The sequence below is a fragment of the Grus americana genome, chromosome 20 (assembly GCF_028858705.1).
Source record: "Grus americana isolate bGruAme1 chromosome 20, bGruAme1.mat, whole genome shotgun sequence".
Taxonomy (NCBI): Eukaryota; Metazoa; Chordata; class Aves; order Gruiformes; family Gruidae; genus Grus; species Grus americana.
The window spans coordinates 333,059-1,467,037 of NC_072871.1; the positions used below are offsets into that span (position 1 = coordinate 333,059).

At 51.3% G+C, this 1,133,979-nt stretch overlaps 30 protein-coding genes, 1 long non-coding RNA gene and 1 other non-coding gene across 148 annotated transcripts in view; 11 read left to right on the forward strand and 21 right to left on the reverse strand.

Annotated features, from left to right (window-relative positions):
• Nucleotides 1-5,664: 5,664 nt before the first annotated feature.
• LOC129215348 (extracellular fatty acid-binding protein-like) lies at nt 5,665-9,291 on the reverse strand. Its single transcript, XM_054848194.1, has 7 exons — nt 9,086-9,291; nt 8,673-8,812; nt 8,051-8,121; nt 7,327-7,437; nt 6,681-6,782; nt 6,439-6,464; nt 5,665-5,844 (listed from the first exon to the last, which is right to left on the reverse strand). The coding sequence occupies exons 1-6, from the start codon at nt 9,179-9,181 to the stop codon at nt 6,439-6,441; spliced, it is 546 nt and encodes a 181-aa protein (XP_054704169.1). The 5' UTR covers nt 9,182-9,291; the 3' UTR covers nt 5,665-5,844.
• Nucleotides 9,292-10,513: 1,222 nt separating this feature from the next.
• Nucleotides 10,514-13,393, reverse strand: LOC129215347 (lipocalin-15-like). Of its 2 annotated transcripts, XM_054848193.1 has the most exons (7): nt 12,722-13,393; nt 12,252-12,391; nt 11,957-12,021; nt 11,558-11,671; nt 10,975-11,076; nt 10,839-10,860; nt 10,514-10,680 (listed from the first exon to the last, which is right to left on the reverse strand). In XM_054848193.1, the coding sequence occupies exons 1-7, from the start codon at nt 12,815-12,817 to the stop codon at nt 10,677-10,679; spliced, it is 543 nt and encodes a 180-aa protein (XP_054704168.1). In that variant the 5' UTR covers nt 12,818-13,393; the 3' UTR covers nt 10,514-10,676. The 2 variants fall into 2 exon arrangements, 1 of the variants encoding a protein (XP_054704168.1); XR_008579960.1 differs by lacking the exon at nt 10,514-10,680 and having other exon boundaries at nt 10,816-10,860; nt 10,975-11,671; nt 12,722-13,391.
• Nucleotides 13,394-13,742: 349 nt separating this feature from the next.
• Nucleotides 13,743-16,735, reverse strand: LOC129215345 (lipocalin-like). The gene is made up of 7 exons (XM_054848192.1): nt 16,573-16,735; nt 15,254-15,393; nt 15,054-15,130; nt 14,779-14,892; nt 14,451-14,552; nt 14,207-14,232; nt 13,743-13,908 (listed from the first exon to the last, which is right to left on the reverse strand). The coding sequence occupies exons 1-6, from the start codon at nt 16,669-16,671 to the stop codon at nt 14,207-14,209; spliced, it is 558 nt and encodes a 185-aa protein (XP_054704167.1). The 5' UTR covers nt 16,672-16,735; the 3' UTR covers nt 13,743-13,908.
• Nucleotides 16,736-19,376: 2,641 nt separating this feature from the next.
• C8G (complement C8 gamma chain) lies at nt 19,377-23,738 on the reverse strand. 2 transcript variants are annotated; one of them, XM_054848191.1, is made up of 7 exons: nt 23,369-23,632; nt 22,402-22,541; nt 21,390-21,460; nt 20,940-21,047; nt 20,538-20,639; nt 20,179-20,217; nt 19,377-19,642 (listed from the first exon to the last, which is right to left on the reverse strand). In XM_054848191.1, the coding sequence occupies exons 1-7, from the start codon at nt 23,516-23,518 to the stop codon at nt 19,629-19,631; spliced, it is 624 nt and encodes a 207-aa protein (XP_054704166.1). In that variant the 5' UTR covers nt 23,519-23,632; the 3' UTR covers nt 19,377-19,628. The 2 variants fall into 2 exon arrangements, with proteins under 2 accessions (XP_054704166.1, XP_054704165.1); XM_054848190.1 differs by lacking the exon at nt 22,402-22,541 and having other exon boundaries at nt 23,369-23,738.
• Nucleotides 23,739-24,021: 283 nt separating this feature from the next.
• FBXW5 (F-box and WD repeat domain containing 5) lies at nt 24,022-36,748 on the forward strand. Of its 2 annotated transcripts, XM_054848175.1 has the most exons (9): nt 24,022-24,228; nt 24,321-24,534; nt 27,085-27,242; nt 27,883-28,057; nt 28,942-29,090; nt 30,392-30,878; nt 33,338-33,485; nt 34,089-34,301; nt 34,763-36,748. In XM_054848175.1, the coding sequence occupies exons 2-9, from the start codon at nt 24,342-24,344 to the stop codon at nt 35,007-35,009; spliced, it is 1,770 nt and encodes a 589-aa protein (XP_054704150.1). In that variant the 5' UTR covers nt 24,022-24,228; nt 24,321-24,341; the 3' UTR covers nt 35,010-36,748. The 2 variants fall into 2 exon arrangements, with proteins under 2 accessions (XP_054704150.1, XP_054704151.1); XM_054848176.1 differs by having other exon boundaries at nt 24,223-24,534.
• Nucleotides 36,749-37,716: 968 nt separating this feature from the next.
• Nucleotides 37,717-64,926, reverse strand: TRAF2 (TNF receptor associated factor 2). 8 transcript variants are annotated; one of them, XM_054848177.1, is made up of 11 exons: nt 64,107-64,926; nt 63,068-63,154; nt 61,039-61,259; nt 60,356-60,434; nt 59,894-59,992; nt 49,421-49,492; nt 47,640-47,714; nt 46,577-46,936; nt 45,457-45,634; nt 42,028-42,176; nt 37,717-41,244 (listed from the first exon to the last, which is right to left on the reverse strand). In XM_054848177.1, the coding sequence occupies exons 1-11, from the start codon at nt 64,242-64,244 to the stop codon at nt 41,026-41,028; spliced, it is 1,677 nt and encodes a 558-aa protein (XP_054704152.1). In that variant the 5' UTR covers nt 64,245-64,926; the 3' UTR covers nt 37,717-41,025. The 8 variants fall into 8 exon arrangements, with proteins under 8 accessions (XP_054704152.1, XP_054704156.1, XP_054704154.1 ...); XM_054848181.1 differs by lacking the exon at nt 64,107-64,926 and adding an exon at nt 64,001-64,094; XM_054848179.1 differs by lacking the exon at nt 64,107-64,926 and adding an exon at nt 63,395-64,088.
• Nucleotides 64,927-65,294: 368 nt separating this feature from the next.
• EDF1 (endothelial differentiation related factor 1) lies at nt 65,295-68,854 on the forward strand. The gene is made up of 5 exons (XM_054848196.1): nt 65,295-65,463; nt 65,591-65,642; nt 66,872-67,032; nt 67,620-67,713; nt 68,282-68,854. Exons 1-5 carry the CDS (start codon nt 65,386-65,388, stop codon nt 68,341-68,343), a joined length of 447 nt encoding a protein of 148 aa, XP_054704171.1. The 5' UTR covers nt 65,295-65,385; the 3' UTR covers nt 68,344-68,854.
• A 1,112-nt stretch (nt 68,855-69,966) lies between these two features.
• On the reverse strand, nt 69,967-81,864 carry MAMDC4 (MAM domain containing 4). Its single transcript, XM_054848169.1, has 29 exons — nt 81,022-81,864; nt 80,286-80,399; nt 79,737-79,910; nt 79,395-79,520; nt 78,986-79,131; nt 78,777-78,861; nt 78,408-78,536; nt 78,033-78,179; nt 77,732-77,826; nt 77,300-77,458; nt 76,591-76,675; nt 75,985-76,134; nt 75,712-75,819; nt 75,365-75,496; nt 74,995-75,125; nt 74,794-74,899; nt 74,363-74,479; nt 74,009-74,143; nt 73,765-73,895; nt 73,471-73,687; nt 73,079-73,216; nt 72,827-72,948; nt 72,612-72,702; nt 72,169-72,315; nt 71,742-71,876; nt 71,356-71,483; nt 71,140-71,254; nt 70,831-71,006; nt 69,967-70,253 (listed from the first exon to the last, which is right to left on the reverse strand). The coding sequence occupies exons 1-29, from the start codon at nt 81,062-81,064 to the stop codon at nt 70,206-70,208; spliced, it is 3,630 nt and encodes a 1,209-aa protein (XP_054704144.1). The 5' UTR covers nt 81,065-81,864; the 3' UTR covers nt 69,967-70,205.
• Nucleotides 81,865-85,531: 3,667 nt separating this feature from the next.
• PHPT1 (phosphohistidine phosphatase 1) lies at nt 85,532-87,234 on the reverse strand. 2 transcript variants are annotated; one of them, XM_054848198.1, is made up of 3 exons: nt 86,903-87,234; nt 86,434-86,558; nt 85,532-85,924 (listed from the first exon to the last, which is right to left on the reverse strand). In XM_054848198.1, exons 1-3 carry the CDS (start codon nt 86,965-86,967, stop codon nt 85,860-85,862), a joined length of 255 nt encoding a protein of 84 aa, XP_054704173.1. In that variant the 5' UTR covers nt 86,968-87,234; the 3' UTR covers nt 85,532-85,859. The 2 variants fall into 2 exon arrangements, with proteins under 2 accessions (XP_054704173.1, XP_054704172.1); XM_054848197.1 differs by having other exon boundaries at nt 86,823-87,223.
• Nucleotides 87,235-87,346: 112 nt separating this feature from the next.
• Nucleotides 87,347-97,058, reverse strand: AJM1 (apical junction component 1 homolog). The gene is made up of 3 exons (XM_054848171.1): nt 96,690-97,058; nt 93,175-93,248; nt 87,347-91,351 (listed from the first exon to the last, which is right to left on the reverse strand). Exon 3 carries the CDS (start codon nt 91,289-91,291, stop codon nt 88,049-88,051), a length of 3,243 nt encoding a protein of 1,080 aa, XP_054704146.1. The 5' UTR covers nt 91,292-91,351; nt 93,175-93,248; nt 96,690-97,058; the 3' UTR covers nt 87,347-88,048.
• A 10,411-nt stretch (nt 97,059-107,469) lies between these two features.
• Nucleotides 107,470-166,306, reverse strand: RABL6 (RAB, member RAS oncogene family like 6). Of its 3 annotated transcripts, XM_054848173.1 has the most exons (16): nt 165,701-165,823; nt 161,186-161,322; nt 158,608-158,742; nt 152,397-152,444; nt 146,044-146,096; nt 144,343-144,434; nt 143,325-143,465; nt 142,145-142,250; nt 136,429-136,532; nt 126,877-127,235; nt 124,500-124,665; nt 115,039-115,257; nt 114,030-114,378; nt 112,021-112,192; nt 110,213-110,262; nt 107,470-109,588 (listed from the first exon to the last, which is right to left on the reverse strand). In XM_054848173.1, the coding sequence occupies exons 6-16, from the start codon at nt 144,420-144,422 to the stop codon at nt 109,391-109,393; spliced, it is 1,944 nt and encodes a 647-aa protein (XP_054704148.1). In that variant the 5' UTR covers nt 144,423-144,434; nt 146,044-146,096; nt 152,397-152,444; nt 158,608-158,742; nt 161,186-161,322; nt 165,701-165,823; the 3' UTR covers nt 107,470-109,390. The 3 variants fall into 3 exon arrangements, with proteins under 3 accessions (XP_054704148.1, XP_054704147.1, XP_054704149.1); XM_054848172.1 differs by lacking the exon at nt 161,186-161,322 and having other exon boundaries at nt 165,701-166,306; XM_054848174.1 differs by lacking the exon at nt 146,044-146,096 and having other exon boundaries at nt 165,701-165,824.
• A 1,011-nt stretch (nt 166,307-167,317) lies between these two features.
• Nucleotides 167,318-173,290, reverse strand: AMBP (alpha-1-microglobulin/bikunin precursor). Its single transcript, XM_054849209.1, has 10 exons — nt 173,098-173,290; nt 172,289-172,431; nt 171,934-172,010; nt 171,330-171,443; nt 170,742-170,843; nt 170,132-170,169; nt 169,132-169,210; nt 168,875-169,042; nt 168,539-168,715; nt 167,318-167,460 (listed from the first exon to the last, which is right to left on the reverse strand). Exons 1-10 carry the CDS (start codon nt 173,206-173,208, stop codon nt 167,429-167,431), a joined length of 1,041 nt encoding a protein of 346 aa, XP_054705184.1. The 5' UTR covers nt 173,209-173,290; the 3' UTR covers nt 167,318-167,428.
• Nucleotides 173,291-188,087: 14,797 nt separating this feature from the next.
• NRARP (NOTCH regulated ankyrin repeat protein) lies at nt 188,088-191,406 on the reverse strand. Its single transcript, XM_054849206.1, has one exon. It carries the CDS (start codon nt 191,253-191,255, stop codon nt 190,908-190,910), a length of 348 nt encoding a protein of 115 aa, XP_054705181.1. The 5' UTR covers nt 191,256-191,406; the 3' UTR covers nt 188,088-190,907.
• Nucleotides 191,407-202,927: 11,521 nt separating this feature from the next.
• Nucleotides 202,928-498,754, reverse strand: EXD3 (exonuclease 3'-5' domain containing 3). 36 transcript variants are annotated; one of them, XM_054848348.1, is made up of 23 exons: nt 498,130-498,265; nt 492,704-492,769; nt 431,181-431,295; nt 404,134-404,198; nt 399,818-399,988; nt 398,391-398,558; nt 388,046-388,099; nt 387,336-387,475; nt 386,322-386,422; nt 378,345-378,418; nt 375,542-375,580; nt 357,795-357,961; nt 354,689-354,790; nt 352,648-352,786; nt 352,094-352,307; nt 351,258-351,367; nt 349,950-350,160; nt 348,682-348,848; nt 346,119-346,289; nt 338,957-339,010; nt 337,129-337,260; nt 213,874-213,967; nt 202,928-203,494 (listed from the first exon to the last, which is right to left on the reverse strand). In XM_054848348.1, exons 3-23 carry the CDS (start codon nt 431,215-431,217, stop codon nt 203,160-203,162), a joined length of 2,745 nt encoding a protein of 914 aa, XP_054704323.1. In that variant the 5' UTR covers nt 431,218-431,295; nt 492,704-492,769; nt 498,130-498,265; the 3' UTR covers nt 202,928-203,159. The 36 variants fall into 36 exon arrangements, 34 of the variants coding, with proteins under 34 accessions (XP_054704323.1, XP_054704330.1, XP_054704329.1 ...); XR_008579990.1 differs by lacking the exon at nt 202,928-203,494 and adding an exon at nt 278,834-279,046 and having other exon boundaries at nt 213,909-213,967; XM_054848350.1 differs by lacking the exons at nt 202,928-203,494; nt 213,874-213,967; nt 498,130-498,265 and adding exons at nt 234,142-235,206; nt 400,871-400,967; nt 498,625-498,750 and having other exon boundaries at nt 399,818-399,985.
• On the forward strand, nt 498,216-515,506 carry NOXA1 (NADPH oxidase activator 1). 5 transcript variants are annotated; one of them, XM_054848391.1, is made up of 15 exons: nt 498,216-498,316; nt 500,778-500,860; nt 502,386-502,494; nt 504,670-504,804; nt 505,890-505,997; nt 506,696-506,755; nt 507,339-507,376; nt 508,097-508,238; nt 509,776-509,829; nt 510,761-510,833; nt 511,004-511,062; nt 512,976-513,148; nt 513,844-513,949; nt 514,042-514,165; nt 514,393-515,506. In XM_054848391.1, coding segments are annotated over exons 2-15 (1,281 nt in total). In that variant the 5' UTR covers nt 498,216-498,316; nt 500,778-500,858; the 3' UTR covers nt 514,491-515,506. The 5 variants fall into 5 exon arrangements, with proteins under 5 accessions (XP_054704366.1, XP_054704364.1, XP_054704363.1 ...); XM_054848389.1 differs by lacking the exon at nt 498,216-498,316 and adding an exon at nt 498,883-499,431 and having other exon boundaries at nt 510,764-510,833; XM_054848388.1 differs by lacking the exon at nt 498,216-498,316 and adding an exon at nt 498,887-499,431 and having other exon boundaries at nt 512,979-513,148.
• On the reverse strand, nt 515,490-525,294 carry ENTPD8 (ectonucleoside triphosphate diphosphohydrolase 8). Its single transcript, XM_054848396.1, has 10 exons — nt 525,166-525,294; nt 522,255-522,386; nt 521,723-521,840; nt 520,538-520,688; nt 519,833-519,992; nt 519,071-519,301; nt 517,706-517,969; nt 517,189-517,299; nt 516,910-517,044; nt 515,490-516,253 (listed from the first exon to the last, which is right to left on the reverse strand). The coding sequence occupies exons 2-10, from the start codon at nt 522,372-522,374 to the stop codon at nt 516,062-516,064; spliced, it is 1,482 nt and encodes a 493-aa protein (XP_054704371.1). The 5' UTR covers nt 522,375-522,386; nt 525,166-525,294; the 3' UTR covers nt 515,490-516,061.
• Nucleotides 525,295-526,239: 945 nt separating this feature from the next.
• LOC129215400 (ectonucleoside triphosphate diphosphohydrolase 8-like) lies at nt 526,240-532,429 on the forward strand. 4 transcript variants are annotated; one of them, XM_054848394.1, is made up of 10 exons: nt 526,240-526,510; nt 526,673-526,794; nt 527,480-527,597; nt 528,218-528,368; nt 528,914-529,073; nt 529,202-529,432; nt 530,437-530,700; nt 531,091-531,201; nt 531,469-531,606; nt 531,997-532,427. In XM_054848394.1, the coding sequence occupies exons 2-10, from the start codon at nt 526,690-526,692 to the stop codon at nt 532,204-532,206; spliced, it is 1,488 nt and encodes a 495-aa protein (XP_054704369.1). In that variant the 5' UTR covers nt 526,240-526,510; nt 526,673-526,689; the 3' UTR covers nt 532,207-532,427. The 4 variants fall into 4 exon arrangements, with proteins under 4 accessions (XP_054704369.1, XP_054704368.1, XP_054704370.1 ...); XM_054848393.1 differs by having other exon boundaries at nt 526,240-526,794; nt 531,997-532,426; XM_054848395.1 differs by lacking the exons at nt 526,240-526,510; nt 526,673-526,794 and adding an exon at nt 528,060-528,134 and having other exon boundaries at nt 531,997-532,428.
• A 941-nt stretch (nt 532,430-533,370) lies between these two features.
• Nucleotides 533,371-542,276, reverse strand: LOC129215403 (ectonucleoside triphosphate diphosphohydrolase 8-like). The gene is made up of 9 exons (XM_054848398.1): nt 542,150-542,276; nt 541,175-541,292; nt 540,500-540,650; nt 539,280-539,439; nt 538,206-538,439; nt 536,902-537,174; nt 535,798-535,908; nt 534,985-535,122; nt 533,371-534,741 (listed from the first exon to the last, which is right to left on the reverse strand). Exons 1-9 carry the CDS (start codon nt 542,270-542,272, stop codon nt 534,559-534,561), a joined length of 1,491 nt encoding a protein of 496 aa, XP_054704373.1. The 5' UTR covers nt 542,273-542,276; the 3' UTR covers nt 533,371-534,558.
• Nucleotides 542,277-554,995: 12,719 nt separating this feature from the next.
• Nucleotides 554,996-555,908, reverse strand: TMEM203 (transmembrane protein 203). The gene has a single exon (XM_054848399.1). It carries the CDS (start codon nt 555,751-555,753, stop codon nt 555,343-555,345), a length of 411 nt encoding a protein of 136 aa, XP_054704374.1. The 5' UTR covers nt 555,754-555,908; the 3' UTR covers nt 554,996-555,342.
• Nucleotides 555,909-555,950: 42 nt separating this feature from the next.
• On the forward strand, nt 555,951-570,712 carry NDOR1 (NADPH dependent diflavin oxidoreductase 1). 12 transcript variants are annotated; one of them, XM_054848380.1, is made up of 15 exons: nt 555,951-555,960; nt 556,838-556,972; nt 557,437-557,514; nt 557,925-558,022; nt 558,827-558,925; nt 559,613-559,714; nt 560,186-560,392; nt 560,742-560,863; nt 561,318-561,538; nt 561,865-561,972; nt 562,691-562,805; nt 563,800-563,946; nt 564,597-564,715; nt 567,381-567,475; nt 570,507-570,712. In XM_054848380.1, the coding sequence occupies exons 2-15, from the start codon at nt 556,838-556,840 to the stop codon at nt 570,649-570,651; spliced, it is 1,791 nt and encodes a 596-aa protein (XP_054704355.1). In that variant the 5' UTR covers nt 555,951-555,960; the 3' UTR covers nt 570,652-570,712. The 12 variants fall into 12 exon arrangements, with proteins under 12 accessions (XP_054704355.1, XP_054704361.1, XP_054704351.1 ...); XM_054848386.1 differs by having other exon boundaries at nt 556,873-556,972; XM_054848376.1 differs by lacking the exon at nt 555,951-555,960 and adding an exon at nt 555,961-555,987.
• An 886-nt stretch (nt 570,713-571,598) lies between these two features.
• Nucleotides 571,599-574,038, forward strand: LOC129215632 (uncharacterized). The gene is made up of 3 exons (XM_054849155.1): nt 571,599-571,693; nt 572,123-572,383; nt 572,929-574,038. Exons 1-3 carry the CDS (start codon nt 571,599-571,601, stop codon nt 573,596-573,598), a joined length of 1,026 nt encoding a protein of 341 aa, XP_054705130.1. The 3' UTR covers nt 573,599-574,038.
• A 5,434-nt stretch (nt 574,039-579,472) lies between these two features.
• Nucleotides 579,473-584,596, reverse strand: RNF208 (ring finger protein 208). 2 transcript variants are annotated; one of them, XM_054849229.1, is made up of 2 exons: nt 583,810-584,596; nt 579,473-582,445 (listed from the first exon to the last, which is right to left on the reverse strand). In XM_054849229.1, the coding sequence occupies exon 2, from the start codon at nt 581,747-581,749 to the stop codon at nt 580,952-580,954; it is 798 nt and encodes a 265-aa protein (XP_054705204.1). In that variant the 5' UTR covers nt 581,750-582,445; nt 583,810-584,596; the 3' UTR covers nt 579,473-580,951. The 2 variants fall into 2 exon arrangements, with proteins under 2 accessions (XP_054705204.1, XP_054705205.1); XM_054849230.1 differs by lacking the exon at nt 583,810-584,596 and adding an exon at nt 583,431-583,560 and having other exon boundaries at nt 579,479-582,445.
• A 19,061-nt stretch (nt 584,597-603,657) lies between these two features.
• Nucleotides 603,658-605,885, forward strand: CYSRT1 (cysteine rich tail 1). Its single transcript, XM_054848854.1, has 2 exons — nt 603,658-603,690; nt 604,343-605,885. Exon 2 carries the CDS (start codon nt 604,380-604,382, stop codon nt 604,764-604,766), a length of 387 nt encoding a protein of 128 aa, XP_054704829.1. The 5' UTR covers nt 603,658-603,690; nt 604,343-604,379; the 3' UTR covers nt 604,767-605,885.
• Nucleotides 605,886-610,559: 4,674 nt separating this feature from the next.
• Nucleotides 610,560-611,066, forward strand: RNF224 (ring finger protein 224). Its single transcript, XM_054849154.1, has one exon. It carries the CDS (start codon nt 610,560-610,562, stop codon nt 611,064-611,066), a length of 507 nt encoding a protein of 168 aa, XP_054705129.1.
• A 3,061-nt stretch (nt 611,067-614,127) lies between these two features.
• Nucleotides 614,128-617,956, forward strand: LRRC26 (leucine rich repeat containing 26). The gene is made up of 3 exons (XM_054849156.1): nt 614,128-614,136; nt 615,092-615,779; nt 616,459-617,956. The coding sequence occupies exons 1-3, from the start codon at nt 614,128-614,130 to the stop codon at nt 616,737-616,739; spliced, it is 978 nt and encodes a 325-aa protein (XP_054705131.1). The 3' UTR covers nt 616,740-617,956.
• A 1,300-nt stretch (nt 617,957-619,256) lies between these two features.
• Nucleotides 619,257-659,494, reverse strand: GRIN1 (glutamate ionotropic receptor NMDA type subunit 1). 12 transcript variants are annotated; one of them, XM_054849012.1, is made up of 22 exons: nt 659,031-659,494; nt 655,654-655,788; nt 648,004-648,180; nt 643,376-643,438; nt 642,500-642,600; nt 641,802-641,923; nt 641,084-641,258; nt 639,330-639,474; nt 639,147-639,230; nt 637,840-637,975; nt 636,784-636,911; nt 636,438-636,602; nt 636,005-636,123; nt 635,193-635,305; nt 634,514-634,662; nt 633,564-633,721; nt 632,940-633,101; nt 631,041-631,150; nt 629,725-629,870; nt 627,837-628,088; nt 626,976-627,086; nt 619,257-620,972 (listed from the first exon to the last, which is right to left on the reverse strand). In XM_054849012.1, exons 1-22 carry the CDS (start codon nt 659,286-659,288, stop codon nt 620,904-620,906), a joined length of 3,078 nt encoding a protein of 1,025 aa, XP_054704987.1. In that variant the 5' UTR covers nt 659,289-659,494; the 3' UTR covers nt 619,257-620,903. The 12 variants fall into 12 exon arrangements, with proteins under 12 accessions (XP_054704987.1, XP_054704988.1, XP_054704991.1 ...); XM_054849009.1 differs by lacking the exon at nt 619,257-620,972 and adding an exon at nt 622,960-624,123; XM_054849013.1 differs by lacking the exon at nt 626,976-627,086.
• An 8,523-nt stretch (nt 659,495-668,017) lies between these two features.
• On the forward strand, nt 668,018-684,181 carry LOC129215669 (cholesterol 7-desaturase nvd-like). Its single transcript, XM_054849236.1, has 7 exons — nt 668,018-668,364; nt 674,919-675,107; nt 677,543-677,721; nt 679,165-679,290; nt 679,582-679,701; nt 681,212-681,388; nt 682,747-684,181. Exons 1-7 carry the CDS (start codon nt 668,052-668,054, stop codon nt 682,906-682,908), a joined length of 1,266 nt encoding a protein of 421 aa, XP_054705211.1. The 5' UTR covers nt 668,018-668,051; the 3' UTR covers nt 682,909-684,181.
• Nucleotides 684,182-687,261: 3,080 nt separating this feature from the next.
• ZNF618 (zinc finger protein 618) lies at nt 687,262-853,415 on the reverse strand. 22 transcript variants are annotated; one of them, XM_054848303.1, is made up of 17 exons: nt 852,890-853,415; nt 784,900-784,943; nt 767,336-767,592; nt 763,441-763,536; nt 760,681-760,758; nt 753,705-753,743; nt 734,449-734,538; nt 733,007-733,042; nt 732,177-732,254; nt 731,046-731,135; nt 723,518-723,706; nt 719,901-719,981; nt 718,723-718,779; nt 710,443-710,487; nt 702,453-702,530; nt 697,294-697,395; nt 687,262-696,168 (listed from the first exon to the last, which is right to left on the reverse strand). In XM_054848303.1, exons 1-17 carry the CDS (start codon nt 852,938-852,940, stop codon nt 694,655-694,657), a joined length of 2,925 nt encoding a protein of 974 aa, XP_054704278.1. In that variant the 5' UTR covers nt 852,941-853,415; the 3' UTR covers nt 687,262-694,654. The 22 variants fall into 22 exon arrangements, with proteins under 22 accessions (XP_054704278.1, XP_054704277.1, XP_054704293.1 ...); XM_054848302.1 differs by having other exon boundaries at nt 719,901-719,984; XM_054848318.1 differs by lacking the exon at nt 784,900-784,943 and having other exon boundaries at nt 719,901-719,984.
• Nucleotides 853,416-965,554: 112,139 nt separating this feature from the next.
• LOC129215538 (uncharacterized) lies at nt 965,555-967,881 on the reverse strand. Its single transcript, XM_054848855.1, has 2 exons — nt 967,189-967,881; nt 965,555-967,066 (listed from the first exon to the last, which is right to left on the reverse strand). The coding sequence occupies exons 1-2, from the start codon at nt 967,446-967,448 to the stop codon at nt 965,653-965,655; spliced, it is 1,674 nt and encodes a 557-aa protein (XP_054704830.1). The 5' UTR covers nt 967,449-967,881; the 3' UTR covers nt 965,555-965,652.
• An 8,167-nt stretch (nt 967,882-976,048) lies between these two features.
• On the forward strand, nt 976,049-976,121 carry TRNAT-AGU (transfer RNA threonine (anticodon AGU)). The gene has a single exon. It is a non-coding gene; the product is annotated as a tRNA-Thr (tRNA).
• A 52,457-nt stretch (nt 976,122-1,028,578) lies between these two features.
• Nucleotides 1,028,579-1,038,888, reverse strand: LOC129215570 (uncharacterized). Its single transcript, XR_008580031.1, has 3 exons — nt 1,038,805-1,038,888; nt 1,037,916-1,038,012; nt 1,028,579-1,028,760 (listed from the first exon to the last, which is right to left on the reverse strand). It is a non-coding gene; the product is annotated as an uncharacterized LOC129215570 (long non-coding RNA).
• Nucleotides 1,038,889-1,055,900: 17,012 nt separating this feature from the next.
• RGS3 (regulator of G protein signaling 3) overlaps nt 1,055,901-1,133,979 on the reverse strand; it is an 84,835-nt gene continuing 6,756 nt past the window's right edge. Inside the window, exons 3-24 of one of the 18 annotated variants that reach the window (XM_054848554.1) lie at nt 1,128,286-1,128,336; nt 1,125,894-1,125,952; nt 1,125,104-1,125,198; nt 1,124,135-1,124,203; nt 1,123,339-1,123,399; nt 1,121,581-1,121,671; nt 1,120,827-1,120,894; nt 1,116,556-1,116,661; nt 1,115,744-1,115,849; nt 1,115,127-1,115,466; nt 1,114,623-1,114,662; nt 1,109,998-1,110,188; nt 1,108,529-1,108,612; nt 1,100,601-1,100,712; nt 1,094,297-1,094,337; nt 1,081,490-1,081,612; nt 1,066,082-1,066,726; nt 1,062,726-1,062,799; nt 1,058,873-1,058,974; nt 1,058,062-1,058,123; nt 1,057,278-1,057,444; nt 1,055,901-1,057,187 (exon numbers count right to left, since the gene is read on the reverse strand). In XM_054848554.1, coding sequence (XP_054704529.1) covers nt 1,057,002-1,057,187; nt 1,057,278-1,057,444; nt 1,058,062-1,058,123; nt 1,058,873-1,058,974; nt 1,062,726-1,062,799; nt 1,066,082-1,066,726; nt 1,081,490-1,081,612; nt 1,094,297-1,094,337; nt 1,100,601-1,100,712; nt 1,108,529-1,108,612; nt 1,109,998-1,110,188; nt 1,114,623-1,114,662; nt 1,115,127-1,115,466; nt 1,115,744-1,115,849; nt 1,116,556-1,116,661; nt 1,120,827-1,120,894; nt 1,121,581-1,121,671; nt 1,123,339-1,123,399; nt 1,124,135-1,124,203; nt 1,125,104-1,125,198; nt 1,125,894-1,125,952; nt 1,128,286-1,128,336 — 2,873 coding nt within the window. In that variant the 3' untranslated portion in view covers nt 1,055,901-1,057,001. The other 17 variants (XM_054848555.1, XM_054848556.1, XM_054848557.1 and 14 more) reach the window with 17 other exon arrangements.

The window sequence follows — 1,133,979 nt, forward strand, 5'->3', positions numbered from 1 at the left end:
TCTCCCTGCCCCTCCAGCTCAACCCCTCTTCCCGCTTTCAGTGCACACAAGTGTGTTTTGGAGCCTAAAGTCTCCCTCCTTCTATTTCACCATAGCAGCCTTGGCCTTTTCCTGCTCTGCCCACCAGTGTCTGGCAGCAGTCAGCAGCGCTGGGGATGGTCACGGGGCAGAGGAGTGAGGGCTGAGCGCACACCGAGAGCACACGTGTTAGGAGTGGGCATCTTCGCTGGTATTGGCCACAATTATAATTAATTTACGGGCGGTCAATAATGAATAAAAAACTTCTATGAACATTTGGTGCTCAGCTGGGTTCCTCATTATCAGTCCCGTTTGCATGTCTCCATGTCCTGGGGAGCCCAGGAGAATTTTGGTTAGAAGGTACCTCAGGGGTCACTGGTCCTGCCCCTGCTCAGGGCAGGGGCAGCTTTAAAATTAGATCAGGCTGCTGGGGGACTTGTCCACCTCAGTTTGGGTACCTCCAAGGACGGGGAGGTACTCAATCACATTTCTGGATACCTGTTCTATTGCAGGACCACCTTCACGATGAAGAACTTTCTACTTTTGTCCTACTGGAATTTGCTGTGTTGCAGCTTGTGCCTGTTGCCCTTCATCCTACCACTGAGCGCTCCAGGCAGAGTCTGGCCGCGTCTTCTCCAGATTTTCCCCTGAGGCAGCTGGAGACAGCAGCCAGATGTCTCCTCCACCATCTCTTCTGAAGGCTGGACCAGCTCATCCCTCTCAGCCTCCCCTCATACGCGCTGTGCTCCAGGCTCTGACCAGCTTCGTGTCCTCTGCTGGGCATTCCATGATTTGCCAGGGCCTTTCTTGTACTGGGGAGCCCTAAACCAGACCTAGCTCTCCCAACATGGTCTCGTAAGCGCTCCCTTGAGCTGATGGCTGCCCTTTGCTAACGCAGACTAGGATGCAGCTGGCTGCCTTTGCTACAAAGGCACTCTGCTGACTGATGTTCAACTTGTTGCCCACCGGACATGCAAGGCATCTCCCTGCAGGCCCAGTCTGCCCAGTTGCATGGAGTCAGACCAGCCCAGCGGCAGGACTTTGCATTCACCTTGGCTGGATGTCAGCACGTTTGTGTTACCCCATTCTGGGGGCTGCTCGAGACCTCTCACAGCAACGTGTGCCCAAAGCTTGCACATCGTCACTGATATTGGGCATTGCTGGGACTGATGGTCTTCATGCATTTCAGGAGATGCTGACCCTGGCAGCTTGGGAAGTCCCCAGCCAGGTTGCTCCCCACCCTCAGGCCACCAGCCACTTCCCATCAGCTGTGTTGGGTCAGCCAGTCATGGAGCCAGGGTATAACACCTCTTCCTGAGATGATCCAGGTTGAAAATAGGCACATGCTTTCATCAGATTTCCGCACCTGGGGGAGGCGGGAAAGTCCGAAGCCAGTTGCGTTCTGGGTGCCAGTGCCTCATGACATCGTGGCCAGAAGGACACCTTGCTGCCGCAGCAGCATGGAATTTTTTCCTTCACTTTTAATGGGTCTCAGTTGTGTCGTTAAAAGTTTCTGAACTTCTGCAGTCTTAACTTCTGAAAAGGCTCCAGGGGGCTTGTTGTGCCACTGCAGCACCTGGAGACAGGAGCTATATTTGCCCCTTCCCAAAACGGAGCAAAACCAGTGTTTATTCCTCTGCGAGGCTCAGACCAGCACAGAGGTGTCTACGAGCAGTAATTGGCAATTTAGAGGTGACTCGCTGACCCATGGGAGTTCGAATGGTTTATGCCCATACTGTTGAGATCTGATGCCCATCACCCAGATCCTGGCGAGGGGCTGCCCCCAAGACTGGAGGGTGGGGAAAGGCTCAGCTGGGTTGGCACCTGCCAGGTCCCACATCCAGTGGCACTGGACCACACCATGGTCTCACTCTGCATCACCCAAGATGGACGGAATAGACCTGGTGACTGCACGATGTTGGCGTGACTCCTGCTGCGGTGACCCTACCACCAGCTGGTGACAGTGGTGCTAGCACCTGTCACACGCAAAGGGACATCCACGAGGCTCTAGCACAGGGTTGTTCCGGGCAGGCTGGATGGGCACCCATGGGCTCGGGTTTGTGGGATGGCCACAGGTCCTGAGCAGCCAGTGGGATCTGGCTCATGGGCTGAAATCAAAACACCATCCTTGTGACAGCCAGTGCTACGCTTAGAACCAGAGATGATCCAATACAATCGCATTTAAAAGGGGAAAAAATGGAAAGTCAAGAGGATTAAATATCACATATGGCACTGAGATTGTCTGGAAAGACCAGCTTAGCTTCACTCTGAGTGCTTAAGCCGATATTAATAAATACAAACTCTAAACAACGTTACAGAGGGAAAGTCTAAATGAAAGTCAGCACGATTAGATCATTTTAAAGAAGCTGATCAGAAATAAGATAAATGTTCTTAAACTTGCTGAAGCTGCATCCACATGAGGACAATAAAACGACCCTTGGTAAGTTAACTGGCAATATAAGACAAACAACAAAGACACCAGAATTTGTCCCCTTGCTCCTCTGCTCTGAGGAATGACGTCTGCACTTACATATATTCCTTTCTTCAAAAGGGAGCAGGAATTTAACAGTAGGAAATGTCTGACCTGTAGCCAGTCAAATTCAGAGTGAGTATTTAAAGAAAATAAGCTGATAGGAAAGTGAAGATATTCCGCGTCTGCCTTGGCAGAAGAGGAGCTTTGGTGGATCTGCAGGCTCTTTTGCAAACGTTTGGTCTGTCCTACCAATGCACAAGTGCAAGTGAGTAGTAAGACAGAGGAGGTGACATTTCCAGTCAAAGTAAATCAGGTATGAAACTCAAAGTTTTCACTGCAGCATGTCATCTGCTGCTTAGACTCTCCTTTGCTGCCTCTGGTTTTCACCGGAAGACTAGAAGAAGTAAATATGCTGGCTTTTGAAGAGGCTGTTGGAGGTAAAGATACTACAGACAAGTAGATCTACTATGCAGTGTGGGCAGATACTCGCAAAAGCTGTCATAAATGGCAGACCTGGTTGATGTATGGACAAATTATGTCACGGGGGAGACTGAATCCAACTTTTGCGCAGGAAAATCACCCCTCAGAAATACTGATTCTGGAGGAGTCAACAAGATATGGGTGTTGGACATCCCCTGGTCAGCTGGGAAAGGTCTTCATCAAAGCTTGGGGGGGACAAACTGCCATAGGCCAGGGAGGAAGATCCTCACTTCGATAAGTGAGTGGCTGAGAGAGAGAAAAAGGGAGAAAGATCACCCAGGGAGCCCACTGTGCCAACGGATGTCTTGTAAAACATCTTCTCCTGACCTCTCATGCTTTTGGTACCTGCTGCATGCGGATGAGATCAGGGAACAGGACAAGGCACCATGTAAATCTAAGCTGTACCCACAGCTTCTTAGCTGGGTGGAGGTCCAGGTCCAGTCACCCAGCCTCAGCAGGGACATGGCCTAAGTAGGGGAAGGAGAGAGAAGGATGAGAGGCACAGCTGGGACAGCAAGGAGACTTGTTAAAGATTTAAGATCTGGAACAGCACAAAGAAGATGAATAGAGAAGATAGTGTCACATCACCAACAAGCACCGCAGCCATTGGCTGTGAGTCTCCAAATTGCTCCTCACACATCAAAGGCTGGTCCACCTCCCTTGCCCCAACAGCCTTCTGCTCTCTCCAGTGGCCAGTTGGGACCCAGGTGCTGGGGCTGATCCCCACTGCACCAACCCGGCCCCCATCAGCCCGTCTCACCGGCTCCCACAGCTGCAGGTGGAACCACCGCGACAGCAACAGGGAGTGCAGAGATGGGCCAGGAAGCTCCTTGCTGCAGATGCCACCAGGGCCAAGAAGGTGCCTCATACCAGGAAGCTCTTGGAAACATTCAGGGAAGAAAAGTCCCACGTCATTAAATATACAATGACATCTGGCCAGGTTTGCCGGGGGGAAAAAGGGGAGCAGGTACAACCCTGTTTTCACCCTGTCCCTGTGCGCTTCTCCTTGACCCTGTCCCTGCCTGTTGTTGAAGGGTGCTGGGAGAGGGGCTGTGCGGTGCAACGAGCGTTGGATGAGCAGCAGGGACAGGGAGAGGCTTGATGGGAGGGCCGAGGGATCACGGGGGGCTGTGGTGGGGACCCCCCGCCTGCTCTGTGTAGAGGGGACTCACTCCCAGAAGAGGTCTGAAGTTGCAGCCTGTGTACATCCTGCTCCAAGGCACGGGGAGAAAACAGACGGGCAAAAGGCATGGAAAATGCTGGTGGCAAAGAGAAATGATCTCACCACCCTCTGGCAGGGTGATGCCTGCACATGGCAGGAAGGAAATATTTGGCTGGAACACAATGTGGAGACACCAGGACTCCCCGTCACACGTCACACAGAGCCCTTGGTGAAGGGCGTTGCTGGCAGCAGGATGTTTTCATTTGCATCAATACATGTACCGAAAACAAGCCTCGAGGCAAAGCTGCGTGTGGGCCCCGTGCTCTGGGGAGCACAGGAAATGCTGAACTGCTCCAGTCCAAACAGCCAGGGAGAATTCCTGCTGGAAACGCTGGGCTCCTTCCAAAGAGGGTGGAGGTGACGCTGGGTTGGGAAGTCCCAGTGAGGTCCCTGCTCTGCTGCTGACCAGTGTCCAACTCTCATGATCCTCAAGATCAGGAGGGGCAGTTTCCCAAATGCATTTTCCTGGCACCTGGGAATGTCCCGAGGCACTTGGCTGCTGGGACACCTTCCTGGGGTCCCTGCTACCATCACGTAGCAGCAGAGCAGATCCTGGGCTGAAACGAACATGTGGGTGACCAGCCAGGCCGGCCAGGGATGGGCAGGGTGGAAAGGCCAGCCGAGAGGATTTTGGAGGAACTTCCTTTTCCAGGAGAGGCACAAGCTGCTTCATTCCCTGCCAGACCTCAGTGCCTGCGAGCACTGACTGAGCCCTTGGAGATGAGCATGCATAAGGTGCTGGGGCTTTGCTGGGGACACGGTTTACCCTGGGAGGGTTGTGGTTTCTCCCAGATGGATCTGGGCAGCTGAACAGAGCAGGAAGGGAAGGATGGAGTGGGATTTCAGAAATATAAATTCAAAGCAAGATAGTCTCTGGAGGCAGATGTCCACCACCACCACCAGATAATCTGACTGTGGAGTGGGCTTTCTCTGCACGGTGCCCAGGGGCAGAGACCACGCGCAGCCCTGCACCAGCTCTCCGTGTTTGGGTCTGGAGGATTCAGACACCAACCTTCCACCAGCCCTGCAGCACCACGGGGCGGAGATGCCCCAAAGCTGAGCCTTGCCCCTGCCTGAGCTGGTGGACGAGCAGGGCTCCAGGCAGCAGGGGACTGCAATCGCAGAGGGCGAGCGGAGGGAAGGTGAGTTGGATGGCGGCAGTGGTTGCAGTCCTCCAAACTCCAACCTCAATCTCTGTGGCCGAGTCCCATGGCCTTTCTCCATCCATCCCCTCGTGCCCACGGGATTTCCAGCCTCACTGCACCCCTTCTGTCATCTCTGCCTGGCTGTGGTCCTGCCCCACGGGAGGCACCCAGGAGGGACAATCCTGGTGGGCTCTGAAAATGCCCTCACTTGTGTGAGCTCAGCCCAGGATCACCCCTGGCTGTTCACCACCCACAGACCCTGGGAGGACAACAGAGGGACCACGTGCCTGAGCACCCCGGGTTCTCCTCAGGCAGCTACATGAAGCTCCAAGGGTAAGTTTCTGTTTATTTGGCAAAAAGGAGGGACTGCGCGCTGGATGAGTAGGAGACGTGTCAGAGCCTTGACCACTGAGTTGGGAAGAGGGATGGCAGAGCAGCAGCCTGGGGCTTCAGAGAGTGGGTCTTGCATTGCTTGGCAGGAGCATCCACCAGCCAGCCCGCACCTTCTAGAAAACATCCGGGAGAGGTGGACTGAGTATTTGAGGTGAGGAGGCCAACGGAGAGGGCCCAGCAGGGCTCTCCACCAGGATCAGTGCTTTCTCTTCCAGTTCTCCCCTGCACTGTACGGTGAGCCACCTCCAGCAATGGATTTCTAGCTAACCCCTGCAACTGACTGTGTGCCAGAGTGGTGGGAAATCACGTGCCAGGGTGGACCAACAACAACCATGTTTTGCATAGTGAGACACCAATCCAATCTCTGGCCAGTTTTGCTGGTCCACAACCCCAAGGTCCCTTTGGCAAGAGCCGGTGTCCTGACCCTTGCTGTTGGATGAGCTCTGCAGCCGTTTCTCCACTGAACCAGTGGTTTTGGTGGAAGTGCCCTTGCTCACCGCCAGGCAGCTGCACCCAGGGCATCCCTGCTGCAGAGCAGCTCCAAAGGGAGCAGTCCTACCTGGGTGTGAGCTCCAGCACAGCTTCAAACAACTCGGCCCCCATAGTAACTCAGGGAGTTGATGGTGGCCCTTGCTGGTGCACCAAGGGGGGGGGGCAGTTTCCAGCTGAGGATATTGCAAACACCACGTTGCACTGCAGCAACTCACCTACGCTTCATCGAGGCTGCATTCCTCTGTGAAAATAAAGAGAAAGCCTGAGTCCAGGGCTGTGGTCTGACTAGTCCCATTTAGCACCCAAAACAGACAACCCAGGAATGAACTTGAGCAAGGGTAAAAGCCATGACGTGCCAGCTCAGACAACAAAGTAGTGGCAGTGATGGGCTGAGCTGGTCCCTGCCGGCTCCATGTATCGACTGTGCCATCCCGACATGGGGTTGTGCAGTGCTCACCCTGGCTGGGCAGCATCTTGATCATCTTGTCGGTGAAGCTCTTCTCCCTTGCAAGCTTCTTGAACAGCGCAGTGATTTGGGGGCTCGCCTCCCGGGTTCTGCCTAAAGGCAAAGACACGAGTTAGCTCCAGGCTGTGGCCTGTCCCTGCCTCTCCTGGGCAGCTGGCAAACACGTCCAGGTGAGGATGGGATGGATAATGGTCCCTGGGAGAAGGCTGGAGGCAGTGGTGGAGGTCCTGGAGGGCGGTGGTGGCCAGGCACAGGAGACACCCCTCCCAGGGGACAAGATGAAGCAGAGGTCCTGGCACAAGCACAGCGTGTCCTCTCTTGGTTCCCATCCCCACTGTTTCTGCCCCCTTGCAGCAGGACCCCCACTCTTCGCCCCGTTTCACCAAGAGACTTACCCAAGGCCATGGACTCCTGGCACAGTGCAGAAGCCTGAGCCCCAGCCTCCTCTGCCAGCCCCAAATCGCTGTCCCTTCCCCTGCCCCACTCCTGCACCCGGCAAGAGGTCCCGGCAGGAGGGCAGTGGTGAGGAGGGGGGTCTCTCCCGCAGGCCCCCTGACTCCTGGCCTCTCGGGACACTGCAAAGCACCCCAACACCTCTGAGCTGTCCACCCCGGTCAGACCACCACTGGCTACGCACTGTAGAGCTTCAGCATGTGGAAGGTCTTCCCATCCTTCACTCTGGAGGCAAAGATAACTGCGTACGTCCTGCCATCGGTATCCACCACCTGCGCCGTTTTATTGCCTCTGTCTGCAAAAGGACGTGGAGGAAAGAGAAAAATTAATTACCTCCTCCTGAGAACTCTCACTCTGCAAAAGGACTGTAAGAGTGGTGAATCAGGATGCCAGGGCCAGGTCTGCCCAGCATGTCTGTCTCCTGTGTCTCCCCCTCCTGGTTTTTCCTCTTGCTAAGGCTCCTCTGAAAGCCTGGGGGAGCCCACAGATCACAGCAGAGCAGAGGGACAAGAACATGAGCACAGAAGGGGCTGGGGATGGTCACTGCAGACAGCAGAGTAGCCTCGCCAGTGTCAGGGGCTGGGGACAGTGGAAAACCACTCTTGCTTCATCCCTTGGAAACACCCATCCACAGCCCCATTGCAGAATGAACCTGCTTTTCCCCAGGGTTTAAGCTCGATCTGAACGCACCTGTATTATCCCAGAGCAGCTTCCCAGAGGGAAGGAGCAGGGGGTCCACCATGCTGGAGGGTCACCAGCCTTGGGCTGGCATGGTCCCACCCCAGGACCTCAGGAGAGGCAGACAGGCACCCCCAAGGGCCACATCCCCAGAGACAACCAGCTGCTTCAGACAGGGAGGATGGGAAGTGTCTCTGCTCCCTCCCGGGGGCCGGGCTCCCCCCACTCACCAGAGCTGTAGTATTCACCCGGGACACCTGATGGCTTGTAGATTGACTCCAATTTCTTGCATCCCTTCGGGCTGCAAAACAGTGAAGGATGCTGCAGTTGGGGTGAAGTGACTCCCCCTTCCCCACCCCTGGGGACGCTGGCTCCAGGGTCACTACCCCAAACGTGGGACTTGCTGTTTAGGAATGAGATGGGGTGGCCAGGACAGATGCCACCCTTGGCACGACGGGTGCCTGGGTTGGCAGGGCACAGTGCTGGCACCCGAGGATCATCCCATGGGTGACATGCTCTGAGCTGGTGGGATGAGGCTGGTCCTGCTGGGAAAGCTTTAATAATAGGGTCCCTTATCATCCTGCTGCATCCCTGTTGGGAGCAGCGTGGTGCCTCAGCCGCTCCTGGCTGATGCTGCCCTGAGCCTGCCTGGCCTGCCCTGAAGAAGGAGTCCCCCCCCATGTAGCTCTCCCAACTCCCTGTTTCAAACCACAGGGCTGGTGGCCCTGCCTCATGCCCTGCCCAGGTCTTTGGTGGGTGCTGGGTGGAGGCACCCAGGTGGAGACCCACCAGAGGAGGTCCAAGGAGGAGGTCAGTCAGTGAAGCCTGTGGAGAGATGCGCTTGGCACTTACGTGAGAATGGCAAAAGAGACCTTCAGATCGCCGTCCCCCAGGACCGCGATGGTGGCCATTGCCATCTTCAGCTGATCCTGCTTTCGGAGGTAGCTCTCGGAGTTGGAGGCAAGAGCAATGATGTGCCATTTCCCTGCAATCTGGCAACAAGGGTGGGCTGTGAGTCCGGAGGAGCAGGCAGGGGCTGTCCCCCCTCGAGGACCACGCCATGGGAAACTCACGTCCCCTCCGGGCACCCTGCTGAGGCACCTATGCGGGAGCTGGGTGACTGCCCTCACCCGGGTGTGACAGCGGAGCCAGCGGTGGCTGTGGAGTCCCCAGCTGTCCCCAGCACCAAAACACCTCTCCAGCCCCCACCCTGGTGACCGGAGGCCACACTCCCACCTTCCCTTCCCCAGAATGCTGCGGATCACCTTGCTCTTGTCCAGCCCTGCAGCCCCGAGGTCCTCAGCCTCCGCACGCAGCAGGCAGAGCAGGGCCAGCCCCAGGCTCAGCACCACGGGTGTCATCTTGCCACAGCCTCCTCCGGCTTCGCCAGCAGGATGGAGAGCGGTGCGAGGGCTGCCGGCTTTATAGGGCGGTGCTCTGCCCCCCTCTGCCCACCCCGGCACTGCTGCGTGCCGAGCTGCATGGATAATGCTGCTAGTGCTTGGCTTTGGCAACGTGGTGGTTTTGTAGGGCTGAAATCACCCCAGGGGTAAACAATGTCTGGTCTCATGGAAGAAGGAAAGTGCCCGGGGAAGGGGCTGAGAAGTGGAGTTGCAGGAGCTGTTGCATCGGTGTTGAAATTTAGGATTTTCCCGGTTTCTTTAGTTGTGAAAGAACAGAGAGAGCTTTTGTTTCCTGGTTGGCTGCCGGAGAGCTGCCAGGAGGAGTGGGGAGGTCCTTCCCGGCATGGGCCACGGCAGCACCGTCACCTCAAAGGGGCTCGGTAACCTGTCCCTTGGGCCAGGCTGGCGTCTGTCCCGAGGCTGCCTCGGGGATCGTGCCCAAACCCAGGCGCCCGCACACTGCTGGCATGACCCGACCTCATGGTGCCCACGCAGGCTCTCCCATCCACTCTGGGGCACAGGCTCCACAAAGTGGAGTGCACCCCGAGTGGGGCAGGCGGAAGAAGGGGTTCTTGTCACTGCGGGGGTGTCCCTTCCTTCCCAGGGTGTGCTGTTCCCTGTGCGCTGGCTGTGACAGGCTCCTGGGTCACAGTCCTGAAAGGTCCATGCTGCTTCCTCACAGCCCCACGCCCAGCTGGGGACCGAGGGACCAGGGGCTGCCTCCACTCCACAGGAGGTGCAGGGGGAAGGAGGAAGGGCGCTGGCTGCCCTTGGAGCTCATTGGAGCACGGTCCTACCTCGGTCAGTGGGCAGATGGGGACACCAAGGGGGCCAGGAGACAGGCGTGGGGGTCCCAGTGCTGCTGCGCATTGACCCTGGGCAGCCCCAGTGCAGCCCCACGCCTGCCTGGGTGGCCCCAGGCAGGGACTGAGCAGGGAACGGGGTGTCCTAGGGGTGAGCTGGTGCTGGGACCCGGAGCCTGTGCAGGCAGGGCTGGGCAGCCTGACTGCCTAATCCTGCCTGCCCAGACCTGCTGCCCACCCAGCCGTGCTGTGCGAGCCCTGTTCACGGCAGCTCGATTCTCCCCTGCCCACATCCCTGGCAGCTGCCCCGCTGCACCTTCCCCATCCTCCGCTCCCCATCCTCCCTATGCAGGGCACCGCAGAGGAGCCTCCCAACACTTCTGGGATGCTGAGAGCAAGGGTGGGATCCAGGACCGCCAGGCTAAGGGTGCCTGGGGACCCCAGCAGCACCCCTGCTCCCGCCAACAAAAGCACTGAGCTCTGAGGCAGCTTCTGCACCTATTTATTTAGGAGGGCGAGGTGTGATTGCGGCACAGGGCCGTGGGTCTGCAGGGCCCAGCCAGGGAGGATGGGATGGAGCAGCGGGGAGGGGGGAGCAGAGCTGGGTTTCCACCAGGTCTGGAGGAGGCACAGCTGTGGCGCTGGCCCCTTCAGCTGCAGGGAGGCAGGACAGATGGATGGGCCGTTAGAGCAGGGGAAAGCAGCGTGAGGCAGAGACCCGGGGCAGGCGGGGGGCTCCCTGGGGGGCTGCGAGTCCATGCGCAGCCCAGGCCCTGCTGGGAGGGAGACCCGGCTTCCGCCACCACGCTCACCTGATGGCCTCGGTGCACTGATCTGTTGAAAAGCCAAGAGAGGGGTGAGCGTGCCCTGGGCAGTGCCCTGAGCCCCTGCGCAGCGTCCCCACGTGGATGGGCTGTGCGTGCCACCCCCCACCCTCCTGGCACTCACCTGACTTGGGCAGGATGACCAGCATGTCCTTGGTCAGGCCCACAGTGGGGATGAGCTCTTTGAACTTCTGCAGGAGCTGGGGGCTCGCGTCCTGCTCCCTCACTGCAGCCAGACACCCAAAGCAGGGGCTGGTGAGTGGGGGGGACCCAGCAGCGAGCCCCACGCCAGGGGTCTGGCTCCCGTGGGGCAGAGATGGGACCCCAGGGAAGGGCAAAGGTGAAGCCATGGAGGTGCAGGGTGGACACCAGGCACCCTACAGCTGCCCTCGGCTGGTGGCAAAGGGTCACAGGCCCCTTGGGATGAGCAACCTACCTGCCTGGGGTGGTACGGGGCGGCTGGCAGGGCTGGGGGTCTGCAGCTGGACTAGCATGCTGCAGGGGGCTTCGGGTCAAACCGCAATCAACCGGGGATATTTTTGGTGCAAGGTTTCATTCAACCCAAAATTAATTCCCTGAGTGCCAGCACATTGGGTGCTGATGTTGGTGGCCCTGGGCAGCAGTGGGGAGCCCAGCCCCTGCCCCTCGACAGTGCCCGTGTCCCTCCCTGGGAAGCCATGGGTGCCCGTTCCCACTCCGACACCCACTGAGGAGCTGCAGCCCGGTGTTGGTCTCCTGCCCCTTCTGCTGGAGCTCATGCACAATGGCATAGTGGCTGTAGTCCGTCTCCATCACACGCAGGTCCTTCCTCTCTTGTGCTGCTAAAGGACCCAGATGGTGCCTGGTTGGGCAACATGGCACAGCCCAGGCACCTCTGCAGCCCCCAACGGGACTCACAGCTCAGGGCCTGAGCCCCAAATTTGCCTGAGGGGGGTATGAGAAGGGAACCCTGGTGCGATCCGGCAGAGCCGTGTGCCCACCCGCAGCATGACATCTCACCAAGCGATGGAGGCAGAGGGGCCAAACCCCCAGGCATGGGGGACTGGTGATGCCCACCCTCCATTTCAGGGTGCTCATGGCTCCGATCCCCCCTGCCCCCAACATACCCACGTAGTGCCCTGACTGCCCACTTTGCTGGAAGAGCAGCTCAAACTTTTGGCATCCGTCCACCCTGGAAAGGGAAAATGGAAACGTCAAATGTGGCTGCATGCCATGCGGGAATGCAGTGGGGTGGTGGGCACCGGGGGGAGCCCAGCTTGCCCGGGGACACACCAGGGCACAGGCAGGACTGGGCACCACAGGGCAGTGGGTCTGTGGGAGGATGCTCCTCACCCAGCCACCTTGGTGGGGAGGGGAGTCCCAGGGCCGAAGAGGGACATGGCGAGCTGGGTGGGCACTCACAGCGGCCAGACAAGCTTCATAGACAGCTCCCCTGCTGGTGTGAAGCTGATGGTGGCGATGGACGACTTCATCCCATCCTTCATCTTCAGAAACACGGAGCAGTTGGAAGCTGCGGCTGCAACATGCCACATCCCTGCAAACTGCAGCAGAACATCACCAGTGGGGTTTGGGAAAGCTGTGGGGACCTTCAGCCTACCATGGGAATCTGCCACCCACTGCATGCAGGACACCCTGTCCTGCCCCGTGCCAGGAGGGTGGGGAAGCACCGCATGGGGGACATGGTGGCAGCTGGGCCACTGCTGAGTCTGTCCACAGCGGGCAGGAGGTGGCCAGGGCTAACCCAATTTTGCACAGGCACCCACATCCTCCTGGCAGCTGCCCTGGTGCCTGGGGGTGCAGCGTGGGCACCCCGCCCCAGGCAGCCCCTCCAGCCCAGGCAGGACCAGCCGGGGGACACCCTGTGCCACTACCTTCTCGGCGGTGAAATCTGGCTGCACGGGGACCTCGGCCCCTGCCCGCAGCAGGCAGAGCAGGGCCAGCACCAGGCAGGGCAGCACCACTGTCATCCTTGGTCCGGAGGCTGGACACGGGCAGGAGAGGCTTCATGGACCTGCACCTTCCCACACCCACCTTTATAGCCCCTGCCGCTGGCGGCACCCCCTGCCCGCCCCCACTTTATGCAACAGGTTACACAAGAGCAGGGATAACTTGTACCCGTGTTAGGTGACAGCATTGGCCCCTTCCCCCTCTAATTGCCCAGTCCGGGATGAATGGAGCCTTGTGTGAGACCCAGCCTGGAGCACGTTGGGGACCGGGCAGTGCCCCGTGCCCGGTGCTGTGTCTGGGGAGGGGATGAGGGTGCCCCCAGTGCCCCACTCCTGGCTGCTGCCCACCGGCCCCAGGGTCTGGCAGTGCTGGCACAGATCGTGCCTCAAGGAGGAGGATGGCTGGGCTGGGGTTTTAGGCCGGGGGTGAGCCGCAGCCCAGTGCCCCCCAGAAGGGGTCGGCTGGTGGCAGTGGGCACAGACCTCGCCCCTGGAGACGGTCCGGGCTCATGGCAGGTGGGTGGCCGAGGCTGAGCCACATCCAGTGCTCACAGCCATCACTCTGGTTCATGTCTGTCCTGCCCCCACATTTTTGGAGAACCCCCCCCGCGATTGCCCATCGCCCCATCCCCACGCTGCTCCCAAACTGGGGCAGGGAGGCTGGGGTAGCCCAGGGTGCGTGGGGGGGCAGACAGGAGCAGATCCCCCCAGCAGGTCCCAGCCCCGGGAACCCCTTCTCCCTGCACAGGGCAGGTTTGGTGGCCAGGCAGCACCATGGCGTGGGCTTGCACACAGGGTCCCACCCCACTGGCCCCACGGCCAGGAGCTGGAATCAACCCTGAGCTCTGGCAGCAGCCCCAGCCCACTGCCACCAGCCGTGCCTCCCCCTCCCCATCGCCCCATTGGGGCTCCCCCTGCAACGACCCAGCAGACAAGGGCGGGGGGCTGGTTTTGTACGGGCTTTAATGGAGACGGGGGTACAGGTGTGGGGTGTGAAGCCAGGGAGCAAAGGCTGCTGCGGTGCTGGGGTGCACTGGGGATAGGACGGGATGGGGCAGCCGCTGGCTCATGGCGTTCTTGGGGCTCTGGCTGGCAGCAGCTGGTGGGTCTGCCTGGAAGAGACGGAGGGGCGAGCGCAGCTGAGTTGGTGGAGATGGGGGGGGAGATGGGGGGGACACTGGCCCTGCCAGCCCCATGCCGAGCAGGTGGGCATCCACCACCCAGGGCCTAGGGCTACAAAAGATCCACCCCACGGGGACGGGGTGGGAGATCCCGGCAGGGGTAAGGGGGACCCCAGGGAGAGGAGCAGCCAGTGGAAGGGAATGGGGAGTCTGTGGGATGGAGCGGTTCTGAGCACCCCCCATATCCCCCCGCAGGACTGGTCTGAGCCGCAGTGCAGGCAGGACTCACCTAGGCAGCATCTGCCATGCATTTGTCTGTGGGAGGAAGAAAAGCGGAGATCAGCTCATCCAGCGGCTGGGGAACTGCTGACCCCCCGAGGGACCCCGCATGGGGATCTGCACCCCATGGCTGCCCCCACAGGGAGGCAGAGAGAAGGCAGGAGGGTCTGTTCCCCCTCAGCCCCCCAGGGTACCTCACCCCTGCACGCTGCCACCCCGCTGCCCCTACAGCCTCTCCCGCCGGCTGCTCTCACCCGTCCGGGGCAGGATGAGGATCTCTTCGTCCGTCAGGCCCTGCTCCCTGGAGAACTGGGTGAACCTCTCCAGGCGCTCGGGACTGAGCTCCTTCGTCCGGCCTGCAGCCGAGAGCAGGGTGAGAGGCAGCCCCCCCCCCCGGACTCCCCAGCAAGGGGTCATGCTGACCCAAGGCATGGGCAGCCCAGCAAGGGCCAGTGTCCCCACGGAGAAGGTCCCAACCCAGCCGTCCCATGGGTCACCCCGGCTTGGGAGATGGTGCTGCCCTTCTCCCATGGGAGAGATCCCCCACCGAGGACACCGCCGGGGGTCCGGGGGTGGACGTACTGTAGAGCAGCACCATGGTGGAGGAGCCGGTGCTCTTGGAGATCTGGGTGGCCACCAAGGCATACTCGTCGTAGTTGGTCTCCACCACGTGGATGTCGTGCTTGCTGCCCCAGCCTGTGGGGGACAGGGAGGGCACGGCTCAGTCCCGGGCACCGAGCCAGCCCCGAGGTGCTGTGGCGAGGGCAGGAGCAGGGACAGGCGACAGCAGGGCTGGGAGCTGGGGGGCAAATCGGGGGCTGTCCTGCAGGAGGACGGGCTGGGAGCTGGGCACTCACGTGGGCTGTTGTAGCTGAACCGCCCTGGCTGCTCCGTCTTGATGTAAAGGCTGTTCTTCTTCTCACACTGGTCACCCCTGGGGAGCGCAGTGCCAGCACATCAGAGGGGCTGGGGGATGCTCCAGCCCACACATAGCCCCAGGCATGGCACCGTTGGGGAGCACCCCCTGCTCATCCCCCCCCCCTCCCCGTGCCCGTACTTGGGGTAGGTGGAGGTGACCTCCAGGTTCCCATCTGCGGTGGTGGAGATGACTGTGGTGCACATCTTCATCAGGTGCTTCTTCTCCTTGAACCAGTTGGAGTTGGAGGCCAGGCCGATGCTGTACCATCTCCCCGTGAGCTGCAAGCAACCTCTGCTCAGTTGCCAGCCAGGTGCAGACACCATCCGGCCCCTCAGCTGCCCACCAGCCCCAGCCCAGGCCACCTCCCCCTCCCCTGCTAGCCTGCACCCCGTGGCAGGATGGCATCCCACAGTCCTCATCTCCCAGGGAGCTGCGACAGCTCTCGGCATCCACAAAACCAAGCGGCCAGGACAGCCCTGGTTTATGACATGCCCGTCACTGCCTGGCACTCGGTGTCTTTCCTTCCTCCTCGCCCCAAGGCCAGGGAGGGGGTGACAGGGCTGCCTGGCTCTCAGATGCCATTTCCATCTGTCTGGGGGGGGCGATGTGGGGTCAGGACCCCGGAGCCAGCACAGCCCATCCTAGCCCAGTACCTGGGGCTCTACCAGCTTGGTGCACCCAGAGAGGCACTGTCACCCTTGGAGATGGGCTGTGCTGGGACCACCCTTGTAGGACATGCCAGATCTCCTTCCTTGCAGGATGTCACTTCATCCCCATCACCGCCCTGGGATGCCTGTGTCCCCCGGGACCCCTTTGTGGGGAGCAGGCAGTGTGGCCCCTGCCCCGGCTCAGTGGGACCCCAGGCTGTGGGGCCAGGCCCCCCACGGTGCAGCCAGGCTGGGGCTGTCCTGCTCTGGGTCCTGCCCATCATGGGGGGAGGAAGGGGAGTGCGAACACCCTGAGCATGCCAGCACCCAGAGACTGGGGGGCAGAGGGGTGCATGGGACCCCCCAGGAGAGCAGCCCTTGGTTTTTTTGGGGCCTGGGGTTGGGGGTGGATGGGGTCTCCGTTGGGGAGGGGGTGTCCACAGCCCATCTCCATGCTGCCTGTCAAATCAAGATCACTTTTCTCAGTCCCTCCTATAAAATCCCTGTGCATCTGCACCCACCCCACAGCACAGTGAATGGCCCGGCCCCAACACCTTCTCAGTCTTGCCCCACAGGCTGGAGCCTGGGTCCTGCCTCCCCTTGGGAGCCACCAAACCCAGGCCCTGGGGGATCCCCAGGGACCAGGGGCTGTGGGTGCACCAGCCACCCTGCCCCTCCCAGTGCCGGGGCTGGCCGGGCCCCAAATCCACCTGCAACACCATCTCCACACATTTTCAGTGCCAGGATCCCCCAAAAGAACCCCCCCCCCCCCCCCCGCCCCCGCAGGTGATGCCGGCCGGGCTGGGTCACCTTGTCCTGCTGGAAATCGGTTTGCACAGGAACGCCGTCCTGTGCGTGCAGGGCCCCAAGCAGGGCCAGCCCCAGGACGCTGAGCAGCGTGGCGTGCATGTCTCCCACCGAGCCGAGCCAAGCCGAGCGAGAGGAGCAGCAGGCAGAGTGCTGCAGTGCCGGAGAGTCAGGCAGGCCCCTATTTATGGGCAGGCTGCACGGTGGCCCCAAGGGGGGCCAGCCCTGCCTCCCCCCGTGCCGTTATGCAAGCAAGAGCAGGGGCAAGCGCTGAAGCCAAAGGGCAGGCGGGGGAACCTGCGAATGTTTCCCTCCTGTTGATATGACATGTTTGCTTTGGGGTGCCAAACTGCTCCACAGCAAAAATAGAGCTTGCAGCCAGCACAGCGGCTGTCCCTGCCCCCAGCACTGCAGAGCCCGGGGCCGGTGCGGGCAGCTGGGGCTGCCCACAGGCACAGGCAGGGCGCCAGGACCGTGGGCCAGGGCTTGCTGGCTGCCCCGTCCTCACAGGATGGCCTCACTCAGACGCAGAGAGGGGCCCAAGCGAGGTGGAGGGAATGTCAAGTGCCTGCCAGGTCCCAATCCAACCCATGGGACTCGTGGACACCTTCGGGTGCTCCTGCGGGACCCCCTGCCTCGCCCTGACCCAAGTCCCTGCATCACCCGAGGACATATCTCAGCTGGCCCCGCCACCCCTTGGGGTACGTCCCACCAAGGTGCAGCTCTGGTGCACCCCGATGGCGAGCTGGGGGGCTGGAGGTGTTGGGGGGGAGCCAGATGCCCGGCTCCCTGAGGACCAGCACGCAGCCAGATGGACGCCCAGCACTTTGTCCCCGCCGTGCCACCCTGCACCCTTTGCCAAGAGGGGCTAGAAGACATCCTCCCCCTTGGTTTGGGGTTGACCAGCGGGCCCTGAGCTGCCCCCCCTTTAATCTGGGGACACTGTGAGCACCCGCAGGGTGAGGGCTGGCGATGAACACTGGGTGTCAGCAGCAGCACCCGTGGGTCTGGCACAGTTTGGGCAGGGCTGGCCACGCTGGGCAGAGCATCAGCTCGGGCGGCTCTCCCCACGGTACGGCCCTGCCAAGGCGCTTTACGTAAGGAGTGTGTTTTCGCAACAGCTGGTTTTTTCCTCTGGCAGCCCACCCTGCTTGCCCGCCCCAGCACATTCCCTTCCCCGCACCCAGCTGCGAGCCCGGCCTGCCCCTGCACACCACACGCCAGGCCGGCCCCAGCTCCGCGGATTTATTAAAACAAAACAAAAGCTGAGCTGGGCAGGACCAAACATCATGAGACCCGGGCTGGGGGCTCAGCCCCTGTCTGAGCCCACCCCCCGCGTGCAGTATGCCAGGAGGAGCTCTCTCCATCAGGATGAGAGGCACAGAGTGCCCACGCGTGTCCCTGTGGCTCTGCACTGGAGCAGGGACACAACCCCCCCCCCACTGCCCAGGTGTCCCTGGCTCCCTGCCCTGCCCAGGCGGCAGGAGGGGGTGCCCAGGGGCTACCCGCTCTCCTGGCTCTCCTGGGGGTGTCAAAGCTGGGGGCCAGCGCAAGGAGCTGGGAAGTGAAGCTGGGTGCGAGCTCAGGAGTGTGGGGGCACGTGGCAGCACGTGGGGGCACCGGTGGCAGCGTGGGGCAGGCTGGGCCCGCTGCCGGGGCTGGGGGGGGGCGTGGGCAGGACGGAGGCATCTGGGCTGTGGATCCCCGCGGTGCCTGGACGCAGACCCTCGGCACAACCCGGGCATTTGCACCCCAGAAACGGGTTCACACCAGATAAACGTGGGCTGGGCTGAACCAGGGTGCAGGGCGCAGGGTGGTCCTTGGGGACCCCAGGGCTCTCCCCTCAGCCTGCCACAGCTCCAGCACAGCGCAGCCACTTGTGCGGTGCAGAAAGCGAGCCAAATCCATAACACCCCGACTCTGCCAGGCTGAACTGGGTGGGCTGGGGGGGGTCTGCGAGCATGGCCAGACACGACTGCCCCGCACGTAGGCAGCAGGGACAGGGCTGGCCTCGGGTGAGTCACGTGGCGGTCCCTTACATAAGTCCCTGATAAACAACATGTGTTACCAGTTTCCACAAAGATTGCAAAACGCCGGCACTGGGGGCAGAGGGCTGCTCCCCGCCCCGGGGGCTGCGGGGTGGCCGAGGCACAGTACTAGCCAGCTGCCACAGGCTGCTCCCTGTCCCCTGCCACCGCCCAGCCCGTGCCAGGGAATTGGCACCGCTCGCCCAAAACACCACGGCCCGGGCACGTGGCAGGACAGCCTCGGCCAGGCTCGGCACGCAGGGGAGGGAGGTCCTGCAAGGGGCTGCAGCCCCCCTCCCCTGGCTGCACCCCTGGTCCGAGCCCCCGCAGCCCCCACATTCCCAACAGCCTGCTCAGAGCGTGCAAGGGACGTGCCCCGCCTGGCTCTCTGGGTGCTGGCTGTGCATTTGGGAAGCCCTGGCAGGCAGGGCCCGGCCCTGGCAGCAGCCCCTCAGGGAATGCGGTCTGCAGGGCCAGGGCAGAGGAATGGGGCGTTTCACTGCCCCAGAGGCCCTGGGGATGGGAAGCAGGACGACCATGGGGCCGATTTGTCCCCTGGGGTCCCTGAGGGATCTCCTGGCTTGTCACCATCCCCAGTGCCGGTCCCCAGCACCCCCACCACACCAGGCACGGTGCTCTTCCCCACCTGTGCTGGGGCTTTCCCTCACAACCAGCCAGACCCACGTGCACTATGGCACCCGAGGGTAAATCAGGAACCGCCACGATTCCTGCCTCGTTATCCCACAGTCGGGGTGAGGCTCAGGGAGACGATGGCAGGGCTGCAACTCTTCTCTGAGGCATTTATTGGGGTGTCACTGGCTGCTGCCGGGCACTGGAGCGCCAAGCAGAGGGGTGACACAAAGCTGTGGGGGGACAGGACAAGGACAGGCACAGCTGGAGGAGCCGGGGAGCCCCAGGGCTGTGGAGCAGCAGCGGGGTCTGACCAAACCCTGGCTCAGTCTTGTGTTGCCATGGACAGCTGGATGAGGTGAAGGCTGAGCTCTGGGGACCTCCTGGCAACACTGTCTGCACCTATGGCTTCGTTTCTGGAAGGGAAAGAGAAATGTCGAGGGGCTGGGGAGATGTCCGAGCCCAGCACCAGGGCTGAAGACCCACCTCTGCCTCCCCAAGCACCCACGACTAGCAATGGAACTGTCCCTGGGGACCCCAGCCCTCACCTGGGGTGTCCCTGTCCCAGGATACCCCATCCCAGACCAGCCCTCACCCCAGGAAATACCAATACAGATGCCACTAAGCCCAGCCTGACCCACGTGGGGGGCGAACAGGGCTTTGCTTTGCCAGGGTCCATCTGGTCCTCGTCCTGGGTGATGGTCTGCCACCTTCTGCCCCCACAGAGGGGCACCGAGGGACCTTGGCCTGGGGGATGGTCAGGCATGGACCCCATGTGCCAGACCAGCCCACCTGCACTCCTGGGGCAGGACCACACGGCCGTGGTGCAGTGTGGGTCCAGCCCAGGGTGCCTGGCCCGCAGCCAGGGCAGGGAGAACCCACATGGTGCCCAGGTGGGGCCAAGCCTGGCATAAGGGCACAGCCAGAGCATCGCACAGGATCTGCAACTCACCGTCGAGGATGTGAAACTCATCTGCAGAGTCACAAAACCCTGCAAGAGAGAGAGCCCGGGGCGGTCACCCTGCCTGGGCACCCAGGATCCCCGGGCCCCACACCCCAGGGACGCTGTGGGGCACAGCCCAGGCCTTGCACCCAGCATCCTTGTCCCTGGGATGGCTGCAGCACGGGGACAGACTCCACATGTGGCCCTACCATGGGTGACACCAGGCCACAAGCTGCTCAAACGTGTGTGGATGTGGCCCCCCTCCCCACGCTAGAGGGGCCGGATCCCAGCCCCCACTGCCAGGCCCCTCCTGGGCACAGCCCTCGCCGCGGGTGTCCCCAGCTCCCGGGGGACTGAGTGCCACCCACCGTATGTGGGGAAGTAGTAGGTCACATCTTCGCTCAGGCCCACAGCCCTGACGTGCTGCTCAAACTTTTCCGCGACGGCATCGCTGACCTGGCTGCTCCGTCCTGTATGGGGAGGGAGATGCTGTCAGCATCCTCAAGCTCTGCCCTAAAGCCCTCCCGTGCACCCCCTGCAAAGCTCAGGGCCAAGGGGTCTTTCAGCTCAGAGAAGCGGGCTACTGGCTTCCTCCCCACGGCCTTGGGGGACAAAACTCTCCATCTGGGGACCAGGACCCTCAGGGAGACCCCATCTCTGCCTCTGGATCCTCCGGGGCTCCAGCAGGCATCCGCTGAGCCCAGCACGGGTTTCCCATCCCTCTGCCGCCCCTGTCCTTCATCTGCACGAGTCCCTGAGCACCGACCCACCATAGAGCTTGACAGAGATGCTCCGGCCCTTCTGGTAATAGAGGATGGCATAGCTGTTGTGGTCCGTCTCACCCACCACCACGTCCACTTTGCCGCCATAGCCACGGCCTGGGAAAGACAGAGGACAGCCCTGGTTAGTCCTGGTTACCCCTGGTTAGCCCCGGTACCATCCAGGGGCCTCGTTTCACCATGAGGGTGTGAAGGGGTGAAAATCAGGGCCAGAGCGGATGCAGCCCCACAGGGTGCCGTTCCCCACCAGTGGGCAGCAGCCGGCAATGCTGCCCGTGATGGCATCTGGCACTGGGGCACTTTCAGACCCCAGAGGTGAGATACTGGGAGGGCACTGGGAGGGAGGACACCCATACCAAAGCTCTGCCAAGGGTAGGAGTAGGGGGTCCAGCTCCACGGTCCCCACAGCCCCCCCTGCCACTCCAGCCCAGCCTCTCTCACCCTTCAGGAGGAAGCGTCCGTGGGCCTGGGCAGGGAGGTAGCGCTGCCTGATTTCCCAGCACATCCCATCCCTGTACGGGGAGAGCAGGAGGTTGTCAGCGCAGGCTGGGGAGGATCCAGCCTGGGTCCCTGCCCACCCCGCTTGCCAGGGCACACATGGACCTGTTTTCTTTGGACTTTTCTCCCCAGGGTAGGTGCTGTGAAGGGATGTCCCAGAGCCCCATGGAGACAGCGAGAGATGCAGAGCCCCAAAACCTGCTGAGCCCCCTCCCAGCAGCTCTGAGCCTGGCTCAGCCCCTCAGAGCCCCCTGGGCCAGGGGAAGCACCCACGGATGCACCGAAGACCTCCCCTCCTCAGCCACACTGCCGCTGGGGTGGCCCTGAGAGCTGGGCCCTGGCTGGGTGGTCGTGGAGTGACCATGTGCCTGATCGGTGCCTCGGTTTCCCCAGCCTGGCTGCCCCCCACCCTGCCCACCCCAGGCTGGTGGCCATGCAGGTGGCAGGGTGCCAGCCTGCCACGGCCAGGGCTTCAACCACAAAACATCCCAGAAGATCTGGTCCTGCTCCGACCTGCCTGCAGCGTCCCCGTCCTGTCCAGCGTCCCTATCCCCATCCCAGGGCTCTGGTCCTGCTCCGACCTGCCTGCAGCGTCCCCATCCTGTCCAGCGTCCCTATCCCCATCCCAGGGCTCTGGTCCTGCTCCGACCTGCCTGCAGCGTCCCCATCCTGTCCAGCGTCCCTATCCGCATCCCAGGGCTCTGGTCCTGCTCCGACCTGCCTGCAGCGTCCCCATCCTGTCCAGCGTCCCTATCCCCATCCCAGGGCTCTGGTCCTGCTCCGACCTGCCTGCAGCGTCCCCATCCTGTCCAGCGTCCCTATCCCCATCCCAGGGCTCTTGTCCTGCTCCGACCTGCCTGCAGCGTCCCCATCCTGTCCAGCATCCGCCGTTCCCATCCCAGAGCCCTGGCCCTGCTCCAACCTGCCTGTGGCCCCAGTGGCCCGCATCACTCACAGCTTCCTGAAAGTGCTGATGGCCAGGCTCTGCCCATCCAGGACAGTCAGTGTCACTGCTGTGGCCTCCAGCCTGTGGCTGTGCTCTGCCAGGTACCTGCAGCGGGAGGCCATGCCGACCAGGAACCACCTCCCTGCGAGCTGCATGGCACAGGCGGTGGCACCGTCAGTCAAGGCCACTGCCCTGGGGTGCCACCACCCTGCTACCCTGTACACCCACTGCCCCGAGCAGCCTTCTTCCATGCCGTGTCCCCTTGCTTGGCACCTCTGCCCACAGCCTGTCCCCTTGGTGTGCCCACGGGGCACAACTGCCCTTGCTGGGGAACTGGCAAGTGGGACAGAGCAGGACAGATAGGAGCCTGGTATGGGGACAGGCTGGAGTAGGGGGGCTGTGGAGAGGGGGTGTCCGAGGCACCCGCCCACGCCTCGTAGTGCCAGGGGGCCACGAGGACCCCAGTGCAGCCCTGGGCGTGTGGTAAGCAAGCACTCTGCTCCCACGCCCAGACCCTGCAGCCCCGGTCTGGACCCCCCAGCAGAGCCCTGAGCTCAACCGGAGCCCTGGCCGGGGGCCATGCCCAGCGCCACAGGGGGAAGCCAGTGCCAAACCCGAAACCGAGAACGGCTGCACTGGCCCCGGGGCTGAGCATGGAGGTGGCTGTGGGAGCTGGGGTCTGGCTGGACGGCAGCCAGCCAGGATGGGGGGTCTCTGGTGAGGCTCCGGGCCCTGCACCTGTCCCATGGGGCAGGTCTGCGGGCAGTGCTTGGGGGCTGAGCCAGCTCCCGCGGCCCCCTCTGCGGTGAGGGGGGGAGCACATGGGGCGGGGGACAGGCTGCGAGGCCAGGTCTGGGCCGGGGGTCAGACCTGGGGGGACACCCAGGGACCGGCCACAGCCCCCACTGCCCACCTGTGGCCCTGAGCTGGGGGGACGGACAGGAGCCCACGGACCCGCCCGGCCCCGGCCCCTCACCTGGGGGAGGCTGAGCTCCCTCTGAGCCGCCACCTTCTCCAACGGGCTCTGGGGAGGGGACGGCCGCTGCCGCCGCCCCGGCCCCTGCCCCAGCCCCTGCGGGGCCGTGAGGAGCAGGCCGAAGAGCAGCAGGGCGCCCAGGGCCACCATGGTGCCGGTCCGGCGGGGCCTGCTCTGCCGGGAAGCGACGGGGGCGGGAGGGCGCCGGGGTCAGACGGGCAGCGCGGCCTGGAGCCGGGCCAGGCGGAGCCTCCGGGACCTGCAGGCCGGGGTAGGCCGCGAGGGCCGAGGTCAAGGCCCGGGGAGGCCGGGGCAGGCCGGGGGCTGGGGGTCCCCATGAGCCTGGCGGGGCCGGGCCGCCGGGGGTGCAGCGGGGCGGGGTGCGGGGGGCCCGTCACGGACCGGGGGGGTCCCGGGGGTCCGACCCCGAGGGGGTGGGCGTGGCCTGTCCTGCAGAGAGGGCGTGGCCTATTACGGAGGGGCGGGGGTCTACTGAGAGGGCGTGGTCTGTGCGGGAGGGGCGGGGTCTGTGCCGGAGAGGCGGCGGTCTCCTGAGAGGGGCGTGGTCTGTTCGGCCAGGGCGGAGTCTGATCAGACGAGGCGGGGCAGAACTGCCGCTGTAGGGGCGATCGTGAGCGAGCGTGCCCGCGCTCGGCTAGCTGCGCCTAGCGCGCTGTGAGGAGCTCTGGGCTCGAGCTCTCTGGTCTGCGGCAGAAAGCGGCGCGGTGATTGGGAAGGGGGAGAAAAAAAAACAAACCACCGAGAGCGGCGGCCAGAGCGGCCCGTGGGGCCGGAGCGGAAGTGCGGGGCGGGGAGGCCGGAAGCGCCGCGCGGGAGGCGGGGGCAACGGAGCCGCCGAGGTGCCGTGAGGGGGCGGGGGCGGCAGGGCCGCGGTGCGGGGCTGCGGGGTTCCGGGGCGGCCGGGCCGGGCCTCACCCCCATTTGCTTTCAGGCGCGGCGGCAGAATGACACGATGGACGTGGGCGGCGGCCCCCTTCTCCCCGACAGCGTCCTCTACGAGATCTTCCTCTACCTGGACCACGTAGACGTGCTCTCGGTGGGGCTGGTGTGCCAGCAGTGGCACGCCGTAGCCCGCGACGAGTTCCTCTGGAAGGAGCTCTTCTATCGCTACTACCGCGTCTCCCGGGAGGTGCCCCGGCACCCAGGTGCGCTGCCGCGGGGGGAAGGGGCTGGCGCGGCTGCCCGCGGGACCGGCGGCCTTCCCGAACCCGGCGGGCAGGCGGGGCAGCGGTGCCGGGCCAGGGGGCTGCTGGGCCCCGGGAGGCCGCTCCTCGGGGGGGCGGCACCCGAACCCTCCCGGCGTGGGGAACGTCCCCTGCCGCTGGGGTGGGGGTGAGGGAGCCGCTGACCTGTCGCGTTGGCAGCGGGCAGGCTTGGTGGCGATGTGCAGGCGAAGGCCTCTGCCACTGCCCAAACCCTTCAGAAAGGGCCGTCCGGTAGTTGAAAATACTTCAACTTCCCCTTTCTTTCGCAGAAAGGTGGTTTCTGAGCTTTCTCTGGTAGCTGCTGCACAGCTTGTCTGGGCGCTGCCGAGGGAGATCCTGAGGAGACGCAGTGAGTCACTGTGCGCTGCTACATCGCAGCCCAGTTGGCTTCCATGATAATCACTGCTGGCTTTTCCTGATCAGACCTCATAGCAAGCCGCTGCTCCAGGCTCTGTCCCTTTCTCATCCGGACTAGGAAGAGCTGCAAGCTCGCATTAGCTGATCAGACTATTTCCATAAGACGTGGGCAGCAGCTGCAGCCTGGCTGTGGAGGGAAAACGCGTGTGCCCGCTGTCTGGGCAGGGAGGTGGGTGTGCAGCAGTTGAATTTCACAGTGGGCAAATGCTAAGGCAGTAGCTGACCCACTTTGTGAGGCTAGGTCAGACTCAGTCATGGCCTCGGTTTGCAGTGGGAAAATGACCCATTAAAAGTCGGTGTCAGCTGAGCTTGGCAGGGCCTTCCCTGGGTAGAGCTGTCGGCAGTCATACATCCATTTGTACAGTCACAGGTCTGTTCTCAGCTGAGTATCAGGTGCTGGAAGTGGTTTGGTGCAGTCTGGAAGGGTAACCCAACGCTGTCGCACCACCTGAGACAGGCCTTGGGGACCTGCTGGCAGGAGCCCTCGCTGCCGAGATGGGTCTCTCTTGGAGGCCAAAAGGCCCATTCCCAGCGTGCCACAGAGGTCCAGGAGGGCTGTGCTCCGTCCTCTGCCCGGAGGATGCGCGTGGGGCTCCCGGCGGTGGCCACGGTGGGGGGAATTGGCTTCTCGCTCTTGAGTTGCAGCTCCTACGGGAGGACGGGAAAAAATGCTGAGGGTCAAGCAGCAGGAGCCCATCACCCTGCAGTGGGGAACACCAGTGCAGAAGGGCTCTGAGGAGATGAGCTGTGAACGAGATGACTCAGCCTGCGTGATTTCACTCGTGCAGACCCTGGAGCTCTGTGGGGTTTAGGACATTATCTGAGGCTCTTTGACCAGGCTCGTTCGCTTCCAGCCTCCTGCAGTTAGTAAGCTGCCAGCCCTGTTTTTTAGCGCTAATTGGGATTGAGCAGTCAGTGTAACTCAGTAATATATACGGGCACCTCCCAGGCTGCGCTTCTGGAGCTCTGAGGCAGCTCCATGAGGCAGCAGGGGCAGAGGTGGCTGGCAAGCCCAGGAAGGGGCTGAAGCAGGAGTTTGGAGACATTCCCCAGGCAGCTGTCTGGTCTGGGGAATGGGATCCAGTGGCTCTTGTATGAGGAAATGTTGGGGTTGATTGGCTTGATGGAATCTGTCCAGACTGCTTCCCAGCCAGACAGGCCATGACCAAGAGTTACAGAGGGAGATGAAGCCCCCTGCCTGGTGAGGAGTGGTGGGATGTCCTGGCAGCAAGCTGCTCTCTGCCTGCAGGAGCAGATGCCTCCTGGGCTGCAGCGAGTTCCACAAAAACCTTCAGCTCTGTTCAGTGTAACTAGGGAAATTGGCCCTTATCCATATACATGTCTAATCCTCTTTGCTTCCTCAGGATTTGCTGCTGCAAGAAGTCCGTAGGCTGCCTTACCCGGCACTTCATTAAAAATCCTCTTTATTTGTCTCTATCGGCTGTCATTGTGACTTCTGCGAGTGTGCTCCAGGCTCTTCTAGTGCAGGGCTCCTCTGTCCTGGCACGCTGTGTCCAGCTCCTGTTCTCTCCTCCTTTCTCTAGTCTCTTATCTCATGCAGATCATTTTTCCTGGTCTCATACCCTTTCTGGAACCTTCTTAATTCTGTGGTAGTCAAGATAAAGATAATCAGAGCAGAGCCCAGTACCCTGAGGAGCAGCTTCCCTCTCATCACATGATGTATTTGTTTGCGTTGTGCTGGAGCACGTCTGCAGTTCTGATGGCTGTTTTGTCCTGAGCAAGGTTTTTGTTAGATAGCTAACAGCTATGTCCTGGATGTTCTTGCAGTGGCTGTACTGGTTTGGAAGTAGTGACACGGTACGGAGTTGTGTGTTTATGGAAACAAAAGATTTTCTGTCTGTGGGAGTGGGGAAGCTACTGAGAAAAGCATTAAGCCCTGCTAGCATGGCTGAAGCCGTAGGGACCTCGGCCCCAGCGTTGCTCCTGGCATTGCTGGCAGCAGTCAAGACTGCACTTTATTAAAGACTGATTGTGTGGCTGCCCTGTTTAACTTGGGTCTGTCGCTTCCCTCCGCTTATGTTCCCGTCCCATGTCCCCGCTCGTGTGTTGCAGCTGCCGTCTCCTGGTATGACGAGTTCCAGAGGCTCTACGACACCATCCCTTGCGTGGAAGTGCAGGCCCTGAAGGAGCACAATGACCAGGTTTTGCACCTCAGCTTCTCCCACTCTGGCTGTTTGTTTGCGTCGTGCTCCAAAGACTGTACCGTCAAGGTAAAGTGGCAGCCTACCCCGCACAACCCTCCCAGCTCTGATTTAGTGGAGCTTCACCGTGAAAGCAGCCTTTAGGAAGTCTGTGGAGAGGAGAGGTTTGACCAGGCGTCCCTGGACTTAGGCCGGTTACTGCAGATGCTAAGCTGTTCTCAAAGCCATAGAACTAATGACTCTTGCAAATGTAGCCTCGAGGGCTGTGGGTTCCAGCTCCATGTGAAGGTGGCCGAGATGCCTGCCTGGCTCTGGTTGCTGTCTAGGTGCAAATCAGTCCTGTTGTGCTGTGGGTCTAACAGAGATCATGGAGATAATGATCTGCTGCAGAAGTTGTCTTGCACGAGTGGTTGTCTTGGGAGAAATCTCTCTGAACATGCTGAAAAATCCAGCAGTGACGGTACCATTCACAGCCTGAACACCTTCTCCACTGGCCAATGCAGCAGCAGTCCTGCATTTAGCAACTCTCCGAAGCTGTTGGCCATTTTCTGTCAGGAGAATTGATGGGGAAATCAGGACTGGGAGGCAGTTAAATAGGGTCCTTGATTTTTATTTTTTCTTGTCCTGGTGAGTGTTAGCGGAACAGATAAAGTGGAACCACTCTCAGGCTTCTCAACAGCTTCCTGACTGTTTGTCCATCTGTCCGTAGATCTGGAGCAATGAGTTGGACATCTCCCTGCAGCACAGCTCCAACATGAGGCCATACAACTGGAGCTACACACAGTTCTCCCAGTTCAACTCGGATGACTCCCTCCTTTTGGTGTCCGGTGTCTTTGTGGGGCCTCACAACTCCTCGTCAGGAGAGATTGCCGTGATCAGCATGGGTAAATGCCGCCCTCGCCTTCACTGGGGCTTCCTGGGAGGTGTGAAGTGGTGGCTGTTGGGGTTCCCTTCCCCTCTGGGTGTGCGGTGGCCTTGACCTCTGCTTGTCCTGCCTCCCACCATCTGTGCAAAGGGTCCCAATTGCAGTTTCATTGGGTAGACTTTCCCAGATAGCCTTAACTCTGCTCTGGTCACCACGTCATCACCTAAAGGCAGCGTGCCATATGTTTATTCGCGCTTAACTTCTGCGCTAAGTGACAGTCTGGGCAAGGCAAGAGTTATCTGCGTTACCCGTTGTCTTGAACCCACCGTTTCCGACTCGAGCGGTGCTGGTCCCACCCTGAGGTCTCGTGTGGCTTTGAGGCACGTTCATCCGGGCCTGCTTCACCTGTTCTGCTGCAGTTCTGTGGAACTCGCCGAACCCAACTGCCTTATCTCTTGCTGTCTCTGTGCTGCAGTCCCACTGTGCCAAAAATCAAGGAGTGCTGCCAAATGCACAGCTGTCTTGCTCAGAAAGGCCCTGAGGCCCAGGGGCAGGAAGTGAAGAGGTTCTGTACATGTTTGACCTGTTCTTGCCCCTGGGGTGTCTGCTTTGGGCCACGCTCAGAGAAAGGCTGTGTGGTTAGATTGCTCTCTGGTCTGGCTACCCTTTTATTTTGGTTTCCCTTGTGCACACATCTCTGTAGAAGAGAGAAATAACCGTTCTCCATAGTAGTGTCTGGAACTGGTCGGTGGTTGGGCAGTGCCTGCCGAGCTTGCGGTGGAGGTGCTGCATCAGTGCCCCTCCTGCGGAGACTTGAATCCGCTTCCCATGTCTTCTGCCTGGGTTTCCCCAAGCCCTTGCTGGGGGCTGTCACCTCATGCTTGTGTTTCCCCTCCCTTCCAGAAAACTTCACGCTGCTTTCCAGGGTGAGGAATAAACCCTATGATGTGTTTGGCTGCTGGCTGAATGAAACCAACTTGATATCTGGGAATCTGCATCGGATTGGGCGTATAACCTCCTGTTCTGTGCTGTGGCTGAACAATGCTTTCCAGGTGAGGTGCCTTTGTTCTGGCTCCACAGGCAGTGCAACTTCCTGCTGACTCCTGGGGGAGGAAAAGCAGAGGAGGAGGCGTGAGTGGGGAAGAATGGCCCATTCCTCCTGTCCTCCCTGTTTGTCTCCTCTGACTTGCCCTCAGGATCTTGAGGCAACCCTTGTGTGAGATTTCTCCACACCTGGTGTTATGGTACCTGTTGTGATATTCTAACTTTACCCCCAGATTCCATTAACTTTTGCCCCATTAATTGGGATGAGGATTTGACTGCAGTGCCCTAGAGTATGCGTTGCTCGACAGGAGAGTAGTCAAACCCCAGCAGCGTTGCTGAGCTCCTTGATAGTATGAAGCTGGGCCTGGGATGGCTGTAGTCCGGCATGTGTCCGAGCGACAGCTGTTCTCCCACTCGGCAGCTCCATGTGTTGTTCTGGGAGCTGGAGGCAGCTGAGAGGCTGAGCTCAGCCCTGCCTGTCCTTGCTGATGGTTCTGTGGGCCAGGCACTGTCTCTGATGTTGTGATGAGACCTGGAGATCAGAGTGTGATGGCCCTAGACTGCTCCTTTGCTGCTTGTTCATTCTCTGGCACTTCTGATGCTCAGACATGTTCCTCTTCCATGTTTTGCCTCTGTCTCAGTGTAACAGCTGCACATCCTGCTGTTTTGTGTTTTTTAATGTGATTGATGCTGGCCCTGGGTGAAATCCTCTGGTAGCAGAGACCCTTCCCTCTGCGCTGACACTACAGCGTTAGCTCTTCCATCTCCAGAGGCGAGGAAGGACCCTGCCCACTTTGGCAGGGGGTGTTGAAGTGCAGCCACAGACTGCCAGAGCAGCTGGGCAGGAAGAGACCTGGTGCCTGGGTGCAGATAACCAGGCTGGTCCTGCTGAGGGGACAGGCAGGCTTCAGGGCATGAGGTCCTCGGCCGCTTGTAGGCCAGAAGGATGGCACTTCACACTGCACCTTGTTTATCAGAGGCCTGTTCCTGAAATTCTAGTAAAGCGCCAAGCAGCACCGGCTAATGACCTCGGGCAGGGGGTGGCAGCTGCCTGGCCTCTGCGTTTCCCAGTTCCGCTGCTGTCTGCCTGCAGGAGCTTTTAGTCTCGGTGTGCCCACCTCCAGGCTGGGAAGGAGCGCAGCAAGGCTGGCCAGCCTCTTGGGCCGCTTCTCACAGTCCGTACTCCATATAGCAGTGCGAAAGGGGTCGGTGTGTGGGCTCAAGGTCTGGGCAGGCAGCTCTTGGTTTGAGCCCGAGGCGTGACCCTCCTGTGAGGTGGTTCCTGCTTACCTCTCCCTTCTGCTTGCAGGGCATAGAGTCCGAGAATGTGAATGTAGTGAAGAGACTGTTCAAAATCCAGAACCTGAATGCGAGCACTATCCGGACCGTGATGGTGGCTGACTGCAGCCGGTATGATTCCCCAGACCTGCTCCTGGACTACGAGGAGCAGCTAGCTGCTTCCTCCACCTCCACCTGCCCAGTCTTTGATCTTGGCAGCGACAGCGAGGAAGAGGAGGCCAAGCCCAAGCAGACTCCGGAGCCAGCAGTACAGGAATTGCCGGATGAAGGGGGTGTGACAGCAGAGGATGGGCTGCAGCAGTTCTTTGATGACATCATGGAGGGCCGTGTGAGGCCTGCCATGACCGAGACAGAGTTGGAGACAAAGGTGGCTGAGCTGTTTGTACGCAACAGAACTAAACCGCCTGAGCTGAACCTGCTCTCCGCGGACAGCAACAGCAAGACAAAATACTTAATCTTCACCACAGGATGCCTCACCTACTCCCCGCACCAGATAGGTAAGGCTGTGGTCTGAGCCTGGGTGCGCCAGCCTCTCCAGGGGTCTGGGCTGCAGCTCCACTCTGAATTCGAATCTGGAAATGACCTGTTCTGTTTGCTGCCTGTTGGTGATGAGTTGCAGCTTTGCTCAGGCTGCTGGATTCTCCGTATGGGAGGCTTTTGAGACGCCCCCAGTCACTGAAGGGGGTTCCACCCTGCAAGCGCTTGCCTGAGGGTTGATTTGTTGCTCCTGGGCTTGACACGTGGCCAAACAAGAAAGTCGTGGCGAGGGCTGAGCAGAAGATCGAGAAGGAATTCCTGACTTAATGACATCAGCCATGAGTTGCACACCAGGGGGTGGATGCGAAGGGCAGCGATTGCGCTGATGGTGGTGTGTGGAGGGGCTTCAGTCCTGTTCTCTTGTGGGGTGGACAGGGCACTGGGGTGAGACTAGTTCGAGCAGCTTGGAGCACATGTTGCATGTTGCTTATGCAGTGCCCCTCAGCTCTGGGAGACGGAGCCCTGCCTGCCCCCGTGCCTTCCTGCCTGCCCCGCTGCCTGGTGTGCTGTCACCTGACATCACGTGGCCCTTCAGCCTCAGTGAGATGCTTGGGCACCTCTGTTTTGGTCCTGGAGAGGCTTCGTGGTGGGTTACTAGGTCTCCCAGCAGGTGTTTCCATGCAGGCCAATGCCAGGCAGCTTGCTGGCACCCAGCTGCCTTGCTCGGTGGCATACAAGGGGCTGTAATTGCAGCACAAGCCAGGCAATGGCGCTGCCGGTGACCTTTTTTCTGGGTTAGGACTTCCCGTGCTCATCCAGGGCTGTCTTGTTGAGGCACTGGGACTAGCAGAGTCTGAATTTATGGGAAATCGGTGCAGTGATGAGCAGAAGTAGGTAGTCCGGCTGCCTTTTTTCCAAAAGGCCCTAAAGCTGTCCGACAAGGTCAGTGGAAAGGACCAGGCAGATCCATAGAAATGTGGGGAGGGAAGGACAGCTGCTTCCAGGCAAGAAGACTTCTGTAAAGCCAGACAGTTTCAGTTCCTTTTGCTGCTTGCATAATGACAGCCTCGCTTTCCTGCTGCAGACTCTTCTAACCTTCCTGGTACTTGGTCCTGCACCAGTACAACCCAGTGAGGTGGGGAAAGGCAGCTCCCAGATCTTCAAGCAACTCAGAGAAGAGTCACTTGGACATTACCCACCTAAGTTAGGAATGCGACGTGGGCTGAGTGTAGCTCTGCTCCGTGCTCCTGTCCCGTGTCTGCAGACAGTCATGGTGGGCCTTGGCCGGTGGGCAGCCAGTCTGCCCTGACAGCCCCGTACGCAGCGCCGCATCCTGATCCGCCGGGCTGAGCAAACGCTGCCTCGCAGGCTGGAACCTGCAGCAAGCGAAGGCAAAGTGTGGTGCAGAGGCACTGTCTGCCTTTGGACTCTCCTGACTTCCAGCGTAGCCCCCCGAGGCTTTGGTGGGTTTTGGTGCCTTTGAACTCCAGTGGCTCCCTGGCCAGCAGCCAGTGCCTGCGGCACAGACTGGCTGTGCGGAGGGATGAACGCTGGCTCGGCTCCTCTCCCAGCCATGAGTCACTGCAAAGTGTTATGGTTGCCCATCGGTTTGTGCGTCGAACTGGCCTTCGTGCATTTGCTGTCTGCCCCCAAGGAACTGGTACTTGAAAGAGCTTGTTGTTGTGCTTGTCCCTCGCAGGCTGGTGGTGGGAGCCGATGGGATGGGCTGTCTTCCAGCTCCTCTTGAACCCGCTGAGGATTAAGCCCACGTGTGCCCAAGAGCTGCTGAGGCTCCTAGGAAGTTGTTGTGGATGGTTTGTGTTTGGGACCTCTGTCTAGAGCTGGAAGGGGAGAGGGCTTGACCCGTAGCATGTGTCTCCCTTAGGGAGTTCAAAAGCTGTAAAGCACTTAAGCCCAGTTTAGGTTTAAACCCCTATTCTTGGAGCTTTCTGGGCCTGACCCCCACCTACGCTTGACAGTGGTGGGGGAAAACCCTGCCACAGGCAGCGCATTGTCTGGGCCTTCTCCAGGCTGGATGTTGCAGGAAATGGGCCTGGCCCAAGGATTCATTTTGGAGAAAAACCTTCCTGCAACCAGAGCATCTCCCGGGCCAGCGCAGCTTCCTTGTGCTTCAGAGTGTGCTGCAGGCTGGGCTTGGAGCGAGGGGGGCTTGGAGCGAGGGGGGCTTGGAGCGAGGTGTGCCTGCACCAGCCGGCACTGGGCATCTCCCTGTCTGGGGCTGAATGTGCCAGCACGTCCCTCCTGGGCAGTGTCCTGGCCAAAAGCACCACTTGAGAAAGCTTGAAGGAGCCCGGCAGGGACAGCAGCCCTGTCCTGGTCCTCTGCTGCAGGCGAGGCAATTCTCCTTTCTTAGCAGCACAAAGGGAAGCCCCTTCCTGAAGCCTGGGGACTTCCACCAGCCCTGTTGTCTGCTGGCAGCAGCCTGCAGAACCACCTGATTCTGCTTTCTGTCCCCAAGGGATTAAAAGGATCCTGCCCCATCAGATGACAACTGCTGGGCCGGTGCTTGGGGAGGAGAGGCGCTCAGATGAGTTCTTTGACTCGCTGGATCATGTCATTGACATCCATGGGCACATCATTGGCATGGGCCTCTCCCCTGACCACAGGTGAGTGTGGCGGGGTGGCAGTCCCAGCTTCAGGGGGTGCAGGGGGTGGGCGACAGCTGCTTGGGGCCTCTGTGGGGTGAGCAGGAGAAGACAAGACTGTAGTGGATGGAGCAGGATGCCTGCAGAGGCCCCTCTGTTCTTTCACACCCCATTTACATCCTAGTGCTGATGGTGTGCATCACTCCCCAGGAGTGCTGTCCTCCTGCTGCGTTCCTGAGCCTGGTTCAGGGTAGGGTCAGGCAAGGAGCCTCGTGAGAGCGACGGAGATGCCCACATAGATGTGTCTTGTTCCCGAGGCAGATCAATCCACCACCATCCTTCAAGTTGGTTTTAATGGGATTAAAGAGGCTTGACTTCACCCCTAGGGCCCACCGTCCCACTTGTGGTGGCCTTTGCCTTTCCAAACAGGGCAGGATGTGGTTCAGCAACGTGTTCCTGTGTTTCAGCCTGGATTGTAGTGAGCGGAGCTGCAGGTTTGCTAAGGACCAGAGCAACTGCTCAGTCCCTGCCCTGCCTGACTGCACTGTGCATTTACAGCTGGGGCTCCGTGACCTTCGTCACGTGCGGTGAGGTGCAGGTAACCCCTCTGCTCCCCTCCCCAAGGTACCTGTACGTGAACAGCCGTGCCTGGCCTCGGGACTGCATCATCTCCGACCCGATGCAGCCACCCCCCATTGCCGAGGAGATCGATCTGCATGTGTTTGACCTGAAGACAATGAAGGAGGTGAAAAGAGCCCTCCGCGCGCATCGGGCCTACACGCCCAACGAGGAGTGCTTCTTCATCTTCCTGGACGTCAGCAAGGACTTCGTAGCAAGGTGCGTGGTGACAGGGGTGGGCAGGGTGCTGACCCCGCATTTGGGAGAGCCTGGGGGCCAGCACTGCAGGATGGCTTGTGCAAGTGGGCCAGGTCTGCATGCTGGAAATGCCCATGTGTTGTAAGCTGTGCGGGAAATGGGAGGTTTATAAAGAGCAGAGGGACTGAATCAGAGGGTGCTGTCCAGCCTGGTCCTGTTGTGAAATCAGTGAGGAAAGGGGAAACTCTGGGCTGTGGCATGTTTGGCAGCAGGTGGCAAATGCCCTTGGGGGCTGCGAGCAGCGGGTGCTACGGGGGAAGTTGGAGCAGGGGACTCCTCAAACAGCCTCTGGATCCCAGAGGGAGCTGCAGGTGGAGGCTGGGGCACCCTCTGCCTCCATCTGCACGGAAGGAAGGGCTTGGGAGCAGCAGGTCATCGGGGCTGCGGGGGTGATATGCTTTCTGGTGTCCTGTCCGCCGCAGCGGGGCAGAGGATCGCCATGGCTACATCTGGGACCGGCACTATAACATCTGCCTGGCCAAGCTGCAGCACGACAACGTAGTCAACTCGGTGGCGTTCAGCCCAGTGGAGCAGGAGCTGCTCCTGACAGCCAGCGATGACACCACCATCAAGGTGTGGCGCTCCCCTCGCGCCGTGCGCATCCAGCAGGCCAGGAAACCCAGGCCCAGGAAACTGCTCTTCTCCTGGCTCATGAACCAGAAAAGCTGAACCCAGGTACACCTGCTCCTGCAGCTTCCTCACTGCGGCCACCTCCTCTGGAGCTTGCAGAGCTTTGAGCCCTGCACAACAGAGACGAGCTCTGGGCACACCAATCCCGTCTGCTGAGTCAGGAGGGACCCTGGTAGCAGGAATTGCTTCCTTCTCGGAGCATCTGCTTCAAAGACAGAATGTAAGAGCTGAGGGCCTGTTCCTGGGCCTGGCGGGCAGCAGCCTGAGCTGGTCACTGCGGGGTGGGCTCCCCACAGCTTCTCACCAACGCTGCTACTTGGTCACAGCTCTCTCTGAGCTTTGGTCTCTGAGAACAGACTGAGGCATGTCTCCAGCATTTGTACTGTGTGAGCCTGTGATGTGCCCGGCCTTGCTGAGAGCTACTGGCTGCAGAGCACTTGGCAGACGCCGCGTACAGTGCTGTGCTGCCTTACTGCAGGACTCTTTTAATATAGTAGTTTTATTAATGTTTGTTTGTCCCAAACCTCCACGGGCAACTTGTCTGGCTGCTGGGTAATGCTGAGTGCCTCCTCCCACACAGCGTCTTGGCCCCAGAGGGCAGCGAGAGGGCAGTGGGGGAGAGGCAGGGCTGGGGGGGCTTGGCTGGCGTCTCGTGCAGCCCCCGGGGACGTCTGCCCATGCCTTCTGTTAGCAACCATGTGTGGGCATCACCGGTTTCCAAACTTGAGAGTGGGGAGGGCTGGTGGTGACATGGTGCTGGCTTTGCCTCTGTCTTCCTCTGCTAAGTAGCACTTAAATAAGCTATGGCATTGGTAATGTATTTATTCTGGGGGATCTGCTGCCCCTTCCCACAGGGGCAGCCGTGAGGGCGGCTGGTGGGGCTCGTGGTCACCTCCCTCCTATGCTACTCAAGTTGTGGCACTTTAGGTTCTCTCTCCATGAAGAGTTGTAGGCACCCAAGGGTGGCTGCAGGTATTCACCCACAGGTGACGGGGGAACGCAGCCGTCCTCTGCCTGAAGTGACAGTTGAATAAGCTTCCTTCCACCTGGGCTGACGTGCCATGAGTTTGGTGCTCAGCTCCTCCCGCAACCCCCCGAGGGTGGAGCTGGCTCACTCGAGGCTGTTGGGAACCCAGTGGTGTTTACTCTGCATCTGTCCCTGAAGCTTTTCTCCCTCCAGCAGGTACCCAAATGTAAGAGTCTAAAATTAAGCTCCTAATCTTGACTTGGCCTAGATGGCTGGGGCCGGCGGTGACCCTGGGAGCTGCAGCTGCTCCTGGGAGCTGGGCTGCATCTGGAAAGGAGCCAGGTCCCAGCCAGGGGCTGGGGAGGTGTTTTGGGACTCCCCTGGGAGCACTGGGGCAGTTGTCTGTGCCACTCACAGCCCTGGGTTGCAAATAGACTTAATGGAGGTAGCAGATACCGTTTTGACGTGCACTGATGGCTTTAACCGCCCCTGATGGAAGGGTTTGTACCCTCCTTCTGCTCTGCCCAGCAGGAGCTCATGGCTTTATCCAAAACCCCTGTACTCAGGTTTTCTGTCATCATAGGACTTCCAGAAACAAGGGAGCCCTTTGTGTGTGCATGCACAGGGTCCACATCCAGCTCTGTCCAGTCACACGGCAAAGGAACAGCCTCTACCTTCCTCCCTCCTCCCCCAAGACTGTGAAGTCCGTTCTCCCTTGGCTCAGTGTAGTAGTGAGCAAGGCACTGAGGGTTTATGTTTGTACCGAGTTTTGCTCTTCACTATGGCATTGAATAAATATTCTGCTAAAGCATGTCTGCAATGCGAGGTTGTTTTTCCAAGTGCTGTTCTACTGAAGCAGAGCTGAGGCCAGAAGCATCAGACTGCAGTACCACTGCTGAAGTTGCTGACCAGCTTGTGGTTACCTGCCCTGGGCTGGGGAGGGCAGGCAGCCAGCTGTAAAACGAGAGGAGAGGCAGAGAATTGCCCTGGTCTTTGCCCTCACAAAGGAGGATGGGACAGCAGTGTTAGGAAAGTTTTTTGCCAAGTTAGAGCACTGCAGGCTCCGGGACTGGCCACAGGCTGGAGCATCCTGGCTTCTCCTGTCCTGCTCTGGTTTCTCGTTTTTTCCAAGCACTGACAGACGCTGCTGGGGTGAGTGGGGAGCAAGCATAGTGCTGCTGGTAGCAATTCCTGGGCTGCAGCCGCATTGGGGGCTGCAACTCCTGTGTTCCCTTACAGCCTCTTTGCCATTTTCCCCAGTGCAGCGGCTGCATCTGTATGAAGTAGGTCTGGCTGCTCCCTGGGGGGGCAAGGTCTCATTTGTCTCTTCTGCAGACATCCATGTTGTGCTGCTGCTCCCCAGCACAGGTTTGGCCCCTCAGCGCTGGAGGACACGACAGGCACTTGGCTCCTAAAACCAGCCTGTCCTAGAGGAGCTCAGCAGCTGCTTTATTATCCAGCTCCCAGGAACATGCGTGTACCATGTTCCAGTTGCTCTTCAGCTCCCCTCTGCTGTTGCGGGTGAGGCTGGCCCAGCACCGCTGTGCCTGTTCCCAGCAGCCCTGTGGGTCCTGCGCGGCTGAAGCTCCAGCAGCCAGGCGGGGGCTGCTCCTGCCCTGCCTGCTCCAACCACCCCTTGTTCGGCAGCCGCAGTGCTGGGAGATTCCTCCTTGGGTTACTGCAGGGAGCCAGCAGCTGGAGGAAGCTCCCAGCACAGAAATAACCCCTGGCCCCAGGTGATCCTGCCCCTCTTCCACCCCATGGATTATACAACACTGATGCTCTTCCAACTGCTTTTATTAGTGGCTTTGACCATACTGCATCCTCAAGGAAAAAAACTTACTTCACAGTGCCAGGCTGAGGTGGGTGTTCTCCAATAGCTGTGGTCAAAAAGGAAAAAAAACAAACAAACAAACAAACAAAAAACCACAAAAAAACCCCACCCCCCCAAAAAAAAAAATCCACCCGTGGCTCGTGCCAAGTGTCTGTGTGCCAGCCAGGCTGGCAGTGCTGTGCCCAGAAGGTTCCGTACCCAGGTCTGCAGCATGGGACATGCACCACAATTAACACTGCAAGCTCCAGAGCTGCTAAAAAATGAAAAACGGACCAGACAGCATTGTCAGCACCAGATCTGCTTCTCCTCAGCCACACAACGAGGGAAGGGAAACACCGCGGCAAGTACAAGTTTCTGTTGCAGGGGCTCACCTGCCGTGCCGCACCCCTCTCCAACAGCAGCGCAGGCCCGGTGGCCCCCCCCTCTGCAGGCTGGAAGGGACCAGCCTGATCTCTGCTCACAGCACAGACTCTCCCACCAACCTTCCGGGCACCTGCTGGTGCACGAGGACCAGCACCCCCCCCACCCCCCCCCCCCCCAAAGCAGCCCAGACTCAGCTCAGCCGGGGTGCCATCCCAGCACTACTTGGCCAGAGCCACCCAGCCCTGCTGCAGGCACTGGGTGTCCAACACCCCAAGCTCAAAGACATTCACATCAACTCAGACCAAGCTTGTCCCTGCCCACACAATTCACTTCATTCCCAACCACTAAGAGAGCAGAGATGATTCTTCCTCCCCCCTCCCCACCTCTGCGGGGCTGGGAGCCTCCCCCAGGCCAAGCTGCTCCAGGAGGGAGCAGGGCTGGGGCTTTGTCGGGCGGGTTTTTTTTTTTTTTCCTCTAAGGCAACAGGGTGAGGGAGACAACCCAGGGCTGGCACCGTCCCTCGGGCCGGGCTGGAAGGGGGCTTGCACAAGAGAAGGGTCCTGCCCCACTGCACCCCCAAGGAGAGCCGAGGGCCCCAGGCAGCGGCAGCAGGCAGGGTGCAGGCAGCTTCCAGCCCCGCTCTGCGAGGGGCAGCTCCAGGCCGACACAGACCCACTGACCCTCTGCCTGGGGAAGGAACGGCCAGGGCCTGCCTGCACTGCAGCCACACAGCCATGCCAGGAGGTATCCCAACCCCCCCCGGCCCTGCTGCAGGTGACCCCCAGCCACGCTGGCGCAGGCCCCCATCTCCCTGCTTCTGTGCAAACAGCAGAGCCTGTCCCTGTCCCCAACTGGTACGATAAGTTCCACATGGAGACTTCAAAGGGTGGCTCAAAAGTTGTCCCTGCACCTGTCCACAGGCAGGAAGAGTCCCTTGGCCAGTGCAGCACCCTTGGGTGCAGGAGGTTCAGCTTGGGTCAGGGCCCAACTCACCACCACCCACCCACCCACCACACCCCCCTGCAGAAGGACCTTGGGCACCAGCAACCCCCTGAGCGCCCTGGGCAGCAGCAGGGACACCCCAAAACACCCAGGCAGCAGTGGGTTAGGGCAGTGAGTGGGGGGACAGCCAGCGCCGGCACAGCTCCTCTCACTGATGGCAGCCCGGGCCCCGCCACAGTGGCTGTGCTGGAGCAGCGTGGGAGCTGGAAGGGGCCTAGACTATTACTGCAAGGTGGGGTCAGCAGCTGGCTCCTGTGACCAACAAAACATCTCCTGGGGCACCTTCGGACGCTGACACGGGTGCGGATAGCACAAGCAGAGAAGGCAGCAAAGCCTTGAGAGTCCAGCCTGGCAAACTGCCCGTCCAGAGCTATTCATGGGCACAACACAGCAGAGGGACCAGCCAGCCATGACACAGGGATGCCGCAGCAGTTTCTTCTCCACAAACACAGACCTTCTCTCAGGCACTGAACACTTGCTGCCTGGAAGGGAGCAGAGCCAGGAGCCCAGGGACAGCAAGGGGACAGCAAGGGGACAGCATAAGCTTCACTCAGGACTTCTCCAGCCACCCCAGGTCCTACCCAGGTGGCTGCAAGCTCAACGAGGGGCCAAGCAGAGCGAGCGCTCCAGTGTGCGATGACTGGGAACCGGCAGGCACAGTGCTCCCAGGGCCGAGGGAGGTGCAGGGGAAGGCTGCCGCAAGGCAGGCCCTGGGGGGGGGGGGCAGGGGCTGGCCAGCAGCCACCCCCCACGCAGGAGGACAAGAGACACATCGCGTCTGTCAGTGCGGCAGTGTGGGGGTGAGAGCGCCCGTGCACATGGACAGCAGTAGTGCAGGCGCAGACGTCAGCAGAGCTGCAGCCGTACATGCTCGGCAGCTGGAGAGCGCCTGAGGAAGGCTGGTGCGGTGCTGCTGCTGCTGCCCCGCAATGGGGCCGAACGCCAGGTCAGGAGTATCCGTGTGTGAGCAAAGAGAGATTTCAGCACTGCCACCATGCTGCCCACCACTGCAGGCAGGCAGAGAGTGGCCCACCCGGGCTCTCAGGGTTCAAGGGGCTGAAGTCCTGCGCTGAGCCGTCACACTCCTCCCTTGGGACAGGACGGGCAGTCTCCAGGGGAGATTCACTTCGCTCACTGCGGGCAGCCCCGGCGCTGCCCCTGCTCCCTCCCAGGCAGCAGGCACTGCCTGCCCCGTCCCGCATTCCCAGCACACTGCTGAGCACAAACCACCCATCGAACACACAGCAAGGGCCAGATGCAGGGCACCACTGCGCGGCTCAGCTCAGCATCCCTCTCTGTAGACACCGACGGCATCAGAACATCGGCAAAACAGTTCACACCTCTCTCGCCCGGCTTGCGCCGTCTGCCACACATCCTTCCCATTCGCTGAGGCACAGACCAGCCAGCAGCACAGAGCAACGGCACCCTGGCAGCCACAAAACTTCTAGGAACTCAGAGATCTCTGGAGAAAATCCTAAACGGCCAAGCCAAACATCCACGCAAGGTGGTGCTCGGGCGGGCCAAACCCTTGTTTTACTACAGAGCACTGATGTGCACTAAACTGGTAGAGCAAGAGCTGCGCTGGTTTCCAGTGGGACCCAGACAACGGCAGTTCAGACACCCAAGTCCCTGCAGATCTTCCTGTACCCCGCAGACTGTGAACGTCCACCCAAACCTCTTCTCAGGGAAGGTCTCTCTGACACCAGGGAAGAGGGTTCCCATCAGACACCTCGTTTCCGCTCAGAGCGAAGGTCTCTTTTTGGGAAGGGCTCCTCCCCTTCTGCTTTTCGCCCCCTCCTTACTCCGAGACCTGCCTGAGGTGCAGCACAAGAGGGGGATGCCCCGCTCGGGGCCGGCTCTGCGTTCACTGCTCCCGGAGGTGAGGAGGGTTAGAGGCCCGTGAGATCGACGATGGCTTTAATAAAGATGGCGTCATCACGCACGTAGGAGTTCTTGGCTTCCATCACGGAGACGGGGCAGAACAGTGGGCAGCCGCTGGCAATGTTCATCTCTGTGATGGGTCGCTGGAAGGAGGAGGATGTCACATCAGGTCGGAAGGCATCAATGATGTGCTCCCGGTTGTTCTGATCCAGGAGCATCAGGGTTACCTGTGGGGAAATGTGAAAATATACAAGAGCGGCTGAATAAAAAGCACACGGAAACCCAGCCTGGTGACCTGCTCACTCGAAGCCTGTGAAACGTGCAAGTATCATCGCAACCGTAGCTGCACCATGCGCCTACAAACCTGAGAAATGCCTGTAAGTAGGGTCAGCAGAGAGTGTCATCTCAGTGACATTCTGCAGAAACCTTCCCACATCCTGCCCTGTCACTGGAAACTTCTGTGGCAGCACAGGGCTGTCAGACCGACTGAAAACCTGCAACTGGCCAGCCTGGTGTTCATTCCCAACACCAATACCCCATGCAGGTCTTCCATTAAGTCGCAGAGTTGCTGTCCCCCTGCAAAGGCGGCGGCCCCTGTCTCTGCATCATTCCTTTGCCCGCTCAGCCTTGAAGTGTTCTGCAAACCTGCAACATCTAGGAACTGCAATCTGAGCTTCTGATGCCGCGTGAGCATCAGCTGCACCCCAAGCACCGAGACCACGACAACCTTCCCTCGCCCTGAATTCATGCAGAGCCTCTGCTCGCTCTCCAAACACGCTGCTGCTCTCCCGCTGCTGCTCTCCTGCCGCAGCCTCTGCCATGTCATGCCTCTGCCCTGTAGCACACTCGGTGCTTTCAGCATGAGTGGGGAATCCCCAGGGCGGCCGACATATCAAAGTTCTTCCTCCTTCTGCTTGCTAAGTAGGCCAGACAACGGTGTCTAGAAGCTCAAGTGGGTGCAAAACTAGAGAGGCACGTTGCTGGGTGTAGCGGCTTTGTCCCAAACCCACCTTCTGGTTGAAGGGCCACCGCAGAAGTGCGTCGTTGGGTCCTTTCATCACCACAAAGAACAGGGACAGGTGGGTCCCACGCCCGGTGCCATCCCCGTTCAGGTAGATGCGCAGACACATCTTGTAGCCATACTTGCTCGTGTAGAAAGCTATCGAAGAGTTGCAAAACAGACAGAGGGAGTGTCAAACCCAGCAAAGCCTGGCACCAGCAGGTTCCTATGAACTCTGAGGACTCTAAAATTTGGATCCTGGAAGAAGCCAGGTCTGGGTCTTAAAATACCCGGCACCACGGAGCTGGGTGCTTCCCACTGCACCCCCCCAGACCCACCACTTGTGTTGCACAATTGCTAAAGGAGCTGCGGTTCACAGCAGTAACGCTGATGAGCGGGAGCAAAACCACCCCAAAAACCCCTGGCTGGGGGCAGAGCACCCTCAGCACTCACTGCACCCTCTTTGGAAGCCAGCCGCCTCTGACGGGGCCGAGGCTCAAGCAAGCGAGCTCTGGCCTCCCATCAGGATCCTGGCCGCCCTGCACGGGCTGGGCACCGCTGGGGATGGGCTCTGGGGTCTCGGGCTCTCTCCTCCTCCAGCGCTTCTGGGAGTGCCCTCTCGGAAGATGACCTGTGGCAAAGCTCCCTCTCACAGCGGCACAGAGCTGCCTGCCTCAGGCCTGCCGAGGCTCAGCAGCTTCAGGGCACGGGCAGGGGGTCAGAGATGGTATTTTACTGCGGGACTCGGTGCATTTTTATGACGAGCACTAGGCAGAGATACTGTGCACTTCCATGGGGCAGGGAGCAAGAGATCAGAGCTCTAGTCACCCGCTCCCCTCCCAGCACTCCCCAACTCACCTCCCCTAGTCCTTCCTCTCCGCCTGCTGCACCCAAAGGCTTTCAGGGCAGGTGCCACCCTCTGCTAGTCCAAGCAGCACGTCCTCAACTGCCCACCCAGGGCGTCTCTGCACTCCCGTAACCCCGTGAATGTAAAACCAGGCAGGGAACCGGAGGAGGGATGGCCCCAGAGCAGTGGCAGTACCCAGGAAAAGGAACCGGGCAGCCAGAGTGCTCAGCACCTCGTGCACCATGCCGCCGGCCCAAAGCAGTGAACTGGGCATCCTGCATCCCACTGGCCCGAGCAAAGGCAAAGCGCATCAGAAGCGAAGCAAAAGCCCAGTGAGCCACTGGGCAGCAGCGGGTGGCCTTCCAGCGGGAGCTTCGCTTTGGACTGTCCCCATTCGCGCCTCCGACAAACCTTTCTTGTGCGGATTTGCCTTTTTGAACTCTTACGATTTTGCCCTTTGCAAATAATCCTGTGGCAATCGTGTCCTCACAATGTAAGCAAGCGGTAACTACTTCCTTCTCTTTAACACCGATTTCATTTGGTATTTCTTTAACTTTACGTTTAAATGCAAAACAATTATACTCATTTCCCTTTTTCATCCCATTCGCAACCCAGACCTCTCTCCCCCCAGCTGTCTCCTTCCCAGACTGAACAGCACTAACTTATTTGTTTCACTTTCTAAGATTAAAAAACCCATCTCCACAAGAAACATTTGTTTCTCACCCTAATTTTCTCAGCTAAAGCAGCACCAGGAATGAGGATCTCTCATCTAAATGACACAATCTACTACTGTAGGAAACAAGACTTTGTACTTTGCACTTACAAGGTAAAAACAAAACTCCTGCCTTCGCAGGAGCAGTCCCAGCATCAGGCAGAGGCAACCCTCACCTTCCAGTCCCTCCAGCCACACACAAGATTTTCATCAGCAGATTGCAGAGACCGGCCAGCAACACAGAACACAGTCTGGCGGCCCACAAAGGAGTTTGTCCTTTGATGAAAGCTTATAAAAGCCCTGAGCCCTGCCTTTGCTGCCCTGCCACCACGGCCAGGCATGGGATGGAGACCGGCCAGCACGCAGCATGGAGGAGGAGGAGGAGGAGGGGGGACGACACACGAGCAACCATGAGCTGCAGTTCTGGGAGGAACTGTGCATTGGGAGCACGGCCCAACAGATGCCTGGGCAGACAAAGCATCTTGCATTCAGAGAGGTTTCACCCCTTTCGCTCCCGGGGGCTGACTCTGACACTTATATCCCTCCCCCAGCTGACTTATTTCTCCAACCTAGAAAAACAAATCCCACCCCTGTGAGGACCCCCGGTGCCATCAGCTCCTGGATGGGCCAGAGGAGCCGCCAAGCCGGGGCACAGCGAGCCGGGGTGCCCATGGCCAGAGGACGAGAGTCAGCTCCGTCCAGCATCTCTCTCCAAACCACAGCCCCTGGGGACGTTCAGGTCAAGCAGCTCTTGAGCACTGTACAGGAGATGGACAGGGTGCAAGAATTAAGGTCCTCTAAGTCAGACAGAATAGATCTGAAGCAGATTTGTTCACCCTGGGAAAAGGAAGGAAGCGCTGCCCTTCCCGAAGGGTCGGAAAACAGGGGTTTTCCACGGCTGCTGCTGACTTTTAAAAGGAAATGCTAATTGCACACGCACACTTTCAGTGGCAGTTTAGTTCCCCTCAAGAAGGGGAATCCTTTTTGCTCTCAGTTTTTCAAGAGAAAAAGGACTCTGAACAGCCTTCATCCAGAAAACAGATTTTAAAATAGTTTCAAAAATTCAATTGCTTTTATCTTGTGGCCTGGCCACAGCCTGCTTTTTCGCAGCTCCAGGAAGCAGGCGTAAGGTACGTGCTCCAGGCTTGCATGCAGCTCTGGGCATTCTGAAAAAGCTGTCCAGCATGCTTAGATCTAAACGATTCCTGCTCGGGCAAACACAAACTCCTTTCCTCAACTGTTTTGTTGCAAGGTGAGCTCCCCACCGAGCAACGAAACTGTGAAGAGATGGTTTCATCTCACAGCTGTGAGCCTGGGAAGTGCTTTCATAAGTGAACAAGGCAGATCGTAACCTCCCGCTCACTGCCCAAGATTTTCTTTTTTAAGAACAGGAAGAACAGTGCTGGGCTGGGGCAGTTCTGTAAGGAGAGCCCCTTCCTCTAACAGATATTCGAGCACTTCCCTAGATATGGTTTGGGCTTTATTTAGACATCACCTCTTGCACCATCATGCTTTAGGCACCAAAATATATTTCTGGAGTTTTAATATATACTTCCTCCCTTCCTTAACCATTTTATTGCTGGTTTTATGGTATCTGAGTATTTTAATTCTAACTGAAGGGTTATGCAGCGCTATTCTGGAGCTAAGAGGGCTGCATTCTCCATTACGAGACATTAAAAAGGTGTCCTACAATCAAACAAGCATCTTAGCAGCAGTTTCATTTAGCCCGATGCTAAAAACAAGTGGTTCAGGCTCCCTGGGGAAGGGGGACAGAACAGAAGTACATCTGCATGGCCAGCACCTCCCCTGCTAAGGACACCGCTGCAAACCCCACACCCAGCTGAGACACAAAAGGCTTTTGCAATTTTGCGGGCAATAACCTGGAGAGAAGATCGCAGGAGAGCGGCCTGTTATCGCCTCCTGACGCTTCCTGGCAAATTCTGTTATCTTCCAGATGAAAACACCATCGTAGGTGGAAGCTTCCATGTTGCGGATCTTTTCCTCCATCTCGGCCATGGCCAGATCTTTGAGCCCAATGCTCCTTTCCAGCTGCCGGACCTGCTCAGTGGGACACACGGTGCAGCCTGGTTAGAAACACGTACTGCTGTGAGCCCCAAGAAAGCTGGCAGACACCAGCATCATCAGGACAACTCTTTAAGCGAGAGACGTTCTCCAGAATTGACAGGGGTCAAGGGAAGGAGAAATTTAGCATCGTAAGCCAGTTCACTGAAGCTTCCTTTCGAACCCTCTCATTCTGGAGAAGATACATCGATACGACTCAGTGCTCGAGCTGGAAACTTTCCCACAACGAATGGAAAAATCCTCCCAACGAGCAGTGTAAGAAGTGAGGATGGGGCAAAAAAACCTCCTCAAACAACTCAGCATTGTGACAAAACTAGATTCAGAAAGAGAAGAACCTACACCCAGCCAACAAGGTCTCCAGAGGGTTAATCACTGCTAGCTAACATCACGCCAATTTGGCAGCTCCCTCGCCGAGGTACGCTGCAAACCGCACAACTCCCAGCTGCCAAGACACACAGGCAGCGCCCAGCAGGGACTGTGCTGGAGCATACTGGTGCAGGCGGCTTCTTCACGCCTCCAGACCGTGCTTGGCACGACGCTGTGACGCAGCATCAAGGATTACGCTCCTTTTGAAAGGTCTGGAAGGTGGTCAGGGATTCACGGATTCAGAGAGATCCAGGGACACACTGGGCGCTCCGTGTCTCGTTAGAAAACTTCACCTAGCAACAACATCTTGGTGTCTGCATAACTTGATTACTAACAGAGATCTGAACGCTTTATGCATGTCAGTTTAATTCCCGTCTTTTCCAGTAAACTTTTGAAGGTTGGGCACAGGCACAAACGATAGTTTAGTTCTGCCTTCAGATTTGTGGAGTTTCAGGGCTAGGTGGTGAAGCTTTGGTAGCTAGTAACATTTGGAAAGGAAACTGAAAACAGTCTCTGCTCAGTGTTGGAAAGCCCAAGCCAGTGGTTACACACCTTGTTACTCAGCGTTTCGATTTTCTCCTGGTCTAGTTGATGTTGCCGACTGTAGGCTTCGGCCGTTAGAGACACTCTTTCCACCTCCCGATTGAGCACGCAGACAATGTTCTCAAAGGTCACCGTTTTCCTCTCAAGGGCCTCACATCTTCCCAGGAGCTCCAGGGACCTGGAGAGCTCTGACTCTGAGCACAGAGAGTTTGCAGCCAGTAGCGGGGAGTTGTTTTGTGACGAGGAAAGGGCAGGAAGGGGCTTGAGGTCCCCAGGCCCAGCCTTGAGGCTGAGCACAAAACTCAGCAGCATGTAGAGATGCTCCGCCAAACACTTGCTTTCGTGTTCTGGTAGCTTTTCGTTTTCCACCTACGTGAAGAGAAATACATCACCCATTCAGCAAGCTCAATCTACGCTGTCACCATCTACAGAACAAATTCCTCCTCTTGAGGCCACAATGTCAGCTTTAAATTATAAAGGGGAAAAAACAAAGATACTTAAAAAACCTGTTCTGGGGCAGGGGTGGGTGTTTTTGTTTTGTTTTAGAAATGCTGCAATCGCATACAGTGACAGATGCTTAACGTTTCCCCAGCTGTACACACTGTTCCGCTCCGTCTTCCTCCATTACTTCCCAAAAGGGCTCTGTCAGATGTACTTAACAGCACCGAAGGCCAAAGCCTCACGTAATGCCCCCAAGGAGGGATTTCTATGAACATCACCAGTAGGAGCTGGTAAAACTAAGTCACGTAGAGAAATACGGCCTGGCCCGAGCTCTAGCAGGAGAGCAAGACACTGTACAGCTGAAAGCAGCATAACCACTAGAGTCTCAAAGCACTTGGGGGGTTTCTCGAGGAGGAGGTTTTCTGCCACATTAAGTTCATTCTCTGGATACCCAAAACTCTGGGCAGCAGGTGATGTTAAGCTCCATTTGCAAAGGGTTTGAACCGCCACTTCGTTCAAATATCTGAACGCAAACATCTGTAACGGTTTGGGCAACAGCAGTTTGCAAGTTAACTCTAACACTGGGACTGAAAACAAGTCCCAAGATAAACATCAACAGACAAGCCCTTACCACCTCAGCACATCCGACAACCTCAAATCTGCAAGGCACTTTAGATCTGCCACAGGTCTTCACATGGTCCCGAAACTAGAAAGGAAGGGAGGCAATGTTAGATCTTACGTGTCCCCAGCAGCTCCCTTTCCATCCCGCTGACGTCTAGGAAACTGCAGACGATCTCAAGAATGCCCAAGCCATCACTAATCACTACCTGCCAAAGTGCGTGGTTAAACCTGGACGCTGCCTACCACTAGGCAGGACATTCACTGTAACATAAATGTAGTTCTGACATCTGGAAGGAAGTTTTATTTCTCTTTCGACAGCTAGGAGGTCTCACTTCTCACCTGCATATGCAAGAAAGAAAAGCCACCAGCACAGGTACACGTTATGGATGCTGAGCAACAAGCCTCACGGAGGGCAGAGGAAGGGGAGGCATAAGGAACAACCCTATGAAACAGCCATTTAATTCTGTGCACTTCATGTAACCCTGGTTAAGACGTGCCACAGCTTGGTATTTTTACTTCCAGCTAAGCATTATAAAAAAAAAAATAAAAATCTGAGAATAGAAAGCTTCCTGGTGGCCGCACCTGAGTATTTACAGTGATTCCTGCAGGTCCACCTGTGCAAGGGAAGATGCTCTGCTGGGTCCAGCATCTCCTCACTGGGGTGCCAAGGACACCGCACCTCCGCCACCACGAAGAACCGAGGCCAAAGCTGGATATTTCTACAGAGAAGTGCCACTAATGCCCCAGTCGCCAAGATGACTCGTTGGGTTCCCACACAGTGCGTGATTAATGCTAACAAGCCGTGGCACATTATCATCTTGGTTTTGACATCCGTCTCATCATCAGATATCAGTGGTCTGTCCTGAACAACCACCATATTCCACATTTAACACCTACATCTGCTACAACAGATGTCGATTAAAACTGTTTTTAAACCACTTTTTTTAAAAGCTTCTAGATCCATCTGGCTTGCTTCATGAGTCACATTACTCAGTTACAACGGCTGCAGCTAATCAACAAAAGTTTGGAGTGAGATAAAAGAGGGAGTTAATATTTAAACAAAGGAGAGACCACCTAGGGGAATCCTACAAGCCTAGTCTCTGCCAGGCTCCGGCTCCAGCCTGCAGACAAGCAGATCTGTATCCCAAGGCCCCAGCACAAAGTCCTTCCTTCTGCTGCCCACCAAGAAGAACTCTTTGCTCATCTTTTTGTTGCTTCTGCCCCCCCCCATCCTGCTACAAGGGCCTTTGGCAACAGCGCTACTATTTGCCCATAGCAGGCAGGACAGTTTCAGATGAACGTGCTTTTTTGAAGATGTTTCCCAAAATTTTGATTTTCAGACTTCTGAGTCTTGCTCCAGGAGCCAGCAGCATGCAGGCCCTATAGACATGGATTCCATTAGATGATTAATTAGAAATAAATTCATTTAACTGCAGATGGGCTCCCTTTCCATAATCGCAGCAGTGGTTGACAAAGCTGCTTTACATAGTACACACGGACCCTTCAAACCCACGAGCGTGCTTTTCCCGTGGAGGCTCTACACCCAAACACACTGCTCGCGGGGCGGTGGCGTCGGCAGCACTAACACAAAACTGCAAGTGTGGATGAGTCACGTTCACTCGCACCCCACCAGCGTTCTGAGCCTTACAGAAAGGTCACATCTGTCCTAATGGCTGCCACTGAATTGTTTTCCCTGCTCCACTTTCTAACAGCCTCAGTTTTCCTCCCCGCTCCAAGAGCACCGGTGCCAGCCCATCAGGACCCCAAACGCCATGGCAGCACACGGTTCACCTTCTCCCTCGGAATCTTCTTCCCGCAGCCCTCGCAAGTCAGTGGAAATTCAGGGCAGACTTCGTCATGAGCCTGTAAAAGAATCAACAGGAGAATATTTGGTCTTTTAAATAAAAGCTCCAGCGAGGTTATGTGATGACTACATATCAACAGGGGTAGTTTTATGCTTTATGACAGAAGAGCGCTGTATTCTACCAACCTGTACTCAAAACCTTGGTCATGCCGATAATTGTGTGTGCTGACTCATTTGTGCGATCTCCAGGCTACCAGAGTTTTGGGTGCCTATGTAGCCTCAGCCTCAATTTAAAAGCTGCTATAGAAATTTTTAAAAAATAATAATAATCAAATTATTGCTTTGATGGACAAGATAATTGACAGGAAGCTCCATTTATGGCTGTCAAGAAAATACACGTTCAGGCAGGTTGAGTGTTGTAAGTCACTATCTCAGCAAGATAATATGAATAATTTTTCTGCTGTAATGGTTATCAGTCAGCTGAAGTATGAACCCACAGCCTTCTCATCACACGCTGGGCTGAGCTGTCTGATTATATCTTCACTTTTGAATCAGAAAACCATTTTTCAACCAGAGAGAAAAATATTTTAAAACCATTTCATTTAATAGTCCCTGCACACAAGCACCCACCTCTGCAGCAAGAGCACACACAGTTTGCATGGCAGCCAGAGAAGCTGAGCAAACAATCAGGGCAACGTGATACTCTGTCCTGAGCGGATAGTTGGGCCAGTGATAGAGGCTAAATTGGGAATGCTGGAACGTGCCTCTGCTTTCTGGGTCATTTCCACACTGCTTAAACCTTCTCTTTACACACCAACCAGTTGAAAGAAGGCATTGTAAATGCCATGAGTATGCAGGTCAAAATTCAGATTAAAAGATAAGCACATTGTAATATCCTGACATGGTAGTAACAGGGGAAAAAAAACAACCAGAAGCATTTATAAAGTAGTCATCTGAAACCAAAAGCTTTGAAAACTCGGTCACATTTATTTTTTATTAACACAAGTTACTAACTGTGGCGGGGGGGAAACATGCGCGAACTTAAATACTGTCACCACATCAGAAACTGGAAAGTGAAACCCATTAGTGGCTCAGCTTTGGCTTCTTCGTTACTCTCTCCTTTTTATACTTTAAATGAGTAATCAGACTCAGAGCCTCACTGCACTGTCCCTGGAAAAGTGACCGGCCAGCCTCTGCAGTTCAGCTGGGCAGTGCTGCCTGCACGGATGCCACTGCCTGCATGGACGCCGCTGCGTGCGGAGGAGGTGGAGGAGGCAGAGTCCCTACCTTCATCCCACTCGCTCAGAGGGACTGAACCCTTTCTTCTACCCACCTACTGCTCTCATGTTCTAGAAACACCAGATAGCATCTTCTCCATGACCCACAAAACGCTGGCATAAGAACAGACGGTCTGGCTGAAAGAAGGAAACTTCACTGCAGAGACAACTATTTAAAAATGGAGTATTTAAAACTTATGTTCTCCTGTGCCAATGTGCTAGGCGTGAAAGCACCACCCCCTCTGCACTCCCCACCTCCCAGCATTTATCTTCCTTCCCAACTCCACGCTGCACCACGATATGACTCCTGACACGCAGGCAGCCCTGCGAAGCGTGCCCAGCTTGCAGCACAAGAAGGGAAACCAGCCCCGCACAGCTAAGCTGAAAGCGCAACTGGTCCATATGTAAATTGTTTAAGACACCCAGAAGCATTAGCTCCAACCAGCACAGATCCAAACCTCTAGACAAACATTTTTGTATAAACAGTTTCAGGCTCTTCTGGAATCCCCTGTTCCTTCCCCCTCTACGCAGGTGGGTGTCTAAACAGAGACAGATGGTATCACTGACAGAAGAAATCCACCCCACCCAGGAGCCAAAGAGCAGGGGTTGGCATTTGAGCCTGATCTGCTGCACTCCACTCCCCCAGGAACGGGGCCAACCCTCCTGTTTACACCTTTCCCAACCCCAGATCTGTGAGCTCCTGCAGCAGGGACCAGCATCCCCGACGTTCGGGCACTAGCCGTGAACATTTTGGGCAGCTTCGGAAAGCCATGACGGGGCTAGGTGAAAGCAGAATCACCCTCCCAAAGTGAACCTGCTGTGGAAATCGAGTCAGGTGGGGGGCAGAGAGAAGAATTAAAGCAGAGCTGGAAGACAACAGTCTGGCTCAGACCTTCAGGGCTGCTCTCTGGTTACCTCAGCCTTGAGTTCTCACCCACCAGCTGTAAACTGGCCTGCAGCATCCAACAGCAGCAGGGGTAGGAAAACCAGACTGGGCAGCGTTAACAGCCTGCACAGCATCACCTCCCTCTTCCCACTCAATCAAAACCAAAGCCACCGATTGATCCGCACATCGATTTTGCTCCCTAAACACAAACAGCGAGACAACCCAGCGGCAGCCTGTACATCGCACACCGCGAGCAGACCTGGCCATTCTCTGGGAGCTCACCAGACACCACTGCCGCCTTCGGCAGGACCAGGCAGCCTACAAGCACTCGCTCAGGACGCAGGCACTTGTGGGTTACCACTGCGGCCACTCCATCCTCCAGCCCGTGCCCGTGCTACCAGTGCCAGCTGCAGTGGAGGGGTTGAACCCTCCTCCCCTTGCTCGTACGCCTGCCCGCGAACGGAGCTGCCTGTGCCATGCTGTAACGCTCTATGTAAAACCTCTTCGATATCAGGAAAGTAGAAAAGCAATTTGCAGCATTTGCAGTCGTGGTTTCTCTCGGGACACTCCTGGGGTCACCCCTAGCACAAGCCAGCCGAACGGGCAGCTGCCTTCACGGCAGCTCTGCGGCAGCGAGGGCAGCGCATTTCAATGCAGCTGTGTAGAAAAGCACAGGCACATGCAGGGAAAAAGTGGGGTTTAGTAACAGCAGCTGATCCCTTGAGGACACAGTGATGGTTTCCTAAGGAATGCCAGGATGAGCTGCTCTGCTGTACCTGCACAAGTAAGACAAAAGGGAAAACTGCAGTTTAATCCGATTGCTGTTTCACCTCTCGAGGCTTCGCTAAACTCAACTTGAACTATGGAAGAGACTACTGCTGCAAATTGTTATCCCTGTATGATGGCGGCAGAGCAGGAGGTACGCCTGCTCCCCACCTGCCCCACTCATAACCCGCCGTATCACTGCAAGTCCGTTTTTATAGAGGTCTTGCAACCACGTTGGGAAATCCACCAACATGACACAACGCTCCCCCTCCAGCTAAGAGGCAAGGCAGGTGGCTGAGAAGAGCAACCTCTGAATCAGCTGCTGCGAGACGCCTCTGCCTGGGCCCGGCAGGGAGGGAGGTCATCGCAAAGGGCAGGGCTGGCAGAGGGACGGGGCACAGAACAGCCTTGGTGCGAGCTGCACGCCGCAGCTCTTCTGCAAACTGTCTCCTGCAGGTCGATCTTTGAAAGCCATCGGTCCCCTCGAGCGCAGCAACTATAAGCACAAAGTGAACAGCTTGGCAGCAGGGACAAGGAAGGAAAATTAACAGAACAGCAGAGGAAAGCCAGCAAAGTGGTGCAGGGCACACCAGGGTGCTGTCGGGGCTTTGGCAGTCTCCAGCCCCAGCATTGCTGTGTCCAGCACACGGCGACTTTGGCATCTTAGCCTGGCTACAACAAAAAGGGTAGGCCCACAGAATTGCAGAGAAAACACTGAAAGTGGGTCTCCAGTGTAAAAGAGATGCCTGTCTAGGTTTCGAGGGAACCTGAATCCCTTGCGCCAAGAAGCACGAGTTGCTTCACGCACCTCTGCCAGCTCCGCGGGGGCTCCGGAGCCTCCAAGAGGGGAATGTGCCACAAAACACAGGGACTTTGAGGTGTCCCACTCCTCTGAAGTCAACATGCCCTTCCATGCTGTGTCTCCTCCTTGTCGGGGGAGCCCTAACGCTGGTTTTAAGCCAGGCCTGCTCAGAGCTTTCTCCACCCAGGTGGGCTAGGCGACCCCACACATGGTCTTTGTGCTATTGCACCGAGTCCAGTAACACAGGGCTGGAAAACAAGAACCCAGGCTGTAATTCACAGTGCCAACTGGGAACAGGAGCCTTCTGAGACTGTCACATCAGCTGGTGCCAGACACAAACTGCTCCCTTTGCTGGGACACGCTGGTGACAGAGATCCAAGCAAGTCCACTTGGCATCACAAATAATTAAACCTCAAAGAAAATGTCAAAAACAAAGATTAAGTTCCCATCAGTAACTGCTTGTGGCTTTAGTGGGCACGCGTACGGCAGCGATGGCATGGGAAGCCTGCACCGCCTTTACCCTGGCTGTCCAATGCCATGGCGTCCAGCTGAGCTGAGGACAAAAGCTGGCAGAAGAGACGTCCGGGTTCCCAGGGGCCTCGCTCACGTCTCCTTTCAGAGCCAGCAGAACAACTTTTGCTTTCAGGTTTCTATGGTTTTGTTCATTGGCTTTTAGGGCCGATTAGACAGACATTTGATTTGGAGTTTATTGGTAGAGGGACATCGAGGCAGCATTAAGAACGTGGAAGCAGGAGCAGGTTTTGAAGAAGGCTGAAGGTACAAGAAAACATTTGAAAGCAGCAGCAGCTTTTCTAACATTTCTTAAAACACTCTGCCTTTCCCTGTTTGCTTTGAACTACATGACCTGTGGGATACTCCAGGATGCTGTTTCCAAATCTCTCCATCACCCCAGAGGAACAACTTTCCTAGGCAGAGTCTAGTCTGAAACGGAGCAGGGCTGGACCTGCAGAGCATTTTAGATAAGCCCGAGCCTGAACCTGACCTGGCCAGGCAGTCAGCTGAAGCCCGTACACTACTGGCCTTCGCCTCAATGCTAGCTGCGCTGCAGAACGAAAGGACTAAATCTGCTTGCCAAGCAAATTAAAAATTACAGCGTTGGACTACACCGAGTCTCCGTAAACAGCTGGCTGACATGTAAGGGAGGGTTCAAAGCAATTGGGAATGTCTGATCAGAGATAACTCCACAAGTCTTCTAGGCTACAATTAACAGTTACAGTCACAGTCGTGTGAAAAATGCCCAAGATGAGCTGTTCACATCTAATGAGGTCACTGCTTGAGAACAACCTGTCACCGGGGAGCGAACACCAATCATACCATCACACTAATGGTGCCAGGCGCCGGCGTGTTGGTACCATTGATCTGAATTCACCTCCAGTAGTTATTTCTGACAGCCGGCCGCTGTCGTTAGCTGCAGGAGATGCTGCGGTGCTGGCGGCTGTGCTCCAAGCACACTGAACGCACTGCCCTTGCCCACCGTGTCTCAGGACAGCACCCCTGGAGACATCCCCTTCTCTTCCAGCAGCACTTCCACCAGCACACAGAGCTTCACCTTACTCAGATCAAAAGGGACGGCCTCAGGCTGAAGCCTTGTGGCGGGCTGCCTGACCTTCACATGAGAAAGGGCAGCGTGGATACCAGCCAGGCTCTGCAGGCGTGGGCAGGGGCAAGGTCAACTCCTTTGCCTCACAGGCAGCATGGAGGTGCAGGTTGTGAACAGAAGGGCTGTTAACAGCACGAGGCTGAACACCACTGGCACCCAGAAAAGGGGAGATGAGGAAAAAACCACAACGGGGACAGGTATCCTTCGCACACTGGAGAAGTCAAGCCTGTGGTGAGTGGCTTGCTTTCAAACCCCATCTCTCTAGGTTGTCAGAGAGTTGGAAGTGCCTCTTTACCTGTTACCTGAGGGTGTGTGATCATGGCTTTGGCTCCTGCTGGATACCTGGAGCCCAAGGAACATCTCCCCGGGTGCGAAGCGCTGCCCCACCACCCCCAAAGCTGCATTCATGCTGAGGTTCCATCACGGCTCACAAGGGACACACGGCACTGACCTCAGCTTCAAAGCTCGTGACTTACAGCTTTTCACTTTCCAAGGGACAGATGCCAAGACTGTTAATTAGGTGGGCCATCACAGGAAGGCTGAGCTGTTTTGAGAAGCTAAGAGCAGACCCTCTACAGCCGGGGCTTTCCAACCCCCTCCCACACACACTCCCCAGGGCTTACCTCCCACCACGGGCTTGGACGGGAAACTGCCTCGTGTCTGGGCAGCAGCTACATAAACCCGACTTCAGGGACTGTAAGGGAGGCCGGGTTTTGTTTGGGGACCTCTCTTCACTCTGGAAAGTAAAGATGTGTCCAATCCCTTTTTCCAAAGCAGGAGGTCCTTTTGGTCACCTGCAAAGTCGGGGATCGTCCCACAAGAAAGTGCTCTGGTCCTGGGGCAAACTGCTGATCAGGCAGGAGCTGGCTGCAAACTGCTCTTCAACACCATACCATAACCTGGAGCCAAATCCTTCAGAAAGAGACAATAAATGCTGTACCTGATTTTAAGGCTGGTCACCCTGCTACACCATCATCAAGTGTGCTTGCCAGAGCACTCAAAATGCTGTATCTCACGCAGACGACACCGCTATGAAACACTCCGAAGTACACTTTGGAGGCAACAGGAGCCAGGTGAAGTACCTTCAAAGACCAGCAGCTCTGTTCTAAGCAACGTGCAAAAAGCTGAAGCTGAAGTTTTCAGCCTAAGCCGAAAATCGCCACCAAAAACTATCGGGGCATTCCTGGGACGCAGACAGAAAGGGGGATAATGAAATGGTGAAGCATCATGAAGCAAGAGGACCCCCCAGCTCAGAGCCCAGCAGCACTTTTGAAGAAGGACAGTTTTCTCTGCGCGAGGTATAGTGGGGCTTCTCCAGCATCTCCAAACAGGAACATTGGGCAAGAAGGGACTGCCCAGTCACCTTGTCCTCCTGGTCCCAGGCAGCCACGTAGCCCAGAAGGGGATGCTGACCTACTCTGCGACACCACAGCCTTTGGAGTAGCATCACCTCAAGTCCTGAGTTTTGCACCTTCCAGGCTTCAACTAAAGTGAGTTCTTCAAAACCAAAGTGTAAACGAACTACAAGGAAAACACATCCCCCGCGGTCTGGATTAGGCTAGGTTATCGCTACAGAGGACAGTCACCCGTCCTCATCAGCTGAGCTCATCTGTTTCCTTAGCTCCCCCCCCGACCAAAGCTTAGTTTAAATATTGCTGTCAGGATTAAGCTTAAAACTTAGTTCTCCTTTCAAAACTTAGACAATTCCATTTCCTTACATCTCAAATAATTCTGTATCTCCTGAGATGAACAGGGAAATAGTTAAAACCTCTGTTTGGGGTAACAAATGGAAATGCCAGGGCTGACCCGTGAACACCCCTCTGCAGCCCCCTCCTCCCATCCCAGTCCTGGGGGGGGGCAAAGAAAGGGAGCTGGCGGTATGAGAAGCATAAATCGAAGGTATAGGAGAACCGAAGATATGTTGATAAAACAGAAGAGAGACATAGGCAGTTGGAGGTACTGCCAGGCAAGAAAAGAAACACTCCAGTGCTGAGAAACCCCAAACTCCCTCTACCTGGATAGCACAGGACGTGTTTTCTTGGTCTTTCCTTTTACTCTAATGGGCTACTTTTCGTTTCTGCAACCCTCCTCAGACTTTCCACCTGAATCTAAACGCTCCTGCCCACAGCCTGCTTTTCTGTATGTACATTCAGGCAGACTCATCAGGAAACACATACATGAAAACAGGTTACTGATTAAAAGGAAAAACCCTCCAGCCTCACCACAAACTGCTTTATCCAAATGCCACTAAATATTGTAAATATTTACAAAGTCTAAAAAAATGCGTTTATAAACCCAGACATGTGCTAAGCACTTAAGATATTTTATAAGCTCCACACAGCTTTAAGCAGAAGCACAAGTCACGTCCAAGCAGACTGCACTCTCAGTTTTGTATGTCCCTTTGAGACCTGAACTTTAGCCTGCCTGAACAGAAAGCAAAACTGAAATCAGTTTTATTAATTTTTTTGAAGCTGAAGAGCTAGAAGCTTTTCAGCTGCAGAACATTTTTTTCCTTGTTCATGCCCTGATTAGAGTAGCAAACCAGAAGCGACAGTATCTCTTGATTTGTAAGTGGATAGCAGCCGAGTAAATCTCCCTCAGTACAAACAAGCGATTTTTAAATTAGCAAACAATGAATTCGCTCTTAGGGACTTTCCATGTCCTGTCGGAAATAGCGCAGCGAGGGACTTTCCATAGTGGGAGCGCTGAGCTGCCGCAGGACGTTACACACATTGCTGGCTACAGATGCAACTGTACTACACAAGGTAAACTCTGCTTTGCGGCACTGAACGAAGGCAGCAGGGATTAATGTTTGTCAGGCAGGGTTTAACATTAGTCCATGGTACCAGGAGAGACTCTGAGCTAACGCGGTCGTTTGACGCCTCCTTTCATCAGCCCTCCTCAGCCACACATACCTTCTCCTAAGCTCCGACCCTATAGGGACAGCCAGGCCTGATTAAATGCCACCGCTCTTTGGCAGGCAGCTGGGAGCAGAGATAACACAAGCCAGACCTTGCTTCCTCCCAGCAGTTCCCAGGAAAGGATCAGCTTTTCCTGAGAGGGCACAGAATAACCTTCCCCCCATTAGACTGACTGCACCCGAGGTGGGCAGGAGAGACCTCAGTCCTGAGACGAACCACCCAGCACTGCTCTTAATCCTCGCTCCCCTTTCATTGCACCAGCCTGCCCCAAGACTAACTAAACCCGGGACAGTCAAGACCAGCGCTGCAGACCTGCAGCCCGAGCACTCCGGAGCTGCACCTCTACAAAACACACTCTGTTTTAGCAAAGCACCTCACAGGACCTTTTGAAGATTAGGTGGAGAGTAAAAGAGAGGCATGGCCTTATCAGTTCAGACACTCTTACGCAGTTGTGCATAAGATCCTGGAGCATCACGTGCACACACAGCCCTGCAAGTCGACGACTTATCCCAGGACAGCTCGTTGCCCTTTTGAACTGCTAGTGCAAGTTCTGGCTGGACTTAAGCGTTCAAACACTTGTAAGACCACACAGGGAGGCCCTTTGGCAGCTGACGATTTTTGCTCAGCCCTGCAGGAACTCTTTAAGATTTATTTTCAAACCAGGAGAAAAAGTTCAGAAGAGCTCATCAGTCACAGCACAATCAATAGCATTGCAAGCTGCAGACAAATAGAAATTGGTTTAGTCCAATGGAGATGAGCTCGCTTACTACAATCACCATTTTGAGCACTGCAGTGGGCATCGGACTTCCAGTCACTGGTCACCAGCAGAAATTACAGCGTGGTTCGAACAATCTGCAGGCACCAACAGCACAGCTTGAGCCTGGAACCACACTGTACCCCGAAATGCAACTCCCAAACTCGCGGTGCTGCATCAGTGTTAAGCTCTTAACTTGACGTGTTCAGTCATATGTCCATACCACGAGCCACTTACAGACCTACAAGTGAGGGTTTCACAGCAGGAAAACTGTTTAGCACCCCCACATCCCCTCATCTTTTGGGCTGAACTTTTAGCTAAACGAAGCAGAAGGTTTGAGACAGCAGGAGAAGGACGCAGAGGCACAGAAGCATCTCTCTGTTAACAGGCTCAGCAAGCTGGGCAGAAAACTCGGGCACGATCCACAACTGTTGTTTCTTCCTGCCATCTTGCAGTGGCATTGCAAAGAGAATCCGAGTATTAGCCTAGACAGATCCAGGTTAAACCTTTTCCTGACACACATCTCAGTCACAACCAAAGCGCCATAAACCATGGGCTACAATCTTTACCTAGGGCAAGTGTTAGAGGGAAATACAATTTATTCCTCCTATCACAGGCCCCCCCACGTGGTGGTTCTTCCATTCCAAGAGGGATGACAAAACCGTCCTTCAGGAGCACCAAAGCTTCACAGGTGAACATACATTCACTACCAACTGCCAACGCATTTTAACGACGCAAACTGCCACAGCAGAGTTGACTTGTTGGAAAGCACAAGGATGCACGTGGCCCACCGCCATCCTCAGCAAGAACACCCTTCTCCTGAGGCATGTTAGCTAAAGACCAAATGCCCAGGGCCACAAAAGAAGGCCTGGATTAAAGAGCTCCTCACGAAGAGCAGGGCTGGAAAAACCATCCTGTCCAGCAGGCTGGTGGCCCAGAACAGCTCAGAGCGACGGGTGGCCAGCCAGTGACCCGGTCCCACTGCCCTGGTAGCCATGGGGGCAAATGGCTGGAAACAGGACGGTGGCCAGGCCGCTTTCCCCAAGCTGATGGGTCTGAAGTAGGTTTTAGGATCACATAACGCAGAGAACTTCACAACAATTTCCTGGCACAGCACAGTTTCTTGACAGTTCGCTTGTCTTTTATAGTAGAAAGGAGCTGGAGACAGAGCGGGTGGTTCCCACCACGGAAGGGATGGGCTTGGTGCCTGCGATCACAGCAAATCTGAAATTGTTTCAGTCCAGCCTGCGCCCTCAGCCCGGCACACGAACCTAGCTCAGCCAAGATATCTCCCCAGCTTACAGCAAAGTCCAGGGAGGTGGAAGCTCCCACCAACACTGCCAGTGTCAGCAGACAAGCAAAACCACCTGAGCCTTCCCCAAACACAGGAAAGAAAAAGGACGCGGACGTCGAAAGCCTTGCTCTGATCTTTACCTCGTACTCTTTAATAGTCCCCTTCCAAGTGCAGCCAGCGTTAATACAGACAGCAGGCAGACTTTCCACCTCCCGACGAGCTGCGTTGTCTGGGAAAGCCTAAAATGGAAAAAACGAGCAAACCACAAAAATTACTGAGGGGCTGTGGTTTTAGTCCAGTCTCTTAATTCTTCATTAAGACTTTATTAAGGCTCCTCCCAGGCCAGTTGCCACATCACATCCTAAAGGTGTGCTAATGGCAAACAGATCGTTATTACAGCGTTTAAGTAGGCCACCGCTATATTATTGTCACCTGGATTTTAGAAGCTGGGAAGTCCACCACATTAATCATAACTCTCACTACTGAAGAAAATGTTTCCTAGGAATAAGGGATTCTCAGAACTTGTGTTTTAAACAAAAACTGCAAGTGGTGTTAATGACATCAGTGAGCTGCTTTATTTTTTAAAATGCATTTTTACTTACTGAGCTTGTTTCCAAAATAGAAATTCCTTCTTCATATATTCCTTCCTGAATACAGCTGGCACACTTCTGAGGTCCAGCACTAGCAGACAGAAAAATAATCATCAAACACAACCAAAAACAGACCGATTTATGATTTAATGATAAAGTGATTTCTGGTAACTTTATAAAATGAAAGCATTTTCTTATTTTTAATACAGCACATTGAGCCTTTGCTCATGTGTATTTTTGAGGTCCATTTCTAATTGTTTTTTTCTTCTCCTGATTAATCGCTCCATTCAACTTCCCTCACTTAAAGGCAAGAGTGAGACAGAACATGAGGAAACTTTTCCGGAAGCCAGCACGTGCTTAAATTTCTTACATTTTGGCACAACAATTGTATGATGACTTTTTGGAGCAAGTTCCTTCAGTAGCTGTGATGAAGACTGAAGGAGATGGGCGAGCCACCTGAATTGCCACCTGAAGGGCAAAAAAATCCGGGAGATCTTGGAAAAGGGAACTTTGAAGCAACCCCCGGAACAATAAAAGCAAGTCAGAGATTATACGTTCCCTTAAGGAAGGCTTGATGCTGAACCTCAACGATTAAACCCAGCTGCCTTGCTGAGGTCCTGAAAATGAGACTTTTCTCTCCTTTTTTGCTTCAAAATGCCTTTTCAAGCATTTTGTCTTCAGACAAAGAAAGTTACCTTATAATTTTCTTCAGACAATAGGAACAGTAGCGATGTCCGCACTGGGCTTGAAATGGCCTCCTCAATATATTCTTGCAATCGGAGCAGAGGTATTTGACCTCCAGTTTAGTTCCTAGGATCTCCTTTGCAAATCCAGGCTGGTTTAGATCCAAAGAGCCAGGCGGAGTGGAGTTTGCTGCTGCCATGTGAACGAAAAATTCTGGCTGTATCTCCAGAGCCTGAAAAATAAAAATATTTTCCCTGTTTGATTATAACTGGATGGTGGTGATTTTTCACATAAACTGCATTACTCACAGCAGTTTACACCGGCACCCAAAACCCAACAACGCAGGTCAACGCACTGATGTAAACCACAAGTCTGCCTCCACCTAGTTAAAAATGTGGAAAGAAACTTCACAGTTAATTTTAGAATAAATCCGGAATAAAGAGACAGGGTGGACAGACCCCGCTAAAATCCCCATCCAAGTTTATCGAAACGCAGCCTATTCAGAGAAATCAAGGCTTCTGGCCCAAAACAAGGTAAACAAACCATTCTAAAGCTGATCAGGGATATAAACACGTCACCTCAGCCCACCAGAAACCTGCAGGCACCGAGTGGGTAGCCACGGCCTGCCACAGCCCGCATTCACGTCTCTGCCGTGTCCCCAAGGGCCGAAGCTCGGCTGGGACCGGGGGTCCCCCCGCAGACACACACCCCAATTTACCGGCCGGGGTTCCCCAGGGGGCTGGGAAACGATCGTGAGCGGCACAAGCAAATCGGAAGGGAGGAAGAGAACGAAATGCGTTTGTTCTGAGCGCTTCGGACGATGTAACACGCGTGTCCCAGCTTCGCGCCCCGCGACTGTGCCCCACGGGGTGTCGGTACCCCAGGTACTCCCCTCAGAGCGGCGCGGCCGAGGGGCTTCTACACCGCGTGCGTTTAACCGGGTCTTTAACGCCAAGTCTGTGTCTCAGTCGCATCGAGACGGTCTGTTCCTCCCGGTTGTTACACGCCGGTCCGCGCACCGCCCGGGATGCCCGGGCAGCCCCCGCCGCCCCCTCGGGACAGGCCGCGGAGCTGGGCCGGCTGCCCCAGGGCTCTGGAAGCCCCCCCGCCTCCCCCGAGCGGAGAGCCCGCCCCACCGGCCGGCCACCGCCCCCACCGGGAGGAACGACCCCCGGGCTGCGTGACCCGGGGCTGCCCGCGCTCCGTGGGGAGCCGAGCCCGCTGCCCCGCTCGCCCGCACCCCCCGCCGGCGGGAGGCTGCTGCCCCCCGGTGCGCCCGCCGCAAGGAGGGGCCGGGCCAGGCCGGGCTCAAGGCGGAGCGAGGCCCGGGGGGGCTCCGCCGCACGGGGCAGGGCCCGCCCGCCTCCTCCGCGGCCCGGCCCGGCCCCGCCGCCCCTCGTCGCCCGCCGCCGTCCGGGTACCGCGGGGGGGGGTGGGGGGGGGAGCAGCGCCGCACTCACCGGCCGCCGCCGTCCGCGCCCCGCACCGGAAGCGCCCCAGGCCCCGCCCACCGGACACGTGTAGCACGCCCCGCCCCGCCGGGCCCGCTCGCACCAGGCCACGCCTAGCAAGGGGGCTGCCGCGCGACGGGCGGGGCCGGGGGCGGGGGCTTCCGGCGTCACGGCCACACTCCGCCCCCCCCGTCACCCCCATCCCGTCACACCCCCAGCTGTGCCCCCAGTCACCCCCACCGTCCCCTCTCCCTCGGCCCGCCCGTGCCACCTCCCCTCGGCACCCCCGCACCCCCCCGCGCCACCCGGGTCACCCCGCCCTCTGTCCCTTCTCCCCCAGCAGCACCCCCCGCTGCCCCCCGTCCCTGCCTCAGGCCACCCCGCTGGGAACGGGCCCAGCCCCCCCCGACCCCTCATCCCCGGCCTGGGGCACCCTGACCCCCGCCCCGCGGTCCCACGCTGCGGGACAGCCACCCTCCCACTGCAACCCCCCTCACCCGCCAGAGTTGGGCCGGGCCGGGCCGTGTGAGGAGCCCCCGGTCCCCAGAGGATTTATTTAAGACGCCTTTGGCCATTTCGGGCCCCTTACCTGCGCGCAGAGCGCCATGGCCATCCCGCGTTGCCCGCTCAGAGAGAAAGCGGACACCGGGAAGGACGGGCAGCAGCAGGCGGGTGTCTGTTTAATCAAAAGAAAAACCCAAAATGACTTGGGGGGGAAACGCAGTCACTCGCCACGCAGTGGTGAGGTCAGCACGAGGTGCTTTTTGCAGGGGAACTTGCTTGACAAAAGGTCACAGCAGCAGGCTTTCTTACCCGGGGTCCCCAACCTGCGGCTGGAGCCCTCCCTGTGCTGGTGACGAGGCAGTGCGGGGGCTTGGGGGGTTTACTGCCAGGGCAGGGCTGGTCTCGTTCTCACCGTGCGGGGAATCACCGGGTGCCGGGGAAATCCTCCCCGGTCAGAACCAGGCACGACTGGTTTGGTGCTACCCCTGATGGAGCGGCTGAGGCGTCTCTCCCTGGTAAGCCTGGCTGCGCAGACAGCGCTGGCGCAGGACGGCAAGGGCGGCTCACCACAACCCCACGCTGCACCACGGGCCCGGCCCGGGAGGCCCCGAACCCTGCGTGCAGGGCCACGTGCTGCTCAGGCACCCGCCGAGGCGAGGTGCTCCTGGTAGGGCCGTGCCAGCAATTGCAGGGGCTCCCGTGGGGGTTGGGGTGCTGGACAAGGTGCATCCCTGCGCTTGGGGCCGCACGGCGCGACTCATCTGCCCTAGGATGGGCGTCACTGCACGTCCGCGCTGGCACCGCTCCACTCACTCCACCGCAACGTCCCTGTTCCCCACAGCGCCGTCTGGGAAGCGACTATGAAACCCTCTGTGTTGCTCAAGTTGTTGGCTGGCTGATGAAATCCAGGGAAGAAAACCCCCTTCTCCGTTTCCTGAACTAACGCTGACCCTGGCAGCAGTGCCGGGGCAGGACGCGCTGTTCCCAAAGAGGCTGCAAACCCTCAGCAGCGCCTTACCTGAAGCGCCAGCCGGGGGACGGGAACCACCTGGGGCCGCTCCGAACAAACCTGCTGTCGCAACACCGGGCTTGAGGAGCAAATTTTGCAACGGAGAGTAACCCACCTCATTAACGTTCCACTTCCATGGCCCAGAACCGCTCTCCCCAAGTTCCCTGGGGCAGCCAGCGCCCAGCACGTCACGCTGACGGAAGCCAGGGACGGGCGCTGGAGGGGAACCCCCCACGCTCTCGGGGCGCCCCATTTCTGAGCAACACGCAGAGCCCAGCCGCTCCCCCCGCGGCTTGCGATGAGCGGGACCTGCCAAACCCCGCCGAGGATCTGTAACCCCCGGCCCCCTCCCGCGCCCCTCGCTTCAGAAATGACGAGCGCGAGCGGTTCGGGTTTTCCTGCCGTCGCTGCTGAACTTTTGGGTGATTCAGACGCAGAGTTGAGGGATTTTATTGAGTTGAGCCAAAAGAGCGGGGACGCTGCTGCCTTTCCGAGGCCGAGCTTTCCTCTCACCACGGCCCTACGCTGGTTTCCTGCCAAACGGACACAAACCGGTGAATTCCCCGCCCAGCGGCCGAAGCTCCCTGTGCCCGCTGCGACCGGCACCGGGGCGGCTGCCCGGAGATCGGGACTCCTGCTCCGCCTCGCGAGAGGCCCGAAGGGAACCACGGTCCCCGGGCCCAGGCTCCCCCCGGCGGGACCCTCCAGAAAACACCCGCGGTAGCCGCGCGCGGGGAGTGGAAATGCCCCCAGGCCCGCCCTGTGCTGAGGCGCGGAGCGGGCGGGAAGGCCCCGCGCCGCCCGCCCTCCCTCCCCCGCCCCGGGCGGGTCCTCAGCGCCCGGCCAGCGGCCTCCCGGGGCTCCGGGCACCGATGCGGACGGGGCCACGGGAAGCAAACGACGAAAGCAGCCACCACGACCCTGCCTGCCACCACAGCGCATGCCCGGCTCTACCCAGCCGAGCGCGGCTATTGGTCAGCGATTCTGACAGCGCCGCGGGATAAGCCAGTCCCCTCTTGGCACCGGGTTATTGGCAGCGACAGCAGCCACTCGGACATGCACAGATGCTTGCCCGCCCGCCTCCAACCTGGCCGTGTACAGTAGCCAATCGAATAGCGAGCAGGCTGATTGCTAGGTTTCTCTACGTATGACCAGTAAGTGCGTCATGCCTGGATCGCTATTATGTCGAAGGACATTGAACAGCCCGAGGCCCCGCCCGCTGAGATCACGCCTCTCCCCGCTAATGAGAGGCCGCCTTTCCTGAAGGGCGTGCGCGCCGCCCTATCGGCGGGCGCGGCGCTCGGTCCCGCCTCCCAGGGGGCGGGCGTTGGGCTGTGCGCCCTGAGCGGCGGGCGCGGCCCCGGGCGGCGGCGGGTGGGGTTGGTGCCGGTGCCATGGCGGAGAGCGACTGGGACACGGTTACGGTGCTGCGCAAGAAGGGCCCCAGCGCGGCCCAGGCCAAGTCCAAGCAGGTCAGCGGGTGGCTCACGGCGGGGAGCGGCCCAGCGGCCTGGGCCTGGCGCGGCCGGGGCCCGGCCGGTGCTGCGGGGGCGACTGCGGGCAGCGGAGCGCTCACCCCGGCACCTTTACTCTCCGCAGGCGATCCTGGCGGCCCAGCGGCGCGGAGAGGACGTGGAGACCTCCAAGAAGTGTGGGTATCCCGCGGCCCGGCTCCCGGGGCGGGGGAGGGGGGGGCGGGCAGGCCCGGGCAGCCCGGCCCGGCGGGCGCCGTTCCCCGGCAGCGGTGCGGTGCGGGCCCCCCCCGGCCCGGCGTGAGGCCTGCCCTCCCGGCCCGCCCCCCCCCAGTCCCTCCTGACGGCGGTCAGCTGGAGCGGGGGCAAAGCAGCACCCCCCCCCGGCTAAACCCCAGGTCGCCCTGCCTGGGGCTGCACAGGCCCGGGAAGCGCCCGGGCAGGCGGGGAGCCCTCCCCTGTAGCCAGCCCTGAGTCTGTGGTTGCCCAGAGCTGAGCTCTGGCCAGCGTCTGGCGTCAGAGCAAATGTAAATAAAAACGTCAGCAGGAATGTTAGTATTTTTGAGGCTGCAAAGCGCTTGGAAGAGCTTTCAAGATCATAAAAATTAAACTCCTGATTTTTGTGGCTTATTTCTTTTGTTGATAACGTGCTTAAGGATTTCAGTGGCTGCTTATCTTCCTGTGGCGTTGCTCTTTAAAAATTCCCTGTTTCTTGCCTGATGTAAATTCTCAGGCCCTCTCACCGTAGGGATGAGGTTATGATGGTTGGAAATAAATAAATAGATGATGAACTTAGTCAGCTTTATCAAGAGACTGAATGTCAGGGACTGAGAGACAGGATTCAAACTGACTTAAATACTGTAAACAAAATGAGACAAAACAAAAAGCATGTTTGTGAGCCTCAGGCTTTCAGCAAAGCTAAGTAGGGTTAGAGTTTACTTGTAAAAGGCATCAGAAAATTGATTAAAAGCCACTTATTCACGCTGCCTTATACCTGAGCAAACAAGATACAAGTTCAAATATTAACCCTCCCCGCGCTGTAGCACAAACCTGTGTCTGGAGTGAAGTTTGAATATTAAATCCCTAAGTGATGGTAAAATCGTGCCTTTCTGGAGTGAAGTTCAGATGTGAGGTAAAGCCGGGGAAGGCTCTGTGTGGCTGTGTGTAGATGTCGGTATTAACAGGATTAAGATAACGTGTTCTCTGACCTGCAGCAGGTAGGATCTGGTTGAGATCAGTGCTGATGTTGGCATGTTGAAACCTTGAAAGCTCCCTGGGATCCTGGGCAGCTGAACGCTCAGAAAAAGCGCTTTGATACTTTTTGGCACAGCTCTGAGCCTTGTTTTGTCTGTCCTTGTTTTTGGTTTGTTTTTTTTTTTTTTTTTTTGGTTCTTGCTTTGAATGATAGGGGCGGCAGGCCAAAACAAACAACACTTTATTACAAAGAACACGGCCAAGCTCGACCGAGAAACAGAAGAGCTGCACCATGACAGAGTTCCCCTGGAGGTGGGCAAAGTGATCCAGCAGGGCCGACAGAGCAAGGGCATGACACAGAAGGACTTGGCCACGGTGAGTACGGCCCCGGGGCCCACTGGCTTCTGCGCCGCTCTCCCGAGGCAGGTGTAGACACCTCGAGGACACTTAGCCTGTCCCCGTGTGGGCAGCTGCAGTGGGATGGTGTTGTGAGCCGGAAGTTTGGTGAACGCAGCATCTCTGATATCTGATCTCTGGGCAACACGAGTTATGTAGGAAATGTTGTAGGGGTTTGTCTGTGCAGCCCTTGAACACCTGCTTGGAGACAGAGTGTTGCTGTGGCTGGTGAGCTGGTAGGAGGCTTTTTTTCTCCCCATCTCCTCCCATCAACTCAGCACCGATATGAGGTTTTTTTGTACCATCTGGGCCTGACGCAGTGTTCAGAAGCTCACCGCTGTCTTAAGGAGCAGTGATACGTTGTGTTACTGTTCCTCCAGGAAGGCTGGGGGAAGTAGAAGTCTGTCCAGGATGGGTGACACCATCACTGTGACACCCAAATAGTGGAGGGAGGTGATAGTGGGGATGGGGTGAGCCTGGAAGTATCACTTGGGCATAATTAGAGGCTGTTACTTATCTGTGTGAGTTCTGGGGGGTTGGTGCTGAGACAAATCCTCTCTTTTTAGAAAATCAATGAAAAACCACAAGTTATTGCTGACTACGAATCAGGAAGAGCAATCCCCAATAACCAGGTGATGGGCAAGATCGAAAGAGCCATTGGTAAGTTAAGAAAGGAGACTTCAAAAACAAACCCAGTATTTTCAGTGCCTAAGAGGGATGTTTTGGTTTGTTATTTACATTTTCCACCTTGGGAGCAGTTGCTGGCTGTAGGTTGTTGTGGGTGCGATGTTGTTAAGCCATGTTGTGATAAAACTGGGATCTGCTGACTGAAACCAGGACTCGGAGATGTTGTTCTCCTTCGTTCTTCATCTTCACGCCTGGGGCCATGCCCTGGGGACCACCACTGTATGCTGCCCCCCAAAATCAGTGAGATACCGAGACCCAGGAAGGCCTGATTATACTTAGGAAAGTATCTTGCAGCTGCTAGTGTTGACATTACTCTGCTAGGCCAGTGCAGATACCTTCTTCTAGGAAAATAGTCAGTGCACAAGCAAGAATTGAAGCTTTATCTGATGCTTCTAGAAACTGAAGTAGGGTTCTCCCCAACTCTGGTTCCCCTGCCCTCTTTTTTGGATGTTCTCTTCCTTATAGCAAAAATTCGAGGGAATGAAGTTGCCGGGTGAATGATGGAGTGCTGATGGCGATCATCTCCTTTGTCTTATTCCAGGCCTTAAACTGCGTGGGAAGGATATTGGAAAACCGCTGGAGACTGGCCCCAAAGGGAAATGACAACAAAGCCTCGAAATCAGTTTGTTCAGACTGATCTCGTCTGGCTGGTTCTGCTTAACCACCAGAATCTCTCTTCATATTGCCAAGCTGAACGAGAGGGATTCAGACTTGCTTTGGGGGGGAAGTCTGCCGAATCTGTACCTGCTGTAAAAAGGCAACCTTAAAGAAGCGATTTTCCTGATTTTGTTTTTCCTTCCTCCTTTCCAGAGATTGAGGAACTAAACCCCCAAAAAATACCACATCTGATTTGCCAGAAAACATGTGCGTCTTGGTGTTTAGAAGCAGCTAATGTTAAGACACTCGGGGTGGTCTGAAATGTGATCATTTAATTGAAACAATTTGGGAGACGGGTGGGATATATTATATATAAATAATTTGGGAGAGTTGGGGGTTGATCAGTGTCTGCATTTGACATGATGACTCAGTTACTGCATCACAATGACATTTTTGTTTGTTCCTTCCAGCCTGTTTTAAAGAGATCTATAATAAAGTTTGATACCCTTCAGTTGCACAGGGTAGTAAATTTTTGTGGTTGGGCCTGGCTGGAGCTGCAGCACCCTCTTTTTTTCTGGCAGCAAAAGTAGTGGGACTGCCTGGAGTGTCTGGGGTAAGGGCTGGTGCTGTCACAGCCCCCTGGCTGCTCCGCTCCTTCCCTGCCAGGGAGGACTGCAGCTTTGGCTTGCAGCCCGGAGATGAAATCAATACTGTGGTTTCATCTTGTACGGAGGTGAGTGGAGTCTGTGTAGAGTTCTGCAGAGCAAGACAGGTGCGGAGACAGTCAGGCGGGCGTTTCTGTCAGGCTGGAGCCCTCCTTCCCTGGCTGGTGCCCTTGCCCAGCTCCGAGGAGTGCAGCTTCGCTGGGGGCTGGTTCCTGCGGGGCAGCACAGCATGGAGCTGTGGGCACGGTGCTGGACGTGGCTGTGCCACAACCAACGTGGCACAGGGCTGAAGGGGGAGTTGTCCACCCCAGGGCGAGAGAAAAAACAGGCTTCTGTCGTGAACTGCGAAAGCAGGATGCCGTGATCCCCTCTGGCCGAGCTCGGGGGTTGAGGAGAGCAGGATCCCTAGTGGGCGGCTCACCTGCTCTGTGTGTTGTACCTGGGTGGCTGCCTTGGCCACGGGCTGCTGGGGGGCTGCCCGATGTTAAATTAAGCTTTGAAAGCTGCGGGGTGGGGGAAGAGAGGGGTCCTGGGCTTAGGGTGGCCTTGGGTGCAGGGTGCCCTGGCCCAGAGCCCAGCCTGCACCTCAGGAACATTTTTCTTTTCCCAATGACATTTAAATGCGAATTATCGAGAGCCCTTGAAGGCACGTGGGCGGCGTGGGGGTGGGTGGGCGCTCCTACAGCGGGGTCAGGGCTGCTCCCTGCCCCAGGTTGTGCTGCCCAGTGTCCCCTGCCCGGCTCCCTACCTGCCCAGCTGCCTCCCCACCCTCCCCAAGTCCCCCCTCCAAAACCAGCAGAAGCACCGGGCTCGTGCCCCCTGCAGCACCTGCTGATCTGCCCAGCGCCGGGGGGGGGGGGTCCAGGACTGCACACTTCACCCCCCTCCATGGCCAGGACCCTCCTCGGACAAAGATGGCCGGTGTTGAGGCATGGGCACATCACTACACTGTGGTGCAGAAAGTTCATGTTACAAAAGATGACAGTGCTTTTCCCGAGCGCTTGGAGGTAGTGGAGGTAGAGACACGTCCCTCTGCGGGGCTGGCACCGTGGGGTCAGTGCCTGTGGCAGCTCCCCGCTGCCCGATGTCGGATGCTGAGAGCCAGAGGTGGCTGCTGGAGTGTGAGGTCTTGCTGGAGGGATGCTCTGCCCTGTGTACACCTCGCAGACATGAGTAGGCAATTAGTGCTGCTGGCTTATTACTTCAAACCTCATCCCCCTCTTTTGGCACTGGAGATATAATGACCTTGTCCTGTAAGGAAAGGTGAATGGGAATCGGTTACAGTAAGCGTAGGCTGCGTCTGATTTGAAATACAAGGACTTCTTCCAGGCTGCAGAGAGGAGAATCCACGTGCTGGCCCACCACGACCCCAGCAGAGGAACCAAAGCCCCCCCAGCCCGGGGGGCTCCACATCCTCTTTTGGGGTCTGTCCTGGGGCTGGTGGCTCTGTGGGGACTAGGTGGCACCAAACCCATTGAAGGAAACTGTAGCTTAAGCTGCCTCTCAGAGTTTTAAGTTGTTGGCTTGAAGAGGCTGGGCAATGTTTGCATGACCTGTTCCCTGCAGGGCTCTGGGGAGGAGGATCGCAGCCTCAGCTCTTTCTGGAGCCGCTGCCTCATGGCAGCAGCAGCATTTGTAGGTCAGTCCTACAGCTCGGGGTCACTCGTTCACCGGCAACCAGATAAGAGGCAGAGCCCTTTGCACCTCCCTGACGTGTTGGCACAGTGCGGGCTCAGGGGGAGCCTGCTGGGATTTGCTGAGCTTTTGGGAAAATGCTGTTTTGGTGTGGTTGGGGGCAAGCGGGAGAGCCCTTCACCCCTGTCCTTACATCTCGAAAAGTGATGTTGTCAAAGCCCTGGGGAGCACTGCTCTCCACCGGCATCCCGCTCGGCAGCCCTCGCCGCTTCAGGCAGTACCAGCCTCCAGCGGCCACCAGCGCCAGGACGATGATGGCCAGGAGAAGACCGAGCACCACCTCTGCAACAAAGCTGCTGGAGGATTTCTCTGCAGGGAGAGGAGATGCTGCCAGGCTCAACCCGCCGCCCAGGAGAGCTGGCTCAGCCCCAGCCTCAGCGCCAGCACCCTGAGTGGCGCCGCATTGATCTTTCTCATGTCGCAGCCAGCCCCAGCCCCGCACCTTCCACTGGCACTTCCAGGCTGGAATGGCAGCCCCCCCCAGTGCTGTACACGATGTCATCCAGTGCCACTGTCCCCTCCATCGGCCACCTCCATGTGGTGACCTCAAAGATGATCTGTGGGGGAAGATAAGATCGGGGGTGTGTGTGTGTGTGTGTGTGTGTGTGTGTGATGCGTGGGGAGGGCACCCCACCCCTCCCAGGGCGGCCCCACTCACCTGGAACTCGCTGGGGCTCTGCACCGGTACCACGCTGCCCCGCCAGCCCCGGCTCTGGTGCCCTGCCACGCTCCACACCGTTCGCTGCCCTGATGCGCTGTGCAGCATCACGCGCAGCTCCCCGCCGGCTGCAGCATGGAGGGGGACAGGCACCCCAGCATCAATGGCCGCCCACAGCCCCCAAAAGCCACCGGCCCCCCCTGGCTGTGCCAGCCTCCCTTGGGATGGCAGCACCCAGTGGGAACGGGCCATGCCCACTGCCCAGCCAGAGCTGAACTAGAGTGGCCATGGTCCCGTGGGTGGGGAGGGGGTCTGCAGCCTCTCACCGAGACCCCCCCCCACACACACTCCCACTGTGGGCTTGTGACACCTTCCCCAGCGCTTACAGAGGTGCTCTGGGATGTCCATGTGGTACCAGAACCACAGGCAGGAGTCGGCAGCAGCAGGCAGATGCTGGCTCTCCAGCCGGGCAGTGGTGCCCCCCGGGCCCAGAACACTGATGTCAAAGTGCACGTAATGACCTGGACAGGCAGGGACAGAGCGCAGGGTGTCCCCCCAGTTCCGCAGCCCACCCCCACATGTCCTGCTCCCCCACAAAATGCCCAGAGGATTGACCCCTCCAGCCCCCCTGCCCGGCTCCTCACTGCCCTTGGAGAGCTGTCCCCCTCGAGCGAGGAGGGGCCGGGGATGCCATGGAACCAGGCCTCTGGGGACACGCTGGGGGACATTCATGGGTGACCCCACCTATCCCCAGCTCCACTTCCTCCCTCCAGCTGTGCCAGGGTGCCCGGGAGGTGGGTGGGTGTCTCCTACCATCCCTTGTGCCCAGGGTGTGATCCTGCTCGGGGCTGGGGTACTTGGCAAGGGGGACCCCACTCTTCCAGCCCCAGGCGAAGCTGTGCAGGCGGGGGTCCGAGGGGCTGCTCCAGCCGCACGTGTCCCACTCGAAGTCACAGGATGCTGGGAGGAAAGGGGGGCTGTGAAGCACCCAGCGCTGCAGGCACCTGCTGCCCTGCGCTGCCTGGAGGGAGAAGGGGCAGCCGGGGGGCAACCCCCAGCGCCCTCCCCACTGCCCCCAGCTTTGGGCCAGGACAAGCTCAGGGCAGGAGCAGGGCACCTGGTGGCCATGGCAGAGCCGTGATGGATGGGACGGGCTGTCCCCAGCCCCATGGCTGTGTGCCCCCATGGGGTGCCCCATTTCCCCCCCCCCCACCGCTCCTGGCCAGTCCACAGTGCCCCATGGCGTGGGCTCTCACCTGGCTCGGGGCAGGCTCCGTCCAACACGTGCAGGTCATCCAGCGCGATGTACCCGTGGTCACCCCCAGCTCCCACCACCTCGAATATCGCCTGCCGGAGGGGTGGGCAGGCCGGCACGCTGAGGCTGGTGGCCACCATGCTCATCTTGTCACCCCCCCCCCCCAGCCTGTCCTGCTCCCTACCACAAGGTCCCCAGCACCCTGCCCCATCTTACCTGCCAGTCCTCATCCTGCTGGACGGTGATGTGGCTGCGGTGCCAGACGTCCCCCTCCATGGCGCTCATGCCCATCACCTTCCTCCGCACCCCGCTCTGCTCCACAAAGACGCCGAGGGAGCCTGCCCAGGGCACCCGCCATGGACAGGGGGGTCCGGGGCCGTGCCATGCAGGACCCCCACCTGCCCAGAGGTGCCCCCCCACCAGGGCCTTGCGGGGCGGGGGGGGGGGGGGGGGGGTCATAGTGCTCACCTGGGGTGCCAGTGCTCAGCTGGTACCAGAAGGCCAGGCACTGGGCAGGCGCGGAGGGCTGGTAGGGCTGGGAGGTGAGGGCAGCCGCACGCCCCGCAGGCAGGGAGCCCCTGCCTGTGCCCACCACCATGTAATGGCCTGGGGGAGAGAAGTCCCCGTGCTGTGACCCCCACTCGGCCTTGCTGGGGGGCCACCAGGGGACCGCTGGGGGTGGGGATCCCCCCAGGTTGGGGAGCTCCCCTGGGTTGGGGAGCCCTGGGGCTGGAAACTCCAGGGTTGGGGACCCCCATACAGTAGTGCCCTCTGCACATCCTGGGCAGGGCAGGCAGGGAGGGCAGGCAGGGCAGGCAGCAGGGCTCCACCACAGCCCCAGGCTGCTGTGGCCCTGGTACCTGTGGTGGTGCCGGTGGTGTGGTCGGCTGCAGGGCCGGCAATGGTGCCGGTGCTGTTGCTCTGCCGCAGCCAGGTGCCCTGCCCGCTGGTTGCCAGCCCACAGGCATCTGCCTCGAAGGAGCAGGAGAGCGCGGCCCCGCAGGGCCCCACCGTCAGTGCCAGGTCATCCAGCGCCATGTCCCCCAGGAAGCCATCCCGCAGGGCCTCGAAGGCCACCTGCCACCGACACAGCGGTGTCAGATGGTCCCATGCCCCACTGGCACCCGGTGGCACAGGGTGTACCTGGCACTCACCCGGTACTGCTGCCGGCCCGTGGCGGGCAGCGTCGCCCGTCCCCGGTGCCAGATGCTGCCCTGAGTCCCCTGCTGGGTCCACAGCACCGTCTCTTCTGCTCCCTCCAGCAGCAGCTTGAGGGTCAGGGTGCCTGGGCACAGGGGAGCATGGGGCAGCTGTCCTGCAGCCCTCGGGGACCCCATTGTCCCAGGGGAGCAGGACCCAGCTGGGGCATCCCCGGCAGGGTGCCATGGGGCTGCGTACCAATCTGCGGGCCGGCCAGGCGGTACCAGAAGGAGAGGCAGCGTGGGGCGGCGGCAGGCTCCTGGCGGTAGGTGATGAGCTGTGCCTGCTGCCCACGGCTCCACTGCGCAGAGGGATCCACAGCCAAGAAGTAGCCTGAGTGTCGGGGACAGCCAGAGTGGAGGGGACTCCAGGCTGCACCCACACCACCTGCACCCCGGTTCTGGATCTGGGTGCCCCTGGGCTGCCCCAGCTGAGCTCGCCCCATGGACACGGGGCTGCTTGGGGTGCACAGGGCACGTCCCGGCCCTCGGGACAGGAGACTGGGGGTCACCTGGGCTGCCCAGGCCCCCAGGAGAGGAGCCAGCCCCTTACCCGAGCCAGTGGTGTGGTCGGAGCCCTGGCCCTGCCCCGTGCTGTGGACCCATTTGAAGTCGCTGGTCTGATCCTGGTACCAGCCGCACATGCCCCTCTCGAAGTTGCAGGACAGCTCTGGCCAGAGAGAGGCGACCGTTGCGAGGGAGTGGCAATAAGGCATCCCAAAAGCAAACAGGTCCCCCAGATGTCCCTTTCCCTCTGCTCCCCCGCCCCACTCCCTGGGTTCATCCCTCGCAGGTGTCCCAGGGCAGGATGCATGCTTGGCCCTGGCCCCAGGGCTTCCGCAGCATGGTCCTGTCCCTGGGCTAGGGACAGGGTGACAGTCACCAGGCAGCCCCTGTGGGACCATCACCCATCTCTGCGGGCAGGGGGTTGGGATCCCCTCCTGCCCGTGGCCGCCCTCCCTGCCCACGTGCCCCTGGCTGTACCCGTGGCCCCCGGTGGCACCACGTCAGGGTGGCACTGCACGAACGTCACATTGTCGATGGCGGCGCTCGCCGAGTCCTGCAGATCCACCAGCCCCAGCAGCTCGACCTGGGGGCGGTGTGGCGGTGAGCCCCGGGCTGCCTGGCAGCACCAGCAACCCCACCAGCAGCCCAGCAGGCTGGTCCCTTTGTGTCCGGGCGCACCTGGAAGGGCCGGGGCCTCTCCCCCAGTGGGATGCGGACGTGTCCCCCGGCCGTGGCGCTGAGCCCCCACGTCTGCCAGGCCAGGTGTGTGGTGCCAGTGGTGTGATCCATGATGCTGATGGCGAGGAAGCCTGGGTGCAAGAGGCAGGGTGGAGGCTGCAGCCCCTGGCTGCCCCCCCCGGGGCCCCAGCACCCACCCAGCCTACAGCCACAGGAGACAGGGACAGGGACACCCTGGTCCAGAACGGTGTGATGGGGCAGAGCGGGGCTGGGAGACGCAGCAAAGGCAGGCAGGGGTGGGGGGGCTCTGCCCTGTGCAATGGTGGGGGGGAGCGGGCAGGGCACCCCGGGGATGGGCAGGGGGGGTTACCTTGGGGGCCACTGTGGATGCGGTAGCTCATCTCCATGGCGCAGGCGGGGCCGGAGGGGCCCAGCAGAGGCGTGCGTGCCTTTGCAGCAGCCACCATTTGTCCTTCTCCTGCCTGGAGGGCCAGGAAAGCTCCTGGGCAAGGAAACACCCTGAGAGGTTGGGCCTGGGGCTCCGTATCCCTGGCAGCACCCCCAGCTCAGTGCCCTGCCTGGGCATCGCCCCCACCCTTCCTGCGGTGGCACCCACCCTCCCCAGCCGGGCGGGAGCAGGGGGTCCCTGCGTCCTGGTGGTCCCTGCGGTGCGGGGGGGACCAAAGACCATCTGCTTGGCAGTGGAAGCGGCCTCACCTGTGAGGACGGTGTCAGCAGGTTCGGTGGCCCTCTGCACGCCCCAGTGCAGCCGCCCCACGCTGACGTCATGCCAGCCCCCGGCCCCCACCTCAAAGGTGGTCGCTCCTGCAAAATCCCAGGCTCAGCCCCGCGGGGCCACCGTGCTTCCTGGGGGCGGCGCAGGCACCCACGTCCCCCAGCTGTGCCAGCCAAGGGTTCCCTGGTCACCCTGCCCTGGTCCCCTCCGCCACTTGGCTAGCACAGAGCCGGGTGCCCACCCACGGCTCTCACCACAGCGCTTCTCGTCGGAGCCGTCGGCGCATGTCTCGGCAAAGTCACAGGCCAGCTCTGCGCTGATGCAGTCCCCGCTGTCACAGGCCACCTCCTCAGCTGTGCAGGGGCCGGCGCCTGCCCGACTTGGCAGTGCGATCACAGGCATCGCTGGTGGTGAAACAGCCCAGGACGGAGAGTGGTGGTGAGAGGGGCAGGCAGCACCATCGGCTTCACCTCTTCGCGCAGCAGTCCCCTGCCCCAGCCCTGCCCTGCCCATTCCCCTGCCCTGCCCATTCCCCTGCCCTGCCCTGCCCTGCCCTGCCTGCTGCCACCAGACGAAGGGGCTGGGGGGTTGATGGCAGCTGCCTGTGGGTCCTGGGCAGGCAGGAGGTTTTGGTGCAGGGAATGGAGTGTCACAGCTGCAGGACACGGACACCAGGCAACCCAGGCTGTGGGCCCCAGGGCAGGTGTTTGCATGCTGCGTGCAGGATGGTCACCGTGATGAGCGGAGGGACAGGTGGACCCTGCGGTGGGTCCTTTACGGATGGTGCCATGGGCACAAGACGCCTGGGGACGGCTGCCCGTGCCGGAACAGGGGTGAGGGCCAGCCGACCTCTGGCTCACCCTGCTCCTGCACGCAGCCTGGAGACAGGATCAGGTCGTCGATGGCCACGGTCCCCGTGCCGCCGACCACCCCCTCAATCAGCACCTGCAGAGAAGCACCGCACCGGCAACGTCAACACAGGGTCGTGCCCAGCATGGAGGGGACGGGTGATGCTGCGGGGCAGGGGGGACTCCCAGGAGCTGTGGGATGGGAGAGCCCAGGTCTGGTGATTGGGCAACACGCTCTTCCCCCAGGAAGGGGCTCGCTGGGAGCAGGGGTGATGCTGCAGCTGGAAGGGGTGCGCAGGGTGGGGCTGGCAGGGCCCGGTGGGCTCGGGGTGATGGTGCTGCCCCTGCACACAGTCGTGGCCTTTAGCTGCCCAGGGTGCTGTCGGGGTGCCAGTGGGGTGCCAGTGGGGACTTCCCAGCTGGGGGAGGTCAGGTTGTGTGGGTGGCCGTGAGGGACAGCAGACAGGACAGTGGGAAAGCATGGGGTGACATGGGATGGATGAAGACACCTCCCCTCTCCCCTTTCCAGTGGGGTGGTCCCTGGGCCGGGGGGGGCTGGTAGGGGGATTTGGAGGTGTGGGCACAGGACACAAGGGTGGCACAAACCAGCACCAGGAGGCTCAGCTCTGGTGTCCAGTTCCCAGTTCAACCCCTAGCCCTGGTCCCCTGTGCCCCTCACCCCGCAGGCAGCCCAGTTCGCCCCAGCACAGCGCCAGCCAACCTGGAAGTTTGTTGTCACATTGAAGTCCACTCTCTCCCGGACCCAGCAGCTGCCCAGGTCCCCCGTCCTCTCCCTCACCAGGTGCGTGGTGGAGCCGGTCACATAGGAGATGCTGAGGCTGCTGGTGGCGCAGCCATGGAGGTGGCAATACAGCACAAGCTGGGGACAGAGAGAGGGGTGAGCGAGCACCGAAGGGGCAGGAGCACGCAGCCCACCGCACCCCACGGCACGGCTGCCCCATGGGATGCTCACAAACATGGGGATGGAGAAGCTCAGAGGTCCCAACGGGCACCGGAGATGCCACCAAATCACCCCCAAAAACTCACCACCCACCCCCCACCCAGCAAAGGGCCAGTTGCAGCCCCAGGCCCACGCGGGGGTCCCCAGCCGGGCCCATACGGGCTGTGACATGGGATCCCAGCTGCGACTCACGGAGCAGGAGTTGGTGGCCTGTAAAGTGGGACTGGTGAGCTGTGCTATGCCGCCAGCCCCCGCGGCCGAGGCGCTGCCCACGTGGAGGAAAAAACCTGCAGGAGACACCGGGAAGGGGCTGAGTGGTGCTGAGTTACATATGTGGGTGCAAGACACTGTTTTCCCGGCACAGCCTCAAGTCGAGCCCAGGTGCGTGTTACCCCAAGGACTGGAGGGCACGTCCACCCCAGGGCCAGTGACACCCCGGGGACCCGTGGTGGACGGCGGGGCTCCCCTGGGGTACTGCTGCCCAGCCACGTACCCGTCCTGCTGTTATTGCTGTGGTCCCGGGTGGGGATGCCGTACGCGGTCCCCAGGTTCAGGCTCGTGTTCCTCTTCCACTCTGTCTGCCCAGCCTCCGCCTTCCAGCTGCAGAAGCCTTGCTCAAAGGGGCAGAGGGTGAAGGACTCTGCAGGGAGGGAGGGGGGGCAAAGTGACCCAGGCGGTTCCTGTAATGGGCTGACCCCTCCACAAAACCCTCGGGGTGATTTTAGGGTGCACAGCCATGGGGCACAGCTGGGGTGAACCCTGCCAACCCCACAGCCTAGCCTTGCCCCACCAGGGCAGACCCTCAGCCCGTCCATGCAGTTGGGGGGCCAGTGGGCAGGACGCCCTCCCCAGGTCCAGGGATGCTCACCGCACTGCGTTGTGTCCTCGTCCGAGCCGTCCCCGCAGTCGTCGGTGCCATCGCAGAAGCGGTGCCGTGCCAGGCAGGAGCCCTGGCTGCAGTGGCTCTCCTCCGCCCCACAGACCTGTTGCCTGGGCTCTGGGGCGATGGGACGCACCGTCAGCACATGGCTGGCCCCCCAGGGACCCCGGCATGTGCTGGACTCCCCCACATCCGTCCCTGTGTTGCTTGAGGCTTTTGCTACCCGCCCCATGCCCTGGCCAGGGCAAGGTGCCCCCCAGACACAGCGGGCAGTGGGAGAGTTCTCCCAGGGTGCAAAGCCCAAACAATTTCCCTGGGGATCCCGGCTTTATGTCATCCCAGCGGATGCGGACTCACCCTGCAAGCCGCAGTTGCTGAAGATGATGTCATCAAGTGCCAGCTCTGCCTTGCACGCGGGCGGTTGTGTCAGGGAGAAGATGAGCTGCGGATGAGAGGACAGGATGGCACGAGCTGCCCAGGTATCTGCGACTCCTGGTGCATCACCCAGCTCCTCCGGACCCCGCTTGCGGGGATGGTGCCCAGGTACCGGCACAGCCCTGTCTCACCTGGAACTGCTCCGTGATCCGTCCCGGGTAGGCGACCAGCTGGTGCCAGCCCTCGCCTCCACGCTCAGGGCTCTGCCACAGCCCCACCACCTCATCCCTGTACAGCATGGCCAGGCGCAGCACTGGCTGCTCCGTCAGGTTCAGTCCTGCAGGGAGCCCCAAAACGTGGTCCTGGGCACTGGGCACCCCGGGGTCCCCGTGGGGACGAACTGAGCCCCGCCAGCCCTGGGGACTGGAGCAGGGACCCCTGGGCCCCACCAGCCCTGTTTGCGGAGCCTGGAAGAAGTGAGTGGGTGGCAAGGACCCATCTCAAGGTGCCGGTGGCCCTGTCCCTCCCACTGCCCCCTGTCATTGCTTCCCTGTGCCCGGTACCCTGAGGCCCATCCGTGCCCACCGTGGGCACCCTCACCGCTTCCCGAGAGGTGGTACCAGGCCCTGATCTCACACGTGGCAGCTGTTTCCCGCATCACCGGTGACCTGAGCCAGGCCGTGGCCTTGGTCTTTGCCGGCGGGGACTCGGTCACCATGAACCATCCTGGGGAGGGCAGAGAGCAGAGCGGGGGCTGCAGCCCCATGGGATGGCACCAGAGCCATGGCCAGCACCGCTCCTGCCCCACCATGGGTCTGCTCCACCCCCCGCATCCTACAAGGATGGGTGTTCTGGCACCCCAGCTTCAGGGCACCTGTGGCCCAGAGGTGCGGGGCTGTGGGTGCCCAGAGCCTGCTCGCCAGCCGAGCAGCTCACGCTTACCCAGGTCAGTGCCCACAGTGTGGTCCGAGTGGGGCCCTGTGCCCCATGTGGCCAGGCTGGCCCGGCCCCGCACCCATCTGTAAGCCGAGGTGCTCACGTCCTGCCAGCCGCAGTCACCTTCCTCGAAATCACAGGTGAAGGGGGTGCCCAGCACAGCCGAGCTCCGCAGGTAGCCTGAGGGCGGGAGGATGGGGTGTCAGGGCAGGGCTGGGTCCCCCCAGGGACCTGCACCCACCTCCAGGACCTGCACCCACCCCAGGGACCTGCACTCATGCTAGGGTCCCGCACCCAACACAGGGACCTGCACCCAGCCAGGGGACCTATGCCCACCTCAGGACCTGCACCCGCTCCGGGGACCTGTGCCTACCTAGGGGACCTTCATCCACACTGGGGTCCTGCACCCACCCCAGGACCCACCCCAAGGACCAGCACCCACCCCAGGGACCTGCGCCCACAGTGCCCCCAGCTCCATCGCAGGCTCTCGCCACAGGAGCAGGGTCTGGGAAGGGGATGGCAGGTTGGGGGACGTGGCGGGGGGCAGGCACCCACCGCACTGGTTCTCATCGGAGCAGTCGCTGAAGTCACAGATGAAGTTGCAGAGCCGCTCAGCCACACTGCTGCTGCTGCCGCCGCCCGCAGACCCGCCGGGGCGGACGGTCCCGGCTACCGGGGAGACAATGGGGCTAAATACCCCGTGATAATCCGGGCACGGTGCCCACGGCAGGTGACAGAGGGTACACAGGTGACATTTGTCCAGGCTCCCTGGTTTGGGACTCTGCTGGGGGGAGTGCTGAGCTCTCGGCGGCATCATCCCTTGGATGGCACCCCCCACTGCCCCTGCGCCCCTCACCTCCCACATCTCCACCTTCGCCATCTCCCACCACCAGCCCCACTCCCACGCAACCTCAGAGTGCCAGAGCCCTCCGGGGCTGGGGCACTGATCCTCCACCATGGTATATCACACCGCTACTCCGAGTCTCAGCCCCCATTTTGGGGGAAACAGGAAAATCTGAGTGTTTTCCTCCCCACATGGAGCAAAGCCATTGGCACTAGCACTTGTTTGCCGTGGGGAACACCAGGCTGACCTTCACCAGCAGAGCCCAGAGGAGGGTTTTGCTGAGCTGTATCTGCTGTGGACCCCCCCAGGAACAGCGCAGCCCCCCTGGAGCTGGAGGAAGCAGTGATCCCCATGGGAGCCCGCACCGGGGAGGGACGGAGCAGCCCAGCCAGTGCCACAGCCCCTTCCCTCCCAACAGCACGTCCCCCACGTTGGCAGAGAGCTCACCCAGCAGCAGCAGCAGGAGGGCGAGCACTGCCTGCCCGGCCATTGTGGCCTCCAGGCTGTGGTGAGGGTAAAAGGGAGCCGGGAGAAGCACGAGGCCGGCAAGGGAGGCCACGCTGTGAGCCAGGGCTGGAATCTGCTCCCCAGGACCTGCCTCACGTTGGACTTCAGCCCCACCGTTATCTGCTTCCCAGCCCTGGCAGCAGGGTTTATGGCGAGGCGGTTTGCCGGGTCACCTGCGGTCCTGCCGCCCGACGCTGCCACCAGCATCGCAGGCAGCGAGCTGGCAGCTGCGCGTCCCCAGGAGACCTTCGGCTGCTTTTCCCCACCGAACCCCTCTTCTTCGGCTGTGCTGAGATGCTGGGTGTCGCTCTGACCAGCACAGGGCCAGCTCGCGGTCTGGTGGCCACCTCTCCCTGCCGAGCTGGTGATGCTGCCAGCCCTGGAGACGCTGGCACCTCTGCCAGGGGTGTGGGGGCCCTGCCACACGTGCTAGCTGCCTGGGCTGCATCATGCCTAACCACAGGGAGAAACAGTCCCTGAGCATGCAGAGCAGTGGGAGAGCCTCTGGGTGCAGGGCCCAGGCCTTGGGTGCAGGGCCCAGGTTTGGGCACGGGGCTCAGCCTTTGGGTGCACGGCCTGGGCTGACAGCGGGGTGCACCCTGGCCAGGGAGGGCAGCAGAAATGGGGTGCAAAGAGAGACCCCAAGGCAGGAAAGGTATAAACGGGTCACGATGCACTGAGGCAATGGTGAGGCACAGCAGGCAGGGATCGATAGGACTCGGGGGGGTGGGTAGGCATAAAAATGTTGGGGCTTTGAATTCAGAACTCTGACCGTCTGGAGACTTGGGACAAGGCTGGGAGATCAGGCAGGGACAGGCAGGACAGGCAGGAGGAGCAACCTGTCCCAGCACCCAGCCGAGCTGGCCTTGCCAAAAGCCAGGGCTCCAGCGCAGCGCAGCCCCAGGGACAAGCCCATGGCGAGCAGGAGGGGTCTCAGCCCGCCCGGTGCAGGCAGAGCCGCCCGGCAGCCCTCTGCTCCCAGGGCCACGTGCTGTCAGTGCGGCAGCCGCTTTGGGAGGGTGGCCTGGCCAGCACAGAGCCTGGCAGGCTGCCTGCAGTGCTCTTCCCAAGCTCCCGGCTGCCTCTCCCCAGCCCTTACCCTCTTCCCCAGCCCCTGCAGGCAGCCCCAGCCCTGGGGACCCAGAGGTGCCATCAGCAGGAGCCTGCCCTCACCCCTGCCTGCACCACTCTGCCTGGCAGGAGCATCTCAGCACCCAGCTTGTGGCTGCCACAGGGCAAATGGGCACGGCTCTACAGCCACAACCGGTCACTCTTGGGGGAGAACAACCCCATCAGACCCTCAGGACAGAGCGTGACAGCAGCCAGCGCCTCACGTGGCACCACCAGAGCTGCCTGGTGATGGCAACCACCGTCCCTGCCTCAGTTTCCCCACCTGGGCAGGGAGAGCTGCTGCCCGGGGCCGTGGGGAGCCCTCCTGCTTCTGCTGCCGGCAGCCCGTACCCAGAGATGGGCCCCCCGTTGCTGAAGGCTGAGCACGGAGGTTTCTCCCCTCCTAGCCGATGGCCTTGGACAGCAGATTGCAGCGTGATTGCATCAGGCGCGGTAAAACATCGGGTTTGGCTCCTTCCCTCAGCGTGAGCTGGGACCTTGCGCCCCCCCCAGCCTGGGCACCCTGGGGCCGGCAGTGCCCACAGGCGGGAGCCCTGCCCTTCCCCTGCTGCCTGCAAACCTGGCAGGCACCAGGCTGAGCAGGAGCCAGCACCACAGCCTCGGGCAAAGTGGCTGCCAGCCTCCCAAGTGCCCCAGGCAGAGCATCTCCACAGGTCTGATCCCTCCCTCTGCACCGGGGAAGACACGGGGGAACACTGGGCCCCCAGTATGAGAGACAAGGCATAGCGGAGCAGATCCAGCTAGGGGCTGTGACAATGATGAAGGGACTGGACTTCCCACGAGGAGAGGCTGAGAGCTGGAGCTGCTCCATCTGGGGAAGAGAACGTGCTGGGGGATGTCACCCAGGTGTATAAAGACCTGATGGGAGGGAGCGGAGGGACAGACCCAGCCTTTTCTGAGCAGTGAATGCCCCGTGAAGGGATGAGAGACAACGAGAATAAAGCAAAAAAATGAAACACCACCTGAGATTAAGAAAAATCTTTCCTGTGAGGGTCGTCAAAACCAGAGCAGGCTGCCCAGGCTGCTGTGGGGTCTCCATCTGTGGAGATGCCAAAAACCCACCTGGCCACAGCCCTGAGCAACCTGCTGGAGCTGGCTCTGCTGGGGCAGGGGCCTGCCGAGACCATTGCCAAGGTGTCCCCAAGCTCTGTGATTCGGGGTCTGTGCTCCTCCATGCAACCAGTGCAAGGCACTCAGCCCCCACCCACCCACCTAACAGCCACTAGTGCCAGGGAATTAGACCCTGTACACGCACGACCATTGGGTGACTGTGTTGGGTTTGCGTGGCAAGGTTTTGGTAGCAGAGGGGGCTACAGGGGTGGCTTCTGGGAGAAGCTGCTAAAAGCTTCCCCTGTGTCTGATAGAGCCAATGCCAGCCGGCTCCAAGACAGACCCGCTGCTGGCCAAGGCCAAGCCAATCAGCACCTCCGTGATAACACATTTAAGAAGGAAAAAAAAAAAAAGTTAGGGAGAGCTTTTGCAGCCAGAGAGAGGAGTGAGAGGATGTAAGACACTCTGCAGACACCCAGATCAGTGCAGAAGGAGGGGCAGGAGGTGCTCCAGGCGCCGGAGCAGAGATCCCCCTGCAGCCCGTGGTGAAGACCATGGTGAAGCAGGCTGTCCCCCTGCAGCCCATAGCGGAAGGGTGAGGGGGTGTAGAGATTCCACCTGCAGCCCGTGGAGGACCCCACGCCAGAGCAGGTGGAGGCACCTGAAGGAGGCTGTGGCCCGTGGGAAGCCCACGCTGGAGCAAGTTCCTGGCTGGACCGGTGGACCCGTGAAGAGGGGAGCCCACGCCAGGGCAGGTTTGCTGGCAGGACTTGTGACCCCGTGGGGGACCCCACGCTGGAGCAGTTTGCTCCTGAAGGTCTGCACCCCGTGAGAGGGACTCCATGCTGGAGCAGGGGAACGATGAGAGGAGTCCTCCCCCTGAGGATGAAGAAGCAGCAGAAACACCATGAGATGAACCGACCGTAACCCCCATTCCCCGTCCCCCTGTGCCGCTGAGGGGGGGAAGGGTGAAGCCGGGAGTGAAGTTGAGCTCGGGAAGATGGGAGGGGTGGGGGGAGGTGTTTTAAGAGTTGATTTTATTTCTCATTCCTCTACTCTGTTTTGCCTAGTAATAAATCAGATGAATTCCCTCTCTAAGTTTGGTCTGTTTTGCTCGTGACGATAATTAGTGAGTGATCTCTCCCTGTCCTTATCTCGACCCACAGGCGTTTCGTTATACCTTTTCTCCCCTGTCTAGTGAATGAGGGGAGTGAGAGAGCGGCTCTGGTGGGCACCTGGCCTCCAGCCAGGGTCAACCCACCACAGTGACATTCACTCCGTCATCGGGGAGATGGTCAACACCTTGCAGAAGGGAAAGTCTAGGCACAGCAGAGCTATTTTTCTAGAGGCCCAGTGCAACCTCACGTGTGCTCAGGGTACCTGGGCTTAGCCCCCAGCTTTCCTCCCCCTCCACCAGCTTGCAAGGCTTCCTCCGCAGGAGACACAGCCCCCGCCCCAAGCCACTAGCCCCACACCCCCAACCTGGCCATAAAGCTCACCCCATCCATCATCGTCCACTGTTTGAGTTAGGGCAGGACACCAGGCACACGGGCTGAGCTTCAGCAGGCCGTGCTAACCCTGCGCCGCGCCGGGCAGAGGAACCGTCTCCGGTCTGGGCAGCCCACATCCCGGGCAGCAAGAGGGGGAAGCAGGAGCAGGCAAACGGCCAGGCAGGAGCTGGAGCACACGGGATCGCAGCAGCCCAAGTGAAACGGGTCTGGGACCAGGGGCAGGAATGTTCCTCCAGCCCCGACCTTGCATGGGACAGCGATGGAGTGATCCACCCGGCCAACCTGACCTGCACATCTCCCTCCAGCTCTCCTGCCACTGAAGGCTCCAGCAGCTTCTGCCCGTCTCCCCAGCCTGCTCCTCACTGGAAGCGCAAGCGCAGAGTCTCCCTGGGAAATACTGAGGGGCAGGAGCCAGTCCTGCCCATCTGGAGGGCTGAAGTCAAGGAGGATGCTCTACCTCCAGGTGTGACCTGTCACCTGCCAGGGCAGGAACAGGCATGTTCTTCCCAACTGCGCTGCCAGGCAGCTTGGCTCACCCAGCAGAGGATGGGGATGGTCCTTCCCTCGGGACCGCCCTGCCCTTCCCTCCACCAGGCATGGGGGCCTCCTGCTTTTGTCATCTGCCTCAGCCCTTCCCAAGGCAAATCCTGAGGCACCATCTGCTGTCCCCACCCCAGACCCTGCCAGCCCCGGAGTCAGGCCCCCCACGAGAGGCTGGAAACGCAGGGGAGCCATGAACGCATGACCACGCAAGCAGCTGCCCTCCCCAACGTGTTTAATTCTCACATACACACGTGGGACAAACCCCCTCACCACCGGAAAGGCCGGGGCAGAGCGCCCACCGGCTTCACCGAGGCTTTGCCGTGCTGTGCCGGGAGGTGGAGAGCACCCATGGCGCGTGGGATGTCTGGCGACGGCGGCGAACGGGCGAGATCAACATAAATTAAACCCAGGAGAGCCCAGAGCGCTGCCAAGCACAGGGAGCCTGCTGCCACTGCCGCAGCGCCAGATCCGGCCGCACCAGCTCCAGGCTGGCGCCGCTGCCCAGCCAGAGCGAGTCAGTAGCCTTCGTCCGCCCAGGTGATCTCATAGTCCGGATACTTGGCTTTCAGCTTCTCCGTAGTCACGGAGTGATCCGCTCGCCCAAAGCCCTGGCAGAAGAGAGAGGGTCCCGAACTAGAGCCAAGGTGGTTATCCCCGTGGGAGACCTTGGCGAAGCCCTGGGGCAGCTCAGCGCAACCAGAGGCTCTGGCAGCGGCAGACACCGCTCAGCCCGTGCCTGTTTAAGACTGATCGTGTCTAATCCCTCCGTGGCGGCAGCTCAGATCACAGGCAGCTCAGCCTGGCTCCGGCTGCTGGACAGCACGGCTCCCAGGCAGGGGGACGGCACTACCCTGGAGCTGGGAAAACCGAGACTGGCATCACCGATACCCTCCTGGCTCTCAGGGGGACACCGAGGGGATGCGGGCACCCCAGGCCCGCCCTGGCAGCGCTGCAGCCCCCCCGCCCCCCTGGCTCGGCCCTTCTGCTCCCAGGGGTGCGGTGCCGGTCTGGCCAGGAGCAGCAGGACGGGCGTGGGCACTTATGCCGCCATCGGGAGGAAGAAGCCGCGTTCACGGGTGGGTCCCCCCACCCCGCCGCACCCCCACGCCTCACTTACCACCGAGTACCCGTAGACGTGGATCTTCCTCTCCTCGGGGCGGTGGGAGAGGCGGCCGCCCCCCAGGCACTCGCAGCCCAAGCCCTGCTGCGCCAGCTCCTGCGCCATCCGCTCGTAGATGTCGGCTGCGTGGGGAGGGAGCCGTGGGGCGGGGGCACGCGTGGGGGGGGGGACGAGCGGAGGGGCCATGGGCGGGCACGGGGACCCGCCGCCTGAGCCACCGCCCACGGTCGGGCCCCCTCCATGCCAGCTCCCGGGCCCGGCCGCTGCCCTCGGTGCCCCCGGGGCCCACGGGTGTGCGGGATGGAGCCGCACCGGAGACATCCCCGGGGACCCCGACCCCCTCCCTCCCTCCACGCGCCTCCCGCCCCGCCCCCGGCGCCCCTCACCGTGGTACTCGGCCCAGCCGTGGCCGCGCACGACGTCCTTCCCGGGCCCGCCGGCCGCACGCACCCGCACCAGCACGTACTTGAAGACGCCGCCGCCGTCGATCTCTACGTCCGCCACCCTCGACAGCGCCTCCGCCGCCGCCATCGCGCCTGCCCCGCCACCGCGCCACGCCCCTTCCGCCCCGCCGGCCAACCAGCGCCCGCGGGCGCCCGGCCCCGCCCCGAGGCCCCGCCCACGGCCAGGGGAGGGGCGGAGCCCTGCTCGGAGCCGAGTCCCCGGGCGGCTGTGGGGGAGGGGGCGCGGGGCAGCGCGTGCCGGGGGGCGGGGCCGGGGAGCAGGGCTGCTGGCTGCGGGCAGGGGGGCGGGCAGGGCCGCGGGGCGGCGGAGCGCTGCGCTGCTGCCGGTTCCCTGACACCCTCCCCCCTCCCCCCCCCTCGGGCGGCCCCAGAGCCACGGCCCTGCCGGGACCGCCCCCCGGCACACAGCACCCCCCCCCCGCCACGCCTCGCCGTGCCAGCCCCGCGCGGATCCTTCCCCCCGAGCCCACCCGTGTCAACGGCCAGGGACCCCCCACGGCCGCTGCCCCGCGTGCAGGGTCTGCGCCTGCACCCAGAGCCCCCCCCCATGGGTGCCTTACAGCCACCTTTACAGGGCTCCCGCTGCACCTAAGGGTACCCGGGGACGTGCGGGACACAGACGCGGCAGGAACTGGGACCTTGTGCAGCCCATCTCCCACCCGCCCACCGCGGGGGGCCACAGCAGCACCCCCTCAGCGGTGCTCCGCGGGACCCCGGGTGCTGGGGGCACGGCCCAGGGGGGTGGGCAGGGCCCTAGGCGCGGGCAGGGTGTGTAGGCAGGCAGGGGGGCTCTGGGCGTGGGGGCGGCAGGGCAGCCCGGTGGGCAGAGGCCGGGGAGCGCCCGGGGTGCCCTCGGCTTGGCCGAGCACGGCTTGCCCTGAGCGGGCTCTGCAGGGGCTCGCCCGGACGCCGGCCGGGACCTGTGCAAACCTTGGCCCATGCTCCTGTTGCCCCACGGCCTAACCCCCCCCCCTTCCCCCGCCGCTCTGGCTGCGCCCCCCCAGCCAATGCCAGCCGCCCGCAGCCCATTGCTGCCTCCTCCCCTCGGTGCCGCACCCGAGGGGGTCCCCGTCCCACTGCGCCAACGGGGCAACACCTGTCTACAAAGGGGGGTGACCGGAGCGCTGGGGGGGGTCCCCACCCCACGTTCACATGATGTCGTCCAGGAGGTTGGGGCTGGCCACCCAGTCGAGGGTGCGGGGCTCGGAGGCTGCCATGATCATGCACATGAACTGTTTGCCCGTCCTCTTGTCGATGGGGTAGATGGTGGTGGGGGTGAACCGCTTGTTGCTCTCCACAAAGTCGCAGAGCTGCTCATAGACGGCGGGGAACTCGTGCCGCAGGAAGACACCGCGGATGCGCAGCTCCCGCTGGATGTTGATGAAGCAGACCTCCCGCGCCTTGCGGCCCTCCTCCCCCTCCTTGTCGATGTCCGCCGTGCCGGGCGGAGGCGTCAGGATCAACGTCTCCATGTCCCGCTCCTTCTTCAGGATCTTCTTCTCGGGGCTGGAGGACGCTAAGGCCACCTTGGCGTATTTCCTGACCGTTGGCACCTGCGTCTTCGGTGACGGTCTCTCTGGCACTTTCTGGGTGACGGCCACGGTTACATTCAGGAGGAAACATTCGTCGGGGTCATACTGGTTGCCTGTCTCCCGCAGCTCCCGGGCATACTCCCCCAGGTTGTCCGAGTAGCTCTCCAGCTCCCGCAGGGACAGGTAGGTGGGGGACATCAGCAGGCTCTCCAGACCGAACTGGAGGAAGTTCTCGGCCGAGCCGGCATTGGGGAAGCCCAGGAAGAGGACGCCGCGGCCACGGGAGAGGTAGCCCACCTTGGCGATGCGCGAGAAGGCCTTATGCACCTCAGCGTTCTCCCGGCAGAACTGCAGGACGTGGCGGCAGACGCTGCCCACGCGCCCGTAGACACAGCTCTCCTTGTGCGTGTCCCAGTCCTCGCGGCGGCAGTGCCGGGAGCAGTAGTACGTGTAGCAGCTGTGGCACGACTTGAAGTAGAGGCAGGCGTTGAACATGGTCTCTGTCCGCCGGCACTTGGCATTGGAGCACATCATCATGTCGTCCTCCTCCGCGCTCAGGTCGGGCGAGCAGTTCTCCGGCGACTTCTCGAAGGGGCCGACAGACAGTGGGGCGGGTGGGTGGCGCGGGGCGCCGGCGCGGGAGCTGGGACCCGGCTGCTCCTTCATGGGTCGGGGTCCCTCGGGCGCGCTGGGGGGGACCCTCCTTCCCTCGCCCCGCCGGGGGGGCCCTGGGGCGCTGCTGCTCAGAAGCTGCTTGAGCTGCTCGGCGAGGCTGTCCCTGTCCCCAGCACGGTGGTTCGGTGCCGGCTTGTAGTCGATGACGAGGTCGGTGATGAGCTCGTCCAGCTGCTCCAGGCTGCGCTGGCGCCCCGAGCCGCTCTCCCTGGGGACAGGCTGCGGGGCACAGGGCATGGCGTAGGGACCGTGCTCCCGCCCCGCATCCAGCACGTCCCAGCTGGCTGAGCGCCTCTCACTCCTGCCCAGCCCGTCGGCGCGGATGTCATTGTCAGTGATGGTGATTTCCGGCGTGACGTACCAGGAGCGGCCTGGGGGACCGCGGCCGCTGTCGGCATGCACCCTCTCGAGGATGGAGCTCTCCGAGAGGGACAGGGCGGCGTAGCGCTTGGGCGAGCTCGACAGGTTGATCACCACGGGCTGCCGGCGCTCCTCGGGGGATAAGGCACGGTGCTGCTCCTGGGCAAGCAGGTTCTCGTAGCTGCGCCCACGCTGCAGGACCTCCTCCCTGCGTGCCGCTGGCGCCAGGATGTTATCCCAGGATTTGGAGTAGTGCTGGCTCTCCCGGCCCAGCCGCGGGGGGGTTACGCCATAGCTGGCGTGCCAGGAGGAAAGCATGGCCTCGCGCCCGGCTGCCTGCGGGGTGAAGCGCGACACTTGCAAGGTCTGGTAGGGCAGCGCGCCCCGCTCGGGGCAGTACCAGTCGCTGAAGTGCAGGGGCTGAGCGCTGCGGGGCGGGGGGCATGTCCGTGACAGCACCTCCCGCTCCCGGTACTTCCCATAGTCCTCGGCATAGAAGACACGGGCGGAGGACCTGAGGGCCGGGTACGTCCGGGTGTCCTCAGCATACAGGGTTTTGATGGGGGTGCCACGGGGGGCGTAAAAGTGGGGTTCGTCCCCGTAGAAGGAGCGGGCGGGCGCCTCCTGCACCGGGTAGCCCCGCGCCTCCTCCACGTACAGTGTCCGGGGTGGCACCGTGTGGACGGTGGCTTTGGCCGGGTCCTCAGGGTAAAAGTGCTGGGGGATGCTGTGGCGGACAGGGTAGGGGTAGCTGGCGTAGCCGGAGCTGCGGAGGGGCATGGCGGGGCTGGGACACCGGGCCGGCTCCTCCGCGTAGAAGAACTTGGTGGGGACGCTGGGGGCCGAGAAGGTCATGCAGCCCCTCTCAGGGTACTCCCTGAACTCCCGCGAGGCCGGCACCGGCACCGTCTGGTACGCCAGCGCCCGGGGGTCCGCCTCATAGTACTCGCCGGGATAGGGCAGGAGCTGGGGGTCCCCGCTGTAGGAGTCGCTGGGGGTGGGTGTGCGGGACGCAGATGCCTGCCTGCTCCCCGGCACTGCCAGGCTGCGGGCAGCCCCAGGCGTGCGGGGCCAGCGCGTCGGTTCCTGCCGGTTCTGGGCTGCCCGCAGGCTGCGAGCCGCATGCACCAGCACCGCCTCATCCGGCTTGATGTCTACCCGGCACTTGACATGGGGGCTGGCACCCACCTTGGTGCCCAGCCCCTCCTCGAAGCAGTTGCTGCCCAGGCAGAGCGGGGAGATGCGGCTGACGCTGCTGCGCTGCGGCTGCAGCTTGATGGGATGAACCTCGTTAGCCAGCACCCGCAGGGGAACCTGGCTCTCGCGACGCGGTGAGGGCTCGGGGCAGGAGGGCTCCCGCACCACCCGCAGTGCCTCCCGCCCGCGCCGGGCTGGTGGCGGCGACGCCGAGACAGTGATGGGCACCGGGGTGAAGGTGGACTTCACCCGCGGCGCGCTCTTTGAGCGGGCGCGTCGTTTGGGCTCGCTCCTCGGCGGGGGGGCTCTGCAGGCGTAAGGGTCCGGCTTCGGTGGCGCCCGCCTGCCCTGTGGCCCCGGCGTGGGCTCGGGGGTGCTGGGGTGCGGGCAGGGGCGCTCCATGGCCGGGGGGGTGCCCAGCTGCTCGTCCAGCGACTCGAGGAAGTCGAAGCTCCTGCAATGGCGCTTGTTGAAGGGCTGCGGCTCGCGGGGCACAGACGAGGACATGGAGGCATCACATCGTGCCAGGGGCTGGCAGACAATCGAATCCCCGGGGGCTGCGGTGGCCACCTTTATGTCTTGGTACACCGTAGACACCAGGATGTCAGGCGGGTCTGTTCGTGTCATCTTAAAAGCAACTCTTCTGCCCGCTGCCCTTCAGACGGCCTCAGAGGAAGGCAGCCAGCCCTGCAAGAGAACAGACGAGGCGCCTAAATCCCGGCGGGGACCTCGGGGAGCCGTGATGGCACTGGATAAATCCCTGCAGCTCCTGACTCGGGGGGTTTGGCCACCTCTTCAGAAATGAGGGTTCGGGGGCTTCCCAGCCTCCGCTGCTGCTGTCAATAGTTGGATCCCCACTGAGGGAAGAAGCTGGAAAAAGGCTCCAAATCCAGGGTGCAAATAACGGAGCGGATGGCAGGGCACCCGTAGGGCACTGGGCACCACGGGGCAGCCAGGGAGGGGTGCCAGCTCACTGAGGGGAGAGGAGGCCACCGACCACTGTGCCCAGGTCCCTGGGGTGCAGGACACGGGGACCATCGTGCAGCATCACGGGACACAGCAGCTCTGAACGGGCCTGGGGGGACCCAACACCAGGGCCCCCCGCTGTGAGCATCCGAGTGGCTGTGCGGTCTCCTAGGACCATGCGTGCCTACATCCCAGCACACGCTGTGCCCAGCACCAGCATCGCAGGCAGCGCAGGCAGGAGCATCACCCAGGGATGGGTACCATGAGCACCCACTGTGGTGGCCGGGAAGCCCATGCAACTCTGGAGCTCTGGGGGTGCAGGAGCCATGCCCCCTCCCCATGGCGGCTGCACCCACCATGGCCCATGAACACCCCTGTGGGGTGCCAGCAGTCCCTGCATGCAGCCACATCGCTCCCTGGGCTCCTCTGGACCAGCACGGGTGGCAGTGGGGGGTGGCAGAGGGGTGCTATGGCGGGCGCCCCAACCCTGCGTGCCAGCAGTGACTCCTCCATCGCTTCCCACGGCTCCAGGCAGGACAGACCAGGGTCCCTCCGCAATAACCCCGTACCAGAGGGGCTGTGCTGGCTCAGCGCCCGCCAGCTTTATCCTCTCCTGCATCCTGGAACACATCACCAGGCTGGACAGCAAGCGGGATGGCAGCTGCAGCTCCCGTGGGACACAGGGTCTGGCACTCACCATGCACCAGCACTGTGCACCCCACCTGCTCCGGGACAATGCTGCACGGGTGGGCAGGGTGGGCTGAGTCCCCAGCCACATGCGTGACACAGCTGTGTGACAAGGGGGGGACATCAGCACAAGCCCCCAAAATGACCCGGGGAGCAGATGAGGTGATTTGCCTGTGGGACCTGGTGGGCTGCGGCACTCATCTTCACCAACAGCCCATCAAGAGCCAGCTGCAGGCTGCCAGCGGAACCGAGTATCACCGGCTTTGCCTATGGTGGGGACACCCGGCCAGCTTTAACGCTCATCACATCCTACGAGGGTTTGCTTTTTTGGCCACCTGCCCAAGGGGCCCAGGAGCACAGGCGGGCATCAGCTGCTCCACGATACACTAAAGGTGCGCGGCAAAGGCCAGCAAAAGGCGTTTGGCTTTAAACAGCAGGAGAGGACCACAGGGAAGGTATTTCTGGGAGGAAAGGAATAGACTTTATTTGGCAAGAAGCAGTATTGACTACGCAGAGATGGGAAGGGGGGGCTTGGGTCCCCCCTCGGTACCCGGATAAAGCCCTGTCTCGCCCTGAAGCCAGTGGGGTTGGGGTGTCTGTCCCTGGGGTGGGCTGGGGAGAGCTCGATGCTGGGGGGAGATGGGGATCCTGCTGCCTCTGGGGCTGGAGGGGGGGACCGGGTTTGCCCCCATAGCGGTGGCTCAGCATCGCCCCTGCTGCATTACAGTGCTTGGGAGCTGGGCTGGATTGGGGAAGGCAGCACCCCATGCCACAGCGCTGCCGACAGCGGCACTGGGAAGCCCATCCCCATGGTGTCGGGCGGCTGGTAGGCAGGGAACTGCAGCCCAGGGTCCTACCTGGTCCGGCGGCAGCAGGGAGGGGGTGGGTGGGCTGAGCTGGCCGAGGGCCCCGTGGCGGCTCCATCCCAGCACTGCAAAATAAGAGAGGCAGATGAGGGTCCCAGGAAACCCCCAGCCATGGCAGAGGGGTGGTTGTGGGGGCCATGGGGTGCCTTGGAGGGACATCGAGCACCCGGAGAGACCCCTGCAGCTGCAGCCCTGCTGAGCCAAACTGAACTGTAGCCCAGCGAGGCCACCGTGTGCATCCCGTGCCCTGGGGATGTGGGCACTGCATCCCACGGGCACTGGCATGTCCCCCCACCTACCCCAGCAGCACCCCGCCGCCCGCAGAGCCATGCGAGGCTGTGATGGCGGGGGGACCCGGGGACAGCACGGTGCTGGCATCCCCAGCGCTGCCCGGGGTTGCCATGGTTTCTCCAAATTATTCCTCCTCTGTGAGGACAGTGTGGGTGTGTGGGGAGGCTGCTGGGGTGGCGGCGCTGTGGGGGGCCGGGGGGAGCCAGGGCTTTGCGGCACCGCAGAGAGAGCAGAGTGCCTGCAAAGCCGCGGGCATCCTCTGCCCATCGGGGGGGCAGAGCCAGGATGGCCCCACCAACACTGCCGGTGCCCAGTGCTGCCACGCTCCCACACCCCACGTGTCCCCAACACCGAGTCCCCTCTGCAGGGAGAGGATTTCGCATCCCCTCTGCTCTCATACCCACCAGCGGGTGGGCCTGCGTCACCCCCTGCCCTGCCCGCTCCTGGCCGGCACTGGTCTCCCTGTGCGGGGTCTCCCCGTGTGTCAGCCCGGGATGCTGACACCAGCTGGCACTGCTTTCGGGACTGCTGATGCCCACCGAGCTCCCTGCTTGGGAGCCACCCCGCGGGGGCACACGGCCCCTGGGGACACAGCCAGCCCCCGTGCGCAGACACCTCCGGTCCGGGGAGGCCCAGGCGGGTTGTTGCAGAGACCCCTGTGCCCCCGTTGCTGGGCAGGATGCACGGACACCTCTGCCCAGCCAGTCCCCAGCACGGCAGCTCCCCTCCGGCACACCTGCAGTGCTGCCGAGGGGCACCTGGCGGGACCCCCCGCGCCAGCCCACAGGACCACTCCAGCTTGACCTGGCACCCCTGCAGAGCCTGGTGCCACCCACATGCCTCCGCCCCGCTCAGCACCCAGCCCTGCACCTGCCGCTGCCCGTGGGGCCCTTCCCGCAGCCGGGGGCTGCCCTCGCTGCCAGCCCCACACCCCCCGCCGCCTGGCACGCTGCTCCCGCCATGCCGCATGTGAGCATCCAGCCTGTGGCAGCTCTGGCCCCTGGGAGCAGCACGAGGGCGCTGGGGGCCAGGAGTGACCCCAGGCTGCTGGAGAGGCCCGCGGGAGGCTGCCAGGAACTGGGGCGCTGCCTGCATGCGGCACATGCGGGCTGTGCAGTGGGGCAGTGCAGTGCCCTGCCAGTGCACACCACGCTGCCTGTACGCTGCCCCCACTGCTGCCTGCCTCATGCCCATGGCAGGGGTGCTGCCTGCCTGCTCTGCATGAGTGCTCTGCCAGGACACTGCCTGCAGCCTCCCCCCATGCTGCCTGCACACACTGTATCAAGCACACTGCCAGGGCGCTGCCCCTCAGCCTGTCCCCACTGCCTGCACGCTGCCAGTGCGCTGTGCACTGCCCTCACACTGCCCCACATGCTGGCGGCCTGCTGTCCCCACGCTGCCTGTGCACTGCCCCAAGCTGCCTGCGCACATCACCCTGCCAACGCGCTGCCCCACAGCCTGCTCATGCTGCGCTGCCAGCTTGCTGCCTGCCCCACGTGCACAGCAAGGGTGCTGCCTGCACACACTGCACTGAGCACGCTGCCTTGCACACTGCTCGGGCAGTGCTGCACACCCTGCCTGCACGCTGCCTGCATGTCCCACTGAGCAGCCAGGCAGTGCACTGCCTGCCTGTATGCTGCCTGGGCGCACTGCACAGGGTGCACTGCCAGCTCACTGCCTACACATGCAGTGCACTGAGCCTGCTGCCACTGCACCACCCTGCAGGCAGCCCGAGCAGGCTGCCAGAACACCCTGCGCTCCGCTGAGTTGACTGCCTGCGTGTGGCCCCACGGGCACTGCCAGCGCACCGGCAGCACCCGCACTGCCCCAAGCACGCCAGCGGTGTGCACATCTGCAAACATGGCCAGGGCAGCATCTCACGTGCACTGCGACCACCGTGCTTGTGCACACGACGCTAGAGGTACCACCAGCACGCTGCTGCGAGTGCAGTGCCTGCACACACTGCGCTGTGGGAATTGCCAGCCCACGGCCCCCCCATGGACCTGCATGCTCCATGCGTGTGCCAGGAGGGTGCTGACAGCCGACGCCGCCTGTGCACGTGCTGCCTGGGCACTGCCTGCACAGGGAGCTGGCACATGGCACTGCCTGCAGCAGCGAGGGAACCCACTGCCCCCCCAGCCCCTGCCCTGTGTATGTGGCAAATGGACACTGCCCCCCTTCCCCCCAGGGCACCCCCCAACACACACAGTGCCCTGTGGCCTTACAGCACTGCCCCCCTTGCACGTCGCACTGTCCGTCCCCCCCCCCCACACACCCCCTGCGCCGCCCCAGCCCCGACCCCCGCAGCCCTGTCCCCGGCCCATGACTCCCAGCCTGTGTGCCCCGGCATCCCCCCCACCCCCCGGGGTGCCCCAGCACCCTCTGCCCTGCCAGCACCCCTGCAGGGGCTCATTCTGCCGGGGGGGAGGGGGGAGCTACACCCCCGGGGCACAAGGAACGCCCCGACCCCAGCCAGCCCCCGGCGCCACCTGCCCCCCCCCCCGCCGGCCAGGCCCCGGCCCCCCACCCTGGAGGGGCACCCGCAAGCCGGCAAGGGCAGGGAGCCGGCGGGCTGGGGGCTCCCCGGGTGGGTTTGCAGTGCCCGGGCAGGGTGGGGGGTGCGTGGGGCGGCCCCCGGGGAGGCGGCCGGGGGAGCGGGGCTGTCCCGGGCGCTGCCGCCGCCGCGTCCCGCAGACCCCAGGGCGGCGGCCCCGGCCCCCCCCCCCCCCCCCCCCCCCCCCGCTGCGCACAGGCACCGGGCGGCACCGGGCCCGTTGGGCCGCGCAGGGCGCTGAGCCCGCTCCGGGGCCAGCATCGCCGGGAACCGGGGCGAGATGCGCCCGCCTGGACACTGCGGCGGGCTGGGATGGGGGACACGGGGGGATGGCGTGCGATGGGTTGGGATGACTCGGCCCTGGGGCGCGGGATGGGGATGGCCCCGGGGGGCCTGGAGGGATGGGATGGGGAGGGCACAGGGGGATAGGATAGGGATATGGGGCATGGGGGGATGAGGCGAGCATGGGGGGATGGGATGGCCCGAGAGGATCTCGGGGGGATGGGATGGGGATGTGGAACGGGGGGGGATGAGATGGGGGCTCGGGGGGGGGCCATGGGGGGATGTGATGTGAGGCGATGGTCCGGGAGGGTCGCGGAGGGATGGCCCGGCCGGGGTCCCCCGGCGGTATGACAGGCCCCGGGCCCGGGCCCCCCTTTACCTGCTCCGCGTCCGCCGCCTCGGCGGCCCCCCCGCCGCATCCCCGCCGCTCCTAGGCTCGGGCTGCCACCGCCCCGGTGGCCGTGGCCCGGCCCGGCTCCGCCCGATCCGCTACGGCACGGCACGGCACGGCACGGCACGGCACGGCACGGCACGGCACGGCACGGCACGGCACGGCACGGCACGGCACGGCACGGCACGGCACGGCACGGCACGGCACGGCACGGCACGGCCCGACGCTCCGCCGCGGCCGCCCGGCTCCGCCGCCGCTTGTTTTCCCATAAATACGGCAGGCGGAGTTACCGGCCGGGGCCGGGACCGGGAGCCACCCACCGGCACCGCCCCCGGCCCCGGCCCCCATCACGGTCCCCATCACCCGTCCCCGGTCCGGCTCCGCTCGGCCCCGGCCCTCATCCCCGCCCCCCGCTCCCGGCAGCATCCCCCGCCCACTGCGGGACCCCTCGGGCAGGGTCTGAGGGACCCCTGGCGCCCCCGTGCCCCTCTCCCGGTGCCGTCCCTCGGGGCGTTCCCCCGCACCCCAGGTGTGGGCACTCGCAGGGATCCCTGGAGGCACCTGCGTCTCCTGGAGAGGTGCTGGGGGGTTCAGCGCCCCGCCGTGCGCCATGAGCCCACCGTCCCTGTGGGGGGTCGTACCCTCGTGCCGGCAGCCCCCCAGTGCCAGCGGCCCCCCCGGGCCCGTCCCCGACTTCACCACGTCCCGCCTGACCTTGGCACATCACCGCGGCCCTGCCTGGCCGTGGCAAATGGGCAGCAAAATCTCCGATAAGCTCCTCCATGCAGTGGCCTCGTTTCCCAGAGGCGCCGGGGCTGCCTCTGCCTGCGGCGGCCAGAGCCCTGTGGCGGGGGATGCTCAGTGATGCAACGGGCAACGCGCCGAGACGGGCAAAGGCAGCGTCTGGCGGCTCTTGGCACACAACGGCCCTAATGCCAGAGCTCTGCCTCAGTTTCCCCATCTCCCGCCTCCTTGAGCCAGCCTCTGCTGCCCACAGCCCCGAAGGCACCGCTGGTGCAGCCAAGGGTCCCAGCACCTGCGGGTGCCCTGGCAAGGAGCCTTGCTACCAGGAGCTCACGTGGCTCTGAGCCCAGAGCTGAGGTCTGCCACCGCCCCGCGTGTCCCTGCACAGCGGGTGCGTACCAGGATTTGCTTGATTCCAAAAATCCTGCGTAGCCAAGACCCTTCCCTCCCTCTGCTGTGGCACTGGAAGCATCGTTCATCAGTCTCCAGTGTCTGCACTGGGCAGAGGAGCACCGGGGTGAGCACGGGGTCTGCAGCACACCGCTGTTGCCATGACTCCTGCAGGAATGCAGCCCTGGCTGATGCATTTTGCCCCAAAATGCCCCCCTGTGCTCCCAGGGACGCTGTGGGCACAGCTGAGCCCACTGGGGCCGGCAGCACACACCCTGCCTGGGACCGGGCTGAGCCCCAGGAACTCAATGCACAGATAAGCGGGGTGGGGGGTGCTGGGCAGCAGGGTCAGATCAGTCAGGCCCCGCCGCCCCCACAGTGCTTCCATTTTCCTCCCTGAAGGATGCAGTGCTCGGGCTGCTGGTTCAGCCACTCCTGCTGCCCCTGGCTTCCTGCCCCTGTGGCCCCCATGGCCCCCGCCGTGCTGCTCCATCTGCTCCCCGCCTGCTGCCGGCCCCGCGCCAGCCAGCCCCATGCCAGAGCTGAGCACCGGCAGAGCTCATGACATGATTGCTGATGCACATGGCAGCACGGCCCAGGGGGGTGCCAGGGCTCAGCATCCCCCATGGGTGCAGCCACCCAAATGATGCCGGAGCCCAAACCCTATGGGAATGCACGGAGTCCTGGCATGGAGGATGCTGCTGCCAGGGGGGCACAGAGATGTCAGCCCTGAGGGTATCCCTTGTGGTGCCACGCTCTGTCTGTCAGCTGTGACCCTGGGTGACACCTGCATAGGTAGAGGTCACCTGTCCAGAGCTCTGCGCTTTGGGGTGGCCACCTGGTCTCGGCTGCCCGAGGGCAGGGGATGAGTGGGCTGGACCGTGTCCCCTGAGCCCTGTGGTGAGGGGCAGCGGGACCATCTGTTCCCCCGTTTGGCTGCTATTTTAGGCTGGAAAGTGCTGAGGGATCCGGCCAGACCACGGGCCTGTCTCCACGCCACTGGAGATGGCAGCGCCATGGCATGTGCTGAGGTCACTGGGGCTTCATCTCCTCCTCCTCCTCCTCAAGCCAGTGGCAGCCTGGGGAAGAGGAGAAGGGGAAGATCCTACAGGAGGAGGATGGAGCCGAAGGCCGTGCTGGCTGTTCAGGGCTCGCTGGGCAGAGGGGATCTGGCAGCGGGTGACGCCTTCCCCCAAGCATGGGAGCACGCTGCTGCTTTGGGCTGTGACACCCCTGGGCACCCAGTCTGGGGCACCCAGGAAGGGGGGGCAGCCCCATCCCATCCCCACAGGCACTGAGAAGCCCCAGGGTGGCCCTCAAGCAGGGCGGGTGGCAGCCCCTCGGACGGAGGCGACCCCCTTGGCACAGCCTCTGGCAGTGGCCCCAGGTGGGCTGCAGGGCTCTTCGGGGAGGGACAGGACTGTCCCCCACCCCGGCGCGGAGGATGGTGGTCTTGGGTCCTCACCACGGCTGTGCAGGTCCAGGCTTGTCCCTGGCCGAGCTGCCGGGGCCCTGTCCTGCTGGCGGGGGACACACAAGTGGCCAGAGGGACGACACGAGCCAGGACTCGTTCCTGCAGCCCTGCAAGAAAAGGCCAGCCTGGCGCCTGTCCCCAGGCAGGAGCGGCTTCTGTCCCCATGCCCGGGGTGCGTGGCCCGGCTGTAGCTCGCCATCAGGGCCAGGAGCAGGCAGGCTGGGCCGGTGCAGGACAAACCCCCTCTTCTGCCGGGGTTTCTGCCTGCTCAGTGGTGGGTGCTCCCCCACGCCCAATGGGGAGCAGAGCCAGGCTGTGCGCTGCATCCCCATGACTCAGTTTCCCTACCAGCAGCACGCTGCTGCGCCGGTCTCTGCTGACAGCGGATGGGGAGAGCCCCCTCCCACGCCGCGCAAGTGTCGGTGTAGCTGTTCACACTAATCGTGAATCATGGCACATCCTGGCTCTGCTGGGGAGGGCGGGGGTAGGCAGCACAGGCCGGGGCCAGGGGCTTGGTTTGCGCATCTCCCCATCACCATGTGCAGCATCCCCCAGGTCACCATGTCTGCATGGGACAGACTCAGTTCTGCCGTGCCGTGGCCAAGGGGGAAACTGAGGCACGGAGGAACAACATGCCCACAGGTCACACTGGGATCCATGGTGATGCTGAGCCCCAAAACAGGACAGATCTCGGCTTTGGGGGAACGCGGAGGCTCACATCTGTCCTACACAGCCTGCGAGGCTGGGAGGGGCGTCTCACTGTGGCTGCCCTGGAGCTGGGTGCCTCCTCGCTGCCATCCTGCCAGCCCCACTCCACCCCTGGCCCTCCTGCACATCGTCACCGGTGCCTCCCTCTGCCCAATGCATCCCCACGGGGACCAGCTGTGGGGTGAGCCGGCAGAGCCAGCCCCAGCGCATGTGGCAGGAAAATGGAAAAAAGCCCAAAGGTTTCGGGGCTGGCTGGTTTCACCTGCTGCCTGCCCGGCCCGGAGCCTGGCTCCCTCCCTGCTTGCTCGTGAGATTCAATACAGACCTGGCTCAGGATATCGAATCTCTGGAGCACCAGCCCCCTGCGCCCCGTGGGCAGGAAGGGGCCACCCAAAGCAGGTTCTCCCCACGCGTGCCCTGGTGGGGACTCACCGAGCCAGAGCAACGTGGCAAGGGGCAGGGGAGGCTGGCGGGGACTGCGGGGACGAGTGGAGGACAGCTCTGACCATGTCAGTACGGGGCAGTTCTGAAGTTAGAAAGATCATTTGCAAATTGCTGTATCACTCTGCCAGGAGGGCCAGAGCCTCAGCAGGGAAGCAGGTACAGGCAGGACAAGGTGGGCAGTGAGGGAAGGCCTCCAAAAAAGGGGTTTTCCCAGGACTCCCCCAGCCCCAGTCTGGCAGTGGGACTGGGGCACTGGTGTGGTGGTGCCAGGGAACCCAGCACGGCCCACTCCAAGAGGGCAAAAGGAGCCGATTCCTCAGAGAAGCTCAGAAAGCAACTGGGGAAAAATAATTTCAAGGATGTTAAACACAAACCCTCCTCTACCACGTGTGCTGGGCTAATTACTGAGAGATGGTGAGATGGCACATCCTCACCCAGCCTTGTGCCGAAGCTGCAAACACGCTCGCTCATCGTGACGGACTGGGCAGCCTCTGGGACCTGCTCAGCAGGACGTGACAGGTTGGCAGATGCCAAGCAGCCAGCAGGTCCCAAAAAAGCCCAGCCTGGGGAGACGGGGGCCAAGCTGCCCTCCCACGGGGGGGTCTTGCAAGCCCAGGGGACAGGCCAGGCTAATCCTGCCCCATGGGTGCTTGGGGCTGTCCGGGGCAGCGGGGATGTGATGTGGCAGATCCCCACCAGCAGCTCAGGACCCGCTGCTGCCCAGCATGGAGGTTCCTGCATCAGTTTTGTTGGTGAAGGGGCGAGTGGAGAGGGAGGCGAGAGGGAGGCAGCAGCCCCTGCGCAGGCCGGGCAGCTCAGCATGGGGACCGTGATGGGAAGCGACAGCGTGGCACAGGCAGCCGCCAGCCTGTCCTCGGGGACACCCGTGAGACGGAGCCCAGCGTCAGGGCGATTGCACCCGTGGGTTGATGGCTCGGTGAGAAACGGGGCCGGGGTGCGACTCAAGCGTGAGCAGCTCCAGCGAGGCAGGTGAGGAGATGGCTTCTGGGTCTTGCCTGGCTTCCCAAATGCAGCAGAACCATCCGCACGGCCGCAGTGTGCAGGCTGCAGGAGCGGGTCAGGTTTCCGTACCGAGCACTGAGAAGCGATGCGGGATCCGTGCCTGGCCACCTGTGGCCTGCGATGCTGTGGGAAGAGGCAGGAGCTGGGCAGGCAGGGTGGGCAGGTGTGGCTGGGTCACTCCCCATGGGTGCTGCAGCCACTGAAGCAGTGTTCACCAGGGTGAGGGCTCCAGCAAAACAGGTTGGGGAGCTGTGGCACCCACCTATGGCCACCCTATGGGAAATGGGGGTGATGGGCGTCCAGCGCCTCGTCGTGCCCCAGAGCCAATCTGGGGACCGGTGCGCCACTCACGGATGGCACCGGGAAGATGTCAGGGATGCTGCACATTGCCCCACTCCCTCCCACGCTGTTGAATTTGCAGCAGGGATTAATATTTGATACCTTCCCTTCGCCCCGGGCTCATCACTCCCCCGTTGCCACCCTCCCTGCATGGGCAGCCAGGGCGGGCAGTGCACCGCAGCCCGCGGGGAACAGCGTGTCCACTGCAGGGCCAGCGGAGCGGCTTTGGGGTGGCGACAGCTGGGGGCCAGCAGCCTTCACACCCCCTCCCCTGCCCTCGGGAAAGGGATGAGGGGGGGAGCGGCACAGGCAGGATGGGGGGGCAGGGCAGGATGGGACAGGGCAGGACAATGTCTGGCGGGGTGGGGGGAAGACCTCTTCCCCCCACCCTGCCGCAGGCAGGATCACTGCAAGCAGCTGCGAAATCTGCTGTTTCCAAGGCAACGTGGGGATCCCACAGCTGGGAGCAGGATGGGATGGGACGCTTGCACTGCTCTGCCCGCCTGCTCACTTGCCCCTCGCTGCTGCCTGCTGGGCACCCACCCCACAGCTCCTCTCTGGGGGCGATGCTCTCATTTCCCCTGAGCCAGGAGCAGCGGAGCTGGCTGGTGTCAGCGTGATGCCTGGGCTGGGTGCAGGGGGGCTCTCCCCTCCTTCCAGCTTCTCTCCTCTTTCCCTCACATCACCTCCCTTCCCCCAGCCCTGAAACCAGAAGCCAGGCACTGCTGCCTGCCTCAGGGGCTCGGGAGGGAGCTGGAGCCTGCCCCACAGTGCCCAACGGCTTTGGTGGCAGAAGAGGATGAGTGTGAAGTCTGTAAAGCAGCTTCTGGCTTTAGGGTCCTTGCCTGTAAAGAGGGTTGTAAACCCCACATTCCTGCCTGCCTCCTTGGGAATGATGACTTGGTCCCCAAAGGCTGGCAATGAGTCTTGAGCTTAAGCACAGGGCCCACCTGCTGACCCGCAGCCGTGCCAGAGGCCAGACGCCTGTGTGGAGCGCCCTCTGCCCCCACGGTGCCCATGAAGGGGGGATCTCAGCGTTGCCCTGCCAGCAGGATGCAGCACCGGTGTGCGGTGGGAGCCCCGGGCAGAGCGGGCAGCGCTGGTGCTGGGCAGGGCTGCTGGGCATCGCTCCAGCCTGCCCAAGCAATGCCACACGCCAGCATCAGTCCTCACGATCCCCTGAAGCCGTCAGACCCCACAGCGATGCACGAACCGACCTCCTTGGTGCTGGGCTGGCAACCCCGACGCCGGCAGCACTGGAGGCAGCGAGGCCAGGGTGGGAGCCCACCACCTTGCACCCTTCCACAAAGCCGTCTCCTGCCAACAGCACAAGGGGTGTTTCTCCTACCAGCTCCGGGGAAAAGCCTGCTCTTTTCCCAGCCTGCTGGCTCCTTCTCGCAGCCAGTCTGCAGACGCCAGCACAGTCTCCGTCTGCAGCTGCCACCCAGGCCAAACCTCAGGCGCAGGCAGAGCTCCCCCATGCCGACACACAGTCTCCTGGAGCAGGGAGAGGCATGCAGGAGAGGGGAGACCGGCATCTCTCAGGTGTCCCCTGCCACCGGTAGACACAGCAACCCCTCTTCCTCCTCCCCTTGTCTCACCTCTGCCATGACGGAAAGCCACGCCACTGCTTCCCTTCCTTGCTCCTGCCGTAAGGCAGAGCCTGCCAGCAATGTGGAGATAACCAGGAGTTTTAGGGGTTCACAGGCTGGCTGGCTGCCCCACGGCAGTGTCCTGCACACAGCTCCGAGCAGAATACACGTGCATACAGGTAACACCTCCTGCTTTAGCCTGTCACGGCGCCCTGGTTTCCCACAGGCTGCTCTGTGCCTGAACCCGCAGCTTTGGCCAACTGCGCCATGTCTCACCCAGCCAAGGTCTGCCTGAGCTGACAGGATGCACCGGGTTCAGCCACGATGGCTCTGAAGGTGCCGAGGGATTGCTCCCCTCCGCTCGGCAGCCTCCCTGCGAAAGTGGCTGAAAGACGAAGACAGACTCACCATGAGCCGCCCTCAGGCCAGGAACACGTGTGACATGCCTGAGACACTGAAGACTTGTTTAGGAGGCAAGTTAAAAAGGCTCAACCACTTGCCCTGGTATCTTTAAGCAGCAGACTGAGCCAACACTGGATTAATTACATTATGCCATGATTGCGACTGTTGCTAGGTTACAGCAACCGGTCCCTAAGCCCATCCTACTGCGGGATTTCCCCAGAATCACTCAGGGGCATCCCAGACAGGCAGGCGAGCACTAAGGTCTCTCCAAGCAGCAGGACCCCTGACTGCAGGGAAGTTGCAGGCAGCGCACCCATTAGACATCCTGCCCCCAGGCCCGTCCTGCGCCGGGGCTGTTGCAGCCCAGGTGTTTGTCGGACCCCCAGCACTCCAGGAGCCTGCGGCAGCTCACAGGGCAGGCCTCCGCCAAGGGCATCTGCAAGTTCCCACATTCATGTCCTGCTAAAACCCGAGTTTCAATAACCTTTTCATGTTCACTGCTGGAGGGAAGGAAGCAAATTCCCTTGGCAAGCCAGGGAAAAACTTATGACCTTATGGGAGCAACAGAAATAGGGTGAAGCTGAATCCCTCAAAGGGCAGGATCGCTGCACTCCTTGCATGACTCCTTGTCATAAATCGTGGGGAACAATGATGACATGGTGCACCGGTCAGCCAGCTGCAAGTCCTGAGCAGGATACAGCTGTGAAAAGGCCAGCACCATCACTGGGCGCAGCAGGAGATGTACTGTACGGGAATCATTAAGTACCAGCCCTGGCATGACCTCATCTGGACTGGCATGGCCAGATGAACCCAAAGGGGAGCCAGTGCCAAGGACAGCTGCTGGCACAGCCGGGGCACAGCCCGTCCAGCTGAACAGAAGCAGAGCAGGGAGAGGAGCTATCCGCACAGGGCTGGGAGTGACAAACAGGATTTAAACAACAGTGCTGGCAAAGAACAAATAAGCATTAATTGGCCAGGAATAAACCTGGATGGCAATTATCAGACAGGTCCTGAGCCTCAAGGCAGAGGACTGATGGACAGCTTCCCGCAGGGATGCCAGAAACTGAGCTGGTCAGGGGGTGGTGGGAGCTGCAAGGACCGGTCAGTCTGTCCTTGTGCTGGTTTTTGACAAGGGGGTGGAGGAAGCTGTGGGCTGGGTATCAAGAGACGTGGTCCTTCTGGCACAGGCTCTGCCATATAGGGCTGGGGTACGCGGCTCAGCAGCAGTGCTAAGCAGCTTGATTCTCTTGCAGGGATGAATTTTGTGACAGTCACAAACACAGATTAACATGAGCAAGAGCTTTAGCAAGCAGGGACAGCCACCTGTGCTAAGGAGACTTGGGCCATCAGGAAAAAGATGCTCTGAACATGCTGCTTTTGCACAGGAGGAATCCATGGGGAGAGGACGCACAAGCACAGAGGAGTCAGGCTCCAGGTCACTCGGGTGCAGGTGCGCTGGAAGGTCTCGCTAAAATGGGCTCCCAGCTGGGCAGCCACAGGGATGCCGGCACAGAAGGCACGCTGCGACGCCTGCGGAGATCAAAACGTCAGCCTGCTCTCGGAGTATGACTTCACCCATGTCTTGTCACAGCAGCTGCATCAAGTCACACACCAGGAGTTGCCAAGAGTGACAGGAGCTGCTAACCGTCATGCTGGATCGTCCCACTCCAGGGACGGGTACAGCAAGGAACACTCCCCAAAATAAACGCTGGGCGCGCAGCTCCCATTCATGCCTGAGGTTAGCAGCACAGCCCTGCTGCCCCAGCTGGGGTACTCCACATGCTGTCCACAAAGCAGACACAGAGACTCCTGCAGATGAGGGAGAAAAGCCCGGTCCCTTCTCCTCTTGGAGGGCTGCCAGACCAGCCCGATGCTCAAGCGAACGGAGGCTGCTCGTCAGGCAGCTCTTGTACCGCACCCCGCGGAGGCTTGGTCAGCAGCAAGCAATGGCAGCTGGGAAGACACAGCGGGTAGGAAAAGGGGACCTCGGAGTTACCTCTCAGGACTTATCACGAATGCTCGGGCTGCAAACTGGCACAGTGGAAGTCACGATGCAATCGTATTGCGGCCGAGGGCCTTGTGGATCTCAACCGGCCAGTGGTGCGGAGGCAGGGCAGTGTGGCTTTCGCACAGCAGCCCCCGAGGACAGGGCTCTCCCTGCTGCGCTCGGGAGCCAGGCCCAGCTGGCAGGCTGCAAACGCAGTGATAAATTAGCACTTCTCCCTCCTGCTGCTCTAAACCAACCAAGACCTTGTACAGCATGCAGCTCTGGCCAACGTTAACTGCAAGAAATTGCAGCTTCTCAGCCTTAAGCTCTTGATTTTTTTTTTTCTGGATGACTGATAAACCCAAAAGCAAATACACTGGTACCTCTAGAGATGCTCACAGGAACTATTTATATCGATGTGATCCTGCAGAAGCTTCCCCATAATGACAGGCACGTACACATACTTTTTATATTTAGCTTATTCGAAAGACAAGGTCTATTTCTTTCTCCCCTCGCTCATGTTTGCCAGTGCTGGATTACACCTCATGCTGTAACCCTAACCAGTTCACCACTCCCTGAAAAATGGAGAAATCTAAGTCTGAAAAGCACCTTTTTCCTGCTATTCCCTTCCAAGCTCCCACTTCACCCACCGGGTGGGATTTCTCTGACCTTGCTGCCAAAGCCAAAACGCACCACACGCCCTCCTGGGGCTCTAGCATAAGTAAAGAGAACTCCTGCATCTGCTTTTCTCTTTTAAAAGAGTATTTTGGAACACAATGACTCATCCTTGCTTGTTTTTGTCTCAGCTTCTTGTGTTGACAAGGAACACGAGCCGCAGGGAGTGTAAAGGCTCCTACAGTGGCCAAATCTGGCCCAGGTGAAAGACAAACCAGTGCCAGCATCAGTGTTTCCAGGGGACTTGGTGCCTGTACAGCCTTCCGCTGAGAGCCGCGTTCACAAGGAAGCAGAGCTGAACAAAAATGTCGTCTCCCTTATGCTGTGTGAAACAACAGATCTCTCAGGACAGACCTCAGTTTTGGGGAAAGAACTCATGGTTTTTACGTTCAATTTTTTTTTTTTGTGAATGATTTTTAATGTAGCACCCTGTTCCATGAAGAGTAAGAATGCAGCAGCATGAGGAATAGAATCACAGAATCTTTAAAGTTGGAAAAGACCTCTAAGATCATCACGTCCAACCATCAACCCAACACCACCATGTCTACTAAACCATGTCCCGAAGTGCCACGTCTACACATTTTTTGAACACCTCCAGGGATGGTGACTCCACTACCTCTCTGGGCAGCCTGTTCCAATGCCTGACTACTCTTTCGGTGGAGAAGTTTTTCCTAATAACCAATCTAAACCTCTCCTGGCACAATTTGAGACCACTTCCTCTTGTCTTTTTGTTAGTTACTTGGGAGAAGAGACCAACACCCACCTCACCACAGCCTCCTTTCAGGTAGTTGTAGACAGCTATCAGGTCTCCCCTCAACCTCCTCCAGGCTAAACAACCCCGGTTCCCTAACTGGAAGGGGTGAAGCGGGATGTCCTGCTGTGAAACAGTCCTGGAGGGACACATGGCTCCCGAGCCCGGGCAGACACGCTGGCGGTGGAGAAGAAGATGTGCAGAGGCAGTTGTACAACAGAGCTTTATAGTCAGAATGGACTGTACCAAGTTTTTTTTCGATGCAAAATGGAACATGACCCAAAAATCTTCACAGAACAGAAGCACTTTCAGGAACGCAGCCAGATGAAGCTCGAACACCTGCCTGCCCTTTCACAAGAGAGGCCACCAACCAGTCGCGTCCCAATCCATTTTTTCCTCCCCAGACGTGCAAAGTTTGAACTGTCCCATGCACTTCCCTACAGTGTCACACGAAATGTAGTAACGCTCAGAGAAGTAGGCAAATGCTAATGGTAAACAGACCTGAACAATATACTGCTCATGCAGCAAAAAAATCAGTTTGTTTTATAGGGAAACAGTTACAAGTGCATTTTGGGGGCTAGGGGAAAGAAAAAGAAAAATGGAGCAGGTAACTGCCTGCTGTTCAACACAACTCTGGAGTGGATAATGGATCAAAAAACACCTCGCTTTACAGGGATGTAGAAGGAAACCCCAGTTTGGATTTCATGGTTGACATTTTACAACAAAAAGGGGAGGAGAACAAAACCAAACCTCAAATCAACCTGCAAGCAACAGGGTAACGTAATGCACACATCCTCGAGGGAGCTTCACTGTCCGAGCTGCGAAAGGGACACCAGAACCAAAATAGAAGGGAGTACGGAGAACTAACACGCTCCATCAAACACAGGGGCTGCTCACTGAGACACAGGCAAGTGCAAAGGGCTGGCTCGTAGTGCCCATCCAATGGCAACCGGTGCTGCTGAGCAGGCACTGATCCACGGGTCTAAGTTCAAAGCAAAAATTAAAAGGTTTCCCAAACTCCTGGCATAGGAGGCTGCACGAATGGGATAGGGTAGGGAAAGGCAGCACGCTGGCTGCTGGGAAGCTCGGCCCTGTAAACACAGCTGCAGTATTGACAGAAGCTGGGCCAGGAAGGACGCTGTCTCCGCTACAGTGGTGGTCCCTCTCAGCATTAGAGAGGCAGCCCGTGTTTTACAGCGTGACTGTAAAATGCCTGAGAAGCAAATGCCTTGCCATGCTAACACTTCCCTATAGACAGTTCTGAAGCTCTGGATATCTTCATTTCCACATGAGAGTCATGTCCCTGAGAGGTACCGAAGGGAAGGGATTCTAGTATATGCAAATTCAAGGGTGGGAAATGCAGAGAAGCACTGATTTTTCTCTCCCTCTTTCAGGTTAGCTTTGCACTTTGCATTGTTTTCCCAAACTGCATAGCAGCTTACATGTAGTGTCTGAGACACCGGGGCCACGGAAATCAATGGGGCTTCATGAATTCCAACAGCAGCACCAAAGAGTGCTAATTAAGCTGCTGTGCAGAAAGGTCCCGTTCAAAGGACTCCAAAATCACACACATTCTCTCTCACTCTGGCCCTGCGGCTGCTGTTTTAGGGAGCTGTACCATAGCATGATCTGCTCGATTTAAAGCTCATCGACTGCTGGGTGGAGCAATGGCCAATATCACCTTTCTCATTAAAAAAATAGGAAGGATAAAAAGTTAAAGACTTGAGACAGGCGAGCACGATGCGTTCATGCGGCATGTTTTGTTGCACTCCTTTTAGCAAGACGGGAGTTTCAGGTGTGCAGGAGTGGAATACAGCAGGGGTGGAGCAGGAAGCAGGTTCCCTTTGCCTCCCACACCCTGCCAGCTACCCGACGGGGCATGTCTGGAAGGAGAAAATACGACAGCCTGGAAGCGGGCCTGGGAACCGTGCCCTGAACCTTCCCCTTACTCAAGTACATCTCAGCTGGATTTTCTGTGTGTAACAAGTGCACCAGAATAGCACACACAGATGTAAAGCTTGTGTTTTGCCAGCTCTGTTTTGAGAGAATATATGGCAAACGGCCAAAGCTTTACACATCTGCACCTGTCCTGGTGTGACTCGTAAGAAAAGATGGAGACAGCCATGACAGAAGAGTCCGCTGCGTGTACATGCGGCCAGCCTACAGCTCCTCATAGTCCCCACCTCCTCGCGGCTTGCCCATGCTGGCTCCTCCTCCTCCAAGAAAAGCCTCAAGTTCATCTATCTCATTGTTTTTCTCCTTGCTCTTCTTTTTCTTTTTCTTCTTCTCCTCTTTGCTCTCCTCCTTCTCTTTGCTCTTCTTGTGTTTGCTCTTCTTTTTCACAGACTTCTCCTCTTCCTGCAAAATGAGAACATTTTTATTAGTAAATCCTCCGAGCGTGCCAGTAACCCAGCATATATTGCCCTGAAACTTGGCTCTGACGGGAACCTTCCTTAGGGTGAAGCATCTACTACCAAGGCTGGCTTGGAGTTACTTCCAGAAGACCCTTCTGTGACATTGGACAGAAGGGAAGAAAGACCATCTGGTTTATATGTAGCACTGGTCTGTCAGGCAGTTTGTGCTTGACAATACCACAGTATTGGACAGGCAGAAATGTCAAAGACAAAGCCTCCTGCAGACTTCCCTCACTGCTTCTGAGATTAGGTCTGTCGGGGACACCCCTCTGCTTGGAAAAAGTCACAGTGCTATCAACAGACTCAGCGCAGCAGAGATGCACTGCTCTATTTAATCCCAGATTTTACAAATTCACACATTGCCTCTTCAAAATTCAACTGTTCTAAAAGCTTGCTTCTAAGCTGCAAATTGATCAATGGTCTGCAGAGCCTGGGAGGCACAGATCTGGCTGTAGGATGGGAGGATGGAAGGAAGTCCACCCGGAACACAGAGCATGCTGTAGAAGGCCACCCCTCTCCTTGGCTGGTTGATAATACGGCAGGTCAGCTCTGAGGAATTAAATAGTACCTCTTTGCTTTTCTTTTTCTTCTTCTTTTTCTCCTTGGAAGGTTGTTTATCTGTTCAAACAAAAAAACAACATTCTTTTTAATTAATTTAGACTGTCAGTGATGCAATTCTGCCCTGCCCCAGCTTCTGAGAACAAAATGCTCCATCCTGGAGCCACATGCAAAGGCAATCCTGAGTCCTCAGGACAAACGGTGCCCCTTTACAAACCAACACAGGCTCCAGCAGTCACACCCTAATTTAACCAGATGCATCTAGTTTCATTATAAGCATGATATTATCTGTGTTATTCTGTGTTACCAACGCTGACCTGGATGTTCACCATATCACAGCTACTAAGAAACAAATACAGAGACCAGCTCCCAGTCCAAAGGCCAAACTGGGACCAGATTATTATTCCCAGAACCGAGGAAGAGCTCCTGGGAACAATTTCCCTCTGACCACTAAATATTCAAAGGAAGACAGAAATCCCACCAGGCACGGTTTGTGCTTCTGTGAGCGGAGCCAGGACTGGAAGGACCATTCAGGACAGAGCGCCAGCAGATGGGAGCACCCCAGCAGGTTAGCACTCACTGTTGGTCAAACGGTGTATGGAAATTACATCACCGCGAGGCCAAAGCGTCAGTGCTGCAGCCCGGCTCTATAAGGGTATCAAATGAGTCCCTGAGTCCATCACTGTCAAATCATGTGTCCCAGGTTATTGTGGTTGATGACTTGGCTGCTAATTAGACTGCTGAACATCCACTGCCTTTGCAGAAAATCTCCTTGAACAGGAGAGTATCTACTCGGCTGTTTCACAGGAGGGTTTATAACTGCACAACGTTTCATGTGCAGTATCCAATTGCCAATCTTATCTACACATTATTTTCCTTGGTTGATCTGTAAATACAAGTCAACCATGGAGAAGTCTAGTTTCTGGTCAAGCTCCCACTGACTGACTACCAAGACATATTTTTACATCCATCCCAGAAAGACGAGAGGAGATAAGAGGAACCCTCATTGAATTATTAAAGATGCTAAACTGAAATTAAATTATTGACCTGGGCCTCTGCAAATGCACTTCTAGCTATTTCAAGTTGTGCTGTTCAGCAACTCAAAGCGACAAGCTGATGAAACCATCGCAGCCTGTGACACCTTGCTTACACTTTTGGAACAGCTATTCAAAGAGATCTCTCTCTGGTGCTGCTTACAGCTTTTTCTCCCCTTAAGTCTTTAATTTCTCATCTTTCGTGGTGACATCAGGGGCAGATCTATAGGAAGTTGCTTTGCAGTAATGCCAAGACAGCAGAAATTATTTGTGCGAGTAAGATTTGTTCCCTCAGGGGATGGGGGGTAAAAAAAAAAAAAAAAGGCCTGAATGCTTAGGTTATGATCAGAACCACACCCCATCTTTCCCAAAAATAGAAGAGCAAATTGGCAGGGTGTATCAGAGCATTTTGCTCAAATTGATCCAAATTCTTGAGGGGGTGGACACTGCAATGCTGAGTACCTCTTCCCAGGCACGCAAGGCTAAGTGGGAAGCCTTACACAGAGGCAGCTTGTGAAGGATGTGCTTCTCCTTCCAGCTGGGACAAAAATAATACATGGCTGGTGCCACGGACGAGCCAAGTTCCCCCCTCCCCATGGGGAAAAACTTAAAGTTCTTTGTGCTGTGTTAAATCACATTAAAGACTCACACAGGGCACTGCATGAAGTTACAGGGTATTTTATTTAGTGCAAATTGGTTTGCTTACACCCTGGAACCATTTTGGAAAAAAACAGATGCCTGACAAACAAAATCAGCACAAGTGGAAATAAGGTGCGACCTTTACCTTCCTCACTGCTCTCCTTGGGACCGGTTTCTTCCAAACCCAAGCCAAAGAGATCCGAGTCATTTTTCAGTTTAAAGGAGTGGACTGTTGATTTCACAGGCTGGGGTGGCTTTGCCAACGAGGTATCATCATCAGATATTTCAGAGAGATCTTCCCGGACCGGGAATTCATCCTAGAGACAAGAAAAGGCAGACAACACAGACAAATCTTTCAACCAAAACCTCTGAGCATTTTGTGTACAAAGACGTCAGCTGTCAGCAGATGGGGAGGAGGGAAGGAAATGGTAGCTGAACTGAGCTGTTATTGCCTGGAAATCAATGCCCTTGATCTTATAAGCTCGATCTATTTCTTGCTTCGGTAAAATGCATTGGTAGCATTGACACTGGAAAGTGTGCTCTGATAACTTACCATTCACGCTACCAAAATCAAATTCCTGATGTAAAGGGATTAAATGAGACCTTTAACTGTGTTAGCTCAGCAGCATCAGCCTCTAACTGCCCTGGAGAGGCACCTCTGTTTTGGGGAAAATCAAATTTAATAGGCTGAAAACTCACTTCCAGACCTGACAGACAAAACCTTTTTGCTGTGTAGCTCTGTGGGGTCTCGCGTACGAGAGGCAATGAGCAGCAGGGCGAAGGAAGTGGCCTGTGTCTGCAGAATAACTCCCTTCATCAAGTCAAAAGGGAATGTGTTCCCAGGCCAAATTTGCCCCTTCAACGTGGGCTAAAACCCAGGATGCTGCGGAGACTGGATATCACCCAAAAATCCTCTGTCTCTGCACAACGGGAATGGAAATGAAGTTTAACGATCTTCTGATACCTGCCAACTGATCCTCTTCAGGATTTGTTAACCATCCTTTCTATATATCCTCCATACTGACCAAACACGGTCTCGCTCTACTGCTGACCTAGGCAATGCCTTCCTCCTCGCTAACAGTAGTGGTTTTACTGCTTTGCTTGACTGGTAAACCTTGATCTTGAAAAGCATTCACAAGTTGTGGGGCATCTCCCTGACAATGATGCAATGGCAAGCTCCCTCACAAATCCCATTTCTCATCATCACATGCTAAGAGACGTAAACTTGCTGCAAATACTTTTGCTTTTGTATTAAAATGCCAGGAAAAGCAGACACTGAAACTGCTAAACGAATGGAAAATTCCTTAATAAACAGCATGACGCACAGGCAAGGTCAAAGAAACTGGGACAACTGTCCTTTCTGCAGGATTCTGGAATGATGCAAACACATAAACCACTCCTGAACACCAGCTAACCCAGACACCGGGAGTACCCTGAACAGCAATTGCCTGTCCCAAATCACGGTTAGCAGTTTCTAGAGATTGCTCTGCTGGCTGCGAGTGCAGATCACTGGAATGAGGGATACCCAGAGCCACAGCAGCAAGTTCCTAGAAGATGCTTGTGTTTTCTCCATCTTTAATAGACGAGGGGTGCAGAGGGGGCTCCCCTGTCTGCTCTGTTTGAGCAGACACCTGCAGGCAGCACTAAGCAGCTGCACGCGTGTTCAGTGTCACAGAGCCTTTGCAGCTAACCTGGCTATGCTGGAGAGTCCTTCTCAGGCAGATTCTCCTACTTCAGCAAGGAGCTTTGCCCAGCAAATTTTGTTATGGCTTTTTGATTGCTGGATTGACTGTAGGATTGACTTGTTCTCTCTCTCTGGCACGCACACACTTCTACATATTCGACTTTGGGTGAAAGACCATTAGATTTGCATTTCATACCTTCCACACCACCGGACTGACCGTGCTCTGGACTTACTGAGAATAAACAGCACTTTAAAACCCGTAAGCACAAACCTTGTTGCTGTGTAGTTTCAACAATCAGAGCATTAGTGGGTTTGTGAGTATATCAATCTCTTCAGGTTGCTTAGCACCTGACTTGCTGCGACTGCCACTGAGAGATGGGAGAGAAGATGAAAGCTCTGCCCAGTGAGATGCCCCAACGCTTCCAGCTCAGCTTTGCAGCACCACACAGCGATTCACACACGTTATTTACCATTTTCCTCTTCTGGCTGTCAGAATCCTCACTTTCAAAGTCTGGGTCATCCATAACAAACGAGAGCATCTGAGTAGCTATTGGTCCCTCTTGATCACTGTCAGAGTCCTCAGGCTTTTCCTCTTTGACCACTTTCTGCTTGAGAGCATGTCCTTTGCTTTGGGAAGTGGTCTTTGGGGCCTGGACTGCTGCTGGGGTAGCAGCAGCAGCAGCTGGCAGGCTAGCGTTGAGCTTGCTGCTGCTGTTTCTTTCGGACCCAGAACGTGGAGGTAAACTGTCAGGAGGCTTCGGGTCAGTTGCTTTGGTCAAAATTGCTTCACTCTGTGGTTTCAGAGAATTTCTGGAAGACCTGAGAAGAAAGAAACAAATTGTCAGACCCTGTCCCCTCTCCCATTCTGTGAAGCAAAGCACAAAGACCAATGAAAAGCTGAGCCTGCCTTGAGGGCTGCAACATGCATCTCTAAGGAGAGGTAGTTCATCCTAGGTGTGTGTGTTCAAACACTCAGAAGCTGAAAACGGCCCCCATCGCTCAGGATACTGACGCGCAGGTGCCTGCACCAGCGGGCCATGCCTGACTGTATCACCCACAGGACGTGGTATGTGGAGAACACGGTCCAGTTCATTGGTGTCCAGCACAAGGTGTGGTGAACGATGACTTCCACTCTCCTCACCACAAGACTCCACTCCTCTGCCCTTGCATCGCTATGAGCAGACGTTCAAGCACTCAGTTACAGTTTCTTGTTCAAACTTGAGAAAAAGGCTGGGCCTTTCCCAAACAGAAACGTACCAGCGACCACGGGAGCAGTGCTCAAAGGCACGCTGCCAGGTCCGGTGCAGAAAACTCAGCATAAAGCAGTCACACCTACAGCATGCACAGCCCAGCTGACAGCTGGAGGAACAGGCTGACAGAGACACCAGGACTTCTCAGAAGCTGCACAGAAGTCAGCGGCAGGACCAAGAAGAGGCCCACGTTTGTGCACAACCCCGCACTTCAGGCTGTGTTTTGTACCTTTTTTTTCCCTGCTCTGTGTCGATGCCTTCATCAGGTATGAGTATGACCTTAGAGTCCTTCACCTCTTCCTCTTCCTCCTCCTCACTGGAGAGGGTAATGTTCTTGCTGGGCACCCGTTCTGCTGCCAGCATGGGTCTGCTGGGGATTTTGTCATCCAGATCCAGGTCATCTTGGAAACCTGCCACCATGGGGTTCCCCCCAGGTGCCTCTCCATCGCTGCAAAACAGACAATGGTGAGACACAGCCCCCCAGGATGCGCTCGGACATGCTCCCCCTCGAAAGCAGACTGTCGCTTGTCTGGCTTTTCTGGCCAACTTCAGGGTGAACGTCACTCAGCTCAGGGCAGCGGCTCTGCCAGCCTTCCCACCGCACTGTCCCTGCTGGCTGCAGGGGTGGCACAAGCCCTGTACAGAACCACACAAGGATGTGGCACACGGTGGCTGCGACCGCCCGAGCTGAAAATATGTGGCTGGAAAAGGTGAACCTCAGTGCTACAGAATAGCCTGTCGGTACAGCTCGATCAGAACATCTCTGGTCCAATGTGCAAGGATCAGCCAATTAAACCGTGGGAACTGCCTCCCTTAATCCCCACATCCTGTAAATAAACCTGATCATACACTGCCACTACTCTGGGAATTCACTTGCAGCTATTAGCTTCCTGGAATTATTTCTATTTCTCTGGTGCTCCCTGAAGCAGGCAGCTACCCAGACACTATAACCATGCTATAACATTCCCCAAATTAAATTAACCTAAGGACATTTAGAGCTAGGAGTCTGTCAGGCTCCCTGGATGTAACACAGTTATGTGTTCAAAGGCATCTTGATAGAGAGCTTCGCAGCTGAAATTACCAGCTGAGGATTCTTGTTTGAATGTCCCCAGGACCCAAAAATTTTAATACTTTCTATAGGATTTGCTCATGTCAGGAATATAGATATTTCCCCAGTCTCCACTGATGAACCTTTGCATTACCTTTCCTCATTCCATTTGCTTTATTTGCAACAGATATCCAGTTCCTTCTTGATAACCTACCACAACCAGTAGTCACTGTCCTTTTAATGACTTGATACAGATTGTACAAACACAGCCTTCATTTTTACGCAGAAATAAAAAAAAATATTATCGCTTGGAATAGATTAGATTTTAGAGGCACAAAAGGAATTGCAAAAACCTAAAATCCTTAATCTGGAAGAAGGTGGTGTTCCCAGTCACTACCAGATGGCCAGCACTGGAAGAGACAGTGGAGAATGGTGTGCTGATGGGATGGGAAACACCAAGGCCCTAACACAGTCTGGCTGATTGTACTACTCACTCTGGCTCTTCTTAAGGCTAGTTACCAGTTTACAAATAAGTTTTAAAGAATTAATACAGCTGCCAACAGCTAATGGAGTTATTTGTGACATATGGGGCACCACGCTTATCACAACCGGTGCAGCACATTGAGAGTGGTTATAATCAAAGCTTGTCTGGGTGCTAAGATCAGCACTAACATCCAGTCCCTCCTCCTGCTTTTGGTGTGGATCCCTCTGCTTTCAGCACTCACGGCGCAGCTCTTGGATACGCAGAGGCAGGCTGCTGAAGAGCCCCTTCATCGTTTACACTGCTGCTCTCATACTGAGCCAGGAAGGAGGCACGCAGCCCGTCCTACACAAAGGAGAAGAAAACTGGTGCCCAGAACAGCCTCTAAGGCTGGAGGAATTACAAGTGAGCAATTTCTGAGGTCTGTGAAGCACTGGCAGGGTTTCCTCTTGAAATGTGCTGAAAAGAAAATGGAGTTGCATCCTAAAAATGGCAGGATATTATTCTGAAGTAGTGACACTGCATTTCTTTAACACATCACTGCTCCATTAAGCACGAGGACTCTTCAGAGATTGCTGCCACTGTCCTTCTACTGCATACCATACGAGACCTGCAGCCTTTAAAGCATTCCCAGTCTGAACAGACTATCCACGTGTGTACACACACCCGCGCAAAGTGGGTCATCTCCCTTTGCAGTAATACATCTATAACTTCCACACAAATCGTTGAGCGACAACTTAAGAGCAAAGCAATGGAGTGAATATACGTCAGGAAAATCACTGCTGCAGTATAAACAAGGTCTGACAATGCAAAATTAGTATCAGCTTGTGGTCCTGAGGTTCCAGCTGGAAGGAATTCAGAGCATGCAAAAACAAGCACATTGCACCACTCTCTCTGGCACTTGACGCGCTGCCAAGCCTGCGTTAGTGTTGAGCCAACGTGTTTGCAGGCGCAGGTACCCACCAAAACCAGCTACACTCGCCAAGGTCTGCATCTGAGCTACTGATCAAAGAGCATGTCGGGGTTTCCTCAGTGAGCCCTCCATTCTGTACACAGAATGGCTGCTGGTGATGAAACAAATCCGGCTGCAACCTGAGCACACGGTCTCAAACCTGGATTGATCGTGTTAGACCAGCCCTGCCATGCAGCTAGCGGAGCTGGCTCTGTGGGCAGCCACCAGAATCCTCTTGCCACATCAGTTTTTGGGGCTCGAGAAAGAGGAAAAACCCAAACTCTAATATAACAGGTAAGCTGAGGGAATCACATGCCATGGGATGAGCCTGTGTGACTATGTTCTAGGAGATGGGGGTCTTCTAGTGTGAACCATCAGTGTCCTCAGCTTCTCTCACTTGGTCTAGCCAGCTGGGTACAACTACATAAATAACAGATGCCATAAAAGCAAAGAACCCGTTCAAAGCCCTTCAGATGTGAGGACAAGAAAATCTAATCAACGTTTAAGGTACACATCTAGTGATGCTGAGAAGACAGATCAGGAATACTGTTAGGTACAGCATAAACTCGCTTTCATGCACCCATAGCCCACCCTGGCCCAGCAGGAGGGAAGTGGGGACCCCATCTGGAGCCAGGTTAGCTCCTCTGGTGCAGTCGCATACATGCTGGCTCAGGGCATCAGGCTAAAGAACAGCAAATTAAGTTCTGAAACAGCAAATTGGGAGATTGAACTACCTTCCTAATTAACTGGTAAAGAAACTGATTTTGGGAGTTCTCTTTATTGCAAGCTAGAGAACCATAACAGGCCATTAAACAAAACCCAGGATTCCATTAATCTCTGTAGATCTGTGCTGGGATTTAGCTACAGCAGCACCAAGGGATGTTAGTAAGTGCTGAAGGTCTCAGCAGCTGGCTGATTTTTGGGCAGCCTTGTTCCGCAGGCATGAGCACGTTCACTGCTAGCACGCTTCAGAGGAAAAACACGTTTTTTTCTAACATTACTGCTCCATGTCAACTCTTGCTCCATCGTTCAGAGACATTATGGAGTAGGGAATTGGAGAAGTTCCCACGACATCACTGCAAAAAATTCAAGAATTCCCTAAGTCACTAAAATGGATGAGAAATACCAGACTTTGCAACCTCTTCCTGAAGCTCAGAAAAGCAAACAAGCTCTTACAAATGGAAGCAAACACACCCCTGAATTGAGGAAGCAGTTCAGTTACACAGCATAACAGGTCAAAGGTAGCCCTGGTGGAGTTCAGGATCCTGAGGCAGGGAAGGGGGTAAAAAGCAGGCTGGACTTCAGGAGAGTCGACTTTGGCCTCTTCAAAGATTTGCCTGGAAGAGTCCTGTGAGATAACGCCCCGGAGGGAAGAAGGGCCCAAGAAAGCTGGTTAGTATTGAAGGATCACCTCCTCCAAGCTCAACAGTGGTACATCCCAACCTATACGGAGTCAGGCAAAAATGTTAGAGGCCTGCATGGATGAACAAGGAGCTCCTGGACAAACTCAAGCACAAAAAAGAAGCATACAGGGGGTGGATGCAAGGATGGGTAACTTGGGAGAATGGAGACATCATCCAAGCATCCAGGGATGAAATCAGGAAAGCTAAAGCCCAAAGGGAATCGAATCTGGCCAGGGATGTCAAGGACAACAAGAAGAGCTTCTATAAGTACAGAGGTGACAAAAGGAAAATGTGGGCCCACTGCTCAGTGAGAAGAGGGACCTGGTTACACAGGCCATGGACAAGGCTGAAGCACTGGATGCCTTCTTTGCCTCAGTCTTTACTAGCAAGACTGGCCTTTGGGAGTCCCAGGTCCCAGCAACAAGGGGGATAATGTGGACCAAAGATGCACCCTTGGTGGAAGAGGATCAGGTCAGAGATCCTGGACAAAGCAAAACTGAACGTACGTAAGTCCATGGGCCCTAGTGGGATGCACCTGAGTGCTGAGGGAGCTGGCAGATGTCATTGTGAGGCCACTCTTGATAATCTTTGATCAATCATGGTGACTGGGAGAAGTGCCTGAAGACTTTCCTGAAGAGGAAAGCAAATGCCACTCCTACCTTCACGAAGGGCAAGAAGGAGGACTCGGAGAACTACAGCCTGGTCAGCCTCACCTTGATCCCCAAGAAGGTGACGGAGCAGCTAATCCTGCATTCCCGGCACATGAATGACAAGAAAATCATCAGGAGTAGCCTGCATGGGTTTACGAAGATCAAGTCATGCTTGATGAACTTGATAAAAGTCTATGATGCAATAACTGTCCTGGTAGATGAGGGGAGAGCAATGGATACCTGGACTTCAGTAAGGTCTCTGACACTGTCTCTCATAAGATCCTCGTAGGAAGCTGTTGACGTACAGGCTGGACGAGCAGGCAGTGAGGTGGACTGAAAACTGGCTGAATGCGTGGGTCCAGAGGGTGGTGAATAGTGGCACCAAGTCTAGTTGGAGGCCAGTAACTAGTGGTGTGCCCCACACACTGGGGTCAATACGGAGCCCAGTTCTCTTTATCATCTTCATTAACGATCTGGATGATGGAGCAGGGTGTACCCTCAGCAAGTTTGCAGATGACACCACACCGGGAGGAGTGACTGATGCACCAGAAGGTCATGCTGCCACCCAGAGGGACCTTGTCAGGCTGGAGAAATGGGCTGACAGGAGCTTCCTGAGGTTCTACAAGGAGAAGTGCAATGTCCTCCACCTGGGGAGGAGCAACCCCAGGCAGCAAAATGTGCTGGGGGCCACCCAGCTGGAAAGCAGCTTGGCAGAAGAGGGCCTGGGGGTCCTGCTGGATGCCAAGTTGAACATAAGTGAGCAAGGTGTCCCGGCTGCAGAGAAGGCAGATGGTGTCCTGGCTGCATTAGGCAAAGTATTGGCAGCAGGTCGAGGGAGGGGATCCTTCCCCTCTGCTCAGCACCAGTGAGGCCACACCTGGAGTGCTGTGTCCAGTTCTGGGTGCTCCTCAGTACAAGAGAGACACGATTATACTGGAGAGAGTCCAATGAAGGGCAATGAAGATGATTTAAGTGACTGGAGCATCTCTCACGTGAGGAAAGGCGTCTCACATGAGAGCTGGGGCTGCTTTACCCTAGAGAAGAGAAAAGGCGGATTGGGGGGACCTAATCAATGTATTTACATACCTGAAGGAAGGTGCAAAGAAGATGGAGCCAGTCTCTCCAGTGCTGCCCAGTGACAGGACAAGAGGCAAAGGGCACAAACTGAGACACAGAAGGCTCCCTATGAACATCAGGAAACACTTTTTCCACTGTGAGGGTGATCGAGCACTGGCACAGGTTGCCAGAGAGGCTGTGGAGTCTCCACCCATGGAGGTATTCAAAAGCCATCTGGACATGGTCCTGAGCAACCAGCTCCGGGTGGCCCTGGTTGAGCAGGGTGGTTGGACCAGATACCTCCAGAGGTGCCTTCCAACCTCAGCCAGTCTGTGATGCTGTGAATGTAACTATCTCTGCTTCACACGTGAAACGCGCTGCGCACTAAGGCGTTGTCACATGAGCTAACTGCAAGACTCTTGCTCTTATTTGGGTAAGAGAAGTAACTTCACAAATTTTCAACACACAGCTCGTTCTTCTGCCACATCTTCAATGGCTCTTCAGTTTCAGAGCTTACGCTGGGTAACAGCACACCCCGAAGAAATGCTGGCAAGCTGTGTAAGCTTAACATTCAGATATCTGCTTAAAAACGTTCAAGAGACCTGAACGCATCTCTAGTATGTTCTTAGGCTTTGTTCCTCACTCAGATGGAGCTTCCAGTATTTTGTTTTTTAAAACCAATAAAATCTCCATTAGGTTTGAGTGGTTTCACAGGAGAATTTTTGTGTTCTTTAGGTCAGAGAGAAATTTCTGCAGCAGAAGATTTTGTTGCAACTACAACAACCTACTCACTGCAGTAGAAGCTGATTATTAGGGATGGTGCTTACAGAACTCTTATGTTGCTCCTGGGCATCATGGGGCTGTAATTGGCATCCTGAAGGAAATCAATTATTGCAGATGATAGTCAGAACCACATCTACATCTCTGAATTTCAGCAAATCTGGCTTACTATGGTAGGCTCTTTTTGGCAAGAAACAGAAGGTGAAATTGCCAGAGCACTGAGAAAACCGTGTGAGCTACATAAGAAACCTGAGCAAGACATGGATGCCAAGCTGCAGAGAAATAATGAGCATACGAATTTGCAGGGATGTGCTGCAAGGTCTTCTCCTAGGGAACAAAGCAGTTCTGAGATGGTTACCACTGTCACCAAAGGATGAAGCTGTGAACAAGTGTCCTCTCTGTGAAAGCCCAAAGGTGTCTCTCTCTGTCCCCACCAGCTCATATGCACTGGAAGGGTTCCAAGACTAGGGACACAGCACAGAAGGGGATCACAGCAGCCAGGACATGACAACTCTACCAAGAGCAGGGCTCTTGCACCACTGTTTGAGATGTTTGGCTTTTTGTATAGTTCAACATCTCTTTGCTCCCAACAACCAATGTTCTGTAGAAGAGAAGCCTTTGTTAAACATCCAACCTCCTATCCACAGCAAGAACTGCACCTAAAGAGCTCCAGGGGCACTCCAGGACTCAGGCCTCCAGCAAACCTCAGGAAGGTCAGGCTGGGCTCTCCAGACATCTCCTTGTTAAATACAGAAAAATATCCCAGCTCAGCCACAGCTGCGAGCAAGACACTTTGTAGGCCAGCGTGCTTCTAGCAACCACCACTTTTCTTTCTTTCCTTTTTTTTTTAAATAAAACATCCACATGTTCCACCATCACAAAGGATGATTCAGGCTGACCTGCATTAGACAGGCATCAAGCCTCACACACAGCATTGATTTAAAGTTGTTGTGGTTGAACTAGAGTTGAACTGAATCATGACAAAGATGTCAAAGGATACAGAATCTACCACATTCACAGATGAGCTGTATCAGCATTTAATTACTCTTCTGGTTCATCCAGTGTTGATGACAAGAGGCAGCAGGCAAGGACTATTCTAAGCTGAGGGATGCAGAGCAGGCTTAGGTCACCTCTTAAGTGACAGTCTGCTTTCAGACAGCTTGCTGCACATCCTCTTGTCTGAGCAGCTCAGTATACACAATCCCTTTCCCCTTTTTTTGGTTAAAAACCATCAAAGCCAGGAAAAGAAAAAAAAAGAAAAAGAAAAACCCAGCCTACAGCATAAGCACAGCTCTGCCTTTTGGGGGATAGAATTATAGAATCCTAGACTGGTTTGGGTTGGAAGGGACCTTTGAGGACCATCTAGTCCAACCCCTCTGCAATAAGCAGGGACATCTCCAACTAGATCAGGTTGCTCAGAGCCCCGTCCAGCCTGGCCTTGAATGTTTCCAGGGATGGGGCATCTACCACCTCTCTGGGCAACCTGTTTCACCACCCTCATCGTAAAAAATTTCTTCCTTATATCTAGTCTGAATCCACTCTCCTAGTTTAAAACCATTATTCCTTGTCCTATCGCTACAGGCCCTACTAAAAAGTCTGTCCCCGTCTTTCTTATAAGCCCCCATTAAGTATTGAAAGGCTGCAATGAGGTCTCCCTGGAGCCTTCTCTTCTCCAGGCTGAACAACCCCAACTCTCTCAGCCTGTCTCCATAGCAGAGGTGCTCCAGCCCTCTGACCGTCTCCGTGGCCTCCTCTGGACTCACTCCAACAGCTCCATGTCCTTCTTGTCCTGGGGACCCCCGAGCTGGACGCAGTACTGCAGGGGGGTCTCACCAGAGCGGAGCAGAGGGGCAGAATCCCCTCCGTCGATCTGCTGGTCATGCTGCTGGGGATGCAGCCCAGGACACGGTTGGCTTTCTGGGCTGCAAGCGCACGTTTCCGGCTCATGTTGAGCTTCTCATCCCCCAACACTCCCAGGTCCTTCTCCTCAGGGCTGCTCTCAATCCCTCCTTCCCCCAGCCTGTACCGATACCGGGGGTTGCCCTGACCCAGGTGCAGGACCTTGCACTTGGCCTTGCTAAACCTCATGAGGTTCACATGGGCCCATTTCTCAAGGTTGCTCAGGTCCCTCTGGATGGCATCTCGTCCCTCAGGTGTGTCAACTGCACTCAGCTTGGTGTGGCTGGCAAATGTGCCGAGGGTGCACTCGATCCCACTGTCTATGTCGTTAATAGGGGACAGGACAAGGGGGAATGGGTTTAAGTTGAAGGAGGGTCGATTGAGATTAGATGTTAGAAAGAAATTCTTTACTGTTAGAGTGGTGAGGCCCTGGCACAGGTTGCCCAGAGAGGTTGTGGAGGCCCCATCCCTGGAAGTGTTTAAGACCAGTTTGGATGAGGCTTTGGGCAACATGGTCTAGTGGAAGGTGTCCCTGCCCGCAGCAGGGGGGTTGGAACTAGATGATCTTTAAGGTCCCTTCCAACCCAAACCATTCTATGATTCTATGATGAAGATATTAAACAGTACTGGTCTCAAATGACCCTGAGGGACATGACTCGTCACTGATCTCCATCTGGACATTAAGCCATCGACTACTATTCTCTGGATGTGACCATCCAGCCAATTCCTCATCCACCAAACAGACCACCCATCAAATCCCTATCTTTCCAATTTAGAGAGAAAATGCTGGGAAGGAATATTAGAAATGGACAGAGAAAAGAAAGGCACCCCCAAGACTTTTCTGTAATCAAGCATGCAGTGACCCTCCCAAGGGAGCATGACCCTCTCCATCCTTCCTTCCAGAATCCCATCGAGTGCCCCCAAGTGTCCCCCAACAAACATAAACCCCTTTACAATGCCTCAGGAATGGCAGTACCAGGCCACAAAGAAGCTTGGCCATGCTTTGGGCCTCTGCAGCAGGAAAGTATTCGTTAGGCAAAGCATAATATCCCTGCAAAATGCACTGTGTTCCAGAAGGAAAATATCTCAAATGTTTCAGCATGTTTGGCCAGGAAATCCCTTCCTGACTCAAAGCTACCCAGTGGTTTAACACTGAGCATGAAAGCAAGACAGTAACACCAGGAAGGTGATAACTAGCTTTTACTGCTGTTGCTCATTCCCAGGGAGCAGGGTGTATCATTAAATGGAGACAGTGAATGCTACGACAACTATACCACAGCCAGAAAGGCTCAGGGGCAGCTAACTGCTCTGCAATCACTTTCTGAACAGTTGCAACAGGTTAGCCAGGCCTGACTCATCACTCAAGACTGCACATCCAGGTATGTCCCCATCTCACCCTCCCTCCATCCTCCTTTCCTTACCTTTCACTATCGACACGGTGTTTAGTCTGTGGTTTCCCTTTGTCCTTCTGTGGGGCTGTGTCTTCTAGAAAGCTGTGGTCCAGGCTGTCCTCAGGAACAAAGTCCTCTACGCTCTGTACTTTTGCAGGAGCTTCAGGGTGGGGAGAAGGAGTGGCAGCAGCAGGATCTGCATTAGCAACAGTAGCCATACAACACAGCATTCACCACCAGCAAGACAGAAATTTGCTTTTTACAGCTCTATCCTGCCAAGGGTGGCAGCAGCCACAAAGCAGGACCTTGGCTTCACAGCAAGGGAAGAGGAACGTTATGAACAGGATACTCAAACCAGTCTGGAATCTTGCAGGAAGGCATTCACAGACCACACACGGCCTCTGTGGTTTAAAATGCACCAGGCTGACCCAAGCTCTTAAATAGTCTGAAAAACTCTCTAGCAGGAGCAGACTCTGCTCTACAGTGAATGCTATTACTGACTATACCACAGCCAGATTTCATACCTATGCTGTGAGCACCGCTCCTCTGTGATGTCCCTTCATTATTCTCTTACCTTCTCCAGACTGTTAGTTCACCCACTCACCTCCTCTCGCTTTTTGAACTGTAACTGTCAAAGGCAGGATTTTTCACACTGTACTTTTAGATGCCCTGTGTAACCAAAAACTCAAGAGCTACTGCAAATAGAGGCTCGCTTTAATATAGCTTATTTGTAGAGACTGTTACCCATCTTCAAGATATCAGGATGAAATCTCATGAAATTAGCATAACCAAGAAGCCTAAAGGAACTAACCTTTTCAGAATTTGCAATATTCAACCTTTTTCTTCTGCCTGGACTGCACATCTAGCCTCTTTTCCTTCGGGTGAACAAGATTTGTATATTTTTTCTAGATTTTGCTCTGCTAGTACAGCTTTCGGATCACTTTTGCATGCAAATAATGCTATTACACAGCCAAAAGAACTGCTACTGCAAGACTTCAAGGGAAAGCTTAAATAGTAGCTCCCATTAAAAAACAAGTATTACTTTGTGACAGTGATTTTTCAACTGCTTTCCAATTAGTTAGTCCCTAGGTACGTCCCAGTAGAGATGCAGACCCCTGGCACGCTACATAAACCAAACAGATCAGCTTTTCCTAGCTGCTTTTTGCAACCCTCCTGAAAAGCACCCTTCAGATACGAGGACTGCAGGCCAAAAGCCTAAAACAGTTCTCAAGCTAAGCAATAGATTTAAAAAAAAAAGGCAGAAAAAGAAAAAAAAAACCCAAGACCCAGAGACTGTAACACTGGTAGTAGACCACTTGTCTTTTTTCTATGTATCAATATGACAAAGGTTTTTTTATTGACAAGGGATTTCTAACATTTGCTCCTCCTTGTTTGTTTGTTTCTGAGTGGGAAGAGTCATAAACAAAATGAAATGGGTGCACTGTGTCATACCTGGGAACAGATTCAGGATGCAGAACATTGTGTGCAGATCTAAAATGGAAAGATTTCAACATCTGAAACTGCAAACCGTGTTCCCAGCACCTCCTCCTCTCTTTCTGTGGGTGTCTCAAGAGTACTGTGAACTCTAGAGATTGACAGCTTGAGAGGGAAGGTATTTCCAAAGGGTGATTCAAACCATGTCATGCTAATGATTTTTAGGCAGTGCCAGCTCTGCAGCTCCAGTTAGCTTCGCAAACATAGCAAACGTGACAGGCAAATTAAGGTCCAGATCAGTAAAAGTACATGCAACAAACCCCTCAATGTTTCTACCCTGCAACGCTGTTTGGCAGGGGTTTGGACCGAATGCTGAGCTACTCTACTCCATCGTGTACTGGCACTAAGAAGAAGTCAAGGCAGGCTGCCCTCTGCCTCAGCCCATCTCTGAAGGAGCGTTTTTCCCCAGAGGGGAATCCGCTACAGAGCCTGGACTTATGTGATCATTTCTGGCTGAATAACCTTTAAAACCAGCACTCCGCTGTTCCCGTTAACACACAGGAGCCCCTTTGAGCTGCCAGACTCTTGTGAAGATGGAGCTTCAAATAGCTTCTCGAACATTTTTTCTTGCTATTCAAGAGGCATTTGTGCTCCTGGTAAGAAGCTGACAGTTATTTTATTAATAGTGTCTCCTGTGTGTTCAGTACCTTCCTTGTGAAGCACACTACGGCCACCGCTCAGCTGGCTGGACACCGTCCCCATCCAAGCGCAGCACTGAGACAAACCACAATGCCAATCAGCAGAAAAATAGAGAGTGACAGCGCAGCTCTCCTGGCACACACGCTGCGCACACTCATAGCCTGTGGTCTTCAGATACCTGTCTGCTCAGCCTCTTGCAGGGAAAAAATGAAAGGAAAACAGAAACGCCCAAAGGCAACACCCTACCTACTACACGCTGCATTCCAGCACCTACCTGGCTGGGGAGGAGAGGGGTCTGATGCAGGAGATGTCCCAAACAGACGGGAAATAATGCTGCGCTTCGGTGGTGGGACTGCAGCCAGAGGTGCTGGGGAGGCTGTAGCTGGCGGAGGCGCGTGTGGCTGCTGGGCTTCAGGTGCAGGCACTGGTGAAAAAGATGGGGGGGGTTCAGGAGAGATGGCGGAGCTTGTGGAAAGCGGCTGCTGTGGCTGTGGGGTGCCAGGGCTAGAGCTGCCCGTCGATGTGGAGCTTGGAGGTACTATGGGTGACTGGGAGCCAGAGGAAGGGCTTTGCCCATTAGTTGTTAATGGCGACGCGTGTCCTCGACTTCGGGCTTCCATCATTTCAAGGAAGCTGCAAGGAAGATAAATTGCCAATGTAAGGAATGGAGAAAACATGCCCCACAGCGCACTGAGCACGATGCTGGGCTGCTTTGGCTATGTGCTGAGCTGGGAGGGTATGGGTCTGCTTTTGGTGATGCTGCAACACCCTGGGCCACAATAAATCTGGTTCACCCACGAGCTAAACTCACCCCATCTGCATCGAGGTGTGGAGAATCCCAACCTGCTCTGCACTACAGGATGAAACCTATATTTGCAATGCTGCTGGGAACTCCCTGGGTAGACAGACTGTAACAACATGCCAGGGCTTGAAACACAACCTTAAGTCAGTTCTTGGACATATGTCTCCATGGGAGTAAGTGCTACAGGAATGGCACATTTTTAGATTCAGCAGAAGAGATCAAAGTGTTCAAGAAAACTCAAATGCTATAAAAGCCTCTTCTTCCAGCCAAGAATGGATTTGAGAGGAGAATCCTTGAACGTCAAAAGAAAAAGAGCTATCCAGAGGGCTCTCAGAGGACTGACTGGAATTATCCTTCTTGCAACGTGCAGACACACAGGCAGCCTCTCCCCCTGCATACGCCCCACTCTATGTGGGAGGCAGTGGAGCCAAGCAGCAGAAGCTCTGAAGCAAGTTGTGGTCCTGGCTGGATTCCTGACTAGAAGAGCAATAAAGTCTGTATCGCTAGAGAGGCTGAACTGCTCTATCCTTTTCAAAAAGGAAACCAAGCCTGATCCTGCTGCAGCCTCCTTCTGCCACCCATTTGGTTAGCAGTCTTTTCACAAGCTGTATGCAAAGAAACACTAACAGAAAACCAGGCTTTTACTACGAAATGGTCTCAAAGTAAGATCTGCTGCATGCCACACATCTGAGAGATATAAAAAGGATACCAGAAGTGAGGTATCATGGATAAAATCTAGCATGCCACAGTCTTGCCTCTTGTTTCATTAAGCCTAACGATCTTGTGCACAGAGGCTCTGGGTTCAACTGCTTCTGCGAGAGAGTCAGACTGGGTTGTGCTCCGGGCAACGAGCATGTCAAAACAGAGACTCCTCTCCTACACAGAGCCCGACCTCATCCTGCACGGACTTGAGCCAGACAGACACCTTCACTAGAATGACTGCTAAGCAGAAAGCAAACTGCAGGGGCTAAAAGCCTCTAAATCCCCTTGAAACATTATTTCCTATTTTAAGGAGCAACCTGATATGCTTTTAAGGAACAAACTCATATGCTTTGTGACCAGCAGTGTCTGGAGCCCTAGAGAACAACATCCCCAGGCAGCTGTTACTTGAATTGGAAAACCAGGAGTCCTTCCTAACTAAGGAACTGGCTGAAGTGGCGATAAAGGGTAACACTAAAAAGCAGTATTCGCTAGGACAGAAACCCTGGATAGAGTTCCTCAAGGATTAGCCTTGAGATAAGAAAACCGGACTAAAGGCTGCAATTGCAACGCTGCCTGGGAGGAGCGGAAAAGGAGCCTGGCTGTCACACGGCCATCCACTCCCTATCCCCCATGACCGCTGTCAGGGCACCTAAATTAGTGCCACGCTGGAGTAGCCTCCCTGATGCTTCCATCAGGATCTGGGGAAAGGCTTAATGTACTTATTCCACCCAGCAAACTGGCTACAGCAAAGCAAGCTCCTGGCAGAGTTGAGATCAGAGCACCCGTTCCAGCGTCCTCCCTCCCAGGGGACTAGGAGCTGGGGTGAGCTGTGCGACAACACGTTCCACTGAAAACGATGCATGATTTGTCATGCACCAAAGAGAAAATATAAAGGAACTTAACTCTGGCACTGAGCTCTGTGGAGACTGCATTGGGTTTGTTCGGAAGGTGCTCAACGCATCACATGCACCACAAGAATATAACAGTGTATTTTCAGTGCATCTGTCACTGTGCTGCAGGGCTGAGCAATTGCTTATCACTCCTTTCTTGTGGAGGGGTCACCATCCATAAATTCAGCATCCCTTGAGGCACACTATGCAAGGCATCTGTGGTGAGGGAAAGATAAACTAAGGGTACCTGCAATTCAGCCCTTGTCCAACAAAGCAAATGCTCTGAATCCGCAAAGCCATGTGAATTGCCTTGGCCTGAAAAGCCATCCACGAGACTTGCCTGCACAGGGTGTGCAGCTCTGCAGATCCATGCCAGAAGCACTGAGTGCTAAATTCTGTCATCCCTCCCCTCCGAGCTTTGATTCAGGGCTCCCAGCAGGCCAAAGGCAGGATGGCTGAATAGCTCTGCTTTGTGGTACTTGCTCCTCCTCCTCCCAAGCCCTACTCGGGTTAAAGACTTGTGCCTCCCAACTGTGAAGAGAGATTAATCCTAGTTGATCTACACGCACCCTTGTTCTGTTTATAGCAACAGCAGTCCTGGCTGGAAGGCCTGCAAGCTTGGTCACTGCATCCAGCATCCAAGGTACGGACGCCAGCACTGCTCGCTCTCCTGGCTGAGCTGAGCTCTCTGCCTATGTGAGCACCTACATCACCAACAGTGCACGAAACCAGAACTGAACAACCTCTGAGTCTCTGATCAAGATGGTGGGCCCCGCCATCGAGGCAACTTGGTGACTCAGGGAGGACAAGATGATCATACACTGAAGACTAATGAACAAGGATCCTGTATGAAGTACATGCAAAGTATGTATATAGTCATTTTAGGATACAGAATATGAAGCTCAAAGAGCGCTTAAAGCTGGACCAAACAAAGTGCAGGACACTCTTTACAATATCAGGGTATTTGAAGATTTACTGTACTTTGTACTACCAAAGCTGCCCATTTTGGAAACAACCTGCTTTGTTCTGGGCAAGTAGCCAGCTCCAGAGGGAGGGAGGGCTGTGACTACCACCTGTTTCTCCGGCAGAAACACATGAATTTTAAGAGCTGGAGGGAAAAAATGCTACATAACTGAAGTATAAAGAGTGTCATCCCTCCCTCCAGCTCAGCTAGTCTGGAGAGTAACACACATGCAGGCTTCTTCTGCACCTGCTCCTATGCCTTGCTCACCTACATTACGTGAAGGGCGTAAGAACAAGTTATTTTTAGTAGAAAGACACAATGGTTATTTGGGGACAGCACGGCACAGGCTCTTACCCCAGCACAGCGCCAAGGAGAGCTGTGGCATGAGTGCTTCGTGTCACCTTCCTCATCCCCAGACACGTGGGCCAAGGGCTGTGCTGTGTGCCATGACACCGGGGAAATAAGGATGGTCTGATACAGGTTTCACATGGGCTGCATAAGCCAGCTCTGAGGAGCTTTCATATTCATATCTTCTTCCGTGAAAGAGGTGGGTGGAAAAACAGCATACGTGAAAATGCTGCCAGCAAGCTCTCAGTAATTTCCAGGGTGGAGGTGTCTAAGCATCCTCCACACTTCAAAAATACTACATAATGCATGAATGCTCTCTCTGGCTTTACACACACTCTTCAGAGGCACAAGCGTGGCTGTTTTGGGAACACACCAGGCCAAACCTGCCACGTGTCTGCTTTTTCTCATATTCTATACAATCTGGCCACTATGTTCCTTGTTCTATCATTCTGCCAGTCCTTCGCAAAAGGACTCACTCAAAATCTTACAGTGAAATAAGCAGCTTCACGTCCATGCTAGGTGTGGCAGACCAGGTCCTATTAATACATGAGAGAAACTCATGCTGTGACCTGAGCACACTTGTTCTGGTTGGGATCTAGAGACAGAGGCATGCCACGCAAGTCCCAATGGGTTATCTGTCCTCACCCATGTGGGCTCCTGGGTTGCATTTCAATCCTTCCGTTTCAGACCGAGTAACAAGTCCCCATCCTCAAAACCCCTGAATAATTTGACCTGCTCACAAGAGGAGACTTTTATACAATTTTGAAGATGAACATGCTCTGTGGGAACAAAAATTCATCAGGGCCTGAGGTTACTGTTGCTCTGCTCCCAGAGCAAACAAACAAACAAAAAAGCACAAAAGGACTTGTTAGCCTCACAGTTCCTAAAACTGTCAGCACTCACGTTCATTTACTATCAAAGATGGGAGCAGCCTGCAGCTTTTTGGCTCCTGGTTCTAAGGCGCTGTGATCAACTTTTCAAATGTATTTCATGTGGCAAGAAGTGTTTTGGGTTATTTTATTAATTATGAAAACAAAGACTAATAGGCTGTGTGACATCCATTTAACTGGGGTTGCTGAGGGCTGGATTTCCACTTGTTTGTTTTGGGCTCACTAAAAGTACTGAACCTGATCCCCCCCTAATCCCAGGTCCCTGAACGTGAAATCGATTGCCAAGCGGGGTTGAATGCTGCTGCCCAGGCCTCGGGGAGAACATCCCCTCCCCAAGAGCTCCTCAGGTTTTCCACTTCACACAGAATGGATGCACCATAAGTGGAAATGATAAAGGCAGAGCAAGGGGAAGAGAAAGCAAAAGTGGTTTTACTTTCCCAACTGGTAATTCAGCCTTTAGCTGGTGATTCCGGACCTGTACTTCAATATAGCTGAAGATACGGGAGAACAGTTCAAGCTGCAGGTCCTCCTGCCAGACAACGCTGGTGTTACTCAGCACCACGGTCTTCGCAAAATTATGAGCTGTGCTCAATGTGGAAAAAACAAACAACCAAATAAACCCCCAAAACCCAATTGATGACTTCATAATAAATCAAGCTGTGTAATGCAGGAAACGTGTCTCCCAAAAGAAGAGTCCTCATCAGGAAAGCACAAAGGCCTTTCTGCAGGCACTGGTCCATCATCCACAGGATGAGAGGAAACAGCCTCAAGTTGCCCCAGGGGAGGTTTATGTTGGATATTAGGAAAAATTTCTTCACCGAAAGGGTTGTCAAGCACTGGAACAGGCTGTCCAGAGAAGTGGCGGAGTCCCTATACCTGGAGGGATTTAAAAGACATGTAGACATGGTGCTTAGGGACACGGTTTAGTGGTGGGCTTGGCAGTCATAGGGTAACAGTTGGACTTGATCTTAAAGGTCTTTGCCAACCTAAAATATTCTATGATTCTATGATCTTCCCTACCTGGACTATCCAGGATGACCTGACACCGCAGATGACAGCCACACTGCACCACCGGCAAAGTACCAGAAGGACCTGCGTCATGTGGCAAACCTGGGACAGATCCTGCCGCTGCAGAAGCTGTACCTTGGATCATACAGTATCTCAGATAATCTGAAGTTTAACTGCTTCGAATATATTTTTACAAAGCCTGACTAGCAGTTTGCATAAGAGCTCTTAAACACAAGGAGCAAATGACCTGAAAACTCATTTCTCATGAACGATTCCTGTGAAGAAGTTGGACTTCACGTGCTGACAAATCAAACAATCACACAGCGGTTTAGAGATGACAATTTCCTGAAGTTTCTCAAAACTGAGTGAAAGAAGATGAGATATCTCACAAAGAGTAACTTGACCACTCCTTTTGACTTACTTATATTAATCCCTAGGGAAAAAAAAAGTTAATTCAAAGAGAGTTGATTACTTAACCCTTGAAATTAAATTTCATCTTTTGATATTAAAAAAAGAGGAATACTAGAAAAAATGCAGCCCAACATAAAAGCTCATGAAAATCATACATTAAATGTGTTTCTTATTAACTTTGGCAAATGTTTCCACCAGCAGTGTATTCCTGGGGGGTGGGGGGGAAATATGCAAGAAAAGCTTCTACAGTTTCCCCAAAACTATTTCTCCACATGCACTATTCAGTGAGGGAACAGGCATGCTGAACATAAGAAGTTTTCCTTGTGACAGAAGATAAGCTGAGTACAATTAAAGATGGAAAAATTGAGCAAATTAAGAACAAATTCAGAACAGAATAAAAAAAAGTCATTGCTGTTGGTTTAATAAGAATTCAGGAACTCTGAAAGGGCTGAAAAATGTTTTTAGATGCATTGAAAATGTAAAATCTGAGAAACCACAGGGAAAGTAGCAGAGCAAGAGGTGTGTCAGGCAGAGAGGAGACTAAGCACCGGGAAAGAGCTGGAAGAATCTAAATGCGTCTTATTCAGGCAAAGCCCAGCCAGTGCCTGCCAAGGGATGGCTTACATAAGGAGGACGAGGCAGCGTTGTGTGCCACCTCCTGTTGTCTCTGGGATCCACATTTTGGAGCAATGATGTTTTGTCCTTGGGTACCCAGCCACAGCAGGAGGAAGAGTTCTTGTGCTCTTTCTGTTCTTACCCATCCAAATTTAGCATCGGTCATTGTGGCAGAGCAGCTACTAGATGCACACGGGGGTGAATGAAATAACCTAGATGTGCCAGCACTGTCACCTCACCTTGCTCCGTGGCCTGATTTTATGAAAGTGTGAGGCGGTGGACATCAGGAGAGCAGGAACAGCCTCGGAGGAGGTGCTGCAGCAGCCATGCCACGGTCTGCACCAGCCATGCCTGCAGACACCTCCTCTTGCTGCACAATTTGTGGTGACCAACAGCAGATCTCCAAGTACAGTCTAAATTGAAGCAACCAAGACAAGGGCTTCACATCTGCCAAGGGTCAACAAGTCAGACTGCACCAACACACATGCTGTATATAAGCAGGTGAGCGTCAGAGGACAATGTACCAGATGCTCATTTTGACACCCACTGAAGTAGCATGTTCAACATGGTAATCCCAAAACAATGGGCATCTGACAAGTGTGGGTGCAGGACCTTCCCAAGCCCTAATAACCAGCACCGCGGACCTGCCTCGCGATGGCAAGCTCTAATTCCCACCACGTACTGTCATTGCATCCACAGATACTCTGTTCACCTGCCTAAACTGTTTACTAACAATTGGAACTTTTCTCAAACCTGAGTTCCCTGCCATATGAAAGCGGTTATTTATTTAAATTGGAACTTTGGTTGAAGGACTTGAGCCTGAAGAGCTCCTGCAGGGATGAAAAACGATCGTAGGAAGAGTATACTTCTCAGCTCTGGAGTTGAAGTAACCCCTTTGCAGCTCATTTGCTTGAGTGGTGCCACTGAAACAGGCTCTTTGTTTCCACCTGGGGTGCAGAGAAAAACCTCAAAAATCCTAAAATAGTGCTCTGTTTTAACCAGTGTATCAAAGTACTCAGACACAACACAGCCTGGTGCTTTTTTTTTGGGGATCAGTGGCTCAAGCCAGGAAGCATCCGGGGATACTTTGAAGACCTTTCTATAAAGAAGCATTATTTTCTGAAAGCAAAGAGCATCAGTCTCAGTACACAGACATAAATGTGCAGTTGCTGAAGTCAAAGCAGAAACTGGCCAGCTGCATAAAAACACCACTTAATTTGCTAAACCAGAATCCTAGGGAACCCTCTTGCTTTTAACATTTTAGCAACTCCTCTTCTGTCAGGTACCATGGCTAAGGTATTTCTTATGCCACATTAAGCCAATTATACAGCCTAAGAGTGCAATTAGCCACCTGCAGTGCAAGCCCTCCCCAGCAGCTGAGCAGCAGTCCTTTGCTGCAGTGCACCGTTCTGCAGCGCAGAAGGGCAGTGGGCATCTTCAGGCGCACACACCTCATCTCCTGATCTTCCTGCGCTCACCAGCTGGTTTGGAGAATGACAGGGCTCTGACACACAGGTCAAACGGTTATCTGGCTTTGGAGTTTCTGCGGATGACTCAGGGGCTTCTACTGAGGTGATGCTAGCCACCACCAACTGCACCAAAAGCTCCTCTGAGCTCACAAAAGGCAAGAACATGCCTTTCAACTTGTCAGTGCACAGTGCCTAGAGCAATGTGACCAGTCTGGCCCAAGGATTCTGGATGCTACCACATTGCAAATGATCCTCTTTAGTAATCACAGTATTTCTGCAAGACCATGTACTCTCTGGCACTGGAAGCACTCCAGTATTATAAAATGGTGTATGTTGGTGTGGTTACACTGGATGGGATGATCCAGTTCAATACTTATTGCTCGAACTAGGAAGTCTTGCCATCCTGCCTCTGCCAGCACCACACTGCTGCTGCTTCCTTTAAGTTCTGGTGTTCAGCAGATGCTCCTCAGAGCTAGCCCAACTCAGATTAACCCAAAAATAGCTATGGCAGAAAATTGTTTTCTGCTGGATTTGCGAGCTGAAGTGGCACATGTGAGGGTCCAGCAAATGCTAAAGCTGGCGTAAGGGTGAGGGGTGACTTAAGTAGCAAGATCTTCTGGTGTAAGTTTGGAATAGTTCTGCCAACTCTTGATTAAGTATCTTCCCATTACTGATGCAGTATAAACAAAAGTACTGCAAAAACCAATCTTGACAGCACAGCCCACACAGCTCAGTCCTTTGAGTAGGGACATCAAGAGAATTGCTGAAGGCACGAGGACACTAACCAGTCCCTAAGGAAAGGAAGGAGGTGAACACTCTGGGAACAGTACTGCTCTGTGTGTATATGGGGTGGTTCAATGCTCTCACAAAGGAAAACACACCAACCAAGGTTATACAGAACTTGAAACTCAGTCTGAAAAATGCTTGTTAAAGTGGCTGTGCATGAATATTTCATAATAATTGACTCCAACTTCCAAATAATGTTTGCCTGCAAAAAATATTTTTCCAGTTCATTCTGGGGTTGACTTTTCTGGCTTGCACATCGCTGCAATAAAGATCTTGCAACGGGAATTCATGGAACACATTTGTCACCAGCACACAAATCTGAAGAGATTCCTGTTCACTGTGCTACAGATGTACTGGCTTTGCAGGGCTAAATCTGGCAAATGCGTGTTTCAAGCAGCAGGCAAACAGACAGGGACTGAACAAACACAGGCAGCAGGAACTAGCCATGATTTCAGACCAGAAAGGCACCGAGGAGTCTAGAAGTATTCAAAGGGAACAAAAGACAACAGTGCTGTTGCTATTACTTTCTGCCTATCACAAGACACACAATACACAGGAATGCAATAGCAAGAGGAACCAACTTGTGTGCTGAGCAGTAGAGAGGTGGAAAATATCCCCTTTCAGCATCAGAGGCTGCAACATCCTTATCTACAATCCCTTCAGTGTGTGCTGCCTCCAGGTGTGCTGCTCAGCTCCACCTCCACTGTCCTCCCATAGACCACGTGCCTGTAGGAACCAGATCCTTCCACAGGGATCCCCCACTGCATGCTTTATTTCAGGTGATACCACTTAAAAGCGACATTTTACAAGATGCAAAGAAACCCTAAACGTCACTCTCTGCACCCTTCAGTCTGGCCACATGCCATAGCTGGGGCTGCCCAACATTCACGTGACACCTAGACCACAACAAAACAGTTAGAAAAGATGGCTCAATGACATACAGTTCGTAGTTTTGATCTTCTGTCTCTTGCTGCACTGACAGCTCCTCCAAAGTTGCATCAATATCCAGCTGATTCGTCTCCAGCTGCCGTAGCAACGTCTCCCTCTGAAGAATGGAAAACAAGCTGGGTCTGAGCAGGAAGGGTCATTGTAACAGATCTCCGTGCACTCACAGGGTGCAGCGAGATCTTGTGTCAGTACTCTACCCACAGCAATGAATTAAACAGGAGCTTTGGGCCCTCTCACGGTGTTCAGTTTAAATACAGAAGCACAAAGGGAAGCAGAAGCAGTAGCAAAAGTATGTTAATCCAGAAAGTCTGTGTGTAAGAAAGTAACTTGTTCTCGGATCTGTATTCAGCCATAAATCACTAATGTGTGATTTTTCAGACACAGCATCGCCAGTTGCATTTGGAGAACAGTATCAACTCCTGCAGAGAACAGATGTGCAACCCATTCATTCTGACCTTTTATTTTTCCCCTGTGCTAAAGAAATTCCCCTGTGAGTAGGACCCAGCTGATGCAAAACCTCACAATAATTTTCTCCTTACTGTCGGGGTAGATAAGCGAGCACAACCTGTCAATTCGGTGAGACTGTATAAGTTGGTGCCCCACAGATGGGAGACAGACACTCCAGACCATTTCAAGTGTGCAATAAAGTGAGTTGGCTTCAGCAATGTAACACAAGGTACCTTAATTCAGCCCTTCCCTTTCCATGTTTCCAACAGAATCCAAACCAAAACCTCAGCTGAGGGGAAATGCTGGCTTAAAAGGCTCAAAATCAATTGCAAATGGTCATGGGGGACTCCTCCTGCTAGCCCGGATGGCAACAAGAAGAGATCACCAACCGCATGCATTACGTGGTGATGGCAGGGGCACGGCCAGCTCCAAGGGCTCACCCGCAGCGGATCTGCCCAGCAGACATAGCTTCATGATGGACCTGAGCCGCACAGCTAACACAGCGCCTGTTTCTGCCAAAACACAATTCAGGAGCCCCCGGCCAGGACTACAGCCGTCTGTGGCCACTGCCCCGCTCCACGGCGCGGTCCCTGCACCAGAGCCCCTTCCCCTCTGCTCAGACACAGCCAGTGCCCACACGGCCGGGCATGGGCACCTGGGCAGGCTCGGAGCAAGGGGCACATGAGGATTTTACACACCTAATTCTGGAGTCAAAAGTCACCGTGTTCAGTGCCTGAAAGCGTCGGTCCTCCCGCTCCCACTGCCCACACATTGGATGGCACGGGAAGCAGGGACAGCCTGTGCTGAGACACATCCGATGGCTCTCGGCACTGCACAGTGCCTGGTAAAGCAGGGTCCACCAGTGCCATGGGCTGCCACGCTGCTCCGCCGCCCAGGCAGCAGGAGACAGAAGAGAAACCCCAGGTTTCCTCCAAACTGCAAAGGTTTTTGCTTTTATAACTGCCTTAGCCTCAATGTACATTTAAGCTTTCTACTGTGACAAATGTTTTTGAAGTTTAGCCTCGATAACTGTGGAGAATTTTAAATTCCATGTTTGACAACACATATGCTCACTGCAGAAAGGTCCCATTGGAATAAAAAGCACAAAAGGAAATCTACTGCATAATTCACAGAATAAAATCCCTACGGGAAGACAAACATTCGTGTAAAGCAATGGCATTCAGTCTCTATCCGCATATATTATCGACAATATAGTTTCGTAGACATGACAACTTTGGAGCTATCAAGAAAATGTAGGAATTCGAACAGCAAGTAACTCATCTGCTTTACGTAGAACAGACCACACTGTTCTGTCCAAGGGAGAACTCAGGGCACTGCTTGAGCCCTCCATGGAGCAGGCCGATTTATATCAAATTCTACCATGACTTAGCTCAGCAAGCAAGGTTTAATTAATTTTTATTTTGTATTATATTTATAAAACCAGATGATTAATAGTGGTTGATAACCTTTAAACATGCTAATTTACTGGAAGATTCAGTCTTTCTTGAAATTTAAGAGTTTCTATGATCATTTAAGCTAATTTACTGCTTCCCAGACATTTACAGTCTTCATTTTTACCTTTGTCATTGTGTTAAGAGCTAGGACTAATCCATATTTCCTTTGCTAGGTAATTTTTATTCATCATATTCATAGGCTCTATGCAGATGGAAACTCGACTTCAATTAACATGTATACAAAGAATGATAAAGTCAGTAGTTAACTCGAGTTCCCTTTATTGTGGTTTACAGACAATAACATTTCAGCAAACATGCTATACGTATTTAAACTTGCTACACGAATGGAAGAAGTACTAATCAAGATTGTAGAAGTAATTCTAGATTTTAGAATTAAAATTCTAGATTTTAAAAACCAAGATTGAACATATTCAAAATTTTAGAAGTAAAAGCTCTCATCCTTTTATGTTATTCATACAGTATAAGCAAAAATGAGACAAAAGAGCAATTTTTCTGCTGCTTTCTTCTCAGTTTCCTAAGATGAATGAAATAAATGCTGAGCAAATTAGCTGAATAAACAGAGACAGAAGGGACACTGCTCTCCAATGCTCACCTTAGGCACTTAGATAATGGCTTTTATTAAACCAGTTGTTTGCCTTTCCTCATACTTTGGCAGTAAGATATATACCAGAGTTTTATCGATTTCAATTTTCACAGATAACAGAAAATTAAGAACTTAGATTTAATTAAGAGAGAGTTGCATTTGATTTTGTAAAAATTCATCACAAATAATGGATTCATCACTTCCAGATACTTAAAAAATAAATTCTATTTTACCATGCTGGTATTAAAACACTAAAGAAACAGCCTATTTTTAGCAATGACCCAAAGGAAGGGAACAAATCATGTACTACAGACCAACACTTTGGCTGAATGCCACTTTCAAGTGCTTCCTGGGAAAAAGCAATTTCAGCTGTCTGCAGAATTTTGTCTCCTTCCAGCGCAGCATCCGAAGGCCTGGTTGACCCAATCACAGTTGCACATGATGAGGGCCACCAGCAATACCTACAGCTAAACTGCATTCTCGGGTTTGACAATCCGTCCCCTGGAAAGGAACTGATAAATAATTAAAGAGCCCGAGCTGCTAGAGGGAACCTGCTCTGTGCCGGGGGTATGAATTTCAGCCACCGCTTTCTTTATGAAAGATGCATGAATGTAAGCTGAACACAGAAATGCGCAACTTAAAACCAATGCACTGAACACCAACTCCGCTAAAGGAGCGTGGAATCTCGCGTACAGCTGAACAACTCCTCTTCCCCTTGAGAGCTGCAGGAGGCTAGCCTGAGGAACACAGAGAAACCTCAGAGGTCCACTGAGACTGATCAAATCCTACATGCATTTAATACCGGGTAGCATTCCTCTCCTTTCACCCTGCTTTGCACCCAAGTACCAGGGAAACGACTCCTTTCTGGAGCCTGTTACTGGCGAGTGTTCCTGCAGGTATAAGCAGAACCTTTAGGAATTAAGCCTAGCTGTGATTTTCCTACAAATTTTAACACCACACCGCACTGGTTGTTAATAAGGCCCAGCGGGGCCAGCCCTGGCTCCCCGGGCACTCAAAGGAAAAATTCCCAGCGGGTCTCCGGGAGCAGCAAAACGCCCAGAGCCACCCAGCAGCAGCTACTGCAGAGCAGCACGAAGCTCTTCTAACAAACCTGTGGCACAAATGCAAGCGGCACTGGAAAAACTAAGTGCAGTACATCTCAGCTGAAGTTCAACACCAAGTAAAGCCCCAAAGCTTGGGTGGGAGCAACCAAAAGCCTCCAAATTTCCAGTGTCACCTGCCACAGCACAGAATGGCAAGGCCAGGGATCTCCTGCACACCAGAGGAAAATGGAACAAACTGTTTCCACATTGGATCCTATGCTATGATTTTTTTCAGAATGCACAGAAAAGCACCTGTCTGCAATCCCTGTCTGAGCACAGAACTGCAGGAATTGGTTTTAGCATTGGTGTTTTAAAGGAAAAGCCAGGCAGCTAGGGCCTGAGCACTCTCTCCCTGAATGACAGGCACAGGACAACATCCTCAACTGCCACCTCGTGTGCCAAGGCACAAAGAACAGAGCAAACATATTTACAAGCATGGTTTATACGTGCCCATCCAAATCTCCCCTTGCACATTTTAGGAAGTAAACTGTAATGAGAAGTCTTTTCAGGTTTGTTTCCGCAGCGTTGAATTATTTTATTACATTACATGAAAACCACAGGATTTGGGAGTCTAATTATCTGGCAGCTGCACCTTTTGGGCTACTTCCAGTGCCACCCCAAGCCCACTGAGTAGGAGAACAAATGTCAGCTAGTCACCCCATTTCCCTTGCCTCTCCTAAGCAACCGTCACTGGAATCTCCAAACAAATCTGATATAACCTCTAGTTATTTTTTCCATTTCCCTGAAGACCAAGATTTGTCCAAGAAGTTCTCTGGCTTTGAGGCCAATTACCTTATCTAAGAGTCCTAATTGCTTTCAGTCTCAGATTAATAGATCATGTTTACTTATACATGGCACATTTAAATGAAAGGTCTTGTAAGACTTGCATCCTAAAGCTGCTTCCAAGCAAAACCCGATACTACAGATGCTTCAGTATTTCCTGCTTAAAACCACGGCTAGGAAAATCACTGCATATACTGACTACTGACAGCATCATTACGAGCAGCTTTCAGAAACAAATCTGGCAGGAAGCGTGTTCTAATGTCTTTTTCTTTTATCAACATCTATTTGAGAAGAAAAGGAGAGATCTACAAATCTGACAAAAGTAACCTGGGAACTAATTATTCTGCATGGTTTCCACAAGACATCACTTTACCATAGGAGCCGAGGTTACAAAACCAAACATTTAACCACCACCATGCTGGTAATTTCAATCTTCTCCACTGAGCAGCAAGTTGGGTTTAGATCTCGGATTTCTACAACTTCCTCCTCAAAAATGAATTGTTTGACTTGTTTTACTGGGTTTTTATCCATTCAATTTTCTTCTCCTGGTTCTTTCTGCTCTGCAGCCTGAGGATGTGGTAACATCCACTCTTATATCCGAGCTTCCTCTGAACTAGCATTTCAGTGGGGATTATTTGTATAAAAATCCACACAGACATTTCAATTACTGGTGAAAGATAATCAAGATCAACTGCCTGGGTTTTTCCATCCAATAGAAAACAATGATACAACATCATATGTACCCCCAAAAAGTCTTTTTCTAAAGGGCCACAGCTGAGAATTCCACCCTTCCGTGCCCATTCAGCCTTTGCCTTTCCACTCAGCCCACCCAAGAAGCCTCAATTATGAAGGAAATATGAGACGTGGATCTATGTGCAGATCCAGGCAGATCAGTTACCATCAGGGCAAAGATTTTCAGTAAGCAGTTGTCCCTGAAATGTTGAGTTCATGACCAAATCTCTTCTGATCTTTTAATTGAACAGAATTTGAAAGCAAAGTTTATCAAATGTGCATATTTAATGTTTTTGACTTGGTAACTACACCACTGGATGCAATTTTCTTGCCAGTGTTATTCATCACCTTGGAGCATTTCTCCAGAGGTTAGCATTTGCGAACACAGCAAGGAAGAGGCCCCTCGCAAGCAGAGACACGTTTAAGTCACAGGCACCAATTCTGTTAACAACTCTTATGAAAACAAAAATCTACTCAGGATCCTTTAACAACAGAAGAAACCCCAAGTATCAAATCCCCACCTTAGAGACAGAGAAAATGAAATCTGTCCCACCCAGCCAGCATACGAGGGAACCCTCTCTCTTACCTGCAGCTGCAAGAAGGGGATGTTGAAGAACTTGTGGAGGTACTTGAGGCCAAAGCTGTTCTTCATGGAAGACTCAGCATAGCGAAAATATGAGGATCCAGGAGGCCTGTCTCAACCAGATAGGTAGAGAGAAGAAAACTGTACAAAGGACATGGACTGCATACACACAGAAGAGGCACTTGCAGAATTACACCCCACGAACAGTCCTCATTTACAAGCCAACCCCTCAATCCCCAAATGCAGGCTAGCAGGTCACTCTGCCAGGCACGCGTTATCTTGTTTACAGACAAAATTCACAGTTTGTTCCTCCTGAAGGGTGGCAGAACGTGGCTGCTGTTGTATTGCAGCATCACGCGGCTGCCAGACTAAGAAATACTGTGTCAGGACATCGGGCCACTGGTTTTCTAACCTGGGGGTTTCATAGCTGTACAAGCTGTTCATTCCTCAGTGAAGGCTTTGTTTTAAAACCACAAACAGACCTACATTAAGTCACAAGCATCAGCAGTGGGCAATAAACTCAGCTAAGCCACATATAGAGATGAACTTGTGAAGAAATTATTACATTATGGAATCAAACCTTAAAACTGATACCATTTCTGTGTGCCTGCCACAGGCACAAATAAGAGACCAGGAAAATGAAAAAATGCCCTAAAAACATAAGCCCCCACAAAAAGGTATGATCTAGTGAAGCCTGACAACAAATAATATTTTATACTAAATAACAGAGTGCCTCACATCTCTGCATAAGGGAAAAGCTTGCCTGGCTGCAAGGGAGGCGTATGACTTGGCTGTGCCCAGTAAAGGCTGTGTGGGGATGCTCTCAGAGGAAGAGCAAGGCAGGCAGCTGCACTAGCTGGCTCTCTCATAGCAGAATTATTTGGAGCAGAGAACAGTTGTGCTGCAGGGAGAGGATTCTTTCACAAGAGAAGGACTATCCAGAAAGAAGATGACTTCTTGGGTAAAGCACATCTGAAAGGCACATGCTGGCAGGCACTCACTATAGCTAGCACATCGTGTGAACTGAAGCTGCTGTATGAGACACTCGTACAGCTACAAAAGCACAGGGTCCGAGGATGAATGTGATGTACAACTGAAATGTGGAAGCAGTACAGTTATCTACGGCTGATGACAGAGTAGCCGAGGTCTGCTCCCCTGCTGGGTGACCGTGGTGCCATCTTACCTGTTTAGATTGTCGATGAGGTCCCGCACATCGCCAGGCAGAATGACCCGGTGCTCCCCCATGTCTCGGTAATTCCCAAGCACGCACACTGGAACGTGGGTCGGCACTTTAGGAAGCTCCCTCAGAATATAGTTAAATGTCCTTCACCACAGGAGAGAGAGATACAGGCAGATAAGTGGGAAACATCATTCTATGAGCACTTCCATGCACGAATCACAGGAAAAAAAAAAAGAATTTTTTTTCCAAAATCCTTCCAAGACTGTGGCTTCTTTGCCCCCCTTCAGAGAAATACCTTAACTGCAAATATGTTCCTATCATTCTTTATTCAAAAACAAGTCGACAAGTTCAATAATCCACTTCCAACAACAACCTCACATCTCCTACAGCAATATTTTCCTCAGTCCTACAAAACTGGGCGGGGTGAGCAGACGAAAAGGATTCCCTCCCTTCAGCTGTACACAGGCTCACTGACCCACACCAAACCTGTAGAACACATGCTTAAATACGAAGCAGGAACTCTTACCACCTCCTCTTTCCACTCTGGCTTCGATATGTCTCTCACTCTCCTCAGCAGATGTGCAAAATGAACAACTCATTATTTCTGTACATTAATGCAGCCTAGGGCCTCTAAATAATCTTTACTAATACCAGTCTTCCTGGGAGTTTCTCACTAGCACTCCCTTTTCCCTTGTGTTCTCAAGAGCAAGGGTTTGTAACATGCCTGGCATACTTTACACCTGCGATAGCACTAATTATCAAGCCTCAGACAGCAGTATATCAGAAACTGCAGAACACAAGCCCACAGGGAGACTGCTTGTTTGAAACAAGCCCAGGAGAGGAGCACATTAGAAGACAGGTCAGAAGATAAAGCTATTATTTTAAGGGATACAAGCTTGCTTCGACTCATTAGGCTTGTTATCAGCTCCAGAGTCCATCTGGGAATCAAGAGGTCTAGAAGTCATTTGTTTTCAGTAAACAAGTGAGGTTCATGTGGTGCGTGCCACTGAAGATGTCTTACCACTGTTTGGTGATGTCAAACATCATCACTACGCCATTGCAGTTTTTATAGACATCTAGGAACTCTGCATCCAGAGCCATTTCTGACTCTGCCTGAGGAAATAAAGGCAAAAGAAGCAGTAAATAACTTGAGTCAACTTCAGGCTTGTACAGAACACAACTGATACAGTGCTGAACAGGCAAACTTTCTAAAATGACTATAAGAAGTATCCATGGATTTCACACCATCATCATCATTTAAGCAAGACACCTGGTGGTTTATAGCTTCCACTGTCCACAGGAGCAGGATGTGAAGCACCTGACAGTCTCTGAAACAACCATGTCTGGCAGCAAATGCTAAAACCCACACCCTCCTCTTTCCACTACACCCCCAAATCCTGTGTTGACAAGATAACTCCACATAAGCTACAGGCTGCAGGACAGAGCACACAGCTCTTTGCCGACAGCACTTCTAATGCTTCTGGTGTATAAAGCCAGGATGTAGTTTCTACCAAGATTCTCCCATGCAGGGCTGAAAGGATTTATTAGTACCTGATTTGCTTTTCATCATTTGGACTCTGCAGGCTGCAAAGCACAGTAACAGTCACAATTCAACCTCCAAGGTTTAGTAGGCATGGTGGTGGTAGGTTGATGGTTGGACTTGATGATCTTAGAGGTCTTTTCCAACCTTAATGATTCTAAGGCTCCTGCTGCAATTTGATGCCTATGGAACAATTGCAGGAGTGGAAAATGCACCCACATTTGTGAAGGAAGAAGCAGCTGTGATGCCTGTTCTCATCAAGGCTTTTTCACATAGGAGAACATTTTTAGAGAAACTTCTCCTCAGCTGACACACGAGTTGAGTGGGACTGGCACCCCGGTGAAAGACGTAACTCTTCACTGCCTGACCCATCCCCAGAACCGAGTGCTCAGCTCTCTGCATATCAGAACGCTGCCTTTCACATCAATTTCCACAAAGTGGTTACTGAGCGAGTACCAGAACACTGCCTGTGCACTGAGCCCCAAAGGGCACCGACACATGAACAGGAGTAATAAAGCTCTTTAAGAGCTGCAGCAGAGATCATGGGATCAAGGGCCTTTAAACTGAATTTTTCCTGAGGATTAAATCATACATCTTTTGAAAGAGATGCCATGGAAGTTCACTGGCAGCCCAAGTGCCGCTTGGGGAATGTGGTAGTATGGTCTCTCATATGTCTTCTGTAGCAGAAGATCCAAAGGAGACAAGTTCATGTAAGAGCCTTGAGGAAGCCACTCTGTTTACTTTTACACGCTAGGTAACACTTGTATTGCCCCTTCCTCTATATTTCGAAGGGTGTTAAAAGGTAACTGTTAGCCCAGGTTTAAGGAGCAGCCAGAGAGCATGGCATCGAGTCACTTCTTCAGGTCTGACAAAAAGTCCATTACAAAAGGACTTCCTGCCACTGACGCTGTGCAGACAGGTACAAAGCTACCGAGGAAACATCTGCGGCACAGTCACTCCCAAAAACAGAATGGAAAACAGCAGGAAGGTTGTGGTGAGGGCACGAACAAGGATAAAATGCATGGGCAAAAGAGTGAAGAGCATCAGGGATCACATTGTCCCTCATCCACCTGCCAGGCTGGCCTTAAAGCAGAAACAAATACAGAACTTACTCTCCATGGACCAAAGGTGGACTAGAGGCCTCCTGCTAAGAGGCAGACATCTGCATTCAAGGTGACTCACCTCCTGAGGGTCATTTTCCAGTTTCAAACCATCTCCTCGTTTTTTGCATTTTCCTTAAAAAGAATTGTAAAGAAAAAAAAAAAAACAACACAAATGCATTACACTGGGCAGAGAACTCCAGGATGGGTCTGGGCAGGACCACTGCATTTTGAACATGACCTTAAAGCACATCCAACTTCTACTATAAACATGGGGAATGAGGAAGGGTGGGACAGGCATGCCTTGCTGAAAAATACCAGCTACCCTGTTCAAGAATACCAGCTAGTCTAATTCACACATGAACAGAAAGAAAGTGTGGGGTAGCTTAAACCATGCTCGTCACTGCATAGAGTCACAGTGACTGAATAATGCAGGGTTTGGTGCACTCCCTGACCACAAAGGGAAACTGCTTTATTGCACTTTTTGTTGCATTAGTGTTGAAGAAGCAAAAGATCGTGGGGCTGAACAACTACATATGCAGCCTTCCGGGTAGATGCTATGACGTTGCTGTGCAACATCACTGACCTGGAGCAAGCAGTCTTGTAAATAAACGTGACCTCGGAGTGCGCTGGGGGCTTCGGGCAACAAAAAGGGGTGGCAGGAGACTGTGAGAATTTAACAGCCAAAAGACAGACAGAACTTATACAGGGTGAAATCCAAGCAAAATCAAATAAACTGTGGTGAGAGGGCTGTGGAGAAGTAGAGGAGAGACAGCCAATGTGTGCATGAAAGGCCAGAGCCAGGGTCAGGTCTGGTCATCACCAGCAAAGGTGTGGAAAGGAAATCCTCCAGAGGCACCATCCAAAGCCCCACACTCTAGAAACACGCACACAAAAATAAGCTAGAGGACAGGTAAAACCCTGATTAAGCTCACAGGAAAGTGCAAGAGGCAACAGGCTAAACACTTGGAGAAGACACTAGAAAACCACTACCACAATCCAACTGGAGGGATCTACAGGTTTCTCTCTAACTCCTCTGCTTCCTCTAAAGCATCTGCTAAAAATACAGCCTTTATACTTAAAGGTCAGACCCCCTGAGACTTCTCCCTCTTCTTACAGCTTCAATACGCACTGGATAAGTTCACAAACTGACATTTTAAAGTGCCACTGGCATTTGACTCAGCATCCCCAGAAAAGGAGTCAGTGTTTTTAAACCTCAGGCTTCCTGAAAATTTGGTGTTACATCAGTTACACTGTAATCCTGTTTCCAAACCTTCAAGCCTGCAACCACAGCAGACAGAGAAGATGACACCATGTATCCATACCTGGGATTAGCAGAATGGTAATCAGCTAACATGATTTTCTGGTGTAGACACTCAGCACTAAGGACTGGCAGGAGTCTCAGTATGTAAGAGCGAGGACAACTTCTTTCACCTACTGCCAAAGAAGTTTAGTGTGGGCATACCATGAAAAAAATCTGTCCTCGCTCTCCAGGTACTGTTTAAACTCTATGTACAACAGTTTTCAGAGTTTTATCAAATGATGAGCACTGCACAATGAATAACCCTGCAAGATCCAGAGTTCTGTTTTACACATACCAAATATCTTCCAGATGTTCCTGACATCAGTTAGGAACTGTACTTTTGAATTAACTGTGCTCCATATTTTCCTAGCCTAAATAATGACAAGTTAACTAAATTATAATGGCAGAGACTTGGAATTCCTTCTCATAATTTCTAGAGATTCCCCATGCCACTGACAACAGAACGCACTGGCAGCTTGGATGCACCCAGAAAAAAACCCTCCCGTTGACTCTTTAAAAGACTCTGCAACACCGAGGACCAAAATAGCTTCCACCAACTATTCACCTCCACTAATTAACGTGTAAAATTCATGGTATTTCCAGATTGCTGTGTGTGAAACAAAGCGTTTCATTCTTTTTGCACACAGGTCAAGGATAAACAGTTACAAAATACGGAGGTATTAATGAAAGTTTTAATGCTGCAGGATACAGCAGGAGATCCCATTCCCTACCCCCTGGCGGTATGGCTGGTGGGTGCTTCTGTGCATCCCTGCAAAATGTTTTGTCGCCTTGTGTTATCTTACTGTTGACATCTGAAAGTAGCAGAAATATTAATCCTGATCCTTCCCCATTCATGCAATGTGTTTCCCTGGAGGATCCAAGTATGGGCTCTGATTTTTCCCAGTGCAACTGAAGGTGTGGGATGTCTAGGACTTGCCTTTTCCCACTTCAATTAAATTCATTTCAAGTCAGTGGCATTTGTGTAGCTTCTCTGAATGTCAAAACATCACTATTTCTGCAGCTACCGCTAAATTATGCTTGGCATGACCTGAATTTCTGAGTATTGAAACAGAAGCCCAAGCAACCACAAATATTCTTCATAGTTCCTCTTGTCCTGAGCAATCAAAGTCTCTTTCTAACCTGGACACATTTACAACCAATGCTTTGAGACTGCATGTAAGACTCACACGTCTCTCCCTGCTTATGGCTTTATGTGTGTATCAAGAGGAATGAGTAATATTCTTACATGATGCTCATCACTGCTGTAAAGGAGGTCATCTATAACGGAGTTACAGAGCTGAAAAGCGCATGTGTGTACATATTCATGCACAGTGTCTATTTTTGGAACCAAAACTGCAGGATGAGCCAGATAAAGACAAGATGTATGTAGTGAAAAGATGCAATTCAACCTGTAAAGGCAAGTGCACAATGAAGATTGTGGTGTTACATGAACAAGACCCTGTGTTTAAGGTTGCACTGATGGGCAATCTAGGAGCCTCAATCAGAAAGCAATTCATGAATGATTGCTCAGCTTCTCTACCTAGAACGATGACTGCATAATAGCAACACTGAAAACAAAAAACCTTGCAGCAGTGCCCCAAGTCTACAGAACAGTTCTTACTGAACACTAGAAGACTGGGTTGGTCTGTGGCCAGCACCTGAGAGGCTCTGCACCTCTATGTACCATCAGTTTTGATGCAGAATAACAAGGATTCAGTACAGCTTCCCAACAACTGCTGTCCACGCTGTAAGGGAGATGCTTCTGTTCAGCATTCAAAAAATGACCATCTAGAATATTTGCATTCCCAGTGTTATCTAACTTATGACATCTGGAAATAACAGAAATATTAACTCTGATCTTTCCTCCTCCTTGCAGCACACCTCTGGGAGGGAGAGGGGGGAAGGGGCGGGGAGAGGAAAGGAATCTCCAAGATGAAGGAAAGAGTTTATGCTATTTTGGGGGCAATGGAAAAAATATGATTTGATCCCTTCAGTCAGTGTATGGGAAAAGACGCAGGAACCAAAGTACCAAAAGTTGCAACCCAGGAGATCAGAACTGTTCCCGAATCACCTGCATTCAAGCAGCTTCTTTGCATTCAGGATCTGTTACAGCTTTATGACCTGCAGTAGTTACACAACTTGCTGCAAAGCCAGAAAGATGAGTCAGGACTGTGACTTTTGCTGAGAGATATCTTTCCTATGTTGTATTAGTTCCCAAGGACAGCAAAGGGCATGGTATTTACCACACACCCCGCACTACACTCAATATAATCCATAGCTGGGGGCAAGCTCTACTTGTTAAGATTTTAACAAATGGCATCATTACACAAATGAGCTCTGCTCTCTGAGCGGCTGCAGAGAAGCCCATACTCCAGTGAGTCTGCACATTATAAAAAAGGAAATCCCAAAGACTGTGGTTGCCATTTCCCCCTGCTTCAGCGCACTGACCAACCTTACAGGTTTTAAATTTCTACAACAAATCTCCCCACACTTCCAAATTAACATCTATATGCTTCTTGCATTCCTAAAATAGTCTGGAGGGAAAAATCAAAGTGCACTGCTGAACAAGGACGGGGAGGCACACTGCTGGTAAGCGCAAGGAGAAACACCACTTAGTAAACCCACATTTAACTTCCATGCAAAAATGTACATGAAGTTTTTCAGGGTGCAACTTATTAAGTTTTCCCAAACTCTCCTGTGCACGTTCACATTGAGCCATGAAGAATGGCAGCACTGTAGAGCAGAGGCTGAAGCCGCTTTACAAGACTAAAGTTGAAAACTGCATTTTGTGGATACATCTTTTAGACAGTTTAGCTCCATCCCCACATCAGGCTTTCAATACATTTTCAAACATCTTAATTTAAACAGAGGTCTCCATTTTCTCTAACAAGGAACAATTCTTCCAAAATGGGGAAACATCGGCAAAAAAATTTAGCCTGGAAATCAACATATGTTGAAATGCACATTCAGAACATGCAATTTTCTGGCAGTTTCTAATCCAGCCTGATAAATGCAGCATTCTGCACAACTCTACATATGCACATTAGCCAGGATCTGGTAGGCAAGGAAAAAAAAGGAGGATCAGGTCTTGTGAGCACTATCCTGCAGCAGCACTGGATACTTCACTACTAACAGTCTACGGTCTAGATTAGTGTCGCTCTCACCAAAAGCATCACGCAGGAGGATTTTATGTCCTAAGCATACAGAAGGAAGAACAAAAATGTCGTGAGATAACATTAAGATGAAAGTTAGATATGAGCAAGCTCTTAATGGTTCATTTGCACGTTTTCCTTAAGTTGTACTTATCAAGAATCCGCAACGTTATGGCAATAGGAAAGGATTTGATTTTGTTACATCACGATGATCTGAATTTTTACACTGTGTTGATTAAGTACATTTGATTACATAAAAATATGTATCTGCAGTGCGTAAGTAGGGATCTTAACAGAATGAGTTTTATTTCAAAAGAATCTGAAGTGGAGAGAAGAGAGTCCCTTGAGATTTCTAACACATGCTGCACTGTCAGAAATGAAAGCATGATCAGAAGAGCTGTTATCAACATCTGCACATATCAAATCTGATCCATTTTGCCAAAAAAGTGACAAGTCTCTAGTTGAGAAGATGACTCTGCTCAGAGAAGCTATTCACAGAAATAAATGCTGGAACCACATGATTCCCAAATTAACCATCTATCTATTCATACCAAAGTTGCAAGGCAGCGAGAAAACAGATGTTTTGCTCAGATTCCAGCCCTGCACATGTTATGCGAGGATCTGAAAGCCAAACTGTAATCAGACTGACTTCAGCAGTAACTCTGACCCAAGTAAGGTTTTGTCTATGCTGTGAAAACTGGAGTTTTAAAGAATAAAAAGATAAAGCGCCCAGGATTTTCATTTAAAGTTATTGTCTCAAGTTTAACCTAAAAGCTCCATTATGCATCTAACCAGAGCTGCTATCTTTAATTACCATTTCTTTTTTACTATTTTAAATACAATTTAGCTAACATGAAAAATTACATTTCTCCCTTTCCTGCTGCCTATTGTACTTCTTATTTTCTTGGTGTTAAGGCACGTGTAGGTTGCACAGGTAGTACAGCACAGGTAGTGCACGTGGGATGCAGCTCTGCTGAGGAATGCCTGCCAGCACAGATTCCAGCTAAGGCTGCAGGAAAGGCAGCAGCGGCCAAACGATAAAAGTTTAAGTTTCAACAACTATGGTCAACAGATCTGACTGACAGAAACACACAAACAAGGAGCACGACCCACGGAGCAAGAGATGCTCACTTGCAGAGCTGCTTTCCTGACCATGCTCGCACTTTAAACAGGAGCCTGGCTGGTACAAAATGCCTCTTAAAAGCCAAACGGTACCTGCATGTGGGGCTACAGAACAGGCTGTTAAGGTTGACATCTGAAGCCCAACACTTTCTAGTAACAGATTCCACTGCATCCCGAGTTACACTACATCCAGATTGTGTCTTCACGTATGTTTTTGGGGTTTATTTTTTATAAAAGAGAACTTTATACTCTGACGAAAACTAATGGAAAATGTGTTTATACATCATAATACTTTCCTTGGCTAAGCATTTAGAAAGGATTTTGAATCAAATATATTGCATTTTCTGTCCTAAGTGAATTTAAGTAATTGGCTTCTCTCTTATCCTTCCCTCCTGCATACATTATTCACTGCAGATAACATTTCATCGATTTAACAATAACACTCCTTTACAAAAAAAGCTCGGCAAGAACTTTTATAAACAGAACAAAGAACTCAGTAGCTGTCTAAACATATATAAAACTATAAAGGGGAGAAGATAAGGTTTATAATAAAGTTCAGAGAATCTGAATACACTAAGCAGCAGGCTATTTCATCTGTCACGGAGCACACGAAATGACTGCTTCTGAATATTGGGTTTGATCTGAAATTCAGATTCCAAATAATGGGCTCTAGCACAGAAGACTTCTCTCTCCTTTCCATAGTTTTTCAGGAAATAACAATCATGCACTTGAAACAAATAAGTACAGACATTTTTCTAAAATAGAAGCAAGCAGGTATTTCTGAATTGCATTTAAATTTTTAATTAAAATTGAGAAAGAACAATGAATCTCCATTAGAAAGGAAGTTATAAGTCTTACCTTTGTCAACTACATCCCAGACTTCAACTTTAACAATATCGTCAGTGGCTAAAAGCACAATAAGAACACAAAGTGTTAGAAGAGGGGTTTCAGGAAGATGACCAACACTCAATGCTCGCCACAGAGAGCTTAACCCAAACCAACATTGTCAAAGCAGCAGGTGAACGTCAAAAGAAAAGTAATTCTTGAGAGAGTCAGAAGAAAACCCAAATATAACAAGGCGGCAGCTCGCTGTTGAACGTCCAAGTTGTACACCAGCACTATGCTATCTAAGAAACTTCTTAAAGACTCTTAGACACATAAGTGATAGCTAGATTTCCTCAATGGCTTATGTCAGATTTGAAGCATGTTATAAATATTTTGTGTAGATTATTTTCTTAACATACAGAGGTTTCCATATTCTTTCAAAAAAGACAGAAATTTAATCTGGAGAACAAAATCTGGTCTATAAGCAAAGCATACAACTGGAAAAAAAAAAAGGAATACACACATTTAAGGAAGATCAACCTCACTAATAAAATTTTCATGTAAACGTAACAAACAGTGCAGACAGTCCTGCAGCTACAGAAATCCATTCTCTCTGCAAATTTCAAGTTGCTTTTTGTGAAAAATAAGATATTACTAGCAATTTTGCCTCTTAACGAGCTGCAGAATCAGTAAATTATAGGCAGCAACATATATTTGAGTTACTAAAATCTGAAGCAAGACAAGCAAAACTCTAACTACAGAGACACCGCTGCTGGTACCGACAGCTCGCAGCTTAACTTTCAGATGGCGTGAGGGACAGGTAGCTTTGGTTAGATGTTTCTACGGAATCCAAATAAGCAGCCTGATCTTCATGAAGTCATTCCAAGAAACAGTTGCTTTTTGGAAATGTTATAGGCTACAAAGCAAAGGCCTGTACTTGGAACAGCTCTGAACATAAAGCAATGGAATAGGAGGACAATGTCTCCTATTCCATGAGTAGAATGAGTGAGTAGAAAATAATCTCGTAGGATGGCATGAGAATTTAGCTAAGTGTCACTGTCAAGCCAGGAAACATTTCCTCTACAGAATTCACTGCTGGCTTTACAATATTTTGAAACATTTAAGTTAAGACAGATTATGAACAAAGGAAAACTTTGATCCTCTGCTTCTGGAGAGAGACCCTTTTTTACATTTATGCATGAAGCAAAATCAGCCTCTGTTTTTCCTCATAGCAACTCCTGCTTATCCTCCACTTTGCCAGCGGGGCACCCGGGCACAGGACGAACAGGAGGCTTGCCCAGGCTCAGCAGAGCCAGGGCATCACAGGCTCAGATGGGATTGAAAACACAACAGCCTGCAATCCTAAAACCTCTGCTCAAACCATTACACTCCCCAAATTAATTTTGTCCCTGAATACTTCTATGGACCATCAAGCCAGGTATGGCTAAAGTCCAACCGCTCCCCATTACTCACTCGCCTGGCATCCAGCCATATGGCCGGCTACTCACAGCCAGGCACTGGCAGAGCAAGGTGCTCTCCCTGCGACACGGGCTGCTCGAGTCCATGGTCCATTTTGGGTGTGCCGTGACCCTGCGGGTGCTGGGACACAGACCAGCTAGTGGAGATCTGCCCCCAAATTCACACCCTGCAGCTGGGCCTGGCAGTGCCCCTGAAGGACACAGGGACGGACAGACCAGCAAAGTCAATCCTGGCACCTTTCAGCAGTCAAGACTTTCTTCAAAAGGACACGAGATGTTCTTCCTGTCTCAGTTGGCAAACTTTGCACGGGCACAGGAGTCCAGCAGCTCCTTTTTCTTTCCAGCAGCGCCACGTGAAGCAGCACGCAAACATTAACAAGAGGCTTCTGTGGAGAAGCTGGAACCCTATTTCAGAGCAGTAAGCCCTTGGAGCGTCTTGCAGTGCTCTCCTAGGAGGTGACCCGGTACCTAGCTCTGGGACTTTGCTCCTGAGATTTCCACCTCCTTATCCCAACACCAAATGCACCCTCAGTTAAGATTTGTTCTCCTGGTGAGTAATTTCCACAGTACTGACATCCTGCTGAGCAGCAGCACTCCCAGATAGCCAAGGAGTTGAACTGTTTGACCCAGATGGACCTGCTCTACACCCTGTTATCTGTGGGGAAGCACAGAATTTCACAAAACCTGACTGCACGAGATCCAAGAAAATGATTTTCCCACATGGGGTTTTTTTCCTGTTAACACCAGCGCTCCTGCTAGCTCGTAGCCAGTAAGTTCTTCCTGTTCATCACCAGCTTCATTCCTGATTATCCTGAGCACACAAGAGGATAATTACTTTAGTGCTGCTGTGTTGGCTTTGGTATGACTCATACACAGCAGCATTTCACCTTAGCGGCTTTGGAAGGCATGTTGCAGCAAAAAGAGTGCCAATTCATCCTTTTAACTCTATAACTTGGATTAGCATAAACCATGGATCAAATCACTCAGCCAAATAGCAACTGAGTAGAGATTTTTTAAGTACTCTGTAGGCAGTGGCACACTAAGGCATTGCTTTCCCAGAAAAAGGTGGAGAGGTGTGAGAAGACTCCAATTGCAAGAAAGCTCATTTAAAAATAAGAATCATTGCTTTACGAGTGGGTTCATTACCAGGAATTCTCAGGCTCTCAGACATATTTACTCTTCTGCAATTACATGATTGACTTCATATGCTTTGGATCACAAATCCTACAGAGCAGAGAGCTCGGCCATTCCTTATACCCTTCTGTAAAGCATTCAAAGTATTTGAGCAAAAGTATTTGCCAAGTTTTATTTCAGACTTCCTTTCTGAGACTGCCAGACAGAGAATAAAATTGGTCACTAGCAAAATCTAAAAAATCGTTCATTGAGGTCAGGAATGGTAACTCCTTACTTGTACACAAAAATTACAAATATCCATTACAGAGACAATTGGCACGGAAAAGTAATTTAGTTCATTGTGAGTAGGAAGAAATAACTCAAATTCCTCTACCTTTTTAATTCCTCCAGTATAAAATCTCTGGAAGATATGACAAGGCGGTACATTCCACACCTAAAATGTAAATCTTCTAATACCAGGCAATGTAAGAATCCTTTAATATTTGACAGCGATTTAATTAACATCTGTAAATATTTGCTGTCAACTACCTCATAATGTTTATTCAAGGTAGCTCGAGAGCATGATCACAGGAAAACCAAATTTTATTTTTCCTCTACAGATAAACTCAGCCAACAGGGCAGTAATTAGATCTGAGCCAATTTCTCAGAGTCCCCACATCACCCATCTTGGATGGCAAGTTTTCACAGCAGTAAACATACCTTACAGTGTTTTTTGAAAAAAAGAGGTTATTTTTTAAAATAAGTCTTAAGGAGGCCCACGGAGAATCTCCTTTACTGCTGGAAATTATTACTAAGAAAATAATACACTGATTTACAATGTAAAGAAACAGAAAGGAAAGGCACAATTTCATGTATAGCCTTCCAGATATTTAGACCAGCTCGGCAGCACTTCACCTTGAGAAAACTCCATCACCATATGTACACATTGCTGTCAACTCTAACCAGGAAGCTCTACAAAATCATACCACATAAATGTTAGAACTAAGCACTAGAAATACCAAATACACCTGTGGTTACCAACATACAGGAAAAGCCAGCTTCACGCGTAGCTGTTTTCTACCCCAGGATTGCATCCACGCTGAAAAAGGCAGTGCGTAAGCCTCAGCTCAGTAAAAGAAAATACGCAGAAACACAGGAGATGACTGAATCTTTCTCCAAACACCTTTTCACATGCATAAGAAAACCTGTATACATGCGTTTTGTATACCTGTTCATGTATAAACAGTTAGGTATGAATAAGCCTCTTAGAAATGAAATGCCAGACTCCCCAGCTGTATTTACAAACACCACTTGTATTACCTGCGCTGATTAGACAGGAAACTGAACTCTGAAGGTTTTACCTATAATATCGCAGAAAACCCCAATTAACATTAAATGCACTCTTTAGACTTGGATATCTAAAGAAGAGGTATGTCATTTCTTACTCTGATCTAAGTATATTTAGGCTGAAGCATTCAACTTTGATTTTGGAGATAGTTTCCATCATACAAACAACTTGCACGCTTTATGTTCACACATCAATATGTGTGAATATCGATGTGCTGATATTCTGAGAGAGCAAGAGGAGTGGGGGGGAAGGATGTCACAGCTAAAATACAATATGCCAGAGGTTTTGCTGCAGATGGGAAACCCCGTGAACACCGCAGATCTGTCAACACCTTGGACCAGCTGATACTCTGCTCTGGTGAGACCCCCCTGCAGTACTGCGTCCAGCTCAGGGGTCCCCAGCACAAGAAGGACATGGAGCTGTTGGAGTGAGTCCAGAGGAGGCCATGGAGATGGTCAGAGGGCTGGAGCACCTCTGCTATGGAGACAGGCTGAGAGAGTTGGGGTTGTTCAGCCTGGAGAAAAGGCGGCTCCGGGGAGATCTAATTGCGGCTTACCAGTACCTGAAGGGGCTCCAGGAAAGCTGGAGAGGGACTGGTGACAAGGGCAGGGAGTGACAGGCCAAGGGGAATGGCCTGAAGCTGCAGGAGGGGAGATGGAGATGGGATCTGAGACAGAAATTCTTCCCTGTGAGGGTGCTGAGGCCCTGGCACAGGTTGCCCAGAGAAGCTGTGGCTGCCCCTGGCTCCCTGGCAGTGTTCAAGGCCAGGTTGGATGGGGCTTTGGGCAACCTGGGCTAGTGGAGGGTGTCCCTGCCCATGGCAGGGGTGGGACTGGATGGGCTTTAAGATCCCTTTCAAATGAAACCATTCTGTGGTTCTATGATTCTATAAAACATCAGGAAGATGGTACCCAAAGTCAAGATACTTTATGAAGAAATGTAGAATCTAACAGGCACAGCTTTGCATCACGGTCACATGGAGAGTCCCCGTGAAAGAATCTGAAAACCTGTGACATCAGGCTTAGCTCACCATCAGATCCTGAATGAGAGAAACCCTCTAGCTGCAGTGAGCAAGGATGACCTGTTTCTCTCCCACATCCAAGGGAAATCCCAGCCATCCATCCTTACAAATTTTTTCAACATTGGTCAAGAGAGAACTGACACATGGAAGACTGTCTTCATAAGGGCACGGGAGTCTCCAGAACTCTGGTTACCAGCTCTCTCTGCACGTACACCAGCAGTGCTCACTCTCCTTGTGCTGAAGCCTACAAAGCGACTGAGAGTGCACAGACTGCTGGTGAACACACCCTGTGGCTCTGTGATCACTATCATGAGATTTGGGCATCACAGTATCATCCAGCAATACACATTTGATTGGTGAATGAGAAACACCCAATTTGGTGTTTACCCAAACTGCATGGTTTTTTTTCCCAGCTGTGAGGAGACAGAGAGTACTTGATTGAACAAAAGGTCAGAGATGTGCAGATGGACAATGTCTGGTAACGACAAACTAACTGCTGACCTTTTTTTTTTTTTTAAAAGCAAAATCAGTCTTAGAGAGCAAATTCGTATCGAATCAGTAGTTCATCCTACAAAGCTGTGGCATTTTTGATCAGGAACCTGAAAGCTAGATTCAATGCAGTATTGAATCATAGCCTTATGCAATTTCAATGCCTGCAGTGTCTTCTCCAGGCGAGATCCAGGGCTTTCATAGCCACTTTATACTGCCAGAGCAGATGGGGGTAAAAAAATAAAAAAATTTCACACTTCATCTCTCAGACTCAGACAAGCACTTAAAAAAGCTACTGATAAGACTCTTCTGTGCTTCAGTAAGTCGAGTTATTAGTACTACAATCATTTTTAAAACATCACCTTCACCAGTTACAGGATGCTCTTTATATTTTAATCACTAAAAAACTGGTTTGCACGATGCTATTCACTTCTATGCAACACAGTAACACCAAAAGCAGGGTTAGCCTCAGAGGCAGATTTCTATAATAAACCTATTTTCATTAACAAGTCAAGCGTATCACAAATATTTCAAATCTTTTAGATCAACACTTTCCTTGAATTGTGGCTTCCAAAGACCTATCCTTTAGCACTTACAACATATAGTTTCTGAGTAAAGTGATTAAAAATGTGACTGAGAAACTGTGAATAATAAATTAAAATAACAAGCATGACAAGAGATCATTTTATCTCCCAAGCAGACACAGAAGAAAGAAGCCAACAAGGCTGCAGTGGAATTTCTACCCTCAAGGCACTGTCCCATGACTGTCACTCCCTCCACCCTCTTCCATCTTACTTTTATAATTCCAGTGGATGCTGGTGACTTGGATCTCCTGAGTTGGAATATATTCCTCAATAAATTTCTTTCCTTGCAGTCGGTGCCAGAGTGTGGTTTTCCCAGTGTTCCTGTCCCCTCGGATGACAATTTTCACTGGGGAAAAGAGCAAGTAAACAAATAAAGTTCATTAAAAAGAAATGGAAGAATGCTGCGAAAAGCATGTTAACTTTCTGCAAGCATTATTCAGATGTAATTAGTTCTCCCATATTACACAGGCATGATGGGGTTTGTTAAAAAACATGAGCCTCAGTCATTAAAATTAGTGTTTATTCAGCTACTCACACTAGCTCAGCAGAACCAATGTCAAGATTGAATCTTCAGAATCTGCATGTCAGCCAGCTAAGTCTCCGCTCCTCCCGTCTTCCTGCCTTCTTTACCTAGCCCTTACTCCTCTCTGCCACACCCTACTCCTTTGCCAGGCTTCTCCTTCAATTACCTCCTCTGTCACTCCCATTTCTCCTTAAACCCTTCTCATTCCTTGAGAAAACACTCACTTCCTAGACCCAGGTGCCCCAAGTCACTGAAGGCTCCAGGGCCAGCTCTCAGCTGAGCCGATGAGGCAGGGCCCTGCTCCCCACATCCCACGGGGTCTGACTGAACCCCAGCACCGGTGCAACCATTCCTCTGGGACCGTGTTGGGGAGTCGAGAGGCAGCTTCTGGCGAACATCATCACAGAGTTCAGCTGTCATCACTCTCGGCTGTCCCTGACTTTCTTGCACTGGGGCAGCATCCCCGTTTGCAGGGGAAGCAGAACAAGACTGCGTATTGCTCTTCAGCTGCTCCAGCTCACAGCCCAGATGGTCTCAGAGCAATCTTTGGCAGGGGCAAAGGAGTTAACGTTCATGGGGGTCTATCTTAAACTGCTCCCAATAAATTCACCAAACTGCCTCTATTGACGGCCACAGTTGGATTCAAATTAATTCAAGATCAGAAACAAGCTAAACTGACTCCTCTTTGGGGACATAAACTCACTTAAATAACAGGGATAATAAGCCAAGAGAAAGTGAATCTCTGTGGGTCCTCCATGTGTCAGAGGGACAGTCTCTACTGCAGGAGCCAGCCCTTGGCTGGTTTTAGGTGCGGGTGTACCGATGGCACTCAGCAAAGGCCTGCTCAGCAACTGCAGTCTCGGGGAAAAGCATGACAGCTCCACTTCCACCGACTGGCATCTCAGCCAGAGGCTGAGGTCACTCTGCTCACCTACCACCACATGCCTGGGCTTGTGCACGTGCCTGGACCCGCAGCAAGAAAAGTCAGTCAATGGAGAAACTCATTCCTTTGAGAGTCAATGGAAAAACTCCCATGGAAGTGTCCAAAATATCATAAACTGTACACAACCCGGCAAAGTAACTTCTGTAACAATTAATATAATGAACTTTCCAGAGTGTACCCTAATGTTAGCCTGTTCTTTCTGAAAACTGTATGTGTTGTTTTCTAAATCTTCTGTTACATTAAGGGATTTTTATTTTTTAAAATACTATCCTTGTTTTAAAGTGGCAACCACAAGGCTATTGGGAAACGTAAGCTGACTTGAAAGGAATTTTTATGCTTGCATTTTGAATAGGAGCTATTATCCCCTAGAAAATGGGCCAGAGATATCTAATGGCAGATTCAGGTGATTAGCATTAGGTTGTGCATCATCATTTGGGCAAGGAAATCTCAGACTGAAGGCTGCCTTCTGTTGTAACTCAGGAGTTACTGCAGGTATTTCAGAGAAAAGTGCAAGAGGTAAACTTTAAGGTAAAACAGAAAACATACAAAGTCTATGGAAGAGTTTTGTCTGCTGGAATTTTGTGCTGCAGTTCCACTGTGCTTTTGTTGCTGTGCACTGAGAGGTACTGCTGTTTGTTCTTTTACAGAGTTACTTGTTAAAGCAAAAGGATAATAAAGGCAAAAATGAGCACGGTATCTATAGGCTGACTTCACTTACAGGTCCTACAGCACCTCTGCAGAGACAACAAACCACTTCCTGCATTACCTATCGCTCTGTGTGTGATGCTGTTTCCTACTTACAGATGGTGAAACAATCAATGGAGGATTCCTTTGATTTTTCTTAATTAATGCAGCAAGTCCATGGCATAGGCTGAATGAGATTCCATTTGTCCCCTTTAGAACCCAAGCCTTTCTAAGCACTCCCACTGCCTACCTTAGAGAGCCATTTTAAAATTCATATTCCCCCGCGAAGCACAGCAGGAGATACCGAAACAGTGAGTTTTAAGGGACAAACAGACCCTTCCTTAAATAGTTAGGCTGCTCCCAAGGTGCGCTTTCAGGATCACTCCCGGGTGACTTGACTGTGAGCTCTCCCCAGAAGGGACAATCTTACCTCCCCCAGACTTTCTAGTGCCAACAGCATTATTTATGCAGCTACACAGAGTTGGTTCAAGGAACTTAACTGGCTGAAAGCTAACCCCGAAATTACTCCTTTTCAATTTTCCTCTCTAGCTCAAGTGCCCAGCTGCACGAGCAGTAGGAGCAGCACACGGGAGGCATGGCTGGAGTGGCAAGGAGATCATCCCACCCCGAGCAGCTCACATTTAGATCACCGGAGGGTGCTTGTGGCACCACTGCTCAGTTTGAACAGGTCCAACGGCCCTTTCCAGCTTCAGCACTCTCCATGTTAGGATCTCTTTCCTCCTACATAGTGCATGAGTTTTCACTGACTTTTTTTCCTGAAGAAAGAAAAAGTCTTTAAAAACAGAACAGGAAGAAGGCAGGTGATGTAAATAATTTTTAGTAAACCAAAAATTTGTATTTGGGACTTTGGCTGGGGCAGGTGTACTCAATGACAGGCACCTGCAAGGCAGGAAGAGCCAAGTGACATTCAGGGTACCTCGCAGACCTGGGCTGCGTCTGCACATGGAAAGGGGACCAGTAATTATGGGTGAGCTTAGTACTGTTACCTACGGGACAGGAACAGTTGCTGCCTTATTTTAAGTTAAATTAGTACTTACTGCAAACAGGCATAGGTTTGTAGCAAAGACAGGAGAATTATCTGTGGGAAGAAGGGTAAGGATGGGGAATAGATCAAGATGTGAGGAAAAAGCCAAACTAATCGCTTTATTCATACTGTCACTGCATCAGGAAAAACAAAGAGATTTCCATTCTCCAGATGGGGAAATGGAAGCAGAGCAGTGAGGATGCAGGCCCAGAGAGCAGGTCTCAGACCAACTCAGAACTAGAATCGGGAACTCCCAGCTCTGCCTATATCCCTCCAGGACCCTGCAGCAATTAAGGATCTCAGACCCTGCAGCAAAGATCCTCAAACCTCCCTGCTAAGAATCCCCATTCGGAGGGTCATAACCTTGCCCTCATTATGGTCCTTGGGACTGTGACTACAAGGCTGCAATTCAAACACTTTAGGCTGGTTCTGCTGCCAAAAGCAGCTCACCTGGTCTGCAGACACCCCCAAGCACACTTCCCAGGGGAACAGGCCAGGCAGCAGTCAAAGCAGGTTTGCCATAAGTTGCACAAACACCTGCATCAGCAGCAAACATGAGAAGGTGGGAAGCAGCAGGAAGAGGGGAAGCCTTTCTTTTGGGAGTAGTGCTGAATGAAAATACTTAAAACTACAGAGTCTGGGAACTAGTATAAAAAAAACACAAAAGAAGTATGGACTAAAATGATTACCAAAAGGATATGTGGTATTAATTAAGTTTGGTCTTTTAAAGCACGTTTTAGGCAGAAAAGTAATAAGTGAAGGGGCTGAAAGGACTTCTTGGAGCTGACTTTGGTATTCCAGCACTGGTAACTGCTCGGGGCAGGCCCGCAGCTCACCAGGAGGAGAGCAGCCCCTGCTCTGGGCACACACAGCACCAGGGTTTGTCGGATGGTGAGCACACTGGATGCAGTGATAAGAATAAAGCCCAGAGCAGAAGGTGTAGCATGTTCTGGGCAACAGGACGGATGGGTCTGATCATCAACAGATAACTCCCAGGGAACCCTCTTGCCAGTGTAACCCAGCCGAAACCATTCAGTTCACCCTTGTTTGCCCATCATTGCCTTACATAAACTTTCACATTTGAGTAACTGGTGCTGATACTTCCTTCTGTAATTCGTCTCATAATTTGTTTACACAAGCACTGCCGCCAAAGGAATGAGATCCACCTCGCTCGCTCTCCACCGAGCCTACTCGCTCCTGCCTGTGCTACCCTCCCTGGGCCAGCACAGCTGCCTGAATGGTGATGCAGCAGATCTGCTCCAAGTTCAAGCTATCCCAAGAAGGGAAAAAAGAACAAGTTTTTACAAAGATTGGTTCCCCATACTTGGAACTGTGATCTCCCATAAACATCCAAGCCATTACATATATGGAACAGACCCACATCATTTTCATCTCTGTACCACAGTGCTCAGGGAACCCTGGTGTTATTTGTTGTTATTGGTATGTAAAACACAGGAGCTCTGTGCAGATGATAAAGAGCAAATAAGGAGCGTGTGTGCTGGGAATGCAGTATGAAAATGCTTTTGTTTTGAGAAAGGATGTCTCATGCAGAGGAAGTGACTGCTGCCGAGGGCCAATACTGGCCTTTGCTCTCATCATTTTATCAGAAATCTAAACCTACCCACCCTGCCACACTCTTCCTTTTGAAAACTTAACTGAGTGGGAGAGACACCGTCAAAACAAATCATTTTGGTTCAACTTAGAGGTGCACACTATCCAGTGCTGGTAATCCTCAGCGCCATTAAAACACCGCACGATCTTCAGTATCACCTCAAACCGGGGGGCTGTCTGGTTACAAAACATACTTGACAGCAGTGAAGGCTGGCACAGCGTGGCCTGTTCTGGGCCCCACAGAGAGGCACCAAGAGCTGGGTGACAAGGCCCATGTCCCGGCCATTTGCTGCCCACTTTATCAGCAAGCAACCCAAGGCACTCTCAGCACACTAAATATATTTCTGAGAAGGAAACACGCTTCAGTTTGTGATCAGTAATGGACTGTGAAAGCAAGGAAACATTTCTGTAAAACCAGTTGTCACAGCACCCTTTGGTTTAGGTTCAGGCAGCTCCAGGGGAACGGAGGAGTTTTAAAGATCTCTGCACATTAAAGGTAGCTACAAAACACATTTTGCACTCCTCTGCTGAATGTCATGTGTTTGGAGCACTGGCAACACATAGGATTTGCAGCTCTGCCCTTCCTGAGCAACAGCCCTTGCAATGACATTCCTGCAGAGCCCACCTTCAGCTGACACCACGATAACCCCACCGTGCTGGAACCTATCCCACCTATCCAGTGCCAGGGCTACGGAGGTACTTGAAAGCCCTTTCGAAAGTCTGCCTGTATCTCCTATAGATATTATATAACAGCAATCCCAGGAAGAGTTACTATGGAGATTGGAAAGCTTCCCTTAAGGCAGTTTTACAGAAAGCTGCAGTTTTATTCCAGATACGAAAGCAATAACTAGAACACAAATCCTGATAAAAGAGGGCACAAACCAAAAAGCTTTCCCGAGGCTTTCAGTAATGAGACAAAAAGCGGCAAAGCTACAGTTGGTAGCTCAGCTGTTGGCGTTTTCAGCCTTGCTGTATTAACAGCAAGCAGGTACACATCCACTCTTTGAGCTGTCCCCGCCGACTGCTGCGCCAGCAGGATGCAGCTGATCTGAACTGTCCGCAGCACAAACATTCAGTCTCTGATGAGTCAACTCCTTTCTCTTACATAATTCATGAGCTGGTATGCGCTACCTGATCTCAAACATGCACCAGTGAAGCACACAGATGTGCTCTGGTCTGTAAGCTGCATGACCCGGTCTTTAGCCAGCAGATCTCCAGGTAGGTGTTTAACAGTGCAGTGCTGTACGCCAAGGCACAACAGTTTGATCCTCACCCCGTCTTTCACTGCAGATCGAGTCTCTGAACCACCGCGCTGCACTTCTGTTCACACTCATGACTGATTGCTAAGACACTAATTTTCCAAATGAAGCACTACTGGCATACCTAACATGTGCTATGGATAAAAGCACCAAATGTTCTCCCTAGTAAAGCAGAGAGCTTCACCACAATTCAGTTCAAAAGCAGTCAATAGTGATAATACTAAACAAAGCAAAAAAAGCCCCAAACCCCAAAATGCAAACCTCTCCCTTCACGTTCTGTTTCAGATTAAGATCCAACATCAGCTCTATTCCTCCAACACGTGTGCCTTTACAGAAATTATTGAGTGCCACGTCTACCAATCAGTCTCCCTCCCAGCTGCCAATCTCTCAGCCTCCTGCAATCTGCCCTCGCTGTCTGCCTGGATCCACACAGACGAGCTGATACTCACAGCGCTCTCTGGTACCATATCTATTTTCAGCAAGGATGACATAACTACCGTCCCCCTCTCACAATTGTTACTCTGGGATGTATTTCATATACTTGCAGTGCCCTCTGGAAACATTATATTAGAAATAACCTTTACTGAGCTTCAAGGGAAAAACACAACCCCAAGCCTCAACACTGAAAGGAAAAAAATTCTGAAAACGTTCCCTGAGAAAAGAGCAAATGTATCCGTTGCAGAAACAGTCAGTCAGAATGAAAATATGTACGAAGGGCACACAAAGGCGTACATCGCTCCCCTTTTATTAAAGCCTGGCAGGGCAGAGCTTTTCAATAGACCCTTATCACGTAACCACTAGAGCTTAATTATAAATACCATTATCCTGGGATGCAGGGAAGGTCACCCACACACTCGGGGGAGTTACTCTCTTGATGCTTTAACTGACACTAATTGATTTACAAGGTACTCTCTCTTGTGCCACAGTCAGCGGAACGCAGGCAGCCGCTCAGGACATCTGCTGACTGGGGACACTGCTGCACTACAGGTTCCCAAGTCTCGCACAGAAAGATAAAAGTTTCCCATCCCTTACTCCTCCCACGCTTCCGCAAGCTCTAACATTTAATTGCGAACTTGGCGTTGGGCGAATTCTGGCAAAAGCACCATCATGCACAAGGAGAGCACTGGCATTCCCCAGCCCCACCGGGGTCCCTGGGCACCATGGGACAGACCCATACTCATCTCCCGCCCGGGGCTGGCTGTGCCCCCCGACAGACCCCCCAAACTGGGCTCGACTCACTGTTATACTGGACTCCCTTGGCAAACCTCCTCTGCAGAGCCTGGTTCATGGACTGCAGCCCCGCAGGGATATTCTTGTCTCTGACCGGAGTCTGGTCCGAGCCCACCAGCTTCTTCAGGGCTGAGAACATCTTTCTGGTCCCACACCTGCGCCACCACCTCCAGGAAAGGGCTGCTGCTCCGGGGCTCAGGGGCAGGGCGGCCCCGGGGGGGGCATGAGGGGGTCGCGGCTCGGGGGGGAAAGAGCGGGTAAATCAGGGCTGGGGCAGGGCTGGTCCGGCCATGAGGGGCCTCCCGAGCTCGGCAGAGCGGAGGTGTGCGGGCTGAGCTCGGCCCGGCCCGGCCCGCGGCGGCGAGGAGGGGGCTCAGCCGGGGCCCCGCCGAGTGCCGGGGGAGGGGGCGCTAACCGGGCATGGCCCGGGGCTGGGGAGGCGCGGGGAGACGGAGAGAGGGCTCCTACCGGCGACGGTGGGGCCGGTGCGGCGACTCAGCCCCGCCGGGTGCCGCCGCTCGGGGCCGGGCGCGGGGAGCGGAGGCGGCACGGGGCTCCCGCCGCCGCCGCCATCTTGCCTCTTCCGCCTCGCTGCTGGAGGACGGGGCGCGCGCGGCGCGGGCTACGGCGGCCGGCAGGGGCCAGGAGGACGCGGAGCGCGGCCGGCGGCGGAGCCCACGCGTGTCCTGTGCCCGCGGGCCGAGGCCCGCCCTGGGCGCGACCCTCAGCACCCCCTGTGACCCTGCGGCCCCTTGTCACCCTCCCAAGACCCCCGCAGTCCCCTCACGTGACCCCCATAACCCCCGTCATCCCCGCCTGGGACCCCCATAGCCCTCCAAGACTCCCCCAAGACCCTTGCAATCTCTTCCTGTGACCTTCATAGCCCCCCCACCCGTGACCCCCATAAACTCTGTAACTCCCTCCTGGGACCTCCGTAGCTGCCCCATGACCCCCATAACCCCCTCCTGACCCCCCAGCATCCCTGCCCCCCCCCCTTTCTGATCCCTTCCTGGGACCCCCATAGCCCCTGTAATCCCTTCCTGTGACACCCCCGTTTTCCCCCTGGGACCCTCATAACCCCGTAATTCCCTCCCGTGACCCACTAAAACATCTGTAATTCACTGCTGTGACCCACCATACACCCCTTTGAGCCCTAAACTCCACAGTCCCCCCCTGTGGCCCCTCAGCGTCTCCTCTGACACCCCGTAATCCCTTGCTGTAACCTCACATAGCCCCCCCGTGATCCCCATCCCTCCCCATGATCGCTGTCCTGGCCCATGACCGGGGTCCCCCTGGTCCGACCAGCTCAATGCAGCAGCAATTATTCCTCCTGCTGCCCCCTTCCCGCCACTGGCCCCTGGGAAATGGGGGGGGGGGGGGGGGCAAAGCCCACACAGCGGGACACCCTTTGCCCCTCGGTGCCCTGGCTGGCCACCCCAGCACAGCATCGGCAGAGGGCAGCGGGCTGAGCAGGGACAGAAGCTCACTGGGGAGCTCTCAGCAGCCCCAAAAAGGAGGGGGACACCCCATCGGGGAGGCCAGCAAGGACCCCATGGCATCCCCTGCCCCTCCTGGACCCCCCACCCTGCTCCCCACCAGCTTGAGGATGGACACTGGGCTCGTTGGTCACATTAGAGACATTTACTGCTGGAGGCATCTCCTGTGCTGCTGGCACCTGCTGGCACCCTCCTGCCCAGGCTCCGGTGCTGGGTGCCGGCAGCTCGTCCTCCGCCCGCGTCAGTTTGACAGATGCAGGAACTCCTCGTCCTCTGCAAGCAGAGAGACATGGGGTGATGGACAGACCCACGGACCCCCTCCTTGCCCTACGGACAGACAGTGATGGCTGACGCTCCCCACTTTGTCCGTGCTGTCAGCGATGGGGGGACCCTCTGCGCACACCCGTGCTGTCCTGGGATGTCACTTCGTGTCCCACCACCCGCTGCAGTGGCGTTAATGCACTTTATATTGGTGATGGGTTAATAAAAGACGGGTTCTGCCCTGAGATGCATTACTCTGGCCCCATCTCCCATCCATGGGGGCACGGCGAGCCCCTAGCTCCTAACCCCTGGGAGCAGGCTCGCCCAGGGCTGGTGGTGGTTGAAGACTCCCTGACCTCACCCCTCTGTACGGAGAGATTTCCGCTGCCAGGCTCCCGAAAACCTGCTTGTCCATCCATCCCGAGGGCCGAGCATGTCTCCCAAGGAGGATCGATATGGAAACTCCTGCACTGAGTAGAGCCGGAGCGTCTGGCAGGTGTACACAGAGGCTACGCCCCCGGTGGGGACTCAGGTTTGGTCCTCGTTTGGTGTCAGGGTCCCTAAACCCACCCAAATCTTTCAGCCACTCTTCCCTCACTGGCATGCCCTGCCCAGGGGTTGTCACCTGCACTGCTCCCCACCACACCCCAGCCTGCTCCTCACCGCACCCCAGCCTGCTTGGAGCCATTCCCCGTTTCATCAAGAGGGACCTTGAAGTTCAGTCCTGGCCTCAGCACGTCTGCAGCCTATAGAGCCTGTGCAATACTGTCTGTAGGGTAAGGACCATATTCCTCAGTCTGTCAGAGTCCCTGACCCAGGACAGACCCATCCCAGGCACAGCACAAACCCATCCCAGACCCACCCTGGACCCATGACAAGCCCATCCCAGGCTTCTCCCAGACCCAGGACAGACCCATCCTGAACCCATCCAGACCCAGGACAGCCCCTCCCAACCCCAGGCAGACCCTGCACACTCAGACCCAGCCCGGAGCAGGACAGTAGATGGTGCAGGCTGCTGCCCTGGCTCCCCCAGCACAGCACGGTGCAGTGCGGGCAGGGTGCAGGCAGGGTGCAGGCAGAGTGGAGGTACCTGCCAGCGGAGGAGCCCCGCAGTACTCCTTGCACTCCTTCTCCGAGTAGAACTGGTTCCCGTTGCCCTTGCAGCCTCCGTAGCTGAATGTGATGCACTTGCCCTGAGCGGCGTCGAAAGCCCAGCGCGTCACCGGCTTCTGGCAGGGACCCTGGACGACGGGCAGCCTGCAGGCAGCTGTGGGGACAGGGGCTGCTCTGAGGGCAGAGGGTTCAAGGCGTCCCCCATACCTCCCACGCGGGGCTCAAGGCCGCTCTCAGATCCCCTCTGACATCTCAGCAAAGGCACCTCCCATGCCCGTGCCCCACCGGGATGTCTCCTGGTCACGCTGCTCACCCTCCGTCCGGCACGCCTGCAGGCACTCCTTCTCCGAGTAGAAGTTGTTGCCGTTGCCCAGACAGCCGCCGTAGAGGAAGGTTTCGCAGGCCATGGAGGAGGAGTTGTAGAAGAAGCGGGAGAGCATCCCGCTGCAGGGCCCGGCGTCCTGGCCCAGCCGACACGAGTCTGGGGACGAGCACGGCAGGGGCTGTCACAGGCAGAGGGAGACGTAGGGCAGGGGGACGCCCGATGCAGCCCCCTTCCCTGGGACGTACCTTCCTTATTGCCGGTGTAAGGGGGCAGGGGTCCTGCGGCCGAGCCCTCCTCAGGGGGCAGGACTGCTCTCCGGGCCCTCTGTGCGGGGAAGGAAGCACAGAGCTGCCGTCAGGCCCTGTCCGTGGGACCTGCTGCCCGTCCCATCGCTCCCCGCCATGGTGCTGAGCTCCCTCCGGACCCCTGCTGTCCCCAGGACAGGCAATGTCAGGGGCAGCTCTGCTGGGTGCTGCAACCCATCCAGGCGACAACCCTCCTCGGTGCTCCCAGCACATCTTCAGTCATTGATCTTGGGTCAACAGGCTGTGATCCTTCCACACCTCACAGTCCTCCCACCCCTGTGCTCATCCCAAGTGGGCACCAGGATCGTGTATTTTGAATAAAGTCACCCAAAGTGCCCCAGTCATGCCCTGTGCTGGGCATATGTCTCTCCTCTCACTGATGCAGGGTGTCCTCCAGATGTGTTACCTGCCCTCAAGACATCTGGGCTGCTTCTCCTATGAAAGTCCGATTCCCTCTTGAAAATCCTTCTAAACTCAACCCTGCGAGATCGGGAGGTGCTGGGTGACTGTAGCCAAAGGTTCAGTGGGGTGCTGAGCTGCCTCCCCATCCCTGGAGGGGTATCCACAGCCTGGCTGGGGCACCCACTGCCAGGCAAGGAGGAAGGAGACACCAAACTCCACATGTGGCAACTTTCACCCCATGAAAAAATCAGAGTAGGAAAGGAGTGTTGCCTTCCACTTGGAAACGAGCCCTGGTGCCCACCAGCCCTGGGACCCTTACCCTGCAGCCTGCGCCTGCCTGTGCCCCCATCCTCACAGGCAAAGCCCGTCAGCAGAGATGAAAGAGCATCTCCCAGGGCTGTCAGTAGAGCAACTGCCCAAACAATGTGTCCTGCCCACAGAGCCTGGTCCCCAGACACCAGATCTCTAGTAGCTTTGGCTTGGAGAGGATGTCCCCAGCCTTGATCCATCTCAGGAGGTTCTGGGCTGGATCACTCACCTGGGAGGCAGTTGCAGTCTCCTGAGGAACACATTCACCTGGCCCAGATGACAGGAGAGAAGATCAGCAGCGTGAGAGGCGAGGCGTCCTGACACACTCATCTCAGTGTGGTCCTGCACCATGCACACACAGGACCCCGGAGAAGGGGACACCCTCCCACTTTCACCCCAATGTTCTTCCCCTCTTGCTGCTTTCCACCTTCCACTTGCAGGAACACCATCCTAGAATCCCCACATCCACCTGCATCATGCTATCACCTTCTGCACCCCAAGCTGAGCAAGGAGCTCCTCAGGTCCTGGGAGCACCCAATCATGGGGAGCAGTTATGAGTGTCCCTGGGTGTCCTGTGCCCTCGTCCCAGCACAGCGTTGTGGGGTGCATTGACCTGCCAGCCCAGCAAGGATCCCACCAACTGGAAGCTGGCAGAAGCCTGGCTGATACGTGACCTTGTCTCCTTCCCATCCCATCCTACCAAAGCCCTCGTCTCTCCTCTCTCCATCCTGACTGTACCCCCTTCTCCCCAGCCTCGTGCACCAAGAAGGAGCAGCCCCAGTGCACTGGCATGCCGGGGGACAGGCAGTGGGAAAGGCGTGTGCCTCATGGTGGGTTACCTCTGTTGGCCAAGATGAAGATGGAGTCTGCGGGGATGCCCATCTCTACAGCCAGCTGCTGGAAAGATTCGATGAGGTCTTCCCGCAGCTCCGGGCTCCTCCCTGGGCAAGGGAACAGGCTGTGAGCAGGGCTGGTGTGGGAGAGGGTCTGCATGCAGTGTCCCAACCGCCACTGACCCGCAGAGCTCAGGCAGCTGCAGGCAGGCTCAGTACCAGCCTCCTGGTCCTACCCAACCTCTCCTCCGTTATTCTTGACCAGCCTTGACCAAGGGCTTGGACAAAGTGGTTTTAACATCTCTCGATCATGAAAGACACTGCCTCCTGCCACTTCAGGGCCTGGGTTTCTTCCAAGCAGATATTGCTACCTTCATCCCAAACAACGGGCTGGTTTGGATGTTCATTGTGTGCTGTGGCTGTAAGCTGAGATATGGCTCAGTGCCGAGGATGAGCTGGTCCAAGGCACCACTTCCAAAGCCATGGTCAGGTCCCTCAAGGCCAAGGGACCTGAGGAACCCTTGGGTGGTGTTTCTGAGCTGCACTGGCCCACCCCAGAGCCTGCTCGCCCACAAGTGCCATAGCCAGACATACCATACAGCTTCAGGGTGGTGCTTGGGCCAAAACTACTTTTCTTCTTCATCAGAATGACAGCATATTCTTCGTAATTGGTGCGGAGCACATAGGACCGGATAGACACATCCCATTCTGGTGACACAGAGACACAGGGGACATCATTCCTGCCCCTCAGGGAGAAACAGGGCAGTGTAAGCCAGCCCCAGAGCTGGGGGCTGAAATCAGTCAGCTCATTGAAGAAAACAGCTGATTTTTGGGAAGCAGACTCTGATACAACCCTGAATCCCTTCAGGCTCACCAGCCTCTTCTTAGTTGAGGGGACTGGAAACCAAGGGTTGCGGACAACTGAGATCCCGCCAACACAGCCTGCCCCAGCTTGGGACCCCAGGGATGGGAGGGATCTGGTGGAACATCCATAGTCCCGTGCCTATGCAGGGACAGTATTGAGACAGCCTCTTTCCCCCAACTTCCCTCCATACCGGGTGGTAATGACCCAAACTGTGACGTGGCTTCTGAGCCCTGCTCTCCTGCGCCCCTTCCCCAGCCGCCCAGCGCTGATTCCCATCGCCCAGCCACGTCGTAGCTCTCAGGACCGAGCAGGTCGGCAGGGAGCCCAACTTACTGGGGTTATAGTAGGTGTATTTGCCGGGGGTGCTGGTTTTCTGGTACTCCCCTGAGACGTGCGTGCAGTCACCTTGCCTGGAGGGAGGAGGAAAACAATCAGTTGCTCAGAGTGATCGTTTTTCCTGGTTATTGCATGAACATCATGTCTGGGGCACTGAGGCCATGGCATGAGACCACCAAAATCCTCGCGCCCAAGGCATTGGGTATTTGACCCCAATCCAGCCCCTCCTCAGGGCTCTGATGCCAGCCAGAGCAAGCAACCCCTGTGTCTTGTCCCAGCCCCTGGGAGACAGAGCACCCCTGGATGGGGTGGCTTTGGAGGAGGCTCGAGCACCCACGGCAGTGCCATGTACCGCAGCCTGGTGCTGGCAGTGCTGATCTGGTTGGCGCTGGGGCCAGGGCCCAGCACCAGCGTGCCCATGCTGAACTTCTCCTTGTAGTTCTTCATCCATTTGCAGTTTGTGCCGATGGCGATGTCGTACCACTTCCCGTACATCTGTGGGGAGAAGAAAGGGACATCACCACCACAAACCGTTTCCACCGAGGTGGTACAGCTCCTGGTTTTCTGCAGAGCTGAAATATTCATGGCCCAGAGAGCAGCTGGGGGGTGATGGTGCAGGGTGCCAAGGTCAGAGCTGACGCAGGATTTGGGAAGCGGATGAGCACAGAGCAGGATTTTCCCTCCAGGCAGGGCTGGAGGCATCAGGCTGCCATCCCCCCCCCCCCCCCCCCCGCCGTGTCCCGGGGGAGCCAGACCCAGGCACATGTGGGCTGAGCATTGCCTAGCAGGGGACAGAGCTGCCTGCAGGAGATCTCCCAGGCAGCCTGCATCCCGCATGAATCCTGTGTGCTGGGGCTGCCTGCAGGCTCTGCCTGCACCTCTTAGTCTGGGCAGATCGACAGATATCTCACGGGATTCACCTGCCCCAGCTGCTCAGGCTCCAGCTGTCCTGCCAAGGCATTTGTGGGGTGAAGCCATCCTGAAGGCTGGTGCTGGTGGGGTGGCACCCCTCAACCGGCACCCAGGGAAGGCCACACAGCCAACGCCTGTCCCACACAGCCTGACGTGGGCTGGGGTAATATCTCCCTCCTTTCTGGAGAAAATGAAGCCTCCCCCCATCCCATCTTCCCCCAGAACGAAGGAACCACAAGCCACTGTTACCCGCTCAGCCTCGAAATTCTCCTGCACTTGGATATCCTCATCCTGGTCCCCAACAGGGGTCCCGCTGGCTGCAGCAAAGAGGAGGAGGGAAAGAAGACCCCAAAACATCATGGCTGGTGGTTTCCGAGTGCCGCTGAGCCCCAGCGCACCCGCAGGATCCCGGACTCTGTGCTGTCCCCACTGCGCAGCAGCATGACCTTCAGACCGCAGCCAGCGGGGCCGGCCAGCCTGACTGGGGGGGGCTGCCAGGGGGCGTGGGGCAGCTGGTGGTCCCGCATGGCCCCGGCCATGCAGCCCTGGGGTTCACTGCTGCCCTCGATGGTGGTGGGGATTTGCAGAGAGCTGGTGTGGATTGCAGGAGGGGAGACGAGCATCCTCGCACTGTGCCAGGCTGAGCTCCTCACCCTCACCTGTTCCTACACCAGCTCTTGGCCCAGACGTGGGGCCAGGACCTGCCCATCTCCTTTAGTCTACCTTGGGATTCATATTCCTGCCCTGGCATCCTGCAAAGAGTCCTGATGGTGCCCTGAGCCCAAGCAGACCAGCCCGACCCTGCAGGAAGGAGAGGAGAGGACCAAGGGGTCCCCAGCGCTCACCCCAGGCTGCCTAATCCTGACCAGTGTCCACAGAGAGCAGAGCCCATGCTGCCTGCTCCCCTTCTGGACCCCCTTTCTCAGGGGTCCCAAGCCAGTGGCCAACACCTGGGAGTGGGAGCCGGCTGGGTGCCATGCCCCCCCGTGGCCGAGGGTCCCCAGGCGTGGGAGGCATGGGAGGCGTGGGGCATGCTGTCCCTCCCCACCACTGTTTGCCTTTGCAGGATGATTAACTGAAACCAAACAGCCCGAGGGAAACGGCAAACAGAGCAAAGGGCAGGAACTCCTCTTCGGGTCGGCCCCTGGCCCAATATTTACAGGGAAGGGCCAGAGCCCGAGGCACGCTTGCAGGAGCCGGTCGGACTTTCACCCCTCGTCTCCACCACGGGCCACCGACGGGCCCTTTGGTGGGACCGATGGATGCGCTGCCCGGTTACTGCGGGCTGTGGGGGAGGCAGCGGTCCGGGCAGGGACAGCCCGAGCATCTCCTCACGGATGTCTCCGTGCCACATCTGGGGCGTCTTTGGGAGCAAGGGGGAAATCTGGGGCAGAGACTCCTTTAATGATCCCACCTCGTTAACCTGCCCTGTGCTTCTCCCTCTCCGGAGGAGCCCACCTCGGCCCAGAAACATCCCCGGGGTCCAGCCCCCCGGGCTGGGGCTGCGGGAAGCCGGGGCTGGCCCGGGGGACCCTCCCAGCGCAGGGGTCCCCGCTGCCCCCCCGCCCCTCCAGCGCTAGGTGGCAGCCGGCGGTAAGGAATGACAGCCCGGGCCTGCTCCCCGGCCCCGCTCCCCGCCGCGCTGCAGCCCCCGGCGGGAGGGGGGGTGGACCCCGCTGCGCCCCCCGGGACGGCCCTTCCTCCGGCGGCAGGGCCGGGGCAGGGCCCCGGGCAGCGACGGGCAGAGCGGGCTGGCAGCGACGGGCAGCGGGGGCTGACGGCAATGGGCAGCGGGAGCCGGCCCCGGGAGCTTTGCGAAGCAGGAATCGCTGTTGGCTGCTCGCAGCGGGCAGGAGCCCCGCGCTGTCCTGGCGGGCAACGGGCAACAGCCAGGGGGCCCGCGTGCTGCCGGTGCGGGGAATGGGCCTTCCCATGGCGCTCGTGCACAGAAATGCACCGTGGGGCAAATGCGTCCAAACGGCAACAGACCCAGGTGTGAACAACGCGGGACGATGGTCCTCAGTAGCCTCTTTGGGCACCAGTCTGCTTTACTGGGAGCACACGTCCCGTGCTGGGACCTGGCAGGGGCGGGAGGAGGACGTGCGTCTCTGGCATCTCCTGCGGCTGCTGCTCTGCCCCTTTCCTCCTGCTGCTGGCGGGGGGGGGGGGGGGAGCGGAGGGAGCTGTTCCCTTCCAGAGGACAACAGCTGGGGAAGCTGCAGGCCTGGAGCACATCCAGCCCGGTCCTTTCCTCTTCTGTACACATGAACGCAGTGTGTGGCTGTGACCATAGGCCTGTGGGCACCATCCTCACTGGGAAAGCTGGGGAGCAGCTGTGCTGACTGCAAAACTCAGCTCGTGCACGTTGCCTGTGCTGAGAAAGGCCAGGGAAGTGGTGCAACACCCCATCTCCTGTTCACCTCCGAAAACACTCACTGTCCCCATCCCTGAGGCTGCAGCTGCGTTCGTGCCGGGATCACTGAACGGCTGCTTTCACAAGAACGGGGATGGAGAAACCCCCCACGCTGCCAGGGCACAAGGCTGTGATGGAGCCTCTTCAGGGCACGGCTCTCCCAGGAGGGGGGCTGCTGGGACCCGGGGTCTGGAGCCCTGAGCTCTGGGGTCCCATGCATGGCAGCCCTGGGAGGTGGCTCTGGGTGCTCAGGGAGGGACATTCCTGTGGATTGCTCTGGCGGGGACATGGGCAGCAGCGGTCCTGTGGGAGCTGCGGGGCATGAGCAGCTGCCAATTTGCAGGAAGTTTAGAAAATGCTTTGCTTTCAGACCAGTTTGAACAGAAACCAAATGTAGGGAGAAACCACCAGAAAATTCCTGCAGACCAAATTTTCCCGGCCCCACCGGCGCTGAGAGATCCCAGCCCCAGCAGCCCCCACAGGGCCAGGCAGCACCACAGGGCACTGTGGGGCTGGCACGGGGGCAGGAAGCACGGCAGAACCTGGGGCACCACGAGCACCATGAGCAGCACCCTAAGGGCCCATGCCCTGACCTGGTGGCTGGTGGCACATCAGGCAGACCCCTGCAGAGGTGATGGCCACCAGGACTCAGCATCCAACAGTGGAAAAAGGAGATGCTGTTTACTTACACGGACCTGACTGCCCTCCTCTCCCACTCCCCACCAGCTGTATTATGGGTTAGAGGACACATTCCTACCTAGTCCTTTCAGTGTCCTTTTATGAACCTGTTGTCCATGAGCTTGTCCAGTCCCTTTCCGCCTTCTGAACCTGCCAGTGTCACCTGGCTCCTTTTCCCCCATGGCAGCAAGCTCTAGACATCCAAACCCTGCTAGGTAAAGAAGTTTCATATTTTCTGTGTTTTAAACCCATCACCAGTTAGCGCTCCTTACTCCAAGGATTGCTGGAGTACTACAGTTTCGTGCTCATCTTGTCCACCACCTTCATGATTTTGCAAGCCTCAGTCATATTCTCCCTTGATCCTCCCCTTTCCGAACAGAGGAGTCTCAGCCTTTCCAGTCCGCTCTCATATGACAGGTGCTTCATCTCCTCTGTTATTACAGAGCAGGTCCAGAGAAAGTCAACTGCTCTGTCTCCTTCTTGAGCTGTGAAAACCAGAGCTCAAGCACACAGCACCCAAGATGAGGGCTTACTAAGGTTTTCTAGTTTCTGCAGAACACTTTCCATCTTGTTCCAACACCCTTCTTGATCACACAACATTCTGATGACTTCTTTGGCTGCTGCTGTCCATTAACAGTTGTCTGAAATCACGAGGTCAGTGATGGCTCCCAGCTCTCCTCCTGAGTTTAACCACCTGTGCCGAGCTCCATGCTGCTGCCTGGCTCTGATAGCTTCTTCCTTGAAGCATCACCTTCATTTCTCTACACCAAAGCTCACCTGCTGCCTCTTTGCCCCTCAGTTTTGTGAGGTCCTTCTGAACTCCTTGCCATCAGCACAGCCTTTGGCCATCCAGAAGAACTCAGCGTCATTCCTGAACTTGAAGATTTCCTTGTTCATTCCGTTCCCCTGGGGATGGATGAAGATGTCAAATATAAAACCGGCCCTAGGGCTGGTCTGTGGGGGACCCCACTGCTGACCGTCCTCCACTCCGAAGAGCCCTACATGTTGCTTCTGATCCTTTAATCACCTTTCAGTTCATGGAAGAGCCTTTCTTCTGCTCGCAAAGCCAGTTTGTTTCTTTAATAACCTTTGGCGTGGTGCCTTGTCAAAAGCTTTCTGACAATCCAGATGAAACATCGGCGTTTTCCGTTGTACCTCCATTCAACTCTCCCATCAAGCCAGGAAGGGTTGTTGAACCACTTGATTTTATTTTTCAATGGTGGCACACATTTTACCCAAGCTTCTCACGCCCAATTTAACACCCTCCAGGCTATGTTTAGGATCTTGGGGTTTGGGGTGGTTTTCTGGGATAGTGTGCCCCATTTCTACATAGTTTCCTTTCCTGAACTTATTATGGGATATACCTGGCTCTGTCCCACTGCAGTGTTAAACCTAGCAGTGCTGTGAAGTTTAGTATGGAGCGGTTCCCCCAGTACCTCTTCAGCCCGGGAAGGTCTCTGTTTGCATTTGATCAGGGCTGGTCAAGTTATGGTTTTAAAATAGTGGCAGTTATAGCTCTAAAATAACATCTGCCAGGAAAGGAGCTTAGGCTGCAGGCACATGGGATGGGTTTTGGGGGTGGTGTGTCCCACAGTCCCTCTGCCTGGGAACAGCACGGGATGCTCGTGTGCTGCAGCCAGTTTCCTTTCTGTGCTTCACAAACCTGCCTTTCCTCTTCTTCTTCACCTCTTCCTCCTCCTCCTCCCTGCCCGCTGGGTGCTCCTTAGCTTGGGGACTAAGCAGACCTACCCTGAGGTTTTTGAGGTCCCTCATCCCAGTCATGGCAGAGGGGAGTCTCCGGGGCTCATATTGAGGGTGAACACCCCACAGCACTTGTGGGGCTGGTCAGAAGACCTGCTAGAGACCTGGGCCATACTCAGCAGGCATCTCCACTGTTTCAGAGGCTGGCTGGTATGCCAGGTGCTGCCTGCACCTCCTCGCACTGGGCCTGCCAGCCCCATGCCAGCCAAGAGGGTAGGCAGGGATGACGGTACAGGGTGGGCGAGGTGAGGACTTGCAAGGGGGCACAGGCCATGGTGTCACAGCAACCTCAGAGGCTGCTGCCTTGTGTCCCATGAGTCACAGAGCGCTTGGGAGCACTTGTGGGCTGAGGACGAGCTGCAGGACGAGAGCAGGCAGGACTACCAGCATGGCCAGCACATCTCTGACACTTCAGGAGGAAAAGTCGAGCATTCAGCAAAGGGCAAAGCAAAGGGAGCCAAAGGCTGGGCCAGGGAGGGAAGTGCAGCCCAAGTCTGGGGGCTGTGACAGTCATCAATCACCCCAGGCTCACAGAAGGCCTGGGGGAGGATGGGCAGAGATACCTCCTGGATTGCTCCTGATGGAGACAGGAGTCTAGGACTGGCTCCATCTGTGGCCCAGGCACTTGTGTCCTGCTCCCGGGATGCCCCCTGGCCCCCACCACCCGTCAGAGCTGGATGGCAGCCGTGGTGCATGACCCATGGTGGCCTGTGTCTCAAGGCTCACTCACATCTGGGTACGTGGGTCAGCAAGTGGGGTGGATGGCAGAGCAAGAGGGCTTTGGGATAGAGCCCCAAGGCTGCACACCCGCCCTTGGGGACATTCCTGTGGCTGGCCACATGGGTGCAGAGGGACGGGAGCTCCTTGGGTGGAACCGTCCACCTGACCGGGGTGGCACTTAGAGCAGGGTATCAGGGTGGAGGTAGCATGGTCATGAGTCCACCTGGGAGGTGTGTTGGCTTCCTCGGGTTGGGGTGGCAATGTGCCACTGGGTGCCCCTGTGTGGGTGTGTGTGCTTCGAGCTGCCCAGTCGCTGTGTCTCCAGCTAGAAGCATCAGCCCAGGCATCTCCATGCCCACAGATGTGGGGACACCTGCCCATCTGCCCAGACATGTGTGCTACACAGGTCGTTCCTCTGCCTGGCCACTGGACCTGGGGCTGCCCCCTCCATCCCAAAACCCCAGGGACCCTTTCCATGCACGCCTGGGGGGTGATGCCACCATGTCCCCATCCCAGCACAGCGCTCTGTCCCTGAGCAGCCTGCTGCTCCGACTGCCCAGCAGTACAGATGGCTCCTGCGCTGCGCCGGGTCGCAGCCTCCACCCTCACGTGCGGCTGCTTTTTGTGTCCCTTCTCGCTGTGCATTGGCCTCACCCCGTCCCTCCCGCCCCTCTGCCGCCCGCACCCCCTGGCGCAGCCCCCACCGGAGCCAGCCACACACACAAGTGAACTTTTCTGCGTTTTCCAGCAATTAAAAAGAATAAAGCAACAGTTGTCTCCAGGCAGGGCATGGATCCTGGTGACCCTGATTTTCTGTGTGGCTGGGCAGGGTGAATGGGGCTATTGAGACCCCGATGACTGGCATCTCCACTCCAGGATTGTCTCCCCTTCCAAGTCCCCCTCCCCGCGCTCTCCTCCTCCCTACCCTCCTCCTTGCTTTTAATTTCCTTCCTGGAGAGAGCTGCTCATCCCCTTCCCATTGGCCAAAGGCCTGAAAGGGAATGGAGGAGACAAGGGAAGGATTAAAGACGCTCTGCTTAGGAGCAGGCAGCCTGAATACAAGATGCACCGGCTGGGAAAGAATGGGGGCTTAGTGGGGCACCAGATCAGACCCGCCTCCGCTGCATTCAGCCCGACCTGCATTCCTGCATTGCTAAGCAGGGACCTTTCTCCCCGGCCGGCCTGCCAGAGGGACGCCCCGGACCCCTGTCCCACCTGCTGCTGCAGGTAGACCTGCCCAGCATGGTCCCACCACGCTGCAGCCCCTCAGGGTGCAGCCACAATAGAGGACAGCAGTGCTACGGGGCTTGCAGGTCCCCTGCCAGTCCAACCCAGGACGCAATGTCCCCAGCCACCCCATGAGGATGAGGAAGCAGCTGGAGCATCCCTTGGACCAGCCTGGGAGCGATGTGGGGCAATTCGGGTCTCTGGGACATTCACAGCCCTTGCCCCAGCAGAGCTATGGGCCTCATCCTGCAGGGTTGGAGCTTAAGGCAGGCACCGCTGCTCAGCGCTCAGAGGAAGGCTGGAGCCTGCAGCAGGGTTAAGCCTGTGCTTGCACATCTGGAGAAGGGCTGGGGCACTTGCTGTCAGAGATAGTGGTGCCCCACTGCTTGTAAACCACATCCTCTCATAGAAGACCCCAAAAAATCCATGGTGTTCACTGAGCTTCTCAGCACCTCCTGTAGCTATACAGTTTGGGGTGCAGATGGGGCATGGTGGCTTGCATTCATCCCTCCCACTGATCCTATTTACCCCATGCCAACAGCATGTGCATGATGAAGGACTTATCAGGCTCTGGTCTTTGGGCTGCTCTGAAGGCACGTCTGGGGCAGGGTGGACTTTACTTCTGGGGCTGGTCCTCGGGAGGGGCTGGAGCAGAGCGAGATGGTGGAGCATGGGCTTGGGGTCACATTGGGAATGAGGGGCCCCCAAGGGCAATGGTGGGCGATGGCCATGTATCACTGACCAAACTCATGGGGAGACACGTGGGGAGTCACCCAGGACTAGGAGTGTGGTGTCAGCAGCATCTGGGTCTTTCCATGCCTCTTGCACCCTCCATGCCAGGTTGACCGTCCATGTCTTGTCTCAGGTGAGGAGCAGGTAGAAGTGAGTCCCCTGGTCAGGGCAGTGCAGGATCAGTGCCCGCTGTCTCTGCCCAAGCACATCCCCTTGCTGAGGCAAGGCCAGTCCACTGCAGCTGGAGCAGAACAGCCCCCTCCATTATTAGTGTGCTGGGTCAATCCTTAGTGTTTGCACACACGAGTTTCTCACAACAGGGACAGAAACATCCCCCTTCTCTGTGAATTGGGAATCTGAGGCTGAGACTCCTGGCTGGAGCTGGTTTCCTTCACAGCACGGGGAGGTCGTTCTCAGAAACCTCTCTGGGTCCCTGCTGACACTCACCCCAGAGAAGGCCCTGACGTGAGCAAGATGTTTCCAAGGCTGAGAAGCTGGTGGTCTGCAGTGGGGACCAAGGACGGGGTGGGTCAGCAAAGTCCTGCAGTCCTGAAGCATCAGCTGCAAAGGCACCCCAGGGGTCCCACGCTGCTAGGAGCATCCCAGGGATCCCAGGTTCCCATGCAGGGACACACCTCAGGGCACTACACACAGCATGGGGGGCCCTGCACTGCAGGGACAGGGGTCGGAGCTCCCGTGTCCCGTGTAATGGTTAATGTCACCTTAGGTTTCCTGAGGGTTGTCCCACCTCTCCCCATCTTCTGATTTACATCTCTTGCTGGCCTGGTCCCTCATGCACCCCAAAGCTGTGCAGCACCTGCAAAGGTCAAGATGGAGCTCTGGTGACCACGTGAACATGGCTGCAGGAGCCCATGGTGGGATATGGTGGAGCACATGGAGGTGGCCTGCCTGGGCAGCCTCAATCACCTTCCAGATTCTTGATTGTATTGATACAGAGCGGGATTCAGGCACCAGAAGATAGCCACCTTGTGCCAGCTGAGATGGCCCAGGGTGCCCAGGACATCTGTGCAAGTGCAGGAGATGGGATGGCCTCCAGACCCTGGGGCAGGTCAGGCAGGACATGCGAGGACATCTCAAGCTTAGATGTAAGTGCTGCCACCCCTCCTCTGCTTCCACAGCCTGCGAAGGAGCCCAGACCCCACCTCAGATGGACACCCCAGGGTCAGAGCTGAATCCCACCCCACTGACCAAGCTGTGCAGGCAGGGTCCCATTTATTGCTGCCTCCTGAGCACTGAATGTGACCATCACAGTCCCCATGGTCCAGCTGGCATCACTCAAACAGCTTCGATCTTCACATGCTAAAATCCATGATTTTAAAACATTTTTCAATATTTGGTACTAAAAAGACTCCATCTCCTGGAGTCCTGTGACTCCAGCAGAAACTTGGTACAAGAGAAGAGCATGAAATCCTTCTGTGAGGTGCCATCTCCATTTCCATCCCAGAAGGCAGAAGATGCCCATCTGTTCCTCCTCCAGAGAAGAGTCACATCCTTTCAGGCATCCCACCACCCACCACCAGCCTCAACAGCTGACATGGAGCCCACCTACACGTCCACCTCCATCACTGCATCCTCTTGCTCATGGAATGAGGTCTGAGGTCTTTGCACCAGAAAGCTGCTCTGACTCTAGGGCAAAATAGGCAAAACGAGTAGGAAATAATCAATTTTGGCATAAGGGACCTCCATTATCAGCATGAGGCTCCTGCCCCACTGGGTAAGCACCAGCATCATGAGGCAGAGGTGGCTGGTCCTCGCTCGGGTGGCTGGTGGGCATGTGGCAGTGTCTCCCTGCAGGACCCCTCTCCCTTCTCACCCTTCGCCAAGAACAGGAGCCCTGCCCTTCGGGATTGTCTGTGGGAGATCTTTGCCACCCTCAGATTTGGGTGTCCCCATTGCCCTGTCACTGCTGTAACACTCCCCAGCACCGTCAACAGGCAGGAGACATGGGAGTCCCCACCTTGTTGCACCCCCGCACTCTCCCATCCCGTGTGGTTCCCATCCAGCCCCCGGCAGCTGCCCACGCTGCCTGCAGAAACCAGGAGCCCCATCCTGATGGAGGAGCCCAAGGGTCCCAGGCGGGGAAGAAAGCTGGAACACAGGCGAAAGGCCCCTCATCTCCCTGTGGGGTGGCTGGGGGCCGTTTGTCCCTCTTCCGCCATGCCGAGGGGACGCAGCCTGGCGTTTCCCAGCCGGTGGCAGACGCAGCCCCTGGGCAGCCCGGCGGGGATGGAGAGCCCTTCCCTCTGCTCGGCCGGGATGGAAGGGACCACGGGGCTTTCTCTTTAATGCAATGCTATGAATACTTGGGGTCTTTCTGCTCGCTGTTTAATGGATTTGAATGTGAAAAGGTGGTGGAATTGGGAAGAGGGGAAGAGAGGGGGGAGGCCAGGCCTCTTTGTTCGGGGATGCTGCTCCAGCCTTGGATTTATTTAGCATTTGGAGGGCTCTGGGGTCTTTCTCTCCTCCCCAGCCGCTGCAAAGGCTCACTCCCTTTTCTGCCTCATGCTTATTAGCATAGCAGCTGCTCCGGGAGAGGGGCTAGGCAAGAGAAAAAGATAGAGGCGTCCGGGAAATGAATAGGAGGGGAAAAAAATAGCTTAAAAGGACACAGGCTTTGAATGAGGGGGAGTCGTGAGTGGAAAAGGGGACGGGGGCAGCTCGGAGTTGTCACCGTAGCTGTGAATGTGAGCAGGGTGAAATGCAAGGACCTGCTGGGGACGGTTGCCTTGGCCGGGTGGGCGCTGTGCCAGGGGACAAGGGCCCGATCCTGCTGCTGCAGAGCAAGGCCGGCAATGCCCCATACCCCCCTACTCATAAGGACATGTGGAACAGCGGGTACTGAGCTGGTACTCTCCTGCACCCACAGCCCTGCTGCCTCGGGCCACCTTACCCCTCTTCCTGCAGGGATTTGGGGTGCCCCAGCCCCCTGAGGCCAGGGGTCCCCAAGCTGTGACCTCCAAACTGAAGCATCCAGGGAGAGATCCCAGCAAGTGTCGCAGCAACTGGCGGTTCCCAAAGGTGTTGGGCTGCTGTGGGACCTGACTCCTCTCCATGGGCCAGGCTGGGTGTGGGATGGGGCAGCAGGGGAAGCCCCGGGGGATGCTGCAAGCATGCAGCCAGTGCCTCCGGCTCCTCCACCCACCCCTGGCAGCGCCCTCCAGCCATCGGATGATTGAGTGCTTTAGGCATAATTAAAAGAAATCAGGTGTCCAGGGTGCTATCACACGGCTCCTGCCCCAGCTCGCAGGGGTATGGCCATGCTGCGCCGCCCCAGCAAGAGCTCCCTGAGCAAGCCGGGGGGGTGTGGGCAGAGGTCTGGTCCTGGGCGGAAAACCTGGGAGAGGTCTGTCCACATTTGGAGTCCCTCTGTGTAACTGCATTGTGCGTAATAACATTGTTGTTGACTGGGCATAGGTAAGAAATGTTTTTTCAGCTGCAGAAAACAAGAACCGAGGTTGCAGAGCACTGCCAGGGGTGAGAGGAGGCTGCAGAGGTGCTGCTTCCAGGCAGACATGCTCCTAGGTTGTACAAGTCATCTGGAGCCAGGAGTCCGCGTGCCGCGCCCTTGTGTTTCAGGGCACAAACCGTCAGTCCCAGGGTGCTGCTCAGGCCCCGTGCCAAGGCTCAGCCTCACTTTGCCCCACCAACTCATTGAAGAGGTTTATCAGAGCCGGCAGCCGTTGCCTGGCCAATGTCCCCTCCGGCCATGTCCCCTCCGGCCAGGGGTACGTGTGGCCATGTTGCCTCTGCTCTGCCTGCACACCCGTGCCGGGCTCCCTGGCATCCTCCATGCCTGCGGCGGGGCTGGCACCGCGGGGAGGTCAGCAAGCCAGCCACGCTGCCGGCACCTCCATCTGGCCCAGGGTAAACATGAAGCTGGTTGGTCCTGGGCTGGATCAGAGACGAGGAGGATGGATTTGTCAGTGAGCAAGTGCTGGCCATGGCTGAGGACAGCCCGCTGTGCCCTGCCCCGCTGGCAAACAGCCAATGCTCGCAGCCGCATTTCTGTGCCTCTCCGCACTCGTCTGGGCTGCTGGAGGTCAGGAGGCAAGGGCATGGTGGGGAGAGGGGAGGCACCTTCTGGGGAGACTCTTCCTAAAAAGCAGCAGGAGGACATCTCCAGCTCAGCTGGACCAAGGTCTGTCACCTCACGAGGGTGCTGCTGGAGGTGCTGCTCTCCTTGGCCTGCCCTCAGAGACTGCTCTCAGCCACAGAATGGTGTTGGATTAAGGCTGAATGCGGAGTTTCCAATGAAAACAATTATCCCAGTCACCCCCCAGCCTGTCACCCATCCAGCTGTCCAGCTTTGCCTCTGTCCATTCTTCTACCCATCCCTCTGTCCATGCCCTACCATGCCTCTGTCCCACCGTCCCTCCCCAGCCATCCCTCCATCCCTCCATTCCTCCATCCCTCCATGCCCCTGCCATCTCCCCAACCCTCCCCAGCCATTCCCTTATCCCTCCATCCCTCCCCAGCCATCCTTCCTTCCTTCCACCACCCATCCCTCCATTCAAGCAGCCTCCCCCCCCTCCAGACCCAAGCCCCATCCACTGTTCTTCTCCAAACAAGCCAAACCAGGACGTTGCCCTGCTTGGCCATTTCTTTAGGGCCAGGAAGAGAAACCTGCTAATATGGAGAAGCGAGAACCTACAGTGCACCCACAGGTCTGCGTCCCACCCAGAGGTGACCTCTCCGTGGGCACCCAGAGATGGGTGTTCGTGGTGGCAGTGGGACATGGCAGCTGAAGAGTTTCTGGAAAGAGAAGAAAGATGTTTCTCCTGCCCACAGGATGGAGCAGTGTCATTCCCTGGGACACTCACTGCCACCCCGGAGAACTGGGAGCCACCCATGGTCCCTGTGCTGACACATCCCAGGCCTGGAAGCGTCCCTGGGGCAACACAGCCCCTCAGGCACGGAGGTCTGCAGAGTGCAGCAATTTTGGCACTGAAGCCCCCATACCCACCTTGCAGCAGGGCATGACGGTCATGCCTGCCGCAGGAAGACCCCAAAAAGGCTCCCTGGCACAGGACCAGGGTGACCAGCTCCAGCACCAGCATGGGAAGGATCTTGGGGGCTGGGATCTTTGCACTGAGTCCCAGCACCAAACGCGGCAGCAGCATTGGGTCAGCAGCAAAATGGGTTGAAACCATGAGCCGTCCCATCCTGCACCATGCTGTGGACCCCCTGTGCCGCTGACCGCAGCCTGCCACCCCCTCCCACCCACCTACCCACCCATGCAGGAGGGCTCACCCTGATGGCGGGGATGGAGCCTGGAAAGCATCAAGAAGGGACAAAATACGAAGGCTGGAAAAGAGGCCAGCCTGGCTGGCCAGAGCGAGCTGCCGGCTCCTCCCCAGCGCCGAACAGTAGTCGATTGTCATTTTTTTTTTAAAAAAAGGTAACTCCTATTCGGATCTGCAGGCTGCAGCATTATCATAGTCATACAAATGCCCAACAAAGCATCTATTTAAAATGTACTGAATTTTGATTACAGCCTGTCCCCTCTCGCTCGCCCGCTCGCCGTCTTTCTTTCTCATTCATTACTTACTGTGTTAAGCTCCCTGAAATTCAAATAAAATCCCACCTCCTCCCCCCCATCCATATGCGTTGGTCGATTCAGCTCTGATGGCTGGGCTTGACGGATGAAGGGCAATAGAAGAGAAGACAAAGCTGTCAAACCTCGCCGGGCTGTGTTGACTTCCCATCGCCCCCATGGCCGGAGGGGAGCCTGATCCATCTGGTTTGGAGTCAGTAGCACAAACAAAAGCAAAAGACAATGGCAGGAAGCACTTGAAAGTTCAAATTCTTGCTTTGGTTTCTCTTGGAGCAACAGCACCTACGTAATGCGGCCGGCGGACAATAATGCGCAGCCAGGGACACGCAAAAATGCCAGAAGAATGTGCTTACACCACCAAACGATCCAATATTTTTGTTTTATTGGAACAAAAATAGAAAAGGAGGGTGGAAAATAAAAGGGGGGAAAAAAAAAAAGCAAGTCTTCGGAGTTCCTAGATTTCTTGGACAGGGTTTCTGTAGAGAGGAGAGCTGCGAAGCATGGTGGCCGCAGGCCGTGCAGGGAGCCCGGTTCCGTGGCTGGCCCGTCCCAGCTGGCTGAAGCCCTGGAGCAACGTGAACAGCCAGAAGCAGTGAGGCTGAGCTGAGCCTGGCTGAGCCCAGCCCAAAGCAGGCACCTGGAGAAAGTTTTTGCAGTGTCCCAAGTCTGGGGAAAGAGTCGGGGGGGAGCTGCACCCGCAGGTGTGACCCCGCAGCGCCCCAGCCCTGGGGAGTGCCATGATGCTGGGAGGTTTGGTGGCACTTGCTGGCAGGTCGGTGTCATGCAGTGCCCAAGTAGGACAAAAGTCGTACCATGGCACGAGAGGGGAGTGCCCCTCGTCCTGCACACACGTCCCACGGATTTGGCCACAGTCAGCAGCTGCTGCGAGACCCCGGCTGATATACCCACAGGACCTCCAGTGGTTGTGACTGATGGTTTTGGCATCATCTTTTTTTTCCTGCTAAAAGCAGCCGGGTCACTCGGCACCCGTCTTTTCCACGTTGGGCACCCTGGGGCAGCCGGCTGTGCCCATCCCAGGCACTGTCCCACGCTGGCCATGGATGGCACAGGGCTTGGCACGGCGGAGCGGGGGTTGGTCGACCTGGCAAGGTCACGCCAAGCCTTTTCTCCAGGTTTCCTCCCTACTGCCGCTTGCAGGACACCACTCCTGGTGTCCCTGGGAACCCACGCCCCGGAGCCAAACTGGGCATGGCACAAGTTTCCCAGGGATTTAGGTATTTCCAGAGCTGGCAAAATTACCGATATAGAAAAAGCCTCAGCCAAAACCCCACGCTGCTGCTGGTGCAGGAGGCTTGCCTGCACCCTGCCTTCAAAGCCTGGGCTGTGGGCAGGGCTCAGGTGGCGCAGCGCAGGGCTGCCCCTGGTCTTCCCACTTCCCAGAGCGACCGGATCCTGCCTGGAATGTCTCCAAAGATGCAGGGCTCTGCCCGCTTTTGGGCACCGGCCTGCTCTGAGCCATGCGGGAGGACGGAGACACCTTAGGGGATGGAGACCCCCACCCCATGCCAACCCTCACCCCATGCGCCTTCCAGGGGGTGGCTGAAGCCACCGTCAGGTTCTGGCTGGAGGTGACCACACCGTCACAGCCCAAGGGCTTGGCGAGGACCAGGCCATCTCAAACCCTTGCTGGGGCCCAGGGGAACAAAAGAAGCCCAGGAAGGTTTGCAGGGAGCCAAGTGGGTGCTCAGCTGGCAAGGCTGCAGAGCCATGGAGGTGCCCCATTCCCATGGTCTGCGATCACTGCTGCGGGGACCAGCCACAGGGCTCCCACCTTGCTCCCCAGGGCAGGTGGCTTCCTTAGGACCACCTTGAACCTTACACGGTCTGAGCCATGACCCCTCCACCAGCCTCCAAACGCTGGGATGGAGCAAACCAGGACATGTCCCAGCCCAACCCTGGGAGCTTCCTCCAGCCCATGGGAAGGGGCTGCAGGCACCAGCAGCCCCCCAAAAATCCACCCCAACTATCACCCTCTGGGGATGCATTTAACCCCTGAAGAGCTGCAGGTCCGGCCAGCCACTCCCCACCCCAGGAGCCATGCAGCTTCACCCATAACCACGTGGGAAAGAACAAACAAAAAAGCCTTTTTTTTTTTTTTTATAAAAAGATCAATGAAAAATTTATTTATAAATTTCGCACTCTGGGGCTACACGTCTATATCATACACTCAGGAATATGCTGTACTGTACAGACTTTATCCAGTTAGAAATGATCATATAGTGACCCACATACAGCTTCAATATAAGCCTAAAAATTCTTAACATTAATTAACATAATTAAAAAAGGTATTTGCATCTAAAGAAAAATCTACAGAAAAACTCCTTTCTGGAGCAATCTGTGCATCAGCTTCAATGTCTGCTTATTTCACTGACATTATCAATATATTCTTCTTACAAAAATAATAATAATAATTAAAAAGATGACTGCCGGAAGGCGACCAGTCATGCATGAAAGAGCCTCCCCCACCTGCCTCATTTTTTTTTTTCTTTTTTCTTGTACTCCCCGTTTTGGCGTGAAGGGTCAGCAGCACGATGAGCCAACAAGGGGGGTGGGGGGACCCTCATTTTAATTTGAATCAATCTGCATCCCTTTTACTTCTCAGGATCAAGAGAGACGGGGGGGTGCGGGGGTTGCATAGAAAATTGAAACTCTAGGGACTAGGAAGGGCAGCAGCTTTTCAGTAAAATACAAAGGGATGTAAAAATACATCAACTCACAATTTCAGAGCAAACCCCCTTCCCCGACGTACAGTTTCCCAAAATCTCAGTGTGTCTAAAGCTCCAGGAGGCTGGAAAGGAACAATACTTTTCTTAAACAACTCACCCAGCAATTCACACAGGAGATTCACAGTCTTAATAGGTATTTTATAAAAATATAAATATGGGTTACATCATGTTGTCTTTACAACACCGGACAGAGCTCCCTTTAGACTGGGTTTATAACCAAGATTTCTTTTTAAAAATCCATCTAGAACTTGGCTTTACAATACACTTTTTAACATGTCATAAATGTTATGACATTTCATTGTGGCAAATCCATTTAGTAAAAAAAAAAAATGTGCAACCATCTGGTAACAACAATAAAACCTCGCTAGAAAAGATCTTGTTCCCACACCATAACTATCGCACAGAAGCACCAGTGGAAGTGCTGGACACCCCCTTCCATGCTCACAGAAAGACTTCGGCCAAGCAGTTCCTTGCAAATTACAGCATTAACAGTAGACACTTTCGACAGGGCTTTTTTTTTGTTGTTGTTCTTTTTCTTCTTTAAATCTGGAGCTTTTAAAAATAATCTCAAATTGTTGAAGTGGAAAAAACCAAAACCAAACTGCAGGTGAAACCATCAGAGACAAAGCAGAATATTCAGTGCAATGGGAAATAATCATGGCAGACTCAACTTGTTTTGGTTTTTTTTGGTTTTTTTTTTTTTTTTAGTTTTAAGACTAGGAAAAAAAGAGGCATATTTCCCAAACCATATTTTTGAAACACTCACCAACAGTTTCAAACAAAACCAGGCTCACAATCTTCACCCACAAATATATACATACATGATAAATAGTTAAGACACAACCCAAATAAACCAGCAGGTTACTATTTTCTTTTTTTAATCGTAATGGTTTGGATGCAGGGAGCAAGAGAGGAAAGAGCGGGGAGATGGCAGTGATACGGATGGTTTTAGTGCAGACGAAGAGAAGAGGGCTGAAAGACCAGCAGAAGAAAGGAGACTTCTGAAATTTTCCGCATTTTCCAAATGGATGTTCTTGTGCCATAGCAATAAAAAGCAGCATTTGCGATTATACGTGCAGTCACTTCAAAATGCGACTTCGGGTGGCTTTCTCGTCTTCCTCCCTTTCTTTTATAAATATATATATTTAGCCATATATATATAATATAAAAGGCGGGTGAATCTACATACATCAAATGAATCGTTCTGCATTGAGAAGTGTTATCCGAGTTTCACCAAAAGGAAAAAAAAGTTCCCAAACTATTTTCAGTAGTTTTCCGGCATCTCTCTAGGCAGCAGAGAGCGCTCGTGCCCTTTTTCTGTGCAAAAGCAAATCCTCTGCCTCTAGAGTTTATTTCACTTTTTTTTTTTAAAGAAAAAAAAAGTCCAGGATTTGCTAATCCCCCTTTACACATGAAACGAGAAGGATTCAATGTCTTTTCCTGGGATCTCACGCATACTAAAACGAATTCAAGGAGCGGGTGAGGACGCAGACTTTCTTCAGACACCCCCCCCCCAAAAAAAAAAAAAAGAAAACCAAAGCAAAAAAACCCAACGCAAAAAGAAAACAAAAAAAGGAGCAATCGGGGGTGAGAAAACCGTGTGTCATATTCCAATAGAGTCGCCTCGGAAAAAAAAAAATTAAAAATAAACTCAGCGGTGGGAAAACAGTGGGGGAAGGTTGCGAGAGGAGGAAGGCTTCCCTGCTCCTCCTCGCCGCGGGTGGCCGGAGCCCCCGGCTCGTCCCGGGGCTGGCAGCGGGGGGTGGGGGGGCACCAGCACCACGCGGCTACCGGGGGGGGGCGTTGAAATGAATTCTCTTCTGAGCCAGAATACTTTACATCGGAGGGGGGTTGGGGGGGGGGGGGCGAGGGGAGCGGGAGGGAGGATTAAATATTAGCGGGGATGGACGGGGGGGGCCTTTAAAGCATCTGACCAGATGTCAAACTGAAACCGTGAATACTGTGAGTGCAGCCGAGGTAGATGGAGAAAAAAAAACAAACCAAAAAAACCAAAACAAAAAAACCCAAACGTATTACAGTAGGAAAACAACCCTTGGAAGGAAAAAAAAAAAAACCACAAAAACCAAAAATAAAAATTAAAAGCAGGCGAACGGTGGCGTGTTTTGCGCGGGGCCCCAAATCTTCGCCAAATAAACCCCACGCGGGGGTGGGAGCAGCTTTGGCGGCCGCGGGGGCGGCCCCGGCATCACCGGGCGCCGGCGGAGTATTTGGCCTTGGTGATCAGGTAGAGGACGATGTCCTGGTGGCCCCCGAAGGCGGCGATGTGCAGCGCGCTCCAGCCGTCCCGGTTGGCCAGGCGGATGTCGGCGCCGAACTTGACCAGGAGCTTGACCAGCTCCAGGTTGCCGTCGATGACGGACTGGTGCAGCGCCGTCTGCCCCTCGGGCCCGAAGGAGTTGACGTTGAACTCGCAGTTCGTCATGTTCTGCAGCAGGGACTGCAGCTCCTTGGTGTTGCCGCGCCGCACCGCCTCCTGGAAGACGCGCTGGCTGGGCGGCGGCGCCGCGCACGGCGACACCTCGCTCTGGCTCATGCCGCCGCCTCACGCCCCGCCGCCCCGCATGGACGGCGACGCCTTCGCCCGCCCGGGCATGCGGTGGCGGGCGGCTGCTGCTGCTGCTGGCTGGCGGGTGGGCTGCTGCTGCCTGCTGCTTACCGCCGACCGCCCCGCAGCGGCCCCCGGGCCCCCGGGCCCCCGCCGCCGCCGCCGCCGCCGCCGCCGCCGCCTCCTCCTCCGCGATGCCGCCCCTCCGCCGCCGCGCCCGGGCCTCTCTGGAGCGGAGCCGGCCCCGCGCCGCGCCTTTTACCCACCCTTTTATTTGCATAACAATGGCACGGCCGTGACGCGGCCAACAGGGGCGGGGCGCCACCACCGCGCGCCCATTGGAACGACCGGGCAGGGAGGGGGCGGGGACGCAGCGGAAAGCCACGCCCCCGGGAGAGGAGCCGGGGAGCCCCTCCCCCACCCCGTGAGCTGCGCGGGGGGGGGGGGGGCGATGGGGGGCGCTCCCGGCTCGGCTCGGCTCGGCTCGGCTCGGTAAAGCCCGGCATAGCCGCAGGCAGGGGGCACCACCGCCCAGGCATGGGGCGCCGAGCCGAGCCGAGCTAAGCCCGAGCCGAGCGGTGCCGAGCCGAGCCAGGCGGCTGCAGCCGGCCGCGCCGCCCGCGTCTCCCCGCTGCGCTGTGCTGGAACCGGGCTGTGCCGGTCCCCAGCCGCCCCCCGAGCCTCCGGGACTCCCGCGCCCCCCGCGTTACCCCCAGGCGGGAGCCGGAGGCCCCAGGCCCCGCGGGGAGGGGGGTCCCCAGGTGCTGCGTGGGTCTTTGACACCTTCCAGTCTTGGGGCGGCACCGTCTGGCGGCGGGTTTGTGTCCCCGTGAGCAAACAAGGACAGGTCACAGAGGGGGATGGGGGAGTCAGTCCCGCAGGATCTGGCCCACCGGAGCCACGCAGAGGGGGTTGCACGAGGTTTTGGGGATCCACGGGTGGGATCGATTTTGGGGGGGGAAGACACAGTACCCGCCAGGTCCTGCCAGCCCCAGAGTGACGCAGCTCGGTCGCACAGGGCTTGGGGTCGGATCTGCTGCCCAGCTGATGACTGGACTGGTGCAGCGGCGCTGGGAGGTGCGGGTGCTGCAGGTGGGCAGGAAAACGGGCAAAAAGGTACCAAACCTAGCGCATGAACCCCAAACCGCAGCGGAACACCCCCCGAGCCTGTTTGGCCTGCAGGGAGCAAATGGCAGAGGCTGGGTGGGAAGCGGCATCCCGGGGGCCGGCGGTCACCGTGTGTGCCGGTCATTTGGTCGGCCGGAGCGAAGCGGGAGGTGCAGGAAGAAAGGAAGGAGCGTGTTGTAAACCGAGGTGACAGCAGCCACGCCGAGGGCAGCTGGCCAGCAAGCTGCTGTCACCTGGCCATGCCGGCACGTCCATTTGGGGATGGAAAGGGAAAAATCAGCCAATTGCTAAATTCTGCCCTGATCGAGTGAGAGTGCTTGGATGAAACATGCTGTCTTGGAGCCATCTGTCGCACGGATGGAGGACAGGAGCCGTGAGCTCAGGGCATGGCTTGTCCCACGGCATTTTCCTGTGGGTTTTCCCTGTAGCAGCCGGGGAAGGCTGGGTCTGGGTCCTGCCCCGGTGTCGGAGGAGGCTAAACCAGCCTGGTTTGGGCTGTAAGGAGTGGGCAAAGCAGCTCCTGCTGCTCCTCCCATAAGGGTCTGCTTTTCTAAGGCCATCTCTGCAGCTAGTTTTTCTCATCCCCATCCCCACCTCTATCCCATTCCCATCTCCACACCCATCCTCATGGTCATGCCCATCTCCCCTTCTCCACTCTCATCCCATGCCCACCCCCATCTCCATCCCCATCCAATCCCCGGCCATCCTATCTCCATCCTCTTCTTCATCCAAATCCCCCTCTCCTCCCCCACACCCATCCCATCCCACACCCATCCCATTCCAATCCCTGTCCCATCTCCATCTCCATCCCATCTCCATCATCTCCATCTCCATCCCATTCCTGTCCATCCCTGTCTGGTCTCCATGTCTCACCCCCTTTGGTTTCCCCATGCCAAAGCTCTCCCAGTCATATCTTTAACTCCAGCATACCGAAACTGGAGGGAGGACTGGGACATGATTGCGGTCGGGGGCCTGGGGCCAGCACAGCACCGTGGCTGCTGCTGCTGCTGGGCTGCAGGCACTCCCCACTTGGTGTCCTGTGTCCGTGCAGCTTCTCCCAGGACATCCCTGTGCCACTGAGGTGTGGAGCCCCTGCAGCGCTGGCACAGGGCACAGAGGTGGGCTTGGGGTCTGTGCGCGGGTGCAGCAGCCAGGTTTGTTGGAGGACAGCGAAGAGGAGACACCCTCTGCCTGTCCCATCACGCCGAAGGCCCTGTCCCAGGTAGGGGGTGGTGGCTCTGCCCCCCATCACCCAGCCGTGGTAGCAGCGGGGGGGCACCAGCGGCAATCCCTCTCCTCCTCTGTGTCACCTTGCTGGGGTGAGTGGCGGGACGTGCTGTGACTCACGGGGAGTTACAGCTGAGCCCAGGGGCCTGGCACAGCCTGGCAGTGCAAACAGCCGCACCGCAGCGTTTGGGGAGTGCTGCAGCTGCGGCAGCCCGTGACCGTTCCCCGGCACTAAACCCGGCAAACCCATCGTGGTGAAGTCAGCAAAGGGAAAGCAGTGGGTCATGCCGTGGTTCTGCCTGAGCCGGGCAGTGCGGTGGTTGTGTCAGCAGGAGCCTGGGGGTCGGGGCTCTGCTCCTGCCGGCTCGCCCCATCCTTTCCACTCCTAAATATCCCGGCACAGCTGATTTTGTGCATTTACGGGCTGTATCCTGCGAGGTGTCAAGCCCTCTTAGCGAGCCGTGGGAGAGTGGGAATTGCTCACACCTCCCCGGTCTGGGGCTTGGCCAGAGTTACATCCTCACAAGCAAATTGCGTTTGCCAGTGACACTGGTGAGAAAAATAAAGCGCCCGGGCAGGGACCCAGCCATGCAAATGTTCAGGGCTGGCAGGTGGGGGCAGGACTCGGCCTGGGAACGGCGCCAGAGAGGGAGGGAGAATAGCAAAAAACAACCAAGGAAAAAAAAAAAAAAAGGAAAATAAAAAGGCAATTTGAAAACCCTGCGTTTTGGCTCCAATTTGTGCTCCAGCTCTGCAACTGGAGAGGAGCCGGGTGCGGTGCGACGGCCGGGCCAGCCTCCCGCACGGCTCGGGCTGCCCGCTGCCCGGCTCGGGGCTGCGGAGGCGCGGGGGGCAGGCGCGGGGAGGCCCCTTTCCTCCCGCCCGGTGCTCGCTCGGTGGGACCCTGCGAAACCAGTAGTCCCACCCAGTGATTTATCTGCTCCCTTCGGAGAAGAGGGGAAGCCGCAGCCAGCGCCGGCGCTGCAGACGCGGCGGGAGGTGGGAAGGGGGACCCGGCGCTGCGATGCCTTCAGCAAACGGTCACGCCGAGAGGCGCGGACCAGATTTCCCCTCCTCGAGAGACGTGACCACCGAATTTCCCCCCGCCCCTCCCCCCCGTGAGAGCCTGCGGGCAAGAGGAGAAGGGACGGCTGCCGCCGGCATTGCTGGAGCAATGGCACGCCGGGCCGGGCACGTCGCAGCCCTCTTCCAAAAAAGCCGAGCAGGCAGTGGCCGTCCGCTGGGCCAGGCGGACAAGCCAGCGAGAGTCCAGCCACCCCCGGAGGCCTCCTTGAAGGCAGCCGGAGAGCCAAGGGGACGGATCCGGGGCAGGCGGCGAGGGGGCGTGCCCCCACTTAATTCATTAAAATGTGTCGGGGAGCGTGGGAAAGACGAGAGCTTTTCTTCCCAGCGCAGGGACCCAGCGAAAGGCGCGCGAGGGAGAGCGACCCGCCTGCTCGGCTCCCTGCGAGCCAGGAGGAAGCGCAAAGGTTTCCTCCGCTGCTGGCCCCGCCGGTGCTTTGCCTCCCGGCTCTTGGGCAAAGCGGGTGCCGGAGCCCCGGCGGGGAAACGCGGGGCTCGGCCAACGCCGCCTGCCGCGGGGATGCGGGGATGCGGGCGGGGAGAGGAGCCCGTGCGGGGCCGGGGTGCGGGGGGCTGTGGTTGCTGGGTGGGAATGGTCTCCCTCGCGGAGATCCACCTTCGGGAGGGAGGAGAGGGGAGCCCTGTCCCAGGCGGCTGCTTTCGGCAAGGGAGCAGCGGTGAGGGGGTTGAGGGGGGCGGTCTCGGGGGAAACCCCTTCCTCTGCACTGCCTGAGAGCTGCCCTGCTCGCAGCACGGGGCAAGCAGGAGTACGGCCATGGGACCAGCCCCATGCTCTCCCCGTGGACACATCACACAACACGAGCCTTCAGCAACACCCAAGCAGTGGCCCGGGTGGGGCTGGGCGCCGCCAGTCCTGCTCCTGAGGTTAGAAGCTGGGGTTTGCATGAGAAACCTCATGTGTGTGCAGGGAGGACACATGTGCGGGTGTCCAGTGTCCTCTGCGGGGAGCAAGGCAGCATGAGTAGAGCTCTCATGGGTGGTTTGGGGAAGCCCTGGGGACAAGGGGAAGCTTCAGCATGGAGGATGTCCCCATCCTCCTGGGACACCTGCATCACAGGTGCCACCATGGGAACGTGGGCTGGGGACTGCCACTTCCCACAGATGCCACCACGGATGCTGCTTTGTGCGTTCCCTCCCTCCCAGCCTGTGACAAACAGGATTTAAAACCTGAGCGAGGCTCAAGCATGGTTGTAACCCTACATGTCATCATTGTCCTTGGGGGGACACAGGCGGGGACTTCCCTGCACACCTCGCCCCAGGGCTGGAGGACCCCAACTCTCCGCAGGGGCTGTGGTGACACGGTGCCGGGCTGTGCGGGTTGGGTCGTCGCACTGCAGCTTGGCCTTTAATCGTTCCAGAGCCCCATTTATCAGCCCTTATCCTGCTGGAAATGCTGCAGCTCTTCTGATGTAGCCTACAGCCTCCGTATCTGACAGTGGGAAAATGCTGTTTGGGCAAACAGCCACCAACTGGGACGTGGTTGGAGCTGGAGAGCTCCTGCCCAGTGCCACAGGCAGAGATCTCCGGCTGTGCCAGTGTCCCGGTTGCCTTGGCTGATGTCGCTGCTGCAGCCGAACACACATGTGCCAAACTGCCTTGGCGTGAGCCTGTGTTCTGCTAAACTGGCATCATTAAATACATGGGGCCTGCTGCACTGGCAATTGCTTGTAGGGCTTCTTGGAGAACTGGTATGTGGAGGGACCAAATATCCACTTTGTGGGTGATGATACAGTCGGTTGGAGACAGAGACACTGGCTTTACGTGCCCTGGGCCAACCTCCCTGTCTTTGGGCCATAATTAACTTGTCCTGGGCCATCAGGATGAGCTCCAGTGTTGAATCCAGTGTCGGTGTGGGCAGGGCTTTGGCACGAGGAAATGACCATCTCCTGAGTCATGCAGGCCCCAAGGCGCTCCGTGGTTACTCCTTTGCGATGGCTGCAGGGATGGCGGTATGCTGCCCCACGGCTCCCACTGTGTGGTTCCCCCAGAAGATGCTGTACAGCCCATTGGGACTGGCCTGGGAACCCAATGACCACTACATGGGGACATCCCTGGGGTCGAAGCCGACTCAGGGGTGACAGGGCCATACCCCTCCATGGAACACACGGTGAGGCATGCTTGGCGAGCAGGTAGAAGCTCATTTGCCTGAGAGTCATGCCCACATACTGGCAGGCTGATGGGAAGGGTCCAGGGTCCCAGGGAGCAAATCTCCTCCCGATGCAAATCTCCTTCCTCACATGGCACTGACACCTCGCTCCTCTCTTACCCCTGGCCAGGGCCCCGCAGACGTGACCCCCGGCCCACGGGAGCAATGTTTCCACGGTGTGGGGCAGCACAAGGGGCTGAAATTGCAGCCATCCTCAGGCTTGCCAGCCCTGGGTCCGTGCCCGAAACACTCCGGTTGGTTTGAAAATGGTGGCCAAGCAACTGGGAGCTGGATTGGAGCATCCGGCTGGAAGAGCAGCTCCATGTCAAGGATGCGCAGCAGTACTGCCCTCGCCCTCCTCCTCCTCCCTTGCCTTGCTGGCTGCCTTAGGGACTGACCGGCCCTAGTTCAAGGCACAAAGTCACGCCAGGGAAAAACCAGGCTGATTTCTCTGAGGCGGTCAAATATGCGGCGAGGTTTCCGCTCCAGATTACAGGAGGAAGGAAGTTTGCTCGGAAGGGGATGGGGATAAGGTGGGGGAGAAGGGAGGGAAGCGCATTCCTGCCTGATGAGGAACAATGTTGATATATTCATTTGTAAACTAAAGCTGGCCTGAGCGCCAAACACCTTGTCCCCATCAAACTCTGAAGGATATGCGAGGAGTACACAAGGCGAGGAGAGGAACCGGCTGATATCCGATGCAGCGTGTGATTTCTCAGGGCTGAGCGATGCTGCTCATTCAGGTCTCATTCAGGCTGGCGTGATAAATCAGAAATAAAACTTCCCCAGTGCCGTTTTATCATGGGGTCCCCCCATGATCGCATCTTGCAATGCAGGGCAGGAGCTGAGTGCAGGTGAAGCGACCTGGGAGTGGAAGGGCTCTTGGCGTGGGCATCCCTGTGAAAGCGCTGCTGGAGCTGCCCTTCCAACACACGATCAAACGGCTCCATAAAACCACAGAGAGCTCATTACTGCCCTAATAAATGTTAAACTTTAGTATGGCACAGACAATGGGATTTTTTAATATATTTTTTTAAAGTAGCCAGATAGGGAAACAATATTGTAGGCTGATTAAAAAGCTGGTTTAACTCCCTTTGATCTGTATCCACCATTCAAAACTGGACAATTTATTGCTTCCTGGATGCTGCTCAAAGCTGGTCTGATGTGGAGTTGATGTTGACTGTGTCTATGGCTGGCGATGCCTGTGCTGCACAGATCCCACCTTGGCATCACGTCCTGCGGGCAGCAGACAGGGAGAGGTGCTGTGCTGGGTCTCAGCCATTGTCCTGATCCCCTGGAGCTGGATGAGACCCCTGAGGAGCTGTGTCGTGCCGTGCCCCCACTTACACACAACCTGCCGGTGTCTGCCCTGGGCTGCTCTTCTCCTCAAACAAGTCCCATGGTGGTGAGCCTGCTGCAGCACAGCCAATGCAGCAGCCCGGGCTGTAAGCACAAGAACTCACCCCCAAAGTGACAGAGATGGCAGGGAGATAAAGTTCTAGAGGTGGCCAGGAGGTGACCCTGCTGTGGCCAGGGATCAGAGCCCTTCCAGGCAGCTGTGTGGCCAGGAGCCATCCCCAGGGCGAGGGACAGGATCAGTGTGCCTCACTGTCCCCCCCACCAGCTCGCCTCCACAGTGAAAGTGGTGGCAGACAGACGTGAAACCACAGTTCCGAAAGAAACAGTGAGCAAAGCCCAGAAATGCCGACGGGCGGGCTGGAAGTGTTTGGGAGGCTCAGGGCTGCAGCTCTCACCTCCCCGCTCCCGACGGGGGCTGGGATGACTCAGATGTTCGTGTGACTCAGAAGCTTCCCCCAAAAGGGGGCTGGAGAGACTCGTCTCATCGCATGATGAAGCATCGCTCACCGCGGGGGCCGGCAGCAGGCCAGCAGCATTCCTGCTTTGCTTCATCCCCGGTTTCTGCCCTGCCAGAGCAAACCCTGAAGTGGCAGGATGCTGACACATGGATGAGTCTGTGCGGAGCCCGGGGGACTCAGGCTGCTCAGCCTCTGGCGGTGGCAGTCCCATGCTCACCGGCTGGGGTGGACCCACCAGTACCCTCCACCTGTGGCTGGCATAGAGGGGCTGCTGGCAAAGCACGAGCTTCGTCCTCTCTCTGCTCCAAGGACGCTCTATAGGGTCCCCACGTGCTGCTCCAGGGGAGGTGGGGTCTGGTTGCTCACAAGGACATGACAAAGCATGAGCCAGGAGCGTTCACGGAGGAGGTGGCTCTTGCACTGGAGGAGCCGATGACTGTTTTGCAGAGCATTGAGGGTGTTGGCACCAGAGGTGGGGGAACATAAGGACATGCCACTTCCATTGGACAGGTCACCTGGACACACAGTGACAATGGGAAGCCCCCTGAGCCAGAGCACCAGCCCAAGGCTGAGAGTGGCAGGATGTCCTCAAGGGGCCAGATGCAGCACCCTGCAGCCACAGGGCAGCAGATGCCCAGGTAGGTGCTGAGGGTCCCTCAGCAGGCACCCCGTGTGCCCCTTTCCACAGGTCTCCTGCCACCCAGCCCAGACACTTGAGGGGTCTGGGAAGAGCTCAAGGGAGAAAACTGTCCTGGAAGCCTCAGGCAGCCTTCCTGCCCCTGAGCAGGGATGGGGAGGGATGGAAGGACAGAGGGATGGAGGGATGGAGGGATGGAGGGGTGCAGGAATGGAAGGATGGAGGGATGGAAGGATGGAAGGATGGAAGGACAGAGGGATGGAGGGATGGAAAGATGAAGACCCTCAGAGCTGGTAGCACTGATCGATGAGAAGACATATGCTATGGTCCATATTGCCAAGACTGCAGCTGGCACACTGAAAGCACCTTCATCCAAGCATGTCCATGTCCACGCAAGGCCACAGTCCTGTCACCGCATCAGAGGTGACTCAGGCTGGAGGGACCTCAGCTGCTCAGAAGGAAGGCATTTGCTTTCAATGCTGCCATTGGGAATAGGGGACAGTTTTTAAACATCTGCCGACTATGTAGAGACAGAAAACCTGTTCTCATGGGTGCCATCACCTGTGGGGGGATTGCTGCCACAACAGCAAAACCCCACCAGACTTTCCACAAGGGATAGATGGTCATTTCCTAGTGCCAAAGCCCTGCACCGACACGGGAATCAATAGTGGAGCTCGTTCTAATGCCCCAGGAGAGGTTAATTATGGCCCAAAACCGGGGAAGTTGGCCCAGGGCACGTAAAAGCAGCGTCTCTGTTTCCAACCGCATTACCCTCAAAGTGGGTATTTGGTCCCTCCATGTCCCAGTTCTCCAGCACCAGAAGCCCTACAAGCAATTGCCAGTGCACCAGACCAGGAACATTTAATGATGCCAGTTTAACAGTACACAGCTTATCCTCCACTGTTGCTGCCTGGTCCCAAACTGTTGCACCAGAAACATGACAAAAATGACCTGGGGGTAAAAGTGAAGAAGAAATTCCCATTTTAGCTAAAGAGGAAATTAAGAAAAACGCATTAACACCTAGAGAGAGCACAGGGCTGGGAAACCAGGACATGAAACACAATTCCTTCAGGCTATATGCAAAAAATAGAGACAACTGAGGAGGGAAACAGAATCGATGGAAAAATGATGGCCACCGAGGGCGAGATCAGCAGAGGCATTTTAATCCCATTAGGAGAAATAACCCCCAGGGCTGGAGGTGTCAATGCATGTGCAGGAAGGTGTGCTGGGCCCTGGGAGCCTTCAGCCAAGTGGGAAAATCCCTCTTTTTCTTCTGCCCATCTCTGGAAGAAGCAGCCATCTCCAGGGCAAACCAAGAAAGACAGGAAGGAGGTGATGAAGGTGGTGAGGAGGGAAGTTTTTGCTCAAACAGACCATTTTTGGGTGGCAAGCACCGGTGCTTTGCACCCACTGGCCTGGGAGGGCAAATGGCCACCAGCCCTCAGGGCTGTGCTGCGGCATGGCTGGGCTGCAGGGGCTCCCCGGGCAAGACCCCCTGGGGACAGGGCACCAGAGGGGACAGATGTGCCCACCCCGGCAGTGAGTCTGTGGGAAGCACAGAGCCTGCCAGCACAGCACCTGGGGAGGGCAGGGGAAGGGAGGGGAGGGGAGGGGAGAGGAGAGGAGAGGAGAGGAGAGGAGAGGCAGCGATACAGCGATTCCCCAGGTAAACCCCCCCAGACCCAGTGTCCCCATGTAGCCAAAGCCTCGGCAGCAGGAGACGTCCCTGAGTCCTCTGTGCATAGGGGCTGCACCGTGCTGGGCGTGGACATCTCTGGCAGGGACATCATTAGCGAGGCTTTGCAACCCCCAAAACCAGACTAGGAGGAGAGAAAAAGTGGATTTAATGCCAATCTGTAGCAGCCAGCAACAAAATACTAACCACTGTGGTGCTGCACGTCCATCGCTCCGTGAGCAGAGCAGTGGCCAGGGCTGGGGGGGTCTCACTGGTGCATTAGCACGGTCCGGCGGACACTGCTGCGATGATGATGGTGATGCTCAGCCATGGAGCAGGCAAGGAAGGAGGGAAAATAACCCCCCAAAATCCCCTGGGAAACACAGATCCTCATAGATGCTTCTGGTCAGAGCCAGACTCACAGCCTGGTGTGCGCTGACGGGAAGGGGCCAGGCTCAGCACCCCCGCCCTGCCAGAACGGGTCCTTCCCTTTAAGCACACGCAGGGCCAGCCGTGCATGCTGCCGCGGTGACAGCTCCACCTTCACGCCGCTGCTGGCGCCTGCCTTGACGTCGTTCATCGCCAGTGAAGGAGGTGCCGTTATTTTATGCTTCCACTTGAAAGAAGTGCTGCTCTGCGGCAGCAAAAGGGGGGCCCTGGCAGGGCTGTGAGGGAGATGGGGATGGAGGGGTGGGCACGGGGTGGGCTTAGGGGTCCTGCTCCCCTCTGCCATCTTCAGGACAAAATGGCACGCCGGTGGCAAGTATCACCGGGGATGCTGTGCTGTGGTGGCGGGGGGACATGCCCATGGCCAGGACTCGGCAGGGACTGCTGGGGAGGTAAGATGGGTGCAGTGGGGGGACAGCCACCTTCCAGGGTCACTTGTACTAACGCCCAGGCAGGAGCTCGTGGAAAGAGGGATGTTTAAAGTGGAAAAGTTGTGGGTTTTTGCCAAAGGGCTGAGCCGGGGATGGGGGGGTGAGATGTCCCTGGGGAGGAAGGAGCCCCAGGCACCGCACGGCCAGGAGCACTCGGAGAGGGAGAGCGAGTCTCGTATTGCAGCGTAAGCTGCCTGGGCAGGCATGTCGCTGGCCCGTAAATGTCACGCTTCAGCCAAGAGCCCCTCGGGCCCTCTTAGCAATAACATCGGGGCCTGGCAGTTAACCGGGATTAGAGGAGGAATTCTGCAAACGCTCCTCAGTGGCGGGTGGAGTGGTTTAAGCCCGTCCCTGGGCTGGCAGATGTCGGGTGGCAGCGCCCGGAGCAGCAGGACCAACCTGGCTGGGCTCCTCGCCTGGCCTGGCCCCCCCGCCGGCCTGTGCAGCCCCTCTGGACACCGGCTATTTCCCACTGGCGGCCCTGGTTCCTGGTGATGGTGGGACCACAGGCTTCACCGCCAGTCCTGTGCATGCCCCGCAGAGCCCCGGGCATGGGGGGGGGTGGCTGGATGGACCCACCCAGGGGGAGGTGGGCAGGCAGGTGCTGCTCACCCCCTGGGCTGGCATGCAGCTTTGGCACCGATGGGTGCCACTGGGTGCCACTGGGCATTGTGGTGCACCCAGAGGTTTTTTCCTGTGGCTGCCCAGTAGCGCTCAGCCCCCCGGACCCCCATGCCTGCACCCACCCATTGCCTCCGAGGAATGCCGGGAGAGCTGGACCAGCGTAAGAGGGGACGCTGGGGACGGGTTGTGGAGTGACACGTGGCCCACAGGCTGGGAAGCGCTCCGGGCACCGGAGATGCTCTCTCTGCCCTGCGCTGCTGTTGAGGACGCAGCTTCTGGCTCCCCAACATGAGCAACCTGGCAGAGGGGCACTGGGGTGAGGGTGTTGGGGCCTTGATGGGTGTCATGGGGTTGGCACCGCCTGGATGGTGTTTTTGAGAGCTCTGCCACCCTCTCACCATAAAGGAATAAAGCAAAAGATCTATTCCCTGGCCATCTCGGATTTAATCATCTCACGGAGGTCACGTATTCTCAGGCTGTCACAAACTGTCAGTGCAAACGTGACTGTCCCCTCCACGGCAGACACCAAAACGAAAGCCCCCATCCAGCCTCGCACCACAAACCCATGGCCTGAAACCTGCTGAGGTTCACCAGGGAGCATGTTCCCCACAGTCCCTGTCCTGCTGCGGAGCCGTCCCAAGCCCCCGCATCCCCCCTCAGCTCAGCTCGTAGACGCTCTGCTTGTCCCCAGTGGCAACAAGAACATCCTGAAACTGGGAGACAACGCGTCCAAAATGAGACCCTTCCCAAAACACCTTCCCGCAATGGGTGCAGCAGTAGAAGTCGGTGAGGTCGGCTTTGTCCAGCACCCCAGGGGGGATGGCCTTGACCTGCAGGACCGTGCCCCCCGCTAGTGCTGCAGCTGCCCCGCGCTGCTCTGGCCCCTCCAGCCGCTCGCCGTGCAGGGTGTAACCAGGCTGGGCCGTGTCGCAGGCTGGCGCAGTGGCATCGCAGCTCTGCCTAGACTTCTCCTCGGTCCTTGCCAGGCAGCCTGTGGGGAGACAATACAGCAAATAAACCATCAGCCACTGGTGTGATGAGCGGGTCCTGTGCTCAGCCACGTGAACAACCCTTGTGAGGGGCCATCATCCCTGCAGGGAGTCCAGGCTCTGCCTTGCATCCCGGGCAGGAGCATCCCATGAATTTGGGAGAAGGTGGCTACTGGCACCCCTGACTGCCTACCCTGAGCGTGGCACCAGTGCAGCCTCCTGCTCCCCAGCAGCTGCCCGGCACCTCTGGCAGCTCCTCTGCCGTGTCCTGCTGCTGCTGCTGCCCAGACACCAGTGGGGTCTGCCGTGGTCCTGGGAGCTATTCCAGCCTGGGTAACTGCATCAGCGATGCTGCTGAACTGGGTGCAATGGCTTTGCCTCCCTGCTGCAGGTTGGGTAAGGCTGCTCTCCGAGATGGGCTGTGCCCCCCTCCCTCCCCCGGGGCTGCACTACAGGGCGAGCAAACAGCAAGGGAAGCCCTTACTGCTGCTTTAATTAAAAACCCACCATTAATAGCTGCCTGCACTGCTCACGACACCCACAACTCTCCTGGCCCGCCTGAGGACACTGGGCATCGGGGTACGCATGACATCCACCTCCCATCACACAACCTGGGCAAGGGGCACGGTGGGGTGCGACGTGGGGCCGTCCCATGAGCTGGCCCTGGCCCTGCTGTGGCCCCGCCGGGCAGGCAGATCGCTGCCATCACAAAGGAAGTGCCACCAGCCCCACGGCAGTTTTGGCAGCTCGGTACAGGCTCTCACCACCCGCGGCCAGGGCACGGCAGGGTGCTGGCTCCGGGCGGCAGAAGCTGAGGGCTGAGCTGTCTCCCATCCATCAGGACGCCCGGCAGCCAGGGACGCTGGTGGCAGTTATTGCTGTGGGATGACTCAGTTTTGGCAGGGGGGGGACTTGTCCTGCCCGGGCATCAATTCAGTCACCAAAAGGCATCCTGTGTCACTCCGGTGGCACCTCTGGGGTGTCCAGCCTGCCCCTCATGAGGATCAGAGGGAGCCTGGTGGGCAGCCAGCCATGCTGGAGAGGGGCAACAGCCAGCTGGCTCTTCCCTGCATCCCAATGCCATCAGGAGCTGGGACGTGCTGGGGATTATTGTGAGGGAAAGCAAGGCTGAAGACAGCTCTGGAATGGCCATCCTGTCCCAGCAGAGCCACCCTGGAGCTGCCCGGCAGGGCCTGGACGAGCAGAAAGAGCCACAGCCCGGGAGAGGCGCGGGAAGCTCCGCTCACATCAGCCCCTGGATCAGGGTGGTCCCCAGAGCCCCCCAGGACCTTCCACGTATCCCCAGGGGAGATGACCAGCCCAGGCTGGTGAGGCACAGTCACCCCCATTCCCAGCAGACAAACAGCCACACTCCAGGCTGTCTCTGCAGATGTTCTCAGGGTGGTTTTGCAGACCAGCCCTGGACCACCATGCAGTCCAGGAGCAGCCCAGGTTTGGTGGCTGCTGCCACAAGACAAGGGGAAGCAGCCCCAAGCCCAGTCCCAGCCAAGAGCTGGGCTCTCCGTCGCTGTGCCCTGGGCAAGTGCCCCGCAGCCCCGCTTGCAGAGGTACCTTTCCTTCATCCCCTGCATCTGCTTGGGACACCAACATCCATTCTTGGCAAAAAAACAGTGACCTCAATTACCCATTTTCTCCAATTTTTGGGCATGTGGTGAATCACCTGGGCTGCTCTCAGGAGATTTCCTGAGTCCGCTGGAGCGGGGACATGGAGGAAGAGCCCTGATCCCGGGGGTTTCTCCAGGACAGCGTCTGTCAGCGGGTGGCAGATCCCCGCAGCAGGAGGTAGGGGCTCTGCCCCCGCCCCATCCCTGCCTCCCTCTGCCCCACCATGGCATGGGGTGGCCTCAGCCACACAGGGACTGGCTTGCTGAGGAGGCCAAGCTGTGCTGCACCTCCAAGCACATGAACCGCAGACTCCAGGAAAAACCCTGGGCCATCACTTCTTTTTCTTCAGTTTATAGCACATGGACACAAATCTGCCTTCTCCTTCTGCCTTTGCAATTCATCGTGCCTGCTCTCGAGCACCAGACCTCTCCATCTGCCTCCAGGACCCCGACGGGAGGGACATCTACCTTGGCTGGGATTTTAGATCCAGCTGTAACCGAAATGACACTGCCAGCAGCCAGCATCTTCCCCCACCGTGGAACCTGAAAAATGCCCCGGCCTGACCTTGCAGCACCCCAGCCCTGCCAGCGCCAGGGCACAGACACTGGATGCTCCTGCAGCAATCCCGGGCAATTTGCTTTCCCTGCCGTGCCGCTGGCGGGCAAAGCCAACTGCAGACACCCCTCCTCTGCATGGGGGTGACACCTCCAGCTCCCCCAAACACCCCAACCCCACTCCCCTGGGCTCGTGGGAAAAAGGCAGACAGGGAGGAAAGGTTCATCCCTTAAAAGCCCGGGAAGATAAAGGCTGTGATGGTCACCCAGGAGTTTTGCCTTTCGTTTGCACCAGCCCCCTCCTAATTGTGGCTCTTCAAAGGGTTGAAAATGCTACATCACTTCAAAGTGACCATTTTTGAATGGGAGCTTGTAAAACCCCTTCTCCCCCTCCCACCAAATTCTTTCCAGGGCTTTTGAAGATGCCTGCACTTTCCTCGCCGCTGCAGTGAAAGGGCCACCGGGTGCCAGGCGCAGGGTGCCAGCTGGGCAGGCAGTGAAAACCGTGCTGGGAAAAAGTCAGAATCCCCAGAAAAAAAAAGGTTGTCCTGGGGAAAAGGGGGGATTTTTTGAAGAAGGGTTTTTTTTCACCCCCTTGAGCTGGGCAGAGCTGTCCCCAGCAGAGCAGCTGCTCTCGCAGGGCTGCAGCCTGGATGCTGGGCACTGCGGAGTTATGCTGGAGATGGAGCAAAAGGCGTATGTGGGGTGCGTGGGGCTGAGGGGAGCCCAACGCGTCCTTCCAGTGTGCTGGGAGTTTTTCAGATCTGTGGTTTTCAGAGCTCTGCAATGGTTCACACCAAAGGCTGGATTCCCACCGCATCTCTGCGGAGGAGAAATGAAAGCGATTCCTTACCGAATCAATTCGAAACACCTCTTGGGAACTAATAATCCCATTATAAAACATCTTGAAAATAAAAAGCCCTTTTGCCTCTCGCTCACCTCTCCCCCTCTTGCCCGGGTCACCCTGGGGATGCCAGAGCCTGATGGGGGCTGAGCCGTGCAAGCTCCCCAGCACCCCGGGGCTGAGCACCCACATGTGTCAGTGTCGCAGAGCTCCAGGGGCAGCAAGGATCATTCCCGTCCTCCAGCACTGTCCCCGACCCGGCAGCCCTGCCTAGCACAGAGCCGTCTCCTCCTGCCCTCCCCGCGAGCTGCGGCCGTACCCTGCCCTCGCACCTCCTGCCCACCCCTGCTCACCCGTGGGAATTAATACCCCACAGGAACAGCACAAACTGCTGCTCTTCCCACACACGGACAGGTCCCACCTCCCTGCGAGTGCTGCCATGCCCAGGGGAAAGGGGATGCTGCAGGACCCCCATTCTGCTTATTTCTGCATCAGGTTCCTCCCTGGGCTGAGTAAGGCCACCCCCAGCAGTGGGATCCCACCTCTGCAGCCCAGGAAAAGTCCTTGTCACCTCTGAAACAGCCCCGCTTCGTGCCCCACTGCCACACACCCCAGAACTCAGCTGGCCCCATGCTCTGGGAGGTGGGTACAGCAGGAGCCCTGGCAGCCCCCGGCCACCAGCACCGAGACGGAGACGGTGCAGAAGACCCATGGCAAAGCCACATCCCACGCCCTGGGGCACCGCACAGTTCCTGGTGCTTGAAAACCAACAGCACCTGCACCCTGGGGGACACAGAACCAGCAATGTGTGCCCCAAGGGCAGCTGCCGGCAATATCTCAGGTGACGGTGCCACATGAGCCCTGGACAGGAACGACTGCAACAGGGCTGTGGTGGGCAGAGTGACTTGTCCCAAAGACCCTGGGGAAGGCAGAGACAGGCGAGGAGCTGCAGCTCCGCATGTCCCACTGCAAGGTCCTGCGGATGGGGGAGCTGAGCCCAGCGGGAGGGCCGGGGGACATGGCACGGGCTGCCTGCAGTGGGCAGGGGACATGCACCCTGAGGCCCTGAGCAGTGCGGGGGTCATATTGGAAGGCCACCGTGACGGTGACACAGGTGACCTGTAGTCCCTACAGCCTATTCTGTCAGCTGCAATGCATGAGTCCTGGGTCAGCGTTACTGGGACCCCCCACTGCGGGACGGGGGGCACGGGAGGGCCTGGGAACCCGGGACAGAGCAGGATCAGGGCAATCCTCATTTTAACCCATGCCCATTCCCCTTTCCCAGACCAGAAGCCCTGATTTGGCTGGAAACAACCCATTCCCCTCAGGGTTTCAGGGTCGGGTCACTATTGGGTAACCCAAACTCCCCAGGGGAGCCAGGTACTTCTGCACAAAATCCTGCCCCCCAGGCCCCGTTTCTAGCCCAGGTCCCTCTGTGTCACCCCAGCTAAGACCAAGGCCTTGGGGCGAGGAGCTGGGTGCTTGTCCCGGCCAGCTCAGGCGGGGACCTGGCAGTCACCCCGCAGCTCCGCAGCGGGAACCGCGGCCTCCTGCCACCTCCGAGAGGCACTCGGGTCTGGCGGCGCTTGTGCAAGCTGAGAACCCTTCTCCCAGCCCAGCAGCCGCACCCAGCTGTCATTGCAACCACACACATGGGAGACTCGTCTGTAATTAGGCAATTAAGGCTGAGGTGTTTTGGAGAAAGCGTACATCGTAAAGGCTTTGCACAAGGCTGAAAGCAGACCTAGGAGCATTCTTGGAGTACAAAGGTGCATGGGAAACCTTGCTGCGGTGAGAGATCGAACCCGATAAGAGGAGTTATGAGCCTGAGAAAGGCACTCGATTGCAGGGCACTGAAGATGCCTGGTTATCTTCTCCTCCTCCATAAGGCAGATAAGCAAAGGACAAAGGACCCGGGATTGTGCAACCTGGGCTGCAGCAGCCTGGCCACGATCTTAAGATGTTCCCAGGGTGGAGGAGGGAGGATGAGCTCAAGGCAAGAGACACCTTCAGCTGCTGTCACCTCACCTCCTCCCCGCTGTGGGAGAAAACCCAGTGCCAGGCAGGAGCACCCAACGGTCCCTGGCTCCTTCCCAGGGAGCGTTTGGCACAACACCGCTGCCCGTGGGTACACGCACAACTCTGCAGACCCACAGCCATGAAAATGTCCCCAGGTTCCTAGCCCAGCAGTGCTTTTTCATATGAGCAAACAAAATTCTTCTGAAAAGGGGGAGCTGGCAGACCATGACCCAGCCGAGGCCGGGGGGTGTTTCTGGCTGGTCTCACCACCGCCCCCGGTCCCAGCCCTGTGCTGCAGCTCTGGGGTCCCCATCCCTGCCCTGCTTAGGGACAGACGTGAACATGCTCCCATCACCCCGCTGCGCCCCAGAGGGAAGAGAGCCTAAATGCATGGGGTTGTCTGGTCTGAGGGTGAAGGGGGCTGGGGTACCCCGGACCCATAGGTGCAGCCCCTCGGGGACCTGTCCCCTTCCCTGCAGAAATCACAGAATCATAGAATCTTAAGGTTGGAAAAGACCTCTAAGATCATCACGTCCAACCATCAACCCAACACCACCATGTCTACTAAACCATGTCCTGAAGTGCCACGTCTACGCGTTTTTTTGAACACCTCCAGGGATGGTGACTCCACTACCTCTCTGGGCAGCCTGTTCCAATGCCTGACTACTCTTTCGGTGGAGAAATTTTTCCTAATAACCAATCTAAACCTCTCCTGGCACAACTTGAGGCCAAATGTGCAGAGCAGCCTGAGACGTCCAGGGTGCCTTGGCCTCTCCTGCATACTGGGGCTGGAGCTGAAGCAGTGAGGATGCACAGGCTGCTCCATGGGTGTGAGAACCCTCCTGGGACGGCACAGGGATCGGCTGTGGCAGTAAGATAGGTGCGGTGCTCAGGGCAAAGCCAAACACTCAGGGAAGCGTGGCAGGAAAAAACTGCAGCCAGCCTCGCGGCTTTGGACACCCAGTGGCCTCTTCCCACTGTGCATCAGCGCAACTGGCTGAGGGAAGCGGGTCCCACCAGCCCCTGCCCTTGGCCATCCTGGCGTGGCAGCTGTAGAGGAGGGACCCGGCACCGTACCGGTGTCACCCCGGCTCAGAGCTGCAGCACAGCCTTCCTTGCACTGCAGTCTTGCAGCTCTTCCTCCCGCCTGCCCGCATGCTGCCTCCACCGGCTTTCACCTGAGCTCTGCTGTGGAACGGAGGGCCAGGAAAGGAAAAACACCCCGAGTCACCACTCAGGCTGGTGGGGGCAAGGCGGGTGCCCCACCAGCCCCACGCTGTCCTGCCGCCCAGTGTGGAGACGTCCCGGCTGCTCCTCCAGCCGCCCACGGGGTCACCCAGGGTTGTCCTGCACCTGCGGAATGCGACGTTTGAGGAGAAGATGGGTAGTGCCGATCTCACTGGTCTCGAGTACCAGCTTCGGCTGGTCAGGGAGGATGCTCACCCAGCTTGGGGCTCCCCAGGGTGCTGCGTTGGGCCTCCCAAGCTCCCCTGGCCACTGTGCCTGCTCCTCCTCTCTCTGTCTAGCACAGAGCAGAGGCTCTGGCGTGCCTGGTTAGCAGCACAGCCCAAAGAAAAGCAGGACCAGTTGTTTTATGTTTTGCAAAATGTTTCAGATGGCAAGGAGTGATTTTATGATTAAAGCAGCTTTTTCTGTCTGGTGAATCCTAAGCAGATCGAATGTTCTTCAGCCCTGCCTTTCCCAGGGACCAGATTTCATCTGGCAGAGCATCCCCTGAGCACCGGGGCCCGTGCCAGCTGGTTTTACCACACTGAGTAAGCAAGAAACTTCCCCGGGCCAGAGGAGAGCCTGTGACACATCCCATCCTGGGTCATTTGGGAGCCCGCACACTGCCAATGGCCTCTGGCGAGATCATGTCTTGCCTGTGCCACGTGGTGACCCACAGCACTGCCGCCTCTCTCTGCCCCATCCCCTGCCAGCTCCAGGCACCTGAGCTGCTCAGAGCATCCTGCTGAGAAAAAGGCACCACAGGGCGAAGGCTTGAAACTATTTCCAGCACTTCCATCAAAGCCCTCACGCAGGGTGAATGCGGCTGTGTCAGGGAACATGTTCTCTAAAACCTGGGAAAGTCCTAGGTCCAAGTTGGAGTGAACTTTTACAGGATGAATAATTTGCCTTTCATCACTTGGAAGCCCTGCCATAAAAACCCGGGAGCCAAATGCAGTGGCACTGGCCCAAGTTTTGCAGCCAAGACATGAGCAGCCCTGGGCTCTCTGCAGCCGGACCCCGGCACTAGGGAGCACCTGGGCAGCTGCAGGATCCTGCAGGATCCGCCCCCATCCACAGCATCTGTCGCTCCCGCTGGGCTGCCTGCTGCTCCCTGGAGAGGTGAAGCCCCCCGGGAGGAGGCTCCCTCCTTGCCTGGAAGCCGGAGCAGGGAAAGGGCATTTTCTTGCCAAGCAGCAGCATCTGGCCACGGTCCTGGGAGTGAACCCACGTGCGGTGGCATGAATGAGATGACACGGCCTGGGCTGGAGTCACGGAGCCGGGGCCAGTCCCAGTGCAAGGGAGCAGCTGGGGGCTGTGGGTGCTGAACTCCCCATGCCATGCGTTGGGCCACAGCCGAGGGCAGAGCAGATCCCCGTCACCAGCCCTCTCCAGAAAGAAAATGTGAAGGAAATTGGGGAACGACTGAGATTTTTCTTATGAAACCACTTCTCTGGCCGCCCAACCCACCCTATCTCACCACCACCGCTGTGCCCACCGAGTGATGGCAGGCCATTGTCATCACACCCTTCCCCTGTTTCTCTTCCACAAAACTTGACCCAAAGTGGGACATTTTGGGGACAACTTAGTTGAGCTTACACTGATGCTGGTGATCCCAGCAGCCCCTGGGAAAATCTCAATAGAAACAGAAACCTCAGGGTGGCCGGAGCCCTGGGGCACAGGGGACCCCCTTGGCAAGTCCCCAGGGGTCTTCACTTTGGGTCAGGTGCCACCAGCCCAGGAATCACAGCTTCTATTTTATGTCTCTGTTGCAGCAAAACACCAACCCTCAGAGGATGTCCCTGACTGAAGATGGGGAGGATGCTCCCCATCGGACAATGCTCCCCATCGGAGGATGCTCCCCAAGACGTGGTCAGCGCAGGGCTCCCACCTGCCCCAGCAGACAGGGGTCCTTCCCCATGAGACCCCCCCCAGGGACATGGGGGACCCAGCGAGAGGCTGCATGGCACGATGGGGACATGGGGCTTTGCAGACATGGTGTAAAGGGTAGAGCAAGGTGGTCCCTGAAGAGTCTGTGTGGAGGAGCAATGGTGCTGTGTGGGACCCTCAAGCTCCATCACCCCCATCCCGAAAGGGGAAGGGGAAACTGCTCACACGGCTGAACACAAACCACAGCATTTCTATTTCCCATACTCTAAAACTGGCTGAACAGGCCCGGCTGGTCGCTGGGTACACACACAGCGAGTGCCTTCACCAGAGAAACTGCTGGGGAGGATGCCCTGGCCTTTCTGGAAGTGCAGTGCTCCCAGGCTGCCGGCACCATGGGAAAAGCCGCCCCACCATGTCCCTCATCCCCAGAACCACACGTGCAGTTCCCAGCAAAGCCACAGCCGGCCGGGAGCGCCCGGCAGCCACCACTTTGCACTGCTCTCTCCTATCAAGTGGATGGGGAAACTGAGGCAGGGCAAGCGAGTGCCAGCAGCAGAGCCTGGGCTGGGTCGGAGCAGTGAGGGGCACGTTTCCATCCTGGTGTGCCTGTGGCAGGTGTCGCCACCAAAACGCAGCTCCCTGTGGGGAGGAGCATGCTGGGGCCAGTGCAGCTCAGGGCAGGGCATGGAGGAGCCTTCCGTCCCAGCTGAGCCTGCCGGAGCCTCACGGGGCTGGTGGCACTGACTCACTCCTGCAGCCCAGCCTAGGTTAAGAGGCACCGTGCAGGTGAGAAAGGTGACATCAGCAGCACTGGCCGGGAGGCATTTTGCAGCCCAAGCTGAGTTTTCCATGGTGATGGCCTTCGGCTGTCACTTGAGCTGCTGCTAGCCTGTCACCAAGCCACCCCGGCTGGGTGATCCATGCACCACCCAGAGCCTCGCTGGGCAGCACGGGGCAGAGCGCTGGGGTGCATGGGCTCAACCAGGCACGAAGCGGGCTTGGAAAAGCTCTGCGGGTCTGCACCCCGCGGCAGGTTGGTGGCAGGTGACCCCGTGCCCTGTGTGTTGGGTTTGCGTGGCAAGGTTTTGGTAGCGGGGGGGCTACAGGGGTGGCTTCTGTGAGAAGCTGCTAGGAAGCTTCCCCTGTGTCTGACAGAGCCAATGCCAGCCGGCTCCAAGACGGACCCGCTGCTGGCCAAGGCCAAGCCAATCGGCGCCTCTATGATAACATAGTTAAGAAGAAGAAAAACACTTAGAGAGAGAGCTTTTGCAGCCAGAGAGAGGAATGAGAAGATGTAAGACACTCTGCAGACACCCAGATCAGTGCAGAAGGAGGGGCAGGAGGTGCTCCAGGCGCCGGAGCAGAGATCCCCCTGCAGCCCGTGGTGAAGACCATGGTGAAGCAGGCTGTCCCCCTGCAGCCCATGGAGGAAGGGTGAGGGGGTGTAGAGATTCCACCTGCAGCCCGTGCAGGACCCCACGCCAGAGCAGGTGGAGGCACCTGAAGGAGGCTGTGGCCCGTGGGAAGCCCACGCTGGAGCAAGTTCCTGGCTGGACCGGTGGACCCGTGAAGAGGGGAGCCCACGCCAGGGCAGGTTTGCTGGCAGGACTTGTGACCCTGTGGGGGACCCACGCTGGAGCAGTCTGCTCCTGAAGGTCTGCACCCCGTGAGAGGGACTCCATGCTGGAGCAGGGGAACGATGAGAGGAGTCCTCCCCCTGGGGATGAAGAAGCGGCAGAAACACCATGAGATGAACTGACCGTAACCCCCATTCCCCGTCCCCCTGTGCCGCTGAGGGGGGGAAGGTTGAAGCCGGGAATGAAGTTGAGCTCGGGAAGATGGGAGGGGTGGGGGGAAGTGTTTTAAGAGTTGATTTTATTTCTCATTACTCTGTTTTGCCTAGTAATAAATCAGATGAATGCCCTCTCTAAGATCAGTCTGTTTTGCTCGTGACAATAATTAGTGAGTGATCTCTCCCTGCCCTTATCTCGACCCAGAAGCGTTTCGTTATACCTTTTCTCCCCCTTTTAGTGAATGAGGGGAGTGAGAGAGTGGCTCTGGTGGGCACCTGGCCTCCAGCCAGGGTCAACCCACCACACCCTGTCTGAGGGACCCCCAGCACGAGCAGGAAGGTCCCGCTCTGCCGGGGGCGGCGAGTCCCAGGAGGGAGCGCAGGGAGCGTCGGAGCATCACTCCCAGCCATCGGTGTCCACCCGCTTACCTGCGCCGCCGTCCCCTGGCGCCTGCCTGCTGCCCTCCACCAGCTGCCTCATCCTCTCCCTCGGGACCTTCAGGTACCGGTCGCAGTTGCACACCTGGAAGAAGAGAGGGTGGGTTCGGTGAGATGGCGGCCGTGCTCCCCAGCATCTCCTGCCTGCCTGAGCACACAGCCCCGCACGGGGACCCCGGCAGAGGCTGGGCAGCCCCCAGTTGCATGCATCATGGCAGGGGGAAACTGGGGCAAGGGCTGTCCCACCGAGAGGAGGTGGCAGAATGGCACCAGATACAAATTTTGGGGTTCACCAGCCATAAGAACCTCTTCTCCAGAGGCAGTCCATCTTTAGCCACATCTTCATCCCAGGCTGCCGGTACTGCTGCCCGCCCCGGCAGTCCTCACTCCCTGGCCCTACACGATGCCAGAAAACACCAGCAACTGAGGTTGCCTTAAAACATCAAGCAGACACTCAAAGTCTGGGCCATGGCTTCAAGATTTGTTCTCTCTTGTCTCATAGAAGCTGTGGAGGATGGCTGCGGACCCCAAGACATGCTGGGGTTTCGGCTGACTCTGCTCAGCCTGGTTCTGCCACAGCACCACAAGCACCAAGTCACATTTTCTGTCCCACCTTTGGTTTGCCAAAATGCACCCAGAGAAGTCTCCGAGCAGCTGCACATGCTGGGTGCTGGTTCCTAGGGAGCCAGACCCCTCCAGGAGCTCCCCAAGCCCCACCGCTGAGGAGCACCCACAGCCGGGTGCCTTGGGCAGAGCCCGGGGTGCAGCCGGCAGCCCAACGTGCTCACCCAGAAGCAATCAGCAGCCGGCTCCCTGACAGCTTCACTCTCCCCATCCCTGCTTGGACGGGAGCTGGGTGCTGGGATGTGCCGCAACACCTTTCATCAGCTATTTGTTCCGAGGGGCTGTTTTCTGCTTGCGGAGCACTTTGAGCACACTGCACCCAAGGCAAGCAGGGAGAGAGGTGCATAACTTCACCAACCAGAACAAGTTCCTTGCCTGGGGCTTTGCTCCAAAGCCTGTTGAAACCAGAAAGGTTTTTCCACCTCCTGACCGGGCATCAACGCGGTCCCGCGGCAGCTCTGCCGGTTTGCGGCATGCTAGCTGGAACGGCGCTGGGGTCACGGCGAGGTGCCACGATGCCCCTTCTTCCCACACAGCTGCCTGAAGGAGGACAGAGGGAGGATGATTTGTTTGAAAATGAGCTCACCACAATGTCCCGGCAGCTCTGCCCCGCAGCACAAGGAGGTTATTTCCACCGGCAGCCTCCACAAAACCAGCACACGCTCCCCAGTCCGGGCGTGATTTGGCCACTGAAGGATGCCTGGGCTCTGGTCCCCAACGCCGCGCTGCAGGCAGAGCCTGGGCCAGGCAGCAAGTGAGCCCTGCGCCCCTGCGCTGTTATGGCCACCAGCGGTTCGGGGACCCGTTTTCCAGGCAGCTCGGCAAAGGTGCCAAGTTGCGGCCGCTTCCTCTGGCCCCGTGCACGGCAAAGCCCCCTCGTCCCCTTCCCCCACCGAGCCCGGGGTCTGCTGCCTCCGCGGCCACTGCTACGCCCACGGCTGCTCCAGCCCCGCAGAGCAGCACCACAGACGGACAGATGGAGATGGACAAGGTGCAATCTTGAAAGCACCTGAATGATGTGGAAGCTGCTGCATCACTTTCAAAAGGGAATTTTGCAGCAATCCCCTGATTTACACAGCCACAAGCTGTCTCCTACTTGTGCAAACATGGGTCAGACCCCTGTGCACTGCTCCGGCTCACCAGCCCGTCTCCTCACTCATGCTGGGGGTGAGCTGCAAGTGCTGATGCCACAGGGGGGTGAGCATGTTCAAACCCAGGTACCTGGGGAAATGAAACTGGGTGAAACCCCGGGGAAGCAGAAGGATGATTGTATTTGAGTGAACCTGACTTTCTGCAGAGCTGGAGTTACCCGGTCAGCGAGGAGATGCCACGCTGGAGTTCACTGCCAGTCTCACGCGAGGGAGGGTTACGCTGCAGCCTGCCGAGGCCAGCTGATACCATGGGATCTGATCTCCTCAGGCTTCAGCAGCCTGGACTGGAGCTCACGGCTCCTTTTCACACCTTTGCCTCTTGCCTTCTCCTTCCTCAGCTCTGCACTCAGCCGTGCCTGCAGCAGCAGCCCATCATCAGCCGGGCCAGATCCAGCCTGAAAGACGCCTGAGAAAAAGGGAAGAGAAGCACGGACGGATCCAGGGATGAGCAGGGAGGAAGGAGACAGATGGGCTCCTTCTTTTAGGGCAGACATCACTCACAGCCGTGCGACAGACCCCGATGCTGCTGCCCAGCGGAGCTGTGCTCTGGCCCCTGCCGGTGCTGATGCTGTGGGACAGGACGGGATGGGACAGGACGGGACGGTCCCTTTGAGGCTTGAGGTTGTCCCAGCCTGTGCGGGCTGGACCTCAGCAGCCACCCACAGCCCTCGCGTGGCTCCCAGGGCGCCTGCCGGAATTTCTGGGGTTGCAGCAGGCGGGCAGAGGCGACGGGCAGCTCCTGGGGATGTGTGCCAAGCTCTGCCCAGGCTGGCCCCGCTGCCCCGGGACAGTGACAACAGGGGAGGGGGCTGCATGCTGGAGAAGGGCGTTGAGCCTGGCAGTGGGCGAGACACGGAATGGCATGCTGGCAGCACCAGCTGCGCTGCGGGGATCAGAGTCTCCCAGAGGTCCCCAAACTACCCGGACACTGAGCTGCCGCCCCAGGATGGGCGCAGCGGGGGCCCATGGGGCAAACAGCCCCCTCCTCCCCAGCCCCCCCTGCCAGGCATGGACACGCACCCCATGTGGGCACGGGCTCAGCTCCCCCACCACAAACACCAAATCCACCTCAGCACTGAACCTCGCCGGTCTGGTGCATGGCGGGCCTGGGGCAGCAGTGCCAGCGTGCTGGGCAAGCCAAGCAAGGGCCGCTGCCTCCCCTGCAGGTGCAAGGAGTGACCTCAGGCAGATTTCACTGCTTCTCTAAAATTCAGCGTCGTTGTAAACTAGGAGCAATCCACCTCCCTGGGCCAGGGACGCCCCGGCAGCCCAGGGGTACCTGGCATTTCCCACTTGCCCGGGGCTGCCAGACGCTCGCTGCGAGGCTCCGTGCCCAGCGGCATCTGCCCAGCCTCTGGGCCTTCACCACCCTCAGCTTCCCAAAAACACAGGGTGGGCTTGGAAGCCAGATAAGCCACTTAGCAGCAGCGCCAATTAGCTGTAATAAAAAATTGCAATTAATTTTTTTTAATGCCTTGCCAAAATGAGCCAGAAGAGAAGCAGCGAGCAGGGCAGCCTGCCACCTTGATAAGGCCGGGCTGAGTGGCTGCCGTGCAGGGGCCAGTGGTGGCCCTGGGCTTGACGCTCAGCTCCTGCCCGGGGACATGTCTCCCCGTGGCCTTCTGTGTCTCAGTGTCACCGCCCGGGGGTGTGGAGCAGTTTCTTGCATGGGTCTTGCTTTTGTTTTAAGAGTAGGGAAGTGGGGAGCCTCTCTGCTGGGGAAGGGGTGGGCTTTTCCTCCTTGGGAAGGTTTGGTTTCCCCAGATCCCTCATGGCAGGATTAGTCGTGGCCCCCACGAAGTGGGGCGGATGTAAAAGGATGTAAAAGGGGTGAGTTACGGTTGGGTGGAGGGGGCCGGGCGGCGGCAGTCCATGCACACCCTGTAGCCCGGTGCTCCCGTGGCGTGGCGGGGTGTCCTGGTGCCCCCGAGGGCTGCGGGTCGCAGGGCGGCAGTGGGCACACCTCAGAGGAGGAGCAGCGCTGCCTTTCTCACGCTAGGGCAGCCCTTGCCAGCACACGCTTAGTCACTGGTAAATCCCAGCCTAGATCTGCTCTGCCCTCTGTGAAATGGATCTTGGCTGCACCCCCGCTGAAGCAATCCTGGCGCTCGGGAGCCATGGCGGGCACGCTTTCCCACGGCAGCCCAGCTTCCAGCACCCCGTGTGAATCAGTCCCTTCCCGGGCAGGCGCTGGGTGCCCCCGCATGACACACGTGCAGCTGGCTGGCCAAAGCCAGGTGAGCACATCCCTCCTCCAATCCCCCCATGGTGCCGGCTGCCCGCTCAGCAGGAAGGCCAGCGAGGATGGTGCCGAATTCAGGCTCTCTGGGCAGGGGAGACGGCGGTGACATCTCCTCTGCCTCCCCAAGGAGGGATCCTCGTTAAGGATGAGGAGCAGATGTGACCCATCTCAGATGAAGCTGTGGTCCCTGCTGCAGTCCCTCACTGCTGTCCCCTCTCCCTGCACCCGTCTGGGTGTCCTGGCCGAGGTCCTGCACCCTGGTGCGGGGCACCGTCACCTCACAGCCATGTGCTCCTGCTCCGCAGCCTTGCAACAGCATCCACCGCACCTGGAGGAACACCCAACTGCCCAGCCTGCTCTGTGACATCATCACCGAGAGCTGTGACAAAGGGATTAGAATGGGTGATGTCATTGGACTGAGACTGTGATGTCGCATCTTGCTGTGATGTCACAGCGGGAGAGCTGGTGTGGATCTCTGTGCTGCTGTGGCCCCTGAGCCCCGGCAAGGTGCTTGTCCCCTGAGCCACCATGGCTGAGCGGGCAGCTGCCACACAGCAAGGCTCTCCCTGCCCGCACGGCTGAGGAGGACAAGGCAGGTGAAATGGGTGAAACGCCCTTTTGCAATACCGCAGCCCAGCCGGTGGCTTGGTTTTGTTTCGGACGATCCCTGCCTCTCCCAGCCCTCCTGGGTGGGGATTTCACCAGCAGTGATGCACAAACCTCCCGGGACTCGAGGGACTGGATGCTCCAGGGCCATCTCAGCATCCCGTCCCCTTTCTAGGCCTCTGCCCAGGAAGCCAAGAAGCTCAAAGAAGACTTGAGTCCAGCAGACAACAGGAGCCAAACCTTCTGGAACTCAGAAAGGGCCCTGGGAGCCGGCATGAGCTTGGCCGAAGATGGTGGCATGAGCTCAGCCCGAGGTCCATGGGCTAGTGCCCGACACATGTGGAAGATGAGCAGTTCAGACAGCAGTGGAGTCAGTTTTGCTCCTTCCCTTGACGCCCCTGAAAGCTGCATTTCCACGGTGCTCCAAGAGCCACCTTGGTGATGCTGAGCTCTGCCCAGAGCAGCCAGCCCCAAAAGGTCCCTGGGCTCGCAGGGCTCCTCCTGTCCGCTCTGCCAACAAATGTCATGGGCCAACGCCACTGAGAGATCTCCTTGGCAGGGGTTTCACCTGTGAGACACAGCCCTCTGCCTGGAGAGCTTCTGGCTTGGGAAATCCTCAGGGGATCAAAATCAGCTGTAAAGGACAACAGTGCCCGGCGTGATCTCTCTGGGGCAATTCAGGGGAGCTCATGTCAGGACAATTCCTTGGGCGTCTTCTGCTCGCCATATCACAGGACTATTCAACAGCCACCTGCAGAGGTATCTCTTTTCCTACTCACCGCCTACCTTCTTCCCTTTCCTTCTTTCCCTCTCTCCGAGATGGATATCACCTGGTGAAAGGGCCACTCCTCTGGATGGAGGTTGCAACTCTCATTTGGGTTGTGAAACCACAGTCCTTGAGCATCCAAGAGTTTCTTTCAGGGACTTATCGATACTAGAAACCTCCCCAGAACAGGCATGCAGGGTGCTCATGCTCAGCCAGCTATCTGCCTGGCACAGGTTGCTCACGTGCATCACAGATAGACAGGTCTACCTCCAGCAGATCTCCTGCCCATCACCCAAAGCAGAGAGCACCCAGGAAGGAGGGAGATGGTGGGAAGGACAGTCAAAGCAAACCAGGTAACAACCTGGCAAATTCCAAACACAAGTCAGGAGCTGATCACGCTCATCTGCCCATGTGTATATTTTCACACACTTCTCCCAAGTCTCCAGCTCCTCCTTGCTGCACTCACAGCTTTGACCTTCAGACACTCTCCTCTTCCTCCAGCAATGCTGTGGGCCGGACTCCTCTCTGCCCTGCAGCACCTTCAAGGTCCTTGCACAAAGAGCAGAAACCTGCCAGAGCTTCCCACACCCTGTGGGTGCAAAGGCCAGCTCCCGGTGCAGAGGGGGGGTGAGCCAGGCTCCTGGCATGGCTGCACCTCCACAGGGATTTTCAGAAAGGGACTGGCCCGGCTGTTTCCCTTGCCCTCTATGCCAAGAGGTTTTCTCATTGACCTTCTTAGCACCAGTGCCTGGGAACGCTGAAGGTGCACTTTGCTGCTCCTCCTCTGTTACAAATGGTCTAAGGTCTGTCCTTACATGCAAACGCACCCAAGCAGCAGATGAGATGCACAGGCGTGTTAGCCCGGTCCTTCAGGGGAACAATGGCTCTTGATGCACACGACAGTCTTCAGTGGCCACCAAAACCCAGGCAGCCCTGTCTGCCAACAACACGGTGAGAGCTGCGCCAGGAGATGGACCGGGATGGTCCACATGGGGCTGCAGCCTGGGCATCCTCCACCAGACCTGCTTGCGTAATGAGCATTGGAATTTTTATGGCCATCGGAGCTAAGTGACATGCTGCCTGTGGAAATACAGAGCTGCCGGTGGGTTCCTGGCATTGCACAGGGGCATTTTGGTTCACAAAGAGGGAAGGGCTCTGTTTATTGAATCATTAACATCACTTCCCTCATCGCCAGCCAGGTACTCTGCGAGGTCTCTTAGGCAAGTGCTGACCTAGCCCAACCCTGCTAAGCTGGTAAGATGACATGGGATCCCATGCCAGCCTGGTACGGCGTTCCCACTGCTTTCTCTGCTCCCGCTTTGCTATTAGTCATCCATTTCTGGAAGGTTTCTCATGCATAATAAAGTGTTTCAACACTTGCATAAGCCAGCTCTTCTCATCAGGAGTGACCTGCCGCATTTCCCAACGCTTTCCCTAGGCAGTCCTTCCGACTGCCATGAAATAGAGAGTTAAAACACGAAGTTTTCTATCCCCCTCGGAGGCAAAAGGTGTGGGAAATTGAACAGATAAGAATGACTTTAATTAGTATCATTTGCATAAGCTCTGGGAAAGGCTCACCTGACAGCTAGAAGGGCCTTGCTCGTCTGGGAGCATGAACCATGGCGCTGAAACGGGCAGCTTAACGGAGCTGCGCTGCTGGCGAGACTGGGGAGATTGCAAAAATGGCAGGTCGGAGGTGACGGAGCCCTGGAGGCTCTGCGGGCACCCCTGCCCCCGCTGGCTCCCTTCTGGGGCATCCCCCTCTCCATTTTCACCTGCCAGTTTGCAGCAGCTCTGAGCGAGAGAAAAGGATGCGATTTTTGGGTTGGAGGGGTCCAACCACCTCCCCTGGAGAAGGGCAGGGATGGGAGGAGAGGAGAAGCACAAGCACATCCCCAGTAACATGGGGAGGCTGCCGGCGCGGGCTCAGCACGCGGCAGGGACAGGCCCAGGGTTGGTGAGCTCTGCTGCTGGCTGCTTGGGGCGCAGACGTGCTCACTCCAGCGCCGTGCAGATGGCTGCAGGTCCCTAACCACAAACCCCAACCCTCGCCGTTGCGCTACCTTGGGTAGATGGTGCCTAATCGTTCAGCGACACCGAAAGCCATTTTCGGTACCTCAAGGCCTCTGCAGCGATGAGAATCTCACCCGACATTACACCTAAACCCACATGCAAAGCTGATTTTCCCAGGGGAAAAAAAAAAGATGCTCAACCCCCCCCTCCTGCCAGACACCCCCCTCCCGCTCAGGTCCCTCTGTCTCCTCCAGCTGCCTTTCAGCCATCTCAGGTCTCACTTGCTCAGTTTTCCTCCCAGGTGGGCTGTGAGCTGCCGAGATGGGGGCTGAGCCCCTCCAAAAGCTGGAGCAGCCACGGCACCCTTGACCCAACCTTCACCATAGCCGCGAGCCCTGTTTATACAGCACCCAGCACAGTGGGGTGCTGCTCTGGGACAGGCTCCCAGTGCTTACAAGTTTAATAACAAAGCCAAACCAGTAATAACTGCCTTATAATGAGGTTACGCAGCATCTCCGAAGCTTTCGGTTTAGGGTGAGCTCTGTGCCAGGAGCTGCCGGGGGCTGGGGGGTGAACTGTCCCTTCCCGCCCTCCTCCCTGCCCGACTGCCGGTGCCTCCGCTCCTCCAGCCCGATGCCAGCGCTCTGCCTTCCTGCCTGCATAAACGTGCTTTACAGCCACCTCTGGGATGAGGGTTAACCCCTACTGGGCTCATATTTGAAAGGGTAGCACCTGAAAACTGAAATGCAGGTGGAAATCTGGCTACCAAGCATGCTCCAGACCTTCAGGAGCATTTTGGCACCAGAAACGGAAAGGGTCGCAGAGATACATTTTCTGACCATGAGCGTCAGAGCCCTGGAAACTGCAAAGGACTGAAGCTTTTCTTTCTATAGACGAGTCCAACACTCAGATCATTAACAGTCAGGCACAGCATTGTTCTTCGTTACCCAAATGCACACTGACCCTGCTGGAAGCTGAGTTTTCTGCCTGACCCAGGTCCCACGAAACCGCAGTGCTGCATGTGAAGCCCCAGCTCCGTCACTGCACTGTCCTCCTGGTTGAATGTGCAGCTGTACTGGGGGCTCCATCCTCTGCTCCCGATGCTAGGCAAGCTTTAGGAAATGATCTTTATTATGTCTTAAGCCAACAGCTACCCTTGTTCCTGCTCCTTCTGGCTTCTCCTGGCAGCTGTCCCTGCTCTGGGTGAGGTCCTGGGACCATCTGTATAACGTATGGCAGTTTCTCCCCTTGCCCTGTACCGAGCCCTCGAAGCCGCGTCTGGCTGGAAGCTGTGCCCCAAAGCTCTCTGCTTCTCCCCAGAGCTGTTTTCAGCCCTGTACAAGTGGCTGAGGCTGCCCTGGACCAGGTGGCTGCGTGGCTCCTCTCCTCCACGGCCACCAGCTCCACGAGCATCCTTACCCACATCCCCGCTGCCTCCTCCTCTGCCCTCCCCAGGGAGTCCTGGGGGTGATACGGGCTGGTGCCCCCCGGGACGGCACAGCGGCTGAGAGGGGTGTGTGTGCAGGGGCAGAGGCAGAGCTGGGTGGCAACGGCAGTGGCCGGGGAAGTTGGGCTCATGTTTCAGCTTCTATTTTTATCTGGGAACTCAAGTCTGCCCGCGGTGCAATGCGGAGGCCCCCGGGGGATGCGCTGCCTTCCCCAGCTGGAGCCAGATACCATCTGCGCTACCTGCCTTTCCCTGTCACCATGCCAGACCTCCTAGTAGAGGGCAGCATCTTCCGAGGCACCGGGACATCCCGCCTGTGCCTCTGCCTGGCCCATGGTGTGGTGTGACAGGAGGGAAGGAGCTGGGGAGCAGAGCCACGTCCTCCAGGCACGGCTCTCTGCAGGCCAGGCTCCCCACTCCTCCAGCCACACTGAGGCTGGCAACACTTCATCACAGCTAACCCACCAGAGACAGAGCAGCCCTCTCACACACTCACCGTGCCACCACCCGGGTCGGCGGCCAGATGCTGCTGTCCCTTCTCAAGCCTGGCCTTAAATCCGTGCCACGGGGTAGGACGCTCAGTGCCCAGGGGTAACCCTTGCAATCCCACCCTGCAGCTCACAACCCACAGGGTGCTTGGCGGGACCCATGCCTAAGACTGCAGGGCTGCACCAGACTCATTGCTTTTTATTTACTAAAGCAAAAAAAATTGCTTTAGTGGACTTGATTTGCAGAAAAACGGAAACTTGAGCAGCTCAAGCCTGAGAAGTTTGTGCAGCTTGCAGGTTGTCCAGGGCAGAGACTGCCTTTACTGATCCAAAAGCAGGCTCTCCAGCAAGGGAACATGATTTTGGAGCCTGGCCCCTCATCCTGGGCAATCACAGAGGGCATCGGGGCAAAGCCAGGAGGAGGCGAGACCCCCCCCATCCCGCCAGGCAGCGCCTGCTGCTTTAATTGGGGCAAGAATAGAAGCTGCAGCAGAAAACGGGAATATAAAAAAAAAAAAAAAAAAGCGTGAGAAAGGAAATCTGAGCAAGGCCTGGAGCAATCTAACCAATCCAGCGGAAACAATAGCCCAGGAAGAAAAACCAGTTCCTACACATAAGGTAGAATAGGCTGGGAACGGGCGGGAGGAGGGGCAGGGCAGGCTCACCCCATGCGCTCCCAGCCTGCAGAACAAGATGGGCATTATGAGGCTGCGGCTGCCCGGGGCACGGTGCCCCCTTTCCCAGGGGCTGGGGGCAGGATGCCTGCCCGGCCTGCCCAGCCCGCTGCCCGCCCTGCTGCCTGCACTGCCGCCCGGGGCCCAGGCTGCCTCCGACATAGCAAGTTTGGGGGGAAAACCCCTAATCCTGGGCGTGCGTCCCGCAGCCCTGCTGGGCTGTCGCCTACCCCACAGGGATGGACAGAGCAAGGCATGGCAGCTTTCCTCCAGTCTGGGTTTGGCAGGGCTCAACCTCAAGCTGGGCTCAGCACCCAGGCTGAGCTGGGCTGGGCTTAATTGAACTGGGCTCAGCACCCTGGTTTAACTCAGCACCCTGGTTTAACTAGCACCCTGGTTTAACTCAGCTAGGCTCAGCACCCAGGCTGGGCTCTGCATCCAGGCTGGGGTCACCAACTGACCTGAGGTTAGACCTGAGGATGGGATTAGACTCCAGGCTGGGATTAGCCCCCCATCCTGAGATTAGCCCCCAGGCTGGGCTCACACCCACGTGGGCTCACCCCCAGGCGGGGTTTACTCCCAGGCTGGGCTCGTCCCCAGGCTAAGCTCACCTCCAGGCAGGGGCTCACCCCCAGGAGGAGCTCACCCCCAGGCTGGGCTCACCCCCAGCCTGAGCTCAAAGGGCAGCAGAGCCGGGCTATGCTGCCAGCTGGGCCCCATGGGGCTGAGCGCAGGTGGGACGCGGGTCCCGGGCAGGTGCCGCCAGGGAAGCAGTGCTGCTGCCAGCTTGGCCACGGCAGGGCGAGGAAGGAAACACGGTATTTTGCAGAGGTAACAAACTGTTCCCAGCACCCACCTGTGGGCCGGCATGGTCCTGCCTAGCCACCCCACTGCAAACGTGGTCCCTTGGGGAAACAGCCATGGACGCACCTTCTCACCTCCCCAGATCCCACCCGCGGGATGTCCATCTGTCCCTCCCAGGCAGCACACCTTGGCGGGCAAACCCTCGGGCTGTGGGATGGGTTGGTTGAAGTTGGGGAAAGCCCAGGTAGATAGATCAGCTCCCACATGGTCCAGTGTCCCCTGCCCTGGACACAGCCACAGGTGCTGGATCTGGCCCCTTGGCTGCATGGCGGCAGCTGGGATGTGCCGGGGGATTGTGCTCCCTGCAGCCAGGAGGGCCGGACACTTTCATTTTGAAGCAGAAGCTTAAACCCTGCTAAAATCAAAACCACTGTCACGCTCCACACCATGAGCTGCAGGGACTTTCCTGCAGCTGAGGATTTCAATTCCCTCCAGCCCTGGCTCCGCAGACGAGTCCGACTGCCCCCAGACCTGCTCCTTGTGGTCCCCCCTGGGGACAAGCCACATCCTTCCAGCGGGCTGAGCTGGATCCATCCTCCCAGCCCTACGCCGTGGAGCACAGCTGGGGGAGCAGGCAGGGCTCCCCGCCAGCCTGCGCTCTGCCTGCCACGAGCCAAACAGTTCTCAGCGCCCTCCAGATACCTCCCTGCCCACCCCAGCGGGGTCGGGGGCAGCAGCCTGGCGAGGAAGCAGCGCTCCCTGCCTGCACCAGGACTTGGCCTCTCTCCGTGTGTGCAGGAGGAGCCAAAGAGAGGGAGGGCAAAGCTGTTCCCAGCACATTTTTCTGCTTTGACACACTTGCGAGCCCTCGGAGCGCTGCAGCTGGGTTCCCAGCACCCCACCTCGGCTCTCCAGCCTGCGTCCCTCCGCCAGCGGCACACGGGGCCCCGGATTCCCCGAATACCTGGCAGGAAGCAGCACAAGATGATTGTGCTGGGCACGCAGAGGTTTTTGGGTTCAAGTCACAGGCAGGGGTGTCTCGCTGGCCCTGAGGTGTGGAGCAGTACAAGCTGCCCTGGAGGCCCACGTGTGCTGGTCTCGGTGCTTGACGAGGTCCCGCAACTGGTTCAGGCTCCCGGCGCTGCCAGGTGGGAGCCTGTAAAAATCAGCTGCGGTGCAACTGCCCTGGACGTGCATCGAGCCCCGGATCCCCGACATCCAAAGGCAGCCTTTAGTTTAATAAAGAGAGAAAAGCTTCTATGGCAGAGATACCACATTTCCAACACTGCGGGGCCCCTCGGGCAGCCTGCCAGCAGCCTGACGGAGGGACGGACTTTGCATCTCGGTTTGCGTGTTACCGTGCACCAAGTCCAGGAGAAACCCCACCAGGCGTGGTGTCGCATGGCCCATCGCTGCGCACGGGTGCGCGCCCCATGTGGCGGCAGAGCCGGGGCTCCCTGCCTGAGACGGCCCCTTCCCCAGCAGGGCAGGACCAAGGGTGGCAGAACCCCGTGCCCAGCTGACCTGACGGGATCAACTCCTCCTCCTCACTCTGAGATGAAGATGCTGCAGGGGCAGCGGCATCCTCGGCAGCGTGGGTAGGGAGGTCCCGGAGGACCTGGGGAGGCTCCAGGCGTTCTCTGGCTCGGCGCTGCTGTGCTTCACTGCTGCTGGCGCTGCGGAGGGTCCCCTGCAGAGTGGCTGCTCCTCTCACCTGGGCAGCACCGAAGTGCCTTTCCACCTTGGGAGGCATTTCTTACTACATGCTCTCCCATTCAGTCCCTTCTCACCCACATGTTCACTCTGGGATCTCTTGCCCTGCCAATACACACCTTGCGTCCCAACGCCAAGACCAGTTTCCTGCGTCAGCCTTCTTAGAGCTTGTCACCAGCCACCCCACAGAGGAGTCACTTGTCCCTTCAGCCACCTTCCGAGTCCTGTTGTCACTCCTAACAACCTTCTCCTCTTGGATTTAGCAAAGCCCATCCAGTCCTTTTGATTCATTCTCTTTTTTCCTCCAACCAGAGTTTGCAACTTTTTTTTTCCCTTCTGAGGAGCAGTTGAGCAGGCAGCAGCCTTCCAGCGGTGCCATCAGAGCAAACCCAAACCTGTGCCCTGTGCTTCCATGCAGCCCTACATCAAAAAGCCACGATGAGAAGAGACACCCCATGAACAAACCCATTTCTGTCAGACCCTGTGCCAGTAGATGAGAAAAGGAGCAAAGCTCTGGCAGCATCTCGGCAGAGACCCCCCCAGCCCAGGGCTCCCTGATCCTGCGCCCAGGACAGTCCAAAACTCCAACTCCAGCCTGGAGCTGCAGCCCCACGGGGCTTGGGCAGCGGGAAACGCACCCGCGTGCAGACGGAAAATGGTTGAAAGCAGATTTGACATTTTGCAGAACAGAAGCAGAAGGAGCCATGCCGGGGACGGTGGGGAAATACCCTCCCAGACGGCTCCTGCTGATGGCGGAGGTCTCCATCCTGCCTCTCAGCTCTGTGTGACGTTTAACAGGTCATGCCCTAGACGCGTTTGGCACAAGATCGTGCACCCGGGACCCGATGGCGATGCTGTTCCAGGTAGGCTGCTCCTGCAGCAGCTCCCTGCACCCACCGGCCTCCCCTGCCTGCACTCACATGGTGCCCAGCACCCCATGGAGGTTGGAGCTGCTCAGTGGCTCTGGAAAATGAAACTGTGACCCCATCTCAGGCAGAGCCTACCATGACCTGGGGCCAGGATGCTGCTCCCGAGAAGGGGTCTCGGGGAGCAGAGCAGAGCAAGGGGCCCCTGTTCCCCTTTGTTTTGCTTGGCCACCATCCCTAGCCACGACAGGAGGGACACCATGTGCTCCACCCCAGTGGGAAGCAGTGGGGATGCCCCTCGCGGGCTCTCCCAGGGACGGAGGCGGGAAAACGGAGCAAGTATTTGCCTTTGCAAATGCAGTTGTTGCCATGAAGTTGGAACATGATCTCCATTGCACATAAATCTCTCGGGGCCCAGGCGGATTCGCCTCTCCCGAGGTCGCCTTATTTCCCAGGTGCCATTGTCACTGTGCTGTCTCCCAGGTCTCTACCAGTCACTTTTTGTTTCCTTCACCATGGCATCAGGCCTGCTCTCTAACAGCCCTGCAGACCCCCACACAAGGCTTCTTTCCTTGATCCCAGCCCTGACAGGGCTCAGCAGTACACAGGTGCCCACCTCTCCGTGGAGGCAGCAGCTGCTCAGATGTTCCAGATGTGGTGGGCCACCACGTCACCAGAGACCCCAGGTCAGGGGCAGACCTGCCCGTGAGCCACCCATCGTTCCTAACAGGCTCTGCTGATGGAGACACCCAGCCTCCTCAGGCTTCGCTCTCCTCGCAGCTCAAGATCTAACCTGAATCCTCCCTGCTGTGAGCCAAGACTTGTCCTTGTCCTCACGGAGGGCATAAAAGTCCCATACTTTTGCCTGCATTAGCTCAAACACAGACCAAGGCTGTTGGGGAGAAAGTTGTTCTCGGTGCAGACCCTGCTCATCTCACAGGGCCACCGGGGCTGGGGCAGCTTCCTGACAAATGGAGCAGCAATGGAGAAGACCACGGTACTGGTGGTCATACAGCTCAGCCAGGATGTCACTGTGGAAATGGCATGTCGTGAACTCAGTGACAGTCAGTTCCTCTGCACAGTCTTCCCAGGCAGTCTGGGATGGTCCCCGCTGCACATCATCCCCATCACCATGCCTGGAAGAGGAGTGTGAGGTCCCCACAGCTTCTCCATAGCATCACCTACCAGCCTCTGATCAAAGGCTCAGCCTCTGCCTGGACTGCCTGCAGGAGCAGGACAGAGGAAAATATGGGTGATAGGGAGCAATTCTAACACCGGGAACTGCACGCCCAATCCATCCTATCCTTCTTTCTAAGCAACCCCTGGCCAGGCTGGGACCAAGGCTGGTCATCTCTGGGACTGGACTGGTAGGGCTGCAGGACACACTGTGAAGATGTATGAGCCACGTGCTGCCAGAGGGGCCCCGGAATTACTGAGGAACCTTTGGTAGAACAAGAGTGGAAAAAGCAAGGATTTTGGTGAGGACCAGGCCGGTGCCAAGGACCTTTGGAAGGCTCTCACTGTCCGATGCAATGGTTGGCCTTGGCGGTAGAGCTCACCCCATGGGGAGCAGAGCGTGAAGCCGCACGGCTGGGCTTCGCCAGCATTTCCAGCACAGAGGAGCTCACAGGGAGTGCCACCTCCTTTGAGAACAACCACGTGCATCTCATGTCAAGGGAAAACACCAGCTCCTGCAGGACTTCTCCAAAAGAATCCCTCAAAACCAGACCCAGAAAGAAGCCATGCAAGCTGCTAACTGGGACCTACAGGAGGATAGCCCCCAGGAGCAGTCCAGGGGACGAGCTGCTGCTGCTGGAGAAACCCCAAGAGAACTCGTGCACTGATTCTGTGCATTCCCAGCCTGACACCTCCCAGACATGCTAACGTGACCTCAGTGTGTCAGTGACATGTGAGGTCACCATGGTGAGACAGGCGTGTTCCTGGGGGGCCCCAACACCTCCACATCGTCACACCGTGGTGGGGGGCCTGGGGAGCTATCTAGAGCATCACATCATTGTCTCACGCAAAAAAAAAAAAGGTGAAAAGGGGTAATAATATACACACAATCATGTGGCATTTTTTTAGGCTTTTGCTGGACCCAAGGGATTTGCTCTCTACTGTTGCAGTGGCCAACTGGAGGACAGAAAGCTGGGACAGATGGCAAGAGGAATGATCCAACCCCACCAAACCTGGTTTTGCTCTTTCGCTGGTGAACAGGACATTGGCAGGCAAGCGGTGGCAAAACTAATTCCACCCTGCAGAAAAAAATACCTGCGAGTGGAAAATGCTGATGGGCTGTTTGTGGAGGCGAAGTCAGGGAAGGAAGGTGTGTGCTCCATTCCTCGCATTCCTCCCCAGCTCCCTCGGGACGGCAGCCGCACTCCCCAGGGTCCACCCGGGTGCCCAGGGGGTGATGGAGAGGGCTGGGGATCCTGTCCCGCAGCCTCACGGGCTCCATCAGCCAGGCAGGGCTCAGCATCTCCCCTTCTCAGTGCGGGGCAGAGGGATGGGACCGAGCTCTGAATCCCCACTGGGGTCCGAGAAATGAAACCTTTGCTCTACGTGGGCAGCACCTTCAGAAACACTTGGGTGAGGGTTACTCACAGGCGACCACTGCGTCCCCGGGTGCCATCCTGGTGCACCCCAGTGTCCTGCCACGTGTACGGATGTCATGTTGCATCCCTATGGCTTAAGAGCAGGGCACCTTGGGCTCATCCAAATATCCGAGCGCAGCCAGCGGGACATCCTCTCCTCCAGACACCCTGCACCATCACCTCCCCTGCAACACCAACCTGAAAACCAAAGGAAAAGCCACCACGCTGCTGTGCGCTCCCATACCCGTGCCGTCCCGGCTCCCTCCCGGGCACATGCAGGAGGGCACCGCGCCAACAGCTAATGGGAAAGTTCAGGGTCGGGGCGAGCCGCGGGGAGAGGCACATAAAGGGCTCATTGTGCGGCAGGTCTCCCTCGGCTGTGCTCATGCAGGGCTAGCAGTTCAACAACAAAACGCAGCCCAGAAATATGACAAGACACCTTTTTCCCAGGCTGCTGTTAAACTCTAATTAAACATTTCAGCACACTCAAGCGAGGGAATGTCTGCTTCTCAGGCCCAAGATATCTCAGCGGAAAACATCTCCTCTGGTGCAGACTTGCACAGGTTGACCCAGAAAGATGCCCCTCGGGTCCAGGGATGATGCGAACCCACATACCAGTATGGGCAACCTGCTCCAATCCACCCACCTTTGGGCCAGAAAAGGGTCCACTCGCTGCCCACCTCTCCAGCGGACAGGGCCGGGCTGGAGCAACACAAGAAGGGGCCGTGCAGCCGGGCACGCTGCAGGCAATGCCACCGCCGGCAGCCGCTGGCACTTGTCCCCACTCCCCAGCATGGGAACTGGGAGGGCACAGCCTGGAGAAGCAAGAGGCAGCATCTGCACCTGTGTCAGCCTGGTGCAAAGGAGAGCCAGGCAATAGCTGCTCCGTGATAGCCCCAAATCTGACCTTTACGACCGTGACTCCCTCAGTAAAGTGGTTCTTCTCAAATTCCTCCCAAACTCCATCACTCCCACAGCCAGCCCCAGGGGTGCTGGTTCTCCTCCCCAGGCCTGGACCATGGTTTGGCTCCCCCACTGCAGAGCTTTGGGCATTTAAAAACAACCCAATGGACAAGCAGAATGTTGGCCTGCTATTTTAGAGAACAAAGGAGAAAGAAAAGAGCACAAAAGAGTGGAGCACCTTATCCAGGCACTGCCAGGAGCGAGGAGGGTGCAGGGACTCAGCAGTGAGCAGAAAGGGGCACAGCAGCTTGAAGACCTCCCCGCACATGACCTGGATGCCCAGGTGGGGTATGGTGAAAGCCCAGCACCGCAGGAGCTGGCCCCCCTGCGTTATTGAACACAGCCTTGGGCACTAATTGCTCAGCACCTTATTTCTAGCAGGCACAGACTGTACTCCAAATAAACTCCCTGCCCCAATGCTCTGACCCAGCCACGTGGAGGGGACATGGTGGTGCTGAGCTGCCGGCACTGATGTAGCTCAGCTGCCGCTTTGCAGCATCACTTGTCCCCCCCAAGCAGCAAACCAAGGACAGGCGGCTGCGGCTCGCTGGGGACTTGCAGGCTGGTGCTTTCCCACATGCAACCTCAGCGTAAGAAACAGGTCACCCAGGAAAGGGTTACTACACAAATCTGCCATTTCTAAGATTGCTCAGTAGTGGGAAGGTGTCGTGTCCTGAAAGGCTCGGAGTGGAGTGTGACAGCCCAGGCGATGACACTTGCAATTTGGCATCCTGTGGGGGTGGAATTTGGCAAAACTGGTCTCTCCTGCTCCGAGGACATTCCAGCTCCCTGCATGGGCGGACTGAATTGAACTCCCTCAATAAATACGGCAGCCAGGGGTTTAATCCAGCTTGGGCCCCCACAGTCAGAAAAGCAGCAGCAGCAGCAGCACGCTCCTCAGGGAGGCTCCCGCCCTGCCCCAGAGAAGCTCCCCGTGCCTCCAGCAGCCGCTGCAGTTCCTGCACGGGGCAAGGATCGCCCCAGCGAAACCTCACGCAGGGGTCTGTTACCAGGGGTCTGAAACCTCACCCGACGCTGTTACCCCTGAGAAAACGGAAACACCAACCTGTAGCTGGTACCCTCCTCGGGATGGCACGTGGCTGTGGATGGCTGACAGCCACTACTGTCCCCTGGTGCCACGCACTCACAGGGCTTGTCCCCCTCCTAAGCCACTGCAGCAGGATGGGGTGGGAGGCTGGATTTAGCAAGGAATCTTGATTTTTCTAGGAAAAGTAAGTCAGGGCAGCAGGGCCTTTAAATCCTCCCCGTGCAGCACTCGGGCTGTGCTGCGCTGCCAGGGCTTTGCGGGACATGTGCGCCCCTGAATCCTGGTCCACTGAGGATGCCCCGGGTGGCATGGTGAGCTCCAGGCCCGGTGCAGACACGGCTGCACGCCAGCGAGGGAGGTGACAGCCACAGGGACGCAGCCGGAGGGCACCCATCATTCAGCTCACCCCCACGCCCCCTCACACCCAGCCCAGGGACCGCGTCCCCACCAGGCACCGTGACCCACAGCGTCCCCGTGCTCCCCATGGTGCCCACGGCTGGGGAGATTTTAACACTGTGAGCCGGCAGTGGGGGGCTGGCTCCTGACTTAGCCAACTGTTTCCCAGGGTCTTCCGCTGTCTGTCCCCACCGCAAGGACACGCGTGCTGATGGGATGGGATCGGGGCACGAGAGGGAAGTGGGGACAAAGGTGCTGCAATGCACTCCTCCTCCTCCTCCTCTTCCTCCCCACTCTTGGCAAGGCCGGGGGACTCCGGCTGTGAAGGGAAAAGGTTCCCAGGGCGAAGGTGTTAAATACCCTTCTCCCGTGCTGCTGTCACCTCACAGTCCCCGGGGTGTGAGAATCAGACTATTATCCCCTCATTAGGAACTAACATGCTGTACTAACCTTTTCACATGAAAGCTCCGGTCTTTTCGCCAACAAAGGCTGAGCTTGGTTCCCAGGAGTGGAAAAAAACCCAACCCACAAGCACTTAGCGGGGGCTCTGGGGCCAGCCGTCCCCGCCGTCCCCACGCAGACCCTTGCCGAGCCCCGGTGGATGCTCCGGGGGGAGGAAGGGGCTCCATGAGCCGGGGGCCAGCTGGGCACGCAGCCCCGGCGGAGTGGCACAGAGGAAGCCCCCCCCGGGGCGAGGGGTCCTTCTTCCAGAGCCCGAGAAGGCTGAGGTCCCCCTTGCGTGGGGTGGCTGGGGCGGTGGGTAGGAGCGCAAGGGGGACTCCGTCCCCTGGGGTCTGGGCTGCAGCGAGCCCTTCCCCATCAGGGCACGCTGCCCGGGCTGTCCCCTGGACAGGGCTCCAGGGCTGGCAGAGCCCCTTCAGCCACAGCCCCTACGGTTCTCCCCACGCTCCCCCTAAGCAGCTTGCAGGGCTCAGGATGGTTCTTCCCGCACCGCTGCCCAAAGCACGTTGGGATTTGCAAGGTCTGGAACCCTGAAAGGTGGGAAGAGAGGCTGGGAAAGCATCACCAGGCCATGGAAAAACCCATCAGCACAACACGTGGGGCTCCAGGTCAGCATCTAGAGCGGCCAGAGTTTCAGAGCACTGAGCACAGCAGGCAATAGCCTCCCCGGGAAACGTGGTGGCAGCAGGGACGGGACGTGCGTCACTGTCGACCACATCTCCCCGCCCTAGATGTTGACAGACATCGCCCGAGCAGATGAACAGTTCGGGTAACATCCTCCTTGCTCAGGCTTTTAATTAAATGAAACCTGCCTGGGGCAACAATTTCAGCTTCTGCCCATGGCAGCTGCTCAATGCTGAGATAAAGGGGCTAGAGGAGAGATCTTGACATGAAAACAATTTTCCTGGTTTCTTTGCTTTAAAAATATCTGCTCTGCCCCATTTTTGGCTGGAGACCTTTGACAGCTCGGGGAAGTGGGCCACAGCAGGTGCCGAAAGCCCAAGGAGTACCACACCTGGGGACACATCCCAACCTTCCCGCATGGCGGTGAGACCCCACAAATTCCAGATCCACTTGTTGCCTTGCAATCTCAACCAGCTCCACATTTCTAATGAGGAAAGCAGGAGGAAGGAGGGATGTGTGCCCATTTTTTTCCCTTCCCCCCCCCCCATTGCTTCCTCCCCTGACTGCCTCCACCTGCAGTCAGCTGTGACGGCAGCTTCCTCCCTGACCCCACAACCTGCCCGTCCCTAAGGGCTGGGGGACTTTTCCAGGTCCCCCAACTAGCCACTGGCCCACTCCCAGTGCCCTGGCATGGGGCAGGGATGTGGTAACCCTCAGCTCCCCCAGGTCTGTTGGCAGGTCCCATTGCAAAAAGGCAGGTGGTTTTTGCATTGCACACACGTGTTTATTAGATCCTGGCCCGAGGTCACTAAGCTGTTTCACACAGGCTGCCCGCGACAGCTTCCAGAGCTGTTTCGCTGCCATGGGATGCTGTGAAGATGTCATCAGTGCTACACGCTGGTTTGCAAAGTAATTGAATTAAAACTGGTGAAATGTTTTGGTGCTGCCTGACTGCTCCTCTCCGCGGTGCGGCCGGGTGCAGCGGCCCGGGGTGGCCTGAAGCACATGCGGCTGCTCTCCTGGGCTGCTCTTTTTGGAAGGTCACTTTTCTTCTCAGTTGCTGCAGTCAGATTTGGGTCATCAGGTTTGATCTAAACATGTCAGAGGACTGGAATTCAGGGGGAAGCAGAAGCACAATAAACGCAGGCTGTGTCCTGGTGCGTTTCTGGGCTGGTTTAAAAAAACTCTTGGTTCACTCTTCGTGTCCGGTAGATGGGCTGGGAAAACCAGTAGCAGGTTTAGTTCATCACCTGACGCAGGCACCTTGGTGCTCGTGGCATCGAGGGCGAAGCCCGCCTGCTGTACCGGCACCGACCGCGGCAGCGCCTCTGCCCACGCGTGTCCTTGTAATGCAGATACCTTGTCCTTGTCCTTGTAATGCGAGTTACCACCGCCTGTCCGTAGTTCAGAAGTACCTTTGAGCCACAAACTGAACCAGGGCCACTGGTGTTAAGTTTTGCGCAAGGTGAGCAGCGATCCTTACCCAGCGGTCGGGGCGGCCGAGGCAGGAGGAGGGAGGGCTGGTGCAGAGGAGAGGAGCAGAGCTGAGTTGGGACCCTTGCCCCCCTAGCCATCGTCCCCAGGCTTCCTGATGCCAACCCAAGCCCACAGGTCTGGCAGAGGTTGGTGCTCTCCAGGGAGGCACAGGCAGAGCCCTGCCGAACCTGCTGCAGCTGTGAGAGAGGAGCAGCCAGGAGGGTTCGTCCGGCACCTTCAGCCCAGCCCGGCTCTCTGGAGCTCGTCCCCAGCTCCACACGTGCAGTGCACTCGGGTCCAGCATGGGAGATGCGCAGCGTCGTCGGAGCAAGCATGCTGGTCCCCGGGGCGGGCAGCAGCCCCGGACCTGCCAGGAGAGCAGCCAGAAGACACAAATGGAGAGATGGGTTTAGAGGATGGCTCCAGATTCTTTGCTTCCCCCACCTCAGGTCTTCCTGAACCTAATCATTTCAAAGAGGTTCAGAACCAATCAAGCCACCCTGAGGCAATGAAAATTAACTTCACATGCAACATTTTAAGCTGAAACAAGTGATTCCTCCCTAATTTTTCAGTTCCATCCATGCAGTAACGAGTGCATGGCAGTCTGGGTCATGCAGACGCCAAGCTGGAGACCTCTTTGGCTCCATCAGCATCCTCACCCAAAACTGTGGGTCCCTGAAGTCTTGCTGGTCCCCACCTGCCATGTCAGGGGGCTCAGTGCCCTTTTCCTCACCGTCCTTTGCTTGTGGCTGTAGCCGGTCAGGTCCTGTGGCCACCTCCAGCCTGCCAGGAGGTCCTGCAGACTGGCAGAGCTCTGGGACGCACAGGGCCAGGGCTGGAGGATAAAACCCTCTGAGGGGCCAGGGCGAGCAGACCCAATATTCATCCTGGGAGGGGAAGCTGGAGGGAGTAGCTGGGTGGGAGTTTCTCCTGCTCAGCCCCATTTCACAGGTACCTGCAAGGTTGGGGCTCCTCAAAGCAACAGCCCAGGCCCTTGCACAAGCTCTTGCATACAAAAATGACACATAGAAATTACCTTCCTCAGGTACCTCGGTAGAGTCTTTGGGGGAAGTAGCTTGCCATTTGGTCTTGGAGGCTCAGCCTCAAAGTCCGAGGCAAGTCAAAGTCCAACCCTCCAAGTCCCAGGCTTTCTGGGGAAGGTGTGGGAGCCCATCTGCCGGAGTACTGGCCTCTGCTCCCACTGCTCTGCATGAGCCCTTGGGGACAAATCGCACCAGTGCAGAAGGTCACAGGGACCTCTGAAGCACAGTGTCCTCGGCAGCCCAGGAGACACCTGCCCGGCTCATGGTGCCTGACTGCCCCAGGATTCCTGCTCCTCCAGCTTCAGTCTGGGGCAAAGGAGAGGCTAAGGAGAGATTATTACCCCGCCATGATGAAGGGGGACCTGCTTTGGTGCTGCCTGTGCCCTGCTGAATTACTGAGTCGAAACGGAGATGGCAGAGGAGGCACGGAAAGACCAACCTGATGCACAGCCACCCCCTCGGACAGCACCCAGGTGGTCCCGGCGTGGCCAAATCTGCACCTGCACCCAAAACCCCGGCGCTGAGCTAAAGGGAGCACGGTGTGCAATGGCAGCATGGCACAGCACAGGGCAGGGCACCAGTCATGCTGGGCTCCCACCACGATGGTGTGACATGGGGATGCTCTTGCTTGGGGACAGGAGTCCCAGGCACTGGGGACACCAAGGTTTGCCATTCCCCTTCCGTTCTCAGACGAGCCCTGAGCCCTGTCCCCAGCCCCACCACACAAACCAGAGATGGAGCCTTCACCCAAGGCTGTGTCGCTGCTGTGTCACCACTGCGCGATAGCACCTGACGCTGGGTGACAGGGACGACCCCAAGCAGCCGGCACAGTCACGGGCAGGGCCAGGAGCGGCATGCCTGCCTCCATGCAAGAACACCCCCCAACACCCCGTCTCCTCTGGTAAACACCCCTAGAGCCACCCTTCCTCCATCAATGTCCTGACGGATGCTCAGCAGGTCCCACTGCTGCTTCGGCATCTCAGCCAGGAGCTGGGAAGGGACTGCAGTGCTGCGGTGTGGGGCTTGGTGCGGGGCCCCGCTCTGCCGCAGCCCTGGGAAAGCCCGGCACTGGCTGCCGCTGCCCCGCTGTGCAGCAGAGATGAGAAGAAAAACAACTCGTGGGGCTTCCCCTCGCCTCCCGTCCTCGCCCCACACCACAGCCCCGCTGGCTCTTTCATCTCCAAGTGCCAGCGGCTCTTTCATCTCCCGCCCAGAGGTGAGAATCGCTCCCCTCTCGTGTTAGCCGCCCCTGCCACCGGCCGCTCACGCCAGCATCGGCACTCAGCCCGGTGCTGCGGGGACCAAATGGCTGCTAACCCGGCTGCCTTGCAAAGCCCCGCTTGCCGGGGGCGGGAGGTGGCAGGTGAGGACCAGTCACCTCTGTCACCTCTGCAGTCACCAGCAGTGCTCAGGACACCCAAAATCTGGCTGCTCCCAGGTGTCTGCAGAGAAATCGAGGCACCGGGATTTCTTCTGGTTCTCCCTGTAAATAAGACGATGCCAGGCTTGCGCCTGCTCTTTCACATTTGCTTAAACTCAGCTCATCTTTGTTAATTTCTGCCAATGCAAAACCAGCCCACCGGGATGGAGAGCCATCTACCCCAGCGGGCAGATGTCTGTGCTGCCCTGGCATTCCCAGTCGTGGATGACAAGGTGGTTCCCCAGCCTTAAAGCCCAAAGGAACCGTCCCGACCACCCTGCCTGACCCCAGTCCAGGCAGGAGGGAAGCTCACCATCATAGAGTCATCGAATCATTTAGTCTGGAAAAGACCTTTAAGATCATCAAGTCCAACCGTTAACCTAACACTGCCAAGCCCAACACTAAACCATGTCCCTAAGCACCATGTCTACATGTTTCAAATCCCTCCAGGGATGGGGACTCCACCGCTCCCCTGGGCAGCCTGTTCCAGTGACTGACAACCCTTTGGTGAGGAAATTTTTCCTAATCTCCAATCTAAACCTCCCCTGGCACAACGTGAGGCCATTTCCTCTTGTCCTATCGCTTGTTACTTGGGAGAAGGGACCAACCCCACCTGGCTACACCCTCCTTTCAGGGAGTGGTAGAGAGTGATCAGGTCTCCCCTCAGCCTCCTCTTCTCCAGGCTAAACACCCCCAGTTCCCTCAGCCGCTCCTCATCAGACTTGTGCTCCAGACCCCTCACCACTTCATTGCCCTTCTCTGGACACGCTCCAGCACCTCAATGTCCTTCTTGTCCTGAGGGGCCCAAAACTGAACCCAGCACTTGAGGTGCGGCCTCACCAGTGCTGAGTACAGGGGGACGGTCACTGCCCTGGTCCTGCTGGCCACACCATTTATGATACAAGCCAGGATGCTGTTGGCTGCCTTGGCCACCTGGGCACACTGCTGGCTCACATTCAGCCGTCTGTTGACCAACACCCCCAAGTCCTTTTCTGCCAGGCAGCTTTCCAGCCACTCTTCCCCAAACCTGTAGTGTTGCCTGGGGTTGTTGTGACCCAAGTGCAGGAGCCAGCACCAAGCCTTGTTGAACCTCATACAGTTGCCTCGACCCATTGATGCAGCCTGTCCAGATCCCTCTGTAGAGCCTTCCTGCCCTCCAGCAGCTCAACACTCCCACCCAGCTTGATGTCATCTGCAAAGTGACTCAGGGTGCCCTCGATCCCCTCGTCCAGATCAGTGATGAAGATATCAAAGAGAACTGGCCCAGTACTGAGCCCCGGCTTGTGACCAGCCACCAGCTGGAGGTAACTCCGTTCACCACAACTCTTTGGGCCCGGCCATCCAGCCAGATTTTTCCTAGCGAAGCATATGCCCATCCAAGCCGTGAGCAGCCAGTTTCTCCAGGAGAATGCTGTGGGAAACGGTGTCATCACCCTGTCAAACAACCCTGCAGTTTATGGTCCAGCTATGGCTTATCTTTAGATTCTGGTTTAAAGGTGACAAGGCTTCACTATCACGACACAGGTCAGGGTCTGTGGGCACGGCGATAACTCTGCCCAAAGGCTCTGAATCCCTATGAGCAGCATTAAACAGGATGCCCAATGGGTACAAACTGCAAAGAGAGCACAGCTGAGTGGTGTGAAAAGCTGGGGGAGAACGAGAACAAGAAAGAGAGAAAAAGAAAAAGGAAAAGGAAAAGGAAAAGCAAAAGGAAAAGGAAAAGGAAAAGGAAAAGAAAAAGAAAAAAAGAAAAAAGAAAGAAAAAGAAAAAGAAAAAGAAAAAGGAGAAAGAAAAAGTGAAAGAAAAAGAAAGAAAAAGAAATAAAAAAGAGAAGGAAAAATAAGAAAAAGAGAAAGAAAAAGACAAAGAGAAAGAGAAAGAAAAAAGAGAAAGAGAAAGAAAAAGAGAAAAGGAAAAAATAACAAGAAAAAGACCAAGAAAGGGAAAGCAACAGGCTCACGTGAAGCACCATGGCTCTGGGACTCCCACGCCAGCCCGTGCCCAGAGCTGCGCACAAGAGCTGTCGTGGCAGCCCGGCACCGCCGGCGTCAGCGACACACGGCTCCCAGCTCTGCACCCCAGGGCAGCTCTGACGGGGGCTGTCACTGGGAACCACCACCCACGGTGCCACTGGGGCCATCGGGGCCAGCCGGGCTCCAGTGCCAGTCGGACCCACCCCAGGGCACCAGCTGAGCCCCAACCAAATCCTGCAGAACTGACCAACAGTTTCCTGCTGCTTCCTGCTGCGGCAGGCACTGCACGAGTGCATGTCAGCATCACCACATCACCTAACTGCACCCAAAAAGCCAGTAATTAACACCAAAGAGTTTTCACACCACCGAACAGCTCTTCTGTGAAGAGCCAAAGGGACAAGCCCGGATGCTTTTGGGCAAGGGGGGGCTCTGAACTGCGGGAGGGCTGCAGGCGGCCGCAGCACCCGAACTCCACGGCAGAGCTCCGCGGCTCCCGGTACGTGGGGCTGCTGCCGATGAGTCTCTCGGTCCATGGGGAGCTGCCAACTTGCCTGTGGTGGGGTGGGGGATACGGGGTGAGGGAAGCAGGATGGTGTCCATGGAGCCATTCCCCAGTCTGACCCAACTTCTTCACGAGGAAGGCGGCCACGCCTGAGCAGAACGCACCCGTCTTGTCCATCCTGGTTGACATCTCCCACACGGGGACATTAAGAAGACCTGGGGAATTCACCCCACGTGCCTTCATGAGTCCCAGTGAGGCACCTTGGAGAGACCCCGTTTTCAAGCCTGCTTTCCTGGCTGATCAAATGTTGAACATCAGTTAAAAGGAAGCGATTAGCACCTGGTTTTAATTGAATTGTTTTGCACAATTGCAGCAACCGGAAGGTTAACATCCATCCAAATTTAATCAGCCCTTGCAAAACGGTCACAAAACTCAGCCCAGCAAAACCTGATAGTCCATCTTAAAACACGCTGACGCTCCCAGCCTGCCTTCCCCTGCCAAACCCATCCGTCCCGGCTACTCTCCTTGTCTCACATTTACTATTTATCCTTGTAACTCATTGCAGATACGCCGACTTAGGGCGTTTCTTCCCCCTTGGCGCTCACAGCGCCAGGGGTTGCAAAGCTGTCTGAGGGGCACACGGCCTTAGCATACCACTGATGGAAAGGAGAGGTCTGATCCTCAGGTGTCCCAGACGAATGTCTTAAAGACTCCAGCCAGAGCAATGTGGTCTTTTGGGACAAGGGGACAATTGCCCCCAGCCATCTCGTGGCTCCCGAATAAAGGAATAAAACTGGCCACCCGCAGCACCTCTGCTAGCGCCTTCTCCCTGCCCTGTCACGGTGGCAGAGGGGACCCCGAAGGGGACTGAAGGCTCAGAGAGGTGGCGGGGGCACTGCCATGACGTGGAGGGTTCAGGGCTGCAGTGGTCTAGGCGTCCGGTGCTGTTTGTTTTGCTCCGGAAATCCGGATCTTACCTATTTAAATAAACCGGCCGGGAGGAACGGCGGAGCGTCAGGCCTGTTGTTCAGTGCACAGGAAACAGCTGTATTGGGTTAGGCAGGGCTGAGCCGGTGACTCTGATAGCCTGGGAATAATCGGCATCATAAAAAAATCCCTTCCAGTTTCAAGATTATTTATTTTCTACAAAAAAATCCAAATGCTGCCCATCACATGGCAGCTGGCGGCCGGCTGGGTCCCTTCAGCAGGTCTGCAGGGGTGAGCCGTGGTGGGAGAGGCTGGAGATATCGTTTGCCTGCCGGCTCATCCGAGCACTCCAGGGGCCTCAGCCTGGCGCAGCGTGGGCGATGCTGTGTCCCGCGGGGTCTCGGAGGTGGGCGGGTGGGTGCTGAGCTGAGGGAAGGTGCCGAAGATGCCTTTGCAGCAGATTGGGCACCCAAAGCGCAGTGGCTGGAAGAAGCACCCTCACCCAGAGCACCATCCCCTTCCGGGTGTGCCGCAGCCAGAACGCACCCGGGGTGCAGGACAGCACAGCAATGCGCAGGACTCAGCTGTCTTGGGCTGCTCCCACCCAGCTCCCTCCAACCCCGTGGGTCTCTGCACCCACAGTGGAGGAAGAGGAGGAGAAGGAGGGCTGGTGGGGTGCGGGTGGGTGTGTGGAGGAGCCCGGGCAACACGGCTGGTTTTGTGCGTGGACCCGACCCAGGATGGGGTGTCTGAAAACATCCCATCTCCTCTGATCAGGAGAGCATCCCCATCCCCATCCTCATCCTCATCCTCATCCCTGTCCTTGCCCCACATCCATGCATGCTCTGAGGCTCACCAGGAACACCCCAGGCTTGCCAAGTGCTGACTCAGCACCAGGGCACCAGCAAGCATGTGGGTGGCAGGTCCTTGCCCTGGGGCACACATGGGGCTGGGGAAGTATTTCGGGCAAGGCCCCAAAACCGTGGCCAAGTGGCCACTCTCTCCTTCTGCCCTCCAGGGAGGATCCAGACCGGCGCACGCTGAAAACCCTGCTTCTTGGAAGCTGTTCCCACTTTTTTCACAGCTCTCCAAAAAAAAACTTGGCCATTGCCCAGCCCTAACAGAGCTACGCTGCCCCTCCAGCTTCTAGACTCCCAAGTGATCTCCAGGAATATTTCTACGGCTGCCCACACACATTTCCCAGGAAGGGCAGCATGCATCCTCGGCGGCAGAGCAGCCGCGCTCCCGCTGTCCCACTCGGGCTGCCTCATTCCTCTGGGGTAATCCCAGCTCAAAGAGGAGGCTTTTGTTTTTCCTTCCAACGTGGCGGGACGCAGCCGGAGGACCCAGTGGCAGCAAATATATTTGTCGCTCTGCCCCATTTGCCTCTCTGCTGGACACAGAGCCTTGGGGTCACACTTGGATGTGGCTCTTTAGACTGTTTGGCTTCGGCTCATTTGAGCTTTTGGGGGTCTGGAGTCACCCTGCCCCTGCGGTCCCCACGCAGAACCCAGAGGACGGGGTGCTGGAGCCTCAGATCTCAGCGAGCCTTCGGCAGCAAAATCAGGCTTCGGAGGAGAAACGAGGGCTGGGAGCAAGTCCCAGTCTTGGCGCTCGGCGCATTTTCTGAGACGAGAGATGGTAGAAGAAATATGCAGAGCCCTGACCAGGACCGGGCAGCTTGCAGGGTTCAAGGTCACCTGCAGCTCCTCACTGTCAGGTCACAGGGGGAAAAGCTGGAGGCGGGATGGAGGGATTTTCCCAGCAGGCTCCCTCCCTGGCACGCCGCCTGTCCCCAGATGCTCCGCGATGCTGCAGCGAGCCTTGGCGCCAGATGCAAAGCAGCTGAGCTTCAGAGAGCTGCTCAGGGCAGCTTTACTGCACACCCCACAGTGCTTCATTGGGGAAATTCCTGGCCCGTCCTCTTCCCGAAAAGAGGCTGGAGCCGGAGCTGGACCGAGGGGTGGGTCAGACCCAGCTCCGGGCCCTTCTCCCGCCTCTCCCAGGGTCTCCGGGTGGAGATTCAAACTGTCAGCAAGTAAGAGCCTGAGGAAGAGGGAAACGCTCAACCCATCGGCAGGTGTCCAGGTGGGTGAGGGCAGACAGTGCAGACACCCCTGGGATCTTCAGGGCCGGGCGGCTGCGCTCTCATCCAGCAGCCATTTCCCAGCATGAATTTTTGGCACGATCCTGCCTCACCCCCTCCCTCTGGGAAATTTCACTGATAATGCTGGGGCTGAGATAAAGAAAAACGTCCTCCATGTTCCCACCCAGCTGCCTGCTGGAGCATCCATCCTGCTCAGCCCTGGCTCTCCCGGCAGCGCCGGGACGGCTTGCAAGGGGGAAAGCACAGCTCCCGGCCCTGCAGGCAATGCTCAGCTCCCAGGGACCCCTGGAGCATCTCTCCTCGCCTTGCGAGCACGCCGGCAGACATGGAGCATCGCTGGGACTGCTCGCCCTACACCGGGCTGGCCGTTCGGGTTCCCATGTACCACCTTGACGTCACCCCGAGAGTGCAGGAGTGAAAGGGGGGCCCTCGGGTGCCTGACAATAGCGCTTTCCTTCCCCATCAATAGCAGTGAGAGACACGCTGGGCTGACACGGAACTGTGCACAACAAAAGCCAGTGTCCGAACAAATCTTCTCAGGCGCTGGGTCCCCCGGGTGACCCAGGGTTAGCCTGGACTTTTGCTCCCGCCCGGCCCTCCAGAGCAGGAATGTCCCTCCGCGCTGCGCCATGGCTGGTTCCCACGCTTCCAACCTGCTTTGCTATTTATCAGCAACCGGCCTCTAATCCCCTTTGTGAAGGTCTGATTCAAGCTCAGCACAATGTGGTGAAAAGGGAGGGGGCGGGCGGGAGATGAGGGAGGGGAAAACAGTCCCAAAGAATGAAAATCAAACCTTTTACCTTTCCCCCCACCCCCGACGATGATTCCCTGGGGACTCTTTAGGCCGTCACCTCTCTGAGCAGTGCCAGGCTGCAGCAGGGGGCCGGGCTCAGCCCACTGGAAGGGGCTTGGGGTGGGATGTGATGGTGCTTAAGGAACAAGCACGCACGCACATAAATCCCCACACGCACACACACTTGTGTCCCCTTGCAGGCTAATTCAGCTTTGACGCTCGCTGCTCTTTCACACTCCTCCTGCCGCGGCTTCATCCATCACCTCCGGGGACGAGCCTGCGCTCCCCACCTTTCCCCACAGGGATGGAGGTGTGCGGTGAGACATCGCCAGAGGGGGTCTAGGGGGGGACAGGGAACGTGAATCCCGATTCTCTCCAGTTCCAGCCACCCCACTGCAGCCTCTCCCGCTATCACAACCCTCTTTCTTTGCAAATCTCCATGGGGGAAATAACCCAACAAAACTTCCCCAACCCCAGAGCCGGGCGCAGGTGCCCTGTGCTGGACTCCATCCTCCCCAGGGCTGAGCCCCTTGGCCAACTCCTGTTTGCTTTAGGGGAGGATTTGCAAGCCCTTTCCCCAGATAACTTTGGAACAAAACAGTTTCCAAAGGCTGCGCTACTTACAAATGAGGGGTTTCAAGCTTTTGTCCTAAATCCAATGCTGTTTTCTTTGCAAATGGCGGGGGAAAAAAGTAAAAGAAGAAGAGACGACCTCAAATGCTAATCTTGTTAGGTTAAACTCTTTGCTAAACAGATGGAGGTGCAAGGCAATGGGATTTTTGTCTTTTCAAGGAAGGGGTTAGGTCTGTAGGGCACAGAGGTCATTCCAGGCAAACTGGCAGCTTTGCTCTTTGTGTCACAGGAGCAGGGAGAAAGTAAAGTGGCAAAAATGCTCCCAGCTGAGCTGGTACGGTGGGTTTTAACCCTCCGTTATTCTGGCAGTCTCACGGGATGAAACCCCTGAGCCTCGCTCCCCCCAAAAGGGACACACTGAGAAAGAGCCCGTCGCTGCCTGATGCCACAGGACCTCAGCATCCCCCAAGGAAGACCCTCCCAAAAGCCACCCCACGGCTCCCCCAGTGCTTGACCCGTCTGGCGAGGATGCCGGGGATGGCAGCCTCCAGCATGGCCACCAGCATCTGCTGGGACCTGCTCCCAGGATGGCTTCATGCAAGGGCTGTCGGGCTGCCGGGAAGTTTTGTGCATGGGAGCAGTGCCCCTACATCCCTTGGGAGACAGGAACTGTTTCAGCCAGAGGGTCCGGACCCGCAGGGGAATGCGGGGGTGGCCACAGCATGGTCCTTCTCACCGCTCCCGCGGGCTTGGCCGCAGCACCAGAGAGACCGGCCGGGGTCGGTGCTGTCACTTCTGGTTGTGGTTGGGGTCAGGAGCTGAGGAAGCGTCACTGTGGCACCAGGACAGGCTCGGATTAACCCAAACCACCTCCCTGCTGACATTGTCCCCCAGGGCCAGGCAGGGAGCTGGCAGAGCCCCGGGGAGCTGCCCTGCTGTGGAGGGCCCGAGGCGGCACGGCTGCTGCCCCCCCCAGCCCTGCACCCCTTCCTAATGCTCAGCTTTTGCAGCCCTGGGCCAAAACACCCCGTGCCCTGGCTGGGGCCTAGCCTGGGCCTGGCAGGGTGCAGCACCCCCACTGCAGCTGCCCCGCTCCCTGCAGCACCCGGGGTGTCAGCAGCGAGGGGGTTTGCCCCGGAGAAGGGCACCACCACCTAACTGGGGGACACTGGGATCTGCAGCGATTTGGTAAGGTGCTGTCGGGTGCCCGGGACCCACAGAGAGTGGTGAATAGCTGCTGGCTTTACTCTCAATCTCAGCTCTACCAGGGCCATTACTGGTTTCCTGCAAGCTCCACCAAATCCAACTACAACCCTTTCCTAGCCCCACGCTTTGCTGCAGCCTGACCCTATCCTTCTCCCCCTGAATCCAGGGAGACAAGAGACGCTGGCCTGGGTGCTCCTGCCAGCCCGGGTGCTGGTGCCTGTCCAGGTGTTTAACACCAGCCTGGGTGCTAACACCAGTTCTGGGTGGCAACATCAGTTCTGGGTGCTTAAGGCCAGCCCAGCTACTTAACACCAGTCTGGTTGCTAAATCCAGTCTGGGTGCTAACTCCAGCCTGGGTGTTTAAGGCCGGTCCAGGTGCTAACACCAGCATGGGAGGTAATGCCAGCCTGGGTGCTTAAGGACAGTGCAGGGTGCTCAGGCCACCCTGGGTGCTCCCACCTTGCCCACATTGCTGCGAACCACCCTGGCTCAGTTCCAGTAGCCTGGGGAAGGCACAGTGGGGACCCAGCCTGTGCCACCATCCTGGGCACAGGTGACCCCACTTCCCCAGGTACCTGCTGAGATCAACTTGGGGACAAACGCCAGCCAAGCGAATCCAGCTCCCTTGCTGCATCTCTGCAGACCCAAGCTTCACCTTCCTCAAGCTTTCTGTGGGAAGAAGAGGAAAGCCAGGCTCCTTGTGGGGACCTCCAACCTGCTGAAGGCTCCGGCAGAGACGGAGCCTGGTGTGACCCTGTCCTGCTGTCCTCGTGCCCCTCACCAGGCAGACCTGGCAGGAGCGTGGGCCCGTCTCTGCCAGCCCAGGGCCAAAGGCTCCGGTTTGGGCAGTGTGTCGTGCTACCAGGCAGCGGCTGCTCCCGGCTTCCTGCCCTTCCTGCACGTGCGTGCACGTCCTCAGCCTGCCGTTACCCCGGTGCACTGCTGGGTGGCTCTGGAGATCACCTGGGGCGAAGCAGTAACAGAAATGAAAACACAAAAGTATGAAGAATTGGTCAAAAAAAACAACAACCCCGACCGGATCTGACAAAAGGAACTGCCCAGTGGGCGAAACCCTCAGAGGTCCACCACAAACAGGATCTGCTCCCGAATGGCAGGAGAGGATGTGGGAAGGAAAGGGAGGAGGTCCTGAGCATGGTCAAGGAGAGGCCAGCTGGGAGAGGTGGGACGGCTGCAATGGCTGAAGCCAGCTGGGATGCGAGGAGATCCCCTCTGGGCAGTGCGCCCAGCCCCGGCTCAGTGACCTCGAAGGCAGAGGGCAAAGCCAGGGAACGCTGAGCACCCAACACTGCTCTTAATTTTTAGGCTTGGACCCCAAAAGACTCTCTGCACCAGAGCTGAGACACAGGGCAACCTTGTGCTGGAGCTGCTGAATTTGGCATGAAAGTCCTTCTGTGTCATTTTAAAATAAAGGCTAAGGAGAGGGTGCTGGTGGGGCTTCCTGGTGGACTGTGCTCCCCAGAGTACTACCAGCCTGGCTGAGCATCATCCAGACCCAGAGCCCAACAAAATCCCGTGGGCAGACTCAGGGCAGCTGAAGCTCAAGTCAGCTGCTTCCAGCCGGCGTCCACAATTGTACAGCCAGCAGTGCCCGCAGCCCATCCCTGCAGAGCCCCCTGCCCAGCCCAACACCCTCCTGTGAACCAGAGCTGGGGCTTGCTGAGGGACGAGGGTCCCCTCCACGCTCACCCAGCCATTGCCCAGCCCCAACCCCAACCTGGCCAGGTTTGCTGGCAACGAACCGCAGGAACTGAGCGGCCACGGAGCTACAGGGGGCTAGGAGGAAAATTCTACCAACACAGAATTGCGCCAAGAGCAGGTTTATGCACCGTCCCGGCTGGGATGAGCTCTCCTGGCTGCTCCCACCTCCCTATTCCCCAACCACCAGCAGATGAAGCACCCAATTCATCCCTCCAGCTACACCTGCAACTCCTCCCCGAAACGCTGCAGCCTGCTGGTCCTGAAGGAGCCTGCCCACACGTGTCGGAGCGGGGGCCCCACGCATGTCAGAGTGGGGGCTTGTGAGACACTTTGCTTCACTTTTCTCCCCGGGGGCCACAGCCGCTGCAACCACATGAAGAGCGGGGTGGCTGCCGGCATCTGGTTTTGCTGTTGCACCATGAGCACGTTCTCAGCAGGCGCTTTCACACCCCCTGCCCCATGTCGTACAGGCAGGGGACACAGCGTGGTCCTGGCTAGGAATTTGCCATCGTGTCTCCATCCCTCCCTGGCACTCAAAACAAACAGGAGATGTGAAGATGCAGCGTCCAGAAAAATGTGTGAAGAAGGAAACAAAAAGACGAAGTCGATGGAGTGCCCAGAGGCTCGGCCAGGGGTTCGCGGGGCTGCGACAGTAAATAAATAACAGCCCTGGTGTCCGGGTATTTGTCACCTGGCTCAGTCCCACTGCCCAGCCTTGGGGCTGTGGACAGCACCGCAGAGAGATGTGCCGGCAAGCAGGATTGCACCGAAGCCAGCACAAGGACAAAAGGAAAGAGGGGAAGTGAGCCTGCTGGGTGGCAGGAGCTGAAATACCTTGCGGCACCCAAATGGGTTTTTTTGCTCTATCAGACTGGGCGTCCCGGCTGTGCCAATCCCTGTGCCAAAGGCTTAGCACCCAGCACCGGCACCTGGAGTGAGCCGCAGTGCCGTCTATCGCAGTGGGGATGAACCCGTGGTTGGGAACATGTGTGAATTCACGCCACGGCTGCAGCACTGAAACCCCGCCGTGAGCAAAAGTCAAATGGTAAAACGCGCCCTTGGCTCTGCAGCGAGGTTTGCTATGGGAGCCGGGGAGCCGGGGCCGGCATCCCGCTGGTGGGCACTGCTGCTCCTCCAGCGAGGTCTGCATTTATGCCATAGGCAGAAATAACCATTTTCCCCCTTCTCTCCCTGTACTGCACCCGTGGAAGCAGCCTGGCAGAGGGCAAGGGGAGCACGGGGACACGCTGGCTCAGCTCTCTGCCCCGTTTTCCCAATTCCCCACTGCACCGTGCACAGCAGAGGCTCCAGGGACAGGACTCAAACTGCCCTGAGTTTGGTGTTCAGCTGCATTCTGCCCACGGGACCCCACGGGAGCCCTTCCCTGTGCATGGGGAGAGAGAGACCCCAGCTGAGGACAACTCTCCCCATCAGCATTTAGGGACATCAGGGACCAAGACCTATCCCTCTCCAAACCACCACCGCAGGTGAATAGCCCAGACCGAAGCACCCAGGAAGGTGAGATGAACATCCCTGGACTGCAGACCTGTCAAGGGGCTGGCTCCCCCAAAGCCAGGCCCATGATGGGAGCACGATGCCAGGCAGAGCTGACAAGGGTGCTGGAGTCTGCCGGCCACGGCTGCGGGTCCCGGCGGGCAGCTGCACCCACCGGTGTACCGGGGCTTCTCTGGGGTGCCTGCAACCCCTGCGCACGTAGCTCACCCCACACACAAGCCCAGCACAGGCATTTCCTGCTCTCCAGTGTCTTCAGACCCTCTGTTCACATCAAATTAATTTTCATGTGTTTTTCCAGTGCACTTTTTCAAAGTGCAACCGCTTTGAAGCCGAGATGCACAATCAGGCAGGAAAAGGGAGATTTCAGCGCCGGGAGGGACGGAGGCAGCCTTCGGAGCTCCCTGCTGTCTAAAGGCATTTAGAAAATGGGAGTGGGGCTTGAGGTGGGCCCACCATGGGGTGAGAGCCAGACCAGGGTTCAGAGGCACCACGGGCACAGGATTTGTGCTGAGCCCATTTCTGGACCCTGTTTCCAGATTCTCTTCTACTCTGTGCGAGCTGTCGGAGCTTTGGGGACGATGGACTTGGGAGCAAACCAGATGTGGTTTCTTCCACACAGTAAACATCCATCCCTCCATTATCTTTAACAAACAGAGCACTGAGTTCTTCCCTGAACTAGAAAAAGAGAATACTGTGTCTTTTAAAATTAATTTTGCCAGAGGAGAAGGGAGAAGTGAGGAACCTCCCATGCCAGACAGCACCATAAACGTCTCCTCTTACTCTGCAAAGCCAGAAAGGAAAATCACCCAAGGCACTGGGGACATCACGTGTACTGGGCCCAAAGCTGCTGTCCTGGGAAGTTGTGAAGGCCAGCTCTGAAAGCCAGGGCTGGGGGCTCCTGAGGACCTAAGTCCAGGAAAAGGTCTTGGGTGAGAATCCTCTCGCTCAGAAGTCTTAAACGTAATTCATACCTGAGCATCCCTGTGCTGTGCAAGCGGTACCCAGTGACATTCATACCCTGCCTGGACTAGTCCTGCTGACCCACATCCCACCACAGCACCTCTGATCCACGGGAGCTGTGTCCATGGAGAAGACCCAAAGCTCCCCAGGTACGTGCCCAGTGCCTCCAGGGCTGCCACGCTGTGCCAGGCGGTGCCAGGGCTCCCAGCCCATCCTGTCTTACCCCGTGCCAGGGCTCAGCGAGGGTGGTGCTCCCCACGGGACAGGAGCTGAGGGGGTCCCAGGGCTGGCCTCGCCACCAGGACCACCCCGCTGCCCCGCACAAGGCGAGTGGGCAGAGCCAGGGGCCTGCCAGGCTCCATCAAGGCCAGCTCATCAGTGACCATCCAAGGCATGGCCACGGCCTCTTGCTCAGCCTGCACCTCCCCGCAGAGCCCAATTGCCTCATAACCCCCCCACAGGCGTGGGCTGCAACTGGGTCACCCCAAGCCTTTCCTTCCTCAGGGTAACCCAGATGCGAGATGTCAGAGATTTTGTGAAACACAGGGCTGGAAAAGGCTTTCCACAGATCAAGACTGGGCAACCATCTCAGTGCAAGCAGGCCGAAGAAGAGAGGGACACCTGCCAAGTCCGAACCAGAGGAGACTGTAAAACAAGAAGGTGAGAAATTCTCATGTGCTTGAGCAACCATCCTCATCCATCATGTAAGGAGAAGCTTGCTGGGTGGGAAAAATGTTTGACTGTCTGAAGAGAAGAGAAATATTGGAAAGAACCTCCTGAAATTAGAAATCATGTTGGTGACAACTATAAACATTTCAGTAGGGTCAACAAACGAAACACGCAAGCTGGTGGCTCATTCTGCACAACCCAAACCCCAAACTGCAAAATCTTCCGGTTACCCTGAGCAGGAAGAAAATCTCTGTATTGCTGTGCTCCCCGCGACCTGAAGCTGTTTCCAGCTCTGGCACTATTAACCTCCTCCACGGACACACTAATGGAGATAAAATGGTCCTGGATGACAATCACAGCCCGGGGCATTCCCTGCCTGAATGAATCAACTTGAACAGCTACTGCTATTGCCAAAGAAAGGACTTTGCTCCATGTTTTGTGACTTACAGCAGCCCTTAACCTCCTTGATCATATTTCTTTCAGCTCCATCAGTTCCTCATTGACTTTTCCACTTTATCTTAGTGAGGGTATCACATGAACATTCGTGCACCAGCGATTGCATGCGATGGTTTATATTGAGGAAGTCTGACCAAGACTGCCAGCACTCAGACAAGACTGTAATTTTTCTATATAGGGCCAGATCTTTCTCACAGAAGCAAAAAGATCATTCTGATAAATGTATACATCTCCCACAGCCCTCCGCTGAGAAGCCTTTCCCCAGGGTGGAGACCCGGACCCTTCCTGACAAAGTCAACTGTACATGGAGATCCTTGGGTGAGGCATGTTTGGGACATTTTAAACAGCCATTTTTACTGAATTGCCTAGCCTGGCTCCCCATGGAGATAATTTAATCCATGAGACAGAGCTTCCACCACCTCTACAACGTGGCCAAATGCACAAGCACACAGTGGAGGCGAGAGCTGACGGATGCGATGCAGAAGTGGCTGAGACAGCAACCTGCGTGGGAGTGGAGTGCTCTGATTTCACCCAGCCCACAAAACATTCCCTTTTCCTTCATGACGGACCTAACTTCTTATTTCTGACTGTGGAATGAGGCATTTAAGGGACTTTCTGGCTGTGGCTGGGGAGTGACAAAACACGGAGTTTAATTCCCCTGCAAGACTCCCTGTTTTTTCCTAGTCAGGTCACTTCTGCTCACATAAGGCAGAGAGTCCCCCAGTCCTGCTGCATTTTGCTCCTTCCTAAAGGGAGGGCAAGGTGCATCTGTGTCCCCTCTCAGGGACAGCCGTGGACACTGTCAGTGCATGCATGGGGTTTCGGCAGCACTCCCTGATGCCCAAATTCCACCTGCACTGTGTTGATGAGACCCAAGAGCAACGCTGAGGACTTTGCAAGATCCCTCCCCACCACGGCAGTGATGTGAGATGGCAGAGGGCAGGAGAGCAGCGCAGGCTGCAATCCGCATGTGCTCTTAAGTGCAAGCAAAACCTGCTAAATAAACACAATTGTCAGAGGCTGAAGAGGAAGAAAAAAGGCAGACCCATGTCTTATAGCATATGAACCATGGAGCAAAAATGCATGGACTGAAAAAGCCAGGGCAGAGAAAAGTCAAAGTTTAATGTCTTCTCATGTGGGCAGAAGCAACCACGATGCACCGGGCAGTGAGGATGGGTAATGGGAAGGGCTGCAGCCCCCCACGGTCCTCCTCCTGCCCCCCAAATCCATCCCTGCTGGGAGGGATGCTGCCAAATCTTTCTACATGTTTGCAACTACCGAAGAGCATGAGAAGGAAGAGCCAGGATGTGCAGAGTCCTTGGCCTGGGCAGGGCAGGCGTGGGGGCTCCCAGGGCTCCCGGGGCCGTGGGTGCGCTCAGCATGGCAGCAAGGAGCACCAGGGATGTCAGCGGGGACGGGCTCTGGACTGCCCGATGTGAACGCAAGTACTGTCACAGGCAACTATGGGAAAAGTGTTATTTTTTTGTTTTAAAGCACTTCAGTTCCATCCAGGCATCTGTGGCATTTTTCACAGCAACTTCTGATTTTGAAGTTTTTCACCTCACTTTATAGCTGGTTGAAACCCAAGATGGGTTTCCTGGGATTTTTGGGGCAGAGAGGGTAAAACCTATCATTCTTAGCCCCAAAGCTTGGCTGAAAGACTAAGAATTTGAATGAATGCCTATTTGGGGCTTTCCTTCCTCAGCATAACTCAGGAAAACCGAGCAAAACCCATCTCACAGGCAGGGTTAGGAGGGACCGGGAAGGGGCCGGGGGCTCCTGCCTCCCCAGGAGCTGTCGCGCCCAGCCCCAGCTCGGGCTGCCCAGCCCCACCTTGAGGCCCTGCTTAAGACCCCACTGAGCACCAACAGAGCCCCATCCCCTAACGCCTGCAGCTGCAGGCAGCCACGAGCCTTTGCTATGGCCCTACAACCCCTTCGGGTCCCCAAAAACCCATGGAGGCAAGCGGGAGAGCAGCCAGGGCTGGAGACATCTCACTGCGACCCAGCTGCCCCATCCCCGTGCGGGGACCTCCAGGAGCCCCCATTGCACACCGTAACGCAAAAACCCAACCAACCAGCCTGGAGATACGCTCTGGTTGCTGCTGGTTTTCACACAGTGCAAGAAAACGTTCCCGGAGCAGGGACCGAGGGGGTCTCGAAGCCCAAAGGTTTTCCCCAGCGACGGCGGGTGGTGGTGGGGGGGCGATAACGCCGCTCTCCTCCCCAGCCCCCCAGCAGGCAGGCTCCCTGCCTGCGATAAGGGCAGAAAACAGCCAAAACCAAACAAACAGTTCGAGCTAATGGGGCAGCAGTTATTTTTGGCCTAGAGGGAGTTCACACACTCTGTGTTGTTTTAGTAAATAACTGTAAATGGAGCTTGTGGTGCGGGGAGCGGGCTGGGAACCGGCTGGCTCCAGGCGGCGGGGAAGAGCCGTGTCTTGTCGCACTGGTGCTAACAGGAAACCAACTGCCTCACCTACCTTAGCACCTCTCTGTACTCACACTTTTATTGTCGCCACATCCTTCGGCAACCACATCAGAGAGGAGCCGAGGGGGCAGGGCAGGGCAGGGCAGGGCAAGGCAGGGCAGGGCAGGCAGCATCGCGCCGTGGGAAGGCAGCTCTGGGCTCCTCATCCTCGGCGAGGAGCGGTGGTGGGGGGGGCAGGGCCTGTGCAGCCCCATGTCCCTTCCAACAGATGCACAAGGAGGAGAAGCTGTAGCTCAAGATGCCCCCGTGACTCGGGCAATGCAAAAGCCAGGGTGTCGTCGCTGGTGTCACCCTGGGACCGGGTGAGGGGATGCAGGATGGGCTGCAGACCACGCTCTGCACCCAACTGCTATCGCAGCCAGCGTGGAACAGGGCTCGCTGCTCTCCTGCCTCCTCCATCACCTCGGCAGCGGCACGCATGCCCGGCTGTGCCCAGCGAGTCCAGGACAGTGTCTGCATCACCCTGGGTCACCGGGTCTCAGAAAAAGGCAGTTTGCTATGGAGATGCATCCTGCAGGATTGCGAGGATTGCCTAACAGCCCGGAGACTGGGGTCTTTGCATGTGCTGAGCTGCAAAAATAAACATTTTCTTTACTTTTTTTTTGTTTGGGGTTTTTTTTTCAGAAAGAGTGATTACGCTCTCGGGTGTCTGGGATAAGGATGTTGGGTGCTTGCAGAGGATTTTAGTGGCATTGGCTGAATTGGCCTGACTCAATAAAACAGATGCAAGGCTTTTCACAGGCAGAAAACACAACCCATCAGGAAAACACACATAAAATCAAGTGACACATCATCTGAGTAAGAGAAGGATGGTTAGAAACAACCCCCTTGCATGGCTTGTAATCTCAGAGCAATAAAACTTGAAAATAAAAGACAGCCGGCGGCCACCGCCTGAGCAGAAGCAGAGGACGGGGACACAGGGCGAGGTTCGAGTGGTGGCGGCGGGCTCACATCTGAATTTCTGTGCTGCTGTCAGTTTAAATCAGGCTGCTGGTGACATTTGCTTGGGGAACCGCTCCCCGACCCCATGGCGGCAGGGCAAGAGGGTGTGGGGGTAATTGGGGGAGACAGCTCCAGCACAGCCGCATCCCCCGGAGCTGCGGTGATGGCCCCGTGCCCAGACCGCAGGAGCCGGGCTCCCAGTGCCTGAGACCATGCTGCTCCTACTGACCAACTGCTGGCTGCAAACCTCTGGCTAGAAAGGAATAAAATACACCCTGAAGACCGCTGGGAAGCCACCAGGTTTAGACAAAAAAACCCAACTAAAATCAGACGATAAGATCACTGCCATTTCAGCAGGGAAAGGGGAAAAATAATCCATCTTCCCACTGCTCAGAACTCCAGGACCACTGGGAGTTAAAACTCTCAGAGTACCTCTTACATACAGCATCCAGATGCCAAACTTGGGGTCTTTTCACCCAATGTTTGTTACATTTTTGGATCCAGCTAGGTAGGTGAACGCAGGTAACTGAACAGCAGCAATGCCGCTGAGCCGGGACACCGAAGGCCCTGGGGAAATCTCCCTCAAAGCTGATCGAGTGGCCCGCAGCCCCGGGGTTGGTGGCGAGGTTCTGCTGGGTGGGACCCTTTCCCAGGAGCGCAGTGTGGCCAGGAGGTGACGTGGGGATGATGACAGTGTCCTGTCTCATGGTGTTGTGAAGGGGAGGAACAGGTTAGTGACACCATGGAGATGCTGCTGGAGGGATGGAGGAGGAGACAGCCTTTTTCTGCCCCTACTTCACCACCCATCTCCTCTCTGTACCCCATGGCCTGAGGACGGGCGGTGCAGGTCCATGGTGCGGTGCTGGAGTGGGAGGATGCTTGTCCCTCCTGCAGCACCCTGGGGTGAAGGACCCAGTCGAGGGCTCCCAGGGTTCTCACGACCACACGTGGTGCAGCCACGGCTGCTCAGCTCCCAGCTAGCTCAGGGCTGCGTCCATTCCTGCCCAGCACCCCTGAGTCAAAGCAGCCATTAATTAATTGCTTGGAGTAATAAGCAAAGTGACTCCCCAGGAGGTGCTGTCGGTCCCCAGGGTGGCTGCATACTGGGACACCGGGAAGCCATTGGCCGCTTGCCCTGCGCCCGAAAGCAGAAGGGTGGTTTGGTTAAGGAGGAAAGATCTCCTGAGCTTGGGACCATCAGTGTCACCAGAATGAGACCCCCCCCAAGGATAACATCTTGCTGCAATGAGCAAATTAAGATGAATGCTGATAATACAGGTGCTGGCTAGAGAACGGGCTGTGAACTCGGCGCCGCAGGCAGAGCCAGCACCACAGAGAGCAGCAGGGCACAGCTGGGGAACGCCGGGTGCTGGCGCCAGCCCCCCCCCATGCCAGCTCCTGCCCGGGCTCCCAGGGCTGAGGAGGGCTCAGGTTGGGGGACGTAGTCACAGGAAGGGAAGAAGGAGCCACGGTGGTGGAAGTGCTGCAGAAGAAGGCACCTGATACCATCTGAGGAAACAACCCTGCATTGGCAACTCATGGGCTAAAAAGTCTCTTGCATCCATTTCAAGGTTCTGGGGGGCCTTGCCAGTGGGGAAATGCCCGTGAAGTGGGGCTGTGGGTTTTTAATACACCCTGGGGAGTTGGCCCTCAGAGCACTATGGGCTGGGGGCCGGGCTGTTCCCCTGAAGCTGCAGCCAAATCACGGGGAGGTGGTCAGGCACCTGCGCAAGGCTCGCTTGCTTTTTGCTAACAGCTCAGCAAAGCGATCTGGGCTGCGCAGACAGTCCCTGAACACATACATCCAGAACTGAAGCTCTAGGTGGAAAGGTCCCTTCCCTCTGGGCTGCGTCCAGCCCTGGTGACACCGCAGCGGTGGCTCCTGGAGATGAGAGACAGGAGCTGACAGTTCCGGAGCCAGTCCTGGGGGCTGTGTCTGCCTCCCCAGGGAGGATCTGCTGCTCCCTGATTGCTGCCACAGGGAACAGAGGGTCACTTGTGTTGGACGATCTCCTCAAACGGCGGTTATATCTGCAATACAAACCCTAAAAACACTGTGTTTGTAGACCCATAAAAGGCTTCCCTGGGGGGAGATAAGAATTGAAGACAACTGGCCTTAATGATGTTGGAGAGATTTATGGGTTCACCTTAAAAGGATTTATTGGATGGCTTTTTTAATGAGCAAATAATTAGTAGATTTGTCTGCTTTTAGCTGCCTTGCTGTTTTACAGCCTTAGTGAAATCGCATTCTAGGATTTTTAATAAAGTATGATTCTGCCTTACTTCCCGGAGTCCAACCCGGCGCCACCTCCCCTGGGCACCACGAGCTGGGGAAAGCAGCTCTCTGGGAGCTGGAAGGCAGGGCTGGGAGGGACACCCTGATTTTAGGGACAAATCTTACAGAAAATCCTACAGGAAAGCTGGAGAGGGGCTGGTGACAAGGGCAGGGAGTGACAGGCCAAGGGGAATGGCCTGAAGCTGCAGGAGGGGAGATGGAGATGAGATGTGAGGCAGAAATTCTTCCCTGTGAGGGTGCTGAGGCCCTGGCACAGGTTGCCCAGAGAAGCTGTGGCTGCCCCTGGCTCCCTGGCAGTGTTCAAGGCCAGGTTGGATGGGGCTTTGGGCAACCTGGGGTAGTGGAGGGTGTCCCTGCCCATGGCAGGGGTGGGACTGGGTGGGCTGGGAGGTCCCTTCCAACCCAAACCATTCTGGGATTCTGTGATAAAAGGAGCAGAAAAGGAGGAACACGCCAGGGAAAGCCGCTGGTGAAAGGCAGGGCTCTGAGAAATTCATGTACAGCCATGGCAGAGCCCAAAGCCCTGGAGGGAGCAACATGGGGCAGCAATTCCCTGAGTCCTGGCAAGGGAATGGGCTCCAGCACCCTCTCTGCAATCGTCCTTGGTTTTAGAGATGTGGGGAAGAAAAGCAGCTGAAAATGATGGTCTGTAAGTCAGGCAAGCTGCCTGTGCAGGCAGGGCCAGGCACACTGCTGGAGAGGCAGCACTTTTCCAGGGAGAGGAGCACATCCAGTTCCCCGAGTGTGCACGGGTCTCTGTGTTAGCAATGTCAGCTCCTGCAGGGAAAACGTCCCTTCCGGCTGCTTTTTCCAAGAGATCCCAGGGGCTGCACGGAGCTGGCATCCCCCCGGTGCCAGAACAACCCCTGCATCCCCTCCCGGGCAGGAACCTCTGACCCAACGGCAGCGCGGACTTCAGTGCAGCTGCTGCACTCGGGCAGCCACCACGGGACGGACCCTGCAAACGCCTCCGGCAGCCCCCTCCGCAGAGCACCCCAGTCCCTCTGCCACGTCCAAGCTGCACTGACCCAGCATTTTCATTCCTGGGTGAGAAGCCTGCACACTCATAATGTTATTTAACCTAAATAAGCCCCACTGGGGTCAGACGTGAGCTGCACAGGGTTGGACTCTTCACCCACCTCCACCAGCAAGGTAGGCTCCAGGCAAGGGAAAGCCTGTGGGGAATCGGGGTTCTGCACCCCGGGGCTGGTGGGTCATTAGCTCATGGCTTATTATGCAGCGGTGGGGAGGAATGAGCACATATTGCACAGCTCACAGCGACCGAGAAGAGGTTGTGCCGGAGCTGCATGTCCGTCCCTCGCACAGGAAGCGCCAACTGGGAGCATCTCTGGGAAAGTTGGGGAGAGGGAGACGCTCCCGGCTGCTCTACTCAGGAGCAGCCCCTGGAAGAAGCAGTGGCACAAAGCTATTAGCAGGGTAATTAATAACCCAGAAAGGGGGCTACGGGGGAATATAAGTGCTTGTGGGAAAAGCAAAATCCAGAGCAGTGTGTGTCAGAAGGAGCCGGCCCTGGTCGGGGTCACGCCATGCTCCAGCCCACTGACCCCAAAGGGGACGTTCATTCATGGTCAGAGACCTTCCCGGGGGCTGACGGCATTGGCCTACAGCCCTGAACAGACCCGTGGTCCAACTCACAGCAGGAATTTTGGTATTTTCCTGAGGTTTAGGGCTCCCAGAGGAACCGCTACAGCAACAGCAACAGTGCCACAACCCCTGTAGCTGTGTGCAGGGTGGTTCATCGAGGAGAGAAATGAGCAGCCAAGCCACACGCTATTCCAAATCTCCTGCCGAGATGCTGCAAACTGTGCAGCCAGGCTCCTGATAAAACCCCCCTCCATTTCTCATGTCTTCAGATGTTCCTTCAGTGAAGGGAAACCTTATTTCCAGGGCCAGGCTGTCCTTCAGTTTGTTTTACTTAAGCATGAACAATACGAAAGTCTCCAGTAAAATCCCACTACCTCCTTACATTACAGTGCATCGTCTGAACTAATATATATAGGTTAACAACATTAATATACTTTCATACTATAGAGACTGATTGATATAATAAGTAGGGAAGGGGATTTTCTCAATAGGTCCCCCCCCGCCCCGGCACCCAGAAATCGCCACTTTCCCCCTGAAACGGTTCAGGCTCCAGCAGAGCCGATTTCTCCCGGGACAGATCATCCCGCGTGTGGATCTTGCTGGCAAAGGGTGGCTGAAAAGAAAATAGTCTCAGAGTTCACGAGGTCTGTGAGAAGAGTTGGAGGCCGGAGCTGCACATGCTGTGTCGTTAGTGGCTTTTGCTGCTAATTGGGCGCAGGCTGCCAATCTGGACTTAGTCCAGCGGAAAAAGGAATCTCTTCCCTGCTTTTTTCCCTGACAAGTCAAAGGTTAGACACCTTTAAAGCCTGTACAAGGACTTAAAGCTTTCGACACTGTTGCCCTTAAAAGCTTTGCTGTGGTGCGATTCTGCAGTTCATTAAGAGGCAAAGCAAACCCTCCGTCATTAGGACAGGCCTGGCCCAACGAGCCCCCATCCCACCACTTTGTTTCCTCCTGCTGTGAAATTCCCTCTGGCTTAAAAATTCCCAGAGCAAACGAGTTCGTGGGTCCTGACCCTGCTCCAGCTCTGTGCTGCCAGAGCCAGCCCAGGCCAAACCTCTGCTGAGACGCTCCGTCTTTAGTAATGGCATTTTGGGCAACCTTTGACTTTTTTTATCCACATCCTTGACTTCTGGAAAGTGGGAGATGTGGCTTCAACAGCCAACCTGTCCTAGCGATAACTAAGCAAATCCCTACTTGATAAAATTCTTCCAGGCCAGCAGCACCTACATTTTTCCCATTATTTTCCACAGAGGCAGAGTGGAATCATCGTACAGACAATGCAAACGTACAGACAATGCAAGCAGGGCAATGGTGAGGAGAAACACCCATCGTTTTGAAAAGGGTGGTGCAGAAATAAGTTGCCCTACTTTAATGCACGTGATAAACGAGAGATCCCACATTTTGAAACCTCATCAAACTCCACAAAATAACAAGCAGCCATTGCAAACTTCCAACACGTGCTCCAGAGACCTGTAAGCGTTGCTCATCTGAAGACGGGGCTCCTGAGTGCAAATGCTTGCAGAGACACAGCTCGGCCCCTCCGGGGTGGGATGTCCTGCCCGTGGGTTTTGGCGTGTGGCTCCCACCCCTGAGCACACGGCACGGCCACGGCTGCGTTTCCCTCCCTGGCAGCGGCTGAGAAGCTTGTGGGGATGCAAGCAGTGGGACTCTGCAACGTCAGGGTCCCTGCAGAGCTGGGGGCTGCCCTCTGCGAGACGCTGCAAGGACCGACAGACGCACGCTGCTGGCGGGAGCCACTCCACGGGACACAGGGGGGACACGGCAGAGCCCTGCCTGGCAAGCGGCGAGAGCAAACCCCTGTGAAGCCAACATCTCACGGAGAAGCCTGTCCTGGAGCCCGGGCATCCTCCTACGGACACAGGAGCTGCCAGGGAAACAGATGCTGATGGTTCTTTGCTGTACTGTGGGAATCAGCCTGACTGGCTCCGTGTTTTTTATTTGCAGTACTGGAGATAAGAAACCCAGGGTGTTCTGGGAAACAGGAAGACCTTATCTCCCATCCCAAGCTGCTTCTGGACTGAGAGCAGCCCTGAGGGGAAGGACTTAGGGGTGCTGGGGGACGAGAAGCTCAGCATGAGCAGGCAATGTGTGCTCACAGCCCAGAAAGCCAACTGTGTCCTGGGCTGCATCCCCAGCAGCGTGACCAGCAGGTCGAGGGAGGGGATTCTGCCCCTCTGCTCCATTCTGGTGAGACCCCCCTGCAGTACTGCGTCCAGCTCGGGGGTCCCCAGCACAAGAAGGACATGGAGCTGTTGGAGCGAGTCCAGAGGAGGCCGTGGAGATGGTCAGAGGGCTGGAGCACCTCTGCTATGGAGACAGGCTGAGAGAGTTGGCGTTGTTCAGCCTGGAGAAGAGAAGGCTGCGGGGAGACCTTAGAGCCCCTTCCAGTCCCTAAAGGGGCTCCAGGAAAGCTGAAGAGGGGCTGGTGACAAGGGCAGGGGTGGGACTGGGTGGGCTGGGAGGTCCCTTCCAACCCAAACCATTCTGGGATTCTATAATTCTTCTGCCACAACCTCAGTTTCTTTTTCACAGGTCCCTGATGCTACGAGTCAGCAGAGAGGGCTTTGTGCTGCTGCTCTGTGCCTCGGCCTCTGCGCAACCATTCTGGAAGCACCACTGAGCCCCTGAGTCCCTGACCAAGAGATTTAGTTTATTGCCAGGATAAACCTATGGGCACATCCCCAGGGTCCTCCAGAAACACAGAAGTCTGCTGGAAGGAGCTCTCTGCCCAGGCCTTGTGGGTACCGGAGACAAGTTTAGGTAACAGCTGTCGCAAAACAAGAGATTTTGGAGCAGCAAACTCATTGGTAGGTAAGGACCATACTACATGCCAAAGTATTAGGACTAGATGTACTGAAATCCCAGACAAAAAGGCCTAACATCTCTTGAGCTGCAGGTGCACTTCCAAAAAACAGCTAGAAAAAGGGACGGCTCCAAAGTCTGCAGGCACCTCTGCAGATCTGCAGTGTACAAGGCTTTGCCCATCCTTCCAGGCCTCCACCTCCCTACACAAGCCTGGAGATGTGGATGCCACTGTTGGATTTCCAATAAAAACACAACTTCCTTCACTTTAGCGGCTGCTGAGCACTTCATCTAACAGCTGCAGCATGGGCTGGAGATCGATGGTGTTAGACAGTTTCATAGAGAACATACCAGTGTTTTAGTGTCACAGCCAGGACTCTCACAAACTAGGACCAAAAGTCTGACCCTGAATCTCTACTCAGACTCTGAGTAAATCCCTTACTGCACCAGAACTACAGCTCTAGTTCTTGATGATCCCCAAACTGCAATTAACCCAGTTCGCTGCTATGCATCACATTCGTTATCTGCCTCGTGGAAGCACCAGGAGCCCAGGCTGCGGTTGGGAACATTGCTGCACCAGGCTCTGGAGGAACAGCAGGCAGAAGGAAGGGTTCAGGCACATTACTACATCTCCCATGGACACTTCCATGCTGGCTGCAGGAACCCAAGCTCAGGTGCTATGACCACGGAGCTCAACCCTGGCTCAAACTCTGCCCAGAAAGTGGGATGAGCTGAGCCGGGGCATCAGTGAGTCTGCTCGGGGATATTTGTTGCCACGACACTCTTGCCCAGCCGTGAAAGCTAAAAAAAGCTCTTTGCTAAACCCTCATGGGACCGAAAGTGCTTTAAAAATGCCAGTTTTGGGCCCCTCCTTTTGGATAGCCTCATGTGCAAGCTTTGCCTGAATCCCCCTGAAGCCGAGTCCTGGATGTCACACCCCGGCGATGCTGGTGCTGAGCCCGGCAGCGGCAATGCTGTGCCCAGGAGCAGGAGCCTGCCTCTGGCCGCCAGCACCGAGAAAGTTTCAGGGCAGAGCCCTGCGACAGCCACAGCCCTGGCAGGGATGGGCAGGGGTGAGGGCTCCTCCAGGCCCCCCGCTTTGCCGTGGGGCCCATGGGAACGCAAGAATTCAGCCCCGCATCTCCTTCGGCCGCCCAGCAAAGGGACCCCGCAGGTTTCGGCTCCCAACCGGGGATTCGGCAGGAGGCAGGACCTGGGCTTAGCCGTGCCTTGATCCCCCTCCGAGAGACCCCTCTTAACATCTCATGTGCAGCTGGGCAAAAGCAGAGCCCCGCGTTGCCGGCAGCACCTCCAGCCTCCCGGCAGTCCCTGTTTTGGCCGCTGTCCGTCAGCGAGATGCCGGGTGATGGAGGCATCTTGGCCTGGACCTGGCCTCTACCGCCAGCCACTGGGACGGAGCCACCGGTGAAGGAGGGGGATGACAAGCAAGTGCCCTGACCTGGGTGAGGAGAGGAGAAGGGGATTAAAGGGAGGGATTAGCAGGGAGAAAACTGAAGGTCATCCTCAGTGGGAAAGAAACGAGGCAGCGGCAGCGGAGCCGGCTCTGCCTGGCTGCCCCTCCTGCCCCTGCCCCGGCTCCCAGCGATGCAGCACCTCCTTTGTGTCTCCCGTGACCCAGGGATTATGAGTGTGGGAACGGGGCCCGCGCGGGTACCCTGTGCACTGCTGCGGCCTCGCATGCTCACAAAGGCGAGGGCAGGTCTGGGGGGAAGGAAAGGCAGTGAGAAATGGCTCCCGCTGCGGCTCTTTGCCGGGAGGCTGCTGGGGCTGGGGCGGCCACTCTGCCCTCCCGCTCGCCCTGCGCCGGCATCTCCATTGCAAGCGCAGTGCAGTGCTGCCAGGGCCAAAGGCAGAGCCGGCACGCGGGGCTGTCCCCCGGTCGCGCTGCGGTGATGCAGGTCATCTCCCATCATCTCTCCCCTCGCATGCTGGGGCCGTCCCGTGAGAGCTGGGACGTGCGTAAGCAGAGCGCAGCGCTGTAAATGAGAAAACGGGTAAATCTGGGATCACCGAGTCCAGCCCCAGTGGGAACTGTGTTAACGACTGGACTGGCGCATCCAGTGAGACAGCTGATGATGCTCCTCACTGCGGCGGTGATGCTTAGCCTGGGTGAGTCCCAGCGTGGGTATTTCATCCTCTGGAAATCTCAAAGACACCAAATGTCCTCCCAAGCCCTCCCACTCCGTGTCCCCCTCTCTGGGCAGGAGCCAGGTCCCACCGCTGCACCTCCAGCTATGGGCTTTGAGGATCCCCCATGGCCTGGCCCTGACAAACGCCTTCCCTGTGGGGAGGAGAGCCCATCTCTGCCCCCCACCTCCTCCTGGCACGCGTGCCCGTGGGGCACCTCTGCTCCACCAGCACTCTCTGGTTTAGTGGCTCCTGCCGTGACTCCTCTCGAGCACCCGGACCGTCCTGGCATCCCTCTGGCGACACAGCCCGGCCACGGGGACCTCAGCAGAGGGAGCAGAAGGGGTTTGGCAGGAGCATCAGCTCCCAGGGAGTGTTAGAAAGGCCAGCCCATGATTAATGACTAATTAGGAAATGTCTGTTATGATTATTATCCTAATGATCCCAGTAAGGAAGGCTCCTTACCTTAGGAAAAAAATGGATGCTGGCTCCAACAGTTCCCAAACGTAACAGCCCACTGTGGGAAACTCCAGACTTTTGTAAAAATAAATAGTCTCGGTTTTGCGCATGAGTTTTTATTTTTAAATAAGCCAAAACTAACCGAATGATTTTTCACGGAGCTCTGTAACCTGTGGGCTGTGAGGCCGGGAGGGAGGGGACTGGGCTCTCCAGGTGGCCGCTCGCTCTGTCCAGGAACAGACACCTCATTTTGGGCTCCTCCTTACAGCACAGCAACAGCCAAAACCCAAAAAATGCAAATCTTCCATTAAATGCAAATCTTCCATTCTTTGTCAGCGACATGGACAGCGGGATTGAGTGCACCCTCAGCAAGTTTGCCAATGACACCAAGCTGTGTGGTGTGGTTGACACACTGGAGGGAAGGGATGCCATCCAGAGGGACCTTGACAGGCTGGAGAGGTGGGCCCGTGTGAACCGCATGAAGTTCAACAAGGCCAAGTGCAAGGTCCTGCACGTGGGTCAGCACAATCCCAAGCACGACTATAGGCCGGGTGAGGAATGGATGGAAAGCAGCCCTGAGGAGAAGGACTTGGGGGTATTGATTGATGAGAAGCTCAACATGAGCCGGCAGTGTGCGCTTGCAGCCCAGAAAGCCAACCGTGTCCTGGGCTGCATCAAAAGAAGTGTGACCAGCAGGTCGAGGGAGGTGATCCTGCCCCTCTACTCCGCTCTTGTGAGACCCCACCTGCAGTACTGCGTCCAGCTCGGGGGACCCCAGTACAGGAGAGACATGGAGCTGTTGGGGAGAGTCCAGAGGAGGCCACGAAGCTGATCAGAGGGCTGGAGCACCTCTGCTATGAGGACAGGCTGAGAGAGTTGGGATTGTTCAGCCTGGAGAAAAGGCGGCTCCGGGGAGATCTAATTGCGGCTTACCAGTACCTGAAGGGGCCTACAGGAAAGATGGTGAGGGACTGTTTATCAGGGAGTGTAGTGACAGGACAAGGGGGAATGGGTTTAAGTTGAAGGAGGGTCGATTGAGATTAGATGTTAGAAAGAAATTCTTTACTGTTAGAGTGGTGAGGCCCTGGCACAGGTTGCCCAGAGAAGCTGTGGCTGCCCCTGGCTCCCTGGCAGTGTTCAAGGCCAGGTTGGATGGGGCTTTGGGCAACCTGGGCTAGTGGAGGGTGTCCCTGCCCATGGCAGGGGTGGGACTGGATGGGCTGTGAGGTCCCTTCCAACCCAAACCAGGCTGGGATTCTGTGATTCTATGAAAACAATAAAATGAAGCATAAGCCACTGAAGGGGACTAGTGCCATTTCATCAGGCCATTTTATTAATCCTTCTTGGACTTGATATCAATTTACGGCAAAACCAAAGGCACAAGCAATGCCAGCATTGGATTCAGTGCTCGGACTGGATAGTGAGGTGGTTAGTTCAGTATTGCAATTACATGAGACCATTGTTTGTCATTGCTAAGGTATATTCAGAATAGACACAGTGGTTAAGAAGGAAAATTTTAAATATATCAGAATTTGCCTTGAAAGGCATTCCCAAGCAAAAAAATGCCGCTCTCTAATGAACAGGTATTATTCAAGTCCAGCTCTAAAGCCATTAGCCTATGTGCTCCTCCTTGCACGTTCCAATAACTGCCATTAACTTCAGAAGCTCAGCTCAAAGGATTAGGAAATGGATTAGCTAAAGTCTGCTTTATGGAAATGGAAAAGTGCTCCGTAATTGAGCCATGCTGTTACAGGGATAACCACAGGGATCCTCCTCTGCGGATCAATGAAGAGAGGACTTCTCCAGTTATACCGACAAGTAGTTTCCAGCTACGACATCAACCAAATACCACACTATTTCTTTCAAGAAATCTGTCAGCACAGACGTAGCCATGCAACTAGAAATTCAAAAAATTACTATTGCCCTGAGTTAAGTACATTGAGAAACCAGGTAACCAGAAAGAAAATACACCATGCAACTAGCGGTTCCAAAGCACGTAGAGCAAACGGGGTTTTGGGACGCTGTTGTGTCACCTGCAGTTGCGAGGTGCCTTTACGGGTGACGGCCATGCTACGGCACCGGAGCCTTCCCACCCCCCAGCAGGACAGCTCGTGAATTCAGGACCAGCGCTCAGGGATGATCCAGTTGAGCACTTGCTGAGGCTGAGAACTGGTGCTCAGCTTTTCCCCCTCTCCACGCCTGCCCCAGGAGGGACATCAAGCCCATACGTGTGTCAGGCTCTCAGCAAGGGCTTCTCCAGCTCATTAACTATGTGGCTGAAAGTAATCAGAATAGAAATACTGAGCAGGGAGGACAGAGCACGAGCCTGCTTTCCTCCTTTCTAAAAATCCCTGGATTTTATTTTATGCCGGCAACTCCACAGAAAACGTCTCATGAAAGTGTGTCTGACAGTTACACTGCGAGTCCTTGCAGCACAGCGCTGCACCTCCGGCCCTCCCTTGGGTGCCACTGTCCTAAACGCACCCAACTGAGCACCCAATCCTGGGTGCCACCAGGTCACCCACGGCTGGCGGCAAAAACACGGGCATCGGCGTGCCATGGCTCTCATGTCCCTTAGGAGAGGTAAGATGATGCTCATTTGGAAACCACGAGCTCTCTGTGAACTTCATCTCATATATGGTGACTAATTCCATCATTCAAAGAGCTGACGATGATGAAAACAAGTGGAATGATCAGGAAGGAAATTAAAAATAGCCCTCATGTGGCACTGTGTCAAGTGCTCATGTTTAGATTTTAATTTTATTTTTTTATTCCAAGTTTCTTTGATAAAATATTTTCCCATGCTGAATACACTTGGAACGTCCCCTCCATCACGGCATTCCTGACGGATGAGCCAGGCTGTCGCAGATCCTATGCCAGAGCTGTATTCCCTCTGCTCCGCAATTCTCACTCCCACATCCACACCTTTGGGACCTGGAAGTCATCAATCATCAGGCACCAGCCAGGAAGGTACCTCTGAAGGCAGAAACATCATCTTGGACACAGTATGGGAAGAAAACGGAGACTTTGACAGCCAGCACGAGACTGGGACCACATCTCTGCTTGGCTCCTGCGCTGGGCAGCAGTAGGTAAGATATTTCAGCAGACAGATTTTCCCGGCCATGAGACTCAATGATGTTGGTAGAAAGCGGGTGTTTCACCATCCCACTGGCTTTCTTGCATGGATGCAAACTCAGCAGAGACCTGGGGGGGGTCCATCTACCCACCTCCATCAGGCTGGAGATGCCTACAGCCAGGCTTGGCACCACTGCTCCACTCACAGTCGGCGGAGAGGAATGGGGTGATTTGTCTCACCCAAAGCAGGCGGCTGCTCGAGGCTAAAGCAAATCCAGCCCCACGTGCCCCTGCTGAGACAGGTGTCAGCGGACAGCCCCCACGCTGTGCCCAGGCCACCGACAGCCTCTGGCCACCAGGCACGAATGCTCACCGTAAACTTCCCTACTGCTTCCAATTTCTGCATTCCTTGGAAACATCTGAAACAAAAGTCTGATTTCAACATCTTTGAACCAAAATGTTTTTCCTTGTTTTTAAAAACCTGCAAATCTAAACTACATTTTGGGGGTTTATTTTGGTTTGGTTTTTTTTTTTTTTTCTTTTTATTTTCCCTTTCAGACACTTTACTGCAGATGCAGGTTCCAAGAGTGAGCTGCCAAGGTCTCATCATGAAAAATTAATGGGTCACAAAAATAAGAAACACCCCTCCATCCCCAGGCTCCCACCACTCATTTATCGCCTGTACAGGTAACGCAAGCATTTACAGCCTCTCCAATTAGGGGGATGCATTAAAATCCCATTTGTTAAATATTGTTAAAAGAAATCCAAGGGTGGAGGGAATCCCGAAAACAGCGTTTACATGGAAAAATGTATGCCACGCTGTTTTGGTTACTTCTGCAGAGGCCCAGGGATGCGACTGTGGTATTGAGAATAAACTGTGAAGGAGCGCGATGCCAGCCTGTCTGCCGTGTGTCTGTACACACACAGCGAGACTCTGCAGAGTGAAGATGCTCGGGTCCCAGCAGGGCAGGAGAATGCAGAGGCCACATGCACCAAAAGTAACTTAAATTTTCCCCGACACGGTATGCAGGGAAGTGGTGACCAGCAACTTGTGGGAAGGAGGAGGTTTTATGGATCATTGACTGAAAAACAAGAAATCTGCCTTCCCAAAGTAGTGGGAAAAGCCCATACTCATAAATATCTTCCAAGCCTTCCTGCAGCAGGTACAGCCCGGCGTCCCTGCTGCCCGTGGGAGTGCAGGCAGCGGTGAGACAGCCTGCGGATGCTCATCCAGAGGCCAAAATCAGCCGCCTCCAATTAAACATTTACAACTGAGCCACCTGCCCGGATGCTTCTGCCGATGGAAACAAGCTGGTGGTTTGGACTGAGGTGGTCTTTTCCCACATTGTGAGCCCATCACATCTTGCTTTGCAGTGGGGAAGGATGAGTAACTCCTCACTCATCACTCCTACAGGCAGTGGACAGAAATGTTTTGAGTTCCTGCTCCACCTTGGACATTCTCTCCGAATGGGCTGCAGAGGGGCCTGAACAACCCACTTTAATGGTGACATCTCCACTGGGGATGGCTGAAGCTCAGCCACAAGACCTCCAGCCCAGCTCTCTTGGGCACACCGCTGCTGCCCGCTCCATATTACCCAGCTGTGAGACCTATTTCCACCCACCAACATTGCCCCACGTCTGGGCATGGGCTGCTTTCACCACAGGCAAAAAGAGTCCAGCTTGACCGTCCGTCCATCCAAGAGGTACCTCGGTGTGATGGAGTGAGGGCCCTCGGGGCCCTGAAGACAGACTCTCCCTTTAAGGAGAAAGGCAAAGCACTTTGTGCAGGGATCTGTGCTTGTTTTGTCATGGGACACATTACCCTGAACCCAAAAGAGGAAGGAAAAAGGGGGGGGAAGCTTTTGCCTTTCTGGTGGGAACAGCATTTGAGTTAACTTTGTTTCCCTTGGGGAAAGACACCAAAATAACAGAGGAAGGAGGGTGTAGTGGGGGGGATGAAGCTAAAAAGGCTACGTAATCTGCCTGGGAAAAAACACGCTCCCAACGGTGCTCGTGAGCCTGTCCATCCACCCACCGCAGCGGGCAGCATGGCTTGCCACGCGGAAGGAGAGCAGAGCACTGCCGGCATGCTGCCTGCGCCCAGGGGACGCGGATCCTGCGGGCCGACCCCGTGCTGCCGGATGCAAAGGGACCCTGTTGCGGTTCTGCAGGGCTGCGGGCTCCATCTGCCCTGCTCGGGGCTTTCCGAAGGCACCGTGCAGAGGGAGGAGCAGTCACTGGGGGAATGGGGTCTGGAGAAGTTACTTGCTCAGAATGTCCCACACCGGGTTGGGACAGCAGCCTGCGATCCGGCTTCCCACCTCTAGCAGTCTGCCCTGCCTGCACCTAATGCTTTCTCCTGCAACGCCTGAGACGGGTGTTTGAAGACAAGGCAGGCAGGTCCCCCCGCAGGGTCCCTTTGGGGAGGCGGATCCCCGCCGCCGTCCCGATGGTCCTTACCTTCCTCCATGGAGCATCTCCTGGAGCAGCCGGCACAGGCATGCTGCACAGGCACTGGTGTCGGGCTTTATTCCAAAGCATAAAGCCACGCAGACCAGCAGGCTGTTAAAACCTCACGGTAATCATACTGGTAACATCATTTTTTCTCATCGTAGTGTTACTTTCCTTAAGCTACATGGGCGAGGAGCCTGCAATGTGCCAAGCCTGACCGGTGCCTGGTATTCCCACGTAAAATGGAGATTTCCAAACTCCACCTTTTAGTGTCGTATCTTGAACGCAGCAGTGAGTGGGTTAAACGCCCCATCGGCTCTCCCTGGCAAAGCCTGCAGAGCCATGCCTGGGACAGCATAGCACCCGACAGCAGCTACACCTGCACGGAGCAACAGCTGACCCTGACACGGGAGCCTCACAGGACGGCACCCTCAGCGGGTAAAAAATGCAATCCCTTGCCCATAGCATCACTGTAATGAAAAAAAGCCGATGGTGCAACCTGCCAGGAGGCCAAGCCAGCATGTCTCCACGCACAGGCGAGAGTGGAGCAGCCCCCTTATCTCAGGGCGTGCAACCTCCTCTGCGCACAGGTGAAAAAGTCCCTGATCTGCTCCAAATTCACCCTGCTCCAAAATCCACAATGACTAATCCTGTATCAGCAAAACCGTTCCCAGGCACCAACTGTTTTCCTCCCAGCCCTGACGCAGCACTGGGCACTGTTAGAGACCGGCTGGTGCCCGGGCAGGAGGAGCAGCTCACGGGCACACGTCTGCCCACTCTGAGCACCAAGGACCAGAGGTCACCTATGGCCCAGGAGCTCCCCTGCCTGCCACAGCCGGGCAGATCTACACGTGTCCTCTGCTCCTCCCCGTGCTTCACAAATCTCCTGGTGAAGCTGCTGCACACTGTGGTCCGGGAGCTGCACTCACACCATTGCTTTAGTCCATAAAACACATAAGCTCAGCAGCGACTCCTAAGCACTTCTTGTCTGAATGAACCATATTTCTGCCATGTCCTCCATGGGTAGGAGGGTGCAGAGAAACCAGTTTGTTTTCTTGCACTGTCTGTCTCTTTCTATTCCTCCCAACAAGCTCCAGGTTGGTTTTTGCAGGCGTTCTGCTCACACATCAGCACCACTGACCACCAGCCCTTCTTGTCTTCAAAATGCCACCCTACACTTCACTTGCCCAACTGGTATGCATCTTCTCACTGGTTTTACCAAGGCTGCATCTCTCTTTTAGAAAGATCCTTGCTTGACTGAAGATCACCTGTCTGAAACTTGCCCTATTACCCTCTGCATTTTATCATCTGCAGAGTGTTGCGTTGGCCGGGTGGACAGAGGCTGGTACAGGCACTCAAATTGCCTCCATGCCATGTAACTAGATCCATCTTCTTTTTAACTTTAGTACTAGTATTTCAGTAAATCGGTTTATTAAATATCTTCCTAAGTACTCGGTGGAATGAATAACAATGACAGCAAAGCACAGGAACAGCTTCAGGAGGTAATGCTCTCTCTGCCTTTGCACTGGAAGAAACCTGGGAAGTCCCTCTTCAGGAATTTAGGCTGAAAGGTATTCCCAAACCCACCGACCAGCTCATGCCTGACATCCGTCCTCCTATTCAGGACCAAAATAAGACATATACAAATAAACTAGCGATAGCCAAACTCTGGATTCCTCTCACTTTTTGTCTCATGAGAGAAATGAGAGACTGGAAGGGTCTTAGTGACTTCTGGCCGTTTCTCCAGTGGCATGTCTTCCCCAAATTGTGAATGATTTGTGTCCCTTAATGGGTATGTTCCTAATTATGTCATCAGAGGGCACAGGAGACGTGGACAGAAGACTACCTGCAGATCCCCAGCGCACAGGGCACGTGGAAGATGCCACCTGATGAGGATAGGCTGAAGGGTTTTGTCCTCCGATGCCTCCGTGGGAGGTTTTGCTGTCTGCCCATCCAAAAACCTGGCACAGCATATTTCAACCGCATCCTGCCCTGGATCATGTGTTTCCTCCCCTTATCCAGCAGGTCACTTAGACACACAGGAAAATGGACATGGGACCGGCTTGTGGGACTTGCTCTTGACCAGTCTCTAGTGCCTGGTTTGTATCACGGCGTTACCTTCTGGGCACTCACAAATTGATTTTTAATGAACCAAGCCAGTTTCTTTCTGCGTACTAAATTAGGATTCAGCATTTTGCCACAAGGCTTTGGACAAATGGCCCATTAGATTTTTGCTTTCTGCCTTTGATGAAGTCCTTAAGTGGCTGTTTCAAGAATGTTTCCTTAAAAAACAAAACATCTGCCCACTTGCTTTATTTTGCATGTGTGTCTGCACGAGCCCGTTGACTTTTGTTCCACCTCCCTCACGTCCCGCAGCCCAGGCTGTAAGTACGGCACTCTCCGCCTGTGCAAGTCTTGCAGTTATGACCAGCAAACAAGGCGGCTGTGTTTCGGCACCTAAATGGGGAAAAATGATTTTAGGAGGTGCTGGGAGGCAGCTGGAAAGTCTGGCCTTGCAGATGGGAAGGAAAACTGAGCTGAGCACCGTGACTCCCTTGGAGCAATTTGTTTCTGACCTGCACTCGGCTTGCAAACCCCATCCTCAGCCCCGCTTCCAGGAGAGCTGTCACGCCTCGTCGTGGGTGCAGCCCCGTCGCCCATCTCCCTGCACCTCCTCCCCTTCCTCCCCTGGGCTCCCCCACTCCCTGGCTCTTCATTCTCTTGCGAAGCCTTGTTGCGAACGGACAGGGAGGTGACAGGGCTGGCAGTGACAAGGGACAAAGGAGAAGGGGTGTCCAGCGCCCGGGCACTGCTGTGTCACATTGGCTTTGTTCCCACCCCTGGCTATTGTCCCCTGTTGCATATCCACCACTCACGCCGCACCTCCTCGCCCCGCCATACGAGCATCCGGGAGAGGAGGGCTCTATTTTTGTCCGTGAGGATGAACACTTCACTCTCACGTGCAGAGGGAAGCAAATGGACTGGTGTTGAACTGGGAACAGAGAGAAGACGGCTGGCATGCGGCCCTGGTTTGTGCCTTGCTGTGCAAGCCCAGCACCACACTCCTAATTAAGATGTTGTTAAAAATTCAGACCCATTTGGATGCAGATGGGGATGCGGGGGTCGTACTCTGCGGACCAAGCTGTCCTCACACTGCTCCACGCGGCCCTGCGGAGAGGGAGAAAACCGGAGACGAGTCCTGTTTCCTTCCTGGGGACACGGATCTGGTCAGCTCACGGATGCAGATTCATCATTGGCACGAAGGGAGAGTGAAGCGACAGGGAATCACCCTCCTGTGCTGCTCTTGGAAAGCAGCACGGACGGCTTGGCCGCGGCGCTCAGTCCCGCGCTCTCGGCAGCAGCCACGCTGGCACGTCCCTGGCTGTGGCACGTCCCTGGTTCTGGCACGTCCCTGGCTGTGGCATGCTGCGTTCACTGTCACCACTGCCCTGAGGTCCCCCCCGCCGCAAAGCGCTGTGCTCTTATAAAGAGTTAAGGCGCTCTCAGAGGCGGTTCTGTGAGAACATTTCTCAGAGGGCAGTGCACTTTTATTCGAAATAATTTTCCATTCCATTTATATCTATATAATAGGAGGTGGCTCTGGGGTCCGAGTTTTCCATAGCCCCAGACCTCATTTCCCTGCCTGGGCTTGACCCCGCTCAGCTTCCCCAAGAATAACAGAGAAAAGTTCAACGGGAGAGAAAGAGCCACAGGGCTGAGCTGCTGCTGCTGCCTCGCGATGCTGCGGGCACGCAATTAGCCTCACTTTGTTAACAGAAGTTATTATATATACAGAATATATACATTTGTATGCATATATTATATACATGTTATCTATAACAGAATATATACATGCGTATATAGGTATATGGGAAAAGCCCTTGGAAGAAATGTACCTGGGAAGAGATTTCCGAACAAATACGGCAACAGAGGAACTCGGGATGCTTGCTGCAGTCTTTCCTTGGTTCTACAGCAATATGTTGCTTGATAATGGAGATATTACGGTTTTGTACTTTGACAATGCAGAAATTATTCTTTCTGCTAAAACCTTTTTGATTTTAAAAAATATTTCTCATGAAATTGCTTTTGATTAAAAACATTCAAAAGCATTCTGTCGTTTGCTTGCATTGGTTGGGAGTGGGGCGCATCCTTCTTAACCAAACCTGTATTTTTACAGAACAAGGCTGTGAGGGCCAGTGTCCGGGCGAGAAGCCTGCTTCGTGTAGAAAACACATTTGAGAGGAAGCTTTCCGGTCAGCCCCCACGGCCGCTCACGCAGCAGCTGCCCTGCCTTTGGCGCAGGCGTCTCAGCCATGCTCCTGCTGCTGGACACCCCACGAGCGCTGACGGGCACCGGCCCGGGCTGGGGGGACACTTTTGGATGAGCCTCCCAGACACTGGAGCCTGATATCTCCTCTTAATCCAACCGCCACCTTCCCTGGAGAGAGCACGCCATTTCCCTAAGCTTAAGCCTGATAAATGCACTGAGGTTCTTTGTCTGACAAACCCAGAGGGAATGCGGCTCCCCGTGCCCGGTCCCCAGGGACGTGCTCCTGGAAGATGTCCGTGGGGGCCACGTTTCAGTGGATTTCCCCTCGCGGACAGCAGTGTCCAGCAGCACCAACTGCCTCAGCGCAGCAGGAGGTACAAAATGTTGGTGTTCACATGTCAGAAAATTGGCTAGTACATAAAACCGCCTGCTTCAGACGAGCTTCCGTTCCAATCCAGAGAAAGGCAGCACCTAATGAAAACCCCAGCTATTTTTTGCTGCAGTCCAGTGAATTCATGACTCTCAGCTGACAGGTTTACTGATGAATGGCTGTGTCTCGTGTGCACCTTTGAAAACACCAGCGGTGATTCCCAGTTCCCCGCAGCCCCTGCAGCTTTAGGAAGTCTTGGTTCTCTCCTTTCCCTCCCACCCAGCTGACTCCTGCCTCCTCCCAAAAGGCTCCAGGCACTGGAAGTAGCTGAGCTCACGTGAACGGCACCAGGTCCCAGGGACCGGTGTGGGACGGAAAGGTCCTTCCCTCAAAAACTATTCATACAGGCACGTGTCACGCATGGGATATTTTTCAACTTGGCTTTCTCAGCAGGAGCTACGGGAGTTGACACCGTTGGGCAATGCAGAGCAGTCGCACTCAGCTCCTTTGTTGCATACCCGATGAACAACCATGTTCACACCTCCCCGGGTCCACCAGGATCCTTCTCCACCCTTTGCTGTGGCATGAAGGAGTCGCTCTGACGCTGGGTCTTCATGAAACAGAGGTTCTTCATTTAATTCCTGAATTATTTGATATCATTTTTAGCTTCTGCAACTGTCTATTCTTTTCAATGCACATCTAGTGCAACATCTTAGCTGTCGATCTATTCAGATACCAAACCTGCCAGTCAAATACAGAAACTCACAGTACGGATGATGCCTGAGTCTGTTTAGGAGGCACCGAAAAAAAGACTGAGAGAAAAAGAAACTGCAAGGAATGAGAATGAAAAACTAGTGAGCAGAAGAGAGGAAAGAGAAAAAGCCGCCAGGTGCCCAGATGCGATGCTTTGCACCCTGCTGTGATGGCCAGGAACTCCTCTCCATCAGCCCAACAGCGCCCAACAGCCCAGCACGGGCCACTCTGATTAAAAGAAATAAAATATTGAGACTCAAAATATACAGAATCGAGAGTTTAACAAAACTGTCAGCCCCACAAGAGTTTCCATCATTAATACACTCGCTGGACTGTGCCTAAAAGGGACGGACCTGAAAGACGCAGAGAACTTATCTACACCGCGGTTAGAAGGGTGACCGCAGGAAGGGAGATGCACCTAAGCTGGCGCTCAATGAGCTCTGAGCTCATTAAGCCTGTGCAGAGCCTGCAGCAGGTACGGCCGGCATCCCGCCAGCCTCGCACAGCACAGCTGCTGAGAGCTGGGTGCCGTGGCTACAGAAACGGGAGCTGAGGGCGAGCAGGGATGTGTGCATCCCAGCCAGAGACGGCCATTCCCAAATGAGCTTCCTGAGAACCAAGGTGAGTGGTAACGGATGCTGACAACATTTCAGTATTGGGTCACATCCAGCTTTTCACTCACAACCTCAAAGGACCCCCAAAGCAGAATCACTCCGTTTAAGCTGGACCAGAAACTGCTAACCGTGTAAATTCCTCACTGAGCTGAGAACAGCTCTTAAACCCACACTTGCAGAGCTGTCTCGACCTTCCCTCAACTCCTCAGCGAGCTGGTCCCATGGCGGTGGCGCTCAGCGCACACTGGTCACCATGGTACGCCAGCGGACAGATCCCCACAGCTCCTGCAGCTCCATTTCTCGTTCCTGCGAAGGTGCCAATGCATGCCGCAGGACAGAGTGACCCGGACGGAGCAACATGCGGGCCCCACGCGAATCACCCCACACTTCCCAAACGAGGCCTTTGGGAGGGCCGCAGCTACGTCTGCAGCTGGCTGCTTCTTGAACCAGCTGACTCAGCGCCGCAGCCCTCCGCACCGCCCCGGCTGCCCACGGACTGTACACCACGGGGTGCTGGAGTGACGGGGGTCAGCAGTCACGTTGCCGTGTCTGGAAGAGTTATATATTTCAGAGTTTTCAGTAACTCCGCAAGATTCATGGAGTGGAAGCAAAAACCAAGGGTGTTTCTGAGCGCAGAGGGATTCTTTAAGGCGCAAGGACTCACGAGCTTGTAAAGCTCCTGGTGCCGGCAACAGCTGACGCCCGTGGCTCTGCGTTGGGCTTCGAAGCCACCCCCAGCTAGGACAGGGGTTCCCCACTGTTAGACAGAGGCCAGACCAGCGTGCCCAAAAAGTGTCCCCTGCGCCCCACCTGCTCCCCAGGGCAGGACCCTCCACAAGCAGCTCCACAACCAATGACGGGGCTGAACAAATTGGGGGTACAATAACCTTGTCACCCCAAATCGCGACAGCAGAAGGAAGGGAGGAGCACCTCGACCCCCCACCAGCTGCAGCTTCTCGCTTCCCTACATGAAACCAGCTCAAAGCCCTCCATGAACCCGCGAGCGGCACTTTGCCGTACGAAGGGCCGGCAGTGCTGCCGAGGGTAGGGAAGGGAGCCACGCACATCGCCTCCCTTCTTCGTGCCGGGGTTGTCAAGTTGGCAGGGAAATAATAAACACTTCTCTAAACTTCCTAAATGTCAAGAAAATATTTACAGGGCCCACTTCTGCAAAGCACGCACGCCAGCCCAAAGGGCGCGCGCGCGCACACACACACGCGCGCGCACACACACACTTCGCTGGGCGCTGCCTGGCACGCTTTTTGCAATGATTTTTATTAAACATTTGTGGTTTTCCTGCTGAAAAACCCAGTGAAAGATTAATGCCAACAAGCGACTCCTCTGGGGCTGAAACTGTCAGGGAGCCAGGGCACAGGGAGGTACAGAGCCTGCGTGTCCGTTCCTTCCCCAACATGTTTTACAGCCAGAGAAATAAGACCCAGCCTGGCCAGGACTGCGGCACGTTTAGGGGGGAAATCTGTGCTAATGCTGACCGCGCTCTGGAGACACAGAGAAGACTTCAGGCCCACACTCGTGAACATTTCACCAGCAAATAAATTCATATAAAAACATTTCTCATGTATGCAATTTTTTTTTTTTTGCTTTAAAATGGGATTGCCATGGTCTCTAATTTTCTCTAGGCTGTAATCATAACTTTGCAATGCCTCACAGCTGTTGAAATCCTGCGCTAGGCATGGAAATGGGCTGAGCGTGGAGCTCAGCTCCTGGTAGGCTTCCAGCCCGGGCTGGAGCCACACCGGGACGCAACCAGAACAGGCAGGTTGGCACCAGGACGAGCGACATCCCCAGGTTTGGTGTGTGCTGCGTCGCACCGCGGCCCCGTTTCTCCGCCAGATGCTCCCGCTGGTGCGGCCGCAGGGGAGACGAGTGCGAGCTCCTGCTCCGACACCCCGCGGGGCAGCCGTGGGTGCCCAGCCTGCGCGTGGGAGGGCAGCGCTTCACCGCGGCATCAGCCTGCATTTACTTCCAGCTTCAACTATTACACTCTAATGAAGGTCTTCTAATGAGCTGTTTAAATAGTAATTAGAGGCCAGCACTGAAGAGGGAGATAAGTCTTGTGGGTATCTCGCCCTGCGAGAAAGGACCTGATAAGAAAGAACTGAATGATTTTCTTCTGGGATCAATTCCAACGAGCAATTATCCCCTTGATACCACGCTGCTTAATCAGGAGCAGATTGAAAAAACACTTGACAGTGGCTGGCAATGAATGGGCCACTTTCCCAGCGTTTTACAAGGGAAGGCTGGAGGCTTTATGCCAGTACCTGAGATAGGAGATGATCCAAATAGTGCTGATAGCTCCTTTTATTTACATAAAATAATAATAATTTTTTTCAAAAGCTTTGCGTACACGGAAGAATCATCAGCTTTGTTTCCTGATGGCTTCCCATCTCAGCTATTCAAAGGGTTTATCTTTTTTTTTTCAAATTTCAGGTGCTGGGGTTCAGTGACTTGCTAATGCTGACCAGGAACCCGACTGTGGGTCCTTCGCTGTTTTGAGCACGACGGCTCCTGTTTTGCTGCGAGCGGCTCTCTCCCGGCAATTACAGCGAACAGATGAGCCGAGCTGTGACAATTGTGCAGGACAAGATGACTCACAGACTTGGCTAAAAACTTACTAGTTATCCTCTGATGTTGTCGAAGAGTTAAGCAAGCTCGAACATTTTAATAGGCTTATTTTCTCACCATTCTACCGCCTCAGGTGATCCTTTGTGTTGCAACACAAAATACCGTATCACAGGATTATTAGAAAAAAGAAAGAGCCGTGCTCAAATCGTCATTTTTTTTCTGTCACGCTCTGCCAGTGCCAACGTCTGGTGGGGACTCTGGCAAACAGTGCGAGTAGCAAACGGTGCAAATAGATTTGGCAAATTGCAGAAATAACAGCCAGGAGGGATATTTTAAGGCTGGAGTATTACTCACTATCTGCAGCGCTGCGTAGCCAGGAGATATAATTGTGCAGCAGGACACAGGGAACAAAACCCTGGTGCTCACATGCGTGTAAGGAGCACAAGGACACATGGACGGCTGCAACCACGGGATCAGAAGCATGTGCCCCTTCGTTAACTGCCAAAGGCAAAAGAAAAACTGCAAACGTCTTCTGCACAGTCAGACCACGATTACGGGAGATCACACACACGAGGAGTCTGGAACGTGGGGATGGGAAGGGACTCGCTGCGTTACTGAGGGTGCGCTTTGCTCCTGCAGTGCCATGTCCTCTAGTCCCGGCAGGAATGGAGTCAGGGTTTTTTCACACTGGGACAAGGGGTGGAAACCTGCTCTCAGGGGGATTCGGAGCCTCGTTCTAATTTCCAGCCTGGCTTCACTCACGGCACTTTGCTCCTCTGTTCCCAGGCACTGCTGCGTCTGAGCTGCTCACCTCTCCTCCCTCCCATGTGCACGTCACCCCTCGCAGCCAGCGAGAGCAGGGAGAGACCCTCGCAGCCAGCCCCTCTCCTCAGCCCACCACTCCAGGCTCTTCTAGGTCTCCTCTTGTATGGCAGCATCTTCATTTCCCTCATCTGCCTACAGATTTCCCTGCAGCCCCACGTGAATTCATCAGTCGGGGACCAGAATCACACAGGGGTTACCCGAACAGGGCAAAGACCCTTCTAGCCCAGGAACCTGCCTCGGACGCTCACTGGGTGCTGATGCTCACGGGACGGTTTCACGGTACAGTGGAGCCAGCTTCAGACTCCCTACTGCCAAGAGGGGACATCTCAGGAGCCCCCCTTCCCTGAGCCCCTTCTCAGTGCCTGCTCCCACCCCTGGACTGCTCCTGGCACAAGGTCAGATCACGCAGGAGACATTCACCTTGCAAACATGGAAATGCCCCCTCCATTTTTTGGGCAGGTTTGTTTTCTGCCATTGCAGTGCACTGAACTGGCTTCCTGGCTGGTCAGAGGAGCCTCAGCGGCTGCTCGAGCTCAGCAGAATGCACCAAGAAGAGGTGGGTGGAGTGGGACCTTCTCCCTCTGGCAGCAGTGGCGTGTTGAAGTTAGTCAGGCCATCCCATGAAATCACATCCTGCGAGACGGAAAGGAGAGCAGGGCATGAAGAGTGAATCCTCCCCATGTTTCAAGAACAAACATGCTCAGCACATCAAGGGACGCAGACGGCCCTGTCACAACATCCCACAACCAAAAGTGGGATCTCTGCACCACATACTTGGTTACTACAACATCATACCGCAATGGGCTCCAAATCCAACTATGCATCATGCAGAACAGGCAGTGCTTCTTCCCCTCCCCTTTCCTCTGCCCTTTTCCAGTGACTCAAGGGCTGACTCGTGCACCGGGGCCTTTTGCACTGTTGGAGTTTGCCGGGCTCCAGGTGACAGTCGGCTCCGCACCAGAGCAGAAGTCCAAGCTGCACATCCTTCTGTGCGTGATTCCTTGACTCCGTCGTTTCATCTCATTCCTTGTTTTCCTATCCTGAAGGGCATCCAGTTCTTTGTGCGTAATTTCCCCCAACTCCTTTGTTTTGATGATGATTCCCAATTATGGGTAATTACCAAATTTCATTAGCAATTTCTATGTTTTGTGCCGAGACCATTAAAAATGTGAAACAACATAATTTCTAAGACCAATTTTTGAGAAACCCATCTAGCACACACCTCGCAGCCCAGCACCTTCCTCTTCCAATTGATTTAATATTTCTCCTTTACTGAAGTACAGACAACTTGGATATATCCCGTCTGCTTTGTCAAGAAGATCAGGTTCTTTATCTACTCTGGCATCATTTACTTTCAGAAAATCCGTATCTCATCTTATCCATTTTCCATGTTCTTAATTATTCTCTATTTTAATGTTTATTCTAAAGCTTTGCATACTAATAGAGTCAGACTAATAGACTCCTATGTGCCAAGAACACATTCTCCCTGCCCCAATAAATAGACCTCTATTTGCTGTTCTCCAGCCAAACCATCCAACCCCTGTGGTTTGACAGATTTATTACAAACCCTTCTTCCGTGACTTCAGCTTTGTGCCAGCCCTTCTCCTCGTTCTGGAGGAGACACTAGCTGGTCCTACCTGTTTGCATGCTCAAAGATCCTTGGCTGCTGCTCCTGTGTTGGTTGTGGCATTTCCCATTCCCATACGCTGCCACCCATCATCCTGCCTCTCTCCCCTCAGCCAGCATCCCCATCACTACCAAAAACCCAAGCAAAGTTTTCATTTTGTTTCTTCCAGACTATAAGTAGATTATCCTTCATCTCTGTCCCATCCTCAGCACATACCAGCCTCACTTCTTCTTTCCTGCTTCCCCTTTCATTTATATGGCTGGACAGTTTCCAAGAGTTGTGCAACCCATCTTTTGCTATTTCCTTTAATAACCTTGACAAGGTTGGATTCTGCCTTACTTTTGGACTTGCTTGCTTTACAAAAATTGCAAAAATTGCCTTTTAGTACTGGTCTTTTCTCTATTGCCTGTGGACTCCCTGATCTCCCTTGGCAGCATCTCTTCCTCCCACCCACCAGCCCCACAGCCTGTTCCTTGTCCCCGCAGATCCTTGAGACCCTGCCTCACTGCCACGGGAAACGGGCAGGGCTTTTTTCAGCAGGAGGGAGCCCTGGTGACTCACAGCCTTCCTGGCTGCAAGGCCGTGGGCCATCCTGTTTGTGTTGGGCCAGGGGAGTGGGAGCCTTCGCAGGAGAGGTTAATCCTACCTCGGACCCGGCGGGTGGGCAGAGATGTACTGCCAGAGGGAACGATGATGCTCAAAACGTGCCCATTTTAGCTAAAGCTCTCCATGCCCACTGCAGAGCCTGTACCTGGCTGTCAGAGGAGCAGCTTGGGCAGGTGCTTGTGTCCACCCCAGCTGGTCCGGTGCAGCTCCAGGGGCCGGGGCGGATGCTTGGAATCAAACAGAACTTGATAATGGCCATTATTAATTTTAGATCTTTCCTTTCAGCCGCTCTCCAAAGCAGGCTGAGGCTCTGCTGAGCTGTGCAGCACAGAGTGCTTTTAGTGCAAACCCACAAATATCCACAAAATTGGAGGAAAGAGGTAGGTGGGAGGAGGGAAACCCTAGGAACTTGCCCTGGGAAATAGCTCTGCGCTAGCACGCCTTGCTGGAGGAAGAGTGCCCCGGTCACCAACAAAGGCTTGCTGCGCAGCGGCAGCGCTGCCAGAGGGTTCTACCCACACACCCAGCTCGTGGATACCCGTGGTTCCCCGAGCAGAGAGCAAACCCCCCAGGAGCAGGACTCCAAACCTGTAGTTCTGCATAAAGTCACTCCTCTGGAGCACCTTTCCTGGAACAGTTCTCCCCTCCGGTGGGAAGAGAAATGGGAGCCTGTTAGTCGGCTGCGTGCTCCGGCCACAGGCTGTTTGTGCACCAGGGCTCGAGGCTTCGCTACCTGAGAAGGTTTTGTACTGGAGAGAAGCAAAGGAAAGTGCTTCAAAAGAGGACGAGGAGAAACATTGCAGCTCTTGGAACGGCTCCAGCCTTGGCTGGGAAGTTGAGACATGCCTTGGAGGGGATGGGAGTCCCCTTGGAAGATAATCAGAGATTTCAAGTCTCTCCTACTTCCTTCTATTTACAAAGTCAGTGAAGCCAGAAAGCTGGTTCTCCACACCCTGCCCCCCACGACAACCTCTCTGCTCATGGCAGGACTGGGGGACACCTCCATGTGAGGCTCCTGGTGGCCCCTCGGGATCTACAGCCACTGGGGAAGGGGGTGTCGGGCTGTGGGAGAGTTTGCAAACCCTCACTGTGGCCAGGAGCAGGGCAGTGAGATGCAGAGCTGGAGGGGCCTCACTTCCTAAGGGCTTGTCCCCATCAGAGGGCACACATCCCGTGGGTGCCCGAGATGCCAGGGTGAGGCTGTGAGCATGAGGACAGACCACACTGACCATCTCCTTCTGTTCAAGTAGGGTTGCCCATGGTTGCTCAGCGCTGCGCTGGCTCCTGCCAGCCCTCAGTGGACAACTGCCTTGTTCGCTCCCCTCTCAGGCTGCTGGCCTCACACCGGCCTCTCGCCGTGCTACCGGCCCGTGTCTGCGGTTTCTCTGAGCAGGGCAGTGCTTTACGGGCATAGCGGCGCAGGCTGAACCAGCAGGAACCAGGCTGGAAGGGCTCATCCAGACCAACAAGTCCAGTGTCCATTAATCACTGGCCACTCACAGCGCAAGGGTCTCTGCTGCACATCTGCTCTGCACATCTGCACTACAGCTGTGATCCTGCAACAGGGAAACGGCATCGGAGGGACATTCTCCAGCGAGAGAATTTAACAGCCATATTTAATAGCCGTCTGCCCTCGCCTCTGTGCGTGCTCGGGAGACATCCCTTCCTCTCCATACGTTTCCCTTCACTACCTTAACGGAGGAAGAAACCCAAACACTGCTCAGACTCCAGCTCATGCAACACTGCGCTTGGCAAACACGGTAAGCTTAATGCAGAACTCCACACCCAGCAGCAAAAGAGTTAAACAGGGTGTGGGTGGCCGTGCACCCTCCATGCTTTATGGGACCAGGAGTCAGAGCAACATCCTCCTCCTCTGCAAGATGCTGAGGGATCCCAGGAAGGGCTCTTGGATGGAGAAATCCAAGCAGAACCCCCAAAGCAGTGGAGGGACCTGGGGTGTTTGCATGGAGGCTGCTCCCTAATAACATTCCTTCCTGGTTTGACTTCACAGATGGACCCGAAACCTCACTCTGCATCTTGTAGGCAGTGAAATCCTTCCATTTGCAAAGTCCCAGGGCCTTTGGGCTATGTCCATGTTGGGTAGAAAAACAGAATTAGATTCCTCAGGAGAAGTCAGACACAAGTTCAGGGAATAACCGGAGTCTGATGACATATTATAGTCACGGTGATGTTTGTTTACACAAAGCAGTAAAAGTTACACACTGACTAAACAACTTGGGTCTAACAGCTAAGGGCAGCCAAGAGACACATACAGTGCCCCTGGCACCTCACAGGGCACAGAGCTGTCACTTTACCTTCACGTACCTCAGTTTCCCTAGCTCTACCAGCAGCTACAGGACTCTGGTTGTCTTTCAAGGGCATAGAGAAAGCTCATTAACTAGTGGCAAGAAAGTGGCTTGAGACCCTCCAAGGGCTGGTGCTAGAGCCGCACCAGAGGTTACTGCACCCCAAGCTGGTGCACAGCACTCAGCCGAGAAGGAAAGGTCAATCCCTGTTGCAAACACTTAGAGACCAACTGGCCGGGGCGCTGGCTGCTGCCGCTCATCCACAGCTCTGTTGTCTTGGACCTTCCCGAGCCCCAGCTCCCATGAACAGGGGCACGAACTGCGTGAAAGGAGTGGCAGAGGCTTAAAGCGCTGCGGGTTCCCCTGGCACTGCCATGGGAGGCTTCCAGCTCTCCTGACTGCTCCTGTCAAGAACTATTTTCCAGCCAAGAGGCTATTCCAGCACCGATGCACATAGACAGGAATCCATGGCAAGGCAGCAACCCGAGCGCACGGGCTGAAAGAGGCTTCGACACTCATATTCCCACCAAAGGAAGCGCAGCATCCCCCCTTCACCCACGAAGGCAGGTACACAATCTCACATCGCTCCCCTGAAGCGTAAGCTCCATTGTCCCCCTTCCAGTTCCCAGGCAGACACGCGGTGCTGTGCCTGACCGAGGTGTGAGTAAGGATTCAGACATGCAAATCTGAAGGCAGGCGTGTGCGTGTTGCAACAAGGAGGAGGCTGTTCGGCGCGGGGACTTGGCTCCTCTCATGAACAGATTCAGGGAACGTGCTCATGAAAAACCTAAGTCTCAAAATATTTTATTTTGCTCCATGAGCCTGGCAAGATCTCCTGTGAACATCCACTTGGTTGGGACTACACGGGCCTCGGAGGAAGAAGTGGGAGTGGTAGGAAGTCAGAGACAGACTCGAGCAAGGCTCAGGCTTGGGTTTGGGTTTGCTGAGAAACCAGAGGGTACGGCTGTAATCCTTGACATCCAAACCAGAGCAGGAACACAGGGAATGGCCTGAATTTTCCTCTGAAACACAAGGATGCTGCGCACCCCGTTTCAGTCTGAAAGGGATGCTGCTCCCTCAGCCCCAGTGTCCTGCGGCTGCCTCTCACCTGGGAGACACACGGGCACATCTGGGTCATACTGGTTCCTCCAAACACTCCTGCCATGGTGCTGAACTGAGGGGAAACTCTCTCCGTAACACAGCACCGCGCATCTGTTGGAGAAGCAGAGCCTTTCACTCTAAGTAAACACAGAAGCCTTGACATTTAAGGACAAAAAGCTTTTCTACTAGTGGCTCTTGTTTTTCATGTTTGAGCAAAGGCTTCTTGCACACACCCTCCAGCCTGACTGAAGAACCGGGGATCAGTAACAAGCTGAACAGATCCTGCTCGGCACAGATCAGAGCAGGGCAAGAGGCACCAGCATCCAGCTGGTAAGCTGTGACAGAGCAAGATGCATCTGATCTTGGCTCAAAAAATCTCATGTGATGAGGAATCCACCCCCTTCCTAGGGATGCTGCACCACCAGCAAAGCCCAAATCTTACATCCCATGGGGGTTAGCAAAGAGCTTGACGTGGCCTTGCTGGACTTCTGCCTGACAGCAAAAATGCGCCCATCCTTCTTCGAGTGATAACTGGAGAGAGCGTGCTCAGCTCAGCAGCCGTGTGGACATGGGTTTTCAAACAGTCTTGATGGCTCAAGTGCCAGGGTCTCTGTGTGACATCAATGGTTGGTGTTGGTGTCCATCAGGATGGCCTGTGGTACCTGCAAGTGCCCTGCAACAGCTCCGGCGAGCACAGCACCTTCATCTCCAGGCTGCCAGCACATTCACACAAAACTGTGAACTGGTTGTTCACACATCTAGTGGTTGGCCAAAAAAGAAATGGCATGTAGGAAAAGGGAAAGTGCCAGGTTGGACTCTACTTCTATGGAAAATCCAGGAAAGTCCATGGATATAAAGAGCTGAGAAGAGCTGAGACAGTGGGAACATGGAATCAGCCAACTGCCCTTCTGCACCGAGACATGAAATTCAAATGAGGCCCCAGTGGGAATCTAAGGCAAACTCACCGCCAGGATAAAGGCTGCCATTCGCATGGCCGGCAGCGACTGCATTGCAAACCAGTGAAGTCATTATCGATTTCCATTCACAGCTACAGAGAGGCTTCAGAACAAGCCCGTGACATGGAAAATGCTGCGACTGGGATCCCAGTACCCTCCAGTCTGGCGCATTTTGCGATTATTGACCTTACAGTGGGAAGCTCAGGCTGAGGAAATAGGCTCCTTTTTATTCCATGCCTCCATGAGAAACTAAGGGTACTTCTGGTGAATTAGCCCGGGTGGCTGTTTGCTTCTCTGCACAGACAGGCGTGAAGTGCAGAGCAACGTTCAGATCCCAAGCTGCAGCTACGGCTCCACATGATGGATTATTTATTTCTGTAGCCAAACACTAGATACATCATCTAAGCCAGAGACATTAAGAAGAGCCTCAAACTTTCTATCTTTATTCTTCCCTTTCCCCTCTTTTTTCAAGCGTACAGGACAAAGAACAGCAGGAACAGGTGAATGGTTTCATTATTTGGGAAACCTTCCTGACTGACGTATTCAGCAGAGTCTTAAGTGTCTTGAGGCAGCTCAAGGGAAGGGCTAGATATTGACTTACAAATATTTTTGTAGCATTAAAGCAAAATTGCCTTTATAGTACAGCTTAGCATAGGGATATATTTGTTTCAAGAGTGGACTCAAGCAACCTCCCAGTCCTTACTCTATGTTTGACATTTCTGTAGCTGTCTCATATCTGGAAGAAAATCTTTGATCGCCTGTCAACCTTGGAGTTTGTACATTTACATTTGCCCAAATCCAAGGAGAAGCCACAAAAAGCACTGGTTTTTGTTGGGAATTAGAAAAGAGGAAAAGCTTGAAGAGGTGAGGTGACCGCTGGTGAGTCCACAGTAGCATGACCGCGCCATCGTCTACCCAAACCAAACACTGACATCTCTACCTGAGCAGCTCATCTGCTGCTGTTCACGACCGGCTCTAGGGACGGGGTCGTGCTCTCACTGCCCAGTTAGCTGTGGGAGAGTCAAGTCCTCTTTAATGACTCAGCCCTGAGCTGCTCAAAGTGATGACGTCTTCCTACCCGACCCCAGAGAGGCAGGGATCTCGAGACACGTTTCTTTCGTTCATTCTAGGAAACCCCAGGACATGCTCAAACCAGCGGCTGGTTCAAAGCAGAAGGGTGAAAGCTTAGAAATTCAGACTTTAGCAGCCAAAATCCCCCAGCCATCCCCACACTGGGAGCAACTGCACACCCAAGGTGAAATAGCCTGAACATGAAGACTTGATGGCAAGTGTTCAGCGTAGCAGGTCTCCCGTCCCTGGCGTGATGGACGTGGATGTTGCTGCTCCAGTGCGGATCAATACTCTTGATCCAAGACAGATCAATACTTTAAGTTAATACAGCCCAGGATTTTCTGTGGGCTCTCGTGGAGTCAGGTACACAAACCTCACAAAGTTCAACACCACTTCACGTCCCTGATGTATACGACATCCCCACGAGAGGCTGAGCGCCTGCCGCAGCCCGGGCTGGCAGCTGAGCCGAGCCAAGCCATGCTGTGCTGTGCCAGGGGGAGCGGGCTGGGACAGTGCTGCTGCAGTGCCTCGCAGTGTGTGCTGTCCCCGGCAGGAAGCCGTTTGTCTGCGAGGCAAGGAAACGAGGAGGTTTGGGAGACGGCAATCCCATGCAGCTTCTCACTGCTTTTCCCAGCTACTGATCCAAGAGCGCCTGTGTTTACTTCCAGCCTTCCTCTCTGCTCCGCTGCCAAGCAGCCTTAACTACCGGACGCAAACCACTCCACCAGGAAATGCGCTGGATCGCATCAGATAAAAAGGCTGTTGCACAGGGACACTTTGCTGGCATTAACCCTGCTCTACCTGGGTCCCAGCACGGCGCCGGGTCACTGGCAGGCAAGCCGACCCCGTGCATTGCCAGGTTTCTGCTACTGGAGTCCGAGGTGTCACACCTGGGGCTGCTCCACAGCGCGACGGTGCTGCAGCAGCTTGAATCACGTCCAGGTGGCACCGAGTTGCTCGCAGACAAGGGGGACAGACGTGCCAAGCGTGCATGGCTGCGACTCTGGGTTCAAACCCCACGCACCAGCTGGAGCGGCTCCTTCACAGCAGCGTGATGGTGGGAAACGTGTGAGACGGTGCTACACCCGCGGGAGCCACGGCTCCAGAGGGTTTGGCCTGTGGTGCAGCCAGACTGACTTCACCAGGGTCTTGAACTGATTGATTGACCCACCGGTCTGAAAACACTTTCAAGGAGCAAATGAGGTGGGACTGCCCTGCGGGTCGCAGCGGCTCCCCACACGCTGGCCATGGATTGACGGCCCTGGCCCAGCCTCTCCTCTGCTTAACCGAGGGCACGTGCTGTCTCCTCAGGGTGTCTGGGTGCGGTGGCACGGCTGCAGGTGCCCGCTGAAGACCTGCCAGGACCTTACCCCAAAGGTGTAACCCTCGGCAGCGCTGTGAGGCTCAGACACTAAAGCAGGGCTCAGAAGACCAGGCCTGGCTCTGGCACAGCTTCTCCTGTCAACCTGGATGTGTCACGTCCCCCATTTCCCAGCTGCGAAGCCATGGCGCTCCCAGGCCCACGAGCTCTCTGGCTCGGTGTGTCACTGCTGTGTGCTGGGCCACCGCCACCCACTGGCTCCCGGCTCCCCTTAGCAGGGGAGGAGAGGCAGGAAAGCAAGGAGCAATTAAAGACAAAAATGCATTGAACCATCAGAAAAGCAGTTTCTTCTGCACTTCTCTGCAGAAGATGTTTGTATTTTCCAGACGTGTGCAGTCTCCTGGCCCCACTGGCCAGCCGGCAGGTGGGTATGGGACTGGGCTATCTGACCACCCACTGCTGTCTTCTCCCTCCACCTTTCTGCACGTTTGCCAAAAGCAAAGCTCACAGCGTGCGACTGGCAGGGCGGGCTGGCAGGGCTGGCCGGGGGCTGCCGCAGAGCCAGTGCCCCCACACCGCGTCACTGCTGCTGCGTGTGAGCGCTGGTGCCATGGCCGACGGCCAACATTTCAACACCTCTCCTGTAGCCGGAGGAGGACGGTGCACAACTCGTGCATGGCTGAGGCAGGCGGCTGCTACAGGAGCCGGGTGAGAAACCACCCCACAGCTCGAGTGAGGTTGACACCGAAGTGGCAGTCTAATACAGCTTGGAAGGAAATCTCAGAGCAAAATCTACAACGACCCGAACCCCCAGCAAGGCCATTCTCCCTGGCAGAGTAGCAGCAGGCTGAGCAGTGAGTGACAAGCAGCCACCAATAAATGACTCTGGCCATGTCTGCAGACGTTCAGATCTGCTTCATCTTCCCTGTGTTTTCAGCAAGATAAAGGCTATTTTATAGTGACCTTCAATAATACATGCCGCTATACTGACTTGCTGACCTGATTTTGCTCTTACCTCTTACCAAGGACCAACTATTGCATTAAGCCAATGCATCCAAAAGACAAATCCTGCCTGGGCTTGAGGATGGGAGCAGGAGAACAGCCATCACCAGCTTTGGCTGCCTGAGGGCTGAGCAGAAGCCCCAGCCACCCCTTTCATCTCTTTAAGCCAATTAAAGCAGCCTGTGCCCAGGCTCTGCAAAATCACCAAATTCACCACATCCTACCGAGCAACAGAATTACTGACGGGGCAGAACTTTTGCCCACCAAAGCCCAGTTGTGCAGAGGTAGGAGGTTCCCTTTTTTGGAAGAATACCCGGCAAAAAAAAAAAATCTGTTTAATTACTTTGACATGCTTTAGCCCTACCATTAGCCCTGTTCTGCTGATCCCTTCCCAGTGCTGCCTGCACACTCGCCTGGGTCTGCAGGGAAGTGATCCCGTGTTTGTCATACTTGTTATTGTGTCTAGCTCGCTCTCACGACTACTGGCCTGGGGCCAGGCAGCAGAAGGACGTAACCTTGAGCTGGGCCGAACCCTGCCTTTCCCAGAGATTGAAATGGGAGAGGGTCTGAGGCAGGAAAAACAAGGAGGCAGCTTTTCCCTTTCTTTCGGTGGCAATTCCCCCGCCCTGCCCAGCACACACACATTCCTGACACGGTGCCAGGATGGACATCGGGCAGCCCGCGGGGAGCGAGTGCCCCGTTCTGCGGAGGCAGAGTCCTGGAGGCTCCGCCGAGGCCAGAAGGAAACCTGCAGCTCCCTGCGAAGGTCGACAGAGGCTCTGACTCACCCAGCCACGGGGCACAAACAGGCCCTGCAAGTGAAATGTCCTCACAAAACCATCCCCCGAGTCCATACGGAGACACATCAGGAACAGCTCGACCCCAGGTCTGCTTTGGGATTGATGCTTTGTGTTTCTCCCAGTCTTGAACCTGAGCTGAACCATCCTGTGCTATTGCTGTAGCTCCAACCATAGCGATAAGAGCACCCGACGCACACCTCACGGACACACATTTCCTCTGCAAACTCCCGGCAAAGCCTGCTTGGTGCCCCACCATGCCCACGCACAATGGCTGTCCCTCCCCATGGCCCTCACAACCGGGTGATGGCGGGGGGCAATGGGCCATGCCAGGGTGCAACACGCTCTGCACCACTGCTCCTGCTCCTCGGGCTCTCGGCCAGCACTTCCACTGACGTCACATTTACCTTAAGCAAATCTAGCAAAGAAACCCTTTCAGCTCTCCTCCAGGCTTTGCAAGAGCCTTCCAAAACCCACCCTGGCCAGACCGAGCACAGACTGGGCAAGGTTTGGGGCCCCAGCCAGCATGAGTCGTGGGTGCTGCCCTTTGCCAGCTCACCTGGCAAAGCAAGCAATGCTTCAAAACCACGTGCAGAGACCAGCACACAGCGTCCAAAGGGCTTTCTGGAGCACGTTTGAGCAGCAAAGATTTTTCTCATTACGTTCTTGAAATAACCTTGGTTATGGTCTTGCCTATGGACATGCCTGATCCTTAAGGGTATGTTTGAGCTTCAGAAAGGGTGTCTGAATGAGGATGTACTAAAAAGAGCCATCTTTCAGGTTTCACAGTGACGTTTTCCCTGCCAAGTCGTCCAGCTGCTGGATCCTGAACTGAAACTATGCTGTTACCATCTCCCATTATGATCACCTACCTGGAAATGAATGCAACTTCACAAATAATGGGCATGGGATCCTCTGAGGACAGATATTGGGCCCTAAGCAGGACAGGAGTTCTTTGAGAATCAGAAAAGCAACGCCAAGGCAATATATGATTGACAAAAACTGCAGCAAGGTCTGCTAGGGATTAAGGTCTGTCATTACTGACAGCTCCGCAGCAGCAAGGCCTTCTTATGCCAGGTCAGCTCCTTGACCATATTCTCAAGAGAGGAGACACAACCCGCTCCTGAGCAGACACTGTGCCCACCTACCATGCGCCGGAGACAGATGTGCAAGAAAATGCCAAAGATTTCACCCGTTTCTAACAGTAATGACATCACAGAGATGTTTCTAACCAGCTTCAGGACAGCCGTGCCAGGCTCTGCTGCGGCAGCAGCAAACGCCGTTCACTGCTCACTCAGTACCACAGAGTGGAGGCAAGGTGGGCAGGGCAGGCAGGGCAGGCAGGGCTCCCCAGGAAGGCTCTGTCCTGGCCCAGGGCTGGCCCTGGGAAATCCGGCGCTGTCCCGTGGGGCGGCCGCTCAGCTCGGCTGGGCTCCGCTGGGCTCTGCTGGGCTCCACTCAGCTCGGCTGGGCTCTGCTGGGCTCCGTTTGGCTCGGCTGGGCTCAGCTGGGCTCGGCTGGGCTCCACTCAGCTCAGCTGGGCTCTGCTGGGCTTGGCCAGGCTCTGCTCGGCTTGGCTGGGCTTGGCTGGGCTCTGCTCAGCTGGGCTCTGCTCGCCCGCGGGCACGGAAGCGCTTGCAAATAGGGACCCAGAGTCCCAGGAGCAGCAATCGGGGAAGGAAGCACCAGTCTCGGGATGCTTGCAGATGAGACAGGAAGGGATTACACATATCCCACCGATCCGAACATGCGTTCCCCTCGAACAAAGCTGTTCCTGCCTCTCCGTGCAGCCGGGGCTGGGAACGGGCTCCCAGCTGCTCTGGGAACGCCACGGATCACTTTCCTTTCCCACTGTCAGCACCTGCTTAGAGGTTACTTCCTACGACCTTCAGGGTAACCCCGTATCACGGTTTTACTGCCCTGAGAAAGAGATGGGGATGATAAACCAGAACGAAGACGAGGAGCCCCCTCCCTCCCCCGCGCAATCCCTCCAGCCCCAGCGGACGCGCGGCCTTTCCGAGCGCCTGGGGTCTGTGCCGCGGAGCCGAGTCCCCTGAGGGCAGCCTGCGTGCACTCTCTCCCATCAAGCTAGAGACCAAGGCAGGAATAATATGAACATATTTTTAGCAGCAGCAAATTATTTCTCTTACAGAAGGAATATTTCCATGCTGGGCTTTTTCCCTTCCCTTATCACAGATTGTATATTTAGAGCGTGAGAACTCTACCTCGCACAAACGCTGCCAGGCCCCCGTGCTCAGTGAGGGATCCGCTTCTGGCCTCTCCAACGTGCCCCTTTGTTGGACCAAACCCCCCATCTGTACTCCACAAGAGGGAACTGTCAAAGGGAGAGCTGAGTTCGGGACATTATGTGGAAAGGAAGGGAAAATGCACTCCAGAGAGTTATCAATCAGCACGTTTGTTAAATCGTAGCTGCAAGCGGCCAAGCTGTAGGAAACCCGGGGCAGACCCCGAGCCCTGCCGCAGCGACAAGCAGCTCCTCCGGCACGGCAGCGCAGGCTTCACCGCTTCCCCTCTGGCTGCAGGTGCAAGCAGGGATCCCGAGGGATGGCTGGAATGGTCAGGGACATCCCCAGGGCGATCTGGCTGCTAAAACACATTGTACTTGCCAGCAAAGAGTCTCACCCGAAGAGCGGCTTTACGGCCCGCGCTGCACAGAGCCTGTGAACGAAAGGCCACGGGTGCTTAAAGCCCCTTCCCACCGTGAATGCAAGTGCCAGGGTAACGGAGTGGGGCGTCAAACTACTGTAGCCTCTTGTTTTCACTCTGCTTTCCCATCCCTCCTGCACGCTGGAGGCTGTGCAGCCCTGCCCTGCCCTGCCCTGCCTGCCTCCCTGCCTGCCTCCCTGCCTGCCCGGCCACTGCTGGGAGCTGCTCTCTGGCAGGGAAGCCGCAGCCAGCCGGGCAGCCCTGGATCGCAGCTTCGGAGGCTTCTCATTCCTAGAGAGGCGGCTGATTTCACAGGCCAGCCGTGGCAAACATCTCTGCGATTTTTGCAGTTTGTCATGGATGAGCCTTTGGGAGCCGCTGGATCCGCACACCCTGCTCCGCGAGGGAGTGAGACGGCACGATTCCTCCTGGCCAACGAGGCCCAAACAATCCCCGCGGCCCCTCTAACGCAGATTTAACGCATTTCAAACAAAAATGCATCAAATGCTGTATTTCCACACCGAACATGGGGATTTCACGGTCTGGGTGACTTTCATGACATTGAGATTGATACGGACTCTTAATCATAGGTAACAGTTGCTGGATGAAGCCCCAGGGCGAGGGCTTGGTGTCTCAGATGCTCGTCTGTGTTTGCTCCTCTCAGCTTTGCTCTGTTTATTTTCCCCACACCTCTGCATGGGGCATCCGCCCTCCCATCGAGAATGAAATGTCAAGTCATTTGGCTTTTTGCAAATCACAGCATCGTGCCTTTTGACCTGCACCAAGATAACTACGACAGCAGCATGGGAACGGAAATGAATCTGACTGGTTAAATACTCATAATTTGTGGTCAGGCGCAGCGTCGTGTAGGCAAAGCTTGCAGCAAGTAAGCTGCAAGGAGCTCTCAACATTCAGGAGCTCCCATAGCGGTACCTGCACAGCTGTTTCAGAGGAGAAGAAGTGATGCCCACCAGGTAAGGGTGGGTTTTACCTGCAGTCAGATGTCCAGGCTCTCGCCGCCAGCGTGTGCTGCTGCTGGTGCAACATCCCGAAGCCCATCCTGCACGGAGCCGGCAGGCAGCAGGCACTGCTGGCGGGGAGCATGGCGGTGGGCAAGTGAAGCAAGGCTCAGGCTGTGAATCCTGTCTTGCAGTGAAGTTTGGAAGATTTACACATCCCCACCTGTAAACTGGTTTTCCTACTCTGCCCAGTGCATACTTGAATGCTCAGGAAAAGAATGGCTTATCTTGGCACGTTCGCATTCCCATTCTTAATCCACTTGATCCAAATTTCCACCAATTAACAGGGATTTTCCCAGCCATGAGTTTTCCCACCACAATCAGAAACAGCTGCAAATGTGTCACCTCCAAACTCAGATCCTGACCTTGCGTGTCCCTGATGCCTGGGCTGTCTCCAGAGGACGTTCCCACTGGCCTGCAGACCCTGTGGTGGCAGAGTGGGCAGGGCTCTGGCCTGCCCCATGCATCACCACAGTTCTCAGATCTGGTCTTCTACCAGCTATTTTATTTCTGTTAATGGTTTATGGGTGCAGCTGAGAGAGCATTAGAGGAGTTCCCACACTTGGCGGATGGGCTGGGGCTATGGCAAGGCTCATAGTCTGCCCCACTACTGACATCGGAGAAGGGAAGAGCAACTAGAGACAGCACCACCAGTCCCTGACCTGCAGTAAGGAGCTGCAGACTTCACTCAGTCACCTCTAAGGGTTAACACAGGCTCAGTCCCCAAGAGACCACACCGACTCCTCTCCGGTTTTCCTCTCAGTAATCTGATCATTGCTCTCAGAGGCACTGGCCAGAAGAGGTGGGCTGGAGCCCCTTCCCTCATCTGGCTCCATCGCATGTCCTGATGGCCACCACGGGTCAGGGGCAGCTCCGCACCCACAGCAGAGCTCCCCTTGCCATGTACTGGTGGCCTGAGGCACCTCTGATCCCTTCGCCTGGGGAGAAAACCTCCTTGAAGCGCTGAGTCTCACCTCATCTGTCCACCCAGTGCCTCCCTGGAGCCAAAACACGGAGACCAAGAGCTCACAGTGCAAACCTCCCACCTTCAAAGAGAGGAGGAGGAAGGAAGCCCCCACCTCCAAGCTGGACCAAGCCTTCCTCGGTCACCTCCTCCACCCTCCCCTCCTGGCTGCCAGCAGAATGCTTAGCACAGGAGATGCTCTGTGTGAAGCTGCGCATGCGTTGCAGGGCCTGAAAAGGCAGAGCCCTGACGCAGGAGGTGGGATCCTGCTTCCCGCGTCTCCAGCCCCTTCCCCAAAAAGAGCTCCAGCTGCTGCCCTGGCTCGTGCGTAGGCTCGGGCATTTCTGGAGAGAGGACGGATGGGTCTGGGGGCTTGGGGAAGCCCTGCACATCGCAGAGAGCTGTAGCGGTGACCAGAGGGTTTGTCAGGGGGTCCAGGAGTTGTCTCACGGAGGGAGAGGTCTCCATCAGCCCCAGAAGCCACCCAGGACGGGGAGCCAGTCCCTGGCACAGCCCTCCGGGAGAGGGTCAGCAGGCAGGAGAAAAACAGAGAAGCAAAGGACAGTTCTCTGCCAAGACTTGTTTCTCCCATGCATGGGGCCAAGATCGGTTGCAGTGATATCAGACCCACGTACTGTTTGGAGCTGGCTTGTCCCTGCAGGACACAAACTCTCTGGCACGGAGCTGTGCTGCGCGAGGCCGAGCCCAGAGGCTGAGCTGCACCACGTGAACCACTGCGAGTGGAAACGAAATCCCACTGAAACCGAAGTACATTCGACACAGCGTTCAGAGCACGGCCGTCCTAGAGCCAAGCTGGCCATGGGGAGAACAAGCACTGGTGTCTCTCACCTGCTCACCAGATACACAGAAAATGCTGCTCGGTGGCTCTTCCCGCAAAGGAGAAGCCCCAGCTCTCGGGGGAGCCCACGAAACGCAGGATGGGCAGAGATGGGTGCTGTCTGCCACTGAAAGTCCGAGGTTAACGGGGAAAAGTAGGAGGCTGGATAGCTGGAAAGCATTTGCACATGTTTCTCATGACCTGGATTTCTGAGAAAAGTGGTTTGGTAAGGACCAACAGGCTAAAACTCAACCTCTGGGTTCATCCTGGCAGAGGGATCTGTACGATTTGGGCTCCATACAAGCAGCGAGGGGCCCAGGCTGGGCCAGCTGGCAGGACCGTGTGTGCAGGACCGGTGGCTGGCGGAGCAGCCCGGGGCCACGCAGGCATTTTAGGAACCAAGGAACCCCGACTATTTCTGGCTGAATACCTTAGTCCAGAAAAATACTTCAAATCGGGGGGGGAGGGTGGGAAGCAAAAGCCAAAAAATGGAAGGGAAAGCAGATGCATGTTTGGGGCAGTATTTGAATTGAAAACCCAGACAGTGGGAGTGTGAAAATGAGATTTCCAGACAGATGCCTTCTCTTCTGTGTGACCAGATGACTGGCTACAGGAACAAACCATCTGATACTGGGAGACGCACGTCCAAGCACATCTCTCACAGGGTATTTCCAAAACTGCATGAAGGGAGGGTCCTTTCCACCGGCACTGCTCCTCCCTTGTTATCTCCTGATCCTGGTGCTATCACCCCAAGTACATTTTAGGCCCTTGGGAAGGCAATCTCTGGGCATGTGCTCCAAGAGCCACCAGGAATGGAAAGTCTTCCCTCAGGGGCCATGCCCCTGTGTTGCTCTGGTCACCACCAAGAGAGCTGAAACACCCGGCAGAATCACTCGAAAGTTAAACCTGAGGGCTGGGGTAAAGACTTCGACACTGAAGAATAAAGGGGATGCTTTGCACCATGCACATTGCTCGAGTAGCCCAACTTGCTTGTGCAGGCAGAGCTGGCATTACAAATTCCTAGCGCGAATGAGAGAAGATCCTGACACATCCATGGCTGGCAGTGAGCTCCATCACCTGCGGAGCAGTTGTGCCGAGAAGGGGGCAGGAGCAGGCTAGGCGCAGCGCAGGGCAAGCAGGATGCGGGGAGAGCTACTGTTCGTCCGTCCCGAGGCCCAGCGACGCAGCTGCTGTCCGACAGCTGCGACAGAAACCATCTGCCCGTGCGCTGGGCTGGACAAGCGGGAGGAGAGCAGGAAGGATTTCCAGGATGAGCGGGCTGAGAGGGAGGCAGGGTCTCCCGTGAGACAGAGGGAGCTGAGTCTGGCGGAGGTCTTCCTGCAACAACCATCACTGCCGGGCGTGGGTTACCCTGTGGTGGGGAAAGGGGAGGTAGGGAGGAGGGGGCAAGTCTCTGTGAAAAGAGTTCAGAAAGGATCAAGACAGAGAAATGAAGGTGCTAAGAGATAAGAAACAGCCGTTGTGCAAACAGTCCCCGGCAAGTCTTTGGTGGTACCTTCTGCCACCCAGCCCGCAGGGAGCCTCCAGGCAGTCTGCTCGCACGGAGGGGAGGGAAAAGCTTAATTCAACGTAAAATAACCAGCTGTGTTCAGAAGCACCTCTGGGTTTGCATGGATCTGGGGACCGTTTATAGACTGCATAATTGCTCCGCACGCAGACTATCTTTCCTTGCTCGCTATCTGCTGTTTCACCTGTCCTACCACGGCAGCGGTTTGACGGATGAATTTAAGGGTCATACCCAGTAGTTTCACTCCGGGTTCTCCCTGCCGCACAGCTCGATCCTCACTGACAAGCAAGTTAGGAGAATCCCATGCAGTCTTCAGCACATGAGACTTCACGGGGAAGGCCACCGAGGGACTATTCTCTTTCTGAAAGGATGAGAAACTCATTACCACCACAGATGGCCCGGGTCTTCCAGGCCTCTTGCCTAAAACGCCAGTCCAGCAAAGGCCACAGGCTTTATAAGATTACAGCTGCTCGGAGTTTATGAGGTTACATAAAACATTTACGGTGGGTGCATTAGTAACACAGTGGCCTATATTTACGGCTGGTGCATGCCCGCTGCAAAGCAGGGGTGACCCCAAGGCTTAGCTGGAGCCCGTGCGCTGGTATTTGGATCACTTCCATTGGCATTAACAGCTGGGCTCCGGGGAGCAGCCACAGGCAGCTCAGATGTCGTCTCTCTGCTCCAGCACCCACCCACGGGCTGCGGTGATGCGCCGAGGGCCCCAGGCAGCCCAGCGCAGGGGAGCACGAAGGGCTGGTCCCAACCAGGACAGCCTGCCGTGTTTGTGCTTCGTGGGAGCTCGTGGGAGGTGAGACTGGCGCGGCTGGCTGCGGCTTTTTGAGCTCCCTCCTCCTAACTGCTGCGCCCAGCACCGTGCTTCTGGCCTCCATCACCTCGCACTGCAACGGGCCTTTTACGCAGGACCAAAATTAAAGGGTTGGCTGGGTGAGGAGAGACATTTCAGAAGGCAAGGACCAGCCTGCGCGTCTGGGAGCAGGGAGGAGGCGGCAGCAGGAGCCCGCCCAGGCCAGCGAGTCCCCCAGCGTGGTGGGGCAGGGTGTCTGCACAGCCCCCCCTTTGCTCAGGAAGAAGGAACAACAACAGGAAGAGAAGAGAACTCGCTCAGACAAAAGATAAACAGACCAGCTAGATAGTGAAGCCAGAAGTTGCTAATTAACCTCAAATTGCTTCAGAAAGGACTCCAAGTGGAGCGTTCCCTTCTGAAACGCGAGCAGGCAGAGCTGTCCCAAAACATCTGCCGCCACGGCCCCGCTTTGCCTGCGCTGCAGCCGGGGCTCCCGCCGCAGTGTTTCTCTCGGCAAGCCCTGAGCTGTCCTAGCTGTGAAAACAGGAGCAAGCAACCCAAAAAGGAGCTGCACCTTGCTCTTCGCTCAGCCTAAACCTTGTTTGGGTTCAACAAGGATGGGCTGGAGCCCTTTTTGCCTCCCACCAGCAGCAGGGACCCTCTCCCTGCACTCCCACCGGCCCCACACTGAGCGCCTGCAGGAGACGCCTGCTCCTGGACGGAGCTGCGTGCATCTAAGCAGAGCTCGGAGCAGCAATGCACCCCGAGCAACCCTCCTGTGCTGCAGCAGCGCTAAACCCAGCAGGAGTTCAGTTAATAAATAAAGCCCTTGCCCCTGCTGAGCGTATTTCATATGCTGCACGATAAGAAGATTTACAGAAGGGGCTGAAGCGCGGTTCCCTCAGGCAAAGGAAATAAATGAGAGAGAAAAATTAAACCGATTACTCAAACCCAAGGGCCAGTCAGGAACAACCTGGGCTCCTCAGAGCAGGAAATGACACTCAGCTGAGGATCTGTGTGCATGTCAGGATGGATTAGGAGCCTGTCAGGAGCTCGACATCAGCTCTACAAGACGATTATGTGCGAGAGGACTGCAGCAGGGCTCCGGACACCAGAAGCACCATTACAACCACTGCGGCCCCAGAGCATCTGCCACTACCTTGGAAAACCATGCTTCTCCTCTCTCCACCAAACATCCCTGAAAAATGATGCTAGGCTGAGATGCCAAATTTGGCTGCAAACCCGGGCAAGTTTTGAAGCTCAGCTCCTGGTGAAGCACAGGGATGCGACGCCCCTGCTCTGCCCATGAGGTGCCAGGCTGTGTCTGCTGCTGCCGCCAGATCCAGCTGGGTTTGAGGGCCAAGGGGTAATTCCAGTCCTGCATTAGTCAAGGAGAGATTTTGGCACCAGCCAAAATGGAAATAGGCCTGCTTCTAACACTCTGGTGTTAGTCTGGTGGTCTAGATATGCAAACACATTAAGATTCTGCGTTGTCCAAATATTTTTAGCTAAGGAAGGGCTACGAAGAAAGCCTTCACCTGCAGATGGGTACGCCAGCCCTCACGTTTCACCGTGCAGAGATACTGCTGTAGGATGATGATGGTTTGGATTCAGAAATGCTACTGGTTCCCAAATCTCTAGTGTTCAACTTGCAGTTGCAGGAGAGCGACACAGAGCTCAGCTCAGGCTACGGAGCAGCCCTGGGATCCAGAGCAGAGCCAAGGCAGGTGGCCTTTGCCACGGCTACCCCGGAGCGCTGCAGGAGAGATGCCGGCAAGACCATCTTCCCAATGTATGTCCCTGCGCAGGGAGCTCCGCCAGCCCAGACAGCGTGAAGCCATCCACTTACACCAGGGTGTGACTTACTCTCCATGTGAGCCACGGGGTGCCTACACCTGAGGATGGCCACGGGGACTAGCAGAGGAGAGCCGTGCTGCCACCCATCCCACCGGCACTCCTGCAGCTCGGCCAGCCGTGACTGCAGCCTCTTTTTTTGGAGCACCTGATGAGGGTGAAGGGCGATGCAGCAAATCCCGAGACACACAGAGAGAACCCGATTAATCAAACAGTTCTGCTTTTCATGTGTTCAGACCTTGAACACAAATCTCATTTCCCCCCACCCCCAAAACCAGAGGCTTTTTCCTGCAAAAATGTTTGGTCCTAAAACTCTGCAGAACGTCAGTGCAAGAGATTACATTTATCATTCTGCACTGGATTTTGTTTTCAATTTCATAACAGTTGTGGTGGGGGCTGAATACTGCCTGCAAAAATAGCACAACTTTCTTAAGCCCCGATTCTCTTTGCAGTAGAAAGGAGTCTTAGAAAGTTCAACCTAGCTGCTTTCCACTGCTGTGGTCTCACTTCATGTTGTGTCGCAGATGCTGCCCTTCCATTTGCTTTGTGGATTTCCTGGAAACTCCCAAATTCTTGTCTATAAACACACTTTGAGAGCAAGTAAGTCCATCTTATGGTAACAACCTAATGCTTTCAGCTTCTGGGCTTAAATCCTGCTGGCCGAGCTCTTCTCTGCTTGCACTCGAGCAGTGCGGCAAAAGTCTAACAGCAGGAAAACCCTCACTGTGAAATGACTCTTGGGTGCTGAGCCTCAGCAAATCCTTAAGAGTTGTGGTGTACTCACAAGTCATTTGTTTCATCGCAGACTAAAATCCCTCTTAACAAACACTTCTTCTGAAATGAGTAAGAACATATGAGCTGATTTCCATGCAGTCGGGCACCTGGACCTTCTCTCTGAGGTAAAGGTCCCTCTTACCTGAACATCTCAAAGCATTGAGTGGGTCACAGAGGCTCTCCCAAAAGCTGGTGGAGAGAGAGAGAGAGAGAGGGACCTGCAGCAGGTCACTCACATCCCCACATGCCTCAGGACCAGTGGAAGCAGCCTTCGAGATATCCATGTCTCTTCCAGGAGCTTAGTCCAAAGTTTGGGGACAAGAATGTGACCACAAGGATCCTAGATCTGCCACTCAACTTCAAAGGGAGCCTCTGCACTGACTTCAGAAGGACGTGAGATGGGCCCCAAGAGAGAAACATTTCATGTAAGCACTCGCAGCCCTTTTCTATAGTCCGATCAAACTAATATCAATCCTGCATCAACCCCAGGGACCCCAGAGATCCTTTCCAACATCAGTTGTTGAAGGATTCCCAGTAATTTTCCCGTTTCTTGTTAAAGCCACAATGGTTAGTATGGGCCCTTCGTCTCGTTCACTATTGCACAGTCCTGAAATACCCGGTGTGACTTTGGGAATGAGAAACAAAAATCCAAAGCGACAATTTAGACAAGCATAGTAAAGTGATAGATAATGTAAAAATGACCAAACTTTGGAGAGGTAATACATACGGGAAACTGGGTGTCCCACCTGTGAAAAAAGGCTCGGACACTTCTGGTGACCACTGAGCTATTACCACAATTTGCACATAAAGTGACCAGGGCCGGACATCCTAACTATTCTGATTTACATAATTAACACATAAGCTATCGAAAGCCCGTCAGATTTTAAATGCGCTAAAAACATTTTACAACTTTCTATGCTGGTGTAACCACTCCCCGTGAAACGCCCATCCCCTGTGCCACCCTGCCGCCTCCTCTCCCTGCCACCGAGCCCAGTGCACACCACTTCTCTCCAGTCTGCCTCTCCTGTTGAGGGGGTCACACTCAGAAACCCGTTCTCAACAACTGAGTTGCATTTAAGGATTTATTGAGGCAGGTTTCCAAAAGCCTCCCCGTTCTTTTCTCCTGGGGGTATACCGCAACACTGTGAAACATTACCCAGCATTGGTAATCTTGCAATTAAAAAAAAAGCACTAAGAAAATAAGAAAGCATCCCAATATCTGTCATAAAGCAATAATGGATTGTACAATCTACGGATGAAGCTCGGGCAAACGATTTGGGTATTTGACAACTAAGGAAGAGAAAAGTTTGGATGGGAACAGTCCCACTGGCTGAGAACATTCTCACGTCTGCGCAGGGATGGGAATAAGGCTCAGCATGGCTCGTAACTGCGATCGCTGCTTCTCTTGCTAAACTTCACTTTTTTTTATTGAGAAAAATACCTAAGAAATTATAGCAAGCAAACGAAACAATCAATCCTTGTCTTAGAAAAAAATCACAATGTCACGATAAGGTGAGATAAGAAATGGTGGAAAAGTTATTGTATCAATGTTGATGAGAGCCCATGCGTGTTACGCAGCAAGAAAAGCAAATGACTCCTTCTCAGATGGGAGAAAATGCTTCTTCTCAGTTGGAGAAAGAAAAACAGAAAGCGGCTCAACTGCATCTCTGAAATTGAGCAATTTACTTTGCATATTTGGCAGCAAAAGTTGAAGAAGCAGTTTATAATCCAGGGTTTTCACACAAATGACAGGTTCTTGGTTCTCGAAGGAGTATTTCATTTTGGTATGCTTTTTTAATTAACATTCTAATAGTATGTTAGAATTAAAGGAATACCATCAACTAAAAACTCACATAGCTGTTTGAGCATTTTTAATGGCTGGTGTCGCAGCAATCCCTCGGCTGACGGTAACTGCAGCAACATCAGAGAACCACCATTTCCCTGGGAAGTCGGGGGTTTATACATATGGTTGAAGCATTTTCCGTACAGCCAGTACCTTTGCCAGGCAGGTCCCCCTCCACGCAGCTGCAGGGGACAAGACTTGAAGAGGAGCAGGTAGCAAAGAACCCAAAAGCTGTGGATGGGCAAGGGCTGCACGCAATACCTGGGGTTTAGTTTTCTTTAACCATTTCATTACAAAGACGTGAACTGCTCTATATTTCATTGTTTTTAAATGTTGATCTTAATTGCACTAAGGTGGAAATTATGTATAAAACAACCTGCAAAGTTCCTTTTTTGCCCCAAGAGTTGGTTCTGTCTTTCAAGATATGGAACAGCCAGAGCGAAACACATCTAAAGAGACTGAAAAGGGCAGAAACAGCTCAAAATTGGTGAGATTCTCCCAAAGAAAGTAATTTTTTGGAAAGGAGCCGTACCAGGCAGTTCCCCAGGCAGCGATCGGGGCAGCAAAGGGAACCAACTCTGCTGCCTCTGGAAAGGAAGGGAAAAAAAACCCACGAGGGAAGTGAAACTGTGACAATTTTTAAGTCCTAGGGACAGAGTCCTATGACTGGGCACAGTCCTGTGTCACATGAAAGGTGTGGGAAAATGCTGAAGCGTTGGTTACACTCGCATTTCTGGCTTCAAAAATAGCCTGAGAACCAAACCATTACTTCATAGCTGTGGCAGCTCCCATGCGCAGCGCTGCCAGGAGGGTCTGCCGAATCCCAGCCCGACCGGCGCGGGCAGGATCCCTCCCGCACACCTGGCCAGGGCACCGAAACGCGAATGCGGCTCCTGCGCCAGAGAAACAGCCCTGACTCCACCAGAGTTAAGACCCAGGCCTAAGCACTTGGCTGGAATTGTAAGTGAATTTAAGCTTAGAGTTAAACCTTGAAGATATCCTGGTGAGTAAGGCATTTTCCAATTATCTCATCCAGCGTATCCAATCGCTGCGCTGACTTTATAAACTGCATGAAACCGCACACAAATTACACCGACACTAAGAACAACATTTAACAGGGCTGCCCTTTGCGGTGCTATCCAGGTTTATTCTCTCTACAACTCTGTTTACTGCCCACATCTCCCCATATTACCCAGCCTCCAACATGAGACATAAACAGGCAGAAATCTGGCTATTGGTGCTGAGGACAAGATTTTTTTTTTTTATGAGTTCTGATGGGGATAATAAGAACAAAATTGACTTTTTTTTTTTTTCAGAAATGGCTGGGCTGCTGGTGCAGAGTGTGCCCCGTCAGAAACCATCCAAAATGCCTCGAAAGGCGTTGCATGTCTCACTGACACGGCTCAGCACGCTCTGCATCTGGATGAGGCTCGCAGCTTCTCTGCCGTGGGACAACACGGCTTTCTAACTCAGATAAACCTTCTCTCCGCACGACTGAAGCTCTCCCACGTCCCACCTGGATGGAGCCCACCAGAGCATCGTGCGCAGCCTGGGGAGAAGCAGGATGTGCTGCAACGAATGGTCAGTCATCTCCAAAGAAAAGATGGGAAACATCCAGAAAATAAACAGGACAACTACCTGCGCAACCCAGCCGGGGTGCTCAGCCCCTGCGCTCTTTGCCAAAACACCAAGGAGGTGCAAGACACCCTCTTGAGAAACCATGGCTCCGTGCTGCGGTGGACTGGAAGGGAAGAGAGTCCCGTCCGCCTGTCAAGCAGCGACCGCCTGTCGCACTCTTGCTGGTGTGCCTCTCACCCCAAGTCCTCCAGAGCTGTCACTTGCAGGTGGCCACAATGCCCTTCTGGGCAGCAGCAGCTCCTCTGCCTCGCCGTTTGGCCAGTGGTGGCTGGTCCTCAGAACTCTTCTAATGCCACGTACGCGTGTCAGCCCGAGGGAGATTTTACCCTGCCCTGCAGTTACGGTTGTGAGAGCTGTACGGTGCTTCAGGAGCAAAAGGAGAAAGGCAATCTGCAAAACACGATGTGCACACAACCTTGCTCCCATCTGCCCACGTGCACCCCGGTGCAGGAGAGATGATCTCCATACATCAATCAACGTAACACGCTGCAGACTGGGTGGCACTGCAGCAAGCAGGGGGACCCCTGCGCTTAGTGCCACAGTTTGCACTGACACCTGCACTCACAGCGGGCTGAAAGTGGACGGGGGACTTAAAAGACAGCAAGAGCATCCATAAATGGATGAAAAAAGTAATGAGAAAATATAAAACCAAATGCATTCAACATTTCCAGATACCTGCCAAGCAGTTTAGCTACTCAGTGCTACAGCAGGGTCATACCCAATGTCCCCGGGCTGCTTCTACATGAGCAAAGTGACAAGGAAAAAGGGAATAGTGGAGAAACTATTGGCTCTGGCCCCGAGGGTACTCTGCTCTCTGAAGACCCGGGTCCATGTCAGTCCTCGTCCCCTTTCCTTGTCAGCTCAGGGTGTTCTGCCACCCAGCCCAGCACACGCTGCTCCCACGTTTCTGCTGACACAGCTGTTTGTTGACTGATGCGGTAAACCAATTCAGTGAACTTGTTTGTGTTGCATGTAACCCTGCAAAAAGACAAACCATTTGCACTCCGTATCTTTTTTTAAAAATCTTATTTTGCATGCTTTAAGTAGCTAAATGTAGTTTGCCTTTTTTCCGTTGCTTCAGCTGTCTGGTGGCCGTGAGCACCTGCTCATTACACATCATTTTCCAAGGTAGGCTTCTAAAAGTGATTTTGAAAATAAGAATCTGTAAAAGCTCAAAAAAAGGCAACAGCACTTCCTCTTCAGAAGGGCGCAGTAATAACTGAAAAGGCGACTCGTGAAAGAGAAGAGGAGCACAGACAACACTGATGCTAAAGGCAACCACCCAGGAACTCAAACAACAGCTGAAAGAGAAATGCACGGCAAGGACCGGGCTCTCAACGGCCTCAGAATGTGTGACATCACAGGTATTTTTAAACTGCATCTGAAAGCGGTAAGCACCGATGTTTCCTGCGATGGGTGAGTTTGCAGCCAGACAGCTCAAGGCTGGCCACCAGCAAGCGCTCAGGTTCTTGTAGCCCACAGAGGTCAACGTCCTGTTGTTTCCCTCTATCTCTAAGGGAAGAGCACGAGGACAGATGCACGTACCCGTACGGTCTGAAATGTAAAGACCCAAGAAGAGGTCAGAGCCCCACGGGGACTGAACGGACGGAGGCTGCCGGGCACAGACACTATTAGACAGCTCTCCACAGTGCTTTCAGCGGTTCGTCATTTTAAATTTTATCCTGCTGCTGCTGCTTACAGCTGCAAGGGTCTGGGTGACGTGAAGAGGAACAAGAGTCCTTCCCAGACTGACCACCTCCATCCCATGAGGCTCCTGGAGCTCAGGAGCTGGAGGCTGTATTTTTCCCCTCTCTTTGTGGTTGGCATGTAAGAGATGGCTCCACAGGTTGTGAATTCCCTTATTCTGTCATCTCCATCTCTAGATCTTGTTTTCCCTAGATATCTGAGCTCTGAGCCAAGCACTGCATGATGTTTAACACATGGGCATTCAAAATGAGGAAGGGTGATGAACACTGGGTAACTCTTTTTCCAGTGATCTCATCACTATGGTTAAAAAGGGGAACTCAGATAAGCTTTGTGGTCTAATACATAGAAATATCTATATTCCTTAGAAACAGAGTTTTGAAGTTCATGTGCAATGGCACACATAATTTACATGTACAGACACCACGACTTGTTTCTCAAATCAGGCCTCTGCATTCAGAAATTCTTTGCTAATCTGGTGTCTGTTCATGCGTGTATTCAAATTCCTAGTGCGTGTTTGCACTTGTTACGGTAACTACATGCAAGAATCAGGCACACCTTGTTTGTGCATCCTTACCCAGACGGTTGCATATTTGGCATGACTGTGAAGTCCAGACAGCATTTATGAATTCATTAAACCACTTGACAGAACCAAACGCTTGGGGTAAGAACAGGCAAGAAGCAGCTCTGCTTTGTATCACTTAACGTGAAAAACACGGAGGATTGACATCTTCCAGCCTTGCCTCAGCACACGCCATTTAGCCTTTTCCCCTAAGGATGCTTAACGGACTCCTGTCACTCCAGAGCTGCGAGAACATAGTACCTGCAGCACAGGAAACTGGGAAACTCTCTGCATGCATTGACCTAAACCGGCCTAATTTATTCTAGTATCATAATTCTTAAAGCTAACTATTGCCATAATTACTTCCATGTATCTCTCATTCCAACAGGCTGCTCCTCCTTCTCAGCCAGTAATCCTTCTCAGAGTCACTCACTGAAGTTCCAGATCATTTAATTTCAAAACCAATTATACATAATTAGAGGAATTTCTACAGCCATTGCCTTTATTGGATGCACAGGAATGATCTGTAATTCATCTCCACTGATGGTGTCCCTGAAAACGCTTTGAAAGAACTTTTAAGAGTTCTGAAAAGTTCCTTCAAGACAAATTTGTCTCCTTTTTTACCCTCTTTTATCTAGGGAAAATACCTGATATGAACACAGGGTCTTCGGTTCTCAGTGCAGGCAAATTTAGAATTTATTTCCAGCTTCACGTCAGACGCAAGGCCGGGGCCGTTTCAGTCACTGCTATTGAAACTTTCCGTGGTGATGCAGCAAAGATGGTTTAAGAGCTGTTGGTGAAACAGGATGAGCACAGTTTGTGTTTCGACTGGCTCGACAGAAACCAGCGGATTTGTTCCTTGCCCCACTATAGCCAGCAGCAAGACTGATGTGACCTCAGGCAGAGAGCAGGATTTTTCACAAAACACTTCTAGCTTAAAAACCCAGACCCTGTAGCTCGCTTTCCTAAGCACTGGGCTCACACCAAACTCATCTGCGTCCCCCAAACCTCGGTGCGTCCGGGCTTTCCCCGCAGCCCTGGTTCAGAGACCTTGTGGAATTCAAACCCGATGAATTCAGCCCGAACATTTCGGATTTTCAAAAAGCACCCAGGAAAGCTCTATGATCCAGGGAGAGCTGACTTACAGCCGCTGTCCTAAGGCTCGCTGCCTTGCAAAATGCTGCTCTTGTTTCAGAGGAAGGCAGCTTCTTTCCAAAAGAGAGGCTTGACCTGGGCTGGTGCCAAGGACGGAGACGGGCTGCGTTGTGGCTGTGATGGTGGTTACCAGCTTCTCGCCTGCAGAAAGGCGGTTCACGTTGGAAAGGGAAAGAAAAGCATCGCTGGCAAAAAGCGGGAGCAGGGCCTTAGGCGGCGGGTTTCTGGGCAGCTATTCCTGCCACAGCATCAGCACACCCCGTCTGCGAGACCTCTGTGTAACTCTCGGCCTCGCGCGGGTGCAGGAGCACGTCGGGCTTTCTCTGGGTGTGCAGGTGCTTTTATCACTTGGGGGCAAATGTCTGTGGATTATTTAATTCAGATGATCAAATAAACCTCACATTGTCTTCTACATCACTCCCCACGTGAATCCTCTTGCTCTGCAATTTGGCAATTACTGGCAGACAACTTCTGGGAAACAGATTTTGAACTTTGGGGCTAAAAACAAAGTAATCTGTATTAGCTCTGAAATGAGAACTTTTCTTTCACAGTGGTTTTACACTAGCACAGCAGGGACCTGTGCGACAGAGCCATCCGCACCTTCTGCTAGAAGTGAGTCCGGTATTTGTATATACAGGCAATTTGATTTTTCTATGTAAAAGAGAGTACTACTGTCACATGCCTTAGCTTTCATGCAGATTTTTTCTGAATGTTTTGCAGTCCTCTTTCCAATTTTGATAAAAGAAAGTTACTTTCAAAAGTAAAGGCTTATCATTTCTGGTGATCTAAACAGATGTGACTTGACAAAGGGGTCCATTGTAGGGCCATGTTAGTGCTTTATTTTTTAACGATGAAGGCTTTGGTTGTTTGTTATGGTGAGAAATAGTTTCCCCTCCAGATAGCCCCTTGAGAAATTCATGAGAGAAAATCCAGACTGTGAAAAGTATGGCTTGTGAGGAATTTGAAACAACATGACGGGGGAAGCAAATCATCGTGAAAATCCTATTACAGAAAGCTTGGGCTCATGACCACCTCCAGTCCCGAGTTCATCCTCCCCGACCCCAGGTGAGCCGTTTCGCTGTTGTCTGTGCGGTGCCTGTCCACAGGAATCAGAAACATCCAGCCTGTCTGTCCTTCTGCTGTCCGGAGACCCGCGGTCAAGGCTCTCACTGCCTCCGCTGCTGCCCCTACACAGAGGATGACGGTCTCAAGCCAAAGGCGAAACAGCGCGGGAACGAGTGAAACCACGGGTCAAGGTAAGGAGGGAAGAGCTGGCAACGCAACTGACTGCCGTTGCGCAATTCCAGCTAATCAGACACAGATACAGACGCAAGCTGCCCGTGAACACTTCAGAGAAGTTTACATTTCAGCGGGGTTTTGCAGCTGGACGGTGATGGCTTCGCATGCAAAGCTGATTTCTCCAGGGTACAGCTCCAGAGAGGTGTAACCAGCACAGTGCCTCTGGAAAGCTCCAGTTTCTGGTCCATTTTCAGGTTTGTTCCCCTTCCTCCCAGGCTTCATTCCATGCACATGTTAAAGTGCTCTGCTATATTGTAATTGAAGTATAGTTCAATAAGTTTCAGTTCTCATTTAAGAGTTCATTCTTTAAGACAGCGGAATAGCTTGGGTTCATGTCAGAACAGTTTTAAGGCCTCCAGCATCAAAAATAATCTGTCATAAATCTAAAAATACCAGCTTTTCAGAGAGGAGATGTGAGATGCCAAGAGATTTCACACACACGAACAATTGGGAGATTGGGCTTCAAGTTCCATTTGCATTTTTTCCACGATTACCTAACGCTGGACCCAGCGATCTGATCTGAATCACCTCGAGATTTTTTTTTTCCTAACGCTAAAGCATGGTCTCGGCATCCCTTGGGGGAGCACACGTTTCCTTGCCTGCCGCAGGAGGCGATTACAGCGGCAGGGTCGCCAGCACACTGTGCCCAAAGCTCTGGCTTTTGCACGGGGCTTTCCAAGAGCTGGTCTGCAGCCACGGCTGGGTCCAGCTACCGCTCTGCACCAGGAGAGACCATCTCGATACGCAGCGAGGGAGATGAGTGCGAGCACAATGAATCCACAAAACTGCCAGCGTGCAGGAAATTGGCCAATTATCTAGCACTGACTTTTAGCAGAAACCATACAAAGGGATCTTTATGGATGAGAAGGTCGCAGGAAAGGAAGGAGAGAGGCGAAGATCGGGGGAAATGAATGGCGTGGTGAACTACGACCAAGTATTTATGACCATCCTCTGAAAGGTTGTTCTTAGTCCAGCTTATAACTAGCGACTGCATGTCAGGATTATGTAGGAGAACTTGTTAAAATAAGCAAAAAAATAGTTGGTGGATATAAATGCTCTAAATCACAGCAAGAAATACTGTCAGCAGCTTCGCTTCGTGTCTTTCTCTTGCATGCCATGGCAGCCATGGGAAGGGACGAGGGCAGAAGCGGTGTGCTCACCTCTTGGGCATAAGCTTGTCCTCCTCACCAACAGTCCCGTAGGACCACTGGTAAAGTCCTCAAGGGATGGTCAGGGTCCGTCAAACCTCAGTGCATAGATTTAAACTGGAGCAAGATGCATCAAAACAGTAAGAAAGGGAAGGGGAGACGGACGGCAAGTCTCCGCAGCTGGCAAAGATACCCCGACCCTACGCAGACAGGCCCTAATTACGCTGCTGCTTGGCTAAAAAAAATTATGAGAAAATAGCCACTGAAAAATTCCTTTTTCTGTCCGATATTGTAAACACAAGTTCAGCACAGGAGACTCCACGGGAGAAGATGGTTTTGATGACTTCCAGCCGTGTATAGACCCCGCAGACTCACTTTCCAAACAGCCTGTTATCACTGCGCAGGCAGCTCATTTATTTGCTGAACGTTCTCATTTAATATAACTAATCAGTCAAGATTTATTTTTCTCTGATAAGGCACAGGAGGGCACCGCTAAGGTTCTGGCTTCTGTCTAGCGGTTAATGCCGAGCTAACGTTACGACAGGGCTCTAGCACCCGTGTGTCCTGGAGGACTACCTCCAGAAACCGGGGCTTTGCCACTGACGTTCCCACAGGCCACGAGACGGATCACTTCACTGCCTGGGCTTCTCCAGGAGTAAAAATGGGGTCTTCCAGCCAAGTAGTCCAAGACATGCAAAGGCGGGTGTCCACGACTGTCAAGAATTGCCTGAGTTTTTAACCGAATGCAAGCATCACATGTGCCCAGAGCATCTGGAGCTGCACAGGAGACAGGATTTTGGGACAGCAGACTGGGGTTTGTGCTCCAACCTAAAGCCCTTTTTCCCTATGCTGGCCCAGAGGACACTCTTATCCGGGGGCAGCGGTACCAGGAGCCTGGTGCGGCAGCTCAGCCCACCCTCAGTTCTGGAGCGGCAGCAAGGGGGGCAGAGCTCCCCCGCACAGGGCCCAGGCTTCACGAAGAGCCGAGATCATCATTGGCAGATGTACCTTCCCCAGGGCTCCGAAATCTCTGTCAGCAAACAGAAAGCAACTGGAAGGGAAAAAAAAAAGACTAAAAGAAAGCCTGTATTTGAAATATGCTTTGTTTTCTTTTAAAAAATCCAGGATCCCATCCAGTTTGAAAGAGGAGGCAAGCACTGAAGCAAGCTCTTTGTTTTTTGCATTAGTTCAAGAAGAAAACACTTTTTTATATATATTCCTCCGAGGTTTAAATACTGCCTCTAGCCCCCACTTTTGGCACGCAGGGAGCAGGTCACAGGTAGCACAGCAAACCCGCAAAATAAGCCCTGGCCCTGCAGCCCCTCTCGTTAACCCTTCCCAGCCCCCGCCCCGCCACCTCCCGCAGTGCTCTGGACCTCGGTCCTGCACGTTGTCCCTGGCATGGTGGCTGAAGGACCCACCACCCTCACCTGGGTGGCACCTGCCTCTGCTCGGGAGGCTCCACGCTCGGCGATGCCTCCATCAGCACCCCCAGTGCCCCTGGCAGCTCTCCCCTCATGTCTGCAGCGCTGAAAACAGGCAGGAGTCCCCAAATCCTCAGAAAGCCGCCAAAGAGCAGCCGAGAGCTTTGCTCAGCCCCGGCGGGGTGGGAAGCCCCTCGAGCGAAGCACTGCCCTTGGCCAGCCCCGGCCTCCAGCGCTCCCCCGCATGCCCGAGGGGTCACTCCCCCTCTGCGGATCGCCCGGGGCCAGGGGCCCTCTGCCCGGAGCGAGGAGACGCTGTTTGACAGGGCTCTGCTTGCCGAATCTGCCCTCACGCAAACAGCACGGCGGGCTGCGTCTGGCACCAGTGGAGGGGTAATTACTGTAATTGCTGAAGGCATCAACTCGCTCCCCGTTTTCTCTTAGCTGCACCGACCACGCAGGTTGAAGGGTGGAAGGGTGAGTGCCAACTGTTATGGTGTGAAGCCATTTTCTATTAAGAGCTCTTGTTTTTCATGGCTTATAAGTTACCGCTCCCCGCCTCCAGTCCTTTGGGTTGAGATTTGTCATGCTTGTTCTTAACCCAGTGGAGAATTTCTTTAGGAAAGTTCAATAGTATAAGTAGCAGCAATTATTCATCTGGCTTTCGTCATGGAAGATAACAGATATCCACAGAAAGCTGCAGTCTCTGCGAGGGAGGTGGCAGAAGAGAGGACTTCTGCCCGGCAGAAGCACAACCCAGCATGCCCCAAGGTTTTCCAGGAGTAAATCCAGCAGCAATTCCCGTACCCAGACACCGACAAACGCCCACCCCAACGCAAGCATTTCATGCAGTCCCATAGGGCTGGTTTTCAGATAGCTGAGCATGAAAATGTGATGATCATCAGCTAATCAAGACATTTTCCAGATGCATCCTAGGTGCAAGCGTAAATTTGCAACCTGCTTATAAAACCCACATGACCCAAAACTTTGGACTTGGCCCGGCGAGTCCCGAGTGAGACACGGATTCCCGTGCTTGCACAAGGAAATGCCATTTACAAATGGTGACAGCTCTGCTCGCCATGTTCCGAACTGAGTCCCCTGCGCCTACCGAGCCTGCGTGCAAGCTCCCATTCAGCAGAAGAAGAAATAAAAGAACTGGTTTTTTAACTTAAAAAAAACAAAACCAAGGGACTCAGACGCTAGCGACCAAGTTAGCGAGACATTATGATGGAAATTTCAAACGAGGAAATGCCAAATGTGCCAAGTGCAGAGTCCCACCCCACCCCGTCTGCATCCCACGTGCGTAACGTGCCCTGTCCCCCGCTTTGCAGACTGCCATAAAGTGAGGCAGAAAGGGGCTTCGTTAACTTCTGTGGAAAATAATACAGCTTTGAACATCCCAATTTTGTTTAGTTTAAATCTTAACCATAATATTTATATTAATGCTCTTTATTATAATTTATTTTTATTTAAACACGTACACAGAAGTAAAATAAAATAAAGTTGTGTTAGGCTGTTTTAAAAACAAAAACCACAAACCAGATAAGAAAGATAGAAGACATCTTTCATGTGGAGAGATGGCTGTGGGTCACTAGACACTAAACCAAGAAACAGCAATTTGTTCCTACACCAAGGAACAATAAAAAGGCATTTAAACACTTAGACGAGGAGTTGTGAAGGCAGAGCAGGATTAATTCCATGGGAAGGAATGATCCCTCACTCCTCCACTTGAGCACAAAAAAGAAATATAAAAACCCACAACCCTGTCTCATTTCTGTAGGAAAAAACAGTCTTTTTTGTGCTTTGGAACAGAATGTTGCTTTTTCACATCCATTAATTCATTTACTAAATGCTGAATCTCCCCACAGATTTTAAGGTTAATAACATTTTGCTTGGATAAGTCCTCGTTCTGCCATCACACACCAAAATGACATTAAATCCCAAGCTAACGACCCCAAGGGTCGGAGGATGCACCATGTTGGTACCTGAGTTGTTCCAGTGATTAATCACATTATTTCTCAGTGTGTCACTCCCCAGCAGCCACCAGCCCCAAACTCTTCCCACCTTGACATAAAACGGCTGATCTCACAGGAAACAGAAAAAAAGAAATGCCAATAGCTGCTAATAGCAATAGCTTAAACCTTGCAAGGACTCGGCCATCTCCACTGGTGACTCAGAAGAGGAACCACAAGCAGCAGGAGAACCACGGCACTATAAGGTCAGGTAAAGCAAAGATGGGAAATGGGCCGATCTGGGATAAAATGGTCCTTTTTTAAGAAAATATAAACTCACTGTAAAATGGCAAGTTCCACTTTGTGTCCTCTTATGCAAACCTACTCCTGCCTTGATGCTTCCGACTCCAGCCAGCACCTGGCCACCAGCAGCCAGCACGGCAGCGGCGTGCGTACCACGGCCAGAACGGCATTTATTGAGTGATATCAGAACTGAAACAGTGGGGGAAGCAAAGTGCGGCCGGGATGCAGCGGGCTGGTCCGACGGCGCTGAGCGTGCACGCGGCACATCACCCAGGGCGAGCGGGGAGCACAGCTTGGTGCACACCAGGATGGCTTCGTCGGGGGGAGGCAGAGCCGTGGTCATCCTCCGCAGCTGGGCACAAGTGAGAAGACAAACCTGGGGAAGGTTTCTGTTCTGGAGGAAGTCTCCAGAATAGCAACACTAATTGACAAATGCTTCTAAAACATTGTTATACTCCTGTAACGACTACGGGGCCCAAATGGAAATGACCTTCCTCCCGAGGACAAGGATTACGCTGGTGACGGACACAAGCCCTCTCCTTTGAACACGCTGGTGAGCTGCAGTCCCCGCAGGCAGCAGCCTATCGTGTGCGTTATGGAATCGCTACAAGCTGGTGCTAGAAACAAACTTCAGTCTGCTGGACCTGCACGTTTCACAGCAACATCCCAAGAAAAGAAAAACTGAGGAGTAAATGGAATTTGAAAATTGCGTTGGTAAATAAAAATGTTATTATTAAACAACTAAAATGCACGTCCACACGCTGCAAAGACAAAGGAGACACTCAGCCCCATGGTCATCGACACAGGAATATAGTCACCTTCAGGTGCTCGGCTGGTGGTGAGCACCACGCTCGCTCCACAGGAGACCATGGTCCCTCAGACCCAGATGCAGCCTGAGAGAGGACTCCTGTGGTTTGGACCACATTTCTATGTCCCAGCTCCCACCCGCTGCTCTCAGAGAGCGCCGCTGCCTCAACCAAGAGGATATCTGAAATAACAACCCGGAGAATAACACTCTGCAAAGCAAATGCTTTCCTCCAGAGGTGCCTGGAAACACTGAGGGGGCTGGTAGCTCCAGGTGAGGAGAGCATGTGTTTCAGGCCATGCCACAGCCAGCCAAGGGTGAGGGTGGAGCATCATCATCTGCCCGTGAAACAGGTCACCATGAGAGGCTGAAGATCAGAACAAGCTCACGGAGCTGCCCATGTCCCCTTTCAGCATCACATCCCTGCCTCTTCCCTGTTGTGCCTGTTCCAGGTGGTGGTGATGCCACGGCAAGTTAGCTGACCGTCCCCCCACGGGGTACCCTAGCTCCTCCAGCAGCTGGGGGGGTCTTTGCAGTAGGGTCATTCTGAGACGACACTTTCCCTTTCCCAAAACCCCACTAAAATTTCCACTTTCTGGACAACAGCAAGCTGACTACCTGCTGGCTGTGGCTTTTTTGCCACGAGCTGATGCAGGGTTGCGAGCTGCCCCTGCCTGCGGCACTTGACCAGGAGGTCCTGCAAGGCTTTCACCACCTCCTCGCAACTCCTGCAGCATCTTTGCCTCTGGTCTTGGCAAATGCCATTTTGTCCCACTCACGTTCACTGGAGCGTTACTGCAACGGCCATTCTCCACCCAGGCCACAGCCACCCGCTCCTCTGCGCCCTGTCCCTGCCTTTCCTCTTACCCTCAAACCACCATCAGCTGCTTCTCTGGCCTCTCCCATTCACACCCATCACTTCTCAGTGTTGAGGGGCCAGTCTCACTTCTGGTCCATTCATATCTTGTTGTGACATTCAACTGCCTCTTACTGTCAGAGAAGTATTTTTACATTCTCGCCGTCTCAGGAGGGTTGGGACCTCTGCAGCTTGCTGACCAGACCTGTCTCCTCATGCTCTCCCTCCTGTCTCCATCTATATACTTACAGAATAAATTCTGTGGGGTAGGCACCAGCCTTTTGCCCTACGCACTCACCATATTACCATTACAGCACTACTAGCAGTGTTCCTTAAGAACCAAACGTCAACCCCATTTCTCACACCCAGAAGACATTGCAGGCTGGTGTAAGTCCCTGCTTTGCTGGCTGCTCACTGCCTTCCTAAGAACAACGTGGAAAAGAAGCAAAAGCGACTCAAAGATATGCCCAACTAGCATCATCTGGATAGTCTGTCCAGATAGACTCCAGCATAGACTGGAGTCTCATGCTGAAGGAAGATCAGCAACAGTGATGGCCACATCGCTGAGCCAAACCTTCCAATATTAATACAATTTCAGTTAGAGGCAACCAACAAGAAATAGTCACAGTCCTGTTTGAGACATACTGCTCACACAGCCTGAAGCTGTTCTTCACTGAAGAACTTCTCCTGTGACCTTCCTGCGACAGGTCCTCTCCAGGAGAGGTAAGACGAGAGGGAGAAGAGAGCAGGAAGAGCTCAGCAGATGTGGGGCTGTTTCCAGTCTTTGGAGAGTTGGAGCTCCACTTCCAGTTTCGGCTGTGACTCAGTGGCAGTTTGAGCTTTCATCGGAAAAGGAAACACTTCTGACTTTCCTGGTTGCAGACAAAGGAAAGATTCTTTAGTACTTAAAGAGAAAGCCAAAGCTGCTTTCCTGCCTCAACTTTTAGTTTTTAAATTCACGTCATTTTTTTACTTTACCTCACTATTTTTCACTGTTCAGTGTTAACCACACTAAACCTTTCAGACAGCCTTTCAGGCATAATTGTGACCAGACCAGAATTAAGTGCGCTGTGTGCTAGAGGAAACAAAAGGACCGGTTAAAGATTTGCAGCCACTCTAGATAAAAGAAGAGGGATATTTTAATTAGAGTGGCCCTTCTACAGGTCATGTCCAAACCACATCAAATACATATAAATATGGACTGCAGGAAATTAAAGTTGGAGTCTTAAAAATACGAATAAATCAAGGAATTCTCAGGCTTAACTTTGTCCTCTGATCCCCAAGGTCTCCTTTCCTGATCCACTTTCCTAACACGAACAGAAAGTTAGTCGATCTGCCAAAACAGGCTGTGTTCTCACCTCCATGTGCCCGCACGGCCCGAAAGCAATGAGCTCTCTCTCTCCACACCGCTGCCTGGTTGGATGTGCATTACTGCAATTATTTCTCTGGTCACAATGGGCCGAATCAGTCCTACTCAAAAGGCATCGGCTCACCAGTAGGCTTGCCTCCTCTTGCTGGGGTTTTGGGCGAATGATGCCTCTCCCACCCCCGCGGCGCATCCTGGGCTCCTCAGAGCCCCCTGCGACGCAGCTGCAGGGCACTGTCCTTGGTGTCCCCCTGGAAGATGCTCTGCTGAGCCACGCTGGAACAAGAGCAGTGCTTCCTCCTTGGGGATCTGTGCAAAACAGCCAGAGGTAAAAATCAGTGCAGAATCAGAAGACCTCAGTAAATGAGAACAAACTAAATAGTTCTGGATTGTGTAAATCGGTCAGCTAATGCCAGTCATACTTGAAAAGCAATACTTCAGTGGTACTGCGACAATAACCAAGGGAGGGATGTGGCATTTCCACACTGAAGAAGCAAAGGGTAAAGATGGGGAGGATGTCAAGTGAAAGTACGGCAGAATCAAGTGGCTTGGAGTAATAACTGTGTGTTTCATAAGCTAGATATCAACACCCACCCCTCTTATCTTTGCTGTGCACAAAAAAGAGGTGCTAACCTAGCTAATGATCATAGACTCTGGCTTCAACACAATAGAGCAGGCACTGCTCGCTCTTCCAAGGGTGAAATAAACTGTCAAGTGAATTGGAGATTAACTATCCAGATGTAAATGAATTCATTGCTATGCAAGTGATAGGGCTCAGGCCTGGTTTAGTGCAGGATGGAGTCAGGTTTGGAGAGCTCTCTCAATGGCCAAAGAATTTATAACCTGTATTCATGGCACTCTCTGTAAAGGGCCGCCTAACAATGCAGGAGCTTGCAAGCATTGTTCCTTTTGAAGGGCTTCGCCACTCCACCCCCACTCCTCTGCCCCCAATTTACTCCCCTCCTCCCTGGATCCCCCGACAGACCCGCTCCGCACCCTTCCCTCCTCCTGATCACACAGGAAGAAAGCCGGGGGGAGGTGACCTCCGCAGCAGAATTTGCTATTCATGTTCCATTCCCCCTCACAAATCCTTAACTTCTTGTCTCTTTTTAATCTTTTTTCTCTTGAGAAAGAAAAGATCAAAGGGCTCGGGGCTGATGCTTTCTGAACTAGGCACTTCTTGCCATGGGAAAACAGTGACGGGGAAGGGCTACACAAAGATGCTTGTGACTGGGGGTGGTGGAGAGACGATGAGACACGACTTTCTTCCATGGAAATGTTTTCTGAAAGCCTTTGCCAAGCAGCCCTGCAAGTAAGATGCAGCTATCCAGCATCCATCCCAGCCCTCCAGGCCCAGCTGGGATACTGCAGCGGCAGCAACGAGAGCACGTTTTGTTTCGGGGTCACACACGAATGGTGTTAATTAGACATTAGTCTTCCAACACCGAGGAGGAAAATCCAGAGCGCAGGTGTGCAGCGGACTGCACGGCCCACAGCCACCACCAGCAGGTCCCTCCTGTGGCGACTGGAGCACGGGAGCAGTGCAGACCCTGTCTCTAGGCCACTCGTTTCTCCTGGGTTCCTCAGGAATGCATTTTCAAGAGAAGAATAAACAGATGCACTCACACGACTGCTCCAAGCGCAGAGAAAAAAACCACCAAAGCGAGCGTGTGCAGAGCTGTCCCGCTTCCTCGGCCTCACCACGTGCACAGAGCGGAGCTTCACCTTCACATCTGCATCTGCACCCTGACCTGGAGCTGCCAAGCCTGCGCAGGGCTAAACGCAGAGGCTGCCTTTCAAAGGTTTATTTACAACATTCCCTAGTTCCAAAAAGACAAAGGATTATGCTCTGTATTCCCAGGTGATCCATCACTGTATGGAGAAGAGTTAAAAGTTTCTATATTCACAGAGAAGAAAGGGGAGGGATGCAAAACACTTCCATCTCCCAAACTGGCTGCGATGAGAGTTTATCTCCAGGCAGGATTTTGAGGTCCCCAGGTATCTTTCCAGGACAATGGGGATTTTTCCCTCATTCGGTAATCCCAGTTTGTCACTGGCTGGCTGTCTTCTGCCCAGGTAGAGGAGTCACAGAAGCTGCACACAAATTAGAGATTTGTACCAAAGCATCGATATCGAGTATTTCAGGGGAATATGAAAGGCCCAAAGGTTTGTGTGAGTTTCCAGCTGGAGATGGAACTTCAAAGCAGAGGCTCAAATCTCTTAACGAGGTAACAAGCCTACTGAGAAGCCTTTAATCATTGTCACTTGGACAAGCAACACACAAATAATCTCCCTTTCAGAGGTCTCCTGCTCCTGAGAAGTAGCTGTTTTGTACTTTTATTGTTTGGAAAAATGTTACCTAGGCTTGAAGGACTGATCTGAATTAGGTTTTGTACTTTAAACTTGAAATCAAGGCTTGCTGGCACAGAAGGAGGAATCTGCAAAGACTATTCAACTGTCCAGGTTCAGTCACACCACCTCCTTTCCTAATAGAAATCCCTCGTTTCTCTTCCCGTTCATCCACCCTGAGGGCCATGACTCCTCCAGGACTCTTGGGGAGCCTGGGTCACCAGTGCCCAGTTCTTCTCTGACACTTCTGCTCCGGTCTCTGCTTTGCATTTTGCTTGTGCAAGAGCTCTCATGGACTTTACAGTCTCTCTCATGTACCACTGTTCTCTTCCAGAAGGTCTTGGCACCTTCGTGTTCTGCAACAAATGAAACTGCTTCTTATCTCAGTGGTTAACGACCCCTCCAGAGCTTTCAAGCTCACCAGCATCAAGCAGCTCAGGCACAACTGTCTCACTGTTGTTCCAACTCTGGGATGCACAGATCAGGGCAGGATCTGAGGCTTGCTTCAAGCGTTTAACGGCACATTATTTTAGGAACAACCTTACTTGCCTTGCATTGACAAAAGCTCATTTCTTGGCCAGTTTGCACACAAACCCACAGGTCTGAACTCATGTCAGGAGTACGTCCGTACGCACTAATGACCACACGTCCCAACCCTACCTCCTCATACAGCAGCTTCTGATTCAACTCGGTAACGTTAGATTACAATCTGGTAAATATGTTGCTTCGTTAACCTACCCCAAAATGAATGGCAGCACCCACAGTGCTGTAACAAATTATAGGTCTTACAGGAACACTGAAAATTCACACGACTTTTCTGCCTTCGAAGCTGGTTTCCTGACACAGACTTTAAGAATGTGTTTCCTCTGTAGGCTCAACAAATGCCTGAAACACACTGGTGAGCCAAGGAGAACAGCTGCCTCTCTTCAGATTTGAACTACTTTCACCACCACCCCCAAAACCAAGCACAGGAGCGTTCTCATTATTAGAGAGGATAAGTGTTTGTGCTGAAAGAAAAAAGTAAATTGGTCTAAGAGAGATGCCAAATTAGCACAAGTGACCCACGACCAGAAATGCAAAAATTGTCTAGTAGAGATTTAAAGGCAGTTGAATGTCTCAGCAAATTAGCTCCGAGGCTGCCACGATGACAAGCCTCCTCTTGCACTCCTGCTACGATCACTATAAACCAGTTGTCGTTCCAAAGTGTTTCTGATTGATTTTGCTCTGCTGCTGGGGAAAAAAATGCAAAATGTCACCATCATAAAACTGCCAGATGTGCGTGTTCAGTTAAATCATACAGACCCTTCAGGTGACAAATGTCTCCCTTGTCCTCCCGGCTTTGCCAGTGCACTGCAAATCAGGTCCTCGGCACTTCTGTCGAGTCCTGAGTTTCTTTTGAGCCAAAATAACAATTCTGCTAAACTCAGATGTGGTTCTGTGGATTATTGCCCAAGAGAGGTAAGCGAGAGACGCAGGCTGCACCGGGACGGTACAGCAAATCCAGCAGCAAGGCTTCTGCTCTGGGGTCAAAGGCAGCACAGGCACATGACACGAAGCGCTAATACAACACAAAATGCGGGAGCCAGTTCATAATCCTACCAAAAAAACCCCTAAAAAATTCAAACTAACTTGTCCTGGCTGGCTTTCGGCTGGAAGGGTCTGGCCTGCCAGTGTTTCCTGACACGTCAGTCACCTGCTGTCCCCTTCCAGATCTTCCTGCCCTGCGCTCCAACGGACGGCACGCAACCGTACACCCAGCCCCACCGTACAACCCTCCGGCCCGCAGCAGGAACGGTGGTAACGAATCGCTCCTCTTTAACAGTCACCCAAAGGAGACTGGCACTCGGGCCTTCCAGGAAGACAACATAATTTGTATACAGGTCCGTATGTCATCACAAGGATCTACAGAAGCACCAAGCCCTCCTGCTTTTCCTTTCTCTGGCCAGTAGGACTTACTGTTTTTTCCCAGTACGTCCGTGCACGCTCAGGAAGAAACCTAGCAGCTCAAAAGTGCTTTTGATGAAATACTATAGACCTAAAGTATTTGGTTAGCAATTTGTCATGGGAGATAAGTACTAAAAGCACACTGTAAGCACATTAAGAAACACCATGTCTACAAGATACAGAAAAGGCTGTAGTAACATGCACCGTGTCAAAACGGGATGCACAGGGAGAGAAAACGGCTTGGTGGCATTGACGGCAACTAAGGCTTTTTGGGAACATTGCATGTCTCCATAAGCTGAAAAACTACAGTGTTGCCATTATTAAAATACTCCCTATAAGGAGAAAAGCAGGGCCAACGCTCCAAGGAGACATGCATGGAGCCTTGTTCCCTTTCTAAAAATGAATCCTGATGAATAAGTGACCTTTTTATGACTCCTTCCCTACTAACAAACTGGCTTCACAGAAAGAATGTGAATTCACATTTGTAGCATCTACTAGCAGAAACTGAATTGTGAAGATGTAAACTTCAGGGTCTGCACCAGAAACCTACGTTTATCAGTTGTTTCCATCCAGACCGGGGACAGAAATAAATCGACCAATGAATTCAACCTTTCAAACTCCCAAAGTCTCCAAGGAGTACCTGGAGTGAACTCTAATGAAGATGCAGATAAAGCTTTGTTGACGGAGGCTGAACTCTTCACAGCAGCCCAGATGAGTGATACACGAATCCCACTGCACTTGGTGGGAGCTGGGTTCCTCATATCCATAGCCACCAACAAAACAGCCATGTCTGGAGTTCCTCAGCAAGCGATCTTAAAACCAACACAATAAACCAGCGTAACAAAGCTGCAAGCTGTCTTCAGACAGCTTCTGTGCAGAAATGAAATTTGTATTAGTACAAAAGCCCTAAAGGACACGCAGCACGTCAGTGCAAGGACTGGGTGACTCTGCATGGTGTGGGACATGCCTTCTTCTCAAACAGCAACACCTGGGACCAGCCTGCTCCTGCCGAGAGCCCAGAGGTGGCACTGCCACGTGCCACCCGTCACAACGCCATCCGAAACGCACGTCTGAAATGCGGCAACTCGGTGGGACTTGCCCAACCGCACTCCATAGGGATTTCAGGTGTGGGCAGGGGGATTCCTCGCTCCGCACCCCTCTGTGGGAGCCGAGAGCACGAGCAATGGAGACCGGGCAAGATGCGGAGCTGGTCCCTGATGCATGGCAGCCCCAGCTCCCGACAGCGGGCACCTCAGCAAGGCTGATACAACCCACCCCACCGCAGCCCGTGCATGCTTTCATCAGGCCCACAGGCAGGACGTCACGGCACCCAGGGGAAGGTCCCATCTCGGATTCCCCAGTGACCTGAGCCGCAGCGCGCGGTGAAGTGTGATGATCACCTGTTCCTCCTGCTTTTCCTCCTCATTCCTGTCTCATCTTTACTTTCTCACTACCTGTTGGGTGATGCTTTTATAGCAGCACCTATCACCACAGCATCCAAGTGCACCACAGGAAGACAGAAAGCCCCCAAAGGCCTAATTTTCTTCCCAACTTTGTCATTTTGCTTTTGCATTTCAATTATTTTCATCACAACAGGTTGTAAAGCCATGAAGATTGTTGTAGCAGGCAGCGAGCAAGGAAGAGAGCTGTCGTTACAAGCAGACGCTTTTCTCTAATGGCAGCTTGGAAAAGTACTGAATCACATTTCTTGTCCACATGTGCTCTGCTCTGCAGCCTTCCGCTGAGTGGTGAGCAAATAGTTTCCCATAAAAGCCCAAGGGCCTGTGAAAGAGCCCGACAGAATCTTATTTCCTCTTTAACTTCCAAAAGTCATTAATTTCTCCCTCTTTATAACTGCCCCAACTGGTAGGGATTTTTGGAAACAAACCTCTCCAGCAGGAGCAACAGGGCTGGAGGCGGCCGGGCTGCAGCCAGGAGCTGGGGAAGGCGCCCGACGGTGTCCCCTGTGCCCCGCCGCTGGCTCTGCGGCACGGCGACCTGCACCGCAGCGGGTGCAGCGGGCTGAGCCCGCGGGCAGGTAAGCACAGCTGAAAAGTGGCAGCGTTCTGCAGCTACAGGGGGTTTCCTGGAAGAGCGGCGCGGCGAGCCCAGTACTGGATGGCGCCTCGCTGCAGGACTCCCTCTCCTTGGCTGTAATTCCTCCATCTCAACTGCAAGTTCAGAAAATAACGTAATGAAAACAGTCTTTTTTTTTTTCTTATTTTTTTTCCATTGCTCATTTTATTTTACTGAGCTACTGCATACGGAGCCGAATCTTTATTTTGGCTCATGTCCTCTTGCAATATCATTACCCGCGCGCAAAGGAAAAGCCCTCTGGAGATTTCCAATCCAAACAGGCCCTTGTTTTATCTACAACTATTTGAGTACATGACCTCAGATAACCCCGTGGCCAACTGTGCCAAATTCAAACTGCAGCCATGGGAACTTTAAATACGGAGAAGATTTTCCAGCTTCCCTCTGAAGGGAAGACGTCGAGTTTCTTGCTCTCTTTGGGTCCGACGGAGCTGGGGAGCCGGGCTGTGCCGGCAGGAGCCCGGCCCCGCAGCCGTGGTGGCACCGTCGTGCCACCGAGTTCACCCCCGCTGCGGGATGCTGTTCGGTTTAGGCAGCGGCACAAGTGACCTTTGCCACGTACAGTCACTGTCCCCTTCGCTTCTCAGGGTACTGCTCCAGCTTCAGATTACTGAAAAGACAAACAGCTGCACTTGGGCCAACAGACTCATACGTAAGGCTGTGTTTGGATTGCTCTGGACAGGGGAGGTTTTTCATCTTCATTAGCCTGCTGTTCACAGCCATATCCGCAGTTTCTCACTGGGTCAGAGCCTCCCGCTCTCTACTGCTGTTAATGAATCTAAATAAATCAATTAATCTGGTATTTTCAATGAAACTCATTCAAACGAGACTTTGGCAGCTGGTGTTTCACAGACGTTCCGTGTGCGTGGGTACCTAACTCTGCAAGTCCTCGGAAAACACCGGCCCAGCGAATTTAGGAACCAGAATCAGCGATAAATATTTTTCACAGCAGTCACCACTCGCTTTTCTCCCTAGATCAGGACTTCTTCATGTTACCACAAATGCATTAATATGAAAGAGGAGAATGAATCCTAGAGCCGAACGCAAGCACAGAGGGGAAAAAAATCTCAAGCTGTAGAAACAGCACAGGAATTCAGCCTTGACAGTCTCCGTATCAGTTTCCGACACTGTCACACTGAACACATGCCCACATTATTTCACATTGGGAACCAACCTCAGTGAGAAGGGCACAGCCCGGCGACCCCTCAAGAGCTGCTCTGTTTCTCCTCACTGGGATTTCCCTGTCTGAGCACTGGGGCACTCGTCCCCGCGGAGCCGGGCTGAGGACACGAGCTTGTTTCGCAGGTGGCTCTCCCAGCCGCGCACTGTCCGTGTCCCAGCGCGCATCAGGCTGCCTGGGACTCTGTGCAGAAACACGCAGTTTAAAATAAGCATTTAAGTGGAAGCAGCGTCGACAGAGGGATGAAGGCAGGACTTAGGCGCTAGGCATCGCAGCTCGAGCAGCAGCGTTGCCTCGCTGCCCCGCGGGCACAGCAGCTCCTGGAGCAAGACTGGGTCCAGCACCCAGCTGCTGGGCAGGCTGGTCACACAAATCCGCGGCAGTTTTCGGCTGTATGCAACCATACATTCATATGCATTATCTGGAGACCTTTGCATTTCAAGGCTGTTGTTATTTTGATCTTTACAACCTCTGGAAAAAATGAGTTCAATTAAGTCTCATCATTAGGAATTTACATAAGGTCACTTCAAGGCTTCATGCATTTCCTCTGGTTCAGATCTCAGTGCGCTTGGTGTTTCCCCTCTTCATTTATAACCTCGTTGCTGTAGGGCATTCCAAGTAAATCATCCACCACCAGTTTCCTCTCTTCAGCAACATGCATCAAGTTTTTCATTCAGGCTAAATGAAGCTTCAACTCCTCTGTACAACAGTAGCCCAGTTAAAGGCACAGCAGCACTTTGAGAGATGGCAGTTTTCCCCTCAATAAAAAAAAAGAAATTATTTTAACACAGAAGAGAATGTATTAATTTTGATTCCTTTAGCAGGAGGAAAGATTTAGTTACATTTGGTAGCACAAGCACAAGCAATGAACCAATTCTTACATATTGTCTGCGAAAGCAATTTGCTAATCACTGAGAAGAATCCTTTTCACTCTGAGTAAATTGAGAAACGCACCCAGAAGCTGTGAACTGTATTCAGCCACAATGCAAAACTGCGGCGAGGTTGCACATCAGCTACAAGCCGATCACAACGGTACAGTCTCTGCGCAGGAATAAGCGCCCACCTGACTGCGCGCTTCATTTATAAAGCTGAAGGTTAAATTTGAACCAAAAGAGATTTTGAACTGCCACAAGGGTCCAAAATTAATGGATATTAACAGGGTAGGGCTGAGACAGGCTGAGGCTTCACCTCCTGAGCCGAGACCGGACAGCCACGGAGGAGAGGCCACCCATCCCGGTGAGCCCCAGCCTGGCACCGTGCGCGGCACCAGCCGCGCTCTCTTCACTTGGCTGGGACTGAACAGACAAGGGCTGTCGAAGCGCGGCCTGAGCTCTTTCAGCTGTGGGCTCGCAAGGGCTTTGGCCGGTGTAAGGCCGTGCTGACACAGCGGAGGCAGAGTCCGCCTGCCCCCCCCTCCCGCACGGATGCACATCTGGGCAGCTGCAGAGTGAACCAGACTGGGGAACGGAGCTGGGTTAAAATTAACCATCTGGTTTTGACAGGCCTGTTTCAAGTGGGATCAGCTCCCTGATCCAGTGACCCCGCAGTTACACAAGCACTTGTGTTGGGACGGGGGGGCGGGGGAGAGGTGAGAGGAGAGGCACAGCTTCGTCTGGCAGCAGCATCCACCTACGCTGACTTAAAACTCTCACGAAATCACGGCATAAGCGTCGGAGTCCCATTTCCGACAGACCCTCACTGATCCTCAAGTGTTTTTCATGCCTCTCCTCTGCAAATGGCATGTAGGAGCCCAGCTCATTTAGACATCATTCACGTTCCTATTGGTATCCCAGAAGTATCGCTGTACCATCACTAAACACTGGGGAGGAATGAATCTTGTCATACCTCTGATCCAGACCCTGGCTTAATTTTTCCAAGCCTTTCAAAAAGGGTATTTTCAACATTAAAATGCAATAATACCTCAAATGAGTGGGGATACTTTCCATTTAACCCTTTTTCTCTCTTTATTCCATGTCCTCTACTGACACAGCTATCTCTCTTCTGCTAAGCAACCGGCTACATACGCATGGATGAGCCTTTGTAACTGAAAAAATAACCAGGCTGATGCAGCTTAGGTAGGAGAATCTGACTGTGTGCATTCCTCCTGCGGCTGGCCCCGGGAAAAGGACACCCTGCCACTTTTAAACCTGGGAGGTCTTTGAGAGTTTGGCAGAAATCCCCTGGGAGGCCCGTCATTAGCCATTTAAAACTGTCTATAGTATAGGGCTGAATTGCAGCGTCGGACAAAGCCTCTGCAGAGCTATCTGTCAGGAAAGGCTCCCGATACTGGCAGGGGCTGTTAACAGTAACAATGATGACAATATAGCGGGGATTTTCAGGGGTGGGGACTTCAAAGAAACCCTAAAGAGGTATTTTTCATTAAGAAGTAAGAAAGAAGCTGAGTATTGTTTTTGGCACTAAAGCTGAATATGAATGATGCTGCGGTAAGTCACAGCTCAGCGACAGCATAAATTGATGCTGATTTAAATATGCATGTGCTGCTTTTCAGTACCACTCGCGTTACATGGGTTCTGCATTACCTGGCCAAGACAACAGCCCCTGGACCATCCCTCGTGCTGATCACCTCGGGATCCTCCAGTGCTTATAAACATCAACAAGCAGCCAGCAAGCCCCTTATGACGGCCGCTACGTGCTGTTGCTGTGATCTTACAGACAGACAGCGTAGTGCCACACCGGTGTTTAGTTCAGGGTTTCAGTCTGAACCCCTTGGTCACCCACAGCCTCCCCACTGGCCGGCACACCAGCTCAAACTGGGAGCGAGCCTGTGTGTCTCTGTGCAGGAATGGCTTGGACACCATGGCCGGCAGGCAGGAAGAGTCAGGAGGGACTGTTGGTCCACAGGCACTTTTCTGCATTGAAACTCTCAATTTGTGGTTCTATCAGGGAGAAACAGAAGATGATCATGAAAAAAGTCTAAGATGGATACCACGAAACACTCCTGCTATAGCAAGTCCTTCTCCTGGCCATGAGAATTTACTAATTACACTTGTTTACCACACAGACCATGATGACGAGCCTGTGAAGAAGTGTACCGATATAACCCTAAATAAGAATATTCAGTGGAATCCATGGCCTGCCCTCCCCAGCCTTCTCCTGGCTGAGACAACCGAAGGGCTCTGCAACCCCAGCAAGACCCAAACCTCGTGCCCTTCTCTCTGCTCTGCCAGATTTAGGAGCGCTGTGCTGCTCATGAGCCCGATCCCACCATAACCACCTGTGGTTTGTGTCCCTTTGAACTGAGCCCAGGGCCAGCTTTCCCCCCTGAGAGCCAAACCCCAAAGCTATCATATCAAGTCAGCACAGAGCAAGTGCCCTCAGGGTGCGTGGAGCAGATTGACTTTCACACCTCACTGGCCACACAGAAGAAACCCAATCTAAACAGCGTAACTTTGCATAACCGATTATTTTCACTGGGGTAATCTGAGCCCTCCAGTAAATGCCACTAAACACTGCTGATCCAGGGAAGGCCCCGCGCAGGGGTGGAATGGCCCAACTGCAGAAGGCAGCCGGAGCGAAGGCTCCTCGGGGCTGGTCCCTGCCGCGGGATGGGTTTACTCCTGGGAGCGAAGGCTCAATCCCTTGGCTCAGCCAGCATCTGCACAGAAGGAAGCACGAACAACTTTTTAGTGCCCAACTCGTTTATACAGAGATCGGAGTGTGCAAAAATAAGCCAAGGGAAGCACGCTAGCTAGAGCTGCAAGGCAGGCTGGCGTGCAAGAAGCTGCCTGGCTTTACTTGATGTCTTTTTGACTTTCTTTTCCACAATGTCCCACACTTTTTGAGAGGCTTCAGCTTTCAGGCTGACTCCCCAGTGACCTATTATCCTCGCACATCCATCACTCCATCCTGTCACCAAACAGCCATTCACATGACCTTGTTTGCATGGAACCGTGTTCCTCCTCTGACTCCTCTGTCACCAACTTCCTGCTCTCCAACTACCAGCTCATTTCATCCTGCAGGACCCATCTCCCCTTCTTTAAAGTCCATGAAATTAGACGGTCAAATTAAAACCCTAACAGCTGCGGAGGTCAACGGTCTGCCCACACCTCTGCAGGACACCTGGACTCGCTGCCATGCCCCAGGCTCCAGGCAGGGACACTGCCCCAGGATCAGGCTGCTGGAGGTGGAGGGGTCCCTGCCATCGGTACACCTGAGACGTAACTTGCTCCTGCAGTCCGTTCTGCCTACAAAGCACTGATCCAGCTGCAAATGGGACTGCTACATCAGTCCTAACATCTGGCTCCCCATGTGCCGCCTCCCCAAGCATGAGCTGCAAATACAAGGCAGGGACGAGGGTGCAGAGGACAAAGGGTGCTGGGCCACCCTCTGGGCTGCAAGACAGCCTTAGGTCGTAACCACAGCCATTAGAAGGGGCGGTTAGGAAAATAAACCTGGTCGTGCTCATCTTAAACATACGACATTCTCCTACTTCACTAAAATGCCTCAGTAGGAGCAGCTCCCCCAGGAACCACCAAGAGAAAAGACGAGGTGATGGGTGGGAATGGAGAAGATACTGGGGATGAGAGAAGAACAGGCATCTTCCCCCAGCGCTTCCCTGAATAAAAGGATGATCAACTCAGACTGTGTATCTTAAATTAAGACAGGTAAATCATCTAAATCCACTTGTCCAGAGAAAACATAATGACTCACAAGAAGCGTGCCCTGAAATTACATTTTCCACCTTTGCCAAAACTCCTGTGCTGTCATTCTCCCTCTAAGCTATCACTCCTGGTGTTGGGAAACTGGAGGTTACTGGGCTGCCCTCTGGAAGAAAAAAGCTTGTGCCGTTGGGAGACTTTGTTCCAGATTAGCACACTCTCAAATAAGCTCACTATAAAAACCTTCCCGCTACCAAGGGATTTCTGTTGCCTTCCTGGGGGATGAGAGAGGAAAATTTATCCTGAGCCTCTTATAAATGAATGACAGCATCCATGCTGAGCTCAGCAAAGTCCTGCCTTGGGCTTACAGCACACAGTATAGCTATTCATCAAGATAACTGCAAAATATCTCCTTCAAGACTGACACAATGTATGAATTGAGAAACTCATTTAAAAGCTTTCCGTTTCTCTTTTCAGGTTTCACTAGGATACTGCTTTACACCTGGCTCTCCTGCCGAAACACTGCATGATCCTTGGATGAAAGGGTTTACACAAACACAAAATGGCTTCTTCTTACATCAGGTAAGTAATTTAGACCACGTGCACCTTTTGGGGACAAGGTCTTCTCGAAAAGCCAGTTGCTTACCATCATCATTAGCTGCTTCTAGCTGAAAATGCTTTGCAGAAGTAGGTGAAGAAGGAAATCATGTATCACATCCCACAGGCGTCCACAGACGTACGGTTTTGGTGTAGGGTGTCATCTCATACGATTAATACTAGGACTAACAGATATAGTTCATTTTATGCCAATAGGAAGTTACACAGTTCAATGCCTAAAGGTCTTCAGATAAATGCTGTCAAGCAATTACAGATCTGGCAAATTCTACAATGAAGCCAAGTATGAGTAGCTCAGTGGATAATGCTGACTCAAACGAAAGCTTCAAAAATGCCTAGAGATCACACATTCTTCTGGAGGAACAAAGGTCTGCTGCCGGTATTAACAGCTGCCCTGGGCAAACACTGCAAATCTTGGATGACTGCAAAACTGCTCATTCCCCATGAAGCACGTAGCAGGATTTAATTGCATTTGCAACAACAGGACAAGGGTTTTGTGCAGGATTCTCAATAGGAATTGGGAAAACATTGCCTGCACTACACGATGGCCCACACCAAACTGTTCAGAAGAAAGGCTCCTTTCCAACACCACTCAATCACCTTGATCTATGAAGGGAAAATAAAGGCCTGGAGGCCTTCTGGGTGGGTTCAAATCAATTCACTTCACCTGATCTACTAACGAAGGTGGTCACTCCGTTGTGAAAACAAGAACTTTGACATCATTTAACGCTTAATGTACAAGGTCTCTCAAATAATGAGACCCGCTTATTCCATTGCTGGTTTATGTGCAGGATTACCATCCTGAGAACCCACCAGAATAAATATACAGCCGTTCAAACACCAGGAGCTGGGCATCCCATCCTTACCATGACATACAAACAAAGAGCATTATAAGGGCACCGATGTCAAAAAGGAGGAGAAACTCCACAGTGTATAAAACATGGGAATTTTGACTTCTTGACACAGTCAATGCACTGAACTCTGACCTCAGGAGGCACAGGGGACTGGAAACCAACAGAACTTAAATTGGCTACAAATCTCTTGTTTTCTCATGACATTTGAGAGAAAACATGGGGACGGTTTCTTTGGGACACAGGGGAGTTATAGCTGTGTCACTGCCTTCTCCAGAGAGTTCTTCGCTTTCCTTACAGTCGCTCCATCACTGTCACCCACTGACCTTTCATTACTTTCTCCCAGTGCACCAGCATCACTGCTGACCAATGCACTTCACGATCTGTCCAAACCCACGAGAGGAAGAAAAAGCCTTGTACAGAACTGTATAAAAGGACATTTACTCTGCTCTACATTGTGTCTTCTTTTCTATGCTAGTCTAAATACAAGTGCTGTTTTGCCTGCCAATCGTTGTTTGCTTGTGCTGTTTCCACTGGCTAAAAGCAGCATTTTTCCAGCTAGTGTTGCCCTCCAGGAAAAACCCACACATTGATACCTTTCTTGCATTTAGCAGAGGAGAACAAAACTGGTTCCCAGGAAAAAGGATGATTTCCCCAAAAGAAAACATTTGCTGTCCGCTGAGGTTTGACCTCTAATGGCTAATTTGGCATCATCATTTTGAGCACTGTAATGCATAACACTGTGAAAAATTAACAGCTCTTTCCCCCCCGAAGTTTAATATTTGCCTGCAGCTTTGCAAGTGAAAACAAGAGAAAGGAAATAAATACACAAACTGAAACCTCGGGTACAGTCTCTCACATATGTCCACAAAAAGAACTTAAACACAAAGATCTGTAAAGGAAATTTCACTGGAAATCAAGCTTTTGCAGACACCGAGAAAGAAAGTCTGCAACATGAGACCGTCTTCCTTGAAGAAACACAGCTGATCTGCTGCATTCCCATATCTGACTTCCACTGGTCTGTGTAAAACATAAACTTCACGCTAACCCTATGAAAACAGTCAACATGCAAGAGAGACAACAGTCTGCTCCGAGCTGGTGAAAGGGGGAAAAAAAAGTCTCAGGCTGTCATTCTTCCCTTGCTGTGACCTTCATGCTCCACTGAATTTCTGAAGATACTGAAATCTTGGCAGGGAAGTGTACAGTCTGTGGGAACCAGGCAGCACCATCCGGGCTCACTGGCGAGAATTAGGCCCAGTCAAGCCCTTTTTTTGGGGGGCTCCGAGCTTTGCATGGACAGCAGCGCAGTGCTAAGCAAGTTCCAGGCCGGGAATTTTGCGGGACTGGTGCTGTAAGGCCTCGTGTATCGCGCGGCAGAGCTGGCACGGATGGCGTGCTGCCCACCCTCCTGCCCTGCACCCGCGGGATGGGGCTCGCTCCGCTCCCGCTGGGATCTCCACCCGGACGAGGCACGTTGCTTCGGTGTGCCCCTGTGTCCCTGCACGTCAAGGCAACTCCTCGCTACGAGCTCTTACTACGGTTTATAAAGCCTTACAGATCAGCAAATAAAAATCTCAACTGGAGACTCGAAAGGAGCGCAATTTGCCACGACAAATTATCGCAAACCCTGACGCTATTTAACGACCGTTGTGTAGAGCCACTCCAAATAAAAAGAGCTACATCCCTCTGAATGAAACGCTGCTGCGCCAGGGCTAGGTGCATTCACGACTGAATGCTCACATTCAGACAGTCCCCGGACAAGTACCTTTTGAGGTCAATTCGCTCCCTCAACAATGTCTGTAGAGGCAGAATAATACCAGCTGTGCTTCCTGGCCAGAGTCTCAGCAGCACAAGTTGCAGATTACATCTAAATTGCCAAGCCCAGGATAAACAAAAAGATTAAGAGGGCCTTACCCTTTGTGTTGAACAATCACACTCTGAAGCAAGAAATCACAGCCTACGTAGTGGGTAGGCGCAGGGCTGAGTTTTCGGTTTGGGTTCAGGGCTGGTGAGGAGGGAGCAGCTCACTCACACATCTGGGAAACCACAGATGCTGTTAATCACAGGTTTTCCTGACCTGTAGGCGCTGACAAATTGCATCCTATGGATGAACCTTTTATTAAACCACAGAGGGTTTCAAAATGATACTCTCTCAGCATTCCCAAGTCGACAAAATCCAGCGCACATGACCCTTCTTAATTCATTGAGATGGTGACACGGCCCTTTCCAAAGAGATTTCAGGCCTGAAAGGAAGTAAATAGGGACACGATGTTACGTCAGTGGAAGGCATCTCAAAAGCCAAAACGTGGGCTTCGAGAACTGACATTTTCGAAATTCTTTGATGATCGCCTCAGCCCCATTTCAGTTGCAGATGCTTTTTGTCCTAAGCGACTCCTGAGACAAATCCCTCGCTGTCTGCTGGGGAGGAAACACTTTTCGAAATATATAGCCTTTAAATCCTACTGATTTTTCACTGCGCACGGGGAAGGACAACTGTTACATCTAAAAGAATAAAATGACTGTTGCTCAGGCCAGGAAAGGTGACCACAAAACAAAATTGCCCCGGTCCCACTTCCATGACACGCTAGAGCAGGGAGATAGCTGCTCGGCTCACAAGTTAGTGAGAAAGATGATGTCTGGCAGTTCTCATCATCATCTGGACCGACAGAGCAACCCACATAAAAGGAACAAAAAAGCCTGCTGATCAGATTGGTGTGACAGAGGCTCATGAGAGACATGCACATTTTCAACCTAGATGACAGCTTGAGGGATCTATATTACTAATTATCGACTAATATTGCCAGAGTTCCCAGGCCGGCTTCAAAGGTTCTCGCAAAGTGCCCCAAGCACAGGGTTTTTCATCTAATCATAAGGCCTTTTTCTTTGTCCCTGCTAAATGGATTGCTCCATACTGGGCTCCCTCTGCGTAAATCAGCTTGCACATGATGAGCTTTGCAGCAATGAAATTCGTTACCTTAACCACAAAAAACCAGAAACATTTGCTGCAACTGTTAGAATGCTTTTGCACCTAATTTAAAAAAAAAAAAAAAAGAAAAAGAAAAAGGTGGTTTCCTCTCTTCCTCCCCCCTCCTCCCCGCCTACTCCTAATCCCATGCTAACACCTTTCGAAAAGGCTGGGGTGAGCAGCTTTCAAACTGAAAGAGCAGGGAAGGGGGGGGGAAGATATCAGATCTCCAGACAATGAAATAAAGCAGCTATCTCTCACATCCTGCAGCGCTCAGGCTGAGGTCATAAGTTAAACAGGACATCAGAATAGGTGATGTAATTTGCTTATTTAGGATCAGAGCATTCAGTGAAGTGAAAGAGACAACCTATTTGAATTTGCAGATAATCCTATAATAAATGCAGGGCTGTTCAGCTGCAGAAACTGCAGATGGAGTCTGAGATTTTTTTTCCCGTGCACATTTATTTTTGCAGGGGATATAATTGCAATCATTTTTCCTTGCAGGAAAGCCTTGAAACCTCACCTGGGATCAGCCTCCCATTGCGTTAGGTACTGTTCAAACAGGGTCCCTGCCCCGGACAGCTTAAAGGCTAAAGGGTCAAGTCAAACAGAGGGTGGGAAAGGAAAGAGCGGCCCAAAGGAGGCAGGGAAGTGGCACAGCCACACCGCAGGACCTGGGTCCCCCAGTTTACTCCCCCTTGTACAAGAGCAAGGCTTCGGACTCCAAGTTGAGCTGAGCGGCAGACAGGCTTACAAGTAAAGCACAACTCAGCTTTTCTGAAGATGGACGGGCCCTCCTGGCTCCAAATCTGTCTGCAGAGCCTCAAACCAGCAAGGATTTTACAGCAGAGTTATAAACCTTTAACGGCGAGGTTCTATAACAGGAGTAATTTATCGGCGATGCCGTACAACACTGAACACACTGTTTTCCCTTCAAACCGTCGTGACAAACACTTGCGATATAAAGATTTCAGGCTAACAACTTGCGCTGTTTATCTCCCCAGTTTATCACCATTCAAACCGTAATTTCACCCTGTCAGTGCCGCACAGAGCGCCGTTACTTACAACCAGCCCCCTTCCTGAATTTATCTTCTTCAACGCAAGTGTTTTTTCAGTGACAAGAAGTCGGCTCGGCCAGACGCCATACCTTGGCCAGATGCCATACCTTGGCCAAAGGCAGCAAAACGTCCTGGGTAGCTCAGGCTCTCCGAGACAGAGAGCAGTAAGTGAAGAGGCACTGCGCACGCTGCCCAGTCAGTGCATGCAGTCTACACCTGCTCCAGAGGGATCTTCAATCAGACGGCACAGAAAAGCAAGATGGAAAAAGCCAAGTCAGTCATCGAGGTAACATCTGTCAAAACACGTCCGTTTTCAAGTGTTTCTTTACGAGACTGGAATGGAGGTCGTGCCCTGCTGCTGTCCTACCAGGCCATACCCGGAGGTCAAGGCATGACCCACGCACCGACACCGCAGCTGAGCGAGGGCGGCTGCGCCACCAGGACGGTGGGAGAAAACCTCCTCCTTGAATGGATGGACCTGTAAGAGGAGCCAAATCTCAACCCTGATGTTTGTATCCAGAACTGTAGCCATCCAGCAGGTCACCTTCTTTAGCAGGTTTTGGGTTGTTTTTTTCTTAAATGCAAGTTCTGTGTTAGAACTTCCTCCAAGTTGCCAAGAGCAGGGGATCACTGATCTTCTGCTCAAGTCAATTCGGTAGCCGACCCCAAGGCTGCTCACGACAGCCCCTGACAACTCCACAAAGATCCTCCTGACCAGTGTAAGGGACGGGGGGGGGCGGCGCTGCACGTCACCAGAAGACAGAGTTTATCTTATATTCACTCAGCCCCCCCTAAAATGTTCCTCATGGACAGCAACACCAGGCCTGGCTAAAGCTTCTCCACGACCATCGCAGAGTCCCTTAAGACGCAGGACTTGGAGGCACATGCAATGACAAGACCATGCTTGGCAGGCCACAGCTGGTGCAGCCCACAGCAGACCCGTTTCCGGAGCCTTGAACCAGAGCAACCCCGTCAAAGCCCAGCACAACTGACAGCAGAAATGCCGAGAAGCCCATGGGCGAATTTCTCTGCGCACTTGCTGCTCGAAGTCAGACAGAGGTAACTGCCATTTGCCATTGTTCTAACAGAAAAAGGCGGTATTTTGGCAGGGTTACAAAGCAAGCCTATTCTTTATATCTGCAAAAGAGAGACCGTCCATCCCTGCCGAGGGAGCTGACAGAGGAAACATATTTTACAGCAATCTTGGGTACAACATTGAACTGGGACCTATTTTTACCGTGTGCTCTGCACTACACGCATTAATTGTTACAGCAACAATATTTGCTGACATATTGACTCAAATCATTTACAGAATAGAAGCCCAAGAGACAAAACAAGCCCTTGCTCCACGAGACAGCGAGAGTCAGGCAGGATGCCACATTGTTTCCTGTGACACACAGAAAACGCTTATCTACAATGGATGATCGCTGCCGATAACCCATCTCCAGCGCTCTGGCAAGCGCAGCAGGGCTGTCCTTCGCCGCTGGGGCCGCGGTTCAGACACCGGCCGGCTGAGCTCCACGAAGGCGAGGAAGGAGAGCGGCCGGGGTTACGAGGGAGTGTTACGCGGCCTCCTCCTCCTGCCCTGCACGTATGCAGCAGCACTCAGGTGTTTCTGGTCCCCAGCCTGCACGCCATCAGCGCTCCCCTGGATGGGGAGAGCCGAAACCGGTGCTCGCCCATTAGCAATACACATTTCTGCAAGGAGGTGGCAGATCTCAAAGCCGTTTGCCAGCCCTGAGGTCTGTAACCCGGTTAAAGACCAGAACAGGCAGCATGGAAGGCACAGCTCAGCAGTTTCAGGATCCAGCCTAATTAAGCCCAATTGGGTTTGCAGAGCATTGGGATGTTTGGGAAAGAACTTGTGAATGAAGCACTGAAGTCTCTCATGGCCGCAGCGGCCCCGGAACACCCTTGCAAGGGCAGAAATTTGCCATTTTTCATGCGAGCAGTTAATGATGTCTGCATGCACGCAGTGCGCTCCACCCCAGCCACTGCCCGCCGCTCCCCCCTCGCGCGCAGACCTGCCGAGCGCTGCGGTTCCAGCACCCTGGGGGATGCACAGCTGTAAAAGCCTGGATTCTCCTCAAGAGCAACGGCAATGTATTAGCGAAACTTGTACAGTCTGTAGAGGACAGCTGAACTAAATCAGCTCCAAAATGCCAAAGCCTTAAATGTAGGTAAATACATGATTCAGAACACAGAGCAGTTTGACAAATAATAGCATCTTCCCATGCCTAGCGGTACAAAGCATGCAGCTGTTCTACCACCACAATTTACAGGGAAGGCATTTCTCCTGGAAGTAAGAGAACACTCAGTATATATTCCTAGCCAGATTGATTACCCCTATTTATATTGTAAACGAAGACAGCGCATGCTAAAAAGCCATATAGTTAAACAGTTCCAGACTCCAGATCATGGGCAAGGGGTCAGTTTTATATCATATGCTGCAGTCGTCTGCATTTATTACAGATATCACAGAGTTTTCTGCAGCTTGTATTTTTGTGTGTGTGCTTATTCTTGTGGTATTTCAACAACCGTCAGGAGGAACACTGCTATTTTATGGGATCTCAGGGAATCGAAGAATACATAAGGTTTTTTAAAAGTTTTTTTAAACAGCAAAGATGCCAGTGTGCCACTATATAACAACTGCAATCTGTTCTCGGAACAATAAAACCACAAGACTGAACACAATATCTTGTATCTGAACATATACGTCTATCCTGAAGTAAGATCAACCCATATTATGTGGATCCAATCTGCATGGCGTTATGTCATTCTCCTCTTGTAGGCAACCTGCACAGCTGGACAACTCTCATTTTCTCTACAAGTTACAGATACAGTTTCAACAACCGACACCAGATATAAGCAGAGGTCTAGAAAACGCTCTCTGGTGTGTCTGCTCACGAGTCGTTGCTATTCCTACACCACTTGTGCAGTTCCACCAGGCCAGGAGACCCTGCGAGCTCGAGCAAAAGGCACCGAGCCAGACTTCACTGAAGTGTTCAGCTGGCTTCTTTATTGCTAAGGGAAAGCTCCTTTTCTAGCCAGATTTGCAGTTTCTTCTTTTTCTCTCTTTAAACACTGATAAGATGAGAGATGTTGAAGTCGCAAGTTGGTTTATATTACAGTTTTTGAAGGGATAGGTTTCAGCGTGTTACTGTAACAAATACAAGAGTGAAATTGGAAGAGATGGAGATTTGAGCTAACACAATTAAAACTTCTTCTTAAAAACAATCCACAGATATCCAGTGCCAAATACAATCTGGAGTCATCAACTAGCACGGACATGAATTAACCTAATAGCTTCTGAACAAAATACAGTCCTAAAAAAATCCTCTTATTAAAGTAATTAAGTGTTATCAGAATCAGAGAGCCATAATTAAACATGGTTTATAATTAAACCAGCATGTGTCCTAGACAGAGAACACAGCAACAAAGAGAGTATAACAACCGTGATAGTCAATGCCAAAACACGACAAGTACCAAAAATCAGAAAAACAGCAGAGTTTCTAGCAAGCTGCAGACGCAGTGACTCTGCTCTTCTGACTTAGTCATCAACACTTCTGACGGACGTTAGCACGCTCAAAACTCCTCACAGCTTTGCAAGATGTTGCCAAAGTTCAAGCAGAAGTCTTGGGAACCAAGTACAAGACACTGAGTGCAAGACCCAAGAAGCTGAAGCAGTGCCTGCTGTGCACGGAACGCCAAGCGAGCATGAACTTTAACTCAAACAAGCCTTGTCCTACCTGGCAGCGGCTGAAGATATCTGCCAGGGATACTTGAACGTTGAAGTGCTTCAGAACCTGCAGGGCCTGTTCTTTTGCCTTTTCTGAGCAGTTCACAGAGAAACACCTTCCTTCTGCTACCTGGGACTGCAGCTTCAGAAGACAAGTTGTAAACAAAAAAGACAATAAATGAGGCACTCTGTGCACCACGATCCATGCGATTTTTTCTTAATACACTTAGTTTGGTTTGAATTACAAATAATATTTGGAGTTAGTATGTGTTTACAGTCTAAATTTTGATCTAAACAAGCACAATTGGTAATTAAACGCTTAGCCACTGCTGCAATTGCTCTGAGACTACTGAAGCACTGCAGCATCTTAGATATATATAAACAGGATTGCCAAAGTCCCCTTGAACTTAGAATTTGGTGGTGTGGTACTGACAGGGGTAGCAAGAGGAAACTGAATTTAATCACAGCTTTTACATAAAACCTGGCCAGATCACACACAGCACGTAAAAGCACAATGATGGAGATGATGTCCAGTGACAGTTTTACCACTTCAACCCTTCTGGTTTATACACTGCTTCACCTTGAGTTTTGAAGTGCTTGATGTGGACAATCCCTCGATGTTTGTTCCACATTTAGCAGAGAAGTCTGTATCTGGGAACAAGCACTGGGAAGTTCCAGACACGTCTTTATGAGCACGATGAGTACTCACAGCGAGGTGGGATCAGCTACAGGCAAGTCAAGGAGCCTGGCAGAGACATCCTGTCCTCGCACAGGGCATACAAAAGCAAAGGAACAAAGGGAACCAGACATTTCCCAGGATAGTATCGTACACCGGGAAGCAGTTATTTTCCTTTTGCAATTCCTACACAGTATTTTGAAGTTAAAGCTTTGCCAAGTAAGATTATGCTGGACGCTGAACTGCCTACTACATCAGCTGTAGGCTCAAGGAGCCACAGTCTGCATAAGGAACCTGTGGCGTGGCACGGCTGCACTTGCCTCACGGTGTCTCGCCATGGGGGTAGTTTTCTTCAATGTTCAGCTATTATGTAGGAAATCAGCAACCTACATTCTGCAAATACTCCAGCTAGCTACTTGAGTAGTTGGGAGCTTTTATATCAATAGCTTGTAACAAAGAAGTCCTGTGCTCTGGCTCATGTGTGCAATCCAGAAGAGTAATCACTCTTCCAAATGAATTTTTGGGTAGTAACAAAGTGCAAAGGACCTGCAGCAGGCACCACACCGTTGCAACCACTGACTTGACGGGTTTGGCATATTCCCACCAACACTGTTTTGAAGCGCGTCTCATGAAGGGCTCTGAATGTCTGGGTTTTGCTTTGGTTTTTTTGTGTATCTGTAGGAACGCAAAACCTCTACAGCTTCCACCGGGACCCAGGCTTGGTGGCTTCCATTCTCTCCCTTCCAAGCCTGAAGAAACGTCTTTAAGTGTTGAAACTACATCAGTGTGGAGCCAGTCAGTAAACAAGAATCTTTGTGATAAAAAGCATGGGAATTGAGCTGCCTTTCACCTGTCAGTCAGGCCAAACAGAAACACTTTGTTCTGCACTGCTTGGCTTGATTTCCACCCCTGCCCCCAGTGGAGAGCAATCAATCGCTCTCCCCCCTGATGCAGGGCTGAGTATAAAAATTTCACCTCGAGCTTTGGTCGTTCAGAACAGCAAACCTCTCAAGACCCTTAATGTAGTTTTTAGTGCAAAAAACATGAAAAAGCCAAGCCAGCTGTTGCATTCATATCTGACTTTTCCTCTTCTCTACACTGCACATCCCAGACCATGCAATGATACAATGCCAGAAAAATTCCAGAAGCTCTGAACACTTACAGTCTGATATGGGAGTCCAGAGGTTAAAATGACTCTTCCTTCCTGTCGGGCAATCTGGAAAAAACAGTAAAAACCATAATGAACATGGGCTGAAGTTACACTGGATTCGAGTTTTCCTTTCAGTCAAAGCAGAGAGAACATGAACTGGCGATACCGAGTCTTTCTCTCCAGTGTCGACATACACTAGGCCAAGAGTAGCTGAGTCTGGTTCAACAATATGCTTTTGACAGCGACAGCAGCTCAAGGTATCGCTCGCTCAGTTCCCGTCCCCTCTCTGCCAACCCCCGCCTTGCCTCACGTGTGCTGGAACAAGCTACTTGTGCATCTGCACTGCAGATGGCCCAGGGAACCGATCCACCTTGAAATAATCCTATCAAAAACTTTTCTATCTTTTTTTCTTTTTTCCCCTTAACCCAGACTATTTCTGTTTCCCCAGTCTGGTTCACAAAGAAGCAAGCAGTTCTGCTCGTGCAGCAATGCACAGGGGAGAAAGGAAAAAATAACCTAACCAGGTAATTCCAGAAAAAAAATGAACCATTAAATGTGTCTGCAAACTTCGCAGATGTGAACAGAACAACGTTCACTCCACTCCTTGAAGATAAGACGGCGTTATTCTCCCAGCAGCCCAACAGCAGACGTACAGAAATTATGCACCCTTTCCAGGCTGCAAAGAACGTCTCCATTAGCGTTTATCACCTCCTGACTTGCAACCCTGCACTTTTATCAGAGGGCTTGTTCTTCAAGGGAAAGGTCTGTGCTGAATTAGCAGGGGACTCATTACGTGCACTTCTGACCTTCGCAATAGAGTAAGAGACACTTTCAAATGGTTTGGTGCCAAAAGGAGATACTAAATCTGGAACTGTAATTCTTCACAAGGATGAAAGTATGACTGATCTTTCTGTGATTAAATGACATCCCGCCCTCCCATCCCTCTCCTGGAGGAGAGAAATGGTTTCATGGCCATAGCAATGGATTCTTATGTGAACCAGCACGTCAGCTCTGCCTCTGCTGACAAGAGATTGGCACTTCGAGGTAGGCACGAGGTTATTTCTCTTCTCTGGCTTGGATCCTGTTGGAAGCCCTCGCATTTTTCACTGTTTCCAGATGTGTGTCCTGGAGGTCTCTCTTCTAGATCAGGGGTTCGGAAGCTCTCTCTGGATCGCTCTTTAACCCTGGCAGGAGGACACATTTGGGATCAGAGTCCTGCTGCACTTCCCAGACAGTCTGACACCACCAAGCACAGCCAGGGACAGCGAGAAGAACAAACCAAGGTTTTTAAACTCTGTCTAGGATAGCTATTCTCTTAAGACCCACTGGACCTATAGCAACATGATGCAAGGGGGAGAAGGCTCTGAAGGCACAAACTCCCCATGCAGTCAGCTAAGCAACCATTCTTCTCCCCTCCTGACCTTTCAGGTAGCCGCTTCCCTCCCTTTTTTGTGGAGTCAGTCTTTGGCTGCCAGTTCTGCACTGAGAAAGTGATTGGTAAGAACTTCTAAAGCATCTTCCTAGAGGAAAATTTCAAAATCAACCCTCTCTCTCAATAAAGGAAAAAATCTCCAAGAACAGGAACTGTGAAGCAGCAGCAGAGCACCTTGTGCTGCATGCAATTCTGCTAGAGCAGTCCAGGTTCCCGAACAGCCCTGCCAACAAACCACCCTCACGGCACGTTAGCGAGTGAAGTCCAGTAAGGCAACAGCAAAAGTTCACCACGGTGACTTGCCGACAAGGGAAAAGAGATGTGAAATTCCTTCAGACCCCTCTGTGCTTCAGGCTAAGTGAGGATTTCACAGATGGAACACTCCATTCTGAGTTCCTGCATCCAGGGTTAATTAGTTCAAGCTTGATAAATCCCCTTATCTAAATGGCTCTGCAGAGACAGGCAAAGAACATCAAATAAAAAGGAGAAAAGCAGTAACTCTTCCAGCATGTTTTTCCGCCTCTGGAACAACAACTGGGAGAAGCACGCAGAGCCAGAAAAGCCATGTGATAGCACACATCTGACTGAAACCATGGAGGATACGTGCCGGAGAAAAGGGCACAATTCCTTCTTTTCCTCTGAAAGAAATAACGGAAGGCAGTGCTGGGGCCATCCGGGAGATGTGCGCTTGGAGATGCAAATATATGTGTTGGGGTGGGTGTCAGGGACTTGTGCTCCATCCCAAGTGCTGCAGAGAGGGCATTGGCCTCAGTTTCACAATCTATTAAAAAGATAATATCAACTTCCTCTGGAAAAGGCTTAGACCTTCTGGATAGAAAGCACTCCCTAATAACTTGGTATTATTATTTAGCCCTTAACGTGCCTGGCTGTTCAGCCAACTTTCATCTTGCAGAGATGAACGAACTCAAATGAATTACTACAAGAGAGACCTGGAAGGGCAACGACTGATGAGAGAGGGCAGAGAGAGGCTCTATGTTTCGAAGCCAGCCCCAGCGGCAGAATGATTCGTGACAACCTAAGGGATCCTGAATTAAGGCCAAAGAAGGTTTCTTGAAAACAGCAGCACAAGGCTGTAGATTTGTATGTAGATATGCAGATTTTAAATTTAAAACTTGCCAAGCCTGTGCATGACATACCTTGGGCAATGCTACACATCCTTGGAGAAGCAAACTGCAGTGCTCCCTTTGCAAGGCGGCACGCCAGGAAAAGCTGTGACCCTCTTGCAGTGGCAGAGGAGAAGCAGTGACCCTGAGCCTGGGCCAGCAAGGGTCCCCCCGTTCAGACAAAAAGGGACAGAAAGCATCTGCTCCAGGATGTGAGCTGGAAAAGCACCAAGACAAGTATCTACTAGAGAAGTGGATCACAAACCTCCATCCAACCCTGAAGCCCCCTACCCGTTATCTCAGACTCTTTTAAAATAGTGAACTAAGAGCTTAATAGCTACGAACACACTCCGTCCAGTCCTGCAGTGCACTTGCTGTACTGTACTGCTGGTATTTCAACCCTAGGCTTCTCTTCAGCATTCCTGAAAACCATAAATTGCACAGAATTATTCCATGATTTCGTAACGTGGCCTTAACTACCAGACCAAAACCATCCCCCCAATTTTGTTTCTTAATGCAGACCCATTTGTATCAAGGTCTCCAATGAAAGACATTCTCCTCCTGCTGACCAAATATCACAAGCAAAGCCTTGATTTTAAAGGTAGAACAGCTCTTCATCTGTCCTCTGTGAATTTACTCTGCAGACTGGTGGGGAGGTAAAAGGTCTAGCAAACCTGAAGAATGTCATTTACATCAAAAATATGGAAAAAGACATTCAAAGCTGAGACAAGATCAGAGATTAGATTCCCCCATTACATGAAGCTCTGCTCACTGCAGTATTAGAGGTCCCCTTTATGTCCCATGGCTCCAAACCAGTTCAGGGCAATTTAGATCCAGGTACACATTGCTCCAACTTGCTCCTGAGATCCATCCAAGCCTGGCCCTCCTCTCCGACTCACTGGGAGTTTTGGGGGAGTAGGTGTAACCTTGCAAGGGAACCTTCTACACCATGGGAGCTGCAGGAAGCCAGTTCTGCCAGCCTTCTGGTTATTACCTGACTTCAAAAGATACCAGGTTTGCCTTAGCATGCAAATTATTCTTAGAGATGAGGATGATTTTGAAGACCAAGAGCACAGTCCATTAAAAAATAAAACAAACCAACCCACAACTCAACTGAAGGGGCTTCCACCAAGTCTCTTCTTAGAAATTAGTGACCTAAGAAACTACCAACATTTTCTTAAAAGCTTCTGCTCCACTCCTGAAGTACAACATTACAAGATCTACTGTAGTCAATTCAGGCTGGTGGGTGATCCTTTAAGGTTAGCATGAGAAGCATCCCACTGCTTTACCTGATTCTGCAAAATTGCAGAGAAAAGAGGAGCACTCACTGAAACTTTCCCACCTCCTTCCAATTATCCATCTAGAAGGCCCAAAAGATAGGTTTGAGATTTTCTGCAAAGAGAAGTTTGCAAAAGACAAGCTGGAAGACCTGGCTAGAAACACAACAGGCATAGGACGTGATTTAAGTACAAAAAATGTATTAATTGGAAATAACATGTTGCTTACAGGAATGAGTGCAAATGCAAAGGGTGGCTTACCCCAGTAATGGCAGTTGTGCACACAGAAGGATGACGCATAAGACAGATCAAATCTCCTCATTCTTTACCCAATGGAGTCATTCTTTACCTTGGGATGGAGTCAGAAGCCCCTGGTGAGGAAGGGCTGGATGCATACAGCTCTTCTCAAGAGAGACCTCCCTGTTTTGCCACACGGCGTGGAGCCAGGCTTGGGCCAGTCCCTCTAGAAGGGCTCACCCAAAGCCCTCCAGAAGGGCCTCCTCCCAAGGTGCAAGACCGGAGCAGTGCTGTCAGGTAAGGACATGTTTCACAGAATCCCAGACTGGTGGGGGTTGGAAGGGACATCTGCAGATCATCTAGTTCAACCCCCCTGCTAAAGGAGAATCACCCAGAGCAGGTTGCACAGGATGGCGTCCAGGTGGGTTTTGAATCTCTCCAGAGAAGGAGACTCCACAACCTCTCTGGGCAGCCTGTCCCAGTGCTCGGTCACCCTCAGAGTGAAGAATTTTTTCCTCATATTGAGATGGAACTTCCTGTGTTTCAGTTTGTGCCTGTTGCACAAACTGGACACTGAGCACCACTGAAAAGAGTCTGGCCACATCCTCTTGACACCCACCCTTTAGATATTGATAAGTATTGATGAGATCCCCTCTCAGTCTTCTCTTTTCCAGGCTAAACAGCCCCAGCTCTCTCAGCCTTTCCTCATACCAGAGATGCTCCAGTCCCCTCATCATCCTCGCAGCCCTCAGCTGGACTCTCCCCGGTAGTTCCCTGTCTGTCTTGAACCGGGGAGCCCAGAACTGGACACAATATTCCAGCTGTGGCCTCACCAGGGCAGACTAGAGAGGGAGGAGAACCTCCCTCGACCTGCTGGCCACACTCTTCTCAGTGCACCCCAGGACACTGTCGGCCTTCTTGGCCATGAGGGCACACTGCTGGTCATGGAGAGCTGCTTGTCCACCAGGACTCCCAGGTCCTTCTCTGCAGCGCTGCTTCCCAGCAGGTCACCCCCAACCTGTCCTGGTGCTGGGGTTATTCCTCCCTGGGTGCAGGACCCTACACTTGCCCTTGTTGAAATTCATTTGGTTCCTCCCCACCCAACTCTCCAGCCTGTCCAGATCTCCCTGAATGGCAGCGCAGCCTTCTGCTCTGTCGGCCACTCCTCCCAGTTTTGTATTGTCAGCAAATTTGCTGAGGGTACACTCTGTCCCCTCGTCCAGGTCATTGACGAATAATGGGGAATTATTTGCGTGGTGAATCCCCGCAGCTGTCAATGCACGGGCTGCTAAAGTCAGGTAAAGGAGCTCATCCGGCACACCTAGTACAAATTTCATCCCCCAGCTGCATACCTGCTTTGCCAAACACCTGCATGCATTGCGCTACAGCAGCCAGGATATAAACCTAACGCGGTACAAATGTTACTGCCACCCCACGGAATGAGAAGCCTTGGAAAATGACTTGGTGCCTGTACTTGGACACAAAGCTGCTCTTCCCAGAGAGGCTGGTGCTCATGAACAGGGGCTAAAATGTTTCTGTAAGGATGGACTGCGAGGTCTTTGCCTTCAACACGAGGACAGATTTAACCAGAGAAATTTTCAGTAAGATTTCCTACTATTTTTCCATTTTCGAAGATTTTCTGTGTCTGCACTTATGACAGATAAGTTTTAATCAGTCATTTCTGCAGTCAAGCCCTAATTAAATGTCACCATTAAATACGCAGAATGCAAACTGATGCCATCTCACAGCAGCTAAAAATGGGCAAGGAGGGGAATACACTGGCTCATGGTGTCCTGCTCCCACGGGCCAGCAGATCTGAGATCGCAGATCTGGCATGATAAACCTGCCATGACAACTGTTGTCCAAGATAAAACATTTAGTCAACAACAGCAGAACAACAAGAAGCGGTACACAGGACACAGACTTCAAGTTTAGCCTGGGAACGGGGTTTTTCAAACCAATTACTGCCACACGCCTTACTCTAAATGAAAAAATAAAAATCAAAATCCATAGCTGCCCAAGCACAGCCTACACAGCTCTCAGGTTTTTAAGTCTGATCTCAGATAACGAAGGGTGAAGGACAAGACTCATCTGCCTACCTATACTTGAAGTCACTTTAACAAGCAAGAGGAATGAGAACAATAAGGAGCAAATGCCAGGCGATGCAGGACTTCTTGGCACAGGGAGATGTGTAATGTGGCTGATAAGTCATTTCAGTGAAAAGACTTTAATGAAGAACAAATGCTAACTCTGTACACACTGACGTGTTCCTGATGACACTAGTTTGAGACTGTGTTGGGACAACACCCAAACTCTATCCTGTGTTCGGTGACCAGGATCCAAACCCTTCTCCCGGCTTTTGCAGTAACATTTACAAGTTTTTGGGCATAGAGTGGTCAACATTCAACTTTTATTAAATCAGGACTAGCCAGATATAAAGCAGGGTGGGAGGAGTCTATTTTTATCTTTGATTATCCAAGCACAGATCAAAGGCTCTGCAATACAGTAACACTCCAAGGGCTTTTGATAGTGAAAGGATGTTTGTCCGGTCACCATAGAGAAAGCAATGTAAAACATCCTGTCCGTGGCACGATAAGGTATCAGGATGAGAAGCGGAGACAGGGCTCTGGGGGGAGGCAGTGAGAACTAGTTTGTTTAAATGACTTGTGCAAGTTTGGCAGAGACGAGATATTAATTATTTCTGCAGAAGTTAGAGCCTGCCCAGGATTCAGGCCAAGCAGACATCTGAAGAGGAAACATCCTGTGCACCAGGCTGGGTGATCAGTGCACATTTGATAGCAACACACTGTGTGGGCTGGCTATCTCCATTTCTGGCATAGTAGAAGTATGTCTGAAATGAAGGAGCGTGTGTCTCTCCTCCAAGAGGCAGAGGGTCAAAACTGTTATAGGAGTCCAGATCAATGTTCATTGTCCCTGTGCAAGCTAAAGACTCTTCCTTTCCCAAACATTTCACTGCAAGTTGCGGCTGATCACCTGCGAGTCATCTCACAAGGTGGCCGCCAGCTAGGACATTATATGGCAAGTTTATTGTGCTCCAAGGAGTGCAGGCGGGAGCTATAAGCACACACATGCGCGTGACTAACCTCAGCGGCTTTCCTATGGTCATCCTCATTCTCCAGCATCTGGACATCTACACCAAGGCAGCGAAGGTAGCGCCCGAGGCCTTGCAGCATGTTATCGCAGACCACACTGAACTCCTTTGGGGAGATGGGAGCAGGGGGAGACGAGGTCTCCTTTCTGGATCCTGTGCATTGCTACAGAAAGGAAAGAGATCTGTAAGCAGCAGAACAGGCCGATTTCCAGTACATTTGTGTTTTGCTTCCCTGGATTCACCCATCGTGGCAAATCCAGCTGTCCCCTTCCACCTGTATCACAATTTCCCCCATGCTCTGCAACACCTCTAGTTCCTCCTTCATGTCCTTTCTACATTGCCCCCCGAGCACTTGGGCAGGGGGTAGCACGTGATGGGGATAGTTCAGAAATAGCCATTCACTCATCTGCAGCCCCTCCCTGCAGAAATGCCAACCTGGCCTTCTGTGCTCTACACAGACACTCATTTTTATGAAGTCACAGAGACACATCCTCAAGACTGCTATTCCCCTATCCACTTAGATTGCAATTAATATACATGTGCTGAAGTTATGATTTGGGAAGGGGATCTGACAGACGGAGGGAGAAACAGGTAGACAAAGCAACCATGTCAGCTTTGTTATCTTCGGAAGTTTAAAAATAGGCAGTGCCTGAATTCTGTTTATTTTATTTCAAACGTCTGCTGCTGGGGGAGTTCCTGCAGTTGGAGATTTTTGTTGGGAGGCTCCCAGAAGTACAATAGCTAAATTCACGGAGAAGGGAAGTTATTAAGGAACCTCCAATGTTCAGGTTTGCCTCCAGGAACTCGGATCAACTGGGATGACTGAAGGACACAGCCACCACAGTGCAGGGCTGCACTGTCCTTTGAACGAGAGAGCTACCGCAGCACGGCAGATCAGCTCTGCAGGAGCTGACTCAGGCCTGGGAATGCCATGGCACACCATGCAGATACCCCTGGGCTGACCGTGTGAACTAGCTCAGGTCTGAAAGCTCAATCCGTGTGATGCTGCACCTCCCAGAAGCTGGTACATGTACCCTGAGCTCTGCAGCACTGGGTAGACTGGACTGTCACCGGCTCCTGCAAGGACCTTGGTTGATGCAGCTGTGCCCTGAGACATCGGAATGCTGTGATAACGGATCAAGCTGAGCCTTCGATGTCGAGGTAGCTGGAAGACACTAACCCTGTGCTGCTGCTTCTGTTCAAACAGATGCAAAGGAGCAGCAGCTGGCTCTTAGCTAGTGTTTACTCAATGGCCAGCAATGTCATATGTAGCTTTTTTCTCACGTTTCATGCCAGCAGAGAGCAAAAAGCTTATAAAGGAGAATAGTGTCATTAGCCCCACTTCAGATAGTGGACCAGGAAATGCTGGGAAAGAGAGCTTGGAGTCATGCAGGATGCAGTGTCAGGAGAAGTCTGCTTTTTTGAGTCCCAGTCCAGGTTTTACCAACTACCTCTCGGTTAATGAATCTGACTGTACAGAACACAAAGATGACCCGTGAGTTCACAAGGTAATTCAAGCCTGAAGTACTTACTTTTCCCATCTCAGCAGCAGCCAGTCAGATCTGTTGTAACATACAATATTCCCAGGAACGCAGAGTGCTTAGGAAACTACTGAGCAGCTTTGTGTTTTACTGACTGACTAAGGCTAATGGGATATTGTACGTTTACACACACTCGATAAGGAGGATCCTGAAAAGGTGGCTATAACCGATAGCATCTCAGTCCAACCATGCAAGGCAGTATTGACTTCAGGAGCTAAATACACATTTGGGACTACTCAGAAGGATACACAGCCATGGTGAGTCTTCTCAGTTAATAAACAAAACTGTTTTTCTGCTAATGTTTTCATAGGTGCATAAACAATCGGATGGTTGCGTTTTAAAAGTAAAACTTTATTACTGAGAGAGAGAGACCAGTCACGTTCCAAGATATTTAGGCAGAGTCACACAGCTCCAGGTTATGGCCAGCGGGGTTTGAAGGCTCTGTCACACCACACATTGCAGGGGGAACCAGCCATGGAGTACGTGGCAGCAGGCAGGGAGACAGAGACAAGCCATCAGCAGAAAGACTTTCTTGATCGATTGTTTGGTTTCAACTTTGCAGACTTCCGCTCCAGATGCAATGAAGGAGGCATTCCCAATGTGCAATCAAAGGGTAGCAGCTCAGTTAAAAGCAAAAGTAAGGAAGTCAGAGTTTTGAAACCTCATTGATGCTACACCTAGGCCACAGAATTCAAACCCCCACCACTGAGGAAATGTGGAAGGACCATTTCTGCCAGCAAGGTTAGCTGGATTCTACCACATAGATGTGTACCAACATTTTGCGAAGACAAACAAACCTAAAATTGCAGGGGAAGCTGAACCAAGGCACGCAAAGGAGAAAGCACATCTTACCAGTAAAGGGGAGGAGCAAGGAAGATGTTTGCTGCAATAGTCCTGAGAACAGACTACAAACAGGCATGCCACGCATAGCTAATAGTATGACTGAGAGACAAGGCAACATATGATTTGCAGGGGTCTTGAGCAACACACAGCTCTTTGAAGATGTTTACAAACCTGTCCAGAAGGTGACGGTACTTCTTGTTTATTCAGCTGCTTCTTTGCCCTGGGTTTTACGCTTGGTTTTCCCACCAGACTCTCAGTCAGGTCTGAACTCAGACCAAAGCTCGCTGGGTCCTTACAGAGCTTCTCGTAGATCTCCAGCAAACAGTATGCATCTGAAGCTGAAAATAAGGGAATATGAGCCTCAGCTGGTTTCATTCAAAAGTAAAACAGAGGCGCTCCTGACGCAAGGAAGAGGCCTCACCTTTATAAATGCCACTGAATGCAAACAACCTGTGAAGCTCAAACTTACTAATGTCATACCCCGCACTCTTACTGATGCAGCGAGCATGATAACCTACACACGGTCACGAGTCAAGGCAGAAAAGCAACAGGCCCTCTGCCATCTCTAACGTAATGCAAATTGTAGTGCACCTCTTCAAACCACCATGTAAGACAGCTTCAGCCAACCCATGTTACGCTCCATTGTTACTGAGCAGCGACTTGCCCACGGTTTATTACCGCATCTCAGCTATGGGAAGGTAACTTCCCCATTAGATGTAGTATCTTAAAAGTAATAACCAAGTTGTTTGCAATCACCGGCCCACACGAACCGCCATGCGGCCTCTGTTCCTTGCAACGGGAACTGTCTAAGTCTCCAAGCCAGTTTTACAAGTCCTAGTGATTAACTTTTGTGGGAACTGTGTCAGCTTCAAGGATAGCTGGATTTAACAAAGGGCTGGATTGCTCCAGTAGACTGTCCTTTGATGCCCCAGGAAAGGCTTCAGACCCAGACTTCTGACTCTGGGGTAAGCAGCAATAAACCCCACTGGTCCCTCCACAGTCCCGGTGCTGTGCTGCAGTCTCTGACACCATGCCTACCCATTAATAACCCTGCTCTAACAAGCACTTCACTATGACAAACGAACACAGCACTCGTTTCCCAGAAAGGCTGTGAAATGAGGCAGAAGAAAGTGGACCTTCTTCCTTTCAGTTACTGAGAGGAGTTTCCACTGAGATGATGTTTCATCAGACAAAACCTGCAAAGCGCAGGAATTCTTTTACAAGGGAAATAGTGAATCACTGGACAGTTTAAACTTTGACCATTAAAGCCATGTCCACGAAAGGACAAACATAACATGTGCTGGCTTCTGTGAACAGGAATTAATCTGCAAAGCCATTTTCTTCGTTTGCTACTTAAATTTCCTGGTGACAGACAACAGACAAACACAGTCTTGTGGTGGACAATCTGTAGCACCTTGCCACAGAGTCAGTGACCAGACCTGCATAGAGGATCTGTTCCTCCCGGAGAGGCCGTTTCTCCCAGTTAGACAGCTGCTCTGTTTTATCTAGAGGTTTCCCCAGCACGTGTTGCACCAAGAGGCTGAGTCCTTTCTCCGGCTGCCTGAACCCTCTATCCTCATAGCTCTGCTCCAGGGACAGGACATTGACCTTCCGGCCACCCTTCTTCCAGTCAATGGAGCTCTTCTGCAGCTGATGGAAAGAAAAAGATATAAAACACATGGTTATAAAACAACTTCTACGACACCTTCTGTTCCAGAGGGTGGGGCCACACGGCAACCCCATCATCTTTATCTCTTGCCCGGCGTACTGAATCCCGTTGTCTCAGGCAAGGGTTGGGATGGCATTAGATATGGTTATTTGTTTAACAAACACACTTGCTGGAAAGAAATCTGTTTCATAGCCAGGGAAGGAAAAAAAGTGCATTGTCGTACAGCATTGCATCAGAGCAGTGGGGCTGTGAGTGACTGCTCAGAGGTCTGCAGGGTGCTCAGCCGTGCTGGAGGCTGTTGGGCACCAACTCAATAAAAGACCAGCAGTGGTAGTTCAGCACCTTTCTCCTCCTGGTTCCAGTGAGAAAAGGTTATTCCTGCAACACAGTGGGCAACAGCCTTTCTGCAGTTGCCATTTCTCGGATTAAACTGAGGCAATAGCTGTTGGCAGGTACTTCAGACCCTGCAGCACTTCCCAGGTTAAGCTATCAGTCCCAAAGATCTGGGTTCACCCCAACCGACAGCCTTAAACACACTCTGCAAATTTTTCCCATGAAAATGTTGTCTTTAACATTTCTGCAGACTGCTAAAAACTGTGGGCTAACCCAGAGACAGCTGTGCTTCAGCTGAACAGAAATTCCTGTGCTGAATCCATTACGAGGACTCTACAAATCATTAACTCCATAGTATCTGCTTCAATACTGCATGATCATGGAATATCAGCGTTTCTACAAGAATTTACTCTTGCCAAGTTCAAACATGACCTGTGCTCAGAAACATCATCCTATCTGAATGAAGCTATGGCTCCATTTCAATTGCTTTTTCATAGCTTTTGTAAAGGCTATGAAAAAAGTTATTAGTATATCTATTTTTTAGTTGATAAAAACTAAATGCTTCTGTCTTTCTTTACAGAACCACATTGCCCTTGACACCACAAGTGGAAAACGTCTATTTGGTCATTTAGCCATCTCCCTGCCAATACAGGATACAAAAAGACAATGCTGTGAAGTCACGACAGTTATCTACGAGCACACGCAGGAGACACGATTTTCTATATCTTCATGTGTTCATCCTTACTTGTTTGTCTACTTTGAGCAGGTCCACAACACCCTGCACTTGCTTATCTGTGTCTTTCAAAGCAGACCATGTGGCTGCAAGGCTCTTAAGGTCTCCAGACATCCCATAACCTCGAGAAAGAAAAACAAAAAGCCCAAATTACACAGGCAGGAAAACTCAAATCATGGCTAATGCACTGTAGCTTTTTCTAGTTCAGGGGCAAGATGCTGACAATGTCTATATAAACATTGGTGGGCAGACTGTTCAGATAGGGGACAAGGCAGACTCCTCTCTCTCCCGTTCCCAAGAGATACTCTTGCAGATCAAGATTGGGAGAGAAGAGGTAGATGAAAAACGCTGAGTTTAAGCTCAGCTCACTTAAAATCTGCTGGGTCAGTGAAAGGCAATTATGAATTTGCCCTTGAACTCCAGGTTTAACAACCCCTGCCAAAAGCCTCCAAACAGAATTTAAACCCGGGTATGTTAAGCTGGAGAGCTCTGGAGTCCAGCAGAGCGGCTTTGGGACAGGGCCAGCAAATCCAGAGAGCTCTGCATGACGGGCTTCCCTAGACCTCTCAAGGCTGGGTGCAAGCTGGGGTTTGGGATGGAACTAAGACAATCCCAAGTCTGAGGTGGGAGGCTAAATCAGAAATCTTGGGTCTGGCCTGAAACGGGGGGGCATTTCTATCAGTCCTCGTTCCACCAGTCACCCTGCTTCCTCGCATCTGAATACCCAGGGCTACAAAAGCTGGTACCATGATACGTGGATTGAGAGAATGCCAACCCCAAGAGGACCTAGGAATTACACAAACTAAGCTGTGTAAAGACCTGAGGCGGGGAGAAGAGATGCACGTTACCTAGTTTAGTGATGGATGCATCTGAATAGAGCATCTGGATGAAACGGGGAAGCTTCTCCTTCTCACCCTCAGTCTCAGCTTGCTCGAGGAGCCATGGCAAGTCAAGCAGGAACACCTCATCCTTCAGAGCGATCTGAAGGAGGGAGACACGGGGCTTCCCGACCATGCCGAAGGAAGGCCTCCACTCCATGTCAATGCCAACAACCTGCCCAGGCTGCAACACAGACAAAAACCTTCTTCACTTAGAGACTGTCTGCATTCAAAAGTAGCCTGGACAGTCCCAGAACTACTTCCTTTCCACCTCTTTGCTACTGTGCAAACTACTACAGAGACGAGTAGCTTTCACAGCACACCTGAGTTACTCCTGCAGGGACCCTTCCTTGCGCAGCAATTCCCACCGTGTTCCCCAGTCAGACAGCCCTAAGGAAGGAGCTGTCCCTGATGTGGGGAGGGAGACATTTGATGGCAGTGGCCCACACACAACCCTGCATACCAGCCTGCTATGAAGTTTCTGCTCCTTGGCCCTGCAAAGTAAATACTGGAGGAACACTCACCTGCAGCACCTTTTCCCAGCACTGCAGCGTCTCTTCCCAGGTCTGCAGGAAGTGAATATTTGCCCGTGGAATAGGAAGCTGGTAATAATCCTTCTTCTTACTCTCATCATAACTGTCTGCTTTTGCAGCTTCTTCTACCCTGCACAGAACCAGATGCAACAGCTTTAAGCGATGAAATGAGAGGAAATCCTGGACTGGAGGAACATCAGGAAGTCTTACACGCCTTATTTCACCCTGGCCCTCTATGTCCCCATGCCACTCAACTCCTTCTCTTACCCTCCCTTTCCTCACTTTCCCTGCAATCTCAGTCCCTTTCATCTTGACCCATCCTCTCTTTTTATTCCTATCACAGAAATGACGCTGTATCTGAGACCTCACCACGCTCATGCACTGTACCCGCTGCAGAGAACACCCAAACCAAAACACTTGCTGGAGTTAAGAGTCCCAGGCCCTGTCCTCAGTGCTCAGCTCTCTTTCCCAGAACTGATACAACTTGGATGACAAAGTTGGGCAGCTGTTTCCACATGTGGAGATAACACACTTTAGATTTACTGCTTTTTGCCTTCGAGGTTAACATGGAAGTCTGCTGGCTCCCACGGTGTAATACATAACAGGGAAGTTGGCTCTGACCAGCACTGTGTCCAAACAGGAGCTTCACACAGGAACTGGTTCAGAAAGGGACTCTCAGACTGCTCCACACTAAGATCACTACCAGCCGGGACCGGGTGAATCTGCCTCATTATTTTATAGTGCAATGGCTTGGGAAAGCTTCATGGACCTCCCTGTTGCTATCCAGCCTCTCCTCCAGCCCCTTCCCTGCAAAATGCCCACATGGGCTGCACAAGAACATTTGTGCTATGTTGCACAGGGATGAAATGAGAAAAGTTCAGACATAAAGTTTCAAAATCTTCTATATCGAAGGGAAAACAGCCAGCTGAACCCACAGACCGAGTGCCTTGCTTGTGCTACTTCTTCCATTTGGGTTTCAGATGGCACCACACAGAGAAATTCAGTGTCTGTGTATTAATACCCTGGGAATGTTGGAAGATGCCTGCAGAAATGAGCTAACTGATTTCCTACAACAGGATCTTACACAGCACATTTTCTTTTCAAACTGCAGCAGAGTCTCTTGAAATGGCCTCGTAACTGGAAGGTCAGCATATTGCTGCTGCTGCCTCAGCCAGATGATGCAATCAGAGGAAAGAAACTAATAAAAAATATCCAGCTATTTTGGACATCTCACAAATTTCTGGATAGTCTCTTTCCCATAGAGACTTCAACTGGTTTATTATTTCAGAAAATATTTACTAACCTTATGTTTAGGGGACTGTGTGACGAATTTTGTAGCACAGCAGCTTTCACTGTACAAACACTCTTTTCCGTGGGTTTGTGTGCATGGGGAAGTCAATATTTGTGTAAAATATTTAATGAAGGTGGGCAGTCTCAGGTCTCCAGGAATATTCTCACCTGCAGTGTTCAGGAGCCCCATGTGGTATGACCAGTGGCAGAGATGATGTCATTTTTTATGCTGGTACCACCTTGTTCTCTACAGCGTGAACACCCTCTCTGGGAATCTGCTGCTTTGTTGGCTCAATAAATAAGGCAGACAGACTGTTTTATTAGGTTCTATGGCTCCACTGATTTTATAGCAGCTACTGCAGCAGGTATCATGACTGGATGAGTAAACTGGGGCACAAAGGGTTTTAGTCATCTGTCACAACTCCTCACGAACGGCAGAGCACATCCTAATGGGCTTGCCTTCACTCCACCCGTATATGACACGGGATTCCCAGAGCAGAGGGATGTAGTGATGTGGTTTATCTTTCTAGATGCACAGAGTCTGTGGCAAAGTCACACTCCTGTTAACCACCTCTTTGTGTTTTGAGGGATTACACCTCATGCAAAAACCTTCTGGCTCCCAACTGGCGGCTGGTGCAGCTTCAGGAGGGAGGAGGAGAGCAGCTCCAGCAATGCATCAGAGCTAAGCAGAAGCATGTCCTAGACAGACAAGAGTTTCCTGTGCTCCAAGAAATCCATGTACCATCTGGAGAAGTGGGCCATTGCAGACAGTGTTTTGAAGGTGATTACATCTGCGTCATATTTCCTGAGGTTACACGGGGCTTGAACACGAACCAGAGCAGATCTGCACTAGGAAGAAGATCAGATTCATGAAGCTCAGCACATGAACTGTTCAAGGCCACCTGTGAGACTCTTCCCAAATCATCAGCATTAAAAAATACTAATACTCTGTGTTCTCATTCACCTTCTATGTAATTTAAGTTAGCCTAATCTATGCTCCAAAAATACAGCTTTTAGTTATGAAAGCTGCAGGTTTCGCATAAACACCTCTTCCAGGAGATGGAAATTTGCTGTAATGTTGAAGACAACAAACCTGATGATAAACCTGTTAGAGCAGGTAACCTTGCTCAGTCTCAGGCTTGGTCTTCTTAAAATGGTCTCCTCATGCCCTAGCGAGGTGTCGGCATCGCCAGGCAGCCAGGGACAGATCCTGACTGAGCTGGAGTTCATAATTCTGACACACGACACCAGCAGAAAGTCCTGCACTAAGAACAGAAGGTAAAAGATAGCACCCAAATCATCTCCATAAACTGCATGTTCTGCAGTAACAGGAGAAAGCCCCAGACCGGGCGAGGTAGCAGATGAGCATGGGCATGCAGACTCGTGCGACAGCCATGCCAAGAGGGACCCAGCCTCTGCTTCTCACACCAAGAGCACGGTGCTGAAAGCGTCCAGCTTGCTCCCCTGGGAGCAGCAGTCATCGACTTTCTGCTGGCTTTATTCCTGCCCAAACAGGCAATGTATGATGTCATCATCAATCCTCCTGGACACGCAGTCCATTTCAAGTCAGATTCAGATTCCATCATACACACTGAGAAGTTCAGCTTCATATAGGAAGTTACTCCCAACGTAACTATGTTTGCAGGATGCTAAAGGTACGGGCTATCAGCTTGCACAACATTGTAAATAGTTACCTCTCGGGAGTGGTCAAGATTTTCCCACAAACTTTCCTCTAATCTCACCTGGCTTCTGAACTAGAAGCATCAATCTCCATGCTAAAAGAAACCCCAACACATTTCACTGGTGAGGGCCAGAGAGAGACATCAGGTCTGTCAAGCCCAGAACCGTGGAAGAAGGTGACTGATGTGTACAACAATGGAAGACTCCTAAGGGAACCAAAAATTATCACGGCTTCCTCTCTCTGTTTTTGAAAAAGCCTGGACTTTGCCTGGAAACGTGATTGCTCCTCGAACGGCAGCAAGGCTTTGAGCTCTGCTGCACGCCAACTCACAGCCCAGAGCTCTCCTGCATTTGCATTGAGCATTCAGGGATAAGTCCTCTTCTGGGCACAGAATCCAATTAGATGAATTCCTGCACACGAATGAGCGGAAAAAATGCTGCTTGATTGCAGCAGGCCAGCAAGGTGACTGTGGAATTACTCTGAACCCCAGGACTGTGGCAGCCTGCAGCCTTGCAGGAGTTCAGCTCACGAACATGTGTGGGCACAGTGGCTCCCGGGCTGCGTGTTGATGATACCAGCCAGACCTCATCCAGCCCTGGCTTCCCCATCTCCCTTGCGGTCCCAGGTGAGATCCTAACAGGACCCTCACACAGTATCGTCTGCAAGCTCTGCAGTCCCTCACGACTTGCAGTAGCTTGCATATGTGCAGGCCTTCCTGCAGGAAAAAAAAAAGGTTTAAGAAAGGGCGCCAAACACAGCTATCTCTGAATAACTTGCTTAAACATCTCGTGGACAGAGTCACTGAAGCAAAGCAGATACACCATCGCTCACATGAGTATAACAGTGAATTACTGGGGCTCACCAAATCATTTGCATCGAGCCATTTTTCCAAATACAGCCTTTCCTCCTCCATATGGCACAGCTGAGCAACTGCCTGGGATACTGTTGCATGAAGAGGACGATCTTGGGCCCCTTCCTCGAAGAGACACAGCACAGAAACCCAGAACCAGAAGTACAAAGCCCTGGTACTCCTCCAGACCTAGCTTGCTGTGGGGATCAGACAGCTCCTAACAGTTTAGGTGGCTGTATACGCCTTCCTAAATTTTGAACCTCTTTTCAGCTTTGCACAGCTTTGTCTATACACAGCATGGGCCCCGGCCACCCTCTTCCCTCCATCCTTCCCCTCTGCTCCTACACCAGCAGGTTCACCAAGATCCTTGACCGGGGCTGTTTGCAGAGTTCTGTGCACTTGAAATCAAGGAGTTGTAAGAACTCTTCTTTATATAAGGATTTTTAAATTCTTTTTTTTTTTCTCTGCCTTTGTACTCTTTTTTCAAGCCACGCAACAGGATGAAGCTCCCATCGGCAGAGGAGCTGTGGCTACCGCAGGCTAATCTGCTGCACACCCCAGGGGGGTCCCAGAGCGGGACGGGAACCATGGCACTGTGCTGTGAGGAGTGCATTAGAGGAAGAAAAGGGGACAGAGACTAATTAGGGGTCTGAAGGCTTCTTAAGCTCACTTGGTAAATTTGAGCCAGAGAGTCCGGTTTTATCCCAAATTCGATTAATGCCACTCTTCTGGGATCTGACCCCAAATGTCAAAAATTCCCATTATGTCTGAAAGTTTTGGATGAAGCAAAAATTACAGACTGGGATGAAAAATGGCTTATGAGCTGTCAAAGGCGGAAGAAAATCAATGCAATTAGAAAAATGTAAGGAACTTTAAAATTATTTTCTTGGTCATAAGTCTCCCAAAAGGCATGGAACCAGATTACAGTACAGTGGGGGACGCAGAGTATATAGAAAACTTTGACAGACGTGTAATCAACTCAGTAAAATAGACGCATATTCAGATCCTACCCACATCATTTCGTTTGCACTGTTGATCTGGCAGAGGGAGCCTGAAGACCCCTCTGCAGCATGAAGCAACCTCATACAGTTTCGAAGTACTCCGGAGTCAGTTTAAAATGTACCTTTCACAGACATTTCCACGTTTATGAAAAGCAAATGCAGCATGTACATGGCCAAGATGTGATCTGAGTAAATGGAGGAAGTTTTTGCAAAATTATCTCCCCAAGGAAGCATCATGGCAGATTATTTTAAGCAAATATGTAGTCCTTGTATGATAAGTAATCTACATTGAAAAGGCATGAAACAGAGTATTTACCTCTCTTGCATCTGAAGCTTTTGAAGCTCATCAGCCACTCCGTAAGGCAGCAGCTCCTTGGGCAAATTGCAGCGTTGCGCCCACCTTGCGGCCGTGTTCAAATCACAGTAACTGATTAGCAACTGTATGAGGTGCCCTTGAAGCCACCGATTCTCTCCAACGGTGCTCTGCAAGGAACGAAGGGTGAAGGACAGCTGTCAGTGCAACTTCCACCACGGGTGTTTCTACCCCATCTAAGGAGACGGAATCCTTCAGAGGGTCCTGGACGAGTGCAGAAAGGAGCAAGAATCTCCCCGCTGCAGGGGTGATTTTGTTCAAACCCAGTGAGACCTACCCTCCCCTGCCAAGAGATGAAGAGCTCATACGTCAACTGAGAGCTCATCGGGGTACTTGGGTCCCCTTGACAGCATGGCTATTTGTTCAGGGAATATCGCTTCCCAGGTGCAGCACAGAAGCAAGGGTAAAACAATGTCGTTTAGCTTGACTGATGACTAGCATATTATTTGCTTGGATACTGATTAACTAAAATCAGAACCAGCAACTGAACAGACAGTAAAGGTCTTTGGGCTCGTTAGGCAGGTAATTATGGAAGGGCTAAGAGTTTGGATTGTTTTAGTCCCATTTTGTGCCTGCACAGGGCCCTGAAGTGATGCTGTGACTTGACGTCCTGGGAGAGCAAGAGGATGGCTTGGTCGCTCTCCAGGTAAAACAGTAGCACAGGGTCTCCTCTAGCCTTGGGAGGATTTGCGTGGGTAACTAGGATTGCCCGTCACCCAGGGCTTACAGGTAGGACACACCAGCAAAGCTTTCCTGAGTGACCCTGATGTTCACAGAGGGGAAAAGGCTTGCTCATCAGCCTACATCTGCACCTCGCTGTGAAAACAGGGGCACCAGGTCCCTCCTCTAGCAACATGCAACAGCACACTGTGGGACAGACGTCCTGTGCAGCCAGCACGGATCCAGCCGGCACTGCGGATGGGGGCCCGGCTGTGAGTGGCGTCATCTGCATCCGAAATAGGTTGTACGAACTGTGCTCTGAAAGTCCTGCTTTATCCCCACAGCTGAACTAGGGGTGGGTGCAAGAAATTCCTCCCTTTGTGTCTATCCAAGGCCTCTGTGGACGTGACAACCAGATTGCTCCTTCAACCATACGGACAAACACAGCGATGTCAAGTGTCGCGGTAGGAGCCCTGCGTGCACCTGCAAACAGGGAGGGCAGTTTGGGACATTCCCTGTTCCCAGCTGTTTCCTGGCGGAAGCGAAAGTGCGCCTGTGCCTGGGCACACCGCAGAGCCTGGGGGCACAGGCACAGCCTCATGGCTGCCGGTGGTTTAAGCCCAAATACCATGCCGTGAGCCAGAGGGGCTGGAGCCCGGCACGGTGCCCCCCCTTGGCGGGGGGGGGGGAGCAGCCATTGGCAGGGCAGGGCAGACAAACGGGGCCCATAACCGTCCCCCCTGTGAGAGCTGGATTCACCAAAGCTCTTTCGTCCTGTTCCCCTCTTGGCCGATGCCCTCTGAGGCACTGTGGCACAGCAGCTGTCAGAGGGGACCCGGTGACACCGACAGTCACGACAGCTATGTGGGGGTGGGAATGACCCTCTCCTCCTGCCCAGTGCTTGCAAATATCCCAGAGCCGCTGCAGCCAGATCAGCAACTCACTCCTCTTGCCAGACTGATTTACTCATGGATCTGCCCTAGAAGTTACTATTGTCAAGAAAACTTAATTGCTAAAACAAGTTGAAACTCTACATGGTGGGTCAGGACCTGTAGCTCTACGCTGTCACTACCAACGAGTATTTTTCAGTGCAGTGAAATGCTCGGATATGCACTCAAAGTCCATCCCACCCCCCGCGCAAGCCGGTGCCATCTCTCTGTCGCTGCCCACCCAGCAGCAGGCTCCGACCCTGCTCCCAGCCTGCAGGCCCCTTGCTCTTCCTCCACGGTGTGCACAAGCGCAGCCCGGCTGGGCGGTAGGCTGGGGCCACGGGGCCTCATTCCTCACATTCCTTCGGTAACTAAAAGGTGAGAAGTTGTCTTCAAAGCAGACACCCTGCGCAGAGATCAGGAAACAAACCTGTTGATGGCCCCAAGGTAAAAGGGAAGGCAAAAAGAAAGCAAAAAAGAAAAAAACCGAATGGCCCACCCCCACAGAGGTGCAGGAGGGGGTAGAGGCTTGGAAGAAAAGCCACAGAGAAATTTGGCATCCCAGGTAGCGCACAGGAGAAGCCAGCCTGCTCATAAAAACTGCTGCCTCAGCGCTGTCTGCACCCCTGTGACTTTGCCAAATGCCAAACCACATTTCTTCTCATGGCTACGTGAGGGATATTTTTACTGCTGCTCCTAAGAGGTTGGTGGCACAGCAAGGAGCCAGTGGCAGCAGGAGGGGGCCAGCAGCTACCCAGGGGCTCAGCTGTGGGAGAGGGAACGGAGGGAAGGGGCAGAGCGGGAATGGATCAGCTGTCACGTTAATGCTTCCTGCCTTCTACATTTCCTCCTGAATCTTTCCTCCCGGCCATGCCAGTCCTGATGCTTTGTGCATCTCCCACATCTCTGCCTCCTGCCACTGAGCCGGATCCGGCACGCACCTAACACACGAAGGGGTTTGAATAATTCCTCCTGCCGCGCCTGCCAAGCCACTTCTCAGAGTCCGTCCCAAAAAGAACATATTTTCTTATTAACATCACAGAGCAATTCCCTCTTCCAGCTTCCCCTGTGTCCATCCTATTGTCTTTCTGCCTTTTTTCTAGAACACAAAGTCTTTGGGGTTGGATCTCTCTTCAGTTCACCCAGACTCAATTCTCTAATAAATCTCATTATGTCAGCTTTATTTCTGGAAATAATGAGGTGCAGATTTCTTTTTTTTTTTTTTATTTTAATGATAACAGATTTATTCTTTCAACCACAAAAACAACTCTGGAAAGAAGGTTAATCTCTCCAGAGATATTACATCTCGCATTCTGAAATGGAAAATAGCTTTGTTTGGTTTTTACTGAAAAAAACCCTAACATTGCTATAAAGGGGAAAGGCTTCCACCGCAACAGCTTTGCAAGAAGCAAGAATGTGGAAACTTTGGCTCCAGAAGATGTGGGCACAGATGCAGAGACAAATGTTTCACTAGGGATGACATTTCATGTATTTTGTTTTCAGTAAATGAACACTTTTCAAGAGGAAACTAGCACAGTTGTTCTGATCAACATCAGCGACACCTCTGCGCAGGAAAAGATTCGATATACCATGTGGCTTGTTTACATCCCTCTCTGAATTCTAGACATATCATACGTTCTTTAATCCATAGGCACACACAAAACCTCCCGACACAACAATAACCCATGATTAAAGCTTTCCAAATGACTGCTGCAGATTACCTACCCGTAAATCCTGTTCTTACCCAGCCGAATGCCTTACAGAGCTCACGCCAACCAGTGCAGGGCAAGCTTAGGAACGTCCTGATCTTAACCCACAGCATCAGCAATTCCTCTGTTGTTATCCATAACTTTGGATCCAAACATGCAATATCTTCTTTGGAAGTGACCCTAGCCAACCCCAGATTACTTTTATCTCTATGTGGTGTTGCACTTCTGTCCGATACAATTCTCTGCTTTCCCTCAACATCTTTTACCGGAGCGTGAAGTTATTCACACCAGTGACACTGGCTATTTGCAGAGTCAGATTTTAATTTAGCTTTTGAAAGTCTTGGCCAATTTCCCCTGTTCTCAAGTGCTTCCAGAATCAACAAAAAGAATCCTGTTAGTGTAAAGAAAATGTCAAGTAGAATATTTTAGAGGCAGCAACAGGGGAAAAAGAAACCTGGACTTTGAAAGGACAAAACCACTGTAAGCAGTGGCCACCACCAGCATTTCTAAACTCCCTGCAGGTACTGTGCAGACACGCTCTTTAAAGATTCCCCAGAACATCCTACTGTGTTGGTTTCATTGTCAATTTATTTTATTTGTGCTCAAGATTTCTGTTTTGACGTTAGCTTCATTTGCACTACACGGGGAGATGCCACAGTAGCATGGCACCGGTAGGATGCCATTGAAGGAAAGTCCTTTATGCATGATATTGGAGCTGGCACCCTCAGCACCAGCGCAGACCAGGGCCACAGCCTGTTCCATCAGGGGAGGGGGATCCTGACTGATGGATATCCGACGCAGATGGCACTCGATCAAAGATGCCAACTTTACCCACGCTCACTTCTGAACAGAGTTTCTTGTGACAGCAGCAGGCCACTCACCCGTGGCCAATGCACAGGCAGACGCAGGAGAAAGCCGTGCCTGTGCTTTCTCACCGCTTAGAGCTGTTCTCTCGCTCACATAGGCACTGGCTACTCAGATGCACTAATTTATGAACTGAAGAAGAACAAAATAGCCTCCATTCATGTCCCAGAAGACTGACTTTCAGATAGCAATCAGTGCGTCATTGACAGAGCCACACTTCAGTGTTCTGGAGGCCATTACCACATCAATGGTGGGGAAGTGGTCTTTCTTCTCTCTTTCAACAAAGCTTTGGCGATGTGGTTCCCTGGGGCATGTTCACACTACCTAAACTTCAGCTTTGTGAATCAGGAGACTCAGCCTCCCAGTCTCCCCATACAATCAGCTCTTCCAAAGGCAATTCAGAGGAGTCTAACTTACGATATCACCTGAACGGATCAAGGCAAAGGCAACTCTTAAAGCCAACTTCCCGCTGCACTGGGGCTCCTCACAAGGAGCTTATTGTCCCTGGGCAACCTCAATGAAGCTGCTAGCTTGTGAGGAGTAGCTAGGACAAGATTGTGTGAAGAGACGCATCTGGCTCCATTTTTCTCTCTGCAGCTCACACAATCTTGCCAATGCAATTTCTTATTCAGAAGTCCAGACACCACTACCAAATGGCAGCCAGAAGAAAAAAAAAATATATACCTCGTCTGTTAAAATTCACCTGGCTGACTGCACAGCCAGCAGGTTGAGGGAAGTGATTAACCGCCCTGTTCTGCATTTGTTAGACCAGAGCTGGACACGGTGCCTAGTTTTGCTGAAAAATAGAACAGAGTTCAGTAAAGAGCCACTGAGATGGTTAGTGGGTTGGAGCACTTGATGTAGGAGAGGCTGCGGGAGCAGGACTCCTTCAGCCTAGGGAAGGCCAAGTATGGGGGAATAGAATCGTTCTCTTCAATTTTATAATGGGGGATCATAGAGAAGATGGAAGCAGATCCTTCTAGAAACTCCAGCCAGGCCTAAAGGAAAAAAAAAAAAAAGGTGCCAGTGAGAGTGGCTAAACACCGCAATGGGTCCAGAGGGGCTGAGGAACCAGGCATGGCCCTGCGACACCTTGTCTAAGTAAGTTGGCCCTACTTTGAGCAGGAGGGCAGAGAAGAGACCTCCACAGGCTCCTTCAAACTGCAATTAGCCTCTGATTCTGTGATTACCACTGCTGTGCATTCCCCAGCACCCAGACTCGTCTCCACACAGACAGGCGGCTTCTTGCAGCGACTGCGGCTTTCAAGTTCCAAGCACCTCCCGGGCGAAGAACACCCAAGATCTCGTCTACCCAGAATACAGGATGGTCCTGATCGTGCTCAACAATACTACACAGAGATCCAAATACATTTCCTGCATTGGGATTCCTTCCATATTTCTATCAGGCAGCCCCTGAGGGAAGTCATTCATCTTCTCCGGATGAAGTCATCACGTCTCCAAAATGTGTTCATACTGCCGCAGATGAGAGAAGGTATATAGCAGGAATATAGCAGAGGTAAAGAACGAACTCTGCTTTCAAAGTCAGATCTGAAAAGAGAGTATTTTCAAAAAATATTAAGCAAGAGGTTGAAACATTTTCTTACACACAGGGTTGGACAGCCTACGTACAACCTTCACCCAACTCAGAGAGCCACATAACAGACTGTCTGCTGGCAAGGGCTCTGCTTCACAGGGCACATGATGCTTCCTCCTTCAGAGATGAAAGGCTCTGCAAACAACATTTTACTTCAGTGAATCTGGCACGATCATTACCAGATTTCACTTCAGTAGCTGACCAGAATGGGGATATCAATGTTTCTTGACTGGAGAAGGCACAAGCCCAGACAGAAATTGAGGTTTAATGGAGGTGGTGTAATACTCTACAACAACAGTGCTCTTAATTGCCCAAGTGAACCGTCAGGCACACAATCTCCCAGACGCTTCAGGACACGGGAGGATTTAGTAAAGATACTCCTGTAAGATGGAGAAGCTCAGCGCAGACACCGAATCACATTACCCACCAGCATGCAAATGCAGCCACTTAAATGCTCTCCTGAAAAATCAGCTCTTACTGTCTGATTAGCCACCGCTGCTGTGCTTGCAGAACGGCGCTAGCGAAGGGATCCCGTCCCTCCGCTCCCATCACTGTGGATTTCAGACAAATCTCCCAGGAGGGAAGGCAGCCTGAGGGATTCAGCCAGCGTCACTTGTCTTCAGGCCACGGACCACTTTGTAGTCTTGTTTAGCAGTGTAGGTGCAGCCTGACACTTTGGGGACGTTCCCCGTGGGAAGATCAGAACTTTGCTTTTTATTTTACCCCACAGTTAACTCATTTTCCTCAACTACATCCCACAACAACTCCAGGTATGCTGATACACAAAATCAGGGTGCTTCACCTGCAATACTTGGTCTCCTCTCCACTACTTGTTCAGGGAATGTCGTAGATGTATGTCTTAAATGAGCTATAGAGTCAGGCTAACCCTATTAAAATAACCTTTGTTTGGAAAGAGAAATAATTGCATGCCATCCATAAAAAACAAAAATATAATTCCTTAACAAATAGAGTAAGGTAACTTTACCCTACTTGCTTTTTAAGATAGAATTTCTTTTTCCTTCACCTCAGTGTGAAGTCTGTCCCGAGGGTCTGTGCTTCTCCCTGAAATCCCTTTCTCACAACTGCTGCAGAGGCGTCTTCTGAATTCTAACCTAACCCTGGCCCCAGAGCCACTGAATATTATTCATCCCAGGGATCAGCAAAGGACCAAGGACTTGTTCTGAATACATAAGCCACACAGTTTTGATATGCTTCCAGATTTCTCACACCTCTTGGTCCCATGATGGCAGGCTGGAGATATTTTCTGGGAGCATTCCAGCACTTGGCAAGACTGAAGATGAATGAGGATGGGGAAATTGGCCAAACGCTTTCAGAGCACAAAGTAGTATGTTACTTATCACAGTAGTTGCTTTGTCTAAGTCCAATAACACAGTGCATTGAAGACAAACTGGCAACCCTTATCTTCCCAGTGTATTTTGAAGGAGCATTTATCTATCCGCCTTTTGTCATTATGTCACACACACACGAACAAAGTGTCACTGTAGCAAATGGCAAATTGTGCTCTCCAGTTTAAGAAAGTGAGGGCTCCCATCATATACTGCACATTAAGTGACCTGCACTGCTGCTGAGAGCCCCTGAGCCTGGTCCTCATATGACCCACCACAATTTCTCTGGTCTCTCAAGCCTAAGAAGGTTCATACAATTGCCAAGCACTTTCATAAATTTTCTACAAAAGTCACCATTACGTAACTCTATTTTGGTTCGTGTCCTGAAGCATGGCAGCCTGTAGGAAGAAAATACATTTTCTGTTAAGCTACGAGGCTGCCTGAAGGATTACTATCAAATGTGATTATTCCAAAATCCAACTTAGCAGAAGCATACGACATCCACTCGTACTACGAGGTCTGTCTGCAGGAACTCCACTCCAGCTACAAAAGCACAGCAAGGGAGCGCAGCGACAGCCGCACGCTGCCAGAGCTCAACACAACCGCAGGGACAGGAACAGGACTATGGCACTGCTTCGCTACAGGACTGCGAGAGCTGCAGATGTGTAAAGAGGAAGAGCCTGCAGAGGTGAAACCACCGTTGCTGTGTCTCTGCTGCTGCTGTTGAACGAACTCGCAGGATTACACTTCATCGGTTTGACAGGATGTACGTGAGCCGAAGCCACCATGACGCCTTCCCATTTGTTTTCGTTAGCCCTAATATTAACTCTAACGAGCTAAACCAGTATACCTATTAACCCAACCAATCACTCAATTAAATGTTCCCATATGCAGTCACATACATAATGAGAATTCATAAGCTCCATCTTCCTTTCCGAAAAGACGTGGAATTCCAGCACATTTACTCCCCAGCGGGGAGGGAGGATTTACTGCTCGGGTCCAGCCTGTGTCAGCTCTACGTGGCCGATGCAGAGTTTTGAGGAGGAAGGATCTGCAGATAGGGGAAGAGCCTCAGAAACCTCTTTCTTGTCCTCTCCCTTCTCCATTCTCCCTGTTCAGGTCAAATTCCAAGCTGTGAGGCCGAACAACAAAGCAGGAATCTCCTGTTACGTGGTCCTGGCTCTGGATTCTTTTAACAGCTTTCTATGGGGTCCTCCTATACCAGGATGCATCGTTCCTCTGCCTGCACTTATTCCTGATGGACGGCAATTCCCCTCAGATCTGCACTTTGCTTGTGGAAATAGCTGCATGAAAGATTGGTCATCAAAGAGCTCCAGGTTCTCACCTCTATCACTACCTTAATTAAAAGGCCTGTAGGCTCTGAAGTGGAATGAACTTAAAACCTCCTGAGTTCACTGCCAAAGAACTGAAGCAGTGAGCTAATTTCTTTGCTTTCTTTGTAACCCAGCCCTGAGCTTCCCTGCCATCAGACTCCTCAGGTCTTCCCTGCTGCTGCTTCACTTGCAAGCAGGTTTGTGAGAGCTCACGACCTGCCTTTGAGGCCCTTCTCCAGGCCACGCTGGAACCTGGAGCGATGCTCTCCTGAGCCTCGCTGTGCCTCGTATCCACAGCCACTGCTCTCCCCAGCTCCGCACTGCCTATGGATCGGTTCCAGCTCAGGCTTGCTCCAGAATAGTTTGGAACTTGGTGTTAGGTTCCCTTGTCTCCAGGAACATGCTAACGTGGCATTCCCAGCAGGGGACGTTTTTCTATTTACTGAAGTCTTCAAAGTGAATAAGCAAAAATCTTGATGATGGAAATACTTGCTTAGAAGCACTAACTCTTCCCATCATTAGTCTATGAAAAATAGATGCCCACAGGAAAAACATGGGTTACCACATATTTCTATTTTACCAGGCACAAACCTCACCTGGCTCATAGCCAAAGCAATAACAAGTATCTTCGCAGGATCTTTACCAAAAGCGAAGCTTGGCAGTAGATTTTTCTCTCCTTTAATCTCTTTTGGTACATTTAAACTCCTGGTGTTTTTTGTTCGGAAGGAGAAACGCTTGAGAGGGTTGACTGAATGAACTCTGAAATTCACACCCTGGCAAATTGGACTGATTTTCTAAATCCATAATTACAACATTCCTCAGAGATATGCATTCTTTCAGAGCGAACAAGGGAAGATTAGTTTCCTGTTTCTTCCCATTTACATGACTTCTCCGTCAAGAGGAACTTTTTCTGTTTCTAAACAATCCTCTGTTTATGTGGTTCCCTTCTTGGCAGGGAACCGGTGAACTAATCTCGCCTAAAAGTATAATACAGCCAAACTATCAATTGCAAATAGCCCGACCATCTTTGTGCAAGGCAGCTGATTTGCACAGGCCTTTAGAATCCAATAGCTACCTGTGGAAGCACTCAGACAGGTACCGATCGATTATGGGGGTTTTAAATAATCTGGGACGATTATTGCATGACCGGATAGTTTTACTGCTGACTGGTAAGAACACAGGAGTGGATCTGCGCGTGAGGGGGAGTACGCACAAGGCTTAAGACTTCAGTCAAACCGGGCAAACGTAGCCCCTACACCTGCACGTCCCCAAGCACACAGAAACTACCACAGGGCAAGAGAATCGTGTTGTCTCGTGCTACAGAGCTGCAAATGAGTTGTCTCCCACTTGCAAACAGAACACGTGCAGAGCCCTGCTGACGACCTATTTGCTTCCCACTTTTAAAAAAGCAGCGAACACGTCCTCTCCTTCTGTGCTAGCATGCAAGCTCCGTGTCCCATTCTCCTCTTTGCCCTTCCCTATTTCTGCTGGAGAGGCCAATGTCAGCGCTCTTGATACGGTTCCCTCTGTCTTAGAGCAAAAGGAACAGGAGGATTTGCTTGTTTTAAGCGACGCTGTCCCCATTTTTAGTTAGTGGCATACAATCCTATGGCTGATGCAGTTTGGAGTCATTAACAGTTATCCTGGAAACTACTATATTAGACTCCTGATGAAGCTTTTAAGGAGCCCGGATCTCCCACATGTTCCTATAAAGTTCTGGATGATAGTCCCTCCTATATTGTTTCCCACTCCTAAGATACTTCTCCCGTTTGGCTGAATTAAACACGCCAGCAGGGCACGTTGGTTCAGTCAAACCACTTGCTGATGCTCTTAACTCTTTAATCTGATACTGACCTCTCACCCTACAGCCATAAGCCAATTAGCCTCTTTTTTATACCATACCAAATCTCTTTTGGATGAAGTCGTGCTTTCGAATGAATGCAGGCTAGTGACAGAAATGTAATTATAGTGCTTAGCAGCAAGCTAGCCCTGTCTGGTTGCAGGGGGTTTAAGGTCAGAAAGCATCTCTAACATACCAAAACAATTTAAAGGAGTTTTTTTTTTTCCCCAGTGTGTTCTCTCCAGTTTCCTTTCTTCACTCTCTGGTACTTAATATGTGTGCACATAAACGGCTATTTGGCCACAACTTTTAAAACAGAGGTCCTGAGCTTTCCAAGGAATGACTTGCCGATACCTCACTGAAGCAGGAGACAGACACCCAGCTCCCATAAGCTTCTGCTGAATCCCCAGAGCTTGGCCCTGTAGATCCACACTTAAGCAAACGTGAGCTGATTTTCCAAAGTTATTGCACAAACACATCTTCCATCACTCCAGAGATATTTTTGGGTCATTTTAAAAAATGTTTTAGTAGATAGCATGGAAAGCAATGGTAGTTTTTCTCAGCTTCTTTGTACCTACTGTAAAATTCCACCAGAATTCCTTAGTATGTTTGTGCTCAACCACAATTTATTTATCTAATAATGGCTGGATTTCTTATAAATAAAACTACCATAATTATCATCAGGCACACCAGCCCTCCAGGTCTTCCAGAAAATAATCTTCTCTAAGCCATGCAGGAGGTACATGGAGGTATTTACATTTAACTGTGTATATCATCCTCTGATAGACTTTTCTTTAGACAGTAAGGCATGGGACACACCGCATGTTTGGCTTTTCCCATGTATTTCTCCTACAACAGCTGTGGGTTTGTTAAATGAGAAGTTCCCATTTCTTTTAGACCAACAGTGCAAACCTCATTAGTACAGATGCATATTTTACTGCTCTCCATCCAGCAAGCAGAACGTAACTGAAGAATTACGTTATGCTTTTCCTCAGACAGTCACAGATGTGCCTGTTTTCTGCATCAGCCCTATCAGTAAGTCCTTTGGCTTTGCAACTCTGATGTTATTTCAGCTATCAATTAATACATGACGCCGTTTACAAACTGAACTGAAAAACAGAACGAAAGCTATACTTTGCCTGCTACTTTTATTGCCCAGTTTTTCCATGGTTTAATATTCCCTTATGTACAACATACTTTTACATCACATTGTGGTTATATGGCCTCCCCAGAGACTTCCAAGAAGAATAGTAAATCTGAAGAAAAAGGCACGGGGCAAAAGCAGAGGGATCGCCAAAACACTCCCACCACCTCTGAGTTTCTGCTCTGTCCCCAAACAGGGGACAAAACGCAGGAGGAGGAATGAAAGGAGCAACGGGAGCAACATGGGGGAAGCAAGGCTGCCAGCTCTCAACTGATAGAAAGCAATTCCCCCAATCCTGGCTTCACAAGACAGATACCAGATCTTAAACCTGTCACTGGTCCAGGTCTAAATACCACCTATTTTGCAAAAGGGAAATAGGAAAGAAAGGAAAAAATCTTCTCTTTTTTAAACGGCAGCTGTTAGGAAGCTGCTTAAAGTTGTGGAAAGATAAATGCAATTCTTCTGCAGATAACTTAACAGGCAAACTGCAGGCAAAATAGAGACAAGGAGTAGGAGCTCCTGCTTGTTTGTACACACACCCACACTCAGACCTACCCAGGCTCAAGCGGGACAGCTCCTCAGCTCAAGCACCCTCTCACAGCAACACGAGTAGAACCAGGAAAATTTATTTCAGCTGATGATTCCTCCCCAAGACTTTTAAGGCCAGGAGGAACAAAAACAATATCACCCACTAGTTCTAATTTCCTGCTAAAAAGGAGGCCATAAATACTAGCGAGGGACTCCACAAAATGGCTGGTTAAACTAGTTTTGGTTTCTACCTTCCAGGAAAACAGCCAGTCTAGCTTTGACGTCTGAGTGATGAAATCCATTATATCCCTGAATAAACAGTTCACTCCAACACAGAGCGAAAGATAATTTGACATGCAGATTTATACCAAAAGACATGTCATTTATTAACCACCTCCCAAATATCATTCCCATTTGCATTGCACAGATTACTTAACTCCCTACAGATATTAAGTTCCTTACACTATAGGGATGTTGCAGGACTCAGAACAATCTTGAGTCAATTTAAAAGTTTGCCTAAGCTCAGGAGTCCTAGGGAAGGACACTAGAAGTGGATATTTGCAAAGTGGCCTTTCTGACCTCTTGTCCTTATTAAAGATTCCCGAGAGCAGGATTACTGGCCAGGTGTTCTGGCCACAAAAACTTTAAAAAAATAATTGCATTCTGCCCTTTAAATTCCCCTTAAAAATTACCTCCGCGAGCATAACAGCTATTACATTTTATTCCAGAGGTAGTTACATTTTAATCGAGGTCAAAATGGTCCTGTACAGAAAGACCGCACGAGGATCTTGGCATCAGTCATCGAGGATGTTTGCCATTTAGAAATTAATTGGTTAAATAAATAAGATGACATCAACTCCTTGCTGTAAGTGTAAGATAATTTACACCTATTAAAGACCAGGAATTATTGAAGTTTTTCAAATGTATTACACATAAAGGAGGGCACTTTACTTTTATTCCTTCTGTTTGGGCAGATTTCTGACTATTATCTGTAAAGCAGGATAACAACCCTAGAATTTTAGCGGAACTAGAGTTATACATTTGCCACGAATTACTAGCATTTCACCCCCGGTCACCCAGAGAACGAGCTGACACCATGTTTGATTTTCATGGTCAGAGATTTTAAAATAAATAAGTTATCTCATTGTCACCACTGGGGAAGGAGAGGAGATGATTAGCTGCAGCCTCTCCCAGCGCTGAGCACAGGGAATAGCTGGCTCCAGGGTTCATCTGCTTCATTCTCTTGCAAGACCTGGGCAGACTCAATAGCTGCAAAACAGCGGCCTGAAAAAAGCACTTTTCTGGGTGGTGTATCCTCGTACCCTCCTCTCAAGTTGCCCATGCCAAAATGAAGGACAGAGTGGTTCCAACCATTAGCTGGCAAACGAGCTGGCTGATGAGCCACAGCTCAGGATTAGTTGCCCAAAGAACAAGTAATGTCTTTTCAAACACCAGTGCTTTTTCTGAGCATTACTTTTGGAAGGGTTTAAGATTTTTACATTTGAGAGACTAAGGGATAGTTTCCCCCGTGCAAACACTAGCACAGAAAGTTTTCTGATTTAGCAACAAATGACCCTTTGGCTCAAGGTCAGTAAAAGTGGAATTACCTTTTCTACCACTTCACTGACCCAGACACCCTGTGAAACAGGCGATTATAACACTGGCAGTCCTATAAAAACTAATCGGTTTTAACCCTGCCCAACACTGCTGCTAGTTATTGCCCCAAACAAAGAGCCATGTTGCTGTGCACCGTCACCCTGTTCTGCTCCATGGGAGAAGGAATTTCATAGCAGGAAGTCCAGATAAACACACGTGTACTTCTTGAGCCAAAGTACCCTGAGATAATATTTTAAACTGTACCAACTGGTTAGCTCTGCCGCAGTCAAACCACTCCCTGCAAAAATACTCTGGGTGTTAGAATTGTCGAGCAAGCATGTGCCTTCTGGGCTCCAACTGTTCAGAAATACCCATAATATTCTGCCATTCCCCCTGTACAACCACCCCAGCCTTTCCCCGCCAAGCTGAGCCTGTCTCCTGTGGGTGGCATCATGGCCTCAGAGCTTCCCAGGCAGCTCTCTCCTCGTGTAGTTGGGCACAGGGCCCAAAGGGCTGTGGGGACTCCACATGAACTGGGTGCCTTGGCGCTGATCAACCCAGCTGAGTCTAGAAGGGCACAATTGCACAATCACCCCCAAACCATCAGCAAGAGCACCGCACATGAAAAGTGGTGCACCAAAATACCAGACCCTCCTGTTCCCAAGCCCTCTGATACACCAGGAGAATTTCAGGCCACCAAAGCACAGGTGTCTGGTGCTATTTGAGATGTCCTGGGGCTCCCGCTGCCACCCAAGAAAGGAATGCTCCCCAGTAGTCCCCATGTCATACTGCCAACCTCATGCAAGTATCTCAGATACTATCTGACATCTAAAACACTAGTAGAGGTGACATTCGCGATCAGAGTTGCTTCTCCACCGTGCTCCTCATAGACATTATTGTTCTACGTGTGGTACTTTTTGAAAGCTTGGCAGATGACTGAAAAACGCCTTCCATGCCTTTTTGTCTCAAAGTGATTTTGTTCTGCAGAATTTCATCAGCCTTCAGCAGCCTCTTGCTGCTGGCCAAGCACTCTCGGCAGTCGCAGGCGGGACAACTCTTCCTGAACACACCTGCCCAGTGCCATGTATCGGCCGTTCCATGGTTGCTCTACCCAATTCCATCATCCTTATGCAGCTGATTAAAGCTATGAAAAATATGAAGCGTTCAAAAATGGAAGCAGAAGGGCACACAGCAAAGCAGACAACTGGCTCATGCCCTGCCTCTTTTTTTCCTGCCTATCTACCATCAATATCCTACACACCTTCCCCTCTGCTTGTGAAGACAGGCACTCTCCTGCCCGTTTCCATGCAGCTCAGGATCAGTTAGGCAAGCTAATGAATAGCAATGCAGCTGGCACGGTGCAAGATGAGTCCTTACTCTTCCCCTCCCTCTGCCCTCCAGGTATCTCTGCTCGGAGAGGATGATACAAACTGTAGTTCTCCTCCTGGGCTAACCAGGCTGCCAACAGGGCAGGTTCCCTGGGGTATGAAGAGGTTTTGATCCCTTCGCCTCCCTCCTGCCTCCTCTGCCAGCCTACGGCTGCCACCCCTGCCTGCGCAGCCACAGCCTGGACAGCAGATCAAGCAGCGTGGGCACTGGCAGGCAGAGGGGGCAAAACCAGTTTGCTACAGGGCTGGAAACAGGTTCTGTTGGCCCCACAATTAATACTGAGTTTCTGCCTTTTGTAGGAGCAGTCAGGATCACACCTCCGATTCATCCCACAGGGCAGGAACAGGAAAATTCTGTACTTGTACTGCTCAGGGCGAACAAAAAGAAATACCAGCCCAGAAATGTCTATCGCCTGCCATACCGAATGTGACACTGAGCAAGGAGAGATGCCACTTTCACCAGGGCTCCTGATATCTATGTAATTTAAGTCTTTTGTTACAGCTGCAGCACAGAATTAAACACAAATAGGCTTTAAACTCACAAAGACTTTCAGCCTCTTTGGACTTAAAATTGAAAACAAATGATCCAAAAATTCTGACGGAGAGTTTGCCTTTGTGGAGCCTTTTGGGAGTTTTGGTTCCCATTCCCCCAGGTGACCAGAAGTCCCACTGCATCCCACCCTCTGCTTCCCACTCGGCACAACGTGTCTTTAATACTGCATTGCCAGGCCGAGCTTGGGAGATACAAATGGTCTGTGAGCCTGACCTAACCATACAAATGGGACATACAACACAAACGACAACTCCACAAGGAGCCTGATGGAATTTTTTGTCAAAACATGTCAGGTCATAGGTGAAGCTCTGACTGGAAAGTTGAACCTTTCCCTCATATAAAGCCCAATCTTTGAAAAACAATGAAGTCCCGGACAACCTCAGTTTTGCACTGAAAACCAAAACTTGCTCAGAGATTCCTCCTTTGTAACTCTTTTGTTTGGCGCAGCCGCGCTGCCAGCAGTGTGAAGCAGAAGCCTACCTGCACATGCGATTACTTCGGTTTCCTCCAGATGCACAGGTACAGATTCTGATCGCTTTAAAGTGATGCCAAAGACAGTAATCTCTGATAGCACTAGGAGTCAGGTCTCATAACAGGCAAGTTTAAGCACTACTCATGTGCTAATTACATAGTTGTCAAAAATACATAAGCTGGCAGCATGCAGAAAATACAAAATTTGGAATACTTTGGGAAAGCAAAGAGGACCTTCTGCCATAGCCCATCATGCAGCTGAGCTCCATGTAGTTCTGTAGGGAGCTGCCTTACCAGGCACCAAACAAGCACTTTTCAGAGAGCATCTGTTCCCAAGCCTCCGGTCTCCACAAGTGGTTGACTGCAATCGCGTACGTTAACCGGGAGGTTTTTCCCACTGTCCACCTTAGCATCAACAGAAACCCCTTCACTGCATACACCAAAGCACATCCAGAAGTTGTGACAAAGATGTCTGTCTGCTACAGTTTCATGGCTGATCTCATCTCAGGTCTTGATCCAGCAAGGCATCAGCCCTTGGGCTGGCCTTCAAGCTTGTGAGAATCAAAGGGAACCCTGAAAAGTTCTTTCACTGGATAAGATCACTGAGATCAAGAGGCAAAGACCCCTTCCTTTCCTCAGAGTCCAGCCTCTCCATGGGCATGATAAACTGCACACAGAAGTTGAATATTCACCACTGAAAACACTCGGTAGGTTTAAGAGTTGCCATGAAGCACTGCTGGGCATTTTATCAATGACCTCTGTCTTAAAAAACACATCCTCATGTCTTCTGAATTGTTCTTTTTCCTGCTGACCCATGAACGAGAGAAGAAACATTTCATGTTTAAAATTCAGTCATTTTGCTGGTGTGTACAGACAGTGCCCAAGATCCCAAACACATGAGATCATCAGTCATCAGACTGGCCTGTTAGCGCTCAGGGGCCCACACTGAGCGTTCAGACAGGTTTTCAAAGGAAGCCTCGAGCTGATGGTCAGAAATCCTCAGCGGCTGCAGAATTCAAACTGAGAGGAGTTACAGAAAAGGAGCAAAGAGTCACCACAAGGTTGCAATTCCATAGGGATATCATGGACACATAAATATTCACTAATGGTTTGTCACCATATAATTTCTTGATATTTCATTGTCATGTATGCATTTATTGTAGTATCAGGCCAAAACATGGTTGCCTGAACTCACCTGTTTATACACCAAGAAGAAAAATACTGCTCTCCTTCTTCCTGTGCTATTAAAACTACGTGTGTCCTACAGCACAAGATGTAGAAGTCACAATATCTAACAGTCACCTAATAAACCTGTTGAAAATTATCAGAGTGGAGCACACAGAGGGAATCTAACACTTCCCAACTTACTCACACATCTTGGCGAGTGCCTGAAGAGAACTCTCTGTTCCCCCCTCCTTGTAATTAAAGAATATAAATATTTGTAGTGTTCACTTACAAATAAGAGCATGAAAGCAAAAGAATGTACTTTATAATCTTACCTACATGCTCCAGCGAAACTAGAGCATTTTTAAAGACATAACAGGGATTAAAATATACATTTTCTTCCTTGCTCTTCCCTGCATTTACAATTTTGCTATATACTTAGAAAGTTATGAGAAAGGGCAAAATTGTAATAATAGGACTACAATATCCAGAGCTGGATATTGTCAACATCTTAAAATCATTGCCAAGCAAATAACCCTGAGAAAATGGGAGAGGGAAATCCATACTCACCTGAACGTGATCTGTCCAGTTCTCCTGAGTCATGGTTTTCTGAAAAGACAAAATTACTTCTGAGCCGTCTTAGAAAAAGGGAGAATGCTACATAGAGTGAGCTGAAATTTAACACGCCATCTTACACACTGGCATCAGCCGTGATTGAGGAATGCATTCTGGAGCACTCGAGAAACCTCTGCTTCTCATATGTCACCAGCCGGGGGCATGGCAGAAAAACACAGCTTAGATGAAGTCATTCAGACAACTGTTAAACTACAGCACATAAGAGAAAAAAATGCATATGCAAAGTGCACAGACACGGCAGGCCCTTACCCGGCAGTAGCCTGAACTCTCGTTATTACCCAGAGCTGGGTCCTGGGCTCATTTGCAGAAAACCAATCACCTCAATAACACTCTGCGAAGTGCAGCAGCATTTCCGAACGCCTCAAAGCTCAGATGGCGTTCTTGCCATGACAGAGACATCGCTGAACAAAGCTGAAGCAGGCCATGGTCTGGTGGAACGCATGGACCTTTGCAGCTGCCTTTGCCTCAGATGCACAGTGTGCCCCCGGACTGTTCACCCCACCAGCCAGCCCAGCGGAGAGCCATCCCCCCAGGCTCCAGCACGGGAAGCGATCTCAGGGATTATCTGCAAGGCTGAGCCTTCAGGATACAAAAATACAAACTTTTCTCACTAGCCAAGTCATGCAAAATCCTCTGGAATCATGAGGTCTGGGAAAGGAAACTGATAAGTTAATATCCCCATTCCGATGTAGTTCAGAGCCAACCTTGGGGGGAAAGGCGGGATGGGCCCTGCTCTCTGCTCTGCCAAGAACACAGGCTGCAGGACACTGCTCAGCCCCCCAGCCTCACCCCCGCTTCTGGCAGTGAGTACTAGTGCCACTTGTATGGAAAGGTACAAGAGCAAACAGGGAGTAAGAACCTCAGAGAAAACATCTTTGAGATATACAAGCATGTAATTTAAATACTAGTGAGATAAAGGAGCCATTTAACCAGACCTCATACACAGCTGAGAATGGTAAAGAGAGAACACCAAAGAGCTCTCGGAAGAAGGGACTGTGTCCAGAAGCAGCTGCCAAGTGTACCTTAATGGAAGTAACTGGCCAGCTTGGAAACTTTAAATCAAGCAAATACTCCAAAACAAAGGAAATGGAAGGCCAGAGAAAGCAGAACACCAGATCGTGAATCCACTCTGCTCTGCTAAATAAGTACTCCTGGATAAATGCTTTCTACACTCTCAGTGCAGATGACCAAGCTCTCTAGAATGATGTCATCCAACATTAAAGCTTTGAGATGCAGGACATTGAAATGCTTGATCCTTCCCCGGTCTTCTGTCAGTGCATCTGGCAGCAGCAAAGGCGGATCGGAGCCTTCACTGATGGAACAGGAGGTCTTGGAAGCAGAACCGGCTGTGCCAGAATGGAGTCATCAGATCACCACCGCCCAGCCCCATCTTTGCGTTCAACATACTGGGGGTGGAGGATCGGAAAAAACACGTGCATCTGCCTTCTTCTGTCAGAGCATCAAACAAATCCTCTTTTGAACAAAGGAACAGGCACTTGTGGAGGAGGTGTCTCATTTTCTGAAAACTGGCTCTCTGAAAACTGGATCAATAGTACTGTAGGAACATCTGAACAACCTGCTGGGCTCTGTTAAAACTGTTAAAACACCCTCTTGTATCTACAAGGAGAAAGTCTTCTATGAACTGCAGATGAAACACCACTCCATGTTTGGCAAATACAACTTGATAACTCAAAATTCAAGAAATGGAAACATTTCACTGATACTCAGTCTCTTGTGGTCCTTGTCCTTCACAGTCCAACTGATACACCAGGATACAATGACTGCAAGCTGTTTTTTCCAGAAGAGGCAGAACAAAAACTTACTCTCAGCTGGTATGATCTGTCTCCAGGCAGAGGATAATGATGAGTGCCAGACCATCAAGAGAAGCACCAAATCTGCCCTGCTAAGAAGAGGAATGTGCTCCCCCATGCAGTGTGCTCAAGAGCATCCAAAGGGCAGTGACTTGGGAGGAGAAACCATGGTCAAGTCGTTCTGCAGACAGCCAACTCCAAGCTGCCTCCTAGAAACCTGCTCCTTAAAAGAACTAATGGCATCTTCTTATTTTTACAAGCCCTCAGTGCCAGGACAAGTACCAGTGTATTTGGAAAGGGAATTTGGGGGCTGGACAAAAGTAAAGTTAGTTCAAAGAGTGGTCCAGGAACTGAAAGTACTACCATTTTGCTCAGCAGTAACAAGGTTGTTCGCACAAAAAAGCTGCTGTGGCAGGTTAGGGCCATACCTATCACAGCCAGGCCACAAGGACCAAAGCAAAGTGCCTACAAAGAACCCAGCAACGTGGAATGCCTAAAACCTAGTGTTCTTAAAAAACCCCACAAACACACAACCCCCCCAAAAACCCAAAATACCAAAAAACTCTTTAGCCAGTATGCTCCTGTTTATTTGAGATGGCTGAGAGAAACTGAACGTAGGGAGAGCATACCCTGACATACCTACATGCGTCTCAGAACAGCGCTGTGGATGCTGAGGTGAACAAGCATGAACAGCTCTGAGCAACCGTGACACCCAATCATTAGAATATGAATGGACACACAAACTATTCACTCACAGAAAAAGCAGGTCCAATGGTACATCAAATGCATTTATACACAATAATAATCACAACGAAAACTTGCTCATATACTATCACTACATTTCAATCATACCAATGATGTTATTCAAAATGCAAAATAAACAAAAAGCCCCATTCACGCCCATGCCACACAACACAGAACCGTACCTCAACAAATCGCTTGTAAAAGAGATAATTCAGAGTTCTCAAGTGCCGCTGATTTGTGACGTTAGGGCAGAGAGCTGAAAGAAGGAAAAAGACATTTAAGTATACAACATAGCTGAACTTCCTTGAAGTGTTACTGTCTAGACATTACATTTTTCCTTCCCCAATTTCAAACTCGGTATGTGGAAGGCAGGATGCCATCACACTTGGAACAATGACGGACAGACACACACATTGTCAGCTTATCTAAACTATAGACTGTTATTTACACTTTCAACCATGATTAGCAATGCTAATCCTCGGTTCTGATATCTCTGGTTCTACCACCCTCGAATGATAAGATCCACTTGCTGGTTCAATATCCTTCACAGTCAATGACTTCACACCTTTAATTAGGCAGCATCCTCATACAGGCACCACCTCCAGTCTCTAGAGGCTGCATTCTTTTTGATTTAATTGGAACCTGTGCTGTTAATTCATTGAAGCAGTTTTGAACATGTTACTCAGGGTGTAAACTTGTGGCTAAAGTTTATCCAATAAAATATATATCCATGAAAGAGACTCCATATCCACACAAAGAGGGAAGTGACTATTGTTTTGCTGAGCTAGCAAGCAACAGTTATTATTTTTATTACTGCCATCTTCATTAGATATGCCTCATTACAACTGCAAAAACCAAGATCTTCACATAGCACCTTGTTTTGAAATCCAGCGCAAAGACAGATAAACACAGAAGATAAAATGCATTAACTACGATTAGCATACATACGTATCTGTCAGTTCTTGCTAGATGCTGGTATGCATGTACAGGGAAAGATTTAACCAAAGCCTTCATTGGGGTTTCAGTGGCTAAAACCATCTCACTGGCAGTTGGAAGGAGCAGGACCAGCAGTAAAACAGTCACAAAAAACAGTAAAGTGAAAATTCTCTGCAGCCTCCACTGAATTAGCGTACAGCGGGAGAAACTACTGTTACCGACTCAAAGGGCCTCGGAGCTTAGCACTCTCCGTGCCCCACACGTGGCACGCCCCAGGATTAAAGACGGAGAGAATGAAGAAAGATCTCTGCATACCAGACCCTGGAATCAGAGGGATATGAATGGATGTACCACTGGTTACTGCAGCTTCTTGGTCTCTTGAAGCATCACTTCATAACTTGGACATATCCGTCTCAAACAGCAATGTTTAAAGCTGTTATTTTTAAGTTAATCTTCCACAGTGTGACAACATATCCTTGTCCTCAAAGGATCTGAGGAAATTATTGCCATTATCCCGCAGGATATTATCCCAATAAATATGATGATCTTTCCTCCAGATATCCAATATCCAATATCTGGAGGAAAGATCATCAGCTCATGGAAAGCAACACTCTTTAAAAAAGGTAAGATCAACATAAAAATTAATAATATCACCACCTAATATAAAGATTTAAAACACTTCAGAAAGAAAGCCCACATGACTGCTCTAGGTCACCAAAAAGATCTATTTAATACTTTTTTCTTGGAGCTTCTAGAGGAAATACCCAAAGCATAGGACTTGGCAGAACTCAGGGATTTTAAGTGCCCAGCTATCTGTGCGGAAAGTAGGACAGAGGAACCCTGATGGACTGGAACATTTTTGAAGACAGTAGTGACATTTTCTATTCTGATGGAGTAAAGGAACTGAATTTGAATCCAGATTTCTATATTTTATTACAAAAAACAGAAGGACTATTCGAAAACATGAGGATGAACGGTAACTTGGTAAGAGAAATAAAGAAAGGAAGAGTTCAAAGCTCTAAGGAAAGGAAGAACAGCAAAATAAAAAACAACAAAATGGACTTCAATAAACTCAGAGAACTGGCAGGTGATATTTCATGTGAAAATAATTTATAAGGGGGAAAGGAGTTAAGAAGAGCTGGCAATGGAAAAAACGGAAGCGAAGTAAGAGACTTAACTGCTGAATCAGAAGCTTTTACTGATCTCAAACACAAGAAGGAAGTTAAAAGAATGTGGAAAATGGATCACACACATACAAAAGAACAGCACAAACACAGAAAATCAGAAAGCTCAAAGTAAAATGTGAGATGCATCTACAAAAAGCCATAAAGGCAAGAGAAATTCCATATAGCCTTTTGGAGGACAAAACCAACCAAAACCCAACAAAAATCTAATGGCAAGGCTAGAGAAGAACTGGCATAGGTTGTGTAGGAGATGGTCAACTTTCCACCTTGGAGGTCTTTAAGAATCGGTTCCACATTCCACGTACGTCAGACATAACTGAAGGAGCTCCTTTGGCGTCAGGGCAGGAGGCTGACGCAGTGGAACTGCAGAGCCTTTGCCAGACCTTTTCCCTGCGATTTCATGACCATGTACACCTTATATTTGAAGAAATCAAAGTGCAGAGCAACTTACTCAAGGTCAGACACCTAGCTGAGAGAACAGGAGTCTGAACTCACGTCTCCTGGGCCAAAACCAATGTTCTGTTGGTTGGAGCAAAAGATGATGTCCTAAGTTTTTCAGAATAGGCACCATTCTTCTGTTCAGTGTTTGTACAATGGGGTTTTGGGATCATGACCGGGTTGCGGAGCACTAGTGGAATACAAATGGTGTAATACTATGAAAGCATCTCTTTGGGCATGTGTTTACTCTTAACCTGGCAGTTGCACCACAACAGTGCTTCATCTGAACTACAGTTCATATCTGGGACTGACTCAGAAGAAAAAATTCCAGCCTGCTCTTGGCTGTTAGCAGAGAGTTAATGACTATTAGCAACACAGAGGAAGTAAAAATGAAATCTATTTGTCACACAGGGTATGAAACCCACAATACACACTTATTTCACTCGTGTAACATCGGTAAGATGTGTCTACTGGGGACATGGTGCAATAGATTTTTAGGTGTGGTGCGTGGCTACCACGCCTGAGTGACATGCGATGCCTCCTGAGCCGGGATGTGGACCCAATCCTCTCTTTACGCTGCCCTGAGAGCTTGACTTCCATTCACAATGAGACTCCTTCACCCTGTCCTGGCAGAACAGAAGGTCCCAGACAAAGCATACTTTGTTTGGGGACAAAGTAAAGGAGCCTTTTTAAAACAAAATCAGGGTACCTGAAATGCTAGAGGCTTTTACCCTGGTATTGCTCAGGATTGCCGGGAAATCTGATGAGAAGCGAGCCGTGCATTAGTCTCTCAGTGTATTATAAGATTAGTCCCTAAGTGTGAATTAGTGGAGGGTAGGGCCGACTCAAGAAAACCTCTTTTTGTTGTAGCCTCAAAGATGCATGAGTGTCTCTCATAAAATGCTCTGTGCCACTACAGACCAGAGTCAGCGGTCCTCAGAAAGGAAGGTGAAACAGCAGAAGCCCCAGATTACCCCCAGACCCCCGAGCTAACTGCTAGCTTTGCTGCCCGGGCACTGGCTGACTGGAGGAAGAACAGAGAGCATAGCACAAGGGGTTTGGTCTACACCAAAAGGAAAAAATGGTCTGGTGTGGTCTTTAGACACGTGTTTGGGTATAATGAATTCATGCTCAGAACTGCAAGACTGGTGTCAGCTTTTCCAACAAAAAGCTTGGAGCTGCTGGCCAGCTTGTCTTGATCTAAAGCAGATCATATCCTACTGCCTGTATGCCAGTAGACAAAAACGTAGCTGAGAAGGTAATGGCCCCGGAAAGGACCCTGGTGTGTTCAATCCTTCTCCTTCAGCACCTTGGCTCTGCAGCCATGGCAGCCTCAGGAATGGATGGCTCCCATCTGCTGACGTCTAAGCCGAGAGGTTCTTCTCAATCACAGTGCTACGTAGAGATATGCCAGTATTTAACACGAGAGCCAAAAAACTCTGAAGGAAAATCACTATGAAGTAGGGGGAAACAACCCTTGTAAAGCAAGTGTAAAGGAAAGGAATAACCACCTGCTCTGTTTTAACGAGGAAAAGGTAAAAACATTTGAAATTTCCTCCTTCCGAAGGTGAGTTAGGACAGTCCCTCTGTCCCTCTAACACAGCACCTTTCGAAAGTGCCTAGTGTGGAGTCCCAGCGCCTGGCGAGTGCCCGGGATGTGCTGCAGCCCTGCTGAGGGCTGGGGACCGCTGACCCACCCGAGTCCAGCCCGCGCCTGCCCTCTGCTGCCACAACACGAGTGGAGCGGTGATGCTCCACCTCCCACGGCATCCTGGAGCTTCCTAAGGAACGTTCACACCAGACTGAAATTAAAGCTTAAACCAAAAGGATAACTTGGTGGTCAAGAGAAACATTTCTCTCAGTTTATGCTAAAAAAGAACTTTTTAAAGACTATGGTAAAAACACGCTTATAGAATTCAAAACTTGTGGTGCTGAGCTCATTTATTACCAACTGTTAACTGTGATAACTTAACTGTGCATTCGATCGCCATCTCTCATCTGCATTATTAAGGCCCAATATATGAGGACAGCTATGCCTTTCACAGTGGTATCATTTCTACCTCAAACCCAATGACTTTTCAATGAAAACCGCTGCTGAACTCTGTGGTGTGCTGGCTGCGCAAATGCATAAGAGAAAATAGACTCAGCCATTTCAAACCCAGGTAGGGTCTGTTCCTTCACCTCTGAGAACTGTTTTGACTGAAACTTGTGTTTGTAAATCTAAGTCAATCTCACAGGGTCTCCAAAGAGCATTAAGTAATTAGCCTACAAAAGCTACAGGCTCATTAAACCAGAGCATACTGACCCATGTGTGAGAAAAGACTCTATAAAACTCAATTTCCTCAATCACGTACCATTTCTGCTCAACTTCTTCCTTCCCCAATAAAGCTAATCAAATGGAATCCACACACAGTTTATTGGGACACCTTTGGGACTTGGCAGAAAATCTTCCCCTTATCATGCACTGTTCTGTGTGTTAACAGGAATACTGGGATACAGTTCAGAAAAAGAAGAGGTGGACTAATCTAAGATGATGGCTTTTTTTCCCCCCTGAGGTTCCAGTTCTTTTCTGTATTGGGCAAACTCCTATCTGGCTCTGAAATTTAAGACTGGCAGTTCCAAGGAGTGTTTCAAATCTCAATGGCTGATCAACACCTACGTTTTGCTTAGCAGTCAGTGAAATTTACTGTGAGTGGAAAAGGGTGAGCTCGGGTAGTGAAATACGAAAGTAGATTTGGAACAGCAAGAACTGAATCACATACGAGTTTGCCTTCTCATACCAAGAAACCCTGTCCTCCTCCAGCCTTTCTCACCGAAAGCCACTTCCCTCTTCTGCTGCTGCTCTCAGCCTCTTTCAGTGAGTAGGAGTCATGAGTGAAGAGGAGATAGAAAGCAGCAGAAGACTGCGGCATCGAACAAGCCCACAGTCGGGTTAGGTAACAAGAAGTGTGAATCTTACTTCACTGCTAGCTTTTGGTGGAGCTGCTCAGAACAAGAGAACTGAGGGGGTTTTAACCTGTACATTTTACCTAGCCTGCTTCTTTTTTACAGAAACAACACTCTTTCCTCAGTCAGATTTACTTCCACTAAAGAATGGAGAAAGAACACCCAGAAACTCAGAGAGGTGGGAAGAAAAGGAAAACCATGTTATTCTAGATGCCACCATTTCCCAACGCAGTTCAAGGAGGACCACCACTAAGGCAGAAACTCCTCTGTAGGTGTTCCTCTCCTTCCAAAGCATTTCAAAGGAGACTAAGACAGCCGCAGTTTAGCAAAGTGTGAAATCCTACTGTGAATTACATATGATATTATGTAAAAAATAAACACCTGCTTTCATATATGGGACTACCAGTCTCATCCAACACTGGTTTCATCTGCCTCAAATCTGGCATCTTGTCTAAATCAGTAGCCCACATCCCCTCTCACATCAACAAAGGTGGACAGCCCTCTCTAGCCAGTGACACATGCTGTAGACACTGCAGGTGCTGCAGTTTGCATGGGATAAATCCCTCTCTGGAAGCACTGGCAGGAATGGGATCTGTATCTACCTCAAGGAACCTCATCACTAGCGAATGTTGTGGAGGACCAGCAAGAATTGGCCATTATTATGGGCCCGTGCGAACCACATGAAGTTCAACAAGGCCAAGTGTAAGGTCCTGCACGTGGGTCAGCGCAATCCCAAGCACGACTATAGGCTGGGGAATGGATTGGAAGCAGCCCCGAGGAGAACGACTTGCGGGTATTGATTGATGAGAAGCTCAACATGAGCCGGCAGTGTGCGCTTGCAGCCCAGAAAGCCAACCGTGTCCTGGGCTGCATCAAAAGAAGTGTGACCAGCAGGTCGAGGGAGGTGATCCTGCCCCTCTGCTCCGCTCTTGTGAGACCCCACCTGCAGTACTGCGTCCAGCTCGGGGGACCCCAGTACAGGAGAGACATGGAGCTGTTGGGGAGAGTCCAGAGGAGGCCACGAAGCTGATCAGAGGGCTGGAGCACCTCTGCTATGAGGACAGGCTGAGAGAGTTGGGATTGTTCAGCCTGGAGAAAAGGCGGCTCCGGGGAGATCTAATTGCGGCTTACCAGTACCTGAAGGGGCCTACAGGAAAGATGGTGAGGGACTGTTTATCAGGGAGTGTAGTGACAGGACAAGGGGGAATGGGTTTAAGTTGAAGGAGGGTCGATTTAGATTAGATGTTAGAAAGAAATTCTTTACTGTTAGAGTGGTGAGGCCCTGGCACAGGTTGCCCAGAGAGGCTGTGGAGGCCCCATCCCTGGCAGTGTTTAAGGCCAGGTTGGATGAGGCTTTGGGCAATGTGGTCTAGTGGAGGGTGTCCCTGCCCGCAGCAGGGGGGTTGGAACGAGATGATCTTTAAGGTCCCTTCCAACCCAAACCATTCTATGATTCTATGATTATCGGCAGCTACAACCCCTGGGACACCATCACCAGGCACACTACCAGCCCACAGAGAGCACCTGAGATCAACAGCTACATGCTCCTCTCCTAATTTTTTTTTTTTAATTTCTCAGGATTTTGCATGTGAACAGTCACATCATTTCACCTCTACTGTTAATCTCATACCCTTGGTGGATCTTTCATAAGGAAAGGGGAACAACTCAATTTTCTTTACAGATCATAAATGACAATAGAGCCTACCAAATGACCAACCTTGTAAATGAGGAAAAATTACTGAAGACTAGTAAACTCCTGGGAAGGTTTTAGATTTTAAATAAGTCACCCCTCATATGTCTCAGGTTTCACACCAAGGTGCTAAGTTTAATTATATTTACTTATCCTCCAACGAGGGTTTGTAAGGATTATCTTATTAACTTTTGAACACCAGTCTAAAGATGTGAAGATTAATATGCAATATAGTGCTGCTGCCAGGTGTAATAAGCCCACAATTTGTGGTTAGAAAACACTTTTCAGTCCAAGAAAAGAGAATTGCATATCTTGAGCTGATGATGGAAAGCTTTGCAGGGCCAAACCTAACGGTGCACCTAAAGGTGTCTGATGCAAGGTTCCAAAGAGAAGGAAAGAAGATCAACAGTCCCTGCTAACAACCAAAGTAGATTTTGTTGGGTAATGGGTAGTGAAGCAGATCCATTCAGTGATGTAAAATGTGTAACTTCTCTCGGAAGGCTGCATGAGCCTTAAAACTCCCTACCACCAATCCTAGTTTATGCAAAGAATACAAAGGGCTGTGAGTCTCCAGCTTCCCAAGGGTTATCTCTTCCCAGCTGACAGACCCATAACTCAGAAAACAGATCCCCAGATGAATAATGACTTGCCTCTTATGTGAGTGGAATGGAGTCATAACTCAAAGCTGACCATCATGTGTTTATGTAGAGCCATTCTGGGGTCAAGATTTATTTCATATCATGGAAGAAGCAGTCTATTAGTCACAAGCACTTAATTCTTCGACAGCACAAAGTGATAATTCCCATAACTTACCAGCTTTGTTTTTCAATATCATTAATTAAACCCTGAAACTCCCCACGATAAATTACAGCAGAGATTCCTTGCTGAACGTGGAAGAAGACAAATTGACTTCATCTGTTCTTTATTGGTGAGATAACTCCACAACATGTTGCAGTATCACATACCTGGATCTACGTTAAATCGGTCTAGGAGTCTGAAGATCAGCTTGCTTAGCGTTTTGCGGTTAAATTTATCTGGTTTGTACCTGGACAGGCCTTGATATTGGCTGTAAGCAAATAAACAAAATCAGAAACAGAAAACCCTCTAGTGGAGGGTGTCCCTGCCCGCAGCAGGGGGGTTGGAACTAGATGATCTTTGAGGTCCCTTCCAACCCAAACCATTCTATGATTCTATGATCTGTGGAATCACCTGAAGTATGTTTCCCAAATAGGAGATATTTAACAGTGGCGGTATTAGGGTTTGCTAGGTGTGGGTAAGAACAGTTCCCTACCTTTCCTGAGTTACAGCAACAAGCCAACAATACAACCACACAAATTTCCCAGCCTATGACTGAAGCAAGGCCAGAGGCTTATTTTAAAGAAAGAGAAATGAACAATTCCCTCTTGTCTTCTTTCAGAACTAAGACTGCAACTATTGCATCTACACTGTGAGTTTGACTGTCCTGTTGGCTTTGTGACTGACAGGAGCTATTCTAGTGAGAGGCAATTTATAAATTAAAACACACATGACTATTTCACGAGCACATGAAGGTTAACCACTTGCATCTCTTGTTTTTCTGCCACTTCATCACAGTATTATCTTCCTGCAAAACCTGTACAACTGATACTGAAACTCACCCTTGTCTGCAGCAAAGCACGAGAGTCTGATTGCTACAACCCGCTGGAGGAAGCTTTGATATTGTTATATTGCTAAGATCTACTGCACAGGTTTCATTCTGCACTCCTGTCTCCTGGCAGGAACTGAGCAGCTGTCAATGGGAATGGTATCTCTGTCTCACGGGCTGGGGTGTTTGAGAAAATTCTGGCACAGACACCAGAATTTCCCCTTTCTCAGCTGAAAAGTAAATATATTGCACTCCATCACGGTGAGAAATGATCTTAGATAGACAACCAGAGAACCTTCTGTCTTTTGACAGCAAGTTGGCCCCAGCTGTTTAGAAAGTCAACAAGTGTTTCTACCTTGTGACGTCCCTGATGTTAAAACCAGGTTCACACCACGTGTCCAGGATCTGCAAGAGCTTGCTCTGGAGCTCAGGATATTCCCCCACATAATCTTCCACCAAGTTAGTTTTATCTTGGAGCAGCAGTGGCACACACATCTAGGAGAAGAGATCACATTTAAAGCCCTGTGCCCTGCCTTGGTCACCGTGTTTGCAGCCCGAGCGCTGTGGCTCGCAGGAGGCACGGAAGAGGCCCATGACACTGCAGGCTGGAACTGCCCGGGCTGTGCCATTCCCTGCTGCTCAGACACGGCGAGCAAGTCACAAACCATGCTTAATCAGCCAGGGCTGCCTAAAGGAGCGATGTGACATTTTTGACACAAATATTAGCCAACACATGACATTTTCAAGACAAATATTAGCAAAGCTTCGAAATAGCAAAAGCACTAAACTCCATCATAGCGATAACCATTTGTCAAGGACACAGCCAGAATTTTTTGTAAGTGGCTGCAGCTAGAAAAACAGTCCAGTAAGCTGTAATGGGCTCTAACAAAATACACTCTGCTGCTTCCCTAGATGTCAAGGTACATCAGCAATGCAGCAGTTACTTCTTGGGAACAAAGTAAAGCCTCCAGTGAAAGGCAGCACAACTCGGAGGGCCTTGATGGATCCCCTGCCGAACAAAAGGTGGACCTGATGACAGAGAAGCCTGCAGAGGAAATGACTCACCTTCTCCACATCTTGATCTGGCTGTAATTTTAGTTTAATACTCAGTATGGCTGCCTAGAAAATACAAAGAAAGTTGTGTATTTAGGAGAAGAACACCGCAGTGGATAAAAGGGCATTATTCCAAAGCAAAGTATATATGCTATTATACACATTTTTAATGTGTTAATTATTTCTGTTAAATTTTCAAGTACAACCATATAAACATTTGGTCACATACACTCCGCTTAGAAATGTATAAGAGCACCCCAGGCAGAGTTGCATATTCTGAGCAGTAGTGTAGCCCGGAGCAAAAATTAAAGATCAAGTTGTCTGGCAGAAAGAGAGAGAGAAAGTAAAGTCCTTGGACGAAATCAGGTAAGATGGGTATTTTCTATCAATATAATTGTAAAAACCACCTGACTCACCACACCTTTCTGAGTCAACTTTGTCCATCTTGCTGTGCCTTTTAAAATTTTGTAAAACGGTTATATTTTGTGAAAGCAACTCAAGATTTAAAAGACTCCAAAATCAAGAGGTCTCAGTTTTTGTAATTTCTGCGTAGCTCCGCAGCCCTGAAGGTGCTAAGGCTCACCGCAGTCAGAAGGCCGTAAGAACTGTATTTTTCCCTTTTGTGGTATCTACAAATCTTTGATAAGCCGAGACCTGCCACGTTCACAGATTAACTCCGAATCAGTATCTTCTGCGGATGAGGAAACTCTGCTGTAGCGAACTGCGGGAACTCAGGCTGCGAGTTCAGCCACCATCTATCCTGTCCCAGCTCGGTGATTACAGAAATGTATTACGATCTAACTGTGCATTGCTTGGGAGGCATACAAACTAATTAGGATTTCAACCAATTAATAGTGTCTAATTTCTGTAGTGTGTGAGAATACTTGGATCTCAAATACAGAATAAGCATATAATGCCTTTCTTTAATACAGTGTATTGTTCCATTAAAAAGAGTAATAAGAGCAAGGAGCCTTTGAGCGCATTTATGTGTTAGTACTGACCTAACTGCGAACTGGGTAACAAGGATGTTTTACATGATGTGTCCTTCTAAGTACTTTGCAAAGTTAGGCTGTATTTTCCAAAACGGTTACAAACAGCGTTTGAAAACAGGACACCTCTGCCCCCACCGCAGCATGCGTTTAACGCTAAGCAACAGCGGGACTGAGTACGTAATCAGCTGAGTTCACAGATGCTTATTTATTCAGATGAGGATAAAACAAGTATGTTCGGGCTTGGAGGAAAAGCTCTTGCCTTCAAAAGGTGTCTCTGTGATCTGTGATTGGTTTTGCTTTGAGAGAAAGACCACGAAAATGATGGATTTGTTTGTCGAAAGAGTTGCATATTAGAACTGTGTTATTTGTTGTAAACAAATGCAATACAGTAAAAAAACATGCTTCCCCCCCAAGCAAACGCAGATTTATGTTACACTTCACCTGCGTGAAACCATTAACCAGAAGAACAACTGAAGTGGGGCAGGAGCCCAGCTGGAAATGCATTTTCTGTGACCCCTCCTAGCATTCCAGTGACTCCTCCACTTAGCTCCACTCTGGCAGCACGTGTTCTGCAGAGCCAGCCATGCCACACAGACAAAACCTAACTGCTCAGCCGAGCACTGCTCACCGCTGCTGTCATGGATTCCATTACCTTCCAGGAAATTCGTGCGTGTATTTCACCCACGGCATCAACGACCGAGTGTACAAAAGCAGACAACCAACACACACCATCTGAGTTCAATCTTACTGTTCAGAAAGAGCAGTGATACCCAGTTATCAGGGGGAAAACATTTTTTTTTCTGTTTTGGTTTTGGGGGTTTTGAGGTGTTTTTGTGGGGGAGTTGTTTGTTTTTATAACTACAAAATGAACACCGTGTCACTGACAGTCCAGGCTCCATCCCCAAAAGAGAAAACAGAAGATCTTTAAGTGATAAAAGCAGGAACTAATATTAACGCAGTGGCTGTACGCTACGAGCCAGATACTGAACAGAGCAGCACATTACCATTTCTCAGCCCAGCTAAATCTTCAACCAAATCTCTCTCTTACTCCAGACTTTATAACTATTCCACATGTTCAGAGGTGAATATGCTGCTCTGCTCCACAAGCACCAAGTACCGTTTCTCTCAAATTATCAGATTAACATCACAAGTTGAAGCTGAGTAATTATTCTCAACTTCTATACAAGTTGAAGGTTTCTGCTTCTGTTTTGGACCTGAAGAAGGGGTTTGGGTCTTCAAAGCTTTGGCAGCTGGCTTTATTTTCCTCTCAGCTATCTCAGTTTGCTGCATGAAAAAAAAAAGAAAAGACTCGCAACTCTTAAAATCTTGTTTCACCATTTGATCTCATTAGTACCTTTAATTAAACAAGTAATCTGTTAGTTTTAACATGCAAGCATACAATGGTTTCCCTAATAGCTTTTTAATGTTCACATGCATGTTCAGATTAACCTAATTGCAGAACTGTTATCTAAATGGCATGGGTTGATCTCCATCTCTATTAACCGTACAGGTGACTTAATCAGATGAACGTGTGCCGTGTCAGGTTTGGTTTTCCTCTTTTACTGGATGTACCTTCTACCCTGTACCAAAGGGTGTAGAGCAACAAATATTCCTTCAGCCAAGCAAGGAGAGATATCGCTTTCCAACCCAGCTGCAGCAGAACCAGCTCACACCACCACGCTGCAGGTCATAGAATCACAGAATCCCAGCCTGGTTTGGGTTGGAAGGGACCTCACAGCCCACCCAGTCCCACCCCTGCCATGGGCAGGGACACCCTCCACTAGCCCAGCTTGCCCAAAGCCCCATCCAACCTGGCCTTGAACACTGCCAGGGAGCCAGGGGCAGCCACAGCTTCTCTGGGCAACCTGTGCCAGGGCCTCAGCACCCTCACAGGGAAGGATTTCTGCCTCACATCTCATCTCCATCTCCCCTCCTGCAGCTTCAGGCCATTCCCCTTGGCCTGTCACTCCCTGCCCTTGTCACCAGCCCCTCTTCAGCTTTCCTGGAGCCCCTTCAGGGACTGGAAGGGGCTCTAAGGTCTCCCCGCAGCCTTCTCTTCTCCGGGCTGAACAACCCCAACTCTCTCAGCCTGTCTCCATAGCAGAGGTGCTCCAGCCCTCTGACCGTCTCTGTGGCCTCCTCTGGACTTGCTCCAACAGCTCCATGTCCTTCTTGTGCTGGGGACCCCCGAGCTGGACGCAGTACTGCAGGGGGGTCTCACCAGAATGGAGCAGAGGGGCAGAATCCCCTCCCTCGACCTGCTGGTCACGCTGCTGGGGATGCAGCCCAGGACACGGTTGGCTTTCTGGGCTGCGAGCACACATTGCTGGGTCATGCTGAGCTTCTCGTCCCGCAGCACCCCCAAGTCCTTCTTCTCAGGGCTGCTCTCAATACATTCTCTGCCCAGCCTGGAGTTATGCCTGGGATTGCCCCGACCCATGTGCAGGACCTCGCATTTGGCCTTGCTGAACTTCATGGCAGGATGGATCCTGCCATCAACACTCACTCCCTTCAAGCAAATTACACGAGCTGGTTTTTAACATCAGCTAACATAGGTGATGGAGCAGTCAGACAAATTGCACTGCTGGCAGAACCTTCCCGCAGTGGGGAACAACACCCTCAGCAGCAGGGCAGGAGCCCTGTCTGTGCACAAAGCTAAATGTGGAAGGAGATGATGACCTGGGTCCTACAAAACAACCAGGCTGGATTGCAGGGTGTAGTTACACGGGCTGGCTGGCTGAATAGTAAGGACAACTGAGATAAAATCAGCACGTTTACAATAGGAATAATAAGAGAAGAGATATGAGTAACTGTAATAAAGATGAAAGTGTTTGGCAGCTGTGTCTGTGGTCTCGACTTAGAGCTATTTTAAGATTTTGTTTTGTTATTATCATGTTTTGAATTGTTTCACTCCACAAACAAGTTTTCTGTAAAACGACCCTATTTTTAAGTCTGTTTATAGATGATAAGATCTCCAGAAAAGCAACACCTCATTCGCAGACTCATTTTCTAGTCAGAAAACAAACACTTTAATTAGGCAGAGAGCATGCAGTAACTGAAATGGTGAGAAACCCCCTCCCCACCCAAGAACAGGCATTTCCCCCTGTGCAGTGCTGCACTCTCCAACCTGTGCTGGAAGACCAGCCAGGGGAGCTGGAAGCGAGCAATTACAGAAATCCAGCTGCAGATCCTCAGAGCCAGACCCTGGATTGGCAGGGCAACGAAAACCCCAAGCAGCAGATCCATGCCCCGCTTCCCCGGCTGATCAATGGGAGCAAAAATCCTACTACGGGGCAGGAAGATGGAAAAGCCCTGGTCACCAGGGGCTACTCACCTTCCAACTATAAAGAGAACATGTTCTAGCCCTGACTGGTGGTACAAGTAGCCTTTTCACAAAAATACATTTCATGCATAGAGAGTTTCCAGCATGTAATCCAATAACAACAAATAATTAGCACTATTAGTGTTATTGCCATACATGCAATTGTTTAATTTACACTACAACCCTCCTGCCTCAGGTCATAACAGAAATACGGGAAAGGCTGGTCCCTCTCTTGCCTTGCATCCCCCAAGCATGTACAGGACACGTACACGATGAAGCCACTGCTTAGTACAGGAGAAGAGGTGATGGCCCATTGCCTGAGTCAAATCCCAGCAACGTTTGTGAATCTCGTTGTCCTTGGGGAGCTTTGGGTCATTCTTTGATTTAATTATGGTGAAAGCAAAAATCATATTTGAACATTTTGTAATGGTTTTGTTTCCCAAGGATAAACACCTAAAAATATAGCAAAGGTGGGCTGGATGAGGATGGGGAAGAACTCAAAGCTGGGCAAAACTACATTAAATTATGTCTGAAATGCGTGTAGGTGCACTGACCATAGGATAGGGGAAGTTACCCAAACTTGACGTGTTCAGGCCCAGCCACAAGCACCAGACCACTCTTCTAGTCATGCGATTGCAAAAACAAGAGTATGGGAAAATGGGGAGTGTTTTGAAGTGAACACACAAACCCACAGCACCCTGCACCAATACCTGATCCTCTCTACTTGTTTTGAATGCAATTGGCTCTGTCTCATCTAAAAATGACTACTCTTTCCATATACAGTACGAAGTGCAGGAAGCCACACAAGATCTTATCTGCAAGGGCATGTGCACTTGGGTGGTGTCTACACTGACAATTTAGGCAATTTTCCCACGGTGGGGTTAGCATCAGAGGAATAACCTTTTGCTAGTAGCTATGCTTGGAGTGATGATGCAGGACAGACACAAATGGTTTCTGATGACTCCTGCATTACTTAGCTGTGCTGCAAGCAAGTTGGGACAACACAAAGGTAAATATGCCTGTGCCTGACTTAGGGTAGTATTTCTGAAGCAATGGTGACCGAATTTCTGAAAACCCATAGAATAGACCACACAACAGAACGAGACTTTGCAGAGGAGGATCCAACGTCAAGTCTAAGAAAATCACAGCCTGGATACATAATAATGGTAGAAATAATTGAGTAAAAGTCACACCACATATTAATCATTGGGAACATCTGTTTTGTGTTTTGGAATCACTCATTTCAAACTTGTGGCTAATCAGGTTAGATGTTTAATTACTTCCTGCTTAAAGAGCATACAATATACACAGCTGTCTTCAGGAAGATCTTCAGAAACAAGAAAAGCACGAGATTTCCCAGGTCCACTTTCAAGACAGCATGAACATATTTTGTAAGGAGTGAGACCATCAAAATGAAGTAGTGACAGGTTACTCATATCTAAAGAATTTGAGATAGAGGGAGAGAAGTAAAAGTCAAGGTTGGAATATGCGTGTGCCCAGGTGAAGGGAAGAGGGAAATGAAACAAACACTTGGGTGATTTGTCTTCCTCAGGTCACCCACAGCAGTTTTAAACCTGGTTTAACTGGTCCGTGGATGAGGATCCTCTAGAGCACTGCCCAAGTCTCCTGTGCACACCGGCCTCCCACCTTCACCAGAGCCAGGCTAGATCTGCAGCACCTCCACATCTCTTCTCCAAGAGCTCACTTGCTTGACGAGAGCCCAGGAATGCTGGCACTAGGAGCAGAATACCACCATCCGAATCGTTATTTCCCAGCAACACGCAAGCTCCTTCCCAACCACTTCACCAGACAGATGCCCAGAGCAGAGGCAGCTCCAGAAGACATGGTGTTTGGGAGTAGGCAGCACAGCGGTCCATGATGGCCCACAGGTTGGCTACGTCTGTTCTGGAGTGGCATGAATCTAGCAGGTGACATGCCACTAAAGCTGTCTTTTGGCAGTAGGTTAAGTTAGTAGGAAAAAAGGGTTGAGACTGACGCCATCATCTTTACATGACAAACATGCCATGTTATGTTTTCCTTGGTTTACTTATCGATTATTATTTTTACTTTAAAAGAAACAAGGAAATTCAAATGCACACACTTTAAATATAGTAAGAGGTGAACAAGCCTTTCTAATTAAGGTGGTGAAGTAGTATCAGAGATGTTTTCACTGTCCTGAGAACAGCTCAAAAAAGTCAGAGTGAAGGAATCCAAAATGTGACAATCCATTAATGTGCTCAATCAATCTTAACGCTGATCTGTATCGACAGATTTGCAAAAATACACCATGTGTACTCAAGCACCACCTATGAAGTATGACCACAAACAGTAACATCCCTGAATCGGTGTTCGAAACATGGCTACATTGAAAATTGACAGTCATGTTAGTGATTGAACTACACATTTCTACACTTTAGCATATTTGTATTCATTTAAGTTTAACTCCTCGGTCAACCATCCTTTCCACCGAATGATCAAATTACTTCTGTAGTAGTACGTATTGCTGACAAAAAATTTGAATTCTGTGTCTATGGAGCTTTTTCTCTGGGTACTCAAATTTATTTTATGACAAATTTTAACAACTGAATTTTAATACATAATCCACATTATCTTAATTGAAAGAGCAAACATTAACTGGATGCAACATCCAGACTCAACCTTCGTTATTTGTAGAAAATTAATGGATGAAATATTAGTAGGAAAAATATACTCTGCTTTTGAAAACAGAGAAATCTGGATAGACGACAACCAAAAACGCTGTTAAAAATTAAATACTCCCTGTCCCACTAATAGCTTAATCCAATATTCTTGTTTAAGAACCAAACTGGTGAAGAGGAGAAAAATGCTGCTAGTCACCGATACAGAGGAGTTGGAGTGGGAGCTCTCTCAGGCCCAAGAATATTTCTGGTTGTCAAAGGCTAAAAAGATTATTTATTGTTTCCTTCCTAAACCCAGCTCCACTGCCACCTGTTCAGAATTTACTATAAAGCTGTTAAACACGACGAGAACTTTGATGCTGACTGTGAAAACAAGTTTCACTGTATCTGACCCGAGCAGCACTCACTACTGATCCAGAAGCAAAGGAATTTGATTTTTTTTTTCTTTAAGCACAGCTATCTTTTTACCTTTATAAGCTGTTTAAAAAAATGTAAATAAAATAACTCAGTGGACAATAGAGGGCATTCATCCCATAGAAAGACAGCCGCCACCCTTAGACATGAAATATCGCAGCACATTAAGTCATGAGACCCCGCTAATCAAAGCTGACAGGGCCCTGAATGTGATTTCTGCTGAGACTTAGCGATATCATGGGGCACTGAAGCATGCACAGCCTGCCAGACTGCCCCTGTTCATGCGACAATGGCTTTTATTCCCGAAAGGGGCCTGCGAGTGACAAGAGTCCCCTTTGTCTTTGGGCTCCCGCATTCGCGGTGCAAGAGAGGTTCATTCAACCAGCCCCAGACACTCTTTGAAAGGCTGAAGTGTAACACAAGATGACCATGAAACACTAGCTTGCCTTCTGCCTACCCCTCATTCTTCTCCGGCACAGCCTGGCCCATTCAGGGCCTCTCACAGACTCGCTCGCGCTGCATTACCCCCGGTCTACTGAATCCCTGCATTGTCCCGGCCTCTCCAGCAGCCATCGCCCTTCCCACAGAGCTGTCCTGGCAGCGCGGCTGGGCTCGGCACGGCCCAGGACAGCCTGAGTTGAGGGCAGCATGGAGCTGTGGCTCCGGTGAGCTTCTGTGAAGGGGACAAAGCCACCATGTTTCACCTGAAGCTACCTCAGCGGGAATGTTAAACCCTTCTGTCTCTTTGCGCCACGCAGGCCACGAGGAGCCGACCCGGGAGCTCCTTGCGCGGCTCCAGGGCTCCCCACAAGGCCCCACACCGCCATACTCCTCTGGCAGCTGCAAACGCCATTCACAAAAGAACGGCTAAAGACCCCAAAGAGGCCAGACGCCTCAAAACCCCACTTACATACCCTGCTTTTTCCTTTAACTCTCATTCTATCAGCTTGTTTTCCTGCATCGTGGGAGCACTAGTGCCATCCGCTGGCCAGCGCTCCCATCAGGTGCCTCCTCCGCACGGCCGCTCTTCTACGCTGCTAAATCAGAATAAAGTTACCTCCACCCGTGCCACCTCACCAAGCCCACCACTGCCTGTCCACAGCCGGCGGTTTTCCGGCTCCCCAGGACGCCTGCAGCCTGTTCCGCACCTCACCGCCAACTCCCGGCTGCTGCGATTCACAAACTGGTTCAGCTTTTGACCAGCTCTACTAAAACAAGGCATACAGGGGAGGCCAGATGTCCTTCAGAAACAAATAACCGCCATGGCCGTCCCCAGGATCTCGTTTTCTGAAGAGATTTGTCTCAAAAACCTCTGTGGGGGCAAGGAGCCTTAACCCACAGGCAGAGCCAGGCACCTCCATGGTTCGCACTCCACAGTAGGAAATACATCAAAACAGGCAAAGGGAATAATGTGCTCTAGAATAAATGCCTGGCGTCTTACTGTAAACACGGCAAGAAAATAAAGAATGACAGGAAGGATTTATAAAGATTTCTGTCCTTTCAGGTGAGAGACAGAAGAGACAAAAATCCTACACGTGAATCTGCTTTGCTGCCCTGTCTGAAAGACAGGGAAGAGGAGGATGAGCCGACACGCCACAGCCCACTGCAAGTGCTCAGAGCCATCATTCCAGGTTTTTTGGGGTTAGTTGCTGTGAACTTAGGTATGATCAGGTCCCAAGGGGAATAAAACATTTCCTGTTATTCTTGAAGATAATTCTATTCACCCTTCTGGCAACAAAACAAAACTAGAAGAAAGTTATGGCTGAGGGTAAGCAACAGTTGAGGTTTCCTGTTCTTCACACTGGGAATGACTAGTAAATGAGCTTTTCTGTGGAAGAAAGAACAGAAAAACAATTCCACCAAAAAACATTTAGAGCTTTCCAAAACCAGATCTAGAAAGAACTGCATTTCTAATGACAACAATAAATATCTTTGGAGCCATGAACTTAAAAATCACACTTGAATATAGTCAAATACTACATTTCTGTTAGGATTTTCAAACAATTGCGGTCAGAAACTTCTTAAGCAAAAGAGTACGTTTCAGGCAGCTACCTGTGACCTTCTAATCAAATACGAAATATCCTTGTTTCAGTTTTCAAAGAAATCAACAAGAATGGAATTCCACGATCTCACTTGGGAATTAGGCTTTACTGAAGAATAGGATTTAAATAGGATTTTTAAAATGCTGTTTGATTTTTTTCTGTTGTTAAACAAGATCAAGCTGTTCTATACCATCAAAGTGAACCTTTGAGAAAAACAAACCTATGGTTTTTACCTTTTTAAAAAAAAAAAAAAAGAAAAAGCATTAACAGTATTGCAGTCTGCTCATGAGAACGCTCGCAAGGCTCCCAAGACATCATGGTGATGCCAGAGATGCTGCGAGTACTCCAAACCACAGGGTGAAACACCAAATTCTGGGTTTGGTGAACGCCTGCCAGCGTCAGCCACTCAAACTCAAATACACGAGTAGTAACACATTTTGAATATGAGCCTCAATGGTAAAGAGGTTTCGAAACTCTTCAAACTGAGAACCCTTTGGTTAGGGTAATCACGTGAGAACAGAGAGATTTTCCAAGCCCTCCTCGCTGCGGGCGGATTGGAGATAGCACAGCAGGTCTATGACCAACTACTAAAATCCCTTCTTTTCTCGCCAAGGACAAGGAAAACAAAAAAGGACACAACCATCCTCTTAAATTCTCCAAATTAAACCCTATTAACCTATTACTTTCAAAGGTCAAAAAAGGGGTGGAGGAAGGATTCACTGGCATTCTGTACTCGGTCATTAGAAAAAATGAGGTTGAACACAGCCTACTCATGTACACGGGAAGACCACGCTAAGCTCTACCATTCACAGCATGCAGCTGCTGCGATGAAACGGAATTCACATTGAAATGCATCCAAAAAAAGGACACAGACATTACCAGAGAACCAGAGAGCTGGGTAGGTAAATTTATTTGAAAGACATGACCCACCTCTTTGTAATCGCCCTTGTGATAAAGATGACTGACATGTCCAAGCAAATAGTTCCGGTCTGCTGTATGGAGCTGGTAAATGCTAATCAGAGGGTCAAGAAGATTAGCTGGGCACTGGGCTAGTATTCTGAGTACACGGGCCTGCAGCTTCTTCAGCTTGATGCCAGACTGAAAAAAAAAAAAAAAAATCAAACACAGATTTAGTAAAGATGGCTACAATTCAACGGCAGTTGAAAATGCAGCTTGTTTAAACAGTGGAATAAGCCAATGCCTTGGGAAGGGATTCTCCAATTTCCCCACGGAGTCTGCAAGCAGAAATCAGAACAATATGATACACATTTTTTTCACAGCATCCAATTTAAAAACATTAAATGTTTGCGGGATAATTCTGGAAGAGGCATATGGCCTTGTGCAAAAGTAAAATATGAAACTGGAAAAATGCCCTCTTTTACTAACACAGCTATTTAGAAATTCTCCCCTCTAGTTCCCAGCAGAAAATCTTTGAATCCAACAACTCCCCTCAAGGGAGATCTCACCTATCACCTATCAGGCATGAGAATTCAATTCTCATTGCCAGGCTTGCTCCTGGGTGCAAGAAGGGCAGGAAAAGCAAAAGCATTGTCAAAAGATGCAGAGATACAAGTATTAATCCTTGTGTTCCTACACAATCGTTCTCTTACAACAGGAATTTCAGTGCCAGTAGCACTTTGCTGCACTTTGCAGATACTGTGATGGCAGAGCTGAACATCTAAAAAGAGCCATTTGGAAAAATGGGAAATGAAACAACACAAATATAAAAGTGTCTTGTAGTTCAGAGACAAAGCATACAAAAAAAGAGAAAATCTCAGTAGGTCAGAATATATGAAGGCAGAAGGAATGGTAAACATTAGGACGTATAATCTGATGACCCAATGTTACAAAGCTAATCATTCAGCTGCTGAAAAGTCAGACTGTTACCATTTTCTGCATTCCCCATGATAAAAGCTCCCCACCATATGGCAGGAGTTAAGCAATCGTACAGTAACTGGCTTCTATTTGCAGAACTGGAAGAATATGCAGAGTAGATTTCTGCAACTGGTTTGATCCTGACAGCGGGGATGTGAGTTCCAGCGGGAGAGCCTCCAGCCCGGCAAAGGCTGCAGGATCAACGCTTGATCAAAATAGTTTGATCTGGAAAGATGGAAATCCCAGCTTGGAACGGGAAACAGAGCTCCCGCATCACAGTTTCTAATATGATTTCATTTTCAGGCCAGTGTACAACAGACAACATCTCAGTATGAACTTCGCACCTCGTCACACCGTGTTTGTGCAAGACTACAGAGAAGAAGCTGGACAGTGGAATAAAGTGACACTGGGGACAATTGAGGGACATGAAAATCAATCGCCCTCTCCTTTCTCCCAGCTCTCTTGCTCTCTCTTTTTCTAACCTGTTGAACAGCAGGATGCTCTTTTATCCAAAGCTGCAACTCAGTGGTGATGCAATACCCGAGGGAATGCCCCTTCCCCTTCCAATCTCCGCTGCTCTCCAGCATGTCCAGGAGTCCGGCCAATGGGTCCTCCAGTCCCGCAAAGCCCCGCCTGATTTCTTCCTTGAGCTGCTGAGATACAAGACCACATTGTCATGTACAAAAAGATTAGTGAATCCTCCCTTCCCCCAGCTGAACACAAAGCTTTATTTTTTTTAATTTAATCTATTCAGAGAGGTAACTGTTGCTATTCAGCCACCATCCGCGCCTCCAGTGACTTTTCATGTCATTACAGATTCCTTCATGGCTCACTGAACCTCAAACCCAATGGGAAAGCAGCAATTGTCCACACTAATTATCCCATAAAGACAGAGAAGTTGTTCTGTGGGGCAGACAAAGGGGCTTGGGATTTGGGGGAGGGGGAGCAAAGAAGTGAGCTGGAGAGAGGGGTGTTATTAGGAAAATGGCAATATTGAAGGTAGATAGCCGGGCTCAAAAACCTGCTCATCTTCTAACAGACCTCCAAGTAATGAAGCAAATAAACCCCTCGTCCCCATTCTTCCACCACAAATTTTCATATTTGACCTTATACCCGCTTCAGCCATGATGGCATAATGCTCCTCACCCTAACAGGAATACCTGGGTGTATCAACACAGTTTGGATTTTACACACACGATTAAAAAGAAAGAAATATCAGAGTTCACACTCTGTGGGATTGCCATCCTGCAAATCCATGCTCCCTTCCTCCAAGCCCACCTGAGCAGGGTATTTTCTGTCAGCCACCTCGTCTGCTGCACGTCAGGCGCTGCACACCTCCGCAAGTCTAATGGCCGTTTGGAGGGGCTCGGAACATGGGAAAACTCCATGCCATAAATCTTAGGAATCCCAGGGTGATGTGTTTAGAAATGTGAAGGAATTGGACACTCACTTTGTGAATGTTAATAGGCTACTTACTACCCATCTGGTAGAAGTGATAAATTAGCAGTACTGAGCAATATCTTTATAATGTTTACATTAGAAGTAGTTTCCAAGGAGCTCGGAGGGTTGGCAGGGTGAAGAAGTGGCATCCTTCAGTACCCACACAGGAGCTTTCACCGCATGGTACATGTACTGGCGTAGAGCAAGGCAAAAGCAGAGACAGAAAACAAGAAATCACTAAGAGCAGCTGCTCTCTTTCTTTTCTGGCTAAAAAGCAAAATCCAAAAGATGCTCATTCCCGCCTGCAGCCAGCACTTGTAATTTACTGTATATCATGGCCCCAATCGCAGCTTCCAATGGAAACAACATAAAGTTTGAAGAACGACATGGAAAAGAAAAGAAAATATACAGAAAATTTGCCAATTAATTTGTTTTTTTTTTATTCATTGACAATCTTTACTGGAAGACAGTTATTTTCCATAGTGTCTTTCATGTCTGGAAAAACCACAAAACCTATCGTTTATGACAGAAACTGTTTCTTTCTCACTAGATTATCAAATGCAGTATGAAAAAGCCGATGACTAACAAAGATGTGACTGTAGATAACAGATTTCTCCCCGTAAGTATTTTTCCCTGTGGCAAGAATTTGTGCTGTTAAACATAGGGCTCCAGCTTCACTGGGAGACTCAGCAGAAGGAAAAGGCAAACTCTTATCCAGCCACAAATATCCAACACAACAGCCAAAGGAAAACAAAGCACCTCGCCAACTAAATTGCACTGTTTATAAATGGCCTCTCTTTTCTTTTTTTTTCCCCCCAAAGCCCCACTTTAGCACATTTAGACTGAACGAGAGCTTTCACCACACCACTCAGCTCCTCCTTGGGCTGGAGTCGGAGCCTGGGCTTTGGCAGGATGGGCTCCAGCAGACACCAGGTCCTGCGAGAGCACAAACCTGCCTTCACAGGCAGCACATGTCCAAACACCGGCACGACTGCCAGGAGCATGAACGACATACCTAGACTGAGTCTTGACTGCGTTGCAGCTAGATAAGCAAGGGAAAAGCCTTCTTCAAAACCTTCTAGCAACCTGAAGACTTCAACTATGGTGTGTATAGTTTGAGGGGGGGAAAAAACACACACAAATAAAAGTATGAGGCACCTAAATCAGAGAGGAAAGAGTGCTGTGCTGCCCGGCTCGTCTCCCTGCCAGAGAAGGATTCCTCTCAAACGTGTAATTGCCATTTCCATTTCAATTGATTCCCATGGCAGGGAATGCTCCTTGGGGGATTTCTACAGCCTGAGAGATCATGGGAATAGGAAAATTTTGCTGATGCTCAAACTACGTGCTCCTTCATTCAGTTTTGGTCCCTTATTTCTAGTAACACAGCTCAGGGCAGTCTGCTGATGCTTCTGAGTTATTCTAAAACTGTCTTTCCTCTGTAGGAAATGGCCACTGCTTACACCGTGTTCCAGGATCGAGGTTGCGCTGCAGACAGGTACCCTCCTGCTCACGGTCACTGATTTGACACTGACAGGCATCATGCAACGGGGTGACTGATTCACACGAGTTATCAGCCAGCGTTGACTGGCATTCGCACACAGGGAAAGGCAAAGAGGCTCTCTGCCACTTCGATGTCAGCGGAGCAGCCCGAGTTGTATTTAAGTTGACTTCCCTTATTTATTTGAGCTGGACAGCTAGATGCTGGTGGGCTTAGGACAACAGCAGCACCACGCACCTCGATTTGCACACAGAGGCCAGGGCAGCAGCTGCCCCTGAAAAACGTGTTGGCACTTGCTGTGAGGGCACCGCATGGCTGAAGGCTGGCGCTGCCCTGAGCACGACGAGCTCAGCTCAGTGACAGGCACGTGTCAGAAACCGTTGGGGACATTCGTGCCATGCTCCCCACCTTGCAGGCAGCTGCTGCTGCTGTGCCACCGCCTGCTCCCACCACAGCCCTTCTCATCTCTCCGAAAAGGCTTTCCTCGTGGTTCAGAATCACATCCTCCAGGTTCAGAAATGTCTCAACCGTGTCCGCAGCCACGCGGCGCTGCCTGCAGGGTGGCCCCGAGGGGGACAGACGTGTCCTGCTGCAGCCTGCATGCTCTGCAAAACCATGCGTCTCACTGGAACGGCCGTTCCAGAAACAAACCAACCGAATAAGCGGAGCTGCAAGTGTGACTCATGGGGATCCTCGAGCTTTTCCACCCTCAGCAGGAAAGCTGTGGTGCTCTCTGCCCAAGGACATGTCGATGGGAGGCTTTGTCTTTTTTCTTCACAATCCACACACATCCCAGGGTACACAGTGCAGAGATTTTGATGATTACTCTTTCCTAGTGTTGTTTTGTGGGATTAACTGCCCTCAAGACCTAACAAATAATATTTTTTTTCCTCCAACTCTAACAAAACTTGATAGAAAGCTCAAGGCTCCAGAATTGCTGAGCTCAAGTCTATGTCGGTGACCGACTATTCGGAAAGGCACCTCTCACACTGTGCTTCCAGTTGTTTAATTATTCTGGCTGGGAACCACAGACTATCAGTAATGGAAAGTCCAAGTGCAGCAGACAAGGACAATGACTAAACACTCCGGGCACCTAGGATGGAGCGCGTACGCCAAGGTACGTGGCCACCAGGACACATTCCATGTGGCTCTGTGGTGAGCTGCAGGTTTTTGGGTCTTCTAGAAAAAAATATCTCGGCTATGAACCTGCCTGAACAACGCAGAGTTAGACATGGGAAACTCACCACTAAGCTGATGCATCTAGTGTTTTTGTTAGTTTTCAAGGTCCCAAATTTAGATGAAGTATATTTTACTCCCTATGAGAAATCTCCACGTAGAGCCCATAGGGTGCTGTATAAAAATACAGTACTAATTTTAGACAGGCAGTGTAAATTGCATTCACCACTCTAAAAGGCAAAACCAAACAAATCAGAAAAAATAGTAAAAATACTTTGAATAGGAAGGCTTTGATATCATTCCACTTGGCAAAGAGCACTTTTCTACTGACTTCAACCCTCATTTTTTTCAGCTACTAGAAATATTCTTCCCCCTCCCCCAAAGATCCTCCATTTAATGGACAAAAAAAGTGTTTAAAAGCAAACAAAAGCAACTCTGATTTCCCGCCCCCCCCGTAACTCAGTCCTGTAAACTTCAGCTCTTTTATATGAGCCCCGGAGCTGCTTCACATCACACAGAGCTACCTTTTCTTTTCCCTTCTTGCTGCAAATGCATAGGCTCTTCCCCTGTGTGCTGGAACTGAAAGCGGTCATGAAGAATTGCAGGTCTGACCTAAGCGTTCTGCGTCTGGACATGCTCTGCATGCAGTTATTAACTGCAGCGTGGAGGGAGGCTCAGCCTTACCTTCTTCATCTCTTTCTTTGTCCAGAGAAGTTGAAGGGTTTTCAGCAGGAGGAGTGGGTCCTGGCCTGGAGGAGGGGGGAGAGAGAGAGAGGGAGAGAGAGAACAGGGGGGAGAAAAACAAAACAAAACAGATTTATTGGCTCTGTACAGGCAGCCCAGACACACTGGTGCATTGTTTCAGTGAAGAGAGATCGGCTACTCCATGCCACTGTGTTTGAAACCACCAACCTTCCAACTGTCAGTCAGGATTAAAGCACTAAAATCCCTCACTCTGAAATCCCGACAAAATAGCAGACATCATCATCCATGCATGGCTTTAACTAAACACCCACGCGGGCTCAAATACTGAAAAGCTGTATTGGTGCATTTACAACTAAATCACGCTGCTGCTACGCACCAAATACCCCCCCGCCGCTCCCCCTTTTTAATATTAAAACAAAATGGTACGAGAAGAGTAAGCATCCTGCGCAGGTTGGAAAGGATTATCAACACGCTGATTTTTAATGAAAATGGCTCTAAAGCCATCTAAAACCTCATCGTAAACTGTGGATGGAGGACGCGAGTGGGAGGATTCACGGTGGGATCAGCCTGCGTTTGCTCGGCAAGCGGCAGGCAGCCCGCGTGCGCCGGGAAGCATCGCCCGGCCGGGCTGGGGCGGGTGGGCTCTGCCCTGCCTCGGGCAAAGCGGTGCTTCAGGAAGAGGAAAGATGAAATGCTGCTGTGATGAGTGGCAAGGCTGAAAAAGAGAGTGGTCAATTCTTTCAGAAGAAGGTTATTTGGAATTTTTCTCTTTTACTTTTCACCAAGTTATTTGAGAAGTTGCATTCAGTTGTTATTCTGTATCCACTACCATTCATCACACCAGTATTATTCATCACACCAATATTTCTAAACCAAATGTTTAGGAATATTTCACCTTAAAAGCAGTAACATTTTTGATATCTGGTTCTATTTGATTTGCAAGCATTGACTTACAACATCATGACTCAGAATATTCTGAATGAAAATCTTCTAGTGCATTAATAAGTTAAATGTGCAGAATGAATTTAAAAATCTGAACAAGTTCTCCAGAAACACTCCTCGTATATTTAGTGCACTTCCTCTTATGTTTTCATTAAGCCAAAAGAAAAACGTTAAACTGAAAGGAAAATATCCTTTCAATCACCTTCTGCGTTTTACAGTTCCTAAATAGCTCGTTTCCAAATGCGAGAATTCTTGCTTAGTATCCCATCTCGCTTCATATTTCAGGTCACAAAAAGCTACTTCAACTGTGAAAAGCTCTGCCCCAACCAACTAAACTCTGAAGCTCTGCATTTATAAAATATTTTAAGTAGCAAGTTGATTACTGGTCGAGCCAAGAGAATGATAGTATTCCCAATATCCACGAACCTCTGTTTCGTGGAAACACCAGCCAAATTAGAAATGCCACATTTACAATTCATAAGATAATATTTTCTTTCATCTCTGGTTGTTCTGAAATTTTGAACTCTCCAAACACTGGCTGTTCTCAGCTACTGCTTCTCCTCTGGAAAAAGAAAAGTTTCTTTTTACAACCAAACAGAAGAAAATCCAGACCCCTGCTCCCCACAAAATTAGCAACTAACAGTCAAATTCAGCCCATGTGTGTGCAGGGATACATACACACTCTCCTCTTGGCCTGACTCCCAAGGAAATTTATACACACACAGGAACAAAAATCAGACTGCAGCCCAGTGTGTAACCAAATACACTGTAAATCTGAACTGTAATTAATGCAGTGAACACGCCGGACTGATGCAGGAAATGAGAGCAGTTAGGAAAGCAGTGTTTCACTTCAGATACAGCCAATAATTCAGCTTGTTAAAAACCTTCCTAAACCTCAATCAACAAAACAAGCCCTTTTCTTACGTGACTTTTTCCTACCTTACCTCCCTGTAACTGAAACCTGATCTCACCGTTTTTTCAATACCTCGACGCATGAAAACCGTCTCTCCAGGCAATTTTAAACGACTCAGCATGTTGCCAGCATGCCCCTGGTGCAAGCACAGGGAAGTCGGAAACAGCCTTCCCCCTCCCCGAACCCTGGGAGTGGACGCACCCGGAATGGAGGGATGTCTAGGAAACGTCTCGGGACGCTGCCGAGCCCCGGCGTCGGGCAGCCAGGCCAGCCGGGCGCTGGCGGAGGCCGGTGCTTTTGGCATGGACAATGGAGCCCTAACGGTGCTGCTATGCTCCCATCAGAATACCAGACAGGTTCCCGCTCATCCACATCCGAGAAGGAACCAGAGAAGCAGAAGGAAACTAATGGAGGATATCCAAGGAAAAAGGACAAGACCTTAGAAGGAGTTTCGTAAGCCTTCCAGAACAAATCTGGAGAGCAGATGATTGCTCAACACAAAAGGGAGAGGGGAAGAAGTGCAAGGGAAGAACAAAGCAAAGCGACTGAAACCCAAATGGTCGTAACTGAACCACAAGTGCATCTGGGCTCAACTCAGAGGACGAGAACAGGAAAATTCTGGAGTGACCTCCAGACGCTGCAGTAGGAACAAGAAGCAGCAATTTCCAAGATACACCGATTAAATCAGTGACAGGACGGTGCCTGCAAAAGCAAGGGTAGGTCATGGCATCCAGAAAATGCCTTCTTGTGTCCCACCAGAACCCCCAGAATCGCCACTTCTAAAAGAAAAGTTAAATCCTGCAGAGACTCCTACACACTGAAGAGATATCCAACTATTAGCAAGGGTCATTCAATGAGCAAAACAAACAAAACAAGGATGAGGTAATGGAAAACAGCATAAAAACCAGTGTGGCAAGCAGGAGAGCATCAGCTGTCTCGGCTCCCAGCCGTGGGCAGCCAGGGATGGCCAGGAGAGGCCGAGACCTGCCCCAGGCAGCCGATCCCAGTTGTGCTCAGTCCGACACCGATCCTTCGCAGCTCCAGAAAGGGGGTTGCAGACCATAAAATATCTGGCAGAGCTTCGCCAAAACAAGGTTGTAGCACTTTGGTGGAGATCTCAAAAATACACATCTGCACCCGCTCCATCAAGACAACAAATGACCTCAATTTCTTCAACTGCCAGTTTCTCCAAATAGTATGTTCCTGGTTTAAAAATTTTGACATTAATGTATTTCCTTTCAACATTTTTAATTCTGAAAATAAATTTCCTCTGCCCTGAATCTGGTACCAAAATTGGAGGAGATGGTAAATCAAATGTTTTCCAGTTCTCAGTATCTGCGGTTACATTTCAAAACCATATAAACCACAAGGCTTATATTTTTGAGTTAGAAAAGTGCCTTTGAGGAAAGCCATAAACTACTTTCTGTTCATTCTCTCCTTTTCCTTTGTGCACACATCACTCAAAACCTGCTGTGATCACAACAAAAGGGGTACCCGCGGGCTGGTGAGGTAAAGCAGTGGTTTTGCTCTTGCGTCCTTGCAAAATTCTGCTGCGTTATTCACCGGTTCTGCTGAAACGCCCTGCCAAGAGAAACCCACTTTCTGACGGAGGCTCCCGGTGTGTCTCGCACGGGAAAAGTGAGAAGTCCAACCCCAGAGGAGGTATTTACCCAGGGAAAAAAAAAAAATCTCCTTTTCTTTTTCTCGCCCCAGAGCCCGAGACCTGGAAGAATTACAGTCAACTAATTAAAAGATACAGAATGCAAAAAGAAACCCCAAAGCGACCCCCCAAAAAAGAGGTTAATGTGACTGAAATGCAGGATCACACCCACCAGGCAATTACAGCTGGAACTCATGGACAGAAAAGGTCAAGAACAAAATGCTCATAGTGAAGTCTTCTTTGGGCAGAGAGCTTATACCTCTGCCTTGCAAATTAACAGGATTTTAATAAATGTTTAATGGAATATATAAAAAATCCAACCCCCTAGTAACCAATCAGTGAATTTTTACTATTATCTACTGTTTTGTGTGCCTTCTGCCCCAATAAATCCCTGAAATCCGTCCTCTGTGAAAACTCTTCCTAATCTCAACAAGCCTTTGAGATTTTTGTCTGAAAGGAAAATAAAGGTTCCAGATATTTCGGTGTCACCATAAGTGCAGCTAGCCCATTTGCACTTAAAAACTAAAATATATAAATGTATAGGCAATGCATAAACTGGGGGCAGAGGGGGAGCAGAGTTATTCAGTCAACTCCTGTTTCAGCAGTGTGATGGGTACAGCCAACGCTGTGTAATTTAAATTACATCTGAAACCCAACAAATAGTATGCTAGGTGGCTCAAGAATTAATCAGTCTCTGATCAAAACCTACTTTGTCTCAATTTTTTTCAGAAAAGAATCTGTAGTTCACACTGAGGCTGTGCTGATTTTGTAGAAGAGAAGGCTGATAGGGAACCGAAATAAAATCACTTTGATGATAAAAAAAAAGAATGGATACATTTTCTAGTGAAAAAATTAAATCGAGCTGATTTCATTAGAAAGATACAAAATTCCTCCACAGAAACTCACAGATTTTTCCACCTTCTAGGTTTTCTCACTATGCCTACTTCTAATGAGCACATGTAACATAAATAAACTTTCCAATCTTGTTTAAGTATTTCTGAGCTTGAGAAAATGATTCCATATGGAATGTCTCCTAACAATTTGAAATGACATTTAAAAGACACAAAAGCAATTTTATAATATACAGGTATTACATAATACACATTGTAAAATTCTGGACTGTAATTAAAAAAAAAAAAGAGGAAGTAGATAGAATAAAGAAACAAAAGGTAAAGTGGGATATTATTCTTTAAAAAGTAGAAAGACTTCAGAAGAAGCATGTATACGTGAATATGTAAGTACTAGCCAGCAGGGCATGGCAGTGCCATTCTCCTTTTGCTTTGTAGGAGGCTTTTTCAATAATTTGTTCTTACTTGGATTTATCCCAGAGTCTGGGGAGAGCCACCCAACACGCTGCATAATCGCGGAGGGGTTAAAGATGCCACGCACACTGGAATTACCGGTCACCAATCACAGCAGATAGGATATAGATCAATCGCTTTTTTAAAAATGAGTTGGGATTATGCTACCGCAGCAGCGCTTGGTCCTGCCACATCGTCCCTGCCTCCTGCTGAAGAGTCGCCTTCAGGAGACGCTCAGCACCCGGACAGCAATGGAGCGGGAGATGAGGCCTCCAGCAAACCTAGGAACGGAACGCGGAAATCTCTTTGAAAACAGAAATTCAGAGGACGAGAGACCACCCACTGCCCAGAGCATCCCTGCGAATCCTCTTCCCCAGAGCTGGGAACTTTGGGCGACTTCTTGCTTATTACTGTTTCTTTTGGAGTAACTGTCCCATTTCCATGGTAGGTGTATCCAGTTAAAACATAACCCTGCAGCAAGGCTACTGGAACTCTCTTGGTTTTGGAGGGAGCGAAGGGTAATTAGTGCACCAGAAGCTGCAAAAGACAGAGGCAGGATGCGGTTTTTTAGCCGGTCAGAACACGATAGATGCAATATCCTGAGAAGAGGGTTTGTCGGTATTGCTGCTCCATCCCCCTTGCACCAATCCGTTCTCCATTTCTTATTGAGAACACGTGTTCTAAATGACTTTTAATGGCATTGCTGTAATTTGCCTGTATTTTTCCAAACAGTGCCAAGGATCGTATTTCTACTTCACCCACAGTGAAATGCAACCTCAGCTTGCTCTGCATCCACACTGATAGAGGAGTGCAGCTGAGACAGCCACTGCTCTCCGCAAATCCAAGGCCAGTTTTTCCCTGTTGTCATTCAATTCACTTTCTGAATGTAAAAGTCACAAAGGGTTTTGCTTAAGAGACACAGCACTGTACCAAATAAGTTATAACTGGGAGTGAAGGGATAAATAAAAATGTAGTTTTCCCCATAAAGAATCAAAACCCAAACAACTTGACAAACAGCTGAGAAAGCAAAGCTCCAAACTGCCCAGAAACCATGGTAAGAAGGCGAGTACCAAAGCAAGGGTTTCAGCAACCCTTTGGCAACCACCATGCTTGCCCTGCATTGCCCCCTCCCAACGCACGTTGCTCCAGCGAGGTCCTGGTCCAGCCCCTCACCGTGGCCACGGGGCTGGCTTGGACTCAGCACGAGTGAGCGAGCGTCTGTGGAGGCTGTTGGACCCACAGTAACACTGATGTCCACAGCACTTCTCCCCAAATCGGTGCTCAACAAATGTGCGCTTAGGGACGGGGAAGCGAGCGTGGCCCCGGGCAGGCAGTGCACCCTGCGCATCCATGATCTAACGAGTGTCCGCGTCATCTGCTGATCGCATCTGCAGGTTCCCCTGAACCGAGGGGGTCTACGGCTCTTGGATACCTTGTCTTCACCAGTTAAATTGCTTACAGTTGTCTTAAGGGAGATTCATTTTTTCAGGATTATCACTCACATTCCGGTCCCAGCATGACCAGGATGAGTTTCCAACACATCCGTCTCCACCCCTGCACGTTACTTTTAAATGCACCACCCTGGGGATGAGGAGGATTTCCACTCACAAGAGTGTCCACTCCTATTTCAGATGCACCTGCACCAGGCGGTCAAAGGCTCTTTAATACTTTCTCATGGCAGAGTCTGTGTCTTAGGAAAACCAGATATTTCCAGGAATGATAGCAGTTCACTTCCAAGAACATTATGACTAAGGAGTAACCACTTGGTGATTCATCCCAATCTCCACCGATGGCAGAGATGAGACTCCCACGAAGAAGAAAAGCACTCCAGAGCTACTCACTCGCAGGGAAATGGTTCCTGTACCAGTGTCTGCAGACAGGCAGAGGAATGCTTTCGTAAGAGGCTGATCGATTTAAATGTTAATTACATCCCACCACTTAATCCTCCAGTGCAAAATTTAGAATAGGATCAGATGTCACAAAACTATTTCATTTCAGAAGCAATAAATCGCTCTGCTTTAGCATGATTTCTAGGGCTCCAAAATTCACTCACCATGCCCAGCTACCAGTCCTTAATTGCGTCTCCCGCAAAAGACAAATATGTCTTTTAAACGTATAACTATGTGGGTTTAGCTGAATTCAAACAACAAGGAAATGAAGCAACAAGACGGAGAGGGTCCTTCTTTATAAGGTATGTCTGGCTCGCTCCAGCCTTTGGCTCGGTTTCCAATTTTAGCTACAGCTTTCTAATCGACAGAGCTTTGAACTCCACCGCACGGAACGCTTCAGATCTCAGAAGGGAAGTAACCACATGCAGCTACCACAGTCTTAAAAACTCCATACGCCACACACCTCCCCTGTAATTTTAACATTAAAGATGTAGCCTTTTGGGAGGTCTGTGAGTCAAGGTTCGCCAAAGGAAAAGCATTCATTACTTGTTCCTCCAGTTCTTCATTCACACATTCGGATTCCCCTTCTGCACTAACTCAGCCAGTGGATTATCTGCATCAGACAGGAGGAAAAAAAAAAACACAGGAGGGAAAAACCCCCAAAACGCAGCAAGTTCCTCACTTGTAGTCACCTGATTATGAACATCAGCTCATTTTCAGTAGCCAGAATCTGCATTTAACGTGAATAGTTCCTTATTTCTCCATTTGCCGACCAGCTGTGACTGTTCTGACACATTTCTTCCAGCCCTGGGATAGATGTCCATACGTGACAGCCATCTACTCCCGCTTGCGAAGGGGAGGAGATCTGGAGGCTGTGACTGGGTGTCCTCTGCAGCCTCTACAGCAGACGAAGTGCCCCACGGCTGGAATCCTCACTGGAACAGAGGTGTTCACATCACCTAATGCACCGCCACGATGTGCTCCAGACAATAAATCGAATCACAGAACCAGTTTATGTTTTGGTTCATAGGCCAGACAAAAAGTCAGGTCAACCTAAACCAATTCCCCTTGCCCAGTTCTGCCCCTGTACCAAAGGCAGGGGCAAAGCTTCATTTCAATTCTAATGAGACAGTCGTTGCACTCGGCGGGAAATATTTTGCTTCACTTTACGGGGGAGGTCAGTATCTGGAAGTTTATCTTCTGGTGGTTCTTCACCAGCTTTCAGACAGACCTGATTTAATGGAAACATCTAATTGCATATAGGACAGCAAGGTACGGGTCAGTGATTCCTCAGTTGTAGGCTCTGGTTTTGATCTACTGTATCACTGTGACGGCATGCAACAATACATCCCAGGGTTAGCTCTACTAATTGTGTTTTCTTTAATATCCTTGCAAAAGCTTATCACAAAGCATTCGGCGATGCATTCAATGCTAATTTCATGTTTCTCATTTAATTCTAGAGAAAAGCTGGAATTCCTCAGATGCCATTAGCCTAGCCCACCCCTTCCGGTGATCACTATGTGAAGCCATACCTTGGTCTATACTGCTGACTACATCGCTATTGAAAAGTCAAAATTTAGAGATCAAACAGAACTATGGCTGGAGAATGAACTGCACAGGCAGAACACTGAGAAAGAGAAACTGCCGTGCTGGAGAAAGGGAGAGGAAGAATAGTGGGTAGAGTAACAGGGTACTGAAAGCAATACAAGTTTTTCTGGAAAAAGAATCTGGTCTTTCTCAATGGCAGTAAAAATCACTCTTTAACTAAGGGCAAAAGAGATCCCTTCCATTCTGAGAAATTCGAGTTATGAAAACATAATAGGAAACCTCACAATTTCACTAATACATGCTCTATTTCTCAGTGAGTCAGAAGTTCACATTCTTCTAATGCAACCTCCCAACTGAAAACAATCCCCACACTTCAAGCAAAAGAATAATAAAGCACACATATGCTTCTTATAAAATAATCCTTACAAATAACCAGGGCTTTTGTTTTCATAATGGCTGAAATTCATCATTTTCCCCCCAAAAAACACAGATCAAACAAAACGCACTCTCATTAAAAGAAAAGGCTCGCTTGCCTGTGCAGACCAGCCAATAACATTTTCCTTTTCTTTTCTTGGTGCTTTTTGTCAATGAAGAGGAAGCAGAGTCGCTTACCAGACACCGCCATGCACAGCAGGCTCAGCACCCCCCAACCCGCTACTCCCACCAAGGACCTTCCTCTCCCCACCCCACCCCATGGGACACTCACATTCCCACTTGGTGCACAGAGACACCCAAACACCACCACCATCTGGGCACTGCACGCACCTTGTGAGCAGAAGGTGCCCTTCAGATCTGGTGCCAACTAAAGAAATAAAGGTGAAACTTAACCAAGAAGTTACGGAGCTTCGGGAAGGTCCTCACGTGGTGACCGAGATGACCCGCTGTCAGGGAGCAGGAACATCCCTTCCCCTTGCACAGTGGGAAGGGAGAGCATCTCACGCCATTGGTCAGAACACGCACGTGGGTCCCCACCTCGAGCAAACAGAAGTCGTCTTTAGATGCTCGCAAGCACACCTTGGCTTGACAAGAGAAGTGCACCTATTTTTACATAGGTGGCAGTTCTAAAAATAATAGCAAGAAATTGCTTTCTAGGCAGGTAATGAAATCCAAATTAATAAAAGTCTAAAAATATAACAATTGCTATCCCGTTGTGAGTAATTTATGACACTTTTAATGGTTTCCATATCTGTTAGATGGCCTATAACCTCAGCATCACGGGTTTCTAAGCACCAAGATGACAATGCAATTCCTGGCACAGGAGGACTCGGAGTTGCGGACTGACGGGAGCCAGGGCAGACACGGCAGGGGAGGACAGCACTGCACACCCTCTCCCTACACCTTCACTGCCAGGCACAGCCAGAGAGGTGACTGAAAACACTGAGCTCGGTGGATCCCTGTCCTGCTGAAACCATGGCTTGTGTCCTTGTGTTCAAACCTATTTAAGCAAAAAGCACAGTTTCATCATGAAATACTTCTTTTCCTCCAAAAATTCAGCCAAGCTATTTTTACTCACTTCAGCCAACAGCTCCTTGCATTTTTTCAGTGATACAGAGAAATGTGTTTTGTTCCCACAAACCATCTCAGTGCTGAGCAGGGATGGGTAAGGAGCGAGTCACCGCGCTCCCAGAAGCACTGGCAGCACTCACTGCCGTGGAACGAGCCTCCTCTCCCGGCCCGGTGCTGAGTGCTGGGGCTGTCCCACCACAGCTCCCAGGAACAGAAGGGACCGGTCATAACCAGGGCACAAGTTAACGGCACTTTCATGGAAACAGAAACGCAGGAACTTAAAAACAACATTTAAAACAGCACTCCAGAAAACTAACAATTTCTTCTTTCAAGCTTAGCAGTCCTGTAAAGGTGAAGAAAACTAATATTGCCTGGGATAAAAGGGGGAACTTCTTACATACGTCCTTATTTTCTGGCTACTTAGCAGCGAGGCTGCCAGGAATAGCCGCGGTAGCAGCTCTAATGGACTGAGCTGCAGTTTGGGAAAGCAGCATCGGATGCAGAGAACTATCATAAAGCTAAAAAGACAGGGATTTTTTTTCCCCTCCAGACATCTCTGGAAAGCCCCAAGTTCTAATCCTAAGAACCAGGGGGTTCCTGATGTTAGCAAAAGATTTGGACTGTGCGTTAAAACCCGTGTTAAAATGCACAGCTATAAACATGTGGTCTCCGTTCAGTTCCCCAACACAAAGGCTAAGACCTCCAGCTGAAGAAGTCCGTGTATTTTAATCTGTCCCAGTCAAGTGACACCAACTTATTTCAGCCAAAGCTTCACACCTAAATATCTCCTTGAAGGAACAGCTCCATGGATTAAATTCTCATCCAATGAAGCTGACAAAAATTTCCATACACATCAATGAAGGAAGCATTGCACTGGGCTTGGGGCCACATCCTAACTTTTTAATCCAGTTTTTAATTCCTGCTTAATTTCTGCTTAAATTAAGGAGAGTTTCACCTAAGTTAGGGTTCACGTGAGCTTTCTATAAGGCTGTGTTAAATCACTTTAACAAAACATTCCAAAGACACTCCAAACCTTGTGTCACATAGGAGTGACAACGGAAAGATTTTTCCCTCGTGTTGCGAGGAGTTCAGCTGATTCAGCAAAGCAAAGAAAGGCACAACAGGGCGTTCTCGTGGGAGCGGAGGGCTGCAGCTCACCTGGGGTGGGGAAACTGTGCTGGAAACTCTTGTGCCCTGTGGCAGGAAAACACTGACAAGTTCTGCTTGAAAGAATAATATGTCAGAGAAACATGCAGGGAAAGCGGGAGTGCACGTCATAAATACAGACCTCCTCCTGACCTCTTTTCCATGCAGTTTGGGACATTGCTCTTTATAAAAACTGCTTTTGTAAGTCTTAATACACTGATCAGTTTTCTACCAGTAGAAAATGAGGAGGAAACCCAAGACTGCAGCACCTCCAAGATTTCTGGCCCTTTCTCTTTCTGGAGTCGGGTTATCGTAACGGCTCTAATTCTCTTCTTAGCACCCATCGACTGGGAAAAGCCAGAGCTGTCAGCTGAGTAAAAACTCCAGTTAATGGTGGGTGTTAGAGACAAGATCAGTGTCGTGCAATTACAACGGAAACTAACTTTTCCAGCAAGGAAAAAGCCCACAGCTTTTATTGCCCAATGCTTGACAAAGGCCAAATCAAAGGAGGGAGGCACAACTATTGGAATAAGGCTAAGAAATTTAAGAACACATTACATTTTTTGCCACTTATTGCTTTTATTAAGTATTTACTTTAAAATGCACAGCTTTCCAGTATCTGTGCAAGAGTTTCTCTTCATATGCTCTACCCAACACACGTTAAAACTTGTACAAATCTTTCCCATTAGTAAAGAAACAAAACCAAAAAAAAGCTGAAGTCTGCAGCAGATATTAGTGTCATCTCCCCCAGCGCATGAGTAGTTTTAGCCTCAACAGATCTCCTGAAAGATACAGAAAACTGAAACAAATGCCTCTTCAGATTTTATCTCTGGCAATTTTTTGTAAACGTAAATGTGTAGGAATTACGTACGAACACTTCTTTTTTCTCTTTCCTTCCACATCTCCAGTCTGAGGAGCGGGGAAGAGTACAAGGCAGGCAGGTGAGCCAACCCCCAGCTCGCAGACGCTGAACGACGGTGCTCTCCCCATGCAGCTCCGCGTCCTGGCAGTCACTGCCTGCCTTCCTGACGGCCATTCCTGGGGAATTCACCTCTCCCTCCGCCGCTCTGTCCTTGGCCATTGCTCCAAGGTGCAGCTAACAGTGGGTAACCAACAACCACCCCCTCCAGGCCAGCAGTTCCCCATCACGACTGGTTTATTTTCTGTCCCTCAGGTTGTGTTTTCAAGAGATGATGTCTCCAAGACTATCACCAGCTCCGTGCATTCCTCCTTTTCTCCTCCCTCCTCCTCCTCTGCCTGCATGGGGAGACGGGCTGTGAGTAACAGCCGCGCAGAAAGGGTGGATGCGGGGGCATCTTCTTGTCGGGCAGACTATCGAACCATACTGATTTGCTTTAAATGCTAATTTGAGAAAATATAGCTTTCTTCTAATCGAAAATATGGCTTGTAAAGGAGTTTCTCAGGTTATATATACTGTAACTAAAAGACTCAAGTACACAAAGTGGAGAAGAGCCATTTGTCCAGGCTGAATCAAGCTCTCTGCAGGCAGAATGCAATTGCTACTTTGCTTATGTTGAAGAAAATAATGGTAAAATTCCTATACTAAAAAATTCCTTCTTTGTCCTCTGCCTAATTACATCTCAGATTATGTTAAAACTCTGTCTCCAGTACTGATACTCAATATTGCCAGAGAACGCAAGAACCTTCAAACAACCTGTTCTTCGTATGTGCATCTGCGCCTGTTGCTGCTTTTGAAAATCCCACCCTGAGGTGCCAGGAACAGCACCGATTCCTCCCAAATGTGCCCCAAATACTGAATCCGCTCCCTGCACCCACAAAGGTCTCCAGGTCACCTTCAAGTGATTGCAAAATAGCCAAATGCTTTTCCATAAGCCCAAACTGTTCTTCTCTAGGACACGACACAGGCATTACACGCAGGCTCAGGCAAAATCTTGCCTTCACACTGCGCTACCGCCGACTAAAGAGCTTGCCTTGGATTTTTTCAGTGTTTCTAGTACTAGATACAAGGCCGAACAAAAGATATCCCTGCTACTGAAGATAAAAGTAGAGATGGCTATTCGCTTGCAAAACTGATAGGTGCACCCTCTTAGATAAACGAGAAAAAAATCATCTTTGAGAGGTCCTACACGTGATTTGCAGGGTTAGAGCTCTTGGGAGGGTATGTGGAAAAGAAAGGATACCTGTCAGCTCCCCACCAACGTGTTCAAAGAGATTTGTTGGTTTCTATGGCAATGGGGAGGGTAACGCGGCTGCCTGGTTACTATTATGACTGACGCACATCTCAAACAATCGTTCTCTTCCTGTTCGTATGACATAAGAAAAACAGGATGTTAAGAGGTGTTTATCTGAATGAACAAGATAAGCAAGCTCACTGACATTTCTAAAAGTATAAGATTTAACTAACAAGATGTTACAGATTTTCTGTAGAAAAAAAATAAAAATCCAACTGCTGCAGTGCTGAATGTGATTAAATTATGCATGGAAAGATCCTTTCCCTCCGAACCCGCAGGAAACAGTCGAGGAGCTGTTATATGAGCCATGAATACCAATGGAAAGTCTTTTTAGTGTGAGATACTGAGTTACACCACTGAATCAAAACTGAGAAAAACAACCTAGCGTGCAATATCCTGCCGCCTCCCAAAACTGTGTTCAGCTCAGGGACCCGTGGTCAGCTCAGGGACCGCTGATGGGGTGGGCTCCAGGGAATCGGGGTGCTGCAATGGTCCTGCTGCTACAGGGAAGCCAGGCTGGATGACCAAGCGGTTGTGGCAATGATGAGCACCTCTTCACGGGCGCTTCTCAGGCCCACGGGCTTTCGCTCACCCTGCGTAATCGTCACAGACACTTCGGAGCGTTTTAAACGTCCATCAGTGCCTGAGAGGGAACCACGCCACTTCTCATCACAACTTCATCAATGAGGGAACTTGCAACTTGCCCAAATCATAGTGCAGAGCACGGTGCTGCAATCCCTGCTGTCCGCTAATTAACATGGGCCGGTACAGCCCCGCAGCACGCTGCAGTTTAAAGCTGAAAACCAGTTCTGTCCAAAAAGCACAACAATCTTGTGGTGGGTTGACCCTGGCTGGAGGCCAGGTGCCCCCCAAAGCCGCTCGGTCACCCCCCTCCTCAGCTGGACAGGGGGGAGAAAATACAACAAAAGGATTGTGGGTCAAGATAAGGACAGGGAGAGATCGTTCACCAATTATCGTCATGGGCAAAACAGACTCAACTTGAGAAAATTAATTTAATTTTTTACCAAGCAAAACAGAGTAGAGGAATGAGAAAAAAAAAATCTTACTAACCCCTTCCCCCCACCCCTGCCTCCTTCCCAGGCCCAACTTCACCCCCATTTCTCTCCCTCCTCCCCCCGCAGCAGCACAGGGGGACGGGGAATGGGGGTTGTGGTCAGTTCCTCACATGGTGTCTCTGCTGCTCCTTCCTCCTCAGGGGGAGGACTCCTCACACTCTGCCCCTGCTCCAGCGTGGGGTCCCTCCCATGGCAGACAGTCCTCCACCAACTTCTCCAACATGACTCCTTCCCACGGGCTGCAGTTCTTCACCAACTGCTCCAGCGTGGGTCCCTCCCACGGCGTGCAGACCTTCAGGAGCAAACTGATCAAGCGTGGGTCCCCCACGGGGTCACAAGTCCTGCCAGCAAACTTGCTCCAGTGTGGGCTCCTCTCTCCACGGGGCCACAGGTCCTGCTAGGAGCTTGCTCCAGCCTGGGCTTCCCACGGGGTCACAGCCTCCTCCAGGTGCCTCCACCTGCTCCAGTGTGGGGTCCTCCATGGGCTGCAGGTGGAATCTCTGCTCCACCATCATCCTCCATGGACTGCAGGGGGACAGCCTGCTTCACCATGGTCTTCTCCACAGGCTGCAGGTGCAATCTCTGCTCCGGCGCCTGGAGCACCTCCTGCCCCTCCTTCTGCACTGACCTGGGTGTCTGCAGAGTTTCTCACATCTTCTCACTCCTCTATCTGGCTGAAAAAAACTGCTCCTAGTTTTTTTTCTTTCTTAACTCTGTTATCCCAGAGGCACTACCACCATGGCTGATGGGCTCGGCCTTGGCCAGCGGCAGGTCCGTCTTGGAGCCGGCTGGCATTGGCTCGGTCGGACATGGGGGAAGCTTCTGGCGGCTTCTCGCAGAAGCCACCCCTGCAGCCCCTGTCACTACTGGCACGTTGCCAGGCAAACCCAGTAAAAACAATGTCCCACGGCTGGTTCTGGAGCAGGAGAAAGGTACTGGTCTTCACACCATGCTCTCGTCGCCTGTATGCCTGGGTGATACACCCACCTAGGGATACCCAGCTACAGGGCAAAATAATGACAATGAAACTGGAACTGGTTGAAGAGACCACAGGTGACCCAGTGTCCCATTTGCTTTAACACATCACTCCTTTTCATCTGGGAGAAGAACTCCCCACAAGCAGGGAGAAAGGATAAGGTACACCTGGAGACTTGTATGTCAGGAACACCTGAAGGAAGCACAGCTTGCAAAGTTAATTGCCAGCGGCCGCCTTGCTGCAGCAGCAGGACGAATAGGGCCTTTGACAAGGAAGCTGGAACTGGTAAGTGAGAGGCTGGAAGGAGGACACCCCTCTGTGTTTTAGGAGACATTTGGAGTATATAAACCACGCAGAGCAGAATGGTTTACACGGAATCAAACAAAATATGAAGGAGAGGGATAGCATGCTTCAGCCTGACTCTCCTGAGGGGTCACTCCTGTTTAAGAACTGCCGTGGACTGGAGTTAAAGCATCCTCAGTCTTCAGCCTCAGAGGAAAATCAATACTGCTCAATATTTTGGTTTGGGATGTTCAAGAATTAGCTGATAACTGAAAACAGGGAAGTTCAACAATCTTTCACGTACTTATCTGTTCATAGCTTCACCTATTTAAAATACACATATAATTTAAAATATAATATTCATTAAGGCCTTTTGCACGTCATCATATCCCATGGAAGAACCAGACCACACGCCACAGTGCTCCGATCACTCAGAAGTAGAGTCGCATCATTGCACCCTGCCAGGCACAGGGCCTGACACTCAAGTATGGACATCACCATAGCGCATCGGCCACCACGGACCTATTTGAGCATGTGGTTAGAATAAAAATGGTATAATAGAGAATGTAAAATGTCTTAAAATAGAAAATTAGTACAATCAGATACTGAAGTGAAGGATAATAAATATGTGGACTCAGTAACAGTTTAAACAAGCGAGCAGCGGGGAGTAGAAGGAGGCAGACTGAGACAGCCCTCCAAGGAGAGCACTGTGCAGTTCCTAAGGATTAAAAGATCAACAGCTTGTGTGACAACAGGTCCATCCCGAAAAGGGATCACACGGGGGGAGATGTGACTGAATGGAATGCTTACCTTCGACAATTCTTTGCACTGTCTAGAGCACCTCCCATCCAGGAGTTGCAACAGACTTTACAAGCAGTAATAGCTGGTAGCTGGCTCAGCAGAAGCTGGCTTTGGACCTCTGCGAGCACCAAAGAAAAGACATTAGGAAGTCTGTACTGGCTTCCCTGGCATTGCAAAAACATCACCAAGTTTGACACAAAGCTACCTGAACAACCTAACACTCTCTGCACATGTTTGTGAGCTGTAGGTACCTGAAACCCTTTCCAAGTGTTGCCCTCCTCCACCACCACTTTCTTTGAAGACATTTGAAATAAAGATATTTGAAATCTCCCTATCATACTTGCACGCAGCCAAGGGTGTGTTGATCTCTCAAATACAATCCTCTTACAGTCACAGAATCATAGAAGCACAAACTGGTTTGGGTTGGAAGGGACCTCAAAGCCCACCCAGTCCCACCCCTGCCATGGGCAGGGACACCCTCCACTAGCCCAGCTTGCCCAAAGCCCCATCCAACCTGGCCTTCAACACTGCCAGGGAGCCAGGGGCAGCCACAGCTTCTCTGGGCACCCTGTGCCAGGGCCTCACCACCCTCACAGGGAAGGATTTCTGCCTCACATCCCATCTCCATCTCCCCTCCTGCAGCTTCAGGCCATTCCCCTTGGCCTGTCACTCCCTGCCCTTGTCACCAGTCCCTCTCCAGCTTTCCTGGAGCCCCTTTAGGGACTGGAAGGGGCTCTAAGGTCTCCCCGCAGCCTTCTCTTCTCCGGGCAGAACAACCCCAACTCTCTCAGCCTGTCTCCACAGCAGAGGCGCTCCAGCCCTCGGATCATCTCCATGGCCTCCTCTAACTTTCTTGCAAGTCAGTGATGCTACCAAGACACATCCAAAGCAGCAGCGCTGAATGAAGCACTGTCCTAAAGACCTGCCAACAGCCTGTATTTCTTTGAAGACAACAGCCGTCCATGTTTGTATTTTTCCTTTTCCACACAGAGCAGGCGTTTGTTTCCTTAAAAAGCTGCACCTCAGGCCATACGTTGCAGTTTATAAGGCAAGAAGATGCTGCACTTGTTCCACACCCGGGCACTGGGAAGTGAAGCATTTCACCCAAAGTCTCCCTACAGAACCCCAGGGAAGCGAGAACAGGTGCCCCATTCTGACCTCCCTCATTTTCGCATCAGAGTGGACCCATCTGTTTTAACTGTTACTTCTAACTCACGCTAGCCTGGTGCCAGCAGCTCTGGGAACCCAGTGTGCAGCCCCCCGTGAAGGCACAGACCCTCCTGGGTGGCAGGGACCACAGGAACTCCCAACATCCCCCACCATGCACATCTCTGCAGTCTGCTCTCGCCCGTCCCATCCTCTCAGGGCTACTGAACCCCCACACCACCGGCAGGAATTCAGTTACAAACCAGTTCTCTGAGAACAGGCCTGATTTCCAAAGTCCTGTAGGAAACAACAGATGAGTTTTGCTACCCGTGTTATCCATATTAGAAGACACAGGGTAGACCAGATCTATGTAAGAAAGTGGATTTCTACTTACTTTCATGTAAATTTTGTTTTCCCATTTGGTGTACATATTTAAGTCAGTATCGAAGGAACAAAATGGAAACCCAATCATTGTCTCCGGCTTGGCTGGCTTACAGATCAGCTCCCAGCCTTTAATTCTAGGAAGCGAGTGAGCGCGCAGTCTGATGACAGCCAAAGGCCCCCTCTTTCCATCCGACTCGCTGTTTGCCTTGGAAGTAGCCAGGCTAACGCTGCCCCATTCAGCCTGCAAGGGAATGCAGGGCAGATCGAAAGAGGGAAAGACGGAGACAAAGATGGACAGAGACACCGCAAAAAACTGAGAGACAAAGACCGGCGGCAGGATGAAAGAGCATGGAACGAAGGCAGGACCCAGCCAAGCCAAACAAAGTTTTCCTTGAGTGATTACATCTGCTGGAGAGTCCCCAGCTTGCACTCTCCTTGCTGAGAAATTCTTTTAATTGTGTCTAGGACATTTCAAAAATCCCAAGAAAAGCTCCTCCGTAATCATGAAAGCTCTGAACTGCATGAACTTTTGTTATGCTGAATTACTGACAGCTCGCTACATATTCTTGAAGTAAAAGCTGAAAATTGCTTTACAGAAGATTTTTCTGAGGTATTGCCCTAGAGAAGAAAAACCGGTAATAAATCTTAATTTCTTTTTCCCCAAGAAAAAACAAACAATCTAGAAAAATTCTTCTCCCTCCCAATGTCTGTGTAGCTAAGTACAAAGAACATCCAGAAGAAAATGAGAAGAGATACCTCCTCAAATTAGGCAAAATTAAATAAGGTTAAATAACAAGGTTACATGAATGATCTGTAGAGCCGAAGCCTCCAATTCTGTAAGACAGCCTCTCTCCCTGGGGGTCAGCAGGGACGGGGGGGCTCTTCCGCAGCCAGTGAAGCCCCCCCTACCTGGCTGGTGGTGGGGCAACTGGGCGAGCGCCCATGTCCCACACCTACGCCTGAACACTGCTGTATGCCAGGCTGCCACGGGCATATTCTTCTACATATGAAAATCAATACTTGAAAGCCAGAAAGACTAATATTAAGGAATTTTTGAGTTGGCTAAAAGGTCTTTGATTCTGCCTCGAACAGACACACTCCGAGGGTTATCTGAACGCCGCTGCCCGCTGGCTTCACATCATGGGTCCGACTCTGGTCTGCAGCAAAGCTCCTGGCAAACCTCCCTCATCTTCAAGGCTGTTTTCCCAGCATTAATTTGTACTCTGCTGCTCACTACGATAACCAGAAATGCCAGAGAGTTGACAGACCGCATGTACCTCATGTCTCTCCTCCACCACCCAAACATCTGCCTGCATACCTCAGGTAACGAGATATTTGTATTTACCAAATTTGAGGGTCAGTCACTGGAAGACGCTGCAAAGGCAAGGCTCAGTGGGAAAAGACACACAAAGGAAAATCACACGGTGTGTCGAGCTGGCCCTCACCTTGCCACAGTCGCACGCTCCACCATGTCACAGGTGTGTGGTACCCAGGAAGGTGAAAGCATGGCTGGGAGGGGACACCTAACATGTCCGCACCCACAAAACAACCACCCAAAGGTGTGCTTTGCCATACACACGTCTTTCAAGCACTTTGAATTCATATGTGGCTGTATTTCACCACTTTGTTGGTGCCAAGATGTTTTAGTTGGGCCAGCATGAGCTGTCCAAAAGCAAAGCGACTCGTCCTCGTTACATCTCTGCTGCGTATCACAGGCAAGTGCAGTAACACCAACCAACCCGAACCCTCCCCGCACAGCAGCTCGCCCCGCGGAAGGGCAGAGAGCCCCTTCCCTTGCCCAGCTCGGTGGGCTCTGGCCCTCAGCAGACCGTTCACGAGCCGGTCCCACCCAAGGTGCTGGCAGAAAACTAACTTGGCCAAAATACGGGTCAGTTCTTGCTGGGCCAGTGAATTGAACCAACTCAGTGAAGGGTCCAAGGTACCAGCTCTGGAGCAAAGAGGATGACTCCTGTACCCAGGCCTGGGTATGAGGGTGTGAGGGAGAAGGGCAGGGAGCAAGACCTTTCCCTTGCAGCTGTAATTAAACCACTAGATCAGTCAGCGCTTCCATCTGCTCCATTCTGCCAAAGCGCACATCCTTCCTTATAACAAACAGAGATACACATTATCAGTTATATAATAGGTAGCGAGGCATATTCTTCAGTGAACTGCAGGGTACCTCAGTACAATGTGAGTTTTAAGTGCTCCACGATACAAAAGAGAAGGCTCCAACTTAAGGTAAAACTCCTACATCAGCCACAAGACAGGATCTCTCAGTCTGCTGCAGCACAGCAGTGCCAGGATAAGATGCTCCAGCACCTTGAGCACCTCGAGCACCTCGAGCAGGAGTTGCAAGCACTGCTGAAAGGATGCAAATGCACAGATAGACATCAGCATCACCCAGATTTATTTTTGAACCTGTATGTCACTATAGTAGCTTTAAAAGAGTTTCTATCCTTAAGATAGGCAGCCTTTCCAGGCAGAACCTCCTCCTCTGCTCAACTCTTCAGGAAGCACAACCATCTCTCCATAGCCAGGATCGTGCCATTTAGATACACCAGCTCAGTACTTACTGAACAACACTTCAACAACGAGGCTGAAGGCAACCTCAATGGACAGAAAGACTAGAAGCCCTGCGGGAGCTGGTGACAGTCAGCCTGCCATGGTGCTGAGCGAAAGACAAGGTGGCACCTCTGACACAGGGAGCCTGATCTGAACCAGTGAGCAAAGGGACCAAGGGCTCTCTAGCCCCTACCACGTGGTCCAGGGAATAAACACAGGAGCACAACTGGAGAACATCTACTGCAATAATCTCAAGCTTCAAAACTGTGGAGGGTTCCCTAAAGCCCTGCGGTTTGTTGGGGAGGAGGTTGGGGTTTTGTTTTATGCTTACTTGCCTCTTGTTTTTGCCTTAGTTGATAACATTCACTTCCAGTAACTGTCGACCAAAGTGGAAAAGGAGTATTTAACAATAAAGTGCAAGAGTCCATTATGAGTAATGGCAATCCATGTGCTTTTATGAAACAATAACACACCAACATAAAATAAATCAGTGCCTTTTAATTTAACAATGTAAATTACCCTCCCACCTGCTGTGAATCTCCGTAAGGAGAAAAAGCTGGCTGCATATTTACCAAGCTGTCTATCCCAGTCTCATTCTGAACTGGCCTAATGCCCTGGGGTTAGACTGTAGGACTCTGTCATCTCTTGCACTCGTATGACCTAAGAAAGGGAATGTGGCCTTTTTCCCACAAGCCCAGAGTGAGAACATCATAAAAGCTGAACTTTAGCCCCCTTTTTGGGCAGGCAGCACAATAGCAAGGAGGATGCTGTTACTCCCTGGAGGCTCTGCTGCTGAAAAACATCACCAAGCTCAAGTAAAAGGTCAGTAGTTAGGATTGCATCTCTTGTTTTCTTCAGTTTTCCTCCTCCGTCAAAGGCAGTTAAACATTCTTTGCACACCCCCCTCCCTCCTTCTGAGAAATGCAGGAAGGAAGTGCTTGCAAAATAGTTTAATTTAAAAGAACGCACAATCACACACACAGCAAACACTGTGTTAGACTCAGAGCAGGACATTGCTATTGCCTCATGGTTCCCACTGAAACACAAGCGAATCCCTGCAGTGGCAGAGTCGTTCCTCCTTCCCTGCACACAAACGGAGGCTCTGTTTTTACTCCCAAACCCTTTTGTTTAGGGGCAGACACCTTGGGTGAGAAGACCTGCGGCTATGTGCTGCAGGCAATCCCCTCTGCTCCTGCAGAGCGCACACCACCCCGCAGGTTCTTGTCAAGCTGGAGAAGAGGACATCTGCCTCGTGAGCCAGGGCTGTGGGGAAAGGAAGGGAAAGAAGGATGCAGAAGCCCGTGGATCTCCCAAGGTGCTGAGTGGTAACAGGCACCAAGAGGCTGTAACGCGGTCCTGGGTTGTAGGACACAGTTTCACCTCCAGTCTTTCTCATGACTACTGCATGTTGGATTTTGCAGTATGTTTTTCCTCCAATGCTTGTTACCTGGACCTTGCTGGAGTTCATGAAGGTTGGTTGGGACTGCTGGATTCAGCCTGACCCTTGTCTTCACTAGATTCGTGTGGGTGGAAACAGCTCTTACACTCCATCCCTTTTTGCAAAGAGGAATGTGGACACCAGCAGGCAATTCATGGAAAACTTTGTTGTTATCGATCAGTTTATGGCGTCTGCCCACACGTCCAATCTAAACATTAATTCTTGTCAGTCACAGAATGTTTTTGTGTCCCTGGCAAACAGCATTTACTATCACAAACCTAATTCTTTGACTTTTCAGAGACTCTGGCAGTCCCGAGGACCTGCCTTCCCTTGAGCCATGAACCATGACAGCCACTAGCACATGTCAGGAGGGGTTCGCAAGTCCCTGCCTGCTTTCACTTCTTTGAGAATTGCCAGTCCTCCTAGCCACAGTCTCTTGAAGTAAACACCTCCGCCGCTCGCAGCTTCTCCCAGCACAGCAGCACTTTTGCTCGGTGGTTTCAGCAAATCTGATCATGTTACAGCCGTCCCGCGTTCCTTACATTGCTCGGCTAGCATGTGGTGGATTGATTTCAAGTTGGCACTCTCCTACTTAAAAGGGACACCGTCCACAAATCACAGTCCCATCTCTTTTTTTTTTTTTTTTAACCCCTTGCTGTCACAGTGCATAATTAGATTAATAAAATAAATAAGAGATCAGCACATGTAGGAACTGAGCAGAATTGCACCCGCTGCCCGTTAGAGTGATGTCTTCTTCCTCCAAACAGGACGGCCAGGACAAGCAAAGACACAATAAATTATTTTCTAGAAGGAAATTAAGAAACTTTGCATGCTGTTAATGTGAGCACTTTCCCATGTACAGTCAAGCAGCTTCGCAAAGGGGAAGATTAATACTTTCACAAAACAGGGAAATGAGACTGCCAAATGCCACAAACTGTCTGGGGACTTCGGGTCTACGGCAGGACCTGAAACTAGGTTGCTGAGTTCTGGGGTTTTTTCTTCTAAAGTTGCTACTTCAATTGACAGCATCTACTTTAGCCCTGGCCAGTGGGGAAACCTGACTTTTCCTAGTTCTAGGCCATTGCCCTGATGGGTAAGTTTTTTGGGTTTGGTTTTTTTTTTTTTTCATAAACATACAGCTGTTACTGCTGGTTACGATCCTTCCCACTCCCTGTAACTTCCACCTTCTTTTCTTTTTCAGTTGGTGCTATTCATGTGAATTTCTCGCAGATTTAAAAATAATTGTTTGCATTTCAGAAATGCCTTCAGATATAAATGAGGACTCCATAACACTGCATTCAGTAAAGGTCTGAAATAAGAAATAATTTCTGTCCCACAGAGTATTGTAAAGGCATTTAAGGAGCTTACTCCCCACCCCATGCCTGTTGCAAGCCCAGACAAAGGACAATAAAAATGTGAAACAGAGGAGAAGGAATGAAATCACTACGGAAAGGCACATCTGGCTGGGCAGACGGGGTGCTCCTGCAGGTAGCCAGCGCAGAGCTGGGGATTTTTTTGCTTATCAAGACTGTTAAGAGTTACACACTTGCTTTTACATGATAAAAAAAGTATAAAAAGCATAAACCGCACTGAAAGATGTGATACAAATAAAACCACCACATGGTCAGTATGCACATGGGGTCGGAGTGGCCAGATTTCAGTAGTACGCCGTTTGCTTCTGGAAAGTCTTCACCAATGACTTCCACAACTCCAGTCCAAAAACTTTATCATTAAAACAGCATACTCTTTCTTTAATTCTAGAGCTTACACTCATATTCAAGTTTCATCCCAACTTTGCCAAAACAAAGCTTTAATAAATACTATTTTGACCCTGAGTACACTGGGCTTGCTGCAAAGATAGTCACGCTGCAGAGATTACTGACAGTAGCCTTTTCCAGAGAGAAAAATCAGAGGAGAGGCTGAAGGAATCCCGTAGTGTCAGTTAATTCAGGAAAAACATAACCCCACAAAATATTATTTTCTTACACTATGAGCAATTGCTGAAATTTCAGGGTGACTTTTAAATTTACCATTAAGCTGGACTCTGACTTGAATTTTACCCCAAACCCTCCACTGACCCAAACAGAGAGGACTTGGAGATGTTTTAACTCCACACTAATGTACAAGCCGGCGAGCTTAGCTGAACCCGAGGTGTGGGCTCAAGCACGGAGTGCAATTCAACACGGGCAGCATCGATTGGAAACAAGGAGGGCAGGCGTCATTGCTGCGCTGGTTGATCCTCTTTCCATCCTTCTCCTTCCTTCTGTAAACCAGTCCTCTTGCTGTTGGACACAACCTACTAGGAGGTATCTCAGGCCAAAGAACAACAGGATGGCTTCCAAAATGCCTACCGGAAAATGCGGAGTGAGAACACAGTAATGCAGACAGGGCTCTATCTGTGTGGATGCTCACACTCAGAAAGACTAAGCTGGGTGCTCAGTCTTACACACAAAGCATTCAGACTGGATGGATAAGGAAAATTAAGCCTCGAATATTGAAAAGTTGTTTCTCTGTCAAGTTAGACTCTTGATATTGTCATACCCAGTTGTACAAGAGGATTATACAGTGATCTTGAGATGTGTTTCAGTGATTGCTCATCATCTCTTAACAGCCGATCTTTGCAGGCTTTTGCTGTCGGAACCAAAATGAAAGTTGGCAATAATACTAAAGCCATACTGAAAAAAATAAATCCCAATAACTGTTTTAAGGAGTGGTTAAAAACAGGTTACAGAGTAGACATGTCTGAAAATATTATCTAAATATTGTAATGCAGCTTTTAGAAAAAAACAGTAATACAAAAGATCACAGTTCAGTTCTGAGCCTTTTCTTGGAGAGAGGCACAGAATCACATTCAGCCAAGGTGATTCATTTAAAGGTGAGGCCTCCACCTTATTTATTTCCTCCTTCTTCAAGGCATCAGGGATAGCGTTTGCCTCATCACTGCCCTACCCTGAAGACCTGACAGGAACCTCTGGCTCCGCTGTGCCAGACAACAGTCGCTTTCTTCACCACCCTGGGGTGCCCTGGACCAGAGAGCATCCCTGGTCATTCCTTGGCTCAAGGCTCCACAACCTGTCCGGGCAGTAGCTTCTTTATTAAACATCAGCCCTCTTCCTTCTTTTTCCCTTTTTTTCCCTTTGTTAAGCTGCTGCTTCTAAAGGGGAAATTTGATTATTGAAGTACTTGATTATAAAGGGAAGGGAAGAACATCCTCAGTGACCTGCTGTCAGACACAGCCTATGGATCAAACTGGCTTGTGCACGAATCCCAGCGGTTTGCGCTCACGCTGCTCCAAAGTGTTGATGCGAGACGTGTGTTTTTCCCGTTGCGCTGCCGTGATTGTTTGGCCGGGCTGGGTGATGGATGGTGGAGAAGGTTGTGTCTGGAAATGTGCTCCGAAGTCGACAGGAAGCTGAGGGGCCTTTGCCAGCACTTCCTTCCTGTATACACGGGGAGGACAGAATGGGAAAAACCTTGGCTGTCTCTTACCCTGAGAAAAGTGCTACCCTTCCAGCTGGATTACAGTAAAAATATTTTAATCTTTCACACGATTATAATATCCTTCCTCTCTAACTATAGCTACAGTGGCAGCAAAGCTCAGATAATGAAAGGAACCGACAATGTAAAACTAACTCGGTGGCTACAGAGGGCTGGGGCTGGAAGCCAAGCAAATGGAGGTCCAACTTTGATGATCCTATCTTCAGTCAAGATATAAATCATCAGTGGATCAGACCTGTTTAACCCAGTATCTTGAGTCCAAGAGTAACCAGTACTAAGCACTTCAACAGAAGGTGTAAAATCCACACAGGTAGTACACTGGAAATGTGTCCCTCTTGACAGCTTCATTCCTGTGCCTGTTTAGAGTGGATCTAAACTCAAAGCATAACATTTATTACCCCTACAAAAAATAATGCGGCAACGAGCAATCTAGGAACATTCTGACCATGCGATCCACACATTTCTCATGAGCACCCAGGATGGTTTGTGTTATGGAGACTTTCCTTGAATGTCTTTTTCCAAAGACCCAGCTTCTAGGTCCTTTTGTGGATGATTCATGAATCTGCATGACATCCTGATGTGTAATCCTCATCTGTTCGCCGTAATAAAAACACATGTGGAATATTAAAGAATAGATATTCCATGTTACCACAGGAATTTTCTGAAAATTTTCCATTCTTGAACTCCCAGATTCAAACCCGTAGACAACAGCAAGATCTTTAGCATAAGCAGGTGTTGAGAACTCCAGACTCATCGACCTGCTCTGCCCACGGCCGTGTGGACTGTGACAGCAAGAGCATGGCACAAGAGTGCTGGCTGTGAGGACCACTTTCTTGCTTTCCCAGCAAGAGGGTACCCTAGCAATCCCCTCTGGCAGATACTGTCCGGATGAGTTTGCCCGAGCGAGTCTGAAAAAGGGAGGAAGAAACGCCCAGGACTCTTGACAGCAAAAGAAAAATCCCCAAACCTGTGAGCTCTCATAACAGCCTCTACTTCTGAAAAAGGAATCAGGCAAAAAGACCTCACCCATTAACAAAGAGTGGGGAACAATGGAAACTGTCAAAAAATAGCCCTCACGTCAGAACTAAGAATGCCCCGTTAGACATCCAAAAACAGAGAGCTGAGCGAGCGCCTGGGAGGCTGTCGGGCACTGCTCCTGCCTTACGTGCCTCCCAGCCCTTCTCTGCCAGAAGCACCAGCTGATGCTGGATTCCAATAACCAAAGATGGGGATGGAAGAGGAGAGGAAATTTATGGCAGGACTGAGGCAGAATAAGCAACAAATTCCTGTACGTTCGATCTCTCCGGCAAGGACCCTAACACTGAGACTTTGTGGGACATACATGAAAATGGCATGTGTGTGTATCTTCCCTGGGTCTTGCTTTATAGGGTAAAGCAATTACAAAAGCAACTAATGAGAAAATTAAACTATGGATAAAATCTGAATGAGTTGCATAACACACGGTAATAAAAATCATGTTCTTCTGAATTGGTGAGAAGTTATAAAAACAGTTGTTACAAAAAGTTTCAACCTGGAATATAATTCTAAGAACACCCATATCTGGATGTGGACCAGAAAACCTCAAAGATCCAGTAACCTTCATGGCACATAATTTAGCATTGAATTCACAGGTTTTGCTCCATTTCTGACTCAGCATTCTCCTCCAATAGGAAAATAAATGGAAAGCAAATATGCAGAATGAACAGGAGCAGATAGGCAAACACCTGGACAAGCAGAAAACTCACCAGTGGGCTGGTCACTGGAGTCGCTGTCCTGATTCATCCTCCCAAACGTGGCACCAAATCAGGATGCTGAGCTTAGCGGTCCACAGCACAGATTTGGTAGCCCAAGCTCTCGCTTCTGAAAAGAAAAAATGTAGAGTTACTATCAAAGCGTAGGAACTTCACCTTGTGTGACAAAAGAAATATCTTGCGTGTGGTCTGTTGCCTTTGGATCTAAGCAAGATAGTGGTGAAACTCTGTGCATATACAGCTTAGCGTAGAAGTCATAGTAGATTGCCTGAAGATCCGAGAACTAAATGGTGAATCGGTGAATTAAGTCAACCAAGAAACACTGAAAAGTGGCATCTGAAATCTCATGCAAGTTAAAACAACGTGTAGTTAAAAGAACATCTGGATTCCTGGAATAGGTCAAGATGAGCTTTCGGATTTCAATTACACAAACAGGAGTCTCTAACACTGTTTACGTGATTAACCAAACAAAAACCCAGACGTATCTAACTTCCAAACTGGACAAACAGTCCACGTGAAAGTATGTTTTTGCCGTAGCTAAACAGCTCCTCCTCTTTGTTTGCTTGCCCTTCCACTCATCACATCTTGACTGTGGTAGAGTTGGGAACAGAACCCATGTCTCCCAAATCCCAATCCAGTGCCTCAACCACCACATCCTTCCTGCTGAATCACATTGCAGAATTGTTTATCAGGAAGGAAGTTCCCTCTCGAGAGTACTCGCTCCGAGTGCACTGGTGGAACACAAATGCTTAGAAAAATACAAATGGACCAGCAATAACAAGTGATTTAAGTCACTGTACAACAGGCTAGAGGTATACATCAGTATATTGTTTTTTGTTGTTAGCAGCAGTGTAAGTAAGGCATCATCGAGCAGGACATTACACAGAACATGTGGTGCGTCCGGATGTCCTCACAGTAATAGCCTCCTGCTCTTCAACAGATGATATGTAACTCTGAAAACATCTATGCCACATTTAGCATTACGTGTATGTCACTCAGAGCGGGACTCCAAAGGTTTATATTCTTACCAGGCACCGTGAAGGTCACCTTTGGTAGCATCTCACGCCAAGCTGCCAAGTGCAAGCAGCTGTAGCATGGGATCTAGTGGGTCAGAATTAACCTCAACATGCTGTACTAGCAAAGGACCTTCATTTTCTTTAAGGTCTTTAGCAAAAGGGAAAAACAAAACCAAAAAAAACCCCAAAACAAACCAAACAACAAGGCGGGGGGGGGGGGAGATACCAAAAGCAGAACAAATATTTTTTAACCTAAATGCAGTTTACCCCACTAGTCTCCTAGAAAACAAAAAGGGTTGTAATTCATCTGTGATCTGTTTGAGCACACAAACCCACTGAAATGGCAAGTTCATGGCCCAGGGCTCTGAAGAATTTGGCTCTGCTCAGCAGTTGGGCAAAGGAGAAGAATTTCCCCACTTGCAAGCAATGGCTTTCCAGGTTGCGTCCCACGAGAGCCCACCACAGTAACCGACACAAACACACGCTTGGGCAGATTCCCAGAACTCTGACAAGATTTCTTTTACACTCCCTTTTCAAATGCCATTGTATAGAAATTCCAGCAGGGCTGACTCTTGAGGGGCAGGGAACCAAACCCTCAGTCAGACCGTCCTGGGGTCACGTTCACAGATCTAGAGCAGCTTTTAACGGGCAGGTCCGATAGGACCGGCTGCCTCCAGCGACCCGCCTCAAGAGCAGACCCAAGGGTGGTGTGCTCAGCCCGGTGCTCAGGGCTGCTGTGGGACAGCTAAGGGATAGATCCGTCCCACAGGCTCTGCTGGACACGCCAGCCCCACAGGAAGGGCAGTCTTCTCCCCAGAGGAGCCTGGTCTGAGGGCAGCCAGCCCACCACGCACTCACGTGAACACCTGTAAGCTTCTGTTCCCCATGACCATCTCCTCTCTTTGCTCATTAAGCTTCAAGACTGATCCCCGCTGATCCTCAGTCATGCCAGAAGCACCTCTCAGAGCAAACGCAGGGAGTATCGGCACTGCTCTGGAGACACAAAGTCACTCCAAGGGCACTTTGTGCTGGATCCATTCAGGGATCTTGTGCGGGATCCATGCAGACGCTTGCATCTCACCTGACCACCCGGGCTCCCCTTCTGATCGGTGGAGATAGAGGCATCTCTAGGGAGCTCACCCACCCAAAGAAGACATCTCTGGAGTAAACCGTTTCACCCTGGTCGCTGTCTACAGACTCTCAGTGGCCACCTCAGTGAAGGCATCTATGTCCAAGCAGCTGAATCCCACCCTCTACCACTGCTTTACCCCAGAGCTGAGCGCATTGGCTCTGCTCACCCACAGCACATGGAGAAACACAGCAGAAAGTGTCAGCAAAGCACTGGTATAAAACAAAATCAAATGCCACTGCTTTGAAGTTTGGTATTTTGAACCTATCGCCTACTCATTCTTTCTGTGTTTCTTTAATTGCATACAGTTTTTGTATTTATCTTAATATATCTACACAGATACAAGAGTCAGACAGAGCCAGACTCTTCTCAGCAGTGCCCAGTGGCAGGACAGAGGCAATGGGCATGAACTGAAATACAGGAAATGATGTTTAAATGTCAGGAAAAAAAGCTTTTTCTTTTTTTTTTTTTTTTTTTTTTACAGTAAAAGTGATCAAACACTGGAACGGGCTGTCCAGAGAGGTTGTAGAGTTTCCACCCTGACTGGACACAGCCCTGAGCAACATGCTCTGACCCTGGGGTTGGAGTGGGTGATCCCCAGATGTCTTCTCCAACCTCAACTGTTCTGTGATTCCGTTGTATTTCTAGTCGTGTGAATTAAAAGACTCCTTCTCCTTACATTTGGGATGTATGCAGTTGAAGAGAGCCAAACCTTCCTACACAGGGGTAATGCCTGAGATTTCCAGGAAACCACCACGCTATCCCAGTCTGTTCCCCATCCTTCACCCCACCAGGAATCACTGCTTGCTGCAGAATACCTGCCTCAGTTTTGTCCTGCACTGCTTTGTAGTTTCTCACGTCACTGGCATCAGACACATCCAATAATTTACTAAAGTGAAAGTTTCTTGCCAGAAGACACTTTAAGCCACTACTTCCATTCTTTTGAATGGTAAAAAAAGGTCACCATTTCTCCTCAAGGCTTCTTTCAACCTTGACAGTATCTAAAAGCTCTCAAGCTTTACTTTTTGACATCATACAAGAGTAATTTAGGAATTAATACTAACTGTAATTCAATTGTTCTTCACTAAAAAGGCTATTCTCTCATTCCTTGCCTGCTATTTTTGCAGTCAGGATCAAGCTTGTGTTTTTCCCTATTAGGTCAGCCCCACTTAGACCTAAGTCAAGTGTGTCCAGAGGCAGAACGTAACTCCCCATCTCCATCCCTGCAGGATGTCGTGATCAGTTTACAGCGGTGCACAACAGCACATTAGGAGGCAGTTGCTGTTACGGATGTCTTCTGCTTGGTTCAAAGCATTCCCCACACAGAAACCCAGCACGAAACAGCTAAGAAAAAGGCTTCTGCAAAGAGCTGCCAAACTGCTTCTCCAGGGACTTATGATTTTTCTCCAGAGCAGGTGTGGACTCTGCTGAGCTCTTGATTTGGGGACTGGTGCCATACAGGATTTTTTTGCTTCGTATTTAAGCAAAATGAGCTAATGATTCAATATTATTCAAGATTCAATCAAACCCATAGCAGAAGCTTTTGCCAATTCAGCAGTGTCAGAGCAGAGTAGGTGACATTTTATAATGGCAAAAGAGCCACTGAAGATACAGTGGCTTAAGCATAGCTTAATTTATATGAGTACTAATGGAAATTACACAAGTAATTGGACTTCACTGCTGATATAAATTGTTACCAAACAATTGTGTCAGCCACTGCAGCAAGCCAGCCTTCCACAACTGGAGTTTCCAACAGTTCCAGAGGAGCAACTCGTGCTCTGCCCCTGCAGAACAATGCAGGGCTGGATTCAAAAACCTTCCCCAGTCTTCCCGAATAACACATGTGGTCTGAAGCAAAAAGGATGAATGTCTGGTGGGTGCCTGACATCCCCTGCCTGCAGTTCCTAACCGTCATAGAATCAAAGAATGGTTTGGGTTGGAAGGGACCTCACAGCCCATCCAGTCCCACCCCTGCCATGGGCAGGGACACCCTCCACTAGCCCAGCTTGCCCAAAGCCCCATCCAACCTGGCCTTCAACACTGCCAGGGAGCCAGGGGCAGCCACAGCTTCTCTGGGCACCCTGTGCCAGGGCCTCACCACCCTCACAGGGAAGGATTTCTGCCTCACATCTCATCTCCATCTCCCTTCAGCTTCAGGTCATTCCCCTTGGCCTGTCACTCCCTGCCCTTGTCACCAGTCCCTCTCCAGCTTTCCTGGAGCCCCTTTAGGGACTGGAAGGGGCTCTAAGGTCTCCCCGCAGCCTTCTCTTCTCCGGGCAGAACAACCCCAACTCTCTCAGCCTGTCTCCATAGCAGAGGTGCTCCAGCCCTCGGATCATCTCCGTGGCCTCCTCTGGACTCGCTCCAACAGCTCCATGTCCTTCTTGTGCTGGGGACCCCCGAGCTGGACGCAGTACTGCAGGGGGGTCTCACCAGAATGGAGCAGAGGGGCAGAATCCCCTCCCTTGACCTGCTGGTCACGCTGCTGGGGATGCAGCCCAGGACACGGTTGGCTTCCTGCGCTGCCGGTGCACATTGCTGGATCGTGTTGAGCTTCTCGTCCCGCAGCACCCCCAAGTCCTTCTCCTCAGGGCTGCTCTCAATACATTCTCCAATCCATTCTCCTGTTCCCAAGGTGAAGGGATGTTCAGGGGGATGGGGAGGCTTTTTCACCTGACTTTCAACGTAGCTGAGGGTCCTGCTTCCTCAGCAACAGCTGAGACCACAGCCACCCCAGACAGGGAACGGGAGGCCACCGGCTTCCTTTTGAGCGATTTCAGTTCAAGCTGGAGCAAGCAAGAGGCTCCTCAGCTTCGGAGTCACGAAGAATAAAGCAGTAAATCTCTCTCTGAAAGTTTGTTAACCCTCTGTGGTGTCAAGTCTTGTGCCGTCATCTCAAGCCCTGCCGTAGCTGGTGCTTTCCTGAAAGCCCGGCAGCTGGGTGAAGAGACTGCGTGAAAATCTTATCTCTCCTCAGAAAATGTCACCAAAACAAAAAAGCAGGTTTCTATTCCGCTTGGTTATGGAAAAAGATTTGAAAATGTGAAGTGAGAGTAACTTAAAGCTTTAAAAACAAGAAGGCAAATACTAGGAAGCAATGTTTATTTGTAGTCTTCTCCATACTGTGATTTTGCAACCTGCCTTTTGTTGCTTTATTGTTATGTACAGGCACACGCAGCAAAAGATATCCAGCATTACAGATCCCTCTGCATGAAAAAAATGAGTTAGGAGTATGGGTGAAGGAGCTGTAACCCTAGAAGTCCTAACAAAAGCATTATGTGAAGACCATGGGTGTCTTTTCATTGACTTTTACAGACTTTGGATCCTGTACGTAAATCCAACTGAGCAGCCCTGGGGTCAGATTGGGCTTTTAGGCTCAAATCCAACATTTCATTCTTCAGAACGCACTAGCTAAACTACACCACCCAAAATCTCTGCTCCGCTCTTGAGTTACGGCATCCCAGACTTCAGTATGTCACATATTACCTACATACCGAGCCTATTTACAAGCAATCTCAGTACCCGATGTTATTTCAAAGTGGGGAAAAAGTGACGAAGAGGCCTGTAGCCTCTTCATACCACAGGCTGAAATGCAAATAGCAGTTCCACCTATTTATACAGTCTTTCCTTTATCACATAACATCGGGAACATCGGCATGGCAGAAGCCAACGCTCGAGTGCGTTACTGGGAACAGGCCAGGACAAGACCCTGCCGCTAATGGCCGCCTTTGGTATCAATTCATTTTATTTGTGTTCACTCTAAGGAGAGATCCCTCTTTCTCCGCTTTGGTTTAATGGAATTTTTATTAAATTATTATTGAATTTTGATCGCTTATGGGAGTCATTTAATCATTTCATACCATTATTATCATAAGATTCATCAGAACCGCTGAAGGCTCCAAACAGAGCAAATACAGCAGAAACCAGCAGAGCTACGCAGTTCTAGCGTATGTCCTCCGCCTCGTTAGTTCTCACATTAAAACTAGAAAGCAGCTGACAAAATAGCAACAGATGTCTATCAAAGTCCGTTAGATTATCCAGGCTATCCCCCTCAGCATGGGGAAACCAACCAGCTTGACAAGAATGTATTGTTAATGGAAGTTCCTGTCCAAGTTCCTAAAATCAATAAGCCAATCGTTGTGACACCAAGGACATAAATAAAACCAGAACCTGTGGAGAAAGCCCTGTACACCAGAGAACATGTCTTCCTGCACGCATGCCGAGTGTCTAGCACATCATCGGCATCAACAGGATACCAAGAATAAAACAATTGTCGTATGCAGGTACCAACCATGTGGAGCAATATTTCAAACCAAGAAGTTCACGCCTGGCATTTTGGAACCTCCAGCTGTCTGTGCAGATCACAGCCCAGCCGCTCATTTCAGTATGGTTTACTCCTGACAGTAGAGTTGACCCTCCATTATAAAAGCAGCAACTTCAAACGTCTGGGTCACCACTTCCCTTCCAGCCAGGATAAACAGTTTACCAGCAGCATCTGACTGAAGTTAATGCAGTGACACACCACTTTGTTCAATTTGCAGCGGCAGAGCAAGGAGGGGGATGCCAGAGGGTGGGCAGGGAGAATCTAACAGGACTTCTTGCAGTGAAGTGAGTCCTCCTTTCCAAAGGAGGGAAAAAAAGAAGAAGAAAAAAAAAAAAATCACAGCATGGACTTCAGTTTCTGAAAGCCCAGGAAGATCTTTAAATGTGGTGATTCAGTGATTTCTGCCCCGAATCTCTCCCGTTGGAGGGACACCGTGACTCCCAAGGTGTGTGTGAGTCAGAGGAAAGGGCACACACACAGCGTATTTGCCCATCGGGGCAGCTGGTAAGAATAACTTTTGCCTTTTCTTCTTGTAGATCTGAAGAGTCACAGATAGGCAGAATGAAATAAATACCCTACGTGATTCCTAAGTATCCCTGCAACCTCCAGAGTTACTTGGGAGACACTTTGCTCTCTGCCTTCCTGGAAGCTAACTGCAAGAAAAGGCTCATTGCACCAAGATTAAAAAAAGCCCGGCAGCCACCGCCTCTGCCACCACACTGCCGGCTCTGAGCATCCTCTGCCAGGCTCCCTGAACCACATCTCTCACCACCTGCACACCTCCACTCTCATCGAGAGGCTCCTGCAGACCCGCAGCACACAGATCCAAACTCGCCTACACATCCAAGCATGGGACTACAGCTGCTGATCGCTGCCTTTTCTTATTTCCCCCCACCTTCTTGAAGTACGTGTAAAGTCCTGTTCTGCCAGTAACACGGATGGGGACCACTGCGCAGGCCAAGCTCTCCCGGCTCATCCTGCTGCTCTTACACACCAAGAGCCTTCAGTCTCTGGGGAAACTCACCCTGGCAACAACCCACGCAACTAAAGTCACCGCTGAAACTCAGGACAAGGCTGTGAGGGTGCTTCTCGGCGTCCAAGGTGATTCTCTCACTGCGCTCCAGCCCCAAGAAAGGATGCTGGCTCCAGAACACGGTGTTGTGGTTCACACCTGCTTTTCCCTTTGGCTGCTGAAAGAGCCGGAGTTCGTTCGCTGGTCTCTGGCACCCTCTGCTGACAAACCCCCACTGACCTGTCCCAGCCCTGCAAGCCCATCCAGTGCCCAGGGCACCCGCAGAAGGTGCAGGCTGGAAGGGCCATGCCCTGCCAACGTAATCCACATCTCCTTTTCTAGATGAACATTTCATAGTTTAAAATTTCTTCTCTCTTATTTGTTTGGCCAGATATTCCCGAAAAATTATCCTTATCACAGATGCCCCTTCTCCTCCTTGGTGTGCGCCAGTAACTGAGCACTCCATGTAAAGGAAGGCACCCTACACTCCTATCTCTGCTGGTACCCACACCCCCTTGTATTTCTCGCCCCCCAGCACCTTGCAGGCAGCATCTATCCTCTCCCTTCCTCCCGAAAAGTTATGTACCAGGGAGGTGACCTAAACTCCGACACCAATTTGGAGAATGAAAAGGGCAATAAACCAGCACGGTGTTCTGGCTCAGGTATGAGCCAGGGATACCTGAGGGCATCGTCCCTGGAAGGGAACTGTCTGGTCCCTCCCAGTCCCACACTTTTGATCACGATTCCCTCAGCAGTCTCCACACCACACACATCACGGCATCTGCAGCATCGCGACCCCTCCACGTCCCTGAGCTGGGCAGCAGGAGCAGCGGGCAGAGGATGAGCAGCGGGCAGAGGATGAGCAGCGGCAGCAGCGCGTGGGAGCCCGAGCTGTGCCCTGCGGGGGACTCTGTGCCACCCCCCTCCACCAGCACGACCTGGCCCCGATGAAGGAAAGGGAGGACGTGATGACACACACCATTGTCATGTACCCAGCACCAGTCCTGCAGGGTGCCCAACACATGGTGTCTCACACAGAGGTGGAACGCGATCAGTGACACCCAAACTCTCTGCATGCAGCAGACACCAGAAGTGAAGGGGTTTGCTTAACTGAATGACCAGCGCGACATCCTGACCCTGCTGTGTCGGCCTGAAGATTCCTGCAGAACAATGAACACCGAGAACAGAGAATATTCTGTGTAAAGGCAACAGCGAAACAGAAACCTAATATTCTGAGATGTGTTAACTTTAGAGATTGATTTTCAGCCTTGTTACCATCTGAATTTTGCTGCTTCTTGTTTTTTCCTTATTTGTGTGAAGGAAAGGCCAGAAGAACAAGCCACACGACAGTTAGCATACGCTGGGTAACCCAAAAGACAGCTTGCAGACTGAACGGACACTTACACCGGCACTTTCTAAATGCTATTTCAAACACATGCGGGTTGTACTTAACCTACCACAGGATCTCCTCTTTGGTAGAAAGAACCCCAAAGGATCATTCCACCTCCATACCAGCATATTAAAAAACCCCTAAGGAAGCTTTGGAAATATGCAATGCAGAATTTCAACTAAAATCAAAGTATAAAAAAAGTTCTCAGCAAATAGAAAAACTGGTCAGGGTGAGGACATTTTACAAATTTAATTCCAATTTGTTGGCCACTCCTGAAAACCACTATAATATAAAAAAACTTCGAAAAACTTTAAAAAGCCAGGGGACTCAATAATCAAGATGGTTGTAATAGTAACATGTGAATCCTTCTTACTAGGAGATACAGTGTAGTCACATTAAATGCTGACAATTCAGTATCTCTTGAGCTCACTCTCGAATTAAATAAACCTTACTTTGCTTTCTGTTTTCCAGTCCTAGAAGAGCCTCGTGCTAATTCTGTGAGCACACCACCACTGAGCACTCCATACGTGACTTCACCACTTCTGAGAACAGAGCCAGGGCCGGTTCATTCTGACTTCTTCAGGCACTCTGTCTGCTTCCCAGCACTTTGATTTCCAGTTCCGGCACCACTGTGGAGCGATGAACCCTGTGTTATTAACATCTGATCAGCCTCTGTGACTGAGAGGGGTTGAACGTTTTCTACTGGATTGCTGAGGAAGCTTTAGCATCTTGCATCTTTTTCTTTTTTTTCCTTTTTTATTTTAAATGCATTAAGCATCCTCCAGAGTCTGACACTTCTAAAAGCCTTTGACGGACAGGCCCTGGCAAAGGCAGCCCTGGCAGCCGGAGACACCGCTCTCGCCAGCTGTTTGTCCCACCTTGCTCTGCCAGGAGACAGCACAGCTGGACAGAGTCTGCAAGCCCCATGTCCCAGTTCTCAGTTTTGGCACGTTAATGTGAACGGCGAGCGAAAGTATTTGTGCAAAACCGCTGGGCTCCGAGCTAGAGAAACTGAGATACAAGGACACGTTCCTTCTGCAGCACTAATAAATGGTGGGGGACAGTCATCTCTGAAATTACTGCAGCTGTTTGGCCAGCAGACATGAGTCAGAGCGCACACGGATCATCAACGCGTGCAGGAACATGATCTGAACTCTTACCTCCGGCCGAATACTTCTCTTTGGGGGTTGCTCCTAAGGGATCCCTGAGAGAGGCTTTTCAGCCACATCACCACTACAAAGGTTTGGAAGTGCCATTATGTTGGTGAAAGTGCAGTAAAAACAATCACTTCCCCACTGACAGATGCGCATGCAAACTCCCAGCCAAAACAGATACAACTGTAAGAATCGTGGCATTTACAGGGGGAGGGAGGAAAGTTTGTCTTTGACAAAACCACATTTTTATTTTTTTTTAAGAGTTGAAGCTTTCCTTCTCCTAAAGGAATAGCTTGAATAGCTCTAGCTAAAGACACAACACAAAACACATACGCCTTTACAGGATGGATGAGTAATTTCGGCAAACCAGTAAATTTTCTCCATCTTGACCTGCTTCCCTTGCTAATCTCCATTTCTGTTCACCCAAAGGAGCTTAAAACTCTGCTGTGTTGATTTCGCCTTGATTACTTTCACTCCAAACCATGTCTAAATGCTACTAGAATCAAAGTAGAATAATCCAAGGATTTCCTCTCAAATCAACACTTCCTCTGTTCTCCCTGGTGTTAGCAAATCCCTCAGATCCCAACTGTCTGCAGCTCCTCATCTCCCATCCTGGACCGGAGTCATACCAGGCTGCCCACACCGGAGCAGAACCAGCAGCTCTGCAGCTTCCATGGGTTTCAGGCAATGCTCAAGTTTATGTGCCGACTCTTTTTCTGTCTCCCAAAGGCACTGCTATTACACCTTGTCAGCATTTTCAGAATTCAGGAGTCCCACGAGCTATTGGCATTTTAATTTCCAGGTTATCTTATCAGGCTTGACCTGGATTTTCTCACCTGAGATCTGATACGCCTTGTCAACAACAAGAAACTACCTGTTTCAGTAAGTTTTGCCTCTTATTTCTGATTGTCTTTTACCCATTATCAGTACCTATGGGTTCTCCCATCTCCTTCAGGGAATATCCTCTTTGTTAAATGCTGTGACAGAGGGCAGCAAGGAGGGATGACATGGAGGATGGAGGAATCAGAGATCAACTGCCAACATCTGTAATGACTGAAAAGCTGGAGGAGATGCTGGCATTGCTGTGGCTGAAGATCCTGACAACTATTGGAAATGTAAATTAAAGGCTTGAGACTTTGACCAGTAGATCTCTTTATAATACAAGATCAAGTCTTACAATGCACTGGTGGCTTTGTTTGCCCACTCTCTCAGAAGACCTCTGTCCTGAACAGCTTAACCTCCTGGCACCTAATGGACTGACACCCCCACACCAGTCTGTCAGGGTAAGGGTTCTCACTGCTGCTTTCTGAACAAGTTTCATTTTCACTGTCATCACCAGATGACATCAAGGTGAATTAAGGCTGCTCATCAAAGTCAATTAAGTCTTTGTCAAGCTTTTGGAGCATGAAGCCAATAACTCCATCACAATCTCCTTGTAGGCTTCCTCATGCTTGTACACACAGCACGAGAAACAACATCCTCCTGGAGTGCAGGGATAATGTCAAATCCACAAAGTCAGAACAAAAATTGAGTCACATTATATACCACACACTGTGTGCTGAATTTTGATCTCTTCCCAAGCTGTATCAGTATTATCTACACCATGCCTGATAATAAATTGCTTTCCAAACTCCTTCGGGGAGAGCTCTTCCTCACCCTTTATCTCCTGAATAAGCTTAGAGGAGGTCTTCCTCAGAAAGCAGGCTTTGAGTGCAGTGATTATGCCATCAGTGGGATTTACAAGGTCACCTGTGGTGGCATTTATGGCTCTCACATCGGACATCAGTTTGTAATCAAGTTTGTGGGAGATGATATTGTCCAAACCAAGGAGAGTTTTGACGCCAGTGTTCTGTTCTCCTCGCAGCACTCCTGGAAGACCGGCACCAAGAAACCGCTCCTGAAACTCCTGGGTAGCGAGCCAGGTTTTTCCATATGTCTGGAAGATGGGTCTTCAATAACCTTTTCATTGCCCTTTGGTTCTTATTATGATAAAAAACAAGGGCTTTACCTTCCAGCCTCCTCCTGCATCATCACCCAACAAATGGGTCAGACCATCTCGGGGGGAACAGAGAACCCAAGTTCAAAGGCTCAGATTAATTTTCAGAAGTGTTTTGAGCAGTGCCACGCACAGTCACTGTGAAACTGTCTGCTCGGATCAGGAGATCTAAATAGTCACAGAAGTCTCTACCATTATCTTCAGAAGAAGTTGAGAAAAATGCTGTATTAGCCAGCTTTTGGACTGCTAGGCATCCATAAACAATATTATTAACCTGAAAGGCATGTGTTTTTCACAGTATGATTTATTAGTTATAGTTGCAATAATCATGGTCTAATTTTTCAGAAAGTACTACAGTTTATGCATAGTTTTAACCACCTTTTCAAAGACCTTTAAGTAATGATGAATCAATCCATAAAATAATGCAAATGTTAGAACCAACATACTATTCTCCTTTAGGCATGGGCAGGAATACCTGATTTATGTCTGCCAAATGATTTGGCATCTGAATAACTGGCAACAAATTCAAAGTGAAACAGCAAAGCTGTGGGCAACCGCTGGAAAGATCGGGATTCTTTCTCTTTTCATTTTAACATGAAATGCCGTGTCTGCTCTGGGATGTTATAACCTAATTCACTTGTTCACAGTGCAGCAAGTTAGCTACATCAAGATTGTGTGCATCTGCACTGCTTCGCCACAATGCCATCAAGTACCTCTCTTATTAAGCCTTGATCAAAGTAACCACTGGAGACACATCTCACCCTGCAGTGCTCTCCCGCATAGCTCTCCCCTCTCGGAGTTTGCAGATGCTTACCAGAAATTGCAAGTTCTGAAAAGCAAACTGAAAGGGAACCATGACTTCACCTTTGGTATCACGAATTCAGCCAGCATCACGGCCATACTGCTGGCAGGCATTGCGGAGGCGATGCTGTGGGATACCTGCTTACGGTGGTCAGCAAAAAGATGAGGATGCTGCACGCTCTTATCAAAGCCAGCAGAACTGATGCATGTCTCAGCTGCAGAGAGATCAGCTCTTCAAATTCCTTCTTAAATCCCAAAGAGGCTGCATGCTGTACGGGACCAGCATCGTGCATCACCCAGAGGATGCACGACAACAGAAGTGCTGGCTGCGGTGGCCGGCAGTCCCAGCAGAAGGGTGCTCTGCTGCATCTGCTTGCGTCTCCACTGTTGGCATTCCATCTCTATGGCCACACACTTTCTTGGAAGTTTTTAAAACTGTTTTAACAGTTGGTAAGAATGGTCCTAAATATCATCCCTTCCTCCATTTCTGTGCCTCAATGGCCCTCCTCACTGGGAAGCTAGGCAGTGATATTATTTAACTGTTTATCGTGGCTTTACTTTCCCCGCATGGTGTCTTAAGAAAGGTGCCCAGCACTCAGCGTGCGTTAGCTCAGAGAAAAAGTCCCCTCACCCCCTTTGTCAGTGGAAGACATCTCAGCCTCCCGGCAGATAGTAACTTCAGGACTGTGACAGGTCAGGTTTTACAGAAAATAAATGAGGGTAGATATACATAACCCCGCTGCTGCCACCATCGCAGCCACAGGTCTGCAGCAGCGATACTTGAATCCAAACTGAGACAACAACCCAGGCACCGAAACAGCTCGCTCCAGCTTTGAGTGCTGCTGTTACAGTGCTACGGGAAGCTAGAAATGCACGCAAGTATCTACTGTTCATGTTCGTTACCTGAGCAGCAGAGCGATGTCTCTTTTATCTAGTTTCCAAGCAGTAGGTGCAGCACAGAGCAAGGCAGAAAGCCATAAGCTCTCCCTGCAGGGTTTCAGCAAGGCGAGAGCACAGAAAACAGGCAAGGGTCTTGCTAAACAAGAAAGGTGCTAGCTGAAAAGACAAGCAACGCTGCTGCTTGTAGCTGTCCCATGCGTTCCTCGTCTTTTTTGAGGCACCTTTGGATTCAGTGATGAACCGACTGCAGAAATGCAGTCCAGTTTCTTAAGGCTGTGTGTACCCGTGGGCTGTTGCAGTCCCTCCTCAGGGACTTCTATCAGGCTAACGATGGAAATAAGGTGCAGGAAAGTTGTTATTTAAACTCATTATGAGAGAGGAAATTTCTCACAGCCTGATGGCGGTTAAGGAAAACATTTCGTTAAAACCCAAGAAACTCTACAACAGAACAGGGCATTGCTACAATGGGCAGAGGGACTGCCCAAGGTGTAGTGCTTCAAAACACATCCCTGTGAATCTTAAAAGAAAAAAAGACCTGGGAAGTAGGATTTTCCAACCCCAACAAGGATGACATGCTGCAAACTGAGGAAGCCACTAGCTTTGTTCACATAGAGGGCTAGATGGACACAATGCACTGTAGGAAGAACTGCAACGGTCCTCCCTCCAGGCAGGTAAGCCTGATGGCACAAACGCTCCTCGCTGTGCCTCTCTGCTTCTCCAAATCGCTGTGTCCCTCCACTTCTCCAAAGCCTTCTGGGACACAGAAAGGAAACCTGAGGCGACATGCTGAAAATGGAAAATTGCAACCTCCTAAAAATTATTAATCACTTCAAATGCTGAAACAATACCCTTTGTCAGAGCGGTGGGCGGCGAAGCTGGCACAGCTCCTACCGAAGAGAAACTTGATCTTCACTGGTACGAACGCATGAAGTGGCATCCTGTGCCGATGAGACACTCGACCTGGAATTCTTTCAGGGTACTTTGGCCACCTCCTTTAGCCTGAGAGTTTGCGGAAAACAGGAAGACAGAAACAGCCTGGGCCAACAGCGTCCTGACCCAGAGACACCACGCAGTGCAGCAGGAGGAGGAAAGCTCCTCATTGACGGTAATTGAAGGCTGCTTGCTATTTATTGGGAGGAAAAACATCTTTTAGAACACTGTGCATCCCTTTAGGAAGCTATAAGGGAAATTTAGGAAGTGAGGCACTAACACGGGACTCCACAAACTTCCGTGAGACCTGCAAGCAGCAGGCGTCAGATGTAAATGCTTCGCTGTCCTGCGAGTGCCCTGTGTCACACAGCATCGACCCCGCGCTGGTGGATAAAGGAGAATGAGGAGAAAGAGGCCTCGAGAGGCACAGTGTCTGTGTCCAGATAAGATCTTTGAAGCACCGGACTGCAGCTACATTTGTACATTTTAATTAATCTTAAGAAAGGCAGTACCAGCTCATTTTCTTGCAAATTGGGGCAAACTTGCAGCCCAGCCATTTTAAGAAAGAAACGCTAAGAAAATAAACACCAGTATCTGGGACAGAGACATTTCTGACCTATGCTTAAATCAGTGTTTGCACCTTTATCGCCGTTTCCCCCGCCGCCTGGGATGCTGAACGCATTGTCTTCCCCTGCCCGGAGGAGGAAGGACGCTGACGCATGGCACAGCCTACCCACTTTGTCACACTCAGCAAACAAAGAGGAAGCTTGCAAAGGCAAAATCAATAACTGGAAGACAGAGCGGCAGTTTGTCCCCAACGCTGGACAGTTAAACCTGATGCACGATCCCCCCGTGAATTTAAAACGCTTGATACATACCATCTCTGGCTGCGATTAAACGTCTAGTGACACACACTCTCTGATAGATTAGAAGTATTTGTTCTGTGGTCACAAAACACTACAAAGAATGAAAAGCCTCCGAGAAAAAAATAACAGGAGGTTTGAAACTTAAAAACAATACTAGACACTAAGAAATAAGTGGCTTCCAAGGGTTGGCTTAAGAGTGCAACACAGCAACAGAACAATTTTAGGTAGCCGCCATAAAAAAAAAAGTTGTATTTGCTACAATATTATCTCTTATTACACAGAATGTGTTGTGTGCAATTATTTATCAGTATTAGTTTACAACGGCAGATGCCAATTTAAAAACAAGCAAACCCTTGCAAGTGCAGCAGGATGTTAAATGTGTAATCTTTCATCGCTAAGATGGAACACTTTACAAAGCGCTGAATATTGATTTTATTTCTCTGTACTGCTTGGTTTGGAGAAGACATACAGACTAGAATTGATGCCAACACTGGCACTTCAATGTACTACTTGAATTCACTCTCTATTCATTATTTCTGTATTTCAAATTGGATTTTATGGTCAAATTCAGAAGCAAGGCGAAGCCAGTGTAATACTGTACTTGTGGCCACTGCAACATGCATTTTGAATTCCTCTTTTTCACACTCACCTATGTATAATTAATAATCTCTTTACACAGATTCTCATTCTGGTCCAGTTCACAATCTGTGGGAGGGAATTTAACCTAGCAACGCTTGTCACAGATTAAAAATAAGAAAAAAGGACCAAGGGAGAAGCTATAAAGATTAGAGGATTGAGGATATCAGAATACATATATAAAAAAATATGCCTTTCCAAGTATAATTTACATTGCCTCACCTTTTTCTGAATGCTCAGAACTAGTTTGCAGGCAGCTAAATGATAATTCTGCTTCTCAGATAACAGAAACCCAATTTAATATGCTCAAAGTAACCAGCTCTGAGACTTGGAACAGAGCTCTGGAGACCTCCTCAGGAAAAAGGAAAAGCACAGTCCTAGCGCGGAGGACGTGCCTGCTGTACTAAAAGGCAGATGCCTTCAGAGCACTGTATGTTTAGTCATCTCTTTATCAAACCCTTAACTAATTAAACAATCCTCTTGTCAAAGAGGACAGTCATTGTTTGTGTGACCGATGCCCTGTAAACATAATGGGATAATCTGCCTTTCTCCTTTTTTTCTCCCTCAATTCTTCTAAACAGCTGGGGGATGCGCTGCCCGCTCTCCAGGAAGCCTCCGCTCATCTGTCATTCTTCTCCACTCGCAGCGCTCCGCTGCTGCACGCAGCATCAGAAGCCAAGCCTAAGACAATAACGCCTCAGATACACCAACAATCAATCTGATACCGTGCCATTAAAGAGTCCCCAGGCCTCTGAAGGGCTGAGCGGACAATTAGGAGGGGAAAAAAAAGCCATTCCTGGATAGAACTGACAATTAAAACTATATTGATCTACAAACGGCAAAAGATGCTAACAGGAAAGCATTTCCAGTACCCTCTTTTGACTCCAGTACCAGGGAGGAAAGAGCTTGCAGATGACAAAGCTTTGATAAGATGGCATGGGGCTTGCTCTTGCATCTGCAGTTACAGCAGCAAAAGCTCTTAATCAACCATTAAAGACCCAGAAAGTCACACTTTCGAAGAGGATCTCCAGCCCCAGGAACTCAAGGGAACAGCTCATCCCAGAGTAAGTCAGTGTGTAGACATGCCACGATTAACAGAAATTAGAGAGGGCAACTGTTTTCTCATGTGAAATGAGGACAGTGTTTCTGCAGGTTGCAAAATCCAACGTTTGCCGGTACGTCCTCCCACTGTATTCCTGACAGTGTCTCCCCCTCCGCAGACTTTGGCAAAAGCACTCCGGTCACCCCCGTCACCCCATGGACATCATCATGACGAAAGCCATTAGCCTTCGTGAATGTTTCTGTTTTCCTACTTATACCACCAGCAGCAATCCAGACTTATTTTCTATAGGAAATTCAGACTACCCAGTATTTGAAATTTTGAATTCAAATCCAGTGGCCTGAAACCAAAATGAGTCACTTTTAAAACACGCAGATTTTGCAGCACTGCTGTTGCCAGGAGAGAAGCGGAGAGCAGGCTGTGCGGGCAGCCCCAGCTCCCGCCCCAGGTGTCTCTGCCCCAGCCCTGGGGGAGCTGCTCTGCTGCTCTGCTCTGCTGCTCTGCTCCAGGTACTCCGGTGGCAATGGCCACACGTGGCCTCGCTGACCGTAACTGGTGATAACCATGATTTCATCGGATATCAGGAGATACATACATATCTGCTGGTTTGACTGAGGAGGAAATGTGGTATTTCTGTATGAAAGGGGAGGAGGAGGAGGAGGATGAGGAGGAGGAGGAGGAGGAGGAGGAGGAAGGGGCCAGTGGGAAGGGAAGGCTGAATACTACCCAAGTGTGAAAACCCTTCAGTGCCCATCAAAAGAAAGCTCGAGGCCCTCTGCAGACTAATCCATCATTGGTTGTACTGTCAGAAATACCAGATTACCAAAATCTTCGCTCACCACCCAGGCAGTACCTGACGGTTTCACGCAGAGAACGGCGGAGGGCGAAGGGCTTAGCATAGGCAGGACAGCTCTTCTCCTGAGCAACCCCCCTCCACCACAGCCCAGCTTGGAGGAGAAATCCCCTCCCCTGCTCCTCCACAAAACACTCCAACACCCACTTCAGGCGGCGATTCAATGACTACCAAGAGCCCTGCTCCTGACTAAGATGGAGAGTGAAACAACCTCCCTCCATCACAGGTCCTGACCCTGACTGAGCAGGAGTGCGAGGAACCCGGGGAGGAATTCGGATGTCCGTCTGCCCAAATTGGCTCAACCCTACCTTCAACCAGTTGTCAGTTGGACAACTGGAGACACCGCAGCCATGTGTCCTGTGCTCCAGACAGAACGAAACCCGGGAGACAGCGTGGACAATGCAAACTCTGTCTCTTTCTGCACCTCATCTATACCACAGCAGGGAAAAAAAAGCCAGGCGGCTCTATTTTTAACCTCCCACCAAGGGCGACTTTACAGACCCATGCTCAAATCTGAACAAGTTCTTCATCTCAATCCAAGTTAAACTCAGCAAGTGGAAAGAAGACATCCCAAATGGACTGTATCAAAGCCAAAATGATGTTATTCTAGCAATATTGCAAAAATTTCCATATCTGTAACAAAAAACCCAGCAATATTGGCCTTAAGTCTCTTTTTCTTGCTCTCTCCTTTTTCTGTTTTTTTCCTTCCCCGGTGTTCCCTCCCCGCCTCATCACCGCAGCCAAGTTTTAAACAATATACATGAAAATAGCAGCTTTCAATCTGTTCCTGGAGTAGCCAAGTTAATGAGGCCACATGGCATCCCAGGGCACTCCGGAGGGAAGGGTTCAAAATGCTTGTTAGTGCAGCCTGTGCTGCTCTAAAAAATGTAAAACATTTCAAACTGGCCAACATTTCAGTTTCTTTCTCCCCTGCTCTCCAAGTAAAAGAGCATTCATATTTCCAAACACATATTGTGGAAAGAATGAAGCACTTCTGGAAAAAGTGAAAGACCGGTTTGCTTTTCTAAATTTAAAGACTTATAAATCAATGCAAATCTTTTAAAAAAAAAAAAAAAAAAAAAAGGAGAACGCTTCTGCAAGTTATACCACAGCAAGCAAACAGTTGTTGTAGAAACAAGTACCTGTTTTTCCTGACCCACGTTTTCAGGTTGGCAGGAAATCAAAGTTCATGTCAAATTACAGCGGATTTTGAACAGACTTGCATGCACCCTCCAATCTCGGCTATTAAATCTGTTTGGGCCCAGCAAGTTCATTTTCTGTATGAGAGAAGGTACCACTTTTTAAAATTACACACGCTCAGTATTAAATAAATGCAAGCAGGTCGTCTTTTCGTTGTAATATTAAAAGGGGGAATTGATTTTCCGTAGAATTTGGTTCAACTAGAGACATTTTCCTCTCCTTGAACTGCTATATATACATTATCTACTATATTTATAATAAAAGCCATGTGGTTAAGCAGACACAACCACAAAAAGCAAACGAGTCTAGTTTTGTCCTAAAGGTCTTAATCTGAAAAGGCTCCCCGGGGTAACAGCAGCCTGCGTGGGTCTTCTGTTTATATAAACAAACAGCAACCAACAAACAGGCAGTTTCTCGGCTAAGGACAAGTACTCCCAGACCAGACCCACAGACAAGCAGGCCATAGTTACAGCAGCATCAGAGCAGAACGCTTTCATCTGCTTCACTCCTCACCCCATCACAAAGCCATCAGCTTCCTCGCCGACTTGGGTTTTGTTCTCTTTGGGGTTGCGTTTTACCTGTGGGAGAATGCAGCCCATTCCTGGATTTGGAATTTCGGCAGGGGAAGTTCCCGGTAATGGAGAAGGCTGACGTGGCTGCAGGGACAGGAGGGCGGATCTGCAGAGCCACCGGCCAGCACAGCCCTGCCAGACCCGCGTGGGACCCCCGGGCCATGCCCGCCCGCAGAAGGGCATCCCGGGACCCAACTGCTTTGTGAGCACCAGCAGTGCTGCACCCAGCGCCCGGAGCTCCCCAACCCCAAGCACGGAGGAGCAGAGCAGGGCCAGCGCTCTGCCAGGGGCTCACCTCGCCTCGGGTGCAGCATCAGCCCGGCCGGACTCTTCTGGCTCCCGGGACAGCAGCGCCGAGACGTGCTGGTGCACAGCCACAGTGGAAGCAGTGTCCGACAAAACAGGGACCGTGGCCCTGGCTCCCCGTGGTGGGATGGCGGCTGTTCCACTTACAGACCTGAGCCGGCACGGCACTGCACAGGTCAATAATGACATCAAAGCAAGGCGGTCTCTCAATCTATGACACTAGTAATAGTGATTTGACTAGTGATTTTTATTAGGGCCTGATGCAATAGGACAAGGGGTAATGATTTAAGCTCAAAGAAGGTAGATTCAGACCAGGTACATAAGGAAGAAATTTTTTACAATGAGGGTGGTGAAACAAGTTGTTCAGAGAGGTGGTAGATGCCCCATCCCTGGAAACATTCAAGGCCAGGCTGGACGGGGCTCTGAGCAATCCCATCTAGGTGAAGATGTCCCTGCCCATTGCAGGGGGTTGGACTAGATGGTCCTCAGAGGCCCCTTCCCACCCTAACCAGTCTAGGGTTCTATGACTGTATCACCTAGCTTTCTCCCTGTTATTTGTTCCCTACTCTGCCTTACTCTTATTACCGTACTCACAGTAAATGAGATCGTGCTGATGGAGCCCAGATTGCACCCCACTCCTCTCCACTGGGATTTGCACCTCTGCAGCAGCAATGTCCACTGATCCGAGAAGAAACGGACACTGAGAGCCACAACGGTGCGACAGGACGGAGAAGAGCTTATGTTCCTGAGGACTCAGCTAGAGAGCACAGCACCACAGCCAGCCTTGGAAATAAACCCAATTCTTCTATTACAGCGGGAAATTTTTTTCCCCCAAGACCACTAAAGCTACTATGCGGAAGGAAGTGCACCTCCCCATCTTGACCTCTGCAAGTTTTATTAGCTGCTCAAGTCATGAGCCATCACACTCTGCTTTTGCAACTATCTGGTTTAACATAAGCTTGCAAAAACTGTGTGTGAAGGAAACACATTTTAAGTTTCCTTTATTTTCATGCCCGTTTTCAGATCTCTGTAGTTTCACAATGTCCATATTTCACTAAAATTAAAATCGCTGCATTGCAAAACACAGCCAAGACAAAAAGTTTCAATTAAGCCTTTTTTTTTTTAAAAAAAACCCCATGGTTTTCACAATCATGGGAGAAATTCTTTTAAAAAGCATCTTCTTCAGGCCAAGTTAAAAGAGCTCGAATACACTGTATATGCAAACCCCCGCGAATACACCGGTGAGCAGACTTCCTACCTATTCACATCCATGTGAATCAGAAATTACTTTCAAATGCATACGTTGACAGATGTATTTTTCCCGTGCTAGCTGTACTAACCAGACCAAGCCTAAAAACCTCACAGTACCCTGCTGAATTCCAATCACAGACCCACATAAAGCACACGGAGCCAGACATCCATTAGTGGGAATCTGAACAGCACTGCGTTTGGGGAACTGCTGTTTTCGCTTATGTTTTTTGATTTATACCTCATAACTGCAAAACTAATGAGATTCTAATGAAAAGTGGGACATTATTCATTTGTTTTTCCCCCAGGAGGTTCGGTTTATTTTCAACAAGCATGCTACTGATTAAAACAAGAGGTGATGGTTTTAAGAAGCTGGAACATAAACCTGTTCCCAAATGTGTGTAGTCTAAAACGATACACTGGTTTCTGTCGTTTACAGTTTCGCTGCCTTTATCTAAGTTGGTTTGTTCAAATATATAATTTATTTTTTTTTACTGGTCACTACTACATAAACAATAATCTGTATATCGATTAACTACACTGAAATCTTTACTAAAAAAAAGGCAACCTCTGGTTATTTTGCTTCTTCCCTGCCCCGAACAAATGACTCAAAAACCCTGCATGGATGTAAAACATAAAACTCTTTGCAACTGTTTTTTGAAGACTGACTGGCACTTACAATTGAGAAACTAAAGTCAGGTGCACAAATAATTAAAAATATCTATCTATATAGTCATCCTTACTGAAAAAGCTAGAAGTCCAACCTCGTATATCAGACACTTTTAAAAGTGTCCCCACTAAATAACAGCATTAGATTCAGTGACCACTTTGAAAATAATTTTATTAATAATACACGGGTCCGTAGCATGATGGTTAAGCTTCACATCTATAAACTTTGCAGAATAATCATTACTCAGCAAAATACTTAGCATTTTCTAATCCCAAGTGTATCTCACATAATTTATATGCAACCAAGAGTGCTGTTCCTTGCTGCCTTTCATATTCAGTACAGCGCAGATAGCGCAGTGCTCCTGAAATGTACTGTGCTACATCTAGACAGACTCTGATCTGAAACGCAATCCCTCAATACAACAGGGTCACTGAGAAATGAAACACTAGACCAGAGCTTTTAAATAGGCATTTAAACTAGGAAATTAGTTCTATAAAAATAAAGCATTTGAACTGTCCATTTGTTATGGATAACGCAGTAGGACCGGCAATTGCTAAAGTCATGGACTCCAAATTGGCAGCATTTGCTTTCCAACATTACATCAAAATCCTGACTCCACCGTGCAGGAATTTAACTCCTCCAGATACCAAACAGAAATGCACCGACTACAAATTACGGAGCGACAATTTTAATACTTTATTCATTAAAGTGCATCCAGTTACTGCCGCACGGCTAGACTGCACAATCCAAATGTAAAAGGTTTTGATTGCAGAGGGCAGCTTCTCAGGAGGGCAGGTTTGCCCAGTCCCTTCCCTCCAACTCCTTCCCTCTTGTCCTATATGCTAAAAGTTGGGTGCTAAAAACATCCCTGTGTCCTTCAAGCATTTCACCCCAGTAAACAGGATCCCCTGCAGGTTTTAGGGGAACAATCTAATCCGGTAAATCTAAAATACCGTTTTCTTTTTGGAGGTGATAAACAATTCAACAAGCTGAAGATGAATGTCCCCCAAAGAAAGCAAAAGAAAGATAAGTTGTTCCACCCAACTGAACAAACATTTCCTCGCAGTCACACCCTCTTCACATAAAAGCAGGAATCTTTCTAAACTCATACGAAACATTTCTAGTGGAAGGTCACAAACAATAACAATGGATAATTAAAACAATAATCAGGCTTAGTAAGACAAAAATTAAAAGTAAATTGCTCATCAGGTTTTTTTTCCAACTGCCCAAGCGTCAGTAAGAACATGTTTTTGGACAGAAGAGAATTTGAACTTAAAAGATTACAACAAGCTGCTATTAATCAAAAAAAACCAAAACCAAAACAACAAAAAACCTCCCCCCTTTTGGTACTGTGGGATTCACTATACAGCAACGGGATCTGATGGGACAAAGGCAGATTGAGTATAACAGACTTGCTGAAGAGGTAACATGCTAAAGTATTTGGGAATTATAAATGTTCTTGTGCTGCTAAGTAATTATCCATCCCCAAATCCAAAAAATAAAAAAAAAATAAACAAATGAGGAAATCACAGTTTTTGCAACAGTTTTAAGAGGCTTAAATGAATCACCCTATCAGATTTTCTTTTTTAAAAGTACATTATCCCTGAAAAAACCTTCACATTCTTAGCTGTTGCATTTACAAAGTTTTTTGCATCGTGTAAAGCAGCTACAGCACGGTGTGAATCCACCACACCTGCAGTAAACTGGCACAAGGAGATGATGGAAATTTAGAACCAACCAAACTAAGCCCATTGCCAACGATTCTGAAAACGTACAATTCTCTTCAAAGCATACATGTGTGGGGTTTGGGGTTTTTTGGTCTTATAAAAATATTTAATTTAAAACAATGGAGAAACATGACATAAAATATATAATAAATACCAAAGCTATCCACGACACAGTAATTACAGGGCTATGTTAACTGTAATTCTAGAGGCAATATCGGAAGCGAGACAGAAGCATTCAAAACAATGTGCAACCCATGGGTGAGACAACCAGCACGGACGCTCAGCATCTTCCTAGCTGAGAAAGCAGCACTGGATTCTCCTGCGAGAGCTCAGAGGAACTTGGGACTAAAACATCCTGATTTAAAGCCTCCCATTTGGTGACACTGATCTTTAGACAGAGCGCGCTGCTCCAGACCTCTTTCCCCTCCCAGCGCCTACGCAGAGGAGGACCCTCCAGGCTGAGCACAGCCACGGCTTAGGGCTCATCCCCCCGGCAGTGCACCACCAACACTGCCCTGCCCAGCACGCTGAGCTTTCACTGCTCCTAGCTTGAAGATCCAGGAATGGGAGTGGCTTTGGGAACACCATTAGGACAAAAAAAAAAAAAAAGAAGTAGGATAATTTATCTGGAAAATACAGCCAGCATGTTCATTTCAAGTTTTCTTTAAGGAATGAAATCAGATGAAGAACAACTACAATTCTGCAAAACACCTCCTTCCCCAGCATCACCACCTTCAAAATAGAGAGTGATGCACTAAACCACCCAACAGTACTGAGACAAGAAGCCACGAGATGAGAGCGCAAATTTACCCCGTAGTGTTATCTCTGTTTTTCAGATGGGAAACTGAAAAACAGAGGGAGACAAGACATTTCCACTACCATGAGGCACACACCTCGAGATCTCAGGAACTTGGGGGTTATTTTATTAAAGCATTGAGTTTGACCACACAAGTAGTACTTACAGCTATGCTGCTCTAGGTTTGTCATCCAGTATCTTTCATTAAACTATCCCAACCAGGATGGTGGGAAAAATTATGAAAGATTTTAGGCAGAGAAGCACGTCATAGGTAATACAGCAGCAGGAGGGACTTTGTGCCATTTAAACCTGCTCCTCTATCCACTGATTGTGTTCCACTGGTTATAAACTACTCAACCTGGCTCTTTCCTCCCAAAAGAGGATTCCCTCATCACGGCTCTCCTTCACCAATCCTGCTCCCCCTTACTCTATTCCACAAGTCCCATCGCCTTTTCCTTTCCAACATAATTTAATTGAAACTCTGAACAATTGCTCTGAGCATGCTTAGCTTCAAGGCAGCTGTGTCTGTATGAGAGCTCTATGAATGAAATAAGAATAAAAGTTAGGTTTTTGCAGGAATGCAATATTTCCTTTTCTCCTGCAACAGCACTGCTCGGTTCCCTCTACACCCTCCGGTTATGGTAACAAGTGAGGCAGAGCTTTGACAGACAAGAGCTACACACTCCGGAGCACATCCATCTTCAACACTGTGAAAGGCAACAGTTCTTTGGGAAAAAAAAGTTGGTATGTGGTCATGTAATTAAAGACTGTCATAATTCACACCCACATTGTGGTAGGTTGGTGTTGTGCAGGCATCCTTAACTCTGGCATTTCCTCATTTTAGGCTACTTGCATTTGAAATTAGAATAATGTTTTTATCATACCATGCCATAAATTAATTGTGCAGAAAAAGTAATGTCTTCAAAAAATAATTCTTCAGAATGAAAACCCAGCTAGATCCCTTGCTAGAATTAAGCCGCAATCCCTGGCTCCTCATTCACACACCAGCCCCGAGACAGAAACGCATCTGCGAACAAGCTTGAGCACATAAGCACTCTCACTGCGCTTAAAATTAAGCGCATGATAAAGCGCTACACACTTTAACAAATCAAAGCTGCAGAGAAAATGCACAGGGCTGAGATCAAAGAGAAGAAACTGTAAAGTAAATGGATTCAGAAAGGACTTAGGCTGACAAGCCAGGCATTCACACCATTAGAGGTCCGAACGCAGCCTTTTTCTTTCTCATTCTTACACCAGACAAATGAAGAATAATATTGACGCCATCAGCAATAACTGGGAGATAACGGCATTGTTTTCCCTGCCGATGATGCATGCCTCCGTGCGTGGGTGTACGATGGGTTAGTCGCTATGGAGCTGGATCAAAAGCGGTTGTTAAGGGAACAAGCAGGAAAGGTAAAACAATGGCTGAGATAAGAAGCATCTCAACAAATATGCAACCAGACTTCTGGGTTTAGAGCAGGGAGGAGGCAAGAGTTTGGCCCCCACCCCAGTGACGCCGTGGCTTTGCCAAGGCCGAGCGGCAGGAGATCAAAGGAAGTGCTGGAACCCTGGAGGACCCCGGCCCGAGGGGGAGGAGGAGGGCTGGCGGGGCGGCCGGAGACCGCCCAGGGCGCGAGCGCTGGCAGGCCGGGACGGGGCCGCCGCCCAGGGAGCGGGCGGTGAGCAAGGACAGCAGCTCTCTCTCCAGGCAGGACCCAGCGCCAGTGGAGCCGAGCAGCTTTCCCAAGCTAGAAAGTGAAAAAGAGGAGGAAAATCAGACCTCCACGTAAAGACCTGTGACTGCCTTCGCTCTGTGCGCTTGGTGGAAACGAGCTCCAGGCGCTGCCCACCGCCCCATGAGAGGCGAAACTGCAAGATCTGGAAGGAGCTCATTAAAGCCTTCTTACAAAGCAAGATTTCTTGAAAGCAGCCAACTTCTCCGTCACAAGATCCTGTCTAGCGACCTTCACCCAAAAGCTCCTTCTTTCTAGGAATTAACGACAAATTGTTTGCCTGCCCTCGAACAACGGCTCGATTCTCACACGGCTCCGTATGGAGGGTGCACTCAGCAGCGTATGGTCTGCTCCTGCAATTCATAAGCTACAAATTGAAGAAACACACCAGGAGCTAAAATGAGTTTCCGAGAACAAAAACAGCTGGTAAAGAAACAAAAGCCAAATATTCTCCTGGCTGCTGGCTGCATTTTTTTTTAATTTAGCTTAAAACAAAATGAAAAAAATCTGCTTGGAACCCAAACAGTCTCTAGCTGAAAATGCGGTGTCTAGCCTGAAAAACAGAGGCTTGTGGACACAATGCCAAGCAGCACAGGATTCCCATGGACCTGGTGTTTCTCAAGCCCTTAATGTGGTTCAACTTAGGCAAGAGGTTTTAGGATTCCCAGTTTAAAATCTACCACGCACATCTGCAATTCATTCTAGTTTCTTATTTTATTTCGTACTTCTCCAACCAACTCCAAATCATTTTACGAGTTCTTGCAATCCGGTACTAATCAGTTACTCATGCTGCAGGAGTCCCTGCTTCCTAAGAAGGGCTCCCTTTGCACAAGAAGCCAAGCTGTGCATTTCGTCAGCCGTATTTCGCCAGAAACAACAGTAACTACCTGATAAAATAAGAATGCTTGGCAGTGTTTAACGCACAATTACAAGACACAGAAAACTTCTACCCTAATATACAGCAATTTGCTACACCTCCCCTCTTCTATCAGACTCACCACATTAAATGGAAGGTGACTCCTCTAACAGGACTAATGGCATTGCCCACTTCTGAGAAGGGGATTTGACCAAGCGGCTTCAGGGAAAACTTAGGAGAAATTTTCATCCAGGTGTTAGGAAGGAATTCCCTGGGTTAAAACCTTTAAGAGAAGCGAGCCAAAAATCAGACTGTCAGTATTTGCCCTCTGCACATCAGATCTGGTAGATGAAGTGCTGAGAAGACGTGGCAGGCAAGGGCAGCTACTCTCGGAAGCGACTGTAAGAAGTGCTAATGCACAATACAGATCATCTCTTTACTTCATTGCTCTTCTTGTTTAAAACACAGGTTGTCCGAACACGAGAGCCCACCTGCCCTTGCGCTGTGCACAGCACCAACGCCGAGGTGCTCTGTAAGAAGCACCATGACCACATTGTCCTGCAGTAGGGAAACCCCACTTGAGGGACAGCTACTCAGAAGCGGGAGGCCGAAGCAGACACATCCTCCTCCTCACTCCAACACAGATCAAAACCACAGGTGTAGGGTAATTCCTGCTCTTGGCTTCCACCACAAGGTTCACTGCATGTAATATAGAAATCCAGTCAGCGGAGAACAATAAAGTTTTCAGGGGTGCAGTTAGGCTGTCATCACTCAGCCTCTAACAAGCCTCGAGCTCCCTGCTGTTTCCTTACACTTCGTTGGTGAGCTACAGACCTGAACGGAGTAAGGAAATTAGAATGGGTTTGCTCATAAATGTTCTCCTGCTGCTGGTGGATGCAAATGAAACTTTGCTGGCATCACTACATACCCTGGCACTAACAGTTAGCGGATCCAAGGGTGAACAGGGAATGGATAGGGCTGGTTTTTTGCAGTTTTTGTCTTTTTGCTTGAAAATCTCAGCTGCTTCTCCTTCCAGAGTGCGCTCAAGGTGAAGCTTGTACAAAGATGAAGAGCAACAGACTCAAGTTTCAACCAGGGAAATTCTGATTAGATATCAGGGGAAATAAAACTCACAGGAGTAGCCAAACATTGGAACAGGTCCCTGGAGAGATCGTGGTATCTCCATCCTCACAGATCCAGGGGGAACAAGGCCCTGAGGAACCTGGCATAGAGCTGAAGTTGGTCCAGTCTTGAAAAGACAAGGCAAGGGTGATCTCCAGGGGTCCCTTCCTGCCTAAATCATGTCATTATTTTATTCATTTATGACTTCCCATATTAACCACGTGGCAGGATGCAGTATTACCTACACACAGACAACACTTGGCAGCTCATCACCATTTTGTCCAACCCCGATAACAAAATGGCCAACAGACTTGCAGGCATGTTAGCGGAGCCACAGTTAAGGGAAGGTGGCGAAACTCAAGCCAGGCAAGACAAAGAGGAAAATTGCAGGTTTAAAGATAGAGAGGAGATTTGGTGAAGGCTGCACTGACATCCCTCACAACAGACTGAATCTCCTCCGGTCAACTCAAAAGTAATTATAAACCTCCCAGCAGTGGGTTACTCACTCACCCTGGCTCAGTGTGATCCTGTACCAACAGGTCTGTCAAGCGGACTCAGAGAAATCCCTCTTTTCATAGTACTAGGCAAGTAGTTATCAGGCCACATCTCCTCTTTGTGTGGCCTCTTCTCAGTTGTGGTTGTTCAGTTGGGTGTTAAAGCCGTTCTGGGTACACCGGCTACCTAAAATGCAACTCAATCTTTTTCTGACTGATAGAAAATAAACATTCAGCGCATTACAAAAAATAAAGGAGGCAACAAAAATACACCTCACTGCGATACCAGCATGCAGCTATCTTTTCTTGGGTTCAGAAGATGCAATTTCTTCTTTTACAGATCCTCCCTGCTATTCATAAAATACAGATTATAGATGCAGGATGTCCAAAGATAACACAGACTGCGCTATCTCATGGATTCAGTAGGACACAGCACTGCAAGACGTTAACATAAGCACGTGGAGACTGACAGTGGCAGCAGACTAAACTCCAAAATTGGAGTTCAGCTTACCCTCAGACTCGCCTTCCTGATGCACTGCCTGCTCCTCTTCCCCTCAGCTACAGCTAACACAAACCCGACTCTCGTTATAAAGCATCCTGGCAGGGCATTCACAAAGGCCATTAATATTGTGCCTGCTGCACACACACACGGAGCCTTTGCCTGAAATAACCCCAAAATCTCTGACTTCTCTGGTGTGATGCAACAGATACACTTGACAGGACTGGAGACTGGGCAAAGAAGATGAATTTGGTAAGAAGTGGGCTATAAAGATCATTTGCAGCTTTGATTTATTTCCTTGGTGAGCCTCAGGAGCTACACATCATTATTATTTAGTGTTAGAAGGTTATTTTGCAGTTAGGACTTCAGTTACCCATTAAGCACTCCTGTTCATAAGCCCTGTAGGTTTTAGGCTCACCCTGGGGTGTTTATCATGTCCCTCAAAGGTGAAGCACCAGGAACTGTATTCTTCACTATGAAGCCTCCTCCAGGAGTGCTCTTCCAGGAAATCATCTCCCTGGGTCTCCAGATGCTCATTCCTGCACCCAAGTCAAATGGTCAACTCTGAAATCTCTACTAAGGAGTCTTCACCCAGTTATCCAACTGTCACGTTGCCCTGAGACGTGAAGGCACTGAGGTTACACTGGCATATTCCAAAGGCTCAGACAAAAGGACAAACAAAGCCATCACCAGCGTGGCATTAAAGGACTCCATAAAAACTCCAGGGTATAAAATAATGACCACAGCCATCACTGCAGCATTGAATTTAAATATTTCAGTGATGGAATTTTTCCCAAGAAGAAGAAAGGAGAAATTGCTTCTGAGACGGGATGTATGTTAGTAAAACAAGTGTAAGTCATCAGGAAAAAAGAACATTATTCTTTTATATTCACATCATCTTCAAACACAAAATGGGTTACAATTAATTTAGCCTTTTTGCAAATAGACATTTCCCAGTGTCAAACTATAAGCAAACCGTCACAAAAGGCAGTGTTTGCCATCTAATGCACCACAGTTTTTAATCACGTCTTTAAAGTTATTAACAGATTGTAATCTGCTGTAACTGGGTTTGAACACATTTTTCTGAGTCAAATTGATTTTGATTTTTTTTAAATCTTTATAATGACTTTTCTGATGGCTTTTCATACAAATAATCTAAAGTCACTGTCCTGAAGTGACATCTCTGCATACAAGAACATCCACCTTGCCAAATGCGTTAATAATGGTTAAATGACCCACTGCCCACTATAAAGAAAAGTATGAGCAAGAAGTGGGGCGACCCACGACTGCGTGGTGCTGTCACACAAGTGGGAGTACCCGTACTGCATTACTCTGATAGACAAAAGGGTTACAGCCCCCTTGAAGAGCCAGTGAGATCATGCCTGAGATCATGAGAAAGATGCGATCACTGCTGGGAATCATCATTGACTTGACTGTCTTAAAAAGTTTCAACATAAACAGCTCAAACTTTCAGGGAAGAAGCAGTTTTAATCACAATTAAATATTCACATTTTCCAGCACATTCTCATCACCATATCAGAAACTTTAGATAATCCAGTCAGCCACAACTCTGTCCATCCTTCAATGGAGCAAGAGACCAGCCGAGCAGGATGCAGCCCGATGGCAGGCAGACAGAGCACTGGCCGCAGAACGCCCTCTTGGAAGGGGTGCCCACAACCTCGAACCCGGGAAGGATCAGTACGGTGAAGGCTTGAGCGGCTGGCTCGGTGGATAAGGATGTGTTCAACTCACGGAAGGACCCCAGACCACCGCTCGCTAGTCCAGGAGGAGGAACACCCAGAGCCCCCAGGTCCCTACAAGGCACACAGTGGTCATGGGCAGGTCCATTTAAAACACCACGTCCTGTTACGATACCACAAATTCCTGCTGGGCAGGGCACTAAGTATTAGGAGATGGAAACAAACTTTAACCGTTAACACATTATTCCACAGCAAATCTCAGTGGGTAGGAGAAACAGGTCCCTCTCCAGGGACTCCCATCCCACAGCAGAAGGTACACTGTGTTACAACCTCTCTACTCCTCCCCACTCCTCCTGGGTCAGAAGATCCTCCATCTCAGTGCAGCCCCCTCTTTCACCCACTCTCTTCAGCAAGGGCTAGTAGGTGTCAGACGTCTCCTCCACATCAGCTCTCACCCAGCTCTGCCTACAAGAGAACGCAAAGGGCCTTCAGCCCTCTGTGCAAATACTCCTACTGCAGCATCGCCCCACATTCAAGGGGACAGAAGGGCTGCCACAGAGCGGGAGGAGGTGGAATGCAAGATTCATGCTGGATACACCATGAAGGCATCAATGTGTAGCACTGTTGATACAACATACATTTTAGAACCACTGCGTCAGTCATCACCATTGCACAAAAAGCCACAGAACTTGGACTGAGCAGCAATGGACAGACTTCTTACCAGATGAAGAATGCTGCTATCAAAAGCTGCTCTGGGGGCAAAACAGCCAAAGACTAACAACTCTGTTTTCACCCTTCTGAGTTTCTGTTAAACAGAAAGCTATTATAATAAAGAAACCTTTGGAAAAAAATTAGCCAGAAGCTCCTGTTTCTCTGCATAGCTCACATGACAGGTACAGCCTCATCATTTGGGCATCTACTGTTGCTGTCTCTGTTGACTTCCTGATGACACATCTGGCTTTGATGAGGAGATCCATCAGCCCAGACGGTGGATAAAGATTTCCCTCCTTGGGGCTGAACTACCAGTTGGCTTCAAGAGAGACCATTCCGATGTGGTCCCATCGGACCAAACAGGAGAGCGGGCAGGAGCTCGTGCTGGCTGCTCATGAAGTGGGACTGTCGTGGGAACACAAACTACACATCCTTTGTGGTTCTTACTGACTGTCCTAGGAATGGCAACACTGCAGCTAGAGGACAAATGTCTCGTCATTATCAGCCCAGCCTAACAATTAGCTGATAATGCTCAGCTTCCAGGATTTGGAAAGATAGGCACTGGAGAAACATTCCTCCAGTTTCCTGTTTGAATAATGCAATCCTCACTGTCTGGATCTCGCAGTCAGAACAACATGCTGCGCCCAGGCCAGCTTTATTATTTCTTTCATGCTTACTGTTTACATGTTGCCTTTCACCCTCCACATGTTTTCTATCTAGAGCTCTTGAAGGTAAGTCATGAGCTTTAGCTATTGCACAATGCAACATCTCCAGAGACCTTTTATATCCTCCTCCAGATGGCTGGGTGGACAATACCCTTCTTTCCACATCCTTTACACTCTCAAATTCTGACGAATCCAAGTTTGACCAAATTTAAAATGGAATACAGATATAATTGTTTGCTCTAGCTTCTTATTTTATTTTTTTTTCATGCTGGAAAAGGTTGGAAAATTCTTGGCAATAAGCTTGTACTGAACGAGTATATAAAATGTCGCTTAATTTGCCTGGCAACACTGCTATGGTGGTGCGTTCTCAGCCAGTTGCACTTGTGATGACAATAAGGAATGGTATGAAAACATTTAGCTATATTAGGGAATCAGCGAAGAACAGAGCTGGAAGGGCCCTTAAGAGCTCATGTAGTCTTTCTCTTATGCCTTAAGGCAGAATCAACTATAGCTCCTCCATTTTGAAGAGATACTTCTCTAAATCCAGTCTTAAAACCTTTCCAACACTGATACCCGACAACTCACCAAGGGATGCAATTCCAGCCTTTCATTATTTCTGTTAAAGTGTACAGGAACAACAGCTTGTTTTCCTTTAGCTTTTGCACAGCTAACAAGCGTTATTACACCCTCCCTTGTCCAGACTGAATCATTCCTCTTCCACCTCTTGTCTCAAATCTCATTTTCTGAACTTCCAAATTGTTCGGCTCTTGCTCTCTAATTAGTTTTCCTGAAATGCCAGATCCCCACCTGGGCACAGGGCTCCTCACAGAGGCATTACCACGACTCATGGGCATAGCAGGTTCATTTCACAGGTTCTAAAGACACCTGCATGCAGTTGTCCCCACCAGCAGTAGGACTCTGAGAGCTATAGTAGATCACTGAGTAGATGAAAGTCAGTGAGGTCTACACAACTGCTGGCTTGTCACTCATCTCACGTGCTAATTCTTGCTTAAATGCAGAGCCTTGTTCTTACCATAACGGAACCACTCCTATTTTAGGCCATTTCTCCAATCTCTTAAAAGATTATTTAAATTCTATACTTAACATACTGGCATGCTCATCATAATTCCTCCCAAACTTAGTTTATCACCTTCCTCCCTACAACTGATTTCTATTTCTGGCATACTTGTACATCACTGAAATTTCACATGACCACTTTTATTTTCTAACCCAGAAACAATTACATCTGCATTTAATAAATGATATGACACAGAAAGTATAGTAATTCTATGTACTGTAATAACAATGAAGCACACAGTCAGTTATTATGTTCTACATGAAGAGACATACGCTTCCTAGCAGTTTATCTTAATTTTGATGATCTGTGGCATTACGTTATTTTTTTTAGCACAGATGCATTTTTAGAGTGCTAGGAAAGAAAGTACAAAAGTTAAGACAGTTTTCAAAAGCAATTCAGGAGACTTAGTTGGCAGTTCGGACTATTTCTATCGTCCTGTGTGCTTCACTAGGAATGGTGTGTTAAATTAATCTCTGGTGTGCCTCAAAGCAAGTGTTCGTGCAAATATCCTGCCCGCTAAAAGCTGCTCATGGTTCACGACAAATTTTACCATGGTATTTTATCATATGATAACGTTTAGCAAGCTGCACATGATTAAATTCAGTTATGCCAGTGAAGGTGCACAGCAGGTCCACGCAGCTGGGATGACAGAGGTATCTGGGAAAAATTCACCAAAAAAAGTCAGGATGTAAAGTAATGACAAGATTTTTCAAGATCCAGTTTGCATTGAAGAACCATTCTGCGTAATTCTTAACTAATTTCTCCAACAACATAGAGGCAGAGTGCTTTGCTAAATAAAGCATGACTAAGAACCTACTCAAGGTCATGTCAATAGGAATGGAAAGAAAGGAATTTAAAATAAAATCAAAGGAAAAAAAAATCAGGAAAAACAGAAACTGCCAGCTAGCAGCAAACGTGCATCACCGTAAGTAAAAGAATCCCTGTTTCATTAGTTCTCCCTCCTTTCTTGCCAGCTGGAATTAACAATACAAATAATCATTAGTGACGGTTAAAATGCATCTGCCCCGTAGGGCTGGATGGCGTATCGGCAATCTCCAGAACAAAAGAAAAAGCTTAGCCAGTGGGGACGTTTTAAAGAAGCACAAAGCATCCAACCTGCCTGGATTCCGTTTAATGCAATGACGTTGTGCGTCCAGTTTTGGGACACCGTGTCCTGCACAAGCACGAGTCCCAGAAACCACGAGATCCCGCTCGGGAAGCCTGGCTGGGGGTCAGCAGGCACCAAGCTACTCTGCCTGATAGTCATTACACTGTCGGTCAGAGGAAGAGGCTTCTACTGGTGTATCTACCCTGTGATAATGACAGGGAAATGAAACCAGCCAGGTTACTGAAAAATAAGGATAAAAGCTTTAGCAACAGGCAAAGAATGGAATTATGTGGTGACTGATTCTTTTATTAATCCTTTGGTAAGAAGGACCACGTAAAACATGAAATTTATCTGCTTTGGTAACAATTAAGTAGTATGCGTTTGTTCATTTTTTCTTGCATATAACAGAATTGGTGGTTCCCTGACAAACTGTTTTGAACAGGCTTAGGATCTGCTTTTGGAAACTGCTGAGCAAGATTGCACGAACTGTCACAGCTTTCTGTTGCACCAGGCCAGCATTATACCCACTCCTACGTAATTTCAAATTTAAAAAAATCCTGAAAGCTTAAAGAAACATTTAGTATATATTTTCAATTCCAAATTCGAACGTTTCTGCAGCAATGAAATGGTGTTATGTTTTTGCCTGGAAACAGTCTGGAAACCAGCACAACATCAGCTATCGTTTTTCACTTCTATAAAGGAATAGAAAATTCACAGTAATACAACAGTTATTCTTTTGGCCAAGAAAAACAGATTACTAGTGTGTTTATAACAATAATTGCGGGGGGATGGACACAACCCTTGGAAACTAAGCATGGCGTATCAGCAAAATGTTCATGCGTCTTTCATTCACTTGGGTTGTTACAGACGTGTTTGTTTATAAATGAGAATTCAACCCTACTCCTGCTTATATGAACAGCCCAAGGTAAATAAATGCATCTCTGTACAGCGTTTGAGCTCCATGTCAAGAAGAAGGAAGGTTATAAAACCACTGGTCAATAGGACATTGTCTTGCACTCCTCCTCCTCAGCAAATCACACAGGGTCCTTAGCATTAAGAGATGCACCGACTAAGTGAAGAAAGCAAAGCATGAAGTGAAGGTGTAAGGTAATTCCAACGTAGGAAGGATTGGTGTGGTAATTATGAGGAGGAAATAGTCAATTATCCCCTGAGAAGTTAGAGCGCCAGCCTAAAAAAACCCCTGAATTGAACTAGATGGCCAACTTTATTTTCATAAATTAAAGGCAGATTCTGTATTTGAAAGCTTAAAAGACTTTTAAAAAACTCTATTACAGAAGAATTTCCAAGGAATCATCCTGACACAGTTTCAGCTTCCAGATTGCCTCCCTCCTCCCCACATACACAGCACGGCTGTGCACATGCTCACACGTTTTCTTCCCAACTTTACATTCAACTTGATCTGAATGGAGGGAGAAAACCTTCAAGGGAGCAGAACGCTCGGTAGGAACAGCAGCGATGGCCGCATGCACGGAGAGGGGCTGAGGAAGGGGCTTGTCACCAGCCTCCCAGCAAGACGACATCTCACCGCGTTCCTCACCCCAGGGCTGGCAAGGGATGGTGCCCACTCATCAATAATCCACCTCTGTTCATCAAGAGCAGGAGGAGTTTTTAAGCCAAAGACATTCCAAAAGAAAGGAGAAAAAGAAAAGGTGTTAAGCTGGTCTTCAGGTACAGCGGAGTTTTTGTGCTGCCTACGCATGCTGACTATAATTACAGGACTGTACAAACACTGATGCAAAAAAGTTTAGACCACAGCCTAATTAAATAAAAAATAAAATAAAATAAATCTATTTCCAGATGCACAGCATGCTCACCGAACACTGCGGTGCTGTGGAGCAGCTGGTCTGTAAGTGGCCTTCTTCTAAAGAGAACATTATGTTCTCTTCCGCACGAGCTCAGAGAAACCAGGATTGCTGCCCCTGCTAAAACCACACACGCATGCAGACCCCTTCCAGGCTGCAGCTTCCACGTATCCTCAGATGACTTCCCAGCGCATTCTTTGAAAGCCCTTTGGTTAACATGAATGTCTCAGCCAAGAATGGACTTTTCTGGATCTCGTTCACAGACTGTTACTAAAAACTGTACCAACTCAGTTCTCCAGCCTCTAGGAATACTGCATGTGACTGACTTTTTTTCTTTTTTTTTCTTTTTTTTTTCTTTAAAGACTTTGTCCCAGGATCATTATTAAAATCTCCTTCCAGACTTGGGAAGAATCTCGCATATAATGCCTTTCCAAAAATACCAAAATTAGATTATCACTGTGTCCAGTGAGTAAAAACTGAGATCCCTAGCAAAATATTTACAAAACCGTTCTTAGGAGTATTACAGAAACTTTACAGTGTTATTGAAATCTGATCAACACAACTTCATCTAAAGTTAACTCTAAATCATACTGTTTATTCTTACCAACCTCACAGTTTTCATGTGAATCTTGGAATATTTACTCAAGCTCCAGCTCAGACTCACACTGCTGTGCACATCTCAACTTTCGCTTGTTTGACAGAACAAGTATATGATAAATGAAACGCATCCTACGTGTGTAGGACTGGAAATTGTCCCACTTGTGCAGTTAACAGTATTATTCTGCAATCAAGGAAAGAGTTTTAAAAATGAATTGACGGTATTTACCAAGTTTCAACACAACTTCTCTCAGTAGGAATGAGCAGTAGCTGGTGTGACTGTTTTAAGAGAAGGTACGTGAAAGGTAAAAAACCCTGCTCAGTTTTGCACATCAGCCGCAGTGGGGGCGATGCGAGAGCTGCCGGAGCCAAATCACATCAGAACAGAACAATCATTTTCAGGAGCATCTTGACTGGAGAGTAGAAGTAGAAGCAAAGTCAGGAACTCTCCTGACTTGCCCTTCACAACGCAAAATTTAATTCCTACCACGTGCAGACTAGTGGGAATCTCACGTGGCCTTGAATGAGAGAAAAGTTCCCTTTTCCTGAAGGTTGCATACTATCAGTATTTGAGATTCCTAGACAACAACAGTGTTTGCAAGCAAGGGACAGGTAATGTCCTTGTACAGCTACACCTCCTGCAAACAAGGTATCACTACAGAAAAGTAATAGTTTAGTTTACTTAAGACTGCTATATGTACAGACTCAGCGGCAAATGATGCAGGTTAAGTTCTTATGGTAATCAGTGGTATAGTTAATCTGACTAATCAGAATTGCAGTCATCATGGTTCATTAGTTCATTGATTTTAAGTAATATTTTAATGATTTCACTCAGTTCATTGACTTGGGGAAAGGACCTCAAGGCCCGTTTCCCACCTGCAGAACAGAACGGTGTTTTTCACCTTCCTTCTCCTGGTGGGCTGAGGGCACGGGGTCCCGAGGAACGCTGCTGGAGCCAGATCTTCCAAAGCTGCCGGTGCCAGCACCTCCCGTTGAGAACAATGGTACTTGCTGGCTGCTGGGAGCTTTTGAAAGTCTGGCACAGACATATTAAGGATTGTTGCATCACTCTTTTCAAACCGAGAACTTCAAAGTCCCTTACATGACACAGGCTTTGCATTTCCTTCCAAAACCTATGTATTTTCACTGAGCAAACACACATTAGCTCTCATGTGAGTACAAACCCAGTGACCAGAAGCCGTAGGCACCTTTCCGGTACGCCAACCCCGGCACGGCGATTCCCAGGAGAAGGGGTTAACCTCGCTCGCTCACAACCACGGTCCATGCGCCTTCCCTCCCTGGCAGAGGGCAAATGCTGAACAAGAGTCCTCAGGCGATGAGCATCCCTGACACATGCTTTTCCAGTGACGACATGGACCGAATCGTCTTGCTTCCCTAGGGTTCTCTCAAGACCCTTCACAGGAGCAAAATTTTAGCTCCCTCCAGCAGCAAATTTAATTTCGGTTTGTACCTGCCACACGGCTTATGCAGATAATCCCAGTCAAGCATTATCACTTACTGAGAAATGTTCTCTTTTAAAGCAGAAATAAAAGATACCAGTAAAAATAAACCAAAAGGGAAAACTATTTAACTTTGTCAGCAAAGTGGAAGAAATATTATCTAGGCAGCAAAATATGGCACCACATCTCAAGGCTCAGCCACCACCATTCCTCTTGCTGAAAGCAATATTATTTTAACACATACGCTAAACCCACAGGTAGGGTAGTTTGTCTTAGTAAGGATTTGCTCGTTGTTTCTGTCCACATCCATGGAGAGAATGCTCTAATGAAGACATACAAATAGATGAGTTACACATTCACCTCCCTTTTTCCCCCAGTAACCTACTTTTACACATCAGTGCAACACAGAGGTGAGTTTAAAGACCAATACTTTTTTTTATCCTGAAACACTTTAATACTGAATTTGTGACATGACAGTTATTTTCAGAAAGGAAAATATTCCTGGTATTAACAAGAGATTTACGTTAGAAATTGGACGCTGAGAAAAACAGAAAGAATATCAACGGCTTAATTCTGTATGGCTTGCAATTGGCTTCAGTAAATTTAGGATTAATTTTTTTTAAAGTGATAAGTGAACCACTACAGGTTCATGAAAAATAAACCTTGCCAGACCAAAGGAAAATAACTTTGATTTTTCATAAAACTGCAAAATTGAGATAAAACATGAAACAACATCATAGAAAATCTTGCAGTCAACATTTATTTAGATTCCTTTGGAAAGATGCTGTTGTTTGGCTCCATCTTTCTTACACAACTCTGAACAACTGGTAAATACATTAAAAAATTGTGCAGATTATCCTTATTCAAATGTTTTGGCAGAAGTCCACAGAAACAGAGAAACCCTGCGTAACCTCAAGCTTATGAATGAAAAATAAAGGAAGTCAGAGAAAAAAAGTAAACTAAATGTCCTGCAGGAAAATATTCTTAAATAAATGGATAACCAAGAGCACCCCAGTGTGTAACAGCATCTGGGGCTTTCACAGAGCACAGGATGACAACGCAGACACAGGCTTCATGGAAATCTGTGTTCTGCTCTGCACAAGCATTGAAGAAGCAGATCTCAACTGTCTGTTGGAGTTAACTGTCCTCCGTGATAACACATTTTCTGAAATGTTGGCACCTTACCAGGGAAATACTGGTTGCTGCACAACGTACTTGAACAAGGCTATCAGGGTGGGGGAACCCTTGAGCACAGGATTAAGGGGACAAGGTGGAGGGAGCATTCGAGCAGAGACAGGGCAGTGGGAGACCTGGTGCAAGCCTCGAGAGTAAAAGAATTTACAGGCAATGCCAAGAACTACACCAACAGGCTGGCATGGCAGCAGTGAAATTAAGCAAGAGCAAAAGGTAGGCTGAGCATCTGGGGAAAAAAAAATCTTGGAAGAGTGAGAATACAAGGAATTATTCCTCAGGGAAACAGTGGAAGCGCTTTTGCGTGGGTATTTTATGAGAGACTGGGCATACCACCAACAAATGTACTGCAGGAAAGAATCAGACAATGGCAAGGAAATGGATTAAACGTGTTAGCAAGACAATTTCCAGATCCGATTTCTGTGAAGAGAAGACCATGACCTCACCACTGGATCTGTGGAGTTACCATTAAGTACTGCCCCATACAAGCCCCAAGTCCCTCATTAGCATGGGTATGGTCTTAAGAGAGACCACACCAAAGGCTGAAAGGGATCTGGGAGTGTCTCCTCATTGTTATTTTATTTTCGTATTAACGATGGGTCAATTTATGTCCACAGATTTTGTAAGGCAGAATTCACCAGGGATACTGAGGAGCAGAAAACCGAGACACAGAATAAAGCTTTTGGGGAAAACAAGAGGTCTGAACTTGATTAAAAGAAAAAAAGCCAGAGGAACAGAACATTTGAAGACACATATGGGGGGAAGCAACTCTTTTCCAAGGACAGATGGCAGCAATGGAAACACTGAAAATGGCTGGTTGGCCTAACTGCTTGTCTGTATTTGCCTTGTCCTTTCCAGTTCACTCCAGTTCACTGAAGCACAGCAGTAGCGCCGGCAGCTTTTCCGCAGGGAGGGCTCCCACAACTCTTAACAAGCACAGAAACGATTTCGGCACCTATCGGCATCCGATCAGGTCTCTGTGTACCTACCATTGGCACCTCCAAATCAGAGCTGCTGTTTCAGATGCAGCTATGGGAAAAACCAAAAGCCAGAGCTTCCCTTTCGCTGGTTGACTAATAGGGGTTGGCCACAACATCCAAATAAACAGGAGCTTAGCAAACGGATAAACTGTTTAATCAAGGGACTAGCCTGCTGTAAACGCACACTATCCGATTAAAATACCCTTCCCCTCTTGTAAGAATGAATTGTCCCCCCATGTGGCACCTTCACACATTGAATTTATTGGCACCTCGGTGAAGCACCACAGAAAACGATAGAGCTGATTAAGTTGGCCATGAGACCAGAGGACTGACGCATAGCCATCATGTTAGAACAGGACTCAGATATACAAACCTCACCTCATTACTCCAAGTTGCTGTCGGCATTCTAGGATAGCTTTACACTGGTCCTGTAAATAACAAGGCCCTCTTCTGACCAAGTGTTCACATAAGCCTGCAACAATATTTTTATATTTAACAGTAGAACCATCTTCCTGCCTATAGATAATGCTTAAGACTCTCTTTGATCTGTGTTTTGTTGTGTCTTTATTTTTTTGTCACCTCTTTTTATTTTTTTTTTACTACTCCCAAAAGTTACCTCTCCTTTCTGTTAGCTCCTGGCTGGGTTACTGCACAGATGGACCTTGAAGACACCTCATGGGACAGAAGTGCACTTGCTGCCTTCCAAACACTGGACCACAGTCGGACCGAAGGATCATCTAGCCAATGTCCCATCGCCAAAGGTGGACAACAGCAGATGCCAAGGAAATAGTATTAAAATGGAGCAGGTGTGAGGTGGCACTTCCCTCACACTCTTCCAGCTTCTAGAAATCTGCTGCACAGGGGATCTGAGACAGAGATGGAGGTTGTGCTTGAACAAGTCTTTCATGGAATTTTTTTTCCACTAATTTGTTCAGTTGCTTCTTGAATTCACAAGAGCTTTAGCACTCGTACCACCCTGCATCAAAGCTTTCCATAACTCATCTGTGTCGCATGAAAAAGTATCTCCTTGTGTTTAATCTGAACCTGTTATTTTGAAGCTCTGCAACTCTGCTATTAGAAGAGATTATTCACAATCTCTCCCTACTCCTGTTCTTTATTTCACTAATAATCAACTATATAAAGTGTGCAGCAGATGGGATCCTCAGTATCAAAATCCAACACCATCCCACTGAATTGTCACAATGGCTGAAAAGCAGCTGAGAATAAAGAAAAAAAATACCGAATTAACTGTTGAGAATGGACAGGCTTCTAAATTTGATCCATTTTTCAGAGGAACAAAGTTTTGATCTACAGATATTTCAGGAATGCTGAAAGATTCGCTTTTATGAATCTAAGACTTTGGGGAGGTTTCCTTCACTTTCTTTTGGCCATTACATCAGCTGAAAAACTATAGCAATTTATTTTGTTTTATGCTTCCAGAAATATAACTGGACACAAACAGATTAAGCAGAATTTGAACATGGATTGTTCTCAAAAGCACTGGTAAGCATACGCACTCCCAGTGCCCTGGGGACGTGGCTCACTACATTTGTGTGTACCTCCAAAGAACGGGAGCATGAATGCCCAGAGTTCTGGTGGAGGCTGTAAGAGCTATCAGACCCACACCCCTGGCTTTACATTAATTTCAGCAGTCATTAATGAGACGATGGGATAAATTCTGTTATCAATAGGACAGTAGAGTCATCAGTTATTTATTGTAAAATCTATCCCTAAATTTGTCTAGGTCATCTCCTCAAAGGCAGAAGAGAAGGTTTCCGTTAAATAAACCTGCTGAGCCCTGCATACCTTTTTATCATTATTTTTAACTTATCGCCCAAAAGGATGGAAAAGGAGTCATCAGCCTCAAGTACGGAGAAACACAATGGTGTATGTTCCTCTAAATTTAATGCTGCTGTTTCTAAAGGAGGTAATAAATATCAAATGAATAGGAGAGCTGTGAGTATGCCACCAGCATGGATTGTCATTTAAATCCTCTCCAATTGTAAGAACAATGAGAGCATGTGCCTGGAAAGGACTTGGGGAACGATATCCTTTTAAAATCCCACAGCTATTTGGTCAAGGGCTCTCCGGGGAATTCGGCAGCGGGGCGGACGACGCGATAAGCAGGTTAGCTTGCGACCACGCGATAAGCAGGTTAGCTTCCGACCACGCGATAAGCAGGTTAGCTTCCGACGTCCCCCGCAGCGAACAGCGGCAAAGCTGCGTTAACATCCACGTGCTGCACCCAGCAGTCCTGAGCAGCAAGGCAGAAATGTTTCCAAGCCTGTGCGAATAAGAAATTACAGACAGGCCTCATTCCGAGAATGTACTTATCTGCAGCAACACGGAGTTAAGAAAGGAGAATTCTGGACTCCATTTTCAGATTGGGAAAACTGAGCTGCATTAAACACACACAGTAGTGTTCAAGTATTGCCTGTGGAACTGTCACTGAGGAAAAATTAAAGTCAAATAAACACTTTATACAATTTCCATGCCCCGCTGTTTCTAATATACTCCTTAAAGGTCCCAGCAAAGCACCTTATATTACCCTGCAAAATTTACTTTTCAAGTTTGAAGTTAAGAAATACTTGAATTAAGAACAAGCTAAGGGGCACTATTAGGTCAGGCTCAAATCTAGATGATACTCTGCATTAAAAAGTAAGAGTTCACTAAAACATCATGTTTTCCTTTCCTTTTTCTCTGTTCAATAGAAGCGGATATTTGAAAAAGCCACCTTATTTCTATCCTGCATTTACTCCATATCACAATCATTAAATTAAGTAATGGAATGATTTGGGAGACTTGGTGTTGCTGAACTGTTACAGCTGGATGCATCTCCAGAAGGCAGAAGGCACTGGGGAAGACTTAGGAAGACATGCAACAATTTTCTTATCATTCAGAGACCATGGAAAAAGGAACTCTATACTACTCTCTTTTTTTTATTCTTCATATTCCTTTACATTTTTAAATATTTATGAATTCTCCATAATCCAAGACTACATTTTATGAATGCTTATGAACAACACAAACATTTCCTGGTAGCGTGAAGAATCAGGATGGGCTAATAGGAAACAGAAGATCTCCACCTTCTACAAGAACAAAATGTAGTTTCCCTCTAGAGATGGTTCAGTGGCACTCGGATACCTGCCAGCTTCTTTTTGGCAATAAGAGGACCAATAAGTATAAATAAAGCTTTATGAGCACCAGTGTGCACCTCCTTGTTCCGTTACCTTTGGCAAGGATGGGTCCAAAACCCTCAAGAAAACACCTTTCAGATCTCAGCGTCACTAACGCAGAGAATTTCAGCCATCATTTTCACAGGACAGGTACGTTCAGTTCTTGAAAGTCACACTGGCACATTCACTGGTGACCAGGGAAGGACGTCTCCTTCAGTGCAAAAACCACACTGGGCTCATTTAAACAGACCCAGTATATGTTTTTAATGAACAGTTTCAGCAAAATTTTGGCTAAAAGATAATGCACGCTTAGTCAGCTGAAACAGACTGTAATCGCCGCATTTTCAGCCTCCTGTTGTTCAGCCTCCTGAGTCTTCCACCCCTTCCTCTGGGCAGCAAAGTCACCAGGGATGCTGTCTAGCTCCTGCTGTACAGGATGATACCGCTGTATCCCTGTGGGTTGTGGCGTGAGCACAGATGAGAGACGGCAGAAGAAAAATGAGCATATTTTGCTTTGCACACCATTCTGCCTGGGGGTTTCTGGCAAATACCTTTACACGTACAACAGAGTTTGGCTCATCCATAGCTAAACCTCAACAGCTCATGGACAAGCACTGTAACAACGATACAGGAAATGGAAACCAATACAAAAAACAAACCAAAAAAAGGGTAACGCGCTCTCAAGAATTTTGCTCCTGAAAGCAATTTCACATTGATTCCTTAATAGCAACATTGGAATAGATTCATTTGGTTTTAGCCAGGCTATGTTACCTTTTCTCCTCTAGTTCTTTCATATTTCTATGAGATAATAGCTGCAGGTTCTGTGTCACCTTAAGACATCTGTCTCCCATGGCTAGCCCTGTTGTCAAGAGAGACACGCTTCTAGTAGATTATTCATTTTAGGATAATCTGACTTATGCCCTAGAAACTTCTCTCCGGTGACTACACAAATCCTGGGGTTACTCACTCCGCAGGGCGCAGAGCTACAGCAGATGTCTACGTTCAGTCCCTCAGAGATATAGAGGTGTATTGGTTTTGTGTGGCAAGGTTTTGGTAGCAGAGGGGCTGCAGGGGTGGCTTCTGCGAGAAGCTGCCAGAAGCTTCCCCCATGTCCAACTGAGCCAATGCCAGCCGGCTCCAAGACGGACCTGCCGCTGGCCAAGGCCAAGCCATGGTGGTAGTGCCTCTGGGATAACAGAGTTAAGAAAGAAAAAAAAAACCTAGCGGGAGCTTTTGCAGCCAGAGTGAGAAGATGTGAGAAACTCTGCAGACACCCAGGTCAGTGCAGAAGGAGGGGCAGGAGGTGCTCCAGGCGCCGGAGCAGAGATTGCACCTGCAGCCTGTGGAGAAGACCATGGTGAAGCAGGCTGTCCCCCTGTAGCCCATGGAGGATGATGGTGGAGCAGAGATTCCACCTGCAACCTGTGAAGGACCCCACACTGGAGCAGGTGGAGGCACCTGGAGGAGGCTGTGACCCCGTGGGAAGCCCAGGCTGGAGCAAGCTCCTAGCAGGACCTGTGGCCCCGTGGAGAGAGGAGCCCACACTGGAGCAAGTTTGCTGGCAGGACTTGTGACCCCGTGGGGGACCCACGCTTGATCAGTTTGCTCCTGAAGGTCTGCACGCTGTGGGAGGGACACACACTGGAGCAGTTCATGAAGAACTGCAGCCCGTGGGAAGGAGTCATGTTGGAGAAGTTGGTGGAGGACTCTCTGCCATGGGAGGGACCCCACGCTGGAGCAGGGGCAGAGTGTGAGGAGTCCTCCCGCTGAGGAGGAAGGAGCAGCAGAGACACCATGTGAGGAACTGACCACAACCCCCATTCCCCGTCCCCCTGTGCTGCTGCGGGGGGAGGAGGGAGAGAAATGGGGGTGAAGTTGGGCCTGGGAAGGAGGGAGGGGTGGGGGGAGGTGTTTTAAGATTTGGTTTTATTTCTCATTACTCTGTTTTGCTTGATAGAAAAAAATAATCCAATTTATTAAGTTGAGTCTGTTTTGCCCGTGATGGTAATTGCTGAACGATCTCTCCTTGTCCTTATCTGGTCCCACAAGCTTTCTGTCAGACTTTCTCTCCCCTGTCCAGCTGAGGAGGGGGAGTGGTAGAGCGGCTTTGAGGGGCACCTGGCCTCCAGCCAGGGTCAACCCACCACAAGAGATTGGGCATCTTCTCACCTCACTTCAGCCAAAAATACAGTGTCTGGTCTCACTCCAGACACTAGAGAGAGAAGCAGGTTTCAGGGCACCACTGAACTCACCGGAGTGGCCCGTAAGCATTGCAGCTTTCCTGGACTGGAACACCCAGCAGAGGGGTGTCATTTAAAATAGGACACAAAAGAGACCTAAAAACCCCACACGCACAAAACAAACAGCAGAAGGCTAAGAACAGAAAATGTGAATGTAGTCTAGGCACACAGCTAGTTGATTCCAAGCTATTTTCAATTCTAGAAAAATCTAAAATCATTATAAACTAGACTTACAGAACCTCAACAATAGGACTGTAATGTACTTCTGATTTGAAATTGCTTGGAATTATCTAGGCGGATATTTCCTTGATGGAAATTGCAGACTGAATTACTTGAGAAAATTCCTTCATAAGCACTTCCTCAATTTCGGAAACACGTATACTTTCCATACCCGGATATGTTTTTGCCATTCTTACTAAAATCTCTGCAAATCAGGCCAAGTTGAGAGCCACAGAAAAACCCTCATTTGCAAATGCCCAGTGAAGAACAGCTAGAAGGTCAAACTTAAATGTCTTCAAGAGTGCTAAACGTAGCATGCTGCAAGCCTAAGGAGCTTCCCTTGCAATGACAATTCTGGAAAACTGCATATAAGGCTACGGACAAGCACTGGAACGGGGAAGAGAGAGGCAGGCGGCAACAATGCCACAAGCTGGCAAGGAAACTGAGTTAGTGGGGATTGCGGGAATTCCTCATCACTCACAGCTACTACTTGAGTCAAAAAACTCAAATTTGAAACCTAAGAAATTATTATTAAATTTGCAAAATACACTGGACTAGGAGTGGCTGTTGGCATATGGGAAGACAGGAATAAAAAGCAAAATGCTCTTGACAAACCAAAGACTGGAGGAAAACTAAAAAGAAAGTAGTTCAGTAAAGATTCTAAATTAGTATCAGAAATCCCTATCAGACACACCAATGGACAAAAAGGTCATGGGAGATGCTTTCACAGGGATACTGTGATTCTGCAAGAATTCTGCCTTTCAGAAATAATCCTAAAAGAGTAAAGGAAGTCTGTATACAAAGACTAGATACCTTTTAGAAGAAGTTAAAATGCTAACAGCGGTAGACCATGTTATATAAGAGAGGAAATTATCGCTCTGATCATCATTTCCAGTCTTTAAATCCCTATTTCTGGTACAAGCCAACACTTTTAAGTTCACCAGAAGAGATAATTTCTTCCAAGGTGCTTTCCAATAATATTTTTCAATTTCTGCTATTTTCTTGGAGGTATATTTAAGAGACATGGGTATGTGTTAAACACTTACATGTCAAACACTGTAGACAAGATAGAAGGATTTCTGTGATACTATTTCTCAAAGAAGATTTACACCTTTGAGCAAAGAGAAGCCTGAGGAGTTACAGAAGAAGGGGAAAAAAATATTACAAAACCACAAGAAAAACCCTTGAATCTCTTTTGCAGCCACACTACTGAAAAGGAGATTTCCTTCATCCAAGTTCTACAGCATATGCCAAAACGCCTAAAGCCGTGATGAGATACCAACCACGGAATGACGTTTGAAGGTCGATCCTGTCCACAGCCGCTATCACAGAACATAGCTGCACTCTTACCACTTCCACAAAGACTGAACACAGGCCAGGCCACTGAATCTAAATCCTTGCTCCTTCTGCCACCCTGCTCTCTTTGGTTATCAACTAAGAGGTTCGCAGTTTCTAGCTGAAGGTCAGCCTCAGCCAAGGGATGGCAAATCCCACGCTATCCAACTCCCTCACTCTGTCGCACAAAGCAGCGCCTGCACCAGCAAATCTTCTGCAGAACCTGGCACAACAGCATTGCCTCTTTGGCCAACGTTCTCATCCCAGTACTAATAAACCATACTTTTAGTAATATCCCCTCTGAGAAGACTCTTCCAAGTCACCCCGATTCCCTTACTCCTAAGCATATCTGGTTCTATTGAGCACTCTGTGCAGCTTCTCTCCAACGAAGCACCAAAACTAATAAGCTCCAAAACCAACTTGAATTCTCATCTGAGTTCTCACCTTGATGATTGTCTTCTGGTTTCACCTCTTTGAATTGAATCTAGACAAAGTCACACGTGCTCCTGACACACTCTCCCAGGGTGACCGTGCATCACCAAAAACCATGATATACTTCTGGAGCACCCCTGTGCCTCAACGCTACAAAACCTTGCCTCCATCCTGCTTTCTGTACTTCTCATGGCCACACTTAAATGTTGGCCAATTTTAGCCAGGAATGATCAACAGGATCCTAGAGCATCACAAGTTTCTTCCCACACCTTGCAGGATTCTAGAAAATTAGAAATTATTCTGCTTGTACATAAAGGCTACAGATTTTGCCTTAATACTGGGCTCTTCAAAGCTCACCCCACTGTTCATATTTCATTCACTTCTACTGGTGACAGAAAAGATGGGAACTAGAAAGCAGTCAAAATTAGAGCAACTGCCACAGTTTTCATTCCTGTATAAGCATCTTTTCAGTGGAAGACAAGGAGATGACATTCTGCAGGTCAAGACTCCCATTAACTTCTTCCTACAGTGATAAAAGGGGAGACAGAGTTTTACCACCTGAAAAGATGATGAGACATGGGTTGACTGAGGAGACAGAGGTGACTACTCTTTCCTGCCACCTACCCCTTCACCAACAAGCTATCTCGAATTTACAAGTGCCAGAATTAATATAGCACATCTCCTCAAGCCTGGCTCCTTCAGCTTAAAGTGTGAAATAAAAAAAAAAACCATATGAAAGCATACCATCTGTGCAAGACAGCATATAGAAAATTGAGTTTACACAGATGGGACATATCACACACTCCCTTATGTCTCTATCAACACACCAGCTTTGCAAATCTGCCCTAAATAAAAACATTGACAACATGTTATGTCTGAGGTCAGCAGGGCTGCCTAAGCCTAGCATGTACTTGGCAGAGTTCGGATTGTTCTCTCCACTTTTAACAAACAACTCATTTATAAATGGAAAACTTGCTAACGTTCAAGTATTCTGCTGCATTCAAACGTCAGGAGGATCGTATTCAACTAAGTCTCCTGAAGGGATCAACTAATTGGCCATCAAATTCATAGAGATGAAGCTGTATGTTGCTTAAAAACTAGCAGGACGTGACACAGCCCTTCTTACCATCCACAGTAGGGACTACAACATTTTCTAGTTCCATTAACTCTTTACCAACACATCAAAATAAGACTTTAAAGATGTTTATTTTTACAAGTTACATTAGGTGAAGAATATAGTTGATCAATATGGCTGAACACATATGGAAACGCTTAAGCAGCAGCTCCATTTTCTGTCCAAAAAGTCTGTAGACAAATACAATAAACTTAAGTTACACACATGACAACTCAATGTACTACACCAAAAAAACCCACAACAAAAAGAGAGACAAAAAAAGTGTGTTTTCATAAAAAATAAAGTTCATTTATTTTGTAGAAGGAGCATCAGAGAGGAGGGAGTAGCTGGAACAGACAAGTACAGAAATAGCAAAATACAATTAAAGAGCATAAGGCAGCAAGGACGAGCCTTACCAAGTCAGATCACACCTTCATCTAGCCAGTATCAGCAGTCAGTGGCCAATGCCTACAGAAGAGAACTGGGCAGTTATATTCCCCAACACGTTCCCCGAGCCTGCCACAACTTGTAGCTTCAGATCTTCATGTGCCACGTGTGCTGTACTGGTACAAAATAGACCTCCTAGATCTTTCTTCCAAGAGTAAACCCAAGCGCTTTCATGAAAACTCTCAGCACCAGAGTCTTGTTGCAACAGCTGCCGCATTGTATTCATCATGCAAAGAAGTATTTCTTTTTGTTTATTTTGAACTTCCTACTGCCATTTGATGTACTACTTTTTGCTAGGGAATGAAAGAGGAATGGGGGAACCATTCCTTATCTTCTGTCCCACCCAGGCATCCTTTCTTCAGGCCCAGACGTTCTTCATTTGCAAGCTGTTCCATAATCTGTCATTGGGGAGGCAGTACCTCGTTTAGCCATAGCTGTAAACAGAGATAATTCCATTTTCTCACATGTTACTCTGCATTTCCTGATGCCAAGTTTAACCTTGCTAGTTTATTTTCCAATCACTAAGTACCATAAGGTAGGTACTTTTGCAGCTTTAGAGTTGACTATGCCATTTACTTCTAAACCACTGAGATGTTGTTATTTCTCTGTGCATTGCCTTCTTGAAATCATCCATGAGTGTGTTAAACAGCACAGGTCTCACAAGACTCCTGTGTCACTCTAATGGCAACCATCCTCCATCATAACAACGATTACTGCTACACATTTTCTCACCTTTTAACCAGTCACTGGTTTACTAAAGACCATTCTCTCTTATCCCCAGAAAGATCAGTTGCTTTAAGAAGCTGTGGTGAAAGACTATGTCTGAAGCTGTTTGAAAATCTGAGGACACCATACACACTGGAACACCCTAAACCAGATGTCCATGGAGCCTTTCAAGTCCTTGAAGATTCATCAAATGCAACTTCCTTTTACAAAAGACATGTTGACTCCTCCACATTCACATAAAATCATGTGCCAAATAATTCTAATCTATATTATTCTTTTGGCAACGCGGCACAATACAAAGTCAGATTTCTGTCTGCTGTTCCCCCAAGCTCCCTGGAACTCTTTTGCAAGTTGGCATTGTATCAGTCCTATCTATGCTCTAATAGAGTTGAGTTTTTAATTGAAAGGATGTGCACAAGTGTTAATAATTCAACAGTTTCTCCCCTGAATCCCTCCTGGGCTCTAACATCCTGGTCCCCGCAGTCAGTTACTGCGCACTGCGTTCTTAAATTCTTCCATTAATAGTTGGTCCTGGTAAAGAACCCATCAGGAGTATAGATGCCTCAGAAACTCATTTGCTTCCTTCTGCTCCACCTTCTGCAGGTCATTCTTCCACACCCTAGTCTTCAAGGGTTTTTGAAAACTTTTAGACAAGCTTCTTATTCCCAACATATTTGGAAAAGAACTCTTGCTTTTTATACTTTCTGAAAGCTGTTCCCCTAAGTTTTTGGCATTTCACAGTGTTTGTTCTTTTCAGTCTTCCTCACTTGGTCATGACTTCAGCTTTTGGAAGGATGCCTCTGACTCTACAGCCTTTCTTCCCTGCTGTTTTACATCGTAACTTTTCTCTCTCTCAATCAGCTTTTGATAGGGCCGAGGCATTTGCTCTGCAGTATACTGCCTTTAAATAATCTTCACACTACCTACAAACATTTCACCCTTTTCACTGCTCCTTTCAGTTTCTTTTTAACAAGCTCCCTTGTTCTGATGTACTTTCCCTTCTGAAATCAAGTATCACCTCCCTGAAGTTTTTGGCTTGGATAACTTCTGCAAGGATCTGTAAGTACACTTGTGTTCACGCTTATGGCTCTTGCCAGTAAAATTTTGTACCAAATTCTGCACAATTCCCAGGAGATAAGTCAAAAGTATCTTCTTCTCCCTGGGTTCCCTGACCAGATGTTTCCCAAAGGTGTCATTTGTGATGTCCAAGAGGACAGGATGCCAGTTTTCTCCCACTGTGTTTCCTACTTTAAAGCTACATACCCTGTCTTATTCTATACTTTTCCTATCTACACGTTCTGAGAATATCTAATCTTAAGGATTCTGTTATCAATACAGTTATTTTCCTGATTTGACATTTAGCTCTAAGACACCACACTATTCCCCCATGGGTTTGAACCACTCTGTCATTTTTATGTAACCTATAACTTGGTTATTAGAATGTTCCGATTGGTGTTTTCCTTCCATCAACTTTCTTATATTCAACGATCTCACATAAAACCCCAAATCCCTAGGTCATCCACCTTCTTTCTTGAGATTTCAGAGTCTGTCTAGAAATACATACATGTTTGGTTCAATTTTCTACTTTTTTCATGTCATGTCAATGCTAATCTCAAGGGAAAAACTGTCTGCCACATGATGAAAATGACAAACCGAATGCGGTGGGTGTAAGTTGTAGTGATAAAACAGAACAGCTACGTTCAAGACAGCTGGCAAGTGCTGCTTGAACAAGTATCTAATAAATTCTTGCATCAAGCATTTGAGTTTCTTCTGGGCTTCTAAAGTTTTTCAGCTACTATTTGCCAACAAAAAAAGGCTACAGATCTGTATGATATGAAAAAAGAGCCAGCAAGTGTATTTTCTACTAGTCGCTACAGATGAGAGACAAAATCTGTACTAATTAAGCCAGCAACCCCAGGGGAAGGAGGGAAATCTTCTGGTGTCTTGATTTGGGGGTTAACTTATGCGAGAAACTTATATGAACATGACAATGTACTCTGAAATTTTTCCATATTTATTATAATTTCAATGTGTCCCTGAAGGTATACACTAAAATGCTCATGAGAACAGACCTGATTGTCAGCACTTCCAAAGTCTCTTAAAAGAAAAAAAAAACCCAGAGTATTTTATCATACAGAGCTACATCAAAGTCTGGAGGGGAAGGCTGCATCTAGCCGACTGAATAACTTATTTCAATACTGAGAAAGAGAAGACCAAAGGTAGTTACAATCTGCTGTGGATTTTGTTTCCTGTCACCCAAAACCTGACACATGATGACCTGCTGCTCTGGAGAAGTGGCTAGTTCAGCTTATTTCTCTGGTTATCGTACTGAGTTTTCCCTCTTCATTCTACAGAGAATGTGAAAATTATTAACTACTTTTGAAGAAAGGTAATTAGTATTTAGCTATTATTCATCACCTAAGTACAGAATAACTGTTTGCAGTAAATATATAAATAGTAAATATATAAACATCAAGAAAGATGAATCCACAGGACTGAAACAGTTCTGCTCATCTCAAAAAGTTAAATATAATTGCTCTCTTTGGAAGTTCAGCATCAAATGCATCGCTGAACAAAACATTTTCTTTAGAACCTCAAAGAAAAGCAACAAATGACAGGACTGTGCAAGCAGTTTATTTCCATTGCTCACTGAAAAATAACTACGACAGTTATTTAACCCTCACCCAACTCTTGCTGCTGTTGTTCATGTCGACGCTGATCATGCTTGACACCACAAAACAGCATGTCAGTAAGAAAATAAGCTATAACTGAAAACTTCTCATTAAGTATGATTTTGTTTTTCAAACACCTGTTACGCTGCCTTTTACCAAAGTCTAAAATGAGAAAGGTAAAGAAATTGCTGACACAACATTACAGACAAAGTCTGTCAAAGGCTAAATCCTCACAGAAGGAAAGACAGTTACCCGAGAGAGAACAAAAAGCATCAGCACTAATATCACACACACTGGCTAAACATGTCAGATGACTAAACAGCGAGGTATAAAGTGGGATTTAAGCATCAATAAGTATATAAGTGCTATTGGTCATTTGGCTGAGCCCTCTGTTACCCTACCTCCAGTCCTGAGGCTGCTGAGGTATATAGACAACATCCCCTTCCCATACCTTCCACTTGAAAGAGCACAGGAAATAAAGTGAAAGTGATTAACGTTTTCCAGTTATTACACTATATTTCATACCATAATTTAAATTGTCTCGAGTAACAACTACTACCTACTGCTTCAGGTCACACCAAAGGAGCCACAGGATGTGCCAGTTACTTGCCTTGCAGTTACACTTCTTACTGTTTGAGAGTACAATATCCAGTAACGAGGACAAAGAGAGGCAGGATCCCGGGCAAGCCAGACACGCCACTTCCTATGGCCTTTGTTACTCAAGGTAGTAACAGTAATCCTAGGAGAGCCCTTTTGTCCCATCTCCGAGATGTAGCTGCAGGTACAGGTACAGCACAGGAACCACCACACACGCTCAGCACAGATTTCTCCTGTGGAGAATTTCAGCTGTATGTTTAAAGTGTTTACGTTTTCATTTATCATAAAGCCTACCAGTAAAATAACAAATACCAAAGAAGGCAAATTAATGTAAAATAAAGGAACATACAAGGCACCGTGAGAACAGGTTTAAGGGGGAGGAGAAGTGTTTTACATCATCTTCCAGAGTAAGTTGAAGGAATTCTTGATGCTCGGGACAATATGGCCCAAGGGAAATGATAATGGGAGAGAAATAAATTCTTTCACCTCTGGGTTGAAATCCAAGTCAGGCTGGTAGTAGCCAAGAACCATTAGCTTAACATCTGCTAGCTGTTTGGTAACCCATGTGAAGCAAGTTATATTCCTTAGTGTCCACATCACAGTCCCACTAATTGGCACCACGTTGGCAATCTAAACAGAGAAGTTAAAGTCTGCACACACAGCAAGCATGAACTACAAGATTACTCAACTTCATCTTTGAGTACATATGTGGTAAATTATACATTTGGTACACGTAACTCCATCTAATTGCCCCACCATCCTGTTCTGCCCTTAGAATAAAATCGTAAATCCAAGCAAGCCAAGAAACTGTCAGCATTCCCTTGTCAAGCATACAGTTTCTGAATTAGTAAGACACATTATTAAGTTCATTACTATTCAAAGTAACAAGCAACTGCTTAAATTTTAAGCAAAATACTGTACAGCATAAAGTTAAATATGAGCTGAAGTGTTGGAATAATAGGTACCAATATCCATTAAAATAGTATCTTTTTTTTTTAACTTCAGTTTTTAACTCAAAAACGCAACACTCACTCAAAATGCAATAATGATATAGTCTTATAAATCCCAAATAACACCACGGCTCTTTTCTCTTTGTCTTTCCTTCTTCTGCACCTTCCCAACAAAGAAAGAGTGCAAAGGAACAAAGCTGACCCAAGAACAAGACCCATCAGCTTTTAGAAAAATCATCCTTTGTATTGCCCCATGGTAAAACATTTGTATCTGAGGACAAAAAAAAAAAGAATGATCATTTCTTAATAAATAGCAATAAAAGAAAATTGATTTTTCATATCATCTGGATATGGCAGCATAAAAACAGTCTAAACTATGAAGGAAGGAAACTCATGTTACAGTTTAGAAACTGTTCCTGATGTTTACACATCACTTCAGTTTAAAGAACTGCTTATGATGGGAACATAATGAAAGCTGTTGAGCATGAAGGGAGAGAGAAACGAAGCCAAAAGAAACATCTTTGCCAGAACTCTACCAGAAAACAGAATCACAGAGTAAGTCCGGAGGTTTCCAATCCAACCGGCTGCTCAAAGGATGGCCGACTTCAAGGATGGATGAGGTTACTCAAGGATGTTTTAGGTGAAAGCACAACACAGTACAATGCCATGCAAAATCCATGTATACAGACATTGTTCTTGCTAGCTGAATACCCCTTTCATTTACCACTGCTCCAGAAAGATTCATGTTCTAAGCTGTTTTGAGAAGGAATAATGGCTAGCTGCCATTAAGAACAGTGATAAACTGAAAAGGAAGCAAACTTAATCTAAATATCCATTAGTACCGCAGTTTGGAGAACTTAACTTGGTAGAATGCAGACTTGAAGACAGGAGACAGAGAGCTTGGAAAGTACAATCCTCCCAAGATCCATGTTTTACCTTACGCTGGAAAGGTATGCTCAGCTCTGCACAGAAAAACGCAGGCAATGGCAAAAGGCTGGTCTGCGGGAAAAGCAACCACCCCCCAGTAGGTCTGCATGCCACAGCCATGTTCAAAGGGGTGGATTTTTTTCCTTCTTGTGCAAGAAACACTTGCAGAGTTAACATCCACAGAATTCAATAGCATCTAAGTTGCCTTAAACATGAGCAGTCTGCCTCTTTTCACACAGGCTGCTAGTCATCACCTGGCTTACCTGTCCTCTGCCAAAGCCAGACCAGTTGAACCTTTACACACTACCGGTTCCTGGCATCTGCACACATGCTGCCAAGGATTTTGTGTTCTCTTTTCAAGATCTTGGTGGACCAAGGGATCTGCCTGATATAGCAAGACCACTCCTTCCCCGGAGCTACAATATCACTGCCAGGACTGCTAGCTGCCTGAACCTTCTTCTTCTCATCACTGACTACTACAGCCTCTAAGGTGGACCTTTTCTTACTCTCTTCGGTAACTTTGAGAAGTAGAATAGGATCATGCCACATTTTTTAAATGCCAGACAAATTCCTTCTGCTTGAAGACACATTATTATCAGCTTCTTTTAAAAAATCACACCACTGCAAATAATCATATTGACACTTGAGGTGGGATCTGCTGTGCTGACATCTGAAAGAGAATTAAGGGAGACTGTGATGACTGCCAGCAGTCCAACACAAGCTGGAAGAAGCCAGGCTAGCACCAAAGATGAAGATAGTGCAACTGTCCTGCCTTTGGCTGCATTCAGCCCATCGAGCTGCCAGTTTGGGATGTACTGAAGTCAATCTTCAGAACTAATTCACGAGGCTACAGGAGTTAGTTGTGTGATAAGGTCCAAGGAAAGGTTATAATCAAACAACGCAGTGAACTGCTTTATTGAGCAGCTCTAACGTGCACTTCTGAACCCTCATGTAAGTATCAAGTAAGCATTAATACTCAAAATAAATGTTTTCTCACAAAACCAAGTACAGAAATAATACCAAATTCATGAGTTTCCTGAAAGTCATTCCTCTCCGTTTGGAAAACAGGAGGGGTCCAAGAAAGAAATCCTTCTCTGCAGGGGAGGGAGGCAGGAAGGAAGGAAATGTGAATTACATACACCTCTGGATAAGTCCTCCTTTCAAAAAAAAAAAAAAAAAAGGAAGGAAATTAGAGTTAACTAAAAAGAGCATGTTTAGCTTCACTGCACAAGCTGGGGAAAAAAAACCCGAGGAATTCCTGGCTAAAGATAATGCTGCCTCCTCCTGCCACTGCTGGGCTTTCCACAGTCACTGCGACGGCAAGAGGTGAAAGGTCCGTTTTTCACTCTGGCATTTGCAGCACCACTTTGAAGTTACCTACAAATCAGAGTCATTATTTGATGGTCACCTCTCCCCTAGGTCATCCTATGCTTTTTTGTAATAGGGCTGTTAAAAAACATGTGTTTTCACTTTTTTTTTTTATTAAAAAGGATAACTCATAACTGAGCAGAGACAAAGGCTCTGTTGATACAACAACATGTGGATTAAATCTGAAAGAAAGCTGTTCTGTTAAACTGACAATCCTGCACAGAGGACTTATATCTAAATTGGTGTAATAAATCAATAGGAAAGATTTCTCTTTGGCTGAAACAACCATTTATTTAGGCATAAAACGAGCATTTTAAAATTGCTCTGGACACTGTACACAAAAGGGTTTCTTCAGTTTTGTTCTTTTTTGCTTTCTTTTGTGTTTTAAGTCTATCCCCAAAGTTTTGCATTTGCTCTACTTAAAAATATTTACTTTTTGGCACTTAAATCTACGACAAATCAGCCAGCCAGCACCACTGGGCTCTTAGCTAAACTGCTCCTACTGAGGGGGAAAAAAAAAAAAAGGAAAAAAGGGAAAAAAAAAAAAGAAAGAAAAGTTGCTTGCTCCATTTACATTATTACATTAGGCAGAAGACTGGCCTACATTTATGCTTTCCCCCATTATGGCTCCTCTCCTGCATTTTTATAAACATATGTTCTGCTTCTTCCCTTAAATTCTATTAGTGGTGGCTTTTTCACTCTTAGTTAAGCAAGAAACACTGTCCAGTTATTGCTACCTACCCATATCAGACAGCAGTCTATCACACAACGTCTGAGACCAACACAGCAACCTGCCGCAGCGGAACGTCAATCTGGAGGTAGGCTAACGGCAGGGAGCTGCTCAAGAAACTACAGTCACAAGTCACACTCCAAATACTGCCCAGAAACACCCATTTGGTCTCCAGACCTCAAAAAGACAAGCCACTGCTGATGCACAGCAAAAATAAGGAGGACTTGGCACAACATTTTAAGTAGGATGCTGATTGTAACTATAGATGGGACAAAGAACTCCAACCCTCTTTTTTAATAAAAATCGGATGGTACCTTGAGCTGATTTCAGAGCTAATACAAAGATGACACTAGCATCTACTAATTACATTTACTACATCATGCCGTGAAGATGGCATTGGCTAACCCATCCAAACACGTCACCACACAACTCCAGCTAGTCTTCAAAGCATGACAAAGACTAAAACATAAATCATCACAAAAACAAACCTCCAGTTCCACAGAAATGTTCTGTGAGAAAATACTTGCAGGAGATGCTACTCAACACTGGAAGAAAGCGCTTCATACAAGCACGCTGGAGCTCCTCCTCAGCACATCTGGAGATGTCACTGGCTGTTAGATTACTACTATTTTTTAGAGCACCCAAACTGTATGTGTGGTGAAACACATGAGAGGGCATCTACATACAGGATGGAGTATAACACTGAGGGGGCAAAGATTTGGGCTGAAGCCTCTGTCATTCAAAATGTCATTCCTAATATCATTTGCAGAAATCACAAAAGCTGAGCTCTTCAAAACCATTAAAAATACAGTCCCCAGCCCCACAGATGAAAATGCTTTAGGCTCAGTAACTGGTTTTTTTTTTTTCCTACCAGGGAAGCCCTTATTTATTCCATTTCACCTTAAATTCCATTTGCCATTCAGGCAAATGAAAGTTCCCTCAGAAACCACAGGCAATGCAGTCACTCGAACGCCATCCCTGACAGTCTGACCGGCCAGCCTGCCTTGCCTGCTGATTCCCGACTCACCGAAACAACTCAGGGCGCTACACCACAGCCCCGGGGTCAAGGGCTTGGCAAGGCTGCCAAGCCAAGACCTTCCTGCAAGAGCTGCTCACCTTGACCCAAGCAACTGCCTTACAGTCCACAGGAGTCTCTCCACAGTGCTCTTTTCCAGACATCTGCAGCCACCTACCCGGTAGTACCATGTCTCAGCTTAGCTTCTGCTGCTCCTCACGGACTGTCTAGTTGGGCTAGACATGAAGGACTCCTGAGAAGGAACATCTCAACTTTCCTTCCTTACTCCAGGCAACCACTCTTGCCCAAAAAGCTAACAAGGAGCCATACTAGTGGGAAAGAAAGGGAAGGTGCAAGAGGAGATTAAAAACTAGGAGAGGAAAAAGATGGCCGGACAAGTACTTATTAGTTTGCTTTAATTTTGGAGAAGTGGAGTCTTGTGGCCATTTGAGTTGATGGAAGCACTACATAGTTCTTTAGGATACCAAGCAAAGTACTATCTGCTGGCTGTAGCACAGATTCTGCCCTGATAAAGTCTCAGGTTTTCAGTATCTGCTATCGTTAACCCACAGACGACAAAGCTGTAACCCCTGAGTAAAGCTAAACTCCTGGTGAGAAAGACATGCCAGTCCCAGCTGGGAGGAGCACTTCCCAGTAAGGAGATGGCCAGTCAGCCAGACAACTGGTTTCTGTTCACCGCTGTCGCTGCCCTATTCTGTGACCTTACTCAAATCATGTCCCCATGCAATGACCCTTCTCTCATCTTGAGGGGCACATGAGCACCACCGATGAGTAGCTACACAGAACCCAGCTACTAGCAGTAACGCTAACACAGAAATGGGAATTTCAAGGCAAAGCAAAGCAATATATAAAAGCTGAGGTTTATGCTATGTAGGCACAGTTCCAGCATAGGAAACACGCACTTTGGTTTTGCCAAGCCTATCCAGTGTGGGTATGATTCAGTGCTAATTGCTCAGAAAAATGTTTCAAGTCACACCGGTTTGGTACGTTCTTTTTTTTAAAAGCAAAACAAGGTATGTTTTGGACAGAGTTAAGATTATGTTTATGTTTACAGACAATCTGACTCCTGCATATAAAGAATGCTTCTCCTTGGACAAAAACCTAAAACCATCAAGAAAAGTCAAAAGTAATGCAAATGATCTGGCTTTATAATCTTGCCAGAACAGAAGAAGTACCAAAGCAGTGGAGCAATAACCATGGTCTTAAATTTGACTTCCCTGACTCCTGCTTTGTTCAATATTTTAATTATATTTTTAAAAAAATTCTAAACCACTTCAGATTTCAAAGCACATTTATATGCATTGATTAATTCTCCCAAGGTAAGACTCATTATCCCCTTTATTACAGAAGGAAAGTGAAAGAAGACACAATAAGCTACTTGTCAAAGACACAGAAGGAACTGATGAAGGGCTGGAATTAAAACCCAAGAGTTTCTGAAGCAACTTCTTGTTTCTAAAGGATTTATTTTTTTACAATGACAGCAACAATACAAAAAAAAAAGTTCCAAAATGGATATACGTTTAGGATCAAGGCAGTTTATGGGGTAAAGGCCATGAGAAAAGGAAGTTATTTAAATTAATTAATCCACATTTGGAAAACTATAGTGAATTATCTAATAGATTGTTGCTATGTTCATTATACAGAACAAACATTAAATCAGCCTGCAACGTAGTCAATCTCGCCTTGCATCGTGAGATAGCGAAGTATATAGGGTAATCCATCTCAGCTTCACACTTTCTACTCCGGGGCGGCAAACTGCTTTTGCATCAGGACTATTCTCGGCAGAGTAGGTGGTGAGTGCTGTCTGACAGCATCTCCTCATGCGTTATTCACGAGTGCCCTCTAACGAAGCCACAGCTCCATTTCAGAACACATACAAGGGAGACTAGAAAAACCCAAAATGAGACTTTCCAGAAATTTCTCGTTAAACACCAAGCTTTGTTTCCATTTGAACAAAAGGGGAAAACAGATGATGTATGCTAACTGTGCTCCTGCACAGACATTTTATATTTCCTTGCATTATGCAAGCCCTCATTGGTAAATATCTCAGTTGGCAGCAGTACTAAAGAGAAAGACGGGAGAATTCACAGTTCTCCCGTTCTGAGAGAAGAAAGGATACCAGATCAGATGGGGTCCCAGGGCAGTTAACTCAGTACAACTTTTTAAGATAAACTGATTTCTACATGATCTACTTTATTTGTAAGGAACTGCTGGGTAACTTCTCAACATAGGATGTAGTTAAATCAATCTTGAGAAAAATAAGGCACATCACAAATGAAGTTCACAAACCAAAATGGAATCCTCATAAATCTATTCCCTAATACACTGCTGTACCACAAAATACTGTTTATTTGAAAGGATGTCTTCATCCAAGAGTGGTCACACGAACTACAGTGATGAAACAGTATTTGCCACAAGTTTGTAGGACTGACACATGGCTTATTGTCAAGTTCTCTTTCACCTACCTACATAAACTAATAAAATATCCTGCAAACAAAAGATGTTTGTATTACTTTCAGAAACCAACTCCACACAGAAAAGCCGATCCTCAGAACAGAAATTGTAACAATCTCCATGTCAAATTGTCCGAATGGGACTGTTCCACTTAGAAGATCTACCTACAAATCCGCAATGTGGGCACAGCTGCTCAGTGCAGGACCAGCACAGCCCCGGCAGCCTGTGCTGCCCCCTCCCTCACACCCCGTCCTGCCCCAATGCACCCCACTCACTTGTCCCCAAACCCCCACGCTATGAGCACACGGTGAAAGAAATCAACAAAGCAATCGAAGTTGGAAATGATCCTTTTCTAAGCTCAGATAAGACCGAGATGGGCAAGGGGCAGGAATTCCTTGAAGTGTGCTGCCCCACCTTGCCTGACATGGAGCTCCCCCCACCCTGCCAAGGGCCTGGGAACAACCCGGGGTGCAGGGACACAGCAAACTCACCCCTGAAGGACGGTGACGGTGTTATCTGCCAGGTGACATCAGGGGAATTCCGCTGCCACCATGGAGCTGCAAGGAAGCAAACAGGCCTGTTAACGTGCCGAGCTTTTTGTACACGTACCACCGCAGCACCTAAGCTCCGCTGAAGCAATCCTAACTTACGCACCTCACTAAGCACTATCTTGGAAAGACCAAGATTGGCAGGCATCAAATGTTTGCTTGAACCGGAGCCTTATGTACCTGCCAACGCTTTTACTTATTGCTAAACATCTTTACTGTAACATTAAGAGCGTGTGGCTGAGAGTCACGAAAGACTAACAAGAACACCATGCTGATGTTACAAAACATTCAGAGAACCATCGGCCTAATCCAGGCAGGTTATCCACTTCAACAAACAGAACATCATCAGGACACCTCCACTCCCACCCCTCCGAACGTCCCAGTGGCTACCGCTGCTTACAAAACCAAACCCAAACAATAACGCTTTCAACTACACAGCTAATAAAAACCTGCTTTGCGCAGTCTGAAATAGCAGCTAGTTAACCTGTAAAGCAAAATTGCACTCGCCTGCTCAAAAAGCCAAACCCGTTTCCTTTTAGTTTGAAACAGTGGGAGATTTCAGTCCACAAGGAATATTTTCCGAAAATTTACCAGCAATTGTACAACATAAGAAAACCTAAGCGGAGCAGTTCTATACAGCAAGTATTTCCCAAGCAGTGCAAAGTTCCTCCTGCGCTCTCTCGTATTTTCAAACGTCCCTCACAGCACTGCTGCGTTCCAGCCAACTTTTTTCCTGACACAACAGCTTATTCCTTGAGGAGGTTCAGGCAGAGTTTGACATTAAAAAGATCAGCAGTGGACAGACAATGCCCTGGATGTTTTGAAAAAGAGCCTTTGCTTTGACAAACATGTAACCCAAAAAAGGGCCAATGAATTTGGGCGAAAATCAAAAATGACCATAAAGCACCTTTTGAACTATATATCAGAAAGTTTAAGCACAGAACAAAAAGTGCAGGAAAACGTACAAGTAAAAAAAATCTCTGAGATTAGTAACTGAACTGCACAGTTATGTGCATCACTATAAGGGTAACCCCTTCTATTGTAAAGTATTTAAAGCTTTTTGAAGGCAGGATGAGCAACAACACATAAATTGCACTGTATGGGTATAGCTAGCCATAAAATAGGAAAAAACAGCATTATTTTAATTAGAAAAGTTGAGGGATTTTTAGCTGCTTCTGGTATGATCAGATTCCAAAACACTTAATCTTTAGTTTCATCGACCCACCTATTTCTTGCAGAAGACGCTGCAAAGAGGATTACTCTCTAAGAATTAGTAGCACATGAACTTTTTTCTGCTGTAGAAATGCCTTTGACAATAGCAATTCCTTCAACCCTCAAAGAGCTCTATTACTACTTAGAGCCAACACCAAGGACTATGCCCAGAGCGGCATCCCAAGCGAGTGGCAAAGTTGAGACAAAAGAAGTTATTAATTATGTGAGCAGGAGTTTCTTGCCTGATTTCTATCTGCATACCATAAAGCATTATTGCCCCAAATCACCCAGCAGGTAGTTGGCACAGCTGGGAAGAAGGGACATCCTGCTGATCTCCAACGGCTGGACAAGCCTCTCGCCTTCCAGGCTCAAGTTAACGCCATTTGGTCATGCTGCAACACCAAACCTTCATGTGGATTCACAAAAGAAACAAGACTTTTATCCTCCGGGAAAAACAGCTTTCCAGGCTTCTCTTCTGATGGAAATCTAATTGGAGTTTCTCTTCAGCCCTCCTTTATCCCATTCTCCTGCTTTCATTTTTCCTACAAGATTTTTTCACTTTTATTACTGACATCTGCCATAGTTCTTCCTACACTGTATTAGTTTCTTACACATTAATTCTATTAAAAGATGAAGATGGGAAACAGCAAGATGTTCAGCACTTGGCCTATCTCCTGTTTCTGTCAATGTAATTCTATTCCTCTCACACACTATTCGGTTCCTCTACGGCCACCCCTTCCTCCAACACACGTGGTTACAAAGAGGAACTGTTGGAGGAGAACACCACCACTGTTACTTCCAATGAAACGTCTCTGTCAAACCGTTTCTTTTGTTAGTCCGGAGGTGGCCTGTGCCCCCCCAACCCCTCTCAGGCTACAGCACTTCACACATCAGCAAGTTATTTAAGGCAAGTTTGGGTACAATTAGTTATTCATAGGAGCAACTGCTTTGGTTGTCAAAGAAGATAAATGCACAGACCTGCTCCTCTCACCAACCGTGAACAGACGCATCTACCTCTGCATTAGCCCCGAGCTGCAACGTCACAGAGCTTCCTTGCAGAGCGGAACAGAGAGCTCACAAGGTGAGCGTGTTTGTGGGACCACTCGCTTCTGTCTCTCACCCCTCTCCAAGCTGCCTTTGGAGAACACCAGCAATCACACTTCTTTCAGCTTTGCCAATTCCTGTTTGCCAGGGCTTACATTAAAGACCAACGGCACTTTGTGTCGCTGGAAAGGAACACTTTGAAGTTTAGTCCTTCTGAACCTCTGCTCGTGCCCTGGCACCGCACATCTGTCTGAGGGGGTTTCACACCAGCAGCGTGTTCAACTGCCCCAACGCAGAGAGCGGAGAAGTTTGCTGCAACTGCTGCGCTGTAAGCGGACTGACAAAACTTCATGCAGGCGAGTGTTATGATTTCTTCTAATATACAGCATTATTGCCTTAAAAACTCCAACCAGAGCATTTCTGATGGACCATTTACATTCCAGAATATGCATTTTGTTGGTTCTACTCCACACGCTAAAATATTATTCCTGCTCTATTGCATACAGTGAAAAAAACATGGGACCAGAAGACACGGCTGGTAGTGACGCTTGTGCCAAAAAGCTGACACACGGCCCGTTTCCATGTAAAACCAGGGAGGCAGCAAGCCCTCAGAGCACAGCAAAATGCACAGGGCTACAGAAGAGACAGAGCTTCACTATTCACAGAACCACAGGGAGATTTATTTATTTGTTTTAATTAAAAAGTCATAGTTCCAGAGCGAGTCAACAGATCCCCTAGTTGACCCCATCATCCAATACCCTTTTATAAGCCCTACTACCTTGAAAGCATTCTTGTGCTACATTGAGACAAACAGACCCCAAAATCCCTTTACAAGAACCTGATGAGATAAAGACACTGCCAGCAGCCCCAGTGTGAAAGCTATGCTCTTGCTGAGGCTGAAAAACTCGTAGGATGCCTTAACAAATCCGACTTGGCTAGAAATCTCTTCCTGAGCTCAAATCTCGATCAGACTGCAAACATATGGGGGAGACACAGTAAATGAGGGAGGGGATTCTCTGAACTAGCACAGCACACCTGCTTGCCCAGCTCGGTGTCTGCCCTCTATGGCCAAACTCTGCCAATTTAAAGAATGTGGAGGAAGAAACACATGACCTTAATCTAACTTTCCTCTGTAAGAACAGCCTGCAGAATTCCCCTTTGAAAAGTGGTTCATCCAAAAGTGTAAGATTGCTTAAATCTATCTTAATTTAGAACTACAGCTGCCCTTTAAGCAACATTAAAAAAAAAAAAAAATCCTGCTTTCTGCAGCCAAGCAGCCAAAGAAGTGTAGAGTCCCAGAAGAAGAATCTCACTGATTTCCCCCAAACCACACGGGCATCCTTGCACCAGTGAGTTGCCCAAGATTTCAGGTTTAAGCCCATCTTCAAAATTGTTATTGTTTCAGCTCAAGCGCTCCAAGTAACGGCAGGCCTTTAACCTCTCCTGTAAACTACTCCTATAATCAACCTCCATCACTGCTAGGAAATTGTGTCATATTTAAAAGAATTTGTGTAGCTTTGACTTTCAGTTACCAGATATCATTACGCCTTTGTTGGAAGGACTGAAAACATTCAGCTATCAGATAACCTTCCCATAGACATTGATTTCCACAGAGTGGCTGAGTCACTTCTCAACCCTCTTCTCTTGGATGTGCCTGAATAAACTGAGTTCACTCAGTTCGTTCCATGGCTTGTTTTCCAGAACCAGTGCATTTTTGTGGCCTCCTCTGAACTCTCCAGTATTTTCATATCTTACTCAAGAGCTACTATAACTGGAGATTATGTTCCAGTAATCCATTCTAACAACACCATGTGCACAACATGGTCACTCCAACTTGATTCTCTTTAGAAAAAGAAGAAAAAACCAACAATCAAATCGACTCTTCCACAACAGCGATGTTCAAATTGCGTCACTGATGCAACTAAATCCTGCACGTCACTCTGCCACCTCTGGGTTCATGGTAGGAAGCTCTCATGGTTTCCAGACTTTACACATTGGTTTTCATTATATTAAGATCCTTCTCCCACATGGAACCATCTAACCAGGAAGGTCAGACCAGGCTATGGCAGGGACACCTCGTCACTGATCGTGTTGCCTATCGGCCATCAGTAAACTTTAACAGCAAAGGTTATAAGCCTTCTTTAAGTCAAGTCAGTATTAGTATTTGAACAAAGAACTGGTGAGCAGAGGAGGTGACTGGAAATAGCCCACTCATTTATGGCTTCCAATTAATGATCAAGACGCAGGATTTGTTCCTAAGGTCATTCTTAAATTTTGCCTTGCTACCTTACACCACCACCTTGTTTAATTAAATTGTCAGGTCACACTGGAGTCAAATTCCTCAGAGAATTTCAAGTATGTGATACAAACTATATCAACAGTTGGCTTCATCAGATGCTGAAACCCCCTCTCAAGAAGGAACACTGGGGGTGAATCTCTTTTTCAAGCATAAGTTGTTTAGCCTTTAATCTCTACATTCTGTGTATTTGTAGTATCTGATTATTTACAAAGTTTTACCTGCTCATTTTATTTTATTCCTGCTACTGACATCAGGTTAACAAACTTACTTTTTTTGTTTTCCTAAAACACATTTAACCTTCCACTGTTGCAGGCAACATTCGCACTGCTTCCAACCCCACTGACTTTCTTCCCCGTTCTCCAAAACACGTGAACCCAAACAGCTCCTGACCTCTGTCTGCAAACACCCGGCTGGTACCGCTGCCTGTAACAGGACTGCCACCCAGTCCTTCGGCTTCCGTTGGTAACTCGTAATTAATTCACTCCAATTATCCGCAAACCATGTAATTACGTGCGGTAGCTATACAGACTGTAAAGTACGTAATTATTTGTAATTATGAACTTGCAATGTGCACTCGCGCTCCTCCTCCTCCTCCCCGCACACCGGGAGTTACCGCTCCCTCCCCGCCCCCTCACCCGGGGCAGCTCCCGCTCCCCCGAAGGACGAGGAGCCCGCTGTGCCGTGCCGCCACCCCCCTCGGGGGACCGGGACCGGCTCCGGGCCGGCTGCCACCCACCCCCGGCAGGTGCGGCGCTCCGCGGGCGGCCCTGCAGGGCCGGGAAACGGGGCGGGAGCAGCCCGGCTCCGGCCGTACCTCAGGGGGTCCCTCGGCCTGGGGGCCGTGGCGCCGTCGGCAGGAAGGGGTGGGCCGCAGCTCCCCGCTCCGCAGCCCAACGCCGAGGCCCGGGGGGAGGGCGTTTCGAGCACCGGCACGGACGGGCGGCCCGCAGCGACACCCCCGCGGTGCCTCCCGCCCGCGGGGACTACCGTAAATACCGCAGGTGCGCAGCTCCGCCGGGAGACGCCACCCGGGGAGGCCGAGAGACGCTTCGTGGCTTTATTTCGGCTGGGAACCGCGTACACCCGGAGCGGCCCCGCCGCCGCCGCCCCCCGCCCGCCCCGCTCCTCTCGGGCGTCCCAGGCTCAAAGTCCGCTGCCCCGCACAGGGCCGGGCCGCGCTTCCCCCCACCCTGGGGCTGCGCGGGGAACCGGGCCCGGCGGCGCAGGCCCCACCGCGGCTCCAGACCCCCGAGAAGCCGCAGCCCGGCCCGGGGCCGCCCCGGTGCGGCCGCCCCCTCCTGCCACTCACCTGGCACCGACCCGGAAGCGGCGACGGGAAACTCCGGAGTCACCCGCTCCGTGCGGCAAACCCGATCGGCCCCGGAACCTCCCGCGCCCGGCCCCGCGCCCCCACCGGCCCTCTTTTCCGGGGGCACCGCTGCACAGCGCCTGCAGGGGGCGGTGTCGCCCGTAGGAACGCGGCGAGTCCCGCGGGCCGGGGGCGGGCCGGGATTACCGTATTTACCAGAGCGCGGCGGCGCCCCTCTGCCTACCGCACGTGCTGTAGTTGACGCGCACGTTCGTAGGACCGTGAGAATCTCTCTTTTTAACTAAAAGACCCACAAAAACCAGCATTGTGGGCCGCGCCAGTCCTGGCCGCTCGCTGTACTGCCAGGGCCTTTCCTCTGGTGGCTTTTCAGTCGCCCTTCGCTGCTAGGGGCCAAGGAGCCAGCATCCCCCCGGTTCCCGCTCAGTCTGTGGCCCCCGACCTCGCCTCTCTTCCCCCAGACACGGCCGGACGCCCCCGCCCGGCCCCGCCGCGGCAAGGAGAGGAGCGGGCGGAGGCGGCCGGGCTTCCTCGTCCGCCCCGCTGCCCGCCCAGGGGCGGCCCGGCAGGTGCGGGGCCAGGCGCGGCCCGGGGAGGGGAGCGCGTCCGCGGGCCATGGCGTACCGGGAGCTGGTGAGGCGCTGGCACGAGGGCGTGCTGGCGGCCGACGGCGGGCACTGGGACGCGGCCCTGGACATCTTCGCCGCCATCCCGGAGCCGCCGTCCAGGATCTGTTTCAACGTGGGCTGCGTGCAGCTGCTGGCAGGGAGGCCCGAGGCGGCCTTGCGGGTGAGCGAGGGGCGGCGGGCTGGTTGCCCCGGCCGGGAAACCCGGGGAGGGGGAGTCGGGGGGCACGGCTTTGCCGTCTCAGTTTTCGAGGGAATAACGCTGCAACTCGAAGGAACTGAAATCCGGCGTTTCTTATCCTGCCCGTCCAGCTAATAGAAGGCGAGTGGCGATGGATGCAGACCATCCTGCGCAGCCCTGCACAAGGGGTCGGGGCTGCCAAAAATACCCCCGTTGTGCTGGAAAACCTGCTGCCCCTTGGACCGGTGCGGGCAGGCAAGCGCCCTGAGGAAAAGCCTTTTCATTACAGCGCCTAGCATGTCTGCACGGCTGTCCGGCTGTCTGTCTGTCAGCCAGCTGCCCAGGGAGGAGATGCAGCCAAGCCATTTCTTAAATAGCACAAAGACGGGCTCAGGCTGCCTGTCAGGGCAGAGCCCCGGGCAGGGCAATTGCTGTAAGGGACAACGGCGAGCGCAGCACCGTGGTGCCCAGGAGAGACGTCTTGGTCCCGGTGAATGGCCACTGACTGGGAAGAAGCTTGGCTATACTTCCGTGTAGGACAACGGTTGGTTGGTTATTTTTTCTCTTTTATAGCACAGTAAAGCAGACATTAAAGCAAGGTATGCTGTCAGAGTCACGGGAGAAGCCAGCCACCACGTCACCGAGCAGCACAGTCGCTCCCTGATCTCCTGCAACGTCTTTTCGCCGCTGTAATGCTATCCCTCTCTAGGCAGTATCATGAAAGTCTAGGGCTTCAGGCTTGATTCATTATCTACATACCATCTCTTTGCAATGACGAGTGAAGGAGCACACCTCCTAGGTTTCTCAGAAAGACATTGAGACGGTTTTCCCAGCACAGTGTTGCCTGTATTTAGCTGTGAAACTGGACCAGAAATATTGACTTGTAGGTGTGTTGTGTGAAGCCCTTCAGCTTTCTCCCTTGCATCCTTTCACGTAGTCATCACCGTAGCCTGCTTCAAACAGCCTTCCCCAGCCCGGCTAGTCCCGCTGCTCCCACTGTCAGGGCAAACCCTGCTCCAGGCAACACAGTTTTCCCATTACAAGGTGCCAGATGGCAAATACAGCTTATTTATGTCCGGTCCATTTTACTAAGGAAGGATAAAAACCTGAAGCTCAGCTCATACAGAGCCAAGACCTGACAGATGACTTGGAGCTGTGTGCTGCCCCCCAGCCCGCATGGCAGCCCTGTGCTTCGGAGCTGGTCACGAGCCCAAGGACGGCTTTTGTGCCCAGTGCAAATGCAGCTTGGACATGGCTGTCAGGGTGCCAGGCATCAACAGGAGAGGTCCTAACCGATCCTTGGGATATGTCTGTGTTTTTCTTCTTAGGCATTTGATAAAACCGTTGCGAAGGACAACTCCCTAGCTGTTGGCTTCTTTCAGAGAGGGTTTGTCCACCTGCAGCTGGAAATGTGAGTGAGGCGCATATCCATTTCAGTCTTTGATTTTCTTCTTTTAGTCATACTTTATTCCTAAATGATTCTGTGATTCTGTAATTCACTTCTTCCAGCAATCTTAAACAGTTCATTAGGTCCAGTTTGGCCTTGTAAACCCTGTCACAGGTCAGCAAGTCTTACCTCTGCTAAGCCTGAGAAGGTATAAGCTGTACAGCTCCAGAGCCCTAGGAGTGGCTAATACCTGGCATTACTGTCCTGGACACACAGAGAAAGAAGCTGCTCCCATACGCGGGGCTGCCAGGAGGTTACGCTGCCGTTCAGGTTGTCTTTGGGAATGAAAAAAATATCTTCACCTGGTACACCTGAGTCTGGCCTTCCTAAAAATGCAGTCTGCCCACAGTGTCTGACTGTCACTCTCTGCTGACAGTGGATTTTGTGGGCTTGCTCTCAGTCTCACTGATTTAATGTTGGGATTGCTCCACTAGTGTCATGGGATTGATTGCTCATTGTTTCCATGGTTAAATTACAGTGACATCCTGCTCAGAGTGGTGGGTGGAGGACTGCACAGATCCCTTCTTACCTTCAAAGTTCAGTTATTCTCTTTCCCGTTATTTTCCAGACCTTAATTTCCACAAAATGACTATATTTCTGGTGGGGAGTTAAAGTGAGCAGGTCTGCACTCACAGCTACTACACACTCTGTGCCTTTAGGGATGCTGGAGCCCCAGCCAGCACGCTGGAGCTGCTCCGCTCTGCTCCCAGCGCTGTGCCACGGCTGGCAGAAGCGGAGCAGGCCTGCCCCGAGCACACACGCTGTGCAGCAGGTCAGGGGCAGCACAGCTGGCAGACCTGCCTCCTGCCCGAGGAGGTGATGGCCACCGGCGCCCCATGGGTCCTGCCTTCCTCAGACGCTGCTCCCATCCACCCACGTCCACCTGGATACTTCCTCTTGGCTCTCGGTCGGGTGACCACTGTACAGCCGTTCCTGGACCCTTCCTTTCACCACCTGCAGCCTCACCAGGAACCTGTTTTGATTTCAGTTGCATAGCTGGCATAAATTCAGACTAATTCCCTCCTTACCCTTAGAGTTTCTCTAAATTTCTGCTCACATTGCTCTGGCCATGCACGTTCACTCACTGCTCAACATCGGCCAGGGTTTCCCAGCCCTCGCTTCTCCTCCAAGACATCTGCTGGGACAAAACCACCAGCAGCAAGCTCGGCAAGGAGCTCACAGCATTTGTTAATCACTGTTCTTTACATTTTCTCCTCCTTGGAACTGTGACTTTATTTTAAGTATCAAAACCTCCCGATCAGTAAAACTGTACCGATAATCCCAGACACACCATGTTCATTTTGTTCTAACAAGGAGAGGACAGGGAATTTTCTATGGTCACGAGCTGACACACATCTCTGGTGCAGCTCTCCTCATCCAAGCTGCAGAAAAAATATGTGCATTTTGCTAGCTTGATTTTTGAGCTGCTTAATTAGAGTCTTCAGCTTTTTTAGTCTCAGTTTTTTCTTCTGTCATCTCTGCATTGCAGGTATGAAGAAGCTCTCTCTGACTATCATATGGCCTTCAGTCATCTAAGAAAAAATCCCTTCATCGATTACAAGCAGCTGGGGCTGAGGCACGTACTCTATGCATGGGAGGTAAGAGTGAACCTATCTCAGTTCTTCCCCTCTGTTGGGATATTAATCAGTAGGCATTAGTAACCCATGAGCTTTTCAAGACAGTACATTGGAACAGTAGAAAAATTCTGCTTGCAGTTTTTTCTTTTTTAAAGGAACTTAATAATGGAAGTCATAAATCAATGTCATTTCTGAAGAGTTTAATAAATTACACAGTTTGAAAAGTAAAATTGTTCAGAGCAGATGCACAGGAATTTACACATTGGGGGTTTTAGCTTATCTGTGTAAATATGCATATAAGTTTTGTGAACTCCTCAGCTCTAAAAGCTGAAATACGTTGAAGTACAGACAGATGGGAACAAAACTGGTCCATAATGAAGACTTAAGAAACTTATGTGCATGAAAGCCTATCTTTACAACTGTAGCAACTGGTCTTAGCATTACCTCTGTGTCTAAACTTACACACTGGGCTGCAAGCTGTGTTTTGCTTCTGGAACACTTCATTCTGCAGCTCTTTGTTATATGGAGTTAACATGCCAGTTCAAAAAAGATGTAAGTCTGAATTGATTGTAAATATTTGTAATATTTGGAATGTAAAAGACTCCTAAAAACTGTACTTAACTGCAAGGGTTCATTTTGTCCTCTGTCCTGAGACCGCACACACAGACTGAAAAGCAGATAGAGGAAAGAGTATTTAATTCTTTACTTCCGCGAGAGTGAGGAGTCATTGCGTAACTCAAGTCAAGCGTGCCCAGAAACTCGTCATTCAGTCTCACTCAATTTTCATGCACCTTATACCTGGCAGGAAGAAGCTATCCTTGGCATCTGTGGTATTACCCAAACATCATAGTTTGTAACAGTTTCAGTGCCACAGCACTGCCTTCTCTGAGCTCACACACACTTAGAAACGATAGGTTCCCTTTGGGAGGTGCAGGGCTGCAGGATGCCCTGAGGCCATCAGGAGGAGGTCAGTACCCTTTCTGGTGTGAACACGCAGTTCCTCACTTCACACGCTCTAGGCATTGCCCGGACACGTGCACTCACTCTGCTGGCACACCAGACTCGGGATCTACATCCTGATTTGTCTGTATCTCGTCCTTACATCTACCTGCAGGTCATTTTTCAAAATGCACAAACACAGTCCTCCTGCAGAACTGTGCTATCAGCTTTCCCTGTGCACAGCCTCTCACATGCTGCATCTGATCTTCTCTAGGGAGAGGAGACATGCTGTATGGTTTGAAAATCCAGCAATATTTGCCTCTTGCAAGGCTATAGCGCTTCTGAGCTGCATGAGAGGTGCTGCCTTGCCTCTCTAAGAGGGAGCATCTCTGGAGTTCCCATAGATATTCAGGACTGCCATTCCACACTGCCCCCCAAACTGCAGTCTTCTACTGTCGTGATTAAGGAGTAAAGAAAAAGCATCCTATTAGCTGCTTCTCTGTCCCAAGCACTGCTGGCATCCAGACACCACAAAGCTGATAACCCTGTGACATAAGATAGTGAGCTATGTGACAGCGAGTCTTAGGCCACACTTCTGCCTCACAGGCCAGCAGCTTTTCCATACCCTGACTGTTGGCCAGTGACAAGAGATCTCCCACTCTTAATTCAGTACACAGAGCAAGGCTTCCCAACACCCAGTCTGTAATACTCCCACACTTTGCCACTTCACCACTGAACGAACTTACATGCTGTAAAGCTACAGCTGACAATTTGCATGTTCACAGCCCACTACAATGTGAAACAGTTTCCATTAAGTCATTTTGCAGTGAAATGGAGTCAGAATTATTTTGCACAGCAAAAAATATTACCTAATTGCACACAGAAAGAAACCCATGCAACTTGCCAAGAAAATCCTTACTGGCCTTTCAGATGCAAGAAGGATAAGATTAAAACTTGTGTAGTACCAGAGCCTTCTTCTGGTGTTCCCCTTGCCTCAAGCAGAGCTAGTAGCACCAACCCACCACAGAGCTAGCCTGGAGGTACAGCTTTTATCTCTTCCCACTCTGATTATGAAGTTTTTTCAGCTGTGCTGCTCAGAGTGCCTTTCCTGTGGCTAGTGGGGAGTAGATTGGTGCTGCTGGTGTATCTGTGGTGTTTCAGCGCCTGGTCCCTGTGTCTTGGGTGAGTTCAGTAAGTCACGTTGCATGTCTGCTCAGCTCAGCCCTCTGAGCTCTGCTCCCTCCCTGCGCGCTCCAGGTGCTGTACAGCACTGCAGCAGCGCAGTGCCGGCTCCAGCAGTGGCAGGAGGCCAGAGCCAGCCTGGATAAGGCCGTTGTGTGGAGACCCGAAGGAAGAACAGCAATCCTGGACATGGCCCTTGAGCGGGTGCAGGTAAGAGCATCTCTGTGAGTTCCTGGGTACGTCTGTTGGGCTCAAGTTAAGAAACACAAGATAAGAATGTACTAATTGTTGTGTGTTTGGGTTTTCCTGTCTACCCACCTGCTTGGTCACCTGGTAATGGAGTCTAAGCATGTGCTATTTGCATGGGATGCTCTACCAAACTAGTGCTTCAGCTAATCAAGTAATTCCATTGCCCCCAGGTGCTTCATAGCACAGAAACACCACAGTGGGAAATTATGGGATAACCTCTCAGGTTGGGGAGGTTGCCTTCTAGTCCCTGCTGTCCAGGAGCTTAGTTCTATTCGTACTCATACAGTGAAACAAGTTGCCTTATGCAGTGTTTATGTGCAGAAACCCTACAAGTGCAGATTTCGAGAGTCTCGCTTTTCATGACACTGGCTGACTTTTTAAAATCCCTTTGGCCTCAGTGACAATTGATGACAGCTTGGATATTAACGACAGACACCTTTAGAGCTTAAGGAGAGTGTAAAAGTGTTTCCAGGGTTGGTTCTAAACAGCAGTTTCCTTTTAGACTCTTTTATGATCAGAAACGACTTGCAGATCTCTGATTTACTCTTCCTGGAGGGTTCATTACTTTGCTCCCTCCATACTTCCTTATTTGTATCCTTTCTAAGAGATGATCACTTCTTTTAAATCTGATCATCTCTTCTAGCATCACCTTTGTGCTTTACATTAGTGTATTATTTGTATTTACTGTTCGCATGCTACTCAGTGGTTGAACAGAGGAGAAAAAAATAACATTTGAAGTCAAATAGAAAAACTGCTTAGTAGATTTGTTTACTAAACCTTACTCCACTGCCCTCTCTTCCCACCCATCCCATGCCAACAGAGTTAGTCTTCCACTCAGCACTGGGTAGTGGCTACTGAGCTTTTAGTTTACATGTGCTTGTTAAACCTGAGTGATCTTTTTCAAGTTCACAGGCATAATTTTTGCCCCAAAGTCTTCCTGGAGCTGATCTTGCACTCATAGGGAAGCTATATTTGCTTTTCACTGCTGTTATGTTTCCTTTGATATTAATTGATGGCTTTTCCCTTATCTGCTTTCCTTGCCCTAGAACCGTCTGTTTTTAGAGCCCATGCAGGTTCCTCTTGGGGAATTTTTCAGACCACGAAAGAAGGAAGTTGAACAGCTGGATTCAAAAGATTTCCTGGGTAAACCCAAGGTAACAGGCATTTAATCATTAAGATTAACAGCAAGTGAATTAAAATCCCACCTTCTGACATCTCCAGCGAGCATTACTGTTGGCCGCTCCACCGACCACTGCACTGGTGGAGACCCAAGAGCAGGATTGTCAAAGCATCTGGGACACAGAAGCTGGAATTTGTTAGAATTGCCACCTCTTCTACCAAAAATGCACTTTGGTGCTAAAAAACCTTCCCAAGCTTGGTCACTTTAAACTCTGAAAAAGCTGAGCAGGTACTTAGGGAACCCTGTGGTTGTCCTTTTGCTGACAATGACATTTTCAAGAGGAGCACGTTCTTCCAGCGTGCTCCTACTCACTACTGCATTCCCAGTGGGACGGGCAGGCACTTGGGAGACAAACGCGTTGTCACAAGTCAGCAGAGAATTTCTCTGATCCCTTCTGCAACCAATGCAGTCAGCAGAAGTGCCACAGGCCAGAGAGCTCCAGCAGGAATAAAGGAAAGGGAAAGTAATTCATTCACATACTTCTAAAGAAACCTTGGAAAGACTGAAAAAAAACCAGGGACACAAACGCTTGAAGCTGTTTTGGGAATCCAGCTCTGCTTTTTCCCCTATGTGCGTAGCTCTACTTTGTGCCTGACCTCAGGATGTCAGAAGGAAATGGGTCTGAGTAGGTAACCTTGTGTGAAGATTGAGAGTCTCTTTGTCCTCCAACAGGTGATCTCGTCCATCATTCCCAATGACGAGTACATTGGCTTCGAGCCTCTCAGGCCTCAGGTGAGCAGGACATAGCTGTGACAGAAGGAATGGAGCTGTCACCAAGCTCCAGGTAGGGCCTCAGATCCTAACACCATCAGGGTAAGAACACACTGTTAAAAAAAACCAGTGCAATATCAGCCTGGATCCATGGGGCCGTTCAAAGTCAGGTGGTGGGCTTCAGCATTGGCTGAATGATGTGAGTCTCCAGCCCTTTGAAGATGCATTTTTGTCTTTTTGCCATGTCAAAACAGCAGCGGAGACTTTGCTATGCTCAACACACGTTTGCCCAGCACTTTAGTAAATTTGTCAGCGTAAGCGTGGCTGCCTTGCACTGTAGTATGAGTTTCTTAGAACCAAGGGTAGGGGAAAAGGTTTTATTACTTGCCACCTGGTGGGATAAAGAAGGAGGGGAGAAATAGAAGGTACGTCCTGGTAAGGTGCGGAGCAGCAGACTTCTAACTGGGTGCTGTGATGTGATAAATGTGGTCAAAAGTAAATACCACGGAATACCACAGTGTAGTGTTCAGAGGAACAGTAAATAAGGTGGCACTGCTGCTGTATGAGGTACTGTTATAAATAGAGGCTGTTGTTCCTCCCACAGAAACAGGGCTTTTATGAACCCAGTGCTGATGCTCTGCGGTAAGTGTTCAGTTCCACCCTGGTCTAACTCTTCTCTCACTATTTCTGTTCAGAAGGTCATGTTTTGTTCTCTGATGTCTTTGTCTGAAGACTCTGGGATCCACACCCATTTCTCATGAAGGGCGGAGTGAATGACAAACACACAAAGGCTTGCGTGGCTGCAAAAGACGCTGCAGTTCAGTAGCACCGCTCATGCCAGAATCTCAGGGCACTTTGCAGGAGTTGATTCAAGAGTCTTGGGAGACAGCCATGGATCATGCCATGGCTGGGGAATGGAAGCAGAGAGAGGTGGGACCCGCCCAGGTCCATGACAGAGGTTCCTCAGCTGCCCCATCCTAATGCTCAGGACAAAGCTTCTAAGAAATCACTCCTGGCCTTGCTGTGCTGAACCAAAAATCAATCTGGGTTTAAAAAACATGAAAAGTCATTTGTTTTGATGATATTGTACCAACAGTAATTCAGGGATGAGTTCAATAGTTGTTTTGAACTGGAGGATGCACAGTGAAAATGGGGAAGCTGCATTTGGGAAATCTGAGTGTTTTCCAACCTCCTTTTGTTCCCATTTGGACCAAAGACTAGCAATGGAAATGATAATTTCTCAACACCTGAAACTTTTGGCAAGTGCCATTTTGGATGGGTGCGGTGTTCTGGATCAAAGCCATCCCACAGCAGAACTCCAGGGTTAGTAAAGGAGCTCTCATTCCCATTCTTTCTTTCCAGAGACAGTGAATCAGGCTACTATCGAGTTTTGTCCCACTATTACCCTAAGGACTCGGAGAATTTGGCAGTGAAAGCCAGCAGTTTGGTCTTTGTGCTGACAAGAGGAGCAGATGGCTGGGCTACAGCCATACATGATGGCCAGGTAAGGAACCTGGGTGGGCTTTCCAGCCAATCCCCACCGGCAGAGACCACAGCCCTGCTTGTGAACAGGAGCTCGCTGCCACCCTCTGGGCACATTCCCTGGGGACCCACTGGTAGCACTGCAGAGCAGAGGATGAGTTCAGGAGCTCATTTCCACACGCTGGTTGCTAACCATAGATTTCTCTGACACTTGGCTCCCACCAGCTTCTGCCATTCCCCTCTGTAGCTCCACAAGGGCATCTTTTTGGGCACTTGTGCTCTCCTATTGTGTAGGATAGCAGACCTCACCAAGGACCAGCATTCAGAGCAGTGTTTGTCACCTGAGAGCTCTAACGGAGCCAAGGAGAGAGGTCGGTCCTTACCTGGTGTGTAGTGCCTCTGTTCCGCTAACTTCGGGAAGGTTTGGGAGGGTTTCAGCTGTGCAGGCAGGTTTTATAAAGGGCTCTAGAGAAGACCTAAGAAATTAAAGCCTAGCAAATCTGACATCTTTCTGCAGACTGGGGAACTATAGTGTAAACAGATTGAATAGAAACAGATAAATATGACAACATGGAAAATCTTTTTTTGACGGAAGCCATTTCTCACGTCTACGTAAGTTCTTTGAAAGAGCCAGTGCATACCTGGATTAGGTTGAGCCAGTGAATATATTATCTGCCTATAGTCCCAAAAAAGTCAAAATATTCTTCACAAGACCACTAAAACAGGGAGCTGTTTGAGCAAGAGGGGTAGTGCTCTGAGGGCTGATAACAGGTCAAAATATAGAAATAAAGGGTGGGCATAAATGAACAGGTTTTTCTTTTTCTTTTTTTTTTTTTTTTTTAAAGAAAGGACGTCCCCACAGAGAATCTGCTGTGACCTCAGCACTTAGCATATTCCTAAGTGATATAGTGATAGGGATAGTGATATAGTGCTTCTTAAGGTGACCATGCTCCATGGCAGACAGTCAAACCATTCTGCGTAGACTGAAGCATCTGGAGCTAACAATGAACAGTTACAGAAGTACTTGAATGTGCTGGTTGACTGCTCAGCGAAGTGTCAGATGAAATTCAAAGTCAAAAAAAGTAAAATAATAGACACTGGGAGGAAAAAAAAGCATACTTACTCACAATGATCAGTTGAAATTAGCTCTATAGCCGTGATTGTCAGAGGACACAGAAATGCTGTTGGGCTGGTATCCCTCGCCATCCTTGCTGCTCTCTGCCTAAGCATCTGTTTTAGGAGCAGCGTTCTAGGCTTGGTGGGTGTTTGGTCTGTTATATTGCAGCCACTCAGCACCGCTGCTTTCAGCCGAAAAAGATGCAAAAGGACCCTTGGATTTTGTTTAGCAATTTCTGAGCACAAAACATGTGGGCTACCGTACCCAATGCTGGGCCCTTCCGTGGGCACATCCATGTTGCAGTAGGGTGAGCAGGCAGTGATGCTTTGCGAGGGCAGAAGCAGTGCGGAGGGGGGTGACAGAACTGGGGCTGGGGGGGTTGGGGCTGCATCTGCCACAGCAGCAGCTCCTGTCTCACCCTGTTCTGCTTTGTGTCCTGCAGAAGCTGCGCATACCGAGCTCTCTTCTGGAGCCTGCCTCAAAGATGGATAAATGGGTGAGCTGATGACCTTGTAACTAGGGGTGAGGAAGGGACCAAGAGATCCGAGACATTTATTTGTAAGATTATCACAGATTAGGACAACTGTGTAAGGGAAACATAGAGCGTGAAACACTGAGACACCTTGACTGAAGGCTGCTCTCAAACAGGCTCTGGAACACAGTGATGAGTTTGAGGGCTTGAGGCATGTGCTTGTCCAGCCTGCTCCCATGATGTCTACGGCATGGAAGTGGGTGAGGAGTGCTCTCATGTTCTAGTTCACCAGCAGAGTGAGAGCACGTTAATCTCCTGCAGTGGGACAGTAATACCTTAAACAGGCACTGCTTTTTGCCTTGAGACCATGTGCCTAAGTCCTAAACCCTCACTTTTGACTTAGGAAAACTTCCTTCAACTCCCATCTCTGCCGCAGGCACGTGCGCACACGATCCCAATCTTTTTCCATCTGCACCCTGTGCAGCAAGGTGTGACTCAGACCCCTATTTCCTGTGAGAGATTTTTGAAGCAAATGGTTGTTCTGATGTTGCTCTGATTTTTTTTTTTTCCCCTCCAAATGAACCTCTGACCATAGCACACACTCGGGCATTTGCTCCATGGATATTGCACTGGGACCATCCTGGGTTTGGCTGGGTGAGCTGGCAGCTGGTGGGGAGAGCCCTTAGCGCAGCATGAGCAGCATCCCTCTGCTCCAGCACCAACCCAGGGAGGTGAAGGGAGTGTCCCACCAAACCTCTCATCACCCCTGCTACCCAAGAGAGCTGCAGAGACCATCACCTGAGTGCTCCGCCTCATCCAGCCAGTTAACGAACTGATCTTCCTGGGGCTCTCTCTGGGGCTACACCCAGAAATCGGGTGCACAGTCTGTCATGCACACCAGCCTTGCCCCGTCTCTGGTGTCTTCTCAGTCCTTTCTGATGTTGTTCTGTTGCAGAAGATCAGCGATGGGATCCCCCTCCCTCCTGCCCAGGTGCCTCCCAGCCGACTCCATATGAAGCAGAAGCCAGGTAGCCCCCGGACCAGGGACCTTGGTGGATGTTAGCACCCCTGCTTTAGGAGTGCGTGGAGATGCTGGTTGTCCACTGCAGCCATGGCTGCGTGTGTGCTAGTGGGTTGCGGAAGACCTGTGGAGGCCTCTGCTGACTACAAGCACCGTTCCTCTGCTCTTGTTCTGCAGAATCTCCTGGGGGAGAAAATGCCCCTGCAAATGATGCTGGTGCCCAAACAGACTTCAAGGTAAGGTGTTTCACAAGCCGAAGCTGCTACAGCCTCAAGAGATCAAGGCTGTGCAAAATGCAAGGTTCCTGGCCAGATCCTCTAAAATTCTTGAGCTGCCCTAAAATCACTGGAAAAACTCTTCCTCTGCCCATTTTCCCATTCCAAAGAGAGGGTCCCATGTGGTCTGTCCTCCACCACTCCCAAGTTTGTGACCATATCATTTTGTGAGGCAGCCCAAGGTTGAGGCTTACCAGGGCAGTGCCCTTTTGCCACCCTTCAAGGAGCCAAGAGCCCCAGACGCAGCAGTGGTCTCAGACGTGCGCTTTACAGCCTGTTTTGCAAGAGAGAGCTGTCTTTGAACTATCTGCTGTTCCTTTCCCCCTCCTCCTCTGTGACATTTTCTGTCCCTGTCAGTCTGGGTACCACAATTCATTCATATTTGCATTCTTCTGGGATGATGTCCTCTGATCACCTTCATTACCAACTACTGTGTGTGATGGAGCTGGAATCGCTCCTCTGTCCGCTTGGGGACAGCACGTCTCTGGCAGTGCCAGCTGCAAACCAGCTCTGCTCCCTTTGTCTTTGCCACCCCTCTTTGTAGGGCTTTTGGAGTAATTTTTTGGCAGCTGTACTCCAGACAGAAGGCAGCAGAACACAGGGACTTGGCTGCACCTCTCCAGCTGGCTGGAGGAATTGGGAGCCCTGCTCATACTGGTTTGGGGTTGGCAGGTACCTGTGTGACTGGACCCAGAAACAGGCTTCCTGGGTCATGGGAGGAGCATGTGATCCCAGGCTTTGAATTCATAGTTCCCCCTCTGAAATTCAGATCTGCATTTTGATGCTGCGCTAGCAGTACGTGGTACCACTAAGACGAGGAGTTGTGTCTGTGTCACCTCTCTTGATCATAGAATCACAGACTGGGTTGGAAGGGACCTCCCAGCCCATCCAGTCCCACCCCTGCCATGGGCAGGGACACCATCCACTAGCGCAGGTTGCCCAAAGCCCCATCCAACCTGGCCTTGAACACTGCCAGGGAGCCAGGGGCAGCCACAGCTTCTCTGGGCAACCTGTGCCAGGGCCTCAGCACCCTCACAGGGAAGGATTTCTGTCTCAGATCTCATCTCCATCTCCCCTCCTGCAGCTTCAGGCCATTCCCCTTGGCCTGTCACTCCCTGCCCTTGTCACCAGCCCCTCTCTAGCTTTCCTGGAGCCCCTTTAGGGACTGGAAGGGGCTCTAAGGTCTCCCCGCAGCCTTCTCTTCTCCAGGCTGAACAACCCCAACTCTCTCAGCCTGTCTCCATAGCAGAGGTGCTCCAGCCCTCTGACCGTCTCCGTGGCCTCCTCTGGACTCGCTCCAACAGCTCCATGTCCTTCTTGTGCTGGGGACCCCCGAGCTGGACGCAGTACTGCAGGGGGGTCTCACCAGAATGGAGCAGAGGGGCAGAATCCCCTCCCTCGACCTGCTGGTCACGCTGCTGGGGATGCAGCCCAGGACACGGTTGGCTTTCTGGGCTGCGAGCACACATTGCTGGGTCATGCTGAGCTTTTCATCCCCCAGCACCCCCAAGTCCTTCCCCTCAGGGCTGCTCTCAATACATTCTCTGCCCAGCCTGTAGTTGTGCTTGGGATTGCCCCGACCCATGTGCAGGACCTTGCACTTGGCCTTGTTGAACTTCATGCGGTTCGCATGGGCCCACCTCTCCGGCCTGTCCAGGTCCCTCTGGATGGCATCCCTTCCCTCCAGCGTGTTGACCCACCACACAGCTTGGTGTCGTTGGCAAGCTTGCTGAGGGTGCACTCGATCCCACTGCCCACGTCACCAGCAAAGATGTTAAACAGCACCGGTCCCAATACCGACCCTGAGGAACAGCACTTGTCACTGATATGAGTGTCCTGAATAACCAGACTCTCCACCATGCCCCATCTCTCAGCAGATCTCACCGACCCAAGGAGAAGCTTCATCCAGCACGGACAGACCTGTTGTGCTGAGAGCGCATTGCGAGTGCATGGTGGTGGTGAGGGCAGGCGAGGTGCCATCTCTGCCCGACCTGCGGGTGCTGCTGGGGGAGCGGTTCAGGCAACAGGCAGAGCGAGGGAAACTGAGGTACGCTGCAGCACAGCCAGGCCCTCGTGTTCACACGTGTGTGTGACGGGGCAGCAGCAGCCTTTCCCCTGAGGATACAGGCATCCAACTGTGTCTGGTATCCTGGGAACATTTAGTTGGGGTCACAGCACTCTAGCAGAGGTTCAGCAAAGCTGTGAGCACACAGCCTTCTTTGCAGGGCTAATCTTACTATGGCTTTTGGTTTGGAGAACAGCGTGTGCTCTGTGGGCGGTGGAAGCCCAAAGGATCTTTCCCAGGAAACTGTACCGTGGTCAAGAAATGAGGGAAGAGAAGGAAAAACTCTGTGCAGATGCAGCTGCTGTTTACTGGATTTTCTCCCGCTCAGCTCAGCCTTTAAGATACACTCAGATCAATGCAGAGCGATTTGGGAGTTGGTCCTGGGGCGAGGCCTCCCTGACTGTGACACCCCTGGGGACACACCATCTGCAGTCGGGAGGGTTTAGGATCTTGCCCTCCAGTAAGTGTGTGAGGAGGCGACAGTGTCACTCCCTGACAGTGCCGTTTCTGCCCACTGAGCATGCAGGGTGGCCCCAGGTCATTGTGCAAGGCGACAAGCTCAGAGCTGACTTACTTACAAAGGGGACTTTGCAGACTGAAGATGGTAGAGGGCTAGGCTTGCCTCAAAGTTTGGCTTTAAATGAGATGATTTGAGCTGTGTTAACAAACCCTTGCAGCTACAGGCATTCGGATGGCAAAGAGCTGGGTGCAGTTTCAGGCGAGGATGATCTAGGGAAGATGTGGCAGCAGCTGACAGATGGTGGGCTGACACTCTGCTGCCAGGTACGTGGGCTGTGATAAGCTTCTCTGCTGTGCTGGAGTCTAATCTAGTCTCTGCTTTGCCTTGCAACATCAGTGCTGACTTTCTTCTATAGGACTCGGACTCCCACTCGGGCAGACCTGTCCTCTACCGGATGCTGGCTCAGCACTCTTACCTGGCACAGGGACCGGGGGACCTGGAGTTCAGCAAGGGAGATGTGCTGGATATTCTCTCCGAAGGTAGCTCTCCAGTGCTGTCTGCAGGCTGTACGGGGGCAGGCTTTTGGAGTCTGCTGCAGGGAGGGACGGGGGAATAGCTGGCCTCTCCAGTGCTGTCTCAGGCTTGTACTCTCAGGAGGTACAGGCTTGCGCTGGGTTTTGTCCAGAGGTAAATTCCAGCCATGAAAAATCTCGCTAACACCACTCATGTGGGCCAGGGCTCATCCTGCTCCTTTGTGTTTTCCCAGTGAATGAGGACTGGCTCGAAGGATGCTGCAATGGCAAGACTGGCATCTTCCCCAAATGCTTTGCGACCCAGACCAGTGGTGGTGCTGCCTTCCTATAGCAAACAGGAACCTTCTTCTGCCTGCACCATCTCCCAGGGGTGGGAGACACCAGTCCCAGCTCATTTGGGCCACAGCCAACACAGCCAGGAGCTCTGCTGAACCTGGACAGGAGATGTCCCCCACCTGCAGATCCCATGGGGTCAGTTCCAGCAGTCCGACAGCATTTTCTGCAGCCTGTTCCCAGAGATGGCATTTTTACCTCCGTGCTTACTCTGCCGAAGCTGTGCCTGCGCAGGGCAGAGAGAATGGGGAGGGATCTCGTGTTCGGCTGTGGGAAATGTCCATGTTGCCACTCAGACCTCAGGGGCTCAGGCTGCTGGGTGGGAAGAGATTCCTCTGGATGGAGGTCTTCACCCCCTCTCCCTTGTTGCTCAAGTTCAGGCTGGGAAGGCTGAGCCTCACAACGAAGCCAAGGATAGCCATTGGTGAGCAGGGGCAGAGCCCAGTTCCCCGGGCCCTTGGGCCACATCCCCTTATCTCCACCAGGCAGATGCTGCTCTTTGGGAAGGGCTCTGTGACCAGTTTGCAGTAGGGTATATGGGATAACACCTTGGGTTAGGACCACTGCATATCATCTTCCACAGCAAACACCCCATGGGTCTGCCAGTGCTGTGGGGCTCTGACCATTCCTCAGCCCAGGTGCCTTTGGTTCTTTCCTTAATCCCTTAAATCCTGCCTGGATGTTACTGCCCGATGCTGCATGGGCAGGGGTCTCGCAGCACAGAGGAGCTGTGGACCCCCCCTGCTCAGGCCAGCCCTGGGCTCCAGCAGAGCCTTGGAGGGCCTGGGGAGAGGGCTGGCTGCACAGTGCCCACTGGGCTGGTGGCTGGAGCTGGAAGGGCTGAAATGACTGTCTGGTTCCTGCAGCTGAGCTGTGCTGGGCTCTGCTGATGGACGTAAAACACTCAAGTGCCTGGAGCTGGAACCTGCTATGGATTTGGTGTCTGACAGAGCTGGGCTATGTAACTTGAATATAAAATAAACCCTGAGCCAGAGTTGGCAGCTCTTAAATCAACTTCCACTTGTATTTTTCTGCTGAGATATGCCAGTAAATATTTTTAAAGACAGCTGACAGTGTCTTTGGGAAGATACTCTGTTACACACTACAGAAATCTTGCACAGGGCAAGATACAGATAAGGTCACCCTTCTCCTCAGAGTTTAGGTGGCCATCACTGCTCTCCATCACCGGTTGCCTCCCACGGCTGGCGGGAGGGCAGCCCAGCAAGACTGGAAGTGCCAAGGAGACTGTGCTGGGCTGGTTAGTGACCTTGGTAGTTGAAAAACAAAAAGGATTTTATTTCTAGTTTGAATTTATCCGGCTTCATCTAGCCACCAAGTCTCAGTCAGCTTTGTCAGCCAGATTAAATTTTTTGCTGGAGTTGGGAGTCTTTTCCTCTTGGAGGTACTCAGAGACCTCAAGACACCTTTGTCATCTTTGATGTCTTTACAGAGATGACCCAATTAGACCTCCTGAGTAATGGAGGTGGGTATAATGCCCGCATTCTTGTCCCCCTTCCACCTTCTTTTGCACCACTTCCCTGCCTGGTTCAGTGGGCAGGATGCTGGGAGCTATTCGGTTTTCCAGGAACACTGGAAGAAAACGGCCACCAGACCTGCCACTATGGCCAGCACAATGAAGGAGACGGCGCCTGCCCACAGACTGGGCTGGTGCCCCTTGATGTGTTCCAGAGCCTCTGTGGGGATCATGTTGGTGAAGTTCAGCATGAAGCCCAGCGTCCATCCAATGTCTGTGTTTGCTGCCTGAGGTGAGAGAGCAGAGGACATCATCCAAAAGTCCCTCTCCCAGGCACCGGTAGCTTCAGTGCAAGGGACTGAGGGGCACCTCTGCCATGAGCTGCCCCAGCTGTGGTTTCACACCTGGACCTGGCTGTGGTGAACCTGATCTCACCAGCACCAGTTCCAAAGAGAGCTTTCCTCTCCCCCTTCCCAAAGACTAAAGAGCAGCTGAACATGGATGACTGCTCTGGTCCAGATGTGCCTCTGTGACCTGCACAGGATTTTGGATCCGAGCTTTCATCCTGCCCCATGATCCTTCAAATTTGGTCATATTCTGGTTCAAATGGGTCATGGGGCCACCGTCGCCTCTCTGATGCTCAAGTCAATTCTGCCCAACATTGGAGACCAAAGTGGCCAAATCCTGCTCTGCACTTCTCTGACCCCTTTAAAATTAGCTTACATTGACACCAGAGTAAGTGAGAAACAAGCTGGTGTTAGAGCTTTGGGGGCAGGTGAGAAGAATGAAGCTATGCTGGGCTCACTGGGTGGCAGGCATGAGGCAGGGACGTAGTTCTGGTGCAGGGGATTCCAGGGACATCGCTCCTGAACGTGCTCTTGGGCCAGGGCCAGGATGCGGCCGCAGCTGCCCACCCGCTCCCGCTGCCCCGCGGGGTGTTTACCTGCCGGCTGAAGTGGATGCTGCTCCATGTGTGCTCGTTGAACTTGTAGCCATCGAGCAGCAGCGTCAAGATGTAAATCGCCTTGGAGCAGTACGTGTGTAGGAACCCCTTCTGCTGTGGGAAGGTCTCCACCAGCTGTGGGGCCACCAGGGACATGGTGCAATGTGGAACGAAACAGATGCTCAGAAACCCTCCCTGGCCCAGGGAACAGCAGGGCATCTGCTTCCTGGGCAGAGATTTGGGACGGGACAAGCACATTGCCCTTCACAGGGCTCTCACCTCTGCCCAGTTCTTCTTACAGAAGGTCTGGACTGTGGAGTTGACGTCATTTAGAGACTGCTGGCTGGTCAGGTTCAGGAAGTGGAAGGTGTAGTAGAACCCAGCGAAGGCCTGGGGGATAAGGGAAAGATGGTAAAAACTACATCTTCCTCACTCAAAAAAAGACCCAGGAGCCCCTCTTGCCTGGGGACAAAATCCCATGTAATTCACAGGGTTCTGCATCCAGCACCCACTTGGTGGTCTACAGAAAGTTTTGGAGCCGGTGAAGCCCTGGGGCTGCTGCTTGCACTCTGAGCTAGCTCAGACTTGTTCCTTGGGACAAGATCCTCCCGTTTCCCTCAGGGAGGGCTGGGACATCGCAGGAGGCAGAAGCCACCTCCCAGCATAGGAGAAGATGTTTGCAGATGGGACCAGCTCTCAGGTCTCCTGTCTCCCCACCCCTTCCCACAACCAGTGGCAGGGGAGACTCCCACCCTCCATCCTCCCCCCACCAGCCACAGGGATGGAGGCTCCTTACGAAGAACTGTCCCCGCACGGGCGGCTGATAAACCCCATTGAACCCGCACGTCCTGTTGGCCCCGCAGGTGAAGTTGAAGAGTTTCTGGACGGCGGTGCTGCACGCTGCTGGGTCCCCCGTCCCTGTCACCGTGATGTTCTGTGCAGGGCTGGGTGTGCTTGGTGCATGGACACAGGGACTGTCATAGAGGTCTGCGGTGGTGACGGTCTCCTGGTATCCCTTGGGGTAGCAGGGGTGCGATACCTGCTGGGGAGACGGGCTGCCCTGGAGAGAGTGGGAGCCATTAGTGGGGCTTGGTGTGGGATGCCAGTGGGACCCTACCCCACAGCTTAGACATTCCCAGAAAGCAGGATCTAGACCCTAGGAGGATTTGAGGAGAAGCAGGATCCATCCTTTGCATGACTACCTGCCCATGGCTTTTGCCGGTCCTGCTGTCAGCCCCACCACTGAGCCGTGCTGGGGTGGCCATGCCACTGCCAGCCTGTGCCTCCCCACGGGGACGGCAACCTGCTCTCGAGGGCAGCGCATGCTCTCTGCCTGCACAGAGAGCTTGTTGCTCTTGGCATTCGCTCTGTCCCTACCGCGTCTTGCAGGCCCTAGCCCAGAAAGGACCAGAGGTGCATCCCGCTTGCATGCTCCCCAAGCATCTCTGTCTCCACAGCGCTGGGCTGTGCGCTCCGTCCGAGGTGAGACGGGAGGACACTGGTTAGTGGTGGAGCCTTGTGCAGGAGATGTGTTGGGAATCCTCCCTCTGGGCAGAAATTGAGGAAGGGTGAGTTAATTCAATCCCCATTAACAGCTCTCTATCATCTCTGCACCGAGCTGCATGGAGCCTCAGTCCTCTGCCTCACCTGCTCTCTTTATTTAGGGGTATAAAGACTGGAGACTTGATAATCCCAGCCAGGAGGTGCCAGATCACGTCCCTTGGGTGACTGGGCTCCCTGTCCTCTCCTAACTGGATGTTGCATTTATTGTTCAGTGGAGGCTTGGTGGCCTTTTAAATCACTTAATTTCAATGAAGCTGATACCTGGAAACCACTCAGCCAAGGAAACACTTTGTGCCATGTCTGAGGGGACAGCGAAGAACCTAAGGATAGAGCTGGGCTTAGGAAATGACAAAAAAATGCCATTACATGTCAACATCTGGGGAGAAGGGAGCCCTGGCAGGGAACCACCACCACCTTCCACCCAAATAAGAGAAGTTTTTGGTTCAGTAGCCAAAATCTACGTCTCAGGTTTTTGAATTTGTGAAAATTCCCAATTCCCTAATTCTTTTTCCACAGGCATGCCCAAAATTTTGGGAAGACATTTCTCATGGCAATGGGAAATGGTTAAGTAGATTCTGGTGACCAGTGGCTGCAGTACCTGGTGGAGAGCTGCCATCAGCATCTTCAACGCCTGCGTCTGCCCATAGCAGAGGTAGCTGTGGGTGTAGAGCAAGTAGTTGGTGCCATACAGCCTGAAGAAGATGGAGGTGTTCTTGTCCTCAATGGTGACTCCAGGCTGGAAGGTTATTTGTGTCGAGGCACCTCCAAGGTCCAGAGCTCCCAGAACTTCGGTGTCCTGTGGATGTTCCCATTTCTCTGCAAAGGAAAACTGGCCCCATAAGGCAACAGGTGTTAGTCTGAACTGGAGGGAGTCACAGTCCCTGTCCCTTCCCTCAAAGTTTTGTGGGCTCAGAAGCCCCCAAGGGACCTTCCATGTCCTGTTTCCCTCTTTAACCCCTTGCTGCCCACGTCCTCCTTGACCCACATAGACCTCCATGTAGCACTGAGGTCTGGCTTCTTGGCTGCTGCACGTTAGCTTCGATCCAGGGACTTTGTGGAGGGAAAGAGTAACACATTAATCTGAAGTCTGATATTGCTGCATCCCTGTGAAACCAAAATTGACATGTACGTAAGTGGAGAGCACAGGGCTCGGCTGAGCTGGACACAAAGACCCTTGATTCTGTTGATCACATCAGTGGAGTGGAATGTGCAGTTCATGACAACAGGCTACATTTACTGGGATGACTAGTGCCCTAAACCTACATTTTTCTGTCCTCTGCAAATCAAGAAACCTGGATGTAGCTAGGACAGGGATGTATAGACTGCTCACCCGTCTTCTGCCCAGCCCCCCAGCCCACACCTTCACGAGGGTCTCCAGCAGGTAGTTGACGGTGATCCAGCCAAAGGAGCCCTCCTCATTTCCCGTGAGGATCCGAGCTCCGCGGAAGTCCACAGGGTACTCGCCAATGGCCTTGGCCACCTCGGCAAAGACCTGCTCGGCCTTGGTGCTGTTCTGCTCCCTGCCGAGGGAAGAAGACAAGTACCGTGCGGTGGAGGCGGCAGCGGCTGGGGAGCTTTTGGTGCAGGGCTGACAGCAAGAGGCTGCCGTCTCCTGCAAGGAGCGGGCCTGCTCAGGGACGGGGCACATCCCCCTCCATCGCTGCCCTGCCCGCGGCCAGCTCTCCTGCAAGCTGCCAGATCCTTCAACCGCTGCGTTGGGAGTCTCCCCACAAATGCTGCCTGCGGGCTCTGCCTGAGCATGCGGGGAGGTCAACGCAGTCTGGCACAGGAGGTTGATCCACCTCTGGGGCTGCTGCCCGGCTGCTGCTGGAGGGGGCTGGGGGTTTCCCCGCGGGCACGGCGAGCCACTCTCTTGGGCGCCCTGGCAGACCGCAGACATGGGTGCTCTGCCCATCACCATGACCTGCCCGGGCAGCAGCAGCCCCCTGTGCCCCCCGGCCCCCTGTGCCCCCCGGCCCCGTCCCAGCCCCCTGCGCTGGCTACGATGCAGAACCATGCGGTGGGGAAGGGGTGGGAGGTGGTCGGCTCCAGGCAGTGCCAGTACCTCAGCAGCCGCATGCCTGCTGTGGCCCCCAGGTAGGTGGGGGTCTGCCGCTGCTGCTCTGCTGGGACGATCTTCATGGCCTTGTCCAGGCAGGGCTTCAGGCTGGCTCCAGCCCCAGCTGGGTTGTCTGCGTAGCTGGAGATGCCGGGTCCTGCAAGAGGGCACCCTGTGATGGGGCATGCTCAGAGCCACCCAGGAGGAAAAGGGCAGCGGGGGACACATTCGCACTGAAAGCCCCCAGGGGTTTTTCTCCATGTGCCCCGGCTCGCGCTGCCGTTACCACGGGTGTCTGTGGCAGGGCAGCGATGAGAGCTGGCCTGCCTAGAGGCAGCACACATGCCGCGGCCACGGCACAGGGCGGGAGCAGGCAGCGAGCTCCTGCTCTGGATGGAGGGGAAGGGTTGTGGTGTGCATCTTGTGATGCTGAGCACATGCTTCATCCCAGGGGGGCCGAGCTGCCTGAAGGACTCGGTCAACAGACAGAGTAGTTCCTTATTTCCCTGGGGAAGGGGCAGGCTCTCTTTTGTCCTGCTTGGGAGGGCGTGCAGAGCCGATAAGGACAGGCAGAGGTGGCCTCTGCACAGCTTGTTTGAGTTCCTATTTTTACAGGCTGGCACCAGATCTGAGCACCCAGCGTGGTCCTGCGGTGGGCAGGGACAGGCTCTGGCGTGAAAATATCACTATTTACCTTCCCCCGAGCTTTGCACACCATTATTGCCATTAGCCTAAGCACCCTCTCTCTTACACTTTGCCCTCTGCCAGACCTTTGCAGTTAACCAGTAACTGCCACTCCACCAGCACCTAGCCTGGACATGAGGTTGAGGTGAGCTCTGAGCCCTCACTCCCTGCCCAGGCACCTCTGCCCTGGCCTGGTGGCCTTTGCCAGTCCCACCCCAGCTCCATGTTCCATTTAGCTGACCCCACCTCCCCTCGCTAGCCTGGTCCTTTCTTCCAGGGAGACCGGTCCTTGTGCCAAAGCCTGACAACAGCTTTGCAACAGGAAAAAATCCCCCTTTGGGTATTTATAAATGCCCAATAAATAATTGTCCTTTGGGGCATTTACCATTTACCACGCCTGGCATGAACCAGCCAACTTGCCTTGGCAAGCCCTGGGCCAGCCAGCCCCGGTGTCCCCCAGCTGAGCAGGGGCAGGGGAGAGGGACGGGCACACCCCAGCACACTCACCGGACACGGAGCAGACCTCCACCTGGGAGACGATGCCGGTGCCATTCTCCTTGTCTGCAGGCCATCGGTAGATGTAGAGAGCTGTGTGCGTGGAGCCGGCATCGAACACCAGACCATACTGCAGAGGCAGAGGGGACACGGGGTGTCAGGGGGTGCAGACCAGCTTCACCCCCACAGAGGGAGGGGAACTCCAGGAGAGCCAGCAGAGCTCCTGGTGGGCAGGGGAACCTTGAGTGGTCAAATGAAGAGGGTCACCAGAGCCAGGAAAGCCCTTTGACATTGCAGTCACCAGCTGTATCAGGGACAAGGCTCCATCACAAGCCCTTTGAGCTGGCAATGCTCTGCAATGAAAAGGCTGTACATGCTGTAGGGCCAGTCACAGCGACTACACTCTGCCAGAGCCACCTGGCATAACAGCCTGCACAGGAGTTTGTCCCCTTCTTGGTGACAAACAGCACAGCCTGCCTGAAACCTGGGGAAAATCCTACACCCAAGCAAGCGCGGGCAGCTGCGCTCCTCCCAAGGACCCTACCTTGATGCTGGGAGGCAGAAACACATCCTTCACGTTCACGACGCTCAGAATAAGGGCAATGATGCTGAAGACACAGGTGGCTGCCAGGAGACCTGCAATGGCCTTGGCTTTGTAGCCCATTCCTCCTCCAACCTGTAAGAACAGTCCCAACACTCAGCTCACACCTCTGCATTGGCAAAGCCAGATTTGAAATGCAAATCTCATGGATGGATATGGGACCTGTCAAGATGGGATTTTCCCCTTCCCTAACAAGGGCTTGAAGCCATTCTGGGGTGCATGGCTGCTCTTATGGGAGGCTCTTGGCAGTCTCAGGGCTGGGATACTCTTCTCCTTCTGAGTATTCCCTCCCTGGCAGATTTTCAGCATGGCTTTTTCAGCCCTGCCTTCTCAACCACAGCCCTTCAGGCCCCTCTCTGCGTGCAGCCAGGATCCCATCCCTCTGCCCTGCTCAAACTACTGGCTGGGTGGGGGTCAGCATCTCCCTTCCCAGCAGCGTCACCAGGGGAAGCATGGCAGTCGCTAGCAGGAGTCCCAGACTGGCAGCAGGACCATGCCCTGGTAGGTTCCCAGTGCGGCCATCCCCGCCGTGGCCCAGAGCCACATCTCTCTGCCACCCACAGGCCGCCATCGTACCCTGCACCCTCACAAAACCTGTCCCACAAGACTTGGGACCATCAGGTCACATCTGTTGCCCAACAGGCCCAGACTGTCCCTGAGAGGACAGATCTCTGCTTCAGGCAGGGGAACAGCATCTCCAGCCACATGTCTCCTCCCTGGTCCAGCTCTCCTCGGCTCTTGGTGATGCCACAGCAGGTAAGCAGACATGCAGGGACAGTGTCCCTTCCCGCAGGTCATCCCCAAGTCTCTCCTGCAGCCCCAGGGGCAGGCAGAAGGGCAGAGGCAGAAAGCTCTGGGCACACACAGCCCCGCAGCCAAGCTGGCATGCCGACGGTGATAACGTTGCACGGGTGGGCAATGCCAGCAGGGTGTGGAGGAGCCCTTGGGGAACGATGCAGGTCCTGTACCTCCCACTCATTCGGCTGGAGCTCAGCTCCCGGAATAATCATCCCTGAGGCATCTGTAAGGAATTGCAGTGGAGAAGCAAAGCCAAAGGGTCTGGTTCTCTGCAACGGCCTCAGCACACAGCAGCTGACATGTCCACGTGCTCAGCACCCCACAGCTGGTCCAGATGTGCTTTTCTAAATGCACAGCTCTCCCTCCTCCTCCTGCACCGCCCTGCTCCGTGCCACCGGCAGCACAGGCAGCATGCCTGCAGGGAGCCAGGCTGACCTCCATCCACAGCGTCAAGTTGCAAGCCAGACTCCAGCTGAGTGGTGGATGTCCTGAGAGCCCTGGACACAGCCTAGAGAAGTGGTTTAACCCAACCAGTGCTTTGGGGTGGGAACTGGGGGCTGTCTCTTGGCTACACAATTCACTTCTCCTGCGAATGCATAAAAACACAGAGAAATTCCCTCACCCTTTCACCAGGTTGGGTCAGTGGCTTGAATAGGAAAGACCTTTGGCAAGGTCAAAGGAGATGCGGATTCCTATTTCAGCGTCAGCATCTCCAGTGATGAACAAGGATGACCAATATCTCCTGCGTGACAGGAGATATGTAATGATGGATAGCAGCTGTTCTTCTGGCCCACGTCATGGGACATGGGACTACAGGAAACCCTTATCAGACCTTATCCTATAGCCAGGAGCCCTCCCTCGTATGGTGGCTATGGTCAGAAGAGATCATACAGTATCAGCTGATGAATCCCTGTATTGTCACATCTCCAGTCTTATCAGCCCTGCTAGAGTTTGCCCAGATATAACTGTGGTGTTGGGATGTGCTTCCCCTGCTTTGGGTAACACAGCAGTGGCAAAAGTTCCCAGCCCAGCCCACATCCTGGAAAATTCTGTTCCAGGCACCATGCGATGGAACAATACAAAATGGTGATAAATTGCATGCGGGAACAGATGGGAAATCAGCTCCTCCTGCTTCTGGTAGGGACTAATTTCCATTTTCATTGGGCAGGAGGCGACACCCGAAGGCAACACAAAGCCAGCGAGGCCTGAGAAGGAGAGCAGGGCATGGGGAGGGAGCCCAGCAGGTGGAAAAGTAGCTGAGAGGTGTGGGAGAAGCTTATCAATCTGTCCAGCCTTTCAGTGGCACGTTGGGTGGCACCTTCAGTGGCACTGATACCCACTGCCACATGTGCAGCTTCAGTTGAGCAGCAGGGATGGGAAGGTGGTGGTGATGCCTCCAGAGTTAAAGAAGAGGCACGTTGCTGCACAGCACCGCGAGGAGCAATGTCTGGCCATGTCATCGTGTGGAAAGTTCACAGCTGTGCACAGCGCTTGGGCCGTAGCTGCACTTGTTTGTGTACGACTGGACACAACGAAGTGCTCTACAAACACCCGCGGGATGTCCCTCACCTTGCTGTGTCCCTTGTGGGGAAGGACAGAGGGGGCCTCAACATTCAGGAGGAAAGGCTCAAAGGCACTGCTGGATCTAAACTGTGTGTTGCTCAGGAAAACGCGAAGCTGACTTCACCACCGAGCACATTTGGGATTTGAAAGTCAAAACGGCTCTTGAGATTGTAAGAGGGTGAACGTTCATGTCGGGAGCATCTTTGCTAGGCAGAGCGGTCCCCTGCCTCCCATCCCTGAGCGCTGGGGCTCCGCAGTGCCCTCCATGCCCCGTCCATGTCCCCTCCGTTCCCCTCTGCCCCTCGCACCGTGGGCACCAGCCCTCTCCCTCCTGCCCCCCCAGCCCACGGACCGTGTTTATCCATCCCCAGCACCCGGCTCCGCTGCTGGCCGGGGCGCTCCGGGATCAGAGCCCTCCCTCACCCCCCCCTCCCCGCCCCTCCGAGCTCAGCTGCACCGAGGGGCACCCGGCCCCCGCCCTGCCCGCGCTCACCCGCGCTGCTCCCGGCTGCTGCTCCCGGCGCCGCCGCGCTCGGCCCCGTGTCAGCGCGTACCTGAGCGCGGAGCCCCGCTCCTGGGACAAAGGCTGCCCCGAGTGCCCGGTACGGCCCTCCCCTTGGCCCCGGACCAGCAACCTGCCCAGGAGAGCGCTGGTCCAGGAGTCAGCGGGGCTGAGGCTGGAGAGCCGGGGTGGAAGTAGCGCCTGGCGTTAACCATTTCGCTGCTGGAGGAGCCGGTCTGGCTGGGAACCCTCCACCCACGGGGGTGCAGTGGGTGCCTGCACTGCCCGGCGGGGGCTCAGCGGGAGGGGGCAGCGTCCCCCGAAGCTCAGGACAAGCCCAGCCAGCACCTCTGCCTCTCGGGGAGCCTGAGAGCTGGCTGGGCCCGGGATGAAGGCAGCGACTGAGGTCTGGGAGCCCCACGGACATCCCTGCCCCAGACCTGCTGCATAAACACACTGCAAGGTGCTGCATGGGCCAAGCCCGCACCCCTGCTGTCACCTGGCCCTGCCGTGCCCCACGCTGCCCCACTGCAGGCAGAGCCAGGCTGGCAGAGGGGCCCAGGACAGAAGCAGGAGGGACCTAGCAGGTGGATACCTGTCCTCATGGCAGGGGACCAATCTCTGTGGCCAGGAACTCATCCCCACAGCTGGGGAGCCATCTATCTCCATGGCCAAGGACCTGTCCCCCCGGTCAGGGACCCGATCCCACAGCCAGGGACCCATCCTCACAGCCAGGGATCCACCTGTCCCCATGTCCAGGGTCCCATCTGTCCCCAGAGCCAGCGACCTGTCCCCACAGCCAGGGACCCATCCCCATGGCCAGCGACTCAACTGTCCCCATGGCCAGGGACCTGTGCCCACATCCAGCGTCCCATCCCCCCGGGGCGGTGCGGGCAGAGGTGCAGGCAGGCCGGCTGCTGCCCTGGTGCAGGCAGTGGCTGCCACCGAGCGTCCCCGCCCCCCGGTTCGCTCCCGCCCCGGGCTGGCCGGGGGAACAACCCGGACATCCGAGACAGCACAGGCATCACTTTCGCTTTGCATCGCTCCGCGGGGCTGGGTGCAGGCAGGGCAGGGCAGGCAGGGCCGGCAGGGCTGCCCTGAGGCCGTGCCTGGGGGGATAGGCAGAGGGAGCAGCGGGTTCTGCCCGGCTCGGGGCAGCTGCACCCGAGGAAGGAGGGGGGCTCCTGGCACAGGGTACGGTGGGGGGCCAGCCGAGACCGCAGCCACCCCATCCCCGAGGGCCAGACGCTTTCCTGGACAGGAGCTGCCAGTGGGCCAGGGCCCAGGTTCACCCCGCTCGTCCTGGGGCATTGCTCTGCTGCTGGCCGAGGGGCAGGTTCGTGGTCTCCGCGCCCGGCTGCTCCGTGTCCTAGGGGGGCATTTAGGGAAAGTGCAGTCCCCGAGCTGCTGGGAGAAGGGGACCCCGGCAGGAGCTGGAGAGACGGGGCAGGAGCAGGTGGGTTGGGGCTGCCTTTGCAAAGACCATCCCTCCCCACAGCCCCTGGCCTGCTCAGGATGGCGGGCAGAAGCTTGGCGGCTGTGCTGGCAGTGCTGGGGGTGGCCATCTTCCTCCTGGTCCTGACCCCAGTGAAGGATGTTGCCCTTCCAACAAGGAACAAAGTAGGTGCCCAGTGGGACCTGGGGGAGCCCGGGAATGACCACCAGCCCCTTTCCACCTCTCATCCTTCCATCAGCCCTGCCTTCGTCTCTGCTTGCGAGTCTTTCCATAATCTGCACAGCTTTTCAGGGCTTAACCTAATCAAGGTAGCACTGGGCAGATCATCCACCCCCCCTGCAAACCATGGTCTTGGCTCCTTGTTAAGGACAGGAGAGAGAAGAGCAGCCCTTCTCCCGGGGCTGCTCCATTTTCCACCCCAGACACTTTCTCTTCTCCATTTTCAGCCATCCACAGCACATGATGGGTTTACATGTTTCTCTCTCCTGTTGCTTTCTGCTGGCTTTTGCAGACTTAAAAAATAGTCAGGGTTTGTGACCCTTGCCACTCCTGAAGGTCCAGGAGCAGCTTTGGCAGCCTGAGCCCTTTGGGACACGCTTGGATGTCTCCCTGCCCTGCAAATCGCCCTGGCTGACCTGCACATCTTCCCTTTCTGAGCTGTAATTCCCTTGAATGGCTAAATCAGAGGAAGTAGAGGTGGAGTGGGGCTGGTAAAGGGAGGTTGGATGTGCAAACCTGTCCTGCTCTCATTGATGCATGGGAGGTGAGAGCAGAAGCTCTCAGAACCCTCCCAGACACTTGGTGCAGCCCTGAGCGTGCTGTGACCCCATGTCCCCTCTGCCTCCACAGTATGGTCTGGTGTTCGACGCCGGCTCCACGCACACAGCCCTCTACATCTACCAATGGCCTGCGGACAAGGAGAATGGCACCGGCATCGTCTCCCAGGTGGAGGTCTGCTCCGTGTCCGGTGAGTGTGCTGGGGTGTGCGCATCCCTCTCCCACAGCCTCCTGGGTTGCTGTCCCAGACTCTCACAGCATCATCGGTGATCTGAATCTTTGAGCCTGGGGATAGTTTGCACCTTAGGGAGCCCTATGGTAATGGGGGGATCCAGCGGTGGGTAAGGAATTTGGCCACCAGTTAGCACGGTTCCTGGAGCCAGCCCTGTCTTGCTGGTGGTTGTGCATCAACTTGCAGCTTGGGATGCTGGATGTGCAGAGTTTGCTTCTTCTCCCATGCAACCGCTTCCTTGGCTCTTCTTCCCACAACATCTCTTTACAGCTTCTTTCATAACGTGTGGCTTCAGGTTCCCACAGGGTCTCCTAAAACCTGTGCAGAAGTCCCTAAACATTACTGGGTTTCTGCTGGTTTTTTGTATGCAATTTCTAACTGCTCTTTGCACCAGAAGTTTTCTTTTTGGTATTTGTACAGCACCAAAGACAGTCTTGGGCTGTGACTAGGACATCTGGGTATTGCTGAGGGGATCCAGAGAGCTCCCTGGGCCAGGTGAATGGGTGGACATGTCCCCCGCTGCCCTTTTCCTCCTGGGTGGCTCTGAGCATGCCCCATCACAGGGTGCCCTCTTGCAGGACCCGGCATCTCCAGCTACGCAGACAACCCAGCTGGGGCTGGAGCCAGCCTGAAGCCCTGCCTGGACAAGGCCATGAAGATCGTCCCAGCAGAGCAGCAGCGGCAGACCCCCACCTACTTGGGGGCCACAGCAGGCATGCGGCTGCTGAGGTACTGGCACTGCCTGGAGCCGACCACCTCCCACCCCTTCCCCACCGCATGGTTCTGCATCGTAGCCAGCGCAGGGGGCTGGGACGGGGCCGGGGGGCACAGGGGGCCGGGGGGCACAGGGGGCTGCTGCTGCCCGGGCAGGTCATGGTGATGGGCAGAGCACCCATGTCTGCGGTCTGCCAGGGCGCCCAAGAGAGTGGCTCGCCGTGCCCGCGGGGAAACCCCCAGCCCCCTCCAGCAGCAGCCGGGCAGCAGCCCCAGAGGTGGATCAACCTCCTGTGCCAGACTGCGTTGACCTCCCCGCATGCTCAGGCAGAGCCCGCAGGCAGCATTTGTGGGGAGACTCCCAACGCAGCGGTTGAAGGATCTGGCAGCTTGCAGGAGAGCTGGCCGCGGGCAGGGCAGCGATGGAGGGGGATGTGCCCCGTCCCTGAGCAGGCCCGCTCCTTGCAGGAGACGGCAGCCTCTTGCTGTCAGCCCTGCGCCAAAAGCTCCCCAGCCGCTGCCGCCTCCACCGCACGGTACTTGTCTTCTTCCCTCGGCAGGGAGCAGAACAGCACCAAGGCCGAGCAGGTCTTTGCCGAGGTGGCCAAGGCCATTGGCGAGTACCCTGTGGACTTCCGCGGAGCTCGGATCCTCACGGGAAATGAGGAGGGCTCCTTTGGCTGGATCACCGTCAACTACCTGCTGGAGACCCTCGTGAAGGTGTGGGCTGGGGGGGGTGGGCAGAGGGGGTCCCACTTCCCTGCTGAGCTGTGGTCTAGGCTGGGAAGCCAATATCCCCCTGGTTGCCCTGAGCTGGGTCCCCGTGGGTAACTCCCGGTGCTGGGCAGTGCTCCGTCACAGGTGAGCGGACCCACCCGCCAGCAGAGGACGTGGTCGGAGCTCTGGACCTTGGTGGGGCTTCAACCCAGATCACGTTCCTTCCTGGGACCACCATTGATGACAGCACCACAAGAGCCCTCCTCAGGCTGTACGGGACCAACTACTCCATTTACACCCACAGCTACCTCTGCTATGGGCAAAAGCAAGCCCTGAAGATGCTGATGGCATCCTTACACCAGGTAACTGCCTCCAGCCTTGTGCTTCTCCACCGCAGCCTGAGCCCCTATCCCACTGAGCTGGGCAGGCAGCACCCTGTGATGGCTGTGGGATGGCTGCTGGGCTCAGTGCCCTTGTGCAAACCCCAGCGAGGATGGTGGATACGACAGGGCCACCATGGCAGGAGCCATCCCAGGGGTGTCCCAAAAGAAGGGCAGGATTGAGCCAAGATGGAGATGGACATCCCAAAGCAGGATGCGCTGCCGGGATGGTGGGTGCCTGGGGCCCTTGTCCCAGGGCCATCTTGCCCACCAGATCTCCATCCCATTCCTGATGGAGGGGCTGTGCCTGTTACTGGAGGCTGGAAGGACCCAACTGTGGAGGAGGGAACATGCTGCGTGCTGGGAGGTTGGGGGAGACCCAGCAGGATTCTTTTAGCACCAGTCTGGTAACCAAGAAGTTGGTTTTATGGGAAGAAACCTGCATAGGCTGGTCTTCAGCAGCAGACACTGGGCATGGGAGAGTGAAGGGAGGTGTCGTTGCTGCACGGGGGGACCCTCATGTCCATAGCTTGGCTGTGGGGTGAGGGCTCAGCGCCGGCTTGTGCTGGTTGGAATGGGCAAAACACCACATCCAGAGTGAAAAGCACCACATCCAGAGAGAAATCAGTGTCCGTTCTGGTTGTACTTAAATGGCTTCTCAGCCTTGGCTGTCCCCTGAGTCTGGTGAGCCTACAAACGAAGAGTGGGGACAAAATGGGTCCACGCTCAGCACAGGGTGCAAACCCCCAAGGCCTTGGGCATGCGTCTGTCACTGTAGCTGATCCCTGACCAGCATGGTTGTGCTATGCTTGTCCCTACAATTCTGTGCATGCACCCCATGGACAAAAACCCATGGGTGGTGCGGCCAGCATGCAACTGTCCTGCATCTGGGTGTGGGAAAAGGTGTTGTACCTGTGGGCTGTTTCTGTCCTTTCCATCCTCACCCTCAGTGTCAGGGCGAAGCTAATGGCTCCCACTCTCTCCAGGGCAGCCCGTCTCCCCAGCAGGTATCGCACCCCTGCTACCCCAAGGGATACCAGGAGACCATCACCACCGCAGACCTCTATGACAGTCCCTGTGTCCATGCACCAAGCACACCCAGCCCTGCACAGAACATCACGGTGACGGGGACGGGGGACCCAGCAGCGTGCAGCACCGCCGTCCAGAAACTCTTCAACTTCACCTGCGGGGCCAACAGGACGTGCGGGTTCAATGGGGTTTATCAGCCGCCCGTGCGGGGACAGTTCTTCGTAAGGAGCCTCCGTCCCCATGGCTGGGGGTGGGGGGTGTGGGGTTTGGGGCACCAGAGGCTGGCCAAGACCCTGGGGAAGCTGCTGTAGGAGAAAAGTCTGAATAGTGCCAGCCCTGAAAACTGGGATGTGACCGACGCATGGAGATGTGCAGGGCACTCACCAGCTTGCCAGGCAGACCCTGACCTCTGCTGTCACAGCACCAGTCTCTTTCGGAGTGGGGAGCAGTGCCAGGGCTCCCTCACCGCAGGTTGGCAGGCATCACCCCGGGGTGCTGATTGGAGAGGTGACCTTAGGGACCCTTGCAGAGCACCCAGAGGGAGGGGCAGGGAGGTGGCAGGGCCCTGGGTGCTTCACTAACCTGATGCCTTTGGTCTTAAACACCCACAGGCCTTTTCGGGGCTTTATCACAACCTTCACTTTCTGAACCTGACTGGAGGGCAGTCCCTGAGCTCAGCCAATGCCACCATCTGGCAATTCTGCACCAGCAGCTGGGAGAAGGTGAGATCCTGCCTAGGAGATGCCAGCCCCTGCCTGAGGGCTCATCCACAGCCTGTCTTCTGCTGTGCAGATGGCAGCTGGAGGTTGCTGGGAGGAGCATGAAGATCTCTGTGCAGAGAGAGATATGAGAGAGCAGCCTGCAGCCTCCCGGGTGCTCCTTGCTCCCCAAGCCCAGGCACTCTCAGGTCTTTGCTCCCGGCTGTGCCGTGGGTGCACTGAGCACTGCTCCATGCTGGCATCCCCCCCCTTGCTCCTCTACCTCTGCAGGTGCAGAAGGACTTCCCCACCATGAACAGAACCCACCTCCGTGATGCCTGCGCAGCCAATTCCTACACCCTCACCCTTCTCCTGCGGGGCTACAAATTCAACCACAAGACATGGCTCAACATCCACTTTGTCCGGCAGGTAGGAAAGCACCTGGCAGATGCAAGCTTCCATGCTTTGTGCCGTGAAATGGCTCGCACCCACTCTGCCCCTTCCCCTGCCCTGCTGGGGTGGGGGATCAGGAGATATGGGGACAGCACGGTCCCCTGCCCATGCCCTGGGCAGTGAGAAGGACCAATTAAGCAGCTCACGAGTTACACTCACAGGCACCTGCTGGGACATCTGCCTTGGGCCACTGATGCTCTCCCCCAGCTTATCTCACTAATGGGGTACCTGCAGCCCAAGATGTGCACAGATACGGTGACTGTGGAGCAGGACCTGGGGGTGCATCAGCAAATGTGTCCTCTAGCTCTCCATCTTGCAAGGTACTTTGCAGCCCTTCACATCCCTCTTTCTTCTCTGTGTGCACAGGTCACCAATGTAGACGTGGGTTGGACTCTGGGCTACATGCTCAATCTCACCAACATGATTCCCTCAGAGAGTCCCCAGAGAGTCGTAGGGCTCCAGAGAAGCAACTGGATAGCAGCCACAGTTTTACTGGCCATCATGCTCATCCTCATCTTCTGCCTGCTCACAGTCATATGCTTCCAGAAAAAACACTCTGGCTATGAGAATCTCTAGCAGCACTGCCTCCAGAAGCTGCCGAAGCCACTTAGTCCTGCTGCCATGCTTGTGCAAGGAGCTGCAGACCGGGGAATCACTTCCATGTGTCCAGGAGCTGTGAACTTGTGATGTGGGGCACCTGCGTCCTGGCCTGGTGAGCTGGAACCAGCACAGGCTTTAAAAAAATCCTCCCTGTAGCTGTGTGCAGTCTGGTTTTCCTTTCCCCTCACTCCTGGCTGGAGATGCTCTAGGAGGGAGGGCATGGACATGTGGGGCAGGGGCTCATTGCTGAGGCCATGGGGCTCACAGTGATGTGGGGTGACTGGAGATGGTGGGACCAGTGGGTCAGGGAAGAGAGAAGGGGGGTCTGACAGCAACTGGTTACAGCCTGCAGCAGACACCCCATGTGGGGCAGATGTGTCCTGCCCCATCCCAGGGCTACAGCCTGCATCATCCATGGCCACTGAGTGCGTGGTCAAACCCTGGAAGAGGCTTCCTGGAGAGGTGGTCAATGCCCCACACCTATAAGGATTTAAGAGGCATTTGGACAATTCCCCTAATAACATGCTTTAACTTTTGGTCAGCCCTGAAGTGGTGAGGCAATTGGACTGGATGGTCACTGTAGGTCCCTTCCAACTGAAAATATCCCATCCTATCCCATCCTATCCTATCCCATCCTATCCCATCCTATCCTATCCTATCCTATCCCATCCTATCCCATCCTATCCCATCCTATCCTATCCCATCCTATCCCCTCCCCTCCCGTCCCATCCTATCCTATCCTATCCCATCCTATCCCATCCTATCCTATCCCATCCTATCCCCTCCTATCCTATCCCATCCTATCCCATGCCAGACAGAGGGGCAGTGGCAGCAGGGCTATGGGGGAAGCTGGCCTGGTAGATGGGACTTGGGCTCTGCCCAGGAGTGGGAAGCCCTGTGAGGTGGGGGATGGCAGCAGGCCCCTGCTCTCCTGCATGAGGTTCCTCTCTGGTCTGGCTGCACGCCGTGTCGGTGCCAGGCAGACATCTCGCCTTCCCTTTCCAGCACACAGGGCTATTTGGGAATGCTGCTGAGACATGTCAGGGGCAGCTCCTGGGGCCCCCCTTACTTTTTTGGGGAGTCCCACTGGCAGCCAGTGGAATGGTGAGGTGAGACACCCAGCTCTCAGAAGGAAAAGGCCTGTCCTCGTGCCCTGCTGGCTCCTCTCCGAGGTCTGGCAGATGCTGTGAGGTCTCCAGAGGCATCTCCTGTAGCACTGAGTGATGTTGACTCTCCCCTCAATTTCCATCATCATCAACCAGCCCTTACCTGGGAGACAGAAACAATGACATCATAACTGTTTAGGAACAACCATTTGCTGCCTTTTACACAGTTTATTTGGATGATGAAAGCTTCAAGACGCCTGCCTTTCTGCAGAGACACCAAAGGTCAGCTCCTTGCTGCCAGGAGGCAAATAGCAAGATGAATCATCCACAGGGCAGGTAACAAATGAGCTGAACCAAAGGCAAAGGCAAGGGCGCAGTCATGGGTAGGACCCAGCTCAGCCATGTGTGCAGGGTCAGGGCAGGACTTGCATCTTGGTGGAGTCTGAGTCTGACACCCATGGCATCCAGGCCTTCTGCTGGTGGGACAATGTTGTCTCCAGGAAGACACAGGAATATTGATCCTTTTATCCCAGAAGAAAAGGAAGATGATGAGATGAGTTGAGTTGAGATGAGATGAGATGATGGACCCTCCAGGGAGACATGGACCATGCTTCTGGCTTTGGATGCTCAATTTGCCTTCTGGCTCCAAGACCATCAGATAAGCCCAAATGATACACCATCAGGAGAGCCCACTGGGGTACTGCAGAGCCTTGCATGCCCTCGCACTGGCTGACCTGGCAGGGACCTGCATGGCTGTTGGTGACTATGGTCAGACCCAGCATTGCATGAAGCACCCTGTCACCAAGTATCTGTGGCCGTGCACTAACAGTCTGGCACTCAGGGAGCTCTTCCACAGCCAGGTTGGCTCTCCACAGCCCCACATGCCAACCGGTGAGATGGAGGCCTGATCTGTAATAGGCATAGTGGTGTAAGGAGGCAGATAGGCATGTCTGGGGTTTCTGTGGTGTGTAGGCTGATCCCAGCAGGTCTCCACAGGAGTGGAGCTCCTCTGGAAACCTCACATGGTGCCTATCTGCGTGTTGGGGACAGTCCCGTGGGAGGCCAGCCCTTGGTTCTTCAGTGCTGTAGAGGTTAACGTGCTCAGCATTGTTGAACCGGTCTCAGGCTGCCAGTGCTGCTGGCAGAAGTGCAGGGGACAGCAATCCAGACAGCCCTCCAGCCCCAATGTGCTCCTGCTGCGCTCCGAAATGCAGCCAGGCTCCTACACCCACGAGAGCAGGAGCAGGGCAGCAAGTCCCAAGGCAAGGGTGAGGATGATGAAGGCGATGGCCACAGCCCACAGGGAAGGAACATGCCCTTTCAGCTGTGCCGGAGCCTCTGCCGGGATCATGTTGGTGAGGTTCAGCATGTACCCCAGCGTCCAGCCAACGTCGGCACTCCCCGCCTGCCCAAGGAAAGAGGGGACAATGAGTCAGCCCTGCAGGAAAGCCCCACCGATGACGCAGGGCCACCTACTCCTGCTCGGCTCAAACCGGGTGCAGTGGCTGGCCCCCACCCAGTGCCATGCGGGGATGGGGGGCAGGCAGGGCTTTCTGCACGATGGCCCTCATGGAGGCCCGGCGTGGGAAGCTGGCTCTTCTCCCAGCGCTGCCTCTACTCCTGCCCACAGGCTGGGTTTGCTGCCTACCTTCATCTGGAAGAATATGTTGTTCCAGCTGGTCTCGTTGAACTTGTAGGCATCGAGGAGGAGTGTGAGGATGTAGTTGGCGTTGGCGCAGTACTTAGGCAGTCGCTCAGGATTCTCTTCAGGGTAGCTTGAAGACAGCTGAGGTGGGGACATATTTGGAGAAGAAGGGAAGTTACTTGCAGGCAATTTCCATGCAGGGACAGTGTTCTGATGACTGCTGCATGAGGGGCAATGGCTCCACAGCCACCAGCATTCAGAAGAAGACTCCTGGACCAGGCAGGTATTTTAGACCTGTCCACACAGGTCTGTCCTGTAGGTATTTTAGACCTGTCTTCCTCCTTTGAGGAGGATTTACTGTCTATGTGGAAACAGAGAGACATATTGGAGTTACTCCTGCCCCAGATTCTCCCATCTCAGCCTTCCCATGCAAGGGGCTCCTTGGTGGTCCTACCACTCCCCTTGGCCTTATCCATCCCCATTTGACTCCTCCCCAGAGTGGTGTCAGCAGCTGGCTCCCCTCTCGCCATCCTCCAGGGCTCCAGCCCCACCTCGATCCCCAGCTCCTGTGCTGGTGAGGAGATTTTGCTGCCTTCACCTGCCCTGGTTGCCCCTTTCCCAATGTTGCATGTGCAACAAGGGTCGGTGCAGGACTGTCCTGGTTCCCTCGCAGAGCTCAGGGATGGCTCCACTGTGTTGGGCATGGTTCAGCAATCAGAGAGCCTTGCCCTGGGGGGGTTCCTACTCCTCTTCCCCCACCCCAGGAGCCCTTTGCCTGTGAAGCTTCCCCACAGCTTCCCATCACGGGGAACATACATCTTCCCAGCTTCTTGTGCAGAAATCCTTGATGTTCTCCCTGACAGTGGCCAGTGACTGCCCCTCGGTCAGGTTGAGAAACTTGAAGTTATAGTAGAAGGCAGAGAAGGCCTGAAAGGCAATAGACAGAAATGCTGTTGAGTTACAGTGGGGAACCCCCCAGGCAGCTGCCCCCATCTCCCTGGAAGCCAGAGGTGGGCTTTGTCCTTCACTGGGTTTGTCCCACCCCTGCATAGTCCCAGGGCATCGCTGTCCCATGTCCCAGGAGAGATGATGGGCTGGGGGTGCAGGTGCTGCAGCAGCCCATGGAGCCCATGGAGCACAGGCAGAGCCTTGCCTGAGGGCTGCTGGCTAAGCTTTTCTTTTTAATTGAAAACTTGGTTTTCAACTAAGCACCTGTTTTATTAACACGGTCCCATTTGGAGAGCTGGCTGTGTGGTTTCGGCTGATACAGTTAATTTTCTTGCTAGCAGCTGGTATAGTGCTGTGTTTTGGGTAATGTTGATAACACACTAATATTGTTGTTGCCCAGCAGCCAAGGACTTTTCAGCTTCTCACACTGCCCTGCCAATGAGAAGGTGGGGGGGACCAAGAAGCCAGGAGGGAACACAGCCAGGACAGCTGACTCAAACTGATCAAAGGGACATTCCATACCATATGACGTCATGCTCCGTATAGAATTGAGGGGTGAGCTGGGAGACGGCGCAGCTCAGGAACTAACTGAGCGTCTACTCTGGTGTGGTGTGCATCACTTGTTTTGCTATTATTATTGTTATTATTGCTATTGTTATTATTATCTTCCTTTTCTGCCCTATTAAACTGCCTTTATCTCAACGCACGAGTTTTAGCTTTTTCTTTTCAATTCTCTCCCACATCCCACTGTGGGGGGAGGAGTGAGCGAACGGCTGTGTGGTTGTTTTAGCTGTCGGCAGGGTTAAACCACGCCACCGGAGAACCAGACAATCCTGATGTGTTCTGGGGCAGTGGTAATTTGGGTGCTTCTTTTTCCATTCTGCTGCGGGGAGGTGACAGTGCCACGCAGGGATGCCACAGCACCCAGGGACACACTCTGCTGGGGAGGTGGGAGAACAGGATTTGCCTTACAATGAACTGCCCGCGGACCGGGGGCTGGTAGACGCCATCGAAGGTGCAGTCCTGGCTCTGGCCGCATGCCGAGAAGTTGAACAGCTTCCTGACGGCAGCCAGGCACCCGCTGGCATCACCCCTGCCCTCCAGGGTCACGTTCTTGTTGTCAAGGGTCAGGCGTGGGTCGCTCCGGTTCGTGCAGGGGCTGGTGCGGAAGGAAGACAGCAAGACGGTTTCATTGTAGTCTTTCGGGTAGCAAGGGTGATCGACTTGCATGCTGGAGGACGACTCCTGGGAACAGGAAAATGGCAGGCTGCAGCCTCCTCCAAACCCTCTTGGCAGGCACACTGGGCTGCAGGGCTCACCCAGTGCTCTCCCCAAAGCCACGGGTGCTGGCATCTCCCACCTCCTCACCAGGGAAAGACCCTCCTGCTGCTTAACCCTGGTCTTGTTGGCCGTCTGCAGTCCCAGTCTGAGCTCCACGCTACTTCTCACTCTGCTTTGTCTCATTCCCTCTCCCGCGGAGGCAGCCCAATTTCAGGGGCCTAGCACGCCTCTCCCCTGGCCAGCAGGACCACAGTCTGGAGCATGCGAAGCCCTCTCCACCCCAGCTCTAGCTGTGTCTCTAGCTCCAGCCCCAGACAGGGACACCACCTGGGACCCTCCTGGCTGTGCAGCATGAGCAAACCCTTCTGGCTCGCCAAGGCTGCTCCTCTTGATAAGGTGCAACTCCATGAAGACCCTCTTCCCCTCTGACCTTCCAAAAAATGGCCTGAGAAAGAGCTCTGGTTCACTTTGCTCAGGTCTGTGCCATCACAGAGTAGTTGAGGTTTGGGGAGCTATAGGGGTACCTGTGCCAACCCCCTCCTTAAAGCATGACCAACTAGATCAGGTTGCTCAGACTCTTGTCCTGTCAAGTTCTCACTATCTCCAGGGATGATGACTCCGCAGCATTTCTGGGCCCTATTCCGATATTTGACCACCCCTATTGGAAAAAAGTTTTCTCCTGCATTTGGTCAGAAACTCCCATGTTCCACACATTGCCTCTTGCCCTGTCACTTTGCACCTCTGGTCCTGCCTTTTCTGTGCCCTGTACAAGGCAGCTGTTTACAGCCAGAATATTTCTCCTGAGCCACCACTTCTGACACTTCCCATGCTCCTCTCCATGTCTGCCTACCCATGCTCCAGGGAGCCTGTACCCGCTCTCAGTCCCCGCTGAAGCCTCTCTGGAAGAGCATTGCCTGTTCTTAATTTATGCATTAACAACTCTGTGGTTGGTATCATGAGAGCAGAGTCCAATTACCCCCCAGTTCCCCTCTCACCGCAATTAATTCCTTTGCCAGTCGCTTCAGCATCTCGTTCTGCCCGTAGCAGAGGTAGCTGTGTGTGTAGATGTTGTAGTTAAACCCGTACAGCATGAACTCAGATGCTTCATTCCAGTTTGTCACTGAACCTTCAGGCATAAAGCTGATTTGAGTGGATGCTCCTCCAAGATCCAGTGCCCCAAAAATGTTGGCTGCCTCTGGACGAACCCACGTGTGTGTTTTGGGGGAGTACTGCCAAGGCACACAGGAGAGGAAGAGGAGAAGTACACGGCTGGGCTTACTCACCCTGAGCAAAATTCTCATCCCATTGAAGGCAACAGGGTTTTGTTACTAAAGTAAACGGTTATTCAACCAAATTATTTCTGTATGTGAGACCCCGCTGCCTTCCCTGCTCAACCAGCCTGGCCATTTATCAGAGCCTGAAAAAACAGAGATTGAACAGCCTGATGGTCGAGATGTGCCAACGTGCTGCGGGCTCACGTGGCTCTGAGCCACAGGTCCCCAGACCGAAGTGCTGGTGGGGACCTGGCTCGGATGGGCTGCCCTTGCTGAAGAGCAGGCTGCAGAGGTGCTGGTGCAAGGGGAAGGATGGAAATCCTCCAACAGCCTGCACAGGAGCCTGATGGAGCCGGCACCGCTCTGAGCTGTGGCAGTGCTGGAATAGAGGGTGGCAGGAAAGAGGTTTGGTTCGGGCTTCCTTCAGACTGGCACATTGGACTAAAACTGGGGCCTCGCAGCCCCAAACGGAGATGGACCTTCCCAGGGCAGCGAGACAAAGCCCAGCAGGAGCAAACGGTCCCCACTGGGCTGCACGGCAGATCTCACTGTCCCCAAGAGACCCTGTGTCCATATGGTGCCGAGATGTGCCCTTAGCTCCTAACAGGGACACCCCCATTCCTGATTTCTCCCTCCTCTTTCACTGTAGGCAAGCCAGAGGATAACTGGCTGCTCCCCCTAGGTCATTCCCAAAAGCCGTTAACCCAGACCCTTCCTTCTGTGCTAAACAAGCTTAAGAAAAATCAGAAAAACTGTATTAGCAAAGAAGGAATAGGTGTTTCACCCTTCTCCCACCTTTGTGAAGGAGTCCAGCAGGTAGTTGATGGTGATCCAGCCGTAAGCCCCCTCCTCCTCTCCTGTAAGGATTCGAGCCCCTTTGAAAGCCACGGGGTACTGTCGCATGGTTTTAGCAACTGTGGCCAAGATGTGGTCTGCGGCTGAGCTGTTCTGTTCCCTAAGAAGGACTCAAAGCTCAGGACACATACCCAGCTACACCAATACTACAGATGAAACACAAGGAAACACTGTTTTTTTTCCCTGTTCCACATACTCCATTTTTTTGCAACAAGCAGTTTGTGTGAAATGATGTTTCCTGCTACAGAACTTGTCAAAGCTGCTCGTACAGCATAAACCCCAGCTGTCTAGACTTGGCATCACAAATCTAGGAGCAATATCAATCTCTTCCACTCCAGTGCAGTGATCCCGGTCACACAGAGGTTTGTCAGGCCACCCTTCCCTACCCAAGTATCTTCATAGTGCTGGAGGCCAGAGGGGATTGTGCTGCAAAACCCAGGTTTGAACATCACCCACTGACTGCACCAAAGCCAGGGCTGCCTGCTGAGCTCGAGTGGGTCTGTGGGAAGGTGCCAGCCTGGTTTCAGACCTCTGAGTGGGGGAAGATGTCTTGGGGCCACTGGCATGTGCTTGCTCTCTGAAGCGAGTAACCTCCAGGCTGTGACCCGGCTCCTTCCCAGGGAAGGGGTCTGATTGACAGATTACAGAATTAATGTTAGATATCTGCAACCATAAAACCAAGAACCATGAAATGAAGGTTGACATTTTAGGAGAGCTAACAGGGAGTGGTGAAAGGTAAGGGCAGGTCCCGCAACTCTGCCCCGTTCCCAACCAGCACCCATCCATCTAGGCAGATGGCACATCCCCTGGTGGCATCTCATCTCCTTTAGCTTTAAGAGATAATGAAGAGCAAACAAAGAGCTCTGAAAAGCATTTCTTGCTTCGAACTGCACATGCAGCCCCCTCCTGGGATGTGGGGTCCCAGGATGCCAACAGACACCTCAGAGCAGCCTCTCTGCCCCAGGGCCAGTCGCTCAGGACAGCTCAGCCACCCATGTGTCCCCACTGAGCTGCCTTCTCCCCACTCCCCAGTCACTTGCTCATGGCAGCATGAGAGCTGGGAGCTCCTGGCAGCCTGGCCCAGGCAGGACATGGTGTCCTGGCAGCAGCTGCTTGCAGCTCGGTCACTGCTCCGTCACCCCCATGCCCCACAGCAATACCTCAGTAGCCTCATGCCTGCTGTTGCTCCGAGATAAGCTGGGGCATCCCTCTGTTTTGCAGCAGGAATGACCTTCAGGGCTTTATCCAGGCATTCTCTTAGGGAATCACCAGCTTTCGGGGGATCGTTGGCATAGCTCGATATGCCTAGCCCTGGAAGAGAGTCAGGCTGGGACAGGCTGAGGGGAATGGCTGGGGACAGGGATGTAGGAGCAAGAGGACATGGGGCAGCGAGTTCTGTCACCTCTTAGCAACAAAGGGTGCTTTGTCAGGGTCCCCATGTCCCTGAGACCTGACTGACCCATGCTTACATTCCTCTCCTGTGGCTCCCCCACCTCTCCCATGCTTTCGGCAGTGTCCCCAGCCCTATTGACGAGACCTTCCCCAGCCAGGACAGCAGCTTGGGCAGCTGGGGCAGTCCAAGGTGGAGGAGTGAAAATCCAGAGCAACACCAAGGTGCTTCAGTCCCACCAAGCGTATGAACACTACATGGTGCTGAGTGCCCTCCAACCATGGCACGAAGCCAGTGCGGAGTCAGGGACCTCCCTGCCTGCAGGCAGCTCTCCCGATGGACAGAGCTGCCCAGCGTGGGCAGGACAGCAAGAGGGAGGCCAGGTCGTCCCACCCTCCACAGGAACATGCAGGCAGCACTGAGCCCATGGCACTGGGATACTGACCCTGGACATCACAGGACAAGGTCTGGCTGACCACACCAGTGTCATTCTCCTTGTCTGAATCCCACTCGTAGACAAACAGAGAAGTGTGGGATGAGCCCGCATCAAACACCATCCCATACTGGAAGGAAAAACCAAGACATCGCACTGTCAGGAGCAGCGGCAGCCTGCCCCTGGCCTCGCCATGGCCCTGCCAGGGTCGTGGGGCCAGAGGATGCCCAAAAAGCACCTCTCTGAGGCACAGCTACCTGCGCCATGGCAGAGCAGAGCGGTGACAGTGTGCTTGGTTGTTTCCTCATGCTTTCAAATTTTCTTTCTTGGTTACATACCTTTTGTGTCTATGTTGGCCCCACCTTGGGGCAGCAACTCCAGTGCTCTCTGCTACCCCCGTGGCTGCACCCAGCCTGGGAAGGGACTGGCAGGGCCCACCAGCCCCAGCCGAGGAGCACCCAGCCCTGTGCTGCTCCCCCAGGAAGCCCTCCACCTCACCCTGAAACCATTCCAACCCTCTTCCAGCAGCCAGGGTGGGATGCCAAGCTGCAGGGGAGTGACGGGAAGGAGCTGCAATGCTTGTGCTGTCGTGTGAGCAGGTTAGGACAGACTAGTGGGAGCTGGCAGGGACAAAGGCCATGTGGAGGTGTATCGCCCTGCGGTGCAGTGCCCTGGGAGGGCAGAGGGAGCAGGGCAGGGCTTTGCCCTACCCATCTGCTCCAAGGTAATCTCCTCAAAATACTTCAAGTGCATAGCATGGTACCTAGTTGCAGAGGAGGCTTCCCTCCCGGACTTTGAGGTGGTCCAGCTGTATTTCTTCTGCCTGCATCTTGAGATGGGAAGGAAACACCCACCCAGCTGCTACAAGGCAGTTCCTACCGACCCCCCGCTTCACTCCTAACCCTGAAGATAAGCCATTGTCTCTGAGCACCTGCCCAAGGTGTCTGGTCTCTGCAGCGGTGTTTGGGAATCCTCTTTTGGGCTCACCTTGACCATGGGTGGCAGGGTGACATCTTCAATCTTCACCAGGCTGAGAACAAGGGCAATGATGGAGAATGCAACCAGCACCCCGACAATGGCAGTGGTGAAGTGCTTCTTGTTATCAAACATTGCGGTGAAGGTTCCTGCAAACCCAAACACAGGAGGAATGTGGTTGGACACAGCCAGCTGGGAACAGCACTGGTCAGTGAGAATGGCAAGGAGATCAGCTCAGAAATCCTGGTGGATAATCAGATCTTTCCCTGGGAAAAGCAATATTAGGATAAAATAGAGAGGGGTGTGGAGGAAAGAGGGGGTGGGTTGCCCAGCAGCCTGGCACAGCTGTGATGGGATCACAAAAAACTTCAGTGTGAGATACTGTAGAAGAGAAAGATGATTTTATTTTACAAGACGTAAGTAAGGTCAGCTCACCTGCTGGCACTCCCAGACCCGTGCACCCAGCAGCACCCAGCAGTGTACGCCCAGGTGGGATCGCTCAAAACTGGCTTGCGAGTCCTTGCTGTGGCTCTAGGGTCCTCCGCTGCCAGCAACAAACCCAGCTTGGACTTATCTTTTATATCCTTTGGAACTGGATACTGCTTGAAAATCTTTTCTCCATTATTTTATCTCAGACCTCATCAGCCTTAGGCAAAACTCTTGAATATTTGTTCCCTTGTTTGTCTTACAGGTGTATTTATGACTCAGTTTGGCATCTTCCTGACACCTCACCTTCAGCCGATTAGTTCCTCCTCATTTGAATGAAGTCACACATAGGAGCCCTGCAGCAATTAGCACACACCTCTCCTTTTAACCCTTGTCCCTCTGCTTCTTTGTGCTTTTACACACACTCACACATTTCTGTTCTCTTTCTGCTCTCGCCAGTCTTAATATTTCCATTATGAGTCTCTACAAGGTCTATAAGAGGTGAGAGTGATATTTCCAATACCCAATGCCCTGAAAGCACACACAGAGTGGTAGGTGCCTTGACAATAAGTTTTATTACAATGAGAATGAAAATCACATCAGAGGACGAGGATGGCCGTGCCAGGGGGGCTCTCAGCTTTGCCAGGGGAGACAGGAGAGGCCGAGAGTGCCAAGACATTGTTGTGGCCCAGCTGGGACTGCGGTCACCCCTTCCCTGGTGTGACCCAGCTTTAAGCTGCTCCTGGGCTGGGGGTCCCTGCAGAGATGGGGACCCCAAGGAGAGCTGGGGGAGTGGGGACGGCTCAGGTCCTCACAGCCCCCAGCTTCACCAGCAGCCTCCCATTGCTCTGGGCATGTGTTTGAGGCTCAGCAGCGCAGGCAAGGTATCACACCCCAGCCACAGAGCCCCGGCACCCCTGCCCTGCGATGGGGAGGGCTGGTGAACATGGGGACCTGCTCTCTCTGGGCGATACAGCAATGCTGCTTGCTGCTGATTCAGCTCCTCGATAAGAGTCTGCCAGGGCTATCATAAGGGCTATCTTGATGGAAGGATTCAGCTCCCAGCTGCCTTATCTCAGCTGAGTCAAACGCAGCGATGCCAGAAGGGAAATGTGTGCTGGGGAGCCCTTCCCAGAGCACCTTTTCCTGCAGCCAAAGGGATGGTGGTTTCAGAGGTGCTGAGTGCACTGAAGTACCACCCTGTGAAATTGGGGGTGCAGCGGTCCCTGGGGGCTCTCTCTCTCTCAGGACACATCTATCCACAGCTTGCACAGAGCTGAGTGCCTGTGCTGTACCCTGCTGCTGGCCAGCCAGGGCTCAGACCTCCAGGTCCATCTTCCCATGGCAATCTCCTTTGCAGAGGGTCATGTGCTGGTGGGATGGATGCCTGGTACCACCACTCTTGCATTCCCACCTCCACACAACACATAACCTTTGGACTCACATGGCGTCACTGGAAGGGGGTGAATGAGTGTCTGCTACCTTCCCAGGTCTGGAAATCCCCTGCTGACTGCACAGCACCTGGGCCAGGGCTGTCCTGAACAAGGGGGACTCGTCCCCACGCAGGACAGAGAGGCACTGACCAGCCCTGGTCCCTGTTGGACGTGCGGCACTGTGCAGTGGCTGTGTGCACCCAGAGCTGACCAAACCTTCTGGCTCCTGCCCCCAAACCCGAGCTGAGCAACTCTTCAGTTTACCTTTACTGATCCTTCTGTAGTAAATAAATAGTTCCAGAGGTTATGTGATAATATCTTAATTGCCTCTCACACCAGAAGGACAGGTAATGATTTCCCAGCTGGGAGAGAGACGTGACTTCCCTTGGCTTGGTGACTCCACACGCTCATCCTAGGCAGCAGGACTGTCTGAGCTGCTGTTTCTGTCTCCATACCCAGGAGTCTGGGTCTCTTTGCCAGGCTCAGCCCTTTAGCAAACCTGCTGCCACCAGCCTGGGGCAAGCCCAGCCAGGAATGGCCCTGGTCCACGTGAGCACAAGGACAGAGAAGGACAGACCTTGCTGGGTCTAAGCTGACACAGCAGCGAATGGCCATGGCGCATGGCAGTGTCTCCTGGGCTGCCGAAAGAAAGGATGGATGGGAGTGCCCAGGTCTGCATCCAGCCTGGAGCTTGTCCCAGTAGGGAACTGGGGTGCAGCTGGGGCCACACGCCAAACACAAGCTTTGCGATGCTTCCAGGTCCACCACCGCAGCTTCTGAGAGCAACGGACCCCTCATGAACACGGCGAGTGGGACAACACACTCAGGCGGGTGGGGATGTATGCCATCACAGGGACACATGGTCCCGTGGTCCCACCCATGGTCCGTGCCCCCACCTCAGGGATCCAGTCCCTCGAGGAGCTGTGTTCACTCCAAGGGGGCCTGGGAGCAGCCCCAGTGCTCTGGAGCTGCAGGACCCTCAGCTGCCCACCTTCCACGGACTCTGTCCTAGCAAGGATAGCAGGGCCAGAGTTGGTCCTGCTCCTGAGATGGCCTCAGCCCCGGAGGGTTGGAGGTCGGGGCCAAGCTGGTGAGATTGCTCTGTGGATGCCACTAAGCTGAGTGCGGGTGTCGTGGTTTTACCCCAGTCGGCAGCTGAGCACCATGCAGCCACTCGCTCAATCCCCCCATCGGGATGGGGGAGAGAATTGGAAGAGTGAAAGTGAGAAAATTCGTGGTTTGAGATAAAGACAGTTTAATAGGTAAAGCAAAAGCCGCGCGCACAAGCAAAGCAAAGCAAGGAATTCCTTCACCACTTCCTATGGCAGGCAGGTGTTCAGCCGTCCCCAGGAAAGCAGGGCTCTGTCATGCATAATGGTTACTTGGGAAGACAAACACTATCACTCTGAATGTCCCCTCGCTCTTCCTTCCACTTCCCCCAGCCCCTTATATGCTGAGCGTGACGTCATGTGATATGGAATATCCCTTTGGTGAGTTTGGGTCACCTGTCCTGTCTATGTCCCCTCCCAACCCCTTGTGCACCCCCAGCCCACTCACTGGCAGGGCAGTGCGAGAAGCGGAAAAGGCCTTGGCTCTGTGTAAGCGCTGCTCAAACAATAACAAAAACATATCTATATTGTCAACACTGCTTTCAGCACAAATCCAAACCACAGCCCCGTACCAGCTATTGTGAAGAAAATTATCTCAACTGAAACCAGGACAACGGGCAGCTGCACCCAGCAGTGCTTTGCTCACTGTGAAAGCAGTGTTCGTGGTGCATGGGTTCCTTTTAACGTGGGCAGATGTGTCTGTCCCCTGCACAGCAGCCATGTACCTTGCAGCCATGAGTGGGGACATCCCCCATCTGCCGGAGCCCTTCATCCACCTCCCGGGGTCCTGAGCGTCCACCTTCCTCTTGGGAGAAAATGTGAATGTGCAAAAGCAGGAGAACCAGTTTCACCAGCACTTTCCTTGAGCAAACAGCTCAAGGACCTGGCAGGACTTGGGGCAGAGCTGTGGGATGGGGCTGTGCCCAGGTGGAAGGCATGTGGCACACGGATGGCCCAAGGAGACTCTGGTTTCAGGGGAGCTTTTCCATGTGCTGTAACTCTCCTCCTCCCTGAAACCCAGCGGGAGCTGCAGGGCTCCGAGCTGCCCCGGCCGAGGGGGACCAGGAACCCCGTTCTCCCAGCACCCTCTTTCCTGAGGTCTGCTGTCCTACAGACCCCCATGGGCTGGGCTGGTGGATGAAGGTGGATACAGGGGTGATAGCCAGGACAGAGGCTTTGCTGGGAGAGGTAATATTATCTATAAACAGTTCCACTAAAAAATACGATAAAAGTTAGTACTTCAGTTTGCACTAGACATTTCTGAGCCAAGTCACAGGTAATGGCTTGATAATTTTGTTGACAAAATCCTCCCTGCAAAAACTTTAGGGCCACAGAAATATAGTGCTGGGAGGAGGCATGGCAAGCTGCGGGGGAGGCAGAGTGCGTGAGCCCCAACGGGACCCAGTGAAAGGCTCGCTGGAGAACGTCTTCCCAAACCTGCGTCACGTCCCCAGCACACGGCATCACGCACAACCCCTATAGCACCGGCGCCTGCTCTCTTTGTGGGCTCCCACAAAGGCCCCTTGAAAAGCTAATTAAATAATGACCTTAGCTCTTACCTCTTCCCGCTGAAGGGGCTGAGCACAGGCCCCTTCTCCTTCCACCTTTGCACTCTGGGAGGGAAAAGGCTGTTTCCACTCATGCCCACGCCTGCCCCAGGTGCAGCAGCCTGCACCTCTGCCAGGCGATGCTGCCCCGGCTGGGCTCTGGCAAGGTGATAAGACCCCATCTCTGTGCCACATACAGTCCTGCCCTCAATTTTCTTCAGATAATCCCACCCAAAGGGCTGTCTGTCTGTTAAAACACGATCCAGGTCTCAGGGTGATGTGGTACCCGAACGTGGAGCATCGCAGAACATGGAAGGGCCATGGGGTGCCTGGCCCACAGGAGCACCTGCTCTCACATGGCTCCCCTCGGGTCCTTGGTGCTGACGAACCCCAGCCCTGTTTGCCTTCAGGGATGTGCTCTGCTGAGAGCTAAAACTGCTATTTGCTCATAACTGAAAAAGTGACCTAAAGGTCTCATTCTTCTGACTGCAGGTGGACAAATCTGCTACGGAGAAGTATAGCTAGAGTACACACATGCCTATTTGATCTGCGTGTGACATACATTTGTCTGTGGCCCTTGAAATGACTCTTTGAGACCCAGAAGGAAGTTGCCAGGCTGGTGCGGACACTCTGTGGGTTTCGAGCCCAGCCATTACTGGCAGTCACCGGGATGACTGGTGTTTGTGAAATGAGATCACCTCCACTGCTAACATTTTCCCTCTGCCTTCCGAAAGAAAAGGGGACTGAGGGTCAAAAGAGAGTCTCTCATTTCCCTGCCATTTAATTTCTGCACCACGAGGTCACCCCAGCTCTGGCTGGAGGTGCAGGCAGTGGCTCTGTGCAGGTCCCATGTCTCCAGCTGAGCTGCTCCTGCCTCCCATTCACCCTCCAGACGCACTCAGGGTCTTGCTGTGACTTGTCCCAGCAGGGACCAGTTCCAGTCCTCCCTTCTGGTCCGATTCCAGCAACACTGGTGGAATTGGGTCCATTTAAAGCTGCCTTCGGGACGCTCACGCCTGCTGTTCCTGGCTGGCAAATAGCACACCAGACCTTTCCTCCTCCCTACTGTCTTTCCCAGTGTGTATCACTATTAAACATGCCCCAGCTGCCCTGGCTGTGACTGTCTTGGTGCCACCTCTCAGCTGTGGGTGCTCTGGGTCAGGGACACATGCCTGGACCCAGTCCCTGTGCCAGCCATGGACACCCCGGTCTGTTCCCCCTCCCTGTGCACAGCTACAACATAGCGGGTGCTGGTCCTGGGGCAGCTCCATCTCCCACGGTGCTCAGATGGGGCTCAGCGCAACACCTGCATCCTCGTGAGATCCACAAGATTAATGACATCCATAAAAATATCAGTATTTCGATATTGACAGTGGCAATTCCTGGGGAATGGGCACCAGCTCCCTGCTGGGAGGGGGATGTGCTGCCTGACACTGCAGTGATGGGCTTCGTGTACGCTGGGATGGAGGGACATGGTGGAGGGGTGCTCCAGGAGGTTGAGGCTGTTAGCTGCTCGCTCACCAGCTGTGTTGCCTGGGGGTGAGAGCACCAAGGAGAAGGCGAGGTCGGGGTGTCTGGGATCTGGCTAACAAGAGCCCCAGGCAGGGGCTCTCCTCCAGCCCTGGGGCATCCTGAAGATTTTTAATTCCTGAGATCAGGGAGCACAGGAAAACAAGGATGAAGCACCCTTAGGGCAGGATTTTCCCTTTCACTAGTGTCACAGTGAATGGGGACAGCGCAGGAGGGAGACTGAGGCGAGCAGCTCTGGAGATGCTTGATTGCCTCCCATGCAATCAATAGGGCCATAAGGAAACGAGGCAGAAGGTGAAAGGGTGATGTGATGGAGGTGTCCCTCAGCAAATGCTGGAGGATATTTGCAGGAGACCAGGAAACCACTTGGCTGTGGGAGGTCTCCCTTGAGCTGCCAAACTGGTTTGGACAAGGGCAGCTGGGGCCATTACGGAGCCAGCTCCCCCTGCCACAGTGGTGGGTGAGCTGTGGACAGCCAGACACCCCAGATCCCCCTGCCCCCTGCAAGGCCATCTCATCTCACTGAGCAGTGGCACTTTGCCACACCTCTCTCTCCTCAGTCTCAGCAAAGTTTCTGAGAAGCTGCTCCAGGGAGGTCACCATTGCTACAGCCTGCCTTCCTTCAGCCTTTCCTCCTCTTTGTGCCCTCACCACCCCGGCTGCTCCCCTCTGGGCTTTCAGCACTTGCTCCACACTTCTCATCACGTCTTTCTGAGTGGTGACTCAAAACGGACCTGTGCTTTCAACCACAGCTTTGCCAACTCTCTAAATTATTCCATAAAAGTTATAGATGAAATCCTGGGAACACCAACTCTGAAAATGGGGGCTGCAGCAGCTCAGGATGCCCATGTCAGGACAGAGACTCATGTGCTCCTAAGGGGACATGTGCTTTTGCACACATTGGCCATTAGCCAGGGACACCCCAAAGCCACCTACCACCCCTGTATCCCACCTACCCAGCAGCTGGCCAGACCGCTCTGTGACCCTTCCTAAGCACCATACCTTGTGCTCGCCCTCTCTTGTCTCCAAAGTGGCTGTCACCCGTAAGAGAAGGGTGACAGATTGGGGTAGCGTGGTTTCTTGACAAATCTAGATGAAACACTACTTATCTCTTCATTTTCTAGGTGCTCTCCAATAACTTTTTGACTGCTTTGACTGCTTGTCCCAGTGTTCCCAGTTAGAAGCTGAGCTAAGAGGGCTGCAGGTTGCCATTGCCTACACACAAGTAAGACATGTCTATAACACAGGAGCTTATTGGGAAAAAAAAAAAACAAACCCAAAACCCACCAAACCCAAAGCTAAATTATGAGGATTCAGGAAGAGCTGGGAAGCTGGACTGCAGGCAGGTCCACAGCTCCGAGGGGAGCACATGCAGAGGCAGCGGTGACCCACAGCTCCTCTGCCCACAGGCAGGGCTAAGCGGCTGTTCCTGGCAGGGCTGCCAGGCTTCTTTCATTTCCCTGGCAGGAATGACCTGGTACAGGCAGGCAAGCCTCTTATCTTGCTCAAGGGAATTAGTTTGTGAGTGAGATAAGCATACCACACTGTTACCACATCCCAGACCATGATTTGGTGTTGGCACTCACCACATGAATCCCACATACTGGTGGAGGAAGTCAACAGAGGACCTGCTCTGCTGCAAATGTTGCTTCTGCCACATTTTCTTGCACCACAAAGTACTTTGTAAGTCTTTGGAGTGATTCACATGTTAGAGCCAGCACAGAGGAGGCTCTTGGGCAGCAGTGATTTGAAACGTGTTTCAGACAAATTAGCGATAAAAATCTAACTTTCACTTGCATGAATCAGGCCATTTCCTAAAAGACATGCTTGGGTGAGAGCTGGCGGTGGAGCTAGTGCTTTGGCTGTGAATCCTTACAGCATGTGGAAGTTATCAAAGACAGAAGAAAAACCCACGGCAGGGGCAGCCTTGGCCCCTGGTGTGGCTGGAGACCTCCCGGCAGCCAGCAGCTTCGCAACAGTCACTGTGTCTCAGCTCCACCCTGAGGAAGGCTGTAAAAGCCCATGCAGCTAATGCGAGACTTATCCTGGGGCTGCTGAAGTCAGCCGCTATTCAGGATGTCGTGTAATTCCCAATCCTGACACCTATGTGTTGTCTCTACATCTTGCACAAATGGTAAACCTGAATGACCCTTTCTGATCTTGGTGTCTCACTCTTGACTCTGCAGCCCTCTGAAAGATGCTCCATCACTGCAGGTTTCCTTCCATGCATGTCTTGGCCACCGTCCCTGTGTACCTTCAGCAGCAAAGATGCGGGGTTGCAGCTGAAGGCACGGGCTGGTGAAGGGGATGTAGGTGCTGAGAGAGCCCCAGGTGTGAGCTGCAAGGAGTCCCGGGTGCCCAGCACAACCCACGGACGTGCTGCACGGGCTTGGCACCATCGCTGGAGCCCGGCCAGGAGAAATACCCAGCATTTTCAGTCCCTGCTCAGCACTAACATCTTCCTCTGTCAGCCAGGAGCCCTGGGAGACAGCAGCATGTCATGCCTTGTGTCCCCAGCACTGCTGGGTGGGTACCACAGGGTGACCACCTTTGTGAGCAGAGGGTTCCCAAAGTACAAACCCAGGCTCTGAGCAGAGTTTTGGGGCAACCACGGACAAATCTGCCTTTCTCCGCATCCAGCCCCCTCACAAGGCTTAGAGTAGATGACGTGCAGATATTTACAATGGTTGTGCTAAAGCCCAACTAGAATTAGGCCATTTCTCCCTGGTAGCTGGGGAGGTGTTTGGTGGCTCAAGTCCCTGGCACACAGCAGGAGCATGTGGCAGGAAGGGACCTAGACTTCAACCCGCATCTTGCAAAGCCTCTTCTGAAATGAGTGACAGCTGCCAATCATGATAACAGCAAAAGCCACGGCTGAAACAGGACTGTGGCTGGCACTTGCCGCAAGAGGTATATGGAAGCATCTTACTCAGTTTAGCAGGTTTTCTGTCCCATTGTGAGAATTCAAGGCAGGAACAGGCTGCCCAACTGCCCGTCTTCGTTCCCTGCTCCCCTGACCCTTCCATACAGGTGGACTTGCAGGTGGTCAGCAGCTGCTCCCAGTTTGGGCTTGCAAGACTTGGCTTTACCGTTGGGGCAGTTCCAGCTACCTCTGCATGATGACTGCTCCAGAGACATAGCCCACCTCCAGGTCCCAGGGCTCAGCCGCCAAGCTGTGGCACCAACTGTGCCACCCAGTCCAGGTGCTCCACACCTCCCAGCACCAGCTTGTCTGTGCTGGACAAACAGCACCCCCAGCCACATCCTTTTCTTGTTGTCCCACACCATCATCCTCCTCTCAGCCATCGCCGGGGATGTGTGGCTGCTCTTCTTACAGCCTTGCCCTCAGGCAGTGGCTTCTGCTCCCACGAGCCCTGGGCAAGGCAGGACACTGCCTGAACCACAACCCCAGGGTCCTTCCAGCAAAGCAGCTCCCAGCTCCTCACCAGGAGCCATTTGCCGCATCTGGATGCTAAAGCTACCACCGCACTGAGCAGGTCACATGGTCCCCAGGTGCTGCCCGTGTCAAGGTGCACGTGGAGATGGAGGTCCCTGGGACCATCCATTCCCAGCTGTCTCCTTCAGGAGCCCTCATGCCCTGGTGGTAGCTCAGGTCATGCTGGACCCTTGTCCTCCTCATGCATTAAGCCCAGCCAAGCTGTCCCAGGCTGGACTCAGCTCTGGATGTGCCATATGGACAGGACAGCACCAGCCTCATCTCCCTCCAGCGTAGCCATCCCCAAATTCAGGTGTCTCTCCAGGAACTGCTCCTCTCCCAGCAGGAGCTGGGACACATGGAGTGGAGTGACAGCCAGGGCTGGTGCCCTCCCTCCATCAGGGAGATTCGGCACCCAGGCCAGGCAGTGCAGAGGCTCCTTACCTGCTGGCCCTGGGGCTTCGGAGGGGTGCGGGGCTGGGGCACCATCAAGCTGTGCTGCTCCCCCAGCGTGTCCACCAGGCCAAACCTCTGGGCTGGGAGTGAGCCAGGGCATTCCCATAACGTGAGCTTTTAGCCCAGGAGCTGCAATTGGGTTTGGGAAAGACCCGGCTGGCAGCGATATCCAACTCACTCACCACAGCCTCAAAAATAAACCCAGAAGTGAGATTTTTATCTTTGCCAGACCATGTTCCAGTGTGCAACAGTCTGTTGGCCCAAGACTGGAGGAGCCTCCCTCCCCATGCCAGGGAGCACCAGGGACCCCACGGCTCGCACTGGGAGGAGATGGATGTCAGGGGCTGTGCCCTCAAGCTGTTTCAGCTGGAGGAGGGTCCAGCGGGATTTCACCGAGGGGGATGCTCCCAGAAGTTTTGCGTGGCCACATTGCCCCGCCCACAGGCTGGGGTGCTGGAACTGCACACCGCTGGAGTGCGAGGGGAAATGCCCCAGGAAGTTTTGTTGCAGGACTTGGTGGCCCTGGGCACAGCGGGTGACTCCTTTGCACCAGGAGCGAGTCCCAGGAAGGGATACGGCTGGTCCTGGCTGCCAGGCGATCCCCACCACCCCCAACCATGCAGGGAACACCTGCACCCTGGTCAGGGCACACGCTGAGTGCCACCGTTCAGCAGCATGCCACCCCTGTGTCCCCAAACGCACCCAGGAGGTTGCCTTACCTTGGAGGAGCAGAGCTGGGAAATGCCGGCTGCTGGCTCTTCCCCAAGGCAACTGCAAAATGCTGGAAAAGCTGCTTGCAGGTGAGCTTGGCAGCACACAGGTGGATGTGGCATCGTCCCCGTGTCGAGCACCACGCCCCAGTGACACGGCTGTTTGCTAGGTTGGTGCTGATGGTCCCAGGCAAGCCCCGCTGGGGCTCAGCAGCAGGAAACGGCCCTGTTCCTCTGCAAAGCGTGGCAGCGAGGCTGAAGGATGTGATCATTTGTTTGATCTATTTTTGTTTGTTTGTTTGCCCCTTGTTTGGTTTAATTAGCAGGGTGGTTGGGGAGCCACAGGAGAGTCCAAAGACACCAATGGATCCCCAGGGCAGCTCAGTGAGTGTCCCCTCCTGACTCAGAGGCTTTGCTGCTCTTCCTCACCAACCGTGTCCCCCACCCTCTGCGCTCCAGTTCTTCAGGCCTGTCAGCAGACACAGGCAGACCCCCGCACTCCCAAGCCTTGCCCCCCTGCTCTCACGCTCCCAGACCCACAGCAGTGACTCTGTGGCTGCTGGTGACGCAGTATCTGCGGCTGCAGGTGATGCAACATCCGCGGCCCGTGCACTCGGAGTGACTGGGTGCGTTGTGGGCACAACCACGGCACGGGCACACCGAGAGTGGTGCTGAACTCACACTGGCATGAGGTGGTGGACAAGGAGCAGACGGCTGCTCTCCACCCAGGTGACGTGTCCTTGGTTTGCCGCAGCTTGGCCCGCGTGAGCAAACGGCTGGCTCCGTGCAGACAGACCAGAGGAGCATCTGGGGAACATTACGGCTGCACCTTGGTGACACAGAGCCCTGGAAAACCACATCACAAGGTGAAGCAGGAGCAGAGGAGCTCCTGTGAGGCAGGTCCCGGTGCTCGGGGCCCAGTACCACCTAAGGGCGTGCAAGGACTGAGCAAAATGGGTGCTCCCGTCCTGGACCTCGGTGCCAGCTCAGGACGGGCCAGCTAGAGTCACTGGGGACGTCAAGCTAGGGCTGAAGCCAGGTGCCACCTGAGCGGAGTCTGGTGGGGAGCAGGTCACAACCGCACTTCGCGGGCTAAGCCCCAGTATGGCCCAGTCTTGGCCAAATCTGCATCAGCTTATGGATCTTGCTGGACGAGGCTGCGGGTTCTCCCACTGCTGTTCATGACAGCCAGGACGAGCCAGCAGCAGCGTGAAGGGACAACCATCGTCACCTGCAGGAAACTTCCTCACAGTGCCCATCCACTTTCTAGGGAGAAAAGGAGCAGCCACTGGTTTCATTGTCCTCAGAGCATCTCCCAGGGGAGATGAGCCCCATGGTCATGTTCCTGGTGCTCCTCAGGCCTCTCTCAAGTGGCTCTGAACTGGAGAGCTGGTTATACGGGATCCGAGATCCTGTCTGCATGAAACAGATCTTGAGAGCAGAAGAGAAGAGAGGGTGGTACCAGGACGAGCTGAGCAGATGTGGCAAAGACAGATGGGCCAGGGAGCAGCTGAGGTTGGAGGGGAAGCCCCGGTGACCAGGAGATGTTTTGCCAGAGTCAACATCATCAATAGAGCACAAAGGTCTGTAAAACTCAGTGTCAGAAGAAGACCAGTCCTCATGGCCTGGGATCCAAAGCACCACTCAACATCTCACAGAGAAGTTCTCAACGCCCTCGCAGTGGGAGCTGAGCACAAGTGGTGCTGAGGTGTCTTTGGCGCTGGGAGTTCCCCGTGACACTGGCGGGTAATGCTGATCCGCACTTCCCCCAGGAATACTGAACTCCTCAGGCATCCTGTCCCTGGGCCTCACCCTCCCAACACCCCATCTCAATATTTAGGGAATGGATCTGAAGTACAAATGAAAAAAAACACATTTCTGTTCAAAAATACACACATCGGTTCTCTCCAGCTCAGAGCACGGCCCCATAAAACCCTGCCAGCGTACTGAGGGCACAAAGTGCTCAGGGAAGTGAGAGGGCAGATGGAAATAAATGAGCTTTGCTGCAAAGCCAGCGCATCGTTACAAGTGTGGCCTCAGATGGGGCAGAGCGGGCGAGATGGCAGCTGCGGCGCTTCTGGCTGGCCACGGTCTGGGCTGTACGAGGGGACCTGCTGCAACCAACCACCCTCCAGGTAGTTCCCGTTCTCCAGGCAGCAGTTTTAAGTACAAATGCTTTCCAGGGAAAAATAATTTTATAAATAAAACTAATCCTTCCATGCATTTTTATTTTACAACAAAATAACCAGCATATCAAACAGTGCTTGCAGGGCAGGCTACTTTAAGACTAACACCAAGAGCTGAGTGATCTCAAATAAGGATGCGGCACAAAAGCGTCTTTCGAAGAAATATGATGCTATGCAACACAGCAGCGTGCTTAATTACAGGCCCTTCCTCTCATTGCACTGGGCCTGCGTAACCTGCCACCTACCACTCTGTACAGAAACAAAGATGGGGAAAAGCCCGATGACCGTCGCTACGAGTTCGAGGCTCCCCCACGAGCCAGGCACATCCCCGGTCGGGGCGAGAGCAGCGATGCGGAGCCCACTCCCTTGCCGTCAGTTCACCCGGCAGGCTCGGATCATGAGCAGCTGGAGGAGGATGAAGACGGGCGACATGATGAGCCCGTACCAGAGCTCCCGGGTGTGCTCCACCAGCTTCTGGCACAGCAACATCTCGAAGACAAACTTCAGGCTGAGGATGGTGAGGATCCAGAAGAGCCTCAGCACGGCCAAACGCTTCTCACCATCCTGGAAGAGCCGTACCGAGACGATGGTGGTGAAATAAGTACTGAGACCGTCGGCGGCGAAGAAGGGCACGAAGACGACCCACCAGGAGATGGCCGAGGCCTCACCATCCACCTTCAGGACGAGAAGCACCGAGAAGGCCAGCAGGGCCAGGCCGTGCAGGAAGATCTCGAAGGTGGCGAAGCCCAACCACTGCACCAGCTCCCTCAGGGAGAACAGCATCGTCCCGACCGCCGCGGGGACATGGGAGCTGCCCGGGGACGGGGTGAGGGGTGTGTGTGTGGGGGGAGACACACAGACACAGACACACAGATACACAGACACACAAGAGAAAGAGAGAGAGACACGACACCCCCCCGCCCCTCCCGCCTCCCGCTTTCGGCGGCGTAGATTGATGACGTTAAAAGGAAGGCGTCGCGAAGTGGTGAGGTAAGAGGAAGTGGCGGGGTGGGGATGGTGAGGGCACGGTGGGTTCTGCGGCGGGGCCGGGGCCGGGGGGCCGCGGCTCCGGCCCCCGGCCCCGTCTGACACGCGTGTCCCACTGAGGAACTCCCCCCCCCGCCCCCCCCAAACCCTTTCCTCAGGGCCAGGGGAGACATTTCCTGGTGCTACAGTAAAGTTCCCTCCTTAGGATTTATTTTTGAGTTTGGGTTTTTTGGGTTTTTGTTTTTTTGGTTTTTTTTTTTTTTTACGTGATTCTGGAAGCAGCTCGGTCTGTCTAGCTTGGGTTCCCCGCGGGGCTGCGGTTGTTGGTAGTACACAGGGCCTTTGCTGCTCGTAGTTTGAGAGCAATGTGTTACTGTTTTCTCCATCATTGAGCTCCTCGGCTTTTTCCCCGGCCCCCTCGGTTCGCAGAGGGGGTATATTTAAACCGGAAAGGTGGGACGGCCAATCTCAGGGGTGCGCTGAACCCCGCGGTGATGAGGGCAGTTAAAATGAGCCCAAATGGATCGCTGTCCCTGGGGTTTAGACTCCCAAGCCAGCCCCGTCCCTTCGCCTTGGCAGCGGGGACAAGCGTCGCTGCGAACGGGGATGCTGCAGCGAAGGGGGTGTCACTCTTTCAGCACTACCTGAGAGTGGAAAGAGAGTCCGGTAGCCTTGAGTGGCACTGCTGTCCCCGAACGATTCCCCTGGCCCTGCTGTTTGCAGTGTGGACCCCACGGATGTCACTTGAGCCCACAGCCACTGGCACTCCTTTGAAGCCTGGGTGGGTGTCAGTGTGACACCCAGCCCAGAGACGGTCTGGCTGTGCGTCCTCTCCCCTCCCCTCCCCTCCTGGTGATTTCTCTGGTTTTGCCTCTTGCAGATGGCGGAACGGAAACTCCTTGTTCTTTTTGGCAGCCAAACTGGGACAGCTCAAGACACAGCCGAGAGAATTGGTAGAGAAGCCAAGCGACGGCATTTCCAGTGCAGAGTGGAGGCGCTGGACAGCTATGATGTGGTGAGTGGTGACGCAGCAGGGTGCTCCGGGCACTTCTGGTCTTGCTCCATCTCCACCAACCCCATTTCTGGCACTTGGGCATCCTCCACCCTTGCTGTGACCTGCTGTATTTCACCAGACCTTGGCTCTGTGCCCTTCCTGAGGGCAGCTTGTGCTTAACTCAGCTGAAAACATGTGAAAACTAGGCGATGACTCTTGGGATGGAGTTTGCGTTAGATGACAGATGCTCAGCTGTACCCTGCAAGGCGAGGAGCACCAAGGAGCCGGTGCTGCAGGCAGTGTGTGGGCAGCAGATGCTGCTGCAGTGCCTGCAGAGGAGGTCGTGCCATATGGGGCTGTGGGTTTTATTCCGAGTGTGGTCTGTCTGCAAACTCGATGCGATGTTAGCAGCCTTGTTGGGACAGCCGGGACACGGGTTTGTAGGCTGCTGACCTGAATGTGCCTTTCCATGTTTGTGTGCATAGGCCAACCTCATCAGTGAGCTGCTGGTGGTATTTGTGTGTGCAACCACCGGCCAGGGTGACCCACCTGACAACATGAAGGTAGGACGTGCTCCTGTCCATGTTGCTTTTATATTCCTGGTCCAGTGACTGGATTGCTCTCTTGAAGCAGCTTGAGCAGTGGCTATTTTTGGAGGGGGGAGCCTTGGAGCAGCACCACTCGCATCTCGTGGTACTGATGGGACACGGGCAGGGAGCTGGTGAGGTATCAGCAGCGTAATGGCTGAGAGGGGCCCTGCCATCGCAAGATGTGGGTTTGTGGAGGGCTCAGAGCATCATCTTCCTGGCAGGTAGCAGTGGTGGCTACTTTCAGGGGTTGCCTCTGCAGAAAGCCATGCTTCCCGCTCTGTCAGCACTCCGCAGAGGGCAGGAGGGACCCCGTAGGTGGGTGAAGCTGGGGGCAGGCAGGCTTCCATGGCAGCAGCGTGACTCCCCGGCTGTGTCCTTTGTAGATGTTCTGGCGGTTTCTGTTCCGGAAGAACCTGCCACCCAGTTCCCTCTGCCAGCTGGACTACGCTGTGCTGGGCCTTGGTGACTCCTCCTATCCCAAGTAAGCAGCTCTATGGCTCCCTCCCTCCCTGCCTGCCTGCCTGCAACAGCCACTCCTTGCAGCTCTGGCTGCAAGCAAGAGCAGAGTGGCTGCGTGATGAAGGAGGCAAGACAAGACTAAGCCTGACTGGAGAGCACCAGCTCAGATGAAACAGAATTCCCACTGGCCTTAAAAATCCTTGCCCTACCAGCCCGTGTCCCTCCTGACCCCCAGGAATTGGGCTTCTGCCCATTTCTTTCCTCCCAGCTTCCTCAAGCAGATGCTTTGCTGCAGTGTCTTGCACATTGTTTCCCAGTCGGTTATTACAGACATACAGTTCTGTGAATTGCAGGAAAGCCTGTGCCACAGCAATTTCAGTGGACCAAGCCAACAGGAGACATGAAACGTAGAGTTTTAGGTGGCAGCCAGCCCCATTCGTCCCCGTTCTTCCCCCAAAGGTTGTTTCCATGTGCCTGACCCAGCTGTAGTGGGAGGGATGGGAGTGTGCCTGAGCTCCATGGGGCAGTGAGGGGCTAAAGGGAAGAAAATGTGCCCAAGCTGCCCCAAAGGGAAGCTGGAGCTCCCCGAGACCCTTCAGGGAAGCTGGGCACAGCCTGTGTGGCTCAAGCAAGTGGCAGCCAGCTGCTTCTCCAAGGCATGGGCTGGGCAGGGTGCGGGGCCAGGTCGTGCGTGCTGGCTCTGGCCGGACCTGCCTCTGTGCTGCTCCGGCGTAGCCCTGGCAGCATGTGCTGGCTCATGCAGCTGGTGCCTGCTGTCCTGCTGCAGGAGCCCTGCCCTCTGCAGCTGCGGTTATTCTCTGCTCAGGTTTAATTTTGTTGCGAAGAAGCTGCACAAACGGGTGCTACAGCTTGGGGGCAACCCTCTGCTGCCGGTGGCACTGGGAGATGATCAGCATGACTTGGGGTAAGAGCCCAGTGGAGGGGGGTGGGGGAGCCCTGGAGTGCACTACAGTTTTGTCCTCAAGCTGACGGCAGGGCTGAGTATGCTTTACCCCAGCCTCGGGGACAGTGGTGTGCTGCTCCCACCACGGCTCTGCTCCTGTGCCCCAGACATGGCCAGCAGCCTCCTGGTGCTCTCAGTGAATGTGCTCTGCTTATAACTCTCCTGTCCCAGGAGCTGGATAACTTGATTCTCTGGGGTGTCCCACATCCTGAGCATGTGTCAACGTCTTCCGACTCTGCTCCAGCCCTGTTCAGGCCAGGGGATGGCTGTGTCACACAGCCGCATACCTGCAGGCATTACAGCAGCCTGAGCTGTGCTGCTGTTCTCCTCGCACGGGGCAGAGCTGAGTGTGGCTTGGGGGGGGTGGGTGACTGCCACTGCTTGTGCTTGGGGGGTGGGTGGTTCTGTTCAGACGTTAGTGGTTGGGCTCTGTGGTTGGGCCCCAGAGAGCGAGTGAGTGCTTAGAGTGGCTGAGACATGTTTCCAGACCTGAAGCTGGAAGGGAACAGCATGGAGCAACTGTGCAGCAAAAGGGGAGCAGAGGTGGTTTCCCAGAGGGGGCCCAGCATTGTCCAGGGGCAGGAGTAGCAGCGCTTGAGTCCGAAGGGATGATGCTGCACTGCTGCAGCCCGAATTTCCCACTCGCAGGCCAGATGCGGTGGTCGATCCATGGCTCCTGGCCTTATGGGACAAGATCCTCGCCTTGTATCCTCTCCCTCCTGGCCTTGAGATCATCGGTCCAGATACACGGTGAGTGCGGAGGGTAGGAAGGGACTGCTGGAGCTGGCTGTTCTCCAGGGTGAGAGATATGCTCTGCTTTTACCAGGAAGCCTCCCCACACAGCTTGTGGTGTCCCAGGTATCCCTTGGACTTTGGCCGCCCATCTGTCTCTGGATGGGGTGTCCTCTTGTCCCCCGGGTGTGTGTGTCAGCTGCCCCAGCAGGGTTCTGCCCATCTTGCTGTCCTGATGTGCCTCTGCCCTTGGCAGACCTGCCGAGTGTGGGTGCCCAGCCTGCCTCTGCCTGCTCTGGAGCCTTTGGCATCTCCTTCTCCTGGCAGTCTGCGCTCCCTTACCACAGGCCAGCTCCAGGGGACCGGGACAATGGGTGGCGGATATAGTGGGAGACTTCAGGCCTCTCCCTGCCTCCAGCCTCTAGCGCTACAGCGGCAGGGGAACTGTGACATAGAGGTAACTGCACTGCATTGCTCTCCTCCACACAGCCTGCCCCCAAAATACACCCTGCACTACCTGGCTGAGGACTCCCTGCACCCCGATGGTGGCCTGCTCCAGCCGACAGCATCCAGGGCCATTCCCTCCGAGCTGCACCCCTTCGCTGCCCGGATGGTGTCCAATCAGCGGGTCACGGCAGAATGCCATTTCCAGGATGTCCGGCTCATTGAGTTTGATGTCACGGGCTCAGGGATGACGTGAGCATTTTCCTGACTCCCCCAAGCTTTGCTGTGCGGGATTGGGTGTCCCATAGCCTGCCGTCCTCTTCAACTCCCCTTCTTCTGTAATATCTGAGGCTGCAGCCTTGTAGACGTGGTCCCTGCTGCACTGTCCTCCTCCATGACAAAGTCGGGTATGTGGCAGTGTGGGTCCTGCCCGTGGACCAGCTCCCTTTGCCTTCTCAGGTTAGAGAGCACAACGTTAGTGATGCTGGAAATTCGGCCGAGTTGTGGCCTCTCCCCTGGTGCGGGTGCTGGGCAGGATGGTGGTGCTGTGCTGGCGGGCCTGCCCCGTGGCTGCCCTCGGCAGGTCCCGCTGCATCCACAGGTTCAGCGCGGGAGATGTGGTGATGATCCAGCCCCAGAACTGCCCCGATGATGTGCAGCAGTTCTGCCAGCTTCTGCGCCTGGATCCAGACAGACGCTTTCTGCTGAAGCCCACGGAGCCCAGTAGGTCCTGCCTGCTGCTCCATTCCCTCCCTGCTGCGGTGGGGCAGCCCCCTGAGCTCTGGCCCAGCCTGGAGCTCTGCTTTTCCTTTGCTCTAGGCACAGGAAACAGGGAGTTGGGAGTAGCTGATGGGTACAGGACCTCTGCCTGTCTCACAGCACGGAGGCTCTCCTTCCCTCCCAGTGCTCTGTGCGTGTGGATCCCACCTTAGGGCCAGTGGGACTCGTGGGGGGGGACCCAGCAGTGTCCAGGCTGCACCCATGCCTTCTGTCCCTGCAGCCCCCAGCCCAGAGTGTGAAGGATTGTACATCCTCCCCAACCCAAGACCCCAGGCGGGTTGCTCACACTGCTGCCCCATCCTGGGGAGTGCCAGAGCTGTGGGGGCAGCAGGCAGGCAATGCTCGGGTGTCCCATCCCGGTGTGGCACTGAGCTTTCCCCGCTGCCTTGCCTTGCAGGCACATCCCTCCCAGCCCTCTTGCCACAGCCCTGCACTATCCGGCACCTGGTCACCCACTACCTGGACATCTCCTGCGTGCCGCGGCGCTCCTTCTTCGAGCTCTTGTCCTACTTCTCTACAAACGAGCTGGAGCGGGAGAAGCTGCAGGAGTTCAGCTCTGCACAGGGCCAGGAAGAGCTGTACAGCTACTGCAACAGGCCCCGCAGGACCACCCTCGAGGTAGGGCTGGGGGAGCATGGCAAACCCACTCCCTGAGGGCTGCGCCATGGCATAAAGCACCCAGGCAGATGATCAGCCATAATTTCCTGGCTGGGGAATTTAATCTACTTCACCCACTTTCAGAAGTGTCCTTGCTCCGAATCTGGGCTCTGCAGTGGGCCCTGTGCCACACCCTGGGGGTGAGGGGAGGGCAGTGGGACAGGGCGGGTGGTGCCTTCGGTTGAGGGCAGTGTGGCACAGCAGTGTGGCACAGCCTCTGACACCCCAGGAAGCAGGCAGGCTGCCTTCTGGGGTGTACCAGGTCTCACCCTGCCTTGGCTTCACAGGCCCTCTGGGATTTCCCTCACACCACGTGTGCCATTCCACCTGAATACCTGCTGGACCTCATCCCTCGCATCAGACCCCGTGCCTTCTCCATCGCCTCCTCCATGCTGGTAAGAGCTCAGCCCTTTTTTGGCCTCGTGGCAGGCTCTGAGCTGAGGGTCTGGCAGGGCTGACAGTTGGTGCCATGCACACTGTGGACATTCAGGCTGTGTTCCCAGACCCTCTGAGCACCCACATCCCCCCTGAACTCTGCTCCACTGTGAGCCTGCGTCAGCCCAACATGCTGGATGTAAACCCCAGGGCTGTGCCAGCCTCCATGTCAGGGCGCTTGCCCTCCTGCAGCCCTGCAAGTGCCGGCGCTGGCCCGGTGCACTGTAGAGATCTGGTGTCCTTGTCACTGGGATCATTAGGAGGCTGGGAGTGTCCCTGGGTGGTGTGGCCGTGGAAGGGGGAGTGCTGCTTCCTGCTGCTGCCAGGAGGTGGCAGTGGGACCTGGCCTGGGTGGCTTGGCAGATGTCAGCCCAAGCAGGGGTGGCATTTGCCCTCCGTGAGGGCCTCTTGGGTTGGACAGTCTCTGTCACCATTGCCAGCTGTGCAGAGTGTTCCTGCAGCAGTGCTGCTCTGGGAAGACCCCCTTTCCCAGTGGAAAGGTTTTGGGCAAGGATGTGCTGCATTCTGTGTCTGAGTGGCCGTTTTCGGCTAGGACGAGTGTTGCAGGTGCCCTGGCAGGAGCTGGGCACAGGCTCATTCCCTGAGGAGGCACTGGGCTCTACCTGCAGAGCCATACTGGCTTTCTTCTCATTTCTCATGGCTCCTGTCTGGACACAGGCTCACCCTGACCGGATCCAGATCCTCATGGCAGTAGTGCGGTACAAGACACGACTCAGCAAACCCCGCCGTGGTCTCTGCTCTACCTGGTTGGCTTCTCTCAACCCAGAGCAAGGTACCATTGCTTGGATTCGGTGAGGACACTGTGCTTGCCACAGTACGCAGTGCTGATCCCACAGGACTGGAGCTGTGTGCGTGCTGGCCATGTGCTGGAACTGCCTAGACCCTCGATGGAGCATCACCACCACGGGGAGCTGGAGCGTACTGGCTTGGCAAGATGGGCTGAACTCACAGTAGCCATCCTTCCTCGCTGCTCCCATCCTCTTCAGAGCATGGCGTGCTCCTCCAGCTTGCCCTTAGCACCCTGAGCTCCTGGTTTTCTCCCAGCTGCTTGACCCTCCTGCTCCCAGTGCCAGCATGCCAGCATGTGGGCTGCTCTTGGCGTCCTGGTGCTGCTAGTGCTCTGACTGCCGGACACCTCCAGACCCAGAGCACCAGCTCTGGGAAGGATGGTCGTTCCTTTGAGCATATCCACCCTGTCCTGTGAAACCTGTGTGTGCTGCTCATCCGCTCTAACCACAAAACCCCTCCAGATGGGTCCCCAAGCAAATGTGACAAGTACATGGGGTCTCCCTGCTGCAGGATGGTAGAGAATTGCTCTGTATGGCTCCAGGGTGAGATTGGATCTTCCCTGAGTACCTAGATGGGGATCTTCACCCCTCCTCTGGCTCCCAGAGGAGGCAAGTTTGGCCCCCCCTTACTCGACAGCCAGGTTGAGATCTCTGCTTGCCTCCACTGCTGTCTTCCCTGGCACCAGCTGTGTGAGGAGGAAACTGTCCTGCAGCCCGTGTGCTGTGGGGCTCTTGCCTTGCTCTGGGGTTCACTCAGGTGCTTGCAGAGACAGTGCTGAGACAGCTGAAGCACTTTTCCTACACACGCACAGGGTGCTCGTGGCTCCAGGGCTGCCTTGGTGCCAGGGTGGTGGTAAGCCAGGTGCTGTCTGTATCTTCGGACCATCCTGGAAGAGCTGGATGCCCAGCTCACCCTCCACAGGGTGTCACAGGTGCAGTGGTGGTGGGGTTATGCTAGTCGGTCTGTTTGTTTTGCAGGTGATGTCCGGGTGCCTCTGTGGGTGAAGAAAGGAGGAATGAAGTTCCCAGCCGACCCTGACACCCCCGTGATCATGATCGGCCCTGGCACAGGGGTGGCACCTTTCCGAGCAGCGATACAGGAGCGGGTGGCACAAGGACATGGAGGTGAGGGATGGTCCTGGGAGGGACTCGGGATGCCCCTTGCTGCAGACAGGTCTGTGTTCAGCATACAGGAAGAAGGGACTGGGGGCTCCTCAGGGTTCAGACAGGCCCAGGCTTTGCTGCGTTTGAGTGGGAGCAAGCTGGGCTCTGGGGCAGGTGAGGGCTGGAGCCTGGTGTGTGCACCCTGTGTGGTTATTCACAGGCTGCGCTGTACGGCTGCTCCTTGGGTCAGGGTAGGGCTGTGCAGAGGCTCTTTCTTGGCTCTCCGAGTGCAGATGGGTTACTGAGCTCATCTTCTGCTGCGCAGGGAGTCGTGCCTCTGCCCTTGTCCCATCATTCCCCCAGCTCAGCTCTGGGTCTCAGCAGGAAGCTGAGGCTGGTGGAGGGGAACTGGCAGCCCTGGGGGGCTCTTCTTGCCCTGCCTGCCGCCCATCTCCTGCTTTTCCAGCATACAGGGGCCTTTGGTTGCCACAGGTCTCTTGGCTTCATGCTCACATGGCTTCTGGCTCCTCCAGGCCAGGACCATCAGCCAGGCGCAGCAGAGAGGTGGGAGCCTTGGGGCTCTGCCACAGGTCTCGTGGGCACCAACAGTCCCCAGCACTCGCAGGGTGTTCGGTCCACCCAGCATAGCCCTTGTGGTCTGCTCTCTTCAGGGAACTGCTTGTTCTTTGGCTGCCGCCAGAAATCCAAGGACTTCTACTGCCAGGCGGAGTGGGAAGAGCTGGTGACGAAGGGGTTCCTCACACTCTTCACGGCCTTCTCCAGGGACCAGGTTAGTTTCCAGAGGAGGAGGGTGCATAGAGAAGCATCTCAGGCAGCATTGATGGGACTCTGCCAGTGTTTCTGGCCCCTGTACCTGTTGGCATGGCCTGCGCAGGGCGTGGTGGGGTGTCACAGTGGTCCCCTTGCTCCCCACACTACCTCAGTGCTGGGCGGGATCCCCACCAGCACTGCAGTACCGATGCCCAGCCAGGACATGTCTGGCTGAGTTGAGCTAGAAAGATTGCTGGGACAGGGCTGGAGAGCACCAGAGCAGATAAGGCGTTAGCCAGCTTTGTTTGGCTGGACCACGTGAGTGATAAAAGGCTCCCACGCTTCTCAGGGGGGTCACCAGGCAACAACCTTTCTTGGTTGAGTGCCCCCCTCCCCACCATGTCCCTCTGATTGCTGGCTGAAGCCAAGGAGCTTGGCCTCCTGCCCCAGCTTGTGGTACCTCCGTGCGAGCTCTCCCTGAGCCTCAGCCGTGCAGGAGAAAGCTCCCCGGAGGTATGAGCACCCCACAACTCATCCCCTCACTTTGCTCCCGTATTTCCAAGGCAGTGAGTGTCTTTGGTGGGCAGCTCTCAGCCCCTCTCTGGGCTGCAGGGCTTTTTATGTTGCTGGAGAGGCTCCGTGAGCTGGGACTATGTTTCACGGCCTTGCCCTGTCCCTTGGTGGCACTGAAAGCTCAGCCTGCCTTTGAAACAGAGAGATCTGATAAAAAGGGCCAGTGAGAATGGGTATTTCTAGGTAGCTCAGCTGAACCAGTCCTTTTCTCCTGGCTGTGTGCATGCATTGACATGAAGCCAGCATCTTTTATCCAGTCACTTGTAAGGCATGAGTTGAATGCCTCTGTGAAGGCTTTCCAAGTCTCTGATGAACAGGAGGAGCACTGCAGAGGTTTGTTGGATGACCAGTCTGCCTTTTTTCTGGTGGCTCACACAGTGAAGGGGGAATTTGCGGCTCCCCAAGTCTGGAGAGCAGCCCCAGAGCCACCTCCTGCCCTTGCAGACTCTGGACTCATATTGGGGTGTGCCTCCTGGCCTCCCTTCTCCGCCTGCTCTGTGGGGCGAAGCAGTTTGTCATGAGGGTCTTCTGCCACTGAGGCCTTGCAGTGCCGCAACAGGGAGGCAAGCAAGAGCATAGCCGGGTGGGATGTGCCACATTGGGCCGTCTTATCTGTGGGTCTAGGAGATACCACATGAACTCATCAAAAACTTTGCTTTCAAAGAGCCTGGCAGGGGCTAGGGTGCTCCATAGCTGAGCAGGATTTCCCTCTCCTCTCCGTAAGGTCCCTTTTGCAGTGACCTTCTGTCACATCACGTCTGCCCTGCGGTGCAGACTGATCCCAGCCTAATGCCGCTGTCGCTAATTCTCAGCAGGATGCCCTGGGGTTTAGCTGAGATGTTGCGACCCAAGTTTGTCACTGGGGTGCTCTGGTTTCCAGGTAGCTGCAGGTCCTTAAATGACCCGCTTGGAGCCCCAGCCTCCTCGGCAGAGCCTCTGTCAGCACTTAGCTGATTAATGTTAATGATGCTGAAGCTGAGCTACTGGCTGGCTGTGTTGGTGCTTGCGATGGGCTTGCTTACCTCCTGCATCACTGGAGCCAGGTTGGAGCAGTGCCCGGGGGTGACCTGACTCTCCAGTGCAATGCAGCCAGCGGAGCTGCGTGGGACCTGCTGACTGTGCCGTGACCAGCTCTTGTGACAGCTGGGGCTGGTTGCAGCTTGGGGTTGTTCCCACGCACACCTCCAAACTGCAGCGCGCAGGGAGCCTGAGATGCAGCGAGAGCCTTGTTGCCTTTGGGGCTGGACGGGAGGGAGGAGGATGAGGAGGGGGGGCTGTGCCTGCGGCTCAGCGCTGCACGGAGCCCGGCGTGGTGGTACACGCGGTAGAGGGCCTGGCCTCCATCACAGTGTCACCTTTGTCACGGAGGAGCCGTCTGGGCCAGCAGTGAATTCAGGCACGTTGGCAATGGTGTTCCTCTTGGGCAGAAGCCAGGGCCGTAGGCAGTTGCTTGGATGTGTGAAGTGTTGTGGATTAACCCTTTGGGAACTCTCCTCGGTTGGGCTGTGCTGTGCCAAAAGCAAGTCGTATCCAGTCCCAAAGCACAGTGGAGGGCAAGGAGTGGGACTGAGGCCATCCCTCCGAGCTTTCTGCCCTTCTGAGCTGGTTCAGGTCTCCAGCAGGTGACACGGCTGGGACCGGCAGCCAGGGCTGCAAGGAAGGGTCTCTGCCCTGCAGCAACCTTGGCACGGGACGGCCACAGAGCCTCCTCTGCCCACGCTGGGAGAGGAGAGGGCTGGGAGAGAAGAGGGCGGGAGAGGAGCCCTTGCAGGGACTCCCCAGCTGATGGCCCTGGCTGTTCACCAGAGCTGGAGCAGGCAGGGGGCAGCCAAAGGATTTGAGTGGGCTACCTGGGGCGCGTTCCCCACTGAAGCTCCTGCTGCTGCACCCACCTCCCACTGACCTATCCCGGTGCACTGACATGAGGTGTGGGAATCCCCTTCCCTGTGTGAGAGTTGATCCAGCAGCTTCTCCCAGTCCCCCCACTCTGGGGCGATGCGCTGCCCCACGCTCTTGAAAACAGCCCCTGAGAACCACCCCAGGGCTGGGCAGGCGTACTGGGATGGGGCTGCTGCCAGGGCTGCTGTGCTCAGCACAGTGTTTCCCCACAGGAGGAGAAGGTTTACGTTCAGCACCGCATCCGGGAGAACCAAAGGCTGGTGTGGGAGCTGCTGAGCAGCAGGAATGCTCACATCTACCTGGCTGGGTGAGTGAGAGGTCTCCCCGCAGGGACTGGGGGAGCGGGGCTGCACGTCACTGCTTCTCCACTTCCCTGGAGGCTTTCCCTTGGCTCAGCCTCCAGAGCGAGCACACCCTGCAGCCCGCCAGGTCTCTGACCACGGCAGAGGGACTGGCTTGTTCCTCCTCTCCGTATGTCCTGCTCTGCAAGCCCTGGGCTGGGAGGGCCAGTTCTCATCTACCCTGTGCTTCAGTTAGGAAGGGGCAGAGCTGGCACCATGGCAAAGCTGCTCCAGCCGACCCCGTGTGCCTGTCTCCCCAACTGCCAGCGCCCATGACCGGCATCACCTGCCAGCGGGCTGCCTGGCCTCTGACCCACAGCAAATGCATACATGGGAGAGCCCCGGCCTCTCTTCACACCCCTCTCCTCCAGTGGGGCTCAGTGAAACCAGAGAAAAAGGCTTGTGCGGTTCCTGTGGCCACTCAGGTGGGCAGGAGGCTTTTAATGCATAAGATACCAGCATTCCACCAGTGCTGGTGTTCATGAGCAACAGCTTTTGGGACCCTTGGCGCATCCTGGCTGGCTCTTTGAACCCAAAACTGCCTTCCCGGGGCAGGGACAAGCCACGTTGCACCGCGGCTACCTCCTTTGACAGCACAGTTGTTCGCCAGGTGATTACCTGGAGCTGGTTGGAAATTGAACTGTTGGCCAAAAAGTGAGGTCTGGCCTTTGGAGGCAGAGCATCTGCAGCTCCGTTCCTGGCTCTGTGGCTGTTTACCTGGGCAAAACCCGTAACCTGCCTGCCCTTGTCACTGCCTGTATGGCAGGGAGGAGGCTGCTCACCCGCTGCCCGGGGCGAGGGTTGTGAAATGCTTTGTGCTCCTTGAGCCGGTGAGAGGCTGGCGATGGTGTTTGTCGCGCACCCAGTGACCTGGAAAGTACTGTGCAAACCTATGCCTTGCTGTCGACACAAGCAGCAATTGCAGGAGGCTCCTTCCTGCCTGTTCCCCACGAGAGCAGGAACTTCCCTGGTGCCTCGCAGGGCGAGGCTTGCCTTGCTGCATTCCTGGGAGAAGGAGATTTTTGTTTACTGCCCAGGAAGCGGAGGCCAGGCCACCCACCACCCCTTGCTTGCTGCTGCACCGGTGCTTCTGCCTGGTCTGGTGTGCCTCGCTGCATCACAGGGCTCCCTGGGACCCTTCCCCAAACTGGTCATTCCCACCCACGGATGTGGGGTTCAGGTTTGGTTTCCTCTATTGAGCTGCACTTGGAACTTGGGGTTGTACCTCCGTCCACAGCCCAAATGCTGAGACCATTGGGCAGCTCTTGGGTGACCGCTGGGCATGGTGTCTTGGTAGCTCTGTCCTCTCCTTCTTCCATCCTCTTTGCTGTTTTCTGCCGCTGATGGAGACACCCTGGGGGCTGTCAAAAAAAGGATCAGTGTCTTGGAAAGAGCAAGGCTTGCACAGCTCTCCCTATTGCAAGATTTTGCAGTGCCTGTGAGGACGGTGTTTTGGACATCAAGGTTGCCCTGAGACCCATCTTGCTGGGATCCTCGTCCCTGGCACAGGGTGGCCCTCAGCCTCCATCAGGCAGGTGGGATCTGAGAGCATCGTCCTCCTTGTACAAGTGGCGACTGTCCTGTTTGCAGCAGGCACTTTCCCACCCCTCCTGAACAGCTCACACCACATGTAAAGACGCCTGGGATCATAGTGCCTCTCCCTCACCCGCAGACTCTGAACTGCCAGTGAGTGCCCAAGGGGAAGGTGCAGGTGGGCTAGCCTGAAAATGGCCCTTTTTTCCCCTAAAAAGAATATTCACAGTTTCAGCCACACTAGGAGAAAGACAGGGAAAGTGGATCCTGGGCTGTGTGTCCCTGAGCAGTGGCCCTGGGCCATGTGGCACGGTGTGTCTGCCTGCCTGGGCCCTTGCTGGCCGGGGCAGGGGCTGGGGACCCAGGGCTGTATCTTCTCCCTGATTGTGCCCAGCTTATCTCGCCCAGGGGCAAAAAGATTGAAAATGTCTCTCTTTCTGCAAAAAATAGATATTTGACATGTTTTCCATCACAAGCCCAGCTACATTATCTTGTGCTTGAATATCAGTGCCTGACTCAGAAACAATACGACTCTTCCAAAAAAAGAAGACCTCCTTTCTGGGTATTTTAGGATGTTAATCAGCTTCAAACGCAAGTCAGAATTCTGCCTTGTTCTTGGGAAACAGCAAGGACGTTGCCAGATGCTTGTGCCAATTGGAGCAGCCTGGGAAAATTTTTATTAGATGTTTTTTGTTGCACAGTCAGTTCATCAAATGAAACTCTCTCCAGGAAAAAGTCTGAATTTCCTATTTCCCACAACAAATAATTGCACTTGGAAGTGTTGAATCCTATCCGGGTATTTTCTACACAGGAGCTCATGCTTTCTTCGCCATTTCTCTTATTTTGAGGTTTGAACTGGTTTCGGTTACAAATGTCGCCATCAAAACAATCATTTCAGCTTTCTTGAAAGGAGGCAGCGAATGGACGGAAGTGGCTGCTCCTTCACAGCAGTCGTCTTACCCAGCTCAGGGTCAGACATGTTTGCCATCAAATGTTTCCCCTGAGATGAAAGGACAGTTTCCTGCCCTCCTGCCGATAAATTATGACTCGTACATATTCCCCATGTCCCTCTAATGAGGCTGATGGGAAATGGAGCAATATGGGGGCCGGAGTTAAGGCTACCGAGCTGTGATGCTCCTTCGCTGGGGACTGGGTGCCATGGCCACATCTTTGCCGGCAAATGCCGGCGCTAAAAAGCCCTGTGTGGATAACGGCGCCACTCTCTAGGGAGTGGTAGGAGCTGCCTCTCAAAGCCTGTCATTTATTCAGTGCCAGGCAGCCTGTGTTGCAGGGTGAGGCTGGTTCCCACTGCCCTGCTGCAGCAGCAGCGTCGGGGGGGCGGTGGGTTCGGCCACAGGGACTGCTGCCCCGCTGATGGGCTGCCTTGCCAGAACACTGGGGCTGCAGATGTGTGCCCAGTTTTCCTGCTCGCCCTCTTGTCATGCCACCTACTCTCTCTTCCAGGAATGCCAAGCAGATGCCAGCGGCGGTGGCTGAAGCCTTGCAGATGGTGTTGCAGCTGGAAGGTGGCCTGTCGCCCTCTGAAGCAGAGGAGCATTTAACAGCCCTGGAACGGTCCCAGCGCTTCCAGTCTGAAACCTGGTCGTAAGCCTGGTTCCCTGCCTGCCCCTTCCCTGTGAGCTCTGCCTGAATAAAGGAAGCAGCAAAACGATCTGTCTCTGGCATCACCCCTGGCCTGAGATTCTCCCAGCCAGGGCAGGGGCCTGGTGGAGGGGCTGGGATTACCCAGCCAGCCCTTCTCTGATGGCAGCAAGGCCCCGGCGGGCAGGGGGAACCCACCTCCTGGGAGCGTGCGTTTGGTTTGGTGTGGGTAGAGCCTGGATCCCCATGCCCACACCCCGCTGGAGCAGAGGCGAGAAGTCTCTGTGGTGGGATGCTGCTGTCTGGCTCCTGCATGGGACCGAGCTGCCGTCCCGCATGCTCCAGCTCCTGGGGTCCCTGTGCAGGGCGAGCAGCAGCATTGGCAGCAGCCGTTGTTTGTGGTAGGACCTAGAGGAAGTGAGCTGTTGCATGGGAGTCTCTCCACCCTGGCATTAGTCAGCGGCAGCAGCGCTTGCTGCAGAAGGCTGCCCCGACAGACCTGTTCCCCCTGTCTCCAGTAGCTGAGGCCAGCAGGAACAGGCACAGGAGCAAGCTTCAATCCCTCTGTCTCTGCTGTGGGTTCATCTTCCTGTGCCTGCTCAAGGCCGAGCTCTGAGCTCCCCAAGCGCCAGTTCCCATTGAGTTACCCCGTTCCGTGAGCGCCTGCTCTGCTGGACACATCCTCCACCCCGTCCTGGGAGCTGGTTCCAGCCAGGGCCTGACAAGCCGGCAGCCTCCAGCCCTTTCCCTGACAACCTGGGGGCCGTGTGCACTCCTGGCCCTGAGTGGGGCCAGTGCCACCACCTTCCTCCCCCAGTTCACTGAACTTGGTGCCACTGCATAAATAGCAATTAGGGCCCAGGGCATGAATCAGGCAGGGACAGTCCCTGGGAGCAGGCTGGGACAGGAAGGGACAGCGGTGCCATGCCATGCCTGTGACCCAGCCACCCTCCCATGCACCGGATCGTGGGGTCCAGCACGGCGAGCAGCGCCCCAGGGCATTGCTTGAGCTACGACACCACAGTGAGTGGAAACGGCATGCTTCTCAGGTCTCCTCGCTGCTGCTTTGCTGGAGCTGTTGCATCTGCAGACCCAGGCTGGGCTGGGTGTCCCCACACTCCAGGGACAGCGGGGGGGACAGTGTGGAGCTGCTGCATGGTGGTCATCATGCTGGTGACACCATCCCCTTGCATGGGGCACTATCCAGGCTGTGCTCGGAGAGGTGGCCCAGTGCAGGGACGGGGTTAGCTGGGTGAGGGGGCTGCACTGAGGCAGCGGAGGGCCCATGCTGCCATGCCCCACGGGCAGTGGTGTGGGGACCGCTGGCCGCAGAAGTGGCTCCATGTTTGCTGGGCGAGGAGAAGAGGCGTCCGTGGGCCCAGCTCCTCCCCGGCTCCCGCGGGAGCTGATTGGTGCAGGCATGGCTGCCTGCCCCGGGCCGCCTGCATTTGAGTCGCTTCCAGAAGCTGACAAACCAGACTGGTGAGAGCCAGGCTCGGCCCCAGCCCTGCCTGGCCCACAGCAGGCGGCAGCTGCCTGCACGGGTGCCTGCCACACCCGCACCCCTTGCCGGCACAGCGGGCAGCGCCTGGCAGCGCCCAGCTCGTTGCTCTCTTCTCTGGACCGTGGCGGGTCAGTACTACGTCGGCGCTGGGGAGCAGGAAGAGGAGGAGGAGGAGGAGGAGGAGGAAGTGGCTGCTGGATGCTCACAGCGATGCCCCTCTTGGGGTGGCCTATCGGTGAGGGTGATGGGGATGCACCCCGTTTTGGGGGCTCCTGACCCGTCAGCCTGGGAGGGGGTCCCAAACCATGCCAGAGGGATGATGGGACTCTGTGTGGACGCAGCTGCCTTTAAACCCTCCTGGCAGCCGTGCTGAAGGCCAGCTCCTACCCTGGAGCAGCACCCACGTCCCGCAGCAGGCCCCGAGGGGACTCAGGGGGTGGTGGGTGAGGGGGACGGCTGTGCAGCAGCCACCCCCATGGAGCCAGCAGCGGGTCAGGAGGCAGAGCCTGGTCCCCAGCCAGTGCAGGCAGCTGGCGAAGAGGGCTGTGCCAGGGAGCAGGGCGAGAGCAAGACTGTGGGGTCGGGGGACCCCGGGAAGCTGCCCCGGCTCTGCGGAGAGGCGCCCGCTGCTGCCTGGGGCCGCTGGAACCCGCCGCTGGCGGAGGACGCAACCAAGCCACTCCTGCCCGGGCATGACGAGCCGCCTGCCCATGGTGCCTCCCTGCCTGCAGGGCAGGACCCTCCTGCTGCTGCCGCCACCAGCCCCATCCTGCCCCGCAGGGAGAGCCCAGCACCGCGGGGGGCGTCACGCAGCCTGGAGAGCGCCTCCAGCTCCATCCTGAGCCTCTCTGGTGAGGAAGAGGAGACGTCGAGCAGTGAGGTGGTGGCGGAGCCGTGCTGCGTGCCAGCGGGCAGCGAGGATGAGTGCCCCATCTGCACGGAGCCCTATGATGACCAGCAGCACAAACCAGCGCTGCTCAACTGCAACCACGGGCTGTGCCGTGCCTGCCTGCGTGCCATCATGGACACAGCCGCCGGCGCTGAGTTCGGCCGCGTGCGCTGCCCCATCTGCCGCCAGAAGACGCCCATGCTGGAGTGGGAGATCTGCAAGCTGCAAGAGGAGCTGCTCCTGCTGCATGCCCAGCCCACCTCTCCTGGCACCCTGACCACCCCTCGGCCCCCCGCCCTGCCGCCCCGGCGCCCGGGCCTCACTGGTGCCCTCGAGCATCGCTTCCAGGTGCGCTTCCACACCAGCCGCATGTTCGGGTGCCTGCCCTGCATCCGCTACCCGCCCTGCCTCATCCACGGGCTGGGGCGGCTGGAGCGCCGCTGCCGCTGCTGCTACCTCCTGGTGCTGGTGCTGCTGCTGGTGGCTGAGATGCTCAGCCTCCTCCTCATCTTCCTCCCCATCGTCCTGATGGTGATGCTCTTCCTCATCCTTGATAAATAGTGCTGCGTTTGTGCCTCCAGGATGGGCCGTGCCTGGGGAGAGGAGCCCCGCTCCTGCTTCACCCCTGGGGGGCTGGTGCTGGGTGGCGATGCCAGCCTGGAGCAAACCCATGAACCAAGCTGTCCGGGAAGCCCTGGCACTGCCGGTGAGCCCGGAGCAGGTGAGGCAGCGGAGGAGCCAGGGTGGGCAGCCGAGGGAGGTGACCCCAGAGCTGGGCATTGCCTGTGTCCCGCCAGGCACTGGGCACCACCGCACGGCAGCAGTGAAGGAGCGGATGGAATGGGAGGCCTTCCTGCACCGGGGGCACATCCCTGGCACAGGGCCAGGAACTGGAGGGGCTCTGCAGGCAGAGCAGGGGTGTGCCATGGGCTGTGCCGCCTGCGCCCAGGCCAGATGGACTGGGGTTCCCCAGCATAGACTAGAAATACAACTTGCATTTGTACCACAGCAGCGTCTGGCTGAGTTCCGTGCTTGGTCCAGGCAGAGCATGTCCCCTTGGAGTCCAGTGGTGACATGAGGAGGGGATGGGGACAGCCAGTGGTCCCCAGCCACCCTGGGAGAGGGTGCCTGCCCCCACCGCGGCACCTCCCAGCCCTGGCCAAGCAGTGCCAGCCCGTGCTCATGCCTCGCTCTGCGCCACGATAAGAAAGCAAACATGGCTCTGTCCTTGCAGCCTGGTGCTGGCAGCACAGAGCAGGACGGGCCAGCAGACCACGAGCACCCCAGCACCCTGTGCCCAAGGACAGGCAAGTTTGGCCCCAGCCAGGCACCGCAGGCGGAGGAGCCCACTGCACCGTGGCACCGGGACTGTGCCCACGTGGGACTTGCCCACGGCTGCAGCAGGCAGCAATACCTCAGTGCTGAGCGGGATGTGGGCTCTGCTCCTGACTTGGCAGCCAGCCCCGCGTGGGGGCTGTGCCCCAGCCAGCGTGATGCCCCGCTCCCTGGGACCTCCTGGGGGTGTTGCTGGGCCATGGTGCAGCTCCTCTCCAGCCTTGCTCCCCACCACGCTGAGGGGCCGGGGCTGGCAGTGACTTGTTGGGGATACCTGTACCCTGAGGGGACGGGGACAGCTCCAGGCTTTGGGGTGGTGGTGGTGGCAGGGAGGTGTCAGACCCCCATGATCCCCCCCAAGAGCCCACTGGGCAGGTCAGTCTCCTGTGGTGCTGACACCCGTCTTTGCAGCCTGGGATGTGCTGCTCCTTATTTATGCCTGCCGGCCCCCTCTCAGCACCCTGCCAAAGCTCTACGCAGACCCCTTGCCAAATCGACCCCTGTGCTGTCACCTCTCTCCGTCCCCACCCTGCCCGTCCCTGCCGAGGAGCTGGCTGACCCCGCCGTGCCCTGTCCTCCTGCCCGGCCATGCCAGGGTTGTGCAACCAGCTGTGTGTCCTGGCTTTGCACTTCTCCCCCAGAAACAGGCCGCGGCACCTCCTCAGGGCTGCGGCTGCGGGGGACCGTGGAGGTCCCACCACCCACCCACCCCTTCCCCTTCCTCCTGCCAAGGGAGCCAGGTCAGCGGGGAGTGAGCGGATGCTCCCATGCCCGCACAACCTCGCTGGAACCCCTCGTGCCCACGAGGGCAGAGATTTGGGCCGTGGGCTTTGCCGGGGCTCTCAAGCCACTCTCAGCATTAGGCAAAGCGCCAAGGCATGGCAGGCAGGAGCAGGGCACCCCAAAACGGGTCAGGCTGGGAGGCAGAGGCAGGGAGGCCCCCCCCCCCAGCCCCCTCACACCAAGGAATATTTATTTATACCAAGTGGAGCAGCTCCATCAGGAGAAGTGCCAGCTCGGCCCTGGCCGGGGGCACGTTCGGCTAGATGGGGCCTGCGGGGAGGGGGAGGGGGCTCAGACACCCGGGGGGCCCTTGCCACTGCGTGGGAGGCCTGACACGTGTCCCTGCTCTACATTACATGGAGAGGGGAGAACGGTCTTTTGGGCAAACCAGGCCAGAGCTGTCCCCAGAGGGACCCAATGCAGCGCAATGCGCCCTCCAGCATGTCTGCGCTGCCCTCGCTGGGCTGCCGGCACCTCTGGGCGCTAAAAACTGGAGAAGGGCACATAACTGCCCCTGGGGATGGGGTCCCTGGGGGGGACTGCAGTGTGGGACCCATGGGCGATGCAGAGCCCGGCAGTGCCACGGTGCCTCGGCGTGCAGGCAGGGCTGGCCCGCGGGAGCCTGGCTGCAATGTCCACTTGCAAGGACTCGGTTATATTTAGCGCGTCGAGATAGTGGTGAGCGGCACGGCGAGCGCGCTGCAGCATGGCGAGCGGGGGCTGGGGGCAGCATGCTGAGAGCCACGGCAGGCTACGGCAGGGCTCTGGCTGCGGGGCACCACCCCCCGGCACAGCCGCCCCACAAGCCCTGCACACCGCCCCAGACACCCTCTGATCCCTTGCAGTCCCCTTGCACCCCCACGCAGCACCACGCCCCCCCCCAGCAGCCACATGCACCCTGTCTCCCCGTGCACACCCCACTGCAGCCCCCTGCACCCTCCTACAGCCCTCACAACCCCTCTGAGCACCCCAGTCACACCACACACACCACCCATGCAGCCTTCCTCCACCTTCTCACCAGCCCCCCAGCTCTCCTTTGCCATCTCCCACTGCCCCATTGCAGACCCCCATCCCCTCTCCCCCCCCTCCACGGATTCCAGCACAGCCTCCCAAATCCACCCATCTCCCTCCACTCCCTCACAGCCCTCCCTGCCCCTCCCACAAGCCTCTGACACCCCATTTCACCCCAAATGCTTCATTGCATCTCCCAGCTGCTGGCACCGGGAGGGTGACATGATGTCCCCAGACGGGTGACGTGGCTGTCCCCATCCCCGAAGGGACCTGCCCACTCGGGGTTCTGCAGGGCCGTATCTCTCTCCTCTGGTTTCTCCTGCTGAAGCCCAGTGTGTGTCCCCCACCCAGGTCCCCAGCCATGCCTGGGTGGCAGCGAGGGCATCAGCAGCACAGCCCGCCTCAGGCATGCACCGAGTGCGCCCGGTCTCACCCACCCAGGCAGGCAGGGGTTGGGGGTCAGGGGGTTGGGATGTCAGGGGCCCCATCCAGCTCTGGCCAGAGGCATCCCCACCCCTTTTACACCACAACCAGCAGCATCTCCCCTTCCCTGCTCAGCCCCCATGCTGGGGACATGCCAGGGCTGTCCCCATCCTGCACCCGTGAGAGCAAGGCCAGAGGGACAGCGACCAGTGGGACGGCACGAAAGCGGTGAAGCACCGGGAGCAACTCCTGCACCGAAATCTGACCTTGAACGTGGAGCTGGGCAGTGAGTGGGAGCCGGTGCCCGTGCCTGCGGGCAGCCCTTGTCTGGATTTAACCCCAGGAAAGCTCCCGGGCTCCCTCGCTGTCTGCGGGGCCAGCGCTGCCCCAGGGACCCGTCACAGCCTCTCGGGCTCCGTGCCACAACCCGTTATCTTCTCATCGTGGGGTTGCACCTCGTTGTGAAAGCTGGGCGCTGGCAGAGGCCGTTGCCAGTGGCTTCCTCTCCGCTGAAATGGCCGTTTTGGGTGCGTGACCGCCCTGGGTCGAGGTTTTGAGGCTGTGTGTCCCCAAGGAGGGCACAGCCCTTCTGCTCGGTCACCTCCTTCCCAGCCTGGCATCACGCCGCCACGTAGCCCAGCATAGCCATCGGCCCCTGGGCCGTGCTGGGGCCGGATCCTCCCCCCACTCTGCATCAATGGGGAACTGGCCCCTTGCGCAACCTCCCAGCAGGGTGGCGAGGCAGGATGGGTCTGGTGGGGCCACACACACGGGGACCGGCCTTGGTGCTGCCCAGGGCTGCCCACCCATCACTGGCAGGAGCTCAGAGCTGCCCCCAGCCCCGCGTGACCCCCAGCACTGACCAGCCCAGCTGCGGGAGCCAGTTTTGGGGAGAACAGCTGGAAAACATCATCCACTGAACCCGTGCCAAAGGCTGACCCCAAACTGGCAGAGAAGCTGCCCATTCCTGGCCCTTCCCACATCTACACGGAGGGCATTTGCGGAAGGGTCATCCCTGGGAGTCACTTAACCTCCCAAGTCCTCTCTCCCACCAAGGGCCGGCCCAGACACCGGGAGAGCCCAGAGCTTCATCCCGTCCTGGGACAGACATTACATCAACCAGGAGATTTTCAAACCAGCTCATCTGGGAACTTCTGTGAGCACCTTTGCTCACACGCATCCAAACCTGCTCCCACGGCAATGTCCTGGCCACGTTTAAGCAGTGGATGGGACTTGGAGCACTTGGAAACCCAGCTTGGAGGCACAAAGCTCAGTGCGGCCACAGAGGCCATGGGAGAGTTTCGGGGCTTGGGAAGCTGGAGTGACTTTGAAAGACTTTTAATTCATCTGCAGCCACGATATGAGGGCTGGCACCGCACTGCTGTCCCTGTCCCCCGGCAGCACACCCTGGCCCCTCTTCCTGCGAGTGCTCATTCGAGGTTAATAGGGCTGGAGAAATGGGCTGTCGCCCAGCACTTACTCCTGAAAGGCCCCATTTCTTCCTTAATTGCAACTCAAAATCAAATTAGCGGTTTTAAATTTACTCTGTGCCCAAGAGGTACGGTGGGGGGGGAGGAAACGTTGTACCCTTCATCCTTACATAATAAAAATGCTGCCACCACCTCCTTCTGGCTGGCCCATTGCTTCGGTGTCTTTGGGTCCCCGCAGATGGAGTTGCTCATCCTGGATTCAGGATGAGCCTTTGGGGTGATGGAGATGCTCATCCCAGACTTGGGACTGCCCCAGCTTCCCCAAGATTCCACATCACTGGGCTCACTGGGGGTCACTGCGACCACCCGGAGCCCCCAGCGCTGCTGCCAGGGCTGCATGTGCCCCCCACACCCATGAAGGACAGCGAGGATGCAGTACATGGCCGGGGAGCTGGGTCACAGCCGCAGCACACTTGGGGCCAAGGATGGCACCGGCTGTGTTATTGATGCTGTAATTCAGCACCCATGGACTAGGACGTGGTTTCATTTTCTGGGCATAGAACCCCCTCCAGCGGAAAGTTAGTCGAGGAGTCCACAGCCACCCCGCACACCCTGCACCCCCCGGGGGTGGGAGCTGCCTCAGAGCTCAGCCGTGAGCCGGGGATGTGCCAATGCTTTGGAAGCTGCTCCCCAGTGGGGAGTGGGGCTGTGCGTGCACAGAAAGCCTCAGTGTGAGCACACACACACACATGCACCCGCCAGCCTGCCTGCACGGCTCATACCCCGGGGAACCACACTGCCCCGGGAGCATCCTCCCGGCTGCTTCTGCTGCAAATTTCTGCCTCTCCCAGCTGCAGAGCTGTCACCGCAGCAACCCTGGGGTCCATTCGGTGCAGGCAGTTGGTGCTCCCCACTGATGCTGTTTGTCAGTGCACGCCGGGCCCCAGGGCAGTCCCTGTGTGCAGCTGGGGACGGTGCAGAGAGGCCATGAGCGTGGCAGGGCCTATGGGTGCGTCGGCGTCACCGGAGCGGGGCAGGGGGAGCCCGGCACCGCCCGTGTCCCTGTCCGGCTCCCTTCGCCAGTGGGTGCCACCTGGGCCAGGCTGGCAAATCCTCCCCCAGCATACCATGTCCCTCAGGGAGGAACGGGACATCCAATGGGTATTTAAGAACCCTTGGTGTGACTGGGAACCGCCCGCCAAGGTGGGCAGGGTACCCCACGGTGCCCAGCTGCGTGCAGTGGGACGAGGGGCTGGGTAGGGAGGGGACACAACTGCATCAGAGCTGGGAGCCAGGTTGGAGGAGGTGTCAGTCCAGGGGAAAGCCCTTCCTCTGGGTATCTGCCCCCACCTCGCCCCAGGGACCGAGCAGGGCCAGGGCGCAGCATCCCGGCTGGTGCGCAGCCCTGCTCCTGCCCGCAGCGACGCGCCCCCGAGACACTGGCTCGCCGTTCGTTCCAATATAATCTTTATTGGGGAGACTGATGGGGTTAGAACAAGGCCGGGTATAAAACATGATCATTGTCACAACCAGCAGCGGGAGGCATTGGCAGAGCAACACAGAAACGATATCGGCCCCCGTTCTCCACTGGCAGCGGGGTGGTACCCGGGGCTGTGCCAGCAGCATCGCCTGCTCCCTCGGGGCGGGCAGGGGGTCGGTATGGCCCCTCTCCCTGGGTGGATGCTGGGCTTCGGCCAGTGCCAGGGGCTGCTCTTCCCTCCAGAAGAGCCAGGGTGTGGGGCTCTGCAGGGCCCCTCTGGCTCGCCCAGCCCCGGTGCCCTGGGACTGGGCACTGCAGGCCCCCGGTGCTGCGGCTGTGCCGGGTTGTGCTGCTCAGCCCCACAGGAGCACCCGCAAATTATGGCTTTTTCTTTATTTTTTTAGGTTTATTTTTTTGCTTTTTTGGCAGCAAACATCCCTCCAGGTGCCCTGGAGAAAGCAACTGTGCACAGGGGGCTGCTGCCCTGCCAGCCCCTCCACACAGGGGTCAGAGCAGAGGTGCTGCTCCGGGGAAGGGACTGTGGGCAGGAGCCAGACCTCTGCCCCCCTGCCCAGCCGAACCCCCTCGAGTACCGGACCCCGCACCACCCCCTCGAGCCATCCCATGGGGCATCGGTGTGGGGCGCCAGGTGGAGTGGCAGAGAACGGGCACAGCTCAATGCCTTTGTGAACGCGTAGCGGCCTGGGATGGGGCGGCCGGGGATGGATGGGGAAAAAACAAGAATCCTCCAAAACGAGGATAAAGTGGAGCTTTCCTCAAGGGCCTGCGGAGGAAACGGGCCGCGTGTCTGCTCGCAACCGAGGGGCTGGTGTGGCGGCTTGGCGTGGCTACAACAACTCGGGCGCGTGGCAGCTTGGCCACTGAGATGAAAGCTTTGGCAAATAACTTACAGAGAAGGCGGGGGGGGCAGCTGGGGACCTGTCCTCACCTCCCGTGCCGGGCACGCGACCCGCTGCGGCATCATGCACCTCCAGGGCTCCTTGTGCCGCTGCTGCCGGGCAATGGGGAGGGTGTCGCTCTGTTCGGGACCCAGTGTCCACTCTCGGGAGCCGCAGGGAGAGAGGAGGGAGAAAGTGCTCAGGGAAGGGGCACGGCGGGATGCTCAATGCGCAGCAGGGGCACCCGCCACAGGATGGGGGGAGCTGGGGCCCCTGGATGCGCTGGTGGACATGCTACCCATCCCAATGTCCCTCTCCCCAGGCACCACCGGGGTGTAGGGGGCCGCCGCCAGGTCCCAGCATCCCCATCGCCCCCCACCAGTGTCGGCAAGGACGCTGGTCCCCCACGTCCTTGGCTGCAGCGAGAAGTGGAACATCCCCGGGCTGTGCCATCGGCCAAGACGGGACCAGGGACCGGCCGCAGTGCTGCGACGTCCTCTCTCCCACCCACCAGCCGCCCCGCTGCCGGGAGGTACGGGCAGGGGCGCGGGGCTCACATGATGGTGCAGGAAGACAGCGGGTTTCGGATGTGGCAGGTGCAGGCAGCCCCACAGTACTGGCGAAAGGTCTGGTAGCAGCTGCGGTCGGTGTCGCTGCTCCACTGGACGGGGTTGGCAGCCAGGGCCTCAGCCGGCAGTCTGTTGAGGATACTGGTGTTGACGGCCAGCGCCGCCAGCCCGTAGTCGGTGAAGAGGACGGTCTCCCGCTTGCAGGTGGGGCAGGAGATGAACTTGTACTTGGGGCAGGACTCGTAGAGGATCTGCAGGCACTCCTCGCACACCGAGTGCAGGCAGGAGAGGATGCGGGGCCGCTTGTTGGTGAAGTTGTACATGTGGCCGCAGGTGGGGCACTCGAGGGGCTCGCAGGGTGTCGAGGGGTGCAACACGTACTGGTTGACGATCACCTCGTCTGACGGCGGCTGCCGGTGGTAGCAAACCTCCGAGCTGCCCTTCCGCTGGCTCTGGTACCCACGCTCTCGCCGCGGCAGGGGGGGAGTCCGGGGCAGCGGCAGGGGGCCGGGGGTGGCATCCAGGGCAGGGATGTCCCCGCACGCCTGGTTGACGATGATCTCGGACTCGGAGGGCCACGCACGCTTGGCCACGAGCGGCGGCTCGCGACGTGGGGCTGGCGTATAGCGTGGCTGTGAGGCCTGCAGCTCTGAAAACTTCTCCGGGTGGATGATTTTCATCGCCTCCATTTTAATGATGACCTGTTGCCCTTTCAGACACGACATGAGTATCGTTTTCACATTACTGTCCACTGCTCTGGGGTCTTCAAGGGACGCCTGCATGAGGCTAAAACATGCCAGCAGCCTGCTGAGCTTTCAACCTCGGTCTGGCCGCGGAGCAGGAGCACGGGGAGCAGCCGCTGGCGTGGGAGAGCATCCTGGGGAGATGGAGCAGCGCCAACGGGCCCCGCACCCCTCTTCTCCGGCCAGCCCCGAGGGCGGCAGGTGCGAGGCTGGGGAAGGCAGGGCTCACAGCGGCATCCTGCCCGCCTTGGAGGATGCTCTTGGGCGGATGATCAAAGTGTCGGCTCCCCGCAGCGCCTCACCGGGATGTTAACGTGACATTGGCCGTCACTCGGCAGCCCCCCCCTTCGCCTTCACTGGTACTTCCCGCGCTGGATCAGCTGCAGTTGGGAACGGTAAATTGAGGACTGTGGTGCCAGGAGCTGCCTGGGGCAGGTGAGTCTGGGGGAGTCCCACAGAAACCAGGGGCAGCCCCCACTTCGCCCCGGCCCCCGCCTCCGCCCGGCCTTTATTCCTGTTTACGTGCTGTGGGATCCTCGTGGCGCTGAAGAATGTGTTTGCAAATTCCTTTGCTCTGACTTCCTGGCTCTCCCACTCACCGGCAGCTCTCGTGGGGCAGGGGCTCAGGGAGCATCCCACGCCGGAGGGCAGCTCACCTTGGCTGGTGCCGGGGCTGCCACGCGCCTTGTCCCCGCCGTCCCTGGCACCTCTGTCCCCAGCTCAGCTTCGTGCTCGCTGGAAATGAAAAGCGAGAGGGGGTTGGATCCAAGGCTCTTCAGGGATCTGCCGGCAGCCAGCGTTCCCTTGGGATGCGTGCCTGCCTGCATCCCAGCAATTTGGCAATTCAGCCCTGCAGGTCCTGTCCATCCATCTGCATGTTTGGGCCAGCGGAAGTGGGAGCAGGCAGGTATTTTCCCCCCGGGCATCTCCTTGGCGGCGGGGTCCCAGCTCCCCCCTCTGCCCTAGGGGCCGGGAGGGGAGGTCCCCCTGCACCCCACTGGGATGCAGGACCCCTCCCGGGGGGGGGGGTCCCCCGCCGGCCTGCCTCTGCTCAGGGTTTTCTCTCACGTTTAGCCCCTCCTCTGCTCGGTGGATCTATTTTTACCTCCATCTCTTGCTCCTGATCTGTCCCTGCTATTATCCCTCCCTCTGGCCTCCTCTCCCCCTTCCCAGCTCCCTGCCCTTGTCCCGGGGCTGCTGGAGAGGACAGGCCATGTTTGGGGGCAGGAGATGGGGGGCAGGCAGCCAGCCCGTGGCCATTTTCTCCCTCAGCAGCCCCAGCGACAGCCTCTCTCTCCTCTGAGAAGGGCGAAGGCGCTCTCCTCCATCATGCTGCAAATCCTGTTAGAGGGATGCCTGCTCCCGCCGAGCCCTCCCAGGCCTGACAGAGGGGGCCCGAGGGGGCCATCCGGTTGCAGCAGCAGCCCTTGGGGATGGCGAGAGGCTGGGGGGGGTCAGCCCTGGATGCTCGAGAACCGTGGGGGGCTGGATCCCTTCCCGACCCCAGTGGGGGTGTCCCCAGGGGCCATGTCCTGGTGGCACTGGGGTCCTGCTAGCATCCTGCCATGCCTGCCCAGGGGAGAGAGGCCTCGCGTCCGCATCCCCCATCACGGGCCCACATCCTGCACCCCGCACCCTGCAAGCAGCGTAGATCCCCCCACCCCGTGCACAGCAGCCGCCCTGGGGGCTCTCTGCCCACAGGTCTCATGCAGACACTCACCCGCAGCACGCCGACGGGCACGGCAATCCGTGCGGCCAGGCAGCTACCGCACACAGCCACCACGTTTCCACGCTCACGCCGTCACACCCCTTCACGCACAGCCCTGGCGCAGCACCCCACCGGACCCCGCATCCCCGTCACCCCTGGGGCGACACAGCCCCCTCCAAGACACGCAGCATCCACCCCCGCAATGACCTCCCACCGCAATCCCCAGCCCCACGCACCGCTGCCCCATGCCGCGCTGGCACGCTCACAGCCCAACAGTGCTCACACATATGCACACCCGCGCACACACACACACACACACACACACACGCCCGCGCCTGCGCGCCCGCAGGGTGATGCCCCCGGGCAGCCCGGCCAGAAGGACGGTGGTTACCTGCACTGGCCCGTCGTGCCTCGGCCGCGGGCACCCGGTGCGGCCGTGTCCCCGGTTCAGCCTCCAGACCCCCGCTCCGTCCCCGGCAGAGGTTTGGAGGCCCGAGCGGCTAAAGGTTATCTGAAAGGCAGAGGGATGCAGGCGCTGCCCGTGCAGAGTGCCGGCTCCCCGAAGATGCTGGCGGCTCTCCACCGCCGCTCCCGGCCGGGCCGCGGCTCCCGGTCCCGCTTCCCACGGCCCCGCCGCCTCCTCCAGCAGCTTCTCCGGCGTCGCGGGGAGGGCAAGCGGGCACAAAGGCAGGGCTGGCGGCGCCGGGCTCCCGCCGGCTCCTCTGTCTCCGGATGCTCCGCGGGGACCAGATGCCGGGGGGAGGCGGCAGGTAGCGCCACCGCCGGGGAGGCACCTTCCGCCCGCCCCGCGGCTCCGCTCTCCCTCCCCCTGTTCGCCCGCCGCCTCCTCCGGCCGCGGAGCCCCCGCTCCGCGCGGGGCTGATGCAACACTCCCCGGCCGACAGCGCAGGCTGGCTGCCTGGGGGGGGGGCTGCGGCTTGGGCACCCCCCTATCCCCCTCCGGCAGGTGCAGGCAGGCGGGCAGGCTCCGTCCGCGCTGTCCCGCGGGGCTCGGCGGGCGCGGGCGCTGCCTGCGCGCTCCCGCTCCGCTGCCTCCCGGCGCCCGCAGTGCCGCCGCAGTGGTGCAGCCGGCTCACATTTCTCTCGCTCAGCAGCGCCGGGGCCCGCCGGCCGCAGCGCCCGCCGCCCCGCGCACACACACACACACACACACACACGCGCACACACACGCACACACACGCACGCACACCCCCGCCCCGCACACCGCCCCCCCGCCGCCCCGCTGCGGCTCCGCTCCCTTCCTGCCCCGGCCCCGCCGCGGCCCCGCTCCTTCTCCACCCCCACCCCCCGCTCACCCCCGGCCGGGTCCCGGCGAGGTGTTTCGGAGGGGCCTGCAGTGACTCAGCATCCGCCACCACCGCTGGAAATGGCTCCGCGGCGCGGGCCGGGGAGCGCGAGATGCTGCTCCGGGGGCAGCGGTTTTGGGGCCAGCATCAGGGAGCGTGTGGCAGTGGGTAGAGGGGCCCCTGCCAGCGGCCCCCACAGCTTTCGGGGCTGGGGAAAGGCCGTAACACCGGTAATACCCCACCACCACCACTTTGTCCCACTGCCGAATCAGAGCCATGCACCCCACCGTGTCCCAAGGGACCCCACTGGCAGGCCTGACCCTGACCCACTGCCACCCATGCAGGAGCGGAGCAGAGGGGCTCCCCCCGTGCTGAGGTCAAAACCCAACTGAGCATCCTAACCCCTGCTGCGCTCTAGGGAAGGGGGAGCAGGGCACAGGGTCTCACTGGTGCCTGGGGGATGCGGTGGGCTCAGCATGGCATGCGGGGGGTCACACCGCCGCTGGGTACCAGCAATGCCGTCAGGTCCTGGAGAACACTGGGGAGCACTGTGCGTTGCTGGGCCTTGCTGTTTTGACACCCCTCACTGGCCCAGGCAGGCACGAGCCCACGGGCTGGGGACACCCCACATCGTGCCCCAGGAGGACGACTCCTGGCCTGTCCTTCCTGGCTCCTGCCAAGCCCTGGCACATGTTAGGGGCCAAGCTGCCCTCTCCCCCCGCCATGGGTACCTCCAGTGTGGGGAGTCCACAGCCAGGCAACCAAAATGGGCAGCCAGTCCACGTAGAGCCCCCCAACTCCCCAGCCACGCTCGAACCCAGAGCTCACAGCCCCTGCAGTGACAGTGACCCAGGCACATGCGCATCCAAATCCAAAAACACGCCATGCTTCCATCCCACCCTGGCTGGGGCAGGGTGCCAGTGGGGGCTCACCGGGCTCCTTTGGGTGTTGCTGGGGTTTCCCTGCTCATGTCACCCACTGCCACTTTCGAGCTCTTTATGCTCCTCAGTTGGCCCCAGGATTTTGCCTGGACTTTGATGCCCTCCCCTTGAAGGTTACCCTGCCCAAATCCGCCTGCTGACCCACCCAGCCTTGCTGCAGCAAAGACTCTGCCACTGCTCGCCCCTGTAACAAGGCGTCTGCGTGGCCCTGGAGCTGCTGTGACCGCACAGCCACATCACGCTCACGCCATCGCTGTCCCCTGGCCCCTCCATTGGTGGGACAGACATTACACTGAACAGCTCTGCATCCCCGCTGTGAGCTCCAAGGAAAGCCCAGCTCCACCAGGCCTTATGCATCCCATAGATGATCCGACCATCCATGCTCCAGGCAATGATGCTAAAAACCTCACCCAGATGCCTGGCCTGGAGGAGATGACCAAACCGCCTGGTCCTAAGGGAACCCGCAGCACCCCGAGACTCAGCCACGCTTCATCCTCCGACAGGACTGTCCCTAGAATGTGGCTTCCCCCGGGACAATGCAGCTTCACCCACCAGCTGCCTCCACCTGGAGGCATGGACATCCATGCTCCCCTGTTGACGATGTTAGCAGTTGTATTTTTAATCTTCCAGTTTCTCGTGGGATAATAGATTTTGTAATGACTTTGCCTCTAGTCCCTCTAAGTGTAATTCTTTGATCTGCTTACCTGCCGAAATCAGTGTGAGGCTGTTGCTGTCGGCACCCTAACAGTGCTAAACAGGGATTCCCTTAATCTTCCCCATCCCCTCTCTGTCAGTTTTTGCTCACTTTCCTGCTAACGCTTCTGGATGCAGATAGCAAGAACCTATATATTATGCTTGAACTCACAGAGCAAAGAAAATTGCAGGAAGTGAGTGAGCACGAGCCATTTTCTGTTATTAATTCATATGGCATCCCTGTGCTGACCCAGCTACACAGTGTTATTACGCTGCTATTCCATGAATGAAGCAACAGCTCTATTTAAAAATAATCATAAATTATATCAGGCATCTTTTCTGCTGAATAAGAGTATGTTTGTGCCAAGATGCTGAGGATCTTCATGTTGCCCCAATGGCTCTGCTAGTCTCTGCTGTGTGTGCTCAATGGACGTGGCACTGCGTCCTCCCCTCCTTCAGGTACTTGTGAAGCAGTTCGCAGCCTGAGCCAAAGCCGGGCACTTCTTTTTCTCCTAGAGCTTGTGTTAGGCTTGATGGGGTCCTTGGTGGCAAGTGCCACCGGTTAAGTGTTGTGCAAGGGAGGCTTTGGCCCCAAGTTTTCATCCCAGAGTGCTCAGTGAGACTTGCAGGGCTCTCCCAGGCTTGCTTTTGGAAGTGCAGAGTTTTCCCTTTTCTCTGCTGAGTTGGTCCACTGAGATCTCTGCTTTCCACCCCAAACTGAAAATAACCTCATCCTTCAAAGCCCAGATCCTTCATCTTCGGCTGGGCTCGTGTGGCTGCGCTCTTGAGTGGTGTCCCTGCCGAATCCCAGCCCCTGTGGGTGACTCTAACCTTTGCCTTTGGGTCTGGCCGTACTCATACTCCCAGGTTTACCACCTAACTTTGTCATATAGACTTACATGCTGCATTATCTTTCTTAAAAATCTGTTGTATTATGTGTTATCATAAATGTACACCTTTATGTTGCTTGTGGATATTCTCAGCGTGTCTTCTGAGCTGTGCTGATGTGATATGGCATGCTTTTCTGGGTTTTACAAACAGCACTGATTTATTTTACCATTTTCTGAGACCTTTCCAGCAGGCCAAGCATGCCCTTGGGTTTGGAGGGAGCTCCTAAGCTCAAGTGTACCCGCCGTTCCCCATGTCCTGCATTGAGCTCTGCTCAGACAGACACTCAGGAGCAGTTTTGCCAGTGGGTTTGCTTCATGCCGCCCAGATGAACAAAAGTTTTGCTTTTTGTAATCAAGTGGTTACTTTTTGTAATCAAGTTGGTGTTGGTCTTGCTGGAACTGCCCTGCATGCAACCACATCTTCTTTCTGCAAAACTTATTACTTTCCAGTGACACAAATGGATCGTTTCTAAACCTTTGCTTTTCGGATACATTGAGACATGTAACGCTGCTGGCCAATCTCTGCTGCAATTCTCCTGAGATGAACGGTGATGCCAGAAGATAATTTGACCCTAAATTTCTTCCTCCTCATCTGCATCAGTCATCATCGGTTTGGTCGTCCAGCTGCACGCTCAGGATTTTATTGCCCTTCTGGATTTATAATGCCTGCGGAGAAGGACCAGCTCTAACAGGATAGCTCCTTCCTTGCTTGGTGCTGACCCTGACAACATACGTGTCTTTGCTTTTCACTCCACCTGAGTGAGCCAGCAGCTCCGTGCGTTTGCCAAACCTTCCTGCCCCACGTCCCAGATCCCATCTACTCTGTGCCGACCTGGCATTGCACTTTGCTGTCCGTGCTTGTGGCAGCAGCACCTGGGGTGCTTTTGCAATGACTCACGCCACTTTTATTTACTGCTTGCTGCTTTCATTACAGAGTTTGTTTGACCGGGTCCTGCAAACATCAACAGCTCTTACCAAAATCCAGCCTTTCTTGCAATGATCTTGTTTTGCACTGGTGAATCACTTGTCACACAGTTAATTCACCCACAAAAAAATGAGCTCATCTTCAGCTTCCCAGAGAGCAGCTTTATCAGCAGGTCTGTAGCGGGCCAGGCACCAGTGCCAGCACCTGCCCGGCTGCTCTGCGGTGCTGGAGGGACCACCCAGCCCACCATGGCAGAGATGCAAATGTGGTACCCATGCTCCACATCAGGTCTTGTCATCCTCCATGCTCCATCGTGCCATGCTCCATCCCCTCAGGATTGTCTCTCCTTCCCAGCGCAGAGCATCAGGAGAAGGGACCCCAAGTGCCAAGATCGCCACCCTCCCAGGCTGAGACCCCCCAGGCCTGGCTGAGGTGTCATTGGACCCCACAATAGCCCAGCACAGACACCAACAGAAGTGGAAAGCAGGGCAGCTCTCACACCATGCATCTGCCACGCAGCTTCACCAAAGCTATCGCAGGAGCTGTCTGCAGCTCCTGGGCTGTGCAGCTTGCCCAGGCAGAGCAAACACCATTTTGAAGGAAGGATGCTATTAAAAAATCTGCCAAGAAACGAGCAGAATCGCTTGTTGCCGGCTGGCTGCTTAAGGATGCAACAAGCTGCTGCAGAGCTGGTTGCTCTGGTTGCTGTTTGAAGCAGCAGAAGTGTGTGGGTTGGTGGTGGTCAGGAGCTGACCATTGATACTCTTGCAATAGAGTCCTAATGCATTGATGGGGGTTTGGATGTGGTTGTTTCTAGGCTTGCAGCCCTCTACAGAGACTCCACCATGTGAAAAATGGTGCTCAGAAGATCTGCAAAGTGGTCTAAAACCTTGAGATTAGGAGAATTTTAAGCTCTACAGTACAACAGACCTACATGCATGGTGGTCTGGCAAGCTTGAAGGTTATGGATGTTCCTAAAGCCCCAACAGATCCCAAGGGGTATAATCATTACTTTCACTATTCATTCAGTTTAGTGATTAATACCGCATCCACTCCTGGGAGCCCTTGGTGTGAAGTGGGTGCCCACCTGCTAGTGCTGCACCAATGGCAGGAGGGCGAGGAGGAGGAGGAGAGATGCATGTGGGATGGGGGGAAATCAAGGCAGCAGGGCCAGAGAGACCATCTCATCTCTCCTTGGACGTGGTGACCTTCATCTCCCTGCCCACCAGCTCCCTGTCTGCAGATCTGGGGTTGCTGGGCTGCCAGAAAAGAAGACTCATGGAGAATTCATTGCTCTTCACAGCTAACTCATTGGAGGAGGGAAAGGGGATGAGGATCAACAGCCACAAGCTGAGACGTGGGAAATTCCAGCTGTATTTCCCTATAGCTATGTAGGGAAAAGCTTTTTGACTTTGAGGGTCAGACATTGGGCTGGGGCACAGGGAGGTGGTGGGATCTCCAGCCTTGGAGATGTTCAAAGCTGCCCTGCACAAGGTCCAGAGCAACACGCTGGCCATGCTTAGAGCAGGGGAGTGGACTGTGCTATGGAGGTGGGACTGGCTGTAGTCCCTGTGGGGCAAGTGGGGTTCCCCACTCCCATCAGAGTCCCCTTCTTCACCTGGGGGCTGCATCTCCCCCAGCCCTGTGACTCCCAAGGCAAAGAGGATTTCACGTCTTGCTGGTGACCCCACAGCAGTGCAGTCACACCAGAAACTCCCTCCTGGTCCTGCAGTGATACCGGGGCTGGTGGGGAGATCTGGAGCTCCCTGGGGGTGCTGGCCTGGGCAGGTGGTGACCACAAAGATCGAGAGCCACATTTCAGGGATGAGAGGGTGCAAAGAAGACCCAGGTCCTTTAGAAAACACCATGAAAAACAGGACAGGGATGGCCCAGAAATAGAAATGGCAGCTCTGCAAAAACCTTCCCCCTTCCCATCCAGCCCAGCTGATGCTGAGTTTAACTGAGCCCGAGGGATCTGAGGCTCAGTAGAAACCAGAGGAAGTACCAGAGCTGGGATACAGCCGCTCTTCCCAGCCCTCCTTCGCCGGGCTGGGTGAGTGCAGGGCTGGTGGAGCAGCTCTGGGGCTGACGATGCCAGGGCTGAGGCAGATGCCTTGTAATGACTTGCAGTGACATTTAGCGTTTGCTTTGCTGGCTCCCTGGGAGAGCCCAGCACTGCCTGCGCTTGTAACCTGACAGTGCTGCTCGCCGGGATGTGGCGGTGAGACACAAACTGGGTCAGGGAGAAGGAGGTGGCGCGGCGACTGCGTGAGCCTTTGAGATGCCCGTCAGCAGCGCAGTGGAGCAGGGTGGTCCTGGCATGGGTGAAGAGGTGCTCAAGCTCTTGCTCGTCCCTCCTGGGTGCTGCCTCGGCTGGGGCACAGCTCCAAAGAGCAACTCAGCACTGAAGCAGCAATTTATTTTTGCAGCAGCATTTCAGTTTTTTCAGGAAAACTTCCCTGAACACAGTGGATGGGACCTGCCGGGCCCTGCCTGGGTCCTGGACGGGGCTTCTGTGGCCCCTTGCTCTGAACACAATGCTGGACACGAGGCTGTGGCCGTGCTTGTGGGTGGTGGGATCCTGCTGTCCCAGTGTGGCTGTCCTGGGGTTCCCGGCAGGACCTGGGGGGCCAATGCGCTCTCCCATCCATGCTCCCAGCAGCTGGCAACAACCCCCGGGTCTCCTGCCATCCTTTCTGCTCAGTTTGGGCAAGTGATGCTCTTATATGGAGCACCCCAGTTGCATTTCTAGGTCAGTTGGGTGAATTTGAGTGTTGGCCCAAGGATTTTGTTTTCCCTGCGTGCCTGTAACCCTCCTGGGGAGCTGTGTGGGTGCATGGCTGGGACCCGCCCCCGTGCGGCTCCTGCTCCGGCATGGTGGCAGCTTCCTGCAGCACGGCGGCTGCCGGCTGTGCGGGGGCTGCCGGAGCAGCACTCCTTTGCTGCGGTTTGAGCACGGGGAGCTGAGCTGCTGCTTGCTGTGAGCAGGTGGTGGGGAGAGCTTCAGCTGGGGCAAGAGCTGCATCTTGCAGACCCGGGGACAGGCAGTTGCAGGGGGGAAGCAGGGGAGAGGCATGAGGAAATGTGGGAGCTGGCGAATTCCCCAGCTTTGCCTTGGGTGGAAGTTGGAAGCTGTGTAGAGCCCTTGGCAGGGGGTCCATGGGAGGGGGCTGCATCCCATGGGGCAGGGACGGTGTGCTGTACCGGCTGCTGAGGAGGTTTCCTGGAGCTGACAGCATCATCTGGCCTTGGGGTTTCCACCACCTCTTTCTTCTCCCTGATTTCTTCAGTCCTCCAAGCCCCAGCCAATACATTTGTTGCCAGGAGCCATCCTGGGATGTTACAGCAGGACCCGTGGCCTGTCTCTCCCCACTTCTCCCTCCAGAGAGGACCCCCTGCCCGGTGCCTTGGCTGGAGGGAACAAGAGGGTTGCTGCAGCCCGGTGCTCCCCTGCAGGCTGCAGGGAAGTGAGTGGTCACACTGGAGCCAGCTCCATCCCTGGCATGACATGGGGAGGTGAGGTTTTTTCCATGTAATGGAAACTGGTGCTCCAGCCTGGGAGGGGGCCCAGCATGCCCAGACTGCTGGGGAGCCATCAAGGTGCCATCGGGGACTCTGTGGTGTCCCCAGAACAGGACGGGGTAACCAGAGAGACTTATACCACTGTGAGCCATGATGGGAAGCTGTGCAGGGTGCCGAGCACCCACGCAGCCCCCAGGATGCTCTGGAGCCGTCATGGTCCTATGGATGAGGAAGAAGGTGTGGTTTTGGGTGCAGGCTCGAGGATGAGGGCCATCCCCAGCAAGGCAGAAGGGGTCTCTGGGGAGCCCCCCCACCTGCCAGGGCTCACCCAGGCCCTGGCTTTCTGCAGGACCCTGGTCTACGCACGGGGATTTGGGGCCGCAGAGCTGCGGAGGAGCCTCTGCACCAGCGCAGGGGCTGCCTGCCCGGCGGCTGCCCACGTGCCAGCGCAGAGCTGCCAGGCTGTGTGAGCCCGGCACTCACATCCTTCGGCAGCACCACAGACACAAATGGGAGCAGACAGACCGGCTTGAGCAGTAAAAATCAAACCCCGGGAGCCCGGGGCTGCTGTCAGCATGAGACTGGGTGCTCGGAGTCACCCCGGGAGTGGCAGCCCCATTGCTCGCCCTGCCTGGTGATGCCCCTGCTGAAGTGCTGTGTCCCCACACAGCTGCAGCACGGTGCTGCTAGCAGAGTGTGGGCAGGAGCCTGCCATGCTGCAGCGACCATGGCAGGGGCTGGCCGTGGCTCAGGACCATGGGGAGAGGATAAGGGGGTTTGTCTGCCCTGGATTTCAGATCTGGGGGGGTGTGCAAGCCACTGCCGGGGTGCAGGAATAAATGGTCCCGCTCGGCCCGCTGGGCTCTGCTGATGGGGATGCTCCTGCATCCAGCACCTCCCCAGCACCCCGGCTTCTCTACAGGCTCAGGAGGGCAGAGGAGAAGGTGGCCCTGAAACACAGCCCTGCCAGGAACTGCTGCGGAAAGCCCCGCTCTGTGGGGCTGCACGGCTGCCTGCGTCAGCATGTGGAAATCTCAACTGCTTGCCCGAGGCTCTTGCCGAGCTGGCGGCTGTGGGAGGACGGTGCTGCCGTGGAGGCACGTGGGTCGTGTCTTGCAGGAAGCTGGCTGCACCCACGCTCCTGGGGAGCGAGGCAGGGGGAGCACCCTGCATGGTTGGGGCAGGACAGGCAGCACCCACCAAGGCGATCTGAAGGAGCAGAGTCAGATGCCAGTGGCACAGGGCTGGCATCCCGGGAGCTGCAGGTCCAGGCACCACTTCCTCATCCTTCTCCAGCCCCAAAAGGGTTTGAAGAGAGCCCTGGGATCCAGCACAGGCCCCAAACACCTGGATTTTGCACAACCCACCTGTTTCCCACCTGAGAAGCCAGCAGCCATCACCCTGGTGCCCATGTCCCCCTGGCTCGGAGGTGGCCCCTTGCGGGCAGCATCGCTGCTGCCACTGGCACGGAGCAGGAAGGACAAGGGTCTGCAGTGCAGCCAGGGAGCAAGGAGAGGGCATGGCTAATTGAGATAATTGCTAAAGCAGGCGAGGGGCGAGCGGGGAGGGAGGCGGCAAACAAGGAGCCGTTGTGCACAGGCGGCCCAGGCACGCGGTCCCGGCTCCAGCCGGCAGCAAGAGCCAAACAAACAGGGACTGTTTGAAGCGAGGGAGGACAAGCAGACAGCAGGACAGAAACCAGACCTCCGCTGGGAGAGAGCCGGAGCCAAGGGCTTTGCTGGGAGCTGGGAGCTGTGCAGGGTCTGCCTGCTCCCCGCGGGGAGAGCTTCCCCAGACTGCCATGGGAAAGCCTTCACCAGGGGCAAGATGGTGCCGTCCCCAATCCACCCCTGGGGCAGGGGCCAAAGCGGGAGGATGGCAAAGTGCTGGGGATGCTCCAGGCCAGGAGACGGGTAACAGCCCTTCTGTCGCAGCCATCCCCAGGAATGGAAACTTTGAATCACGGAAAAATAGCAGGAAATCAGCCCTTTGTGCTAAAAACCCCCATTAGCAGGTGTAGTTGCTGCACAAGATCTCCATGCGGTTGTGGCATAGCGGAAGCTGCGACATCACCCAGCGTGGCTGTTTGCAGCAAAAGCAAAATCGGTGCCTGCAGGGAGCCCACCAAGAGGGGGGTGCCAGCAGCTGCTCCTGCCTCAGCCCAGCTTCTTCCTTCACAGGAAGGAGAAGTGACATTTGAGGGGGGAAAACTGTGGCTGTGCACGTGAGCTGCCCAACCAGATGTCCCCAAGTGGGGCTCTTACAGCCCGTTTTCCAGGTCTCTGCATGCAACCGAGTGTTTAGCTGTGGAAGACATCCTGGCTGTTTGCTGCTGCCTGGCTCTGAGCAGGGAGCTGCAGGTTATGGCCCGTTGGACACAAATCCCGCAGCATTGACCTGCCATGGCTGTTGGGCTGAGGTTGGCAATGGGTGAATTGCCCTCCTTAAAGTCCCCGTGCAATGGCACGAGGCCACCCTGTACCACCCCCGTCCCCATGGCACATTGCAGGTGAGGATGCACGAGCACAGGGGGTGTGGAGGAGAACATCTCCATGCTGGCTGGAGGCTCTGTCCAAGCGGGGACTCTGCACATGGGTAGGACAGAGCTGGGCGGGGGGGGGAGATTTTGGCACTGGAGGATGATGTCAACCAAAGTGCCATGGCTCCGTGCTTGCGTCCTGCTTGCTTGCATATTTGGTGGCAGCTCCGTGCAGTCCAAAGCCTGTCGGGAACAGCCTGCTCTCAGCCCCAAAGCACTCGGCTGCTGGGAGGAGACGGGAAGGACTTGCTCCAGGCCAGGAAATCCTTGCTTTCTCCTCTAGCCGGGCCACAGTGGGCAGCCACAATGCACGCTTCCCCCGCGCTGCTGCCAAGCCCCGGCGTGACCCGGGGGCTGGCCGGGCTGGGGAGCCACAGGGGAGAGGGATGGAGGGTGAGTGTGGGAGGGTGATAAGGAAACCAGCTTCTCTCCTGGTTCCTGTGGCCAGCGCGAGCCCAGGGAGAGGCAGGGAGCAGGCCAGGCACCAGCCGACTCGTGCGATGCCAGTTCTGACCGTGCCAGCGTGGACACCGGATTATTTATCCAACTCATTATCCTTGAGGAATGCAGCATCCCCCTGCCAGGGCAAAGCGGGACTTAAACTGAAAGTCTTTGGGCTCTACAGCCACCGCTTCAGCATCTCCTGCGTACGTGGATGCCATGCAGTGCAGGCCTGGAGGACCCCAAACGCACCCGGCGTTGCAAATGTGCCCCTGCAGCATCCTCACCCCTCCCGCCGGCACACGGGTGAACCAGGCAGGCGGACGGGTGCCCAGCACCCACACGCGCTACACGTGCACCTGTGCCCCAGCCGTGCACAGCACCCACTGCATTTTGCATGTCCTCACAGTGCTCCTGGTGTCCCTGTCCCCCACTCACAGGCCTGCGGGTGGCTGAGGTGTCACACTGGGACAGTGCAGCACGTGCAGGATGGAGCTGCCGATGGATCCTGTCAGATCTGGGGAGCTGCCAGTCCTTTTGGGGGATGTGCTTTTGCCTCAGGGTGTTCACCAGAGTCTTCAGGGGGGGTTTGCAGAGAAGCCTGTGTTGCCCCTTGGTATGGAGCTGAATCCCAGGAGCCGGTGTCAAGAGCAGGATTGGGCCTGCTGCAGGATGGGTGCATGGCCCAGGGCCCCCCTGGTGCCTGCAGCCCACGTGCTGACACAAGTGACGGGACACATCCTGGCACCACAAGCAATCCCTCCCATCAAGCAGCTTTTGCAGGCTCCACTTTGGCCTTTGAAGCTGCCACCATCCTTTGGGACACGTCGTGTTCCCTGAGAGGGAACCGAGAACTGAGAAAACTCATTGCATGCCACAGGCAGACCACCTGGAGACAAGCAGCGCAAGGCTGCGACTCCACACATGGGCACTGAGCACGTGTGGGTGCCCAGGTCCCATGCAATGGGGCACGGCTGCGGGGCTGCCAGGTTGCATGCCCACGTGTCTGCTGCATCCAAGGGCGGGTTCAGTGCTGGGACCCGCGGGACGGGATGCTGAGCACAGGCTGCCAGCCTGGCCTGGGGACCATGCTGGGGTTTCCCACCCAGGGTGCTGGAAATGGGGCGCTGAAGGGCATGGAGAACGAACTGCAGCGGCCATGAGCCTGCTGCTCATCCATCCCTGCCAGCTTTGTCCCCGTGCGCTGGTCTGTGCTCCCTACATCACCGCTCAGAGATGCACCACTGCCCCCCCCCATGGCACCCTCATGCCCACAGCCCCCAGTGTCCCCTCCCCACTCGCCGGGTGCCCAGCTGGGCCCCTGTGCCTGGTGGCACCCACCCCATGGGGTTCCCCTTACAGATGCTCACCCCACTAATGCCTCCTGCTCCCTGGGCTTCCTTCCATCCCCCCCCCAGCCTCGCTCTCCTTTTTAATGAGGAGGCAGCCAAGAATTAAGGCAAACACCTTGGAGAAGACCTCGCACAGCAGAGAGGCCCACAGAGGGAGCCTTGTGATGTCCCGAAAGAAATCATCCCACCCATCTGGCTTTGTTTCACACAGCCTGAATTTGAGGTTTGGCTTCCCATTACTCCCCTGGCTCAACTCATCCCCGCACCCTTTTCACACACCGACCATGTACAAGCTCTCCTTAGTTTCAGAAATGTCTTCAGTCCTACCAAGCTTTGGTGAGAAGCCACCATCTGCACTGGGGGCTCTCACTGAGCTGCTCCCCCAGCTGATTGCAAAACCTTTCCCTCTAGGAAATGCAGCTCGGCCTCATCCCCTGCCACTGCTGGGCTGGAAAGAGCATCATCACCCTCCTGTGCCTGCGCCACGGCACTGCGTCTCCTCGGGAGCTGAAGGGAAGCAGCCAGCAAACACGACCTGCCATTGAGCTTTTGTGTCCTGCTGCCTGGGAGAGCCCCTGGGAGGAGCTGGGGCTGGGGAAGCTCCACCGACCCTGATGCCACCACATCCCGTCCCCAGGGGAAGGATGCCCAGTAGCAGGATGTGCCCGTGCCTTTCTGGTTTGTTTTTATTAACAAAATAAATGCCCCTTCTGCTGTGTGTGAAGCTTTAGCATTTTGAAGCATTCCATGAGATCACTGCAGGGACTGGTATCCTACAAAAAGTCCTAAAATCTTGTGTTTGGTCATGCAGGATCGGGGGCTGTGGGTACCCTTCCATGGTGCCAAGATCTTTTTCGGATGACTATTGCAGGAATTGCTGAGCCCAGCATTTTCCTCCTGGCTGTATGTCCCACGGCTGGGGACACTCCTACCCCTGCAGCACCCGCCGGGCTCCAGACCTGCCATCAGCTGCCTACGCTGGGAACACAGCCCCCAGCCCCCGCTGCGGGTCTGCCCCCTCATTTTTGGGCTGCTGGGAGCCTGTACGGGCTGAAAGTGAGCTCATGGGTCTGTTAAGAAAAAAAAAGGAAAGTGAAGGTTAGCTTTTTCTCCTGTTTCTCCTGGTTTTCTCAGGGTCCTCCTCAAATCACAGAGGTTGTCTCCTGGGCCGCACGGAGCCCCTTTCTCCAGAAGCAGCGTGGCACCTCTCCATCACCTCTCCTAGCACAGGACATTGCCTGGATGGGCACTGAGCTTTCTGTTGTTTTTTTACTGTTGATTCATTTTTCCCCTGCAAGCAATTTCAGGAAACTAGGCTGGTTTTAAGCAATAAATAGCTATGCATTAGTTTGGCTCCTCTGTTGACTCCTAAGGGGTGCAGAGCTCTGAAGCACCCACCGGCTCCCAGCTCAGCAAGTCCAACATGGGGCAACTCCAAAACAGCATCTTGGGCTTGGATGCGGCAGCTTTTCCATCTGGGGATTCTCCATCATCTATAAACCCTCCAAGGAGCCAGATGAGACTGCTGGATGTGGCTCTTGGAGCTTAATTTGGAGTTGTATCTTGCTAAGAAGTTAAATGTTTGAACTTCAGGCTCCAGATGAGGTGTGGCTGCTTGGCTGGGGCTGTGCCGATGCAGATCTGCCCCATTGCCTGCACCAGACCAAAAAACACCAAACAACTCTGCCGTGCCCAAGATTCCCTCCATGGCTCCCGCAGGATGGACCGATTTTGGGGACAAGGAGCAGGGAACGACGTTTTCAGTGCTGAAAAGGGCAGATTTAGGTTTCTACCCCCTGAATCTCCCTCCTGGGGAATAACGCTGAATTTGAAGGACTGACTTACCTCCATCTGTGTGCACTGCAGGACTCCTGGGGAGGGGGCTGGTGCCCATTTTTTCCCGCCAGCAAGGAGAGGCGCACCTGGAGCCACCTTCCTGCCCACGGGGTGCAGCCTGGCGCTGGGGCTGTCCATCCTGTCCATCTGTCCATCCGGGGGGACAGTGGGACAATCCTCAGTGCCCGGGGGCCCAGAGCTGCCCAGATGCAGCTCTGCCCCGTGCCATGATGTTCTGTGGCCAGCAAGGGACAGTGTCGGGCACAGCTCCTGCGGCATCACCAGAGCAGCCAGGGCAGCCGGTCCCAGAGTTTTAACCTCCCCGAGTGCGTTCGCTGGCCGCATGTGATGAGAACCTCCCTCTCATGTGGAACTCCCCTTTCCCAGCTCCCATTACACACAAACCCACATTTCCAAGGTACTGTTTCTGGAGGACAGACCCCAGTGATGAGCACTGCCCCACACACTGCAGGGGCAGGGGCTGGATACGTCCCTGTCCAACAGCAGCACCCCCATATGCCCACTGGTGCTGCAGTAGGTCGGTGCTGAGGCTGAAGGGAGCACTGGGAGCACTGGGAGCAGTAGCATGGGCACTCATGAGAGTGCACTGGTGCTTGATGAGGATGGAGGTGTCACTGAAGCCTTCCCTGTGGGTAGGACACTTGGGAGGGGCACTGGCCCGTGTGGGTTTGCAGGTGGGAGCTCTGTGCAAAGCCCCTCCTGCACTTGGGGCATTTAAAGGGTCTCTGCCGCAGGGGCCTTTTGGGACAAGGACCCTCTGAGCTGTCCCTGAGGTCCCCAGAAGCCAGGGAGGGTTGTCCTCATGGTCCCTTGATGTGCCAGAACCTCCTCCTTTTCCACGTTCTCAGCATCTGCCAGAAGAAAGAAAACTCAGCTGTAACTTCTCCCACGGAGCAGCCAGACCTGCCAGAGCTCCTGCTCCCATGGGAATCACTTGCAGCTGGCACAAAGTACCCCCGAGGAGGTCACCAGGCCCCGGGAGTACCCAGGACCCAGGACCTCAGCCCTGGGGGCAGTGCCCTCCCCAGCCTCTGTGCTTGGGACATGGGAGAAGAGGGTCAAAGCTCCCTGAGGCTGACACGAGGTTGGTGAGTTTTGAGGAGGAAAAGGGGGATGCTGTCGTGACCCTGAATTCATCAGGCTTTGGGGACACCTTGCCTTTAGGCAGCAGTCCAAATGACAGGTGCCGTAGTGGCTGTCTTGGCCAGTTAGGGACCTTATAGTGTCCACAGAGGATACAGCTGCTCCTGTTCCCTTTCCTTGCCAGGGGATGCAGGTTAACCCAATCCCCACCAGCAGTGATGGGAATGTGCTGCCGCAGTCCTCGCTGCCGGACTGGTTCCAGGTACGTCACCACTGTGCCCACGGCCGGGAGGCAAGGAGCTATTAAAGACGCTGTTGGCCCAAGAACAAATTGGCCATCAGGAAATTGAGGCTGGGAAGGAGAAGGCGGCCAGATCTGGACCAGGAGAGCAGCAGCGGAGGCTGGAAGGGCTTTCTCGAGATGAGACTGCAACCAGCCTAGCCACTGCAGAGCTGGCGCCGGAGCCTGCGAGGAACGAGATTATCCAGGAGGTGCCTGTGAGATGGGAACTGCTGTGGCGAGATGCCAGGGAAGGACAGCAGCCGGGGCAGAGGCAGTTCAGATTAAAGCTAACACCCTGCTCAGAGAGTTTGTGTGGGGTCCACAGCCCCGGGCAGCAGCATGTGGGATGTCCCTACCCCAAAAAGCTCAGAGGTGCTGTGAGACAAGTTTCACCTCAGGAGAGGGATGGCACCAAGGACACCGGGTGCTGTTGCATGGTCTTAGGGTTCCCTGGAGCTGCAGGGTCTCAGGGTCCCCCGCTGTGCTAGGCGTGCAGCATCGCAGCTCCCTGCGAGCAGAGCCGCTCGTGAACAGGGCTGCGTGTGAAAATCTGGGGCAAAAAGCCAAAACGAGCAAGTCCTGAGGCACCGGGAGGAAGAGAAACTCGCTGCTGGAGAGTGCCACAGCGACATCCCCCGCACGAGCTGGGACGCGCTGTGCACGGGCAGGCAGGGCTGGGGTCACGGCAGGACACCTGGGACGATGCTGCCTCTTTTTTTATGCCTGCTTAGCAAAATACGTGAGTTTTTCTCTGGGGAGACAGTTCGAGATGGGAAAACCTGGCAGCAGCGAGGTCCAGCGAAGGGACAGGGGCTGCCGGTGGCTCTCCTGGGGACAGCCCTGCAGGAACAGAGATGCCTGTGCAGGTGCTTTCAAAACCCAAGAGCTGGGTGCTGTGATGCTGGTTATGCCCGATGCACGCTCTGCTGCACCCCTACTCTCAGTCCTCAGTGGGGCAACTGAGGCACAGAGCTGCATGGGGTCCCTCTCCTAGTGCTAGAGCTGGTCAGAAGAGGTTTTGATCTCCTGACTTCTCAAAAAAAAATCCCAGACCTCCCTCTTCCCTTCCCTCCACACCCTGGGAGGTCACTGAGTCTATTTACAGGGCAAACCACACTTTGGGAGCTGCAAGCCCAGCAGGCTCCAGGACAGAGGGACCAGCCACAGCGGGCAGGCAGGCAGGGTGCTGGCAGCAGGGCATTCTGACCACTGGGTGCCCAGCCAGCTCAGCATCCCCCAGAATCCATCCCCCATCACAGAGATAGTGCTGCCAGGGCCAGGCAGGGTCTCATCATTCTCCAGAGCTCTCCTGCTTGCTCTGTGGGTGCCAAGGGTGTAGCCCCCAGCCCAGTGTCCCCACTCACCTCACGCCAGGCTGGGTGGGCAGGGCAGTGGTGGGCATGGCTGAGAGCAGGATCCGGCCAGCCTGTGTATCCCCAGCTCCTCAGTGCAGGTGAGAAGTGTGGCAATGGCCAGAAGGAAGGAATGCAAAGTGCCGTGGGAAATGTTAATTCAATCCCGGGATGATTCAGCTGCAATTTGGGGCACCCTCTGCCCTGTGCCCGACCCCAGGCTGCCCTGGCCCCATGCGCACAGCCCTGGCCCCAGCATCCCTGGGGCTCCCAGGAGGGATGGGCTTCTGCACAGGACCCTTGGGGGAAGATGTTGGGGCTCAGCACAAGCCAGTTTTGGGGGTTTGGTGATGGGAAGGGTGACAGTGGCTGAAGACATCACAACAGTGTCACACGGCGGGGACGCGGCTGGAGTAGGTGACCCGTGGAGGTGCTGTCCCATCCCATGGTATGCTCAGCCACCAGCACAGGAGATATCGTCCAGCTGCAGGACTGGAGCTGTGTCCCACACCCTGGGGACAGGACAACTGGCTGGGCACAGGCTCCCAGAAAAACCCACTTTGTCCCCAAGCACCCAGAACATCGCGCACTGGAACCCCTGGCAGGGCTGGCTGTGGCCACCCAGCAGTAAGGACCCTCCTGAGAAGCCCGAAGTCCTGCAACCTTCAGCAAAGTGCCCATTCAGGACCCACAGGGGACACACAGGGCACACGTGGGTGTCCTGCCCAGGGCAGAGCAGAGCAGTGAAGCTGTGGCGGTGCCATGTCCCCACCAAGCCTTGTTTCCCCAGGCTGGGCTGGCAGCATCTCCCATTGTCCCCGCACCGTTCCCTGCAGCTTCCCCGGGGACACATCAGCACCAAGGGGACCCAGGCTGGTACCTCCCGCTGCCCCGAAGGAGGATGCCAGATCTGGATGTGGGGCTGGGATGCTCCTGTGCTGCCTTCCACCCAGCTGTCATGCCTGGCAGGCTGGTCCCCATGGTCCCCTCTGTCCCCTCAAGGCTCAGCTCTTGCTCTGAGGTACATCCGTCCAGGGATGGCCATCTCCTGCCAGCCACAACTGGAGCCGTGGGGCAGGTGTGCTGGGACCATGTCAGAGCTGAAAGCCCCGACCCTGTGGGGGGTGGCAGGAGGGGATGCCAGGGGAACAGCCCCTTGCAGAGGAGCTGCAGGGGGTGGCCGTGGCCCACGGGGCTGTGGGCAAGGCTGGGAACAGCGGTGGCTTCTGGTAGTTGGGGACATTGTGTCCCCATACTGGTGCTGGGCCCAGTGCCATCAGCACTGGTGTTTTCCTTGCTGGTGGGAAGCCACAAACCTGGGGAGCTTGTGGGCAGCCCTGCTCTGCCTGCAGCCCTGCCTGCTGTCCTGCCAGGGCTGACGCTGCCCCAGAGCCCCTCCACGGGCCCAGCAGGTACCAGTGAGTGGGACAAGGCAACACCAGGGAACCAGAGGAGCCCTGGCAGTCAGTGATGATGGGGACAGGGACACTGGCTTTGTGATGGTGGGAGTGTGGCAACGGGGCCTGGCCTTTGGGATGGGTTTTCAGTTGGGATATTCCAAAAAGCCTCACACAAGAGGAGGACCAAGGGCTGGGGCTCACACAGGGTCTCTCCTGTCTGGTTGCAGGTGGAAATTTGCATCTTTTCTCTTGCAGCACTTCTGGTTCCAGGGACTGGCACATGTGCCAGCATCCCTCTCCTTGTCCTTGCACCAGCCATGTCCCTCACTCCATCCCGCCTCATGCGTTTCACCCTCCAATGACGCCCTGGGGGCAGGCACCCCAAACCTGTCCCGGAAAAGGCTCTGTTGGTGGGCAGAGGTTCACACCACAGCCGACAGCCCACCATGGTTCCTCGTGATGCCCAGGCACACACCAGACCGCTTGGGTCCAGCACACTTGGTTCATGCCCCTCTGGCTGCCCTCCCGGGAGCCCAGGGATCATCTGGAGGGATGAGAACCCCAGCAGAGACCTGGCATTGGGGTGTCAGGGCTGGAGAGGTGGGGCGCAGCCAGGCAGGGTGTGAGGGACCCCTGGGCTGCAGGGACCTGGGTGTCCGTAGGGGCAAGCAGAGCCTGGCAGGTGGGTCTGGGGGCTGCCGGGGGGTGCAGTGGGTGCAGGTGCCTGGTGTCCCCTGCTCAGCACTCAGGACCTGTGCATGGTACTCAGTACCCTCTGCCTACTGCCTGGTGCTTGGTGGTTGCTGCTTCCTACAGGCCCATGGTGTGTGGTGCCCCCCCACCCCTGTCTGCCGCCCAGCGCCAGGGTGTGGTGCCAATGCTGGTGCCAGTGCACGGTGCTGGAGCTCGCTGCCCCGCGCATGGCACACGGTGCTGGTGCCGGTGCCAGTGGACAGTACTGGTGCCTGTACTGGTGCCAGTGCATGGTACCACTGCCTGCTGTGCGGTGCACACTGTGTGGTGTTGGTGCCAGTGCACGATACCAGTGCCCGTGCTGGTGCTGGTATCCACTGCCTGGTGCCAGAGCCAGTGCCCAGTGTCTGGTACCAGTGGCTAGTGCTGGTGCCTAGTGCACGATGCTTGGTACTGGTGGTCTTGCCCGGTGCCCAGTGCCCCTGTCCATTTCTGCTGCCAGTGCCCAGTTCCCATTGCCCAGTGCCCCCCACCCAGTGTCCGGTGCCTGGTACTGGTGCGCAGTTCCTTGTGCCCCCTGCCTGGTGCCAGTGTCCAGTGCAGGCGCCGGCAGGGCCGGGCGGGCGGGGGGGTGCCGGGGCGGTCGGGACCGGGCGGTGTGTGCCGGGGCGGGGGGTGCCGGGGCGGGGGGTGCCGTGTCGTGCTGGGAAGTGGGTGCCGTGCCGGGGCGGTGGGTGCCGGGCGGTGGGTGCCGTGCCGGGCGGTGGGCGCCGTGTCGTGCTGGGAAGTGGGTGCCGTGCCGGGGCGGTGGGTGCCGGGCGGTGGGTGCCGTGCCGTGCCGGGCGGTGGGCGCCGTGCCGCGGCGGTGGGTGCCTTGCCGTGCCGGGCGGTCGGTGTCGGGCCGGGGCGGTGCCGGGCGGGGCGGGCCGTGTGTGCAGGAGGAAGCGCAGCGGGCGGCAGAGCGGCCCCGCAGCCGGCCGGAGCTGCGCGGTCGGTGAGTGCCGGGAGCGACCGGCTCCCCGCTCCCTGCCTGCTCCCCCTGCCCTTCCTCCCCTCTGCTGCCCGGCACCTACCGCGCCCTGCCTGCCCTCCTTCTCCTGCCTGCTCCCCTTCCCCTGCCTGCCCCCCTTCCCCAGCCCCCCAGCCCCGGTTCCCCTTCTCCCCCCCTCGACTGCCGCGTCACCTGCCCCTCTCCCTACCGCCCATGTCCTGTCCTCTCCTTCCTCCGCCTCTGCCTCTCCTTCCCCCCACACCCCCTTTCTCCCCCTCCTCGCCCCAGTGCCTGCACCCCACCTCTGAGACCTGTGTCCCCCCAGAAGCCCCTACCCCATCCCACTGCCCTACCTGCACCCTGTCTCCCACCCAGCACCCCCTTCCCCCCCAGCACCCTGCCCACTCCCATGTCTCCCTGCCCAGGCATCACCCCCTCCTGCCTCCCCTCTCGGCTCTGCCATCAGGGCCACATGGCTGCAGTGTACAGGTTGCATGTTGGGGTGCCTTGGGATTGGCAGGAACGGGGGAGCACAGCTCTGCACCCTGCTCCCAAACCAGTGGGGTCTGCTGGGGGTCCCTTCCCAATGCCATGAGAACAACCCCAGCACTGACACCCCCCGCACTCCAGGTTAATGGGGGTCTCTGTCTTGCAGGAGGTGGGCAACGCCGGCAGGGCCACACGTGCTGACAATGAGCAGGGAGATGGATCGTGGGGTCAGCCTGGAAAACCCCTACGCCAGCATCAACATCCCGCGGGACCAGTTCCAGCAAAGCTTCATCACTTGCTACCTGAAGGACGAGCCCACCATCATCGCCAACCCTGCAGCCGTGCCCACCTACGGTGTGGAGGAGCAGGAGGGCAGCTGGAACAGCCCAACCATTTCCACGGAGAAGTCCTGGTCCCGTCCCTACAACCCCTATGCCAGCCTGAAGATGCCCAACGGGGAATCGCCCAACTCCTTCTACACTGTCACCCTGGACAAGCCACCCAAGGGCCAGGAGCAGGAGGCCAGCGGGGGATGCGGCTGCTGCAAGTGCTGCCCTTGCTGCAGAAAGTGCTGCTGCGTTGTCTCCTAAGGGCCCTCGCTGCACCCGTGGAAAGTGCTGACCATGGGATGGGGCCAGATGGCCTTATGGGGACGTGGATGCCCAGCCTGGACACCCTGGGGAGCTGACCTGGTGCCCGGCAGAGCTGGCAGCTGAGAGGTGGCACTGCCTGAACTCTGCCACTGCTTTTCATCCGTGAGCTCTGCAGCCAGATATGCCGGTGATGGGCACCTGCCAGGTCCTGAGAGCCCAGTTTGGGGCATGGGAGAGAAGGACAGGTCCCCTCTGCCCCGCTGAGGCCTGGGAGCCTTGAGGATGATGTGTGCCAACGCAGATGCCATCGAGAAGTGTCTACACTGGGGATGGGGCAGCACTTTGAGCCTGAGATCCTGCCAGAGGGTAGGTTTGGATGGTGGCAGTCCTGTGCATCTGGCAGAGGAAGGCATCATCGTTGCTGTCTTGGAGCCGTGGAGAGGAGCCAGGGACATGCCCCAGATGGGATGGGGACTCACCTCCCCAGAACTGAGCAGTGTCCCCCACCCATCATGGGGACGCTGCAGCACCCTGTGCCAAGCTCCAGCTAGGTGCTTCTCCTCCTCGCCACACTGCCCATGGGACAGAGGGAAGGAGACAGGAAGGACAGACAGGCAAAGCGTGGCAGAGTGCTGGGCAGGGCTCCAGGGCAGCGCCTGACAGCACAGCATGGGTGTGGGTGTTAACGTCCCAGTGCCAGGAAACCCCTGGCCCCTGCCAGGCTTGTGGGGTGCTGGGCACAACCCCTTGCCCCAGCTGCATCCTGGCTCGGTGCTCCACAGCACCTTGGGGCTGGGTCCAGTGCGGAGGGCTGGCTCAGTTCCAGCAGCGGGGTAGCACTGGGGCACCCCGTTTGGGACGCAGATCCCCATCATTCACCTTCTGTGACCCCCTGGGCATTGAGGAAGGCGGGTGAGGAGCCCGCTGGCCTCTTCACAGCATGGTGGGGCGGCTCCAGGCTGGGTTTTTGGCTGGGGCTGGCGCCGCCGACCTGGAACAAGCCTGCCGTTGTGTTGGCATCCCACGGGCGGCCGTGCTGCCAGGCGGCAGCTGCGTAAGCACCGCGGCTGCTGCAGAAACAGGTCTGCAGGGGCAGGGGCTTGGAAACAGTGTGTGTGTTAGCAGATGACTTCAGGGTGCTGCAAATAAAATTACAGCCGTCTCCTCCCCTGCCAAGGTACGCCTTTTCCCTCCGCCCTGGGTTTTCCGGGATTCCCGTGCTACTTCTTGCTTATCCTGGCGGGTTATGTAAGGGCAGTGCAGGGGGCACAAAGCCCTCTCCTCTCCCCTCAAAACCAGGCTTAACCGTTGCACTGCTGACTTGCGGCAGCAGCAGCGGCACACTGAGCTCTTCAGCTCGCTGCTGCCTGCCGCCCTGCTGCCAGCCTGGGCCTGACGCTCCCCTCGGCCAGGCGTTTCCAGTACAGCCTGCTCCTGCCTGCCTGGGGACGCTGGCTGGTGCTCAGCCCGACCCTGCCAAGCTGGATGACTGTCCTGTCTTTTGCAAAGAGAAAGCCAGGCTTTGGGGGGGCTGGGGAAGGGGGCGGTTCCTGGCTGGGCCAGCTGGGTGGGCTTTGTGGCACTGCCACAGCTGGCTGCAACCCCCTGGGAGCCCACCAGCACTGAGAGCCCACCACTGCCTGGAAGACCATCACCACCAGGATCCCACCACCACTGAGATCCCACCAGAACAGAGCCCACCACCCCTGGGAGCCCACAACCCCTGGGAGCCCACCAGCACTGGGAGTCCACCGCTGCCTGGAAGCCCACCACCCTTGAAATCCCACCACCCCTGGGAGCTTCTGGGCTGGGGTGGCAGTGGCTTGGCAGAGGTGCAGGGCAGAGCCCTGACAGTCCCCCCCCACCCTGACCCCTCTGCCTGGCCCAGGTCCCATGCTGGTGGGTGGCTGGGGGGTGTGCATCTTGCCGGAGGAGGTTGGCAGGGACACGGCTGCATGCCGCCCGCCCTGCACAAGGAGCACTCTTGTTCGCCCTGCCTGGGCGTGGGCAATGCTGGCATGGGGACAGGCAGGTCCACCCCTTGTTTGCTTTCATGGCCCTGACGGCAGCCCTGCCCTGCAGAGCCCACCCGCCGCGCAGCTGGGCAGGGACGTGGTGTCACCACGTTGTCTTGGCTGAAACCTGCATCCCGCAGAGGCAGCTCGGTGCGCTGGGGATCCGACATGCTCTGCAGGGACAAACACAGTTTGGGGGAGGGAAAACTGTCCCCTAGGGGGGTGTGGTGCCTTTGGCAGAGCTGGTGGGGCTGGGCATCAGCAGGGGTGGGGGTGAGGGATGGCCTGGCCCTGGCAAGGCAGTGGCAGGGTGCAGCATCTGCCGGCAGTGCCATGTGTCACCACTGCCTTCACGGTGCCTAACCTTGGGGCAATGGCAAACCAGGTGGGAGAGGCCAGGCAGGGCAGAGCACTGCCTGCCTGACACCGGGGCAATGATTAAGCTGGAGGCAGCAGCAAAGCCCGGGGTGGGGGGGTGGCGTGGACAGGGGATTCTGCCTCAGGGTGACATGAGCAGCTGCATGCAGAGTCCCATGGGTGCGTTTCATCTTTCACAAGTGCTCAGGGGTGCAAAGGGTTGTGCTGGGTGATTGCCACCTCCTTTATCTGCAGCGTGGGTGGTGATGCACAGCTCTGGCTCATCTGGTTCAGACCTTTGCCCTCTCCTGAGGGTGCTGCTCCCTGCCCCGCTGTGCCAAAGGTCCCTGCAGCTCTCAGGGATGAGTCCTGGGAACAAGAAAATATATTTCCCACCCATGTGTGTAGTTGCTGATTGCAGATATGCCTTCTTTGTGCCTGGATTCGGGTGTTTTGGCAGGGCTGGAGGCTGGTTTCAGGCAGCATGCCCCTCCGTGTCACCCTGCACAGCTTGGCAGATGCACAGCCCATGTCACGGAGGGCTCCCCCACCCCAAGCCCTGCCTGTGGGGTGCAGGGTGGGTGAGCTGGGGTGCGCAATCCCGCACCAGGGACTTGCATGCAATGGGCAGAAGTGGCTGAGGGCAGCTGGGCACAGCCCATCGACAGGACACGGCTCTGCTGGCATCTGGGAGGGGGACATGAGGGCTGATGGGCAGGGGATGGGCAGGGGATGGAATGCGGTAGGAGGACAGGGAGGGTGGGGGTGTGTGTGTGTGTGCGCACGCATGCGCACATTTCTTCAAGGAGAGGCAGCCAAGGGAGGGTCAGTGCCCCTGAGCAGTGCCAGGGGTACCCCCAGCTGTGCATGGAGCCAAGTCCATCCCTCTCACCCATACAGTCTATTTGGGCAGGGCTTCCTATGGCCCAAAGGGACTGACGCCTGCTGGCTCCGTACCTTGCCCTGCGGCACGTGAGCCAGGCCACCACTGTGCTTTGGGTGGGAGAGTGACTTCTTGCCAGCTTTGGGACATGCTAACATCCCCAGGCACCCAGCTGCCTGCACATCCCTGAGCACACGGCTTCGGAGGGAGCACGCTGTGCCTGTCTGGGCACCAGCTCTGCCCTGGCTGCCGGCATCCCAGGTGCTGCCACCCACCCCCCAAGGAACACAGGGTGGTACCCTGAGATGTCAGGGCACAGTGGGAATCCCACGCGGGTGGTTCCTGATCCGCCCAGGGCACACAGCCCTTGTCCCCACCTCAGCCAGTGGGTTTGGCCCAGCATGGCCCGTCCCAAGCCAGCTGCCTGCCGCCAGCCCAGCAAGGGGAGGGTAAAGGCCTGCCATGGGGTGCCATCCCTGCACCTGTGGACCCAAGGGCACATGCACCCCACGTGCACTGCCTGGGGAAATCTGTGACAGAGGATGTATCAGGATTCTGTGTCAGGGTATGGCCACTGTGCCCCCAAAGGGGCTGTGCTGCTGGCTCTGCTGCCTTGCTCCCAAGCACCGGCATCAAGGTGTTGAGTTTTTCTGCAGAGCCTGGTGACCCTGTGAGGCTCTCGGTTTCCAAAACTCCCAATTCTTGCTGCTGAGGAGTGCTGGAAACATGGCCCCAGGGCTGCGGAAGTGTTTGGTAAGCAGGTAGCACAGGAGAGCGCTGCCTGTCTCCCTGCCTGCATTGCTGCCTGCTCCTGCCTGGAGCAGGAGCTGCTGCCCTCTCCTGCTCCCACGCAGAAATGCTGCTGGGTGTCCTGGCAGTCCTGCCCTGGCTCCAGGATGTGCTTTTCTCCTCCAGGATCCTGGGTCCAGGACGTGTCCCCTTACCACACGCCCTGTTTTAAACCTTCCCCTCTGTGCAGAGGCTGTGGCATTGCTGCTAGACCAAGGGCCGTGCAGGGGGCTGGCAAGCTGCAGGGACTGAACCTGCCACCAGCCTGGTGCTGTCACCTCCCCTGGGTCATGCATTGTCATGAACCTTGCAGGTGTCACCGAGGGGTGCTGAGCTCTCCCCAGCCTGGTGCTGAGCATGGCTCTGGCAGAGCCGAGGGTAACTCAGCCCCCAGTGCAAGAGCCTGCAGCCCCAGATGGAAGAGCAGGGGCGGGTCACGGATGTGTCTGTGGCAGCGGTCACCCCCAGGCACCGGACGAGGAGCACCACCCCACGCGTGGGCACTGCCAGCTTGGACCAGGCTGGAGCCTCAGCGTCCCTGCGCCAGCCCCAGCCCCTCCACTCCCCCCCTGGAGCCTCACTGTGCCCTCCCACTCCGGTCGCAGCTGTCCCTGCAGCCCAGGCCACCTGGGGATGCGTGGGCTGGAGTGCAATGGGGTATCCTCGCTGGCCAACATCTGCCTAGATGTGCCTGGCCACAGGAGATGGCTGAGGATGTGGAGGACTCTGAAGCTGCCATCCAGGTATGGTCGATGTTCAAGCCCTCTCCACCCACAGTGAAGCCCAGAGCTCCTTGGCCTCATGGGGATGGTTTCTTCTACTAATGAAGCAGAGATGGATGGTTAATGACTGCTCCTGGGGCTTAGATTTCGGAGGTCTTTGTTATGTGGCTGCTTGTAACCCAATCTCCCAGGCTTGGCCTCCCGGCAGCAGATCCGATAGCGCGCCTGTCTCTGAAAGGTGAGCCTCTTCCCACTTCCACAGCCACCAGCAGCTGCCGGGACCTGGCTGGGGAGCTGCTGGTTGCTCAGGCCCCTGATGCTCTCCACGGAACGGCCACAGCGCCCCGGAACGGCACAGCCCTTCTGCCACCTTCCCTGAGGCCCTGGGGGAGCATCTCAGGACAGGTAGGGATGGGGGACAGAGGAGGAGGGGAAGAGAGTGATGCCTGCACATATCAAAATGCTTGAGGTCACCTGCAGAGAGGGAGTGGTGGCTTCCAGGAGAGGTTTGCAAATATGCTGGTGGGTACCAGGCCCCCCCTTAAGATGAGGCTGGGCTCCTCAAGTCCCCCCTGCCAGCCTATGTGCCCATTCCCAGGTCCTCCGCTGCTGACAGCTGTGCCATGGCAAGGCGCAGGGCTGTGGCACTGCCTGGCTGACACACTCCTACCCACCCCCCATCCCCCCCAACCCAGAGCCCAGGCAGGCTGCTGAGGTCCAAACAGTCCTGATCCCTCACGGTACATAAAGGGCAATTGGCAGACCTCCCAGCAGAGATGCAGGGTGGCACCAGGGAAAATGCGTCCCCCTTGGATGCAGGCAGAGCCATCTGTAGTGGCAGGGTCCTGCTTTTCTATGCAGGGCTGACCATGAGGCATACAGGCAGCAGGCAGGGATGTTGGGCAGGGAGGGACCTGCCCACATGGGTCTGGTCCTCATGTCTCCCACACATCAGATGATGCGCTCAGAGGTGGCATCCCACACCCGGGCCATGGGTCTGATGGCTCCTCTCACCCTCCCCAGCATGTCCCAGGCCGGCAGCAGCCCCCGGGCAGAGGACGCAGGGCTGTGTGTGGGGACGCACTCGCGCACCCCGAGCTGGGGCAGCCAGCGGGTTGAGTGCATCATCTGCTACTCCTCCTACGACCTGTGTGGCCGGCTGCCGCGCCGGCTCTACTGCGGCCATACCTTCTGCCAAGCCTGCCTGAAACGCCTTGATGCCATTGCCAATGAGCAGCGCTGGATCCCCTGCCCGCAGCGCCGCCAAAATACACCCACGCCACGTGGCGGCGTCGCCATGCTTGACCTTGACCTGGCCACCTTTCTCACCGTGAAAGCTGACAAGGAGCATCCCCGGATGGCTGGCAGGTCCCAGCCTGACTTGGCCACCAAGGGCTCATGCAAAGAGAAGGTGGTCACCCAGCAGCCGGCGGGGCTGTGCCAAGACTCACTGCCCCCGGTGCCATTCCCGCGACACAGCTGCTGCCGGCTGTGCCTGTGCTGCGGGATGACAGCGGCCTTTGAGAGCTGAGCGTGAGGAGGGGGCTGCTGGCAGTGCGTGGGCAGATGAGCTCGTGGGGGGTAGCCTGGGAACACTTTTGGGGACCTCACGCCATGCCCCAGACCCACATGTGGACAGTAGCAGTGGGGCTGTGCTGGCAGCCTGGGAAGGGCTTCAGCTTGCTGGGATTTGGGGTGCAACAGCGGGGATGAGGATGCCCTCACTCTCTCATCCTGCCCACCCACCCCTCTGACAACTCAGAAACCTGGTTGAGCCATCACGGATGTTCCCTGGCCCCTGTCCCAGGGCTTGCTCGCACCCGGCTTCTCCATGTGACACCCCTGCCAAGCATCCCCCAGGCAGGGGACATGGGAGCCTGGCACAGTACAGCAACACAGTGATGCTCTGGGGACAGTGTCTGGCACCCTGAAAGCTTTGTGCCTATTAAACAACTCTCTGTTGACCCTGCTGGGCTGCATGTCTTGGTCATATTTGTTGGTAAGCCTCCAGCTACCTTGGGACAAGCCCTGCCTGTGGTGGGGATGGGACAGGGAAAAATGACCTGCCCTGCCACATTTCTTTCCTTTGTTTGCTCTGTTTGCTGTTTGCATGAGAAATTTGGGTGTTGGGGTAGCCAGACAGTTGAAATCGAGGATGACAGAACCCATAGGAACTCCTGCTTGGCCTTGTGCTCCATGGCTTGTGCCAGGTTTGGTTTTCCTGCCTGACCCTCTCCCCACCTCCCTGCCTGCACACCTGCATGCAGCCCGTAGAGAAGTCCCTCGGCTGTTTTTCCAGGTCATCTCTTTGCATGGCTTTCCCTGCCTGACTCTGAACAGGAGGTGCAAGGCCGAGAGCCCAAACAGCTGGGACTGCATTTAACAGAGGCCAAACGGGGAGGACTGGGGTGCAGCAGGGTGATACTGATATAGTTCTTGGGCAGGGCTTGGGGTTGCCTGGGCAGCTCTTGTGGTCCTTCCTCAGAGCCCATTTTCTGCATCTGTTTTCCATGTGGTTTACGAGCTCCTGCAATATCCTAGCATCAGGCACCACTGGCTGCCCCCTGGGGCTCAGCAGGGGACCCCAGCCTGCGGCTCCCTGGGGCCAGCAGTGACCTCGTGCACCCTGGGCAGTCCTGGTGCCTGGCTGTTCCCTGCACTGGGTGCCAGCACTGTAGCTGGAGTCCAGCGCCCACCCCATGCACAGCACCCACACCGTGCTCAGCACCCACACCGTGCACGGCACCCACACCATGCGTAGCGCCCATGCACAATTCTGCCACTTGGTGTCACCTGCCGTAAAAAAAGTCAGAGCTGAGATGTTCCCAGCAGAGCCCAACCCCGGGAGCTCCTGCCATGGGAGCAGGGCCACCAGGGATGCTCCAGGGCAGAGGTGCCCAGGGGGGACAGCAGAAGCATAGTGTGGTTCAGGGACTCCATGGGGTAGCTATCTGCCTGTCTCGGATCTTTAATTACATGGAAGCATGAAATAAATTAAAGCATTCAAAGATAAAAGGGATAAAAGCTGACAAAGAGTCTTAAAGCACATTCCCCTCCATCTTCATCTCTCCCCAAATACTCCACGGTGTGTGGTGGAAAGAGTTTGGGAAGGGCCCATCCCTCCCCTGGGCACAGCTCCACACAAAGATGCCAGCAGGTCTCTGTGCTCAGCCCGGCTCCTTGGGTCCTAGCTTTCCAACAGTGGAGGGTGACAAAGACCCATGGCTCCCTGTCCCTCGCTCCGGGTTCTTGCCTCTATGCTCCCACCCCTGCTCCAACACATTCCCCAGCACCAGAACCAAGCTGTGAAGCTTGGCCCTTGCAGTGTTCCTCTGCCTGTGTCCCTGGTGCTCCCAGCTAGTGGCTGGTCTCTAAAGGAGTTTATCTGCCCCTCCATCACCTCATTGCAGGAACGGTCGTGATGTGCTGGCTGGGCACCGTGATTTACACCCCTTGGCCAGAGCAGGGCTGGTGTTGAGCCCTGTGCCTTGGGGGACTCCTCCATCGGTCAGCACAGGCCCCCTAAGCTGTCCTTGCACAGAGGATGCTTGGAGCAGCCTCTCCCAGTGCTGGCCTGGGGTCAGGCTGCACTGTTCCATCAGGAGCCCAAAACAGGAGGAGGCATCACAGCGGGAGAGCGGGGCACCAGCGGGTGCAGCCCTGGTGGGGGATGGGGACCTGGGCTCTCCTGCAGGGTGCTGGGTGCCCCATTCCAGAGAAGGGGACAGTGAGAGGGATGCACGTTCTGCCAAGCACTGGCAGCGTGTGTGAAGGGACAGTGGTGGCTCTGCTGGGGTTCAGGACCTCAAAGGGTCACCAGCCAGTGATTGCAGTGGGGTGCAGCCAATGTATGCAAAACAAGAGTGGGGCCAGGCACAACCAGCACCAGTCCTGCGCTTGGCCAGTGTCCCTGGCAGGTAGGACACTGGGGACATCTCTTGCCATATGCCATGGGGGTGTGCAGCAGGCTGCAGTGAGGGGTTTGCAGAGGAGCTAAGATGGGTTCACAGCCTCCTGGGCTCTCTGAGCACAAAAGCTGGAAATGGACTTGCTTTTAATAGTTTTGGGGTTTTTTCCAATTAATTTTGCACTTCTCACCTGATCCCAGATGGCTGCAGGCAGTGGGCAATGCAACACCTGGGGAGGAAAAGTGTTTTGGGATGGGGCTCCCTAAAAATTCAGATCCCCATATAGCCCGCAGTTGCTGGAGGGATGAACTGGTGCTGCAGCCCCATGTGGCTGTGGGTTTGTGCCCTGCTTCGGGGCTGGGCTGGGCTGGGCTAGAGGATTCCTCTGAATTATTTCCAGATGGGGATTAATGCAGCAAACTCGGTTTGCTGCAGGATAGATAAACAAACCAAAGCTCCTCTGGGTGCTATTAATAAACTGGTCTGCCTGCTGCTTCTGCCTCAGATTTGGGAACATCCTGGTCCTGGCGTGGGGCGCAGCCATGTGCTACCCTGCTGCCCTTCCTGCCCTTTGACTGTGGGACAGAGGTGCCAGGGATTCCTCCAGAACTGTGACCGCCAGGGTCCAAAGCTGCTGCAAGGGTGTGAGTGGAGGATGGTGTCTCTGCTCTGGGCCCCCCCTCCATGTTGCGGGTGGGATGAGGTGCTGCCGGTCGTGTCTGCTGAGTTCTGCTAGGGATGGTGGGTGCTGGGCGGTGACTCCTCTCCTCTCCAGCCTTCTGCTGCAGAGCTTCAGGCAGCTTTGAAACAGGAGCAGGTGTAAACAGGGTGGAGGCAGACTTTGAGCCCTCTCGTACCAGTGCTGCTGTGCCGGGGCGAGGGTAAACAAGTTTTGGGCGGCTGTAGCCCAGCAAGCTCACCTTTCCCATACCTCCTCATGTGGGGGCTCCTGAGTGTCCCCCAGCATGCAAGCAGCTGTGTGATCCTGCCGAGGAGGAGGAGGGTGGCTCATGGGACTCACATCCCAACCCTCCTCATTTTGGCATGGCTTGTGGTCTCCTGCCACGGGCAAACAGAGCCTGGCCACAAGCTGGTCTCAGAGGGGTGGCCTGTGGCTCCCAGCAGAGCTCCCCACTGAGGATCTCTGGGCATGGTGGGCCAGCACAGAAGACAGGGTTAGACCTGCCGATGATACGATTTAAGCTTTGTCCCACCCCAGCCATCTATGTGGGACATACACCCCTCTGTGTCCTGTGTCCATACACCCCTCTGTACGTGGCTAGTGAGGCAGCACACCCATGGGGGATGCCCCATGGGGAGGACAGAGGCCAAGAGATGGACCTGGTTTTGCTTTTTTCCAGCTCTCCAGCCTGCAGCGCACACAAGCAGTTAATCCCATGCCATGCAGAGCTGGCTGCTTACCTGGCTGGAGCAGTGCCTGGCAGAGGGAGGGACAAGGGCATGGCTCCACACCTTGCCAGGGCAGGCATCACTGCAAAAATATTTGCTGAAAAAAGTGCAGCTCCACCCCAAGGAAGACTGGGGCTGGGAGCACAGCCTGTTCCAGGTTTGCAGACAGAGGGTGGCAGCAAGTGGTGCAGGGGGGAATGCGCACGGCTGCAAGTCCACCCACTCCCTTTGCTGCCAGGCACTGCCCGGCACCTCTGCTCGGCACCACCGGGCTCACCCAAGAGTGCCAGGCAGGCACGGGTGGTTGGGCAAGGCAACGGACACCAGGGATCCTGCCTGTGGGGGAATCCCAGCACTGGAGGTCGGGGAGCCCTCAGCTGCCATGGGCTGCTGGAGGGGCCCCAGCACCGTACTGGTCTGCCTGCTTCTCCTGCGCCCACTGCCCTCGCCAGCCTGCCCTGCCGCCTGCCGCTGCTCCTTGGGGGAGGCGGACTGCAGCGAGCATGGCCTCAGAGAGGTGCCGCAGAGCTTGTCGGCCAACACCAGCACCCTGTGGCTTGGCTACAACTTCATCACGGTGCTGAGGCCGCGCTCCTTCCCTCCCTTGCCGGGACTGCTGCTGCTCAGCCTGCCCCACAACCACCTGGAGCTGATCCACAGCCAGGCACTGGTGGGGCTCGGGGCACTGCAGGAGCTGGATCTCAGCAACAACTACCTCACCGTGCTCAGCCCTGAAACCTTCCTGCCCCTCACCAACCTGGCCAAGCTCAACCTGGGCAGCAACAGGCTGAGGGAGCTGGAGCCCAGGGTGCTGCGTGCCCTGCCCCAGCTCCAAGCCCTTCTCCTGCAGGACAACCCCTGGGTGTGCAGCTGCGGCATCCTGCCCCTCTGGCGCTGGCTCAGCCACAACAGGGAAAAAGTGCGAGGTGAGTGCCCGGAGGACCGTGTCTCCAAGCCCCCCACCCGCTCCATGCTGGCTGGTCATCCTGTTGGGGCTGAGACTGGGCTCAGCACACTGGCTGCCAGCTGGCCATGGGCTCGTGTGGTCAGTGCCCATGGGGGTATGGTGAGGTTCCCCAGGACCTGTCCTCAGGACATGGCTCCTGTGCCCACTTGGGTGGATGCATCCCTGGGTCTGGTCCCTGGTGCTCACCCTTGGTCCTTGGTCACCAGCAGGGATTGCCTGGAGAGGAGGGCTGGGCAACGACTCAGTGATGGGCATCCACTGCTCACAGCTCCCCACATTTGCCCCCTGGGAACCAGGCCCACCACCTTGCCTGCCCCATCTACTGCCCTGCTCCATCCTATCCTGCCCCAAACCTATTTTCCAGTGCCTTCACCAAAACTGTGCCCACCTCCCCATCCATCCCATCCCATCCCATCCCATCCCATCCCATCCCATCCCACTCCCTGGGATGCAGGGCGTGGATGAGCTCTGAACCTTCACTTCTTTGTACCCTTCCCTGGGCTATCTTGGTCAACCTGGCCCCTGTCCTCCTGCCCTGGTTCTGTCTGTCCCATACAGACCTTCCATCCCCTCTGTCCTTGACACCTGCCTTGCCCCAGCTGCCCAGTGTGCCCATCAGCACTGCTTTTCTCTTCCAGAGAAGAGTTTGCTCCTCTGCAGAGTCCCGGAGCAGCTGAACCATTATCCAATCATGGCCTTAGGGAATGAGTCCTTCAGGCAATGCCAGGACACTTCACTGTCCACCCAACAATACATCGCCTTCCTGATCATTGGACCATTCTCCTTCATGGCCAGCATCTTCTTCTGCACCTTCATGGGCTCCATCATAGTCGTTTACAACAACCTGCGCAAGGAACCCCACTTCTGGAGGAGACCCGGCATCTGCAAGGGCCACTGCAGCAGGGCAACCAGGTTTTAGCCCTGGACAGGCCGTGGTCTGTGCCCTTCTCCAGCTGTCTTCACCCCCCCTGTTGCAAACATTTCCCTGTGGACCGGTGAGAGGATGCTCTGTTCCTGGAAATCACTTTTCTTCCTCCTCCCAGAGTCCCCCGAGATGATGCCAAGCTCCCTCTGTCCTGCTGCGGAGGGGGGAGCAGCCTCCAGCTCAGCCCCTCTGCAGGGCACGGTCTGACCGCAGCTGCTCTCCATTTTGCAGCCCCAAGCCACACTTGGACCTGCACATCCCCTTCCTGGGGAGGGTCAGGTGATTCTTCTTCTCCAGCTCACCCTGTCCTGCCCCTTCTGCTGCCCAGGGGCCTCAGCGTGCATTTCAGGATGTACTGTGTGCCTCCGAGTGACTTTTGGTGCATCCTGGGAGCCCCTGTGTACACCTCAGGACACACCATATTCCTCTGGGTGCCTTTCAGTGCAGCCCAGGAGCCTCTGTGTGCCTTTCAGTTTGCCCCAAGGCCCTCCTTGGGCCTTTTGGTGCCCCCAGCACTCCCCATCTGCCAGTCAGTGACCCCAGCAGCCTCATTGTGCCTTTCTGTGCCCTCAAGACCCTTTGGCTTGGCTTTTCGTGTATCCAAGCACCACCCATTTGGCTCTCTGTGTCCTGACAGGCATTGGTTTGCCTTTTGATGCACACCAGAGCTCTCCGTGTGCTTTTTGGTGCACCTGACAATCTCTGGGTGCTTTTAGGGCACTCCAGAGCCTCCATGGGACTTTCAGAAAGCCCCAGACCCCTCCATGTGCTGCCCAAGGACAGGGCAGGTAGAAAAATGCTTCTTTCAAAAGTTTTTTTTTTTTCCTTGAGACAGAGCTGTTGATGCTGAGAAGTCTCAGCCAACAACCAAGATCTAGGGTGAGGCTGAGGTTTAGGGTCAGGGTTGGAAAGAGACAAAGCCTTGAGCTCCCGCTGATGTGGTTTGGCAAAGGGGCTGCCAAAGGATGGGTGAAGCTGCACAGCAGTTCCTCGCCCAATAGCTTTTCCCTTAGGCTAAAGCTCATCCAAGGCAGAGGTCTACGGTTAGCTCAGTGATGGGAGCAGGGACAAAAACGCTCATGTGGGTTTACAGCCCAGAGCCTGCAGTGCTTGCTGCTGCCTCACCTCCCATCGCCCACAAAAAGGGGCTGGGGCTGCCCCTGCATCTCCCTGCCCTGCCGCCTCCTGCCCTCCCCTGTGGAAAAGCTTCTCCCCAGCATTGCATGGAAATGCTTAGTGAGCTACTGGGAGGTGGCCTGGAAGGAGCTGGAGTGTGCTCCAGAGGAAAGCATAAGCTGCGGTGATGGATGATTCTCTCCAGATGGAGCAACAGCCCTTTCTGGCATGAGTTCTTACCCATTGCAAGGCAGTAAGAGCCACAAGATAACTGTGGCCATCAGCATCCCTCCGTTTGCTCGATCTCTTGCCCATGCAAGAGCTGAGGGACAAGCCAGGGATGCGGTGGGGGTCAATGCATCCTTTGGCAAGCACTTGGAAAGGGTTACATAAATCAAGCAGAGAATAAATCAGATGCCACCTCAGTTGTGGCTTGCTCCCATTTTTATTTTCAAGAGAAAAACTGACCCAGCATTCTGCCACACCACTCCATTCCCACTCGGCTCTTCCCGTGGTGCTTCTCCCCAGCACAGGGTGTGAGGCTGTGGGGAGCTGGTGAAAGCAGCAGCTCCTGCCGTGTTACCAGCCCTGCCCCTGGGACGGCTGCAGGTCCTCTGCCGGGATCAGCCCCTTGTACAGTGCCTTTCCCAGGAGCAATCCCAGCTCTCCCAGGCCTTCTCTAGTGACAGCACTCGGTCCTCCCCAAGAAGGCCTGGGCTTCCCATTTGGAGCTAGGACCTTGCTTGTCACCCTGCGTGGGCACCTGAACATCCTGATCATCCTGAGACTGGGACCCCCATGGAGGTTGGGCTGGTGGTCTCAGCACATAGGCAATATGCTGTGAAGGAGTGATGTGGCTTTCAGTTCAGCCCAGGGGAGCTGCGTTTTGCAAATCCCTCAGGGCACCTCCCTGCAGATGGACTGATGTGCAGGGTCTTCCCCAGGCACTTTCATCCCTGCGGTCTGCCCTCTGTTCCCAAAGGCCAGCCCCTCTGGCAGTGCCCCAGGCTGGCTCCTAGGAGCCAGGGAGCTCAGCAGTGGCAGGGGCTGTTTTTCCCCTGGATGGAGGTGGGTGTGAGAGGCAGCTTGCGTGGTGCTGGTATTTGGGTGGTTTCGGACTGTCTCCGGCTCTCCACTGCCAGGCTGGCACTGGGTGTCCAGGCTGTCCATCAGCCTGGCATGCCAGAATGGTGATGCCCCTTCCCTCTTGATCTTCCCCCGCAGCTCCTGGCCTTTCTCCCTGCTGTCTTCTCCAACCCTCCCCATCCCTCCACCTTTTACTGTTTGCAAACCCTGCAGCAGTGCAGGGTGAGGCTCTGATTCAGCACGGGACTCCCTGCCAGCTTTGCCAGAAGGCAGAGACGGAAAGAGGCACGCAGCACTGGAATAAACCACTTCATGATCCAGTCTAGACTTTACTGAGCTGTTGCAAAAACTTGGTATTAATGTTACATTGACGTATAAAGTAGAATGGGTCCAATTTCTCAGCTGGAGTGAGATGAACTTGACGGAGCCACTGCAGTCAGTGGGACGATGCTCACAGACCTCAGCTGCTGTCTGAAAATCCTGCCTGCAAAGGCTGCCGACGCTCAGGGGGAAGCCCCATCTGCTCAGCTGGGGCAAGGAGAAGGCAGTTCATGCCACTGGAGCTTGGTATCACGTTGCAGGTGGATTTTCCACCTTCACAGGAGGCGGGATGGGATGTTGCCTGTGCACGTGCTGTAGCTGCTCATCATCAGCCTGGCTGGTGCCAGATGCTTCCCCGATGCTGGTGTCTCCACACCCGCTCACAGCACTCACAGGGAGGGTGCTCAGGGATGCTGGCACATGGGCACATATGTTTGAGGGGAGGAAGGTGTGGGGAGGAACGGCGTCCGCCTGTCTCGTTTGGTTCCCTTCTCCTGGACTGGGATGCAGTTTCCATGTCTCCAGGTTCAGGCAGATGCAGCCACATGAGCTGGGGCTTCAGGGCTGCTGCGGGAGCTGCTGGCAAGCTTGAACTGCAGGTGAGCGTGGCAGGGAAGCTGCCAGTGCCTGCTATGGTGCCCCGACCCTGCAGGCAGGCTGGGTGGCTGCTGCAGAGACTGCAGCACACAGTAAGCCATGACCAGCCAGCAGCATGTCTCCTTGCATTGCTGGTGCTGAGGCAGTGTGGAGCTTGGCTAAAGGTCAATGCAACCATCCAGAGCCATTGCCTTTGAGATCTTCCTGGCCAGGAGATCCACAGTGTGAGAGCTACATGCTGGCCATGGCCAGGTCCTGGCAATGTCTTCAGTGCAGGAGAGGTGGGGAGCCAGGATCTTGGCCAACATGTTATGAGCTCCAGAGTACCACGTTTAGCACAGGATCGTGGGCTGCACAGCTGGGAGCACTCCTGCTTCAAACAGACCATGTACAGGAGCCAAGTCATAGCCATGGGCTGATGGGAAGGAGGAACAGGGGGTTCGTCCCCTACGAGGAGCAGAGCACACATCTTCCAGCTCCTGCTGCAAAGGGGGGTCACTCAGCACAGCAGGAACACGTGCCCAACCTGCCAAACTGCGCCAGCTGCTCCAGCTGCTTGCGACCACGAGCACATTGCACTGGAGCCCTCCGGGGTGGTGGGAGATGTGGAGGACACGTCTGAAGGGACGTGCATGTGCTGAGGAGCCTGAAGCCTGCAAAGTGAAGCACACGTTTATAGTCTGGCACCAGCTCTTCCCTGCTACTGTGGGAGGGCAGGCACCATGTGCCTTTTGAAGTCCTTTCCCCTTGCACGTAGCCATCCAGTGGCAATACTGATTATCAACAGCACTGGTTGGAAGCATTTATCTTTGTACAGTGAAGTCCAAACCGTGTCCTGGTTCTGCCGTGCATTCTGGGACACGAGGAGGGCAGCAGGCCTAGGAAGGGAGGGAGATATACAATGAAGTCACTGTGTATGGATGAAGGATGCTTTCCTCCCATCTCACCCAGAAGAACCCATCAGTGTCCCTTGAAAGGCAGTCCCGGCTGTGCCTTCCGACTGTGTTGGGCAAGGACTGATGGCCCTCGGGGAGAAGGTCACACCACAGTGCTGACTGAGGGGTCGGAGAGGTTGAGCTGGCCAGTGATGTCGGTGGGATGATATTGCTGCAACACACAAATACACAGACAAGGAGAAAGAAGTGTTAGGCAGTTCTGGTGCTTGCCCCCACCTCTACTTACATCCCATGTGTCCCTACAGGGTATCTCTTGGGGGTGATGCAACAGCCGAAACCCGCTGCTGGCTGAGGTCCCCTTCCCAATGCAATCCAGGCTTGTGCAGAGGTCGTTGCAGACACTCTCCAAGCACCCTACAGCTGGGCAGGGAGGACACCCAGAAGCGCCGCGCAGCTTCTGCAGAGTGTGGCAGCCGCGTCGCCTGCTGAGCGAGCCCCTCTCTGCTCTGGGATTGCTACAAGACAAAGCCTGTGACTCATCAGCCCAGCCCACGGCTGAACCTGTGTTTGGAGGGTCTGGCTGGGTTTTGGCATCTCTCTGGTGCCAGATCAAGCTGTGCTTTGAGGCCAGGGCGTTTCACCTCCTTGCTTGAACGACTCTGCTTTGACTACCCTTTCATGCAGGTGAGGAGATGTGCAGTGTGGTTGACTTGTGATAAACTGTGCATCAATTGCTAATGTGAAAATACAGCCTGTGCTGGAGATGTGGCCTGGATTTGGGGTTCTGCACTCCTTGTGGATGGGGGGGCTTGGCAAACGCTTCCTGGGAAAGACCTCCCCAGCCACAGTCCCACCAGCCAGCAAACAGGGAGAGCAGAAATACCCTTCAAAAGGCAAGAAAAAAGTCCTTCCTCCCCAGGCAGGGATTTACAACCGGGCAGTTATTTTCTCCCTTCCTCCTTCCATACTCCCTTCCTCTCCCAGTTCCACTCTCCTAACTCCAAACACTGAACTGGAAGCCCTGTCCAGCCCTGCTGCAAGAGCGGGTGGCATGGAGCATCTTGTGCTGCTTTCTGGGGACCCAAATCAGTGCCAGGGCAGGAAAGGGTCTTGGTGGGTCTCGTGTGCTGCAGCGCGGACCCTCTCCAGTGACGTTTGCCCAGCCCTTTACCACGCTACCCAGGAGGGCTGCCATTTTGCTGGGCTCCCGGGGGGATTTTACCCATCTTGTGTTGGTCAGTGGTGACTGTGGCCCCCGCAGTGCTGCTGGTGGCTCTGGCACTGTGGCTACCCTGCGTGGCTCTACACCCTGCCTCCTGCCACAGGGAGGTCTGGGGTCCCCCCGAGCGTTGCGTGGGGTCCTCGGGGCTGCCCTGCTCTGCCCAGTCTTGTGCTTCACCAGGACCCCTCACTGGGGAGCTGCTGGGGCAGGGGCGGGAGCCAACATGCTCCTGTCTCTCCGGTACACGTGCTGGGGAGCATCTCACGGGGTCACTCTTTCATGTAGGGGACTAGCTAATATTAAAATGGAGCCTCTGAGAAATTCCTAGCTGCAGCCTCGCTTTGCTAAGTGGCAACACCTTGGCCGTCGCCCATTTGCACAGAGAACGGCCGAGGCGATCCTGGAGTCGCTCTGCTGCCCTGGGGGGATCTTTTTATGGCTAGTCATCAGACCACGAAAAAACACCCATCTTTCTCCCCAAAATGGGTGCAGCCACCCCCTCCTTGCGAAAAATTAAGATTCCAGCTAAATGCAATTTTTTCTTTCCATAGCAAAATGGCCTGAAGGCATGCGCTCGCGGGACGGGGCTTGATTCCCGCAGGGAGGAGAGGCGAGTGGGAAAGGGGAGAGGCTGGGTGACTCACGGGTGGAGAAGAAGGAGGAACTTGAGATACAAAAAGGAACCGGCAGAAGAAAGGTCCTTTGTTAAGTATCCTGCCTGATGCAAGTGGCGGGGAGGGGGAAAGCGGTGTGTGCATGTGTGTGTGTGCATGTGCCTCGGTGCCCGTGTATGTGTGGCTGCTGCGGTGGAAAGCTGGAGGTCTAGCAGGGCAGGCTGGGGCGTTCTGGCCTCTCTGCACAGCTCTGGGGGTGGGAAATGCTAAAGTAACCAAGCGAAGTGGGGAATCTGGCCAGAAAAATTAAAATACAAGAGCATGGCTTTTGATTTGAAAGCATATCTCCTCCAATCACAGAGTTATCACAGGGTAACATTCTCATTTACTTTTTTTGTGTAGAGTTCATGCATGCAATTTTTAATAATAAAAATTAAAAAAAAAGGAAAAGAAAAAAAGCAAGAAAACTGTCATATCAAAACTATGTTAAAGTAGAACTAATGCTAGAAGCACATATCAGTAATTTAGGATAAATTATGTTACAGGGATGGTGCAATTATCCCCAAACCAAACATTATAAAGCCAAGAAATTAATCAATATTAACCGTAGAAGAGACTCAAACATGTTAAGGTATGGAAGTGAAGTGAAGGCACCAAAAACTTTAAATGACAACCAGGAAGAAAATATAGACAAGAACTTAATATGTCTTTAAAAATGACTTCAACCTAATCTGGGCTCGTATGGTAGTCCCTGGCTGGTGGAAGATTTTCTGGAAGAATTTTGAACTTTTTGTTTTTTAATTAAAAATTAGGATTCCAGCTAAATGCAATCTTGCTGTAGAAAACGTCAAACTTTCCTTTAAAAAAAAAAATTAGTTGTCTTTGACCTACTTTTGGTTCTTTTGGGCCAAAAACTAGGTTCTTTTTCAGCCAAGAAGCGTTTGGCTATGGGACTGCTGATCCTTCACTGAAAAGGTGACCTTTTCCATGAACCCCCTTGGTTCTCGACCAGCTCTGGCACCATCCCCATGGCTGCAGGGCGAGCATCGCCTCGCAGCACCGGGCCCTCGCTTGGCGGTGACGTTGGACGTGTGTCATGCTGTATCTGGGGGGGGATGCCCGTGGGCTGGCAGTGTGACTCTGCAGGGGCTGATGACGGCTGCGGTGGGGGGGCTAAGGGACCTGTGCGCCTCGTTATGTGTCTGTACAAAATGTGCCGGCTCAGAAGGTGTCTGTGTGGTTTATGCGTCTCACATGGCTTCTGTGTGGTTGCAGTATCGTGGGTGGCTGCGATGGATGGCAGTACGTCAGCTCTGCGAGTGCTATTCGAGTTGCAGGAGCTGCCTATGGGGAACACATGCATCTCCTCCTGGGGCGGTGGGGATGATGTGCCGCGGAGAGGCTGTGCAGCTCGGGTGATGGTGGGCGCTAGGACGTTCAGAGTGGGGTGGTAGCTTCCCAGGGCTGTCTTGGCTCCATGGTGCCAGCCTGTCTCTCTGGCACTCCTGAGGGACCATTCTGCAGGGCTGCAGAGCAGAATCCATTTTTAAAACTCCCGACAACGAAAAGGAAAGAAGCAAGGCCACCAGGTTTGCGTCTTTCGCTCTCTAGCCAGGAGAGCCCATGGGGCTGGGGTCAGCCTGGCCTTCCAGCCCCATGGGCTCTCGAGCCTTGCCCATCTGAGACCTGGTGTGGGCCCGCGGTTCTGCCGAGCACCATGAAACAGAGCGCCTCGCTGCTTTCTTGTCTTTACAAGGACCCCAGGCAACGTGTCCCAGCATGCTACGTACTCATGGGGCCTTCCACAGCAGGAGGGCATTGGGGTCTCTGAGCCAGGGCTGCTGCATGGAAGTGGAGGGCACCAAATGGCAGGCTGTGACATGAGCTGGTGGCAGCACCCTCCAGCTGGCCGCTCACCCTGCAGAGCAACCAGCAGGTCTGCCCGACATCACGACAAAGCTCACTCCACCGTGGGTCTCCCACAATAGCTGGACCTTGGCCTTGCTAGCCTCCATCTTGGCCCCGTTGGCATGGATGTTGGCCCCACTAGCCTGTTCTTGACCCAAACTAGCCCGATTCCCTGGGGAATGTGTCCTGGGGCCCCGGCCACGTCGCCCCATGGCAGGCAGAAGACTGCGACAGGCTCCCAGGCAGTGGAGCATTGTTGCCCATAGCTGCCCCGCAGATGCAGCTGCCCCCAAAGCAGGGCCCATCCTCTGAGATAAGTGAGGCCATCATCTTCCTTCATGACTCGCCCATGAGTAATGTGCCGAGAAGAGAGTGTGGCCAGGGCCCAAAGCAAAACAGGGCTCCTGGGAGCCCCATGTCCCATTGGTCCCTACTAGGGAAAGGAAGGGGAGAGCACAGCTCCATCGCTAGCCCATGCGACATCTGGTGCAGGTGGCCCCCAGACCTGGTCATGTCAGGGCATCGGGGTGCCCCTACCCTGGGGCAGAGAGCACTATGGAGTGGTGTGGGGTAGGATCGATGCCACACCATGGAGCAGGATCAGGCCCAGGATGCCTCCCCAAGGAGGGAGCAATGTGGGAGGGAGGTACCAGGGGTGCCACACACCGGCTGTCCCATTGTTCCTGGGTTCATCCCCTCTCCTGTGCCTACCATGGGCACCGGTCCCTCCAGGTGCCCACTTCACTGTAATGCTCCTGCTCTCCCAGGACAGGACCACTTGGTTTTCTAACCATGAAGTGTTCAAACGCAACAAAACATGGGGTCCACTCAGGACACACTGAGGGCCCTCCCACCAGATCTTTCTGCAATTTTTTCTCCCTTTTTTCTGTGCATCCCACCTGTCCCTCCTCCTCCTCACTCTTCCCATCTTCTCCCCCCTGCACCACCCGCCCTATCTCTGTCTCCTCTCCCCTGGTTGGGGCTCAGGCCACCAAGACACAAACTGCAACCTTCCTGTAGAGCTGCTCAGGGGGTGCAGCAGTGGGAAGGGTGGCCCAAGACATGGGGGCATCACCAGGACAAGGTGCTGCCCAGGGAGCATGGGGGCAGCGCAGGAGATGACAGGGATGCCCGTCTTCCCTGTGGGGTACGGGGGATGAGTAGTGAGAGTGTGGGTCCCCCCCCCGTGCCTGCCAGGCTTTGAGGTGACAGCGAGAGGAGCACTTCGTGTGAGACGGTGGCAGCCGAGCCTGGCCGAAGGCTCAGCTGTCCCTGGGGCCGTGTCCCAGGGGTGCTCCAGGAGCTTCTCCAGATGGAGCCTGCATTGGTGTCAAAGGCAGCCGCCTCCATTTTGCCTACAGAGCCGTGGCCCTGAGACCCCCTGCAACATCGCGTGCTGCTCCCCGAGGTGCCTGCGGCCGGGGACGGGCCATCCTGCCCCACGCCGCCACCGTCCCCCCATCCCTGCCATGCCTTGCTCCTCAGGCAGCCTGGCGGGGAGCCTGCTCTGAGCAACCCTGGGCAGAAACCCGCCGGTCACCCCGGGGAGGCGATTTTGTCAAGCCCGTCACGCCGGGAGGTCGGGCAGCAAAACGCAGTGGCCGCTGCCACACGAGACAACAGAGTAGCCACAGTGCAGAGTGTCATACAACAGACGGCAACATGCAGAGGGACACCGGCTCAGTCCAACAGACCAACAGCCCAACCTGACGCTGAAGAGTGTCTGAAGCTCCAGCACGAGCAGACACATTTGCACATTTGGAAACAGCTGGCTTTAGAGGCAGCAATTTGGAAATTTTCTCTGGTTACATGAAAGCAGTTTTACTCTGAGGCAGAAAACACGTTTGAACCGAGGCTGGGTCTTTAACAACCTCCTCTTTCAAGCTTTTGTGTCTCTTTTCTAGAGCTGCGTTACTGCTGACAATAACCAGAGACAGCTGTCACTCCTGTGCCGAGGACTACGTCCCGAATGCTAATTGTCACAAACAAAAATCACATGTAGAGAATGTGACACGCATGGCTCTCGGTGAGGTGACACGGTGCCCAAATTAAATCGGGGTGATCGTTTTTAGGCATACAATGACAAACAGGTACAGGAACACTCAGGAACAGAAAAAAAAAAAAAATGTCATCGGTTTCAAGAGGGCAGCACCGGTAAGGTGAGCGAAGCACAGAGAGGAACATCAGAAATCATCCAGGCAAAAAGAAAACAAAAAACAAAACAAAAACTCAGTTGCATCTCCCAACTCATCACAGGACTCCAAGCCACCTCCTGCCTGCCCTCCAGGATCCCAGCATCCTTTCAGGTACACGGGATGGCTGACTCACTGACTCACTGACTGACTGGTGACGAACATGAGCTATGCATGTACACTGGCAGCTTCGGGATGGGTGTGTGGCAGTCGATGGGATGGCAGAAGAGAGAAAGAGAGAGAAAGAGAGAGGGCAGAATTGTTCTTCTTCCTCTTACCGTATCCTTGGAGGACCTACGTCTCTTGAAGCTGGAGGCCAGGGTGGAGGTGATGGACCTAAAAGTGGCTTTCTTTTTAGGGTCAGGTTCTGCTCTACCACTTTTTCTATCCTAAAATGAATATGTATAAGTGATTAGATCTCTAGTGTGTTGTTGGAAACGCTAAATCTATTTGAATACTGCCCCGTGTCATGTCCTTCTTTTAGGTGAGAAAGCTACTGGAGGTGTCCTGTCACTCCCAGTCCTCCAAGGGCCTCCGTGACCCATGGCTACAGCACGGCCGCCACGCTGCTACAGCTACGGGGCCGGCCGCGCGTCTGGAGCGCTGGAAACCCCTCTGGGGAGTAGCCCTGCTCTCCTGGGTGTCTGCGTCCAGGCCAGCACAGCTGACCTCGCTTCCTGGGGATGCTCTGCCTGGCGCCCTGCCCCTCGCTTCCACTGCTGGCCTGGCTGGACCGAGAGGTGAGATGCTGTACCTACCACTAAAAATTAAAAAAAAAAAAAAATTAAATAAAATTGCTCAGGGCCTTTTCTGAGGCTGAATCCTAGTGCCACAAGAGAGAGAGAGGACTGCATTGAAAGAGAAGTCATTGTATGAATATTCTGTAAAAAAAATGTATTCAAAAATTTAAATGACGCAGTTGTGCAAAGCCGAACGTGGTTGTTGGTGGTGGTGTTTTGTTTTTTTCCCAAAGTAAAACGGTTAAAAAAAAAAAAAGGAAACTGGAAGAAAAAGAAAAGAAAAAAAAGGAAAAGAAAGGGAGGAGGCAAAGCGTTAGCGCTATGATGTCATCAGGGTCGGGATGAACTCAAAGAGAAACAGAACTGAAAAATGTAGCCATTGGTGTTAGCGAGTCGGACCTGGTTAGCGCAGGCTGGGAGCACCAGCCGCCATGGTGCGGGGGCAGCGAGCCGTGGGGACCGGCCGCGCTCTGCGGCGGGCGCTGAGAACGATTCCTCCCCAATTGCTTTCGTGCCAATGAGTGTGACCTTTCCGACGGGGGACGGAGTGACCAGGTCTGGCTCTGCTACCGCACGGGGGTAACCAAAATGTATCCCGCTGGTGCGTAGAGCATGCTCGGGGATACATTTGCTCCTCCTTCTCAGTTCTCTCTTTTGCGGACATGCACAAACGGAAAGGAAAGCAAGATGAATGGAATGAAATGTCTTTTTCTTCCATGGCATCTCAGGAAATAGCCATGGCAAAACTGTGATCCCAAAAACCATTATTTTTGTTTGTTTGTTTTAACAAATAAATCTTTCCACTTGCCTACCTTCTAGCAATGTACCAGATACTAGTGCTCTGACGTTTCCTCCTGTGGAAAAGTCTTACAATGTCAAACGGCTCTTTACCATGAGGCTGTTCACCCCCACAGGGCAGCATGCTTTGCTCACAGTCCCACAGACTCTGCCCAAGGACCCAGTGCAGTATTTTCTAGAAGGTTGGCAAGTGAAAAATGGCAGTGCGACTAGTGTGCTCTGTCCCAGCAGCCTTAACCCCCTTGGTGCTGCTGCTTTTTGGAAGCAAAAGAAAAAAAAATAAAAAAGAAAAAAAAATAGAGAGATGGCTTTTCCGAGACTCTTATCAGTGAACTGAACCCAGCGAGCTCTCAGGATATAGCAGCCCGGCCTCGTGCTTCCCCTCGCTGCTCTCGGGCAGGTCGCTTCCACCCGGGCAGCCCACCCGCACGCCCCAGCCAGCGCTGCCCCGCAGGGCCACCGCTCCGGGCTCTTTTTGGGGTCCCCGAGCCTCATTCTCTCTCTTTCATTCACTGGCTCTGCTGCGAACGGCAGTCTCCTTTAGTCACCTAAAGGATCTCTTGCTCTTTGAATGCCGGTTTGCTTCCCCAAGGGAGAAAAGCAGCCCAGGCAATTCAGAGAGAGCCTCCAGCTGCCCTAAATTGGGGTTCTGGGGCACTGTGGGGCTCAGCCCCAAAAGCAGCGGGGTAAGGGAAGTGTGAGGCTAGTGGCCCACGGACATGCCCACGGCTCGGTGTCACTGCCAGGCACCACTGACCCTCCCGGGCTCCCCTGCCTGAGCGGCACAAAGGTGTTTTAGAGGTGGGAGAGGCCGGGGAGAGCAATGGCCCCAGGGAAGGGACCCAGGGGAGCCTTGGCGCTGACAGGCACCGGCATTGCTGGCTCCCGTGTGGGGAGATGTCCTTGTCTCCAAATGACAAGAGCACGCACCACCTCTTTTTGGAGTTGGTCCTGGGTATCACAAAGGCTACCGCACCCCCGGAGAGCGGGCAGGGAGGGAGAGGCGATGGAAACCATCCCTGGAGCATTTCTCCACCTGAGCACTGGGCAGGGATGCTCAGCGGCAGCAGATTAACCCTCCCGTCTGCTGGTGAGCATGGCCAGAGCCAGACAGCAGGGCAGAGTGCCTGCAAAGGGAGCTGCACTGGCATTGTTTGCTCAGCTAGGGCAAGATGTGGCTCTGGCATGTGGTCCCCAGCAGAACAAAGTCACCATCCCGAGCACCGTCGGGGCATTTGGGCCAGATCTCTGTCCCAGAGCTGTGCACGACTCCTCCCAGGAGAGATGGCATTGGCCAAAGGTAGCTCCCGGGGACAAGGCAGGGACCCTACAGCTTGCTAGCCACCCAGTAATGCCCAGCTGGAGTTACTGGGGTGCGGGGTGGGGGACAGAGGGCCCAATACTAATCCACAGCTCTGCATTCACTGATTTGGTGAAGGAATGGAAAACGCACCTGTTGGAGATTTGCTCTAAAAACGGTTTGTCCTACCTGCAGGTTTTTCCTCCACACATTAACGGCCGCAAACGCCAGCTGCATCTGCTTCCTCCGCGCGTCCTTATGCCTTTTGTAAGCTATTTCTATGAATATTAAAAATATCCCGGCAACAATACCTCCAGCCACCAGCATAAACACACCTGAAATAAGCAGGAAAGTTACAGGGGGCAATGGAAATTGCACCATGACACTTCATTTCCTCTGTATCACGCTCAGCAACAGGAGCATCTGCCAACCCAGGGTCCCCCTGGCCCCCCGCCATCCCCCCGCACTCCTGGAAGGGCCGGGAAAGGGAACCCAGCAGAGCAGGGCAGGCGCTGCAGGTTGGGCACCCGCGGTGATGGACAGAAAGGTGATGGGGTGCTGGATGTCTGTGCAAGCTCCTGTCGGTCGGGCACAGGGCACCGGCTGTGCTGCAGCGATGCTGGGGGCAGGCACAGCACACTGGGTGCTGCACCGAGAACCAGGGCAGACCCTGTCCCCTGGGGCTGTAGGGTTGTTTGCACCAGAAACTCAGCTCTGGTGCTCCCATTTGGCCCATTGGGAAGGAAAGCTGTACACAGAGTTCTCTGTGCTGTCCTTGGTTGGCTGCAACCCTCAGGGCTGACATTTAGGGAGTGGTGTCTTGAGGAGACGGAGCCATGTGCCCTCTCTCTCTGTGCTTCTGCCCTCGCCCACGGTGCCAGCGAGGACGGGGTCCCATCAGACACCTCTCATCCCATATCGTCATGTTGGTTGGGTGAAGGAGAGGCAGCACCCCGTCGCTGCAAAAGGTGAGCCCATCTGGGGGAAATGTGCAGCCTTTGCAAAGAGGGACCAAGAAAAAAACCCTTCTGTATCGATTATCCTCCTCCTGCCCCCTGCCTGCTGCCCAGAGCCAGCCGGGACACACTCCTTGGGGCTGGGGGGCTGCCCCTCACCGCCAGCTCCCTCCTGCAGCAGGGTCCTTGCTCGCCTCCGCGGCTGCTCTCGCCTCCCCCGAGGTGCTGCTCCCCTCTCTCTGCCTTGGCGACAGCTCTGATTTCACCGTGACAGCCGCAGTTTGGCCAGAGCAGAGGGAGGGGAGCAATGTTCAAAGCAGGACAGCCCCACCGATGAGAAAGCCACCCCAGGGAAGGTGGGGAAAGCTTCGCGGAGCTGTTTCGGACAAGGTGGGATCGGAGCCCAACACAGCAGCCTCCCAGCGCTAGGAAAGCACAAACCCAGAAGAAGCAGAGCTTTGGACCGAGAGGAGAGCCCCGGAGAGGAGAATGTCTTGAGCGAAAGCAGGCTACCCAGCGAAGAGGAAGAAAGAGGTTTGCAGAACAAACCTGCCATATTTTCAAAGGTGAGTGTTGCTGGGGCATTGCTACGGGAATCACACTCCTGATACCTCACCCAAGTCTTGTCCAAATCCTCCATGAAGCCGTTCTCGTGGGACCTGAAAGCACAAGGAGACAGGACAGAGTAGTCACTGGGGACCAGCCACAGGCAGCTGGGGCACATGCTCTTTGTGCCTTCATGCTCTCCATTCTAGGACTCTACACTTGTCTGCGGCCTACAAACACAAGGACCGATGATGTGTGTGCATGCACGTTTATGTGCACGTGCCTGGCTGACTGCATGTGTGTGCACGAGCACATGCTTGCATGGCTTTTGTGTAGAGAGTGTCTGCAGTGGGTATCCATGCTGCATGTGTTTGCACGCCACCCTGCACACAGCCAGTGCTGCCACAAGCCACGTGCACGGTGCAGCAGGTGCAAGGAGGCATCCACAGCTGCCTGGTGCCCACTGCCCCATGCCTGAGAGCTGGGAGCTGGCCGGCTGCTGCCAAAAAGAGCCCTGTGTAAGCTCGGTTCCCAAGGGGAGGGATGGGCTGATGGGTGTAGGCAGCGCTCGGACAGTGTGCTCGGAGGGAGGCTGCAGGGAGCTGACATGAACCACATCCCCGGTCCCCCCACCTGCCACGGCTGCTCAGGAGCTCAGGCAATGCTGGACACCCCCCAATCCTGCCTGGTGATCACCAGCACCCTCTAGATCAGTGCAGGGGTATAACTGCTGCCTCGCAGCTCCCTGCTGTGCACGGCGAGGGCTGGGACTCCCCAACAACCTGGTGTCACAGCCTGGGGGGAAACAAACCATGTCGCCGCAGTGCTCATCTCTGCCTGAACCGCTGGTGGGGATGGAGGTGGGCACAGCACACGTCCCACCGTCCATCCCCCTGCACTTTCCTCCCCCTTGTTCCTGGCACATCCCCAGGCCGTATCCCTGGGCTTCCCCATGCTCTCCCAGGAGGACACCGAGGGCTCCTGCTGCCTCTCCAGGCCTCTCACATTGTCCCAAACCCCATCTGTCCCACCGCCACCCACCCCCATTGTAAGACCACCCCACGGACAGATTCCCATGGCTCCCTACATTACCCTGGGTCCTGCCTGTGTCTTCCACATCCTGCCCATCCTCTCTCTCAGGCCTTTCATCTCCACATCTTGGGCGGGACCCTGGTGGCTTCTGACCGTGTCTCTTTAAAATTAATCTCGCATGCCCCCCTCCCTCCACTTGCTGCTTCCCAGCTGCCTCTTATGCCATTGCTACATTCCTCCGTCTGCAACGAGCGTGGCATTTCCAAACTAATACAAGGAAATTCCTTTTTACCCATAATATCAGATTGACCTGTGGCACCCCACACTGCAGGCTGATGCTGGTACAAAAGCCTTAGCTGGACTCAACAGGAGTCCTGACTTATCTCTGCCTAACAGGAATAGCCAGACTTGAAAGAAAAACCCCTGGAAGATCAAGCCAGGGCAGCACAATGCTATCAGCCAGGGTGAGCTCACAGGGAGAAGTGGGGAAATGGCAGCACCCCTGCCTGCTGCTGCAGCCCGTGCCCTGCTCACAGGGACCTGGTGCTGGATGGCCCCAGGGCTGCTCTCTGTCAGCTTTGCCTATGCTCCTGCAGCCAAGCATGTCTGCTGCTCCATGCCCTGCTCTGCTCTGCCCTCCCACCAGCTCCGTGCTGCTCCCTGAGCCCTGTGAGCTGGAGCTGGGGCTGTGGGTGCCCACCCTGGTCACTCCAGCACGTTCCTTTCATCAGGAGTGACACGGCAACCCCCAGAGCCCCTGTCCCTGCGGAGGGTTTGGAGGGTGGGGTGGCAGTGCCTGGCACAAGGCTATTTGCATGCTAATACATGCAGCATTCGGGGCGAGCCCCATGCTGAGAGCCATGTACGGACTTGAGGATGGCCAGGGAGACGTTCTGCTTCCATGGGCTGTCCTTGCGCATCCCGATCCCGAAGCCGGAGCGGAAGAAAAGCTCCCCCGTCGTCACCAGGTCACACTTCTGGGAGGCTTCGAACTCCAGCACCGCCGAGTCCCAGATGAAGGCGTGGAGCTTGCTGGACACCGAGAGAGGACAGACAGGTAAGGTTGGGCAGCCCAGCTTGGGAGCAGCCACGATGGGAGCAGCGAGGGTGCTCCCAGCACTAATTTAAGCACTGATTATCATCACCCTCCTCCCAACAGGGTCTATCTATGTACTGCTGGGAGGCAAAAGACTTGGCAAAATTTTGGAGGAGTGTGAGGGGTTTATATGGGAGTTGAAGCCACCCAGCCTTGCACAGAAGCAACCACAAAGGCCGGAAAGGAGGGCCAGGGCTCTGAGCATGCCTTTCCTCACACAGACCTTGTGCTCTACATCCAGAGACCTAGCAGGTCTAGGACTAGAACTAGGCAGATCTCATCAAGCCATGCTTTTACTGCAGCTCCCTCCAGGTTTGCATCAGCCCTGCTTGCTCCACCGAACTGCAGCCCCCTAAACTCTTCTCAGCATGGCCAGGCAAGGTGCTGGCGCCACTCACTTGTCCCTCACTGCCTGGATGGCTTCGGCAGCACTCTCGTAGTTGTGCTTCTCCATGTGCCGGTACATGGTGCTCAGCTCCACCTGCCGTCGGAAGTAGATGTCCACCGAGCTCTGCTTCACCGTGGCATAGATGAACTTATCAGATGGGTTGCGCAGCTGGAAGGCAAGGTCAGGACTCCTATTTCTTCTGTCCTTCATCAACCAAACTGGCTCACCCCAAAGCTGGGTTTCCTAATTTCCCATCTTCAGGGACCTGTTTCCCAGAGGAGACCTTGGTCTCCCCAGCAGAGCTGAAGATGCTACGGGGCAGTGGATGCCATGGGGCAGTGGATGCTCTGGGACCATGGTGATGGGGCAGGGGATGCTATGGGACAGTGACACTGTGGCACTGAGGGTGCAGGAGGCCTGTGGATGCCATGGGGCTGGCAGTGCTGTGGGTGGAGGATGCAGTAGGGTGCGGGATGCTGTGGATCGGCGCTGCTGTGGGGAACATTCCTGTGTGCCTGGGCTGATAAGCTGTGGCTGTGTCCTTGCCAGAGCAGGAAATGGGTTTGAGGCATGCTGGTATCTGCTGAGAGTATTGACTGCACCGCAGGGACAATTTCATTAGTTATAACTCATCCATAATGAATCGTTTCCTCGTTGGTTAGTGCAGGCTCTCCAGGAACTGGCAGGCAGTTTCGCTGGGTACGTTCTATTTCTGGATAATGTTTTCCCTGCTGATCCCTCCCTGCGTCTGTCCGTTCCCACCCAGCACAGCGGCTCAGACCCGCCAGTGACAGCCCCAGGCAGGCTTGACCCCCTGGTACAGACCCACAGCCATGTCAGAGCAGGACACTGGGTACTATAAGCCATATTATATGAGCCAGGAGATACCCACTGGATGCATCTCCTGTTTCTCTGCCCAGAGGTGGACAGAGAAGGGGAAAGCAAGTGAGGGGTCATTACCCGAGGGTCGTTGATGCCCGTAATTCTCTCCTCAGGCCGGTCTAACACCAGGAAGGCTGCCAGGTTGGCAGTGTATGAAGCCACAATGATCATAGCAAAGCCAGCCCACACCATGCCAAGAATACGTGCAGAGAAACTCCGGGGAGCACCTGGAGGGAGAGAGGCGAGATCAGACTGGCACGACAAGGGCTTGACTTGGTCAACAAAGCTATGTCCATCCTACACGAGATCAATGGCAGCTGCAGATGTGCCCCATCTATCTGCTCTGCCGACAACCACGCAAGGGGCTCCTGCACTGCCCAAACCAAGAAAAACCCATGTCTCCTTCCAGGGCACGATGTGTCTCACCCTGAGCAGATGGGTAACCTTGAGCAGGAGAAGCAGCCCAAGAAGAACCCGTTTCCCATCACTGATCGTGAGGGGTAGCAGGATGGTCTGCACAAAGAGTGCCACAACTGTGCCACCCTGGCATCACCAAATTCCCCACCAGCCCACTCCCAGGGAAGGCTCAGGGAAGGAGGGCCGTACCCATTCACTGAATGGTCCCCCGAGGGCATCAGCCCTGCCACAGAGAGGACACAGTGGAAGAGGACACGGGCTTCTCCCCCAGCCCAGTGTCCTCCCTGGCTCAGGGCCAGGGCCACAGGGCAGAGTGGTCCCGCTGCGTGCTGCAACGCACCTTCTCCGATGCCGGAGTTCAGCAGGACTCCCCAGGAGAACCACATGGCCGAGGAGAGGGTCAGGGCATCTTCCTCCTCCTCCTCACTGTTCACTTTGAACCGGCCAAAAGGGCTGGAAAACAAGACAGAGAGCTCTCCTCACATTCCTTATCCCGGTTCCCAGGCCTCTCTGCTGTGCCCTATGTGTCCTGATGCAGCCCTGCATCACTCATCCCTACAGACCACACTTGTGCCCCAAACAGCTCTTCACCCCTCATGTCCCACTGCCTTGCATGTCCCCTCTGCTGATCTGCAACCCTGTCCATCACACTGGTACTGGTCCCATCACGCTTCCCTCTGGGCCAGAAAGATCATCCGATCCTGGCCAGCTCAAGCTTCTCCCACTGCAACATGAGGGCTCAATGCAGATTAGCCGCAAGAGCCTCTGGGCACAGGGCTAATGCGGGGGGACAGCCTTCCTGCCCTGCAGAGGAGCTGCCTTGGGGTCAAGGAAGGGGACTAACTCAGAGCCCAGGAGCTGATGGTCCCCTTGGTCAGGCATCAGCATGGCATCTGGTCTGACAGGCACGTTCCCACATATCCAGGTGCTGGGTATCCCACATATCCATATCTCTCAGCTTAGCAGCAGCCAAAGAGGCCAGAAGCCTCAGATCAGGGCTGGTGGGGAAGAGTAGGGGGTTTAGCTCCTGCAAGAGCCTCCTGAAGGGCTGCAGGGCTGTGCCTGAGCAAGACACTGCAGGGACCCAGGGGACGGTTCCCAGGAGCACCTCCCTGTCCCCTCCAGCCCTTGGGTGACCCAAAGCACATTCACCTGAATCGGTCTAAGAGGTACAACATCACTGCCACCACGTGCACAGACAGCCCCACCAGTAGCCAAAGCGTGCTCTGGAAAGGCTGCATGAACGAGTCCAAGGTGCTGCGGGGAATTTCCTAGAACACAGAAGAGAGGTGAACGGCGCTGGCACCCACCATGCCGATCTGGCTGGCCTCGCAAGGGCCCCTGCTCTGCTCCAAGCTCCTCCTGCTCTGTTACACAGGAAGGCTCAGGGGAGCCAAGTCAAGATCCAGCATTAAATCCAGCAAGCTGGCATCCTGCAGCAAAGGCTGGGATTTGCTGCTGCCCTGGGGTGGGCAGGGGGCAGCAGCTGAGGGAGCTAGGCATGGTGCAGACATGGCACGTGTCTGCAAGCTGGGGAGCAAGTGACACCTCCCCTGTCCACAAAACATGCCATCCCAACCCATACCTTCTTCACAAGGATGGTGAGGCCCTGGTACTTGAAGGGCTTGGAGAACTCAATGTACTGTGCCCGCTCATTGTTGATGGTGAGGGGGGCCACAATCATGTCTGCTTGGCCGCTCAGCAGCTCCCCCATCATCCCGTTCCACTCCTTCTTGTTGCTGTTGTTAACCTGCCAGAGAACCAGTGCAGGGTCAGCCCACTGCCCTGACACCTGTCCCCCACCAGCCAGGACCCCACACACATGCAGGCACCCCGCACTACCCTCCCACCCCACCCCTGCTCCAGAGAAGGGCCCAGGTGCGTTTCAACATACAACACAGGCAGAGATATCACAAGTTGTCCAAACTCACCCGCTCTTGGGTACCAAATTTACCGTCAGCCACCAGGTGAACCTCGTAGGTGAAGTTCATCACCCCCGCCAGCCGGATGAGCAGGTCGATGCAGAAGCCGTAGCAGCACAGTGCCACGGTGGGACGGCCTGTGGGCAGGAGAAAATGGGGGGACGAGTGGAGGCAGCCCTTTGCCAGGGACCCCATGCAGGATCCATGGCTGTCCCCAGCGAGAGCAGCCACCTGCACGGTTTTGGTTTCACATGACATATAATCACATTACGCAGGCAGGGCCATCTGCCTTGACCATCCTCTTCCACTGCCTCCATCACCCATGGGTGTGAGGGAAGCACAAGCATGGGAAGAAGGCAACCTGGGGGCAAAGGGGTCTCATTCATTTGCTGCGTCCCAGCTGAGGTAGGCTGAGAGCTGGTGCTACCACCCCACTGCAGGGGATGGAGGGGGCTTAGTACTAACATAAACCCATCAGGTTGAATACAGTCCAGGACACTGCTTGGGGCTGGCGGGACAGTTGTGCACAGGAAGGCGTGATGGGCCAAGGAGATGCACTTCAGGTGTATTTGGGCAAGCCTGGCATTGCTAAGCAGCTCACACCCCCACCAGGTGCACACTCCTAATCCTGAAACAGGGTCTCTCTAACAAAATGTTTCGAAACTGGTGTTGTTAGTACCAGTGCAGCAGGTGCTAATGTGCCTCGAGGTTCTTGCTTCTGCTTGAGATCAAGGCAAAGAGAATTGGAACATGTCAGGAGACAGAAACATGGGATGCAATCACCCAAAACAGCCCTGGAGCCCACCCAGAAGAGAGACAAGCAGGAAAGTCATCTGTTGGGGTCAAAAACCTGAATCCCAGTGCTCAGTTACCGCACAGCACTGCTGTGGGGCTGAGCTGATGGGGGGCATTTGGGGGCTAAATATGCTGTCACCTTTCTGCTCCTCATCCTCTGGGCCTCCTGTGTGACTGAGCAACCCCCCTGGGGACCCCTTCTTGGGACAGGAGTCTTCATCAGCTGGGTGGGCTGGGGGAGCTGCTGCGCTCACCACCAAACTCAGTTACCTGGGATGGTCTCATTGGGTCCAGTGCAAAAGACCTTTTTCACAGGATCTCCATTGATGGTGAATTCCTCCCTGCATGTCCCATCTGCTTGTGTGGGCTTCACATACACAAAGGGCTCTTGGTGGATTGTCACGATCTGCAAGGCAAAGCACAAATGCTCTCTTGTCTCCATTTCCCTTCAGAGCTGTTCTCCTGGGTGGGGAGCTGGGCTGCCCTCTCCACGCAAGCATGGCTAAAATGCCATGGTGTCCTCCTCAGCTGCCATCTCAGCACATTGGACCGCTCAGCCCAGCAGTGGGACCTGGCTTTGGCATGGGGAACAGCTGCTTTCCCTGCACCCAAGGTGAGGAACAGCCATATCAGCATCCTCCTGTGTGGCACTTTCACCTTGGCCTCAAAGCCTTTCACACCCCTCTCCCTAAGCGGACGCAGATGAGAGCTGCCGCATAGCCAGGATTAGTGGCCTGAATGTGCTCTAGACACGGTCACACAGCCCCAACTAATGCACATCTTTCACTCCTGCCCTGGACCTTTTCAGTAAAGCAGCATCCCAACAGATCTGCACCACTTCTGCAGGATTAAGGGCTCACTGCTGCTGGGAATGTGTGATTTCCCTTGCCGGGACAGTAGGACAAATGAACAGTCAATACTGGTAAGACTAGCCTGCCCGGGATCCGGTCACTAAAGTGGCTGCTGGGGTATGCTTAAGGGAAGGGCATGAGAAGCAAGGCAAGAGTGGAGGGAGTTTCTCCCAGTGTCACCTCCAGCTTCTGGTCATCAGCTCTTCAGGGGTTTCCTAAACCCAACATTGCAGCCACCAGCCCACCCACCCTCCACTAGCTTGTTTAATGTCCTTTTGAACCTGTTTCCTTCTCACCACTGCACTGTCTAGTAGCAACGGGCTCCAGAACCAAACTATGCCTTGGCCAGAGGAGCCCATCCTTGTGTTTCCTGCAAACCTGTGCTGGGTGCCCTCTGGCTCCTAAGCCATGAGGAACGGTGAACACCTTCTCCCTCCATCCCTTCTTTGTTATTCTCTCTCATGTCCACTTTCCAGCTATCTCTTTCCTAACCAAAGGATGCCTGACACCTATCTAGTTTGTTGCCAGCTGGAAGTTGTGCTCTAGCTCTGAACACCCTCCAGTACCTTCTCTAAGTCGTTCTGCTATATTGTCTCCGAGATGGCAGGTGCCCTGGGTTTGCAGATGCTGCTGACAGCTGCAGAGGCAGCAGTGGAAGTGGGTGGTGGATAAAGTCACAGCCCTGCATGCAGAGACTGGCCACCCCCTGCTGCCATTTGCTGTTACCTTCAATTTGGTAGACATCTGATAGCCTTGAGGTTTCTCGGTTTCTCCCCCTGGCCAGATAATCTTCCGGTCGTTGGTCAAGACCTATGATCAATCCCAGAGGAAGAAGATAGACATGAGGCCATAGGTAGACACCCCAGCGCACACAGCCCTCCTACCCAACCTGTCCAAGCCTGTACGTACATGGCTGCCATTGTAAATCCCAACCTGGACCAATTTCCGATTCTGCAGGTTCATGATGCTGTAGTTGGCAAACTTCCTGTCCCCGTCCTCATTGAATTCCACCCGGCCGGTGACACCCTCCGAGTACTTGGAGGACATCAACACCCTATGGAGAGAAACACAGCGGGGCCCTCCTAGAAAACCTGCTGTGGCCATTGGGACATCTAAGAAGGGGTCAGAAAACCAAAAGCTCTCCCTCAGTTGTGTGCCATGTCTGATATGCCCATTACGCTATAGAAGTCCAGTCAAGGCTATCTACAACCAGTTCATAGCCCTGTGGTCATCTGCTCCTGATGGATGAAGTTATTCTGGGGACTCATGTTGCCTGAATGTTGTACTACCATATCTGTTGTCATTCTCTCCTGTTTTCCACCAGATCAGTCCCATGCCCTAAAGGAATGATCTGTCCCACAGCACCCAAGGACACCTTCCTCTGGGGGTCCCTTGAGAGCTGTATCCATGCTACCACTCCTCGTGCTTCTCTCTGGCACCAGCCCATCACAGACAGCCTGGGTAATGTCCCAGGCACGCGCATACCGCACCAAGGGGAGAACCAGCCCACCAAACCCTGGAAAGACAATAGTGAAAATACAGAAGTATTGCCTGATCCACCTGCAGTGCACCATAGAGAACAATTTCAAATAGCACATGCCAAAAACCATGACTGCAGAGGATGCTGGAAATCTTTCTAAAACAAGCTTCAGGCTTTGCAGGTCCCGTGCTCAACAGAACCCAGATCTACAGAAAGGGCATCCCACAGACACCACAACCATGTCTGAAGAGAGCAGCCCCTGGCACAGGATCCCACTGCCAAAAGCAACACCCTGGTGCCAGGTGGCACGCTGCAGAGAGCAGCCCTCCTGCACGGGGAGCCATGCTGCAAAGGGAATTGCTGCTTTCCTAAGATCCAGCCCGCAGGAGTGGCCCTTGGGGCTCCAGCATCTGCAGTGACACAGCTCAAAACCCCACGCAGCACAAAGACTTGTTCTGGGGAATGCATGCAGCATCTGCCAATCACACTGCCCACGGCAGCGAGACCCAACACATGCATGCTCCGATCTGCTGAGACCCCACCACCCAAAACCACAGCACCAGTGTTTGCTACAGCAGAGAGCAGCCTGCCCCATGCATGGAGATCTCTTGCCCCCAAGTCCTGCTTGCAGCACGCTGACCCATGCCACAGCCCTGAAACATTTGGCAAGAAACATGTTCACAGCACTGAGCTCCAATTTGACAGAAACATCCCCCCACCCTGACGTGGCAGAAAACTCCCTTTCTCCCCTCTTCCACTCATAGAGTTAACATCCAGACCAGAGGACATCACCCCTCCATGGCCCCCAGATCTCTTCTTCCTAGAGTCATTCCCTGCCCACACACCGATCCCGGCTGCCCAAGCATTGCCCAGGAGAGCATGGGTTGGCATGGACCAAATTGGTGCCAGGCACCAGCATGATGTCTAAACTGCCCGGACAACCTGGGGGCCCGTGCCTGAGCCCATGTTCTGGCTAGTTTTCTAGGATAGATGTAGCCCTCGCATCCAAATCATGCAGGAGAGTCCAAGCAGTCCTGTGCCATATGGCCCAAAGCTTTAGTGACAGATTCTCTGAACAGAGCTACCATGGTGCCCTCCTGCACCTTTTCCACATGCTCCCACCTTGTCTAGCTCTCCCCCAGCAGGTCCTCTGCTCCCTCCAGCAGGACCCTTTCGCAAATACCTCTTGAAAAGGGGTCCTGTCTTCCAGATGTTGGTGTTGCCCACGCAACCCCGTGGCGGGTCTGTGATGTTCTCCTTCTCAAACAAGTCGTGCACGGCCTGGGCCACCACCGCGACAGCGTCGCTGATGTGGGCTGACTCGTTCTTCCCATTGATAAGCTGCAAACCGATCACTCCTGCCACGAGCAGAGGGGAGGAGGCAGGTCAGCAGGGCACACTGGTTGCTCTGGCCTTACTCCTATGCGCAGGGCTCCGGGGCCAGCGAGCACATGGTTATGGGGCTGAAGACCCCTCAGATGCAGCTGGGGCATTGTCTGAGCTTCAGGCAGGGGCAGGCAGGGCAAGCGTCTGCAGTGGCGCTGGGCTGACCCTGTCCTGCTTGCTGGATGGCGGCTGGGGACAGCTACACAGACTGCTGACACCCCATGCTCCCTCCCCATCCCCTTGCCCCAAACTTTCCCCCAGGTGACAGTCATCTTGCAAAGCCCTGGTGAGTTGGATTTGAGGCACAGCAGTGTGGCCAAGGCTGCTGTCCCCCCATGTGAGCAAAGGGAGCGGAGAGCAATGCGTGGGACCCTCCACTCGCTTGGGACCACCACAGCATCATGTTCCCCCAGCCCAAGGGGTCCCCGGGAGGGCAGGTGCCACTCATCCCAGGTCCAAGCAGGCTCCTCCAAGCCTGGCCAACAGTGGGACAGCCACCTCCGGCAGGTGCCTACCATCAGGGGCGTAACGCAGGGCATTGCCCGATATCTCCCGTTCCCCCACCAGCCACACGTAGCCGGAGCCCGTCATATTGAGCATGGCTGCTGATCTGTACACCGTGGCTGCATCATCCTCACTGCAACGAGAAGAAGGGAACGGCAACGTGGCTCCAGGTGCTGGATGGTCCCTTTTCTCCTCTATCGGATCCCAAGGGGGTGGCAGCACCAGGGAAAACACATCCCCAGGCAGTTCTGCTCTGATAAGTGGTTCTCCTGGACAATGGCTAATTCCTTGATTCAGTGGGAACCTTTCTCTCAGCTTCATCTAATCCCACAGCACCGCTGAGCATCTGCTAATCTGGCCCATGCCTTATTGCTCACCGCCTATAGGCATGGGGGCAATAAGACTCCCCTCCTTCACAGGTGAATCAGGATACATCATCAGTAGCTGCTGCTGCTTCTGTAGCTGCTGACACTTTGCAGGACAGCCAGATGTCTCAACTATGCACATGATTGCAAGCTCCCTGGCCAGCAGCATGCACAGCACAGCATCCACCACCTGCCTGGGACATGGGGCTTTATGTGGGTTTCCTCCCACACTCTTTGAAAGAATGACACCCCTCAAATCTGCACTGACTCCAGCACTGGGAAGTGTTGCAAAGGGGAGAGTGAGAAAACCAGAGCAGGGAGGGGAAGGGATGGCTCTGCCTTACCTGGCAGAAAGGATGATGACACGAGCCTCCAGCTCCTTAGCCTCCAGCAGCAGCGACGTCACGTTTTTGGTTCCAGGGTCAAATTGAAGCACTTTCTCAGCCTGTGATTAGTGTGAGCAAAGCTGGTTAGTGTGGGAGCCCCAGGACTGCTTGTGAGAGCCATGCTATCTAGAAAAGGGTCAAGAGAATTCATTAAACTGCACAAAAGTCTGCTAAATACAGTTGGTTACAGCTACTTTTTTCTTTTTTCATTTCTTTTCTTTCTTTTCTTTCTTTCCTTCCTTCCTTCCTTTCTCTTTTAAGGTTTTGGCTTTTTTGGTTTTTGTCTTTTTTTTTTTTTTTTTTTTTTTTTTGCACTGTGCATGCAAACTGAAGTCAATCAAGACCCAAAAAGAGGCGTGCATTGTACAGGAAAGAGAAAAAGGCTTTGAAATGCAATTGAAAACTCAAACGAGTGTTGTTTTTCAAAAACATGGGAAATGAAAAAACCATATTGCACAGGGTTAACCTTTGGGAGTAAAAGTGAGCAACTTACACCAAGGAACTGTTTCCTTTGGGGAGGAAAGGGGGTTGGTTCAACTTTTCAAAAAAAAAAAAAAAAAACTTGCAAGTTAATTACTGGTTCACATGCATGTTTCAAAAAGAAATCCTTCCGGGGTCAGCTGGCTAGGTTTCCATTCTCAAGTCCAAACCAAACTATCTCAACATAAAAACGTGCTACCAAGAAATATAGTCATGGATCTTTTTTTTTTTCTTTCTTTTCTTTTCTTTTTTTTTCTCTTTCTCTTTTTTTCTTTTTTATTTTTCTGGTGGCTGTGGCTATTTTTCATTTGCTAGTTAGGTTGGTGGGCGGCGTGCATTTCCATGCATATATACCTTGGGTCCTCGCTTGTTGTCATAGGAAAGTTGGTCGAGGTTTTCATAGTTCCTTTTTTTACTCTGATGAATAATGTGCACAGAGAAAATATGTAGACACAGAAGAATATTATAAACAGTTGAAAATGACGTGTAGTAAAGCAATCCAACATCCACCTCCTCCTCCACTGTTTGCTAAAGGGTCTCTATAACGCTGGAGCTCGCAAAAACCACTATCAGGAGAGAGTGCCTCAGCTCTCACGGGAGCGTCACGGTGCAAAGCCATATCGGTTAGAGCAAGCCTGAGTGTCACAGCTGTTGCGATGCAGTTGCATTTCCCTTGTGGGACTGGGGAATTCTTCAGCAAGAAATTTTTATCTTAAACTCAAACAATCTACGCATCTCTAAGGGCCTAAGAGGTGGGATTTCCATGGAATTACTGTGGAAGTAAAGGACAAAATGTTGTGTACGGAAAGTGCTGGATAAATGCAAACTGTTACAGTTAAGAGTATTAGCATTATTACCGTCACTATTATCATTACAATCCTGTTCACTCTAAGAGAGTTCACAGCAAGTGAGGTGTCTCAGCTGAACTTCTCACCTCCTGCAAGAAGGGAGCAGCTTTTTGGAGCTCTGTTGCTGTCCAAAAGAGAAAGAAAAAGCTCTCTACATCCCTTGTTGGCTCAAAGCATGGCAATATGAAGCAATGGTGATCATGGGATGACATTGCAGCTTTTACCTGGTGCTTGGGGAGGGCTGAGGGCACCTTGTGGCTCTGTGGCACATGGGCGGCCCTGGGAGGTGCGTCTGCCAGAGACCATGGTGCCCATAACATGGCCCTACGCATGGCTAGTGGGGTTCACTGCTTGGTGGTCTCCATGCTGCTGGCCGGAGCATCACACCTGGACTAGGGGCAGGTGGCTCAGGGTGCACTGACCCTGCAGATAACAGACCAGAGCAGAGATCCTGCTCCTTGTTTCCTGCCTGAGTCGCTTCTGCTGCTCGGCCCCAGAGGAGCCAGGAGCAGGAAACCTGCTTCTGGAGGTTTCCTCTCCTCCAGGCAGTGTGCCGAGGGCTGACAGCCTCTGCTCTCACAAGTCTTGACGCTGCAGCAGCATGCACAGAGCCCTGTGGACCTTTCTGGGAGCAGCCTCTGTGGTCAGACCAAGAACATCAACCTGACAGTGTCTGTGGTATAGTGGTTGGCAGATTTTGGTGGGACATAGTCTGACCTCTTCTTCTTGACCCTGTTCCACCCCAGCTGGGCATCCCTGATCTGTGTGTATGGAGTACGGGACACAGCTCTATTCTGATCTCCATTTTGCAGCATCTTTATGCAACGGCAACTGATCCCTGCCAGGAACCCAACCCTTTGCACCCCATAATGCAAGGGTTCGTGTTCCCAGGTTGTTCCTTAGGCAGCCAGGTTTTATCTCTGCATCTTGCTTTCCAAACTAAATAGCTTGCCTCTTCCTGAGCACTCAGACTGGTCTTTGGCAGGACATTTTGCCAGGTCTCCTTTCCATGCAGCTGTGTGATCTTTCCTTTCTTCTCCTTGAACACAACCTGACAGGGTTTTCGTTGCTCAAAGAAAGTTGGGTCCTTGAAAGGAAAAGTATCTGAGGAAGCAAAATCTGCTTGGAGCCCAGGTCTGCCTTCACTTCTGATGACGTCCACAGCAAGGATTTCTGTAATGGCTTCTTAGAGTCTGCTCAGATTGCAGTGAGACCTGGAGTGACAGCTGCCTCCAAGGAGAGCAGAGCTGCAGCAGGACAGCATGGATATTCTCCAGTGATGAGACATTGGCCACTTTTCCTCAGGCACCATCAATTTAGCCACAAACTCCGTCATCCATCTTGCAGCCTCCAGCCACAAATTGCCTTGTGTGCCTCAGATGTGCTGGCACCTTGACCCAAGCTGGTCAGCAAAGTGAAGCAGAGTCTTGGGTGCAGCAAAGCTGGACCTGATGGCATATGATCCCCTCTGCCTCTCCCTGTCCCCCCATCCTATTACCAGAACTAAACCAGTAATGTCTGCTCTCTTTCCCATGTTTCTGTGTCGTCCTGCAGCCATTCCCTGCTCCTCAGCCTGTGTTTCACACAGGGACCCACAAATTCAAAATTCACTTTCCACCATGTTCTCCAGAATTCACTCAAAAAGTTAGCACTTTCATGAACACCACTGTCCCAGGGAAAAGGAGCCAGCACACCAGGGACCTGTCACCTCTGACTTGGGCACACTCTGATTTTCACAGCATCTGGCACTCCCTCCTGAACCTGAGCAGTGTTGGTGCAATGGTGGCCTGCCCAGATGAATCAGCAGAGTTATACTGGGATGAAGCAGTAGCTCCAGGCTGACAGTTATTGCAGGCAGACCTAAGTCAAGGCTAGTGTGTGGGGTGCACCAGGGCTGGTCAGCCTGGCCCGAGTGCTGGGCTCCAAATGCCTGCTTGAAGTGCAAATCCATGCCATGGTGCCTGAGTGACACCCAGGGCCAGCACAGGCTCCAGGGGACAAGCCATGCTTAGATCCAAGAGCTCAGGTGGGCAGGTAAGCCTCTGACCCATAGCAGATCCTCCAGGTCCTCAGGGGCTGTGATCTAAGCCTTGAAGAAGTTGAGAGCAGATCTCCTGCCTGCTCTCTCTCCAAGGCCCAGGTTGCCCTTCAGGAGGTTGGGAGGGGTTCAGGGTACCACTTAACAGCATGAAGAGAGTCAGCACACCAGTGATTAGAAGAGCAATTAGACAGCAGAAGAGACTGAAGGAGAGGGGAGAGTCCCAACAGGGGTATCTACCACCTTCAAGACCAGTCAGACCAGTCAGTTTGACCAGAGCAAGTTCCACAAAGGAAAAAGAACCACGATGGGGTAGCACACCCCGAAGGGAAGACAAGGTGACCTGCCATCACAGAGCACATGCCCCAGGCTGGAGGATTTCCAGGGCATTTGCAGTAGTCCAGTGGCTGCCAGGAGACACCAAGGCATGTTGTAGATGCAGTGCAAATGTGGGGTACATCTGAGGACGGACTCTCCCTCCTCCATCTTTCAAGCCCCAGATCTCAAAGTCTTTCCTGCAGCATGGGCAGGCTGAAGAAGAAATACACTCTGTGCCTGGGGGCATTGTGTGGAGCAAGTAGGGAGTGGAGGCATGGGAGGGACCAGCAAAAGGGGATGCACGGGAGCTGCAGAAAACAGAAAGTGGAAATCAAAAGGTGCAAGGAAAGGGACAACAGACTGACAGTGGGAACAACCTTTCCACAGCTCTCACTGGGTGAGGGACACTGTGCTGGTAAGAGGCTTTGGAGAGAAATACTGGCCTGCTGTCACCCAGCAAGAAGCTGCCTTTGGAGGCAGGAGGATCCCACCATGGTTGGTGGCACACCAGTATCTCAGGATGCAGCAAGGATGAAACTTCTTGGAAACCACAACCAAAAACAAAAGCCTGTTGATCAGTGTGGCTTGTGCCAGCCCACACCCCTGCACCAGTTGTTCCTCCAGTGGCTTGACAAGAGGTGACGAAGAGCAGTGGCAGGCTGCTCTTGCTGGTCTCTCAGCTTAGCTGCCAACTCTAAGCACAAGAATCGTCTACAGCCACATCTCCTCAACAGCCAATGTCCGAACGTCCAGCAGCTGCTGGTGGGGCTGGAGAAGAGCAGGTTGTAGTCCCTGCCTGTGACCCAGGAGAGAGCAGCAGGGAATGGGTGCCTGCCCTGATGCTGCTGGAGACTTGGAGATGGGCTTGGACTCTGCCCACCTGAAGGGGACCTCACACTGCCCTGGGCAAGAGGACGTGATGGGACTTCACCCGATAGGGTAGGAGGTGGTTCCTTCCCTTCCAGACAGGCGCCTGCCTTTGAGCCACTGCAGTTGAACAGCTCCCTGTGTTCTCCTTTCTGCTTGGCTTGAACGCTTGCTTGATCCTGTTACTCAGTGGCAGCAGGTCTATAGTAGTCCTCCTGAACTTCTAGCAGGCTTGGGGACCTCCCCTGCCTCCCTCCCTGCTCCCCCGCGAGGCTCTGAATGCAGGTGCAGTGCACCTCCTCGATAAAGCTGCTCCTGCCAGCCGCAACCGCCCTCTTGTAACAGCATGGGGTGTCAGGAAAGCAGCGTTTGGCATGTGCTTCAATGGAGATGGGAACGGAGGCATCAGCCTGCAGCCGCAGAGCTGTCAGCTTTATAGAGAGGGTGCATTATACCTCCGCGCATCAATGCGCTGGCTGCCCTTGCCCGTCCTAGGCCACTAAGGTGAGCTCCGGTTAGCCAATTCAGAAGCTGCTTTTTGGGGTTGGTTTGCCTGGCCCCTGGGTGGCTGTAACGGGGCAGGTGCTTCCCTAAGCTGAGTGACTGGTCCTCTCCTTAGGTGGGAATCTTGGGCGAGGCATTTGCAGAGCTCCAGGTTATCCTTCCCTTCATTTTGTAGTCGATTTACATGTAGGAGATTTTGACCATGGCAAAGCAAGTGAAATGAATAAAGTACAAAGTTCTGTCAGGTACTAGTCAGACACTGTTGATGCTTTAAGCATGTTAGCCATGTTACAATGGAAAGAAAAGGTGTTTTACATACAGAAATCTACATACATACAACAGCCCGAGACTTCTAGTTTTGTTGTTGTTGCTTAAACAAAGCTACAAGACAATGTTCAGGAACTGACCTTGGATTCTCTCTCCTCCAAGAGGGTCTCCAGCTTCTTTTGTGCAGCACGACCTTCGTGGTCGTCGCTGACTATCAGAATGACGTGATTCCAGTTGAAGACTCTCATCATCTCAAACCAGACGTTGGCCTGGTGAGAGTATGGTGGGACCGTGCGCAAAAAGGACAGGTGGATGCTCTGCAAGGAAGAACAAGAACTCAACATAGACTGGTTGGGTTGTCGGCCAGGGTGCGTCTCTGGGACCAGGCAGGTTTGCAGGGACAGGGCTGGGATCGCAAGGCCAAAGAGGCAGAGCAGAAATTTTTGGTAGACCCCTGGGTTGCATGTCTTGATCTGTCCTCTGGGACCTGCACTCCTTTCTTCTGGCTGAGAAGAAAGGCTGGCTGGCTATGATTTTGTACCTCTCTGTCGTTAATTCAACGCAGGGGAAGAGAGGGGTTTTTGCTTTGTGGTCTGTAAATGCACAGGGAAGAAAAGCCTGTCCAGCAACAAACTGTCAGCAACGTTCAGTGCAAATATAGCTTTCGTCTTGACTTTTTGAAAATATTACTGAGCAATGGGCATCAAAAAGAAAATTAATTCCCTTCAGAGAGTGACAAGGAGCAGTTGCAGGTACATGCAGGTATACATTAGTTATTTGTCATGAGAGAAGTTCAGAAGAGCAGTTTTATAGTATGCTGTTTGGCTGTTTCTAGGTCAGCCTGTTCTGCAGCAGCACACAGGAGGAGGCAGCTCTGGACTCATGCCCCAGCTAACCTATCTGATTTGGTTAAAGACATCATTATGGTTGGATGATTGAGCAACAGCAATTCCAACCTAATTAAGTACAGCACTCTTAGGGGAGCAATTGCACCAAAAGCTGTAGCTGACAGAGAGGTTTCAAAAAATGCATCTTTTCCAAAAGGCCTTAGAGTCAAATATCAGAAGATGAAAGTGCTTATGCTCAGCATGGACGCTACTTGACAAACCAGCTACGTGCTGGAGGGAGACAGGAGTCTGAACAGAAGAAGCACCATAATTTTTTTTCTTTAAGGCTTAGATGGCCCTCTGGACCTAACAGGACTTATCCAGACCTGCTCATCCAGAGACGGACCCAGCATGGGTCAGAAACGTCCTGAATGGCCAAAGTTATTAACACTGAAATACAAAAGGCATCATGTCCACCATGGACCCACGCAGGAGGAACAGGCAGACCAGATAATGCCTTTTCCTCACACTTGACATGGTGATAAAGTCAAACTGAACCATGCAATGCATAGAAAACAGTGCAAAACCCCTGTCATGGCCAGGTCTCTGCACTGGGACAGCAGGTCTGTTCGGCTGCCCCGGCCCAAAACAGAAATGACAGAGGCAGCAGCAAAAATACCAAAGCACTGGAAGCATTTCCTAATTACTGAAGAGATTGAGAACTGTCGATGTTTAATCGAAGGAGGAAATGAACCAGGAGAGCTGTAACAAGCGTCTCAGAGTGGCAGTTTCATATGACTGATACAAATGCTCCCAATTACATGAAGAGCGGGAGAAGTGCAGCTCACCCCACAAGCCCAGTACTAATCAATGGGATCGGGAAGAAGCTCCACAGGGACAAACAATGGAAGGACAACCGTGGTCTCCACACCAACACGGTGCTCAAACTCTCTTTGGAGTCAGCAGAGATGCCCAGGTATTTCCAGGTCCGGCTCCACAGCTCAGGCCAGGGGCACACAAGATGGGTCTGAGCATTTTTAATCCCTGAGGATTTTGAATTGGTTTAAGGAAACCAGGGGAAATTAAAATGGAAATGGGAAAAAAAAAAATCAGAAGAGAAGAAAGAAATTTTAAAAGAACAGAAAAAAAATCAGAAAAATACAGTCTAAAAAAATCAAATCATTTCTTGAAGTGAAAATATCTTTGAAATTTCAATATATTGCATCAAATTATTTTCTAGTTTCCCAACTAGCTTGCAAAAATGCTGTTTAAACTATTGTGGCTTTCTTAAGTGTTGTAAATACATGTCACTAGATTCAGATGAACAAATTCTACTGCAGAGTTGTTGGAGAGCAACTTGGTTTAACAGTTCGGGCAAATTTGCTTTCTGAGGTGGTGTCAAAAGGGTCATGAACTTGCTGTGATGGTGTCTCAGCTCTCAGATAACAGAACTGTAGTTTTAAAAAAGGATAATGAAGAATAACTAATTGCAAATGCTGAGTCTAGATTTCAGGATGAGCACTCACATTCTGTGCTCAGCTTTTGAAGCACCTGGGACTCCTGAACTTCTCTGCGGGGCCCAAAGATTGTTAGTAAAATGGAAATAGAATCCCCCAAAGGTTAACAAGTCCAACTTGCGATGTGCAGAGGCAGCTGGGAATCAAGTTTTGTGTGATTTGATAACCCCCGTCACAGCACACGCAGTGACCTCCCACAGGTCTTTGGCAAATCCCTCTGAAATCCCACACAGAGCTGTCCTGGCCATGCAGCACATGGACCCATGGGGCTGTACAGCAAAGTACGTGGATGCAATGATTTATGCATCATAGTTAGCCCACTGTTAGGCAAATAAGTGTTATAAAGACCTGATTTTTTAACACAGCCTCTGTGAGACAACCGGCACTGTATGTTCACTCATCTCAGCTGCACCACTCGTCAGCACTGTCCCTGATGTAGTGCTACAAGTGCTCTCACTCCGAGCTGCCATGGTTCATAACCCGCTCCCCTCAGATCAGGCACACAGAAAAGAAATGATCCTAGTTGCAAATCAACAGTTCGCCTTGCAAGATGTTTTGCAGGATTAACATTGTTTGCTGTCCTCCAAGTGTGCCTGCCGCCTGCCAGGAGGGCTGGGATGTGAGTGTGGGAATCGCTGACGACCCCGGGCCGAGCAGCAGCTTTCTGCAATATCTTCCTAATGCTCAGCCCTGTGCTTCCTCACTTAATTCTATTTCTGCAAAAAGTACATAAATACAGGTTGGGATGGAATCCAGCCTTCCAGGTGGAACCAGCTCAGCAGAAACCCCTGGGTCTGGAGCCCAAATGCGCTGGGAGTGAGTGTGGTTATGAGGCTGGGAACATGTGCTGGGTCAGGACTTGGGAACTGCAAATTATTAGTGGTATTGACTTGGTTGATACGACTTCGGATGAAGAGGAGCTGCATTTGAGATCATGTGAGTGTGTATGCATGCGTAAAAGCAAGGACCCTGTGTATGTAGAAACATGACTGTGTACATGCAGAAAGCATGTGTGCGCATGTACCCATGGCAGGGAACGTGCTTGGGTGCTTGAATAGCTGCGCACAAAAAGTCTGCACGTGGCCATGCCATGCCTGAGGGAGGGTGCATGTGGGTGTCTATTGATGGAGTTTGTGTACATAGGGGATGCACACATGTATAGGGAATGTGCAGACATGGCTGTGGGACCACCAGACCGTGATGCGTGTCCACATAAAGACCATGTACAGGTCCATGAGTGAAAGGATTGCTATCTTCTTTAGCTCTGTCTGCCTAAGGGTTCATCACAGCTCATGGCTGGTAGAGCAGTTTTCCTACGGGCTTTAGGAAACAGTGTGCTTTTGTTTTGTTACCTATGGAAATCCTGCGGTCAGTCCCCCTTCTAGCAATGCACTCCAAAACTGAGCTGTCTGCGCAGTTTCAAGGAGATTGACAGACATCCCAAAAGAAAAAGTTCCTTACAATTTAGCAAAAATCATCAGCTGGGTATGAAAAAGAAGCCTTGGCCAGTGTCTCCATGGGCTGCTCTGTCCTCTGCTCTGTTCAGCCTGCCTGCCAGCCAGCACACGTGTTGCTGAGCCCCACCAGAAAGCAGCCTGCCCACTGCCCCGTGTGACAGCTGCAGATGTGGGAGGGAGCTGAGAGAACTCTGCAATAGCTTAGATGTGTAATGGGAGGGATTTCAGTGGGGGCAGACATATGGGGAGCTCGGGTAATGCATCACCTGCCTTTCCCTGCAGTGCATGGAGGAAAGGACTTGTTAATCTCTGGGGGATGGTCCAGCACCACAGCAGCAGCCTCGTGGAGTGGTGGGGCTGCTCTGTCCTCCTCCCAGCTTGAATCCTGAGAGCCTGTGAAGAGCTCTCCTCTGCTGGGATGAGTGGGCTCCATCACTGCTTTCAGCACAGGCTTCAGCATGCAGAGCCCCTCATCTGCTCTGACGCGCTGCAGGCCACCCCTGCTGACGGCTGTGCTGCTCGGCTGTGGCTGTGAAACCCGTTCCTGGGGTAAACATCTCTACGTTAGGTTAAGCAGCTTCTCCAGTCTCTCCTTGCAAGTGCCAGTGAAGGAGTCCTGACCCTGCCCTCGGTTGAGAGGAATCACTTTTCTCCCCACTTTCAGTGCAGCTTCCCATGCTGACTAACACCGTTTCTGCTGAGCGTCACTTGCCAGTGAGACCAGTAATACAGCAAAATACCCCTCTCAGTCAGCAATAACCCCTGGGAGGGCATGGAGTGGTTATCCTGAGACAAGGAACCAGAGGAAAAGCCATTCCCAGGTCCAGGCTGGAGAGAGAGAGAGGAAGAGAGACAGACCTCATTTCAGCTACCGGAACCAAGTGCTGGACATTGAAATGGTTCTCCATGTGCAGACTGGAAAAACTCCATTTTCTGTCTCTCTCAGCAGCAGAGCAGGTCTCAGTTAAGAGGCACCCCTGACCCTCCACCACTCTGCCTCTCTGGGGGGATGGCTGGGGGTGCTCCGCACCTCGGGCACCTGGCATGTCCCTTCATCCCCATCACATAGGTGTGGTCCCACATGGTGGTGATGAACGGCACCAGATCATTTCCCCCCAAGCTTTGCTCTCACGCTGTCAGTGTCATTTCACATTTCTACTGTCAAGATGTCAATGTCATCTCATCTTTTTGGCTGAGATGCAAAGGAGATATAAATACCCCCAATGACACACGAGGAACAGAAGCACTAAAGCAATAGTCCAGTCTGTCTGTTCAGGGGGCTCAGCATGAGAAGGTCAGAGTGTGATTTTTGCAGTACTCAGCCCATGAGGAGTCCAAGACAGGCTCTCCATACCGATGGACACCACGGCGATGGGTACCGCTCTGCTGCCTTTACCATGAAACCCTCATGTCTCCTCCTGCAGTTCCCTGCTCACCTCACTCCGGGGTGACTGGCATTTCGGAGATCCCCTCACTGTGCAGGCAGGACTCTGCTGAATGATGTGAGGATCTCAGTGAAGAAACAGGTAATGATTTCATAAGATGTAGGCACAAGGAGGCCAAAGGCACCAGAGCGCTCAGCTTGATAGCTGCAATACCATTTCTAGAACAAATAGTTCTTTGAATACTGGGAGCAATAAAGCTTGCTTCCCTTGTCTATCTTTGTTGAAAGACTGGCTACAGCTTGTGGACTGCTGTGCTCGACTGGAGATGCTCCAAGAGCATCAAAAGGTACTGGGCAAACCTGTCTGTGCTGAGGCCCACGCCTTTTCTATCCCTGGCAGCTTAGCCTTGAGAGGACCATAATTAACTGTGAGACTTCAACCCCCTGTGAAATTTAGCTAAAATTGGCTGATGCCTTCAAAACCAATCAGGGGCATACACACAAAGTGATCTTACAAGCTTGTTTCCATAGAAACTAAGCTGAAAGATATAATTTCCTGAATTGAAAAAGAAAGCAAGCTGATCACTGGAAACCAAAAAGGGAACCAGCTGAACGTCCCCGTGTTGCACCGACCAGCCTGTCCTCCAAGGGTGTGCAGAGCCTTGCACCGTCCCGTCCCATGCCTTCCATCCCCTTTGCTCTGCTGTCTTCCACCCCACTCCCACCTTTGCTGTCCCCTCCAGCTCCTGCCAGTCCACTATTCAACGTCCTTGCTCCTCTACCCACCCAGTCCCTGCCTTTGCTCCATCTCCTGCCTGCAAGTCCCCTCTCTGCATAGACCTTAAAGTCCTCCAGCCCCTGGAAGCCATGGTGGGAAGAGGCTGAGCACGAGGCCAACCAGGCAGGAGTGCTCGGAGGGGTGAGACATGCAGCGTGGCCTCTGCCAGGCGAGTGCACCCCACAGCCCTGCCCCTGCCCAGCACCCCCAAATATTCAGTGGGGAGCATCTCCCTGCCACTGCAGTGGGTTGCCACTGCCGCAGTGGGTCACTCCTCCAGCTCTGAAGTGAGCCAGGTGGTTTTTATGAGCCACTTTTGCAGAAAACATGTTTAAATAGGAAAAAAAATGGCTGGAGCAGAGTCTGCTGGGGAAGCTCCCACCCCCTCAGGGTGAGCACGCAGATTCAGCACAAGGTCGTGCTGTGGAAAAGGTGGCCACTTTGCTTCAGTGAGCATGGCTCTGCTGAGACAAAACTGGACCGACAGCATGCAGGGTCTCCTCTCCCCGCCATCATGTGCACTGTGACGAGGTCCCTCTTGGTGACACTGCTGATCAGATCTGTCTCCTCCCCATGGTAGCACGTACCAAATTTGCCCTGCACATTTCCTACCTGCTGCCTGCCCTGTCCCTCACTTTGCCAGCTCTGTTACCATCCCTTTTCTTCTAATGGTGACTGGCAGCACCCTGCCGGGGCATGCGGGTGCCCAGCAGCCAGCGTTGCTCTCACTGTCATGGTCTGGTCTTGCCAGTTCTCCTACCATGGATTTACTTGGTGGGAGATGCCGAGACCTGCTGCTGCTCCAGCTGAGCGGTCCTGCGGGCTGCATCTCTGGGAGCCTCTGCTCCTCCCTCCTGAAATTTGACTTTATTTAGAATGTAGGCGGAGTGACTATTTTTGCACTGAACATTTGCATTTGTGAATATTCACATTTTCCAAGCAAAGGCCGATTCATCCTTCAAAACAGGCCTGATCTCACTCATTAAGCTCGTGCACCTGGGCAAAAACCTCCACCAAAGCTGCAGTAGCTTGTGGTCCACCTGGCTCTGCTCAGCTCCTCCTTTTGCTTTTACTAATCCCAAAGTGTCTTTGCAAGATGAGTTGTGAGCTGAGCAGCCAGTGAAGGAGCCGGCCACGGCAGCATCTCATCGCCCAGGCCAGGGCATTGCCCCCAGGCCCCGCACACAGCAGAACCTTACCCAGCCCAAAAGTCTCCATTTTCCCACAGGGACAGCAGATAGTGGTTTGAGACACTGGAATTTGAACATCTTTCTTGAGTGCTGAATGTCATTTAAAGCCTTGGGATAACTTGTTACTCAATTCTATTATCTCCCCTACCAATATCACATAAACCCAGAGAACTGAATGCAACCGTACAACCTTCAAGCCCCAGAGAGCTCCTGCCCGATGTACAGGCTGCACTAGGATACTCCTGCCCCTCCGCGGGCCCCCCCCCCCCCGCACCCAGCGAGCACGCAGGACCCAGCACCCGGGATATCTGTATATGCCACTAGTGAGCAGGGCAGGAGCTAGTTTGTGCATTTGCCTTGGCTGAAAAGCAGTGAGCCCAGCAGCCTGGCAGAGAAACGCTGCAGAAATCATCCAGCACTATGTAGGTCAACACTGGCAGCTGCGAAAAAATAATGTACTGGGAAATGCGGGGGAGAGAGAGAGAGGGAGCTGCAGGTTTAACTGGAGAGGATGGATGGACAGACAGACACATAGATAGGCAGGGTAGTGTAGGTAGGCATCATTAACCCTCCTGACGGGCACTCTTGGTTTACACCACATGTATGAGGTACTAGACTAGAAACATGCATCAGTTACCTTATCAGAATATATAGACATGCGTGTTGTCAGACCAATGACAGGGATCCTGTAGAAGCCAGCTGTGTATGATACGGGTGTTGGTGTTAGGTGATCGTTGGGAGCAGGAGGGTGACTAACTAATATTGCATAGACCTGTAGGACAGGATACATGACACAAACATTATTTCACAGGAGCACATCGTCCATCGAGTGTGATTTTTTTTCTTTTTCCTTTTCTTTTCTGCAATGTTAAAACAGCCCCACATTAACACAATAACAGCATTCAAGTACTTGCGAGCAGCGAAGCAAGGACTGCACCGGGGAGGAGGGGTGCTTGGGCTGCAGCCTACGTGGAGGGGATGGGTCTGCTCAGGGTTATATCTTAATGGAAATGCCATGCCTAGCCACTCCGCTCACTAAACTAATAACTTTCATGGATTACAGATTAAAGGGAAACATCTCCCTTACAGTCACACTGTGTAATGCGATTTCTTTAACCACACATTTAATACTCGGTTGTAATTCCCCTCCGAGGACTATTACAAACAAAGTGGTCAGCTGGGACTCAGAGCAGGAGAAGGAGTGCAGAGCCATGGAGCAAATCAGCCATCTGGCCCTGAGCATGCAGAGAAATGAGAAAGCCGGGGGGGGGGCGGGGGGCAGGAGCCGGGATCTGCCCTCAGCGCACTGACGTGATAGGGCACAGGGGATCTGGGTTATACCGAATTGGGGAAGGAGGATCTCGGCAAGATCCTGCTGTTATTACAGGGCTGGGATTTTGGTCTCCAGCAGGATCCTATTTTGTGTCAAATGGGGAGGAAGGAGCTGGGCAATCCCTGGGGGATCCTTTGTTACACTAATGCTCTGTCACAGCACAAGGAATGTCCCCAGCTGGTGACAGATCTCCAACTAGGGTGAATCAGTGCAAAGACTTTGATGTCTGGGAGGAAATAACACTTCTTCCTCCTCCAAGCATCTGCCTGAGCCCCGGGACATGCTTTGTGCCCAGGCTGGAGGGTCGAGAGAGGAGGATGAAACGTGCCTGGGGAAGGGGACCTGGAGACTGGGCAGAGTGGGAAGAAGGGAAGATCCTGCCTGGCATTGGATGGGAGCAAGCTGAGGGTGCAGAGCTAGCTGGGGCAGGGTTTGGAGATTGTACTGTGGGACAAGGGAGGAATTACCGGGGAAGGGCGTGGGGAGGTCCCCTGGGAGGCAGGAGGAGGGGAGTGCCCTGCGCAGAGGTGCCCGGTGCCGTGCTGACATGAGGGGTGGGCATGGGTCTTGGGGCAGGACCAGGCACTGGGGGGAGAGACTGGGGGCTGTGTGGGGGTGAGGGCTGCACTGCGCCACACAGCAACTGACCAACAGGAGCCATTTTGCATGCGTGGGCTCCCAGCCCCTCCTCTGCCTCGCAGCCCCCTGCTTGGGCACAGCGCCAGCGAGCAAGGACGGAGGGTGGCTGTGCCCCACGCTGGGAGAACCTCTGCATCTTGGAACAGCATGGCCACCCCCAGCAGCCTGATGCCCAGCACCCACAGCACCCTCTGCACCCTGGCTTAGCTGCCCCCTGCGTCCCACTGCTCACGCAGGGACGTGCCAGTGCCTGCAACCCTGCACCAGCCTGGGGCTCCGTGGGGTTTGCCATGGGGGCAAGGCTTAGAGGTGCCATGGACACAGGCATCCATCAGCCAGGGTTGCTCAAATGGAGCCTCAGCTCAGTGAGGGACCCGACCGAGCCTTCCCCCTGCTCCTGGGTGGGCAGCGGGTATCTTTTACAGCCTGCACTGTGCTTCCTGCCCAGCTCTGCCAGCATCCCCAGGGATGTCTCCAGCCATCCTTCATCTCCACACTGGGAAGCTGAGCTGCGAATGTGTCAGTTCTGCTCTGCTGTGCACCTCTGGCCCCTCCAGCTCCCTCCCCGCTCCCTGGCTTTGTGTGTGCCTGGGTGTGCATATGCGTGCGTGTTGGTGTGTGCGAGTCTCTGTGGTGCAGGCGTTCATACAATTTGTGTGCATGCTTGTACCTACACATGCTTCCATGTACACCTTTTGCATGTACATGGGTGTGTTTGAGGTGGGGGTGCCTTGTACCTGCCTGTCTGCCCACCTGATGGCCCAGAGTGGGGGGAATGGTGCTGGTTAACTGGGCTCAGCACCCAGAGCACACGCAGGGAAGACAGAGGGGCCGGGCCAGAGGGCACCCAAGCTGCACCCCCCTCCGCTGCAGATTCGGACTGCTCCCTTGTGTGCACTGAGAGTGACCCATGCAGACGGGGGGGGGGGAGCGCGCTGTGCTTGTGTGTGCAGGCATGAATGTGTGTGCATGCCCATGGCTCCGGTGTCTGTGAGGGTGTGTGCATACTGTGTCTATGTGTATGCAATCTCTGTTGGTGTGTGCCTGTGTCTCCCATGTGTGCGTGTGGCAGTGGGTGTGCTTGTGTGCCTGCTTCATGCAATGTGTGGTGCTGGGGGGGTCCCTGGTGCTGTGTGCGATGAGGGGTGTGCAGCTGTGGTGCACAGTCATTCAAATGTATGACCTGGGGGGTGTGTGCAGGGGGGGTGTATGTGTACATGAAGCATTGTGTGCATGCACGCACACGCTTTTAGTGCATACAGTGCGTGGAGGGTGTGTGTACCTGGTGCAATGTGCGCTCATGTGTGCACAGGGATGCATGTGGCATAGTGTGTGTGCACCAATGTGTTTGCACATTGGTACAAGTGTAGACATGCAATGTTCTCTGTGTGTGCCTGTGTTTGCACAGTAATGCATGTGTGCACATGGCGTGTGTGTGTGCATGCAGTGCAGCCCATTGCCATTCCCAGAGTGACATGTGTGCGCACAGTGTGTGTGTGTGCATGGCACTCCCCATGCCCTTGTCCACCCATAGTGTGTAGATGCCCGTGTTTGCACACATCATGTGCACATGTAGCTCTGTGTGTGTCTGTGTTGCGCCCATGGCAATGCATGCCTGTGCCTGGTGCACGTGTGCATGCATGTTGCTGTCTGCATGCTTGGTGTTGGGTGGGCATGCCTGCACACCCGCTCTGTGTGTGTGAGCCGTGTGCGTCCCGGGGTGCGTGTGTGAGCCCGTGATGCCCCGGGGTGCGTGTGTGAGCCCGTGTGTGCCCTGGGGTGCGTGCGGGTGTCCGTGCGGTGGAGCATGCATGCAGCCCGGCCGCACTTACATAAAGGCTGCAATGCGGACAGCGGCGCCCCGGGGCAGGACCCCGCTCTCTGCGGCTCTGCCCGCCCCGAGTCCCGGGGGGCGGCCGGGGGGCGCCGCGGGGCCGGGGTCGCTGCGGCCGCGGGGGCGGCAGCGGCTCGGAGCCCTCCGGGGACGGGGCGGGGGGTGCCCGGCGGCGGCGGCGGCGCGGGGAGTCGCCGGCCCGGGGTACCTGGCTGGAGATGAGGTCCTCGCAGACGGAGAGGGCCATCTGGATGGCGTTGGGCTTGTGCGTGACCGAGGTGGCGTTGAGCTGGAGCTTCCAGGTGCCGTGGCGCTTGTTGGCCTGGTTCACCGCCTCGCGGAAGATCTGCTCGTGCTTCTTGGTGCTCAGCACCGCGCCGATGTTGACGATCTTGGGGTCGCAGCCGGCGCGGGCGAAGGAGGAGGAGAAGAGCAGGGCGAGCAGCAGCAGCCGCATGGTGCTCATCCACGGGCGGCCCGGAGCCCGCCGGGCCCCCCCCCGCCCGCGCCCCGCCGCACAGGGGCCGCCCGTCCCGCTCAGCGCGGCCCCATGGGGGCCCGGCCCGGCCCGGCCCGGCGCGGCTTGGTGCGGGGCGCTCTCCCTGGTGCTGAACCGCCCGCGCCGCTCCGCGCCGCTCCGCCCGCCGCCGGCTCCTCCCGCTCCGCCGGCCCCGCGCTGCCGCAGCGCCCTCCCCCCGGCCCGCCCCCGGCCCCAAGCGGGACCCCCGCCGGCCCCGGGCGCTGCGGCAGAGCCCCGCCCGGCACGCCGGGAGCTGCTGCGGGGTCGGCTGTACACGCACAGGCCGCCCCCGGGCTCCTGCTGCCTGCCGTGGGGACACCCGGGGAGGGAGGTGCGGGGCTGGGGTCTCGGTCCCGCACCGCTAGGAAGTGTCCGGTGGTGCCGGGGGTGAAGAGCTCGTCGGGGGCTGAGCCTCCGGCGGCGGTGGAGTGCTTCTCCTGGGGGTCCCACTCCATCCTCTTCACCTGCTCTGCCCTTTCGGGGTCTGGGCATTGCCGTTGCTTTGGATAATATGCTTTGCATAATCACACCAGATATTGGGTAAACCAGCGTCTTCCCCAGGCACAATGACACCAGGCTGGAGATAAATCAGGGTCTTCAGGATTTGTTCTCTCTTATGCAGCATCTCTTAACAACACGCTTCCCCTCCCCTGACTGGGGAGAGTTGCCTGTGACATGAAAACCGTCAGGGTCTGTGTTCACTCCAGTGCTGGAGAACCCTCGCTTGACCAGCACACCTCTTGGGCAGGGATGTTAGGCAGACACTCGACCTGGTTCCTTGGCTTCGCTCTGTCTGTCCAGACAGAGCCACCACTCTTCCAGACATTAGCTCACAGGGCAACCGGCCATTTTCCTCCATTAAATTCACCACATTACTCTGGGATATGACCTTGAGATTTGTCTGCTGAGGACATTTCTTGGGGTTCTCTTTATGTATCTGCCCCTGGGCTACCATTAGCCTCCCCCAAAGGAAATGGAGACACAGCAGCTAGTGGCCAACATCTGGAGGATCGTCCAGCTCCATGGCTGAAAGGGATTGAGTTTCACCCCTGGACCACATCTCTCCCATTCCAGGGCCAGAGGGATGAGGTGGCACATGGCTCCCCAGAGCTGCCACTTTGGCCTTTTTGGAAAAAAACAAAGGGGTTGCAGATAGCGACAGGGTGTTGCTTTGTAACTGCACGGGACAAGTGCCATCAGCCAGCCCACTGTATGCCAGCCAAGAAGAGGGCAGGCTGAGCACTGCAGAAGAAAAATCACCAGAGATATTTTTACATCAGCCATTTCTAGGGTATTGCCGCAGCCCACCTCTGTGCTTGCTTGCAACGTGAGTTGAAGGAGAATTTTTTTTTTTCCCCCAACGCAAATTTTCTCACTGGCATCTCTGAAGTGCAAGTTGCCATGGAAACCATTTTGTCTGTGTCCCTCGTTGCCCACATGCACTCAGAAGCTGCAGAAGCAAAATGGCCGTCGTGTAATGCCACAGGGTCTCAGCCTATGAGGGGCTTGTGTGCTACACAGCACCCTTCCAGATATGAGACCCTCTCAGAGAAGCTGCGGACAATTGCTTGGCAAAGCAATGAATCCCATGGAGATTATGACGTGCTCCATGAGAGAAGGAAAATGGCCCCACCTCGTCTTAACTCTTGCAGTGCTTTGCATGGAGCTCCACACTGATCCCGCTGTGCTCTCAGCACAGATTCCAGGCATGCTTTACCCTTTTCAGTGTCACGGTGTCATTCCTACTCCTCCACGCACTGAGATGAGGGCTTTGTGGCACTCATGTGGTGTGGCTCTGTCCACCCCGAGAGGCCCAAGTGCTGTCTTGAAGGGACAAAGGGTGCAAGTTAAAGAGAGTTGCATCCGTACCCTTAGACTGCACACATTTGACTTCATCCTGTCCTCTGCTTACCACATACCTTTGCAGAGGTTGTTTGGGAAGCAACTGTTTTGGAGTGGGCTATACAGACCTTGGTCTGTGTACACACCTTGGTAGGTGTGATGGCAATAGAATAATAAAGACAAGTTCTGGCCACAATAGGGGACTTAGCAGAGAAGACAAAGGAAAAAGGCAGGCTTTGAAACATTATTTGGCTTGCTCACATCAGAGTGCAAAAGGTCTTTCCTCTTTATTATCTGGAGTTCCCTGTAGGGAGAAAAAGAATTGCAGGTACTGAGCCCTTCCCGTGTCGCTCATGAGTCTCAGATGATCATACTCAGGAATCAGGGTCTTCCCTCTGTGTATCCATTCATTTTTTGTCTCTGGAGACTATTGTTCCTGGCACTGTTGCAGAGATCTGAGAAACGCCTGCTTCCCTCTCAGGTCATGCCTCCCACCAGGCCGTGTTGTCCTGGCATCAGGAACAGCCTGGATCACAATCTCCAGCAGCCAGGCTCAGCCAGCACAGACGTTGCCACCGCACGACTTCCACTCTTGCTGTGTCCTCAGGCTCTTTGATCATCTGAAGGCAATGGGTGCATGCAGGGTTTTCTCAGGGTGGAAGCTGTGTAAATGGCAGGTACAACTGCATCCACCAGCTGATCCTTGTGAGGACTCTGTAGCGAGCAAAGGTCTTTGCTTTTCCTGTCACTGGCTGCTGGCAAATCATGGCAACCTTCCTGGCCATGGTTTGGAACAAGAACTTAACACAATTGCCTGTTAGCAATTAACATGTGCATAGCGTGATCCTGCTCTTTATGTCTGGCCCCTTCTGGATGCAGGGGAGTTGGACAAGAGTACAGGACTGATGTTTGTGTGGTGTCCCGTTGCCTGTGAATAGTATAATTCTTCCAATGGCCAGAGTAAGTCAGCATAAACCTAGACTTCAGGGGAGCAGCACTGAACCCAGCTGGAAATGTCATCTGCCTTGGGGTAAGGCATTGGTCCTAGTGGTGGAAAAGATAATAAGGAATTTCATAAAAGAGGAAATCAAGCATTAGGAATATGTGGTTTGTGCCAGTCATCATGGAGCTGCCAAAAAACCTAAATTCTTCTTTTGATAGCAGTAACCACACAGCTATAACACAGGCTATGGAAATGCATTTTACATACAGAGATATGAAGGGATTTGGGATGTGGTTGATACAGGACAAGTTAGGACAGGACTGTGGATGCAGTGGAAACGTTGACTGGAAAGGTGGTCTCCAATATTGACCAGGGGGTCATAGATCATGAATTTCAAAACAAAAAGGAGCATTCACAAGGCTGGGGAGAGTTAAAACGAGATGCAATCAGTTAGGCTGGCTTTGGGATACCAAGAGGTTCCTGAGTGGGCAGGGAGATATTCAGGTAACTGGTAAGAGAATGGGACATGGAACATTAATGGCCAGAGGCAAAGGTGGTGAGAAATATAGAAACAGCTTCTGTGAGATCAGAAGGAACTGAATGCACAGAAACGCACAGTCAGATGTACAGTAGGAGTGGGTGGGAATTTCCACTGGAATAATTTTCTAATGGAAAACCAGCATTCACATGTTTGAAATGCTCTGTAGGGAAACTTTCATTTTGACAAAATTCCAATTTTCTACTGGAAAACCAGCCAAGAGGTGGCTGGGCTTCAGCTGCCTGCACATTGTGTCCCAGGAGATGGTACAACTTGTCCTCAGGGACTTCTATCCTCCTGGGACTGCTGCAGAGCAGAGGCTGGAAAGGAGCTCAGAGAGATCAGTCACTGCTTGGGGGTCTTCTGCACGTGTTCACCTGGGAGGGCGCTGGAGCCTGGACCCAGGTAATGAATGTGGTGATGCAGTCACTGGTGCAGATTGGCTGGAGATGGAGCATGCTGGGGAACATCGGCCCCCATGCAGCCCTTCATGCTCCCAAACGTGCAGAGCCCACCATGCTGGAGCTCAGTCCAACACTTGAGTGTCCATGGGAAAGCTTGCCGATGGGCCATGGCTGCCTTGCTTCAGATGGTAAAGCTGCATCCAGGGCTGTCAGAGGCACTTCCTTTATCTCCAGGGTCTCTGAAGACAATGGGACACCAGAGTCTGCTGTTCCACCCTGCAGCCCTGCTCATTGCAAGGTGTGGTGGTGTGGGCCTGTGCTGCACCTTGCTCAAGCAGAAATGGTGTCACCATTCATGCTGGAGCCATGCTGGAGGGGTCAAATTTCCTGGGAAAGGGTCCACATGAGCTTCTCCAGATGGCTGTGTCTCTGCAGCAGAGTTCAGGTGGTGACAGGCTTCACTGGTAGGCAGAGGTGCCACCTTGTTGCGCTCTATCAAGTGGAGAGCGAGACCTCTGGGCATGTCCAACCTCTTTGAGCTGGTACGAAGCTGAAAAGGGGGAAGGAAAAAGGTGTCAATGACAAATGAGGCACTCTGGAGCTTGTGACCCTTCCAGAGACAGGTGTCCTCAAAGGCAGGACATTTTCTTCACAGTGATGGCTGCAGAAACATGCAAGAGTTCCCATCTCCACACCTTTGAAGCCTGCCTTTGGGAGGAGGCAGCAAACATCTCCTTGGCAGAGCCCTTTTGCATACATCCCCAAGCCTCCTGTCCCCCTCCCAGGAGCCCACCCCAGTGCTCAGAGCTCCCCTCGCCTCCTGGGGCCCAGCTCTGCACTGCCCTGGCCAGACATGGCTCTGCCCCTCTGTTGTGAATGGTGCCTAGGACACCTCAGTGCTCAGTACTTCATGCTGCTGCTGGGAAATTTTCATGTCTTTGTGGATGTTTAACTAGCTCCAGGGGCTCCCCAGCCTGTGCAGCTCCCATGTGAATGCTCCTGACTTTGGGAGAACAGAAAAACTAGAGGGCTGCTTTCCAACCTGCCAGATGTGGCTTTCAAAGGCACCAAACATGATAAATGAGAGACGTATGGCCTCAGGAGTAGCTGTGGAGGATGGAGAGCAAGCCAGACAAAGCAAGAGCTGACCCAGTTGTGTCAATATGGCAAGTAGGGGCAGGAGTTGAGTGGCACCAAACTTTCTGCTGCACTTGATGTACCTCACCCCAGGAGCCAGCTGGCAGGCTGGAGCCTGGAGCCTGGATGTGCTCTGACGTGCACCAGAACAGATAATTGGTGGGTTAGGGCTCAAACGCAAAATCCAGAGCACAGGAATGTGGCAGCAAACAAGCCCCCTCGAGAGCTGTGCCCTCCTGTCACGTGAGATTGATATTTGCTAGAAGATCAAAACCTTGATGCCAAGGACAGATAGAAAGATTGATTGCACAAGTTCTATTATGAAACCAGCCTAAAAACAAATAACAACATGATGAGACAAGGCTAAACAGCACTGGTTTTGACGAAAACACTGTTTTTATCTCATGTCCCTCCCTGAAGGTGTCTAATAATGTACTTACAAGTCAGCATATCAGGAAAGCAAGACATACAGTCTCAAGGTGGGCTTCCTGGAAAGACGAACACACAGGTAGGGTTATCTATTATCTGGTGAAAAAAGTCATTGAGAGTCTTTGTGGCCAACAACCCAGTTCTCCAAGGCTTCATCCTCCTCCTGCAATCCTGTGAATTGCCCTTTTGCTTCCAATTTCAGTTTCCACTTCAGGTCCCAGTCCTGATCTAATGCAGAGATGTGCTAGAAAGTCCCAGCCAGTCTAAGGATTTCTAATATTAGCTAAACACCACGTTTCTCCTTTACTTGTTTTTCTGTAGAGTTAAACTTCAGGTTGTCAACCTTTCGAAGCAGATGAATCCTCTCTACCATGACCACTGCTCCTGCATGTGCCAAACCTGAGGAGTGAAGCAGTTCAGCCTTTCGTGGTAAGTTCAGCAAATTCAGAAGCATTTGAAATTGGGGGTTTTGTACATGGTGAAAAGCGTTCAGCATCTGTAACCATGGGCATTACTTCAAACCCCAAACAAATGCTTTCGTATGGCTGAGGTTGCTATGTACCAGTCAAAAGACTCTCAGTATATCCTAAAAATAAATACAGAGATAACAGCTTGCAGAAGCCACAGTTACCTCACCAATGCTTAAGTATACTCAGTTTACATAATTTACAGAAACATTCACTGCTTCTTGGACTCAAATGTCCTAGCTTCCTCCTTTTCTGTTTCCCAGCTGCCTTGGGACAGTCCCCTGGAGGTCATTGCCCAGCTTTGCCTGAGAAGTTAATGAGAAGGAAATCTCTGCATTGCACTTGATTTGCCCTTCTCACATGGGGTGTGCTTCATGCCAGTACTGCCTACACCCCATCCCCCCCCCGCACTGTTGAGACAGGCACCCCAGAGGACACAAGGTAGAGCCACGTGCCCTCTGTGTGTGTGTAGGTTCTCTCATTTGTCCTCTCATTTTCTGATTTCCCTCTTGCTTGACCCAGTTCTGCCCACCCATAAATTCCTTCAGACTTGGCAAAGGGGTCAAACATGAGCTTAAAAGGGAAGTGCTGAGACTGAGACAAGGACCCATCTAATTCAGGGACCGGTAATGGACCGGTAAAGTCACCTTCTGATTTTCAAGACTTCAGGTCTATTTTGTTCATCCCACTCCTTGCTTCTGATCACTCTCCTCTTTTCTCTGGATCTCCTCTAGGTTTACTCCATGCAAGATGAGGTGGCCACCATTACATGCACGTTGCAGTAGACCAAACACGTACAGATGGTTTTTTGCTCTGTTCCAAATTACTTTCCTAATTATTCTTGAAGGAGGGCTGTTATGCCTGAAAGCTTGTCAACTCTTTTTCCAGCTGTATCAGCTCATCTAATAGAAAATATTATTTTCCTCTATGGACCTTTCTTCTTTTGTATGCTTAGATCATCATGCCTACAAAAGCATTAATACTAATTATTCCTACCATTGCATTTGTCTTCTTGAGCAGTGTGGACCGGTGAGCAGATGCATTCACAGAGCAAGTCAAGTAACGCTCAGATCTCTTTCTGAGTGCCAATTAACAGCTAACCCTCTCCTGTGGGTCTTCGCCACGTGTATTACATTTCACTGGCAGACGCTGCTGTTTGCCTGCCAGTCACCGAGAGATTTGTAAGGCTTCTTTTGCAGTAGTTCACAGTCAACTTTACATTTTACCATAGTGAATAATTTAGAATCATCTTAATCAGATGATTTAGACATCTGTTTATCCCATTTCCCAGGTTCTGTGGAAATAAGTGCAGATCCCTACTCTCTGTTGTAACAGCTGAGCATCTGTTCCTCTTCCTTGGTTCCTATCTTCTCTCCAATGACAAAAGCAGAGAGGTTCCCCCTGTTATTTCAGGATTATTTAAGGACCTTTTGCAACACACTGTAGAAGAAGTGCCTTGAAAAGCCAAGTGAACAAAGTAGGAACTTGTTCACCTGTTTGCTGACTCCTCAGATCTATTTGTGAGACGTGACTTTGTGCAAATGTGGTGCTGACTCTTCCCCAACAGAGCACATTCATTCCTGGGTGTCTCAGCCCCTTCACTGCAGCATCTCATGGATTTGCCCGACACAGTACTGAGACTCATTAGTCTGCCGGTCCCCAAACCACCCATCAAGTCTCTGTTTTTGTGCAACGGGTGTATTAATTATATACTTGTATGCCTTTAGTAAGTCGCTCTTGAAAATCCCTCTTTGACCTGCCTTATTATGACTTGATCCTTCACTGGCCAGAGTTGTTGCTTTCTTCCTTTTCCCCGTTCAGACAGGACTCGCAGCCTGTCCCTCTCTGAGGGATGTCTTTTTACTTCCAACTGTTGTGTTCAATCTTCTGTGTAACTACACTGGCATTCTTCTTCTAGAACTGCTTTCCAATAGGTCATATACATACATTTACCTGAACCTTCCATGTGAGGTCTTCAAGCAATTCACCCTGTCTGAATTCACCCTTTTAGTTGTTCCTTTTGCTTTAGCCAGATGCTCCATTTCTCTTTACTTTTCCCTTTTCAATTACTTAGTACCAGGGTGGATATTTTGGGTTGCTGTTTCTCTTAGAAATCTCTGATTATATCTACATGATAGGCAACAAGTGGCCCTTCTACAGTTACCTCTTGAACCTGTGCAATTCTTCAGACTAAATCAAGCGTTCTCTGTTTCACTTTTCCAGCCAGCTGGCATGTTTAAATAGCCCAACCTTGGCTTTGCCTTGATTTATCCTCTTTGCATAGAGGTGATCCAAGTCCCTTGTTACCCCTGTTTCTGTGCTAACACCTCTCTGAGCTCCTCTTGAACTCTGAAAGATCTGTCAGGGTCCTGTCAGGTGCCTGATGTCAAAGCAAGCCCCAACACCAGGCTGTCCCTTTCTAAGCTTAGGGCAGCAGCTCAGGAGGATGCTTGTGTATTTATGATCTAATTAATGCATCTACTGGATTTAAGACCACTTTTTCAAGGAAGCATTACTTTTGCTTATGTTCAAGTGGAGTTCCCTTTGCTGCAGCTGGTGCTTGCTGCCTCTTTGCTGTGCGTCCTGGAGAAGAGCCTGGCTCCCTCTGCTCTGTAACCCCGACCTGGCAGCAGGCTGCAGTTGGACTCCCCCCAGTTTGCCTCCCTTTCACCGGACGAAGCACTACATCACCACCACCACCCCCCCCAGCCTCTCCTCGCCCCCCGACCCTCTCTCTGAGCCCCCGGAGCGGGTGCTGTGCGGGGCCGCAGTCTCCCCCGGGGCCGAGCAGCAGCGATCCGCCCGCCCTCCCACCGCCCGGGAGGCAGCTGGGGATGCCCGGGGGGGTCCCCGGGGTGGGGAGTCCCGTCCCTCCCACGCCCACGGAGCGCCTCCCCTAGCGGGGCCGACCGCGCTATAAGGGGCGGCGGCGGCGGGGCCGGGCGCGCTATGGGGAGCGGGTGGTGCGCTGCGGAGCTGCTGGCGGCGGGACCGGGGCGCGGGGCGCTGCTCTTCGTCCTCTTCCTCCTCCTCTTCCTCCTCCTGCTGCTGCTGGGCTGCTCCCGGCCGCTGGCGCTGCGGCGCGGTCCCGGGCAGGTGGGCTACCTGCCGGAGCCCGGGCTGAGCCGCAGGCAGGCTGCTCGCCGCGCCCGCCGCGCCCGCCGCCCCGGCGCCCTGCCGCCGCCTTACCCCAACGGCTGGTACCGCCTGCTCGACTCCGCGCAGCTGCCCCGCGGAGGCGTCCGCAGCCTCGCCCTGCTCGGTGAGTGCCAGCCGCCGCATCCCCGACGGGAGCCCCCGACCCCCGCCCGGGCAATGGGGGCGACGAGGCTCGGGATCCTGGTGGTCTGCAGGGCATCTCTGCCTGGGCATCCCCGCTGGGGAATCCGGGATCCCTGCCCGGGCACACTGCCGGGACACCGGAGCATCCCTGCCTGGGTACTTCTGCCGGGGTAGTGCGGCATCCAGGCCAGCCCTCATGCTGGGGCACTGGCACATCCCAGCTGGCATCTCCATCGGGGGACCGGGACATCCCTGCCAGGGCATCTCTGCCGGGGCATCAGGGCATGTATCAGGGCATCCCTGCCCAGGCATTCCTGCTGGGGCACAGGGATATCCCTGGCTGGGCATCCCTACTGAGGCACTGGGACATCCTCACATGGACATCCTCACCAGGGCACTGGAGCACCCCAGCCTGGGTGTCCAGCTAGAGCACTGGGGTGTCCCATCCAGCACCCATGGTGGGGCACTGCAGTGTCCCTGCCTGGGCTCCTTGACAGTGTGCAGGGCATTGCTGCCAGGGCATCCCTGCCTGGGGTCTCTGTCGTGGCACTGGGAGAACTCTGCTCGGGCATCCCTTTCAGGGCACATCAGCCAGCACCCACACAGGGGCACCAAGGGTGTCACAGCCTGGGTTTTTGCATGAGCATTGAGTATTGCTGCTGAGGCACTGGGGACATGATGGCACAGGCTCTCTGGAGTGTGCAGGGCTCCTCTCTCTGGGATCTTTGCTGGGACACTGGGGCATCTTTCTGCCTGGGCTCTACTCCCAGGCATTGCTGCCTGCAGCTCCCCATGCCCTGGAGAGATCGGGGTGAGGCCTCACAGCCACATCCAGAGGGGTGCTGTCCTTGTCCAGAGTCTTTTCACCTTGGTTTTGGACTTGTGGTGGTGCTTTCCTCATCAGAAGGGATGTTTCTGCATTGAAATCCCCCAAATTCAGTGGTGAAAGTGTGGGGGTTTTTTTTCTATTTTTCAAGAGCCATCCTCTCCTGTCAAGTTGTTTGAGTTGGTTTGGATTTTGTTTGGGTTTGGTTTTGGGGGTTTTTTTTGTTTGGTTTTTTTTTTTTTTTTTTTTTTTTTTTATAATGGGACCTGTGTAATTCAATATACTCATCCTAGAGAGCCTGCACCAGCCTGTTACAACTCCCTTGGTTGTCTGCCAGAAGCCTGGTACCTGGCACCCACTCCTTGGGGTCTGGATGAAATGTGCAGGTAAAATCTGCTAGTGGCACAGCAACAGTAGTATATTGGTGCCAGGAAGATCAGTAAATAAGGTAGTTAAACAACCTGTAGCCTCCAGGTTTGTGGGTGTCTAATTTATTTTTGGAATCTCTGAGCATAGCCTGGAAATGCAGCCCTGCTCCAGAGGCACCAAGCCAGAGAAGATAAAAGAATAAAAATTGCTTGACTCAGTCTCTGCCAGACTCATCCTTTAGGATGAAACACTTTCCAAAATATGGCACTGAGCATGCAGAAAGCCTCATTCTCTCCTGAGATTGTGGAAGTGGGGTGAGAGCTGCTCTGATCTGTGGGGCCCTGTGCAGGAAAGCCCCAGAGCACATCCTCTGAGCTGCTCTCTCCCAGACTGCATTCCCAGCCAAATGCCCGGAACAGCACGGTGGCCTTGGGACCCTTTATGTCCCATATGCTATTCTTGCTACAATTTCTGTTTGTTTTCCATAAAAGAAATAGGTTAATTTAATAGGAAAACATCAGTATGTGGCTGCTAATGCTCTAATATTCACCTGCAACAGAGTTTTTCAGTTTATCTTAGGCCAGAATACTGTTCTACAAAGTGGAGAGACATCAGCTTTCATGCACAAGCCAGAGCAAAAATCAGCTTCGCCACTGGCTCCAGAGTGGAAAGGGTGGAGGCAAAAGCAGCACTCACTCAGGAGTCCTGGGTAAGATTTCGGACAGCCCAGGAAGGGTCTGGCCATGGGCACTGCTTCAGATCTTCAAGGCAGAAGAGCTCCAGACTGCTTGTATGAAGGAAAGCTCTAGAAGTGAGACCTTCCTGGAGTAAAACCATCTTAAAACTTGGTGGGCAAAGCACCAGGCTGCAGGGCTGCTCCTTGGCACCTGTGGCTGGGACCCCATGGGCTCCAAGAGCTCTGGTCTGACCCAGCTGACACTGCTCCTCTGTGTTTCCACACTGCTGCTGCTCCTGGTGAACCTGCAACTCCCCCATTGACAGACAGAAGCCCTTTCCCTGCTTTTCCCCCTTTGCCCTGAACCTTGGGTCAGGTAGAGAGGCAAGTTACAGAGAGAAGAAAATGCTGACGTTTCAGAATGAACCTGTTACCTGGGGCAGGGGGAAGGACCTGCACCTCGAGTGCCTCCACTCCCCTGTGCCTGCTGCCAGCAGATGTGTGAGAGCCTTCCAGAAAGACTGCAGGGACAACAGAGCCAGGTGCCCTGGGTAAGGAGGGATCTCCAGGCACTGGAGTACTCACTTCTGCCAGATATCAGAAATAATCCTGCCTAGGCTCAAAGGCTGGGAAAGTTTTCAGGGTTTCCTTTTCTTCGTCCAGATCACAAAACTTCAGTCAAGGAAAGTGCTTTTGGGTAGGATAGTTCACACTGTGTCACTTGCCATCAGTGTGGCTGTCTGGAAAAGTACGGACAGAACCTGGCTCCCAAAGTTTAGTTTGGTTTTAGCTCACCAGTTGAGCTTTAAGTCACAGCAACCGCTATAATGATCAGATTTCACAAGCTGATGAAATCTGAATACATTTATGCATAACCTGAAGCACAGCATGGAAGAGAGGACCTGGCCTTTAACCCAATGGCCACATCTGTATGAACAGCCCCCAAGTGCTTCTGAGCTCCCAGACCAGCTGCATCCCCTTCCAACCAGGACATAACCCGAGGCGACACTGGAGCAGGTCTAGCTTTGCTTTCAGGCCGGGTCACCAATGGGCAGTCCCTCTCCTCTGAGCCGCTGGTGGGGATGTGGGTGCTGGCAGGTCTGCAGTGCCGCAGCACCCTCAGAGCAGCTCTATGCCGGGCCAGGAAAGCATCTGGCACCTATCTAGTCCCTCCAGGAAGAGCATTTGTTTAGATAATACTGTGGCATGCCATCCAGCCGTGGTTGCCTTGCACAGCTGGGTGGAGTAGTGCCATGAGCAGGTACTCTCTCTCTCTCTCTCCATTTTAATAGTTCCTTACTCAGCTAACGTGGTGCTGCCCTGGGGATGGGGAGGAGGAAGGGTATCCCAGAACTAAGCAGGGACAGATCCCAGCAGAGTAAATCTCACATTGCTTCAGGGAGCACAAGGAATCAGGCCAAGTGACGGAGAAAAGCAAGTCTGATTGCTGGGGCAGTGCAGCCCCAGCCATGCCAGCACCGACTCTCCACTCCCGGCGTGGAGCAGACCTGAGTCAGGGGCTTCCCCTCACCAGAAAACTCCCTTTTGCTGAAGAGGTGTCAGTGCTCTGCCTCACAGCACCTGGCCAACCCTGTCCAAGGAAGGGATCCACTGCCGAGCTGCAGTGCAGACAGCTCTTGGAGTTCAAGAGCAAACAGATGAAGTGTTTGTCCTTCCAGCTACCATTACCAGAGATTCCTGAAATGTATGATGGATTGTATAAAATAGTACTCAAGAATCACCTCCTCCAAGCTCAGGAGCGATGCGTCCCAGCAAAGAGGAAGTCAGGCAAAGATGCCCGGAGGCCTGCATGGATGAACAAGGAGCTCCTGGACAAACCCAAATACAAAAAGGAAGCCTACAAAGGCTGGAAGCAAGGGCAGGTAGCCTGGGAGAAATAGAGAGAAATTGTCTGAGCAGCCAGGGATCAGGTTAGGAAAGCCAAAGCCCTGATAGAATTAAATCTGGCCAGGGACATCAAGGGCAACAAGAAAAGCTTCTATAGCTATGCCAGTGATAAAAGGAAGATGAAGGAAAATGTGGGCCCTTTCTGGAATGAAACAGGAGACCTAGTTACCTGGGATATGGAGAAGGCTGAGGTACTCAACTTCTTTGCCTCAGTCTTCATGGGCAAGTGCTCAAGCCACACTGCCCAGGTCACAGAAGGCAAAGGCAGGGACTGGGAGAATGAAGAACTGCCCACTGTAGGAGAAGATCAGGTTTGAGAATATCTAAGGAACCTGAAGGTGCACAAGTCCATGGGACTTGATGAGATGCATCCTCGTGTCCTGAGGGAACTGGCGGATGAAGTGGCCAGGCCACTCTCCATCATATTTAAGAAGTCCTGGCAGTCTGGCGAAGTTCCCACCAACTGGAAAAGGGGAAACATAACCCCCATTTTTAAGAAGGAAAAAAAGGAAGACCCAGGGAACTACAGGCCAATCAGTCTCACCTCCGTGCCTGGTAAGATTATGGAGCAGACCCTCCTGGAGACTATGCTCAGGCACATGGAAAATAAGGAGGTGATTGGTGACAGCCACCACAGCTTCACTAAGGGCAAATCGTGCCTGACAAATTTGGTGGCCTTCTATGATGGGGTTACAGCGTTGGTGGATAAGGGAAGGGCAACTGACATCATCTACCTGGACTTGTGCAAGGCATTTGACACTGTCCTGCATGACATCCTTGTCTCTAAATTGGAGAGACATGGATTTGAGGGATGGACCACTCGGTGGATAAGGAATTGGCTGGATGGTCGCACTCAAAAGAGTTGTGGTCAACGGCTCAGTGTCCAAGTGGAGAACAGTGACGAGTGGTGTTCCTCAGGGGTCGGTACTGGGACCGGCACTGTTCAACATCTTTGTTGGTGACATGGACAGCGGGATTGAGTGCACCCTCAGCAAGTTTGCCAATGACACCAAGCTGTGTGGTGTGGTTGACACACTGGAGGGAAGGGATGCCATCCAGAGGGACCTTGACAGGCTGGAGAGGTGGGCCCGTGTGAACCGCATGAAGTTCAACAAGGCCAAGTGCAAGGTCCTGCACGTGGGTCAGCGCAATCCCAAGCACGACTATAGGCTGGGTGAGGAATGGATGGAAAGCAGCCCTGAGGAGAAGGACTTGCGGGTATTGATTGATGAGAACCTCAACATGAGCCGGCAGTGTGCGCTTGCAGCCCAGAAAGCCAACCGTGGCCTGGGCTGCATCCCCAGCAGCGTGACCAGCAGGTCGAGGGAGGGGATTCTGCCCCTCTGCTCCGCTCTGGTGAAACCCCCCTGCAGTACTGCGTCCAGCTCGGGGGTCCCCAGGACAAGAAGGACATGGAGCTGTTGGAGTGAGTCCAGAGGAGGCCATGGAGATGGTCAGAGGGCTGGAGCACCTCTGCTATGGAGACAGGCTGAGAGAGTTGGGGTTGTTCAGCCTGGAGAAGAGGCGGCTGCGGGGAGACCTTAGAGCCCCTTCCAGTCCCTGAAGGGGCTCCAGGAAAGCTGGAGAGGGGCTGGTGACAAGGGCAGGGAGTGACAGGCCAAGGGGAATGGCCTGAAGCTGCAGGAGGGGAGATGGAGATGGGATGTGAGGCAGAAATCCTTCCCTGTGAGGGTGCTGAGGCCCTGGCACAGGGTGCCCAGAGAAGCTGTGGCTGCCCCTGGCTCCCTGGCAGTGTTCAAGGCCAGGTTGGATGGGGCTTTGGGCAACCTGGGCTGGTGGAGGGTGTCCCTGCCCATGGCAGGGGTGGGACTGGATGGGCTGGGAGGTCCCTTCCAACCCAAACCAGTCTGTGATGCCATGATTCTGTGATTCTATGAGCCTGTACTCTCTCCTCTAGACCTCTCAGGTAAAGGGACAGGAACAGAGTTAAGTGCAGCTACTGCTCTGCTCTCTGAGGATCCCTCCCTTAGCAGGGGAAGCATCCTAAATCTTTAAATATTTCTGTGAAGGTGACTTTTATCCTGCAGCTGAAACAGGCTCTGAGAGCTCAAAAACCAGAGCTGAGTGTCAAAGCCATGAGGGTTTAGAGACGACCAGGAGAAATTATGCTCCCCCTGCCTAGAGCAAGGCAATGCCCTTCAGCACGGATGTTTCTGTGCTATAGCAGCCCCCTGGGACACCGGGCAGCTCCCCGGCTCTGCAGGGTGCCAACATGCTGGATGTGAAGCACAGGGGGAGACAGGTTGTGGCACAACCGCTCACGGCTCTGGGATGTCTTTTAAAGCCCGGCAGCGAGCCAGTGGCCACCACACCCTGGGCATTTGCTACAGCAGCTGCCATCCCAATTTCGCATGGCCCTTTTTGCAGTCAGCAAATGCCTCCTGCCTGCAGCCTGCCTGGGAGGGACCTGCTGCCTGCCAGACCCCCCTGCCCACAGCACCGGCCCAGGCTCTGGCAGCTGCCTGGTGCCATCTCGTGGTTAAATAACTTCTCCAGAGCAACCCTATTTCTGTCCTGCCACTGCTCTTCCACTGGAAAGAAAAGAAAACCTACAATATTAAATTTTAGCAGGATATTTCTGCGTGGTTTTTTCACAGGCAGATGCTTGCAAAATTGGGCAAAAGCGCCGGTCAGTGTTGGCTGTACAGAGGGGGCCAAGCAATGCGTGTCTTACCTGACCCCCCCTCATCTGGGAATGTTGTTTTTACAACCTCATAACCTTGTATTTCTGCAGGAGAACAGCTCGCTGCATTTCGCACCCAGGATGGCCAAGCCTACGTGGTCGACGCTTACTGCCCTCACCTCGGTGCTAACCTTGCTGCCGGTGGGCGTGTCATGGGCAATTGCATCCAATGCCCGTTTCACGGCTGGCAGTTTCGAGGAGAAGATGGAAAATGCACCAGCATCCCGTATGCTGAAAAAGGTGAAGTTCCCCCAGACCCGCAGAAAGCGTCTGCAGCAATGGCAGTGCCCAATGTGTCCTCATTAAAAGCTACTTCATTAAGGAAAAGCGATCCTTATAATAATTCACCCTCCGTCCTGCTCCCCTATTTCACGCAGTGCCCTACTTCTCCTGGGTTGTCCATGTTGGGGCATAACATTCCAGTGCCCTTTCCTGTGTTAGGTGATAACCACCCTCCCTGATTTTGATAGTCCTACAACTCCTGCACTAAGCGAGCAGGGTATGAAAGAAGATTTTTAACTCTGAGTCATCCATTGCAGCAGCAGGGAAGGATCCTGAGGAGCTATTGGATTTCAGGAATGATTCTGTACTCTGTAGTGATAGCTTATACCGCGTTGGTGCTTAAATCTGTCGCATTAGCATGACAGAATAGTCTCTCAATGGAAATTTTTTCTCCTTTTAAGGCTTGAAGGGAACTTTTGGTTAGAATCCAGGAAGGCTCTTCGCACACACCTACCATTTAGATGTGTTTTGAGTTGACTGTGTAGGAAGAGTGTCTTACTTAAAGTTCATATGTAACAACTGCTTGATCTGGCTGTGCAAGTTACTTTAAATTGCCGGTTCTAAATGTGGCTGAAGCCAGCAGACTTACCTTGAATTTTGGTTCAGCTTGTGCTTCTTAGTTATTTTCCCTGATTGGATTGATTGGGATAGCAATGGAAACATTGATTAGCAGCAAAACTCAGTCTTTCTACTAAACAGACTATTTTTCTCAAAGTGGAAGAAACATTCCATCCATATGTATTAAGATAAACAATTTATAGATCTCACCAAACAGCAATTTTTTTTTGGGGGGGGGTTTAAGAAAAAATATTAATACTGTATATATTTCCCCATACATACTCACTCAGAAGCTGCATTCAAGAGAAAATTTGTTTCCAAGTAATGAGCAAAGATGTGCTTCATCACAAAATGAGAATGAATATTCTGGACATACGCAAACACTTGCCAAGATGGATTGTTTCATCTGAAATGGCTGTATTCAGAGTCATTGTTATCTGTAGTTATTAAAAGAACGAAACTGCAGACAGCTGCAGCTCAAATGGGTCAGGTTGATTTACACAGATTTAAAATCCATCTGTGCTCATGCAGGTTGCTTTGATTGAGAGGTATTTTGAAGAGCTCGGATGGGCAGCTCCTGCGGCACTGGGCTTGCAGGGCACCGACAGCCAAGCAGAGCCACAGAACCCAGCGTGGTGCTGGGGACGGGTCTGGAGCACAAGTCTGATGGGACCGGCTGAGGGAACTGGGGGTGTTTACCCTGGAGAAAGGAGGCAGAGGGGAGACCTGATCACTCTCTACAGCTACCTGAAAGGAGGGTGTAGCCAGGTGGGGTTGGTCTCTTCTCGCAAGTAACAAGTGATAGGAGAAGAGGAAATGGCCTCACGTTGTGCCAGGGGAGGTTTAGATCGGATATTAGGAAAACTTTCTTCACCTAAAGGGTTGTCAGTCACTGGAACAGGCTGCCCAAAGAGGTGGTGGAGTCCCCATCCCTGGAGGGATTTAAAAGACGTGTAGACATGGTGCTTAGGGACACGGTTTAGTGGTGGGCTTGGCAGTGTTAGGTTAACGGTTGGACTTGATGATCTTAAGGGTCTTTTCCAAACTAAATGATTCTGTGTCTGTGTGGGGGCAGATGAAGCCCTCTTCAAAATTTAATGAGATGCATCCCACCCAAAGCACCAGATTTTTTCAATCAGAAATCACAGCAAAGGTCTCCCTCTGACATTCATTGACTGAAAGAGAAACATGATTTCTCCTATTATTTCACTTCCCACATGACTGTACAAGGCCGAATAATAAGGATGTGCTATCCTCTGTGCTTGTTTGCAAATTAGAAAAAAAAGTAATGAGGGCACAAGCCTTCCAATCCAGTAGAAGCTACATTTTCTGACAATTGGGTAAATATAAATGCCAAAATTCATTTCACTGAAAAGAGTGCAGATATATTCTTAAAGCAATACATGACACTGCAGTATTGTAACAGACAGTGACTTGAGAGGTAGAGATGTTTTTTACTCTCTGCACATCTATAACTAAAAGCATCTCCTTTTAGTTCATTGAAACTGGAGGAGAGTCGATTAACGTAGCAGACATTTACTTGAACAGTTTTAAGAGTAGCGAAAGAAGGCTGCAGAGCAGCCTGCCACGCTTCTTCCCTAAAAGACTTATGCAAAACACCCAACTGAAATAAAACTGATTTAAGAAAACTCTCTTCTGTGGACTTCAGAAGCTGTTGTCCTTCTTCAGCAGCCTGAAAGCTGGCAAGTGCCACCAGAGAGTCTGTGTCACCCATAAAGACAATCTCTGAGCCATAGTTAGGATGAGGTGACCCTTAGCACCAGCATCAGCCTTGGAGATGCCACTTTTAACCGAATCCTTTCTTTCCTCCACAGTGCCAGATTTTGCGAGGGTCCGGACCTGGCCGTCCTGCGAGGTGAACGGGATGCTGCTGGTCTGGTACCACTGCGAAGGGGTCAGTCCGACGTGGGCAGTGCCCGAGCAGCGGGAGATCACCACCCAAGAGTGGGTGTTCCATGGGCAGACAGAGCACTTGGTCGACGCACACATCCAGGTAGGGAGCCCGGTCCCTCCGTGGGGCACGTCCACAGCTGGGTCCTCTCCTATAGTCCAGTTCAGGGACATCTCCTCCCAGTTAACGCATTCAGGGACATCTCCCTCCCAATTAACTGGGCTCTGCCTGCACCCAGTGCCACCACTGCTGCCGGCAGAGCTCAGACCTAGAAATGCACCCCTGCGCCATATATCGAGAATACAGCATATGTTCCCCAAACACGGCTTGTGGGCTTCTTGAGTAGAGAGCAGATGTTCTGGGTACTTAAAGGGAATCTGTTAATTTGCTTTGACGTATAACTGATGTAATTTAAAAAAAGATTCTCTAAGAATTGCGGCACTTAGTGTCAGGAGGTTTTCCAACTCATCAATCACCAAAATGGAAACGCGTGGTTATTTTGCTGTTAATCTTCATAATCGCCATCACACGCTGACAAACCTGCCATGGAGAACAAAACGGTTGTTGCCTCCATCAGCTCTCAGTGGAAACGACGCTGGAAAAGGGGAACTGTTTTGTGGCACTAAACAGAAGGGACCGCGGCCGTGGTCCTCGAAGGGACTGGAGAGCGATGGGAGGCGGCAGCAGTTTTGAAAATGGGCAGTCCCTTGGGATTTTAGACCTTGGGAGATTTTTATATACTTGCCACTGAGTAGAACACTTCTATTTGTAAAAATCAGTGACAAAGATGACCCTTAATCTAAAGCACACTTCTCTCCGAAGGCAGCACCTGCCTGCTGACTAAATCACAACTAAGGTGAGTGGGTTAGAAAGAAATGAAGAATTATTAGAAGAAATTAAGAAGGTGCATGAGACACAGGAGATACAGCTCTGGGAGTGTGCAGAGAAGTTGTGAGAAGCAGGGAGAATTTGGGAGATTGATGGGATAGTAATATTTATTTCATGTCTGCTTTTCAGTGCAAGACACTGTACACGGGTCTATACAGGGGCCAGTCTGTGCTAGTGGAAAGCTGGTGTATTTGAGTAATAAAGCAGTTAAAACTTCTCAGAGTGACATACTGCAGGCAGGCTGGTGGGCTTTAAAGGTTTAAAAGTATGTGAAAACTAGTCTAGGTGCACAAATGCAAAAATGCTTTATTCCATACAATTATTACAGAGCCAAAGGAAGTACTTATTTGGAATCCCAGCTTGTGCAGCTGCAGAAGTTAACATGCATAGAGCTTAAAATGAACTCTGATTTTTTTGAGCTTCGTGTTTAAATTATTCCTGTACAGTAGTTAAGAACTAGTCCCAAGTGCTCAGGCCCCTTCCTCCGCTCACTCGGTTGCCTCTTGCTGTGTCATGTACCTGCGAGCATCTCTGCTGTGCTCGGAGCGATGTGCCCTGGGCTGTACTGCAGTCACGCTGGTGCTATTGCGATACTGATATCAAACACAGGCAGCTCGCACCCAAGTCAGCTGATGGTGAGTTGTTCCCCAATGATAGGAAATCCCCGAGAACGCGGCCGACACGGCTCACCTGGCTTTCCTCCATGGACCAGCTATTCTGGGCGGATCCGATCTGAGATACACAAGGTCCAAGCTGTGGGATTTTATGAAGCACATCTGGAAGGTAAGACCCTAACTCTCCTCTTAGCCATGAGGAAGTCAAAGTCTTTCAAACCAGGTCCCCTTTCTGCTGCAAAGCATCAGTCCCACCTCACCCCCTCTGCTGCATCCCCCCGTCTTCAGGTCCAGTCTCTTTTCTCTGTCTCTGAGGGTTTTAGCTGCACTCCCTCATCTGTGCTCGTCTCTAGATGGTCTTCACAGCCAGCTCTTGTCACCATCTTGCTACTACCTCCTTCAGCCTGTGCTTCCATCTCCCCGTCTCTCGGACTGAAACGATCCTCCTGCACCCCTCCAGGCCGATTGGCAGCCGGAGCCGGAGCCCAACAAGCATTGCTCCCAGCTTCTGGTTCAACACACCGCAACCATCTTTGGGAAGCACGTCTCCTTGATGGATTTGATGGTTTCAGCCCGGCAGGTATGTCCTTTGCTGGTGACCACCAGCCCCCCAAGCTGAAGGGTTTTGTCACCCAAAGTGAGTCCTTGCCCATCCTGCCTGGTGTAAGCTTTTCCTACCAAGTGCATCAGACACGTGGGCCAAAACTACACACTGGCACTGAGGCTGCTCCACAGCACGGAGAAAAGGGAGGGTTCATAAGGACTGCTGTGCCCACAAAACAACTCAAAAAAATAAATGGCTAGTACCTGAGCAAGCTCTGGTGACAATCCCAAGGGACCTTCACACCACGTTGTCACAGGTCTTTGCAATACAGCAGTGCGGACCTTATCAGACCACGGTGAACATGCCTGGGAATGCAAACTATCAGAAACAGCATGTTTGATGGCCCAAATTGAGCCCTGAATGAGATAATAAAATAGATAACACAGATTGATAAAGAATTAAGGGAAAATAGAAATAATGTCACTAAACATGAGTCAATGGGAACTAGATGTTCTCACATTTTTGGTTGTGGTTTTTTTGGGTTTTGGGTTTTTTTGTTTGTTTGTTTGTTTTAATGAAATGCAAAGGTTCCCTGATAAAACTAGTAACTTTGTTCTAGTACATTTTTGAAGGCATCTGACCTATTCCCATATTACAAATTCAGAACAATAGCAAAACAAGTCATGATACAAAACTTTGATAAGGACTAGATCTCGGTGTAATGAGGGAATTATCACAAAGTAGATGTTGATTGTATCTCTGTTCAGTTCTTGGATCTGTGCTATTTAGCTCTGCTGTCAATGAACAGGAGGAAAAAAAACATTCAAATAACCTCACAAAAAGTTTGTACCCAATCAGACATGAAAGGAAGTAGTAAATAAAGTAGCTGAAAACCCAGCAATCTGCACTGTCTCAAAGAACTGAGTGTATGACCATGCATCTGTGTGTCTGGATGCACATCGAAGACCAGAGAACAAGTATTCCATGTCATTCAAGATAAAAGGCTGAACGTCAGCCCCCAGTCTTATACTTCAGCTAACACCTAATGTGACTGTTGGAGCTGCAAAGAAGAAAGCCAGAGCAGGAGTAGGGATGTTGTATTACCTCCATACTGCATTGCAATCACTGCTACTGAGACTGGAGCCCAGGACCGGTGTCAACAACCCAATAAGGCTGTTGATGACCTGAAGGTAATTCAGTGATGAAGAACAAGGCCAAGTGAAAATTTGGAAGCATTAGAGTTTAAACTTTTGGGGACCAGTAGGGTACTGTAAACCCTCCTGAATTCCCATGGGCCCACAGCAAAGCCATCCAGCCCTGACACATCTGTGAATGTCCCAGGCCAATACGGGCTGCATGGGTCTGCTGGACTTCCCCCGACCTGGGGAGCATTAACAGTTGGAGACCAGTGTGTGACTCACGGCCCTGAGGTGTAGTTTGACTTTGTGCCTATTTTCTGATGAAAGATGAGTAAAGGGGGACTTGGGCACAGTCTAGGAGACATCTCAAGCAGGTCTCAAGCTGAGGGTGCTCTGTTGCTCTGCAGGTGGGGCCAGGGCTGGTTTTCCTGATCTTTGAACATGCTTTCCTTGGCCATGGGATCATCCTGCAGACGGTGACTCCCCTGGAGCCTCTCCTGCAGAATGTTGTCCACAAAATCTACTACCAGAAGAACATACCGGCCATAATCCCCAAGTTCATCCTGAGAGCAGAGTGCATACAGGTAAGGCTTCTGAACCTGGTCCCCTGGAGCTTGGTGGCTAGGAGGTATGAGAAGGAAAAGCAGTTGCCCAGGTATACATGGGAGCAAAGTACTTGTGGGCAAGATCCTTTCAGTGCTTGGCACAATCTTTCAATTCTAGTAGCCCAAAGAACTAAAGTGGAGGTTTAGTAAAGAGGGTCCCTGCAGTGGCTCATCTGTTGAGGATAGCAGGGAGGTGCTATTCCTCTTCTGTGCATGGAGCACTGGGGCACAAGGATTAGGCAACCTCTCCCAAGCTGCAGGAAATCTTTGAGGGAACTAATAACTGCATCCAGCTTTCCAGCACCTCAGGTTGGTGACCATCCTACCTCCTTTGGTAAGAACTGTGCCAAGAAATCCTCCCGCTGTTAAATTGTCATGAGATTTTGCAATCCTCGCTCCTCCTGGCAGAGGTTTTCCAGGTCCTTACCACAGGGATTCATAGAAGCGGTGGAAGGTCTCTCTGGAGGTCTCCAGTTCAATATCCAGTTGGGGCAAGACTATCACAAAGTTCGGGTCAGGTATGGCCTTGAAGACCTCCTCCTTTGGAGAACACACCCATCTCTCCAGCTCCCTGGGTGACATGTTCCATTATTGCTCTACCCATATTGCTAGTTTTTATTTTTAGTGTCCATTTTGAACTTCTTAACCTGCAATCTGTGGTTGTTACTCCTTGTTATTACCAAGAAAAATCTGACTCCATCATGCCTGTAACTCCCTTTCGAGCAGTCAGAAGATTCATATCATTCCCTTCTGTCAGGGAATATGTTTGTTCTGACCAGAGAGAGTTTCACTGGCACTACAGTAAAAATTGCCAAAAGATGATTTTTAGATGCCCAAACTCTATCCAAAATCAAACTCAACTGTTCCAACTTGTATTTTAAAAATGCTGGCTTAATATTTTACATTCTTACTAATGTGAACGAGCAGCACTCATTCCTGCAGCGACTTCTTCACAGAGGAAAACTCCATAAATCTCACTGCGAGTGTGTCTAAGCAGAGTTTAAGCTGCGGATGTTTAATTTATAAAGCCCTTGTTGGCTGGAGCTACCCAATGACTCAAAAATCTCAGGTGGAGCAGCTCCTACTACACGACATCCATTTATTTTTCCATATCTCCTATGACAAAGGCAATCTAAGATGAAAGTGGCTTCTTGTTTGGGAGATACAACGGGCTAAACATCTGCTGACTGCAGACAGAGCTGTAGCTTTACGATTTACAAATAGCACAAACAGTCCCACACCGGCCATTTGGGAGAAATGCTAAAAAATAAACCCAGTGTGCACAAAACTACTGGTTCAGCTTCCCCACCTGAATGAGACCATCTTTCTCCCCTCAGTTTGAGCGCGATATAACCATCTGGAATAACAAACAGTATCTGCCCAAGCCGCTGCTGGTCAGAGAGGACTCCAGCATCCAGAAGCACCGGCGCTGGTACGCCCAGTTCTACAGCGAGAAGAGCATGAGGCTCCCGGCACAGAAGGAGGGTCTGGACTGGTGAGAACCTCATTGCACACTGCAGAAGGTGGCCAGGTGGCTCCTGCCCACCCTGGCTGGTGGGCAGCGGTGCTGGGCATGCATGATCAATATAACAAATATTGGCACGGGGAGCAGAGCCTGAGCTCTGGAGATCCTCTTTTACCTTCCATGTTCAGGGCACCAAAGCTCAAAGGGTGTAACGCACTTGCTCTTGTACCTGTGCTGCAACCTATGAGCTGAGTGTGAATTTAAGATTGCCAGAATTGTCGTTAGAGTGCCCTTATCTCTCACTGCTGCTATCATTATGAGTAGTTATATGAAAAGCTTTTCATGGGGCCTTTTATTGCCTGGAGTGTCCTTTCCCAGCCAGGCCTGCTGTTGCTTCTGAACCGTCAGTTTGGCTGGGGCAGGCTTCAGCTCTCCAGAGGAGCCTTGGCTGATATCTGGATGGCATCAGAGGTGTGATTGCAAAGATCACAGACATATGCTGTCTTCCTTCTCTCTGGCAGCAGACAGGGCAGCATGGGGTTTAGCTGCCCACCATGCCCTTACCTTACCTGTGGGTTTCATCAAGGCTAATGAGCTCTTGCATGATTCAATTCCTCCTGGAGATATTGCACCTAGTTGGGAAGCAGAGGGACTGTCCTGGTGACCAAATCACTTTGACAACAAGTCTGCAGGTCAAGGATGTGAATAGGATTCTGCTTCGGTAGCCCCTGGGTTCCAGCAACATCCTTGGTACACAGCTGGCTGTAAAAATTTGTGTCTCATGGCAAGACCATAGATATGATTTACTGTGACCAGAAATGAAGATAACACATGGAAACTAGGCTGCAAATCTGGTGAAAACTGGTATAGATTCTCCTGTACTTTGTGCCTACATGCTCTAGATGAAGGGCTAAATTCTGCCTTGCTGCATACCCTAGAGAATCCCACAATCTCCATAGACAGCCCGCCCTGTATAGTTGGTAGGACTCTGGCAGTTACTCTTTGCCAAGAGCCAGCAAGAGCAAATGCTCAAGTCCAGGAGCTTTCCAAGGGGGCTGGTGTCTGCTGCTGTCACGCACTGTGCGCTTGCCTGTGCGTTGTGAATTCAGCACTTTGCTGAGGCTTCTGCTTCCTCCTTCACCAGTAACGCACAGGGCAGGACCAGGAGCAGGAACGTGCCATCACAGCCCTCGGCCAATGCAGTCCATCGCCCACTCTGGCAGCATCCCAGATAACGTTCTGCTTTGCCTTTCACATCTAGCTATTGCACTGTCAATTTTTCACTATTAAAACTTTTTACAAACTGATGTTCATGGTTTGTTGTTCTTCACTGTTTTGTGGGGTGTTCTTGCATGGGAGAAGTGATTCTGCAGCTGGGTCATGCTGTCCTGCTTCAGGAGCCACAGGGGATCTCCAGCAAGGAACTTAAGGAGATAGCAGGAGTCTGGACAAGGAGCATTGCCCAGCCCAACAGCCTGAGGCTCCCATGGACCCAAGAGCACGAATATGCCTTAGAGGCCCTGATGACCCTCACCCGGGGTGTTCACCCACTCCCTGCCCGTGGCCCCGGAGCCCCGTTTCAGCGCAGCTCTGGACCTTCAGCCCCTGTCCTGAGCTGTGCTGTAGGAAGTCTCTAGTTCAGCTGCAGACGTGCCCATGCCTGGCCGGTCTGAACTCTGACCACAGACTGACTTCCCAGTTTGACCTCCGTCCACCCTGTCCCACCACCGTGGACCTGCCCAGTGATTGCTGGGCTGCATCTGACTCTGGCAACCCTCACCAAATCCCGACCCTGAGCTGCAGATTGACTTCCCAGCTTGACTCCAGACCTGCCTCATCACCATGAGCTTGCCTGATGATCTGGACTCCTGATTGAACCTGGCCATGACCTCTGGGCCTGCCCTGTCTGTCCCACTCAGGGGTGGTGGGACAGCCCTTGGCTCCCAGCATCCCATTCCATACACAGCAGCCATGCTCGTGCTGCCGGGTGATGAAGAAGCAGCAAGAGGCAGAAATTGCTGCTACCAGGTCAGAGATGTTACTTTACATGGCCTGGGTCAAGACCTACTGTTCACTCACATGTTGAAGGGGGCACATGGCCACCACACGCACGCACACACGCAAGCACAAAGGCTTTACCTGCACAGCACGTGTCGAGGTTTGCTGTGTAACACACCTGCTACATGCTCCCACATGCAGCATCTCAGGATGAACAAAACTCCAAGGAAGGCAAATTGTTGAAGATCAGATTAGTGATGGCAAGTTGAATTCACTTTGCCAGATTCATCAGTCCTTCTGAAATGAGAGGAAACTATGGGATACCTCCAGGAGAACCTGAATTCTGAGCTACCATTTCCTTTATTACTAAGACTTAAGTAGTTGAGTCCTGTGAAGGCAGAAATTAGAGCATCGGGAAATAAGACAGGATTAGCTTAAGCCTCTTACGTTTCCATTTGCAATCTTATCCTTTTAAATGGGTCTAGCAAAATGGACAACTGAGTGCCGGGAGACCCTGGCATGCCAAGGAGCACTGTCCTCCAGTTTTCTATGCCTTTTGGCCATACATTATTCACTTCACATACTTAGATTTTTCAAACAAATCCTAACTCCTATCTGGTTAGGATGTGAGGACATCTAATCTTATTCTTTATTGAAATCACTTTTACCTCAAATCTACTGCAAAGCAGCCATTCCTACTGTTACATTCTGACAGTTGTATTTATTATTGTGGCTTATCTTCACACTTGACTACTAGCCAAGAGAGTTTATCCAATTGCCAGACCTATTGTCATTCCGTGTCTTTGGGTTTTGTTTTTTTTTCCCAACTAACAATTTCACTAGAAATTGTTTTTCACTGCAAGTTGTTTTGGGTTTTTGCTTGCTTTTTTTGGGGGGTGGGTGGTGGGTGCAAAGTTAGAAAACCCCAAATGGTATCAAAACAGGTCAAAGAAAAGGATACATGAAGGGTGACAGACAACATACCTTGGATTTTCCAGCAGTAGGCCTGGCCTCCTCCTCCTTTGACCCCTGGTCTATGTATGTGTTCCACTTGGGACAATCCCCTGCCCCTTTCTGGTTCGTCCGGAAGTCGGTCTCGGAGCTCCAGAGGCATCAGCAAGGCTGCGTTCCTGCATGCAAAGCTGCCAGTGATCCCCATTCCCCAGTGCATCCTCGTGACCCTGTGAGACACTCTGATGCAGGTCAAGACTGACAGAGCCTCCAAGCAAAGACTTCTGTCCCCTTTCATATTTTGACCATGATTATACAACAGCTGTCCAGGCCCTTGTCTTGTGGGGAGGAGGGGGCCTGCTCAGTGCCTGCTCAGTGCCCAAATGCCTCTCTTTTCCTGAGGTGAAAGTAAGTTCACAGGTGGATCTGCTGCACAAGTGAAAATCTCTGACCACGCTGGGCAGAAACACGCTACGTGCGAGTTAAGACTATCTTGCCCAGGATCAGCTTGCACAGCTTTAGCAGCACAAAAAGCCAACCGAGCTGAATCTGCCCTGTGTGAATACAAATACTGCATTGCAACGCACCAAACTGCCCGTCCAGTTGACCAAGGAGACCTGGTTCACCTTCTGCTACACATAAATGTCTTACTGATGAGAGGAGCAGGTTCACTGCACTGGCAGCCAAGCGTGAGAGAGAAGATGCTCTGGAAAATGCTTTAGGGATGCAGAAGGGATGGAAGGAGAAGCCCACCGTAGAGTTTTACGGCTGACGAGGTCCATCAAAGAGGCTGCTGCTGAGATTTAGGTCACACTAATGGCCGTTTTCCCTCTTCACAACAAGACGCTCGGCACTGGGTGATGTTCCGTTCATGTGCTTGAAAAATAGAAAACCCCAGACACTTTTTTTTTCCTAAAGGTTGTTTTATTGTAAAACCATAAATACAACACTGACATGAAAATCCTCAAGCAACGGATGCTTTCTTACAGTTACAGTTTGTCTTCTGCCTTGGCATCAACTCTGAAAAGAATGTTGCAGAAACATGTCTCTAAGATATCTCCAAATAACCGAGCTCTGGCCTGGAGCGCTCAGCTCGTTTGGAAGCTAAGTGGAACTATTCCTCCTCTCTCGTGGAATATTTCCATTCAGACAGCAACAGACTTGTAAAAACAGCAACATTTAAACACCTTGGTTTTTTTTTTCTTTAATAATCCTTTTCATTTGACGTCAGTCTAAGTTTCAAACAGCACTGAATTTATTTAGCTGTAAAAAAACAAAACAAAACAAAACAAAATCCTAAAAAGAAAAAAAAAATCAGAAGAACTTGAGTTGGCCTCAAGCGTTCATATATCACAATGAAAATCAGCAACTCAACCCCGTGCAATATTGCTCTCTATTGAGTCATTCGATCCACACCAACAATACATGAGACTTCAAACAGGTTTTGTTTTGTTTATTAACACAGCAAGTGTGACATTAGATAACCTTTTAAATACAGTACATGGTACAGCGCGGGGCCAGCTGCCCGCACTTTTCCCCATTATGAAGACAAAGCCAGCGGTGGCGGTTTATAAAAATATTGTGTTGCTACAAAAGTATAAATTAATGCTACCGGTATTAAGAAATATTAAACACATAAAACTTATAAGGATTAAGAAAAATATTCATTAATACCTGTAGAAAACTCTGGCCTAAAAAAGATATTTTTTGTATATTTTTTGTATATTTTTTTGTATTTTTTAAGATGACATGAGATTCTTGCACTCGCAGGTAGAGACACACGCAGGTGCATCTGTGGTATTGCCTAGAACATCTGCATCTACAGAAAGGAAGGAAATGCACACGAGTTACTGAGGGGAGGGAGGGTGAGGAGGGAAAGGAGAACATTAATTGTTTGCTTGATGAAATAACAAGAATTCAGCTCCCAACAGGAGGTTTCAAAAAACGAACATATGAACGAGGAACAGCTTCTCTTTTCAGACTGGCTGCAAACAAGGATTTCCTGATGGTTTGGTTTGTCGGCATGACACTTTCTAGCTACGGCGTGGACCAGAATCCTCATGGTCTGGATGATGTGCGTTCCTCCTGGACTTACAGCCTTGGCTAGTCACCTGTCACAAATGTTTCAGTTCATTCTGTTATCAGTTTTCCTTTTAAATAATTTAAAAAAAAAAATATTAAAGTCCCAATAAGTTTAAAGGGACCACGGAAAACAGCTCCCAAGACTGTTGCTCCTTCCAGAACACATGCCTCCTTCCTTGGGCGGAAAGGTCCTTCTCCATAGATAGCAAGAAGAAAAAAAAAAAAATCCCACCTCCCACCCCCAGCCCACTGGAAAAAAAAAACAACAAACCAACCCATCCTATCCACACACGTTGCAGAGACCGCCACCAGAAGCCCCAGAAGACTGAAAATAAGCATTCAAGGCTGATGAGGCTGGAAGTGTCTTTTTAAGGAACTTTGGTTGTAAAAAGCAAGGGCTTGACATGCCTGTACTCATCAACTCCTCTGTAAAAGATCCCTATCGTTAAGGCTGCGCTGCTCACCCGGGTACCAAGACATGCTGACCACTGTCAATGATGCTAGAACGATGGGAAGGAAGAAAATCCTTTCAGTGGTTGATGTTGTGCATCAATAAGCCACGGATGTGACTCATCTCAGAAGCTATTCTATAAAATTCAAACTCAGCTGCCTACAGATCATATAAACCCCAAAGGGTCTACTGGATACACCGATGTCTAACGTGACCAAAACTCTCCCAACAAGTTATAAAACAAAGGACTCTAACAGGAATAGTAAAAAACCCAACTAACCAGCCAAATAAAAAATAAAAAATTAAACAGAAGTCCCCCAAACATTCAATATATAAAATTAAATTTCAGGGCAATACACTCTCATTGGTTTACCATTTCTGGCCTAGCATAGGCAAACTACCCCACAGTACTAACGAGGCATTCACCTTGGAGCTGTGCTTGGGTTTACCTCTCCGTATTTTTATTACTGTTTTGTTCAGTGACATTTCCAGAAGCCCCAAGAAGATGATAACCCATGGCACAGGACAGGTCCCATGCACTGGAAAAAGGGAGTTCTTATTGCTACGGGGCGACACCTTCAGAAGTATCTGACACAGGACCTTGAGTCTCAGCTGGTGTTTCTGGGCATTCCCAATGGATCCCACGGATTCAAGATCATGGTGTAACACAGAAAATGCACAGCAGAAGCAGCAAAATATTTAATGCTCTCCCCACCCCGATCCCTCTACCTTGGCCGTACGAGCGTTGACAAGACATTTGCTCCTCAACTGGTGTTTTCTTCTCTGCCCCTTCTGCTGGTCAGCTACCTCCCTCCTTTAGGAAACCTGGTTAATGTATATACTGGAGCGCTGGGATGGGTTTGGTGCCGGTGGCGAGTGGGAGGATGCAGAGGAAGATGCTCTGTGAACCCTCCCGGACCTATCGGGCAGGACTGGACTCGACTCACAGCAATCATTTCCCACCTCTACATCCAGTCTCTTTTCTCTTGGCAAGGTCCAAAGCAGCCTTGTGCCTTACGGAGCATGCTCTGTGTAGCTGTACAGCCTTGTTTTAAATGATAGGGCCCAAAAAACGTTCCCGTAACAGACTCCCCCCTGATGAACAGATTTCTCCTCCCCGGAATCTGCCTTTAGTGTCTTTTTGTTCATCTCATTACTCCTAATTATTCCATGGGGAACAACTTGTCCTCTCCTGCGTGTGCTCCCTCTGAATGCTCCCAGGAGCTCCTCTCCACCTCCTTTAGCCAGAGAGATGCAATCAGAGATCAGAGATGTTCCTCGGCACAAAGCAGCACTCCTAGCACTGGAGGAACTTTTTGGCTGCTCTTTTACCATCTTCTGATTTATCGGTAACTTGCTGCTGTCTAGAAATGCACGCAGCATTCTCCGAGTAGCACAATGTCTCAGTCACCCTGCTCCTGTGCAACACTACGTCCCGGCTTGCCTGCTGCGGGATCCAGAAGCTGGAAATGGTCCCTCAGACTGGGTACGGCTGAGTGGACTCATCCACCAATATGGACATGCCTGGTAATTTCTTCTCACGCTAAACCTTCCATGTTATTGCAAGTAGTTGGAGAAAAACAAACCAACCAACCTGAGACATCTCACCCAATACTGTATTAACTCAGATACCACAATTTAGAGCTCAAGCAACTTTCAGAAGTGTCTCCCCTCTATTTTCAGTCATTCCCGAGCTTTGAGAGTATCTGCCACCACTTCATTTGCAAAAGGGTCATGACTCCCTGAGCTGCTTCTGGACGTATTCTCTGATCAGCAGGGGAGAACACCCAGCAAGCGCAGTTAAACCAGTGCAGGCGGTTCATGTGGATGCTTAAACCAATTTATCTCAAAGTCAAACTGGTTTAACCAGTAATTAACAGACAACTGAATTAGACAAAACCTGAGCCCACAGTCGGCTTTCACAGAAAGTTTTCCAGATTGCACTAGTTCAAATACAACCAAATCAGTTTTCTTAGAACAGACATACAGCTTGGACAAAAAGAAAAGTTTACTTCCATCTGCAGCCAACCCAAGCACAAGACATCGAGCCCATCTTGCAAGCCAGAACACAACTACTGTCTACTGCGAGAGTCACGAGGAGAAGAGACAGACAAGAGCAGACAAATTTGGGCTCCATGTTCTCCACTGACCCTCTGGCTGCTGTACTCACACAGAAAAAAACTTCCGTTTTGAAGAGTTCTGCCTTTGTATCCCACTTTCTCAGTTTTCTGGTAACAAAGATCTTCAGACAGGACTGGAAGGCCCTTCATCCTTTACAGTTCATCTTCTCTTGGTGCTTGCACCCCACCTGAAGATCGTAACCCCGCCCTTAGCAAACTGCGAAGTCAGAAAGACAAGTCTGCAGTCAGGCACAGAGTAAGCAGCAGAACCAAGTGACTGCCTGAGGACACACACAGCGTTTTTGTATCCCAACGCATTTCTCAAGTGCCAGTAAAGGAAACAAACAAGCAGAAGACAAATTCCCAACGTGACCTACCAGAAGAGGATCCCAATTCTGAGGACTTCTCCTCCTAGCTCAAAGGGAGCAGAACCTCATGACAGCTCTGGCCAAACTGGGACCCTCTCCTCTCTGGTCTCCCACTGCAGGATGGACAGTGCTCCGTACAGCCCAAGTGTTGCTCCATCCCACTGAGCCAATCATGGAATAGAATCATAGAATAGTTTGGGGTGCAGTAGCCTGGCAAATTAAGAGCTTCCAAAATTCAGACCTTTAGGTAAAGTAACTATGCTCCCCAGAATGCAAATGCAAGTCTTGAAGAGGGAAGGAGAAATATGAGCAAAAGCTTGGCATTTAGGGTAAATACGTGTGCTCCAAATGTGCTTCTCTCCTTTTAATGACATGTAAGTACACCAGGCAAAAGTCAGCCTGTGAGCAGACACAGCGTGAATAGCTCCTCTGAGCAGAACACTGTGTAACCACATTTAAGTCTCATGAAGAGCTGCAGCTCCTTCCATGGAGTTGCTGGAGAAGGGGGCTGGCCAACCAGCTCCTCTTCTCACCAACTTTCCAGACTGCTCCATTTTAGGGCTTCAGGTTTTATTTTGCTTTTTCAGCTGCTAAGTCGAGTTTCTAAGTTTTTGGGAGAATCTCATCTACCAGACAACACTGCATGTTTGCTTGATGTCCAGCATTAGTGCAACTATAACCAAAGTTGCCTCAGAGGTGACAGGTACTCAGACGGGGGAGAGGGCCAGTCAATCCCTTTCTTTGGTCATCACATCAAGAAAGTTCCAGATCTGATGCCAAATCCACACTGTAAAAAGGGGAAGAGGAGATGGGCTGGGAGTTAAGGGTGGCTGCAGCCTTTCCACTTGCATGCCCTGGCTGTGCAGCCACGGTCCAGGTCACTGCTGTGCACAGCCTGGCATCGAATGGTTGCACAAATCACCACAGTTTTACCTCATTCTCAATTCCAGGGCTTTAGACCTGTCCTAACTCTGCTTTGTCCACTTCCCCACCCTTAATGCCTCACAGACAGACAACACAATGAGCCCGAGTTGACAAATCCCACAGAAGTTATCAACCTGTCCCTCAGCAACGGAGTGTTGGGGTTTGGAGCTTTCTTTTCAAAGGAACACAAGAGTTTTGCACATTCGCCTGAGCATCAAAGAGCCCATGAGGGGCTCTCAGAGTCTCAGGCAAACCAAGCAAAAATGTGTAATGCACCGTTAGGAGAAAGAACTACAAATCCTGTCCCCAGTTCTGCCCATCAGCTGAGCTGCACGGTACACACTCTGCAACCTCAAAAGCTAATCTTGCTTTGGATTCATCCTCCAGCCAAGTTTTCTTGCTGCAGGATACCTTGTGCTTTTCAGTGGGAACAGCAGCACAGCACAAACACTTTGTAATCAGCACACATCTCATTTGGGTTTTCTGTTTGTAGTTTGAGATTTAGTTATTGTTTGTTATAGGTTCCTCCTGCACCGCAAATGCAAACAGATGTGTTAGCATGGGCCCAGCTGGTGGCTAGGCTGCCAGGATTTGTATGGGAGAAAATAAAACCAGCGAGAAGAAAAGTTGACCCTACAACCAACACCTCCATTTGCAAAAGCCACTGCCAGAGAAACGAGATGTCTAAGCGCCTCTGCCTTGGCAGCTCCTCTTCAAGTGCTGCTACCCTGCAGTTGTCAGTGGGGTTGCCGACCGCGTCTTTTAAGATATCCATATGCAAAACTTACACTCAGGAGACAATTAGTTTTGCCCTGATGCCAGTAACAGTGCCGAGAGGTCAACCCAAACGCTAGACTCAAGCTAATAGCAGATCCTGTTTCTAGGCTGAAAAGGGCAAGAGGGCTGGGTGCAAAGAGCTATCTGGTGACCTTGACCTAGGGAAGGTCTCTAGCACGCAAACTGTTCCCCTGGCTGAGCCCCACAGCAGTGAAGCTGTCTGCTAGTGCCTGTCAGGTTCAAGGCATCTGCCCACTGACAGATCAGGTTTGCCATTTCTCATGTCTTGGGACTCGCAACTTCCATTACAACCAGACGGGCAGGTGGGATCTTGGTTTAACATCTGTGCAACAGTAAACTTCAGAGAGGGCCCCCGTCTCCCCACTGCCTTGTCAGCAACCAGAAAACACCCGTGCGCTGCTGAAGGACTTCAGCCTCCAGCCAGCCTGCTCGGAGCTGAGCGAGTCCTTCCTCCCCGACCTCTGATGTGACTGTGACTGCAGCTCCAGAGCACGCCACTGGAAGCAGGAGAAACTACTTCAAAAAGAAGAATATGCTTGAATTTGCCTCCCGGATACAAGTCCCAGTGATGAAAAATTAACAGTTTGGCACCAGAGCTTGGGAATTGTCCACGAGGCACCAAACCTGACAGCCTGAAGCACAGGACCTGTGCCTACGGGCACTGGACACGGCAGAGCACTGGCCGTGGTGGACAGCAGAGTGACTGAGATGCTTTTGCATTACGATGACCTCTAATTGCATTTGGGGTGAGCCAGTAAATGTGAACGTTTAAGGGCCAGTGGCCTTCCTAGCCAGAACGATTCAGCAACATAACAAGTAGTGTAATGCACTGTAGGTATTAAAAAGACATTCGTGCTACTAGAGGAAACCATTCCAAATAAAACGGGAAGATATTCTTTGCACTCAATCAGGAGCACTTACATTCAGAAGGATCTTTGAGCCCATGCACTTCTCTAAGCTTCCTTCAAACCCCAGTTTGACAAAACTGATGATCTTTGTTCCCCTGAAAAATCATACACCTTGGTTTGTCCTTGGCCTTGTGAAGGTTGTTTTGAGCGTGGGTACTGAGAAACTTCTTTACAAAAAGTTTAGGTACAAGGGTTCTCAATGGCAGCTGGCAGACCCCAGCAAGCTTGCTGGTGGCCCACAGACATCTCTGCTGTCACCGCTTGCTTACTTTTCCTGGTTTCTAGCTTTTCCATATAAGCAACTGCTGTGGTTCCCATAGGATATTATTTAATCACAAATGAGCTGCTCTGGAACAAGTTGGAGAACCCCTGATGTACAAAATTCACAGAGAAGCTAATTAACACTGGGAATTCAGAAAAGAAGTTATGCTGCAAAAAAATAAATCCAAGAACGTAACAATTACAGACATTTTCTGCCATGAACCATTTCTCTTAGTTTTAAATCAAACTTATCACTAGCTAACATGTTAAACTCAAACCTGGGAGTGGAGACAGAAAAGTAACTTTTGTTCTTTTGAAAAAACATGTATGAAAAAGTTAAAAATAAAATTTTTAAAAAACCCTTAAAGTCTCCCTTCCTGATTTCTAAAGATACCGGTGTTCATAAAACACAGCTGCCCTGATAACATGCACCGTATGTCAAGAAGGCTGCAGACAAATGCCCTCAAGGTGTACAGTTATTCAAAGGAGCAAAGTCCAGTGCAGAACTGGTCTGTTCACTGTAGTCTGATTATCCATGGCAAGATGGCCCAGGGGACAAGAGGAAAGGTGGGGTGGAGGAGAAACAAAAGAAACTTCAAGTCACTTTAGATCTCAGCTGCCTGAAGACTTTAGAACATCAGCCTCCCATTGGTCTGCCCACTTGAAAACATTAGAAAGTCTGTCAAGTCCACACACTATCTATGGAAAGGAGCACGTTCCTGGCAGAGGGCTGTCTCTCTCACGTGCTCAGCTTTCCTTTCAAACTTAATTTTATATATATTTATATTTTTATATATATATAAAAAAGCACTTGGTTTCCAGGGGCATTCATAATGAGGTCCACAGTGTTTAGAACTTAAAATTCTTTTTCTTTGTTTGGAACAGTGTTTTAAAGTTTTGTTTTAATTAAAAGACAGTCTTAAAGCATGTTGGACTTCAAAAACATGAGTTTGTTCATGTCTTCTGGACTGAGTAGCCGTCTCCTTTTGATTAAGAGAGCCTGCTCACACATATTTACACATTCGCTTCTGGCACCAACAGCAGGCACTGCTAAGAGCCAAAAGGCTAGCTTGGCTAGTTTTGTATGCTTTTGGGTAACACACGACCAGTACTGAAACAGGTCAGGGGTGGCCTGGAAGAGAGGTTCTTGCAAATAATCATAGACTTCATTTTTCCCGAACCAATCTTCTTCCTGAGCTGCTGTGGCTTCCCCTGCTGCCCGAGGCTTCTTGGTTGAAGGTTCAAATTCTGTTTCTTCTGCCCATGACTCTTTCACCTCATTGATCAACTCACAGACCTTGCCAATGATCTCTTCGTGCTGGTATGGTGGAACGGGCCGCAGCTTCTGCTGAGGGTCTAAGATCATGGCTACCTTGTGTGCCGAATGAACTTTGAAGTTCTCCTTCAGCGCCTCCAAGAAGAGGTGGCAGAGTTTGCTGACTACGCCAGCGTCGTTAGCTTTGGAAGTGAACAGTTTCTCCAGTTTGACGTAGGTGGGCAGTACCAGCTGCAAAGTGGGCCGGCTCTCATTGCTCAACTCAATCACTGCCTGTTTCACTGGAGCCAAAATGGCTGCTAGGTTGCTGAGCAGGTGTTTGTTCAGGTTTTGGATGAGGTTCATCTTCTTGGCCCTGCTGTAGAACTCACAGATCTGCTCGTAGCGTTCGTGGACGAGCAGGAGGGAGTCGGTGACTGAGTTCCAGCAGGGCGGAGGAGAGGTCTCTTCCAGGGAGCCAAAGGTCTCCTTCGAGAGGCCCGTGGATCCTGCCAGGTCTTCACAGACATTCAGGAGCTCAATCACTTCGTGCATATTGCGAGCCTGTAGTGTTCGCTTGTTCAGCACACTCTGCACTACTGAGTTCAAGGCACAGGCCGAACAACGCAAGCACATGCCTGCCTTGGAGAACGCAGAGGAATTGACTTTGCAGTCTGTGACATACACCGTCCTGATCTCTGACATCACAAACTCTGAGAGCACGTTCTGTACCCAGTGGTGGATAAAATCACCGTTATCTCGAATGTCCACGCCCTTAATTCCCAGGACGTAACTCTTGATGTGGTTGCCTTCCACCTGATAAGCTGTCAGGATGTAGCAAGAATCGGGGCCGATGCTCTGTGAGTGGCAAGTGACACCGATGCCAAGGCATGCGTTGCTGCCCAGGGCGCAGGTGACTTTCACCTTCACTTGGTTGTACATCCGAGGCAAATGCTTCAGAGCCAGTGTGTTGAAATTGCCAAGGATTTCGGTGACAGAGAAGGCACCATAGCGAGCTCCGCTATCCACCAGGGTCTGTGCTAGCTTGATGAATTCCTTCCCGCTCACCACACTCAGAGCCCCGAGGTCAGTGCACATCACCCTCAGGAGCCTCTCGGCAATGTTCTGCCGCTCCTTCTCTGGGATCGCGCTGTTCCCTACCGAACCGCTCGTGGATGCTGCAGTGAAATAGAAGGAGGGAGAGAAAGCGCCAGGTGAGAATTGTTCCTCTGCAACAGGAGAGGGGAGGAAGTCACAAAACAATTCTGAGAGAGACACCCAAGGAGGTGGAACATGCCCAGATGATGGCAGAGACATCTCCAACCCTGGATTTCTTCCCCCAAGGGTTTCTGGACAGAGGAACCTCCACGGACAGGCCTTGCTCTTGCTTAGAGTAGCAATGAGTTTAGCTGCATACTCTCCCTGGTGTGGGGACCGAGACAGAGCACAACACTATCTACTCACAGTCTAGTGCCTTAACCAATGGCATCTCTGCAGCGTTCATTGAGGAACTGCCTAGGTAAGTTATATACTCGTGTGCCATTCACTATCTGTGTCTATGGGCTGGTGGTCACAGCTTAGCCCAGCTGGAAAGCTGGACTTCTTTCCATTTTTGTGATTCAAGCCTTTTCTTTGAGACAGTTATTTTAAGAGGAGTTGCTTCCTCCACCATCTCAAACAGTGCTGAAGCCCAAGTTTCCATTTCTTCCTCTGAACTCCAGCAACCTCACTTTTTGTGGTTGATTTTGGGCAATGTGAGTGTCATTTTTGGCCATACCAAAACACAAAAGCACCGTGGTTTTGTATCACCCTTCCCCCAGGCTGCTCAGCTCAAATGCTTTGGAACCTTTTCCCACAGGACTGTATTTTACCTTTTCTCATGGTGAAGCACAAGTTCACAGGATGAGCTGGGGATACAGCCAGACACTGGCCGTCTGCCAGCACAGGGAGTGACAGGTTATGCCTATGTCACACCATGAAAACTGGATTAATTTTTTAACCCCAGGCCAGGAAGTCTGACCTTGGATCAGAAGTTAACTTTTTCCAGGAGTTCCCAAATGCATCTTCCTTACAAACCTTTCCTACCACCTCCTCAGGGTTCCCAGTACTTCTTGCATATGAGCACTCCTGTAATGGGAATGGGTGCTCTGCAGGACAGTACATGAATTATGGGTGAAATCAAGTGCAGTTAGGCGAGGACAAGGGTCTTGCGCAACGCCCATCACTGCTGTACCCCCTCTGACAGTCACTTGTTCGAAGCTGACAGGTAGGCCCAAGACAGAAGAGCAAACATTGCTACGTACTATTGTTGGCGTTATTTCTTTGGAGCTGTGGTTTCCACTTTTCTTCAACAACAGCTAGAGGTGATCTGGGCTGGCTAGAGGCAATATTGTTCTCGTTGTCAGCTGTGGGGCAAGAGACAGGGAGGCATTAGAAGCACAAGGTAATAACGTTTAAAGTGCAAAGAAGGGGAAACAGTACCCATCTGCTTAGCATTTACTTATGGTTCCCTTAACTAAGGTGACACCAATCTACTCCGTTCTCTCTAGCTTTTTAACAGTTTTCAGTGAGATGGCACAGTACCATCAGAAACCTTAAAACGTCGGACTTGCAACCTATCACCTCCCAAAATGTGGCTGAAATGACAGTGGCTTTTTCTGTGCATCAGTGACATTGATGCCATCAGCACACCGTGAGAAATGTCTCCCAATCAACTGAAACTGCACATCAGGAAGAATAGATGTTCCTTGTGCAATTTGCTTGCTTTCGAAATGAAAGCAGGTGTAACAAACATTTATCCTTTTGCTTTATTGCCTCTTTCTGCACCACAGGTGGCTTCCCTTTACCATTAAGTACTTTGTTTTTCAAGCTATGCTTAACTCCTCTGTATCTAAGGATCTTATTACAATCTTCATATATGGTTTCCTCCCACTGTAGAGAGGGCAAATCTCCTCTCAGGCTGCTTACTGCTGCCTCAGACTGGAAACAAAAAGAAAAAAAATCCCCAAGTTTCTGGATTGTTCCTCCCTACGGCTGCAAAGGTACCAACTAGCCCAGGGGCCTTTGTGTTCATGCTCCCGTTTCTGTGTATGTAACTGGGTAAACACTTTGGCTGCCAATCTGATGGGATCTTTCAAGGAAATGCAGTCAAGATCAGTAAATTCCGTATTGTATCCATGTGCTTTCTTCTCATGTGCCCCAAGAACTTCTCCCCACCCTCCAGAAGAAATTTTCTAGTTCTTAGTATGTTTCACTATGAAATTGTGCTCTGAAATAGACTGTGAAGCAATGATAAAGTGCACAATGAAGAGAGGTGGAAGAGGAAGGAGAAAGATCGAGAGACTGCGACCAGGCTGAACAGAAGGATGGAATTAAAAACAAAGACGACAAAACAGGTCCTTTACTCATCACAGCTGGACTCATCTCACCTAATTTTGGACATCCCTATTAGACATGCCTCTCTTCAAAGTGGCCCCTTGGGGCTCCATTTATACTCAGTGGTGCAAAACAGGCTTAAGAACGTGATTCATTCACCCAGGCAGAACTAGACGCCTCTTGTAGTGTAAGATCCGTCATGCCCCGAACTCACCTGGAGTCGATGACTTCTCCACCCATTACAAAGGGAGGCCAAGCTGACCAGCTCAGGTGGCAATCTCTATCGCCTAGGCACAGCAGCATGCAGTGAAATGAATCCTGCACCAGCGCTCCAGGCAGCAGAGCACAAATTAGAGGAATGCCTTATTAAGGCACACACAGGAGCTTTGCTCTGCAGCCCAGGTAGATGTGGTGCCAGGCAGAGCAGTGGGCTGCCCATTAGAACTAACAGGAGAAGGCAAAGTTGCTCTCCTTCATGTGTGGCAATGACATAGGAGAGAAGGGAGGAGACCAGCAAGGACCTAGAGACAAGCAATGGTGTGACGGAACTCCAGTGCCCTCTTCCTTACGAGCAAGTCCTCTCAAATTTGAGCAGCTCTGCACGTTAACTGCTGGGGCATTCACAAACCTTGCTGATCAACAGCCACAGACTGCACAGTTATTATTAGGTCTACGCTGGCCACAGACTGGATCAATACCTAAGAGCAATCCAGGATATGACAGAACCAGGTCAGACTCTGGTGGGACTGCCTCGGGGGCGGTATGTGCCCAGGGAGATCCCTGGTCGTGGTTGGTACCTGGGGAGCACTGCCATGCTCAGGACTGCAGCCAAAGGTCGGTCCTCACGAGAGTGGAAGAGCTGTGAAGAGCAGGAGGTGCTCCAGTGGATGCCAGTGATCAGATGTGACACATCATTTTTCCCCCAGCATTTGCCTAGACTAATTGCTCTTGAGCTAATGCCACCAGCATCCTCAACTCCAAACATCTGCGGGTAGGCAAAGGAAAATGCTGGATTGTTGCCTACTAACTTTGTTCGTGGTTCAGGCCTTCCTTGTCTTGGTGAGGGGCAGGGGGGAGAGAAACCCTCTATATTTCCTCCTCTCAACTTTTTTATCTATTTCATAATAATAGGGGATTTATTATGTACAAATATCTGCTGGCATTCAATATGGCATTAATGAGATTTGTGCATTTCAGCCTCATCTTCCTTAGCAGGCAGTCTGTGAACTACACAGATCATGGTTCTTTAATTTCTCTTCATGCCTCCAATCCTTTAATCCAGGTTCAGCCTAGTCGTCCTTTTATTTTTTTAGCTCTAGATTGTAGGAAGGGCATTATATGGTACCACTCGACCTGAACAAAGTACTCTAAAGGGAGTCAAAGCTGTACATTGTACAGTGTAATTACAGAACAAATTCCTTTGCCTGGTGTTCTGCTGTTCTATTCCTGCCTTTCAGCTTCCAATTTACATTCTAATTGCTTCTTCTCATTGTGTAGCTGCTTTATGGAGCTATAATCTCTCCTTATTACCTTCCAGCCTCCAGGCTCAGCCCTCTGAACGACTCAAGAGCCAGTATGTCCCTGCTTTTGCTCCTTGAGGCCAGCACCACATTCCTGGTCTTCAGTCATTTGTGAGAGGGGCTCAGTGGATGCATCACATTTAGTTGGAAGAGATTAGCCCTTTGCATCAGACATAGTAAGCCAAACTGGACTCCTGAACACATTAACTGGGGGAGTATTTGACCCATATGGGCTTCTTATATCTCTGCATCTCCATAATGTAATATCCCTTGAGCCAGGCACATGGACTGGTATAAACTGCTACTACACCAGTGTCCCCAGTATGTGGATCCTATGCCACCAGTTCTCCTGACTAGTACAAGGTCTCTGCACCCCCAGACTTCAGAGATGTTGTGCCGATGCTGTTTCTTGGATATGGAAATCCCCAAGCTCCAACAGGCTAAAAGGCAACAAACTGGGACCAGAGTAACTGCAAGCTCTGCGTAGTTTCCACTGCTGCTCTGCTCAAGTGCAACATCCAGAACCAGACACCCACCAAAGCTGTCTGTAGCTTTCACACCTCTTCACCTTGTTTTGCTCTCATCCCACAGTAGCAAATACCGTGCCACTCGCCTCCAGCTGCACAGATCTGCAGGAAAGGCCACTGTTCCCTGCAGAGGAAGAGGCCTGAGCAGAGGACTGGCATGCTCCACGCACAGATGCCACAGCAGAGGATGGCCTTCACAGGGGGCAGCTGCGGTGGCGCCTGGACAGAGCACTTAAGACACGGACAAGGCTGCTGTCACTGTACCAGTCAGACATTCAAGGGGAAGCAGAAGACAGTGACTTACAAGTGACTTCAAGCAGAAGACAGTGACTTACAAACAAAGCAGGGAGAGATGAGAAAATACAGAGTTTATCAGTAGTGATCCTGAGCTGGAGAGAGGGGATCTACCCATTAATATATCTCTGCTGACATTACACGAGTCAGGTCACAGATACCTCCCCGCTCCAGCCCTGTTCTGTGTCCAAAGTAACCCAGGTGAACAGCCCAGAGTCCATGGGTCATTTGTAAAGAAGAGAGAAGGAAGAAGCTGCAGGCAGCACTAGCTTAAAATTTTCAACAGCTCACACCTTGCCAGGGAGGTGCCATTCTCCCCTTTGACACTTTAGCCTTGGACCCTCCTCTGCAGCTCCTCTACTCGGTGTCACCAAGAGCTGTAACTCAAAATGCTGCATTTTAGTACCGGGGACTGGAACAAGGAATGGGATGGTCAGGACACAGCTTGGAGGCAAGCAGAGACTGCCATCGACAAACAGCAGGGACAGACCCCAACACCATGGAGTGACGGCAGCCACGACCCTGAGCAGAGCTTCCCTGCTCCTCGGTGTCACATGAACTCGTTACTCCACATTAACCAGCTTATGCTCTAACAGAAAATCACACCCACAAAACTTATACCGTCTTTTAACAAATCACCCTAAATGTCTATCCATAACATTATAAAGATGATAAATAAAGTAGCTGCTGAACAACACACAAAGCCTGCACTAAGATTTGCCAGTGAGAACTGAACTGGAACTGAGGAACCGTATAGATGAAGAACTCAAGGGACACTCATTAAAATTAGGACTAAAACAAGGAGCAAGATAAGAACTTTGATTAGAATTACTGTTACAGAACGGAAAACATGCTTTTCCTCAAGCCACCTGACCTTCCGTGCCACTCTACCCAGGGCTTACCCTGGGTAACTGAACGTGTATCTCAACAGAACCACTGTCTGTTGGAAAACACAGGTCTGTCAAAGGTGAAATTATTTGTAAACCTGTGTTAATTCACTTGAATTTTCATTCAAGAGGAAAAAAAGAAGAAAAAAATTGCCAATATAAAAAAAAAATCCTGTTTCTACGTTTTTGAATATTCTGAATGCTGTCTTTGAAACAGCTTTGCCTTTGAAATTTTAAAATCATCTCTTATGTACTGAGATAGAAAACAAAAAAGGTGGCTTAGAAACAAAGTAGTGGAACTACTCCTCAGAATTTTCTTTTGAAGAGAGCTGAGAATGAAATGAACACAACTGCTGAAACAGCAAATTCTTCTTCTGAGAACACATTTCAGTCCTTTGCAGAACTCCAGGAGACACAAGCACAGAAAAAGACTTGTGTTGGCAAAGGCTCTGCTGCCCTGCGAGTATTTCTGCTTTGGTTTGCTTCACTGAGAACTACCCTTTTTGCAGGAGGGATTTCATTTGCTGTAGGAGTGACCCATTAATGCTTATGCAATGAGCATTCCCTAGACACCTCTGGATAAAGGGAAGGAGTAGTCCGATGTGGTCTGTGCTAGCACAGCAGATTTCCTCTCTTCCTAGGGAAAGGAGTAATATTTACGATACACCCTGAGCCTTGCATTGTTGCAGCCACTGCTACGTGCTCCAGCCTTTGAGTATCTTTTTTGCTGCAGGTGTAATTACTGGGGCTTTGGAAACCGTGAGCACAGAAAGCTCTATTGACACACAACGGGGTCAACATCAGGCATCAGCGCAGAATTTAATTCTCCGCTTTAAGCGAGTCGAAGTGCCCAGCTTACCTGCATGGGACTGCATGTGCTCCAGGAGATTGTTATAAAACTGGAACTGGATTCCACAAGCTCCACAGGTGTAAGGCTCTGTTTGGGAGAAATCAGTTCAGAAGAATTATACAGAGTATGCAGGGAAGCAGCACACGTGCATACTTCAGCTTGTACAGTATGGGGCAGTGCCTTAGGGCCCGGTCCTTGTCACCTCAGCCCATGTCTGCACGTCACAGTGGCTCCTTAGAACCGAAGCCACAGGGCTCAGGCTGTCATTCAGGAAGGTGCTTGGGCACGTCACTGCTTCCTGGGCTGGGGTCGGGCATTTTTCCATGTGCTTCACTTTACTGCCACGAGAAGGCCCGGGATGGCTCGTGCACTAAAGAGAAGCACTTGCTGGTGAGAGTTTGAGGGGGATCTCAGTGAAGCTGCATGGAGATTTGAGAGGCTACACACTGACCGGGGTTTACTAGCTCATGCCTGCTGCAGGCTGTTTTAAGCATATCCTTGTTCTTTTTAAGCCTGAAAGCAAAGCATGGTGAATTAATTTTACATCCAGTTCTGTCAAATTCCAGTCTCTGCTGCCTTTCCTGAGTAAGACAAGGAGCATTGGGTTGTGAAAAATCCTGTTGCTCAGAAGTTGGGGCATGGAGAAGTGCCATGGGGGAACTCAGCTTGGAACTTCTGTGGCTGTCAACAAGTGCGGCGAGACTGGGGAATGGTGAGTGCCACTGGGCTTGGCGGCAGCAAATCGCCAGGGTAAGCAAAGGTGGAGGGGAAGAAGCACAGAAATCAGAGCTGTGCAAGGCTGAGAGCAGAGCAGGAGAGCCATGTTGCCAGAGCAATATGGATGAGCTGGAGTCAGGAAAGACCTGGGTGCAGAGCTCCCTTGTGAGCTGAAAGACATGTTTAGTTCTGTTCTAACGAGTGTGTTGAAAGTGCATTTTTTCCACTGAATTAACCTAATAGCAAATGTTTGCAGTTGCTCGTTTAAACAGTATTAGTTGAGTGCATTAGCTGGCAGATGTAATATCAAACTATAGTGGCTGAAATATGTTAACATTGCAGTTTGCTTCTATACCTCCTGATATACTAGCACACGGCCACCATTTATGCTGTGGCATTTTGTTTCGTAACAGCAGAATGGACAAATGCAAGCATCTGGTATATAAACAACTTTGCATATAAATGCCTGGCACGTGCACACAGAGCAAGGTCTATTGCTACAATATACCAGAAATCTGCATCTACATTTGAAGGGAAAAACATATTCTGCATCAATGAAGCTTAAGAAATCTATTGCACATAAGCAAAAGCACCAGCATCCAGGATGGAAGAACCAAAACACAGGAAAGCACAAGCCTGACTTGGCTATAATCTGTAAGATGCCTATCTCAAGTAGCAAAACCCAGAATTCATCAGATGGCTACAGGAAGCTGTGAGGAAAAACGTAAGAGACCACGAGCGGTTTGTATAAGCTATAATTCTATGCCGTACGGTTAAGCACCCTGCTGTGCCTTTCCCACAGAACCTACAGCCCTCTGAAATGATGGAGCCAGCTCCATCTGGAGGAGCTGTGCTCAATGCAGTAATTAACTTACTACTCCTGTGTTTTGCTGTGGTGAGGAAGTTCGGAAATACTGTACTTAAGTAACTGTGCTTGTGAAAAAAAGGGAAGACTGTGGTGGCTGAGTGGCACACTTAAGTTCACGACTGGGGGAATTAACATGGACTGGCTGTTTCCGTTGAAATCATAGAATCATCATAGAATCACAGAATGGTTGGGTTGGAAGGGACCTTAAAGATCATCTAGTTCTAACCCCCCTGCTGTGGGCAGGGACACCCTCCACTATCATGGACACCCTCACAATCATCAGTAGTGAAACAGTTGTGGTAAAATGCCACAAAAGGTACAATGTAATCTAACTGTTTATACACTCCTTTTATAATTATCAGAGAGGAGAAGACCCCACACAGGTGCGAACCATCACTCTTGGACACATATTTCAATGTCCGATGACCTGTGTTACAGATACACCTATCTGCCTCTGCTGCTTCTGGAGCCCAGACTGCTCAGATGGAAATGTCTCAAACTAAGTGGGTTGATTCCCCCTTCAAGTATCAAAATTAACATTTGATTAATCTAATGAAAGAAGTCACACTTCAAAGAGCCTGCTGAATGCTGCTGACAGGTTCCTGGCAGGGTCAGAAGAGCTTACAAAGCTACCACCCCTGTTCTTTGCCCCATTGCTTTACTGGAGCCCTTTCCTCTACAACAGAGTGGTCAGAACAGAACATGCTGCACATCTCAGGTGCTTCAGAAAGTCTGAAATACAGAGATGTCACACCGCGGTTCCCTGGGACCCTTTCAGGTCTTTGTGTGCCATTGAAACATAAGCATGCACATGCATTCCTTTCTGCCAAGCGGTGGCGGAGCAATCCATCCTTCACTGCTGCAGTCCAAGGACTCTGCTCTGCTCCCAGACAAGTACACTGACCCCACATCCCCTAGAAGCAGGTTTCCAAGCAGCCACCGGAACAACTCTTCCCTACGCTCAGTCACAGGGCACCTCACTGGGAAGAAAATCACTCGCAGCCAGCGCTGTCCGAGCAGCACATTTCTCACATGCATTTTTCTCTCCTGTTTCACCACATCCTCACATTTCCTTCTCAGCTTCTTTTGTCTCACTGAGCTGCTTTACCTTCCTCCTGTCATACTCTGAGCTATTTTACGCCCATAAAGCTGTTTTGTCTTTCCTCTAGCTCTCCCCTTGCCTAACCCTTCACTCCCCAGCAGTCTTTCCTGGGTTCCTCCATCTCCATCCACCACGCCGTGACCATCAAGGTCTGCGCAGTTCTTCATCTCAAGCTCCTCCCTCTGCCACTGCAAGGCACTGTGCACTCAGTGACTCTGAAAGGTCTCTCATTTGTGATTCTTCTTAGAAAAATACTGTTGATTTTCATCCCATTTCCAAAAGCCTCCCCTTTCTGTTCTACCACAGAAATGCCCACCTCTGGAAACAAAACCACCGTCTACTTTCGAAAACTAATTTCGCATTCTGAAAATGCCAAAATAGTTTCTAACTACTTTTGAGACAAAGAGTCATAAAAGTCTACAGTTTGCCAGAAACAAAAACGAGTTAAAACTAGGGATAAAATTTAAAGTCATCCAACAATTCAAAAGTCTTTCTGGAGGAGGAGGGAAGGGATGCTTGGGAGGATGTGCGGAATCCCTGTGGGAATGAATGAACTTGCTTTACTTCCCAGGGCTTACTCCACCCTTACACTTCAGAGATTTCATCTTCTGAGCCCCTTATGCTCTACAGCGCAGAGAGCTGGGAACAGACTGGCTGGAAGGAGTGTGGGATGCATCAGTGCTAGAAAACAGAGAGGAATGTGGAAAGCGGAGAGAAGAAAGCAGCAATCTGTATCTGAAACCAGGCAAAAGCCACTGCTAGAAAAGAATTGCTCATCTGGGCTGGTACACACCGCGAGTAAATCGCCCCTCCCTTTGATTTCTGCTTGCAACTTAAAGGTAGAGTTAACTGGAAGAGTTGTCCAAAATCCCCTGAACACCCCTGTGAGCCACACTTGGGCCCCCTTCTCCTTCCTGGTAGCACAAACCCCTCCACACCATGGTGGGACCCCTGCTTTTCATTCCTCAGGGGGAATTTCAGTGCTCCTCTTCCTTGCTCACTGAGGTTTACAGCATCTGGAGGGGATCTGTTCTCCATCAGGTGGGCTCAACTCAGCAAGGGGCCCACAGGTCCTTCCATGACAGCTCCAATCAAGGAATCTCTCCTTTCCCTTGCAGCTGTGCTGGTGGCAGGGCAAGGAAAGCTGGGACCCATTTGTGCTGCCCACGCCAACCCCCTGAGATCACCAGTGCTCCCCAACAGCTCTGATTGTTTTGGGTGGCCAAGCCAGGCTTTACGTACAAGCAAAGCAGGAAGAGTGGCTGAGCAGCCAGCTCAGAAACAGCTCAGATTTCCAACCTGCAGCAGCACTGCCCAGACAGCCTGTCTCATGCTGCTGGAAATCTTCCCCTCACCTCCTCAAACCCTTAATTGCTTCTCAGGAACCAATTCCTCTTGCTGCTCCGTATCCGAGGTGGCTGGAGTTGTGGGAGTACCCCTTTTCAATGAGAAAATAACAGCCATTTACCCCACGTGCTCAGACAGCTCCTGACTCTCACTTAGGGCAGTGCCAGGTGCTGTGAACTTCCTAGCTCTGCTCCCTTGCCATGGGCTGGGGAGGAGGGTGCTCTCCTTTCTCCAAGCTTCCTCTATTTGCATTCCCCTGGGCAGATGCTAAATACATCCTGGTGCCAGCTGGTGTCTTGCTGTGCACTTGGCTTGCTCAGGCTGTGGGTTGGGATTACAGTTCACATCTGTAACCACAGCTCCCAGAGCCCTGAGCCCTCCTGGGCTGGGGCAGGACACAATCCCAAGACCTCACCAATTCCCGGTGGGCATGCAGGGTGGCTGCACTCACACAACCTTCATTCACACTTGTATCTTGAGGGAGCGGGGCATAAATTCACCAGGCTGCATGAGAAGATTTACCCCCCTCCTTGTTTCCACAGCTCACTCCTAGTAACCACTGCTCAACCTAAAGCAGCTGGGTGATGGAAAGGGAAGGTGTGAAAACAGCCCAAAGCTCACCTTACTCAGCCATGAAAGGTGGAAGACGACAGGCAGAGAGCTCACCAAGGCTGACTTCGGCACTCCCCTTTACCAGCTGAAATCCCAAGCTCTGGTTGCTCTTGCTTTGTTGGCCAGGCTGTGAGCCAGGCACAAGGTCCTGCAGTTTGCATGTAGCAGATCGTGGCCTCGCTTCTACGGACTGCCACTAGTGCGTCCTTCAAAAACATCACATTAGCAAATAAAATCCTGCAACGCTCAACTCTAAACCTGTAGCACAGCATTCTCACACATGACTAAACAAACAGCTCAGAAGATGAAATGCCAGCCTATTACTCTCCTACCCACTTCCAGAAAGCAACCTCTTCACACAGCCAAGACCAGAGCTGTGAAGCTGGGGCAGCAGTCAGAGAGGCTGCATTTTCTGCAGGTCTTGGGATACAGCTTGAGCTCTCCCGTGGGGTCATGTTCAGCCATGGCTATGATGCACTTTCCTACAGAAGCTGGAGAGCCTGTGCAGCAGCAGGGAAATGGCTCTGCCTCACCCCTGACACATGCTGCTGGGCCGGGCTCCTTGAGGAGTAAGGTTCTGGGCATCTCCTGTCCTCCATGTTCTGCCTCTTCTCGCACATGACTGAGCTGCACGCAGGAGGCTTTGTTGCAGAAGGGGTGGAAAGAGGCTCTGAGTCTCCACAAAAGGATAAGAAATCATGAATTGGACCCTCAGAGACTTCAGGCTACCACGTGAGCCCCGCTGCCTCTTTGGCTCTGTGTTCTTGCTGTACATTTAGAAGGTTTCTGCAAGCCTGTAGCCTAAATTTGGCAGTGGAAAGTCTGTGTATGAAATGGCAAATGTTGTGTGGGCCAGACCTGTCCACACAGCACCGGAGAAGAAGGGGAGAGGGTACAACATTGAGTATATGACAGGCAACTGGCTGCACAGCACCTACGCTGCTCCCCCACTATCTGTCCACCCACTGTCTTCTGCCATCCCCTTCTTCCTCCTGTCCCTCCTTCCTCACTGCCTGTCCCCTTCCATGCAGAGCTCATGGCACAGACCCAGGGGTTTTTCTCTCAAGCCGTGCTAGCTGTGGCCGTGCTATCCGCTCCTTCCACTGCCTGCCATGGCGAGCAGCAGAGCCCAGTGCTCAGAGATGGCTGCCTCTGAAGCGGCAGTGCTATTCTCTCTCCAGTAACCTGAGGATCACACTGTGTTGAACCAGGATCCTGACTCTGAACAGCTCTTCTAAGGCAAAATATTTGAAAATTTGGAAGGAAGAGGAAATCACTCTGAACATGTCCTGTCTGCCAGCAAAAAAGGGCTACTCTACAGCCAGCTGATCTCAGTGGAGTCTGACTCTCATTCCCGAGTTTTCCCACAATGCCAAGGAGTTGCATAGTGGAGAGCACAAACAAATCCGCTGCAAGCAAGCAGTGCCATTGGAACTGCAAACACCCATCCTGGGGCATTTTCAAGAGCCTATTGCAAGCTGTCTGAAACTCAAGCATTGCAGCATCCCCAAGCAATGGTATTTCATTCTCCTGTCACGCACAGAAGAGCTTTCCTCCCTGAAGAGACATTTGTCTGTGGTGTACTGGGTTTTGGCTGCTAAGCACAAAGCAGTTCTTTTCCCCAAAAGCATCCTTCCCCAGAAAAAATGACCTCCTTTGAGAGCCAGGTCCCTCTCCGCTCTGAACAAGACATGCTATCGTGTCGCCCTTACTAGTTGCCCAGGTCCTCTCTGAAAACACCTTTCCAGAAACCTAAAGCACCAGCAGCTACTGAAGCCTCTTCAGTCTCTTGAGCCACACAGAACTAACATTCACAGTTGGTTGCACAATTTAAATCATCTTTCCCCAGGGCTATTATTAGACACTTTTATTAGTGCTTTATATATACCCAGTGAACAAGGCTTCAGAGTAAGGCAGCAGGCTGTATAAGCCAAGACAGAGAAAAACCAGCATTTGTGCTTAGGTTAAATAAATCACCCTAATTCCCATGTTAACTCTCACTGCCACATCTAAGCCAGAGAAAATAGCAGAGCCTGGTTTGAGGCCAGGAGTGAACATGAGTTGAGAGCTTTTTAACAGCAAGTTTCAACAGAAAACGCCCTAAGCTGCCTGTGCACGAGTGAAACCCAGCAGCCAGCTCAACAACTGATGGCAGCACAGGGAGCAGAGCCCCAGGCAGCCCTCTCCTTAACAGAAAGGACCCGCATTTCAACACTTCTGTCCACATTTTGATGAAAAACAAATGCAGAGGAACTGTAAGGGAAACTTCTCAGCGTTGTCACCCAGTGTTTCCATTGGCTTTAGATCTAGTAACAGTGTAACTGCATCTTCCCATACTTTTGACAAAAACTGGCGAAATGATACATAGGACTCAGGGGCAGTCCCCTAGAAAAACACCACCACAAACTAAGTGGAAGTTTCTTGAAAACAGGACTTCTTTCACTTCCACCCATCTCAGACAATAAATGAGGTGCTACATAAAGAGAAGCTATGAAGCACACTTTGAAAAGGGAGTCCTGAATGCATCACGGTTGTTAAATTTGTTGGCACTAATTTGATTTCTCTTCCAATGTGAACTCTCATGTTCTGAATAAAGCTCTCGCTTCTCTCTCACTTCTTTCTCAGATTTTTAAGTGGAAAAAGAACAAGTTTCCTCCGCTACCAAGGCTGTATTCCGGGTGCAGCACTCAGGGCTGTCCTACACTAAGGGACAGCAGTCCTGGATTATGAGGTTGGCACGGACGGTATCACCCCTAAAATCCAGATGCAGGCCAAGCAGTAACCAAACGTAGTGTAAGGCAAAGGAAGAAGATCCGCCTGTTGAAAGCATCGAGGACACAGGGCAGAAAGTCGAGCAGAGACCACCTGCGTCTGTCCACCCCAAACCTGCTCTCCTTCCCCTGCTGCTTGCTCACCACCATGTCCTGGGCTCCCACTTCTCAGCTGTGCTCTTAGGCCAAAGGGAATCGTCTCTGCAAAGGTGTTTAGCGAGCTGAGCCATGAAGACAAGTTTTCCTGTGTGTAAATGTAACTTAAACGTGGGTTCATTTTCAGACTTCACACTTTGGTCTCTTAGAACATGTACTATTGGCATATTTCACAAAACTTAACTTGCAGAAGGTTGTAAGTGAGTCTAAACGGTCTAGCAGCCATACTGCACAGAAACACCCTGAAGGATTTCTGATGCATTTAAAACTGAAACCAGAGCCACAGAAGTGAGGCGTTTTGTTCTTTGACACCTGGACTCATAATAAAAAAACATTTATTCATGAAAAATGCTAAGAGGGCAGGCCAGCACGGCTGCAGGGTGGAAGTCCCCGCCTTTGCGCACCACAGACATCCATCACACTTACTTTGTAAAAGCGGGAAAGGATTTGAAATCAGGGGACTTGCGGTTTCTGCAAAAAAGAAAGAGATTTAAATATTGAGTCTGGCAGAGATCTTGCTGCATGCTACACAGCTCTGCCTATCTGCGTACTGATCCTTGTCCTTAGTCCTCACTTCCAGACTTTAACCGTGGCAGGATGGGGGGAGTCTCTGTTTACTGCAAAATCCAACATGTCCAGCTGTGAATTTTGTCTCTCAGCATCTGCTAAGTTTCTCATGGCTAGCAATCTGCATCTTTCCTTCCCATTTTGAAATGTCCAGAGACTGCTACAGTAATGGAAACACTCAAGTGGGGAAGGCCAGTGGAAGACAAGCTAAGGGGGCAAGAAAACCTTTACAAATGCTTTTTTTGGGGCCCCAGATGCAAATTCTCAGACTGACTGTGCAGCTTCCTCAAACTGAAGCTGGGAAGGAAAACCAGGATGTTTTAGCCTCACCGGATGATATGACAAAGGAAAGAGGTCCTAAGCAGTGCACATTACTTCAGGCTGAGAATACATATTTTCTGTCTAGCACACCTTGCAGATTGCCCCTCTTTAAGGTGCAACTGAAAGGAACAGAAACCCTGGATGCTCAACAAGCCCTTGGTCAACCAGGGGCTGTCTGCATCCACCCTGGGGTGCACTGGAGCAGAAGCAGTGATTCTCAGCACCTCAGACCCTGTGCCATTTCCTACAGTTTCCAGGTGAGGTCCCTTAGCATCAAACCCCTGCAGAGGGGAAGAAACCATTAGTGTCAAATATTCAGTCATCAATTCAGTGCATTTATCGAATGGTCCCAGGTTCAAAGTTATGAATTGATGCATCGGTGAACAAGGCTCTCGGGGCTGACAGACTGGGACTGGTTTGCTTGGAAGGAAAGCTTAACTCATTAACCTCAAAGGTCAAACACAGTGAGCTTTTGTGCTAAATATTTCAACGTGATGAGGACCTGAGGTGTTGAAGAGGGCTTCAGCTGGCAGGGCCAGCCAGTAAGAAATGAAAATGAAGGCATGGGTGATGCTTGGCAAAGACATGAATAGACACTGCTATGGAAAGGGTATGCATGGAAGGCTGATGGCTGAACACATTTCTATTACCCAATATTGCACTAGGAGTGCTATTTGCAGCTGATGAGGTCTGTATCTGGAGGAAGATCTTTACTGAAACAGGTTCCTAATCTGGTCCTAGTGAGCAGCTGAACAGGGCAGGCTCTTCTACGTACCATTCTTTCACTATTTGTGCTCTCTGCCTCTGCTTTGGGAAGCGTTGTATGTATGGGATGCTCACTGGACTGTCCCATGTCATCAGGCTTTAAAGGGCTCTTTCAGCACCCCAGAAGCAAGCAAGCTTTTGAGGGCCAAACCCTGACATTTTACCATTCCTCCAGAAGCGAACTTGATCTGGAAGAGGCACACAGCAGTGGCATGTGCCACTTAGTACACCGCAATGAATTCTCAACATGCTGTCTGGTTGCTTTCCAGCCAGAAGTGCTAATGTGGTCTCCTCCTTATGCTTGACCTCCAGTACACGTGAAAACCATTGCCAGTCTGCAGTAGTTCAGGCCACTTGCTCAACATTCCTACTATGGTCTTTTAAGTGAGCAAAAACTGTTGGTATTTTTCTGGTCTTTATATTATGGGCCATTTTGTTATCCATGCACTGTAATGCCCCTGCCTCAGCACAGTCAGATCCACTGAAGCCAACTACTCAGAGAACAATCACGAAGTGTCATAGTGTGAATGATTAATGATAACTGGGCTTGCTTTAGGGATTTGCTCATCTGTCACTCACAGATTCTCCATGCAAAACTGAAACATGAGTTCACCGGTTTTTGCCCATACATCGGTCTTTCAGTGGCCCTTTTTGTCACATCCTGTCCAGCCCCAGCATGGCACAGTATCCATGCTTGAAGACAGCAATCCACAGCTGGTATCATTGGCTGTTTGTTCCCAATTTTGCTGACTGCTCACACTCTTGCGCCAGTGTATTGTCTCGATGTCCCTCCTGGTGTCCCAGAGCTCTTGAGCAATTGGCTGGATTTCACCCAGAGAGACTTGCTGCTGAGTGGTTATTTTAATCCAGATATCTTTCTTCCTGTCTACAAGTCGCTTGTTCAACATGACAAGTCTAGAACAACTTAAATGAATGTGGCACCAGAAATAAACAGTTCATTCCTGGAAACCTCAATTCCACACAAATGCCCAATGGACACAGCAGCTCTTATTTATGTGACAGAGCAAAGCAACACTTTCTTAACTGAAGCCTTTCCTATGTTATTCTTCTTCTAATGGTGAGAACTGCACTCAGATGGTGATCCTTCATCTGGGCACATCATTTTCAGGCTGCCTTGAAAAATGCAGTTTTATGCATGTGCAATTCTGTTGCCCTATCATCAGCATTACCTGCGCTCTGCACAGCTTAGTCACGACTATGTGGGAGCTCACGTAACAACTCCTCCCCCCCTCCCCTTCTCCTGTCTCCTCAAATTAATCATTAGCAGGCTTGGACCTCCCAACTCAATGGAAAGGAAGCAGTAGCAGACTTGTACCATTTGCAAACCAACCACTAGGTAAGAAAGAGATTTACCAAAAGATGAACCACTTGAATGGGATTTGTATTTTGTGCTTTGGTCCAGCTGACATAACCTGCAAGACAGTTGGGTGAGTCTCAGGAGGCAGAGGCATAGGGGGCTGGCTGTGCTAACATCAGACTGTAATTAACAGTCAAGAATTCTAATGCCCCGAGCATTAAAGCTGCACTCACCCACCAAAACCCCTAGCCTCAAAGTCATGTCTTCCCAGAAGAGATCCAATCGGATGGGCTATATGATCACTGGACTACAAAGGAAGAGCAGAAGAGGATGTATGGTCAACAGCAGAGAAGAAGGAAGATCCCAGTGTTTGTAACGCACCTAGCTGACTCCTCCTGTACGTGCACCATGACCACCTGCACTTTCAGTGCAAACCAGCTTTTTTGGACGAAGTTTGGCAGCAGCCACTGCTGAGTGCCTTAGCTTGCCCTCCCATTTGGGTGCACTACAGGACCTGGCCCTGGAAGGGCAGGAGAGGAACTGCACTCCTATTACTGCAACAGAAGTTGCACGGGGGACTCGAGCAGATGTCATGTCTGCTCCCATCACCACCAAACAACGCTTCAGAAGAGATTTACATCACAAGTTTAACGCCGATTTGCACTCTGCCTTTTTGCTGCTTTCCATGAAACAAAATGTTAGCTCTGCTCAGTTGCTAAGCAAGAAAGACATACTACCTATTTCTGTTTAAGAGACTACCCTGTTGAGCACAAGCTAAAAATACTAGCTTTATGTGGCAAGTGGCGAATGAGACATTTCTAATTATCCTTCCACTTGAAATAGGTTCATGCTACAACTGGATGGAAATTAGGATCCATAATATATTGTAGAATGCCACTTATGTACATTTTCACTAGCTAAATATAACTATCATAAGTGTACTGCATACATAGGAAAATAAAGTGCACTACTGAAAAATGTTTCGCACTTAGACCTGATTCACTAAAAAGAAATACAGCATGTAGAATCTGGAAATGACAGATGAACAAGTCTGTCATTTCTGAAAAACCCACTAAGCATGTGTTTAAAATTCGGTCCTACGTCCTTTAAATTTTAAGAACTGGCACTTCTCAGTCTTTTCCAAAAATTTTTACTTCTAAATCAAAAAGAGGAAATTACCTTTTTTTTGGTTCCAATCTCACCTCAGCTTGGCATGAACTGATTCAAAAAGGAAGATATCTCCCTTGCCCCTCTATCCAGCCTGAAATAAATGCTGCTGGAAAGAAAAGCTTCCCTGTGTAAACATGAATGAAAAGCACTGACATTTTAAAAACTGTAAATGCTAAAATTTGTTCCACTGGAACTTCTGAAAGTATTAGTTACCTAACACAGCAGATGAAATTGAGACATATTTATACAGCTTAAATCAACCTTGAAAGTTAAAAATATTTCCCAATTCCCTATATAATTTTAAATGTTGTCTCTTTCACATTGATAACCTCTAGCAAGTTTAGACAGCAACAAATACTGTCATTTTCAATTAGTGTTTTCCTTTTGATGGCTGCATTTTAAGGTATCTAAACTAAATACCTTCTTTTTTCCTTTTTGCTTTGTTTTTTTCTTCTTAAAGTCTCACAATTTCCTTCATCCCTCTTGACAGGTGGTGTAACTGCAACTTCTTCATTTTACTAAGGAGTCATCCATAGTGTCCAAAACAAGACATCAAGGCTGGATTATGCTGTAAACACTAAATTCATAGAATCACAGATTGGTTTAGATTGGAAGACATCTTAAAGCCCATCCAGTCCCACCCCTGCCATGGGCAGGGACACCCTCCACTAGCCCAGGTTGCCCAAAGCCCCATCCAACCTGGCCTTGAACACTGCCAGGGAGCCAGGGGCAGCCACAGCTTCTCTGGGCAACCTGTGCCAGGGCCTCACCACCCTCACAGGGAAGGATTTCTGCTTCACATCCCATCTCCATCTCCCTTCAGCTTCAGGTCATTCCCCTTGGCCTGTCACTCCCTGCCCTTGTCACCAGTCCCTCTCCAGCTTTCCTGGAGCCCCTTTAGGGACTGGAAGGGGCTCTAAGGTCTCCCCGCAGCCTTCTCTTCTCCAGGCTGAACAACCCCAACTCTCTCAGCCTGTCTCCATAGCAGAGGTGCTCCAGCCCTCGGATCATCTCTGTGGCCTCCTCTGGACTTGCTCCAACAGCTCCATGTCCTTCTTGTCCTGGGGACCCCCGAGCTGGACGCAGTACTGCAGGGGGGTCTCACCAGAATGGAGCAGAGGGGCAGAATCCCCTCCCTCGACCTGCTGGTCACGCTGCTGGGGATGCAGCCCAGGACATGGCTGGCTTTCTGCGCTGCAAGAGCACTTTGCCAGGTCGTGTTGAGCTTCTTGTCCCTGAACACCCCCAAGTCCTTCTCAGGGCTGCTCTCAATCCGTTCTCCGCCCAGTCTGTACTTGTGCAAACTTGCTGACGGTGCACTCGATCCCACTGTCGATGTCGCCGACGAAGATGCTGAACAGCGCTGATCCCAGTATCAACCCCTGAGGAACACCACTGGTCACTGATCTCCACTTGGACATTGAGCCGTTGACCGCAACTCTTTTGAGTGTGACCGGCCAGCCAATTCCTTATCCACCAAATGGTCCATCTGTCAAATCCATGTCTCTCCAATTTAGAGACAAGGATGTCGCACGGGACAGTGTCAAATGCTTTGCACAAGTCCAGTTAGAGGTGGTTGTTGCCCCTGAGGCTAAGTCAGACAAAAAATGAGACAAGAAAGAGATCCAAAAGCTTGGGAAGTAACACGTGTGGTTACACACTACATCACTGCAGGGTCAAGTCTGCAGACTTCCAGTTAAATGCTGCTCTACCACTCCAGCTGTGCACAGTGGAAAAGGAAGGCAGCAAGCCTTCGCTACCAAACACCATACACGTACTTGCCCCTTTCTGGAGCTCCTTCCTTCCCAGGCTCTGGTTGATAATCACTAGCTTTTGCAAGAAGAGTATTTCACAAGCTGGCCTTCAAATATTGTTTGGTTCTTGAGAAATTAGTACAAAAAAGCCCTGCACCTGTCAAGACTCAGCAAAATGACCACCATCACCACTTCTTCAAAGCAGTTTTACAACATCTTAGATGATTAACAGCTTAGACATTGCAACGAGCCAACTCCATCTTTCAGGTTCAGGTCATGTAATTGTTTTCTGGACCTTACTTAGTTCAGCAGTGAATAATCACAATGTTCATGTGACTTGGGACCTCTGCGTTGGCTGCCTGCATTCTGGAAGTGGCACAAGGAGGCAATCTGCATATTTTAGCACATACTATTTTTAAAGCACTGTGAAACTTCTAGTTTTCATCAAAAAGCAAGTTTAAGGGGCTGTGGAGACACTTTCCCATTAACACAAAGGACACTCCCAATCATGAGGTGGATGGCAGCTAAACAGCCCCTATCTATCCTCTCTGTGGCTCCATCATGCCCTGCTGGGAGATGGACCTTCTGCTAGTACATGGGACTCAAATGCAACCACAAAGTAGTGTTTGTCATTTAGAACAGGAACTGTTATTCTATGGGTAGTAAGATGCCAGGTTACTCGGATAAGGATAGCAGGTACCCGCATTCACTATGACAAGGACTGGGGCTGTGCATAGGGAAGAGACACCTGAAATCCAACATTTCCCATCCTAGTTCTCTTACTCCCACTTAGGATTCCCTACAGCATTGCATCCAAGTCTATTTTAGGCAGCTTTATTTGCTGACCTTCCTGCTCTGCTTGTCCTCCCCCTCACTCCAGACATGAAGCCATCTGTGGCATTGCAAGTCGAGATGGTGACACAGGGAAAGAGCATACTGTACCCGGCTGAGTGCCCTAAAAAAATCCTGCTGCTCTATTTGATATCACTGTAACTGGGCCTGCGACACAAAACTCACATCCACAAAAAGCAAGTGGTACAGAGAATCAGGCATTTTACAAGGGCAAGACACGCAGCTTTCAGGCTGACTACATTTACCTCCCAAACCTGGGGACTATTTACAGCAGCAGGAGTCTGGTGATAAGCAGCAGATGGGAGTGGGGAGGACGGAAGTGTCCGTCCTTCTGTCGTTCTCAACCACATTATCACCAGCTGCTTCCCCGCCTGTGCGAAATCTGCTGGCTGGAGCACAAGAGAGGACAAGCCAACAATGCCAGAATTACTCCCAAGAGTTCACATCACATGTGCGAACACCGAGCCACACAGAGTTTGTCCCACCTATTGAAACACAGCCATGGAAAGAAGGAAAATGTGGAGGTAAGGATATGTCACCTCTTCAAAAATGAAGTTACTGAGAGCTCTGCTTGGACACCTGAGCGTGCGGATGCCTGCAGAGCTTTCCATGGCCTCGCTAATCACCAGTGTCATTCATAGTGTGATTTGGTGATGCTCACGTGGGCTACTATCAATGAGAGCATTTAGACTGACTCCTGAGAACAAGAAGAAATAAAAGAGAAGAAATGGCTTGGTGCAAGAGCTGGAAAAGAGCGCTGAATGGGACACATAGGAAGCAGCACAAAGATGGAGTCAAGGGGGGGGGGAAACAGAGCTGGGGAAGAAGAGGATGCATGATAGATAAGGGAAGGGGGAAAAGGGAAGAAGTTTATACATCCCCATGCTCCAGTCTGGCTTTGAGGAGTGTGTCAGCTGCTTAATGCAGAAAAGAACTGCTTCCAACCAGAGCCCAACTCCCCTCAAACCAGTCCTGAGCAGCAAACTCAAGTTCCTCAGGCTTCCTGGCTCAAACAAAAGTTCAGGTGAGCACCTTGCAACTCCCCTGCAGCCTGCCAGGCCCTAGACTAAGCCACTGAAATAAACTGACCATACATGTGGTGCAGACAGAAACACTTCTTACATGAAATAAGACAAGGAAATCATATCAAACTCGCTAATCAACTAGCAAGAATTTCCAGCTTTGTTTTATTTTTACTGTGAGCTTTTACTCATGTGCTTTAAATGTTGTGGTTCAGATATAGAAACAGATTCAGAAGGATGAGTGTGATGTGAGCTGGTACAAGGAGATGGCAGGGAGGATCTGTGAGATGTGTCACAGAACAATGGGTCAGTATTTAATAGCAGTTCAGGCAGAACTAAAGTCTTGGACTATCAATACAGCCACTCTGTTTGTGTGTGCTTCTTGTCAGTGGTTCCTCAACCCCCTCCCATGCTACAGGTTCACTTCTCCTCCTGCAAAACTTAACAAGAGGCGGTTCGCAGCCAGGTTTTACAACGCAGCTTTCTTGGCTTTACGGATGAGCTGTTTGATACTAAGCAAGATAATTCTGTCCTTCCTCTGGAAGCTACACAGGGCTTGACAGGAATAAAAAAGGGACAATCTAAGGCTGCTGCTTTCAAAGGGCCCCAGAGGAGTCAAGAACCCAAATGGTATATTGGCATTTAAAGACGTGCACTGAAAGGCTTTGAAACCCTTCAGACAAACCACTCTTACTACCCACAGAAGACAAGACATGAGGAGCAGACCTGCTGAGAGGCAAGTGGCCACTTTCAGAGCAGCAAGTCAGGCTAGTAACTCCTGGCAGTCAGTGAATTACGCTGTTTTGTGTCACATCTAACAGCCTGGCTGGGCTGACTGAAGACAGACTTAGCCAGCCCGTAAGGACCCCGGACTGCTGCTACCCAAGTGGAACAGGACTAAAGAGTACAAGGGCCTGAAACACAGAGACAAGCTCACCTGATGGGTTCTGCTTACACCTCTTTTCTTTAGGTTTTTCTGTCCCCGAATGAACAGCTGTAATTGTGGTGAATGCTTGGATTAGTACAGGATTGTTCCCCAAAACACAATACGCAATATTTTAGTAACAAACAATTTTTTTTCCCATTCACTGTCACTCGCTTTGCTACTGCACATGGGTTTTCCAACACCACTTCATTCCTTTTCAACATGGTTCCAGAAAGCCCCTTATTTGCTTCAGAGGCAGACATAAACCCCCACGACAGACGCCGTGTAACCTGCTCCAGGGAGGAATCCCTTCCCTGACCTGTCCATTCCAGCTAGCGACGCTGCAACACCACACGTTTTGGTACTTTTGAACGGGGAATGGAGGGAGGCCAGCCTTTTCTGCTGGCATGTTATTTATCTCTGCATCAAGATGCCAAAATTACATTTCATCTGGTCCGTCTGTTATGCTCCAATTAGGGAGCATAAGAGAATGGCAGTGTCCCACTTGAAGGCAGGGGGATACACTGGCAGGATAAAAATCTTGTCAAGAAAACTCTATAAACAGTGTACCTAAATAAAATTGTCTAGGCCAGGGGTTATGTTTAGTTACTACCACTTGGAGTTAAAACTCAAAGGAAACTCCAGAAGTGGGGTAAATTTGAATTCCTTGTAGCACCTGTATTCTGGTTCCACATCTACACATCTGGTATGCTGTGACCTCCATGTAGCAAACTCACAAACAGCTGGACTCCGGTTATAGTGATGTGCAAATAAACTGCCACATTTAGCATCACTATAGTAGGCAAACTGCTGTTCTACTCACAGTGCTCAAACTTCTCTTGCTTGTTGCAAATGGCTTTGCTTCACAAGGACTTCACTGATGCACAGACAAAGAACGAGTACTGTTGTATCTCCATCCATATTCCCCTTTCTCTACACCTTTGCTCCCCACTGAAAAATTCTGTGCTAAAGTACCTTGGGAGCAGGATCCCCACATCGTTGTTTTTTACAGGCTCTGGAGTGCCAGGAACCTGGGGAGGACTGAGAAGGCGGCACTTCCCCAGGAAGGCTAGCTGCCTGCAAGCTTAAAGGAGGTACCCCAAATACAGAAACAATCACCAATCACAGCTGAATCCTGCTCTGGAGAGAGACGTGGTAAAGCAACAGCAGGAGGGAGTGAACACACTTACCGCTGGAGTTCTGAGAATTGCTGTTTGTTTCTTCAAAGTTGTTTTGCGCTTTGCCTTCCACTCTCCTGCTGAAAGCACTTTCTGCTGGGTGGAGAACAAAGCAGGGATGGTGACTGGTCAATACTGGACGCAAAACCACACAGACATGAGGCAAGACAACATGCTCCTGCGCCACATAATCACATACCCTGAATACAGCAGAAAGGTCAAATACCTCATTTTGGAGGCAAATGGGCCAGATTCATTGAAGGGATAACAGGTAGATATTTTTCTTGAATGCCTTCTGGCTGAGGTGGTCTGGATTAGCTCTTAGGGAGCCCATGAACACCAGTCCTGACTGAACCAGAAGGGTCATGGCTTCCTCCCCTGCAAAAAAACCCAACCCTTATCTTACTCTTACTCTTCCTTAAGGCAATAAGGAGCCCTTAAAGCCTCTGGCACAGGTGACCAGGTCTGCAGATTGAACTTGGGTCCTCATCACAACATGTAGAGTGTCACCTCCAGAAGCATTCTGCCAGTGCTCCCCATGCATCCCAGTATCTGCGTTCCCTTCCTCAACACCCTCCCTGGAACGTTCAGATGGAGGACTGAAGGGCTGTCTCAGAGCCTGCCCATGATGTCTGGAAAAGCTACGGTAGATCCTCTGTCCCTCTGTGCTTTCCAACAGTGAACTCTCTCCTGCACCCCTCCCTGAGGCTGAGCAGGTAGGCTCTGCTCCTCCGCAGCCTGCTGCCTGCTGGTGCTCCTGGCAGTTCACTTGCTTCGCCCACTTCAGCAACAGTGCGGGGCACTTTCCCAGTAACTGTAATGGGAGGACTCCTCCAGCGTGCAGAGGTGGTTCCTGACCCTGGCAGTAGCTGCAGTGTCCTGAAACATCACTGTACAGCACAGCTGAGGTGCCTCCCATCCTTCTCAAGCCGGTGTCCCTTAGCACAGGTTCAACAGTAGAAATAGTGTGAGGTCTCATCTCACTTCAACTAGGTTTGCAATATCTGGGCAGATATATTTACTGTAGTGAGGATAAACTAGAAATAAATAAAGGTGAACTGGCCAAACTAATGTGTATGTTCTATGCCATATAGACTCTTCCCGTATGTGGACTCATTCATGGAGTCCACTGTCACCCAATGGATTCATGAGAGCATGGCTTAGCAAGGCTCTGCTGGGCTCAGCAGCATTCAAATCGTCTAGGGAGGGACGCGGGGGACAGAAGTCTTTCTTTCAGGAGTGACAGGGACTGTTCAAAACTGGTATCAGACCACTATTTCATGACGTATTTCTGCAGACCACTGGAGTGGTCAGAACTGCTGTCATGACTTTCACAAAGAGGCCCCAGCCCCCTGCAGCCTCACAGCCTCCCTGTGCTGAGGGCGGCTCAGACACATTAGCTTTGTGTCTGATGGGGCTAGAAAAGACCTGAGCTGCATGAAGTTCCCAGCCCATGAATTTTGGCCCAGCCGATCCATAGCGGACCCTTGCAAGTCCTGAGCAGGCTTCTCAAATTCTCTGTCTACTACATTCCTGACTCTAAAATGCAGGAGAACAGGAAAACTTGGTAATCAAATCAGTTGAAATAGAGTCACATAAAACAGGGCTGAAAAAGAACTGGAGACATTATCTATTCCCTCCATTGACAGACAAATAACAGGAATGAGAGGCCTTAAGTAACTAGAAAATCAGATGGCACAGTGGGAAAAAGAGACCACGACAAATTAATTAGGCCAACCTCCCCCCCCAGAGACCCAGGTTCAAATCCTGGCTTATGTCACAAGTGGAAGTGAGTTGGAGGTCTCCAAAAGTGTTTGGAAAAAATTTGCATTGTAGTTTTGTCCTCATCTTTTTTTTTTTTTTTTTTTTTTTTTTCCCCCAAGTCTGGCGATAAGAAAAAACTGGTTTAATGCACCTCCTCGGACTTACTGTGCCCTTCCCACACAGGAGAGGGCAGGTGACACAAGTTGTCTCTCGCTCCTTGTACGTGAACCTCTTGCATGCAAAGCCAAATTATCTGCATAGAGAAAGTAAGTGCCACTCTACTAAGTGTCTGTGCAAACGCTGTCAGTGGAGCGGTACTCCACCATCTCTGGTATGATCCAGGCCCACGTAGAATGCCTCTAACCGCAACACTCGGAAGGCATCCCTTCTGGAGACTGTCTTCCTGAGAGGTGTTATGGTCAATGCATTTGTACCAGGAATTCAGGAAGCCACTTGGATTGCATTTGTACAAGACACTGCCTTGAAAGAGACCACAAAAATGATGCCACCAGGTAGGTAGGGTAGGACCCCCAGACTAATACTTGTTTCTTGAAGATCGATCTACCAGGCTCAAGCATCATGCCATTCCTTCCTTCATACAGGAAAACAACAGCTCAAAGTTTTTTACCCAATGTACTGATGTACTTTTTGATTAGAGAAGTATGTTGGGGGGGGAAGCTCCTTTACAAAAAACATCTCCCAGTTACTGCTCAGATGAACCTGGCCTCTGACCCAGGAAGGCTCCCAGTTATTCCACTTTTGTGAAGGACATGAAACTGGAAGAAGTTGTTGCAAGGTTAAGTAAATAACGAAAAAATTTCTCAGCCTTAACTTCTAATTTGGTTGAACTGGATGGACCTCAAATTAGTAATAAAACCATATAAATGTTTAAGAGGTGCAATAACAATATGGAATTTCAGGACTCACAAGCTGTAAGAAGACAGGTCACTCACTGCAACACTGGTAGCTGTGGATGTGTGTGTCACCAAACAAAAAGCGTCCTTGTTCAATATCCTGTGGGCTCTCCCACCACAGCCACGTCTGCTACTCGGCATCTGTCCATGCCAGACATTTCAGGGGCGTTTAAACACCAGCTGATTAATCAGCCCTTCATCTGTACTGAGATGGAATATGTATCTATCAATCCCACAGATTTAAGAGACTGCTTCCCTGCTGCCTGGACATGTGAACGCTTGGTCTCACATCCTATTTATTAATAGTTATTTTTCAGTGCTCCTTGCTTTCTTATTTTTCTTTTAAAGGTTTGATCAAGTTTGGAAGGAAGAAATGGGCACTATGGAGGATCAACCTTAACTTGAGTCTTCTAACACCTCTGTAATGATTCTGTACCATTAATTTTGCTGCTGAAGCCCAGCTTATCTCTCGGTGGTTCCTGTGGGGAAGGGATCACTGTGAAAACACCTGTACTCCATTTCACTTCCTCAGGCACAGGCCTAGCCCTGAAAATAGTGCCTTGAGGGAAACAAACACTAAACGCTAAACAAAGCTGAAAACCAAACAAAAATCCCCATACCTGACAAGCTATTACACCAATCCTTGTCAGGAAGCTCTCCTCAGTTTGTGACACCAGGATTTGAAACAGGGTCTTTTGTACCTCATGGTTAGCACAATGCTTAAAAAAACCCAACTCATCACTGGGAAGAGGTTATAAAGACCTACTGCTGATGTAAATTTTTATTTATAACATGCCAAAGGATGTAATCCCCTCAACTACTTCCAGGAGTAGCTACTCTGGGACAGTCATGGATGGAGCAGACTGAGTCCAGGAAGGGTCAAAAGCCAACCCAGGGCAGCATTGGACACTAAGCAGTTAAGAAAGTTGATGGTAGAAAGGCAATTGGTACCTGTGATGGCCTTGCTTCCTGGGGATCCAGAATTTGGAGCGCGGAACATCTGAGATTGGGATGCCGGTGGGACACCGGAGGGGGTGCGGTGCAGGAGGGTAGAACATCGGTTTATTGAAGCCGGTGTTTTTTTGCTGGATTGGCTCGCCTGTGTCTTCACTGCCACGAAGAGTGGAGATCGAGAGAACTCTGGATATGAACACTCAGAACTAGTGCCTGGACAGTCAGTCAGCTCCCAGACCGTGTGCCTCCTGGGAGGGTTGCTTTCTAACAGTCACGCTCACGAATCCCTTGCATGGGGACCTGCAGTGACTGTGGATCCACTGATCCCATGTAACAAAATTGTTTTCCCCACTCACCCGAGGGGACAGATTCCTGAAGCTTGTCAGTTCCCTTCCACACCTTTAACTGCCATGAGACCCACCCACGCCTCCTCCAGCAGGAATCACCCCATCTGTCCAGGAGCACTATTTGACTGCCATGGCCTGGCTGGGTCTGCCTGCCTCTGTGTCCTCCATTTCCATGTATGTAAGAGTTTGAATTTGGAGAGCAGGTTTTTAATGTGATACTCAGAGATCTGAATAGGGAGAAGTTTACATCTTTGTTACCTGAGCCTTGCATAAACCTTAGAGATCTTCAGCTACATTCCTTGTCTCATTAACCAAATACAAAGGAAAGGAGGCTGTTGGCAATGGAAGGGAATTAGAGTTCTCATCCTGCAAGTCAGGAAAGGCCTTTTGGCCCCATCTCCAGACAAGTACTGGTGACACGTGAAGAAAATCTGAGTATTACTGGGATATGCTTTTTGAATGTATCTATGTTTTGGTCTCTGCAATGCACAGTAAGGATCACCAGGAACTTTCAATGCCAAAAGTCGTAAGAAAAACCTTTGGGAGGACAGCCCTTCGTCTAGGCCTTATGGATTAAAAAAACAATTACAAAAATGGAGAAACAACCTAACAACAGCCTTCATTTCTCAGTGGCTTCTTCCATGGAAATTTGGATATGGCTCCTGAAGCCAAGTCCCACTCCAACCTCTGCCATGAAGAATCACTAATAAACAAGGTTCACATAACCCACAGCCCAAGCTCAGTACCAGTAACTTCTATAGAGTGATATTTTAGGACGCCAGGTGCTGGATGGGGAACACCAGCACCTGCTCATCCTATATAGTGTAACTCAGAAATAGTTAACCACATTGCGCAGTTCTCCATCGTGGACTGCTGTGGCAGCACAACAGCCTGTCTCTGAAATAGGGGAGGAGAAAAGTCACCCAGACTGGGACTGGATGCTTATTTCCAAAATCCAGTGGGACATTCATTATACACCCCGAATGTGAACTGCTCTCATCTTCCCTGTCAGCAGCACTGGAAAGTGAGGGTGTGTACATTCAAAGCTGCCTGCAAACAGATACTAGAAACAGTTTGATGTTTCTTTTTATCTGTTACATAGATCCATAATGACATTTCCTGTAAGTGTTAGTGTACTTCTGCAGGAGATTCTGCACCAGGTTTAGGTCAAGATACTTCTCCCCTGCTTGGTCTCTGGCCAGCTGAATAGGCAGGAGGCTTGCTTTTGCTTCCTAGACTTCCTTTCAATCTCCTCCAGTTGCTGCCAAACTGCCAGCAAAAACGTAGTCAGAAATGACAATTTCCTCCTTACGTGTCATCTAGTTTCCCACGAGGCCCATTCCCACCAATTGCTGCTTTATTTCCGATCTATACCAAGAGAAGGAGCAATCAGCCAACTATTTAGTGTCAGAAACAAAGAGCATCATTGTGAATGCTCTGCAGTCCAGATACTGCTGAGATCTGAAGAAAAAAGTCTCAATGCTATGAAGACCTCCAAAATTACTTCTTTTTCCTCCCAACTTAAACAAATAGCATGTCTTCAAATTCAGGCCCCAGAGAGAAGGCTGCTCCATCTGACACTCGGCAGAGACAGAGTTTGAGCCAACAAGGCAAGACAGACAAAAGAGTATTAGTTCTAGCAGTCTACAGGATACTAATAATTCATTGAAAAAAAAGTTTTAGTCTTTACTTCATCAGATGACAAATTCCCTCTGAAGACTAAGCAACACAGGTAGAGATGATCACGTAGCTCCTCTGTTCTGCTCTTGAAAAGTCATCTTCTCAGTGGAACCCACTGCTTCAGGCCGATGAAAAGGCCAAGTTCAAGATATTTCCAAAAATGAAAATACCGAGTTGATGAATGGTTACAAAAACACCCTGCCTCAAAATCTGCAGCTAGACAGCAAGACTGGAGACAGCATTGTGGACAGAGCATCCTATAACTGCTGCTATCAAGGTTTTTAAACTTTCTCAGAAAGCATCTGAGATGTGCTCCATTTGAGGCTGACATCCTGGAGAAGGAAGGGCAGGAGAGGAGCAATGTAGAGGGTAAGTCTCACTGAATGACCTCAAATCACCTCGTAAACTGAGTGCACTGTGCTACAGCCACACAGAACGGCACATGGTGTGCTAAAGAATACAGATGACACAGGTGATACTTGAAAGATGGGGGATTCTGCCTTGGCAGCAAGAAAAAGAGCTTGTTCACTGTCGTGCTTGGTCGTGATGGCTGCAGAGGAGCTCCCGGGGTGATGATGTAGCTAAAAAAAACTAAGGTACTCTTTGGGTTTCCAATCAGGGTACTCTCAAAGGGGGTTAGGAAGAAAATATTAGGTCTCAGTTCCTTCACTAGACCCAGTGCTGGTGCATGCCCTTCACGAAGGTGGTTAACACACATATTCAGGTGAGAGGGTAAGAGAATAAAAAAAGGACAAGAACAGCATACCTTACAATGGAAACATCAAGTCACTCCTTTGGCATCACTGGGAGGTTAGTCACTATGAAGTGACTTGACTGCAGGCTATACAAAGGTCCAGAAAGGACAGAAATTTGGTAACTTGGTCCTCCTTCACCTAGCAGACAAAGTTATAAAAAGGATCCAGTGTCTGCAAGCTATAGCTGGATAATTTTAGTCTTAATTTAGTGAGGATAATAATTCATCAAAATAATTACCTTAAGAGGTTGCTGTATTTTCTGTCACTCTTAACAGCAAGATTAGGTATCTCTCTAAAACATCTACGTGAGCAATTAAATCGAGGCAATCCTATAGCATGTGTTACTCCAGTCAGTCCAGAGATCATGGTGGTCCCTCATGGCTTTCCTGTCTTTGCTAAGACCTTCGAGCCCTGTGGATGGCAAGCTGCGGCAGTAAGTAGAAAATCTGGCAGACATTTCCACATGCCTCCTTGAAAAATACATAAATCCACACACTACCACGATGCACCACCACAACAGAACAGAGATCAGGTTATCTCAGCAACTTTGCTTTTTCCAGGTAAAATTTCTGGCTAATAATTTGTGTATCACATTTTTTCAGAAAGATCTTATCAGGATGGATAAGGAACCATTTGGATGTTCAGATGGAATTATACCATCATCTCTGGAGAAAAACCTATCCTTAATTAATACGATGGAAAGTGATTTCTTAACCATGGCCTGAAATTGAATATGCTGAGTGGAAACCTCTGCTACTGGAAACAGGTCATTTCACAGGAAAAACCCTGTGCTCAAACTTACCAAATTTTTAATGTGCTTCTTTACACATACAAACAAATATTGCCAGTGGAGCCTGTTGCTAAGGCACTGTGGGATCAGAGAGTGGGAGAAACATCTGAACACACAGATTTCACTTACTGAGATGGAGAAAGCAAAGACACACCATCCATCTGGAATCTGGATCTGTTTTTTTCTTGGTTAGGCAGAACCTGTGTGGAAATTGGAGGTGCTACCAAAAAGGATCCCTTTCCCTAAGAGGAAAAGCAATGATGGCAGCTGCCCTTAAGGAACACTGCATTTAAGCACTCCTGATGAACAAGTTGTATCCAGTGTCCTTCACGTTAAGAAAAGTAACTGAGCTTGATGAATTTCCTTGAGCATCTCAGGTGTCAGGGTAGATGTAGGTCTGTCTGTCCCCTACGGAGCCAAATATGATTACAGGGCTGGCAGGGTCTTCGCAGGCAGGGCTCATCCTGCAGGCCCTGAGAGAGGTGAGCAAGGCAGGACCAGAGGTGACAGCCAGGTTCAACCAAGAGTCCAGATCATCAGGAAGTTCATGGTGATAAGACAGGACCGTGGTAAAGCTGGAAAGTCCATGCACTGGTGAGGGGCAGGATCAGCTCTGGTGAGGATAACCAGGGCCAGACACATACCAGTGATCCTCACGGAGGTCCAGAGTGATGAGACAGGACTGACGTCAAGCTCAGCAGTCAGTCTACAGGTTGCAGTACAGACCAATAGGATCCACAGCCAGGCACGGGCATGTCTACAACTGAGCTGGAGACCAACGTCCTACAGTGTAGCTCAGGCAGGGACTGATGAGCTGAGCTGAAATAGGGGGTTGGAATGTGGGTGGAGGCCCTGTGTGAGGCTGGTCAGGGCCATCAGAACCTATTAGTGCATTCAGGGCTCTGACATCAGTTTAGATTTTCATCCTGGAAGCAATGGACATGGACAGCTGTGCAGATTTTAGTGCTCTCACCACATACCTACATGACCAGGGAGTCTTGTCGGTTTATCTGCAGTTACCAGAAGAGGATGCGGTGAGTGAACACTCCTGAGCCTGGATTTAATAAGCTGCAACCCACTCTCGGTGGCTCTTCTAGCCAGTCCACATCCGAAATGCATTAGGTTTTCTCCGCACTGTAAACACATCATCTAAGAACTAGCACCCGCAAATGTGGTTAAATCAGTTCCACCCTGCAGAGCAGACCAAGCCTGGAGGAGGACAGAAAGAAATCTCTGAACCCTCCCCATGTGCTCCTCTGTTCAGAGACATTTCTAAAACTGGGACAATGTCTACAATCCACTTTTTCTGGAAACAGCCTCTGACACCCTTCTTAGAAAGAGCAAATAGGCTGACAGAACAGCACAAGAGTATGTATTTTAAAAGAGTAATAGCCCAGTTCTAAACATATGAAAAAGCCCCTAGTCCTCACTAACAAAAGGGAACTTTCGAAGGAGACATTTGGCATTAACAATTCCAGGGAACCCCACAGCAGACCTCTTTTCCAGACAGCAGGTATCCAGCAGCACTGACCAAAAATTATCCTGCACAGTCTTATTGACCTTGCAGAATATGAGTCCTTGTTTTAGCCCATTTTCAATATTTTTTTTATCCATTATCACAGAAAATCAGAAAGACAGGCTCCGGAAGGGAAGCTTGCACTCCAGTAGAAAGACCAGAAAGCTGAATTGGTAATGCTGAAGTGTTTTCCTTACCCGCACCCACCACAGCTCATTTTTCAGCATTTGCCTTATAACCACAAGAACAAGACCAGGGTAAAGACAGAGTCTCAGCTTTACTTGACTGCTAGGGCACGAGAAAAGCCAGTTGTGCTTTTTAAAAGTCATGTGTTTACAGCTGCCTCACGGGACTTTGGTTTATAGGAATAGCAGAGTCTGAGCAGTAGAAAGGTGGGAGGATGTACTGCCTTGGGAGCTACTCATGCCCTCTCCTGTATGCTCATCAGGGCTAGTGGTTTGTCTTACTGGCCATGGGAACTAGGAGAGGAAAAAAAAAAAAGGTTAAAAAAGGAAAAAGAAAGTTTTATGGGGAGGGGTTAAATGTTATGAAAATATTATCCTGATCTTAAGTGTCCTCATAGTTAAAGATATTTGCTGAAAGGACTGGAAACCCATCTGCACGCACATCAGTGACCGCTGGTCTAGTCTGCAGCAGGGGCAGCTGCTTTGGCTTTCACAAAGGTTATGGCAGAAACCACGGTGCAAGAACGGCTTCAACCCCAGCATTTGAAAGAACATGCCTCCTCCTCCAAAACTGGCTTCTGGTAGTCAAAAAGTGGGCAACAAGACCCTGCAGCTGCACTCTGCACAGAGAGAAGGGCCGTATCTCTGTGGACCACTGGTATCTGCAGTCAGACCTGCAGGGCCCACTTCAGGTAAACACCTCTCAGAGAAGAACAGTTGTGTTTCTCCTTTATGCTGCGTAGCCTGGACTGGGACTAGCAGCTGCAGTCTGTTAATACAGATGGTTGGGAGGATGGAGAGATATCCACAGCGATAAATCCCCTTGAAATGGGAAGTACTGGGAAGGTAAGAAACTGTTCTTGCTGAGCAGAGATTCAATGCACAGTCCTTACAGCACATGGCTCCTTAGCTATACAGGGGTGGACTACAGACACCAAAGCCTTGGTGTCTGAGGGCCCATCTGTACTAGGAGATTGACCTACTGCTGATCCCCACCAATGGCTTTTCTGAGGACCTGGAACACCCGAATTAAGAGGTGGAGTTTGGGGGTGCAGGGATCTTTAAGAATAACTGTTATGTGTGCAATCATAGGCACTGGGTTAACTCCCTTGGGCAGATGGGAGATAATAAGACTAACTTTGTGTTGATGGCAGTAGAGGTATTTTTGCCCTACAATGTCTACCGCTATCTGGGTCTATCTCCATGCTCCAGAGAACCTTCATGGGAGCCACCAAGCCTTGTCCCACCTTAAAAGCGATAGTCTGGTGGACTATGTTCCCAATTTATTACTATATATGTCTAAAACCAAAGCTGCCTTACTGTAAGAACTTAAACCCCTACCTAAAGCTGGATCTGGTGAGGAAGGAGTGTGCGCTCCCTCTGCTGGCTGCGGATGAGCAGCTAAAGAAACCCACAAGCTCAGCTCATCCTTCCTCATCATCAGCCAAGATGCTGGCAGCCAGACAGACATGGGCAAAGAGCAACCACGCTGGCTCACAGCACTGAAATCGCAATAAAGCACTGGGCAATGCTATGAAAGAAGTGTGGAGTTCAAGTGTAAAGAACTCCTCTGCATACTTTTAAAGCACCCAAAACCAGCATGTAGCTAGATTTTCTTTCAACTGTTTTACTATAATTTTGCACTGAATTACACTAATTGCTCATTAAAACCTCCCCTTTGGGGAGTGCAGATCGTAGTGTCCCTCCAGAGTGCAGATCGTAGTGTCGTGTAGTATGCTGAGAACTGTCTTTTCCCGAGCTCCCTGAAATAAATATTTTATTGCCTGTGATTTACTAGCAAACTGCTAAGGTAATTTACATGATTTTGAAAACCAGTTTTAACTCACTGTCTGAAATAATTTCTCAGAAGCTCATAAGAAAGATGCTTCTTCCCTAGCATGTACGTTCACTTATTATTTAGGGGAGTCTAAACATTTTGTGCATCACTTCAGTTAGTTAAACAACAAAATAAAATCTCAAATCCCCAAGAAACATACGTAGAATTGCATGGACTTTGGTAAAAGCTCAGTGACGTTACAGACCTAACAGTAACAGTGTCCCTCTGAGAGGAGATTCCAGCTCAGCTTTACAGTGCCCTGGTCAGCACATGATCTATGTCCTGCCAGTTGCAATCCCATAGGTCCAGTGGAAGGATCCACATGAATGAAACTCTCTCTTGCAACCCTCGTGTCTACCACCAACCGCTGTAAATCACAGTCTGTAATGACATAGATCTCCAGCAGGATACTCACTAATAGGTGCATGCAGTGCCACATGTTCTTGGTAGGGAGTGTAGTATTTGTACTGCTTGCCACAGAATTCACAGGTGTAATTGCCAGTTTCTGTGAGGATGAGACAAATACAAAGATCAGAAAGGAGTGTAGCACCCTCTCACCCTGACTTCCTGACTTTTTACATAGAAACTGGCCAGGTGACAAAAACTAGAGCATACTCCTCATGCACTTAGAAATTATCTGCCCTGTAATTCACACATCCTTTTCCCCAACAAGAGGAACAGTTACAGCCACTGTCCAGAGTGATGGACCGTGCATTAAAAGTCCAGTAGAAGTGAACAAGCTACAGGAGATTATCCCAAAATTACAGCAAGTAAGTATGCAAAACAAAGGAGAGAATCCATTTCTAAAGTCTATATTACAGATGACAGAGTTTTGTCTTCTGGTTACAGACAATCTGTCATGCGTGGATAACAGGAACAGTCAAACTAGGAAACAAGAATCAAGTTTAAGTCTTAATTACAGAGCTTTCATATTGGGATTCTAGATTTCTCTTGCAGGAGGAGGGGCTCTTCTGCAATAACTGTGCTAATTCCTGCTTTGGGGGTACTTGAAACAATGAAGTAGTGTAATCACACACTGACACCTCCCACTCCTGCCAGTGCTAGGAAATACAGAACTAACAGCAAGCTGCAAGCCAAAGGAAAACCCAGGGACAATCAACTGTTTCCAAAATGGAGAGTTCAGAGAAATGCTTTGGCAAAGTCTGGTCTTCCTTGTTTCACCCTGATCTGTTTGATGAACCCACCACAAAGGCAGTGTGAATGCAGTTACCTGCCAACTCTGTCACTACACCTTAAGACCCTTCTCTAATGGCTGCCAGCTTGCTTTTCTCCTGAACCTCTTTCCTCTTCTCTTTGCAGAGACCTTGAGCAGAAAACAACACAAAGCTGCATTTCTTAGGGCCAGGGCTGTTGGTGTTTGGCGTTCATTTGAACCTGAACATATCTTTCAGCACCCCTAAGGTCCCAACACCTCTCTGTAACACAGTGCTTTCTGGTTTTCCTAGAGGTACTCCAGCTAATGCCAGATTTGAAACTCTTGTGCTTTCTTTCTCTTTCACATTTGAAGCTGTATAATAACTCATACTTGGACCAATCTTCTGGAATGGTTCCGGCTCCTCCTCCTTCACTTCATCTGCTGCTATGACGGCCTGGTCATAGGGGTCTGCAAGAGAACAGAACCAGCAAGACAGCTGACAACACCCTCAGGTTTTCCTTCTACAGCTGCATGGGCACTGAATGCTCCTGCACCTGTAATGACATTTCGATCTGTAACAAGATTTCAAGACAGGAATTATAACCCCAATGACCCCTCTGTCTGACTTGTCCCTCCTCCTCAGGTGCCCCAGGATTACCCCCGCCTCCAGCCCAGTAACATGTCTTGTAGGTATTTAATGTTTAAAAAATACAGAGAAAGACTGAATGAACACATTGCAGAGCCTGATCCATATTTTCTGATTTTCTTCCAGTGCATCTCCTATCTAATGATGTTATACTGTCTGAAAGTGGGCATGTAACGCAGCCTGCAAGCAAGTCAGCTAACGAATACTGACCAGTGACTTTCTACCATCTAACAGCACAGCTAGCAACAAATCAGAACCCAACCCACTTTATAAAATAATTTAATTTATGCCTTGAACAATTCACTAAATCACCGAAGACATGAAACACCTGCTTCGTTGATTTTCAGAAGCCTGATCAATTGTATGTACAACAAAAGCCTGCTATCTACTAGGGCTGGGCATCAACCTACTGGCTGTAGACACTGGGGGAGGGAGAGAGGATGCTCCCTCTCCACTGCAATCAGTGACAAAACTCCCTTGACTCTTACAAGTGTAGAATCGGACCTGCTGTGCCTGAACTACTGAATGCTTGAAAAAGTTTGTGAAATAAAGCACACAAAGGATCTCGGCTTACCTGCCCGGTTTTCTGGGGCCCCTTCCACACTAAAAACTAACACAGAATAGAAGAAGGAGGGGAAGAAACAAAACAGAAATTAAATCCTCTTAAATGGCCTTGTTTTCCTCCTGTATTTCACGCACCACTTCAGCATATGTCAGCCCCACAGAATAAACCAGGCTTTGTGCCCCAGTCCCTCCTCTTCCCAGCAGCATCCACACAGGAACTATTTGAGCATGCCCAGCCCTAATATACACAGATTCTCAAGGCCTTTGTTCTGACACTGACACAGCCCCATGTGAAGTTCAGATGTACAGCTGCCTCACACTTGTGTTTGCTAAAACACAACCAGCTCCTTGGAGGAACTGAGACAAAGCGTCCTTGCAAGACACAAGTGGAAGCCATTTCCAAAGCCCTCTTGTAACCCTAGGCAGAGCTCCCTGAACCATAGCTATGAAGACACATTTCTGACAGAAGCAGACACATTCATCTCACAGTGGCTTTCAGTCCCAGTAATTTAATTTTGGCTCCCCACGGGAGGAAGGGAGCTTGCAGTGGTGCACTGCAGGAGAACGCTGGCTGTTCTTAGAGCACGTTCAGATGTCCACACATTCCAGTTAAACCCAGCAATTATTTGGACAGCACGTATTGTGAAAAACCACTTGCTTTTCTGAGACAGTCCAGCCATTCAAAACCTTCTGCTTTCCAAGCAGTCTCTTTCTAAAACTCTGCCAGGGCTCCCTCCTTGGCCAAGCAAGAAGCAGTAACAACAGACTTGTAGCACACTCAGTGAGAGTTTGGAGTATCTGGGGGCTCTGAGTCGAGGAGCTTTAGATGCCCAGTAAGCAGGGGGCAAGCCAAAGACAGTATGTTGTTGCTTCTATTTCCCCCAATGTAGAAAAAAGAAACACTGCTTCTGGAGGAAGGTGTCTGCTGCTGTCTGAGTGTCACCAGCCTAGGCCACATCTACATTCACAGAGGAAAAACTGGCCTGTAAGGTCCACTGACAACCGCATCAGTTCACTACCACAGTGATTAACAAGAATGAAACAACATTTCTCAACTCTGAAATGTGGTTTCTCACAGAGGAGCACGTTGGGAATAAACCTGTGAAGTCAGAAACCAAAAGGCAACCAACTCTTGCCCAGCAAGTAGCCAGACTATTTACCCTGAGGCCCTCAGTTCTAGCATACCCATCCTAACCATGAACCTTAATACAACAGGACTGCAAGGCCCACAGGTCCCAGCAGAAGGTGTTATTTTGATGCACGCAAAGAGAATCAAACGAAGCAAACTTCTTCCTGCAGAGCCTGTGGCTCCACCGACAAAGGCAAGTGAGCCATGCTGTGCAATGCCCTGTGTCTGCGTCATGGGCCGCACGGTCCTGCAGAACCACATTTTGCCTTCCCCAATGACTTCTCATTCTACTTTGGATGTCTGAGTGTCAAAACAGTACTCACCATCCACGGCATGTAGGTCTCTGTGCTCTTGGAAGCAGCTATAATATTTATATTTTTTCCCACAAATGTCACACGTGTACCTAAAATTGTCTGTGGGAAGAAGAAAACAGGCCACTTCAGAAACTTTGAGGTAAAAGGCAAGCACTGCAGACAACGCTGCTCAGACACCCCCATGCAGTTACACTCACCCCACATGCTCTGCCCAACCTCTAAGGCACGCAGACAACCACTGCTTCACGATGTCCCCCACGTGCCCGATGCTATATGGCTTGGGGCATATCCTGATTTGTTATTCCCTATTCAGGCAGCTCTGCTCTCCCGTACAGCCTCCCTAAGACCTCACAGCAATGAAGATGCAGAGCAGCAGGCCCTGCTGAAATCTCCTTTGGAAGTCTGGGGTACAGTAGGCAAGTACTGGTCAGGATGGTGACAAATTGGTAGAACTAAACACAGAGTCAGGGTATGAGCGTTTAGAAGTCAAAGTCTTAACATGCCAACTACAACATGGACTGGATGTGCCTACACGCTCATATCACACCTGGTTCCCACTGCTGCTGCTTACTGATTACTAACTGCATCCATGATGCCATATGGGCACATTACAACAAACAACACCAAAGAGAACCAACAATCCAAAACACGCAGGACAGTAAGGTGCTCAGTGAACAGGAGGACTGATGGAGCCTGGTTGCATATATGTTTGTACCCTAGACCCCCTCCCTTCATCCCAGCCACAGCAGACCCCCTTCACCGCTGCTGTGTGGGGAAGACAGACAGATGCAAAAAAAGCTCAAGATGCTCAAGATGAATTGGTTTTGGTCTGACTGGGGACAGTGAATGGCTCAGCTATTACGTCAGCGTAAGAGGAAAATTTCAGTTGTCAAGTTGGTGGGGTTTTTCCATCCTCTGATGCCTGACATACACCTCGGGGTACAAACTGACAAAGTAGTCACTCCACTGCAGCTCGCAGCATTGTACTCATCAGCTGACCACAGTAGCCGATGGGTTGCACTGCAAACAAAGTAAACCACACCAGCTTGTGTGGCCACAAAGGATCTTGAAACTAACGTGCTTTACTTCACAAGAGGAGCAAGCCAGGAGTTTACACATCAGCTACTGTGGCTCCACAGATGAGCTGCCATTCAGTAAGCTCCCCTGCAGTAGCTCAGTTGTTTGTATTCATGTATCAATTCAACTAGCAAAGTTAAAGCCTTGTTTTTACCTCTTCCATAACGTGTTCAAACACACCAGACTATGCACATTAAGTAAGCTTTTATTTTACTTCTCAGTAATTTTATTTTTAAAATAAATAAATATTTTAAGCTAGTAGGCATTGGTACAGTCTAATCGCTCACTTGGGTTCACTACTGCAGTCCATCAGCACATGGGGTTTCAACACTATATGAAGAATCATTTTCCACCCTTTATTCTGCTTGGCAGAATGAAAGTAGAAGCTATGGTGATCTATAAGAGAAAAATGCCAAATATAAAAGGTGTTAAACAGCTGGGCACTGGAACTTTACCCCTGTTACCAAAAAATAATAGTATCTTAATCAGAGTACAGCAATGCAAAGCTAGTTCTAAGGGATTTTTAAAAGTCTAGGCTGAACAAGCAAGACAGAGTCCAGGCCTATATACTGAGACGAAAAGGATTCGCTGCTTCAGACAGTGCACTGCTTAAGGAAGAGGAGGAGGAGATGCAAAACACGACTGTGAGAACATTCAAGTGATAAAAGCACTGGTGGGTCACATTTAACTATGTTTCATTATATATATAATCTTATGCAGTCTCCTTCTGTGGTCATACAACTGTGCTGAGGGTCTCAGTCTACTCTGGACCCTTTTTGATGACAGAGAATCTAATGATTGCTAGTGAATATCTGTATATCTGTTGCAAAAAGCCCATTTAGTCAATTATTAGCAGAGAAAATTCATAACGTGTTATCAGTAATCAGTCCCACATCAATGGGCGTCCCAAAGACAAGAAACCAACCTCCTTTTTGAAGTGTAATGAGCCACACGGTAGATGAACTGAAGACTAATTCTTTAAAGCAGCAGCAAATACCAAGCCTTTCAATACCTGCATTTGGAGGAAAAACTATTATGGCCTTAGTTTGGGAGAACAGTGCTCAACAATTAAGATGACTTGTTAGAACAGAATAAAACTAAACTAGGCACACCATCTCAGAGACTCAAACAGGAATGGCTATTTGTAGTCTCTGTAATGTAGGAAAGATTGTGGGGATCTCACTGTCAATGGCTGGGACTTGAGTAGCATGTGCTCGGTATGATGACCACTTCCTTCCCTAGGCAGTATGGGGAAAATGAAAACACGATAAAAAGTGTAACAGCACACCCCAGGAGAATAGGGTTTTGCTTGTTTTGTTAGGGGACTGTTTTCCCAAAGGAAGAATGACCTCCAGAGATTATAGTGAAACAAGTCGTTATGAGAAGTAAGAATTTGTTCCAGTTGGTATTGGTACTGATCTCTTCCTCGCCTCTTTAAAGGAGGTAACACTCAGCAAATGGTGCCAAGTCTCAGAGACGAGGAGGTTTACGTAGAATTCAGAAAGTACCACGAGACTGCCAATGTGTAGCTAAGCTTTACCCTCTCTGAACCAACGGTCACTCTTCCAAGGCTGTGCCCAAGTGCGAGACTTCCTTCTCACCCATTAAAGCTGTCTTTGCTGACAGCTGTCGAATACTTCCCGTGCTGTTCCCAGCAGTGACAGCTTTCTTAGCAAGAAAACTCACTGAGCAGAATTAGCCTCTATGCTACTACTTTTCCTGCTCTGGGTTGTATCTACTACACCAAGGTAGATTCCAGCCAGGGCACCCTCCCCACTATATGTAACAATACAGCTTTCAATGCAAAGAGCTCCAAGGGACCCGGAGTGCCCAGGTGTGCCTGCAAGCCCATACTGAAACCCTAAACCTCTGAAGAGATGGTACCAGACGTAGCCGAACTAATGCTACTTAAGCCAGTCCACTCAGATTCAAGCTCTCTCCTATCACCAGGTAGACACTAACACAGTGCAGGTCCACCAAAAGCAAAATCATACCAAGAGGCACTATTAGACCTTAAGCAAAAATACAGAGTAAGATACTAATTAGCCCACCAGCACAGAGGTTCGGTGCTGTCCCTTACTGGTATTCAGGCAACAGTCCTGCAGAACATATCCTTGCTGCAAGCTGAGCAATCACCCTATTACACTGCTGCAAACCATGAGTTTCAAAATGCTTAAAAGACATCTAGTTAAAAACCAAACTCCTGCAAATATCATTCCTCCTTCATGCTCATGAGGTCTAAGGAGTAATGGCCTTGTATCCTTAGTCAGCCCACATTTAATCTTGTGAAACACAAACGCTAAAATACAGCATCGGATCTTACTAGACAAAAAAGGCAAGCAACAGCCTTGTTACAATGCAGTTCCTCGGATGTAAAGGACTGACATACTGAGATGGCAAACATGCAGGTTTTTCAAGTACCCCAAGAAACAACTCCATGGGATCTGAAAGCATTTTGACCACTCTGCTTGCAAGTGCACCTCCAGTAAAAGGGAACGTGCTGCTGTTTTCTGCCTGTCTCCAGGGCCTGCTGCCGGCTGGCTCCTGCCGCACGGTCTGTGCTCAGCAATGACTCGTAGCTGCTGAAATACCCTGCCCTAGGGATGATCAGCCAGCTCATCTTTCTTCCCAGATGTTGCATTAAATATTTTGAGATTTTTTTTTATTGTTTTGCTTCAAACATTGAGCAGACTAGAAAGCACATACTTCATTTTGGCAGGAAAGAGGGAGGGCAGAGAACACATGCCTAACAGTGGCAGGCAGAAGAGGAGGCTTCCTTCCTTAGGGCTCTTGGCCCGGAGCCTCAGTGGATTTTGCTCTAGAAACCCAGCAAGGGAACGATAGCAATCAGAAATTTGTTGAAAGGTCAGGACTTCTCTATCACAAGCTAAAAATACAGATCACTTAACCCACCCTCGTAAGTGCAGGAATTAAGACCACAAAAACTGCATACAAACCAGTTTCCATTGGGCTCAAAGAGCTCTGTGCAGCATCACAGAAACCCAAATTGGACACAGTTACATATATCATCCAGATGACATCCCTACAATGATGACAGCACATCTCATTACAGGTGCAGAATGATGGGGTCTCCACACAGCAGGCTGCAGGACCTTCTTAAGGACTCCTCCAAGATGAAGAACAATTTTCACCTGACCCAGAATTCATACTGACCTTTCCAATGGAAGAAGCCACAAAAGCTACTTGATAGAGGAGCTCTCACAGCAACTAGGCACTTTGCAGATACTCTTGAATCCTAAGTGATCCTACTCTTGCAGAGCACTGCAGAAATAGCTGTCTAGTAGGGACAGCCTCCAAATGTGGAAGGGTAAAACTGCTGAATGTAAATAGATTGCAACAGTCTGCTGAATTATTTCTAAAATCTAGCAGTGGTACAGGTCCCAGTCAACAAAAAAAGCAGCAAAACTAAAATAGAAAAGAGGGCAGTCTGGACAGCAGTACTTGTCCTGCTCCATGGTCAGGGCAGCACTTTTATGCCAGAAGGTTTGAGAACGGCAAAGGAAGCACCAAACTCAAAAAATCCACGTTCCTGGCTTACCCTGGGAAACAAGGTTTCCCAAATAGTTCATAAAGTCCCGCAGCATCTCTGAAAGGGGAGGGGGGCTCGATTTCTTACAGTTAAGCCCGCTGCAATACATTTATCTGTCATCTCTCTATTTAAGGTTGTGATGTTTCTCCCTCCAAACAGGCTTTCTGAGCAAGGCTTACATGACAAAGTATCAGCACCGTCCCTCCAACCAGGGCCAGTGGGTTGCGGGACAGTCCATGAGATGCTTTTATGCTCAGTTTCACATTCCTCAACTGTTCCCTGAAAATCTGCTGGCAAACGCTGGAGTCTTTACAAGTCCTGCTGGTGATAAGCACAGAGGGCTGGAGCTGGTGAATGGCTGTGAGGCAGTACCTGAAAAAAGCATCACCTTTCCTGGGATGTCTGCCTCACTGAAAGGAACCATAAGCAACTCCAATGCTCTTCAGTAAGAGTCAAAGTCACCACGGCTAAACCACCTGACGCAAAGAAACAGGACAGGCTGGCATTTTCTGAGGTATGTGCTGCATGTTTGACACTGGGAAACACCTTTCTGAGCTGTGCCCAGCAGACGACCTGAGCAGCCTCCCCAGAAGAAGATCCAGAGTGCGGCTACTGCTTCCTTACAACAGAGCAGAGAGAAATAAAGCACATCTGGGACCCTCACTTGTTTCTGTAGATTCCACCCAGGGCAGCACAAAAACAGCTCTGGAGAGAGCCTGCTTCTCCTCTCTTTCTGCAGCCAGAGGGGCACCTAGATGGAAAGGATCATATTTATGGCTTCCTAAGCTAGCAGGATATTCCCCGTGCAGGTTCACGGACAATTCCTTTGACCTAACCCTTTGGCATTTCAGGGGCTTCCTTCTAGATGCCGGACTGGCAGTGGGGAGAGGTAAAATTCAAGTTTGCAGATACAGAGCTTATTGCCTGTAGACTTCCATCTACTCCTCATTCAAACTGCATTCTTGCGCAGCAGTTACAGCTTTATAACTGCATTTTACAGCCAAGTAGACAGTTGCCAGTAAAATCAGTTGCAATCTACATCAGAGCTCAACTTAAAGGTGTCTAATGGCAAAATTCCTTGAAAAGGGAGCAGGACTGAGCCCAACGTCAGCAGCAACCCCTTAAGAGGATTAAAGTATCCAGAGTTACATTAGTAAGGATTAAATAATAATAAAATCCAGAAATTTGGAAAGGACAGAAACCCTCACACAAAGGCACAAGCCAGCTCCTAAGTGGGGGTTAGGAAAAAACTTCCCCTGTGGGCAAACTATTCCGAGATCACTCATTTCATGAGCATTTACTTCCTTCCCACAAACATTTGGCCTTTGTCAGGAACACAGGAGACATCTAGGCACACGCTGGCTTAAGCTATCATGGTGCTTCCCATGCTTCGTCAAGGGGGGGGTCCCTCAGGCTGCAAACTACCAAGCCAAGAAAAAGGTAATCCCAAACCCTCAGAGAGAGGGGGCAAATCCCTTGAAATTACCTCAAAATGGTGCAAGATTTTAGCTCACCTTCAAGCTGGCAAGGGGCTAAATGACAGGTGAGAAGGGATGGAGCCACAGGCTTGCGCTCAGTTTCTCACTTAAGCATTTCAGAGCTTAGTCCCAGCTCCTAAGAACAGCTGCTGCAGATGCATTCAGCAGCTACAGGATTGACTTCACCTTACAGCATTTTTTTAATCTGCTTTCAAGTAGGTGGCCAGTCAATTCTACGAATTCTGTGATACTTTATCCAAACCACGCGTCAGCTGAATGTATCGCCATGATGGAGATTTAAATGCAGACCATCCAGGGCTGTATGTAATTCCTCCAGGTTTGGAAACTTGATGCCAGACTAGCAAGAACTGCCATACAGAGGGGAATATCCTGAATTAATTTATGAAAGACAGCCCCCTTGTTCATAATAGTCTGATGGTCACATACTGTAATTTTTTTTTTTTTAAACATTTTGGGGAAAAAGGTGTTTTGGGTACTACTCACTGGATGTTGAGTGCGAAAAGACTTCCCAGGCATTCTCAGGATGTTACACATCAATGGATTTCCTTCTCCCACAGTTAAAAGTATGTTAAAGTTGAATCCAGACAGCAAATATCAGCAATTTAAAGTGAAAATATGATGGCATTTTACAATTATCCCCAAAATCAGCATTATGAACCAGGATATTCAGACTCCATGACAAAATTCAGACACACCAGACAATATAATTAATGCCACCAGATCTAGTTTCATACTTCTTCATTCTGGTGTCACTTCACAGCAGTGCCGGATTTTTTTTTTATTCCAATTGTAACTAAGTGTAAGATAAAAAATTTTGAAAAGAGCGTGCTATGGTGCTACTACCAGCAATTTGACAATGAACAGCCTCAACTTCGCATAGTTAAAAAAAATAGGTGTACTTGTACATGCCCAACTTGTTGATGCAGGAAGATTTATCTTTTATATCAAGAAGGATGCCGAATCTCTGTCTTAAGTGAAAAATTAAATTCAGCCCACATTGTGGAGTTATGCACAACTCACAATAAAGGCCATTTTATTTTAACCTGCTTTTGGAATCAGAATGGTTTGGCTGGCAGCACGCTATTTATCTACTTCACAACTCTTTAGATTAAATGATGTAGCACTGAGAGTTTCATAAGGAAAAGCAAACCTCATCTTGACTTTTTCCTACTCATTTGTCCGTGACTAGAAATTTTGTTCTGTGATTTCCAGATGGGAATTCACATGGAATATCACTGCTTAGTTTCCAAAGTGGAAAGGAAAAGTGATAGTTAAATGACTGAAAGAGAGATCCTGGCTCCATAAAACTTCGTAAAGAATAAAATCAAATTAAAACATGCTAGGAAGGATGCAGGACCCTCCTCTCTACAGTCACCCAAGACAATCAAGAACTCCAACCTTTTTGTTTAGGTTGAAAGGAAGAGGTCTTAAGAAGGTAATCCTTGCACTGCTCTGCCTTTCCAAGTTATGAATCTCCTTAGAAGTGAAAATACCGAGAACTTAAAATATGTAAAGTGTTTTGGGTTTTTGTGTGCTATTCAGGTTCAACCTTGCTGAAATGCCAACAAGCAGCTCAAGAGACAAAGGTTCAGGCTGAAAGAATTTGGAATAATTAATCGCATTGCTGTTTGTACACCTTTTCTGTTGCTAAATCTCAACCCCTCTTGGAAGATGGAAAGTGTATTCCTTTTTAACAAACGGTAGAGGGATGTATTTCTATCTTCAATAAAGCTCTCCTGGCATTTTCAGGACAAACTGACGGATGATCAGAACAGTCTGGAATTATTAAAATTCTTATTCTTTTTTATTAGAATAAATATATTTCTTCATCAATTTTGCTGCCTAGGAACTCTGTAAGAGATATGTTGCAAAGCATTAACATCTAGATTTCTGTAAACATGGTCTATTTGGTCAGTATCTGGGAAAGGGGCAGAATTTTTATGGGTATATTAGCAATTTTCTATATAAGATCATGTGAAGATCACAGATTTATAGACAACTTGAAAGCCTCCTTTTCTAAAATCTTAGATTAAAACTACACACAGAGAAACTGGTCCTCTACAGAGCTACGGAACTGCAGGACTTGCACAAACATCAAAACCTCCAGCATGACTGCATGTGTGTCATGCTCCTGAGCACAACTTATGTGGTTATAAAGCAAGAACCCCTAACAGGATACCCAAAGTGAGACCATCCAAAAAGAACCCTTAGTATAACAGTGATGTCAGAAGAGCAACTTCAAATTTACCCTATTAAAAAACAGGTCCAGGAACTGTTACCTATTTCACCTAGCCTTAAAAAAGGCGTCGGTGCTGTAATGTGAAAGCTCTGGATCAGAACTAGCAAACTGCAGCAGAGAAAGGCAAAGGCAAATGGATCTCCTGTGTTACAGAAAACCTGAGAAATAAGTGAAATGGGAGAGCGATGAACTCTCTCCCATTCCAATCCTGCAGAGTACTCAGAGAAGGAGAATGTACAAGCAAAACAGGAGTAACCTGTGTTACGGTGCAACAGACAGTGCTGCACCTTCCCGAAAAAGTCTTGTTCCAGGGGAGAATGAATGACCCCAGCCCCAGAGCTGCAAAGAAATATGCTTTTGTGAAAGGCAACAACTACAGCACTGAAGGAACATATCTCAGGCCTTAAGGTCAAAATTTCTTCACACTGTAGATCCCAGAACTAAGTTCCTTATTATTTTCTTAATGTCCTCCTCCTGCACTGAAATTTATCATTCTTGGTCTCAACCCATTGGTCATTTAAATTTGAAGATGAACATATTCATCTGCTTGTTAGGCAAATGGGAACCTAAAGAGACTGTACTTACTCAAAATGCAAACACATTAGAAAAATAAAAACCATTTTTATAGCTCTCCCCAAGGAGTGGGAGAATTATTAAATAAGAATATTGGAAAAATTAATCACAAAGTTGTAAATGACTAACCATTCACTTCAGCATGTGTAGGTGGGTGTGCACATACACACACATCATTTACATTAGGCTTTTAATTGTGTAAGGCATTAGTAAGTTTTACCAAGCACAACAGTGGAACTTTCCATTTTTTGCTCTGGTACCTGCCAAAAAGGAAATCAAAAGCTAAAATTTACTTTAAGGAGACATTAAGGTTGCAAATTTGAATATTTAAAATTAATCAAGAAACAGAGATGCTAAATGTTCTTCCTTAACCTTAAACTAACACCAGCAAACCACTTACATATCTTTCCATCAGTAGTCAGAACACTAAAATCACCATATCCTGTATGCATAAGGTCTGGGCAAGAAAACCTTAATTTTGAATATAATAATTTCATGGTTTAAATTCACAGCCCTCAAAATGTTTTTGCACATGCAAGGCATTAGCACTCTGCCTCCTCAGCTAATGTTTGCAAGGCATATTCCAGCCCACATCCTTGCTTCTAACCTTTCACTGCTTTTTAAAATAAATTCCCTCTTAGGCTGAACTTTCTCATGCTTAGTCAGAGCCCAAAGGGAAATATGTTTTTAAAAGATCAGGCCAATCATTTTTTATTTATGGGGTTGTGAAATATTTACTATGTATTCCATTTTGGGAAAAAAAAAAATTGCCATTTTCTTTTTTTCTTCTTGTAACTAAATAATGTCACACAGTGAAGACATGCACTCCTCATGGATGCTCGCCTGCACATAAGTGATGGGTTTGAATGCATTTGGTTAAGAAATTGGACAGAAAAACATTCTGTTTGCAGCCTACAACATCCTCAGACCCACAGGAAAGTCAGTGTCCTCCCTTCCACCGAATGTCCTACCTTAGCCCAGCATCCAGGTACAATCTAGCACACAACAAGCAACTATGATAGTACTATTAATGGGAAAGGAGAAAATAAAGCTCACAGCTATGGCAAGCCCAAGCTTGGAGTCAAGCTCTGAACCAGGGATGGTGATGGCATTCGGCTGGTAACACAAACCCAGAGATAGTGGGATGTCCTGCCTGCTTCATCACATGCATAGCTGGGACTGGAGTACCTCTTCTGAAGATCATTTTGGTACCTCTTGTATTACAAGGATATCTATTCTTAAAAGCAGTTATTTTTATCTCTGTGACCCTGCAGTAGATACTGTGCATCCCTGTCTTCCTTGGTATTTGCTCCTGTATTGGTTTTGTGTGGCAAGGTTTTGGTAGTGGGGGGGGCTAAAGGGGTGGCTTCTGCAAGAAGCTGCCAGAAGCTTCCCCCATGTCTGACCGAGCCAATGCCAGCCGGCTCCAAGACGGACCCGCCGCTGGCCAAGGCCAAGCCAATCAGCCATAGTGGTAGTGCCTCTGGGATAACAGAGTTAAGAAAGAAAAAAAAACTAGAAGCAGGTTTTTTTTCAGCCAGATAGAGTGAGAAGATGTGAGAGGAAGAAGTCTGCAGACACCCAGGTCAGTGCAGAAGGAGGGGCAGGAGGTGCTCCAGGCACCGGAGCAGAGATTGCACTTGCAGCCTGTGGAGGAGACCATGGTGAGGCAGGCTGTCCCCCTGTAGCCCATGGAGGATGACGGTGGAGCAGGTGGAGACACCTGAAGGAGGCTGTGACTCTGTGGGAAGCCCACACTGGAGCAGGTTTGCTGGCAGGACTTAGTGACCCCATGGGGACTGCATGAGCAGTCTGGTCCTGAAGGTCTGAAGGTCTGCACACCGTGGGAGGTACCCATGCTGGAGCAGTTAATGAAGAACTGCAGCCCATGGGAAGGAGTCACGGTGGAGAAGGTGGTGGAGGACTGTCTGCCATGGGAGGGACTCCATGTTGGAGCAGGGGCAGAGTGTGAGGAGTCCTCCCCCTGAGGAGGAAGGAGCAGCAGAGACAACGTGTGGTGAACTGACCACAACCCCCATTCCCCGTCCCCCTGTGCCACTGGGGCAGAGGAGGGAGAGAAAACTGTGAGTAAAGTTAATCCTGGAAAGAAGGGAGGGGTGGGGGGAGGTGATTTTAAGATTTAGTTTTCTTTCTCATTACCCTACTCTAATTTGATTGGTAAAAAATTAAATTAATTTTCTCAAGTTGAGTATGTTTTGCCCGTGACGGCAACTGGTGAACGATCTCTCCCTGTCCTCATCTTGACCCACAATCTTTTTGTTGTATTTTCTCCCCCCTGTCCAGCTGAGGAGGGGGGTGACTGAGCGGCTTTGGGGGGCACCTGGCCTCCAGACAGGGTCAACCCACCACAGCTCCTGTGTGGCACAGCACAAGGAAAACGTGCCAACTGTCTTTTCCTTCCCCAGATTGCACTTGGTGAACTGGTAGCCTTGGAGTTGAAATGCTGCTCAGTATTTTATAATTGTAGTTTGCAGTATGATTTTGGTCTGTACCACAGCAGTCTGCCGAGGAGAGGAGAATGCAGTCCATCCATTCCTTACTCTCTTCTTGAGGGCCAGTTTTGAGCTGGAGAGGATGCTAAAGCCTGGACTGTATCAAAAGAGCTCAAGAACTCTTCCTATCACCAGCTGTGCCCTGTCTTCCCGGGAAGACGTATCTGTGCTTTTCTCTGTGTAAACCTTCGATTACACAAACTTTGTACCCCCAACGCAATAACACAACTCACTTCAGTAAGGAAAGCAATGAATAATACATTAAAAAGTTGCTATAAACTGGGAAGGGTGATCAAGTCTGGCCATAGAAGGAAAGACAAGACTTCAGTTTAACTGCAGCAAAGAGGCAGCAAGTCCCACCTGGGGCTAGCAGGGAAAGCACTGGGGAAGGCCTCACATCTGAGAGGTCGAGGAAAAGTCTGCACAGTAAATTCCTAAAGAACACATTAGAAAAACAACCCTGAAGATGTTCTATCTACGAAGCAATGAAACCTTTCGAAGCCCAAATCTACTTTTAAAATTCTCGCAAGCTCACAGCTATCAATGCCAGCCCAGATTTTTGTCAGCGACAATCCCCAGTTTCATCGAGTCATTTTTAGCCTGCCTTTGTGCAAGGGGAAGGAGTCCTCTTGAGATGACTAGAAGGAAACGTGCATTCAAAGGCTAGCTCAGAATCATGAACTCTAGTTTCAGGAGCAATCAGCAGCTACTCCTAACGAACAGACACTCGCTGCCCTCACATACAGACTGATGATTTCCGGTTAACTCAGGCCAGCGCCCTGCAGCAGGCTATGAGCTTTTCGCTTGCAGGGTCCTTCCAACAATTCTCAGAGAGTCCCTAACTCAGGCAGCTCCTCCAGTAAGAGCCATTACTCACCCCAGCACACGCCATGTTTACCTGACCACAGAGGAGCGTTTTTTTCCTCCCTCAGTAAAGCACAGTTGAAAACCACCTCTGTGGGAGACAAGAGGGACACTCCAGACCTGCCTTCTGCTGCTGTTGTGCAGGGCATGGGAGTTACTGTCCCTCAGCTCAGCTCTGCGGCTGCTCCCGTGCTCTGCCAGCTGCCACTGACTCCTGCCCCACAGGGTGCTCCTGCCTGGGGGGAGGTCGGGGGGCTCCTGGGTGGGGGTATGACACTGCTGACCATGGCTCCCATCTGCACTGCTGCTGTCCTCAGCCTTGCCTCAGGCACTGTGGGGCTGCTGCTCGTCATTGGTTCTGCCAGTTCCCATATACCTTTCTCCCCAGTGTTCAGTCACAAGACCATTAAGGGCTCTGGTAAATCCATTTTTTTCCAGTAAATACAGTCACTTCTCTGTCCCCTTCAAAAGGCAACATGGAGAGACTCCTGCATCCTTCCACAAGAGATTCACGCCGGACACTCTCTTTTTAGTGCCAGAACTTCCCACCCCCTCTGGAAAAACTTCACACCACTGTGGTCTGGGAAGAGCCACTCACCAGGGTATGTGGAGGAGACATAACATTATCACACTACATCCAAAGACCGCTGATAACACAACAGGGCGGTCTGAAATACCATCTACCTGTGAGATGGTAATACTGATTTTCAAAAATTATTTGCAAACAGGAAAAAGGGTTTCCAACACAACAGAAAGGCCAAGAGACACAAAGAAAAAACAGGCTGTGTTACTGGGGAACAGTCTTGGGATTTTGTGGGATCTGGCCCCAGAGTTTTCAACCAGTGGGGCTGGCCGCAGCAAGCATAACTGTACTATGAAAGTTCCTCCCGTTTATGCTACAATACAAGGCACGAGTGAAGGAGGCTGTCAGGCACTGCCAGGCAAAGGATAGTCTGGGCTTACAGACACGATTCATATGCTGGGCTCTCAGGAACCTCCCACATGGTAAAATCCACGTAAGAGCTGTGTAGGAGTAACCTGCTGGCAGCATGAGCACAGGATCTGCTTTTGAGAAATAGCACAACATCCAGCTTTGCCTCTTGAACAGAATTGCATGTACACAAAAGCAGGAGATGGAGACAGAAAGAACAGGATCTACCAGAAAACAACCATCAGTGGTCTTCCAACCTCCAGCAAATGTCACTGAATTGCCATAGTAACAATCGGCAACACTGCTAGGAATGAAAGCAAGCAGAACATTTGAACCGCGTTGTTTTAGAGGAACTGTTTTTTGATGTTGTCTTCCTGCACATCACAGAATGACTGGCTGGTGGTATGCTAACGGTCTAACAGAGCAAACATCACACTCATGGCTAATACTGCCTGTGAGCACAACCTGCTTTTAAAGTACAACTTGCTTGTCACAGTCCTCAAAAAAAGTTGTTACCAGGGCAAAAGAACAGAGCAAACCACACTATCAGTGAGCTCCTCTGAACTCCGCCAACCTGACTGACACACTAGAGATGAAGTCAAGGCTCCCAAAATCACTTCCTGATTCTTCTCACTTTTAACAGCATTTTATTTAAAAATTCCAGGAATGGTACGACTCTTCCCCACAGTATTAATCACCACTGCTCCATTAGGCTCAGGACTTCTCCCTTGAGAAGAGGAACACTTACTAAGACCCAAACAGCTAACCAGGCATACATGAAGTTAATACACCAGCTATACTTTAAGAAACCTTCAGATTTTAGTAATTCTTTCCCTCCCATTTCTCTGTGCATTTGTTTTCTACTTTCTTTCACAGGGCATAGAAATGCAATCCAACAGCATAAGGCTGTGCCCAGCAGACAGGGGCTGGGCTGTAAGCCCAGAGACTTTGCTTTCTTCCTTTGCCACTCGCCCATTGGTTGCCTCTGGCAAGTCATTTTCTCTCAGTCCCGCTGCTTCCCCACCTGCCTGCAGAATACCAAACTCCTCTGTAAAGTGATCCCAGGCTCTTCCAGGCAAAAGGCTCAGAAGTACAAGGGACTAGTAGCACTATTTGCTGTATTTGTTACCATTTGGTATTTTGAAAACAGGTACTAAAGGCCATTAGTAAGTTGAAATTAGGCAAGTGTCATATTAACAGTTGCCAGAACAACATTAATTCTGTCCAAGGCTGGTCCAAAGAGGCAGAGACACTATTAGACAAAGCAGTAGTGAGCATGCAGATAAAAGCTTAGGTGCTTATGCACTCACAGATGAATTAAGGTTTCATGAGCAACCATAAAACTCACAGTCTAACTTTGAGCTCTGCAATCCAGTTATGGTTATTTTGGAGTTCTTGTACATAAGTTCCTCACTCCTACAGAAAAGAGTAATACCAAAATCAAATAGCCTGAATATTACAATCCATAATCTGTAGCAGAGTTGCAGATCTGGAAACAGTGAAGGCTACCATGCTCCGGAGACCAGGGCCGTGCTGGTGGAAGCTCATACTCCCCTCCGCCTCCTGGGGATGAGCCCAGAAACAAACTGTCAGCATGGAGACCATCCTGGGATTTCTTCCTAACCTAAATGCAGCTCCCAGGTATAGGCACTGCCATGGGTAGGACTGCTGCTCCGACACTGGTGCCAGCCTAGCTTTTAAAACTACTGTCCTCAAACTGTGACCTGTGCACTGAATGCAACCCAATAAACACAACCTGCTTCATGACCCAGCATAGTGCAAAGACCTGTTCACATCAGAGGTGATGCTTCCCACAGCTGTGTCTCTGGCACACTGCTCCTGCTGGTGCAGGGCTTGTGGACCCCTGCTTGTCACTGGTTTTACTTAGTGATCTGTCAGGCTGCCAAGAATTTCCTATGGTATGTCAGCAGCAGGAGGGAGACTGTTTTTACAAAGGTTTTAACTCCCCTAAACATGACTGGAATTTCCACAGGGAATGATGACGCAGATCTAGCCCAAACACCTTCTTCCCAAGGACTTCCAAAAGTCTAGAGCAAACCACAGAGGTGTATAAGCATCTCAGAAAAGACTGCCAGACTCTTCTACAGGAATAGTCAGTGACCTAGATGTCAGACTGGCCACCTCTGCCTCAGAAAAAATATCAAATAGGAAGTTTTTTTCAAAACCTCTCTCCTCCCTTCCTCCTCCCTGCCAATCAAAGTTGGTAGCAGTCAGACAAGCCTTTTAATTAACACATTAGCACTGTGGGTTGCATTGTCTCCTTTTCTCTACATGTGGGAATTCTGGTCTTGGACTTTGAGCCAAGGCTAGAAAAGTAGCTCCCAAAGCCATGCAACTATGTTCCCATGAGCACATCCTCTCCTCAACACCACAGATGTGTGTCCCTTCAAGAATGGGTCCAAAAAATAAAAAAGGGGGAGTTCCAGAGACAAAATCTATAGACTGAAAACCCCAAAGGCCGAAAATAACCAACTAAGTGCAATAGTTTTTCCTCGAGGGAGTCTTGAAAGCGCCTTCCCAGCTGGAAAGTCTAAACACCACTGTCTCCTCTTTAAGCAAGCAGCAAACAAACAACTGGCCTCAGCTGCATCCCAGCTTGCCCCATGGCTCCCTTCTTCCCAGGAAAAAAAGGGCCAGGCCAGCCCTTCCCACAGCAGCCCCTCCTTACCACAGTCCTTCAGACGTGAAGGCCGGGGCACATTACAATGCAGCTTCACCCACCACAAAGTAACTCATCCTCCCAACAGCCCACACACGACTCTCTCCCAGACCCAGTATGGCAAGGTGCAGACTTTGCCTCCCAAGAACCAACACAACTCATCGCTCTCAGGATAAGTCTTTGGAGCACAACACAACCAACTGACGCCAAAGCGCCATTACTCTTGGAGCCAAGTCCAAGGCGTCCTTGCTGTGCTCTGCAGAGGCAGCAGCTCAGATGTCTCCCCGCTTGACACACAAGATTGCCTTCACCAAAACTCTTCAGGTGTCTGCTGTGGCTGTAACAGCTGCTTCCAAAAAGTCAACATGGAGAAAACTTAAACAGCTTTTAAAAACTTGCAGTTCTAGGTATCTGCACTAATGCCAAGGACCCACTGCTGGTCAAGGGAGCTCCTCATCCACACCAGTTTGGGATGGATGCAACCTACGCCCCAGAGAAAAGCACATGAAAAGAAAACAAGATCTTGCTGTATCCCTTAAATACTGAGAAATTTTGGAAGAAGGCAGCAAACCATGCCTGCAGAGCCCATGAATCTAGAGGTTCCCAATGAGATAGAAATAGCAAAGGAAGATTTGAACAATACAGACGTCTGTAATGGAAAGGGTGTAAACAGCCAAATTGGGTCACAGAGGAATAGCAGTGGAGCAGCAGGCAAAACAAAAATAGCAGGAAAGGAAAGATAAATAAAAAATTCCTAAAATATATGAGGAGCAAACAGACTGACAAGGAAACAAGAGAGCCATTGAGTGGAAAAAGGAGAAGAGCCATGCAGAGGCAACCAGGCAAGGCCAGGGATTTAATCCAGCCCCAGAGGGGAAGGCACGGGAAGGAAAGAAGACAGCTGAACTATTTCACTGCAGCAGCAAGGAGGGGAAGAGGAAGATGACTTTGTCAGGAAATTACAACCATCTGCACTTAGGAACGGCAGCACCAGCCGAGCAGCTTCACATTGAGTCTGAAGACAGGTGACACACCCAGCCTGCTCTTCCACCGGGGTGGAGGGCTGCAGTGGACCTCCCCTCCCCATCTCCTTGCCCACCACGCACTGGTTCCCTGCTCTGGTGGCTTGGCCTTGCCTCCAGCTCTTTCAGCTAGATGATACTATTTTGGGATAGCAATGAGTGTGGCAGGTAAAAAGGGGGTTCAGCAATTCCTGAACTGGGGAGGGGGCCAGATTCATACAGCCTTGCATGAAGACGGAAGTAGTCCCTTGCCTCTCTTACTGCTCCCTGCTCCATCTCCACGGAAGCTCCTCTGAAGCATGGTGCAGAGAGCAGCCGCTTGTCGCTGTACTCTCCCAGGGATGACTTCTGCCTGTGACTTTCCTTTTTCCCTCGCTCCCCAAGATCCAACCACCACAGAAGAGGCACTTATGGCTGCAGAAATCCTTCTATGGCTCGAACAACATGGGGTTTGCCCACACAGCAGAGGCATGAACCCTCATGGTTTTTTCCCTCTTACTCTCCATATCTCACTCTGCCCTGTCTTTCTGAGCCAAAAGAAGGCAAAAAGCTGACTTACAGAAAAAAAATGTTTGCACAAGGTGGTTCCCAAGCTCTGGCAAAAAGGATATTATGTCCAATACCCAGATAACAAGCCCAGCATGCACAGAGCCTAGCCCAGGACATAATAGGGCCTTGTGTCAAAATTCAGAGCAAGGGGGCTGCGAGATGAGCCTGGAAAGACTCAGGGTAAGTAAAACACCGATGGGCAGCAGAGCACTTACTGAAAAAGAAACAGAGGAGGTGGCAGGAACCTAGGAAGGTGTCTCCATCCCCTGCATGGAGCTGGACACCACATGTCACTGGATCAATAGGCAGGGCCCAGCTGCAGAGTCCATCTCCCCTCCAGCAGGCACAAGCAGTGGGTACACACTGTGTGATGGCTGGTTGCTACTGAGACATTTCAGGTCAGGGCTGAGGATCTTCACCCCCTGCCTGCAGTGAAGTCAGTCCTGTTTCTTTCTGCAGACAGAAAGCCAAGACTCCCCCATGCTAACCCCAACTCTTCACCTACCACAGAATGGGCCTGAAGAAAATGCAGTTCAAAAAAGGCGGCATGGTTGTACTTTTTAATTATTATTTTTCTTTACTATTTATCTAACATTTTCACATCCACCTAGGGTAAGTTTGGTGCTTCCAAGCTGCTCTCTGTAACTAACAATGTTGGTAACTTACCTTTCCAATGGAACCTGTGGCTCTTACCTAACATGACCATAGCAAAATCCAGGTCAGCAGAGACCTCAGGAGGTCTCTGGTCTGACCTTCTGCTCAAAGCAGGATCTGTTCTGAGCTCAGACTCAATTACCTGGGACTTGATCCAGGCTGGTCTTGCAAACCTCCAAGGATGCAGAAGACATAACCTCTCTGGACAACCTGCTCCACAGTATGGGGAAAAGCTTTTTCTTCAACACAGCCTGAAGCCCTCTTTTTACCACTTTATGCCCATTACCACTCATTCTCCCGCCACTGTGAACTGCCTGGCTCCATCTTCCCTCTCACACCTCACAGGGGCTGTCAGGCTGCCAACAGTCCCCCCGTTGCCACCCCAGTGCACAGGCCCTGCTGCCTCAGCTCCTCCTCACCTGGGGAGGTGAAGGACCTGTGCTGAACACACTCTGGTTTATAATGTCCTTCTTTGGGGCAGGGACACCCCATCCACCCCCCCAAATTCTAAGTTTAAGGTTTAAAAATCCTACAAGACTTGATCACACTAAAGAGGCTGGCAGCACCCAGCCTCTCCTCTGTGGGGGCTGAGGCAGCAGGGCTGCTCATAGCCGCCCGTCATCTCCTCACACTGCCCAGCTCCCCGAGGCCCCAGGGCCGCGCCCGCCCAGTCGCGGGCACCGCTCCCCTCACAACAGGAGGACAACGACAAGCGCCCGCCGAGGCCGCGCCGAGAGGCGGCCGCTCCACCGCCTCTGTCCCGGCGGCTCCCGCCCACCACCGCCGCCATCTCCGCGGCGCCGGCCGCCCTCTGCCGGCCGCGCCGCCGCGCCGCAGCCCCGGCTTGCGGGAAAGGGCCCTGCCGGCCCCTCAGCCTCCTGCCCTGGTTCCTGAACCGCCCGCCACCCCGCTCCCCGCACCGCCCCGGCGCTTCGGCCACACCAAGCCCCGAGGGGGGCAAGGCATGCCGGGGAGCTGCGGTCAGCAAGCCTGGCCAGACCCCCGAGGGGAGAGCGCCCGCAAATGGGCCCTGTGCACCGCAACGCACCCACAGTGCTCGCACACGCCAGGCCCCGGTCCCCCCTTACGCACCCACAGCGCCATGAGTACTTACTGCCTTGTGAGGCTCCTTCACCTGAGGCAGCTTCAGTGTCTGCAAAGAGAAAGAGCTGCACTTAGATCTGACGGCCGACTCTGCCCCATGTCCGACAGCACGGGGCTGCGCCTCGGCCGACCCCAGTGCCTCGCTCGCTTGCTCTCCTCTGGCCGTGGCTCTTCACTGCAGTGCCCCACCATCACAGCCTGCCGACGCCTGGCCCGGAGCCCCTCCCTGGCGTGGCTGTCTCTGTGAAAGGCACAGGCTCCCTCGGCGGGACGGTGGCTGTCGACAGGCTGAGAAAGGCCAGCGGCCGTAACTGGGGACAGGCTGCGGGGCAGAACCGGCCGCCTCAAGGGCTGTCAGTTAAATGCAGCTGCACGCAGTCCTTGGGAAGAGCCTCCAAAACTGGGGCTCTCCTCTTCCAAGTTGTGGCAGGGACCTGGTTTCAAATTGGGACGGCTAGAAGGGACACCCCTACCATGGCCCTACGCAGGGAGCCCCAAGAGGGCTCTGGGGAGGCGCGGGGTGCAAGGAACTGCCTGCAGCCCAGCTCAGAGCAGCCGCCTCCCCGCTCTCCCCCCGCAGCTCTGCCCAAGGAGAGCCCCTGCCACCCACCAGCCCTCCTCTCGCCTCCAAGGGGCCCTGGCCGAGGGCTGCACAGACTGGACTGATGTATCCCAACAGTCCCGCTATCATTAATGGAGCTGATGGCGATGATTTTCAGCATTTCTACTGAAGGTTTGCTAGAATCGCCCATGTGCTGAATTCCTTGGCCAGTGCTGTCAACCCAGGAAAGCAAACAGCGAACAGCGCACCCAGCTCAGCCTCCCATGGGAGATGACACAGCCTGCTCCGCTGCCCGGCCTCCCCTTCACAGACAGCGAAGGCAAAGTCTCTGCAAGAGATGGGCCATGAGAATCCCCCCGGGGCGATTCTATCCTGGTCTTACAGAGGCACGTGTGAAAAGATGGGAGAAAAAGCTCCCTCTGCTACAGCGCGTGGGCCTGCAAGAAGCGCACGTTTGAGCCCTCAATGAAGGCAATGGGCAAAGCTGCAAGCTGGAAAACAAAACCCAATGTTACAAGTCAAAGGATCATAAATTATTAGGATTTCCAAGTCATTTTGAAGTGTTTCATATTCATCCTAAATTGCATATACTGTATGTCACATTATCTAATAACATAACTACGTTTCAAAATATTCCGTATGTCTCTTGGAATCATGCTCGCATTGCTCTGAAAACCACAGCTGCAGAATGTCACAGCACTTTTGAATTTAAAATTTGCAACCTTAAGTAATGAACACTGTTTGCATTTAATTTCCTTATTTCTTAAAAATAATAAAAACAAATGATTGTGGATTTGCAATTTTGTACATTTCTACTTGATTAACTTGCCTGATTAGATCACTTTTCCAGGCAACGATATTAATTTGGCACAACTTCATAAACTGAGGGGCCAGATCAGAAACCCTTGGTATCATATGCAAAACCTCGACAGTTAAACCCCTGTATTTTTCCACAGCTGCTACTTGTTTGAATTACCACCTATCACTCAAGGAAAAAGCTCGCTGTGGCACAATGGAATTCTGCAAAATGCTGTCCTGGCGTTCACAGACAGCGGCATAAATAAACCATAAAAGATATGTACTATGCATGCACCAGGCCATTTCTGTCATTTAAATAGCTTTAAAAAGTACTTTAGTCAAACTTAACAAGAATCAAGCAACACACAAAGGTTTAAGGAGCAGCCATTTCTGAACTGTGTTAAGAAATGTTGTTACTCTTAGTCATGACAGACTGAAGTCTTCGTGAATTAAAAAAAACAACTCTAAAAATCCCCTAACAGCCCACTCTAAATCACCTTTGGGCTGAGACCAAGTAATTACAGCTTTAAAACAAAAGACCAATTTCTGAGAAAGTTGCAAAAGTAAGTGAGAGTCGGGAGGTCGGCAGGAAAGCTGGAAAATAAGCAAATTAACTCCTGGGTCTCAAGTAACTTTCTGCATCTCCTATAAAAATCTGCTGCAGACTGGGAAATGTAGGCAGTAAAAAGTGGATGTTTGGGATGCAGCACAGAGGGCAAAAGACCTCCCCAAAATTCTGTGATTTTTCAGCAGCAGAGAATCATACAAATGAAACTCAGTTTTCTTTAGCTCAGAAACATCATCTCTCCTCAGGAATGGTTATTTCGCTAATAATTTTCAACTTCTCACCTCAAAATCGTTTCAGTCACAAAACTGCTCCAACTCAGACTCCAAAAATGTGCACTTTGGAAAAACGCATTTTTCCATAGTCACAGTTTGAACGAGTCATCTTCCTTTTCATATTTTTGGAATCGAGCAGAACCCATTCTTGGAAAATATTAATCCAAAACTTTAAAAAGCTTTAAGAAGTGTTTGGTTTTTTTTTAACAATTGGTTAAACTAGAAACTTTGCCGGAAGACAACAATCCCACTCTAGCGCATTCCGCACCAATTCTGATGACGGCAGAGCAGCCCGTCGGCTGGCACACCCATGCGGGAAGGTAACGGAGAGCTGAGCGGTTCAGAGGAAGGCAATGCAGCAAAACTAAATAATGTAAATAAATAATAAAGCAAAACAACTTGAGCGAAACCATCATTCAGCCCAGAAAAGCTTATCTGGAAACAGGGAACTTCCACCAATTATTAGCACAGAGGCAATATATCCTGCGAGGGTTAAACTTGAGCCTTACTATTTTCTTTCATTTGCTTTCTGAATTCTCTTTGGGGTAAAAATCTCCCTTGCTTGGCCTCAGCCCAGAGGTTTTTAAACTTACTTTTTCAAAGTATAATCAAGTAATTTCAGCCTTTTTTTTTGTTGTTGTTGTTATCTAGAAGTGAAATAATTTTCCTGACTCAAAACATGCAGATGTTTTGCTGCTCATGTTGCTTAAATATGACCCAACCGTACAAAACAAAACTTTCTAGCTGACTAACTCCTGAAGGGAATCCAAACCTTTTAATGACTTGAAAAACCCCACACAGCTGAACAAAAAGCCCTGCAAGCAACACATTTTTAAGGCCTGGGTTGCATGTAGGCGAAGCGGGAACGTTTGTCAGCGCCGATCGCTGGGACAGAGCCTTCCATCGCCACCAGGAATGCGGAGCCTTTCTGCTCCCGCTGAACTCCAGCAGCTCTGCAGGAGGAAGGAGCCGCGATCCTGCAGGGCTGCACAACAGCTCACAAAGGAGCCTTTCAGCTCCACAACATAACTTTTTTTGTTGGGTTTCTTTTCTATTTTATTTGTGCGTTTCGGGGAGGCGAAGGGGAAGGAACGCAACCTTTTCATTTCTTCCTTGATAAAACCTAGTGAGGAAATTTCTTACCTACGTTTCTGATTCTTTGCAGAACCCTTTACACGCAGTTTTTCGTGTCTGCACCTCCACTTTCAGAGCAAAGCAGAAAGGGAGCTTGCCCCTGCGAGGCAGCACATCTTGGACAAGAGCTGCCTCAACCCTTTGCGCTTGCAAACTGCCAGGAGATCAATCGCTCCCTGAAATTCCCCAGCCAATGCTGAGCACCACAGGGAAGGCTCAAGAAACTAAGAAAATGCCCCATTTTCCAGTAAGAAACCATCCATTCCTGAAGGCAGTCAAGAAAAAAACTCGGCCTAAAGAACACAGGTCACCTCCAACACAGCTTCGCTACCATGGAGAGCTAGAGAGGAGGCAGGAGCAGTTACAAAAAACATCTAGGAAATTTCTCCCAAAAAGCATCATTACAAAGAAAAATGTGATGTCGCCAGCACGAGAGTCTTAATGTGGAACTGAAGGATGAGAAGCAATTTTAAGTTTTGCACAGGGCAAAACAAGCAACTGATAAGTAAGGACCAACTGCAAGAGCAGAGAGGGCAACAGACCTCTGACCTGTGCTGGCCCCCAGCTGCAAGCCCCGGGCTCCCCTGCTACAGCTCCAGACTGGACACCGAGATGTTCAAAAACCAGCTTACAAATAACCCAGTCCAAAGCAAGGACAACTTGGGACCTCCAAACCTTCCACCTCAGGGACAGAAGTTCGGTCACTGAATGATGACAGTGGGGGGCTGGCTGGCTGGGTTTTTTCAGTTGTTTTGCCCCAAAAGTCCAAACCAGATCAACACAATTACTGTCTGCGCTCCTGTGGGGTGAACTTTTTGCATCACCAGCTCTGTCCATCTGCAGGACCAACTCACAGCTTGGCCACAGACCACTAGTGACACAGGAACCACACAAGAAAGCAAAAAGCAGAGGGCTGTTCACGGGGAAGGGGTGTATCCTTCAGCAAATCGGAAAAAGCAGGTATTTCTGCATGAATGCCCAAAGAGCCCTGAAAGAAAGCACCTAAGGAGAAGAAAAAGGGGTCTGAGTTTGCTCTAGCTACTCTGATGCTGAGCTGGTGAGTTTACCCAGGATCCATCAAACCTTTGGGGAGAGGCAGAAGTTAGGTGACTGATGGGTGGCCCAGACCTCGGGGATACCACGGCTGACGCTCGGAAAAAGCATCAAAGAGAGACTGCCAGGTCCTGCCACTGCAGTACGGCTCCTTCCTTGCCCAGCCAAAAAGAAATGACTAAAAGATTCAGGGTCTGAGTTTCTGGCAGCTGATAATTGCACGTAATAGGCCAAGGGAGCTCAATATTCATTGCTTCGAAGACAAGCAGCCCTAGGAGAGCTGCTGTGCCAGTGCCTTGGGGTTTTATCCAAGACACGGACTGAGGATACGCAGGGAGAACATGCAGAGTGCAGAATCACATCCTCAGTATACGTGTAACCACCGAGTTATGTCACGTTTGTTATGATGGTGCAACATCAGCCACTTCTTTATGTGATCCCTTACGTGTGGCAATAAAGGCATCTTTCACAAAAATTTCTCTCAGTTCAGCACTCTTACGCTACTTCCAGCATTGCTACTGGTACAGTTCCGCGTACAATTCTCACTGGAGAATATCACACCAGGCTTTTCCTCCCTATAATCCTTTCTTCTGTCTTCCTAACTGTAGATTACATGCAGATTTAATGGCACGTTATTCCTCTGCAGACAAGTACTCTTCCCGACTGCTTTAACTGCCAGCTCAGGTTCTGTTTCTGGGAGAATCACATTTACAGAGTTGCATCGAGTTTCAGTTTGATTTCTTGCTGAGGAGTGTACATGAATAAATATCTCATTTTGATTTTTATTGTCTTAAGGCAATTCAAGTGCACTTTAAATGTTACTACTACATGCATCAATTTACAGCAACATAAACCAACATTTTCTAAGTTTCACATATATAAATTGTGCTTCTCCACCACTGATGTGAAAATTACTAATAAATTTCCACATTCAAAATGTTGAAAATGTCCATCTTCTATAGCTACACATTAAAAAGGTTTCAGAAGCAAAAGGTAAAATCATGTCTCTGCTGAGTTCAGGACAAAACTACGGATATCAATTGTACACGTGTATGCCGATGCATCCAGACCATTTACCTTAAAGCTTGATTTCATGATCAAAATATAAATTGATGTATAAATACAAATCAATTGGATGGCACACTAGGAGGTGACCTCATACTAACAGAGCTCCTAAAATTCCAGCAGAATTAAAGATCCCATAGTGCTTGGGGAAGAGAAGTAAAATAAAAGCAATCATTGTCCCAAATCTAAATACTGCAATTATTATTGCAAAATTATTGCAATGCTGTGATGCAATAGTAAAGCATTCTGCATGTCAGCAAATAACTGCTGCTCACTATTATTTTATGGGATTTTTTTCTTAAACTGCAGAGTGAAGCTACTTTGTAGTTACATTTAAAGGACTTCTAGGAATTTTGTTGGTATTTAGAAAGGAATACCAGCATCGAAAAACAATTCTGCATGTATCTAAGGATACAGAAGAAGCTCTGTGATGTTAAACAGCACACGAGAAATATGCAACCATGCAATTAAAGGATGTATTACGAGATTGTGAAAAACTCTGAGAAGTCCAGGACGCGTGTTCTTTTCAGCTGTGCATTAGCCAACTTCTGAGAGTTCACACACTTAAAATTTAATATTGCATTAGCCTTCAGTATTCCTGGATTTTCAAACTTTTCACTGGGAGTTTCCTTTATGCTCCATTAGACATTCCAGTCAATTGTTTTATTGAAGTCCACGTGCGCTGATACTGGTAGTTACAACTGAGGAGCTAAAGCAGATGCTCCTCCAAGTCTGACACACAGGCTTCACTGCCCAACTCAGGTGAAAGAAAATAAAACCACTGAAAGGCTCATGAGCTAGTTTCAAGTCTCTGTTGTTCCATTATTTCAGATACATATTTCTCCAAATCATACGAACTACACTACTTGTACAAAACACCACGCAAAACTTTCCCATTCCTGCAATTAAGCAACATTGAATTGGGCCAGTCTTACAGAAAATTAAAATAAAGTCACTCCTGACTAAGCACGAGGTACTTCATCCAAACAACGTATTTGGAAAATGACCTCAGCTGACAGCCGGGGCACAGGGGCAAGTTCAAGTATCAATTTTGATTTTAACATAAAAATACTGCAGTACAGCAATGCCAATATCTGACTTGATATGCTCCCATCCTGACTTAACAGGGATGGACTAAAGCACCCGGCTGAGCAGGAGCACGCAGGAGATGGATCTCCAGGGAGATGCCTACCCCTGCGGCTGTAACTACACTGCTGGCACGAGGCATCGTTTACCAGGAGAAACTTTTTGATTTGCAGCTCTTCCAACACACCGCAATGCCCCCCGAGAGCCCCGTGCAGTAAATACTGCACTGAACGCAAGAGCTGCTCCTGACCTCAGAAGAAATATTGCTGGAGTAGAGAGCCGCAAAGCTTAGACAGCCCCAAAATTTATCCTATGAACGGGCCACCCAAAAGAAGTGTTACTGATGAGCAGAGAAGCAGCAGAGCAATCTTCAAGACCTTCCTGAAAATAGTCCCTGAACCTGAATGTTCCCCCAGGACTCCCCACGATTTGAGCAGGAGTGAGATACCTCTATGTGCTCGCACGTGGGTCTGGAAACAGTTGTAATACTTGTATTTCTTCCCACATATTCCACACTCGTAAGACCCTGAAAAACAAGACAGAAGAGTATACATCACCATATTAGATCAGGAAAAACAGCCTCACCACATACTTATCCATAAACTGGGGACAAAAGAATGCAGTTTGCAGCAAAGTAATTTTTGGAAGGTTCATGGAGATAAATGCAGGAAATCACTATCCCAGACTCAATTCTTTTTTCAGCCTTATTTCAGATTCCTTGGCATATTACCCTGAACTTGCATTTTTCAATATATCTTTATAACTTTGCTAACATGAAAGGGCCACTCTCGAAATAGCCTGACTTATAATTTTATAATAATGACTAATATTTCCTATGGACAGAAATAACCTTGAATTACTTTTCAGTAAGTTCCTAGTATACGGGAAAAAAAAGCTTTTCAACCAAAAAAAGAAGGCAATATGTTATGTTGAGGCACTGAGTTTTCAAAATTTCTCAAGAAATGCCCAATGTACAAATTTCTCAAGAAACCCACAGAGATTTGGTAAATATCCACCCAGAGGAAACCAAATAGATACAAATAGAACTTTTGACCTTTTTAAGGAAAAGCGCATGACCACAGTAGTCTCTCTTCTCAATTTGTGTCTCTAATTCCAGCAAACACACATCTGCAAACAGTCATTTGAAATGAAACCGTAGAAACAGAGCTGGGAGAATCATTTGTAATGACGAAATTATGCAATGAATTCAGCCTTTTCTGTTTATTGGACAGGCGGACAGAAATTCCCTTAGATTTGTTGTTTGATTCAAACTCTTTTTTTCCCCCACTCCAACATGGTGAACAGGCTATAAATTCACCTTTCAAGCTCTCACTTGCAAAACATATTGCATTTCTTAGCTGTCCATCAGCAGTTAAGTAACTGTGATCCTGTATCTGTGCTCTTCAGCAGCGTGAGCGCAGCGCTTACTGGAAGAGGAGGTGGGAGAAAGAAGGGAGGAATATCATTTTGTGTGAATGGAGCATTTCATTTCCATGGACGCTTCCTCACACAACCTTGAAACAACCTTTTCCTGACCATACAAAACAGTAAAACTTAGGGATGAGCCATAAACAAGAACAAAACATTCACACGCACATCCAAATAAATATTCCCAAACATCATTTTACAGCAGTACTTACCCAGCGCTACTCAAAGTGAGCTCTTTCCAGAAACAAAACCAATCATGTTTTTTGAACATGCTATACCCATGTTATTTTTTTCCTTTCCCATGTCCTATTGCTTACAGCTTGGGAAGAAAACGACTCTCCTTCCAGTCTGTAACAGCGCTGAATTCCCTGCCCATCACTGTTAGCATCATTTGGGACTGTCTTTTGTGCTTGGGAGGCTACTTTGTCATTGACGCTGAAGGAGGCAATTCACTACAGAATACACATCTGAAAAAATACTCTAAAATACTGATATTATAGTCAGTTGACTATGTCTGGTCTGCTCCATAACCTTTTAATTATCGTAGCTAGCTGTATTTTATATATAGATATACATATACAGGACAGTCACCACCCGTGGTCATTCCACACAGCCTTTTTCCAAGTGAAATCCTGGACACCAGCAAGTTGGCAGCACCTGCCAGCCTTCATTTTCCATGCTCAAGGACTGATGATACTCACCGCCAAGCTCCAAACTCCTTTCCTGAAACCTGTCCCAGCTGGAGCCCCAAAGCAGCACAGCCAGAAGACGAGCGCACCCACCATCACTGGGGCCCTACCCACCACCGACCCCGTGCAGCAGTTGAGGCTCGGCTGTATCAACAGCAGAATGCGACTGACGCCCGCTCATACCCCAAACAGCACTGCATGCACGCACAGCACCACGAAACCAGACAAATACCAGGGACTCTAGGTTGAATTTTTTTTCCCATGTTTCTTATATTCCTCCCCTTCCTCTAGAGATGGTCTGTGGCACGTAAATGCATTTGGTTACGCAGAAGTTCTTCAAGAAGAATATAACCTGTACAAGTAACTGTGCGGTGCCTTCCCTCTCCAATACGAAACCACGCCGGTGCTGCAGCCCTCACGCCTGGACAGCAAGGGCAGGAACCGAAGGCAGCAGAGGGACCAGCACGTCCCGCGGCCAGTGATTTTGCGCGGATGTCCTGAAGCCCCCAGGTCTCAAGCGCAACTGGTTGGAGTCATCTTCTTCGAAGGGGGTACCTCTACCCACCTCCTACACGTGGACGGTAGAGCACTGCCCCAGGGGGACAGCGAGTTTGCGGAGGGTGTAAGGGAGGATCTAAGGGAGGATCCTGTGGGCACCAAGACAACTCAACAGCAACAACTGTGTCCTCAGCACACCACGATTTGGGGGGCACAGATCCTCATACTAGAGCAAGAAGGAATGACTTGCCACAATAAATGTGTTATTAGAGTGGAGGAACGATGACGTGGGAGAAAAAAATGCACGGCTACATGTCAAGGCCTTACAAAGAACGTGCCCTTGTTGCCTTGGACACTGCTACTGTGGCCACGGTTTATCTCGGACTTTGTCCACACCAGGATGTGTCATGCAGGTTAAAACTGTTTACAGTAGGAGGGGAAATGGGGAAGGGTTTTGGTTAGTCGGTGCATTCAGTTTTGCCAGGCTTTTTCCCAGCCTCGCAGTTGGAATTTGGGCAACACAGCCATTACATCCAGAGCTTTCCCTTGCTCCCTGATCCCTGGTTAGACTTTCACACCCTTCCATCACATACCGGACGTGTATCTCAATGCATGGTCAAAAATCCAGGTCCCTGAATATCGATTTCGTGTATATCCAACGGGAGAGCCACGTTCCACTGCTTTTCCATCTAAATTGTGCAAAAAAAAAATCAGAAAAGAGCCCTTAAAGTGGATGCATTTCCAAAGAATAATGATGGCTGAAGCCTATTAAAAACTTCCAAGACCCATCTGTCCCCGTGGCTTGGTAACAAGATGTCAGAGGTCACACAGAGTTTCTTAAGGCTTCCGCAACACTATTTTATTTGATATAACTAGGGAGAATCCAAAGCGCTCTTGAATTACGTGTGCTGAGCAGCTCAGCAACTGAGACATCAGCATCACGGCACGAATCGGGCACGTGCATGTTAGGCTGACAGTCTCAAAGTAGAAGGATTCACTCCTCACATTGTTTCAGAAACATTTCTGATTTAATGCATTACTTGAAAAATCCTCTCCAAAATGTTTCTCGTACAGCACAGACCAGAGTGAGAGCTTAAATAGTCTTGTATAAAACTTCTCCTGATCAACTCACAGATAACTCAGTCCTCCAAAACACAAATGCTATCCTGATGGTATTCACAATATTAGAAAATGATCTAACATGAGCCAAATAGTCTCTGCCCCTTTCTCTTGATTTACAACGCAAGTGCCATTTCTTTTCCTCTCCTTTCTAGGTAGCTTCACGGTGGACTTTCTGCCTTTCTGCCCTGACACCCCTGCCCTGAGAAATGTTCCTGTGTTGGAGCTCTTCAAATGACCCTGGCCCAAGGCCAGCATGCACAACTAGCAAGAAAAAAGAAGGAAAGAACAGGAAATATCGCGTCCCTGAGCCGTGCAGTGCCAGAAACACAGCACCTCCGAGGCAGGGAGACCCGGCCGTACGGGGGGTACGGCTCAGTGGACGGGGGAGGGGAGCACGGGACCCGCAGCGGCAGCGATCAGCCTGCTGCTGCCTGGACACGGGGACGCAGCCAACGGCTCCGCTGGCTCTTCTTGCTTGGGATGCCCCAGGGGGGACCCCAGGGGGTTGCAAGACTTCTGTGGAAAAGCAGATGAAAAGGAAATGGTCCAAACCCACAAACATCAGCATCGGCTCTTCAGCTGGGGGACTGCGGCCACTGCCACCACCCATCCCGCTTCGCTGCAGCCGCTTTCATCTATCGCGGGTTTTGGGATGCTCCAAACGGATGGAAACAGAGTCTGGAGTAGTCCAAAATGCAGGGAGAGATGTGAGTGTGTAACCGAACTGGAGGCAGCAGACACAAGGCCTAATTTGATGAAAACGCTACAAGTGAACAGTGGCAACGGAGCTGGGAATCCCCGTTATAATTTGCTGCAAGTAAAAATATAAATATAGCATGCTCCTGCAGGAGATGTGTGACTCCAAAAAGAGACATAAATCTTCTAATGCGAATTTCAGCCAAGTCCCGAAGCTGAGCCCTGCAGGAAAGCTGTCACTTGGAGCCACGTGTGCCCTGAAGCCTTCAGCACCGTGGCTGCGGCTCAGACATTTAACTGAGCGTCCCCAGCGCAGCGTGAAAGGAGACAGTCTGGGGGTCAGCATCCTGATTCACCACTTCATCCTGCATCATGAATTACTATAAGAAATAACCATTTTTGACACCTCCAATCTCAGCTTCCCTGATGAAGGTGAATAAAATCCTACCAAAGCCTCGTCTTTCTGCACAGCTGAAGTGATTTAGATATAGGGCGACCAGATCACATCACAAGAAAGGCTTCAAGGAGAAAAATCTCCTGGAAGTACCGGTGAGCAGCAGCAGAGAACACAAAGCCTTTGCTCCGGAGGTAGGAGGTACCAGCGTTCACAACCTTGGGCTGTTCCAAGAGCAGCAGCCGAAATCGCCAGCAAAGCAGCAGGCACGGGACGTTTCTTGTGCGAGTGACACAGATGTCTGCAGCGATAGAAATAGTGCCTGTCTGTGGTTTCTGCGGGGACCGAGGGGACCAGAAGAATTGACTGGGAGCCAGTTCAAGAAACCACAAGGAACTGATATCTGGGCACCACGGTCGGTCCACACAGAGCACAGTATTTGGTGGCCAAACAGAAAAGTTATTCAGAGCCACCTCCCCAACAAGCAAGAGTTATGTGAATGGCGGATGAATGGGGGCACTTACAGGGCTCTTTTCACAAAGGAATCGGCCGCCAACTGCCAATCGCCTCAGGACCAAGTTGCCTTTAAAGAAACCCAGCACGAGGCTATAAAATAACAAATATGATGCACATTTCATTTGACAAGGCCCTTCCAGATAGAAGTTCTCCAGTTTACTTTCTACAGCTTTCAACCACCACTTGTTAACTAGTAAATAACTCTCTGTCCCTCTCCCCACGGTGCCTGCACGTTCAATAGTATCTCCCCTCACCCCAGCCTGTCCCCAACACTCTCCACAGGTACGATGTGATGGCGTACATCCAAGTTAGCCAACAGCAAAAGCCCGTTCCTCGCTTTGCGCAACAATATAGTCAACTCAGGGGACGCCATCTGCAGAACAGCTGCTGCCGCCCAGCCAGAAGCCATGGGGAGAAGAGGGTCCCACATCTGCATCTGCTTTGATCAAGGGCTGGTGACCACGGCTGAAGGAGAAGCTCCTATCGCCTCCGATTAGCAGCAGACTCTCCACCCATTCCTCCTGGGGTGCCGGGGTCACCTCCGCATTTCAGGGTTGCCCATGCAGTGATCAACCTCTCAAGAGCTGTGGGGACATAAAAGCTCTGAACATACACAGAGTATGTCCTCCAAATTAAAAGATACTGAAGTTGGAACGAGTTAGCGACTTCCCAGGCTTTCCCTAGATGTTTTGACCCTGCATAAACATCAGTGACCTCCCATGTTGCCATTCTTAGTAGCTGTCCTACTGGGAAAGGGAGGACAGGCAGGGCAACGATGCTCCCAATACAGTTGCCAGCTGATGATGTTCTCCAGGGTGTCTTTCCAACAGTGTGGACAATGATCAAGTGAAAACCAGGAGAAAATCTAACATCAAAACCTCTTTTCTCTCCCCCTGCAAGACAAACCAACCCCAAAAGCAACAGTGAGCAGCTGAAATTAGCTTTCTCCTGAGTCCCTTGAAGGAAACATGATCCAACTGCTCTTTCTTCTTTTTATCAGCAACTTCCTTTGGGAAGCTCTCAAAAGTCTCTGCTGGGACCTGCTCCATGCTGGAGCCAAGGGAGGAGTCCCTTTAGCAAGAGTGGTGCCTCTCCAGGATCCTGCAGAAAGCCCTCTCCCTGGAGCAGGAGGAGAGAACAGTCTGATGTTCACAGAAAAAAAAGAAAAAGCTTCTTCTCATCACAGCTCGAGGCGGGGTGGGGATAGGAAGTACTGTTTTGGAAGTGGCACACCACAGCCAGCCAAGTCAAAATTATTCCCATAATGTTACTAGCGATCAGAAAAACAAACAAACAGCAACCTGTAAAACCTGTTTTTGAGCTAAATCTAATTATTTACAGAAAGAATCCCTTTTACTCATAGCAACTTTCCTCAAAATATTTCAAGTGTTTCTCAGGCTTTCCTCCCAACTGCCTCCTCATCTATGCCCAACACACCTACCACCAGCACTGGGTTCGCCATGAATTTTGCAAGTCACTGATGGGCAAGTCATTTAACGCGTCAAAAGAAGGTAAGAAGCTTTTTCTTACAGTTACCCTGATCTTGGTTGAGTCTTCAGGGTTGACCAGATACAAATAGAAAGCAAAAGTCACAGAAGGTCAGTAATCCCAAGCCAGGACCCTGAGACTGATGTGCACCTTGGCTCCAGTCCCTCCGGCAGAGCCGAGTTTCCAGGAACGGCTCTCCGGAGCTTCCTTTCTCTCCCCAACACCACGGACTCAGGGAACCGACTGATGGGGCGCGTTATCCCACAGCTTACCGAGCGTCTGCTGGTTACGGACCCCACCTATGACCACGCAGATCTCCGCGGGCACGTCTCCTGGCCCATCTTTTATGTTCTTCTTGGAATCTTTGGTGTCATCCTGCCAGATCACCTCTTCGATATAGTCATCTGGTACCTCTGTTTTCACCTTCACCTCAGTCATCATTCCAGCCTCTTCACTGGGTGAGGACTGAGATGTCACCGAATCGGAGCCCTCTGCTTTCGGGCTCCGCGGGCTCCTCTTCAAACACTCCCTGAATGGGGGGAAAAGAGGAGAAAACATGAATCCATTGTCAAGCGCTCACTTTCCAATCATAATTAAAGTTACTTTCTTTTAATGCAATTTATTTAAAATAAGTAGGGGTAGGTACATGTGTCTGTCGTATATGGTAAGTAATTAAAATGTAACCAAACAAAAGTAATAAACCCATTTGCTAGTAATGACAATAACCTTAATCATCTCAAATAGCAGCGGTCATAAACAGACTGGACCACTAAACAAGAGCACAGAATTTCACCTGGTTCCTAGCAGACCAGGAGCACAACTCCATCAAATATTACGCCAAGGCTAGTCCATACATGCAAAAGAAAAGCCATACATCCTCCAGACATTTTTAATTTGGAGCTATCTCCACCCTTGTGCACTCCTCCATGGGTGAATCTACCCTTGCACCCTCCCTTTTAACCCTTTAACGAATCCTGTGGTATTTGTTTGGCCTTATTGAACATATATACACAGTGATGATCAAAGGCGATCATTTGTAGTATAATGACATTTAGGGAGGCTATTACATCATGGACAGATACAAGTATCAAAGACGACGGAGAAAGTGTGATGGGTGGGGAAAGGCAGAGGGAAGAAAGGAGGGGTCCAGTCTATTTAGAAACAGATTAAGGAAATAGTGTTTTCATCTCGGAAAGCTGGGTATTTGTGGGAGAAAACAATCTAAATAAATAAATATTCAAAACCCCTTACGAAAAGGAAGGAAACTCAACACCCCAAAGCTGCAAAACAACATCAACAAGTGCTATGGCGGCAAAAGGCAGAGGGAGTCTGAGCGTGGCAGACGAGGGCCAGGTAATAACCCAGTGTAGCTGTTTTTCCAAATACACCACCCCACCACTCATTATGGGCTCCCGGTTTTTAATACCGGTTCTTAATAAATTCCAACATGCAATGGAAAGATAAAATAATTGCTGGTTCAGTCTGTGCAGAAATCAGAAGAACTAAATACATAACAATAGCTTAGACTACCCAGAAACAGAGATTTTAAAGACTGTGACATATTTAGAGTCGTGTCAACACTGGGAACAGCCAAAGGTGTTTGAAAATGTTTTAAGCAGAAATAATAGACAAAATAAAATGAAAAATACACTAAACTTATGCATGACGGTCATTAGACCATGCAATAGTGAAAGAGAAGGAAATCCCACTGCTTGGAACATCATAGAAAGTCAGACCAAAGAATGAATTAAAATGTTAGAAAACTAACACCTGCAACGGATGCTGATACGGGTTATGGAGCTGGTAGAGAAATCAAAATGCTGCAACTGAAGGCGAAAGTGCCCAGCGGGTAATCCTGGGAGGACAGAGATGAGAGGAGCAGACGAACGAAGAGAACAATCTTCTGCAATAATTACTGCACAACCTCCTACACGGACATGTAGTCGCTATTTCAAAATGGGTCAGTCACATCATATTGCCAGATATTTTATTATTCATCCTTTCATTCTCATTATGGAATGAAATGTACAATTAATAGCCCCTAAACAGCGAGAATTAGCCTTGACCTGCCTCCCCACTCATTCCCATCCTGCTCACACATACTCCCCCCATGCTCCCAAAATCATACAGGGCTTTCACAAGTGCAAAAGATGAATTAAGACAGAGAAAATGTGGTTGAAAGCCGGATGATCTTTATGGTAATATTATTGGATGTCCAAGAAGTCCATCAATCTCACGCGGCAGTGGCGCGGCTGAGCACCCGTTCTAAAGCCAAGGGAAAGGCAGCAGCCAGGAGCGCAAGTACAAACAGCAGTCAGAAAAGGGTGGGATTAATTGCAAATCAATCAAACCGAGAAGATGTGAAATGCAAAATGCTGATAAAGGCAACAAAAGCAAGGGGGGGGGGGGAACCACCCTTCCCTTGGTGAGGACTGTGGAGGAAGATCAAAATCAAACCAGTACAATTCCCACTGGAAGGCAGAAAGGTGAAAGCCAGCTTTGCACATAAAGTGAAGGCAAAATGCCTCAGTTAGAGACGGTACAGCAACCTGTACTTGCCAATGGTGGACAAAACAACATAAAAATCAATGCAGGAGCCAAGTGATGTAGAGTTAAAAGCTAACGTAACTAGCAGTGAGGCTAAGGATATGGCTTTCTGCGGAGATTATAAATTGGGTAAGAATATGAGACCTTCTGATGGTACCCAGCTTTGCATCGCGTCACATTCAGACACGTAACAAATCAGCAGTACGTGGCCAAAGCGAGCAACGGGCCACATGCTGCACGGCAAAATGCTGTCCTCGATGTGTACTGCTCCCGAGCAGAGGTATTTCCACAGGGCCCCTGAAATGGCTGATGTGGGGCAGATTTATTAATGCTCTGGAATTAAATGTAACGTCACTGACGCTAAAAATGACGGGTGACCCACGGAGGGGTGGAGAGCAACGACAGTGGAAGGGACACCAACACCAGTGGATCCATCACTCCGTAAGCTGGCTCTACCCAAGCCCAGCAGTTGTAGTGTAGTCAAACGTGCCCAGGAACGTGGGTGCACCCACGAACAGCGCCCACGGTGCTCAGCACCCACAGTGCTCAGCCATGATCCCAGCAGGCAGGTCGCACTGCAGCCGCAAAGAGCCATGCTCTGACCTAAGGACTAATGCTATTTTCAGATAGGAGCACCTGAGATCGAACAAGGAGGTAATTTGCTCCCTGTATGAAGCTGTGGTGAAGCCAGTCCCAGTGTGCTGCAGACAGACTGAGCGCCCTCGGTTTTAAAAGGTGATTAGAAAAGCTGGAGACGGTTCAAAAAAGAGGCACTGAAACGCTTCGAGAGTGGGAAAAGATACTTTATGACTCTGCGAGACCAAACAACTTCAATCCGTTTCTCATGCCAAAAGGAAGACTGAGAGATGATTTGATTGCAGCATATTATCATCTTCATGGGGAGAAAATACTGTCTTTCCTTAATTTGGCAGGGAAGAGTGGAGTACAAGCTCATCACTGGAAGCTGGAACCGGCTGAAATGAGGCATAAAATATTAGCACGGATGGTGGTCCACCGGAACAGCCGTTTTCCAAGGGATGTGCTCAGGGAGCACAAATCTCTCCAAGTCTTCAAGCCCAGAGTATCTGTATCTGGCCAGCCCCAGGTTACTGGGCTCAGTACAGATGTGCACTGCCCAGACTTGGTGGCCTGAAGCTGTAGGAATATATAAACCATTGGACCAGACCAATGGTCCCTCCAGAGGCTTTGCTCTTCACACACACTGACTTTCTGGATCCAACTCTGCCAAGAAAGTAACTTCCCAGCTGAGCAGTCTGCTTGTAGGTGGGACCTAAACCTGCAAATATTAATTAAAAGCAATACTATTTCTCTGACGTTGCGCCATATGTTATAAGCCTGAGTACAGAAGGACACCAGCCCCAAATATTTTAGCAACTGTCTTCAGCATGATTCCTGCAGATCCTCTCAAAAACAAAATAAGCAAAACCATAAAAAACTATACCACTGCTGGGTTTTTACACCAATCTTGTAACAACTTTACAACAGAGACCTCCTCTGCCTTCAGACACTTTCTAGGAGAGATGAAGGCAGCAGATGTGCCCAGCTTACAGAATGGGGAGGGGTGTACCCGCTGCGTGTCAGGGAGGGGAACCCACTGCCCTGCCACGCTCCCTGCTGCACACCCCAGCGTCACGTGTGAGGCCAGGCACTGCCCGGTGACCCAGCAGAGACGTCTGCGCAGACCCAAGTCCCGCTCAGATCCCAGGGGAAGAGCTCTACAGTGGTGAAAAGGGAATAAACTATAAGCATTAAGATTTTTTTTTTAGATTATATGTATCAATAAAAATACACACACATATATATAAATGTGTGTGTTTGCATACGCACATGCACACGTATACATGTACGTATACATGTAAGAAGGGCTGATACTTGCATCTCTGGCGGCATCCCCTTGCCGCAGCCGGCTCCTGCCCCTTCCTGCCACGGCAGCCCCGGGACACGCATTCTCTGCTGACACCCTGAGGTGCCGACATTTTATTGCACGAGCCAGATCCTGTTTCACGGCACCAAGGGCTCCAGCGCCCGGACCGTGCAAGCCAAAATGCAGCAAACACCATCCCTAAGCACAAGCTTTGCTGTTGACCTGCACCAGGCTGAAATCAGTCCCACACCACCTGAGAGCAGGTTTACCTATCTTTTTCATGGCCACTGCTTTTTCGCTTAAGAAAAAGGAGCTCTGTTCTCCCATCACTCTTATTTCCTATCTTGCAGAGATTTTCTAGCCGCTGGCTGATGGCAAGCTTTAGCCAAACTTCATCTGCAGACTCCCTCCGGCTCAGTGTCCAGAGGAACATTATGGCTTTGCATTACACCTTAAAATAAATGTAATCAAACAGCGACAGTCCCAGCCCTCCATCTTTCTCCTGTGGATGTGCTGCGCAGGGGACAGAGGAGCCAGGAGACCATGATTACGTCATACAACGCATGAGAGGAGCATCACCAGCTGCTGATAACAGCAGGTGAAGATGATGGGCTCCTCCTACCTTCTGTACGTGTGGAGAGCACATCTTCATCTCTATCCTTACAGCCTCCAAAGCACCGATGGACAGACTACGCAGGAGAACTTGTCTGAAGACTACAAAGTGAGATCCTGACAGGCAATTGGACTGACTCTTACCAGCCTCTTGCGAGCAGTGACAGAGAAAGCTGTCCCCAACAGCACAGCGTTGCAGCGATCACCAGTGGTGATCAGTGATGGTTCAATCTCTCATTCTGCTTGGACACCTGTCCTGGTTTCAGCTGGGATAGAGTTCCTTTTCTTACTAGCAGCTGGTATAGTGCTGTGTTTGGGGTTTAGGATGAGAATAATGACGATAACACACTAATATTGTAGTTGTTGCCCAGCAGTCAAGGACTTTTCAGCTTCTCACGCTGCCCCACCAACGACAAGGCCAGGGGTGACCAAGAAGCCGGGAGGGGACACAGCCAGGACAGCTGACCCAAACTGGCCAAAGGGACATTCCATACCATATGACATCATGCTCTGTATATAACTGGGGGGTTGTCCGGGAGGCGGTGCAGCTCAGGAACTAGCTGAGCATCGGTTCCGGGTGGTGAGCAATTGTGCTGTGCATCACTTGTTTGTATATTCTAGTAGTAGTAGCAGTAGTAGTAGTAGTAGTGTCTTCCTTTTCTGCCCTATTAAACTGTCTTTATCTCAACCCACGAGTTTTACCTTCTTCTTTTCGATTCTCTCCCCCATCGCACTGGGGAGGGGAGGAGTGAGCGAACGGCTGTGTGGTTGTTTTAGCTGCCGGCCAGGTTAAACCAGGACCACGCCATGACCAAAGCATGAAGGTGGGTCCCTGTCCAGGCCAGGAGGCGCAGGGCTGACACCCTGTTGGCAATACACCCAACCGCGCAGCACTGAAACCCCTGAAGCAGGTCTGAGCTCTCAAAAAGCTCACTCGGTGTCTCTGCTGCACAGCTTTGGAGAGAAGGCGGCAGCAGCAATGGCAGAAGACAGCTCTCCCAGCAAGAACCAGCTTCGCTTTCTTCTGGTCCCACATGAAATCCAGTTAGTGCTCCTGTGACTTGAGCAAAATCAGAATCAGTCCAGGCTTCTTGGGTCTGAAGCTCAGCAAACTGGGTGACTGAAGTGATGCTGTGCCAAACTGGGTAGAATTGTCCCCAGGGTGCAGGGGGGAGCTGGGCTGAAGGAACAATCCTCATGGGACAGCAGAGCGTGAAGCCTCCTGGTTTGGCTGGGGAAACAGTACCAACACCGCGCAGCACAACAGGAAAGAAAAAGAAATTACTGGCACTGGAAATCTTCAGACGGGATGGGGAGGGGACATGCTCAGCCACAGCAGAACCGGGTTTCACTGAGAAGTCAGCATTCACCGCGGTCTCCACCAAGCACGGCATCGAGCCAGGAAGAAACCCACGTGCTGACCCAAGAGAGGTGACCCAGTAAAGCGTCATTTCTTTACCACCCCTTCGGTCCATGGATGTTGCACCCCTTGCAAGCCCACGACACTGCACTTGGTGCCAAATTTTGCCTCCCCTGCTTATGAGCAGCTCAGAGCCTCCAGCTAGAGACAAGGACAAAGCAGCAGCAGATCCAGAACATACTTCTTCTCCAGAAATTCCCCGACAGCCACTGTGACAAAGAACATGCTGCCTGGTGGAGGGAAGAAATCGGGCCCCAGCACCACCATGTCCGGACCTGGTTCTACCGTTCCTTGCCTGCTTGCAGCACCACCGCAGCTGATGCACAAGTGCCGGAAACATGTCAAAAAGAGGATGAGTAAGAACAGGAGTGAATTTTCAGTTCTGCAGATCCCATGGCTGGAAGCAAGTCTCACTGGTTTTGGGTGGGGGCACACAGAGAGGACTATGCAGCTTCCGGGACATGAGCTAAGTCACATATTGGTACTTGCTCCTGGAAGCAGAACCATGAGGTGATCCCCAGCACGAACCATGAGGTGACCATGTCTCCGAGCACTGCGACCGCCAGGCACAGAGCTCACACCGTGCTAACACCGAGGTCAGCCCCATCTTCCGAATTCCTGCGGGGCGTTGCTGGGTAACACTGGTACCGGTGATCCGGCCAGAGCCTCCACTTGGTGGAGACAGCAGCGCACAAGAACTAAGGGAGAACCTACCACGAGTCAGATCCCACTCCTGGGTACCTGCAGCCATCCCTCTCATGGCGACTCTGAACGCAGTCCCCAGCCTCGTGGCGTCACTTTTCTGGGTGAAACAAGACAATTTTACAGTGTTCAAGTGTGGCCTTTCAGGGATGAGCTGCCGGTCCAACCTGCATTTAACATCCATGGCATGATGTTCCCTGGGAAGAGGGCATTCTTCAAACAAAGCACTGTTTGCACAGGACAAAAACTTCTCAGAGAAATGAGACTAGAAATTAGCAGAGAGCACATCTGGCTTAAACCCCACCTCCTTCCACAGGGTGCATCTAACTTCTTCTCCATGTCTTTGAGCTTTCCTGGGGAACACCAACCTCCTTTACTGTTTAATGTCTTGTCTTTACTGGGTTGTGGAGCTTGGCAATCCAAGAGGCTCTTCCTTGCTGAGGAGAGGAGGCAGAAGCCTTGGGATCACATCGTCACTTGATGGCATGCCTGGCTGTTCCTACAGGTGAGGTACTGCTTCACTTTCCAGAAGAGACTATAGATTTTAAACATTAAAGAGGCAAACAAACATTGCACTCGCATGTATCACTCCTCTGACTAAGTAGGCCACATAGCCAATTACTGTATTACCCGCTCTGCCATCTCACAATGCTCATTTCAACATTGCTGCCTGCTTTGATCATCAGACTTTCATCTTCCGATGACGTTACGGCCACTTTCATGTCAAACACAAGCATGTGAAGGCAGAAGAGATTTAAGGAGGCCTTGATGAAGACTCATCGTGGGGAACTGGAAACGTAGGGGTAAAAATGGATTCCTGGGCGCATTTAGGTACAGCTTCCCTTGGCCCTACACCCATGACAGTTCATGAAGGCCCGAGGCTTTAGCACAGACGGATGATGCAGCAAGACAATACGGACAAACGACCATGCCAGAAGTACAATTTTGGCTGTAAAGCCGAGTAGCCTGGATGATGTTTCATCAGCATCGATGCAAGGAGCAATGCAAGGAGCTCTTCTAGATGGAAGGACAGGAAGGAAACGGCCGACTGTTCACACCTGTCTCCTCTGCAGGGCAACACTGCACCCATGAAGCTAGTGGCCCCCCTTCCCGCTGGCCTCCTGTGGAAGCAGGGAAGGAGGAGAAGGGGGTGCAAACCAAAGAGCTGCAATATGGTGCCGTTTTCATCTTTGGAGAGCGTTTCCTTCTGGCTGTGATAAGTGGAACCGGCAATGACTGAAAGCAAATGGGGCCTGTCAGCTGCTGCAGCCAGAAGAAACTCGCGTTTGCAGTTTGCTTTTTCTGATCTGGAGTAGCATTCTCATAAATAATGAAAGTGACTAAAAGCTACTTAAAAAACACACGCTCCTCCCTTATGAAAGAATGAGGAAAAACCCCAATTATAAAAGGACATTTCTTCCAGCTAGGAATAATTTGTCATGTAATTCTCTGAAGACAGCAACAGAAACATGCGTGCTCTGTGCTCCCTTTTGAGTGATCTGTGATTGCATATGTACTCAGATGGCTTCTAATGAGGCTATTTTTATAGCACACATCCTGCTGAGCTTCTGGGGAGGGGCAAAGTGAGATCAGTGGAGAATCAGTCTTCAACGTCAGCTCCTGTGTATTTTCTCCTCAAAAGGAGAGGAAAAGGAAACAAATGTGGACGAGGACATAGGGCTCTGAATCAACACCTACGAACAAAGCTCTTCCACCTCAGCAGCAAACGTGGAGCATCTTCAGGTTTTTCCCAGACACCACTCAAGCTAGAAGAACCAGAGACACATCACTAACGCCTCGATGACATCAATACCCAACTCTCCCTTGGCAGAGCACGCTGTGTGCCCATTTACACTACTGAAACACACTCTTGTACAGTCCTTTGTACGCTCCTCTAGTCTGCTGGACCAAAGAAGTTCAGAAGAGTCCAGTAATGAGGACTGTGCAGTGGGCACTTGGGGCAACACGCTTTGCAGAGCCCACCAGGACAATATTGTCAGTATGACGTTACAGCTTCTCTTCTTGAAACCCATGTGCAGTTGGCTCTTCCCATGCCAAATCAGTTTTCAGAAAGAAAAGGAAGCAAATAATGGGGGAGGCTGAAACTGGGCTCAATTTACAGATGTCTGCCATGGTTTTAAAAGAACCAGAAGGTTCCTGCCATGACAGGAGCTAAGGGAAGTGGAATGGATAGAACAGATTTAAATGAATGCTTGTTTTACACGGCAATGATGCAAGCAGAGATAGAAAAAGAAAGATGTAGAATTAAAATCTGCTTGTCTGATAAATTACTTGTGGTGGCCTTCCTACCCCTTCCCCATAGCTCTGGTTTGGTCCCTGGGGCACCCCAGCTGCGTGGGCACCATGCCTTACACAGTGAGGAGGCAGGTAGAACGGGTCAGGAAGCTGAGACATCGTCTTTTCAAGTTCAGGGTTAAAAGAGAGAAAAGACAGGAGCTATTTTTTCCAGTGTTATAGCTGAGCACTTTTCTTCTAGTCTCCATGCCTCCTGCTTCAGCTTTCAGATGTTCCCTCGCAGACTTGGAATCCAAAGAGACCAACCTACTCATCCAACCCAACCTCCTGTGTCACAGCTCACAGATCTGTTCCTCTCTCAAAACTACATCTGCAGCTTGACCCAGTGCCTCTTTTATATAGGCTGTCTTGGTTTTGATGTGTAACGTGCTGGAGTAACCATCACATTCCTGGGTCCCTCCTATGAGTAATTATTTTCCAAAACAGGCACCATACTTCCAGCGCGGCTTCCTGCCTCTGGCCGTTGAGCCACGCTCCACTTGGGTCGCTGGGAAAGAGATGCTGGAATCATCCCTCCACAGGAGGGAACAACCTCTTCTGCTCTCTTGAATTAAGGAAAGCAAACATGCTTCCTTACTGTATACTGTATAGACACTGGAATATACCTTCTAATTCTTGACTCCTTCCATGAGCATTTGGGAACCTGTCTACATTTTGAAGGACGGATACCGGAGCAGGACAAAGTGTGCCACCAGCACTGTCCATAACACACACAGTGGCAGCACATGCTGGTGCATATGTCTAAAACCCAAATTTTCTCTTGGTCACAGAGTTGTACAAGGAGTTCATGGTCACTCATGTTCCACCAGGAGACTTCAGTTCTCCTCACAATCTCCACTTTCCAAGATGCCATTGCACATTCTCAAAGTGTGAGTTTAACCTCTGGAAGCAAACGTTATAGGAAAAACCTGTTCACTCACTCTCTGAAGTTATTTTAGGGAATGGGAACTCCTTCCTCCATTAGTGGTAGAGGAGTGAAGACTTGTTGAAGAACAGAAAAAAAGAAAAAGCTGGTCAGAGCTTCAGGGCATCTTCCATGTGCAACATGCTCACATGAACCTCATGCTTCAAGGACTTCAAAGTCACTGCTACATTGCAAGTGTTACTTCAAATCTCTCTACCTTGTTTTGTCCATGGTCCTATGGGCTGTATCCTTAGTTGATTAGTTGGTTTTCTTCACAAAGCTGGTGGATCCACCCATTGCCATAGATTACTTACTTGAACGATCACTTATAAACTTACCAAAATAAGCTGAAGCTAACCAGAATGTGCAACTCTCAAAGGCCAAATTGAGCAATTAGATTTGAGGAGATCACACTAATTGGGCATGCAAAGAAGATTTTTGAGGCAAGAGAAGCAGCCCCAAACCCTGTCCTTATGTGGGACAAAATAAAGTTTTCTGCTTTCTCCCCCCCCAAAATAAACTGAAATCAGAGCATGAGACCACATCCTTCTGCAGGCAGAAGTGTAACAGTAACTGCCATTCAGGTTTTCCTGGAAGAAATTTGCTTAATAGATACCAATGTTGTTATGGAGTTCATAAATTTAGAGGGACCTAAAGGCTTTTTAGAAGAGAGATGCCTCAAATAGGATCACTACCTGCCTCTAAGGGCAGCCAGATCTTAAACATGGAGGCAACAGCTTTCAAAAAACCCAAAATAACTAATGCAACACTTGGTGGGGTGGGGTGGTGTCAGTGCTAAAATCTGGGGAAAACAAACAAACCAAGCAGCATACTTAATTTTTCCAACTAAAACACATGACCTTTCCTGACAACAAACACCACTTCAGTAAGTGTAAGAGGAATTTAATCGTGCGTGCATTCCTCAAGGGATGCTCGGCAGCTCCAAATCCTTCAGAAAAGGTAAACTACAGGACCAAACCAGGCTGCCTCTCCTCTAGAAATTAAACATTAAAATACAAACCAGAACAATAGTCAAGAGCCACAAAGAATTCCTAAGGTATTAGCAAAACAAATTCCCTTCAGTCCTTATTAGGAATATCTTGAGGACGGTTTGAAGAGGAAAGTCTAACCAAATATAAAAAAAATTTGGCTTATCCAACAAAAAACAAACGCGCACTGTTTGCCAAAAGCAAAAGAATTCAGTCAGATAAAAAATGCGACATACAAACGATGCAGGTTTAAAACTAAATTTAAGATGATAATAGAATAGCTGCCAGCGTCTTTAAATTTTCAAGCATGGAAATGTCAACAAAGAAATTCAGGGAAAAACAAAGAGAATAGATTAAGGGTTTATTTATATCGGTGAAAGAGCTCTATGTTGCTTGACTAAGAAATGACTGAGGTGGTGACAACTGTCTGCAAACGTCCATAGGTCCCCCGACGCAGCCATGAGGAGCCTATGCTGGACCGTGCCCCGACTTGGCGGCGGCATGGCAGAGCCGCAAGATGAATGGGATAAAACCAGCAACAGGAAAAGACAGACAGAAAAGGAGGTAAGACTTTGAGCCTGGGACAACTCCCCAGCGATACAAATGAGGTGGCAGATGTCCTGCTGCTGGAGATACACATGCATTTAACGTACAGAAGCTATGAGGCTCAATGCCATTATCAGAACAACCCCGAGCCAGGCAGGAGAGAGGGTGACCCAAGGAAAACCATTTCCTGGTAACTCAGCTTTGCTGAAGACATTATCGCTACCACATCTCGTTACCTTACGGCTCCAGAAAGGGACGTTTCTCCAGCTCACACCAACTGAAGCCCTACGAGGCTCTGGCGTTTGACAAACTGGTGTGAATTACACAGAAAATATGCCGGTCCCACGGGAGCTGGGATGCATCTGAGCGCTGTTGTCTCTTTGTACGTGTACATTTGACCTTCTTTCGTCTTTCAAGAAACCCTGCCTGGGTTTCCCACAGCTTCTGCGCTGGTCGCAGTACAGAACTGAACCATCCGCTCTCTTACATCGGCCAGAGGGGACTTTTGGGGGGGTTTTGTGCTGGTTGGTTGGTTTGTTTCTTTTTGAAGATGGCTGGTGAGAACCCTTCAGAGAGTACCATGGCTTATTAAATACCTTGCCTAATTATTAATAGTTTTCTCTCTTTCTGACGCAGAATGAGTCTGAAGGTTTTCGCGCTCTGGGAATGAAAATCCCACAGATGGCCTTTTAAAGAAAAGGGAAATAATTTAAATCATTTTGCTTCCTGGAAACACTCAGCCTGTCCCTCCACGGGGTGGGAAGCCCTCTCCCGAGGTTCGGAGAACCACAGCTTCCAGCTTGGACACGCATGGAGGTTGTCCTCCCTGAATGGTGGGGATCTGGTGAGGACTGCTCAGCTGGGAGAGGAGCCTGCAGAAGAGCTGGTGCCACCCCAGGGCAGAACCTCCCTGGGGCTACAGGAGCTGCTAGGGAGGACCTGACCGCAAGGGACAGAACAAGCAACGTGGGGAGAACAGGGAAAGATGCCACCAGCGAGCTGGAGAAGGGTGAACTGAGGAGGAGGAAAGTAGGTGCAACCAATCCTGGAGACCTTCTCCTCCAGCTCGACAGTCTCATCTTCTAAGATAGAGACTGAAATGACCAGACTACCTAAGCACCACGGCTCAGTCTGGCGTATCGGGGAAAACTGCACCATGTCACGGCTGGGAGACCTCCGTGCCGCAGCCTGAAGGACCTGCTGGAAATGCTCCTGCCTGCACAGCACCCTGCCTCCCCCGAGGCCAGCACCGCCGAGCCCTTCTACTGGTCCTCCACCTCCAAGAGATCTCTCACCCTTTTCACCACTTCTACCACAGCACTGTTAATGCTGCAATAAAAATGAAACCCATCCGTGCCCTCACAGCCAGCTCATAACCCCAGAAGGTCTGGGATTTTACCTCCGTTTCGGGAGCGGAGCACGCTTTTCTGCACAGCTACATCTGTGCTGCGAGCGGGTTCCCCGGCTGGTGACAGCCCTGGTGCAGACGGGGGCTGAGCTTCCAGCTGGCTCCGTTCCCTCCGCAAACAGATGCAGTTCCTATATCAGGGTCTGATTTATTCAGCAGGAGTCTCGCACATTAAGCGTAGTTAAGTCTGAAAACAAATCTAATGACTTTAAAATAAATAGCCAACGGAGGACTTGAAACTGAAATTCTTCCTTCCTCTGACACCCACCATATAAACAATAATAATTATATAAAACCGTGTCTAACACATGACTACACAAGGCTCTGGTGACCAAGAAAAGCACACGCTGCTTGTCAGACATAATTGCACATTTGGTTTTTCAATTATTTCTTGTCAAGATCCAGAGCCCACCATCTGAATGCTGACATTAATTATTGGTAAGTAGTTAGTTTTACAATAGCATTACGGAGACTCCCAACAACTACCCCGAGGTCTGCAGCTCCCAACACCGTTCCCACGCTGCCCTCCGGTCCCTCCCAGCCCTCCAGGACTGTCACGCAGACTCACACCCACAAGCGATACCAAATCTGGTCCACCATGTGCAGAAGGGGCTGCAGAAGAAGCTTCAAGAACGTTCCCAGCGGACAGCAGCAGGGAATGGACCCCCAGGCAAGGCGCCTCATCCACGAGAGCCCCCGTCACCTACTGATGCCATCTACCAGTTGGGTCCCCTCTGAGCCCCACTCGAGCAGCACCTGACTCTTGGCAACACGCTCCAGCAGCCAACTGCCCATCATGCAAGAAAAAACCTGCCTTTTATTCGCTTTTAATTTGCTGCCTTTTAATTTTGTTGACTGTCTTTTTTTCTTGCAAAAGGAAAGGCAAAGTCTCTGATCTACCTTTTCTGGAGTGTTCAAAAACACGCACAGCTTTGTCGTGTTGTCTCTTAGTTGTCGTCATCTCGAAGGCAAACAGCCGTCTCTCTTATAGCTCCCTTAAAAGAAAGGGGTTTTTCTATGCTCCTAATAATTCTCTTCACTTTTTTAAATTTCCCATTAATAAGCATTCGGTGAGGACAGAAACCGCACACAACTTAATAAGGTAGGAGAATAGTGAGTGTTTTCTGCCACCGCTAATTCTCAGCTGCAAACAGCTGCACGCGCTGAACCGTGTTATTTCAAAGGCGGCAGACAGGCCCGATCAGAGCTGTGGGGGTGATAAGATCATAAAAATCCTGTGCCTTCAGAGCTTTAAACATTTACTTGAAACAGAATAAAATCAGTTCAATACAATAAATAAACAAAAATAGGATCGACCCAATACTACGGTCGCCACATTAAGAGCAAACATGCTACAGGAAAAAAAAGAAAAAAAAAGTTGCAGAAAGGTAAAAGTTCTCCTGGCAACCTTATTTTGCTTATATTTTTTACTGATATAATTTAATCGTTAAAAGCTTCCTCAATAGTTTGCAATTACTGAGAGTTTCAAGCAGCAACAACTTTGGAAAACGTCTGTCTTGTACCTCCAGCCATTAATGGCCTCACAGATTTCGTCAAAGACACATTTCAACCTTCAGTCACTGCTAAAGCTTTCTTGAAATACTAGATTTTTAATTAGGTTTGGAGTTTTTTTCAACGGACTTGGTCATTTTCCTTTTTTTTTTTGACCCTCTTTTGTTCAGTCAGGTAGATGCCGAAGTGGATTTGGTTTCCACTATTCTGAAGGACAGAAGAGATGGCCAGCCTCACACTTCTTCTCCCTGTACATACAAAGTAACGGTGACAACGGAAGGAGGCTCTGCCACCCCGACGGGACGCGGGTTCCTGCCTTCGGGAAGAGGATGCCCAGGAGGATGCTGAGCGCTCGGCCCCAGGGGCACCCCTCGCCCGCCCAGGAAGGGAGGACGCCCACAGGGGACACCCCAAAGGGTCAGCTCCTACACGGAGAATGCTCTGGCAAGAGATACAAAATTGAGTTAAAAGCCAGAATAAAGAATTCAGGGGAAGGAAGCGATGCCTGGCTCCTTTCCCCTTGCTCCTCAGCCTATGCCCAGCTTTCCTTCGTTCAGGCTGATTCCCAGCGTCCCGAGAACAAGCACTGCTGGCCCGCACCGATGAGCCACCCCAAAACGGGGAAAAGAGAACTTTTCCTCTGTGTAAGACACTCGGTGCTGGGGCTGCTCCCACTAGCACCCCAGAGGCGTTCAATGGTGGGCAGCGCCGCCGGACCAAAAAGCTACTGGTGCTGAGGGTACTTCATTCTGAAATGCTGAGCAGCGGAGCTGGGGTGCCGGGCAGGGACCGGGGCTGTCGCGGTGGGGAGCACTCGGGGCACGTTAAGCTGCAGGTGGCGGGGGAGGACCCACACCACAGTGTTTCGGAGATCAGAAGAACGGAGCAGGCTTTTAACGTGGAAGGATGCGTTTCACCTGAGGGATAAAACTTCAGCAGCGCTTTCAAGTCTCCGGAGGGAACAGGAGGGTGCTCTGGCATACGGTTAGCAGAGAGATGGTGTCACGGGCGGTGCAAAGGGCAGGACGTGAAACACAGCTTGAGCTGCGAAGGAGGCAGGCAGTGCTGGAGGGGAGCGCTGGGGCTCGCTGCTTTGCTGCCAAGGGCCGTGGGTGGCCAAGGAAAAGCCTCGTGTCTCACCAGGGTCTGCTCCACGCAGCGCTGGTGGCCAGCCCCAGGCAGGGGAGCGGCACTGAGCCCAGCAGCGGTGACTGGCAAACCTCGTCTGGGTGCACTGGCGGTGGTCTCACTCCGTGCAGATCATGACAACGCAGGGATGGTGGCTTCTGCCGCACCGCCACAGCTGCACCACGCCGCTGCGGCGTTCAGGGGCTGCCCACGCCACTGTGCCCCCTCGCTGAGGAAGGGGCAGGTGATGCTGATGGAGATGATGCCAGGACAGGGTGCAGCCCCAAGCACCATGCTGACATTTTTCCATGGCAGCCAAACTGGCTCTGGCTTTCTGCTGTCCATTGCCCCCCGTCCATGCTGATGAAACCCAGAAATGTGCCTCAGGTGCTCGGCAGTCCCCCCAACGAGCTGTGCATTGTCTCACCATGTGAAGGCACCTCCTTGACTTTCCTACCATCTCCTCCAACTCTCATGGACGTTTCCATGGTTCGCTGCAGCCCACTCCCCTTCCTGGGCCATCTGAGCATTGTCCCCATTTCCAGTCTGGCATCTCTGATCTCCTACATCTCCACCTAATTTTAACTGCAAAACCTTTTAAACCTGGGAGATCAGTCTGCCACGTTGCTCGTGGATGGCTGACAACCACGAACCCGCTTTGAGCACACACGGGGTCAGGTAAATCTGACCGTCACCAAAACCACGCTTTGCTCCCGCCTCCCACCACCTCCCCACGCTGTCCGGCACATCAACACTGCTCTGCAGATGAAACCCAGCTAAAAGGAATTTGTGCCTGGCCAAGGAAGGAAAGCTGCCCCTCCTTCCAAGCGTTCACAGCTCCGGACTGACTCCAGCACATACAGATGTTGGACAGTGGACACTGCAGGAGACTTTTCCAGCAGGTCCCCCTGACTGCTGGAAGGATCCACATGAGCATCACCCACCCACCCCGGAAACACAGCCATCTTGGGGTGAGGGGGAAGCCACCGCACACCCGATGCCTTTGGGGTTTGGGGGCTGCTTCGGTAACCCCAGCACTGGTGCAGCTCAGCCACACCGATGCCAGGGCTGGGCATTCCCCATCGCCCGCTCAGCACAGGCTGCCGGCTGCTCCTCCAGGGATGGAGAGGGACCGAGGCACCATCTTTAGCGCTTCCCAGCACACAAGGTGATGCCCTACAGCATCAGCAGGGGATGGAGAGATGGAGAGGCAACAGCAGACCCAACCTCATCACCTCCCTCTTCTTTGTGCCAGGCTTTCCCGCTGCTCGCGCCGGGGCTGCGTGCCTCCTGCCCGCACCATGCAGGGCTGCCGGGACGTGCCGGCCGGGGGGCACCCTGCCCATCACCACCACACCAGGGGTGGCAGCAAACGGGGCACCTGGAGCAGCGTCCCCCACATGGGACATGTCCTGTACCCACCTGAGCCGGTGCTGCACAGACAACCCTTAGCGCGATCAGAGGGCTGGGGCAGGGGGACACCCCCCTCCTCTGCCCTTGCATGGGAGCAGGGGAATCTGCACCCAAGCGCCGCAGCACAGCCCAAGGTCCATCCAAGAACCTCATCCTGCGATGGTCTTTGCACCACGGCGTGGGCATGGGGCTGGGGGGGACTCAGCTGTATCACCCTGCGCTGCACACAAACCGCCTCACCTCGCAGCCCCAAGGCCAAAACGATCCTTCTTGCATCTATCTTTCTAGCAAAATCCAAACCAGGGTGTAAGGACGCTGTGCTCTAACAGCTTCCCAACTCACCCCTCTCATGCAGTCACCCTTCACCACCCATCTCCGAGACGGAGAGCCGCATCCGAGCCGAGCCGCATCTGCCCACTGCATCCCACCGCAGCACAGAAAACCATCCACCTACCTGCTGGAAGAGCTCCTCCGCCCACTGCTGTTGCTCTCGTCGGCCTAAGGGAGCAAAAGACATCCAAAAAAAAGGCTGTTTAGGTTAAGAAAGGCAAGGCTGCCCTCCAAACTCCTCCTGCTAGCACGCTGCACCAAAATTCCTGGGTTTTTATCCATTCTGAGTTAGAAATGCCCTGTGCTCAGTGTACGTGGGACATGTCGTGCACCAAAACCCAGGTTTGCAGGAGGCCGAGGCGAGACTGCAGATGCATCCCCACCATGGAGGCGACCTCCTGAGTTGACTCCCTCTGACTGCTCTCGTGCAATTATTTTCTTGCGCTTTACCAAAGTTTAAAGTAACGATCCCTCCGATGCAAAAATATGCAATTTGCAGGAGGGAAACAGGGCAGAAATAGCCAAATTGAATGCTGTGTCCAAGCTGAGATGGCCCCGCTCCTGGATTAGAGGGGCAGGACCGGTGCACCTCCCTTCGTTAGCAATGAATTGCCTAATTGAGCCCCTCCAGGCTGTCAGAAGGGACCGAGCGGGGAATAACCAAGGTCTCCTCCTTTTTGCCTCCTTCCTCCAGTTCTCTGATGAGAGGCTTCCTTGGAAAGACAATATTATTCCAAACCCAGAAATTTTATTTCTGAATTTGTGCAAATACAAGTTAAAAGATATTAGCTGCATTTCACATTTTGTGCAAATGGCAGAAACAGGCAATTCATGTGCAGCAGGATGGGGCTAGCCAACGATTTCGATAAAATAAACCCTTTTTTAATTTAAATGCTAATGCACTGAATTAAAATTTAATAACTGAGGAAATTGAAAAGCCGAGCAGGAATATTGGAAATAAATCCAAGCAGAAACAGCTGAAATTAAAAATTCTAGAGAGTGGGAGGATAGCAGCTAAGCTGTCTTATATGATTACATTTTTTTTTATTTTCTTTTTTTTTTTTTTCAGAACGAAGGGGGGAAGGAAAAAAATCCTATCTTTGGCTGGCTGTAGGGCAGTAAATCGAGAGTGCTGTGATTTATTGCTCAATTTTCCTGAGGGAAAAAGGCTTTCTTTCATGCTGAAATATTTCATAAATTTCAAGCCAGCATAAATTCTTAATTTAAAAGTTATGGAGGTCACATTTAGTGCACTGGTGCAATTCTGAAATCTTAAAGGAATAGCAACCAAAAATTGCAATTTGATTTTCTTTTTTTAATTCTTCGTGTGAAATTTTGTTCAAAGGGATTCTCCGAGTTACACAAAGCAGTGACACGTCCTGGCTTCTGAAGGTTTAAGAAAACCACTGGAAATGAAGAGATAAAAATCTAATTCAATTACAAAAAGGTATTTTTTTTATTATTATTGTTATTATTGTTAGCCACTTGAGGAATTTCTGTTAAAAAATTTCCTCCCTCCATTGCCTGGGAAAAGCCAGAAGGGAGGAGCTGACAATGTAATTGCTTCTGTTAGATCTCCAATCTTTTGTGAGCACTGATATGTTCATTTGTTATACAGCTGTTCAGCTACAGAAAGGATGTCAGAGCACCCATAATTCAAAGCAATCAATCAAAAATTAATGATTTGTCATGCTTACACAATGGAAAAAAAAAAAAAAAAAGCTTTATGGGTTCCTGCAACTGGTAGATTGCTCAAACCTTCGGGGCATTTTCTAGAAGATTAGATCTGTGTGTATGAAAAAAAAAAAATGGGAAAAAAATGAAAAAAAAGAGACTTAATGTACGGGCAGGGCAGAAACCTTGTGGGGTGCTGGGGAACTGCGTTATCAGAGATGCCCCAGAGATGGGGTACACTAATGTTCCCATCCGTTTAAAGAGCTCCCTGCAGAACCCAACCTCGCCAGCCACCCTCCCAGCCACGTTCCCCAGTCACAAGGGAATTGCCCGGGCTCCTGCAATTATAATTCCACGTGAAAAATGCCCGATGAATATAAAGGTCGCCTGGACGAGTGCTCGTGAAAGCCGCAAAATACAGAAGCCGAAGCTAAAGGCACAGCCTCGACGCTGCCTCCGTATCACCTGTGGGACCACTCCAGCCACAACACCAAGTCTTACCTAAATATTACTAAAAAATTAAAATATTTCAGTTTGGGAAGAACATAGCCAACCTCAACTCTGGAAAACTATCTGAGATTGCAAACTTACTCATCCTCCACATAAGAAGGAATTTCCTTAGATATAAACTAATTCGGGGAACCCGTTGCGCAGGGATCGTGCTCCTGACGCGAAGCATGTCGATGTCCCGATGTCGTATTTTATTCCTGGTTACGCGCACGCGTTGGCTGGTGCCTCCCGTGTGACCTACCGCCCAACCCAACGCAGGTATTACTCTGCGACGGATCACGCATGTAATTTGGTTTTTGTTCCTTTTCGTATTGATATTTGGGGTTGAGCGAATCAATTCCTGGAAATAAACGTCGTGGTGACTGCAGCCGCTGCACTCCCCAACCATCCCCGAGCAACTGCACGGCACCTTCTGCTGGGGCCTATACGCAATTTTATTATTTACTTCTTTTTTTGCTTCCCTTCCCCATTCTGTGTGTCTGCCCTACCAAATTTTCCCCGTCTGTCCCTTTTAAAAAAAAAAAAAAAAATCTAATACCAATTTTCTGGCTTTTTGACCTCTTTTCATGAACGATTCACGGACTCTCCTCTCTCGGGACGTAGCACGCACCACTGCAAAGAACAAGATGTCCATGAAGAGCACAGCAAGGGAAAGGTGTGACGGTGCGACCCCGCCAGCAGTAGGGGGTTTCTTTATTTTAAAAGAAAAAAAAAAAAGAAAAAAAAGGAATTACAAGAACTAAGAGCGCTCAATCTAGATGGTTTCACACCAGCCAAGATGCTTTTGGAGAGGAAGCATCTCCTGGGCATCTCCCAAGCAGCCCGTGGGGAAAACACCCAAAACCCACCGATGGACATGGGCAGAGCTCCCATGGTTGGTTTTGGGCTGCTGCAAGCCCACGGCTGACTCCTTAGTTTGAATCCATCAGACCTCAATGGCAAGCCAAGTCTGAGTGAAATCAGGTCTAGCGGTCTTAGTCCAGTCTTAGCTGTCTGTTTTCCAGATGCTTAAATAAGCCCACCCTCACCAAAGGTGCTCCCAGGAGACACCTTCACACGCTGCTCCAGTTTCCAAACATGCAATTAACTGGCAAATTTTCTGTGCCAGCAATTTGTCTTGGTTACAAACTCTTTAGGAACAGCTCTGGTTTGTTCAGCACTCATGCAGCGCCAAGCACAGCGAATCCCGGCCTGGCCGAAGGCTCCAAGATGATCCAATCATCCACCCCCAGCACTCGCACTGCCCGGGACCACGGCACGTCCAGCTGAAATGTGGGACAATGATTTCCTCCCATCGCATGTGGTACGCAAAGGTGAAAAAGCGTAATAAAGATGTGCCATCGTGTTCTCCTCAAACTTTGCAAAATAAACACAATTACAAGCTAAAAAAAACCCCAACCTATAGCAGGACAGTGTATAAAAGCTGATCTGAGCCAAGTGATGCCCCTCTGCTCTCCATGGAAAGAGGCAGGGCCGGGCCGCCGCGGCGCCATGCCCAGGACCCTGTTAGGCGGCTCCGACCCTCAGCAATCGCGCAAAGCAAATCTCCAAAATAACCTCGATGCCAAAGACCGACGGATTCGAACCGGTGGACGTGTCTCCGGCGCCTGGCCGGGTGGCAGCACCCGCTGCGCTGCGGGATGGGGGTGCCCGAAGAACCGGCCATCACAGCCGGCTGGACCCCCCTGGAGCCGGGCAAGGGCCGCCCCAGCGTCCAGCAGAACATCTCCACCCCGCGGTGGCACCGTGGGGGACTCCAGTCTGCAACCCCACCCAAAAGGCGACCTCCTCCTCTCCTGCTCCGGGCTCACCTTCAGCACGGGGAAAAACAGGGAAATGCCTACCCACGTTTTTAAAAATCTGGCTGAAATAAGCTTTTTTCCTTTTATTTTACAGTAAGCCCGTTTGGAATCAAACATGAAGGGATGATGCCTTTTGCAGGCCGTGCTATTAATCCATTTAAAATAAAAAATTACATTTAAATTCTGAAAAACTGGTATTTAAGGAATAGAAATATTGTAAGAAGTTGAAGTGGTGAATTGCTGGAAATCACCGTTTAACCGCCAGCAACCAGAATGGGCTGAAATGGGTCAGAGCAGCTTTCGACAAAGTAGCATCTTTGGGAAGGGCGAAGAGAAATCTGCGCGCCAGTTTACCCAGGTAATTTAATTCGGTGACTTCTTCATTCATAATTGAAAAAGCAGAGGAGCAGAGTTTGCATCTGCCTGCCAGTCGGCGAGCAGGGGAGGATGGACGCAGGGCTCTGAAACACAGGCTGGATAATTAGTCATACGATCTCTCACGTAAAATAATTTACAATTCAAAATATGATTCCCTAAAGCTGCTTTTGTACGTCTCGGGTACGTGTAAGGTAGTTTTGTTTAACCAAGGCTAATAACTATCTTTTAAATTAAAATGCACGAAAGCAGAATGTGGTTTCTGGCCATATGCTCCACAAGTCGTAAGCGAAAAGTAAATCATGTGATAAATAAGAAATGTATCAGTCAACATCTCCTAACAGGATAAAGTGTCAAAAATTAGGAGTCCAAGCAGATGTATAACTGACCCGAGAAATCCATGTTTATAGAAAGGGCGACACTATATTGGGAAAAAACCCCAACATTTTAACAGCTACTGCAAAACAAAAAAATAACTAAAACCCATAAAATCTTAAATGAGATTTCACAAGATTTAAGCACGGGTTTTCTGCCTGATCACTTAAATGATGATTAAAAACAATTATTCAAATCACTTGGATTTGCATCCACGTACGCCACGAACGCTCCCAGGGGCGTGACGCCTGGCGCGGGATGGGGGTGCCAGGACCTTCCCTACCCGCCACTGCCAAAGCCCTCCCCAGGGGGGAAAAGGTTTTAAATCCATTTATTTATTCGTACACAGCCACCCCCCCATGATTTGCCTCTGAATTTCATCCCGACTCTGCCGAGGGGAGATGCCCCCAATTCTCCCTGGGGTTTGCAGGAGAAGCCGCTCGCCCCAGCTCCTCTCCCAGCGCAGGGAAAGTCAGCTTTACTCTCCAGATGCTTTGTAAAAGGGCCGAGCTGTTTGTTTTATCTGAGGAAAAAAAGAAAAAAAAGTCCAAAACTCCAAACTAACTTTCCCCGAATGCCTTCCCAAAGACAAATGAATAATTTTTGGCGAAACACAAAACACACGTACAGTTTAGGAACAACCCAGCAGCACCCAGCGTGGCAAATTTCGCCCCAAAATAATTAAAATTTGGCAACAGGAGAAGCAACTGAAAACAGGTCTCACAAAGGAATGCGCCATAAAAATAACTGCAGGCCTGCCTACCTGCGCTGTCTGTTATTGTTAACTTCAGAGTAACAGAAAATGCAGGAAGTGCCTTTTTTTTTTTTCCAAACAAAGGGCAAGACATTGGCAGTTTCCTATTTAATTTTCATGAAATAGCAAAAAAAAAAAAAAAAAAAGAAAAAGAAAAAAGAAGCCCCGCATCACACTGAAACATCTGCAGAGCACAAGGACCCATAAATACGCCCATGCCCCTTTATTTTAATAAAGGATCTTTGCTTCCTCCTGCCAATACAGCGGACGCTAAGGAAACCCAAAGCCCCGGGTTTTGCACGGCACCGCAGTCCCCTACATCACTCCCGTGTCCTTCTTACCCCCCTCCGAGCTCACTGATGTCCCCCAAAGTTTATAAAGAGCAGGGAGCACCGATGGGTGAGCTGAGCAGGACCCGTGCCCAGGCGCTTCCCGGAGCCAGGGCATCCCCCGCACAAAGGAAAATCGTCTCTGATGCTTCAAGCTGCTGCGGCTTGTCCCGTTCTCAGCTTTTGCCTTTGCAGATCATAGAATGAATCATGGAATCCCAGCCTGGTTTGGGTTGGAAGGGACCTCACAGCCCACCCAGTCCCACCCCTGCCATGGGCAGGGACACCCTCCACTAGCCCCGGTTGCCCAAAGCCCCATCCAACCTGGCCTTGAACACTGCCAGGGAGCCAGGGGCAGCCACAGCTTCTCTGGGCACCCTGTGCCCGGGCCTCAGCACCCTCACAGGGAAGAATTTCTTCCTAACATCTAATCTAAATCTGATCTCTTTTAGTTTAAAATCTAGATCTGTAAGGGCAACCTCAAAAGAGATGAATTTTCCACCAGGGAACGAGTAAGTTCCTTGGGCCAGAGGAATGTGCTGCCTATTTCCTCAGCTGCAGCCTCCCCTCAAGAAACAACCAAAATAATAATAATAATAATAAAAAATATCTGCAAGGAGGAAATCTGAGCTCTACCCAGGGCATCTTCCCTGGTTCCGCAGCAGAGCCGAGCCCCAGGAGCGAGGGTCCCCTGTCCCCCCATGCCCATCGTGGGGTTTGCAAACATCCCCCGTCCTGACCGTGGGGCAACACCGGCAAGATGCAGGCCAGGGATGCCAGTGGCAGCTTTAAACAATAGTAGTGTCAAAATTACTTGTGAGCATCTGGGGGAATTTTGCCCTTGTACTCAGCTGCAGCCTTGCTGTGAGAAAAAACAGTGCACAGATGGGCTGAGGTCAGCGCTGCTTCCCGCGACAAGGGGGAAAACCCGACAGTAAAAAAAATCTGAGATTTCTGAACCCTCTGAGATGAGAATAGCAGGAGTGTTTTCTACTTGAAGTCATCCAAAGAAAAAGGCAGCGACTCCCATCCTGGCCACAGAAACACTTGCAGCTCCTGCCAAGCCACGGACAAGCTTTCAGCCAGGCGAGAAGGATGACGGAGGCGCTGATGATGGGTATAAAGCAAACCTGCCGGGGATGCACACAGGTGATCGTAGAATCACAGAATCCCAGCCTGGTTTGGGTTGGAAGGGACCTCACAGCCCACCCAGTCCCACCCCTGCCATGGGCAGGGACACCCTCCACTAGCCCAGGTTGCCCAAAGCCCCATCCAACCTGGCCTTGAACACTGCCAGGGAGCCAGGGGCAGCCACAACTCAACATGCTCAACACCTCCACTGCAGGAGCATGGGGACATCTGAGACACGGTGGTACCAAAAGCCCATGGACCACCCATCGGTGTGAAGACAATGATGTCATTTGGGCTCTAACACAGCGTATAGGAAAGTCTCCAGCGTGAGGGGAGGGTGCTCGTTACTCCCGGCCGTACACGTTACTTAAACCGAGCTTTAGAAAGACTTGTTTTAACATCGAGATTTTGCAGGTTCACTCATGGGAAGATGCCGAGGCGACTGTGACATGTAGGGACACAATGTGTCCTCAGCACCCCCGTGCTGGACAGACGGAGCATCCTGACGCTCGACGCTTGGGGACACAGGGAGCCCGTCATTCCCCATGCGGCTGCTCCAAAGCTCTGCGTTTGGAGCGTGTTTGAGCAGACCAAAACTCAGGAGGTTTCTTGAGCAGCCACCTCACCCATGTGAGCACCTCCACCACATTTACGCATGCAAATAAATGCCTGCTGGAGACGGCTGCTCAGCCTAAAAAGAAATCAGAGCTGTTTCTAGATGGGAATACAGCGTCACCCAAGCTTGGCCAGCCTCCTGGCCACTTCCCCTCCTTGCTGGTGACCAACCTCCCAAAGAGGACGCATGTCAAGGAAGACCTTGACCCAGCGAACACCATCACTGAGGGCAATGGTACCGCAGGACCACAGTGCTCGGGCAAGGACATCCAAGGACGTTCCACCACAAGAGCGTTCCAGCTGCAGAGGAGACGCTCTCGCCCCCCATCTGTCTATCCCAGGTGAAGCCAGGGGTCTCCTCCAGCCCCCCCCGGGGAGGTGTGGAGTGACCCCCCCCCTTCCTAGTGCCCGTCCCTGTGGTCCCGGGGATAATTAACAGCTGACGATATTTCTCACCGCTTGCCTTCCCGCAGGTTCCCAGTCATCGCGAAGCCGCTAGGTGCCTCCCAAATACTAATTAGTGAGACAGACACTAATGACAAAACCAGCCAGGAGGCTGATCAGCCCAATGCAAAGGTCAGGCGTGAGCACGGGATTTCACTGGAAAAGCCAAGACAGGAATGATCCCCTCTGCTCGTGTAGTTTCACTTCTGACTTCAGCTGGGGGCCCTCTCTACACTGATTTCAATTCTCTTTGTATTGGCAGGAGAATTATTTTTCTTTTAACTTCTTTTTTTTTCCTTCTTGCAATCGGCGGGACTGGGTTTGCTCAAATTTTTCCCCAAATCCTTATCTTGGGCAGAGAAAGTTGCAGCACGGAGGTAAAAATTGTAAGTAGGCAAATAATAATAATAAAAAAATCACAATTAAAATCTAGAACTTATTCAGTTCCATCGCGTTTACTTCTTGCCTACCGTTTATTATCTTCCCATTTTATAATCTTAATTTAATAACTTGGGTGTGCTGCCTGCATCCGCCCAATTTCCAAGCTGTCTCAGTAACTCGTAATTACAAGTTCTTCTAAAAAGTTTCAAACCAAAAAGGTCGAATTCCTGCTGGAAAAGGCACGCACAGGGTTTTGCTAATCGGGAAGCCATGGAAACACCAAGATCAGCGAGGCAGTGAGAAATCCCATCACAAAATCACCACCAGCCTGGCCAGGCGCTGAACCACGCCAGCGCCTTTTCCTCTCAAAACAGAAAAAAATTGCCTTTGAAGGACCCACGGTTTTTGTGTCACCTACCATTCGCTCCGGCTCTCGATACTTCAGATATTCGCAGACATGTTTAAGGGCTGTAAGCAGTTGCCTCTGAGTCAAGGGAATATTCATATGAGTAATTTTATGAACTTGCTGAAAGTACTGGCAGAATCTGTGCTTTGAATTTCAATTTTTCTCCTGTGGCAGCCCAGGGAAATTCAAGTAGCACATGCTAGCAGAAGCAGACCGAAGAAAGGGAACATTAAATAATTTTTAACCTAAAACTACAAATGTTCAAACAAGTATTAAAAAGCTTCAACCTGACATACCTCCCCCCCCACCCCCGCAAAAAAAACAGTCATGAAATTAAAATTATGAATTAAATCAATGCAGCAAATTGGACTGGATTTAAAGAGTTACTCCTTGATTATAAGCAACTGAAAAGTAATCAAAATATTTCTTCCATCTCCTGTTGCTCAGTGCTCGCCTTACTCCATTCTTTATGAGAAAAATAATCAAATTGAGGGTGAAGAGGAGAAAAGGCATTACTGATTACTTCTGAACTCTCGTATTATAAAAGCTGGAAAATAAGAGTGACCAGGCAAAACAACAGAATTATCTGCATCGAGCAGTTGTTTACAGATGGTATGAATTTCCCAGCAAAAGAAACAGCTGGAAATATTTTTAAAGAATAAATGTATATGGAATGAAACCTTGGGGGGGGGAGGAGGGGATTATTATTTTTTACTTGGGGGGGAAGGGGAGAAGGAGCCATGCGATAGCATTTCAGAAATCCACCCATTTTTCCAGGTTTCCAATTTCACAGGAAACTCTCAGGAAATCAATTTTTATAAAATCCTGTTACAGGCACTTTTCCAAGTTGATAAAACAAACATATCTAACAAGCTACGAGTGCACACGGAAATAAAAAAAATTAAAAAAATTTAAAATAGGACTTATTTATATGTGGAATCCCACACGTTTTACTACAGAAGTGCCGTGAAACACATTTTGTTAGGTGCTTGTGAGCAGGCACATCTCCTGGCTTTGCAGTGCCGCGTCCAATGGCGCTGTGATAGCGCGAGTTACCCCACAGCAGGAACCCCCAGGAACCATCCACCTCCAGATGTCCAGCCCTTCCCCGTGGAGGCCAATACGATGCGGTGGGAAAGACCTGAAGGTTGAGTTTAAGACGGCCCACGCCGCAAGCAGCACATGCATGTGCTCCCACCACAGCTCAGCTGATGGGAAGCAACCTGAGAAACCATTTTATCTCCACCACCCATGGAAGAACTCAGCAGAAGCTGAAAGGCAACAGTTTACTCCGAAATAAGGCTCTGTGCAATCGCAGAGAGCAGGAGTTTGCAGTGGTTGGAGATGTGTGGCGGCGAGCACAGCCTCCTGGGCAGCCCTGCTGTGGAGGTGGTGGTTGTAGAGCTCCGCATGGTTTGGCCAAAGCAAAGACCAGCTAGGAGGCACCTCAAGCTCGCCGACAGCAATGTGTCCAAATCCAAATGCAATTGCAGGTGCAACGCTGCAACACAAGACACTACGTGGGAGCATTTTCTGTCATCGCTACCCTGTTCTCCTGATGCACATCAAAGCAGGGGAAGTACTTGACAGCAAGACAGCCCACCAGCTACAGACCCACCTGTATCATGAGCTGTTGTAGATGCTTGAATCCTGCCCTCTGAGCATTAAAAAGGATGCTGGGAAAGAGTTAGCCAAGCCCGTATCTAGAGGAGAAACAAGCTCTGAACTGAGTATCTCCCATCTGTCCATGAAACCTCAAAGTCCCATTGCTGCTTCCCGGCATGAGAAGGACCAAGACTCAGACAGATCATCCTGCTGGTCTCTCCAAGTCTGTGACTTTCAAGAAGCCCCAACCCAAGATGTGAGGAAAAAGTAAAACCAAAATCAAACCCAACTCATATCAAGAACATCCTCAGAGGACCACTCACACTGGTGGGACATCCACTGGCCACAGCTTCGTGGATCTCAAAGCCACAAATGAAGCAGTTCTTGGAAGAAGCTTTCATAAGACTAAAACTTTGCCCTTTAAATCTGCAGAGGCTGTCAAGCATGTCCCAGAGGAGCTGCTCCAGCTCGTGGTTAAGTCATCTGTGTTTCAGTGGGAGTAATGCAATCTCTGGGCAGAATTGTACATTTTGGAGTTGGCGTTACCTGGGGGTTTTTTTGGTAAATTTTGGAGAATGCTTTGGGTCCTTCCCAAAGACGCAAGGTACTGATGATGCTCAGCTTAAATCTGAGGTACATAATGAAAAATTAAACATCTGTCAACGACATGATCACCCAAGGCAAAATATTAGTATTTAGAATTAAAAAAATGGATAATTTGATCAATACCACAGTGAGACAGTATTAGGAACAAGACCATAAGGAGGTCCAGCGTTGGCCAAGTGTCCCCTGCAAGGCTGGCACGTGAGACTATGCAACACTCCTTCCCGATGCTAGCGGGGAAGGCTGTCCTTTTGCAAAATACAAATTTTATCCTTGTAAACAAAATCCCTCGTAGTGTGTAGATATGGGCTAAGAGGCTGAAACTAAACAAACATTCACCTTTGGGAAGTTAACTGTGGGATGTCACCTCCTCTCCCAGTTTCACATGATTGGCTTTTTTAATAGCATGAAATGGTGGTAATCTTACTTTGGAAAGGGAAAAAAAAAGTCAAACCACATTGATCTAAAAGTAAGAAGGGGGAAGGCACACAAAGCTGGATCATTTTTTCAAACTTAAAAAAGAGCAGTAATTACAGGGGGAAAATTCAGAAGGAGTTTAGTCTGCCTGGCTCCCTCAAAAATGGAAAAAAAAGAAAAAAAAACAAGAAAAAATAGTAAAAAGGGAAAAGAGAAAAAAAGAGAAAAAGGAAAGAAGAGAGAAAATGAAGGAAGCTGGAGAAAAAGCGGGCTTAAAGTAGAAATCTTAGAAATTCTGCTTGCAAAATAACTCCCATCAGCCAACCACAAATCCTATAAATATCACCAGATCGACTCCCCGAGCAGATATAAATCAATAAATAAACAAACAAATCTCCATGATTAAAAAAAAAGAAACCAAAATAAAGAAAGACCAAAAAAACCAGAGAAAAGCTGCTCTCAGCAAGGGTGGGTGGGTTTGCCAGCTTCCCGAGAACGATGGCAATTTGGAAAATAAGGGAAGAGGAAAAACAACTTTTCCTGGGTACATTTAAACTCGTTAAAGCTGCAGCAGCAATAACCCAACCATTGCCCAAGGGCAGAGGGGACAGCGACCCCACAAACCTCACAAGAAGTCCTCAAACTGGGCACAGCACTGGGAAGAGTGGGACGTCACCCCGTACCATCGACCTTCGCTTTTCTCACTCCCAAATCGACATCTCCGAGCAATCGGTTGGGCTAAAGAAACTGTTTTTCGAGCAGTTTGCATGGGACAAACATCACCCGGACCCGACCTGCGTGACCTTCAATTCTCTATAGTTCATGGATGTGAAAAAAAATGAGGGCACAGAGCTGCAGGGAAATTATTTTCAGCCAAAAGTGGAGCTATAGCGAGACCGACCATTGCATGGATTAGTGTCATTTTTGCTGAACCATTCATACAATAGAATATGACACTCATTTTCAAAAAGTAGAAGTGACACAGTCTGACATTTTAAATTTTCTGATTCATACAGGCAAAATATCTGTCCTATTTATTTTTTAAAACAAGAACCGTAAGATGTGTTCGAAATCTAAACGAAGCACTTGGAAGCCCCAGATTCTGTTCAACTCGAAACCATGCAACCCAAAATTATATTATTTTCTGGTCAACAATAAAAATTAAAATAATTTTCTTTTGGCTTAACCTTAAAATGATTTTTTTCAATTTGTCAGAGCTTCAAGGAAACCAAAAATTCTATTTTGCACAGCCCTGCTGCCAGAGAGATCTGTCAGAGCAGCATGGGAGAACCACCACCGTGATGTGAAAAAGATGCAAATGCTCTTATAAGATCCATTTTGCGGTTGAATTTTGAAGGCGGCGTCATTAGTCCTCTGCCAGTCCGCAGGCCAGCAGCTGCTGGAAAGTCCTTCGAAGGAAAGCCAGCAGGTGTGATCACCTCCCCAAAATTCAGATGCGTTCTCCGGTCATGTCTCAGAACTAGAGAGAAATCGCCAAGCCCAAGCATTGAAGCCCAATTCCCAACCGAACTCTGGGTTTCCCTCCAACACAGGCTGCTGCTGCCAGAGCCAGACAGGGCTGGTTCTGCCTCCAAGTTGAGAAAGGAGCAGTGAACCCATCATTGTGGTCCTCTGCGTGAAAAAAATGTTAAGACAAGGGCTGCTTCCTCCTCCTGATGTGTCACCAGTGAGGACCAACTGCAGAAGATGCTGGGCTGGGAAAAGCTCACGTGTGCCAGCTTCCACAAGCTCTTCCATTAAAAAAGCAAAAATAATGCTCACCTACACTTCATGCTGTGGCAGCCCCACAATTACTCACCTTGGGTGCGTTGTTCTTCTCTCAGATCATATATAACCTCAGCAGCAGCCATGGATATCTTCCACATGAATTGCTTTGTACCCAAGGAACATGGTATACCACAAACTTCAGGACTGGCTTAAAGCACATCTTCTCCAATAAATTATTCTACTGAACATCTGGAAAATTTCTTCAGCCCAAGAACTGTTTTCTGCACATAACACTCCAAGTGTGGCATTAAAAGCATGGCAAGCTGTGACAATTCAGGGCATCTGTGTAAAAGCCCAGTGAATACTGGGGACCATCCTTGAATCCCCAAACTCCATCCTGGGTGAGGGACCTCTACTTTGACACACTTTTGCCCCCACATTGTCCTGAACACAAAGGAGGACCAGGATGTTCTTGAGTCCAGGAGAAGGTTGGCTGGAGCGAGACAGGCACACGAGAGGGGCATCCCCCAGACAAGGGCAGGGCAGGGTGTGGAGAGCCTTCTGGAGAGCTTCACCACTAAATACTCAAAAGCATCTTCACTCCAGCTTTTTCCTGCTTTGTCAAGCTGGCAACTTAATTGGAGCATCTCCAGTCTTTCAAAAGCACCATACATCTCCTCACCCCTTGAAACTTATCCCTGAAGGAGTGAGCAGACACCCCGGGTTGGAGCTATGGACATTTGCTAAACTACAGCAGGTCAGAGATCTGCTCTGGGCTGGCAGAACCTGGCAGTAAGCCACAGTATCATATTTTCCGTGAAGAGGAAATAAACAGGTAACTCACGTCCAGGCTCAGAGAAAAAGTAAGGTCAAACTGCTCCAGCGTGTGAGGGCACAGGCTCGCGCGCCCACTAAGTGTCCCACGGACAACTTCAACCTGCCAAGACAAGCTGAAACCTGCCAAGATGGTGACTGAACTGGCCCCCGAGATAACGGACATTGCACTGAAAATAGTCCTTCCTGTCACATGACAGATGTTATTCAAACCAGAGGAGCACCCGTCCTTCCATCCAATTCCTTCGCTTCTATATCTAGCTTTTATTTTAAAGACAGAAGGTAATATCCAGTTAGTTATACTGTATTCCTTTGCCAACTGTCACCTCAAAAACCCCATATGCAAGGGACAGCATCTCCCTACACACTAGGAATGATACAGACAACTTTTAATTCCTACCTTGGTGGTTTCAAACCAGGCAGCTTTAGTAAAAATGGAAAATTCTTATTAACTAATGGTTATTTATTGGTGTAAAGAAAACTAAACTATAAGCCTCCTCCTCCTCCGAGCTAACAGAAGCTCCAGTCCGTGAAGCCACAGCTCCAGGAGCCACTCCTGGTGGGCAGTGTCTGCAGAGAAGCCAAAGAGTGGGTCGTCCAGGGGAATATCACAGGATCACAGAATATCTGCTGATACCACCCACAACGCCTCCTCCAGGGACTGCGGAACATGTGAGACAGCATGTTTAAATAGTTCCCTAAGCTCCCTGCTCCCAGAAACTGAGGTGCCTACACGTCACGGCCAATGTGAGCAGGCAGGCGACGCGACCATTCGGGTGGCTCTGCCCAAGGATCCCAGCTGCTTTAGCTCAGGTGATCCCTAGCTCTTTTGCTTAAGAAAGATAAATACTGTTTTATATCCACCTGAATGATCCAGAAAAGATGATGAAGCTGGTGCTCCTCACTAGATCTAGATGATCACTGCTGCTCGCACGCTGAGACAGGATCCTTAAAGCTCTGAGATGCTTGTCCCAGGATCCACAAACGGGCCAAACTGCTCGAACAGCACCTCCACGTCCTTACTGGAATTGCTGTGGGCACAAGAGAGTGAACACGAACACACGGTTCTGCAAAGGCCAGCAGTGTCTACAGCTACTTGTGCCTGTACTGCAACACCGGTCTGTCAGAGTCTCCAGCCAAGTATTCGGGTTCCTCAACAAGATCTGAGATGCCAAAGCAGCTTCTTGGCTCCAAGCTCGGAGGGTCTTCATAAAACTTTGTGCCTCGCAAACAGATTTTTGTGGATGTTGTGTGCTCTGCAGAAAACCACAAAAGTTATTCTGCTTGCTACCACGAGGGCACGGCTACCCTTCGGGTCTGCCTCCGCACGGGCAGCAAAGAAGCTTCACTACATCGGCACAGATTCACTACAGTAATTCTCCATCAATGTTATTTTGCAGCGCTCTATTTTCTGGTCATACATATGGTAAGGCAGCAGCTTGCGGACTCGGTGTATTGGTCTCTGGTGACTAATTGACTAGGTAATAAAAAAAAAAAGAAAGAAAAACCTATCAGGCCACAGCTATGCAGCCACTATATTGCAATATGAAGTGGACATACTCTCGAGTCTCCTGGGATTCCCCAAAATTTGCAGCCGGGAGAGGGTTCAGAAAAAGGACATTGAGAAGGTAAAGCCCCACGGTGCCTGTAATGCTCTTAAACGTGACCTCCAGGCTTCCCTGCAGCCACTAATGGGCAAACTCCGCACTTCGCACAAATTATCGTGAGTATCAAAAATATCTTTACAACGGAGCTTTTATTTCCATATATTTGAAGCTGCTTTCCCCTTTTGTTTCTTCTCTAAACTGGTTAAAATGAGCATTAAGGGATATAATTATGTTGTTAGCTTAATTGCCTACTTAAAGCAGAATCTACAGGGGTTTAATGCAAGATTTGAAAAGGGGGGGGGGGGGAGGAAATTGGGATATTAATGGATACAATTTTTAAAATGAACCTCTTCTGGGGAGAAGTGAGTTTGGGGCATGGGACAGAGCGTGCAGGGGGAGGAGGTGGAATCAGCCCCCATCGGTTTCTGTCACAAGGTTTTGTCAAAATGCAAATTGTTGGCCCATTCCTTCTTCAGCAGTCTAATTTTGGAGAATTTGACCTAATTAATCATTAACCACCACAAAAAAAAAAAAAAAAAGAAAAAGAAAAAGTATCCCTCCTTCAGTTTGAAACCTTAATGCTATTATTGGCGTGACACACTTAAGCTCAGGATAGGGGCTGTCATCTGGTACGTGCCCGATGCTGCAAGAACCAGTCCAAGTGGGAAAACTCTTGCTCCCAAACCACCTAACAGACAAACAATCATTTTCCACAAAGGAGCACAAACAGGACAAGGGGAGAAAAAAAAAAAGGTACCTGGTCCTTATTCTGATAGCTGCTGTCTAAAAAAAAAAGTTACCCGTGTCAACATGCGAAGGCAGAAGGATGCTCATCACGCCAATGAGCCAACCCCTCCTCTCCCACGCACGCTCATGCATGGCCCATCTTCTGTATTTATTTAGAAATGCTAAACTAAATCTTCAAAGTTTTCCATGTTTACACCGCCTCGTTTAACCAATTTTATGCCAGACCCAAAAAAAGCACCAGGCAAAGCCTACTGATGAGCAGAGCAGAGCAGAGACACTTTCAGAGGCTGGAGAGCCAGTCGCACGTCACCGATGGTCCCACCACTTCCCCGGTGTCATTAACGGCTTCACACGGCTCTGGTTTGGGAGAGACTTTTAAGGCATCAGCAAAAACTGGTGGGTTTTTTTTCATTTGTGGTCCTAAATGCTTTTAATTTCTACATATCTCCTCTTTTCCCGTGGAGAGTCGCTGTGGCTGGTATTGTCTCCGCTGTCTCAGCAACTGAGATGCTGCTTCTCGAGCACTTTTGGGCTCCTCTAACTAAACCCTATAGATTTAGCTTCTCCAGCACCGGGTTTTGTCAGACCTAGAATTAAGCTTAGTGCTTCTCCATGGCACCCTCCCCTCCCTGGCTCGACTGCTTTATTTAAAGTATGGCTCTAACCAGAGCTAAATCCCACACTCTGAACCTCCAGTTTGACTCAGAAACTCGGTTTCTGCAGGTTTTCGATGACCTTGCCCCTGTCCAGTGTTCACCACGGAGCTGGGGCACGTGGGGGACACAAAATTCTGGGGAAAACCCAACCACCACTTTTGCAAGGTTTCGCTGCCCATATGACCCAGCAAGGGAACACACTCACGAAAATCCAATAAATACACGTGGGAAACACCATTTTGCTCCTGCAGAGATGGAGCAAATGTTCATCCACTGCGTTTGCTCAGAAATACACGCCAAGTAAAACGGAGCACCATCATCTTCTTGTTTTCCCAGACAAAGAAATAGAATGGTGATCATAAAAGAAATGCTTTCCACCCAAAAGGAGAGCCCTCCAAGGGTCTACTCCCTCGCCTAGGCTAGCCTTCCTAAAAACTTATTTAAATAAAAGTTTGAAATCTTTAAGAATAAACTTCTTATTATATTTCTTTTTCAAAGATTCAATACCCAATATATTATTTCCATCATTATTATATTTGAAATCTATTTTATATTATAAGCAGCTGTTTCCCTACAGCCTTTTGCAGACTCTGCAGAGAGACCATTGCTGGGATTTTAGGGACTGGTGGCGTTTGATGTGGCTGCACAAGGGAACATCACACTCCTGGATGAACTACAGGTGTACTCAAAAAAAAAATCACAGAATTCATGTATTTCAGCGTCTCCTTAGGAGGAAATGTGCGTTGTTACAAAGTTCAATATTATGAGGAGGAATATGTATAGCACAAATTAAGGACTTCAGAGAAGAAGCCGCCTTGGATCGTTTGATTAATATAGTAAGTACTTCCTATACCGACATAAGTGGATTTCAAACAACTTGAACTCAGCGTAATTACATGGATTAATAAAGCACCAGAATTAAGACATTAGGCTGAAAGGAAAAATGTGAAAGAATCTGGAAATTAGCAGTTAAAGTGAGAGAAAGTAAACACGGGGATGCATCAACCAACAGGACCCACAAATCCTGGAGAGTCCGGCGGCGAGTCCAACCAACCACGGCCAGCGAGCAGCAACAAACGGCACCATCAAAAAAATACTACTTCAAAAGTCCATACTGGAAACCTAACCCCATGCACGGATTACATGAAAACCAGACTGAAAAATAACATGGTTGCAAAATCAAAAGTCGGAAAATGCCACAATTTTGGTGAAATCCACCCTGTGCTCTGTGCCACCAGCCTGCCCCATGCTCTGACACAGCCCCAAGATGCCTGAACGCATGTCGCTTCTTCCGCAGAACTCTCAACTCTTCCAGCACTCAGTTTGATTTAGAAAAAAATAAAAATAAAGGGGGGGGGAAAGAAAATTTCTACCAGCCAGACTGACCTGGCAGGGGCCACTGCTGGATGACTGCGCCATTGATTCTGCAATATTTAAGCATAACTTTTATTTAAAATTCAAATTTTTAGAATATTTTTTAGAAATAATTAGAATATTTTTTTTTCCTCCTGTGCTTTCCTCCAAACACGGCTTTGGGTAACACGGGGACACCAACGACACAGGAGGGATGCTCAGGCCCCCAGCCCCACTGTGTGCCACCCCAGCTGCCCCTTTTCTCTTGAGACTCAGTCTGCAGCTCGAGTACTTTCCAAAGCTAATAATTCAGCTGGATCAGGGTATTTTTCCACAGTGCCATGTCCCTGAAATACAAGAAGTTCCCCCACTTTTCCACTCAACGCCCATCAGTGGGTTTTGCCTCCTTCCCCAAAGGAGCCAAGCGCTGGGTGACTGCGCCAGCCCCGAACCGGCCACCCAAGCCCGGTGGGTCATTCAACCACATTTAGGAGGGAAGTTCTCAAAAAACCACAAAAATTCCTAAAGATCAGCAAAAGACAAAAGCCCCGCAGAGGGGCAGGGATCCCAAATTGCCCAGGTCCAGCACAACGTGCTTTCCCCCACACCCACAGCAATTTTTTGGGCTCACCGTGGGCAAACCTGTCTTCCTCTGAGCCTCAAAATTCATCAGCCAGGGCAGCAGTAGCTTTTGCTGCAACTTCTTCAAACAAATTCCCCCCTTAGGCAGACACCTGGCTTGGAAAATTTCATCCCAAACACTTAAGAAGTTTTGGCACAGTTATAAAGAATCGAATGCAGGGGCTCGTCGGAGTTGGGCAATCTTCACTGGCGGCGCTGCTGCCAGCTCCGACTGCAACACAGTCACCCAAGGGAAGCAAAGGCCAAAAAGAAAAATTAAAAAAAAAAAAAAAGTAAAGAAAAAAATAGAATAAGCTGAATGAGTCATTGTTTGTCAGAGGAGAGGAGGAATCGGGATTTTTTTTTGTTGTTTGCTTGGGAGGGGGGTGGTGCGTTAGAGATACTGAAGGAAGAAAGGTTGTTTTGTTTTGCTTTGTTTTACAGATATATCACAGGAAAAGTCTTGTTTCGAGATTAAGTAGAGCTATTAATGACGAGCAAAATGGCTGTCAGTCACGGCCTATATTCCCGGGGTAACGAACAAAGTAGTATTTTCATTATACACAAAAAACAGACGGGCCCTCCCAGCACCAGCCGCCAGCCCGGGGCTCCCTGCAGCCCGACGCAGCAGGCACCCAGTGCCACAGCGGGCACCCAGCGCCGGGACCGACCCTCCCGCACACCCGGCCCGGCCCACGCCACCTCCTGGACTTAAATTTAGCCAAGGAAATGAAGCTAAAGCCAAAATGGGGCTGCACACGTGAGCGGTTAATTCAAATCACTTTGAAAGTTTGCAGGACTATGGGCAACGGGAGGATGCAAGGATGAAACAACCGGTGGCACAAGACGGCACAGATCGGGCAAACCATGTCCAAGCAGTCCTTTTCAGGGCTGTTTGTATAGTTTTTTTCATTTTTTTTATGAAGTGAAGAAGAAATAACCTTAATGAATCATGAACAAACACATCACGTGCCCAGTGACCTTGTGGAGTTACCAGCAACTCCCGCTCATTTATTTTTCAAACACAACTAGGAAATAAATATAAAAGCATCGCTAGCCCGTGTCCTTCTCAACACAGCTGTCAGAAGAACAAAAAGAAAAGACGTTTGGGCAATAAGGAAGTACGGAAGAATTTCAACAAACAGCCACAGCGCAAACCCACGCCCCGGCAGGCGCCCGTCCCACCACCGAGCCTGGGGGCACCAGCTCTGCTCCCGGGCAGCCGCCACGCAGGTGCTTTGCAAATCCCATCCCACATGCCAGCGCACTTGAATTTTGGGAAAGCCTTTAATACCTCAAGCTCATAGAGTTTTGCACTCAAAAAAAAAAAAAAAAAATTAAAAAAATACTTTATATGGGCTTTTTTTTGTAGTTCCTGTGAAAGTTTTAGCAAAAAATAAGTGACTGGGAGCTTCTCCCCCATGGTACACCCATCTACTGAGCCCCCCAGATTTGGATTTTTTGGCTGACATCAGAGATAAAAGTGTAAGGCTATTCAGGGGAGAAAGTATGCTGCACGGGATGGGGAGCGGAGAGGTCCCCGTCCCCGTCCCTGTCCCCGTCCCTGCCAGTTTTGGAGACCCCCGCGCACGCTGACAGTGGAGCTTTTTACAACGGCTCCTGCTGGCAGCGCAGGAATGCCAACGTCGTGAATCGTGTCCTTCCCTGTATCGAGGATTAAACTTAAAACCTTAACGGTGAATTGCTTGATCTACACAAGGAGAACGTCCCACGGCCAACAACGCTGTATAAAAGGCAGTGGAGACAGCACACAATAATCAGTAATATTTTAAATTTCCTCTTGTAGTGGCACCAATACCCTGAATTTTAAGCTCATTTTGTAACAGTTTTTCAAACATTTTCAATCAAAACTGCCTCTTTTTTTCCTTTTTTTTTTTTTTTTTTAAAGAAATATTCCTATGGCTCATCATGGCTTTGGTTTTGTTTTCATTTTTTTGGTTTTAAAGAGGAACTCATCTATCAAGTCTTCTGAAGGCAGTATTAGTTAAGCACACACTAATAGAAGTGCAAATCAAGACGGGCCAAGCGACATAATTACTTTCCAGACGGGTGAACGTGCCGGCGATGGAGTAGCCCATCTGCTGCGAAAACGAGTGGAACAACTGCTCCAATTTTTTTTTTTTTGAAGCAAAGGTGCAGCAACAAACCCACAAAATAGGTTTCGCTTCCAGCAGTCAGCGCCTCAGAGCCATTTTTATAATCCTTGTTTTTCTTAGATTATCCCAGTGTGGTTTTTCTCCTGTTTCCTTGTTGAGCACTATTTAACCAGCACAAAGTATGCAATCATTAAACCATGCGACGCAGAGCCAACTGGTCACCCAGAAATGACCAGCAGCAGCAGCCAGTCATTTCTGAAATAACTGGTTTGTTGGTAAATCGATAAAAATAAAATCGCCTTTGGTGAATGTAATTTGAAGGTAGAGCTGGGCGCTCGGTGGGTTTGGTTTCAGCCCTGCAACACGCCGGGTCCCCACCGCACACGTTTGCACCCTTCGAAAGCCTCAAGACGGATGCAGATATAAAAGAAAGATGAAATTATAACATTCTCTTCATTGATAAGCATTTTTTTAAATAAATAAAAGATCTGCTTGGAGGCCTGACCCTCCAAGCTGCAGTTTCTTTCTCGTGCAAGAAGCAGATCTGCCATCAGTGAAGCCCTTATTTAAACTAGATATCGCACGCTAAGGCATACACTTATTTTCTTCCGTCCACTGCTGATGCACCAGGGACTGAGGTGGCATCACGGGTTGCCATCACCTGAGGCTCAGCTCTGGAAAACGGGTAACATTTCTCCAATTCCTTTCACGTTCAGACTCTGGATCTGAGCAGGACCCCGGGTCCCACTATACCGATTTTAGAAGAAAGACGGATAAAACCCAAATGCGCTGGGCCTGCCCAAGCGATGCTCACTGTGCCAGGACGCAGATGAGGGCCGGGACGTGGTCCCCCTGCTCAGGTTCGGCTCCATGCTTGCTCCAGGCATTCAGCAAGTTATGAGCAGGCACGGGGCAATCATTAACCAGGAAGGCCAGCGGGCGCCGAGTCCGTGCACCTGCCTTGGCGGGGAAAGTCCTGGGAAATAACACCCTTAAGGAACCAGCACCACTCGCCATCCCGGAGAGGCTCAGATTTGGCGATAGAAGAACCTACTCCCATTGAAAAACCTCAATCAGCACGTGCGAAACGCAAACCCGTCACCTTCTCCCAAACGTTAAAGATGTGCTGAGAGCAGTAAGCAAGCACTGCTGTGACCGAGGTGTCCCCGTCTCGGCAGCCGCTGCTGCATCTCGCCCACGGGAAACAGAGCGTTTGCCCCCCGCGGTTTCCCCTACACCATCCAGGCTTGCAGGACAACAAGCTGCATCTCCCCTTTCATTTGAGATTCATTGAATCAACCTGCCCTTCCTCCACACCAGTATCTGCACACCGCAGCTCCTGGCTCCTTCAAGGCTGGAAGTCCTGCAAGTCAGAAAACCCACATCTTTTAATGAAAAAAGAAAATCTCTTAAAAAGTCTGAGTGAGCACCAGGTTTTGCGATCAGCCGGAGCCCCTTTTTCAACAGCATTTATCCATTTAGCTGATCTCCATTTTACAAACGCGGAGGCAGCCGAGTCCAGGGTTGAAGCGCACAGTCTGTGCGCATACTGCCCAAATTATGCTGGGTGTGAAAGTGGGGAAGGTCCAGGTCCTCCCAGCCAGCATGGGGACTCCCCACCTCATCCATTTCCAGGGGCACAGGTACGTTCATCCTCTCCTTTTCAAGTTTCCTAACTGCACTGAACCAGTTTTTCCTGTTTTCCTTCAAATTAATGGTCACCAGAGGGAAAACAGTGCCGGGTGCTTGCAAAAAGCACCGGCCATGGTGCAGCACGGTGGAACATCTCCTGGGCCTCCACGCCAGGAAATGCCCCAGAAATTGCCCTTTGGGGGCACTGGATCCCGAATTTCAACACCTGCGCCAGCACCTTCCTCTACTCTCCATGCAGTGGGCACACCAAAGCGGCCACTGGCACCTGCCACTGCCACCCGTCAAATCCCTGCACCAACGTGGGCAGCTTCCAGAAGCCCCAGTGACCCGTCCTCCCTGGGGAAGGGCCCATGATCCTGCAGCCCCCGAGGAGGAGGAGGAGGAAGAAGAGCAGGAGGAGGAGGAGGTGGTCTGGTCCAGCCCAGCAAGCTGTGCTCAGTCACACCAGGTTTCCATGTGCACACGTCTCCTCCTGTTCAAGGGGCATCACGTTAAAGTGAGAATTATGGAGTCACCACCCAGCAGGTCTCAAAGTCTTCTCTAAGAAAGAAAATCCTCCATGGTAATGATTTCTGTTCAGACACTGGTCATTTCCACGCAAAACCCCACCATTTCTGCCAAAGAGAAGGGATGAATTCCTGCCTGGCCATTGGCACCATCCTCATCCTCCTCCAAACACATCCCAACCACCCTGACTTCTGCAGGGAGCGGCCCGGGACATCAGACCTGGATGGAGAGACCTGCAGGTCCTGCGACAGCAGCAACCTTCCAGCACGCTCAGCAAGATTTTTAAGTAACTCCAAGGCAAACAAACGGTGTTGAGCCCCTTCACTTGTAGGGGCTCAACATACCAACCATCACTTAACGACCAGCCCGTTGTTTCAACCTGCTATAGGGCAAAACATTTAGGCATCTGATTTTTAACGTTTTTCTGTATCTCTCTGTATGCTTACATGGAAACTAGTTTTGAAATGCTTTACAAAATACAACTGCCATGAAATCACTGATTTTGTTGCCTTGCTTTCAGTGGAAGAAAGCCCAAAATGGAGGCTTTGCAATTTCTCAAATACAGAATTTCAGTTCCCAAGAGATTATTAATTTTTGTTTAAAAAAAAAAAATGCAGTAGAGTTATTTTGTAACAAAAATATTTAATGTCCAAACTAAGTCAAAAGTTAAACATGCCACTGCCAAACTTCTGCAAGGCCCAATCGCTATATTAAGAAAAGAGATCATAAAACAAACAAAACTCCAAACAACCTACGGGCCATGATAACCAACATCCAACAGCAATACTTCTTTTGCTATGTGTAAATTTCTAATTATAACCACACCAAAAAAAAAAAAAACCCCTCCAAATCCAATCAGAACCTTTCCCACCTTGTCCCCAGAGACCAAATTTACCCAATCATGGTTTTAAAAATTATTTCCATATGTTAATTATTTCCTGTAAAAGATTAACTCAATTCTCTTTTGTGTTACAGTAAAATCCACGCAAAGGGCTTGAATTCAGTCTCGGCTGAGCACTGAATTACAGGATTTTTCCATGTTTCAGGCCCAAAATAGATGCTCACAAAGCAAATTGTAAACCTGAGAAAAACTCTACCCAGCCAGGTCTGTCCTCATCAGCAATCGCACGATTGGCCCAACGTCTGTTTAAACCTTCAGTTGGGACGAGAAGGAAGATGCAAGTATTTATTGATGCCCACCAAGGACAGCATGTGAGAACTTCCCTACAGAAAGTCTCCTTAAGGTCCAATCGCTCCTCTGCGCTGATGAAGATGAGGACCTGGAGGATTCAAGTGGGTTTTGGGGATCCTTCTCATTCTCCAGCTCTTCCTTCTTGTCCTTCAGCCCACGCAACCTTCTCTCCGCTATCACAAACCCAAGCACTCCCTCCAAGCTGGTGCTGGTCCTTAAACGTGTCCTCCAGCAGCCTGACTAAGCCGGTACCCAGGAGGAACAAGCATCCACCCAACGAGGATTTTATTTAATTTTTTTTGGTGGCCATTTATCTCAGCCCTGAAGGGCCAAAACGGCCCAAACCCCTCCTAGCTACCCAGAGACAGCTCAGGACTGGAGAGAAGGATTGGTGCTTCCAATGGAGGGGAAGGGCTCAGCCGCCTCCGGTCCCATAAACTTAAACTGATCCATAAGACTGTTTGCTTTGTCAATATGAAAGTACAGCATAAAGCCTTCAGGCACCAGTTAAATCTCGACATCATTGTATTTATAGTTATGAATAATAAGAGCTTTTCCACAGCACTACAGCGGCAAGGCATAATTCAACACAAATTCAATTTTTAAAGGATGATGAATTGTGATACACTGAGATTTTTATGCTGCTATGACTATTAAGAAGCCCATGATATTCATTTTAGTAAAGTAAAAATTGAATACGGCAAAGTATTGTGCACAACTTGGGTAAGAGCACCACTACTGGCATCTGCACAGATCTCCGTCGCGACTGGGTAGGAGATGGGCAAGTTCAGATGACTCCCAGGCTGCGTCATCGCTGATGTCAGCTGCAAGTTAGGGAATCACTGAGCATCGGCATCTTCCCGAGCATCTCCTGCAAGAGGCCACTGTCCCTCTCCTGCATCACACCATGCCACGCTAATTTTGCAACTCTCCTTCTCCTAAATTCTTTCACGTCTCCCTCTGATCCATCAAAAAAATGCTCAAAGACTGGCTTTAAAGCCTTCTCCAGCCCTTCTCCCACCATCTATCCCACCTCCCTGGCAATGTCCCAAGAAGCATGACAATATACCGACGGCGTGCTGCGCTACACGGATCTGCTCTCTGATCTGTTGGTCCTTCTCGAGAATCACAGAGTTTTGCCCAATTAGGACTTTGTGTTAGCTCATTCAGGGTGCCTACAGTACCTCTTCTTAAACCAAGCGTTGCTTTTGGCTCCAAAGACCCAAACTCCCCTTTTTAGTTCTGTCTCTCCAGCCCGCGAGTCAATTATCTTCTCCTTTAAAGCATCACCAGAATTCACGTCCCGAGACTTTGTCCCCTTAGCACAAACTGACCATCGGGATGAATCGCAGCAGCAGAGGCGATGCCCTGACTGTGGCAGTGCCATCGTCAGCCAAACGGCAGAAAGAGGCGAAGAAATTCTGAAGTGGGCCGTGCACAGACCATCTCGTGCACAAGGAGGCTTCTGCTTAATTTGATCAGTCGGTGGTTGGCTTTTACCCTAAACTACAGGCGTTTCTCTCTCTAATAAAAACCTTTATACCCAAGCTGTATTAACCACAGAGGCTTTCAGCATCCAAATAATGATGTTTCAAAATTCTGACGCTCTTATCATCACTGATTTCTAGCAGTAGGCTCCATACCTACAGCACTATGTGTCATTTTAAAGGGGATTTAACACTGGGCTTCATTTTACCCACAAAGGCAACAAAGCATTTCAGCCCAATGCATGAAAAACAAATGCTTATTCACAGACCTTCACACAAACTGCCTTGTGCTTAGGCTTGGCACCCTGCTGCCAAGCTCTTTGTTGCCTTAGGGTCCTACTTAAATCTAGAGATCAGGCCCCAGGGCTGATTCCTGGCACGTGTTTGCAGCCTACGAGGACACGGACGCACCCCACGGGACCCGGGCCCCTGCTCCAGCACACGGACTCTCACGTCTCAAACACCCAGCAGACCGAAGCTCTCCATCCCTTCCACAGCTGTGTATTTGCCAAGGGCAGTCACATAGCCAGTACCTGCCCAAAACACCGTTGGAGAAACACCTGAAACAGGTTAAATAAGGAGTCTGATGCCAGAAGAGGCGGATAGTGTAGATACAGTCCCTCCACTCTCTAGCTTCTCATCTTCCTCCCAACCACACCCACAGGGTCCCTACTGCCCACCCTTCTCCTCCTCTGTGTTCACAGCCTCCTGCCCCAGAGCTTGGGGAAGAGGGTGAACGGGTCTCACACGTCCAGCACTCTCCGACCCCCAAACCCATACAGACACACTCAAAAGCTCTTATTCCCTTCTAAATCGTGTCTCAAGGCTTTTCAGCTTATTGAGTCTTCCCTTTGATTTCAATGGCCTTTGGAAAAGGCCCGCTGAGCCTCTTAATGATGCTCCGTGGCGCACACAGCTCTCGTCTAACAAAACCTTTTGTAGGTCACGCGCTGGTCCAACAACAGGCAGTTCTGCCCAAAAGCCTGGTCCGCTGCAGACTCGCTCGGGGGACGTGTGACTCTGTCTGTCTGGGTCAGACGTTACCCACCAACACCAACCACGTTCTTCCCCAAGAAAACACTGCAAGGTCTACCTAGAGAAGCAACAGACTCCTAAACACCAGCTCTAACGGGGGAAAATTCATTGGGGAGGTAGATTTAATGACTTTCAGAGCCATTCAACCAATGGGTGCTGCCAGCATGGCTGGAGGTAGGGAACTCATTCCTGGCCACCAAAATCCCATCACCGAACACCTCGGTTACACCCAGGAGGAGGCACCGAGCTGAGCGCCACACATGCCTTCCCCTCCCCAACACTGGCAGCAGTGTTTCGGACAAGGTATAAACAGAGGTCTTTAAAACACAGATGTAGGCAGGAGCTATGAAGGCACCTAAAATTTTCACACCACTTTCAACCCAATCTAAATCAGGAGCTGTAGGTGACTGCTCTGATTGTCCCTGCTGCCATGAGCCCTGGGGTCAGCCATGCCATCCCCATGCCCAGGCCCTTCCTGGACATGAAACAGCTGGGGCCAATCCATCTGTGAAAACATGGCCATGACCACGAGCAGGGTGGAGGGACACACATCTCTTCATTCCCCTTGGACTATTCCCAGGTCCAGGTCCTCCTCCTCCTCAGACTCCTTTCAGACTCTTAAACAAGGACTGGGTCTTTGATGGACATCCCTACCACGTCCTACCACACCAACCATCAACAGGTCAGGTCACAAGTAAACAATAACACGGACTTTTAACATAGCTGGAGCTTCAAAACAGCTCACCGTTCAGTCTGTTTCTATAAGCAACACATAACATTGTCCCCTCTAACAAAAAAAAATGGAGAAATTATAATTATGAAGAAATACGTTACTGTGTGATGTTGCCAGACCAAAGAGGGAGACTCCCATATCCACAACAGATACAACAAACACACCTCAGACAGAAAAACGTGGGAAAAGGATTCAAAATAATTTTTCTGCAGGTGTGAACACCCTGTGCCAACCTGGCTAAAAATGTCTTAGCAAGGCGTTCAACCTGTATGTCTTCATACGGGAAAGAAGAAAGAAAACCAGCCTTGTCAAACAGACTTGGCATTACTTCCTGATAAGATTTATGGCTTTGGTTGAGAAAGATAACTATTTTAGCATAAGAGACTTAGATTTTTACAGGGTTTACTATTCCACAAGATGTTGATTATAAAAAAATCATCCCTAGAAGAGAAATCAATGTAAACACATACTAAGTGGATTAAAAAACAGCTATTTGATAAATTTTGAAAACTAACTGTAATAGGGGAATCCTCATTTCTTCCAAGAGAAAGCAATCTCTGAAAGGATTCAATATCTATCAATGATTTACAAGCAGCTAGAAAATCATTCCCAGTCATGTTTGCAGAGAACATAAAATTAAAAATTAGTTGCACATAATTAAAGAGGACAGGTCACTAATACAATGCCATCTGGATCGATGGGTGCCCTGGACTCAATTCAACAAGATGCATTTTTATGCAGCCAAACACAAGATTGTACAACTGGAAAGAAAAGAAAAAAAAACAAACCAACATGCAGCAGATGGACAGACCGCTTAGTTGTTGTGGTGGAGACCTAAGGGAGTCCTGCTGCCCATGTAAGGCTGTGGAGAAGGAGGTCAGGGGTGTTCAGAAGAGGACGACGAGGCTGTGCAATGTACGGACACCACCAATGACATCCTTATATTGTGCTGTTTCCATTTCTCATGCAACCATCACAAGCGAGACAGGAGAAAAAGAGGCACATCCACCACCCAACTCATCTCCTACAGCAGGTATCTGAAATGCACCCATCCCTCCTCACTGACCACGGACCTGGACATCTAAAACTGGGAGAAACTAATACCATTTCCAGAGTCTTGAAATCAAGGTTACAGACCTTTTCCTAAAGATAAACTTGGGGCCAAACAAAACCCATGGGTTTGATTCTGGAGTTGCTGCCCTGGGCAGTGCAGGAGGTTGTGGCTGCATGACCACGAGCCCTTCCAGCCCTGACAGCTACAGGGTGGAGAAAGCATCATCTGGAGACTCACGCTAGTGCTGTTCAGACATTAAAGCCAGCCCCATGTTCCTCAATCCTTCCTGGACTGGATGACTGCAGTCCAAGAGCCTGTTTATTTTTGCTGAATTAGTCAGATGGGTTCCTGTCAAAAACAAAGCTAATTCTCCAGCAAATTTGATCACATAGCTTGGACTCAGGGATCCTGACTTATGGTTGCAGAACCAAAGGAAAGAAACAAGGAACGAGGCAGCAATTATTTTCTTCCCACTTTATGTCTTATAAACCCCTTTTCCTCCTTGGCTGTCCAATTTATTTTTTATTACTGCCCTAGATGGCAGCTCCAGAAATGAAACATTTAACCTCTGCAAGTTGCTTCTCTTAATGAATACGCAGCAGTTTGCTATTCATTACATCCAAAAGGAAAAGCCAAATCTGTTTCTGCTGCATTAGCCAGCACGGCTGTTAAATGCAGCACGGAGAGTAGCCATGGAGACCTTCTCAGAAAGGAAAACTGGACTTTTCCAAAGGCTATTGTCAGCGCTCAGATAAACAAAATAGAAGTAACTTTTTTATTATTATTTATCCCTACTTTGGAAGAAAATTCAACACCAGTGAGAGACGGCAGACTGACAGCAATAAAGGAGGAGTTTATCCACAGACTGAGTATAATATACTCAAGGTGTTGAGAGTTTATTGTTGGGGTACCTCAACTCTGACCTGGAAATGACTACCTTTATAATGACACACCAATTGATCTCCTTGTTTACCAAAATCCCCAGCACCTCTGCTAAGTCTACTGGCTGATGCCCAACTGGTTGTTTATCTACAGGCCACAAAAAATTAGTCAAGTCTACCAGGACAAAGTCACCTTGAAGCTATGAGATGGTATTTTTTTCTACCTCTAAAGATGACGAGGACAAGGCAAATGAAGATCACTTCTACAGAAAGAAGGCTCCAGAGCCTCAAGTAAACCTCACTCAATCACTCCAACCATTCAAAGCTATGAGAAACACCAACCAAAACGTCTAAAATATCCTGATGTCTCCCAAACACTAGTTATTATTGACAATTTTGATGTAAGCTGATGAAGTCATTTCTCTTCAGTTCTTGTGCTGGGAAATCTAAGACAGATTATACAACTTGCCCAGAGCCACAGAAAAAGATTTTGTGAGAATCAGACATTTATTTCTTGAATTTCAGTCATGTATTTTAGTCACAAAATCATTCCTTTGTATCTAAGTGCCTAGGGTCATCCCCAGCCTCTCCTGGGTAGTCAAAACATCAAAAAGCCAACAGACACAACCTGGCCCATAAAAGAAAAAAATCTAAGAGCACTCCAAACTGCTTATTGCTACTGCAATTATTATTAAATGAAAACAAGGTCATTTGATTGCTTTCCAAAGCTAAGAAGGGTGTTCCAGGATGGAGGGATCCAGGTGGTGAACTCTGTGATGGAGAACGCTATCCAAAGAGCATTTACACAGACTGACACACAAGCGACTACAATATATAACCAGGTACTGCTCTTTGGGGTCTGTTAGATTTCTCAGGAAAAAAATGGTTTCCTGAAGCATTCCCATGGGGCAGGTAACAGAACCAGACACTGTGATCAGCTGCTGAGCAGAAACACAAGCTCAACAAGCGGAAACATCAAAAAGTTGCCACAGCTTCCTGCTTCTACCAAACATGACATTTGGGCTTGGCAAAAATACATGAATGCCCAAGACCCAAAAGCCTGCTCTGGCATCTCCTTGTTAACCATCAAACAAGAGTCCAGATCTCACTCTATCCCCACCAACCCATCCACTGAGCACTCTCTGGCTCTCCACCGAGGCCCGATCTTCAAATAGCCAAAGCCCAGGCTCCAAGTCACCCCGACACAGTAACTTCTTGTGACAGATGTGCCACTTCCCTCCCCATTGTGGTATTTAACCAAGTGGATTTGCTCTTCAGGCAACTGGAGGTATCCTCAATTCCTGTCCAGCCATAAAATGCAACTGTAGAGCTTTCATGGCCAGCAGCAACCGGACTCCCACAGGAATAGCAGGCACTGACACTTCCAGAGGTGGCTGGGCATCCAAGCATGTTGGCCAGGCATTAAATAGTGTTGGCCAGCACACGTGGCTTGGTGTGCAAATTGCCAGATCAACTACTGCTGGTCTTAAGGCTCTGATCGATGTCCTTGCAAAGCCAATGCAACTACTGTCTTCCTCCAGCAACGTGGAGGAAAACATAAAATCTGACACAAAGCATAAATCTCAACCCACCTGTGTTTAGTTGATACAAGATTTATTTTTCTCTGATGGTCTTCCATAGCTTTGAGCTAACCGGCAAACACTGCTGAAGACCATAAACAGTTCCCACTATCTGTGACTACCCACAACTTTGAGGGCCTACAACTCTGGGTGTCACTTGTTAATGACAGCCTGCATGAGCACTAACTTATTTTTTAATGGATTGTAGAACAAATCAAACAAAATAAGCTGATGGAAAGCACAACTACACCTGTCACATAGATCTGCACTCTTCAACATCTTACCCACACACTTATTTTCAAGTAAATACTTACTCCATGTTTTATTTTTATGTATTTAACTTCCAGCACTACACAGCTCCTATCTTTAAAGCTTCTGAATAGCAGATTGGAAAATCCTACTTCGAATGGCACATTAGCCATTAAGTAGAGAAACTGTCCATCCCAGCTAGTTTTAAGACAAACAGATGAAGATCGCTAGGAATTCTATGATGAGGTTGCCTACAAAAACCAACACAGACTCTATGATGAGAAGGTATTTTCAAAATTAGACATTGTAGCTCAAAGGTCTTTTGCCTTTATTGGCTCTCTGACATTCAAACCTATCACCCTGCAGCCATCATCAGGAATCTGGACTATTGGATAACAACGGTGGTCCCTGTTCTCCTGACAGTAACCCTGTTACTGCTCAGATGTCCCTTGCAAGGGCACGCAGATGAGCTGCAGAGCCAATGAAAAGAGCCCTCATCCAGTCAAAGTTCTTTGCCATCTTGAAAACTGGAGGCTGACTATGTTAGAGCAGTTACGCACAAGTGCAGGACAGCAAAAGCTTTTTATCATACGAGGAGATTCATTTGGAAGGAACAAATAATGGAATTTTATCCTTTTTTCTTTAATTTATGGAACAGACAATACAAGTGTGACGTGGAAGCACCTTCATCTTTCACAGCGCTTAGAGGAAAAGCCTACTCCCACGTGGACATGTGCTTTCCAGGACATGCTCTCTCTTTTACAGAAAAGGAAAGCATCCAAGCAAAGCTCAGTGCTGTTTGAAGGAGGCACCACTGCACTCGCAGAGCCCCAACCTGCTCTGCCGAGCACTCTCAGGACACACACAAACTGATCCCATGGCAAGAGGTTCAGCCTCTGATCTCCAGATGCTGCTGGAAGGTGCTCCTCATCACTCTCAGGCACACCTAAGTTCAAGATACTCACACAAGTTATCTGAGTTGCATCTGTCACCAGCGATGAGACAGAGGGGAGGTAACAGAAGGCAGGATGGGAGCTTTTAGCAACTCAAATTCTGCAGAAACAGATAATGTAATAAAACAAGGGGGTTCACTTGGATCCCACACACAGAAACCAACTGAGAGCTTCCGATGCATAGGAGAGAACTACACCAACTGAAGTGCCAAAAGAGAAAGCTGCACAGAAAGCTGCTGGGTGGCAGGGGAGGACTTGCTTCATCAAGACTGCTCCTTCCCAAACTGCTCCTGCCAGTCGCACCTCGGGCTGCTCTGCTCAATGCACAGAGCTTTGCTCCAGCTGCCCAGATTTCAATCTTTGGTTTTTTCAGTCTTCTCAAACATTTCGGAGGTGTGCTCGCTCTTTACAGGTTTGCTTTCCCAGTAACCTCCTTCCAGCCATGTACAGCCCGTAGGAGTGCCTACACCCATCGAGGTGACCACCAGTGCTGCCACTACATCCCCTCCCCATCAGGTACAGGTGGACTCGGGGCACAAACATCACTGTTTATAGCAGGGATGATCCGGGCTGCTGGGCTCCAAACTGAGAAGCAGCCAAAGGTCCATCCATACTACTGCTGGCTCAGACGGACCAGTTACCCATTAAGACCAGTAACACTGTTAGGACTTTTTGCTCTTAAATCAGCCCTGGAGGATGGGGACCAGAGCCCTCATCCTGCATTTACACACTCACTGCCATGGGCTCAGATGTTTTCAGTGCCCGGTGAAACCCGAGAACAACATCTCAGAGTGGGTCATGGCTCAGAGTAACATGTGCAAACCTGTGCCCGAGCTTTGAGAATTGGGGGTGGTAACAGAATATTTGCAAACTTATGCTATCAGTCTGAAAGTTGCCAGTAACAACAGCTTCCTGACACATGCTTCCCCGTGCCTGGCGAGGCACAGGAAAAAGGAAACACAAATTTTGAATCTATGAATAAATGTGACGTCCAACAGTGAACCGAAAGATAAAGGCAACTGAAGACCATTTTCAAAACTCCTACTTTTGTAGCAAGCAGGAACTCGGGGAAGGGGAGGGGTGCCACGCTGCATCCCAAATGTGCACGGAGGCCACCGCCTCTGCCGAGAGCTCCATCCACCCACACAGCACCCATCTCCTCAGCTCTCTGAGCCCATCTCACCCCCTACACCACACCTACACTTCCAAGAAGATACAATCTTCCAGCTAGCCAACATCAAAGAGTTCGGCATATGGATCGAATCCATAACCAACCTTACTCTCATGACTGCGATGAATGGAGACATCCTGGACCAGAATGAAAGCTGTTGGGCCCAGCTGAGGCTGTGGACACAACATCGGCCCCATCGCTAACGCTGTCCTGGATAGAGATGAAGGCTCAGGCTCTTCACTCCGTTCCAGCAATGCTCTCCCAGTGCCGTGAACTGAGCAAGCCAAAGCAACGGGAGCTGTGCATTCCAGCACGCTTGAATGAAACGCCTCTCTGGCTGTTCTAGCATTTCTTAGAAGAAAAGAGCCCTTCTCAGAAAGGAAAGCATCATTATCGTGTTTACGCAGCGCAGGTAGACAACCTGGTTCAGGGTGTGACTTTGCAAGATGCCAGCAGTCCTGGCCTTGCTCCAGACCTGCCTGTCTTCATGCACTGAGTGCGAAACTCACTCTGGTTCCTGTGTCCTCCGTTTCTCACTCAGCTTCATGCAGAATTAAGCCCTTGAAAAAAACTCTGAAAAGCAGCTGGATCACCCTTGTGTCAGAGCAGCTATGTGAGGAAGGCTGAGCAGGCTCAGACCATGGTCCATGTAAGCCACTATTCTGTCCCCAGCAGTGGCCGGGTTAGGAAAGCAAATAACTCAGGAGAAGCCTAAGTGGGACATCCCCAGAATAATCTCCCATCCTGCAGCGAGCTGCAGCTCGGGGGTTTCACAGGCAAGAGGTGTTGCCTCTGTGCTTGGCTGCTGTTGGCAAAAATTTCATTCATTAATTTATCCAGTTGCTGCTTTTTTACTATTTTATAAATATAAAACCGAATGCCAGACTCTCAAAAACAGACAGGACAGAAGAAGCTTGAAGCATTCCCATAAAACCCATTTAAAATGCCTTGCTCGTTGAAGTGTCAACACACCACATGCATAAAAGAAACAGAGAAGGAGCTACTGAAAGGCGACTTGGAGCGAGCAGAGCCATCAAAACCCACTTCTTGGTGCATGACTTGACAAATCTCGCTCAACACACGAGCCCGTCACCCCTGGTTGGGAGCATAATTAGAAGCATTAACTAATTTTTAAGCAGCAGCCCAGTGAGAAGGCCCCCTTCACGGGCGTGGGGTGAGAAGCCATGCCAGCGAGAGTGGCTGGGTACCAGCGGTGCTGCTCTGCCGGCGTGCAGGGACTGCTGGCAGCGATGCCGCGGGGACCACGTGCAGACCACACCAGTTAAATTCACACTCGGCACCAGAAAAAGGCTGCACCACATCTCGGCTTTGCACGCTCTTTTCCCCCCAGGCCACACACTGCACTGCCAGATCGCTGCATGGTGGGGGGGGATTTTTGGGTTTGGGTTTGGGGTTTTTTGCAGCATAAGAGGGGCACAGATTTTTAATGAGAAAACAAAAACTTTGTGGCACACTTGACTGTTACCAAACATTTCCGACGTGTGAGAAGGTGGGCTAAGCAACGTTTCTGAACCAAATGTTCAGATTTGAGAGACTATTACAAGCTGGCTGGCAGCCCTCAGCGCGAGCCAAGGCACTGAGCGGTCCCAGTCCTGTACACACACTGTTACATACCTGAGACTTACAGTAGGCTCAAAAAAAAAAAAAAATCAGGATTTTTTTTGAAATTTTTAAATGAACTACACAAACTTAAAGACATTAAACCTTGTATGCCTTTTTTTCCCCCCCTATTATTTTTTAAGGGCCAATGTGATAGCACTTTACCGAGCAAAATATTTTGTTGAACGGCTCATGGTCTCAATTATCTGAGAGAAGAACTGAAAAGGACGACAGGATACCAGGTTTTAAACCGTTATCCAGCATTTGGACACTTCAGAAACAGTGCCAAATAATTTAACACTTGACATTTACTATTTTAAAGCTGCTGGCAGTACAATTTGCAAAATCTATTTCAGAATCTGTTTCTACTAGAAATATTTTCACGATTTAATAAAATTAAAATGAAAACTGGACATAAGTTTAAATACTGCTTTCACATTGCCGCCTCCAAAAATGTTACTGTGCTGTAGTTGTGGAGGAGAACCAGAAAATGAAAAGCAAAAGCCATCACAGCCTACTTTCACCTCTAAAAGATACAGAAGAGTTTTATAGGATGGATGTGTTGCTTCCTTTGGTTTTAGGAACCTTTGTCTCTGCCAGAAATGTAAGGAACAACACTTTCATGTTGCCTTTTTCCCAAATAAATGTGGATCCTCTTTTTTTAAAGGTTCAGAGATGCCCAGCCACCACAGCCCCGTGCTGCCTCCCGCTCCCCGCAACCCCTGGGAAGGGACCACGAGCACACAGACACCCCAGCGCTGCCCTGGGGCTCCGCGGGGAGGGCTGGGACCCCCCTTGGGGAGTTCGGAGCTGCGGGGTGTTGAAAGGCAGCAGCAGGACCGCCGCCGCAGGGACAATACCAGCGAAGCTGGCCAGCTCCTCCAACCCCGCATGGTTAAGCATTTCACAATACGGGTGAGTTTTATGAAACTTTTTCTCTCCACAAATTAAACTCAGTTGTTTTCTGTTGCAAAACATGTTTCTGCACCTTAAGGGAAGCCCGTGCTACACAGACAGTGGAAAAAGCTACGAAGGCAAAGCACATGCGATTCTTCATCTGTTCACCACCCCTAAACCTGACTGGTACCCAGAAGCCAACAAGCCAGGTAACCTATTGCAACCAGGAGCACCCTTGGGAACCCACAGAGGACATACTATATATAAATACAATTTATTACCCAGCTCCATGGATGTTTGCCATCTAATGCCCAAAACAAAAATCCCTCTGGCAAGAAGCATCCAAACGCACGCTCGCCGGCGCACTAGCTTGCCGGCTAGTACATGAAGTTACCATCAGATAAATGCGTTTTCCAAACCCAGAACTGTCTCCAGCAGTTCCTGAGCAAAAACAGATCTACGGTTGCTGGTTACATCTTGTGGGGAACACAGATTTATTGCTCCTTGTAGATCTCAAAGTCTTATCTCAAGCAAGAGAGGGCTGAAGGACCCTCCTGCACGTACCCGGCATCAGCAAAACCTGCAGCAGACAGTAAAATCGCAGTCACTGTGTCCGATGCAGGGGATGACAAATAATCGATTCTTCATGGAGTACGAGGGGAATCATTTATTTCACAGTTGCTTTGTACCTAAAGAGAAGCCTTGGCACCGAATCTTAACTACGCCTTGAACGCTCCTACGAGACTGCGAAGGCACTTTGGGGGAATCATAGAGTGTCAGTATACAGACATTAACAAAAGAAATGGGGAGCTGCTCCCACCGAGCTACAGCAGCATCTCATGCAGTCCCTTACAGACTGCCAGGTTCAGGGAAAATCTTGAATTTTCAGAGACAACCAAAAGGTCAGCCTTTCTTATGGGATTTCAGCCATTTGAGTGCCCTTTTGAGCTACAATCTTGAAATTAGGAATAATTCATTCATTACAGACTGCTGATTACAAGGGGGGGGGGGGAACAGAAATTTGACATTTCTTTCCAGTTCACCAAAAGGTCAGTCTACTGATTTACAAAATTTATATTAATTTTAACTCCGAGGCTGTCACATTGGGCATGAGGCATCCAATTTGGAGAAATTAAGGTCACTTAAGGTCTCTAGTTGCATTTATCATTCTGAATGCAAAAAGTTCTCAAAGGTAAAGGCAATACTGAGGGAGCCAACAGCCAAAGTCACCCAACTTGGGGACAGCTGCCAATTTTAATACACTTAAATGCATTTCTGCTTAGGAGAACCCAGGCTTCAAGTCTCTTCTTGCTGCACGTTGCCAGACATCAACTGCCATTGCTCCATGAAACAGAGACAAACTAAAGTTTGAGGTTGAACCATCTCCCATGACAGACCCAAGAGTCCTCAAGTCATACTGCCACGTGTCTGGGCTCACACCAGCACTGGGCACTAACGCTACCAGCTCTTCTCAACACCACCAGCCAGCTCGAGTTCTGGAGAGCCTCCATTCAGAGCTTAAAAACACTGAGAGATGATGACGAGGAGGAGGAGGAGGCAGCATGGAAGTCATCTTCCTGAGCAGCTGGAGCAGGGGAAGGCATGTTTCAGAGTTGACTGAAAGGCCACTGGGAGGAGGGTGGGAGGTGTCTCCCCCACAGAAAATACTGCAAAGCCGCCAAGCACGAACCAGCCCTCAAAGGCACTGCTGGAGCTCAAACAGCCATCGTGACGGCCCAAACGCATGGCTCGGCCACCTCGTGTTGCCATATGGGAGCAAGAATTAAAACAAAGTTCAAGCGACCCCTCCCAAAAAAATCTCACACCCAGCGACCAACTTGCTGAGATTTATGAGTCCTGTTATTTGTAAATAAGTCATTTGTGGAGATTTACACCACTACAAAGCCCACCTCGTGCAACCATGGGACCCCTAAGAAAAGCTTGAAGCTCCTCCCATCCCTCCCAAGGAAAGTCTGCTTGGGCAGCTCTTCATCGAAGGGTACGGAACAGCGTCCTCACATTTACAAAGAGCAGCAGCAAAGACGGAGCAATCCCGACACCCGTTTCCCTGCCATAGTCACCAGGCCAGACCACCTCAGAGCCGTCCTGGCCAGGGGATGGCTCCCAAGGTAGGAATAAAGCTTCAGCCGAGGCCAAACCCTCAGCTGCTCTAAACCAGACCCACTCACACCAGCCAGCATTGCCTCCCTCAATGCTTTTTTTAATGGAAACATTGCTTTTTGGCTGTTTCGTTTTGGTTTTTTTAATTTTTTTATAAAGACACACATAAAAAATTGAACAGAGGTCTGTTCAGGCTCACCAGGCAGAAGGCTGCTCAGGCTGTCGCAGTCCATCCTTGCAAACAGGACCTATGGGCACTTGGTGCTCTGCTGCCTGACACTGACTTTTTATACAGCACGCCTGACGTTATTTTGTTGTTCAAGAAGGAAAAATTAAGGAAACCATCTTGACATCGTGGTAATTTTATGCTCCAGCTATAACCTCTGCCCATCAAACCTTTGTCCAGTCTACCCGTGTTTATGCTTTAAGTAGATTCACATTTTCTAACTTCTTAAATACAGAAAGTTGGATTTTACTACTTTCCCTTTAAAAAAACAGTTCAATGTTGAGTTCTGTATTAAAAATTGGCCTTGGTACAACTAGATTTTAAAATAAATTGCTACTTTTGAAACTACTGGAAAATACTAGTTCCTCTTTTGTATTTCATTTCTTTGGGGGGAAAAAAAAATACAAATCCAATCCACAATCAGATATTTGCCGTTTTTTCCTCCTTTTTAATTTAGTAACTTGTGAATTCATGCATTGACCCAGCCGAACAAAGGGCAAAGACTGTTAAATTCCAGAGCCCAGGAGATATTCGGTTACTCATTCAAGGCCTGCAGAGTTTTTTTAAAAAAAAAAAAAAAAAAACAAACCAGACTTGGTGAGGAGGAGCGGCAGATTTGGAAATGATATTTTTAAATTAACAACCGAAAAGGGGAAAGAGGTAAACCGGGAAGAGATTAGCTGCTTGCTGTGCCGTGATGGGAAGATGGAGAGTGGGTTGGAACTCATTAGCCCAATTACATAATATATTGTTTTGGCCAAATTCGAAGGCAATAAAAGCAGCGAGAGAAATGAACATTAGGTAACAGCAAAGATGGAAGAGGTGGGGGACAGGAGAAAAAGAAAAGGCTTTCTATGATTTTATTCATGAAGCTTCTTTGCAAGGTTTCCCTTCAGCAGGGAAGCGCCGAGCAGAGGCGGGAATTTGGCCAACAACCGAAATATGGTTGGGGGTGCCCATCGCCGGAGGGCAGAGGCAACCGCAGCGGCACTGCGGGTCCGTGGGGCTGGGGCGACGCCGGGGAGGGAGGGCTGGCACACCAAGCGAGGGCAAAAAAATGTAACTTGAAATTTCCCTGCCTTCCCTTCCTCCTGTCCCTGAAAATCGCATTTCATTGAATTCAAAAGCATTCTGAAATTTTACTAGTTTAGGAAAGATTGAATAAGCATGTAATTAAATTAATTACAGAATCACTGCTCTGCATCCTACTGCAGGAATAGCAGTGAATCAACCAAATGGATTCAAAATCACTTCCTAAATGCTTTCCAGTCAAATAAAACCTCAAGAACAGTTTCAAACCACTTACAGCGCGGTCCAGAAAAATCCAACCTTTCAACCAGTTTCCTTCACCCGTACAGGGACGCGCTCCTAAAGGGCACGACCCGGTGTGGAGTGTTTCCCTTCCTAAATAAACAGCAGCTGCTCGGAGCCAGATGCCTCCTTCCCTGCCTGCATCTCCTGCCTTTCAGCTGCTATGTAAGCCAGGTCCTATGGACAGCCACCACACACTTCTAATTAATCGTCCCTCTGCGCAAGGAGGAGAGAGGAAAAATCCCTCTGTAAGCTCAGGGCTAAAGGGTGCCCAACAAAGCGCATGCACAAATTGAGGACGGGCGGGTGTTTCCCACCAGGAAAGGTGCCCCCAGCCCCACGGATGCTGCCAGCATCCCCTTGCCTGCACCAGCACCAACGGGACCGGAGTTGAGACTCGGATGTCTCAAATGAGGGTTGTGCATGGTCCAACACAGCAAGCTGTGCTGGTACGGCTGGAGCAAGGTGTCCGGTCTTGGTCAACAGGCCAGAGCACCATTCCCCTTAGCTGGGGGATGTCTAAGATCAGAGGAGCCTCTTTCTCCGCTACAGGAGAGCAGACGGGTGCAACCAGAAGCAGATTAGCTACAAACAGCACAAGCTGCATCCCAGCCCTGGCAAACATGAGACCACAAGCAGCAACATGACCACGGGCAGCACGGGGGAGTGGGCACAGGCATCCGCTCTTCCAAGAAAACAGGAATAGCCTCGTGCTGCCTCACCCGCGCGGTTGGGGGCAAGGCTGCCTTTCTGTTAATGCTTAATGTGGACGTAGTTTCGCATACCACCACGTCCGCCGAGCACGTCCGGGCAGCTGCCAGCAGCTCTGGATGCAGTGGGACCATCGTGGTGCAAACGAGTCCCTTCTGCACAGGGCATGCAGTGGGGCTCACTCGCTGCCTTCAGTGCAGCTCCTCCTGCAGATCCGTGCCCAGCAAAAGGGCCTGGGGAAGAGGACCATGGGGCTTCTGGGGGAAGCAGTCTGATGACCTGGTGTGAGCTCTCTCCTTTGGACGCTCAGCCCTGATCATGCAGGAGAAGCTGGCAGCTCCTGCTCCTGCTGGGCTGTGATAAAACTCTAGTCCTGCCAGCTCGTCCCTACAAGGCTGCAAGGTGACACGTGCAATGTGTCCCCTTCCAGCAGTGCCTTCCAAAGGTCCCTGAGGCACGCTCAGGCAGAGGGGTGACAGTCACACACCTCTGGCCTGGGGCTGAACCCCAAGCATGGCCACAGCAGTGCATGCGACTGCTCTGGGGAAATGAAGTGCGACTGCTCAGAGCAGAAATCATAAATGCTAACACTCAAAATAAGTGAAGTAAGCTCTTCCATCAGCATTGCTGCTTACAGGAAGATGTCCATCCCTAGCCTCAGTGGCTTCAGCTAGCAATGCAGGCAGCAGCCAAAGCCAGCTTTCATCCCCTACCCTATGTGAGATGCTGCCTCAAAACCTACACAAGAGGCGCCAAATGTGGGAAGAGTCAAACAGGGAAGACTTGCAGGGCTGCATCCCCCACCAAACAGGTCCTTGGGCAGCAGGTCACCAACAGCACTGCCTGTGGCTTGCTCAAAGAAAAACACTTTATAAAAAATCCAAGTAAGAACTCCAGGACCCACATTGTTTTCAATAAGCTGATGGTCTGTTGTCCATAGTAAATCTCACCAACTCCCCAACAAGGATGGACATCACCCGATGTGATCAACCATGATCTACATCTTCAAATAGAGCAAAACCAGCAGGTTACTGGAGAGCTACCAGCTTTGAAGGCTGCAACTAGAGCTTGTTGACCCAAAGAGGGATGAGCAAAATCAAACATATCAACAGGAGGTTTCTCTAGTCTCCTGGGACTGCAGGAAGGGTCTATCTTGCCCCCCAAAAAAACTTATTAGTCAATGAAGTAGCTACCAGGCGCATGTGCAGCCACACATGCTGCCTGCCAGGTATCAACGAGATCTGGTCATCACCAGCCCAGAAGTCACCAAGAGCTCAATGACAGGATGGGCTCCAACACACCGCACAGATCTTCCCTTAGCCCAAACACAGTTGCAGTGAGCAGCAGGACCTGCAGCAGCACCCAGGACACGTACACAGTTGCTCCTCTTCTGGCTGGTGGCAACACAGGACACCCAGCAGGTACCAAGCATCTTCTGTGCCACTGGACATCAAGACCACACTCACAAAACAGACTTTAACCCCCTTTTACCACATTAAAAGGTGTGAAATGCTTCCTTCCCACACAGGCATGACCATCTTCAGCATCTGAAAGCCAAACCTCTCCTTGGCTTAACTAAACTTGCCTCCCAACCACCCCACGAATTGATGGCCTGGGTCTCTTTGGGGTTTATGCTCCCCCAGCTCGCTCATCGTCTGCCCCCTCACCCCCACATACAATTAACCACATTTGCCCATGGAAATACCTAGCAAAGATCTTCACAACACGGATGAGAAGGTTTCAGAGTGAATTGGATAAACCCAGTGGTAAGAACTTTGCCAAGACCTGGTGGGACTGAACAAAACCTCTGAGGAAAGCAAACATGAGATGTCTGAAGCATCCCCTGTGCTGACCACAGGGGGACAGGAGGTGCAAACCCCACCCAAGGACGTTCTCACAGCTCTGCTGGTGGAGATGCGGGGGACTGAAGACCACCAGTGGGAGAACAGGAAGAAACCAATAAAATCAAGCAAACCGCTCAAATCAGAGTAGAATTAAAAAAAAAAAAAGCAACAGATCTCCGCTTTGTGTTAGGAAAGGGTCAAACCTGATCTCAGTTGGCCTTTTTGTCTTAGATGTGCAGGGAAAACATCAGCTCAGTGCTTGTTAGTGGTCAAAGAGGAAAACAGAAGGTAAGAAACTGTTAAAAAAGGCAAAATAAACAGAAAAAACAATCGTGCCATGTACACATCCCTACCACACCTGCATTTTGAACACAGCCTGCAGGTTTGGCCATCCCATCCCAAAAAAAGACTACCTCTGGGTAAGGCAGAGAGCAAGACAATCAGTGGTAAAATGAATGAAAACCTTTCAGCTGAGAGGAGGCAACGGGGGAAAAGGAGATGGGAGTCCTCAAGTGGGTGAGAGATGCTTAAACACATCAGTGTGAGCAGGGGATGGCACGAGGAGGGACGGGGTTTGCACCACTGACGCTCCAGTCTGGACACCACCAAGATGGCAAAGACCCGAGCTTGGCATGCACGGCGATGCCCACAGCAGCCTCCTGCCGAGGCAGGGAAGAGCAGAGCCCATGGCAGCACCAGCACGGCGGTGCAGGTGCAGACCCCAAAGCGCAGCCATTCCTCCCCCGTGCAGCACGCAGACATTTCACGTGGAGAGAGGTGCAGCATTTTGTACCACTCAGTCCCATTACAGCCCGCTGGGGAATGTCCTTTGAGTTAGAGGGAAAGGAAGCGGGGGATGAATTATGCGTTGTTTGACCTCAGGAACGGAAATCCATCAAGTTTCACTACTTCATCACTCCAGCGCTGCCGGCCACGGTGCCAAGATTTCTGCTGGGGCTGGTGCAGAGGCAGGGGAGGACACGGCGATGGGATCTCAGGCAGAAGCTTTAAGTATTTGTTACTTGGGAAATGGGGTAGAGAAGTACAAAATATGTTTTATTAAGTGTTCAAGCAGGTTATTTAACTCTTTAAAAATACAATTTTTTTACATATTAGCACCTTCAACCAATAAGACCTTTTTTCACATTTTTCTGTTTAGGTGAAAAGAATCCCAGTAACAGGGTGAAATCTTAATGTAAATTTAAGCAGCACAATGAGTCTCAATAAACCATCAGACACAATACTCAAGGTACCGTACACTTAGGGTAGCCATGTGTAGCTCTGGACAACAGCATTTTATGGGAGAAAAATCCCTAAAATATAAAAGTAGAGAGTGCCTGATTTCAAAATGCAGGAGGCAAAAGGCCCTTTACCTCCATCCCATCCAGGATCAGCAGTCCTTGTCCTCATGGCACAGCAAGAATTATGGGGAAAGCGTAAGGCAGGTACTGACACTGCAAGCCAGGCTCGGTAAAACACCATAATAAATTCTCACTGTAACAGAAAAACCCAGCTGGTTCATTCATGTCCACCCCTGTGGTATCACTGGCAAACAGAGCAGAGTTTGCTCAGAAATGAGTTTGGCCCCCGGTGAAATTAGGTGCTGCCCTCCATTGACACTTTCCTGATAAAGAGGTTTTGCATAAAGAAGAACTGTGTCTCAGGAAAACTACTGGATTTCCCCAATTCTGGGATTTTCCCCTTTTTCCTGAGGTATGATGCCAACTGAAACCACGCTCCAGCGCACCAGCCTCCTCCAAAGTCAGGAAGAGAAGGCTGCTTTCATCTCATTTCATGTTACCAGCCTTTTACACACCCTGGCAAGCTACAGCTTGGGAAGTCGCTGCACATTTTGGAAGATAAAAAGAAAAATACTCTAACATCAGCATCAGTGCTGGAGCTGCCCAGAGCACACCTTGCTTCTCAGTCCCTTAGGAGAGGACAGATCAGACCACAGGACGTGAAGGTCCCCCTCATCCCACAGGCTCTGAATTAGTAGGTGACAGCCCAGGAGCAACTGCCCTGCGGGAAGAGCACCCAGTGCCAGAGGACGGGGTGCTGGGCTCCTGCCCACGGGGACGGGCTGCCCAGCACGAGCCACTGCTCTGCGTGAACCGAACCGGCTGGTGCATCTGAAGGAACCTGCTCAAGAACCGCTTCTGTGAACGAGCGCAATTGCTCAAAGCAACGTCCGAAGGCTGCAGCAGGGCTGCAAGATTTCTGGAGAAAAAAGGAAACAGCGACAAAACCCATGTCTTGTCCGAGTCTTCTATGACTGCCCTGGGGCTGCAAAGGAGCTCAGGGCAAGACCCGGCACATCAATGACTGCAGGGAGCAGGAAGATACCAAGACACAAATATTTTTACATAGCACATGCTAAAACAAAATTCCCCATTTGACTTCATCTTAAGAGTAAGATCCACCAGCTTCTTGGAAAACAAGGACTCCAGCAGCTGCTCCATGGTTACAGTCTGCAACATGGCAGCTTATCAAACTCTGAGGTGAAGCCTGCAGGCATAAAATACAGTTAATGGGGTAAAAATCCAGTAGAGGCGAAGCAGCAGCTGGAAGGGTGACCGCGTGGCTTGGAGGTGTTTTTGTCCCAGAACTCTGTGGCATGACGGGAACTCGCACAGGGTCTGGTCCAAGTCCGGTGGAGGTGGGGTACGGCAGGGTGGCAGCACGACCCAGGAGACGTGGTGTTGCTCCAGGGCTCCAAAACCCAGGTCCTGCTCCTGCCCCTGGCTCTGGCACTCCCTGGGAACAGTTTATTCTTCAACCATTTGTAACCAGACTAGAAACTGCGTGACCCTACAGTGCTCAGCTCGAGACCTGACCTCAGCCAGCAATGCTGAGGAGCTCATCTAACACAAGCCAAAGAGCCACCGCTGTCAAGTCATGCCAGAAAACGGCATTAGACACCTGATGATGTGACCACAGAGGGATGATGACTCCAGATTCGGTGCCGAGCCTGAACCATGCCATGCCTCAAAGCACATGGCAGGAATGGAGCTGAGCCATCTGCTCTACACCGTGGCCGTGGCGGACTGGGACAGGCTGCAGGCAGGGCAGCCGTCCCCAAACAGCGGCAGGCACTGGCAGTAGCACACCTAGAGACAGCGACTCCAAGGACAGCAGAGCCTGCCTGAGAAGTGGGTAATTAAGACACAAGATGTTGGCTTTTGCTGAACGATGCTGCGGTGACATCCCCACCGTGGTCGCAGCACTCCCACGAGCTGCATTACAGCACGTTCAACCACATTCACGTGAGCTGCTGACCACACTGCAGAGAAAGGTTCTGGAGGAACCTTCTCCCTTCACGTTTGCACCAGTGCTGAACTTCAATCCTCTCTTTATTTTTAATGCCACAATCCTCAGCCCCTGACACCACGCCAGAGGTGAGTGCTCGAGTGGCTGAAGTGGTTTAATGGTAGAGTGTGGTGCCTTCCTCCTCCCACCCATTATCCTCCTCTCCCTGTGCCTGTCCCCCACTCACTGCACCCCTCCATAAGCCAATTTACTCACCAACCCAGCAGAAAGCCCTACCTTTCCCTCCCCTCTACAGCCTTTTTTTTTTTTTAACGTGCTTTTCCTGGGTTAGGGAGATAAATCAGCTCACGGAAGGCTCCAGCAAACACTAGCCCACGAGATAAGCAGCAGAAGAGCATGGACAGAAGGCAGAGGACCAGCACCTCCGCCTTTTGGCAATGGCACACTCTTGGCCGGGCTCCCTACCCCATCTTGCAGGCTCCACTTGCCACCCACTCCTCCCTTCCACAGGATGACTAGCAGTGTCATTAACATCCAATGAACCAGGGCTAAGGGAGTTCACACCTCCTGGAGTTATTTGGTAACACTGCCGGCAAATTTAAGGAGACTGTAACGCGCTGGTCTGCCTTCAGATTGCACTTGGAAAATACTCCTCATAAAAAGCGCATAGCTATTTTTAAAGGAAATCCTGGATGCTTCTGAACATGAACACAGCAGGCAGCTGCAAAGGTATGTCAAGCCAACGAGTCAATGGGTTGGATCTGGTAGTCTGACACCACATCGTTACGCCGTTCAAGCGGCGGCAGCCAAGCAGGGAACGAGGCTGGAGCGCCGGCCAAAGCCACGGTCCTGCTGATGGATGCCAAAAGACACAAGAGTGTAGCCAGGAGCATGGCAGGAGGATCTCCAGAGGACACATCAGCTGTTTGCAGGAGGTCAGAAACCACTAACGCAACATAGCGCGGTGCTGATGGTGTTACGATGCAGTGCACGTCATGCCGAGCAATGCACGAAATTGTGGGTAGTTAAGACTTGCACTTGCTTTCGTAAGAGTTGATGCAAACAGGTCAATTAGTGAAAGCTCACTGGAGTGAGAATTTTACTGAAAATTACATTATCCAGCCTTTAAAGGCTCCCAACAACCCTTCCATGGAAGAACTGGTGAAGAAAAAAAGACTGATCTTGAGAAATGGAAAGAAAATAATTTATTTTTAGGAGTAACATTTCACTACAAACCCAGTCACAGGGACCAGCAAGACCTCAAACTAAATGCCTTTGAAGGACAGGAGCATTGGAAAATCTCTCATAAACAGAAGAGAGAACAATTCATGGCTGGCACCTTAGGCGACACCTCGGTCTCATCCACCTCGACTAGTCCCACAGGGAGAAGATCTACACAACTACCTCTCCTCTGCCAGGACCTGAGCTCCAGGGACACCTCTGGGTCTCCCAGAGCAAGGTCTCCAGAGAGCGAGGAGTCCCAACGCGGCCTCCTGCATCCCAACGTGATGTTGCTTCAGCCACCACCTCCTGTGCCAAAGGCGTCATCATCAGGGACTCCTTTCACTCGCCTCCTTCCTTCCCCCCACATTTGCCTTTGGGCTGATGGGAAGGACATTCCCCATTGAAGTGTGGGCAGAAGTATCAGCACGACACAGAGATTTCATTTTTACATTCTTTTTGAACATCAAGTAAATCATTGAGTTCCATCAACAAGGCTGACCCTAAAAATATTAATTATATCACCACATTTTAGCAGCATTGCACATCTATCTCAGCCTTACTTTTCTCCCACCTCCTCCACGAACATTCTCCCTTCTCCTACCCATGCCCGTCCTGAGACCCCTCACACCACGGCAGCACGGTGCTCTTCCTAACAGAGTGCTTGAGCATCCCTGTTCTTCAACCCTTCGGAAAACACAGACTGTAATCTCCTGTTTCTTTCTTCCTTCGCTTCATATCACTGGCGCAGCTTCCAATGCTGAAACACCACTCAGACTCTACAGTACGTCTCAGCCCATCTTGTATTGTCACAGGCACCAACTGCAGATATTTAAAAGAAAGATCCTGCAAGTTCACAGAAATGCACCCACCATTTGAACACACTGGTGGGATCTTACCCCAAAGAGCAAGGAGTTGTAGCTCTGCGGCTGATGTGGGCCTTAATAAAACGACCTCAGAGTTGAGCCTTTGTGTGGTTTGAGAAAGGTGCTTACGGCAAATCTGCAACATGGAAACTGATGTTCTTCCTGCACTGACCCTGCAAACGTGCCCTGTCCAAGCTGAACCCCGAGCCAGCAGCCCGGCCTGCACCTGACGGTGCCACATGGACAGGTTTGGGCTACTCTGAGACACAGGGTCTTCAGATCTCAATGAACCACGCAGACTTCCTTAAGCCCCTCTTACTGCCCAGGAATAAAACCTCCCAGCCTCAGTTCACCTTGTTAAAACCAGCCTAAATTTCCTCTGCTGATTCCATACCAGGAGAAGCATCTTAATACACAAGTGAGATCTTTCCCCATCCGGCTGCTGGTGGACAGAAGGTGCCCCTTCATAGGACATCTCTGGCTCCATAATCACACAGCAAATACCAAGGATGAACTTCCCAGGAGGCTACAGAAACAGGGAAAGAAGCTCACACAACAGACTTTGTCTCATTTTCAAGTTTCCTCCCTCAATTATCTTCCATGAAGAGGAACAAAGGCAGGTCATACAATCTGAAACTTTCTCTAGGGTTTGTTCACATTCTTCTTTTTCCATGTAATGAACCAGAAGAGGTGATACCGAAGAAAGTCCTGCACTGCTGCACATCCAAGCCAAGCTACACAACAAGCCCTGCCACTTCCTGCCCACAGCTTAACTTCTGCACTTCTCAAACCAAGTCACGCCTTCTGCTTTGCTCCTGCTCCAACCTAACTCCCGGCATCAAGTGAAAACCCTCACCTCCTGGTCACTCCTGCTCTCAGAGGAAATCATCTAAGGACTGGCAGCATCAGTTTGATAGCTGCAGCACTCAACTTCGGGGTGGACACAGCAAAGTGGCTCGCTAACCCTGGGATCACTGCAGGGCAAACAAGGGATTCAAGACCAGGTTTGCCAAAATTTCAAGTTTTCACTACTCACAGGACATATTTCTGATTTTCCTACAGTGCAGCCTAGGTCTAACAAGCTACATAAGACACAGGGACTTGAGGTTAGGTTCCTCCACATCCCCTCACATCTGAACACTAACCACAAGGTCTTCTCATCCTGCATCCAAGCAAGTTACCGATATTGAGTTTGCACCACATAAACATACTCAGAGAAGCTGGAACGAGCAGGTCCTCTGCTGCAGGCAGGCTCACAGGCAATATGTTCACTTTCCTCTCCAAAGCGGGCTGTGATTTGAAAACAGCAGTGGTGCCAGCTCCAGCACAAGCAAGGCTTGGTGCAGTAACCACATCTCATTATCAAACTGTTCCCTCCATCAGGATCTCTCACTTCCATCTCTTTTTTGTCTGGGCTGACAGCTCCAGGACTCGAGCCCTCCTTTTCTTTTCCAGCACAACACACAACTTCCTTTGCCACCCATTACATCTGCTGATTTACGAAAGCTTTTCCTCAAGATCTACATTATTTTTGCACATGTATCTCCCACATACTGGTTTTTAACTTTAATTTAACTTTTCTCCCCTTGAATCAAACTACCATTTTCCTCTGATCATAATTTGGTCGAATGAAACAGAATGTTGAAGGATATCAGATTTGAGAAGAGGAAAGCACAGCGCGATGACAGATGCGGTGCGCTCCTGTCTTGCTTTATTTTCCATTCAGCCCCAAAGACACCCTGGTCTCATTAGCACTTAATGCAGGTGAAAATAAAGGCATTTAATATTAAAACAGTGCGGGCACATGGAAAACGTATACTCTGGACCTGTTGGAACTTGTCCAATATCAGTGCTAAGCTCTCTCTCTATATGAGGAGCTCCTTCACTTGTAAGACTATAACTTCTCATCTGGGCTAATAACGTTCAATATGAAACCTCTCAAATCCCACTTGAGAACTTAAGTATTCGATATTTAGGACATTTCTCCACTCCATTAGAAACGTAACAGCTTAAAGAATACCATCCTGCTGCCATCATGAAATGGGCTAACTACTTATCTGCTGGTAACGTCTGAGCCCCAAGGTGTGAATCCAGGGTACTCTGGCTCTCCCACCCCACCAGCTCATTTATGCCAAAGAAGGATCTTGCTATTTCACTGCCTGCAAAGTAAGAAAGGGTAGTGCAAGGGAAGAGCGACCAGGAGGCCCAAGGGCCTTTCCAGGACGAGGACACGTAGCGTGGGCTGTGCAGAGAGCAGCATCAACACCACGCACAGCTGGACACCTCATTCAAGCAGAGTTGGCAACCCCAAGCTAAACACAGGCAGGCAAGGCTGCGAGGCCAAAGGGCTCTGCATAAACGTTGTAATGTTTTTAAGGGACAAGCCATATCTACGAACAATAGATCTGGTCACATCCCCAACCAGGCGAATTCCACCCTCCAGTCAAGATGTGACACCAGCCACCCAGCGCTCACTGACACAGAAACTCAGCTATTGGCAAGGCACTGCCCGTGCAACCACAGCACCCCAGGAACAGAACTGAAGAGCCGCACGCTGCAGCCGCTTGAAACATGAAATTCAGATTATGGTGGTGGCTGGGTGAAAAGCAGGAATTTAAACCCTGAACTCCAGAAATGTCTGTGACCAGCCAGCGATGGGGCATGGACCCAAGAGGAGGTGTCTACCTCCCTGCCGCAGGCTGTGACAACTTATCTAGCATAGTTACACATTGAATCCATCCTCATAAACACACACACACACAAAAAAAAAAAACCAGAACAAAGCAAGATCTTCTGGCATTGCTAATCCTACTCTCCAAATCAAGGAAGCAGGCGAAGAGGAACCCCGAGACCCGCCTGGCCCTGCATCAGCCACCAGAAGAATCACCAGCATGTTAAAGTCAACCCATTTTTCTAAATGAAACATTAACCGCAGTGTGATATCAAGATAGAAGACGGCTTTTAATTACATATACAAAGGAGTTCGTAACACTCCAGCTCTACTGCAAGGGCAGCTTGCTGAGAAAAGCAACTTTGATCAAAGCTTCCAGGCCCCTTCTGTTGACCATAAAAAAGACAATCTAGTGAGCTTACCGAGTAACTGCATAAATTGTCCCCAGGTTTTTATGCGCAAGACTTAAGAACTTCTAGCCAGAATGCATTTCATTCGTGGCATTACCTTTTTTTTTTTTTCTGATTTACGCACCTGTTGAATTCAGGGAAGATTTTGGAGGTGAAGCATACAACACACACACACACATAAAAATGGTCATTTTTACTAGGAATGTCCACGTCCAGTTGACAAGCTTTGTGTTTCTGTGCAAAATATTTAATATGCACACTCACACAATATATACATATATATACACACACCCATATGTATATATATGCACCTGATAGTTGTAAGAAAGGTTGAAAGAAAAAGCTAATCCTTCAGGATTGTCCATGGCATGGGATCACCTCTACACTTGGCAGGTGAGTGCAGCAAAAAGGCATTTTTGTTGTGCAACGAGAAGACTTCAAGCTTCTTGGCAAGCTGCACGTACCTCTTAGTTTAAAAATAATATCCACACAAAATGAACGTGCCCAAGTGTTTTGCAACTCCCTTTGCTGATCATGGAGTTCCCAGCACGTGACACAAACCGGGTCCTGGACGCAGGTATGCCTGGCACCTACCAGAGGCATAAAACACCTACCAGAGGCATTAAATAGCTCATTTACAAATAGGCTGTTCCCGTATCTCCTGCCTCCAATTGCTATCATCATCTTCAGTGGACAAGTTTCCTCTGCCAGCTTCTGTCTGCTCTGAATGTATCTAAAGAACTCTCTGAAGTCAAAATATTCTTAGCAATTAGATCTTCTCTATTTCTTTTTGCTTTTCTAATTATCCTTTTAACTGCCTTCTGCTTATTTTAATAGATCTTCCTATCCTCCTCCTTACCAGACTGTTTATACTTCTTAAAAGCCTACTGCTTACTGCTTCTAATACTGTTTACATCTTCACTTAGCCACCTCAGCTCCATTGCTGCTTTTTGCCTGATTTCAGAGTTAACCAGGGGAAATTTCCTCTCTGATCTCTACAACACTTTGTAAATACCTCCCATTTTTTTCTACAGTACATTTCCCTCATATCCAGGAGAGGGAACGAAGTCTCTGCCAGACCACAAGGAAAAATCCATATTCTTATTCATATATTGCTGTAGGCACACTTCTCTCCACTGCTTTGCCTATCGCTTTTGCATTAGGAATATTAAGCAGATTATTAATGACTGCGTCCCATGTGTTCCCTAACTACCTTATTCATTATCATTTCCTGCCTGAAAAAGTAAACAAATAGCCTTTTGTGCTCAATGTTACAGGAGATTACCTATGAATTTCATTAGTTGTATCTCTACGGCGCGGGGGGAGGAACAGTTGCGAGTACTTTGGTTCCATGCAAGGGCTTATGCCAGGGTGCGTGTGTGCACGTGCAATGGCCCGACGTTGGCAGAGGAGGTTTGGGAGCACCCCTCAGAGGTTGGAGGTGAGAGTAACTAACTTAGGGTCCTCTCGGCAGGAACAAGAGAGTATATTAAAGGGAGGCTCACTCAGTATTTTCTCTGTTTCTTATAATCCTTCCCCAACCATCAGCTACTGGACACTGGGAAACAGGAATACCAAAAGAGAGACAGAAAGTGAGATCTTTTGTTTAAACCACAGAATAGCCATTCTTTGCAACATAACAGCAATTCTCCCCTGTCTAACTGCTAAGCTCTGCCAGAAAACTCTGAAACACATATTCCATAGATGCAGAGAATAAGCAACAGCATCGAGATATGCAGCGTCCACAGCTTCCCTTGGTAGTTTGCTCTAATAGCTAATCTCCCCTGCTGTTCAAAATTTCCACCTCCTACTCTTAAAAATATTTTTGCGTCTTCATTTTGTCATCTGAATGTTTGGATCCAGCTTCCAGGTATTGTTTCTTGCTACGCAGTTTGCTAAAACGAAGGGCTCTGGTACCTGCTTTTTTTCCCCTTTTTTCAAACCCATGGAGAACTGGCTCCATGAAGATAAAAATCAACAAGTGAGATTTTTTTTTTTTTTTTCAGAATCATATTGCCAGGGAGAGTTTCCCAAAATATGATGCACATCCCTAAATGTTTAGGAACAAATACCAATGGGTATTTCCTTTGACTCCTCAAATTGCTTCACTCCACTCACATGGTCTGTGTCTTCTCCAACTTTTCAACATCTCTTAAAAAAATGAGAGAACTGAAAATAGGGATATTGCATTAAAGCATAAGCAACAGGAGAAGACAGAACAGCTGTTTTCATGTAGCTCTCTCGCTCTGCCCGTGGTTTGCATTACCCCATTCCCACAGACTCAGCGTCGCTGCTTACGCTGCAGCAGTTGTCCCTTTCCCGCCCCACAGCCTGGCTTGGCACCTCTGCTCCTTCTCTGGTCTCCCCATCCCAAAAGCTCTCCCTCCAGCTCTCACCTCCAGACACACGAATCCTACGATTCGCTGTATCAAATAAAGCTCATCTGATGAAGACTTATCAATAATCAAAATCCCTTTGAACAGCTACGCTCCCTTTTCACCAACCCTTCGGGCACCTGCAAGCACGACCATCAGCCCCCCGCGCTGGACTGGACCCCACGGATGCCATGTGGTCACTCAAGACCCCGTTTACGACCTGTTTCACACCAGCTTGATGTACTGGAGGGTATTTGGGTGCATGACACCAAAACGTGTTGCCGGCTTGGCAAATGACACATCCTCCATCACTTTGGCTAAAGAACAAATTCAGCTCGGTATTCCCATCACCCCTACGCTTCGTGCACTCCTTTGTCAGTCCTCATCCCCAGACTGATCTCAGGCTAAGACGGTACAACAGCAGCTTTGCCAATTTTTTCTGGAATATTCTCACTATATCCAAGTGGCACAAGGGGAGAAAAAAGACGGAAACCCAAGGGCCAGACCCCGCAGGAGTCCCCAGGGAACACCATCCACACGTGCCAGCTGGAAAATGCTCCCACCTCTCTGCCTGTGCTCAACACCCACTCTGGTTAATGCTGGACGTGGAAGCTCTTCTGCACATGGGCTGTAAGTGTATCATACTTCTTCCTTACAAGTAGGGAACAGCAATATTTATTAAACATGTCTAGTTTTTCTGCTTTATTATGCATTTTACCTCTCCTCAGTCGTGATAAGTCTACACAAACCATTATTAGAATTTCTTTTGTTCCTAATACAAATACTTTCTTACTGTTCCTTGCACTGACAGTCACAGATTTTTTCCCTTGTGTTTTTCACTTCCTCTATCAATTTTCTGCACTTGATAACTTCTAACTCAAGGATAACTGTCATCTCGTCCTTTTATTATTCCCCTTTTTTTTTTTTTAAATTCTCACCAGCACCCAGCTCTGAGCTCTGCCGGGCTCACGCATGAGCTCAGCCTGTGGCAGGGCGGCCAGCGGGACAGGAGGCAGGAGAGGGAGTGCAGGGTCCTGCACGACGCAAGCTGCATCCTAGTTTTAGAGCAAGTTTAAACCCAGACTACGATTCTCATTTCATGGCAGCGACTGTGCTTTGCTAAAAAGCCCCCGAGAACAACACAGAGGACAACAGATCCCGAAGAAGTAAAACTCGCACATGGTGCCTTTTTGTGGGATCCCACAATGACCCATCCGTGTGTCCAGGCAGGTTAGGAGGGTTGCAACATGTGACCTGAAGGAGGGCTAACACCGAAGGGGACCGAGCCCCTAGAAGAAGGCCAGATGCCATCAAAACCAAAATGAAAACAGATGCCAGCATATAAAGGCCTACTTAAACTAAAGCCTGATAAAATCAAACAAGGGTAGGAGAACATCCAGTTTATGTGAAGCATTTTCAATTGATGAGGTCATAAATGTACTGTGGCCCTGAAAAACTTTATGAAAATTCAGGTAGGCAACAAAAGACTCAAGGCATTACAGTCCTTATCCAAATTATGTAGGAATGATGGAGTTGTGGTGACAGAGAAGCAAAGTGCAGCCCAATAAATTAAACGTGATTATTATGCCAACAGGTAGCAGGGAACTTTTATGGACTGGAAGCCCATCTGAGAAAGGCAGAGAACAGCTACAGCGTCGGTGAGCAGAGAAGGATGCTCCAAATGTCAAGGAACACCAGAGAGGCTGCACGTCTCTGCCAACACAGAAAATACAATTTCAGTAACAGGACAATAATTCAGTTAATCCCGCAGAGACCTGTGAAACCAGGTTCAGCGAAGCAATGATGATCCAGGTCCCACCTAGGACCTCTCCCCACACGTCGGGGAATGCAGCTGTCCGTGAGTCCTGCTCTGCTGTTCATGGAGAATGAGCCTTGGCACAAGCAGGAGGAAGCCAGGGATGGAGGTGCGGGCTCTGTAGAGCCCCTCAAGCCCCGCTCAGCCCTGCTGCTCCTGTACCTCTGGGGCTGGTCGCCTAGATGTGATGAAGAGATAGCCACCAAAACCTGTCACAGAGCCCACCAGCCAGAGCCCACCAAGCAGCCACAGCCCGACAGCTTCAGAACACAAAAGCCACTCACAAAAAAAGTCCATTAGGCTAAGGCTTAACTAAAGAAAAGGATACTTAAATAGGAAAAGGTGTTAAAAGAGTGTTAATGGAGCAGCTAAAAGGGCTTACAGGTGAGGTGGAGAACTTGGAGACGACGGTTATCACCTACCAAAGGAGGCCTGTTAAACAAATAAGCATAGTTTAACAGCAGAGTGAAAAAGGCCATGAGAAACAAAAGGACACTCTCAGAAAGAAATCAAAACTACAAGAATGAAAACTCAAGGAAGCTAGGCTTAAGGCAGTAAAAAGCCAACCCAGAAAAAGATTTTGAGAAACAGGTTGCTGAAGGAATAAAACCTAATTAAAAAAAAGATCAAACACACAAGCACCAGAACTCTGCCAGATTCTGGTATAAATCAAGCACTGAAGAAAGAGAAAAAACACAGGATAAAAAAATCAACTTCTTTGCACCAGTGCTCATGAATTCCCCTTCTGGACTCTTCCTTCATCAGGAATGAGCTGAGTATCTGCCTCAAACTGCAGAGTAGACTTGCCTAGCAAAATTAGCAGCAAAAAAAAAAAATCTACAGTGCCAAACAGTATCCCTGCAAAAGTCTGAAAGGCATTGAGCTATTAAAAATTACCTAGCTACACAAAATCACTGTTATCGACCTCAGTACCTAAGAACCAGAAAGTAATGAATGTGATCCCACCGTTACTGAAGAGCTACAGAAGAGATCCAAGGAACTACAAACTGCAGAACTTCATTTTTGTAGCGGAAAAATTGGTATAAACAGTAATTAAAAAAATAAAAATAAAAATCAGTGTTTGCACAGATAAAAAAAGAAACACTGGGAATCAATACAGCTTCTGTAGATAGTCGTAACACATTAAGCTATTAGGACTGTTGGCAAGGGTCAACATGCAAGTAGAAAAGGGTGAGTGGTGTACCATACCTGGATTTCCAAAAAGCCTTAGACAAGTTTCCTCTACAAAGGCTCTTATGGCAAGTACACTCACAATACTTGCATATGCACAGGATAAAGTAAGAAGTAATCTCATTGATTAACAACTGATTAAAAGATGGAAAATAAAGGGCAGAAATAGTTCGTTATCACAGTGGGGTCCCGCAGACATCTGCTCCGTGCACCAAGTGAGATTTGGAGAAAGTAATACACCGGGGGAAAGACGACGACATACACAAAAATCAAGGTATCTAAATTAAACATTAGCATTCACAAAAGCAATTGAGGAGACACTGAGGACACTTCTCCAGCAGCGCGAGCCCGTGTTCAATGGTAGCCAGCAAGGCAACAACTAATTATGAGTAATGAAACAGAAAATGTGTCGATGCATAAAGCTGCATCCATAGCACTGTGCACAATTCTGGTGCGCCCACCTCAAAAGTGATTGCAGAAATAAAAAGGGGAAGAAAGGAAGCAAAGGAGGGCAACAAGGGCAACCCAGCGAGAAAAACTCCTGCGGTGCACAGGGTGTCCATGAACAGCCCCAGGACAGGCAGGGAGAAAGGGCACACAGGACGGCTGGTCGCTGCTTCCCAATGCACAAAACTAAACCCCAAAAATAAACCCCACAAACAAGGGAAAGCAAATATTTTGCATGCTCCTATTTGCCTAAATAAATTCCAGACGCTGCAATTATCCAAATCATTGCCTGGGCGGTCGGTAACGCCGGGCTACTGAAAATCTACATAACGATATACTGAAAATCCATATTACGTCCTGGGGACGAGCTATGAGGAGCGTCCAAAGGGCAGGCACAGCACTGTGAAACAGAGGTGAGAAAGAAACAGCTGGATGCTATACCGGCCAGAGCGGAAAATAAAGCTATTATCAGTAAATCATCTGTCCTGTACCTGGAGTTACAGAGGACACTGGTATAAGGCAGTTCCTGCCCTGCAGAACTTGCTGGCAAGGCTGCGGGCTCACAAGAAAACCCAGAAAGGAGTTTGCAGTACCGGTTTTGTCTTCTAATTTATGTATTTGGTCACCACTCAACATCTGGTGGTGGAGGAATGGGAACCAAAGCTGCTGATGGCTTCAGCACCTCATATAAAAAGGCATCCCTTGTAAGGGAGAGGTCTCCCATCTAGGGAGGGTAGGAGAAACCAAGAAGCTCAACCTGAGAGAGCACAGGAGCAGAGAGCTTGTGCAAAAGGACAGATTTGGAGCTGTGGCTTAGAGCAAAATTTCCTCTGCCTTGAAATATAGAGACAGGGAAACCCAGCAATGCAGAAAGTCGAAGGAAAATACTGGAGGATGGATTCAGAGAGGTGTCCAAGAGGGGAAAAATGGTTATGATCCAACATCTCACCTTCCTCATGCAGAATTATTAATAGTTCTCACACAGAAATTAGAAATGAAGCCAGCGTGTTTGCTGGATCTCTGGCTTCGCTGGGGGAATGCTCTTCAAGTCAGCCTTGGGGCACGTTTGAAACCCCTAAACTATCTCCAGAAAGAAAGAAGAATCCCAAATTCTTCAAGTTTACAGATCACTGCAATGTCTACTCGGAAAAATCTAACAAAAATAACTGGGCAAAAAGTTTAAAAGTTATAATGTGTCCCCCCCCCCCAAAAAAAATGTTTCTGCAGTTTGCTTTTGAAAAATTTCCTACTGCTTTTTTGGGTTTGTGGGATCATTAAAATAGCTGAGCTGGGAACCTCATTTACGTTGTTGGTTTTGCTAAGAAAGAGTACCTTCTGGGATGGAACAGTGGGGATGTTTATGGGGGAAAAAAGGCTTTTTGTTAATAAAATGGACTCAACTATTGATATGCAAAATAGACCAAATGGTTATTTATATAACAAACTATTATAATGTGATCACTCTTTAAATATCAAAAAAACCCCAACACTTTGGCAGAAAAGAAACTAAAATGCATTATTCCTGGTGCCAGAATACTTCTAAATGAAAGCATGTATTAATGGAATATATTCCTTGTATTTATTGCATAAGGGCTCTCTTGCCATAGAGAGAGTTAAGGTAGAGGGACGGTATGTTTTGGAAACAACATTGGCCGAACACTTGAAAATTACATAAATCCAGAGGAGACAGACAAATTTTTTTGCTATTTTTGGATGGGAGGAAGGAAGAGGCTTGAAAAATGTAAATATTCTAATGCCATTTTTCCTCCAGAATGATATTTTGCTCATGGTAATAGTCTCTTAACAGAACGAAATCCTTCTGTCCTGCGGAGTCCAAGGGGTAGGCTGAAGTACAGGAATTAGGTACCATTTTACTGAATTCAGTCAAAGCTACTTGTGGGGAAATTTAACCACAAGCCTAAATCCCTGCAGGACTGGTCCCTAAATGAATTCCTAAGCAGAACAAAAATTAAAGCATTGAAGATTAAAAAAAAAAAAAAAAAACCAAACCCAAACCACACATCCTATGAGGAAAACTCAAGATACAAATGGAAAATTCCTTCCTGGCTCCATGGATGCTAATTACGTACCTTATGCTAGGAGCTGAATATCATAAATTTCTACATATATATTTAATTAGGTTAATTTGTAAAACGTAGACATATGTCTGCTTAAAGTAGAGAGGAACATTTCATTTTATACATTTTAAATATCACATAATGAACTACAATCACAAACAGTGTTTATGCTGGAGTAGGAAGGCCAAAGAGCTCTCCGTAGAAGAGGAAAGCACAAACATTTACGAGTCAGACAAACAAACACGCACAACGTGTGACTGCTATCTCCTCCGCATTATCAGAAACCAAAAGCAAACCGAGCATTCTCAGCAAATCTATTTTTTAGCAACTAAACCCAATTAAGACTAAGGCATAAAAAAAAAATAAAAAATTTAAATACATGTAAGGTTTTGGGAAAACCGTCCCTTATTTTTCTCAATTTTGGGGTGTTTTTTCTCATTTAAGAATGGCACCACTATTTCCACTGAGGATGCTCCAGTGGACTCACACCTACATCCCTCCAACGTCCACGAGCCGCTTCCAGGAGCAGGAATTGCATCGCTGCTCTCAGACCACGTGCGATACAACTCGGACCCTGCAAACTTGCTCTTGATGTATTTTGCCTCCACCTAATGCAATTTATTTGGACACATTTGTATTTTTTATTTCTCGCCCAGCGTCCTCCCTGGTTTGCAGCAGCTCCAAGGCTGTCTCTCTGGCAATGTCCTAACAAACCCGATTAAGGAGAAACGCTTATTCTAACTGCTGTTATCACCAACCAGCCAAATTTATAGGCCTCTAAAATAAAGACAGATAAGAAGGTAAAAATATCCCTCCTCAGAATTAATATGTAGTATGCCTCGGTGGTATTAACCATATGCAGACAGCCGAAGCCACATGCCCCAAAGCAGTCTGCACATGACAGAGTCAAAATACACCCGGGGACAGTCTTCCTGGTGTTCAGTTATTAATTCCTTCACTGGCGAAGTTCACCTCCAGCCCTGCCAGCCCACACTGACCCCACCAGCTCGTGCCCACCGCCAAGCACCCATCCCGGCAGCCCCAGGGTGGTCCCCCGGTGATGCTGCACTGTCATCCCACTTGAGCATCTCGAGAGCCCGACACGGGCTCCTGTCGACAGCATCACCTGACTGCAGAGAGGAATGCCGCTGATTCCCAAATGGATTCATTTTCAGATCCCCTTTGCTACCAGCCCCATCCAAATCCAGCTGTGCCTCACTACACGGGTTTCAAAAATGCATAAAGAAGTTCAAAAAGGTATTTTGTTTCCAGAAAATAATTATCCTGTGTCCTTACAACTCTCCCCTCCCACCCTCAAAATTACAAATATCAGAAATGCCGGTAAAAGCTCAGGATTTGCAGCCCAGACTAAAAAGCACCAGACCTCAAGTGACAGATTTACACCCAGCAAGCAGTAGCTGTTCTTGGGTTTCAAGCTACGAACCTGCCGGGGCCGTCTGCACGCTGTGCACTGGGACGCTCTGAGCTGTTTCCAAACTACATCTGCAGACTTAATACAAGAAATTGTACAAATCTGCTGAAATAGGGTTTCAGTCTTCCCTCATGTAGCCAAGTAATTAAAATAGTAATAAATAAAAAAAACCCTCACCAAAATAGGGACAACTCGATTTCAAGCGTGCACCCCAAAGGCTCCGCAGCACCCTGAACTGGGGCTGAGGACCATGACCACGCTCTGCTCCCAAGGGGGTCAACCCACGTTGCTTCACGTTTTCCTCCAGGTTCCCCTCCTGGCTCTCCCACACCGGCAGAGCTGTTGGCTTTGGTTGTAGAGTTTTGAAAACTGAGGTTTAATACTTCTAAAAATAGGTCTAAAGCAATTAAATACTCGTACTAAAATTGTTCCCAACATACTGGAAGCAGAACCTAAATGACGGGCCTTCAACGCAAGCACACCCAACTTCTGAAAACTCACTTCTGCTGCTATTTTTGGGCAGGAAAGGATACCTACACCCACACAGAGTAAAAAATTAACTTTCAAAAAATTACTTGCTGCCTGAGCGTATCTAGTAAAACGAAATCACAATAAGTACTAAAACCTGAAGACCCTGGAAGCACGGCAGCGCCGCGGGGACACCAGCACTGGGAGATGACCACGTCCGGCCCGTCGCAGCTGTTGAGTGAGAGCCTGGCTCAGCTCGCTGCCGATGGGCAGGTCCAACAAACACGCCTGTTCTCACTTCTATCAGTCGCCGAGATATTGAACCTTCTGTGGCAACACCCCTACTTCTAAAACAGTACAGAGCATACCGGTGGCTCGCCAAGGTCTGACCCCAGCACTGCCGAGCCACTGGCCGGCACGGACCTGACGGTCCACGCAGCATCCCAGACTCCAGACTCACCGGAGATCTGCACTCTCCATCGATGAGCCAAGCCTCTCAGACACATCCATATGCATAAATATGTACACGCATGTATTGATCCCTCATATACATATACATATATAAAAAACAGACTCCTCGATGGCTCTGGCAGCCCCCAGCCTCTGCTCCATGCACCAACGTTGGCGTTTCCCTGTGTCAGCCCATTATGACCAGAGCCAAAATCTCCAGTCGTCAGGTTTCCAATTCCAGCATTATTTTTCACATTACGCCAGTCACGTATAGATGCAAAATGATCAGGAGTACCGAAGTTACAAGCAAGGAAGGCCTTGCCTATTTAATTAAATCTTTGCAGGTACAGGACACCAGCTAAACCTTCCTAAGCGCACACCAAGGAGTGCCTTGGCAATACACATTAGAGAAATAAAGACAGAGGAAAAAGACGCCCAAGATGAGCTACCCTAGCAGAGGGATCAGTATGGTGACAACGGTCCCGCCACTGAAAAGCATCACGCACGGCCGCTCCAGGCCCTCTGCACAGGGACAGCCGTGGGGGTGCACGCAGCCCCCCGCCCACTAGCTCTCCCAGGTGTCCCAGAGCTCTGTAATTTCACCCCAAACGGGCTGCGTGGCATCCAGCATCTCCAGAGCAGCACAACTCCACCAACCACAAGCCTCATCACCTAGTAGGAGCCTGAAACTCTGCCCGGACCTCATCCAAGAGTCACCCAGGCCCATCTGCACCCATGGAGGCACAAGCACGGGGATTCAGCTGGTTCAACCCCCCCGGGGGGAGCACAACGCACCCTGTGCCCCCCCCATGCTGCCTCCACTCCCTGAGCCGCCTAACGCAGCATCCCAGCAGAGCAAAGGCTTCCAGTGCGCTGGCACGAGCCCTCACAGATGGGTCAATGAACCTGAGCTACCTGCCAATCCATTGCCAAAAAAACCCAAAAGGTGTAGAGCACAAAACCTCTTCTGTATGGGTACAGAGGTGGTTTAGGTTGGGGTACAGACTCTAATCTGCTAATACCAGTTCTACACAACTCGCACCCTCAATGCTGCATTCTCCCCCCAAATATACCCCTCTGAATAAGAAACTTCTTTGCAGTTTGCTTTCAAAGAGCACAGAGGAGGATTTTCTTGACCTAACCTCCTTTTTTCTGCCACATCTTACACTGCTCGCTTTGGGAGCAACAGATACTCAAATGTAAAACCCAAGTAACACAGAAAAGCCACAATGCTGCTTGTCCAGCACCTCCACGTGCAATTACACACTCAGTAGTGTTGGTGTACAAAATCCGCATTACAATAGATGACCTATATCCATCATTTTGGCATCCGACCAACAAATGCATATTTCAGAGGCAAGCAAAGCAATTTCTGCATGGGAAGAGCCAAGACTCCTAAGCCCAGCCAAAAGGAAGACCAATGCTCATGCCCAGCATCACCCACCACCACAGTCCCACCAACAGCAAGGAGAGCTCTCAATGGGAGACAGCAAGTAAGGCCCAGGGCTGTGGGAGGATGCATTCAAGGTCTAAACACCCAACATCAACCAAGGGAACATAACCCTGCATTTACAAACACCCTGACCCAGGAGTAGGGCATGGCAGCTTTGGTAGCTCCAGCATGCACGTGTCTTGGGAAGGGACCTGCTCCAGGGCTAGGACATGTCCTCCAGCCCTTCCCTTCTTCTGAAGAAGACACGAGCATGTAGCAATGCCTCCTACGTCCCATGACTCACCTGAACATGCAGCAGCTACAGGTGCATCTCAGCTTCCCCAAGTCCAGACAGGGACAGGAGGCACCAAACCCTGCTCCATTCAGAGCCAACCATGCCGCTGCAGCCACAGGCTTTGCAGAGAACCTACTGTCGCTGAAGCCACCCATCAACTCAATCCACTGCTTATTATTTATGATTATTACACTTGGCACCCTCTTGATTATATCCCCAAGTGAAAAGCTCTCTCTCTATATGTTATCTATTACAATATAGATCTACTACAACTTCACCCCACTCCCACCATCACCAGAGCTAACCAAGGTAACTGGGAGCCACGTGCCGTGCCTCTCCCACGCAGGGCACCCAGTCAACCCCTTCACCATACACCACGTGCCGCCACCTTCCCGGGTGCCTCTTCCCACTCCCGGTGCCACGGCTTAAAAATTCAGCTCTCAAACAACTGCCGACGAGGCAGAGCTGCTGTGACAAGTTGCACCAGAGCCACGTGCCACTGATGAAAGACACATCGCAAATGGTTATTTTTCATATAGTATCCACGGTAAACAGCATCATTCATTTCTATTCCCTCATTCCAGACAAATCAATGATTGTTAATGCAAAGTCAACACGTCCAGATGTAGTTTGCATACTAGTTAACCACTAAATTGGCATCACATAGTACAAAATAATCAAGAGACATTCAAGAAACCAAACAAAAGCAAAAAGGAGGCAGATGACTAGCAATTAATCCATAAAAGACCTTTAAAAATTAGCAACTTCTTCCCCAGAAAACACAGTATGGCCAAACTCAACCCATAAATGCGAAATTCTAAATATACGTAACACTAGATGCTCAGAAATTTAGAAATTACAAGGAATAAGTATCTCATGGTGCCATTACTCATGTTCCTTACCAAAAAGCAACCGCAGCTTCCAGCTGTGCTCGCAGTCCCTGTCCAGACACCTCCTCCCCTCTTCTGGTCCCCACTTGGCACATTATGTACAAACAGGGCCTAATTCTGCAAACGGCACCTCTGACAAAAGTTGCGTTTACGTGCAGCTCCCCACAACTGCGGGACTAACCCTGTCCATCTTACAGCCCCCAGCACGATTAAAAGGATTTGAGCATGAATTGGAGCAACCCGCAGCGCCCTGTGTGACACAAGCAGGTCAAGGTGGGGTCCAGCAAACCCTTCTGCATGTGCAATGCACTTCACGTGTGCGCGGAGTCCCACGGAAGCTACCTGGGTTGGGCGACCACACAGATCCCTATGCGGATAACATCTGCACCGTGCCATTTCCGAAATTCGAGTGATGCCTGAGATGCCGAAGCTGAGAGCACCGGTGGCTCAACCCGCAATGCCAGGGACCCTGAAAGGTGCAAGTCCCAACACCACTCACCCACCAGCGGGGAGCCGTGCCACGGGGACCAGCCCAGCAGCCGGTACCAGGGACCGAGCCGCACCACGCCACGGTAGGAAGGTCTAAATCCTTCAGCAGGCACAGCATCCAAAGAAACAGGTACAAATCCTGAATCCGTGCATGAACCTTACAGCAGGCTTCAACCCCCCCCCCCAAAAAATTAAATTAATCTAATTTTTAGAGTGCTAATTTCACTACCGCACTTGCATAATTGCAAACTTGACTGTGCATCACTGGGGCCACGTGACTGCACCCGTGAACTGAACTATTCACGGCGTTGCATTATGGCAGCGATATATATTTAAATTATTCTGGAGTTATGCGAATAGCGTCATAAGGTTTTATATGGCGCTTGTGCAAATATTATCTACTACTTTAATAATATTATGTCTATTTTCATCCAGGGATGAAAATATGTCTATTTTCATCCTCACTGAGGATGAGGTACTTGAAATTTTTCTTTTTTAAAAAATGCATTTCAGTTATGTCACGAGAAATCTGTTGGTATCGTTCTGCCGGGCTCCCTTCCTCCCCCTCCCCCTTCCAGGCTGCCAAACAGCAATTTTTAAAATGATAAATATTGATCAACTTTCCAGGGGGAAAAAAAAAGAAAAGGAAAGAAAAAAATTAAAAATAAATCCCCCCTAAAAGCAGACTATGATGAAAAATTATGAAAAATTTTTCCAGCAGGAGGAGGTTTTTCCTGGAAGGACACCGGCACACAGAAAGGTTAGATTCAGAAACCCATTATAACCTCAAGCGTAGCTTTTCATCACCGGCAGAACATATAATGGAAGCCGTTGTTTAAAAGAAACTGATATATACAGAGTTAAAGATTGTAAAGGTTGCGGTACACACACCTACGGTATGACAGCATCCCCACAAGTTGCAGCCGAGTACTATGGCATTGCATTTTCATCTCTGCAGAGGAGATGTGCAACACACAATTCAAGTATCGGCAGAAAATTCACTTATTCCCACAACAGCTGAAAACAGGTTAAAACAGATCTAAACTAGGGCCTTCCAAGTTTCAATTCCTTTATTTTAGGACAGCATGATAAACTTTAGAGACAGAACTGTAAAATGTTGTCAATGCGACCCAAAATTGAATATATGTCATTATTTGTAATTAAAATGCAGCACCCATCAATGCGTGCCCCCCACCCCAAAGCACAACCACGGTGTTGCGCCCCAGATCTTGGGGTGAGGCTGTGGGGCTGGGCAGAGAAAAAGCAGCAGCAAAAGATCTCCATTTGGAAAAAATGTATGAAACCTTAAAAAAAAAAAATTACAGCTAAACAGTTTCTTTGGGTATAATCATAGAGTAAGTGAAAGTTACGGGGTGCAGCTCAAGGAGGGGAATTCTTGGAGTATAAGAATATGGAAAAGCCACCACGTTAAAGCTTCCTGGATGAAACCATGAATAAAATATTCTCCGGGATTGTTTAATCCAATTTAGAGCATTGTGTGTAATTTTTACCCCTAAGTGCCACCCCGCGCTAACTGCACCACTGCTGGTCTGTCACCCTCAGACTCCCTTCGTTATTTGCTAAAAGAGAGATTCAGGAAGAGGGTGGGTCCTTTTCGGGGGGTGGGGGATAAATTCAAAAATAAAAATATGAAGTTGACATTTCAGAGTATTTTCTCCTCCACCCAAGAGTTATCCTGCTCCGCAAATTTTTTCCATCACCCCCCCCCCAAGCAACCAAACATGAAACAAATAAAGGGGAGGAGGGTGAAAAACAGCCCCAGAACCCTGAATTCACCAGCCACCTCTGCCTAATTTCAAGCAAATATCAAGTTACAGTGAAATAAAAATCAAAACAGAAAAAAAAAGAAAAAAAAAAAAAAAAATCCCAAAAAAAACTTTTCAGGGGTTTGAGATTCAGATTTAAAAATTCATTCCAGATTGAAATTTAATTTTTTTTTTAAGCGCCTGCAATCAGCATTTGCGGGTGGATACCCGGCAGCTCCAGAAACTCACTTCTGAGTTCAAAATTTAAAAATGCCTTTTTCAAATAAAAAAAAAAAAACCCTGCTGCAGCTGTGGAGCCAGCCATCTTGCTATTTTGTCCCCATTTTAGAGAGGAGACTGTGTCAAGGTTGGTAAAACTCAATGTTGACCTAATCTTTCCCTTCCTCTCCCTCCCCCACTTTTGGGTGGAAAGGCCATGTATTTCTCCTATATTGCTTTTTTCTTGAAACAATGCATGTTTCAGTGCTCTTTTGTTATTTATTTTTAAAAAGATCAATACCAAGACCCCAGTATTCAAGGGCAACCCTACAATAATAAACCAGTGTGTGCACAGTCCAGAACTTGCAGGCACCCCGTAAGAGCAAAATAATAGGAACATAACACAGCATTTAAAAAAAAAAAAAAAAGAAAAGAAAAAAAAAAGAAAAAAAAGATTTTTAATTCAAACTCCAAGAAGGCTTTATAGGAAGAGTCAAGGAGAAAAAGGATTTTGAAATTGTGAAAAATATCATGGCTGAGCCTTTTAAAGGCACTTTAGTTTTACTGGTTAAAAAAAAAATAAAAATCACTAAATCTGCAACTATTTTTTCACAATATTGTTAATTATGCATATTCATAATATCATGGCGGACCTTATAATAAACCTGTGTAAATACTAGAGTTCTTACAGGGTGTGTGTTTAAAAAAAGAAGAAAAAAAAACCCTACTATGGAAATTTTTTTCTTTACAAAAGAAGTAGGAAATTAAAAGCTGGAAACTATGTTTTAATTATGCCAGGAGAAACCATCAGAAAAGCCAAGAAATTCAAAAATAAAACTGACATTCGACTCTTAATTTTGCTTGTCCTCGTGTTTTCCTGGACTGTGTTTAGAACCTCATTGTTTAAGAGCAGTTTTGCATGAAATCCAAAATCACCAAAAAAAAAAAAAAAAAAAATTTGGGTGTGTCCACAGCAAATTTTCTATGCTCTAATTTTCCTGCAAAACTCCTCATTTGAAACAAATAACTTTAAGCACTGCAGCAAAAAAAAAAAAAAAAAAAAAAAATCGGTTTTGGCACAGCGTGCTGCACAAGTTCAAAATTACAATGAAGTACAATTCATAATTGCTCCGTAACAGCAATTCTCCCACTTTCCCAAACTAATCATTTTATTGCAGCTCATCCAGGGGTACCCATCTCAAACTTGAATTACTTTCATTTCCGAGCACTCTGCTGCTCCCAGGCTCCGTTTTCCTCCAGAAAAAAGGGGTGGGGGGTGGGGGGAAACCTGAATTCATTCAAATTCCAGCTTAATTTTCATTTACATATTAGCTGGGCTTTGCCCCCAAAGGGATAAAAATGAAATTTGCGGGGCGAGCCCGGGGGCACCCGGGGGCTGTGGCTGGGGGACCCCCGCCCCGCCCCGCCTCCCGGCCCCAACTTTCTTGAAAAATAAGAAATAGCAGAATATTTCCTCTCTTTTTTTTTTTAATTTTAATTTCTCTTTTTTTTTTTTATTTACCAAATATTCTCCTCTAGGTGGCGTCGTTTTAATGGAAAAAAAAAAAAAACTACCGTTCGGGTGGAAAATTAAGAGAAGGAGGAAAAAAAAAAAAAAAAAGAAGAAAAAGCCCCGAGAAGGGGAGTGGGGGAGCGGCGAGAGGGAGCTCGGCGGGCCCGGAGCGCGGGGCCGGCCGGGCCGGGCCGGGCCGGGGGCAGGCGGGCGGGCGGGCCGGGGTGCGGGCTCCGGGCCGGGCCGGGCCGCGGCCGGCAGCTCGTCCCAGCCGACATGGCTGCTGGGCGCCGCTTTGTTTTCCGCCCCGGTCCGAGGGGGGCGGCGGGGCCGGTGCGGGCCGCGGCGGTCCGGGGAGCCGTGCCCCGGCGGCGCCCCCCGCGCACTGCGCCAAAGCGCCGCCGGCGGGGCTCCGCGACGGGGCGGCTGCGGCTGCCGCCCTCCCTCCCTTCCTCCCCGCTCCCTCCGCCTCCCCCCGGGGGACACGCCGCCCGTCCGCCGCGTACCTGCGCTCCCGTCGCCGCCGCCGCCGGAGCGGAGCCGTCCGGCTGGTTCATGAGGCTGGGGCGGGAGGCAGGCGAGCCCCGCGCCGCCGGGGCCTGCGATCCGCCGCGCACAATGCCGGCGCCGCCGCCGCCGCCGCTGCCTCCTTTCCGCCCTCCCAGGAGCGGCGAGTGGGGGCGATGCCCCCGCTGCGCGGGTGGGCGGCTCGCCGGGCTGCTGCAGCCCCCCTTCCCCCCGGGGGCATGGGCCGGGGCGGCCGCCGCGGGCACGGGCGCTGCCGCTAGCGGCGCGGCGCGCAGGGCTGGGCGGGCGCCTCCCGCTGCCGAGCCCGCGCCGCCGCCGCCATCACGAGCCGCTCTGGGGGCAGCTCCAGCCGCAGCGCGCTCGCAGCCAGCGGCGGCGGGAGAAAGGGGCTGAGTCTGGCCCAGCGCGGGAGCCGCGCCGCGCCGCCGGCCGGCCCCGCGCTGCCCTCCGCCCCCGCGCGGCCCCGGCCCGGCCCGGCCCCGCGCCGGGCACCGCCGCGCCGCGGCCGCCCAGCCCGGCCGCCGCCGCCGCCCGGCGGGCGCGGGGCCGCTCCGCGCCGTGGGGCCGCCGCCGCGGCGCCCCCCGTGGGGTGGCCCCGCGCGGGCGACGCTGAGGCGGGGGTGGGGTGCGGACCCCGGCCCGCTGCCTGCACCCGAGAAGCCCGGGCGAAGCGCCGGGGTCGGGCCCCCCGCCTCACCTGCGCGTCCCCGGCCTGGCCTGGAGGGCGCCGAGGCGGGCTCCGGCCCGGGGCCGGGGGTGAAAGCCCGGCGGGCTGTAGCTGGGCTGGGAGCGCGGGGGCCGGCTCGGCGCCCCCGAGTCTCCCCCGGACTCTCGGGAAGGGACGGTCGCACCTCGTGGCGGCTGAAGGCGAAGGGCCCTGGGGCGAAGCGGGACGCGAGGGGAGACGGGGCGTGAGGGAACGGACGGGACCGGCAGAAGGGCCTGGGCAGCATCGCCCGCGCTCCCCTTCCTCTCCCCCCCGCAGCCTGCCCGTCGTCCAAAGCACCGTCTGGCCTCTCGGCCCCGAAGCTCCCAGGTGCTGGTGTGTGTTCTCCCCCCCCCCCGCCCCCATGTTTGAGAGCCGTTTCACTGTGATGCAAATCGGGGGAAAATCTGTCCCCCATCCTCGCGTGAAACTCATCCCATACCATCTCCCTCCGGAGCCGCCCAGCAAACTTTGCTATCTTCCTCCAAAAAGAAAAAAACCAAACCAACAGTGCTTTTCTTCTCCTGGAAAACGTACTGTATTAACTCTAAACATAATTACATCTCGTGCATACCTGATGTTTTTCTCCCTTGTGAAGCACTGCCAAAAATAGTTATTAATAGCATTAATAAAATAATCTGAACTCATGGATATTTCCCTGCCCCGGCCCATGAAACCCTCTTTCCCAAGAGCTCCACAAAGCTAGAAATTTGTGGAGAGTCGAACGCTGATTTTGCTCTTGCTGCCCAGACCAAAGATAGCTTCAAAGATATTGCAAAACACAAATTTATTTTTCTTAGTATCTCTCATGCAGATTCCATTCCAAAGCGCTGTACAGTCAGATAATGTAATTACAGAGCTAAATAAAAACAAAGGGGCAGGGGAATTGGTGGAGATGTTGGGCAAGGGAAGATGTTTTCCAAATGAGCTTAGAAGGGATGTGGGAAGTCAAGAGGCAAAATCTGCTCATGAGGTGCTTTCACCCCCAGTGTCGGTGTGAAGAGGAGCCGGAAGGAATCCCCTGTGGACCAAAATAAAGCAAAATAGGGTGTTTAACAAACAATACAGTTTGAGGAAGGTTTCTTATGTAGAGCGTGCAGGATGAGAAGGCATATCTCTATATTCCTTCATGAAACCCGCTCGCTGCCCTCCTTCCTCAAGTCCCAGCCTAGACAGAAAAGATCTCCGCCCTCTGTGCATCATGATGTCTAAGGGCCCGTTTCGAGCAGCCACAGCATGCTTTTAAACGTCTTCAGCTATGGAGAACCCATCACAACTCACAGTGACTTGGCCAAGCATTCACCACCTCCACTGCTGAAAGACGAAACTGTGACTCACTTCTAGCCTACCCCTGCCTGGCTCCCATTCAGTACGTTGTAACGTGGAAGAGCCTCCTGCCATCCTGTGTCCATGAGCCATGGAGGTACGTCATCCCTTTCCCGCCTTCTGGGTCTTTCTTCCCTCTGGAAGGACAGTATTTGAGCTCTCCAAGCTTCCTCAGCCCAAATCTTCGCCCGTTTCTTCTGATCGTGGACACAGAACGGATGCAGGAATTGAGAAGGAACCAGGAAACGGCCAGAAACACCAACCAGGTCTTTTTCACGTGGTTTTTTTAAATGGCCTTGCAGTCTGCATTGGCTGTCCAACTAACGTGACCATCGCGCTGGGTTGTGTGGTTGGGGCCCTGTGGGAGGGAGTTGCCAGTTATTGGTCAGATCTCAGAGTTCAAAGCCTTCCTCCCGAGCGATTTGGCTGCTGGTTTGGTTGGTCTTGGCTTTGTGAAACCAGCCCTCCAAAAACAGCGCGTGTTTCTGCTGCTGAGCACGGATTTCGTGCCGTTTGCACATAACAATTATCATCGAGTGGTGATCCCTTCTGCCTGAAGAACAACTGTTCTCCTGTCAGGGTGAGGTTGAATACAGAATTTCTACAAGTTGAGACATTATGAGTTAGGAAATTTCTACTGATTAGGGTTAGGGAATTCCAAGGATGTTTTAATCGTGGCAGGATGAGATACCCGTTGCGTCACTCAGGCTGAAGTCTCTCATGACGAGGTGGCCTTTTCCTCTGTGTGTTAGGGCCAGACGTTTGGGCCATGCCAGCCTGCCACTTTGGTAGCATTCAGCAGGCTCTTCTGTCCTCACTGGTACCAAGTTTTTGCTTTATCTCTCAAAACTTCCCCATGATCAGTGCCCAGAGCCTGAAAACCCTCATCCTCACTTTTTTTATTGTGCTCGGACCTTCATTGGGTGACAACTACTGACGGGCCCATTCCAGCCAGGAGGTCTCCCCACCACATTTCAAAACTGACTTTCCAATAAAGATCCATCTCTTACCTCTTCTTATTCCAGTTCCCGGTGTCTGCACAGTGGGACTCACAGCCCCGCAGGATTCCCAGCCTGGAAACCTTCAATTCCTCCTGGGACCTCAGCATCTGTGCGGCACCAGGCTGCTCACAGGTAACTCGGTGGCTTTCCTACCTGTGAACTGGGCCAGTAGCAATGCTTCCCCATTCCCAAGGGAGCTCTGTAGCCATTGCAGACTGGGAATGCCATCCTGGTGGGAACCAGGAGTAGGTTCCTGGTAGGAACCCACCTCCCATGTGCTGGAGGAGGTAGAGTCCTGGCTGCAATAAACCGATGTGATAATATGATTAAAGATTGTCATAATACACAGACACACGAGGGCTGGTTCTGCGAGCTTGATACTCTTTTGGCACGCTGTATTTGCATGTATTACCCTAGCGTGTTTTTAAGCCAGGCAGCACAAACAGCTTCTGTTCTGTACAAGTGTCGCAGCCCGCACAGCATCTATCATGAGGCGATGGAGCACCCTGGGAGTTTGCATGCTGCGGCGTAGGCTTCTGCGTGAGCTGTTGTGTTAGGGATGTTGGTAACAGGAGAGGGCTGTTGGGTGGATGAGTCAGGGGGAGATGCCGCTTAGCCGCTGGAAAGGGTGTTACAGTGCACAACCAACTCCATTTTGCAAAAGTGCAGCCGAGGATAAAGCCGTGACACGCTGGAGGTGAAGCCCAGGCGAGGTGATGAGGATTCTGCATAAGGCACTTGTGCTGTTTCCAGCGAGGATCCTCTTCAGGGGGTATGTGCTCAGTAGTCTGGAGGGGGAAATTATTGATAGCCATCTGCTCAAGTAAATCTAGAGCTCACAATCCCTTTAATCCCACCACAGCGCTCTCTCATCTGCACCAAAGGTTATCCTGACGGGATGCGGGGGATCCCTCTGTTTCGGTGTCCGCTCCAAACTCTGAACTCTGTGTCTGAACCACTGAAGTGGAGCCCTGCGCCAGGGTGAAATGCTGAATGCTTCTTGTGCACAGCCATAAATAAGGCAGAGTCGGCAAACCACAATCAGGAAATGGCAAAAGGACTATTTATAATCACCGCTATCTGCAAAGATATTTGTGAGACCAGCAAAAAAAAAAGTCCCCACTTCACTCTTCCTGACCCCGGCGCTGTCTATTTGCTTGACTCTGAGGCGCTAAAGCTCATCAGAAATGTTTGCCAATGGTTATATAAAAGGAAGTGTTGGATTGTATTTGTCCTTGTCAGCACTGAACTGCTCCTTCCTTTTCTAGCTGTGATCCTTTTCGTCACCTCCCTTGCCGGGACCGTGTGCGCTCTGAGCACTCGCTGTCAGTGCCTGCAGGTCCCTCTGAAGGGTCTGCAGTGATCTCACACCCAACACAGACTGGTGCTCTCTGCGGCGGGTCGGTACCAATACTGCACTGAATACCCAACTCTGTGGAACAGGAGCCCCAAAAACATCCGGGTTTAGGTACGATACTTTTCCCTGCAGGATGATTAACAAGTTCTTCATTTGCATCAAAGCCTCCTCTGAAATGGCAGCGGCTGAGTCGTTAGGACTGGCTCTGTTTGGGTGATGACAATAAACCACTCTTCTGGGGAAATTTGGTGAAAGCCGTAGCCTCAGCCTGCGGGGCTGATGCCGTGATTTCGGATGCATGTGGTGCTTTGCTCCCCCTGTTCTGAGTGGTTTTGTGAAGAGGCTGGAGCTGTGCACGTCTCAGGACGCTGCTGAATTTCAGGAGCAAAGGCAAGGGTGTGGGAGCATTTATAAGCATGTGAGCCAGTATTTTACCTATATAAAAAAATAAACCTTTGGTTTTAAAAGCATTAATATTGTATAAACACGACACTCTCCAGAGCAAACTGCAAAGCAATAAAATCCCAAGCCGTGCGGCACCTCTTACCCACTCTTTAATGACCGTACAACACATTTCTGCTGACGGGGAGAGGTTTATTGCTACAACAAAGAGCTTCCTTCTGCCTCCGACAAATAATGCAACGGCCGCCTCCCAGTGCAGGAATCTACCCTGCCTTTATTTGGAGGGGCAACGGCAGCAGATCCCCTCTTGCGGGTCCACCAGATGGGGTGGCATCCGAAAGTGCTTGGCCACCTGCCTTTGTGGGAGAAGGATGCTTGGAACCCGTCTGCCATCCCCGGGGGCTGCACCGGGGGCGATGTTTGGGTGCTAGGGCTGTAAGCAGAGCTTGAGCAGCTCTGCCTGATCCAGGAAATACATGCTGGACTGAAGGAGAACGCCCCATCGCATGGATGAAGCCCCCCAGGTGCAGTCAGCCTGGCTGATAACCCCAGGAGATGTTCAGGGTTGGCACGTGCACGCCAGCCGCACAGGCGGCAGCAGGGCTGTGTGCTTGGGGTACAACTCGGGATGCGCATTATGCCGAGGATTGCATTTGGCAGGAAAATGTGTCCAAGAAAATTCAGACACTGAAGCAAAGAACCTTAATAAACGGGATTTAAATAATAGATTTAGCTGAAAATCCCCAGAAGACGGATTTTTTATCCACACATCAGGTGCTGTAAGCTTAGAAAAAGATAACAAAATGTTCCTCAGACAGAAAAGGTTGAGTTTCTGCTTTAATTGAAAAATCGTATGTGGTATTGATATTCCTAGAGAGATGTTATGTTAAGAAGGAGTTTATACAGAGAGATGTATCATCACTATTTTGGGGTAAATTAGATTAAAGTGATTTGCAGTTATCCCCATGCTAAGTAGTATAAACGGAAGAAATTGAAAGTTAAAGTTGTACTTAAAAGAAGTGCACGCAGTTCACCGAGGAAATCCTAACTGCTCTGCCATAACACGCAACCATCGACTGAGTATTAGAGAGGAATTGTGGCTTTCTGGGCCCATAATCAGATTCATCTGTCTCTTCTTTACAGTGTCATGGCAGAGCAGAATTAAGAATATTTGCATGCCTTAAATTGAGTCTTTCTGCTTTAATTGTGTAATTATGGAAATCACTATTTAGGGATCCATAGTTATGGCTATGTTGAATTTTGCACTTCAGGCAGGCACACAATCTCTTTGTTAAAGAGTATTCCCCGCAAAATCCCAGCATCTACTTTTTGAGTATCAAATGCATGTCCTGGGTATGTATTTGCAAATTCATTAATTAACTTACCAGTTAAAACTAATTAAAAATTGGTCCTTTAACAAATCTAATGCATTGTGTCAGACCTGTCTTTTTTTTTCCTGAAGATCCTATTAACAGAATAATGCAGAGCCTGCAACCTTCCTCTGTAATTAATATTCACTGAAATCTTATATATAAATTTCACTTGGAGAATCTATTTTACAATGCATGGTCTCTTACAAGATTATACTTCATAGCTGAAGGTTTATTAAGTGAGGCTGGTTTGCAAGGTTTTCCTTCAGTTTCCCCTAGGATTTGCCTCCCTTCCAGCTCCCGTGGTCCCCGATAGCGGGGTCACAATGCAAGCCCAGCCCGCGTTTGCTGCTCTGCCGGAGTGAAGCTTGATGGAGCAGTGAGCTCTGGAGGTTTGTGGCTGCTCCGGAGCAACACGAAGCAGCCAGACACATGGAAGAGTTGGACCGTGAGCGTTAGTTTGAATAATGAACATAAGCTGTCTTTTCAAGTCGTTATAACACCTGTAGTACATTGCATGTGGGCCGTGGGATGGGAGGTTGACAAAGTGGCAGATTTCCTGACTATTTTTTACTATCACAAATAGAATATACTAAATACATGACTGAACCGGTATAATTAATTTTATTAGCACTCATCTGGGGTGCTCCAAACCATCCAGTCACGGCTTCACTGCGCGTGAGTAATGTGTCCGTCCCAGGTGCACGCCAGTAAAACCCTTTGTGCCGCGCCGCCGCAGACAGCATCACCTCCGAAACCAGCCCATAAACTTCCATGGGCTTATTCAAGACAAAGAGCCTGACCAAAACGTAACATATTGTCATTTGTAATCCTGCCACAGCTGCTGACCCACCTTGGGTAAGTCTGGGCTGTGCCCAATCCAGTTGTGCAACCGGCAGAAAATCACGGATCCTCACTGAATGGCACTTGGTAAAATTTGTGATTTCTTTAATAATCACTAACATTACTCGGCTCTCACTGGAGTTTGCTACCCCTGAGATTAACTGACAAAAGAGAAGAAAAGGTAAAATTGAGTAAAGCAGAAAAAGGCACATTTAAAAACGCATTTTAAAAATGAAGCGGCAGCACATAGCTCTCCTTGACCGAACTGCACTGGGTTCCCCGACATCATCGGCTTCGATAAAGAGAGTCCCGTTCCTTCCCCCAGCACCCGTGCCCTGGCAGTACGTAGCAATTGGGGATTCCCCCCCTCCCCGTGGAGCAGGGCTCGTGGCCCCATCCTGCCGTGGGACGGGGCAGCTCCTCGGCCGTGCGGGACCCTCCGGTTCCTCCGCCGAGCCGGGAGCCCCTCGCCGCCAGCCCCTCTCCCGGCCCTCGGCGCCCGTCCTCCTGCTGCACCGCCGAGCCTGTGCTCATAAATTAACAAATTGCAAATACAACATTAAATAATGGCAAATGCATACTAACAAACAAACAAATAAATATTTCCAGTGTTTTATTAATAGAATTTTGACAGCTTCATTAGGTTGGTGAAATTTCAAGATACTTAATGAAATAATGCTTCATCCCTTGGCTTGTGATATAAATTCTAATGAAATGCGCAATTCCAATTCATCACCAACAAACTGTGATGCTCTGCTCAGAAGGCACTATCATACTGCCAAGGTTTTTATTTCCCTGACATTATGATCTTAACAATTTTATTTTAACAGTTAGAATGGTAGTGCCTAATAAGTTAAACAGCAGAATAAAAGATCCCTCTAGAAGGAAAAAAGTATATGTTTAGGTGGAAGAGACTTCAGAACAGATTATGGGTTGTTTTATATTCTAAATATGACACATTAATATCTACTCATTTAATACTATAATTTTTTTAAAGTTCCTTTCACTGAAAGATGATCTTTATTTCTCTGAAAATTGCCTAGTGGAATCCCCACTTGTGCAAATGATAAGTGACTGCTGCACACCAAGAGCTAAATGCTCCAGAGCTCAATGGAGCTGCCCTTAAATGAACAAAGTAAATGGAAAAAAATTAAGTAGAATTAATATTATTAAAGATAATAATATAAATTATTAGTAGTATTCTATTAAGGTCAGATTAATCCCACTACAATTCAATTGGAATAATACATGCAATTTATGCAATCACAAATGTTTTAACATTTAAATTACCTTTTTGGCATTCTGGAAACCCGTATTTTACATTCCAGAGCAATGCAAACACTTTCCCGTGCCAAGACCAGGGCCCCCCCCGGATCCGCTCTGCTCCCGGCGGAGGCTGCTCCCCAGGCGGGGGGGGGGACCCCCGAAGCGCGGGTCAGGCAGGGAGCGGTGGCAGCAGCACCCGTGCAGCCCGGAGCGGCTCTCTGCCCCCTCTAGGGGCTAAACTACGAATAGAGGTCTGAAATCCAGCTGCAGCCTCTGATCCGAAGCTGGTCCTTTGGAGGCTGAGATTTGCACCCCGTGGCTGCGGCTCCGGGGTACCCAAGGGCTCTCCTGCCTCTGCAGCACCTCGAATGATGAGCTCAGGAATCATAGCGAGTATTTATAAGCCCACAGAGGATGGCGTTTGCAGGGATCACACTGGCTCGCGGCGGGGAAGGTTCGGTCTCAGCATCTCTGCCCCCGTGTTTGTACTGGGGACCCCTGCCAGGGGTATTTAAAAGGCGTGTAGATGTGGCGCTTAGGGACATGGTTTAGTGGTGGACTTGGCAGTGTTAGGTTTACAGATGGACTCGAAGATCCTAAAGGTCTTTTGCAACCTAAATGATTCTATGATTCTGTGATTCTATGAAAAAGACTCCAAAAAAAAGCATCAGATTGGTTTGCTCAAGTGGGAACCAGTGTGTCTCACTACTTGCTAAAAAGTCAGGCCCATGTTCCATCACATAGCTGATGTCTTTGAGGAGGCACCAAAAGCTCAAGGGTCCCAAAGCTGCTGGTTTGAAAACCTCCCTCCAGGCAAGGAGGTCCATCAGGCACAGGAGACCCATCCCCACAGCTCCGAGGCGTGCGGCATTGCTACCAGCTCCCCCTGCAGCAAATGGAACTGAAACCTGGTCTGAAATGCTTTGGATTCATTTGGATTATCCAGAGAGCTGAACAGCTTGGCAAAAAATCAGCAACTTTAAATTTTACTAAAAACAACTCATTCCTGAAACAGTCGTCTTTCCTCCTTTTCCACTTGCTGGAGAGACGGGATGCTCTTTGAGACAGGGACCATCTTATTTGATGATTGTGCAAAGGCTGGCAAGGAAGCCCTATCCCAAGGGGGATCTCCTGATACTGTAGAAATGCAAAGGACAAATAGTAGTAAAATTTTAAATCAAATGGAGTTTCGTGGCTGTCTATGAGCGCAGGATCCACCTTCACTCATTCGCAGCAGGACAATTGCACAATCACCGTAGTGGGACGGTGGCACAGTTGCAGGCTTACGGATTGAATCCAGTTCCACCCATTTTGCAAGCTCCCTGTGTGCCATAGGGCTGTTGTCTCATGCTGGATCTGTGTAGGAACACCACTAAAAACACCTGTAAGGGCCCTGTACTCCATCATTGTCCCACCCTCTACCCATAGTACTGGGGTGTTGGAGCTGGTGTAGCTCAGGGACGAGGCCGGCGTCTATGGCTGTAGTAGCATGGGGTCAGTACAGGGTGGAAAACCTGCCTACAAGCTCATGTAGAGTCTTGGACATGGACACCGTGCTGGTGGAGACACGGCTGTGGCTTCACTGGGGGTGGGACCCATCCTACTTGTAGAGAAACCCTCCGTTTCGTCTGTGAGAGCCATAGTGGAGACCTACGCTAATCCTGTTCTCTACTTCATTGCTTTGTGCAAGGATAAATATATCAGAGACTGCAAGGGCTCCAGCTATTTTAATAATGGTAGTTATACAAATAATCTTGGGTTTAGATTAAAAATAATCATAATTTTGTCTGCTTTTTACAAAATGTTCTGCAACAGCAGGCCATAAGCCAGCAGCTGTCCCTAGATAAAATCTATACAAAGTAAGAGAGGGCAATTTGCCATGATTTTTAAAGACATGGTTTTTAAATACTGCAAGCACAATGACAGAGGACAAGCTCAGGAAAAATGGAAATCTGTGGCATGGTTCACAACCGTGACCGAAGGGTGGGAAATGCCGTATTTCAGAGAGTCCAGGCAACGTGCAATGTCCCATTCGCAACACTGCCATAAAGCCTTCAAAGGAAAATGTCTTTTGTAGATCCTCTAAATTTAAGCTTCCTCCAATGCCCCAAGGAGCTTATGAGCTGCTTGACCAAGATAATGACACTCTGACATTTTTGGATCTTCTCTGTGCCACTGTTATTAATTTTATGATCTAATTTTATCATTTTTATCATCTTTTTCAAGTAGTCAGTATATACCACGATTAGGTTTCTTTTTCTTGTTGATAATAACAGCTCCTATTATCTATAACTCATCAGCTAGATTTTTCTTTAATGCATTTGGCTTCCCTTATCAATTTTCTACCACTCAGAAATGTTAAATTATCTTGATTACAACTTTTTCCCTCTTTTCCCATTCTTTATATGCCGTTTCTTTTTCTAATTGCTGCTTTCATTTTCACCTAGAAAGATCTCAAAATCAAACACCATTCTTTTAAAATTATAGTGGAAATACAACTTTTTAGCCAGGTTGTCAACTCTTAGTGGGAATTTTTCATTTTTCACTCATTTACTTACATGTTTATTTTTCTTCCCAGTGAGTTTCACTCATCTATTCAGCTTCACAGACCCAGAGAGAAGCACCAGGTATATATTACTGGTTGGGACTGTCTTTTATCATCCCATAATTAATGTAATCAGGTCATGATCACCGGTCTCTAGGCAACCACCGATTTCTAGTTCAGTGATCAATTCATCTTTATCCATCATAATAAGATCTAAAATAGAATTACCTCACGTTAGGTGCCATCCCTTTTGTGTTAGAAAATTATCATGTATAATTTTCAGAGATGCCACTGATGTTTTATTACTGCCTGCAGGAGGTCTCCAGCATTCACCTCCCACAGTAATGTCCCGAAGGAAAGGGCAAGTTTTCTTTTGATACCCTACAGACAGGTGCACCCAGCATGGGGCATGATGGCATGTACCAGCCTGCAAACAGCCTTTTACCACAATGTTAGTTATCACGTTGCACCATGCACATATTACTGCTTATCAAAATAGTGAGAATTGGCATTTCCTCACATTTATGGCCAGATAAGATATCACAACTACTTCTTCTCTTTATATTCCTTCCTATCTTGCTTCAATATGCTCATGACTCCCTGAATTTCTTCTTATGAAGATGATCCTCCAGCTCTTCATAAGACCCTCCAATTTATCCATCCCCTCATTGAGCAATGCCAGCCAAGCACAAATCCGTGGGCATGAATGGAAGAGCTTTGAAATTGCGTCCCCACCAGAATAATGGAGGGAATCCCACCCAGCCCACCTGTAATGTGTTAAGTTATAAAGATGTTTTAAAATATTTTTGATCAATTAGGGTAATTCAAAATTTTGACAAGTGTAATGAAAACTGGCAATTTAAAAAATCAAGCTTATTGAATACAATTGACTTTTTGATCATAGAATCACAGCCTGGTTTGGGTTGGAAGGGACCTTAAAGCCCATCTAGTTCCAACCCCCCTGCCATGGGCAGGGACACCCTCCACTAGCCCAGGTTGCCCAAAGCCCCATCCAACCTGGCCTTGAACACTGCCAGGGAGCCAGGGGCAGCCACAGCTTCTCTGGGCAACCTGTGCCAGGGCCTCACCACTCTAACAGTAAAGAATTTCTTTCTAACATCTAATCTAAATCTACCCTCTTTTAGTACGAAGCCATTACCCCTCGTCCTATCACTACACGCTCCTCATAGACAGTCCCTCTCCAGCTTAAACCAACATTGTCATTGTATTTCTGTCCATTATTATTTCCTCTTGGTTGGTTTTAGACTGAAAAAAGACTGTCTTTAGTCTTTGGAGCTGAAGTTGCATCTTATATCTGTGTAGATCCTGGGAAATAAGTCCTGTTCCTGTTTGGACTGTCCTGGATGTCCAAAGAGTTGGTATGAGCACGTCACCCCCTTCCACTTGTGACAAATGTTGCACCATGCCTTGGGAGCCCTGTGGCAGGGGATGTGGGGTCATCCCTTGCACCATTGCTGGTAGACATCATGGTGGGTCCTGTGTCCCGTTCAGGGACAGATAAGAGGTGGGTCTGTCCTCGAGCCTTGCTCTGTCTCGTGTCCTACAGTCAAATGGAGATACTAAAAATCAGCCTCTTGTGTGGGACTCTGCAAGGAAATATATTCAAGGCTGTCAGACTGCCTGAGTGGAGGGACAGAAAGACAGCTACATGAAAAATAATTAGAATAATTATTTGAAAATCAATACCTGTCTGAAACAGCAATCAGTTAACTTGGAGACATTTCAAAACGGAATCCATACTGACTGGGTAACTGCAGTCCAAATAATGACTTAAAATTTGCTCTGGATAACCTTAAATTGCCTTTCACCCTAGGTCCACCACAGTCAGCGGCCACCCCTGAATCACCAATGACCTTGGCCAGCTCTGAGAAGAAGAGGGCTCAGGTCTGTCCCAGTTCTGTCATTGCAAGGAGGCATTGGAGACATCCCTACAAAGAAATCAAGAGACATATGGGAAAAGCATATCCAGCAGGGTGATGATTTGCCTCCTTGTTCAACAGAAGAAATCCTGGAAGGAAATTTTAGGGCATTTGGATTTGTAGCCCCAAAACAGAGGCAAGCTGGATCACGTCTACTGCAAAATAGAGTTACTTTTAGGGGCTTCTGGAGGCAGATCACCTGAAAACTGCAAAGCCAGACTTTAAAATGTTCAGCAAACCCTTTTCTAGAGTCTCTGCTGCATACCCCACTGGACATCACAAGCAGTAAGAAATGGAAGAAGCCCGACAGTTGACCTGAGGCAGAGGCTGTGTTGTGACATCCCTTTTGCTGCTGCAAATTCTTAGCCCACTTTCTGCAGTCCCTCAGGTTTTCTTCATCTGGGTGAAGCGGACGGTCAGGTTCAGGTTTGGCAGTAGACACAACTCACGACCTGTCTATGTTGTGTGTGACCAACCTTCTGCTTCAGGTCCCACCTCGTGTAACACACTCCCATCTGTGCCCTCCTTTGAGCTCTGCCTTGTTTCCCTGGCAGGTGAAGTGATCCGTGTTCATACTTTGTGCTAAGTTTTTAAAGTGCTTTAGGATCCAGTGACAGGTGTTGAATATTTAAAGCAGGGAAGGGGGAAAAATGAGCAGGTAGCTGCCAGCTGCCAGCTGCTCTGCCTGCAGCTGATTGCTCTCCCCTTGAGGAGCCCGGACGGTCCCCTCTCCCATTTCACATTAAGCTAGGATTTTTTTTTTTTTTAATTTGACTTCTCTGCAAAGAAAACATGGGGATGGACAGAAAGGAATGTTGCAAAGAGCGTATTTTTTTTCCTAGTAATCCAGCAACCTAAATAAAATTAATAGATTTAACCCATATTTTTTTTCTGTATTGATAGTCTCTGGCTAGTCTCTTATTGTTTCCTCAGGGCTTGAATTATGGTGCAATAATTCACGCTGAGTTGCATGGACGGCACTCAGCTTTCAGCCTTGTGCCTGACAATGCTCCAGGCATGAATTATTGTACTATAATTCACACCTTGTCATATCTTATTGCCGGAACATCCCCTAAATGACAAAGCTGGATTCATTAAGTAGAAATTCAGTCAAAACTTGGGAAAGGCAGTTGATGGCAGGAAGGACCATGTACTGAAGATCTTCATCTGTATCATCTCAGTTTAGAAAGGAAGAGCCCCAAACAATTAACATAGGAGAAGAGGTTTATATATCTGTGTTTCAGTGCCTATGTGTGTAACTGTCTTGGATGGAATTTCTCCAAGTAGAGAGAGATCACTTTTCCAAACTAGAAGCCTGTTTGTTGTCCAGATGTATTGACCAGCTGGTCCACAAAAGGCTTTTCAGCTGTCTAGCTTCCCATGCAGACCAACTAGTCTGCTTCATGGGGCCATCAGCAGTCATTTGCACATAAAAGATGCTCACAAGGTGCCCAAAAGTCAGTAAACCCTTTCACAGGCACAAGCACACTCAGTCTCCTGTGTATTCTCTCCTGCACACACTCCTCCTCCTCCATCACACCTGCCCTAAGTCACTTCTGCCAGAAGACCTTTGATGTGTCTCGCTGTCTCCCAGGGTTCACACACAGACAAGCCCCACAAGCCATCCAGCACCATGTGCCTCAGGATCAGATCGTGCCGAAAGCAAAGGTGCAGCTTTGCCATCACAGTGTGCTGAGCACCCCTCCCTCCCACAGCCCAGCTCCGTGCCACCACCGGGACTGGATGGGGACGGCCGCCTGGTCTCACACACCCACTCGTTGGAGGGCACAAGTACAGCTCATGCCTTCTTGGTGAGCCGTATGTCCTTGGGAAGGCACAAGGTCCAGGGAGTGCATCACTTTATTGCAGTCTGAGCTCATATAATGGCACCCCTTAAGGAAAAAAACCTAACCCAGATCTGGGGAGAAATGGCTATTTTGACAAATAGAGGTAGGTGGCTGGAAAATCAGCAGGGACTGGAAGACATCTCGAGGAGGTGAATCTCAGCAAGTCTCACCCTGGGCTGCACATGTTGAGCCAGCCCGTGGCAGACGGCGCAGACATTTTTCTGCGCAGAGTGTGCTAAATGCAGTCACTCACAGAAGCAACATCTTGCTGGTGTTTGGGGTAGTCGAGAGGAATCACTGCCAAACATCTAGGTGCTTAAAACAGCACCAGGCATCTGCTGTGAGTCAGATAATTCACACCCTTCATGCCCGCTGCAGTTTAAAACATTTCAGTCGAAATATTGCTTTCTGCTGAGCCAACTCGTGCAGGAAGCAGCTTGCACTCAGATGGTTTGTGTAGTCCCAACACCCCCCCCCCCCCCCGCTGCTCCTCCCGGTCCTCCTTGCTAGGTATGAGCTCACTTTCAAATGGCTGAAGTGGCGAAAAATGCGGCCACTTCCCCAGCAACTTGTTCCTGCCCATCGACCAGCCCTGCTAGCACAGGGGCAGTGGGAGCACTCCCAAATCCACTGCAGGCAAAGCGAGTTCACGTGTTTCCTTCTGCCATCAGAGTGGCCGTGGAAGGGACAAACGGAGTGACAAGTGGCTGGAGGTGACAGTATCTTCACTGAGGAGCTCAGCTTCTTCTGCAGAAACAGGGCACATACTGCTCAAGAGGTCTTGTGACAAAAGCCAGTGCTTGAAATTCAGCACCTGGTCTTCAGAGTGGATTTTGCAATGCTGGGGTAGATGCCCACACTGCAGAGCTCTGGGGCTGTGACCAGGAGGAGCGTACTGACTGAGCACCGGGATGCCTCATTCAATGGGAATGTCAGAGTGCAGGATACACCTTGGACTTAACTACCTTCCTCAGGACTGCAGACAGGCACTTTGGTGGGACAGGCTCCAGACTCTGCTGAGACCCAAATCTCACATGGTTTCATCTTAAAGCCAGAGGAGCAGTGACAGTGCCCACTGCTGGCCTCAAGCTCGAGAGGTAAAAGACTGCGTGTAGCACCAGCCAAGATCCACTGGCCTCCCCAGGCTCATTTGTCAGGACTTTATGCTGCCCAGAGTTAAAAGAGCAGCTGGAGAAAGTGCAGGACAGCCTGTCCCAGCTGGCATCCTGGCACAGTGCAGTAGTAGCAAGGCATTCGAAAAAGTGCATCACAAATAGCCAATACTGCAAAACTGACAGCCATTTGGCTGACTCTACCCAAGGAGGCCAGTTTTGACGTGCACATGGTCATCAGCGCAGATGTAAGTGAAATGCCTTATGCAGTGGGGAACGGCTCACCTCAGGGTGTCCTGCAGTGACAATGTGAGCCTGGCAATGACACCCTAGACCACAGTGAACCTCCGAGCCAGCCCTCCATTGACTGGTAACGGAGCAGAAGGCAACCAGCTCAGATGGAGGCACATCTCGGAGAAGTTCGAAATCCCACCAGCTGGCACACATGCTGTATCCAGCTGGCAGAGGCAGGAGCACAGAGCCCTGAAGAGGTAAAGACAGCCGGGGAAGCCCATGTCACCCTGGCAGGTCTGGCAATGCTTGCCCTAGCACATGAATTCAGTTCATTGCTTTCCTGGTGGATATGAGCACCTCTAAAGCATCAGCTGCAGAAGTGTAAGTAGTGTTTACTGACAACTGGAAATAAACATGTATTACCATTAGTTATCCATTAATTAGTTGACTAATAACCAGCTAAGCCAGCTTACTATTTAGTGGTTGAGTCCCCCCTGTCATTCTGGATTATTACAATAATAACAATTACTATGCATGCTCCTGCATAGCACCACCGGTCACAGTGTCATCCTGAAGGGAGTATAGTACAGCCTGCAACTATCTTGCCGCTTCTTTCACATCTCGCTGAAAATTATGGCAAAATACCATAAACTGCCATGAAACCAAACGGTAGCTTCTATGTCAAGTCCAGAAATCTTCTAGGACAGCAGCTGCCACAGTCTTGGGGCAGACCTTCACTCCACCTTGCACGGAGGGTGAACCCAGCTGTGAGACGTGGCGGAGACAGGCAGCAAAGAGCTTCGAGCAGGTGAAACAAACCCAGCCAAACAACCCTAGCTGTGGCACGCAGCCAGCTAATTTTTCTGACCACAAGGAGCACTTTAGCCTGTTAAAATCCCCTTCGGGATATTCTATGGGCCTGTCACTGCAAGAAAACAGGCTCTTTCCTCCAAGATTTTTGACGTAGCTTATTACTGAATACTCATCTGTTTGCAGATGTTCTATATTTTCCTGACATGAAGTTTCTTAACATCCCTTTTAAATTGTCTTTATGCTCACAATGTTGATGCATAATCTCTTTTTTCCTTGAGAAGTTACTGTAAGTGCCTCATGCAATGATGAGATGAAAGCCTTCTTTGTGTTCCTGCCAATCCAGTTTGTATGCCTCTGTTTGTCACCTGCAGATAAAAGCTCAGGGATGTTGTTTAGAGCTAGTCTATGAAGTAGAGACTCAACTGGAGGCAGGGACAGGAGGAAAATATTAGCAAAGCAGCCACCTAATTCTTGACAATCCCAGCACCAGCCATTGTGAAGCTTTGCCCAAACAAGAATCCCCACCTAAAGCCTCTTAGGGTGGCTTACGTGAGTACATTACACTTCAAAGAGGGTACACACAAGGCCAGTTCCTGTAGCTCAGCTGATGAGTGGTAACTCATGAAGCTGCAATAATTTGGCAGGTCTGTGTTTACTTATCTCTCAGCTGGAGCATCGCATTTTGTGAACCATTTTTTTCCAAACAGAGCACATAGCAAAACATTTTGAACTGTGTCAAGCTGATGAAACCCAGTCGTATAGACCATTGCGTGGCTTAAAAACAACATCTTTAAATGATGACTCTGTCTGCCTATAGATCCTTTCATTAAATACGGGACCAAGCTTTCTTTGGTTTTTTTTAGCCAATTAGAAACTCGTTTAAACGAAAGCAAAAATCATACCTTTTTGTGACTGACACAAAGATGACCTAGATGGACACCACCATGTAGGCACAGTAATGTTAGTTTACATCACAAGTCACCCATGTCATGATTGGGGACAGCTGAAGCTTTGTCCCCTTGGTGGTTCCTCTGAATGTATGTGTCCATACTTTCTGTGTTGGTGTGTGCATGTGGGGAATATCAGGTACAAGGAAGATTTTTAGTTTAGTAGAGAAGTGCATGAAAAGAACCCGTACCAACAGCTGAAGTCAGTTAAATTTGCATTGTAAACCAGCAGAAATTTTAGCAATGAGGGCAATTAATCATGGGAATAAACTATCTGAGAAAGAGATTGAGCTCTCTCTTTCGTGGTCCTTTTTGCTCAGGACTGGCTCATTTCCGGAGATGTTAGTCCAACAACTCACAGGTCCCAGACCAATGGAAACAGGGTGAAACTGGCATATGCAGGAGGTAAGACAGAAACTCCTTTCTGTTTTTAATTCCAGTCTCCTTTCCCAGTGGAAGACTTCATTCAGGCCAAGGGATTGTCAGCCAGATTGATCCCATCTGAGAGGGAGCTCCCATGGCTCCCACGTAGCCAGGGCATAACAGTGTGGTGGGACAGTCCCCATGACCACATCCACATTGCCTCTGGTTTGCACACGTTTGTGCTGTAGGTGAAACTTCCACGCAGATCTCCCAGCTGTCTGAGTCCCACCAAGAATCAGCCTTTATTTTGGACTATCGAAGACAAACCTTGTGACCAGAGACACAGTTGTGCCATTTTGCATCACTTGTCAGGTTGCAGTTGTTCTGCTTGGTTTAAATGAAGTGCTTATCGGGTGTAAGAGAGGTGACGGGTTCTGCAGGGCTTCATACAAAACACTGTAAAGTTTTGTGTTGGCCTGATTAGAGTGGGAAAATTTTTGAAGTCTTCATTTCCCACTCAGATCTAATTGTGTTAGCAAAACACCAACAGCATTCTGGAGGCAGTGAGAGGAGAATAGCATTATTTAATAACCACTGAAGAACACAACAGAAAACATGGAGGGAGAGGGTCTTTATCTTAAACCACCAAGAAAAATGTTGCTTCCCATGACTTTAGCAGAGATTATTAACATAGGAAAAAACTTCTCAGAGAATCACATTCTTGAAGAAAGCTTGATGTTGGCTTGCAGTAAGCCACAAGGAGGAGACCTGGGTTTTGTGGGATACCTGGAATACGAGACTGCTGTTGTTATAAAAACACATGGGAAAAGCACACAAAGAGCAAGAAAGTGAGAAAGACCCCTTTGAAGATCTCCCTGTCTTGATCTGGTGGTCAAGCCAGATGATATACAAGGCTTTTACTGGTGTGTCTTCAAATGATCATTCACCACTGGACGCTCGTCTGAATCTCTCCCTGCTTTCTTCCCTCTGACATTCGGGAAGGGACTGGGATTAGAGTGATGTTACATCTGATGTAGCCGATGTAGCTGACACATTTTTTTATCTGATGATACAAAACTGGGAGGAGTGGCCAACACACCAGAAGGCTGCGCTGCCATTCAGGGAGATCTGGAGAGGCTGGAGACTTGGGCAAAGAGGAACCAAATGAATTTCAACAAGGGCAAGTGTAGGGTCCTGCACCCAGGGAGGAATAACCCCAGCACCAGGACAGGTTGGGGGTGACCTGCTGGGAAGCAGCGCTGCAGAGAAGGACCTGGGAGTCCTGGTGGACAAGCAGCTCTCCATGACCAGCAGTGTGCCCTCGTGGCCAAGAAGGCCAATGGTGTCCTAGGGTGCATTGAGAAGAGGTGGCCAGCAGGTCAAGGGAGGTTCTCCTCCCCCTCTAGTCTGCCCTGGTGAGGCCACAGCTGGAGCACTGTGTCCAGTTCTGGGCTCCCCAGTTCAAGACAGACAGGGAACTACTGGGGAGAGTCCAGCGGAGGGCTGTGAGGATGATGAGGGGACTGGAGCATCTCTGGTATGAGGAAAGGCTGAGAGAGCTGGGGCTGTTTAGCCTGGAGAAGACTGAGAGGGGATCTCATCAATACTTATAAATATCTAAAGGGTGGGTGTCAAGAGGATGGGGCCAGACTCTTCTCAGTGGTGCCCAGTGACAGGACAAGGGGCAACGAGCACAAACTGGAACACAGGAAATTCCGACTCAACATGAGGAAAAACTTCTTCACTCTGAGGGTGGCAGAGCACTGGGACAGGCTGCCCAGAGAGGTTGTGGAGTCTCCCTCTCTGGAGAGATTCAAAACCCACCTGGACACGATCCTGTGCAACCTGCTCTGGGTGATCCTGCTTTGGCAGGTGGGTTGGACTAGATGATCTCCAGAGGTCTCTTCCAACCACTATCACTCTATGATTCTGTGATTATTGTATTTTTATCTAGTTTGCTGGGAGAATGCTTTTTTGCATCAAGGTAGAACAACTAGTCCTCTAAAACATAGAATATATAGAGATAAGTAGGTATGTGTGTACAGGATGACATAACTGTAGATACTACAGAGCTGGAAGGAAAGTGCTCCACCTGGGCCTGACAGGGTTTCTTTATCTGTTCAACAGTTTCTTCTTTTCCTGATTTATCCCACTGGTGTCTAACAAACAACATCAGAACGCTCAGCCCCACGTTTCTTCTTCTTCTTCCTCCTCTACATCTTTGCTGTCCTCCTCCTGTTGGCACCCCCAGCTGTGGCAGGTTAGCCAGAATGCAGACTTTCAGGATTCTAGAGCTGTTTGCATTGTATGAAAAATGTAGGGATTTTTTTTTTCCAAGGTAGGAAAATAGTATGCTTTTCCCCTTCTCTCCTAATGTAAATGTGGCCAAATTGATTTCCCTCCAACTTTCCATAAAACAGATTAATTCCAAGAGGAGAATTTTGGGAAAAGGTACAAGTTTGTGAAGACAGAGTGTTCTCATGGAGGCTGAAATAGTTACTTTAGCTAGAACATTTGTGGCACGTGGCCTGTGAAAAAACAGGGATTAAAATTAAGGAAGGGAATATCTCTGAAGAAGATACGTCTCTATCACAGAAGAAAGAGGTTGGTTATCAAGTTAGAGGATTTACTAAGCAGATCAGCACCTTATAATGCAGGAAAAGGTAGAGATCTCAGCAGCGCAGTGACAAGCAGAGAAACTGGTGTGGGCTGGAAGTGTAAGAACAAGTGAGTCTCCCAGCAGAGTTTCTAGCTGGGTGCTTTCCCAAGCCTGCTTTTGTGTCCATCACAAGCTCGAGTGGTGCACTGGTCTGGGCTTCACTGTGGGGAGCAGTATGTGGTGCCTCTGCGCCCACAGAGCAGACAGGACTTCTGCAATAATGAACACAAGTGAAATGATAATTTTAAGTTAGGTGCAAACACAGGCTGAAGGTGTATCCATCCTCCAGGTGGTAGGATGGATAATGCTCACAGTTGGGCTGATGCTTGTTCTGGATCTTCTAAGAACCTTCTAATGAAGGTCTAATATTTTTGTTTTCTTTGAGATGCTTTATGCAGCAAGGTCAGTAAAGCACCATTGCAAATCAATTTAAACAAAGGTGTAGGAGCAGATAACTCTGAACTCCCAAATACTTAAGATAGCCGCCACATCTGTAGTGAAGAACAGAGACTGAGTTATTTAGCTCATCTTTGTCAACTAATGAAACAGCCTCCATATGGAAATGTGCTTTTTGCATACAGTTTTGCTGAGAGCTAGATGAGATTAATATAGGCCAACTCTCATTTCAGTTTTCTTTTGAATTACCCTGAAGATTTGTTTATTTACAACTGTCTGAGGATTTGAATACGGTCAGTCGATATCACTGCAAACTAGATGGAGTTGGACTCTGCATTGACCTGTGAAAAGGAGCGAGGAGCTGGGGCACCAAGAGGGGACTGCAGGGATGCCCAAGCTGTGAGGAAGCCCTAGCTGGGCAAGCAGGAGATATTAGAGTTCCCAAAGGTCTCCCTATGTGCAGCAGAACATCTTTGGGAGTGATTGCTGCTAATTTAACCCCAAAGTTCATGTGGCAGGAGTGGCTGCAGTATCAGTCATCAGGTGGTGTTGGCTGAGCACCGTCCTACCATCCCATTCCTGCTGGGAACACTGAGCTAGTCAGGACTTCAGTCATGTCACAAGGAGCAGGCAGGAACCCTGGATGCTGCTTGATGCCCCCCCGCCTGCTCAGTCGGACATTGGCAGAGAGAGAGTGTGGAGGTGCTGTGGATGTGCGTGGGCAGGAGCAGAGCGGACTCTTCACAGTGGCACTGCTCAGGCAGGACCACAAGGTTTTTGGCAGATTACCTGTTATATGGGACTTCCCAATGTCTGTTGGGATTTTCCAGTGGGGTGGGGTTCGCTTCTGCTGCTGAATTGTTCCCCCGAGGCAGAAGGTGCATGTGAAACCCTGGAGATTTAAAGCTGTCAAATGTTCAGCTTCTCTCTTGGAGAGAATGGCATGCTCAGACCACCCTGACCAAAAGCAGAAGTGCTGGACCAGTGCAGAATGCTGTCTGGAGAGCTGGTGTCTACCTCCAGACCAGCCACAAACCCTTGTGCCTTGAATCTAGGCAAGCTGAGGTTGCTGCCTCACTGTTTTTGGGAGCCCTCCTTGAGTCTGAGGTCGTTTCCTGTGCTGAGGGGCATGTTGATCATGGCTGTGCCGCTCATGGGTAAGGAGCTTAACGGAGGTTCATTCTTTGCAATGCATGCAGGGTCATCTGGGACCAGAGCATGAGATGGCATTCAGCCGACATGGGGTTTAGCCCTGTCCTTGGGCTGCGATCTCACATAGACTTGCGCTGAACGCTTGGCTCCTCTTCCAGGCTAATCTCAGGAGGTGCACACAGCCACAGCCCATGCGCATGGTCCTTCCCCAGGAGTCTGTACTTTGCACTGGGCTAGGAGGTGCAAACCCTCCTGCGAGACAAAAAGCCTTCTTTGGCCTTGCTGGAGATATCGATATGAGGGGGTGTCCTGTGGGTGGCTTAGCTGTGTCTGTTCTGCATTTTGTACTAATGCTCTCCCAGATCATGTAATGAGCAATAAAAAAATCCTTGGTAAGAGCACAATGAGCACCTCCAGCTCTGATTCTGTTCAGCTCTGCAGTAGTGAAATGACATTGAAATCTGGGGCGATGCGCTGGCTCGGGGCTGGGGTGGTGCAACACACAACCCCCGTGTCTGCCCCAGCCTCCCTGGAGCACCCGGGGGGCGTCACGCTGCCCCTCAAGGTGCCCAAAAATAGACACAAAAGGATGAACTGGGTCTTACGGAAAGCTCAGAGACTGCAATTCCTAGCGATGCTGGTCACGCTGGAGCAGCAAGAATGAGTTGGTGTCACTGGAAGAACTGATGCTGAGATTTTGACCCTTACAGCAGAAATGTGGTCCCAGATCAGTATGGTGCAGTATTTACCAGACCTGGCCCCGACATCCCACAGGTGGCCCTGGGAGGGATGCAGCTGCTGTGGCTTGAGAGCATCGGGTGAGAGCTCTGAGCAGTGCTCAGGTGCAGAGCGAATTGCTACATTTTCTCTCTTTTGTGGGAGAATTTAACAAATTTGTTTTCTTCAAATTGAAGCATACCATTTCAGATGAAATGTGAGTGCTTCAGTGTACAGGGGAACATGGTAACTAGAACGGGACAGAAAAGTAAATCTCCACTGCAATGTGCCTTTCAATATTTTAAAAGTGCAAAAATGTCTGGCAAAAAGAAATTTAGCACATTTTTTAACTATTGTTACTTTAGCTTTTTATTTAGTCTATGCTCTATTTCCTAAGGTGTATTTTATGAATGGATACTACATTGCAACTTGAGTAAAATATACCTGTAGATGAGTAGTCCTTCAAAAAGAAAATTTAAAAAACCTTGTCACTAGATGAAAAATGTTGTTGTATGGTAATTATTAGCAGTAAATTTGAACAGAAAAAATAGTTGTTATTTTCTTCAAGTATTTAAAAAAAGTAACCCCCAAATATCTTGAAAATTATACAGCGCTCTGACACTTCTGGATCTTGATAAATCTGCTTTTTAGGACACAAATTTCAATCAGTTCTAACATTAACAAGAAAAGCCATCACTGAACAAGGGTACTTTTCAGGGAAACGGCTTTGCTAGCCTCAGCATGGGGAATTCCAGGCTCTGCACATGCAGGGAGATGTGGTTTCACTGTTGGTGCTTGCTCATAGTGTTGCTCGGATGTTCAGAAGAGCCAGGAAGAGAGGACCATTCAAATACTTGAGCCCTCTATGAGCTGATCTGTTAGACACCCTGGGGAAGCCAGTGTACCTCTTGTGATTGCAGCTGTTGCAAAATATGCAATCTCTACAGCAAAGCAGAGACCAGAAAAGCAGCTCCGCTGGGCTGCGTGACCAGTGTGCTGACCACGGCCATGTGCTGCTGCTTGGCTCGGACCCCCACTTGATTCACGTGAAAGCTGTCACCGAGATGCCATGAGAAGAGCCTGCAGGGAAACATTTGACCTAAAGCAGGTGGTGCCTAAGCGCCAGTCAGAGAACCTGGCACACAGGAGCTGATAGCGCCTGTGCAGAGATTCCGATGTTAAAGACTGTCAAGGAGACCCTGCTGCAGGGCAGAAGCACCTTTCCAGAGCAGGGTCAGTGTTATTTGCCTCTGCTGCTGCACGTGCTCAGGGCATGTGGGACTGGAAACCCGGTGCAGACCCTTGCAGAGTAAAGTCCAATTCAGCCACCCCTAGAAGTCAGACCATTGACTCAGGTGGATCTTGCCGGCAGCCCGGGCTCCTCACTGCCTCTTTGGGGCAGCCAAAACATTCGTGGGTAGGCAAACAGCCACGTTTCCACCACGGAATCCCACGAGGATGTGTATATCAGCACTACAGACACTTCCCATGTTGGCCGGGACTTTCTGCTTGGCTTAGTATAGACGACCATGATACCAAGCAAAAGCTGTAAAATGCAGCTTGCCCAGCCCCAAGTGCTCAGATCTGATCAGCTGGGATCCTTTACAGAGCCCTTCCGGTACCCTGATCCCCGTCCACAGCTCGGCATGCCCTAGCCTGTCTATGAACTGAAATCACAGTAAAATGACCAGTTTCTACACTTCTCTTGCCAAACTGGTCTCATCCGTGTGGGGCGCAGTGCATTGAGCTCATTGAGGTGTGCCATGTCCCCTTCCTCCCTTTGCCATGGAAGTAGGCTGCTGAGTACTGCGTGTGATGGAGCAGGGAGGGGACATTCACCAGGCAAGAAGAGGTATTGCCTGAAGTGTCCCCATCTCTGCAAAGGCTCTGGGGTGGAAAGAGGAAGCAGTGAGCTCCTTTTCATGGCGTGGTACCAAGACGGCTCTGGCAAAGCTGTGCTGCTGGTGGAGTCACACACAGGAGCACAGGAGCTGCCTTTTCACCTTGATGGGGGCAAAACAGGTTTCCCTGCAGATGTAGAGGGTATCTTTATGGTCACAACACCGTAAGGCATGGACCTTGATAATGCAGCTTCCACACACTGTGAGCCTGCTCCGAAGGGATGAACTTGCACTTTTCTGTGCATTTTACTGTGCTGGGCAGTTCCCACCCTGTGAGGGGGCACAAGCCAACACATTTTTCCATACTGCAAGCAAGGAAATAAAGACAGAAGCATGACATGTGAAAGATTTTGATTGGGAAGTTCTGCCAGTCTAAATAAAACTGTTTTTCAAGCTTCATGCCTTATCATCTGGATTTGCGGCTGGCAATAACAGAAGCTACTGCCAACCAGCCGGTGCTCTGCAGATCTACTCAGGTGGGCCTTCTGCATCTCCTGTTTGTATTTCATCGAGGGAGGGCTCAGTGCACCGTATCAATCCTTTGCCCATCAGATAAGAGAGTAAAGTACTCAGCTAATGCAAACGTATAGTAAATCAATAACATGCCACTGCTAATACACTTTAATTAAAGCACAACAGACTGCAGCTCCTCTGCAATTACAAGGAAGGAGAATTGGCTGATGTGGCACCAGGAAAAGGCGGCTCATAGATTTGAGGATAAAAGAAAACCTGTCCTAGAAGTGGACTGAGGAGTGGGAGGGATCTGAGCAAGGAACGGTGGAGTTCAAAGGGAGAAGGCAGGGGCTGGAAAACAACAGCGTGAGCTGTGCTGCCATCGCACATGCGGAGAATAGAAATATCCCGTGGGCCAGCGGGGCAGGAGGAGGACATCAGGGAAAGCAGTGCCTGTGGAAGGAAGATGAAGTGGATGGTGACTCACAGATGCTGGAGCTGAGACTCTGAATGAGTTACTAAAATCTCTCTTCACAAAGGGAGTTGCAGTAAAACAAATACAAATGATGGCACTCACAAGACGAAACCAAAGGGAAATCAGGAGCTAAAGGGATGCATTGGAAAATGTGGACCAAGGCTCACTGCCTGCACAGGGCTCCGCATCCTGCTGGGGGGGAGGGCAGGACTGTGCCGCGGTGCAACAGCCGTACTGCGCCATACGGCAGCATCACCCGGCGTGCCGGCACAGGAGTTCTGCAGGTCCCTGGTGGGATGGTGACTCCTTTCAGTTCCCACCAGCTCTGCCCTCTCAAGGGTGTCGTTGAGCCTGCTGCTGCTGGGACAGCCATGTTTCTTAGAGTGAGGTTGTCATATGGCTGCATGGTCCCAGAAGCACATGGCTCAGGGGTGAGCTGCTCATGTTTGTACTTTAATCCAGCCCTCCTGGCAACTTCGTAGCATATAACAGTTTGCTCAGATATGTTAATTGAAATTTAATTGAAACTGGTTGGCTAGGAGCTCTCAGAGGGCTTAAGGGCTGAAGAAATCACAGTGAACCAAGGAGAGTGTTGCACTGCAAGGCAACAATCTGGGCTCATTAGGGCATGGGCCCTAATATATTTCAAGAATATTTGTATATAATATATATCAAGAATATTTGTGGATCAAGCTTCATTTGGAAGAGAAACAAACATGAATGGCTAGTGACGTGATTTGAAAGGGCCTAGAGAGGTAGAGAGAGAGGGTTTGTCTTGATTTTTTTCTCAGTGCTTTGGAGGGAATGATGTGAGAGCAACGTGCTACCTGGGTGAGAAACCAGGAGTCGGAGTTGTGGAAAGGTCTGAAAGCATGGAGAGAGATGATGTAAAGGCGAAGATGGGTTTGCAGGGTGACACGGTTGCAGGAAATGCTGGAACAATTTGGGAATGCATCCCAAAGAGCCAGAAGAGAGCAGTGACCATCCACCTAGGAAATCAGTTCCGTCAGAAATATCCTACTAGTTGGGAATTTTTGTCAACTTATACTGATCCAGACTGGCAATGTTGCAACCGTCAGATCTGAAGCCTGTGAGAAGCTTTCTGTGGTTCTCCATGGGCTTGTCGATTTAGTCCTGGAGGTGATGTCTGTCACCATCCTGCCCTGGCTGCATCCCTCCACGCCAGCATCTTCTCTTCCCTTGTGTGGGACTCACTCAATTCTCAGCACAGATCAGACCTCTGGAGATCCCCAGGAGGTAACAGCTAGCTAAATGCACAGGAAGGTTACCTGTTACTGCTACGCTATTCCTGACATGTTCAAATGAAGTACCCTTGTCCCTGGCTTCTTGCATAAATGATACACGGTATTACACCCACTGCATGAAATTTGAAGTAAATAACTAGAGTAGTTATGGAGCAGGATTACCCTGAAATTTGTTTCCATCCTGTCATTGTGATTTGGTTGTCTATGGGTATTAGCTCCACAATATAATAAGCAAAGCCTCTGAAATACCTTCATGAGAATTAGGGTTCTATAAATTAACTGATTACTGATAAAGCCTAATTATAAATTAGGTCTTATTATCAGAAGCTTCTGAACTACACTGAATGAATTAAAGCTGTAGGAGCAGAAATATTTCAGTTAACCATGCGAACTCTGATAAACGTCTGAAGAGAGACTGTGCTCTGCACTGCTCCCTGTCTGAGCCCAGAGCAATAGCGTGAGCTTCTACAAAACCAGGCAGGACTATACCCTGAGACAGCCCCCCTGCCCCCATCAGTCCAGTGCATTCAGCTACAAACTCTTCTTTACTCCCTTCTTTGCTCTTTGCCCAGGGAACATGGCGATCCCTTCCCTAGGGGTGAGATCATTTCTCACCTGGTTGCAGTAACACCCAGCTGTCCCATTGCTGAGAGCAAAGACACTCAAGGGAGGAGGTGCGGGGCTGCGGGAGGTAGTGAGTCGGAGGGCTCAGAAACAGCTTTCCTCTCACTTGGAAAAAAATCCTAATTCTCACAAGCCCCTTGCTAATCCTTGTTCTGCAAATCCTTTCTATGACCTCGGTGGCACTGTGCACACAAACACAGGGGCTGTAGAACTGGAGATGAAAAGAAGATTTGTTCAGTGATTTCATCCCAGCCTAACACTTTTTTTTCTTACTCAGTGGAAAAAACAGCATTTCTCTGCCTGTTTCCAGCTGATCTCTGTCAATAAACCACTTCATTTTTCAGGAAGTGCTCTATCTTGAAGACACGTCAAAATATTCTAAGCTTTTCTTGGTAAAACTACTAAGACTGGCTACTCTAAAGATGTTGGAATGCATGTCCTGTCATAATCTCCTTTACAACGTTTGCCATGTGCATATAGGCGTGTATGGGAAACAGACTAGGATGATGACATCAAACCAATGAGTAGCATCATCACCATGTCCCCACGTTCAGGGTGCAAGGGGAGCATTGCTGCAGGGCGACCATCCTGGAAGGGTGAGTTGGTGACAGCCCTGCCAGTGGCAGGTACCTCCTTGACCTGGCTCTGATGGTGCACACGAGGTGGTTTTTTGGCAGAAGTATTGAAATATCTGGGTTCAGGACCAGTTTCTTCTTTTTTTGCTTTCCCCCAACTCTGACACCCTTGGGCTTTGAAGTCAGAACTGTGTCTCTTTTGATTCTCCTTTGCTGGTGGACCTGTTCTGCTATTGCGCTGCATTAAAGTAGGAAATCCTTTGTTTCATGGGAGATTTCTCTCTGTTGATGGGGATTGGGAAATTTAGGAATGATATGAGAACATAAAATGGAAGGATCTTAAGCATGTGTCCCTCAGTACGAGGGCTATACTGTGTTCATGACAGTTCTGCTCATGAATGTTTTCCTCCCCATCTGGAAATCAGTTCGGTTTCTTGCCTGTGCCACCCAAATGCCAGTTCTCTGGGGGCTTGGATCCTTCTAGGTTACAGCCTCCATTTACCTATGGCCCGTGCATCTGTTCTTGTGCCACCATGGAGTCGTAGTTCAAAGAGCTTCTCTCCCTCCCTGATGTCCCCCATGTAGTTTTACAAGTAGCAACCTGGAGTTTTTTTGGTTTGGTGGGGGTTTTTGTTTTTTTTTTTTTTGCTAGTGTGCTCAGACCCAGGTTTTTAGCTTGTTCCTGTAACAAAGCCTTCTCATTCCCTGGCAGCTGTGAGTCCAGGTTCTTAAACACAAGCAAGGAGATGCCATAGTTCAGTTCAACAAACTGGATCTGAGACCATTTAAGCCCTTTTTTTCTATCACTTTCTCTCCTGTTCTTCATTCTCTATTCATGATTTTTTAAAAATCTCCACTATCCTGAGTGCTGGCCTCACTGTAGCAGGAGGATGCAGGCAGCTCATGTCCCAGCCCATCCCCAAGCAGCACCCAGGATGTGTGCGTTTTCTTTTGCAGATGGAGACTGCAACTCACTATAGCACATTCAGGGACATGTTTCTGAAGAAATCCATGCTGCAGCGCTCTCCTGAATTGGATCTGTGTCTGCAAATCCTTCAGTTCATCTATTTTCAACCCTAATTATTAGCAGAGCAATTCAGGACAGTGCTTAAGAAGTTTAGCTTCTCTCAGATGTATGATTTGAAAGATGTTAGTCATTATTGGACTGAAAAAGCAGCTGAAATGCAGGGATTCATGGACTTCAGGCCGTAAAGGACCACTGCAACTGCTGGTTGGACCTTCTGCTTAACAGAGGCCAAAGACTCCCACCAATAATTTATAGTTCAAACCTGTAACTCTATTTAATACCTCTGAAAAGATGGCAAGACTTGATTTAAGGGCTCCGAGTGATGAAAATCCACTGTGTCCCCAGGCATGCTATTTGCATGATCAGTTACCTCACTATTAAAAATTGTACTTTATTTCTGGCCTGAACACGTCTACCTTCACTTTCTAACTGTTGGTTGTCAGTCTGCCTTTTCCTACTCTCTCCAAGAATCATCCACCCTTCGAGCTCCTCTCCACATTGAAGAATTTTAAATCCGTAAGTTGTATTTTTTGGCCTGATAGAAAAGGTTGAGTGGTTATTTTTAATTATAACACTATTTTCCAGCCTTTGAATCATTCTCATTCTCTCCCACTTGTCCAACATGTCAACAACTTTTTGATAGAGGAGCACCCCAGTGGGATATGATTTCCAGTTGTGGGCTCACTAATCACAGATGGGTTGCAAGACCCATATCTCTGGGAACTGTCCACTGTTCTCACTCTGGAGCAGTGGTTTCCTAAAGGAAAAGAAATTCACACTATGATTGAAGGTAGAAGATGCCACAGCAGTCATGGACCTGAGCAATGATCCCAATCGTAATCCTATAAAATATGATGGTCTCCTTCTAGGAAGAAGGTAATTACTGGGAATCGGACTCTTCTCAATGTATTTTGTGGTCACCTGGGCAGCTTTGTTGCCCAGAGAAGACAGTCATCTGCCTGTGGGAAGGGTGGTATGTGTGATGGCTCATACCCTTCACCCATGGGAAGCAGAAGACTTTGTGTGTCCTGGTCCAACCTGTGCAGCTGTAAAGACCACCCGTGACCACCACTCTGCTTCTCACTCACCACCTCCTCACAGCTGTATTTTAACTTCAGTGGCAGTTCCCTGGGGGTGTTTGTCCACTCTTGGTGCTGCAGCAAAACTCTATCCAGCACTGGTTCCTGCAAATGCAGGAAAACATGCAATTACCTTGGAAAGTGCACGATTCTCAAGCAGGTGATTGCTGGATACCAGCTGGGGAGCAACATCCAATGCCTGTGAGTATGTTGAGAAAATAACACCCATCTGCTCCTCCAGAAAAATCATCATTTGGCTTTTTAAGGAGAAATTCCCTGTAAAGATATTTTCATTCCTCCCCAGCAGAGCACGCAGATGGGATAGGATTGTTTTCATGATGACAAAGATTTGCTTCTTCTATTTGCCAGTGCAACCAAACATTTAATTATAAAAGCTCCTGAAATTAAGTAGAAGTGAAAATTAAGATGAATATGCTCATTTTTGCCAATTCTGTGAAATGCTTTTACACTGAAAGACTCATTTCATTACAATATACTGTAACGGAACGTTAACACTCACATAATGCCCTTAAAACCTGCTTAGAATGCAGAAACAGGTCATTGCTGTTCACTCTCTTAAGAAAAGTTATAAACCCCTAAAAATTGAGTTTACAATGGAAACACTTCAATTATAGGAGCGCGACATGTGACACCATAATTCTATGGCTCAGTATATAGTCTCTTCTAGATTATAGACTACTTGCAGGATATACATCTGTGTGAAGATCACTGAGATGTGTTGCTTTCCTTATTTTTATCTGCTCTGGAACATTTGGAGAAACAAAAATTCTTGCTTAGGAGAATTTAGGTTGATGCTACCATGTAGAGTTAAATTGGTCCAGTTAAATCAATTCAAACAATGCAAAAGCATTTTTAGGTTGGTTGCAGTGACCTATTTCAAATGAGCTTCAGCTTCCTCCTCATTATCTTAGCCAAGCTGAAAGAGGCCTGGCTGATACAGAAAAGAGAGTACATGCTGTGCCTTTCCTCAGGTTGAGCTGAATCATGTTGACGTGAAACCTTACGTTAAATGGGCACAAGTGCAGGCACAAACAAGCCCCAAAGGAGGGATTCACCTGACATCCCATGGAGAGGATGATAGACCAGCCAAGAGCATCTCCTGTGCTGAAGCCCAGGTCTGTGGTGGGAGGAAATGTGCGCCCCAGATTTGAGTGTTCTGGCTCCCCAAATCCCACAGGGAGACCTGGGGGTAAGGGCCTGACCTCAAAGGGCTGTGCACCTCCATTGACTGCCCCCTCCACAAAGACACCAAGCAGTTAGACGTAATATGGGCCAATTGCTCCCCAGACCAGCAGTTTAGGGCTAGGGAAAACTGCCTAAAACAGCTCAGCTGCAATTGCCTCATCTTTCTGGAGGGAAAAGGTACAAGGAAACATGGTGGAAAGCATCAAAGAGCTGTCATTTTGATCCAGATGTTAATTTGAGATGAGGTCTCCTTGGTCTTCCAGAACTGAGATGCCATGGCTTGGCAGGGGGAAATGAAAGACTGTGCTGGCAATTATTGCATCATGTAGGGGAAAAGGTGTGGGAGTCATGAAACAAGCAGGTCAGAAAGCTTGTGACACCTGCTGGGACACATCTGGACTGTTGGTCAGGATGTCTCAGGGGCGCTTGGCCACCTCCATAGCTCATACACCCACATGCCCTGGGGATGTGCTGGTTTCACCTGCCTTGCATGTTGACGTGTGACACACTTGCAGACCTGATCTCCCTTCAGGCTGGCAAAATGAGTCAGTTGGTGGGTCCTGAAATAGAGACCTGAGTTTGCCACAGCAAGGGGTGACATTGGTGGGCAAGGTCTCTGGAACATCCCTCAAATGTAACAGCCTATGTGCACACCCATTGTCATCAATAGCAAGATAAATAGTGATCATTGCAGCATGTCCCCTCCTCCTGCCCTGGCACCTCCAGCCATGTTGAGCAGCTCTAGACCACTGAGCAGGTACATGTGACATTTCTTTGCTTAACGTTTATGTTTAACATACGCAGAGGTCACCAGGCTCCAGCTGATAAAAGTGGCAAAAGAACTGCAGTGCTCATCTCTGTGTCAGCGTGAAGGATGGATGTCTGCAAGGCCAGCGTGAAGCACCTCCGTTTCGTCAGTCCTCCCTGAATCTGGAAACCTGGAGCAGGTTGTGGCAGTTCAGACAGCCCACACCAGGAAAGCTGCCTGGTGTTTTTCCCTTTGCAGCTCTCCTCAGCCGACCTGCAGGAGCTGCAGGAGGAAAATGTCACCAGCTGGCTGGAAAACCTGTCAGAGGCCATGGCACAGGAACCCCGGACCTTGCTTTGAAACTCCCTTGTTAAATAATGAATTTCCTGGCAGCAGTGTCTCAAGATGAAGGCTTAGCATGAGGGTGCCGAAGAAGTGACCCTGTGTGACAAAGCAGCTGGAAAATGCCAGAAGAATTTGATCAATGTCTTCTTAACTCGCCAATGAAAAGTGCAACCTTTACAACGGGGTGGTGAGGATACCAAGTCACTTTGTTTTACCTAGATCTTAAAAAGACATCCTCACATGATCCTCAGGGAAGGAAAACTCACGTGAAGAAGCAATTCAGAGGAGCTCATGGTGCACCTTGCAGGTGAGGTGCGGAGAGATGACCCTGGCTCAGAGGGCACAAGAGGGCAGAACTCACCTAATGTTAAAGAGCCAAATAATTTGAAAATGTCTTGTGCTGCCTTCCTTTGCCATAGCCAATGGCCCATGGAGTTGTCAGGCAGCTGGAGTATGCCAGGCAAGGCTGAAGGGAAATGTGCAGTCAACAGAGCGATGACCCAAGAGCCATCAGTGATGCTTATGTGGAGGTTTTCTTAGAGGCATCAAAGACTGAGTACAAAGCTGGCCAGAGCAGCTGTCTGACATTTCTTCACTTCTTTCTGCTCTTTTTAGACACTTTGTGGCTTTTGCATCACCCTAAATCAGCAAAATATTGGTATTAGAGTCCACAGAGTACGGAGAAAGTAGGACCATCTGTGAGCGCAATCAGGCTACCGATACCTTGCCTTTCCAACCTCCTGTTTCTGAGCCTTGTAGCTGGACACAGCTGAAAACATTTTGGACTGATATTTTCTGGGCTCTGTCTCTGCTCCCAGGTGGGTTTCCTCTGAGAATATTACAAAAATACTGAAGCTGGCATCAAGTGTCAGGGGAAAGTAGCGACTCTGTGCCCATCAAACAAGTCCTGATGACCTTGCCTGCAGCTGAAAGTGTAGAAATAGGCTGCAAGAGGCAGAAAGTTGAATGCTAGGCTGAAGATCCAGGGTCTGTATGCTGTAGAAAATTTGTGTCAGATACTGTTGAACTCCCAGTAAGTCTCTACAAACTGTCCTGAAAACACATGGTTGATGTTTCTCAGTTATTTGGCAGAACAGTTGGATGTGGTACAGCAGCCACAGCCTCGCTACTGTCTGGATGGAGGTAGGCATAAGGAGTTTCCTCAGGATTGTCAGGATTTTACCTTGTTGCTAACAGAAGCAAGGGAAGTCTGGGAAAATGCAAACTGAGGTTTCCTTGCAGGCTGTTCATGTCGGGTTTCTGCCTCCTGAGTGCTCCAGGGGGTCAACTCATTACAAATGCTCCTGCAGGTGCTTGCCCAGCTGGGGATTGGGGACCAGCGAATGGTGCTGAGCCATGCTGGGGCTTGCTTTTTCCAGCAGCTCCTGTTTGCCAGCAGCCATGTTCCTACTTTGCAAAGGGTCGATCTTTTCATTTTCTCCTTCAGACTGTAATTGTTGTCAGTCCTGAGGATGCCTGGTGCTAAGATGGTGAGATAAATACCAGCACTGGTTGCAGGATAAATCACTGTCTGTGAGCCCTCCTGTTGTCCAGTGGGCACAGTAGGTATCTAGTTAGAGTCATATTATTGCAGCTTTATGCGGTGTTCATGTGGAGCTGCTTTTCCTTCAGTAAAGTTCTTTTCAATATAAGCAGGAGCTAAGACAGATACTTTGCACAGATGGTGCAGTCATCATCCTATAAAGATCCCACAGCCTGTTTAAAAGTAAGATTTCTAGCACTGGGATGGGATCTTGAGATCCCAAGCTGGCTGCTGTGGAAGATCCTTAAAGACTCCTTTCTGAGCCAGGCTCAAGGGAAGATCCCGGGTTGTCAGTGGGACCATCTCCACTTTCTGACTGGTGACCCAATAGTAACCACAGAAGGATGGTCAAAGACACACAAGAAGTGGAGAGAGGGTCCAGCAAAGGGCAGAGCAAAAGGAGAAGGCAAAGTGGGGTGCCTCCACACTCCCCTGACCCAAGAGGAGCTTGGAGCTAGCGGGGTCTGCTTGGCACCTGGGGCTGCAATTTTGTCAGTCTGGGTTTATTCTCCTCCCCTGTAGCGATAGCCCTTTCTCCTGTTCAGCCATCCCTGTGGGTCTTTCATGTCAGCCTTGCAGTGAGCTGCATAACGCACATTTATTTTGTAATTTGAGTGCGTGGTCAATATAGACCTCATTCCACTGTGTTATTCTGCAGTAATTGGGATCTATAATACATGGAATATTCACCATTTCTTCCCACAGCCTTAGTCATGGCATAAGGAGGAAGGACTATGTTGTGCTCTAATTAAACAGTGTATATTGTACACACCATAAATCCATTGTATTTACCCCCATCCCCCGTATATGTAGTAAAATAATTCTGTATCTGTGCATCTGGGCTGCCAGGCATTAGCGTTCCTTTAGTGCTGTCATTGTAGGAGAAACACAACACCAACGATACACTATTATCACTACAAAGTGACAGGACTGTAGCTGTATCTGTGCTAATATGCTGCACTGTATGATAATTACAAATGCTTTTCATACATACATTTTTTTTTTTTTAGGAAAGAAATCTGAAGAGACTCTGAGAAGGTAGCACTGCATGAAAATCCTGTTCTCCAGGAGCTGCTCAGCTGAGAGCCAGCAAGTAATTTTGTAGTTTCAACACCCCCCCATCACCTTCACATGAGCCTGTCTGACATGCACTCGGTCATGTGAACCTTGTTTTATAAATAAAGAATTAATAAATGACATCAAGAAAGACTCCGGTTGGCTGTTTTCCTTCCCAGACACCCAAACCAGATATACATTTAAACGGCAAAATGGCACCTAGACGGCACGAGCGGACACTGAATCTCTCAGTGCAACTGTATGTCAAGGCATGCAGATGTATTTTTTCTGTCTCTTAGTATGTCAGTGTAATATTAAGCAACATCTATTAGATCCAAACATTTTAACATTGGTGTATCTCTCACTATATACGTCAGTATCCTGAAATAGCAGGCGGAGGAGAATTCTTATACTGTGATGCTGATTTTTAATATATGTTGCAATAGCAATGTGTTGATATTCAAGCTGGGGTAGCAGGTAATATGAGTTATTTCTAAGCAAGTGAGCCTGGCATAGGTCCTTGGCAAAATAACAGTACCACCACAGACTGAACACCTAGAAAATCAGCAAATGTTGGTCCACATGGTTCTGTAGCAATTAGATCCTGTCAAACGAGTCCGATTTCCTTTTTTGCTGGAACTGGAAGTTGGTTTGAGAAGCATATTGCCTGGATGCAGATGTTTGCAATGCACCTGACAAGCAGCTAATTGAGTGACTGGGATCACGTGGGCCCATTCCCATGTATTAATGTGAAGCCAAGTGCAAGCTTATCCATCTAAAGGCAAAAAGGACCTCCTGGAAAACAATGGCTCAAAAAAAAAAAAAAAGAGGCTTGAGGATCATTGTGTGCAAGTGAGTAAATGTAAGCTGCTAGTGCATGAAGAGTTAATGTAGTATGGTGTGTGTTAACACAGGGATGAGTAAGACTAGGGAAAGATTTGTTCCCTCCATGTGCAAGTGCTCACATTGAGCCTGGATTATGAGATGCCAATCTGATGTTCACACTTGTAAAAGGGAACAGAAACTGGAGAAGGTTCAGAAAAGAGCCACAAAATAATTTGAGGACTGGAGAAAATGCCCTACAGGGAATGATTTTAAAAAGCACAATCTGTTTAGAAAGGAAGAGTGAGAGGTGACTTGATTAGTGTGTAAGTACCTTCATGGGGAGAAAATACCAGGTACTAAAGGGTTCTTTAATTTAATGGAGAAAGGAATAATAAGAACTAATGGCTGGGAGCTGAAGCTGGAGAAATTCAGACTAAATAAGCCACAAGGTTTTAACAATGGAGGTGATTAAACGCTGGCACAAAGTCCTGAGGGAAGGTAAGTGTCCTCTGTCTCCTAATAGCTTCTGTTCAGGCCCAGGTTTCTTTTTTGGAAGACGTGCTCTACCCAAACATTAAGGATTTGCCTTTTTGCAGGGGTGAAGCCCTTTCTCATACTGAGGGATGGGTCTCAAAGCAATGGGACCTCTTGGCTGAAAATTGCCATGGAAAATGGCAGTTCAAAATTTCTTTCCTATCTAGATGTCCCAAGGGTAAAGGCACCTCTTGTAATGAAAGGTATTTTAATATCACATGGAGGTCCACAGGGCTTACAGAGGTGGCTGGAGAGCTGGCAGCCCAGAGTCTCAGTGGGAGTGATGCAGCTCAGCATCTGAGATCACTCATTTAGCACCAACACTCTCCCATGCTGCTGGTACCTCATCTCCCATTCCTTCTCCAGCTCAGACCTTCCCTCTGCATTGACCGATGTTGCTGCCAGGGCCTACAGACAGGTTCCTTCTCTTCCCCCTGGAAGCCTCTGGGTCCTCTGAAGTTGAACCTCTCCCTGAACCCTGCAAGAAGATGAACGTGTCCCCTCCCAAGGCCGAGTCCCAGGTATGTAAACCAGCACCAGTCCAATGATGCAGCTGTGGACTGAACCATGCTTATTCATGCAAACTGGAGATCCAGCTTTATGTTTTTCTTTGGTGACCCCTTTTAATTCCACACTGGTTAATGTTAAAATAATCTGCTATTAACAAAAAAAAAAAAAAAAAGCTTTTATTGCCCCAATTGTATGCAAGATGTATCTTTGCGTTGCGCTGTGAGATTTTCAGTGTATTTCCCATTTCTTTAGCAACAAGCAGCAATGCTATCATGACTGCCTTTGCAGTACACATGTGCTGGCCTTTATTCCGCGTGTAGTTGCTTGGCCAGCTTGAAAATACTCTGCTATCCCTCCACCTATCTATAAACATTTCAGTCACCCAGTCGTGGAGCCAAAGCAATACCAAGTGACTTATGCGATGGCTTATTCACTATAAATAATGAGTAGTGGAAGAAAAATACCACTGTGAATAGTTCAAAAGCCATCAGTGGATAGAAATATGTTCCCATGATAAGTACATTTGTAATAACAGAGCACACTTATACAAAACAAACTGTTCAGAGTTAATTTCTGAGAGAAAAAGAAATCCAGCATTAATGGAGTAAATGGCTAATCATGTGTCACTCCAGCTGCTTTAGGGAACTACCACAAGCCTTGCCCGTTTCTGCAGAAAGCCGGTAATGTATCACAGTGTCTAACCACTAGACCGAGCTATTGCAGTGGTCTGCTGGTGGCAGCAGAAAGGTCAGGGCAGCACATGCAGCTTAAGAAGATTGATTTAAACAAGACAGACGTTTTGAGAGGCAACCTCCCACTTGCTCAAGTCTTTGACCTCTTCTGCTCCTGATGCCATGCTCGGGTATGCATTTTGTGTGTATATATCTTCCCTTGTAAAAATTTTCCCTTTAAATCTTAGTGGCTTGTCACTTAAGGGCATAATTTCCTACTTCACTTCCCTGGGAATCTAATTCCTCCACCATCTCCATTGCATCTGATTCTCCTGTGGTCCTAGTATCAGGAGTAAGTCATCTGTATACAGACTAGTTTCTGGTACTTGGTCTCCAGACTTAATTTCTTCTACTCCTTGGTGATTTGGTTCAGGTAAACCAATAGTTCATTTCATAATATTAAAAATATAAAAATAGAGATACAAGAAAAGAGTGTTTTCCCTGGTGAAGCTGGTTAGGGTTCTGATCGTCACAAAACTGTTAGAAATAGCGCAGAGTTTTCTGTAGTGGTTTGGCTCAATTTCTAAATTATCTTTTGCTGGAAAAAAATATTGGCAGGGCATCAAAATTCTCAAGCAATCTTATCAAGCGCTTTTGAGAAAGCTGCAGCTAGTTGTTTTTGAGGATTAACTCTGATCTGTCACACTCATTTCTAATAACTTTTAACAAATCCAACCCAAACAGAACACACGTATAATCTTCATTTTTCCACTAAGATTTGGATTTCTGTTCTTTTATCACTGAGAGATGTATGTGAAAATCCAAGAGATGAGGGACACTTGCCCAATGGACGCAACAAAATGTCATCTGTAGGGTGTCATGTCCCAGAGGGAGGATGCAGTGGGGAGGATCCCGTTGTTGGATGTTTGGATAGCTGCTCTGGGAGGACCATGGGGTGAGATACAAAGGTGCAGACCTCATAATGGCTCTAGGTGGGCTCCTGGTGCTCAGTAAAGTCAATGGCGGTGGTCTGTGTTAGTACCATTGGCCCAAGAAGGAATGGGAGAGACGTTTTAGATGCAAAGTTTAATTTGCTAATGAAGATATTATGTAGCAAGACTATACAATAACTATACACTATAATTTCCAAAATGTTCTTCAGCAGATGAATTAAAAGTCTCAAGGCATATGTGAGAAAAATGTATATGGGATCAGGGGCTGGACCTGTGAGAAATTGAATAAATTTTTTGAATTGGTGGAATGTGCCCATGAGAGGCAGGTTCCTATGCAGCCAAACCAGACCTTGGCTGGAGATGGTGTTCAAGAATATGATAAAATAAACAACAGCTGAACCAATGCCAAATATTTGCAACTATCTATTTGAATGCTAGAATTTTAAAAATTAAGATAGGTGAACTGGAGACACAATTCTAAAGGGACGTATTGACTTAACAGGCCTCCTAGGTACCCGACAGTGAGATGGTAATGAGTGGGCCATTCATACTAGGGAGCCATTCGTATAGTAAAAACAGAGTAACTGGCATCAGTGGAGAAGAGACAATAGGAAAATCTTAAAGGTCAATAAGGTGAAGAAGTTCACTGTATCAATAAGTAGCATGCAATTCCTGTGGACTGAAATTTCATGCGTATGTGGGAAGAAATGGCACGGTGGCTGTACGCTGTACTCTGTGGGTAGGCAACAACTCCATGATGGTGCACAGGGTCATCAAGCACTGAGTAATATTAATCGGTCTCTCAGGGCAGAAAACATGACAATAAAAGTAGACTTCAATTACCCCCATAGTGATTAGTGACTGTTACAAAGGGGTGAGGTGCTGAGACTACATTTTCAGGCAGCGTAAGTGGCTGTTTCTTTGGAGAATAGGAAAGAGGAGAAGCAATCTTTGATTTAGTACGGAGCGGTCCAGGAGACCTGGTTCAAGGTCTAACCATCAAAAAGCGGCTCCACAAGAGTGACCGTAATAGACTGAAGTTCAATACTCTGGAGGGGGGTGGGGGGGAAGCAGAAATCACTCTGATAAAGTTTAAAGGGAAACTACAAAAAAATGAGGAGACTAGTTAAAAGGGAATTGAAAGGAATGGCTAAAAGGGTAAAATGATTGAAAGTGGTGGGGATACTTTTGAAAGACATTGCATTAGAAGCTCTGGAACACTATTAGAAAACCTTAAATGGACAAAAATAATTCCGGCCATGGTTATACAGCAATATAAAAGAAACAACTAGAACTAAAAGAATATCTTTCAAATGAGGAAAATAAACTCTGGCAAGTTAATGTAAAACCATATTAACATGGGTCAAAAATTTGTATGAGAAAGAACTTGCCAAAGACATAAAAACCAGCCATACCATTTTTTCAAGCACTAAAAGATGAGTATATGCTATAGGGCTAGTACAGCTCGTGGAAGATCAGAATTCAGTGGGAGAACTGTGGAAGAAAGGGCACAGCAGGAAAGTTAAATAAACAGAGGAATTTAGTAATGTTCCCACATGGGAAATTTTCATTACAAGGGATGAGTAGAAGGAACAGTTTTATATTTTAGGCTTGAAATTAAAAATTGTATAATAAAAATTCATCAAGACCAGATGGTATTTTCCAAAGAGCTGTGAAGGAATCAAAAAATGAAATTCCAGTCTATTAACTGTGCTGGGTAATATGTCACTTCAATCTACCTAGGCACCAGAAAATAGAAGGTGGAGAATTTCTTGCCAATTTATTAAAAAGAGTTGAAGGGGAAATATGGAAAGCTGTGAAATGGGAAGGCTATTTCTTACAAGGAAAGCTGGAAGACACTATCATAAAGAGTGAAATAAGCAGGCACATGAGGCAGAACAAGATGCTCATCCAAAACGACCAACAGAGCGCTCTTAGATCCTAGAGGTGAGAACAGATGCAGCCCTGAGTACTTGGGTTTCCAAAAACCTTTCAATAACGTTTGCCTCCGAGGCAGTTATGAGATAAAAGGGAAGGTCCTTATATTGTATAATGGCCACTTAAATGACATGAAAAAGCACAGCAATAAAAACTTTCATGTCTCAAAAGAGTAGTGCTGGAGTCAGGGGAATCTGCCTACGACAGTAAACAGTGCCAGGGAACCTTCCTGGGCAGTGGAATTCATGAATTATTATATTATCTGTTAAATTTTTAGCTGGCATCTGGCTTCGTTTTTCCCAGCCAACTCTCACCATACTGAGCAATGCACAGACACTACAGGGCTCTCGGTGCAGCCCAGGGTAAGTTCTAGTGGTCAGTGTGGGTATGACCAGCCTTTCTGGAGGGCAGGGAAGTATGGACATATGTCATGCCATGCCAAGTGTGATGTAAAGATATGTGATATGAAGATGTATAAAGATTTAATCTTTATAGAAAGTTCTTGGAAACATCAGCGCAATCCTTGGTAGTGCTCATAAAAGAAATGTTAGGAAACAACAAAAACACTTGGAGCAAACAGAAAACCTCTTACTGCGTGTATAAATCCATGGAGTGATCCCATTTTGAATACACATTCCTATTAAAACTGCCCCAAAACACTTTTGGTAAACTGGAAGCTCTTCAGAGATGGGCAAGAAGGATAACCAGAGATTTAGAAAAACTTTTGTAGCAGGAGATTTTAGATGGCTACCACTCTTCAACTTGGAAGAAGGATGGTTACACAGGTAAGAGAAAGACTGTGGTGGACAAAGTCCTACAGAATTGTGAGTGACAGAAACAGTGAGAAAAGAACAGTTATTCCCTATTTTCCCAAACACAAACCTCTGCAATCAGCATCTCAAATTATCAGGCAAGAAGTTTTAAACCAGCAAAGGAAAGGTCCTCCGAGAATGTATAATTACACTTCATAACACGGTGTCTGAGAACATCATTGGGTCCGAAGGTACAAATAGGTTCAGAAAGCAGAGAAACTAATTTATGGACGAGAAGGATGTTGTCTGAAACACAGTGATGCCGAACAACATTCAGCAAAATATCTTTGAGCCACACTCCACTGGCAGCAGGGAGACTCACCAGGGAAATGCCACTCCGTGTTTGTCCTGTTTCTTCTGAGCATCCCATGGTGACCACTGGCAGGGACAGGTAACAGGGAGGATGGATCTGACCCAGGATGTCCCTTCTTCCATTCTTACTACATCCTGATGCGAGTGTGGTGACTTTTACAGTGTAGGGATTCTCAGTCGGGTATTTTAACAGAAGCACTAATTACAGTAGTGGACAGCGGTGAATTAGAATTTCTGACAACAAAGGAAAAAGTTGGTCTTTATTCTGTTTAGAGAACAGATACAATCAGTCTTTTGAAAAACTGGGACATGTATTTGTCAACAGTTTTTTAGAATTAAAAAATGCACTTTTTAAAATGCATGCTGGTGTCACATCTGATTCAATGGTGACATGAGCGTATTTCTTGGTGTGGAGGGTTTTTTCCCCAGTAAATCCATGTTCTAATGAGCTTATCATGAATCACTGAACAAACATCATTGACACATGCTTTGAGGATAGGACCAGCCCTTGACAGTGTCTGCACAGTCACTTGGCTTTGCTCTTCATTCTTCACACTGTTGCATTGAAAACTCCTTCTACCAGGCTGTTTGATCCCAGTGAGCACATAGGTCTGGTCAGGGAAACAGTATGTCTTGTCTAAGTATATTGTATCTTTTATTTTAAGAGCTTTTCACAACGAATTGAAAAAAATTAATGCAGTAGGACATCAGAACCCCACCAAACTCAAACCCACTTGAAATAATAAATAAAGGGTCAGATTCTTGCATGGTGAGTTAGTCATCTGTGGCTCTTGGAGGCATCTAAATCTCACTCGGAGAATTGTCTCTGACATTCCCAGAAATCTATTAGATTTAGATGGACGAAGCTCCTTAGTTGTGTAGGTATCCCAGCCTGCACATGTGCAGAGCCGTGCCCTTCACGACCTCTAACCATGACCAGACCATCTCACAATTCACTTTTCTCCCACTGAATGTCTACGTTGTGCCTCCACCAGCTGCAAAGCCCTCAGCTGTTTTTATGCTTAGAGTTAAGAAATGAGGTCTGTGAAGATCTGAGCTCAGTTATGACCAGGTCTGGTCCAGGAGGCTGCAGGGGCACCAGGCTGATGAGCTGGGGTGAAGGAAGAACTGGAGAGGGGTCATCAGGTGAGATGACCAGCACTCCTGGTATGGGGAGATGAGCAGGGAGATGCTGCTACATCCAGGGACTTGATACCCAAAGTCTGGGGTGGACTGCCTTATGAAGCTGGCTTTCAAAATCCCTCTGGGGATGATGTGAATTTTTCAGCACCCTCTGCCCAAAAATACTGCACTACTGGGCCACAGATAGATATAATTTTTCGTTGCCTCAGAGAAGAGAAGAGAAATCATCGGTCAGCAACCAGCTTCTAAAAGGCATGAGCCACCAGGAGGAACATGAAACATGCCTGGTTGAGAGCTGCTCTCAGTGGCTTGCAGGGGAAAGCCTTCTTCAGGTTCCTCAGGGAACAAGGGTCTTGAATTCTGGCAGAAAAAGGGAAAAAGGGGAGGGCTGAGAATCTCTTTTCCTTCACAGTGTCAGTGGCCTTCCTCCTAGGAGTTTACTCCACCCTCATCTCTCCCTCCTGTCTCTGATGGAGCTGGGGCAGCCACCTCTGGACCTGGGCAAATCTCTGCTCCTTGAAGCAAAGAGAGCAGTTTTTGTGCCAAGAGCCCCGGCGGTGCCTTCCCCTTTGCAGCCTGGCTCCGCACATCTGCTTGGGAGCACCAGTGCTAAATTAAACCGGATCGCACTTTTCCCACTTTAGTAATTTAGATAAAAGTAACATTTTGTTTGAGAGCAGCAGCAATTATACCCTGGGGTTTGGGATTAACATGATTAATACTTTCTCGATCTCCAAATGTCCCCCCCGCCCCCACTTCTGCTGCAATCAGAGTCTTGTCTTTTAGTGACACTACAGTGGATAGCGTTCCCCCAAAAAGGGGCTTTGTACATAAATCCTTATTAGGGAGCATTGCATGTGTTTAGGAAGGAGCATCTCAGGAAAAAAAAAAAAAAAAAAAAAAAAAGAGAGAACTGTATCGCAATGCATTAGTGTCTATATCACATGAAAAGCCTGTCACTTCACCACCCAGGGAACTAATGAAGATCCCAATTATACAGCAATAAAATATACATATGCAGTACAGAGGGGCTTATACATTTTTAATTTTTTTTTCCAAAGCCAAATGCAGAAAGAAAATTCTAATTAGTGGGTTTGCCATTTTAAAGTAAAAAGGTATGCTGTTGCAGGAAACACCCAGGAGTTGCATTTCATCCCCCAGCAAACCCGTGCATGGGCAGCCTGCACCCCCTGCCGCAGTCCCAGCATCGTCCCTCCTCCCCGCCCTGCCAGCACCTCCCTGCTCGCTGGGAGGATCCTGGGAGGAGGAAACCACATTTTTTGGCCATGACCCCAGCAATTCCCATGCCCCCTGCAGCACATCACTATCTAGCCAAGCCATCCCCTCTCCTGTCCCCCTCTCCTCCCTCTAAGGAAGCCCTTCACTGCTTCAATCGGCTTTGCATTGCTAAGGAAGATTTTCCCTTTTGCAGGGAGATCAGAGCGGTGAAGACCCAGCAGGAGGTCTCTGGGGGTTTCCATGCCCACCCTGCAAGGTGGCAGCAGGACAGCAGTGGGCATCCGAGCCACCAGCTGCACCCTCCAGCTTGTGTTTGCTTTTCTCTTGTGGTTCTCAAAACTGGAGAGATGGCTGTGGTTGCCCAGCCTGACTGTGGTCTTGCCAGGTAAGACCCAGTCGTCAGCTGCGTGACAACAAGAAAAGAATAGGATGGAGCTTTAGTAGCAAAACTAGTAGCTTCCAGCAAAAATCCTCTCCTTTCTCCCTGGAGAAACTGGGAACTGGTGAATGGTGCCCCTACTCAAAAATCCCTAGCAAAGGCTATTTTGAGGCTACAGAAGTGAAAACCTGCCCTTTTCCCCCACCCATTTGCAGAAGACCTCCGTTATGTGATCATTCACTGTTATTTTCTGTGGTGCTCCTGACCTGTGTGCCCTGGGAAGGCAGAGATCCTGCATGGAGGAGCTACACGTGTCCCAGTTGTGCTCCTGCTGCCTCAGCCCCCTGCTGCCCTCCGGTCCCACCCACCCCCCCCCGCCCGATGGGGACCGCAGGGATGCAGGGGAGGGATGTCCATCCTCACCTCCGAACCATTCACTGCACATGGAGACAATATTTGCAATCACAGACCTCTGCCCCAACTCTGCAGACAGCACGTACAGTGAAGATGGGCTTTCAGTTCAGCTGCACCTTCATGAACTTGTAAAAAAATAATGATTTTTTTTTTTCCCTGTGGTCCATCATGCATATAAATCTGGCTGTTTTCCACAGGAACCATAAAACATGTACCTAGCCAGGCTGCCATCCCTCCAACCTTTAAATGCTGCTCCAAACCAGCAAGGTATTAATGCTGTTCAACAAAACAACTTTAAGAGCTTTTAAACATTAGCATAGCAGTATATTTCCTTAATTGCATCCAAAGAAATGATTGACCTATTTGAGATTCAGTTTCCAAAAAAGTATATATAAAAGCATCAATCTGAGACAGGAACTCAACTTGGAAAGTTTCAGACAAAACGCTCAAGATCTGACAAGGTTTTAAGCAATTCAGAGCAATGTTTTAAAACGGAGCTGTCAGGCAACCTGAAGCATAAAGCAGTTCTGCCAACTCCTCTTGTAATAAAAATAAATGATCATTTGTTGCTTTCTGAATTGTAATATGCAGATGAGTGAATATATTATACAATGTCCTATGTCCTAAACTCCATCTTCATTTAAATTTTAAAGTCACTATAATATGTTGCATAAATATAAGGGTAAAAAAATAATTACTCATGATAGCATAATTTTGAAAAGTTTTCAAGCATGCAAAAAGCACAGGAATTGTTATTTTGACATTAATCAGTGAGTAGGCTCTGAGCATATCAGAATTGTGACAGACATAGGATCATTATCACCAGACATGGCAGGAACTTTCACCTACCATGGAACTATTGTGTGTGGGGGGAATCCTTCATTTTTCCAGCTACAGAGATATCGAAAATGTTTAAAATGCACATGGTAACAATAGTGGATGAAATTACAAGATATTGAAGAAAAATTATCAGGGTAACATTCACCCTCACATAGCCCAGCTCAGACAAATGGGTCAGTTGTTAGAAGGTGCAGGGGATGTGCAGCTGTCCTGATGGGATGCGTTCAGCTTGGGTACCCAGCCTTTTGCTGAGGAACACACCCTGCATCTGTTACACTCAGTTTTTCTGCTCCTACATGCTCTGTTGAGTCTCTCTGCAGAAAGGTAGATATGGTCCCCTCTCTATTTAGCGATACAGGTACTTTAATGCTGCTTGAGCCCTAAGAAGAAGAATGAAATGACTCAGATAAAGTAGACAAGGGCCTCTGTTTTAATTTTTTCTCTCTCTAGGTCGCAAAGTTCGTATTGAAATCCCAGTATATACCTGACTGCATTCCTAATTAGTGTTATCTTAGCTCCTATGCCAGTTTTAAATTGCAAGTTGAACTGGAATAAAATGCAAAGAAAGTTTAATTAATTAGTTAATTATTTCTCCCTCTTCTAATAAGAAGATAATATTCACAGAGAGAAAACAGGGGTGAAGATAGATACTGTGGCCAGTTCACCACGGTGTTGCTGGTCCTCATTGCTCGTGGCTGCCCTGTGGTCACACGCCCTTGAAATCAGAGGCTTTTCTCCAGGTTCTCTCTCCTCAATCCTCCCACTGCATGAACGAGCTGTTGACTGCGCAATGGGAGTTGCTCCTGAATTGGATAAAGGGTTTCAGAAGGCCAGCACTTACAGAAAGTTTGGGAGAGAACAATCCTAGGGTAAAAAAAGAATGTTGGTTTTTTTTTTTTTCCTGATAGTTTCCCAAAAGCCTGCAGGCAGCCAGGACTCCTGTCGAAAATGTTGAAGGAAAGAAATCAATGATGCCCAAGGAGAGATCTGCCCCTGGCAGGCAGTTGCTTGAGTGACAGCCTTCTCCAGGTGATGCAACAACAGCCACCAAAGGCAGTTCTGAAATCTGCCCTGAACTGGGCACACGGATGTCCAGGGGTTTGATTAACTCACCTCTTTGCAGAAGTTAATGCTCCAGCAGCAACATTTTGGGTGAGCTGGAGAGGTGTTCATAAGAAATTCCACCAGCAGGACACTGCCATAACCTCAGGGCCATGAAACCAGCAATGGTCAATAAATGCTGGATAGATTCTGTCCAGCTTAAAAAACCCAAGACCCTAGATATATCAAGGGAGGAGGTTGTATAACTGCATTACAGCTAGTCGAGCTATCCAGGGAGATATTTAGAAGTCAAATTATTTGCAACACTGATATCGAGAGGCTGAACACGACAGATTTGGGAATAGAACTGGCTAATATTTTTCCATCCAGGTGACTTTTCAGTGTGGAGGCAACTTCTGTAGCAATGTGATTTTTTCACATGGAGACATACAGTAAAAAATGTGATCAACTTTTTCTTGTGGTACTATTAATAAATACTGCATTTGGTTTGCTAAACAAATGCATCAGCATCACATAATGAGAGTCACAAAATTCAGCTGCTGTGATGAATGTATCAAGGTAGTCTCAAAACAAGTGTGTGGAAGACTGCTCAGGAAGAGTAAGGAAAGGCTTTGGAGCTTTTTGGAGAGGTCCTACCATGACCCTTCAAGGAAGAGTTGAAGTTTACACAGAGAGGGCAGGGTCTGGGCTGAGGACATGCTGAATAGGCTGGTAAGCATGTCCAGAGCTTTTTTGATGAGAAAGAACAGAAAAGCAGTGTTAGTGCAAGCAGGAAAATTATTCCACAGTGAACAAATGAGATGAACCGGCTGAGAAAATCCAAGGTGAGGATTTGGGACAAGGTGTGTGGCAGCAGTGGGGTGTATGGGTGAGCTTACAGCAAGGTTGGAGTGGACATATATAGGAAATAGTTGAGAGGGAACACGTGTATCATGGCTTAGGATGAAAAAGGGTAGAGAAACCATAGAGAATTTCTGGCAGAACCCCCCAAAGAGTGGCATTTGCAATTAACAAATGTCAGTTCAAATTTAGATGGAGGGCTGAGCAGTTTCCAGCTAAAGCGTGATGAGACTGTGATGTTTTGAGATTTGTGAGGGTTCTGGAAGCATGGGGCAGGGACCACAAGGGACCAGCCTCCTGTGCCATGGCACATCTCCCTTCAGACCCCTCTGTGTCCCTCATTCCCCCGGGACTGGGCTCAGAGCTCACTCTGTGCAGGACAAACCTTTTTCTAATACACAGCTGACAAGTATTTCCCTGACACCCATCTGCTCCCGTGCTGCTGTACCTCTGTTCCCAAACTCACTCTTCTCCTACTTGATTATTTTTCCACATTGTCTTTAGGGAAAATACTCCCCCCCCCTTCCCCTCCCCCTTTTTATCAGCTTTCTTCTTGGCAACACAAGTTTGTGTCATCTCTTCTTTTCAGGCGGCTGGTTGCCCCAGTGGCTCTGGGAGAGCCCAAACCCAGTCTGTGGGTGATGACCAGTGTGTCTCGTCACATCACTCCTGGAATTCCTGACTTCAGTTGAAACCATCCTGCCCTCACATTTGCCTTTTCCATGATCACATCACATACTGGTTCTTGGGCTATTTGTTAATAAAGATATTATATACATTTGAATTTGGAACAATTTCCCTAGTGGCTTCCCTCCAGCCAGCTCTTGCAGCTTTGCCCTAACTTGTCTCCTAAATACCTTTTCAGACTGGTCCTGGTTGTCCCTTACTGTAGTTTAGATAATCTTTTCCTATATGATGCAGAATCAAAAGCTTTCCTCCAGTGTGAGTGGTTAGAGGTACTACATCTCTTTACCCAGAAAACCACTTTTTTATTCGAAGTTATCACGTTAGACTTGTACCATCTAGCTTAATAAACCCATGTTGAGCTCTAACCTCTTTTCATTTATCCTACATCTTTAATTCTTCTCTGTCCAAATTGGCTCTAACAGCTCAGATACTGCAGGGATCAAACCAGCCGGCTGATAGGTTCCGGTTTCCTTTTTTCCTTTGCCCTGGGAACTCCCCTGCCTACTCTTTGTTCCTCCAGTGCCACCCTCAACTTAGTAGATTTATTTGAAATAATTGTTACTGGACCTGCAATTTGATGTTCTGGTTATTTTTAGATGTCCAAGGTTGAGATTATCAGGCCCCCCTGGCTCCAGTGCATTGAGTTGTTCAAAAGTTGCTCCTCCGCAGATGTGACCAGCTCCATTTTCACACCCTCATTCACAGCAGCATCCTGCTGTTGCATCTACATTCAATGTTTTCTTCATTAGTGAAGACTGACACAAAATATGTATGTGGCTTTGGGGCTATATCCAGAAGATCTTTAATCTTCACTATTACTGATCAGCAAACCCCTGTCTGTCTTCTCTTTTTATTCATAACACGAACGAGTCCTTTACAATTTGCTTCAATTCAGTTTTAACTCAGCTTGACTTTAACCAATTCTCACTTTTTTCCTACACTTTCTGAGATTGAAGCTATAGGTTTATTTGCTGCTCAGTTCTTTCTTCCTGTCCTTGCAGCCTCTCTATTTGGTCCTAACGGGCTTTTGGATGAAGTTATTCATTGTGTTAAACCTGGAGCACAATCCTCCAGGATTTTTCCACTTGTTTTGGAAGCCCATGCCAGATACTTTTGCATATTTGATTTCAACACATTCCCACTGCTTCCTCACTTATGTCCCTGAGCTGCTCAGGACAGTCATGTTAGTTCATTTGGCTTATTGTCCTCTGCCCTTTGAAATCAAGAGACTTATTTGCAGATAATAAAGTGAGCTCCATTTGTCTGAACTAAGATAATTCAAAATAAAGTGATTTATTAGTGACTGGCTCTGCTAGTCAAATCCAAATGTAATGCTGTATCAGTCCCTGTTAATAAAAAAGATGTGGACAAGCTGTGTTGCCTGTCCTAGGCAGGAACATCAGGAGTGGTCCAGCCTGAAACAGCAAGTTGTGAACCACATCTCGTCTGCCAGAACAAAATGCTGACTCTGAAGGAAGGTGCCCAACCTCTCTGCTTGCACTGGAACAGCTCCAGTGTCAGGAGCAAGAAATGCCATTTCCCTTCAGTGCTTTCCAAGAAGAACCTGATTTGAGAGGCAGAGAAAGGATGGTCCCGTGGAAGGACCACAGAGGTGAACCTAACTTTTCTCAGAAGTGTATTTCATGCCATTTCAAGATGGTCAATGTTTTTCTGCAAATAATAAAGAGTGGGAGTAGGACCTAAATTATGAGATGCTCATGATTAGGAACAAGTGTTACTAGCTTCTGTTAGCTGGGTGCATGATCTAGGACAGGGGCGGGCACCAGTGGAGTATTTTAGCAATGACAACAGAGTAGAAAAGCTCCCCTACTTCTCAGCTTGCTTAAAAATCACAGCAAAGTATCACAGCCAAACTCTATCTCATAAAAGTTTGTTTTTCCTGTGTGCCACCCCTGCGTCTCCACAGCTGGTACCCATTGGTGCCACCAGAATATTTGCTCTAGAGCCAGCTTGAACTATTCCACCTCGATTAATTCATCTCAGCTACTTACACCAGAAACTCAGGAATATGAAACATCATTAGCCTTTTATCTGAAAATACACTTGTCTCAGGAATTTACCTGTGCTTTTTCTGTTTCTCCAGTGAGAAATTAATGTGTCTGTCAACAAGTGCCCTTCCATTAAACCCGCACTTGTTTATTTTAAAATAAAAGTAAGCTGCCACACTGAGCATAAAAACATGCAGCGTTTTATGTGGGAATCTGAAAGAATATTATATTAAAATGCACATTTCTTTTTGCTTCTCTTCTGAATCTCATGAGGAGATTCTCCAGGGAATTTCAACTGGCAACTGCTTTCCTCCACATTAATGTGAATCAAACCTTTTCAACTATAAAAGTTTTTTCATGTAATACCCAACCCTTTAGTGAAGTTTGCCTTAAAACAAACAATAAAACAGTTCTTTGGCCCACCGTCACTCGTGTTCCTGCGGTAAAAGCTGCAGTCGCACACCCTGGTCCACCAAGGCAGGGCTGGAGATACGCGGCCGAATGCAGTGCCTTGATCCTGAGCTGGTGGAGATCCCTGAGTCCAGGAGCAGCCCGATGGAGGGAGACATTCCTGGGGGAGGGCACAGAGGAGGATCCCACTGACCCCAGTGCCTCTTTGCATTCCCACTGTGGGGTGAACTGCCCATGGGACAGGTCCCGGACTCTCAGCAAAATCCACCTGGCTGGAGTGGTGTCATGAAATTCGAAAGGTATCATCCACCTCTATCGTGCCACACTCAGGTGGTCCCACACTCTGGGGTCTCCAGAGCTCCAGTTTCAGCCCCACTGTACATGGAGCCGGACTGGGGGCATCCTGCACTGGAGCTGTAAATCTTGTCCAAAAGATGACCCTGTGCGTGGTTCTGCTGGGGGTCTGCAGGTAGAAGACCTGTGGCTCCTCAAGGGCACTTTCATGCAGGAAGATAGCTGAAAAGACTGCCTGGGCCTCTGTTTTCTGCATTTTTATTTTATTTTTCTCTGCAGAGTAAAATATCCACTTTATACTGATACATACTCTGCCCTGTCCACATAGCCAGGTCACCGTCTCCAGATCCTTCTCCCGTGCAAATCAAACTCAAGTTGAAGAAGAGGATGGCGGGAGCTTGGATGCGCAGTGGGTCTCCTTGGAGCATGAAACGTGGGTGCTGGCTTGTCAGAAAATAGCTGTGATATGGATGTGTGTGTTCAGCCCGTGAGGCTGCTGTAATTAAAAGTCCTTGCTGGGATTCTGGCTGACCCTTAGCTTTATACACACACGGATGTCAAATGTCAAACTGTCTCCCCAGCTCCAGCAAAACTGGCCTGATGAGACAGCTGCTAGTGAAAGTCGAGCAGTCTACTGGGACATCTGGCATTCAGCATAATTGTTTATGAGACAAAACTTGCCAGAAGCAGCAGCAGGCCAAATTGGAAAGAACTAATGGCTAAATATTGGGGAATTATCTGGCTGGAGCAGTACGGCCCAGCCTGGTTAATTAGGAGCTTGCAATGAATATAGAATCACTGTTAATTTTATCCCACCGTGCCTTTCCTGAGGCGAAATAGTGAGAGTATCAGTATTATGTGATTTGGTAAACGATGGAAGGGAATGTTTAATAATGGTGGATTTTCTTCTTTAAGTGCTTCACCCTTCACCTAGCAGATACACACCCACTCCAGCAAGGCAGCTAAGCTGATGGCAGCGAACACACCAGGATTCGGCCCTGAGTGCCTTTTCAGTCCCTTCTGCAGAAATTTTTCTGTGGTATCAGTACTCTGATGCCTGCCCATTGCAGACAGCATCCCTGTCTTGGTGCCGCAGGCTGCAGCCCTGTCGCGGTCTCCCTCGGTCCCCGCAGTGCAGCCCACCCTGGTGTTCCCCCTCCGCTGAGCAGGAGCCAGAGCATTGCTGCTGTGGGGAGAGCTGGGGCAGGGGGATGTGAGGCGGGATGAGGGAGATGTATATCCCAGGTGTTGCTGCGAGGGTTGTCTGGGTGGGCAGGACAGGCAGGGGACAGGCAGGAGACATCTCCATGGGGGCCTGGGGCAAGGGGGCTGCACTGGAAACGAGGGGAGAGGGGAAGGCCGGGAGCAGCGAAGGGGCTGGGATCCATAGGTGGAGGGCGTTTGGGACAGGAGAGAGGTGTAATGCAGTGGGATAAGCTAAGGTGTAGGATGGGGCTCTGCAGTGGGGCCAGAGCATCAGCTGCTGGGGTTGACGGTGCAAAGGGCTGTGTCAGAGGGGGCTGATGTTACTGGGGAACACTCCTTGCCACTGGAGTGATCCAGTTCAGGAACCGGGGCATGGACATAGGGATGCTGCCTCCACCTTGCACAAGGGGAATGGTAATTTTGTGCGGTGTCACACCTGAACTAAGCCTCTTCATTGGAGTTCAGGTCATATTCTGTTCCTCTGCTTACAAAACAGCTGCTAAAATGATGTAGGAAAGCTTTGTTTGAGTTGTGTTCTGAGACCGTGTTAGACAGCGCAGCTGGGTGTTCCTCCAGAGCAGTGCTGCCCGAGGATACTCTCCCCTGACCAGTGTAACAGCTTTGGATTTTGCCATCCTTGGTTTAGACCCTAATGAAACAGCTGTGAAGACCCTGCTAGATGGTAAAGGAGTCTATTCCAAATCCATAGTTTCCTGCAATCAGAGAAACTCAAGGGACACGATGGTGAACACACTAAAAAGCACCTGTTTGTGTCAGGGCTTAGATAGATGAGGGCTGTGACCCTGCAGGTACCAACCTATGAGCAGATGAACTTAGTTCACTCCAACACTCAGACAAAGACTGGTCTGATGAGCAATGGAGAGCCCACCAAGCCTCAGCAATCCCTTCTGAGGCATCTTTGACTTTTGTATGATCCATTCAGCTTCACCATCAGATGGGGCGGCTGTTTGTATGGCACCTTGATGACAATTCAAGTCAGGTTGTTTTGAGTGAAATCTTCCAACTCATTAAAGATGGTGACATTTCCACCCTCAGATATTGTGTTATGCATTAACCCACAAATGGTACCAATTCCCGAAGAGCAGAGGTGATTGTGGTAGATGACTGTAATAAGAGTAAAACCATCTCCGGCTATTCTAAGTAAGAAACCACCACAGCCTGGAAGTCCATTCCCTCAACAAGCCAAATGAAATCAGTTTGGATTTTGGACCATTGCCTCTGGATACTTTCCATGGAAACATTCTAGCTTTCAGCAGGGTCTGGGGCATAGCTTGGCAAGAGAAACCTGCACTTATAATTCTCTCTATATATTAGCACTGATTTGGGCAATCAGGCTTACATCTTGGCTAATGCTCCCATTTCATAGTTTCATATCTTGAATTTCAATGTTCTCAAGCTGCACCCAGTCTTCCTGAACTGTAGCTTTGATCTCCTCTGGAAATGCCTGGATGACAGTGACTTCAATATTAGAGAGTGATGTGCATCAATGCAGTATCACAGGAGGGTGACACTGATTGCTTGCTTTCTTAACTCAGGCATATGACTTTCCAGATGTTCATGAAAATTCCCTAAGTCACTCAGCAAATTCATCCTCCACTGAACTCATGATCGAGATGTTGTCCAAGTATGGCATGATGCATGAAATTATGGAAAGCAGAGCTACTATGAAGGGCTGAAAATTTCCCCTTAATGGAAAATTCAAATAAGAGCTTGGAAGCAATACAGAGGCCCGAGACAGGAGGAGCTCTACGTGCAGGACCAGGTCTGCTGCCCCATTGTTTTGCATCTTCCACGTGCTAACATGAATCCTCCAGCAAAGGCACCTTTTACCTTCCTCTGGTCTGTCTGGTCCTGGCCAGTCTCAAAATCAAGCACTTATTTTGAACCAACTGACTAATTCTAACTATTCATATAAGAAAATATAAAATAAATATGTCTACTGATGCACTAGAAAACAAGCCCTACCTCTGTGCAAATTTCAGCCTCATCCCTCAGCCTGCCCCTGCTCTTCTTTCCTATACATGCTCCACTTCTCTGAGGAACTTCTTTTTTTTTAGGCAGGAAGACTTTTTCTGCAACAGGTTCCAAGTAACCTTTCTTGCTTAATTTAAACTTAAATTTATCTCATATTTCAAAATCTGAATGCACCTGGCTGTAGAACATTTATATGGACAACAGAAAATAGATTGAGTGTTGTAATGAAGTGCACTCTCCATGTTACCTGTGGCAAAGTATTTTTACTGGAAATTTCAAAACATGTCTGGTAGGACATCACTTGGCTCCTGTATCTGCTGAAGTGAAAGAAAATACTGTGTTTTTACTAATAGCTGTGAAAATTCTTAGCAGGCGTTAATAAGTAGGAGAAAAATCTTTTCTCTCTTCCCCCCCTCCCCGCCCCCCCCAAAGGAAATCAATTATTATGTCAGAATTTAAAGGAATTTAGGAACTAAAAATGCAGAAAGATACTGAGTGGGATTTATGAAAACACCTAGGCAAGAAATAAACCTTTGCTCCCCTTGAAATGCATTCCTTGCTGGTACAGTGGTACAGCTGCATCCATTTTATACAATTTGTATAATGTTATCTTTCTTCTCAAATATTTAAAAACCTGTTATGCTGTTTGGACAGCTCACTCAGGGGTACGTCATTTTAGCTTTTCATCAAGCTCCAATGCATATCTTTGTTAGTATACATTTTAAAACAAGTAAGCATTCCTCATTCACCTGGCATCAGTTAGAGATGCAGAATTTTTAGCTTTCCCTCCTGAGCAATCTCAGAGAGCAGAATCTCAGAAATCACAAAGATTTCCACAACAACTCGTCTGTTTGCACCCTCAAAAGCCAGAGGTGCAAGCACTTTGCAAGATGACTGACCAGCAAGGGCAGGACTGGCCATCCTGCTTTTAGCAATGGGAAATGCAAGTCCCGTTAGCAGTTCAGGTTGAGGAAGACTCAATACGCCTGATCAATATGCCTCGATGGTAGGTCAATACCCCATGTGCATGTGCTTACGCTTATTGATGCATCCTCACCCGGTGTTGCACAGACCGGGAGCACTGACACTGGTAAATCACCGGCAATCACCAACTTCGAGAGAAAAACTGGTGAAGGAAACTGCCTGTGACTTGCAAGAGACACGGGGGCAGAGCCCCTGAGAAACCTGCCTGCCTGTCCTGCCAGGCTCTGCCCAGGTCTCCAGGACCTGTGTGCTGTTTTCTCTCATTGACAGACAGGGTGGAACTCGCTAAGACAGGGGAGGGTGGGTTTGGATGCCCCTGGTGAGGGCAGGCCAAGGGGACAGCATGCCTGGATAATGGAAAACCCCTCAAAAATGAATTAAATGCATAACATACACTGAAAATGGGAAGATGCCATAAAATGAAAGCAAAGAGTGCTGGGGTAGGTGGAGCTGAGTGCTGGAGGATCTGAACCTGCCCGGTGTGTTGTAGGAAGATCGCCAGGGCCTTTGAAGTCCTAATTTTAAAACCAAGTGTTTCTGTCTATAAAGGTGTGTGCAGGTTAAGCAGAAGCTGGGGTGGCAGGAGCCCTGGCTGTGAATCTCACGCTGGGTTTTTCAGAGAGGCAGTTCAGATGGCCATCCAGAGCTCTCCTCACCTCTCTGTGCCCAGCTGAAGCTGCTTCCTCCAAAAAATGTTGCCTTTTCCAACAACCTCCCTGGCAATAAACCCTCCTCTGCACAGCAGATGTGGGCCTTGCTGGAGGTCCCGGTGATCCTTGGTGCTTGGGAACGTTCATGGGGTCTTGCCTGGTGTCCAAGGCATGGGGCAACAGCGGAGGCAGAGCAAGAGGCAGAGGTTCGGAAGGGACCGTCAGCCTGATCCGGTGTGCATCCCCCAAACACAGCCCTCACCCCAGGCACTGCTGGATGCAGATTTCATGATTATTGTTTTTTCAGACAACTTTTAAATGACCTTCAGCTCTGTGAAGATGAGCTGCGGGTAATATTCCACCGGCAGGTACCTGCATCACCGGTGTGCACCTGTGCAAATGGGGACGGCTGTCCCCGCATGGCTGCGGTGAACGTGATTCCTCCTCATTTCCCACAGCATCAGTGTCGGGAGCCTGGCGTGGTTCAAATAACTGTGATTACAGCCTTACATTTTCAGTGATTCAATTAACAGCCTGATTAGTAAGATACTATTCCATTTTATAATTAGATTAATGAGAGCATTCATTCAGAAGTTGTTATCTCACTTAATAATGACCTCACTGATTATTCTATCTCCTTTAACTGAGTGACTGATTTTGATTAAAATAAATATAGCTCACAGCACCTGGAAATTCATTCTTCTATTTAGAAGGAATTTGATAGAAAGAGATTCCCTTTTAAGAATTTCTTGAGAGTGATTAAATATTTTGGTCCTCCTGAGGCTGAATTTTCATGTTTTTAAAGATGACATTTTTGAAATATTTGATGATAAAATATTTATTAAGCCCTGTATTTATATTTTCAATACATCTGTTTCTACTTTGACTGTTTGAACATAATTTCAGAAGAAATATATATTAGCATGCTGAGCTGATTTAAAAAAAACACCCGCAAGTGCTTATACACACACACACACACACGCACGTTTACACACACAGACAACATGCCATTGAACCTCAGTATTCATTTAATCCTGTACCTTACGTAATGATTTCCGATTTAGGAACAAACACTGCCATCAGTCATTTAGCCAATTGAGTTTATCAGATCCCTGCTGCTTCTGATGTTATTTTGTGTATTAATCTATTTTCTAAAAGTGGTAAGAATTAGAAAGCACAACTGCTAAACACTTTAATATGAAAAAGGCAAACAGGCAGGCAAATAGAGTTAGCAGGTTTGTGGGAAAGGCAAAACACGCCTGATTACCACAGCACAACAATTAGTGGCAATCACAAAATCTGTGCTAGTTTGGACAACTTCAGAGGTGTCAGCAGCAGAGTGAAGGTGACCATGACCACTGACAGCACCTGGTTTGGGAGGCACTGCTCGTCCTGCCCAAGGCAGAAACTGCATTTTATCAACAAATATCTAGCTTTTTCAAAGAGTGTCTGGTCTGGGGACAAGCAGCTCCCGAAGGAAGATGACCTGGGGTGATCTGCTCCTCTTGCTCCCATCGGAAGGCACCAGCAGTAACCAGATTTTTCTTGTGACCCGAGGGGACCTGGTGCCCCCCTGTTTGCAGTTGTGGTGATGGGATGGTCAGGGCCAGAGGGCAACAGCATCCTGCTCGCTCCGTGCTTCTCCCCTAAAGCCAGGGCCTCGCTGTGCCTCTGCCCTTTTGTTTCAATTCACAGGTACAATATTGCAGGGCGAGTCACAGGGCTCCTGTGCTCTCCCTCTGAAATAACTAATCTTTGGAGAACTGCATCGTTTTGCTCTGGTTAAGAAGAAATCGCATCAGAGCACAGCAGGGCAGACTGGCTCAGCTCGCAGAGGGGTTGGGGGGGAAACACAGACCTTTGCTGGAGTGGGGCACGTGCTTGCAAAGATACAGAAATAGCCAACAGCCAAATTCAAGTTGGGTTACTATTTAATGAATTGATGCAGTTTTCTCCAAAGTTTGTCGCCAAGTTGCTGTCAGCCTGATGCTGACACGACAGCAGCATCAAAACTCACCACTGGTAATGGAAGGAAAAGCTATCGCTGCTGTGGGGCAGCTAACAACAGCGTCTGGGCTAGCACAGCCAGTGAAATGGGGAACTGCTGGAATTGCCCATCTCTGCAGGCACGAAATAACCTGGCAAACGGAACCAATACCTGTCCTGCTAGGAGCAGGTCTTCTCCCATCACGGGGGTTTCCAGCTAGTGCAGTCCATGTTTGCACATAGTCTACAGCGCAGTCTGGGACCAGTGATGCTGCCCCCTCCCCCAGCACCTCTGAGACGTCCCTTATTCTGCCTCCCACCCTTCTCTGTCTTTCCAGAGTAAACACTGCATCGCACCCTCTCGCCTCAAACTGCATCATCAAATGTCCAGAGTATTAAATACCATTCTGCCTGACATCACACATACTTCACATTCCTGGCTTCTCATTTCTTGAATTTCCCTTTGTATCTGAGGTCTCAAAAAGCTTTGGTACCCATATAAAACAGACACATGCTTTAGCTCGAATTGACTGTGTTTCTAATTCACTCTTAAATACTTCTGACCCATCCGATCCATCTGCATCCCTGAATCCTACTTACACTGTTTGCCCTGGGCTGCCAAAATGCCCTTCTGCAGCTCAGAGGCAGAAGGGAAAAGATGCTGCCAGAGCTGCAGCGGGGCATTGGGCTTTGGAGCTGCTGGGGTCACTTCTCTCCTAGTTCTAGCAAGCCAAAAAAACCCAGAGGAGCAGAGCAGCCACCAAAGACAAAAGCCTTTGATTTGATCAGAAATACCCTTGCCAATGAAGAGAGAAGTGGGGTAGAAACTTCAAGGCAAGAGTCAGGATCAGCAGGATCTGTATTTGCTGTGAGACCTTTCAATTTGCCATGTTAATGCTTCTCCCTCTTGATTTCTTCCTTCCTGGGCTCCATTTGGTCTGGCTGCCAAGTGATGGTCTCAGAGCAAAGTTTTACCTTCTGGAGAGCCTGGTGGCAAAATCTGCTTGACACACTCCTCTTCCCACTCTGTGCCCTTCAATTCTGTTTCAAAAGTCATTTCCCTCTCTAGCTTTTTTACTTATGTATATAAAAATGTTTACGTAAAGGTTAAAAACCCACTACCTGTGAATCAGGAGAGGAATCTGATGTGCATGTGTTCAGGTGCTTTCTGGACAAAGACACTGTAATGAGGACCTAATTAAGTGAAAGCTGACTAAGGAAATCAGGCCGGACAGGAATTTTCTGCCGGCTGTCAAGCTCCAGCACCTCGCTGACTGAACAGGGCAGACAGGCAGAGCTCGAGGAAAAGGTGCGCTCCAGAAACGCGAACATTTGTGATTACCCATAAATACAAATTCTGAGAAACCTGCAGAGCAGAGGGACGTTGGAGAGGACTCTTCTCCTGATATGAGGCAAACACCTTGCCACAACCAAGAAGTCCTAAACCTGAAGCCATACAACCCACACCAAACCTGGCCCAGGGTTGTACAGCTTTTCCCAGACTTTGTTGATTCTTTGCATGACACTATGTGCTTGGACTCCACATCTACTTTTTCCCTGGGGAGAAGTCTTCCCCAGGAGATCAGTCTAACAAAATGAGGTCACAGCTTCCAGTACCAGAGAAGACCTGTCTGGTCCAGCCCAGGTTTCTGAGGTATCAATCCATATGTGAAGATGCTCCACTGAAGCTCATGCACAGCTTGGGGACATTATCCTCTCCATATCTTCACCTTTAATTTTCAAAAGTTGCCCAGGGACCAGTCGTTGCCATTGTGGAAGCAATGGACTGGTGCTTGTTGGGCAGAGGGGCACTGGGCCCTCTCAGGTCCCATAGCACAAAGCAAACGATTCAAGGGGACAGGGAGATGTGCCGGTGCAGCTGCACACCAACAGCATCCTATAGCCACCTGGTACTCAACACACCACCTACACAAACACAGCCCCGCAGCGCGGTGTGTGCCCCAGCACAGCACACCAAGGTGCACAACTAGACAGCTCCAGCATGCATAACTGAGAAAGAGCCGAGGGCAACATTTTGCTTATTGTTTAAAGGGATTTTAGCATTCAGCTCCTTGCACCATATGTGAAGCCTGTCTTCTATTTTTCATTTTATTTTTGGTGTATTTCTTCAGGAGAAATCATTATGAATTTATTTTTTTCCTGAAGGTTCTGAAATGGATCTGACTGAAATAGCTTCAGCCACGTTTGACTCAGATTAGAAATACGACCTTCAAGTGCTTCACCCCAGGTATGTAGTCACAGGTTCTCAGGTCTGTAGGTTTATTGGGAAAATTAAGCAAAACTAAAAAGTGACAGCAGCAGGCTATATATTCTGAACTATGATTCTGAAGTCTTCATTCCCTTTTAGAGATACTGATTTCTCAGAAAATCTGTTATCAGGGAGGTACTGCAGTCCTTGATCTTGTAATTTGGGGAGCACACAGGGGAGCAACCTGTTCATGCTGTTGAATGCCATCATACCTATGTACTGCTTGCAGCCTGATCTCCTCCCAGACCATCACATGGTCCTCTGCAGCCCAAATTGTCAAAGGGAGTGTCTCCCTTTTGCATGCACGGACAAATGTTTCCCCACCTTTTAATCCTGAAGGACCACTTAGCCTAAGAAAAAAAGAAAAGAAAATATCCACAGAATATTTTCTGCAATGCCTCCACGTAATTTTCATTTGCAGCCAAACAAAACCAACATTAAATTCTTGGAGTTCACTTACAGTTTTTATTTTCTTGTAGGCTTTTTTCCTCCACTTACTGACTCTGGAATTCACAAGTGTGTTTCTACACCCTCTTCACAATGACTTTGCAGAATATTGTCCAATCTGATATCCACAGAGATATGAAATTGTATACATTTTCAAAGCCAGAAATTGTATTGGCCACTTTGACCCATGCAAATAAACAATATTTAGTCACAGAGAGACAGGTTGGGGAGGAACATTGCTTTTTTTTTTTCCTTTTGCCAAAATAGAATGTTTTCTCTTGTTTGATCTCAAGGTTAGTAGACACTTCAGTTTGTTTGTAGACATAGAAAAACATTTTCAGCATTTCATTCTCTTCATGACCACTCAACTTCCATTCTCTAGGCTGCTACACTTATTAAGCGATTTCCAAATGCCCCAGAGGTTTTTGTGGATAAAACAGGAGTTTTTAATATAAAATTGAAATAGAGGTATCAGAAGAAGCAAAACCAAAGCACTACTAAAAAAATTCCACAAACAAATTTATTTCTCTTTGCAGGTCTCCTTTGAACAGCCAAGGAGCCATTGTGTGACTGCAATCCTACAGCAGATATCCCCAGTTTCCATTGTCTTTTTTAGGAGTACAACTATAAAAATACCCCCAGAGCTAGATTGTGCCTCAGAAACAGGAAGATTTTGTTTATTTTCTCCTGACTGGATAACAGCAATTCTGAACATTTTGAATTGAAGTGACGCAGTGACTTGGCAGAGCCTGTCAGCTTCCCAAAAAGAACATGAGTATTTCTAAAGGAGCACAAGAGCTTCTAAAGGAGGTTGCAGAATGTTAATTGCCTATGGATACTGTAAAATGAGAACTAAAATACCAAAGGTTCCAAGGTCTCCATCAGTCATTTTTTTCCAGAATTCAGGCTGCAGCTCAGACTTGTTATAAAGGTAAAAGGCTTTTTCTTATGTACCTGCAGATGCAGGATGAGACTTGTCCTGTCTTTCCCTCCCAGACTCAGGTCAGAAAACACTATCTCCATCTTTTTTACTCCATTACTTTTTTACTTTTTACAAGGGCATGTGGTGATAAGACAAGGGATAATGGCTTTATACTGAGAGTAGATTTTGATCAGATATAAGGCAGAAATCCTTCCCTGTGAGGGTGGTGAGGCCCTGGCACAGGTTGCCCAGAGAAGCTGTGGCTGCCCCTGGCTCCCTGGCAGTGTTCAAGGCCAGGTTGGATGGGGCTTTGGGCAACCTGGGCTAGTGGAGGGTGTCCCTGCCCATGGCAGGGGTGGGACTGGGTGGGCTGTGAGGTCCCTTCCCACCCAAACCAGCCTGGGATCCTGTGGTTCTATGATTTGATGATTCTATGATTCGATAATCTATAGAATCTGTGCAAGACTTACATTCTCCTACGCACATTTCTGATGTGCAACCTTTAGAGGCTTTACCAGAGCAAGAAATTAGAATGAACACATTAAAACCTTTAAAATAAGAAACATGGGCTTAAACAACTGGCTCTACATGGAAACCTCAGTGTCCACCTCTATGTGCCCCCCTCCAGAGAGCATGTGAGACACCAAATTCTGCCCCGTTTAAACCATTATAACCTCCTGAAATCCAGAGGTGCAGCCAGCGGCAGGATTCATCCCTGCCTGTTGAGCTTTTGTTACAGAAAATTCAGAGGCTGATGGGTGAATATTTGCTTTCAGCGTGTGTGATGACTATGGTAACCATTACACAATAATGTGTTCAGCTGAGCTCAGTCCCTCCTGAGCAGGCACTATTTAATATATCTGTCAGTGCAGTATGAACCATCTCAAGGTCTCCAGCATCGTCAGACCCTTTGTTTAATGGTTCCATGCTGTGCAGACGTACCCAGCCTTGCAAGAGCAAAGGACATACCCAACCCTGCAAAGAGCAAACTGAGGTAGCAAAAGCAAGTTAGCTGGTGTGCTGGACTAATGAACTGAGCTGGTTAATTCAAAGTACAGCATGTTATGCTTCCACTGCGTTCCTCTGCCCATTCCTGGTTTAGCTCTGCCTCCAGAGCTAGGTTGGCTCTTTGCATGGTCTGGCATGACCTTCTCCAGGAGGCAGGGCTGTGTGTTACTCTCGGGGTGCTCACTGAGGAACAACATGTCATTATTTAGAGCTGGTCTTGCTTTATCAAAAATAGCTGTGTTTTACGTGAGGTCTGAGGGCACCACAGGGGAAGAGCAGGGTGGACTCTGAGGAGCTATAAGCACTCATTATACAAAGACATAAGCCTGATACAGATGCCCTGTGAGATAAAGACATAACTTGTATTACACCAATTTATCAATGATAAGAAAGAGTTTAGCTCTGTGCCCTTCAGAACTGAATGCAGACTGTGGATTTGTCTTCCTGTATTTCAGTGTTCATGTTAGGAGGAGAGACAGAGGTCAACTCAATGTAAATACAAGATGAAAAGCTTCCAGCTCAGCATCAGTACCTGTCTCTAAGAATAAGGAGAAATAGTCAGGTTTCTGAAAGAGTCAGACCTAAATAATGAATGTGAGTAAAGAATGGGTCATTAAAAATGCTTTAAATTCTGCATCTGAAATACTTCAGTGTCCTTGTTCTGTGAAGGACATTCGGCTTGGTCTATTTGCGCACTGCAAGAAATACAACTCTTTCTGGAAATGTGTAGGGTTCTTCAAAAAGTCTCTGTGCTTCTGCCAAATTGTCGCTCGATATCTCCCAGAACCACAAGGATGCATTTTCACAGTGGGGCAGCAGCTCTGCTCTTGCTCCCTGCACCATCCCCACCCTTCTTCATAGTCCTGTTGCTGATGAACAGATCTTTGATAGCTGATCTCCCAGGCTTTTCTGCTGGCAGAGACCATATGAAGCCAAACACTTAAGCCGTGCAAGGGTGTCTATCTATGATTACAACTATGCATAGAGACGGGAGCACAAAGCTCAGGTTAAATGGCTGTGGCAAATGACTGAGAGCTTCACAATTACAGTCGGAAGGTCACCGGGGTTCTCATGGACCTGCCTGGTCCATCCTCTGCCCCAGGGCCAGATGAGCTCAGTCTATGTGAAACTCAAGAGAAGTTTGTCTTTCTGTAAGACTAACAAAGACACACACTTAACAGTCTTCAACACAAGTGTTCTATGTGCTTAGTTATCTTTAGGAAGGTTTTCCCAGAAGCTAATTCAAATCATCCCTGGAGAAAATCCATCCCCCATTTCTCATCCTGCCTGCTGCAGAGACCGGACAACATCCTCCCTCTTTGAAGAAGCACTCAGTACTACTGGTTCTGTCCTTATCCCACCTTCTCATCTGTAGCTTAAACAACCCACAGCTTTCTAGACTTCTAGTCACCTTCATCACTCTCCTCTATGCCAACTGTCCCATGTTTTTCCTGAAGTGCAGAGCCCAAGCCTGGATCCCAGCTCTGGCTGAGGCTTCCCTGTCACCTCAGTGCTCAGCGGTGTGCTCACCTGTTGTGGATTCACTCAGAGCTCGTTTTTTCTCACTTGCTTACTAGAAAGGGGGCTCTTGAAAGCCATGTCCTTAAAGTACAGGTATACAATTCCTTTTTTGTTCACACAACTCCTTTCCAAGTTTTAAAAGGAAATTAAATAAACCATAGACAATTTGCTCTTGTTGAATACAAATATGTATCTGCTTCTCCTATGAGTCCTTGCAAATATTCAAGGCTAAGGATTTTCCATTTAACACTGGTTTTAATTGTGGTCTCTGTCTGTCTGCATTTGACTTTTTCAGTAAATGCCAAAGAGGCATTAAATGTTTTGGTCACCTTCGTGTCATCTATTGATATCTCTTACTCTACTTAAATAGCGGATCAAACCTTTCCTTCATCTTTCTCATGACTAATGTACAAAGAAAATGTCTTTCTGTTGCATACCACTGACTGTCTCATCTGCCCTCCACCACCCTACCCATCTTCTCTAATGGAGCTATTCCTAATAGCCCAGCCTTCAGAGCAGCTCTCTAACAGCTGCTATCAAAAGCAAACTGAATTTTTTCCACTGAATGTTTCTTTTTTTTTTTTTTTCTAATATGCTCTGACTTCTCTCTGTGGTGTGACTGGTATCTTGGGAAAACTTTAAAAATTCCTGTCTTAGTCCAAGCCCTCACTTTCTGTCAAAGCTGTTAATAAATGGTGTCTCCAATAGGAAATAAACCCCAACATCAACAGTGGAAGTCTCCATTTACCAACATTTCAGACTTTGGTCCACCAGGTCTGATACAAGTTGAAACAAGGCACATTTGTAAGAGGAGATGAGCCAGGTGAATGTCTGCACCCATAAGGGCATTAGGGAAGTTCTACGAGCCTCTAAATATGATTTAATATGCCCAGAAACATAAATGCTTATTGTCATCATATTTACTCCTCTGAGAGTCACTGATGGTCTTTATAATGTTTGGGGTAGTTTCTAACTCTTTTTCAGTCTTCTGTTCCCACAGCCTCAGTGATACATTGGGGCAGTGGGCTGCACAGGAGAATTTGTCCTTCATTGTCACCATGCACACCTTAATTTTCAGATTATTTTGAGAGCTGGCAAATAGAAGTGCTCTGCTCGCTTTCCTTGGATGTTCATCCCTAAACATAGTTTGAAAGTCCCCCACTGTACTACATGGCAAACACTGGAACAGGCTCCCTACAGAGGTGGTCAATGCCCCAACTCTGTCAGTCTTTTAGAGGCATTTGGACAATGCCCCTAATAACATGCTTTAACTTTTGGTCAGCCCTGAATTGGTCAAGCAGTTGGACTGGATGATCGTTGTAGGTCCCTTCCACCTGAAATATTCTGTTCTGTTCTGTTCCCTTCCATTCCATTCCATGGCAGTAGCTCAGGTGCAGAGCTGCAATCACTTTTTTAATATGGCACAAGACCAACAGGCGAGCAGTTACACATAGTCAGGTTCATGGGAAAGGCATAATTCATCATCCATTTAAAATTACATGTCTCTTTTAGGATTTCCATACCTCTGCTTTAGTTGGCCAAAACTCGTGCCTCAAAAGTTAGGGAGTCTGCCTCAGGATATGCAAGCCTTACTTTGCTTGATGTTTGATTAGTACAGCATAGCCTGGAGCCTTGTCAATAAGAATAAGCATGCAAGAAAAGAGCAGTGAAGGCATCTCAATAATCAGTTTTGTCCTAATGATAACTCCTACGCATGAGTCTGAGGAATGCCAGCAGCCCTGGGGAGGGATGCAGCCAGCAGCTATGGACCAAATTCAGATCCCAAACTCCTCCCTTCTCTTGAGTGGCACCTTACCCTACAAATTAGTGCTGCTCCAGAGTGTGAGTGTGGGTGTGAGAACAGATCCCTGCAGGCAGGGTGATGAAGCTGTGGGGTCACACTGCTGCTAAGGCAGGACTCACTACAGCTCTGACACTTCTCCTTGCAGTCTTTCTCCTCTTGACACTTTTCTGGAAGAAAATGATGGTAGCAGAATTGAAATCGGATCCTTTGTAGGAGTAGGGCCAGTCCTTTAATGCTAAAACCGCTAAATACAGGGAGGTTTTTGAGCAAATCACTTTCACTCAAATCAGCCATAAACACTTCAGGTTTTAGAAAGAGTCTCACCCCCTGAGGGCAGCATTAGCCAACACAGTTGTGAGCAAAGGACTTGACATCCATTCCCTTTCTGCTGCTGAACAATCAAGTACCAGAATCTTTTATACATTTAAATGGTATTCACCTAGCAAATGGCAAATGTACCACAGCTACTATTATATCCTACTGCTAATGAGGAGGCAGTGCAGGTTCCCAATTTCTGGGGGGCTAAATCCTGCAGTTCTTATGCAGTTTTCTGGGAAGAAATTTGCTTGGATGAAAACTGGGGGCCGTAAGCCTGGCCATTATGGTAGGGCATTGAATGGCACCTCACTATGCAGAACTCGCACCATAGGAAACTGCCATTTTTTTCTTAGCATAAGTGCTTGCGGTTGTGCCGAGGCTGCTATTTAGTTCAATCGCTGGTTACATTGTCCAAATTAACTTCTAGGATCAAATTGTAAATATTGAAAATAACCATAATTCTGCCTCCCAAAGCAGTCCATGGCTTAAAAAAGACCCAAGTATAAGAGGATCTCAGCTGAAGTCAGTGGAGATGTGCTGATTTATACCAAGGGACCTTAGCAGCTCATTAATTTTGCAAATCAAGCATTTGGACATTGGGAAATGCCTTTAGGAAATGTAACTAGGTTTCTGGTGCACCTTAATTGCCTATGTTCATTATGTTGATTGGTGAACAGAGACACCACTAGAGTAAAGGCTGAGGCTTACAGAGTTTAACAAATGAGTTCTTCTGAAGTCTGTTTTATATGGAAAATTGATCAGGATAATTATACCACCATTATAATTTTACCAGTACAACTCCCACTCACGTCCCTTCCTACAGATGCTTTTTACAGCTTAGTGTCTTTGCTTTGCTTTGCTTTGAGTGCAATGCAAGATAAAACAGAAAACCGTGCTGCATACAAGTGCTCATGCGAGGAGTTGTACTTGTAGGAGTATAATTATCCTGGTAGAGTTAAGTTGATGAATTTTTCTTTGCAAGCAGACAAAATCTGTGTGCCTACATCCATATGCATCCTTGGATTCCTCTGAAATTTGCAGCAGCAGTGCTGTGATTTCTTCTGACTTCATGGTGATAAGAACAGGCATTCCTAGGATTGAGCAAGCACCCTCTAACAACTCTTTTAGCCACTATTGTTTGGTACTGGCGGGCCGTATTGGAGCACACCTCAAACTCCAAGTACCAGTTAGTGATTTTCTAGTGGGCATGACCTGCTTGGGAAGTGCCTCAGCTACATTTGGAGGTCAGCTGCCTTCTGAAGAACAGATTAGAACATGTTTGTCTGTGGAAAAGTGGGATCTGCACTGAAACTTCATCTAAGAATACATGCCAGGTAAAGGTAATGTCCACATAAGCAGCAGGACTGGAGCTCTTCTGCAGATGAGAGCATTGGCAGGGAGCTTAATGATTATAAAGAGCCACATCCTGCCACTATTGACCCAACAATGCCCAAATACAGAACAAACTGATGGAAATAAATATGTGTCACATAATCTCCACCCACATCTGCACTATGGGACTGTGTGCGAAAGGAAGTCAAAAATCTCAGCAAGGTCAGCCTATGATTTACTAGTTTTCTGAGCATAACAAAGTTCTGTTCCAAGGACTAACCTAAAATCAAAGATGTCTCATATTATCCCAGAATCCTATCATCTAGCGCTAGCATATGCTTTTCATAAAACCCTCAAATTTTGAGAATTCATCTAGTCCGTGTAAAATAAAGGATCTCAGCGTTTCACTCCTCAATAGGATATACATCTTCAGAAGACCTGGGATATAGGTCTTCAGAGTCTGAGATAACTGTGAAGTATCACAGTCACTCATGCTGAGAGGAGTTCTGGAGATCACCTAGTCCCACCGGAGCAGGTCACTCAGGACCAAGCCCTGCTGGGTTTTGAATGTCTCCAAGAACGGAGACTCCACATCCTGCCTGGGCAACCTGTTCCAGAGTTGGACCACTCTCACCATAGCAAAGGAGGAGGGTGCCAACCTGGCTATCCTCGATCCCCGGCAAAAGCCAAAGCCATTGAGCTGTAGCAGAAGTATCCCAAGCTTTTTTCTTCCTGACCAGTAAGTATCCTGTCCAGTGTGGGAGACCAAAAAAACCTGTCCACGTTGGCCTGTCCACACTAGGGCACTCTTCTAGATACAGAAGACACTTGTTTAGCTCTCTCTGCTGGGTCCACGGTCTCCCTCTGGTCATCTCTTCAGAGTTGGGAAAGCTCTGAACATGAGTCTGGGTCAGACACAGAGAGTTTAACCCAGGTTTTGGCCAGAAGCAAACTCCAATCAGGATTGTAAGCAGAGAGATAGTACCAGGACTTGGGGTGTGTTGGACCATAAAGCATATAGGGTCTGAGTCTCTCCAAGAGAAGATGACTGCTAGGTAGAGCATTAGTGAGTGTCAGGGGAGCTTATGGGTTGGATTTAAACAGCCAAAGAGATATTTAGGCACCAAAACTCATTTGTGGATGTAGCTGATGACCTTCATTGAAATAGTTATAACAAACCTGAAATGGCAGATTTCTCTTCACTGTTGAAGCTATGCACAAACAGCAATAAATATTTCAAATGAAATTATAATGTGAAAGTCATATTTTTACAGATATTTTCTCTCCCAGGCTAAAATGGAAAATCTGGTATTATATGGCGTTATAGTCTCTTGACTCCTCACAGTGATATTACACAACCGTTCTGCCTGGCAGGCAAGCTGGGGCTCTTTGGCCATATGGCTGACAGATCAGGGCAACCTCGTGGCTGCCATTTTCAAATTCTTTGGTGCTTCCCTTTAGAGCCTCACTTTCCTTTTAATGCAATGTTTGGATGAGTTTCCTGATTTTTAAAACATTCTGGAAGAAAAGAATGTGGAGTCATTCTTGCATGCACTGCTGTCAGAGTCAGGTCTAATAAACTCATAAAGACCTTACCCAAGCCCTGATCCATAGTAGCAATTTTTCAAACCCAGTCTGAAGCAGACAGTGGTTGGGAGAGTTGCAGCCCAAGTGAATTAAAGTAGCAAAGTTATCAAAAAGTGAAAACTGAGTCTCATAATGGGAAGTGTCAGCACATTTAGGCATTGCTGCCTGCAGTTATTGTTGGTTTCTACCTTAAACCCCTTCACCTGGATTACATTTATTGCTAGGCCACTCTCTGTTCTTTGTTTAGTGAATTTTCTTTAGCTATCTGCCAAGAGGGAAACACTTATCTGCACTATATGATTTTTTTTTTCAATGAAATATATTTCTAAAACACTGCAACTTACTGTCTGATACACCAAGCATTTAAAGAGTAGATTGAATTATTTTTAAGGCAATTTCCTTGTTGCATGGAATCCCATTTTCCACCACTCCTTTAATACTTCTTTCTTTCTAGTTTGTTCTGAAGCCTGAACACTTCTGAGCTAGGGCTAACAATCTCCAGCTGCCTCCAATGTTCCCCCCACCTTGAACATAAATTTAATATTCACCTGTCCATGTGCACTCAACATCCTTAGTGGGCTTCTGATTTCTTACAACAGGTTTTCTGGAGTTGTGCGTTAGGCATTGCCATAAGTTCTTAGGTCTCTTGAATGGGTGGTTGGGCCAAATCTGTCAAACCTATCTCAGTTCCCCAAATATTTCAGTGGGACTTTACAAGCTTGAGTAGGCATCTGGAGCCCAAGTGCATTTGCAGCCCTGGTCTTTCACACTTTGGTTGGCTGTTGGGGCACAGTATTGAGCTGTGAGCTCACCCCCCTTTCAGGCTGAGAGAGGGACTGACCGTCTTGCTCCCAGCTGTGCAAGCACCCTTTTCTCTGGGGCATCCCTCCAGAGGTGGCCATGGCTCTCCTCTAGCCATTACACATCTCTCTTAGCTCTGTTCTTTGAGTTAGGTACACACCATCCAGGTGTCCCAAATGGTCCCACAAAGGGAACTGGGACAGTATTTGGCCCAGCCAAGACAACTGCTCCTTGTGCTTTGAGCAACTGTAAGTTACATACATTAGGCAACCTAAATCCCAGCATGCATTGCCCAGGCATACTTAGGGTAACTTCTAAAGGCTCTTCATTCAGCCTATAAGGGTGTCAGGAAACTGTACAGGAATAAAAACTGTAATGCCGCTCACAATCAGGGAGAAGTCTGATTTTCCTAGCATGATGATCACGGACTGGAAAAAAGCCCTGCCATAATTTCACTGAAGAAATCTGATCAAGCAATATATTTGAAGACATCCTGAACTACTCACAGATGTTGCAAGAGAAAAAAAGAGACCAAAACTGTGGAATAAATCATTTGCCCAATTCTGCTGGCAGTGTGACACCAGATTACTTGGAAGTCCTGAGATGTTTCCAGACAGGAAAAACTAGTTCATTTTATTTGAGATTCCAGCCTCAGTTTGAACTGACAGCACTTCACAGGAGAAGCAAAGCATTCAACCATCCTTCCAGCCACAACTGCTGCGGCTGGGTTTGCAACTTGCTTTTTATTTTGTACACTTCAGTTCTCCTTGGGATGTTAGCAAATTTGCCTGTGTGCTAAAGTGGCACTTCGAGAAGGTGAGTTTTTATCTCGTTTGCAGAGATCAGGGCGATGGATCTGCCCACACGTGACTCGGTACAGGAGGGGTTTCATAACAGCTAATAGGGATGAACCACAGGTACCCCATGGAGCGATCGGACTTTCTGCCAACAGTGTTTGCATAGGACCTTGTCCTAAGACGACAGAGATTTGAAGGTAATACAATGCGCCTGCAGGATGTTTGTTGTTTATTCTCTGTCAAGCCAGCTGAGGGTTAATGTAATGTTCGAAGGTTTTCCTAGTCAAACAATAGATTTACTTTAACTGAATTTCAAGGCGAGTAACATTTCCTAGGCTGTGTCTGGTAGTGCAATGTGTGCAGTCTCAGCTCACCATTCAGCACAAGTCTGGTCCGGATCAAGCATGAGCATCGATCACATTCCTGCTGGATTAACCAGACCATGTGACATTGTATTAACACTGTCTTTCTTCTGGCTGTGGGATGGGCAATACCAGATCAGGCAGAAAGCCTGCTAAGGCAACGTTCCCCCGTAAACAATATCCAATAAATTTGAACTAGCAGAGTGTTTTATGCCAGCTCAGTGCTTTTGCATGAGCTGTTACTACACATTTTGATACAGAGGTAGGTGATTTACCATGTCATGGACACTGTTGGAATGAACTAACCTTCTCCTGCCATGTAGAAGGTGGTTATTATGCTCATTTTACAAACTAGGGATGGGTGTTAGAGCAACCTGATGGCAACCTCATTTGTGCCAAGAGGCAGGATAATAAGGGAAAGGCATGCGATGAAGAGAGAAGAGAGAGAAAGAGAGCAAGTATACAGGATGGTAGAATCACAGAACTGTTGAGATTGGAAGGATGTCTGCAGACCAGCTAGTCCAACTCCCCTGCCTAAAGGACTGTAAGCTAGGGCAAATTCCTGAGGTCTGCTGGGCTCAAAGTGCAGGAAGAGCTCATATGGACGGAAGATGCTCCAAAAGGCCCTTCTAATGGTCTGCTCCATTTCAAAGACACTTTGACCTTCTCTTGCTTTCCAGACCTCATGGAGGTCAGAGGCACCAGAGGTACTTGCATCTCCCATTTATTTTGCTTGGCATTAGGCACTCCTGAAATTATGATTAAAGTGTCATCTAGACAAGGGATTTTTTAGATAGAAATAGCAAAATATGTGCCGACTATTCCCCATAGCAGCAACCCTAAGAGGAATCTTAGGAACCATGGGCTGAGGGTTGATTACAAGCAGACCAACTGGATGGCAGCAGGGGAAAGGTAAGGGTTTGATAGTTCACAACACAAATGGATTAGATCAAGGTACATCCAAAATAAGTAAGATCACAGCTCATCAAGTGTAATGCACAGGTACACTTCTTTAAGCTGTTGGCACATAGCAAAGGTGGAAACACTGTATTTGAGCAATTTTCTAATCTCCCTTTGGTGCTGATCACTGACGTTAATCACTGTACATTTTCTGTGTGGTTTAAATGAACACCAGGTGAATATGTGTCCAAGAGCAATAATTTCCTTGTGCTCCTTCCCATTTGCACTTGATCAGAGAGCAGTTGGGAAAGGGAAGGTTGAAACTAGGTTTGATTCAGCTCTTTGGATGTGATAAGGTTAGGAGTGGCAGTTTCAGTCTCTCCTCACAGAAGGGTAGGGACTGAAGTATAAAACTGGCTTTAATTAAAAGGTGAGGTACAGAGCTGCTCATGAGTCAAGGCAAGAATTTCCCTTTTCTGACTTGCTAAGCCTTGGAGACAGACACTGTCATTCCAGCTGTGTTATTTTATGGCAGTTGTCCTCACCATCCTGCATGCAGCAGGGGAACATCCTCAATCTCACCAAAAGATGAAATACCACTTGCTAATTGTGTCTTATTCTTGGCACCATGTCTGTGGTTCTGCTTGCAGGCTGGACTGAACCAGCAGGAGCTCCCCCTCAGCCAGTCCAAATTTCCAGTTCGTTGGATGTTTCAAACATTTTGTTCATGTTCCGAACTGGCACGAAACCAAATGCTCCAATTTCTTCTGTGAACTGGTAACATCATGTGTTTTTTGTTTATAACACTAGCAGGATGACTCTGAGACAAAACCAAGCAGGTTTTGCCCTCACCTCTGTCACATCAGGACGGCTGTATCAGAGGACACTTGTTACTTGTTCAAGGTGAATGAAGCTCCCAAATGCCAGCTCTGAGGTAACACACCTTATCTTTGCCCCAGCATGGTTCAGCCTCTGTTATCAGTGGGTTTTGTTGGACTCTGAGTTGACTCTGCCAGTGAAAGGCATTATTTTATACTGTTTTAGTTAAATTGATGCAATTTTTACACACTCTCAAATGGGTTTCAGCCTTCCTCATGATAATCTGACCATCTATTACTCATGCCAAAACAACAGAGCAAGGTTAAAACTGATGATGATGTCCACACAAATGTGTAAACCTCTTTAGTTTCACCTGGTGGAGGCTCTGACCGCACATACCATACGATCTTAGACCAAGACACTGGGAGATATGCATGTAACTCCAGAGTGTGCCTGCTTGTCTGGAGGTGTTTCTGCCTAAAGGAGGACAATTTAAATCCCTTTTTAGTCAGGACCAGACTCAATTCAATGGTGCAGGGCTGGAAAATCTGCAGGTTAGGTGAAAGTTTGTGGTTTTGTTCATCTGCAGAGTGGACATCTTCGGTCAGCACAGCTCAACATGGCACTTGAATGCACCTTTCCTAGAGCTGTTGTGGCAAAACCACCATTAGCAGTGGGTGTAGCATCCTGAGGAAAGGTGTCAGAAATTAAATTAATTACCAATATGGTCTCATATCTCTTGTGCATCCTTGCTCTTGCACCAATTAGACAAAAGGCTGTCTCATCCAGTTGGCTTTTCAAGCTGGGAAAACCCATTGTGTCATGCTGTCATTGATGTCAAATCCAAGTTCTGGTCTGCTGCCAAAATCTGAGCAGAGAATTTTGCAGCAGATCATTTAAACAATATTTTAGGAGAGCGGTACTCAGTCCCATTCTCTCATATCTGTGGGAGGCTGATGATGCAGATCCACAAAATTCTGATTCTGGAACTTATTTCACTACTTGTGTTTGGAGTCACATATCGAGGACAGAATCTACACTGTGATAGTACTGTATTCATTTAAGTATTTTAATGCAGTTGGTGCTTTCACTCTTTCTCCAAGATCAAATCTCTCCAAAGTTGTTTTGTTTTGTTTTTTCTTCCTCCAGTTTTTTGTTTCTCTTCCTTGCGTTTATCAGGTCATTCCAGTACGGAATGGAACTGGAGCAATTCAGTCATACAGCAAAATACAGCAACATAAAAGCCATCAGGTTTGCCTGACATGATTTGTTTTTTAGCAGTCCTGCTGTTTATTCCTTATTGATGTTATATGCTGCATTCTGGTATCCTCCTCTGTCTCCAGCAATCAGTGATGCAGATAATAACCTCAGGCAGGGTGTTATTGTGGTGATACCGCACTGGAGAGTATTTCTACTATTGCACGTGTGGGATAGACTAAGGATACAGCTTTGTATTTTCTGCAAAGGATGCCTCAGCAATCTGGCCATCTCAAAAAGAAGAGGGGCTAATTGCATCCACACTGCCTGGAGACAGCTACACACTTGCTTATTTTCCAACAGATTGCCCAGCAGTGGTACTTTAAAAATACTTATTACTTTGTTAGTTATTTACTGTCAACAGGATATTTAAAAATGGGAATGGCTATATGCAATAAATATTTGTTATACGCTTGGAAAGAAGGAGGTTGATGTATTTTTCCCACATAAAGTCAATGAAGTATTTACAAGATTATCAGTAACTAAAGATAAAACATTATGCTGCATCGGCTGTGCAAGAACATTTTAAGATCTGCAGTCTTGGGTAGCTCATACCAAGAGCCCTAAGAGAGCTGACATCTCCGTCTCACAGATGTTCATTTTTGACTCATCTGGGAGTTCCAGGCAAAAATCTAGAAAACAAGAGCAGTAATTGTATGCCAAGAGGGCAGGGAGCACACCTGAGGAAACTGCAAACCAGCATCAGCCCTGGCAAAATAATGGAACAGGCAGAATCAGCTCCAGCTGCTAATGAAAGCAGAACCAGCAATATGGTGAATGTCAATCAACGGGATTTTATGGAAAAATAGACCATTTCAAACAAACCTGATTTCCTCTGTTTCTCATATTGCAGATGTGATTCCAGCTGACATAATGGATGGAGTGTAGTGTGCCAGAGTGTCTACACTGCAACCCAGGGGAGCAATGGAGCCATGTAGTCAAAGCTAAGCTAATTTGAATTAAGCAGATGAAGAATTGGTAGTGAAACTCAACTTGGAAGACTTATGAGTATTTCCCCAAGTTTCCAAGCAGATTTCGCAGCTTAGTTTCTGTTTTGGTTACACTGCTCTCCTATCAGATGACATTACAGCTGCTCTGAGGGCAGCTACTCAAATTGTACTCACTGCTTGCAGTGCTGCATGGCGTTGGAAAAAAAAGCACTGCACTCAGGGATATCAGCATGTGTTAAAAGATCACTAACGCCGAGCAATCATGGAAGATAACAGTAACATAGTGGCCATGATAGCCTGGAGATGGCAGAAGGGGAAGGTTCCTGGTGAGTGGTTACAGGTAGTGATGGCCAAAGGTCCAAACAACAGGTTTCTGTTCTGAACATTTACGGTCTTATAGCTTTGATGCCTCAAATTTGTGTTTCAACCTTGGGTTTTCTTTTTCAATGTTATCAGTTCCTGTAAGAAAAGATGAGATGCAGTAGGTGCTAGTGGGGAACAACATCTAAGACAAATGTGTTCAGTAGGACTTTGGTGGATTTGTGGTCTCAGTTTACAAAAGATGGTGAAGTGATGTAGCTGTGCTGTTCATGGGGAGATGTACTGTGTAACAAGAGCAAGGGGTTACTGACCTGGAAAATGAAGACATAGCTCAAGCCAGTGGCTGGAAGATGAAACCAGACTTAGCTGAAATGAGAAATAAAGCTCAAGTTTCTAACTGTGAGGCTCATAAACTGCTAGAGCTAGCCACAGGGGAAAGTGGTGGTTCTGTCATCTCCTAGTGTCTACAAGCCAGGGCTGCCTCCTTGGAAAATCACCTTTGGCCAATGACAAGCCCCTGGTGTCAGTACACATGTACTTGGTCCCAATTTCCTGAAGCTGAGTGCGAGTCAGGGCACCCTCCTCCCACTCCTGAGACGGCAACCTGCAAATGTGACCTCAGCCAACAAGTTCTGGCCAAGTGTGCACTGCACTGTTCTGAGAAGTGCTGCGTACTGCTCCCCTACGCCCCAATATTTCAACAAAAGAGGTTCTACAGCTCTTCTAGATAATCTAGTCCAATGCAAAACCATACTAATATCATATCCTAAAGATAGTGTAACTTTTTTCCCTACAAATTATTCCAAAGCAACCATGAGAAACGACTGATTGTTCCACTTTTCTAGATTAGAGAAACCCAATTCTTTTAACCTGTCTTCAGAGGTCGTGATTTCCAATCTCTTATAATTTTTACTGTTCTTTTCTGGATTCTCTCCAAGATGTTGACACTCATCCTCCAACATCTCGCAATCACTAACGCTGTCTCGAGAAGCGCTCACACCCTGTCCCAGCCTCGTGCACAGAAGTGGATTTCACAAGTATACTTTGAATGCCACCATGTTTATTATGAATGTTGATGAGAGTCAAACCCGTCTCTTATCCCGGTGAAATCTGTCGGAAATGCCATCCATATAAGAGGAGCTGAATAAGGTCTCTTCAGCTTGAGAATTGCACTCACTTTTTTTGATTTTAGCTTTTTGTTTGGTTGAAGAAAAAAACCCAAACTTTCACAGGCATGAAGATCAATGGAGATTGCAAGCAGAAAGCAAGGGTCTGTCCTGGACGCCTTGTAGGCTTGAGTTTACTCCCTGTCAGGACAACCGGGGGATTTTGGCTGGGAATGAGTTAATGAGTGGAAATGTGGTGGGCGAGTGTGTACTCACACGTGTGCTTGTGCAAATAGGTGTGTGTCGTGGTTTTACCCCAGCCGGCAGCTGAGCACCATGCAACCGCTTGCTCAATCCCCCCATCGGGATGGGGGAGAGAATTGGAAGAGTGAAAGTGAGAAAATTCGTGGTTTGAGATAAAGACACTTTAATAGGTAAAGCAAAAGCCGCGCGCACAAGCAAAGCAAAGCAAGGAATTCCTTCACCACTTCCTATGGCAGGCAGGTGTTCAGCCGTCCCCAGGAAAGCAGGGCTCTGTCATGCATAATGGTTACTTGGGAAGACAAACACTATCACTCTGAATGTCCCCTCGCTCTTCCTTCCACTTCCCCCAGCCCCTTATATGCTGAGCGTGACATCATGTGATATGGAATATCCCTTTGGTGAGTTTGGGTCACCTGTCCTGTCTATGTCCCCTCCCAACCCCTTGTGCACCCCCAGCCCACTCACTGGCAGGGCAGTGCGAGAAGCGGAAAAGGCCTTGGCTCTGTGTAAGCGCTGCTCAACAACAACATGTCTATATAACAAAAACATCTATTATCAACACTTTCCAGCACAAATCCAAAACACAACCCCATACTAGCTACTATGAAGAAAATTAACCCTCTCAGCTGAAACCAGGACAGCGTGTTGTGAATATATTTTACTATTCTGTGTCTGAAGGACCCGGTGGTGATGTCTGTGAGGGTGCATGCTGGGCATGGACAAGCAGCCATGGTGTACGCGTGAGCCACAGGCATGCCCCTCACCTACATGCAGTGAGGGGATGCTGGGTGCAGGCAGACATGGAGAAGACCTGTGGGGGATCTGGGCAGGGTCAGTGTGAGAGGAACTGCTCGGGTGGTGCAGTGGAGGAGAGGCGCTGCTTTTCACAGTCCTGCTCAAACCCTCCTGGTGCTAAGAAAAAGCTGATCCTTCTGCCCCTCCTCTGGAGCAGAGCCATGAAGCCAGCCCAAGGCACACCAGTAAGGCAGTGGAGAAAGCCTCAAGCTCCCTTGAAATACAAAGCTCTTGTGTCATCACAGCATCTGAAGCACAGGCCCTTACCCAGGTGATCTAGCAGGGACGCCAGTGGGGATTTGCCCGGGGACTTTTTGGCTTAACATTAACACTGTCAACATTTTTGCTGGCCCAAAATAGCTTCCCCTGCATCTCAGCAGGGCAATGCTGAGTAGTCGTCATCTGTCAGCCCTGCAGTTGAGGATCCTCTGTGAGCTTTGTGGTACACTTTGTGTAAGAGATGGAACCCATCACTGTCCACAGTGTGTGAGAAGACCCACGGCTTTCTAACGCTCCGTGTTTTCATTAGCAATGCCAGGAACTACCCTCTGGCTGCACAGGGTCTGGAGTCACAGTGTGACACAACCCACCCATCCTCTGCTCTTGATGAAGCTGGTGAGCACCCATAGCATGAGTTATTATTTAACAGTTTGTAGCGTTTTTGCAAACCTCTTGTTCCGAGCACCGATTCCTGCCACTGAAGACAGAATCTCACAACTCTCACTTTGCTTTCTGACTTGATGTGCTGCCATCCAAAAAGTGCCGCCTGGACGTGGGAGAACCAGAGAGCCTGAAGTCACACACAGCATGCACACATCAGCATGGGCATCAGCACCTGGAAGGTTGGTACCTGCTCCTCACCTTCCTGGCTACACCAAACAAAAAATTTCTGGTCATTGTAGCTCTGAGATTTCACGGCCTTCGAGAAACTCTTCAATGAATTTGGAGGCATTTGTATCAGACTGGATGAAGACAAAATTTCTGAAGGGGTTAAATGAAATCTTTAGCAATAGAAATTAAATGGAGAGATTAAATCTTAAGGAACTTGCTGATTTGGTGGGTCTGGTACTCTGTATTCCTTCTTGCTTGCAGTATTGCAAATAAGAACAATTCAGCTCCTTGAATACATGGAAATATGCCAACAAACGGCATAAGAATATCAGAGCACATTAAAATCAAAATAAGTAAACATCAGAATGAGTTAAAATCCAAGTGAGTTATTGCTAATGGCTTTCAACCTTCAGTTTAGTTTTGCTTTAAAAATAACTATAAATGCAGAAGCTTTACAGGAAACTAAGTGAATATGAAACTAATACCCTGAGATTGGCTTCAAATTTCAGCTCTATCAATCTCTTTTCTCTTTTTGTGCAAAATAAAGGAAAAGGAGCGAGAAACAGTGGATATACTATGTGTGATTTTTTTTCGCCACGAACACAAATACTAAGGGTAGATGCAACTTGATAAAGTTTTGGTTAATATCAAAGTATCCAGTAAAGAGACTGAGACAATTCAAAATTTGGGGGTTTGCAATTTTTGTTTCATTTTAGCAGTAAAATACTTTGAGCTTTAATATGACTTTTCCTTTGAATGACTCATGACTTGTTATGTAAAATCCTTGTGGCCTTATCACCCAGTCTTTCAGCTACACTGTGTGAAAGTATTTGTTGTCAAACACAGTGATGTGGAGAATATGGACCCCAGAACAACAGGAACAGGGCTCCGGCTGAATTTCAGGGAAGCAGCTGCTGCTGTGAGTATTTGACCCAAAACAGCACTTGACAACATAATTGACTGGACTTTTTCACAGTTCAAAATAATGATGATTTTGTGATAGCTGGTGATCCTGACTGACCTGCTAGTCAGAAAGACCAGAAAGTATGGCCAATGAGATTTAGACTCTTAAATAGTAGCTTTTAATAAGTATTTATGAGTAAATATCTACAACTTGAATGTATAAACATCTCTCAAATGCAGGTGCAAGGTAGTTCATAAACATAGGTACTTTTGAAATGTTATTCTTAATACTTACTAGAGATGGAATTATTTGAAGTCATACCATACTACTGCTACAGAGTACACATTTTTTTTAGCCATAGCAAAATATGGAACTAAACCAGACCAAAAGTTACTAGGAACAAATTGGGCTAAACCATGCCAAGACATTCACATTTTGAAAGTTACTCTGCTGAACTACACACAGATCTGACCCTGTCATTCATCCCCCTGTGCACAGCCTTAAAATACAGTGGATGTAGGAAAATAAGATGATGCTACTCCTTGTGGAAGAATAAGGACTTTGCAAATAACTGAGTTTTTATTTCAGTTCCAAGTTGAAGGATTTTATATTTTTATTGCATTCTATCTGAAACAAACTCTATCCAAAATGTATTTTCTGTGTCCTTTCTGTGTCCTAAAACAACAAAGCTCTCCAAATGCAAAATCATCAAAATGTCTCACCCAAAGCAAGTTGTTTTGGCTTGACTGATGAGATTTTCTTCCCTTTAGTAAAAAAATCTCATACAACTAATTTTCTAACTGAACCACACAACAATGAAAAGTCAGAAATGGTCTGATTTTTCCATACATTTTCACATACATTCTTCTTTTGACAGGAATTCACCACTAGCCTGGAGCATCCTGAAACTGGGTATTTGCAGTAATAACATCCAGATACAATTGTCACCCTACATTTCAAGAGGGAGTTCTAGGTCCTGGTTTTCTTCTTGTTCCTCCACTACCTGCTTCATGCAAGGAAGTGCTGTTTCTGTAGAAACGGTAGATGAAGTTTATTTTGAAATTACAGGACACATATCCTCAAAACTGTCTAGAAAAATATGCCTGCTTACAGCCAGTCCAATTTCTCCAAGGCTTTTAAACTTCAGAATAAATCTAAGAATCACCATCAAAAGCAGCTCAGATATTTTTAAGATCTTGGCTTATCAAAACTGCACTTTTCTTTGAATTCTCCAGCTCTAGGTTTATATTTGGCTTGTCATGTTGGGTAACATCAGTTGCAGTAGTTTATTATTGGATGTAACACAATTTGACTGATGCAATGTGATGTGATAGGTCACAGTCTGATGTTTCATCTCAGTTATTAAAAATGGTTTGTAAAGCTGCAGCAAAGGAAAGCCTGGTTTGAAAACAAGGAATGATGTCTGGAATCAGCCTGTTCTGTTTTTATTTTTAAAACCCATAGCATCATACAGATTCAAGTCAGGTTTTGTCTTCCGTTAAACACTGCAAGCCCAACAGAAGGACATGACATGTTTCAACCCACTCAGTGGCTGAAGACACTAAATCGGGATAATAACAAGTCCAAAATTCAGAACATTTCTAGCTCCTTTCTGAACGTGGCTGCTCAGCTACATCTCTTGGTACCAGCAGTGGGCATCTCACAAAATAGTCTTCCCCTGCGCTATGCAATTCCTCCACATCCCCTCACCTAGAGGCACGGGTGGGGACCATGTAACACACAGAAGGTCCACACGCACTTCTCTCCTTCTGGGAAAGGGCTGTTTGTCAGCCTTGCTTTGGGTGGGGAGGGGTTGGGTGACTTATTGTCTCCACTCACCCTACACTCAGCGCAGGCTCCTTGCCACAGCACTGCTCCCTTCTCTGGAGACGTTCTCAGCCCCCAACTCATCACACATGCACAGACCTGCTGGCCAAGAGGGCATTCTTGGTGGTAAGGGATTTTGCCACTTGGCAGCAAAGCAAAAGCCACAGAAAAAAATTCAAAAAGAGGAAGAGGGCAAGAAGGTATTCCTTTATTCAACTGCACCTCCCCATCCTCCTTTTTTTTTTTTCAAATGCAATTTCCAGCTTTAAGCTAGTGTCTCTGTGGAAGCAGGGGTTTACCGTAGCATTCAGAAGGCTGTACCTTTTGCATAGGTTTCCTAGCGCCAAGTCACAAGGGAACTGGATTCTTACATAATTAAGAGGAGTGGTGCTTTCCTGCTCAGATAAAGAAACTGCAGGTTTCCTTTCTTATGCAGGTGATGTTCACTTCTCAGTCCTGCACCTCTGGCTTTTTTTAAACATATTCTTACAGGAGCACTGCAGGCATGGTTTGTTGGTTTTTTTTTTTTACTATCTTTTTGTCCTCCTGTGTTGGTTTAACTGGGGGTTGGTTACCACTGGTTGGGACACACAGTAATTTGGGTTCTCCTTGAGCTGGTAAATATATATATATATATATATATATGTACCTAGCCAAATCCAGTTCTTGCTGGCACTGTACTAGCACTGACCTTAACAGTATCCAAGTTTTAAAAGTGAGTTAAACTTCTCTGCCTCTGACATATCAAAAGCCAAATCAGATGAGTAGAATGGTCTAAAAAAGAGCAGCAAGATTTGGGAGATGGAAAACTTATTCAAGGAGAATGGGAAATTTCGGTAAGGATAACTGGGTCCACAGGTCAGTGTCGTAATAAGGCAATCAGCAGCAGTGCTCAGGATTGCTAACAAGTGCTTACTTGCTCAACAGCAAACGCCTCGTTTGCCTGGTGAGTATCATCTATAATTTTGTGTGTGATTTCTCTGGTTTTGGTCAACTTTTCTGATTTTTGAGGGAATATTTCAAAGTATTGTTCGTGCACAGTTGTCAGAATGAAATTACAGACTCACTTTAAGAGCATGTCCAAATGGACCCAACAATTTTCTATAAATGCCTGATTTTTTGGAACAAGTGAAAAAAAAATAAATCCAAAGGACATCCTAAAACCATTGCCCAGATTGTCTGCATGTCATTCCTGTGGCTGCATTCAGTTTTGCTCAGAGCTGGGCTTTCAAATATGGCTAATGTAGAAGTACAAGCCCCAGCCTTTCAAAAGCATTTAGAAAGCTCGTTCCCTTCAATTTCTATGGAATTTAGATGTTTAAACATCTTTGAGGATCACCCCTAGGCATCTCTGAATAGCAGAACTCCATCTCAAAATAGGTATTACAGAAAGAGAAGGGCTCTCTTGTGAAGACAGACTTCAAAGATGGGGAGTATTAAGTTTTGAATGACAAAAAGAAAGTGGGGACTAGGTAAGATAATGGGAAATAATGAATGGACTAGAGGAAAGAAGTAATTTTCTGATTCATTATTTTCATATTTGGAACACCAAAGAATATTTTACTAAGTTGAATGACATGAAATTTAAAAATACTGAAACAAAATGCAATAAATGATCATTCTGAGGGACTCAATGTCACAATTTAGCCTTGAGGTCAGAATTTTAGCAGTTTCTACAGTGCAAGAAGTAGAAAAAACTTTTTTTTTCCTTTCTGTCTTTTTCCCCAAAGAAGAAGAAAAGCCCCAAGAGATCATCCCAAATGAGGATGTGGGAAAAAAATATATTTGTTTTATCTGGAAAATATCTAAAATTTTCTTTTGAACTGCAGTGAACATTGCCAGATCTGGAGCAGAAACACCGACAGAACATCTAGATTGCTACTGACATTTCTAAGTGCAAACTGGGACATGAGTGCAGGAACCCATCCTCCCTCCATCACCCCTGCACACCCCAGAGGATGAGGGAAATCCTGGTGAAGCCCTGTGGGACTGACCTGACCTTCCAGTGAGTGTTTCCATAAGCTCTGTGCATATTCTGTGCCCAGAAGTGACACTATTCTTGCTGGAATATTGCATGTATCAGCCACAGTTGGCAGTGCTGGAAGCAAATGCAATCAGAGAGCAAGAGGGAGTTCCCTGTCAGCATATTCCTTACGCAAGAGACACTCACATATTTGTCATCCATTATATTTAAAAAAAAAAAAAAAAAAAGAGCAAAAATTTTCTGTCCTGACTGTGGACAGATGCAGATCCCCCTTCAAGGCAAGGTGTTGGACGATGACTTACCATTTGGAAAGAACCAGGAACAAAGAGCATGAGTCGGCATATTCAGCAACTTTCCTAAAAGAGTTGATTTATCCTGAAATCTGTGTAGCTGCCATTTTAATTTTGCCCTGCCCAGGTGCCCAGCTCAACACGCCACTCTGCCTGACCCAGAATTTCATTTTTCCCCTGTGACCATCCAGACACCTTAGGGACAGCTCTGCAAACTGATCTGTCCCCGTCCTCTCTTCAGAAGCCCCAGGAGGAACCTCATTTCCCTACAGACATTGTCCTTCCATGCAAGGGTGATGAGCCCTCGGTTGCATCTCATCTATCCAAAATGCTCAGCTGTGCTACCAGCTTAGGGCTCTTCCAGGAGCTGTCCCCAGCCCCTGCATTCCAACCTAGCCCTACTTTAAAGGTATGTGTGCATTTTCCAGCCATACGTGACCCTCTGCAGTGGGTAGCATTCAGGAATTACTCCTGGACATTGCTACTTGAGCTTCTTCATGCTATAACTAGAGCATCTCGCTACAACAGGGTTTTTGTAAAGAGTGAACACCAAGAACATCCACCAGCTGGTGGGAATATCCCTGCTGCTGATGATAGATTCTAGATTCATCTCCCCTAACATTAACATCTAAGATGCCTGTCTCTGGCTCAAGTCCATAGAGAGATAAAAGCTGCCTGGAGAAGGTTCAGCCGCCACCTCTGGACAAGGTGGATTCCCCTTTGAGGGTGCCCAAGTCTCTCTGCTGACTATGGAGGCAGCCACTGTAGATGTCTGAAGCAAGAGGATATGTATCCTACTGTGACACTATGCCACGGGGACTTGAGTACTGTGTGCTTTGTATGGCTACACACATTTCTGTAAATAACAACAAGAGAAATATTCCTGTAGCTCAGGTGAGAGACTCAAGCTCACCAAGCTTCAGCAAGGTGCATCCAGCTCCTTTGAGAACCACAGTGGAGCAAAATGACACAGGTATTTTCAGAGGCAGTTTCGTGATAGAACGAGGTTTCGTATGGCATGTCCCAATATGCTGGACATTGGAAATAATTGGCTTTTACATTGCAATCAGGAAATTGTGTCATTTAGACATATCCTAAAAATGTGTAAAAGAAATGCTGGCGTCCCAAATTCAGCTGCTACAGTATGTTAGTACGCTTGCTACACACATTTTTCACAAGTAATAATGAGTGACAAAAATAACTGACCTACTTATAACTCCACAAATACCTGTACCTCACATTTGGAGACAGTGAAATCAGCATGGAGACATTTAGAACAAGTCTATTCTTGACTACCCTTTTTTAACTCTCTTTAAATTATTCCAATTTGGACAGTTTTTAATGTAATTTTTTTGTACACCTTGCAACTCCCTGGAGCTGTTTCTGTAGTTCCAGGCATGTCTGTACCGAGTACAAAACCCTGACGATCATTAATATTAAGAGGTTTGGGCTCCCCCAGTAGAGGAGAGTCCATTCTCACTGTCATACCTTGTTTGATGGAGCCTGTGGACCTGTGCCATGGCTCAAATCGAGCCTAAACATTTTGTGACAGGCAGATTTTTCCCCATCCAGGCTTCTCCCAGTGATGGGAAACTGACCTCTGAATCCCTCCGGTGCTGAGCTGCTGCTCCATTTTTAGGACTTTCAGGGCCCGAGATGTTGCTGGCTTTCTCCATCACACTGGCTTTCGCTCTGCAAATGGTGGGTGGTAGCTGCAAGACCTGTGTGAAACTAAAGATCAGGTGATGTCCTTTTACATGGGTACAACCCCAACAGGTCAGGAACCACATCCAGTTTGGTCAGCACAGGACCCATCCAGCAGAACAAGGACCAAACCTGTAATGCCCACCAAGTTGTACAATATGCAGAGAACTCCTCATCAGTGTCCCCATCTCCTCTGCCCTCCACCGCAGAATCCTTTTAAACTGCCCCACATTGCTCTTGCTCTCATTACTATTTTCCATCAGAAAAGCAAATGAAGATTTTTATTGGATTTTGTTTTCTTTTGTTTAGGACAGCTTTTCCTCCTCCTTGATTCTTGTGTGGATACAATGACACAGAGCGTCTATTGCTAAAGATTTTTTTAGGCCTTTTAACAGAATTATCCCAAGCCTGCTGATTGCTGCAGACAGAGCTGAAATGCTTTAACTTTGTTATTGTTTTCTCACACAGATGAGTCCCAGCTCCCACATTAATTATCATTGCCAGGTCCTTCCAGTCTCCATCCTATTTAAAATTCCTACACAGCTGCAAAGCAACTGTAATAAAATGCATCTGGACAAGTGGTAGATATAAAACTGATCTCCCTCAAAAGCCCCTGATGTTGCTGCTCCCAAATGTGCCTGGTAGCACCAGCCAGTCAGTCTGCCAACCACTGTAGAAATGGTTCCCCACAGGTCTGAATCTCCATGGAACGGCAAAAAAAAATCCCCATCTTGCATCTCAATGCATCCTGTATGGCATGATTTGATCCACTTTGAAATAATTATTCCTTCAAGACAGATCTGACCAAAGTCCCTGAGGATGTTTCTATACTCAGTGCATAGGGACTGACTTGTTGCATCTCTCCATTCCTGTCTCTAGGGATCAATTCTTCCTGTGGGACGTTTTGGGGACACAACAGCAGAGTCCACCAGACATGCATACATTAACCAAAATCTTAGTAAGAATGGACATACCCACTCCTCTGATATGATAAAACACTGACGGATACCACTAAAATCATAAATAGGTATATCGGTGCTTCCAATTCAAGGATGGTTGGAAGAGCAAAAAAATTCCACCAATACTATTATTGAAGGAAAATACGTGAGTGAGGGTGTTCTTTCTGTTTTGATCAAATTAAACATTGTATGAAAGGATCACTTGCAGCAACTTAGTTTGGTTCTTCTGAAAAATCAGACAAGCTATCCAGCTCTGACTTCCCATTCTTTGTCTAAAATCTGCTCAAATTTGGGGTTTCATTCTTCCAACAAAAGCAAGAATTGACCCCGTACATATGTCCCTTCCTCAAAATTTTTTACAAAATCTTCTGTTCTCTGACAATCTCTGTTTGAAACAACAGGATGTTGATGCTTGGGCAGTGATCAGATTTTAAAGGAATACTGAATATGTCTATCACTGAAGACAGACCCTTCAAAACTCATATAGTATGTTTCAAAAATTTAAGAGCAAGATTTTTTAATACGATTGTGGACAGCTCTGCTCTTGAGTCCCTATTTTCACAACAGCTCAGCACTTGCAACTCCAGGTGCAATAAATTCTAGGTCTTGTGTTCAAATGACGTAATTGATGTGTGAACTGAATTTAAAATCATTGTTTAAATGCTGAGAGGCAGACATCTTTTTAAATGCTGCATTTTTAAATCACTGTCTGGCAGTTTCCAAATAAAAGTTATATTAGAGTCTGTGCCATTAATATTCCTTCTGATATCATCTTAGCTTTGGCATTTGAGTCTGGAAATGTGCTTCTCAGCCACTCTGGCTGGACATGCTGCCTATCCAGCCAACCTTCTCCAAGAAATGCTTCACCCCAGCACCTCACAGAGGCTTGTCTCAGGTGCAGATGGAAATACACATTCACATGGAGGTTTTGGGAAATGTTAAGGGGCGAGTTAGCATGAGCTGACTCAATAAAATATTTTTAAAAAATTAAAAATTATCCATTTTTATTAATAGATCCTTCAGGAATAGATAAAATAATTTTGCAGAAGTGAGAGGCACCTACTTAGAAACAATTAATAAATTCATTCAATGCCACAGGACACAGAGCTCAGTCTTCTGTATTTTGGGTGAAGAAAGCTTGGGTATTTTGCATTACAAGGGGTCTTTTAGGACAGATACCTTGCAGAAAGTGTACCAAAAAATCTTTATAATCTAAAATAATTCAAGTCTCATTCTCCCTCAGTATCCTATATCTCTGAGGTAGACCTGGCCTGGGATGGGAAGGAGCCTGTGCACAGGGTGGGTTAGGACCACCCTCCGGGACTGTTTTTTGGTGGGAGCCAGGAGCGATGCAGCTTGGTTCACAGATCCCACTCCTCTCTTCCCGGCTTATCAATTCCACTTTCATACACAAAATTGCTCAAGCAAACACTAGCATAAAAAAATCCAAGATGTCACCACCATCAAGCATTTCAAGCCCAATGTTCTCTTCACAGCTCAAAGCAGGAAGACTTGCAAACATCTAATACAAGTAGGAAAAATGAATAATATATGAAAGAAAAAGCAAAAACCAGGAAACAGTCAGAAGTCTGAGCCGCTAATTGCCGTACATTCCCCATAACAAAGTGACAGACAAGGAAAGGCTGGGCTGCTTGGATGGATGTGGCAGGCAGCACGTGACAGCAACACTCTATTTCCCTCCCTGCACCTTGCACGCACGGGGCACGCATGGTGACAGCAACATTGTCCCATGCCAGAGGGGGTAAAGTACTTGAACTGGTGGATTCACATGAGTATGTACAGTTTGATGAAATTGAGGGCCAGATGCCACAACTGGAAAATTCGATCCCCACAGCAGTTTTAAAATGTGAGACTTGTTCTCCAATGAACAAGTTCTCCTTGTCCCGTCTCACTGCAGCCCTCTTTTATTTTCCTCTTCTTTCTCAGCTTCGCTGCACTCAAGGCTGGGAGAAATGCAATTGCCCAAATCAGTTTCCTGTACATGCTGCAGAGTGAGGTTCCCCCTCTGTCCCAAACTGAGAACAAAGCAGACCCGAACCAACAGCCCACTTGCTCCCACAAGTTGATGCAGCCCCGTAGCCAGCTCATAGCTCCCCTGGCATCCCACCAGCTCACCCCACAGCCTTGGGGGACAGCTTTGCTGCAGTGTCTTGGGGGATGCAGGCAGAAAAAAGCCTGGTGTTTGGTGAATTCTTGGTCTTTGAGACCAGACACCTGACAGAGGGTGGAGTTTGCAGAACGATTTCTGGGGACTTGATATCTTTTCTGCCTAAAATCCATCTCCCTTCCTGTCTGCTTCTGTGGCATGCTCACCCCCAGCTCCTTCCCCACCGTTACCCAGCAGCAGAGCTGCACCCGCAGCCTTCCCCTCCCGTGCGATTCCTTCCATAGCTCTCCATACCTTCAGCAGCACATTTGTTATTTGACAGCTTTTATTTTATATTTCATTTGCCATTTGTCAGCCTGGTAACACGGATTCAAGTTCCTTTTTGATGTTTTCATGTTATCTACAAACGCTTTAAAGTCGCAGCGCTTGCTGGGCTCCGGAGCTTGCATCAGCACAGGCACCACCCTCTAGTGGTCCAAAGGCAATCAGAGTTTTTCAAAAAGTGAAGCATTTTCCAGGTGTTGCGGGTCCATCTGGCTTCCACGGGTGCCGATGTGCGGGGATGATGGGTGGGCAGCGCCGCCCATGAAAATGCCCACGACTCCATCCTTTGGGTACAACCCCAACCCATCTGGCTGCTGGGCTATTTGCGGGGAGATTGTCACACTGTCTGCCTCAAGTATCATTTCTTTCCTCAGAAAATACAGAAATAGGCAGATGATGTCCATGAGGAAACTTGATTTGGTCCCTGTTTCACAGTTTTGAGACCGCAAGGTTCAGTAAACATGGAATAATAATCTAATTCTGTTTTGCACTCTGTGGTTGTAGAAATCACTTGACTGTAAAGTTAAAGTGTGATTTGAAATACTGTTAAGCTGGGAAAGCTGAAATTAAGAGTCTATTAAAATTACACAGTCATGGTCACTGTACCTGAACTTTATCTTCCCCTGGTATGGCTGCTAATAAATGTCATATTTACAGACACAACACCAGCAGAGGCCAGGGGCTAATTCCTGCCCAGCTGTGTGCGCTGCCCTTCCTCTGTATTCTCCTGGAGACTGTGTCCAACACAAGACAATACGGGCGAGTGACTTAAGCACAGGCATGTTTAGTTTAAGCACTGTACTGGAAAATCACTGCACATTTCAGAGTCTAAAATGATGGTTTATAATTTTCCAAAGCTATCGATGAATGAATTTGCTTTGCAGATAAGCTCATCTGTAACCATCTATCTCATTGCAAACCTGCTATAAGGAGACAGGTTATTTGAGTGAATTTGAACATGATTTTAGTAGTTTTTTAGTATGAACATTGGATAGCAATTGTAGATCTTCTTATAGATCTCCCTAAACCTGTCTTCCTACATAGCTAGAGTCAACATAAAATCTATTCAAGATTCTCTGTAAAGAGAATTACGAAGCCCAGTCTGAGAACTGAAGAGTCTGGTAGCAAGAACATAACTTATGGGCTATAGATGGGAAGATAAACGGTCCTATTAATAGAAAAAGGCAGGTATTCCTGGATGGAACAATGACCACTTTCTTCATCAATTAGTCATGGAAACAATAAGAGGTGAATGTTATTTTATACGTGGTTTTGGCAAGGGATGAAGACTCTGTAGAGGAACTGGTTATAGAAAATAACCTTGGATTGCATGATCAGGAGTTGATTCAGTTTGAATTGAAGGGAAAGAAAAACCCCCACAACTAAGTCTGTAGGTGGGGTTTTGGTTTCAAAAAGGGCAAGTAAGGAGAAGCTAAGAAACCTATTTAGGGAAGTCAGCTGGACACAAAGGCTCAGGGAGTTAAATGTGGAGGAGGTATGGGATTTCTTTAAGTCAAAGGTCCCAAACCATGGAATTTGCAACTCAGTGGAGGGGGGAGGAAACGCTAGGGAAGACTTCTAGGTGACTCTACAAATAACAGCCTCAGGGAGGATATGACCAGTGAGTGGTCAGGACTGAGGATGGGAGCAAAAGGCTGAGAAACAAAGGTTTCTTCATAGAAAAGCTGGTGTTAGGTTTATGAATAACAGAAAGATGAGGAAAGATGTGGGGATACCAGACAGCAAGGTTGGATCAAGGCTTAAAATAATGAGGTGAAACAGCTCCATGCTAATAGATCAACTTTTGATTAGAAAAGGCTGATGAATGAGAGTTTTGAACTGGACATTCCCATGCCTGAGGCAAAAGCCTGAATCAGAGCACTTAATACACTGAATTTCTGTGCTGAACTGAACAAGGTGGTATGGAAACTGCAGGAACAATGCTGTTTGACCCCCACGGTACATGGGAGTTTAAAAGAAATTTCAAAAGAATGACAAGAGATGTGAAGGTAGAGACTAGGAGGAAAAGGGACAGCTATTTATCCAAAACAGCTCAAGACAGACTAACCCAGTACTCTCCTTCAATTAGATGCCAGATACTCTAGGCAAAGGAAATGCAGATCTCATCTGCATGGACTTCAGTAAAGTATTCAATACAGTGCCTCCTGGGAAATTATTATTTAAGCTGGAAAAAGATGAGGATTAGTGCAAGAATTGTACGGAGCTAAAGACTTAGCTAGAAAAAACACACACACGTTGTGCTGAAAGGGGAGGTGTCGGGCTTGGGGAGGGCAGTGGTGAGGTTTCAGGACTCAACCTTGGAGCAGATCAAACTGATCTTCTACTCAGTGACCTTGGCAGAGGATGCAGGAATCAGGCTGTGAAATTGCTGCTGACACAGAACTGGAAGGTGAGGGTGGTTCAGTGGGGGATCCAAAGTATTTGGTGACTTTGAGGACTGGAGCAATAGAAATGTAATGAAATTGCCAAGCAAGGCTTTATGTCATGCATTTGTGGGCTCAGTACCAGAATTTTGCTATATTATAGGGTTTCCATCTGGAAGCAGGAGAAGTAGAGAAAGACTCAAATACAGTCATTGTATTGCCACTATTGTGATGGCACTGAAAACTCTGAAAGGTGTGAGGCAATAACAGATAAAGTGTTTCCACAGGAGGTTTTGCATGTTAATATTGTTGCACAAGCTGTTGCTCAAACCCCATCTGAAACACCATGTACAGCTGCAGTTAAAAATGGTGAGTAGAAATTGGAGCAAATGCGACAAAGGGGCATGAGGAGTCTGTTCTCCAGGAGGAGACGAAAAGCTTGGCTTGTGAAGCCAGGCTGGAAAAGGAGATTGATCTTTATAAATTAAACAGCAGAATAAACTTTAGGGAAGGAAGGGATCTCTAAAGAGCAATGATAGCGCAAGAACAGAGGTGTATAGACAATCGTGAACAGATTTGGCTAGGAGATAGAAGGAGGTCCTGAACAGCTGGAGTCGAGTCATGTAAGCCTGCCAACGGGATCCATGGTGATAGGACACACCATTGTTTTCAAACACATCTATTAAAGGGATAAAGGTGATAGCTAGAGACAGAGCAGGTGGGACAAAGCGAGCTGCACCTTCTTATTTTAAAAAACACTGTGGAAAGTATACACATGCACTTCAAAAAAGTGAATAAAAACTTTGTTTTAACTCAAATGTCTGACTTTTGCACAAAACATAACCAATTTTAAATGGGTGGGTTTTGATGAATATCAAGAAATATTTTTTTTTTCACCTCCTTGAGGAGGCCACAATCCAAATGTTCTCTGTACACTGGGACTTAGAGAGCAGCTGTAGCTGACTCCAAATGAAAGATCATTTTATTGGCTCTTGCAGGCTTTTATCTGGTCTTCTACTTCGATTGTTACATTAACATTATTACCATATCATAAAAGATGCAAAATGGCCCCTGCAGACATGCCCCTGTGGGTGCAGTGTGGTGCCTGGGCCCTGGAGCCCATCAATCTGCCTCGGGTCTGCTGGGCAGTCATGGGCCAGTCACTGCTTGCCACATCAGCCCTCTGTGCCTGTCCCATCTCGACCTGACCCAGCATCCTCTGCCGTTATCAGCCCAGGTCTGGGAGGCACCAGAATACCCAAAATGACAGTCTGGAAAGGATTTTCTCTTGTACCATTGCCAAGAGCTGAGCAGGAATGAGTCTGAACCCAAGCTTGCGGCTCTTGATGCATTCACCCCATCGCAACCCCTTGCTGTACAGCAAATTACCGCACAGACCAGGGCCAGCCCCAGCACAGGGAGCCTTGCCCCAAATCACGATGACCACACAGAAGTCCGGATGCTCGGTGGTGGCTTCCCTAAAGGACATCTTTAATAAAAAGAGAGGTTTCTCCATCCTCCGCAGGGATGTATGTTCAGTGCCAGCACCAGACCTTCTCCTGCAGGTCACCTCCTTTTCCCCTTAATTTCTCTAAAACATTCACTGGGATTGGTGTTGTCACAGTGGTTCCACCACATAACATTATTATTACAACGTCTCACTTGTTCCGCACATGAGATAATACTAAAAAAAAAAAAAAAAAAAAAAAGAAGAAGAAGAAAGAAAAGGTTTTCCTTCATTTATTTCATTTATTTTCTTGGATTTTTTTCCCCTGTTATGATCTCCATGCCTAGACTGGGGTAAGAAAACTATTTTCAGAGTATTGCAACCACAGATGACATCCCTGTCTGAAGCCCAGTGCAAACACCTTCCTCCAACATGCTGTGCTCCTTGCTCAGTCCACTGGGTCCTCTGCTCAGTTCTTGCAGCAAGGTCAGAATTAAGATGGTTTCTGTGTTGCATCAAAAATATTATTTTTAATCTATGCTTTGTATTTTCTTAATGATTCCTAAAAATAAAGACTTCCTACTGAGAGAACTTAGCTCATTATTTCTGTAGTGTATGGGCTGTATTTGGTTGCAATCTTAACACTTTGTTTTTGGCAAGGACAATGTGTGAAGTCTTCAAATGAGCATTCTTTCCTTGGTCAATTTTTTACATCTGTTTTGGACAAGGCAGGAGGAAGGGGAAGTCCAACCACCTGACTACACCTTTAATGCTGCCCTGACAATTCTTCCACAGGAGTGAAAAAACATGAAGTTGTCCTCACTTGGGGCATGTGAAATACTTCCTGTTGGTCTCTCTGCCCGTCTTCTCCATAAAGCCCAGGATCTCCACTGCCATAAAGATTGATGGAGCAACACTGGCTGTCAGTAGTAAAGACTGTCCCCCCTACCAAGCAAACCTTTATGAATGAGATTCTCCAGGCTGCCCCTGCAGAGCTCATGGTAGCCCTGTGTCTGCTGAGAGAAACACCTATATCAGGACTAACCCAGAGGCACCAGCTATGGCTCAGCCAGACACCCCTGGGTAGAAACCAGAATTCCCTGGAGAGATACAGGCTCCAGGATGGTTTTTGTTGGCCCCTCTGAATGGCCATTACAAACCACAAACCACCAAGGGACAATGCGGCTGCAGTTCAGCAATGTCTCTGGGTGACATTGCCCTCCCCGGAGAGCAGGGTCTGAAGCTGTTATTGCCTTCACACTCTGCAGGACTTGGCATAGGTATTTCCAACTGGTGACTCCTCGGGTTGCCGGAGCACTTGGGTTTCACTGTAGCCCCATTATTCTTTGTGTCTTGAGTGCATCTACCTCTAGGCGATTTGAGGCAGGTCTATTTCTGGAGACTTTTACCCAAGTGGATTGGAAAATCTCTGCTCATGTGGGTTGGTGGGATCCTGCAATGGGTTGATACAGTCCATATGTTTCTGCTGAGCTGGTAAGCACTAATATGTTATTTTAGAAAATAGTAGTTATTATCTTTTACCATGGAAAACTTGCATTTGTGGGACTCTATTTTTACCACTTCATGTTACCACTATTTCTACCACTAATTTATTGACGAGGCTAGGAAAAATGTTGTTCTCTGAATTGTAACTGTTATGATGCCAACGCTGAGTTCATCGTGGCTCCGGCAGTCTCTTAATATGGAGTTACTGTGCCCCATTTTAACTGGATATTGTCTATAAAACAGCACAGGCAGCTGAGCTGAGTAAACAGTGAAGGGGACTGCCTGGTCAATGGTTTTCAATGACAACAAATGGGCTCAGTATGCTTGTGGTTTTCATTGGGGAAATTTGCTAAAAACATCCCAGCAATGGCTGAGGCTTTCATGGAAATGACAGTGAATTCCAAAAGTTTCCCAAAATTTTGGCTCAAAAGATTATTCTGACTTAAAAGTTACTTATTTACTACTTTGTACTCTCATTTGAAAACATTTCATTCACTGATTTCAGGAAGCAGCCCGTGTGCTGCAAGTCACCCACCCTTCCCAGCTCAGTCTCTGCTCACAGGCACTCCCCAGACTGGGACGCCTCCAAGCAAACTGGTAACTGCTGGCAGGTATCAGGCAGAGTGAGGGTCTTTTTGAAAAGTGCACAACAAAAAACTGGAAACAAATCTTAACTGAAGGTAAAACTTGACCTGCTTGTTTGCAAAGAAGTCATCGATGTTATTCATGATGGAGTAGGGTTTCAGTCACTTCTGCCTTCTTAAAGTTTGGTCTCTAGGCATCTGCGTAGGCTCCTTGTGTAGGAAAGACTGATGTTCCTGCAGAGAGCCGTTTGTCCATCCTGACATAGAGTCAAAGGGTCTGAATGACCAGCAGAAGGAGCTGCTCTCTCATGGCTGACTGTAAGGGTCTCTGGGCAGCCACCAGGCTGTCGCAGCCAAATACAGACAGTGCTAACCCTGCCCTTAACATCAGAACTTCCTAGTGCTTGTACTTTCTACTTTCCACAGGAGAGGACTTAGGTACAATGTGGACACAGCCCACGCTCGCTGGACTTGAGTCTGCACGTGCAGGAGGTGAGTCATAGACCATCACCCCCCCTGAGCTGGTCCTGCATTACCCACCACAGGGCGCCTGTGGCTCAGGCTGTGTGTGCCCGTACTATAAGAGGACCCAAGCTGCAGACTTCAGCAGCTCCACAACCACAGGACTGCATCACTGATGCCAGGGGACAGATGGCAATGGCTGGGCTGGACACAGTGTGTTCAACTCACATGCACTGCAAGGGGGGAACTCTAGTATGCCCAAAGCCAACATGGAGCTCAGTGATATGAGGTGAGTTTGGGCTCCCACATGAGCTTGGGGACTGCAGTCCATGTGCAGAGTACGTCCCCAGGGAAGCCTGGCAAGCCAACCTGCCTCTTCTTCCCAAGGTTTCCAGTGGAGATCAGCCCAGATCCGATGCACCAGGTAGGAAAGAAGCTGTTTCTTTCTCATTTTGATGTCCCGCCAGGGGTTGTGAGCTCTTTGCACAGGGTCAGAGAGAGAGATGTCAGGAGAATGGAGTCAGGCATGTCACCACTTTCCTACTCTGCTGCTCTCAAGGCTTTGTACTGCATTCCCAAATGGAGTGACACTGCTTCACGTACAGTGTGAGCTACTTCTGGCTTCTGTGCAAGGTACAACCTGTTGCTTCACAGCACACACTTGGTGCACTGGGGAACAATCACCAACAGTCGTGCTCAGCACAGCACTGTGTTGGGCTTTTTGTCTTCAGGTTGCTCTGCTGTAGAGCATTAGATCAAATTCTCATGGACAATTAGAACTGGGAGAATATTAACAAAGGAGAAAATTATGCATGGAACATTTTGCTTGCAAAATTCACTGAATAAATTATTCAGATTTAATGTAGAAGAATAATGGAGGAAATAATTGAATAATGAAATATCATAAAATTAATGGACTATTCTATTAATAATTTTACATCCTGGTCTAATACAATAGAATGGGGAACAAGAAAAGAAGAAAAAATAATTTGGATGTGTTGTGATGAAAACAAAGCAATGGGTCTGTTTATGAAACTGCATGCAGCATTGTCAGTGCTCATGAATTTATCATGACTCCTGTGATGCACAGTGGCTGCACTGAGCATTGAGCCTCCACATGCAAATCTCAAACTTCCACCTCTGTGATGATACGTAAAAAATCAAAACGATGACCTGAATTTGGCCTGACCCCCCTCCCATCCCTACATATTACCCAGTGATTTTTAGGGCAAAATCATGACCTTTCAAAGTCAACTTGCCATGAGATTTGGGATCACACTGGTAAACCCTCAGGAAGGTGTGAAACTGCCAGAGCAGCTGCAGCCTGCCCTTGGGTGGTAGGGGTACGGAAAAGGCCCACAGGGTTTTCTGGGTGTTGGAGAAGCCAGTGGGCAATTTGGATTATTTCCAAAGATCTAAAGTTGGGTGAGATGAACCCCACCTCAGGAAGACTCAATGTCTTAGCAAGACTCTTCAGGGTAGCTGCAGCAAATCAAGGGTGGGAGCCTGATCACTGAACTGCTCATCCCTTCAATGGGTCCTGGGCATCCACATCCTTTTATTTTGCCCGTTAAGGTAGCGCAGACACTTCATTTCACACCATTTACCCCACAGCACACAGGGCTGAGGTGGACCTGTCTCTGCATGCAGCAGGAGGGCAGTCTTGCTGCAGATCCATGTAGCAAGGCTTACGTTTCTTTTCATTAGTTACCATAACTGATGAACCCGCAGAGGGTCAGTATGTTCTTTAGCAATTAACTGAGCTCCAGAGACTGTAATTTGTCTTGTTCATGTTACAGCACCAAATGAATTTTGCCGTGTTTAATAATCATTCTAAAAGCAGATCACAGAGCTGGGAGGGAGGGAGAGATTGTATCAATCATTTGTTTTCTAACTCTTTCAAGGAATTTTACTGTGTTTAATTTCTTGCTGGTAAGTCCTACATGAGCCTCGGGAAGGCGGGCACTGCTATTATTATTCATTTTTTAATCATCAGAGGAAACTATTTAGCTGCTCTAGAAAATTAACATGCTCCCAAATTCAGGAGGAGCCAACAATTGGGAAAATGCTGTCATATTAGTCTGAATGGTATAATTTAGGGCAGCTTCATTTAGGGATTTTTGAAGGAAGTTTAGCTAACGTCCTTGGATCCCTGCTGCAGAGAATCACTTTTGGGCTACAGGACTGGGTCGTTATCCCACTTTGCAAGTGAGAGACAGAAATTGGATTGCTCAGACTACCCAAGGGATCTCCAGCCTCCCTAATCCCAGGCTGGGACTCAAGGCAATGGCTACCAGGGTGAGAGCACAACCTTTGCTGGTGCGGTACTGCTTCTCCATCCTGTCTCAGCTGGATGAGGAGGAGTATTAGAAATAGCCATAGAGAAATAGCTGACAAAATGGAAAGCAGACTAGAATTTGGTCTGATTAAAGAGAAAAGAAAAAAATAAAAAGAAAATTAGCATTTGCCCTGAAAGCCAACTCAGCTTGAAGGAATTGTCAAAAATCAGTGTAGACAAATCATCCATATTCTGGGAAAGGCTGCTTTTACCTCATTCCGGAACAGGCATGGCAAAGAAAATAAAAAACCGCCCAAACCTTGTGACGATGCCCATTGGTACTTGCCCTCCAAACACCCTGCAGGACACTGCCCTGCACGATGTTAACAGCCCATATGGAGAGTTTATACCATTCTGCAAGTATCTGTATCAGCAGAAAATAAAAAGGGTCATGAATGACTCAAATCATTGCTCCTGAGGACTTCTACCCTGAGCCAGGTGGCTTCAGAGCTGGTAACATGCCCGTCTCAATAAATCTCTGACCTGATCCTGGTGCAATGTGCTCCGACTGAGCAATTCAGAGAGCAATGCCTGCCCACAGCCGTGCACTCCCCTGTGCCCAAACGCTTTATCTGAGGGTATATCCCAGGATCTCCGACCTTGCACTGAGCTGCTGTCACTGCAGCATGATGCCTCTGACACGGGTACTCACAGGGATGGCAGCGGGATGGAACTGGCCTGGCACCCAGCTCCACTCTGCAGTGATTGCCGTGGGTGCACCAGCCATCCTGTCCCTTTAGGGAAGCCTTCCCACATGAGCTGGGGTCGTCTTGGTGGGGGTTTCTCTTCCAGGAGATGATCTGGGTTTCTGGTGTGACATCCTGCAAATGTGATGTGTTTTGGTATTATGTAACTATTCAGTGGCACACAATGGGAGACATTTCCCACCTGGCTTTCTTCCCAGACATCAAGTGTGTAAAATTTGAAACAAATAGTCAGAAAGGATGTTTCTATAACAGTGCTGAAATCTCAGACCTATTTGAAAAGTGTTAAAATAACCTGTATGTTTTAAAAGCATCGGACAATGTTTAAAACAACTATTCCCTGTCCCTCTTCCTTCTTGCATTCCCATGGCAAAGGCATCGCCACCTCGGTCAGTGCAGACAGTCCATGGGGAGTGCATTTCCTTTAAGGCCTGAGGGTCAGGTTTGGGGTTCCTTTTCCAGAGGTGCACCAAGGTTGGGGTGGAGGAGAGCGAGCTCTGGGTCTGCACTAGAGGGCACTCTTACCATGCAAAACCTGTGCTCGCGCTTTGCAGAAAGATTCAGGCAATTTCCAAGGCTGCAGCGGGACTAGAGCACACAGGGGAGGTAGGCTGCTGCGCCTTGAGGAGGGAGAGGGGCTGCAATGGAGAAAACCCCATACACCTTCCTTCCTTTCGCTCCCTGCCAAAATCTCTTTCTGGAGTCTGCAGGAAGATGTGTGAAATGCAAGTCTCATCATCCTTGAAGGGACTTGTCTTCAGGAGGGGTTTTGAACAGGGGTGGGAGCTTGCTATTTCTTGGGCTGCTTCAAGCTCCCAGACCTGTTAGAGGAGTGAGCAGGGGCCAAGCAGGGGGGGGGGTTCAAACCCCCGTGTTAGACCTGTTCAGATAGAAATGAGTGGGCACCTAGGTAAACATCATCTGCTCAAGAAGAGTTAACGTGGCTGCCCTAAGTGGAAATGCTGCTTCATCAGCCTTCTGGAGACCTTGGAAAGGGCCAACAAGCACATGGACCAAGGGCGATCCAGTTGATAATGTCTACTTGGATTTCTAAAGGTTTTTTACAAAATTCTTATCAAAAGTTTTAAGGAAATTGAGAGAATAGAGGACAAAGGAAGGTCCTGGCTTGGACTGGTAGTTGATAGCAGGCAGAGAAGAGGAGGCAGAGGTGAATGGTCAGCTCTCATGGTGGGGAGGTCTCCAGCAGACCCTGTGGGCTCTCTGCTGGGACCTGGGATGTTCAAAACATTCATGGCCTGGAGAAGGCAGTGAGCAGCAAAGTGCCAACATTTGCTGGTGATAAAAAATTTACTCGAAGCAGTAAGAAGAGCAAAATGTGACTAGCTTTAGGATGACATTATCAGACTGTGTGAGCAGGTGAAATGGCAGGGGAAATCTGGTGTAGATAACTGTAAAGTGGTACAACTGGTGACAAGCCCGAGGGGCTCCAGGATCACCACCACCACTTGGGAATAAGGCGATTTCACGAAAGAATGAAAGTCTCTCTTCCACTGGAGCAGAAGTTCACCCACCATCTCCAGCAGGAGCCGACACCGCAGCAACCCTCTGAGGCAGGAACCACCGTGTTGTCCCCACAACACGCAGTTCTTACTGCACACATGGTGCCTGATCTTGCGTTTGCTGCCAAAATCCAGTCCCACAGAGATCAGATTCCTCAGTGTTATTTTTACTTGCTGTCAGAGTGTTAGTTCAGATGATGTGAAATATGTATGGCAAATACACTCCCCATATCACATCTGTACATCACTGCTGAGCATTAGACAGCAACTTTCCTGTCTGCAGCCAGTTTACTTATTGAGGTGACCAGTCCGCCTGGGCTGCCACTTGGAGTCTGGTGCTGCTGCCTGAAAATTCTGCTTTAATCACCTCTGCCATGCCCTTTCTTTAGGGATAGAATAATAAATCCTTGTCCTGCCTTAATAAAGAAGAAAAAAGGATCAAATTTTAGTTTCCCAAGAAGCTGGAAACTATGTTGACTGAATGGCTTCATTATTAACACTTCTTGCGCTAACTGAGAAAACTTGAGCTTCCCCAAATGGGCTGTGCTTGCACAGGGGAGAGGGGCAGGATTGGTTCCTGCTTGAATAAGCAATGGGGGTTTGTGTGTACAACAGGCAGACAGGTCATTTTGGTAGCTCGATATGTGCAAGTTTCTATACCTAAAGTCAAAACAGACCTTGGCTGGTGAGTGAAGTAGTAGGAAAATATTGAGTTCATGGGCCCAAGTGTTTCTCACTGCAGGGATTTTTAGGGCTGTGCTTGATTCATTATTTCCCCACCTCTAAACCTGAGTCTGACAGAGTCCAGGCATCATTGGATGGGGTTGCAAACCCACTTTCTGGGCTTCTGCAAAAGCTTCTTTCATTAAACCCACCTACAGACCTCATTTCCCATGGCTGATTTCTACCCTTGGATGTTTGGAAACACTTGTCTCCTGAGGAGCTCTGCCCGCTCAGGCTGCGCAGACACGCATTGTGTTGTGCTGGCACAAACTGACTGATAAGCGATTTAATATGAAAGCCTGCTCAGAGAGGAGAGAAATGAGATTGTCTCAGCTGATAGTCCCAAGAACAGGAGCCCATAGCTGTACACAGGCGCTGTTTCTCTCTGATATGACTGTTCTCTTCTGATCATTATTTTTCCTTGCTGAAAGCTTAGCCTCCTTACTGAGAGGTCAGTGTCTTCTGACCATCCTCCAGGTCTTGTTCCCTACTTGCTAGAATCTGCTTTCACAAACCAGTGATTTCTGGGCTTTCTTGTCCTTTCAGACCATTGGAGAAGAGCTCTGAGGACCTTCCTCCAGCCAGCCAGACCTGGTTCTGGTCTCTCTATAATGGGATGCACGTCCATGGGCTGGAGTTGAACACTTAGAGCACAAGCTCCTGCCCAAACCACTGGCCATTTCCCAGGACATTTCTGAGACTATTTTAAGGAGGTAGAAGTTGTTTTAGAAGTCCATTAGGTAGAAGCTGGAATAGGAAAGACTGGAGATGAGGTGGGGATTGGAGCCACAGAGACACCACCATCAGGACTTCCTTTCCTCCCCAGCCATCTTGCAGACTGCTCACCTATGTTGGCTTCAGTCTGTGCTTGTCACCTGTACATTTCCCACCATGTACTAAGGGGGATGTGTGGACAAGAGGGGTTCATCCCATCATGACCAAAAGGATGCAGGCAGCTCTCAGCAGACTGACAGTACAACACAGCCAACCCAACATTTAGTCTCAAGGCTAAGAAGTGCCAGGGGACAGTGTGTCTCCCACCCAGCTTTGCCTGGCACCAACAGAGCCTTGGGCACCTTTGACCTGATGGGAAGGGAAAAATATTCAGGATTTTAGCACTTTAGCAGAGTAGCCAAGAGTTACTCCCAGCTCCATCAAGCCAGTTGTCAGGCCAGGAGCAATGTAGGGAGGTGAAGGACTGGCCATTACAGAGGACATGTGAGACAATCCCAAGGGAAGCACCAGGGCCTCTCAGCTCAGATGGTGCCTGGTGAGTCAGGACATGATCTAGACACTCAGGTCCCCTTGGTGTGGCCAGCCCCTCACTGCTCATAGCTGGGTGCCTCTGTCCATGCAGCCAGGGCTTCTTTCACAAGGAACAGCAAGACATAGCTCCTTCACAAGAAGGACCAGTTTTCCATTTAGTCACCTGGCTAGGAGGAAGGCAGTCCTTGGAGAGAAGAAAGGCCCAGGACTCAGCCAAGGGAGGGGTGACAGGTCTTCCAGTCTCTGGGGCCAGGCTGGCAGAAGGCTGCTGATGGCACTGCTGCTATCTCAGTCAGCATGGAGAGCTCTGACATCTCTGAATGGGACCGGACAAGTGCAGAACGCTATTTCCTTCACAAACAGGATCGGCACAAAGGGACAGGTCTGGGATCCAAATGTATTTTAATGAACTGGCAAAGCTGAGGACTGCTGTGTCTGGGGGGGGAGTTCACTCTGCCTCAGCAGCACCAGGCACTTGTGGCTGGCAGGATCCAGCCCACCTAGCAAGAAAAGGCGAGCTTGTAACCCATTTGCATTTCATGAGCAAAGCACATGTATAGCTGCCATCCGTGCAAGCCAGGCTTCAGCTGCTGGAGCTCAGAGGACTGGAAAAGCAAAGCATGCGCCATTGGCTTTTCCAGACCCATAAGAGGGCAAACTGAATTCACTGTCTGTCTTCCTTTGAAGTCTTATTTCACAAAAAAAAGAGACAAAATAAGAAAAGATCTGGAATAAAATAAAGGATTGGGCCACATGAAACTCAAATGTAAATATTTTAATTACTGCTTAAATGAGTGACTCTATTAGAGCAATATTGCGCTGGATGCAGTTAGAAACTGTCCCCCTCTGCCTCATTACAGCTCAGGGACAAACTGCTTTGGCCAAGAAGCACTGATCCTGCAGATCTGCCACCGAACCATATTCCTCTGAGTACTTCAGCCAATGTGCTGTGATGAGGCTGTGGCATCCAGACAGGCTGCTTGAGACAGACAGAGAACCCTGACAGCAGCACGCGGGCAGGGAGACAGGGGTCTGTGCGATGCCACATTCCTGGGTGTCAAGCTGTGTCCCCTCTTTGTCTGACCACAGCCTGACTCACTTGGCTGGAGGTGCCTTTACCTGCTGCTCTTCTGGGACCTGTCTGTGTCTTCTGAGCTCGTCACAGCTTGGTCCATCCTGCTCTACTGTCCAAAAGCTCCTTCGCAGAGCAAGGCTGGACATCAACTTTGGAAGAGGAGCTGGTCACACATAACATTTGGGAGTTCGGTATTAACACCCCCGCCCCCCCAGATTCTGCAGTCATGCCACCACTTTTCCTTAGTCACTCCATGATAGCACGCTGCAGAAAGAAGCATATATATCCCAAAATACAGCTGACACATAGAGCCCCCCTAGCAGGCAACCCAACAGAAAAGCATCTCTGAGGAAGCTGGTATGGGAATCTGATGATATGTTCCCTAAAGTTCCAGCACTTGCCAGATACACAGCTAAGTGCACCCTACCAGCCTTTCCAAAGCATGAGGAGCAAAATTAAAAGCCTGACATGCCAAGTCCATGTGCTGACTATAAGGCTTGTGATACTCTCTCTTCCCTCCTCTGTCCCTGCAGAGAGGCCTCTATCTCATGCAGTCATCTGGAGGACCTTCTGGAAGGGCTCATCCCCAAGCGTAGGTCATGGCTGGCCTAAGCTCATCTTGCATAAGCCAACATATTGAATCTCAGCTGTTAGCATGGCCAACGTTTCAGAGGTCTGTCTAAACAGAGATATTAAGATCCCTGCAATCTTATCACCTTGCCCTTCAAATGGTAGGCAAACACCTCTAAGTACATTGTAATTGATTTAGACACCATCTGTTTCTTTGCTTATGTGAAGTGTTATTGATTTCAGGGTAGTCCCTGGAGTGTTTATTTTGTAGATGGTTTGTTGTGAGCTTGGCCATTCATTCTAAAATTACCCCGTCTGTTTGCTGATAGCTGCACCCACAAAAAGAGAGATCACAGATCCGCAGGCTGTACCTGCTTTAGAGGAAAACCCTTGCTCTTAGCTTGCACTGGATAACCCTACTCAAATCAGAAGGCCTGCAAGGGCACATCCCAGAGAGCAATGTCTGATCCTTGCCTTTTCACATGAAAAGTGCACTGTTTCTTCCCCATAATTTAAGCCTGATGACTTTGAGCAAGACACATTTAATTTGCTGTCATGCTTTGCTCATTAAATCCCCTGAATTACTTTATTTACTAACATACTTCTTCTAAATTACTTTATTACTTAACTAAATTTATTTATTTACAACGGATGGCAGAAGAGAAAGACAGCTGCAGTGGTTCATTGCTGACAGTCACCCAAACCACAACGTGATAGTGGCAATGAAAAAACACTGGATTTTGGGTGCTGCCAGCATGTTGCGTAAGTTCTGGACAAAGCATCAAATGTGTCTCTCAGAAGGACATTTCCCCAAACTCGGAGGCAGATTTTCAGATTACTTAATTGTCCCCAGATGTTGTTTGTCCAAATGAATACAAGCCAGCCCCCCTCAAGCACAGATTTAATGGTGTGAACAGCACAGAGTAAGCTATGGAAAGTCTGGGGTGATTCTTGCAGTGCATTATCTTCTAATTGATGTAATTCATAATGGATTCTGTTGGAAGCCACTGAACTCTGAGCAACCGGCTAAACACATGGAGACAAAATAAATGCTCCTTTAGCTTTCTTAATTCCTACCAGTCATTCAGGTGTGCTGAATTTGGTTGTTAAGTGGTTGGGGTTTTTTTACTATGTTCATTAGAATGGCACAAGCCAAGAAGAAGAGAAAATATGCTGGTGGTTCTTTGCAATGCCCTCAAAGATAATGAACAACAGTCTTTCCAAGAGACCCAGAGGGAGTTTTGCTCAGTAGAAGACCAGAAATGAGGCTGTATGCTATTAGAGGGTCTGATGGGAAACAGATTTCAGGGACAGCTTCCTAAGGGCACCCAGAAGACAGTCCTCCACCTAACCCTGGTCATTCTAGATGAACAACAGCTTATTTAATCCTATAAAAGTGCCTGCTTCCACCTTGAAAGTAGTTAGGAAAGATGGTATCTCCAGCAATTGCAATAAGCCAGAGTAGAAATATTTGTTCAGGAATCAATAGTTCTACATCTGCCTGGTGTCCAGTAAGTACCCAAGGGTCCATAACAGGGCCCAGTGATTTACACCCTCAGCCACAGTATATGAGTCATGGACCCTCTCTTTTCTACTCAGCTCTGGCAGACCCAATATTGAGCCAAGCTCAGCCTTCTCAGCTCGTACGTCTTTTCTGCTGCAGATAAGGAATTGTCTCCTAACCTCCTGATCAGCATTGGCATTGCTCAGGTGGGAACCAACATGCAACAGCGAATGAATCCTCACCAGGGCACAACAAAGAATAATGCTTCATCTGGTGGTCTCATGATGTAGTTTGGGTCAAACAAACTCCTGTTGTCACATCCTGCCTATTTTGTCCCTAAAGTGTGTGCCCACTATGAGCTAGGTCTGAGACTTTGCACTCACAGCAATAACATTGGCATTCCAATGAGATTTTTACAGTACATAGTTATAAATCTCCTCTTGAAATTGCCTTAATTCTGCAAATTTACCATGTGGTGCTGTTACAGCTACAGCCGTTACAATCTGGAGTGAGTCTCCTGGAAATTAAATGGTATGAGAGATCCTTATCGTCAAGCAGTTGGACGTGTGCAGCATCACTCCTGACATTTCTAGTGTAAATCTCATGGCACGTTACAATATGTAGCTCTGCATTAAACCACCTGTGCTGGTTTCCTCCTTCACACTGGGTATTGTAGAGCAGCAATGTGAAGGTCATCAGTGCAATTGGAAGACTTTGCCACTGCCTTTACCTTCACATCTGTGGGTTTTACAAGGGGAGATTTCCAGTCACAGGGCCAAGAATTTTCTGCAGTACCCAAGGACTGCTGAGCTCTTCACTCCCTTCTTGCTCTCATTTCTTACGAGCTTATATTTGCGGGAAAGCAGTTTGCCAGATCCAGCCAGAGGACATTTTAGCATAAAGCATACCTTCCTGCAATTTAGTTGTTTGCATTTGTTGCTTTGCTAGTATTTACATTTTTTTTTTTCTCCTACGAAGCTGTGATGAGTACTTAACCGTAAGTGGTGCTGTGCCTTCCCAAACCTTTCATCTGAGCCTTGACAAGCTGATTTTTTGGAGAAGAGTTAAATGAGGAGCAAGCACCGATGCTGCCAGGGACCAGCATGGAAGTTTCACCACGCTCTAGTTCATATGATTTACACTGTTAGATCTGATTTGTGACACAGTAAAATGACAGTGGCAATATTTGCTTATTTGCTCACTGAAATACTGTTTTACAGTGCTGAAGCAGTACAGCTTATACTTCTGCTTCTGCTGAAGTAGTTACATCAGAACATAAGTGTAAATCCCTATTTTTATGCACTTACATTATTAACCTATCCTAGCAATTACCACATGAGAACCTGTGTTATACTGCATCCCTTATCCCAAGGATGGGAAATTACTTTTATTTCTTCTGGTATGATTAACATGTAGATCAGCATTGAGACTTACTCAATAAACTGAAGTCATTTTTCTTCTGCAGCTGACGTGAGTGCTGGGGGTTTTGACATGGCTCAGAAATGGTTAAGCTCCTGCAGCTTAGCAACTCATCTGTAATTAAGGGCATCTGTCTATAAAACATCCTCCTCTATTATGGGCTGTTGTGCTGACAGGTGCTAATGGCTGCCATTAACTGAGGCTTTGTTCCCAGACAATGACAGAGCTCATTAGAGGCAGTGACTCTGCCAGCCTCTCCTGGGACCAGGGGACCATCGGACCCTTTGTGTGATGGGCACCAGCTCTCCAGAGTGGTGGCCCTGGGCTCATGGCAGGGCTTGGGCTGCCCATGGCAGAGCAGGCTGGTGGCCTGCACCTATTAAACGCAGACTGCCAGCTGGAGCACAAAACCCCATGCTTCTGGGGGACTGGAAGTGTCCGATACGATACTGAGAAATACTAATTTCTTTATGTTTCACAAGTGTTCTTGAAAATTCTTGGAAAGGCAATTTGACTTGTGCCTGCAAATCTCCTTAGACCTGCACAGCACTAACAGCTACACTTTGTTCTCCGAACAAGTTGGATTTTGCTCTTTGCTAATCTGAAGAGGGTCAAGGGTAAAATTTCGACCAACTTTGTATTCCAAGGGGGACTCCAGGGAGAAGTCACAGCAGCCTAAAGAGGGACAGCCGCATTCCAGAAATAACTCTTGTTTTCTCAGCACAGGGAACAAAATGGGCACCCTTGGAGTAAGACATTCCAAACATCAGACAATTTTTTTCCAGAGCTTGAAGCAACTTTTACTGGCTTCTAAGAAAACTTTACAAGGGTGCTTTAAAGGAAGCCAGCAACTTTAAGGTAATGGTTGCCACTGGGCTTCTCACAAGGACCAGCAGGTAAGGAGAGCCTGGGAGAGTCAATCCAAACTTCAAGGTTTATTTTAAAGCCAGAAGGAATCCCGTGCCATGTAATACTGCATTAAATCTTTCAGCTTTCACTTATCCAGCTTAATCTTCCCACTGTTAGAATGATTCAAAAAAAAAAAATCTTTCAAGTATGGCTACAAGAGCAATAGCAAAATATGTTTTTCCTTCTCCATGCATCAGATCAAATGCACTGCTGCAATTTGCCAGGTTTCTTATAATTAATTTTATTCGGCTTATTAGCTTTTGGTTACATTACCAGGGTCTATTCATGCCATTTATGGAGTCCATCACATTGTCAAGCCTTTGTTTGTATGATGAGGTGGTCTCTCATCAACAGTATCACACAATTTGAATGGAAAGCTGGGCTCCAGTGGGCTGTTATTGTTGGCTTGCTAGAAATCCAATGTGACGTAACAACTTTTTTTGCTGTAGATAAATAGCCCTGTAAATAATGTCACCAAAGCTCACTGTTGCTTCAGGATGGATGTTTCCAGCTATGGAAAACAAACATCTCGGCTTTGGTTTGTTGCTTTATTGCAAGAGACGCTGCCCATTGCTGAGCTTTGGCCTTTACATAGCAGTGGGAGGTCACTGTTCTGTGACTCCCTTTATACGACTTTTGTTCAGAAAATATTTTTGAAGATTGCTAAGATTATCCGTGATTCATGCCAATAAGGCCTAATTTGTTGTACACAAACATTTCCACTTTGTAGCAATTTCCCTGATCTCTGGGTAAAAGCAAAGAACACAGTGGAAGCTTTTATTTTCCATAAAAAGCAGAACCATTTTAACTGTCAAGTTTTGCTTTTCATACTCTGCATCTCATAGGTAAAACTGGGACAACTCAACAGCATTTTCAAGCAGTCTGGATCAGAAAAAACAGGCATGCAGACAGGGATCATCTGATAGGAGAAACAATCTAAAAGATTTTTTTCTGGTGCTTGGAATCTGCAATAAGCATTAGGGATCTATCTCTAGACTGGTATTGCCAAAGTGGTCAGACAATATTTAAGTTTGTTGCAGCTAAACAGATAAAATTTAACTGACAGTAGCCAATATGGGTAAGTGCAATGCATACTGCTCCACAAGCAAATAGCAGCCAGCATGATGGGATTGCCCAGGGCAAAAGTCAATCATGAGAACTGGAAAAGCCAACTGTATTAGATAAACATCTCAGCAAGAGAGGGCTTGCTGGGATAGACGCAGTAAGAAATACACATTTTATCCCCCAATTGTGCAATTACATTAAGTTTCCATATCCCACCCTGCTGAATTCTTCAACCCTCACCGTCATCACCATCTCCCACCAAATTCTCTTTATCCTAATCTAATTGCTAACAGCTGGACAAGGTGGGCTGCATGGCAGAGCCCAAGCAGCCAGCTTCACCAGGACTGCTCCTGGATGAGCACTGAATCATGCCTGATAGCAGGATGACTTCTACATCTTGCCACATGAAGAAGATGGAGGATCTATTCCAGAAGAAAAGTATAATTATGTCAACAGCCCAGTGAAGCATTGTGCTCACATATAATGTATTGGTCCTGGTTTTGAACTGAAGAAGTATCTCATGTAGAAATGCTGGGGGAGAGCTGTATATCTTTTTGATAATCAAATGCTTCTTAGAGAAGAAGCCAAATCATAGCACCTAGCTATAAACACAGCCTAGATCCAGACAATAGACTGTGAAAAACAAATCAAGAGATGGTTTCTCATTAGCTTAACTGCCACTGAACAAGAAAATCCAGGCCTAATGCCTTCATTAGCAGTCGTTTCATAATGATCCTGGACAAGTCTTTCATCAGGACTTGGCCAAAGCACTGTATGCAAGGACTTAAGGGCAAGATGTTTCAGATCCTTCAGACTCCACCAGCAGAAAGTTCCTTTATCATCAAGCCTGTTGGTAGCAGTGCTGGACTGCACTGCATGGACCTAGCAAATAGATTAGCATTTACGTCTCATTTAGCAATTATTATTCCTTCTAGTCTTCCTCACTTTTCACAGTAGCATTCCCATCAGAGGCCCTCAGAAGTACCCTCCCAGCACTGCAGGGGACAATTTTGCCTTGGTTCACATGGTCTGTGCAGCAAGGCAGGTGTTCATGTGTGCTTTACTACTGATCGTAGCTGCACTACCACAATACAGCTGGCAATCTCTTACTAGCTGGCAGAGGATTATTGCAGCTTTCCAACATGGAGAAAGCCTGGGACGGACTAACAGCACTTGTCTAACTGGGCCAGACTCCACTGCATCCATGAAGAGGCAGATTTGCCTCTAGACTGTGGGAAGTAAGCTATTTGCAGGAGTGTTGCTGGTAAAAATATAACAACTGCCAGTCTTGCATTCTCCAGACATTTCATCTGAGGATGTAGGTATAGTCCTACTTAGGGCATGGGTCAGAAGGATGCAAACCTTCTGCCTGGCCTGGGTCAGACCTCACTTGTTACCCATGAGGAGCTAGTGCAAAACAGAAGCTGTGCCAGGAGAGGATCCTGGGGTGGGCAGGGATGGTGGCAGAGATCAAACAAAAACTGAAACCAGGGGACAGCCGTAGGCTGTGGGGACAGTGCTGTCAGGGCACAGCACCAGCTCTTCCAGTGCTCACTAGTGTCAGAGGCCAGAGCTCAGGGGTGGTATTGGCAGCTCCTGGTGCATTGGCTGACCTGCTTGCAAAGTCAGCACTAACAACTCCGTTCCAGGACAGCTCTCAACATTGCAAGGGTCTACCACTGAGGTGAAAATACCAAAGTATCTCAGGGAACATTGACTTTGAGAAATGCAGTTGCAGCAGAGTTTCACACAGGAAAGCATTGAGACAACCTTTCGCAGCACACAGCAAGCCTTTCACATTCACGCCACTCCATCACTTTCCATTACTAGAAGCATTTATTTCTCATTAAAGTGCTTCCAGCATCAGTACGCATTTAAACCATATTATTTTTCGAATCAGGGTCTGATAACAGCCTGTACCAAACTGTTTCCTCTACTTCCCTCTGCCAACCCGTGTCTCTCATGGCTCAGCCATGTGTTCCCAGGCTACAAGCCCAGCTGCTCTTGTAAACCATGCTGCAAGCACATGTTCTTGCATGGGATGTTCATTATTATTTTCAGAATTACTTTATTGGTATATGTCCTCACTGCGTGCCCCCAAAGGGCTGCTTTCAGCAGGATTTGTACAAAGTTGCTTGATTGGATTCCAGCTTCTTTGTGAGTTTTCCCAATGCCAAGCTCAGGCACTGAACCCATGCCAGGTAATTCATCATTTCTCCTTAAATGCTATAGACAGAATCATGCTCTTAGCTTGACAGATAAAGGCCTGAGAATTGCTTTTCAGCCCACCTAATGAGGGTTTGTGTTTTTCTATGCTTGGGAGGATGGATGGTCTTAATTTCCGATTTCTTTCAGAGAGCGCAATTTTCTTCCACAAAAAAGACCAGGAATAATAGATACAATGTGGCTTATTCTGAGTCACCCTTTAACCATTTGTACTGATGTTTTCTCTTTGTACATCTTCTGACTAAGACCCCGAAACTCAGAGTCCTCTTTAGCTGCTGCTGGACACTTTCCCCTGCTGTAAGACATTTCTGTGCCTAAGGGTTTCACGCACAACCAGCATCCTCTCCCAGATTTCTGCAAGCTGACAGAGTCTTCATAATATAGCCCTCCAATTTGAGGTACTCCAGACTGGGCTTTTCAACCCCAGCTCTGCCGGACTCGTCTACTTGATGTGAAGAAGCCAAGGCATGGTGCACAAAGGACTCTGCAGGGAAAAAGCTTGCTTTCTTCTGTGCCTGGAAATCATCCAGCTGAGAGCTTGGTGCACAGCACTGAGGTGGAGGCTCTATGTGAGGTCTCCCCACCAGCCTGGCGCTGCCCATAGTTACCACTTTCACACAAATATTCATGAGGATGACAGTGTTTCTCATTGTCCAACATTTGGTCAAACGCTAAATGCAAAGTCCTGTTCCGCTCCTCTGCTTCTTGCTCTCTCCACATTCACCCCACATTTGCCACTGTTTCATCCCCACTTGGAAACTTAGACTTTGAGGAGTGGCCAGTCACAAAGAAAATCAGATTCAGCCTGTTTCCTTGAATTGGCATCTTGAGGGCTTACCAAGGGAGGATCTTATCACTGATAAAGCACCAGGAAAGAAAGAAAACAAAAGCTGATTCATTTGCTGGATGCTCCCCTCCTGCCAATTCTGCAAGAAGAAAGAGAACGGGTGGAAGTATCCCTGCCTTGCTCACTGCTGGTGGACAACCTGTCTCTGTTTGCCTCAGCTGAGTAGAACATAACGCATAACCAGCAATGACATGGTTCTCAGTTGAAAGAGATTCAGAAAGTAAAGGTGGATGCTGGAGCTACAGCTGACAATTGACTGTACCATGTGGCACTATTTCAATGCCGAAACAGGGAATCCAGCAGTATCTCACTGATGTAAGGGATTTATAAAATGATGCCTTATGGAAGGAAAGTTTCCACTTTCTCATCTTTCCTACATGCTGGGGCAGACATCAGCAAGACAGGGCAGGCAGTGTGCTGGTTTGAGCAGCCACTGGAGCTGTAACAGCCCTGGCTGCATCAGTGACAAACTAGGAGAAACAAGGAGAGCTGGAGGCCAGACAGTAGTTGGGTGCTTCTTCGGCCTCGTGCACTAAGTGTGGCAGCAGCCACAGGATCAAAAGTCACCCCAAATCAAGCACCACTGTGCAGGGAGTGACATGTATCCATCCACCTGCAACTCGGCCTCCCTCATAAGGCCACATATCCTGGCCATGCCTGAGAACAACCGGCTGCTCTGGGATGGTGCTTCCATCTCCCTAGAAAGCTTTGCTGTAGGTCTACTGCCTCTGGATGTCGTTTGAAGGTAATTTCCTTGGTGATTTCATTGTCTTTGGTTTTAAGGGAGGAAGTAGTCATGCTGCCTGGCTGGCTGCAGAGCTGTAACAGGCACAAAGTGTGGGAAGCATTGTGATGCTGATGGACAGAGGAGGAGGAAGAAACTGCAGAGTGTATCCATGAATATCTTGGCACGTAATATCCCCTTACTCTCCATTCATGTGCCAGCTGGAAGGTCATGACAGTGTGTGATGCAAACGTGATAAACCACGCCATGATGACCATGGGCCGACAACCGTCGCATCACTGAAAACTAGCAACGAGTCCAAAGCAAAGGCAGTATGCTGTAACAGCAAGGAAAAAGCAGCAGCTGGCACACTGCAGGAGGCTGCAACTTGTGCTGCCACATGGGGAACAAAGCCAGACTTCAAATAAGTCTCAGGAATCACAGCCAGGTTGAGGATGAAGGCACATCCAGAGATCGTCTGGGCCACCCACCCCTGCACAAGCAGGGCCAGGCAGAGCTACGTACCCAGGACCATATCCCAGCTGATGGATCACATCCATGGCTGTAGCCCCTCCCCAAATGTCATCAGCCTCAGGAGGTGCTACAGGCACCATACAGCCAGTACGGCTCAAGGCAACAGCTCGCGTCTCTCGCCATAGCCCCTCTCCCACCAGACGGACTCCATAGGCCTTAGGGCCCAGCGGAGCTGGGAGGAAAAGGTGCTCCGAGCACCAGGAAAAGGGGGAGAGAGCAGCATGGGTGTGGATAACGATGCAAGCCGCATTAGTAATAATACTTAGACTCTTTCTGTTCTTTTCAGGTCTTTATTTTCTGGGAGAGGTAGGCTCTCTGGTGTTGAGCAGAGCCTTCTGGTCCCCATGGGGCTTGTTGCGTGGCCCCGCTGCTGTCCCAGCCCTCCTTTTGCCAGCTGCCGCGGCCGCCTTCCAGCATCACCGGCGGGGTGGCTTCTTGGTGGGTGCGGCAGAGTCCTCGGAGCTGCTAGCCTTCCTCTTCAGAGGGCACCGGGGCCCCTGACAGGAGCAGCTCCGGCCCTGGCTGGGGGCAGAGGCGCCTGCCGCAGCCTCCTCCAGCTCCGCGTCCTCTTCTTGCTCCCCTGGGATGGGAGCGGGGACGGAGGGGGGGCAGCTGGGACCCGCCTGAAGAGCAGCGCTGGAGGTGCCCGGGAGCTGGTCTGCATCCTCTGCGGCAGCGCTGCTGGAGAGGGCTGGTCCGGGCGCGGGAGACTCCCCTGGGGAGGCAGCGTGGCTGGTGCTGGCCTCGGGGCTGAGCTCCCGTTCCCCCTGGGAGGCGTCACGGCTGGTGCTGGCCTCGGGGCTGAGCTCCCGTTCCCCCTGGGAGGCGTCACGGCTGGTGCCGGCCACGGGGCTCAGCTCCCGTCCCCCCTGGAAGGCTGCCCAGCTGGTGCTGGCCACGGGGCTACGCTCCCGTCTCTCTTGGAAGCCAACCCAGCTGGTGCTGGTCACAAGGCAGCCCTCGCCTCTCTCCTGAAACCCAGTGGAGCTGGTTCTGGCCACCAGGTTGCCCTGCCGCCTCTCCTGGTAGGCAGCCCAGCTTGTGCGGCCCACAGGGCTGCGCTCCCGCCACCTCCTGAAGCCAGCGGAGCAGAGGACGACCCCGGAGCTGTCCTCCGACCCGCTGCCAGCACGGGAGTCCACCCGGATCAGGAGGTAGTGGGCTTCCCTCCCGCACCGTTGCACGGTGAACTCAATGAGTCCGTGCACGAAGGCTCTCGCGCGGTGTTGGAGGTCGGCCTGCAGCTCCTCGACCAGCTCCTCTTCGTTCAGTCCCATGACGGGCAGGGCGCACAGGAGCACGTGCTCCAGCATGAGGGCCTGGGAACGGTCTTCCCCAAAGATGCGCCCCAGCTCCTGGCGCAGCCAGGGCCGCAGGCGCTGGAGGAGATGTGGGTGCCTCCGGAAAAGTTGCGCCCAGGCTCTGGGGTAAAGGCCGCCCACCCACTCCGGGCTCCGATTCCGTGGTGGGTGCGCCCTGGGTGCTGTTGGCGCTGGCAGGCCGGAAGGTCCCTCGGCTTGGGCGCTGCCCGACGATGCCACAGGTGACCACTCTTCAAATTGGTCCCCCCGCAGCGAGTGCCGGATGGAAATCACCCTCCTCTTGCAGAGGGGGCACTCGGGCTTGCTCGCTGTCCACCGCCGGATGCAGTTGAAACAGAAGCGGTGGAGGCAGGGGACGACACAGGCCTCGTTGTCATAGGCATCGAGGCATATCGCGCAGCGGTCCTCCGAGGCTGCGGCCATGCTCAGCGCGCGCTGGGCCGGGCTGGGGAGAGCTGCTGGGGACGGACGACTCCTCCTCTCCGACGCTGCAGCGGCGGGTGTCCCGCTACAAGAGGAAGAGAGGCCACGGTCACTGGCTGGCCCGGGGAGGGGTGCAAGAGAAGTCCGAGTCCCTCCCGAAGGAAACCCGCCCCGCTCCCCAGGGTGAAGTTTCCCCGCACAGCTCACCTCTGCTGCGGCGAGCACGCCTCCTGGGTGTCCCGGCTGCCTGAACCAGGCAGGGCCGGGGAAAAACCTGCAGTGGCTCCGGGGGTGGGAACTGAGAGCCGCAGCCACCAGTTCCCAGGGCACAAGCCCAGCACCGAGCCAAAGGCTTGCTCCGCACTCCAAGCCTCGCCAAAATGCTCAGCTGGAGCAAAGGCACAAGCCGGTGGGCAGAGGCTGGGCGCCCGGATATAAGCAGCGAGGACCGTGATGTCACAGTGCATGGCTGGGGGATGTCACAGAGAGTGGCTGGGGATGTCACAGTGAATGGCTGGGGATGTCACGTTCCATCGCTGGGGGATGTCACAGTGCATGGCTGGGGACGTCACGTTCCATCGCTGGGGGATGTTCACCATGGTCCGTTGCTAAGGGATGCCACCATGGTCCGTTGCTGGGGGATGTCATCATGGTCCGTTGCTAAGGGATGCCACCATGGTCCATTGCTGGGGGATGTTCACCATGGGCCATCCTCACCTGCAGCGCTCGCCCAAGCAGCCCTGCGGCCCTGGCACACGCCTCGGGGCTTCACGCAATGCCACTGCCCGCTCCGTCCCCCACGTCTTCTCTCGTGTGCTCGGCATCGGTGCTTCAAGCCAGCCACCGAGGCCTTGGCCGTGTCTTCCCAGGGCCCCGTCGCTTTGCTCCGGCCTGAGGTGGCACACGTCTCCAGGCACACACAGCAAGAGGGTTGATTCAGTCACATCCGGTGCCGACCTTTGGGGCTGCAGGACCAAGTCTTACGGCCTCTTGTGCCCCTTGCCTCTTGTCCTGCCACTGGGCACCACTGAAAAGAGCCTGGCACCTTCCTCTCTGCTCCTGCCTCTCGGCACCCTCCTCTAGGTGTTTCTAGACATTGATGAGATGCCCATCAGCCTTCTCTCCTCCAGGCTGAACAGTCCCAGCTCCCCCAGCCTCTCCTCAAACATCACACGCTGCAGTCCCTTTGCCGCCTTCGTGGCCCGCCCTTGCGCTCTCTCCGGTATGCCCACGTCTCGCTCATCCTGGGCAGCCCAGCACAAGAACAAGGAGCCCAGCACACGCCGCTCCAGGTGGCTTGAGCAGCCTCGGGATGCTACGGACACCATCCGGCTGCAGGGCCAGACCCCGCCAAGCAGCCCAGACGGTGCTTTCGGCAGCCCTTATCTGCACCCAGCTTCTTTTACCTATGGATCCCGCAGATGCTTCAGGAGTTGCCGCTGATGACAGGAGCAGTCCCTCATCGCACTCGTGTAACTCCAGTGCATCCTGCTTCTTGCCAGGGAGAAGTCAGAACCAGCGATACTAGCCTTCCCTACCTTGGTGCCCTTGTTACTGCCCTCGCTGTTGCTGCCCGATACAGGGTCTGCTGCCGGCATCTTTGTTTCGGGCCTGCTTAAGTGCATCCCCCCCATCATCTCATTGGAATAAACACTAGTGCATTACTCTCTTCACAACGTCGGTCTATAAAGCCCTCCCTTCTCCTTTGTGTTGGGTTTGCATGGCAAGGTTTTGGTAGCAGAGGGGGCTACAGGGGTGGCTTCTGGGAGAAGCTGCTAGAAGCTTCCCCTGTGTCTGACAGAGCCAATGCCAGCCGTCTCCAAGACGGACCCCCCCGCTGGCCAAGGCCAAGCCAATCAGCGCCTCTGTGGTAACATATTTAAGAAGAAAAAAAATAGTTAGGGAGAGCTTTTGCAGCCGGAGAGAGGAGTGAGAGGATGTAAGACACTCTGCAGACACCCAGGTCAGTGCAGAAGGAGGGGCAGGAGGTGCTCCAGGCGCCGGAGCAGAGATCCCCCTGCAGCCCGTGGTGAAGACCATGGTGAAGCAGGCTGTCCCCCTGCAGCCCATAGCGGAAGGGTGAGGGGGTGTAGAGATTCCACCTGCAGCCCGTGCAGGACCCCAGGCCAGAGCAGGTGGAGGCACCTGAAGGAGGCTGTGGCCCGTGGGAAGCCCGCGCTGGAGCAAGCTCCTGGCAGGACCTGTGGCCCCGTGGAGAGAGGAGCCCACGCCGGAGCGGGCTTGCTGGCAGGACTTGTGACCCCGTGGGGGACCTACGCTGGAGCAGTCTGCTCCTGCAGGTCTGCACCCTGTGGGAGAGACTCACGTTGGAGAAGTTGGTGAAGGACTGTGTCCCGTGAGAGGGACTCCACGCTAGAGCAGGGGAACGAGGAGAGGAGTCCTCCCCCTGAGGAGGAAGAAGCGGCAGAAACAACGTGTGATGAACTGACCGTAACCCCCGTTCCCCGTCCCCCTGTGGCGCTGGGGGCGGGGGGGCAGACGTTGAAGCCGGGAGTGAAGTTGAGCCCGGGAAGATGGGAGGGGTGGGGGGAGGTGTTTTCGGATTTGATTTGATTTCTCATTCCTCTACTCCGTTTTGCTTCGTAATAAATTAGATGAATGCCCTCTCTAAGATCAGTCTGTTTTGCTCGTGACGATAATTAGCGAGTGATCTCTCCCTGTCCTTATCTCCACCCACAAGCTTTTTGTTACACTTTTTCTCCCCTGTCTAGTGAATGAGGGGAGTGAGAGAGCGGCTCTGGTGGGCACCTGGCCCCCAGCCAGGGTCAACCCACCACATCATTGTTAGTCTCTGCTCCTTTCCCGAGCAGCCTGAAGTTACGCTTTGCCCAGAGCCAGAGAGGACGCAGTCTCTGCCCGCGGATAAAGCAAGAGCTGAATCACCATTTTCTCCCTCTGCCACTCTTGAGAGACGGAAACCTTCCTGCACCGACTGAGAGACGGAACACTTTCTATACTGCCTGCGCAGGATCTGAGCAAAAGATCCCTCCGGTTTCTTGCCCAAAAGCTCCTCCTCAGCCAGGGCAAGGAGCGCACCAAAGTGCACAACAGCGGAGGAGAGGTGCGCTTTAGGAGACCAAATAGGTGGGGAAGAAGCCCCAAGTAAAAGTCAGATCGTGGTAAAAGCCCCTCGTCGGCTTCGGGCCTGCCTTTGATCGGGTGAGGGATCATCACGTGCCTTGGGGGAACACGGGCCTGGGTAAGCGGCACCGGCTCCAGAAGCTGCAGCGCGGCTCGCCCGGCTCTGGCCTCGCCTCCGAGCTCATCCTCGTGGAAACAGCTCCCCGTCCGTGCTATACCTCTTCTGCTGTGCTGTACCTCTTCCAAAGCAAACTTCAGGCTGGCACGCCAGGTTGCTGTCCTGCTCGGCAGGAGGTCTGCAGAGGCCTGGACATCGGCCCCGCTGCCCCTGTGCTCCTCAGCTCTCTTGTCACACTCCGGCAGCTTTTGCAGCTCTGCGGCTCAGACGCGTACACGCCGCAAAAGCTCAAACCGCTGTGTGGGGGCTCCTGAACTTTGCTGTGCTTCGATTGCAGTTTGGTGAGGCTGACCGGCCTGCAGTTTCCTGGGTCCTCCTTCCTGCCCTTTTTGAAGACCGGAGTGACACTGGCTTTCCTCCAGTCCTCAGGCACCTCTCCTGTTTTCCATGCCCTTTCAGAGACGACTGAGAGCGGCCTAGCAATAACGTCTGCCAGCTCCCTGAGCGCTCGTGGGTGCATCCCATCAGGGCCCATGGATTTGGGGATGTTGAGTTTGCCTAGATGCTCTCTGACCCAATCCTCCTCAACCGAGGGAAAGTCTTCCTTTCTCAAGACTTCCTCTCCTACCTCCAGGGTCTGGGATTCCTGAGGGCCGGCCTTAGCAGCGAAGACTGAAGCAAAGGCGCCATTCAGTAACTCCGCCTCCTCTGTATCCTCCGTCACCAAGGCACCCACCTCATTCAGCAGCGGGCCCACGTTTTCCCTAGGCTTCCTCGGGCTGCTGCTGTACTAGTTGAAAAAGCCCTTCTTGTTGTCCTTGACGTCCCTTGCCAGATTTAATTCCAAGTGGGCCTTAGCCTTCCTTGTTGCATCCCTACATTCTCTGACTACATCCTTATATTCCTCCCAAGTGGCCGGTCCCTTTTTCCACAGCCTACGGGATAGAACTTCCTTCTTCCCTTTGAGTTTTCCCTGGAGCTGCTTGCTCAGCCACGCAGGTCTCCTGCCTCCTTTGCTTGATTTCCTACTCTTTGGGACGCACCGATCTTGAGCAAGGAGGAAGGGGTGCTGGAATATTGACCAGCTCTCTTACCTCCTAGAGTATTGACCAGCTCTCTTGCCTCCCTTACCTCCTAGAGCCCTAACCCATAGGATTCTCCCAAGCAGGTCTTTGAAGAGGCCAAAGTTAGCTCTCCCAAAGTCCGGGGGTTGTAATCCCTATTATTGCCCTGCTCCTTCCACACAGGATCCTGAACTCCACCGTCTCATGGTCACTGCAGCCAAGGCTGCCCCCAGCCTTCACATCCACAGCCAATCCTTCTTTGTTTGTTAGTACAAGGCCCAGCAGCACCCCTCTCCTTGTGGCCTGCGCCAAAAAGTTGTCATCAATCACGTCCATCGCCGGAGACCCTCTCCCACCAGACGGACTCCATAGGCCTTAGGGCCCAGCGGAGCTGGGAGGAAAAGGTGCTCCGAGCACCAGGAAAAGGGGGAGAGAGCAGCATGGGTGTGGATAACGATGCAAGCCGCATTAGTAATAATACTTAGACTCTTTCTGTTCTTTTCAGGTCTTTATTTTCTGGGAGAGGTAGGCTCTCTGGTGTTGAGCAGAGCCTTCTGGTCCCCATGGGGCTTGTTGCGTGGCCCCGCTGCTGTCCCAGCCCTCCTTTTGCCAGCTGCCGCGGCCGCCTTCCAGCATCACCGGCGGGGTGGCTTCTTGGTGGGTGCGGCAGAGTCCTCGGAGCTGCTAGCCTTCCTCTTCAGAGGGCACCGGGGCCCCTGACAGGAGCAGCTCCGGCCCTGGCTGGGGGCAGAGGCGCCTGCCGCAGCCTCCTCCAGCTCCGCGTCCTCTTCTTGCTCCCCTGGGATGGGAGCGGGGACGGAGGGGGGGCAGCTGGGACCCGCCTGAAGAGCAGCGCTGGAGGTGCCCGGGAGCTGGTCTGCATCCTCTGCGGCAGCGCTGCTGGAGAGGGCTGGTCCGGGCGCGGGAGACTCCCCTGGGGAGGCAGCGTGGCTGGTGCTGGCCTCGGGGCTGAGCTCCCGTTCCCCCTGGGAGGCGTCACGGCTGGTGCTGGCCTCGGGGCTGAGCTCCCGTTCCCCCTGGGAGGCGTCACGGCTGGTGCCGGCCACGGGGCTCAGCTCCCGTCCCCCCTGGAAGGCTGCCCAGCTGGTGCTGGCCACGGGGCTACGCTCCCGTCTCTCTTGGAAGCCAACCCAGCTGGTGCTGGTCACAAGGCAGCCCTCGCCTCTCTCCTGAAACCCAGTGGAGCTGGTTCTGGCCACCAGGTTGCCCTGCCGCCTCTCCTGGTAGGCAGCCCAGCTTGTGCGGCCCACAGGGCTGCGCTCCCGCCACCTCCTGAAGCCAGCGGAGCAGAGGACGACCCCGGAGCTGTCCTCCGACCCGCTGCCAGCACGGGAGTCCACCCGGATCAGGAGGTAGTGGGCTTCCCTCCCGCACCGTTGCACGGTGAACTCAATGAGTCCGTGCACGAAGGCTCTCGCGCGGTGTTGGAGGTCGGCCTGCAGCTCCTCGACCAGCTCCTCTTCGTTCAGTCCCATGACGGGCAGGGCGCACAGGAGCACGTGCTCCAGCATGAGGGCCTGGGAACGGTCTTCCCCAAAGATGCGCCCCAGCTCCTGGCGCAGCCAGGGCCGCAGGCGCTGGAGGAGATGTGGGTGCCTCCGGAAAAGTTGCGCCCAGGCTCTGGGGTAAAGGCCGCCCACCCACTCCGGGCTCCGATTCCGTGGTGGGTGCGCCCTGGGTGCTGTTGGCGCTGGCAGGCCGGAAGGTCCCTCGGCTTGGGCGCTGCCCGACGATGCCACAGGTGACCACTCTTCAAATTGGTCCCCCCGCAGCGAGTGCCGGATGGAAATCACCCTCCTCTTGCAGAGGGGGCACTCGGGCTTGCTCGCTGTCCACCGCCGGATGCAGTTGAAACAGAAGCGGTGGAGGCAGGGGACGACACAGGCCTCGTTGTCATAGGCATCGAGGCATATCGCGCAGCGGTCCTCCGAGGCTGCGGCCATGCTCAGCGTGCGCTGGGCCGGGCTGGGGAGAGCTGCTGGGGACGGACGACTCCTCCTCTCCGACGCTGCAGCGGCGGGTGTCCCGCTACAAGAGGAGGAGAGGCCACGGTCACTGGCTGGCCCGGGGAGGGGTGCAAGAGAAGTCCGAGTCCCTCCCGAAGGAAACCCGCCCCGCTCCCCAGGGTGAAGTTTCCCCGCACAGCTCACCTCTGCTGCGGCGAGCACGCCTCCTGGGTGTCCCGGCTGCCTGAACCAGGCAGGGCCGGGGAAAAACCTGCAGTGGCTCCGGGGGTGGGAACTGAGAGCCGCAGCCACCAGTTCCCAGGGCACAAGCCCAGCACCGAGCCAAAGGCTTGCTCCGCACTCCAAGCCTCGCCAAAATGCTCAGCTGGAGCAAAGGCACAAGCCGGTGGGCAGAGGCTGGGCGCCCGGATATAAGCAGCGAGGACCGTGATGTCACAGTGCATGGCTGGGGGATGTCACAGTGAGTGGCTGGGGATGTCACGTTCCATCGCTGGGGGATGTCACAGTGCATGGCTGGGGACGTCACGTTCCATCGCTGGGGGATGTTCACCATGGTCCGTTGCTAAGGGATGCCACCATGGTCCGTTGCTGGGGGATGTCATCATGGTCCGTTGCTAAGGGATGCCACCATGGTCCATTGCTGGGGGATGTTCACCATGGGCCATCCTCACCTGCAGCGCTCGCCCAAGCAGCCCTGCGGCCCTGGCACACGCCTCGGGGCTTCACGCAATGCCACTGCCCGCTCCGTCCCCCACGTCTTCTCTCGTGTGCTCGGCATCGGTGCTTCAAGCCAGCCACCGAGGCCTTGGCCGTGTCTTCCCAGGGCCCCGTCGCTTTGCTCCGGCCTGAGGTGGCACACGTCTCCAGGCACACACAGCAAGAGGGTTGATTCAGTCACATCCGGTGCCGACCTTTGGGGCTGCAGGACCAAGTCTTACGGCCTCTTGTGCCCCTTGCCTCTTGTCCTGCCACTGGGCACCACTGAAAAGAGCCTGGCACCTTCCTCTCTGCTCCTGCCTCTCGGCACCCTCCTCTAGGTGTTTCTAGACATTGATGAGATGCCCATCAGCCTTCTCTCCTCCAGGCTGAACAGTCCCAGCTCCCCCAGCCTCTCCTCAAACATCACACGCTGCAGTCCCTTTGCCGCCTTCGTGGCCCGCCCTTGCGCTCTCTCCGGTATGCCCACGTCTCGCTCGTCCTGGGCAGCCCAGCACAAGAACAAGGAGCCCAGCACACGCCGCTCCAGGTGGCTTGAGCAGCCTCGGGATGCTACGGACACCATCCGGCTGCAGGGCCAGACCCCGCCAAGCAGCCCAGACGGTGCTTTCGGCAGCCCTTATCTGCACCCAGCTTCTTTTACCTATGGATCCCGCAGATGCTTCAGGAGTTGCCGCTGATGACAGGAGCAGTCCCTCATCGCACTCGTGTAACTCCAGTGCATCCTGCTTCTTGCCAGGGAGAAGTCAGAACCAGCGATACTAGCCTTCCCTACCTTGGTGCCCTTGTTACTGCCCTCGCTGTTGCTGCCCGATACAGGGTCTGCTGCCGGCATCTTTGTTTCGGGCCTGCTTAAGTGCATCCCCCCCATCATCTCATTGGAATAAACACTAGTGCATTACTCTCTTCACAACGTCGGTCTATAAAGCCCTCCCTTCTCATTGTTCGTCTCTGCTCCTTTCCTGAGTACCCCCTGGTCCTATTCTGCAAAGCTTCTTTCCAGTCTGTTGGCCCCCAGCATGTCCTGGTTCATGTAGTTGTTCCTTCCCTGGTTCAGGACTTCATACGTGTTCTTGTTGAACTGAATGAGGTTTCTGTCAGCTCATTTCTTCAGCCTGCCAAGAAGGAGAATTAGGAGAAGTGAAGTAAGAAAGAAGCATGAGATGCCCATTTCCATTGATTGAGATGTGTTTTGGAGAATCCTCCTCATGGAAACAACACATCCTGATGTAATATAATCCAGCCACTTTGTGTAAAGCAGTTGCAGTGAGGAATCTCACTTCCTGTTAATCCTGTCTGACAACAAAGCCTTTTCAAAAAGTCACACAAAATCCAAGGGTTGTAATTAAGCATAGAGCTATGCCACACAAATACCAAAGCAGAAAAACACTCTCTTTTGACTGTAATAATAAGCTAACAGCATCCAAGACACCAAGGGTCTTAATGTTTAACGGAGGTGTTAATGAGGGAGGAAGCAGAACAAACGCTGGGAGTGTATCTTATGATACCCCTTTCTAACTACCTTCAGTGAAGAATGAAACTACAGGAAAGATTACCCTGACACCAAAGAACAGCTTAGAAATGTGAAAGTGCACACGTCAGCTATCATGCCCAAAGCACATCATGGACTCCTAAGAAGGAGTTGACATGTTTGAAGAGCTGAGAGGAAAAAAGCAAATACACATCTGATTTCCAAAGGAAAGCAGTGGATATAAGTAGTCATTTTTAAAAAGCTTAACTTTCTTCTTTGGTAAGTTAGTGCAACAACTATGTTTAGGCAAAATATCATTGCTTCTTGTTTGTAAACTTCCCAAGATATTTGTCTGGGGAAAGGGCAGCCATATATCACTCGTGATGTCCTTGCAGTGATGAACTGAAGGAGAGTAAAATCCAGGTTTGGGTTGACCTGGTGTGCTGGTAGTTTTGTGACTCTGATGCTTGTGTTAGTGTTATTTGGAAAGAGAACAGAAAAGCCTTGGAGCAGCACAATCTAGCAAGGCAGGTTTTGTTTCACCCCAGAATTAAGAGACAATTATTATATGAAATGTTTGCAAAGGAAAAAGCACATAAAGCTCAGAGGCTCCATAGCTCAGGGGTTAGAGCACTGGTCTAGTAAACCAGGGGTCGTGAGTTCAAATCTCACTGGAGCCTTGGGGGGGGCTCTGTACGTCCTGCAAAGACTCTACAGCTTTATATTTCTGTTTTTTTCCAAAATGTTGCTGGCGTCATTTTTTGGAGTATCCACACAAGCCTAGGTGAAATCATATAGTGCCTATACCAAATGATAGGCAATGAGAAGCTGAGAAATATAACAATGGTCAGAGTTAAACCCTCAAAAGAATACCTCAAAATATTTTTAAAATATAGCAGTCGGAGATAGGAAATACTTAACAATGAGATTTAAAGCCTTCTGAACCCCACCGACATTGTGAAGCTCATTGATGAACAAATCTGAAATGGTTGCTAGATATTACAGTCAGATCTGGTTCGTCTCTTCACACTTTGGCAGGACAATGCAATTATGTCTCCAGAGCTCAGTAATTACAGAGCTGGCTGAAAAAAATATAAATATGGTTTGTGGAGGAACAGTAACTTTCGTCGTCTTCAGAGTTCCGCCAGGAGTGGGCTGGAAAGTTATCATTTTTAAGAAAAAAGAAAAAGCTAGGAATGAACCTATTTTGCATCTTGAGTTCAATGAACTGCAGTCCAGATTTATGAGATTTCATACTCTGCCTTTCCACATTTCCCACTTTTTTGCTCATTTTCAAATAGACTTCCTATTTTGTTCCATCAAAACGATCCAAACCAGTGATGTAAAAGGACATTTCTGAATTTGAAGAAGGCCTTTTCCATGTGAGGGAAAGAAGGCTCAAAAGCCTGAAACATTTTTGTCTTGTGGAGGCGAACACTGGGGGCCAGGAGGGACATGGTGCTTTGTTCGCCTCTCTTCAGCCTGTTTCCTTACAGCTCTGTTTTCCCAAAACAGCAAGCACATTACAGTTTTGGTGAGTTGATGTATTTTCTCCACAGGAGAAGTGAGCTGCAGGAATTTCCTAGCTTTCCTCTGTATATATCACAGTAAGGCTAAAGAAACAGAAGTCAGCAGGGATCCCATTAATCTGCAACCTATTAAACTAGCACAAGTTATTGCTATTGTAACCCAAGATACTGGAAAATGGACAGATGTGTTTTACTAAAATTGAATTTGTTTATAGACTGTTGTGGCTATATGTCTATTTACCTTGTCCCTCATACCAGCCTATGTCTCTATTTTGCTTTCATATGACACTGCTGAGCAATATCCAAAAAGGTCTTTGTGGTTCAAATTCACTTTTGTGATCAGGCTTATGGCTTCAGCTTAGCTGAGCCTGGTAGTGATGGAAATGATCCTTTGAAAAATTAATATCTTTCATCTCTATGCAAAAATAACAAATGTTCAGGATATATTTTGCTGAGTTCTTAATCTACACGGTACTTAATATTAATGTAAAACCTCTCCCCAATAGTCCTGCTGCAGTGCGTAACACCAAACATACTGATGCTACTTGCAAACATGGGCCCAATGCAAAGATCACGTTTAACCATGGACCTTGACCCTGTCCCAGCTAAATCCCTTTGTATTGATCATCCGTCATCTTTTTCTTTGCTGAAAACAGGGCTTTTCAAAGATAGAGCTTGACAAGAGGGGTGAAGAGGGCAACATCGTTTATATCCACATCCTGAAGCCCATGTAAATGTGGGAGGGAGAAAGGGCACCTCTTCATCTTTGTCGACCTGTGAAATGGAAGTGTTACACATGCATACAGAGATGCATGAAAGGTTGTGCAGCTCTGCCACAGGGACAGTAACAACGCTGGACCGCTTGTGGATTCACTCAGGAAGAACTCCTGCTCTTTAAAGATCTGCCCTAATCCAGATCTAGACACTCTTTTATTGTTTTGTTTAGGGAGATTTAAAGGTATCTTCCTGTATATCCTAGAAAACTTGTTTTTCATATTTTCTTGAAAACTTCAGAATACTATTTCTATTTTTAAAAAACATCCTAGACACTGTGCATTTCTCTGGCATGCTTTTCATTCCTGGGTCTCCCTCCAAGGGTTGCATCAGAGAAATCATTTATTCTAATATAATCAACATTGAACTTTGTGGCCCAGCAGCCTGGATCATGAAGGTGAATCCAAGGACCATGTTAGCAGAACTGTATTTCTGCCTCTAGTTCAGTTCTAGTGACAGCCACGTATGCCTCAACTAATCCATTTCTTAAGTCATATGGGAAACAACCAATAAATAATTTAATTCAGAGAGGGAAACTTTGAGCAAGAGCCAGTGAAAATGTTCCGATGTTTAAAGAGGTTTTAGATTTAGAAATACAATTTAGGCTAATGTTAAAATCTAACATGTAAAAGGATCAAATGGCAGCCTTGTGGCCTCAACCCAGAAGAAAAATATCTAATAAAATCAGTAGGACTGCAGAATTCAGAGTGGGGAAAAATTACCCAAATTTATATATTTTCCAGTTCTCCCATAATGAATACACTCAATCCCTTATTCCAAAAAAGATATTGTGGTTTAAACAATGGTCTTTTAAAAACAAATATGAAATGTTTTGCTTGCATCCTCGAGAAAGGGTGACTGCAGCTATTGAAGGCTTCTGCTTCAACACCAGTCTACACCATCACCCTTCCACTGCAGTATCCACTTGCACTATGCCCCTGAGCTGCCTCCTCGCTCAACCCCAGCTTTTCTACAGACCCTGCACTACACACCTACCAACAGTCAGATAAGTCCCACACTAAAATTCATAAACTGTGCAAAGGGCAGCTGGGCACCTTGCTCAGCCCAAGACATCTACACTATGGATGTTTCGGTGGGAGGAAACCCACCTGCTGGGCTCCCAGTCCTTCTGCTGACACCTTTGTAAAAACCAAACTGTCATTTTGGGGGAAAACAAATGCAAACCCTAGGAAAAAATGATTCACACCAAATGGCTAGTAAAGAATAAAGAAGAGAGATAATGAGAAATGCTGACAGGTTCATGCACACTTTGCAGTGGCCATGGACCAAGGTATCTCTTTCAAATGCAGAGAAGTCAAGTTTCCGTCATGTTTGGAGGACAGACATTCTTCAATAATAGCTATGTACCTGTCTGCCAGGCATGGGGAACTCCACAGAATCCACGGGGAGATCTATGCACAGCCTATGTATCATCCACCCACATCCAGCCACTGGAGATTTCTCCACCACCTTGGTGCAAAATTTTTTCCAGGGAGATTGTCATCTCTTGAAGCCGGTGCCACCACTACCTGTTTCTCCTGAACTCCAAAGCCTGAAAAGCGCATTACCATAAAATCCAGTAATGCAAAAGCTTCGGTGAGGCCTTGTAGTTCTGGCATTGTAGTTCTTCTGGACTCAATCAGTGAGATACCATCAGGGCAGTTTGAATATGAGGTTACCTTCCCAGCAAACATGCTCATTCCTGTAAGCCATACCTCCACGAAAAACCTGGGGAAAAAATATAAGATTGTTGTAGTTGCTGCAAATCTAACCAAACTATAAAAAAAAATCTTGCTTTCACCTAGGCACCTTGCCATGCAAGTAGGAACTTAAAGGCAGATCGAGGATGAGGGTAGGTGTCTGCTATGAGGACACAGCAGAAGAACAGAGAGTCTGCCTTAGATGAGGAGATGTAAGGAGTTTGTTGTGTTTAGTCTTGCAACAGGAAGGCTGAACGCAGACATGACTTCTCATATAAATACCACAGGGGTAAACAACTAGAAGAAGAAAGAATTATTTAAACTAAATTACATCATTAGCATGATTTAATATATTGGGCTGGAATTAAAAAAAAAAAATCTCTAAAAATCAGAGGAGTAATTTTTTTCAAGCAGTCCAAGCAACAGGAGGAGGAAACCCCACAAGAGGTCAGAAAGTGCACCAGCAGGTTTTGGAGGAGCTGGATAGCACAGCTAGACTCCAAGAGCCAAGTGCTCCCAACCTGTTCTCTGTTCATCAGTGATATGACCTTGTCTAAGTTCAGCAGTGTCCTGTGTTGTGTGAAAACTCATGTGTATCCACATGTACGTTTATCAGTCTTTTAAGTAGCTTGTTTCTCCAAATGCTTCTTCCATTTCCAGAAGCAGGAGGTAATGACTTCAGGCTTGCTTTCTCCTCCACCCCGAAGAGCTTGTGATGAACCTATTGGTTCACCTTCCCCCTGCCCGTTAGGGAAACAGTTCATTCCCTGTGCAGCGAGCCTAGTTAGAGAGCTCAGTTGCTCTAATAATAGTCATCTATTTATAGCCTTTTATAATTTGTTTCATGACAAAGAATTTCTGTAAGATGCTCCTTGATTCTTGCAAGTTTGTAATGATTTTTCCCTTCCTGTGTTATTGAAAGTAGCTTTTGTGCTCAGAAAAATGACTGTAATAAAGGCCATTTCATGTGTTCAGAGTAAATGATAGGGACTTTAATAGGTTTTTGATGAAAGCTTAGAGTTTCTCTTTGTTTTCCTTCAATTCCTTTCAGTCCTCTGGGTCAGGTGAGCCTGGCTTACCCTAAAGCTTGTAAGAGCAGAACAGGGACTGAGCAAAATGATCTCGATGTTGTACAGCCTTGCCCATTGCTAGCACTGCAGCTCAGTCCTCTGCCATCCCTGGTGATCGCACACTGCAAACAGCAGAAGGGCAAAGTCTGGAGATGGCACTGGCTATGCTTAATTTGCTCATTCTGTACTGTCTCTCACCAGATATGACAATCTAATTATTTTTGTTAGGGCAACTATTAAATTTTGTTGGAATTGAAACAACTTGTTTGATGAAATACTCTCCAACCCTTCCTCCTACAGATCTCTGTACCACCATAGCTACCACTACAATTCTATTGCCACTGTGAACTGTAGTGCACAACTGCATCATTTTTATTCCAGAAGAGGATCTCCAGCTTTTCTCAATTTTCTACAATATTTTTAATCTGAAGAGTTTTTCTCTCCATATATCTCCAAGTGAAAACACTGGCCATCTGTTCTATCTGCAGTGCTGCTGAGGGGATGTCAAAGCAGAGGGATAAGTCTTTCCCATTTCTCTCTGTGTCAGGGCTCAGACTCACAACAGCCCCCCGGCTTTGTGGGGGGGTTACAGGACTGGGAGAGTTGAGTCCTGAAGCCACAGCCATACCCTTACTCTCTGCCATACTGAGTGGGGCCTCATTAAGCAGTGGGCTGTGGGATTTCATTAGTCAAGCTCCAGGTTCACACTTCTGTGGTTGTCCTCTTCTTACCTGGTCACAGCTGTGTCTGGAGTTTCTTCACTGTTGAACCTTTTGGCAATTCTCTGATGGGCTCCAGCTTTGTTGCTCCTCCATGTTCAGTCCATGGCCCTACACCACCTCTCTGCCTTTCCCCTTTCCTCACTTTCCAGCCTTTGCCTTTTGCCTTCTTGCTTTGACTCCCCCTTTCTGAGCAGTCCAAGTTGGTGACCCATGCATCTCCACATGCACTTCTAGGTGTCAGCTGGGGCTTCCCCAGGCATCCTAGCAGCCAGAAGACCTTGCTAGCACTGGAAGGTGCACAGTACCATTTCTGCACTGTCAGTGCAATGTGTCTGGGACCACCAGGAGGCATTAGTCCTCCACCAAGGGCAAGCACATGGTGGGAAAGCCTTGCACAACTGCTCAGCTTCAGAAGTCTTGTCCCCACTTGGCTGTAGTGCCCAGCAATGCCTTTCAATTCAACCACAGTTACAGAAGAGAGGAGCATTAGCACCAGTATAAAACCTGGTGTCTTGAAAGTCTAGCACAGTTTGATCTGGACTCTCTTGCATTAAGTCAGCTCTGGGGCTCTCTCCTTTACCATGAGAGGGCAGCACTTGGGCTTTCTGGAAGAGTTCCTGGGTATTGAGCTTCCAGCAAAGATGCATCAGGCTCCCTGGAAAACATTCAGCAAATGTACAGAGAATTTTTCTTTTTCTTCAAGTCTAAGACTCAGTTATGCAGCTGACGGGTCCAAACTAAACCCTTCACACAGCTTTCCTTCACAGTTGGGCTATTTGCTTCTTTGTGTAATCAGTTTCACAAAAGGATCTCAAATTGCCAAGAAATTCTCCTATTTCCGTTCAGGAATTGCACTTTGTTTTGTTTTCTCAGCTGTTGTAACCAAAGTGTTTCAAGAATTTGTGGGGACCGGAGAGGGATTATGAGTCTAAGTCTCCAGTCAGACCTTTGGGTTTCCTACACACCATGGCTGTAATTCCCCAGCTTGTCACCAGCAACAAATCTGAACGACAAACTCCACAGCACAATTTGGGAACCTGGTATTTGCTTCCTTTGTCTAGTGAGCCTTATGTTTCCTTTCTCAGGAAGGCAGAGCTGCTTAGGGTGTGTGTTTGCTTTTATTTTACCTTGTTTCTCTACTTCCCCCTCTGCAGCAGTGGGAGCAGCAGGATCCAATTTGCAGAGAAACAGCACAGTATTGAATAGCTCAGCGTATGCAGTAGTGCAGAGAATGCTTTCATAGACCTGAACACAAACAAACTGTTGTCTATATTTGGGTGTTTCTGGCTGGAAAGCAAAAGAGCAATTTCAGTAGACACTATACATCACATGGATGTCCATTTGAATGCTTCCAGGGGGTGGCACATTCACTTTTGAAGAAAACCATGTTCTAGGAGTTACTCTGTTTTCGTTTGTAGAGGTAATTTTCCTGGGAACCATACAGGAACTTCCTGATTCAAATACAATTGACTGTGACTGTGCAGCTGCATCGATGCTGGTGGAAAAACAGCGTAATTATATTGCCATTGATGGCTGGGCACATCAGCTAGGGATCCATCCCATGTCCTTTTCAAGGCTGAGACCAGGAGACGTTCATCCTATATCAAGAACATGTGAATGTGAGGGGTTGAGAAGTTAAAGGATTAGTTTCAAGAAGTTCATTTTCTGCCATGAAATTCATAGACTGAGCATAAACAAGGGAGGATGAATATCCCCAAAGAGAACAGAATGAACCTTTTCAGATGGTTTCATTGGCAATGAACTTTTTTCACAATAAGTGGTCGTCTCAGTTGATTTTGGAATGAGCAGTCAGAAGTGAAACAAAGCTGTTGGGTTTTTCTGAGTGGGAGCTGAAATGTTAGATTCTCTGCTGACTTGTGCTGGCCCTGTAGTCAAATGTGATATTCCCCCTGGCATTTCAAAGTGTTAATGAAGTCCAGAGACGACCTCAACTCTTGTTTTATATTTCATGGAACACTAATGGCAAATTCATCCCCCTGGCCCCAGCCAAGCAGATGGCCAAAATGCAGCCTTGGCTCCATTTCAACCCCTTTTATAGCCTCAGGGCAGAGCCTCAGCTGGCGCACACCATCACAACTTGAGACGCTACAGCCATTTCCCTCAGCTGGAGATCTGCTTTTCTAATTGTAAATATTGTATATTCTGAGCCTTTACCCCAAGGTAAATTTTATCCTTATTGCAGCCCTGAGTCCAGTCCTGGACCTGGTCCAGACCCTGGACATTGTCCAGAATCTCTTCTGCACTGGAACCATCCCTGATTCAAGTTACACCTTCTTCCATGCTGGATACTGCCATGTCCCATAGGTCCATCTGTGCCATACACCACTAGATTTGATGCTGTTGTACCTCTAAGCTTGCAGCTGAATGGGAAGATGTTCCCATGGAAGCATTGCTGGTGAGACTCAGGCAGAATTCCTCCTGTCTTGCTAGACGCTCTCTATTGCCTTTCCACAGGCACTGGGACAAGGTCATGCCCTTTCTGCAAGGTGAGAGGAGTGAGTGCTGAAATTACATATTCTGATAGCAACAAATGGCTTATGTCCTTTCCTTCTGGCCCCACTAATTTAAGCTACACTTTCTTCTACAGCTTCTATTTTCTCCTGTACCATAGCTCTCCTCTGGGGCTTCCAACCATTTAATTTCATCAGAATTTCAGAAGCAGAGAATTAATCAAACACTGAGGTAGTGACTTATACTAGAAATTACTACTTTTACACACTCCACAGCTAGAATACAAACAAGGCCTCCTTGGGATCTCAGGGGGGAGGATGTTGATGTCAAATGCAAAGATCACAAGCTGTCTACTATATTAAGCTTCAAGCAGAAATATTAATCTAATTGTCTGGAAATCAAAAGCAGGGACATAGTTTTGGGTGCACAAGGCAGAGCAGGGGCAAATGGCACTCAGCTGGCATCCACCACTGTTTCCACATGCTGGAGGTCAAGAAAACCCTGATTATCTCTCAGCTGGACAGATGCTGGTGACCCCATATGCAGACAGGCAGTTCAGCACTAAAGCAGCCTGAGGCTTGGGGAATGCACAGCAGTAAGTGACCCAGGTGAGGACTCAAGGACTGATGTTAGCAGGGTGCAATTTGTAAGCCGGCTAGCTGCAGAGCAGTGCCAGACAGGAGCACCGTGCCCACACTTCTTCTGACCCCCTGCAAGCAAGACACTGATAGCTGTGGTTGGAGCGAGAATTGAGGAGACACCAAGATTTGGATTCACACATTTAGGAATTAAGGTGCTGATTCAGACACTTGTTATCAAATGCCTGAGGCTGTAAAATCATGTAGGGGTGATTGGGAACAGGTTGTCTCCTAGACCCCCCATAGCACATGAGGGTCTTGGAGGTGAACCTGCACTGAATCGCAGGCCCGACTTTGGGGTTGATTCAGCTTGAGCATCAAATGGAGAAGGGAAAAGATTTGTGAGTAGTACGTAGAAAAACAGCTGTCCAGTAACTCTACAGTGCCCATAGGGTTTTTCTCTTCATTTTCTTGGTATGTGACTCCTGAGCACAGCGTCCTCACAGAACCAGTGAGACAGGAAAGGTCTCACATTTCTCTGCAGATCACAGAGAGTTCAGGCATTTGGGATTTCATTCACTCACCTTCAGTTCACCTCTCGCCCCACGTTCCCAGCTCACAGCTCATACTCAGCTAAAAATGTCCAGGGCTTCCAGGACAGAAGGAGTGGATGTGCATCTGCTGCTTCCCCACAAGCAACTGGGGCAAAGAGCATCACAGAGGGAAACCAAGTACAGCAGGACAGCGTGTTTCACAACACAGGATGAGCTGAGCATAATTCAACTGCGTGGAGCAAGAAAACCAAAAGCAAAAGTTTCACTGAGCAAATCCGAAGTTGTCCTGGTTGTGAGCATCTGCATGTGGCAGGAGGTCTGTGGGAGCTGCAGGAGGTATCTTAAGCAGCCACCAAAACACAAAATATGCAGCACAAATGACCACACTGAGGTCAACACTCAAAGAAAAATCAATTCAGCCTTTCCCAGCGACTGTTCAGAAAAGCATTTAAACTGCTTAAATCCTGTCACAGCAGTGAAGGGAATCCCCAAGAAGCTCAGTTGTCTTCAGAGAAAGATCCAGCTACCTAATCTGTAGGTGGTTATGTGAGAGGCACCCATGTGAAAGTCATGCCCAAGGCTATGCAGCGGGCAGAGGGAGCAGGGGAAAGCAGCCCCATATCTTTTCAAAACAGACATGGGCATTGCTGGGCCCTTCTGCTGAGCACGGGGGAATGGAAACAATGAGAAATCCTAAAAGTTTCTGGTCACACATAGCAGCTTGCAGGAAACACATCAGAGAAGTGCAAGGCGAGTAAAGAACGGCTGCAATGGAGCCAGGAGGGGGATGCAGAGGCCCAGGGACGGTGAGAGCCAGCGTGGGCTTGGGCAATACGACTGGTGGAAGTCATGAGTCAGGTACCTGGAAGCCCCATTTCCTGGCATTACTGCCTGAAAACCCCCTTGGGGGTGTTTCCTGCTGCTCGGCTATTCAGGCTGATGCAGCCACCTGCCACCCTTCCACACATTGTGCTGGGCAGTGGATGGGGGGTGTCACTGGCCAAGAAATCCTTAACTGGCAAGAAAATGCCATTAGGTTTTCAGTTCTTTTACAAGCTTCTGTGTAGTTAAAAAGGCAGAATAATGGGTGGAAAAGAGTTTGCCAGGTGCATCCTGCAGGCCAAGAGATGTACCATAGCTAGCCATGGGTGGCAAGACCTGGTCCCATGGAGTGCTGAAGCATCTCTGTGGAGGGAGCTCAGCAGGACCAGGACTCAGATATCAGCAGAGAGGTGACTGCTCTTGAGGCGTGGCCAGGGGAAGGTCTGTGGGAGATTGCTGTGTTGTGATCCTTGAAGTTGGACTAGAGCGCTCCAGAGGCCCTTCCCAACCTTGGCCATTGAGTGGTGCTGTGATTCACTGGAGCAGATCCACCGGCAGCAAGGATCTGCTCAGAGCTGTGTTTGCAAGACAGGAACTGTGTTGTTGTGGCAGTGCACCATCATCCAAATCACATGGATTTACTCCAGGATTTCAGTGTATGTTCAAACAGCACTGAGCTATTTACCAAATCAGCCTACAAACCACCCACATGTTCCATTTAATTTTCTCTTTCATTTAGAAATCTGTTCCTAAACGTGTGTTTCCTCTGACCCAGAGTGATGGGGTGTATGAGCAGATCACTTCTACAACTCATCCTCTTCTGAACTCAAAAGCCTCCACACAGCCTCTGGACATACCCATGGGGTCCAACAGCATCTTCAGCAGCTCCTGCCTACTCTTCTTGGAGTTTGGCCATAACCACTCCTGTCCTCTGCATTTTCGGTCCTTTTTCCTCCCCTCTCCCTCCCTGCAGTGGCCCGAGCAGCTGACGTGGAGAGCTGCAGAAGGCCAGCAGCTTTCCACTGACCAACAGGCGCAGCAGGCACCCTACACCAATTGCACTAGCAGAACCTTCCTCTCCCACACTGTCAACAGCATCAGCACGTTGCATGGCAGGTGCTGGGGATGGCCCAAATTATCCCCATCGAGGCACAACAAAATGTGCCCAACAGCTGCAGACGGGTCAGAGAGAGGATACCTCAAGGCTGTAGGAGATCCAGCTACACGTATCAGTGCCAAACAAGATTAGTGTCAGTTGACATTTCAGCTGGTTTTTTGGGTACCCACAGAAGTCGCTTTGTTCCCTGCACTCAGGGCTCAGCCCTGCCCTTCACTGCAGTGCTGGGCTCCCTGCCCCATCAATCCCAGCACATGGAACTGCCTCCATCCAGGCAGGAGGGAAAATGGAGGCTGAAGACCCTCCATCCCTTCCCAGCAATGCGCCTTCTTTTCCCCAAAATACTAGGATGGGGGAGGATGAGGTAGGTTGTGCTGTTCATGGGGAAAAGGGAGGAAGCGGTGGGAGGAGGGTGCAGCTCAGCGTGATCTTTCTTCTCTGGGACAGTCAACTAGTAAAGAGGAATAACAGGGGAAGAGACATTAGCCACATGCACAGCTCCTTTTACAAGACTGCAGTAAAGTGTTAGATGGGATTTTGATGCCTCTTCAGATAACAGTGTCAAGAAAGAGCTGAGTGGTTTTGTGCAGTGCTGCCACAAGTGCAGTATTAGGAGGGGAAGGGCTTGGTCTGAGCAATTCCACAAGAGGGAAGGAAACACAAAAGGAGCAAATGGACTTGGACCAGTTTTTCCTATTTAGACACATTTGTTACAGAAGTATCAGAAATGCTGGAAGCTGGAAAGCTTCAAAAAGTAAAAGCTGTTGCCAAGGCTTATGTTTTCCTGCAATGTTTGAACTTTTGCTCCAGGAGCTACAGAGTTACATAAGGTTCCTCATTTTTGCTAAATAAAAATATTCTCATAATGGAGAAAGAATCTTTCACAGAAAATAAGACATAAATAGGAACCTGAAAACACAGAAACTGGAAGGTAAAGAAAAACCCAAGATCTATTCTCTGAAGAGATGATGCCATATTAAAGACAAATTTATGATCTGGGCGAATGTGATATGATTTTCAATCATGTCACGGTTGGCACAGTGGTTACCGGCACCCCTTGCAGCTCCACACTATAATCTTGATGTTCAGCCTTCAGAACAAAACTATTTTTGCTCATTTTCTTTTCTTTGTCCTCATAGCAAATGTTTTGTATCTTTAAAAACACCAGTTTGAGGACTGTGTCCCTCCATCACACTCCCAGTTGTGCAGGTGTTGGAGGTCTCTAGATAAGCTGATTCTCCCTTCTCTTGACTTGTAGGGCAGAACTCCCTCATGCCCTCAGGGAGACAATATCGTCCCTATGAACCTACACACTGAGCAAGAAGGAAGTATCTCTATTCCCAGCCCTCCCTCAGGGCTCGCTCCAGCTCTTCTGAGCTCTTCTTCAGGCTCTGGAAGCCCTGACTTATAATGACCCCAACTTGGAGATGGTGGGCCATGACGTGACAGTTGGGGACCCACTGTCACAACCACAGGGTCTGGCATTTGTGGTTCACCGAGTCCAGCTGGCTCTGCACACTCCGGCACGTGGCCCAGCCTGGCTCTGCAGAGCTCATGCTGCTCGGTTCACAGCCCTGCATCGCCCTGCATCGCCCCGTATCACGAACTGTTGGACCACACATTTCCCTTTAGCACTGAAACTGCGAGGCAGCAGCACTGAGAGCCCTTCAAACCCCCGTGATGCTGTTACATGACTTCAAAAAAATTCCCTGCAGGCACTTCACAAAAAAACTGAAAAGCAAATAGAGGGCAGCTGCAGCTGGGACAATGTGTCCTGTGCTGAAAACAGGAGGCTTAGAAGGAATTGAGGGGATATCAGGAGCGATATCTCTTCATCTGAGATTCCTAAGCTCAAATGAAGCGAGCAGGAAAATAAGTGAAATTCCACAGCAAGGAACCACCTTTTCATCTTCCTTGTCACATCTGTTTTCTCTGGTGTCCAGCTGGCAGCCAAGCCTTCCCTCACCTGCAGCGGTGTGTGGCAGCGGTGCTGCCCAGCTCTGCTCTGCAGAGACCCATGGGAGCAGAGACCGGGCAGGGGGAACTGCAGAGTCTGGGCAGGGTGACAGGGACACCCTCGTCCCCCCCTTGCTCCCTCCTGCCCAGGCTGCCACAAGCTCTAGCCCTGCTTGATGGTCCTGGCAAACACATGTGGATCTCTGCACAGAAACAGATCGTCTTGCTCCCACACCCAAGCACAGAAAAATGGGAATGAATAGCTGAAGAGCAGACTTCAGCAAAAGCAGGAAAACGAAGCTGGTCAGTTAATGCACAGAAACCACATGACTCCACCATGACTGCAAACATGAACATAACTGCATTAAATACAACCCCATGGCGTCTGTGGGCGGTATTTTGCATACTCCCTTCTTACGAGAAATGAGAGCCAGCAAAATAAATTATACCTGCAGCTAAAAAAATTATTTCAACTAATTGCAGAATGTCGGCTTTTTTTCCTCTGAAAAAAAAAATCAGGTCACCAGCAAATGACGGTTCCATTTTTTATTTTTGTTGTCTATCACATCCCACCTCGGCAGAAAGCAAGCAGCTCCGATGTGGGTGAAGAGCAGCAGCACCCACAATCAGCCACAAACCCATCACAGCTGCTGGGGTCTTCGCTGCAAACAAACACGTGCTATGGGGGCTGGCAGGAGTGAGCGAAAAGAGAGTTTTCTCTTTCAAACTTTGGCACGGTGCAAATTAATGCAGCGGAAAGGCCACAGATACGACCCCAATGAGGTGCTGAGGCTGGTGGTCTCCATGATATTTGTATCTTGCGGTTAGATTGTAGTTCAGTAAAGTGGAAGCCAGGGAGGCTTTGAAGGAGGGTCATAATTTATATCCTAGCAAAACTGGCAGAAAATCAACATGAAAAATGGCATTTCACTTCTTACACATGCTCCTGCCTGCACTGGTACCCCTACTCTGTGTTCCCTGCCTGGGGGTGGGTTCTCATCCCACTGAACCGCCCCTCAACAGCTGACTGCGGGGGATGGGGTGCCGGGGTGAGCCAGGGAAGGGAGGGAGGTGCGAGGGACCCTCCCTGGCCATGGCAGGAGTTTTGCTGGTAGATTTGGGCATGTCTCCGTGCAGACTCTGGCCAAGGCCCACCGTCAACCATCACAGGGGCTGACGTAAACCCTCGTGTCAGTTTGAATCTAATTCTAATTAGGACTATTACTTGGCATAATCACTGTGATTCCTGATCTGGGGAGATAGGAGAATTTGCAACAGCACCTCGTACTCTCTGCAGCTGCATTTCCAGCTGATGCCACTGTTTTGCTGCTTACCATGAGGGTGGAGAGCCCAGTCCCTCCACCAGCTCTTGCCTTTTGGTCCATGGCACAGGATCATCCAAATCCACGTGCTCATGCAGAGGGATGCTGCTCCCTCACCCTTTGGTGGCAGCAGTATCCCCAGCTAGAGAGCTCCTTGCCCACGTAACACCAATCTCAATGGTGAGAGACAACCAGACATGAGAAGAACCAGATGATCTCCTTGGTCTCCAGCCCAACTCCCCACCAAGGATACAGACTCCTGGCAGGAAACCTCCTCCCCACCCCATCACCTGTGGGCAATGCTCTTCAGAGGGTCCCCAATCAGATGACGTCCTACCACATGTATGAACCTTCCTATGGAAATGAAAAGAGACCCCCAAGCCAAATAAGCAACTTTATGCAACCTAAAATGCGTGGCTTAAAACCAGGAGCTGCTGGCTGTTCCTGTAGAGATAGCCTCAGAAATATGAAATCATTGATGTCACCAGGCCAAAAACAGTTTGGAGTTATGCTAGATGTAAGATTACAAATACAGATGCTGTTTTGGTTGCAATCCATATTTTTGTTTTATGAGGCACACGAACTATAAATGAAGCATGGTTTTGTTTATAACATGCTGACACTTTCCCAGGTTTCCAGCCATTCAAAGCAAGTCAGGGGAAATATCTGATCATTTAAATCTATTTTCCATTCTGTGCCTAAGCCTTTATGAATAAAACTAACAATAGTTATTTAGAAATAACTTTCTTCCATACATAGCTATAACTTCTCTGTGCAAAAATACCTCGATGTTTAGTCAGTGCTATTTTATTCAGTTGCAGTAAAAGCACAGAAGACTCAGTAGGCTGTTTATTACAGTGGATGTTATTTTCTGTACTTTACAGGATGCATTTTCTGTCAGAATTTGTAAAATATTAATCAAACAAACAGAAAACAGTACAGAAACTACAACTTGAAATGAAGGTGATTTCACAGCAACACTAAATCCATAATGGCGCATTCCCCATCTTTTTTCTGTCAACTGTGCCACCTAAATGCTTCATTTACAGAAGGTTTGCTTTTGTTTTGGTATTTCTTGACATTTTATTGTCTCGGTTTCATTGAAATGAGAACAAAGGAGAGAAAGTCTCTGTGAATAACATTGTTAAGAAGCAATTAGCCAGTAGAAATCAAAATACATGATCATGCGATTAAAGTATGTGCCAATTCACATGCACAAGAGGGAAGAGTTACACTTCAGTAGACTATTTAAACCAGTGTATTTCATATACTACTTGTCATACTTATTGCACAGTGGTACTTATAGCGTGAGGGAAATACAAGGCGGGAAGTTGCCTGTATTATGCATCCTTGCCATCTCCCCCCATATCTCACCACCCAGACTGTTTGCCCCAGGACCATGTCCAGCTGTCCAAAGGAAGGCCACCCACGTTAGACTGGTTTCCACCAGAAATGAGTGCTAAATGAACACACAGTCTGTGTTTTGTGCTTGCCCGTTGTCAGACTTCCCTAAGTACTTACGTTGGATCCACTGGGCAATTTAAACTGGATCTGATGAGAGAAAATTAATTCAGTTTCTGGGTTTGATTGGTCTTATGAGAATTAGCAGCTGATGGAGGAAGTGAATCCATACTGATTCCCACTCCAAAGGAATGGCAGGGATGCTCGGCGTTGCATGAGTGGTGGACAGCACATGCCTGGTTCCCACCTCGGGCTCCTGATGAAGATCACGTAAAGGCAGGCAGGATCCAGGGCAGAAGGTGCCAATGCTCTGCTGGAGGGAGACCTGCAGGAACTGCCAAGAGACCTGGGACACATGCAGAGCCTGGGAGGGCTGCAATGAGGTTGTTAAGTGGACATGGGAAAATAAGGTATTATGGGCAGAGCATGGCCATTAGGCAAGATGAATTCCACCCCAGAGGGCTGAACTCCTGCTTCCACAAAGCACCATACTCAAAAGTGTGGTGTTTTTTTGGGAAAAAAAAATGTGGAAAAGGAAATTTGAAGTAGTTGGGTTTATGATTTTATTTGAAAACAAACCCAAAAATTCTAATGTTTTTACAGCAATTTGACTGTCCTATGACCAAAAATATCTTCTATTGAGCTCCAAGGCTGAGGAAAGTCCTGCTCAAAATCAACAGTTAGCAAAGATAATCAAGTTTGGTTTCCTAAGTGTAGTGTCTAAAATACGTGTGTCTACAGCATGCTATGTGTCACACTCCCGTGGCAGTCAGAAGAGACCCAGTCACATGAACAGTGTGGTCTGAGGAACTCACCTCACCCAGGGCTCTCACACCCCACGTGGAAAAGGTCTCCATCACTCCTGAAGATGCCTGGGCTGTGGATCTGATGGAGACCTCCACTTTGCAGACACCTACAGTCGGGCAAGTTGAACCTTACTCTCCTGATCATGTCTCCTCAGCAGGAATGTTCACGATGCATCTTGGGAGATACAATCTGAGGAAGAGCCTCAGTGATAGGAGAGCTTTGCAACTACTATTCCTATGACCAAAATGTCAATATTTCCTATTAAGTTATTTTTGTCATTAGCTAAATATTTTAGACATTTTTATTTTTTCCATATGAATGTGACACTGTCATAGCAAATCATATATAATATTTTATTTTGATTTTTGTTAAATTTTTCCAAAGCTTTGCTGAGTGCTGAAGGCACCTCTGCCTTTAGGTCTTGCATTATATTGAAAGTTAGGGATATCTGCTGTGTCTCTGGTTCTTCAAGCTTTTACTATATTTAGCATATAAAGGAACACTTCCTTATTAAGGTTTTCAAGATCTTCATGTATTCTTCCTCTGATACATGCTAAAAGAGTCTCAGTAATCACTGCATCTTACAGATCCATTTTTGTAAAGTAGTTTGGCATTAACATCACAGACCATATATTTGGACTGCATTAAAAAGCTGTAGCTGTTTTGACAAGTGATTTTTTAAAGATTAAAGATATTTGTGGTCCAAAAATGTATTTACATGGTCTTCAAGAAATTTTGGTAAATCGTTGTACCAAAACAAAGGCTGCATGTTTCTTTCTAATTCAGAACAATTTTACACAGCTGAGCTGCTGTCCTGGCTGCTTCTCATTTGTGGGTTTTGGTCTCGCACAGAATAGTTGCACTTCATTCAGATACTGCACTTCATATTTCAGGACCAGCTTAGTCCAAAAGCATCCAAATTTCCCTTATTTTACGTGCATGAGTGAAGAGCTTAGGTCCTCATATTGGGATTTTCAGGAGCCTGTGGAGGTGGACATCCTCAGACCCAGTCTGAAAAATCCATTAGGAAACTAATTTCTGGGCCTTGTCCTAACATCTGCCTTGCCATCTCCTAATGGTTCAGTGAAAAGATGAAAGGAGACAGGATGGTAGGGAAATGCTTAGAAATCACCCAAAGTGTTTATTCTTTCTCTTGCTGGATCAGCAGGGCATATCTCAAATCACTTTTATCAAAGCCTGCTTGAAGCCCCTTTGACATTAGAAAATGTCCAATATAAGTAAAATTCACAAATATCTGCATTTTTCTTTATCCATTTTGACCAGTGGCACTGAGGGGCTATCCTAAATAGCGCATGCACTCTGCTGCAGAGGTAACCAAGCACACAGACATGATGCATGACAAAAGCAGCCTTTACAGTACATCAAGCAATTGCCACTGTCATCACCATTGCTCTGCTCATGATTTCATTCTCGGTTCCATTTTTTCCAGATACTGAACTGTAAAGAAAAATTAAAAAAATTTAAAAAGGAGATAGGGCAGTAGCTGAGTAGTGAGACCAGCCCTGCCATGGCAGCCTGAGAGATGGCAGGCAGTGCAGGCAGGGCAGGCAGGGCAAGAAAGGCAATGCCGCCTGCAGATGTAGCACAGATGCCCAAGTAGTGGGATGGGGCAGAAAGGGAATGAAAAGAAGATAAATCCCAGAAACAGTGGGAAAAGAAGGAAAGGGGTTGGGTAGAGGCAAGCAGAAGTAGAAAGCAAATGTGGCTAGACCAGAGCCTGTCCTAAAAGGCTGTGGTAGCTGCAGTCGTGGGCAAGAGCTTCTCTCTGGCAGATGATGGCCTGAATGATCTAATAGGTCTTTTCCAGCTGAGCCTTTGAGACCCCACAAAGCTGCTGGAGTCACTTTACGTAATCCGTTGGAACAAGAGACATTCCAGAAATAGTTTTCCAAAAGGAAAGTACTGAGTTAGTGCAACTTTTTCTTAAACCAGTAATGAAGACAGGGGGAGAATTTTCACAGCAGTCCCGGAGGGAGCATAGTTAATATCAGACTGTTTTATTGCCACATGAAGTTTTTTCTGGCTCTATTTATACTCTTAACTTGAAGTGGAATCCATTCCTGAGGGGGAAAAGGCAAGAATATGTTTATTTTATGCAAAAAGCAATCTCCTTTTACATTGCAAAAACTGTGCACTGGAACAGGATGGGATCATTTCTTTAACTTTTTCTTGGTAGTCTTTAACATTTGATCCAGTCCCTTCGCTGGTAAGAGATGTGCAGGACAGTGTGCCAGAGGGAGAGTGAGAGAAAGAGAGCGGTGGCTTATACCCTGGTACTGATATCATTTCCTGCTAGAGAGTTCAGAGCCAGAGTGAAAAGCCATCCTGTTTCTATCACAGATGACCCATCTACCCAGGCCCATGCTGACTGAGCACTATGGTATCCCCATGACCATTTTCTTTCCCCAAGCCCCTCTGCTGTTTGAGAACTTGCTTGGACATCACTAGCAACAGCTCTTTGAGGAGGAAACCTGCTTTTCATACAATCGGTTGAAGATTTTTACATGAGTTTGAGAATTTGTTGAGCAACAACTCACCACTTGGTGCAGTACAGGACATGGAGGGATCTCTACATAGTCATCAAAGCCTACACAAAGAAAAGAAGGGTGAGAAAGATGGGGTGTGGTAGGACGGTGTGGGTTGGGAGGACCTCATACCCTCCAGGACAGCATATCCAAGAGCCACCTAGGCCAGGCCAGCAAGACTCTGTCATTAGCCTGCATGGTCTTTGTGAGCAGTTGACGATATGAAGTTGTTGTGTGCCGAGGACTTGTCCAGGTCTCTTCTCCAGTCTCCTCCCATGGCACCTTCACACTGCAGCTCCTGTGAATTGTCGCCAGCCAAAAGGCAAGGAGTGCTACATCCAGTCTGGACTACGTGTGGGGCTTGGCTGGCTGCTGCATGAGATCAACCAGTTGGGCTGCACTGACCAAATCACAAGCCAGAAAGCCAAGTTCTCCTGCCCTTGTCTGGATGAAGACACCATCCAAAGAGGTTTCTATTTGGGCTGCTTGCTCCCTTTCTGCCTTAGAGGTTAGACAGAAACTGCTTCTTTGCCATTATGGGGCAACCTGGTCTAGTGAGGGTGTCCCTGCCCATGGCAGGGGGATTGAAACTAGGTGATCTTTAAGGTCCCTTCCAACCCAAACCATTCTATGATTCTATGGTGCAATGAGGACATGTATACAGTTAAGTGTGGAAGGAAAATAATAGCTCAAAGATGAGAGAATGGGCTCATTGGCTCTGTTTCAACCAACCAGGGCTTCTCATCCCAGGAGAGGTGTCCCCAAACTGTGTGTCCTCTATTCTCCCCCACCCTCCTCTGCCAGACTTTCCTGTAGGTCAGTCTCAGAGGGCTCCTGGAAATTTTTAAAGGAGACTTTTCCCTAACTTCTCTGAAGAGGAAACAGGCTACTTCTGAAATAGTGATGACCTGGGTGGGAAATTAGTGTGGGGCTTTTGGTGTTCCCAGAGCAGAAGACAAGGGCTGGCATTTGCCAGCTAGATGTCCAGCATTGGTCCCCAATCAAAAATGCACTGATCAGTTGTGAGGAGTCATGGATAAAAAATTATAAGAGCAGGCAAATACAGAGTGACTCTTTACTGCAATAACCTAGTAGCATCTCAAAATCAGTGCTGCCTGCCACAGGTCTTTCTGCTCATTTCTCATATGGGCACCTGGCCCAGGAAGGCAAGTCAAAGCAGATAAACCAAGGGTCTCACCTCCGTAGCGCATAGCCAGGTGCAGCTCTGTCCTGAAGACCTGAGCAGCATGGAGATGTTTCCTATCACTTCTGGAGAACTGACAGCAGCATGGATGCAGGTAGGAGGGCTACCAAGGTGGGAGAAGCCTGGTAATGGACTGGGAGGAAGGAAGATAGTAACAGTGTGGCCCCCAGGTCAGGACAAGCTGAATAAGGTGAAGATTTTGGTTTCAGCTCCCAACTCAGGATGTCCCCAAATTACTTTGGCCAGAAACAGGGTGAACCAGGAAAGGATCACTCTGTTCCTGAAATTTTTCTTTGTCTTGTTCCCTAAGCCTGTGCCATTGACCATTATGAGGCAGTATACCAGCCTGGAAAAGAAATTGGCTGCATTTGCTTTGACTCAAGCCTGTCATATGATTTTCCATCATGCAGCAGCTCTGCAAAAGGAGCAGCACTGTTTTGGGAGCAGGGAATAGGAAGGAGCATTGGAAAGGATCTGAATACTTGCAGGTGGTACCTGAAAACTCCCTGCTTGTGTTGTGAAGTCCCAGACCTGCACAAAGTAGCTGAGGCTGCCCTTGTCTCGCAGCCAGTCCCAGGATACTCATCAGTCGCAGGCTTTGTCAGTAATGATGATGTAGACACAGTGGCTATTCCTCACTCTGCTCAGAAAAGCATCAGACTGGTGACCTTTGGGACTCTAGTGTCCATCATCCCATCCTGCTTTCCCCCAGACACCAGCTGACAGGGATCGGATGCAGCTTGCAAGCAGCACCTAACGAATCCCTAGTGGCCTCAGAGCACTGGACAGAGGTCAGGAGTTATGTTTGCTCTGCCAGGTCCTGCAAAAGCTCTTCCTACAATTAAGTACCGTTAGCTGTTGACAGGTCAGCTGGAGGGAGTCAATTTTAAATGCTGGAAGATCCCCACATCTGAGATGCTGAGATCATTTCCTGATGCTGCGTGCAGCCTTAGGCAGGGTTGGTATGGCAGCCTTTCCTGGGTCGGCTCATGTTGCTTTCTTAAGGGCTTGCAGGAACCAAACAACAGCACACTGAGCATCCGACAAGCCTTGCACCTCTGCTGTGGGCATCTACCCAAAGTCATTCAAAATCTATAACTTTGCTTTGCTGCTGAGCCCTCAGATGGCAAAAAAATGGCCAAGGAGGTTGTATTGCTACCTGGAAACTCAGACCTAAGAGTGCAAGTCCTGGGCAGGTTAGAGGTCACTAAAGAAGCAACGAGCCTGCGGCTGCCTCATGGCTGATGCAGGAGCAGTCACAGCCCCGCTTCCCAGCTCATCTCTACCTTGGAAAATAAAGGCGTGGGTTAAAATGCCCTCTGTGACTCCTCCTTCAACCACCTCTGATAAACAGGGCTCTGGACCTACCTGAGCAGGGCTGCAGCCTGACTCTGATCTCAGTGAGGGGTGTAAGGTTTTAGTTACTTCCTAACAGCTGGATCTAGAGCTTCAAGCATCTTCTTACTCCCTGCCCTAGAAATAGCTAGTAATTAAAGTGTCAAGGAGCAGTAGTATTTTCTCCCACCACAGCAATATTCTTATGCCAAAATATTTTTCCAATGTTTTGCCATTTTAATACTCCCAAAATCTGAGTGAGGGCCCTAGGCGTCAGTGCTAAACACGAGGGCATATCAGGCCCGTGTCCTGATAATAAATCACTGCACTCAGCGCTGAACAGGATGCCTTACCTGCATTAAAAACATTTATTCCTCTGCAAGTTTGGTTGTGCATTTCATGCCTGGATGCAGGAGTGATAATGTGGCTCTATTTCTGTCCCATCAGCACAGCTGGATCCCCATTCCTTTCAACTGTAAATATCCGTTAAAAAGAACATCTGCGACATGGAAATCAAAACATCGTGGCTGTAAATAGCAGCAGGAGGGAAGGCTTGTTAGACTAATGTGATTGTGTGGAAAATATTGGGAGACCAAAAGAAACAAGGAATTGAATGGAAAGGTGAAGGATCAAGAAGGGTTGAGGTTAGGCACTTTCAAAGGGTGGAGATGCCACCTCTAAAAGGGCAGGAAGAATAAAAGCACTTAAAATGCAATAGGATGGGGTCTAACAGGAATCTGTGATCACAAACCAAATCACTCATGTCCCAGATGCCCCTAATAATGCCTGAGCTATCACTCAAATCACTGACACCCCCTTGGGAAACCTGTTCATCTATGGCACAAGCTGCTAAATAGCAAAGAGACTTTCAGGCCACAGAGGAGTCCACCAGTGCAGGGCCTAAGGAAGTACAAACAGTGTATAATTCTTACCAAGCCTCCTAACAACATCCCTGTTGGCCACAGATCCTGCTGAGAAGTCGTCTGCTCCTAGAGCACACCAACAGCTTACAGGGAACTTTCTTCAGGAGCCTGGGAATAGCAGCACACCTACAGCCAGCCTGAACGTGCAGGTGGATTGCATGTTTCTCCATAAGCTGCTGGAATCTCTTCATGGAGTGACTTTCAGTGGCAATCTGATGAATACTGCTGTTGAGCAGAGATAGACCAAACACAGAACTGGGCAGCTCCCTGTAGGTCTGACCGGCTGCACCTTTCCTGCCTCTCTGGCCGTGCTCAGTCATTAAGAAAATGCTGATGCACACAGAACAAACCATGGCAGAAATGTATAGATGCAATCACTGTTTTCTACAAAGAGCCAGTGTTTATATTTTGTTTTGAGAACATATAAATATGGGTTTCAACACGAGCACCTCAACTTTTGCAGAATGTAATAGATGAAAAGTCTGAATCAGGACCCAAAAGTTTTGCCCTTTGCAGAGTGAAGTCTCATTGTCCCTAGTCCAGTGTTTCAGGAAAGCTGACTCAGTATGTCAAGATACCGCATTCTGACAAATAGATCAAGATTTCCATCTTCCTCTGGATTTCAGAATAAAATCAGTCCACAAATCTCTGCAAAAGAATAATTCTGTTTTCCTTCTGCAAAATTGATTTTCATGGCATTAGAGACAGGACTGATACCTGAAAGCTGATGTCTTCTTTGTAGACATGCAGATGCTGCTAGAAGCAGGGACCTCTGGTTTTGGATGCCCAGTGAGATATCTGGATCTTTCTTTACAGATGCTCGTCTCCACTGTCTCTACCGTGTCCAGGTGGAGGATGAGGAAAGGCAGTTTTATCCAAACAGAAGGTGCGTGAAGGTAAGACCCATTGTCTGAGAAGCAGCAGAGTGCACACAGCTCCTGCAGGGCAGAGCTGGGCAGTCAGGAGGGAAGAAAACACATCTGAGTCCCCAGAGCAGAATAAATTTCTGCCACCCATCACCTTGGGCAAACTGTCCCATGCTCCACCTTCAGCTGCATTTGGACCTAGATACTGTCAAGGATTTAGGCCCCAGCCCCCAGCCGTGGCATGGCCATTCTGATGTTTAAGCCTGCAGGTGGGACAAGCCGCCGACTCGTGTGTCACACACGCAGAGGGCAGCTGGAGAAGCAATGACATGGTGGTTGCCACCCGAGCACTCCAAGCACCCCTGCCCACCTTCCATTTGGACAGTGATGCCAACAGCAGAGGCGCTGAGATGTCTACATTTCCTTTCCAACTGTAGAGGGGGAATGCATTTCTATTTGTTCTCCTTCATGAGTTTATGTGCAAAGAATTTATCACATTATTGATCAAATTCCTGACTCTGACATGAGATTATTAAATCTCCAGTTTTCTGCATCTTGAATTTCATCTCTCTGTTAAGATGTTTGTTTAATATATAGGTCAGCACCATGCTCAAGCCCACAGACACAGAAAGCGCCTTCTTTGGAAATGTCTGGCAATCAGGGTGCAAATATTTTGGAGAATCACGGGCTTGGATGGCAGCCCTGCCGCCCTGGGGCCAGACAGTATCACAAACGGGAATCTGTGGATCAGCGCTTCACATTTCACTTACTGTAAACATTTGGATTTAGGGAAACTTAGAGTAAATATTGGCTTTAACTTTCCACTGGTCAATATTTACTTCTTCTGTCAATAAAACCTGATGTTCATTTTAGCAGAAGCCTGTACTTGTTTGAGCAACACGGATTCTCCTCTCAAACAGGCATCTGCACGAACAGGAGGCAGAACAGTCAGTCCAGTAACATCTGTGCTGCCCTCAACAACCAGGCTGGCAAAGCAAAGATGGTCATTTGCAGAGAAAACTCTTCAAAAAGCACACTGAACTTGAGCTTCAATCAAAGGTGAGCAAAACTCCAGTACCTTCTAGACCTTCTGACTGCTGAAAACCAAACTCTGCTGTGGGAAAAGCTCCTCTGGACCCTTCCCAGCCTTTGCCAGCTGCTGTGGACCTAGGCTGCAGCTGAGAAAGGCAAAGGTGCCCTTTGGTACCCATGGGAGTGGAACCACTCTTAGTAGGGTCACTCGATGACCACACTCCTGCTTCAGTGGATGGTGTCTGCTTTGGCTTGTGTTGCCCATGTTTGTGGTCTGGTGCCAGCTTCACCTGCCAGTGTACTCTGGATGTCCAGGTGCTATCACAGAAAAGCTGGCTAGGAGGAGCTTCTGGAGGTCCCTAGCCCCATGTCCTGCTCAGAGCAGCTGTCCATTGCTAGCTCTCTAGAAAAGGTCAGCTATGGATTTGTCTAGCCCTATGCTGAGGACCTGATCCAGTTGTGCACTACCCCTTCCCTTGTGCCAGTACAGCCAAGTTGATCCGAGGAGCCATGCCAAGCGGTGAGATGTTCCTGCTCCTGTGATCCTGGCTGTCCCCTGGCTGAGCTCCCTGACCAGCTCACCCAGGAACAGAGGCAGTCTGTGCCAGGGCAAGGAAGGAACAGGTCTTTGGGTATGGAAGAGGACCATAGCAGCCCCAGTGCAGACCAGTTTACATTTCTGCGGTAGCATATCCTCTGTTTGGGGTTCTGTTAACAGATCCACAGCTTTCAGACATTAGGTGCTTAAAAAGGCAGTAGCAGAGGGATGTCTGCAAAATGCTGCATTGATATCCAGATTTGTAACACCATGTTTAGAGGAATAATACCCTAAATCCTGAAGGTCTGAGCTGACAAACCCCTTTGATAAAGCAGAAAGGCTGCTGAGAGACAGCACTGCAAATCTAAAGAAGATGCTTCGAGAGCAGTGCATGTCTTAATCCACATTCATGGCAGGTGCAGCAACAACTGGGTGCACAGTGGGGATGAGGCAATGGGTTCAGGTGTCAGCACGTGTTTCTGCGCAGATACAAATACTGTTTCTGATAGCTATCCTCATGTCCTGCACTGCCTCTCTGATATGCTACCACTATAAAAGGCCCAAATTTAGGAGCAAATATGTGTCTCCAAGACATCTCTGTGTGCAGTAGGATTGCTTACACAAAGGGTAGTTGGTTTTCCAATAGATTGGTCTTTCATAAAAAGCCAGGAAGAATTTGATTCACAGCCTCATTTATAAAGCCAGCACCCTGTGCTGAAGCCTTGTAAAACAAACCAGTCCCCTCTGTGTCTACTACTAATTATTTTTTTTAAAGAGGCTTGTAACAGACTCAAGCAAGGGCTGTAGCCTCCAACTGTGTTATTGGGTTATTTAATCAGTTCTCATAAGGAGCTGAGCACAGAAAGCAGCAGCGCAGAGACAGGAGCTGGACTCATGCCAGTGCCAGAGGACTGGTGAGCTTCAGCAACGACTTTATCTGCTCCCGTAGGAGAAGGGATGGCTCTCTGCAAGGCCTCCGCTGCCAGTTCAAAGAAAAAAGAGTGCAGCTCTCTGCACTCCAGCACTTGACTAGCAGCAGCTAGGGTTGTAGTCAAATTTGGGGCATCACCAGCTCCCACTGCACCAATAAACCTAGGAAAATGAAATGACGCTGCTGCTCAGTGATGCTCCTTTAGTGAAGGGAGAAAGATAGCACGACAAATTGCTTCTGCCTCAGTATGAAGCTAATACCGTTTCTGGTCCTAGCCTGTGGTTTCTGGCTGGAGACTTCTCAGGCTCTGCACTACTTTACTTTGGGTCCTGTGACCTGTTTGGCCCAAGGCTACGTGCCTTGGTCAGCGCTCCCAACACACAAGTCATCTGGTCCCAACTTTTATGCTGTTATATGATTTTTTTCTCTCTTCCACTCAATTTCGCACCTCCCTGGAACCGCAGTGCTTTCAAACATTACTACTAAATGGCATTGGTTAGAAATGTGCTGGTGAATTTTGGGCCAGACCTTTAGTCCCGCTCTCTAGAGTACCCTGATGGGGACTTGCTGCCCTTCTGCTGTTTGGGGTCTCCATTTGGCTGCAGCCAGGGCAGCCAGAGGGTCTCCCCAAGAGAAAGCCCCATGCCTGTTGCACTTCTGCTCTACCCTGATGCTGTCCCGTGGCAGTGATGTTGCAGATGGACATGTGTGATAGCTCTTCTGCAGAAGTGTGCCATGGGGAAGTCATTAAGGATTTCTCATGTCCCCCAGGTATTATTCCCATAGAGCAGGAAGCACCACCAGCCTCCATCTCTCCCTAGGCTTGTGCAAGGGTGAGCATGGACGTCCCCTCTTGCTCCCAGGGTTCATAGCTTGGCTCACAGTTCTTGGCTCCTGCCGCAGCTCCATGGCCACGCTGCCTCTGAGGCCATGCAACGATGAGCACAGGGGGACTTGGAGCCTCCAGGGCACCATGGGTGGCTCCTGCAGTGCAGCGTGAGGAGGTTTGCCTGGGTGTACAGTGGCTGTAACCCTGCTAAATCAACACACTGAGGAGCCCTGGCTTTGCCTGGCAAGGGACGTTTCCTTTGACACTTGGGGGAAGCACATGCCTGATCTTGTTGACCATTTCTGCTTCATACAGCCATCCCCAGGAGCTGCTTCCCCCTCCCATCAGCATCGCAGCACATCTTAATCCCCCTGTGTAGCTAACAAGCCAGCCATCCCAGTGTTGTTTGAAAACGAAGGACAAAATTGGTCGCGTGAAAGATAAACGCAGCTGGGACTGGAATAAAAGTACTCACACAGCAAGGAGGGGAGGAAAGTGAGTGGGGAAAAAGTCACAAAGAAAGTTGAAGACTTGCAGCTGGGAAACACATGGGCAGCTGAGAAAATTAAGGCAAAGAGAGATCAAAGCAAAACCCTGGATATACTAATGGTGCTGGGGGGGTGACAGCTGCAGAAATGCAGGTGTTGAAAATCGAGGAGCCACGTCCCAGCCCAGGCACATCAGTGGGATGTGGGGTGTGTTAGCTGCCTCCCGATGTGCCCCTGGAGTTAGCTGCCCAAAGCGCAGAGCTGTTGTCTGTCACCGGTTTGGCTGTAGCATTATGGGGAAATGCTCATGTACCAGAGGTGGTAGCATTGCTGCTTGCATAATACCCAGCTCTGCAGAAAAGCAGTTTGTATGAAAGCAGAAACTGGACCGTGGAGCATTAATTTGCATCAATTTGAAATTTAAATTAACACTCAGGCAACTTTAGTGAAAATCTTTCTTCTGCTCCGAAGAACATGGGCTGCATGAGTTCGAGACAGACAACAAGAAATGTTTGGGGTTTTTTATTTTATTTTGGAAGTGAGTTCCTTTGATCTCAAACCAAGTGTGCCAAACCTATGAACCATGGTAACTCCTTGGGGTCAGCAGCAAAGAAACTGAGCATCTTGCCCTCTTTCCATTGTATTTAGTACCCATCACACAGCACAAGAGCGGAGCAGAGCCCGTCCTCCCTGCAAGGCATCAGTCCACTCGGGTGGCAGCTCTCCTTTACAGATTTTCCTACTGTAAGTGAACGTGCTGATATCTACATTCGCTTTTCTTTTTAAAGTGCTGGTCTATTTAACTAACACAATAAGAAAGCCTACACCAGGTGTGGCTGATGAAAAGCATAATAAGCTGCCAATTACAGCTACGAAAGCCACAGAACATTGTCCCATGTTGCAGCCATAAGTCATGTGCTGATCAGCTTGGCTGAGCCTGTTAACAGCAGCCAACGCTGCCATCCTCCACCCCATCGACTCCAGGCTTTTACCCCCGTGCAACAACACAGCACCCGGGGTCTCGCTGCATCCTGCAAGATGAAGTGAGCAGGGATCAGGCAACCAGGGGAAGCAACAGCATGGCCACAGTGTGTGCAAGATGGTGACACATAGCCGGGGGGGTGGGGGCTACTCTGCTGTCTGCAGGCAGAGGATGGGGTAGACCTTGTGAAACTAGAAAAAGGAGCAGTTTTCATGAGAGTAGTCACATAGGGCTGCCTGCTTGCAGACCTGCTGAATTGACCACTGTGTGGACCCTTGCACTGGTACGTGTCACCCCATCTGCACGTTTGTGGTGTTGGGGAGGGATCCAGCAGGCACAGCAGCTGCAGCACCAAGCCAGCCTGTCCAGAGACTTCATCTCCTAAACGGCCACGTCTGTTGAGAGATGTTTGGGCAGATTCCCAAAGGCTGAGTCTGCTAATTGTGCCTGGATTTTAGTGAGCTTTGGGCTTTTTCTAGGGTTTTGGACATCTGTCTGATTGCGATGACTTGGAGTATGGTTCCCATTGTAGAGAGAGCTTTGAAGCTATGGGATTGCAGGAAGCTGCAGGAAGCAGATGGATTTAACTGACAAATTGAAGCTCACTGAGTTTTCGTTTAATTAACTTTTAATTGGCAAATTTGGGGCTCATGCATTTTTAGTATAATTAGCTGCTTAAATTAGCTTTTAACAGAGGTTTAAATTTAGAAGCATGCTTTTTATATCCCATGTCTGGTTTTATACTGTATCCATGCTGTGATTCCTTTTAAGCCAACTGCTTTAACTCTAACGTGCCAAAATATAAGGAGATTTGGAAGCGGCTACAGGGCTCTGGGGCAGGAAGAATCAGATGCACAATCCCACAAGGCTTATCCCTAGTCTTCCTTGCTGTGTGGGGTTTCCAGTCACTTTGCACCATCAGACATGTACGATCAAAGGAAAACCAGAAAATAAAGGACCCTGGGAAGTCATGTGCACATTCCCTGCCCCAGTGAACATGAGATTTGGGCAGACAGTCAAGATGCCAGGCTCTGCGAGGGACACACAACCCGTGGAAGTCACTGCCGCAGGTTTGCAGCACTGACGAGTCATCTGTCGCCATGAGACAGGACATGGAGCTGGAGCTGATACAGGTGAGATGTCTCCGAGTGCAGCTTTTTCTTGTTATTGTGGTAGAAGTCAAACTTGAGAGATTTTTGAAGTTGAGCAAAGTTCAGCTGGTGCATTCTCAAATGTCTGCCTGGGAAAGTGTAGCAGGATTTAATAAATCCTCCACCTTTCCAGGCTTGTTGCTCAGTGTTTACTACTACTAGCAGCACACCTCTGCCTCTCCTCCTGACCAGATCACTGCTCAGGGAAGCTTTTTCCCCATCTGTTCATTCAAACCTGTAGAGAGGGACAACAGTGAAGGGCCCTTTGCCACAGGCAGGAGGAAAGCAGAGCTCTCCAGGGTTGCTATCATCACCATGGATCTTCACACCATTTTTAGTGAACCCAATCCTCATGTCAGTCCTACAAGCCTACTTGTCTCCCTCAGACCTGAGCACCTCAATGAAGTCCTTAAGTTGGCAAGTGGGTCCCTGCCACCCTGTTTAGTGGCTGGAAAGAGAGGGGCATGGAGGGAGATTCAGGCCACCTGGAGAGTTTGCCCTTGGATGCGTTCTCCAGAGAGAAACGAGCTACTGAGCTCCTAATCCATAAATTGGGATGGATTGGGGTCAAAGGATGAGTTACGCTGAAGGAAGAGTTCCCAGCAGCAGGGTATACAAAGGGGTTTAAACAAGTCCCAGCCAAAGAGAGAAACCTTTGAGTGTCCCAGTTGAAACCAGCCGGAAAAAAAACCTGGCACAAGGTATCAGGAACGTGACCACACAGCCGTGACTTGCCCCTCTTTCTAAGGCCTACTATTTTATGAAATAAATTCACAAGCAGGGTAGGCAGATCCATATTGGTCTTAATCCACCAGAATAAGGGCAGCAGAGAGGACAGAGCAGCACAGCTGACAGCGAGGGCTAATGCCCGTTTGAGCAAGGGCTGTAACATGTAAACCTGCTTTTTCCTCAGGATAAATAAACTCCACATTTTTCTTCTCTTTGCTAAGTTCTATATAAACAGAACAAGAAATATGTTGCGGTGGAATGAGCTTTTCCCAAACCGAACAAGAAAGGCATTGTCAGATCTCCACTCTTTCCTGGTAAGAAGGTCAAAAAATATTTTAAGACTCGCTGAAAGAATGGAAATGTGGGTAAGTGGAAATTCAAGTGGAGTAGGAAACAATAGTGTGGATTAGGTCATTCCCAGCAAGAGCAGGGAGGCAATGTCAGGGATTCAAGTGGTCTGCACCCTGGTTTCCTTTCCCGTTATGGGCAAAGGGAGGACCGAGCTCCCAACACCCACACAGTACCGGAGTAAATGAATGGTTGGGGGAAGCAAGAGCACCCGTGACACCGACCCTGCAGTGACAGAGAGGCTTTTTGGCTGGATGGTTCCTCCAGGCTAAAGCACATCCGTGGGAGGTGGCACGAGCCAGCAGAGCCCTGATATTTGGGAGATGCAGCCCTGCCTCTTCCTGCTGGGCTGGGACCCCTGGGGGCTTTCACTTTCCTCTCTATTAATGATTGCACCTTTGATGAGCGTGCATTAAATGATTGCACATTTTCAGTAGCCTCTGGTTATCATCTGCCCCCAGCAGGCACTCAAGGATTTAGGTTGATGTACTCCTGGCACATAGAAAACAACTGCCCGGAAGCCTCCCACACAAACCTTTTGCCAGGGGAAAAGCTGGATTTGCACAAAATAAAAAAACCCTAATTGCTGGAAGAGGTCTGATTTCTGCAGAAATGTTGGAAATTTGTGGGGGTTGGGGGGAGGGAGATATTTTTCCGCTGACCAAAGCAAAAAAGAAGTGAGTATTTTCACTGTGATTTTCCTCAGAAATTTCTACCAGCATTTCAGACATCTTTCAAAAAGCATTTTTCCAGGCCCTGAGGGTTATGAACTCACAGTTTCTCCAGCAGAATGGCTCTGGGGGAGCCAAAATTGCAGAGCAGAGCAATAAGCTACATCTCCATCAAGACAGGGGATCCCCACGTGCCAGACCTCTCTTCCCCATGCATGGCAGTTGGGGTTTGTCCCCTCACTGGCACATCTCCATGCAGATTTTGGTCAGAGACCTCACCAGCCCAAGGCGGCTCCAGTCTGCTCCCCACCTTTTTTTCAGTGCAACTTAAGCTCTCATGCTCTTGCTTCATCCTCTTGATTGAGTTGCCAGGGGGCTTTGCTCTCTCTCAGCTGTCTATCCATTCTGAGACCCCAACATTCAAGAGTTCAGCTGTCCTTTCAATCTGCAGGAAAGCAAATTTTACGACTCCGTGAGCCAGAGAACAGATGGGCAGATCATAGTATGAATGGAAACCTTTGCCTACGTGGAGATGAGAAATACCACATCCACAGCCCTGCCGGGCTGCAACAAGGGCAGCGATTTACCCGGCGGTGGGGAAGCAAGTGGGGGGCTGGAGCAACGCTGGTATATGTGAGAAATCCTCCTTGTCAAGAAGGGATGAGGAGAGCTCCAGCTGTTTGCAGGGAACCTCTGCACCTGGCCAACCTAATAAATCTGTCATGAATTCAGCAGCCACCAACTGCCAGCACAGCAGGGTAGCTCCTATCATGCCATTTGCACATCCTGCCTGGAGGAAAAGTGCCCAAAAGTATTAAAGCAAGGCCATGTTTCATAAATTGATTGCATCCTGAGCCTTACAGCCCTGCAATGAGTCAGCATCAAATACCCAAAGGGATATTTCCTAAGACCTCTAAAAGGGAATAAACTGTCAGGTTAAAACACTGTGTTTATCAAATTGGGGTAGAGACTCCCTGGCTCCCTGTGTGATTTCAAATAAATTAGAAGCCCATCTGTTGTGCTTGGTTCCAAGAAATTAATTACTTCCAAGGGTGATGAGTTTTCACAATAAAGTAATTATCAAGCTAATAATAAAGGCAAAGGTTGGACCTTCAACAAGAGCAAATTGCTGTAACTCCAGGGCCTGTAGCCGGGTGCTCCTGAGACTCCCCCAGGACTCTCGCCCCAGAGTCTCCAGGAGACTGATGCAGTTTAATAAATAACGGTGACAACATACAGGACCATGCTAAGGAGCACCCAGGAATGGGCTCCTGCAGACATAGCAAGTACAATTTTGGAATCAGCAGTGCGTTTTACTGGGAAGTTGAGGATCTCTTGCTGTTGTAGCAAGGAAAATGACTGTGCTCAGCACAGCGTGGCTTAGTGGGCATTTGGCCTTCAGGAAACGGTTTAGAAAGTGTCTAATATGTCTCTTAGACATTTGGTCTGTCCTGGCAAACCTAGGCTTAGCACTTCGGGATCCATGCTTGGAGCGAGTCCCACACTTGATGGGCTAGATGCACACGTGGGCAAGACATCAGCCCGTGTGTCAGTGGCTTTTCTGTATAGGAGTAAGTCAACAAGCTGCTTCTCAACTTGGGGTCCATTTAATTGAGAGAATCTTTCCCTTTGGTGCAGTGGTGAATATCAGTAAATAAAAACCTGTGTACAGGGTGGGCTGAGCAGCCCCAATATAAACATTCGTTTGAAAAGGAGCATTGGCCGGAGCAGCAGAAACCCTGACTTTGGCATAAAGCAGGATGAGGATGGGACAGAGGCTTTCTGTACAGCTTTCTCCAGCGTCTGCCCACGGAATGGAAACTGTTCTTCCTTCTCCAGGTGCTAATGCCTTGCAGAGCACCACAGACCCCACAGAAAGCTCCCAGCAGGTTTTGCCACTGACCCATGGGCTCACCTGCTAAACATCTGCTGGACAAAGCACGGTACTGGCTCAGAAACCAGGTCTTCCTACATTTCAGTCTCTTTTCATTGCCTAACCTGTTCTCTACAGCTAATCTAGATACTTTCATTAAAAAAAGAGGACAAAGAAAGCCAAGCCCCATAACTAGCCTCCTGATTTTAGCATTAAGAAAAATAGAGCAGCTGGTGATAAAAATTACTGTTGTACATCCAGGAAGAATTGTGCTGATTTAGTAATAAAACAAAAGGAAACTCAACTGACTTCAAGGGAAGAAAGGACAGGCTTAACATCTTCTGCAGCACGTATTAGCAGGAATATAGGAATCCCATCCTGTTTCCCAGAAAATTATGCTGGAAAGTATAATTTTCCTTACTGGGAACAGGCTTTACTGGGAAGCTTCCCAGGAAATTATGCAAACAAAGCCCCCAACCACGCAACGCTCCCTTTCCCTCTAGCGTGTCCACATGAGCCACAGCTTCGCCAAGCACTGCTGCATGGCAAGAACAAGGAGAGGTTTCTGAAGTGTCCGGATAATTTTCCTGCCACTTCTAAAAATACACAGTGCTATGGAGACAAGCTTCGGCTTCACACAATTGAATGTTTCTGTGTTGGCTCAAATGTTTGTCCTAAGCTACGTCATTGTTACAGACAGAGGGTTATTCATGTGGAGGCCAGGGACTTTTTTCCCACAAAGCTAATGGCCAAAAAAGTGATGAATCAGGGCTTTGGGGTGATTTATCAGTTTCAGTCTCTCCTCAACTGTATTTTCTATTTCTAGCATCCACTGTCATTCAGGAAAATCTTGTAGGTATCAACAGCAACCATGACTCACTCTCTGGCTCTCCCAGCTGTCATGAACAATTTTCACTATGATACAGATTTTGGCGTACTGGCTTGCAGCAAGTGGCTATCTGGGACCAGTACCACTACTGTGCAGAGGGAAAATGCTTGACTACTTATGGGTCAGCCCAAACACTGCAGCCTTGTTTGTGTTGTCATTATTAACACATGTCTATTTAGTTGGAGGCATTTTAATAAACTTGATGATAATAGTTTTAATAACAGTTTTAGCTGTTAATAGTCCTATTACCTGTCCACACTTCCCATCCTCCAGGGAGTCCCTTCCTTTTATTTGTGAAGGCTGAGTGAAACCCTGGAAGGCAGTAGTAAGATCTCCTTTAAGGAGGAGCCAGCGTTTCACATCACATATGCTCTTTTCTTCTCGCGATGCTTATTCCTGTATCTGGCACATCTCTGTTAGGAAGGCTGATGGCCAGGTCTGGGAGAGTCACCAAATACACCAGAGAAACCCAGAATAGCAGACAGATTCTGTCCCACACCCCTGAGACAGATTCCTTGCTGTCTTTGGGAAGATTTAAGCATGAGGAAAACAGTCATTAATATCTCCTTGTGCAGATGATCTTCAATGGAGCACAAACTGCTTGAGCCAGGAAACTCTCATCTCAAACAGGTCCTGGGGAAGAAGGTCAAATTCATCCTGGCACCAGCTCCCAGTTTGCAGAGTCAGAAAGCTGCAACATGGCAGAGATCATCCCTTTCCATGCTGGACACCTTCAGAGATTGTTTCTGATCCTGCCTTCCCCATGTCCAGACTCAGGGAGCCTTGACCAGCACCTGCTCAGATTCATGTAGCTGAGGCTAGAAAGGGGCTGTTGTCTCCAAACTGCATCCTGGGAGCTGCTGGTTGGAGAACAAGGTCCACCTCTCAGTGCAGATCGACTAGGCACAAGGGTCTGGGCCTGGCCAGGGATGGTGCCTTGGCCCTGTGGCTGGTCCTCCTCCCTGCAGTCCTATCTGCACCCTGCAGGAGCACTTGGGCAGATGTCATCACGCCTGAGGGAGGTAAAGGCTGCAATACCCAGCAATACCCGTGTGAGACTGAGGGAACATCTGCTTTCTGCAGCCACCCTGCTCTGCTGCAGTCTCCCTTCAGCACTGGAGAAAAGACATTTCTTCTTCTTCCTGCTTGATCTGTACTAAATCCTCAATCTGCTGCTCTGCAGAGATATGGCAGCACATCTGTGTAGCCATCGTGGTCACCAGAGGGGTGACCTTGGGAACACAGGCACAAATCTCCCAGGGTTTTTTCCCACTTGGAAGCTCAGGTGGATGAAATTCCTCAACAGCCATGCAACAACAATGCTCAACAAACACATCAGGGTTCAGTGTAAGACTGCTGAGACAAGCAGCAGGATTTTATTTTAAATCCAGCTGATCTGACTCATTCTCTCATACCCACAAACTCACCAGCACCACACATAGGTGCCCCACTGGTTTGCCCAGGTGCACGTGCAGTGACACAGAGGACAAGGGACACTGACATGGCCTTGTCACATCTCTTCTGTTTTTCTTCGGCTGGCAGCCACATCCTGGGTTTGGATGTGCGTCTCATACCCTTTAGGAGCTGACAGTGACTGTGATCATTTGGGTCTCCATCCTGTCCCACCTCAGTGAGCCAGGAGGTGACATTGCTAATTTACTCACAGCCTTTTCCATCCTTATCTTGGTGTGTTATTGCTCCATTTCTGCTCTTTATATCCCAACCTGGTAATAGCTTCACTCTGCCCCTTGGTTCAGTCTGTCCTTCATTATCCTGGTCTGGGTGTACCAAGGAGCTGCATGTAGCTGTGCACCTTGAGTGCCAACAGCCCATGCCAGTCCCTTCTCCTGCTCCAGCCATTCCTTCCTGTACTTCCGTACCCAAATGGTCCCATCCATATTCCATTCATGCCAGCTTTGGAGTTTCTACTACAAATCTCTATGGACAAAGCACAAATGATATCTGTTTCCAGGCTCCTAGAAGAAGACACTAGATGGCCCAGAGATCTGGGATGAAGGAAGTGGGGAAGACTTTCAAGCATTCAATTAATGGCTAACCTCATGGCATTCCCAGGTCTCTTCTGATGCCCTCTGCACACAAACAGAATCACCCTCCCTCAGAGGGAATGAATCAACACACGGAGAAGTCCAGCTTGGACAGGAGAACCAGCCGTGGAGAGAGCTGGGCAAGCAGAGCCAAGCACCAGAAAAGAGCATGGGAGGCTTCTGCCAGCCCAGAGAAAGCCTCAAGTAGAGGATTTGGTTTCCACAGGAAAAACCAGTTGGCACTGAGTGAGGAAGAGTAATGGACAGGGCCAGGGGAGAGTCTGTGGGCACCAAAAGGGATTTCAGAGACAGGGAAAAGGCAGATTTATGGCATTCAGAGCAGCCACTAGTATTCATGTGGTTGGGAAAGCAGCTCTGGAAACAGGACTTCCCTGGTCTCCCACGCCACGCTTCACCCTGAGGGTTTGCACTGGGGGACGCACTAAGAGCAGCAGTCATGTCCAAGACCCTGAACAGGGGTGACAGGATCAGCTGGGAATAGCAGGACACGGCACTGGGGAAGAGGCTGGGGCTCAGAGCTGGCTTCAGACCAGATGCTGATATCTGGCTCCCATCAGCTTCGCTTTGACTCACCGAAGTTCATCACTGAAGGCACTCGACAGGTCAAGAGCAGTCTTCCTCAGCCTGGAGCAGAGGACCAAGGGGCAGCCCATGGTTTCAAGACAGGACTGGAGATCACTGGAGTCCCTGTGGCTTACCAAGTCACAACAGTGGTGTTGGGTGGCTGCGGGTACATGCTGGTAACCATGAGGTGAATCCCACCAGCCTCCCCTGCTGCGAGGTAAAGCTTTGCCCTCTATGGCAATGAAAGGATAGAGGTTTTCCTGGGAACTGGTTGCATATGCCAGGTGGTGTGTTCATGGAGAGCAGCAGCAGGAAAGTTAGAGGTCTACCTGTGTGGGGCAGCCACAGGATGGGTTTGGAGGGCACAACGCTTTCTGGAGAGGCAGCCTGGGACTTCTACACCTGGAAATGCCTCTTCCCGTTTGATTCTGTTTTGCCCAGGGAAATACAATTTTGTGCCCTTTGCCAGTAACTAATGAGACAGCACAAAACAAGCAGAACAAAACAAATAAAAATTCAAAACGGGGAAGTGCTGCTGACTGGAGTGATTATTTATTCTTCTGATAGAAACAAATTAGCAAGGTCCCACCAGCAGACAATCTGCTCAGGCTGAAAAGAAGCAACGTTCTCCCACTCAAATTAGACTGATTTGTCATATTAACTCCAGATACTGTCTTGGCAGAAGTGATGCTGCTGTATGCAGTTTAAACATTTGCAATACCGCTGGGATTTTGTAGAAACTGCTGTGCCAGGTTGTATCAAGGCTTCATCCCACCCAGGGCTTTATGCCCATCCTTGACCCATAGCAGGTGTCCAGGAGACTGTCCAGGACCGTGGGTCTAACCTTCATCAGCACCTCCAATATCTCTACCACCCGATGTGCTCTTGCTGCTTCTGGAGAGTTGTAATCACAGATGGGCATGAAGAGGGCTCAGCTGTAATTACAGGTATCTCCCTACCCGTCGGCCATTCCTGATTGTAGAGTTGGCCGGTGCCTTCTCACACCCCTCAGGCCAGCCAGACACATTGGCACAGTGTAGGCCAGGAAGGGGCTGCCAGCGTGACTGCAGGTCTAAACCCCATGGGAGGGACTGGAACTATTTCTGCTGCCTCATTGCAGAAAGGAGCGAATTCAAGTAGAAACCAGTAGTGAACCAGGATTTAGGAACTAAATACTGTGCAAGCAGTCTTTTTAAGAGTAAAGACTAGGCAAGAGCATGGGTCAGACCTATGGAGTCCCTTCTGAAAGGGTGACCAGGAGCAAAGATACTCCATGTGCATTGAGGCCACTTCTCCCTTTAAGGGCTGAGAAAAAGCTCAGTGCAGGATGACAGATGTTCTTGGAGATCCTCTGCTGAAGTGCATTGTCCTTCCACACTAGGATTCAGCCACCATGCTGCCAGTAGCAAATCACTTCCATGTGCCCACCATGATGCCTCAAGGCCAATACCCAGCCCGCAAGCTGTCTGCTCTTACATCTTTGTCCAGTTCTGCTCTTACATGGGGAAAGTTTCAATAACAGAGGGAAAAGAAAGCAGACAAAGAGTTCTTTCCAATTATCATTGGGGTAGGAAAAAAAAGGAGGTCACACCAGCCAGCTTTCCATCACAGTTTCCCCTATAGCACTTAGCTGCTCAAAACACAGGTATATTTAGGTCACTTGGTGGGAGCAGGAGGAATGGAGCAGGTCCCCAAGCAGATAGGGACACAACTGATGTGTGCTCCCTCTGGTGCTGTAGTGGAGGGACAGCTGGAAGAGGACGTGGCGGGGAAAGTGCTCTGGTTGAAGAACTTGTAAGAAACTAGGTCACACCTTAATACACTTTTCAAGGAGTTTTGGGGAGGAGTTTGACTTTGAACTTCCTTTTTAAAAATAAAAAGTGGCCTACATAGGACAGAGTAAAAAATGATCCAAGCATCCCATGGTAATGTATAGAGCAGCAGTAAACTCCAGAATAGCATCAGTGGGGGATTTTTGCCCTCAGCAGAGAGCCAGCAGAGACCATCTGCAGCCAAGAAGCTGCAGCTCCTTTGGAAAATCAGGGTGTTGGGTCACTGTGAAAGGAGAGATTTTGCCACCTTGTCAAGGCAGCTGGGGCAGCTATATGATGAAATGGGGCATGTGCTGGAATTAAGAGATCTCCTGCTGAGCAGGCCTTTGGCCACACTGAGACACAGCTGAAGTCCAGAGAGAGAAGCACCTAGTCAGCTGCCTTCTCCTGTAGGAGGACCAAGCAGTCTTTGCTCAGACTCTGTAGCACCAGAGATGTGGAGCACACCCAAGGCAGTGTATTATGGCCAACCACCCTAGTGCAAGGAGAGCCGGCTGAGCATGGCTAGAAGGATGCCTTGGGGACCTGCTCCATCCCTTATGTCCCACCAGCCAAGAGGAAGTTGCATGGAGGAGTTGGCCAAGAGCTAATGACCATCCAGGCAGGATTATGGAGAGAGCCCATCCATGCCTGCAGCTGGAGGCAGCAGGGCCAAGAGCTGCCCACAGGCAGAGCATCCTGGAGGAGCATCTTCAGCCCATCAGGAGCCTGTCTGAGTACCATCACCAAGCTGTGAGCTTGTCCTGTGCCCGGGCATCAAGGCACTGGGGCAGAAATTGCTGTGGGCTTGGAGTCTCTGGTCTTACTGCCATTTTCACTGCCCTGGGAGGGGCAGGATCCCACCACCAGACAACCCAGGCACTGACTGCAAGTTTCTCTCTACGCCTATAAACACCCCTCTGCAGTGGCCTGGGCAGGACCTGCTTCTGGGCACTGTTCCTACATTTCCCAGAGCTATGTTGGAGGCAGCCAAAGTGTGTAGGTGACACAGGGTCTGAGAAGACAAATGATAGCCCTTATTTGGGATGTTTAGGAAAAAAAATAAAGCAGCTCTTGGGCACACCTGCATTGCCTCTAAACAAATTCTCCTGTTACTTCTGTCCCCAACACAAACCCTGGTTCATTTACCTCATGGCACAGGGAGACCAGAGCTCAGCAATGCTCGGGCAGGTACCATTTAGGAAGGTGCAGAGCAGGTGAATCGGATGCTGCAGAGCCCATTTAGTGCTGTGTACTGCTCTGTTGCATTTACCCAACGTTCACTGGGACCTTGGGGACGTCCAAGACCGTGTGTGACCAAAGGATGCTGAAGAAATTTTGGAGTCAGTGTTTTACCAAAAGTCAAAATGTTCTATCTGCTGTATTTGTTATTCCTATGACTTTTGTCACTGTATATAAGAAAATATTTTATGTTTGTCTAGTAGGAATTATTGCTGCTGTATTTGTCTCAGGGAGTCGTCATCCTTGGATTGCCTCCCTACTTCTCATTTGGAAAAGTCATGAACTCCTGGTTTGTATGAGCATGGTCCTGGAGCCCAGGGACAAGGACAGGACAGGGTACCATACTTCCGGAACCACAGATTTCGGTAATATTCTTGTCAGTCTGGCACAACTCCACCTTGGTCAGCAACTCTGGATGTCAGCCAGCTTGGCCAAGAGCCGGGCAGGTTCCAAGTCCCTTTCAGGGGTCTGAATACAATGGTCAAGAGGCTAACTACAGATGTCCAGGCTTGAAAAGTCCAAGGAGGATTTTTCGCTCACTGCTTCTTCCCAGTGGAGGGAAGGGAGGATGAGGATGCAGAGGAAGCCAAAGGAGGATCACAAGCATCTCCATAGACAAGCTCACAGCATTTCAGCCACTTTCTGAACTCAAGCTCACACCACTTTGAATTCAGTTCGGATTAGTGCTCAGATTTGGCCGAATGTTGGTCATCTGTTCAGGGCTGAGCTGGGTGCTCTGTGCTGTGAATTGGGAAACTTAACCAAGGTGGACGTGAGAGGTACCAGACCATGATGATGACCCCTGCCCAGTGACACCCAGGAAGGGACACAGTTGCCCGGACATAAGCCTCTGTTGGTATTTGGAGATGCCCTGGGGTATCCCAAAGGGGGTCCTGTGGCTCTGTGCTGGCTTTCCAGCCCCATGCAGATGCCTCAGGTGCCTTGGAGCACAAGTCACCTGCATTTGGACAACCCAATGTCCAAGCTCTGTGCTCCTTACCTGCCAGGTCTGAAACCAGCAGCTCCCAGCTCAGGTCTGCAGTGAGTCACTTGGACAGCCACGTGCCAGAACCTGGCTCACAGCCACATCACGCAGAGAGAGGCTGAAATTTTGGCTCTGCTGCAAGCCACACCAACATTCCCATCGGTTTTCATGGGGCTGTGATTCCCCCCAGCTCACAAATGGTGCTCCCAGCGCTTTGGCCACAGCCACATTTGCCCACCCGCAGTGAGCTGCCCCAGGGAGCTTCCCCACACCTCGGGGCAGCGCTGCTCCCCGCAGAGGTACCAGGCACCGTTCCCAAACCACTGCTCTCCTGGGAGACCTGGGGCATGTCCAAAAGGCATTGCAATCCTGGCTATGCAGCGTCCAGCTGTCAGCCCCGTGAGAACCAGCAGAGACCAACCCGCAAAATCTCCTGCAACCCCTTGGACCCTCGCTCCCCTGGAAAGGAAACCAAAGATGCAATTTTTAACCCGATTGCTGCATCCTTGATGCTCTCAGATTTGAGAAGACCATGTCCTAAGGATGGGCTAAGAATACACTCCCGGAGACTGACTCGGTTGCACAGTACCCCCTCCTGCCTTGTGGCTCTTATAAAATCCACCTGGAAAAATAATCTAAGGCTATGCTGACAAATGACTAACTCTTCCTGGTGCAGCAGTTTGTCCCTTCAGTTTCCACGTGTGTGCTTTGGAAACCAAACAGAGAGACACCCTTGGGGTGGCCAAAGAAAACACAGCTCTTTCTTGGCAAGTGCTCTGCTTATAATATATAAATAAATATATAAACTGATGTATGGACAAATTATCAAGGAGCATAAATACAAACCCTGCCATGGGCCAGACATTTCCAGTCTGCAGAGCCAACGAGGGGCTCTTTTGGTGCTGTCAAATGTTATTGCTGCTGCCAGGTCGATTTACAGCAGCTCTTTGTGCAGCGTGGCCCCTACACCGGGCTTGCGCGGGGCTGGGTCTGGTGGGAGAGACACATGCAAGGGATGGTCACGATCCTTCTTCCACTGGATGCAAACCCAGCAGAGGAAATCCCAAATCTCCTCTTTAAAATAAATAAATAAATAAATAAATAAATAAAATTAAATCACCATCTTGGTGTGATTTCTTTGCTTAACAGCTGTTTATAGAGACTTTCTGAGGCCATGGGGAGGAGCAGCCACTGTCTGCAAAACAGATCAGGGCTACCTTCTGTCTCTCTGATTGAGGAACAGGGGATATTTTGGGAACTTTTAGCCTGGAAAGGCAGGAAGGGAGGAGTCAGGATGGAAACAAAGGGCTAGATTCTCCACTGACATAAAGCAGCATCAGAGGCAATGGAGCAGAGCTGTCTCCTGCCAGCTCCTCTGCCCCAAAATCCACGAGCAGAATCCATGAGTTACCCCTGGGAGGCCAATGCTCTGCTGAGGGGCACCTCGGTCCAACACGAAGATGTGGGTATGGATGAGGACCCGTGGGATGGGAGCTGTGCATCGGTCTGTGTGCAGGAAGGGTGTCTCTGGAACCAGACTCGCTGTGACCTTCACGAGCTGGAATGCGGCAGATTTACTGAGCAAACGGTTTTCCAGCCATGCGTGAAAGCCCCAAAGCAGCTTCTACACATTTCTGGGAAACAACAGGCAGGCACGCTGGTGAGAGCACAGCTGGCGTTTCAAGGGTCCTTGGAGCCAGGGGGTAGAAAAACTTCTCAGAACAGCTTTTTTCCCCAGAAAAACTAATTTTTTACTCTGGTATTACCATGGATGTAAGGTCCATGGATGAAAGGGTCTTCTTAAAAAATGAAACACCCCCAAACTGAAAATATTCTTGATTGGAAATAAGATTATCTGAAGAGCAAAGCCTGCCACAGCACAGTGGGGAGATGGAGTGTGCACCCATCTTGCTGTCCTCTCCAGGCTGGCTGCTCTGGCTTGATGTGTGCCCCCAAAAGCTTTGAGCCACAGGACTGCCCCAAGGACAGCACTTCTAAATCAAAACTTAGTGTTTTGGGTACAGAAAAAAAATCAAGTTTCTAAATGTTTTATCAAAAATTTCTGTTTCTTATACCAAGCCAAAGGCCCAGATTATCTCAGAAAAGTAGAAACACCCAGTAGATGCACTTTGAATACTTGGTGCCCCAGCAGATATCTGAACTACAGGACAATCCAAGCCTGACCTGAAGAATGTCAACAGAAGCTATCACAGCATTAAATCTTTTACCCAGGCAGAGTAGGGGAGGGTCAGTCAGGTCTTCATGCAGGGCATGATCAAAGGCTGCATTAAATACTGTAACTGGCCAAGTGAGGGGCTTGTATACATCATGATTTAGACTGTGACTGGCTACAACGGCCATTCTCAATCTACAAATTAAGATCTTGAAAGTGATGTTGCATTTTCCGTGGCACTGGATAAAGGATTGCACAAGGGTGAGTGCAGACAGTGGTAACAGCCAAAAGGCATTTCGCAGCATGAGCAAAGGAAATTTCTCAAATGCTCATGGTCCACTGTCAAGTGTAAAAGAGGATCATAAAAACAATTCTAGTGTAATTTCTAAGAAGAAAAGATCTTCAAACTTCCTTTTGTTGCTAAGAAATAGCAAAACATAACAATAAGCAAATGACCACTGCGGAAGACACAGATGTGTCCCATAGTGCTGTTTATAATCATTCATGGAGATAGTCTGACTGTGAATTAAATACAGTTGTTTTCCATGGCTAAAATGATCCTTTGTGGTAGGACAAAAGCTTCATGTATTACCAATAATATATTAACTACCCTTTGGAGAAAATAATTCAAGACTTGGCTAAAACATTCATACTTTTCTTTGTGGTTACTGAAGTCTCAAACCATGAGGTTTTCAAAGCATTTTACATAGGTCATTACAACTCGGCTAAAAGGGGAATAATCTATTGTCTCTTTATTTTCAAGGATGAAACAGTGCTAGGAATATTTGAAAATGTGAAAAATATTTCAATCATATGGTTTGAATTCTGGCGATGATTCATCATTTGCCACCAAAATTTTAATTTTCAAAGTCACCATTTGGTCCAGAAATTAAAGGAGGAAAAAAAAAGGCTGAATATTTGCTTCTAAAAGTGCTCAACTGACATATGTAAAACATTGCAAAATATGGTGTAAATTCATAGTGTGATCTTGAATGTTGAGTAACAGAAGTTTATGAATTCCTTCCCCCAGCAAAAAGCTTAAGAATTGCAGAGGATTTGGGATCTTTTTCATATTAAATACAACAAAATATTGAGGCAGCCCATTGTAAAATGTCCCTCTCTTCATAAGAAAGTTATCCCAGTGTGTTCAGCAGGAATAGCACAGCTGAAGATCTCATATTCTTTAATACAATACAGATGGCAAGAGAGATGGAAAGTGCTTGGTATGCAAGTGCTGACGGTTTTCAATGATAATTTTAAAATGCATAATAATACTTTTAAAATGAGACTACATCAATCTTTCTGTGCCAAAATTTATAACATGCATTCATTGAAGTGTAAATTACAGCCAAGGACTGACAACAAGTTCCTTGGCCATAAATGCTGGCCTTCTCTAAACGAAAAGCAACACCACTGCAGAGCAGAATAAGTAGAAAAGGACTTTGGCTGTATGCATTATCTTTCAAACACCTGACTTCACAGTGATTTCAAAAAATGAAATTCACTTAACCTGATTCAGTCATTTTCCCTGAAATACATGCTGACTTTTCTGGAAATCGTAAACATCAGAAAAGTGTTGAAATTTGAGAGCAGGCTTGCTGGAGTCTTGAATTAGGGAAGGGTCTAATTATGACACTGCAAATCCCAGTTCTATCTGTTAATCAAAACCTCAGGTATCTCCTGTAGCTGTTACAGCTGTCTCCATGTGTGCCATGCATAAGCAGAGCTGGACAGACTGCAACAAGCTGCTAAATACCAGTTCTGCTAGAGGACGAGTCTCAAATTAACATCATGTGTCCATACAAAGTGTGTTATGGATTGATAATAAAACAAAAACAAAGCAAAGATGAATGGAAGCCTCATTGTCATCCTGTCCATGAATGATGAGAGCTTTTAAAATAAGGTATCGATGGGCAAGAGGGCTTTTAGGATGCCTGCTGTCCCCAGTGAGCCCTTCCAGATACCTCCTCCCCAGTGTGCCCATCGCAGTCGTTCATTAAACAAACCCATCACCTCCACGCTGCTTTTGTGACCCCCCAGATCATTTTGCAGAGGGAGCAGTAACCCAAGTGGGGTGAGGGGGACCCCGACCCCCTGTGCCTGGCCTGAGCAGCTGCCACCAGCACAGATAGCCGGGGCATGTTGGGTGCATGAGCTGGAAAGCCCCTTGGCTGCACCGCAGAAAATAAACCTGAATTTGAAACGACCGATATGATCCATTCCAGCTTGCACCAGATTGTCCTATTTGTGCTCCTGGGGTCAAAGCTCTGGCAGTTTCATTGCCCACAGGAGCCTGCGGAGCCTCAGACAGCGAGCCAAATCTGCAGCTGCCATCTGATCTTGCATCGTGCCATGGCGCGGGGTCCGTGGGGAGCTGTGAAGCAAGATCCCCGCACGAGAGGTTACAGCTCGACGGAGGTGTCCCGCTGCCTGGCTCTTGTTTCAGGACTGATTGGCACAAATCAGAGACAAAGGCTGCTAGGAAAGCTGGCGTGCGGGGCTCTTTCCTCCTGTTTTCTGGGTAATTTAATAACAGCCTGGACTGGAAGCGAGCCAGGCAGCACGGTGAAGCAAGACAGTCTCCGTTTGGCCTATTAACGTCTTTCTTGATTCCAATGAGTTCTTCACAGGGAAAAAAACAACCTCCTCTCCCATGGGCCAGCACGGGGCAAACAGATTGGACCTGCGTGTCCTGTTTCTTTTTGCTCAGTCCGGTGCCTGGGCTCCTTGGCCATGTGCCGGTGAGCACCAGCCAGCCCCGAGCTCACCAGCAGGATGTGTGGCTCTGGCCCCTCTCCCGCCTGCCTTTGGGGAGGGAGAATCAAGAGCTACCTAAATAAAGCAAATGCTAATGGGTTAAAAAGGCTTAAATGGGCTATTTTGCTTTGCTTTCTATTTTGGTGGTGTTTTCTTGGAGAAAACGAGGATGCAGCAGCCTGGAGCAGTCTGCTCCATTGCACTTGGACCTCACCTCATTACAAGGGACCCGGAGAAAAGAAATAGTAACTCTAGAAACTAAGAGGGAGGATGGGCGGAATGGGCTAAAAATCACAGTGAAATAAGTTTTATTTTAATACTTTGCCCAAATTCCTGTAAGTAGATACCAGGTATCCTGTACTCAAAGATATATTCCTGCAATGTCAAGCAAAACATGTCATGTTCATGACATCAGTCCATGGGCATTAACTGCCTGGGGATCTCTGGTATGCCTTGTCCGGCAGATATAACCTTTGTACAAGAGATGATGTTTGGTGGTTGTATTCTCTAGCTATTTCTGGAAGTGAATGCAATCATTCTTAACTCGGATATGACTGTTTCCAGCATAAACAAATCCAGGCCAGCTTTGGACCATAGATCTAGTGTCTGGAAATATCATCATGGAGGATGTTTATTTGACTGTTTCCAATTTTTTTTTTTAATTCTTTGCTTTGTTTGCAGTCTAACAAACTTTTTTTTTATACTTTTCCCAACCTAAATGTCTTTCCCCTATCATTTCAGTATCTCTTACTTCAGAAGTTGAGGAACAGCCAACCTACTTCACTGTAACTAGTTTCCATTTAGGACATGACATTCTTCCAAGTTGTCATAAAGCCTAAGTATATATTCTATATACAGCAACCAGCATAGAGAGCCTGTGTTGTCTTTGGCATAGGCAGTCATGTATTATAGCCACTGCAACAAAAATCCACATCCATCCTCTGCTGGAAACATTTTCTTAAACGTGTTTACACATGTAGCATCAGGCTTCAGAGCCTCGTTGCCCTTTCATCGCTTAGATAACATTTCTCAGAGCAGGTGGGACAGTTGGATTCTATGGACTTGATTTCACACTGTACTAGCAGCCTCCCAGTGCTGATGTGGGATTGCTGGGAATGACGGCATATTGTCTTTTGACTTCATAGACTCCCTTGAGGATGTGCAGGGACAGACTCGCCAGTCTGACTGTAAACATCTCCCATGGAGATGTCTCCAACTGACCTATGCATCCAGGCTCCTTTTAAAGACAGTGGAAAGGAAACCAGCACTATGCCATAAATTCAAGGTATAAGATGAAATAGAAGCTATTGCAGCAGAAATCTGCCTTCAGCTGGAGGCTGTCTGTGGACACCAGGTGAGATAATGCCCTCTGTGCCAGAGTGTGATGGCTCTTAAAAACCCACAAGTGCTTACAGCCATTGATGACTCTGAAGGTGCTCTTGCTCCAAGATTAGATATTGCTGGACCTGATGGAGTCCGGTCTGGGGAAGAGAATTTAATATTGCAGGAAAATAAGAGTGTATTTTCCAGACAGACTGATTTATTTCTGGCTGTTTGGGACCTCTGGAGATATGTGGGACATTGGACTCCTTTCCTGGCCGCACTACATAGGGCAGCCTGGGGGATCACCATGGCTGCTTCTCTGTGCAGACCCATCATCAGCCACCAGACACACACCAAAAAAAAAAAAAAAACCCAAAAAAAAACCTCATTGCAGGATCCATGTACCAGCAAATGGGTAAAGCATCTGCAGGGCAGCTCATCACACACAACAGCTAGAGGCATGGCTGTGCACGCCCCTTCTGTCCCCTTGTTGCCAGTAGCTTCTCACTTAAAAGTTGTTGGGATTAAATTTTCCAGGCAGATAAACACTCACACACTCCTGGAAGGCAGCTACAGTGCAGGTGAATCACAGCTGCCACTTCAAAACACCCAGCCCTGAAGACCAAGGCAGACCATCAAGAGTACCATCAGCCACCAAGAGGAGTCCACAGAAGATGCACCTCAGCTCCCTTGGCTTAGCAAGGCTCCACTCATCACTCTGGAAGAAACCCTTGTACAACAGAACCCTGAGCCAGAAAGACATTGGAAATCAGAGCTGTGGGCCACCTTTGAAATACATAAATGTTTTTTCCACCACCCTTCCTCCCCAGAAAAGCAACTTTCCATAAAGTCTCCTACAAACCTCTGTGTTTGTTCAGATCTGCTTTCACTAACGAATAAACCTGCAGGGAATGAAACAGCAGAAAAGGGAACATGTTAATTCGGTGTGTGCCCTCCTGAGCCTAGCATTACGGCAGCGGATATGTGTATTTTTGTCCTGCTTCCTCTGAGATATTTTTAGCCACTCAAGTGACTTGTGGCAGTTCCCCGAGGCCAGAGTGATTCATACGGTTTGGGAGAAGGGCTGCAGAGACAGTGCTGGAGTGCTCTTTGGGAAAGGAGAGTCATCCCAAAAAAATCAAGAACTGGTTTCAAAGGACTTTGAAAAATGGAGCAGTATTTCCAGAATGAGGTTTTTGGCTCTGGCTAAACTGGAGCTGTTGAATTTTCTGATTATTATATCATGAGGGGAGGGATCTATTTTTTCTGATGTTGGTGAAAGTGAGTGATTAATGTCACAGGCTGGGTACAGGCAATGTGCAGTGCAAGACTGCACCATGGAAACTCCCTCTCTCCTCAGTCATCACCATCTTTTAACTCTGCCCTGGGCACCATCTGCCATTTTTGTCCTGCCTTCCTCCCCTGCAGCCCAGTCTCCACCAGCACACAGTCCTCCTCCACCAGACCTCCAACCCATTTATGTCTGACATGTCAGTTCCTATGAGGGACTTCTAGAGGCCTTTTCAAGCTCTCCTTTGCAGACAAGTGGACTTTTGTAGCATCTGTGAAGTTCAGATACCAAAGGGAGGCAGAGATCCTTCTGATCCTCCAAATCTCATTATGCCTTTCAGCAGGGTCCCCCTAAGATGCTGTTCAAGAACTGCCTTCCTCTAGACTGACAAAAACCAGAGCAAGGAACCTTGTATTAATCCATGAAGAGGTGAGATGAAGTTCATTCAGAAGGTCCTTCCTCTGGTCCTTCTCATTCCTTCACTTTGGAACAGGGCACACCCCAGATGGATTTAGGTCTCCCACTGAGCCCTTATGAGATGAGATGAGATGAGTGTGGGGGTGGAAGAGTATTTTGATGTTTTTCTGCTATCTGGAAGAAAGTTAGGAGAGAAGGTTGCCTATCACGCTGGGAGAGAAGGTTGCCAGCATGTCATGGTAAGGGCAGTAGTTGGCAAGCCTGTCCAGCAACTCATTTCCAGAGAGAGCAACCTATGAGACAACAATGAAGAATGGAAGTTGTCAGAGAGGGGAGAAGCAGCTCAAGCAGTGACCAGAGCAACCTCCCTCCATCACCAGTCCTTGCAGAGCAGAGTCAGGAGTGTTGCTGACGACTGCTGCAAGATGTAAGAGGGCTATGGGAAGAGGTAAAGAATTAGGGGCCTCCTGGCAGGAAGGATCTTAAGAAGGTGTACTGGTTTTGTGTAGCAAGGTTTTGGTAGCGAGGATGGGGGTCCAGGGGTGGCTTCTGCAAGAAGCTGCCAGAAGCTTCCCCCATGTCTGATATAGAGCCAATGCCAACTGGCTTCAAGATGGACCCACCGCTGGCCAAGGCCGATCCCATCAGCCACAGTGGTAGTGCCTCTGGTATGATATAGTTGAAAAGGAAAAAAAACCCAAACAAACAAAAACTAGGAGCAGCATTTTCAGCCAGAGAGATGTGAGAAGAGCAACTCTGCAGACACCAAGGTCAGTGCAGAAGGAGGGACAGGAGGTGTTCCAGGTGCTGGAGCAGAGATTCCCCTGCAGCCTGTGGAGAAGACCATGATGACACAGGCTGTCCCCCTGCAGCCCGTGGAGGAGGATGGTGGAGCAGAGATCCACCTGCAGCCCATGGAGGTCCATGGTGGAGCAGATATCTAGCTTCAGCCTGTGAAGGACCCCAGGCCAGAGCAGGTGGAGGCACCTGAAGGAGGCTGTGACCCCCTGGGAAGCCCGCGCTGGAGCAAGCTCCTGGCAGGACCTGTGGCCCTGTGGAGAGAGGAGCCCATGCTGGAGCAGGTTTGCTGGCAGGACTTGTGACCCCGTGGGGACCCCGTGCTGGAGTAGTCTGGTCCTGAAGGTCTGTACCCCATGGGAGGGACCCACACTGGAGCAGTTGGTGAAGAACTGCAGCCCATGGGAAGGAGTCATGTTGGAGAAGTTGGTGGAGGACTGTCTGCCATGGGAGGGACCCCACGCTGGAGCAGGGGCAGAGTGTGAGGAGTCCTCCCCCTGAGGAGGAAGGAGCAGCAGAGACAACGTGTGAGGAACTGACCACAACCCCCATTCCCCGTCCCCCTGTGCTGCTGGGGCAGAGGAGGGAGAGAAATGGGGGTGAAGTTGGGCCTGGGAAGGCGGGAGGGGTGGAGGGAGGTGTTTTAAGACTTGATTTTATTTCTCATTACTCTACTCTGTTTTGTTTGGTGATAAATTAGATTAATTTTTCTAAGTTGAGTCTGTTCTGCCTGTCACAGTAATTGGTGAATGATCTCTCCCTGTCTTTATCTTGACCCATGAGCCTTTCATTATATTTTCTCTCCCCTGTCCAGTTGAGGAGGGGGAGTGATAGAGCGGCTTTGGGGGGCACCTGGCCTCCTGCCAGGGCCAACCCACCATAGAAGGTAGAGAAGATCTTGAGGCAGAGAGAGCAAGGGAAGACAACCCTTGGCCAATGTTCTCTGGCATAAGGTTCTGAAAGTCACGTCTTTGGGATAGTCCTTGGGGGTGAAGCAGAAGCCAGGCTTCCAGCCTCAGTTCTCAATTTCCCTGGTCATGTGGATTCTAGTGGACTCCAAACATCCCTCAGCAGCAGTGTTTTGTGGCCATATAATGCCTGGCTGCTCTTGTACGTATGTTGTTAGAGATTGTAAGTGACACAACTATACAGGGCAGTTCCTTGATCAATGGGTCCTTCATGAGGTATTTTTGCAATGGACAGGAGCCAGTGAGATCATGTGCTTAAAGTCAATTACCATCTTTTGCCTTCACAGGCTTGGACACGACAGTCAGGCTCCAGAAGTTATTTACTGCAAACCAGCCAAGCCCTTTGGCAAAGCAGCTGGTGAACACCACCGCCAAAGGCAAGTGCTGAGTCCAGGATCTTTCTCCCCATGACCAGAACTGCTACAAAAACAGCTTCTTCAAGCCCTGTCTTGCCTGGGACTCAACCTTAATCCACCCTTGCAGAGCAGAGAAGAAGCAGGTCAACGGCACCTGCACTTGCTTGGTCTGCTCCGCAGTGAACATAGTAGCAATGGCTCCTGCTGCCAGCCCGCACTGCTGAATTGCCACATCTTGGCCCCAGACTGGTGGGTTGGATGGTGGAAACTTGGGGTGATAGACTGCAGCCAGAAGAAAAGGCTGCTCCTTGCAACAGGAACAGAAATAAAACACTCTTCCAAGCCTGGTACCTGATAAACACGGTTGTCATCCAGGAATGGCAGGAAACTGCTTTACATCTTTACTGCAAAGATTGTTCCTCCACAGATCACAGCCACATGGGAAAAGTTCATTTTTCAGATTGTACCATGGAAAAGCAATGGACAGTGAAAGGTGACCACAATATTGATTAAACCCTGAGGACATGCCAAGCTCTGCAGAGGAGGTATGTGGTGTTTAGCCAAGTGTTAAATAGATGCACAAAGTCTTTCAAGTGCAGTGAAGCCAGCCTGGGTTGAGGAGTCTGCCCACTGCTAGCAGAGGTAGCTGCAGGACTAGAGAATGAACCACCCCCCCTCCTGAGACCCTCCCCGAGGTTCAGGTGGAGCCACAAAGTGAGAAATTGAGCACGTGGGAAAATGGGTTTCAGGATAAAACCTCACCACAGAGCAGTCAAGTTGTTCTGGGAGAAAGTTTCCCACTGGAGAGTGTGGTCACACTGGAACCAAAACTTTTCTTAAGAGCAAGCCAAAATGAAATGACTGATTTCTAATTTCTCACTGTGGCAGGACAGTTTCATTTGGAGTTTATAGACTATGCATTTCAATGTTTTAAATTAATGGTTTAATAATAATGTCCTAATTCAACAGTATATTAAATTTGATGCTCTGGCTAAATAGACTTCTGATTACATTAATGTTTATGTTCTGATGTTAACAGAAAGAAACAACTCAGTGTTACTGAGTGGAAATTTGTTATCATATTTATTCTGGGGTAAATGCCAACATTTTGGGTTTTCCTTCGGATTTAGAACTTCACTCAGTCATAGAATAGACTAGACCAGTTAGAAAGGACCTACAATCATCATCTAGCCCAACTACCTCACCACCTCATGGCTGACCAAATGTTAAAGCATATTACTAAGGGTATTGTCCAAATGCCTTTTAAATACTGACAGGCATGGGGCATCAACCACCTCCCCAGGGTGCCCGTTCCAGTGTTTGACCACCCTCTCATAAAGAAATGTTTCCTCATGTCAAGTCTGAACCTCCTCTGACGCAGCTTTTCTCCAAACCGGACAAACCCAGTGTCCTCAGCTGCTCCTCACAGGACATGTCACCACCTTCGTTGCCCTCCTCTGGATGCATTCAAGGACCGTCACATCCTTTTTGAATACTGGGGCTCAGCACTGCACACAGTCCTCAAGGTGAGGCCACACCAACAGTTAAAGTCATCATGGGTTAAAATCATAACATGGCCTGAAAAACAGGGACTTAAGACATGAGCATCTACTCCCCAGGTTGGAGCAGAGCAGCTTTTCTGAGCTGCATGACTTGCGTAAGGCAACAAGAAACCAAACCACAGAGCAATCTCCTGGAATAAATAGCAAAGAGGATGAAGAGTAAAAGTCATTTGGAGGAAGAGCTGAGACGGGCTGCCAGCACTTGGAGGAAATGGACCACCACAAATGGACCCAGAAATGCCAGGCTTCCTTCAGAGGGTTAAGCACTCACGTGTGAGATGATCCACATAGCTGAGATGCAGCCCCAGAGCCAAAGTTGCTGGGCAGAGAGGAGGGACCATCCCTACATCTGGAAGCCAGGCCAAGGCTGATCTCCAGGGCCGTTCTAGGGCATCATGTAGAGTTTTGGAGCAAACACTGGCACAGTCCACAACAGTTCAACAGATGCAATCACAGCTGAGGCCAGAGTGGTTATAGCTGGCAGGATTTGATTGAAAATAATAATAATAATAATAATAATAATAATAATAATAATAATAGCAGCAACAATAAAACCACCTTTATTTTTAGCTCCTGTTGTTTATCAACAGTTATAATTCCTGGTCAGGTTCAGCTTCTTCCTTGTTTTCCCAACTCGCAGACCTCAGAGCTGCCCCTGTGCCTCTGCTCCAGAGGCATAAGTTACCATTTCACCCATTTGTCATCTTTCTTCTCTCCCCAACTCCTCCTTTCTCCTTCATCTCAGCCTCCAGCTCATGTGAGCAGAGGAAAGAGGCTGAAACAGAGGCTGTGGAAAAAAGGGCAGAAATTACACCCAGGAAGTCCAGGGTAAGAGACATGCTAGGGAGGAAAGCAGCATGAAAATCTGCATTTATTGAATGGAAATAAATGCTACCAGCAGCCTGGGACACCATCTTTCTAAGTACTATACAAAGTAGTGGTTAAATTCCCATGCAGCGCCCTACCTTAGTGCTTGAATGAGCTCTGAGACTAGAAAGCACCAAGCAGAAAGCAGCCAGCTCCCACCCTGCGTTTTCAGTGCGTTAGCGGAAACACCCCAGCCAGCCCAGCATCCTGCACTCCAGCATGAGAGACGCTCATCTCTGAGACACTTGTCTTTTCCTTTACAACTTGCTGCCCAATATTTTTGAGGAAATAACCGTCTCAGAGGCCAGGGATTGAATTCAGGGTCCTGGTGTGTTACTGCTGCTCTCATGCAATCTTCCTTGGTGCTATAATGTAATAACTAGTTTAGCTGTTTATTTTCAGCTTTATCAGTAGCTGCTAGACATGTTCTGAACCAGTCACCAGGGAAGAAATAAGATAGAAGTGCCCATCTCTGTGTAGAAATCAGAGTCGGGCTGTATGTGAGGGGAATCATGATTTGCAATGATATAAAGCTTAGGAAAAACAAAGTACTGCTGTTGAAATACATAAACACTTAGAATCTGCTTATCAAACCAACCATAGAATCATACTTATTCATTTTCAAAAGAAATAGAGAAGATTCCCACATCAAAAGCAATAATAAGTCAGAGTCATGGTAGGAAATATGCTGTGGATTGTTAGTTAACATCATGAAAAGCATTGTAATTATACAAAAATTACAAGTAGTTTCACTGAGAGAGATTGATTACTTACATCAAGAGGAAATGATTTCATAATTCCTCTTCTGGATGTTTCCCAGATTTTATGGCATTATGGTTTTCATTTAGTTTTAATTGGCAGAGCAGCAGCAAGCGAAAGGGAGACATACGAAAGGGGCTTTCTCCATGCATTAAAAGTTATATGTTTGGAAACTCAGCTCTGAGCATGGTGAAGAGAGCCGCATAATCGGGGCTGAGCAAACCTGGATCCAAAATACCCCGACAAGGAAGGCAGGTTTATGTGACAGCCTTAAAGCCTGGGACTGCTGTACAAGCTAACAAATTACACGACAAATGGATGAGAAGTGGCATCCCTGAGCTGTGCCAGCTGCTGTATGGTAAAGACACACAGTTTTTAATGGCAAACCCTTACCCAAACCTCTAGCCCAGCACAGGGAGTCTATGAAATCCCTTCCTCTGACCTGAGCCCTTGCAGTAGCTGGGTCTGTATCCCTGCTGCAGCACTGCTGGGGTGTTTTTATCTGCCATGTTGCATCCAGAAAGCCGAATGAAAAAGCACTGGTTGTCATGATGCTCATAACTGGTGCCTTATGATATACAACATTCACGCATTTTTCTGGGGATAATAGTGTTACTGTTTTATGGATATTAAAATATCTGGGGGAATCCTTGGCATCCATGCCTTTACTTCCATTTTTAAGTGGAGAAGGTGGCACCAACGTGAGGACAAGTTGTTGCATGGCAGTCTCAGCTTGATCCCTCATCAGAAGTGCCTTTTTCGGTTTGTGGTGGCAGAGAAAGATTTGCCCTCGTGATGGATGGGATCCAGGAAGAAAACATGAATGGACAGAAGCATATCACTGCTAAAATTGTCTCCACGCTCACAAAAGAAAGGTGATGGACTGGTGAAAAGTATTGGAAAGTTTGCAGTTTAACTCTTTCCCTGTGCCCATGCTGGAGTGGCACAAAACACCTAAACCCAGGATCCTGCCAAGGCCTGGCTGCTTTTGCATTGCGTGTATCCCATGCTCCTGGGACTCCTCTCCAGGCTCACTGCTTCCAGTCCCAATGGGACAACGCTTCAGGAACCAGGGATGTGGGAATTTGGCTGGATATTTGTCACATCCTCCTCTCTGGTGTCTATTTCCACCCAGCCCTGTGGCAATGGCGCCGAGTGCTGCGCTGAGACATCCCCAGGCTATCCAGAGCTGAGGAGGTCACCCGGCACCACACGCCTCTGCGTTGCATAAGATGCTCGGCTGGAAGCGGTGACACGGGAGCAAGGAGCCCAGGCTCTGCTGGAGATGCTGCCCCTCTCCAGCCGCTCCCTCCTTTGAATTCCAGTGCCATAGCGCTGCACCCCAACTGGTGCGACCAGCTTCCCCACAGCTGCCAAGACCTCCATCTCCTCTGGAAAGTGCTGGGCATTGTCTCTTCCCATTCCTCCACCTCTGGGCAGCCCCTGGAAACGTTCCCCATGCAAAGGCAGCAATGTGAGGACAGCCGTGGCAGTCTCAGCCCAACCTGCCTTGTCCCTGGCACCCGGCGGCTCACACCTGAGCTAAAATGCTTCCAAAAGGCCTTCCCAGAGGGAATCCAAGGTCCTGAGCAAGACCAAAACACCCTGCTGCCCTGTCCCAGCGCAGCAGTTTGGCTGCTGCCCGCTGAGGAGCTCTCCCATCGCAGCACCCTTCCTGCACAGCGCCAGCTCCCAAAGCGGAGGTTGGGCACAGTTTGTGCCGCTCCACAACAGACTGCGTTGGCCTGCCCGGGCTGCCAGAGAGGCCCAGTCCCTGATTTTAGGGATTGCTGTGCCCGGAGGGGTGGAATGACTCACAGTCTGGCTGCCAGATGGGAAGTTACCATTAGCATAAGCCAGGCTAATGGTGCAAGCAAGCTAATATCTATTCTCAAGAGTCAAATAGGAGCAACATACTCACATATGGTACAGAGAGAGATAGAAATGAAACGGGGCTTGGCTCTACCAAGACGAGCCAAAGGCTGCTCTCATTCCCTGCTATCCGCTGGCCAAGCAGTGCCTGAGCACAGGCCAAGTCTGCTGTGCAGACTTTCTGCTTTTGAGCGCACAATTGCTGAGCAGGACCTGGGACTAAGCTCACTCCCTTCCTTTTATATAAATTCCCTTCTCTGAGATGAGTCTGAATGAAGACCTGTGAAACATCTACCCGCTTGCCCAAGGGAAGTTTCCTTGATTAATTAGGAGATGTTTCTAACACCACTCCCTACCTCCACACATCTGGCTATTGACTGCCCTCACGCTTCATGAGCCAATTGGAAATGTCCCTCTCCACCTGAGTGACCAAGTTCATGCTCCACCTCAGATCCTTCCCCACTTTGCTCCCCCACCTTTCATAAAAGGCTCAGCAACCGTGCTTTGTGCACTCTTGCAAATGGTACGGGTCCAGATGGCTCCTACGATGGTGTCCTGAGACCAGCCGTGACAGCACTCTGCCACTCTCTGGAGACAGTGGGGTGGGAGCCTCTGAGCCTTAACCTGACCTTGGACGGATGCTGTGACACCGGCTGACATGTCACTCTGCAAAGAAATGATGCTTCACTCCCCATCCGGTCATCGCATGGGGCTCCCAGAGACGTCCTCTTCCCCAGTTGTGGCCAGGAGACGCATTAACGCTCTGGGAGCCTGTGAGACCAGAAATGTAGTGTTAAAGGCTCCAACCTCATTTCCAATCCAAAGACAGCATCCATCACTGGCTCCCCTCCGCAGTAAATTCCTCAGGCTGTGCACATGCTGAGTGAAGAAATATTTCCTCTTCTTTGTTTTAAGTTTATTGCCCTTTCATTCCGGGAGAGTCCTTCCTCTCCTGTCTGAGGCAGGATGAACTGGAGGGACCAAGCAACCTTGCTGATACCCTACAGACTCTAACCTACCTTGATTACCACCTCTCCAGCTTTCCAGTCCTTTCACCACAGACTCTCTACATGGAGAACATCTAGTCCAGCAACCTGGGGTGGGAGTCAGGTGCTTGAACACAGGCACCCAGTGCTGGTTTAGACATATTAGGGTAGCTAAAGCACCCATGACCCAGCGCAGGGCTCCCACAGATCTGATCTGAAGGCAGAAGTCAGGTAGGACAACCCAGGTCATCTCTGAAGACACTAAATGCCAATATCTATGCGCATGAACCCCATACTAAGCCCCAGCATCAGGGCCACAAGCTAAGCCCTGGCTTGGATACAGCTCCCCAGATGATCATACCCAAAGACAGTACCTAAAGTGACCAGACCAGATGTAGGGTGGACTTCTGGAGCTGTTGTCCAGTGGTCTTTTTAACAGGCATGCCCTAGCTGCTGCAAGGGAGGAGTTACTGAAGCCTCACTATGCAAGACCCAGTCTGTGCAACCACTGGTCCCTCCTGGCGTAGACGTCCTCAAACCTGGAAGGTGCAGGAGGAGCAGATCCCAGGCAAGACCCTGTCCTGTAAGGGTGTTCACCTCACACATGGGGAGTGATGCCCAAGCCATTAGCCCTAACTGCAGGATGTTTGATCCCCAGTAGCTGTATCATCACCCCAGCTCTCACCTTGGACGCAGATGTACATCACATTTTCCTTTCTGCAGAGGTGGCCGCTTGCCACGGTGTCAGAGGAAGGAATGTATTACTCCGCTCCCCCAAGGACAGAGCAGTGGTATATTTCCTATCCTGGTCTTATTTCCCACCTGGTATTTTGCATTACACTGCACAGCTTCCTCCTTAGCCTGGGGTGAAGGTCAGCCAGCATGGTGGGAGCTGAGGGAAAAGGAACAGAAACACCCACAGGGTGAAACAGTCTGGTACCAGGGCATGTCCAGGCACAAATACCCCCAGCTGAAAGCAAAACACGGGAAATATAGGTTGTCCTTGTCCTTCGTGGCCATAGGTCACCTTACAAAAGCCAGGAGGTAGCTCCAGACAGCATGGCCATCAGGACTGACCCAAGAACCTCTAGGCAGGGGCACAGCTGGTCAAAATCAGAGTCTCAGGGTGGGGGACAAGTCAGCCTTCTCCCAGCTCCCACGTGGCACCCTGAGAGGCTTCATATCAGGGGACATTGGAGCCAGGACCAGGAGAAAAAACTGTCCTGGAGAAGCACAGGAGCACCTGAGCCACCATCCCAATCCTCTGATGACAAACATCTGCACTTCCAGGGATGAGCAGCCACAAGACTTGTGCCATGGGCTGCAGTCTCACAGCCCCTTGGGCTCAGCCCCCTCAGACCACCATCCATGTTTCTGAAAGCCATTGCCCCATTCATTACCCTTTTGGGAGAAAAACGAGAAAAACTTCCCTCTAGAGCTAACCTAGCAGCTTTGAGCCCATCAGGGTTATTTTTTGTGGATTGTACTGGGAAGGTCAGATTTGGGTTGAGCTGGAACTTGAACAACGGCGCGATAGTGCTGGGACCTGCTGAGCCGGTACAGCACAATCTCTTTGTCTGCTGGAGCATTGCTCAAATCAAAGGATGTTTACCCAGCTTGTGGGGGATCACTTGATTGGAAGTTACATCCCCAGAGCTCCAGTCATGCTTGTCTGCCTGCCAGCTCTCTCTACCTCCTCCAGAGCCCTGACCACATCTAAGGCTCCCAGAATAGTGCAGGACTAAGCAGATGCAAACAGATAACAATTCAGGCCCTGCTTGAATTCTCTGCTGCTCTCTCTTGTTCCTCCAGCCACTCTGGCGGATGCCAGCTTTCGCTGGAGATGTCACACAGACATCACCTGTGAGGAGGTCACCACTGGAAGAGCTGTCACTCACCCAAACAGCTCATGGAAGGAGCAGCTTTACCAGCACATGGAAAATGCCTGGAGAAGGTGGATGACACAGCTAAGGACTCTCCTGAGACGTGGTCCTGCACTGCCGTGGGTCCCATCAGTGAGTCTAGGGTTTACCTGTTCCTCCAGCAAAGATGCCAAGCCTATGTCAAGTCAGACAACTTGCCCATGAGGCCATGCAGCCCAAAAACCCCACTGTCCCATTTCTGACATGTAAATAAAATAGGGTTTTAGCATCTGTCTGGCTGCCTTTCTTATTCTAAGGTGCACCCTTTCCCAGTAAACACAGCCATCTCTGGACACTGCCACTGAACTGAGATCACAAGGAAGAGGCTGGTTGCTGCAGTGCGTTGTTACTGCTGCAGAAGACTGCATCCTTCCGACTGCAGTGATCACCTGTCAGGGAAATCAAAATGAGTCAGGCTAGCAGGGTAACTTGAGCTGTATATCAGACAAACAGTTAATGAATCTACAAGAAGACCATGCTTTGCACTTTAACAATCCCTTTCATCTGCAGAGTCCAGAGCACTTGAAATGTTTATAAATAAGCCTGTCACATCTCTCCAGAGGAGACTTTATTCCTCTTTTAACACTGGCCAACTGCACAGGAAAGAGTCAAGCAACTCAGCAAAGACCTGAGTTTGATGCTGGGAGCAGAGATCCCATCTCCTGCTGCTCTGGCTCCTGGGTCAAAGAGCCAATGCCCCATGACATTTTGATGCCAGACTCAGGACTGACAAAAGGGGCATCTCCCGAGGACTTTAACAACGACCACATAGCCTGGTCCCAGAACTGGTGTTCCTCAGCATTAACACATTTATCAGATGTCCTCATCTTGTGTTTCCTTCATGAGCCATTCCCAGGGAGACAACCTCCCTTGTGGAGCACAGAGAAGAAAACCACAGGGTATCCTAAAATCTCCAGACAACCAAGGCAAGCAAGCACAGCAATACAGTGATTTTGCCTGCCCTTAACATGGCTGCACTCCTGCTTTCCAGAATCCAGTCTGCTTCAACAGAAGTGTCAGAAAATAGTTTTTAGCAATCCCAGTGTTTAAGGGCATGACAAGTGTGGGAGCTGAACAGCCTCCCATGGGAGGCAGTGGCATAGGAGGTCCTGTCCTCAGTCAGCCCTTTCCTGGATGATGTTTCCCTGTGCCACTCACAGCAGCCAGCCAGCCTCCTTCAGCTCCTCTTAGTGCAGAGACTAAATCTCCCCAGATCACATCCCGGGGGTCACTTCTGCAGTGCTGCACAAGAGACAGGTCTCTGCTGCCCCACGGGAAGTCTACAGCAGCCAGCATGAGGTGGTGCAGTCTCACCTGGCAGAAGGGCTCAGGGAAGCAATGGGTTTGTCCTCTGAGCCCTTTGGGAGACACAGGAACTTCTTTCCTCCCTGTGCCAGCCCACAGGGTTCAAACCAGTGCATGCATATTGGTCTGAAAGCACAGATCGAGTCCCAGGCAGCAGCAAGCTGCAGAGAGCCAACCTGCCACCCTCCTGTGACATTGTCACCTCTGGCTGGCATTGCAGCCACAGCTCCCACACCTCGCTCCAGATGCAGGTCCCCAACACAGTGTGCTGTCACCAGAGGGCACCCCCATCTCCCTTTGCCAGCGCCTGTGCCACCATGCCCTGTGCACCACACTGCAGAGCTCTGCTCAGGGAATCATCAGCAAGAAAGGGAGAGCCCAAGGGCCTCCAAAGTCCAGCCCTCCAGCACAGACATGGTGGAATCCTTGGTTTAGAGGGACCAGGAAAGCCCTGCCAGGTCCCACCAGTCAGGTGCAGGGTGCCTGCACCTCCTGCAGCACTGGTGGGACAGCAGAGGGACTGTTTGTGCTCAGCTCTCTCCAAAAAAAGCACCATCCCCTCACTTCTGGCTCAGCACCAGGCTTGGGAGTTGGGCCCTTCCTGCATTTTGGGTCCTTTTGCCTCCCATCACAGGTTGCTGCAAGACATCCCAAGGGGCAAGTGTCTGGACACAGGGGCAGGGAGTGAGGTCCAGCCAAGCCAGGGCAGAGCTGCAGAGGTCAGAGGCAAGCTCTGGTTGACCTCATGGGCAGGTCAGTCATTCCCAGTCTGTGGGGTGTACTGGGGGGTACCGGGTCTGTGACCACAGGCAGGAGGCTCCAAGGGGCTCTCCATGCCAACAGCCAGCCCTGAATGAAGCATGGGATGGCTGAGACCCTCCAGTGCAGGTCCCTGCAGACCCACACATCCATCAGCAGCAGTGCTGGTGGCCCCAGCCTCCAGCCCACACTGTGCCAGGGTGGGGAAGAGACCCAGAGGGGCTGTACATCCCCCAAACCACTTAGAGGAACAAATCAGGCCATCTGCGGTGGGTGGGCTCCAACCCACAGGCATCCATGGCTCTGCCCTCTCCCAGCTGGCCAGGGAGGCAGCACCAGCGGATAGGAACAGACTCCAGGACGGAGAGGAAAATCAGCCTCCCGTCCCAGCAGCCTTTCCTGCCCTTCCCAGAATAGCTCTGTTGTTCTGCAGCCCCTTGTCTGCTTCATCAACTGAGCTCCCATTAGTTCCTTTTCTGTAGCCTCGTTAGTGCAGGGGATAAATGGACCGATTGTTTCCCCTTCGCCTTGAATGAAGGGGTATTTTGTCTATTAAAAAGTCATGCTGTTAATAAGGATCTTCTCATAGCCAAAAATAACTGAGGCCACGATTGTTTCCTCCCTGCTTCCTTATCTGCGCTGGAGGACTCACAAGGAGAGTCGCGTCCAGACCAGATGCAGCTCTGTGCTAAAAATATGCCTTGGAGCAAGAAGCAACAACGTCGCAAGAGCGGCAAAGGGCATTAGCAAAGCACTCAGACATGCATAAGCAACAGACCACACTTCAAGAGCATCTGCAGATGTTTGCTAAGGATGTCAGGCCTGGGGTGGTGTGTCTATGGAGAAAAGCCCTGCTTTGCCCTGGGGGACGGACACCCCCCCTTGGCAGCACATTTCAGCTCCCCTGAGGGTGGTCACCAAATGTTTCCCTTGCAAAAACCACGGACGGTGCAGAGGGCAGGTATTGACAGACATCTTTCTACCAGGGAGCCACCAAAAGGGACTGGTGTTCAGCAGTCTCTGGGGTGGGGTCTCATGTTTTGGGGGTTGTTCAGAGCTCCCTGCAGACAGGGAGGACAGCCCAAGGAAACCAAGCCACATGGCAGGAACAGCTTCCAGCCAAGCAGGCTGCATCAGCCATCAGCTGATGTTTGGCTGGATCAGCTGGATCAGCTCCAGTTTGGTTGGCCATCCCAGAGCACTCAGACAAAATATTCGTGCCACCCAAATAGCCCAGATGCCTTTTCTGCTGATGCGGGATGGGCCGTCGGAGCACGAAGCAGCCACGTCGGACACACACAGCCACCCTCCTTGTAACCACCTCCCCCATCCACCAGAACGCCCTGACCTTGGGGGACCCCTCTGCTCTGCAGAGCTCCTGGCATGAGGTCCAGTGTTTCTGCACCGCCAGCCCTCAGCCCTCCCAGCACCAACATGGGGTGCCAGCCCTGCTCCGCAGTCACGCTCCATACCTGTCAGGAGGGAGACCAAGGAATCAGGTCAGCATCAGCCATGCCCAAGCAGGTCTCAGAGGTGGCCATCATCCTCTCTCCAAGTCCAGGTAGCATTCTACAAATAGTGCATGCAAGAATTGTGGCCTCCCATCAACTAAAGCCCTATGGACCACTTCCCCCACTCCTTTTCCCAGCTGTTCTTTTAAACTATAGACAGTTAAATAGTGTAAGTTCATCACTTTTCATGGCCAAAAGCCTCTGAGCTGCTCTGAATCCTGGCACTGGAGGGCAGAGGTTTCCCAGGATCTGGTGCTGGTGATGCTCTGCCCAGGTCCATCCCCCAGAAGGGCAAGACATGAACTCTTCATAGCAATCTGGGAGGCCAAGTGTGACTCCTTCCTAGGGCAGCCTCTGATGGTCTCCTGACCCCTCCTCTGCACCAGGCCTCCATGCCCCACTGCGGCCCCCGGGGAAGCTGTGCATCAGATCCAGCCTCGGCCCCTCGGAGCATCCCTGACTCCAGACTCTGCTCCTGCCCACCCGCTCCCCAGCCACACAACTGGGACTTTATTGCAAGAGCATTGCACGGGTTTGGGTGGGGGAGACTCTTCGTTAAAGTGCACAGCAGCTTTGGAAACACTTTGTGTTGCTTTTCCAAGAGCCTGATTTTTGCTTTCTGGCCCAAACACACCACTCATTTTTCTGCAGCAATGAAGATAAACGCCAATAAATCTTCTGCAGTCCGTTCACGGGGCCAAGAGTGATCTCAGCCCTGAAGCATTTCAGTATCCTGCAGTCTATGTTACACCCTAAGCCCCCGATCCAGCAGACTTACACGGGTCTGTAGCCTCAAACACACAAGTACCTCATTTACGGAGGTACACAGTCCATCTGAACTCAATGATACCTCTGTGCTCCAGTTTTACTGGATCAGCTCCTGAATAAGCAGCCTGTGTGCAGCAGAAAGCACCGCCAGTGCCAAAGCTCCTTTCCCAGCCCTCACAGGACCACTTCTGAGGACCCAGGTGTTCTGCTGCATTTTGCTCCTTGCAGCGGTCAGCAGCCAGCACGCCGCAGGGTGGGACCCGGCCTTTGTAGCCTCTCATGTGGGTGCCTGTTTGTTTAGCAGGTCAAGGCACATACGTTCTCCTCTTGCCCTTTTAACAAACACACCGAGGGATTCGGAAGGGGTGTGACTCCCTGTCCTCTTCTGCATAAGTTTCTACCAAGCAGCCAGTCCTCTGAAGAGGCAAAGACCTTTTTCAGCTGGATAAGCAGGTACAAATGGGTGGAAACCACACTTTCCAGGATGCAACAGGCCTAGCTGCTGGCCAGTTATCAGTCAGTGGCATTTTTCCAGCACTTGTAATGGCACCACAGCACAGGGGCAATGCATGACCCTGGCGTGCCCTGCCGTTCCTGCCTGCTCTGGCTTCTCCCTTCTGCATCTTGCAGCAGGAAGGATTTTCCCCTGACATCCAGCCCAGGCATCTCTTGCCACTCAGAACATGCCTGGAGCACACAACTTGTCCTAACATCGGGGTCATTGCGCTGCTCTGCACGAGCCGTCTGCCCCAAGAAACCCAACAGAGAGCGCAGAGCAGTCAGCTCGGCTGTGCAAGGGAGCTGTGTGCAGAGAGGGCACCTTTGAAGATGCTGTTTTAAGGATTAAGTAATCGAGTCAGTTTGCTGGACTGAGCTGAAACACGTTAGCACTGATGCAGCATGCATGGGAGGCTGGAGCTGGAAATTGGGTTGTCAATCTGCAGCAGATAGCACACGGGTAGCTCTCCTTGGCTAGATAACTCCCTGTTCCTCACCTTGCTCAGGGGACCCGGCTCGTTCCCCTTGTGAAGGTACAAACGTTGGATTAGTCCACAGAATTTTTGGGGAAGGAGTGTTGCTCTGCAGTTTCCAGATTCTAATCAAGCCTAAAGCCAGCAAGTATCACTCTACTCCAGACACATGGGAGCCAATTTCTGCTGGCCGGGGTGGGTCACACCAACCCATGGGGTAGCAGTCCCTTCCCCTTGCAGAGGGACAAAGTGCATGCCTCATGCAGCAGTTTTACATCTCTGAATGCCCTTCCTTCCCTCTCCTTCTCCTGGGTGAGCAGGACCTGCACACTGCTTAAACTGCACGGAGGGAGCCTGTTCCCTACTGTGGGTTGCAGGGTCTGCAATGCCATAGCCTCTTTTCCCATCATTATGTCAGTCTGTTCAGCATAAGTGTGGGGTGGTCCTTGCTAAACAACTTGACCTTGCATAGTACCCATGAAAAAAAAAAGACTGTTTCCAACCATCCTGGGGCAGGCTTTGTCAGAGCTCTTATCAGAACATGAGGTTAGAAATTCCTGAGCTCCCAGAGCTGGTGCCAGGTCACGGCTCTTATCTTCTGCAGTCTCTGTGGAAGAAGGGAACATCCAGTGTGTTCAGAAGAAATGCAGAATTAATTGTCCTGGCTTGTTCCAGTGAATCCTCATGAGTTGGGATGGAGCCCAAAGAAATTGAGGGCAATTTTTTTTTTCCATCCCCTGAGTTTCTGGTGTTAAAAATTCACAATTATTCCTTTGCAGTGGTTCTCCTGCTCCAGTTCAAACACAGGCTCACATCATATACAAGCACCTCTTTGAAATGTAGCTATTAGAAAGTTTCCACCCTTGTGAAGTGTCTGAGGAATTCTCCTCTGAAAGTGACTGGGAATAACACATTCATTCTTCCCCAGGAGCCATTGTTAGAAGTCCTTTCCTCTGCACCCCTCACAGCAAATCCAGTTTGCAGCCCAGGGCAGGCTGACATAGCAGGAGACCTGTTTACCACCAGAAATGTCACTCTTTCAAAGCCAGCATGAAGGGTGACCGTATCCCAGGGAAGCGACCTGACCATTTCTCTGGAGTAGCCCCAGCAAGGTGGGATCGGGCTGCTCAGCCCTCCTCCTCCTGCCTGCAGCCTGGCTGGGTTATGCAGCATGGAGAGATCCAGCCCAGAGCAGTTTTCTCACCTTCCCAACAGGGATTTCACATCTTCGCTTGCTCTAGCAACCAGGATCCAGCTCCACCTCCCAGGGTGGAGGCATATCTCACCGTACAACCAGCCTGGCCACTGCAGTCCTGACAAGACAGCCTAGAACAGTGGAGACACTGGAGGACTCCATTTGCACAAGACAGGCAATGCTTAGCAGGTCAGTCCCACCCTGGCACCCCTGCAAAGGAGGACACCTTGCCCCGTACACCAAGACTCTGCCTGCCAGCTTGCACGGGCACGCACCGAGGCACAGGCAGCCCTGCCTGGGTGCAGGAGCAAGGCAAGCCCCAGCTCCCGCTGCAGTCTGCCTCAGCAGCTCATGACATGTGCTTTAAATCACTTCCATACTGTTGGGAACTGAAACAGCAAGAGGAATGGGCCTGTTTCCTTCCCCTGCAGACACAGGACCAGGCTTTATTTGGTCCCTGCACGTGCACAGTGCTCTTTTGGAAAGCTGCTGTGAGTCAAGCAACTACAGGGAACTTTCCCACAAGGTCCCAGCCACAAACAGACCCAAACTCCCAGGGCTATCCCCAGTCATCTCCCCTGCATGTGCTGGGTTAGCATCAGAGGATGCTCTGGAGCCTTGTGCTGGCCTCTTGCCCACACGTGACTCACATTTTGTGCCTAGCTGGATCTTAGCTGCAAAGATCAAGGTTATTTCTTTTGGAAAGTGCTGCAAAAGGAGCCTCAATGTCCCAAGAAAGGATTGACATGGAAACCCAAAAGTCTGGTACAAGTCACTGAGCTGATTGCATGTAATTTCTGGGCAGCAGCGGCTCTGCTGTGGACAGTGTTTGAACTTGGCCGTACGAGGCCAGCACTGTCCCACTCCCTCCGCCTGTCCCTAGGTTAGTTACATTGAGTTCAGCCTTTTTCCATAAATTCACTTTCCAGAGCCTGGTCCAATCCTTGAGGCAGATGAGGAATGAAATGTAAGAGCCATTTGTTGGCTTCCCACCCAGGTACCGTCCCTCTGAAGGGGACCCTGCAGAGCAGAGCCCTGCGCTTCAGAAGAGACCAAGCCCTCAGGTACAGACTGCCTGGAAACAGATGTCAGACAGATGTGGCCACAGATGGGCAAGGCTCCTCAGCCTGCCAGGGGTTGCTTTGGTAACACTTAAACACAAACCTCACCTTCAAAGGCTTTGAGATTTGCCATCAACAGAATATGAGAAAAATGATGTGATGAAGTCTCCACCCTGCAGAACCCCCCTGGCAGCCACCAGCCTGGCTCGCATTTCCAGAAAAAGCCAAAAAACTGAGCAGGTTAGGAGCAGGCTGCAGGAACAGCCCTGGGACAAGAAGTCCATGGACTGCAGTAGAGGTATTAGAGAGGACAGAGGTAGCATCAACCCCAGCAACAAGTGGAAGGTGGAGGACAGAGCAGATGGAGGGGTGGTGGCAGGAGCAGGTTGTCACCAGAGATGGGCTCAGGTCTCACTCAGGCTAATGGGTCTAAGTGGGAATTGCTCTGGAGCCACATCTGCACCACATCACAGCTTACAGCATTGCCATGTCCTGCTCTTCACTGGTGTTTGGAAAGGGTCCTCTGGGATTACACCACATGTGGATCCTAGAGCAGCTGCATTTCTCAGCAGACTTATCAGATCAGTCCAGTGCAGGTCCATCGTGAGGGGCATTTGCAGCACCCAGCATCATCTCCTGCCCACACTGCTGGGTCAAATGGCTAGGAGTCACCTGTGTGTGGAGTGGTGCCTTTCAGCTGCTCCTCCTGGAGCACAGGGCTATGGAGGAGGACACCCAGTACATCCCCTTGCACAGAGCTAGGCCAGCACACTGCAAAACACTTTCCAGCAAGGGCTGCACACAAGATGCTGGAAGTCCCTGAAGCAGGGCCCAGAATTCACCTCTCCCTGCTCTAACCACAAGGCTTCCTCAGACTGTCTTGGTGGTTTCATCTGAGAAAGCCCCATCCCCATTTCTTCCAACTTACCAGGCAAGGTGCCATTCTGTGCATGGTCCACAAAGCCTCCTCAACCAGCTGAGGACTTGGTCTTCCACATCCCACCAAGTGCCTTCATGTGCTGATCAAAAGAGTCTCCCCTCAGCAAAGCCCTGTGAGGAAGTGCTGGCAGGACCACAGCAAACCCTCATTCAGGATAGACCCCCTCCCCCAGGACACTGTGTTTTCATGTAGGCTGTCAGCAAGCTCAGGGACTGAGGGACACAGGCACTGAACTACCTTGCTGCCAGGCAGCTGCTGCATCACCCCAATTTATAGCCCATTGTTTAAAGAACAGCACCCAGTGGGTGCTTTCCATTGAAGGGTGGGCAGGACCTGACCTCTGATAGGATTCACCTGGGAGTTATCAGCATCCTCACTGGGAGCCCGGTGCAAGTCCTTGCCCTCAGCCCTGGCCAGTGCCCATCCTGCAGGCACCACCATCTTGGTCTGGCCATGGTGTTGCTGCAGGTCTTCTGCAGGTCAAGGGACACTTCCATGACCTGTCCCAGCGCCAGGCCATGTGGCAGGAGGCAGTGCAACAGAGTCTCCTGGAGATGATTCACCAGATCCCCGTGAACCTGGGCAGGCCGTGTCACTTGTGACTCATCCCAGAGTGTCACCACGTAGGACCTGATAGGACTGCCGCTCCCTTCCCCGCCTAGCCCTGAATGATAGCAGCTACACCTCACACCGATATTGACCTGTGCTTTTTTCCACTTTTGGAAGAATCCTCCTCCAGGCCAGTCACCCCAAGGGCACGGTCAAAGGATGGGAAAGGTTTGGGCATTACGAGTGGTGTCAGCCTTGATCGTACCCAGGAGGAGCCTTGTCACCTCAGGACAGGAGCATGGGAGGCTCTTGTTCAGCCCTTTACCCTCGCACATTCCCGTCTAATGTCCCATCGCTGCTGTTTCCCCACACACACACCAGCCCATGGCATGGCAGTCGCAGGAGCAGAAGCAATCCCAGACTGCAGAAATGAGACTGTGCAAACTGAACGCAGCCCCAGGGGCAGGAGGTGAGCTGGAGGGCAGGAACGACGCAGCCAGGGAATGACTAAAACAGAAGCTGGGGCAATCTCTGAGAAACACACTGCAACAGACTGGATCCAGTCCCAAACTAGGAACTGCTCCCGGGAGGACCATGACTGCTTCAGAAGGGTCAGGGCACAGATGGAGGGGTAGGGGAGCCATGTCCTCGTGCTGGCTGGGCATGCGTGGGTGACAGAGCCACCCAGGTCTCCTCCCTGTGGCCACCTTCGAAAGAGGGGCAGCTGTGCTGAAAACAGCCACCCCTGCATTCTCTACAGCTGGTTTTTCTACCCCTTACACTGAGAAATAGAATGGTCAGTGAAGTGAAATCACCAGAAAGCGCTCCTGCAGGTCTGCAGGGAGCCCTCCAGCCCTTGGCCATGTGCCTTGCTCTCTCAAAGACCTTGGCTGGAGGACAAGAAGAGACATGGTTGGCCTGCACAAAACCTGCTCCTGGAGGATATGCATTCAAGGCCTCAGCACTGACCATGATGAGACCTCTGGATATGAGCTAGTGGGGCTCAAGAACTTCCAAACTCATCACACTGGTCCAATAGGAAAGGGCCAGCCCCACCACTCCAGGGCAAGGTATGAAGACCCTGCTGGTGCCTGTGGAGAAGGATGGTGGCACGTGCCATAACACAGCCTGCGGGCAGGTCTGTCCTTGGCTTTCACCTCACTTGGGAGTCAAAACCCACCATGACAACGCATCACATCCGTACGTACGTTGGTGAGCTTGGGACAAAGCCGCATCTCTCCATGCCACATCCCAGCCCTTTTGTGGGGTTCCCCAGCATTTGGAGCAGGTATGTCCATTCCTGCCCATATGCTGAGTCCCCAGTCACCTGGGTTAGCCGAAAGTGGTGGAAAAGGTGACGCATAAACCCTCAAACTAAAATAAAAACAGACCCTGCAGAAAACTCAGCAATTTGATGCTCTGCAGAGCTGCCCCTCTGCCTTTGGAAGACCTGAGGGGGGACAACGCTTGACCCCCAACCCCTCCACCCATGGAACACGCTTCCCCCAAAGCTTGCACCATGCCGAGCTGCTCTCCCATCTGGCAGGGAAGGGAGGCTGTGGGATGGAGGACAGGACGAGCCGAGACGAAGAGCGAGCACCGATAAGGCTGTGGGAGCAGGAGGCAGCAGTGCGGTGAGACGTGCCAGCGCTCTGCGATTGATGTCAGCCGGGTCTGGTTGCAAAAGCCCTGGCAGAGCTCACAACCAGAGTTGTGCCCCAGAGCTGCTGCAGCCCCAAACCAGGGCATCCTCCCCAGGGAGTTCAGCAGAGGCCGGTCTTGACTCTACGTTTTTGGAGGATTTCTGTATTTTATTGAAAAAGGACCCCCCTGTAAACAGACCTGTGCCTGTGCAAGAGCAGGCAGCAGGGCCAGTTCCTGGAGGAGAGGGTCAGGGCTTGAGCCATCCCCTGCTCAGTGCTTGGGGGTCCCACATAGACAGGTCAGGAGCTGGGGTGAGAGCAGACCCCCGACATGCTCATTGCCACTGTGGCATGAGGCTGTGGGAAAGCCCCTGAAACCCCCGAAATGCCACAGGCAGCTGTGGGCAGGGCCCCCTTTGGGGTGGCTCCACGCAGCGAGCCATCCTCAGAGCGGTACAGGGATGGAGCAGCAAAGCAGAAAAAAAGCTCTGCTCATGGGGCACATCCCCAGAAAACGGACTGCAGGCCTGTGCCACGGTGAAAAGGGCATTTCCCAGGAGTGTCAGCGCAAGGCAGGAAGGCGCTTTCGCCATCCATCAGTGGGATGACCCCCCTTTGCCCTTCCCTCCTCTCCCAGGGAGGTATCTCGGCACCAATCCTGGTACCTCCACTGCAGACCGGACCTCCAGAGCCGCTGTCCTTGGCTCTGCCTGCCGGAGCTGCCCCCACTCCCACACCCAGAGGTGGGTGTGTGCCCCCCCCAGCCTCACAGCACCCGGGTTCGCAAGCCTCCTCTCTGGGGACGCAGCAGGACGTTAGGAAAAAATTTGTGAAAAGTGATTTTAAAAAAAAACACAGCAAACAACTATTTGAGGGATTTCAAACAGATGAATGAGTGCTGTGACTGTTCATTTTCCTGACCCAGAACACGCAGATCTTCAGCACTCCCATGTCCAAATTAGTCTGGGCATCACTGGCTTAACCAAGGGCTGTATTTCTTTGTGCTGCACGTAGCAGGACGGGTTGGAGCCCCACAAATACCCCACGCCCGAGTGCAGCCCCTGGGATGCATAATGCCCTGGTCAAGGCTTGGGCACTGTCGTGTTGTGCTGCCAACCCCGCAGATGAAGAGGTTAAACACCGCTGGGACACACCGACAAACCCAGCCAGCCAGCGCTTGCCGTCCCTGCGCTGCATTTGATTTATGCCCACCTCTGAAGAGAAACGTCTCGGGATGGCCCCTCGCACAGCAAAAATTTGTAACCCGGCGCAGGGGGTCTGTGGCACATCCGGCGGGCTGGATGGTCAGACGGGAATGAGGGGTTCTCCCAGGGATTTATCTCCATTAACCACTGCGGTTATTTTAGGAGCTCGGCACAATGGGGAGTGCATATGCAGGGGTCAGTCTGATCCAGGGAAAAAGTAGATATTTTCTTTAAAAAAAACAACAACGCTGTAGCTTGATTGGAAAAAGACTGGGGTTTGTTTTTCTGTTTTTTTGTTTTTCCTTAGCTGGCCATTCTTCTGACATTCTGGAGCATTTTAAGGTTTTTCCAGAAAATGAGGAGTGGCAGTCCTGCCAGGAGCAGTTACTGGGCTGCCAGAGCTAAAAGTGGCAAACGCACCAAAGGTTTCCAAAAGCCGCAGCTGGAAATAACTGAGCGCGGCGCTGCAGGAGACAGCGCAGGGAAGCCGAGGGGGGCTCTGTGCGATGCCTTCCCCAACCCGGGGATTTCCATCGCTGTCTCCTCACGTTGGAGGGGTCTGACACGTTTATTTATGACTCCATGCAGCCATGAAAGGCGGGGAACAGGAGGAGGATGGTCTCAGAGCAGAGCAAATGGGGCGCCCGACAGCAAAGGGCTTCTAATTTGGGGTGTTTGGGGGAATGCTGGGAATGGAGATTGGCCTCAGACCAGGACCTGGGTGCTTGTTGTTTTTCCTGAGCCCCACCTGAAATTTGGCCATGATGGGAGCTAAGACAAACCTCTGCAGGCACAAAGCTTGTGGCACATCCCCAGCAGTGTCTCCAGCCAGCCCAGATGTGTCTGCCAGATGCAAAGCCACACTGGGTGGGTGTTGCAGCATTGCCAGCATGACAAGTCCCCACATCTCACACAGGTGAGCCGGATTTGCCAGCTTTTGTTTTTATCATAGGTGGCTTGGCGGGTTGGAGCCCACATGTGTGGGCAGAGATGGAAGAGGAGGTGGGCAGGGGCACCAGGGTGTGCTGGGCAGGGTGAGGAGGACCAGGGAGCAGGAAGAAGAGGAGAAATGCCAGGGACCACATGAAAGCCAGACTCTCTGTGCAGAGCAGTCAGAGACAGATAAGGATGAGGACCCCGCAGATATGGGCTATGAGGAGGAGCCACCAAGGTGAGGAGTGGAGAGGATGGACCATGAGCAGAACAAGGCAGCTGGAGAAAAGAGGGCCAGCAAAGGACAAGAAGAGGATCTGGGCGAGGAGATCAAGGCTGTCCCAAAGCCTCCAGGCCAAGTCTGCCCCACCACCATGTGTTTTGGGCCCACCTCTGCATGTGGATCAGCAGAGCATCTCTTCTGTACATGCCACTAGCGTGGGGGGAACAGCCCCTCTCTGCCTGGGCACCCTCACAAGTCCGGCAGTCAGTCTGGAGGCTCAAACACAGGGGGACCAACATGGACAACTGCCCACGTGCCTCTGAAAACCAACAGCAAGGATATAACTGGGGAGAAAAAGAAAAAAAAAAAGCTTTAAAATTACTCCTCAGGGATGTGGCGTCAGGCAGGGAGCAATTGCAAAGCTGCAGAATAAAGATGCCTGTCCAGCTCCAGTCCAGCTCTCGGCAGGGAATGTCCTGGCTGTGTGATGTGGGAGGGGGTATTTTTCAGAGGACCCCTTCGGTTCAGCTCCCTGCAGACTGAGTCGGTTGGTGGACCCAGGGAGAGCAAGGCAACCCCTGGCATGGTGCCCCTCCTGTGGGGACATAAGCTGGGGGATTTAATGTGTCCACTAGGACACATATTCAATAGTTTCAAAAATCCCACCCAAGAAATGAAAGCATGGCAGGGAGACAGGACCCTGAAGGTAAAAAACCAGCTGAAATTCCCAAGCCAGCAAGTGTGAGCTTCAGCCATGCCCAGCAATGGAGGAGATGAACAGAGCAAGAGGTTGGACCCAGAAAGCAGACCAACCACGAGTGGTCTTCAGAGGCTGGAAAATATCTCCAGTGTCTGACACCCTCTACAGTGCTCAGGCTGGTTGACAGGTAACACGATCACCTCCACAAACCTGTGTGGCCAGTAACACAAGCAGAAAAGTACCTTCCCACCTTCTACGGCATCTTTGCTTCTCCAGATCCAGGAGAACTCGAAGCTCTTGTCCTGGTCCAAGGGGACAAAGCAGCACAACAGGACATTAGTCACCTCCTCTTACACAGCTGCCTGCAGGGCATCAACTAAGTAATTCTCTCATGGATGTTTTTCTCAGCAGACCACCGAGGTCTCTGGTTGACCAGTTCAGGTGGAGACCTACATGCTCTGGACAACCAGAGTGCGAATGAGGAGCCAGTAAGGGCCACTGCATTTTCCAGCAAACTGTCATCCCGCTAAAACACTCCTCTGCAGAGGGTCCAGTGCCCTTGAAGCCTTTTCGGCTGCAGTGATGGACCAACAGGTCCAAGCTGCGACTTCTCTGGATCTTCAAGTGGCGGCCCTAAAGCTGCTCCTCAGACTCCTCGCTGCATGGGGGAGAAAGAGATCACTCTGCAACCACACTCAAAGCCCCCATGCTGGGTCTGTGGGGCTGTGCATCCCAAAACTGCACACATGGACACAGAACATTGTCCAGTCTGCTGTGAACAGCCTGGCAGGACCCTCAGCTGGTGGGAAGTGCACGCAGAGCAGTGCTGAGCACTCCCGGGAAATAACTTCCCCACCATGCGGACACCTGGCAGCAAATGAGTGCAGGCACAGCGGAACCTGCTACGCTCGTTGCCAGAGTCAATTCCTGGGCTGTAATGAAGCTGCAATAATGAGTGTGTCCATAATTCTCATCTAATTAATGCTGTGCCAGTGCTTCAGGAACTACTATTTTATGGCTTAGCCATAAAAGCTGACACTATGTTAAAACGTGATTTGCGAGGACTCTCATCCTACTTCCTTCCTCTCTATTTATTTTAGAAAAGGAAAGATTGGCTGTATTAACTTACCGGACTTCCTACCTGTAATAACTCTGTGGTTCCCTGAAAGATCATATAGTTAAGTCAATTGTTTGCATTCAAATGGTGAAACAAATGAAATATGTTGGCCAGTATTTTTCCTGTTGTCCAAGCTGAAAGTCTGAAAGTTGTCACACATTGTGGCTGTTGCCCCTTATTTTATCACCTGGTGCTACCAGGAAGAGTTTAGCTCTATCATCTTTGTAGCTGTCTTTCCCAAAGTTGTTGGATGCTGTTAGACCCCATCCCTCTCCATCCCTCCATACAGGTCCTGTGCCTGAGCTCCATCACCACCTCTGTAGCCTCTGCAGAACCCCCTCCAATTTCTCCACATCCTCCTTCAGCTGGCTGGAGGGAACAGGATACAAAATCAGATGCACTCATCCAAACATCTAGTGTCAAGCACGGAAGCTACGTCAAAGAGCAGAGTGGCATTTGTTCAGCTTTGTGGATCGGCTTTCAACATGTGAGCCCATTTGCTGCGGAGCTGTTGATTTGCCCTGGACCGGGAGGTTTGTCTGGTGCTCTGCGACCGGTCATTGCCATCCCCGGTCCCAGGAGCAGGAGGTTTCACCCACTTGTCTTTGTCTAGAAGCACTGTGATTGCATTAGGGAGAATAGGGCTGCTACACTGATGAACTGACGCACGGGCTGGGAGGAACTTTCCATGAGAAACACGTGTGTCCTTCTGAAATAATTGCCCTATTAGTTCAGGAAGGGACAAGAAATTACTTGCAAATGGCTCCTATGCAAACACCCCATCCGCAGTCCCCACCTGCTCCTGCTTGGCTCTTCTCCCTCTCCCCCACCTCCCTCTTCCTCACCCTCTGCCAAGGGATGAAGGCAGGGAGGAGGGGGGGTCCCGGATCTTTCCAAGGTGAGAATCCAGTTCATCACCTCCGGCTCTGCCCATCCCCGTGCACAGCTCGGCGGTACCCAAAGCGGCGTGGGGGATGCTGGTGGTGGAAGGTCCTCCTCGTCCTACCTCTGTGTCCCTGCCCTGCAGCTCTGCTCAGCAACAAAGGAAAGTATTTTTCACCATCCTTTTCTCCAGCCTTCCCTGGTGCCTCACGGTTGGCTGGGACTCAGCATTATTTGCCTTCCTTCCCCAGCACCGGGGAATGTGTGAGCTGGATGAGCTGAGTAAAAATGACCTAATGCAGAGAAGAATCAGAAAATGAGCAATGAGAGGGTCATAACAATGCTTCCCGAATGAGTTAGCGGCACCCAGGGGACTCTTACCGCCTCTGGATTTCCTGTCCTGGCAGCAGCCCAGCTGAGCTTATTTTATTTCCTTGACAGACAGCATCTGAGTCTGACTGTTTTTATTTATATTTCAGAAGCACTTTATTTTCTCCTTCTTTGCTCCCTTGGATTGTTTAGGAGTGACATTGCTAATACCAGCCACAAAGGTTGGTGGCAGTTGTCTTTACAGTCGTGATTCAAGGATGCATCTGAAGGGCATCGCTGTTTGCAGCTCCCCTGGGCAGGATGAAAGCCTGCACAGGGCAGTGCTGGGCCGGGGACCCCCCATCGTGCTGCAGAGATCCCCCCTCATCTGCCCCTTGTGGCTTTTCTGAGCCCAGCCCCAAGGTCACCGTCTGGAAGGACAGGAGCGCTCAAATACATCTCTGCATCCCCCCGGCCCTTATCAAGTCCAGTGGAAGCAAAAGTCCCCGAACAAACTCAAACCAACCCCAATTTCCAGCCCCGCCGTGCAGACGACCAAAGACTGGGTGTTCCCACGGCAGGTCTCCAGCCAGCTTCTGGGCACCTCAGCTACCCAAGTAAGAGTTCAGTGTGCTCCTGATAAGCCTCCGTAACTTTATGAGCGGGGTTAAGTGACTCGCACAGCAAGTCAGCTGTTTCACCAGGGCAGGGAAATTCTTGTGTCTGCAGTTTTGATATCTAGCTGTTGAGCTATGTTTAGTCTATGGCTATAAAGTAGCCTTGTTTCTATTCTGAGAGTGTCTAATCAGGGGTCCAAGGAATTATTTTGCTCAGTAGAAAGCTATGTTTATTTGGATAAGTTTATACTCCAGGATGGGTGCCTTGGAAAAGCCCAATAAAGGCTGTGGGTTGCTGGAGTGTCTCAGGGCATGGTGCGCACCTGTAAAAAAGGCAAAGTTTTCATTTTTGCAGAAATAAGAGAAAGGCTTTATGCTCACGGCTTCTAGCCAGGTCTGAAATGAGTCCCCCGTGCAACCCGAGTGCTGCTTGCTGCAAAGCATTTCACTTCCCCAGGTGCTGTGGCCACTCATCCACGTTTAGGCAAGGACCGGTGCTGGCCGAGGCTGGCCTCACGGGCACAACCCCAGCGTGCGACACCCACGCTGCTCATTAGCTTCTCCCAGTAAGTCTTCATCCAAGAGGTGCTTGGCAACTTGAACTGTATTTTCATGTAGCTGCTATTTTCAGAAATTCATTTGCTTTTGTAAATCACAGGTGACCCCAGCACCCATCTCTAGCTGCTACATTAGGAAGCTGATGAAATACTGAGGGATGCTTGCAGGGTCAAGGCCCATCACCTGGGACAGATAAGACTGATTTACTAGCCTCCCCAAGCCCTTTTGGTTCATCCCAACCTCCTCATCCCTGAGGGTGTGAGGAAACTGTGATGTTAAACCCAGGACCTTCTTCCCAGCAGTCTTAACCTTCTTCACCTATGGGGTCACGGCATTTTTTGAACTTAACAAAGCATCCAGCACTTTCTGGTGGTTATTCCCATTTTCCCATTTAAATCCTCTCCCCGGGGTGCTTTGCCTCATGGCTGCCTTCAGCTTGGTGAGCTTCGTCCCGCAAATGAACCAAGAACACCCACGCCTTGATGGACTTTACCCTGTTTGCACATGACAAACACAGCCAAGTTGTGACTGCCTGCAACTGAGCAACCACTAACTTTTAGCCCCGAGATAAATCCTTGTTATCTGCTGAGATAAGGCCCACTACAGCATCCTCCCCATTTTGGAAGGCAGCGGTTTCCACATTGGGAAATTGCCTTCAACCTCTGTGTGAAACAGCAGCACGGCGGCAGCGATGTCTGCAGGCAGCTGCCTGCACACACACACACAGGGGATGAGCCCGAGACAGGCAGCGGCTCTCGCTGTCACCACCCTGTGCCACCTACCACCTTCACGGCTTCGGTGGTGGGGGCTTGGGCACAGGTAATGGCTTTTTCTCTGCAAAAGGCCACTTCCTCCTCCCCAGGGCCATCCCCAACCAGATGACCGCCCCGTGATTTCAGCATTGCTGCCCTGGGAACATCCCTCCGGCTGTCAGCAACTCTGGTCAGTTTGAGGTTGTGCCTCAGGTTAGGAATTAGGAATATCTAATTCCCATTTTCATTGCTTAGGCTCATCGCATTGGCATCGACAGCCCAATAATTTCTTCTCTTCACATCCCTCACAGTCTGGTTGGATTTTGTCTTGGACATCTTATTTTGTGCTAAATAAGGACATTTGTCCCCTCCTGCTAGTGCTGTAAGCTCAGTGCCCCCAAAACAGCCTCAGCAGCTCCCAATCCCCTAATGTCCCCTGCAAAAGGAGCTGCTCAGGGTGGTGGGGCTGCATCTCCATCCTGACCAATGTCCCCTCCAGACCTGGCATTCCCCATGCAGTTTCCATCCAGATGCTCCAAGTTTCTCACACCCTTCACTCTGCGGCACAAAGTCTTTGAGAAGATGGCACAGCTCCTCTCCTGCAGCATGGAGGGGACAAAGCTGTGGTGTCACCGCAGGGTCCATGATGAGACCTGTCCTGCTGCAGAGGGCAAGCAGAGGGCACTGCCCATCCCAGGAGAAGATGGGACGAGCACCCGGCATTTCCACCTCCCACCCCAGCCCTGCCTCTCCTAGAAATCAAGCGCCTCCCAAGCACGCAGGGACGGTGTTTGCAGAGTGACTCATGCTAACCTGGCCTGCCAGCAATAAATTCTGTTACAGCAATGACCAAATTTCTATCGCTCACGCAGGGCTATTTCCGTTTTCTCCAGGGACTCACCCCAGGTCCTCATTTCTCTGCCTTTCTCACACACCGGTGCCTCTGTCCCCTGCAGCGACTGTCTGCAGGCAGGTCAGTGGTGTTTATTCAAAGTCATGCACCAGATTCCTGCACCGAATGTCCCACAGCAGTTCCAGCCCTTGCTGCCTGCCCTGCCAGGTGGGCTCGGATAATTCACGTAACGCAGGTTACAGGCTCAAAACCAGGCTAGTTATGTGGGTTGGATGCTCTGGGGCATCACCAGCAGCCACAGCAGGGCTCGCTGGACCCGGTGGTCAGGGCAGGGAGAAGGTAACGGCAGGTACCGAGCCGCCCGGTACCCACAAAGCCCCTTGTGTTGGGTTTGCGTGGCAAGGTTTTGGTGGCAGGGGGGCTACAGGGGTGGCTTCTGTGAGAAGCTGCTAGAAGCTTCCCCTGTGTCTGACAGAGCCAATGCCAGCCGTCTCCAAGATGGGCCCGCCGCTGGCCAAAGCCAAGCCAATCAGCGCCTCTGTGATAACATATTTAAGAAGGAAAACACTTAGAGAGGGAGAGCTTTTGCAGCCGGAGAGAGGAGTGAGAGGATGTAAGACACTCTGCAGACACCCAGGTCAGTGCAGAAGGAGGGGCAGGAGGTGCTCCAGGCGCCGGAGCAGAGATCCCCCTGCAGCCCATGGTGAAGACCATGGTGAAGCAGGCTGTCCCCCTGCAGCCCATGGAGGAAGGGTGAGGGGGTGTAGAGATTCCACCTGCAGCCCGTGGAGGAAGGATGAGGGGGTGTAGAGATTCCACCTGCAGCCTGTGCAGGACCCCACGCCAGAGCAGGTGGAGGCACCTGAAGGAGGCTGTGGCCCGTGGGAAGCCCACGCTGGAGCAAGTTCCTGGCCGGACCGGTGGACCCGTGGAGAGGGGAGCCCACGCCAGGGCAGGTTTGCTGGCAGGACTTGTGACCCCGTGGGGGACCCACGCTGGAGTAGTTTGCTCCTGAAGGTCTGCACCCCGTGAGAGGGACTCCATGCTGGAGCAGGGGAACGATGAGAGGAGTCCTCCCCCTGAGGATGAAGAAGCAGCAGAAACAACGTGTGATCAACTGACCGTAACCCCCACTCCCCGTCCCCCTGTGCCGCTGAGGGGGGGAAGGTTGAAGCCGGGAGTGAAGTTGAGCCCGGGAAGATGGGAGGGGTGGGGGGAAGTGTTTTAAGAGTTGATTTTATTTCTCATTCCTCTACTCTGTTTTGCCTAGTAATAAATTAGATGAATTCCCTCTCTAAGTTTGGTCTGTTTTGCTCGTGACAACAATTAGTGAGTGATCTCTCCCTGACCTTATCTCGACCTACAAGCGTTTCGTTATGCCTTTTCTCCCCTGTTTAGTGAATGAGGGGAGTGAGAGAGCGGCTCTGGTGGGCACCTGGCCTCCAGCCAGGGTCAACCCACCACACCCCCCGAGCCGAGTTCGCCTGGATGCTGCCCCTGGGAGCCCAGGGACATGGAAAAGTGGGGGGCCAATGAAGTGACCCTGCACTAACAGTTTCCTAACACTGCTGGCTTGGGACTGAGTAAGGGGAGGTCAAGGGCATACGGGTGATGGAGAGAGGGGAGGGGGAAAGGGCAAGAAAACCTGTGTCGAGGCCAGATATGAAGGGAAACCCTCCCGGCTGGAAGGAGAGGAGGTGAAGGCTCTCAGCAACACTGAGGGTCTGGCTTGGAGGAGCCAGCTGGGGTGACCGTGGCAGCGCTGGCAGGGAGGCTGCACTGACCCGCTGGGTTCCAGCAGCTCTGGTGTTGGTGACCAGCTCGTGGCTGGGACACCAGCCCATGGTCCTCGACCCCGGGGTGCCAAAAGCATCCCCAGGAGAGCCACGCTGGCATCCCACCAACCCTGCTGCCTCCAGCCAACCCCTGCGGGGTCCCCTCCTGCCTGCCACCTGGCCATCGCCTCCTGGTTGCTTAAGGAGGGAAACACAGACAGTTCCCTAGAAGAGATCGTATCCGTGCCCGGGTGGGATTGCTGGGCAGCCACACCACCTCCATCCCTGGGCATCTCCAGCAGCGCCTCCGCGTCGCACCGCCCCACGGCACAGCCCCGTCACACCGTAAGCACATCGCTGAGCCACCCGAGGCTGACCACGAGCTGGTGACTGGCACAAGACACTTCAGCTACCAAACGCACCACAAACAGCCTTTACAAAATGATTTCATCGCACACCAGAGCCATGGAAGTGCTGCCTTTGCTGGGGGAGGAGCAGCACTGCCGAGCCGCGCAGCCGGGACCTGAAAGAGCACAGTTGGGTTTTTTGTTGCTTCTTTTGCCCCAGAGAGATCCGGAGCTACACCAGGTCACTTATGTTTCTGGGCATTTCCATGTTCAGAGGTTCATGCCCTGCTGTGTTTAAATCACAAATGCTATCCCTGGGAACAGTCTCGTTTTGGGCAAAACTTTCTGTGTTCCTGCAGGGTTACACCCGGGCCTGGCCTCAGAAGCATTTGGCAGCTGCTCCGCCATAAAAAACAGCTCAGAAATTCATGCAACCAGATTTTCCCATCTTTAGCCATGCAGTACAGGATTTTACGCCCCTCAGCGAAGCAGGGGACACCCATCTCTGCCAGTGCTGAGAAACATGAAGAAAAGGCAGTTACAAGAAATTACATTCTCCTTTTATTTACCTATGACCATGACAATGTATTTTTGCTAGCTGCAGAGATGCTTCGCACTGTAAACTGGGTGCCTGGAGGCAGGCAGTCCATCCAGCTCTGCCAGGTTCAGCAGTAACCCCCGCTTCTCAAAACACAATATTGTTATCCAGAGTAGGGAGGGCATCTGATTCACAGAGCTGCTTATCTCCATCACCAAACCCTCCGTCGTCAGGGCATGATATATACACCCAGGCTCCCCCAGCGGCCCGCTGCTAGGGAACACGTTTTGTCAGATAAAACCTGCTAACTTAGAAAATGTTGTACGCACTCAGAAAAAAAGGCATCCACTCCACCGGAGAACTCCGCCGCAACACACACAAATATTGCACTTGTAATTTCAGAACAGGAAAGGACACGAGGATTTCCTAATACACAGCAATGCGTCCAGCTATAGGAGGTCAATAAATAAACCAGGGGTGGGAGTGGGAGGCGGTTGGCTTGCACACCTCCAGCACAGGGGAAGGACCCGGCTTTCGCTGCTCCCGGGGGGACCCACCACAAGCGAAGGAAGCGCCGGGCTCCTGCGAGATAGCTGCTTTGGGGGAGCCGGGAGGCATCGCCGGCACGGGGAAGCACAGCAGCATTGTGGGGCTGGTCCAGTTCAGAAGTCTTTTATCCAGGGAAGATGTTCATGTCGGTGCTGTGGTCCCCTTGCCGGAGCCCTGCACAAAAGTCCTCCTCCTCCTCGCCAAGTCGGGATCACTCATCGCCTTCCAGCAATGCTTGCAGCTCGGGCGCGTGCTTCACAGTAGTCTTGTGGGAGCTTCCCTCCTGGCTAAAATCCATGCCGGAGTCACCCCGAAGGCATCGTACCAGCAGTGGTGAGACGGGGCGATGGAGCAGTACCAGACTGCTTGGCTTGTTGGTCCCCTTGGCCTCGTGCTCGGTGCCTTCAGCTGCCCCACACCCGTCCGCTGCAGGAATATGGCTTGGGGGCACGAACGGCAGCAGGAAGGAAGGCACGCTCCCGCCATCCCCCCGGGAAGGCCTCCGCCACCCGATCTCATGTAAACACACAGCTCCCAGCCTGCCCCGAGAGAGTCCTTGGGTCTACAGTGGGGAGCTGGCTTTCTTCTGGTTAATTATGTCTAAGTACAAGTCAGAGCGGAGGAAGCGGGGGTATGAGTCCTTCTCCATGAGCCCGTAAATCCTCTTCTGCGCGAGGTCGAAGCAGCTGCGGGTGATGTTCTGCAGGTTCTCCTTGGTGTGCTCCCGCGTGTAGGAGTCCAGGTTGACCTGCGGGCAGAGAAACCAGCGCTGATGAGCGGCTCCATGGGCAGCTGCCGTGCCACAGAGCCACACACCAGTGCAGGAGCCAGCCCTCACCTCCTTGCAGGACTGGATGGCGATGTACTCGGCGAAGATCTTCTTGGCCTTGGAGACCATCTTGGACTGGGATTTGATCTTCTTGAACTCCTCGCAGGCCAGCCAGAACTCCAGGTTCTCCTCACTGAACTCAGTGCGCAGGAAGGCCCTGAAGGCAGCGAGCCCATCTGTGGGGATAGACACACGTCTCTACTCCTGGCTCTCAGGTGGGGAAGAGCCCCGTCAGACCCTCAGCCCAGCAACCTTGCAAAGGTGCAACCTGAACTACCTCCCGCACTGTACCCTAAAATCCCCTTGCGAGCCCCCGTGCAAAGGAGGCAGCGATGGCACTGCCAGCCGAAGCCTGGCAATGCAAGCCGTGTGCTGAATCTGCAGTTCTCAGCCCGGCTGCGTGCACGGAGAGCCGAGAGAGGGAGACTGGGATGGAGCGGGGGGAGCAATGGGGAGAGGACCCCCTGGCCGTCCCTGTGGTCTAACGCAGCTCCTGCTTCATGGACCCACTGCACAGCGCTGAATCAGCACAGACACGAATTGCTGCCTTTTCCTCCTCAAGCTGGAGGGGGGCTGCAGCCCCAACCCACGGCTGTCCACGGTCCCTATCACAAAATCCCCCCCCAGTCCAGGCAGGAGCAGAAGGGGTGCAGGCAAGGGGCAGCCTCATTTCTCTTTGTCTACCCCCAAACACCGGAAGGGATTAACACAGGAAATCCCAGCTTTATCCATGCACATGTCTGGATATTCCCCCGGCAGCAAACAGAGGCAGAAGAGATGGACAAACACTTACATTTGTGCAGCAGCAGCTTTTCCAGGGAGTCCCCCCACTTGAGAGCTTCCTCGGGAGTGGGCCTGCGGGAGAAGGACAGCGCGTTGGCAAAGTGAAGCTGCAAAAGCCGCGATCGCTGCCTGCTGCGACGCAACACAAGCAAAACATTTCCAGCCGATAAAGCAATGCTATGTGCCCCAGCGGGGCTGGCCCCGGCTCCCGGATCGGCACCAGCATCACCACAGCATCCACAGGCAGAGCCAGGATTTGCACTGGGCAGCGCCGTGGTGGCTCTGCTGGAAGGAAACCTCTGCCTTTAGATTGGCAGGAAGAAATTCCGATGTAAAGAGGCAGCTGTGCTGCTTGGGGTGTCTGAGCAACAATGGGAAAAGCTCTGGGCAATGCCGGGGAGCCCGCAGGACAGAGGGGATTTCAGCTGCCCCGCTCAAGCAGCCGGATAAGCCGGTAGGCACAAGAGCAGGGAGGGCTCGTCTCTGGCTTCTGGAGCATCTCCAGAGCAAAGTGGTTTTTCAAAACATCCTCCATCCAGTTAAAGTTTCAGATACAAGCACTGGGGAAAGCAGCCATCAGGGAAATTTCCAGCCTGAGCTGCCGCTGTTCTGCCTCCCGGGCACAGACCTCCCACCCGCCTCGGGGGGAATTTTCAGCCAACAAATGTTTTTAATGCTCTTGTGGATACAAAAACTGTTTGTCCACAGCTTCCCTAAATGGGGTGTCCCCAGCCTCCCCGGAGGTGATGTTCAGCCTGGCATAGCTCGTCCCCAAGCCCCTGCGGCCCCCAAGCCCCGCGCCACCCGCTCACAGCACCTACTTGAGTGATTTGAGCACTTTATCCAGCTTGCCGGAGGGGTTGGCCCCCGGGGACTCGTTTCGCCGCCGAAAAATCCCCAGCCGGTTCTTCATGTCCTTGGCTCTAGAGGGAAGAGCAAGTTTTAGCAGGCAGGGAGGGGCTGGGGGACACCCAGCACCCAGGGGACCCGCCGGCAGCCTTGTCCCACACGTCGCCCACCGCCCCGTGCCCACCACCTACTCCTTCATGGTGTGCCGGCGCTGCAGGCTGCCGTTGTGGGGTCTCTGTACACCCAGCAGCATCTCCGCATGAAACTCCAGTGGCTGGGGCTTGGAAAGGTCACGGAAAAAGGGCATGGCTGTTGGGACGGCCCGTGCAGCGGCTCCCGGCGCGACCGGCGCGGCCAGAGGCTTGGGCGCTCTGACGCCGGCTCTGTGCCACGCTCCCGCCCGGTGCGGCCAGCGCGGAAGTGGGAGGGCTCAACCCAGAGGAGCTTTAAATGCAGCGTGGGGTGAGCGAAGCACGCGTGAGTAAGGGCTGTGTCAGCCCCGGTGCTATTTCGGACGGCTCCACCGTTGCTGGGGAAACTTGAGGAAAGGTGGAAAAATCAGCGCCAAGAGCGGATAGTGGGGCCTTTCAAGAGACAGAGGGGAAAATAATCACGGCAGGGATTTACAAGGGCTATTTATAGAGCGCAGGCATCCCGGGGAAGGCAGCGGGGCCGGCGATGGGGCTGAGCGGGGTTAGGAGCAGAGCGGGACAGCAGCGCTTCACCGTGTCCCCCCCGGCGGAGACGGGGCTGGGAGCCCACGTGCGACCCACTGGTGCTCACGCTTCTGTGGTGCCGACCCGGGACGGGCACGGCCGTGGGGACATCTCCATAACGGGGCGGTGGGGACGGGCAGTGTGCGGCGCGGAGGGGTGCTGGGGCACAGACACCCCACGCTGTCACCCTGCACAACTCCCGCTCCGCCGCCCCCGGACACACGCACTGGTGTGCACCCAGACACAGGGCGCCCGGTTCCCCCAGGAAACTGCCACCAGGACAAAGCAGGACAAAGATTTTTGCAAGTGCCGTGGGAAAGGGCGTAGGGCACCCCTAGCCCAGCCCAGCCCCAGCCCCAGCCCGGCCCTGCCAGGGCTTCCCGGGGGGGGGGGCGGGAGGTGGAAGCGGTGACGGGCGAGGCAGGCGCGGACGATGCTGTCCCCTCGTGGCACAGCCCCTGCATGACAGCGCAGCACGAAGGGGCGCAGGGGACACGCAGCGTGGTACGGGACACGCATCCTGCACCGAGGCTGGCGGTGACACCAGGGTGTTCGGGACCCCAGGGTGGCATGGCCAGAACACCCCCTGCAGCCTCCCACGGGACCCACGCCAGTGGGTCTACGCGAGGATGCTCGGAGGAGCCACCTCTGCCTGGCCATGCCCAGGGCTGGCTGGGGACACGAGGGGCATAGGAGGGATGAAAGCAAGGGTATACCCCACCCCGAGTGATGCCATCTGGACCCACAGCTCTCTCCAGTCCCAGGAGGGTAAGACACAGTGATCCACTGGGGAAAAATTAGCTGCAACAACCCCAGGGCTCAAACCTGCAAGGTGCTGAGCACCTTGAGCCAGGGAAGGATTTTAGAGGGCAATCGCCCCCCCCCCCCCGCCCCAGTCCCCAGTGCTGTCCATGCCCTCGTGGTGGGGCACAGACGGTTTCACTGCCTTTGCATCACCTGGGCTGTGGTCCCAGCAGGACACACATCCCACTGCTGCCAGCTGCCAGGCACCGCCTCAGCGCAACGTGGGAAAAACGGATCCAAACATGGAGCCTCACGCTCCAAACACCATCTGCCTCCCATTACCGTGCCACCAGCAATGCCGGCAACTGAGGACCAGCCGCCACACAGGACGGGCCATCCCACGCAGCCCCGAAAAACAATTTTAGCAGTGTTCCCAGTTTAGCAAGGCAGCCGCCGCAGCTCAGCACCTGGTGGGGCTTTCAAAGCTCTGAAAAGCCCTTCTGTGTGTCCCCAGCACGTGGGCTGCCCCCACCCACACAGCCCACTGCGCAACGCCAGCCAGCTGCAGCGGGCAGCTCTGCCGCACGCCAGGCTCCGGGGCTTGCAGGTCATCGCGGCTCGTGGGCAGATTTGCCGACTGCAATATGCCAGGAAGCACCACCTAAGGAAGTTCCTCAACTTAAAGCCCACTGCTCCTCTTGCACATGTTTGTAAATAAATAGTAAGCAGCACAAAACCAGTCTGCAGCAGCCACAAGCAGGCACAGCTCCCAGCTGCGGCCAGTCTGAGGTATAAAATGCCATGGCAAAAATGATGTTTCATAAGAAAGTGCTAGTTTCTGTCTGGAGTCACCACTATAAAGTGATCTGCAGCCGGTGCCCTGCACAGTCATGAGGCCACATCCAGTCCCATCACCCTGCACTGCTTCCAAACCATCCCCTGCAAAGCGCGTCACCTTTCCCTGCAGGAAGCTCAAGTCCTACCTTTCCAGGTATTTTTCAGAAAAGTCCACCATCGCGTGGTACATCAGGGAGTGCCGGCAAGTGAACGGGGCCGGCAAGTGTGCCGGTGCTGGGAGGGGAGCCGAGTGCCAAACCCCAGCCACTTGCACCATAAATACTCCCCACGGACGGCTGGCAACCAGGCTGCGCAGCCAATAGCCGGCTGGTGCGATGCCGAGAGGCTCCCCAGTGCATCCACTGCAGTCTCAAGGTGAGGAGAAAACCGCCCCTGACCCTGCTAAGCCGGGGGTGGCAGAGCCTCCCCCCGCCAGCCCGATTCCCCTGGCTCAATGCCGCAGCAGAGACACATGGATGGGGGGACGTCCCTGCTGCAGCCTGAAAGGGATTCATTTTAATTTCAAGTGTTGGGGGGGGGGAGAGAGAAATAATGACAAGAGCTAAAAATAGCCAGCTGCAGCTGGGAAGCGCATGGGACAACAGTGCCGCTCGCTGGCAGCAGCACGAGTGGTAAAGCCGTCGAGCTGGCGTGTGCAGTCGTGTGTGCAGCCAGCGTGTGCAGGCGGCGTGCTCAGCCCCCTCGCACCCCCTGAGCTGCTCAAACCACGTGCGACTTTTCCACCTGCCCCGAGCCACGTGGAGTGGGAAAAGACCCAGCCCCGGGCATCCCTGTGGCCGTAACGCCCGGCCAGATCCTGCATTGCAAAACTAGAGATGGTTCAGTTCTAAAACATCCTCGCTTGTCCCCGCCTGCCCCCACCCAGCTGCAGCTGCACTGATGGGAAGCAAAGGCCACGGCTGCCTCGTCCTTGCTCAAACCCACTTTTGGGCACCCCAAAGCCTTACCAGGAGAGGGAGTGGGGCTGCGAGCATCCATTGGCAGCTGCCCACGCTCGGTGCTCCCACCACGCTGCCCACACGCTGCGATGTGCTGCAAGGGCTGGAGCCCGTCCCACGGTGGGAAACCTCCCCATTCCTCCTCCCGGCATGGGGCCAGTGGGAAGGAGGCCCCCAGCTCATGTTTCACCACTTGCATGTCCTCTCCCTGAACCTGGCGCTGCCGAAGCAGAGCTCTGCCGGCACCGGGGAAGCTGTTTTCCCCACACCACCAGCAAGAGCCGGCTCCTTCACCTCGTCTGTCAAAGCAAGGCAAACAGGGGGCTGCTCCCAGCCAGGCTGTGCGATGGTCCCAGCATGTGTCCCGCCCTCCTGCACCAAAATCATTAGTCCCCATCTGAAGTGAGACCTTAGTTTATGCATGTCTTTGCTGCTTTCTTCCCAGCAAAGCTTGGGGAAACAAGACAGGGAGTTCCAAGGGCTGCCTGGACCAGCGGGGCTTGGCCAAGGTGTTTGACCACAGCAAACAGCCCTGGTACGCTCTGATGCCACCACGATGTGACACTTACAGATTCCTGCTCCGTTTCTTGCGGGAGGTCTCGTCCCCTTCATCACAACTGCATTCAGGGTCGGCTCCACTCAGCTGGGGGGAACAGAAAAACAGCGTCTGCATCACCATGCCAGTGCATGCCCACAGTGGCACTCCAAGCGTCACCAACCAGTGCTCCCACCGTCCCCCATGGCCCCCGGCATCCACAGGGCTCCCTCCCCACTACCAGGGCTGGCTGCAGCAGTGCAAGGGACAAGCTCCTCTCCACTGCCTCCTTCAGCCCATCCTATGCCACCTCCAGCCATGGTGTTCCTGCAGCATCTGACGAGACACCATGGCTGGTGGCCCAGAAACCCCTCCAGGTTCAAGAGCTGACAGTGGTACCTCCCACATCCCCTTTCCTGATGCTCCCATTTCTGCTGTCTTGAGTGGGCACAGGGGCCCCTCCCCAACCTGCAGAGCACCTTGACCCCCCAGAACCAGGCTGGGCACCCAAAATCAATCAGGGGTCCCCCAACAGTCCCCAGGGAGGAAAAATCAGAGCAGTTCAGCCATAATTGAATCATATCATGGCAGCTTTCAAGTCCAAGGAGCACCCAGAGGGCTCCATTCCCTGACCACCACCCTGGGGTGGTCTGCATAAACCAAGGGGACCCTGGATTGCACCATGAGCTCAGGGCAGCACCAGCGCAGCGTCCGAGCTGTGAAGCCTAGGACCAGGCATCGGGACCACTGGGACCACCATAGTAATTCATCCGTTACTGAATGAGACTGGAAGATGCTCACAGCTGGCCCTGTATCCAGCTCGACCCTGCACCAAGCTCAGCCCCGCGCTGCCGGGGGCTGCAAGGCACTTTCCAGGATCGCCGCCCCGCGGCTGTGCCGTGGGAACCTGCTGCGCAGCCCCACGGCCCTGGGCTTGAGGCTTTTGACACTTCCTTCCATTCTGCGCCCCGGTTTCCGGAGTTTATCGGCCCCAAACAATGCAGCCCTTGCAAAGCACCTTCCCCAAGCAGATAGGGCCCCGGCAGGCAGGCTGGCCGGGGCGACACACAGCCAGAGCACGTTTCCTGCCATTGTCCGGACAGGCTCCGCCGCGCTCAGGGACAAAAGGCAGCAGTGGATCTCACCCGAGGACTCCCAGTGCTCCCGGCCACAATACACTCTTAAAACAACCACCTCCCAGCCCCGACCACGGGAAGGAGGGGAGCAGGGAGGCACACCGGGCACGATGGCGTTAAAAGGGTCAGCAAAATTAGCCCCTCTGAAATGTTCCCCAAGGGGAAAAGAAAAACACCACCTTGATGGATGCTGTGGACCTGCTGCCGGGGCCACTGGGTGCAAAGTATCACCGGTGCCTTATGCTGCTGCTGCAGGGGATCCACATGGGAATTGTACATCAGTGCCCTGCTCCAGAAACCTCACAGGGTTTTGCTGAACTAGCCAAAAGGCACAGCCTGACAAAAGTCCCTCCAAAGTGCAAGTGGGGGATGGCAGTAGCCCAAAATCCCATGCATGTGGTAGCCCAGCACCGTGCCCAGCTCCCCTGCCCGCTGTGGCCCCCAGGCCCCTCCACAGGCAGCTGGAGAGGCGGGGCAATGGGAGCAGGCGGGGGTGCTCCGGGAGGGCGTATGGGCCATACAGAGCTGCTGTAGGGCTGGAAGTGGGAGCACCAGGAGGTCTGACCACCAGCACTGGCTGCCCTGGTCCCTGCTCTAAAGCAACTCGGTCTCATCTGCACCAGAGCAGCTTAATCCAGGAGGAGCTCAGTTTGCCCCCCGCTGAAAAACATCCACCCAGATCAGCCAGAAAGCACAGCTGGGGCTGTCCGGTGCAGGAGCGGGGTATCTTCCCTGGGTCTCTCCCAGCAGTGAGTGTGCAGCCCACCGGGTCTCAGCCAGTGCTGCAGCAGCCTGTGACCGCAGAGCTGCACGCTCCTAGGCTGCACGCACAGAGGCACTGTGAAACCTCTTTCCAGGAGCCTCATCACTGGCAGCCCTACCGGGACACCCTCACCGGGCACTGCCACTGCCACCACCTCCCTCGCATCTGCGCAGGGCAGCGTGGGTGTCCCTGCCACAGAGGTGACCCTTCTTGATAGGATCTGGCAGGGGGTCTGAACCCCCCAGCCCACAATTGCTGGCATCAGCCTCTAAGAGGGTTTGGGGTTTTGCACAGCAGCCCCATTTGACCGGCCTGTCAGATTTGTAAGGGCTCTAACCAGCTGGCCAGGACTCTGAGCCAAAAGCATGCTCCAGGAAGCAGCACCAGAGGTGGCTTTTCAAGCAGCATGAGCCTGGCAGGGAGAGGGTTAACCCCATCACGGGTTTAACCCCACCATGCTGCTGTGCTTGGTGGCATGCAGGGCTCTGTACCAGCCTCTCCTGTCAAGGAGCCAGTCACTGTGGAGCAGCAGGCAATGTAGTCCTCCGCTCTGCAAGATGGTCCTGAGCAGCATGACATGGTCCTGAGCCTCATAACATGGGCCTAAGCTGCGCAACATGACCCTGAGCAATGCAATGTGGTCCTGAGCCAAGCAATGCAGCCCTGAGCAGAGCAGTACCCACAGCCGCTGGCAGAGATCAAGCTGGCATGGGCACGGTCGGGCAGAGCAGGGTGCTGGGCCAGCGCCACAGGAAAGCAGGCAGCCGCTCCCAGCGCCCAGCCAGGCTTCACCGGGGCAGAACGGGGCAAGCAGCACTTCTCACACACAATCTCTGCAATGGCACATTGTTTCCTGTAAATATTTCTTATGCAAAAGTACAACCAAGGCAAGCTCTGCGCCAGGAGCACCCCATGGGGAGCACCCCAGATCGCCAGGTCCCATGCCGAGCTCTTGCTGCACAGCCCTCGCCGCTCCCCCGCCCTTCTGCATGTGGGGGTCAGAAATCACTCCTGACCTCGAGCTTTTTGTGAGACAGGCCCTCTGCAAGCATCAAAGCCCTGCATGAGGCTGTTGGGGGCAGAAAGCCACCCCACTCCCACCATCACCAAGCACAGCAGGGACTGTTTTTCACTGAAAGCTCTCTGGACCCTGGCTTTTCCCTGTCCCCGCCGTTGCAAGCAGCTCTTGCAAGAGCAGACACTCGGGCGCACCTCCCCCTCCACTGGTCTCAGCAGACAGTGCTCTCCAGGACATGGGATCCTGTAGGGTCTGGAGGTGTTGGTGGGAGATGCCGACCCACAGCAGCAGCACGCTGGGTGACATCCCCCAGGGGCTAAGCATCTCCTAGAGCTGACTGTCAGTGGCACCAACCTTTGCCATGGCCACTGAGAGAGGGGCCACATGCTGGGACACCTCCACCCCAGGAGCTCCCCCATCCTGCGGCCAAGCAGGAGCTGGCTGCCCTGCGGAGCCAGCACCGGGTCACGTACCTTCCTGTGGCCCGAAAACAGCAGGGTGAGCTGGTGGATGGAGCCGCCGTTTTTGGTGAGCTCTTTCTTGAGAGTCCTAGGGGAGGGCAGGGCCCAGTGGCCCTTGGCACCCTGGCTGTCCGAGCAGTTGAGGGTGGTGTCGGAGGTGAAGCAGTGGCTCTTGACCTCCTGCAGCAGGCTGCCCTCGCTGTGGGTCCGGCGCCGCAGGGAGCTCTGCACACTCAGTGTGTAGACAGGCTGGCAGCCCGACGTCTCGATCATGCTGCTGCGCTTCGCCTCATTCCTCTCCAAGTAGTGCTCGTCGCTGTCATCATCATCCTCCTCATCCTCATCTTCCTCCTCTTCATCCTCCTCCTCGTCCTCGCCATCTGTGGTACCATCCACCGTGCCCGCCGCGCTCTGGCTGAAGGTGCTGTCAAGCCGCAGCTCAGGGATGACAAAGGCTGGCAGGGAGCTGGGCTGCTCCTCTCCCTTCTCAGTGGCCACCGGCTGCTTTTCTGCTAGGACAGGACCCTGGGTGGCTCCCAGAGCTTCCCAGGACTTGGCTGGAGCCGGTGCCTCTGTGGCTGGAGGAGCATCACCTGCTGCCGCCTTCCCATCCTCCGAGTGCATCTTCCCTGGCTTCTCAGCATCCGTCTCCAGCATCTGCCCAGAAGAGAAGATAAAGAAGGATGAAGGCAGAAGCACCCCAAGTCTCTTGCTGACCACCTTCCTGGGGACCCTCTCGCTCCCAACACCCCAACCACACAGCTGGCCCCAGTTCATACAGCCCTAACAGTGCTCTGCTGGGGTGGGACAGCATCATCCCCAGGTGGTGGCAGATCACCCATTGCTCCCGCAGCACCCAGTCCTGGTCTTGATCCTTGGAGCACCGGGTTCCCCCACCAGCAGTGAGCAGGTGCTACATGGCAGGAGTGGGATGGAGCCACCCAGCTCCCAGCTCCAGCAGCCGGCAGCACCGGTGAGTTTGGAGGAAACCAGGGGGGGCCGGTGGTGGGTGGCTCAGCCCGACAGCACAGCCGGCGCAGACACGCTTGGCTCCGGCTGCAGAGGCAGAGCCGGTAACATCATCCTTACCCTGACGGCTCCCCCGTCCCCCTGGGAGCTGCTGGGGGGGCTCAGCCCTGCAGAGATCTTCCCCGAGGTCGGCAGGGCAGTAGAGAAAACCAGCGGCTCTCGTCCGGCAGCTCTGGCCCCTCCTGCACCACATTATTAAATGCAGAAGGGAAGGACGGGGTTCTGCTCATCTGCGGATTGCCCAAGCTCAGCCCAGCCGCAGCCACGAGCAGCTCAGCCTCCCTGACTGGGTGCCCCGGGCTGTGGGGCTCCCCACTGTCACCCCACCATGCCCTGCGCAGATGTGGCCCTGCAAAACCACAACCGCTCCCTACCAGCCCCTTTTGGTTTTTTCAGCCTTTGGGGCTGTTTTTTGCCAGCTTTCGTCTGCAGCCAGGAAAGGCCTCAGCAAGCTATGCCCCTTCAAAGGGAAAAGCCAAGAGCAGCCCAAGGGGAAAAAACCTCCAAGGCTTTTTCTTGAGCAGGGGGAGCCTGCGATGAGCCCTCCCCGGCCAGAGCTGGGTCCTCTCTTCTGTGTGATTTTCACTTTGCACAGAGCTCATCTAAGCCAGAGGGGCAAAACCAGGGGAGAAAGCAGGGGAGAAAGACCAAAGCAGAGAAAAATCCTCCCTCCAGGAAGCAATTCCCATTTGCACACACCCTGTAGGCTGGGGTAGGGGTTATTGTACAGGAACAGCCCCAGGTAACAAGTCATGCAGAAAAAATGTCACTGTAGCCCCAATTAAGATCCAAGCATTTACATGAGCCCAATGACAACCAGAAAGCTGGAGTCAACAAAGCCACCACCCCTATATAAATTGGGTTGACTTCAGCTTCAAAATGAGCAGTGGTCCCAGCAATCAGCCCATCCAGCCTCACATCCCATTGGAAAGAGGCACCCAGAGAGCGGACGGGGGCTGTATCCCCGCGCTAGTCCTGGCTGGTGTCAGCAGACCCCTGCGAGCCAGCCCCTGGGACAGCCACCCCACTGCTAAACACCTCCTCGCCCTGCAGAGCCAGTGCATGTGGGTTATAACCCACCACTGGATATCACCAGGGAGCTGTATGCAGATGTTGGGTTGCAAAAGCTGCTGTCATCCCCAGGAAATACCCTGGAGGTGTTTAAGCCCCAGCTTTGGCATCATCCACTCTGCACAACGGGGATGGCACAGAGACCAAACAGCACTCAGCAGCATCCGCAGGCACCCGCCTGAGATAACAGGTCCAAAAAGTGGGCCAGATTTCCAAAAAGATGCTTGAGTTCAGCGCTGCAGCCAGCTGCCTCCCAGGCAGCACGCAGAGGAGCTGACCCACGTCCACCACGTCCGTTTTTGTCAGGCCAAAAGGGCCCCCTTTACACCAGTGAGTGTGGAAAGGACCCGCTCTGTCCTCTTCCAGTCTGACTCGCCACAGCCAGAGATTTAGCATCACCTGAACTGCCCCAGTGAGTCCAGAGACCATCATGTCCTCAGCCCCATCTGCATCCCCATCCCCAAAACAGCTGGATTTGGTGGGGGGCACAAAGCAAATGGTCAGCTTACCCCATCCTTGGGGCTATTTCACTCCCCCATGGTAATTTCTTGTAAAAAGGAAATGTTTCCAGACTTACCATGCAAGGATGCTATTTGCACCAGTGTGTGTTTTAATAATGCTGTTTATGTCTTACTTGTACTGCAATCACTGTCATCATTATTTCATGAAATAATTAGAGGAAAAACCCATGCAGCCCTCAACACACTCCCTGCAAATCCCTTCCCAACAGCTCCCTAGCTGTCCAGTCCTTCTGCTTAGTATTGCTGGTTGCCCACATCAGATAAAGCCCTAGAAGGAAATGAACAGGCTCCTTTAAAATGAGAGATGTTTGGGGATTAAATTAAATCCCTGCACTAATTCAATCAGAGACTCTGCTGCTCTTCAGTGGCACGGAGGATATGAGCAGGAGCCTTGCCACCGAGCGAGGTTTCCATCTCGGGTTGAAAGCATCACCAGGGCTGTGAAATCCTGTCCGCGCAGAAAGGGCCATGGCTGAGCTCTGCTAAACATCACCTGATGGTGGGGGAAGACAGGGAAGGAAAGCGGCAGTAATGCCATCATGGCCAGCCAACAAGCCTGATCATGGCTGGAGGCACCAGGGACTTCATCAGCATGAAGCCAAGGGCCACCCTGCTGCGCAAAGCTGATTTGGGCCAGCAAGGACGGGGATGCAACCACGTTTCCTTCTCACCATCATCGTGGCCAAGGAGCTGCTGGAGGAGGCAGCAGATGGAGGCAATGCTGATGCTGTCTGAGCAGGGAGGTGAAGGGGACATCTTCCACCTCAAGGACTCATTCTAAACATCTCATGGTCTCACTGCAGCATGGGTCCCTCTTCCTCGGCCAGCAGCAGTAGCTCAGTCCCAGTGGCCAACATCTGGATCTCCCCATCCCCAACATCTTGGTCTCACTGCTCTCAACATCTGAGTGTCCCTAACCTCAATATGTGGGTTTCCCTTTTCTCAGCATGTGCATCTTCCCGTCCTCAACACCTGGGTCTCCCTGTCCTCAACACGTTGGTCTTCCCATTCTCAGCACCTGGGTTTCCCTGTCCTGAGCCAGGACGACCTAGGGGCTTTACTACATTGTCCCCGGAGGACCTCACACTTCACTGTTTCAGTTTCTATCTCATACCAAAGCAGCCAAGGCAGCATGTCCCAAGAAGGGGAAGAGAAAGTAGAAGAAAGAGCTGCCTCCAAGCCCCAGGATGGCTATCAGTGGTAATTTTAGAGAAGGAGGATGATTGGTCTGAGATCAGAGCAACAGCAATAGAGTCCCTAATACCAATTTCCCCACTGAACAAGCCTCAACATGCCCCAGAAAAGCCAAACGTTGCCCTGCCTGCCCCAGCATCCTCAATCTCTCACCTGTAACCTGCTGCCTGGACTCCCTCTGCCTTTGGCGTCGCTCGCTAACTCACAAGTTTTCTTGAAACCAAGACAGGAGAGAAGTACTGCAAACCCTCTGCTCCTCAGTCTGTAATGTGATCATTTTTTTCTGATTGCTGCTGCTCTGACGCCAGCAAAGCAAATTTCAACAAACAGATGTGGGTTTGTCAGCACAGCCTCGACTTCTCCAGCATTTCTTTAAATAACATGCCCTTTCTGGTGGCCCACAGCCGGGACTTCCAGCTGGGAAAACACCGGCCACAGAGACGGCACAGCTGTGGGCTGAAGCCTGCGCTGGCCTTCCCCCAGTGCTGCCAGCTCTCATGCTGCCAGAAGTGCCGTGATATTTGGCATTCCCTTAAATCCCCAGCTCTGGGAGGTCAGGGATTTTTTTGAGGCTCTCAGCTTCTTATTTCAAAACCTCTGCTTCTCACAGTCAGGGAGCCGCTGTAGCTCAGGTAACGCCTGGATACAAGAAAATTGAATTCAGTCTTTCCTGGTTCCTGACGCGGATGCTCAGGTTTTGCAACGCACATCTTTCTCTTGCAGTAATTCTGGGGAAAAGGAGGCTAAACACGCCTGGGACTGCAGCACCCTGCATCCTGGCAGCTCCTCAACCAAAATCAGGGGTTGGGAAAAGCAGGAAAGTCCCTGCAGGCCACAGACTGTTGGATATCGAGCCGAGTGGGAGAGTGAGGGACGCGCTGCTCCAACTGCACTCTCACCCCAGGGGAGTTAATGGACCTCACGAGATGCTGCTGGAGGAGATGCTCTCATGGGCTGTCCCCAGACCACAGCAGCCCCATCCTCTGTGAGGCCCATGGAGGAACCTCGCTGGCTCCTGCTGCCTTTAAATCCACCTCTGCTCAAAGGTGCCTCACCTTCCCCAAAAAGTACTTAAACTCCCTAGGAATAAGATCGAGTCCCTCTCCAGGGGGATTTCGGGGAGGATGCAGCCAGCTTCACTGCTGGCAGTGTGTTCCCTGTGTGGAGGTAACATCCCTCCCCAAAGGCAGAGGGGATGCAGGCAAAACAGCACCTACATCACCCAGGGGAACACCAATGTCTCCAAAGTAGGTTTTTCCCAAAGTGGAAGAAAAAATTAACATTTCAGGATTTTAGTATGGGATAAACTGTGCCCAGATCCATCAGAACAGAAACTTCTAACTGGCCCTGTGAAACTCTACCAAAACCATTGATGATGAGCACCTCAAGACTTAAAAAGTGACCGTTAGGAGCCAAATAAGCACACAGATACAAGAAATGGTATCTAATACACAGCACAGGGCTGAGAGGAAGAAAACGAATCCAGAAATGCAAAGCAGAACTACCAAAAGTCAGAAAATTTTCATGGGAGTCATATTGAAAGTGCTCATGAGGAGCATCCCCCAGACAGCTCCACTCCTTGTCCTTGAGCTGCGTCGGCTTTGGGGGGGGTCAGCCAGAGCCAAGGGCTCATTGCATAGTGGGGTTTTCTACCCATTCCCTGCTTCATTACTGAATCGATGAATAATTGATACAGAGCAATTAGTGTAACAGCAAAAGCAAGCACTGATGTATAAACCCAAACAGCAAGATCCAACAGTGCGCTGGGGCAGGGCGGAAAGGATGGATATATGCCTCCAATGAGATACCTGTGGGGGTGTGAACATTCACATCACCCAAAAAACCCTGGGCTTGAAACGTCTCAGAGCCCTGGAAGGAGAAGTCCTCCTCTACGGGAGGAAAGGATCCTGTGTCAGCAGCCTGCGCTAATCCCATTACCCCGTTACTGTCATCCCCAACTGATTGCTCTGCAAACGGGGCCTGACCGGGGTACTGCCCAGCCCTGACGCTGCAGTGGCCGCACTCTGTGCCTCTCCCAAGAGCCGCTCTGCTCCCTGCAACACCGCAGTGAACAGGAGCCAATGCTTAATTGAGGGCAACAGCCTTACCCATAGCAGAGGGCGTGCAGGAGGGAGCCCGCTCTGCAGGCGTAGCTTGCACCCTGCGTTTTGGGACCAGCTGCTGAAGGTGTCAGCAAACAACCTGGGACAAAACATCCCCATGCCACATACTTCAGCCAAGCAGCTGGAGTTAACATAGACTTGCTACCACCGCAGCACCAAGCTGCCAGCCCCGAACCGCCAGCCCTGACCTGCAGCCGCCCCGGCAGTCCCAGCTCTGGATGCCAACCTGTGCCCTGGCCGGTGCCCTCCATCCCCACCGAGGCTACAAGCACACCCACAGCTTCGATTTCAGTGGCAAGGGTTGAATTTGCTGTTTTGTCCCCAGTGCCAGTAAACGGAGAGTTTCCAAAAAGCTGTAAAAGCCGTGGAGCAGAAAGCCCACGATGTCGGTGTGCTGCAATGCTGCTCCCACAGCAAGAGCCAGCTGATGTAGACGGCACAGCCATACACAGCCCAAATTTGTAAGGGAACCTCAAAAAGTCCCCATCGCTACAAACGCCCCTTTGCTCCCCCCGGATGCTGCTCGTCACCAACCCTTCAAGCCAAGCCTGGTGGCAAATGAAGCTGGGCAGGAGCCACAGGTTCCCCAGGAGACAGCAGGGACCGGCCCAGCGCAGGGGTGCAGGGGGACCAGCGCGGGAGCAGGCAGATGCATTTGATCTAAAAGGACATCAGTGCTCCCAACGGTGCTGTGCTGCTTCCTCAACCCACGGCCGGATCCTGGGAAGGGTGCAGCCCCCAGGTTGCAATCTTTGAAAGCAAAACCTACCAAATCTGGGCTCTCAGTCGCATCCCAGCTGCACAGGACGAGCGAGCAGCATCTCCCTCCGGCGGCCCCAGCCCTGACATGTGTCCACAGCCGCGGCTCGGCAGATGCTAGTGCAGTGCTTGGCTCTGCCTCTGCAGTTATTAATGTCCGTGTCAAGTGGCAGCTGAAGCCGCCCCAGCCTCTCCCAGACACTGCTCCCTCGTGCCCCTTGTGCTATTTACGGCTCTGCTAGCAATCCCTGGAGGCACTATTACCTGCTGATAAAAGTGGATGACCGCTCTGCCTTGAGGAAGAGCTATGTATCATCCTGAAACCTGCCACATTGGCTTTTGCAGCTCCCCTTTTCCTGCCCTGTCCTGCCCCCAAGCAACACCAAGCCACAGACCGATACCCATGCTTCTGGCTAAACAAAACTCTGCTGCAGGTTCGCAGTTGGTTTTCTTCCCTAACTACTTTCTAGGGAAAAGGGAGATGCTCTGCAGCATGGCCCTCTGCACTGCAATCCCCTACAAGCGGCTCTACCCAAATGGGCAGGGACAGGGAGAAAAAATACTCAGGAGGGTGTACAGTTTCCATCCAGGGGACACCCCATGTGTGACCATCTGCCCCTTCCCTTCTCCTGCAGGGGCCAGTGCCCTCTCATGACACACCAGGCTGGGGACCTGACTGCCTTGCCTGGACATTTCTCCTCCTGGTATTACACTTTATTGAGCGAGACTGCCATGGTGACAAGATGTGCTCGGCTCTCCCATCCTGTCTTCTCCAGGACTTCAGGCACACAAGTGTCTCCCTGCTCCCAGCCAGCTGCAGGCTCGTGGATGCTCCTGGGATGGAGCAGGGGAAATGTGGTGCCTCCTCTTCCTTGCAGGTAGCCACAGCTTTGCAGTGGTAGAGGAAATGTAAAAGCTCCCTCACCTGGTCTCACTGGACACAGCTGAGCTCAGCTACACGATGCCATCACCAACAGCAGCAACATGGCACGGCCACCTTGGCACTGTGGTCAGCACCAATCCTGCCTGCCCCAGAGAAGGGAGCTGGACCTGGTGAGTTTTGTGCCTGATCCCTCCCCGATGCCACCTGGCTGGCTGCAGGTCTGTGGGACATGGGGACATGGGGACACAGCCCTGGGGTGTCACCACGGTGCGGGTGCCCAGCTGCCCCTGAGACTCAGAGCACCCCCAGCCTGGCCCCTCCCAGCCAGGAATGAACCCAGCCACCATCCAAACCTGCACACCCCCACCACGCTGTGTCCATCGCTTTGGTGATACAGCTCCAGTTTGCCCGAGCTGGGCACCAGCTACTGCCTGTAGCCTTTTTGACCCAGGTAACCTGCCTCCGCAGGGTGAGCGCAGTGGGACCCAGTGCTGGAGAAGAGTGAGATGACGTCTGGGTCATAAATATCCCTGGCAGTAAAAAAGCAGAGGGGCGGGAAAGGGGGAGGAAGGAGCAGATCCTGCCATTGGCATTCAGCCCACAACCCTCAGCATCCTTTCCCTGCCAGGGGTGACACGGTGCTGATCAGCGGGGGAATCTCTGCAGCGTTATCTGCAGGGGCAGAGCATTGTCCCCTGTGCAGGATGAGGGAGGTGACAGCAGGAGCCTGAGCTGATGCATTCAGCCATTGCGAAGGACTCATCCCGACATCACTTACAACAGGACCATGAGGTCAGCGCTGGAAGCCGTTGCTGCTGCTGGCACAGATCACTGTGAGGAAACAACCGCCGGGAGAAGAGGACCTGGCAGAGCAGCTCTGCCTGCAACTGGCACCAAGAGGGCCATGGCCAGAGCCACACACAGAATGGAGGAATCCCAAACGGTACCAAAACCAACACTGTTGGCCCCAAAGCCAAACGCAACTCTCCTGCCGTCTTGCTGTCAAACCTTGCCATGCTGCTCCATCAGGAAGGTGCTTGTTAAAGGAGAGAACACCAAGCCTCACAGAGGGCCAGGGGACCCCATGAGGGCAGGATGAAGCCACTCTTCCCAATCCCACACCACTATGGGCATCACTGCCCAGAGTCCCCCAGCATTTCAAATACATCCTTTAGCTGCACAAAGACATCAGGGTTCGAGTAACTTTTGCAAGGAGTTCCCTGAACTTGGCTTCAGAGTCTGCCCAACCACAGGCTTGCAGCCCCCTGTCACGCTAGAAGGAAAGAGCATTGGCAACTACCCCAAACAGAAGTCATCTGGGCACAGGAGAGGAGTGCTCCAGCCAAGAGGACGGTACCAGCCCTGCCTAGCGCAGGCAGTGTCCCCCCTTCACAGAAAGCTCTGCGCCAAAGCACTTCCAGCGCCTTCATTAAATCACAGCAGCACTGGCTTAAACCACTTAGTCTGTGCCTTTGACCACCCCCTGCAAATGATCTCAACACCGCTTAACCCGCCCTGGGCTGCCAGCACCACTCCTGCCAGCACGCTCGCTCTTACCAGCCCTTCTGGGGATTCACGAGAAACAGACCTTCAAGGGTTTAAAAAATGCCTCTGGCCGTGATGAAAGTGTCAGCTGCTGCTCGAGCCCCTGCTACAGCACCGTGCATTCCTGCTTGGGGAGGATGCGGGAAGGATCGTTGGTGCCACTGGACGTGGCAGGGAGAACATCGCACAGTGCCAGAGAAACAGGAGCTGGTGTTTGCTGGAGGGGAGAGGTCTGCTTTCCTTACGGCTTTGGCGTCCAGCTAAGCAAATGAACAAATAAAGCAAGAGCTGCAGCTCTCAGCTGGCCCATCTGCTCTGTCGTCCCTCCCCGCTTGCTCCCAGCACACACGTGCCTTGGGAGCCTGTGAGCCAGTGGCACTGGGGCTGAGCGAGTGGCTGTCCTGGGCTGGCAGCCCCCAGCACCTCTGTGCCACCTGGGCCAGCACCAAGAGCCAGCAGGGCTGGAAACTGAGCTTGGTGGAGCCAGGGCTCGGTGCCAGGGAAGATGCTAACAAGCCCAGTACCCCAACCCAGCATCCCGTCCAGCCCCACACGAAGGGTCAGGCAAATCCTAGCCTCCCCAGGCTTTGTGCTGTGTCCCTGCGCTTCAGACTGGAAGCCAACTGATGTGCAAGGAGGGAATGATGAGGTGAAAGATCAGCCCCAGCACACCTCAGCGCTCATCCAGGCTCAGCTGCGCTGCAGGGAATTAACACTCAGACTATTGCATAAAGAGGGTCCTTAAATTCATAAAGGGACATTCGAGACATGCTTTGAAGCCCCACAGGGAGTTGTAAAATCCCCCCACATAGTCTTCAATGCCCTGGTTGCCCTGGGGCTTGTTCCCATGAAAGAGAGCTACAAACCCAGCAAGAAAATGGCTCAGGATGGATCAACTCGGGGTAGCTCAAACTGCATCTACTTCTTTTATGTTTGCAGCCTGCTTCACACCTACTGCTATGTCTTCAACTCCTGTCCCAGCTGAATTAAAGTCAACACATTGTCCTTGGCCCGTCGGGTGCCAAGGCTGAGATCCATGTGCCACCATGCATCGAGGTCACCAACGTGCATTCAAGGGTCCCATTTGCTCTGACAGCACGGGGACCTCTGGCAGGGACAGTTTCCTCCAAATATTTAATGAGCTGAACTGGAGCCTGACTCACAGGGGAACAACATCTCCATTCCTGCAGCTTCCCAAATTCACAGCGTGACTGAAGCAGCCTTTGGCTGTTCTCAGTAACGAGTTTTTCCGGCCCAGGGTGAGAGCCGCGCTGTGTTCGCTGGCGTGGAACAACACACTTATTTGCTTTACTTTTGTAACCTGACTCATAAGAACTGCCAGCTGATGTTTTAACCCTTATTGGGACAGAATAAACCTCAAGGTTTTCTCCTGCATTTGAGCACTCTGAGAACGAGCGAGGTGCTGGGAGGGTGTGTGGCCAGGGTCAGGCTGGTCCTCCAGGTCCTGTTGTGATGTGCTTGGCCCTGTCCAGCCTCTCATGTTGGCACCGTGGAAGAAAAGCAGGCTCTGATGAAGCTCCAGGTTTCCTGCACCCTCGGCCGTGCCCTGCCCCACAGCAGCAGGTGAGCAGGACCCTCTGGAGCAGAGCTGGCACCGACAGGGCAGCAGCTTCCCAGCCCAAAAAGGAAGGACTTTGGGCCAAAAATAAAGTGAGAAGGTGCAAATTCCTCCCCTCCTTTCCCATCAAAAAGCCGATCGCACTCTGACTACGCTGCTGCTGAGTGAAGCACCCCGTGAACGCTGGATCGGAGAGAGAGGTTCACCCCACTTGTCCCCAGCCCAAGTGCTTGTCACGGCCACCCTAATGCCAGTGGCCCCTTGGCCGTGCCAGCTCAAGGGTGTACATGGCCACCATCCAAATGGGAGACGACCCCGTGTAAAGGGAAAGGGCACTGGGGCACAGGGATTGCGGAGGGATGTGGATGCACCGTGGGGTGGGTGCCTGGGGCGCTTGAGGAAGAGGCGGCAGGGCATGGGACAGGAGAGGGGTCACCCATGCTCACCCCTCCCCACGCTGCAGGCGCTGGGGCCAGCGCACAGGGCAGCACGGCCGCGGCAGCCCTCCGCAGAGCCCTCCCCGCACCACCGCTCCGGCCCTGGTTTCAATCATCCCTCGATTACACGGTGTTTGCTCTTGTTGACAGCACATTTACTTGCAACTTGTCAAGCACACTGCAAATAGTGAGAGAAACAGCCCTGCCCTTCCTGACCAGAGGAACGGCCAGGAAGGGGCCGGTCGGTCCCTCCCAGCTGCACACCCGCCGGCAGCTCATTCCCAGCACCGGAGCCAGCGCTGCAGGAAGGGCCAGGGCGCAGGATCGGTCCACGCCTGCTCGCACATCAGCAGCCACGGGAGAGAGACTGGCGGTCAGGCTTTGAAAAGTGCTGAGGATCCACCACCTCCCATGGGAAACAAGGGGAGCACCCGTCCTGGACTCCTGCAGCCCAAAGTCCACAGCACAAGGTGTCCATAATTATTTAGCTTAAGGATAATCTACATCTTTCAGATACAGCCAGGCATCATCTCCGAGGTAATCTCAGGTCATGGAGTCAGAAGGAAGAGTAATCAGCCATTCTGAGTGTGGAAGACGCAAAGAAACAAGCAGTGAGAATCAGATGGTTGCAGCAGGTTTGCTACAAGCAGGGTGTTGTGCCACTAATCTTCTCCCTGGCAGCCAAACCAGCTGGAGCAGCTCCATCCCCTGGCACCTCATCCTTGCCCCTGCTCTGCAGTTTGCCATTTCTTCAATCGCGCTAATGGAATTCGTCGCGGGGCCACGCTGGAAACAGGACCAGTGCAGCGATGCAAGGTTAAAAAAAAACAAAACTGTGCTCTGCGCAGATGGTCATTATTTGGCCCAAGGAGGCAGCCCCGCTAACTCGATTAATTCATAAAGCTGCTCTCACTGTAATCACATTGCCGCTGCTGTGGTTCCTCACCAGACCCTGCCCACCTCCAGGCTCTATGCCTCCCCGTTTGGGGACATTTGTCACCAAGCTGGGTCACCCTGGTGATGTGTTTCACAGATCCTTGCTCAGCACAACCAAGGGCCAGGGAGCAACCTCCCAGGGCAGACCCAGACCTGAGGATGAGAGTGGAGAAGGCTTTGGAGATGCAGAAAATAACCACAGAAAGCTCCTGTGACCTGCTGCAGCTGGCAGGATGGGTTCGTCACTCAGTGAAGCTTGTCTGATTTCCCACAGCTCCGAGAAGTTGGCACCATGCAACTTTCCTCCACCAGTTCAACCAGTCCAGCCCCTCCTTTCCAGATGTGACTGTCCTGCTGGGGATCCTCTGCCCCATCGCAAGCCATCTGTTCTGGGAAAGACTCAGGGATGGCATTAACAGCAGCATTGACATATTGAAGGGAGAGCCGTTCCCAGCTCACACGCTGGCATAGCAGCTGCAGAGGCTGCTGAGGAGCCACTCTCTGCTCAGACAGTGTCCCTTTCTCCGGCTCCAGCGCGCAGCTGGCACGTGGCACATCTCCGCCTGGCACTGAGGCTGCACCGGCCCTTTGCTCCCGTCGCATGGCAAAGCCCACATACCCTCGGCTGGGCTCCAGCCACAGCAAGAGGAGCTGCCTCTTACTAAGTTGGAGCAGTTTTGAAGGCTTTGCAAATCAGATTCCTGATTGGGGCAGAAATCAGCCGTGCAGAGGCTGATGTTTCCAGCTTAATTTGTCTGTTCACAGAGCACAGACGCTGTTCTGTTTCCTTAAATAGCACCAGTATCAAATGACTTGTAAGCAATAAGCAAAGCTAATGGATCACTTCTCCCTTGCAAGAAGCGACTGATTTTCCCAGCTCCTGCCTCCCGCTGCACCGGCATCCCTGGAGACGCCTGCCCCGACAAATCAGCCACAGTGCAGACTGGTCACAGCAGCCCCAACTGCAGCTCACCCATGTCGGGCTCCTGCCTGCAGCCCAGCCCCGCGTGCAGCCACAGACCCTGCTCTGAGCTTGTGCGCCCACCAAGCGTCCTCTCCTGTCCACTCGGGAGCTGCAGCCTCATGCAGGGCTGCTCTTCCTTCCCCACACTGTTCCTTCTTGCACTTCAGGATCAGGTTTGCTTTAAAAGGTTCTTCACTGAGAGGGTGGTCGGGCACTGGAACAGGCTCCCCAGGGAAGTGGTCACAGCACCGAGCTTGACTGAGTTCAAGAAGCATCTGGATAATGCTCTCAGGCATATGCTCTGATTCAGCTGGTCCTGTGTGGAGCCAGGAGTTGGACTCGATGATCCTTATCCAACTCAGGATATCCTATGATTCTAAAATTGCATCCTGGGCAGTTTGTACCTTGCTGGGATGGGAAATGGTGCTGTGAACGCAGTGAAGTGCCCAGTGGTTGCTCTTATGCGCCTTTTCTCCTTCCTGACCCCATATCCCACCAGTAGGATTTCCATCAGCTTTGGCAAGGCCGAGATAAAACCCCTTTATCACAACCCGGGAGAGCCCATGCTTGCTCCCCACTGCACCCAGGGAGCACCCTCTCAGCTACTGAGGCACAGAAAAGCCTTAGAAAGTTTTGTGCTGTCTTCTAGAGTATTTTTTCATCTGTCCAGTAGCAAGATACCTTCAACAGCACGGGACCAGATGCTCTTCAGGGCTTTTCTCTGAGCCACAGGGCTTGTAAGTCTAGCAGAGGCCAAAAATCTCACACCCTACCACGAACACAGAGTCTGGTGCGGGGAGGGTGAACAGCAATATCACCCAAAAACCCCAATGGTCCCAGAGCACGTGTCACGATGGAGAGCTGCCAAGATCCCCACTTTTAGGCTCTATTTGAGATGCTCAGATTTGACCATGTCCCTGCAGAGCTTTGCCCCAGAGGATCCCCCAGCCCGCAGCTGGATCACGGCCAGCTGAGCGCAGACCATGCCAAGCCCCCAGCAGCAGCCCCATTGCACGTACCCCCCCACCATGCTGAGCAGCTTGGGACCCTCTGCCCAGGCACTGTGTTGTGCCAGTGAGATGCATCGCAGGCAAACAAGAGACATGGCAGAGTCTTGTCACCTGATTGAATTAGCTGCTCTGGGCTATTTGCATTTCTAGAGGTTTGGTTGTTAACTAGGTTCTCAGGCTTTTTATGTTGTTGCTATTTTAGTACGTCTGAAACATGCAAGACAAGGAATCCGGAGGCTCTGTCTCCTGCGGAGATGTTTGTGCTGACCCAGTTTGGGACAGTGCAGAGCCAAAGCCACGTCACTCTGCCTCCGGATCCAGGCAGCAGTGCAGCCACCTGCTCCTGCCCGCACATACGGTGAGAGTCGCCTGCCCTCGAGTCAGAGAGGAGCACGCACCAAGGCTATATCCACACATCGACATGGGGCAGGAGCTGCTCCATCACCATGCACCAGCCAAGGGGAGATATTCGGCTGGTTTTACCCCCGAGATCCCTGTCTGCCTCACTTAAAGCTCTTTAAACACTCAGCACAGTGTGCTTCTCTTCTCCCAGAGCAGTGGGTCACCCACCAACAGTCCGAACCCAGTCCCCAGGGATGAGATGACTCCAGCAGAGATTGCCACTGTCCCCGACAACTTGGTGACAGCCCTGTCCCCAAAGCCAGGCAGACGGGAGCTGTGAATTACATCCGTGCAGGGCAGGCGTGTCCGACAGTGCTTCAGACCCACTCCACGCACACATTTCTCTTGCCAGCACTGCTGAGAACGTGCTTGGGCCAGGCTGAAGCTCTTCACTGTGGGAAAAGTGCTGGTGCTGCCTGGCTAGGTATGAAAAACAGCACTCATCAGATGACCTTTCTGTGCTTTGAGACCATCTGTGGGGTCCAGATCAAACGCGTGAGCCCATCAGAACACACAGAAGGGGCACATCTCCACACCACTGCTCCCATGACCTCGGCCTTTTAATCAGGACCCAGAGATCATGGCCTGAACCTCTCCTGCTGCATTCAGTCCTGCCCTAGAGCCGAGCTCTTGGGGAAGGCCGTACACTGGGTTGTGTGGCCTCAGCTGTCCAAATACAGATGCTGGGAGGCGTCAGAAGCAGCCTGCTCGCTGGAGTCTGCCTTGACTCCGGTCAGCGGATACAAATGCAATAACTGCTTCCCCGAGCAGGGCAGGAAGCTGCAGACGCAGCAGTGCCTGAATACAAACTTGCTCCTCACCTGGCAAAAAAAAAAAAAAAAAAAAAAAAAAAAAAGCCTCCGGAGCAGCTCGCCTGGCAGGAGCATCACCGGAGCAAAGCCCCCGCTGCAGGCAGAGCCCTGTGATGCTCGAGCAGGGTTTTTGAGCTCCCACATGGGTCACTTACCTTGTTCTCCGTAGGAGCTGATGCCGGATGTTGCTGCTTGGTGATGTTCTCAGCCAGACACCAGCAGATCCTCTTCTTCTGCTCCTGGGAGTAAGCCTCCAAACTTAATAAGCACTCTGACTTCTGACGTAAAGGAAACACAGGCAGAGAGAAGGTCATTAGCTGTGTGTCACAGGCCCCGGCTTTGTTTGCAAACTACTCGCTTCCAACACACTGTATCAGATGAATGTAAGTATAACAGGAGAGCTCACACCAGCGTCCTGCACTCTGGGCACAAGAAAGCAAAATAGATGGGAAATCAGCTTCACAATGGCATCTCCTCCAGAGAGAGGGTGAAAGGCTGCTGCGGTGCAGAGCCAAAGACTTCTGCTTTAATAAGCAGGAGCAGAGTGGTAAGGCATGGGCAGAGCACCAGCAATTCTGCACCCTCTGCTACCACAGTGGAAACACGTCTATTAAGCTAATTTAGAGGCTGGAAATTGCTCTTTGCTGTATGCAAACATTAATGAGGCGCCATAGCATAAACTGATGAAAACAAGTGCCTTTGGGCTGGGAGGAAGGCAGACCTCAGGAGAAGCTCCAGACCAGCCTCGCCTGTCCTGCTCCTTGTGTAGAGCATGCAGCAGGGGCTGTTTTCAGGATGATGCTCCAGCTCCGGTCATGTACTGTCTGTGAGCAACGTGCAGTCAGGAAGGAATAAGAGAAACAATGGGAATTCATCCCAGCTGAGCCCACCTCCCCTCGTGCCCTAGCCCCATCTCTGCACACACCCTTTTTGATATGGACCTCTTCCTCTTGGACAGGTTTTCTTTGGGTCAAATCCCACTCATTTAAGAAACCTTCTGACCAAGTTCTCTCGGCCAAGTGTCTCCCAGCCCTTAAACAGCTCATCTCTTGTGCTAAAAATTAAGCATTAGTAACATTTGCTGCCCACTGGGATTTTGCAGGTTTCACTTTTTAAAAAGAGTCCGGAAATGCCCATGGCTGGATCATTTTCTTCTGTAGCCAGATATGAAAAGAAAGAAGAAAAAAAAAAAGAAAAGCAGAACTTTGGGACAGAACTTCAAAGAAAGAGAAAAGAATCTTGCACTAAAGAGCATGAAAAAGGTCTTTCATTTCCCCCTAGGATGTCCTTCCAGAAGGGCAGGTCCCCAATAGCCTGTTCTTCCCAGAAAGGTCAGAGAGAACTAAGGAACTTGCAGCTTTGTGACTCCAGAGACACAACACAAGCAAAAGGGGAAATGCTTTAGAGTCGCACCATTTAAAACACTGTTTTCATTGGATGCTAATTCGTTCACATTTAACACAAAATCCCTACTAAAGCGGTAAATAAACCAACCTCCCACATCATGTCTAGAAAAAGAAATGTCTAGTTCAGTTCTTTGCCCCTCCAAGCAGACTTCCAGGAAAGAGAAGACGTGATCTTTCTTATGACTGTACATCTCCACATCTATTCCTACAGCAGAAACAGGGTTAAACATTGAAAAGGCATGCTCAGGCTTCCTTATACATTGTTAAAATGGAATAGAGGCCCCCCTCGTCCCCAGACCTGAGTTACAGTGATGCTCTGAGCATCTCCCAGAGCAGCACAGCACTATCTCCCACCCCAGACATCTCAGTCTCTCCCAGTCCCATGCCAGTGGATCACCAGGCTGTACCACTGCAATATCCACTCATCCCTAGGAAGGTACCTAATGGTTCCTACTTTAGAGGAGACGGTGGGTCCCAATCTGCCGGGCTGGCATTTCCCCACCCCACACTCGGGACCAGAAGCGAAGGACGACAAGGATTCAGTGGAGTCCCAAAGACATCAGCGCAGCTGCAAGGAGTCTGGTGTCCACACTGATGCTGTAACTGCTGCACACCCCCGTCCCTGCCGAGCTCCTGCAGTTCCCCTGGTGCGAGGCTTAAAGCAATTCCAAGGGCATCTCATATCCCCTTGCTCGTGACGGATGCACAGCTCACCTACCCCTGCTCTGCAGCCCCTTGCTGATTCAATTACAGTCCCCATCTCTTTGATTGAATTTAGCATAAAGTGATGCTCAGCCTGCACTGGCTGTTGAGAGCAAAGTGCCCCTCTCCCTCCCGCACAGCCTCAGCAAGCCGGCGAGACACCCTGGCCCCAGCAGCCCGCGAATATTAAACCCCGGGAAGGAGATTGCCCTCTGGTCTGAAAGGCAGAGGAGAAAGTCAACCACCCCAATGAGTATCCTGGTATTGTGGGCAAGGCTGAGGGGGTACATGAACAGCCAAAATTGCATTTATCCAATTCGTACACATTTTACTATAATTTCTGCTCTACAGCAGTAGAGATCTCGGCACTTTATTCCTTCGCAGTGATATTCAACCTCTCCAACACAAATTTCCCAAGGGAAGAGCTCTGTTTCTCCCTTTTCCATCAACCTGCTCCCCTCAAGTAACATGCAACTCTGCTGGGGACAGAGGCAGCCCAACCTGCAGGGGCTGAGCACCCCCCTGGTTGCCTCTAAAGCACAAGCTCCTGCTTGCAAAGTCCTTTGGGATCCAGCCAGAGAGAGGGCAGACGTGTGAAGGACTGAGCATCACATGGGATAAAGCTCTACCAGTGACACGTGTCCCTGGAGCCCAGCCCCTGCCCGGGGACCGAGCTACCCCGCTCAGCGCTCCCGCGCACCGGGGAGGCCAGAGCAGGGAGGTCAGCTAACACCGGGGCTGCACCGTACCCTGTGCACGCTGCCTCGCTCAGGGCTCACTCTGGGAACCAGCCTCCCCGCTATTGTTTTCATTCAGGGAGGCTGCTGCGTTGCCTGCCAATATTTACAAAGAGAAAACAGGGTTTAATCTCACAGTGCTGGGAAAGGAGGATGCAGATGGCGTGAAGGGGGCGTTTGCGACCAGATAAAGCGAGCGACTGAAGTGGCTGCCAGTTGATTTCTGACTGCCTTCACCCCAGCATTTTGAAAAACATGTTATTGCAGGTGTTGCGTGCCGGCTGGCGCAGGAGCCTCCGGTGAGCCCACACCAGCACGAGACCCCACGCCAGTGCTGCCCGTGGGAGAGCAGGAGGAAAACACGGGGCACGTACTGCAGAGGAGGACCCAGGCTAGCCAACACAAGCCCCAACCAGGCCCTGCTATGGCAGAAAAAGGTCCCTGTTTCTCCGTGGGGAAAGCTCACCCCTGCAGATGCTCCCCCAGGCTGAGCCTCAGCCCACAGCACCCAGGAGCATGGGGAGATGACAGGCGAGGGGTCTGGCCAGGCACAGCTCCAGGCTACCCCAGCAGACACCAACCAAAGAGGGACTGTTGGCTCTGGAGCCCACAGATCAGCTGAGGACCTCCCAGAGAACAGCACCACATCACAGGAAGAACCCCCAGACCAAGATCCCACGCCGCAGCCATGCCCCTCTGTGCAGGACCCAGCACAACAGCATCTGGTACACAAGTGTGGCTCTACACATCACTGCAAAGCAAAGATATAACAACCACCACGAGCCAGCCTCAGCCTGACACCTCCAAAGCCTTGAATTCAGCCACCAGCCCAGCCCTGGGGGCTGTTCTCATCTCACCGCTGCCTGGTGGATGTTCCCCCCACAGATCAGGGGGATGCACTTCTGCTCCCTTCCCCAGGCTCCTCTCCTCTGCAGAGTTTATGGTAAAGTGGTTCAGGGACAGGGCTCACAGCTCAGCTCTGCCCAGCCCCTGGCCTCGAACGTTCAGAGCGCTGGTCCGCAGCCAAACCCAGCAGAGATCCCAAAGGGGAAGTACCTCGGAAATGGGCTCCAGACTACAATAGTTTTTAAATCGCAGAGTAAACCTTCCACCGGCGAAACAGCAAGCCCTGGGAATATCCTGTGCACAAAACACGGGCAACTGCTGGCTGGTTATTTCATGACCCACGGAGCTAGGTCTGATGAGAAAGCTCAGTTTTCTCCCGTGCTAAGCTGTACTGGGGGGAGCGTGGGGGACCACGTCTCTTCCTGTGGTTTTTGGACTGCTAGGCATACTGGTGGTGCCCAAAAAACAAACACTGGCAGTAACAGCAGGGGCCCTACTGAATGCTGGGATGACCAAAAGGTAACAGGATCACGAGTGCTTGAGCAGATGATGTGCATGGAGCTGCCGTTTGCAGGGCACGGCAATCTCTGCAGAGAAGCTGTTTGGCTTGGTTTTGGGCCAGGGAGGCTCTATAGATGAAGGTGAAGGATAGATGTGCCCATCCTTCCTTGTGACACCAAGGGCTGGCTCTTAGGAAATGGGTTTTCATTGTCCTGCAGACACTCATGGTCCAGAAGAGGCACCAAGATAGCAACTTCATGGTGCAGAGCCACCAGCAGCTCCAGCTCACCCTGGGTCGGACCCTGTTGCACTCAGACACTGCTGCTAAGGAGGGAGAAGATGGAGAAGCAATGCCACAGGAGCACTGCATCATGGCACAGCCTGGAAGATGCTAAGTCTCCAGGAGGAAAACCCAGCCTGAAGAACCTTTTCCACCAACTTTGGAGCAGCCAACAAGGGCATGGGGTTTTGTCTGTCTTCACAGGCCAGCAGGCTGTCCTTAAGTGGCTCATTAGATAACAGTCTCCACGGAAATCCCCAGCCCTGATGCTAGCCGGGCGTGCAGCTCCCAGTGCAAACACCACTCTGGCAAACAGAGAGCAGGTCCACCGCCTTCCCATTCTGCAAACGCCCTTTCCTCTTGGGTGACAGGGCTCAGAGCTGAGCAGTCCTAGAGACAGTACCGCTGAGCTCAGCCGCCCGCTGCAAACACAGCCCCAGAGCTATCCGTCCCTCTTCCCCCAGCACAGACCCAAAGAGAGCAAGCTCCAGCCTGTGCCACCAGCCCCAGGGAACAGCAGTTCCCCTCTGAAATCATCCACTGGTGCCTGGGCCTTTTTAAAATCTCTCCAGTACTGTAACCACATCATATCGGCTCTTCTTTTTGCCAACATCTGGGAACTGTGACCACAGAATTAGGGCTGGGAAGAAAAAAAATAAAAACTTCTGCTCCAAAAAGCACATTTTGCCATCATCTCAAAACACAGATTCAGGGTAAACCAAAACCAGGGAAGCAGAGTGCCCCTGTTTATCTGTTTCTCCAGTTAGGACGCCTGCACTCCCTGCTCTGCCCAGAGAGACCCAAACTGGGAGCTGTCACTGCCCAGGACCTGCCCCAGACCACGGGTTACGGCAACACAGGGCTCCTGCTACTGGTGTCACTCCACATCATCTAACCCAGGTAAATGTGCACTGGCAGAGGGGACAGAGCCCAGGAATCTGTCTGCACAGAGGAGCAGCCTGGCCACCAGCTCCACAGGCATCATTTTGCACACTCTGGCTCCGGGTGTATGCCAGGAGAGCGCTGGCTTGAACCAGATGAACGTTTCAGTTGAAATTTGGAGCATGTCATGGCGATGCAGGGTAGGGCTGCATTTCAGCAACACATCAGCATTTGGGGTGGTCAGCACATGGGTTCATGTCACAACACCCTTCAGAAGGGCTTTTCAAAATACTGGCAGCTGTGGTCTGACATTATCTCACTGCATCTGCAGTTCAGGCTGCAGCTCAGATTTCTCGGCATCACGCACAGAGAAATCCAGTGGCTGGGACCTGCCATCCTTTGGATGGAGGAAAATGGAAACCTCTATTCAGGAAAGAGTTAAGCTGCTGCTGTAGGGGTGACATGGCAGAGGGATTCAGTGTGTGCAGATTGAGCATCCAGCTTTCATGTGAGCTAGGTGCGATGCCGCACAGGGGACAGCCCCGCAGGACTCAGCCCTGCTTGGTGAACCTCTCCAGCATCCCAGGAATGAGCTGCTGCTTGCGAGACATGCAAGAAGCAAAGGAAAAGTCAGAGAGCATGAAAGGATTTCTCATGTGGTACCATCTCCTGACCATCACCAGCAGAGCAGGCGGAGGAGAGGGTGTCCCCCCCTTACACTGAATACGACTGGGAGCAGGAGGAGGAAGGCAGAGGAATACCCTTCATATTCTCTCAGTGTGCTTCAAATTTGTGTAATAAAACTGGCAAGCGCAGGCAGAAAGGAGCACATCTAGATTTTCTCTATTTGAAGTCCTTAGGCATGACCAATCCCAACCCTTCTAGCCTTGTCTGTAGTCCCTGCTCTACCACAGCCCAGAGGATCTTTCACCTTGCTGCAGTACAACGAGCTCATCTGACAAACACCACAGCCCCCAAATGTGACAAACAATTTCTTTTCCTATTACGAATTAGAGGAAATTGAGATACAATTTCAACTGAGCACATGGTTGACTTCACAGACAAACGCTCACCTCTTTACCTTCTCCCATCCTGCATGCGGCACTTGATGCCAGCTGACACTTGATTTTCTCTTACCAGGAATTTAAAACCCACTACACCTCCACCCTGCAGCATTCTTGCATCTGCAGGGTGACCATCACAGCACAAAATTCAGAATTTTATGTTTGGGCAAGGCTGAGGGACTCCTAAATCACTGCTTTTTTTGGTGGTTAAAATCTTCCTGCAGCAAGTTGTGCTGGGGGCTCACAGAACAGGCTCTTTGGCCAGCGCTGCTTTGGGGTCAGAGCTGGGGACAGCTGTGGTCTCTGTGTCTCATTCACAGCCTTAAGGTTTTCTGAGCTCATGTCTCCAAACTGGCCTTTTTGTCATTGCATTTTGTGGTTATTTTCTTGTATTTAAGCACCGACAGTACAGATGGAGCATTCAAAAAGGAGGGATCAAGACATCTTGCAGGTTGCTCAAGCCCCACCAGGGATGGGAAACCACAAAAGCAGAGCCCAGCCCTGAGCATCAGATCCTCATAATGCTGGGAAAAAGGAAAAGGGGAACAACCTCCTTGGCTTTGTCCCCCTGCCAAAACCATCCCATTTCGGTTGGAAACAAATGCAACTCAAAGTGCAAGTCTTCTGGCTATCACTTTGGGGTCAGAGAACCGGGGAATGGGAAAGTTGACTGAGTCCCAAACTTTTATCATCACTGATGCTGTCTCTCTGCTGCAGGAGCTGATGGCTGCTGATTATTCTTCTCCTTCTTTTCTCAGTCACTTCTGTCCTCTTTTCCCCATGATCACATGAAAACATGTCATCAGCTTTCACCCACCTTAACAACTAACCCCCACTGCTCTGTCACTGAACTACCCTCCTCATCTCCTACTTCCCCAAATTTCGAGTGATATGCACACTTTATCAGGCATGATTTGCTGTTTTCTACCATGTCAATGATGACTGTCTGCAATTAAGCAAGAGCCAGGCTCCCCAAGCCCTCCCTGGCAGAGCACAGAAGATGATGTTGAGGTTTCAGACCAGAGTTTTTAACTATTTATTAAGCACCACAGCAATTTTCTGTCTTTCCAGGTTTTTAGGCCAAGTGTTGTGGATGTCTGCTCTAGTTGTGCCCATCTGATCTTTAGCTTTCTTTCACTAATAATTACTTTTTAATTTCTTTACTAAACAAATTCATCTTAGCTTTTCGCTTGGTTGCATAGGTTTGATGTCACCCCCTGGCCAGTCCTTTTGCCCTTTTCCCTATCACCAAACCCCCTGCCAGGACAGTACCCAGAAAAGCTCGTTGCGAACTCTTCTGACGACATGTCCAGAACAGTTCACTTCGAAATTACCCAGGTGTATAAAATCTGCCATGTCACAGCGTGTCCCTGAGCCTTGAAGTCCTGTGTACCACCAGTAAACCGCTTTTCAAGTGTTCAGATTCCCTGTATGGAGACAGGAACCTCGGTTCTTTCCCTGCAGGGCAGAAATGAGCAATGCCACATCCCTAAGGGCATTAAATTAGTCACGCTCAGTCCTAGGAGGAACAGAGAATGCTCTGGGAAATTAATGCTCCTATGGAGCAAGCTGAGACATCTCCAGTGAAGACTATGGAGTTAAGCACAGTTACACAAGTTACAATATTGCCCCTCACCACAGTTGTGGTCCAATTTAAAAAGTGTTTGTTCGAAGCATACCCTTGCCAGCAGCTGGGACACAGCTCCAGGGTGCAAACGTGCCCCTGGGGTCCCTGTGGGTGCAGGGATGTGTCCGCAGAGAGCCAGGGCACGTGGTGGGGGGCAGGGGGTGACAGTGTCATTTATCTAGCAGATCTCCCGTGTAGAGCTCGGATGCACATCTCCAAGGCAGAACAAGATCAAGCACAGACCCGCAGCATTAATTTGCTCAGGTCTGTAAGTGTGCTCATTGCAGCAGGCCAAGAAGTTGCTACTGGAAAGATTTTCTGTTGGGGCAGTTTCCCAAGAGAAATTCCAGTGTCTGCAGAAGAAAACTTCCAGAGAAAACGATCAATTTTGCTAGTGCTTTTCAAATGAAAAACTTATTGAGCTATTTGATATTAAGTCAGTTTGGTCTGAACATGATGGGTTCAAATCAAAAACTTCTAACAATGCAATAAAACACTGATCTGCAGTTTCCTATCAGTAGGATATTTCCGGAGCGGGGAAGGGTGTGAATACAGTCCTGGACCACATTCACATCTCTGGACTGGCTCCCCGAGAGACTGCAGATTCCCACCAGGCAGTAAATGTTTTCTTCTGACAGGTTTTACACGTGCCATCACACGAGGTGTGTGTGCCATGCAGGGAATGGCGTGCAGGCAGGGGGGAAACGGGGCCAAACTCCCACACTCCAAACTCTCCGGGGTCCACACTGAATTGGCCCAAAGCTTTCACAAGCAGGGTCTGTTCAGCGGACTTTAAACTGCTAAATTTGGATTTAAAATACTGAAACGAGACGTAGGCTAGACTAGGTTTGTATGCATTAGTAGTATTTTTTCATATACCAATTGGCAATTAGAAAAGCTAGACAAGCTGCCAGGTGTACACAGTATTCGTCAGATCAAGAGGTACCACCTTCACTTCCAAAATCCTGGCCAGCTTATGTGCCGGGACTATCGCAACTACCCCATGACTGCCACGAGGAACAAAACCACCAAGAATGGACAGCTGAGCAGAGAACCTCCCTCTATTTCTGCATTCTTTCCAGCACCAATGTATATTTGGCCCTTCCCTTCCAGGAGGCCACGTGGCCCACCAGGATCGGGGCCACCTGCACTCGGGACCTCCAAGCACTGCAATTCACACGCTGAAGAGCCTGTAAAATAAACACCCCTTCTGCTGTAACCTACACTGGGCTATAAAGATTACCGCTTGCCATCTGACTGTAAATAACCATAATACACAGGATTTAAACTCTCCGGAGTGATTTACTTACACCGATTAGACAGGATGACTGGCAGTAGCTTGTTTATGACACTCCAGTTTCCCTGAAGGTTGGAATTTTTCTTGTTTAAAATAAATTAAGCAGCTCACAGACATTGAGACATACTTTTATTTTGGATCATGCCAGATCCAAATGCAAAAATGTGACCTTATGGGTCAGAACATTACTCACAAGGCTTCCAGATGAGAAGGAGCAGGAGACGGCAGCTCAAGGCCTCGGCAAAGTGCTATTCCCGCAGCAAATGCAAAGTCAGCCCAGCCCCGTGGGCTCCCTTTCAATTCACAGCAGCACTAAATACATTACCACTCATTGTAAATGATTTATGGGTAAGAAACAGCAGCACGAGAGCTTCTACCAACCTCCCAGACCCCGTCATGGTGGTGCGATGGATGTGTCTGCCCAGATCGTGTCAACAGAAGAGCTCAGATAATCACTACCACCAAACCCTCCGGACCCATCGCCTCCACTCTGGAGAGGACCAGCCGGCAGAGCTGAGCCAGCAAAAGGCTCCCAGCAGGGTAAAGCGCTGCTGGCAAACCCAGGCATGGAGTCCTGCTGCAAAGAGCAGGACAGGAGCAGATCAGGAGGGGGAGAGACCCCTCAGGGTGACACAGGACAAAAAAGCCATGTCCACACAAGCATCCTTCCCCTACGCATCCTTATGCAAAGCCTTCTAGCTGCCACAAGCAGTCGCAGGGGTGGGCAGCAGGACAGACGTGTCTGCCAGGAGGACCCAGGCACAGGGCACCGCTGCACTACATGGCTGGGACCCCGAGGGTGCCGGGAGCAGGCCAGGGCCAGCACCCTCCAGAGATGTCCTCCAGAGCCTCCTTCCACCCTGACGCCCGGCAGCCTGAGCACGGCCCCTCTTCGTGGGAAGCCATCCTTGCAGAGGGAAACTGTCTCGTTCCCACAGTCGGGAAGGAGGCTGAGCCTTGCACCGGGACAAAAGGAGGTCACACAGCCAGGAACACGGCACCCAGTGGACACCACGTCCATCAGGCAGTGGGGAGAGCCACGCTGGGCTGGCCTGGAGACCCCCACCCCAGCCCCACATGCTGCTGCAACATGAGAGTGCTGCTTCACTGGGCCTGAATCCCAGCTTTCCCTTGACAGCAGAGCAAGCCTTGAATCCACCCGACTGCAGAAATAACCTTAACATCAAACACTGATGCTCCCACCAGCCCAGCAAGGCACTCAAGCCCCCCGCAATGCCTCTGTGTCCAGCCAGCCTGCAGGAATGCCTTTGAGGGGGACCGTCCCCTCCCTCCCATGGGCTGCCAAGACTTAAAATCTCCTGGTGACACCCCCACAACCCCGTAACTAAAGCTTTGCTCCTGAAAAGTGAATGCAAAGAAGAAAAGAGGGATGACCTGAAGGTGTCTCTCTTCTTAGCTTCCCTGCAGGAAGATGATGCTTAAACACTCCCAGGCTGGCTCCCACGACAGCATCCCACCATTTAAGAAGAGCCTGAGGTCTGTCTCCATTGAGGACAGTTCGTTGAGCCACACAACCCCCACACTGCAAAAGTGAGAGGTTTCTGCTCTCATGCTTTAACCACCTGGTGGCTTTAACCTTGCAGCCTGGTCACCCTCTCCACGTGGCGCTCAGGATTGTAGGTCACCGTTTCCCAGAAGAGCAGCCATGGGGAAGTCAGGAGGGCACCGTCCTGCCCTGGCTCGCTGCTGACTCACAGGCACGTTCCCCTCTCTGTGCCTCAGCTTCCCCTTTTGAACCAAAACTGCCCGTTGCTGGAGAGTCTGGTGAGATGTAACGGCTGGAAGTGCACTGTTCCCTTAACCTTGAAACCAGCTGTTTCTTTCCATGCTGTTCACTCACGGTGGACACATAAAAGCCACCTTCTCCCCTCCTTGCAGGAAAGGCCCAGCCAAACCACGCGGCTGGAGAATCACCCCCACACCTACCCACAGGCAGATCTCACATCAGCCCGACATCCCCAGCTCAGTGCAGACCACCAGCCTCAAAGCAATCCCGTGGGGTCCAGGAGGGAACGTCCGGCTCAGCAGGACACCATCTTTGAGCCAGGGGCTGCCCCGATGTCACCTGAAAGCCACGGGCTGGCACAGCGCAGGGTGTGAGCAGCCACTCCGGGGGTATGGGCATGTGCAGGTGGGTCGGGAACCTCCTGCTCCACTTGCAACCTGCTCCGAAATACCTCGGGCGGACAGGGGGAATGAGAAGGGGTTTGCAGAACCCCACAGTCACAGCCTGTCCAGACCTACTGTCCTCTGTGAGGGAGCACGCATGTAGGAAAGCAAACGTTTCACATTTTCTATACAACTGCTGCACTCCGACTGCAACAGATACCACAGATCTCAGCTGTGAGAACCATTTAAACCCATCAGAAGAAAGCTAAGCACTTCATTACATCTTGATGAAGCCGAGTCTTCTCCTCTCAGCATCTCACAAAACCAGCCAGTTCCTTCAGTCGCTTCTACTTAGGGGCCCAAAGCTTCTAAATTAAATGTCAGGCTACAAATACATTTTTCCAAATGCATGAGAAAATGCAGGAGTGCCTCATCCCGCTGTCGGGATGTCGCTGATGAACACCCATCGCAGCCTTTCTGAGTCACAGCACAGGATTAGGCGGGTAGGGAGACATCACGCAAGCCTGACGTCACGCTGGGACACGCACTGAGCAAACCCCCGAAGAGGCAGCTCCTGCCCGACCGCCCCAGGAAGAAACAGAGGAGACAAGGAAGGAACGATAGGGAAACGTGAGAGAGAACTCGCCAGCCCACGGTTATGCAGCAAGTCGTGCTTTGGCCCAAATCCCAGCCACTCAAGGTGAACAACTTTCATTCTGAATGTTTTCATCCAACTTTCACAATAGCTTATTATTTCGCGGTGCTGCTGAGCAATGTTTGCCTTTCTCCTCTGCGCCCTGGGGATCTTTCCCAGATCCAAATTTCCACCTCTGAAAATACAAGGCCTTGAAACCAGGAACACAGTAAAGTCACTTGAAAAGGAAAAAAAAGCCGCAGCATTCAATGATTAGGTCGGTCCAGTCACTGTGAACCAATTTTGCAGTCTCCTTGGCTGCTTCACAACACAAATGTAACTACGCCAATGTCTGAGTGATTCCAAATCTGTTTAGAGCGTTTAGGCAAGTACCAGCCACACATGTTTTTAGAGCTACACTTATATGTCTTTTAGATCGAGCTTTCTTATTTTGAGGGCTTCAAACCTGGGTGCTTGAAGACAAGAAAAGCAAGATGCCTAATAAAATAAAGACAAAACAGTCAGCAAGGAAATCTGCCCCCAGGCAAAAGGATCCCAAGATAAAGCAGAAGTGAGATGCTGTGAGGAAGATCCACCTACTGCACACAGGGGGAAGGGGAAAAGCAAACCTGCCTCAGTGCTCCCCAGCCTCCCTGGTCACAGATTGCTTTTAGCAGCTTCTTACTAATATATTCTGGCTACAGCCATTACGTTTCCTTTCCAAACCTCTGGCAAATTAATTAAAAAGGAAGTTAAAATCAGCCTGTTCAGTGCTCCTTGCCCCAGCAGAAGGATCAGTTGTTAGTATGTGTTCAGCTCTCACTAGAAAGTTAATTTGGAAAACAACAACACTCACCTCTGCAAGGTAAAGGATGCAGAATTTCCGATCTTCTGAACCTATAAAGAAGAAAAAAACCGGGATCAAAATTAAGCTACAACTGCATTTCTGCAAGCAGAGCCACTGGCAGAGGAATTGGCTAAGAGACAGCATTTAATGAATATTTATTGTTGTCATCCTACAGTACCAGGCTGTGATCTGGGAGTGATGTGTGCTGCATCTGCAGGGGCCCTGTGCCGGGCAGGCTGCATTCTGTGGCCTCTTGCATGGACTCACCACGCTATCACGGATTCTCCTTTGGGTTTGTCCTTTTGGAAGAAGGTTTGCTTCATTCAGAGGCCACGTGCAAGCTCTTCTGCCCAACCTGCCGTGGTATGTGCAGCCTGATTCCTTCCCAGGGGCTGCGGAGGCCCCGCAGTGCCCAGGCAGCCATCCTGGGCACCGGGGTCGAGGCTCTCCTATCTTACCTCTGCGGATGCTTTGCTCCCAGGAGGACTAACCAGAGCAGCTCCTGTTCCTACGTCCTTGCTCATTCCCAGCTTCTTGCCCCAAGCCCATTGGTGGTAGCTCTGTCTAGTGCTGTCTGTCCCAGCCTCCATCAGTGCCAGTGGTAGGGGTTGGTGCTTCTCCAAGGAGATGGAGCCAAATCCCAGGGCAATGGGAAGCAGCTGACACGGGGCAGGGGGGAGAGCTCATCCTGCTCTGTCGGGCCAAGGGTAAACTCCCCAAGCTCCCACCAGCATGGTGCTGCTCAGGAGACCCGGCCAAGGGACCTCCACTTCCATGGTTTTGGAAAAGGAGATGGTGCTGGAGGCAATGCAATGACCAATGCTGTGATCCACATCTTGCTAAATCATGGAGAAGCGTAGTTCAGCACCTCATCTTGCTGCCAGCTGTCCCAGGGATGCGTTATGCTCCACCAGGCTGGTTTCTGCAGGACTAGTGTACCCCATCCCCAACAAAAAGGCTTTCCTGAGGATCTGCCCTGGTCTTTGATCCCTGCTGGTGAGACAAGAGTGTCCCCAGCCCCAAGGGAAGCCAGCTCCTGGCATACATAAGCCTCACAGGAGAACGTGAAGCTGCCACAGGACAGGGTCACCTCAGCTCTGAAGCAGAACATCCTATCTCCTGAAGCCGGTTCGCTCCTTCACACCAGCGTGCCCTGCACCAGCTTTGCCCTTGGTAGCGTGCAGCACTGCTGGGCTGCAGCTTTCATGACCCTTTTAATGACATTATCTCTGCCATGAGATCAGATCTGCAGTCAGGGCACGGCTGCAGATCCTATTCAAAGCAGTGTCAGCACAAGCTCTGCTTCATTTCAACAGCCTGAGCTGTGCTAACGATAGGAACAGGCTCTGTACAGCGGTGGAAACACCCTGTTCCCCAGAGGAAAGCAATTCTTCTGCCACAGGCAGCAGCCCAAATGTCAAGATAAGAGCTGTGACCCATTAAGGGACTCAGATGCCTCTTGAGTCACTCCACGGGACATGTGAAACTCGAAGAATTGCAATGGCCTGGAGCCGTTTGCTGGACGTTCCCCTTCCAGTTGCCCTTTGGGGGATCGCAGGTCTGCCTCCACTGCCAGCTTCGCTTTTAGTGCACGTTGCAGGAAACGGGCTGGAACATCGCTACGGGGACGCTGGGACATCGTGCCGCACCAGGATGCTGGAGCCCAGCACCACCGGGAGCACTGCTGCGGACCCCTTGGATGAGGAGCCCTTGTGCGTTCCTATGAGCTTTGCTCTGCTCCGCCCTGGGTGCTGCGAGGGTCAGGGAAGCAGCCTGGCCCCAGGGCTGCCAGCCAAATGGCTCCAGCGCTGCCCCTCCAAATCTTCCCTTCCAGAAAGGGAGTGATGCCAGCCCCCGAGAGCACAAGCTGAGCAGACCTGGCTGGGAGCCTGTGTCTCACCTCTGCCTAAGCTCTCCCAGCATCCTCTTCCACAAATCCCAGCAGGACCATCAAGGAACATTTTCCCTCTGAAGCCAAAGTCTCCGATGGCAGCTCCTCAGCCAGTGCTTTTCCCCTCGAGGGAGGGTTTGGAGGTAGGATCCGAGCCTGCTGCTGGTGCACCACGAGTCCACCATCCCCTTCTACTGCTTCTGCTTCCCAAGTGGTCAGCAGCATAAAAGACGCCCTGTCTTCTCAACTGGGTGCTCTGCTCCTCTCCCTGTGCCATGATCAAAGCTCTCCAGGCTGCCTTGCAAAGCAGATTGCAGAAGACCAAGTCCCAGCCACTTTCCCTCAGGAGCTTTAACCCGGCTTTCCCAGCTCATCTGAGGAACAAGTCACCCTCCAGAGAGACGCACCCTCAGCAAAGAAAGGTGACGCTGGAGCGTAACGGCCCTGGGGATGACCTCACTTCTCTTGGGCCTCTGTTTATTCCTTCTGCAATAACAGGTGATCCCAACAAAGCCCAAAACCATCAGAATTAAATTTCCTTCCAAATTCCTCTCTGCTGAGCTATGAATATTGGCATGAGCAACCTCCACCACCAGCAGCTCCTGTCCCCTGTCCCTCCAAGACTCACTGCTACACACGGCCAAGCAGCCCAGCGTCTACGGGACACACAAAGCAGGGAGCCAGCCTAGGCTAAGGAACCACTTAAATCTCATTCTCTACCAGTAATTGCCTTTAGAGAGAAAACAAATGGGAGGTAAGAGACTGGCTGCCCAGCCCAGCAGCCAGGTTTGAGCTGGTGCCAATCCCCAGCAAGGGGAGGCAGGAGAGTGATGGCAGAGCCAGGAAGGCCAGACCCGAGCGCAGATTTCAGCACAAACCAGGTTTTCCAGGATTTCTTCCACTGGAGCTTTTTCCAGTCTCCGGAGGGTCAGGCTGGCGTGCCGGAAGCCTGCCGCGCCCTGGAGCCGTACGACGTGCCCTGCTTACCTCCTGCACCACGGACCACAGAGGCCAGGAAAGCCAAAGGGAGAGGCACAACCTCGCACCGCGGAGGTGACATCCAGCCCCCCGGGCTAAACCAGGGCTCCGTTCCCCACGCGGTGCTTCATCTGCACCTTTTCTGACAGCTGAACGGCACATACCCTCAGCCAAATTTAGTGAAACACTGAAAGGAAATAAGCAGGAGGAAAAAAAAACCTCACTTTAAAACATTTCAGTTTCTTCCTGATGCGTTGTGACGGGGACTGGCTTGTCTTTCAGAGTAACTTGACCCATCCCTGCCCTAGGGCTAGGCTGCTGCGTGCGCTAGGCGCAGACAAGAGGAAGGTGTGAGTTTTGTGGGGACACGTCCCCCTCTCCAGCCAAGCCTCATCCGGCATGGGGCAGGCACTTACGCAGCTCCCGGCACAGCAGCACGTTTCAGCGCCGCCCTGCTCTGCCCACCTCCCTGTGCAACCCAAGGAAAACACCCATTGCTTGTAGGATTTGGGTGGTTCATGCCGGGCATCGGGTCAAAAAGATGGGAAAAGAGGGAAGATGGTCCTGCTCCTTTCCACAGCCTCCGTGCACAGCCCAGGGACTGTGGCGATGCCCACGGCGAGGGCAGGTACCCTGCTCCCCAGCCCCTCACGTCTGCTCAGCGAGGACGGGGCTGCATGCAGCACCCAAAGAGGAGCTCACAGGGCAGGGTGCTGCGGGGCCCTGGGTGCACAGGGACAGAGGAAGGCTGTTGTGCACGTTCAGACCTGACACCCAAGAAGTGACATGTCCCCAGGGAGGTGTGGCAGGGTGCAAGCCCTGGGTGCTTCCAAGCGTCCTGGGGGCAGCAGGGAGAAGCCATGGCAGGGCAGAAGGCCAATAAATCACACTCTTAGCCTCTGACTATCTTGGAGCTGTTTGCTGTAAGATACGGAGGGTTGGGATGTCGGGGACAGCGAAGCAGCACAGGAAAAGTCCTCGTTTGCAGGATCCTGGCTGGGGGATGGGGCTCTCAGCCTGGGGGTCCTCATTCCAGCTGTGAAACAGGAGCGCTCTTCTCTGTCCCAAATCCAAGCGCACCCCCCCAGGGGGGCCAGGATCCCAGCAAGGCAGCAGCCTTCGCGTGGAAATTCCCACAGTATCTAGTGAGGAAGCCAGCCCTGTCGCGCTGGAAACACTGGCCGGTGTGGTGCTCATCAACCATGCTCTGCTTCTAAAGCAGGAAGACAGAGCATTGTAAAGCAGATTATACTGATTTGCTTTCGCACAGGGCAGCGAGCGGCAGAAACAGGAAACATCACAATGGTCTTCAGTGTACCGGAGATGTCTCAATTGTTATACTCAGCAATACGCCTGTTCCTATTAATGCACCATTCAGTTATTTAGGAGACCAACAGAAAATCCCTGCCAAAAGGGACTGACATCTTTTTGCTCGTTCCACCCGCCTTTGAAGCGGCCCTGCCCAAACGAGGACGGTAAGCTGCCTGAAAACCGACTGTGCTGGATTCCTGGTGTACGGGGGGTCGTCCGGCGCTGCAGAGACAAACATCCCCTTCAGAGAGGCTTGTTAAGCTATTCCAGATGTGATCGAGCCAAGTTATTACGGAACAAGGAAATAAGTGGCAGAAACTGCTCACGAAATCCAACTGCTCTGCCTGAGGTTAGGAGGCACAGTCCTGCGCTGAGCTGCAAACAGACTGTCATGCACGGAACCGGGACCAGCACCAGGGAAGCTGATTCCTTCAAGGAGGCGAACGAGAGCAGGGTTATTGCACAGCCTTTGACAGCAGCCGGGGCGGCACGCACACGCACTCCAGGAGCGGACGCTGACCAACAAGCACTTCAACAAGGAGCAATTTCTTTTGTCCGTTTCTTAGAAATAAGTAGCACTGAGAACAAACTCAACAAACCCCAGCGAAGCTTCAATGGCTTTTCTAAATGGCTCACGCCGTGGCGCACCGTCTCCCTCACTGTGTTTCTGCCCCCACGAAATAGGTCAGTGAATTAATATGGGAGCAGAAATGTTGTTGGAAATGGGAAGTAAAAACTGACAGGCAGCCTGTGGTGTCTGGCACGGCATTGCAGATCCGCAGCACTGAGGCTCACAACAACGTGGCGCACATGGAGAGATGCAGCTCATCCACAGAGCTTACAGCTGGGCTGGGGAAAGCCATGGGAAGTGGCAACATTCATCCAGAAAATGATCCCTTTGGAGAAGCAGCCCAGGTCTGGATTAAATCCTTTTGGTCAGGGCCATGGGACTGCATAGAGACATCAGCTCACACAGTTACAGAGTAATTCGGGACGGAAGAGGTGCCTCTGGTGGTACCTAGTCCAAGCTCCTGCCCAAAGCACCCAGACCAGGGCACTCAGGGCCATGCCCAGTCAAGTCCTGAACACGTCCATGGATGGAGATCCCACAGCCTCTCTGAGCAACTTAATCTTTGACCAACCTCATCATAGGAAAGTTGTTCTTTATACCTAATCATGATTTCCCACGTGGGTCCCGGTCCAGCAACACCCGCTGCCAGGGCTCGAGGAGGAGCTAGGGCACCAGCCCCATGCTGATGCAGTCAGGCGACTGTACACAGAACAAGCCCGTACCCAAAAAGCGACTGCCCCGAGAGAAGAAACAAGGTGGGACTGGGCCCAGGGCCAAGGAGTGTCTCCACTGTAGCAAAAAGGATGTGGTAAAGCAATTTGTTCGTTCCTCTTTTGACCCCAAAGGCCCTCGTTTACACAGCCTCAGCATTTCGACTTAAAATAACTGATTTCAAGTCACCCCCTGCCTTAGAAGCCCTCTCCGAGCCCTCAGCTGGACATGAAAGCCCAGCCAAGGTGAAGAGAGTAAGGGCACGGTCCACAGCCTCCCGCCGAGGCCAGGGTTTGCTCTGACCTCGGCGGGGGATGTGCATGGGGAAGAGATGCTAGCGCAGGGGAAAACGTGGGCAGCCGAAGGGAGAAGTAGCAAAGTAAAGGTCAGTAGGGCTTAGCCAGACTCCCTTGGAGACAACCTCTGAACTCTCTCGAGGCACCGTGGGGGAAACCTCAAGACTTCACTTCCCTTTCTCAGCCTCGGCAAGCTCCCGCTGTAGGCAGTGTAACGCCAGCAAGGGGAACAGCCCAGCACCGCAAGACCCTGGGAAATGACAGCCCAAAATCCCTGAGACGCACCCAAAAAGCCTTGGAAAGTGGTGCTACCTGCGTGTCCCTGAGGTGTCCCAGGAGATGGAGTTCCAGGGACCAGATTAATGCAGGGATGGGAAGGGTGATGCTGGCCCTGCACCCCAAGGAAGGATGATCTGGCAGCACCAGTTGGATGGTACTGTTACATACTGGAAGCAATGGGATAGTGGGGTGCTATCCTGCTGCTGACCAAAAACCTTTATAGCTAGCAGCCCTGAAAATGCCCCAAATGTGTCCACTGCTGCTGCAGACACTCACCTTCCTGGAGCTTGACACTCTGCAGGTAGAGAGGGTTCCTCAGCACGTTGCAGCGCCCAGGCTCGTCCTCCTTGGTGAAGAGTAGCAGGTCGGAGTAGACAAAGAGGGTCACCTGGAAGCACAAGAGCAGCAAAGAAGAAGCTATAAGGAATTCATCTCCTGGCACTGAGACAGCATCCTGGAAAGGTCCTCTACCCTGGGAGAAGCTCCAGCCATCACAGGCAGCCCAGGAACCCCTTCCCTAAGGGGCTGGTTGCTGCTAAACCCTTCAGGGTGCTCCCAGCAAGCTTCAGAGGAGGCTCCCCCTGCTTGGCAGCCACCTACCAAGGGCTGTGGAGTCCCGTGACAAGAGGAATAAACCTGCCTGAGAGTTTAAGACCACACAAACACACCCCCTCTGCTCTCTCGTGTCACTTCCCATTTACAGAAGTTATAAATCAGAGGAGCAGGTGGAGGGAATAAGTTGCCGACTAATCCCAGCACACTGGAGAAGTTGCAACCTAAAAGCAAACATGGTCTCCCTGAACACACTCACGAAGGAGCTTCACACTGTTCTCAGTCTTTGCATGCCCCATTTAGCTCCCTTTGAGAAAATAACAGTTTGGCTTTATCCTGGGAGCTTAGCTGCTGGCTGGGCTAAAACCACGACAGGCTTTTACAACAGAAGAACCCACGAGAGCAGTTGCAGGGAACAAACTTGACACCTTTAAACCACGCTGATGGGTGGAAAGCAAACACTGAACCGAGCATCTGCCCAGCTCTGTGCTTGAGCAGCAATTCAAGTGTCCCACAAGCTGGGAGCTACTCCAGAGCAGTGGTAGGTGCTCACAACTCAAGAGGTAGATTTTGTTCTGCTTCTGGCTCTTGCCTGAGGTCCCTCATTCAATCAGTACAGATTAGTGTGATCTTTAAAATAAGAAGAATGAGTTTCTCCACTGTAATGGAGATCCCCATTGACCCAGAAACCTACTGGGGGTGAGGAGCTTGGTGCAATCGCTATGCCAGTAGCTCAGGTTTGAGCCTGTCAGAAGCTGGGGGCATGCAGCAGAACTTAGAACATGCCAGGAAGCAGCTGCAATATGCCAGTGGGCATCTTGCATGCTGGACCTTCTGCATACTGCCAAACCACGCATTGCTCTCAGCACAGGACGCAGCATACGAGCACGTGGCTGCTTTTAACCGCTCCTTGCGATGCTCCCAAAAAACCTCCCACAGCAAAGGGAAAGCTGCTTTGCAACACCAAGCAACAGCAAGGAAGGTTTTGTGGCCTTTTAGCAACCCTTTCACAAAAGCAGAAGACAACCCAGCATCCCAGGGGCTCACTGGGAGCTGGCACCATGGCCACCACCAAGTCACCCCTTGAAAGGTGACTTTGCTCTGGACAGGGACTGAGTCACTGTTTACAGGGACACACTGCCAGTACAGTTTGTCTCCGTGCCCGGTGGCTGACGGACACACGTCAGGAGGACAAGCTGGGTAACAGTTCATCACGTGGTGGTGAGTCTCACGTCAGGGCAGCAGCATCTGGGGCTTTGAAACCAAATATCAAGCCCTTGACACAAGATTTCTCCTTGCTGTGCAAATTCATTTTTGTGGGATTCTTAACAAGCACAAAAGCTACTGGCGTAGCTTTAATTGACAGTGAAACCAGGGAGTGTCTGTTTTTCTCTGTAATATTTGGAAAATCCCTTCCTCTGCTCTCAACACACTGTTGGCCTAGTGCCCGCGTTCACCCTCTTTGTTACTCCTGACCGTAATATTAATACAAGGAATAACGAAGTACAAACTGCACTATAAACTTTCTCCCATGCCCATCTTGCGTCAAAAGATATTTTCTGGGACAGGTCTGGTGCCATCCCAGGTCCCTCAGCCTCAAAGAAGAGATGTTCAGGGATTTTGAGAATAGCAACTCAGCAAAGTGAAGGAGATAAAAGCATGATCAGCAAGTGGTCATGCTGGAAATGGAAGGGGAAAAAAAAAAAAAGAGACCTAATACACACATAAGTTTAAAGGGTAGAAAAAAAAGATTAGAAGGATCAGCAGGGAAAAAACATCACTTCAAAACCAAGCAGATTTAAACAGGGAATCATGGAAACAGAAATACACAAAAAGTATTTACAGGTAACATTGTGCTTTTATGGGAAGATGGGACTGATTGTATTCAGGATGTAGAGAAGATAAAAGCTCAGCCAGTGTGGGTTACGTAAAACCATCTCTATTAGATGCTGCTTCCAGGAAGACACTTGATTTTAGAGCAGCTCAACACAAAAGGGTTTATAGAGGTCCCTTTGCTCCTCCGAGTTGCTAGGGGAAGAAAGCGAGGGTGTCCCTTCCACCCACACAGCCAGAGCCTGCCAAGAGCACCCCAGCGCCGCGAGGCCCAGGGCTCCAGCAGACCCTGCTCGCAGCAGTGGGAGCAGGACCAGCTCTGCGGGACAGAGCACTTACCCCACCTGAAGAGCTGAGCATGGGAAACTCAAATCATGGATGACCCTAAGGCAGCAGCCAGGAGGTATAAGAGGGGAGGGCTGGAGGGAGTAATCTGGAGCTGCGCCTAGGGCTGCCATCACACCGCTGACAAGCTGTAACATGTCTCTAACAGCCCTTTGCAAACAGATCTGGTATCTACCATGAAAAATCACAAGGTTCATAAAAGCAAAAGAGCAAACAAAAAAGAAACGCAGCGCCTGAATTCATCCAGGCAAGACACAGAATCCACCAGAGTTGCTCCTTGGAGAGTCAGAGTATCTTTGTGTATTTCCCAGAACTAATTTCCTACCCCAAAAATCAGAAATAAAACAACTGGCATGATGTAAGGACTCCTCTGAAGACAGAGATAGGCACCCCTGAGTTATTACCAGAGTGATCAAGGCCACGTGGCAGTTGTCACACAGACCTTTTAAGGGGCTGTAAATAGATTTTACAGGGGGCAAAAGGATTGTTCGTAGAGGCTGGCACTGATGTCTCGGACACTGTTCATCTAGGTGTGCTCTGCACCACGGCAAACAGCAAAGCCCCTTCTGCTGATAGACCTGACTGGCTACAGAATGTAACTGGAAAAGCATTGTTACAGAAGGAAGGGGCACATTTAAAGTGTTTCCTAAAAGAAAACAAGAGAAAATGAAAACCAGGAGGGAAGGTGGAAAGCAGTGGGTTAGTGTGCTTCCCCAAGATGACAACAGGAGATCAACACTGGGACTGCTACAGAGCCCCGCTGCAGGAAGGAGGAAGCCGTAACCACGCCTTGTAATGCAAAATATGGTAACAAAAACGTTATGAAAAGGTGCCCAGAAATTAAGCCTTGCAGCCAAAGTACCTTCACATTCAAGCTCAAGAACAGTTAACTCTCTCCTAACCCCGTCCTCCCCTGCTCAGCAACGCACGGGGAGCCACTGCCACCTGGGCTACGGCAGGGGGGAGTTTGCACATTGCAGCTGCAGCAGGGCATCAGCAGAGATACTGGCACGACGGATCAGTGCAAACCCTGCCCACTTGTCCCAGTGCTCGACAGGAACAGCCTGAGCCAGTGGATGCTCCCCCAGACATCGCGCTCTCTAGCAATAGTCTTCTAGCCGTGCCCAGCAAAACAGAGGGAGCTGAGGGAGCAGAGCCAAGCAGAGGCAGGTCTTTTATGATAGAGCTTTCAGATGCCAAAGGAGAACATGGTGATGATCCCCTGCATTGCTGGCCAGACAATGCTGCCTGCAGCTGGCTAGAGAAATCCTATAATCCTCGGTGGGGAGCTCCTAAGACAGGTATCCACCCCCAGGACTGAGCCACACACTTTCTCTTTTTACCAGTGCTGGATTCTTCTCCAGAAGAATTGGGTGCAACCCCAAAGAAAAACTCCAGTGATACCAGCATGAGGGTTGTATCTGCAGAGTTCATGCGTCCCCATTCATTCAGTTGAGCTAAATGGATGAAGCTTTCTTAATCTTCCCCAATTTTTTTCAGATCTTGATTTATCCTTGTAGCCCTCTTGTGGGAACATCCAAATTCTCAGTAGCTTCTACGAAGCAGACATCACTGTTCGATTCATCAGACCAAGAATGACCCACATACAGAGTGATATCACCAAGTCACCTCTATTCAGTGCTCCCCTGATCACACGCTTTAAAGTTGCGGTTTTCTTGACTACAGCTTTGCACTGGCAGTTACTCACTTAGTTTTCACAGAGACCAGAGCAAGAGGAGAACATGATTAAGAGTAATCCAGTTACGTTAATGCTTTGTACATTAGCATCTCAGTCAGCTGAGCCCCAGTCTAAAAAGGGAAGCAGCCTAGGCTTTGAGGTAGGTGCACATACGCAGGCATGGCACTTGATGGCCATGAACTTCCCAGGTCAGGGAAACTTTACCGCCCTTCAGTGACACACCAGAGCCTTTGAGTCATTGCTTTCCATGCTACAGCCCTAACTCTCTAAGCATCACCTGCTCCTGGATTTTTACTTCTGCATGCATCCACATTATATGCATGTTCTCCAAGACTTCTGAGCAGTCTTTTAGCCCACAGTGCATTTACCCTCTTTTACCACCTCACACATTTTTTTCTGCCAAGATTATCGGCAAAGAATTTATGCACTCAGGAAGGAGTTTATACGCTCAGCTAGACTTTGATACAGATACACCACCACATTTGCCAAAAGGAGATCCATGGTGAAGGCTTCAGCTGTCAACCTTGAACCTCACCTTGGCTTAACTGAATCAAATATTCTTCTAATGTGAACACCAGGGGAGAACAGGCACTGAAGACCTCAAGGGGTCACACACCTATCCTTGAACACTAGCATAAGCACTGGCTGTGCAGATGGGGAAATGGTGTGAAAAATGAGGAAGAGAAGGATATTAAGAGGCAGTGAAGAAGAAGGGACAGAGTAAGTGGGACTAGTGTGGTGGAGGGAGAAGGTAAGTGAAAGTTTCTGGTATTTGCACCCAAATGAAAGTGTCTAAGAAAGGCTGAAAACAAGGTCTTGAAACATCCGTGCCAAGGAGTAGATTTTGGTCAACCCACTGTGCTGGCCAAACCTCAGCCACCCACTGAAACAGGGACCTGCCAACCCCATCCCAGGCCAGGAGTGCCGGGAACTTGCAGCACACCACTTGGATGAGAGAGGAAAGCCTCTTGACCTGCAGAGAAGAGCATAAGAAGACAAGGCATGCTGGGCCATGTCCTCCAGACTCCTGGCAGAGCTGGGCACTTTCAGAGTTCAAAGGAGGACCATCCTGATCTGCAGACCCTGCCAGGATGGCAGAGAAGATTGCTGAGAAGGGGGTGAGCATGGCCCACGCTGTGAAGGTACTGCAGGGCTTTGGAAAGTTGCCTCCAGGTACGTTAGAGATGGACCGAAGAGGACAAAGCCCACGTTCAATACCTCGTGCACAACCGCCTGCATCACGCTGGTTCCTCTGGCACTCCACAGGCTGGAGAGATTTCGGAAGACCGTAAAAGCGGGAATTGCAACAAAGTCTAGACAGGATGTGATTAAGGCCTGAATAAGGATTGCCCCAGAGGTAAGGTCAGGGAAAGGACAGATCCTGGCAGGCCTCCAGAGACATAGGTTGACTCCTTCAGGAGATGGGAGAGAGTATGCTCAGTGACAAGGATGCAGTGCCTGACGTGGAAAGATTCTGTTTGGTTTTGGTTTTGAGATGAAACAGGACCTCCATCTCCAGCCCCTGCACATGGGCTCTCCTCTCTCGAGCCACTTAGCCAAAGCAGAATAACGTACAGAAAACAGTCCTGCAAACCACAGGAGCAAGTCCAGTTTGAGAGAGGCTGGGTGGGAAGAGCAGTGGGAAAATGGAAAAGCACACGGAGCAATGAAGAAAGGACAGATGAGAAACAAGACGGCCTCTGTTCGGGCAGCAGAGAAGGCTGAAAGGGAGCCAGCTCAAGTCCAGCAAAAAGAGAAGTCGGAGCCCTTCTGTACCAGGGGAAACCCAATTGTGTCTGGGCCATTTTAGGTCTAGCCAGCTTCGGAAGTTTGGTTTCCCTTATCTCACAACCCGTCAGGACCAAAGCAGACACCCTCACTCTGCTGGAGACAGGGAGTCTGTGGCTTTCCAGAGACCTGCACTGATCCCTTGAAGCTCTTCAAAGCCTGCCATGACCCCATGACACCCTGCAAGACATGAGAGAGCCCTTCCCCAGGGACATGGCTGATGTCCTGGAGTTGCTACCTACAACTGCCAGCTCCCGGCAATACGGGGCTCAGCACCACACCTGGGTTCACATCAAGGGAAAGACTCCTGCCTTCCAAAGCAGACACTGCCACATGCTCGTTCCCATTCTCTGCTTCTATTTTTTTTCACTACGCTTACTCACAACCTCTTGCCTTGCCCCTCTGCCAGACTTACACAGACATCACGGCCTCAAGGCACCATCATTCTCAAACGCTGTCTCACGTTCCTGGCCGGCGTACAGCATCCTGCCTTTTCCTGGCAGCAGCTCCAACTGGGAAATCCTCTTCCAGTCTCATGCTCATCCTTAGGGCATCATAAGCAGAGTCCTCTCCCTGAGACACCCTCCTTCTGGTCCTGCCCACAGCTGGGTCTCTGAAATGGCTAACGTGGCCATTTGGAGAGAGAGCTGCCCACCTCCTCCAAACACACTCCTCCTGAGGCTCTCCATCATCTAAATATGAACGCTCCCATACACGCGTTCCACTCAGGCTGCAAATGGCATTAGTTAGTCATAATTATTCCACATTTGACTGCTACTGCAGACCTCCGAGTCTGACCTGAAAGCAAGCACCACCAAACCCTGACTTCAGGCTGGTCACCATATTTCCAAGCCATTGCAGCACAGCTGTGCTACACAGCCGTGCGTTTACCTGATTTTCATTCATGCAGGTACCCAGAAAACCCTGAGCAGCAAAGAACAGCAGGACAGACAGGGGAAGAGTTTTATTTACAAATCGCTGACAAGTTTCCTAATGGATCATGAAATTTTTCATGTACTTTGCAGAAAGAAGAAAAAAAATTGTGACTCAATTGAAAGCAAAGGATGAATTACAATGTTTAAAACCAGAAAGGGAGAGGAGTCACTTAACATAACACAATCTTGTTCTGTTTTGTACAGGCCAGCAATACGATGTGGCTCTGGGATTCTGCTGTCGGCCACCCAGAAGGTGTTACCCAGAAACTTAAGATTCGTCAAGTAGAAGTTCCTCTATGGCTCTGGGAACGTAACATTTTGTTCACTTCAGCTAAATGAAAATTATTCCATACAGCGGCGAGATTCTCTGAAAATGCCCCAAGAGAAACAACAGTTTCCTTCAGCACTAGTGAGCAATGCATGAGTGGGCTCTCCCAGCTGCTGCTTCCTCTGTCCCAAATTCCAGGGCTTTGCAGACTTTACAGTTGGATGCAAGTGAAGCCAGCAGCAAATGTAATCAACACTTCCAACCTCTGACAGTTTGGATGTTGAAACGTCACATACGCAGGTTCAGCATCTAGCCAAAGCTTAGTTGTTTCCCCAGAGTTTTAACAGCCCTCTGATAACATTGCAGAAAAGAAGGTGAAGTAAGAAAACAGAGAGGAATTTGGACATGTGACCTGTTTCAGGAACTAAATTTCTGAAGACCCCTGTAACAAGTTTTCTGTCTAGTTGTCTAGCCTGGCACAAAATATTCTTAAATTCCCTCTTTCTGAGTGTGCCAGAGGCCTCACTGCCGGGCTGTAACTGGCATGCATTTGCCATGCACGGTTTCTTCTTTGTGAGCATGAAGGAAGACAAGGAAAAAAGTTGATTTCTAGCAGAGAAGAGTTTTGATATTTAGTTTATCACATGATAAACTGACTACAAGTTTTTCCAAGTATCCTATTAATATAAATATTGCACAATAAAACATTTCCCTTCTCAATCTACTACATAAGATTGTGGAAGCACATGTTTAGAAAGCTCAGACAGCACAGAAAGAGTCTTACCTGTATAGTCCTGCTTCTGCTCTCATGAAGAAGCAGCTCCTCTGACAGAAGCAGAGTCCGGGCTGGGTTGCAAAGATCTAGAGGCTACATTTGAAAGGAAAGAAAAAAAAAGAAAAGAAAAGGAAACAAACAGTCAAACCTTCCACTGGAAGTGTGGTTTGCCAGAAAAACTTTCCACCCACCAAACCCACTTTGTCTTCACTTTAAGCTGTAACTCAGAGAGAAGCCACCCCACACTGTGCTCGAAAGGACAGAAAGTCTGTGGTCCAGCTACAGAATAAAAAGAAAGCATTACACTTAACACCTACGTCAGGCCCATCTATAAAAAGACAATCAGCCGCTTGCCTCTGTACGTTAACTGTTCTGCACCGTGCAAGCTTGGTTACGGGCGCTTTTTAGCAGGAAACACAACCACAACAGTGGCACGTTAGGTTCTCATGTCCCTCAGATGAGAATATTTGCTGCGTGATTTTATGGATTACTCTTGCAGTCAGGTAAAGCGACTTTAAGAGGCTGCCCTTTCTCACGCCATGCACCACGCGCAGCTCCCCAGTCAGCATCTTCTCTGCTAAAGGCTGGAGGAGAACAGGACAGGTTCAGTTGTCCTGACTGCAGAACAAACCCTGCAAAACCAGCCCAGCACTAGAGGGTAGCTGCACAGGGGTCTTGTGGTATGAGATGGGGTGAAGCATAAAACCCAGTTCCTGAAGTGGCAGAAACACCCCAGAGTCAATCCAAGACACAAGTTTTGGGAGTAAAGAGACAGAAGTGCCAGCTGTGTTCCTACCAGATGAAGGTATTCACCAGTAATGTGCTTAAATATACTGGATCAGAAGAGGTTTTCTGAGGTTCTTGCCATATGAAGGACAAAATGGAAGGCACAGAGGTAGTTAGAGCTATTACCACCAAATTCAGGGCTAAATTTTAAGAAAATCATTTATGGAACTGGGGAGTGAGAACATCCTCTGTCAAGAGGCTCTGTCAAGTCATTATTGCTCTGGATCCTTGTTCATGATTTTACTGCTGGCCACCAGCTATACTAAAAATACCTTTGTTTGCACACTATAATTAAGAGCACAAAGAGCCCACAGGAAGAAACCACACTGATCTTCAAGTATGTGAAGTTGGTTGCTGAAGCCCAGAAGCTAGGATAATTTCTCCTGACCCAAGCAAGCAACCAAGGACGAGAGTTGAAAACTAAAAAGGAAAAAAACTCCAACAGAGAATCTTTTCAGCAGGACATAATTCCCTCTGAGAGGGTACCCGGCACTGTGCTGAGTACAGCCAGCTGCAGAGGAGAGAGCTGAGGATGACAGGGATCCGCGCATTCCTGGTACATACTGCTGGGAAATACAACCACCACGCATGGCAGTCTGGACCTGACCTACAGCAGCAAGCTCTGATACAACCCGCTGTGCCGGGCACCAATTGCATTAGATCCCCCACATCTCGCTTCCAGCCTCTCTTACCTGCACGAAGACGGGGAACACCAGCACTTTGGGAGCCAGAGTCACATACGTGCCGTAGCTGGAGTGCGGGATGTGTGGCCTCACTATGGTACAGTTCTGGTAGTTCCCGTAGCTCTTCATTGTCTGCACGGTCTTCATCAGCCTGGATTTTCTCCCAGACCCCATGTGTGATTTCCCTTTACATGCATTTCCTGCACCGACAGAGGAAGCAGAAAGAAACACAGAATCAGAAGAGAGGTCCTGCAGAGCTGCTGCATGCTGCTGGCTCTGCTCCTGCTCTCACAGCCTGGAGGAGGGCACGTAAAGCCTAAGGGGAAGAGCTGGAGCTGAAAGCTGCAGGGACATTCGTCACTCTGCTGTCAAAGTTTCCCAGGGATTCATGAAATAACAGCACTGACTTCATTTTTCCTAATGCAAAATGAGATGTCCCTTGACATTTCTGCTCAATGAAGAGCTACTCACTTGCTGAACCAAGGACTCAACCAGATCACACCAGCAGCACAAGCACATCTACGTTCGTGCAAACGAAAACCCAAGAAGTCACAGCAAGCTCAGCTGCAGGCCAGCACATCTGTCTCTGGGTGTATGCTGCCTTCTGAACGGTACTTTGGAGGAAGAGATGTGGTACTATTATACACACCTCCCTGTGCAGTACTAAAAGTATAAAATAAGAAATACAGAACAACCCCAAACTTAACTTTAAATGGTCATTCTTGAATCACTGGAGCACCAAGGAGGTTCCCACCATCGGGGAATACCTGCCTGCACCACTGAACCCTTCCCTCTCCAGGGAGGAGAAAGCCATCTGGGACTAACTTGGGGTGGGAGGAAAAAAAAAAACCAAAAAACCAACAAACCACCACTGGAAATTTAAACCTTGGGACATTTCTATTCACACAAGTCCTGCTAGTTCTGGATTCTGGGCATGGGAGTTAATAAAGTGCAGGAATTTCACGTCACGGGGCACTGGGTGGCAGGTCAATCACCTCCAATCTTAGTATCTTCTAACAACTGTGTCAGAGAAAGGGACAGAAGTGATAAACACATTCATACGCACAGGATCAATCCATGCCTTTCCAAATCGCTCCCAGGGATGTGATGGTTACCCAGACATGGGGGTGTATTTATAAAGGATGACCTAATTTTGCATGAGGCTGGCACATCATCCACTGTTTTTCAGCATTACATTTCAGTACTGGAAAAAGTCCAAGCAGCCTGACTGTTTTTTTGCTCTGTCTCTCTTCATCGCAGAAAGCCATTATCCTTGTTCAAAGGAGCGATGACGCAGAAGCTTTCCTTTGCAGCCTCTCACCTCAGCTGGTTGAGCAGAGCTATAACTTTTCCCAACAAGCCAACACCAGCTACCGTGGCCGCTCCACACCTGCCAGTCCGCATCACTAGAGGCCAGGGGACATTAGGTGGTATGTCAAACTAGTCCCGGAATCTCTGATGTAATTTATAATCTTGTGATTAAAAGCATTATTGATAAATTATTAACAATTATCATTGTTCCCCGCTAGCTGCTGCGTGGGTGAGTCCTTCCTTCCCCTAATGCTGGGCAATTGCTGCTATAGAGGATCTCTCAGCCCTTTCCTCCCAGCCCAGAGGAATGTCTTTGAATACATCCAGCGAGCTCCCATCAGCATTCTGTCTCGCGAGCACAGGCGCAGGATGTGGGGTGCTCTGAGGATGCTCTGCCTGGACAGAAACTGCCATTTTCTCAGCACCAGTGCACAGAGGTGAGAACATCAGAGCGCTGGGAGCCAGCGCCTGCACACCATCAGCAGCGAGATGGTTTGGTGGGTGATACACTGGAGGCAGCAGAGCTAAGGACAGCTTTACGCATCCTCCTCCCCAGACCCATCATCACCTGGAGCCAGGATGAAAACAACACACGGGACCAGAACCAGAGAGGAGCTGCCGAGCTGCTGCCCGCTGGGCTGCTCTGCTCTCAGGAGTGCTGGGAGAGCACGGCTGCCAAGTGGGGAGCAGCTCTGAAATATTTCCCATTAACGACGTTAATCCATTAGGCCCAAGGGTTCTCCATGTGTTCTCCAATGACCCCGGTTTTGGCCACCCTTGATGTCCCCAGGCCCACGGCGCACACCTCTCCTGCCACACACAGACTCCCATCACAGCAGCAGGACATACCACGCTGGGGATGGAAGGCAAGACAGGTTCATGGTCCCAAGAGCCCTGAACCCCAGACCATGCCCCACTGCGCACCAGCAGCCTGCGCTCTGTCTCAACACTTGCAGGCAACAGCTCTAACTGGAACTGTATACGTCTCTAACCAACAACTCCTTCTTCAAAAGAAGCCCCACTGAAAGACTGAAGTATTTTCTCCCTCCCCGCTGAAGCTGATGAACCAAACCAGCGGGTCCAGCTGGCAGACCTCTCCACTTGGATTTTAACATATCCAGGTGAGAAACTGAGCATCAGCCCAGAGTCCTCTCCCACAGCAATCTCAGGAACATGTATGAGCGAACCCTCCTGCAGCCCCCTGCTAGAGGGGTGTCCCAGCAGAGCCCCCCCCAGCCCCACGGCCACCACAGCAGCTTTCAGCGCAGTGGCTTCTGCCTTTGCGCTGTAACAGATACCCATAACCTTCCCAAGCAGAAACGTGCCAAAACACTTCTGAACATGGCTCAGAGCAGATAAGGTCTCGTCCAAAGCAAATACCCGAACCTACCCAACATTACATATTCCATTAAGTATTAGGAAATAGCGCATTTACTTTCAGATAAACGCCAGCAGAGCCAGACCGTGCTGCTGGCAATCCAGACCTGATGTTTACTGCTTGCTTTAACAGCCTGCCTTTGCAGGGGGTGGCCCTCGTGACCTAAGGTTGTTTCCACCTCTAAGTGCAATAATCCTGACATTTTCTCTTTTCCCTTTTTCATGGTTGCACTGCCAGATAAAAATCAAAGCACGAGAGACAGTTCAACACAGGACAGATACAATCTGTCTGTGCTGTTCAGGATCTGCTTTTCCTCTTATCCCTAAATCACCTCATTTTATCAGAGGAATTCATCACCTGCACAAGTCCTGTTTTCTGCACACTGGCACAGAAACGCATCCAGCCTGCCCAAAGCATCAGCTCCTGTCACTGTGTGACTGGTGGCCAGCTCCGCACCACCACGCTTAATCGCTGCTCAGGTTAATGACTGCATTCTGCCCTCTGAAGACTTAACATTAAATAAACTGAAAACAATCACTAAAAATTGTTATGGAAAGAAGCCTGAGTCTTTCAAATTCCACCCTGCTGTAAAAGCAAGTCCCCACGGTCCAGTTTATCTTTTCACAGGATCCACAAAGAGCAGGAAAGAGTTGCAGTTATCCACAGCATAAAACATCCCCTGCAGTTGAGCTGCAGAACCAAAGCACAGGGGCCTCAGACCCACGCTGCTCCCTCCTGCTCGCTGGCATCCCCACCACGGCTGGGCCAGCCCCACCCTTTGCCTCCATGGACACTGCCCTGCCTTTACAGGCAGCACAATTTTTTTTTAGCTGGGAATTGTGCTGATAGCTGTGCCTGCACCAGGGAGCAACTGACAAGTTGGACGTTCCTGCAAGACCATGCCTAGGAGGTCAGCTCTGCTACGGACACACAGCTCATCCAAGGGGCATCCTAACAGACCAGGGTGTGAGTGTGGCCTCCCAAAGCTCATGAATGAACAAAGTGGTAAGAGGCAGTTCTGCATGGAGCTGGGCGTGCTGAAAACTGAAACTGCAAGTTCAACAGCACCCAGTGAACACCCTGGGGAGTATCTCCAGGTCTCAGTGTTCTTGGGTTGTTTCTGTCCCCAGTTTCCCACTGGAAATGACAGTCGCCTGTTGGTATCTAGTTTGGGGGACCTTGTGTTAGTCTCTGCTCCCCCTCTGGCAGCCCAGAATTCACGCACTGCCCCGCTGCACACCTCACCTTCCTGCGAGCCCATCCACACCTGGTTCTCCAGGAAGACCAAGCATACCTGTTGCAGAAAATGAGTTTATGCTTCAAAGACATTTTGAGGAGAGCTGGTCCAGAGGCTGCCAGAGCCCTTGTAGCAGCCCAGGACTTGAGTATTCCCCAAACCTGGCACTTCAACCTGCACTAGTGCCTGTACAAATCCGAGTCATGGCCATCCTTACTCCCTTAGTAATAAAATAAAACAAAACTCAAAGCAGGGGCCACGGTATTAGCACCCCCAGCAAGGCATCATGCACAAGAAGCTAAACATGTCACAGCAAGGCCCAAGACACATCTGAGGAACCACAACAACAACGCTTAGCACTTCCACACTTCATGCTTTCATCAAGCCCCAGATGGAAAGTCCCTGCCACCAGCCTCCCTTCTTCAGCCACGCTGCAAGCTCCCACAGAGACCTTCTCACCACGAGGCTCATCCAGTGACATTAGCAGTTGTGCTCTCCTCTGGGCTCAGGGGTAGGGTTCTTGCTTTTGCTGGATGCAGAGAGTAGGAAGATTATACCACCCAAAAGCCCCAGGCTTCTACCACTGTCCTCAGAACGTGAGGGACTCCATTGCAGCATTGCAGGGCTAAGGACAAGGATTTGCTAGAAAGACCGTGTTCAGCTCTGCTAGGTGCTCTGAGCAGCATTTTCAGCACATCGGCAACTTACCAACAGTAGCATTGTTGTCTTGATAGACAGGCCTCAGCAGCTGTAAGACACGACCCAGAAAGGACAGCGTCACCTGAAGTAGGCTTGAGATAGACTTCACAACAACCACTGCAAATTTAACATGCCAAACCCAGCAAAGGCAAAGCACTCCAGAGAGGTGAAAATCATTTTCGCCCTTTTGCCAGCAGAAAATGAGAGCAATATAAATTGCACTGTGGTCTACGCAGTGGAAACACTTCCCATACCCTTACCCCTTGAGTGAGCCCCAGGAGGAGACAGCAGGCCATTCACCCCAGCTCTGCATTTCCTCACGGTAAATGTTTTAGAAAAATAGTGAGAGCTCCACCAAAGGACACAGGTCTGGCTTGTAAAAACGGCACATGCTCTGGCAAACATCAAGAGGTGATGCTCAGTAAGGCTGAAGCACGGGCCAAGAGAGGATCCAGCAAGCACAGCCACAGCCACATGCAGTACCTCGAGCGTGGGGCAGGAAAGCAGCCCTACCTGGCTCCCTGGGTTCAAAGGCGCCAAGATGATGTAGTTCTGGTCTGCAGTGGAGGGGACCCGGGACAAGGGTGGCATGGTGTTCTGGCTCCGCTTGCCGATCTCCGTGTACCTCTCCCAGCCGTTCAGCACCAGCCCATCGCTCCCATCATACAGTACGTGGCAGCTCCGGCGCTGCTCGGGCCGCGGAGGCATGGTGCTGTTCTTTTCACGCTTGTTGGGTGGTGACTGGAGGTCGTAGGCGGACTTGCAGGATGATCTGCGGATCATGCCTTCGTGTCCTGACTTGACCTGCGGCACGAGCCTCCAGACCAGTAGTATGATCTCAGTGGGACAGTTCCTGAAAGAGATGGCATGGGGCAAGTCAGAGATGGAGCAGCAGGGAATGAGGCACCCCGCATTGTTCAGACAGCCAGGAGCCCTGCAGTCTTTCCTCCCTCTAACACCTCTGCCCCTGTCCTCCTCTCCCCAGCCCCTGAATCCTTTCTTCTTCTGCTCCAGAGAATCCTTTCCCAGTCATCTTCGCCCCTCAAAGCCTTCCCCTTCCCATAGCCACTCAAAGCTCCCGCTGCCCTGCCCTAGGCTCCCTCAAACCATCTCTTGGGGTGAATACCCACCGGATTTCGTGTGCCAGCTCTACACATTTCCAGTGCTCCACAGACTGCTCGTTCAGCTGCAGCACCGTGTCAAGTTGCTGCAGACCAGCCTTTTCTGCTGGGCCACCTACAGAGAGAAGAGACAAATGCCAGTCACCTGCCGGACAGAGAGCGGGGAGCGTGAGGGGAAGAGAAGCCCTGAGGCTAGAAGACACCCAAAAAACTTCACAGCTTGCACCGCTCACTCCCCCAAACCCAATCTGTTTCCTCTAACACCCACATCTGAAAATTAAGTAGGGCCAGCTAGCCTGGAGCTTCACCTTCCAACATGCACGCACACACACAGCACCTGGGACAAAGCTATAAATGCTCCCTCAGGGCTTTTGCATGAACTTCCCATGTTTCCTGGTGTGCAGTGGGGAGCACCAAGGTACAACAGGTCCACACCAAGGGGCTCTACTCAGGTAACCGAGGGCTCCTGTGATCCCACTCCCCTCTGTGCCCCTCTCTGACACCCCCCGCCCCCCCCCCCCCCCGCCATGGATGCATTCCATAGGTCCCCCAACCAGCCTGACAGTTCTCAGGTTGGAGAAGGAAGAGAACAAAGTCTCTGCAAATTACTGCAACACACTGCCAAAATAGCGACACAGTGCTAACCTAATGGCCTCTGATCTCATTAGAGGCAACAAAGAATTCATTACGTGAAGTTTCTTGGAGGTAACCAGAGTCCTGCAAGGCATGGAAGCTTCTGAATCACAACATGCCCTGGGAAGCAAAAAGGAGCAGAGTCATTCAATCAAAGTAAGAGGGATAAAAGTGATCCGATCTCTTACCGGAGTCCACCGCCTGCACTCGGACTGGGGAGTCGCAGCAGATTGTGAAGCCAAACCCATCGCTTCCTCGAGGGATCGTAATCTGAAGAGAGACACCGGAGTCACCCTGTTAAGTGGGAAAGCAGTCGCTGCGTGTGATCGGTGAGCATCCCCCCTTTCACCCACACACCACCCCACAGCCTTTGGAAATGCAGACACACGGCATTTCTAGAAGCAGTCGCAGAGCCCAAAGGAGCCGTCACTCTGTGAGCCCCACAGACAATGGGTCTCTCCCCTGCTGCAGCCAGAGGCGGGTGGAAAGGGTGCTAAAAAGCAATGCAAAATCGAGCTGAGGACCAACAGAGGAATGCCGCAAAGTAAGTGTTTATTGAGCATACGCAAGTCTCCACTCACGACTTGCCAGTGTAAGAAAAGGTCTGATAAACCATTAGAAAGAAAAACCTGGCAGTCTGGCTCTGACACGGATTTCTAACGCAGCTTCTCTAAGCAAGCCACTTAAACATTTCATTTCCAGTGGGGCAATACTTAAACAGCAGCACTCCTCTGCTCCAGAGGGAGCTGCGAGGATCGGCACGCTCCTGTCTGCAAGGCATCAGTGCTGGAGCGGGCTCTGCATGCATCGCCCCATTAGCTGGGGTGAGTATGTTTTCTCTTGCTGAGTTTGGAGAGGATGGATGCTGTGTTGATTTAGGCTCGTTTTTCTCCTCCTGATTCAAGAAGCATTGAGCTTATTAATAAAGTGATATTTATTTTTTGATGTTGGCTTCCAGCAGCAGCTCAGCATGACAGTTCCTTTAAATACCTGATTATCCCCCAAAACATTTGTCACGATCCCTGTTTTACTGACAGAGAAAAGAAAAGAAAAAACCCAACATCTGACCTGTATTATTTTGAGAACAAACACTCAGAGAGAAGACAAGGAATTCAGCAGAAGCTGCCAAGGAGGGGAACTGGTTCCTCGCTCCTTTACCACGGGAGGGCAAATGCAGCAAGCTTTCACTTCTCTGAACCTTGTCCCTGCTTGATTGCTCAGCATAAAATCAGGCTTCAAAAGAGAAACTGTCTTTCCCTGGCAGGATCAAAAAGTAGGTTCAGCCCCCCTACACTGAGTATTTTTCTCTCTGGAGTTTGTAGATCCCTAAACAGGGGAGGAGGCTGCTTGTGGCTCTGCACCTTTGAACCAACCTTATCTCAAACCAACCAACTAACATCTCAAATACAAAGCATAGGGGATCCAAGTCCCGCAGAAGTGTTACCTCTGGAGCCAGCCCAGCATCTCTCCCACCATGGAGTCTCCACGGTCACTTTCTAACCCAAAGCTTCTTCCACTCCTTCTCCCTGAGCTGGCTGACTCTTGTCCACGACCAACAGAGACACCTTCCCTGTGCCACTAAATAGAAGCTTCTCGATGCTGATGGTTCACTTTCCTCAGCTCCCACCACCATGGCCATTACAGGGAGTTGAACGTCCATTTTTGCCGCTGTGCACAGAACTAAGAAATACAAGCATCTGACATAACTTGGAAGGTGGGTAGCAAGGTGGTGAGAGACTCCAGCACAGCAGAGGCTCACCATACCCATGACTTTGTCAAAAAAATACGGAAGAAATTGTCAAAATAGAGAATTAAGGAGTTCTAAGACACAAATTAGAGCCAGTTGTCATTAATACAAAGCAGAGCAGCATTCCTGCATCAGACAGTCACTACAGCACTGATAAGAAGTGGGCATTTTTAGTTAAGCTGGTTCTTTGTGCAATTCCCACTATACACTGTCCCCCATCACAGCTTTCACATGACATGAAAGATTAGCACAGGACTGCAGAGAAAAGCTGACCAGGAGTCAGGAGCCCCAATCCAGACCACGGAGGGAAAACTATATTCAAAAGTGCTGGAGACTCAACCTGCGCAAGCAAAACCAGCACCCAGCGTTGTACACCGAGCAGGTTCGAGAAAATTTGCACTGGCTTGTACAGAGCACAGGAATCTACTTCTCAAAGCAAGTCGCCGTTGATTGTAACCAGCTTCAGGCAAGACTTGATTCCCAAAAATATTCACATGAAAATAATTTTGAAAAGAAATAGCAGCAGCCTGGCAGAGACTTAGCTGCCTGCTGTGCCTGCCTCTCCTTTAACGAGTGGTAAATTGAGACACCTCACAGCTTAATGCTTTCATCATCGGCGTGCTACCCTCAAGTTACACAGTAAACGCTCCTTCTTTATCCCATTTACGCACTGCAGCAACAGGCAGAGATCAGCCAGAGGCACCTATCTGAAGATGCTTTCCTTATATTCCCAATATTATCATTTACAAATGATAACGATAGCAAATCAACACCCTAGGAACAGCACACACACTGCCCAGAAATGGTAAGAACTCCCACAGACTCATAAACTTAACTGAGACTTGCAGTGACGCGTACGCACATGCTAGTGCACAGAATTTTTTTTTTCCCCAGGAGATACAGACCTGTCTGTATCTCCGTTCCGAGCACACCTTGCAGAGTCCATTGAAACGGTTCATGGCTGGAAAACCCTAAACTCGCCGTTAGCCCATGAAAATCCAGTCCCCCGAAGCAGCCGTAATCCCGATCTCCTTGTATCACACGAGTGTGGAACAAACCACAGTCAAACTGGCATGACCGCCCATGGGAACCCAGCTCCAGAGAAGAATGGCAGGAAGCCACCTTTCACCTCCCCAGCCCCTGTCTGTGCTGTATGCCGCTTTACGATAAGCCAGAGGGCTTCCTGAAAACCCTAACTGACAAGGAAGAGAGAGAGTTTTATATTAAAATTCCTGTCAACTATTTAGTATTCCCTAGTCCCTGCTCTGTTGATGTGGCTTTTGTTCCCGCGGCATTCTTCAGCCGCACGGAGCACTTTGTTATTGCAGTGTTCTCACAAACACTTTGAGGATGTTTAAGCGGCATTTCACAGGCACCGGCTGCGTGAGCTTCACTTCATTAAAAAGACAGCTTGCACTCGTTACACTCGTAAAGGGTAAGAGAGATCTTTTTTAAAAAAAAAAAAGAAAAAAAAAGAAAAAGCAGAGTTTGTTTTTGAAAGCACAGACCGAGAGGATACACATGTCCCAATGCTTTGTGCTCACAGAGTCACGGAGGGGGAAGCAGAGAGGTCAACTGAATTGCACCCATGGTGTAATTTTGGAATTAAAGACAAAGAGAAACTCTTAACCCAGCCAGCAGCAGGGCACAAAGCAGGACTCAGCGAGTCTGCACCGTGCATCCCGACTGCCAGTGCTGTGGCACAACCCCTTGGAGATGGGGTTGCAATGGAGAAGAAAGTACCTTCCACGCTCCTACGTGGGGAAGGAAAAGAGGAAAGGCTCAAGAGAACCCAAACCCCGGGCTCCCCTGCGTGGCAGCTGGGGTGGCAGGGCCAGGGGAGGCTGGGGAGGGAGCGCGAGGAGCCCCAGCATTCCCAGGGGACCCGGCAGCGTGGTGGGGCCGTTGGAGGAGCTTCCCTGGGGCCGCTCGAGGAGCTTCCCTGGGGCCGCTCCAGACGCATTGTCCCAGCCTGCCGCACCGCAGGGCTGGAGCTGGAAGGAGGATCGGTCTTCCTTCCCAGCCACCATCTTTCAAGTCAGTGGCGACTGCCGGAGAGGAAGGGAGGAGAGAGGTGCTGGCTTTGTTTGTCTTGCTCAATACTACGCTTTAAAACAAATAACTGAAAATGCAGCTGAGGGAAGCAGCAAAGCGGAATTCAGCACAGATAAATCACAGGGCCGGCTGAGCCCAATTTCCGATGCAGGCCGCATGTTTGTGTTCCCATTTCCCATCCTTGCCTTCCCTATAAATCACCGAGGCTCCACCATGGGCCTTTCCCTTCCCAGAGCAAACGGCCCTGAAAGGAGGAGGGGACCAGACGCACCCGTCCATGGGGACAGCCAGGGACTGATGTCGTGGGGCAGGCAGCCGGCAGCCCCATCCCCAGTGCTCCCCGTCAATGGCTGGTCCTTTGTCTCTGTGGCAACATACTGGAAAAACAGGAGGTCCCTGTATGGGAATGGGGAGTGAGTGTGGGGTTACTACCCACACCACCCACTTCCACCAATCGGTGCTCGATCAGGATAACTAATTACCTATAAAAGCCCAGGTGTCAATAGGGAGACTGACACAGCTCCCACTTCAGCATCACCCTCACTCATACTCTGTCCCTAGGCTCATTTGAAACCCCTCCATGCAGGCTCCGCTGCCAGCCAGCTCCCAACCCCACGTCTTCACACTGCTGGTGGGTCATAGCCCTGTCATACCTACCTTCAGCTGCTTCATGGTCACAGCATCCTGACTGTCCTGCGATGCACCCTGACTTCCCAGCATCGGCTCTTAAAAAAAATAAAATAATTCAAAAAAAGGTCAGGCCATATCAGCCCGACAGCACACGTCTCCTGACAATCCCTCTCCCCCCATACAGCATCTACACCCTATGTACAAGATCATTACACGTCACGGGCACAGCTCCCCCCGGCTGGGGCAGCCCTGCATGGCAGCAGCTGTGGGGTGGCTGCACATCTGGGACAGGCACTGCTGTCTCACCCTGCCCTGTGCCAGCCTGTCTTCCTCCGCACACCCTGGCAGCACAGCAAGACCAAGGCAGGAGAAAGGGCTGCCCACCATCCTGCACAGACCCCAGGAACCAAACAGAGTCCGGCCATGGGATCAGCCCCAGCCCGAGAGACAGGAATCAGCCCAATGAAAAGCCGAGCAAGAGGGAGAGATGTGGCTGCAATGTTGGGGTCACCACGGAGCCCCAGACAGCCGCAGGTAAGCAGGAGTGAGGATTGAAAGGGAGAGCTCGGTACCTGTGCAGAGCAGACTGAACCAGCCAGCATCTCCCCCACGCCACTCTTTGGGGATCCCAGTGCCCACCGAGCATCAGAGGGCTGAGAAGTGCTCGTGGGGGCATAGGCACCATGGGGCTGCGCCATGCCAGCACAGGCACAGACACAAGGTTGACTCCTCTTCCAAACCTTGCCAACACTCCCTGGGACATCCCAGCGCGGAGACACACCTCTGCTCTGCTTCAGCCGACGCGTGGCCACCTTCAGGTGCTTGGTCCTGCCCAGGTCCTCCCCAAGGAGATAGTACCAGCCGCTGATCTCCTGGGTGGGAGGAAAGAAGCTGTCTGTGCAGTCTGGTTCCCCATAGCCCTGGAGAGGTCTCATTGCAGGAGCTGCCCCAGGCCAGTATGCAGAGGCTGCCCAGACACGCTCACACACGGAGGCACAGCCTGGAGTCCTCTTAGGATACAACAACAGCTAAAATTCCATCCCCCTCTGCAAGAAGGGACCACACATCACTGAAGTAACAAGCTTCTAGGTTTTTAGAAGGAGACAAGGTGCAGAAAACCAGCCAGTCTCCAGTAAAACTGTCCATATCATGTTTGCAGCAGCCGGCAGTGTCGCATGGAGCACATGGCTCCAGCCCTATCCCCAGAGGAAGGGGTCCATTTAAAAATGAGCGTTTTAAATCCACAATAAGGAAATTGCAGAGAGGGAGAGATATTCCAGCAGCATCATGCAGAGCCCTGGGAACAGGGCCAGCTCATCTCAGCCCCAGCTGATGTCCCAGTTGGACCACATGCCTCAGCATCCTCCTCCCATCCATGTGAGAGTAGGATGCTGTGTGTGGGTGCTCTACACATGGACACTCCCTCCTCTCTGCGTGCCATGACACCTTGTGAAACTCACTGACAAAACCTGGCAAGGAGGGGACATCTTTGGGGAAGCCAAACATGACCAGCGCAGAGGCCCTTCCTGGGGAGAGCTGCAGTTTAGAGCTGCTCTACCAAATTATCTTCACTGTTATAAAAAAGCTGCATCTTACTTGTCCAAATTCCAGAGGAGGCCACACTCATGCTACCTCTTACTCTCTTAGTTTATTGCCACAAATAGCTCCTTTTAAACCTCTTGCTAGGGAGTAAATATCCAGACCTCAGGTGATGTATCAACACTTTCACAAACCCCTTCCAGCTTGCTGAGATACTCTGATGTGCTGACACCAGACCAGGGCTGTCCAGGGATGAAATCCCCAACCACTGGCAGCTCGGATGAAACAATTCTGTGTTTTAGGGAACCAGCAGGAGTCATCTGCAGAAGTAGCCTCGCAGGCTTCTTTAGGAAGGCAAACCCAGCGGATGTGAAGCTGTATTACCAAGCAGCAGCCAGGCTGGGGCAGCAGTACTGAGACCAAATCTGCAGCAGCAGGGACATGGATTCTGGCACAGAGACAATCTGGCAGCACCGCTGCCTCCAGGAACAGCCCGAGACCTCTGCATTTGCCCTCTCCCCACCTCCACCTCAGCTGGTGAAGCCCTGGCTGCTGAGTGCAGAGAATCAGGCAGACTCCTCCTCAGGGGAACGTGTCCCCACCATCGCACCCACCCAGACACGTGTCAGATGCGACACATGCCAGCAGGCTGGGAGATGCTGGCCCCATTTCCTGTCCCCCAGGCAGCATCCGCTGGGCCACCTCTCTGCACCCCCAATTACCGCGATTCTCTTTGTGTCCCTGCAGAAAGGGGTGACGGTCCCCTGTCCTAGGATCCCTCCTCCAACAGCCTCCCCATCCCGGCCTCCAGCAATCACACCAACCGTCTCACAGTGGCCATCCATACTGGGAATGGGACCAGGGAACTCCCCGGGCACCCTCAGAGCATCTTTGTCCCACAGTGGGAGAAACCTGCTCCTGCCCCAAGGGTGCACCGCATCCCACCCACCGACCCGAGTCGGGGCCCAGTCCCACACACTGCTCTCCAGCACAGAGGTACCTTGTCCAGGGTCAGGAGGGACTTCACGCCAAAGCTCATGCAGCCGATCAGTTCGCTCTGTCTGCAGGAGAGCCAGGGATGATCAGCACACACTTGACAAAAACTCCCTGGGGACCAGCTCCCCACATGCAGCCCTTTGCAGGGACCCCACAAACATCCCTGCCCACGCTGGGAGCCAGGCAGTGCCCAGGACGTGCCTCCCTCTCCATGCTTTGAGCAAGCACGGTGTAACCACACGGCTCAGCTGCAGCAGGGGCAAGGAGGAGCCGGGCTGAAGAGTCCTGGTCACCTCCAGCCTACCTGATGCTGGCAGCAGCACAGCCTGAGAGGTGTCAGACCCCTTGTTGCTGGGCCTTCCTCCTCACTGCATTGACCCCAGCGGTAGGGAAGGTCCCCAGCCAGAACCAGGCTCCAGCCCCACTTGGCTGCGGTGCAGCATGAGCAGTTGCAGGAGTTTTAAACGATGGCTACCGAGCAGCAGCAATACGGACAGAGAGCGGCAAGGGCAGGATTTCCTCCTCACCAGCCTGCACGTGGCATGGTGCTCACCAGCACAGGCTGCCCGTGACAATGAGCCCACCAGCAGGTCCCGGTCCCAGCCCCGCTGCTCAGCTCCCCCCACCTCACCAGCCCACAGCCTTGGTGTGGGGCAGCCCTGACGTCAGCGCCAGCCCCTGAGGCCCAGGGCGCTGGAGGAGCTCACGTGGGGTGGCCAAAGCAGATGGCAGGTTCGCTGCCACACCAGCCCCATTTGAAAGAGATCGTATGGCAGGCTGGCAGCCCGGCAGCCCCTTACCTGGAATGTGTCTCTCTGTTCCAGACTGTGACCAGGAGACGTTTCTGCTCATCCTCCTCTTGCACTGGGCTGTAACAAGCAGAGGAGACAGCCCATGAGCACCCATCTTCCCCAGGAGCACCCGGCAAGGGCTGCCCTCGCAACCAGAGACCCCTTGCCCTCCTCAGAGCCAGGTCTTCTCCTCCACGCTCTGCACGGAGCACTGCAGCATCACCCCAGATGGCAACCTCCTCAAACAAGGTACTGTTGCACTAATTCATTCGTTCCTGACGGATAATTGCAAAGGGATGTGACCTCTCCTGGGCAGGCATGGGGGACACCGCTCAGGTGGTTTAAGGGGAAAAATAATCTTGCAGAAAGACACACATCCAACATCAAAGGCTAAATGCAAGGAACAAGCCACAGTTCATGCTCTGAAACAAGCATCCAGTGCCAGATTAAAGGCTGCATGGGGACAGAGGTCTGACACAGACTGGTTAGCCAGCAATGACAAGCTCGACCAAAACACAATGAGCCATACAGCTCCTTTCCCATGCAGAGACATGCTGTAGCTATAGGAAATCCTTTTACCTTCCTCATTCATACCGATGCCCATACTATTGCAGGCGCAAGGTCTAGGAAACGGAGTGTGTTTGCCCAACTCCTGCCCAGCAAGAAAGTCCAATTGTGCGGGAGCACCGCTGCCATGCTGTGCACTGACAGCTTTGTGAGCCTCCGCAGAGCTCTGCCCAAAAGTTCAAGGCATTTCAGCTATAAAAAACAGCAGAATAATGTCTGTCACTCCTCATCACCACAGCAGACCTGCTCATGCATGATGCGTGTTTATTACAGATCATAATGCAAAAGCAAACACGGGGTCTTGGCTTTGAGAAGGTGCCCCAGGACAGCTGCCACGTGGGTCCTCCACTGCTCAGCGTGAACACGGAGGTAACGGATGGGTCAGAGCTACCTCTGTCCTGTCATACTCACAAAATAAAGTGCTCGTGGAAGACGGGATTTTTGTTATCTAGCACAGTCTTCGTCTTTTGCCTGCATTTCCAGTCAGCGTCTGGCACAATCGACATCTTTACAGAGGAAAACAAGCAGCATGTTAGCACTCTCAAAGCACGCACTAGCACACAGTTGCCAGGTCCGCCACCACAGTGGCGGGAGACCAGCACAGCCACTGTTATGGATGGCTAAGCCTCAAAGATCCAGCTGAGCCTGCCCTAACTGGTGGTTTAGGTCACTTTACTCTACGCGTGTCAAGTAACTGCATTACAAAATTCCTCGGGGCAGGGGAGGGAAGGAAAAGAACAGAAAAATCAAGGACTAACATACACAAATGTTGCTGGCTGGTCTCTGACTTGTAGCCCCCTCGTAGGGGAGATGCTCCCTGTGCTGTGCACACTGTGGTGGGAGCAGCCTGCCAAGGTGACCTCCAGGAGAGCCCGGAGCCACACTGTGCTGGCCACACATTTCCCCCCACCAGCCCTTGGGCACCCAGTGGGATGCTCCTGCAATGAATGGTTGACACAGCCCTTAGCAAGGTCTGTTCTCCGCTTTTTCTGGCTCCGTGTAGACACTGTGCCAACAAAATCCATGAGCCCTCCAGCACTGGGCAAGAGACCAGCCACCTCCCTGCACGCAGTGGGTGCTCAGCCAGAGTAGGACAGAGGAGGAATGGGAAGGAAGAGGCAGCCGAGAGCAGGCTTGGAAGAGCCAACCCCAAACCCCAAGAAAGTCAAAGCTCCCCATGCAAAACCCCAGGAGAACCCACCTTCACATAGGAGTCACATGTCCGGTACTCCTTTGCTATCAGACCTTTTGCTTCCATGACTGGAAAGGAAACGAAGCAGTCAAGCCCCAAAGCATCAGGGATGGCATCTTCCTACACCACGGTGCTCTGCGCCATGGGGTGCCCCGTTCTTGTGGGGCTGAACCCCTCTCTCACCCCGAGAGGATCCTGCACACACCTCCTCATCAGCCTGGTCTCGCTGGGCACCCACAGCCAGGTAAAAGGGTTTATTGTATTTTTTCTTTAATATATCCATGCTATAAATACAAGTGTCTGTGGGTGAGGTTGGCGGCAGATGCAGTTCAGAGTCCGGATGGCAAATTGCATTTTGTTTGCCTGACTTCACACAGTTCTGGGCTCCCTGCCCCGGAGCCAAATGTATCATCAAGTTAAATATCAACGGCCGCATCCTGACGGCAGCCCTGCCAGCAGGGACTCAGCACCGCACCACTGCCAACAGTGGGGAGCCATGCGCTGCCCAGCGGTGTGGCTGGAGGCAGGATCCATGCAGCAGAGTCCGGATAGCTCAGGACAGGCTGTCGGAGCGAGGCAAAGCTCACTCGTAACATGCCCAGCAAGGTAGCAGTGACTTTGCCTTTGTCAGAGACAGATACGTGTTCCTAAAAAACAAAGTCAGTCTGACGGAAACCCCAGTGCACAAGGGGAAAGGGGCTCTGCAAGACCCTCTGGTACTCTGCAGAGCAGTTTGCAAGGTTCCTCCATGGCAGGCTCCACTAAGAGCTTCCTGCTCCAGCCAGACCTGCTTTGGGTTTAAAGATGTTGGGGTGGACAATGAAAATCTAAGACGGATCGTCTCACTTCACCCAGCCACCTCCTGCTCACAGTGACTGCCCTGAACATCCAGCACATGCAGCAGGATGCCGGGTCCCAGGCTTGAGTGACCTTTGCCTCTTTGCTGGACCATTTCCCTCTTCCCAGTCCCTCCACTGGAGACAGTGTCAGAATGAAACAGTGACTCACACCCAGCTCACGCTGAGGCTGCTCCAGATGGAGGGATTTGGGGTAAAGCCTGTGCCAAACCCTAAGAACCACACACAGCTTAGAGGGAGCCAAAAAAACCCATGTTTTCCTGCTGGTGGTGGTGGGGGTTTTTTTGTTTGTTTTTTTGGGGGGTTGGTTTTTTTTTGTTTGTTTGTTTTTTTTTTTTTTACAAAGCTTGCCTGCAGAGCTGGAAAAGGGCAGCAAGCTGTCGTGGCTGCCGAGTAGAGAAGAACAAGGGCTGCGCGTGGCTCAGCCATCCCCACAGCCTCACCAGGCTCAGGCCATCCACTGCCCCCACTTCATTACAATCAGGCAGGGGTGAGGCTGGGCTGTAAGGTAGGATGTTGCTCAACAGAATGTCTTTTCTATCCCCTCTGCCCTGCCACGCAGGTCTCTGGGACCAGGGTGCTTTCCCCGCACAAAGGGTAGCCACCTGCAAGAGCACCGGGAGTCCCAGGGCCCTGCTTTCCTTTCCCCCTACAGAGCCCAAATCCAGGGCAGCAACAAGCCTGCTCTGTTCACAGGGAGGAATTTTTACTCTGACCACTTCAAGCTCTCAGTTTTTCCCTTGATCCTTTAACCGTTTACTTATCATGAAACCCTGACAAGCCCTGGTAGAAAAAAAAATGTGTGCCAAGAGCCCAGGACACACAGATCCTTCACTGCAGGAGCAGTCCTAAGTGCCTCTATATGTTTTTTTCCTAAAGAAAAGAGCTAGTTCTGACCCTCTCTGCCCTTTCTAATGAACACCATTAAAGCTGCAGTGACACAGTCCCCCGCCTCATGGCTGCGACGGAGCCAGTGTCCCAGGCGCTGCATCGCTGTCCTGCAGCGGTACCCAGCAGTGGTGGCCTCTGAGTCCCCAGAGAAAAGCATCTCTTGTCCCCAGTGGGACACGCCATGGCTTGAGGGACAGCAACCCCAGCCTCAACCAGGTGAAATACTTTTGTTGAAGAAATATTGCTGGCGTCAAAAAAATGCAGCATCTGGAGGTAACAGAACGATTTGGAAATCCTGGCAAATGTGGCAAACAGTTTTGGCCAATGTAAAAGACATTTCAGTGGAGACAAAGCATTTCAGATTTTCTTTTCCAAATTATATTTGCCTTTTTTCTCTTCACATGGAGTTAAAGAAAAAATAATACAACTGCATGCAAAACACTGTGGTCACTCAGAAATGAAGGTCTCCAGAAATTTCAGTTTGGGCTCTAAATCAAAGAGCTCCCAGTCGTGCCACTCTACCACAGAGTTGTTCCCGACAGCTGCCATGAAGCTCCAAAGAGCTTGAAGAAAGGGCATGGAAGTGTTGTCCCCATCACCAGCCCACCGTGACTGCAGGGCCACCTCGCCACATGCCCGCGGGAGATACTTACTGTGCAGCACCAGGACCCGTCCCCGCACCTCGATGGACAGCTTCAGCTGGCCTAGGGGAGAGGAGAGATGGTGAAGGAGGCAGGGCTCGCCCACCGCACCGGCACTCAGCAGCGCAGGGACCCCGCAGTCTGAGGCTTGCACGGGGCCAAACCCACCCTGCTTGCCCACCCCGGGCACAGGGGCATGGCTCAGGGAGGGAAAGAGGTGGGGGGAAACATCTGCTACCAAGAAGGTCTTATAGCTCCAGATGCAAAAACATTCCAGGAAAACCTTAATCATCTTCTCTCTGCGAACAGTAACCTCCAGTGGCAGAAGGCACGAGCCCACGGCAGAAGGGAAGTGGGACCACCAAGATGACACGGTTGCTGTGGGACGCATTAGCCCTTCTGTCACGGGGGTGCAGCGTGCTCTAATCCTCCCCCAGCCCAGATTGAACTTCCCCTTTGCCTCTCCCCCGAGCTTCTGCAGGGGCAAGGGGCTGTCACCACTGCAGAAGGTGACAGCGGGCCAGGCTGCAGACGGCCTGGACGAACGCCAAGGACAACCAGTGCCTTTGGTGGCAGGAACATGCCGGCGCAGGGTCAGCCAAGGCTGGGCCCACTGGGGGAGACCGGGGCCATGGCACTAACCCGCTTTCATCCATCCGCTGCCGCAGGACCTCGCTCCATGTACACCTCCTCCCTGCTTGCCCTGCTGTATGCCTCATCTGTCCAGGGGGGCTTGGGGAAACAGGAAAGCCTCAGAAACCCCTCCGCTGGCTGTCACATCCAGCAACAGTTTGTCACCAGCGGCACCATCGAGCAGAGAAGACGCAGCGACAAGGACTAACGCAGCGCTGCTCGCAGCACAAACCCAGCCCCCGGGAATCGAAGCATGGCAAGAGCACACTGCAGCCTCCTGCATTTCCTGGGGATCCCAGGCAGTATGGGCTGGTGAGCAGACAGGTAATCTCCTAAAACCAGGAGTCAATACTTGCTTTAATCTAGGATTAAACAAGAATGGTTTCGGTCCTGTGTTTTGACACTGAATAACTGTCAGGTGGCCAGCGAGGCCAGGAGCACCCAACCCCCAGGGAAGAACAACGCTCCACCATCCTGCAATCCCACTGCTGCAGAGCCCAGGGGGGCTCAGACCAAGCAGGACCCCTGGCTCCCAGGGACATGGCACCTCCAGGGAAGCGCCTGGCCCCCTGCACAATGGCACCAACAGCTTTTGATTGAGGAGGTGGTGGCAGGGGAGAACCTTGAGGAGCTACATGAAAGAAACATGACTTTGGAGCAGGTCTGGATAGAGATGCCCCTTCTCCCCATGCACTGGCTTACCCACAGCTGTCCACCAAGCCAGGAAGCAGGAGCTGCCCAGCTCCCCCCCTGCCAAGCCTTGCAGGGGACCTTGCAGGCTGCCCATCGTCATGGTGAGCAGAGCGAGGAGCACGGACATGAGATCAAAGGCAGGATGGTTCCAACAGTCATTAACAGGCCAAAAGAACAGATCTTAGTAAGATCACAGGGGCATACACTTCTGCCCCTCAACGGGCCAGAGAATAACATAGAAGAGAAAGAGAGCTCAAAGCGCCAAGATCTGGTGCCTGGAGCAAATGACAGGATCTTTCTTGGAGCAGGAGATTGATCTGACTTGTTAACAGAGGACCCAGGACCTAACCCACTCCACAGGCAGCCCTTAAGGAGGACACTTCTCCCCGCGTGGGTTGGCACAGCACAGCAGCAAGAGCTCACTGTGGAACTCGGCAGTCCCTCATGGGACTGTACAAGACAGCAGCCCAGCGGGGAACACTTCCACCCACCAGTGCCTTTTCAGCTACCTGAGGGGAGAGAGGGATGGAGGACTCAGAGCAGAGAGAGGAGGCGGGAGGGATGGAGCCAGGGAAGTGTCAGACCAGGGTTCCCCAGGGAGGAGACCAGAGTAACTCAGCTCAGCCTGCACATCCTCCTGGGGAATTGCTCGCAGTGTGGACTACGCGGGCAGATCCAACCTCTGTGCTCATGAGCTTCTCTGCTTGGGACAGGGTCAGCTGAAACCCAAGTACAAAGGCCAGGGGTGCTCAGGCAGGCCTCTGAATCCAGAAACCCCTCTGCAGAGGTGCAAGGGCAAGATGGGAGGGTTATTTCTAAAGAAAGAATGAAGGAAGAAGCCTCCCAAACACACCTTTGGCTGATGACAGGCAAAGTCACTGCCCAAAAGCACAGTGTCTGCAACTGTGGAAGAATACGCTGCTCACAGCCCACTCTGCACATAGGTGAGGGCCCTTCAGCAGAGCTGAGAACAAAATCCAGCTCTTACACAGCCCCAAATCCAACTCACGGTTCCCACTGTCTTTTGAAATGCCCATACCAGATCCCTGAGCTCCCACCTCGTAGCTGGAGCTGCAATTTGTGATTTTCAACACTACCTGGACCTGTCTGCCAGCAACTGATTCTCAGCATTGAAAACCCAGCGCCTGTGAGAGCCACACGTGCAAACCCCTGCTGAGCAAGGGCACGGGGCTGCCAGCTGACTTACAGCTGCACACTCACTTTCCCATGCACTAGCAACTCTGCATCAGCCCTAAAATCTATCCACAATACTCAGACTGGCACGAAGACTCGGCTGTCGGCATTTGCCGGGGTCTAGGTGAAGCGCTGCCGGGATGCACAGTTGGCTGCCAGCCCCTGGCTCGCTGGCCCTGCTCGGGCACGGAGGGCTCTGCCCCTCTGAATGGCTTCCCAAGGGGGGTCCCAGGGAGCTGCCGCCTGCCCTGCTGGATAGGATGTGCAGATTTTAGGGCTCGTGCAGGGTCTGAAATCTGTGTAATCGTTCTGGACCAACCCAAAATTAAACATTTCCCAGTAGTCCTGAAGAATCAAAAGATTGAAAGAGTCATTAGCACAACGTTTCATTTAGTGCAAAGCAAAATATCCCATTTTCACTTGTTTTCCAGCTTACAAAACATAACAAAGTAAACTTGTAAACATAATTTTACAGACATCTAAACAGCTTTCAAATTAAAATCAACGCTTCATTTTGCAAAAGACGCGCCCAAAGGCTTAAGTTTGCCAGGGTGGGGATATCTTATGGGATTGTTTAACCTGAAACAATTCAGAGAACTCATGTCTTGGTTTTCACTCAAAAAAAAAAATTGACAGAAAAATTTCAAATCTCTCTCCAGCTCACATGTGTGTCCAGGTATGCATCTGCATGTTTGAGAGCACGTGTGCACACGTGGAAGTGCACATCCCTATGTGCACATATACATGTGCAAGTGAGAGCAAGGTGAGAAAGTAAAGACAAGAGCCAGGCGGGTAAATCAGGACAGCTCTATTGAAGCTAATAACCATTTACAACAGTGAGAATATTGTCGCCCGGTTTCATCGTGCCACTCCAGCCTTTCGGACCAAGACTTTAACCCTTCTGCTATCTCCAGATCTCCAACGCTGTGGGAACCCTCTCGCTGTTCACTATTAGCATGTAACAACCGTTACAAGACGAAAGCACAATGCCCCCGTCTAACCAAGCATGACAAGGAGTCAGCCCAGTAATGAATGGGCCCTGGGGAGGAGAAAAGCAGCTTTTGTGCTGGGTGATTTGGGGGGAGGAAGCTCAGTGCCCAGCTCTGGCGTGGGGACACTGGGGCCACTCAGCTCCCGGGGCAGCACAGGGGACCAAGGCTTCTGCACAACGAGGGATGGGGTCAGACGGGACCGCGGCCTTGTGCATCACGTGCATTACTGCTGCTTCTGGTGCAGGGACAGCACCCGCGGCCCCCCTGTCGCAGGCTACACCAGCACCAAAGAGAAGAGAGTGGGGAGAAAACGGGCAGTTTTGCCTTTTTCAGAAGTAGCACAAATTGGCCCCTCGTAGAAAGGATTTGGGAGTATCCATGGGAAAGGTCTCTCAATGCGTTTGCTCCCAAGCATCTCCAAAGCACATGAAGGGACAAATCGCACACCCCAGGCAGCCTGTCTGACCTCAAAGGGACTGCTCACGCCGGGGAAGCATGCATTGGTTTTGCAGCAATTTCAGTGTTTCTGTGGGGCTGGGATGAGAGAGCGTACTGCTGTCAGAAAGAGCCAATCCAGCCTGAGCTGGTGGAAGGGATTTGCTGTACCAACATCTGCACTCGGAGAGGCAGCAGTCGCATTCTCAGACGCACGGAGCAGTAACCTTCCTCCAGACCTGGGTGGGCAGAAGCAGATCCCCTGTCAGGGCAAGTTCTTTGGCCGCATTTCCACCTTGCTCCAAGAGCAGAGGGTCAGAGAAACATTATCCCCTGGGTTTACCCCTTTTGATTCATCCCTAACGTGAACTAAGGGAAACAGGTTCAGCAGAGAGGCCCTGACACAGCTTGTCCAGGTCACCTGTGTTCAGTAAAAGTTAGTAGAAATGAAAATAGGTGCAGAGAAAGGCCAGAGGGAGACAAAAAGCTGACAGCTTGTCTGACAACAGGACCCACACGCAGCTCCTGGGTGCACACCGCATCACAGAGAGCAGGGCTGCAGCAGAGAGAGCACGCAGACCCCATCCATATGGGCCCCACAGGGCCAGGAGAGGCGATTCAAGCTGATGAACAAAGCTGGCACAAGAAGAACAGGGAAAAACCGGGTATGAACAAGCACAAGCTGGTAATCCAACAGGTTCCCACCCATGAGAGAAGTTTGCCAGGCTAAGGGAGTGGACACATGAATGGTGTCCTTTGGGAGCAGACCCAGCAGGCAGGAAAATCTGTTCCTTACTGATGATCTCTGACAAATGGAAAATTTGTGTTTCTGCTCCTTAAATGCTCGTCTGTTTTATTAGAGGAAAAACACAGGTTTTGCCCTGGCTGGGACAGTGAAGAATCACTGGTGCACACGGCAGGGGGAATTCTGAGGAAAAGTAGTGTCAGATAACTGCCTGTGTAGGACATGCCCATGGGCGCAAGGCAGAGCACCTCAAGATCACCACCTGCAGCCTCGGGCCCTGGCATCAGCCCTTGTGAAGACCCTCTCCTTGGTCACCCACATGGAGAGGGCTGGCTGGCCCTGCCCTGCCCCTGCTCAGAGCACGCAATGCCACATCTTGCCAGGGATGGTCAGCACATGAAGGAACTGCAGCTGCAGAGATGATGCTTGGCCCACAGTTGGTTACAGATCCAAGAGGCACCACAAAACTCACATTACTTGGCATGCACAAGTCCTGCAGACAAAGACAGGAGGATTTCAGCTTCCCAGCTGTCCTGAGCAGTTTGATGCTTACAAGCCAAAAAGAAGGAGCAGCGTCCCTGGCTGCCCTGGGGAGGGATGCCCTGCTCCACTCACGTAACCTTCTCTGCTTCCCTGCAGCCTCTTTAACAGCACATTGCATGATTGCCTGCCCTGCTCACTAAAATAAAGAAAAGCTTTGAAAGAAAACTGCTGCTTAAAAAGCACCCGGGAAGGGCACCCAGCTTCCCTCTCTGTAAGACGGCGGCTGACAAGCCATCACACACAAGCAACCATCACGACATTTGCTGCCAAACTCACCTGCTTGCAGGGTGGGTGTACGGGGCTCGTAGCCCAGCCATCACTGGGCCAGCTCTAGCCCACAGTGCCAAGCCACCACTGCCCATGGGCTTCTTCAAGCCCATGCAGCAAAACTGAGGCAGCCCCAGAAAGATCCACAAGGAGCAAAGGAGGAAATTGGGGCTCTGCCCTAACAGGGGCCATGGCTCTGGCCAG

Excerpts from the sequence above, each read along its gene's own strand:
- LOC129215348 (XM_054848194.1), bottom strand. The coding sequence starts at position 9,181 with ATGACACCCGTGGTGCTGAGCCTGGGGCTGGCCCTGCTCTGCCTGCTG. Across the intron at positions 7,438-8,050 it reads GGGTGAATACTACAGCTCTG|ACAGAGGCAATAAAACGGCG; the intron begins GTGAGTGGGGGG and ends GTCCTTTTGCAG. Across the intron at positions 6,465-6,680 it reads CAAGATGCTGCCCAGCCAGG|AGGAATGCAGCCTCGATGAA; the intron begins GTGAGCACTGCA and ends TTATTTTCACAG.
- LOC129215347 (XM_054848193.1), bottom strand. The coding sequence starts at position 12,817 with ATGACAGTGGTGCTGCCCTGCCTGGTGCTGGCCCTGCTCTGCCTGCTG. Across the intron at positions 12,392-12,721 it reads CAGATTTCACCGCCGAGAAG|TTTGCAGGGATGTGGCATGT; the intron begins GTAGTGGCACAG and ends GTTCTGCTGCAG. Across the intron at positions 12,022-12,251 it reads ATGAAGCTTGTCTGGCCGCT|GGTGGACGGATGCCAAAAGT; the intron begins GTGAGTGCCCAC and ends TTCCCTTTCCAG.
- LOC129215345 (XM_054848192.1), bottom strand. The coding sequence starts at position 16,671 with ATGCACGCCACGCTGCTCAGCGTCCTGGGGCTGGCCCTGCTTGGGGCC. Across the intron at positions 14,553-14,778 it reads CACCATGGTGCTGCTCTACA|GCCGGACGAAGGAGCTCAGT; the intron begins GTACGTCCACCC and ends TCTCGGCTGCAG. Across the intron at positions 14,233-14,450 it reads CCTCATCCTGCCCCGGACGG|ACAAATGCATGGCAGATGCT; the intron begins GTGAGAGCAGCC and ends TTCCTCCCACAG.
- C8G (XM_054848190.1), bottom strand. The coding sequence starts at position 23,706 with ATGGGGACCCCCAGCCCCCGGCCTGCCCCGGCCTCCCCGGGCCTTGAC. Across the intron at positions 20,640-20,939 it reads CATCTCTGTCAAGCTCTATG|GACGGAGCAGCCAGGTCAGC; the intron begins GTGGGTCGGTGC and ends CTCCCCATACAG. Across the intron at positions 20,218-20,537 it reads CTACTACTTCCCCACATACG|GGTTTTGTGACTCTGCAGAT; the intron begins GTGGGTGGCACT and ends TCTCTCTTGCAG.
- FBXW5 (XM_054848175.1), top strand. The coding sequence starts at position 24,342 with ATGGACGTGGGCGGCGGCCCCCTTCTCCCCGACAGCGTCCTCTACGAG. Across the intron at positions 29,091-30,391 it reads GGCTGAACAATGCTTTCCAG|GGCATAGAGTCCGAGAATGT; the intron begins GTGAGGTGCCTT and ends TTCTGCTTGCAG. Across the intron at positions 33,486-34,088 it reads GGCCTCTCCCCTGACCACAG|GTACCTGTACGTGAACAGCC; the intron begins GTGAGTGTGGCG and ends CCCCTCCCCAAG.
- TRAF2 (XM_054848177.1), bottom strand. The coding sequence starts at position 64,244 with ATGGGGCGCCCCGAGAGCGTGGGGGGTTCCCCTCCAGCGCCCGTCCCT. Across the intron at positions 47,715-49,420 it reads AGAAGATTCCGAGGGAGAAG|TTTCGGGACCATGTGAAGAC; the intron begins GTGAACCGTGTG and ends CTTCCTTTCTAG. Across the intron at positions 45,635-46,576 it reads TCGAAACGCTGAGTAACAAG|GTCCGGCAGCTGGAAAGGAG; the intron begins GTGTGTAACCAC and ends CCCACTGAGCAG.
- EDF1 (XM_054848196.1), top strand. The coding sequence starts at position 65,386 with ATGGCGGAGAGCGACTGGGACACGGTTACGGTGCTGCGCAAGAAGGGC. Across the intron at positions 65,464-65,590 it reads CCCAGGCCAAGTCCAAGCAG|GCGATCCTGGCGGCCCAGCG; the intron begins GTCAGCGGGTGG and ends TACTCTCCGCAG. Across the intron at positions 65,643-66,871 it reads CGTGGAGACCTCCAAGAAGT|GGGCGGCAGGCCAAAACAAA; the intron begins GTGGGTATCCCG and ends TTTGAATGATAG.
- MAMDC4 (XM_054848169.1), bottom strand. The coding sequence starts at position 81,064 with ATGGCCGGGCAGGCAGTGCTCGCCCTCCTGCTGCTGCTGCTGG. Across the intron at positions 77,827-78,032 it reads CAGCAATAACAGCAGGACGG|GTTTTTTCCTCCACGTGGGC; the intron begins GTACGTGGCTGG and ends TGTCTCCTGCAG. Across the intron at positions 72,703-72,826 it reads AGCAGGATGAGGACTGGCAG|GCGATATTCGAGGTGGTGGG; the intron begins GTAAGATGGGGC and ends CCCCTCCGGCAG.
- PHPT1 (XM_054848197.1), bottom strand. The coding sequence starts at position 86,967 with ATGGCGGCGGCGGAGGCGCTGTCGAGGGTGGCGGACGTAGAGATCGAC. Across the intron at positions 86,559-86,822 it reads CGGCTGGGCCGAGTACCACG|CCGACATCTACGAGCGGATG; the intron begins GTGAGGGGCGCC and ends CTCCCCACGCAG. Across the intron at positions 85,925-86,433 it reads ACGTCTACGGGTACTCGGTG|GGCTTTGGGCGAGCGGATCA; the intron begins GTAAGTGAGGCG and ends CTCTTCTGCCAG.
- AJM1 (XM_054848171.1), bottom strand. The coding sequence starts at position 91,291 with ATGACACGAACAGACCCGCCTGACATCCTGGTGTCTACGGTGTACCAA.
- RABL6 (XM_054848172.1), bottom strand. The coding sequence starts at position 165,830 with ATGTTCTCAGCCCTGAAGAAGCTGGTGGGCTCGGACCAGACTCCGGTC. Across the intron at positions 158,743-165,700 it reads CAAGGGAGTCCAGTATAACA|TGAAAATTGTCATCCGAGGG; the intron begins GTGAGTCGAGCC and ends TCTTTTCCCCAG. Across the intron at positions 115,258-124,499 it reads CACCGTGTCGATAGTGAAAG|CGATGGAGAGGCACCTGGGG; the intron begins GTAAGGAAAGGA and ends TCTGTTTTGCAG.
- AMBP (XM_054849209.1), bottom strand. The coding sequence starts at position 173,208 with ATGATGTTTTGGGGTCTTCTTTCCCTCCTCCTCTTTGCTGCAGCCAGC. Across the intron at positions 172,432-173,097 it reads AGAATTTCGAGGCTGAGCGG|ATGTACGGGAAGTGGTACGA; the intron begins GTAACAGTGGCT and ends TTCTCCCCACAG. Across the intron at positions 170,844-171,329 it reads CACCACCCTGAAGCTGTATG|GGAGGAGCCCGGAGCTGCGG; the intron begins GTATGTCTGGCT and ends TCCCTTGCCCAG.
- NRARP (XM_054849206.1), bottom strand. The coding sequence starts at position 191,255 with ATGAGCCAGAGCGAGGTGTCGCCGTGCGCGGCGCCGCCGCCCAGCCAG.
- EXD3 (XM_054848338.1), bottom strand. The coding sequence starts at position 431,217 with ATGAATCAGGACAGCGACTCCAGTGACCAGCCCACTG. Across the intron at positions 387,476-388,045 it reads CAGATCAAGATGTGGAGAAG|ATGTGTGTGCCACTGCTGCT; the intron begins GTGAGTCATTTC and ends CTCTTCTCCTAG. Across the intron at positions 350,161-351,257 it reads TGCTCAAAGTAGACAAACAA|CTGCAGAAGAGCTCCATTGA; the intron begins GTAAGGATGAAC and ends TCTTTCCATCAG.
- NOXA1 (XM_054848387.1), top strand. The coding sequence starts at position 499,258 with ATGGCGTACCGGGAGCTGGTGAGGCGCTGGCACGAGGGCGTGCTGGCG. Across the intron at positions 500,861-502,385 it reads GTCCACCTGCAGCTGGAAAT|GTATGAAGAAGCTCTCTCTG; the intron begins GTGAGTGAGGCG and ends TCTGCATTGCAG. Across the intron at positions 507,377-508,096 it reads CCCAGTGCTGATGCTCTGCG|AGACAGTGAATCAGGCTACT; the intron begins GTAAGTGTTCAG and ends CTTTCTTTCCAG.
- ENTPD8 (XM_054848396.1), bottom strand. The coding sequence starts at position 522,374 with ATGGGCTACAAAGCCAAGGCCATTGCAGGTCTCCTGGCAGCCACCTGT. Across the intron at positions 521,841-522,254 it reads TTCTGCCTCCCAGCATCAAG|TATGGTCTGGTGTTCGATGC; the intron begins GTAGGGTCCTTG and ends CTGCCTCTGCAG. Across the intron at positions 516,254-516,909 it reads GCATCCACTTCAGCCGGCAG|GCAGCAAACACAGACATTGG; the intron begins GTAAACACCCCG and ends CTCTCACCTCAG.
- LOC129215400 (XM_054848392.1), top strand. The coding sequence starts at position 528,513 with ATGGTGATGGGCAGAGCACCCATGTCTGCGGTCTGCCAGGGCGCCCAA. Across the intron at positions 530,701-531,090 it reads CCGTGCGGGGACAGTTCTTC|GCCTTTTCGGGGCTTTATCA; the intron begins GTAAGGAGCCTC and ends AAACACCCACAG. Across the intron at positions 531,607-531,996 it reads ACATCCACTTTGTCCGGCAG|GTCACCAATGTAGACGTGGG; the intron begins GTAGGAAAGCAC and ends CTGTGTGCACAG.
- LOC129215403 (XM_054848398.1), bottom strand. The coding sequence starts at position 542,272 with ATGTTTGATAACAAGAAGCACTTCACCACTGCCATTGTCGGGGTGCTG. Across the intron at positions 541,293-542,149 it reads CCCTGCCACCCATGGTCAAG|TATGGGATGGTGTTTGATGC; the intron begins GTGAGCCCAAAA and ends TTTTCCTTCCAG. Across the intron at positions 535,123-535,797 it reads GCACAAGAAGCTGGGAAGAT|CTGTCTTCAAGCTACCCTGA; the intron begins GTATGTTCCCCG and ends TCCCCACCTCAG.
- TMEM203 (XM_054848399.1), bottom strand. The coding sequence starts at position 555,753 with ATGCTGTTCTCCCTGAGGGAGCTGGTGCAGTGGTTGGGCTTCGCCACC.
- NDOR1 (XM_054848374.1), top strand. The coding sequence starts at position 556,452 with ATGAGGGCAGTTAAAATGAGCCCAAATGGATCGCTGTCCCTGGGGTTT. Across the intron at positions 556,739-556,872 it reads GGCACTCCTTTGAAGCCTGG|CCAAACTGGGACAGCTCAAG; the intron begins GTGGGTGTCAGT and ends TCTTTTTGGCAG. Across the intron at positions 560,864-561,317 it reads GCTGAAGCCCACGGAGCCCA|GCACATCCCTCCCAGCCCTC; the intron begins GTAGGTCCTGCC and ends CTTGCCTTGCAG.
- LOC129215632 (XM_054849155.1), top strand. The coding sequence starts at position 571,599 with ATGCACCGGATCGTGGGGTCCAGCACGGCGAGCAGCGCCCCAGGGCAT. Across the intron at positions 571,694-572,122 it reads GGAAACGGCATGCTTCTCAG|ACTGGTGAGAGCCAGGCTCG; the intron begins GTCTCCTCGCTG and ends CTGACAAACCAG. Across the intron at positions 572,384-572,928 it reads CCTCTTGGGGTGGCCTATCG|GGAGAGCCCAGCACCGCGGG; the intron begins GTGAGGGTGATG and ends CCTGCCCCGCAG.
- RNF208 (XM_054849229.1), bottom strand. The coding sequence starts at position 581,749 with ATGCAGGCGTCCCTTGAAGACCCCAGAGCAGTGGACAGTAATGTGAAA.
- CYSRT1 (XM_054848854.1), top strand. The coding sequence starts at position 604,380 with ATGAGCAGGGAGATGGATCGTGGGGTCAGCCTGGAAAACCCCTACGCC.
- RNF224 (XM_054849154.1), top strand. The coding sequence starts at position 610,560 with ATGTCCCAGGCCGGCAGCAGCCCCCGGGCAGAGGACGCAGGGCTGTGT.
- LRRC26 (XM_054849156.1), top strand. Across the intron at positions 615,780-616,458 it reads CAACAGGGAAAAAGTGCGAG|AGAAGAGTTTGCTCCTCTGC; the intron begins GTGAGTGCCCGG and ends TTTCTCTTCCAG.
- GRIN1 (XM_054849009.1), bottom strand. The coding sequence starts at position 659,288 with ATGAGCACCATGCGGCTGCTGCTGCTCGCCCTGCTCTTCTCCTCCTCC. Across the intron at positions 655,789-659,030 it reads AGGACCTCATCTCCAGCCAG|GTCTATGCAATATTAGTTAG; the intron begins GTACCCCGGGCC and ends CCTGTCCTACAG. Across the intron at positions 631,151-632,939 it reads GTCTCCCTGGCCATCCTCAA|GTCCCACGAGAACGGCTTCA; the intron begins GTCCGTACATGG and ends TTGTGCTTTCAG.
- LOC129215669 (XM_054849236.1), top strand. The coding sequence starts at position 668,052 with ATGGGGAGCGGGTGGTGCGCTGCGGAGCTGCTGGCGGCGGGACCGGGG. Across the intron at positions 675,108-677,542 it reads CATCCCGTATGCTGAAAAAG|TGCCAGATTTTGCGAGGGTC; the intron begins GTGAAGTTCCCC and ends TTTCCTCCACAG. Across the intron at positions 679,702-681,211 it reads TGATGGTTTCAGCCCGGCAG|GTGGGGCCAGGGCTGGTTTT; the intron begins GTATGTCCTTTG and ends GTTGCTCTGCAG.
- ZNF618 (XM_054848302.1), bottom strand. The coding sequence starts at position 852,940 with ATGAACCAGCCGGACGGCTCCGCTCCGGCGGCGGCGGCGACGGGAGCG. Across the intron at positions 723,707-731,045 it reads GGCACTGCATGCACCTATTA|AGTTCTCTCGATCTCCACTC; the intron begins GTGAGTATCCTG and ends GTTCATATCCAG. Across the intron at positions 696,169-697,293 it reads AAGAAATAACGCCAACAATA|CATCCACGAGCGGTTCGGTA; the intron begins GTACGTAGCAAT and ends ATTTCACTGCAG.
- LOC129215538 (XM_054848855.1), bottom strand. The coding sequence starts at position 967,448 with ATGCACTGTGACATCACGGTCCTCGCTGCTTATATCCGGGCGCCCAGC. Across the intron at positions 967,067-967,188 it reads GCGTGCTCGCCGCAGCAGAG|CGGGACACCCGCCGCTGCAG; the intron begins GTGAGCTGTGCG and ends TTCCTCTTGTAG.